Source organism: Cetorhinus maximus, chromosome 11 (assembly GCF_964194155.1).
Source record: "Cetorhinus maximus chromosome 11, sCetMax3.hap1.1, whole genome shotgun sequence".
NCBI lineage: Eukaryota > Metazoa > Chordata > Chondrichthyes > Lamniformes > Cetorhinidae > Cetorhinus > Cetorhinus maximus.
In genome coordinates, this window is record NC_135889.1 from 98,844,515 (window position 1) to 99,824,033 (window position 979,519).

General features: G+C 42.4%; 1 protein-coding gene and 1 long non-coding RNA gene across 2 annotated transcripts; one reads left to right on the forward strand and one right to left on the reverse strand.

The window, feature by feature from the left end:
* Nucleotides 1-64,113: 64,113 nt before the first annotated feature.
* arhgap15 (Rho GTPase activating protein 15) lies at nt 64,114-840,591 on the forward strand. Its single transcript, XM_078552497.1, has 15 exons — nt 64,114-64,231; nt 115,623-115,856; nt 148,584-148,766; nt 222,266-222,334; nt 223,849-223,919; nt 260,131-260,218; nt 271,341-271,430; nt 474,254-474,349; nt 488,133-488,259; nt 534,335-534,457; nt 574,159-574,257; nt 627,749-627,826; nt 725,119-725,253; nt 787,523-787,628; nt 839,102-840,591. Exons 2-15 carry the CDS (start codon nt 115,737-115,739, stop codon nt 839,283-839,285), a joined length of 1,569 nt encoding a protein of 522 aa, XP_078408623.1. The 5' UTR covers nt 64,114-64,231; nt 115,623-115,736; the 3' UTR covers nt 839,286-840,591.
* LOC144686792 (uncharacterized) lies at nt 163,674-185,059 on the reverse strand. Its single transcript, XR_013577992.1, has 3 exons — nt 184,972-185,059; nt 181,799-181,897; nt 163,674-163,754 (listed from the first exon to the last, which is right to left on the reverse strand). It is a non-coding gene; the product is annotated as an uncharacterized LOC144686792 (long non-coding RNA).
* Nucleotides 840,592-979,519: the final 138,928 nt, after the last annotated feature.

Below are 979,519 nucleotides of genomic sequence, written 5' to 3' on the forward strand. Positions count from 1 at the left end.
TTGTGGAATTCAGGATAACGCCATACAGCACCAAGGTTGACATCGACTTTAAGTGCACCCTAGAAATCTCCCTCATCACAGAAAGTGCTGCGAGCAACTCGCAGGCTTTGCAACACATACAACATGACGCCATACTTCATGTGGGGCAGGAACCTACCGCTGAGTTTGGCGCAAAAACCAGACCCACAGCATCGAAGCGAGATGCAATGAAAAGGCCTAGTGGAAACACTTCAGCAGTGACTCCACGATTAAGTTGCTATAGATGTGGAGATGACCATGGACCAGACACCTGTAAATTCAAGGAGGTAGAATTCCATTTCTGTCATAAGAAAGATCATGTAGTAAGGCAATGCAGGGCAAAGGCGAAATAGCCCATAAAGCAGCAAAACAACATGATTGGATTAAAGAATACAGCAGAACCTGAAGCTGCCGACACCGACATTTATTCCCTGTATAACATCCCCGCTGTAAAAACTGAACCTATCACTGTCACAATCCAAGTTAATGAGAAGCCACTAATAATGGAGGTGGATACAAGTGCCTCAACTACAGTGGTGGGAGAGCACACTTTCAAATATCTGAATGGAGGTAGACAGCCAAAAAGCCTCGAGTGGACAACTGCTAAATTGAAGGCATGCACTGGAGAATCTATTCAGGTAAAAGGCAGCTCCACAGTACCAGTGTCTTATAGGCAATAGACAACCTAGCTGCCTGTGATAATAGTGAAAGGAGAAGGACCCAGTCCTTTGGGCCGAGACTGGTTACAGAAGATCAAGCTTGACTGGTCTGAGATATTTCATCTGAAAGCACCAGGAGGAATTCCTGACTGCAAAGGAAATGCGATGTGGTATTTTGGGATGAATTGGGAAGTTAAAAGGCATGCAGGTCAAGGTATACGTGGATCCTCAGGTGACACAATGTTTCTTTAAGGCCAGACCTGTGTCTTATGCGTTGAAGGAGAAGGTGGATGCAGAACTGTGCCAGTTAGAAAATCTGGGGCATCATCCAACCTGTCCAATTCTCAGAACGGGCAGCAACCATAGTTCCAGCGGTTAAGCCTGACCAAACCATATGCATTTGTGGGGATTATAAATTGACCGTAAATAAGGCAGCAGACTAGACAAGCACTCCATTCCAAGGATAGACAACTTATATGCAAAGCTGGCTGGAGGCAAGTCCTATACAAAATTAGATATGAGCTATGCCTACCAACAATTAGAACAGAATAGCACATCACGAGGATATGTGACTATTAACACAGACAGTATCCACAGTATCAGTACACTCACCTACCTCTGGAGTATCATCTGCATGTCCTATCCTCCAGAGAACAATGGAGAGTCTATTCCAAGGACTTCCCCGAGTGGTAGTATACCTAGATGGTGTTCTGATCACAGGGTCAACCAAGACCAAACACTTGGCCAACCTGGAGGGGGTGCTAAGAAGTTTTATTGAAGCCGGTGTACGATTGACGAAGGACAAATGCAGATTTCAAGCATCAGAAGCTACTTACCTGGATGATAGGGTTGATACCATGGGTTTGCACCTGGTAGAAGAGAAAGTCCGGCCAATGAAAGATGCACCCTCACCATCCAATGTAACCGAATTCAAGTCCTCTCTGGGTATGATCAACGACTATAGCTGCTACTTGCCTAACTTATCAGCTGCGTTGGCACCATTACACTTGTTGTTAAAAAGGAATCACCATTGGTCATGGAATTCACAACAGGAAGAAGCCTTTGTGAAAGTGAAGAAACTGTTGTATTCGTCATGTTTTTCGGTACACTATGGCCCATTGAAAGAATTGGTATTAACATGTGATGCCTCTCCTTATGTTATAGGAGCCGTGTTATCACATAGAATGGAAAATGGATCAGAAAGGCCTATTGGCTATGTCTCGAGAACCCTCTCCACAGCCGAGAAAGGTTATTCCCAGCTAGAAAAGGAAGGTTTACCAGTAATATTTGGAGTGAAGAAATTCCACCAGTACCTACATGGATGACATTTCACCGTTGGGTCAGATCATAAACCATTAATGGGTTTATTCAGTGATGATGAGGCCATTCTGCCAAAAGCATCAGCAAGAATACAAAGAAGAAGAAGCTCAGAAGAAGAGTCATACGGACTTGAAACACTTACTCAGTTTCTCTCTCCACAGATGCTGTTAGACCTGCTGAGATTTTCCAGCATTTTCTGTTTTTATTTCAGATTTCCAGCATCCGCAGTATTTTGCTTTTAGCAAGAATACAATGTTGGGCTCTGACATTATCTGCCTAGCTTACACATTGCAAATGGGGATGCACTCAGTCATGTCCTGTTACCAGATAGCATTGTACATGCTCCTGTTCCACAAGAAGTTGTGCTATTAGTGAATTTCTTGGATTCTTCGCCTGTGTGTGAAGCAAATTGGAAATTGGACAGAGATCCAATTTTGTTGAAAGTCAGAGACTTTGTTTTGCAAGGATGGTCAAAATCGCCTGTAACTGAAGATTTGAGACCATTCCACGCCACAAACACAGAGTTAGGCTGTCAAGGTGGAATTTTGTTGTGGGGATCAAGAGTTGTCGTCCCATCACAAGGTAGATAGAGAACTACTCTTGACAGAGCTTCACAGTGCGCATCCAGGCATATCAAAGATGAAAATGCTTGCACAAAGCTATGCCTATTTCAGCTCTCCTGCATCCGTGGGAATGGCCTGGTCAACCCTGAGTTAGACTACATATTGATTATGTAGGACCATTCTTGGTACCAGTTGCTGCTGGTTGTAGATGTACATTCTAAATGGATGGATGGTTACGAAGTCAAATCGCCAACATGATGCGCAACTATCGAGAAGCTGCGTCACTGTTTTAGCATACATGGCCTACCTGAAATTGTTGTTTCTGATGACAGTACAGCCTTTACCAGCACAGCGTTTCAGAAATTCATGAATCTGAATGGAATCAAAACAACCATTACCATCCCTCATTGAATGGTTTAGCCGAGAGAGCTGTACAAATGTTCAAGTCTGGTATGAAAAGGTTATCAGAAGTTATCAGAATCCCGACTTTCCCGCTTTCTTCTCAGTTATGGTATAATGCCACATTCTACTACAGGTTGAACACTGCCTGAATTATTGATGAAACACCACCTATGTACATAGTTAAACCTGGTGTTTCCAAATTTAGAGTGGAAGGTAGAGCGGAATCAGAGTGATCAAAAATTGAACCACGATATACACAGCAAAGCTCGCACATTCAGTGTAGGTGGCATGGCATTCATGCAACATTTCGGAAGTGGACCTTGTTGGGTTCTTGGAACCATTGTCCCAGAGACTGGTCCATTATCTTTCCAAGTACAAGTGAAAGATAGAATCGTCCGTAAGCATGTAGATCATATTCATGTAGAGAGACATTCCAACAACCAATTACTCCGCCTGTGATTAACTTTGAACCGTCAATTCCTGAGGTGACAGATCTACCTTGAATAGGTATGCCCAATGTATCTATAAAGTTACAAACCCTGAACCCTGAACTGCCACTTTCTGATGATGTGTCCCATGCTGCTGTTCCAGATCTTGTTGAGGAGCCTCAAGTGGTAGAGCTACGCCGCTCTAGCCGTATAATAAGAGCATCTCAGAGACTTGATCTTTAATCACCTAAAGTTGTATATATGTATGTGTTGTAGGATTCTCAAATGTTTCCCTGTAAATAGAAATCGTAAAAAACTAAAGGGGGAGGAAATGTAATAACTGAAGCTATAGCCTCTCCTGCTGCCTATCAGGGGTCACATGATGTTTTGGGAGGCTCCAACCAATGAACCCTAAGCACAGGCAATCCGGGGGTGGAGCTTCCTGATGAGCGTCCTGATCGAGCATGTAGCATCTAAAAAGCTCCCTGCAATAAAGTTTATCTGTTTCTTGTTGAAATCTGTCCACTCCATTGAGTCATTACAGCCAACCATTACATGGGCTGTCTCCATCCCTGCTGCGGATGTCATGGCGGCACCTAGAAGATGTGGTAGGCCTAGAAACGTTAAGAAATTCTGATCACAGGTGATTGCACAGGTGAATACATGTTGTCATTTTATAATCTGAAAATATTCACTTTCACTGAATAATCTATAATGTTGTCTTTCAGCTTCATTGACAGGCTTCACGAGTTCTCCCACTACATTCTGCCCTCTTCCCCACCCCCCCACTCCCCACTAGCAGTTCAGCTGCATGCAGCCAGGCCACAAGTGATTCTGGAAGGAGAAGTGTGTGTGTGGCAGGGCCTTTCAGAGCCTCATGCAAGCACTCTCCCGCGCACGCAGAGCCTTCATCCATCACACTCATCTCAATGTCCTGAGCATTTTCAATGCTACCTACTGGGGTTCACTTTCAGCTGTTCATCTGAGCTGACCTACATTTCCATCCACCCACTTATTGCACTCCCATGCAGCACCTTTCGTCCATCACTGGGCTCCGCTCACTTTCGATTTTTGAGAAATGTTAGTTGTCAAATTTATGATAAACTCCCCCATCCTTTCCCCTCCCCCAGTCACCCATGCCCTTTCCCCCATCACAGTCCACCCCTCGACATCACCTTCCACCTCCCTACCATGATCCTACTGACCTAACCCTTAACATTCCTGGGTGTCCAGGCAAACGTGCACGTTCCCTACCTCCCTGAAAATCCTACCCCATCCACATTGACCTCCCTGACCTCCTCCTTCCCACCCCAAGGGTCTGTGTTTGCCTCCGTGTCCCCACCAACTACCCTTGCTGGTCTTTCTACCGGTACCGATGCTCCCCTCACCATCCTATCCTACCAGCTCCCTCTGCCCCTCTCATGCTCAACATTCCGCCCTATCACACCCACCTTAAATTCACTTCCAGGAGGCAGACATTGACTCCACAGACCCCTCCCTTGCACTTCCACCTGGACATTCCAACCCCCAACCTTATTCCTCCCTCCACCCTTACTGCTTCCTCCACCCTCACTCCTTCCTCCACTGTACTCCCTCTCCCCTCCGAACTCCTTCCTCCCTTCAGACACCTTCCCCCCTCTGAACTTCCTCCTCCCCAAAGACAACTCTCCCCTCCTCCAAACTCCCTTCTTCCCCTGGACACCTTACCCCCTCTGAATCCCCTCCCTTACACATTCCTCACCTCTTACACCTACCTCCCCACTAATGCCATTCTCCCCCTTTACACCGTCCTCTCTTTGGACACCCTCCTTCCCCCTCCCAACATCAACCCCCTGACGACACCTTCACCCACCCCTTGCAACCTCACCCCCTGACACTCTTGCCCCCCTTCCCAACCTCAACCCCCTCCGACACCTTCACAGCCCCCTCTCCCAACCTCACACTCCCGCCACCCACCAATCTCACTCCCACTGACATCTTCACACATCTCCTATTCCAACCTCACCCCCCACCTCACCCCCACCCGGTGCACCTTCCTCCAGCACTCACGCCTAGACTTTCCTCTCCCCTTCGCCAATGACCCATACCAGCCCATGGTGAAATTCTGAAGCCTCAGCGAAGTCAAAGCTGCTAATGTGGAGGCCTCCCACCTTCCCTGAGCTGCTCCTTGGTGGAGCCATGTGTATGAGGATCCACCCAGCCTGCGTTGCAGGTGTTTCTTGAGGGTCCGGTAGCTGTAGGGCTCCAGCATCTTCTTCTCCCCAGATGTCCACGATCTGAGCAAGGCCCTAAAGGTAAGTCCCGACTTCTGCACGCCACACTTGTCCAGGCGTGTTCTGGGCCGGTGGGTTTCCCACCAGCATAATGATAAATCAAGGGGGCTGGTGGGGGAGATGATTCCAGTCAGCTTGACTTTGCATCCCATTAGGGGGATACAAATCGGGTTCACACCAGGCTCCAGCGGGATTCACAACCCACCATGGTGGACACCATCAGATGATCCCACTGTAATTTCACACCAGCGTGAAACCGCTTTCTGTCCCACTCATCAAATTCTCCCCCCGCCAACCACAATTTGCACAGCTTCCTTATTTTGTGCTATATTCCTTTTACTAGGGGGCCAATGATCTTCTTTGCTTTGCCACAACCTTCTCAACAAAACCTACCGTCTTCAAAGGTAGGTCCCAAGGTCACTGGACCACCTTTAAAATTGTCCCATTTTGTTCATATTCCTCTTATTCTTTTGAACTGACCACTTCACACTTCTCTGTATTAAACTTTATCTCTCATGTGTCCATCCATTTCAACCACTGGCCTATGTTCTCATGAGGTCTGTTACTATCCTTTGCATTGCGTTACAATATTTCTGAGCTTTGTGTCTTTAGCAAACGTTGCAACCCTCTTTAGGTGTTTGTTCCCTTGCGGCCTCTCTAAACAGGAAGTTTGGCATTTTGGCATCTTGACCTCTGGCTTATTCTCTGTCCGGGGGATCTTTAGCAGTGCTGCCAATTAAAGTACTACCCTCCTTAAAGTATATTTCTTCCAAATAACCCCATGCTGCGTACACAAGAAAGCAGTTTTTCCCACCAAGTCATGTGAGAAATCCCCACTGGAATCACCTTAAGTGAGATCAAAATGTCCCTATTGTCTCAGATTGTTATGCATAACAGTTTGAATGGTTCGCTCAATAACCCTTGTCAACAGGCCAATCTCCTATTTGTCTCAATGAAAGCTGTCTGCCTTCCACTGTCAATGTGATAGAAAGGATATGGAACCTTATTAACTCTTTAAATTCTGAAGCAGAATTCACATCAGAAACATATTACAGTGTAAATCCCTGCAAGGTCAAATAATCAATAGTTTGCCGTCATGACAGAAATACTCCGATGTGGGACCATTGCATTCAAAAAAAAACATTTCTATATGCATCCTAACTAGCTATCCTTAAAGTGACTGCTGTAGGTTGCCACTAAAAAGTTGATTGTTTATAAAATAATGGTTGTCCTGCCTCCATATTAAAACCATAGTCTACTAACATCCGTTGCTCGCCTCCCTCTACTGATCACTACCTCGTGCTCACCCTGGTCACTGCCTTTACTGGTCCTCTTCTGGTTGACCCCCGCCCCCCTCACCCCCACCCACCACACCCACCCACAAACCATATTTATGCCTCTCCTAGCTAACATTTAGGCCCCAGTACCTTACCAAAACTCTTCATATATCTTAAATTACTTTGAAATAGACAAACACAACAGCCATTCTCCACAGTGTGAGGTTCTGCAAACAGCAATGATATTTATAAGCTCCAATGTAATCTTTTGCAGCTACCTTTGGTCCTCTAAATAATGAACTGTACCTTTTATTCTAAGACGGTTTGCAAATTTCAACATTATTCCCTTGAGGTTTCCACTCGTTGAACATCATTTGCCCACAGCACAAGATGGCTGGTTTAAAGGCTGAAGTGAAGCCAGAACTGCCTCTCCAAATATCCAAAATTGCTTTAACAGTAACTGACAAAAAGATGAACAAACGCAGCCGAAAGTAAAATTAACATAGTGCAATGCTGTTGTCATGTCCAGTGAAGGTATGTCCTATTCATAGCTTTAAACATGGAGTGCTCTCAGAACATCATTTTCTGGAATTCTCCTTAATTTGAAACTGGACACTAACAAGACTGTCAAGATGGCTGCCGAGAGTCACCTGACTTGATTTGTGGTTCCAAGCTACTACTCAATCTCGCTTTGGTTTCACTGCTGCAACAGCCGTTAATTCCAAGTTGGGCTCCAAATGCCATTATAAAAATTTTTTAAAGTTAATGACCATCCTGCCTCCACATGGTGGAGTTTTCAGAACCCCGACCTTTTCCGAAGTGGCGTGTAAGTATGTGGCAGGTAAGGGTCATGTTTCGCCTCATTGAAGTTTTAACAATTCTGCACCCCCATCTCCACCCTGCCCCACCAACCACCCTCCCCAACAACCTCCTCCCCAACCTCCCTCCCCTGACTCTCTCCTGCCTTTCATGTTGTGGGTTGATATCAAGCCTTTAGTGCTGGATAATATATTGTTCCCAGTAACACTTCAACAACTGATTACTGACAGTTCCACACATCTTTATTATCTGTGCACTTAAAGAGAGACACTGAGTCTGCTAATTTGCAAAGGTTAATGAGCTAATGGTTGAATAACAACATTTGCTGCGCTTCAATATAATTGATTGGTTGTGTAGGACTTCAGGACATCCTGTGCACTTGATAAGTCATTATAGAAATGCACATTTTTTAAATCTTAACCTAAGGTTACATTTAATATTGGCATTTTGCAGGTTGAAAGTCCTTAGCTACACATTTTATAAAGTAATTGTACATTTCACATTTTTAAATGTTTAGCTTTTCCATCTAGTTCATTTCATATTTCGGTGGGGATGAATTATTGCTCACTAATTGAGGAAAATCAATGCTGGGACTGAACACTTCCACTTTTGCAACACAGTATCTGTATCAAAAGCTCGATAACTGGTGCCATCAAGCACACAGAAAAGCTGAGTCTCCTCAATCCTAATAATATGGCCTGACTGAAACCTTAAAATGGAACACCCTGCTCCACCAGTGTTAACCTGGCTTCCTTTTATTCTGAATGAGATTGCTAATAATTGCGGTCTGTCCGCAAGAAAGACCCAAACCTCCCTGTCGCTTGCCATTTTAACACTCCACCCTGCTCTCTTGCCCACATGCCTGTCCTTGACTTGCTGCATTGTTCCAGTGAAGCCCAACGCAAACTGGAGGAACAGCACCTCATCTTCCGACTAGGCAATTTACAGCCTTCCGGACTGAATATTGAATTCAACAACTTTAGATCTTGAACTCCCTCCCCCATCCCCACCCCCTTTCCGTTTCTTCCCCCTCCCTTTTGTTTTTTCCAATAATTTATATAGATTTTTCTTTTCCCACCTATTTCCATTATTTTTAAATCTATACCTGTAATGCCCTGTCGGTCTTTCCACCCCATCCCCACCATCCCCACTAGAGCTGTACCTTGAGTGTCCTGCCATCCATTCTTAATTAGCACATTCTCTTAGATAATATCACCACCTTTAACACGTCTTTGTTCCTTTGTCTGTGACATCTTTTGATTATCTGCTCCTATCACTGCTTGCTTGTCCCTACTACCACCCTCCCCCCCAACCTCTCTCCCCCCACCCCACCACCCACCTTAAACCAGTTTATATTTCACCTCTCTCCTAACTTTACTCAGTTCTGCTGAAGGGTCATGAGGACTCGAAACTCTTTTCTTCTCCGCCAATGCTGCCAGACCTGCTGAGTTTTTCCAGGTAATTCTGTTTTTGTTTTGGATTTCCAGCATCCGCAGTAGCTTTTTGTTTTTATCTCTGTGTTTAATTGACTGCCACTCCTCTTCAAGAAATGCCTACCTTGAAGAAGTACTACTCTGCTCTCCGACAGGATTTTCGTATCTCTCTTCTGCCTTGTTCACCTTCATTGCTTTCCATTTCTCTCCTGGTGTTTGACAAGGTGTTTACTAAAACCCGCTTTCACAGCCATATTTCTTTTCTCAGTGACTGTCTCCATCTCCGACTCACCCCACGTGGATTTCAACTGAAATTCCATCCTTCTTGTTTCGAACCCACCTGGGATTACAGGTATCTCCGGGACATAAAACGTTTCTCGGACTGCAGTTCCCATCGCATTCTGAGATCCACACTCAGTGCCATGCGCCGCCATATGAACACACTCAACCTCTCCCTCCAGCAGCACCGCCGCACCCTTTTTCAAAGCTGCGCGTGCCCCCAGTTTCATTTTATTTTTCATCTCATCCGACGCCTCAACAAGAAACTTTTTCTCTTTCTCTCAAGTGCTAAGGAACACAAGCTCCAACAACTCATCGACACCAACACCCATCTAGGACCCTCCACCCCTGCCTGTCCCTCCGTCCCCACCCCATCTTCCAATCCCAACCCCGGCCGCGTATTCACTATACCCCCTGACCTTCCCCTCTCCGATGCTGAATGTTCAGTGCTCAGCAAAGGACTTAGTTTCATACCCTTACGCCCTCATCTCAATGAATTTCGGGCTCGGCGCGATGCTGAACTCTTCTTCCGCCGTCTTCATCTCCGTGCTCACTTCTTTGGGCAGGAGTCCTCTCCCCGTTCAACAGATCCTTTTACCCACCTCCAATATTCTCCCACCACCTGGACCCCTCCCTCTGGATTCTTACCTTCTCTTGATCTTTTCATTGAGAACTGTCGGTGTGACATTAGTCGTGTCAACTTCTTTGCTCCTTTCACCCATTCTAATCTGTCTCTCTCTGAACTTACTGCACTCCGTTCTCTCAGGTCCAACCCCAACATTGGCATCAAACCTGCTGACAAGGGTAGTGCTGTTGTTGTCTGGCGCACTGACCTCCACCTCGCGGAGGCTGAGCGTCAACTCGCAGACACTTCCTCCTACCTCTCCCTGGACCATGACCCCACCACTGAACATCAAGCCATTGTTTCCAGGACTGTCACTGACCTCATCTCCTCTGGAGATCTTCCTCCCACAGCTTCCAACCTGATAGTCGCCCAACCTCGGACGGCCCGCTTCTACCTCCTACCCAAAATCCACAAAGAGAACTGTCCTGGCAGACCGATCGTGTCAGCCTGTTCCTGCCCCACGGAACTCATTTCTCGTTATCTTGACTCCCTTCTCTCTCCCCTTGTCCAGTCCTTTCCCACCTACATCCATGATTCCTCTGACACCTTACGTCACATCAACAATTTCCAGTTCCCTGGCCCCAACCGCTTCCTCTTCACCATGGATGTCCAATCCCTCTATACCTCCATCCCCCACCAGGATGGTCTGAGGGCCCTTAGCTTCTTCCTTGAACAGAGGCCCGAACAATCCCCATCCACCACTACTCTCCTCCGTCTGGCTGAACTTGTTCTCACACTGAACAATTTCTCTTTTAACTCCTCTCACTTCCTCCAAATAAAAGGTGTGGCTATGGGTACCCGCATGGGCCCCAGCTATGCCTGTCTCTTTATGGGGTATGTGGAACATTCCTTGTTCCAGTCCTACTCCGGCCCCCTTCCACAACTCTTTCTCCAGTATATCGATGATTACTTCGGCGCTGCTTCATGCTCTCGTCAGGACCTGGAAAAATTTATTAATTTTGCTTCCAATCTCCACCCCTCCATCATTTTCACATGGTCCATCCCTGACACTTCCCTTCCCTTCCTTGACCTCTCTGTCTCAATTTCTGGTGATAGACTGTCCACCAATATTCATTACAAGCTTACCGACTCCCACAACTACCTCGACTACAGCTCCTCACACCGCGCTTCCTGTAAGGACTCCATCCCATTCTCTCAGTTCCTTCGCCTCTGTCGCATCTGTTTTGATGATCCTACCTTCAAAAACAGTTCCTCTGACATGTCCTCCTTCTTCCTTAACCGAGGTTTTCCACCCACGGTCGTTGACAGGGCCCTCAACCGTGTCCGGCCCATCTCCCGCGCATCCGCCCTCACGCCTTCTCCTCCCTCCCAGGAACATGATAGAGTCCCCCTTGTCCTCACTTATCACCCCACCAGCCTCCACATTCAAAGGATCATCCTCCGCCATTTCCGACAACTCCAGCATGATCCCACCACTGAACACATCTTCCCTTCACCCCCCCTGGCAGCATTCCGTAGGGATTGTTCCCTTCAGGACACCCTGGTCCACTCCTCCATCACCCCCTACTCCTCAACCCCCACCTATGGCACCTCCCCATGCCCACGCAGAAGATGCAACACCTGCCCCTTCACTTCCTCTCTCCTCACCGTCCAAGGGCCCAAACACTTCTTTCAAGTGAAGCAGTATTTCACTTGCATTTCCCCTAACTTAGTCTACTGCATTCGTTGCTCCCAATGCGGTCTCCTCTACATTGGAGAGACCAAATGTAAACTGGGTGACCACTTTGCAGAACACCTGCGGTCTGTCCGCAAGAAAGACCCAAACCTCCCTGTCGCTTGCCATTTTAACACTCCACCCTGCTCTCTTGCCCACATGTCTGTCCTTGGCTTGCTGCATTGTTCCAGTGAAGCCCAACGCAAACTGGAGGAACAGCACCTCATCTTCCGACTAGGCACTTTACAGCCTTCCGGACTGAATATTGAATTCAACAATTTAGATCTTGAACTCCCTCCCCCATCCCCACCCGCTTTCCGTTTCTTCCCCCTCCCTTTTGTTTTTTCCAATAATTTATATAGATTTTTCTTTTCCCACCTATTTCCATTATTTTTAAATCTATACCTGTAATGCCCTGTCAGTCTTTCCACCCCACCCCCACTAGGGCTGTACCTTGAGTGTCCTGCCATCCATTCTTAATTAGCACATTCTCTTAGATAATATCACCACCTTTAACACGTCTTTGTTGCTTTGTCTGTGACATCTTTTGATTATCTGCTCCTATCACTACTTGCTTGTCCCTACTACCACCCTCCCCCCCTACTTCTCTCCCCCCATCCCACCCCCCACCTTAAACCAGCTTATATTTCACCCCTCTCCTAACTTTACTCAGTTCTGCTGAAGGGTCATGAGGACTCGAAACGTCAACTCTTTTCTTCTCCGCCAATGCTGCCAGACCTGCTGAGTTTTTCCAGGTAATTCTGTTTTTGTTTTGCTAATTTTATGATGTGGATCCATTATCCATTAGCAGCTGAGTTGAGGATGCTCAAAACCTATTTTCCATAGGACTCTTAAGAGCCAATACAGAGAGAAAACGTTCACCCATCTCAGCTGACCTACTGTGTCACCCAATCTGGCTGGGTGACCCGTATAAGAAGTCACACAGAGGCCTGGAGGGGTAATTTTTAAGCATGCTAGTCCAGATGGTGGTTGTACAGTTACAAATACCATTGCAACTTGCCCAACAATGAACCCCCCAACCCCTCAGGCTGCAATTTTAAACTGCTCTTCTGAGAAGCGGAGAAGAATATCTACCAGGAAGAGTAGGCTTCTTCTTTAAATATACAGATGATCTCATATGCACCGACAGAAACCATTGTGACGTTCCCACTAGGTCAACTTGGCAAGATTAGGAATCAAAGCCAGAAGTAGCACAAAAGGGTTGTTTGTTCATTTTTCTGGCTTTCCTCGTGGGACGAAGAGGAGGAGAGCCAGGTCCCACAAGAAAAGTTTAGAAGTCGTCTCCCCAGACCCTCTTCCCTGTCTGATCATGAGGCTTTCCTGAAAACCCCTCCCAACAACTTATCTGATTGCGGGACCGTTACCTTCACTCTTGACTGTAGCCCCCTGCCAATCAATATCGCGCTTTTGCCCGCTCGGCACCTTCCAATCTCTTGGCCAAGACAAAACAGATGAATCCCAAGAGATACTGCCAAGGTTGAAATGTTTATTTAGCCTGCCTCAGATCCACCCACCTGAACCTGCCCTGAGTTAAAACTGCGTGCTACAATTTGACCTGTGTGACAACATGAGAACAATATTCTTTTGATCCACTAAAACTGTCAAACTTCTTGTATGGCAGACCCATTTGCTGTCATGCACCACTCTGCATTTGATGCTAAACGATCATGGGTGATTAGAACCTTTTAGAAAGGGGGATGAGTCATAGAATTGCTCACTAAATCATCAGATAGAAAAATGAATAACTCTATGGCAGACTCAAACTACAGTCCATTTTTTAACTTAAACACCGGGGCAGACAGCTTTACCTCCTGTCTTTTGGACTGACACTGATGATTTAGATGCTGGAGTAATACTGATTGAGCAAACACAACAACCACAGAGGAGGCAGGAGTCTGCAATCCTCCATTGTTCCATTTCAGTGCACCTTCTGCAATGTAATACATACATAATTTGTCTACTGTGTCATAGCTCATCTGCTTTTACTTTTCATCTAAGAAACACACTTTGTTAAGTCCCTCCTAATGCTGCATGCTGTTTTCTAGCCTAAGAAATATATAGCTGACCATATTTTGATCTTAGCTAATGCTTTTTCTGTAACTGATTGATAGGATTTAAAATATTTGGGTAATTATCTGACAAGAAAAAGATTGCAGGGCTACAGGGAAAGGACGGGGGAGTGGGGCTCAGAGAGCTGGCATGGACACAACTGGCTGAATGGCATTGTGCAGTGCTGTAAGCATTCTATGATTCCATAATTCTATTCTTTACACCTGGACATCAGCTTGTCAATCCAGCAAGCTGACTCCACCTTACCTACAGAAACTTTAGCCCACCATGAGACTATTGACTTTAACTTGAGACTATTGTCTATTATCTCCTGTATACTCTCCATTATTACCAGGACATATCTATCCTAATCTTGCATGTAACCAAGCCTATGTAACTTGAACGCCTCTATGCTCATTCACTTCTGTGTTTTGCGACTGTTTCATAATCAAGTCCATCACATTAATTTCCTCTTTGTTCTCTGTTTTTGCTTTATTTAAGCCCTCGCTCTCCGGTTGTCATTCCTTTTTTCATTTCTCCCCTCTCAGCTACTATGTCCTCCCAAATCCTTTCCAATCTTTCAGTAATCATTTTCTTTCCTATTCCCCTATCTTCCCAGATTTGACTCCCTCTTAGATAAACTTAGAGCTTCCTCTGTGCCTCAATTGGCATCTTTCAAAAGACCCATCATGGCATTTCTTACAGAGCACAGAGCTTGCCTCTCTGCAGCCTCTGCTCCATCTGCCTGTCAGACCCAGAGACACTGCTACTACTGCCCCCATACCTCTTGCAGCCTTTTTGTGTGCACCAATCTCCTACTCCTCTGCCATCCCTGTGAGGATGAGGCAACATTCTCTGACAATTGCAGGAACTCACCAAAACACCTCTGTAACACTCCAGAGTACTTTTAGACACTTTGCAATAGAACAAAAATATCCAAAAATGTAACTTTAAATAACTTTGCCACAAGGCCCACCTTGGAGCTTCACACTCCTGTTTTGATGAGCGGACAACACAGACACTGCCAGCACATTTATTGCACAAATTTGGGACCCTGCTGTCAAATCAGCCAGCTGGACTACGTGATATCAAGCCAAATCAACATCTTCTAACACACAGGGTGCACCCCTGTGTGTGCCTATGGCCTGCAGTGGACCACACAGGGAGCAACCAGTAATGCATGCTTCCCTTGCGAAATGAAGGCTGGTGTATGTGATGCCACTGGAAGTGATATTACGCCCCATGTTTGAATCCCTGCAAACAGACGTCTGCCTTTGCCACCCTATTGAACACCCAGCTAAAGTCACAAGTGACATCTGTTTCATTATGAGCGCTGTAAGCTATCCCTCCCCAACCTTTTCAATCAGGCTGCAGCATTTGATAAAGTTGACCAAGCCATCCATTACCATCCTCTTCCTACAGCCATGGATCTTTAGAAATCTCTACCCCAGAGGTGGTAGTCTGATGGTGCAGTGGATTTTGACCCTGCCTCTGGTCTAGGAGCTTCAGGTTTAAGTCCCACTTTCAGGGCTTGATGTACATGGAATGCATGTTCATAATGTGGCCAAACAAGTTGATTGTCAGCCTATAAATCCTTCCAATATGGCAGGTGGTAAGATTGGGAGAGTTTCCTCGTCAGACATGCTGTAGAAGGCAATGGCAAACCACTGCAGTAATTTGCCAAGCATAATCATGTACAAAGTCCATGGTTGCCAATGCCCCTTTAGAGATGCTTAGCCAATGAGGATATTCAGGACTGGCACTGATTGATTTTTGGTCATCAAGGGATACAGAATAGAGCGGAAAAGCGGAGTTAATTTTGGAGTTTAACTATGATCTTATTAAATAGTTGAGTAGGCTCAAGGAGACATATAGCCTACTTCTGCTTCTATTTTTCTAGGTTCTTGTGTCCTTGTGAGTTTTTCATTGCTCTACCTTTTGCCCCACTTATTTCTCATCTATCTCCTTCCGCTTGGCAACATCATCCAAAAACTCATTGTCAGGTTCCACTTGTACACTGGCGACACCTAGCTCCACCTTGTCACCACTCCACTCTCTCTGATTTGTCATACTGCTTCTACAACATCCAGTACTAGATGAGCAGAAATATCTTCCAATTAAATACGGGAAAGAGCAAAGTTGGTGTCCTCTGTTCCCTAGACACCGACTCCATCCCTCTCCCTGGTAACTGTCTGAAGCTGAACTAGACCATTCAAAACTTTGGTGTTATATTTGACACAGAAATGAGCTTCTAACCATCAAAACTGAACCCATAGGTAGTTAAGATGCTAATGGGGTAACTTTGTCAAAATTTCCCCATGGGCTGTAAATGATAAGCAATTTGTTAATTTGTCCTGGCAATTGCTAAGTACCTGACATCAATTGTGTTGAAAAGCCTGATCCCTTTATGGCTGCGAACAGTGGAGAACAAACATAGAGAGGGAGAGTGGAGAAAGTGGGAGAGTGCAGGCCTGGGGACTGAGAGAGAGGGAGCCCCCCTCCGTCACAGGATACGGAGTCCCAGGCCCAGGCTCTGGCCGCGGATCCTCATCTACATCATGATGGAGAGTCAGAAACAGAAATTCCAACAGCTGGTTCATGGCCTCACTAAGCTCTGCTGGGATAAGTGTATGGATAAACCAGGCCCCCTGCTTGACAGCAGAACAGAAATCTGCTTTGTGAACCACGTGGAATGTTTCATCGACACCAGCCAGTTCACCCTCAATCGACTGGAACAAATGCAGAAAAGTAAGATGTCACCAGAGAGCCTGAGTGGTTGAGCGGACAGGAGAGTACTGTGGATTAGCAATACAAAGGAGTTGCCTCAACATATGGCACAGTGCAAGGCAGGCACAGTGCAGGATGGGCACAGTGTGGGATGCACAGCATTGCCTACGGTTGGGGCACAGCTCCACAGGAGCTGCTATTCTGGGGCTGCTCTTAAAAGAACCTTAACTCAAGCTAACATGTATTTGATACTGAGTTTTCTGTATGATCGTCTTACCATCCAGAAATAAAGCACGGTGGCATTTTAACACACAAAAAAACATGGAGATACAGGCAGTCTGCCATGTTGGCGAAAAACAAAGCTTTGAGGCATTGTGACTTGGTGAAGATCGTTGGAAGGTCGGGAGAAAAAGGTAGTACAGAGTGAGAAAGGGATGATACGCAAGCCATGGACATCTGAAAGCTACCCAAGTGTGGGTCGAGGTTTAAGAATTTTATAAAATATCAGAATGACCAAATTAAGGTAGTATAGCCTTAAAAAAATCTTTTAAAATAATTAAGGCAATCAGAAATGATTCACAGCCTGGAAGGATAAAAGGCAAGGAAACAGTACAGAAAGGAAAGGCTGGAGCAGGAGCACAAATGCCCTGTTACTGTTTTGTTATAATCAGCATTTGAAGACACAACTCCCAAGGATGAATAAACATCTTGTTTTGAAAATTAAGCTTTAATGTGTAACTAATGGACCACTGGCTTCAATTAGCTGCACTAGTTAAGAAGTATTTTGCTTGGGTGCACCACTTGAGCATGAGAATGGGTGACGAAAAGAAGCCAGCAGTTTCCAAGAAAGGGTCAAAGAAAGCTCAGAAGAAGGTGCCAACTAAGAGTGGCAAGAAGAGGGGAAGAGTCAGGAAAGAGAGTTACTCCATCTACATCTATAAAGTGATGAAGCAGGTACATCCGGACACCAGCATCTCCTCCAAGGCCCCATGAGCATCATGAGCTCGTTCGTCAACGACATTTTTGAGCGCATCGCGGGCAAGGCTTCCCGCCGGGCCCATTACAACAGGCACAGCACCATCAGCTCCCAGGAGATCCAGACCGCCATGTGCCCGCTACTGCCTGGGAATTGGCCAAGCACGCCATGTCGGAGGGCACAAAGGCGGTGACCAAGTACACCAGCTCCAAGTAAAACTCTGAACTCTAGTGAAAATAACCCCAACATTGCTAAGTGTGACATGTTATTTTTTGTATTATAATATGAATGCAGTTTGCACTAACTGAAATAATGATTGTGACTGTTTCTTTGTATATACATTTGCTGTAAAATAAGGTAATGAATGAGTCAGATAACCTCATCATGTCAAGCCTTTTCTTCAGCCAGAGCTCTGGTGGTTTTATGGTTCCAACTAAGGTGCTTCTCAGGGTCTGTCTTTATAGAAGTCACATTTTAAATGTTCAGGGTATACCCCAACCCCCAACAACCCCCCTGGTCTGGGCAGTGGTGGGGAGCAAATGTTAAAGGCTGGTGCAGGATCTCATAACTTCTGCATAATGTTGTTACACACTAGCTTCAAACTGAGGGAGTTGAACCTCTCTTGGAATACATAGATGCTGGGATCCATAGATCTTGATGCAGAACACACAAAGTGATGTGCACGCGGAAGGCAAAAAAACAATTCAAAATTTTCAAATCCCAGTAAAAATCGGTAATACTGGAGTTTCATTTTAAGGTATACAAGACCAGTTCAGACAAGTTTTACTGGTACCCTTCATTTCCAAGTTTTACTGCTTTTTCCTTTTACATGCAGTCAGGGTTTTTTTTTGCAGTTGTAGGAAGCCTGCAATCCTGACAAAGCTCTTAGCTCTCTCATCCTGCCTTGCTTTCTCCTTGAGGGAGGAGGTGAAATTGAGAGATTTGGAGATATCCTTGCAGTAGCAGTGTATAGCAGACTGAGGGTCACGTTACAATCTGATACAATGCTGGGGTGAAGAAATTCAGATCCACAGTGACCTTGGTAGCCACAGACAATGTTGTTCATGCCCTGCTTTAAGGCTCCTGTTCATGTAGCAACAGATGACACAACTGTGACCACACCCCTTGTCAAGCAGTGGGTACTTGATTAGCTGCCCTTTTATTAAGCTGAAGTATCAAGGGTGGTTTCTGAATACCCATGTGATGTCTCGCAGCCTCTCGTTCCTCTTGTCTCTCCTTTGGTGCTTCTGCTTTTCATCTGGCCGTCTCAGCAAACATCTATGATACAAGAGACTCGGCAGAATTATAAAGACAGAAAAGCTGCTGCCTCTCTAAAGCTGATTAAAATGTGTTTTGAAACTGAGTGCCATTGCAGCCGAAACCAGTCGGACCAGTACCCTCACAGCCTGAAATGACTAACCAGAGCTTTATCTGAATAAAGATAAGGTAGTAGTTGTGCTAATTTTGCTCATTTCTCCTTGCTTTGCGGTCTTGTGCTTTCCCCTTCAGTTGCTTGTAAGAGCCTCACATTTTCAGTTTCAAGTTGTTTAACAACATCATTCTCTTTTTCCCTCTAAGGGGCTAGGAATCCTGCAGCGAGTAACTCACCTCCTGACTTCCCAGAGTCTGCCCACTATCTACAAGGCACAAGTCAGGAGTGTGATGGAATCCTCTTCACTTGCCAGGATGAGTGCAGGCAACTTCAACAACACTCCAGAAGCTCGACACCATCGAGGACAAAGCAGTCCACGTGACTGGCAACATATCCACAAACATTCACTCCCTCCACCACTGACGCACAGTGGCAGCAGTGTGTACCATCTACAAGATGCACTGCAGGAACTCACCAAGCCTCCTTAGACAGCACCTACCAAGCCCATGACTGCTACCACCTAGAAAGACAAGAGCAACAGACATTTGGAACACCACCACATCCAGGTTCCCCTCCAAGCCACTCACCAACCTGGCTTGGAAATATCACTGGGACAAAATCCTGGAACACTCTCCCTAACAGCACTGTGGGTGTACCTGCACCACATGGACTGCAGCGGTACAAGAAGACAGATCACCAACAACTTCTCAAGGGCAATTAGGGATGGGCAATAAATGCTGTCTTAGCCAGCGACGCCCACATTCCATGAATGAAAATCCTGGGAGTCTCCAGGATGAATTTGAGTGATTCGAGTGGGACTGCAAGTGAGGATGTTAGCAAGCAGAAAGATGATAATGTTGTGGCTCAATAAGATATGTAAAAGTTTTAGTGGATGACCCCCACCTCCTGCTATTATGGTCTCAAGACTACCCCCCTCATGCTTGCCATACCCCCACCCCCTGCATGGTCACCAATAATCCCACCCCCATTAACTCTCCATTAACAATGTTTATGACAGAGTGTTTACTACTAGCCGTACACTAAATTGTGGGCTGAGTAGCAGAAAGGATTAGCATTTCAGAAGCTTAAGAGTTGATGGTGCAGAAGAGGAGGGAGTGTCCTATATTTTCATATCAGGAGAAGGTAGGGTATGGGTGATGGAGAAAGGCAACCACCAGCCTACAGCCAGAGAAAGGAAACAGAAGCTGTGTTTTCACTGAATGAAAGAAACTGCGAAGCATCTCTCCCTTGTCAACCTTCTCTCCATCCACAACTGCCTCTCAAAAGCTTGCATTTCACAGGCAATAACACAGGTACAGAAGTCACATTCTCACATGTCATGATCTAAGTTGATTAAGTTGAAAACATTCACTGGGGCCTTGGTGATCTTAGTAACTCTTTTCTTAATGAAGCTGCTGGTCCTGAGGGGTCAGCTTCTGATTTTCATTCTCTTGCAGTGTCAAGATTTGAAATCTGAAGCTTCTTCAGGCGCTTCCAGTCACTATTCTGTGAGATAACAACATCCATGACAACTCCTTGAAGCTCACTGGTGCAGGGCACAGGCTCAGATCTTCCACTAGACAGTGTAATTAGAGTCCAACTAGTCCCCAGTCAATTTAAACATCCCTTTTTCAAGTGATGGACAGTATGAGTCATCACAGTTCCTAGCTCACATGGTGCATTAATGTTTCTAGAGGGTCCTCATGAATAGGTCAGTTTCACCTGATTTTCTTCCCAGGAATGAGACTGAAAAGGTATGGGAGGTAAGAAAGCAATCGCTCATTCTGCGTCTGCATGGGAACCAATGCTTTCACTTACATTGCGAGGTAATTAAATATCCTCCTGCAGTTTGTAGACGTTACTGAGATGATAACCTCCCTGCATAAAAGTATGGGTCGCTGTTTCAGGCCACTTTCAGTCCTCAGTTCCCATTGAAAATTTGTCCAGAGACTATTTTTGTCAGGAGGACATCTACTGAAGCACCAGTAAATCCACGACTCCTTCCTGCTGCTAATCCCCTAGCCCGAAGGCTGCTCCTTCCTCATACTTTGCAGCACTGTTCTACTGTTCCCGGTCACAAAAGTTTGCCCCTTCATCCTAAAGTAGCAGTAAATCAATAGGTAGTGGTTTTACCATTATAGACCTGCCCCACATAACTATTGAGGGCCAGTCGAGGAAACTGCAGTGGGTAAATGGTTCAGCGCTTCACCCAGTAGCTCAAGCCAAAATAAAGCAAACATCGGTCGATTGAAGGAAGTACTTGGTGGCGTGGGGCGTGAATGAGGGTTGATGTTAACTTGTGCTGGGTCACTCTCATATTGCAATAAGTGACGGGAGGAAAAATTGTGAAAAATATAAATCTATTTCATTCATCCAAATATGAAAATCTTGAGGTCCAAGGCAGACACGCATTATACCAAGTTGTGCAATATAGAGGATCAAATTGTACAGTGGGACCCCAGTATATTAAACTGTAGCCCACAGAAATAGGAAAGTGTAGAAATAGAGCTCTACTGCATGGTAGTAATGATACTTAAGCATTTTCAAACACTGAAGTAGACTTAACACAACATCCCCTCCTAATTTGTGGCAATAAAAAAAAGTTTGGATCCCATTATAAAGGAAGTGGAGCAGGAAAGAAGGTCAAGCACCAAAAATGACATCTAAATTATTTGCAAGTGGCATAGTTTAGCAGTATAGTTATGTGTCTGCAGCAGTTTTATCCTTGGTTCAGAGGGAAAATATTATGGGTTCTCTCGACTGGATTTTCAAACAGCATCCACATGGTTTGCAGACTATTTTGTGATTAACCTACACAGAGCAAAGTCTCTAATTATTATGAGGTTGTGTGGCAATTCATCCCAAAAAAGACTTATACATTTCTGCTTTAGCTCCAATACTACTTGATTAAATGGGGCTAATGTTATTCCTATAAACTTAGAAATTTATTACGCGTTGTTTACACAGTTGCTTGAAGAAATTAGTATTGAGCAGCTGCTGCTCAGCTGGAGTTATTTGATGGTTTTTTATTGTCACACCTGTGCTATATTTAAGTCTATTGCCTGTATTTTTCAATCATCCATGCCAATCTTTCACAAAGATGATAGAGTCATAAATCTAAAGCAATGAGTGCACGAGTGAGTTATGTAGTTCTTTTGCAATAGTGATAGATCTATCTACTCATTGTTCCTTGGTGAGAGTTAACACATGTTTTAATCCATTTTGTTCATATAGGTGTGTTGTTTGTGATCACACATTAAAAATATTCTCAATTGTTGGCAGTTTGTGCATTTTTTATCTCAGGTCTGTGTTCCATGTACAAAAATCCTCTAAACCAGCGAATATGCCATACCATGCAATGATTCTGAATTTCTGAATGTATAGATATTTAATTTTTAGAAAACATCCTGAATAAATAGTCATTATAATAAATATGGCTCTGCATAGTAGTTAGCAACCACATGTAAAGTACCACTCTTGGGAATACTTGAGCCTAAATCATAATTTATATTTCTGAGCAGAAGGTGATTTTTCCGGGTAAAGTGCTGTCACAGTGGTACATGGTAGTTGTCATCTGGTCACCTAAAATTTGTGTGTTAAACTTCACAGATCAATCTGGTCTTCTATCAAATAACTAATCATGAAATAAATCACTGTTTAAATGACTCTTACTGCCATTTTTTTGTCTCGTTTTGCATTACTTGTTAATTACCTGGCTTCTTATTAACACTTGTTAACAGGAAACCAGGGCGTGCATACATTCATATCTGGCCAGTTTTAAATCGCAGCAACAATGAAACTAGATAAATTGAAAAATAACTCAAGCTCAGGCTTGACTGTGCACTCTGACAATGAGATGGCGAGGCAAATCCCTTTGGTTCTTATCCACGGATTATCCATACTAACTGAAGAGACAAACTAAATCTTGACAGCCTACAAAAAGATCATTTGCTTGGAGTTCTCAAGACAATGCCAGTTTCAACAGTATTGATAAACTAGACCATTTCTGCTGAAATGTAAATTCATAGTTTTAAAATTGTTCTTTGCTCTTATTGAATGTGGCCCAATCGGACATATGCTTCCAAGTGTTTTTATAATAAATGATGTTGCTTTTTGTAATGTTGTTAAAGCTTATCAGTCTACGTGCCTCAAGATATGTTACAAATGTTGTATACTGATGTGTAAAATGAAGCATTCGCATTTGATGAAGGAGAAGGAATCTTTTAGCATAGTTAATTAGGGTGAATTCTCTGCCTGCCGGTATTACTTGACTGACAGGGAAGGAGAACATGTGCACTCGCATTTTTGTACAATCTTATCTCTAGCTGATCATTTGGGAGCTATTGTTTTGTATAGTTGTGCATGTTGTGAGAAACCTCAACTATGTTCAGTTATAATACTGGGAACTAGTGAATTTATAAACCACGTAAAAGAATTTTAATTAAAGGGGCATTAGATAATTCTTAACTCCTCTCTCAATTTCACATGAAAGTTCTGACCCTAAATGTACCATTCATATCTAAGGGCTAAGAGGCCCAAAATTGATTGTCATTTTGCCTGTTTTTCCAGGCATGAAATGGGTCAGCAGCACACCTGTTTCTAATACAGAACAAAAATGTGCTGCAGGCATGTCAGTCTCCATACTGGGATGGGTGCCTTCAGCTTCCCAGGCATCTGCCTAATTTAAAGATTGGGCTTATATAGCACTTTTGATGACCACTGAATGTGTACTTTACAGCCAATGGAGTACTTTTGTAGCATAACCATCATTGTATTGTAGGAAACACAGCAGCCAATTTGTGCTCAGTTTGCCTAACAACTTGTTCCAGTAGAAATCAACTGGTTCCAGTAGGATTCAAATGATTGTGGTTGAAGTCAACTGGGCAGATGGAATCATAACTTGTTTCCCATTGTACGTGCCAGTTATTCCTGTTGTATACAGTTGAACCAGTCAACATGCCAACGGGTTCCAGTAAGGTTCAAATTGTCCAAGTTAAGCTCAACTGGGCAAGCAAAGATACCATCCAGTTTCCAGTTATTCCAGTTGCACCCAGATATAACCAGTTCTGACATGTTACTTCCAGTAGAAATCAGTTATGGCCAGTTGATCTTTTCAACTGGTTTTGACTCATTTTTCCTCGAGCACCTATGTCAAAAGCACATGGATAGGTGGAAAACCCACCCTGCTGAATTTTCTACGCTAAAATTAACAAACCCCAAGCAATATCTAAAATAAGGACATGTGAAATAGGAGCTCAACTAAAGCAATAAATACTATTTCAAATAATGCCTTCAAATTAAACTGGATGAATATCTTGTCAAGAGCATCACTGCTGTTTGTAGCATAAGTACAGATAGAAATGGTGAATGTTATGTGCAAAGATAGTCCTTGATTTGCAGTGGCCATATCCAGGAAGGCAATCAATCAAAGAGATATTAAAATATAAAATTAAGCATTCTGCAGTTTTGCTTGTCAGTGATTGGTTACAGAGGTACATATAATTCATGGTAGTATATGTTGTATATGGTGGGTAGTGAAATGGCAGAACGTTCATGTGTTCTTCAGGCTTTGCAATAATGACTTTGCTCAATGGACAGGATTTTCCCTCACCTGCCATGGGAATCTTCGCAAGCGGGATGAAAATTTTCACGGACCAGCATAAGATCCGTTGACATCGGGCAGGAAAATCCCGCCCTGTATGATTGAATCCTACTCTCGGTGCTTCATTTTCACACTTCCTTTTATTTCTCTATCAAGTTATGGAACTAAAGACTTTGGGATAGAAATTCAATTTGGGCAGTTGGGTAAAATGATCAATATCACATCTACTTCCTGTTACATTCCCTGTCCAATTTTCAGTACCAGTGAAGGGTTCAGTACCAGTGAAGTGTTATCGACCTGAAATGTTGTTTCTCTCTCCATAGGTGCTGTCTGACCTGCTCAGTATTTCCAACGCTTTGTGGTTTTATTTCAATACAAGTGAATTAAATTGGAATGAATATCGGACAGCCAATGAGATACTGCCCATTTTGTGCTATTGCCTCAGATGAATTTCTAATCCTTTTTCTCATCTGGCTCCCATGTCTATAGATTTTTTTATTCATTCCAATAGCAGCTGATGTTGTGATATGATCAACAGGCAATTCTCCAAATGGCCTTTCAACTAGACTTATAGATGTGTCTTCAGAAGTTACAGTGCTAAGAATGTCTTTTGGAAACACTTTGAATTGTGACTTGCATTGCATTTTACTTTTAGTCCTATGAATAAAAGTAAATGATAAATTAACAGACAATTTTACATGCACTTGGAGAAGAGATCATTGTAGCTCACTTGGCCTGAATTAATTTCTCCAGTATTAGTGTACAGTGATTGTAATTGCAACAACAATTGCCTGTGACTAATGTATTCATACATTCTCTAACTGTCGTGGTTATGTAGGCAATTACCACTGTGGCTGAAACACTGCACGAAAACAACTGAACAATGCTCCTCTGACCAGCCTACTCGCATAAGAAAATTATAATAAAAATTCCCCAATGAAATCCCAGGATTTTTAAAATATCAAAAATAATTATGAGAGTATTTCTAAACTGCTATGCAACAATGTCAGTTTTCTTATTTGACCACTAAAAAGGTTGTTTTTAATGCTGGTTAGTCAAACAAAATAAAATATCTTCTATAGATTAATAAAATTATCAAATAAAGGGGTTTTGAGCTTCTCAATTGTTTGAGTACAAGCAAGCTTTCATAATGCGTGACGTTTACATTATCATTTTGTCTGATGAGTTTTTTCCTTCTGAGCACAATATGGATATTTTAATTTGAATGTGTTTCTTTTTAAAGATAAGTTACTGTGCGCACAAACTCCCCAATACTGCTAGCTTTACATTCTAAAAGATGTGGGGAGGAATCGTCCAGTCCCATTGGTGGCGGGTGTCATGGTGGCAGGGGATGGGGGACGGCGGGTGGGGGGGGGGGGGTGGTGGGTGACAATTCAGCTTGAGGGGCAGAAACGGGTTTCAAGCCAGTGTGAAATCACAGCAGGATCATCTGACAGTGCCCGCCATGGCGGAACGCGAATCCCACTGGAGGTTAGCATTAATCCCATATGCATCCCGGTAATGGGGTGCAAAGGTAAGGCCTGACCAGAATTGTCCCCCCACGCCTGATTTACCATTACACCGGCAGGGAAACACGCTGGCCCAGAATACCTCTGGACTTACTGTTAGGGCCTTGCTCAGAGCACGGACATCTGGGGAGAAGAAGTTGCTGGAGCACTACAGCTATTGGACCCTGGAGGAACACGTGCATCACATGCTGGGTGGATCCTCATGCACATGGCTCTGCCGCAACGCAGCTCTCGGAAGGTGGGAGGTCTCCATTGATGCCACGGGTCGGCTTCAGAACCTCGCAGTCTTGGCCATGAGCTGTCATGGATGATCGGCCAAGGGAGGGAAGAGGAAGGACTAGCTGTGAGTGGGAGAAGAAGGCGTGGTGGGTTGGGGTGAGGTTGGGAGGGAGGAGCAAAGGTCTCACAGGGTGAGGTTGTGGGGGGGGGCGACAAAGGTGTGGGGGGATGAGGTTGGGAGGAGGGGACAAAGGTGTCGGGGGGGGTGAGGTTGGTGGGGACGAAGTTGTCAGGTGGGGATGAGGTTGGGAGGAGGGGACAAAGGTGCCGGGGGCTGAGGTTATAAGAGGGGACGAAGTAGTCAGAGGGTTAGGGTTGGGAGGGTGGAATGAAGGTGCGGCGGTGTGACGTTGGGATTTGGGAGGAGGGACTATGGGGGGAGGAAGGTGTAAAGGGGGACAGTCTCCATAGCATCCACTATCCTTGCCATGGAGACCCCCATATGTGCACATGTGGGCGCCACTTCATCAGAAAACTGTTGAGGGCTTCCAACAGCTGATGTTCCCCCGCCTTCTGCTGACTCTCCACGATAGGTTGGAAGGCCAAATCCAGAGGCTGATAAACTGAGTCGGACTTCAAAGATGCCTCTTCCCTAGCAGTCCTCTGAGTGCTGGGGAACTCGGCTAAACCTGCCTCCTCCTGCTGTGGACACATGCCCATGCGGTGACCACCAGATTGTGAATCCAAGCCTTCTCTAGATCTAGGTCTCACCAAGGTGTATGTTTCTGCACTGTTGTAGGATGTGGGTAAGCGCTGTGACAGATCTTCAAGGCTGCTTATTGCTAGCTCTTCAGTGGAGGAGGTGTCCTCTTGGCTGGAGGTGAGGACCTGGACGGAACTGAGGGATTGGCTGGCTGAGGATGTCGGTCGCTTGGCAGAGCTCCCTGTGAACTGAAGTAGGGATAATTAATGCATGTCAGCAGAGTCAAAAGTAGGAGAGAGAGCACTCACAGTTGTGTTGAGAGAGGGATGACGTGGTACAGGATCCTCACGTGGGTGTTTGCTGCCGACCTCACCGATGTTGCAGGCACGGTCCACACTGCACCAGTCAGCGCGATGACACACTCCTCAAAGTGATTGAGGGGCCTAACATGAGCCACTCCAACCCCACCCGGCCTGGGACCTCTCCCAGCTGTTGTGAGCCAGTTTCTCTTGCATGAAAACAGATGGAGAGACTGTGAGCAGGAGACATGTCACTGCGTGGAATGTTTGTGTGGTGAGTGAAGCCATGGACGGGATGAGGACACAAGCCCGAGGGGGTATAAACCTGATGGAGATGTGAGGGTGTGTGTGAGAGTTAGTGGTGTTGCCCTTTGAGGTGTGGGATCACTATGGACGTGTGATGGATTTGGAAGTGTGTGAGCTGAGAGTGATGAGGCGTTTGACTTACCCTGGTGGAACGGGTGAGAACATTCATCCTCTTCCTGCACTGGATGGCAGACCTCCTCTGCTCAGGTGGTGCTGACTGCTGTTGCCAGGCTGGATTGGTGGCTCTGGTAGACTTCCTGTGGCAGAGCCGGGGTGGGCGACATCGCGATGGCCTTCCACTGCATCCAGCAGGTGCCCCAGAGAGACATCACTAAATTTGGCGACAGCTGCCTAGTTTGCTTTAGGGCCATCTGTTGCCTGGAGCAGTCCTGGTCTGAAGACACACATTAGGCTGCGCCCTGGTGCGCTTTATATATGGCGACCTGGGCAAGGAAGCGCTGAAGTCATGACGTGGTTGGAAAATCTGAGCCCACCCACCAGCGATCCAGAGTGTTTCCTGTGAATGCATTATTAATGACACAAGGCACACCAGGAAGGGGACACTATGGTGTGAAAAGCTGCCATTACAGCCAGCGGTAAAACATCTTTTCTCATGCCCCCTACTGCACTTAGTGCAAATCTGGAGAGATCCGGCCCGATGTTTCATTTCAGCAATATTGTGCTTGCAATCAGGGAGGTCCAGGATCTGTCTTTTCAAGGCAAACTATCATTTTGCAATTTGGCAACTCACCAAAAAGTGTGTGCATAGAGCTGAAAAGTGATCTTTAATTGATATTTAAAGGATGCGCTCGTATATTTTTTTCAAATGGTTTAATTTGAAACAAGATAAACTTCAAAGATTTCAACATTTTCTGATATGTGATCATTTTTAATATCATTTACTTGTGCAAGCCTGTCCTGGGACAGGATAAATTGATTTAGAGTGCCACCTTCTGGATATTTTGGAGACTGATTTATGCTTGTTTGTATCGTTTATTGTCTTAGAGTAACAATAAAGTGTTTAGACATTTGAGGTTATTTTTCCAAAATGACAAATTTATTCATTGCCACTTCTGCTCTAAAAGATGTAAAATAGTTTTGATGTTCGTTACATTTGAACCTTATAACCGTAAGCATGACAGTTAAAGAATACATCCGTCACACAATTGCACAAAAAAATTGTGAAAATAATGGATTATTATTGGCCTCCTGTGTCGCTAATTGCAAGTTACTCACTTGCACTTTTTTGTGACTTAATGTTCATGGTACTAGAAATGGATGATTGTTACTATCATACACCAGATGTTCAAGAACATGGACATGTCAAAGATCATTTATAACCCTGCTTTGCACATTGTTGGGAGCTTTAACTCCAGTGCATGTGACCCTTTCTTCCACCTACAGGTTCCACAACCAGCCTGATTAACATGCTTGGCTGCCTGTCAACAGGAAAGATGCAGCATCAGGCTACTGCCAACGAGCAGCTAGGCGTAGTGCTGATGATGGGGAGTTTGGGGTAAGATATCAGGCCTGAACTTCCATGGAATGGTAACCAGAGTCGGATTGTCACTCCGCTCTTAGATTTTTACCTGGAAATCCAGCCGATCCTCTCTCGCTCGACCTTCTTGCAGCACACCCCTGAAGTCCAGGGCCGCAGAGCCTGAGGTAAGGAAGCCACAGCCCCTTTTTTTAAACCACACCCACTGCCGTAAAGCAGATAAACTTAAAGGTCCAACCACTTTCAGAAGTCATGAAGAGGCTAGGTTTGTAAGATAAATGGGTAGGATTGGAAGTGGGGGAGGGTCGGGTGGTTGGTGGGGCTTGGGTGGTAGGGAAGGTCAGTCCGTCGGGTGCAGGGGTCAGTCCGTTGCAGGTGGGTGGTTGTTGGATGGTTCAGTGGGGAGAGGGGGTGAGGGTGGGGAGATCAGTTGTTGGGGTTTGTTGGTCAGGGGGATGGGGTTCTGTCCAAGGAGTTTGGTCGGTTGGGGTCAGATGTTTGGGAGTGTCGGTCGGCTGGGGATGGTTTGGGTGGTCAGTGGGTGTGGGTCAGGTGGTCAGTCGGAGGGGCGGGTGGTCAGTGCAATGATCTGTGGGGAGTAGTTAAGGTAGTCAAGGGGGGGGTCCAGTGGGAACGGGCAGATCACGTTGGAGGGATAGGCAGCCTCCAGTTGGTCGAGGAGTGTAAGTGCTATAGCTATCTAAGATTTTTTATCCTTCTAACTTTTCCTGGGTAACTATTAATGTAAAAGAGTCGAACTATGCAAAGTTTGTCATTTATAGCATACTTTCGGATAGTTCCGATTGCAGGACAATTACCCATTGGAAGTTCAAAATTCCCGGGCAACTGTCAGGCAACCCTTACCTTGGGATTTCCAGGGGATGCTCCCCAGCGTGTCTTTGGGGTACCTCCCAGTTATGGTGCCCTGGAGCCCAGATGTTACAGGCCATCATGCTGGGAAGAGGGAGAGATTCCAGTGGGGGTGGTGGGTAGAGTGTTGTTGGAGGTGGGAAAGCTTCTAGATTGCAGGGGTTTGGCAATGGGGGAGATGGTGGGTGGGATATTGTTAAGGAGGGGCTGGTGTGGTGGTTTAAAGGGCAAGATTTTTGGGCATGGAGGAAACTCTTCTGCGTCTCCTGTCTACAAGCAGTGCTGGAAAAAGGCATTTACCTTATGGATCCAACCCTTCCTGTATCTTTTTTATCTGCTGAGATACCTGAGTACCAGGAAACTTGGCCAACATGAGTTTAAAAATAGAAACCTTGTGTGGTAAAGTGGAGTGCTATGTACCTTTAAGAGAATGTAGTTAGTTGACCATGTGACTGTATCAACCAATCAACCAATCGCTACACGGCAGGGGCTTCTTGGGTAACTGGAAGTTTAGAGCTGGAGGTGATAGAAGAAGCACATATAGTGTTAGTGCTCTGTTCTTAGTTCCAATAAACTACCAATGTTTGTTCAGTTAATCAGTCTTTCTGTCTACATTGTTTCAAGCACCAACGAATGTGTAATATCAAGGGCGCAGTTAGCGTTTGCCAGACAAAGCGAAACTGATAACCAAAACTATAAACCCTTGTTAAAATGGAAGCACGGAACCCCCTTGAAAAGCTTCAACAACCAAGTCTACTCCTGAGAGTGGATTGCTTGGATGCCAATAGTTCCTCTCTATTAAGACTGGAAATGAGTGGGCTCAATGCGGCTTATGTTCTTGTTTGAAATTTCTAACATTTTCACTTCTAACCCAACTTAAACCCACCTATTTGGGGGGCTTAAAATTGCCTTTTTCCGTCAATAGAGTTCTCACCCAGGAAATTGGCTCCAGCAGGTCGGCATGAACTAGGCATAGGGCATGACCCCTGCACTTGGGCTAGTTGGCCCCAAACACATAATATTAGGCCAGATTTACATGAGATGACAAAACAGAGAAGGAAAGGGCAATCTAGAGGGGGCAATCACAGGAAAGGAGGTGGCCTGTAGAGGTCTTGGCAGATTTTGCCAATAGTCTTCAGCACAGCAGTGCATCCAGGAGGACCAGTCTTGCACCTCCAGGCTTCAAGTTCATGTAAAAATATTTTAAAATAAAGAACCTTCATGGAGATGACATCCCTTTAAGGGCTGCTTAACAGACCGCATTTTACTAAAGACAGCCCATTCTGGGTCCTTATGTACATTTGCGAAATCATCTATGCCTGTTTCAGCCACTGATCCCAGATGCCTCTTTTTCTGCCTTTACCAAGTGGCACAGTGCACAACGAATGTATAACAAAAACAGAATTACCTGGAAAAACTCAGCAGGTCTGGCAGCATCGGTGGAGAAGAAATCAGTTAACGTTTCGAGCCTTCACGGCCCTTCGGCAGAACTGAAGCATAGTTAGGAGAGGGGTGAAATATAAGCTGGTTTAAGGTGGGGGGGGGCGGGGGGGGGAGAGAGAAGTTGAGGGTGTGGTGATTGTGGAGATAAGCAAGCAGTGATAGGAGCAGATAATCAAAAGATGTCACAGACAAAAGGATCAAAGAGGTGTTGAAGGTGGTGATATTTGTCTAAGAAAAGTGCTAATTAAGAATGGAAGACAGGACACTCAAAGTACAGCTCTAGTGGGGGTGGGGTGGAAAAGACTAACAAGGTTTTAGTTTTAGATTTAAAAATAATGGAAATAGGTGGGGAAAGAAGAATCTATATAAATTATTGAAAAAAAAGGTGGGGGGGGAGAAACGGGGTGGGGATGGGGGGAGGGGGAGTTTAAGATCTAAAGTTGTTGAATTCAATATTCAGCCCGGAAGGCTGTAAAGTGCCTAGTCGGAAGATGAGGTGCTGTTCCTCCAGTTTGCGTTGGGCTTCACTGGAACAATGCAGCAAGCCAAGGACAGACATGTGGGCAAGAGAACAGGGTGGAGTGTTAAAATGGCAAGCGACAGGGAGGTTTGGGTCTTTCTTGCGGACAGACCGCAGGTATTCTGCAAAACGGTCGCCCAGTTTGCGTTTGGTCTCTCCAATGTAGAGGAGACTGCATTGGGAGCAACGAATGCAGTAGACTAAGTTAGGGGAAATGCAAGTGAAATGCTGCTTCACTTGAAAGGAGTGTTTGGGCCCTTGGACGGTGAGGAGAGAGGAAGTGAAGGGGCAGGTGTTGCATCTTCTGCGTGGGCATGGGGAGGTGCCATAGGTGGGGGTTGAGGAGTAGGGGGTGATGGAGGAGTGAACCAGGGTGTCCCGGAGGGAACGATCCCTACGGAATGCCGTCAGGGGGGGTGAAGGGAAGATGTGTTTGGTGGTGGCATCATGCTGGAGTTGTCGGAAATGGCGGAGGATGATCCTTTGAATGTGGAGGCTGGTGGGGTGATAAGTGAGGACAAGGGGGACCCTATCATGTTTCTGGGAAGGAGGAGAAGACATGAGGGAGGATGCGCGGGATATGGGCCGGACACGGTTGAGGGCCCTGTCAACGACCGAATGTATGTTCTCTGACTGCCACATTGGAGGTCGGATGTACACCACCAATTTTTTAGGGGTCATCCAATACTTCCTTACTCTTTCCAATAACCTTTAAAATTCTCCCAGTGTTTATCTAGCTCCCTGCTGAATATCATGATTGACTTGTATTCAGGAGCCATCTGTGGTAATACAAGTCACGAGGTAAAATTTCCAAGTGGAAATTAACTTACAGATATTTAAACAAACAGGATGGACGGAATTTTCCCTTCCTGCCCCAAATGGGTATCGTGGCAGGTGGGAGTGGAGAATCTGGAAAGAGACAAAAAAAACCCAGTTCCTACCGGCGTGAAAACAGTTTTCAATTCTCCCGACAGCTCTTTAATGGCGAATTGATGGTGGGCGGGTAACCCCCTGACTTATGACATGAATCCCATTTGCATTCATTACTATCTCATGAATGGTGAGACTGCACCTCCAATACTGTGTGCAGTTTTGACCTCCTTATTTAAGGAAGGATGTAAATGCATTGGAGGTGGTTCAAAGGAGGTTTACTAGATTGATACCTGGAATGAGTGGCTTGTCTTATGAGGAAAGATTGGGACAGTCTGGGCTTGTTTCCACTGGAGTTTAGAAGAGTGAGGGGTGATTTGATTGAAGTATGCAAAATCCTGAATGGCCTCAACAAGGTGGACATCAAAAGGATGTTTCCTCTTGTGGGTGAGTCCGAAACTAAGGGGCATTGTTTTAAAATTAGGGGTCGCCCTTTTAGGACAGAGATGAGGAGAATTTTTTTCTCTCAGAGGGTTGTGCGACTTTGGGATTCTCTGCCTCAGAAGGTGGTGGAGGCGGGATCGTTGAATATTTTTAAGGCAGAGGTAGACAGATTCTTGTTAGGCAAGGGGAGCAAAGGTTGTTGGGGTTAGATGGGAATGTGGAAATCGAAACGCAAGAAGATCAGCCGTGATTTTATTGAATGGTGGAGCAAGCTCGAGGGGCCAAATTGTCTACTCCTGTTCCTACCTCTTGTGTTCTAATGTTCTGATGAGTGCTCATTAAATGTGCTTCTCACCAGAATTATGTGGTGCCTTCCAGTCTTGTGTCACATCAGTGGAAAATCATGCCGGTCTGAATCACATTTGAAAAAGAGTGGCGTGCAGCATTCAGTCCTCACTTCACTTGCGACTCTGAGATGAGTACAACATTCATAGCCTACCTGCCACAGCGCTGTGCTGGTTCCATTACAATGCCAGCGAAATGCTATACTACTGGAGGTGAAGGGTTGGTCTACTCCCATTGGGTGCCTCTGTAGTCCTGGAGGATACCACTGTGCAGCGGTGCTCAGGCAGGGCTGAACATTCAGACAGAGCCCAGTATTGTGACCAGGGAAAGGGTGTAGCGTTAGTCTATTCCCGGTGGGTGCCTACGTAGTTCAGGAGGACACCACTGTGCAGCAGCACTCAGGCAGGACTGTACACTCAAACAGAGACCAGGGGCAGAATTTTCCCACTGTAGGGGGGGAAGTTGATGGGCTGGCACGTGCGGGCGCGCTTCCAATCGGTACCCCCGATCGGAAGTGCGGCGCCATTTTACGTGGACGGGCCAATTAAGGCCCGTCCAGCGTGACATCCGCAGGGAAGCACAATGCGGTCCCTGTGCAGGCGGCGGGGGGGGGGATTCCCTAAAATCTAGAGTGCGTTCTTTCACGCATGCGCACGAAAGAGTGCACATCTTCCTGAGGCTAAGTGCCGCCTCAGGGAGATCAGTTCTACTTTCAACAATATTAAAAACAGAGAAAAAAAATCCCTTCCATGTCACCCATGTGACAATGTTACATGAGTTGGGACATGTTTATAATTTCCATATCAACTTTATTAAAATTTTTAAACCCTACATGAAACCTCATCCTGCAGGTGGATGAGGTTTCATGTTTTTTCTATTCCCCGCCGGGCCTCTTGGCCTGCCCGCCAACCTTAAGGTTAGATGGTCAGGTCCTTTAATTGCTTAATTGATCCTGTCAATGGCCTCAATTGGTCATTGACAGGTCAGCGGGTACGCAGCTAATTTTGCTGCGCCCCGCCTTCCTGAAAATGTAAATGGGGCGGGGTGACATCGGGAGTTCCGCCCGACGTCACCCTGCGTTATTTTACGCATCAGCGAGCGGGCCCCACCCCCGCTCGCTGACGGTAACATCCTGCCCCAGCATTTTGACCGGGAGGTGGGGGTGGTGGGTGGGGTCGGGTGGGGTGGGGGGGGTGGTGAAGAATAACAGGCACATGGAGGGCAAAGGGGCAGGAAGGCATTATAAGGGGGTAGGGAGAATGATGGCAGGCATAGGGGAGGCTTAGGGGTGGGAGGCTGGACCCTGACAAGGAAAACTGAAATGCAAATTGCCAGGGGGTGAATGGGAGGGGATGCACACAGATTGCAGAATAGGAAAGTGGTGGTAGGGGGGCGGGTATTGTGGCACAAGAGGGATGGGTCGCACATAGACTCATGAAGGGGGGTGCAGGGTGGATGTGGTGGGAAGGGAGACAGTGCAGTGATCAGTCATGAGGGCAATGGGGAACTCATTGAAAGTCAAAATCCTCAGTCTGGGGCCAACAGTTTGGAATCAGAGAGTAGAGACACTCCTATAGCTCAGAGTCAGGACTGAGAGAGTAGAGACACTCCTATAGCTCAGAGTCAGGACTGAGAGAGTAGAGACACTCCTATAGCTCAGAATCAGGACTGAGAGAGTAGAGACACTCCTATAGCTCAGAGTCAGGACTGAGAGAGTAGAGACAGTCCCACTGGGGAACATAGTCAGGACTGAGAGAGTAGAGACAGTCCCACTGGGGAACACAGTCAGGACTGAGAGAGCAGAGACAGTCCCACTGGGGAACATAGTCAGGACTGAGAGAGTAGAGACAGTCCCACTGGGGAACACAGTCAGGACTGAGAGAGCAGAGACAGTCCCACTGGGGAACATAGTCAGGACTGAGAGAGTAGAGACAGTCCCACTGGGGAACACAGTCAGGAGTGAGAGAGTAGAGACAGTCCCACTGGGGAACACAGTCAGGAGTGAGAGAGTAGAGACAGTCCCACTGGGGAACACAGTCAGGAGTGAGAGAGTAGAGACAGTCCCACTGGGGAACACAGTCAGGAGTGAGAGAGTAGAGACAGTCCCACTGGGGAACACAGTAAGGAGTGAGAGAGTAGAGACAGTCCCACTGGGGAACACAGTCAGGAGTGAGAGAGTAGAGACAGTCCCACTGGGGAACACAGTCAGGAGTGAGAGAGCAGAGACAGTCCCACTGGGGAACACAGTCAGGAGTGAGAGAGTAGAGACAGTCCCACTGGGGAACACAGTCAGGAGTGAGAGAGTAGAGACAGTCCCACTGGGGAACACAGTCAGGAGTGAGAGAGCAGAGACAGTCCCACTGGGGAACACAGTCAGGAGTGAGAGAGCAGAGACAGTCCCACTGGGGAACACAGTCAGGAGTGAGAGCAGAGACAGTCCTGGAGTGCAGAAGGCCATGTTACAGCCATTATGCATGGCACACACATTGTATTACTGCTCCAAGGAGGGGCAAGGGCTGTGTGCTCAATTGGGATAATGCACAGCTCAGTGTGCAGGGTGTTTTCACAGTCCATGTCCATTGGCTTGTCTGGCTCTGTAGGGGAAGCGTCAAAGCTGGTCTCGAAATAATGGTGTAGAAGAACCATCTTGTACACACAAAGTAATGGTGCAGTTTAAAATCGAAACTAGAAATGAATCTGCACGGGAGGGGTCTGAAGGAGTGTGGGAGGAGTGCTTTGCTGAACTAAGGGGCCCTTTCTGGGGGCAGCCTCTGACTTCTTGGTGCCACAAGATTAAAACTGAGTCAGACCTGAGAATTCTTCCTTGAGAAGGTTACCATTGGACCCCATGCCTTTTGCCACGCAGTAACAGGGACATTTAGGAGTCATTGGCTTAACATCAACATCAACACACAGGAATGTGAAATTTGGGAATGCAGGGAACTGTTAAGGAGGCACAGCTGCTGCATATATGGCTCCCATCAATGAAAAACTTTCATGTGCATTCCACAATTGGCATATATAATGGGCCAAAGGGCATCCAGTCATTAATCATGAGCAACTTGTTGTTAATCAGTATGCCAGATCTGAGATTGGAGCGCTGAGCTAGGTAAGGTCGCACATGTAATCCAAACCCTCTCTAACCACTGTTGGATTGAGATGTCACGTGTCAGGTATGGTATTTAGGTCACCTCGATGTGTCTGTTTGCGCCTCAGATACAAGGCTGCATCAGTGACAATGCTAGTAGGGGAGAAACCACTAGAGACCGTTACGGTTGCTTTTGTTTCAAGATTGTAAACTTCACTGTTTTAACCATTATTCATTAATGTCTTGAATCTATCATTTGACAGCGAGAAGGACTAAACTACAATGGAACCTGGGTTCAATGCTGCGTTCTTTAGGGTTAAAATAGAATGAAGGAGGAGAAAAAAGGAGATGCATCACCGAGCACAGCTCCAGGAGGAGGCCCCATCTGAGATCTAGAGGAGCCACTGCAACAACATGAGGGTCAGGAGGATAGACCAGACCTAGTTTAATAGACTAGGGGGTCTATTAAAGAAGACTCTCCTATCTGTAGATGAGTGACAGACAATGATGCAAACGCCTGCCTTTGTCCCAAGCTCTGCTGGATCACATTTGCCATATTCTTCAGAAGGAACTAATGCTCCATGGAGTGGGAGGCTATCACCTGCCAGTGGCCTTGAAAGTCACCGCCGCGCTCAATTTCTTTGCCTGTGGATTGTTCCAGGATCCACAGAGGACCTATGCACCATCTCGCAGTCCGTCACACATAGATGCATAAAGGAGGTCACAGATGCCCTCTACAGCAAGGCACATCACTATGTGAGGTTTACACTTGATAAAGATAACCAGACTGTGAGATTCAATGGCTTTGCCTCTAGCTCAGGCTTCCCTAACTGCAGGTTGGAATAGACTGCACCAATGTGTCTTTGAGGGCTCCATGCCCTCATCCCCTAATGTTCATCAACCATAAAAGCTATCATTCCATTAATGCTCAACTGGTGTGCGATCATCAGAAGCACATAATGCACGTTTGTGCCAGGTACCCTGGGAGTTGCCACGACTGATACATCCTGAGTCACTCTCAGGCGCCTCAGATATTCAAAGGGCCTGTGCCTACATTGGGGATAAGAGGTACCCACCGAAATGCTGGCTCATGACTCCCATGTGTTAACCTCAGAGTGCCTTGGGGGAAAGGTGTAACACAGTTCAAAGCTCCACATGGTTCATAATCTAGCAGACCATTGGCATTCGGAAGATGCGCTTCCGATGTTTAGACCGCTCAGGTGGAGCTCTGCAGTACACTCCCGATTGGGTATCCCTCACAATTACAGTGTGTTGCCTCCTTCACAGCCTGGAGCTGCAAAGGGGTGTTCCCTTGCCAGAGGGAGAAATCAAGGAAGATGAGAGCTCCTCAAAGGATGAAGAGATGAGGCCCAGGAACCTGAAGAGAGAGATGAAGGTCACCTTCCATGGGGTGGTGTCATCGAGGTACCACTTTAATTGCCACCACATTCCAGGTGGAGTAAAGTGAAGGCAATGGGAGATAGTCATGTTCCTCCTCCATTCCATTGCATTGAAAGGGATGTCCAACCAGTCACAACGAGAGCAAGTTCAGCATTCAGACTTGCACCTTCCAGCCTCGTGGTTCACCAGGCCATGATCTCTAAGAACGTCAGTGGTGCACCTTATGTGTACTCGCTGTGGGAAGTGAAAGCCTACACAACAGCGAGAGCGCTGTGTCCAGTAACTTGATGCAGTTGTTGCCATATTAATGAGAAACTACAGGGCCAGTGAGATGAGGACATGGGATATCATCCTCCCGTCTAGGTTGTGTTTTTTGCCACTTCACTGAGGAGACACAACTGCTGCTAATCCCTCAAGGCTGCCGAGCTGCCTTCACACAATGGTGTGTTGTGATCATAAAGGATTACAAACACATTTAGCACACACTTCAAATAAAGATTTTAACATACCTCCATGACATCATACAAGAGTGCAGATACTATCTTCAGTGAGGTTGACATCATATGAGTGTGAAGCTCACAAAGAAAGACTATCGCTGAGTGGGAGAGTGGCTAAACCTCGCAATAAGAGGAAACATGTAAATAATCAGAACGACTTCAGTTGACCAAGCCATTCACATCAACATCAAATATATTAACAAAAATGCAATATTTATACAATGGTGGCACACCCATGGCCTAAAGATGATTTCAATAGTTCTTAATTTTCCTAACCCTACCACTACACCTAGGTGGAGCCCTGACATACACAGCAGAGGTGACCTTGGTGGACATCCTCTGGTGGCCCGAGGCTTGGAGGGCCCCGGCCTGATAAGGGTCTCCTGCTCGGTTGCAGACACACCCTCTTCGGCCTAAGCAGCTTGAGTGGATCGGATCACAGGCAGAGGGGATTCTGAGTGGCTGGACACCCTGGGGGTGATCTGACAGGAGATCCCTGGAGTGTCCGGCTGGTGATCATCTTCCCTGTGGGTGCCCAACGGCCCCTCCCTGATTCCTTGGTAGAAGAGGCAGCTGGAGGGAGGTCAAGGTGTCCCGTACCCCTCTCACCTGGGCACTGACGGTCCCCACCAGTGTGTGTGGCCATGGAGTCCAGGACCGAGTGCAAATCCATCAAAACCTGTTGGATCAATGTCTCCATGGTGGTCACCAGCCTTCCCACGGTGACCTTGATGTGCTCACATGTCAGAGCTATGACATCAGGCAGAACGTGGATGAATTTCTCCACACTTCACTCGAGTCCGCTGAGTGACTGCTGAATCTGCCTGATATTCCGCCGCCTTCCGTTGTCTCTCCAGCATTGTCTCAATGGCCAATCTCAGAGGCTCATCATCTGACTCGCAATCAGTGGCTGGCTGATCTCCAACAGGACTTCAAGTGCTGGAGACCTGGGCTATCCCTGTCTCTGACTGCTGCGAAGACATGCCAGTGAGGTTGACTCCAGCAGGTGACCCTGAGCCCACTCTAGAGGTATGACCCACCAAGGTCTGTGTCTTTGTGCAGGTGGAGGGTGCAGATGAGCACAGTGGCAGTTCTTCCTCAGTGGATTCCTCAAGTTCCTCCTCCAAGGTGGTCTGAGGGCTGTTGGCCCTCGGTGAGTGACTAGATCTGCTGGAGACTATAACAGAGGGCAGGATTTTCCCCCCGTTGGGGGTGAAGTTGAAGTGCGGGCACGCGGAGGTGCACCCCGATCGGCGCCCATGATCGGGGGCATGCCGCCATTTTACGTGGGCGGGCCAATTATGGTCCGCCCAGTGTGACATCCACACGGGGGCGCTATGCGCTCCCTGTGCGGGCAGGGAGGGATTCCCTAAGCCTGAGAGTGCGCTGTTTCGCGCATGTGCACGAAAGAGCGCACTCATCTCCCTGAGGCCAAGTGCTGCCTCAGGGAGATTGCCTCTACTATCAAAAATATTAAAAATAGAAAAAAATTTCCCTGACATGTCCCCTCATTTGACAATGTCACATGAGTTGGGACATGTCCATAATTTTTAAAAAAACTTTAAAACCTACATGAAACCTCATCCTGCCCGTGGATGAATTTTCATGCTTTTACTAATGCCCACCAGGGCTCCTGGCCTGCCCGCCAACCTTAAGGTTGGACGGGCAGGTCCATTAATTACTTAAATGACTCTGTCAATGACCTAAATTGGCCATTGACAGGTCGGCAGACGCACAGCTGATTTTGCTGAGCCCCCGCCTACCAGAAAATTTAAATGGGGCGGGATGACGTCGGGAGTTCCTGATGCTGATCATTTCTCAACCTGTAATTGTCTGTATTGAGGCCACAAGGCTCTCATCACAATGTTGGGTTGCAGCCTTTTGCATCCCGTCACCTAAACACTCGCCAAGGTGAGTGATGCTAATTGCAAACAGTGACTTCTGGCAATCAAATGAGCCTTTGAGCATGATCTGGAAGTGCATATCGTAGCTTTAGACAATGTTGAGGGGAGCAATGGGATAGGACTGAGGTTGAAGCTGAAGTCTGCTCTCTATTAGCAACAATTCATCACCTTGAAGACCACATGGTGTCTGAGCATTTTGGATTTGCAAGGGCCAGGGCTGGCCATGAGGGCACAATGTGTGTCTTAAAGGGAGGCATTTTAATGTCTGGCACGCAAGTGGTTGAACATCGTCATCTGCTGGTGGTCCACATACATAGTAAGATGAGGATAAAAGCGGGTCTGCATTCCTAACTGAGAGTGCCAGATGATAATGCGATAGGGAGAAAGGTGACACAGAGGATGAAGTCATCTCTGAATAGATGCACACCTGCTGAATGTCCTTGGCTGTCTTAGCCCAAGTGTCACTTATCACCGAGGTTACACAGAATGTGTTGTCCTGTTATTGGAGATGGATCTCCTTGAGGAGTTTTGTCACATTGAAGGCATGCAGCTACGAGCCCAGTGAGGATAGTGGAACAGTTCCTGGCTTTTGCAGGCTGCCACTGCAACTCGGGTGCTGGAGGTACACTTGAAGAGGGAGCATCTTTTGATGTCTGATGCCGGGGCTCCCTCCTCCAGTTAGCACCTCATCTCAGCAAGGACACATGCTCCTGAGGCTTCATCATCCTTCAGAGGATCAGGACAATGTGAGCCTAATGTGTAACTTTTCACTCTCATATTGAAATGCATGGTTGAAATGAGAGGAATAGCAACGCTGGTGTTCATGTTGGTCCATGTTGAAGGGCATTGTCCAAGAGCGTACTCAATGCAACTCATCATCCTCCTTGTGAATCTGGTGGCTATGAGGGCCTCACACATATGCCTGCCTTGCTTGGTCCATGCTATGGCCTCTTCACCTGCAGCCTCAGCTTCCTCAAACTCAACACCCTTATCCCCTTCGATGTCCTCCTCATTGGAGGTGCTTTTCAGCACCAGGTTGTGCAACATACAGCAAGGCACAATGATCCATGAGATCCTCTGGGGACTCTACTGGAGTGCTCCGCCAGATCTGTCTAGGCATCGGAATCACATCTTTAAGATGCCTATGATCTGCTCCACCAATGCTCGGGTGGCGGCATGAGCATCATCGTAGCTTCCCTCTGCAGGATTCTGTGGCCGCCACACGGGCTTCATCAGCCACATCCTTTGCGGGTACCCCTTGTCATCAAGGAGTCAATCCTGGATCCTGTGTCGTCTCTCGAAGATGTCCGGCTTCTGTGATCTTCTCCAGATTTATGGTTCATGGACGCTTCCTGGGCATCTGGCACAAATATGCATGAGAAGTTTCTTATGGTCGCAGACCAGCTGTACATTGAGTGAGTAGAAGCCTTTCTGGTTTATGTTGTGGAGTGCCTGTGGCCACGGAGCTTTTATAGCCACATGAGTGCAGCTGATAGCACCCTGCACCTGTAGGAATCTGGAAATCTCAGCAAAGCCCAGTACTCTGGCGTCCTGGCTTGCTTGATCTCTGTCGAAGTTGATGTAATTGTGGGCCTTTGCAAAAACGGTGTCTGACCTCATGTATGCATTTCTGCATGGACACTTGAAAGATCCCACAGAGGCTCCCAGTAGAGCCCTGCAAGGAGCCACTCACATAGAAGTTCAGTGCAGCCGTTACTTTCACTGCCAATGGCAATGGATGCCCTCCCAGTCCCTGTGGTGCCTATTCCTGGAAAATGTCACAAATTTGAGTCACCAGACACCTGGACATGCAGAGGCGTTGGCGACACTGGTTCTCACACATCTGCAGATAAGTCATGTGAGTTCTGTACCCCCTCAGTCTTGTGAGGCGCCTACGCACGATGTCTTTGTGAGCCTCATCCTCTGCGTTTGGGAGGGGGCCCTGCTGCAACTATACAGGCAGCAATAAATCCAGGCTCCATCTAACTGATGGTCTCCTCTCTGCAGCATCAATGAGAAACAGACATGAGTCAGCATCAGCCTGCAAAGGTCCTATTTCTGTCAATAACTCGTCAGTGAATGTGGGTTCAAGGGCTTTGTTCCAGATTCAAAAACTAATCACCCCAAAAATTCAGGTCAGATTAATCACTCCAAAAATTCAGGCCAGCTCAGGGTTTGTTTCAAGGTGTGTGTCTCCCATCACCACCACACCCACCCCCCCCAGTCAACTTTACATGACCGACTGCTATGAGGTTGCTTTGGCCAGGGGCTTGAATGTGCTGCTTTCAGCCCAGACACTTGGATTCTCATTCACTGCACTCTCATACCACACTCTTTGGAATACACATGAGGGAAAATGTTTAGTCAGGAACTGAGATTTTTTGAGGGGAGCCTGAGGCTCTTCTTCTGTGAAGCTGCCAGTGCCACCATTCTAACATGCTACTGAAGCTTGTCCAGCCACCCAATTGCTCTGGAGTGCATTACCGCTCTGGGGAATCTCCACATTGTGAACAAGGGCTTAATACAAGGAGATCGATTAGTGCCTCTTTGTGCTATTATTCTCACATGAAAGCACATCATAGCTTCACTTTCATGACTCCCTGCACCATCATTGAAAGGCTCCTAACATGTCTCAGCTGTGCATCTCTCCGAATTTGGGAATGCACAGTTCAGTTGGGAACGTCTTTAATTGGCCCTCCCAGTGCGTGCACCTTCCCTCCAATTAGCCCTCAGAGCCCTCACCAGCAGAGTATCTCCTCATTTGAATTTTGTACTGCACTATCACTGCAGGTTGGAAGATGGAGGTGCTGAGGTCTCACTATCAGACCAGCTTGGACCCTCCCTGTGTGAGTGTGGAAATCCATCTTACCGTCCTGGAGGAGCTTAATGTTCAGGTTTCCCACCCTCCAAGAATCTCCCAATTCTCCCCCTGTATTCTTGATCCCATCCTGATGGTTGTGGATATCCCTTTGTTACCCCTGGAACATGGTAAGATAGATGCACCTGTGCCGCTTGTGGACCTCACCACTCCCCATATTGAGGATGCACAATTTGAACTATACCGCCCCTCCCTTCCGACACCCTTGAATGTCCCCACAATACCTTTTCCCCATCTAAAGGCTGCAGATGCCTCCCCAGACTGTGTGCCATCTGCAGGCCAGTATGATGTCAGAACCACCCCGGACCAATGCGTGTGATGTTATGACAACATCCTGTGCACAACTGAGACTGGATTGACATGCCATCCCCCTGCCTGGACTGGGACAAGGACAGTCTTTGCAAGACAGTCAACATTGAGGCACTTCTTCACTCAGTGACCTTCCCACCCTTGCCCAAATTTGCTTATGTCATTCTGTTACCGACTCTGTCCCCATCCTGGTGCCGAGGACGCTTCCCCGCTGCCACCCCCCACCCCCAGTCATGTGTCCGAGTGCAACTTTACCCACTCTTAACCCCTAGCGGAGCCCTTGCCCTACAGCACATTCTCATGTCTCAGGCCAGTTTCCCCCCTTTCCCAGTGGAGGCCTTACACTGCAGCACATTAAAAGCCATCCCTGCCTGACCGCAGGTCTGGTAGGTAGAGGTTTCTGACTCCCCACTGAAAGCGATGTGGTGCTGCCCGCAAACCTGAGTCAGGGTTGCCGTGTGCACTGCACAATGCAAGCTAGGTGAACAAACCTCAAAGTCATGAGCGAAGTGCAGGTCGCCGGATGCACATTGCTTATATGCCGTTGTGCCATCTTGATCCAGCATGGGAGGATGATTCCAGCATGTAGCCCTTATAATGAGATGCAAATGTATTAAGATGATGTTCCCGATGCGGCCCGGTGGGAAATGTGGCCTGCCATTGACAGCTGAAGCGGACGATCCCGGCTGCTTTAAGACAGCAGTAAACTGATTTTTCCAATATTTTTCGCGGTGTTTTCTGCTCCTGCCCACCATTGATGCCTACTGCGAATGGGTCCGGAAAATCCTGCCCTTTGATTTGACCCCATTAGGTAATGGCAGGGTGGACAAATTAGTTCCCAACTCGCCATGTGACTCGGAGAGATATTTGCATGTGCATAGTTAATGAGCTTCCAAATGGAGAATCAGGCGTGATTTCCCGCCATTCTGAGTAGTGGGAAATGTGCCGCGGAACCCACCCGCCACAGAATTTAGTTTCAAAAATAGAAAATTCCACCCTATATTTTCATTAGGGCATCAACACATATCTCCAGTTACGGAAAAAAAATCTTAATCTGCTTTAGTAATAATTGTGAGCTTATGTGCCCCTTCACAACTTATCTTCCCTTAACCCCATCTGCTACCAAATCTTCTCTTCCCCCCACCCACTAAACCTCTCCACTCCCTCTAACCTTCAGAATAATGAATATAGCCTTGGTCAAGCCACACATCAATAAGCCAGGTATCATAATGAATTTTAATTTTATTTTTACCTGGCACCAGTCATTTCCATTATGAAATACCCATAAATTTGCACAATATTCCATCTCTGGTCTTGTAAGCACTCAGCTAATGATGATTTTAAAAATGTCAAGTGGAGTGGGTGTACACTGAGGTGTGTGTTTGTGTGTGTGTATGGGTACCCTGGTTCTATCCAGGAGACTGGAAGGGTAGTGGGTCTGAGAAACTGTGGGAGACAATTGTGACTAGCTCACCGCTCAATGGGATGTTTAAAAAAGATCAATATTCCCATTGAAATGCCGTTACTTTATTTGCTTGTATATGTTCTGAATCCTCTTCTGCCTTCTTTGAACTTGTTTTACATTCTGCCTCTCCTCTTTCCTGGCGTCCCATACAAGAAAGAAGGGAGACAGAAAGTAAGAAACTACAGGCTAATTAGCCTAACAGCTGTCATAGGGAAAATGCTAGAAGCCATTATTAAGGAGGTAATAGCAGGACATTTAGAAAATCATAATACAATCAGGCAAAGTCAACATTGTTTTTGTGAAATGTAAATCATGTTTGGCTAATTTTTCAGAATTATTTGAGGAAATAACAAGCAACATGGATAAAGGGGAACCTGAAGATGTGGTGTACTTAGAATTCTAAAAGGTATACGAAAAGGTGCCACATCAAAGGTTACTTCATAAAATAAGAACTCATGATGTAGTGGGTAACATATTAGCATGGGTAGAGGATTGGTTAGTTAACAGGGAGCAGAAAGTAGGATAAATAGGTCATTTTTGGGTTGGCAAGATGCTACTAGTGGAGTGCCACAGAAATGAATGCTGGGCCTCACTATTTACAACCTATATCAATGACTTGGATGAATGGGCTGAAGGTATGGCAGATAAAATTGCTGATGACACAAGGATAGGTAAAAGAGTAAGTTGTCAGGAGGATATAAAGAGTCTACGGGGGGATTTATATAGGTTACGTGAGTGGGCAAAAGTTTGGCAGATGAAGTATAATGTGGAAAAATGTGAACTTGTCCACTTTGGAAGGAAGAATAGAAAATCAGTAAATTATTTGAATGGAGAAAGACTGCAGAAGTCTGTGGTACAGAGGGTTCTGGGTGTCCTGGTACATGAATCACAAAAATTTGGTATGTAGGTGCGATCAAAGGCTTGCAGCACTTGTTCTCATCAGCACCACAGGCTGATGGCTGCTGCAGAACAAAAACCTACCGGAGAGTTAGGGTCATGGAGCACCTCAGGCCACAGCTACGTAATGCTGGGCAGGGCAAGGCAGGGAGGGTTCTCAGGATGGGGGTCGTAAGGAGAGGGGTGCAGGGAGGTCGGCAGCAAGGCAGGGGTGTGACTCTCAGTGACCGCCTAACTCTTCTTCTCAATGTCCATCCCCTTGATCAGGCACAGAGTGCTTTTGATCAAGGGATTCCCCCTGGGGTGACAAGCTGGCTGTACAGTTTTAGCTGCCGAGCACACTTCATGGTGACAGGCCAACCCACCATTGGGTTAATACCAGCGGCAGTGAGATGAGGCCCTTAAATGTTTGTTACTTGCCCCGTTAAGGGCCTCAATCAACCATGGGACTTCCCGCCCAGGACTTAATTTTGGCAGAGGTGGTAAGGCGGCAGGGTCCCAGTTTGCCACCATCCCGTTGAATTACATACCCTTCCCGCCTCCAAGCCCACCACCAGTGAGCGCACAGATTCTGCCCTCAGCATCTAGCATGCCAAACCCTCACAAGAATTTTGTTTCAATGGTATCGCCTCTCATTTTTCAAAGCTCCAACAAATAGAGACCCATTCTATTCAGTTGTTCCTCTGGGGACAACCTCTCCTTCCAGCAACAGAGGGAGGTGATGGCAGAGTGGTATTGTCACTGGGCTAGTAATCCAATGACCTGTAATAGTGTGCTGGGAACCTGTATTCAAATCCCACCACAGCAGAGTTTGAATTTAATAAAAATCTGGAACTAAAACCATTGTTGTAAAAACCCATCTAGTTCACTAATTCCCTTTCAGGGAGCAAATCTGCTGTCCTTACCTGGGCTGGGCCTACAGGTGACTCCAGACTCACAGCTATCTTGTTGGCTCTTAACTGCCCTCTGAACTAGGGCAACTAGGGATGGGTAATAAATGCTGGCCTGGCCAGCGATGCCCACATCCCATGAACAATTTTTTTAAAAACTAGTCTCGTGAAATATTACCGCACCCTCTGAGGCAAGTATATCCTTCCTTGGATAAGGAGATCAAAAGTGTACCCAGAGTCTTCTAAATGAACTGCAGCTTTCCTTCCTTTTCTCTTCAATTTTCCACAAGATGCTTTCAATTGTGTTGCTGAACAGGGGTAAAGTAAAGGCTAGATGCTTCCCTTTAGGATCAGTGGGTCTGTTCATTCAGGCCATTCTCCTGATTCTCCAACTATAACGTCCTATTGGTAGAGGCTGGGAGCAAATTTCCATCATGTAACCTAAGCCCAGGAAAGATTCATAAAAGTTCTACAACATGAAAAGTAGTGATTTATAAAATTAAAATGAATACTTCATAATGTGAGATAGTTAAGTTTAGGAAATAGAAGTGGCAATGCAAACATCAATATTAATGCTAAGTGGAATTCAATTTATTCAAAGCTAAAAGTAAATTTGGACTCGTAAAATGGTTCGTCTTTCTGTACACTGACAAATTTCTTCATTATATTTTTATGCACATTAATTCCACATAACCTCCAGAGAATGCCATCTAGGAACCTTATATGTTTCTGTATTTTAATATAGATATGTTTTTTGGTCAAGCTGACAATTTAAAGAAGCAGTAAATGTAGGCATCTTAAGAATAGTTGAGGTTAAGTAAACAGCCCCAGGATAACTTTTTTTTTCATACAAAGCTTTTGCATAGCCAGTTTCAGGCAGACCATTTGTTCCCTCCTTAACTTCATTAAACTGCCTGTCTGTAGAACTCAATCACAAACTGCAGTTCTAATATAGTTATAAAGTATACAAATCACCCTGAAAATGTTCCACTCTACGGTCCTTATTTTCACTGCCTCCAGAAATTGGAAACAAATCGGGCACTCAGAAAACCAATGAACTTACTCTCCCATTCCCAGTCCTGATTCACCTGCCATTTTGCCGGGGCTTCAAAGATCTAGATCCTTATTCAGGTAGGCATCTCATTTTAAAGAATATAAATCAGGGCCCTGTGACTATTTTACAGGTACCAATGGGTGCAGCGTCAACATGCGTTAAAGGGACCAATGCAGCTGCTCACAGACACCTTTGATTTTTGTAGGGATAGGAGGAGCATGCAAGGATGCTTCTGGCTGCACAAAATTCATCCTGTCCATAGCTGGTCTCTTTGGGCCAGATTCCCCTGCAATTGTTCCTTCCCTAGGTAATCGCCAGCTTCACTCCTAGCTCCAGGAAGATCCACCGGATTCCTGCCCTTACCCCATTGCCATTCACAAGTTGTCTGTGAGTTGCCATAAGCTTGTTTAGCGCCCATGTAAATGAGGCTCAACAATTAAAATGACTTGAAGCCCTCACAGAGGACATTGTACGGGCAGTACAATTGTCCCAACTAGTGTCCTCAGCCAAATGTCTGAGCCACTGTATACTGAAAGTTAAAATTGGTTCCTATGATCCAGCATCATATATTTTGTAATTCTTTTATCTTGCGGAGGTCCTCCTTCGAAAGCTAACTTTCTAAGTTCTTGTTCAACATGCAAGTGCAAGAATCCGTGGCGATGAAATGAATCCCACTATGTAATGAGCACAGTGAAAGTAATCTGTGTAGCATCAGTTTGTTGAGTAATGTTGCACTAAATTATCAATGTCTGTAATTCACTTTGTGAGCTAGCTGGGGAACCATTTGACAGCATGAAAATTAGGACCATTTCCAACCAAATGAGCTTCAAATTTAGTTCATAAAGAACATTTACATGCTATGTACAACAAATTGAAGTGCATTCACTTGGTAGGAAAAGCAAATGATGCACAGCAGAGGTCCAACATGCAGTGTGCCCTCCTCCTTGGGTTTTATGGAGATAAAAATCCTCTAGGACTTACTTTGAAATAAAGGTTGCATAAAAGTTGTATAACAGTTCATAGTGAGCTACCACTTATCTGCTTCCAGATGACAGTGGAAATCTGGCTGAGTGGTGTAGTGGAACCCAATAACTAAGTATGCAAAGTTGCACTGAGAATGGGCTGTGATAGTAGGATCAGCTGTCTGCATTATAGTCCACTATTAAAAACACAGCAACACCAGTCCTTAATGGCCCATGTACCTCATATCTATTCTCCATGGAGTATGATGGTTGCACAGAGGTGTTAGTATCTATGCCAAAGCAAGAGGCTACAGACACTGGAAATCAGAAATAAGAGTAGAAAATGCTGGAATTTCTCAGCAGGTCTGGCAGCATCTGCGGAGAGAGAAAAACAGAATTAACGGGTGGGACTGTAAAATTTGGAGAGGGGGCAAAAATCGGATTCATGCCGGCGGGAAAACAGTTTGAAATTTTCCGCTCACCACTTTCACGGCACTGATGGTGGGCCAGGATTCCCACTGATCCATGGCGGGAACACTATTTGCATTTATTACCATGTCATGAATGCTCATTAAAAACGCTACTCGCCGGAATCACGTAGACCCTCCCAATCTTGCAGCATGTCAGCGAGAAATTAGGCTGGTCTGAATCACATTTGAAAACCAGCGGCTGCAGCTGCCGGCCTTCACTTGGCTCCTGACTTCGAGGTGAGCGCAACATTCAAAGCCTACCCGCAACGGTGGCGCTCCAGCTTCTCACTAATGCCGATGCTACACTGGTGGGGGTGTAGCGTTGCCCTGATCACTGGCTTCCTCCGTTCTCTGGGAGAGTGCCTTCTGTGGGGCTCAGGCAGGGCTGCATATGAGACAGAGACCAGCATTGTGACCGGGGGGTGGTGGGGGGGCAGGGGTGTTGCAGGGTGTGCGGTCGGGGTTGTGGTGGTAGTGTGGAAGGAAGATGGAGGCATAGGGGACAATGGGCAATGGTGGGGTTGGTTGGGGATGGAGGAAACGATGGCGGGTAGAGGGGAGATCTGGGATGGGGGAGCTGGAGCCCGACATGGATGACTAGAATGCAGACACAGAAGGAAATGGATGGGCATCGAACTGTATGAATGGGAGGGGGTCGCACGCATACTCTGGAATACGAGGGGGATTGTGTTAGCATGGAACAAGAGGGATGAGTTACAGAGAGATTCATGGAGGTGAGGGAGGGGAAAGGCTTGCACACGATGGATGGGTTGCACAGAGACCATGAAGGAGGTTAGGGAGGGAGACTGTATTGTTATCAGTAGAGAAGGAATGGGAGAGCAAATTGAAAGATAGTCATAGTCCATGGTCTGGGGACAAGAGGTCAGGATGAGAAAATAAGGGCAGTCCTAGGGCTTAGTGCACCTCATAGCCAGGGTGAGAAATTAAAGGCAGTGCTGATGATTTGCAGGCCATACAACAGGGCTATGCATGGCACGCACGTTGCAGTCCTGCTCCAGAGAATGGCAAGGTATTTATGTTCAATTGGCATAAGGCGCAGCTTGGTGTGCAGGGTGTGGTCAAGGTCTTACTGTTGCTGGCTGTGGTCTTATCTGGCTTGGTACTGGGCTGCAGATGGGATGGTTAGGGTTAGGGGAGGCATCTGAAGCCTGTAAAGGTGGAAAACGTAATACAGAGGGGGGTATTCAAAACTCTCCTGGGGTGGGGTTTCTCCTCTGTACATAACTGTGCAGACAACTTCGAGATAGGGAGGGATGTGGTCCACAGTGAGCATAAGGACATCAACAGTGATGGGTTCAGGTGGGAGGATTGGAATGTTGAGGACAATTGTAATAGGGTCCAGGGTTACTAGCGGGGGATGGAGAATAACTGGAGGGAGCTCTACCTGCACGCCGTGGGATTCCAGGAAGATTGGAGGGACCAGAACACTCACGAGGGAGGGCTGAAGCTGGTCTCAAAATAGAATCGCAGCACCACCATCTTGCAATCACAAGGTTGTGCCGCAGTTAAAAATCGAAACTGGAAAAGAATCTGCGTGGAAGGAGCCCAGGCCTGCACTCAGGGGCCCATTTCAGGAGGCACCCTCAAACCGCTTGGACTCTAAACATCGAAAAAGAGCCAGACTGAGAAAAACTTGCTTGAAAATGTGTATTTGGAGCCATTACCTTTTGTTACTTTAACGAGCGACTGCAGGAGTAATTGGCTTCAAAATGCAGTCGTTACATCTGAACTTTAACAGAGAGGTAAGTGAGAATAGAAAATGCAAGCAACTGTGAAGAAAGCACAGCTACTGCATATCTGCCAGATCGTCCATGAACGCCTATCATGTTCTTTCTCCAGTTGGCATGGCAACAGGCCAAAGGCCATCCAGTCACTGGTGAAGGGCAAGTTGAGCTTGATCAGCTTACAAAGTCATAGATTGCAGGAGTGCTTTTGGTAAGGCGGTACATTTCATGAATGTGTGCAAGCCTCTCCCAAGTTCTGTGGGATTGAGATGTCAAGTATCAGAGATGGCATCATAGTCACCTAGATATGTGAGTGTGCACCTCAGCTGTGAGGCTGTATCAGCGTTAGTCTAGTAGCGCAGAAGCAGCTCTAGAAAACGACATTGGCTTTCTGTATGTGAGTGGGAGGTGTACTAAATCCGCCCAGTGTTCATTAATTTTTTGCATCTATCAGTCCCCAGGGAGAAGAAGGATTGAATAATGGAGCCTGTGGTCAATGCTGACTTCTTGATGCAGTGATAAGGAGGAGGAGGAGAAGGATCCGGTGTCGCCTAGCCCAGCTTCGAGAGGCGACCCGGCCTGAGGTCCATGGTCCAGGGACCCCCAGCAACCAGAGGATGAGGAGGTTAGACCCATCACACAGAGATGACCTGCACGACCAAGGGTCTACCAAAGAAGACTTTCCTATCTGGGGATGAGCAATAGACAATGCAGCACGTGTCTGCGCTAGTCAATAGAGGTGGTGGATCATATCTGTCACATTCTGTGGGAGGAACTAATGGGCTGGGAAGGCATCCCCTGCCAGTAACCCTTAAAGTCACCGCCACACTCATTTTTTTTTGTCTGCGGATCGATCCAGGGATCCACAGGGGACCAATGCGGCATCTCATAGTGCTCAGCACATAAATGTATTAAAGCTCAACATTATGTGAACTTCACACTTGAGTAAGCTAACCGGGCTGCTAGGTTTCAGGGGTTCACAGATATCTCAGACTTCCCTAGAGTACAGGCTGCAATCAATTACACACGTGTGGCATTGAGAGCTCCATGGCACCAGCCCCTGATGTTCATTAACAGGGAAGGGTTCCACTCCATCAAGTTCAACTGGCGTGTGATCATCAGGAGCACATCATGCATCTTTGTGCCAGGCACCCTGGGAGTTGCCATGACTCATACATCCTGAATTGCTCCAAGGTGCCTCACATATTCGACGGGCCTCAGCGAATGCAGGGACTTCAATTGGCCACTGACAGGTCGGCGGGCGCGCAACTGATTTTGCTGCTCCCCCGCCTTCCTGAAAATTTAAATGGGACACGGTGACATCGGGAGTTCCGCCTGGCATCACCACGTGTCATTTTACGCAACGGCGAGCGGGCCCCGCCCCCGCTCGCCGACGGTAAAATCCAGCCCATGGTGTAGGGGGGGTAACATTTTAACATTGGTAGAAGATCGGCTGGCTGGCAGAAAACAGAGGATATGCATAAATGGGTCTTTCTCTGACTGGCAGGATGTGATGAGTGGAATCCTGCAGGGGTCTGCACTGGGGCCTCAAGTTTTTACAATTTACATCAATGATTTAGATGAAGGGAGTGAAAGCATGGTAGGGCTAAATTTGCAGATGACACAAAGATAGGTAGGAAAGTATGCTGTGGAGAGGGCATAAGGAGGTTGTAGATGGATATGGATAGGTTGAATGAGTGGGCTAAAATTTGGCAGATGGAGTTTAATGTGGAAAAATGTGCAGTTGTTCACTTTGGCAGGAAGAATAAAAAAGCAGTATATTGCTTAAACGGAGAATGACTGCAGAATTCTGAAGTGCAGAGGGATCTAGGTCTTCTAGTGCATGAGTCACAAAATGTTAGCATGCAGCAAGTAATTGAGAAGGCTAATGGAATGCTATCCTTTATTAGGAGAGGAATTGAACATAAAAGTAAGGGTGTTATGCTTCAGTTATACAGGGCATTGGTGAGACCACATCTCGAATACTGTGTACAGTTTTGGTCTCCTTATTTAAGGAAGGATGTAAATGCGTTGGAGGCAGTTCAGAGGAGGTTTACTAGATTTATACCTGGAATGAGTGGATTGTCTTGTGAGGAAAGGTTGGACAGACTGGGCTTGTTTCCACTGGAGTTTAGAAGGGTGAGGGGTGATTTGATTGAAGTATACAAGATCCTGAATGGCCTTGACAAGGAGGACGTGGAAAGGATGTTTCTTCTTGTGGGTGAGTCCAGATCTAGGGGGCACTGTTTTAAAATTGGGTGTCACCGTTTTAGGACAGAGATGAGGAGATCTTTTTTCTCTCAGAGGGTTGTGCGACTTTGGAACTCGGTGCTCAGAAGGCGGTGGAGGCGAGGTCATTGAATATTTTTTAGGCATAGCTAGGCAGATTCTTGTTAGGCAGGGGAATCAATGGTTATCAGGGGGTAGATGGGAATGTGGAATTCGAAACACAAAGAGATCAGCCTTGATCTTACTGAATGGTGGAGCAGGTTTGAGGGGATGAATGGCCTACTTCTGGTCCTATTTTGTATGTTTATATGTAAACGCAAACTAATTGGAAATGCAACATCTAACTATGAAAGGGTTCTGTCTATCAAGGTTCCAATGAAAGGTCATTGACTTAAATGTTAACTCTGCTTCTCTCTCCACAAATGCTGCCTGACCTGCTGAGTATTTTCAGCATTCTCCATTTTTATTTCAGATTTCCAGAATCCACAGTATTGTTGCAGCAGGATAACTTGAATGGAAATTCTATTCTTTCATCCTCCCTTATATCCCTGGCCTTAAAACTTTATTTACACAAAGTACTAGCTTATGTAATTTCCTATTTTCCATAGACAGTTTGATGACACTCATGATCCAGGTTGAAATCAACAGATATTCAATGCACTGCTTTAACTTAGATGGAACATCTTAAGCTCCATGTACAGTACATGTAAAAGTACATGTTAAGTAGCCTGTATAAATCTAACAAACCCATTCATTTTTACCGTTGAAAAGTAGAATACTGCAGATGCTGGAAACCTGAAATAAAAGCAGGAAATGCTGATGAAGGGTCACAGGCCTGAAACATTTGCCGGAATTTTCCGCCCTCCACCCCACACCCCCCACCCCCCCGCCCCACCCCCAGCACCCTGCAATGGGGCCGGCAGGCCATTGAAGTCTCCATTTTCATCGGCGGGACTGGAAGATTCCGCCGGTGTGAGGGGCTGGAATATTCCAGCCAATAACTGTTTCTCTCTCTACATGAATGCTGCCTAACCTGCTGGGCTTTTTCCAGTGTTTTCTGCCTTTATTTCATTTTTTCATGGCTTTAGTCCATGTGATAGCTGTGTAATTTTTCACAACCCAATATCGGCCCTACTCTCTCTTGTCACAACCTGCCTGTGAAGTTTTCTTTCAGTGAAGAGTTTAAGTTTTTAAGAGAGTCGTCGTCATTCCTGTAAATGCTAGCATAGCCTTGCCACCTGTTATTCTCTAGCTTTTACCTTCCTTGCCTTCTGGGGAGAAGGGAAAAAAAATAGAAATTCCAGGATGCGAGGGCAGATGAAATACCTTCATGAGGCAGGAGGGTAGACAGCATGAATCTCCTACAGTGGATTCAGGTTAAATGATTCAGAGTTGGATAGACTTGGGTTGTTTTCGTTGGAGCAGGGAAGACTAAGAGGCGAACTGATCGAGGTGTACAAGATTATGAGGACCATGGACAGGGTGGATAGGGAGCAGCTGTTCCCCTTAGTTGAAGGATCAGTCACGAGAGGACATAAGTTCAAGGTGAGGGGTAGGAGGTTTAGAGGGGATGTGAGGAAAAACGTTTTTACCCAGAGGGTGGTGACGGTCTGGAATGAACTGCCTGGGAGGATGGTGGAGGCGGGTTGCCTCACATCCTTTAAAAAGTAACTGGATGAGTACTTGGCATTTCATAACATTCAAGGCTGTGGGCCAAGTGCTGGTAAATGGGATTAGGTAGGTCAGGTGTTTCTCACGTGTCGGTGCAGAATCGATGGGCCGAAGGGCCTCTTCTGCACTGTGATTCTATGATTCTGTGATCTGTTATTATGTACAGATGATTCCAAGAGAAGCTTTAAAGTACATCACCCTGGAACATATGGCAACCAAACAGAAGCCTGAAATATCTCAGTTTCCATGAGAGTCTTAAAAACTGAACAATAATTCATAATGTAAACCATTCTGCTACTATTGAGCTCAAAAGCCTAAAGAAATTATAAGCATGCAGTGATATAATTTAAGTTTTCAGATTTTTTTATTGTGTAAGAAGAATCCAGGTTCTGGTTATTGTTTTTCAGGACCCATGAAGAATCTACTTTGACCAAAGATATAGGGCTGCATTTTACGAGGCCCCACGGATTATGTTTTGGCAAGGGAGGGGCGCACCTAAAATAAGGCGGGTGCACACCCCACCACCCTCCCGCCCATCCCCAAGCTCACCCCCATAATATGGGAGGGTGGATGGGTGGGTGCCAAAATCGACAGCCATATTTAAATAAATACCTTGGGGTCAATTGAACTTGTTAACAAGCCAGTGGACCCCAATAATATATTGCCCACACTCTAAATATTTTGGCAGGAGTGAGCAAGCCATTTTTTTTAGAAAACGTTTTAGAAGGGTGGGAAAGAATGGGGGGTACTCTCTTCAGGGAGGGTGCCCTTTGCGCTTCAGGGGGCAGCCCTCCTAAGATAGCACCCTCCCACTTTCTTCCTAGTCGCCTGTTCTTTCAAACACAACACCCCCACCATCTCCCTAACTGCCCAAACCCCGCCCCTGCCCAAGATTCCAGACTTCCCTGGCTCCAGAATCCATTGGCACCCACTATCGCGCTCTTGGCACTGCTCTCTGCCACCACCCACCCCACCCCACCCCACATCCTCTGTAATATGCTGCCCAGAGTTCAATAAAGTCCCCAAGATTGATTTTAATATCACAGAGGACAAAAATTTATGAAGGCAAGATGTAATAAATTGAAAAATGTGTTCACATCTTTATGTATCTGTTGATGCAATGCCACTGCCCTGATAATTCATTGTTTGCTTTGCTGATGTCTTCCATTTGCTGACTGGTACTGTGTTGTAATTTATCTGCTTTTCCCCAATTTCCACAAACCTTGTAAGGACCTGTTATTTCAAGGAAACAGAAAAAACAAAACTAATGTTGGAAATGTGAAAAAAATCACATAGCATCGGTGGAACGAGCAGGCAAGATTTTTGTGGTGGGGGAGGGGAAGTGCTAAAACAGCAGCAGAACTAGAAAATTGACCAGCATTTTAAATAGGATCAGAACAAAGGGACAAAGCGGAAAAAAATACAAACATGAGGTGGAATGACCTGTAATCTGCTTTTAAGAAAAATACAAGTAGTTAGATGGCTAAAATAATAAAAGAAAAGCATACAGGACATCATTCCAGAAAGAGACAGTGAACATGGGGAAACCTAAGGCAATGGGAATTGGAGGGGTCAGTGTGGAAAAGGTGGGGCCTGAGGTTTTAGGCCTGAAATGGAAATAGGAGAAGTTAGGAACTGTGGAGAAAAAAAAAGAAGGTTGACACATAAGGGCACCCATGCGCCTGTAGCATAGTGGTCTGAGCAGGATTTTCCACCTCCAAACTGCCAACCAGCCCTCCATGCCCCTATGCTGGCCATCTCAACCCACCACACTAACAACCCTTACCATGAAGAAAGTGGAGGCTGTGACAAGAACCAAAATTACTACTTTTGTTGTTAAGATCCGGGGGCAGCAGAGCACCCGACAGGAAGGTAGAGTGCTCTGCCTTGGGCTTCTTTGGAACAGTTGTATGTGGCCAGGGTGAGAATGGGACAGGAAAGTCAAAGTGGCAAATGAAAGGAAATTATGAACTGCACTTGTAGACAGAATAGGAATATACAGCAATAGAGTCACCTAATCTAGCTTTGGTTTTCCCAGTGCACAGGGGACGGTGCTATGAGCAGCTGATGCATGAGGTTGGAGAATTATATGTAAATGACAGCTGTTTGGGGCCCTGGACAATGGAATGAGAGAAAGCCAGCGGTCAGATGTTCTATCATGTGCACCTACAGGTTAAGGTGCCAGATAACCATTTCCTCTGTTTCCCTTAAACACATTACAGCTCACTCCATCCACACGCCTTCTCATGAGTTTATTTATTTCCCGCTCTTCCCCTTGTTCTGATGTTTAATTGTTGGGTGTTTGTTGGTTTTTTGTTATTCTTTCCAGGCACATGGGCATTGCTGGCTAGGCCAGCATTTTTATTGCCAATCCCTAATTGGCCTTAAGTAGGTGGTGATCAGCCGCCTTCCTGAACCGTTGCAGTCCATGTGGTATAGGTACACCCACAGTGCTGTTAGGGAGGAAGTTCCAGGAATTTGACCCAGTACTAGTAAAGGAACAGCAACGTACTTCCAAGTCAGGATGCTATGTGGCTTGGAGGGGAATTGCAGGAGGTGGTGTTCTAATGCATCTGCAGCCCTTGTCCTTCTAGGTGGTAGAGATCGCAATTTTAGAAGGTGCCTTAGTGAGTTGCTGCAGTGGATCTTGTAGATGGTACACACTGCAGCCACTGTGCTTCAGTGGTGGAGGGAGTAGACAGTGAATGGGGTGTAAGTCAAGCAGGCTGCTTTGTCCTGGATGGTGTCAAACTTCCTAAGTGTTGTTGGAGCTGCACTCATCCAGTCAAGTGGAGAGTATCCCATTACACTCCTGACTTATGCCTTGTAGATGGTGAACAGTCTTTGGGTAGTCAGGAGGTGAGTTACTCTCCGTACAACTCCCAGCCTCTGACCTGCTCTTGTAGCCGCACTATGTATATGGCTAGTCCAGTTCAGTTCCTGGTCAATGGCTACCCCTAGGATATTGATAGTGGGGGATTCAATGATGGTAATGGAATTGAAGGTTATGGAGAGATGTTTGGATTCTCTCTTGTTGGAGATGGTCATTGTCTGGCACTTGTGTGGCGTGAATGTTACTTGCCACTTATCAGCCCAAGCCTTAGTGTTGTCCAGGTCTTGCTGCATATTGGCATGTTGCTTATTCTTCTTTCAGTCCTAATGAAGGGTTACACTTGAAATTTGAACTTGTCCTTTCTCTGCACAGATGCTGACTGACTTCCTGCATGTTTTCAGCACTTTTTGTTTTCCTTCCATTATGTTGATAGTGCACAAGCTGTGCAAGTTTTACCAACTTAAAAATAATCTTTGTTAGGTTGTGCAGCATAAATTCAGTACTGTTGAGATCTGTTGAACCTTGGGTGCTAATTTCTTGGTTTTGTATAACACGTAAGATGTGCCATCTGTCCAAATTGATCTGATTAAATAAACAACTTCAAGACAAGCTAGCAGGAGAAAGGCAGATGCTGTGAAGTGCTGACTTTATTTGCTTTACATTCAAAGTGGAGTTGTGAACAGCTGGAAGCATAACACATGCCTTTCTTTAAGCTTTGCTTTTAAAAGTAGCTATAAAATTTCAACTTAAATATTGATCCAACTGTATTTTGTATACATTATTAAATTATGACAGGTTTTTAACCATGTCACCACACTTTGGAGCCAAAAAAAACATACCATTTTTAATTTCTTTCGCAACCTCTCATTATCAAAGTGGGGTGCCTGCCATTGCACAGTTTGATTGACAACTAAAAATGGCTATAGTCTCTTTGAAGTGGGACGATGAATTCTAATGCTTGTTTATATAAGAGATTAAAGGAAGTTAAATGTAGTATATGGGTTCTTATCAATGAGTGTATTTTTTTTGAAACAGTAAATTCTTCAATAGACTACATTGATTTTATCTCATCTCAGCATGAGTCCTGAAGTCTGTCAATGTTGGATACTGGGTGAATTGGCATGGTACGTGTAAGATGGTTTGGCAACATAGGTTGGCATGAGTTGGCACTAACCTGCCATAGAGGCTATAAAAGGCCATGAGGGGCATAAGTTGGCATGGAGGGTATGAGAGCTAATGGGGGTGTTTGGGGGACATGAGGTGACATGGGTTGAGATGGGGAGTGTGTAGGTGGGTGAGGTGGTGTGAGGCATGAGGGGCTGGAGAGACGTTTGATGTTTTATTGTTTTTTTTCAAAAACTTCCACACAGTTGCTGGTGCATCGAGGCTGGCCTTCCGCCCAGCCTGCCTCTGCATCCAGCATCCTCCGCACTCGTTCTGGCATTGCCCACCACAGCTACCATTTTCACCCATTCCCCAAACCGAAAATCCGACCTTCCGTGGTACTTTCCCCCGGGTAAGGTTCGTGGAGCCCAGAATTGTCCTAGGTCTGCGCTCCCCTGACCTGGGGGCAAAATTTCAGGCCTAAATATTTCCATGAAAAGCAAGCCTAAGATTTTGGTTCCTGGCCAATGTGTAATGAACATACTCACTGGACAGCAAATTATTCATCCAATTGTACAAAGGATAAATTCATCACATTATGGTCAATTTGGTGGAAACCAGATGAAAATCTGTGAAGCCTGTATTTCCCTGCTCACACCATAGCAGAACGTGCCTTACATCAACCTTAGCCTTTTTTCTAACAGAAACACAGAAAAACCCCACAATGGCACTGATCCTCGTCAGCAGTCTGCAATGATAGACCACTACACTATTATAGCACTAACCTTGCTGTGGGGCCTGTATATCATTATAGATAACCTTGGAAATGTTAGCCTTATACGGCTACAATAAAAGTTCTCAGAGAAAATACAGCATGAGGATCTAAAATTTGCTCTCAGTGGAGTTGTCACGTTAGGCCAACCCCTCCTTGAGAATTCAGTCATAAACTTTCAGCAAGTTGTTGGCTGGTTTTAACGTGTACAGTTTGACCTGTTCCCCAATCACTACTTTCAAAAGAACTATTTTACACAACTGGGAAAAATTACCAACCAGTATTTTACAGCAACTTCCATTTAAAGATTCAGTTTACAACAGCTCCCAATTGCTTGGAGGAAAAGGAGCCAATCAAGCCACTCCAAATATTTTTGAAGAACCTTTCAGCTGTAACCTTCCTTTCTTCACTCAGCTAAGGACTAAAACAGAAACTAAGGGCAGAATTTGATGTCTCACAGGCGGGTGCGCACTCAACCCAATCAGGCATAAAATCGCGCAAGAAGACATCGGCATCATTGTGCACTCCTGCGATATTTCGCTCGGTGGGCACACGCAAAAGTCGGGAGCGTGCCTGCTGCCAAGTAAGAGAGCAATTAAGCCCATTAATGGCGCAATTGACTTTGATTTTTTGTTGCCTGTCCAGCCTTACAGTTGGCAGACAGGTGAATCGACCAGGCGGCCTTTGCATTTTTCATCAAATCTCATCCAAGGGCAGGATGAAATTTCCAGGATGAAATAAAATGAAAATAAATATCTGTGGACTGTACTTTTATCAGATATATTTTCAGGCGATTGGTTATGATGCATAGACAATTTTTTTCAGCTTTTAAAACCTTTGCCTTCAGGGAGCTTTCTCACAGCGCTCACCCCCGCCAGGGAAATGTCATCGCCTGCCCTCTTCCTGCCTCCACTCCGGCAGTGCTGAGTTTTTCAGCGTGCGTTTCACACTGGCTAGCCGGTAATTGGCCAGCCAGCATGAAATCACGGTGGGGGCTGATTGCAGTCAGGGGCTTGTTTCCCGACCACTCCTGGGCCTGCTGATCGGGCACACCCACGAAAGGTATAATTCAGGCCTAAGGTTTAAAATGCTAAGTACAAAACCCATACATTTCCAGTGTTTAGAATCATAGGCCAGGATTTTACGACCCCGCCACAGCATCTCTCCCCTGACAGATGTGACAAGCCATTTAAATCTCCATTCAGATTGGTGGGACTCTGCTGGGCTGAGTATGTTACAACATAAATCCTGGCCATAGTATGTTACAACATAGAAAGAAGCCATTTGATCCATGGTATCTGTGTTGGTTTTGGTTTCTGCTATCTAGGGTAATCTCTACTTGCTTGCTGTTAAGTTACAGGCCGGGGTTTTCCGGCCCCATCATGGCGAGACCCGTTGCAGGAGATTCGGTGACCCAAACCAAAAGTCCATTGACTTTCAGCGGGGCCAGGTAATCCCAGTGGTGAGCAGGGCCGGAAAATTTCTCCCACTACCTCTCCATATACTTTAACATCTCCTTTGAAGCACCCACTATCTGATATTTTTTAAAGAATTCTTTGTGTCCATTGCACCATTGTATTTCCATCCTTGGTTTGTGAACCACGAGGCGGAATATTTCCCAATGTCCCTTTCCCGACTTCTGAAAGGCAGCACATTCACCTGGAATGTTGATCTCCAGGAGTCAGGGCCTCTGCCTCCCGAGACAGACCTGAGGCTAGCAACGGAGGCAGGCGGATGGTTAGAAGATGCGCCTTTGTGACATCAGACCGGTTGTATTCATGGTTGTTAAGTTCTCCTGCCTTCACCCCTCAACCCCAAACCGCCCTCCATGCCCCACCATGCCCCCATATCACCTCCACAACTCCTCATAACTCCCATTCCATGTCCATTCCCCCACCTCCCATGCATCCTCCATGTTCCCCAAGCATCCTCCTTGTACACTCATACTATCAACTAAGTAAGGAGCTCATGATCCTTATAATAACACTGGCAAGTCTTTGAAATGCTCATTCAGCCAAGCCTTATTATGCATCATTATCAGACAGCCCAGAAATCGATTAGCCTGTTGAAACACCTGAGCCCCAGAGAAAACACTGCATGATTGACAGCTCTGGCTCTCTGGTCTATGTTGTCAATTTCACAATGTTTATTTACACAAGATAAAGAGGTTTCAAATGCTTGCAGTTTCTGCTATTGGCACTTTAAAAGGTTTGGATGATTAACACTTCTATTGGGTTGTAGTAAAAAGGAGTTGTTTTTAAGAAAGTGGAAAGATATCAGTGAATGACTGTTTTTTTAAAGCTTTTTTATATATATTCTACTGTCAATATAAAGTTCATTATTTCTATGTAATGTGTAGTGGGTGTATGTGCATGGAAGTGCCAGAGTGTGGCATGGATGGCATGAGGGGCCTTAGAGGTTGGTTGGGGGGGCATAACATAGCATGGGGAACATAAAGGGCCATATGAAGTGGGTGAGATCATGGGATAGCATGGATGGGGCATGGGGAATGTGTAGGGGGTGAGTCGGTGTGAGGGGTAAGGGCTGTAGGGCCTTTCTACTTTTTAGTAAAACTGGGATGAGGTCCCACAGCGCTGAGGTGGGCCTCTGCAACCGACAGCCTCTGTTGCTGCCTCTGAACCTTTTCCCGGTCTGACTAACTCTGCCTACAACCCCACACCACCAACCCCCCACCCTACCCCACAATGAAAATTCTGTCCTTAAGGGGACTTCTTCCCAAGGCCTGCGGGTCAAGCCAGGAATTTTCCTGACTCCCACTACCCACCTCAAGGATGAAAATCCAGCCCAGAGACTAAGACAGAGGCTATACATGGAGAAGCCACCTCTGTGCACATTTGAGCTTTTCTTCCATTGCTCCACAAAAAATAATTTGAACCAGTAGCGTGTTTAGCATTCTATAGCTAACTTTGATGAGGGTCAACCTTAAAGCGGACAGAGTGTTAAATAACATTTCAGATGCCGAAATCTGTAGTAAAAAACTATCATATTGGAATCGCTGTCAACAGGTACGTAGAATACAGATCTGTTAAGCTTTCCAGTACGGGTCTTCTGATTGAACTCTAAGCTATTACACGTGAAAATGAAGAGAACGAAGGGGAGGGGAAAGGGAAAAATACACACAAGGGAAGCATACATTGCTGTAAATGTCTAATTTCTCTCGTTATGCCCCCTATTGTTCCACGTTAATATCGCTTGTCATACACTTGAACGCTTTACAGATCATTCCAATTTTGTGACTGTCTTTGTTGTTTTCGTTCTGATCCTTTATAAATGCTGTTCATCCACACACAATGGAACCTCTAACTTACCTATTCTCTTCAACGCTATTGATGATCTGCTGATTGTTTCGAGCATTTTCTAATTTTACGCCAAAATTGTTGCCGGGCCTCTATGCATATTAAGTGACCTGTGGCCACGCGACAATTTAACTCAATCTCTGGGAAGCTCTGGTGAACTTTTAAATGATTTTCAAATCCAGTATTTTTTAGGATGATTCAAACATTTTGATCATTTATTTGATAGCACCTCAAAGGAAGATTGTGTCTATTTAGGGGCACGGTTTAAAATTAAGGGGTCTCCCATTTAAGATAGAGATGAGGAGGGATTTTTTTTTTCCTCTCAGAGGGTCGTTGGACTTTGGAATTATCTTCTCAGGTCATTGAATATATTCACGGCTGAGTTCAATAGATTTGTAATCGACAAAGGAGTCAATGGATATGAGGGGGTAGGAAGGAAAGCGGAGTTAAAGCCAAAATCAGATCATCCATGATCTTATTGAACAGTGCCTGTGCAGGGTTGAGGGGTCGAATGGCCTACTCCTGCTCTTATTTCTTGTGATCTAATGATTCTTGCCTCAACTAAATTCAATTCATTGATGCAACCTGTTACAACAAGAGAAAGTAAAATTAGTATTTATGCAAATATGACTCCTTACGTTATTAAAATGAAGACTGCTTATTGAGTTGGAACATCTAAATGCTTGCAAAATATTTTAGTCAGCAGTTACTAAATATGACCAGAAAAAGAAGAAGTTATCACAGGTGGCAATGGGTTAAAGGGAGATTTAAATTAACAGTTAGGCTGAATCTCCATTTTCCACTTTAATTAATGAATATCTAAGGTAATCAGAAAACCTTTCTTTCATTAGCTCACAAAATTAATTTACTTCTTAAAACTCCTGTACGTGGCACAGCATTTCAAAAAAAAATGTCTAGCACAAGTGTTAACGTTTTTTGCAGATATTTGTTCTACAATTTTAGAAAAATTAACATTGAAGTAACAGGATGTGGTTTAACTTTGCAGATCGTGTGTAGGCACTGAATCTCTCATCCTCAACGTACACCCTGCAAGATTAGTTGCAACGATAATTGCGTTTCACACACGTGACCACTGGTGGGTTCCTTTATTTGGTAAAAAGCTCACAAAACCGTTGCGTCCTAATGGCAGTTTGAACAGACAGAAGTAAGCTGAGCACTGGGTAAGAACACACTCATGTAATCCAACTTTAACTAGTAGTAATTAGCTTTATTTCATTTTATAGTTGTGTCTATATGACATTGGGTCTGACCATCATTGTGGAGTGTATAATTATTGCTTCTCTGACTTGCTGATCTATGCAGTTTCACACATGTTGCTCAACGCTTTGTGACATAGATACAAAACCAATTGCTTCAAACAAAGTTCTTGCGGACAATATGCACTTGTAGGGAAAAACATTTAACGTGCAGCCACAGTTTAAACTTTATTCTATGCACTTACGCATCTTGTTCAGGAGCAGTATTCTGTGCAAGGTTATGCTCGCAAGTGGTGATCGTACTGCACTCAAGGAGTGCTAAATTTAAAAATTAGCAGACTTTCTTTGGCAATTGAATTTAAATCGAATTTAAATTTCAATATATAGATTAGGTTTAGTTTTGTGGATGGTTGAGCAATGGAGGGCTTCCTATTTTTATCCTGAAGGCATTTATTAGTTACACACTGTAAATTTACTTTTGACTTTACTTACAACCTAAAGAGTCCTTATCTTGCAGCCTGTGCTCAATTTGTTCCCCCCCTCACTTTATTGTAAGGACCTCACTTACAAACCAAGTATTCATAGGCCCAAAGTGCATCCATTTTAGGAGTACCACCTTTTTCTCGTGTGTCCTTGATTAACTTCCCTCTACTGTCTGTCTGCCTTCAGAGATAAGAACTCGTTTCATTCAAATCTTTTTGATACATACTGCTGGCAGTGATAAGATAATATTTTTAATAAATTAAAAACAGTTTCATGCTTAAAATCACAGAACCACAGAATTGTTACAGCACAGAAGGCCATTCAGCCATCGTTTCTGCACCAGCTCTCCGAATGTGCAATGCACCTAGTGCCAATCCCCTGCCTTCTCGTTGCAACCCTGTACATTGTTCCTTTTCAGAAAATAATCCAATTTGATCATAAATGCCTCAATTCCCAGAAGGAAAAGAGCGGTAAAAACTGGGAAATAAGAATACTGGTCCGAACTGGTCTTCTATACCTTAAAATGGAACACCAGTAAAAACTGGGAAATAAGAGTACTGGTCCAAATTGATTTTTCTTTCTGGGTTGAACCTGCCTCCACCACACTCTCAGGCAGCTCATTCCAGATCTTAACCACTCGTTGTGCGAAAAAGTTTCTCCTCGTGTTTCCACTGCTTCAGTTCTCCACTCCTCTGGCACCACGCCTGAGTTTAAGGAAGACTGGAAAATTACAGCCAGCGCCTCTTTAATTGCTGCTCTCAGTATCCTTGGATGCATCTCATTTGGCCCTGGTGCCTTATGAACTTCAAGTACAGACAGCCTATCTAATACCTCCTCCTTATCAATTTAAACCTTTCAAGTGTCTGAATTACTTCTTCCGTCACCATGACTTGTCAGAATCTTCTTCTTTCCCATATAGTAATGCAGCTGTGTCGAGTGCAGGAGTTAAGCCAAGCTTTTCCAGATGGACTGGGGCCTGTTTCTGTGCTGTATAACTCTATGACTTAGTGGAACAAAATGACCTCTTTCTGTGCTGTATACCTTATATATTAAAGCTGTCCTTTATCAAAACTTGCTGCTCTCCAGCACAATCTCATTGAATGGTGGAACAGGTTTAAGGGGCTAAATGGCCTATTCCAGTTCCTATGAGATACTTCCAAACTGCTCACTGAAATGCATTTTATATGGCTACTTATAAATTGTATACAAGTGAAGGAAATATAAGTAGCCTTATTGTTTTTAGCAATCATAGGTGGTATTTAATGGAGGCAACAAGGGCCTTGTGCTTCGGCTGGAGAGCCGCTGTGAGCCCCATGTCACCTCTTTTAGGGAAGGCCCACCGCATCACGTGCCACCCAAGTACTTGACAGACCAACGGCTGGCCTTCCCTGGGATCTAGGACACAGGGGGGGGTGGAAACCTGTCCGCCAAGAGCTGCCGACCAATCAGAGGCTGGGAGCTATATTGAACATCCGCACCACCAGGGCGGTGGCGGCTGCTCCAGTAAGACCCTCACCCAAGGCCGAGTGTCATCGCTGAATCACAGGCCACAGGTGATTGATGGCGGGAAGGAGGTTGCAGGGATGGGTTCATGGGGAATGGATGAGGGGTTTTGGCAGCAAGGGCAGGGGGTGACTCTCAACGCAAACCCCACCCCCTGATGTTGGGTCCCTTGATCAGGTACTGGTTTCCTTTGAATGAGGGACACCCACCCCCCAGCTCTGTACCCCACCAGCAGCCCCACATAGGTTTGCTTGTTGTGCACCCTGCATTGTGAGCCCCCAGCATAGGTAGGATGAGGCCCTTAAGTGGGCATTCATTGTTTAGTTAAGGACCTCAATTGGCAGGGCAGGAGGCCGTCCACAAGCTTTCCCACCACAGACTTAATCGGGGTGAAGTCAGGAAGGTGGTGGCTTCTCTACTCACCAGCCTTCGGCCTCCCTACCCGCCACCCTTCAGCCTCCCTACCCGCCACCCTTTGCCCTATTCAAATGGACACCACCAAACTTTCCATGGACAAGGGCATCATATACCATTCCATGCCTACTTCCTGCATGCAGAAACCTACTCGACAACTGTCCGTTATGCCGCAAATAACACAAAGCTATCCGCTTCCCCATAATATATTTACTGACCATTATTCAATACATAAAGTTATTCTATTTCATGCATGTCCTTTTCACAAAATTCAGAAACTATTCTTAGTTTTCACTGATTATTTTCAAAGAACACTCAGATTTTTTGCCAAATGATTAAATCATTTGAATATTGTTTGTGGTCTGTGGAAAGCTTGGGTTAAATGGGTCCAATGATCTTTTTTAGTTTAGCATTTGTTTATGCAGTTAAGTGTGCTTAAGTAGGAAAGTAGAAAGTAGAAAAAATAATTTATTTAGGAATACATTTATGCTTCCAGATGTATCCCCGACCCTGTCTTTTCTTTTCTGATGTATACTAGCGCCATGCATTTTCCCCAGTCAGTAATACATAAACTGGGATCTTCCGCTCCCATTCGTGGCAGGCGTCATAGTGGGCGGGAGTGTAAAATATCGTAAGATCGCAGAAGTCAGTTCCACGTTGTTGTAAAACCAGTTTGCAATCGTCCGCTCCAACTGTCGATGGCGGGCTGTGTTTCCCGCTGCCACACATCAGGAAGCTAATTTCAAATCATTAGGCTCTCATCATAAGCCCTTCTTACCGGAATGGTCCCACCACTTTGGATCATGAGCTGCATGTTGGCCTGATCGCACGCTGACGTGTTTCACAACAGCACATAAGCAACGTGCACCTGGCCACCTCCACTTCACTCAGGACCTCGGGGTTTGTTTGCCTACCTTGCTTCGGGCAGCACTCACAGTCATCAGCGCCAGGCTTCACAGGTGGCACCACATCACATTTAGGGGAGCTTACGGACAAGTCTCTACCTACCAGACCACCGGTGTGTGGGGGTGGCTTTTTGATGGCAGCAGGGCTAGGGCTTACTTGGGGAAGGGGGAGAAGTGGCCTCAGGCATGGGAAGAGACTGCAGGGCAAAGGATGTACTGGGGAAGGGGCGTATCCCAGGGTGTGTATGGGAGCCCATGTTGATCTGTGCAAGTGGCCTCAAGATGGTATGGGCTGAAGAGGCAGTCTCCAGAGGAGATGAGGCTAAATGGAGATCTTATGGTGTGTGTGCAAGAGTGAGTGGTGATGTCCCTTGAGCTGGTAGTGATTGAGATGCCAGTGATTGTGTGATGGGCCTGTGAGTGTGTGAGTTTAGAGTGATGAGATGGTTGACTTAGCCTGGTGACACGGATGAGATCATTCATCCTCTTTCTGCACTGAATGGCCAACCTCTTCTGTGCAGTGTTGGCACTGACCACCACTGCCACCGCCTCCCAAGCTGGAGTGGTGAGATTGCTGGGCCTCCTGCAGCCAGAGCTGGGGCGGAGGACATCATGGCAGACCTTCAAAGGGCATCCCAGTGATGGGTCACTGAACTCTTCTTGGCTATGCCTTCATTGGAGCAGTCCTGGGCTGCAAGTATTGAGAACTGTGTGAGTGGCTACAGTTTAGATATGGCACCCGGAGTGAGGAACTGGTGAAGTAACGGCATGATGGGCGATTCAGAGGCTGCCCGCCAGCACGATGGTGTGTTTCCTGTGGCTGCATAATTAATGAGGCAGGAAGTGGACAATACGGCACAAAACCCTGCCCTTGCGGCTGGCAGGAAAAGTGTATTTTTTCACACCCACCGCCCTTAGTGCAATTCAGGGAAAATTCCGGCCATAGGCTTTAGCAATTCATTAGTTTTCAAAGCAAATGCTGTAGGGAATTGTTTTTGATTTCTGTCCCTTGCTTTCTCCCACTGACCCCACTTCAGAAAACCCCACCCAACAATAGACAATGCTCTGGAAAGATGGTGCTATATTGAATTATTTCTAAACTCTTCAGAGTGAGAACTCCAAAAATGGTTCCCACAAAAACCCATCAGATCCAGGGGTTTGCATCTGGCTGCATGAAGTGCATGAAAGAGTTGTAAAAACTGGACTTGTGCAACATCCCTTAATGGCGGAAAGATGTTCCATTACTTTTACTGAAGTGGTTAGGAGAAAATTAATTTAATTAGAAAATAGTGGTTTGTGTAAATGTGGAAGGCCGAATGCTCAAGTATCGGGTATCAATGGTCAGCAATGCCAATCAGGCAGGCAGTTATCAGCAAGTGAGACGTTCAAATATATAATTTATTTTCAGGTAAAATACTAAAATATTAGTTGCCTAATGGTTGTGATACTGGATTAGCAACCCAAAGGGTATGAGTTCAAGTCCCAGGGCAAGTTACAAAATTGAATTTAATGAACTAGCTAATGTGTGAGCTAAAACCTAAAAGTCACCAAGAGGACTCTGCACTTGCATTTTGTTCACTCACGACCTTCAGGAAATAGTACCTGCCAACCTCACCCGGTTAGGCCTACATGTGACCTAGTCCCACCTTACATGGATGACTTTTGTTGCCTTCTTGGCATCTAGGGATGAGCAATAAATACTGGTTATCAACGTCCCAAGATCAAATGATAAAAATAAATTGTGTTATATCATATTTTTGTTAGAAAAAGGCCTAATGCTACAGACTTCCCTTATGATCAAGATTTTAAAATCCAAACCACTCTTGTCCACTGTAGCACAACACAGTTATATTCAGGTCAAGTTATATATAAAGAAACACACCTCATGCTGCCTCTAACCCTAAAGAAAGAAAGTACAACCCTTATGTAGGCACATTTCATTACATCAGGACATCCTAAAGCACTTTACAACCAATTAAATAGTTTTGAACTGTAATTATTCTTTAATGTAGGAAATGATGGAACCAATCTGCATACAACAAGACTCCACAAGCAGCAACATCATAATAACTAGATGCACTATTTTTTAACCAATGTCAGTTGAGGGATAAATATGAGCAAGGACACTGAGGAGAAACTCCATTGTTCATGTTCAAAATAGTTTCATGAATCTTTTACATCCTCCTGAAAGGAGGGACAAGGGAGGGAATTTTGACAGGTAAAGGGAGATGAGATTGAGTGCATGCAGGAAATTAAGTCCCCTAAAAGTGACATCGGATCTGGATCCCAACGTCACCCTTCCTGTGAAAGTGAGCAGGGAACTTACCCCCACCCACCCCCTCGGAGCTGTCGTTAAATCATTTAAATATTCTCGTTGGTAAATAAGTACTGTTTCAACCAAGCACTCAGGCTTTCACAGACAGCAGACCCATTTCCTGACTGTCAGCAACTCGCCAGAATCTTTGAGGTGAATGCGCTGTGGAAAGTGCTTCTTTAGTGAAACTGAAGAACTGCAGCAATGGCCAGGTGGGAAGCTACTCCTTCTCAGAGCGAGCTTTCACTGCTGGACAGCTATTTGTCAACGCCTTGGAAGTCACTTCACCTATCTTGCACTTCATTCACTTAAAGCTGCACTTCATTGCTGCCAGCCTTCTCCGTGGCATGGGAGCAGCTTATGCAGCTGCACATTGCACCTCTTGTGAAGAACACGAGGTGCAGCAAAACCAACAGCAGCAGAAGGAACAGCACCAACAGCAGCACCAGCTGCCTTCCCCCAAAGCCACATGCCGCGCGCACGACAGAGAGAATGAGCGCAAAGATCCAGTTCCAAGCAGGCGAGACCCCCAACACGGGGTCTACAGGCAGAGTATCAGCCCTCTCCACATTTATGAGCAATAGTTCTCAGAGGCTCGGGCAGTCACGGCAGATCATGACTGACATCCGCAGCCCCCTAGAACAAGACCTCGTTCCCAGTGGACCAAGCGGGCTTGTACTGCCAGTGGTTGTCTAGGTAACTAGCACTAGATGGCCCTCCTTCCCACTTCCAATGGTGTAGTGCTCCCTCAGTAATTCCCTGGAGTAGTAGCCTAGATTTTGTGCTCAGGTTTGAGGAGTGGAAATTGAATCCACAACCTCCTGACTCATGGGGGAGAGTGCTAAAACTGAGCTAAGGCTGGTGCAATGTTGTAAAAGGAAACTTGTGGTCAATGGTTAATTGAAATGAAATTTCCCATTCCCTTACTATCGCAGATCACTGTGAGTAAAATACCTTCATGGTTACAGATCAGAGATCTTTCATAACGTTGGCATTGTTTTCCTACTTCTTCTATTGATAAGTACACTAATACTTTGAAATATACATGGGCCCTTATTAGCTCTCAATGGTTTGTTTTTAATATATCTTGTAAGTGCTGTACAATATATTTGTGATGTTAGTGGAATCAACGGATCAAAAATAATTAATTATGCACAAACCATTTATTTTCTTCTCATGCCAAATCTATGCAACATCTTTTGAGATTACATTGAGTTATAAACTATTTATTATTTGCTCTGAATTATAAAATAAATATGCATCAATCTTTGTTATTTTCTTCTCTCTTTCCCCATTGGCCTCCTAATGCCCTGATTGGCAGTTTCTGTGGGTAACCTCCTCTAAATGCAGCCCTATTATAACCATATGAACATAAGTTTTGACTAACTTTTCAACTTTGCCTTTCTCCTGGTTTCCCTTCCTATTTCTGGTGAGCTAGCTCGGGTAAATTGAGAAGCCCTCTGTCTGGGGAATTGTAGGGACAACCCCATATCCAATTAGTCTTTGATATAGTATTAACTGAAAATAACCATTCTTTGCTCCATAAATCAGAAATGTACCTCAGTACCACTGTAACTTGGGCCCATCAACTGATTTGCTTCTTTCTACAATGGTGTTACTAGCAGTAGGGATTAAATTAGCTGCATCTATAGCCACCCCTACATATTTTTTTAATTGTCTGTATTTAATATTAGGCTGCAATCTTAAAAGCTCGCTGGATGATATGGATTGAAACATAATTGTTTGCCCTTTGGGGCCATAGCTTGTGTCCAGCTAGACCAATGGGGTGAAAGTTACCTTTTTTGTTATCAAAATTGATGTCCACATGACAAAAGGGGTAGTGGCAGCATGAAATCAAAATTGGCTAGGTATGGAGAGCAGACTTTAGTGGTGAACAGATCTTTCTCAGACTGAAGGAAAGTATGTAGTTGTGTTCTAGTATTGGCATTAGGACCACTGCTCTTTATATATATATATATATATATGTATATATATTAATGACCTGGACTTGGGTGTACAGGGATAATTTCAAAGTTTTTCAATGATGCAAAAATGAACTAAACAATGAGATGGATGGTAGCAGACTTTACAAAGGTGTAGACTGGTGAAGAGGACAAATACATGGTAAATAAAATTTAATTCATTTCAAAGGAAGAATGGGGAGAGGCAGTCTAAAATAATGATACAATTTCCAAGGCTGTTCAGGAACAGAGAAACACGGGGTGTTATGCAAACAAATCTTTGAAGACAGCAGGACCAGTTTATAAGGCTGTTTAAAATCATGTGGGATCCTTGGCTTTATAATAGGGGCTTAGAGTTCGAAAGCAAGGAAGCATGAAAAGCTTTTGTAAATCAATGGATAGGTCAAAACTGGAGTGTTGTGTACAATTCCAGACATTACACTTTCAGAAGCAAGTCAATAGGGTGCACAGGAGATTTACTAGAACTGTACCCCAGATGAGGGACTACAGCTATGTGGAGAAAAGAAAGAAAAACTTGCATTTATATATTATGTTTCACAACCACTGAATGTTTCAAAGCACTTTCACGCCTAATAAGCATTTTTGAAGTCAGCTTTAGGGTGCAGTGTTCCCGGCAGCCAATTTGAACATGGCAAGTTTACACAACCAACAATGTGATAATGACCAGATAATCTAATTTTGTGATACTGGTTGAGGGATAAATATTGGCCAGATGCCAGGGATAAATCCCCTGCTCTTCCTCAAAACAGTGCTATGGGATCGTTTACATCCACCTGAGAGGACAGACAGGGCATTGTTTTAAAATATCTCACCCGAAAGATAACACCTTCAACAGCACAGCAGTCCCTCAATATTGCACTGGAGTATCAGCCTTGCACTTTATTCCCAACTCCTGGGGTGGGACTTGAACCTAGAATCTTAAAGGCAATTGTGCTATCAACTGAGGCACAGGTGAGTGTAGCAGTTATCTCGAGAGAAGTTAGTGTTGTTACTGCATTGAAGACTGAGAGGAGACTTAAGGGGTTTTTACAGAGTGCATAAGGAAAAGCACAATAATGTGAATGCTGGAAATCTTAAATAAAATCAGGAAATGCTGGAGATACTCAGCTAGTCTGACAGCATCTGTGGAGAGTGAAGCAGAGTTGGCATTTCAAATCAATGGCCTAGTTCTGATGAAAGGTTATTGACCTGAAATGTTAACTCTGTTTCTCTCTCCACAGATGTCTTTTTAATTCATTCAGTGGATGTGACCATCACTGTCCAAGCCAGCATTTGTCTCTATCCGAAATTGCCCATGAGAAGGTGGTGATGAGCTGCCTACTTGAACCGCTGTAGCCATGAGGCACACTCAGGATGCTCTAGGGAGTTAGATCCAGGATTTTGACCCAGCGGCACTGAAAGCCCAGTGGTATAGTTCCAAGTCAGGATGCTGTATGGCTTGGAGGGGATCTTGCAGATCATGGTGTTTCCTAGCATCAGCTGCCGTTGTTCTTCGAGGTAGTAGAGGTTGTGGGTTTAGAAGGTGTTGTCAAAGATACCTTGCTGAGTTGCTGCAATGCGTCTTCTAAATAGTATACACCGCAGCCACATGGCACCAGTGGAGGAGGGAATGAATGTTTAAGGTGGTCAATGGGGTGCTGATCAAGCAGGCTGCCTTGTCCTGGATGGTATTGAGCTTCTTGAGTTGTTGGAGCTTCACTCATCCAGACAATTGGAGAGTTTTCCATCACACTCCTGAATTTTGCCTTGTAGATTGTGGACAGGCTTTGGGGAGTCAGGAGGTGAGTTTCTCACCACAGGATTCCTAGCCTCTGACCTACTTTTATAGTCACTGTATTTATATGGCTAGTCCAGTTCAGTTTCTGGTCAATAGTAACACCCAGGATGTTGATAGTGGGGGACTCAGGGATGGTAAAACCATTGAATGTCAAGGGGAGTTTGTTCGATTTGCTGTTATTGGAGAAGGTCATTCTCTTTCAAGGACAATCATCAGTGAACATCCCCAATTCTAACCTTATGATGGAAGGAAGGTCATTGATGAAGCAGCTGAAGATGGTTGGAGTTAGGATACTGCCCTGAGGAACTTGTGCAGTGATGTCCTGGAACTGAGATGATTGGCCTCCAAAACCCACAACCATCTTCCTTTGTGTGGGGAGTACTCCCTGATTCCCATTGGCTCCAGTTTTGCTAGGGCTCCTTGATGCCACACTCGGTCAAATGCTGCCTTGATGTCAAGGGCAGTCATTCTCAGCTCGGGTACACATACCCATTGCTGATTTCAACTTCTGATTCAAGGCACTATTGTGGTGTCATCATGTTTGAAGTTCTTCATGTTCATTGCTTTCAAAATTGGATTCAATAAAATGCAAATTGAAATAATAGTTTTACTGAGTTAAAAATATCTGTGACCTATAACATTGCAAAATTGGAAGTTTTGATTTCAAACTAATCAAAATGGAATTAAAGTCCAACATTTGAGTATCAGCATAGATATTTCACTCTGTCACTGCATTTAATCCCAACCTGAATTTAGACTTTTAGTCTGAATAAATTCAAATGCTCATCCCTAAAGATCTCTTAGCTTTTGCTTTTATATTTATCACACATTCATTTGCTGGAGATTGGAACATAAAGGAACGGAGTCCAAAACAGAAGTGATGCTTCCATATATTTGCCTACACTACATGGACTGCAGTGATTCAAGAAGGCAGCTCACCACCACCTTCTCAAGGGCAATTAAGGATGGGCAATAAATGCTGGCCTAGCTAGTAACACCCACATCCCATGAATGAATTTAAAAAAATCACTTCCAAGCATTGCCATGTAAACTTTAGCTTTCTGAATTTAACAACTTACTGTTGTTCCTTGAATAGCCTTCAAATTGCTTTTTCTTCAACAGAAGCAGCAATCTTCTAGAGAAACTTAATATGTATCATCAATCATGTTTGCAATTTGATCAATTAGCAGGGGCAATGTATGTAAAAGAGTGTCCAATGGAGAGGGATTATAGTGTGATCCTGGAAATGCACTGACTGAATACACAAGGCGTCAGCTGGAGCAATTCACTTTTCTGATGAATTTTATTTTCCCTAAATGGTAAAGAAACACACAATATTGAGATATATATGTGTATATATATTCATATAAAGGAAATCTGTGGAATAATTGAAACCAGCATTTCTGCAGTACTACTGGAGATAACTGCAATAAATAACAGGTAAAAGCAATTCTTGTACATGTCACCACTGAAAATAGACCCCAGGAATGAGACAAGAAGATAATTTTGAATGTTTAAAATTGATCATTTTTAAGCTATCAACTTATGACTGATTTACCTGATGGGTGACCCGAATCTTAAGCAAAGCTATTCGCTGATTTATCAGCAATGTCGAATATTGAAGTTAATTTGGAACTAATAGCAAATTAGACATTTGGCATAAGTGCAAGAGGCAAGGCTAAACTATTTGCAAATGTCTTCTGCCAAAAATGTCATGTGCTGAATCCCACTCAGTCCCCTCTTTAGGCTCCCAGGATCCTAGGTGCTGGTGCCCTGCCAACATGTTTCATTTCATGCTGTGTAAAAAAAGTGGCTGAGTGCAATGAACACAATGAAGGCTATGGGCCCTGAAAATATTCCACCTGTAATACAGAAGACCTAAACACCCAGTCTAGCCAGCCCCACCCCCAGCCAAGTGTCGTGTTGTTATAATGATATAAAGGCACCAATCACTCATTAGGGTTTGGGTAAACACAGGGAGAACAGATATACATGAGTACAAAGCTTGAAGACATCAGCAACAGAGCTGTGTATGCTATGTTCTACTCACAGACAGAAGTGAAATTTAAACCGGATCACATGACACATTTCCTTTCTAGTGATGGCATGCTGCTATCCCTTAAAGGCATGTTACAACATCTGCCATTCTTGTTAAAAATGCTTTCCCCCCTTCCAAAAAAGCATAGCTATTTACAGTGTTTATTTACCATTATATGACGGTATAGCACTGGTGAATCTATGGTAACCTTGTCTGGAGTCTTCTTTAATTGCTTACAGTGATCCGAGGGGTTGTAATTCTTGGCTGTTATTCCTGGTTGCCTTTGAAATCTTGTCCTGGATGTAATAGGACTGTACGGTGATTGAGGAGCTGGAATTGATCTGATTTATCCTTTGTTATGCCTCACCGTTACGTTTTTGTGTGCAATGACTTCATAGGACGTTGGTTTTGAACAAATCTTTGTCACCTCAGCTGGTTGCCACAAAGCTTCTATGGGATCTTGGATGAAAACTTGTTGTCCCAACTGTAAACTTGGCAAATCTGTATCTGCATTTTTATCGTGTAGAGAGGTCATCCCCTCTTGCAGTTTTAAAAGTTGCTCTTTAGTTTCTGAGATAGTAGAATTGGTAACAATAGGTAAATTGGTACACACTGGTCAAACATGAGTTCTGCCAGTGAAGGACTAGTTGCACTAAAAGGTGTTGCTCTCAGATATAACAAAGCAATGTGTAAATTTTGCTTGATCTGTCTACATTTGAGAATTAGGGGAAAAATCGTGCAAATCATCTTTCAGCTAGACCGTTAGATCTAGGTAATGAGTTGAAAAAATAGTTTGATCAATATTCCACTTCTCATATATATTCTGAAATGGCCGACCAGTGAATTGCTGACCACTATCTGTAATGATCTCTCTAAGCACACCAAATAGACTGAAAATAGCACTTAGAATGTGCGCGACAGTTATGCTAGAAGTATTGTGCAATTGCTGAATAATGGGGTACTTGGTAAACTAGTCGACAATGAAGTCAGTGCCATAGACATGAATGAGGTCAGATGCAACTTTGGACCAAGAGTGGGTAAGAACTTCATGTGGAATCAATGGTTCTTTGTGCTGACTTGGCATATGCTCTTGACATGTCTCACGCTTCTTGACAACACTGCAGATGCTGGAAATCTGAAATAATTAATATAAATGCTAAATGCCAGAGCAGAAGTAAAAGTACCTGCTCTCAACATCAAGAAATGAGGTAAGTATGGCAACAAAGAGTCTTGGAAAGATTTGAGGTCAGTAGGATCAGAGAGAATACCCTTCAGTCATTGGAGAAGAGAGGAAATTGGTCGTGGCTAGTTGGGACTAATTGTCACAGCCAAAGGGCGTTGCTACCAGTGTTCGTTATGGAAGTGTTCTTGGTCCAAACATCCCCAATAGCTTCAGCAATGACCTTCCTTCCTTCATAAGCTCTAAAATGTGGTTATGCATGATTAATTCCATTGTGTTCATCTAAATTTACTCTACAGTAGGGTGTGGACAAATTCTAGGCTAAGACAGCCTGGTGTATTGTGACATCTTGCTATGTAAAGTGCCAGGTCATGATCATCGCTAAAAAAAGAAATAACCTAAACAACCTCAAGCTAACTTTCAATGGCATTAGCATCTCCAAGTCCTCCACCATTGTTAGGCTGTCCAGAAGCATAACTGGACTAGCCCATATTAGCAAAATAGCTATAAGAGCAGTCAGAGGTTGTGTAATCTTTGATGACTGTCTCTCTTCAACTCTGCTCAAAATGTCCTTATCATCCTCAAGGCTTAAGCCAGGGATGTGATGAAATTCTTACCATTTACCTGGATAGGTACAGTTACAAAACAATCAAGGAACTGGCTGATACATCTAAGCATTGCACTTCAACAACTTATCAAGCTTAATTTTAAAGCATCTTCAAGCACTAAAACAATATTTAAGACTTATAACACCATTAAAAAATTCACTTCGAATGGACAAGCCTTAGCTTTTTCTGTATGTTTAATGGGTGTCTAATAGGTAAGAACCACAACAACACACCCTTTGCATGTTTAAATGCTGAGTCTGTTGGCAAGATACCAGTGTAGTGAAACTCGAGCAGGGCAACTCAGGCAGCAATTTCCTGATGTCTGTATTTAATTGCACATATGCAGATGCCGGAAGGTGCTCTCCAAAATACTCTTTTATAAAGATAAGCATTGATAACCTCACTGTGATTCTTAGCATAAATTCCAAGCCAATGTAGATTTTGTTAAAATGAATGTTAAACTAAAAAGATCAAAAGACAATATAATTTTATGTAATAGGGGCTGACTCATCAGAACCAAAATAAATGAGAAGAGAACAATATTAATAGAATCAGACAAAAGAGAGAGGGGAACAGAAAACCCAGAGAGGAATCATAAATGTACCCAATAAGCACAAGTCAAACCTGAAATGTGAATGAAAATAAGTAGTGAAGAACTTGATGGGAAGATCAAATTATTATTTTTGCAAATCTTTTGTATGATCGTCCTTACCATTACACAATTGTTTCACTATTCACAGATGAAGATTCAAGTAACCAACATTTTCTTATGTTGATTGTTTCTGAGTTAAAACATACATATTAGTACTTTAACAATATGTAATCAAGAAGAATATATTAACAGCAGAGTACTTTAAACTAATATCTAACACAATATCTGCCCCGGCATCAACACAATTCCATATACCTGATAATAAACTATGGTCAAGGTCACCAGCACCAAAACTATGAATATGTCATATGATCATAGAAGGCCTTCTTATTTCTGGAATATTGTGATGCAGTTGGGAAACTAATCATACGTGGCTTAAAAAAACTAGCTAGTGAGAAGTGTTATGGCACGACTGATGGTAAATGCTGAGCTGCTTAAATCCCAGAGGGAAATTTGAAACAACTGCCACAACTTGTTTCGCAAATTGTATAAATTTGGAGATGTGTGCCTTCAATTCAGTAGGAATAAGACCACCAAGTCTCATAGGTTTCTTACAAAACTAAATTGAACTTTTATTAATAGAAGAAATTATTTTAAAAACATACAAAGGTCTACAAATTACTACAATGATAACTTCTAAATTCCTTAATTAATCTAATTCCCAGTTACATGTTTGTTAAGGCACATAAGGAAGAATATTGCACTCGACGGGTCGGCTTGCGCCAACCAGAATGAACCTAAAATCACGTGCGATGACGTCGGGGGAGCACCCAGATGTTAATTAATATTAATTAAAAATAAAATAAAAATGTTTAAATCTCATTTATAACATGTCCCTGCTCATGTGACAGTCACATGCGGGGACACGTTCACCTTATTGCCTTATTTTTTAAATCTTTATTTGTACTGACATAAATCTTCAGCTCCCTGGGGCAGGTTTGTGCCTTCAGGGAGCTTTCAGTGCACACACCCGTGTACATGCACAAACTTCCGTGCTCACCCTCCTCCCGTCCCCACCCTGGCTGTGTTGAGCAATGCAGTGCGCGATTCACGCTGGCTGGCCATTAATTGGCCAGCCAGCATGAAATTGCGGTTGGGGCCTGATTGCAGGTGGCGGTCGATTTTGTGACTGCTCCCAGGTCCACCTGCTGTGCCCGCCCGACAACAGAATGATTCTGCCTACTGTTTCTGAACTTCACCTGGCTAGTTGACACACTTCACCCCTCCCTTGAAAACAATCTAGTTTGGTTTATTTAAAAATGCAAATGTTCTCTTTACACCTATGTCTACCTACTTAACATTTCAAACCTATCTTATCTTCTAATGCATCAAAGCCTTCAGACCAGCTGCCTTTAATTCAATTAAAGTACACACACACACACACACACAGACATAGACACAGACCCCACTATTACTCTACTTAACAATAAATTCCAATAACACTATGACAATTATTACATCTTCCTGACAAAAGAACGTGGGAAAAATCAAGAATGAAAAGGCTGGCACATAAAGTTCACAAGTTATTCTTTATGCTTGAAATTGAATTTACTTCTCATGAAATGTGCCCTCTTGCCTTATTAATGTTCTTGGTTTTACTTTATCTGTACCATTTAATATTTTATATACCTCAATGAGGTCCTTTCTACATCATAGTTACAACCCTGCATTTTAATAGCCTGGACATACAGTTTGGTTTTCTTAATGGAGGCTGAGTGGAATTGAGATGTCAGTTTAGTTCAGGTTCAAAGGTGGCTGATGAGCCTTTTCTTAGCCTTGCAAGTTTCTCCCACAGTAAATATATCAGTTGTTGCACAGTGGAGTTTAGACATTAGAGATGGTGGCAGATTGATGGGTCGAACAGCTGCCCTCTCTTTCCATCACTCTTGCCATTCTCTCTAAGTGTCTCCTCTTGTGGGTTTGAATGTCATGACACAATTGTTGATAGGCCACATTTTTGACACAATTGGGCACACGCTTACCACTTGTTGATGTTAATAGCGCAGACCTTCATGGAGGCTTTGAGGTTGTCTTTGAAATGCTTCTTTTGACCCCCATGTGAGCAGGCTCCCTGCTCCGAGTACAGAACCTGTTTGGGCAGTCTTGACTTGAGCAGTATGCAGGCATGTCCTGTCCAGCACAGCTGATGTGAGATTATCATGACCTCTAAGCTTGACATGTCTATACCTTGGAAGATACTCATGTTTGTGCTTTTGTCCTCCCACTAGATTTTCAAGTTCCTTCTCAGACAGCATTTCTGATGTTGTTCTGGGGCCTTGATGTGGCGTCTGTCAGTTGTCCGTGCTTCAGCAATGTAGGAAGCGTGAGGACAAGCAGGGCCTGTTAGACTTTGAGTTTAGTGTCACACCTGGTAGCACAATTCTTGAAAAGTTGAGGAAGCAATTTACCATAGGCTGAGCCAGCATATTGGTGTACCTCTTATTCAAGGTCAACTTTTTAGGATAGATAGCTTCCAAGATATGGAAACTCAGGGACATTTTCCAACTCTTCATCATGCACCTTAATTCAAGGCATTGGGTTTGATACATTTTATCTGGACTGCAAGAGGACTTTGGGCTTCTTAGTGTTCAGAGCTAGTCCCATGCTCTCATAGACTTCAATGGATACGTCAACTGTGTGTTGTAGTTCTCCATCAGTCTGAACACTAACTTGTGCATCATCAGCACACTGTAGTGCCTTCAGGCAGCTGAGGTTGATGAGTTTACCATCATTGCGATGATTTATTACTACACTTTGGGGGAGCCTGTCACTAGTAAACTGCAGCATTGCTGCCAGAAAGTTTGAGAATAGTGAAAGTGCAATGAAGCACCCCTATCTGACACTGTTTTGACAAGCAGCTTGTATTAGAGCCACTGCATAGTAAAGTTATTTGCATATTATCATGTAGGAGATGGATGCTGTTTGTGAACTTAACCGGGCATACATATCGCTGTAGCACCTTCTAAAGGACAGTCCAACTTACCGAGTCAAAGGCTTTTGTGAGATTGAAGAAAGCCACCTACAAAGGAATGTTCTGCTTTCTGCACTTTTACTGAAGTTCGTATGCTGCCAAGTTCATGGTCCAGGTCTTCCGGTCTCTGAGTGACTGTACGCCGGAGATACCCCAAAAGATATGCTGGGGGACCCCTCGGAAGTCCCCTTGCACTGACAACATGGGTATTGCCCAGGAAGTTTCAGCTTCCATTGGGCAATAACCCTCCTCCTGGAACCCTTCAAAACTCTGATTTAAAGTCGGAGACTTCAGATAGTTCTGACACGCTTAGCAGAAATAGAAGGATTAAAACCAGTTCTAACACCTGGGTAACAATACTATTGACCCCCCGACTCCCCACTGGGTCATCTGATTACCTTCCCTGACCACCCAACTACCCCCCACTCACTGACTGCTACCCAACCCCCCCAACTAACCCTCCACCTGGAGTCTATCCCCCGACCACCGCCCCCCCCACCACCCCCCATCTCGGCTAACCCCCTGAATGAACCACTCTCCCAACCACCTGACTGCCCCCTCCCTTGTGCCTTGTAGAAGCTGGACAGGCTTTGGGCAGTCAGGAAGTGGGTTAGTCATCGCAGGATTCCTAGCCTCTGACCTGCTCTTGTAGTCACAATATTCATATGGCTAGTCCAGTTCAGTTTCTGGTCAATGGTAACCCCCAGGATGTTGATAGTGGGGGATTCAGTGATGGTAATGCCATTGAACATCAAGGGGTGATGGTTATATTCTCTCTTGTTGGAGATGGTCATTGCCTGGCACTTGTGTGGCGTGGATGTTACTTGTCACTTGTCAGCCCAAACCTGGATATTGCCCAGGTCTTGCTGCATTTGGACATGGACTGCATCAGTATCTGAGGAGTCGCGAATGGTGCTGAACATTGTGTAATCATCTCCAGCAACTGTCTGTCTGCCGTGGAGTTTTGATGGAGTAGTTCTCTTTCCAGCGGGTGTCAATATGGTCCGTGTCTTTGAGAAGGGTCTTGCCATCTTTGGATCCTACTGGTGTTGGTTCATGTGCTGAGGGTCTATAGGTCTCTTTGTGTGCCCTGAAAAAGGTGCGTGTGTCATGCATGTCAGTGAGGAACTGCATTTCCTCAGCCTTCTCTGTTCACGGCAGAGTATATAGGGTGGGGTGAGGTAGAGGGTGGTACCTTCACTTCATTGAAAGGCCCCCATAAACCTACCCTATAACATGGTGAGAAAGGGCCGCTATTTGATAAGTCCTACCACAACAAAATCCTTCAATGTTGAATCAGCTGATGATTGTGAAGGCAGACAAAAGGTTATCATAGGGCCCTGCCCTCAGTTATACAGGATCGCCAGATCATTGCAACCAGGCCATACCTTGCCAAGACAGTGTGGGACTTGCTGTGCAACAGGCCTCCCACTGGAAAAGACACCAAGCACAGGTCCTTCTACAGATGGCAAATTTCCTCAACCCCCTTAATGATCAGCTAGTGATGACAGAGGCAGGACCATGATAACTGGAAGCTTCTAGTTGCAACCTAACATAAAGGCTGCAGTTAACAATTAACTCCTTCACTCTTAAACTGAGCCAAACGAATGGTTCAGCTATGTCTGAGCAGCCCTCTTCAGGATTAACTCTGCTCACTCCACTAGGGAAGGGAGCTAGAAGAGATGCCCTAAAAATTCCCTGCCTCGCTCCATGCTGATCTGGAAAACCACACCCAGCAGGATCACCCATCGGTGGTCAAAACTCCAGGATTTTGGGATATCAGTTCATTAATTGATAACTCATAATGACCAGAGAGATAAACAATGTTAGTAGCCATGAGCTCTGGGTCTAAACATTGACATTGTCACTCTTAGTGAGACCTGTAGAGCAGCTGAGGGACAAATCAAAGAACTTGCAAGTGGCGTAGGCTTTATCATCAAATACAAGCTCATGAAGTGACTTCACAACCGCCCCCCCCACCACCCACCCCCCCACCCCATTCAGATCTATGAGAATATTATGACACTCAAATTTAAGCTCAAAGGCAATCAATCTGCCACTATCATCAGTGCTAATGCACAAGGCCAAAGTCAAAGAAATCTTCTATTCCAACCTAGACATAACTCTGGCAGCTGTACCATCACAGTCAAAGGTCATCCTTCTCAATAATTTCAATGCTATAGTGGGGGACAACCATGCCTTGTAGTCAAACACCATTGGAAAGCATGGAGTTGGAAAGTCCAACAGTGTGCACCCCCTTAACCTGTCCACTGAACACGGTCTTGTGGTCATTAATACACTTTCCTGCCAAAAAAAGAGACATTTCAAGACATGCTGGCAACATCCAAGATTGAAACTCTGGCACTTAATAGATTTTGTGATAGTTAGGACCAGGAGTCCAAAAGATGTGGGTATTACACGTGCTATGGTTACAGGCGACAAATGCTAGACAAACAACTGTTCACTATTGGCACTCAATGCAACTTCTGAACTGAAGCGCCAGCCATGACAAATATGGAGAAGGTTTGGAGTTTCTGGCCTGTCAAATGACGCAAAGCTCAAGGAACTTCAAGAACAAATCAATAATAATCTACAGGAACGATGGTGAAGCCTCAAGCAATGTCCGAGATAACTGGCAATCATTCAATCATTGAAATCCATCATCACTCATGCATACCAATAAATCCTTGGACGAACCGTTAAAAACAGCAAAACTGGTTTGATAAAAGCAATATAGAAATATGAAAATCCATCAATTGTAAACGGACAGCATTCCAAACCTGGCAACATGACCTAAACTCCACAGACTCACCCATCAGACAGCCAATGCTGAAGTTCAAAGAAGAAACCAGGATTTGCATTAACAATTATCATATTATTAAAAAGGTACTTAATGTTTAATTACCAGAGTTAGTTTTCTGTGACAAGTTTAATGGGCAATTAATGTGCAAGTCTAGAAAGTTCTTAAAGATAATGAAGCAAAGGGGAGAAGTTATTTGTGTGAAGCAAACAATCGAAAGTATAAATTGACCAGCAAATTTTGGAGCTTTGCAACTCATGCATAACTATTAATCCCCTGATAATGGCAACTGATTTTTACATTAATAATGCCATGCATTCTTAATACATGATTGCTTTTCCAGCAAGATACAGCCCATTATCTTTACAAAAAAAAATCCTATAAAACAAAGTGGAACTGAAGGCAAACAACTGTAGTGTTGCACAAGTTTTAGGAATTAATTTTAATCATAGTAAAATGCTTTTTTGACATTTAAATATTGTCTAAATGATTCTAAAATAACCACAATTCCACGCTATTTGCTGTACCATGTCTGATTCGGCAGAATTCTTGTTAGCGAATTCCAATTCCACCAAAATGAGAATACGCTATTAATGGTGAGTTCAGCACTAAGTGGTGAAATTATGGCATATGTCACTGATTTCACCATCGCAGGAAACCCTGGATCAAGGGTCTTATGCAATTGTGCTTGTGACTTAATACTAGAAGCTACTTATGCTTATTCAACCTATTGCAGCCATTCTAAATATATGGAGAACAATGGCTTGCATTTTAGCAGCCCCTTAAACAACATCGCAGGGTCCCAAAAGGCATTTCAGAAAGCCTCAAAGTTGCAATTGCTGTGAATCTAAAGTGCTATTGCACAATAAAGTCATCGTTTTGACTGTCACAATATTACTTTCTGTGGACTTAATCAATCTTTACCTTACTTTACCACTAACAGCACTACATAAAATTCAAGCCATTTAATATCTGTGTAGATTTCAGTTTCAGTGTTCTTCATTCTTCAATACATTTGTATGTATGTTTCACGCATGCTTTTGCAATAATAATGTGCAGAATAAATATAATAGGATTTAAATAGAATGATTTTCCATAAAGGACATCAGACAAATTAGATCAATTGCTAAGAGAGACTATTCTATCAAATAATGCAGATAGCCAAGCAACAACTAAATGCAAGAAAAGGAAATGTGGTGGTTGAAATCAAAAAAATTTGGACAAATTACCTCTTCCACATTTTCAAAATTTATAATGTCCCAACTCCAAGATAACCAACTTTTCCCTTTATAGGTCAGGATGTGTGTGTGTGGGGGTTGTGAGGAGGGGAGGGTGGTGAGGATAGGGAGCAGGAGTTTGAAATACTTAAGGCAGTTTACACAAACATAGAGCAGAATCTTCCGGTCAGTGTGTGGGGGCAGGACACACGCGCCAACACGTAAAATGACACCCGATGACGTCAGGTGCGAGTCCCGAAATCAGCGCGCGTCATCGCGATATTTCGTTCAGCGGGCGTGTGCCAGAGTCGGCTTGTGCCTGCCAAAATGTTAAGAGCCTATTAAGGTCATTAAGGAATTAATTAAAGTGCACAAGAACACTGCCCGTCCAACCTTAAGATTGGCGGGCAGGCGAAAAGCCCAAGCGGCCTTCGCGTTTTTCAGGAAACCTCAATAAATTAATTAATCTTCCCACCTTTACAAACATGTCCCAACTCATGTGACACTGTCACATGAGGGGACATGTTTAAATAAATTTTTACATAATTTATTGAATTGTTTTATTGTCTATTCAATCTCCCTGAGGCATGGAGCTGCCTTAGGGAGATTGCTGCGCTCTTTCAAGCACGTGTGCGAAAGAGCACAGGCCCCGACTGTCCCTCCTCCGCCCCCCCTCCCCCCCGCCCCCCCACCACCCGCACAGGTAGCGCTAAGTAAAATGACGGTGCGCAGCCGATCGAGGGTGGCAATCGGCTCCGTGCCACTCCGAAGGGCACTCAGCAGAAGGCCAAGCTGCCCATCCCTAATTGGCCTTGAGAAGGTGGTGGTGAGCTGCCTTTTTGAACCACGGCAGTCCATGTGGTGTAGGTACACCCACAGTGCTGTTAGGAAGGGAGTTCCAAAACATTGACCCAGCGACAGTGAAAGAACAGTGATATATTTGCAAGTCAGGATGGTGAGTGACTTGGAGGGAAACTTCCAGGTGCTGGTGTTCCCATCTATCTGCTGCCCTTGCCCTTCTAGATGGAAGTGGTCATGGGTTTGGAAGGTGCTGTCGAAGCAGCCTTAGTGAATTCCTGCAGTGCATCTTGTAGATGATAGACACTGCTGCTATTGTGCATCGGTGGAGGAGGGAGTGAATGTTTGTGGATGTGGTGCCAATCAAGCGGGCTGCTTTGTCCTGGACAGCGTTAAGCTTCTTGAGTGTTGTGGGAGCTGCAGTTCAAATTGAGGACAACTACTTGAGACAACTTTGCTTCACTGAAGAGGTTGTGACTGAAACTTACCATGCAGCATTCACAACTATAATCTCAAAGCAGGGCAAGGACCACATGCCTATGGCTCCTAAGGTGACTGTGGCTCTTATCCTTTATACATCTGGCTCCTTCCAGGATACTGCTGGAGATATAAGCAACATTTTGACATTTTGCAGCACACTGCTGCCTATGGAATGTCACTGAAGCTCTCTACGCACAGAGAGACAGCTTCAGCTCATTCCTTCTCAACAGCGACAAGCAATCAGATGATCACAAGGGTTTTCATGAAATGCAAACTTCCCCATGGTACAGGGTATTGCATGCACATTGCATTCCTTGTTCCTCATGTTGACTCAGCTACTTTCCCAAATCAAAAGGCTTCCACTCCCTCAGTTTGCATCTAGCATGTGACCACAAGCAGTGAATCATGCAGGTGATATCCTGTTATCCTGGTGGTAGTCTTCAGTCTGCAGCAGTCCTCTGCATTGTAGTATTTGACTCATCTTGGAAAGCCAAAGGCTAGCTATTGTGCAACAAGTGTCATCCACTCATGACATAGCACATGACACTAGGCCAGAATGGATACACATTGCATTGCACAGTCACAAGAAACCACTTACTGCCTTCCTTTAACTGATGAATCAATACTCCATCATGTTGAACACCACTTGGAAGCAGCACTCAGAGTAACAAGGGCACTGAATGTACCCTGGGCAGGGTCTTCAATGTCTGTCACCAAGACTGGCTCAAGAACACTACTGACTGAGTAGACTGAGTCCTGAAGAATGTACCTGCCAGACTGGTGGTGAGAGAACCAATATGAGGGAGAAACCTTCTTGACCTCTTCCTCTCCAATCTATTACTCGCAGATGCACCTGTCCATGACAGTATTTGTAGGAGTGACCACCGCACAATCCTTGTGGGATGAAGTTCTATCTTCACACTGTTCATCATGTTTTGTCGCACTGTCACCGCACTAAATGGGATGGATTCAAAACAGATCTAGAGCTCAGAATTGGGCAAATAAGCAGCAGCACCACAATTTTTAATCTTATGGCCCAGTATAAATCTAACTCTACCATTACCATTAGGCCAGGAGACCAACTTTGATTCAATATGGAGTGTAGGAGAGCATGTCAAGAGCTGCACTAGTTGTAGCAAAAAATGAGATACCAACCTGGTGAAGCTAAAACACGGGATTACAGAGGAGCAGCATGCTGTTGATGGAGCTAAGCAATCCCACAATGGATCAGATCAAAACTTGGCAGTCCTGTCACATTCAGTTGCGAATGGTGGTGGACAATTAAATGACTAAAGAGAGGAAGAAGAGGCTTCATTAACATTCCCATCCTTAATGGTAGTGGAGCATGTCAGTGCAAGAGACAAAGCTGAAGCAATTACAATCACTTCAACTAGCAGGGCCGAGCGGATGATCCATCTTAGTCTCCTCCTGAGGTACCTACAATAACAGAAATTAGTACACAGCCCATTCAATTTGCACTGCCTGATATCAAGGAACATCTAAGAACACTGGATACAGCAAAGACTATAGGCTCTAATACCATCCGAGCTATAGTGCTGAAGACTTGTGCTGCAGACCTAGCTGCACATTTAGCCAAGCTGTTCCAGTTGAGCTACAATATTTATTATGATCTCCATAGAGACTGATAACTTTTTTAAAAAATCAAACATCTAATTAATAACTGAAAGGATGACATGCAAGATTTCGTGTTTAAGATTTTTCCGGTAACAGAAGTCTAAAAGCACTATCTTTGTAGGCAACTTATACTTAAAACCAACTTATACTTAGAACATTCTACATTTTCTTTTAGCACAACCAAAAACAAACCACAAGTATGCTTTATATCATCCTTTAAATAGACATTCAGGGCAGAATCTTCTGTTCGGCGAGCGGAGACGGGGGCCACTCGCCGACACGTAAAATGATGCAGGGTGAAATCGGGCGTGTGTCCCGGAATCACCCCGCGTCATTTACATTCTCAGCTCGGCCTATTAAGGCCATTAAAAAACTAATTGAAACCATTAATGGACCTGCCCGTCCAATCGTAAGGCTGGCGGGCTTCAGAAAAAGCATGAAACCTCATCCACAGGCAGAATAAGGTTTCATAAGTGATTTTTAAAAATCTCATAATATTTCAAAATAAAAGTTATGGACATGTCCCAACTCACGTGACAGAGTCACATGAGGGGACATGGCAGTGAAATTTTACTCTCATCTTTATTTGAAGTTTCAAATCTGAGCCGATTTCCCTGAGCAGCACTTTGCCTCAGGGAGATCTGTGTGCTCGAATGTGCCAAAGAGCGCACTCCCAGCTCAGGGAATTCCCCCACCCCCCATCCACACAGGGAGCGCATAGCGCTTCCTGGTGTACATCACACTGGGCGGGCCTTAATTGGCTCGCCCACGTAAAATGGCTGCGTGCCCCTGACTGGGGGCGCCGATCGGGAACCCGCCTGCCCGCGCCCGCTCCTGCATATCCCCCTGACAGGGAGAAAATGTTGCCCTCAATTTTCCTGGAACCAGTTTTAGGTTTATGCTCATGAGGGATTACCTCTGTTCTTTCCCTTCTTAGCTATGGGAAGTTTTACTCTCAGAACTGTCTTTTTGGAATTGTTTCCCTGGAGATTCTTCCTCTTGCACAAGCTAGGAAAATCTTCCAGCCTCATTTTAGCTCCACATGAATTTGGTCTTTTCAATCAGACCGTGAGCTCCCACCCGCATTCCTGTGTGGTGAACCATAGTGCCTTGCTGCCTATAACTCTCTTCCTCTCCTGGATCGTGGCAGAATAACGTTGCCTGTGAGTTTTCGGGGATAATTTAGACCTTTCCCCTCTCAAAGCCCATCTCCATGACAACACAAATGACACGGGCCTTGAAGCCAGCTAGAAATGCTGATTAGCTATCCTTGAAACCCCAACTCTGTTTTATCTTGGAAGTAAATGAACAATTTAATGCACAACTGTTTACAACATGAAATAAAATCAGAAAATGCAGGAAAAACTCAGCAGGTCTGACAGCCATCAGACCCTTCTTCAGCCCTGAAGAAGGACCATACAGACTCAAAATGTTAACCCTGTTTCTCTCTCCATAGATGTTGTCAGACCTTCAGAGTTTTTTCCAGCATTTTCTGCTTTTATTTCAGATTTCCAGCATCCGCAGTATTTTGCTTTTATCTTTAGTGTTTACAACCCAACATTGTCAACACTTTTCTGGGTCTTTGGAGACTCACAGTCTGTCCACTGTTAGCACACAGGTTGCAGCCGTTGTCTCCAAGTGTAAATACCTTGCTCTTCTCCTCAGTAAAACAGCATTGTCCCCCTTTAATCTCTAACAATTAAACCACACAGACACACTGCCAGGCAGACTTCAGAACACGCCACATGATCCCCTTCATTTTACCTTATTACCTTAAGTCACAGTCCCAAATCATAACAACCCTTTGAATCTCTTAATTGTGACTCACTAGCTTCCAACTTACAAAGTGGAAAATTGCCCAGTTAAGGCCCATCCACAAAAAGTAGGCCAAATCCGATCCTGCCAATTATCATCCGATCAGTTAACTCTCAATCATTAGTAAAGTGACGGTAGCTATGGTCAATAGTGACTGTCTTTGACATCAAGGCAGCATTTGACCAAGTCTGGCATCAAGGAGCCTCAAACCCAGCATCCATTTTCAGACCTTACCCAACTCTCCTCCCTATGATTTATTTCAAAATATAAAAGAAAAAAACTTTGGCATTGATTACTAATATAAAATACTTCTCTTTCAACCCAAAAATCTGCAGCAAACAAGTAGCAAATATTTTTGCCAATGGTTTGACTTTGACTTTGTCCCTGTCAAAAAAAAATGTCATCAAACAGAATTGCAGTTTGACAAAGGAAACTCTTCTCCTGGGGCAATCTGTACTGGAACAAATTGCCTTGTTTTTACTTATCTATAGTTGAACAAATCCATATCAAATTTCCAAAGCCAACATTGTCAGGGACCTTTCTGAATAGTTTAAAACCCCAGAGAATTCAGGTTGCGTAGATCAATGTCAGCTTTAATCCGAATTCAAGATTCCACAAGCAGCCAATATGCTTTGGCATAGATCTGCCTGGATGCAATAGCATAATAATGTAATCAAATAATTGTTAATTGTGATTGATTTTCTTTGATGGTTAAGAGTCGCAAGACTTTTTTGAATTTCCATCTAATTCTAGTGGGTATTTGTACACAGACCAAACTTCCTTAGATTTGACAATCCTATTTGTCATATACATGAGTGAACATGTGATTAAGAAAGGGAATATGGACCTAGCAGAACAATTTGTGCATCTGTGGTCGATATACCTTATGGATAATAAGTTCCATTCTAGCAATCAATCATAAATCACAAAAGACCAGTTCCGCGTAATAATCGAAGGCAAATTGGAAAAGTTGTTAGTTTATAATCTGAACAACAAGATTCTGAAACCCAAAGCCATATTTTACAAGAAATGAAACACCCTGTGGTGAAAAACCTGCAGCGCTTCTGCTGGATTCCTGATGTAAGTGCAGCAAGCAGGTACCAGGAGAGTCATAAGATCATAAATAGGAGCAGGAGTAGGCCAATCAGCTCCTTGAGCCTGCTCCACCATTCAATAAGATCATGGCTGATATGATTGCGGCCTTAACTCCACTTTCCTGCCCGTCCCCCATAACCCTTGACTCTCTTGTTCATCAAAAATTCTGTCTAACTCAGCCTTGAATATATTCAATGACCCAAAAGAATAGGCCAGGCTCTGGATAGGCCGATACCTGGACTGGCAGTATCCAGAGGCCTTGTTTTGGATGGAACCACCAGCCATGCCAAGAGACAAAATGGATGTGGCTGCAGAAAGGTTTGCCATCTCAGGATTTTTCTCATCTTTGACCTCATGAAATAGTAATTTGGGAATCATAGGGCTCACTTACACTACAATAATGACTATACTTTAAAAGTACTTCATTGACTGTAAAGTGCTTTGGGACGTCTTGAGATCGTGAAAGGCACTACATAAATCCAAGCTCTTTCTTTTCCAAAGCTTCAGAACTAGCTCATGGCCTGGACCCCTGATGAGGTTTTCTTCCTCAGATTATTTTGTTAACCCAATTATAAAGGAGGCAGATGGGTACTGTTACAGAATGATTCCAGGAAAGAGACTTAATGTATCACCCTCCGCCAGTTGCTGGGCAGTCAGGCAGGTGTCCAATATGTATCCCTAGTGACACTGCCAATCAATGGCAATATTAAAATAAACTGGTCACTGTGGGTACTGTGCTGAGAATTTGACCCACTTTCGTTTTACACTTTTATGCCCTCCATGACATTTAAATCTTTAAACTCTGTTTCACTGAGTCCTGGAGCTTAGTATTACTGAAGACAAATGGTTCCATCTACCCTCAACTCTTGTAACATTTTAAATTTGGGAGACGTAAATAATTTAACCAACACATTATAAATTGTTCCACCTGACCATTTTGCCAATAACAATCTAATAATTGCATTTGTCCCATGAGAGAACACATTTGATATTGCTTATTGACATAGCTGTACCATAAAGATCAGACATTCAGTTTACCACTCAATGAAAAGCTAAGTAAATTTGATTTAAAAGTTTAGAAAGACTGTCTGAAGACCATTGTGATGTAACTATTTTTGATTAATGGAAAATGTGTGTATTTTCAGCAATGCGGCAATGTATTTCTCAATTTGCAAACAGCAAAGATCTAATAAATGTCAAATGTTGACTTCCCTGCTTACAAAGAAAGAACAGGAAGGACTTGCATTTATATAGCTCTTTTCATGACCCAAAGAGGCCATAAAGCACTTTACAAGTAGTGAGTTATTTTTAAAGTTTAGTCACTGTTTTAGTGTATAGGAACCGTGACAGTTAATTTGCACTCGGGAAAGTCACACAAACAGCAGTGAGAAAGTAACTAGATAACCCGTGTTACTGATGTTGGTTGTGGGATAAATATTGGCCAGGTCAGAGAGAAGAACATAACCTGCTCTTCTCTGAAATAGTGGCATGGATCTTTTATGCCCATCTCAGAAGGGCAGACGAGGCCTCAGTTTAATATCTGATTAAAACAATGACACCTCTCTCTCATCATTGCACCCAAGCTACAGTCTAGATTTTGTGCTCAGGTTTCTGAATTGCAGGCAAGAATGCTACCATTAAGGCATGGCTGTGCCCTATACCTCACATATCGATAAATAGCTGAGCTCTAAGACCGTGAGGTCCCAGATCGAATCACCAGTCTCTGCTGAGTTAACTGACCTCAGCCTCAATGATTAGTGGGCTTCTGAAAATTGGCTGCAGTGACCCTGGATTAGCAAAAGGAGAGAAAACAAGCCAACAACAACAGATCCAGAAAGGATCTGATTTGGGATAAAAACAGAAAATGCTGGAAAAACTCAGCAGGTCTGGCAGCATCTGTGCAGAGAGAAACAGAGTTAACGTTTCAAGTCTGTATGACTCTTCTTCACAGCTGAAGAGTCACACAGATTTGCAACGTTAACCCTGTTTCTCTCTCCACAGATGCTGCCAGACCCGCTGAGCTTTTCCAGCATTTTCTGTTTTTTATTTCAGATTTCCAGCATCTGCAGTATTTTGCTTTTATCTTAGGATCTGATTTAGTCCTGGTACACTCAATGAATTATGCTGCTGACACTCATTACTAAGACTTACATTAAAATAGTTGCTATTTGGAGAGTGACTGACAGCAATAGAATCAAACCCAAACAAGAGGTCAACACATTCATGAGGGAAGAGGAAAAAACAGTGGAAAAATATTCATTCCTGAGTATAATTTGTTTATCTATTCACTTTTTTAAAGAAAACTATAACTCATGTAATACTTGCCTTTCACTTCTGTGTATGGAATTAATCTGGGCTGTCAGGGTGGAAGACTCATCTCTCTGATGTCTTTGGGTTTCCTAAGTAAATTGAATAAGCAATTGATCTCCTTTCTGAGGAGCGCAGGTCCACGGAACAATACTGTACAAAAATTAGCACTTAAATTGATCGTATGCATCATGCGGACCTTGAGAACAGCTACTTCAGAAATGAAAAATCCATACTTATTATGGTTCAGACATGTTGAATTCGGTGAGTTCTCTGCAACTAATCTATATTATGAGAGACAAAAAATGTTGGAAACACACAACATCTGAGAACAGAATGGAGCAGTTAATATTTCAGATATTGGAAAATAAGAGGTGGACCGGCATAATATACTCAGAGAAAAGGAAGGGTGAATTATAGAAGAAATGATGCAAACACGCATCAATGCAAACATATGACTTCAGTCAAGGATATAAAATAACTGTGCGAACAGCCAAGGAAATCCAGGACTTTGGAAAAAATGAGAAAATAGAAGAAATATGAAATATGAACATCAGATATGGAATTAAAATGAGTTTGAAAGAGGCTATAGCTAAGCTCTGAGGTTATAGAAGTCATCATTCTGACCAAAAAGTTCCAGGGAGCCCAGAGGATGATTAGACATTGGCCAATATTTAATGGAGGTGAAAGGGGTCTTGTCCGTCAGCTGGAGTGCTGGTGAGAACCTCACAAGCCCTCTTTTAGAGAAGACCCGCCACATTAAATTCCACTCAGGCACTTAACTGGACAGCGGTGGGCCTTTTCCAGGATCAGGAACCCAGGGGCATAAGCCCTGCCCACCAGAGTTGCCAATCAAATGCCAGCGGCACTATTGAACGGCAGCGCCACTGAGGATGTGTTGGCTGCTGCAAGTGTGACGCCCACCTGAGACCTAATGTTGTCGCTGCATCTCAGGCCACAGGTGAGTGATGGCGAAAAGCGGGGAGGGTGAGTCAGCATCAAGGGCATGAGTTGGCCCTCACCCCATGCCCCCCTTCCCAATGCTGGGTTCTTCAGTCAGGTATTGAGTGTTTTTGAGCAAGGGATGTGAGCCCCAATCAACCCCACATGGGTTTGCTTGTCATGCCTCCTGCAAGGCGTGCCCCTGCTTACCACTGGGTTAATACCAGCGACAGCAGGGTGAGGCCCGGGAGTGGGCATTGAAATTGCCAACTAAAGGGCCTCAATTGGCAGTGGGGTGAGAAGACTGTCCACGGGCTTTCCTGCCACAGACTTAATCAGCGTAGAGGAAGGCGGGAGGTCCCCACCTGCCGCTCACCTCCCTCCCACCTAATTAAAAGCCCGCAAGCCCCCCGCCACCAACCCTCCACGGGGGAGGGCATTGAATTCCATCAATCGCTTTTAAAGTTTGAGTTGAACTTTATTGAGAAGGTGCGTTTTTGTTTCATATTTCCAGCATCTGCAATGTTGTTACTCATAAAGAAATGCCCGGTGCTAGAGCTACGGCCTGGATTCTCCTTTACAATATGGTATTCTAATGTGGCATGACCTCTGCCTGCTCCTGTGAGTCTGAACCAATCTCAACTCATTTGTCTCGGTCAGGTGTGATTTTCAATGCAAGGTAAACTCTCAGTTGCACTCCCAGCATCAAGAAGGAACCCACTATCAGCCCAAGAGAAACAGGAGTGGTGCTGCAGCGGGACTGTCACTGTAGGTGGCGGGAGTTGAAGACTCGGCTGGTAATTCATTAGGGAAGGAGGGTGCAGGGCCATAATTAAGCCCTCTCCTTTCATGATGGGCCCTCAGGGCCATTACCACCAAGATGGATGTGGGATGTGACAGGAGTAAATGCAGAAAGAGAGTGGGTGTGCTGGAGAACGAGAGGCCAACAGCAAAGCCAGTGATAGGCCTCACCACTGCACTTGTCTTCATTCTCTTCCAGGAATTCACCCCATTTTAGGAAGGATTACGCGGTAGAATCCAAACCTATTGATCTCAAAAGTGGAAAAACGCTTTCTTCCCCACCACTGGCACTCTTTGATTTGAAGACTATAAAAATATCCACTCAGGGGAAAAATAATTTAAAAACAGCCGTTGTACTTGCATCTCTACTTTGCCCACTGAGGTTTCGGGCAGAATCATCCCAGATTTGCACTAAGTGTGGTACCAGGCGTGAGAAAAGTCATTTTACCTGCTGGTCGCAATGGCGGGTTTTCACATTGCATCGTCCCATTCCCTGCCGGCCCTGCCTCGTTAATAATGCATTCACAGGAAACACTCCGGATCGCTGGCAGGTGGGCTCGGATTTTCCCACCACACTGCGACCTCAGCCCTTCCTCACTCCAAACATCATATTTAAAGCGCACCAGAGCATATGCCTTCGTCATGTTTTCAGACCAGGACTGCTCCAGGATACAAAAGCAAAGAAGGCGACAGTCCCCAAACTTAGTGACGCCTCTCTGGAGCATCTGCTGGACGCAGTGGAGCCCATCAATATGCCCTCTACCCCCCCGCTCAGGCAGCAGGAGAGTCACCAGAATCACCAATCTGGCCTGGGAGGAGGTAGCAATAGCGGCCAGTGCCCCAGGAGCACAAAGCAGATCAGCCATCCCGTGCAGGGAGAGGGTGAATGCTCTCATCCATTCCGCCAGGATAAGTCAACCACCTCATCACTCTCAACTCGCACACTCACAAACCCATCACGCATCCATAGGGATCTCACACCTTAAGGGACAAAACCACTAACTCTCACACACACTCTCACATCTCCATCAGGCTCATATCCTCTGGAGCTCGTGTCCTCATCCCGTCCATGGCTCCGCTCACACACAAACATTCCACGCAGTGCCATGCATCCTGCTCACACTCTCTCCATCTGTTTTCATGAAGGAGAAGCTAGCTCACAACATCAGGGAGAGGTCCCAGACTGGGGGGCGGAGGGGGTGGTGAAGTGGCCCACATTAGAATCCTCACACACTTTGAGGAGCGTGCCATTGTGCTGACTGGTGAGGGCGTGGATGGTACCTGTGGCAATGGTGAGGTCAATGGCAAACATCCACGTGAGGATTTTGCACCACCTCATCCCTCTTTCAATGCAAGTATGAGTGTTCTTTCTCCTGCTTTTGACTCTGCGGCTATGCACTAATTATCTCTACTTTGGCTGAGAGGGAGCTCTGCCAAGTGACCGATTCCCTCAGCCAGCCAGTCCCTCAGCTCCATCCAGGTCCTCACCTCCAGCCAAAAGGACACCGCCCCCATTGAAGAGCTGGAAATAAGCAGCCTGGAAGACCTACCACAGCACTTACCCACACCCTGCACCAGTGCAGAGACACACCTCAGTGGGACCTAGATCTAGAGCAGGCTCGGTTTCACAATCTGGTGGTCACTGCACGGACACATATCCGCAGCAGTAAGAGGCAGATTCAGCCAAGCTCCCCAGCACTTGGAGGACTGTGGGGAAGAGGCATCCGTGAGGTTCGAGTCAGATGACGTGACTCTGGATTCGGCCTTCCAACTTATCGTGGAGCGTCAGCAGAAGGCAGGGGTACATCACGCAGAGCTGTCGGAAGCCCTCAACAGAGTGGCACAGGAGTTGCTCTCTGATGAAGTGGTGTCCACATGTGCGAGTATGGAAGTCTCCATGGGAAGGATGGCGGACGCCATGGAGACCCTGGTCCAGTAGAATGTGGAGATGAACGCAGACCTGCACTCCATCGCAGAAGCCATGGGTTCGTTCCTGCAGTGGCAACATGAGAGGGAAATGGGGCACCTCAACATCCCTCTAGGTTCTCCTTCCCCTCAAGGAGTCAGGCCAGGGCCCTCAGGAATCCTAAGGGAGGAGGAATGGCAGCTGGACACCCCTGGGTCATCCACTCAGGAATCTCACAGGCTGTCCCCTCTCTCCAAATCCCTTTTGCCTGTGACCCTCTTAACCCCATCCTCTGTCACCGCAGAGGGAGCAGCTGGCCCACAGGAAGGCAGCTAAAGCAAGCCGAGGCCCTCAAGGCCTCGGCTCTCCAGAGGACACATGCCAAAGACATCAGAACAACAGGGCCAGCTATTGCAGGGGCTGTATCCACCCCTGCTGCAGATGTCAGGGCAGCACCTAGAAACATTAAGAAATCCTGATCATTGTGGTTACACAGGCAAACACATTTTGTCACTTTACAATCTAAAAATATATTCATTTTCACTGAATAATGTATAATGTTGTCTTTCAGCTTCATTGACAGGCTTCACTAGTCCTCTCATTACATCCTCCCCCACTAGCCATTCAGCCGCACACAAGTGTTTCTGGAGAGAGAAGTGTGGCAGGGCCTTTCGGAGCCTCATGCATGCATTCTCCTACACACACGGAGCCTTCATCCATCACACTCATCCTGCTGTCCCCAACATTTTCAATGCTACCTGCTGGGGTCCACTTTCAGTTGTCCATCTGAGCTGACCTGCATCTCCGGCCACCCATTGATTGCACTCCTCTGCAGCACATTACCAATCCAACATGAGCCTCTGCTCACTCCCGATTTCAACAATGATGGTCTAGTCAAATTTTTGATCAGCTCCCCGCTCCTTTCCCCTCCCCCAGACACCCATGTTCTTTCCCCCATCACTTTCAACCCCCTTGACATCACCTTCCACCTCCACACCATCACCTACCAACCATAACCCTTGTCTTTCCAGGATGTCCAGGTGAATGTGCATGTTCCCTACCTTCCTGAGAATCCCACCCCCATCCACATTGACCCCCCAACCTTTTCCTTTCCACCCCTGGGTCTGTGTCTGCCTCCAAATCCCCACCAACTACCTTCTCCATCCCTTCCGCTGCTAATAGCGCACCCTCACCCTTCCAACCTCCCCATACCCTCTGCCCCATCTCGTACTTACCATTCCCCCTACTACGCCCACCATCAATTCACTCTCCAGGAGGCAGTCATTGACTCCACAAACTCCTCCTTTCCTCATTCAATTGGACATCCCCCCCCTTATCTCTCCTCCACCTTTAATCCCTCCTCCCTGGACACCTTCCTCTCACGGGACAGCTTCCCCCCACCCCTGAACTCCCTCCGCACACTATGGACACCTTCCCCTCTCTGAACTTTCTCCTACCCCCCAAATACCTTCTTTTCCCCTGGACACATTACCCCTTCTGAACTCGCCCATCCCCGTCCCCCCAGACACCTCCTCCTCTGGACACCTCCCCCACTCTGAGTTCCCTCCCCCACCCTGAATTCCTTCCTCGCCCTGAACTCCTTCGCCCCTCCATACTCATTTTCCCTCAACTCCCTCCTTTACACTTTCTTCCCCCCGACACATACCTCCCCACTTGCCGCATTTCCCCATTACACCCTCCTCCCAAATATTCTCTCCTCCCCCTCCCAACCTCAGACCCCCCAACACCTTCATTCCCTCCCCCTCCCCCATCCTCACCCCATGCTCTCCCGACACCTTTGACTCCCCCGCCCCCCCCACCACTGTCACCCCCTTGGTATGCCTTCCTCTCCCAATCACACCTAGACCTTCCTCTCCCACCCCCCGCCCCAAGTATACCTTCTTCCCCCATTCACAAATAAACCTTCTTCTCATCCCACTTGCCAATCATCTGTAGCGGCCCATGGTCAATACCGTGATGTTCCGAAGCCGACCCGAGACACCAACAGAGACCTCCCACCTTCCGAATGCCACTTCATGGTGGAGCCATGTGCAAGAGGATCCACCCAGCATGTGAGGCACGTGTTCCTGCAGGGTCCAATAGCTGTAGGGCTCCAGCATCTTCTTCTTCTCGGATGTCCGCGATCTGAGCAAGGTCCTAAATTTGAGTCACACTTGTCCAGACATGTTCTGGGCCAGCGTGCTTTCCCGCCAGCATAATGGTAAATCTGGCGTGAGGGTGATTCAAGTCCAGCTTAACTTTGCATCCTGTTACTGGGATTCAAATCGGTTTCACATCGGCCTCCAGCGGGATTCGCATCCCGCCATGCTGGATACCATCGGATGATCCTGCTATGCTTTCACCCCAGCGTGAAACCAATTTTTGACCTTCTCGCCATATTGTCCTCCCCACCCCACTCACCATGATGCCCGATGCCAACGGGGCCGGAAGAATTCCTGCCTCAGTGTTGTTTCCTTTATCTCTTATTCCGAAAAGAAATCTCTTCTTTTACAAAGTTATGAATAATTTGCGCGGACTTGTCTTATGACAGAAGAAGTTTGCTTTACTGAAGAAGAATCAGCTAATTAGGATTTTACAGTGACACTAATTAAATTGCCTCAGTTTTCTGTCTACATTACCTATCAGAAATACATTACTGTAAAAAATCAGGTAATTGAAGAATAAATCAGCAGAGATATTGGCCTATACCCGGTTTTCCATTTCTTCGGAGTAAAGGTATTTCTAGTCGCAAATGAGATCCACTTGCAGACCCTTTCTTCTTCTCTTTGCTAGTATTGATACTTCTTGAGCCTCAGGATTTCAGTTCACTACCTGTTAAATGAGTGGAGATTCACAATATGCAGCAGAAAGATGCAGGGAAATGCCATCAAGGACCAAGGTTACAACAACTTCCATGAAAGGATCTTATTAAAATACAAATGTTGGTCCTATTGATTTTTCTTCCCGTTTTGTGGTAAGTGCCTCGCTTCCTCTTGGCAACCACCTTCAGTAACACGATTGAAATTGGGTTCAATGGGGAGATGCTGGTCTTTACTTGCAATTGTCACCCAACTTATTGCCAAACATGAGAGTGGGCCTATAAGAAAGCAGGTTCACAATCACAGGACTTCTGCTATCTGCTGTGAGATCCTGCATATGTTTGCTTTCCCCTTTCTCTCTCTGCACTAAAATTTAAATCAGAGGCTCGGAAAACCAGAAATTCAGCCCGCCCAACAAATCAGAAAAGGAAAGGTAATATGAAACCAAAAGACTGGAGATGTTAGAAATCTGAAATAAAGGCAGAAAATGCTGGAAATACTCAGCAGGCTTGGCAGTAGCTGCGAAGAGAAACAGGGTTTACGTTACAGATGGGTGGTGACCCTTCATCAGGTGCTGCTATTACCGGCTAAGTAATTCCAGCATTTTCTGTTTTTAATTTGGGAAACAAAGGGTCGCTGCCTTAAGAAAAGAGGCACTTTACTTGCCAGTATAAAGCCAGAAACAATGTTATTGAGATAAAGTGAAGTGGAAATAACATCTCAGATTTTAGAAGTATACTTATCCTGACCCTCTTGAGTTTCCCAGAGGTTGTAAAGAAATAATTGGATTTATATAGTTAAAGGCAAAATGCGGATGCTGGAAATCTGAAACAAAAACATAAAATGCTGGAAAAACTCAGCAGGTCCAACAGCATCTGTGGAGAGAAAGACAGAGTTAATGTTTCGAGTCCATATGACTCTTCTTCAGATTTATATGGTGCCTTTCACAGCCTCAAGACATCTCAAATTACTTTACAGCCAATGAAGTACCTTTTCCAATCCAGGAAATGTGACAGCCAATTTGTGCAAAGCAAGGGGCAACAAAAAGCAATGTGATAATAATCAGATATTCTATTCTTTGGGAGGTTGAGTGAGGGGTAAATAATGGCCAGGACACCAGGGATAACTCCCCTGCTCTTCTTTGAAGTAGCACCATGAGATCTTTTACACCCACCTGAGGGCATAGACTGAGCCTCAATCGGTTTAATGTCTCATCCAAAAGACAGTACCTCCGACAGTGCAGCACTCCCTTTTGTGCTCAAGCCTTGGGAGTGGGACTTAAATCCAAAACCTACTGACTCCAAGGTAAGAGTGCTACTACTGTGCCAGAGCTGACAATAGGTCAACTTGTCACCCTCCATTTGTGAGGAGCTGACAGCAGAATACATAAATGCAAAGAATGCTGTGTAATGGTTCTGCTTGCCTCTTTAATTACTGTTCCACCTGGCAGGTCTACTGTTCCTGCATTATTCACCTTCTATTATCACATCCATTTACAGCATTGGCAGTGACAGGACTCCCCTGGGGTTTGATTCTGAAGTAGTTTGCAGCATTTCCAGAATATGGATGCTGCTGGCAAGGCCAACATTTATAGTGCATTCCTAGTTGCCTTTAAGGTGATGGGCATTCACTTTGAACTGCTGCACTCCATCGGGTGATGGGTGGGCCTAGGAGCAGCTCGGAAACGGTCCACCGCCCACGATCGGCTCCCAACTGCGATTTCACACTTAAATACAAAAATAAGGATTTTGAAATTCTGAAAAAAATGTCCACACATCAGGCTCCCTCACATGAACATATAGATTGTAAAAATCCTGTCAAAACATTTTTTTTTAAAATTACGATCGGAAACCTTACACCGCCTGTGGATGAGGTTTCCTCAAAAATGCAAAGGCAGCCTGGCCGATTCGCCCGCCCGCCAACTGTAATGTTGGAAGGGCAGTGAAAAATTGCTCTTAATTAATACATTAATGACCTTAATTGTTGGCGGGCGTGCTGCTGACTCTCTTGCGCGCCCGCCGACTGAAACATCGCTCGAGTGCGCGATGACATTGGGATGCTCACCTTATGTCATCGCGCACTATTTGACACCTGATCGAGTCAGGCGTGCGCCCACCCACGGAACGTAAAAGTTTGTCCCAAATGGCGAAGGTATTCCCATAATGCTGTTAGGGAGTAAGAAACATAACTCTGTCACAGCTTGCTTGGTTAATCATAGTCTCCACATCCATTGCTCCTAATACAAGTCTACATAAATCCACCATAGTTTCTGAAGGTAACAACAGGTAGGTACTATTCTTCCACAATGTAATCTAGTTAGATAGTCTTGTATCTCTATTATTCCACACTCTCTTCTCCCAAGTAGCACAATTCAAGAAAGCCAATCACTGTATCAAAGGGCAGAGGCTCATTACAATTGGTTATCTCTTATTTCTGCTATAAAGATTGAAAAAATTGTCTGGAGATCTGAATGACATAATTGCTACCACATTACAATAATTCATTTTATTCATAGTGGAAACTCCTGATGCTAGGCAAAATTGGACTATCACTGTTCCATTATACATGGAATAAGGTTATTTATGGAGTGCAGCAGAGACTAAAATCTGGTCCTCAGCATCCAGTTTATGTATTAGAAATTACAATTTCTTAATTAAAAGCTAGAATGCCTTTTTCAAAAATCAAAATGTGCTAGCTTTGGAATGCAAGGAAATTCCATTGTGATAACAGGCAAGAATGTCAGAGAATGCATTTTATCAGAGTGAGTGTCAAATATTTAGGATTATGGATTAGTAGGAAGGAGCAATACTTTCTATGTTGCATGTTTTTAAAATAGAACCATAGAACGATATAAAAGCGACAGCACAGAAAAAGGCCATTCAGCCCATCTTGTCTGCGCCTGCTAAAAAATAAAAAGCTAGTTGCCCATTCTAATCACACCTTCCGGCACCCGGCCCATAGTCTTGCAGGCTACAGCACTTTAGGTGCGGATCCAGGTGCATTTTAAATGAGTTGAAGGTTTCTGCCTCCACCACAAAACCAGGGAGTGAATTCCAAACACCCACCACCCTCTGGGTGAAGTTTTTCCTCATGTCCCCTCTAATCCTTCCACCAATCACCTTAAATCTGTGCCCCTTGGTCATTGACCTCTCCACCAGAGGAAACAGGGCATCCCTGTCTACTCTATCTAGACCCCTCATAATCTTGTACACCTCAATCAGGTCACCCCTCAGCCCTACTCAGTTCCAAGGAAAACAACTCCAGTCTACCCAATCTTTCATCATAGCTGCCATTTTCAAGCCCTGGCAACATTCTTGTAAATCTCTTCCGCACTCTCTCCAGAGCAATTATGTCCTTCCTGTAATGTGGCGACGAGACCTGTACACAAAACTTCAGCTGTGGCTTAACCAACATTTTATACACCCCTGCTTTTGTATTCAATACCTCGCCCAGTAAAGGAAAGCATTCCATTTTCTTTCTTGACCACCTTGTTCACCTACCCTGCCACCTTCAGAGCCCGGTTCACATGCACTCTAAGGTCTCTCACTTCCTCTACCCCTCCCAATATCCTCCCATTTATTGTGCATTCCCTAGCTTTGTTTGCCCTCCCCAAATGCATTACCTCACACTTCTCTGGAATGAATTCCACCTGCCACTTCTCCACCCACTCAGGCAAACCATTGATATCATTCTGAAGACACCAGCTATCCTTTTCACTAACAACTACATGGCCAATTTTGAGTCATCTACAAATTTCCCAATCACGTATCCCAAATTTATGTCTGAATCATTAATATATGCAACAAACAGCAAGGGACCCAACACTGAGCCCTGTAGAATGCCACTGGAAACCGCTTTCAATTCACAAAAACATCCATCAACCATTATCCTTTGTTTCCTGTTGCTGAGCCAATTTTGTATCCAACTCACCCCATCCCCCTGCGTCCCATGGGCTTTTACTTTTCTGATCAGTCTGCCATGTGGGACCTTGTCAAATACCTTACTAAAATCCATGAAGACAACATCCACTGCTCTACCCTCATCAATCCACCTTGTTATTTCCTCAAAAAATTTGATTAAATTAGTAAGACACGACCTTCCCCTAACAAAACCATGCTGACTTTCTGTACACAAATCTAGTATACTGATTAATCCATTCCTTTCTAAGTGACAGTTTATCCTTTCTCTTGGATTTGATTCTAATAATTTGCCCACCACCGAAGTCAGACTGACTGGCCTATAATTATTCAGTCTATCCCTTGCACCCTTTTTAAACAATGGTACAATGTTCGCAGACCTCCAATCCTCTGGTACCTCGCCCGTACCCAATGAAGATTGGAAAATGATCCTCGGAGCATCCACAATTTCCTCCCTGGCTTCCTGGGATACAATTTATCCACCTTCAAGGATGCCAGTCCCTCCAGCACTTCGTCTCTCACTATGCTTATTTTATCTAATATTTCACACTCCTCCTTTTGAACTATAACATCTGCATTATCCCTTTCCTTAATGAAGACAGAGATAAAGTACTCATTGATAACACTGCCCACATCTTCAGCACCAGTGCTCATGTTCATCAGTTACCATGTACGTCTCTGATAGGCTCTACACTTTCCTTAGTTATTCCCTTGCTCTTAATGTACTGGTAAAATATCTCTGAGTTTTACGAACATACGACCAAGGAACAGAAGTAGGCCACTCAGCCCCTCAAGCCTGCTCCGCCATTTAATAAGATCATGGCTGACCTGATAGTAAACTGAAATCTGCATCCCACCTACTGCCGATAACCTATCACTCACCTGCTTACCAAGAAACTATCTACCTCTACCTTAAAAATATTCAAAGACTCTGCTTCCACCACCTTTTCAGGAAGGAAGCTCCAAAGACTCAGAACTTCTCTGTTTTAAATGGGCGACCCCTTATTTTTAAACAGTGGCCCCTAGTTCTAGATTCTTCCACGAGAGGAAACATCCTCGCCACATCTACCCTGTCAAGACCCCTCAGGATCTTATATGTTTCAATCAAGTCACCTCTTACTTTCTAAACTCCAGCGGGTACAAGCCTAGTCTGTCCAACCATTCTCATAAGACAACCTATCAATTCCAGGCATTAGCTTGGTAAACCTTCTCTGAACTGCTTCCAACGCATTTACATCCTTCCTTAAATAAAGTGACCAATACTGTACATAGTATTCCAAATGCGGTCTTACTAGTGTCCTGTACAACTGAAGCATAACCTCCCTACTTTTGTATTCAACTCCCCTCACAATGAATGATGACATTCTATCAACTTTCCTAATTACTTGCTGTACTTGCATGCTAGCCTTTTGTGATTCATGCACTAGGACACCCTCTGCACCTCAGAGCTTTGCAGTCTCTTTGATTTCTTTGTTTGCTTTCATTTTACCTGGCAATATTATTTTCATGTCCTTTGTTTGCTTCCCTAATTACATTTTGTTACTTCATCCTTGTGCTTTCTATACTCCTCTAGGCTTTCTGTAGTATTAAGCTTTTTGTGACTGTCATAAGATTACTTTTTTTGCTTTGTCTTGCCCTGTATGCTTCTAGACAAACCAAGGGGCTCTAGATTTGACAGTACTGCCCTTTTTCTTTGCGGGGAAATGTCTACACTGTGCCTGTTGAATTTCACTTTTGAATGCCTCCCACTGGTCTGTCACTGATTTCCCTTCAAGTAGCTGTAACCAGTCCACTTTGCCAGATCACCTCTCAGCTTTGTAAAATGTGTCTTTCCCCAACTTGGAAATTTTACTCCTGTTCTATTCTGATCCTTTTCCATAATTATACTAAACCTAACTGTATTATGATCACTACCTCCAAAATGGTCACCCTCTACTACCTTATCCACTTGCCCAGATTCATTTCCTAGGACTAAATCTAGGGGAGGATTTTCCCCTTGTCGGGTGGGCATGGCGGGTGGGTCTGGGAGCAGCCACACAATGGTCCACCACCTGCGGTCGGACCCCGACTGTGATTTCACACTGGTTAGCCAATTAACGGCCAGTGAAACAAGCGCTGATAACCTCAGTGCTGCCGGGGTGAGGGCGGGAGGAGCGCGAGCGCTGAAGTGTGCACATGCGCGGGGGTGCGCGCAGCGAAAGTTCCCTGAAGGCACAGAGCTGCCTCAGAGAGCTGAAGATTTTTTAAATGAAAAATATGAAAGAAATAAAAATAAGGAAAACATGTCCCCACATGTGAATCTGTCGCATGAACAGGGACATGTGGAAAATTAGTTTTAAAATTTTGTATTGTTTTTTTCAGTCACTGTTGGAAACCTCATCCTGCCCATGGATGAAGTTTCGAAAAAAATACAAAGGCCGCCTGGTCTATTCGCCCACCCATCAACTGTCAGGTTGGACGGACAGTGAAAAATTAAATTTAATTAACTGATTAAGGGACTTAATATCCCTCTTAAATGTCGGTGGGCGCGCTGCCGACTTTTGCACACTCCTGCCGACTGCAATATTGTGCGAGTGCGCAATGACATTGGGACGCTCACCCGACGTAATCATGTGCTTTTTCACGTTCGTGCATGCCGGGCACGTGCCCGCAAGCCGAGCTGAAAATCATGCCCCTAGAATTGCACTCCCTCTCATTGGGCCTGTTACATGCTAACTAAAAACGTTTTCTTGAATGTGATTCAAGAATTTTGTTCCCTCTGTGCCTATTACACCATTCATATCCCAGTTGATATTAGTACTTCCTTACAGGCTTGGTGGTCAGGCAATTTGTGTCCATGGAGATACCCCCCCCAGTGGCAATGGCCACTCCTGTAGCAACACTTTCTTGCCCTCTCCAATCACTCCCACCTCATTGCCAGGTCCAGACCCTGGCCCCACTTTCCTTGATCCATGGGTGCCATCCATGCTGCTTATCTGGGCTGGGCGCAGTTCCAGCAGTGGCCACTGCTCCTGGTGGCATTGCTGGGACTGAAGAGCGACTGGCCCTCCAATTGGCCGAGGGTCCCAGAAACGGCTGAACCTTTGGCCCTGAATGGAGTCACCTCTACCCGTATAATCTCAGCCATAGTATTGAAGTTCTGCAGTGTGCCTTCAACACAAAGTCATCCCTGATCCGAGGCAAGAAGGCTCCTGACTGAGCCGAACTAAAATGTCAAATAGAGTACAAAGGTGAGATTTTAGTCAGCAGAGAACTATAAAACTACAAGGAAATTCAGCTATTTCTAGTATTATCAAGTAAGAATACGGCAGCAGATCATTGGATTTATGTATTCCTAGCCAGTGGTATCACTGAAGCATGCACTAACCAGATAAAATGTAAAGGTTAAAACCTATTTCATTGTTTCAACATAAGATCAGAATATATTTACCATCATGATTTCGGAATATGAGAATATTCATCCCTGGAGGTTTCTCTGGTTTTCATGCCTGTCTTCTCTCAGCATTTGACAATAAAGAATGATAAATTGAAACATAATTAACATTTTAAATGGGGGACAAAAATTAGATTTGCCCTCCCACACTATTTTTGTCTGGTAGTGCAGGGCTTTGGAAGCCCATTAAAAGCATGCCAAGCATGCCAGTTTGTGAAGAAAATGGAAAGCCTGCTGAAGAGTTAGGAACATTCTAAAAGGTCAAAGCAAAATACTGCGGTTGCTGGAAACCTGAAACAAAAGCAGGAAATGCTGGAAAAACTCAGCAGACCCAACAGTATCTGCGGTGAGAAAAAAAAGAGTTAACGTTTCAAGTCCGTATGGCTCTTCTTCAGAGTCATGAAGAAGAGAGTGTCTGAAGAAGAGTCATACGGACTCAAAACGTTAACTCTTCATTTCTCCACAGATGCTGTTAGACCTGCTGAGTTTTTCCAGCACTTTCTGTTTTTATTTCACATTCTAAAAGGTAATGTTTTCACACCTTCAAAAACCGCTATATGTGTTGTATTGTAATGTAGATGTGTTTTTAATGTAATGATTCATCAGAGGACTCTTGCCTGCAAAGGGAAGTTGATCCTTACAGTGACTCATGTTGTGGTAAAAAAATAACCACTCTCAAGTCAATGAGATTCAAGCAAACAAGCACTTTATTACAAGCATATGCTGGGAGAAACACAGCCTGATTCTACAGCATGTCCCTCTCCCTGATACAAGGGCTGTGTTACATATTTATAGCCTTTAGTTACAACCTTCTGTTATTGTTAATACATACATAACACTCTCTGTTATCTCACTGGGAGGCTATTTATGTCTCAAATCTAATACCTCTCTGCCTGTAGTCTTATCACCCTAACATTTGTTTACCCATCCAGTGAAGGCCATTATGTTTTATGATATGTAACTTAGCTAGGTTCCCATAGTATTGGCTACCTACCCATCATGCCTACAATGTTGACTATATTTCCTATCATGCTTAGAAAGAGCTCTCACAAATTTTGTCTATTGTAAAGCTGTTTATTTGTCTATTCTAAGCTGTTAATGCATTTCTTAATATGACGTCAGTTCAGTTGTCATATTTCAACCCGCACTGTGTAATTGTTCACATGCACTACAGTACTTTTCAAATGCAGAAAGTACCACAACCTTTCAAATAGAGAAAGTACCACAATGCAGGGAAAAATGTTATAAAATGTCCTGTCAACCTGTGCTGTCATCTTTTATATTGTGATTTAAATCGAGTGACAATTCTGGCTGATAAAAAACATCTTTTGACACTCGACAAAAAACAAACCACCTGCTCCTGTCCATTCATTGACAGGCGTTTTGCTTTGAAATTGAAATGAACAACATCTATTCATTCTTATCTCAGAGAGTGCTCTATTGATTAGACAACTATGGCTAGTATGAATGATTGGCTGAGCTTTGAGTGCTAATGGGTTTCAGCACAGTTGGCATCCATTCATCTGAGAATGAATGACAGTTTCAAAAGCCTGTAATAACCACTTGTGCCTTCACGGGTTCTGATTTGTTGACACAAGCTAGTAGGATTACAAGTATTGCATGTTTTTTTCCACACGGCAGAATGCACCTTTTTTGAAGTGAGAGGTTTATTTTTTCCCCCCAAGGAATGTAAAATAGTTTCCATTGGTATAGCATGGAATCAGAGGACTTTACATAGTGGATAGTGGGTGAGTGTCTATGGAGGATACATGGGGTGCATGGAGGGGGCATGTAGTGGCAGTGCGTGAGAATGGCAAGAGTGAGAGAATGAGGTTTAAGGGGCCTTTAAACAATGTTAGGACTCATGCTGCTGTCGCTGAACACCGAGCCAGGCCTTCTCACCAGCCCGCCTCCACACCCACATTCCTCCCGTAGTGGGTTGTAAGCTGCACTGCAAAGCCTAACCCTTTGGGAAAAGACAAGAATCCCAGGCAATCAGGAGTGCAATTTGTGAGCCACAAAATTGCCTGACTTGCAAAACATGCTGTCAAAAGGAAAATCCTGCCCAGAGTATTTAAATAAGCAATGCTTATAATATTAGGTTTAGAATTGGTTAGTACAAAGAAAATCAGTGCCATAGTTAACAATTTATATTGTCAGCCTTGAAATATAAATAATGCTAGATTTCTGTTGTGACACAAGCCTATAATCTGGACTTGGTATGGAAAATTGATCCTACAATGTCAAGAAATGACCCTGTTTTCATCACAGATTAAAGGATAATTTGATGGATCAGCTTTAGTTTGCATTTATTCACAAATAGAAAAGCCGTGAAGCAAGATTTTGACCACAAAATTCGGATCTGTAATGTCTAGGTTTCAGTACCATGGGTGCCATTTTACCTTCAAAATTGTGTCAGCGGCCACATGCACTTCTAGTGCTAACTGTGCCATTTTAGTGAGGTACTAGATCACACACAGGAAGCATCTTCCAGAAGTATGCAGGATAGGCAGATTGTCATGTCCATCAGCATGTAACACTGATTTGATACCAGTGTTGTCATTTTGGAGCTCAATGGTCCAACGACTGCCTTCTCTTAACCTCGCATAGCTGGACAGATGTTCCGCAACAGGAAAGACCTCCACCAGCATGATTCGAAAGATCAACTACATTCAGATCAATTGTTGATTGGTTTCTACTGACTCATGCTGCAAAGAGAGCCTTCTACAGTTGCTGAAGTCAATAGGGAGTCATAAGATAACTGCTGATGGATATTGTTCTGACTTCAAGAATTCTGCACAAACCACTTGTTCCCAGACATGGGTGCAGTAATTTGCTTTCCATTTGGTGAGCAGAAGCAACACAGGGCAGGACAAGCTATTGGAAGAGGGAGGAGGATGAGTGGGAGAGGGTTCTCAGCAGGAGACCATATCCACTCAGAGTGTTGAGGGAGCAATTCTCCTAACTGATCCTCAGCAAGAGAACAGTGCATCAGACATCTCCACTTTGCAATGGAGGTCTTCACTGAAATCTGTCACCTACTGCAGCTACAACAGTAGACTCGAAGCAGAGTGAGGAAACTAGGACAGCATTACCAGTGGCTTTGAAGGTGACCATGGCCATGAACTTTTATGTGTCTGGCTCCTTCCAGCCTGGAGCAGGCAATATTTACAACATTTCCCAGTTCATCGTCCACAACTGCATAAGAAAGGTCACTGAAGCTTTGCATTCCAAGAGAATTGATTATATTTCTCTTAGACCGTGGATGATCTTGGAGGATGACCTCAAGCAGTTCTGGTCCTAGAAGGCCCGGCTTCAAAATTAAGGCTGGGATAGACAGGTTTTTGGTCTCTCTGGAATATGGGGAGCAAGCGGGAACATGGAGTTGAAGCCCAAGATCAGCCAAGATTGTATTGAATGATGGAGCAGGCTTGATGGGCCATACTCCTGCTCCTATTTCTTATGTTCTTATGTACCACCTCGACATGGGTGGCAGCAAGCTGTACTGGCTGGCTGACAGGTAACATCAAAGGCACTGGTGGAATGGCAGTGGTGAGAGGACAATGGCAGGTTTATGTTCCACAGCTACTCTTTGGGGTGTTACCCCAATTATCCAAGCAGTATTTTGGAAGACATGTTGCTGGAATGCTGTGATACCCAGCAAGTCCTTTTGTACACTGGAGTCAGCAGCCATGATGGCAACATGTGAGCCTGCGTGACACCGAGATGAGCTTGCATGAGATCAGTCTGAGCTTCCATGGCAACAAGCTGACTTTGCATGACTTGAGAGCTTCCACTGTGGTACCCAGATATTAAGTGGCTCCTGCATGTGCTACATTGGAAGCTGAGACATTAGACTGCATCAGAGATGGGTCTTTAAGTGTTTTCATGGAGCTGAGCATGACTTCCACACTGAAAAGGATGGGCTCCAAGCTCTGGGCAAAACCCTGTGCAAAGCTCATGCTGCACTCCTCCATGCTTCTTGATACTGATGGCAGGTTTTCTGCCAGGACTACCAATGCACCAAGCATTTTGTTCTGCAAACCCATCAGCTTTTTCTGTAAGCCACCACATTGAAGGCTCCTGCAGCATAACTCATGAGAAACCTCACCCTCTGCTGATCTGGCATCTAAAAATGACTGGTGAAAGGTTGCTATTGGTGAGATAACACTGGGGATATTTGTTTTGGGTGACATCCAGCAGCATGGCCCTGAAAGGGACTGACTGCACATCTTGGTGATTGTCAGGGCCGTCAGGCCAAGGTAACTTCATGGCACCTGTGTATAAAAAGGGCGCAGACACACTGCCTTCCTGAGAGACACGGCATCTGTTGCCTCTGCAGCACTAGTATCAATCCCATGGGGCTGCAAAGCATTTGCAATTCCTGCACTGATCTGGATGAGAGCAGACTCCTGGAGCTCAATCTGTCAATGCAATTGCACAGCCTTTCTAGGTTGGAGGAGAAAGTAGAGGTCAGAGCTTCAATGGCAGGACTTTGTCTTTTGCTCAATACTTCCACTGGTGGTGCCAAAGGCATTTGAATTGCAGGCCTCACAGTAGCTTTCATAGAAGACAGTACATGCTCCAAGGTAGACTGCAGATAACTCATTCCTTGCACCAGAATGCTAGAGGAAGACTGCCATGCCCTCAGTCATCGTGTGGCAGTTCCTTGGCAGGTTTTCTAATGCAGTTGGTGCAGTTCCAAACTCTTTCCCATAAAGACAGGGGCATTGAGATCTTTACCTACTCCTCCTTCAGAAATACTTGGACTCAGGCTCTCCCCCCAGCCACCTCTTTCCTCTGCTGTCTTTTCAATCATTTCCAGTGACTGCAGATGTGTAGTGTGGAGTTCCCCTGTGCAGATGTCTCTATCACATCTATTCTCACCCAGGGGTGCTGATCTCGGAGATAGTATATGCTAACACCCGTGAGGATTGCAGTTCAGGTGAGCAGGGCTGACTTGACTCTCCCCCTTCTAAAGGGTCTGGTCTTGCAGAAGGACCTGGATACAGGAGAAGGAATGAATGAATTGAAGGTGTTGGATGGGTTGGAGAGCCTCATACATGTGAAGTGGTGAAGAATCAGCAACTGAGCAGTTCCATGAACATAAAGGCCAAATAAAATGGAAAATAAAAATCATTGACTCTACTGATTACCTACTTCTACCTTCTCTATTCCTGATGCTCACTCATGTGGCCAAGCCATGAAGTGAAAACCACCCAACAATGTCTTCTATGAATTGTTACTTCCTTAATAATAAGCCAGATGATATTATTGAGGCAACAATGTTGCAATGATTTCCGATTTGAGAATTAAAATTAAGATATGCTGACAGTGAATCATGCCTGCTGAATATTATTGGATTGAAAATATAAATTCCGTAACTAGTAATCTTGGGTCCATTGCTTCAAAGAAGAACCTATGGAGATCATGTGCACTGTCCAATTACCTCTCCTGAAATATTAAGTTAGTGCCAAAAGATGAATGGGAATGAAAATAAAATATTTTGCATCAGTGGACCCCAACCATAACTCTTGTGCGTATCTTACATTTTTAAATAATGGCAATTATTAGCTTTCTTTTTTTTTAAATCAGGTAAATTACATTTTAAGCAATTTAGAATTGCTCAAAGCATTTTTAATTCAAGGACAGAATCCAAGAATCAAAGCGGATTGTTTAATTTATTGATGGAAATCTGTTAATTGTGATTGCATCTCTACAGATAGAGATGTAATTTCCTTATGAATATATAATGTGAAATCCATCCAGCAGAATGTATACATTCATGTGCAGCATTGTTAATTGCATGTATGGAATAAAAACAGAAAATGCTGGAAATATTCAGGTCAGGCAGCATCTATGCAGCGAGAAACAGAGTTAACATTTCAAATCAATGACGTTTCATCAAAACTGGGGCATGTTAAAAATATGCTGGCCTGGGCCTTTGGGTCTCCAGATCGTCAGAGGCCAGACACACGACCCAAGATGTGTGTTGGGACGCCACAGAAGTCCCGACGTGTTGACTCCATGGGAATCACTTGAGAAGTTTGAACTTCCAATGGGCAATTCCCCTGCTTCCTGGGGCCCTCCGAATAAGACTCCGACTGTGTTCTGCGGTACTTAGCTCAATAGTTACCAAGGAAATGTTGGACAGAAAAATTCGAGTCTAACTCTTGGGTAACTATACAACTGATTTCCCCCCGCCCAATCGCGCACACTGATACCCCTCCACTGCCCCCCAAGCCCCCAACTCGTCCCCACCACCCTACATACCAGCCACCATGCCAACTTCACCTACCTGCACCCTACCCACCACCCTACCCACCAACCATCTCACCCACCTACTACCTACCTACCTACTTATCCACTTTCCTCACCCACTCACCTCACCCACTCGACCCACTTATCTACTTACCTCATCCACCTACCCACCTGACTACCCTATCCATTCACTCATTCATCCACTCACTCATTCACCCATTCACTAACATTCACCCATCACCCGGTCACAGAAATTCACACTGGACATTTAAACTTACTTTAAGTCAGGTAGCGTCTTCTGTGCTGATTCCCTTTTCTCTCCATGTGGATTCCTGCGCTGAGGGAGTACTTCTGCAACGTGGATCGGAAGCCTGGCTTTCACCAGTCCCAAGTCTGATTGGAAGATTTGGCCCATTAGGTTTTAAGCAAGTGTCATGGGTACTGTGGAAAAAGGACAAAGGATAGGTCTGTGGTAGGGCAGAAGACAGGAGAGATTAAATGACAAAAGGGGCCAAAAACCTCCAAAGGTATGGCAATGGACAAGTAAGTAAACAAGATATGTGCCTAGAGGAGGTGTGAATGGCAGAATGATGAACAGCTGCCACCTGAAAGCAAAAATAAGAGTAAAACGAGAGTAAAACCAAAACCTGTAAAGCACAAGGAAACAAAATGGGGGAGACATTTTGGCCTGAAATTTTTAGAACCATAGAACCATAGTGCCTAATTGAGAGATGCAGTATTGTGCCTGAGTATACATTGAGTTTCATTGGAAGACTGCAGGAGCCAAGGACATGAGAGGTCACAGTGAGAGCAAGGTGAAGAATTAAAATACAGGCAATCAGAAGCTCAGGGTCATGCTAGTCGATTAAATTGAGGTATTCCACAAAATAGTCACCCACTCTGCATATGGTCTCCCCAGCCCCAGTGTTGTGCAGACTGCATTTTGAGCAGCGAATGTGGTATACTAAATTAAAAGAAATACACCTAAGTTGTTTCACCTGGATCGAGTGTTTGGGATCTTGGATGGTAAAGAGAGAAGAGGTATAGGGGTATCTCCTCTGCTTGCATGGAAGGGTGTTGGCAGGCAATTGAGGAGTGGACCAAGATGTCATGGAGTGAACAGTCCCTTTGGAATAATTGTATGCATGGCGTGTTTGAAATGTTCAATTTAAAAAGTAAGCAGGAATACTGAGATGTAGGCCGGGATTTTCCAGCCCCATTGTGGGTGGGACCCACCGTGGGAGATTCGGCGGCCCAGCCAAAAATCCATTGGCTTTCGACGGGACCAGACGATCCTGGCAGCGGGCGGGCTGGAAAATCCCGCCCATACATCCCTGCACAGGCCTTCTGCACTTCCAACACTGCACTTCTCCTCACTGTTCATTCCATCTATACCACCATTGGTGGCTGCTCCTTCAATTACCATGTTGCTGCTATTTGGAATTCTCTGCGCATTCCCTCAACCTTGTTACATCCTCAAAACCCTAATCTTCACCGTGTCTATGGTTTCAGTGGTCACAGCCTCTCCACTTCCCTCCTCTTTCTCCAGATCCATCATCACCATTTCCTCCTCTTGTACAGTCCTTTGACATGTTTCTCCTTCTGTGGCTCAGTGTCAAAAAAAATGTTAGAAATGTTTTCATTGATGCTGCTCTTGTTAAATGCCTTAAGAAGTTTTACTAGGCTAAATGCAATGTATAAATGTAAACTGTTGCAAATGAATGAATAATATTTGCTTAAATCTGTGAAAACTGTGTCTAATATCTGCCAGTTCAAAGACTCTTGGTAACATTCGGTGAGATTATGCTCTGCCCAGTAAACAAATCATTGCATGTAAGGAAAGGCAATTGAATAGTTGCTGATACGTGGATAGCTTCAAACATTAAAAAAATGGGTAACTTTGAAAAGGAACAGAAAGCAGGTGGCACTCGGAGAATGGCAACCTGGTAAGAGCTAATGCTTTCAGGAGATGAGGGATAAACACTGGAGCATAGTATAAAAAGGGGGAAAAAGGTGACATAATAAATACATTTATTTCATTTGTCTTGAAGATAATCAATATCTCTAACTAGTGCTATAGAATAAATTAATAAATGACTATGCAAGATATTAAGCCAAAGTGCAAGTAATAATTAATGCAGTTAATTTATGTTTATCTGAATTAATCGAGCGCATTGTCTGGTAAATAATTTTAACTGATTTAATTCACTGATGTTGGTTAGCAAACAGGAAACCATGAAGGTAGATTTGTGTGGGTTTATTCAAAGCAACTGAAAGGTACTGCCATCTGTTTTATTTATAGGTCTGACCAGCTGAAACCTGCTGCCAAACCAAAAGCCTAATTTTAATCCTTAGTGAAGAAACAGAACCAGTGAGACTGGAGCCTCCAAACCCTAATCGACCTCCCATCCAGTTAATGGACATTTGGGAGGTTCATTTGGATGAAAGTACAGATCGTAAATTCTACATTAACACGGTTACAAAAGAGAAGACTTGGAAACCACCAAGGCTCTTTCTGGGAATGCGAGACATGAAGGTAAATAAGAATGTCCAAAGGAAAAGGAAGTTGTTGTGTAGTCTTAATTGACTCATTAAGCGTAGGGTTTCTGCAGTATGACAAAAGACACAAATCTTTAAGTTCCACTGAGACAAAGATGTACTGCAGATGCATTAGCATGTTCATAAAAGTCTATGTCCAGAATTTTGGAAACAAATAATCAATATTAAGCATGTTTTCATTTTAATTGAGGAATACATGATTCTCAAAATGAAAAATAATTGACTGTCTTGTGTTCTGAATTGTTGGGTTGTACTGTTCCAAACTAATCCTCGGTGGTAGTACAAAAGCAAAATAATACTGGATGCTGGAATTCTGAAATTAAACAGAAAATGCTGAAAATACTCAACAGGTCTGGCAGCATCTATGGTGAGTTAATGTTTCAGGTTGATGCCTTTTTGCCTGAACTGGAAAATTTAGAGATGTTAAGGTTTTAAATAAATACAGGGATAGGGAAAGGAGGAGCAGGAAAAGAACAAAATGGAAGGCCAATGATGGGGTGGAAGGCAGGAGAGATTAAAAGACACAAAGGGTGATGGCGGAAGGCAAAAGGAGATGTTAATGGGACACATAAGAAACTAAGAATGAGTCCAGAGGAGAAAATGGAAAAGCAGAATTATCACCAAAAGCCTTCTTTCCAAAAGAAAATGGGGACAGAGATTATGGTCTGAAATTGTTGAACTCAGTGTTGAATCCAGAAGACTGTAAAATGCCAAAGTGAACGGTTAGGTGCAGTTCATTGAACTTATGTCATTGGAAGTGTACAGAAGGTCAAGGACAGGGAGGTCAGAGTTGAAGTGGGGCAGAGAAATAAATGACAGATTGCCAAAAGTTTGGGATCACCCTTTCAGACTGAATGCGGGTGTTCCGCAAAGTGATCGCCCTGTCTGTTTTTGGTCTCCCAAATGCAGAGAAGACTGCATTGTGAGCAATGAATGCAGTATACTCAGTTAAATGAGGTACAAGTAAATTGCTGTTTCACCTGGAAGGAGTATTTGGGATGTCAGACAGTAGGAGGAGGTAAAAGGGCAGGCATTGTGTCTCTTGTACTTGCGCAGGAACATGCTGGGGAAAGGGGCATTGCGGGTGACTGAAGAATAGACCAGAGTGTTGCAGATAGAACAGTCCTTTCAGAATGCTGAATGGGGAGGGGAAGAAAAGTTGTCCCTATGTTATTATGTTGTCATGTCACATCTCAAAAATTGCAGATGTAAAGCATCTTATGCAGCTAATTGGCTCAAGTATTCATCAAACATTCATGAACCATAACTGAACAGATAAGGAACTACCAATGAGGAATGTGCCATATTTAAACAATTTTACAGATAGATGTCTCTATGCAGTGACAAGTAGTCTTCAATTTATTTCAGAATGATCTTGTTAACAATACTTCCCTTCAGCAATTGAACGGGAGAGATTGGATTTCTGCTCTGGTCCAAGTAGACATTATGGCCTTAAATGAATATGTTACATTAAACATTTCTTCACCTCAGCAACAGGTATCTATCCTGAAATCTGTCCCCTTATGATAAAATGGTAAGTGCCATCAAGGTGTAAACACTTCCCTATTTCCTATGTAATGTGTTGAATGTTATATGGTATAATGCTATGGGGAAGTCAAATAATATGTCACTACAGAAAGTGTATTAGATAAATTATCATGAGCAACGAGGATCTGCTAGTTTTGTTGGGGAAAAAATGGAACTTGTTGAAGCAAATTAAATGAAAAGAGGCAGCATGACAAACTTTAAAAGCATCCCATAAAGACATTTTACAGAAGTTGGTCTAATAGTAATTCTGGTAAACCTTCTATGAAACTGATGTTATTTAAAGTTTCTAAGGAAGAACACCAAGGACAGAAATGCTGCAGTGTGGAAATTCTGACTACCACTATCCTGCCCAAATTCCAAGGATGGAACTATTTTTCTAATTGTGTTTGGCCATCCTGCATCTGTAATGGTGCAACAAAGAGCCCTACAGAACCAAAAAGAATTCAAAATGTCCTAACTAGAGTTAAGGCAAAGAAGTCAGGCAGTTTTTCAGAACATCAATAAGCAAGTTATGGTCTTTAAGCGCCATCGACCAAGCAGCTTCAGAAACCAATTTAAGTTTACAATACACCCAAAACCTGTTCTCAGCACCTGGAGGCCCAGCTGAACCTATTGGACATTTTGGGTAAAATTCCTGGGTAAAACACCAATAACAACCTCCATTTATACGGTACTTTTCTTGTAGTAAAATGTCCCAAGGAGTTTCACAAACCTCAGAACACATTGTTCTCTGTTATATACATTCCCCCACCCCACCAAACTGCCTGTGGACTGAGGGCCAGCAGAAGAAATGTCTGCCCTCTCCCTCCCAAAATGCAATGTGTCAGATTTGTTGAGAGGAACCGAAACCTGTGGACCTGCCTGAGTAGACAGATGAGACCTAGCTTTACTGAATACCTCTGGCAGTGCAGCTCTCCACTGTACTGCAATGACCTTTAATGGACATGTACATTAAACATGACTTTGCAGCTAAAAATGTCAATGCCTATTTAGACTCAAACTACAGAGAAGCTACATCACTGGAAATCTGCTAACAAATAGTCAATTATAGTTATTTCTTCCTCTCTTTTTTTTTTGGAACTTTCTTTTCCTTTTTTATTTATTCTTTAATGGGAAATGGATGTCACTAGCAAGGCCATCCCTAATTGCCCTTGAACTCTGTGGCTTGCAAGGTAATTTCAGAGGGCGGTTAAGAATCAACCACATTGCTGTGGTTCTGGAGTCACATATAGGCCAGGCCAGGTAAATATGACAGATTTCCTCCCCTTGAGGACATTAGTGAACCAGATGCGTTTTTACGACAATCAACAATGGGTTCATGATCACTGTTACTGAGACTAGCTTTTAATTCCAGATTTATTAATTGAATTTAAATTCCACCAGCTGCCATGGTGGGATTTGAGCCCATATCTCCAGACCATTAGCCTGGGCCTTTGGATTACTAGTCCAGTGATAGCACCACTATGGCACCGTCTCCCCTAAATGTTTACTTAAAATATTTTTGTCACTCTTGTATGAAACTAGTTTAATTTAGTTCTAACCAGTTGTTTCCCTTAAATATTAAAATGCTTAAAACATTAATTTCAGGCAAAAAGATTGTAATTTGATATGTGATTAGTGACATTGTAGACCAACAAATGCAGGGTTTTGTCACCAATCAAAAGTTTAATGTAAGAATTTAAATACATTTGGTGAGGTGACACCTAAAGATTTCTATAAATAACAAAGTGAAGTACAAATTAAGTGTTAAAAATTTAAATTAAGTCACTTTGAATTAAGACTAGATAATACAATGAAGCAAAAATATTTTGATAGAGCAAATTAGGTGAAACTAGGGTGCAGTTAATACAGAGGAAAAATGCAACAAAATACTGAAACACATTAATAAACTTGCAGAATAGATGTGAGCAAATGGGCTTCAATGTAGATAAGTGCGAGGCAATACATTTTGGTGGGAAGAATAAGGAGACCACTGTTATGACACAGCAGTTGGTAAAGGCTGTTATTTAAAATCCCAGAGGGAAACTTTAAACAACTGTCATAACCTATATTTTCAAGTGGTATGTTTGAGATGCAGCTCTAAATTCAGGAATAAGACCACCAGTTCTTCGGAGGTTTTTATATCAAACTACATGAGAAATTTATTAACTTACTTAAGTTAAACATATACACATGGCTACAAATTACTACTGTCATAACTTTTAACAAATTTCCAAATTAATCTCCACTAAGGCAACAACACCCCATAGACTCCATGCAGATACCAGGTAAAGCATTTGCACCTTACAAATTCAAAATGAGGTTCCTTTCACTTTGGTTCCTTGGCAGACAGTTGTAGGCTTACAGCAGCTTTGATGTTACATGCCTCTGCCTCCACACACAAACACTGCTTTCTGTTATACCCAGCACTTCTCTTTGAATGTAACTTCTCATTGTATCATCAGACTCTTTGATCTCCACCTCTTCTAACAATAAAACTCCTTTCATGGTACCATTTTTAGTAGTAATATAAACATTGATTGGTGTGTCCTAGCTAGGTGCAAGATTTCACCCCCAGTCTTTGAATGTTTTGTTCAACACAATGCAAATGCCATCTATCTCTGTGTTTACATCTCAAAACTACGACACATCAGAGCACCCAGACTACCTGGCTTTAATCCAATTAACACACACACAGACACACCCACAGACTAAACCTCGATTTTTAAAAAAATTCCAATAACATTATATACATTAATTGCATCATGGCAGCCACATACTCCTTGGAAAATAAGTATCTTAATAGGATAGAGGACAGAAGGATCTGGGAGCATTGGTACACAGATCTGTAAAAGTAGTGATTTGGGTTAGTAAGTCCAATAAAAACAAAGTCCTCACTAAGAAATCCAAAAAGAAATTCAGGAGGAACTTCTTTATCTGGAGATTGATTAGAATGTGGAACTTGTGACCACTGGGAGAAGTTAGAGTGAATTGCAAGGTGGCATTCAAGGGGAAGCTAGATGAGCACATGAGAGGAAATTGAATAGAGGGATATCTTGATGGAGTTAGGTGGAAAGGGATAGGAGGAGGTTTGAATGGAGCATAAACAGCTGCATTGATTGCCCTGCCTCTGTGCTGTAAAGATTTTGTAAAATTGTAAAAAGGATCAGTTACCAAAAGTCACAGGTTTAAGATGATTGAAAAAGAATCCAGGAGCGAAATGAGATTGAGTTTTATGCGGCAAGTTGATATAACCTGGAATGCACTTCATGAAAGTCTGGTGGAAAAAGATTCAAAAATGATTTTCTAAAGAGAATTGGATATATATTTGTGAAGGAAAAAATTTATAGCAGAACTAATTGGATAGTTTTTTTCAAAAAGCCAGCACAGACACAATGGGCCAAATGGTATCCTTCTGTGTTATATGATTCTATAAAGATTCAAGGAGCGAATGTTTCAAAACTCAGGAGTATTCATATTTAGCAGTAGGCCTTTTAAAAAAAGTTACACTGCCATTTTCATATTGATAGTATTGACCTGAAACCTGAGCAGATTAAAGTAAAGCAGTATGAGGCCTCTCCAAAATTGCATTTCTCACATATTGGTTGCAGGATAATTTCAGATATATTTCAAAAGTGCCCAGGGTTTAACTGGATCTCCTGCATTCTTTTACATCTTGAATAGAATGCTTTAATGCTAGATAAGTATGGAAACTTTCATACTCAGATGTAGGTGTCTTCTGTTGCTGCACTTTGTTTCCTTTCTGCTTATAATCATGAAAGTGCAATAATGTTAGTCTCATTATTACTTCAGCCTTAAGTAGTTGTATGAATCATATGATTTTACTTGTGCTGGAGAAGATTTGTAGCAATGAGAAGCAATGGTCTGAAAAAGGTTCACGCAGTGTTAAAGAAAGGAATGATATAGTGAACTGTCGGCTCTGGCTTTGTGGTAGCACACTCACATCTGAGTTGGAAGTTTGTTGGTTCAAGTGCCACTCCAGGGATTTGAACACATAATCTAGGCTGATATTCCAGTGTCATGCTGATGAAGTGCTGCACTGCCGGATATGCCGTCTGTGGTTTTAACTGAGCCCCGTCATCCTTCCCAAGCACACATAAAAATTCCAATGCACTGTTCATGAAAGAAGAGGAGAGATGTCCCTGACACACCCAATTTATATCCTTCAAGCAACATCACTGCTGTTTTTGGGATCTTGCAGTGTACAAATTGGTAGCCATGTTTTCCTACATTACAAAAGTGGTTACACTCTAAACAAAGTACATAATTGGCTGTCAAGTGCTTTGGGACAACCTGAGGTTGTGTAAGATGTTATATAAATGTATGTTCTTTCTTCTTTCTAGAAACCCAATTACATCTGTGTAGACCACTCTGTTTAGGTTCAAGTCTACTAGGAATAATATAAAGTACTGTATATTAATTTAAATTCCTAATAGAAGTCTGTTCCAATTATAACTACTGCTTTGATTTGAACACAGCACACCAGAGTCATCTAAGGTGACCTTGTATCATTTTCATTTGTGTGTAATATATGTAAATTAAATTGTTCATTTAAAGTCACATTTGAGGTGCATTTACACTACAACTAGTACTAGCTTTTTTTTTACTCATCCTTAGGGTAGGGGCGTCACCTAATTGCCCTTGAGAAGATGGTGGTAAGCCACCTTCTTCAACTACTGCAGTCCATGTGCTATAGGTATATAAACAGTGAGATAGTTCCAGGATTTTGACCCAGAGATGAAGAAGGCAATATAGTTCCATGTCAGAATGGTGTGTGACTTGGAGGGAATTTTGCTGGTGGTGGTGTTGTTATGCATCTGCTGCCCTTGTCCTTCTAGGTGGCAGGGGTCATGGGTTTAGAAGCTGCTGTCGGAGGAGCCTTAGCAAGTTACTGCAGCGAATCTAGTAGATGGTACACACTGCTGCCACTGTGCACTGCTTGTGCAGGGAGTGAATGCTTAAGGTGGTCGATGGGGTGCCCATCAAGTAGGCTGCTTTGTCTTGAATGGTGTCTAGCTTCTTGAGAGTTTTTGGAGTTGCACTCATCCGGGAAAGCAGCAAGTATTCCATCACATTCCTGACTTGCACCTTACAGGCACCTTGTACCTTGCTCTTGCACCTTGCAAAAAGAAGTAGTCTAAGGCTTATTGGGGTCACTTCAGCACCAGTTTGGTTTGATGCTATGAGGAATGAGTCCAATATGCTGTCAAAATAGATTTACCATATATACTCAAGCAATGGTCGATCTCGTCTAAAGGTCAACCCCTGACCTTTGGCCAAAAAATCATTAATATTTCACATATTTCATGTGTAAGTTGACCCCCAACTTTTAGCCAAAAAATCCAAGCTCTTTGTACTTACAACTTGCCGCTGAAGTCAAACACACCCTCGTGCAAATCTACTCATTGATAGAGTCATAGAATAGCACATCATTGATGGTGGCTGTTCAGCTCTTCATGTCTGCACATGTTAACACATGATGGCAAGGCTACCACCTCACTGATGCACCCTGCGTTCCATCAATCCCCCTGCCTAATATGGCACCACAGTATCAAACTTTGAGCCCTTGAGATTGCAAAGCAGAAAAATAATTCTTCAACAGCCAGGGAATTCAAGATATCAGAAAAGAACATTAGAGATAGGAGGAAGCTCCATACACAGCTTAGGCAAATGCCTAAGAATAAATAGGCAAACAGAGGAAAGCCTAGCATGTGGTCGCAGTTGGAAAATGAAGTTGCAAAATGTGTCAATGAAAATCGCTAGAATGAATTCAGTTTCTCGAGGGTCTATCCAAATTTTCATCCTGAAACACGCAAGAAAATTAGGCATTGCAGATTTCAAAGCCAGCTCTGGATGGTGCACCAGGTTTATGAAGAGAATATTATCCTGCCACAAGATTTACAGCGTCCCTCAGCAGAACTTGATGACAGGCTTATCACATTTCAATGGTTTATAATCAAACATCAACAAAAGAATGGATCAGATTGACCTGAATTGGGAACATGGATGAGATTCCCATGAATTTGCCAGCCAGTCAAATGGTGAACAAAGTTGGAGAGAAAACAGTGTTAAGGCAACTGGCCATGAAAAGAGTAGATTCACAGTTGTACTGTCATGTATGTCCGACAGGACAAAGCTTAAGCCAATCGTGATATTCAAGAGAAAAACTCTCCCAAAACAGCAATTCCCAAAAGGAGTAGTCATCCACATGCACAATAAAGGATGTATTAATGAAGGTGGCTTGAAAATACAGCTGGGGAACGTTTAGAGTTTCCGACCAAGAGGAATACTTAAAAATCTTCATATCTGGGATATGTTTGGATAACAAATTATGGATGATGTTGTTGCTGAAGTTTGATTGCAAAACAGTGATATTGCAGTGATTCCTGGTGGTCTAACTAGTCTTGTTCAACCATTGGATGTCTCTCTAAACAAGCCCTTCAAGGATAGCATGAGATTAAAGTAGAATGGATGGATGATCAAAGAAGACATTCACCAAGGGAGGCAGCCTACAGGCTATGACATCAGCAACCCTATATGAATGGGTTGTAGAAGTCTGGAATGAAATCAGAGTAGAGATTGTCATCAAATCATTTGAAGAAATGTGGGATAGCCAATGCATTTGATAGCAGAAGATGGTTATTTGTGGAATGACATGGCCAATGATGATGTGATTACTGATGAAAATAATTTTGATGATCCATATGATAATGCCATTCAAGAAGCAGGTAGGGAACCCATCCCTTGGTTCTGAAGTCAAGGGGGAAGGCGATTTTTATAAATTTGAATACACATCCAGTGAATGCCCTGCTGCTAAGTAGTATTCTTTTCTGTGCTGTGATAAAAACTTAATGAAATCAAAATGTCGAGAAGGCCAAAAATCGGTTTTACGCTGTCGTGAAACCAGTTTGTGATTGTCTGCTCCACCCATCAATAGCAGGCCGTACTTCTCGCTGCCGCACATCGGGAACGTCATTTTAATACTTCTCCATCTAATTGTAAGCCCTGCTCACCGGAATCGTCCTCCCAAGTCAAATTTACCACCCACGTCAACATGACTTCAGAACGGCATGCTTCTTGACTGCCTTTAAAAGGCAACCTGATCTTTGAGGGGGACTCGGAGGTGAGTGCACACAACCTTGTGTACCACTCGTGAGCATCACCCATAGAACATCAAGGAAGAGGTGCTGCGCGTTCGTAGGGGGAACAGGAAAGTCGCTGACTTTCAATACATTGCCAGGGCAAGGGCTCCAGTGCAGGGCATGTCAGACCTGGCGGTGGGGGGAGGGTGGGCAAGGCAGCACAGATGGACTGAAGGAAATACTGAAGCACGTGCCTGGGGGAGGGGGCTCGGTGGTGATGGCCAAGGCAGCACAGACAGAATGAAGGAAATACTCAAGGAGATGCCCGGGGGGTGGGAAGGTTGTGGTGGGAGGTGGTTGAGGGGGAACGGCTGCGCACCTAGAAAAGCTTGTCAAAAGTGAGCATTCATCCGCAGCTGAGACCATTCAGCTACAGCAGTCAGGCCTCTGAAGCTTTACTGCCCACTGAAGCAATGCAAAAGCATGAAAGTGCCACCAAATGCTCCAGAACTTTCCACCCCTTGGACGCAGACTGCAAATTAATGTGTGTTTTAGGGGGCAGCAAAGCAATTGGCCGACTGGGCAAGTTGTAGAATGCCTCTGCGAAAGGTGGCCATGGCGCAGTCACTGGTGGAGGTGCTCACAGCCCCTTGTAATGTCCTTATTAAGGTGTAGACCAGTATCCATTATGGTTCTAGCTAACAGTGCAGCCTTGCAGCGCAGGTTAGGAGAATGTCTGTGCCTGAGCTGAGAGCGCAGCATGCAGTCCAATCGGCAAAGCTGCCGCCAATCGGTCAAGTGGAGCGGAACGGTGGTGGGTGTGGTTTCAGACATCCAATGAGCCCACTGGCCATCGAACTGGCGGCTAGCACTTCACTGCATGCGTGGAGGGGCCTTCAGACTTAACCAAGAGAGGTTCTTAATACACCCATGCTAACCCACGTATCCCTCTCTTTGATCCCCCAGGAGGAGAACATCAGGATCATGGAGCCTGGTGATTTAGTAGTAAGCCTCATGGCTTACAGAGGCCAGAAGAAGAGACCGGCACAAGCACCTGGTTTGGCAATGGGAGGAGCACCCTCCCCTCAAGATGAAAGGGCAACAGGGCCTGGTGCACAAGCAGCTGAAGATCCACAGTGAGCCATCGTGTATAGACCCAGGGTCTATAGACGGCGCCTATCATTCCTGCAGATGACTGAGAATCAGTGTCGCCAAAGACTGCGCATGTCTAGGGAACTGGTCAGTCACATATGCTACCTGCAGCAGGATTTGGCACCACGGGGACATGGAGGGCATCCATTGCCAGTGGCCTTGAAATTGACCACGGCGCTCAATTTTTATGCCAATGGCTCCTTCCAGATCTCCACAGGTGACCTGTGTGGGATCTCACAAGCCTCCAAGCATAAATGCATCTGAGTTCATGGATGCCATCTTCGCGAAGGCACAGAACTTTGTGCATTTTGACTGGGATCAGGAAAGGCAGGAAGTAGGAGTGCTGAGATTTGTGCAGGTCTCAGGTTTCCCACAGGTGCAGGGTGCCATCGACTGAACTCACATGGTGCTTAGATCTCCGTGGTAACAAGAAGTCAACTATGTCAACCGCAAAGGCTTCCACTCGCTGAATATTCAGCTAGTGTGCACCCATCACAAACGTACCCAACAGGTCTGCACACAATTCCCAGGGACAGTCCATAACTCCTACAATCCTTAGCGGGTTTCAGATCCCTGACGTCCTCCATGGTCCACAGAGGCTGCAGGGCTGGCTCCTCGGGGAAAAGGGCTACCCACAGAGGATGTGGCTGATGACACCCATCTGGCGGTCTCAAGCTGTAACAGAGCGACAGTATAACGAGGCTTATGCTGCGGTGCAGACATTGATGGAGCAAACTACAGGTATTTTGAAAATGAGGTTCCGGTGCCTCGTCAGGTCCGGTGGAGCACTGCAATACAGCCCCCTGAGGGTGTTGCACATCATCATTGCCTTCTGCGCACTTCACAACGCGGCGCATCAACGGGGGAATGCCTGGCTGAGGAACAAATGGATGAGCTACATGTATCCTCTGATTGAGAGGACATCGGAGGGGATGATGGTGAGGAGGAGGTCCTCGAAGGCGAGGAAGCCAATGATGAGGCCATCACGCTGGCCAGACGAGGCAGACGTGCTCGAGAGGCCCTCATAGCTGCAAGATTTGGCAGGATAATGATGAGATGCAGTGAGGACAGTCCTGACATCCTCACCTTGCGTCTGTGAACGTTTGACTCTTGTGTGGCTGATGGCAGTGCACATTCCCTCAGTGCTCAGGCTCAGGCTCAGGCTCATGTCATGGAGATGCAGTGGAGGCCCTAATGGTCGATGGATTCCAGGAGGATGATGACAACATGCAGTGAGGACACTCCATAGATCTTCACATTGCCTCTGTGAATGCCTGACTCCTGTCTGGTTGAGGGCAGCTCACTTGTGCTCTGTGATCAGGGTCATAATATAGAGATGCAGCAGTGAAACTTTAAATGCACCTGCTCCTTTGGCAGCTTTCAGCACCTGACCCCTTCAGGAGCACAGTATCACCGATCACAGATGCTGAAGAGATGGGGGCCAGCCCCACCTTAAAAGTACTGAGAGCACACAGAGAGAATGACAGGACTCTGTGATGCCTGCCCACAACATTCTGGAAGCAATGATAAGGACCACAAGGTGCAGGCATCAGTAATGTGTCCAGAGAGTGTGAAGTCGGACCATCACTTTGGTCTGAAGGTTACACACTGCACAGGGAAGAGCCCCTGGACTGAGATATCTGCCTTTATCTTGTGCAGGAACCAAGGTTTCACATCTGAGTGACACAAACACTGCTCATCATAACAAGGAGCCGTAGGCAAGGAGACATTCTTGGCTGTTTATTGACAATAGTGAACATTAAGCACAAGTGATGAGCACCTGTGCCCAGGCTGTGCAACTACATTTTCTTAACCTTCCTAACCCTGCTGCTATGTTTTGGTGCTCCCCCAACATCCACAGCAGAGGTGGAGGCAGCCTGTTGACTGCTATGCCCTGTCTTTGATGACCTTAATGGATGTCCTCTAAAGGGCTGAGACCTGTACGGCCTTGGTGTGCTTCCGGAGTCCTGCTGTGTGGCAGTGGCACCCTCCTCAGGCTGTGGAGCTGGAGCTGCTGAGGTTACAGGAAGAGGGGATTCAGATGGGCTGGAGTCACCTGGGGGATGGCCCTAGGGTGTACACCTGTTGTTACTCCTTCCTATGGTTCCCCGAGGGCCCTTGGCTGACTCCTTGAGGAGAAGGAGAAGCTGGAGTGAGATCGAGCTGCCCCGCACCCCTCTCATATTGACACTGATGGAGGCCAACTACGGCATCAGCGATGGAGATCAGCCCGTGCAGCAGTGCAGGACTGATATCCTGGACCAAGGTCTCCATGGCAGCTGCCATCCTGCCAGTGTTGACCTCGGTGTGTTGGCATGCCGGCGCTATCACCTCAGCCTGAAGGTAGATGGACTCCTCCATCATGCCTTGTAATCTGAGGAGTGCAGCAGACACTCTTCCTGATGTTCCCGAGCTTTACTTTGCAGCTCCAGCAACTGAGGTATGACCGAGTCTAGAGGCTCGTCATCTGATTCAGCAGATTTCTGGCCTCCAGCAGTCCTCCAAGCGCCGGGGGTATGGGAAATCCCTGCCTCCGCCTGATGTAGATCAGAAAGTGCAATGTGCTCACCGATTGTGACGCCCTAGAACTAGGTCACACTGAGGTGTGTGTCTCTGTGCTGGTGGAGGGTGTGGGCGAGCGCTGTTACAGGTCTTCAATGAAGGTGTCATCAGATTCTACTTCCGAGCCTCCTTCGGGGCTTGAGTCCCAGATGTGCCTGTGGAAGCAAGAAGAGGTCATTAGTGCATGGCAGGGGACTGCAGAACAGGGGAACTCACTCACAGTATGGGTGTCTGATGGATGTTGCACTGCTGGATCCTCACTTGACCTCCCCGTCAGCACAGGAACAGTCCAGATCATCGCCAGCCAGCTGGATGGCTGTTTTGAAAGTCTGTGAGGAGCTTGATGTCAGGCATTCCTCCACCGGTCTGCAACCTCTCCCTTTTGTTGTGTGCCAGCTTGTCCTGCATGAACACAGATAGAGAGAGTGTAAGCTGGATGCCTGCCAGGCCAGATAACAAGGATGGTGTATGGTGCCATGGATGGGATGAGGACATGATCTGCAGGGCAGATGAAGGCGTGTGTGAGAGGGTGAATGGTGACGTCCCTTGAACTAGCAATGGGTGAGATCCCTGTGGATGTGTGATGGGTTTGTGAGTGTGCAAGTTGAGAGTGATGAGAAGAGTGATTTACGCCAGTGGAATGGGAAGAATTCATTCATCCTCTTTCGGCACCGGGTGGCTGTCCTCTTTTACAGGGTGGTGGCACTGACCACCGCTGCCATTGCCTCCAATGCCCAATTGGTGACCTTGCTCACTGGCCTTCACCCAGACTGGTGGTAGAAGACTTCACGGTGGGCGTCCACAGCATCCAGTAAGCACCCAAGAGAGGTGTCACCAAATTTGGGTGCAGAAGTTTTCCTCCCTTTGGCAGCCATGACTTTGCAGCAGCTTCCGATTCCTTTAGAGAGTATTAGCTCTGTTCAGGAGCCCCCTTTAAATATGGTGCCCAGATTACCAACGACGGGGTGGCAAATCAGATGCTGCCCTGCCAGCGACTGGGCGTAATAATGAGGTGGGGCACAGCGGGAATGGGATGATACAGCACGAAAAGCTGCCATTGCAGCCAGTGGGTAAAACATCCATTTTCCCCACCCGCTACCGCACTTTGTGCAAACCTGGGACAACTCTGCCCTTAACATTTTGAAAATGTTAGTGACACTTCCAAGGATTTTTGATGTAAAGACTTTTTCTGACAATTCTGAATTTAATTGAGACATAAATTTATTGCCAACAGGCTAGAGACAAAATAAATCAAATCATTTTCCACTGCAGAGACTCGAGCACATACCCCAAGCTGACTGTCCAGTGCCAGTACTGAAGATGCGCTGCACCGTCAGAGATGTAATCATTTGGATGAAATGTTAAACCGAGTTGTCTACCCTCTCAAATCGACATAAAAGATCCCACTGCACTATTTTGAAAAAGGCTTGGGAAATTTTCCCCAGTGACTTGGCTAATATTTATCTTTGAACCATTAAAAATAGCTTATATGGTCATTTTCACATTGTTGTTCATGCAATCTTGCTATGCGCAAATTAGCTGCTGCATTTCCTACATTACAACACAGTTTGCACTTCAAGAAGTACTTCATTAGTTATAAAACACTGGTTTTGTCTTTCTTTCTACATCATGTGTAATATTAACTAATATAATATTAAATATACATAGGGGAAAAGTAATTTTTGATTTCAGAGCTATTGAATTTTGATCATGAAATCTAGTATTATTATTGATCATTTAGTAAAACAAAATGAACTGGAATAACGTTAAATGAAATGATGCTTCTCAGGAGAGCTCTCGTTAATGTTTTTTTTTTGCTGTCCTTTTTCATCTACAGGTTGCATTGATGTTTAGGTTGTATAGGCCTTAAGTTAAACCAACTGGATCCAGAACCTTGGTTTCAATAAAACATATTTTTGATGTTTTTTTCTTCATAGTTAATATCCTTCCAATGTATTTTCAAGAAGCGTGGCTTAGAAATATGTAATTCCTGAGAATGTAATTCTCAGTTAAGAAAACATTCTTGCATTTTTTTTGTACATTTAAAGAAAAAAATGGATTTCCCAAAGCTACAGTCCCTGCTATGGCTTTCAGTCTCGCCACAGTCAAATTGCACATGAGTTTTAAATCTATTCTTAATTGCTTTAGAAGCAACTTAAATTGCTTAAATCTATGCATTCACTTTCATTTGTATTAGCTGAAATGAGGCAAGTTCTCAAGCTAACTCCGTACTTAGGTTTATTTGAAACTATTTTGAACATGGTGATACATTCCCAGATCAATAGCAGCAGTTTAGCAATTCCAGAGAATCCTATCAAGCTTGCCTAATAAAATTAAAATGGATGTGTTAAAAGAATATTCTGCCGAGGTCTTTGACAATGCATTTGTGTAAAAATCACTCCCCAAAGTACATCTTACAAAATGTATTGAGAGAATAAGTAGTGAAAGATTATTTCTGCTGATTGTCAATTTAGCAACCAGGGGACAATAATTAAGGATTATCACAGGGAATATGAAGCAAAAAGTTCAAAGGCATTTCTTTTCTCATAGTGGAGCACTTAAACATGACATTCCTTGCTATGGTGGCTATTGTGCCAGGGAGTATAACATAATTTAGAAGGGGATTGATTACTCTTAAAAGACAAATAATTATAAATGGATATATGAAAAGGCCAGGAAATGGGATTGAAGTAGATAACTCTAGTTGAAGTACCAGCACTGGCACAAGTACGATGGGCTGAATGGTCTCATGCTGAGCTGCAATTTCTGAAATTTTACGATTCACTGTTTATGACTTTTGGCATCCTAAGGAAACGCTCCTATAACTGAAACACATCAGCAATATAAAGGGAGGAGGGGGTGAAATTAGATCTTATTGCACCCATTTTTTTGAGTGGAAAATGGGCGAAAGGTATCCAAATTAGGGGGCCAAACCCCTACACTTAAATAGCATTGGAAACATGTCCAATGTTGATTCAAGTATTGCAGAGGTATCCCTGGCAGTTGTTTAAACCAGGCATTGTTCTCTTTGAATATATCAATAAGTGGCCTAATGCCGGTTTTAGGATTCAAGTCAGAAATTGGTTTGCACTGAATTTAAGGAGAAAATCCAAACACAGAATTTTGAGGGAAGCCAAAGCTTTCAAATAAAAACATTAATGAAAGTGTTCAAAAACAATTTTATACTCACGTTCAGTCTGTTATTGTGAATTAAGAACTGTATCAATTTTTCTATTAATAGGAACCTTTTAAGGATGTAGTCAATGGACTGAAGGTAAAAAATTACAGATGTTTTGCAGAACATTAGGCGCAATTTATTTTGTTTACTTTTTTGTTAAGAACTTTATAAATTATTAGAATTAATGGGGGAGGGAGATTTTTCTCATCCCCACCCCCTTCAGGGTGGCACAGTATCAGAGGGGATTAAATTATTAGAAGTATGAAATGCATCCCCAGCCCCTACTGAATACTTCAACTTCTGGTTTAACTGTGGTGGGTTTGGGTAGGATGAGTAAGCTGGACTGGGGAGATGGGTCAATCATTATAATATGTTAACAAAACTCCCAGTTCTCAGCTTTTGGAAGCCATTTGAATTTATTGGATGCGGGCTGAATTTTCCAGTTCCTGGCTGCTAAAAGTCAGATTCAGCAGTTCAGGACTTTTCCAGCAAGGCTTGTGGGAGAGGAGGGAAAGAATTGCTTCCCCACAATCCCTCAAACACATTTTCTGCTGCTATCTCTTCCGGCTTCCACCCCGCAATCCCCCTCTTACCTCCGCAGTCCCCCTCTTGCCCCCGCAATCTTCCCCTTACCCCCACAATCCCCCAGGCCACCACCAACACCTAATCATCTCAATTGCCAGGGACTGGCACCAGCAGTTGCTGCCTTGTACCATGAGCTTTCCCTCCGACCAGCATCTCCACTTGGTTGGTTGCCAATCAGGAAATGGAGTGAAAAATACGTTAACAGTTCGGCCGTTAGATTAAGCAGGACCTCCGCCTTCTCGGCATTCCTGGTTTACCTGACTGTGGGCACCCCTCCACCTCCCATTAATATTGGGGCCAATATATTTGAAAGTTAATACATACATTTGCATATCAATCATTCATGTGGAAGATATTTGAATTGAACTGGTTTTTATGCTTTGGCAGCATTTCCAAGGGTATTTCATTAATATCTTTTGAACATTAAAAAGCAGGGATATTCTGCAGATTTGACAATGCCAGAAAGATTTACAACAGAGGTACCCATCACATTCTTTGGCGTTGGCTTTATGGGGGACACCAGACTTAGAACTGGGAATATTATAAACTGCAATAGCCAAAAATACTGTAAATCAGATTTTTACACAATACAAAGTAAGTCCATCTAAAATGGTTCACACATAGGCATGTTTGTGGAATGGAATTACATTTGGGCCTTGGTTTATTCATTTTTTTTCTGAGGTTCTGTTTAACTAAAACTAGTTTGGCACAGAGCGCTATTGGAAGAAACAGGAACTATCGCATCAAATAACCTTTTATACATTTTAAAAATCAAACTGGTGAGCCAACTGACCTCCCATGGCATTGCTCATACATTGTCTGGCTTCTGCAGCTTGGTGACACTGTTTAGCTGTTAAAGTGAAACTGTTTAACTTGGACTGTCGCTTTAAGGCCTCTGCTCCTTGTGTGAAGTGGTCTAGACAGTGACATCATGATGATTAATTTTAGGCCGATCGCTGCTGGTAGTTTCTTTGGATTGGTAGGCACTTCCTGTTTGGAAGAGACTCAGCTATCTCAAAGATTGAAGAATAAATACCAACTACCCTCCATCTTACTTTTTCTCCCTATTTACGTATTTGTTAAATTTGTTCAATTGAGACTTGTTAGCATTTCATAAAAACCTGGCGTTTGCAGTGCATTAAATTGCGGGATCCACCTGAAATACGAGAGGCAGAATTAGTTCATGCCAAAGCTTCTTGCATTTACATGCTGGTCAGAGCAGGTATCAGACACAGTATCCCTGCAGCTCCATACAAATGTCTTCCACTTACAGTAATCACCTCTTTGAAAATATGTGGCCTTTCACGATTAATTACTTTAAGAACACTGATTCAGCATTTAGGTGAAGAATGTCGCTAAAATAATTGAATTGCATTTTCCTTAGCACAGCTCAGGGAACAGAAAGAAATAAGGTCAAATTATGAAATGGGATGGAGATCAGTAATTTAATCTAGATTGTTTTCTGTAGGCTGAATGCATGAATGAATGAATCTGAATTAGTTTAGATTATGCTGTGGAAATCCACATGTCATTTTATGATTACTGGGTAATCTGTATCTATTTTGTTAATTAACTAGTCCTCACTTGAGATTTTTTATTTACAAAGAATTACACTGAGTCGGCAACACAGGCACAGGACATTCAGCTCAACTGAGTTATGCCAGTGTTTATGCTCCACACAAACCTCTGCCCTTTTCATCTAACCATACAGCATAACATTCAATTCCTTTGTCCCTAGTATGCTTACCTAGCTTTCCCTCAATTGCATCTATGATATATCTCAAGCAGCCTATTTGCTGGCGAGCTCCATATTCTAATTACTCTTTGGATAAAGGGGGTTCTCCTGAATCTCGAATTGGAATTGTTGATGGCTATTTCGTATCGTGTCAGCAAGTTTTCTGCCTCCAGCAATTTTTACAAATGTTATCACATTCTCCGAGCTCCAACATGTTTCCAAACATTGCCATCCAGCAGACATTTCAGGGAATTATGTGGAGCTTTACTCGTCTTTACTTGATCTTTACTTGGGCATTTCCCATTAATAATCATCTTCCATTGGCAAGCCTATTTTAATTCACAAAGACGAAAGTGAAATACTGCAGAGGCCGGAACTGAAATAAGAACAGAAAATGCTGGAAATACTCAGCAGGTCAGGCCGGGGGGGGGATAAGCAAAGTTAACATTTCAGTGCGATAATCTTCGCTCAGAACTAGAAAAAGTTAGAATTGTTGAACAGAGGCAGGGAAAAGGGGTAAAGGAAGTGGGCAGAGTGGGGGGACAAAAGGGAAGGCCTGTGAGGGGGGCAGGAGAGATTAAATGACAAAGGGCTGGTCATGCGCCGCAAAAGGATATGGTGATGGGACGGTAAAGAAGTAAAAAAATGGGTCAAGAGGATATGTAAATGGCAAGTCACTGCGGCTATCCTTAAGCAAAGGGATAATTGGTTATGATTTGAAATTGTTACACTTAACGTTGAGTCCAGAAGGCTGTAAAGTGCCTAACTGAAAGATGAAGAGATATTCCCTCCTGCTTACATTGAGCTTGATTGGACAAGTGCAGGTAGCCAATGAGAGAGATGGAGTGGAGTGGAGGCTCCAAATGACAGGCTGGAAGCTCAGGGTCATGCTTGCAGACTGGACAGAGATGCTCTGCAGAGCAGCCACCCAATCTGTGTTTGATCTCCCCAATGTAGGAAAGACCACTCCATGAGCAGCGAATACAATATACTAAATTGAAAAAAAAGTACAAATAAATCTGGAAGGAGGTGTTTGGGCTCCTGGATTGTGGGAAAGGAGGAAGTAAAACGTATTTGCATCTCCTGCACTTGAGAAGACGCTGCAGGAAGTGGAGGAGGTGCCAAGAGTGATTGAAGAGTGAGCCATGGTGTCAAGGAGGGAATGGTTCCTTTGGATGCTGGAAAGGGGTGGGGTGGAGGGGGAGGTTGGGGGGTGGAAGACGTGCTTTATGGTGGCATTATGCTGAAGGAGGCGGAAATGTTGAAGGATGTTGAACGTGGAGACTGGTGGGGTGGAAGGTGAGAACAAGGGGGGCCATACTATGGTTCTGGAAGATGGCAGGCGCTAGTGTGTGAGCAGAGTGCAGGAAGTGGGATGGACACTGTCAAGAGCCTTGTCAACAATGGTGTATGAGGGCCCTTGGTTGAAGAAAAAGGAAAACAGATGCGCTGATATACAAGGTGGCACGGTCAGAACAGGTGTGATGGAGATGGAGCAACTGGGGGAATGGGATAGAGATTTTACAGGGAGTGAAGTGGGAGCTAGTGTAGCCAGGGTAGCCGTGGTTCTCATTGGCTATTAGTCAATAGCCTATCCCCAGAAACCTATCCACAGAGAAGTCAAGGAAAGGAAAGAGTCAGAGATGGGCCATATGAAGTTGAGGAAAGGATGGAAATTGCAAGCAATACTCAGGAAATTTTCCACTTTGGGGTGGGAGCACCAATAAAGTCACCAAGGCATCAGAGAAAACAGTGAGGAATGTTCCACAATCTCATGCAAAGACAAGCATAGCTAGGACCCATACAGGTTCCCAGAACAACACCTTTTATTTGGAGGAAATGAGTGGTGTCAAGAGAGATGTTCAACGTGAGAACAAGCTCAGCTAGGCAGCTGAGGGTCCGGGTATTTTGATTCACCATTAGCTAGTCTTCAATTTGTTTTTTTTTACCTACTTGCCCAGCAGAATTTGTGTTAATTAAAGGCCACATAAAACTTGTTGACTGTTTATGAATTCCTTTACCTACTGTGCAAGGTTTTTAAAAAAGTATTGTCAAAAAAAGTTTAGAATTTAAGTTAGGAAAATGTGCCCTTTTTGTAGCCTACACCGCCCTCTTCTGGTTATTTAGAGTTAAGCCTTTAGTTTGCTGTTGCTGTGCTACACAGCCACCTCCTGGTAATGGTTAGCATAGCAAGATACATTGTGATAGAAATTGCCAAGAATTGAGCTGGATCCTTCAGGGCACTGTCAAATTTAGCAGAAGTCCCCAAGCTGTGTGGCCAATCGGACCACAGTTAAAATTACTCGGCCCAGTTTTTAGGCATCTTGGGCAGCAGCCTAAAGTAGGCATCAGGCTAATGAACATACTAATTAGGGGCCTAATGCCTGTTTCATGACCCCGCTGGCTAACTTATACCTGATGAGTAGAGCAGCTGTCACTTTGGCCGACAATGAAAGGTTTTTTTCTTAATACATTTTTTTTTCAAATCTTCCTGTAGAGAGGAGCCGGAATGTTCCTCTAATTCTTCATTCACAACGAGGTGCCCTGGGACTTAACTCTAGATCATGTGCCTCAGTATCAACTTCAGTGTGTGAGCTGCCTCTGGGAGCACAACAAGCTTCACAAACAAACTGATTTTAGGCCCGAACCCCATGTTTGATCAGGAAAAGGCTTCCTGCACCATGAGTCTTAAAAACACCTGGAATTTTGATGTCATGATTTTAACACACTGGGGACCATTTTCACCAGCTGGCTACAGTAAAGATCAGGAAAAGAGCAAAGGAAAATTTGGTGGGGCCTTTGGACAACCATTTGTTACCTGATCCAAATTTCCTGCAGGGCCTTTACTTGAGGCAAGAACTTCCATCTAAAACAGGCAGCACAGTGGCAGCAGTGTGTACCATCTATAAGATGCGCTGCTGCAACTCACCAAGGCTCCTTTGACAGCATCTTCCAAACCCGCGGCCTCTACCACCTAGAAGGGCAAGGGCAGCAGATGCATGGGAACACCACCACCTGCAAGTTCCCCTCCAAGCCACACACCATCCTGACTTGGAAGTATATCGCCGTTCCTTCACTGTCACTGGGTCAAAATCCTAGAACTCATTTCCTAACAGCACTGTGGGGTTATCAAGCACCACATGGGCTGCAGCAGTTCAAGGAAGTGTCTCAGCACCACCTTCTCAAGGGAAATTAGGGATGGGCAATAAATGCTGGCCTAGCCAGCAATGCCAAAAACCCATGAAAGAATAAATAAAAATCTCAATACTTAACCCTCTTTGCTAATCTTAATTCCCTTGCTTCTGTTGCTCCTACCTGTTCGTTGTTTGTGATGTCACTCAGATGTCCCTTATTTGATTTTTTTATTGTTGCCAGAGGTTCCCACACTCTCCATTCAGCTGCTGCTCTCTGCCCCTGCTCTTTTTCAATCCCTAGTGTCTGTGTTTCCTGCTCATTCCAATCTTATTTGTCTTGTGCCCTTAGTAAAGTAACAGGCTAAATCTTTGGTTCTTAGGTGAGGGAGTACATGCTTGTAATATGTATCTCTGTAAATAAATGCTTATAAAAGTTGTAAAGACTGGCTCCAGTTGTATCCTTCACTACCTGGATTTCTGAAATATAACAAGTTAGCACGATGGCCGTCTAAAGGTGAAGGTTGGAAACAAAGAAAAAAATCTTGGACAGAAAACTAAAATCCTAATGGGAATTGTGGAAAATGGCAGCAAGCAAGTGTAAATCATTATGATATAATTACTTTCTGATGCTCTCAGAGTCAGGAGAATATGACCAGTGGAAGAACGAAGTGGATATGTGGGTTTGGGTCAGGTCCCTAAAAAAGAGGAGACAATGAATGGCCTTGCAATTGGTGCTTCTTACAAAAATTAAAATCAAGAAGTATTTTGTGATGTAAATGCCCGTCAGTTGGATAATGATGAATATTTTGTCCTTCTATTCGAGTTCCTGGGTGAAGCTTACAAGAAAGATGATCTGTTAAATGCCTATGGGCATGGTCAGAATTGGATAAATTTCAGAAAACAGATTATCATTCCATGGAAGAATATATATCATGGCCCTTATCAGATTGCATAAAAGATTGATAAAATTCAATTTGGGGATCCTACGACTGGCACTAATATTTAAATTACTGGACTGTACAAAGGTGTTTCATGTGGATAGGCTACTTTTTCCTAACTGATGTTCAGATCCTGAATAGGGAGACCCTCTTGGATTCATTGCCTGCAGCCTTAAAAAAATCCTGAGGAAACAATGATTTTCTTCAGTCTTCATGGAATAAATGATACATTCTGCAGTGATACAAAGAATAGAGGACCCAATGATCGACAGCTTTCAAAATAGTCCAGATTCTGGGCACAGGTGTCAAAACAATAGAACGGTTAAGGGCAGGTGGAATAAGGATGAATGCACCTTTAGCAGATTTGGTCAATATAGCAGAAGGCAAAATCAGAACAGTAATAATAGGTGTATGAATTGCAGGAATACTCAAGAAATAGTTAATACGTGCTCCAGGTGTGATTCGAAGTATTGTAATATGGTGAATTACCCAAAATGAAGAGTCAGGTTGCTTGAAATGAACACGAATTTTGAGGAAAGGATGGAGGTAATGATGAATTTGAGTAAATTATACTGATCTCAAGGAGTTTTAGTCCTGCAATGAATGTGTTAGTCACAGGCTCCTTTAACTGTGTAATTTGGGATAGTGCTTCTACTTCAACTGTACATTGGACACATTGCTTAGAATGTTATCTAAATAATGAGGATTGACGTAAAGTTAAAGGACATAAAAGTATTACCTGTTTTAGGTTTAGCGATGACAACAGATTGATGCCACTAAAGAGAGATGTCATTCCATGTGAATTAGATGGAGTAAGCCATTGTATAAGTACTGATGCAATCTCCATTGAGAAACCCATGATGTTGAGTAAACCTTGCCTGAAAAAGGCACAAATGAAACGTGATATGGAGCATGACTCTCTCTGAGTCAGTAAGTCTGGCGGCAGTAAAGCCAGTTGCGTTTTCCTTTGTCCCTAGGTGTTAAAAATTGGCTCCTTGCTTTCAGTAAGGATTGGCCTCTGCTCGTGTCCCCATGGCAACCAGGTCACATGGCCCTATCACTGGGAAGAACCAAAAGGAAGCTACGTGCCCCTCTCCATACCTCAATTTCACCTTGAATTAGAGGAGACGGTTTAAAACTTAACCATCTTATAAAACCTCACATTTGTAAACAAGATGAACATTATGGCTATGAATACCGCAGCTGAAAGTCCTTTCAGTAATGGACCCTATGTAAGGAATCGTATGTTGATCAACGAAATAAAACGTTTGCTGATCAACGTGGGTGGTTCATGGAAATAATTAACTTCAGATGGTTGGATGATATAGCCTCTGTCAATTAGTCTCTGGGTGAAATCCAAATTTGCCTCCTCCTGTAAAAATCCTCCTGTGCTAGAAGGCACTCCAATTAGGTCCCTTTTTCCTGCACATTTGATTGTCTTATTTGCAGGGAGACAGGCTTTCATCAGGGCTAAGGCCTTGAAGAAAACTCAGACAGTAGTGAGGTATCGTACAAGACCATTTGAGATAGACTTCAATTCAGGAGGTTTAAAAGCCTTAAAAGAAAGGGTCATAGGCAATTGAAAGGCCCTGGAAAGATTGCGATAGTAAGACGCTGCTTATGAAACATGGCAATCAAACTGCCGAGGTACATTCCTCAAGATTAATCAGAATTACGGCAAGTTATCGGACACTGAGCAGCTGATAGAAATAAACAAGATACCTTGTACCTGACAAGTTCATGCATTTTGCGACAGATGCCCTGAGAATGCAGCAGATCAAGAGCTGGATAATGGTAATGAGAGTGATCATGACACACATGACAGGGCCATCACATCTACAGGACAATTGCACAGAGTAGGTACTCAGAGGCATGTACTCCAGAGGGGTCTAGGTAATGGGGGAATGCTATAACTGGGATGTGCAGGAAAAGGTACTGGCAAATTTAAAACAAGCGCAGAAGGTACTGGAAATACTCAGCGGGTTTGGCAGTTCTGAAGAAGTCATACTTGACTCAAAATGTTAAATCCATTTCTCTCTCCACGGATCCTGACAGACCTGCTGAGTATTTCTAACACTCCCTGTGTTTATTTCAGATTTCCAGCTTCTGCTTTATTTTTCCTTTATTCTACTGGCAAATTCATATTGGTTGTATGTTCAGGATAATGGACAAGAAGCAAGGTCCAAGGAGAGGCAGAATGGGGTGGATGAATGGAGAGTTAGGAAGCACAGAGCAAGTACTGATAGTGGGTCTGGAAGTGACTCTTGAGCCAGAAAATGACCACGGACTGGAAATCTTGCAGTAGAAGACATTGCAGACATAAAATTGGAAGTGGGCCATAGCTTGAATAGATATGACGATGAAATGAAGGCCTCAGGATAATCTTGTAGGAGAAACAGAAGTCCATATGATCATGAAGTTTTGGCGGTTGCCAATAAACTTAAGAATAAACTAATAAGAGAAACAAAACAAAGGGAGTTAGATAGGTGGAGAATTTTTGGAGTTCATTCTGAGGTACCAGAAAAGGGTCAACCCTGTTTGTCACAGGCGAATTTGTACTGAAAAAGCCCTTGCTGATGGTACTTACAAGGCTAAAGTGAGGTCAGTTGCTCGGGTTTTGAAGAGTGACTGGATGATACAGATGTTAAAATGGATTCTCCCACAGCTGGAAAGGTAGTCTTAAAAAACTTTGTAGCTCTTTTGTCGACATATTCATGGGAGTGTAGGTCAATCGACATAAAAGCAACATTTCTGCAAGTTGATACTTTTCACAGAGAAATGTTGCTGAAATTGTCCAAAGAGGCAGCAGATGCAGAAGGAAAACTATGGAGAGGAAACAAGTGCATCCACGAATGGTGCTTTCAAGGTATAATTTTTTTTTTTTGGTGAAATCAGTTTTGCTGAAAATAGGTTGTGTTCAGCTAAAAGCAGATCTCATGATGTTTGATTGTCATTGTAAAAAGAAACTCTCAGGCATCTTCATGATGCATGTTGATGGCTTCTAATGGGGTGGTACTGAAGGGCCAGGATTCTATGGCCCCTCCTGCCCGACAGGATATTACCATCCTGCCAAACTGAATGGAGGTTAAAAGGCTCACTGCATCCGCCGGGGGGGAGACACGCCTTGGGGGGGCCATAGAATACTGGCCCAGAAGTTGGGAAACACATTATTAATAGGATTAGAGTTTAAAATTGTGCATGATGCTTGTGAGGCTTTTAACTACGTTGGTTTAGATATTAAGCAAAGTAGACCTTGAATAACTTTAAATCAATAATTCTATTTAGGGACTGTTACCCCCATCCTGGTTAATCGAGCTATGGGCAGAATATTGTGCTCATCGGGCGGGCGGGTGCCCGACCTGAACGAGCGTAAAACGATGCATTAAGATGTCGGGCGATCATCCCGACGTCATCGCGCACTCGCGCGATATTTCGGTCGGCGGGCACATGTGGGAATGGGCAGTGTGATAGCCGACAATTAACAGGCCTATTAAGGCCATTACAGTTCTAATTAAATGAAATTTTTCACTGCCCATCAAACCTTACGGTTGGCGGGCAGGCAAAAAGGCCGAGAGGCCTTTGAATTTTTCGTGAAACCTCACCCACCGGCGGGATGAGGTTTTGATCAGTGAAAAAAAAATATATTTTCAAACTAATTTCTAACATGTTCCTGCTCATGTGACTCTGTCACATGAGGAGACGTGTTATTCACATTTTTAAATTCTTTATTTTTTATTTTCAAAATTCTGCAGCTCTCTGAGGCAGCTCTGTGCCTGAGGGAGCTTTAACTGTGCGCACCCCCCACGCACACGCACACTTCTGTGCTCGTGCTCCTCCCGCCCCGCCCCAGCAGCGCTGAGTGCTTAAGGTTGGCGGGCAGGCCAGGTGCCCCGGCGGTAAATAGAAAAAACATGAAACCTCATCCACCGGCGGGATCAGGTTTCATGCAGGGTTTTGAAAAGTTTAATAAACTTATAGTGTAAATTATGAACATGTCCCATTTTATGTGACATTATCACATGAGGGGGACATGTTAAGGAATTATTTTTTTCTATTTTTAATCTTTTTCAAAGTGTCAGCGATCGCTGCCTCAGGGAGATGTGCGCTCTTTCGTGCGCATGTGCGAAAGAGCGCACTCTTGCTTTTGGGGATTCCCCCCCCCCCCAGCCCACACAGAAAGTGCATGGCGCTTCTCACCAGACGTCACGCTGGGCAGGCCTTAATTGGCCCGCCCACGTAAAATGACAGTGCGGCCTGCTTCTCTGGCGGGAATCGGCTCCCCACCCGCCGGAGATTGGGTCGGGCCCACCCACCCGACAGGCAGAAAATTCTGCCCATAATGCTATATCTAGAGAAGAGACAATCAATTGTAAAACTTGATTGGTCAGGTTGTGCACTCAGACTAGGCCAGGTGTTAATTGGAGTTAAGTACTACGATGAAACACCCTAAAGTCGAGAATGTTTTAAAGATAAATGAAGCATTAGCTACCAAGACATAGGGCAGGATTTTCCCCCGTCGGGGGCGAAGTTAAATGGCGGGCGCAGACAGGCGCGCTTCCGATCGGCAACCCCAATCGGGGGCGCGGCGCCATTTTACGTGGATGGGCCAATTAAGGCCCGCCCAGCGTGACATCCGCACAGAAGCACTATGCACTCCCTGTGCGGACAGGGGGTGGGAATCCCAAAATCGAGAGTGCGCTCTTTGGCACAGGCGCACGAAAGAGCGCACCCATCCCCCTGAGGCAAAGTGCTGCCTCAGGGAGATCAGCTCTAAATGTAAAAAAGCTAAAAATAGAAAAATAAAATTTCCCTAACATGTCCCCTCATGTGACACAGTCACAGGAGTTGGGATGTAGCCATAATTTTTACAAAAGCTTAATTAAAATTTTTTGAAACCTACATGAAACCTCATCCTGCCTGTGGATGAGGTTTCATGCTTTTTCTAATTCTTGCCAGGGCTCCTGGCCTGCCCGCCAGCCTTAAGGTTGGACAGCCAGGTTCATTAATTAGTTTAATAACTCTGTCAATGGCCTCAATTGGCCATTGACAGGTCGGCGGGTGCACAGCTGATTTTGCTGAGCCCCCACCTACCTGAAAATTTAAATGGGGCGCGGTGACGTCAGGAGCTCCGCCTGACATCGCCGCGCGTCATTTTATGTATCAGCGAGCAGGCCCCGCCCCCCATTCGCCGACGGGAAAATCCTGCCCAAAGGATCTTGGGAGGACAGTGAATCTATTTGTGAAACATTTTAAATGACATTCTGTACAATGGCCATACTGAAGATAGTGAACCCACTTAATGTTATACAAGTAATGCTTCCTTGTGGGCTGATGTACACTATGAAAAATGTGAGTGAATAAAGTCTATGGATTGATCTTGCTGGTTTGAAGCAAATAATGGAGAGAAAGGAATTCGCTAAAATTAAATGGCTGGATACACATCATCAACTGTGTATTCTTTTTTTACAAAAATAAATGTATATATGAAGAAATTGTTAGGGGTTCTTAATGGAGAGCTCATCTTGTGATGTAATGCTTTGGAGACTATGTGGAGGCCTTTGACTTAATTGCTTTTGAAATTGTGGTTGTACATGTAAACTTTTATTTAAAGGGAGAGAAGGGAATCTGTTATTGCATATTAATTGTATTTAATTGGATGTAAGCTGTGTGCTCCTATAAAAAGGAAGGGACTGAAACTATGATTGATGGATGAGGAGGTGCATGTTTGTAGTGTGTATCTCTATAAATAAATGCTTATAAAAGTTGTGAAGACAGGATCTAGTTCTATCCTTCACCACCTGCCTTCCTGGAATATAAAATGACTCACTGTGAAATTGTACTTCTTGCGGTTTTGTCAAGGCATCTAACAATTTGCAGACAATCAAACTCATGGAATACCTCTTTACCACAAATTGCTGTATGTTTTTGGAAATAATAATGGTGGGTGTCATTAATTTGCCATTTTTTTTGTGTGTATGTGCAAGCGCATGCACATTTTTCAAGGATAATGGGGTAAGCAATATGATCAATGGAGATGCATAATTAGATGTAATTGTGACTATTTTCTTTTTTGCTACCTTAACTTCAGTCACACTGAAGGAGAAATGTTTCTCGCTGTATGTCTTCACAACCGATAGAACTTTCTTTGAGAAAATAAATATTTTTCAATTAATATGCACAGGTTCCTCTTTGCCTCTGAAATAGATTCCCAGGAAGCCTATGTAGAATCATCACTGTTGCTAGGATAACTAAACTAATTCAATGATTGCAGAGGTCAAATATAGTGCTAGCAGATCAGTAAAATGCGGGTGGAATTTGCAGTTCTGCTAGTCACTAATCCAGCCACTAGCGAAATGTTTCAAGCCAAAGTCCTATGTTTCACAATAGTCCTTATTGTCACCCAGGTTGTCAGTCTCTAATTTTGATTAGTTTTGTTGGTAGAAAAAAAGAACATTTTTTTTTAGCGACTGTTAATGCCAGTAGCAAAATGCACTGCTTCTGAAAATTATTAAATTTGAGTCCTGTCAAAATACATAGGTATATGGGATCGTTATTAGTACAAAGGTTCAACTTTTGACCTCTGATTTGAAGTAAAATATGCAGCCTGTGGTTTGAAATGTATTCATCTTATCCTTTGCTGCATTTGTCCCTAGCAAATGTTTGTGTATTATAAATTATGCTCCTCTACCATAATCGAGTTGACTCACTGCGCAGAACCGCAATATTTATTAACTAGCTTTTTGGAGCCAGGAAGAATATCTTTCACCTTTTCTCTTATTAAAGAGCAACTTAAACATTCTAAAATTTATCTGTGTCTTTTGGAGAAAAATGTACAACAAGTTTTTGATATCGGCTGAATTGCTGGAAGTTTACTCCCAAGTGTTTTCAGCCAGATTTTAAATACTGCAGCAAGTTTTCGCAGCAGCAGATCTTGTAGCAGCATTAGGGAAAACTTTCTTCATGCCCTTTTCATATTTTTCTCTTAATTTAAATTAAAACTAAGATAAAAATGACAAATTTGGTGACTGGATGAATCCTGTTGTGTACTTGAGCTGACATGGCAAATGGCTGTGCTTTCAAGTTTGATACTGTGCTAGATAAATGCACTATGATTTAATTTTAAGCATCCTTGCAAGTTATATTCACATTTTGTGTGAAAACAAAGTAGTTTTTGCTTTGCAGTGATGCAAACTCTAGTGTGAATTTCACTTGGCTGTGAAATTTCCCAAATGTAACACTATCAAATCAGTAATAGAAATGTAAGCAAAACAAGGTTTCAAATGTTAACCTTTAAACTTCATTATTAATGTCTGTTGTCAGCTATTTGTTAATATCAAAATGTAAATATCAAGTATTCCCAGACCCCTGTTTTTCTTGGCTAGAAAGTGGTGTGGAGACTCTAACATAACTTTGCTCTGCTGCTCTGGGTCAAAATCTGGAATTTGCTCCCCACCAAAAGGCTGTGGATACTATCAATTGAAATTTTCAAGGCTGACATTGATAGATTTTTGTGACCTAATATCAAGAGTAATGGAACAGGCTGGGTAAATGAAGTTGTGATACAAATCAACCATGAAAGAATAGAATAATGGAGCAGGCTCAAAGGGCTGAACGGCCCAGAGCTTAATATTGTAATTGCATTCCTGAAAAGTGCAACTTTAAGTGAAACAACATTCGGCAAATTCGATGTTCCCATTATAACCAATGTAAAAGCTGTAGTTAGGTTCTGTAGGGCATTTCTTGTTAGGAAAAAATATTACAGCATTATATCCAGTAAGTTTAAATACTGTATATTTCTAAATCCTTATATTGGTAAATGAAATAACTTTTGAAATAAAATAAATTTAAAAATAGGAAAGAAATATGCTAAGTCTTTCTACTTACCTCCTACTCACCAACCCACCCACTCGCTGCCTCTCCTGCTTGCTGCTTCCTTCTCCAATCCTCCCTCCCACTGAGCCTCCCTACTCACCCTTTCCTTCTCTCTCACCTACCACTCGCCAATCCCAAACCCTTGCTGTGAGCAAGGGCTCAGGAGAGAAGTGGCAAGGGGGAGGAAGCAAGCAAAGGAGCAAGAGGAGCTGCGAGTCGGAGGATCGGAGAGGAAAGCAGTAAGCAGGCAAGGCTAAGATCAAGTGGGAGGGTTAGCGAGTGAAAGAAAGGTGACGAGCGGAAGGATCGGTGAGCAGGGGAGTGCAGGAGAGGGAAGTGGCGAAGGGGAGGGAGGGTGAGAGGAAGAAAGGCAAAAATAGGTGGGGTGTCGGTGAGTGGGATGTGGGAAACTCAGGTGCAAGTCAGATAGGGAATAATGGTGGAAGAGATAGTCTTCACACAAAAGTGTAATGCAGAATTTTAAGAAAAAGTTGTTGTTGCTTCAAGTGAAAACAAATGTCTCTCCTCACACATGCTCCAAAATCATGCTTATCAGGTGACATGACGTTACCTAGGCCCTGGCATGAAACAGAAGTGGAACTTCCTCTTGCTAATTGCACATATCGACTGCATTATATCTGCTTTGAGAAAGTGGAGCAATGCTGAGTGAGGCAACTTAAAATGGGGACTTACTGTACTGCCATTGTTTTGTTTCAATAGGCAGCATATACAAGCCAATATCTGCAGTGCAATGGCACATAACTTTAAGTGACTCTCATAATGCTTGCCATAGCCACTCTGTTTCTTTGGATACCATCTAATATGAATTAATATGATCTTTAACTTGCCGCCAGTATAATTTCACAATGGGCATGTATTTGAGGGTACGAATAATCTATTGCCTCTTTCTGAAAATCCATTAATTTGCTAATTATGTGTTAAGTAATCTTTCATTGGTTAAATGAAATAATTTTTAGTAAACTTTTGACATAGAAGAAAATAACACTCAATGGAGTGTCACATGTCCCCAATCTTAGAAAAGCATCATGAAAATCATTAGTGCCATCGCTCTCCTTCTGACTTATTTGAGGAAATTTTTAAATTTGTGACGCATTAAACCCAATCTGATTCTGTCTGAATTAACTTTAATTTTGGACCATTAGAACCATCAGAGGGAAAATAAACTAGATAGAATTTGATCCCAATTCTCAAGGTCAAAGTGCAATGTCCATATTCAGTGCTGCCCACTTCTATTAGTTAATTATTGAGAAAACACAACTGCAGAACCAATCCATACTAGATTTATTATCCAATTATATTCCATTTCAAATAAACCGAGAATTGTTAACTTCATTCTGATTTTCATGTAAAATGGTTTTCAGTCCTCACCATGTTAAACATATGCAGGTATTTATTATCTGTTTCTATCATATACCCTCTTTAAAATTTCTGTAAGTGCTTTGGTTTGCAATTGGACAAACTGTATGCAATATGCAATTCAGAATATTTCTTAACTGTTAGTAACTCCTAAACAACTGAAGCTTTTCATATTATTATGTTACAGTATTCCAGCATAGGGCTTAAGAATCATTATCCCATTTAAAAGCCAACAATTCCTTTTAATTCACTTCTGTCTTAAGCACAATCTCAGGAGGTCACAAAATGTTTGACAGTCAATGAACTTTGAAGTGTAGTTGATGTTTTAATATAGGGAAGCTCAGCAGCCAATCTGCCCCTATTAATTCCCACAAACTGCAGAGAGGTAAATGGTCAGATCATTTTGTAGCGATGGTGATCGAGGAATAAATATTAACTGAGACAGGTGGTGAGTTCCCATTTTCTTCTTTAAATAGTGCTACAGGATCTTTTACATCCATCTTAGGGGACAGAATTAATCCTGGTTTAATGTCTCATCAGAAAAATGGCATTTCTGACAGTGCAGATTCCCTTAGTACTAGAGTGTCAGCCTAGATTATGCACTCAAGTCTCTGGAGTAGGGTTTGAACCCATTACCTTCTGATTTAGTGGTGAGTATGCTTCAGCTGAACCAAAGACCTAACATACAAAAGCTTGACAAGTTTGTGGCTGTGCCTCATTTTTCCACTCCTTCTGCAAACACCAGGCCCTGTCAAGGGATGGGCTTGTACTTGGGGTGCCACTGGCCATATGAATTGCCCATAACAGGAACTCCCTGTCACATTGGGGTTGTGCAAGAGGAGAGTACTTAGGACACAGGCAGGAAAATTTGCATTGTATAGTAATTTCACATATTATCGAAGCATTGGTAATGATTAATGCCAATTTTCTGTATATTTTGGCAACAGGTTCTAGTCTAAAATATATTGCATCAGATTTTCCTGTTACTGCATCTGAGATTATTGGATTGCTTGAGCATAATGAAGGAGAAGGAAATTGGAAGAGGGCGGCAGCACAAATCTGTAAAGGAGCCTGCCCGATTTTCCAACCTTTTGTTTTCCAACTAATGGACAGAAAGTAAATGAAGTACCGAGTAATGGTTAGAGGTTTGTGCTCTTCCCTGCCTGAATATCCTGCATCCGCCATATTCAGCGATCCAATAGTTCCAGGTGTAGGAAGAGGAAAATCTGACCTGATTATCATTTGACCTGAAGCAAAATTTGAACTGGAATTCTGAAACAAATGAAAATTTTCACCCCACTAATGTTCAGTGAGGTAGTTAACAAACTCACTATGAAATTTAAATTCTGACATATTGATCAAACGGAATGGAGTTAAAAGGAAAGTGATGTAATTTTCAAATTATTACCAGCCAGCAAATAAGGCTTCAAAGTATGAATTGGTATTAAGCGCAGTGATACATAGTAGATATTTAGATCATTTAATGTTTACGGTGAATTAGTTGCAGCTTCTAAACATAAGTTCCTTGTTTCTTTCCAAAGGATGGACCTGCAACTCTACCAAAAGCAAATGTCCAGCCAGCATCCACCACTGAACCTCTTCCCTCGTCCCAGTTCAGTCCTGCTGTAGTGCAGCGGAGATTGAAGAGTGGGGCTGCTAACTGTGACCGTCTCAGCCAAACAAAGTCAATGGTTCTCACTGACTCCAGCCCACTCAAGTTGCCGGTGAGTAGACAATGCCATATTTTGTTCCACCGTGAAGATGTGAGCAAATAATGTTGGAAAATTACTTTGGATGTTAATTTTGTTAAAGGTCGGGTGAAATATATTTTCGAAAAAGTCTCTGAATTCTATCCAAATAAATGGGCAGTAATAAAATTAAAGGTAAAATCAATGGCACCACCCTTGAAATCCGTTTGTCAACACCAAGCACTTCATTTATTGACTGAAGGTAGGGAACATCACTTGGAACTTTGAGCAATGAGCCACTTTATTACACATTCTTAATGAAACTTGGAATTTCTATATTTATGAAGAATACTGGAGAAAGCATTCAATACAAAATGTCTGTGCAGCGAATAGTGGGGATTTCTCCTGAAATCCCATTACCTGTTAACCGCCAGGTTGGATACAAGTGTTGTAGGAGCCAGAACTGTGATGTTGTCTGGCAACACTCAATAACCCACAGATTTGGGCAGCAGAAGGTAATGCTGTCCATGTTCTTTTTTCCATATTCTTACTGAAATTTGGAATTATCGAGAAAGTTGCATTTCTTTTTGCTTTTTTTCCGGAATACCTGCCGCATACATTATCGAATGTTATTATGTATTGATTATTTTCAGAAGTGTACAGCCCCACAGAGTTAAATCTATTTTACTACATTCTGGTTACACAGATTCCATTCACCCAGGAGCTGTTGTTCATAAATGGTTCCCGCACTTCACACTTTCGTACCGGTCAAAAAGAAAACCGACAAAATAGAACATAAGGTTTCAAAAAAGCTGACATAGCTTATAACTTGCCCTGAAAATACATCTTAAGACATTTGAAGGGGTGGTTTAGCCACAGAAAATGGATGGGTTTGGTTCAGGTGCATGTGTGTGTGTGTGTGTGTGTGTGTGCGTGTGTGCGCTAAAGTTTTAAAAATCAGAATCCTGACCCAAACCCGCTTCCCACCCACCCACTTACGGTTTTAAGTGAGAGGGGGGTGGAGGGGGCAGGTGGGTGAACATGCCTCTCCAAGGTGATAAGTCTGTGAACCTCATGGCTATACAGCATTTCGAATTAACCTATGGATGGTTAAAATTCCATTCCATGCGAGGCAGTTCCCGACTTTCAGGTACCCTACACATTATTACCCCTTCTCCTTGTGGGTTAGTTAAGTGACAATCCAGGCCATACTGAAAGTGTTGCGGGAATAAGATTGCCATAACTGAAGTGTGGGTATAGCTTACATTTAATCACATCTATTGCAGAGGAAAATTTTTAAAGTAGACAAAAGCTCAGCTTGTAGCCGTGGTGAATTTAGGAATTACTAAAGAAGGATGTAATTTTAAAAAATTCTTTCATGGGATGTGGGCATCGCTAGCTCAACCAGCATTTATTGCCCTTGAGAAGGTGGTGGTGAGCTGCCTTCTTGAACCGCTGCAGTCCATTTGCTGTAGGTACACCCACAGTGCTGTTAGGGAGGGAGTTCCAGGATTTTGACCTGGCAAAGATTTATTTTCTAAGGCGGCCTGGGACTTGTTCCACGAGAAGGTTTATTTGAAACATTATCTTGTGTACTTCCCAGAATCTTGGAACTTAGCGTAACGGCACCTTTTAAGTAAAAAATGCTCTTCAATGGGCCAGATTTTGTGTCAGCCATTCAATAGACTTGCACTTAGAGTTCTAAGGGCATATGCCTCAAAGTTCCTATTAGACAACTACTGAAAAAGCCCTGTGCCCTCCACAGGGGACATGTTACCTTTTGGAACAGGGTTTAAGGTAGTGTACCTCCTTAACCAATGAGATTGAAAAAATGTTAATGAACATCATTGAGTCTGAACTAGAAGTATTCAATACATTATGAAAGTCGATGTCAAATCAATTGCAGGAAACAAAATAAAAGGCTGGATTTTCATCCTTGAGGTGGGTAATGGGAGTTAGAAATATAAACAGCTCAGCCCAGCCACCTCAGCAGAAAGTGCCAGGAAGGATAGAATTTTCATTCCATGGGGGCAAAGGTGCGGGTACAAGGTGCAGTCATGCCAACCGACCTGGGAAAAAGTTGGAACAAAAACAGAATTACCTGGAAAAACTCAGCAGGTCTGGCAGCATCGGTGGAAAAGAAATCAGTTAACGTTTCGAGCCTTCACGGCCCTTCGGCAGAACTGAAGCATAGTTAGGAGAAAGGAGAAATATAAACTGGTTTAAGGTGGGGGGGGGGGGGAGAGAAAGAAGTTGAGGGTGTGGTGATTGTGGAGATAAGCAAGCAGTGATAGGAGCAGATAATCAAAAGATGTCACAGACAAAAGGATCAAAGAGGTGTTGAAGGTGGTGATATTTGTCTAAGAAAAGTGCTAATTAAGAATGGAAGACAGGACACTCAAAGTACAGCTCTAGTGGGGGTGGGGTGGAAAGACTAACAAGGTTTTAGTTTTAGATTTAAAAATAATGGAAATAGGTGGGGAAAGAAGAATCTATATAAATTATTGAAGAAAAAAAAGGGGAGGGGGAGAAACAGGGTGGGGATGGGGAGAGATCTTAAACTCCCCCTCCCCCAATCCCCACCCCGTTTCTCCCCCCTCCCCTTTTTTTTCAATAATTTATATAGATTCTTCTTTCCCCACCTATTTCCATTATTTTTAAATCTAAAACTAAAACCTTGTTAGTCTTTCCACCCCACCCCCACTAGAGCTGTACTTTGAGTGTCCTGTCTTCCATTCTTAATTAGCACTTTTCTTAGACAAATATCACCACCTTCAACACCTCTTTGATCCTTTTGTCTGTGACATCTTTTGATTATCTGCTCCTATCACTGCTTGCTTATCTCCACAATCACCACACCCTCAACTTCTTTCTCCACCCCCCCCCCCCACCTTAAACCAGCTTATATTTCTCCTTTCTCCTAACTATGCTTCAGTTCTGCCGAAGGGCCGTGAAGGCTCGAAACGTTAACTGATTTCTTCTCCACTGATGCTGCCAGACCTGCTGAGTTTTTCCAGGTAATTCTGTTTTTGTTTTGGATTTCCAGCATCCGCAGTAGCTTTTAGCTTTTTGTTTTTATCTGGGAAAAAGTTGGGCCTTGGTGCTGTATGACTTTGTCCCAATTAAAGTAAAAACAGAAAGGCTCTCCAGCCCTCAACCCTCACACCCCTTCACCCTTCATACACTCCCCCATGCCCCCTATGCGCCCCTTATTGCCCTTCATACCTCCATGCCAAGGTATGCCCCCAAGTAATCCCTATGGCCCCTCATGTGCCCCATGCCAAAAGGATGTGAAAAAAAAGCTTTTTAAAAAGTCATTCATTGGTAACTTTCCACTTTCTTAAAAAAAACATCTTTTTACTACAACTCAAGAGAAGTGCCAATCACCGGACCCTTTAAAGTATCAATAGCTGTAAGCACTTGAAACCTCCTTATCTTGTATAAATAAACATTGTGCAATTTGACAGCATCAGTCAGAGAGCCAGAGCTGTCAATCAATCAATGTTTTCCCTCAGGCTCAGTTGTTTCATTATACATTCTTGGCTGAGAACCAAGACATCCATTAGAATACTGAAATGTTTTTTTAAAAGTTTTCTTTTACATATTCTGTTGTTACTAGAAAGTTCATTGATTCTAAACAATGTATAGTCGATGAATGGGGATGGAAGTGTCATAGATAGATAGGGGGGCATGAGGAGGACCTTTTGAACTTACCTTTCAAAAGGTTCCTTCATGCAGACATTTTTTTTCCCCTCAGAGGGTCTTGAGTCTTTGAAACTCTCTTCCTCAAAAGATGGTAGAAGCAGAGTGTTTGAATATTTTAAGGCAGAGCTAGATAGATTCTTGAGAAGCAAGGGGGTTAAAGGTTATTGGGGGTGAGTGTGAATGTGGAGTTGAGATTGCAATCAGATCAGCCATGATCTTATTGAGTGGCGGAGCAGGCTTGAGGGGCTGAGTGGCCTACACCTGTTCTTAATTCCTATGTTTGTAAGCTTGGCAAATTCATACCTTTCCATGTATTTCAATTGTGAGTCTGTTGATAAGATGCCATTATAGCTCTGTTTCTGGGTGAACAGGGCACCTTGGACAACAACTTCCTGATTAATGCATTTAAATGTCCTTGTGCTTTCATTGTCCTAGAGCCATAGAGCTGGATTTTACGGCCCGCCACTGTCATATTTGAAGCCGGGTGGTGGGGCTCATAAAATACAGCTCATGGCCTTCCCTTCACCATCCTGCCCATCCCTGACCTGTCTCCCATATCATGATGGGAGGGGGAAGCATCAGGCAATTAATGGCCACTTAAGTGCCTGATTCCATGTCTGCCGCTACTTTACCCTTGGCAGTGAAAGGCCTAGACTAACAGGTAGCCCAGCAGCTTTCATTGTGCAGTTGGTGTCAGTTAAGAAGGACGGACCTTTGTGGGGGGATATCACTTGTATCCATTGGAGGTACACCAGCCAAGGCCATACCCACTTTTAATCCTCCCCCCAGCCTCTCAAACCTAGACCTCCACCTTCCTCACTTTCTAAATCAGACTTCCTCACCAGATGGGGGCGTGGAAACCTGGACCTTAAACAATTAACGCTGCTTCCAGAGTGAAATGGCTGTGGGGCAGACTGCTTTTGGATGGGGGGGCTCACAGCTGACTTTTCAGCCAGGGAATTCTGTATCTCATAAAATCCAGACCATAGACAGAAGGAAGCAATTTGGCCCATCGTGCCCATGTCAGATCTATGTAGCACAATCCAACAGTCCCATTCTCCTGATCTATCTCCATAGTCCTATAAGTATATTTTCTACAAGCACCCATCCAATTTAATTTTGAAATCATTCATCATCTTCACTCCCACGACCCTCAGAGGCAGCGAGTTCCAAGTCATTACCACTCACTGTATAAGTTCTCTCTCACATCCCCACATCTCTTACCCAAAGCCTTAAATTTGTGTCCCCTGGATCTTGTACCATCAGCTAATGGAACAGCTACTCTTTGTCTAATTTACCTAAATCTGTTATAACCTGATATACCTCTATCAAATCTCAATCTCCTTTACTCCAAGGAGAACAACCCTTGCTGCTCCAACGCATCCTTATAACTAAAATACTTCATCCCCAGAACCTTCCTGATAAATCTCTTCTGCACCTTCTCAAGAACCCTCACATCCTTCCTGAAGAACTGGATGCAATACTCTATTTGTGGCCTAACTACTGCTTTATTGGATGTTGCTGGAAGATGCTGTTTGATTTGCACTTTGATAACAGTGAGCGCCTTTGTCCTCACTGTTATTTTGACTGTATTATCTGGCCCCATGATAAAGGGCTGCCACCACTTTTGTATAAAAAATAAAAGTAGTTGCAGGGAATCAATACAATTTTATAAGGTCCAGTTCCTTTCATCAGAATCTACCCCCAGACCTGTCATGTTAATTTCTGAAGGAATCCATTTGCAATATGTGGCGACAATAATCCCAACCAGCCATGCATTTTACATTTGCAAGACAAACTTGCTAAGAGTCACATCTGACATGGGCCCAGGACAGGCAAAGCATAAGTCTGTTACCTCCAGAGAGCATGCTGATTAAACTATTTTCAACTGATTTTTTTTTTAAACTTAGGTTGCTTCATGAGCGAGAACCCTATCAAAACAAAACCTTAGAACTGAGTTCTGATAACTGGTCACACCAAAACTTCACCTGTCTTTCCATTTTTGGATTCCAAACTTTTTCTGCTTTCCAAAGCTTAAATTTTCGAAGGTTGTGCTTTGTGCTTTTAGATGGCCCTGGCTGACTGCCTGTAGATTAGGATTTACAAATTATTACATTCTTGTAAGTAATATCACTTATATTTCCCTGTTGCATATTTCTTTCCCAGTTAATGAATGGTAATAAAGGGACTCAACACTAAGCACATAACCAAATTGAAAAATCACTTTTAAAGCTATAAAATACACAGAAACAGACGAACTGTCTGCATCACATATCAAAGGTGTATGCAATAAGTTTCTAAAATATGATAAATTGTAGGTAAAACTTATTATTCCCCATCTTATTTTCTATCAGCTGTATAAATTTAGTTGTTAATGTAAGCATTATAATATAAGCCCAAAGGAAGACTATGCTTGCAACAAACAGAATTGAAAACTTGCAGCAGAGTATGCTGAGTTAACTGTCCTGGGGGGGAAAAACATAGATCGATTTATTGTCTGTGGATTTATCCCTAGGAACATAAGAACAGGAGTAGCCCATTCAGCCACTCAAACCTGTTCCCCAATTCAATTGCATTGTGGCTGATCTGTATCTGAACTCTATTTACCCATCTTGGCATATAATTTCAAAACAGGGTTAGTAGTAATTATGCAAGAAACCCTCATCACTGACTAACTTGCCAAGCTAATACATTCACATAATAATTTACATAAGACATCAATAACAATAAATTGTTGAAATCTATCTATGTAGTTATTGAGTCATTTAGTTATGAATCACATTGCAAAATCTTAAGGACATTTGCATTCTTTGTTCCAACACATCTCAAAATTCTTCTAGATTTTAGAGGCAGAAGTCTTGAAGCAAAGCCAACTGCCTAGGAATTGTGTCCAGCATAAATAAGAGGCAATGCATATACCCATTCTCCATCATTAAATCCTAAGTGACACAAAGGAATATCAAAAGACACCTTTCATAATAAACCACTTGGAAATCTAGAATTCAAAGACATAAATTACCAGATAAATTTATGCTTGATAAGCAAAGCAACTTTGATACAAGGAATGCTTAGCTTTCCTCTGGTGAATGACCAGTATTGTTAATAATAGACTGTAAAATCATCAGATGTTACTCATTTCTCTTGGAATGAGTAACATCTTTGCCCATGTGCAGCAAAACCTGGATACCATCTACAAGATGCACTGCTGCAATTCACCATGGCACCTTCCAAACCCATGGCTTCTATCACCGAGAAGGACAAGGGCAGCAGATGCAGGGAACACCACCACCTGCAAGTTCTCATCCAAGCCACACATCATCCTGACTTGGAACTATATCACGGTTCCTTCACTAACACTAGGTCAAAATCCTAGAACTCCCTTCCTAATAGCACTGTAGGTGTTCGTGCACCACATGAACTGCAGTGGTTCAAGGTGGCTCACCATCACCTTCTCAAGGACAATTAGGGATGGGCAATAAATGCTGGCTTTGCCAGTGATGCTCACATCTCATGAAAGAATAAAAAAAAAGTGGTGGCTGCAATTGAGCTAGCATATGTCATTTTCCATCTGCTGACAGACCTACCAGAATGTAAAGTATGTGTTTAAACATGTCATAACCCTGCCAAACTGTGAAATATTAAAAACAGACATTTGGTAGTACAGAACTTGAGTTTTACTGAAAATGTCAAAGCTTTTCATCTTACACTCATCAGGACACTTTGCAAGGGTACCAATACAAGAAAAACAACAATTTATACTGTATGAGAGGAGTGTGCTGATTGGTTGGCAAGTGGACTCTGATTGATAGAGGTGTTGCCATGGATAATGCACCAATTGATGGTGACTGACAGTTAACAGCCAAGCATTGTTTGAAATTTAAACCAGGCAGCTTGACCCTGATTGGTCAAAAGCATTGCCCTGAGGAATGAGTCAGTGAATGGCTGTCACTTATTTTGTTCAGCTGAAACAAGCACAATGTGTGCACATGTTATTTCTGTCTGCAAAGAACAGGACCTTGTGCATTTATATATATAGTTTCCAGACCGTATAAATTGTTGTTTTCCCTTGTATTGGTATTCTTGTGAAGTATCCTGGTGAGTGCAAGATGAAAAGCTTCGGCATGCCTCTTTTTTTCAGCAATACTCAAATATTAAAACTATAAAGGCTCATTTTCCTGTTATGATGTTTGCATATATTGGATCACCTGCATAAACACAGCCAATGAAAAGGAAATTTTTTAACTCCGTGTTAGCAAGCCAGCTGGGCAAGTGGGAGATCTGCCTATGAGTGGCAATAAGAGGCTGAGCAATTTTAACAACTGGGCCTCTTTTACATCCTGCCAGTTAAATGTCTGCCTAAAATAGGCACTGTAGGCCGGATATTCATGGTGGAGGCGAGAATCAGGAAATGGGACTAATCCAGCCGTAGTAATCCCACCTCCATCTCGAGGCTGCCAGCAGGCTGGATCTCCCATGGGTCCATGCCCAAAGTGGCCAAGAGACGGACCTGCTGCTGGGAAGCTGGCCGGGACCAAAGCGGGAAGGTTAAAAGGCCCACATCCTTTCCCAAAAAACCTCGGCCAGGTGCTTCCCATGTAATCAGTGGCTCATCCACATATAGTTTATTCTTCTGATCACTTTAAACAACCCCTCATACTACCCCCTCCCCTCATCCCTTCACCCTATCCCCTCACCCCTTCCCTTTACCTCCCTCAGCCCTCTCACCCTTTGACCCTCACCCCCTGACTCCCCTCACCCCTCATCCAATTTATGAACGGAGCTCACATGCCCTATTATAACTGTTGACAGCCATTGAACAGCCCATAAAACTCCCCCAAGTAAACAAATCGGCCCTCTGGTTCAAAGTCCTGGAACTTCCTCGCTAATAGCATGAAGTGTACGTACACCACACAGATATCAGTTGTTCAAAAGACCGCTCACCACCACCTTCTCAAGGGCAATTAGGGATGGGCAACAAATGCTGGGTTAGCCAGCAATGCCCACATCCCATGAATTAATTTAAAAAAACACTGCGTAAACAAAGTCAAGTACTTGTAAAACAATTAGGCAGTTGGAGTGCAGCCAAGAGCCCATAAACCCCCCTGAGTAAACAAACAGACTTCAGAACTGCTAGCTCAACAGATGTTGAGGCTGAATACATAAAAACAATGGGGAAATGTTAAACATTTACACATTGTTATCATACTAGGCTACCATTTCAGTAGTGTAAAATATCTTCAATCTTTTCTTTCCATGAGATGAACTTTTTAAACTTGTCTGAAGACTTTTCCACATTTACATTGTTGATCTTTTACTTGACAGCTTTCCAGTTGGCAGAAGTAACAACTTGGCAAGCGCATTTTTTCGATGATTGTTACATTTTCAAATCGCAGCATTATAAGCCGAGATTTTTCGTGCCTGCCAGCGTCAGGCATGTTTAGTGGTATGAACAGACAATATGGCACGATCGGTTTCACGACAGCATGGAACCAGTTTGCGATCGTCCGCTCAGTCCGCTGGTGGTGGGCCACGTTCCCCACCATCAGACGTCAGGAACCTCATTGTAATATATCCGCATATCATTATTAGGCCAGCCCGCTGGAATCATCCCCCCACCACTGGATTGGCCGCCCACATTGGCAGGAAAACACGTCGGCATCTTTCACAACAACACCTAAGCAATGTGCACCTGGCAGGCGGCACTTTACTCGGGACTTCAAGATTTATTTGCCTACCTAGTGTCAGTCAGCACTCACAGTCATCAGCGCCAGGCTTCACAGACAGCACCACGTCACTTTTAAGGGGGCTCACGGCAGGTCTCTTCCTAACAGGTCAGCCATATATGGGTAGCTTTTCCATGGCTGCAGGCCGAGGGCTTGCTTGGTGAAGGGGGAGAAGTGGCCTCAGGCAACGGAAGAGGCCGCAGGGCAAGGGTTGTACTGGGAAAGGAGGGTAACCCAGGGTGTGTGTGGGGGCACATTTTGATCTGTGCAATTGGCCTCGAGATGGTGATGGCTGAGGAGGCAGTCTCCAGAGGAGATGCGGCCAGATGGACATGTTAGGGTATGTGTGTGAGAAGTGAGAATCCCTTGAGCAGTGAGTGAGATGCCAGTAAATGTGTGATGGGCTTGAGTGTGTACGTTTAGAGTGATGAGATGGTTACCTTACCCTGGCTGCATGAGATCATTCATCCTTTATCTGCATTGGATGGCCAACCTCTTTTGTGCAACATTGGCACTGATCACCACTGCCAACTCCCAAACCTGGTTGCTCATGCCGTTGCCCATCATGCTTCCACAGCATCCAAAAAGTGTCCCAGTGACGCATCGCTAAAACTAAGGGCTGCAGTCCTTTTGCCTTTCATGGACATCTTGCCCGCAGTAGTCCTAGACTCGAGGCACTGAGATGTGTCTGCACGTCTGGACTTTAAATTTGGCACCCGGTATGATGAAGCGGCAAGATGATGGCGTGGTGGGTGAATGGGAGATCACCCCCCCATCGCAACGGCGTGTTTCCTGGGAATGCATAATTAATGTGGTGGGTTTGGGACGATACAGTGTGAAAACCCACCATTCCAGCCGGGAAAAGCGTTGTTTTACCCACCCGCTACTGCACGTAGTGTAAATCTGGGATGATCCCCCCCATCATAACTCACCTTAATGAATACAGATACAACTCATGCTTCAGCATTTAATGATGAACTGTAAAGTTGACAAAGCCATCTTATTTAACTTTTAAACTCTTCCTGCCTCCAATCCAGGGTTCACACCTCCATGTCCCTGGTGTAAAAGCCAACAGCTGCTTAAGTTTGGCTGCCTCCGTGAAAATTAAAAGAGTTTACCTGGGATGGGCTCTCAGTGAGCCCACAACATTGTCATTTGTATCCTTCATAAGGGCGGATGGGTTCTGGGATCTGTTCTATACCCGACCTTCATGAAGATGGCTGTCGGTGGGGATGGAGGTGAGAATGCCAGCTGCCCCACTGAATGGCCATTTTTTCCCGTTTGGAGAAAATAAAAATCTGTCCCTTTATCTTAATTAGGTCATTCCAGCATAAATAGTGGAAGTTTTCAGCAGAATCACATAGTTGTAGGTCGGTAAATATAATATTTTCTGCTGCAATTCATCTTTACCATCTATACTGTAAAAGTAGGAGCCCCAGATGTAGCACAGTATGATATTAAGTTGCAATTAGTATATTTCAGGATCACAGTTATAATGAGGTTTGGTATCATGAAAAACAGATTTGAGAGTATCCATATAAGCTCTTAAGCATTTGTGTTCTTTACAGGAAACATTAGATTTGTAGACAGGAAAGAGCAAAAGCTTACTGCTCAATTTTGATTAACTTTATTAAAGTTAAATGTTTTACTCATCTATATGAATACCACTCAACCTTATACAAGGCAACAATGAGTACAACAGCAGTCTAGTAGCTTTTGGAATGCCATCATTTTTTCCCTGAAAAGTTGTCACATCGTTGAACCTTCTGTCATCCCTCGCAGAGTACTGTAAAGAAAATGCAAAAAAAAAAATAAGCTGCCCAAATGAAAGATCAGGAGCATACTGAAATTGTATTTGAAAACTAATATAAAAATGTTCTCAAGTGAGAGTGGGAATTGGAAAGTATTTTCTGCCTATAAACCATGCAACACGTTACACTGAAAATACAAGCCTTAAACTCAGATGTGCCTCAGAATTAAGTGTGAAACTTTTCACAAAAGTTGACTTTAAAGTGATTTTCGTGAGCAAAATGATAGTACACCTACTGGCTCAAGTGAGGCACTTGCTTAAAGTGATCTAGATCTAAAGGATCTAAAGGCTCTGGGCTGCTCTTTCATCAGGAAACACTTACATGCTTGGAGCTCCATTTAATTGTACCCAATTTATGCTTAAATATTAATGTTACCAAAGAGGCTAGCATTAAACAAGTTAAAAAATAAAGTTTCCCAAAAATTTCCAGCAGTCCAAGAGAGTCCACTATATTTCCCACACAAATTTTACATCAACCATGAAACCAGAACTGTTTGCATCCATACAAGATCGTAGCATAAGTGATCCACAACTTTCATAATCTTACACTGCAAAATTGTTTGCAAAATCCAGATTCACCTTCAGGTAAAGATGTTTGCAGAGTCAAAGAAAGGTAAGCTTAAGATGCATATTATTGGAAAAATTATCAATCGATAAGTTAGATCTAGTATAGTAAGTAAATAATGACTATTAACCACTTTCTTTGATCTCCATCAATTATAACTCTGCAATACTTAGTTTATGTATTAAGATGCAAATCTACCTACAATGATTGTCATCGACGTTATCTCAGGTGTATTTTATACTTTTTAAAGTTTTCTTAGTTGATTAAAAAAGAGCTTTTATTCTGAGAGTCTCAAGTACATTCCCTGGAATTCAATGGTTAATTACTATTGGCGATCATTAGAAACACATGCAGATTTTGGATACAGCTGCCTTAAAATCCATCCTTAAATTCAAAAGCTTCATGTCAGTTTTGTACATTGAATATTAACAATAACTTGATAATGTTGTACAATAACTTAATGACATCATGCCTTTGCTGGCATAATTTTTGCTGATCAGCCATAGCAAATGGGGAGATTTAAATAGAAATAAATGCAGAATCTTCACAATCTTGGATGGGAAGAAGAACTTTTCGGTCATGGAACACAACATCTTTGGTTGAGAAGCATCATTAGTCCGGTAGCTTGTAACATATTGAATAGCAATGGGGGATTTGATTAGGCCATGATGGGAGGAAATGCTGCACTCTGTGTCTTGAATTCTAATCCAAATGTAATTGGAGTTTGAATTGTTAGAAAAAGTTTACTCTTTGAGACTTGCGTAGATTTGATCCTTTGATGTGTTGCCATAGCACTAGCAACAAACACTAACACACATAACTTATCACATGTAGGGGGGAATTGTAACTGTGATGTGCCATTCCTGATGACAGAACAGGAAGTGGTCACCACTTCCTTTCTCTTGCTTTTTGATGGTTCCCATGCAATTACAATTAAAATTTAAAATGCTAGTGGCATGCATGGGAAACATGTGCGATCACTTGGCAGAGGAAGCTTTTCAGTGGGGAAGCCCACAGCCAGCAGACAATGCAGCAGGTACGGGTGGGCCACAGAAGACCCTCCTGGATAAACAGGGAGGCTCTTCATCTCAGCCACCACTTGCCTGCCCAACTCCATTGCCATCAATATAAGACTTATTGAGTGCACAAAGGTGAGTTGGGTGTTTTTCAAATTTAAATTCTACTTGTAATTACTTCACATTACATTGGTTTCATTTTATTCAAGTGTGCATCATCAGTATTTGTTGAGACTAGCTTAATCAGGGATCTAAATGTACTGACATGACTTATGGTTGGCGTGCATTGATGTTTACAGTGGAGCTAGGGATATTTCTTTATTGTGGAAGAAATAATGATGTGTTTTTGAATTCACTCTTTATTGGATGTTCATGTTTGTGTCCAGTGTTGTACCCACCACGCTGTGGGACATGGTTGAACTTGCAGGCTCAGCTGGCCTTCCCTTTTATTCATTGTAAAGGACATTATCTGAGGTCACTCTCAGCGAGGATAATTGAAATAATTTAGGTGAACCTAAAGCCCTGTAAGGCCACTGCCAGCCAACACCCTCAGACAGACACGCATTTGGACAGTATTGTCATTGTCCTTTAGGTCATTTATTTTCTTACCTTGACTTACGGTTTCCACCGCCCATCACCACACCCAAGATGTCAGGCCCTCCCCGCTTCAATCCTCCATGTCCCTGGTCCCAACTTCTGTCCTCCTTTGGGTCCCTCGTCCAATCCTCCATACCCCTGACCCCACTCCTCCCACCACCACAGACTCACCGTTGCCAGTCCCAAGCCTCTATGCAAGCTGCCATTCTCCTGCTCCTTTCCTTTGTGCCACAGAGTTCAGCAAGGTTAACCGCTGACCTCAGACTCAACTGCACAAAGTTGACTGTTGCACGACTTCAAATGGACATGAACTGGGTGCGACAAGATTCTTGTGTACTGCTGCCTAAATCTCGAAGGTAGAAGATCATTAAAAAAGTTTTATGCTAATGAATATTCGTGGATTGCAAATGTATTACAAGTGGGAACCTGTCACAGGACATGTGCAGCCTGACACGCCACAAACACACGGCTGCTTAATCTCTGCATCTCAACCTGCCAGCGGGAAATTGAAATTTCGGCACGCGCCTCACTCAGTCACAGCGCATGCCACGTTTCCTGCTCTTGCAGGCTCCCTAAGATCATCTCCTCCACACACCCCGCCACCCCATACGAACCCCACCCCCCATCCTTCCCCGTAGAAAGGTTACCAACTAGCTGAGGATGAAGGATCGGTACTTGGCACTCGTCCAAAAGTCCACTTCCCTGACAGTGTATTTTGTTTTCTTAGTAATTTGAAGTTAGTTTGAGTGACTTAATTGAAATGAATGGAATTATATTTAGAGATTTAGCTGCCACTTTTCCACTCCTTTCTCATGATGTTCTTTTGCTGTTTGTTACTGCTGCCCCATCCTCCATAGTCTAGACAATTTTTCTGTCTTTGAACTAATTGAGTACTGAACTGAAGCAGGATATTTCTGAAAGTCAGAGACAAGAAAGGTTAGCTTAAGCAGTAGAAAAGGCCCATAGAAAGCCATTGATGAGAAACTAGTATACAAATATTTGACACTGTTACCTGCAGGGAGATCTAGGACAGGATATTGCATGATTTAGATATGTAAACATTTGTTATTGGAAGTTGGGGCTCACATAGACTCGGAAGAGTTAACTTGAATTGCTGTAACTGTAGCAGATTTCAAGTTGTAAATTGTTTCTATAGACAGACGTTGGTCAGGAGTTAAATATATGAAGATCACAAGTTGATGGGATAGAAAATGCCATTTTAGATTTTAAAAAATAAATTGGGTGTGTGCTGATCAATTAGTTTTTTTTTGCATTAGCATTTTACTAACGAGTTTTTACATTCCCATTCCTATTGAATAAATGGTAAATAAATCACATCTCGCTATCACAGTCCAATATTGAAACAGCAAAACCGCTTGATAAACAAGTTGTCTTCATCTGAACAGGGTCCATTGCGCTGCATTAAGACTAGTTGTGAGGATTATAGGATTAGTCTATTGTGTAGCAACAGATTTGGCGAAGCTTATATTTAAGATCTAGTCCTGACATTAAATGTGATGGGCTTACCACATGTGAATCAGTCAATCCATAGTGTTGTTTCCAGTACCAGACTTATTCCTTCCAATCTGATGCACAATAGCTCAGGCGCTAAAAGATAAGTTGCAGACATTTTTCAATGTCTGGTTGAATTAAAAGCAGTACTGGTTATTTATAATAACAACTGAAGAAGCAATTTTTCATTACTGGATTTTACCTTTCTAATCTGGTGAACATTCAAAGTATAAACAATCGAAATTCAAATACGCACACATTTCATAATTAGCAACTGGACTGACCAATCCAAATGGAAAGATATGTATCATGTACACAATTTTCTTTTGGAAGAAAAAATCTTGCAAATAAAGTGCACTGCCAGATAAAATACACTTCTCTAAAAATGCTCATATCTATCATAGCTTATGTATCATCATTGTATGAGCACCATAGCCACAAAAGACTTGAAAATTTGAAATAAAAACAGAAAATGCTGGAAAAACTCAACAGGTTTGACAGCATCTGTGGAGAGAGAAACTGGGTTAACATTTCGAGTCCATATGACTTCTTCAGAGCTGGAAATTTGAGCCTTTTTCCGTTAGAGCATCACAGCTTATAGAGTCATATGATTGTTTTTTTTTAAATTATGAAAGGATGGGACAGGTTAAACAGACTGGTTGTAATAGTTGAGGGAATCTAGAACACAGAGCTAGAGATATAAGATTAACTGTGAGAACTTTCGAACAGAGGGCAGGACAAACTACCTAACGCTGTGTATTCTGAGGCAGTGGGATTCACTTCCAAAGTTATTGTTATACACAGAGTCAATGTCAACATTCAAGATTAAATTGTATCTGTGGATGAAGGAAAAGAGGTTAAAGGAGGATGGGAACAGGGTGGGGCAAATGGGATTAGAGCTCCTTGCTCATATGGAGGGTAAATGCTGTGACAGCTCAAATGGCCTTTTCTCATCAATATAATGCCTGCAATTCTATGTACCACAAGGACTGAGGTAGTTCAAGGAGAAGCACAGGATGACCTTCACGGGGGCTGCAAATATGGCCTCGTCAGCATCATCCACATTGCCAAACCAAATCAAACAAAATGTGTTTGGGTTTTGCTTCTTATTAATGTAAAGATTTGCAAACAGTCACTTGGCAGTACAGAACTTGATTATTGCTGAAAAGTGGAAGATGCCACTGGAGCTTTTCATCGTGCATCATCAGGACAAATGCAAGAATGCCAAATTTCAAATGATCACAAACATTAGGCAAAATTTGATGACTGCAAGGTGAAAAGCTTTGGCAACATGTCTCCCTTTTCAGCAATATCCAATGTAAAGATTGCATTTTACTAAAGTTAAAATCCTTTGTTTTTACTGACTTTAATTTTACTGAACCCATTATTGAAATGATATTGAGTGTATGGTATAAATATTTCTGACAGAGGTATTCAAAGAATTCTGTTAAGATAAATAAAGAGAAGTTATTTCTACCAGATGTTGAGCCAGAAGGAAAAAATATGAATTTAAAAGCATAATCAAAGAATAAAGGGCGGTGTTAGAAAATATATTTTTTTACAAAGTGGGTTATTAGGGCAAGGTTTGAAAGAACATGAGCAAAGGGCAGGGGAATGGGACTTTGCATGCTAGTACAGGCACATTGTGCTGTATAACCTCCTGTGCTATAAAATTCTAGGATGCATATCTCACTTGTAGCACTGACTGTAACTCAATCACAATTTTGTTGCTTGTGAGTTATCAGATGAGCACCAACAAATCCTTAAAGGTGGCAGGGCAAGTTGTTTAGGTGGTTAAAAAAGGGTTTCTTGTATTTATAAATAGTGGAATAGAATGTAAAAGCAATGAAATCGTGTTAGGACTTTAGTCACTGGTTAGCTGGGATATTGTGAGCATTCTGGGCACCACACTTCAGGATTAAGTCCTGAGAAAAGGTACAAAGGGAGGTTTACCAGGATGTTACCAAGGATGAAGGGCTTCAGTTATGAGGAGAGGTTGGAAAAGTTAGAAATGTTCACCTTGGAACAGAGTAAGTTAAAAGGTGACCTAATTGAGGTTCACAAGATGATGACAGATTTTGATTGAATAAATAGAGAAAACTGAATCCGTCTGGCGAGTGAGTAAATAAACAGAAGTTATAGATTTAAATTGACTGCAGAAAATCTAGATGAGGAGAATTTCTTTCCCTCAGAGAGTTGACAGAGCCTGGGACACTCTACCTGTAAAAGTGGTGGAAGCAGATTCCATAAATAATTTTAAAAGGGAGTTGGACAGATATTTGAGGATAAGTAACTTACTTACTTTAGGGACAAAAAATGGATGTGTGTTACTTAGCACGACTGTTCTTCTAAAGGACAGGCACAGGCAAATTTGTATAATGGCCTCCTTCTGTACTTCTATGGGCAGAATTTTACCCGTGGCATGCGGGCGCGTGCCTGACACACCTGTGCGTGAGATAAAGCGCGTTGATGTCGGACGAGCTTCCTGATATCAACGGGCACTCTCATGATATTTTGATAGGTGGGCACGCGATGAAGTCGGAGGCACGGCTGCCATTAACTAAGTGGCCAGTGAAGGCCCTTGAGACACCAATTGTCTCTGACTTTACGTAACCCGTGTGATTTTTAGGGCGTCACATGGACAAAAGGGGCAGGTGGGCAGGCCACAATTTGCAAAACCTCATCCAGGGGCGGGATAAGAGGGGTCAGTCAGCTTCACAAAGCGAATAGTGGGTAGTTTTGGATATCACTTGCTGCTGGTTGCTTCTGTAAACAGGACAGCTTCATTTCGCTTCAGTGCTGCAGTCAGAGCATTCAGAGGCTTCAGTTCAGGACTCAGTGTTGTCTCCCAGGCCCCCGGAGGATTCACGCCGTGAGGGGCCTTCCAGGTATCAGACAGCCTTCCCTTACCCTGATAATGGGGATTGTGGTCTCCGCTGGAGGCACCTCCTCTGAGGGGAAAAGAGAGGGCCAGAAGGAGGAGGAGGCCAGGTGCCCCTATTCAGCCTCCAGCGGAGCGACCTGTGGGAGGAGAGGTGCAGGCACAAGGGGTGCAGGGCCAGCAGGTAGTCCAAGGCGGAAAGGACCACAGAAGATGCCACTATCCTGCTGCCAGGGTTTACAGGCGGCGATGCAGCTGCCTCAATATGTCTGAGGCGCAATGCTGAAGGAGGCTCCGTCTCTCAAGGGAGACCGTGACCTCCATCTGTCAGAGGACGCTGAGATTAGATCTGACTGTGAGGGTGGACACCCCATGCCAGTGGCTCTGAAGGTCACAGTGGCCCTCAACTTCTATGCCTCTGGCTTTTTCCATGGCTCAGTGGGGGATCTGTGTGGAGTTTCCCAATCAGCTGTCCATAGTTGTGTCAAGCTGGTGACAGAAGCTCTGTTCAGGCGTGCATTGGCTTTCATTCATTACCGTACGAGGCCAGCCAGGCAGAGTGAGCCAGAGGCTTTGCAGCGATTGCTATGTTCCCCCGTGTCCAGGGTGCCATCGACTGCACACATGTGGCCATCAAGGCACCAGCAGTTGAGCCCAGTGCCTCGTCAACAGGAAGGGATTCCTCTCCATGAACATGCAGATAGTGTGTGATCACAGGTTGCTGATTCTGCAAGTCTGTGCAAGGTACCCTGGCAGTTCCCATGACGCCTACATCCTGAGACATTACCAGGTGCCGATGCTCTTCAGTGCTCCGGCCCGGATGGATGGATAGCTGCTGAATGACAAGAGCTATCCGCTCAAAAAGTGACTCATGATGCCTTTCTGCCACCCAAAAACAGAGGCTGAGCAGTGGTACAATAGGAGCCATGCCTCAACAAGGGCTGTGGTAGAGAGAACCATCGGTCTTCTCAAGATGCGCTTCCGATGCCTGGACCGTTCAAGGGGCGCACTGCAATACCCCCAGATCGTGTGTCACTGATAGTGGTTGCATGCTGCGCTCTCCACAATCTGGCACTGGAAAGGGGGGACACAGTGGAGGAGGAAGATCTTGACGCAGCTGCACAGGCAACCCGATGAGTCCAGTAGTGAGTCCGAGGACGAGCTCAGTCAGGAGAACACTGAGGGCATAGATGCAGACCTGGGTAACCTCCAGGGAGGCGGGGACACCCAGGAAGCTATGATCCAACACTCCTTCAGCTAGCCTACTAAATAAGAACCACCACCGCATGCCAGGGCTGCAGGCATCATATTCGATCCCTGACAGGACCAGTTCCTTGGTCAACAACATACACTATGTGCCAGTGCAATAAAGTTTAAGCAGTTACACGTCCATCATAACATCGTGGCTTACCCTGCACCTACAGAGCAAATGAAGCATCCAGAGGCCAGTTGCAAAAAAAATCTCATTTACTGCTGACTGACAAACATTGGAAAAATTAATATTGACCGGTGTTTTACATCACACCATTAAAAATGATCAGGCCATGTTTTGTTTAAGGTGCTCTAAGTTTTCACTTGCGAGTGCTATGTCTTGGTGCTCCCCCCTCACTGGCACTGGCATTGGAGACAGCCTGCTCACTCTGCTGTCCTATTGGCCTTGATGACCTTGGCGGGCGTCCTTTGGCTCGTGGAGCCTATGCTGGCCCCAGCTAGGAGAGAGCAGCCAGTGCCATGGCTGGCATCTCCCCAATCGCCGCAGCCTCATCAAATGCCATGGTCACTGGCAGAGGGGTGGAGGAGCTGCTGCCATCATCCAGAGCGCCCTGAGAGGAGCCCGCAGAGATGACAGGCAGCTCATGCACCAACATCAAGTCGCTCTGGACCTCCCTGCTCACCATTGATGGACAGGCACCTAGCTGGGATACTGGGTGCCCAGTCCATCTCCCACACTGACACTGACCAGCCAAGGTCATTGCCAGTGTGAGGGCTTGCAGGTCCAAGCGCATCCCCAGGAACCCCTGATTGAATCCCTGGAGAAGCCCCTCCATGAGAGTCGCCACTCTCTCCATGGAAGAGGCATTGCGCCTCCTCACCCGCTGCAGTATCCATGGACATGACTTCCATGTCCTTCAGTGGCAGCCTTCCAGGGGCTGCCGAGGCCGCATTTAAATTGGCCGCCGGGTCACCATTGGACCCAGCGGACATTAAGCCACTGGCCCTGCCTGCCCCTTCATGGTCATTCAAAGGCCGCGTCTCACAATGGGCGGGCCTTAGTTGGCATTAGTTGTCCCTCCCGTGTAAAATCACGGTGTGCTGCCAATCGCGGGTGGCGGTTGACTTCCCGACCGCCCTCGCCCACCCCCGCCGAGCACCCCTGCCAAGTGTAAAATTCTGCCCTATGGTTCTATGAGCTCAATCTATTTGTAGGGTTTGATTGATATGTATTGATATTTGAATAAAGATTTGAGAAGGATTCTACTCGTGCAAAACTAATATATATTTTCCTGTCAAACTTTTTCACACAGTCTCTCTCATTATTGCTTTGTCTTTTTCTCTCACTCTTTAAGCCTAATTTTAACTCATATTGAGGGTGTGAAGAGTGGGGTGAGCTTGATGACTTGAGTTTCAGGCCGCTTTGACTCCAAAGCATCATTTAAGTTGACCAGACCTGACACTAGCATCAACCTGGTACCAATGACAGCAGGCTGCAGGCAGTAAAGAGTTGAGTGAGAATGGCAGGCAGCCGCAGCTGGTAACCTGCCGGAATGTTTGACAGCAAGGTAAATGATGGTAGGGTGGAGTCCAGTATGATTGCAGAATGCCCAGAGCAGGGATGACCCAGTGTGAATGGGTGAATGTGTAGGTGCATAGCTGGGTAGGCTGGGTGAGGTAAGTGGGTAAGGGGTAGGGTTGATGAGGTAAGTGGGTAAGGGGGTAGGGTGGCAGCTGACTAGGATGGTGAGGTTGGGTTGGGGGGGAGTTGGGGGGGTCAGGGGATGTCGGGGGTAAGGGGGAAATTGGAAGGGCGGGTTGGGGTGGAGTCAGGAAGATGGGGAAGTTGGGTGGTGGAGGGTATTCAGATCAGATCGGGAGGTGAGTTGGGGGGCTCGGTGGGGGGGGGAGTTGGAAGGTCATGGGGGCTCAGGGGAGGCGTTAGGGGGAGTGGGGGTCAGGAAGGTGGTTGGTGGGAAGTTGAGGAGTCGAGGGAAGAGTTGGAATGGGGTCAGTTGCCTAGTTACCCAGGAGTTCGACTTCGATTTTTCTGTCTCACATTTCCTGGGTAACTATCCAGGTAAGTGGGAACTGTCCGAAGTCTCCAATTGTAACTTAGAGTTAGAAACTTTTATGGGGTGTCCCGGGGAGCAGGGGAATTGCGCATCAGAAGTTCAAACTTTCCAGGAAATTCCCATTGAGTCAGTGCATTGGGATTTCTGAGGAGTCCCAAAGCGCTAACGATGATCCAGAGACCGGAAGATTTGGGCCATTATTCCCATACGGTTTGCATTTCTCTCATGCGACTATAAAGCTATAAAGCACATTGATGACTTATTACTGTTACAGAAAATTAAGTTTATATCATACTTTGTTTTAATGATAATTTTTACCCATGAAGCCCATTTTTCTCCACTGTGACTGTTTTACTGGTTTGAGTTACTTCAGTCCTGAGCTGTTTGGTGAAATGTTGGGCTAGCTCGCACTTGGTTTTAAGATGATACGAATGCCCATTCGAACTCCAAAATGGCACCAGTAGCAGGTGCACGCACTTTTGGGGTGATTTGTGCTGGATGCCACATGATGCAGCTGTTAGTGGACGTAGTGAATGTCCAGCAGAGCAGGTAGATCATGTGTAATGCTGATTTGATGCCAGCAGTGTCAATTTGATTCTTAATACTCCAGCGAGTGTCCTCTCTTTACTTCATACAACTGAACACATGATATTTAAAGGATTATCAAATCCAACCCTTTCTCCCTCTATGACCTATAACCTCCAGGAGACCTCCGATCTGCTCTGAGTCCTCTGATCCGCCAACATGGCCATATACCTACCACACCACACCCACCACCCCCCCAAATACCCACCGAGGCCTCTGATCCATCCTCCCTAGGTCTCCAACCCACCTCACTTGCTCCACTATGGGATTAGATTATTCCCCCCACCCCCAGGATCCGACTATACCTCTCAGAATCAGATCCATTGTTACTCACCCCACTCTGTGTGGCTCAAAAAATTAAAATTTGTTCTTCCCTCCCACCCCCTCATTAAATGTGTTTCTGTTTCCACGGATGCCACGTGGCCTGCTAGGTAATTTTAGCATTTTCAGTTTTTATTTTAAATCTGAGAGACTTGAGTGTACTCATACAAGGAGCGCAGAAAGTTAGCATGTAGGTAGAGCAAGCAGTTAGGAAGGTAAATGGGATTTTGCACTTTATTGTCAAGGGATTGAAGAACAGGACCCTCTGTGTCTCCCAGTCCGAGATAGAGTCGGAGGTTTCAGATTGTTCCGCGGTACCTCCTTATATAGATATCAGGAAATGTTATACAGAATAAAATCTAGTCTAACTCCAGGGGAACTACACAATTGGCCTCCCCTCCCACCCCAATCCCAACCTGACCTGACTACCCCTGTGACCCCCGCTGACTATACCCTGACCTGATGCGGCTACACCACTGGCCAGACCTGACTACCTCACCAACTGCCAACCCGCTGACCTGCCACTCCAACCAACTGCCACCTCACCTACCTGCCACCCTACACATCTGCAACCCAATCCACCTACCACCACATCCACCTGCTACCCTACCCACCTGTCACCCTACCCACCAACCACCTCAACCCACTTACCTCACCCACCCTACCTACTTACCCATTTACCTCATCCACCTACGCACCCTACCATCCTACTCATTCACTGACAATCAGCGACTCACCCATTCACTAACATTCGCACTGGGCCTTTAAACTTCTATACAGCAGCTAGTGCCGTAAAAAGGGACCATATCCTGTCTTCCCCCCAACACTCCCATGGTGGACGCTGCATTCTGTATTTCTGGAGAAACTGGGCTCGGAAGGCCCAGCAGGAAATGCGGAGCAGCGTCGAGGCATGGGAAAGTTTGAGCCAAGAGGTAATCGGATGATGATTGCCGATTCGGGGAAGATCCAGGCCAGTCTCTTTTTTGGCAATTTATTTCACCAAACTTCATTAAGAATTTTTTTTTAAGTGGTTGGCATCCTCTGGTCACTGTACCAAATACAATTGAACACATTGTTATCACTCTCTATTCAACTTACAGCGCTTTCTTTGCACATATAGATTTTGCAAAATTTCTGGAACTGTGGAAAATATAGCTTTTAATGTCCTATGTCTAAGTTCACCCAAGTTTCCAAGGTGAGGGATATCAAGTTTGAGGTTTATTTCAAATATCTTTAAAATGAAATTTCATGCTACTATGATTCATGTTAGGGACATGATTTTGAGCAAGTTGAAGCCGCCTCCAGAATAGGTTTAATTGAAACAAATTATGATGGATCCAACCACATTATGTTTGCCTAGTTGAATAAAACTAATTCAATAGTCTTCATTGCTTATTGTAGGAGATGTAATGGCCAAATGAAATTTTAAATGAAATTGATGTCTACAGCAATAGTATATCTCATCTGAGGTGCCAGCAAATAAAAGCTAGCAATGATTTCTTAGCCATTTTTGCTTAATTTGACCTTCTGTATCAAAAAGTGAAAGGCAAAACTAGACACCTTCCTACAGCAATTTGCATCAGTTGTCATATTATAGCATGCTGATTTCCTACAGAGTCATGTCTCTTTGTAACTTTTAATTGGGAATAGAGTATGATAAAATTTTACTTTGTTTTCTAATGATGTTTTTATGCCTTTATGGAACGCATATGGCAAAAGGTATTAGACTGTAGATGGTTTTGACAAGCATGAAAGCTGCACAGCATGTGCCTGCAAATGGAATTATGTGCAAAAAATTTCTAGTGATCCATCTCTCGCCAGATTATCCACCTCAATACCCTGAAGAACTCAGCTACCAATTAACACCTACTTTATTACATGTTGGGATATACTTAATAACTTTCATATGTTTATGCACTATTACCTTGAGTGATGGCTTTTATACAATTAGACATAATTGGGATATCAATATGCAACAGCTAAATATATTAACCCTCTTAAAACTAATGAACATTTCTGCATCCAGCTGCTAAATATGACAAGGTAAGCATCTTTCATTTTTGACAGGAAATCATTCATCAAACCTTTTTTCTGACTATTGGGTGCTTCAATTTTATGACGATTGTATTTTTGTTCAAAATTCTATCAAACACTCATATGAATTTCAGATTAATATGAGTATACAGACTAACATCCAAAATTGCATAAAGTCATTTTAGATTGGATGTCCTTATTCCTTTCCCACTGTGTTGTACTAAAATTATAATTCTGATATATGTTTTACATACAGGTTATGTTCATTACAAAGCACAATGATCTTCCAAGTGTGAAATATATTCTTAGTGATCTGAAGGATTTGGAGGATATTCCAAAAAGATGTTCAAAACAGGACAAAAAGGCCACAAAACTCAGCACCAGCAGATTTGGTACTATGGATGCTGCCTTGGTATCAAAATGGCATCCAGGCTGTTTCCACCCATTTCAGTAATGGCACAAGCTGAACACCATGTTGTTGAAGGCATTAGCACAGGTGCTACATGCATGGATTGGAAGTACGCAGAATAGGAAGATCGTGACGTCAGTTAGCGTTTAATGCTGATTTGATGACGGACCTGCCATTTTCCACCTCGCTACTCTAGTTAACTCCTTCTCTGAAACACACACAGCTGAGCATCTGTTCAACAGAACTAGGGAACCCCCACAAGTGCTACTTAAAGGCATCATCAACCAACTTGCAGGTCAGTTGCCGATTACTTTCTACTGACTCTTGTGGAAGTAATGGATGTTTGAAGGAGTTCACAAAAGTTGGCAAAGTCTCCAGGGAATTGTGCTGGACATTGGGAAAGCATTGATTCCTGCTGCAAGGCCTTTGAGTACAGACTTGCTCCCAATCATGGGGATTAGTTACTGTCACCATTGGACTGCAGCATCAGAGGGAGATGGAACAAAGGCAGCAAAAAAGACATGTTCTTCGCAGAGGGAGGTGGGGGAGGAGGCTTTGCCTTATCCACTTAGGGTCTTCAGGGAGTATGTACCTGCCTGCACTTAAGCCAGGATTAATGCCTTTAGTGGCACAACTTCACCAAGGAGGCAATAACAAAATTGTTCTGTCTCCTGGAACCAAACTCACAGCCTCAGACCAGGGTGAGGGTGGATTGTCAATAGCTATCAATGCAACAATGGCTTTGAATTTTTTGCCAGTCAATGCTTCCAGGGTGGAACAGGTGACATACCAAACATTTCGCAGTTTGTCTGCCATCACTGCACCCAAGAGTTGACAGAGGGTCTGTATGTCTTGTCTTCTCTGTAAACTTAGAGAAGTAAGACCAGTGGGCATGTGACTTTGCCAGGTTACCAGGCATCCTGATAGCGTAGTGTGCCATTGTGCACACAGCTTTGTGGGAATCCCATCTCAATGGTAATATGCACAGAAATCACAAAGGGTACTTTTCATTTAATGTGTAGTTGGTGTATAACCAGATGAAGAACATCATGCTGGTGAATGCCTACTATCCTGGCAGCTCATCCTGTGGCACTCCACAACTCCAATGATCTATCAGCCATGAGTTGAACCAAAGGGAGGCTGCTCGGTATCAAGGGCTATCCACTCTCCACCTAACTAATTGTTCCCCTTCACCACCCCAATCACACATGACCAACATTCAGATAATGAGAACCGTGCTGCTAGGATGAATGTCATCAAGTAGGCAATTAGGTGCCTGGAAGCAATGGTTCTTCTGCCTCTATCACTCTGGATGAGTCCTTCTGCATATGCTTGAGTGGAAGTTCCAATTCATGCAGATGCGTTGAATCCTTCACAATATCACCATGAGGGCCCACCCTCAAGGTTTAGGTGACTGGCGGAGGAGGAGGAGGAGGAAGAGGAGAGAAGGAGGCAGCTGGCACATTCACATACCAGACGGGCTGTTCATGAGGACATCATTAGCCTCTGCATCCCCTGAAAGAAGCTCCAGATCCCCATTATTCAACAGTTTCATGCCTTACCATCCTTCTGCCATGGGCAATTGCCGTGACCTCCTGGTCAGAATCCTGAAATAAAAGCCACCAAAAAAACGACCATTCCATACCAACTTTATCCAACATCACATCCATACTCCATGCAATACTCACCCTTGTGCATTACCTTAGTGCCTGTCTTTGCCTATCCTAGCGTTCCTATGCAGTACTAACCCAGTGGCTACAGCACAGCTGCTGGAAGGCTGCTGACTTTCAGTGGAGGAGACTGTAGGTGGCCTTGTAGAATGACTTCTAGCAGCTCTGGGACTTGAAGGCCCAGCTTATTTGGGCTGTGCCACCTCAGCATGCGTGCAGCAGTCTGAGGTGGCTGGCTGACAGGCAACATCAGGGCCACTGGTGGGAGCATGAATATTGTTCATGGAAGGCACTAACATTTACCTGGTATAGCTCCTCAGCAATCCAGGTAATCTGCTGGAGAACAAATAGCTGGACTGCTTTGAGACCCCCAAAAGGCCTCTTTGTGCAATGGTGTCCACTGTCATGATGGCAGCAGTTTGAGCCTTTAAGGCACCAAGCTAGTATGCATGGCAATAAGCTGAGATTTTATGACCTCAGCCCAAGTTTCCTCTGCAGCACTCAGAGTTTCTGCTTATGTTGCAATTGGAACTGAGATCGACCATCTGACGCAGCATCGTGGTTAGATCTGCAAATCTCAGATAGAATTGGCCGTACTTCCATGCTGGAAAAGAGAAGATCTGAGGCCCGTCACAAGTTGGAGCCAGACTCTGGCAGACCTGCCAATGCACCAAACATTTCTGTGCCCATGTAAGTCAACCTTTCTCGAAAGACTGCCCATCAAAGCCCTCATCTGTATCCTCTGCAGCAGAATTTGTCTGCAATTGCTCCCTCCAGGGCACTGGGACACCACATGATCCTTTCCCCCTGGCCTGGCTGTAACCCACTCATGCCCAGTGACTCGCCACGTAGAGATTCAGGCTGGAATTTTCCGGCCCCGTTGACAACAGTCGTCATGGTGGGCGGGGGAGGGACAATATGGCGAGAAGGCCAAAAATCTGTTTCACGAAGTCATGAAACCAGTTTGCGATTGTCCACTCCACTTGCCAATGGCAGGTCACGTTTCCTGTCACTGCACATCAGGAACCTACTTTTAGTACTTCAGCATCTCATTACAGGCCATGCTCGCCGGGATCATTCCCCCACACTGCTTCATCTGGGCACGTTGGCGTGATTGCACGCTGACGTGTTTCACAACTGTACATAAGTGATGTGCACCTGGTGAGCTGCACTTCACTGGGGACTTTGAGGTTTGTTTGCCTACCTTGCTTTGGGCAGCACTCGCAGTCATGAGCACCAGGCTTCGCAGACAGCACCACATCACTTTTAGGGGGACTCACGGGCAGGTCTCTACCTGCCAGACCAGCTGTAAGGCGGGGGTAGCTTTTCAACAGATGCAGGACTAGGGCTTGATTGGGGAAGGGGGAGAAGTGGCCTCAAGCAAGGGAAGAAGCTGCAGGGCGAGGGCTGTTCTGGGGATGTGTGTTGAGGTACATGTTGAGTTGTGCAAGTGGCATCAAGGTGGTGAGAGCTGAGGAGGAGGTCTCCAGAGGAGATGGGGCCAGATGGAGATGTGAGAGTGTGTGTGGGAGAGTGAGTGGTAATGTCCCTTGAGCTGGCAGTGAGTGAGCTGCTAGTGAATGTGTGATGGGCTTGGTGAGTGTATGAATTTAGAGTGATCATGATGAGATGGTTGCCTTATCCAGTTGGCACGGGTGAGATTATTCATCCATTTTCTGCACTAGATGGCCAACCTCTTGTGTGCAGCATTGGCACTGATCACCTCTGCCACCACCTCCCAAGCCAGAGTGGTTAGACTGATGGGCATCCTGCATCCAGAGCAGGGGGTAGAGGACAGCGCAGCGGGCCTCCATGGCGTCCAGAGGCTATCCCAGGGATGTGTCACTGAATCGGGGGGCCTGCATTCTTCTTCGCTTTTGAGGCCATGTCTACACTGGAACAGCCCTGGGCTGCAAGCGTTGAGAAGTGTGCACATGGCTGCAGTTTAAATATGCTTGGGGAAGCGGCAAGGTAATGGTGCGGTGGGCAAGTCAGAGGCCACCTACCAGTGAGATGGCATGTTCCCCGTGAATGCCTTATTAATGAGGCTCATTCCCTGGGAATAGGACAATATAGCGCGAGAAGCCCCCGTTGCGGCCGACTGGTAAAACGTTCTTTTCCCTACCTGCTACCGCACTTAGTGCAAATCTGGGATGACTCCATCCTCAGTCTCTATGCTATTCCCTCAGATTCACAAAGTTTAAAAGATTAACCAGGAGAAAGAAATTAAAGCATGAAAGAAAGCTAGCTAGAAATGTATAAATGGATAGCAAGGGTTTCTACAGGTATTTCGTAAGGAAAAGAGTGAGTAAAGTGAGTGTTGGTCCTCTAGAGAATGACAGTGGGGAGTTACTAGTAGATAATAAGGAAATGGTGGAAAAAATGAACAAATATTTTGCTTCTGTGTTCACTATAGAGGATATAAAAAACATTCCAGCAATAGCTGCAAATCAGGAGGTGAAAGGGAGAGAGAAACTTGTGAAATTGAAATCACTAGGGAAACAGCACTGAGCAAATTGATGGAGCTGCAGGCTGGCAAGTCTCCGAGTCCCGACGGACTACATCTTAGGGTCTTAAAGAGGTGGCTATTGAGGTAACCGATGTGCTGGTGTTAATTTTCCAAAATTCACTAGATTCTGGAAAGGTTCCATCAGACTGGAAAGTAACAAATATAACCCTTCTATTCAAGAAGGGAGGGACGCAGAAAACAGGAGACTATAGGCCAGTTAGCTTGACGCCTGTTGTGGGGAAGTTGTTAGAATCAATCATTAAGGACGTTACAGCCGGGCACTTAGAAGAGCTTAAGGCAATTGGGAAGAGTCAGCATGGTTTTGTGAAAGGAAAATCACGTTTAACCAATTTATTGGCGTTTTTTGAAGGAATGACATGCGCGGTGGATTAAGGGGAGCCGGTAGACGTGCTGTACTTGGATTTCCAGAAGGCATTTGATAAGGTGCCGCATCAAAGGTTATTACGGAAAATAAAAGCGCATGGGGGTAGGGGGTAACATATTAGCATGGATAGAAGATTGGCTGGCAGGCAGAAAACAGAGAGTATGCATAAATGGGTCTTTTTCAGATTGGCAGGATGTGATGTGTGGAGTCCCACAGGGGTCTGTACTGGGGCCTCAACTTTTTACAATTTACATCAATGACTTAGGTGAGGGGGGCAAAATTGGCAGATGACAAAAAGATGGGTAGGAAAATATATTGTGAAGAGGACGTGGGGAGGTTGCAGATGGATATAGATAGGTTGAATGAGTGGGCAAAGATCTGGCAAATGGACTTTAACGTGGGAAAATGTGAAGTTGTTCATGTTGGCAGGAAGAACAAAAAGCAGAATGTTACTTAAATGGAGAACAGCTGCATAACTCTGAGGTGCAAAGGGATTTAGGTGTTCTAGTACATGAGTCACAAAAAGTTAGTATGCAGGTACAGCAAGTAATTAAGAAGGCTAATAGAATGTTATCCTTTATTCTGAGAGGGATGTTATGCTTCAGTTATACAGGGCATTTGTGAGACTGCACCTCGAATACTGTCTTGGTCTCCTTATTTAAGGAAGGATGTAAACGCATTGGGGGCAGTTCTGAGGAGGTTTACTAGATTGATACTTGTAATAAGTGGGTTATCTTATGAGGAAAGATTAGAGAGACTGGGCTTGTTTCCACTGGAGTTTAGAAGAGTGAGGGGTGATTTGATTGAAGTATACAAGATCCTGAATGGCCTTGACAAGGTGGACATCAGAAGGATGTTTCTTCTTGTGGGTGCGTCCAGATTTAGGGGGCACTGATTTAAAATTAGGAGTCGTCTTTTAGGACAGAGATGAGGACAATTTTTTTCTCTCAGATGGTTGTGCGACTTTGGAACTCTGCCTCAGAAGGTGGTGGGGGCGAGGTCATTGAATATTTTTAAGGTGAAGGTAGGCAGATCCTTATTAGGCAAGGGAATCAAAGATTATCGGGGGTAGATGGGAACGTGCAAATCGAAACACAAGAAGGTCAGCCATTATCTTATTGAATGGCGGAGATGGCTCGAGGGGCCAAATGGTGTACTCCTGTTCCTATTTCTTATGTTCTTATGTTCACACGGTGCCAGTTTCTGAACTGATGACTTGTAAATATTAGATTGAACATGCATACGTACGAAGATATATACAAACTAGGAGCAGGAGTAGGCCACTTGGCCCTTCAATCCTGCTTCGCCAATCATTAAGATCATGATTGTAACCTCCAGCCTATCCCCAATAACCTTTCACCCCCTTGCTAATCAAGAATCTATTCACCTTTGCCTTAAAAATATTCAAGGACCCTGCTTCTACTGCCTTTTGAGGAAGAGAGTTCCAAAGGCTACAACCCTCTGAGAGAAAAATAAATTCTCCTCATCTCTGTCTTAAATGAGCGACCCTAATTTTTAAACCATGACCCCTAGTTCTAGATTCTCCCACAAGAGGAAACATCGTTTCCACATCCCCTCTGTCAAGACCCCTCAGGATCTTAAAGGGTTCGATCAAGTCATCTCTTATTCTTCTGAACTCTAGTGGATACAAGCCTAACCTGTCCAACCTTTCCTCATAAGAAAACCCGTCCATTCCTGGTATTAACCTAGCAAACCTTCTCTGAACTGCTTCTAATGCATTTACATCTTCCCTTAAATAAGGAGACCAATAATGTACAGTACTCCAGACTGGTCTCACTAGTACCCTGTACAACTGAAGCATAACCTCCCTACTTTTGTATTCAAATCCATTCACAATAAATTATAACATTCTATTAGCTTTCCTAATTACTTGCTGTACCTGCATAGTTTTGTGAGTTATGGACTAGGACACCCAGATCCCTCTGAATCTCAGAGTTTAGCAATCTTTCACCATTAGATCGAGTGAGGTCTTTGGCCTCAGGTGCCACTGCTGGTCATACAGTATCCTTTGGTATATGAAAGCATAAATGCCACAAGGGCAGAATTGGGTTGAGGGAAAGGGGGAAAGTAAGTGCATGGTTACACCATCTGCAGTTTATACAGATTAATCCAAACAGATTATGGGATGAGGGTGAAGTGGGATTTGGGAAGATGCATTAGGCAGGAAAATCTTTGGCTACAGTGACACCACTGGCTGTAGTCTCCATAGTAATTCCAATTATTTCCAGCACTGTCCCCTCCATGAGGGTCAGCCATGCATGCCCTCCCTCCCAGTTTGCTGCCATTGCCATCTATTATGGGCCATCTTTTCCTGCAAAAGAGAGGGAAGTGTATCTGTGAGTGTGGTGCAATGTGTTTGGGTGATATGCCTGCCACAGTTGAATAGCTGGTAATTTGCGCAAGCTGTGAGATGTGAGTGTGTGGCTTCCAGTAGTGTTAAGTGTGTGAGGATGAGGTGAACCATATGAATGTGAGATTCAAGTTGTGGTTGGTATACATTTCTATGAGGCGAGTGCAAGGGGAGTGGTGAATGGAGCAGTAAGTGAGGCTAGTGGTGCAATATTATAGTTGGACAACTACAGTTTAGGGAAACCTGAACAATGCAAAGGAAAGTGGAAATCATGGAGTAATTGACTCACGGCCTTAATTATTCCACTCTTTATTTTCCTGGGGATTTTGTGCTATTCCTTAATTACCCTTGCCAAAAAGAGTTAGAAGGTATTTATCATAGCTCGGCCCCTCATTGAAATCAATGGCAATCACAATTTTCATGCCTTTTAAGCCACTTTTCCTGCCTCTGCAGCTGTCTGCATTGGCTGTCTGGCAGCAGGATTATTGAGTGCAAGTGTATTCTCTGGTTACATTCAAATCGCATGCTAACGTGTTTGCTGATCGGGACTTGTTGAAAGGCAGTTCTTAAACCATGGCAGTGCCATGTCAATAAAGCCAGATCATTAACAATTCTTTTTATCCCCGAGTGTTTCATTCATTTATATATTATAAACATAACATTTTATTTGTAATGCCAAATAATCCATATGCTTTCTTAACAACATTTTCCAGCCAGCTTTAAAGACTTGTGTATGTGAACATCCAATTCACTATGTCCCTGCGCCCTCTTTAAAATTGTAGCTTTTTGCTTATTTTGCCTCACCTCATTTTTCCTCCTAAAATGCATCCCTTCACACTACTCTGTATTAAATTTAACATGCCATGTATCTGCCCAGTCTGTCAATGCTCTCCTGAAGTCTGCTGCTATCCTTATCACTTTGTTACATTTCCAAGTTTTGAATCATTTGCAAGCTTTGAAATTATACCCCCTATACCCAAGTCTGTATTATTAATGTATGTGAAAAAGAGCTCTGGTCCTAATACCGACCCCTGTGGGACACAACTGTTTAGTTCCCTCCAGTCTGAAAAACAAGCAGTCAGCACTACTTTCTGTTTTCTGTCACTTAACAGCAGGAAAATTAGCACAGCATACTCACAAATTGGATGCTTCTATTAGCATTGCTTATCTTTGGTGATAAATTCACTTTCATTTGTATCAATAAAACTGCAGCAGTTTACCTCTCTTAAATATATGAAGGAACATATAACAGGAAGAAAAAAAGAAGCAATTATGTTCCATTATGTTGCTCAATTGTGCTGATTAACATTTGTAATTATGCAAATTAATTTTATCAGTAGCTTGAACTGCAACTTAACCAGTGCAAGTTTGAGTGCATTTTGGGTGCAATTTCCTGATCAGATCCAAAGCATTCAACTCCAAGTGGTTAAATGACTCTTAAATGACTCTGGCCCCAGATCCTCCATCCTATTTCGAATAAACATTTTTTATCTGTATAAAATGTACATTTATGGTTCTGTTAATCTAATAAAATTAGCTTTACTTTTACTCAAACTTAAAGGCAGGAACTAATTGGAGCCCCAATATGCTTCAGTCCAAAGGTTTCCGCCCCTGCAATCATTAATTGTGAAAGTGGCGATTCTCTGGAAACTTCCAGCCACTATTTATAATACCTAATCCCTGCCTACCATAATGGCAAAATACTTTGCATTGAATGTATTAGTCGCATCGCTGGAAGAAATGTCTGTGCTGTTTCTGATTCATTGTCATGCTCAGCGACGTGTATTCTAATTAGAAATGCAAAAAACATGGAGCGAGTTATGAATGGCAAGGTCAATATGCGACATGGAAAAAATTATGGTTTACGTTACAGAAAAATCCAGACCTATATTTTGCAAGCAGCATAACAATTCATGTGCTCAAAACCCTTTGATTGTAATCCAGGAACTCTAGCAACATAGCAGGCTGACTTTCATTCTGATTTCACCCTTTAGATAGGGAAGTATTTGGCCATATGGTTTTGTCCAGTTGCTAAATTAAGATTGGCAATCCACTACATTGACAATAGCTTTTGAGAATCTATAAAATAGGGTGAAATTTAATATCGTCTCACATGGCAAGTTTGGTGGTGGGGGTGGCATTTAATCATAAGGGAGGTTGGTGGGTGGGGTTCATGCCGCCTTCCTGCCTCCACCTCAATTAAGTCCGTGGTAGGAAAGCCCATGGCCGGCCTTGCTGCCAAATGAAGGCTCTTAAATGAGCAGTTAATATTCACTTAAGGGCCGCATCCAGCTGCCGCTGGTGTTATCCCAGTGGTGAGAAGGGGGGCTTGCCTTGTGGGAGCACGACTAGAAAATCTGTGCAGGTTTGCTTGCAGGCTCCTAAGGGGCTCTTTCATTCACAGGAACTCAGTACCCCAATGAAGTACACGGCATCAGGAAGGGGGAGGCGCCCTATAAATCCAGACCCTGGCCTTGCTGCCGACTGTGACCAAAGCCCCACGACTCCCTCACTCACGCCATCACCTCACCCATCACCTGGAATCCAGTGACAATCATATGCTTTGGATGGGTGTCATACCGGCAGCAGCACTGCCCCCTCTGCCATAGTGTCCCTGTACACTGTCGATTGGCGGTTTTTATATTTGTCAATTTTAATTGAGTGACAGTTTAATGGGGGTTAATTATTCTCCAGGATTTTAAGATGCTTTGCGTTGACACTTGCTTATGCCCAATCATAGCAACCAAGGCTCAGAACTCTGCTCTCCGGGGGTTGATGGGAGGTAGGGGAGGGTGTCGTAACCGGGAAGTACCCCGGAAGATGGGCTGGGGGACCCTCCAGAAGTCCCCACTCAAGTACTGCGCAGGGATTGTCCGGGAACTTCAAACTTTCAATGTTCAATTATCCTGCACTGGGGACCATCCAATTCTCTGATTTAAATCAGAAACTTCAGATGGTTCCAACCGTCTTACCAGAATATTTATCTGAAATGCAAGAAGAATTCAAGACTCTTCTAATTGCTGGCTAACTATAATACTGACCCACCTCCAACGCCCCCACTGGAACCCGCCCCACCCCAACTCACCCCCCACCCCTGCCACATCCTGACTACTGCCCCACCATGCTGAGAACCACCCCCCGACCACAGTCACACCCTGACTACCCCACAACTTCCAACTATCCTCCCGACCACCTGACCACCCCCCACTGACCACCAGACTGTGATTGCCACTCACGGATGTTCTGGCCCCAAATGTCCTGTACACCAGCACTATAAATTTACACTGTTCAGTCTGGCTTTCTTATCACAATAACAGAACCATAGACCTATCTTTTTCACAAATCCACAGTTAAGCTGGATGTAATGAGGAAGCAGCACAATGATACTAGTTCCCTTTGGCCTGAACTAAACAAGCACCAATGTTAAAGCCCGTTTAGCGAATAACTGTTAGACACACTGCTGGTTCATTTAACCCCAATAATGGGTAGGTTTAGGTCAGGTGGGATAATAAAATGTACAAATACTTAAACCCTAACACAAACTGTTTTAAACTCTGATTCTAATGGAGATGGGTTGAGGGGCAAGCAACCAACTGTTCCAGTTTTAACGGGGATACCCGGCAGCTAAAAGGAGGCAAGGACTGTTGCACGGAAGAGTTAAGTGCTTTTCCAGTATTGCCCATGGACCAAGAGGAGGAGGGGTGGTGTACCCCAGTACACCAAGCAAACCTGTTTGACACTGCATATTATAGGGCCCTTCATCACATGACCAACCCCCTACAATTACCGATTCCCAGCAATCACCAACCATAACCAACTATCAACATCCTGGGGGTTACCATTGGCCAGAAACTGAACTGGACAAGCCATATAAATACAGTGGCTACAAGAGCAGGTCAGAGACTGGGAATTTTGCAGAGAGTAACTCACCTCCTGACTCCCCAACAACTCTAGAAGCTTGACACCACCCAGGACAAAGCAGTCTGCTTTATTGGCACCCCACCCACCATCTTCAACATCCACTCCCTCCACCACCTCTGCACAATTGTAGCAGTGTGCACCATTTATAAGAGGTTCTGCATCAACTCACCAAGGCTCCTTGGATAGCACCTTCCAAACCCACAACCTCTGCCACTTACAAGGATAAGGGCAGCAGATGTAGTGGAAGACCACCACCTGAAAGTTCCCTTCCAAACCATACACCATCCTGACTTGGAAATATATCACCGTTCCTTCACCGTTTCTGGGTCAAAATCCTGGAACTCACTCCCTAACAGCACTGTGAGTGTACCTGCACCACATGGACTGCAACTGTTCAAGAAGGCAGCTCACCACCAACTTCTCAAGGGCAATTAGGAATGGACAATAAAAATGCTGGCCTAGCCAGCGACACCCACCAGTGAAAGAATAAGAAGAAATAAAAAGAAACCCAAAATTGCCAATCATTTCCTTACGATCATCCACTCATGATCACTGCATCCCCATAGTCTCTGACTCCACAGCAATCACTGATTTCCACAATCACCGACACCCTCGCAATCAGCAACCTCTCCTGCAGTCATTGACCCTCCTCACAATCACCGACATCACCTATTTCTGTCCCCAATCTCTCTCCAGGCCCTCCACCTGTTCAAACCGCTCTGTACCAATGTTCCCTCTAAGCAATAATTTGGAAGTTACAGTGCGTGTTGCACATAAGCTGTCCTTTTAAGATGCCGTGTGTGTTTACCTGTGCCAACCAAATTTAAAGGTGCTGCACACTTAAATAAATTGGTCACACACCTGAGAAAAGAATTAGAGGGGATGCTGCTCTGTACCCACCCCGACTCCACAACCTTTACCCAAACATCAGGAAACCTACCTGTTCCTGGGCTCCTGACCTTTTCTAGAATGTCCCCTATTCAACAGGAGCCCTGTCAATCATCTTGGATTCCTGACGGGCAGCGAACCTGTTGAAACAAACATGCATGATGTGGAATTAGAACTGCAAAATGCTCAGGGCTCTGACCAGAACTCCTCCCCACTGCTTGGAATTCCCACCCCTGTAAATATTTGTGCCATTACTACCTTTGCTATATTGTGACTGACATTTAATACAGGTTATTACATAGAATTCACAGCACAGACACAGGCCATTCAGCCCAACCATTCCAGGATGGAACTTATGCCCCAATTAGATAAAATAGGATTATGTGCAAAACAGCTGATAATTGATAAATCTGTAGTTACAGTATTAGCTTTTATGAAGTAATTGTTTTGCAGATCATGAAAAAAAGTCATTCTGTTCATTTATTTACTTCTCTGTAGTATGCAGAATCATTATTATTGCTCATTGGCAATCATTCATTTTAAATACTAAAACTGAATCTTCGTTCAGTTTTTACTGAAACTTTTCAATTGTACCTCAAAGTATTTAGCATGAAATTTACTTTATTATTGTTCGTTTTCCATCCATTCATCTTTGACGTAAGTGCAGACAAAGCACTGTCCAAGCCTCCTTTACAGCCTGAGTCACATAGTCACAGATGCGGACACGGGCAAGTGTCTTATCAATTGAAAGCTACTTGTAGAAAATCTGATGATTTTAAACTATGGACACGGATGGATGTCTTATCGATTGAAAAATGTCTGTGAAGGAGCTGCTGATTTTTTTTTTAAACTATAGTATCCATTTAATTCAACTCCTAAGAGAGCTGTTGATCTGCCTGGTCAGCTCGGCCTGCAGCATTTTTTTCTGTAAACCTGGCAGTGCATTATGGTAAAATAGCTTTCTGCTGCACAGATGTCACTGCGTTAGACTTCAACAAGCTCTGATTTGGCAGATAGCTCTCTAGCCTTTGTCCCTAAAATGAATTTCGTAATGAAGGTTTTGAAGAAGCTTAGAGGGACATTCAGCAAAGAAAGGGTACTTGCCAGTCTCCTGTGGTATAGGAAATGTATTTAATGAGTAAACCAGCTGCATAACCATTGCTTGTGGTTATGATAGTCAGGATCATAAATAGAGGCCAGCATGTGTTCTATCAGTACCATGTATCCACCTTGTTAAAGGTCCACTGTCATCAGGGCTTCTGTTAAGGAGAAGACAGGACTTCTCATTAGGAGGAAAGCGTTCACATCCATGATACCAGTGAACTGCAAATCCCCCAGGAACGTTTCAAAAATACTGGATTTGAAGATTTTGAATGCTGAAATTGTCAGACAGAGACTTCCATGCACTGTTTAAATTCTTTTATTCTAGCCATTTTGAAAAGACTATGACTTATAGTTAATCTGAATCATATGGCTGTAGAACTGTCCTCATTTATTTAATCATGAAGGCAATGCAGTTCCAAAAACAATGTGAGGTGATGGTAATGCACCTTGAAAGGGGAAAAACCAGATAAAACCTAAAATTATGTTGGGTTTTGATTTTTTCAATATTAACATCTGCCCCAGGACCATCAAAAAGCTCGGACAGCAATAGAGCAGTGGGATATATCTTCCATTCCCCACTTCAACGTGTTTGTATTCACAACAGTTTTTTTTTGTGTAGGAAAACACTGAGCAAAGACAAGGTTCCCCTTTGTGAGTGAAAGGAAGTCAAGGGGGAATCAGTATCAGTGGTGGCTCAGAGGTAGCCCGTCTCACTTAATGAATCAGCAAGTTGTGGTTTCAAGACCCACTCCAGAGACTTGAGCACATAGTTCAGGCTGACACTCTAGCACAGCATGGAGGGAGTGCTAAATTGTCAAAGGTGCTGTTATGCACTAAATCAAAACCTTGTCTGCCCTCTCAGCAAGTTAAATGTATGTAATGTCTTTAACTAAATAACTATAATAAATTAAAAAATCACAACAGGAAGGCATTTGAAAAAGACATGATTGCTTCTGGACACTACAACAGCAATGACTTACATTTAAATAGCTCTTTTAATATAATAAGACACCCCAAGGCACTTCACAGGAACATTATCAAACAAAACTTTGTGCCAAGTCACAGGAAGATATATTAGGAGAGATAACCAAAAGCTTAGCCAAGGAGTAGGTCTTAAGGGGAATTTTAAAGGAGTAAAGAGGCAGTGAGCTTTAGAGAGCGAATTCCAGAGCTTGGGACCTTGACAGCTGAATGGTGGGGTGATATAAATCGGAGATGCGCAAGAGGCCAGAATTAGAAGAGTGCAGAAATCTCAGAGGGTTGTAGGGTTGGAAGAGGTTACAGAGATAAAGAAGGGTGGAGCCATGGAGAAATTTCAAAACGAGAATTCTAAAAATGAGGCTGAGCTGTACCACGGCCCAATTCATGTCAGTGATCACAGAGGTGTGTGGGAAATCTCTCTTGGGCATTATAATACAGCTGTTATCTAAATTCTTAATTTTCCTGATCAGCATGGGTTAAGCAGAGGTCACATTTTTTGAAGGTTTAATGCAAATGTGAATGTTATTTATACTCATTCACACACTGATACTGTGAAAAGAAAAACAAATGTTACGAGCAGGCGAGGAGGGGTGAACTGACCCCTCTCTTTGTCTCACTTTTGGATTGGCTATAACAGACTTTGAATTTGAAAAGGAGGTGATATTTCCAATTCAATATATATACTTAACTGTGTGTAGTGCTGTGTAAGAAATAAGCAAGCAAGGTTCCTTAGGTTAACAAGTTATTACTAAAACCCACTCATGTAAAGACGCAGAAATTATTAACAAAAGGTTTAAAATGTATAAATATGTCCAACTACCCACTAATGCAAAAACAACACACACACAATCAACCCCATAAGCATGAGCAAAAAAAATAAATAAAACTCTGCAGAGTTTCAGGTCTTAAGGCTTGGGCAAGTAAAAAGTAGTCAGAAAAAAAGAATTCACGGATTCTCCTGATGCTTGTTTACAAAGAACAAATAAAAGTACAGCACAGGAACAGGCCCTTCGGCCCTCCAAACCTGCGCTGATCATATTGCCCGTCAACTAAAACATTTTGCACTTCCGGGGTCCGTATCCCTATATTCTCATCCTATTCATGTATTTGTCAAGCTGCCTCTTAAACACCACTATCGTACCTGCTTCCACCACCTCCTCTGGCAGCAAATTCCAGACACTCACTACCCTCTGCGTAAAAAACTTGCCCCGCACCTCTCCTCTATAGTTTTCTCCTCTCACCTTAAATCTATGTCCCCTAGTAATTGACTCTTCCACCCTGGGAAAAAGCTTCTGACTATCTACTCTGTCCATGCCACTCATAATTTTGTAAACTTCTATCAAGTCTCCCCTCAATCTCCGTCGCTCTAGTGAGAACAATCCGAGTTTCTCCAACCTCTCCTTATAGCTAATAACCTCCAGACCAGGCAGCATCCTGGTAAACCTCCTCTGCACCCTCTCCAATGCCTCCATATCCTTCTGGTAATGTGGCGACCAGAATTGCACGCATTATTCCAAGTGTGACCTAACCAAGGTTCTATACAGCTGCAGCATGACTTCCCAGCTTTTATACTCAATACCCCTGCCAATGAAGGCAAGCATGCCATATGCCTTCCTGACTACCTTATCCACCTGCATTGCCACTTTCAGTGACCTGTGGACCTGTACACCCAGATCCCTCTGCCTGTCAATGCACTTAAGGGTTCTGCCATTTACTGTATAATTCCTGCCTGTATTAAACCTTCCAAAATGCAGTACCTCGCATTTGTCCGGATTAAACTCCATCTGCCATTTCTCCGCCCAAGTCTCCAACCGATCTATATCCCGTTGTATCCTTTGACAATCCTCTTCACTATCTGCAACTCCTCCAACTTTAGTGTTGTCTGCAAACTTACTAATTAGCCCAGTTACATTTTCCTCCAAATCATTTATGTATACTACAAACAGCAAAGGTCCCAGCACTGATCCCTGCGGAACTCCACTAGTCACAGCTCTCCATTCAGAAAAGCACCCTTCCACTGCTACCCTCTGTCTTCTATGACCAAGCCAATTCTGTATCCATCTTGCCAGCTCACCTCTGATCCCGTGCGATTTTACCTTCTGTACCAGTCTGCCATGAGGGACCTTGTCAAAGGCCTTACTGAAATCCATGTATATAACATCCACTGCCCTTCCATCGTTGATCATCTTTGTCATTTCCTCGAAAAACATGATCAAGTTAGTGAGACACGACCTCCTCTTCATAAAACCATGCTGCCTCTCACTATTACGCCCATTTGCTTCCAAATGATAGTAAATCCTGTCACTAAGAATCTTCTCCAATAATTTCCCTACCACTGACATAAGGCTCACCGGCCTGTAATTTCCTGGATTATCCCTGCTACCCTTCTTAAACAATGGAACAACATTGGCCATTCTCCAGTCCTCTGGGACCTCACCCATAGCCAGTGAGGATACAAAGATTTCTGTCAAGGCCCCAGCAATCTCCTCCCTTGCCTCCCTCAGTACTCTGGGGTAGATCCCATCTGGCCCTGGGGACTTATCCACCTTAATATTCTTCAAGACGCCTAACACCTCCTCTTTTTTGATCTCAACATGATCCAGGCTATCTACACACTCTTCCCTAGACAAATCGACCGCTAAATCCTTCTCTTTGGTGAATACTGTTGAGAAGTATTCATTTACTATCTCTCCCATTTCTTCTGGCTCCACACACAGATTCCCTCCTCTGTCCCTGAGTGGGCCTACCCTTTCCCTGGCTACCCTCTTGCTTTTTACATATGTATAAAAGGCCTTGGGATTTTCCTTGGGATTTTCCTTTTACAGATGAAGGGTCACTTTCCACAGTAGCTGCTGGTACTTGAGTTTTTCACTGGAGCAGTTGGTCTGCAGTTGTGGATGGTTGATTCCCTTTTCTCTTGGAGACAGTGGCGTTAGTTCCTCCTTTCAGGATTCTCGGTTTGCAGCAATAAGGACTTCTGGTGGGTTTTCAAATCACAAACAGCTCAGCTTTGATGAGGGAGGTTTCAGAGAAAGAGAGAGGAGGTTAAGGTTGTTTCTCCTTCTATCCCTGTGGCAATCTCTCTGACAGTTATTTCAGGTCTAGTATTGTGGTAGTGTATCAAGCGACACTCGACATGGAGATAGTTAAAGGCCCAAAAATAAAAACTTTATTCTAGCAGTATGCATACAGGGATACTGCTCAAGAGATACTGTTCAATGAACAAAGTTTGCTTTACATATTTATACATTTTCAATTGCGCTTATTACTCAGGTAATCCAGTCTGTCACAGAACCACAAACAGTACTAAACAATTACAGTATCGATGCCTAGACAAGTCTCTAGTTAAAATAAATGCTTCCTTTGTAAAGCTAATCAAGCTCCTGCTGCACCCACATTACAGTGACCTTGTCCCTTGTGAATGCAAACAGGCTCCCATTCACAGCAATTATCTCTCTGTAACGCTAAACGAGTCTCTACTTTACATACATTATCATGGTTATGTCTCTTTGTGTTAGCTAAACTGCTCAAGTCTCCTCTCCGGGTCTTGAACAGATTCTGAATTAAGCTTGAATTAAATATGTTATTAACCCTTTGAACGCCTCAGCCTTGTGTCACCTTTACCCTAAGCTCCCAGCCTGCTCAGTACCTATATACCCTTCCACATATCTGCCTAGTTGTCTAATTACTTTCTGTACTTATGTACCCCTACAATCCCCACTTTTGGTCCTTGGCCATGCCCAAGGGAACCACTATCACTGGTAGTTCTCAACCCTCGTCCCCGATTCCGATGGCCAGGCAGCAGGTAAGATTCGCGAGTTCCAATGAACCTATACAGTTATACTACATACTTCCCCAGAAGTCCCTGCCTATTTGACCACTGTCTCTGTGATAGTGCGCTCGCCAGCACACATTGGCGCTGCTGCTGGCCACGAGCCCCACTCTCAATAATGAGTCCAACCCAGGTTACCAACTGTACCACCACCAGCGCATGTGATATGATCCTGATTGTAGGGTATATTTCCACGTTGTTATCCCAGTCCCAAGTCTCTGCCACCACGGTTCTTTGGCCAATTTGACATCCTCCTCATGCTCTAACTGCTGCAGTTCATGGCAGATCTGGTAAAATCTTTTTACTGCCCCTTGGGCCTCCTTCTGTAATTCCACCAGCTGCTCTGATAACCAGGGAATGGATATCCCATCCTGTCCCAGATACCTTATCGGTTCGTTCTTAATATTGTCAGTCACATTTACCCGCTCCTTCCGCGGAGGCACACATTTGTTTTTGACACAAGTCCGATGGTTGCTGGGGCTTCCGGTCTGAAGCAGAAGCTCGTATCGTTGATGGGGCAGAGCATAGGACCATAGTAGAACAACCCTTCACTGGTGGTGACACAGTATCCTCCATGTCCGCGGTATGCTGTTTGGGTTGGCTCATGCTCTGCACTGGAAATTTCAATAGTACAATTCAAAGTTAAGTTAAATCTGCACATTGTTTTATTCCTACTACTACAGGGTGCGGGCAGACTACAGCATTCCCTCTCTCTCTACACCCTTGCAGTGAAATGCCCTTCATCTCCCTGCCTTCTTAAATTGCCCATGTAGGAGTAGAGTGGTACCTTAATAGTTTGCCTTCCAGTATGATCCCTATATTCTCTATCTCATATACAGGAACCCCGTTTCTCCATGTACCTTGAGAATCGCTACCACTATCCCCACTAGCCTCAGGTGTGGCATGACACAATGTGCTGTAGCTGGTAGACGCTCGTGAGCTCCCTGAGCATACAGGTGGCGCTACCCTTAGGCATCCACCCCCGCAAAGTTCTTCCTGTTGTCCAATCTGGCAGATCCCCATTGTGGAGCTGTTCCAGGCTGTGGCATGTCTCCTCCACTATCCATGACCCGTAAGCCATACATAGTCATCGCCTTTCAATCGGTACAGCGATATTCTCCACCAGTTGGAGGAGTTCATTGATGCTGTGCGCATGGCTTTCTAGGATGTGTATGCCTTTAGCACATATCAGCCAGACCCTTCCCGGTGGCTCCCAGTCTGCCACTCTGTGCATTGGCTGCAGTGTGGAGGTTAGGTGGACAAGTCTGTCACTTAGCCCGACTGTGTCCAAGGCATTGACAGTACCTTCCCCATACACGATCAAACATGTTGCATCGGTGGCAGTAGTGGCTTTATAATGCCTTGATACTAGTGTTTTATCCTGCCCTGGAAACCACTCTATTCAGCAATTTGTGGTAGAACTCCCTTGTTTTATCCCTGCACAATACTGAGAAGAAGAAGAAGAAGAAGGAGGAGAAAGAGAAGGAGAAGGAGAAGGAGAAGAAGGAGAAGAAGAAGAAGGAGTAGTAGTAGTAGTACCTGGGGCCCTGGCCATTGGAATATGTGTATTAGTTGTGGGCTTCTTCTCCCAGCACAGCACCACATGGGATAGTCTTGAATAAGCCCCCCGATTGTTGTCACACTGGGGCAGGTCAGGCCTGAGCCTTTTGTCGTAATGGTAGGTTGACAGACATTAAGGCCCCTTGTGATACAGAGGACAGCCACATACTCACCCACCATAATGGATTTTACAGCCAAGAGCCAAGGCCACGTGACCTCTCTCTAGTTTCAATCTGGGCTTATTTTAGCCACTGTCCCTAAGAGTTCCGTAGACTCTGCTTCTCCATAAAGCAGCTTCTGTCCTCCACAAAAGCAACATAGTGGCTGCTGTAGGCCAGTGACCTTTGCTTAGCAAAAGTTTTCTAAAAGTTCTGTATATAGCCCACCTGATGACGTTATAAAGTAATACATGTCCAGCCGATGGCATTATAAATAAATATTCCATATAACACATCTTCATAACACACGGGTAATTCATGAAGCACTGTGAAATTGCTCCTTGGAGTTTTCTGCATGGCTTCTGAAATCACTTTGCAATGTCAATCAGGGTGTAAAGTGTAGCTCTCTTCGTGAAATCCATAGCTCCCATAACCGTGGTCTCATGATAAGTATGCAACTTACAGAATAACTGGTATTCTCCTCATATTTGTTTTGAGCCAATATTTATTTGTTCAATAGTTATTCCTGCCTATATCATTTTATAACTTGCTGCTCATAAATAACTAAGCAACTAAATTAAGTTTAAATTCTGACAGTAAATCAGTTGATTCTTATTTATCTATGGGTTGTGCAGCTCCTGATCCATCGCTCTGTATGCTGCAATATTTTTCCAGCAAATTATGACAGACGTTATGGCCACTGGAGGACTGGGGAGCATATGGTCTAACTTCAGACGTTTGTCACCAGTATCGCAGTTTCAGTAAATTCCAGGTCGTCGTTGTCAAAGGCTGTTTGTATTTACTTTCCTATGGGCCATCCCCAAAATTGCCTCGGTGAATTCTGGAAGTACCTGCACCCACCTACAAATGCGCTTTGTAAAATTGGAGACAACAGAGAACAAAAACAAATTAAGAGATAATGGCATGTTAAAATAATTTGAACTAATGCTTTGTCCTGAAAATATAACTACATACATACTAAACAACGTAAGATCACGTTACTTATTTTTTCTTTCATGGGATGTGGGCATCACTGGCAAACCAGCAGTGTTGCCCTATCTCTAATTGCCCTTGAATTGAGTAGATTACTCAGTCATTTCAGAGGGCAGTTAAGAGACAAACATATTACCATGGGTCTGGAGTCACATATCAGCCAGACCAGATAAAGATGGCAAATTTCCTTCTCTAAAGGACATAGTGAACCAGGTGGGTTTTTAGCAACAATTGCAACAATTGATGATAGTTCCATGGTCACTGCTACTGAAACTAGATTCAATTCCAGATTTTATTAATTTAAATTTTAAATTCCATCAGCTGCCATAGTGGGATTTAAACCCATGCCCACAGCATTAGCCTGGGGTCTCTGGATTACTAGTCCAGTAACATTGCCACTACACCACTGTCTCTCCTTAAACTTACTACCTTTCAAACCAGCAGCCACACATGTATTCTGTCTTGCTATTTCAAATCTATTTTTGCAAAAGTGCCATCGGCAATGCAGCATGATTTGAAGATATTTTGCTCTCTGAATGCATAATCAATGTATCCATACAATGATTAGAAATGATACTGACTTCAAGTGTGCAACCAAGAACCCTGAAGCTAGCTTCACAGGCTCAGCATCAATGCATTTTATAAATACTGCCAGAGTGTAAGATCCTTCATTCATGTAGAAAATTAAAATATCCTGAACATAGGATACATGGCTGAGCATCAGTGATTTACCCAGAAATATACCATCAATGATATTAGGCCATGCAAGACAAACGTGATCTGTAAGATCCATATTATAAGTGGTTTATTTTTTACAAATTCAGAACCCCCTAAGCTGTGCAATTGTTTTATCATATCTGGAAGTTATGGTATTCTCATGCATCAGCCAATAAGATCATGTGATACAGTGATCTCCGGACTAATTGAGTGGCACACACATAGGAGACCATAATCCGTCACTGCCCACCATGTTGCCTCAGTAGTGTTAACAATATTGAAAGTGCAAACTGGTAAATGGTAATTCCAATAGCCCAAAACCCGCTTGCTCATTTCCCCTTCAAGAGGGCATGGCAAGTGTCACTACAGCATTTGTTGGTATTTTGTGTTTGAAATAGTCACACATTTAAATGATTGATTGCAAAATTACAAGGTAATTACAGTTAAAGAAGGAACCAGAGGCAAGATGAGGAGAAGGTTTTTTAAATGCAGCAAGTCATTATGATCAAGAATGTACTGCCTGAAAGAATGGTGGAAAGATTTACAATAGCAACCTTAGGAAGGGAATTAGAAATTTGCTTGAAAAGCCAAAAATGGCTAGGCAATGAGGAAAAAGAGGGGGAGCGGGACTAATTGAATATCACTTTCAAAAACTTGATACAGGCATGATGGGCCAATTGACCTTCCTCTGTGATCTAAGATTCTATGGGATAAAATTTTGTTCGTATACCATAACTTGTAGAGGTGCTATGGAGGCCTTGTTTGACTCTACTTGTGTTGTCTGCCATACGGGCTACTTTCTGTGTGACCCGTGTAGCATTCACTAAGGTTAAAGGTACTTGCAAGTGCATCCCCTATGGCACCAGAAGGCCAAGATCAGGCTCAACTGGCTGATGGGATGCCAGGATTCCAAATTTGGACAATGAATATCCAGGCAGCATCAGCATTATTTACCCAGTTAAATAAAAACAAGCATGAAGCTGCAAGACAGGCCTGCACTATTTAAAGGGGAAGGCACTATATTACAAGTAGTGTAATTTTTTTTGGAACTTTTTTGTTGCAAAGTTTCTGAAAGTACTCTGGATCGTTTTTGCCAATGTTGTGGTGAATTACTGGATTTTCCACAGAGTACTGCTGCACCACACGGGGGAACAGAAGAGTAGGTGACCTAACCACATAATGGCTGCAACAGGTATGGGGGTAGCAGTGGCGGTGTCTTTGGATCTACAATGTAACAGGGAGATGGATCTGAAGCAATGGAGATGATTGCTCTGCATGATGCCCTCTGACAACTCTTCCACACTCCTTGACAGTGACTGAAGTCTGTCTGACAGGTCAGGCAATGCACCCAGTATCTCGGTGTGCATCCCTACCAGCACTCTCCAGTATGTCACTCCATTAAAGTCTTTACCTGAGTTCTACGCAGTAATATTTGTCTGCCTTCTCATCATCTGAACCACCCTTAACCTCTGCCCTGCCTGAAGATTACTTCTGCCCCAGATAACTCACCATGTGTTGATCCCAACTTTGTACTAGCCTCTAAGGTACATGCAATGCCAATACCTTATTTGCTGGCTGCAAATATCAGATCAAATGACAGAGTATCTTCATCAGTCCTGTGCTGTTGCGACGTTTCCTCTTCCAGGACTCCTGTGGCTAGGCAGGCAGCAGTTCTTGGATCTCTGAAAGCAGAAGCTCAGAAGGGGAAAGTTATGGTGTGAAGGAAGGTAGACAGGGTGAGAAGCAAGAGCAGCTATAGCAACAAGAAGGAGCATAAGACAGGAACATGCCATCATCCTCAATGTTCCCAGTGAGGCTGAATGCTTCGGGCCCTTCACAGATCGCACCATGATGCAGAGAGCCATTCCCTCCTTTTTTTTTAATTCTCCCTTGAGTTGTGGACATTGCAGGCAAGGCCAGCATTTGTTGCTCATCCCTTGCTAGGTCATTTCAGAGTTAACCATTTTGGGATCATGTGTAGGCCAGACCAGGTAAGGAGGGTAGATTTCCTTCCCTAAAGGGCATTAGAGAGCCAGATGGGTTTTTTACAACAACTGATGATAGTTCACCATCACTGAGACTAACTCTGTATTTCAGATTTATTAACTGAATTCAAATTCCACTAGCTGCAATGGTGGGATGTGAACACACATCCCCAGATCATTAGCCTGGGTCTCTGGATTACTAATCCAGTGGCATTATATCTATGCCGCTGCCAATGCTTCCCCTCTATAGCGGGTTAGGAAATGCAGGCATCCTTGTCTCATACCAGTTCTGCTCTGCTGTCTTTAACTGTGTATCACCTCATCTGGCAAGAGACAGAGCAGAGTATGTGTGGGACAGTGTTTGGATGATGTGCCTGGCATAGTTGAATAACTGGAGGTATGTGGAAGCAGTGAGAGGCAAACGTGAGACTGGCAGCTTTGGTAGGTGTGAGGATGAGGTGAACTATCTGGATGTTAAGCGTGAGTCCTGAGTACCAGGGACTGCTGATGGGTAAGGAATGGGGTAGGGTGTATTGGGCAGCATAAGAGGCCATTGTTTTGTTGGGTATGAGATGTCACACGAAGATTACTTCACTGATGTTGACCACCCACATGAAGCCATTAGACATTTATGGCACTGCTGCCAGATTCTGCAGTCTGGGAGTTGATCTTCCTGGACATCTGCTCTGATTCCATTCTGAGGGTGAACTTTTTGATTCCCCTGGCTCCCACTAGTCTTAGGCGTCTCTCCTCTTGCCCACCTGCAACATAACTGCCTTGAGTACCACATTCATCACTATGAATCCCTCTTTCTGTCCTCATTGCGCTAATTTATATTGAAGCCATATTGAAGCAATAATTTTCCCAAAAATTGGGGCTAATCAAATTCCACCTCTCTAAAGAAAGAGGTTTGACCCATCTTAGATTACCTACAACGCTGGCATCTACTCGACAATGTGGGGAGTTACCTGCGTATGTCCGGTCCACAAAAAACAGGACAAATCCAACCCAGCCAATGACTGCCCATCAGTCTACTCTCAGTCATGAATAAAGTGATAGAAGGCATCAACAACAGAGCTGTCAAGCAGCACTTGCTTAGCAATAAGCTGCTCACTGATGCCCAGTTTGTGTTCCGCCAAGGCCACACAGCTCCTGACCTCATTACAGTCTTGGTTCAAACATGGACAAAAGAGTTGAATGCAGAGATGAGGTGAGAGTGACTGCACTGGACATCAAGGCAGCATTTGACCAAGTGTAGCATCAAGGATCCCTGGTAAAACTGGACTCAATAGGAATCAGGGGGAAAGCCTTCTGTTAGTTGGAGTCATACCTAACACAAAGGAAGGCGGTTGTGGTTGTTGGAGGTCAGTCATCTCAGTTCCAGGACATCACTGCAGGTGTTCCTCAAGGTAGTGTGTTGGGCGCAGCCACCTTCAGCTGCTTCATCAATGACCTTCCTTCCATCATAAGGTCAGAAGTGGGGATGTTCGCTGATGATTGCACAATATTCAGCACCATTCGCAACTCCTCAGATACTGAAGCAGTCCATGTCCAAATGCAGCAAGAACTGGACAACATCCAGGCTTAGGCTGACAAGCAGCAAGTAACTTTCACGCCACACAAGTGCCAGACGATGACCATCTCCAACAAGAATCTAACCCTCGGCCCTTGACATTCAATGGCATTACCATCACTGAATCCCCCTGGGGATCAACATATTGGGGGTTACAATTGACCAGAATCTGAACTGCACTAGCCATATAAATATGGTAGCTACAAGAGCAGGTCAGAGGCTAGGAATCCTGCGGTGAGCAACTCACCGCCTGACTCCCCAAAGTCTGTCCACCATCTACAAGGCACAAGTCAGGGGTGTAATAGAATACTCTCCACTGGTCTGGATGAGTGCAGCTCCAACAACACTCAAGAAACTCGACACCATCCAGGACAAAACAGCCCGCTTGATTGGCACCCCATCCACAAACATTCACTCCCCGCACCATCGATGCACAGCAGCAGCAGCAGTATATACCAAGATGCATAGCAGGAACTCACTAAGGCTCCTTAGACATCACCTTCCAAATCCATGACTGTTGCCATCTAGAAGGACAAGGGCAGCAGATAGATGAGAACACCACCACCTGCAAGTTCCCCTCCAAGCCACTCACCATCCTGACTTGGAACTATATCATCATTCCTTCACTGTTGCTGGGTAAAAACCCTGGAATTCCCTTCCTAACAGCACTGTGGGTGTACCTACGCCACATGGACTGCAGCAGTTCAAGAAGGCAGCTCGCCACGATCTTCACAAGGGCAATTAGGGATGGATAATAAATACTGGTCTAGCCACTCACGTCCACATCTATGAATGAATTTTTCAAAATTCTGTTAAGTAGAAATCTATGTTCCCCTATTGTGTCATACAATTATTTCTCAAATTATTTCAGGATTTTTACTCAAACTTCTTTAACTAGATGCCTATTCATGCATTGCTGTGAGAACGAATGTCCTGATTTAAGACTTAAATTTGTCTTTTACTATTTTGAAACTTATCTTACTGTCATTATTTGGTTAGATGTGTCTTTTTGGATTTACCTATCTTGTATTATTTATTAGCTTAGATTTCATGATCAGCAATAAACAAAGGGGACTTGCTATTCATTACACTTACACATGCCTGCAGCGTTTCTATGGGGTTTGCATTAGAAACTGTGGGGACTAGTGATCAAAAACAGCATGGTGCCCTCGACAGGGGATCTGGGACCTCTTGTGAATGAACAAGGAATGCCGCCCTCCTTAATTTATCAGTTTGCAGATTACAGTGTCTGAACCAGGAAGTACATTAGAATAGCTAATTTAATGCCAAATCATTTACAAAAAAAAGTGTAAGGAAGACAGGATTAAGACAGAGCAATAAAAGAAACAAAGAAAAAAGTTTAAAAGTATTCAATTTTTATTTTTTTTAATCTCCAACAATAATTACCATCTGAAAGAATGAGACACCGCACTTGTGAAAGTAGATTTTCAGTGCCATTTGGACTCATCACCATCATTAAAAATTCACTTCTACTTGAATGGATAAGCACTCTCTGGCATGTTTAGTGGGTATCTATCATGTAAGTACTGCATCTTCGTTGCCTGCATACATTTGAATGCTGAGTCTTTTGTTGAGATACCAGTATAACAAAGGTGGTGGGTGGGGGGGGCATGATGAATCAGACAACAACGTCCTGATTTCTGCATTTAACTGTGCATATGCGAACACCAGAGTTTGCTGCTTAATTTATTCCTTAATAATAGTGAGTGCTGGTAGCCTCACTGTTATTTCTACTGCAAAATACAGACCATTAATATCTTTATATACTTCACAGGATTATTTCTTAATCTTCTTTCAAGGCTGAAAAGCCAAAGCTTGGCTCACTAATCAGAGGTGAAAATGAGGAATCAGCCTCTTGTCCTGGAATAACTCACTTTTATCTTTACACATGATATTTTTCAAACTGTACAACAGTCCAAGTGTCAAAATTTATTGCAGTTAAAATAATTTCAGTAAATATTTCCAGGGTAAAGATGTTCCTGATGATCTCTGTAAAAATGTACCTCATTAAAACAAAACTGGCTGACTTTGCTGAGGCTGTGCATTATTAATGGCATTTTAGTGCCAAAAAATTACTATGGTTTTTCTTTATTAATTAATTGAATGGATGAATGAGGAAGATGAGATTTTATTCTTTGTCCAGGGATCGTATTTTCTTTTACTTTGGCCCCATTTAACTCAACTAGTTACCAACAACAATACATGGAGGATGCAGTATAACGTGGATAAGTGTGAAGTTATCCACTTCAGTAGGAAAAACAGAATTGAAGAGTATGGTTTAAATGGTGATAGATTGGGAAATGTTGATGTACAAAGGGACCCGGGTGTCCTTGTACACCAATCACTGAAAGCAATCATGCAAGTGCAGCAAGCAGTTAAGAAGGCAAATGGTATGTTGGCTTTCATTGTGAGCGGACTTGAGTACAGGAGCAAGGATGTCTTACTGCAGCTGTACAGGACCTTGGTGAGACCACACCTTGAATATTGAGTGCAGTTTTGGCCTCCTTACCTAAGAAAGGATATACTTGCCATAGAGGGAGTGTAGCGAAGGTTCACCAGACTGATTCCTGGGATGGCAGGATTGTAGTATGAGGAGAGATTGGATCGACAAGGCCTGTATTCACTGTATTTAGAAGAATGAGAGGGGATCTCATTGAAACGTATACATTTCTGACAGGAATGGACAGACTAGAGGCAGAGATCATATTTCCTCTGGCTGGGGGGGTGTCTAGAACAAGGGGTCACATACAGGGTAGGCCATTTAGGACTGAGATGAGGAGAAACTTCTTCACTCAGAGGGTGGTGAAACTGTGGAATTCTCTACCATAGAATATATTTGAGAAAGAAATAGATAGATTTCTAGACTCTAAAGGTGTCAAATGGTATGGGGAGAGAGTGGGAGTACGGTGTTGAGATAGAGGATCAGCCATGAATAGTTTGAATGGTGGAGCAGGCTCAAAGGGCCAAATGACCTACTCCTGCTGCTATTTTCTATGTTTCTATGCAACTAAAGAAACTCAGTGGCTGAATGTTGATTGGTTTCAAAGCTTGAACTTGTAACTGTCAGTATTTGACTCATGTTGTAGCCACTGTACGAACAAGTCATTCATTTCAAACATAATTACTAGCGCCTTTACAATGCACATTAATAGGTTTCTGAACCTGTTGTATACTGTATTGTTAAGGGTAACAAATTAGGCTTATAACTCCAAATTATAGAGACAAATTATGTTTGCAATCAACTCCTATTTACTATAGTGAAAGCGGAACCTTCTTTAAAATGTATGCTGCAATTTGGCCATTATGGGGTGTGGCCCTATTTATGATAGATCAAGCTTACAGGACAATTTTGGGCTTTATTTTTCTTCAGATGCTCCTGCTCTAGATTGTGGTGTTCCACTTAAATGACACCGATAAGATTTGGCACCGAACAGGGAGATAATTGCCTGCCATTCTAGTCAGCGTTTTTTCCTAACTTGCAAGTAGTGATGTTTCCTAAATATACTGCCAATGAATGCTGTCAAACTTCATTTGAGGATCAATAGGAGAGAAGCATTGATCATCAGCCATCGTTTTTCAGTTGATGAAGAGATTAGTGTAGCATTGTCAGACTCTGAGCTGTTCAATCTGGTTCTCTGTTTGCTATTTCAAATGATAAGTGTGACCTTGTTAGCATCTGGACTTATTTACATATTAAAAACCCCTTCAGAGCCTACAAGTGATGAATTATTGACAACAAATGAAATGTTTTGATAGTTAACGACACAAAGCGCGCTTAATGTTTTATGTGTTGCTTCCTAGCTAATTATGTAGATGACACATTTGTCAGACCTAGACTGCCATTATAAAACTGTTTCCAGAGGGTGGAAAAGTAGGTTATTCGTGGAGTAATTAACTAGAATGCTCAATGACCTGTGAGAGTTTAGAATGTCTGCCAATTCATGCATTGTTTTGCCACAGAAGCAGAGGAGTAATTAAATCCTGAATCATTCTGTTGCACTCAAGAGTTGTTTGTTAATAAATAGAGATGACATCGCTGATCTGGTGTTTGATATCGGGGACTTGACAGCGGCATGGAGCGAGTTCTGATTATCCTGAAGAACGTGTCAGCTGGGATTGATTTCCACTTTCTTGTTTTATGTAACAGTTCCTATAACATAGCTGACCCCAGCTAGCATTACCTTGTCATTTTACTTCATGAATTGGGGAAGATGAGCTGAATAGCTGGGTTCTGACCTTGAACCTGCCAAGGCAGTGAAGAAGCGCTCGTGATTTGTGTTTTATGTACTAAAACCTCTCCATGTCACTATTACAGAAATAAATTGTCATTGCAGTAATAAACCCTTGTGACTTCATTTTTATTTAAGCCTTTTGTGCTTATGTGGAAGCATTGGCCATTCTGATGATAGCTAAAATGTACCTGGTGGAAACGTGGCAACACATTAGCTCTTAACAATCTCAGATTCTCATTTCCTAAGACATTGTGATGAAATCAATTGATGAATTTACATTGGATATCAGGTCCGGCCGAAAGTGCAGAAATCAGTATACATTAAGTTGAACATGTAAGGGTGAGGATGTGAGTGCATGTAATGTGTTTTGAGGTGTTCATCTTTTTTTGTTTGGAAAGATATGAGAAATATTGTTAAGCTGGATATTTTGGGGGAAATTTGGATTAACAGTGAAGACAGTGGATACTGGATTGCTGTTTGGCCTGTCACATGGGTAAAAGCTTTGCAATTAAAACGATGTGCAAGTAAATGAATAGCATTGCATACATCAGACCCAGGAGTGCTCGGTCGCCATGAGATGCTAAATAGCACAATCTTCAGGTTTTTTTTATCGTGTCTCCCTCTGATCATACTTAATTGTTTTTGTTCTTATTTTATATGGCGCAGCACAAAGTAGCTGAACAGTGTTGCATTTCTTCTTGCTGCTTCGATCTTTTATTTTGTGGCCAGCCAGTAGTAAATTTAACCAAAGTGCCTCAGTAATTACAGGAACTATTGAAGGTGGAATTAAAAGAAAATGCATATAATGTAAGTTGGTAGCCTTTTATTATCAAATATGACTCAGTTAATCTAGGCAAGAAACAGATTATATTTGATCTTTCAGGGTGATTTATTCTGCATCCAAAATTGCCTATTGCAATCCTACCTGAGCTCAACGTAATTCCAAATTGACTTGATTCAAGTTTTCAAAAACTGTTGTTTGTAAAAGAATGCTAGCTTGATTTTTTTTTTAACAAGTTGCATCTTATTGTGGCCGTCAGATGTCCCAACGCTCTTAAAAACAATGAATTATGTTTGAAGTGCGGTCGCCGTTGTTGCGTAGGCAAGCACAACAGCTAATTTGAACATAGTAAGGTCCCATACAGTGAATGATATGTCCAGGAAGAAGCAAGCAGGAAATGATACAGCTGCTACCACCACAGGCAATAAATTCTTGGGTGATTGGATTCTGCAGCAAAGAGCAAGCAGGGTGGGGTAGAATAAAAACAAAATACTGCAGAAGCTGGAAATCTGAAATAAAAACAGAAAAACGCTGAAAATTCTCAGCAGGTATGGCAGCATCTGTGGAGACAACAACAGGGTTAACGGGCGGAATTTTCCGTACCTGATGGCGTCGGTCGCTATGACAGGCAGAACCACATCACTTTTAGGGGGGGTTCATGGGCAGGTCTCTACCCACCAGACCAGCCGTAAAGTGGGGGTGGCTTTTCAATGGCTGCAGGGCTAGGCCTTGTTTGGGGAAGGGGGAGAAGAGGCCTCAGGCAAGGGATGAGACTGCAGGGTGAGAGCTGTACTGGGGAAGGGCTGTATCCCAGGATGAGTGTGGGGGCACATGTTGACCTGTGCAATTTGCCTCAAGATGGTGTGGGCTGAGGAGGCAGTCTCCAGAGGAGATGAGGTCAGGTGGGGATGTGAGGGTGTGTGTGAGAGTGAGTGGTGATGTCCCTTGAGCTGGCAGTGAATGAGATGCCAGTGAGTGTGCGATATCTTTGTGAGTGTGTGAGTTTAAAGAGATGAGATGGTTGCCTAACACTGGTGGCATGGGCGAGATCATTCATCCTCATTCTGCACTGGATGGCCAACCTCTTCAGTGCAGCATTGGCACTGACCACCACTGCCACCATCTCCCAAGCTGCAGTGGTAAGATTGCTGGACCTCCCTCAGCCAGAGTGGGGTTGGAGGACACCCTGGTGGGCCTCTGAAAGACATTACAGTGACGGGTCACTGAACTCTTGCAGGCTTTCAGGGCCAGGTCTTCACTGGAGCAGTCCTGAGCTGTAAGCATTGAGAACTGTGTGCGTGGCTGCAGTTTAGGTATGGTGCCTGGAGTGAGGAAACGGTGTAGTAAAGGCATGGCGGGCAATTCAGAGACTGCCCACCAGCGAGATGGTGTGTTTCCTGTGGCTGCATAACTAACGAGGTGGGAATGAGATGAACAGCATGAAAAACAGCCACTTTGGCCGGCGGGTAAAATGTCCTTTTTCCAGCCTGCTACTGCACTTTGGGCAGAATTTTCCCAGATTTGCACTATGGGCAGAATTTTCCTGTTGGTGTGTGGGGCGAGCGCCCCAACGTCGCTGCGTGCCATCGCGATATTTTGGAAGGAGGGTGCGCTACGAGTTCAGATGCGCGCCCACCATTAATTAACGGGCCAGTTAAGGCCCTTGAGGCAGCAATTGATTTCGATTTTTCGCAGCCCGTGCGATCTTCAGCGCATCACACAGGCGGGTAGGAGATATTTGTATAAAGCTCATCAATGGGTGGGATAAGAGGGGTGGGTGAATGAGGTCACGAATGTGATCTTTCAGGTATTTAAGTGTGTAAGTTACTTATACTTGCCTGTGTGAGCAGGCATACTTCAAAACTCATACCAGCTGCTAGGACAGGAGTAAAAGCCTTGGTCAGGACTTCACAGTAAAGATCATTTCTGGGGCCTGCAGCTTTCAGGAAGCCTTCCCTTACCCTGGGAATGGGAGTTGTGCTCTCCACTGGAAGCACCTCCTCTGAGGAGGAAGGGAGGGCCAGAAGGGGGTGGAGGCCAGAAATCCACATTCAGCCTCCAGGGGACCCACCTTTGGGAGGAGAGGCACAGGCACAAGGGGTGGAGGGCCAACAGGAAGTGCAAGATGGAAGGGGCTGCAGGAGATGCTAATATCCTGCTGCTAGGGTATACTGGCGTCAAAGCTGCTACCTCAATATGTCTGAGGTCCAGTGCCATAGGAGACTCCGTCTCTCAAGGGAGACAGTCACCTTCATATGTCAGATGATAGGCCCTGAGATCTCTGCAAACTGTGTGGGTGGGCAACCCATGCCAGTGGCTCTAAAGGTCACAGCTGCCCTCAACTTCAATGCCTCCGGCTCTTTCCAGGGGTCGGTGGGTGATCTCTGCAGAGTCTCCCAATCAGCTGCCCACACTTGTGTCAAGCAGGTGACAGATGCTGTATTCAGGCGTGCATTGACTTTCATCCACTACCGCTGGGATGATGCCAGCCAGACAGAGCGAACCAGAAGCTTCGCGGCCTTTTCTGGCTTCCCCCACGTCCAGGGTGCAATAGACTGTACACATGTGGCCATCAAGGCGCCAGCAGGTGAGCCCAGTGCCTTCGTCAACAGGAAGGGCTTCCACTCCATGAACGTGCAGATAGTGTGTGAACACAGGATGCTGATTCTACAAGTCTGTGCAAGATACCCAGGCAGCTCCCACGACACCTACATCCTCAGACACTCCCAGGTGCCGGGGATCTTCAGTGCTCCATGCCGGCTGGATGGATGGCTGCTGGGTGACAAGGGCTATCCCCTCAGAAGGTGGCTCATGACGCCTCTCCACCATCCAAGAACAGAAGCTGAGCAGCGGTATAGCAGGAGCCACACCTCCACAAGGGCTGTGGTGGAGAGAACCATTGGTCTTCTCAAGATGTGCTTCCGATGCCTGGGCCGTTCAGGGGGCGCACTCCAGTACCCCCCAGATTGTGTGTCGCTGAAAGTGGTTGCGTGCTGTGCTCTCCACGATCTGGCCTTGGAAAGGGGCGACGCTGTGGACGAGGAAGATTGCTTAGGATGCACACGATGAGTCCAGCAGTGAGTCCAAGGATGAGCACGCACAGGGGAAATGCTGAAGGGGTAGGCGCTGTCCCAGGCATACTCCAGGGAGGCAGGGACACCCGGGAGGCTTTAATCCAAAGAACCTTCAGCTAGCACACCACAGAAGAACCTTCAACACACCCCAGGGCTGCAGGCTCCACACTGGATACCTGAGTGCTAAATCAGCCTGGCTACTAACATTAACTAAGGCCCTTGTCAATAAAGCTCAATGTCAAACAACTCGCTCATAACATCAAGGCTTCCCATCTACTTGCAGAAGTAAGGAATCACCCTGAGGCATGGCAACATGTCAAAATTTATTGAGTGAACAAATGTAACTTCATAAAGCAAAACAAAAACAGTGTTGGACATCACACCAAGTCTTCCACAAAGTACTATGGGCCAACATAAAAGCACCAGTGAGAAACCCGTGGTGTGCCTCAGGTGCCTTAAATTTACGCTTACGGATGCTACGTTTAGGTACTGTCCTCTTGTTGGCACTGGCATCTGAGGCAGCCTGCTGACTCTGCTGTTCTGTTGGCCCCGATGACCTTGGCGGACGTCCTCTGGCCCGTGGAGCCTTTGACGGCCCCGCCTGGGAGGAAGCAGCCAGTTCCACAGCTGGCATCTCCCCAGTCGCCATAGGCTCATCAGATGCCATGGTCACCGGTAGAGGGGTGGAGGAGCTGCTGCCCTCATCCGGAGCACCCTGAGAGGAACCCGCAGAGATGACAGGCAGCTGCTGCACCGACGTGAGGTCGCTTCGGACCTTCCTGCTCACTGTAGATCGATGGGCACCGAGCTGGCTTACTTGGTGCCCAAACCATCTCCCACACTGGCACTGACCAGCTGAGATGAATGCCGCTGTGAGGGCTTGCTGGTCCGAGCGCAACCCCAGAGGGACCTGATTGTTCACCTGGAGAAGCCTCTCCACGAGAGTTGCCACTCTCTCCATGGTGGAAGCATGGCACTCAGCCATGAGGTTCATTGCATTGGTGATGCTCCGCATGGACTCCTCCAGCACAGGCACCATGCCACACATAGCCTCATGTACCTCCGCCAGATCGTCCCGCATACCCTGATGCACTTCCAGTGTTCGCTGCCTCACGGACGACTCCAGAAGCACATGTACCTGGTCCCCAGGAGTCCTCCGGCTGCCGGCGCCCTGTGCGCTCTCTGTCTTTGCCCGCACCTCAAGCAAGTGTGAAGTGCCCTCACTGCCATGCCCATGGACACTAGCCAAATACCTAATTCCCACCGAGGTGCTAGTGTCTATGCTGGTGCCTGCCTGGCTGAGATGGTGTGATGCTGGTAAGTGGATTTGCTCTGGGGCTTCAGGGGTGAGAGATGCGCCCTCTACCTCCTCCTACCGGCCCTGCTCTGGTGATGCTGAAAGGAAGAGAAAGGACATTTGATTAGTTACAGTGCAGACAATGTCAACTTGCTCCCCTGGATCATTATGCGCTCATCCTTCCATAATCAATGGTCAACCCATGTTACTAACTTCAATCACTGAGCATTCAGCAGTGCCATGGCTCCTGTGACACACATGGTGACCTGAGTGCTCGCCAAACATACCTCCCCGTGGCACCCCAGCCTCACCACCACCAGTGGACCTAGGGGCATCGCCCTCCTCCAGATCCATGGCCAGCTGCGCGAAAGCCATTAGGATGGCCAACTGGGCCTGCCCTCCGCCAGTCCGCATTTGTTCAGAGGCATTGTGTGCAGTCTTCTCCTGAAAAGGAGAGAGGAGCATTGATTAGTCCACCCTGCACCGGAATTCCCATCGCATCCCTGGCAACCCAGCCAGAGTGGGACATTGCAGGGCTCCAGTTCTTTGTCATCCCACAGCTGCCACACACTCACCCAAAGAAGCTAGAGCTGCCCAAAATGCTGCGTCCTTCACATGTGGCACCACAAGGTGTCACTTTGCTAAGCAAGGAGGCACAAGCATTTGGAACGCAAAGACCAGCAGATGGATTGGTGCCCTGCCAACTGGATGCTCCCCTCCCAGCATCTTAGCCCCCTGACTTTGACATGCTTCGCAGTTCCAGCACTTTGCCTAGGTGCAGACCATTGACTTTCAACCCCATTCTATACTCTGGCTGTCAGTGTCACACATGCTGCGGATGCAGAACACATCCTAGCTCAACCCTCTCAGGGTGAACTGGACATGAACAATCTCTGCTGGCACACCCAGTGAGGGATACATGCTGTGAAGGATTCAATGCCGTTACTGTACTCCGAGTTGCCGGATGGGTGGGGTGGGGGGGTGGTGGCGTGTGGTTGGTAGGTGGGGGGAAAGGGTGATGGCTGTATTAAGTGACTTGAGGCAACATGGTATTCGCCCTTCCCGAGCACAGGAAATCGGGAAGTTGAATCTTTTGCTGCATTGGAGCCATGTGCGCCGTACCACATCATTGGAGCTAACACTCTTGTACTCTCGGTCACCTTCTCCCACACACGTTTGGTCAGGTGAGGAGGCCTCCACCTCCTGTCCCTCGGAAGACGGACCTCCCGCCGCACTGCCACCTCCTCCAGGAGGGCAGCTAGGCACTCGTCAGAGAAACGAAAACCGAGGGGCACACTGCTCCGCTGGCCTACCCTCCGGCCTGGCCTGCCCCGATGGCATACCCTCCGGCCTGGCCTGCCCCGATGGCCTACCCTCCGGCCTGGCCTGCCCCGATGGCCTACCCTCCGGCCTGGCCTGCCCCGATGGCCTACCCTCCGGCCTGGCCTGCCCCGCTGGCCTACCCTCTGGCCTGGCCTGCCCCGATGGCCTACCCTCTGGCCTGGCCTGCCCTGATGGCCTACCCTCCGGCCTGGCCTACCCCGATGGCCTACCCTCCGGCCTGGCCTGCCCCGATGGCCTACCCTCTGGCCTGGCCTGCCCCGCTGGCCTACCCTCCGGCCTGGCCTGCCACGCTTGCCTACCCTCCGGCCTGGCCTGCCCCGATGGCCTACCCTCCGGCCTGGCCTGCCCCGATGGCCTACCCTCCGGACTTGCGTCAGGCACTTTGCCCCTCTGATGTGCTCTTCTCCCAGCCATTGTGAGCAGCCTTGCTGCAGACCCAGCAGTCTAAGCACACCCGCCGCCGCCTGCCCACTCCCGCTATGCACGGGAGTTGTGAACTACGCTGGGCGGGCCTTAATTGGTCCACCTGCGTAAAATGGCGGCGCAGACCCGATTACGGGCGGCGATCGGGTCTGCACCCACCCGTTCCCACACAGCCCGCCCGACATGGAGAGAGTTCTCCCCCATGTTTTGAGTCCATATGACTCTTCTTCAGAACTCAGTAAAAGTTTGTAGAAGTTTGGAACTCTGTTCTGTCGACAGAAATTGATACTAAGTTAATTATTAATTACCTCCGCTTAATATTTTTGCCCTGTTAGCCTGTTTGTAAACAGTATATCACCAAAAGCTAATGGACAGATTTCAACTGAACTTGTTACACAGATAAGGTATGGACCAAGGAAGAACTGATTATTAAAGAATCCGTTAACATTGGGAGATAGGGCGAATTGTCTTGTTCTTTTAGGATGTTATGGGTTGTCTGATTTAGAATATTGTTGATTGTTTTGGGAATGTCGTGGTGCTGCTGCGATGCAGTTTGTCACAACTATCAAAATGCGAGAATTTTCAGAGCAGATTGTTGAATGTGGATTGCTCTGAAGCCTTCTCATTGAGATGGAAGCTTTTAATAAAAAGATTTTTCAGCCTTGTAGTTAGAGAGCATCAGCAAGGCAGGGAAAAGCTTTAAGGAAGCGCTGTGTAGTTGGAATAACATTGACGTTGAGTTAACAGAGCTTGGCGGAGATATGCGCTTTATTGAGTGCCCCCTTCAATTATTTTAAATCAGAGATTGATTAATTTTTGTTAACCAAAGATATTAAGTACATTTTAGAATGTAAATATCATTGTGTGCACTCAGTTGTAATATAGGATTAAAATTACACAAACACAAACAAAACACACAGCCTTGTCACTAAGAGCACAATTTTGTGTACACTACACTTGCACTCAAAACTTGTGATTTTCTGTTGGAATACAATTTCCTTTATTAGTTCTTCAAATTCTAAAGTTTGGTCATCCCAGGTTTACAAGGGCTGCTTTTCTGAACTCGTTATATACATCTTTAACTTTAATGTTTTATGTTGAACTTTGCACATTCAACAGCACAAAAGCATTCTTAATCGAAATAATGCTATTTCTTGGAGTATTTTATGGCATTACAAACAATTAATTCTGTAATAGACTCTGTAGAGTCCTCTGCTTCAAGAGGATTTGAGTACAGGAGTAGGGGAGTCTTGCTTCCATTGTATAGAAGCTTGGTTAGACCACACCTGGAGTACTGGTTTCAGTTTTGGGCCCTTTACTCAGAAAGGATATTCTTGCCATAGAGGGAATGCAATGAAGGTTCACCAGACTTGTTCCAGGGATGGTAAGACTGCCTTATGAAGAGGGATTGGGCAAACTGGGCCTGTATTCTCTAGAGTTTTGAAGAATGAGCGGTGATCTCATTGAAACCTACAAAACACAAAGAAATTAGACAAGGTAGATGCAGGTAAGACAATTCCCCTGGTTGGAGAATCTAGAACCAGGGAACGCAATTTCAAAATAAGGGGGAAGCCACTTAGGACCAAGATGAGGAGAAATTTCTTTACTCAGAGGGTTGTGAATCTTTGGAATTCTCTATCCCAGAGGGTCATGGAAGCTCAGTCATTGAAGATGTTTAGGATTGATAGATTTCAGATTAACAATAACATAAAGGGTTATGGGAATAGTGTGGGTAAAAGGCAGTGAAGTATTCGATCAGACATGACCTTATTGAATAGTGGAGCAGGCTCAATGGGCTGAATGGCTTTCTCCTGTTCCTATGTTCCTAGATCTGTACTTTTGGTGCCAATTTCCAATAAATTTAACTCAATGGAGTGAAATCCTTTTGTTTGATCTTTGCATATGAATACTTAATATGTTGGTATGAAATTTCATTATTCACCATTTTGATAGAAGCATGAACCTTGAAATAAATAGCTTAATGCCTCATTAAAACAGCAGCAAATTAAGTCCTTGTGTACATATTAAGCATGCACAGGTATCACACGCGATGGGCAGGATTTTCCAGCCTTGCACACTGCCGGGATCATCCGGGCTCACCGAAGGTCAGTGGGCTTTTGGCTGGGCCGTCGCATTTCCCGTGCCCCACCAAAGCAGGGCCAGAAAATCCCGGCCCATGATTTCACCCTGTATGATATGGTATATGTGCTCTACCTGAAGGAAGGTCCTCAGCTCATTGTCTGCTGATACTTCATCATGAGCCATTCTTCTCGACAGTTTTATGTCAGTGGTGGTTTGCCTTTGCCTTCCACCACAGAGGCAGGATGAGCAGGAAGGTCCCAAGTCTATCTCAGCTAGGATAGCAATCGAACCCACACTGTTGGCAATATTCCAAACCATGCACTAACCCTCTAGCCAACTGAGCTAACCAGCCCATTTTTACCATGTAAGGATATAAATAAAATGCATGACTACAATTTTGTGGATCTAAAGTAAATCATTGACAGCAACTGTGGTAAGTGTTTGTTACTTTGTGTGACTGGGTAACATAATGGATTAGCTGTTGTTGGTTAGCAAATTGTTGTTACAATGCTGTGACCTAGATTTTAATGTAGCCCGATCTGCTCTCACTTTGCCATTAGATCAATTCTAAATTACATGATTTCAGAAGTCCTAATAAAATCTTAATGTGCAGTACGTATCACCGACAATTGATAGTCAATTGGCGATAGCACTTAGACATGAGAATAATTTGTGCGGGAAATGTTAAGTCATACTTGTATGGTTGGGAGTACTATACTAACATTTGGATTTAAGGTATGTTGGGAAGAATGAAGGGAAAATTATGCTCAATTCCCATTGAAGTAAGATGATTAAGATTTGGTAAAAACAATAAATGGTAATGTTCCCTTAATTAACCAAAAAATGAAATCATTAAAATTTCAACAATTTTCAACAATTGCCTATTTCAAGGGCAATTAGGGATGGGCAATAAATATTGCCCTAGCCTGTGATGCCCACATCCCATAAATGAATAAAAATATAGAGATATATGTTTTTAAAAAGTTATTTGTTCATGGGGTGTAGGCATCTCTGGCGAGGCCAACGTTTATTGACTATTGCCAATTGCCCTTGAGGGAGTGGTAGTGAGCTGTCTTCTTGAACTGCTACAGTCCATGAGGGGAGGCGGTGGTGTCATGGTATTATCGCTGGATTAATAATCCAGAGACCCAAAGTAATGCTCTGGGGACCCGGGTTTGAATCCTGCCATGGTGGAATTTGAATTCAATAATTAAATTAAAAGTCTGCTGATGACCATGAAACCATCATTGATTATTGTAAAAACCCATCTGGTTCACTAATGTCCCTTTAGGGAAGGAAATCTGGCCTACAGGTTGGCTCTTAAATGGCCTAGCATGCCACTCAGTTGTAACAAAACCGCTACAAAGTCACAAAAAAGGAATGAAACCGGACATCGACATAGGCACTGGAAACGACAATGGCAATCTCAGCCTTGTTGACCCCGCAAAGTCTTCCTCCTTACTAACATCTGGGAGAGCTGTCTCACAGACTAGTCAAGCAAAAGCCTTACATAGTCACCCTTACGGAAACATACCTCACAGATAATGTCCCAGACATCACTATCCCTGGGTATGTCCTGTCCCACCTGCAGGACAGGCCCAGCAGAAATGGCAGCACAGTGGTATACAGGTGGGAGGGAGTTGGCCTGGGAGTCCTCAACATTGATTCCGGACCCCATGAAGTTTCATGGGCAAGGAATCCTCCTGCTGATTACCACGGACCGCCCTCCCTCAGCTGATGAATCAGTGCTCCTCCATGTTGAACACCACTTGGAGGAAGCACTGAGGGTGGCAAGGGTGCAGAATGTACTGTGGGTGGGGGACCTCAACATCTATCACCAAGAGTGGCTCAGTGGTACCACTACTGACTGAGTTCTAAATGACATAGCTGCTAGACTAGGTCTGCGGCAGGTGTTGAGGGAACCAACAAGAGGGAAAAACATACATAATCTCATCCTCACCAACCTGCCTGCCGCAGATACATCTGTCCATGACAGCATTGGTAGGAGTGACCACCACACAGTCATTGCGGAGACAAAGTCCCGCCTTCACATTGAGGATACCCTCCATCGTGTTGTGTGCCACTACCACCGTGCTAAATGGGATAGATTTAGAACAGATCTAGCAACTCAAGACTGGGCGCACATGAGATGCTGTGGGCCATCAGCAGCAGCAGAATTGTACTCGAACACAACCTGTAACCTCATGGTCCGGCATATCCCTCACTCTACCATTACCATCAAGCCAGGGGGATCAACCCTGGTTCAATGAAGAGTGCAGGAGGGCATGCCAGGAGCAGCACCAGGCATGCCTAAAAATGGCATATAAATCTGGTGAAGCTTTAACACAGGACTACTTGCATGCTAAACAGCATAAGCAGCAAGTGATAGACAGAGCTAAGTGATCCCACAACCAATGAATCAGATCTAAGCTCTGCAGTCCTGCCACATCCAGCCATGAATGGTGGTGGACAATTAAACAACTCACTGGAGGAGGAGGCTCCACAAACATCCCCATCCTTAATGATGGAGGAGCCCACAACATCAGTGCAAAAGATAAGGCTGAAGAATTTGCTACGATCTTCAGAAGTGTCGAGTGGATGATCCATCTCAGCCTCCTCCAGAGGTCCCCAACATCACAGATGCCAGTTTTCAGCCAATTTGATTCACTCCACATGATATCAAGAAACAGCTAAAGGCTATAGGGCCTGACAATATTCCAGCAATAGTACTGAAGACTTGTGCTCCAAAACTTGCCGCACCCCTAGCCAAGCTATTCCAGTACAGCTACAACATTGGCATTTACCCAGCTATGTGGAACATTGCCCAAGTATGTCCTGTACACAAAAAGCAGGACAAATCCAGGACTGGCCAGTTACCACCCCATCAGCCTACTCTCTATCATCAGTAAAGTAATGGAAGGGACCATCAACAGTGCCATCAAGCAGCTCTTGCTGAACAATAACCTGCTCACTGATGCCCAGTTTGGGTTCTTCCAGGCCCACTCAGCTCCTGAGCTCATTACAGCCTTGGTTCAAACATAGACAAAAGAGCTGAACTCCTGAGGTGAGGTGAAAGTGACTGCCCTTGACATCAAGGCTGCATTTGACCGAGTGTGGCATCAAGGAGCCCTAGCAAAACTGGAATCAATGGGAATCGGGGGGAAACTCTCCACTGGTTGGAGTGATACCTAGCACAAAGGAAGATGGTTGTGGTTGTTGGAGGTCAGTCATCTCAGGTCCAGGAGATCATTGCAGCAGTTCCTCAGGATAGTGTCCTCAGTGATTGTTTTATACTTCCTAATCAAATTGGCCCAATTAAGTACTCTAAAATGTATTACTGCAATTATTTATTACCTATTTATTATATAAAAATTAGCATTGCTGGAAATTGGCAGATTACCTGGTCCAGATGGAAGGTATTTTAGGTTCCTGAAGAAGCAAAGAAAGAAAAAGCAGAGGCATTGGTCACAATATTTCAGTCCATAAACTACAGCCAGTTAGTAATGGGGAAGTTATTGGAAACCATTAACAGGAACAAAATGAACTTGCATTTAGAGAGGCATTGGTGAGGCAATTGGTGAGCATGAATTTGTTAATGGCAAATTGTGTCTCATTAATTTGATTGGACTCTTTGAGGTACCAAAGAAGATGGATTAAAGTAATAGATGTTCTATATACAGACTTTTAGAAGGCATTTGAACAAGTGCCACACAGGGGGCACATTAAGAAGATGGAAACCATTGGAATTGAGGGGGAGTTGTGGGGTGGATGCAAAATTAGCTGTGAGAGGAATCAAAGATTGGTGGTGGATGGATGTTATTCAGGCTGGAAGCTGGTTTGTAGTAGTGTTACTCATGGGTCATTGTTTGGTCCCTTGCTCTTTGCAATTTTTGTAAACAAACTAGACTCAGTTGTAAGGAACAGCATTATAATTTTGTAGATGATATAAAACTTGGCAAAGTAGTAGCTAGCAATAAAGATAGTTTTGGGTTTCAGAATGACATGGATGGGATGGTGAAAAGAGCAGAAGCATGACAGATGAAGTTCAAAGCAGAAAAGTATGATGTTCTGCACTTTGGGAAGACTAACAAGGAAAATACTATAAATGGCTTGATTCTGAAAAGTACAGATGAGCAGAGCGATCTTGGTGTCCAAATACACAAATCTGTAAAAGTAGTAGAGCAAGTTCATAATGCGGTTAAAAAAAAAAATATGGGGCAGTATTTTTCACTGAGCGGGCAGGCCCACGCCCGATTCGCTTGACCATAAAATAGCGCGTGATGATGTTGGGCGAGCGTCCTGACGTCATTGCACACTTGCGTGATATTTTCATCGGCAAGCGCACACTAAACTCAGAAGCGTGCCCGCCAACAATTAAGAAGGCAATTAAGCCAATTAACAGCACAATTAACAGAGATTTTTCGTTGCCCGTCCAATGTTACGGTTGGCAGGCAGGCGAATCAGCCAAGGCGGCCTTTGCATTTTTCAGGATACCTCATCCATGGGTGGGATGAGATTTCTTTGATAAATTAAAATAAAAATAAATTTCTGTGGACAGCATCTTCATTACCTACATCTTCAGGTGACTGACTATGAAGCTTGGACGCGTTTTTTTCCCAGTTTCTGTGACCTTTAGTTTCAGTTATTCAGGCTTTCAGCTCCATGAGCAGCTCTCCGCCTTCAGGGAGCTTTCTGTAAGCGCTCGCCTGTGCCCGCGCTGACTTCAGCACTTGCCTTCCTCCTGTCCCCACCCCGACAGTGCTGAGCCTTTCAGCGCGTGCTTCACGCTGGCTGTTAATTGGCCAGCCAGCGTGAATTCATGGTCAGGGGCCGATCGTGGTTGGTGGTCCATTCCCCAGCCGATCCCGTATCCGGCAATCGCACCCACCCACCAACCTAAAAACCCTGCCCATGGGTTATTTGGGCTTGCAAATGTCGGTATAGAATATAAAAGCAAAGCATTATGCTAGAACTTTCTAAAATACTAGTCCCAGCAGGAGTATTGAAGATAATTTTGGGCACCATACATACTTTAAGAAAGATATGAAGGTCTTAGAAATGGTACAAAGGAGGTTTAGCAGGATGTTACCAGGGATGAGGGACTTCGGTTGTGAGGAGAGTCAAAAAAAAATTAAGACTGTTCTCCTTAGAACAGAAAATGTGAGGAGATGACTTAATAGAGGTTTTCGAGATAATGAGAAACATTGATAGACAGAACAAATATTTCCTCTGAGGAATAGATCAATAACCAAAGTTCATGGATTCAAAATCATTGGCAAGTGATTTAGAGGGACATGAGGAGAATTTTTTTTTCACTCAGAATTGTCAGGAGCTGGAATACCCTACCTGAAAAGATGGTGGAAGCTGATTCCCTATATAATTTTAAAAGAGAGTTGGACAACGACTCGAGGATAAGGAATTACAGGGTTACGGACAAACAAATGGAAAAGTTGGACAGTGTACAATCGCTCTTTCAAAGAGTGAATACAGACATGATGGGCTTTTACCACCTTCTGTGCCGTAGGGTTTTATGTTTCTACGACACACGCATATTGAACCTTTCTTTCATATGAGCTGTGAGTGCTTGATTCTGGCTGTGTTTGAAATAGGTGGGGGGAAAGGTCCATTCTCGTATCTGGCATTCTACCTGTGGTCTGTTGCATAGGGAAAACATTGACCTTATCCTTCCAAACTGGTTAAACAATCAGCAGAAATACGTATTTGAATATATTACAGTGGAGCATTAGACCTCTACCAAGAAACTGCGAAACCAGATATAAACACAGATCCAAACTTATTTGCCTTAAATGGAAGAATCTGACCACTGTTGAAATGGACTTGTTAATAGGGTTTTGTGCGACAGTGTAGCATTTGATCAGTGGGAGCAAAAGGGCAAACTGACTGCAGAGGAACCTTCAATCCAAAGTTAGCTTAATTTCTTGACTAAGGAAGGGAGGAGGCATGTAATAATGAGGAGAGACAACTTGAAAACTAGAAAAATAATTTAAAAATACTTCTTGAAAACTAAGGATCCAGCACAAGATGTAAACTGGTAGAAGTTAATGGAAGAACAAATATGTAGTACAGAGTAACATGCATCAAAGCACAGTGGATAACATATTTCATATTTATCTGTGCAAATTATGTAGTGAATATGGTATTAAGGCAGTGAAGTGACACTTCAGTAAAAAGGTTTAGTATGTATAAAATTTAAACTGACACTTTTGCAATTCCCTGAAGGAACAGCTGCCAGAAACTACACCATTTCTTTTGGAAGCTGTCTTGCTGAAGATGCAGAACAATAATAGGAGTAATAAAACACTTGGGGGACAAAGCTATGTCACATAACAAACTCTAACTGAGATATTATGCATGAATAGTATTCAGCAAAATAGGTTGTTAGGGAAAGGTTTTTCCAGTCTAAATGCTTGAGAAAAAATAATCTTTATATAAAATTTAAATGGTTATGCTCTCTTATACTGCCATTGCTTTCATTAGTTTAATAATTAGAACTGTAGTATATTGAATAAAGAATTAAATGCAATATCTAACATAAAATGCAATTGTTTTTGTTTTTACAATGGCTGTTGAACAGGAGGGTGTTAAGTTCATTTTGTAAAATAACAAGGAGTATATCTATAGGCATTGCTAAATTACCATATATGAATCACACCAAACTTTCATTAAAATATCCAAAAGACCTGAAATTATATCCAAAGCATATAGTAGTAATTTATGCAGATGCAAACTGGAAATAAGATCATCTGTCAGAAGAAGAGAAAATCCAATGTACCTAAGGGTGGGGGTATGTTTGCCCAGTTTTCAGTGCAATCTGGGTGGAATTGACTGAAAAAGCCCAAAAGATTGCAGCATTTAAAATGTGAGTTATCCTATAACCACTACACTTGAATGTCCACAATCTTTTATGTTGGCTCTGAAGTCAATTCACACTTGAATCAGTCTGTGCCCACTGGTTAGAATGGCAAGTTTCCATCAATTACTTCTGTTTGTGGGTGTTTTGTGCCCAAAATTAGGTTGCACAAGCAACTATGATCATATTAATCCATTGTTAATGGTCTGCAGCCACAGTGACCAGCAATCAATTGTATATTTCTTGTATATTTCTCTTTCTGATGGTACAATTACTTTAAATTACATTAAATTCCAATTTAAATTAGTTCAAATTCAGCCAACTGATCAGCCTGTGGTGCATAAGACCTGTGACCAGCAGTCAATTGATACCATTGATACACCTGTTTCCTCAACTGCTGCAATTACTTGAAACACATTATCAGTTTAAATTAGTATAATTCAGTAAGCTTAAGGTCCTATTGGCCAGGTTTCATTCAATAATCGATTAAGTCTGATTACATGCTCAATTGTGCTGATTCAAGGGAGATTCGATGTTCATATTTATGCTAATAAGGTTACATGGAAATTTCAGTGTATACTTCACTTCGCTAAAACTTGCAGTGTCCAGCTCATTCCAGGCACATTTTCCCAACTGCACCCCTTGCAGAAGCTCCAGGTATAGATGTACAGTGATAAGAAGTAATGTGCTGAGCGCTATTGGAGTTTGGCAAGTTTTTTTTGCAGTCACAGTGGTACGATACTTGACTTTGACAAGGGAGTCAGAGAAGCTTGAAAGCCTGAAAGGACAAAGCCTGCTTTTGCTATTGGGGGTTATAATTTCCAGTTCCTCAGCTGCAGCAAAGTTTGGAAATGGTGGAGAGGCAGCAGAGAGGGGAAGGTTTGCACAGAGGGAGAAAGAGGAGAAGGGCTCTCAATCAAAGTTAATACTGTCTCTCTTGTACCTTAACACCCAGAATTAACAAGAGATAAACATGAATTAATAGGCAAACTGTAGTCGAACACACCACAAACTGCACATTAAATGGCAGACACAGCCTAGACTTTTCTCAGCAACCATTTTCTCAGTCATCACTAAGTCAGAAAAAAATCTTTAAAACTTTGTCTTCCTCATGAGGAATTTAATCCCCTGTCATGAGGCTATGCCCCTTAATTTTTGAAAGTATGATTTTTCAACTTTCAACTGACTGGAAATTTTGCAATTTGAAACAAGACAGAACAAACTACTTAAAAATGCAAGGCCACCTTCCAAGAGGAAGGTGGAAAGCAAACAAATTACCCTCAAGGGAATGCAAAGACAGAGACATTTCCTATGATTCAGACCCATCAAAACTCGTCGCTGTCTAAGGATGAAACATTAAAATGCAAAGTGATGGATATTAAAAAATGGCTGCCACAGACAGACCCACCCAAAATCCCTTGTGAATACGTTATGGGTAAAATATTTCAGGCCAGGCTGCAGCCATTGCAGAGAGAGATTGCAAGAAAGTTTTCAACAGAGGAAACAGGCTATAAACTGGGCTCTCTCCCTCTCTCTCTCTCTCTCTCTCCCTCTCTCTCTCTTTTGGAACAAGTGTATTCCCTGGTTCAGAAGCCAATTTTACTAGAAATCTACCAGCAAACTGAGATCTCAGAATGATTGCAACATCTTTTATATCTGACCGCATCCACGAAACTATCTAATCCCAATTGGCCACGACATTTAAAAATCTATGCCTCAGAGACAATCAAAGGGCGCTTAACCATGTATTCTTTGAACCTTTTTTATTGGACTCTAGCTTCCCTTATCTCTGATACATGTGTGTTTGTGTGTGTGTGTGTGTGTGTGTTGGTGGGTGAGGTGGGGTGCAGGGGGGTGGAGGTGTGGCGAATGAGGGCGAAATGTTTGACGTGCGTTTTTATTTATTTTTTTCTCGGGTTTATTAGTTGCTAAATTTTCTCTTTCTCAAGAAAAACTTGTTTGATTGGCTCCTTATTGGCCACAGATTGAATAGTTAAATGCATTCGGATTGGGAAAAGGCATATCCTTGTGAAAAAGAAACTTAAACCTTTGTTCTGACCAGCCGAGGAGGTTGAATAGAAGGGAGCCAGTTCGCCCCTTCTCACCTGGTCATAACAGCCCTCTCCTTCAAAGAGATAATCTGACCCCCAGCCAACAGTAGCTTTATCCCCCACTGAGTTCCACAAGTACAATCCTCACCCAAAAAGGCACAACGTTCTAGATCTTTCTTAGCGTTTCTTCCAGGTCCAGCCATTTTAGTCTGCTTTTCCAGTTAATCTAACCAACTACCAAGACCGCGTCTCCCTGTGTTGGCCAGACTACACTCTCCAGTGTCTAAACATAGGTACATTCCCAGCTTCTCGGCTACACTGCTGCCAATACTGTTTCTAGGCTTCCCCAAGCCCCTAAATCCCCAATTACACCAAGCAAATACTGCTCCTGGTTTCCTGCATCCCAACTATTAGCAGCATGGAGCTACCAAAGGCTCCCAGGACTTCCCTGTGCCCCAGTTCCAACAGCAGCACAGAGCTAGTGGCAGCAGTTCAGCTGCATGGAACAGGCTCTCCTCTTCAGCTGCTGTTATGCTGTTAACTCTGCCCCTTGAACTGGTTGGTCTGACCTGTTAATATCTCCTAGTAGGGTTCTAGCCCTGTTCCTAGGCAGGATCAATTGTATCAAACATTGGTTCATCTTGTACTTTAAATGTTAGAATCTCCAGTCAACCAAAGGTCACCTCACAGATGCTAATTTACAAAAACATACAGACAAGAAAAATCCCAAAAATATTGATTTCCTCACGTCAGTGACTCACCATGTACCATGATTCAGACTCAACACCACTCTCTAACATACCACAGTGCCAGTATCTGAGCTGGTGGCTTTGATTGTCAGATCAATGTGCAGATATCCATCATAGGTATGCAGTTGCTTTTGCCCTTCAGGATGATGTTACACTGGCTGGCCAGGTGGCAAATCTGAAATTAAAAATGTGGAAGGGAGCACTGGGATGTGGGAGGTGGGCGTGGGGGAAAGGGTTGTTGGGGTCGAACGTAAGAGGTCCACGTGCATTTTGCACTTCATACCAGATGGTAGGATGAGGGTGAAATGGGATTTGAGAAGTAACATAAAGCAGGAACATACCATCATCCTAAATGTTCTCAGTGAGACCATATGCTAGGAGCTCAGTGACTGCTAGTCTTATAATGTGGAGAACCATCTCCTCCAAAAGCCTTAGGAGATACAGGCGTGCCTATATATCCCCCTGTTGCTCCCTTTGGGTATCCATGACTTTGTCTTGCAAGAGAGAGGGAATAATGTTGGTGAGCATGTTGCAATGTGTTTGCGTGATGTGCCTGCTATGGTTGAGTAGCTGGAGGTACGTGGAACCAAGAGAGGTAGGTATGAGGTTGACAGCATTAGTAAATGTATGAGGGAGAGATGGATGCTTGGCATGATTGTTGATGGTTGAATGGTGGGAATGTTGAGGGTTGAGCAGCATGAGAGGCTGACAGAGAATTAGGCAGAAATGTTATGTGAAGATGCAGTCATTGACCTTGACCACATATGTGAGATCATTGAACTTTATCCAGTACTCCAGCGAGGTCCTCAGGACCAGGTTCCAGAAATTAACCTCCCTGACAACCGCCTCCCATTCCCTTCAAAGGGTATGCCTTGCAGGCATCCTGGCCCTCTGTGGAAATATGACAGCTCTCTTCCTTTCCAACTCCATCAATAAGGCCTCCAGTGGCACATCACAGAACCTGGGAACCATTTCTCTTACTAGCTCCATTACCAGTCTTCTTCTTTCATTCAAAAACTATCCGGGGAGAATTTTGCGGCCCAGTTTCGGTGGGGACGGGGCCGTAAGTTGCGGCGAGACATTCTAAACCTCATTGGCTTCGGCGGGAACGTAAAATCCCGCTGCCATAAAACTTCGCCCCCTGAGTCTGTTCCAGCAGCTGCTATAGCATGAGTGCTTCTCCCCATTAAGAGGGGCAGGCTGCTTGTAGAAAGTGCAGGGTAGCTGCATGTTGTGCTAGTCATGCATGCACCTGGGTCCTTTGTTAAGTTCCCTGCTAGTGTTCAGCCAGTCAGCACTATATTTTGCACTGGGCTACATGCTATAATCATGTCTCTGAATGGGCAGCACAAAGTATGTGTGCTGCCTGCCTCAATGGGATCTGGTGTGGGGTAATTGTGCATCACAATCCCTGCACCTGAAACCAAGCCTTATCGAACACTTCTCCCAATAGCTCTAAAAAAATGCATTGAGGACTAATATTTAAGCTTCAATTGTCTTTTTGGTTTTGTCTTGCAGATGTCCCGTCATAGGCGAAACCACTCTCAACACAATCTTACAGAAATTACTGGGATGGTGGATCAGTCTGTAAGTGTTCTGTACTGGAAGAATTAGCTTACATGTCATCTAGTTAGGCATATTTGCCTCACATAGGGGCTACTGGAGTCTTATATTTGTTAAAGAAAAAGACTGAAAGACTGTAAATTGTGCTGGCGTGTGTAAGTGTAGTTTGCTCGATAGAGATATATTTCCAGGCCACTGTTCATGTCAGGAAGTAGGTAGAGTACAACAAACGCTAATCGTGCTGTCGAGATTGTTCCAGCATCAATTTCTTCTACCTGGAACTTAGTTGTAGAAAGCCGTTAACCTCAACATACCACCAGCACATTGAAAGTGACAAGGCCCCATGTCACTTTACAATAGGGAATGGTTTTTCAAAGATAAACTTATTCAAGCTCTTAGGGATTTGTTTTTGACACATTGATCCTTTAAAGGATACACGCTGTGACATGAAGTTTTAGTACGTGGACATGGTTAACTATGAAAGAGAAATTAACCCTAGTTGACTAGACTGGACTCTCTCCTTTCATGTCCCCAATTAATGACATCCTCGTGCCTCCTCCCTCCAACTGACATCTCCTATCCTGTCTTTCTGGGACTGTCTCATTGTTTTCATTTGCTTGACTGTACTATTCTACCTACAAGCAGTGATCAACATCAAAATGTCAAAAGTCATCAGCTGTAGGTTACCAATATTATATTTATGTTACCTGTGGGTACAGACGCTTGCAGATACTTTGGATTCCATCTTAGTTCTGCTTGAAGTGATTCACACAATTCAATGTAGCTGGATTGCTTATGAATAGCCTACTTGCTTAAAACATTTTCTAAAATGTATGCCACGCATCAGTAAAATCATATATAATAACATTATTTTGCAGTAATGAGTAAAAACAGCTTCAATTACAAATTTACTTCCTAATTATACAGCTTAAGAATAAAAGAAAGAACACTCATTCACTTTGCACCTTTCACAACCTTAGGCTATGCCAACATTCTTCATAACCAACAAAATACTTTTGGAGTGCAGTCACTATTGTAATGTAGAAAACTTGGCAGCCAATTTGCACACAAGCTCCCACCAACAGCAATTTGACGAGAAAATCTGTTTTAATGCCGTTGTTCAAGGGGTAAGTATTAGCCATGACACCGAGGTGAGACAGACCCTTGGTTTAATGTCTCTTCTGGAAAACAATGACCCTAGCAGTGCAGCACTTCCTCACTGCATCACTAGGACATATGATTTTTTTTATCATTATTCAGATGTGCTGAGAAGCAAACATTTTCACTACCATCAATATTTGGGTCATTAAATGTAGAAATACATAAGAATTGTCATGGGTTGCGTGGTCAATCTGCTCACATTCTCTTAAAGGTGCATTGCACCTCAGATTACACCTTTAAGAGAATGTGAGCAGATTGACCACAGGTTGCCGAATCAATTGACCTTGATATCACTGAACTGATTTTTTTGTTCTATTACGTCGTGTTCACAGTCTATGTGATTTGTTTTCATCTGTATCCTATCCTGTTGATTTCAGTGTTTACAACCACTGGAGAAAAATGGCTTCCTCAATAAAGCAAAGATTACAGAGGGAGGCAAAAAACTAAGGTATGTTTGAACAGCTTCTGGTCTTTCTGTTCTGCATTGGCAGGCATCCAGTACTAGTTTGGCTGTCACTAAGACTTGTCTATTTTAATGTTACTTTCAATTTTCATAGAAGATACCACTAATGCAATTAGAAGTGTGAGTGTTCAATCTAAAGAGACCTCTGGTGTAATATACTATTCTGTTCACAAAGCTCTCTTGTGTAATACAGTACACATTTTATGTCTGTTTGGAACTTGCAGTGACAATATTTGAGTGGAATAATAAAGGCATTGAAAGGTATATAGGCTAACATTTTACCATTAAGCAACTTGAAGACAGAAATTCAACTTTGTTGCATTTTTTATGAATCATCATCCAACATAAGGATAGCCGAAAGATGTCTGACCCAATATTAGATTGGCCCATTTTCCAAACAAATGGGCCTAAAACAGGCATTGAACCCTTTGAATATAATAATGAGGAACTTAACATGCTTTAGAATCTCCTCAGAGATATTGGGCTGCCCTGGACAGAATAGATTTGTGCCTGCTCCCCATGTTTTCCAGGTGTGGATGTGGTCCGGGAAGCAACTGCCATCAAAAAGGAGAGTTTTCAGATTTTATATGGAGCAAGATGGAATGTCATTTCTGAGAGTTGCTATTGCCTGAAATTGCCACCCTTCCATTCTCCTCCCCACTGGAGACTTATCATTGGACTGTTGCCAGCAAAGCAAGTGGTCCAATATTGATCTTTTCAAACTGATTCTTATTTAGAGCTTTCTGTGGCATTGGCACCTTGCCTGATTTATTGAGATCTGATGCCCAATTGCTGACCAGTCTCAGAGGTCACGATGCACCTTAACAATTAGGAAAAAAGACCTAAGGGAAGTCCCTCAACTTTAGGCCACTTAAGGGCTGAAGTTGTATTTGCATGATCTGTGTTGCACTCTTCCCAGTAGCAATAAAACTCTGTGCATATTAAAATTACTTTTAACTTTTAAAAGCAGTGAAAAATGAAGTGTATATTACAATCAGTGTATAGCATAAATGACGTGAGAATATCTCCAGGCTTTTTTATAGTCAGGTTGTGATAGTGAGTATAACTGTCCTAATCGACTTATACTAATCCTGTTTTAACAGTCTAGATATGTGCTGATTCAGTGAAGTAGCAAGATTGAAATTCAGAATTATAAATACCTAATATCTCTTATGATTCCCTAGAGATTGTTGTCCAGTCTAGATCTACATACATTGCAGCTTAACAAGTGAGCGGAATGTAATCCAGAAATGCTGTTTCCACTACAGTTTCAAATTCTGTTCTCACATAAGTAGTATTGTGCAATATATGAATGGTAAACAGTTTAATCTATTAATAGAAAGCAATTATCCCACCATAAAGTAGCTCTTTTTTAAGGTAAGTGTTCGTAAAATGTCTGCCTATATTCCTGGTCAAATTCAATCTTGACCTGAATTAATTGAATTAAGTGTAATTCAGAATGGTAAGATAATGATACACTGTTAAAGATACAAACATTCTATTTAAAGTGTACCATTATTTGAAATCTATTCATGTATATTAAGATTTCCTCCTCTCCCTTTTACAGCATGTTCAAAACTGATTTCTGTAATTGGGATCAATTATTGAATGAATCCTTATCTTCTTTTCTACAATGATGTATTTGCTCCAGAATAAGCTCTACGCACATTAGGGTAACATTGCCCTCCTCTTTCCACTGGTTACAAATTTCCCCCCTAAATTAAAGCATTTTTTTTTTCTTTTGGCTCCAACTCCAAGAAGTATTGAAGAAAGATTACAAGGTTCTCAATATCGCTACCGCTGAGTTTTGCTCAGAAGCCGTATTCTGTGTTGCCAATTAAATCGTAGTTTCTTTCCAGATAACCTACCCCGTCCAAGAGCACTGATGCCAATTAAAAAACCTAAGTCCATCACTCAAATGCCTATTCTATTATTTCTGAGAGCTGAAAATGTAATATTACAACTATCATTCAATCATCTCGGTCCTTACACACATATAATAAAATTTTTAAAGTGGGATGTCTGAGCTGACATAAACAATTAATTTTCTTCTATTCATGCAAGCTATGTTCATTAATCAGCAGTTTCCTGCCTTTTAGACTGTGAATAAAAATGACATTGAAATCAGTATAATTTCTAATTTAGAGGATGGATTTAAATTGAGCAAGATGTTCAAGAGTACTGCAAAGGTATCTATATTTCTTTCCTCTTCAAAAACGAGGGGGATAAATTCAGATAAGGAATTGCAGGTCATTTTAGAGGAAGTAGAGGTGCACATATGAATCATTCAGCTCTGAATGATGCTTTGTCCCTCTTTATTGCCTTTAAGGATTCCAACTTCATGCAGCAGGAGATTCACTAATGTTGCCAAAAGTAACTGGCAAAACATCACTCAGAAATTGAGCATAGCTATCAAGCAGGTTGAGAGTGGTTTGAAGTACACAACAAGTGGTATGATTGGAAGATTCAGGTCAAAAAGAAGGCAGCCAAGATCAAGACTTCTATGAATACTGGAAAGACAATAGCTCTCCTCTCCCTTGACTTCTACAATGAAACGTTTGTTGTACAATAGGAGATAGCTGTGGAATCTCTACCTAAAAATAGATATTATTGGTGCTATCCTATTAATTAATGCTTTCACATTTCCCGTATTTATCCCTACTTTCTATTTGGTTTGCTATTTGGGGTGGGGTACATTTGTTACAACGTTTTGAAGAATTTGATGCTATACTTTGTAGCTTTAAATATGTAAATCTGTTCCTTGTTCCCCATTTGCGATAAGATCAAAGAGCAGAGCCCTCTTATCACAAACTATCACCATGCCCTGTAATCCTAATGCTCCCACATTCTTTGGAAATGGGAATTGTACCAAAGGCCTGGAGGGAGGCAAGTGTTACTCCTCTAATCAATAAATTATAAATTGGCCTGTTTTAGCCCAGTTGTGGGCAAACCTCCAGGGATAATATTCATTTTTGGTGCAGATGAAAACTTGCCGGAATGGTTCAACTGCCAATTATACACCCCACAATTAACCTTTCCATTGGAGTCAATGCAAAGGAAAACTGGATGACATGAGTAGCAAGCGGCCAATCCACTATTGCAAAATTCCATCTAAAAGTGAAAACTGCCCTCCTACATATTTTATTAGGAGGCATGCAAACTTTGAGAAAGAAGATAGGAAACTGCACTGTGTTAGCAAAGTGGATGGATAAATGACAGATGCAGATCATTGAAAAGGGTGTGGTGTAGTTTAGTTTGTGGAAAAGGGAAGCAAGAGGGAGTATACTCTAAGCACCAAGCCATTCGTATTCCTCTTTATGCACATGGTAAGCAATCCGATCTCGGGCATGAACGAGAGGAATAAAGGGAAAAGACCCATGATGCAAGATCTCCCTTACTGCTCCACAAGGTTTCCGAGTCTTTTCTTTGACAATTAGTGTAGTCATTGTAACTCCAGGGAAACTTGGAAATTTTCAAGAACAGCTTTTGATTTCTTGATTTTCTGTGCAGAGCTTATACTGGGAGGCCTAGAGACTGTTTTGCCAAATGAATTCACCACTTAAGGCAACTTGCCATATTTGTTTCTGATTTGTTTTGTTTACTGCTGGTATTTTTCCTTTAAACACTCCTTTGGTGTACACCTCCCACAGCAACATTCCTGTTGCCACCAGTTGGTTCCTGTAGCTGCAAGCAGTGTAGACCATGGGCATTCGATCTGGCCAGTTGATGGCAGTATTGGATTTGGAAAAGGAAAGGGAATTCCTGAAAAGGAGAAGCAGGTCTGTTGGCATGGCAGGCATCCAGTGCCCATCTTATGTCATAAGAGCCAAGCCCATTCATTTTGGCCTTTGCTGTCTATTGAACGTCAGGGAGGCAGTCACCAAGTTATGTAGCAGAACTTGAAGCACAGACTACATCCAAAGCAAGGACAGTCCTTTTTGTTGTGGTTAAAGTAAACACCACTTTGAACTTCTGTGCTATTGGCTTATTTTAAGGTACTATTTGCCAGATTAGTCAGTTGCCCCTAAATTCTTGCATCTGACAGATTCCTATTCCAAGGGAAACACATTTATTATTTTCCCAGTGGAAAGGAAGGAGCAAGTGGAGAGAACCTGGATTTCTGCCAAGTAACCAGGTTCTCAAATGTGCAGGGCCCTATTGATGACAACTGTCAAGGCACAAAGCAGCAATCCTATGGTTTATACGAGTTGAAGAATATTTAATTTGATCAATGACCTGAGACATAGCATCCATTTCCCAACATCCTAAAGTTGACGGAAGAGGAAGTTTTGCTGCTGAGACTCTAAATTTGGCCTTGCTGTCCTGACTATTGCTGCCCATCTGGAAAACCCAAACTGGGACTGAAAGAACATATGGTGAGATTAATGTCTCACCCACACTCCTGTAGAAAAAAGCACCAGTATTTTGAAGCAATGCCTCTGTAATCTAGACAAGATTAGATGAGCTCTTATTCCACTCCCACAAGAAAGTATCAAAGGTTATTTGTGTCTACGGTATGCTGTACAACTGTCACTTGAAGGAAGGTGTGCATGCACCTAGAAATGCTGGAAGATGGGTTTGTGCCCTTGCCTGCAGTGGAGGAGGTGAAGAGCAGCTGCATTCTCAATTCATACAACCCTGTAGATGGGAAAATCCATACAGAGGGATTATTTAAATCATGTGAATTAGCTGATAATGTGGAATGTGACAGGTATAGGCTGTTATTCAACTACTGCAGCTTATCATGCAAGCAACGGAAACATGGGGCAGAATTTGACAGCCCCTCCCGCTGGCGGGATTTTCCACTCTCGCTAAAGTCAATGGGCTTTTGAATGGCTTGCTACATTTTACGACCCTGCCGCCAATGCGACAGAGCCGGAAAATTCCGCCCATGGAATATTTCTTGGTCCAACTGTATGATTAAGAATTTACGGATTTACAGATTCTCAAAGGTAGAAGTGAGTTGGGAACAGCTATTAAAAGTAAATAGGCTTGATATGTGGAACATTGGATACAAAGGCAAGGAAGTGACATTGAATTTGAACAAAACATTGGTTAGATCATAGTAGAAGCATTGCTTGCAATTCTTGGCATCCTGTTGTAGTAAAGATATTAGAGCCATGGAAACAGTACTCTGGAGGATTAGTGAAGAAATGTTCCAGGAATGGCAGTTTATAGAATCAGTATGCATCTGTGAAAAGAACAGATGAGTAATATTTCAAGTTTAGATTCTTCACATAGAACTTCTCAAATTTAAGATCCATGGCTTGTTATGCCTTTTTGTACATAAAATAAATTAAGGCGGTATGAAAAAAAAAACTGTTATTGATATAGCACCTTTCAGGACCTCAGGACATCCCAAAGCATTTTAGAGCCAATGACGTACTTTATTGCATTGTAGCCACTGCTGAAATGTAGGAAACGCGGCAGCCAATTTGAACACAGCAAACGTGCACGCTGAACAGCAATGTGATAAAGACTGGGTAATCTGTTTTGTTTTTCCCTTTTTAATGATGTTGATTGAAAGATAAATTCTGGCCAGGACACTCGGGAAAATTCACCCGCTTGCTTTGAAATAGCGTTATGGGATGTTTTGTGTCCACCCATGGGAGCAGACAGTTTGACACCTCATTCAAAAGGTAGCACCTCTGATTGTGCAGCACTCAGTACTGCACTGGAGTGTCAGCCTAGATTTTTGTGCCCTTGAACCTTGAGTTTCGGAGGCAAGACTGTAACCAACTGAGCTACAGATAACATTGGATTTATTTTATTTTCCAGAATTTAATATAACATGGTATTTTATTTCTTAGGTTTAAGAGTCGCTTATTGCTGAATGAGAGATGGTGAAAGAGGCATTAAGCAGATGTGGTGGGATGCTTTAAAACTATGATTGAAGCTACTATATCTTGACAGTAGAAGATATTGCTCCTAATTCACTTATAGCTGGCAGGAAATCTTGAAGGCAACAATTTTTCAGGCTCAAAGGTTAATTTTCCATAGCATTTTCACTCACTACGTGTATTGCTAGCACAACTTCATCAAAGTTCCAAGTGAATTTTGTTTATTTTAATTCCCCTTCCCCACCATGTTACTCACAAGTCATTTTTTTTCTGGTAAAAATGAGAGAGAAGGAAATGTGCCTTTCATCAGTTTCCCAATATCCTAAATTTGTAAGAAATGCAAATGAAGAATGGAATTTCACTGATTTAGGATATTTCCAGCTTCTGATGAAATTCCGTGCCACAATGTTATTGCAGAATAAATAATTGATATTGTTCCTATCGTTAGGAGGGAGGATGGCAATTTCTCCCGCTGTTTCCTAGGACTGACATCTGTTATGTGATGGCAGCAAGAATGGCATTATTCAGTGTTAGAATTCGTGTTCCAGCTGATGTTCAGATCAGAGAGATTGTTAATAGTGTGGCGTCTTTTGAAGTGGTCTTCAGCGATCTAACTTTAAGATTAGAAGTTACAAAAATTCATTATGAACAGGGAAGGATTGACCACCTCATTTGGGTACACATGAATATCAGTGCATATGTTTGCATGAGTAAAATGATCACCCTGTAACTGAATAATGCTAACTGGAACACCTTGTTCCTATGTATTTTTCCATTCGTTTTTTTTGGCTGTTTCATTATATGCCCAGTACTGTTTATTGTCATTCATTCAGAGATGATATCCTTTACTTTGAACTTTAGGTGGCGCATTTTATTTCTATCCCAAGATGTTTTGTTTTTCCATTTGTTTTTTTGGCTTGCAAGCAAGCCCCTGCAACTTTTAAACATGGCAGTGAACATCATTAGCATTGGTTATCTTATAATTATCATACATTGTTATTTCTTTTCAGCTGCTTTTCTGTTACTTTGTGCATCAGTCTTATTTTTTATTCATTCATGTTGCTGGCAAGTCCAGCATTTATTGCCCTTGAGAAGGTGGTGGTGATCTGCCTTCTTGAACTGCTGCAGTCCATGTACTGTAGGTACACCCGCAGTGCTGTTAGGGATAAAGTTCTAGGATTTTTACCCAGCAACAGTCAAGAAATAGCAACATATTTCCAAGTCGGGATGGTGTGTGAGTTGGAGGGGAACTTGAAGATTGAAGAAGCACTTGCTTGACTTAGCCCCTATCTCAGCTCATATGCTGCTGAAACCCTCACCCCATGCCTTTGTTAACTCTAGCTTTTGCTATTTAAATGCACTCCCAATTGGTCTCCCACATTCTACTCTCCATAAACTTGAGGTCTTCAAAAACACTGCTGCCTGTGTTTTAACTCAGCTCTGTGCCTACTGACCTACATTGGCTCCTGGGCAAGCAACATCTTGATTTTCAAATTCTCATCCTTGTTTTCAAATCCCTCCATGGCCTCACCTGCTCCTATCTCTGTAATTTCCTCCAACCTCACAATCCTCTGAGATATCTGTGCTCCTCTATTTCTGGACTTCTTGTGCATTCCCAGTTATAATTTCTCCACCATTGGTGGCCACACTTTCAGTTGTCTATGCCCCAAGCTCTGAAATTCCCTCACCTCTCTGCATCTCTACCTCGCTTTTCTCCTTTACACCATTCCTTAAAACTTACCTCTCTGACTAAGCTTTTGGTCATCTGACCTAATATCTTCTTTGTGGCTCAGTGTCATACTTTGTTATATAATGCTCCTGTGAAGCACCTTGATGCGCTTCATTATGTTAAAGGCGCTATATAAATTGTTGTTGCTGCCCTTTTTCTTCTGGTTATTGAGTTCACAGATTTTGAAGGAGCCTTGGCGAGTTTCTGCAGTTACATCTTGTAGGTGGCACGTACTGCAGCCACAATGTTCCTGTGGTGGACAAAGTGAATGTTTAAGGTGGTGAATAGGGTGTCAATCAGGCAGGATGCTTTGCCCTGGATGGCGTCAGGCTTCTTGTGTGTGGCTGGAACTTCATTCATCCAGGCAAGTTTAGAGTATTCCATCACAATCCTGACCGTACCTTGTAGATGTTGGACAGGCTTTGGGGAGTCAGGAGGTGAGATACTTGCCACAGAATTCCAAACCTCGGACTTGTTTGTATTTATGTAGCTGGTCCAGTTACGTTTGTGGTCAATGGTGACCTCCAGAATGTTGAAGACGAGGGAATTCATTGATAGCAATGCGATTGAATGTCAAGGGGTGATGGTTAGGTTCTTTCTTGTTGGAGATGATCATTGCCTGGCACTTACGTGATGTGAATTTGTTACCAGTTGTCAGCCCCTTTAGGCCTTGCTGCATGCAGTTGCTAATGGTACTGAACACTGTGCAATCATCAATATCCCCACATTTGACCTTATAATGGATGGAAATAGATTGATAACTGAAGATAATTTGACCTGAAGACGTTCTGCAGCAATGTCCTGGGGCTGCGATGATTGGCTTCCAAAAGTCACCACCATCTTCTTTTATGCTAGGTATGACTTCAGCCAGCAGAAACTCCCCCCGACCCCGGCTCCCCCCACCGCCCCCCCCGGCTCCCCCCCACTCCCCCCCCCCCCCACCCCTTGTTACCATTGACTTCAATTTTGTTAGTGTTCAATGGTGCCACACTCCATCAAAAGCTGCCTTGATGACAAGGGCTTTCACTCTCACCTCACCTCTGGATTCAGCTCTTTGTTCCATGTTTGGAGAAAGGAAAATGAGGTCTGGAGACAAGTTAGCTTGGTGGAACCCAAACTGAGCATCAGTGAGCAGCCTATTGTTGCGTAAATGCTGCTTGATCTTAACTATATGCATTCATCAGATATTCCATGAAAAAACAGCCAATGCAAAGAAATGTCATTTTAAAATTATTTTTTGCATCTCAAGAAGCAAGATATTTTCATTAAAATAAACATATTTTGAAATTTAGGCCCTAGGTTACAAGGAAAAGTTCTTTGGAAATGTTAACCTAATAGTAGAATGCCCAGATGCTTGAACTGACATTCTCAACAAGATAATTTAGGCCCTGCAGGATATGGCAGAGACCAATTGGTAGAGCTCCAAGTATCTAGAGAGCGTTAGCTCAAAATTTGGTCAGTGATGAGAGAATACTTAAATATTCCAGCATCTCTCTCTCTCTCTCTTTCTCTCTCTCTCTCTCTCAGGGTAATAAGAACAATGCTTGGCTAAGGACAATGAAACAAATTAGTTGACGTTAATGGTTGGACTCAGCCCAAAATCTAAACCTGCACAAAACTCTCCAAAATTAACCTTAAAAGTTTGATTTTGGACCCTTTAAGATTATAGAGAGCGTTGTGTTGATGTGACTTAAGTAATACTTCCAGAATCAAATGATAAAGTGTATGGAGAAGAGAAGGTGCATTCCTTTGTGCAAGAGTGCCTGTGGGAACGTTGTGGCCACCAACTGAGAACTGTGAAGCAGCTATCAAGGGAATCTTAGTATTATTCCCTCACAGCCTGGAGGATACAATCTCTGGAGGTGCCTTTTAGGGAAATTAAACAGATTTTTAAGAAAGGCCATTAGGATATTTACTTTATTCTGAGAAACATGTGTTGTTATAGTTGATAACTATAACTGCAAATTGGCATAGGGACACGAGAATAAGGGAAGTAAACACGTGGCTAAAGGAGTGGTGCGGGAAAGAGGGGTTCCATTTTGTGGGACACTGGCATCAGTGTTGGAACAGGAGGGATCGGTACCGTTGGGACAGTCTCCACCTGAACCGATCTGGGACCAATGTTCCAGCGAAAAGGGTAAATAGGGTGGTCAACAGGACTTTAAACTAGAAAGTGGGGGGGGGGGAGGAAGGGTAAAACTCCAAGCAGTATGACTAATGGGAAACAAAGCAGCAGGTTAGCATGTGGGGGGGTGGATTCAACTTCATGGAAAATTATGAAAAAACTGAAAAGAAAGGAGAGCCCAGGAGAGGCTATTAAAGTCTCCAGAACACAAAATAGGACAGAGTGTTTGGAAAGGGCTAGGAATCTAACTTCAAGCACATCAGATAAAGGGACGACAATGAGAAAGGGGACGGGAAATACAGGACTGAAGGTGTTGTATCTGAAATGCACGCAGTGTACGAAATAAGGTAAATGAGCTTGTGGTGCAGATTGAAATTGGCAGGTATGATGTGGTGGGCATCATGGAGACATGGCTACAAGGGGATCAGGACTGGGAGCTAAATATCCAAGATAGGCAGGTTGGCAGAGGGGGTGGGGTTGCTTTGTTAGTAAGAAATGAAATTAAATCGATAGCAAGAAATGACATAGGGTCAGATGATGTAGAATCTGTGTGGGTAGAGTTGAGGAACCCCAAAGGTAAAAAAACCATAATGGGAGTTATGTACAGGCCTCCGAACAGTGGTCAGGATGTGGGGCACGAGATACATCAGCAGATAGAAAAGGTATGTAAGAAAGGCAAGGTTACAATGATCATGGGGGATTTCAATATGCAAGTAGATTGGGAAAATCAGGTTGATAGTGGATCCCAAGAAAAGGAATTTGTGGAATGTCTACAAGATGGCTTTTTGGAGCAGCTTGTGGTGGAGCCCACTAGGGAACAGGCAATTCTAGATTTAGTGATGTGTAATGAGGCAGATTTGATAAGGGAGCTTAAGGTGAAGGAACCCTTAGGAGGAAGTGACCATAATATGATAGAATTTACCCTGCAATTTGAGAGGAAAAAGATGGAATCAGATGTAACGGTATTACAGTTGAATAAAGGCAACTACAGAGGCATGAGGGAGGAGCTGGCCAGAATTGACTGGGAGATGAGCCTAGCAGGAAAGACAGTGGAACAGCAATGGCAGGAGTTTCTGGGAGTAATTTGGGAGACACAGCAAAAATTCATCCCCAGGAAGAAGAAGCATACTAAAGGGAGGACGAGGCAACCATGGCTGACAAGGGAAGTTAGGGACAGCATAAAAGCTAAAGAGGAAGCATACAATGTGGCGAAGAGCAGTGGGAAACCAGGGGATTGGGAAGCCTACAAAGACCAACAGAGGACAACTAAAAAAGAAATAAGGAGGGAGAAGATTAAATATGAGGGTAAACGAACCAGTAATATAAAAGAAGATTGCAAGAGTTTTTTTAGATATATAAAGGGCAAGAGAGAGGCAAAAGTGGACATTGGGCTGCTGGAAAATGACACTGGAGAAGTAGTAGTGGGGAACAAAGAAATGGCTGAGGAACCGAATAGGTACTTTGCGTCAGTCTTCACAGTGGAAGACACGAGTAACATCCCCAAAGTTCAAGAGAGTCGGGGGGCAGACGTGAGTATGGTGACCATTACCAAGGAGAAGGTGCTAGGAAAACTGAAAGGTCTGAAGGTGGATAAATCACCTGGACCAGATGGATTACACCCCAGAGTTCTGAAGGAGATAGCTGAAGAGATAGTGGAGGCGTTAGTGGCGATCTTTCAGGAATCACTGGAGTCAGGGAGGGTCCCAGAGGACTGGAAAATCACTAATGTAACCCCCCTGTTTAAGAAGGGAGTTAGGCAAAAGACAGGAAATTACAGGCTTATTAGCCTGACCTCGGTCGTTGGTAAGATTTTAGAGTCCATTATTAAGGATGAGATTTCAGAATACTTGGAAGTGCATGGTAAAATCGGACAAAGTCAGCATGTTTTCATCAAGGGGAGGTCATGCCTGACAAATCTGTTAGAATTCTTTGAGGAGGTAATGAGTAGGTTAGACAAAGGAGAGCCAATGGATGTTATCTACTTGGACTTCCAGAAGGCCTTTGACAAGGTGCCGCACAGGTGGCTGCTCAGTAAGATAAGAGCCCATGGTGTTAGAGGAAAGGTACTAGCATGGATAGAAGATTGGCTGTCTGGCAGGAGGCAGAGAGTGGGGATAAGGGGGTCCTTCTCAGGATGGTGGCCGGTGACTAGTGGAGTTCCGCAGGGGTCAGTGTTGGGAGCACAACTTTTCACTTTATACATTAACGATCTAGATGAAGGAACTGAGGGCATCCTGGCTAAGTTTGCAGATGATACAAAGATAGGTGGAGGGACAGGTAGTATTGAGGAGGCAGGGAGGCTGCAGAAGGATTTGGACAGGTTAGGAGAATGGGCAAAGAAGTGGCAGATGGAATACAATGTGGGGAAGTGTGAGGTCATGCACTTTGGTAGGAAGAATAGAGGCTTTGGTAGGAAGAATAGAGACTATTTTCTAAATGGGGAGAGAATTCAGAAATCTGGAGTGCAAAGGGAGTCCTAGTCCAGGATTCTCTTAAGGTTAACTTGCAGGTTGAGTCAGTAGTTAGGAAGGCAAATGCAATGTTGGCATTTATTTCGAGAGGACTAGAATATAAAAGCAGGGATGTGCTGCTGAGGCTTTATAAGGCTCTGGTCAGACCACATTTAGAATATTGTGAGCAATTTTGGGCCCCATATCTCAGGAAGGATGTGCTGGCCCTGGAGAGGGTCCAGAGAAGGTTCACGAGAATGATCCCAGGAATGAAAGGCTTAATATATGAGGAACGTTTGAAAACTCTGGGTCTATACTCGATGGAGTTTAGAAGGATGAGGGGGGATCTGATTGAAACTTACAGAATACTGAAAGGCCTAGATAGAGTGGACGTGGAGAAGATGTTTCCATTAGTAGGAGAGACTAGGACCCGAGGGCACAGCCTCAGAGTAAAGGGAAGACCTTTTAGAACAGAAATGAGGAGAAACTTCTTTAGCCAGAGAGTGGTGAATCTCTGGAATTCATTGCCACAGAATGCTGTGGAGGCCAGGTCAGTGAGTGTATTTAAGACGGAGATAGATAGGTTCTTGATTGGTAAGGGGATCAAAGGTTACGGGGAGAAGGCAGGAGAATGGGGTTGAGAAACTTATCAGCCATGATTGAATGGCGGAGCAGACTCAATGGGCCGAATGGCCTAATTTCTGCTCCTATGTCTTATGGTCTTATGGTCTTATGATAAGGGTTTAATATACATACATGGTAAATGCTTCACTGTATAGTGCTAGAAGAGCAATTGGGTCCCAATATTTGCTTAGTAGTACAGAGCTTGAATATTGCTGAAAAGAGAGACATATTGCTGTAGCTTTTTGTCTTGCATTCATCAGGACAATGCAAGAATGTCAAATTTCAAACGAAAACAGCAATTTATACTACCAGAGAAAATGATGCTGATTGGTTTGCAAGTCGGCTCTGATTGACTGAGGTGCTGCCATAAAGAAATCAATGAGGAATGCCTCCATGGCAATGCCTTGGAAAATCAAAGTCAACTTGCCAACTAATCAGCATCCTTTTCTCTGGTAGTATAAATTGCTGTGTTCTTTTGAAATTTGGCATTCTTATGTTTGTCCTGATGAGTGCAAGACAAAAAGCTTTGGCAACCCGATTCTCTTTTCAGGAATATTCAGAATCTTAATGGTGGTAGCATTGTAAATTAACAATAATTTGGTATAATACTTCTTGTGCAATAGGTTTTTCCTTGAAAAAGGAAATCATGTTTAACTAACTTGCTGCAGTTTTTTGAAGAGTAACAGAGAGGGTTGACAGGGTAATGCGGTTGGTGTGGCATACATGGACTTTCAAAAGGCATTCAAAACCGTGCCACACAACAGACTTGTGAGAAATGTTATATCTCATGGAATAAAAGGGACAGTAGCAACGTGGATACAAAATTAGGTGAGTAATAGAAAACAGGGAGTCAATGGATATTTTTCGGGCTGGAGGAAGGTTTGTAGTGGAGTTCCCTAGGGGTTGGTAATAGGACCCTTGCTTTTCTATATTAATAATCTAGATCTTGTTGTGCAGGGGACAATTTCAAAGTTTGTGGATGATATGAAACTTGGAAGCATTGTAAACTTTGAGAAGGACAGTGTAGAACTTCAAAAGGACATAGGCTGGGATTGTCCGGCCTCATCGCGGGCAGGACAAGCCATGGGCAAGGCGGCGCCCAAGCTAGAAGTCCTTTGACTTGCAGCGGGACCGGAAGATCCCAGCGGTGGGTGGGTGAGGAAAATCCTGCCCATAGGTTGGTGGAATGGGCAGATAGGTGGCAGATGAAGTTTGATGTGGATAAGTGTGAGGTGATACATTTTGGTAGGAAGAGCATGGAGAGACAATATAAAATAAGGGGCACAATTCTTAAGGGGGTGCAGAAGCAGAGGGACCTGGGTGTATATGTGCATAGATCTTTGAAGGTGGCAGGACAGGTGGAGAGTGCATTTAATAAAGCATATAGTATCCTGGGCTTTATTAATAGGGGCATAGAGCACAAGAGCCAAAGAGGTTATGAGGAAGTTATATAAGACACTATTTAGAGCTCAGCTGGAGTACTGTCTACAGTTCTGGGTACCACACTATAGGAAGGATGTGAACGCATTGGAGAGACTGCAAAAGAGGTTTACAAGAATGGTTTCAGGGATGAGAAACTTCATTTATGAAGGTTGATTGGAGAAGTTGGGACTGTTCTCCTTGGAGAGGAGAAGGCTAAGAGGAGATTTGATACAGGTGTTCAAAATCATGAGGGGGCTGGATAGAATAGATAGGGAGAAGCTGTTCCTGCTCATAAAAGGATCGAGAATGAGAGGGCATGGACTTAAAGTTATTTGCAAAATAAGCAAATGTGATGTAAGAAAAACCTTTTTCACACAGCGAGTGGTTCCAGTCTGGAATGCACTGCGTGGAAGTGTGGTGGAGGTAGGTTCGGTTGAGGCATTCAAGAGGGTATTAGATAATCATTTGAACAGAAACAATGTGCAAGGGTACGGGGAAAAGGCAGGAGAATGGCACTAAGTCATAATATTCATTTAGAGATCTAGTGCAGCCATTATGGGCCGAATATCCTTCTTCTGCACCATAACAATTCTGTGATTCTGTGAAATCAATAATCTAACCGTGCTTAATTGTTCAGTTGATGAAGTGGTCAGAATAAGCTAATGGGTTCTACTTTGTCTTAGTTTGATTCTTCACTGCCTTCTATTTTCCTGCCTGTGATCTTCCCTTTCTCAGTTCATGCCAAAATAGCCAGTAATGTCTGCTAAGAAAACAAAATGTATATTGGCTCAGAAATTATTAGAATGGCATACCTTGTGGTGAACAATGTGAACTGGACTTTTCATCTTACCATTCAGACTGAATGGTGAAACAGTTTGCATCTTTAACATGATGGTCTTCCAACACTTAGAGAAGTGTGAATGCCAAGACTGGCAGAAAAGTACAGCCAAGATAGATAAAAAGTTTTCAAAATAAACCTTTGAGGACAATTTTCTACCTGCGAGAATGAGGCTCTACGTTTTCATTGTAGCATTTTTGGGCACTCAAGTTTGTCAGGCTCATAAATCACATCAATTACAATGTCCTTGTGACATGAAATTACTAGTCTTGATTTTTTGCAGCATAGATTAATTTACATTAATAGCATTTTTACAATTTTTACAAATTAACAATTTCATGTCACACAATTTATTTCAGTGGTGAGCTTCATGGCGGTTCATCTGCACTTTTTTGAAGCTAACCATGTACTACACAAATAATTTAGCCATTTGTGGAATATCAGAACACCTGACTGATCAATCCTTTGCCACAAATGGCTGGATTTATTTTATGAACTAATAATGACCAATGTTGTGAATTCATCATTAACATTCCAGCAATTCCCATGCCAGTATAGTGTTCTTAGAGCATTTTGCTGTACATCCCTCCAAATTATCCAAATACAAAGCCTATGGAAGTGAAATTCGTCAATACCAGTAGCACAAAGTGGGTGTGAAAGTCTGTTGACTTCAACTGAAAACACAAGTGGGCGTGATATAAAACAAGCTACTTGATGCACTTTGAGCCTGTTTTGCGCTCCTGATGATGAGACATTTCATCCCCCACCCCCCAGCCCCCCACTGTCCCTTCATATGTCTTAATTATTATCAAAGTTTATTTTCATAATCGCCAAAGTGTGGACACTTGCATTATGTGAATTCTCTGCCAAAAATTGTGGAATTCATAGAAGTCATTAAGAAATTCTGCATGACTGATTCTTCCCTATCCCTTTAAAAGATTGATTCTGTTTGAATTACTTACTATGGAACATAAATGCTCCATAATGGGTTGCAGTGAAAGTTATGTTTCTGGTGTTGATAATTGCAAATCAGAACTACATAATGGCATTTGTTGGTGTTTGGCAGTAATCTGAAGCAACTGTCACCAGAACATTATAGTGACGTCCATTTTAAACAAACTGCATCTGCAATAATTACAATATTTTTATTTTCTTTGTTTTATCAAAACAGTATTTTCTGCTGAGTTATTTCTTATATTTAATAATTGTTTTTCAATAAGCATTTATCTCTGTTAAAATTACCTTTGGCACACATAAAAGTAGATCAGCTCATGACCCCAGATTTGTGCAGGATACAAATTTATATGAACCATGCTGTAAATCTACAGGTTATTAACCCATGGGGATATAGAATAATTTGTTCCTTATGAACTGCATAAAAATTGAATGATCACATATGATTGTTTGAACTAAACTAAATTGAAGACACTAATTTCACATCTGATGTGAATTAGATCCATAATTTAGCAAATTGGACTTAGTAACCTATTTGAAAGTGTATGGGGTTGAACTGTAATTAATTATACCCAATTAATGTAAACCAATGTGTTAAAATAATGTTACACACAAACTATCTCAGAAACTCACTGCCATGGTTGAGAAGAAACAGATTTCAGAATTAAGAGTTTTGCTAGATAAAATAATCTTTGCTGTTTTGGCCATTGTATATGCAGTTAAATTTGTGGTTTCCACAATCTATCAATGTGTTGGCTCATTGATTCCCATGCACTATTTCTGCAACATTCTTTCTATGGTATTTTTGTGCTGTATGGGAAAAGTGGGGAGATGGGTGAAGACATCACAGGAAACTTAAATATTGAGATCAAAGACAGCCAGCTTTGAAGAATATAATCATAGAATAATGGAATGATATAGCACAGAAGGAGGCCATTAGGTCCATTGTGTTTGCATTGGCTTCTTGGTAGATCTACCCAATTAGTCACAGTCCCCTACTCTTTCCTCATAACCCTGTATTTTTTTCCCCTTAAAGTATTCATCCAATTCTCTTTTCAGTCTGTGCCCACCACCCCTTTAGGAAATGCATTCCAAATCACAACAAAGTAGTTAGTTAAAAAAGTTCCTTCATGTCATCTCTGGTTCTTTTGCTAATCACATTAAATCTGCCTTCTCTGGTTACTGATCCTCTGCCATTGGAAACAGTTTCTCCTTATTTACTGTACAAAAAAAAATCCATAATTTTGAATATGATTTCTCCTTTTCTACTCTAAGGAGAACAATGCCAGCTTCTTCAGTATCTCCACAAGCATAAATTCTTCATTGTTGATACCATTCTAGGAAATCTCTTCTGCATCCACTCTGAGGATTTGACATTCTTCCAAAGTGTGGTGCCCAGAATTGAACACAGTACTCCAACCGAGAGCTAACCAGTGTTTCATAAAGGGTTAGCATACATCCCCTTGCTTTTGCTTTCTATTCCTCTATGAATAAAGACAAACGTTCCATATGTGTTTTGTTTTTAGTTGCCTTATCATCTTGTCCTACCACTTCAAAGATTTGTGTGCATCGACTCCCTAAGGTTTCTCTGTTTCTGCACTCCCTTTAAAATTGTACCATTGAGTTGACATTGTTTCTCTTCATTCTTCCTACAAAAATGTATTATTTCACACTTTTCTGTGTTAAATTTCATCTGCCAATTAGGTGCATTCCAATGTACCTACCCTCCACTCTGAAAAACAATTGTTCACCACTACTTTCTGCTTTCTGTCCCTTAGCTAATTTTCTATCCATGCTACCATTATCTCTTTAATTCCATGGGCTTTAATTTTGGCAACACGTCTATGAAGTGGGATTTTGTCAAAGATATATGCAACATCAACTGCACCACCCTCATCAACATTTCTGATGGCCAAACACAATTTGCTTCTTGTACTTGTGGTCATGTGCATCAGGAGATGTATGTTCGAAGCATGGGAGGGGAGCTGAAATATGACTGGACAGTGAATCCTGTAACTCCTGGGTAATTAGGGATGGGCAATAAATGCTGGCCTAGCCAGTGACACCCACATCCCATAAATGAACAAAAAAAAAACAAAGCCAACCATTCCTGGAAGTTGAACTGGGTATATCATAGACAATTTGGATGCAAGCCTTACCTGATTTTTTAATCCTGGGGTGGGTATATCTAACTGGGATAGGATATATGTTAAATCTCTTAGAGAAGAGGGTATACAGAAGTTCCAGGAGCAAAATGAATGTGAGCATATTGCTTTTATTTTTATCTTTTGATGTGTGATAAATTTTGTTTCGTTGAGTTCACAATAGACTGGAGGAAAATATACATTTGTCTTTTTTTTGCTGGAAGTTAATAGTAGATCATGATTTTACATAAAGAAATAATGGAATGATACTAGGAAGAAAATTAAAATTATGAAGAAAGGCTTTGTGAAATATGACAGGCCAATTTCTACTTTCACTATTCTCCAATCAGAATCAAAGAGGCCACAGAGAAAGAAGAACGTTGGCCAGACTTGACAGTCATGACACAGAAAGCAGTCACAACATTAGCACAAAGCATTATGATACAAATTGATTGCTAAGACCCCATTAATGTAACAGCTCAGAAAAACCATAACTTGAATAGTGAGAAGTTTTGCCTCATCGTTTTAATGTACAAATCTGACCTCATAGGGGTGGTACAAATTTAAAGTCATTCTTCTATCTATTTCAAAGTCAACATTTCTATTTTAACACTTTGATGCTATTTCAGAACTATCAGGAGTTAAGTAAGGTTGTCTTTCAAGCTAATGTGGAACCAGCTCTGCTCACACAAGTAACAGCTGTTCATGCCTTTTTCATTTTAAAGGCTGCTAACCTAATTCCAATGCTTAAGTAAATATATTTCTAAAAGTTTACAAATCTTATTTTCTCTCAAACCTGCATGGTAAACTCACTGTAGTGCAAACTTGCTATTTATCCTGCCATTGCTCACACCAAATTTTAATTATATGTAAATGAGATGTGACACAGTAGGAGGGCAATGACACTGCATCAACGGGCATCTTGTTCCTTCCGCTGTGGAGGGTTGGACACAGTGAGTATCAAACAAGAAAGTGACTGAGATTCCTGAAATCTCTGTGCCTTCTATTTCATAATTGTTCATGTAGAAAAACATCAGCTCTGTTGCTTTATTTGTGTCTTAAGTATTACAGACTTTCAAGTAGTAAGTATTTTTGATGATGGATTGTTGATGTTCTGAAATTAAAACACCTTTTGTTATTGAGGTAAAGGTAAGAGTTAAAAACATGGCACTGCGATCAAAGCACTGCCTTCCCCTAATGTTAACAAGCATTGTATTTTTAAAATCCAGGTCATTTAAGGTTGACACTGGATGGGGCAAGGGGCAGACTTAACACCTTAACACAATATTAAATGTTGCACTTGTTCCAGGAACTTGCCCCCTTTGCATCATTGTCTTTGTTTGTGCATTGAATTGAGTTTAAAAAGTATGAAGAGACCAGGTTCTTGTTTCAGCCGTAAATGTTCCTTTCATTTTATCCGAGGGGATTGGCAAGTGCAGGCAGTGATCCAGAGCTGTGGAAGATCACTAGATTCTCCAGGTGGAAAGTTTAATAATCTGGGGTTTGACCAGTATGTTTTCAGTGCAATTAGGAAGGAGACATTGCTGGATCTGATGTTGGAGAATGAGGTTGGCCAAGTGAGCCAGGTGTCTTTGGGAGAACATTTTGGTAAGAATGATCATTGTATCATAAGGTTTAGATTAGTAACGGAGAAGAGCTAGGAACAATAAAAAGTCAAACTTCTAAATTGGAAGACGGTTAACTTCAATTGGATGAGAGATTGATCCTGGGTATGAAGGGTATGGGTGAGGAGAGGTTGAGCAGGTTGGGCCTGTACTCATTGGAGATTAGAAGAATGAGAAACTACCTTATTGAAACATATAAGATTCTTAGGGAGCTTGAGAGGGTAGATGCTGAGAGGTTGTTTCACTTTGTGGGAGATTCTAGGACCAGAGGGCATAATCTCAGAGTAAGGGGTTGCCCATTTAAGGCAGAGATGAGGAGGAATTTCTTCTCTCAGAGGGTAATGAATCTGTGGAATTCTTTACCACAAAGGGCTGTAAAGGCTGGGTTGTTAAGTATATTCAAGGCTGAGATTGACAAATTTTTAATCAGTAAGGGCAGGAGAAAGGCAGGAAAGTGGAATTGAGGATTATCAGATTAGCCATGATCTCGTTGAATGGCAGAGCAGACTCGATGGGCTGAATGGCCTACTTCTGCTCCTACGTCTTATGATTTTATTTTATGAGAGGGGATCTAATCAGGGTAAAATGGAATCAAAGATTGACAGGAAAAACTGTAACAGAATAATGGATGAATTTTAAGGAAGAGATATCTCAGGTATGTGCTAGGTACATTACAACAAGAGGGAAATGTAACTAAAATCAGGGCTGCTTGGATGATGAGGAAGTTAGATAATGTGATAAAATAAAAAAGAGGGTGCATGATACATGCCGGGTGAATTTGAGCATCGCTGAAAAATGAGACAAGATTTTGGAGCTTTGCATCTTGCATTCATCAGGATCAATAAAAGAATGCCAAATTTCAAAGGAACAACAATTTATACTGCATGATGAAAAGGTGCTGATTGGTTGGCAAGTGGACTCTGATTGGTCATGGAGAATGCAACAAGGAACTATTGTCCCACATGTTTCCGTTTAATTTAAAAAAAGGGCAAGTCCTGGACATGTTCCTTTTGCCTGCAGAGGACGGGTCTCTGCATATGAATATATGTAACTTCTAGCAAGCCTACGTAAATCACATTGCGAGCATGACTAATAATATTAAGTTGTTTGTTAGTGTAATTCTTAACACAATCAGGATTATTCAGCAAGTGATGTCCAATCATCGAATCACATCTAATGTTAGACATTGTGTTCTGAGTTTTGCAAGCACAGCTGGTTGAGTACAGTTAGTACTCTTCCTATTGCGAACAGCCAATAGCCATGTTGTTTGATATGATCCACCAGTTTTTGGGACACACAGTCTATATACCTGGAATCACACCAGCATGTGTGATGCACAGCGAGCAATGATTTGATTAGAATAGCTATTCACCCACAAGATAGTTTTGATGCGCCCTATTTTGGCATCATGCTTACAAGGTGAGCAAATGACTCAGGTCCTTTATAAGGTCTCAGTAAGGCCAATCTTATAGTGCATGGAGCTGTAGAAATCCCAAAGGGTATATAGACCAGTGAAGATAGGCTTGCGGTTGACAGTAGTAGAAAACCCATTGGCCGATTTTTCAACTAGCAAGTTGAGGAAAGGGATCTCATTACACTGCTGCATTTCAAAGGTGAATTTGAGAAAGGAATGGAGCAGATTAATGTGTGTAAGGAAAGTCTTGCATGCAGCTGTGGATTCAAATGTAGCAAATGTATTGTCTACATTTCGGAAATACGCAAGGGGTAGGAGGTAAGGGGTCATTCCATTGAAAACCTGTTTCTCATGGAAGCTGGCGAAAATGTTACTGAGAACTTAGAGGGGATCTAGAGGGGATCCCAGGGCAACACCATCCATTTGGCCATACACAGTGTCATTAAAACTGAATTGAACTGTGTTGCTAAGTATTGTTGATATGCAGGTCACAAATAGTCTGCACAAAGGTGAAGGAAGACTTCACTGTGTATATGGACAATTCACTCAGAACTGATTGTAGCAACTCATTCCAATATTTGGCCAATTAATTTTGTGCAGAAACAATCATAGATAAAGGTAGAGAATAATGGGACATCATTTTTGCAGCCCATACCCACGTGGACGTAATGAACCATGAGGATGAATCCTATTGTGTAATAGTATGAGCTGCCATATAGCAGCTCATACTATTACACAAGTCTAACAAATCTTTTTGTAACTTGCTTTTACGCAGGGCTGTGCAGTCATGCTTGGCAGCAGCTCTAATGGATACAAATTTGGATCCATCATTAAGAACAGCATGCATTTTGTAAATGTAGTCAGGCTGGTTAAGGATGACTATTCCAGTCCCTTTGTCCGGCTTGCAAATATGTATGTCTGTGTTGGCCTTAAGGCCCTGCAATGCCATTGGACATTTGTGTTACGTGTAAAAACCAGTCAAGTCATTGGATGTCCTGCAATATGCGTGTGTTGCATGTTAAAATCGGACAAGTCATTGGGTTCCTGCAATATGTATACGCTAGATCTGCTAAGAGCAATTTCAAGGACTCAGCATTTTCATTAGATGCAGATTCACACTTTCAAATTCACTTTTGAAATGGAGCAGTTTAACGAGCTCCCTTTCCTCGATGTGCGAGTTGAGAAATCCGCCATTTTGTTCTCTACTTCCGTTTACCGCAAGCCTGCCTTCACTGGCCAGTATATGTTTTGGGATTCTTACAGCTCCAAGTGCTGTAAGATGGGCCTTATAAGCAGTATCCAAAATAGGATCCAAGCCATTTGCGCATGAAAGCTATCCTGCGGGATAATAGCTACACTGATCAGATCATTGCTGATGTGCATTACACATGCTCATGAATAGGTCTAACACCACCACTCGGTCTACCTCAAATTACACATACACATACCTGTCCTCTGCAGGCAAAAGTAACATGTCCAGGCATTGCTCCTTTTTTGAATTAAACAAAAGCGTGGGAACAATAGTTCTCTCATGCATTCTCCATGGCAATATCTCAACCTATCAGTGTCCCTTTAAATTTAGCAAATGTGCATCTGTCCTGATGAGTGCCAGATGAAAAGCTTCAACAGCATGTCTCTTTTTCAGCAATATTCAATTCTGTACTACCAATTGGCTATCAGGTGAATTCTTCAAGGGAGAACCAGGCTAAACACAATTAGTTGAGAGGGGAAGTAAAAATGAAAATAAGACTGAAAAAGAGACAACAAAATGCGAATAGAACAGTAGCTAACATAAAAGGTAACCCAAAAATCTTCAACCAACATGTAAATATTTGAGCAGTAAGAGGCATGTTGGGGCCTATTAGGGACAAAGAAGGGGGTGCAGGGTAAGGCTGAATACTTTATGAATACTTTGTATCAGTGTTTACTCAGGAAAAGAATGCTGAGAAATTATTGGTAGAAGTGGAGGTAGTAGAGATAATGGATGGGGTGAAAGTTAATAGGCAGATACTGGAAAGGCAAGCAGTGCTTTGAATAGATAAGTCACCTGGTCCAGTTGGCTTGCACCCCAGTTTGCTAAGGGAAGTGGGAATGGAGAGAGCGGAAGGGTTTGCCATAATCTACCAATCTTCTCTATGTATAGGAGAGGTGCCAGAGGATTGGAAATGGCAAATGTTATACCTGTACTTAAGAAATGGTGTCAGGACATTCCTAGTAACTACTGGCCAGAGAGTTTAACTTCAGTGGTGGGTAAAGTTTGAGGGGGAAAAAAAATCAGGAAAAAGACCAACAGGCCCTTGGAGAGGTTTGAGATAATTCAGGATAACCAGCATGGATTTTTAAAGGCAGGTTGTGTTCGACTAATCTAATTGAATGTTTGATGAAGTAACAAAGGAGTTCGATGAAGGGAATGCAATGGATGCTGTTGCATGGATTTTAAGAATGCTCTTGACAAAGTACCACATAAAATACAAAATTGGGGCTCATGGAGTAGAATTGTCAGTGTCAGCTTGGATAAAAAATTGGTCTCAGGACAGAAAACAGCAAATCATGATAAGGGATTGTTTTTTAAAACTAAAGGATGGTAGTCTGACACCAAGGGTCAGTGCTAGAACCACTGCTTTCTTTGGTATATGTAAGTGAATTGGTCATTAGAATATAGAATAAAATGTCATAATTTGCCAATGATACCAAACTCGGAGGTATGGCAATCAATGAGGATGATTCCCATTGACAGCAACAAGGCAGATAGGTTGGGAGGTAAAGCAGATAAGTGGCAGATCGGATTTAACACAGAAAAATGTGAGGTGATGCATTTTTGCAGGAGGAATAGGGAGAGGCAATATGGCACAGTTCTATAGTGTGCTGGGACAGAGAGGCATGGGGGTTCATCTGCATAGTTCTTTGAAGGTGGCAGGGCATATTGAGAGTATGGTTAACAAAGTATATTTAATCTTGAGCTTCATAAAAATGGTATTGAGTACAAAAGCAGAGAAGTTATGCTGAACCTTTATAAAGTTCTGGTTAGGCCACCGCTAGTGCATTCTGTCCAGCTCTGGTCACCACACTTTAGGAAGGATATGAAGGTCCTTGAGGGATTGCAGGGGGGCTTTACCAGCATGATCCCAGGGAAGAGGGAGTTTAGGTTGGAGAAACTGGTGTTGTCCTCCTTGGAGCAAAGGAAGCTGAGGGTGTCCATAATTATGGCAAGTTTAGATAAGATAGACAAAGAAAAGCCCTTCCCACTAACTGATTGTTCAAGGGGACAAAAATTTAAGGTATTGGGAAAGATATGCAGCAGGGATGTGAGGAAGAACTTCTTTATGCAGTGAGGAGTAATGAGTTGGAACTTGCTACAAATGAGGGTGCTAGAAGCAAAGACAATCAATTAATTTAAAATGGAATAAAAACAGAAAATGTTGGAAAACTCAGCAGGTCTGACAACACCTGGAGAGACTAACAGAGCTAATGTTTTGAGTCCATATGACTCTTCTTCAGAGCTTTAATTTTGCTTTAATTCAAAATGAAATTGGATAGACACATGAGGAAAATAAAGTTGCAGGGATTCAGGGATAAAGTGAGGGAGTGGGACTGATCAGGTTGCTTTACAGAGAGCCAATGTGGACCCAATGGGTTGAATGGCTTCTTCCTGTGCTGTAATATTTCTATGACTTTCAGGTGTTAATCCCCACACTCTGATGTTTCCAACAGTCTCCTGCACAGCACTTATCAGAACAATGCATATTGCGACTCCACTCATTCCATTCTTTCCAGGCACCTCACATCCCCAACTGAACAGTTAGCTTACACTCACCCTCAACCTCATTCAATTGCCCTCTGACTTCCATATCTCACAGACACCTTCCACAAATGTTGTCCTGGCCTGTTACCCACGCAAATCATTGCTTACACTCACATCTCTCACCGTTCTCACCTTGCCGCAGAAGAGAATACAGAATCTCAGGGAGAGACAGAGACCCTGGGGGATGGCCCTTCAGTGACCACTGGAAATTTGTGCACACCTGGCCAACTGGGAAGGCTGTCTAGTGACAGGAAGTTGCAGATGTTAGCAAAGACCTGCCACGAATACCTAAGCCTGCTAAGGCACTGGTGCTCACGCACGTCGAGAGATCTAGGAACATCAGAACATAGGAGCAGGAGTAGGCCATTCGGCCCCTCAAGCCTGCTCTGCCATTCAATTAGTTCATGGCTGATGATAGCCTTTGTCCATGCTATCCCCACATCCCTTGATGTCATTAGTATCCAGTTATCTATTGATTTCTGTACTGAACATGCTCAATGATTGAGCAATCATTTGTCAAGCAGTGAAAGCATTCTTTGAGAAGAAGTCCTGTAAGCAGTAGCTTCTCACTCAGCCACGGCTGGAGTTCTTCATTTTCACTGATCGTAGGCTTCCCAGTCTGTGAGTTTCAGTGAAGTAGCATTCCCATTGTGCACTCACCTGGGGTTCCACACAGCCTGGGAAATAGATCCACTACCTGTTAAATGTGGAACTCTTGGTTAAAACAGAACTTAGTTTCTTATTACAATATTTAAATACCTTCCACAACAGCTGCATGGGGTTTCCTCTCTCGCCTTCAAGCTCACCATGTGAAAGCTGGAAGATAGAGGGTTGATGTCAGGCTCCTGACAGTGTCACTTTTAGGGGATTTAATTCCCTGCACCCACCCAAACCCAACTCCCATTGCTTGGGAATATTTCCCCCAAATAGCCTAAACCAGGAAAATGAATCAGGAAGTTTAAGTAGACTTAGATTATGTGGTGCATTATAGTTCAATCAGTGTCTGAGTTGTTGTGGCAACAGGCAATTTTATATGCATGTTGTAGCCTGAAGCTATGGATGGTGATGGTAGAGGCTCCAACATTCTTTCCAGTACATGGCTGACTAGGAATCTCACCCACTTCTACCACCTACTTTCGGCATGTGGTGGAAGGATTTGCAAGTTGATACTCAACCTGTTTGGCCACATTATGAATGCACCTTGCTTGGCCATCAAGTCTTTTTTTTTCTTTATTCTTTCATGTGATGTGGGTGTTGTTGGTAAGGCCAGCATTTGTTGCCCATCCCTAATTGCCCTTGCACCAATCAGCTTGCTAGGCCATTTCAGAGTGCAGTTAAGAGTCAACCAGATTGCTGTGTGTCTGGAGTCACATGTAGGCCAGGTCAGATAAGGATGGCAGATTTCCTTCCCTAAAGGATGTTAGTGAACCAGGTGGGTTTTTGAAATTATCGATGATAGCTTCATGGTCGCAATACGAGAGACTAGCTTTCAATTCCAGGTTTATTTGTTGAATTCAAATTCCACCAGCTGCCACGATGGGACTTGAACCCAGGCCCCTGGATCATTAGTCTGGGACTCTGGATTACTAGTCCAGTGGCATGACCTCTACCCCACCATCTCCCTAAGTCTAGAGTGGGACTTGAATCTAGAGCTTCTAGCTCAGAGGCAGGGAAACTAGCCACTGTGTCAGAGGACTTCCCTTAAATCATGTAAAGAATTGTGTGCCTTATTTTGTCTATGACCGGTTCTGCACAGCATGAATTGGACAAATGGTTGGGCAAGTTGCTACAACCAGTTTTGAACAAGTTTTCCAGATACAGTGTGAAGGACTCTTTCACATTTGCGAAGACCATACAGGACTTGCATATCGATAGCAATGCTGTGTCCGCGTGCTCATTTGACATTGCTAGCCTATTCACCAATGCTCCAGTGAAGGAAGCCATAGATATTTGCATTGCAGCACTATATCATGGCAACCTAGACCCACCACATTTGCTTGAATCAGTATTCAGTGAGCTTATGAACTCGGCAACTCACACAGTGGAGGTCAGCTTTAACTACACCATGTATGCCCAAATAGATGGTGTTGCCGTGGGATCACCTTTAGGCCCAGCTCTCGCAAACATCTCTTGGGTTCCATGAGAAGCGTGCCTTTGATGGAATGGCACCTAACCTTCTACCACTTGCACATTTCAGATATGTGGATGGTATAGTTGTTATATTTAAATCCGTAGCAGCGTGTAATAATTTCCTTGCATATCTTAATGGGCTTCATCCTGCCCTCAAATTCACCTTTGAAATGGAGCAGTTAAAATGAACTCCCTCTCCTTGACATACTAGTTGAGAAATCTGCCATGGTCTACTGCAAGCCTACCTTCACTGGCCAATACATGTGTTGGGATTCTTACAGTTCCATGCACTATAGGTTTGGCCTTATCTTCAATTGGATAAATAGGGCCCAAGCCATTTGCTTACCATGCAAGTTTGATGCTGAAATAGGGCGCATCAAAGACATCCTGCGGCTACCCTGATCAAATCATTTTGCACTATATATTGCACAAACTCATGAATGGTCCTAAGGCTGTCACTTTCGGCCCTGCACGTGCCCAGTCTACCTCTGATTGCCCTGGAAGGGCAAGATATCTCAAAAATTTGAACAACAGGTGAAGTTAGCTGTTTCCCGCTGCTACAATGTAGTAGCAACATGTGTGGCATTTGCCACTAACAGGATGCTGCCATCAAGCTAAAAAGACGTTCTGCCTATCACACAAATGAGTAATGTGGTATATTAATTTCCTTGCCAGTGTGATGCTAGGCCGTGTAGGCCGTATATCCCAAAGACCGGCAGATCGTATCAAACAGTATATGCCTTCCGCTGTTCACAAGGTACAGACAGTACCCAACAAGCCCGTGCTTGTAAAACTCAAAACACAGTGTCCAACATTAGATGCGATTCCGCAATTGGACAACATTTGCTAGATAATCCTCAGTGTGTTAAACATTACACTGGCAACCAATTTAAGATTGTCAGTTGGGCTCGTAGTGTGGTGCATTTGCATGTACTGGAAGTGTTTTGATATGGCAGGTGGTATTTGCCAGGCTGACCAAACCCACAAGGGAAACTTGGCCATGCTGTCACAATGATTTTGCAATTTGTATTTATGATGAGAAGTTTTGTGCACTGAAGCCAGAAGTAATGAGTCTACTACTACCTTTAGCGATTTTAAAGATTAAATTGAAACATTTATTAACAAAAGAAGAAAAATCTTAAATATGCACACAAGAGTATAGTTACACAGTTATAACAGTTCCCAAAATTCCTACTTAACCAGACTCCTGACTACACACCCCCTTTAAGGCAACAGTCCAAATAGATTCCAAATTTATAAAGTCATCCAGCAATTTTATCACAAGCACCCACTGGACAATGGACTTCCAAAGGCTTTTAACACAGCTTTGGTTACTGGAACAGCAACTTCTTCAGGGTGGCTAGAGGCTTTTTCCCCAAGTCTGTTTCATACAGTCACCTTTCAAGATCTCACATGGCCACATCTCACACAGACTTCCATCCTTCTTGAAATACATTTTATCCCATTTGATTTGTAAATCCCATTGTTTCCACTTGTCTTTAGAAGTTACTTTCCCCAGAATATAAAAAATCTTTCATGTTAACATTATGGCCAGTACTTTTGGGAAAAATAATCATAATCACTTTGCCTTACTTATCCTGCCAGTTGTAAAAATCTTACATGTCCATTTGAAAATCAACACTTCTCCACTTATCTAAAAATGCAAATTTCATTCACACCGTCTCTGCTGAGACTTCACCCTAGCTTTACTCATCTCCATTTCAATCATCTGTTTTACACATCACTTCTTTAATAATTTAAACCTTGCAGTCTAATAGTCTCTAGTTAAATTAAATTAGCCACACACACAGAACCATGCACACACACAAACATAACCCTGCTTTAAATATCCCAGAATAATATTAGGAAAAATATGATAGTTTCCTGACAGAAGCTACATATATTAATATACAGGGCCCTGTTCTTTGCAGACGGAAAGAACATGTACACACATTGTGCCTATTTCAGGTAAACAAAATAAGTGTTAGCCATTCGCTGGTTCATTCCTCAGAGCAATGCCTTGGCCAATCTGAGTCAAGCTGCCGGGTTTAAAATTTCAAACAATGCTTGGCAGTTAACTGTCAGTCATCATTAACTGGTGCTTTCTCCATGGTAATGCCTCTACCAATCAGTGTCCACTTGCCAGCCAATCAGCACTCTCTTCTCGCGCAGTATTAAGTTGTTGCTTCCCCTGACATTAGTATTCTTGCGATTGTCCTGATGAGTACAAGATGAAAAGCATCGACAAAATGTCTTTTATCAGTAATACTGAAATAAAGATTGGCAAAAAAAAGATGGAATTAATGAAGAGAGAGAAAAGAGACAGACAAAAAAAACTTGGGCCAGGATTTTATATTCAGCTTTCAGGGGTGGGCCTGACACGCCGGAACATAAAATGACGCACAATGACGTCGGGCGTGCGTCCCGACATCATCGCGCTGTCTCACGATGTTTTGTTCAGTGGGGGGGCGCACTGGAGTTGGCTGCAAGCCTGCTGATAATTGAAAGGCCTATTAAGGCCATTAATGAAGTAATTAATTTCAAGCTGACGCTGCCGGTCCAACCTTACAGTTAGCAGGCAGCTGAAAAAGCCAAGCGGCCTTTACGTTTTTTAGGAAACCTCATCCACAAGCGGGATGAGGTTTCCTAAAACTTTTATAAATTAAATAAAAACTTTTTCTAAAAAAATAAAAACATGGCCCATCTCATGTGACAGAGTCACATGAGGGGACATGTCTCATTAAATTTTTATTGCATTTATTTATTTTTTTCAATAGCGCTTCAATCTCCCTGAGGCAGCTTCGTGCCTCAGGGAGATTGAAGCGCTCTTTCAAGCGCATGCGTACGAAAGAGTGCTGGACCCCACTCTCCCTCCCCCCCCCCCCACCCCCCCCAGCACAGGTAGCGCTCAGTGCTGCCGCTCGTGTATTATGCTGGGTGGGCCTTAATTGGCTCGCCCGCGTAAAATGGCGGTGCGGAGCTGATCACGCCCGACGTGGGAAAAATTCAGGCCTTAATCTCCAACAAAAATAAAGTTCCAAAGGAATGTGACTCCATATTTGTGAAATTAAATTTTCAGGGCCAGAGGGATTATTTGGAAATACTTATTACTAGCATGTTGTTAAAAATTCACTGAATCCTGAATACACAAGCATTTTCTGTCACATTTTATGGGGAACAATAAGTAAGTTCATACTATTACATTGATATCAGTTCCAAATCAATCAGCGAGGTCTGTTACAGCACAACCTATGGAGGAGCAGTGTATCATTGTTAGCAAATATTTTCATGTTTATTCATGCACCTGCAGTTGCTGGACGTTCCTATCCGATTTACTCCTTATTAACAGTGAATGCTGTTAGCCTCACCGTCATTATCAACGCAAAATCTGGACCAATGTCGTGTGCCCCCTTCAAGCTTTGTTTTGCCTACATTTTAAAAGTTGTGTCCAGAGTGATTTTCTTGATTGGGATCCCACATAAAGAGAGTTAATAATTTTATGCTGTGGTGATCTCCAAGCTAGTTGAAGGCTGGATAACTGTAAACAAGCTCGTCAAAACAGTTATAAATTATAATTGCTTTCATGAATGATTGTTTTATTCCATACAAGATATCACATATATATATATATACATTTGTGTAGGAAATTAAATACCTATCACCTTTTTGTAGGTCTGTAAAATATATTCTGTAGTTGTAAATTTTTGTGCCTAAGGAACAGACTGCAACATTTGTAAACAGTATCACGGAACTGCTTTTAAATGTTGCAGTCTGTTCCAATGAATATTGATTCTACTTTCATGATGTTGGACTCATTGGGATTTGCATACAAATCCAATATCTGTTCTCCAGTTAATTCATGAACCAGCAGGTGCTACACACTTATCCTCTCTCTGCATTAAAATTAAGATTCATTGCACAGTCTTCTACTCAAACTCATTCCTTTCCTGGACCTTAAAACTGTGGAACTTATTGCTTCCTTCAATCTTTCCCGCTTCCATCAAGAGGCAAGCTTTAAAACCCATGTTCAGCATCATTTAGCTGTCATTTAGCTTGACATATCTGTCTTCTTTTTAATGTTGGTGCAAACTTAACTTTTGCTTTCTTTCTCAATTTAGACAAACATTTCAAAACACAAGTGGATGCTAATTCCAAACTTAACCCTCCTGGAGGTGGTTTATCAGGCAGATTTTCCCCGAGCGTATTTTATCCATTGTTTTATCATTGTTAGTACATTTTAAAGTCAAGACAACAGATTCCTTTTTTTACTGTGCGGGTTGAGTGTGTCTGTTTGTGTATGCATTCGTTTTTAAATCTCTCATTTTAATTTAACTTTTGTTGGCTTGTATTAAAATAAATATCATTTTAAATCAGTAGAAAATATTGCACATAAAAGTTATCGACTGGTTTATTTTGGTATTTGGAAAATTCAGAAGTGGAAGTATAAAGCTATCTATGTACACCACAGTGTCATATAAAGCCCGAGGTCAAATTAACTTTTATGATGACTGATGAATACATTCTAGTAGCTGCGGTATCTTTTTTCATTTTATTTATTGGTTGGTTTTAGTAATCAGCCAACACATTATGACAGAGTGCATAAAAAAATTCAAACTCATTTCAAAGGCGCAGTAACTTTATTAATAATGTGCAAAATTCCAAACCATGTATAAATTCAAATGTATTGTTCCAACTATGCAGCAATGATCTCATTTTCATGTAAATAGAATGAAAAATTAACTCAATAAAGCCAGTAACATTTAAATAATGTGTCTATTAGAACTAAAAATGAGCACTTCATTATTGGGAAAAACTTTAAGCATTTGTATCTCAAATTCAAGTCAGCTGTAATCTCAACCTGAAAATAACCAAAAGCATTCAACAGCTACGTTAAGATATTAACCACAAGTTAAACAAGGATAAATCGAATAGTTTGCACTCTTTGATCGAGAGATGTATTCAAAAAAATACACTCTTCATTTCCATTCATTGGAATTGCAGATCCAAACATAATCTAGTTGCACTGGTAAAGCATTGTATTTCTCAGTAAACTTCAGTTTTTCCTGGTTTATCAAAACTTCATTGTGCTAAAAGAAGGATCAATACCAGCAATTTCTGTCAGGAGCTGCATTTGTTACACCTGAAGGCATTTGAAATTGTGTTTTTTTAAAAATGGTCGCTAGCCTTTCATCTGTACTACAGTCTGGCTTTCAGTTTCCATGATGATTACTTTGATCTAGCTGTTTCAGAATAGATTCATGTGTTAACAGGAAGAGGCAGGAAGAGTAAGACAAATGTAATAAATTCAACCTGGCTCACACCACAGGGAGACCTTTGCTTCCATTTGATTCTCAGCAGCTCCGTTCATAAATCTCTTCTGTACAATCAGTAGACTGAAATCCTGGAGGAGTTCACATTCTGTGTATCCTCATTATACAGACATTACTGGCTATACAATAAAATGGGCTTTTAAAAAATAATAAAATTACCATTTGGTATTTTTCTTGTATCCCCATTTGATAAGTGCTGCAACCTGATTTTGCTACCATCTGGTGGCTATTTGAGAACATGTCACACAAGAAAACTTGTTTTCTGCTGCTGTAGATTTAAAATGGTTAACAATGTCACTTAAGCACCTTATCTATAAGGATTGATATTAATAGGTATTGTTACTAATATACACCTAACAAATGCATCCTGTCATGTATTTACAAGTCGCTGCAGAGATTTGTGGCATCTATATTTGTGTCACTGATATGAAAGTAAAAAACTGAAGTTGGGGAAATCTGAATTAAAAAGAAAAAGTGCTGGAAATGCTCAGCAGACCAGGCAGAATTGTGAAGAGAAACAAAATTAATATTTCAAGCTAAGTAGACCTCTCACGAGAGCATTCCTGCTCCTTCAGGCCTCACAGAATTAATTTCAAATTGACCATTTTTGGCTGCTGTTCTGCTGTAGTAAAACCAGTCAGCGTCCATGCCACATGGGCTGTCATGATGTCCCCAAGTATGTCAGCCAGGGCCCTACGCACATGCTGGAACTCCAATTTTCATGCTAAGGAAAGCTCACTACATGAAACAGGCCTAGTGGTCTGCTTCTTTCAAAACAGTCTCAGAAGGATAATCAGTTCGGGTGTCGGTAAATCTCCTGACGCTATTTTGAGTCATTTAATTCCTTCTTAATGCTGATTTGGGCAAATTAAAATTGGCCTCACCTTTGGGACATTTCTTTATCTAAAACTGGGAAGAGAAGAGCATGCATAGGGCATAATCCATCTTGTTCCCTCCTAAAATGGTGATCAAGGTCTTATATGTGTTTGTTCACAAAAGTCTAAAATGAGAAAGCTATTAAAATATTTATCACAATGATATGTTCTGATGCAAGATGTGGCAATTTTTTATTTGCTAAGGAAGCAATAAATAAAGTTTTAAATTAATCATAATCAATAACTGCCTGGGAGATGCAGTACATTATCTTTTTTCTCTCATCATTTGCTGTACAAGATGGATTTCTGCTATTGATGCAGTCTATTATTATGACTACACTTTAATGTACTTTTAAAAAGATGTACATTTTTTTAGATGGTGTAAGATCCTCTTCTCAAACTCATCATATTTCATGGATAGAGGACCTGCTTTGCAATGTGTATCTGCCTTATGTCTAACCTAGAGCTACGGAATAGGCCCAGATATGACATGACCTCTATTTATTGTTCTTTCTTTTTATTTCACCAGTAGGCCTGTCAGGCCTGGTGCTAATTTTAGCAGGATAGCATTGGAACTGCCATGTAGCTGCATCACTCTTATAATTCTTCCACATGAAAGCAACTTATTATTATATGAAGGAACAGAAAGAGGAAATTTTATCTGAAATGCCTTCATCCACTTGGTTCAGTTGAGAAACACACTCTATAATTTGGAATTGGGCAAGCCTTTCTAGGAAGGTCTCAGATTTCATTCCTCATCGGTGTTGAGTTAGCTGACTTCAATTGGGGCAATACCAGGAGCCTCAGTATCCATGGGCAATGACGGAATGCAAAAATATAATTGACGCTCTCTCTCCCAATCATTACAGAATGGTGACTGCTGGAGAGGATTGGTTTGCCTGTGACACAGTCACAGTCAAATAGCCTTCCAATATTCGCTGTCTAAGCTCAGAGATGAAGAATGACAATTTGAGCAAAGTACTGAAATTTAGTCGGCATCCATGTAACCACATCCCAGCCTGAATCAGCACTTTCAAGCAAGGGGAGGGAAACATTTGTGGAAATTAATTTTGTTTTGATCAGATGAGGAAAGGTCGAATGGCTCCCTTCTTTTCCCTTTCCTTGTTTGACCGCGACAGTTTTTTTGTTAAAACGGGTATACTTGCCCATTCAGTAAGTGTTTAACTGTTTATACGCTGTATTTCAGAAAAGACACAATCTGAAAAGACTTCTTGAATTTTAACAAAGAAAAGGAGATTGCTTTTATTGTACTTACCCCTGAGTAAAATAATAGAATATGCTCCGACTTTCACATGTACACAGGCTTGAAATTCACACACACGCACACACACAAAGAGATTAAAGTAGGGAAGTATAAATGAAGCAAATTAGTAAGATTAAAGGGGGTATTCATTTCTTGGATGTTGGTGACTTGGCTGGCTTCAGGCTGAATTTGGTGGTCCTGCTGCTTTCACTCAGTGGTCCTGGTGCTTCCAGTGTCGAGGTGATTTAAAGATTCAGACGGACGATTTATCTGTTTCTCTGAAGACAGTAGTGCTGGGTTGAATCCTTCTCAGAAAGCTCTGTCTGCGGCACCTGGGTTAGTCATGATCAGTAGACAGCGTTCAAAAGCTTGTTAGCTGGGTGGAAAGAGAGAGGAAGGAACCCACTCTGGGTCTTGTTCCTTCAGCATCCCAGCTGCTTGTCCTTCTGCAAAGAAAGTAGGTGCTTAAAACACACAAGGGTTGGCTTATCAAGTGCCCTTTTCTGTTCAACTGCCCAGGGATCCAAATAAGGTCATGGCCTGTTTACTCCAATTGTATACTTCTCTTTGGTTATGAAGAAGAAACATGAACTCTGTTTCTCTCTCCACAGATGCTGCCAGACTTGCTGAGTTTTTCCAGCATTTTCTGTTGCATTCCAATTGTAACTTGATTCGATTATGTCTGGAAATCCCTCTCTCAGCCAGGGTCTCATTGTCCTAGTGATTATTGCTAATGGGTTGTCTCCACGCAGTTGAATGTCTGGATGCTGTGCTAATGAGATAAGAGATGTGGTCCATTCATATTCCCCTGAGGTCATTGTCTTTGATAGGGTTTTTTTTGCAGAAAGGTAGTGGTGTTGGAATATGGAAGATACAGTGATGCAAATTACTTGGAATCTTTGGCTGTGAGTTCAAGTCACTGGAATGCAGCTTTTTTTCTCCTTTTTTTAAAAAAAAGTATTCAACTAGGGGTTTCCAGCCAGTAGATTCAAAGATCAGTTTTTGATGTAAAGCATGTTTTCATGGCAATTTCAACATCTTCAAGTGTATCCTTGTAGAAGAATCTTGTATAACTAATGGCCCCTTTGGCAACAGGATTGACAATGTTAAAAGCACATTATCTGTGAGTTATGTCTAGTTAAACATAATGAAGGAAGTTTCTAACACTAGAGTGAAATTAATGGAGCTGCTCTCTTTCAAAAGTAGCAGAATTTCAAAGCAAAGACTCTATGACAAGTTTTTGTAGCTCTAAAGTGCTTCCTGGAAGTCAGTAGGGAATGATGAAGATCATAAAAATGAGATGAAAGCATTTTTTTTTCCCATAATGATGGTATGTTGGTTCTGAATTTCTGCTAATTTCTAATCTGAGCCCTAACCCTAAACTTTAGGGGAGGAGGTTTCAGCATCCACATTGTTGCACAATTTATTTTGTGCTCTAGGTGTAGCAGAAGAAAATCAAATTGAATACAAGGATAAACTTATCTGGCTCCAAATTTAACAACACACTTATTGTGAAACTAATTAGTAACAGATTCACTGATGGGGCATTGCGCTGAGATTGATGGTCATGAATACTCTGCACTGCTGCTATATTTGGACTGAGGGCATCAAAATCTCACTTCTTTTTCAGGAAAAACTGGACCAGTTCTTGGGTTTGCCTCGAGGGAAACAAAATTGAATTCTACAAAGAACGCAAACAACAAACTTTAGCCAGTTTGGTAAGCTCTTCTAAAGATATCTGTTGTGACATTTTGTTAAAGGGAGACCTGCACTTGACGTGCAGCCTTTGATCTGCAGCTAAATGTCTCATGCTGTCTGCTAGTCGGTTTGAAGGTGGGATACGAATAACCGCAGTGGTGAATAAAAGCAAGCCTTAAGGAAGACACAAGACCACCAATTTTCTTTTCCATGCAGTCGGCATTAATAACTAACTGTGACAGACATGGGTAAAAAAAAAAAAATCAAGGATTTTGACTGTCTGACAGCAGTTGTTACCTTGCAGCTGAAAGATGCTCAGGGAAAAGTAAGGCGCGCACCTCTGTGTGGGATCAAGGCCAGAAAGCAGACAGTGACACAGTGTGTGTAGAAGAGAGCTGCCTTTGATGATAGCCCACTGCTAAGTGCTCTCAAGGGTGAGCAGGACCTGCCAGACCTTATTGAAGTGATGTGCGGGCTGGGAAGGTGTACTCTGTGCAGGAGTCAAAATGAATAAACTCTTTTGATGTAGCAGTTGACTAAAATCCATTACTCTGATTGTCATGCAGGCATTTTGGCAGCATGTAACATGCGACTCCCATATTAATTCTGACAAACTGACCAAGATATCTATCAAAGGAACTGAAATGTTAAGCGCTACAGGAAATGTCATCTGTATCTCCTAGCCTTACGCATGGACTTAATAGCCAAAAGAGAAGTCCTCCCCAACGGGCTTGACCAATGTAAACAAAGGGAAGAGACATCCATAAAAGTACAAGCATACAACTCTTTATTAAAATTTAGCAAGCACCCAAGAATAATTTTTAAAAATTTTATTCATATTTATTAATGTGGATTTTGGGTATCTTTTGAAGGAATGAAACATCCCCTTTGGAAAAATCCATATTTGCATAACCAGATCTGTTAAGCTGGTAACTTTAAAGAAGCATTATTATACATGTGGAAAACTAGTTAGCACATTCCGTTCACGTGTCGATGATGGCTGTCACATTAGTGCTTTAAAAGTAACGTGTTTACATTTTGCCATTATTTGTTTTGCTTTTGATCTGTGCTTTGCATAAGTAAATTCTTCTGAAGAATCCATTATGAGATGACAAGGGAGTAGATTTTCCGCTTCGGCCACAATTGGCAATTTGGACCTAAATTGCGCTGGTTTTCTGAAGTGAAATTATGACCCAAGTTTCCGCTCAAACTCGTTTAAGCAATCAAGATGTAAAATCACCCATGAACCAGTGCAATTGGGCAGCATAATGGAATGTTACGTCGTCTTAAAAAATACCCTGTGAGGGGTAGCTTGATGTCATTTCATTAACACAGCTGAAAATAGTTCCTGACCAAAAAAAAAACATTTTTTTGAGTGCCCAGTCCATTACCTGTGAGTAACCGTTTTCAAATAACTGAAAATAACTTTAAAACATTAAAATGTTAAAATTAAAATTACATTTTTATGCCCTTGCGGTTAAAAAGAAGCTTAATTTGATTTGAAAAGCTTAATTTCTCGAATGATCACAAATGGACGCAATTGGTAGAAAATTGCCTTGATTATTAATTCTAGGGGCATGGGCAGTTTTGTGGGTGGGGTTGTTTTCCAGCGCAATGTTTTTTACACCAGAGTTAGAATCATGGAAACTTAATTATGTTCAACTTTTTGCAATTAAAATTCTTCAATCTTTTAGCTTGGTTTGGCTGATTTCTATCAAATTGTGTTGGTTTCTGCGGAAACTCTAGGCCACTATATATAAAAGCTCTTTATTAAAGGTATTCAGTGGGAAAAAATGAGAATATTCAAACATTGAAGGCTGAAAACCTCTGTTAACAGTCGTGGAGAGATGAATTTATGTGAAAATGTAAATTGCAATGACATTTCTATTGTTAGATGCTCTTTATCATTTAATAAAAATTGCAGCGGAAAATAGAATATCGCCCTTTTCGAAAGTTGAGGAACTTTGGAAGAAAATAATAATTTGTATTTCCCATCAGTAATGCTACCACAACTAGAATAGGAAGAGGTGAGACTTAGTGGCAGCATTTCCAGGTTTCTGTCAGGAGGTACAGTTCTCAGAAGTCCCAGCAAGTAGAAACTCGGGGGTCCAGCTCTCTCAATTCTGGGTGGGCATGCAGAGAGATACCGGCATCAGATGGGCGGCTGCTCCTCAGCGTAAGGATTCTGGGAGTCCATAAAATGCTTCTACCATATAGGATCTAGGTGTAGCACCCCTTTGGCTGCTATAAAGTTGGTTACTGCCATGGAAGGCACATTCGCATCACAGCCAGTCAGACTGTTAATTAGCCTGTGACTCCTGCCACTACTTCACACTCTTCTCCAAGAGAAGAGTGTGAAGATATGAATACTACAACAGCTACAATAGGAGATTCACAGACCAAGGGAACTGCTCTCAACTTAAACATGTGAAAGTCACTGCAGATTGCACGACATTCCGCTCAGAATTGGTGTCAAGATGAGATCAAAACTATAGCCGCAGATGTGTGAAACACGTGTTTTGCCGCTGCACTACTGGGGATGCTGTTAAACAAATTTTAATTCAGAGTGTCACTTCTATTTTATCAATTTTTAGAACATTCCATATGAAATGAAAAATAATAAAGCCAGAGCATGACAAAAAAAAATTTCATATTTTGAAACATGAAAATGTCACGAAAGAAACCAGAATCCATATATTCGGTCTTTAGAATTTAATGCACTTCCATCATTCAGATTAAACCTGACGTGTTAAGGGTGGAAAATGGCATTTGCTAAAGAATATGTAAAGTTTGAGAACATTTCCTTTACAAACATTGCTTCGACATCATTAAATATTTTGACAATAATTAAATAAACTTGGACAAAGAATTGTGTTTAAGTTAAATATTTCAGAAATTCCATCTTCAGTTTTCCAAAATGAGAAAGCACATAACCATTTGGTGTGACACAAGATGATTTGGTCAGGAAGATGAAAGATAAGCGGACTGTAAACGTTTTGCTAACCATCATCAGTGTTGCCCCAGGGAAGCCCTACAGCACTGACAATAGAACACCTGCCTCAAAACCACAAAGTCACAGCTATTTAAGTTTCTGTCTCAGCACTGGTCATTGCAAGTTCACCAAGTACTCAGTAATTCAATGGACACTGCACATTATGGCAGAATACCTCAGGTCCTGGAGAGAGAGGACAAAACTGATACCACTTGTAGGGCGGAATCTTGTGGAGGCTACTGGGGTCTTGTCTGCTGGCTGGAGAATTCGACCTTTTGTCACCTCTTTTCAGGAAGGTCTGCTCCATCTTGTGCCAATCAGAGACTTAACAGGCCAGTGGTGGGCCTTCCCTGGGGACCAAAGGCCCAGGGGCGCAAGTCCTACTTGCCGGGAGCTGCCAACCAATCAGAGGCTTGTGCTCTTCTGCATTCAGCAGTGTCGCCAGGAGAGCAGTGGCTATTACCGGTACTACACCCACCAAGGCCTCAGATCGAGGCGGGATGCAGGCACATGAGTGATTGGGGGGGTGGCAGGGAGGTTGCTAGGGGGAGGTTGTGGGGGAAGGGTTTGGCAGCAAGGGCAGTGAAGTGGCTTTCAGTGGGCACCTCCCACATTCCTGTTGCCAGGTCCCTTGATCAGGCACTTTGTGCCTTTGAACAAGAGATCCTGGGAGCCTGCAAGCAAACACGCCAGGTTTTCATGCTCCCCGCATAATGAGGCCACCGCCTACCATTGAGTTAATACTAGGGGCAGCGGGATGAGGCTCCTAAGTGGGTATCAGTTGCCCACTTAGGAGCCTCATTTAGCAGTGGGGCAGTAAGGCTGCCCATGGGCCTTCATGCCACAGGCTTAATTGGGGTGGAGGCAGGAAGGTGGTGGGGTTCCCTCCTGCCCGATTAAATGCTTCTTACCAACAGTCTCACCTCAGGGGAGGGCACAAAATTCTGCCCCTGGTTCTGTGGGTGCAGATTCTGATATTACTGGCAACCTGGCTATCCCCTGACATGTCCTAATCTCTGAGCTGATGGAAGAAACAAAGAGGTGAGCTGTATTTTTAACTGAATAAGTGAATCAAGTTAGTGAGTTCAGAAAATAAAACTGCTTCATGACTGACCAGTGGAACGTACACTTGTGATGGCACAAGTTAAACACTGTCAACTTTTTCTTCTTCCCTCAAGTATAATGGGACCATCTTCACAGAGAGCCTCTATTTTATAATCAGATGACAAGTTTGATCATGATTGAGCCTGGCTGACTTGTTTGAATTAATACCTTGTTGAAATTCCAGTGGGCAACAGTAAAGGTCATTTTAAACCCCTGAACCCAATTCAATTGCTGCAAATTGGAATTTAGAGCAGGGTAGTTTATCGAGAATTTTTTTTGAAGAAAATAACAAACTTGACATATTCCAAGTCTGTAACCAATAAAACTGACAAGTGCAAGATGGATAAATTCTGCTCTATCCATTGTGAAAGAATGTACATGACTGTGATCTCAGGCACAGATCATCTCAGAGTTCCTGTAGAATCAGAGCAATTGGACTTATCAGACTTTGTAGCTTGTGGGGTGGAAAGGCTGGCAGATTTGGTTCTTAAGCAGTCATTGAACTCAAACCTGCGACACTGAGATTATGAAACAAGTGCTCTTTCTGCTACACTGCCATCATGCCTCGGGTCAAATGCTTCTTTTAAAAGAAAATCCAGATTTGGTATAGCAAAAAGCGCATTGTATTTTGAAAAAGTTAACAGGAACTGTCAGGGTCAACAAAAAGTCATCATCACTAAAATGTTGTCAAAAACAAATGATGTGAATTAAAATTAACTGCAATACTGGACCAGCACTGTGATGTGGAGCATTATTTCCTGTTAGTAATGTCAGAAGACAGAATTTGAATATGTATTCAAATGAAGTTTACCTTACACTGAGTATAATTTAACTAATCAGTCCAAGCTTCAGTGACAGCAAAGAGAAAGCTATAACAGAGACATATAAACAAATTAGACAGTAAACCTTAATTTATGTGATAAGTGGAATTTACTCAATCACTTAGGCTCTTCTAGTGTTTACTAAAACACAGTAAAAAGAGCCTAAGTACTGCATTTAATGGATCTAACCCCATTATAGATGCTTTAGTTTACATACATTGAGGAAGTTATAGTCAAATACCACATGCCATAAAACATTGACTGATAAACAAATTTAACCAATCAGTAAATTAGTGAATCCATGAACAGAATATGTGATATCTGGCTGGCAATTATCTAGAACTTATTTACAACTGTATCTACTATTCAAGATGGAGTGATTACTACTTCATACATTTAGATAGGTGTTTTAACTCTCTTTTAAGAAGATCAGCTTGATTTGTGATAATGATTATGCATTTTCATTTACTTCAAACTGCACCAATTTATTTTCTTCTTTTGGGTAATGATTTGCTAGCACTACACTGGATTCATTGTTCAGGTATCATGTTTAGAATGAGTGTCCCTTGTGTTTATTTAAGACTAGGTCCAGATGATCAGTATTTTTCATAGGTGCTTTGTGCTGTCACTCTACGTTTACCAAATGAAAAGAAGGAAGGAATTTATTTGAATGCAGCAAAGAAAATCTTTAGAGCTCCTTATGATATCAATGGGATGAAAATCAGATGGATTCTGTAGTGGGTGGGCGGGCGGTCCACCAAGCCAGATTACCATCAAGGGGCTGAAGATGAAAATCTACTTTAACAATGTAGATACTGAGTGCAGTACTGAGCAAATGCTGCACTGCCAGATGTGCCATCTTTTTAGAGGAGATGTTAAACCGAGGCCCTGTGTGGGCTCTCAGATAGACATAAAATGTTCCAAGGCACTATGTCACAGAAGAGCAAGGAGCCCTGGCAAATATTTATCCTTCACCCAACAATACTAAAACAGATTATTTGATCATAATCTCATTACTGTTTGTGGAAATTTACTGTGTGCACATTGACCACATTTTCTACAGTAGAGCAGCAACATCACTTCAAAAGTGTTTAATTGATTAGAGCATTTTGGGACATTCTGAGGTTGTAAAAAAAAAAAGTACATAAATGCAAGTATTTATTGTCCCTGGGCTCAATATAGAATCCTCCAACAATTAACAAATATACAATAAATATGCGCAAGTTACTGCACCATAGAAATATTTTGTTGTCACTGATCCAATTGCTTTGATTTTGACCTGTCCGGCTAGCTACTGGCTTGGCAGCAAGATGAAGCATAGGCAGCATAGGCAGTGACAAAGGAAACTGATGGAGAGGGTACAGTGGTATTAACAGTGCTGGTGGGTCAGCCTTAAGCTGCTGTGCATAAGACAGAGCCATGTTTTAGATCTCCTCCCAGCCCAAGTAACCCTGCTCTATTCCATTGAATACATATAGTGCAGAACATCCTCCAAACCTAAGATTAAGCCCAACCTTAACCCTGACCCTCAACCCAAAACCTGGTCCTCAGCCCTAACCCTAGCTCTTAGTCTAAACCTTAACACTGAGCCTCAACTTACTCATATACTTTCTTTTCAGACTGTTCAATTTGTGAAGATAGATCAAATCTGGAATTCGGGAACTTTACACCTTGGGCACAATTCAATGGTCTCTCGGTGGTGGGTCCGTCCACTGGGTGGAGAATTGTTGGGAACCCTACCGAGGCTATTTCTGGGAGCCCCATTGGGATTAAGTACTAATTAAGCATCCCACTGGCTGCCATCAGGGTTCCTGGCTCCACTGGGGAGGGTTTTCCCCACTGGACTTCCTGGTGCAGGGCAGATATCCAAGCCTGAGAGATGCCAGCCGGTTAGAGGCTGGCAGGAACTCTCCAGTACTGGATGCATCACTGGGAACAGCAGTTGTTGCCAGTACTGCAGTGGCTCAGGAAAGGATTTTCACGAGAGCCATTGAGTTAAGGTGAGTGAGGCAAGATTGGCAGAGCCAGTCAATGAGGTCCCAGCAAGGGCAGTGAGGGGAGGTTTCTGTCAAGACCAGAGGGGTGGCTTCCCAAGGGTTCCTCCATCTCCACTGATGGGTCCCTCCATCCCTCCAGGATGCCAGAGAAAGAGGTATCACCTTGCTAGATGGCAGGCATACTTGTCAGAGGTTACCTGGCGGTTTGCTCATATGGCGTGGCCCCATCCATCACTGGTTGAATAACACTGGCAGCAAGATGAGGGCCTTAAGTGGACTCAATTGGCCTCCAGGAAGGAAGGCAGTTTCTTGACCCTTCCTGTCCTGGAATGAATCGGGGATAGACAGGAAGGTGATAGAGCCTCCACCCTGCACCTTCCTGCTCAATTATATTCCCCCCAGGCCCGGGCTCCAGGGGAGCATTAAATTCCACCCTATTTCTTGAAAGTTGGAGTCCTGGGATCATCCATAACAAATTTAAAGTATTCACATCGGATGTTTTCTTTTTCAATGGATTATCCAAACTGCTGAGTCAATAGCAACTGTAGAGCTCTCTCTGCATTCTTTGTTTGTTGCTGTTACATGTCCATGTGATACAGCCTACTCCATTCATAAATTTTCAGATGGTCTATAACTATTGATACTGATAGCTTGGCCCCACATTTTTCAACTTAGAACTGCTAACATATCCTCTTTGTTGGAGGCAACTACTATCACAATGGGAATGGCTCTAAGGTGCTTTAAAAGCTTCACTGTTTACAGAGCTTGATGAATCTACTATTATATTGATGAAATACTCAGTCCTCCCTCAATCCTCATTCTTATGTATTCAAGATAGGACAATCAATCCGAGAAAAACATACCTGCTTTGGAGCATGTGGGACAATATGGCAGAAAGTCTCCATAATGTCATGAGATTCAACAGTCAGTGGAAGAAAAGCATCTTGCCAGAAAATGAAGAGCTGGCATGTTAACTTTATGGGCCAGTTGAGTTTACCCTGACCTACTTTAATCCTCGTTATGGCCTAATACAAAATAAGTGATTCTTCTTGTGTAATCATTTGTGTTCCTTTGGTTATTGCATGCCACGTTAAAATGCAGACTAGCTGTATCTATAAATTTATAAAACTCAATTGACAATGTTTTATGAGCTCCAAAATTAGAATTTGCTTATAGTTCTTTTTCCTATAAAATAAGGCAAATGACCAACATAAGCATTGGATCTGAAGAGCTCTGAGAATAACAGCTTTTTCTGAGATGAATTAAAGTCACAAGCAATATAATTATTTAAAATAAACCTATTTAGATAACTGGGCTAAATGTCATGAATGAACACAGGACTCATTATCCATTTAAGTTTTGCATGTTCCAAGGTGCGTATGTATGTGTGGATGTATGTAAGGTATTAATGTAAGCTGAGATCTTTGCTATCCTTCTTCCAACTTTTTTTCAATAACTGTAGTTGACAGCTAAGTAGGCTAAGAGCCCATGTTCTTAAAGATTGGCTTTTCATCCACATTTTTGATTAGGCAGTCAGTACTCTTGGAATCTCTGTCTAAAGCTGGCACTAACTGGACATCTGATATAAAGATTGAAGGAAATGGGCATGCCATTCCTATTTCCATCAGGGACTTGTTTACATAATACATTTTGCAGTATCCTGTGCTGGAGAGAAACTTTTTTCAATTTAAATTGTGGTCTGTACCACCATGGAGTGAAACCAAAAATGTTTCCCCTTGTTTTAGACTATGATGTGTTTCTCCACTGCACCTTTTAATGCTGTTTTGAAGGAACCATCTGTGCTAATAAGTGAGTTTGATTAGCCACAGAGGTCAATCTCTATTGGACGTGACTTGCCTTTTGGATGTGGTTTTGTTTGTCACTTTATTGCTGAACAGTTGGGAAATATTGCAATCATGCAGCAACCACTGTTTAATGGTCATTTTTCTGTTTCCTTCCCTTGACTTGGTGCTCACTATTATTCATGTCAGAAGAATGAAAGGCTGATTGAAACCTGACATTCTTTGAACCCAAGATCTTCTGGCTCTGTCTCTGACATTCAACTGAAAGGAAGAAAGACTTGCATTTATATTGAGCCTTTCACAACCACCAGATGTCTCAAGGCAGTTTGCAGCCAATAAAATACCTTTGAAGTGTAGTTACTGTGGTAATGTAGGAAAAGAAATAAGGAAAGACTCGCATGTATATAGCACCTTTTATGACCTCACAATGTCCCAGAAAGCTTTACTGTCCACCCTTCCCAAATAGGCTGCTGGTCCACCACTTTTTTTTCAGTATATTGCGGTCATGAAGGATAATTTTACTGCCCAGTTCAAAAGTCCATAGACTGCGGCAGGACCGTAAAATCCTGCGTAAAATTCCGCCCATGATTCTCTTTTGGACCAAGTTGCTCCCGTAATAACACTTTTAAAAAAGACTTTAACCTGCACATTAACTTTGTAAAATGTGTTTGCACTTTTGCACAACCTTGAAGCTCCAAATAAATAGGATTCTATTCTAGATATCAGATAGGTCCATGTGCAGATAGCAGGGAGTGGGTAAGTGATTTGAAACCACTCAGGAGTTCCAGAAAATCTCACACTGAACGTGGAAAGCAAGACTTGATTATCATCTGCTACAGCCTGGATGCATACATCAGCAACTCAGCAACTAATCAGAAGTAGGATTAGAATTTCTTCTACAGCAATCCAGAACTGTGAAAAAGAACTGGGGTCCAGAAATCAAAGTAACGTGTATATTTTAGCAGATTTTCTAGAGCTGCCTCTTCCTTTCCATACTTGAAAGAGAAAAAATAGATCCTGTTTTTAAGCGTTACCACCTTAACCACCTTATTTATGCAAGGCGGCCAATGCTAGACTGGTTCGGGTTACTGGTGAGATGCAATCACTAAACATTATACTAATTCCTGAAGCTAGCCAATTGAAAAAAAGACACAGATTTAGTGATTTTTGCTCCTTCATGACTTGTACATATGATGGAGGTCAGACGATGGTGCTAGAGGACTTAAAACGCATGGCACAACATAAAATGCACTACAGCCGAGTCCTCATATGGTGTACGTCCAGACTGTGTTAGATGATAATCGAGCCCTGCTTTCCACGTTCATTGCGAGATTTTCTGGAACTCATGAGTCCAGTATCCACTGTTGGGGACTTAGCACACAGGATGCATTTGGCAAAGACCTCAGGCACCATGGCTGGCTGCCACCAGCTTGTTTTTGGGCTATGAACAAAGAAAAAATATTTATAAGGCACTTTAATTATGAAGTGGTTTCATAATTTTCTTTAACCATTTAAGTATCATTCCTGCACCAAAAGGGAATGGCATTACTGATTTTGTTACCCTGTGCACACTATGGGCTAGGAAACTTTCAGCCTTTCTGTACATTTTCCTGACTCTATATTGAAAAAGCCATTGGGTTAGAACAGGGACCTGGAAAAGGGGACCAAGTGGCAGAGTGGGTAAGCTGCCTAGGGCTTGGATTTGATAGCACCCCAGTATGATAGCATTTTTAAAAAAAAGAATCTTTGTAAGTATAGTCAGGGCCCGATGTGAAATCAGTTGGTTTGTCATCACCAGTGGTGGCAGGCCTACAGGGCAGCAGATTGCCAATTCAGGATCACTAAATGACAGTCTCAGAGAGGTCACAGTGAAGAATTGCGGTGAAAGTGAAACAACTGAGAGAGGCAGTAGAGGGTGCTCTTTCTTGTTTTGAGTTGACACACTGTCAGGGGAGAGAAGAGTGTGTTTTAACCTGTGGCTACCTGCTTTAACTGACTTGAAAATACTTGATGTTGGTACTGGGTAACAATAGCAAAGAATTTAATCTAATCCCTAGAATTGAAATCTATAATCTTGAAAAGTTTAAAATATCACCAAAAAGTATGTATGTTTAAAGAACGGATTTTTTTTTTTTAACATTATCATGTTTAAATGATGTCATTAACAATGATTTTGTTTTTAAACATCATTCTAGTATGAGGCAAGTATATAAGCTATATTACTTTCACCTTAGAATTTTAGCTTATGATGTGAAATGTCCTATTTTACACAATGGCGAGCACTGGGATGGATAAACGTTGAATTCTAATTTCTACTTAACCCATCAAAGTACTTTTTTCCCCTTTTAAATAATCCTCACAGTTTTCAATATTGGCCACAGTTTTGAGATTTGAAGATGACATTGCTTTTCCCTCCCTCACTATAGAAAACAGGCTGTAAACCCGAGAATGTGGACCTGTGTGGCGCTCAGATTGATTGGGCAAAAGACAAATCCAGCAGAAAGAATGTGCTTCAGGTAGGATGTTTTCTTGGTAGCATGATTAACTTGGCAGTCACTTCAATCGAGTAATCCTTGTGTGGCTGCAAGTTGCTTAGTACCTCAGATTTAGCTGAAGGGATATCATAATTTGAAAATGAAGAATAAAAGACAGCAAATAGCATTCATTGAGGGAAAATTATTGTTTCAAAGTACAAAAACCCTATTGCACTGTGCACATGACAGTTTCCTAACAAAAACCTGTTTTTTTCTAACATTAGACCATGTTGCTATCTTATACTTGGCTAGTATAATCCATTGATATTACAAAATGTCAGTGACAGGCCCAAATCAACTTCCTCTGCCCAGTAGAAAGGAAGGAGTTGTGATTTAAATCGCAGTGGTGGACTTACCACCCCATTTCCCACTCACTTTATATCCACTGCTATAATGCGTCTTGAATTTCCATGGGCGTTCAAGGCACAGACCTGAGTCAGACAGCAGCCTCATGAGTCCATGCAAATGGAAATCCTATGATGGACATAGGATGCCAAAGCAATTTAAAGGCATATTGGTCAGGTTGTGTTCCATGGCCAGTCCACTCATTAAAACCTAGTAAGCAAGAGAAAGGAGCACCAGAAAAGTTAAGTGTTCAAATTACTTTTGAAGGGCCAGGAAAATCCAAAATGCTCCTCAAGGGTCCATAAGATGGACTCCTGCCCACTCAGAGTCTCACCTCTCCCCACCCCCCTCCGACCCTCGAAGATCACACCTCCCATCCAGACTTACCTTTCTGCTAATTGGATCGATCTCCAAGCTCATCATAGTGTCTCATCCCACAGCTAGCAAGCAGCCATGCAACCTGGCAAAGCAGCATGAACGTTGATGAGGCCTGGCCCTCAAAACAGACCAGACGTCCCACCACAAGTATTGGACAGCCTCCCACCCTCTATATGTCTTTTTCTTTTCTATTCTTACCAGTGGACAATAAGTTGTTTTCTATCTGATTAATCATCCAACCATTTAACTTAATATCAACATTGCTAAAGAAAAATAAAGTATTTCAGTAAGAGTTCTGTGAATGCAATAAGGTTGTGATATTAGTAACGTGCTCATTAGCGCTTTCATTTGAATTTCCTTTGTCCATTTCAAAAGGTCAAACAAACAAAGATTTCAAATGTGGACCTTTTATTCAGACATTCTGACAAAGGGTCCACACTGTTCTAGGACAAGGTCTTAAATTGATAAAGCTGGCTGAAATAGCACATGCATGATCATACAAAGATGTAAAATATTGAGAAAAACTGGTGCAGCTCAAATAAAAGCCACCAGGAAGCCTCTGTAATGGTATAATTATTTCACAGTTTATAATTCTCTTCAATTGTCACTATCTTCCATCTTATACACATTACCCTCTTCAATTGGGTTAAATTACATTGTGTTTGAATTTCTTTCCAAGAAATCTGTTTCATGGTTATCCATTAACTACATCCTTCAGAAATCTTGAGAGATCTTTGGAGCTCAATGTGAAAGAGCTTTTCTTCTCCATCCAACTTCAATCACATTTACATGCAGCTTATTTATAAAACCACTCAGTACTTCATTTTGTAGATATATACATTATGCTAGTCTCTTCTGCCATCTCAAGTCTGAAGAGTTTAATAAAAACTACTTCTCTAAAATGCTTACACAAGTTCCTAGTCCAAATGTTGGTGACCGCACTGTTTATTTGCACTGCTGCCTGTGGCTAAGAACGCACATGTTCCAAGATTGCAGCCAATGATTATCTGACAAGGCTGGCTGTGAGAAGTTTATTTTATATTAAAACAGGTTGCATCAGCCTTGCTAAAGACAGACATTTTTTTTCCTTCAAATAACCCAGGTTTTCTAGCTAACTGACATGTTTAAAATACTTTGTGTTAGATGGTAGTTCAATGTTCGTTTTTGGTCTGAAATTTGAGGTGATGAGGATTGGAAAGGATTACTCCATAAGCCCAAATAATCCAAAGTGTCATCAACATAACAGTGTATGTAATGACTAAATAAAACCATCTTAAAGGTGGACAATAATGTCAATCAACAGCAGGGGGTTAAGTGCTTCAGAAAAAGTGCCATGGCCTGACATTCATTAGTCATGCATAATTTTGTGTGTGTGTGTGTGTGTGTGTGTGCCTGTAGATGCTTGCTTCTGATGTTCTGAAATTCTTGCACCATTTTTTACATTTAAATGGAGCTGTGATGTCATTTTTTTTTGAAGGTTGGGGGGGTGGTTAGGATAGGTTTTAAATTTAAAATTGTGCTGCATTTTCTTTACGTTGTAACATTTTTTTTTTCCATTACAAGCTGATGCAACACATCTTGGCTGTGCTGCCTGCACCAAAAAAAATAGAGGTTGTGAAAGCTATCATTTACAAAATGTTTCAAATGATGTTGTCAAGCCAGGCTTACTTTCAAATCAAGCGCTATTTTGCTGAAGGATGTCAATTTTCTTAATTCCATCTATGGGCTGATTGCCAGTGATTTAAGTTTCAGCGTGGGGGAAAAAAAAAAACTGCTGGAACAGTATATTTAAATTCCATTGTTTGGTAAAATTGTAGAACGAAGGAGTTGAACCAAATATTAATATTAGCTACGTTTCAAACTGTTTTCTTCTGGTGGCTTTCTTGAACACATTATTAATGTGCTGTTCAGTGAGCATCCGTATGGTTCTTATAATATGTTTACACTTGCTTAAAAATCATTTTGCAATCTGCAACATGTGCTTTGCACTGACAACTAACTTTAAAATGTGTTATTTTTGCTCATGCTTCACTTCAGATTATTTCTCTGTTTTTATTTAATGTAATCCTTATTGTGATTGTGCACCTCCCTATATTCTCCTTCCAAGGGGAAGCCATCCAAATGGTTCACAGTCTTCTCCATGCCTTTTGAAAGCTTTCCCTGCTTGTTTGACAGGAGTCATGCTTGATAAGAAACAATTCAGACAAAGGTGTCCTTTTATTTCCTTAAAGTGAGGCCATCAATCTTGGATCACATTTTATTTTTGGGTCGATTGATTATGTGTGTGCTAGCTGAATATTAGATAAGGTTTACATTGGAATACAGGATTTGGAGCCAACAGGGAGGTGTTCATGAAATTGAGCTTATATTTTTAGTGATGAAAACAAATGGCTTTTGGATTTTGTAAAATGTCACACATTTAGTTGCGTGGCATCAGAAAACATCTCGGAATGGTACATACTTTGGCGAGCATTTGTGGGAGAGGATTATGCTTTCTGTAGTTCAAATGAGGAGAAAGAAAAATCTTTTAAACTCCAGCAGAAAGGTGATTAAAATACAGACCCTTACACAGGTTTTGCATCCTTTCAATTTACAGATACTGTTTCTGACAGTACCATTGTTAACATAGATTTGTTTCTATAAACACTACATTAGACCAGTAAAGAAGGAAAAGGTAACTCTGTTTGATCTCTGTCCCTAATGGGGACACGTGTTTAAAATGTTTACATTTTCTTTTTGAAGAAGCTTTTGCATTTTGGTTAAATGGTGGGGAATAGTCCAGAACTCTCTTCCCCAAGGTAATGATTCTTCCTTTACACTCTTCTATTCAACAACTTTTGCACAGATGTAGGCTGGAAGCCGCAACACAATTGGACCTAAAATGTTTATATAAAGATACCAAATCTTTCAGCACTGTCAGGAAGATATATAGCCAGAATTTTTTCACCCGGAGGGTGGTGGGAATCTGGAACTCACTGCCTGAAAGGATGGTAGAGGCAGAAACCCTCATAACATTTAAGGAGTATTTGGATGTGCGCTTGCGATGCCATGGCATACAAGGCTATGGGCCTAGTGCTGGAAAATGGAATTAGAATAGTTAGGTACTTGCTTGACAGCGTAGACTTGATGGGCCAAAGGGCCTTTTTCTGTGCCGTAGACCTCTATGGGGAATGTTTTCCCCCCATCGAGGGGAAGTGCGGGAGCGGGCTCCAGTGGCCGGCCTTCTGATCGGCGCCCCCGGTCGGTTGGGAGGGCGCAATCATTTCACATGGGTGGGCCAATTAAGGCCCACCAGCGTGACATCCGCCAGGAAGCGCTTTGCGCTCCCTGTGCGGGCGAGGTGGGGATTCCCTCAGCTGGGAGTGTACTCTTTCGCGCATGTGCGTGATAGAGTGCACAGATCTCCCTGAAGCAAAGTGCTGCCTCAGGGAGATTGGCTCTGATCAAAAAGTTGACAGAAAGGTAATAAAAAAATTTCCCTGACATGTCCCCTCATGTGCACACGCGAAAGAGTGCAGGCCCCAACTCTCCCTCCTCCCCCACCCACACAGGTAGTGTTGAGTGCTACTGGCTGCGCGTTACGCTGGGAGGGCCTTAATTGGCCTGTCTGTGTAAAATGGCGGCGCATAGCGATCGGGGGTGGCAATTGGCTCCACGCCTGCTCCCACCCAGCCTGCCCACCATAGGAAAAGCTCTCCCCATGTTAAACTTGGGGGATGTTTAGAATGTAAGGTGTAAAAGGACATTTGCATTTTTAAATAAACCAGACTAGATCGTTTTCAAAGAAGGGGTGAAATGTATCACCTCGCCAGGTGAAGTTTAGAAACAGTTTATTTTTCCCAAAGATTACTGGTAAAACTTAGTGCTATGAGAGATTTTTATTATCAGAAAGATAGAGTCCAAAGACATAGTGAAACAATGGGAATTTGCATTCAAAGGGAAAAATATGTATAAAAGAGCAAAGGCTTTGTGTAAGGGTAGGCATTTTTAAGATCTAGCAAGTGTGAAAAGCCTTCAGCATCTATGCCTCAAGCTGCTGTTTTCAAAGAATTGAAGTTAAGAAAACTCACTTTGAATTTGACTTGTTCAGAGTATCGCGTTTCTTTGCCTGGCTCTTTTATGTTTCTTATTGTTGCTTTAGTGAAAGTGTAACTGGGAGTCAGATTAACTAGGATATTTAGAAGTTAACATAGTAGTAATTTGTAGATCTGTGTATGTATTTAAAATCATTTTTCTTATTAATAAATGTTTAATCTAGCTTTGTCAAAGCCTATAAGACTCGGTGGTCTTATTACTACCGAATTCAAGGCATGCATCTCAAAATTTATACAAATTTCAAAACAAGTTGTGGCAGTTGTTTGGAGTTTCCCTTTGGGATTTGAACAACTCAGCATTTACCATCGGCTGTGCCATAACAGGTACAAAGCTGTAAAGGGTTAATCAATCGCTAAATAAAATAGTAATAGTAATCCCTATGGGAATGGACAACAAAGGTTGGCCTAGCCAACGATGCCCACCTTTTGTGAAAGAATTTTTTTTTAAAAATTATCACCTCTCAACTCAATTGTTAATTTTTTCCAGCAATTCTTTATTTTAAATTGTGTGATTGTAATGAAGATTGAAGGGCTATATAGCTCTTGTGCAACATGCGCAGACAATTGTCTTTTGAAGAACTAAACTGTTATCTCAGATGATAATTCCAGATAGTCTCAGATTTAACAGTGCAAAGTGACATTTTGTTGTTACAGAAAGATCAATTAGAAATGGTAAGTAGTTTAGTTGATGTAATTTCAGAAATCTCATTAAGTCTCAACATGAAAAGTGGCGTAATCCAAGATTAAACAAGAATAACAATAAATATGACTGAGATTCCGATGAGTAGAATTATTGCTGAAACATTGCAACTGGCTGGCAGTGAAGATTAAATTATGCTATTTGTATGATTACAATATTTTAAATGGGGCAGTAGCTTTGAATAAGGACTATTCCATCTCCAAGCAATTAAAGTGTATATCTGTAATATGCACTTAAACCTCACCTGATCCATTTAAATATCCTGATGCACTGAAATAAGCAAAACGTCCAATTTTTGCCTTATTGCATTGAACCCGGTGTAGGGATGTTTCAAACACAGTTTGTCACTCCAAATGGTGGACATGCCAAGAAAACAAGCATATTCTTTGATTTTATTGAAACAAACTTCAATATAACATAAGTTATAAGCATTAAAGAGCTCCTGACCAAAGTGGTTACTTCATGTACTCTTGATTTCATACTTGGAATTACATAAAATTTGCTGCACAGAAACAGGCCGTTCAACAGCTGGTCTGTGCTCCCCATGAGCCTCCTGCACCCTACTTCATTTAACCCTAAACCTGCTGGGGGAACTTTAACCACAAAAAGAGGATAGGATTGGGTCAGGCACAGGGGGTGCGGGGGTTAAAGTCTTAAAAATCAGAAACCCAACATCAACCCAGCCAATTTTAGCTTTAATGGAGGTACAGATAGGTTAGCGGGCACTTTAATTATTATTCAGCTTTTGAATTTAACAGTGGTTTCCTCAGCCTCAAGAAATCCAACAGCCACATCAGGCGACGGCTGCCAAATTCAGGAGTTAAGTGTCTTTACACCTATCTACGGGATCTAGCATGCCTGCTTGTGCAACACCCGCAACTGGACAATCCTCATCCTCAACATTCCCCATGAGGGATCCCACCTCCCACACCCACCCCTAAAACTTCTAACCTCCCTGAACCAGGGCTCTAACCTCCCTTCTCCCACACCTCCAATCCCTGACCCCCCCAGAAGCCTCTGAGTCCCATCCCTCTCCCAGGCCTCCAATCCTACACTTAGACCTTTGGTTATCTCTCTTTCGCCTCCCTCCACCTCTGACTTTCCTCACTACCTTTGGAACCCAGAATCCTGCAAACGGTGGCCCCCACGGGATCAACCGACCCCACTATCCTCAGAAGTTAGCCCCCTTCCCCACAACAATGAACACCTCACTCAATCCCCACCCCTTTGATCCATGCATTTCAATCAAGCTGTCTTTTAGGCAGGCTACTGGTCACAAAGTCTAGGCCACAATGTCTACTTTTGATACAGGTCGGTTTGGGTGAGGGGACTAGGAAGGGGAGGTGATTACAGGTACAAGCCTGCTGAGATTTTCCCACTAAACTTTATTTTAACCTTACAAGCTACAACAAAAATAGTTTTCCAACAATTGATTTGAAGAAATATGGAACTATACTGCCTAATGAGAAAATCTCTCCAGTTCATGGTGTCCTTGGAATAAACTAAAAAATTGGACACAATTTCACGGCAGGAATATTGCTTCACAAATGGATTAAAGGTCTGCTGAGAAATTCAGTGAAATTGAAGAAACTGTCAAAGTCTTTTGTCTAAAGTTCTGACTACAACATCTGTGATGATTCCTGCACATCATATAGAATACTTCTTTGTCAAAATGTAATTAATGCAGTACCATAAAATACAATCCAGAAATGTAATTATAGAGCTTAAAGAGGAAGGAAAGTAGAAAGGGAGCTTGTTTTGTTCAGAAGAAAATATTAATCTTATGAGAAGTTTCTGTGGCATTCACTTTTCAAGTGTCAAATGTATTGCTAGTATGGGCGCTCTCGAGAATAGGTCAAATTCCCTGCAAAATTGTCATAATGAGATCAATTATGGGGAAGGCATGGCTAAAGGAGGCGTTGCTCGTAGAGCCACTCCAGGGTGTCCTAATGCAGTGAAACCATGTCCACTGGCTAATTCTGCAGATGCCCCAGTCCATAGTGCGGTTTCTCACTTCTGCAACCCATGGAGATGCCATTTAAAAGATGTGCCACCTGCTGTAGCCACTTCAGATGATTCTCTGCCACCAAAAGCAGCCTTGGCAGGGGTGAGATCTGAGTTGAAGATAAATGGCAGGCAGCGAGCGTATGTTCTAACATAAAAAGGAGAAATACTTTGAAGAGAAAACAGATTAACAAAATAACCTTAGGTGCAGGATTTTGCCCTTGGCAGGGGTGCTTGGCGGGGGCGGGCGGGGACGGTCAGGAAGATGCCCGCTGCCCGTGATTGGCTCTGCACCATGATTTCACGCTGGCGTGCCATTTAAGGCCCCCCTCCTGGGTGGATCGTGAGCGGCAGTGCTGAGCACTGCCTGTGTGGGCGGGGGGGGGGAGGGGGGGAGAGCCGGGCCTAGTGCGCAGTTCGCAGATGAGCGAGAAAGAGCACCTCAATCTCCCTGAGGCACGGAGCTGCCTTAGGGAGATTGGAGTGCTGTGTAAAAAAAAAAATGTAGAGAATAAAAATTTAATAAAACATGTTTTTAATTCAAAAATAAAGGTTTTATTTAATGTTTATTTGCTTTAGGAAACCTCACCCTGTTCGTGGATGAGATTTCCTAAAAAATGTAAAGGCCGCTTGGCCTTTTCGCCTGCCCGCCAGCCGTCAGGTTGGATGCGCAACATAAATTTGAATTTAATTAGATTGTTAATGTCCTTAATAGGCCTTTCAATTATCGGCGGGCGCGCAGCTGATGCTGGCACGCACCCACCGAACAAAATATCACAAGACTGCGCAATGACATTGGGACGCACATCCACATGCCGAATATAATATCCTGCTCTAGATTTCCAATGGAGGGTAGCCAGAATATTTGACATTCTCCACTGTAAATTTACATGTTCACTATTAATTTCAGTGCCGTAAATTGCATGATACAATGATAATGGGGTTGTTTAAGCAAAGAAAGCATTTATATCATGACCCTCGAGAGTGTCTAAAGAATTTCCTTATGCTGCCCCGGCCTAAGGATAGTGTTATAGTACATGAATTGAACGTATTTAAGTGTGGACTTTCTGATTGGGTGAAAGTGCAAAGTGGGGTGAAGATTCTTTATGTCAGATCACTGCTCTGTTGTGCCTTCTCTTTTTCCACCATCATATGAGTGTAGTAAGCACTGCCTAGTATCAGTACTTGCATACCCACATCTACAGATAGAGGCATGCATCTCTGGCTTTGCCATGCAGAGCCTCCTACTCCCAGAGGAAGTCAAAACAACAGATTGAATGGCACAAATGGGATATATAAATACCCGATCTACTGTAATACAGTACCTCTATAGGTCTTGTAACATAGTAGAAAGCACCTCTGCCTCTGAGTCAGAAGCTCTGGGTTCAAGTCTCACTCCAAGACTCGTTAGCCACAGAAGGAGTGTTCATGACCTGGTTCAAACAAGTCAATAACCAGCCTACTAATCCTTCCAACATTTCCCTGCTATTCCCCAAAGGGATAAAAGTGTGTGTGAAGGTCCGGAGCAAATCATTCTAAATCTCCTTTTTCCTTCAATCCCCTTTTTTTTTTCATCTTCTTGAGGCCCTTTGGTAACATCATCCAGAAACAAAGCATTGTTTTTCAAATATGCTGATGACACCCAACTCTACCTTACCACCACCTCACTTGACTCTTTCGCTGTTGCTAAATTACCAGATTACTTGTTTGATATCAAGCACTAGATCACAGAAATTTCTTAAAATTAAGCATTGCGAAGATGAAGCTATTGCCTTTGGTCCCCATCACAAAATCTGTTCTGCAGCTACTGACTCCTTTGCTCTTGCTGGAAACTGTCTGAGGCTGAACCAGGCTGTTCGCAATCTTGCTATCATATTTGACCCTGAGATGAGCTTCTGACCACATATCTAAACCATCACTAAGTCTGCCTGTTTCCACCTCTGTAATCTCAGCTGACCCTGCCCCTGCCTCAGCTCATCTGCTGCTGAAATTCTTATCCATGCCTTTGTTACCCCTAGGCTTGACCATTCCAATGCACTCCTGGATAGCCCCCCAAATTCTAAACTCCGTAACCTTGAGACCATCCAAACCTCTACTGAGCACATGCCAAGTCCCTTTCACCTATCGCTCTTGGGCTCGCTAACCTATGTTGGCTCCTGGTTAAGCCATTTTAAAATTCTATAATCAAACAAAAAGAAAACTGGTAGTGGCACTTGAGTAATTCATGGTTGAAAGAACTGAAAGACTGAGGTTGCAGTCTCCACAGTGTGTCAGCGTTGGGTACCACCTGGCTGCAGTGTTCCCTGTTTTCAAATTTCTCCGCAGCCTTGTTGCATCCTATCTCTTTAAACTCCTCCAGCCCCACAACCTGCGAAGATATCTGCTGTCATCTAATTTTTCCCTGATTTCAATCCCTCCACCATTGGTGTCAAGACCTCAAGCTCTGGAATTCCCTCCCTACACTTCTCTAGTTTTCCACTTCATTTTCATCCTTTAAGACACTCATTAAAACCTACAATTTTACAAAGCTTTTGGCCATCTCTCTTAATGTTGCCTTATGAGGCATGGGATCAAATTTTGCTTTATAATGCTCCTGTGAAGCACCTTGCGATGTTTCATTGCGATAAAGGCTTTATATAAATACAAGTAGTTGCTGTTATGGTTTCAGTGCTGCATCATGAAAGGAGACCTGGCAGGCTAATCACTTGGCACCATAGTCTTCACCGCATGCTACAATCCTAATCTATGAGGATGGTGCGAATGGTGCTTCAGAATGCCAAATATTGCCGCCATCTTCAGCTATCATATCCTGTGGCATCACCTCAACCTCAGTAGCCATAAGTGTTGAGCCTGCAAACTCATACCTGAACATTTTATCTGAAACTTATTAGATCTCACCACCTTCAGCCTTGGCTAAGGTTGCCAATGGATTTAAATGCTGAACCCTTACAAAACCTGTTAAAAATTCTGCTACTTCTCTTCAATTATATGTGCCCCTTCCAATTTCACCTACATGTAATTTTCCACTCTAGTGTACTCTCAATTCATGTTCAAATCTACACTGTAAATAATGCGTGATTACTATAATAAGATGGCCATGTAAATTGTATGCAATCACTACACTTCAATTCAGATAAGCTCTGTACCCATATCTCCATCCATTCTGCTATAAACTATACCCATATCAGGAAATCTACCCTGTAGTGCTTCAAATGACAATGCTTTGAAATTTTCTATTTTTCAACATTTGCACTGAAGCACATTTCAGTGTTTTAATTGACTTGCAAACAGATTTTCAACAAAAAGATTTAGTGGCTTTTCACTAAAAAGAGCAAACAAATCCAAACCTGAATCTAACTTTGATATTGAATCATTCAAACTTAAGTTGAGATTTAATCTACATAAATCTCTTTGAATCATCTGTTTCCTGTTATTCTGTTTTAATAACCTCTTTCGCTATAGTCTCCTGTCAAATAGAATTCACACATGGAGTACAGAACTAATGGTATTAAAATGGAAGTTCAGAATTATACAGCCAAATAATAAATTCCTTTTGAACTGCATAGAATGAAAAAAACTTGAATTTTAATAGACTACATTTGTCTGAGGAATACTGGATTTGTTTGAAAATGCAAAGAAAGCTTCCGAAATGAGATTTTTTTCTTAACTTCAACAAATACTGACATTTAGGAAAGTACTGGCATGTCATAATGTCAAAGCCCCAACGTCAGTAATTTCTCCCGATTAGGTTCTCTTGATCGTCTGATGAAAGAAAGAAAAGATTTAATATTTCATTCAAAGGAGAGCACCTTCAACACTGCAGCACTGTCGAAGGTGCATTTCCTCAGGATTGCATGTCTGAGTGTTAGGTTTGAATCCAATTCAGAATAATTGGACAATTCTTCTAATTTCCTTTGATTGAAACAGTTTCTTCTATGCCAAATAGTTTGGGCAGTCGTAGTACCTAATGGTTTGTCATCAGAACAAAACTGACCCTAATTTGATAACAATAGGCCTGGAAAATAGCAATCGCTTGCAGGGATGGAAGGTTTGAGAATTAGAAAGCATTCTGATAAGATAAGGTAGCTCTTCTTACTTTGAAGCTAAAGCACATTATTGGGTCAGAATACAGGGAAACTAGATATTGTAGCTGGTTATTCTTTGCCTGTATTTGGGAGCGCTTGTTTATTAACACTGAGTGCCTGGAAGTAATGTCCCTCTGCTATGAAGAATAACACAGTGGATAAAGACAACTGCCTATTTGCGACACTCTTAGAAATGCATCCCTGATGTGACAAAACAAGGACGCTATAGAATTTATCCAGTCTAGTGGTAACCTATCATGTAAAAGAATAATGGCCCAGATTTTACAATAGTAATGATGATGAAAATTGTCAGTGTTCACTGTCATTACTCTGATACTGATAGCAACTTCTGGAGTCAGCATATGCCCAGTTACTCACTGAAATTCAGAAGTTGCTGTCAGTGGTTCTATGCTTCTCCAGAGGGTGTGCTGTTGAGGTCCAACCAGACTGGATTCAAATGGAAATCTGACAAGAACTCACCGGTGCAATTGTCAGCGATTTTTCATGACCCATCCAACCTTACAATTGGCAGATGGGCCATTAGCCAGGCAGCCTTTACATTTTTGAGGAAATCTTATCCAAGGGCAGGATGAAATCTCTGCCAGGAAATAAAAAGGAATATCTGGGGACTGTATTTTTTTTAATAAGGGATGCTTTCAGGTGCGTGATTGTGCTGCATAGACATTTTTTGCAGCTTTCTTGAGCTTTCTTTTATTATTTGGAGGTCTGCAGCTCCCTGAGGCAGCTGTCTGCATTCAGGGAGCTCAGTGGAAGCGCTCACCCGCGCCCACGGTGACATTGTCTCCCGCTCTCTTCCGGCCCCCACCCTGGCAGCGCTGAGCTTTTCAGCGCGCGTTTCACACTGGCTGGCAGTTAAATGGCCAGCCAGTGTGAAATCGCGATTGGGGGCCGATCGCGGTCAGGGGCCCGTTTCCCAACCACTCCCGGGCCTGCCGATCGCACGCGCCCGACAAGGGAAAATTTCAGGCCATTCTCTAACACCTTGAGCACTGAATTGCTTGGGGTTCTATGTCACAATTGACCATAATGCCAAAGACCTCTATCATGTTACCTCCACTTACAACCATCACCGTGTAATCAACCCTCCCTGCCAGTATGTGTTTTATTTTCTTGAATTATTTTACTATTTAACATTGCTTAGAAAATCCCGGCAGTGAGTTAATGCAGCTAACTCAAAGGTTCAGGTAACAATCAAATACTACTGGAGCCACACTTGTAGCATATTTAATTTATCAAACAGCTCAAATTGAATTGGAATCTTCAACTCACTCTCAAATATTATTCTGTATATGTAATTGGCCAATAAGCTGTTTTTTGACCAATGAATGTATATTCTTTTCCACAAATTTGCCATTTTGAGGATTAAATGGGGTAAATTTCCATCTTCACCCCCAGGCAGTAATCTGGCAGAATGGTTTGCCCACCTTTTATAGAACCCATCTAATATTCATTTCATTGGCATGGAAAGGGTTTTATTTTTGCTGTTCAAAAGGAAGAGAGTTCTGGCACACTTGTGGCCTTGGACAGATTGGAGAAGGTCCTGTATATGGAATCCTATTTTCTACTTCTAATGCACAGTAAAAATTAATAGAAAAAAATGGAAAATGTATGTATCCCTGATTTAGCCACTCCAGAAACATTGAATATGATGAACAGCTTTAATCCGTTCTGCATATAAGTTCAGAACAGCACTGTCTGAAACAGATGGGTTAACAGTTATCATTTCCTTCCTTACCTTTCCCTTGAAGTCACATCAAGAGTTACTTGAAAAAAAATGCTATTTTTAAACATGTCTTGTCTGCTCATACTTGAAATTTAGAGGAAATGAAAAATAATAAAATGTATCATATCTCTGTGAAAGCAGCTGGTTTAAATTGTGATTTTCTGTCTAAGTTCCATTTCAATTTCAAACTTTTTTTTAAAAAAGACAATTGTCAAGTTGTTGCTTTGTTAGAAATTCAAAAGAAATGAATAAAACATAAATATTTCCATCACAAAGTGATTTCTTTGATGTTGCCACAACTTATATTCACTTGTAATACTTTTGTTCTCAAGCCACATTAAGGAGTGGTGTGAATGAACGATTCTCTATGGAAAACTGTAGAATATGGAATTTATTCCATGAGCGAGGAAGACCTTGATAACTTATGAGTGCCAAAGTCATAAATAAGTTATCCAGATCTTTCTTTCGACTACTCTAAATTCACTGCTCCATGATTCTCCTTTGAAATTTCTGTTTATACAAGTTGTAATATTTTTTCTGAAAATACTCATTTACCTAATTATGATGAGGACAGTTATAAACATGAAGGGTATTTTAAAGACGCTCCGATTTTAGCTGAACTGCCTCTCATTTCCTTCCTATAGGTTTGTGACTGTAATCTAGAAAATTTTCTTTCAGGGGTGAGAATTGATATTTGTGCAGCAATTTCAGTCTAAAAAGGAATGTATTTCAGCACCGAGTCATTGAGCTAAGGTTTTGGCTCTGTGACTCCACATGAAGGAAAACTAGTTATACCTTCTCCAAACGTGAAAGTTGTCATCTGTGCTGAATTAAATTATTACATTCCCACTTCAATTCCAAACATTTGCTGGATTTTTTTTAAAGTATATATATATATATTTTTTTTAGTTCTTCTATTGTTTCAGGTTACTGAGCTAAGACTTATTTGAGAAGTGTAATAATGTGTTAATTTTTAAGCAGCATCTGTGTGGAGAGAAATGTTTCAGGCTGATGACATTTACAGACTTACAGAACATACTTTCCAGTTTTTGATGTAAGGTCAGCGACCTGAAACACTAACTCTGTTTCTCTCCACAGATGCTGCCTGACCTGTTGAGTATTTCCAGCGTATTCTGTTTTTCACCGGGGATTCCCATTGTTTTGCTTTTGTTGACATTAAAGCCAAGATAACCTGCGTGAATTAGCTTCTTTTTATTATTTTCAGAATTATAACAAATGCAATATGAGTTACATTGATCATTATTAAGCAGTAGTGCAAAAAAGTTTTTAATAGTTCGGACATAAGATTTTTTAAAAACTTGGAAAATTTTAATTTTTAAATCACTTTAGGAAGCAAGAAACTGAAAGAATAAGAGATTGGTGCTGGAGTTCATCAATCCTCAGTTTGCCATTATTGGAAAGCAGCTAAATCCCCTTACTGGATAGTGAATGGAGTTTACCAATCGTGCATTTGAGATAACAAAGGTTTATCATGTACTCTTAGAGCCTATGAGTAGTATAAACAGCTGAAAACGAAGGGCTGATCATTCTCTTGTCCTGCAGACTTGTGGACTGTACACGGTGGAAATGTGTTGAGGTGAAACCTCATTAATATTAATTCATGGAGGCCAACACATTAAACTTCTTATTAAGAGTTAGTCATATTGATTTTTCAACTCTTCTACTGACTGTTATGGAGATTTAGCCACAGAATATGCTTATCATAATAACATTTATTCAATTAATTTTATTTCAAATTATGTCCTGCACTTTATCAAAATTGTATCATCTGGGGCTTAATCAGTTGTAATAGATGTGGGTGGAAAAAATAGTTGGCTCAAACTTCAGTGATAAATATTCATGAATTCTTGCCCACAAATTCCACAAAGTTTATAGGAACTTTTTCACAGATTTCCAGTAAAAGAATAAAATGAGAAAATTATGCTCACTGTTCTTTGGAAAGGGAAGGAGAAAGGCGGTGGGGGGTGGGGGTCGGGGGGGACATGTCCTCTGCTTTCTAAATACAAGTGAGAAAAATGGGAACAGGAGGACAAGCTTGATTTTAGTTGGGGAGGGGAGGCAGTGTGAGTGAGGTAGTGGGAATAAAGGACGTATCCACTTTTTCCTTTGTCCCTATCTGGCCGACTATGGCTTTAAATTGTAGGCGTCAAGGCCAATTCATTCCAAAATGATACTCTTTAAAGATACATATCAGCCTCTGATATAATCATCTGCTATTTTAAACTGAGGGCTGAGCAGTTTGAACGCTATGTGCTCATACCTTTGTTAACGGAATATAACTGAGGCTCTACCAGCCTACAGCAAACCTTTATGTTCAAGCTTGGCTGTTCTAAGTTCAGGCTTCATGATTTGAGTTGTATGTTCCAGGTTTTGACACTTGGGATATGAATTCAGTCCCTGTGCCATAACTGACAGATGAGAGTCTGGAACAAAAAAGCAGTTTAGAGGCATAAAATCAAATCTGCTGCCATCTAGTGCTTAAGATCATTCTTGTTAAACTGGCTAAAAATCGAACTTGTACCTCTGAATTATGGTTAGATTCCTTGCCACAGGTAACGAAACAGTGAAAATTACAGATTCAAGATTTTAACACTCTGACTTTGAATGAAATTTATGAGAATAAGATACAATGCAAAAACGTACAAACTGAAGAAGTATGGGTAACATGATTCTTTTCAAGGCTACATTTATTTTTCAAACTGCTGAATCATAGAATTACATGGTACCAAAAAAGGGTATTCATGCTGTATTAGCTCTTTCAAACAGCTACCTAATTGGCCCAATTTCCCTGCTCTTTACCTAGAGCCATGTAATATTTTTCCTTTTCAATTATATATCCAATTCCCTTTTGAAACTTACCCTTGAACCTGTTCTAAGACCCTTTAAAGCATATATTCCAGATCATAGCAATTTACTGGATAAAAAAAAAAAGTTTCTCACCTCCCCTCTGGCTCTATTGTAATTATCTTAAATAGGTGCCCTCAGGTTACTGACCCTCCTGCCAGTCAAAACAGTTCCTCTTTATTTACTTCATCAAAATACTTCATAATTTTGAACATTTCTATTAAATCTCATCTTATCCTTCACTGCTCGACGAAGGACAATCCCATCTTCTCTCATCTCTCCAACCAAACCTTTCACATTTACAAGCAGCAAACTGAGATTCAGCATGTACGACTCAAAGTATTTTAATTCCTCACACTCTTCAACACAACCAAAGAGACTGTGAGTCGGTACAAGATCTTTGATGGCCTAAGCATCCTACCACAAAGCTTTATTTTTCAATGAATGTTTTCCAATTGGGCAAATACTCAAGAATCTATCTTTAAACATATTTTACTACTTTCACCAGCTTTGTCGGCTTAGAGGGAAACTTGGAGGCAGTAACGTTCCCATGATCTTATACTTCTCTTGCCCTTCTTGCTTCAGGATTTCTGCATGGAGCTTCATTGGAGAATGGATGAGAGAGTAGGGGAGTGGGCGGGGGGGAAGGTGGGGGTTAATGTCTATATCTAAAATAGGCACAAGTCAATGGCAGTTTTTAAGTGACAAAAGACAGGGTGCTCCTGGATCCCTCATCTTATTTTCCTGATCCCCCCTCAGAGGAAGTAGGCCTAAGTCCCTGTGTCCAATCTTTGTCCGATTGGAGGGACAAAAGTTGAGAGAGTGGGCTTGCAAGTGAGTCTCTTTTCCCATTTACAGGACCTCAGGTCAGAGATTGACTAAGGCCTTCCGGCTGTTGTTTATGGTTAGCAACCAGAAGGCTCCAACAACGTCTGCCATTGCTGCCACTGCAGGCCTCTCAGACCTAAGCAGAGGTAGGATTTCTGCCTCCATTTCTAGACACTAGGTTCTGCATTGGAGACTGGCCGAAACCGGGTAACTGTCTGGACTATTTAAATAACCAAAACTCGCAATTGCAGGCAAAATAGACTTCATGTGTGCTCCACCATTCAGGCACATGGACTAGAGGGAAATAACTCCTCAAGCATCTATTAACCCGTTGGTACGCAGAATTCATGAGCATACTCTATAGTAACTGCAGGCATCCTGCAACAACTGATTGCAATATGTTAGCATGTGTCACTTACACTAAAAACCCATTAACTCCTACTAGGACTTCATGTGTCACAGTCATCTGATCCTGCCAGAAATGTTTCAAAATCATCATGAAGTTTCCAACATCCCCACTTTTTAACAATGAGAATCAAACTTAATTATAGAATGAAAGAACAGTTGGAAATTTTGGAAATGCATTCCATATTTCTTATTTAGCTCGTTGAATATGAGGACTCTTGGTATAATTTGCAAGCTTTGTGGTCTAACCAGGTTGGAAGTAGCACTTATTATTTTATTTGATAAAATATTTATATATGTAAATTAATATCACAGAGGAGTCTTAGCATTGCAAACTTTATGGGCAGAATTTTGCCCTTGGCATGTGGGCTCGGCGGGGAGGACGGGAATAGTCGGGAAGCTGACTGCCGCCCACGATTGGCACCCCACTTCGATTTCATGCTGGCCGGCCAATTAAGGCCCACCCAGCGGGGAACCTGATTGGCAGTGCTCAGCGCTACCTGTGAAGGAGGGTGGGGGGGGGAGGAGGGTGAGCGGGCCGAGCACGAACTTCACACATACGCGCGAGTGAGCACTTCACAATCTCCCTGAGGCACAGGGCTGCCACAGGGAGATGAAGCGCTGTTTTAAAAAAAAAGAAAGAAAATAAAAATGGCATAAAACATGCCCCCTCATGTGACTCTGTCACATAAGCAGGGGCATGTTTTTAGTTCAAGTGTAACATTTTTATTTGATTTTTATTTGCTTTAGGAAACCTCATCCCGCCCATAGGTGAAGTTTCCTAAAAAGTGCAAAGGCCTGCCCGCCAACCGTTAGATTGGACGGGCAATGTAAATTTGAATTTAATTACCTTTTTAATGGCCTTAACAGGCCTTTCAATTGTTGGCAGGCGCGCACCCGCCGAACGAAATATTGCAGGACTGCGCGATGACGTCGGGACACTTGCCCGACGTCATCGCGTGTCATTTTACACTGGGCCAGGTCGGGCGCGCGCCCGCCCACCAAGCTTAATATTCTGCCCTATGTTATAACAGAATTTTTTGCAGTTCTGGAAAGAGCTCCATTATGTGCTCTGGCTGGCATTCAGTTCTACTGGCTAGATATCTAGCCAATAGAACTGAACATCAGGCAGGGCACATAACAGCTGGTTGATGTGACACTGGCCATTTTGTGCTACCACCAATGATGTTTCTACTCTTTTATTTCGGCTTGTGTTTGAGGATTGAAAAGCTAACCCATGTTTCCCTTGTAGGGGAGTCTAGAACTAGGGGACACAGTTTCGAAATTAGGGGTCTCCCATTTAAGACTGAGATGAGGAGAACTTTTTGCTCTGGTGTCATTAATCTGCAGGATTCTCTTCCCCAGAGAGCAGTGGAGGCTGGATCATTGAATATATCCAAGGCTGAGTTAAATAGATTTTTGATAAACAAGGGAGTCAAGAGTTATGGGAGGAAGACAGGAAAGAGGAGTTGAGGCCACAGTCAGATCAGTCATGATCTTATCAAATGGTGGAGCAGGCTCGAAGGGTCAAATAGCCTATTCATGCATGGGATAGGCAATTGTGGATGAAAAAGCGAAACGTTCTTGTTCCTCTTGATCCATAGCCTTCCATAGTTTTCACTATGGGTACAGGCAATCAACCAACACACTACTTAAAAGTCAACATCAACGTCATGGTTTTATAGATAAAGAAGTTAAATTAAAGAACCTTAATTTAGCTCCCCTATAGCATGAACAAGGTGCTGCTGAACAATACAGACAGAAAGATTTCTAATTTGACGCTAGTCTATACTGAGTTAACTGACCTCAGAAGGGCCATCAATAGAGGTGCTAGAAGCCGATGACTTTGAGATTGAAAGAAAAAAAAATCATCCAGGAATACTGTTTCTAATTACTGTCCATTGGCCTGTACTCCTGTATTTGGTTGTTATGTGAGTATCGGTTGGTTATGCATATGATACTTCTACAATTCAAGACTGTTTTGTGTCAGAGGTGGAGGTGCTGGTAGGCTATCAACCCTTGTAGCTTAAATGAATTCAGGGCAAAGGGTACCTTTTAGAAATATGGACCGTGTTGCCAGTTATTCTTCTGAGGTGATTTGGAAACAACATGGTGGCAGTGTGTAAGAATGTTGGCTGTCCTTATACATAAAAAATAAAATGTTGGTATGTTGGTATGGTTCCTAATAAAATATCATTTTTCTACCAAGGCAGCCTGAGATGAAGTTGCCAGGAATTCATATTGTGTTGCACATATTTCTAATGGAATATATGGAACATTATTTGTTTTTGTGAAGTGTTACACAAATCATGCTGGACAATAGTTTTTGGGAGGAGCTCTTATGAAATGTTCCTAGTGTTTTTGAAAAAAAGGAGGAAAAACATGTCAAGGGTTTCACTAATGTGCAATCCCTGGATTGGAAAATATAACATTAGAATTCTAGGAAAATACAAGTTCCACATTAGGATGTGAAGGGTGGGAAATAGTTTATGATTCATGACCCAGTTTGTGGTGTAGTTTGTGTGCTATTGAATGGGTGAAAGGTGACTTTCTCATGAATTGTAAAAATGGTGCGTGTTTCATCTGTGGACCCTTGCCACATATTTTGGGCTGTACACAAACATTTAGCTAAAAGTGTATCCAGAATATGAGACCCAATGTGGTTTCATTCTGCTCTTTTGCTGCTTGCCAATTTTTTGCACTTCTTCCTTTTGTGAAAGCATTGTTCCTTCCCTTGAGTTTAGCTCTCATAAGTGCCAATTCTTCTCTTTATCTAAGGAATTATCAATGCGTGAGTTTAGAGTGCCACAAGGCTATTGCTTCACTATGGCACTAAAGCAGAGCCCAATCCTGTCTCAATGTGAAGTTCACACTAATACAAATGAGTGTATAGCACACATGCTACCATCAGATGCACACTATTGCACTCTTGCAGCAACAAATCACGTTCGGCATCAGCTAACTCTAAAACTTATACAAAGGGCTGTGAGGTTATGGATTGCACTTTCTGAGTTCATGTGGTTGATTTTAGGGGCTGTATCATCCAGGCTTTGAAAATTTTCAGGCGGCCCATTTTCAGACACCGACCCCATTCAAAGCAGCAGAAAGACTCCAGGCGCAACCTTACCCGAGCTGGCCAATTAAGAACCTGCCTCCGGGAGCGCTGTCCAATTAGGGATAGCAGGTGACTTCTAGAGGCAGGAGGTGGATATGCAGCCTTTGCAGAGTCACCAGCGAAAGTGCTACTAAGGTGCAAGCAGCAGGCGTGGTAGGGATTCAATGGAGGTGGCATCATTTCAGGAGAACGGCTTGCAATGCATTAGTCCTAGCATTATTCGAGATATCAGTCTCCAGGAGACCCTCATGCTATGGCAAGCTTTTGACATGGGAATGCATCAGCCTTGCCATTTCTTGCTGGTAAATATTAAAAATGCCTTGAAATCTCACACAGCTTCGATCTCCCTCTGTGCAGCTGCCTCCTCTGAGTTGCTGGGGTGCCAACACATCAGGGGGCCCATAACACGCCGGCAAAATTGCCTTGTGCTGGGAAAATTGAAGAAAGTTGATCCCTTATGTAGGGGTTCCCCTTTTCTCTCAGAGACCCTCCCCACACTCAATTTCATGACACCAGATTCACAAGTGTGTGGCTTGAGCAGCGAGACAAGTTTTTTCAGATAATTCACAATTGCTTTATTGAATCATCCACAACCCCATAGTACAAAACCCAAAATTTAAACAACCTATCCCCAGTACCTGACACAAAGTCACTACGACTCGGGCTTAAACTTACAAAAATGCTCACCCCACACAAAGTCCCCACGACTCAGTTTGAACTTACAAAAACACAGGCAAAACACCACACCTTGTCCTGAAACCCTAAGAACTCAGACCCTCAGACCAATATCACTAAGATATGGCTGAAACGAGTTACAAGGTATCAGGAAAAAACACCAACTTTTTGTGCCAAACCTTCACAAAACCCTCAGGCCAATATCACTACGATTTGGCTGAAACTTACAATCCCCAACGCGGCTGGTATGTCTGGTGTTGACTGTAGGCCTGAGTCAAAGTGACCAAACTCAACCCTTCTTCTGACTGCAGCCTAAAACCTTCAGGCCAATATAACCACAATATGGTAAAAGCACTTACAAACCACAACATGGCTGGTCTGTCTGGTGTAGAATGTAGGTCTGAGTTAAGGTGACCAGCCCTGATCCTTCTTCCAACTGAGGCCCCGATACTCAGATCTGCTCTTCTTTTATAATAATTTAACTCAGACATGTCAAAACATATTTCCTGTTGTTCCAATGTCCATTAGTTGATTCCACACAAAGTCCAGACAAATGCCATCAGCTTCTACCGGTTGAAACAATACGAGGCTTTCCATGGAAGATTAATCCAGACAAATATTATCAGTTCTCATTGTATGGGTAATTCTCCTGCTGTTTGAGGTGACACAGCAACAGCACAGTAACAGTATCTGGCTCCAAAGTAAATGAGGGTTTGGACGACCCTATTCCAGTACTATTGCCTGTGGTGCAGACCTTAGTTGCATAATTCCTTGAGTGCATTTTATTGATGATATGTCCTGTTGCATTGGGTAATAAGGCTTCTTGATTGCATTAGTTGATGGCAAGTAATGGCTTTTCTCTGGTACCATTGTTCCCTGATATCAGTCAGTCAATGTCCAAGCCCTTTTGATGAGTCACTGTTTTTTCACTAAATGTCCAAATTAACCCCTTGCTGCCCCTAGCCCTGTACTGCTGACTGCAGATTATCATTTTGTAATTTATAGTTCCAATCATGAGGTCAAAACATATCCAGTGGTTTGAAATTATGTTCCATAAATTTCCCAGCTGGAGGGGATTCCAATCCTACACTTAACTATCTTAACTGGTTTCCTGCCATGGACACACAGGTTGCCAACATTGGACTCTGCCCAGCCCCTGAGAAAAGTGGCCAGAGTTGGAAATTCATGGTAAACTGGCCCAATGCATTTTTACTCAAATTTGCTTCCCTTCCCCACCAGCAACCCCAGCCCCCCATCCCCGACCTAACCCCAACCCTCCCTTCCCCTCCCCTCTGTAGGATGGTAGAAACAAATTCAATAGTAGCTTTCAGAAGAAAATTGGATAAATAGTTGAAGAAAAAAATGCAGTGACGTGGGGAAAGTATGGGAGGGGGGTGTGAATATCTTCTTCCAAAGAGCTATTGTAGACTCAATGGGCCGAATGCCTCTTTCTGTGTTGTGTTATTCCATAATTCTATGATATCTGAGAAACAGACGCCTGATCTGGAAAATCCAAGACCCTCAGGAAATAGACTTCATACAAATCTGCCCAGCCTCAGATAATTAGAGAGATGATGCCTGTTACTGTAGTCTGGGATTTCCTCAAATGGAGTAACCAGCAATTTACATTAAATTTACAGCACTTCTGCCTTTGGTAACTTAGGCTGAAATATCCCGAGAATCTCATCAACATATGTTGGAATATCAAAAGCCAGCACAAAATTAGTCAAAATCCTCATAAGCGAGCAGGGTTTGAGAAAAGGATTAAACTAATGCTATACTCCTTATGTATGAAAGAAATTTGAAGTCATCAAAACCATCTTTTATGCACGTTAGGCACAGCATGTCTAGAAAAATACAATCTTGGAAGCTTTTCAATTTTTAATACAACTCATTCTGACGTCTTAAAAATATGCTCAAAGAAGCACAAATTTCAATGTAGGTGTCGAGAAGGAGAAGTTTTGATTTTTTTTTAAGAGATTTACCATAATCTGACTTTGAGTCCTGCTGCACTTAAAGTTTTAGATGTAAAATTAGGCAGGTTCAGACTGGTGCCAATGCAGGAACTTCATGGGCTCATATAACTCTGTGTAAGTGAATAGTGAGTTAAAATATATTGTCCTTATTGGGTGGGGCCAGGCTGTAATAATGAGTTACAGGAACTTTCACTGAATCAGTGTGAAAGGTCAAGAAGGGCATTGTGCAAAAAAAAGGACTTAAGTCACCCATGCCTGAGTTTCCTCTCTCTTTTTCACTGAAAATCAGCATTCAGCCATATTGTGTCATTGTTTCGATGTAAAGTTTCACAAAGTTCTGGGCCAGTGATTGTCAAATGCAGGGATATCACAATTGAGCCCAATCCTATCCTTCCACAATCTCCACAAACTCACACCCACGTGCTTTTCCAGCTGCAGAAATGGAAACTTCATACATATCTACACTCCTGTCCAGAAGGGAATGGACAATGCATACAGATGGCGCTCATCTCTGTCACTGACAGAATTTAATTCCCCAGGTTCAACATTAAACTTGAGAGTTTTGTTTTAAGCTGGAAAATTTCCATAAATAACAATAACATTGTTTAAAACAGATTTCTGCTATGTAATCTGATTTTACTGTTCGCCTTTCCAAAGACAAATAGAGAAATGTTTAGCGCTGAATCTCCTGAGGTCCTGAAGGAGAATGCATTCAAATCATGCCTGAATGTGGTCAGGAAAATGAAAATGAAATATTATATTTTTATTTCAGGAATTCATTTAGTATCTTTAAACAGTTGTGCTGAAACACAAGCAAAAAAAGATTCATTTTAATGATATCGGAACTACAAGGTTATACCTATCAGGAAAGATTAAACAGTTTGGACTTTTTATCTGTGGAAAAAAAGAAGGGAATTGGATAAATAGTTGGAGAAAGTTGAGGGATGACCTAATTAAGATATTTAAGAGATGAAAGGGTTTGCTGCCATAGATGAAGAAAAGATATTTCCACTAGTGGGGAGACCAGAACTAGTATAACATCATTATCTAATAAATTCAATAGGAAATTCAGGAGAAACATTTTTACCCAGAGAGCTTTTAAAATGTGAAACTCACAACCACAGGAAGTAGTTAAGGTGAAAAGCATAGGTGTGTTTGATGGTGGTATTGTAATCCAGAGGCCCAGCTAATGCTCTAGGGACAGGGGTTTAAATCCCAATCTTTAATGATGACATGACAACTATCATTGATTGTCACAAAAACCCATTTGGTTCACTAATGTCCTTTAAGGAAGGAAATCTGCCATCCTTACCTGGCCTGGCCTACATGTGAGTCCAGACCCACAGCAATGTGATTGACTCTGAAATGGCCTAGCAAACCACTCCGTTCAAGGGCAATTAGGGATGGGCAATGAATGCTGGCCTTCCAAGTGACGCCCACACCCCATGAAAGAATAAAAAAAAAATTGTATAATACTATGTAAGAATTGAGACTCCAAAAATGGGAAGTTCAAGAAGAGACATCATTTCTGTTTGCTTTTTCTAACTACAGTAGAGAAACAAAATTCAAAAAAGACTTCCACTTAGCTGCTGCAGCAAGGTCATCAGCTGGAGCAAACTGGGAGCGTGAAAGGGTCATTGTGGAGATGTTGTGAGAAAATATCAAAAGCTCATGTACTGCTGGGTTGTTAGTTGTTGCAGACTACAGACCAAAACTTTTCACAGCACACTGCTTTGATGGCTCAGCCAAGTTGTAGGAGGGAGTTCGAATGGAAAGGGTCATCTGATGTACATTTTTGTATGCATGTCTGTTGTTTAATCTGGCACCAGATAGAAAGTGAGAGACGTTTCTTCTGTCCAAATGATAGGAAGTGAAATTTAAGGAAGCGGGAGGGGGTGGGGTGGAGGGGGGGGGGGGGGGTGGGGGTGGGGGGGGGGGGTGGAAAAGGAGCCTTACTTGGCGTACTTTGGTGAAAATACATTACAAAACAGTGAGAGACATTGCTTCGCCATTTCTTTGCCATGGAAATGAAAATCTGGCCTGCAGCCTTTCAGAGGTAGGAGAGCTTAGCAGAAAGGCTATATTATTACACTGATCCTTCTGATTGTGGAACTTTTGGTGTACTCGTGACCAGTCTCCACGAAGAAATCCATTTGTTGCAGCCGTGGTCAGATCAGTCAATAATTTCTGTAAAGTGAACAGAAATCAAATGGAAACTTTGATCAACACCCACTGTTCTCAAGACATTTGGTATCACAATATCTTACTCAGTATGTACTATTTATACCAGTAAACAGTACAGATCTCAGCTGGTAATATTTAGTCCACAGTATTTTGTAAACAGAAACACATCATGTTAGGTAAGAATCTCAGGAAAATATAACACAGAAGGAGGCCATTCAGCTAATTGTGCCAGCGCCAGTTCTTTGATAGAGCTACCCAATTAATCCCACTTTCCTGCTCTTTCTCTATAGAGCTATAATTTTTTAACCTCCAAGTATTTATCCAATTTTCTTGTGAATGTTACTAAGTTAGCCTGCTTCTGCCATTCTTACAGGCAGTGGGTAGGGTGGGAGGTGGTTGAGGTGGCAGGTGGGTAGGGTGGAAGGTGGGTAGGGTGGCAGATGGCTGAGGTCATAGGTGTGTGAGGTGGCAGGTGGGTGAGGTGGTTGGTGGTTGAGGCAGCAGTTGGATCTGGTGGTTAGTCAGGTGGTCGGAGGGATTGTCGGGAGTGAGGTAGTTTGGGGTCAGGTGTGGTAGTCAGGGGTCAGTGTGAGTGATTGGGGTGCCAGTTCTGGAGTTACACAAGAGTTAAACTGGGTTTTTTTCTGTTTAACATTTCCTGGGTAACTATTCAGGTAAGTGAATTGGAACTGCCTGAAGTCTCCAACACTACCTCAGAGTCAGAGACATTCATGGAAGGTCCCGGGAAGAAGGGGAAATGCCCAACAGGAGTTTAAGGTTCCTGGGCAATTCCCATGTAGTTCAGCGTGTCAGGACTTCCACAGGGTCTTGGTCATACAATCCAGAGACTGGAAGATTTGGGCCAATGAATATGAAAATATGTTCATAAAAGTACCATCTAAAGATTCAAATAACTGTTTCAAACTCCTCAGCTTCACTATTGGACCTTAAGACTTGCTAAATTTCCTTATATTCTTACTGCACAATGGACAATTTTACCTTCACTTCTGACATTACTCTTTCTTTATTGCCTTTTCTACATTATTATTTTAAACTTGCCGTATAACAAAAATCACACATGTGCTATGTTGGCAACACATTGTCTAACGAGCCTGGGAGTGTTAAACTGAGCAGAGATGACTTGCAAGTTTGAACAAAAGCAAAATACTGCCGATGTTGGAAATCTGAAATAAAAACGAAAAATGCTGGAAATAGTCAGCAGATCAGGCAGCATCTGTGGAGAGAAAAACAGAGTTAATATTTCTGATTTCAGGTCTGTGACCTTCCATCAAAACTGAAGAAAGTTGGAAATGTAATAGGTTTTGAGCAAGTGAAAGATGGAGAGAGGGGGAAGAGGAGCAAAAGGGAAAGTCTGTGATAGAGTGGAGGGCAGGACAGATTAAATAACAAAAGTTTCATGATACAAAAACAAACGACAGTGGTAATGGGACAAGTAAATAAACAAAAGACGTATCTAAATGAGGTGTGACTGGCAAAATAGCAGTCTGATTGCAAAGCAAAGGGATAAAGAAAGAAACAAGGGAAAAAAACTAAACCATCAATAAAATGAGACAAAATTGGGGCAGAGGTTACAATCTAAAATTGTTGAACTCAATGTTGAGTCCAGAAGGCTGTAAAGTGCCAAGTCAAAAGATGAGGAGCTGTTCCTTTGAGCTTCATTGGAACACTGTAGCAGGCCAAGGGCAGAAAGGTCAGAGTGGGAGCTAGGTAGGGAATTGAAATAACAAGCAACAGGGAGCTCAGGATCATGTCCGTGGACTGAATGCAGGTGTTCAGCAAAACAGTCACCCAGTTTCTGTTTGGTCTCCCCAGTGTAAAAGAGAATACATTGTGAGCAGTGAATATAATATACTAAATTGAAAGCAGTACAAATTGTTGTTTCACTTGGAAGAAGGGTTTGGGGCCTTGGATGGTGAAAAGGGAGGAGGTAAAAAGACAGTTATTACATCTCCTCGGCTTGCATGCAAAGGTGCCATAGGAAAGAGAGGGGGTGTTGAGGGAGACTGATGAGTGGACCAGGGTGTCACTGAGGGAACCTGCAAGTTCATTGAGTACATTTGTCCACTTTCCATTCCCTAAAAAAGGTTAGCACCAAAACAAATAAATTGGTGGAAGAAAGCCAACATTTTCCAGGAATGATTATTTGGGTTGGCAAAGGTGATTTGTTGTGAAACAGGAATCAACAGCTCCAATTGTTCAGTTATCAAGAGAGAAAGGCCTGGATTTTTCTCACGCCACAGGAACGGTGCTTGCTATTTGCCTCATTGACAGTTGCCCACACAATTTTTGCATGCTTTTGAACAAAGACTTCTTCAATCCAGTGTCTGATCCAGTACGTTTCCCTCTACAGGGGATCTGTGACGTCTGTGAGCAGGGCAAGAAGCAACAAGGCTTTTTAACTAATCAGAATGAAAAATCCTCATAGAGTCTAAACTAGGAAGTATAAATTAGATTTAAATCATACAAGAAAGGAGAAATAAAGATTGGAAAAGACAGAGTGAATTAAGAAAGAGCGATAATAGAGACAGATGGAACTATAGAAGGAAAAACAGTGATTTATTTTCTAAAATTAAATTTTCAAAGCTGGAGAGGTTGTTTGGCAGTAATTATCACTTATGCCATTAAAAATTCACTTAGTCCTGAATGAAACAGCCTTAAATTTTCTGGCATCTATAGTGGGTAACTCGTGCGCAAAGAAGCCAACTTCACACTATTACATTGATTTCAATGCCTAGTCTATCAGTGAAGAATGCCACAGTGCAACATGTAGAGGAGCAGGGTTCCTCCAACAGCAGCTTCCATTTAAAAAAATTTATTCATGGGATGTGGGCATCGCTGGCTAGGCCAGCATTTATTGCCCACCCCTAACTGCCCTTGAGAAGGTGGTGGTGAGATGCCTTCATGAACCGCTGCAGTCCATGTGGTGTAGGTATGCCCACAGTGCTGTTAGGGAGGGCGTTCCAGGATTTTGACCCAGCAACAGTGCAGGGACACTGAAATATTTCCAAATCAGGATGGTGAGTGGCTTATAAGGGAACTTGCAGGTGGTGGTGTTCCCATGTGCCTGCTGTCCTTGTCCTTCTAGATGGTAGTGGTCGTGGGTTTGGAAGGTGCTGTCGAAGGACAGCACATAAATCTGCAGAAGTATAGATGCTGTAAGTTGCTGTCCGATTTATTCCGTTCTCACAGTGAGTGTTGTTAGCCTCACTGGCATTATCTAGGCAAAATCCTGGAAAACATGCATTTCCTCCGTGGGCTGAGCATAATATCGCTATCCTTTTTGTAAAAAAAAGCTTTGCAAATCTTAGCACAGAGGGACAATTTTCCCTGTAATGAAAGGAGATGCTAAATAATTAAGTTTACAATATCTACCTAAGCTCGAGGAAAATTACCTTATCAGGTATTTGCTGAATTTAAATTAAAATCTCAGGTCATTTCAGATTGAAACTGGCCTGTTACTAAGGGAAGGATTTACAGGTCGGCGAACAGGGCCAGGGCTCCCTTGCCGACGCATAAAATGATGTGGTGACATTGGGCGTGCGTCCCGAGGTCATCGCGCGTCATCTGGGTTGCCAGTTTGGCAGGCACACAACCGAGTCGGCTGTACACCTGCTGAACTGTCTAAGGCCCAATAAGGCCATTAAGAAAGTAATTAAAGTTGTTAAGAATGCTGCCAGTCCAACCTTAAAGTTGGCGGGCAGGCGAAGAGCCCAGGCGGCCTTCGCATTTTTCATGAGACCTCATCCACGGGTGGGATGAGGTTTCATGAAGGGTTTATTAATTAAATTTAAAAATTTGAAAAAAATTAATGGACATTCCCCAGCTTATGTGACAGTTTCTCATGAGGGGACATGTCCTTAAATCCTTTTTTTTTGCTTTTCTTCAATGTTTCATAAGTGAAAGTAATCTCCCTGAGGCACCTCTGTGCCTCAGGGAGATTTCTGTGCTCTTTTGCGCACATGTGCGAAAGAGCGCAGGCCCCAAGTCAGGGAATCCCCCCCCACCCACACAGGGAGCGCACAGCGCTTCCGGGCGCACGTCACGCTGGACGGGCCTTAATTGGCCCGTCCATGTAAAATGGTGGCGCAGACCCAATCAGGGGCGCTGATCAGGTTCGTGCCCACCCCCGCCTGCCCCCGCACAACCCCCCCCCCACCCCCGACAGGGGGAAATTTCTGCCCTAAGTCTGATTTTTTTCCCCCTACCAAGCAGCACTAGTAAAACCATTCTCACTCAGCACAAGTCTAATAACTATCTAGGGTCAGTCAAAAGCTACTGTGTTCAACAGAATCTACTACACCTTAACTTAGTTTTGTAGATTGCAAAAATATTCCAAAAATGCTGCACTTGCCAGTATTTTATTATTGATCAGAGAACTCTAAATATCCTTTCTTTTTCATGAGCACTAACAAGTGCCAAGAAACACAAACCCCCTATGTATAATGCATCAGTGACTCCTGCAAGTACTTTGTTCACTCACATTGATTTTTGAAAAGCAACACTAAAGCGGTTAGAAATATTGTATCTGTGGTGGTTTCAGTGCAGCTCAGCAAAAAGCCAATGGGACCGGTCAGCAGTTATCGGTAATAACCGTATAATTCAACCATCTTGCAGAGGCATGTAACAGACACCTATAGGTATAATTTCACTGATTAATTGGCCTTTTAAAAACTGCAACCTTATTCTATAATATAAATCAAACTGTACACTTTTAAGGTATATCAGTTTTAATAGTGATATTAGAGGATAAAATCAGAATTTTATTTTCGTTTTTTTCGGGCATCCCATTCATGTAGTTCAAGTTTCATCTGAGTTCACATAAAAGCGAGGTACAATTACAGCAAAACTTGAAAGACAGCTATTGTTCAGAGACATATGAACAGGCAGCATAGATTACAGAGGTCATTTCTGGGGAGAGGTGAGATGACACCACTGAAATTGTGTGTATCACAAGCTCATGGGAAAGGGAGAGCATGGAGTAAGGGAACCCAGCTCAGCTTTTGACAGAGAAAATTCACAAACAAAAGTGTGTACATATCTATCAGGCTGTCAAATACTACATGTTTTGCATCTAGAGTGAATTTGCGGGTTTTTTTTTAATATTTCCTTCCTAGATTTTGTCGTACTCAGTTTTCACAATTATTTCACCTCTGTTAGGCCTGGATAATATCTGGGCTAACATTTGGGTATTTGCCTTCCAGCCCTCCCAACGTCAGGTGGCAACTATTCCACTTCTCAGAAAATATCTCTCTTTATTAATTGATTCTGTCTTTCCCAATCTTTATTTCTTTTTTCTTTGCATGATTCAAAACTAATTTACACTTCCTAGTTTAGACTCTGCATGCCTCAGTGAGGATCTTTCACTCTGGTTAGTCAAAAAAGCTTCACTGATGCTTGCCCTACTCCCTTGTCCAAATCCCTTGTGGAGATTACCGTGCAGGATCAGACACTGGATTAAAGAAGTCTCTTCTCAGATACATTTGTCTTTATTTACATTTATTTCATTGGATAAATAACAGAGTTAATTAACAGAATTAATAACAGAACATGAGTATTTCAAATTTAACCTGCATGCCCTATTTTCCCTTCTCAGGTCACCTGTGTCCTACCTTGGTAACCCACTCTCCTTGTGTCTCATGCTGATATCTTGCTAGTCCTGAACCTCTAGCCATGATCCTACCAATCCTATATCCCAACACAGTCCTGCTCAGGAATCAAGGCATTTGTCCACCCACTCTTGCTGCCCTCAATGCATTCAAGCCTTTCTGCCCAAATTCCACTCTTCTGGCTTTGGAACTTAGCTTTGCAGGCCAGCTTGAGATGCTTGCCCATTCACTGGCAGTGCTCACCTGGCTTCTTATTTCCTGCTATATTCGTTCCATTCCCATGCCTCCCCTTTGCTGGTTATATTTAACCTGTAGATAGGTTGCATTTTTACAAGTGCTTCAAAAAAATAAATTACTATTTCCCAGCTTAATACTGGGAAACAAAATTTCAGTTCACACTGGTGAGGGAATAGGTAAGGAGGGAGGAGGTACTGTGAGGATAGGAAAGCCTGGAGTAGAGAATACAATTAAGTGATTTTCTTTCGCAAGAGCAGAATCATTAATGTTATACAGGAAATGTGGGAGCCATTTTTTTAAAGCCTCAGGGTCCCAGAAACAACAATGGATATGATAGGGTTGGGGGGTTTCAGTGGAAGATTAATGGAGGTGGCTGGCATTTTCTTGATGAAGGTGGCCACTGCATTTACTCATATGTTTAACATCTCACCTGAAAGGCTGCATCTCTGGCAATGCAGCACTCCTTCTGTACTGCACTGCAGTCTCAGCTTGGATGATGTATTCAATTCCCGAAGTGGGACTTGAGCTCACAACCGTGTGATACAGGTGAAAATTGTACCTTAAGTTTAGCCATGGACTGCTGTAAAATGGAAGATGCCATTTTTGAGGTAACAGGCATTCACAATCTGACACATCTTAGCCAGCTTCTTCGAGAAGCACAAAATCAGCCTCTACTTATAAGGGAAATTTCTCAGTGTAACATGTAGATAATTCAAGCTCTGAATTTACATTCTATCACTCCAACCTCCCCTTCCTCTATTTCTTTCTCTCCACACAATGAAACGAGGAACTCACTGTGTGTTGAATCATTGAGCATCGACCCACACCCTGGCACTCTGCTGCCCAGTTGGTCAGCTTTGTTTGTATGTAAAAGCTGTCGGCTATAATACTTTGAATTATCATACAAAGCAGGTCAGAAGGACTCAAGATAGTCTATTTTAACTCACTTATTTTGGCTGCTGCTAATTTTATTATTGCAGTCAAAATGGCAACAAGAAGTTACACCTTAAAATATGCTGGTCAGGAACTGCGGCATCCATTTATAAAATTCTTTTGCCAAAATTAATAGTAAACTGTGAAAAAAAGGTTATTAATAGATGAATCAGTACTGACTTCTAATAGCTCCAAAAAAAGGACGTTGCCACATTCACAGTTTTACCATGTTTCATACAATATTCTAAAAGTGCTGTTCATGAACTATCTGGCAATGAATCAGGGTTATTAATTCTCATCATGTGTAAATACAGTATAACTTGAATAGTTTAGAATGCGATATTAGAGCTGTCAAAGGGGAGTACAGCTTTAAGCACTTGAGTACTTTGAGGTGAATATTTTTTAAAAGAATATCTGTGGGAACAATCAAAGCAAAGATCTGGTCAAAAGAAGTTAAAGCCAGCTGCACAAATATAGCTTTTCCCAGAGGCAAAAAAAAACGATAAGGAAGTTAGGAAGTAGTCTATGAACTCAGTGGTCTTTTCTTGTCACGTCCTGTGTCTTTTCCATTCCAGTGTCCCTATCAGCTGTGGTGATAATTGAGTTTGTATGAAACTTATAGCTCTCTTGAACAGCAGTCTCCAGTCTACCTATAGACATGATGAATCATAGTTGAGTGTCAGTTGGGTAGCATGGTGGAGGCAATTTACCCCGAGTCAAAAAATTGAAATAAAACTTGCATCTGTCAACTTTTAGCTAATATGTAGCTGTTTATTAACAAGCTATTTATACTCCATAAAAACCATTCAAAAATATCATTGAGTTATTTTATTTGGGAAGTTCATCATTTAGCATATTCTGAACCAGAAGACATTAAGACAATGAATATGTATGCAGTGGAATATTAAGTACTCAGTTATTAGTTTTAAAAATAAATCTTATTCCAATTCTTAGTTTTAAAGATGGTAATTATTTCAGGTAAGGAACTTACATTTCCCTGTTTTGCCAACCCCATGTGCAAGGTTTACCTATCTGACTGTAAGTGATATTAGCATATGGATCCAATTAGCAGCATCTCTGGGGCTTTAGCAGTTAAAGTGTTAACAAATATGAAGAAACAAAAGCCATATTCTGCCTAGCCTTACTGAAGATTGTTATAGAATTATTAAAGGATCATATTTAAAAGGAAAATACAGTTTTTTTTGTAATTTGTTTGTTGAATATAGTTCCTGGATTTAAGCTGCAGAACTATACTAATCCATTTACAATATGAAAAAGATTCCATTCCTGCAGGTGCTGAACCCAAGCATTATCTCTATATCACATTGTCCTTTACAATGAGAGCTATGGTATATGGATGAGCAGCTAATGTCGGCATGTTGGTTTGCATATACATTTTCTATTGGTATATAATGGAATTGATCCAAAAGTGAGCCAGTATGGCTTTTCAATTAAATCTGATCATAGTTTTGAGGTGAAGGCATATTGGCAGGTATTGCAATTCTGGTGTATGTGATAAACAAAGTCATTTGCTTCGCCATGGGCTAATGGCAAAGTTGTGTTCCAAGTGGATTGGGCCATGCTGTTGCTGCCAGCTAGCTGCTTAGAACTGCTGTCTTTCCTCTCTATTCATATGGAAACTTTTGTCACTTTTCAGGACTTTAGGGAATAAAGATATGAACCTGCATCTATCACTCCATAACTTTGTGTATTCTGGCACCAACTTTCTAGTGCCTTGCCTTCTGTGAGACAGGTTTTAAAATTAAAAGAAACAGCTTATAAAACAGCCTTAATGTCGTATCCCAAGTCACATAAGAGGACATTAGAACAAACGACCAAAAAAGAGAGAGGTTTTAAGGAGTGGTTAAAAAAAGCGAGAAAGATAGAGAGGCTTAGGAAGGGAATTCCAGAGCTCAGGACCTAGGCAGGCAAGGCCCTTAATATAAAACGTTACTGATGGTGGAGCCATTAGATTTCATGCTAGATGTGGTTCAGGAGTTGAATGAGTACTTGTGAAAATGGCAATACTTTAATACAATTAAAGAGTTTGAATGAACTCATAAACTGTTAGAGGAAAACTGAATCACAGTATAAACATCTAAACACTAAACTATATTTGCAACATTAACTTCTTCACAAATAGCTTGATGATGTAGGAACAGGACTGACTGAATCTCTCTACAGAGAACTGGCATGGACTCTGCTCCGTAATGCCTCTTGTTGGACGCAACAGGGATCACTGAAGAGCCAGTGAGAGCCCCATGTCACCTCTTTCCAGGAAAGACTCTTGTTCAACTCAGGAATTTGACAGACCAGTGATGAGCCTTCCACTGAGATCATGAGCCCCGGGGGCAGAAGTCCTGCCCATCGAGAGCTGCCAGCATTCAGAGGCTATCAGCTCTATTGAATGGCAGGTCGAATCACCAAGGAGGTGATGGCTGCTGCGGGTATGACACCTAGTACCCGAGGCCTAGGATCATCACTGGATCCCAGGCCAGAGGTGAGTGATGGTGGGTTGGGGGTCATGAGGTTTGGTCGCAGTGGAGGTGGGTCAGCAGCAAGGGCAGGGGATGGCTCTCAGCGGCCCCCTTCCCAATGCATTGCATCAAATGCTTTTGAATGAGGGACCGCCATAGAGGCCAGTAAGCAAACCTGGACAGATTTCCTTGTCATGCTCCTGCATGGCTTGCCCCTGCCCACCATTGGATTAATACCAGTGGTGGCAGGATGAGGCCCTTAAGTGGGCATTAATTGTCCACTTAAGGACTTCAGTTGGCTGTGAGGCAGGAAGGTCACCCACGGGCTGACTGTACAAAAGCATTATTTTTAGTCTCTTAAAGAAACAATTAACAGTAGCCAATATTAACCTTATGTGTGCTATGGCCTTTATAACGTCGTCAATAAAGTTTGGAATTACTGCAAATTTACTATTTGTCTTAACTACTACTAATCTGCTTTTAATGTTCAATAAATTTGCATCATAGCTTATAACCACAGTCTGAAAAAGTGTATATTTTCAGCCTATCAAAGCTGAGGACATCTGTGGTTGCGCATGCAGGATCCCAGTAAATTGGATTACAGTGACAAGGTCTTGTTACATTAACCTAACTATTGGTCGAGTAAAGGGATAGTTCAGTTCACTGGGGATAGCAAATGAAACTTATAGCGATGAATGGCCTATCAGTGAATGCATTTCATAACTAGTATCAATCAGAGCCATTTTGATCCTTGATGCAATTGGAACAAATGTTTTAAAATTCAGTGTTGGAAAAGTGCACAGCATTGGCCAGTAATACTGAATTTTAAAATCCCTTACATATCCTGATAGAGGCCTTTTATGGTTTTAATACCAATCAGAATTGCTCAATAACCAATTCTTTACTATAATCAGCTGAACAGCCCTTTATCAATAGTCAGTTCCAACATAGGTGTCCATGATGCTAAAGTATAATATCTCCTGTCGGATATCAAGGCTTGTGGGTTAATTTAAAGAAAAGTGCATTTGAAGGTGTCACCCTACAGTAATGCTCCCCTTTAATGAAGAGTGCAGTAAAGTGATTAGAAGAAGTTTTTAATTTGTAAAAAAATGTTAAATGATTTCTGGGAATTAGATGAAAGATTCACAGCATTCAGTATGCTGAGATTGAAGATGTGAAAGCAATAGGGATGGGGGTTGCATCAAAAATTATCCTGATAAAAAAGCCGAAATGATTTGACAGAGAGACTGTACACCTCAATTAAGAATAAATTAATACGTACCTCTAGAATTAACTATCTTAGGTCATTGTTCTGTTCATACTTAAGCTCTGTTCTACCAGGCAACTATTTATATTAGGTCAAGGCTCAAGTACATATGTAGCATTCTGTATATTACCTATTCAGTGTCCTAATTCCTTTGACTGCACCTATTTGCTTTGCTTTGCGGCATTGTCCTCCTGCTATTTTCTACCATTATCCTGTATCATTGTGTCATCCAATTTGTTCTTTACTGGCCAAATATTCAGTTAGCATTTAAACATTCCTTTGGCTTTCTCAACATTGCACTAAAAAGCTTTTAGCCTGTCACAGATAACAGGAACATCCAGTGGTCAGTCACCTTGCACATTGATAGAGACAAAGGAAGAAAGGAGCTCTAGCTCTGGAGACTTTCAGTGAGAAGTAAACACGTGCCTTAGTTGTATTTGCAAAAGAACATTTTTATCAGTTTTCTTGTGACAGCAGAGTTCAATAGAAAATAGTTGGAGCATGCAAAAACAGAGTGGTAGTAAGTTAGGCTTGCATGACATGATGGATCTCAGCTATGACAAACAGAATTGGAAGAGCTTCCCTTGGGTCTAGCTACCAGCTATATACTGTATATTTCTTGATTTCTTACTGTGCAAGAGTGCTTTTTAGTATCAACGTACTACTTTTCAGAATTATTATTGAAACTGTACAAGCGAAAAGCCATGTTGCTAGTAAATGAAAGATAGAAAATATTTCGGAGTTAGACATATCAAAAGATGTTTTATATTCCCACGTGCATTGTTCCAGGTTAACTCAGTCCATATCATCAATTCAGCTTGTTAGGTCTATAAAAATCTACTGTAATAAAATTTGTTATGGTTCATTGAACCTCTTTACTATATGTGCCTACATGTTGGTTTGGGGACGGTCAGCTCAATTCTGGTACTACCACTATTAAATTCCTATCTGTCAACTCTGCAGCAAAGATGGGGCCATAATAATTTGTTCCACAGTTGTCAGTTCTGAACTAGTCTGGCCACTTTGGTCATCTGTATCCCTTTCTGTGACAAGTCATTCTTGATGTTTTCTGTCCAGCACTTCCTTGATCTTTCTTGGTTTCTCATTCCATGTACTTCTGTGTGCAGGGCCATGAAAGGCATTAAACATGTTCAAACCACTGCATTCTTAGATTTTTCTATATGGCTGTTTCTTTTCTTATCCAAGTAATATACTTACCATATCACTCTGGCTACTCCCAATATTCTTCTCAACTAACCCATCTCTACTATTAGTATATTTTGCTCATTATTTTTTCTCATGTTCCAGCAGTCAGGAATATTTATTAATACTCAAGAAACCTTTGGTTCATAAAATCTTAGCTTTCTTTTTACTAAAATACTTTATCTTTCCATATCCTTATTAATTTTCCAAAAGCAGCAGAAGCAAATTCAATCCTTTTTTGTATGTTTTCTTCACAATTTCGATTCTCTGACCCACCAAGTTATGCAAACTTTTTAATCTGTTCAATTGCATGCACTCCAACATTAATTTTCCCGATACTTCCCAACTGATACAGCCTTTGTCGTCTTTGTGTTAATCAGGTATTTACATGTGCACCTTATCAGTTCATCTCTGCAAATCTCTTTTAGATGTTGCTAAAAGGGCAACGTCATCAGCAAATCTGACAGGGTTTAAAATCTTGCCATGTAAGGACACTCCTCTTATATAATCTTTTAGTGTAAGATTCATTACTCTTTCCAATACTTGATTAGCCAAATGCAGCGATGGTGTGCATCCTTGTCTCACACCATCTATTGATCTAAAACATTTCAGGAGGTAGTCACACCCTCAGGATAAGGTCAACCGATTTGGTCCATGATCAGGGATAGGAGGGTGTGACTGTAAGTGAGGTAGGTAAGGGGATTGAGAATGTAGAAGTGGAGGAGCCTCAGCCCTTGCAATTGTCCAACAGGTTTGAGGTTCTTGGGGGCTGTATGGACAAAAGCCTACAGGGTGGATGAGCAAACTGACCATGGCACCGTGGTATAAGAAGCCATTCAAGCAGGGGGAGTTATTCGGAATGTAGTGGTAGTAGGGGACAGTATAGTTAGGGGGATTGACATAGTTATCTGCAGCCGAGAGTGACAGTCCAGAAGGCTGTGTTGCCAGCCTGGTGCCGGGTTCAGGACATCTGCACTGGGCTGGAGAGGAACTTGTGTTGGGAGGGAGATGACCCAGTTGTCGTGGTCCATGTTGGTACCAATGACATAGGTAGGACTAGGAAAGAAATTCTGCTTATAGAGTATGAACAGCTAAAGGCTAAATTTAAAAAGCAGAACTTCAAAACATCTCTGGATTAACCTAAACCATGAACAAATTGGAGTAGACATTTGGTAGTACAGAACTTGAGTATTGCTGAAAAAAGAGACATGTCAAAGCTTTTCATTTTGCATTCATCAGGACACTTCGCAAGAATACCAATATAAGGGGAAAACAACAATTTATATTGTATGCAAAGAGAGTTCTGATTGGCAAGTAGACTCTGATTGGTAGTGGTGTTGCCATGGAGAATGCACAAGTGATGATGACTGACAGTTAACTGCCAAGCTTGTTTGAAATTTAAACCAGGCAGCTTGACCCTGATTGGACAAGGCATTGCCCTGAGGATGGTGACTGTCAGTCAGCATCCCTGGTGCATTCTGCATTTAAATTTTTAAAAATTCATTCAAAGGATGCGGGCTTCGCTGGCTGGGCCAGCATTTATTGCCCATCCCTAGTTGCTCTTGAGAAGGTGGTGGTGAGCTGCCTTCTTGAACCGCTGCATTCCATGGCATGGCATGGCATGGCAATGCCTCTGCTAATCAGAGTCCACTTGCCAACCAATCAGCATTGTCTTCACATACAGTCTAAATTGTTGTTCCCGTTATATTGGTATTTTTGCGAAGCATCCAGATGAGTGCAAGACAAAAAGCTTCAATGTGTCTCTTTTTCCAGCAACACTCAAATTGGAATAGGTTAAGTAAGATTAGAGAGTTAAATGCAAGGCTCAAAGATTGGTGTGGGAGAAATGGGTTTTGATTCATGGGGCACTGGCACCAGTACTGAGGAAAGTAGGATCTGTACTTTTGAGACAGTCTTCACTGGAACTGTGCTGGGACCAGTGTGCTGGCGAGTTGTATAACTAGGGCGGTAGAGAGGGCTTAAGACTACAAAACGAGGTAAGGAATCAAATGACAAAAGATGCGATAAATTAAAGAGGGAGGACAAGGCAAGAGAGCAAGGTAGCAATAAAGGAATTGATAACATGCATGTAGCAGGAAGGGACAGAGTGTACAAGCTTATGTGCATGCCAGCAGATAAGGCTGGAGGTTGTTAAAATAATAAAAAAGACAGATTTAAAGACCGTCTATCTGAATGAATGCAGGATTTGTAACAAGATAGATGAATTGATAGCACAAATGGAAGTAAAGAGGTATGACCTAATTACTATTACGAAGGCATGGCTACAGGGTAACCAAGCTGGGAACTGAATGTTTAAGGGCATTCGGCATTTAGGAAGGATAGAGAGAAAGGAAAAGGAGGTGGGGTAGCACTGTTAATAAAGGATGCGATCAGTACAGGGGTCGGTTAGCTCAGTTGGCTGGATGGCTGGATTGTGATGCAGAGTGATGTCAGCAGTGCAGGTTCAATTCCTGTACCAGCTGAGATCATCCATGAAGGTCCTGCCTTCTCAATCTCACCCCTTGGCTGAGGTATGGTGACCCTCAGGTTAAACTCACCACCAGTGGTCTCCCTATGGTCCTTTGGGACTACAGCAACTTTCATTTTTCATTCAGTAAGGGAGAGTTTTAGATCAGAAGATCAAGCTGTAGAATCAGTTTGGGTGGAGCTAAGAAACAGCAAGGGGCAGCAAACATTGGTAGGAATTGTTTATGAGCCACCAAACATTAGTGGTAATGTAGAGCATAGTATAAATCATGAAATTGGAGGTCCATGTAACAAGAGTATGGACAAGATAAATCTAATTAGCACTAATGCTGTGGAGGACAAATTCCTGGAATGTATACGAGATGGTTTTCTAGAACAGTATGTTGAGGAACCAACTGGAGAATGGATTATTTTAGATCTAGTATTGTACAATGATAAAGGGCTCATTAATAATCTTGTTGTAAAGGAGCCTCCAGGGAAGAGTGACCATAATGTGATAGAATTTTATATTAAGTGATGTCGTTCAATCAGAAGCTAGGGTCTGAAATCTAAATGAAGGAAATTACGAAGGTATGAGGGGCAAGTTGGCTGTGGTAGATTGGGAAACTACATTAAAAGGTAGGATGGTGAACAGGCAATGGGTAGCATTTAAAGAATTAATACATTGTTTACAACAAACTTACATTCCTCTGAGGCACAAAAACCTAGCAGGGAAGGTGATCCAACCATGTCTAACAAGAGAAGTTAAAGAATGTATTCGATCAAACAGGCTTATAAAGTTGCCAAAAAAATATAATAAGTCTGAGGATTGGGAGCATTTTAAATTTCAGCAAACGAGGACCAAGAAACTGATAAAGAAAGAGAAAATGACTATGAAAGTAAACTAGTCAGAAACATAAAAACAGACCGTAAAAGCTTCTATAGGTATGTAAAAAGCAAAAGATTACCAAAAATAAATGTGGGCCCACTAAGGCAGGGACAGGAGAATTTATAATGGGGAATAAGGAAATGGCAGAGAAACTAAACAAATACTTTGGGTGGAATCATCCCAGATTTGCACGAAGTGCAGTAGGGGGTGGGAAAAAAGAACATTTTACCCGCTGGCGGCTTTTCATGCCGTATCCTCCCAATCCCACCTCATTAATCATGCATTCCCAGGAAACACACAGTTTCACTGGTGGGTGGCCTCTGGTTCGCTGTCACCTCACTGCTTCCTCAAGATGAATGCTATATGTACAGTGCAGTCACGGGCACATCCCAGTGCTTCCAGCACAGTACTGCTGCACAGAAGACATGGCCCCGAAAGGCAAGAAGACTACAGCCCCCTGATTCAGTGACGCATGCCTGGGATGACTTCTGGACATCGTTTGAGCCCACTGCAATGTCCTCTATACCCTGTCTAGCCTCAGGAGGCCCATCAGTGTCACTGCTCTGGCTTGGGAGTAAGTGGCAGTGGTGGTCAGTGCCAATGCTGCGCAGAAGAGGTTGGCCATCCAGTGCAGAAAGAGGATAAATGATCTCACCTGTGCCGCCAGGGTAAGGCAACCATCTCATTACTCTAAACTCACACACTCACAAGCCCATCACACATTCACTGGCATCTCACTTACTGCTAGCTCAAGGGACATTACCACTTACTCTCTCACACGCACCTTCACATCTCCATCTGGCCTCATCTCCTCTGTAGATTGCCTCCTCAGTCCTTACCCTCTTGAGGCGACTTGCACAGATCAACATATGTCCTCCCACACACCCTGGGATAGCCCCCACTTCCTCAGTGCAGACCTCATCCTGCAGCTTCTTCCCTTGCCTGAGGCCACTTCTCCCCCTTCCCCAAGCAAGCCCTAGCCCTGCAGCCATTGAAAAGCCACCCCCCCACCTTATGGCTGGTCCCGTAAGTAGAGACCTGCCTGTGAGCCCCCGTAAAAGTGATGTGATGCTGCCTGCAAAGCCTGGTGCTGATGACCACGAGTGCTGCCCAAAGCCAGGTAGGCAAACAAGCCTCAAAATCCCGAGCGAAATGCAGCTCGCCAAGTGCATGTCGCTTATGTTCAGTTGTGAAACACTTGGCGTGATTGCATGGATGATCCAGCATTGGGGGATGATTCCAGCGAGCTGGGCTTATAGTGACATGCAGATGTGTTATAATGAAGTTCCCGACATGTGGCAGCAAACGCGGCCCGCCATTGATGGGCGGAGCAGACGGTTGCAAACGTGTTTGGCCTTCCCACCATATTGTCCACTCACACCCGCTATGATGCCCGATGCCAGCAGGCACGGAAAATTCTACTTTTTGTATCTGTCTTCACAGAGGAAGATACAAGGTTACTAGAGAACGAGGAGACTAGCAAGAATGAGGAACTGAAATAAATTAATTTTAGCAAATAAATAGTATTGGAGAAATTAATGGGGCTGAAAGTTGATTAAAACCCCTGGACCTAATGATCTACATCCCAGAGTGTTGAAATAGATGGCTGTAGAGATATTGAATGCGTTGGTAGTCATCTTTCAAAAATTCTATAGATTCTAGAACTATTCCTTCAGGTTGGAAGGTAGCAAATGTAACACCACGATTTAAGAAATGAGGGAGGGTGAAAATAGGGAACTACAGATCTAGCCTGGCATCAGTAGTAGGGAAAATGCTAGAATCTATTGTAAGGGATGTGATAACTGAACACTTAGAACCTAATGGTAGGATTGAGTCACCATGGTTATATGACGGCTCACATAGGAGCTTAGCTGGAAAATTTAGAATGCATGTGATTGGGGGTAATATACTGACATGGATTGAGAAGTGTTTACTGGACAGGAAATAGAGAGTAAGAATAAACAGACCATTCTCAGGTTGGCAGGCTGTGACTAGTGGGATACTGCAAGGATCAGTGTTTGGGCCCTGGCTATTCACAATCAAATCAATGATTTGGATGTGGGGACCAAATGTAATATTTCCAAGTTTGCCGATGACACAAAACTGGATGGGAATGTGTTTTGTGAGGAAGATGCAAAAGGTGCCAAGGGGATTTCGACAGACTAAGTGCCTGTGCAAGAACATGGCAGATGGAATATCATGTGGAAAAATGTGAAGTTATCCATTTTGGTAGGAAAGACAGAAATTCAGAGTATTTCTTAAATGGGGAGAAATTGGGAAGTGTGGTTGTCCAAAGGGACCTGGGTATCCTTGCTCATAAGTTGCTGAAAACTAACATGCAGGTGCAGTAGGCAATTAGGGAGGCATGTGGTATGATGGCCTTTATTGCAAGACGATTTGAGTACAGGACTAAAAACAATTGTAGAGAGCCTTTGTGAGACTGCACCTGGAGTATTGTGTACAGTTTTGGTCTCCTCACCTAAGTAAGGATACACTTTCCAAAGACGGAGTGCAACAAAGGTTCACTAGACTGATCCCTGGGAGGACAGGATTGTTGTATGAGGAGAGATTGAGGAGACTGGGTCTATGTTCTGTAGGATTTAGAAGAATGACAGGTGACCCCATTGAAACTTACAAATTCTTAAGGGGCTAGACAGAGGAGATGCAGAAAGGGTGTTTCCCCTGGCTGGGCGGGTCTAGAACCAGGGGGAACATAGTCTCAAAATAAGAGGCAGACCATTTAGGACTAAGATGAGGAGGAATTTCTTCAAAGAGTGGTGAATCTTTGGAATTCTCTACCCCAGAGGGCTGTGGAGGCTGACATTGAGTATATTAAAGACAGATCTATAGATTTCTAGATATTAAAGATATCAAGGGATATTTGGACAGTGCAGGAAGATGGTATTGAGGTAGAAGATCAGCCATGATCTAGTTGAATCGCGGAGCAGGCTCGAGGGGCCAAATGACCTATTCCTGCTTCTATTTCCTATGTTCCTATTCTGTCAGTTTCCTATTCACTCTAACAATGCTCAGAGACTTGTTATAGATATTGCATTTAAACAAAGGTGAATTACGATAGATTAAACTTTTGTGATGAGAAAGGTAATGGAAAAAATTATAGAACACAACATCCATTCATAGAACATAGATTTTAAGCAAACCTTCAACAGTACATGGCGAGAGTGGTATGACATCTTTTGAGGATAACTGATCAATTCTGGCAAATAGCCCTAATTTAATTCGAAATCTATCCCAGGAGAGCTGAATGCAACTACCACCAGTCAGCTTTCTATCCTTCCCGTTTCTTTAAACAGGGAACCGAATTGGTGAAAATATTTGATGGACACATTATTGGAGTCTTGTATTCTAGCTTCATCAGGTTGGCACCTCATTTTTAGGTACACCTGGTGCTGCTCCTGGGACGTTCTTATGGATTCTTCATTCATCCAGGATTGGAGCCCTGGCTTCTTGGTAGTGGAAGAGTGAGGGACACAATTCTGCTATTGATGATGGCCCACAACACCTCATGATACCTAGTTTTGAGCTATTAGGTCTGTTCTGAATCTATTCCATTTAGCACAATGGTTACAGCACACAACACAATGGAGAGTGTGCTCAGTGTGAAAACAGGACTACAACTCCACACAAACATTGTTTACTGCCACCAATACTCTCATGGACAGATCCATCTGCAATAGGTAGGTTGGTGAAGACAAAGTAGGTTTCTCCCTTGTGTTGATTCTCTGACGACTTGCCACAGTCCCAGTCTGGCCAATATGTCATTCAGGACTCGACCAACCCAGTCAGTAGTGGTACTACCAAGTCACACTTGGTCATAAACATTGAGGTTTTAACAGTACTGTAGGAGTACCCACACCAGAAGGACTGCAGTGGTTCAAGAAAGTGTCTCACCACCACCTTCTCAAGGGCAGTTAGGGAAGGGCAACAGATGCTGGCCTTGCCAGTGATGCTCATATCCCATGAAAGAATAACAAAAATAGTCTCCAACTCAGAGTACGTTGTGTGCTCTTGCTACCCTCAGTGCTTCTTCAAAGTGGTGTTCAACAAGGAGGAGTACTGCTTCAGCTAAGGGTCATCAGTAGGTGGTTATTAAGGCAATGTTTTACCTGATGCAATGAGATTTCATGGTGTCCAGAGCCAATGTTGAGCACTCCCAGGGCCATTCCTCCCCATCTGTATAACACTGGGACTCCATCTCTGGTGGGTTTATCCTGATGGTGGGACAGGACACACTCAGTGATGGTGATGTCTGGAACATTGGCACAGTGTATGATTCTATGGTTATGTAAAGCTGTTCTTGACTAGTTTATGGGACAACTATCCCAGATGTTAGTTTGCATAATTGTCCAGGTGTTAGCTAGGAGAGGTTTTCAAGATCAGCTGGATTGGGTGTGCTTTGGCATTTCCAAATCTGATGCCAAATTTATTACCAGGAGGTCCATCTGGTTTTATTTTTATTACACTTTGTTTTGGTTTGAATGGTTTACTAGGCTGTTTCTGGAGATAGGTGAGAGTCAACCACATTGCTGTTGGATTAGTACCACACTGAATAAGGACAGCAGATTTCCTTCCCTAAATAGCACGACGACAATCCTATATTTTCATGCTCACCGTTAGTGATACTAGTTTTTTTATTGCAGATTTATTTCCTTAATTGAATTTAAATTCACCAACTGTCATGGGATTTGAACTCAGGTATCTGGATCATTAGCCTAGGCCACTAGGTTACTAGTCCAGTAACATAACCACTATGCTACCTAACCCCTTTAAGATTTGCTTAAAATAAAATCATTACTGTGTGCTCTTCAGAGGTACAATAAGAATGAAACATTGCAAGTAATGTTTGTAGCATTATTAGCTTTGCAACAAGAACTGCATTATTATTATCCAGCACCAGCAAAGCAATGGACCTGTATAATGTGGCTGAGAATATGTGGACATAGAACTATTTGTAGGAGCATTGTTCATCTTCTGATTTATTCCAACCACCATGAGAAATGTGGAAAATTGCACTAAAGAGCCTGCAAAATGGTTCACTCATCCTTCATTTCTTTATTTCCATAGTCATACAGTAAACAGGAAGAATCATTACTAACCAGCTTTGTCATGATGCCTAAGTTTTAGCGAGATTAAAGGTATGATAACATCAATAGCAAGTTGCAGCTATAGTTGGGAACTGCTGCAAGGGCCAATGTGTTTTGACATTTGTCAACATAGCCTCAAAACTATAAAAGTGCATCTGTTTAGCCTAAACCAGGGATTAGGACCCTAAGTTGCCTAAAGTCATGGCTTCTACCCCTCTGAGGAAGGGTGTCCCACTTCCAACAGCTGTCAACCAATCAGCGCAGTCTTTCAGCAAGGGCGGGACTGCGCGGGGCACAAGATGCCTGAAAAGGAGGAACCCACAGCCTGGAGCCTGCAGACAGGTCGCCATAGTATACTTGGAGGCCTCATCACATGGCGTGAACACCCTTCCCCCCAACCACCCTCCCAACCCCCACCCCCTTGCTGGTAAAATAGCAGCAGAGGCAGGAAGGTGACAGGCACGCCACTTCTTGCTCTCACCATCCTATTCAATTTCCAACCACTACCACCCCCCGCCTGCCAGCCTGATTCTCAGGGGTGAGGGTATAAAATTCCTGCCTGTATCATTGAAATTCACAGTCATAGGTGTTCATTGACTCTAAATGTAATCTTTTCCTGATGAACTTGCACATTGTGGCCAAATAACCTAGATTGTAATACAATCGTTGCTTAAACTATATTTTATATTTAATGTCGTTCTCAGCAATATGTTGCTGAAAACAAATTTGCATGTTATAATTATTAGAGTTCAAGCTGTATGTACGTAACACATACCTTCAAGTCTAATGTCCTGATTAACTTTATTACAATTCTTTGTTACGTATTAACAGTAACTATACCATCATAAATCATTGCCTTTGGCAATGTTTTGGCATGAAATGTGCTGTGTTAATGCAAATATTTATTTTCTATCTATATCACGTTACCTGTATTCTGCTGGACAATGAGAAACTAAAAATAATATTCTGCAATATTAGGACCCTATTATAGAAAGGATGGGAAATATTCTGTACTAATTTTTAAGCCAACAATCCTCTCTTCATAATTAGGGATTCACAGGAACTATACAATTAAATCAGGCCTCGGTTGGAATTTTCCGGCCCCGTGGCGTCAGGTGTAATGGTGGGTGGGGTGGGGGTGGGGTGGGGGGATCAATGTGACGAGAAGGCAAAAAATCCGTTGTGAAACCAGTTTGCGAGCGTCCGCTCCGCCCTTCAATGACGAGACGCATTTCCCACTGCCGCCTATCGGGAACCTAATTTCAATACTTTAGCATCTTGTTATAAACCCTGCTCACCGAATGCCCACGATGGATCGTTTGTGCATGTCAGCGTGACTGCACACCGACGTGTTTCACAACTGTACATAAGCGACGTGCACCTGCAAGCTGCACTTCGCTCAGGACACTGGGGTTTGTTTCCCTACATTGCTTCAGTTAGCACCTGCAGCCTTCAGCGCCAGGCTTCGCAGACAGCACCACATTATTATAGGGGGGTCTCCTGGGGAGATCTCTGCTTACGAGACCAGCCGTAAGGCAGGGCTGGCTTTTCAATGGCTGCAAGGCTAGGGCTTGCTTGGGGAAGGGTGAGAAGTGGCCTCAGGCAAGGGAAGAAGCTGCAGGGTGAGGGCTGTACTGGAAAGGGAGTATCTCAGGGTGTGTCTGGGTGCACATGTTGATCTGTGCAAGTGGCCTCAAGAGGGTGAGGGCTGAGGAGGCTGTCTCTATAGTAGATGAGGCCAGATGGTGATGTGAGTGTGTGTGAGATTGAGTAGTGTTGTCCCTTCAGCTGGCAGTGAGTGAGATGCCAGTGAATGTGTGATGACTTTGAGTTTGTGAGTTAAGATTGATGAGATAGTTGTCTTACCCTGGTAGCATGGATGAGATAATTTATCCGTTTTTTGCACTGGATAGCCACCCTCTTGTGTGCAGCATTGGCACTGACCACCTCTGCCACTGCCTCCCAAGCCAGAGTAGTGAGACTGATGTGCCTCCTGCAGCCAGAGTGGGGGTAGAGGACATTGCAGCGAGCTTCCATGGCATCTCGAAGGCATCCTAGGGATGCATCACCGAATAGGAGGGGCTGCACTATTCTTGGCTTTTGGGGCCATGCCTTCACTGGAGCAGTCCTGGGCTGCAAGCATTCAGAAGTGTGCATGCAGCTGCAGTTTAAATATGGCACCTTGCATGAGGAAGCATTGAGGTAACAGTGTGGCGGGGAAATGGGAGGCTGCCCGCCAGCAAAACGGTGTGTTTCCTGTGGCTGCATAATTAATAAGGTAGGAATGGGATACGAAAACCCGGCATTGTGGCTGGCAGGTAAATGACTTTTTTCCCCACCCACTACTGCGCTTTGTGTGAAAATCTGGGACGATTCTGCCCTCGTATTAATCACAGTAGACAGCCGTGGTCTCCATTCTTCATACTTCACCTAACCACACCATTCCAGTGCTGAAAGTGTTAAACTTATTCTCCATTCATACTATCCGTCCCATCGAGATCACATTCAGACCAGGAGAAGTTGATTTAAGCAGATTGTGATTTCCCGAGGGTTTGTATTGAGGGCACCCCTCAGTCAAGTTCATACACGGAGAGGTATTTAATTACGTGCCCTACATGTACACACAATGACATTTTTCCAAGTTAAGAACAGCTTGATATGAATCTCCATTAACTGCCCTGATCCACACTGATAGCCAGATGCAGAAGTGTTTACCATGATCTGCCTGAATAACTTTTAACTATTTTCAGATAAGGCTTTTTGTTGTAGGATAATGTCTTCAAACAGGAGACAAATTATAAATGTACAGCTGCAGTATAAATGGAACGCGGTCTTCCTTCCTTTTACTTAAATAATGGATTTCTAGGAAGATTTTACTTAATGTTCAGAACTCAACGGTCAGGATTGTGTCTATGTTTTAGATGACCATTTGTATATCTCCCTGGAACTCCAGCCCTAAGCAGCTTTACAGGCTGGTAATGTCACAGATCCCAGAATCACAACATCCATCCCTCAAATGGGAAACGACCCCAGGATGACAATGAACTGGGGAACCCAGCCAACAGAAAATGAATTGAAATCGCATCCTGCTGGCAGGCCTCCACAATTGAGCATGATTCCAAGTGAGGGTGAAAAAAGGAATGCAGCCAATCCTGCAATATCTGGCTCATCCAGTTTGCTATACATCCAATTACCATTTTGAAAGTAAGGACACCTGCAAAAAAAATGGGCGCCTCATGAAAATGCTTTAGATGTCCCTAATTTCCAAGTTCTGCTGGTACTGAAAAGAAGAAAGTGGAGTTTCCGGCCACAGGTTGGAGTCACTAAAACAGCCTATTTACAGCTCTATAACACCAATCAACTCTGCCCCTGCCTCAGCCCTCAGTCCCTCTGCTGCAGAAACACATGCCTTTGTTACCATTAGACTCGACTATTCTAATGCATTGCTGGATGGCCTTGCTTGTTCTACACTCTGTAAGCTTGAAATCATCCAAAACTCTGCTGCCAGTGCACTAACTTGAACCTAGTCCTGTTCTCTCATCACCGCTGTGCTTGCTGACCTAATTTGGCTCCCGCTTAAGGAACAGCTTAATTTTTAAATGCTCATCCTTGTTTTCAGTTCCCACTGTGGCCTCACCGCTCCCTATCTCCTCCAGCCCTACTACCCTCTGAGATACCGCAACTGCACCAATCCTGGTCTCTTAAATATGCCCAATTTTAATCATTCCATCATTGGCAGCCATGCTTTCAGTTGTCAAGATCCTAAGCTCTGGAGTTCTCCCCCTAAACCTCTCCACTTTTCTCCCTTAATTTTCTCCTTTAAGACACTCCTTAAACCCTACCTCTTTGACCAAGCTTTTTGGTCACCTGTCCTAATATCTCCTTGTGTGGTTCAATGCCAAATTTTGTTTTATAATGGTGGTGTGAAGCATCTTGGGATGTTTTACTATGTAAAAGGCACTAGGTAAATGCCAGTTGTTGTTAATTTTATTCAGCCTCTTAATTACAATGTACTGCTCAGCTGTTTGTAAGAATAACTGCAACATTTCTAGCACTATCACCTGACTTTCACCCAATCATGTTAAAGATACTATATAAATACAAGTTGTTGTTGCTAGTGCTATATAAAGTGCCAATTGCAAGTTATTGTTGCTTCAACTGGTTTGGTGAAAGTCAGGTAATAGTGCCGCTCAGTCACTTGACAAGCCAATGGCGGACCTTCCTCTGGGATCAAGGATCCCAGGGGCAGAAGACCCACCTGCCAGGAGCTGCCAGCCAATCAGAGGCTGGCAGATCTTCTGTTCTCAGCAGTACCACCCTGGCAGCAGTGGCTGCTGCTGGTACTACACCTACCCGAGGCCTCAGATCGACAAGGGATCCAGGCACAGGTGAATGATGACAGGAAAGGGTCGCAGGGTGACGAAGTGAGGTTGGCAGCAGGGCAGGGGTGTGACCCTCAGTGCACACCCCTCCTGATGCCAGGTCCTTCAAACAGCCATGCGGGACCTCATGCCCCCACACTGGGAGCCCCAAGCAAACAAGCCACATCTCGCAAATGTATTTTAAAAAGTCTATCATTGGGTTAATGCCAGCAGCAGTGAGATGAGGTCTTTAAGAGGGCATTAACTGGCCACTTAAAGGCCTCACTTGATGGCAGGATGGGAAGGCCAACCACAGGCCTTCCTGCCATGGATTTAATCGAGCTGGGGGACCATGCCACTTTCCACCTGATTAAATGCCCCAGCCACCAAACTCGCCAAGGGGGAGGGCACAGATTCCACCTGTGGGGAGGGAATTCCAAAGCTTAATGCCTAGGCAGCTGAAGACACAGTCGCCAATAATGGAAATGCATAACCTGAAGTGATGGCCAGTTAATTTGTTTTTGTTTAAAATATCACTATTTACATCATTTTTGGGTAGAATTTTCACCTTGACCATAGGGCAGTAAACTGGTGGAGCAGATCACCAGCTGTTATAGAGCCCACCATTCATTTTAATGGGCATGAAAATTGGGTGGTTCAATAATGGACACTCGATTGGCATCATCAATTTTTCCTCCGGCAGCAAGTTGAAATTCTACCCAATCTCTTGATGTCAGAGCAGATTTTCAAGTTTGAAATCTTTTCAATAACAAGCTGTGTTGTGGTGGAAACAGATTTAATCGAGCTTTCAAAAGGAAATTGGATAAATGCTTGAAGGGGAAAACATTGCAGTGATTTAAGGGAAAAAGCCAGGGAGCAAAATTAACTGGATCGCTCTTCAAAAGGTTTGATGGACTGAATGGCCTCTTTCTGCTGCACTATTCTATGATTCTGTAAACTAGAAGATGTGATGCTGTAATTTTGAAGTGTTGATGAGTACAGCGCGTGTGGGAGTCTCCAACACTCTGGACTATGGAATAGTGTGTTATGTGCACCTTTGATAAGCCCAGTACCTGATCTCAGCTATTATAAGAAAGCATGGAAGTGAAGGCCAGAAGGAGAGAGAAAGGAAATGAGAGTCATATTTGATTTCAGAATGGCATTGGGGTTGGGAGGTGGGCGGTTGGGGGGAGGTTAACAACTCACACTGTTGGCCATTAATAGTGCATAAGACAGGGAAACTTAACAAGAGGATTAGAAATATCTTGAAAGGAGTAAGCCTTGCCTTTAAAAAAGTGTTTATACTTCCTACCTGGAAGTACTTCCTACTGGGCTAGATATTTTTCTGGTTGCCCTTTTACTGGTATCTGTTTCACATCAAAATGGAATCATATTATTATCAATGAAAACAAATATAATTGCACTTAGGAACTTCCCAATGGCAGAATGATAGTCTCTTCTATAGTGCCATCAATTGACAGGAAATCATTGTCAAAGCTGTTTCATATTTTTATGGTAAAAAGTCTGCTTCAAACTTTGAATAGCCCAGAGGCTGATGTTCACATTATTTAACATCCAGCAGATACTAAAACAATTAATGTATAAGCACTTGTAGTGTGAAATTGAATGTGGAAGAAGTAACTATAGATTTAAAACTAATTTGGTGTCATTATTTTGCACTCAGAATATTCTTCAATGTAAATGAAAAGAGGAAATTTTGATTTTAAAAAAGTCCAAACACTAAAAATAATGAAGTTGTGTGCATCGGGATGCACACATGCTCAACTCCAGCCTTTGCAGATATAGGTTAGTCTTATTTATTCAGCTAATGCTTTTTAGTTGTCCCTCCACAATTGGTGGAGATGATCACTCAGCACCATCAGGTCAATATAGTCCATAGATTCTAATCTCCTGTGACACATACTAAACTCAAAATAATTCAAAAAATGGGGAAATGTGACTGACCACAGGATGTCACTCCACATTCCTTTCATTATTGTGGTCTGCTCTGGTGTTTCTGTAGCTTGGGAAATCCTGAAGTAAAATAGTAATGCAAGAGAAACAGTGACGGCTAAAGCCTCAGGAAACAGCTTCCTCTGCTGTTTGAATGGGACATTTGTATTCACAGTAAACAAGTTAAGTGCAATTTTAAAAATATCAGCACTGCTAAGTGCTGCGATTATGTCAGTCGTCTTACAGCAGTTGCCCTAATGCATAATACACAGTCTAAATCAGCACACTAAGTGCCTCATTCGTATACAAGGCACATGGGGATGAAGGGCTGTTTGTGGGGTTACCTTGATCAAATTTCATCTATAGCAGCTGGTCTTGAGGGCAGGAGACATTTTTCATAACCACCTGTTTTGCTCCATTGTTCTCCTTGGCAAACTGGTCCGGCTTGCACATGTGAGGCATTCAGGCAGGGGTGCTACATGTTGTCTACAAGGCTGTACTTGTCTGAATATTTTAATATTTGTTCAAGTGATTCAACAGGAGACCCCAGGAGGATTGGGCACGGCAGCTGCTTTTCTAGGAGTTCTGGATCTGACTGAATGGTTGCTCTGTCCAGGCTGATCATTGTGAGCTTTGCACTGCTCTAGGACTGAGGGGAGGGAGGAGGGGAGGGGGGCAGAGTTAATCCTCCCTCACGCAGGCAGCTGCAGTTGTTCCAGAAATGTTTAGAAAGGGCAGAGCCACGATTGACAGTTTCAGCTGTGTTAGAATCTTAATCAGTACCTTTCTCCCTTTTTTATCCCCCCACTCAGCTGTGAAAAACAAAGTGAGCTTCAGACATACAGTTCATAGGCTGTAGTACACATCACTCAGCAATGGCATGATGGGTCAGTGTAGTTGCCTGTGTTTGTTGACATGGACAATTCCAGCTGTGGAAAAAAATAATGTTGAAAGGCTGATTGCATTCCACCGTTCTCTGGCAAATGAACACACAGTTAGTCAGTCAAACGAGAGGTTCACAAATTTTAGCATGTTTGAGAAAGAAACTCAATTGCATCATGTTAGGGGGTAAGCAAAACAGTTTTTGCAGTTGTATTGCTCGATCAGCACCTGTTCACACTTCCAACCACTACAGCCACCTGCTTGGATTAACATTCCATTACTAGGATGGCTAATTATGACATGGGAAATTCATTTTAAAAAAAATCTTGTGGGAATTTTTTTCTTCTTTGTGAGCTTTTTTTTTAAAAGATCAGTCTTTGAATATCTTGTTAGAGTTAAGTTTTATTTTTAATCTACTATTTTTGCAGGCAATTGATAGTTTTATGATCCCTGATTCTTAAATGAATAAAACTTCACTTAGATTGGACCATAAACTGTGAGGAACAACAATATAACCTCTTTTTATTATTGCTTATCAACTCCATCCATTTCTGGTCCTTTCTAGTACAGTTTATAGCTGAGGTCCTTTGATTTGTGTGTGTCTGTGTGTATATAACTTGGAAATAAGACCATGTTGCTTTATTAATTAAGATCATTATATTTCGTGTCATCTACATCTTTATAAATGGTCTGGATCCCACAAAACTAATGAGATCATCTGAGAAATGGATGAAGTCTAAAGCAAAGTGAGAGATAGGACATTTTTCAAGGATTTTATAACCATAAGTACACAGGGAGTTAAAGTGCAACAATTACAGAATCTTCAATGCTTATAACACCAGTTTTTGGAGATGGAATGACAATGATACTGAAAGATACTATTTGATAAAAACTGTAAAACTAACCAGGACTAAAAGAAGAAACACTGCAATAAAGTAGTATAAAGCATTACATGGTTGTAAAGGAAGTTAATTAAACATATTTAAGTGTTTCCTTTGACTTATAATGTGTCTCACATAGTTAAATATTAATTAACTATTCATGTTATAGATTACTTAGAATGCTGTGATAGATTTTTAACTCAGTTCTTCTTGTTAAACATAAAACATTTAAGGAACAGTAATGCAGGCATCATAAATCGGACAAAATGCAACGCCTATTATTTAAATAGAAGAAATGAATGTATGCAGTACTAAATGAATTTCAACATAGATAAGTGTGAGGCATTACATTTTGGTGAGAAAAATAAGGAGGTCATATATTCCTTGGAAAATAAGAAAATAACTGGGTTAGAAAAGCAAAGAGATTGGGTGTACAAATAGACAAATCACTAAAAGTAGCAAAACAGCACAAGGGTTTATTTCTCGAGGGACAGAATTGAAAAGCAGAGAACTTATGTTAAACTTATGTCAAACCTTGGCTAGACCACATTTCAATCACTGTGTACAGTTCTGGTTGCCATATTTTACCAATGATATGGAGAAACTAGTGAGACTTCAAAAAAGATTTACAAGGATAATACCAGACTAGGAGATTATATCTATTTGGAAAGGATGAACAGGTTGGGAAAGAGAAGACTGTGAGGGGTGGTCTAATTTACATCTTGAACATTATGAAAGATTTTGATAGAATGGACACAGAGAGTGTTCCACTTATGGTAAAAAGCAAAACCAGAGGCCCTCGATTTAAATTAGTCACCAATAAATTACACACAGAATTCAGAAGAAACTTCCTTACCCAGGAAGTAGGAAGAATATGGACTACACTAGCACTGGAAGTGGTTAAGGTGAATGCTTAAGATGCATTTCAGAGGAAGGCAGCTCAGCATCTGAGGGAGAATGAACTAGAGGGCCATGCGGATACAGTTAATTGATAAAGGATAGAAGGAGGCTAAAGTAGTGAATAAATGCAGACATAAACTGGTTGGATGGAATGGCCTTTTATGCAATTCTACCTAAACCACTTCCAGTGATAATAAAGGCAGTCTCACACAAGTATGTGTCTTTGCTTCTTGAAAAATGATAATGAAGTTAAAAAACTGGGTCACTGTTGCATAGATTATAAAGATTATAATATCATCACTCACCATTTGAAATCATGACCGGAATATTGGCAGGGGCATGTTTGTTAAGTGGATGAGTGGATGGGGTGGTGAGGTTTTCGACAGGAAACCTGGACAACTTTGTTTCCCCGAAAACTTCTGGTCACCACCCAGAGGTCAACCTGATTGACAGGCATGGCATCCAGTCTGGTGAGGTCAACCAGGACTCAGGAGCAGGTCACAGTTGCAGGTGAGGAGCCTGCAGCTCCTAGTGGAGTGTTTTGGGGGTGGGGGGAGCTTGGCGGGGGTGGGGGGGGGGGGTTGTGGAGAGAGCATGGGTAGGAGTGAAACCCTCGGCCCCTAGATGGGGTATGATCCCTGCCAATAAGCAATTCTGCAAAAACACTGAATTTCTCCCTGAAGCTGTCCTTGCATCGCTTGAGCTGCCAGGTGTCCTGAGGCCTGAGAAACCTGGTCGACCTGGGTTAAACATGTAAACCAGGTTAAACCTAAGGTTGCAATCTTCATTGAAATATTTAAATGACTAACTTACCTGCTGGGCACATGTTTCTGCCCATCCCCCCACTTTCCCCAGCTCCGTTAAAACTGGAAATGCCTGGGCTGAAGGTTGATTGAGGTCAGCTTTCAGATTTTCAAATTTTGACATCTCACCTAATTCCAATTCACATATTTTGGGGATTAAAATCCACCCAACTGGTTTCATTTTGTTTCATACAGGAATCAAATGAAGAAACTGGAATACGTTAGGTTAGTGGAAATTGTAGGGACATTTTTAACTTTGAAATCATAATGTAGATTATTAAATATGAGGGAAGATACAATGGTCAGGGTAATTCAGTTGTAGTGTTTTGGGGCTTGATTCTCCCCATGAAAATGGGAAACAGGTGCCACGTCTGCTATCGTGTCTGAAACCCGTTTCTGTTTGGAAACTGAACGAGTTTTAGATCCTCCTGGGGTTGTGCCCTTAATTGATGTGGAGATGGATTTCTTGTCCAATTAAAGCTAGTGGGGGCAGGGAACCAAGGTAGCCATCACTGAGGCTGTTGGGGTTGTCCAGAGGGAGAAGGCTTGTGCCAACACCGGCCACTGCACCATCGTGACCTGAGATAGCATAGGGGCACTGGAGGAATGTGTTACAATTATGAGTTTTATAAGATTGTTATGTTTTGGGGCTGTGTCTTTAATTTAGGGTAAATTGAAGGGGGTAATGTGACCTGCTCTGAAGTCTGCTTGATAACAGGTCGGGGTGAAAGGCTGTTAAAGATTGAAGGAAGGCCCATATTGTTTTGCTGAAAAATGGTGTAAGGCGTTCACTCTTGGCAGCATCATTTGTGTTTACAATGGTTAGACTGCTAGTCTCCAAAGTCCCAGGAAGGCGTTGAGAATGTCAGATTGTAAATAGTTATGCTTTAACCTGTCCGTTTGCTTCCAAGATAAAAGAGATTTGCTGTCCCCAGGATTTCTACCTGGATACAAGGCCCATGTGATTCACATTGCCACAGAGAAGGGCATTAAGAGGAGAGGGGTTCCTAAGAAATCCCTGAAACACACAGACACAAGTAATGTGTCAGGATCCGGGAGAAAGGGAGCAGCTAGAGAATGAAAGTCTCTATGGTTCACCAGGCAGGAACTCAGGTGGGAGCTCATGCTTGGATTGAAAGGCTGAAACTCGTGAGGATTTGAAACCAGGCTGGGAGATTTGCCTAATTTGTGCTAGAGGAAGAATTGCCAGGAGAAACCCTCTCTGTGGAAGACAGTTCTGGTTTTAAAAGTTACCAGGCTGTGGAAGGAAAAGAACAAAAGTAAACCCTTAGGAACTAAGAATCACTTTGGACTGGGTCTGTGAAAAACAAACAACTACTTAAGGGAGAGTGCAAAGTACATCTATGAAGTGGGATTTTTGATTCTATAAAAAGTGAAAAGAGGGAGTTCTGTTCTGTAGATTAAAGTATAAGTTGCCTACAAAAATAATATTTAGCCAATAGTGCTTTTGTAAAAATCTTAAAACATGAAATCTTGTTGTCTCATCCATTCAGCATTCAACTGGAAGTTAAAATTGTTTTTAAAAATTTAAGTCTCCACGGGGATCATAACAATTGGCAGCCATGAGGGAGAGGAGGGATGCCCACTTCTCAGAGGATGGCAGGAGCAGGCCACCTCCTCCAATGCCTGCTCCTCTCTTACTTCCTGCTCCTCCCTTTCCAAGGTGACACCATATGTAAGGTCCACGCCTCTCTGGAGGGCCATAATATGGAGAATGCAGCAGACCAGCACAATGACTGAGACCCATAAAGGTGAGTATTGTAGGGCACCACATGACCACTAGACCCAATACCCTCTGAGTCTGTGATGCCCCATCAGTTGTGATCCTGATGTGTTGCCCAGCATTGGCGATGCACCGATGTGCAGCTGCCTGAGAAATGTTGCAGAGGTATGCACTGATAAGGATGCAGAAATCTGCAACAATGTTCCATGAAAGTCACTGTCACTTTTTGCACTCGTTCTCAGCCATCTACAGATCTCTTTGCCTCTGCCTATAGATCCTGTGCTCCTTTGTGCCCCTTCTCCGTCTTCTCTGGGCTCCTGATGCTCTGACCTTCCTGTGCAGGCTTGTGCTCCTTATCTCCAATGGCCGTGATTTCCAAGGATGCAGCACTGATTTCCAGCTGCGCCCTTCCTGGTGTTCAGGTGGAGTCCAAATAGTTATACCCACTGGTCAAATGCCCAAATGCTGACTCCTAGTAGACCTGCGATGGCCAACTGCAACTTTAACTTCAAAGGGTTAAGCCCTTTAAAAATTATTAAGCATTTTTCCTTAGTTTTTAAAACTCTTCCTGACTCCATGACTTGCCCCAGATCTGCTCCTTGCCTTTATGCAGATGGTCTGATTAAGACAGCTGCTAAATTCCAGCTCCCCCTAGGAAAATAGCACAAGCTGTGGAAGACTGGCTTTTAATTAGCCTACAACAAAGTTAATTGGCCTCATAATTGCCATGGATGGGTTCTGAGGCCTACACACTATCCTAACTACAGAAGCAGGTCCTTGGTGGCCAGAGAAGTGAGCATGTGCTGAGGCAGGCTGGTTAGAAGGCCTGCCTCGCTTCTCTGGGACTTTTTCACAGTTGTTTTAGAAGCTGTTAGGCCTCTATCCCCCACTCCTCACACCCTCTAACACCCCCACCCATCTACTCACCCATGCCCCCACATACCTCACATGTCACCCTCATAACTATTCACCCTGTATTCACAATGGAAAGACCTCAGGAGCAATGTGGAGATGAAAAATAAACTTCTAACAATCTAATTTAGTTTTCATTCCTACACACTTGATCCTAAAATAACTTTCATTTCAGAAGCCCATTCAAAGTTTTTAAATCCCCTCATGTGGTTAGTATTTTATAAAAATAAACACACTTCTATTCAGACCCCACATCAAAGACAGCTAATCCTTGAATAGCCTTTTTTAAACTGTCAATCAAACTGTGGACTCAGAACACCTGCTGGGATAATTGTAGTTTTTAAAACTCAGCCTAGTATACATAATGAGATAATAACAGCCATTGAAAATGTCAACAAAGGAGCCTAGTGAAAATGTATGATAAGATGGTAATTTTTTCAAACCTACACCAGATGGCCTGTTAATCAATGCATTCCAGCAAAGGTTGTTATTAACTCTCTCCCTGACAGCTTCAGCCTGTTTTGCTTTCATGGGTAAAGAGTGAGGGATTTCAAAAATAAGCTTCAGATCATGACACATAACCAGACTTTATTGACCCTTCAAGAGCATTGACATCTACTGCATAGATACGTGACTCCCACACTGTGTGTTAAGACCCTTGGACCACCCAAAATGGGGCTGTTTAAACTTGGCACTAAGTTCAAATGGCACTGCTGAGTTTCGGTTTCCCTTCTGTGAGAGTCATGAACTGCCCCCAAATAGGAGGTTGGGGGGTGGGGTCTTCTGAACCCAGGTCCCACCTACAATTTGCAAAGGTCTGAGATGTCTGCCCAAATTTCAAAATGTGTAATGAACAAAGGGCAACTTTTCAGTAATAATTGCTGTAAAACCCTATCTTCCTGTCATGTGATGCAAACAACCTGCAATCAGTTTAAAAGGAAGCTCTGAGTAAGATTTCTGTTAATTACATCATGAACAAAATGCTTGCAAAAACAGCCTTGATTCTGCATGTTTTAATGGGTTGAAAGTGTCTTTTCTATTTGGCAAGATTCCTACATGAAATGAGTTTGTGTCACTGCCAACTTAATTTCCAGTGAACTAATGCGAATACAACAAAACTGATCATAATTTGTTTTATCAAATGCTTATTTTGATATTTCATAAGACCACTGAGAATTTATCATTTTATTTTCATTCACTCACAGGAATATGTTTATATTAGAATTGGTGATTTTGGCTTTGTTTGTCCAAACTTGCCAGTGGGATATCTCATTTGAGAGTTCTGGTGTATCTCTTGTCATAAAGATAAGTTGTACCTCAAGCCTCGTTTGGGGCAGGAGATTCCAGAGTGAGTGAACTCTCTCTCTCTCCACAGACCTGCCTAACCTGCTGAGTTTTCCATCATATTTGTTTTCCTTTCAAATTACCAGTATCTGCAGTACTTTGCTTTTGCAGAAATGTAATGCTTGGATTCTATAGTATCAGCAATACTATATAATTCCTCTCTGTGTACATGTGCTCTGTGAGGTGGTCTGTGTATGAATGATGGGAAATTTGGTTGGCTGTTTGACTTAAAGAAAAGGGCTTCAAATGGTTGGGTTAGGCCATGTAGTTACTAGGGAGATAAAAACAAAAAGCTAAAAGCTACTGCGGATGCTGGAAATCCAAAACAAAAACAGAATTACCTGGAAAAACTCAGCAGGTCTCAGTACTCAGTTCTGCCGAAGGGTCATGAAGACCCGAAACGTTAACTGATTTCTTCTCCACCGATGCTGCCAGACCTGCTGAGTTTTTCCAGGTAATTCTGTTTTTGTTTTAGTTACTAGGGAGGGTATTTCTAATGTTGGATATCACAGAGCCTGCCAGGCTGTACCAGGGGCACATAGAATGTTGGATTTAATTTTGCTAGAATGTCTTGAGTATATTTTTTGATAGAATGTAATTATAAAGAAAAAATAAAGGGTCAGATGAAGTCAAAGGTCACAAAAAAATCAAAGTAGATCATAAGCAATTAAAAAGAAGAAAAACACAAAAAAATTAAACATTTAATAAATAAGAGAGAAGAGTCATAGATATTCAATGCCAAGAGCAGACTCAATGTACGCGGCAAACCTGAGAAATGCTATTATAAAGACCATCGCTACAGTATTACAAAATTAGATCAGAGTCAAACCTTAGTAATATTTCAAGAATCGGTTCAACATTATCAGTGAAGGAAGAAGAGTATGAAATAGTTTTCTTGCACCAACGCTCAGTGAATTGTTAACTTGATTATAGATCTTTTTGCCTGAAAGAATCCTTAAGGCTATACAGCATTGCAAAATGCTGCAAGATTTCATCTGGTTTAGAGTGGCACTGAAGCTCATCATGCTATTGTTACTTAGGAAGACAAAAACTTTTCTAAATATATGCTGATAATTTTTGTTTCTCTTTTGTGTTCAACAGTAGCAATAGTGCTGCAAATTGAGCAGATTAGTTGATCTTGTAGCTCAAGTTGTAAAAATGTAACCATCTCCTTTAGAACTAATCATAGTATCAAGCCTTATAGTATAGATTATTGTTGTACCTTGTGGGGTACGAAACAGTGTCCTGAAATGACATCCACTTGAAATGGCAGACATCGAGGACCAGATTTCAAAGCAGGGTCGGGAACCCGACACCCGGATGAATTCAGGGTCCCAACACCATGCCGAGCGATGCAAATTTTAAATTCAAGGATGCGAGCACGGCATCCAATTAATGGTGCTGAGGTGCGGCCTTGGGGGTTGCTGCTGCCATGCTGGATACAGCAGGCAGCTCCACAGAAGATCAGGAGATCAAACACAATGGGAAGCAGCATTGGACGACAAAGTAAGGTGCCGTGCTTACCCAGTTGTCAGTTGGCCCCTCAAATTTGATTTTAAAAATACAAACAAACTTACTTGGGCCCCGTGGCAAACTAGACAGCTGTGCAGTAACGTGCACAAGACTGTTCAGGGTCATCGGGGAAAAAAATTTGAAAATTGCAACCTGGAATAGACCAGCCCCTTAATGGGTTCCTTAAGGAGCTTAAGGGGCCATTGATTTCAGTGAACGCACTCCCCACTCCCTCCCACCTTGCCAGCCCTTCGAAAATTCAAAACTGTCACGGAGGCATCGGGATCCTGAGAATACCTCCGGGACCGCAAAATCTCATCCTCACCCAGTCCTGACCCCGCGGCCCTTTGAAAATCTGGCTCCAACTGTGTCTTTCAGTATATGAGGAGTCATGTCCCTGAAAGATACCAGGATAACTGGAGTCCAGGTTTAATATGAACAATGCAGTTAAATTTGGAGTTTGTTATGAAATCCAATTTGTATGTGTGTGCTGTTATATCAATATGACAAAAGGACAGGGATCTGCATTATTTACTGCAAAGGAATGAACTTAATTTGCCAAAGAGATGGAAGCATTTGGCAGCCATACCAAGCACAGGAAGATGCCTAGAGGTGAGCAGAAAAAGGAGGGGAGGAAGCAATGGAAAATAAGAAGGTAAAAAGAGTTGTGAAACAGTCACTGTATTATTTATCTCTTCTGTTGCTGTTGAGTTACAAGCCATTTTCTACAGTACTCTCAGTGACACACCTGAAATAATTTTGCCGAAATGCATCAGTACTGTCAAATGCACTTTCAAAATCTGTGAGATTGCCTTGCTAAAGTCACTGCACACAATCAGAACATGGCAACACTGATTACAGCTGAACATGAAATATTCCTCAAATTAACAAGGTGCAGCAAAAAGCAGCACATTCCTTTCTGTATTACTTCTTGCAGTAAATAAGAAATGCAATGAATAAATAAAACTGATATGTGATTAATCCTGTAGTTTTCCTTTTCACTGTGAGCTAGTCAATTTCAGGCAAATTTCATAAATTCAAGGTTAACCAACCAATGATCTCTACACATTCAACTTGATTTACAAGTGGAACGTCAGTAAATAGATTACGGATAATGCAATTTAAATAGCTTTTAAAAGGAACAAAAATGTAAGAAATTATCATTGTAAAATGATTGCAAGATTGCAACAGACAATGTATCAGCATTTACTCATATTTTTTGATTGATTTCCTACAAGCTTTCCAGGGTGATATTGCACTTTTCATTTACATGCAATATCCATTTTGATGTTGTATTACTAATTATGAAAGTGGAAATGTCTCCACTATTGTAGAATAAACAGTGAAGCTAAAAGGAGAGAGAAGGCATTTACAAGGGCCAGAATTTTCCAGCTGCTCACGCCAACGAGATCTTCCAGTCCCGCCGATGTGAACAGAGATTTCAATGGCTCGCTGTTGTAGCTGTGGGGACCCCGCCGTGGTGGGGGGGTGGTGGCGGGGGTGGGGGGAGGTGGGGTGCGGGCTGGAAGATTCTGGCCAAAGAGAAGGAACCGATACAACTTAAAAAGATAATGAATGGAGATGCACGACAGCCCATTCCAACATATACAATATTGGGAACTACAGCATTTTAAAAGGGAGGTCAGCGGCTGTTAAAAAGTGTGAGAACCGGAGCAGTTTGAAAGGGGTACCCAGGGCAGCCAAACCCAGCCATTAAACAAATGAGAAAAAAAATTGTGACACCATAATTAGCATAAACAAGGAGTGGAGAAGGAAATTAAGCTTAGTATTTAATTTACTATACACAGGCTGGGCTGAATTTAATGGCCGCAGCAGTAGCCCCATCGACGGGCAGGAAAGCCGGGGCAACCTCGCCATGACCATTTTAACAAGCTATGATAGAATACCATGGTAATCTGGCAGATAACTGCCTGCCATCTGGGCTCCCACCCCTTTAAGGGTGGAGGTCCCTCCTCCTAAGAGCAGCCAGCTTCCGATTGGCCAGCAGCTCTTCAGTCTCAGCAATGCCACCAGGAGCGGTGGCCACTGCTGCTGCACAAGGCACAGATCAGCAAAGATGGAGGAGGCCCCAAAATCAAGGCCAGTTTGTGGGGGACTCGCTGGAGCTAGTCAGGTAAACCTAGAGGGGGTGGGGCGAGGGGTCGTTTGGTCTTGGCATAGGGATATCTTTCACTGGAGGTGCCACCCGCGATCAGGGCCGGACCGCGACTTCACGCTGGCAGACTAATTAAGGCCCACCCAGCATGAAACGCAAGCGGCAGCGCTCAGTGCTCAGCGCTGCCTGTGCGGGCGGGGGGAGGAGGACAAGCGGGGCGAGCGTGACCTTTGCGCACACGAGTGAGTGCGCGCTTCATAATCTCCCTGAGGCACAGAGCTGCCACAAGGAGATGGAGCATTTTTTTTTTAAATAAAGATTTGAAAAATGATGTGACTCTGTCACAGGAGCCGGGACATTTTATTAACTAAATTTTAAAACATTTATTTTATTTTTATTTGCTCTTGGAAACCTCACCCTGCCCCGTGGATGAGGTTTCCAAAAAAATGCAAAGGCCGCTTGGCCTTTTCGCCTGCCCGCCAACCCGAGCAGCAAAAAATTTAAATTAATTGATTGCTTAATGGCCTTAACAGGCCTTTTAATTATCGACGGGCGGGCTGCCGACTCTGGCGGGTGCCCGCTGACCTAACTATCGCACAATTGCGCGTTGACATCTGCACGCTCGGCCAACGTCATTGCGTGTCATTTCACGCTCGAGTGGGCCGAGCCCGCGCCCACCCACCGAGCTAAAAATTTTGCCCGTTGAGGAGAACTGCAGGAGATACAAAAATGTATTAATAAACCCGCTGAGTGGACAGATAATTAGAAAATGAATTCCAGCATAGGTAAGTTAAAAGTTTGGTTAAAAAAAATAAGGAGACTGCGTATTACTTGGAAAATATGAGCCTAAATGCATTACAGGAGCAGAGTGACCCGGGAATACAAATGGACAAATCACTCAAAGTCAATTAGCCCATAAGAAATGCAAATCAAAATCTAGGATTTGCATCTATAGGGATGGAACTGAAAAGTGGAGAAGATATGCTAAACTTGTATTGAAATTTAGTTACACCGCACTTAAGGTAGAATTATACGTGCTCGCTGGCCTCGAGAGTGTTCAGTGGTGTGAGAGGACAGTATGGCAAGAAGGCCAAAAATCAGTTTCACGATGTCGTGAAACCAGCTTTTGATTGTCCGTTGATGGCGGGCTGCATTTCCCACCATCGGACGTCATGAAAGCCTGCACTTGGCAGACTGCACTTTGAGGGGAACGCGGAGGTGAGTACACTTTGCGGAGCGCTCGCCCTGTTGGACTTCAAGGTTGAGGTGCGTTGTGGGGGATGGGGGGAGGGAGCGGCAAGGGCTGCCCTGTGGTTGAGGTGACCTGGGGGGTGGTGGAGATATGGGCTGAGCTGCAGTTGAAGGTAGCGCACAAGCATGTGCGGGGTGGGGGAGAGGTGGTGGGCGAGGGAAGCAGCCACGCATTAGGGAAACCTTGTATAAAGTGACCATTCCTCTGCAGCTGAGACAGTTCAAGCGCAGCCACATTGATATGATTGGAGTCAGGCTTCTAGCTTATCTGCCCACTCAAACAACGCAGAGGCATTAAAGTGCCACCAAGTACTCCAGAGCTTTTCACCCCATGGGCACAGACTGCAAACTAATGAGTGTTTTAGTGGACTGCAGAGCAGTTGAATGACTGGGCACGTTGTACAATCTCCTTGCTAAAGCTGGCTATGGAGCAGTCACTGGTGTAGGTGCTCACAGCCCCTTGCAATGTCATCATCCCGGTTTGGACCAGTCTCCCCCATGGTTCAAGCTCCCTCATGAATGAGGCAGAAGGAAATAGACTATTACCCTGATAGAATTAGACTTTGGTTAGGAGGAGGCTAGAGCAGAACATAAACATCAGGGTGGGTGGACTGGTTGGGCTGAATGACCTGTTTCTGTACTGCACATTTTATGCAATTCTAAATAATAATAATTTAAGGGACATCATGACCAAATAGTAGACGAACATTTTACTGTACAAGATCAATAGTCATCATGTTCCTTTTCCCTAGTGCATTGAAAGATAAAAGACTGATTATTGTGGCACAAAAGCAAGGCGGTTCGTTTGGATCATAAAATTATGGACTAGATATTTTTCCCTAATTGAAATTATATTAGGTTCAATTTTGCCTTTATTATTTAGGATTTGCTGCAGAATTCCATGAGTTATTCAGGCTGTGTTCACACCATTCTAAAAATCTGCAGTGTAAATTTGGAGTTAGAGCCTCACCTGACCCCAGTGTGAGAATTACCTTACTTCAACCTGAGTCCAGTAAGGCACTGATTTTATGGTTTTGATGCAAATTCACCAACAAAGGAGTACAGTATATAGAGAAAAGCTTTTTTGCTTTGGGTTTTAAACACACAGCACAGTGAACCATTCTGGAACTAATGTCCTTTGTCCATGATTTCAATATTATAAAAATTGTGAGATTCTGGCTCTTCTCCTTAGAGTCATAGAGATCTACAGCACAGAAAAAGGTCCTTCGGCCCATCGAGTCTGCACCGGTCAAACAAGTACCTAACTATTCTAATCCCATTTTCCAGCTCTAGGCCCAGAGCCTTGTATGCCATGGCATCGCAAGTGCACATCCAAATGCTTCTTAAATGTTATGAGGGTTTCTGCCTCTACCACCCTTTCAGGCAGTGAGTTCCAGATTCCCACCATCCTCTGGGTGAAAAAATTCTTCCTCACATCCCCTCTAAACCTCCTGCCCCTTACCTTAAATATATGCACCCTGGTTATTGATCCCTCCACCAAGGGGAAAAGTTCCTTCCTGCCTACCCTATCGATGCCCCTCATAATTTTATACACCTCAATCATGTCCCCCCTCAATCTCCTCTGCTCCAGGGAAAATAACGCCAGTCTACCCAATCTCTCCTCATAACTAAAACTCTCCAGCCCAGGCAACACCCTGGTAAATCACCTCTGCATTCTCTCTAGCGCAATCAGATTCTTCCTATAATGCAGATTCCAGAATTGCACGCAATACTGTAGCTGTGGCCTAACCAGCATTTTATACAGTTCCAGCATAACCTCCCTGCTCTTATATTCTATGCCTCGGCTAATAAAGGCATGTGTCCCATATGCCTTCTTAACCACCTTATCTCCCTGCCCCGCTACCTTAAGGAACCGGTGGACATGCACACCAAGGTCCCTCTGATCCTCAGTACTTTCCAGGGTCCTACCATTCATTGTGTATTCCTGTACCTTGTTTGCCCTGCCCAAGTGCAACACCTCACGCTTATCCAGATTAAATTACATTTGCCACTGATCAGCCCATCTGACCAGCCCGTCTATATCCTCCTGTAATCTAAGGCTATCCTCCTCACTATTTACCACCCCACCAATTTTCGTGTAATCCGCGAACTTACTGATCAACTCTCCTACATTCGAGTCTAAATCGATTATACATACCATAAACAGCAAGGGACCCAACACTGATCCCTGTGGAACCCTACTGGAGACAGGCATCCAGTCACAAAAACACCCCTCGACCATCACCCTCTGCTTCCTGCTACTCAGCCAATTCTGGATCCAATTTGCCAAATTGCTTTGGATCCCATGGGCTCTTACCTTTGTTATCAGTCTCCCATGCGGGACCTTGCTGAAGCCCAAGTAGACTACGTCAAATGCATTGCCCTCATCTATACACCTGGTCACCTCTTCGAAAAATTCAATCAAATTGGTCAGACATGATCTCCCCTTAACAAAACCATGCTGACTGTCCTTGATTAATCCCTGTCTCTCCAAATTTTAATTTGTGTTCTGCTGATGTTGAATTTAGTGCATGGATAATAAACAAAACTTAGTTGTATTTTTATAAACCGTGAACTTTAAGGAGCTGGCAGCTATGAGCAGGTTTTAAATGGTTCAAGATAAGCTGCTGAAATTGACTGAGTTGAATAAGGCATGGTACAGGTCCCTATAAAACAGTTCACTCACATTGTCTGCTTGCTGAAGACGTCAGTCAAGTCTTGGTGTCCATGTGAGCTGTAAGTTGAGTAAAGTGAATGTCAAACATAGCAGTGAAACTGACATCTGGAAATAGAAAGTTTGCAAAGGTGTTGGTGATAAAGAAGCAACAAGCATTACCTATACGACTACTCTGACACATTTAAATGAAACACTTTTCAATTACAAATGGTGTACAGCTCCGAGATGACAGTCATGCCATTGGTGTTTGCTGTGTCACATTTTTAGTGTCATTACAGAATGCAAACCATACAATGCACTGTACTTATGGTTTACTTTCACAGTGCACTGTATGGATGCATGCTGTAATAACAGTAAAAATGTTTTTTGTATTAATGCTCACTTCTCAGGTGTTCTAAGGGCATTCAGCAGGAAGCGTTGAGATTTGTGAAACTATTAATGGCATGAAAATGGAAATTATCTCAATATATTAACAATAATTGTACAGCTACCTGTAATAGATACTGCAAATACTTCAAGATGATGACTGTAGACAGAATAATTTCATTACCCCTTATCAAATATCTTCTTAAAACTATTTGTAAGCAAAAAAAGGAAATATATGTTATCTGATTTTGTAAGCATCATGTATAGTGCAATTAATTTCTGAAATGAAAAGGAACAGTTTTAGAAATCTTTAAATTGTAAAAGGAATCAAAATATTATGGGCAGAATTTCCCAGGCCATTGGAGGTGGGCACGGGAGCAAGCAGGATTGGAAAGTTCTAGAAAAGGACGCCAATTCTGGATCCTGATATGATTCTGCCCATTTGCACCCTTCCCCTTGTGAGTCCAGCAGGGGCAGGGTTTGGTGGGAAACCAATTGTAGTAGTTAAAAGAGAATTAAGAGCCTTCTTAAGCATGTGCAGTAGACAGATTAGAGAAGGGCAAGCGCACAGCAGGAAGTCATTGTAAAATATCTGAAACTGACTTGATGGGTAAATTTTCCCACATTTGAAAACATTCCTCCAACAGGAACTAGCATGGGTCCTGACCTGGGCCTGTGAGTTCCTGCCTGTCTACATGACCTTCTTGGAGGTGGCGAATTGAGAGGGCAGGAAGAGAGCTCAATTATGGATGCGGGCAGGTTCCTGAGGTTGCAGGCCCACTCACTTTGGAAGGCCAGCAGCCCCACTGGGAGAGGTGGGTGCTGCTCAGGTATCGAGGAGACCACGATGGCACCTCAACATGGAGGCACACTCAGCAGCGTGCATCAAATTTAACCATGATGAGGACCAAAGCTGGTAGGCTTCACAAAGCGGAGGGGAAGCATCTCTGGAAGAATATTTAGGGTCATGGGTCCATTTTTTTTCTGCCCGCGCCCTGTCATTGGGTATGGAGTCTCTGACTCTGATGGCCTGCTGGCCTGCTGCTAAGAGGCCGTCTCCACTGAGCTACCAGACTTGGCATAGCGGGATGCTTCTCCAACGCCAGGAAGGTCCGGGTTTAACCTCCCTTCCCCCTCATTAACCTTCTCATTTCTAATTATCAGCTACCCGCCGCTACCGAGGGTAGGGTAGCCATTCTCAGTATGATCCCACCTCCTGGCAAGATCTCTGGGAGGCGGGAATGCATTGGGAAGCCGAAACAATGTGAATCCTATTTTCCTCCTGGTCCCACACTGAGGTACCCTCTCCCTTGTCCCCCAGCCTCAGCAGTGGCCACCTCCAATGGTGCCACTGCTGAGGTTGCTGAGCTTCTGGCCCTCTGATTGGGCCGGCAGCTCTCAGAGGCAGGTCGTTGACCTCAACTGGATGGCAATACTGGCAGCAGCCTCCTAATTAGCTGTCACCGTTAGAATGCTGCCTTAGATACCCGCCGCCCCCCCCACCAACCCCCTCCCACTTCTCCCCTGCCCCAGTGCAGGCTCAGGTCCCAAGGATGGGATACCTTAGCTGCTGTTAAGATTCAGCCCCACATGTCTGGGTAACCCCAATCTCTTCATTGGCAACAGCCTGTACTGCTGACAACCTGGCAGTCTCCATGGCTCCCTCTCGCCTTTGATGACTGCAGCTCCGCCCCCACTTCTCTGCCTCAACCTGGAGCTGTGGGCTCTCTCCTCCTGCAATGAGGAAAGGCGGAGAATTAGAAGGGTGAGGAGTTCAGTGGTTGCTGAGGATGAAGTCGAGGAGGGTGACTGTGAGGAATGGGAGCAGGAGAGAGGGTAACAGGTTGCGACTGATTCTGAGCGTTGTATGTTGAGATGGAGATTGTAAGGTGAAAGGTGGAGAGAAAGGAGTGTGTGCGACAGCAAGGCGCATCAGCCAGTGGAGTGCTGGGCAGGAGAATGCTGGGGAGGTGAGAGAGTGATGGCTGCCAGCTGAAAGTTGCAAGTCTTCACTGTGCTGGAGCTCATGCATTCATTGAACCTTTCACAGCACTGGATCCAGACGCTCAGCACAGCACTCCTGTTGCTCACTGCCTCAGTAACTTGAAGCCACACCTTCTTGATCAGCCTAACTGGCCTCCTTCTGCCATCCTCAGGGAAGAGGATGTCTCTCCATTCCCTTCCTGTTTGAATCTTGAGCTCCAGGAAGGAGACTGTGAACCAAAGGGCAGCGTTTCCATGTCTGCCATCCATTCCGCAGCACACTAGCAGTGGATTTTTACCTCCAAACACTGCTGCCTTTGAGAGTCTTGCTGGGGTCCCTTTAAATAGCGATCCCTCATTGCAACATGCCATCCCACCCACTCTGCCTGATTGGTCAGGGAACCTGGAGGAGGACTGCTCATTGGTTTGCTGTGGGAAAGACCATTTAGCACAAGGTACGTAAATTGAAGGTTTAGGTTCCCAGCCCAAGTATGATCTCACTGTTCCTGCAGGGACTAAGGTGGTAAGATTCTGCTCTCTATCCGCAGCTGAAAACAAATTGGTGCTTTTTTTAAAAATGAAGAAACATTTGTTTAGACATAAGTTAGACGTATGGGACCAATTGTTTAAGTATATTTGGTCACAATTTCCTGAGATATGTTGGTCTTTTTTTAAAATTCATTCACGGGATATGGGCTTCATTGGCTGGGCCAGCATTTATTGCCCATCCCTAATTGCCCTTGAGAAGGTGATGATGAGCTGCCTTCTTAAACCGCTGCAGTCCCTGTGGTGTAGGTACGTCCACAGTACTGTTAAGAAGGGAATTCCAGGATTTTGACTCAGTGACAGTGAAGGAACGGCGATATATTTCCAATTCAGGATGGTGAATGACTTGGACGGGACCTTCCAGGTGGTGGTGTTCCCATGTGTCAGCTGCCCTTGTCCTTCTAGTGCTGTCTGCCGTTCAAGTGTACTTGGATATAATTTTAACTGATTTTTGAACAAATTGACTCAAACAACTTGTTTGTGAATTGGCAGCTTTTAGTTTTAACAAAATTACCAGCAAATGCAATTCCCAGATTCCTGAAACTGGCAACCTAATTGTCTAAGCATTTTGTCAGTACTCAATATTAGGTTACCTGTGTCACCCAGAAAGAGTGTAGCCATATCTCTCACGCAAAATGGAATGATCATACTATTTTTATTCATTCACTGAATGTGTTAGTCACTGGCAAGGCCAACATTTATTACCCATTCCTAATTACCCTTGAAAAGGTGGTGGTGGTGGTGGGTCACCTTCTTGAATCACTGCAGTCCATGTGGTGAAGATACTCCAAATTTGGATTTCAGGACCTGGTTGTACTTAGTGGCTTTAAAGGACGCACAAAGTCTGCCATTTCCTAGTTTGCCATTGACACGTTTAATCACACTACCCTCCTCCAGTACCAACTAGATGGGTGGAACTGCCCTCACTTGGTTCCTTCCTATGTGGCCAGTTGTAGTCAGAGAGTGACATACAATAGCTACCATCCTGCTCCAGCACCCATTAAATCTGTATCTATGCTTTGGCTGCTCCTACCTCTCATCTACCCTGTCAACGTGGTTATATTATTGGACTAGTAATCCAGAGGTTTAAGGTGGAATTTAATTCCCCCACCCTGGAGCTGAATTCCAACCCGGGGAGGCCATTTGATCGAGCGGGAAGGTTTGGGGTGGGCCCCTGCTGCCTCCCCGCTTCCCTCTGATTAAATGTGGGGTGGGAAAGCTTGTGGGCAGCCTTCCTGCCCAGACACTAATTGAGGCCTTTACATGGGCATTTAATACCCAATTAAGGGCCTCATCCCTCTGCCATTAGTATTTAACCAGTGACAGTGGAGGACATACCATTTGGGAAAACCTACAAGTGAACCCTATTGTGTTTGGGTTTGCTTGCAGCCTTCTAGGGGAATTTCTCATTCAAATGCACTCAGTGCCTGATCGAGGCACCCAGCGTCTGGAAGGAAGGGAACCGCAGAGATCCACCCTCCCATCCCTTTCCTCCGACCCTTCTCCTCCCCCTGGGCTGGCAAACCACTACCCACAATCCCCATCCCACCGCCATTTGCTTTCTCCAGGGATCTAACAATGATCCCTGGTGAAAGCCCGAGTGTGGTATAGGAACAGCAGCAGCCACCAATCCCAAAGGAGCTGCTAATAATAGAGAGTTATCTGCCTCTGATTGGTCAGCAGGTCCTGGGGTTGGGATTTCCATCCAACTGGGGGGAAGTGAAGCAATTAAATGTTCCCCCTTGGATTCGGGAGCCCTGGTGGCAGGGTTCCTGCTGCCAATTAGGCTCCCGGAGATTGAGTCAGATTTGGTGGTGGGCGTCGGGCTCCCCACTGCCCTCATTAAAGCCCACCCCTAGATTAATGATCCAGAGCATGAATTCAAATCCATTTTTCACAAAAGATATGGTTTTTCTCTTTATGGGTGACACAGCCAACCTAATTCAAAGTTGTGCCAAGTTATTGTACAATAGACCTCAACTCCAAAGCAATTCCAATCCATAACCATTATGTTACAAACAAATGAAAGCACACCCCACTTCACCATGTTCTCCCCCAACTGGACTCTTTCATATCCTGGATTTTAACGGCTTGGCAGTCGTGTCTTCAGCTGCCTATAGGCCCCAAGCTCTGGAATTCCTTCCCTTAATCTCTCTGCCTCTCCACCACTCCCTCCTCCTTTAAAATGCTTCTCACAATGCACATTTTTGACCAAGCTTCATTCCACCTGTCCTAATATTCTCATTTGCAGCTTGATATTGAATTTCGTTTCACAATTCACTGTGGAGCATTTTACTATGCTAACGATGCTGATATAAATACAAGTTGCTGTATTTATTTATTGTAGTTATTGTATTTGAGGGTGGGATCATCCCAGATTTGCACTAAGTGCAGTAGCCGGGGGCGGGGGGGGGGGCGGGAAATGGACGTTTTACGCGCTGGCCATATCATCTGAAACCCGCCTCAGTAATCATGCATTCCCGGGAAACACGCTGTTTCAATGGCAGGAAGGCTCTCATTCACCTGCCATGCCATCACCTCGCCGCTTCCTCACACCCGGTGCCATATTTAAAATACAGAAGCATGTACACCTTTCAGTGCTTCCAGCCCAGGACAGCTGTACAGAAGACATGGCCCTGAAAGGCAAGAAGACTGCAGCGCCCCGATTCAGTGACTCATCCCTGGGATGACGTCTAGACACCGTTGGAGCCTGCCGCAATTTCCTCTACCTCAGCTCTGGCCACAGGTGACCCATCAGTGGCACCATTCCGGCTTGGGATGCACTGGCAGGGGTGGTCAATGCCAATGCTGCACTGAAGAGGTTCGTCATCCAATGATGAAAGAGGGTGAATAATCTCAACCATGCCGCCAGGGTAAGGCAACCATCTCATCACTCTAAACTAACGCACTCACAAGTCCATCACACATTCACTGGCACCTCACTCACTGCCAGCTCAAGGGACATCACCACTCACTCTCTCACACACACCCTCACATCTCCATCTGGACTCACCTCCTCTGGAGACTACCTTCTCAGCCCATCCTCTTGAGGCCCCTTGCACAGATCAACATGTGTCTCTACACACACCCTGAGATACTGCCCTTCCCCAGTAATGCCCTAACCCTGCAGCCTCTTCCCTTGCCTGGGGCCACTTCTTCCCCTTCCCCAAGCAAGCCATAGCCCTGCAGCAATTGAAAATCCATCCCCGCCTTACTGCTGGTCTCGTCAGCAGAGACCTGCCTGTGAGCCCCTGTAAAAGTGATGTGGTGCTGCCTGCAAAGCCTGGCGCTGATGACCACGAGTGCTGCCCGAAGAAAGGTAGGCAAACAAGCCTCAAAATCCCGAGCGAAGTGCAGCTCACCAAGTGCATGTCGCTTATGTTCAGTTGTGAAACACGTCAGTGTGCACGCATGCCGACTTGCCCAGATGATCCAGCATTGGGGGATGATTCCGGCGAGCTGGGCTTATAATGATATGCAGATATATTACAATGAAGTTCCCAACGTGGGGCGGCGGGAAACGTGGCCCGCCATTGATGGGCGGAGCAGAAGATCGCAAACTGGTTTCACAATGTCATGAAACCGATTTTTGGCCTCCTCGCCGTATTGTCCGCTCACGCCTGCCATGACTCTCAACGGTAGCAGGCATGGAAAATTCCACTCTAAGATTTCCCTCACCTATGCAAAATGAAAAGCACAAAAAAAAACTGTTTGTTGAATTATATGTCAAATCAGGTTCCTGGACCTTAAAGACTTACAAATATTTCTGAAGTAGTTTTGGATTGTTAACTCTGCAGATACATTTTTGCTCTGGATTCTTTTTTAGTTGACATACCATGTGATTGTAAATGAGAGGGAACATGATAGAAATGCTGAAAAATGTAAGTTCCATTTAAATTTGAGGATATTTCTCAGTTATGAGAACGAATGTTGCTGTGCATTTTGTAGCTGTTATCGTGGACAGTTAGACATAGTTTTAGAGGTTAATACGTACTTCCCATTATTACAGAACAGGATTTAGACAATATATCACAGAAGAAAGAAATGAGCAAACAGATCTCCTGTTCTCCTTCTGTTACTGGAAAGAAAAAAAACTTGAGCTGACCATGTCACAGTTCCAGCAGCAGGGTGCAGAAATGCTTCTGTTACTGCCTGGCTCCTGGTTCAATAATTTATCAGAGTTTGTGTATCACCTGCTGTTAGCAAAAATCAGTGTGGTGCTTTGAACAAACTGCTGCTACATTATAGCATTAGGCACGTTTACAAGAACAAGATTCTGGAAATATAGATACAAAAAAAAAACAAGAAGATGGATATGTTAGAGCAGTAAATACTGCCCGAAGCTATAAAGTAATGAGCATTTTTCCACAGAGAATTTTGACCTGTTATTTGAACAATAGAAGGCAGATGAAAAGAGAAATTACTGAATCTAAAGCCTGAGCAAGAAAACACAATTCAACTTTAATAAATGTTTCTTTTGTTAATAATTTACTATTAGTGTAATACATCTGAAAATAGAACAAAACATGCTTATTCAGTGTCTTTTGATAACGGGTTTGACTATTTATTTGATATTTTGTTCAGAATGTATGGCAAAAATTATTTCCTTTATTTGTTTTTGTAACGATTGTATAGATTTACACCAGCAAGTTATTAAAACCAGCCTGTAATTGCTATTGATGTCTTTGATCATATCACTGTGAATTTTTCTTCTATACAATATCCTCTCTCAGTTGGGAGACAATATATTTTGTTGGACTGTTTACCGGTTTTTATTTGTTAACATCAAATCTTCTTTCTAAGTCTGAAATAGGTTGCAGCTTTTTCACAAAGTTAAGAATGATTAATAAAATAAAGACGCACAGCTCCCACAATTTTCCTTTCACTGTCTCAACAGCTCAGAGGCTGGGAATTCTGCAGTGAGTAACTCACCTCCTGACTCCCCAAAGTCTGTCCACCCCCATCTACAAGGCACATGTCAGGAGTGTGATGGAATGCTCTCCACTTGCCTGGACAACTGCGACTCCAGCAATGCTCAAGAAGTTTGACACCATCCAGGACAAAGCAATCCTCTTGATTGGCACCCCATCCAACAACCTAAATATTCACTCTCTCCATCACCAACTCACAGTGGCAGCAGTGTGTACTATACACAAGATGCACTGCAGCAACTCACAGGGCTCCTCCCTCAGCACTTTCCAAACCCATGACCTCTACCACCTAGGACAAAGGCAGTAGAGACATTGGAACACCATACCTGCAAGTCCCCCTCCAAGTCACACACCATCCTGACTCGGAACTATATCACCATTCCACTGTCGCTGGGTCAAAATCCTGGAACCCCCTTCCAAGCAGCACTGTGGGTGTGCCTATACCAGATGGACTGTACCAATTCAAGAAGGTGATTCACCACCATTTTCTCATGGCCAATTAGAGATGGGCAACAAATGCTGTCCTTGTCAGCAGTGCTCACATCCTGAGAAATAACTTCTAAAAAAATTTTGATTTCTGAAATTTATTTCCTGTCAAGCAATAAATGTAAAGAGAAACCTTCAATCTTTTAGGGAAAAATAGAAAATGCAACCCTCAACATTTTTCTCACTTTACTCCGATGCTACTGCAGTTCTCTATTTATTTGTTATATTATCCCTGTAATATGTAGGCATAGCAAAATCATAAATGTACATTTACATTTATTAACTTATAAAGACTGAGAGTACAGAGGAAAGCTTTCATTGTAGACAATTAAGTGACTATTCTTCCAGGGTTAGAACAAAGAACAAAGAAAAGTACAGCACAGGAACAGGCCCTTCGGCCCTCCAAGTCTGCGCCGATCATTGCCTGTCAACTAAAACATTTTGCACTTCCAGGGTCCGTATCCCTCTATTTCCATCCTATTCATGTTTGTCAAGCTGCCTCTTAAACACCACTATCGTACCTGCTTCCACTACCTCCTCTGGCAGCGAATTCCAGACACTCACCACCCTTTGCGTAAAAAACTTGCCCCGCACATCTCCTCTATAGTTTTCTCCTCTCACCTTAAATCTATGTCCCCTAGTAATTGACTCTTCCACCCTGGGAAAAAAACTTCTGACTATCTACTCTGTCCATGCCACTCATAATTTTGTAAACTTCTATCAAGTCTAGTGAGAACAATCCGAGTTTCTCCAACCTCTCCTCATAGCTAATAACCTCCAGACCAGGCAGCATCCTGGTAAACCTCTTCTGCACCCTCCAACGCCTCCATATCCTTCTGGTAATGTGGCGACCAGAATTGCACGCAATATTCCAAGTGTGGCCTAACCAAGGTTCTATACAGCTGCAGCATGACTTCCCAGCTTTTATACTCAATACCCCTGCCAATGAAGGCAAGCATGCCATATGCCTTCCTGACTACCTTATCCACCTGCATTGCCACTTTCAGTGACCTGTGGACCTGTACACCCAGATCCCTCTGCCTGTCAATGCACTTAAGTGTTCTGCCATTTACTGTATAATTCCTGCCTGTATTAGACCTTCCAAAATGCATTACCTTGCATTTGTCCAGATTAAACTCCATCTGCCATTTCTCCGCCCAAGTCTCCAACCGACCTATATCCCGTTGTACCCTTTGACAATCCTCTTCACTATCTGTAACTCCTCCAACTTTAGTGTTGTCTGCAAACTTACTAATTAGCCCAGTTACATTTTTCTCCAAATCATTTATGTATACTACAAACAGCAAAGGTCCCAGCACTGATCCCTGCGGAACTCCACTAGTCACAGCTCTCCATTCAGAAAAGCACCCTTCCACTGCTACCCTCTGTCTTCTATGACCAAGCCAATTCTGTATCCATCCTGCCAGCTCACCTCTGATCCCGTGCGACTTTACCTTCTGTACCAGTCTGCCATGAGGGACCTTGTCAAAGGCCTTACTGAAATCCATTTATATAACATCCACTGCCCTTCCATCGTCAATCATCTCTGTCACTTCCTCGAAAAAGTCGATCAAGTTAGTGAGACACGACCTTCCCTTCACAAAACCATGCTGCCTCTCACTAATTTTAAGGATTTCAATGATCCCTTTGCTTCATGATAACATGGCCAAGCAAGTTAGCAGAACTTCAGGATACTTTGATTCCTGACCAGCCTATTTACTAGAGCTAGGGTGATAGATCACCAAATGGGGCTAATGATTTTTCTCACTCAGCTTCAAGTCACCTTAATGTTATAATGGCTGAGGTGGTCATGGCTAGACAACAGCCAAGGTTTTACTGGTGCTCTGTGCTTGTAGCTGTGCCGCTTTAGCTTGTTTAACTTTAATAGTACCCAAAGTTCCAACTTTAAAGCAAGTCTATGAGTAGGTAAGTATACCTTGTCAAAAAACAGTGCACCATGCTGATTGCATAAACTGAGGCATGAATCCATATGTGATAAAGGCAGTTTACCTCTCATACTTGGGGCAGAATTTTATGGCTGACGCGTGGGTGGCGGAGCCCGCATGTCAGCGCTTAAAATGTCGCGCGAGCGTCCCGAAGTCAGCGCGCGGTATCGCGATATTTAGGTGGGCGGGCGTGCTATGAAACGCGACGCGCGCCCGCCGTTAATTAAAGGCCTTGTTAAGGCCCTTAACTTGGCAATTGACGCCGATTTTTGAGGAGCCCGTGCGATCTTCGCCTCGGCGCACGGGCCCAATGGGCAGGCGGGTAAATGATTTTTTAATAAACCTCATCCACGGGCGGGGTATGTGGGCTCGGAGGGGTTGTTAATGTTTTTTCTGAAGTATTTAATGCAAAAAGCGTTTTAAACTTGCCTGTGTGATTGTTACCAGTTCAGATCGATTTCCAATAGCTTTCTCTGTACTTTGAAGCTTCAGCTCAACAGTTTGCAGGAAGTAATCTTTATCGGGCCTGCAGCTTTCCGGAGGCCTCCATTTAGCCTGGGTATGGGTTCTGACATCTCCACTGGAGGCAGCTGCTCCAAGGAGGAAGGGAGGGATAGAATAAGGAGGAGTCCAGGAGGAGCCACCTTTGGGAGGCTAGGCACAGGCTCAAGGGGCGCAGGGCCAAGAGATTGTCTGAGGTGGAAGGGGCCGCAGAAGACACCACTATCCTGCTGCCAGGGTATATAGGCGGCGAAGCAGCTACCTCAATATGACTGAGGTGCAGTGCCAAAGGAGGCTCCGCCTGTCAAGGGAAACAGTCAACTATATCTGTCAGATGATTGGCCCTGAGATCTGCCCTAACTGTGTGGGTGGACATCCCATGCCAGCGGCTCTGAAGGTCACAGTTGCCCTCCACTTCTATGCATCTGGCTCCTTCCAGGGCTCGGTGGGTGATCTTTGAGGTGTCTCCCAATCCTGTGTCAAGCAGGTTACAGACGCTCTGTTCAGGCGTGCATTGACCTTCATCCACTTCCGCTGGGATCAGGCAAGCCAGACACAGCGAGCTAGTGGCTTCGCGGCCATTGCTGGCTTCCCCCGCGTCCAGGGTGCAATAGACTGCACACATGTGGCCATCAAGGCGCCAGCATGTGAGCCCGGTGCCTTCGTCAACAGGAAGGGCTTTCACTCCATGAACATGCAGATAGTGTGTGATCACAGGATGCAGATTCTACAAATTTGTGTAAGGTACCCAGGCAGCTCTCGCGATGCCTACATCCTCAGACACTGCCAGGTGCCGGGGCTCTTCAGCGCTCCAGCCCGGCTGGATGGTTGGCTGGTGGGTGATAAGGGCTACCCCTCAGAAGGTGGCTCATGACGCCTCTCCGCCATCCAAGAACAGAAGCTGAGCAGCGCTACAATAGGAGCCACGGCACCATAAGGGCTGTGGTGGAGAGAGCCATTGGTCTTCTCAAGATGTGTTTCCATTGCCTGGACCGCTCAGGGGGCGCACTCCAGTACCCCCCAGATCACGTCTCTGTTATAGTGGTAGCATTTTGCGCTCTGCACAATCTTGCGCTGGAAAGGGGGGGATTCAGCTGAAGATGAAGACCTTGACGCTATGGATGAGGCTACACAAGATGAATCCAGCAGTGGCTCAGAGGATGAGGAAGCACAGGGCAATGATGATGGGCAGCAAGCCGACCCGCTACTACACCAAGGAGGCAGGGACACCCGGGAGACTTTAATCCAACAAACCTTCAGCTAGCTCCACACACATGGATCAGCAGGACCAGCATTGCCTGGCGCTTCCACACGTGGCACTTAGGTGCTACATCTTCCACCTCATCAGCTGCAACTAAGGGCTTAGTACAGAAACATCAATGTCCACTCAAATGCTCATGAGATGTCTGAGAAATATACAAATGCAGCATAAAGGAAACACCCTCAGCCATGGACAGAAAAGTGGACTTTATTCCCACCAAAATAAACCACAAACGTCGCTCGGACGTACATAATGAAATATTCCCTAATCTAGGGCCAACACAAAATCACCAGTGACAAACCTGTGGAGTGCCTAATGTGCCTTATGCTTACCTTTGCAGGTGCTACGTCTAGGTGCCGCCCCATCACTCGGAGTGGTTTGTGAGACAGCCTGCTGGCTCTGCTGTCCTGTTGGTCTTGATGACCTTGGCGGCCGTCCTCTGGCCCATGGAGCCTGTGATGGCCCCGCCTGGGAGGGAGTGGCCAGTTCCAGAACTGGCATCTCCCCAGTTGTCGCAGCCTCAACAGAAGCAACGTTGACTGGCAGAGAGGCGGAGGAGCTGCTGCCCTCATCCGGAGTGCCCTGAGAGGAGCCCGCAGAGACAACAGGCAGCTGCTGCGCCGACGTGAGGTCACATTGGACCTCTCTGCTCACCGCAGATGGATGGGCACAGAGCAGCAACACTTGGTGCCCAGAACATCTCCCACATTGGGAATGACCATCTGTGGCCATTAGCGCCGTGAGGGCTTGCAGGTCAGAGCGTAACCCAATCAGAAGATTCTCAATCTGCTGGAAACCCCTCTCCATGAGAGTCGCCAATCTTTCAATGGAGGAAGCCTGAAGCTCTGCCCTGAGGTTCATGCCATCACTGAATCTCTGCCTGGATTCCTCCACCACAGAGACCAAGTGAAGCACACCCTCATGCAACCCTGCCAGATGCTCCCGCGCACCCTGCCGCTTGTCCTGCAGCTGCTGCATGGCTGACATCTCCAGAGGCATATCATCACTGCCCGACTCAGCATGTGCCTGGTCCCCTGCAGTCCTCTGGCTGCTGGCACCATCGGCACTCTCTGTCCATGCCATCTCCTCCAGCGATTGTGAAGTGCCCTCTCCACTGTGCCCCGAGACACTAGCCGATGTCACAATCCCCACCGAAGTGTTTGTTGCTGTGCTGGTGCCTGGCTCGCTGAAATGATGTGACGCAAGTTGCAAGTCTTGGCCCTCAGGTGTGGAGGGGGGGCTCTGGACGTGTTGGTGGCGGTCATGTGGTGGTGATGCTGAAAATAACAACAAGGACAGTGCATCAGTTGGCGTTCAGTCAGTAACATCTTTCATCCCTTTCTCCCCCAGCCTCATAAGTCGTTCACCCTTCAAGAACCAAAGGAGAAGAACATTGGTGGGGTGGCAAATAGTCAAGAGGAGGCCCAAATATTTCACGCGCATACAGACAGGCTGGTCAGGTGGCCTAAGGAATGCACATAGAATGTTATGTGGATAAGTGTGCGGTTAAGCACTTGGGCAAGACAAGCAAGGTACGGGAATACATGAGTAATGGTAGGACCGTGGGAAGTCACGACGATTACAGGGACCTTGCTGGTCAGACCCGTTAAGGTAGCAGAACAGGAACATAAGGCGTTTAACAAGGTTGAAGCCAGACTTGCCTTTATTAGCCGAGGAGTAGAATGTAGGAAAAGGGAGGTCATGTTGCAAGTGCAGAAAACGCTGTCGAGGCCACATCTACACTTCTGCATTCAGTTGTGACCTGCACTTCATGGGAGGGATGGCATTGGAGTGGGGAGAGTGCAGAGGTACCTGACCTGGATGCATGCTGGCCTGGAGAGTTGGAGTTATGAGGAAACACTGCAAATACTTGCGACATTTGCTGTGGAGCACAGGAGATTGACAGGTCACATTATTGACCTTCATATCGTTATGAGGGGCATAGAATGGGTGGACACAAGGCAACATTTCCCCTTGGCGCAGAGATGACTAACATGGTGGCACTCATTTAAGTTGAGGTGACAAGTGAGATGCTGAGGACCTTTTGGACAGAGTAATGTGGGGCGCACTGGCTGAAAGGGTGGTGGAGGTACAAACCCTCCTAAGATGCAATAAGTCTTTGGATGTGCAGCCGAGATGCCATGGCATGTTAGGCCATGGGGATAGTGGTCACAAATGGGATAAGGCGACTTTGGAAGGTGCTAGAAACGCACATCCTCAAGGGGCCGAGGGACCTTTGTGTATGACCCACACGTCTGAGGGCGAGCGGGCCGAGCGTGAACTTCGCGCATGCACGTGGATGAGTGCTTCATAATCTCCCTGAGGCACGGAGCTTCCTCAGGGAAATGGAGAGATATAACAAAAAATAATAAAGAAAATGAAAATGTTATAAAACATGCCTCCTCATGTGAGTCTGTCACATGAGCAAGGGTATGTTATTAATTCGATTGCAAAACTTTTATTTTATTTTTATTTGCTTTTGGAAACCTCATCCTAATCGTGGATGAGGTTTCCAAAAAAATGCAAAGGCCACTTGGCCTTTTCGCCTGCCCTCCAACCCTTAGGTTGGATGGGCAGCGAAGATTTTAGCTTAATTGATTATTTAATGGCTTTAAACAGGCCTTTTAATTGTCGGCGGGTGCGCTGCTGACTCCGGCGCGTGCCCGTCGACTGAACTAAAGTGTGACTAATGCTCGAGCAGGTTGGGCACGCACCCGCCCACCGAGCGGAAATTTCTGCCCTATATGTTTCTCATCCTTAAGTACATGCCCAACTCTTTTTGAAATTATTTGTGGTATCGGCTTCCACCACCTTTCCAGGTAGAGTGGCCCAGATCCCTATAGTTTTCTGAGTGTAAAGATTTCTCCTCATCTCCCCTTTAACTCTTTTGCTGATGTTAAAGCTATGAGCCTTGGTTGTGGACCCATTCACCAGAGGGTATAGTTTTTCTCTATTTACTCTATCTAAACCTCTTATTATCTTTAAAATCTCTTGAAAGTCATCTCTTAACCTCCTCTGTTCCAAGAACAACATTTCCAACCTTTTCTAGTAACTGAAGTCCTTCATTTCTGGGAACAGCCCAATAATCCCTTCTCCTTAACCTTTCTAAGGCCATTACATCTTTCCTGAAGTGTGCTGCCCAGAATTATCCACAATGCTCCAACTGAGGCCTAACCAGTGATATATAAATTTCTAGCATGAGCTCTTCACTTTTACATTCTGCTTGTCTATTTATAAACCCAAGTAGCCCATTGTCTTTTTTTATTATCCACCCTATCAACTTGCCCTGCCACCTTTAAGGATTCGTGAATATGGACATCAAGTTCTCTCTCCCCATCTACACTTGCAAAATCGTGACATTTATAGTATACTGTCTTTTCAATTTAACCCTCACAAAGTGCCATAATTCACATTCTATCTGTAATTCTTCTGCCCATTTAATCATGTCATCCTGAAGGGTATAACTATCCTCATAATTAACAACTACATATTCAAGTTTTGTTTCGCCTCCAAACATTATAGTGCTGCTCCCTACACCTGAGTCCAGGCGTTTATAAAATATCAAAATAATTTTGTCATTAATATGTATGTATTGTTGATTGCAGACCAAATCATCTTGATTATTCATGCAGGTGACTAATATGGGGTTTGATGCCTGGCCATGAGCAAAGAGTTAATTGGAAATTCTATATTGGGTGCATACCCATATTGTCTTGATCCCCATGCGGAAACAATAAACCGAAATAACCAAATTTACTGAATGACTGCTAAATGAAGAAATTACCAACAAGATTCCACTTTTTTGTAGCTTTTACTTCAACCTGAATCACAACCAACACAAATTACATATGAATTAACAGGCAAATGATACTTCAGATAAAAAGGTAAATTTCACCTCTAATAGTCGATACAACAAAAATATGTCTTACGTAACCATAAGCACCTGCATCACTCCCTGCACAAATGTGGCACCATGTGCAATCTTACAATCCTTTCAATCTTGCCTCTGGTATGTAGGATCTTTCACTTACCCACTCAATCAGTTTGGCTCTTGAGTCACATTCACAGGCAGCTGTGCTCCATCTGAGTTCCCCAGATATGATTAACACCGACAAGGCGTGAGTCTTTAAACCCTCTCTCACTCCGGTCACATCAGTTCTGATGGTGTAGCTTTCCAGGGTTCCTTTTCCACTGACCAACCAACAATACCCAGTTCACGATCTGGTCCTCTGATACAAAATTTCAGATTTTTTGCTTGTCTAAGCTATTCACAACACTTTTAAGATTCGGTCCCTTTTAACTTGGTTGTACATTGCTTCCTCAAGACCTTCTGGAAGTTTTTCTTCTTACTATCAAATAGAAAACTGACCTTTCTGTACTGTGCTCAGCTTACTCCTAAACACATCAGAAGTTTGAAAACTGTGTCCTGCTACAGCACTTGTTTGTGCCTGTAGTTGTGTGATGATCACCTTCTGTCTTCAGCTCTCTTTTTTGTCTGCCAGCCACACAGTTTCTGATTGAAACTTCCTCCCTGTTGGTAATTCCAGGTCAAGGGTTGCCAAGTCACATGGAACTGTATTTCTCAATATTCAAAAAAAAAAGATCCCTTTGCAATTGATGCAAACTCTTAAAATTACTTTAAAAACTATTACAGATTCCACAAATATTTTAAATAAATTAAAACTTTTGCTAAATGTGCTGCTTACGGGTCAAAAGTGGTTATAATGGGAATAACTCAACCAGGATGCTATTGCACTAATCCATAAGAAAGCATAAAATTGGCATTCTTTCTCAATTATTCTTTATGATAAACAACTGTATCTTAGTTTGCACCAGATAAGAATGAAATTTCATTCCCTATGAGCTCAGATGTACTGCAGCTGGATGAATAATATTTAGATCAGAACTACTAAATAAATAGGTGCATCATTTGAACATCACTACTAATATTTTATTTGCATCATTTTGAAACAGCTCAGTTAATCCATAACCGATATCAAACAGTGTTCTTCCTCATTTTCGGATCTCCTGACTGTGATGTACTGTCAGGGCTAAGGCTGCTTGTCAGAAAGTAGGGCTGCCAACTGATTATAAGAGGTATTCATAATTAATCTTTGCATTATCTGTTTCAATCTTGGATAATCTTGGTTTTAATCACCAATTTAATTGATACCAATGTCCCAGAATTGCAAAGAATTTACGTGCCAGCTATAATATTATTATTTTTGGCTTCCATATTGGTTACATTGGTGGCTGTATTGGCTTGTGTGGCACTGTCTTTACTGTTTGTAGGAGCTGAGGTTGGTTATAAGCTTGACTGGTGTAAGGAGCATTTATAGTTAGGCAGCATAATACGGAGCAAATCAGAAATAAACAAAATCTCTTATCTGCAAACTAAAAGAAAAGGAATGGAAAGTTACTTTTTAAGTCATTCCCTTCCTTTGGTAAAGCTAATTATTACTGCTCATAATAATTCGTTTTATTTGAGAAATGATAAGACGCTGCCATAAATTCAAAACTTTTCTTATAAGCCCGACTATCCAACTGATGTTAAAATCAAAGGTATTCATTTTACCTCTCTGTTGGATTATAGGTAGGAAGATCTGTTATAAAATCTAGTATAGACATATGTGTTCAATCAAGCTCTGAACACTGTCTCATTACATTAGAGCTGCTACTGTGAGGCCAGTTTATTCCCGAATCTGAGATTTATGATCTCACTGCCCAAGGGGCAATAATATCATAATGCCAATAGAGAGAGTTAATCCCACCCCTTGAGGCCAGACTAATAATCTCAGTACCTAAAAAGTTTACCGTGTCACTTTAATTAGAAACTCAAAATGCAGATTTATGCAGAAACCTTAGCTACAGGTCATGAAGACATTTCCAAATTACGCAGGAAGTTTGCAATAACTTCACCTGACTTACTACCACGATCCTTGCCCAATTTTATTTCTTATGTATAAAAACAACTATTCTGGATTCTTGGAAATTGACAGGATGTATTTGACCTGTCGACTTATATTTTAGTTAAGTGTTCTCTCAGCACTCATATTATGAATCATTTCTGACAACACCATTTCTTAATACTTCATACCTTCTGAAATATTTGATGGCAACAATATTTTTAAATACTGCCATTTTGGCTTCAATTAAATTTTTTTACAAAATTCAAGAAATGGCAGTAAATTAGTGAAGCTTTTCTAGAATACCATACTCTGCTTGGAGTGGTGAAAAATGGAACTTCTGCAACTTCAATCCATTTTAATCAAATTTAACTCCTAAAATGACTTTTTCTGTCCCATAAAACCAAAGTAAACTAAATTGTTTACGATTGTCTCACCAGAGCCAATGCGAAATAGAAGCAAGTTTTAAATCTTAGGATTTGGGACCATAAACATGCCAAATAGTGGTTGCAAAGGCAGACATGTGTTAACATTATTTTTTTGTACTACTGATTGCTATTAAGCTTTATAGTGTTTCATTTCTTAAAGTCTACAATGATTTATTGGTGAACTGCAACTGTTATATTATTATATCCATTTTATAAACAGGCTAGTTAAAGGCAAATTACCAGTTTTTTTTAACATCATAAATTGAATGTTCAGATACTTCAGCTGTCACAGTAGAATAGCTATATCTAACCTGATCTAGCTTCAGCTGATTTAATACAATGATTGGAAGGGCAGTGATGAGTTGAGTTTACAAAAAAGCCACAACAGAGCTCCCCCTCTAATATTAACACAGAAGTGATACTTATGACTGCACTATAAAATAAAGTTACTAAAATTATTTCATCAAAATAAAGTCCCTAAAAATTGGTTCAGAACAATTATAAGGAAAATCACATTTAAATTTTCTACTTGGTAACTTAATCAAAATGAAGAAAAATTGCCAAGGTACACTGATATATTACAGCGGTTCAATGCAATCAAATACTAATTATTTAACAAAGCAACAAAAAAAACTCTTTACTGAGTTTTAGCATACATAGGAAGTGATAAACATTAATACATTAAATCTGCTGATTATAATCCTCTGGTGGGACGCCTGTTTAAAAAAATTTCATGTTTCATATTTCAAGTTTATTTCCCAATGTAGTGAGTAGAGAAACAAATCAAAAGAAAGGCACAATTCTGGGTTGCTTAATAATGTAAAATTAACAATGATGTATAATAGGTGCAAACAAGACACTATTAATTTGTGTGTCCTTTTTACCTCAAGAAATGCTGTGATGAGCAATGGTAGTTTAGTTTTTCAGATATTTCTATAATGAGATTCATGCACCAGCATCTTCTCAAATGGGACTTTGAGTAGCAGTCACCCCACCACCTCAACCCCACTGCATTATTGTTCACTATACTCTTTGCCTTCAGGTAGTCCGTAGTCCCATTCTCTTTATAATAGCTATTAAGTGCTAAGCTTGTCTTAAAGCTCCTGTTTGACACCAGAAAAAACAAATTCCAAACTGAGTCTGGATCAACAAACCACACCAGAAAAGCTTGTCAAAAACATAGGCCGATTGAAAGTTGAGTACAATATGGAGAACAGGCTGTGGTGACATATATTTTTCACGTGAATTTGATGCTTATAGAGATGATGAATGTTATTTCTGGGAAATGGATGCCACTTTCATCTCTACAATCAATAAAAGCCTAGATTGGTGTAGAGTTCATTCTTAGCAAAAAATATCTAGGAGAATTAGAAGGAATAACATTTAGTGGAGGGAACTGAGGGTATGGGGAGTAATAGAAGAGCATCAAAAATGATGATTTTTGGAGAGACCATTCTCCACAGTGGGAACACAATAGACAATCAGTCCCCAATAGTGGAGTGGAGGGAACAAGGAAGAAATAGTCTGAATTTAGAGTGTGGAGAGGGTTAGAATCACACATTGCAGACATTCAGCCTGTTGTGCCTCTGCTGGTTCTTTGTAAGAGCTAATCAATTAGTCCACTTCCCTGCTCTTTTTCCATAGCCCTGAAAATGTTTCTACTTCATATCCAGTTCCCCTTAAAAGTTATTATTGAATCTGTTCCCTCCAAATCTTCAGGCAGCGCATTCAAGATCATAAACAGTCATTGTGGAAAAAGTATGCCTCCTTATCTCCTTTTCTTTTACCAATCAGCTTAAATCTGGTTACAAAACTTTCTGCCAATGGAAACAGCTGTCCCTAATCTATCAAAGCCCCTTCTAATTTTGAATACCTCTATCAAATCTGTCCTTACCTTTCTCTGCTCTAAGGAGAACATTCTGATGAACAGTCATACGGACTCAAAACGTTAACTGCATTCCTCTCTGCAGATGCTGTCAGACCTGCTGAGTTTTTCCAGCTTTTTTTGTTTTTGTTTCAGATTTCCAGCATCTGCAGTATTTTATTTTTATCTAAGTATATTGGTAGTTGTGTTTATGGATTATAAATCGTAAGAAGAAATGGAAATTTCCTTTACTTTATGCAAAAAGAAAGTTGTCCAGGGACTGATTGAATTCAGCTCTGGGTGAAAAAAACATCAGACAGTGACATTTGCCACTATTATGATTTTTTTTAAAAAAAATAGCCCTCTGGTGCAATTGGCGAAATGGGCTCAAATTCGCCCGTTTCTTTATCTTGAGCTTCCACATAAACGGATCTATATATCTATATATATATATGAGTGATCACTAGGTGCTGTTGGATTAATAGCTGAAAATTGTTTTATCTGTAATTTAAATGACTGAAAATGACTTGTTAAAAATGTTCAGACCCATTCCCCAGTTATGTTGGGGTACAATGGTCAGTTTCTTTGTAAATTAAAAAAATACATTCAAAAGCTTTTTAAAACATTACTATTAGTGTCTTTGCTCCAATTAAAAGAGCCAATTTTTAGAACCTGCTCAAAGGCTTGCAAACAGGCACAATTATTGAAAACCCACAATAGTGATGAATTTATCCCGGGAGGCACAGCCAGTTTTGTGAGTGGTACCTGCTTCTATCACAATAATTTAAAATGAATGGAAAAGGCTGCAAAAACTTGAGTCACATTGAATGTAATTTGTGATTAAAATGCCATTATATTTTGCATATTATGTTTATGCCGATTTTGAGAGAATTATACTAAGTAAACCAGCATAACCATGGAGAAATGCCAAGCCATTATGTTATATATTTAAAAAATGCACTTTGGAAACTAGGGATTTTAGCTGTATTTTTTTGGTGATTATCTCAAACTCAATATACATATAAAACATTATTTGCCAAATAGTTCAAGTACTTATCTTCCCTTCTCTTGTGATTGATTCTTTACCAGCAGTTGTGTAGGTGGCTTCATCTGCTGCATTCAGCATTTGTGCAGCATTATTTTAATCTCCTTTTGCTGTTACTTACCAGTTGAGCCTCCATTTCTCATCTTACTTTTACACTTGACACTTGAAGTAAAAGGGACAATTTATCAGTCCATCGCAATTTTACCATCCTCTCAAGCATCTCATATTTCAAAATCACTTGTACCTCAATTGCAAGAAAAATCTCTTGTGTCTGAGTCACACAGCAATATATAGGATTTAACTCAATGTGAACAGATTAAGTGTATTGTGTTTCTGCTGTTGGAATCTGTAACCCAGAGGGTTTCAAACATTTTTCTTCCAAAGTTTCCCCCTTCTGAGACTCATGCCCCATGTGCTCTCTCCTCATCCTAAGAATGAGTATTTTAGTATAATCAATGTTAGTGTAGATATAGCTCGTAGCCAATAACATACTTCAGGCATTTTGTCACTCTAGCTGTTTTAATTCTGCTTCCTTACACTTTTGGGTTTTGATATGAAGTCCAATCATATTATTAGAGCTCAGTGAAGTTGCTAATACTGTCGCAATGCCTGGGTAATTCCTTAAATTTGCCTTGCTGACATTATTTATTCAATTATACTTGAGTCATGCGATTTTCACTACACTTCTGGTGAAGTTAATACCAACAAAGTGTGTGCAGACCCGAGGAACTTTGCGGGCATTGTGACAATATAAGCAACTTCACTGAAAGGAAATCTGCAAGCCTGCCTTCACTTCACATTGTTGTTGTAAAGTGGTTGCAGGATGAACAATTCTCTGCAGGCAGAACTGGAATGACTCTGTGATCATGAAGTCTGGGGACATCACAGAGAGTAATTAATCATTTCCAACATTTTCTACTTTTATTTCAAATTTCCAGCACTTTACTAATGAAGCATTGGGCTAGATTTTACGGATGCAAATCTGGTGGGCTGCATTCTCCCCCAACCCCCACCACCATCACCCCTCCAACTCCTGTGATCACATAAAATGCAGCATGATGATGTTGAGTCAGCAATCCAATAATATGGAAGGTGAGTGGGTGCTGAAGCCCACGAGTCATTTTGAAAAATCAATGAGCAGGCTATTGAGCTTACTAAAGAGGCAATTAATTGCAATTTGACATCCTTCACTCCAGTTTTCAGCAGTCGCATGGGGAAAAACATTGGGAATGATTTACGCCAGATGTGAGGAGGTGGCACAAGGATGGATGAAAAGGCCTGCAGATGGGACCATGGCTGTAAATAGCAGCAGAGTCCGCTGCTGAAGCTGGCAGCGTTTGGCTCGTAGGTTTTATTTCTTCAGTTTTTTAGGCTGACATGAGAAATAAGGAGAGAGTGAGACGGAAGGGGGCCTGGAGACAGGGCTATCCTAGTGGGTGAGGAGTGCAGCAGAGAAATCCAAGATCACTGTCCCCATGGGGATTGAGCACTCTGGACAAGGTTCCTCCAGTGAGGAACAAATGAGGGAAAGGAGACAGAGAACAGATGTGTTCTGCAATCCAGGCAGGTGAGAGACGGGCTGCTTCACAAGGGCCAGAACAAGACCGACAACTACAACAGCAAACAGGCAACAACGAAAGCAAGTCCATGGTAATTTTGCAGAAAGCCGCCTGCAGGGTCGAAGAATCGAAATCTCATTTTAAGTAGATCAATAGTCTGCTAACTCATGGACCTGATAGACACATAGCTCTCATTGTACCACATCTCATCCTCTGTCCACAGGTTTCTCAACTAGGTCATGAACCATCTTATCATTGGCTATCCCTTGTCTCTAAGAAGCCAACCCTCCAATGGCTCTGGTGGACAGAAAATCAATAGCACCTAGAAGTGCCTAAGGACGTAAGAGTTGTGACTACTCCCAGGATAGCAGGCACACACCTTCTCGATCCTTTGATGATAGTCACATACAAGTTGGACATTGATGGAATGAAAATCTTTATGATTGACAAATGCCCAGGCTGACCGGATGAAGATTTCATGCTCACATGGGTGCAATCTATCATACTTTGAACTTTGGTGAATCCAGCAATACACATGAAGCCTCTGGCTCACGAGGCCTGACTAACATCATTGATGGTAAAGGAGGTGAAGTCATTTGCTCGCCTAAACATTGCATCTGTGACTACCTTGATGCAATGGTGAGCTGAAGCTTGTGATATATTGCAAAGGTCTCCAGCTGTTTATTGGAATGATCCCAATGCATACAAGTTCAAGGCCACAGTCATCTTGAGAGTGACAGGCATAAGGTGGTCACTAATGCAATTTGAACTGATCTCCCCAGCCAGCAATTCACAAAGGGAGGTCGCTGTCTCCCTGGAGAGACGCAGTCTGTGAAGACACTGGCACCCTGAGAGCTAAACGGTAATCAATCCTTTGCCCGTAGACTCTCAGAGCGGGATAATTTCTCATTCGTGACCCTTGCCAGGGAGGAAATAGCATCTGAGCACACCTGTCCCATTCCCCTTCTGAAGAAGAAGCGTTAGGAGAAAGAGTCATATTCTACCCTTTAACCCTGTCTCTCCACAGAGGCTGAAAAACCAGCTGAATATTTTCAGCACTTTCTGCTTTGAATCCTCACCACTTCTTAAAGCTGCCAGGTCAAATAGTGGGGATTAGGACATGGACTGCTCTACAGTTCGACGGTGACTTCCTGATCATCCTCAAACACATCCTGAGACTCATGGTCAGAGGATGCAGCTTGCTCCATTAGATCATTGTCTGCCAGGGCCTCCTCTCACTGGTGCACCATGCCGTGTATGGCACAGCAGACCACGATGATTAGTGAGACATGAGCCGGAAATTTTGCAGAGAGCCGCCTGCAGGTTCCAAGCATCGAAATCTCATTTTAAGCAGACCAATAGTCAAGAGCACTGGGTAATAAAATAATTTTTGAGGTTGATTTAAGAAGTTAAAGGAGCTCAATTTCTCTCTCTCTCTCTCTCTCTTTTTCTCTCGCTTTCTCTCTTTCTCTCTCTAGAGCCCCAGGGTTGACAGGTCCTAAGGACTTCAAAGAATGCAAAATTTGGGGCAAGAAACCTTTTAACCAATTCTTGAAGCTGAGTCAATGAGCAATGACTTGCTGTCTGTTTATTTTCCCATTGCATTGGGCCTCAGGGCACTTCTAAGAAGAAATTTATACTGCACTGAGGTGCACACCAGGGACCAAGGGAATCATTCTTCTTTTAACTGAATCAAACATGTTTAAAGCGAGAACTTTGAAAATAGCCATAAGCTGGAATTGCTTGCAGGGGATCTCTGAGTTTATCGAAGAAAGGTAGATCAGAGTATTTCCTAAATGGTGAAACGTCAGGAATTTTGGAAGAGCAGAGAGATTTAGGGGTCCATGTACAGAAATTACTAAAAACTCATGGCTGCAAAAGCTACAAAAAAAAATCAAAAGGATAATAGAATGTTAGCCTTTACCTCAGGGGTGCCACAGTCCAAAAAAGTAGAAGTTGTGCCATCATTCTATAAAACTCTGGATAGATAGCATCTGCCGTATTACTTTCGCATCTGGGCACCACACCTCAGGAAGGATATACTGGCCTTTGAGGGGTGCAGTGCAATTTCACCAGAATGCTACTGGGGTGAAAAGGGTTAAATTATGAGCACAAGTTACACTGATTAGGCTTGTATTACTTGTGTATGGTAGTTTAAGGTGTACTCTAATTGAGGTCTTTAAGTTGATTCAAAGGTTTGATAGAGAGAACCCATTATCTTTGGTAGTGGGGTCCAGAACAAAGAGGCAAAACCTTTAAATTAGAGCTAGACCATTCAGTGTAATGGCAGGAGGCATTCTTCTGCACAAGGGACAGTAGAAATCCAGAACTCTCTCTCCAAATAATCTCCCAATAATTGAGGCAAGGTCAATTAGAAATTAGACTGATTTGATTTTTGTTAGGTAAGGGTATTAAGGATATGGAACCAAGGAGGTTAAATGGAATTATTATACAGATCTGCTATGATCTAATTGAGGGGATGATACCTGTTCCTCTGCTTTGGAGAGAACAGAGTTGGAAATCAAACCAAGTAGAGGGAAGTACTACAGTGTTGCCAATGGAGAAACTCTGCATTGCAAACATGACTCATTGATCTGTAAGAAGAACAGAAAATGCTGGAAATGCTTAACAAGTCAGGCAGCATGGTGAAAAGAGAAACAGAGTTAACATTTCTGTTTGATGACCTTTCATCAGAACTTTGTGTTGATGTAAAGGTCACCTACCTGAAATGTAGCCTGGCTTGCTGATTGTTTCCAACATTTCCTCTTCTTTTTCTTCACATTTAGGACCCCAGGCTATATAAGTAGAGATCTAAGACAAAGAGGTTATGACGAACCTTCATTAAGCACTTTCAGCCTCATCTGGAGTATTGTGTTCAATTTAGGGCACAAAACTTTAGGAAGCATGTGAAGGCATTAGAGTGGGTGCAGAAAAGATTTAAGAGAATGGTTCCAGGGATGAGGGGCTTCAGTTACGTGGATAGATAGGCCTGTTCTCCTCAGAGAAAGGAAGGTTGAAAGGAGATTTTATATAGGTGTTCAAAATCATGAGGGGGTCTGGACAGAGTACATAGGGAGAAACAGTTCCCATCGGCAGAAGTGTCGAGAACCAGAGGACACCGATTTAAGGTAAATGCAAAAGAACCGAAAGTTCTTTTTAACAGAGTGAGTGGGTAGGATCCAGAATTTGCTGCCTGAAAGTGTAATGGGGCTAGATTCAACCATGGCTTTCCAATGGGAGTTGGATATTTATCTGAAGAGAAAAAAAAAATCCAGAGCTACAGAGAAAAGGCATGGAAGTGGGACTAGCAGAGTTGTTCTTGCAGAAAATTGGTATAGACTTGATGGGCTGAATGGCTTCCTTCTGTGCTGTAACCATTCTACAATTCTATGATTTACAACATTCACCGTATTTTGTTTTTGACCCATTAGTGAGTTACGGCTAATCGTTTTGTGGCTCCCATTTGGGGATTCCCTGCTATAGCCATTTAAGATTTCATTATCTGGGTTTCTAACTCTCTGTATCTATGCCACAGCTCCTTTATCGCAATCCCATTCACCACCAAACTATTTTTTTTTTCTCTTCATGCATGCAAGCAAGCACTCTGACTCCAAGTGCTGCCACTTCTGGTTTGTTTGTTTATAGCCTTCTTTGATTGGAGTACATATTTTCCATCTGAGCAATCGGCTTGCTTAATGAAACACAGTCACCATACCTGCCTTCTTTGGCCATTCTGAGCCTTCAAATAGAGGCAGACACTGTGGTCACGTAAATAGGCAGATACAATGAGAGCAGTTTGTACATTTTGCTGGAAGCAAAGCTTCTTGCAATCCCTGTTTTTTTTTTATTCTTTCACGAGAGCACTTGAGCACTTGGCACGTCATAACATTCAAGGCTATGGGCCAAGTACTGGTAAATGGGATTAGGTAGGTAGGTCAGGTGTTTCTCACGTGTCGGTGCAGACTCGATGAGCCAAAGGGCCTCTTCTGCACTGTGTGATTCTGTGATTCTGTTTAATGTGGGTATTGCTGGCTAGCATTTATTGCCCATCCCTAATTTCCCTGCAGAAGGTAGCGGTGAGCTGCATTCTTGAAGTGTTACAGCCTATGTGGTGTAGGTACACCCACAGGATTTTGACCCAGCGACAGTGAAGGAACAGCGATATAGTTTCATTCAAGATGGTATGTGACTTGGGGAGGAACTTGTAGGTGGTGGTGTTCCCATGCATCTGCTGCCTTTATCCTTCTAGTTGGGAGATTTCATGTGTTTGGAAGGTACTGTTGAAGGAGCCTTGGTGAGTTGCTACCGTGTATTTTGTAGATGGCACACACTACTGCCATTGTGCATTGGTGGTGGAGGGAATAGATGTTTAAGGTGGTGATTGGGGTGCCAATCAAGCATTCTACTTTGTCCTGGATGGTGTTGAACTTCTTGAGTGCTGCACTCATCCAGGCAAGTGGAGAGTATTCCATGACACTCCTGATTTGTGCCTTGTAGATGATTGACAGGCTTTGGGGAGACAGGAGGTGAATTACTCAATGCAGAATTCCCAGCCTTTGACCTATTCTTTGCAGTGTTTATATGACTGGTTCAGTTCAGTTTCTGGTCAATGGTAACTCCTAGGATGTTGAATGGTGAAGGATTCAGTGATGGTAGTGCCATTAAGTGGAGATGGTTAGATTCTCTCTTGATGGAGATGGTCATTGCCTGGCACTTGTGTCACACGAATGTTACTTGCCACTTGTCAGCCTAAATGTGGATATTGTCCAGGTCTTGCTGCACATGTAGATATATATACGAAGATGATTAGCCTCTAATAATGCCAACCATCTTCCTTTGTGCTAGATATGATCTCAACTAATGGGGATATATTCCCCTGATTCCCATTGACTTTAGTTTTGCTAAGGCTTTTTGATGTCACACTCAGTCAAATGCTGCCTTGATGTCAAGGGCAGTCACTCTCATTTCACCTTTTGAATTCTTAATATGTTATCTTCTGCCATAGTAATTGCAAATAATAGGCATCACTGTTATTTTACAGGTGAGTGTAGATACTTCTCACCATATTTTATCGCAGCACAGTGAATTCATTTGAACATGTGTCATAATGGGACCTTCCTCTATAAAATGCATTTTCTTAGGCTTGACTCACATTACCTTTAAGCTGATAGCTGATAGCTTTTGCTTAAATTCAAAAGGTGTAAGTTCATTTCCTCTCATTTCTCCCAATTAAAAGGCAGCAGCCATAATGATCATTTTACCATTAATTTTAAATAAATAATAGTGTGATTAGTGTTTGGTTATTAATCAATCAAACACAAAAATTCAAAGTTACAATTGTAAAATTGCTGATACAGATAAGGAAGGGTTAGTTGACGAACAATAAGATTATAGGCCATGATTAATGGAGCTTCAATTTTCATCACTTGAGCTCCTTTTAACAATATAATAAGGACAAAAAAACCAAAGCAACACTTAAGAGTATTACTTTGTGGAGTAATTTGTTAATAGTCTGAAAAATGCCTACAGCTGGATGCACACATGTTTTTTTAGTATTCAGACAGTAAACGTGGAGCCTTTGCTTAATGTATAGAATCAGACTTCACTTAAGCACTGAAATTACAGGTGATATACAGATTTAAATCATAGGGCTGGCTTGTGGAAGAAAATTGTTCTAATGATGGGTCTGGGATCTAGATGCAGCTTTCTGTGTGATGGGTAGTTAAGGCATCGGAAGGCAGCTGCACCTGCCTCTGTGCAGCTACACAGCACTTAATGATATCTGATGATATCATTAGGCAAAGTGTTCATAAACAGATGTTGAGATGGTGCTTAAATGCTGTCAGCTGAGCTGATGTCTGCCTGAAACAGTATTATTTATATAGAACATTTACGTTTGTTATGTTAATAACCCTGCTATTAGCTGTTGTGATGTTGTGGTAGGAATATAAATGCAGTCAATGGGAACAGGAACATCTTTATTCCTGTTGGTGAAGTTTACTGTGCCATTAGGAGACAAATTAACAGCTAACTAATTAGAATAAGCCTTTAAATGATGTCAGGGTTTGAAGTTAACTTTTGGGACTATTAACAGTTTGCTATTTTCCTAAAAGAAAACTACCAGTTGTTCAATTTGTGAAAAAAAAGTTCCATTTTTCATCCTAGAATTTTTTTGATTTGATGTACTTAACCTTGTCCCATGTTACAAAAGGTCACCGCAATGATCACCCTTCGTTTTTTTTTTGGATTTGGCAGGTGGTTTTACAGCCAGATTTCCTTCCTGCCACTAACCTTCCCCATTTACCTGGGCTGGGGGCTGGCACTGATATACACTTGTTTGTGTACACCAGTGGATGGGTTCTTTCATGGCTAACACATCTTGGAGTGGGACTTGAACCCAGGACCTTCCTGCTCAGATGCAGAAGCACTACCCATTCACTCCACTTGCTGTTCCTTACCATCAAACTTGATGACAGGATTCTTAATCATTTAATACTCATTAGTAGGTAATTTGAAAAAAGATCATAATTGCTGTGCACAATGTTCCCACACATATATTCTCACAGTAGGTATTGATATGTAACTCCACTGGTTTACTGCAGTTTATTTAATAAATAATACAAGCCAATAATTTCAATTACAGTTGCAAACCACATGCAACAGCTTACATTCAAATGGACAGCTTTATGATGAAACAAAACACTCGCAATATAGAAACCCTTGTTATTTTTATATAGAAGTGTTCCTGTCAGCTGGGTTGGATAAAGGTGGTTAGTTTATATCTTTAATATGCTTGTTACACTGAGATTTCCCTCATATCACCTCAAAATATAATGTTGTTGGACATCAATCCAACCTTACCTCTGGTAACTAAAGTGAGACCGCCTCAATGAAATGGTCTCACTTTAGTTTTGTTTGTTTGTGCCAGTTATACTTTGATTTACTTATGGAAATGACTAATTGGCATCCCGCAGGGCATTCAGTGTTTTTTGAACTATATAAGCTGTAAGCCACACCACCACCGCCAGCTCTGCACCACCACCCCCCCACCCCCAGTCTGGAAATATATTATTCAGAATCAACAGTTGACCAGAAATCTTTTGAGTGCACCCAAGCAACTCATGGACTCACCACATGACTGTTTAGTATAGTACTTTAGGGGCATAAACATGGAAGGCACAGTATTTGGAAAAGTGAAACAATTTTTATTGCTGCTCTGTAATATTTGATCACAGCTTTATGTTTTAGGTAAATATTTATATCTATGGTGTTTTCTAGTTCACACACTTGTGGTTAGGCATTCTAATATAATTCTGTAATCCAGAAAATACGAAAATCTAGAAATGGTTTGATTCCAAGCATTCTGGACTGGAGGGGTTACAGTGTTTAGCTAAAAGTGTGTTAGAGGCTAGTAAATGTATCCCATGCAAGTCTTTAGTTGCTGAGCTTTTCATTCATCCATTATGGTGTATTTGGCCAGTAACTTAGATAGCTCTTACTTGCATTGCTAGATTACATCTATATTGTGCCACCAATGAGGTGTGCACATAAATATATAAAATGTAAAATAGCTTTTGTATGAGGCGTTCTTGAATACTTCTAAAATAACCTCCTCTTAAACTCTGCTTTTTCTCTCCTTCCATCTTCCTCCATCGAGCTCAGTGTCTCATTATCTACTACCCAGTAAAGTGCTTTAACGTGTTCCTCTGTACAATATTGGAACACTGTAGAAATTCAAGTTGTTTTACTAGGGAGTCTATTGTAATAAGCTGTTTGAAGCATCACCAAAAGTAGTCATCACTCTGAGGAAAAGCTGAAAATACTTTAAAGCCAGAATATTGAGAAAAAGATAGTCTTTTATTCGTTTCATTTGAGAAAATACTCATGTCGCCATATTATGGAGTTATATGTTATATCATTCACACTTCCAAATTTCACCCAGATTCACCCTCAGCTTCTGACCTCATTACAACCTTGGTTCAAATGTGGACAGAGGAGCTGAATACCAGAGGTCAGGTGAGAGTGACTGCCCTTGACATCAAGGAAGCATTTGACTGAGTGTGTCATCACGGAGCCCTAGCAAAACTAGAGTCAATGGGAATCGAGGGAAAATTCTCCACTGGTTAGAGTCATACCTAGCACAAAGGAAGAAAGTTGTGGTTGTTGGAGGTCAATTATCTCAATTCCAGGACATTACTGCAGGAGTTCCTCAGGGTAGTGTCCTAGACCCAACTATCTTCAGCTGCTTAATCAATGACCTTCCTTCCATCATAATGTCAGAAGTGGGGGTGTTCATTGATGATTGCACAATATTCCGCACCATTCACAACTCCTCAGATACTGAAGCAGTCCATGTCCAAATGCAGCAAGACTTGGACAATATCCAGGATTGGGCTGACAAGTGGCAAGTAACACTCACGCCACTAAAGTGCCAGGCAATGACCATTTCTAACAAGAGAGAATCTTACCATAGCCCCTTGATGTTCAATGGCACTAGCATCACTGAATCCCCCACTATCAACATCCTGGGGTTTACCACTGGCCAGAAACTGAACTGGACTAGCTATATAAATACGGTGGCTACAAGAGCAGGTCAGAGGCTAGGAATCCTGTGATGAGTAACTCACCTCCTGACTCCTCAAAGCCTGTCCACCATCTACAAGGTACAAGTAAGGAGTGTGCTGGAATGCTCTCTGCTTGCCTGGATGAGTGTAGCTCCCACAACACTCAAGAAGCTTGACACCATCCAGGACAAAACAGCCCACTTGATTGGCACCCCATCCACAAACATTTACTCCATCCACCACCAAAGCACAGTGGCAGCACTGTATACCATCTACAAGATGCACTGTCGGAGCTCACCAAGGCTCCATTGGCCTCACCTTCCAAACCCACGACCGCTACCATTTGAAGGACCAAGGGCAGCAGATACATGGGAATATCACCACCTGGAAGTCCCCCCCGCCCAAGTCACTCACTGTCCTGACTTGGAAATATATCACCATTCCTTTAATGTCGCTGTGTGAAATTCCTGGAACCCCCTCCCTAACAGCACTGTGGGTGTACCTACACCACATGGACTGTAGCGGTTCATGAAAGCAGCTCACCACACATTCTCAAGGGCAATAAATGCTGGCGACACCCACATCCCATAGATGAATTAATTTTTTTTTTTAAAGATACTGCCAGTCAGATGAAATACATTTTTAAAGCTTAGTGTCTCCACATTTGGGTTTTTTAAAAAACCCATCTGGTTCATTAATGTCCTTCAGGGAAGTAAATCTGCTGTCCTTGCTTAGCCTGGCCTACATGTGACACCAGACCCACTGCAATGTGGTTGACTCTTAACCGCCCTCTGAGATGATCTAGCAAGGTCAGCTCAAGAGCAGTTAGGGATGGGCAACAAATGCTAGCCTTGCCAGCAATGCTCACATCCCATGAAGGAATAAAGGAAAGGTTTTTTTAAACAGGAACGGCAAATTTGCTGTGTTAATCATTGCAGCAGATGCTTTATCTGAGCGGTGTTTTTTCAACTTAAAAGTTTTTATTATTTTAAAAAATGTGCCAGTGCAGACATGATCAATGGTTACAGTTTACTTTTTTTTAAAAATTGACATTTGAAGTTGGTTTCTCGGAGCAGATTTGAAGGGCCCACCTAAAATTACATTCACAAGTGTGCATTGTACTCATGTCATTGGGTTCTTGCATTGCAAGATAAATGCAAAACTGTTAGGTCTCACTGAAGCTGGTGGCCCAGAATATCCACTCAAAATAATATCAACACAAAGTTAATAAATACGTTTGCAATTGAAGGCATCACGATGACATGACACAGCAATGTGCCATTGTTAATGCTATCGCTCATTTCCTGAGCCAATAAGAAAGATCAAGGAAGATTCAGTGAGAAACAGATTTTCCTTATTGTTCGTTTAAACGAGTCTGTTAGATTTACTTCAATGTGTTCAATAGCTATGTTTAACCCACAATGCATAACCAGTGACTGAGATAGAGCATTACAAGCATCTTTAAGGTCCTTGTATAGCATCTTATTTCACATCTTTACACATTTATTTACAAGCCACTTGGCAAATTTATTAAAATAAGTAATAATAAAGCCTATTATATCACTCTCTTAATGATTATATGAATATTGAAAAGATGTATTTTTTTGTCTGGATGTGCTCCTCCAAAGGTTGCTCTCCAGGAGAATACAATTTGCCTCATGAAATGATGGGAGTGGAAAATGTAATTTAAAAAAAGATTCGAACTTCAACTGCCATTTAACTTAAAACCCTATGATTGATTTAAATCATAATTAGCTTATAAAGTCTTAAAATATGTCTTACTAGTAACTTTTACAATAAGACAATATTAATGTATAAAGCATAGTAAAATATATTTTAAGGCAATTGTTTAACAGTTTTTCAATACTGAAATTACAATCTTGAGCAAGGCAATTAATATGACAATGAGTACTTAAGATTGCAGTTGGGAATTCAGTTTGATGCAAAGTGGTCAAAAATTGTCACTTTCAATTAATACTCTACCATTATATCCTTGGAGAATCATTTACTGTAAATGAAGAGGGTTACATTATGTTGGATTTTTAAAAATTGTGGTAAATGCTACAATGTCACACTGCTTTTCTCATATCCCCAATAAAACTGGAGCAGAAAGTATCAGTTATCAATACGTCCTCTTTATATTAGCTGATTAGCTGGTCTTTCAATCATTGCTTGTTTTAATTAACAAAAAATCCACCTCTTCCACTTAAGCAAGTCACTAGGTGCTTCAAGTCCATATCATTTAGCCACTTAGAAACTAACCATTAAAGTCTTATATTATTATCATGCTACCTTATATATATATATATATATAACATTTTTCTAAAGCCAGTTAGTTCATTTATGTCTTCATGAGCTTATTATATTTGATGACTTTTTTTTTCCAAAATCATCACGTAAGTGCTCCTAAAAAGGAAATTATGCTTTTAAAAGAATTGCAACTAAATTGGAGTAATCATATTTACCTGTGAAGATTGTATGCTTTATTTTTGCTATCTCTACACAAATTTGGATGAAGAGAAACAAAACTATTTAAATGCTGATAAGTCCGCTTCCTACATGCAGGCTGTGCCCAGAGCTGTCAGCAGATGGCTGATAAACATTGAACGCATTTTCAGTGAAACTGCATATTCCCAAAAGCAAACAGGTAAACCACATATAGATTATAGGACGTTAGCACGGTTCAACTTTAAGCATTCTAGTTCATTACTACAGTAATGGGTTTCACATTGTTGGAAATAGTTCTGTTGTACAAAACTAAGACTGATAATGGAAAATCAGGTTTCACTTCAATCGTTCTAGGATTGGGAAATACATTTCCACAGGTGATGTGCATTCCACTGTTTCAAACAACTGTGCCGTTTAGCCTTTGTTCCATGTTAATTACTTCAACTTGTAACAGTGACAACACCATAAGTTTGATAAATTTGTCTGAACTGCACTTAAATTGTGGCTATTAAAAGAAGTACAAGGGAGTTATGAGAAGTATAAGCGAAATGTTAAAGCAGCATTAAAAGGTTGATAGATGAAATACATAGTATCTCAAATTCAAAGCAGAAAAGAATTAGAGAATAGTATTTTATCTTTTTAATAAAATGATGATACCTTTCCAATTTGGAGACATAAGACTATATCTTGTATAATATATTAATATATTATCTAAAGTGAATGGCATTGTTAATCACAGTCACACCCAGAATGACTTAGCTTCTGTGCACTGAATGTTAATTTTGCAAAACATTAATTTCCAAGATTTTGCAGCAGTGAAACTGTAATTAAATATTAATGTCACATGTTATTGCAGTACCACATTTATGAGACCTTACCATACTTGCTCTCAACTAATCAGTTTTCATATTTGTGGATACATCACGATCCAAAGGACTTTAGCTTCTGAAACATGCACCTTCTCCTGGACTACCTCACAGCAGACAGCATGTTATTCTGGTACAGCTGTATGGGAGAAGTTCACTGTGGGGAGTTTTTTTTTAAACTGACAAGTATGGCCTTATGTGGTTGAAGAGATAGGTAGCCCTAGTTAATTGCCGCTGGTATGTTACTGGTTTTGTGCTACTGTTTCAAAGTCGCTTAGCTGAAAAAGTTGTGCTTTCCATTTCTTTTTAAATTTGCTGTATAAGAATGGTCAGCTTCATTTAAGTTCATGCTCTATTGAAGTACATTGATTTCTAAAAGCTCTTAATTTCTCAGTAAGGTTCTGTTAACTTTGTAATAAAACTAATTTTCCCTTCAGTCATTGTTTTGTCATAAACAATTCACACATGGGCAGGAAATCAATGACCCTATTCTCACATACACGAAGGTTAATTCAACTGTTCGTCTGAATTATCATTATTCATTATCCATGATCATTGAATATGTCATACTTGTGTGGTCTTTTTAGTTACTGGTATGGATCTGCGTCCTGCATTAGAGTGATATGAGCCAGTTACACCAAGTTACTGTATTTTTGGATTTACATCAATCTCTGCTCTGGAAACATAGAGATCTGTATTTTTTTTTTACCCGAATGTACAACACTTTTTAAATGCAGTATTTTTCTCATTTTAGCAATAAACGGTTTGGTCTTGCTAACCATAAGAAAATTTAAAATAAAATTTAAAAAAAATTGAATTGTACTAGCTAGAGGTACTCTTAAACTTTTGTTGAATCTGTGCAGATTCTGTTCTCCTTCACATTGAACTAACAGAAATTCTGCAGTATTACTAGCCCATGGAACTGAGATGGAATGCTCTGTTCTAGAAATAAGAAGCAGCATTTTAAAACATATAAAGTGTTATGAGTAAATCATAAAAAAAATCTATTTTAAAACTGATGAGAAAATATTTTGCAGTTAACAACAGTGCTCCAGGTTTGTGATATTATAATAAATTGATTTTTTTTTTTAGCACAGCTAATATTTTGGATCTCAAATTATTATTTCACTTTGTGGTTGAGGAATTTCGTTCAAACAAACTAATAATGTTTTTTGACAATAATTAGTGTGGCATATAAAAATGTTAAATTAGAACTTGTGACATACAAGTAATTATATGAGTCTATTCATTGCAAACACAGCAAGCAGAACCTAGAATAGATAATAAACAGAAAGGCATGCCCAGAGGAGTCAGCTTAAAGACTTAACTTTTTTTAATCACTCATATTTAAAAAAAAACCTTTATCTGCATCTGTTTCAATTGGATTTCAAACAGCGAACAGATGTGGCTCTTCTGTCTTCTACAGAATAAGATACCAGCAAGACACAGACCAATCCTCTTAGGAACAAGAAAGAATTTTCATCCATAAATACTTGTTATAAATGGAAATTGCTATTATAAGGGTTTTATCTTTCTCCTGTTGCTATTTGGTGCAGAAAGTTGGTCCTGGAGACAAATGACTCAATGCTGTTAAATCATTTGCTGTTAACCCCGACCTATAGGATTGGAAGCTTCCTGGAAGATTAGGGTGCATGATGAAATGTTAATGAGAATTAATTTAATTGGACAAAATTTTGGTCTTTGTGAAAGCATGACTTTTGGGTGCAGGTTGGGTCAGTTAAAACCAGATGTGCCTGTCCCTTTAAAAAAAATACTAGGCCAGTTTTCTAGATTTGTGTATCTCATTTGCTCCAATATCATACCAACTATGAAAATCTCAGACAATGTTTTTCTCCATACTTGGTGCATGTCAGCTATCAAGGTAAACATCCTTTTCCATGTCCGTATGTTCTTTTCTGAATATATTATCCAAAGGCTTTACATTTCCGTCTTCTGTTCAGTGAACATTTCACAGTGGTCTTGCACCTAAGTGTCTGTAATGCATGATAAACCCAAGGTTCTCATGGTGGTTCAATTACATTGTGGCTATTTTTCAAGGTGGTCTTATAGTTAATATGTGGCTTATTTGTCAGCATCACATTGGTACAGAGGCTATGCTTTGCTTTTTCCTGGTGGTCCCTGATAGATGATGCACTGGTAGTCTAGCAGGCTGGAGGATACATTCAGCAAGTGATCTAGTGAATCTAATGCATTGAACCAACAGAAATCCTACAGCTAGCCCATGAAACTGAACTGAAATATTCTGGAAATATAAAACAAGATTTTAACAGTAAAAACATAAACAGTAACACACATGTTCCCCATGGTCTAATGGAATCTCAGTTCCTTTATAACATAGTGACTTAGATAATCTGAGTTCTCGGGTAGTGTTGTGGGGCATATATCCAAGTATCCTAGTGTTGTGAGGTGTGCACCTGAGTTTTCTGGCAGCCTAGTACAGTAGCAGTTGGTACTGTCAAAAAAAATGATACCATGGGACTTAGAAAGAGCAGTAATTATTTAAATTTGCCATCCCCCTCCCTTATTACATCCCCACTGCTGTCCCACTGTCAAAATGGCATGATCTGGGCTGCACACTTCACAGCTGCTGTCAATGGCACACTGTGCTTGGTTAACAAGCGACGTCTTCCTGCGAGATGCCTCTGTGAGATGGGGTTCGGCTGGCAAATGTTCCCTTTCTGAAACTGCTCCATCCAGTGGTTGAGCAGAGAATTAGTAGAAACGGCACGTTGATAGTAGAGATTGGAATGACATTAAAATACAAAGCCCCTTGTTGGGAACTAAACACTGTCCACATGAGAAGCAGGTAATCAGACTTTTAAAAACTAGTGTATCTTAAGAGCAGTAGGAGTAGGAGTATGCCATTTGGCCCCTTGAGCCTGTTCCACCATTCAATAAGATCATGGCTGATCTGATCTTGACCTCAACTCCACTTTCCTGGCTGTTTCCTATAGCCCTTGACTCCCTTAGAGTTCAAAATTCTATCTGACACAGCCTTGAATACATTCAATGGCCCAGCCTCCACTGCTTTCTGGGGTGAAGGATTCAAAAGATTCATGACCCTCTGAGAGGAGAAATTCTTCATCATCTCTGTCTTAAAGGGCAAACCCTTATTTTTAAACTGTGCTCCCTTGTTCTAGATTCCCCCACAAGAGGGGAAACATCCTCTCAGCATCTACCGTGACATTCCCCTCAGAATCTTTTATATTTTTATAGGATCACCTCTCATTCTTCTAAACTCCAATGAGTATAGGCCCAACCTGCTCAATCTTTCCTCGTAAGACAACTCATTCATCCCAGGAATCAAACTAGTGACCCTCCTCTGAACTGTCTTCAATGCAGGTATATCTCCCCTTAAATAATGAAAACAAAACTGTGCTCAGTACTCTAGGTGTGGTCTCACCAATGTTCTGTACAGTTGTAGGAAGACTCTCCCAATTTTATACTCCATCCTCCTTGCAATAAAGACCAACACTCCATTTGTCTTCCTAATTACATGCTGACTTTTTGTGTTTCATGTACAAGGACACCCAGATCCCTCTGTACTAAACAGCAGCAGGCCCGGGATCATGGACCCTGGATATTCTGACTCCAAGAGCTGTGACCAATCAGGGGCCGGCAGCTCTACTAAACAGCAGCACCACCAGGGAGCTGGTGACTGCTACCGGTACAACACCAACCCAAGGCCCAGTATTGTCATTGGATCCCAGGCCACAGGTGAATGATTGCAGGAGGGGGATTGCAGGAATGGAGTGGGGGGTGTTGGCAGCAAAGGTAGGGTGTGTCTCTCTGTGTGGACCCCCTCCCGTTTCTGATGCCGGGTCCCACGATCAGGCACTCAGTGCCTTTGAATGAGGGACCCCCTCTGAAAGCCCGCATACAACCCGTATGGCTAGCCCCTGTCTGCTGCTGGGTCGATACCAGTTGTGATGGGATGAGCCCCTTAAAGTCTCAATTGGCAGTGGGGTGGGAAGGCAATCCATGGTCATTCTTGACAAGGATTTAATCAAGGTGGAGACAAGAAGGTGGTGGAGCTCCCATCGCCACCCTCCTGCCTAACTAAGTGCCCCCTCCAGCAAACTTGTAACGGAAAAGGGCACAAATGTGCTCCCTATTCAAGGCGGGAAAGAGACAGAAAGCAGGAAACTATAGGCCAGTTAGTCTAACATCTGTCATTGGAAAGATGCTGGAATCCATTCTTAAGGAAATGAAATAGGATATTTAAAAAATCATAATATAATCAAGCAGAGTCAACAGGCATTTGTGAAAGGGAAAGCATGTTCAACAAATTTATTAAATTTCTTTGAGGATGTAATGAGCAGAATGGATGAAGGGGAACCAGTAGACTTAGTGTCTTTGGATTTCCAAAAGTAACTCAATAAGGTACTTCCTCAATATCCATCCTTCACTTAAGAGTATTTCTTTCTCAATGAATGCACTTTGTTGAAAGTTATGAAACAGCTCCTTAAAAGTCTGCCACTGCTGATCAATGATCTTAACTTTTAATCTACTTTTCCAGCCCACATTAGCTAACTTTGTCTTCATACCTTTGTAATGGCCTCTAAGTGACTGCTTTCCCTTGCTATTTCTTATTTCCAACCAAACTGATTTTATATCTTGATCTTCTCAGCCAAGATCATTTCTCACTACTGCACAGCCCTCATCTTTATTAACAGAGATATCCCACCTCCTTTTCATTTCTGCCTATCCTTCTGAAATGTCAAATACACCTGAATATTTGGTTCCCAGCCTTGGTCACCTTGTAACCACGGCTGGAACTTTATGCTTGGCCGGGTCCTTTGCCCTCCCCCTGGCATAAATGCACTAAGGACTTTCCCCACAGACATTTAACATTCGGCAGATCATTAAATGGTTTGAAGCAAGACTTCCGCTCCTGTCTGGGAAGTAGCCCCACCTCCAAGAGCTGCCGACCAGTCAAATTACTGGCAGCTCACTGATCCCAGCAGTGCCACAGGGAGCAGAGGCCACTGCCAGAACTGCATCTAGTCCCCAACTGTGATCTCAATAGAGCCTAGCATCAAAGTAAATGTGTGGGTATCGCTGAGGTCAGGGTGGCAGACCCTGACGAAGGGTACGAGGAGGTGGGGGGCTAGAGTGGATAGGCTGGGTGGGGGGGAGGGGAAAACCATGGTGGGACGTCCAATGGACCCAGGGGGCCAGTAAAGGATGTACCTTCCACTTGTGCCTGCCGCCACCCCAAGGATTGAAAGCTGCCGAGCTTCACACTTGGTGCTGGCCTCCGCCAACCGCAAGAAACATTGTGGTACAGTGAGAAGACAGCCTTCAGTAGCCATTAATTGGCCACTTAAGAGCCTCAATTGGCCCATGGTTGGGCTGGCCATCCAACACCCAAACCCCCCACCTCCTCCCCCCAGCCCTGCATAAAATTACAATGGGGATGAGGAGAGTGGGGTAGCCACTGAGAAATGTGCCCATGGCATTGCTCCCAATTTTATGCCCCCTGACTGCCTGCTAACCTGCTCCTAGGGAGATATGAGCATTCAGATAAAAAAAATTTGACCTTGCCTTTTTATTATTTTTCCCTATTCTGACCCAATTTCCTGTTACGCTCTTATGCTTGTGCATTCTGCCATTCTCTGTAGATTCTGCTTTTCATTACCCATATTATTATCCTGCACTACAGTATTATCCTTTCTCTTTAACTTTCTAAGTTTCTCTGACCTGAAACCTCCTCCTCAACCACCACTGCCCCAATTCTGCCCATCTCATTTAGTTTAATGCACTCTCTAAAGCCCTAGTTCATTGATTTACCAGGACACTGGTCCCAGCGCTGTTCAAGTGAAGCCTGTCCCATTAGAACAGCTCCTTCTTTCCCTGGTCTGATGCCATTGCCCATGAATCAAAACCCATATCACCTGCACCAAATCTTTTAACTCTTCTGGTAATATTTACCCAAATTAATTTGCTCATGGCTCAGAGAGTAATCCAAAGATTATTACCTTTGTGGTCCTGCTTTTTAATATAGCCCCTAGTTGCTCATATTCCCTCAACAGAACCTCTTTCTTAGGTGTAGGACTATGTGGACAATGACAGCCAAATCCTTCCTTTCCCATTCCAAGGGCAGTATTTTCTAGTCGGCGAGCAGGGGCAGGGCCCGTTGGCTGACGCGTAAAAGGGCGTGCGTCCCGACATCACCCTGCGTCATTTAGATTTTCAGTTCGGCGGGCGCTCAGCTGACCTGTCAACGGCCTATTAAGGCCATTAAAAAAGTAATTTAAATGATTAATGGACCTGCCCATCCAACCTTAAGGTTGGAGGGCAGGCGAAGAGACCAGGCGGCCTTCCGAGAAAGAATGAAACCTCATCCACGGGTGGGATGAGGTTTCATGAGGGATTTAAAATGTTCAGAAAATTTTTAAATAAAAGTAATGGACATGTCCCAGCTCATGTGACAGTGTTACGTGAGGGGACATGTCAGGAAAGTTTTTTCTTATCTTTAATAAATTTTTTAAAGTTCAACAGATCTCCCTGAGGCAGCACTTTGCCTCAGGGACATCTGTGCGCTCTTCAGCACGCATGATCATAAGAGCGCACTCCAAGCTGAGGGAAAACCACCCCCCCCCCGACCGCCCGCACAGGGAGCACTCAGCACTTGCAGGCGGACGTCACACTGGGCGGGCCTTAATTGGCCCGCCCACATAAAATGGTGGCACGCCCCCAATTGGGGGCTTCGATCAGAAACCCACCCGCTCGCGCACAACCCCCCCCAACGGGGGGAAAATGCTGCCCCAACTTCCTCTGCAGCCGTGAGAAGATGCTCTCAACCCTTAACCCTGGTACTGGACAGGCAAAACAGCCCTCAGGACACATATACTTGGCTGCAGAGAACAGTATTTATCCCCCTACTATACTGTCCCTTACTACAACTATATTTCTTTTTACTCCTTCCCCCCATCCCCTGACTTGAATAGTTCACTGCACCATGGTGCTGTGGTCAGTTTGCTCATCCTTCCTACTGCCCCTGCTCTCCTCCATGCAGGCTGCAATAGCATTGAACCTGTTAGGCAATTGCAAGGGCTGAGGCTCCTCCATTGCTACCTTCTGCATCCCCATTCCTGCCTCGCTCATAGACACATCCACCTGTCCCTAACCACAGACCAAATGTGAAATACCTTACCTAAGGGCTGTGGCTGCCTCCTAGAATAAAGTGCCCAGATAACTTTCCCGCTCCCCAATGCATTGCAATGTGAGAAGTTCAGACTCCAGCTCATCAACTCTGAGCCAAGGTTCCTCCAGCTGCAGACACCTACTGCAGATGTGACTAATGTGGATCATACTAGAGTCCACTTGCTCCCACATGCTACAGCTGAAACACATTACCTGCACTGCCGTCTACGAACATACAAAATAGGAGCAGAAGTAGGCCATTTGGCCCCTCGAGCCTGGTCCGCCATTCAGTAAGATCATGGCTGATCTTTTTGTGATTGCTACTGTATTTTATTCAACTAAATTAGATTTTCAAGTTTTGAAATTTTGTTAATTGCATAGAGTTTTTAATCTAGGTGATAACTTTGTTTAATTTTGGTTATATGCTTTAGGTCTTCACTGCTACTTAGTCCACAGTCCTAATTTAACCCTTTTTGTTCATATTTAATTTTCCTATTTCATGTAGCACCCCTTACCCTACCTCACCGAATTCCCACACTCACCAAACTACCTTGCACTCTGGTGAAACCTGCACTCAGGTGAAGCTGCTCTGTGCTAATAATTAATTTCCTGTTTTACCTTTCCCCAGTTGAAATGTTTAATTTCCCAGATCTTAGTTTAAACCAACGCCCTATCTTTGAGAGAAACAAATAACCAGTCGCTTACTTGCCATCCTGTGGCATCACTCCTTTATTTTGTTTTTTTTTCCCACTCTTGATTCACTTGCTTTGCTGCTTTGCCACTGCCAGTGGTCCCAGTGCTGTTTTTAAATGCTCCAGTCTCCTGCTCTGCCACCGCCGGTGTTTCCTGTGCTGTTTTGAATGATCTGCTCTTCCGCTGAGGGGACAAAACATTGAAAGCAAACCTGTACCAGCTGCGCAAATGCTCACTAAATAATATTGTCACCAACAACTTGCATTTGATTGGCACCTTTCGTGGAGAAAGGTGCTTCACAGATGCAAAAGGTTAACAAAGTAAAAGGTAGAAAGAAACTTAAACTCTTGGGCTGTCAATAATATTTCTACAACTTACCAGGAAACATAAATCAACTTTACAATTTTGTAGTTCATTTGGTAGATGTTGCTACTAATTAAATGACCTGTGGTTCTGTATTTTTCCTTAATTTTAAATTGTAATACAGTTTTTTGCATTCAAAATGCAGAGATAATAAACTTAATTAATTCTGTGTAATGATAAGGTCACGTTGAATGATGCATGGGTTTAGTTTTCACCTGTGCTACCCTTACCAGCTCAGTATGCCCAACTATTGGCACTACACATTCACTTCCCAAATGTATTAAAGCTCTGAAGATAAAGAATACAACTTTCAAGCACCTTAACCCGATGTTACTCCTCTCCCTACATTGTAAATGTTACTTGTTTAAAAATCCATTTGCCTTATGACTGTTAGCTGCAAAGATCTGAACTGAAATCTGGATGCCAGCAGGCAACTGTACACCATAATGCAAAGCATTTTTTGGACATTGATAGTGTTGGATATTGTGTTAAGAAATAGAATGCAATCTAAAATCATATTCTAATTTGGCATAATCAGATATTTGTATAAATATTTTTATAATAAGAATCATAAGAAATAGGAACAGGAGTAGGCCATCTGGCCCATTGAGTCTGCTCCGCTATTCAATAAGATCGTGGCTGACCTGATTCTGGATTTATCTCCACTTTCCTGCCTGTTTCCCATAACCCTTGACTTTCTTGTTGATCAAAAATCTGTCTAACTCAGCCTTGAATATATTCAATGGTCCAGCCTCCAACGCTCTCTGAGGAAGAGAATTCTAAAGACTAATGACCCTCTGAGAGAAGAATTTCCTCCTCATCTCTGTCTTAAATGGGAGATCCATATTTTTAAACAGTGCTGCCTAATTCTAGGTTCCCCCACAAGAGGAAACATCCTCTCAGCATCTACCCCTGACAGCCTTATTTGTTTCAATAAGATCACCTCTCATTCTTCTGAACTCCAATGCTCAACCTTTCCTCATTAGAAAACCCTTTCATCCCAGGAATATTAATATTAAACCTCTCTGAACTGCTTCCAATGCAAGTACATCCCTTCTTAAGTAAGGAGACCAAAACTGTACACAGTACTCCAGATGTGGTCTCACCAATGCCCTGTACTTTTGTATTTCGTTCCCTTAGCAATAAACACCATTCCGTTTGCCTTCCAAATTACTTGCCGTAACTGCATTTAACCTTTTGTGATTCATGTACAAGGACACTTAGACCCCTCTGTACTGCAGCATTCCGTAGTGTCTCTCCATTCAAATATAACTCTGCTTCTCTATGCTTCCAGCCAAAATGGACAAACTCAAATTTTCCTACATTATGCTCCATTTGCCAAATTTTTGCCCATTCACTTAACCTATCTATATCCCTTTAAAAACTCCTCACAACTTGCTTTCCTAGTTAGCTTTGTATCATCAGCAAATTTGGCTACAAGACAGTTGGTCCCTTCCAAGTCATGCCTATACATTGTAGTTAGTTGAGGCCCAGCACTGATCCCTGAAGCAATGCATTAGTTTGCCAACCTGAAAATGACCCATTTATTCTGATTTTCTGTTTCCTGTTAGCTAATCCTCTGGCCATTCTAATATATCACCCCCAACACCATGAGCTCTTATCTTGTGTGACCTTTTATGTGGCACCTTATTGAAAGAATGCTAATAAATTTGTCAAACTTAATTTCCCTTTCCCATGTTGACTCTGCCTGATTGTATCTTGATTTTCTAAATGTCCTAAACTATATCCTGAATAATGCATTCTAGCATTTTCCCATGCTAGAATGTTAGACTAAGTGATCCTGCTTTCCGTTGCCCTCCTTTCTTGAATAGTAGTGCTACATTTTCAGTTCCCAAATCTGCTGGGATCTTTCCAGAATCGAGGACATATTGGAAGATTTTCCCAATCTTCAAGGGTACCACTAATCTTTGCTGCATTGTACATCTTTTCTTTCAATTTTACCATCCTTAACTTCCTTAGTTAGCCATGGATGGTGCATTCTTCTCATAGAATCTTTCTTTCTCATTGGTTTATATCTCTGAGAGTTAGGAAAAATCTCCTTAAATATCTACCGCCTTACGCTTTTAATCTATTTTCCCATTCCACTTTAGTCAACTCTGTCTTCATATCCTTGTCATTGCCTTTATTTAAGTTTAAGACACTAGTTTCAGACCCAAATCTCTCACCTTCAAATTGAATGTGAAATTCTATCATGTTATGATCACTCTTACCTAGAGGATTCTTTACTATGAGGTCATTAATGAATCCTGTCTCATTACACAGTACCATGTCTAAAATAGTCTGTTCCCTGGTTGGCTCCAGAATATATTGTCCAGAATATGGTCAACGATTATGCTCATTATATCTAGCTGAGCAGTAGCACTCTCACCTCTGAGTCTGTAAGTTATGGGTTAAAGCACCGCTCTAGAGATTTGAGCACATAACAGTGGCTGATGCTTCAGTTACACTTTAGGATTTGCCACTTTTGGGTGAGACGTTAAAATGAGATTCTATCTGCCCTCTCAGGTGACATAAAATATCTCATGGCATTATATGAAGAAGAGCAGGGGAGTTCACCCAATAGCCTGGCCAATGCTTATCTATCGATCATTATCTAAAATAGATGATCAAGTAATGTATTTCATTGCCGCTTGTGAAAGCTTGCCGTGTGCAAATTGGCTGCTGTGATTCATACATTACAGCAATAATTATATTTCAAAAGCATTTCTTTGGTTGTAGAGCACTTTGGGATGTCCTGATACATGAAAGGTGTTATGTAAATGCAAGTCTTCCTCTCTCTCTCTCTCTTTTTCTCTTTCTTTCTTTATCAATTGGGTGTTGAAATCAGGCAGGCTGCATTATAAAATTTCAGGTATTTATGAATTAATTGTGTTGCTCACTCCTTTGACTTCCTATCATGTACATCTATAAGTGATAAAAAAGGAGTTAAAATGTTGACTCCATTTTGAAAGACCAACATTCCTCAGGTTTAAATGTAGGCAGGTCCGATAATCATCAATCAGCATTCTTAGTGATTGTGTATGAGTTATGTATGAATTATTCTTCTTGGTCTATGTTTGTAACACTTAAGTACCATGTAAAGGAAAATGAAAATCTATAAAAATTGCTTGTAGTTTTAAGATAGGGCACCTACTAATATTTAAAGTTACACTTTTAAAAAGTAGTAAAATGGCTAAGGATTATAAAACATCAGATTTTGTCTTTTATTTTTAAAAAAATGAATCAGTGACTTCCAGGCAATGAATCTAGGCCTTTCAAGCTATGCCATTCTGCTGATCTGTCCTGATGGTGCAGACCCTGCAGACAGGCAGCATGATTCATGCACAGAAATGGTCATTAGGTACCAAGGCATCATCTTATTTGAAAACAGGGATGCATTCTGGTGTCTCTGAAAGCCTGTAATTATTGTCATCAGAAGAGACAGTGTAGCCTTGCAAGGTAATTTAATAACCTTTAGCTTGCACCTGGGAAATCCTTCCCCAGAGAAACAAGGTGCCTCTGCACCATACATTCGTCAAGGCCTGACCTTTAATGGTTTCCGAGAGAACAGTTGGCACCAAGTCGTGTGCAGGGGAGCATTGTTAATGTTGTTTCTCTGTTAATTGATACTGCACTTAGTGCACGAACAATGATGCATTTTAAGACTGGAGTATGGAGGGTTTGCTTAAGAGAAATGTAGCAGGGATAGCTGTGGCAGAGCAGAGATGCTTTATATGTCCTGCAGATATTCACGATGTAACAGCTGTAAACTAAATTTAAAATGTTTCTGGGATCCAATGCCTGCTAACTGATGAGCTCTGGATCTTCTTATAGCTTGCTGTTTCTGTGTTGCAAGTTTTTTTTTGGTGAGCAGGAGGGGAAGGGTAGAAAGGGAAATTTAGCTAGTAATATGTGAGAATAGTGCCCAGTTAGTTACCTTAACTACAAGGATAACTTAACATAAAATATGTGACAATCTATTATCTCCCAAAAATGGCGACATGTTATAGACAAGTCATCATTTGCTGATTAATCAGTCAAAGGGATATTTTATTCAACTAAGGTGAACCGCTTAAATCCCCAAAGAGTATTCAGCTTTGCAAATTTGTTCTAATCCAGTAACATTTGGTTAAATGAAAGACTAAATTTAAAATCTATAAAGTAAATTTCAGAAGATGCTTGAAACCACACAATGGCTGGAATCTTGTGGAGGCAAAGGGGCTCTCGGCCTCCAACCGGAGAGTCAGCAAGAGCCCCTCATGGGGTCGTGGGAGAGGGTGGCGGGGGAGTCAGCATGGGGTTAATACCAGCGGTGGCAGGATGAGGCCTTTAAGTGGCCATAAACTTTCCACTTAAGGTCCTCAATTGGCAGCATGCAGACTTAATTGGTGTGGAGGCGGGAATGTGGCAGGATCTCCTCCTGCCACCTCTCACCTGATTAGCTACACCCTGCCACTAAACTTGCCATTGGGGAGGACACAAGATTCCGCCCAATATTTCTAATTGTACATTATTTGGAGGCTTCACTGAAAGGTAGGGGGACTTGATGAACAGAGACCAGGCCATTATTTTGCACCTAACTCCTGCTAGAGGATTGTACACAAGTTGCCTGAAAGTCAAGATGATGCATGATGTAGGGAAACTCCAAGGAAAAGAAAAGATGAGAAATAAAATCTAACATTTTATTAAAGGTTGACCTTTAAATATATTGCCACACTAGCGTAACATTGTTTGTTGAAGTACCCTGTTTAAGCACTGTTGTCACAAAACTAGTTGAGCTGTTATTGACTCAGCTGAGTGTTTTGGTATGTGTTATATGTATAATGTTTATGGCAGGGATAACTGAAACCCATTAAACGAGTGCACCATAAGAGTGCATCAATGTTAATACCATCCCAGATTAAAGCCCATACATTGAAAGATAACCGCTCGTTTTGCATACTCCACTCCTCATTTCACCAGAATACAGCCCCAAGTCATTAAGAGTTGACATTATTATAATGCACAAAATAATAATGTAAACATTCTTGAACAATCTGGAGAAATTATTTTAAAACAGCCTTTTTACTCAATTAACTTTGTCAATTAACTAGTCAATTTGATGATGAAAAGCTTTTTTTTATTCATTCATGGGATGTGGGCATCGTTGGCCAGGCCAGCATTTATTGCCCATCCCTAATTGCCCCATGTTCAGAGGGAATTTAAGAGTCAACCGCATTGCTGTGGGTCTGGAGTCACATGTAGGCCAGACCAGGTAAGGACAACAGATTTCCTTCCATAAAGGACATTAGTGAACCAGGTGGGCTTTTACAACAATCGACAATAGTTTCATGGTCATCATCAGACTTTTAATTCCAGATTTTTATTGAATTCAAATTTCACCATCTGCCATGGTGGGATTTGAATTCAATAAAATTCCAGAATTAAAAGTCTGGAGGACAGATTTAGCTATACATGATGTGTCAGTAGAAGTTTCATCTTCAGTAATCCTTATAGATTAAATACAGAAAAGTTATCACAAGTACAGAAAGAAATTGACTTCATGCTTCAAAATGATATAATTGAGTCTAGTTGTAGTAACTGGAGTTTGCCTATTGTACTGGTACCGAAACCAGATGGAACACAGAGACTGTGTGTGGACTATCAAAAGGTGAATGCGTTGACAACAGCGGATTCATATCCTATACCAAGTTTGGAAGATTAGGCGTTCCTAAGTGAGGAATTTCAGGAAAAGGCTGTGTTCAAGTGTAATTGGAAAGTAATGTTTTGGAATACCGAGATCTTTTTATGACTGTGACTTAGCCAAGAGAAATTGCTTATGAGTTTTTATATTAATAGCCCACAAAATTATTATTTACCAGTTAATGTGTTTATAATACATGTACATTCATGCATTGCACAAATTGTATGAGAATTATTTTAGTGTATTCATTACCAGTTTCAGGCAATTTCTGAAATCGCTAAGACATATTTCAAAACATAACAGAGCAATGGAACTCAACAGAGAACTTTTAATTAAAGTTAAAATTAAAATTAATACATTGTTCGGTCCTTGAGAAAACACCCAGGAGATATGATTATTTTATCATTCACTCAGTTCATTCTTAACCCTTGATTAATTTTGCCTCTCTCTGTTAAAAGATAAATTTTATTTCTTGCCTTTGTTTACTTCTGGCCATCACAGAATGGGTGAATACCTGTCACCCCCCCATAGAACTTTGTCTCAACATGGGCCAGCACCTTCAGAAAAGACAAAGAAAATGCAACCTCAAAACAACAGAAATAGAAACATAGAAAATAGGAGCAGGAGTAGGTCATTCGGCCCGTTAAGTCTGCTCTGCCGTCCGGTGTGATCATGGCTGATCCTCCATCTCAATGCCATACTAATTACATCTGATACTCTTGTGAATGTTGTGTGAGTGCAGGGTTAATTTCAACTATTTCGCTTGGGTTGATCAAATTTGTCCTGCCTTAATAATAATAAATCCTGTTTCAAGGGCAGGAATTTTCCGACCTATTGCCGACAGGTTAGGATGTGGGAAGATTGACAAAATGGCGCCAGGCCATTTTGCTAGTGGTGGGAAATATGGCAGACAAGCTACCTGTCGGGTGCCCTATTGAGCCACTTAAGTGGCTGTTCTCATCAACGCTGCCAGTTAGGGGGCGGAGGTCCACTGTTACATGGGGAGATCACCAGGTAAACCTTGACAGCCTCCTAGCAGGCTCGGACAGGGTTGGAGGTGGGCCTCCTTTTTAGGCACTCTATGGCCGATGGAGGGGCCACTGCTGGCAACCCATCCCTACCTGAGACCTGCTTGACAGGCCCTGGTGCCCCCAGACCCAATTTACCCCATGACCCTTGATGTGTGCTCATTGTCCAGGTGTAGGTCCAGCCATGGCCATCACTAGCAGTGGCACTGCTGCGGCTCCTGAGCAGCTGGACCTCTGATTGGGCCAGCAGCTCTTGCGAGCAGGTGCCATCCTAAATTGCGTTGCAAATTTGGTGGTAGCTACCTAATTGGCTGCTGCCAGCAAAATGTGGCCCCGTGTCCTGCTGCCCACCAATGTTGGGTGGTTCTGCCCGCTTACAGCCCCCGAGTTAGGTCAATTCACAGTGGCTTCAATTTTCAACTCTTATGGAGCAGATCTTTCTTTTCATCTCTAGGTCTATGAGTATCTCCATGCTTAATGGTATAATAACCCCCTCAAATTTTTCTCAGTTCAATAAATCTTTTTATGTGCCTTTCATGTTCACAGAAAGTCTGAAAATGCTTCACACCAAAGTAGTTTTGAAGTATAGTTATGACTTGGGTACTGAAAAAAGGGACAAGCGGTCAAAGCATTTCATCTTGCACCCATCAGGACAGATGCAAGAATGCCAAATTTCAAAGGGAGCAACAATTTATTTTGCACAAGGAAAGGGTTCTGATTGGCTGGCAAGCTGACTCTAATTTGTTGAGGTGTTGCTGTGGAGAATGCACAATGGAACTATTGTCCCCAGTGCTTTTGTTTATTTGAAGAAAGGCAAAATGCCTGGACATGTTCCTTTCACCTACAGAGTAATTAAGGTAATTAAAGAAGCAATTAAGAAATATTTTAACCCTCATTTCTGGATTTCCCAATCTCCCTGTATCCTGTTTCCTGGCCTGTTAGAAACTTGCTAGGGTCACCAAAATGAGTGAACAGCAGGAAGAGCTTCTTCAGTTAAACTGACAAGCTGGGAAGGCTTGGAAGGCTGATGTTCAAACAACATTTCTCTGACAGAGTACTTTGACTGCATGTCAGGTGTTTGCCAACACCTTGGAAGGCACTGCACCTATCTAGCAGTTAACTCACCTTCAGCTAAACTCCCCTGCTGACAGTCTTCACCATGGCTTGAGAACAGCTTATGCAGCTGCATGTTGTACCTCTGATAAGGGGCAAGAGCAGAAGCAACACCACTCATTAGCACCAGTGGCAGTACCTTCTCCAGCTGCCTTCTCCTCAGCTGGATGCCTCTCTACAGAGCAGAGGGGTTGGACACTGAGATCCAGTTGAAAAGAGGCAAGATTCCCAACACAAGGCCTACAGGCATCTCTCTTGATATGCCTGAGCTCCAGTGTCTCAGGGGACTCAGGTTTTTGCAACAGGCCACTGTTGACACCTGCAACCTTCTGGAACACAGGAGCAGATGGAACGCATTGCTGGTGGCCCATAAGTCGCCTGTGTTACAACCAAGTGAGAAGGGGTGAACTGGCTCCCCTCTATTCAACCTCTTCGGTTGGTCACAACAAAGATTTCAGTTTCTTTTTCATGAGGATATGCCTTTTCCAAGTCAGAATGTATTTAACTATTTATGCAGTGAGTAATAAGGAGCCAATCAAACAATGTTTTCTTGAGTCAAAGAAAGAGCAAGTTTATTGACCACTAAACCCAAGAAAAATAATAAAAATGCAATATCAAGCATTCGGCCCTCATGCAGTTATTGGGGTCCACACACACACACACACACACACAAACAAACATGCACATACAGGATTCAGAAATGAGGGAAGCTAGAGTTCAATTTTTAAAAAGTAAAAGAATATACGGTTAAGTGTCTTTTGATTGTCCTTGATGTGTAGATTTCAAAACGCTGTAGTTGATTTGGGATAGCTGGTTTTTTGGATGCAGTCAGATGTCGAAGATGTTACAAATATTATTGGATCTCGCTTCACTGATAGGCTTCTGGTAAAGTTGGCTTCTCAAGCTGGGCAACACATTTATTCCAAAAAAGAGAGAGGGAGAGCGAAGAGCCTTCAGCCAGTTTCCTGCACTGAAGACTTTCCTGACAGCATCTATGTCACTTGCAATCTCTCTCAATTGGCCTTGCCGTGAAATACTTCACCCATTATGTGCTTCCAAGCAGTTTTGGGTGTGTCTGTAGCAGCCATTGTTCCAGTATCCAGCACTTTTCATTTTTAATGCCTCTTCCTTAAACAGTTACGAGTTGAATGAGTGTCTGGATTAGAAAATGTCTCTTTTCTTCCCTGAGGGTGATTTGTTTGATTTTCACCTTCACCTTGAAATGTAGACTTGCATTCGAAGCAGTTTGTTCTGTCTCAGTTCAGATTACAAAATTTCTAATCAGTTGAATGTTGAAAAATCATATTTTCAAAAATAAAGGGTCATAGCCATGTGACACCTGTTACTGGAGGCCAACCATAAGCAACCACCATCCCCACACCCCCACCTCCATTTACATGGTTGCAGTCTCATAAATCCAAGTGTTAGTGAGCCTTTGTAACCTATCTTGTGGTCCCTTTAATTAGATATGCTCCTTTGACATGTTGTTTGAAGCATCCACTTCATATTTCCTGATTGATCAGACAAGCCTGATGTGGGATGTTAATTCATGCCCCTGAGAAAGACCCTTGGCAAAGCCTGCCAATTGGTGAATTGTGTTCCCTATTCTCAAATGTTGTTCTAGCAGAGGTTAAGTACAGAAGATTCTAACCTCTAGGCAGCACTTTGGGCCGGGGGAGGGGTGGGGGGGGTGGGTGTGCGGTTGGGGAGGTGTGCTGGAGTGGGCGTGGGCCAGCAGGTTCTCGATCGGCGCCCCCAATTGGGGGCGCAGCACCATTTTACGTGGGCGGGCCAATTAAGGCCCACCCAGCATGACGTCTGCTCGGAAGCGCTGTGCACTCCCTGTGCGGGCGAGGGGGGGGGGATTCCCTGAGCCAGGAGTGTGCTGTTTCGCGCATGCATGCAGAAGAGTGCACAGATCTCCCTGAGGCAAAGTGCCATCTCAAGGAGATCGGTGGAAGTTATGAAAATTTTTTGAAGGGTGGGAAAAATTTTCCTGACATGTTCCCTCATGTGACACTCACATGAGCTGGGACATGTCAATTTCTTCTATTTAAACATTTTGTAAAAATGTTAATACCCTCATGAAACCTCATCCTGCCCCTGGATGAGGTTTTGCGTTTTTTCTGAAGGCCGCCTGGGCTCTTCACCTGCCCGCCAACCATAAGGTTAGACAGGCAGGTCCATTAATCATTTTAATTACTTTTTAAATGGCCTTAATAGGTCTTTGACAGTTCGGCGGGCGTGCAGCTGACTCAGCTGCGCGCCCGCTGTACTGAAAATCTAAATGACATGGGGTGATGTTGGGGCGCATGCCCGATGCCACCCTGTGTCATCTTACGCGTTGGCAAGCGGGCCCCGCCCTCTGCTCTTCGACCGGAAGATGCAGCCCTCTGTGTTCTATCACATCCAAACCATTGAACGTGGTACAATGTTCCAAATTAATACTGCATTTATATGACAGAACTACTTCCTGCAGTGGTTCAGCAGTACTAATCACAGCTCCTGTTGAGAAACTACCCTGAGGCAGTTTAAGCTGCAACCATATGTTTACTTATAGGGAATCTCATCACCAGTACCCATTAAAGAGACAGTCTCATAAGGATGGTGATTATGATTAATAAAGAGGTGCACTTGAATTATTTTGAAATAACTAGAAACCAGGAGGCCGTTTCGTGCCTCAAAATCGGGTGCTGCAGAGCTCGATTTCTCCCTGCAGATCCCTCGGGGTGTTGCTTACATTCAGCCAAAGGCTTCAGTGTTGCTTGGGCATGAGGGCAGGGCAGTGGTGCACATCTTCACTGAAAAGGCTCAGAGAGAAGTTTGCAAGCAAATTCTACAGAAACAATGAAGTAAGTGATTTTTGACTGGTTTTGGGAAATGAGTCGCATTTTCTTTAACCATAACATTTGGATAGATAAATGAATTTGTTACCCTACTACCACACAGCTACATAAATAAATTTTTGCAAGTAATATGGGAGTAAGTCTTTACACTTACTGTGACACGAATCCAATAAAATGCAAAAATATATCAAATTTGAGAAAAGATTTGTACTTTTTTTCCTTTCGCAACTATCAGTGCAACAGTATTTAGTGGAGGCATTGGTGGAAATATTCCAGAACTCACTGGATTCCGGGAGGATTCCAGTGGATTGGAAAACTGCTGATGTGACATCCCTGTTCAAGAAGGGAGGGAGAGAAAAAGCAGGAAAGTATAGGCCAGTCAACCTAACATCCGTTGTTGGGAAAATGCTAGAGTCCATTATTAAGGAAGAAATAGCAGGACAATTAGAAAAGCTTAATGCAGTCAAACAGAGTCAACATGGTTTTGTGAAAGGGAAATTATGTTTGACAAATTTGCTAGAGTTCTTTGAGGATATAACAAGCAGAGTTGATGAAGGGGAACCGGTGGATGTAGTATATTTGGATTTCCGGAAGGCATTCAATAAGGTGCCACACAAAAGGTTATTGCACAAGATAGGAGCTCATGGTATTGAGGATAATGTATTAGCATGGACTGAGGATTGGTTAACACACAGAAGAGAGAGAGTCGGGATGAATGGGTCTTTTTCAGGTTGGAAAGACATAACTAGTGGAGTGCCACAAGGATCAGTCCTAGGGCCTCAGTTATTTACTATCTAAGTTGATGACTTGGGGGAGGGGACAGAATATAAGGTATCCAAATTTGCTGATGATATAAAAATAGGTGGGAGGGCATGTTGTGATGAGGACATAAGGAATCTGCAAGGGATATAGACAGGTTGAATGAGTGGCGAAAACTTGGCAGATGGAGTTTAATGTAGGAAGTGTGAGGTCATGCACTTTGGTAGGAAGAATCAAAAGGCAGACTATTATTTAAATGGAGACAGACTCCAAAAGAGTGTAGCACAGAGGGATCTGGGTGTTCTTATGCATGAAACACAAAAAGTTAGCATGCAGGTGCAGCAAGTAATTAAGAAGGCAAATGCAATTTTGATCTGTATTGCAAGGGGTTTGGAGTTTAAAAATTGGGAAGCCTTGTTACAACTGTACAGGGTGTTGGTGAGATTGCACCTGGAGTACTGTGTACAGTTTTAGTCCCCATATTTAAGAAAGGGTATACTGGCATTGGAGGCAGTTCAAAAGAGATTCACTAGGCTGATTCCTGGGATAAAGGGACTTATCACGAACAGCTAAACAGGTTGGGCCTTTATTCATTAGAGTTTAGAAGAACAAGAAGCAATCTGATTGAAACATACAAGATTCTTGGGGGGCTTCACAGAGTAGATGCTGAGAAGATGTTTCCACTAGTGGGGGAATCTCGAACTAGAGGACATAGTTACAGAATAATGGGACACACATTTAAAACTGAGACGCTAAAGAATTTCTTCTCTCAGAGGATAGTGAATGTCTGGAATTCTCTACCCCAAAGAGTTGTGGAGGCTAGATCACTGAAAGTATTTAAAGAGGAGGTAGATAGATTTTTGAAATATCGGGGAGTTGAGGGCTATGAGGAGCTGGCACGAAAGAGGAGTTGAGGCCTGGGGCAGGTAGGCCATGATTTTATTCAATGGTGGGGCAGGCTTGAGGGGTCGGCCTACTCCTGCTCCTATTTCTTATGTTCTTATGTAGTGTTACTAAAACTTTCTACTTAAATAATTGTTAGAATTCAAGAGTTTTTTGCAGAACCTTTCTTCGAACTTGAATAAAGGTAGAGTCTTCTCAAAAATTGTCTCTAAATATTATTTTCTTGACTTTTGACACTTGAAATAAATATAAAAGAAATGTACAAACGTTGCAGGATCTGTTCAGAATCATCCCTACCCAAAACATTTTGCCTCAGCTGTGTCTCAGTTTGGCTGTCTTACTGTTCTTGGCACACCTATTACAGGTAATTAATGTACACTATACATTGTTTATGCTTTCACATCATCTCAGAAAAATATTGTAAAGTTTATGATCTTTTACTACTTTATTTTAAAATAAGCATTCTTTGTGCTTAACCTACTGTAGTGTAGATGCATAATTTTTACTATATTACTTGTGGGTCTCCTGTGTTGCTGCATGCTGTATATTAAAGGATGCGTCGTTTTGTAAGAGCAGGAACATTGCATCAAGAAAGCCAGAATACATTATTATGTTGCTAAGGTAAAGCTGTATCCTTTAAAGTCATAAAATAAAACTGTTAGGTAAACACAGCCTTAGGTCATTGAGATCTTGATTGTTTATAATTATGGAACTGTGGAATAAATTTATCAGTTTTCAACTCTAAAGCATTAGGATTGAAATTCCCTGGGGATCCCATCAGTATCCTGCTGTAACTCTGATAGGAGATCAGAAAACTCCTGGGGAAACAGTTTCACTGATTGTTTCTGTCATTTCCCTCGAGATTCCACTGGCCATCCATTGGATGTATGGATAGAGACCAGTGGAACCCCAGTGGAATTTAGTCCCACAATATACATGGTGAGATTGCTTTGCATCTCTACAAAGTGTTACCTCTGTACTAATTTAATATAATTTAATGTAACTGGCTCTTCTGCGGCATTGCTTGCTGTGCTTTTGGAGCAAACATGGTGTTATCAGCAGAAATGTGTTCTGCTGCGAAGGTGAAGTTGTGTTCCTTTGAAGCCACAAAGGAACTTGGAGTTTAATTGCCATTCTGACAGCAGCATTTTCTGTTTTTGTGTGTAGCTTCTCTGCGAATTCTAAATGGTTGTTTTTTTTTCCAAAGTGTGACACTGAAATTTTAGTAACAATGATGTAACACAAGGAGAATGTGATATAGATAGTCGAGTGTAATACTTGACAAAATAGGTAATCCTATCATTTATATAATATAGATTAATAACTAAATTGATGCATTTACTGCAATGCACAGTATGTTTAGCCACTTTTTGATTCAAGCAAATCAGGAATGACATGGTAACTGAAATAAAGCTCTCAGTAGGCACCTGTCCATGGAAGACTGGGTGCGATGATGTCTCATAATCTGCTGCTCCCAGCACTCTGCACAGCTGTTGTACTTGAAGTGGTGGGTCTTGAAGTATGAGGTCATTTCCAAAATTTTGTTCTGTATAAAAGAGACGCCATGTAAGTAATGACTGCTGAATTAAGGATGACATTTTCTACAAAAATGATCCTTTAATATAGTAGTTCATTGTATGCTGTATTCTGAGGTGCTCATACCAAATTAAATTAGTCTTTAAAAAAAAAACCTGAGACATATAATGTACAGCAGATCACATGGGAATGTGCATGTATAAATATGACATACATATAACACACATATGATAGATTTTGCAGATCTGCGCTGTCTTCCTTGGTGGCGAACACTGGGTTTTTGTTGAAAAAGTACATTGGAAACAGCATTTGAAAAATTAAAATCACCAGAATCAGGCTTTGTGTGGGAGAAATGCAAGTTGTTTGAACTAATCTGAACTCCCTGATCTTTGCAGTAAATACAGTACTCATCCTTACCACTACTGTAAATCAGGATTTGTGTGCACAAGGAATATGTAGCACAATTTTAAACTCCCTGCACTCTCATGTAAAATTAATTTAAGCTTGTGGCAAATTTAAATAAGCATGTACATTATTTGACAGTGAAAACTGACTGATTTCGAGTATATGACACACAACAGAACCATGATAACAATCTGTGTAATGAGCATTTATCATTTCTGAATTATAATGTCTCTGTTAATCTTATTTTTGCATGTAAATTATGTAAAAATTAATGTAAGCTTAGCTTAGTCGTAGCTTTCTCACCTCTGAGTCAGAAGGCCATGGGTTTAAGCCCCATTCCAAGAATTGGGTATCTAATGTTACTCAGGAAGTACAACAGCCTTGGAGATGCCACCCTTCAGATGAGACTTTAAAACTGTTGAGGTGGGATGTCAAAGATCCTGTTGCACTGTTTGAGGAGGTTTGGAAGTTTGTCCCACATCCTCGCCAATGTTTATCCCTCAAATAATACCATCAAAATCAGAAGAATTGGCCACATACTGGGCAGAATTTTGCCCTCGGATGGCGTGCGGTCCAGTGGCATCCCCAGCTTCCTGTTCCGGGGGGGAGGGGGATTCCCCATCTGTCAAAGTGCGCTCTTTCGCGCATGCGCACGAAAGAGCGCACTTCTCCCTGAGGCAAAGTCCAGTATCAGGGAGATTACTGACAATGGAAAAAAGTTTAAAAATAGAAACATTAAAAAATTATTAACATGTCCCCCTCGTGTGACAATGTCACACGAGATGGGACATGTTAATAAAGAACACACAAGCTTTATTAATTTTTTACATAACGGACATGAAACTTCATCCTGCCAGTGGATGAAGTTTCATGAATAATCTGGAGCCCGCTGCGGCTCCTGGCCTGCCCGCCAGCCTTAAGCTTGGACGGGCAGGTCTTTAATTACTTTAGTTAGCCTGTCAATGGCCTCAATTGGCCATTGACAGGTTGGCGGGCGGATAGCTGATTTCGCTGTCTGCCCGCCTTCCTAAAAATTTAAATGGACCGGGATGACGTCGGGGATTCCTCCCAACATCATCCCATGACATTTTCCTCTCGGCGACCGGGTCTCGCCCCCAAATCACCGAGGGGAAAATCATGACCACTATTTCTGGGATTTTGATGTCTACAGATTAGCTGTTTATTACCAACTGAAAGAAAGTACTTGCATTTATTTAATGTCTTTCACCATCCTCAGGGTGTGCCAAAGTACATTATAGTCAATGAATTATTTTTGAAATTAGTCATTGTTGTTATGCAGGCAATCGTGATAGAGAATTTGCCTACATCTAAGTTTCATAAACAAAAATGAGATTAATGACAGGTAATGTGTTTTGTGGCGTTTGGTGAGGGATTAATGCTGAGCAGGACAGTGGCAGATCTGACATAAATGTACATTTCTTTATGATTATCGCTACTTCATACACTGCTTAGACTTTCTTCTGAGTTCCACAGAGATGTAATTTATGATTTGTGAGTTGGAGCAGTGTTTGAAATAGGTTGGAATGCTTCAGAATAGAGTTCCAACTACTAAAACAAAGTCCTCTGTTTCCGAAGTAACTTACTTTGTGTCTCCACTGCTATTGTTACTGATTGAGAGAAATTTGGGCTTCATCCTAATGCAGGCAGAGTTTTTCCATAACAGTGAAATTGCTGAATAACCATGATTTTAGAGAAATATTGTTTTTGTTTAGAAGTACGCATAGGCCAGGATTTTTCCTGTGGCAGGCGGGTTAGGCGGGAGCGGGCGGGGGCGGGCGTGGAGCTGATTGCTGCCTGCGATCAGCACCACTCTGCCATTTTACGCCAGTTAAGGCCAGCCCAGGGTAATACGCGGCCGCTAAGCACTACCTGTGCAGGTGGGGGGAGGAGGGAGAGTCAGGGCCAGCGCTTTTTCACGCACGCACGCAAAAGAGCGCAGCAATCTTCCTGAGGCACGGAGCTGCCTCATGGAGATTGAATGGATAATAAAGCAATTGAATAAATGATGTAAAAATTTATTTAAAGGTTCGCTCATGCGACTGTGTCACATGAGTTGGGACATGTTTTTAAATTCATAAAAATGTATTTATTAAGTTAATAAAAGCTTTAGGAAACCTCATCCCGCTCGTAGATGAGGTTTCCTAAAAACGCGAAGGCCGCTTGGCCTTTTCGCCTGCCTGCCAACCTTAAGGTTGGACGGGCAACGTTCATAAGTGCTTTAAGTAATTTCTTAATGGCTTTAATAGGCCGTTTACATTTCGGCGGGCGCGCAGCCGACTCTGGCGTGCAGCCGCCAAACGAAATATCGCGATGGTGCGCGACGACATCGGGACGCATGCCCAACATCATTGCGTGTCATTTTACGCGCTGGCGTGTTGGGCCCACCCCCGCACGCCGACCAGAAAATTCTGCCCATAAATTATGTCTCCAATAGAATGAAAACATATTACAAAAATAGTTGAAAATGCCAAGCTTAGAAATTCCACTTGAATTGTTGAATTAGGAAGAGAGAAAGGTTGATTGTATAATTGAATCAGTTTAAGATGTAACTCAGGCACATTAACAAGCTCTATTAATAGCGATTCCTTTTTAATAGAAGGATCACACGCATCCAAGTTTCATAAAGGCAGAAGTTGTAGATTGTTTATGCTGCCACCAGTGCTTTCTGCATCTCACACTTTCATGATCAAACCAAAATCTCTTCCCTCATCATGCCATTGATCCTAACAGGACTCTAGATTATAATCGAGGGGGGGTGAGGGGTGGTGATTGGGTCCATGCCGCCATTTTACGTGAGCAGGCCAATTTAGTCCCACCCAGCATAACGCACACCCTGAAGCGCTGAGCTCTCCCTGAGCGGGGGGTGGGGGGGTGGGGGAGTGGGGAGGGGTGTTGCGGTGGGGGGAATGGCAGTTCTCTGGGTCGGGGCATGCGCATGCGTGCGAAAGAGGTGCCTCAGGGAGATTAGTTTAAGTTTTAAACACGTAAATAAAGAAATTTAAAAAATTTAAAACATGCCCCCTCAAGTGACAGTGTCACATAAGCTGGGACATGTCAATGAATTTTTAAAAACAATTATTCAAGTTTTAAACACTTCATGAAACCTCATCCCGCCCGTGGATGAGGTTCCATGAAAAATGTGAAGGCCGCCTGGGCTCTCCGCCTGCCCACCAACCTTAAGGATGGATGGGCAGCTCAGTTTATTAGTTCAATTAGTTTTTAACAGGCCTAAATAGGCCTTTGACAGTTCGGCGGGCGTGCAATCAACTCGGCACGCGGTGACGTCGGGATGCCTGATGTCACCTTGCATCATTCTACGCCTCGGTGAGCGGGCCCCGCCCCAACTCGCCGAGCCTAAAATTCTGGCCAGAGACCTAGCTCATGTTAGAAAAGAATGGCTTACTCCTAATTCTATTTCTTATGTCTTAAGCTCAAAAGTACAATTTTGGTAAATGGTGAATTGATGAAATTGTACCCAAACATGTATTTGCATTTTCAATAATCTCAAATGTGTGACAAACACGAAGAAACATAGGAAATAGGAGCAGGAGTAGGCCATTTGGCCCCTCAAGCCTGCTTTGCCATTCAACTAAATCATGGCTGATCTTTTACCTCAACACTATTTTCCAACACTATCCACTAAAATTCCACCTAATCTCAGCTCTAAATGGTCTAACCCTTATTCTGAGACTGTGTCCCCTAGTTCTAGACCCCTCAGCCAAAGGGAACGTTCTACCTGCACTACCCTGTTGAGCCCAGTAAAAATGTTGTATGCTTCAATGAGATCACCTCTCATTCTTCAAAATCTTACAGAATATAGGCCCAGTCTCCTCAACTTCTCCTCATGTGACAATCCTGCCATCCCAGGGATCAGTCAGTTAATCATTGTACTTCCTTTATGACAAGTATATCCTTCCTTAGGTAAACAGACCAAAACCGTACACAATACTCTATATGCGGTCTCACCAAGGCTGTATAAAATTGCAGCAAGACATCTTTATTTCTCTACTCAAATCCTCTTGCAATAAAGGCCAACATCTCATTTGCCTTCCTAATTGCTTGCTGTACCTGTATGTTAGCTTTCAGTGATTTATGGACAAGAACATCCAGGTCCCTTTGGACATCAACACTTCCCAACCTCTTACCATTTTAAAAATGCTCTGCATTTCTGTTTTTCCTACCAAAGTGGATAACTTCATATTTTTGCACATTATATTCCATTTACCATGTTCTTGCACAGTCACTTAGCCTGTCTAGATACCCCTCATCCTCCTCACAATTCACATTCTCACCTAGTGCGGGGTCATCCTCAATCTTGGGAAAATTGGTCCCACAGAATCACAGAATCACACAGTGCAGAAGAGGCCCTTCGGCCCATCGAGTCTGCACCGACACGTGAGAAACACCTGACCTACCTACCTAATCCTATTTACGAGCACTTGACCCATAGCCTTGAATATTATGACGTGCCAAGTGCTCATCCAGGTACTTTTTAAAGGATGTGAGGCAATCCGCCTCCACCACCCTCCCAGGCAGTGCATTCCAGACCATCACCACCCTCTGGGTAAAAAAGTTTTTCCTCACATCCCCCCTAAACCTCCTGCCCCTCACCTTGAACTTATGTCCCCTTGTAATTGACCCTTCAACTAAGGGGAACAGCTGCTCCCTATCCACCCTGTCCATGCCCCTCGTATTCTTGTACACCTCGATCAGGTTGCCCATCAGTCTTCTCTGCTCCAACGAAAACAACCCAAGTCTATCCAACCTCTCTATTGATATAGATTGTTAATAGCTGGGCCCAAGTATTGATCCTTGTGTTATCCCACTAGTCACAGCCTGCCAATCTGAGAATGACCGGTTTATTCCTACTCTCTGTTTTCTGTCCATTAAACAATTCTCAATCCATGCCATTATATCACCCCACTCACATGTGCTCTAATTTTATTTAATAAGCTCCTGTGTGGGGCCTTCTGAAAATCCAAATACACCACATTCACAGGTTCCCCTTTATCTATTCTGCTAGTTACATCCTTAAACCATAACAGGTTTGTCAAACATGATTTCCCTTTCATAAATCCATGTTGACTTTATACCATCCAACCCTTATTTTCTAAGTGTCCAGTTATCACATTCTTTATAATAGATTCTAGCATTTTCCCTACTACTGATGCCAGGCTAGGTCCCTAGTTCCCATTTTTCTCTCTGCCTACTTTCTTAAATAATAGGGTTACATTCACTGTCTTCCAATCTGCAGGAACCATTCCAGGATCTCTAGAATTTTGGAAGATGCACCAATGTGTCCACTATCTCTCCAGCCACCTCTTTCAACATTCTGGGATTTAGATCACCAGATCCAGGAAATTTATCAACTTTCAGTCCCATTAATTTCACACTACTGTTTTGTTAATATTAATTTCTTTCAGTTCCTCATTCTCATGAGTCCCTTGGTTCTCTAATATTCGTGGGAGTTTTTTTGTATCTTCCTCCATAAAGAGAAACACAGAATATTTCCTTATTCCCCATTATAAATTCTCCTCTCTCTGCCCATAGTGGTATGTTAATGGTCACTGTTCCCTAGAGTATCTTTTACAACAAGATTATTAATTATCTCTTTCTCATCGCACATTACTTGATCTAAAATAACCCATTCTCTGTTTGGTTCCTCAACATACCGTTCTAGAAAACCATCTTGTATACATTCCAGGAATTTGTCCCCGACAACATTAGTCTTAATTATGTTTACCAACTCTATATGTAGATTGAAGTCCCCCATGAACACTATACTACCATTGTTTTATGGACACCTAATTCCCTGATTTAGACCATGCCCTACGTTATCACTACTGTTTGGTAAAGAAAACTTCCACCAATGTCTGCTTCCCCTTGCTGTTTCTTAACTCCACCCAATCTGAATCCACATCATGATCTTCTGATCTAAGACCCTCTCTCACTAATGTACTGATCTCATCCTTTAATGTCAGCATTACCCCACCTACTTTTCCTTTTTCCCTACCCTTCCTAAATGTCTAATACGCTTGATGTGGCTGGAGAGATGGTGCAGGAGGGAGCGCTTCAGATCTCTGGGGCATTGGGACTGATTCTGGGAAAGGTGGGATCTGTACAAGCTGGACAGTCTACACCTGAATGGGACTGGGATGAATGTCCTTGCAGGGAGATTTGCTAACATTGCTGGGTGGGGTTTAAACTAGATTGGCAGAGGGACGGGAACCTGGGGGCAGATTCAGATAGGACAAACCCAGAAAAGGGAGTGGGAGACAGAAAATTAGTGACTGACTCTGAAAGACAGAAGGAGCAAAGGTTAAAAGTGTACAACACGGGAATTCGGCAGTATTAAAACGTATATATTTAAATATAAGGAGTATAGCAAACAAAGCTGATGAGCTGAGGGCACAGATAGACACCTGGCAGCATGACATTATTGCTATAACAGAAAGTCAGCTTAAAGAGGGGCAAAAATGGCAGCTCAACATCCTTGGATATAGGGTTTTCAGGCAGGATAGGGAGGGGGCCAAAAAAGATGGGGGAGGGTGACATTATTGGTTAAGGAATCAGCTGCACCTGTGCAGAGGGATGATATACTAAATGAATCATCAAGTGAGGCCATACAAGCTGAGATCATAAATAAAAAGGGGCAGCCACACTAGGACTATACTATGGACCACCAAACAGTGAGAGGGAGTTAGAAGAGCAAATATGTAGGTAAACTTCGGTAAGTTTATTGAGTGCAAAAAAAAAGGACAATAATAGTTGGGGACTTCAACTGCCCTAATATCAACTGGGATATGAACAGTGTGGCAGGCAGAGAGGGCACAACATTCTTTAACTGCATTCAAAAGAACCTTTTTAGCCAGTACGTAACAAGCCCAACGAGAGGGAATACAATTCTAGATTTAGTCGTAGGAAATGAAGCTGGGCAGGTGGATGAAATTGCAATGGGTGACCATTTTGGGGATAGTGTCCATAATACATTTACAAGATAACATTAATACATTTACATACATAATACAAGATTTAGCATAAAGGATAAAGATAGAACAGGAGTAAAAGTTCTAAATTGGGAAAAGACAAATTTCACAAAGCTGAGAGGTCACCTGGTGAAAGTGGACTAGTTACAGCTACTTGAAGGGAAATCAGTGACAGATCAGTGGGAGACATTCAAAAGCAAGGTTCTACGGGCACAGTGTATGCATGAACCCACAAAGAGAAAGGGCGGTACTGCCAAGGCGAAAGCCCCCTGGTTACCTAGATGCATACAGGGTAAGATAAAGCAGAAAAAGAAAGCTTATGACAGTCACAAAAAAATGAATACATTAGAAAGCCTAGAAGAGTATAGAAAATACAGGGGGAAGTAAAAAAGGAAATCAGCAAAGCAAAGAGAGGATATGAAAAAATATTGGCAGGTAAAATCAAGGAAAATCCAAAGTACGTTACAGCACACTAAGTGCAAGAGGATAATTAAAGAAAATATAGGGCCTATCAGGGATGTAGAAAGTAAATTATGTGTTGATGCAGGGTTCATAATGAGTACTTTATCTCTGTCTTCAAAAGGGAGAGGGATGATGCAGACATTCTAGTTAATGAGGAGGAGTGTGAAATATTAGATACAATAAGCGTAATGAGAGAGGAAGTACTGGAGGGACTGATATCCTTGAAGGTGCATAAATCACCAGGACCAGATGGATTGTATCCTGGGCTGTTAAAGAAAGCCAAGGAGGAAATAGTAGATGCCCTGAGGATCATTTTTCAATCCTCACTAGATACAGGTAAGGCCCAGAGGACTGGAGATCTGCTTAAAATGGTGTGAGGGTTAGGCCAAATAATTATAGGCCGGTCAGTCTGACATCGGTGGTGGTTAAATTATTGGAAATAATTCTGAGAGCCAGGATAAACTGTCACAGAAAGGCACGAATTAATCAGGGTTAGGCAGCATGGTTTTGTTAAGGGAAAGTTGTGTCTTACTAACTTAATTAAATTTTTTGAGGAAGTAACAAGGAGAATTGATGAGGGTACTGCATTGGATGTGGTCTACATGGACTTTAGTAAGGTATTTGACAAGACCCCATGTGGCAGACTGGTCAGAAAAGGAAAAGCCTATGGGATACAGGGGAATGTGGTGAATTGGATCCAAAATTAGCTCAGTGACAGGAGATAGAGCGTAATGATCAACATATGTTTTTGCAAATGGAAACCGGTTTCCGGTGGCATTCCACAGGGCTCAGTGTTGGGGCCCTTGCTGTTTTCCACATATATTAATGATTTGGACTTCAATGTAGGAGGCATGATTGGGAAATTTGCAGATGACAGAAAAATCGACCGTGTAGTTGATAGTGAAAAAGATAGCTGTGTACTCCAGAATGATATCAATGGTTTGGTTGAGTGGACGGAAAGTGCCAAGTGGAATTCAACCCAGAGAAGTGCGAGGTAATGCATTTTGGGAGGACAAACAAAGCAAGGAAATATTTGGTAAATGGGAGGATATTGAGAGGGGTAGAGGAAGTGAGAGACTTTGGAGTGCATGTCCACAGGTCCCTGAAAGTGGAAGGATAGGTAGATAAGGTGGTAAAGAAAGCATATGGAATGCTTTCCTTTATTGGATGAGGTATAGAATACAAAAGCAGAGATGTAATGTTGGAACTGTGTAAAACGTTGGTTAGGCTGCAGCTAGAGTTTTGTGTACAGCTCTGGTCACCACATGACAGGAAGGACATAATTGCTCTGGCGGGAGTACAAGAGAGATTTACAAGAATGTTGCCAAGGCTGGAAAATTGCAGCCATGAGGAATGATTTGGTAGGCTGGGGTTTTTTTTCCTTAGAATAGAGGAGGCTGAGGAGTGACTTGACTAAGGTGCAGAAAATTATGAGGGCCTAGATAGAATAGACAGAATGACTTGTTTCCCCTAGCAGAGAGGTCAATTACCAGGGAGCACAGATTTAAAGTGATTGGTAGAAGTGATTAGAGTGGATATTAGGAAAAACGTTTCCACCCAGAGAGTGGTGGGAATCCGGAATCCACTGCCTGGATTGATGATTGAGCAGAAATCCTCAACTCATTTAAAAGGTACCTGGATCTGCACCTGAAGTGCTGTAACCTGCAAGGTTATGGACCGGGTGCTGGAAGATGGGATTAGAATGGGCAGCTAGTTTTTTCAGCTGTTGCAGACACGATGGACTGAATGGCCTCTTTCTGTGATGTAGCTTTTCTTTGGTTCTATGTGAGAAGTTATGACCAATGCAAAAAATATATTAACTACTCCTCAGCACACATGAATGAACAAAGTATAAGAAACACCTAGTAGTTGTCAACACTAAAACACAAACTTTTATGGAAAGGTTGTATTAGTCATGACTGTAGCAGGTGCATTGCTGCCTGACTATTTTATTTATTACCGTGTGTGACCCAGGAAAAAAAGCAAATTTATTAGCTTCTCATTATAATGGTTTGTGATATATTACAGTCTCTAACCTGTGCCATGACATGCATTGTTTATGACTTTCTCAACATGCATTGTTTATGACTTTCTCAACATGCATTGTTTATGACTTTCTCACAATAAACACCCACATAAAACTCCAGTCTAAAGCATTCCACTCATTACAGCTCTCTGTATGCTTTGCATTTTAGATAGTATCTCCTGCATTCAATTGTTAAAGATTCACATTTTTATCATCTGTTTATAAACTGATGGGGCACTTTATAGTGTCAATTGTACAGTGGGCTAGCAAACTTCATTGACACTGGGATTAGACATTGATCTTCAATTTCACCTTTGTGACTTGAGTTCAAATCCAGTCTTGGTTGAATAGTCCCCGGTTTACTGTTGAGGACCTGGTTAACTGTCCAAAGTGAAATGGGTTCAGGAAGTATCAAATCAAGTTCCAAATGAAAATGGCCTGAAAATGGTCCAGTTACAAAAGTATTTGACTAATTGTCCTTGACAATCATCCTCAGAGATGCCACACTTTGGGGAAAACATCACACACGAGATCTGTTGGAAGAAAAGGCATCTCTGAGAATGTAACAAAGCGGGGATAAATTGTATGATGCGATTGATTAGAAAGAGCATTCTAAGTGTACAATAAATTATCTCAGGGTGAGCACTGGGAACACCTCAGAATATTTTCTTAACTTTCAAATATTTAATGCAAGGGGAAATAAATTTGAATAAATAAGTCGGGAAGCTTTGTGACTATCAGAAAGGTCGGAGTTATTGCAGTGTTGGAATGGCAAGAGTTAGAAATATGGGCAGAATATTTTTGATCTGGGCAATTACAGTACCACTCTCGATGCAACAGCTGCCACCATTTGTTCCTTGTATTCTGTTGTCAGGCTATGATCATTGTTGCTCCTATAATGTAAGTCCTTCCCTCCATCACAGAATTTATTAGGAAAAGGTGAAATGCACAAATACACGTTGCTAATTCCCATGGGACAGACTTATGGATTATAAATTGCCTGCACTGCCATCTGGCTGGAACATCTTCGTGCATTCTGAAACCACGTGACTTGTCATTGTCAAGCCTGTGTATTGGTGTCCTCTCTTCAAAAGCTGGCTTATTTAAACCTGCATCCTCGGCAACAAACAATAAGCACCCCACAGACTGAAATTAAAGTTTCTCTCCATGCATGCTCATCATTTCCAAATAAACCCTTACACCTTTGGTAGTCTTCCTGAGAAAGAAAAGAAAAAGAAAGACTTCCATTTATATGGCATCTTTTACAACCACCAGACATCCCAAAACACTTTTCAGGCAAGGAAAGTCCAGTCACTGTTGTAATGTAGAAATGCAGCAGCTAATTTTCACACAGCAAGCTCCCACAAACAGCAATGTAATAATGGCCAGATAATCTATTTTTGTGATATTGATTGAGGGATAGATATTGGCCAGGACACTTCAATTGCTCTTCTTTGAATTAGTGTCATGGGATCTTTTACATCCACCTGAGAGAGTAGATGGGGCCTTAGTTTTATGCCTCATCTGAAAATGGCATTTCTGACAGTCCAACTCTCCCTCAGTATGGCACTGGGGTGTTAGCTTAGATTGTTGTGCTTAAGTCCTGAAGTGGGACTTGACCCAAAACCTTCTGATTCAGAGACAAGAGTGCTACCAACAGAGCCACAGCTGGCACTAAATTGAGTTCCTAAAAGTTTTTCGGGTCTTCTCAAAGTTGTTTTTTTCTGCTCTCTGACATCTTACCATGCACTCTTCTGACAGTCTATGCTAGTTGCTGTTCCAAAAATATAATTCTTCCTCTCTATGACAGAATTGATTAGGATTTCAACCACCATAGACTTTACACGTTCACTACAGGCATTGTCATTGCTACTGTTTTAATGGAATTTTCCATTATTTATACCATTTAAAGAGGAATGCATGTGCATACATATAATACTCTATCACATTCTCAAGTCGTTTCAGAACCAATTAATTACTTTTGATGTGGCATGGTTGGTATGTAGGCAAGTGTGGCAGCCAATTTGTGGATGTTCCCATAAATAGATTTTCAGGTGTATCAGAGATGAAAACATTTCTCTGGTTCCTTGCATGACAAATTAAAAAAAAACCAAACATGAATGAACTAGAATCAAAATTGTAAAGCACGGAGGGAGGTCATCTTACCTTGCGTGGCTGTGCTGGCTTTTTAAAAGGGCAACCCAAATAGCCCAACTCTCCTCCTCCTCATAGCTCAACAACTTTTTTCCCTTCAAATAGTTATTCAATTCCCTTTTGAATGTTACTATTGAATCTGTCCCCACTACCATTGCAGACAGTGCATTCTAGATCATAACAACTCACTTTCCTGTGTCTGCTCTGGTTCTTTTCCTGATCGCCACTGAAGGGGGTGGCAATAGCAGAACAACTAGGAGCATTACATCTTGTCCTTTCTCAGGCTGTCAGTAAATCTGCTTTGTCACCACCCACTGAACAAATAGCAACCATGAATCTTGCCCTGCAACAACAGCATTGCAGCAGTGTGTAACTGAGCCCTGCAGGGGCAGAGCCAGGGGTAGAGGCAGCTTGACTCTGCTCACTTTGTAGCACTTTTTAGATGTTATTGAGTGAGATGGCACACTACTGTGGTTGTGATTGTTGTAATCAGCCATCACCAGCCCATGCCTGACCCTATTCCTGGTCTCTATGACTAATCTGTGGGCAAGAAGATCTCATGGCACATAGAACCTTATCAAAGACCTCTTAGTGACCTTCTCCATTTGATCAATAAAGCTATCTAAGGAGGAGATGATATTGCCATTCAAGGCTTGCGTAGCAGCAGCAAGTGTATTAGTGAGGGATGCAAAAGCTGGAATTGCAGCCTCATCCTTTGTTTAGCGGGTGGCATTGATGCAGTCAGCCATCTTCTGCCAACATCAGCCCTCCACAACCATGGCCCATCAACCTCTTGTCAAAGTATTACATCATCCTGAACTGCTGCTCTAGTTGAGGCATTTGATGTGGTAGCTACATTAGATCGGGGAGTGGAGTGGGGGTTTGTTGGGTGCTCTGCTTCTTCCTACATTGCTGCCAGGCATGTCTTCAGCACAGTTTTAAAAGAAACATTGCATCTTTAAAGTCCCTCCTTTTGGCTACGAGCCCAAACCCAAATGATACATGCTGCTGGCATACACCCACTAAATGCAAATGACTGAATCGATATGCATGCAGATTTAGGTGTGTTCATTACAGCAGACTTGGACAGCACAGTTTCTGACTTCACACGTGGAGGGAGGGGTAGAAGAATTGCCACCCTCTTCCCCCCTGCCCCCCCTACCCCCCCAACCCCCCCCAACATATTTCCATGTCGCACAGCTAGGTGGGATCATAACATTACAATACATGACCCGGGGTAAAATAATGGCAGCTGACAGAAGGAAAGTCTTTTACTGCAAAGTAATACAATCTGTACCACAGAGATTTAACACTCCTGTGCATGTTATAGAGAGAATAATGGATACCTCTCAGTAAATTACAAGGCACTAATCCAATCAAGAGCTGCAGATTGCATTATAAATCACTTCGGGACATCTTTTTTAATATATAAAGTATACCGTTGATTTTATGTGGGGATTATTGCCTTGTAATTCACTTCATGATATATAATATTTTGAATTTTCTTTTGTTTTTTTCCTTGAACCCTCATATCCTGAAGGCAGTAACTTAAACTGGGGTACAGATCCTTAGAAAACAGGCCCTCCACTACTTTGCCCAATTGGTATTCTTTGTACATGAGGCTGAACAATAAGGATTGCCAAACATGAAGGTGATCATTTTTGGGGAAGAAATCACCATATGAGTCTGGCCCTGAGTCCACCTTACATCTGTCCATGTGCCTATGTAGCAGGGTTGTTAGTAAGAAATCAGATATTTTCTCTTCTCTAATTTCTTTCTAAAGAATTCCTTTTTCTAATACTGCTTTCTTATTTCAAGTCTATTACAGTTGCCAAATAAAGATGAAGGTTAGGCCATTTGGCCCAGAACCACGAGTATCATTAGGAAATTAAGGTGTATCATATTTAAAAAGTAGCACCAAATAGTGTACTGGAGTTACTTTTCTGGCACCTTATTATGGGAATACTCATCTACTTTTACCTGCTTTTGACAAAACCTTTGTGAAACGCAAGTCTGTATTCCGATTTTAAGCTAACTCAAGGACATGGAAGAATTGCATGAGTGGGAAATATTTAACAGGCACTCATTGAAATGATAAGGCTACCTTTTCCTTTCCATTGACTGTGCTGTCAGAGCACAAATCATAAATCTCAGTTATGAGTTTAACTCTTTAACCCACAGAAGTACCATTTGACATTTTGCCAGTGTTTCCATAGAAACATTTGTAGACATACTGTTAATATTTTCACTGAAGTCACTGAGGACCTCTTTGTCTTATTCTTGCATTTATTCATTTTGCATTTGAAGTAAAGAATGTGTACTTTAAAATAATCTTTTAAAGATCTTTTTTAATTAAAAAGACCATGCAATTGAAAAGTGTTATCATCTGTTGTTATCTATACAGAAATAGTGACAGCTCAGAGTGACTGCAGACTGTTGTGGGCTGGGCAGAGCAATACTGGAGTAACATAGACTATTGGATGAGAATATATTTATAAGTAGCCTCTTTCTGTGAAACACATAGCACACTTTTCCCCTCAAACTATTTTTTAATTAGTTTGATGTAATCAACTGTGAATTGTTTCTCAGTGAACCACAGATTGATGGCGATGCCACAATTTTCAGTTAATTTTTGTGAATTGAGAATGAAGGAAATATCGACGCTGACAGATGCTGCCAGCACCCAAGCTGATGAAAAACTGAAGAAACTTTTCTTTGTGAAAGTAAATTTTATAAACAAGTGCTTCAAATCACAGTAATGAACTACTTGAGTTTTGCACTAAAGTTATATGACGTCATCTGAGCCCTTTGCTTAGATTATAACCTTTTAATCGCTCCCACATATCAATTCCTCTCTGTTTATTTAAACTGGCTGAAAATCAGTTTCAAACAGGAAAGTACAACAGTAACATGACATTCAGAGATTTTTTTTTTTACTGCAATCTGTTTTCCATATTTAGTTAATACTTTTAATCTCTCACCCTGATTTTTTTCCCTCCCAGCAGTTGAATTCTAAGTCAGCATTAAATGGTAACACATTCTATCATACTCAGTCCCACCTGAACATGGATTATAGATATGGCTTTATGAATAATTGATGTCCGGGAAGATGATCATAACATTAACCAGTGTAGCAATTTAATCAGGAGTATTGTATTGTGTATTTTCCCAGTTGCTTATTGTTCCTCCACCCAAACGCACAGGCATTACAGGAGAATTGACGGAGTGTTGTTTGCAATTTGCTGCCTGAGCCAGGTTGGAAAGGGTTCTGGGGAGAATGGCGCCCTGGTCCTTGCTGCAGGCTATGCAGGTTGGCCCAGGCTCTGCTGGGGAGCAGATGGTGAGCCAAAGCTTGTAGTCACACTTACCTTATTCACTAAATCCTAAATCCCTCAGTGGCTGCTCAGCCAAGACAAGCTTTGTGGGGGGAAAAAACACACACACACACATACACACAAAAAAAGAGGCCACAATCTGGGCTTTTCTGCTATCGCCAGCACGTAGAGAGCACTTGGAAGGTGCAAATGCAAAATAAACTTGTCGGGTGAGGTGTAAAATTTTGTGAACTTGCTTATCAGGAATTTAAACATATGTATATTTTTAAATGTATAGAAACCTGGCAGCTATGAATGATTCCTATCAAGTGGAGAAGGCAGTGTTAAAAAACATAGTGCTGATGCCCTAAAGCACACCTCTTGGTTCCTATAAAAATTTGAATATAAATTGATGCAGTGTAATTAGTGGCAGCAGCCATACCTGGTGGTGCTTTGCAGCTTGACAGTACCAGATTCGTCCCAGGAGACAAAGCCTGAAGAATATGTCACTGTCATATGTTTTTCAGCCAAGTTTGTGAGAGAGGAGAAACATACAAGTAGTCATAGAATTTAGTGAGGTTTATATCAGGAGTGATTATGTTTTACAGTATTAATAGATGATAAACTAAACTCATTAATCATCATTTTGTTTTGTTTTTTGACACTTTCTGTGAATGGTGTCTCAAGATTACACAACGTGTGCTAGATACACAACCATGGCAGCATCACAATGCTGCCTTTCATTCATCCCTGTCTATCCGATGTTAATTTCCCTCAGAATACTGATTTCACAAATCGTCCATACTTATTAAAGGAAAACGATACCTTTCTACCATGATAAAGGTTAATAGTAATCGCCTATATAGAATTATCTGCCAAATGCTCTGAGTTACACATTACATGATTATGAAGAAATTCATCTTGTGATTTTGATTTTAACCAGCAGAGTGACATCACTGACTCCACTCGCTGTAATGCATTCTTGGTAAAATTGTATCCTTGCATGCTCTCTAATTTTTCACTGAATTTGGACTCCCCAATAAAGCAGTAAATCTATATATTTTTGTAATCCAAACTCTCTGGGCAGTTAAGCACTGCATCTAGAGAGTGGAAATGCAACTAGGTATAAAGAGCGGAGCATGTACATCAATACTATTTTGGCGTTTGAAGCAGAGGTGAGTGATGTAAGCGATAGCATAAAGATTTTGGATGGAGATATCCCACTCACATTTGCTTCCCCCATCCCTGGGAAATTGCTCCAATACTAAAGAGGTAACAGACTAGATATATAATAAACATCACAGTAAGGAACAATTCTATCCAACCCTGCCTATGCTATTGTATATACTCCACATATGCCTCCTCTGGGTCAGATTATTTCTTCCCACCCTGCTCCCATATCCCTCTATGCACTCCTCTCTCGTATATGTAACAAGCTTCCTCTTAAACGTGCTAATATTGTCTGCTTCAGCCACTCCATGTGGCAGTGAGTTCTACATTCTCACCACTCCATGTGTCAAGAAATTTCTTCTAAATTCTTTATGTGATCCATTAGTGGCTATCCTTTTTTTAATGTTGTTGCAAAAATTTCTAAATTCATATGTTTCATATTAAGAACAAAGGAAATATCAACACTGACAGATGCTGCCAGCACCCACACTGATGAAAAACTGAAGAAAAACTTTGTCATGAGAGTAAATTTTGGATTCAACTCGCCACCTTCCCCTGTATCCCATGGGACCTCAGCTTTCTGACCAGTTTGCCATGTAGAATTTTGTCAAATGCCTTACAGAAATCCATGTAGACAACGTCATCTGCACTACCTTATCAATCCTCATTGTTGCTCCCTCAAAATGTGATTAAGTTAGTAAGACACGCTCTTTCCCTATCAACTTGCATTGCTAACTTTTAGCAATTTAATTTGAGTCATGCCTGAAATTTAAAATTCTCAACTTTAAGTTCAAATCCCTCCATTGCATCATCCCTCCCTATCTCTGTAACCTGACTCTATAACCTTCCAAGAGTTCTGCATTCCTCCAATTCTGACGTTTTGTATATTTTTGATTTCTTTCGTTCCTCCATTGATGACTGTTTTCAGATGGCTTGGTCCTAAGCACTGGAATTCCTTCCCTAAACCCCTCTATCTTTCTTTTTCTCCTTCAAAATACTCGTTAAAACCTACCTCTTTGACCAGGCTTTTGGTGACTGAGCCTAATATCCCCCTGTGTGGTTCAGTGGCAAATTTTGTTTGATAACGTTCCAATGACGCAACTTGGATATTTTACAATGTTAAAGGTGTTATATAAGTACTGTTGTGATCTATTTACATTCCCGCATCCCTTTGCTCCTCTACCCATTTAGTTTCTTGCATTGCAAAGAATAAATGATCCCACTGCAAATATTTGCAATACACCGCTGTCCACTTCCTGCCAATTAAAAAGAACTTCCTTAAACTCCCACCCTCTGTTTTCAGTTTTGTAGCCACGTTACAATTTAATTTGTTATCTAGCCTCTGACTCCACACGGCCTGACCTTTGTCATGAGTCTCTTATCTGGAACCTTAGCGAAGGCCTTTTGGAAGTCCATGTATACCACATCCAGTGCATTGTCCTTATCTTCACTGTTACTTCTTCAAATAATTCATTAAGGTCGGTTAAACATGGGACCAGAAGTTACGTTCCCTGGGGGTCATACCCCGAAGTACCCCAAAAGATGCAGTGGGGGCTCCCCAGAAGTCTCCATGCAAGGGCTGCACATGAATTGCCCGGGAAGTTTAAATTTCTGATGGGCAATTATCCTGCACTGGGAATGATCTGACACTCTGATTTAAATCAGACTTCAGATGGTCCTGACTCTCTTAACAGAATAGTTACCCAAGAAAAGTTATAAGGATTAAAACCACTTCTAACTCCTTGGTAACCATGATACCGATCCCACCGCACCCCCCTCCCCCATGGGTTCCCCCTACTGCTACTCCCCTGACCACTGACCCTCCCCCACCCCCCACAACCACCCTAACCCCTTACCCACTTACCTTACAAACTTACCTTCTTCCTGGCTTCTCAAAGTGGCTGGGATCTTTAAACTTACTTGGCTTACGGCAGCTAGTGTTGTAAAAGGGGGGCATGGCTTCACTTCCCCTAAAGGTCCTGCCCTACACTGAAGGGACTCCCGAAGCTGTTGCTCTGCACATTTCTTACCAGGCACAGATTGGAAGTCCTTGCAAGAAATGTGCAGCTCCAGACTAAGGTAAGTAAAAAGGAGCGGAGTGGCAATCCGACTGTGATTGCCACTCCATGGAAGTCCTGGCCCATGATATTCCTTTTAGAAACACATTATAACTATTTTAATGATATTTTTAGTCTCTAAATGTAATTTGCTATCTCATCCAAGAGTAAAAGTTACTTTATGCCACTGATGATACCTAAAAAGCACAATAAGAAAAATTAAGCAATGTTGGAATCTTGAATCATGGTTTCTGTGTTGTTTACAATTAATTTCAGTGTTATTGTACCTTTTTCCATCATCAACAGGCAGTCAATATTGTATCCTAAAGTATATTTTATCGTAGCAAAACTGGAGTCAGTTGGAATTGGGGAAAACTCTACTGTTTGGAGTTGTACCTAGCACAAAAAAAGATGGTTATGTTTGTTGGAGATCAATCATCTCAGTTCCAGGACATCACTGCAGGAGTTTCTCAGGGTAGTGTCTTAGGCAGTGTCCTCAGCTGCTTCATCAATGACCTCCCTTCCATCATAAGGTCAGAAGTATTCACTGATGATTGCACAATGTTCAGCACCATTCACAACTCCTCAGATACTGAAGCAATCCATGTCCAAATGCAGAAAGACCTAGACAATATCCAGGCTTGGGCTGACAAGCGGCAAGTAACATTTGCGTCACAGAAGTGCCTGGTAAGGACCATCTCCAACAAGAGAGAACATAGTCATTGCCCCTTCACATTCAACGAGATTATCATTGCTGAATCTCCCACTATCAGCATACTGGGGATTACCATTGGCTATAAACTGAACTGGACTGGCCATTTCAGTACTGTGGCTGCAAGAGCAGGTCAGAGGCTAGAAATCCTGAGGTGAATAACTCACCTCCTGACTCCCCAAAGCCTGTCCACCATCTACAAGGCACAGGTCAGGAGTGTGATGAAATACTCTCCACTTTCCTGGATGAGTGCGACTCCAACAACACTCAAGAAGCTTGACACCATCCAGGACAAAGCATCCCGCTTGATTGGCACCCCACCCAAAAACATACACTCCCTCCACCACCAATGCGTAGTGGCAGCAGGGTGTACCATCTACAAGATGCACTGCAGGAACTCACCAAGGTTCCTTAGACAGCATCTTCCAAACCCACGACCACTACCATGTAGGACAAGGGCAGCAGATGCATGGGAACACCACCACCTGGAAGTTCCCCTCCAAGCCATTCACCATCCTGACTTGGAACTATATCACCATTCTTACACTGTCACTTGGTCAAAATCCTTGAATTCCCTCCCTAACAGCACTGTGGGTGTACCTACACCACATGGACTGCAGCAGTTCAAGAAGGCAGCTCACCACCACCTTCTCAAGGGCAATTAGAGATGGGAAATAAATGCTGGCCTAGCCAAGAAAAATTCTTAAGGAGAGGCCATTTTGTAGGACACATTGTGCTAGATTGTGAAGTACTCTGCAAACATGAAGTCATCAAAACTTTTGGGTTGATATGCAACTTGCTGGGCCTACATTGGATTCCCAGTCAGTTATCTAAGTGTATGACACTCACCTTTCTTTTTGTTTAATCATTGTAAAGTGTTTGATGAGGTATCTTCAACTCAGCAATGCAGTTATTCAAACATATGATTCAATTTAAAGTCATTACATTAGTGGAATGTGCAGGGCATGATTATTGATGTCAGATTACATAAAAGACAAGGATTAAAAATGCATTGTGAGTCTAAAGCCATTCTTTCCATTTCCATCTTTGCAGAAAGGCAGCAGCAATATCCTTAGTTAAAATACTTCTTCAAGGATATATTGTGCTGAATTAGCTGATCTTAGCTAAGGTTGCAGTAGGAACTACCTTTGACCTCAGCACACTGCATTAGGGAGGAAAATCAGCCAACCAATTGCAAGCCACCAGTGCCTACTTGAAAATGCATATTGGATGAGAAGAAGTGAGGTTTAGCTCTCGGTGCTCCAGCTGTAGTGATTGAATAAGCTGCCAACACTCAATCTAGGCTTATGAATGAAGCAAGGTGCTGGGGTAGGATAGGATTCCTGTGAACCACAATCTAGCAGAAATAATACCTCCAGAGAGGAAGCAGAGGAGGAATTGGGAAAATTATTAAAATATCCATGAAATGGCTTTCTCAATAGTTTAGCTGGTTAAGGAGCAAGTCACTAATCTACGAAAACCTTTGAAGTCTTATTTTAACTCTCGGTCTTAGCTTTGTTGGCCTCAGTGCCCCAGATTTCGGAAGGAGAAAATGAACGAGAATTACCGCTCCTAGCGATTGTCCAGAGACCCAGTGTGAGAAGTTGCATGTATGTTGAAATTAGTTAAGGATAGGATTGGCCTCAGCTATATTTCCCCAGTAGTACCATAACTTGCTATTGCTATTATCCTAACCTCGCAATTGAAAATGATGACTTGAGGCAGAATATTGCCGTCGGCATGCGGGGTCGGGCCCGACACGCCAACGCGCAAAATGACGCAAGATGATGTCGGGCGTACGTCCCGACGTCATCGCGTGTCATTTGGATATTACATTCGGCAATTTACCCTATTAACAATGCAGCACGTCCAACCTTAAGGCTGGTGGGCAGACGAAGAGCCCAAGCACCCTTCGTGTTTTCAAGGAAACCTCAACCTTGGGCAGGATGAGGTTTCCTGAAGGTTTTATAAAATTAATAAATACATTTTGTCAACTTCACAAGCATGTCCCAGCTCATATGACACGGTCACATGAGGGGACATGTTTAAGTAATTTCTTACTTTATTTTTAAAAACCTTTTATTGTCCCTGAGGCAGCTCTGTCTGGGAGATTGCTGCGCTCTTTCGCGCGCATGCAGGCCTGACTCTCCCTCCACCGCCCACCTGCACAGGTAGCGCTGATGCTACCTGCCGCGCGTCACGCTGGGCGGGCCTTAATTGGCCCACCTACGTAAAATGGCAGCGCGCAGCCAATCGGCTCCGCGCCTGCCCCTGGCCGCAGCTACCCTGCTCGCCTGCCATTCTACTGCTGGGGAAAGTACTGACAGCAGCCACAAGCAGTCGACACCTTTAGGAGAGAAGAACATAGGTGAATGAAGGAGGGGAGTAAATATTTGTAATAAGATCTGCGTTTAAGTCTTCTGAACATAGTATAACAAGGTTTAGTACTAGCACTGCCATTTGGCGCTGTTCACCGTCCTTGATGGCATTTGAATTATTTCAATGAAATATATAAATATTTTTTCAAAGCGAGGTTATCTGGCTGAACAAATGGCAGGATCTGTGATTAGGTGTCTTAATGTTCCAAGATGCTTGGTACATACATGCAGAGGGCTATTTGTAAAATTTCTTTGTGTCTTCTGCAGACCTCCCGTTGCTCACTATTAACTTGACTGCCATTTGAGGTTTGAGCTTGGCTTGAAACCCATTTACCTTTACTGTTAGGAATTTAGAGGACAAGTGATTTCTAGTGCTTTTATCGCACTCCAGTTTCAGCTCCAGTGTTAGAAAATGCCTGAGATGCCTCTCCACCTCTCTCTGGGAAGGTTTAATATAAATGGAAGTTTTTGTTTTGTTGTCAGTTCTTTATTAAAGATTGGAGTATGGTGCTGTCTTAGACACCCATTTAATAAGGCTATTACATTTAGAGAGAACACTTCACCTGTATATATTACTTTCCAAAGATTTCACAATTGTTTTGCCTGATGGGAATGATTGGATATGAGGAATGATTGTTCTGATGAAAACTTGTACAGAGATGTAAAATAGTAAATCATCTGGTATTTGGAAGAAATATGGTACTAAAATAAAACATGTCAAGAAGGGAGGGTTTGAAAATCAGTACAATCTACAGACAGCATGAAAAGGTTAGGTTGCAGATAATGCAAAGTATAGAATTAACTAGCTAAAGGGTTGCAAAATGCAGCACTAATGCTGTTTAAATATGCAAATCAATATTTTATGTTTTCCTAGCCTGATCAGCAATGGTGCCAGACTTACATTCTGGGGAAGGGCAGAATCGGGCAAATTGTCATTTATATGGCAAATACTGGCAATGGAATTATATTGAGACTGCTGAACCATCGACAATTTTACAAAAATTCTAAACAGTGTAACAACCTCCTTCCCTGGCAAAGGCAGATGTCCTAAATATTTCTTGCTGAATTCTTAATTATAAAACTTTTATATTAAATGGAATGTCTATTTTAGAGTCTTGTTCAGTGTTTAAATGTCCTTCTATGAGAGCATTCTAACATTCTTGTGGGGAAGACTGTGGTGTAGTGATAATGTCACTAGACCAGTAACCCAGTCTGGGGATGTGGGTTCAAATCCCACCACAGCAGCTGGTGGAATTTAAATTCAAGTAATTTTTAAAAATCTGTAATTCAAAGTTTATCTGATCATGAAACTATCATTGATTGTTGTAAGAACCCACCTGGTCCTTCAAAGAAGGAAGTCTGCCATCTTTATCTGGCCTGGCCTAAGTGTGGCTCCAATGGTGGACTCTTAACTGCCCCATGAAATAGCCTAGCAAGCTACTCAGTTCAAAGGCAATTAGGGATGGGCAACAAATGCTGGCCTTGCAAGCAACACCCACATCCCATGAAAGGATAAATTTTAAAAATCCATAATGGTGGTAATGGCAGAAGCGGAGATGTTTGAATTGCCTTCAATCTCCCTGGGTGAGGAGAAAAATAATCTCAGCCCAGTCTTCAGTGGTAAAGGGTGTGTATGTGTGGTTGCCTATGTTCATGTATGTTCTATGACAGTCAGAAAACGCACCGTGTACCACGCTCACACGTGAAGAATGATTGCTTGGGTGAGGTACAGGGGATTGCCAGCAACTGTGGAACTCTATCACAGCAACAGCCTTCAGGAGAGGAAATGTTAAGAGAGTTTTCCAGTTCTCCCGCGGAAGGGCCTGCGAGCCATTGAAATCTCCGTTCACATTGGCGGGTCCGGAAGACCCTGCCAGCATGAGGGGCTGGAAAATTCCGACCTAAGATTGGGAAATGTTAAGGGAAACCTTTATGGGATACAAATTATTGGGAATGTGAATGAATTCAACATGCCATCAAACACTTAAAGTGTTAATAATGATTAAATGTTACATATATACTCTCAACAAGCTCTGAGATTAAAATTTGTCGCAGAATATAGAAGCATTACAATTGGCTGTTTCCAGCCCTCCAGATAGCTCCCTTCTTAATCTTCTAACTCAGTACAGTGGTCTTGTTTTTAAACTTACATGAAAACCCATTACCTCACCTACTCTTCTCCCACTCAATCTCCAATTTGACATCTTACGGTCTTGAGTTGTACAGAAAAAAACATTGTTATTTTAAGGTCAGCACGACATGAAAGGAGACATGTCACCAAAACAATAGCATTGAATCTCTAATTCAGAGTGAAAACAAAGAGCTGCATGTAAATGTGTAGAGATATTGTTGTGTTAGTTATAGATTTAACTTCAGAATTAGAATGGAACTTAACATAAATGATTATTTTGTGCAAAATGATCTCTCTTACTATTTTTTAATCTCTAACAAAAAGAAAAAGTGGGGGGGGGAAAGAATTGGTGGGGGTGGTGTTGATAGGCAGAGATCAAATTTAGATGTGGAATTAAATATCCAGCCTGTAGTACGTAATTCTTCATTGCACATCTGAGCGAGACACTCTGTGGTCCATGGAATTGCCTTTTGTGGCAGCATAATAAAGGTGTTGAAATTTAGCCGTGTCTGTAACCCATCAGAGCCATGGTCTTACGGTTTAAGATGCTATCTGACCTCAACCTATATGTACTGTTCAAGGGATTCTGATCTCAATTCTGTTCACGGTCACAGAGGATTAATATCAGGATTACAACACTACAGCATCGTGCAGCAATAGCACAAAAGGAACCATGCCATCTAAACAATTGAGACTCCAGTTTAGAGTGATAAAGAAAATGTAAATGCAAACGAGTACATTGTACTGTTAGTTGCTTTTGCAGATTTAACTACAGAAAGCTACAAATCATCAGCAACACGTTAGCCATGTTATAAGGTGACATTCTATTCTGTCATGACTCAGTTGGCAGCACTCTCACTTCTAGGTCAGAGATTGTGGGTTCATGTCCTTTCCAAAGGACATGAGCACAAAAGTCTAGGCTGACACTCGTATTGAGGAACTGCTACATTGTTGACTAAGATATTGGACTGAGGCCCCGTCTGCTCTCTCAGGTGGGTGTAAAATATCCCACAAATGGCACTATTTTAAAGAAGAGCAGGGGAGTTATTGTTAGTATCCTGGTCAATAATTAACATCACTAAAACAAAACAACAGGCCATTATCACATTGCTGTTTGGCAGAGTTTGCTGTGAGCAAATTGACTTCCATGATTCCTACATCAGCACAAAGAAAACACTTCATATACAGTTGACTGACTGTAAAGCGCCTTGGAACATCCTGAGGTCATGAAAAGCATAATATCAGTGCAAGCCTTTGGGCTGAAGTTTATGCCAATGGGACTTTACGTTCCCGCCAAAGTCTAGAATTTAGTTTAGAATGGCTTGCTGTGTTTTATGGCCTCGTCCTGCCCCAACGGGGCCAAAAAATTCAGGCCTGTCTTTTCATTCTATTATCAGTTTTCTGATTCATTGTAAAACATAGCTCACTCTTTTTTCAAAACTCAGCAGTTAAGATGTTTCACAAATTTCTATCTACCTGATGATTCAATTAGGGAACACAATAAACTTGTGCTTCTAGATCTTGCCTGTGTGTCCAATAAAGCAAGAATTTATTCAAAAGGTTTATGCTGAACATTTTAAGATGTGATTTGTAGAAAGCAACATTCATGGAATAAATCATGAACTAAATATAATATTTAAATGATATTTAAATTGTCAGGAGTCCTGGATGAAAAGAATAAACTTAATTGATATATTTATAAATCTCATGTTAAGGAGGAATCAAATCTACCCCGCACATCTGCAGAAACACTGGAGGGAACTTTAACATGCGCAAGCATGTGAATTTGGCTGCAGATGGCAGGTGCAGTGGCGCAGCGCAGGGGTGGGGGTTAAGTCATTGAAAAATATGAGTGCATTGAAAAACTGGCTCTAATCCACCAATTTCTGCATTTAACTTCAGCGTGTTAGGTTGCATGCGAGCAACACCCCCCCACCCCCCCCCACCACCTCCCACCAAGGAGAGGCAGGTTGTCAATTTCAATACGTTAATCACTCAATTACAGTGATATTAACATGACCTGTGCAATTTAACTGTGGGTCCACAGGTTTCCTGGGCTTCCTGGAACTCAGCAGTGAAAGCAAGGCAAGAAGAAAGAGGCACTTGAGTGATCTGAAGCCTTGACAGGAAAATATGCCAAGAAGTACTGAAACCTCACAGCTGCTTTCTTACCTCCTTGTGTGAAAGGCTTTGTTCACTGTGCTAGTGTAGGAAGGTTACTTTTTCAATATTGGAGGTTACTTTTACAACGTTGGAGGCCTCATCTGCACTTTGGAAGCTTGTTCATCTGAGCTCCACTTTGGAATTTTGATTTCAGATCTGCATGGGTGCCGGTTATGCTGTGTTTTTGTTGGACCTCAGAGGAGGACCAGGATGACCACTATTATTGGCAGCACTGACAAGAACAGCACCAGCAGAAGCAGTTCTGCTCACAGACCTGCAGCTCCACAGGAGAGGGGGGTCACCAGAGAAGTACAGCTCATGGGAGACCATTCCCAACAAGCTGGGTCTACAGTCAAAAGATAAGTTTCCTTGACATGTTAGGACACTGGTGCCTCAGGAGACTTAGGGTATCCCATCAGGTGTGGCAATTATTTGCAGCCTTTTGGAGCTAGACCTGCCACCAGCTGGACCTGGTGGCCACGCTTTACCAGTGGCTGTCAAAGTGGCCAGCAATTATTTACATTTTTCCAGTAATGACAACAGTCAGAAGGAGCGAGCACTCGGGTTTGTGGCTCTGGATGGCTTCTCACAGATGCAGGGCATCACTGACTACATACATGTGGATATTAAGGCGATCACCCAGATCACCCAGGCGTATTCATTAACTCACAAGGGCTTCCGTTCCATCAGCTGCTGGACAACCACAAAAATATGTTCATGCCAATGTGCGGAAGATTCCTGAACATTTGCCATGATGCTTTTGTTCTGCAACAGTCCATTCTTGCCGATCTCTGCAAATCTAAAAGCAGTTTTACCAGCCGGCTGCTCTAATATCCACATAATACCTACCTAAAATGTGGCTGATGACAACTCATGAGGACATTGGTTCCAACAGTGAGGCCCAGGAGCAATACAATGAAAACCATTTGACAACCAGGTGTACCATTGAGCAAGCCGTCAGATCCGTGGATAGATTTGGAGGCACCCCTTAACACACACCAACCAGGATCTCCAGAATGGCCATGGTGTGCTGTACTCTGCACAACATTGTGTGGCAGTGAGGTTTGGATCTGCAGGAGGAGGTGCACAGCACAGAGCCTCACCGGATGGTCAGCAGTCTTGAAAACAATCAAGCATACCTTTCACAGCCCCCCATTACTCAGTGCCAATTTATCGCAAGTGAAAAGACTGCTTTCTAGCAGCAACCAAACCTGGGCAAGAAAGGAAAGTGATGGAAAAAAAAATACTTATGTAATTCAAACATAAAACATAAACTTATCAATTTAACCGGAAAGTGGAATTGAGGCTGAGAATCAGCCATGTTTGTATTGAGTGGCACTGCAGGCTATAGGAGCCATGTGGTCTACTCCTGCTTCTATTTCTTATTTTCTTGTGTTCTTAAAATGGTGTAACACATCCATGTCCACGCCCTTGTGTAACTACAAATCTTGTCCATTCCTTCTATGTGCTGAAACCCTGTGGCTATCGCAGAGCTTGAAGCAGTCCCTTTTCTGACAACTGAGATGATGTCGGTGAACATCTTCTGGGTTTTGGAGCCCATGAGGGTCTCACCAAAACCTTTTCCACCTACACCTGTGTATGGGGAGACTCAACTAGTGGAACATAAAGCAGCATACAGGAAACTGCCTGAGGGGTGCACAAACTAGAAGCACTTTGAGACCAGTCCCAACAGTCATGTCTCCTTTAACCATTGTCCCTCTCATTGCCCACAGTACTTCCCTGCTAGCCATGAGCTGGAGAGGACTTTGCTGCAGACCATTGGGCAATGAATGGTCAAGGCTGGGTGTCATTTATCCTATTCACAGGGCTTGATTTTCAAACCAGGGTCGGGAACCCAACGCAACGGATAATTTCCGGCTCCCGGCGCCACACCACAACTGTGCTGCTCACACGTCACTATCTTGAAAGATAAATGCCCTGATTGTGCCAGAGGTGAGCTTGTCACTCAATTAGTGTCACCGAGTGTAACCAGGAGGTGGGAGCTGCCTGCAGAGCGCAAGCGACAAAGGCAGACAACACCCATATGGAACAAAAACAAAAATAAAAATACCTGGAAAAACTCAGCAGGTCTGACAGCATCTGCAGAGAGGAACACAGTTAACGTTTCGAGTCCGTATGACTCTTCAACACCCATATGGGGCCTGCCACTGACTTGCAGAAGAGGCGAGGCAGTGCATCAGATGGCCAGCAGCCGCATTGAGCATGACATTGGTTAAACAGTCCAATGGAAGGTAAAGTGCATGATCCAGTGCAAGAACCCCAGCTCCTGAAATTATTCAACATAAAAAAGATATTAATTTTTGCCTGCTTTGAACCCAACAGCTGTGTACTATTGTGCACCAGACTGTTCTGATTTGGAGATTTGATCTTTGAAACTTCCCTTCTGGCTCACTCTGGCCCATTAACAAGTTCCTCATGGACCTAATGGGCTGTAAATTGGAGGTGAGCAGGTTTCCTGTTCATGCCTCCCGGCCTCCCTTTTCAAAATTGTGCCATGTTCCGAAGGTAGAGGGATTCGATGCCACAATACAGGAACACATTTTTCAAATTGCGCCCACATCCCTTCCTGATCCCTCTGGGAGATTGAAAATCCAAGCCATACTGTGGAAGGCATTGGCAAAGGCCTGCATGCACTCATGTGCTTACTGTGTGATACTTCATGCAGGTAACCATTCCTGCAAGCGTGTAGATTGTGGGTCAAATACCTGCCAGTACGTTGCACATTCTTTACTGGTGCTCCAGAAATACCCTCTTCATCAATGGCCTCCAAGGTTCAGCTTTGCAACCAGCTGAGCAGAGCTTGGAGCCTCCTTTGCTCTCTGGCACAAACCCTCCACTGTTATCATTGACTCCACCATGTGCTTCTACACACTTCTGATATCTGAGTCACCAGGTGAAAACCAACTTTCTGCCTTATACGTCCAACTAAACTGAGTATCTGACCTGGCACACAGTCTGCAAGAGTCCTGTGACCATGCACACTCTGAGGAAGTGACCTCCTCTGAGGAGTCATCATCCTTGTGCACCACCACCTGTGTGATGCTTGATAGTTCCGTAGGAGATTAGAAGCATGCATTAGAACTGTCAAGGTAAGAGTGGTTTAAGTGATCACTATGCACATTTAATGCTCCTGTGTCACTGCTTGCTGACATCAAGTCAATGTGAGTGGCTGTTGTATGCTATGTCATGTCTGTCATCAGATAGCTGGGATGTCTCTATCTCGCCATTTCCAGTGATCATGCACACACCACTGATGTCCAGCACCTCCTCTTCTGTAACTGCTAGTGGCGGGTTGTTTGAAGGCTACCTCTGGTTCTCTGCCTCTCCATGGTTTTCTGTACTCTCTTCTACAAGGAGGGAAAGGGTGAGACCTATGAGTGAGAGTAATGGGATGTGTTGAATGGATAGACGGAGAGTATTTGTTGAGAGTGAATATAAGGGAGAGGCTTGACATTGCATAAGGATGAGGGTGAGTGTAAGTGTTTGGTAGACCAATGGGAATGTGAGGAAATATATAGATAGAGAAGGATGGATATACTTGCAAGGTAAGTTGATCTAAAGAATGTTCTGGAGTAAGCTTGTGAAGGCAGAGTGTGGGGTTGAAGAAGATACACACATCAGGATGTAGTTGAGTGTGCTAGTTTAATGAGTTCTGTCCTGATTAACTCATTAAACACTTTTGGCATTAAAATCATAAACATGGCACCATGCACCTCCTGTTCTTCTCATGGGCAATGCCCAACCACATCTTCTTTGTTTCTCTGGCAGACTTCTTCCTCCCAATATTAGGGAAGAGCATCTCCCTACAGGCCTTCACAGCTCCCAGCAGCCCATCCAAAAGGCCTCAATAAAATGAAGTAAAGCCTTTGAACGTCTGCAAATTCTGCCAGTTTATTCTTTGTGCACCAAACTCCATCAAATTGAATGTTTGGAGTGTCCCTTTAAATAATGGAGATTTTTAAAATTCATTTACGAGATGTGGGCATTGCTGTCTGGGCGAGCATTTATTATCCATCCCTAGTTGCCCTTGAGAAGGTGGTGGTGAGCTGCCTTCTTGAACCTCTGCAGTCCACATGCTGTAGGTATATCCACAGTGCTGTAGGGAGGGAGTTCCAGGATTTTGACCCAGCAACAGTGAAGGAACAGTGATATATTTCCAAGTCAGGATAATGAGAAGCGGATTGCTTTCACGTCCGATCATGCTAGTTGATCGGGAAACCCAGAAACGATACATTAATGCATTGACTAGGTTAAAAAGCCACTGTCCAGATGCCCTGCACTTACTTCCAGGTTCCACTTACAGTAACTCTAACTCCTAGCACAACATGAAGTTAAAATCCAGCCCATTAACTTTGGAAAGGAATTGACTGTAATGCACCTTCTCTTTACAAAGCAAAGGGAGATTGGTCATGACATGTAAATTACATGCCTGGCTGCAGCCTCAGATTAAAGCGAGGGCTCCAGTGATTCCTTTTGGACTTTATTTTATGAAATAATACCTGTCAGCTGCTGTCTGATCCCAGAAAAGGGGGCAGGTTTTCCAGGTCATTCTGCCATCTGTCAGATAAAGCTCATCTGTACTTCCATATTACCACCTGATCTGCGCTAACAGGCCTCAGAGGGAGGCCTGCTTTATAGGCCTTCTGGGAGCCCCTGGAAGAGTCTGTGCTAGGACATCACCTGTGATTCTCAGATTTAATTATCACTGAGTAGATGAAGATGTTCAACACAGTCTGGAAAATGTTGTTAACCCACACTGTGACACAATTTTTCCGACTTGCTTATTTAACAGCTGAGTGGGGAAAATAACCTGACATATAATACTGTGTAGGAAAAGGTACAGATTTCTTTTCCCTTCAAAGCTGCTTACATTGTATGCATCATTAATCAAATCAAAATTTTAGCTGCTAATCGCCAGTCTAAAGGAGGGATTTAGGCAAGGAACAGCAGATTTCCTCGCTGATTACAGTCTAAAAACTGGTTTCTCAGGATAAATAAGGACAGTTAACCTTTCTGAAATCTAGTAAGTGTATGTAAACCTAACCTTCATGATTAGTCGGTGATTAGGCGAACTGATTTAGTCAGTCCTCCATTTGTAATCTGTAGTCTACCTGTAAGCCATTGAAAAGCAGCATCTGTTGTACAGATAAACATTTGGCTCCTGTTTTTTACTGAACAGTGCAAAATCCCACTCAATTTGCATCAGATGTATCACAAATCCTCAAAATGATAACGCCCGGTACATCACTGCCCACAAGCCGTATTGAAAACAATTTATGACTATAATATTGTGCAGTATTTGAAAACGGGCCAACAACAGGATTGTAAAAGTACAAAATGTTATTATTCATCCATTAACTGATTATTAGTTACAATTCACTGATCATAAAACATATAATTGTTGCACACTTAATAAAACATGTAATCATGTTGGCTATAAGGACATTTTTCTCCTATAACTTTATAACATTAGGTAGAGGGAGGTTTCTCATTGGTGAGAATATCTATTCTCCTTCAACTGCTTTTGAACTACAAGAGACACACTTGATTGTTTTACAGTAAATGACCAAGTTCAGGGATCAGACTTTGAAGATGGACAACCTTCGGCAGAATAGTATTATAACACATTTTGCATACAATAACGTGTTAGAATTTTGCCATTAACTTGAGAATAACATTACCATCAAATCAGATAATGCAAATCATATCTAATCAATTAATTTTCAATCATTGTGTTAATGTTCCCAGATGATGATAACATTTTTCCTGTATGTTTTACACTGTGTTTTTTCGTCTATGCACATGAGAAAGCATACTCACCAAGAAAAATTAGGACATTGTGGGCATATAATACTTCAGGAAGCAAGTGTTGATGGTTACGCCTATATATCCTTTTAAGCTACTTAATTTATAATGGACCTGATGTTTGTTTGATAAAACTTAATTAAATGTGTGTAGGAGGAACCAAGTAATCTTCACATATCTTTCGGGAAAGATTTGGATCTTGTATTTTGCATTAAGCTCCAGTTCCCAATCCGCCATCTTTAGGATAACTGGCATTGGAATTGTGAGCTAATGGCCCCAGAGAGTATTCTACTTCATAATTCAGCTACTGGAACTAGTCAAACCGATGCTGCCTCATTGAGGATCTCTTGAGCCTGACTTCACAGATTCCTTGACCAACAGCATAACCCATGAGTCGCTGCTCACCCCCTTTGAACTGCGGTGAAGTAACAAACACGCTCGCTATAATTAACCCATTTTAGCTGGCAGCAGGACCCAACCCAGCGAGGGATATTCTGGCGATGGCTGTCACTGGGGCTGCCAAACCAATTAAGGATGGCATCACCGCCCCTCGCAACCGCCCCCCCCGCCCCACCCCTCCCACCACCACCAACAATCACCTCTGCAAGAGCTGCTGGCCCAATCACACAGCCATAGCTAAGGCTGCAGCTGCAAGGAACGCAGAAACATAAAAAATAGTAGGAATATACGGGTCATTATCAGGATGGCAGGCTGTTACTAGTGGGGTACCACAAAGATCAAGGCTGAGGCCACAGCTATTCAGAATCTATATAAAATATATAAATTTGGATGTGGGAACAAAATGTAATGTTTCCAAATTGGTTGGTGACATAAAATTAGGTGGAAATGTAAGTTGTGAGTAGTATGCAAGGAGGCTTAAAGGGGACTTGGACAGGCTAAGTGAATGGGCAAGAACGTGGCAGGTGGGATGTAGTGTGAATAAGTGTGAAGTTATCCACTTTGATAGAAAAAACAGCAAGGCAGAATATTTCTTAAATGGTGAGAGGTTGAGAAGTGTTAATGTCCAAAGGGAGCTGGGTGTCCTTGTTCATGAGTCACTAAAAATTAGCATGCAGTTCCAGCAAGCAAATAGGAAGGCAAATGGTATGCTGGCCTTCATTGCAAGGGGATTGAGTACAGAAGTAAAGAAGTCTTGCTGTAATTGTATAGAGCCTTGGTGAGGCCGCACCTGGAGTACAGTGTATAGTTTTGGTCTCCCTATCTAAGGAAGGATATATTTGCCATCGAGGGAGTGCAACAGAGGTTCTCCAGACTAATTCCTGGGATGGCAGGATTGTCTTATGAGGAAAAATTGAGAAAACTGGGCCTGTAATTGCTAGAGTTTTGAATAGGGCGTGACAGGATAGATGTAGATCAGATGTTTCCCCAGGCTGGTGAGTCTAGGACCAGGGCACAGAGTCTCAGAATAAGGAGCAGGCCATTTGAGACTGAGATGAGTGGGAATTTGCTCACTTAGAAGGTGGCGAATCTTTGGAATGCTTTACCCCAGAGGGCTGTGGAAGCTCAGTCATTGAGCATGTTCAAGACAGATATCGGCAGATTTCTGGATACTAATGGCATCGAGGATACAAGGATAGTGCAGGAGAACGGCGCTATGGTAGATGATTAGCCATGACCTAATTGAATGGCAAAGCTGGCTCGATGGACCGAATGGCCTAATCTTGTTCCTATGTTCCTACAATTGGACTCCAGGCAGGCAATCTGCCACCCTTCCTGCCACTGGAAAATGATGTGATGGTGGGGAGCTGCCTTCCACTGCTACTCACCCCACCCATCACTTTCCCAAGTCATTTTGCCAGCCTTCCCACCCTGCAGCCCATTACCAAAGGTAGAATTATGGCCACCAAGTATAAATTGCCTTTAAATTGGGACAATCGCGATGTCACTAACCAGGGTTGCACAACCAACTCCGAGATGTACTATTATGTTTTAGCTCGGTACGAAACAAAGAACTGACCTCGTATTGCTTGTTCAAATGACAGGAGTGCACAGTCCATTTCAGGAATCTAAAATAATTCTTGCAGTAACTTTTAGTATGTGCTGCAATATTCGATGATAGTGCAGTAAAATTGGCATTAAAGGCATTTTTATAAATCCAAAGTAATTCTTGCAGTAGCTTTTAGTATGCGCTGCAATATACGATGATAGTGCAGTAAAATTGGCATTAAAGGCATTTTTATAAATCCAAAATAATTCTTGCAGTAGCTTTTAGTATGTGGTGCAATATTCGATGATAGTGCAGTAAAATTGGCATTAAAGGAATTCATCTCAATCCTGGGACAGCTTTAATCGTACAGCCTGAACATTCTAAAGCTAGTACAGATGTGCTGGAAAGGGACTGGAGACTTAATGTACTCATAGTTACTATCTTGTAAATACAGGCCCTGCAAACTATCTACTGAATTGCACGACATAGTTACGGTGTTCAAGAGCTAAAGAAGCAATATAGAGAGAATTAGTTCCACTGATTTAATACCACAGGTGCAGAGAAGTCAAGCATAACAAATTGGTTTTAAAACTTTGGACATTGTTGGCACACTTGCCAAGGTCAAACCGTTGCATACAGTGAGAATTTTGTTTTCAGAAGAAACATTTTCTGAAGTACAACTATTTGATAGATTACAATATGCTTTTATCTCTTTAGTGTGAGAGAGATTATAAACTTCATGTCATGGATAAAGCTGGTGTATGAGAAACTTTCCTTGCACCCCTCTCCTACACAAAAATATAAAAGGCATGAAGCCTCTCTGAGACTTGTCAAAGTTTATGTCAAAATATAGAGAGCGCAGAATGTCATAAATCAAAAAAGTGACATAGGTGCAAAAGTAGTCAGGCTGTTCTTACAGGTGAATTAAGTCAGTAAAGCACTGCTACTGATGTAACATTTAATTTATTCTGCAGCTGTTTTTATTTAAAGGGGCAGCACCATTCTGAATAAGTGCTTAACAAACCCCATTCAACTTGGGGAGGGAGAAGAGTTACATGTCATTATCCTCTCTAGATGTTACATGAAATCCATAGAATAACTAATTTCAATGCAGTCAGGGATTTAATGTGGACAATGGGGTTCTTGCCCAATGGTTGGAGAACTGGTGGAAACCCCGTGTCACTCTTCTCCAGGAGATCTGATGCTATTCCAAGTTTATCAGGCATTTACCCGGGCAGCATCAGGCCTCCCATCAGCTTAAACCCCCAGTAGGGTGGAAATCCTGACCCTAAAAGTGGCTAGCCAATCCAAAGCCAGCAGCTCTCCAGTTCTGGCAGTGCCACTGGGAGTGTGGACAGGATGGGGGTCGGAGGCATTAGGGGTCACCAGAGAGTTGGGGTCGGAAGCAAGGGCAAGGGTTTGGCTTTCGGCGGGGTGGGGGCCCTTATTGATGCTGGGTCACTCGAGTGCTGAGTGCCTGTAAATGAGGCATCACCCCTCCACGAACCCCCCCACAAACCACCACCACCAAGTAGGCCACTGGCATGTAAGGGCCTCAATTTGCTTCCAGGCAGGTAGGCTACCCACAAGCCTTCCCACCCTATACTTGATTTGAAGGAGGCAGAAGGGCTGCAGGATCTCCATTCTGTGCATCCTCCCTCCCAGTCACATGGCCCTCTCGCCTCTCAACTCACCCGAGGGGGGGGTGGGGAGGAGGGAGAAATTAAATGTAACCCACAGTATTGCATTTTTTAAACAAACAACTAAACTTTGTCAAAAATCTTTTGCTTTTCCTGACGATGGTAGTTCTTTAATTGAGATGGATGTGACACCCTTGTGGAATTTTTTTTTAATATTAGCATTTAACTGTTGCATAAACATAAATCATTAACTCTGGGGCAGAATGTTCACCCCATTGGGGGGCTTGCGCGGGAGCGGGTGGGAGTGGGCGCAAACCCGATTGTCGCCCCCCGATCGGGTCCGCGCCACCATTTTATGTGTGGCGCCTCAGGGAGATTAGTTAAAGTTTTTAAAAGCTAAATAAAGAAAAGAAAATATTATAAGACATGTCCCCTCGTGTGACAGTGTCACATGAGCTTGGACGTGTCAAGGAACATTGATGGAAAACTTTATTTAATTTATAAAAACTTCATGAAACCTCATCCCACCCGTGGATGAGGTTTCATGAAAAATGCGAAGGCCGCCTGGGCTCTTTGTCTGCCTGCCAACCTTAAGATTGGACAGGCAGCTCATTTAACTATTTTAATTAGTTTTTAACAGGCCTTAATAGACCTTTGACAGTTCAGCGGGTGTGGAGCTGACTCAGCTGCTCGCCCGCCGAAGTGAAAATCTAAATGACGCGCGATGACGTCGGAACGCCTGTCCCCGCTTGCCGACCAGAAAATTCTTCCCCTGGTAATTCCCTTGGTCTTGAGACTTCCCAAAACTCTTCCAATCTTCTTGTAACATCAGTAAGTCCAGGAAAGGCAACCTTACAATGTGTACTATTGGAAGCATTCGGCTGCAGCATGAAAGTAGTAGAAAGAGGTCACTTAGGCTGAAGGAAATGAAGATGTTTATTGAGAAAAATGCGCATTCAAAGATTATTCTGAAAATGGAATGATTTACACTTAATGTGCTATGACAGCTGAGGAGGGATGAACTGACTCTTCTCTTTGAATTTAAAAAGGTGATATTGCCAATTCTATATATACTTAACTGTATGTAGCTCAAAGTAAGAAATAAGTCAGTCAGGTTCCTTAAGTTAATAAGTAAAGAGTTAATTTTATTACTAAAATGAACTTGGGAAACAATGCAGAAATTATTAATAAAAAGTTTATAATATGCTAATTTGTCCAACCACCCACTAATGCAAAAACAACACACACAGAACTCCCCTAAGCATGCAAAAAAGAATAAAACTCTTCAGAGCATCAGATCTTAAAACTTGGCCAAGTAAAAATTAAAGCCAGAAAAAAACTATCCGGATGCTTGTTTATAGCCGAAGGGTCACTTTCCACAGTTGCTGCTGGTACTTGGGTTTTTCACTGGAGCAGTCACTCTGCAGTGATGGCTGGTTGATTGTCTTGTCTCTTGGACACAGTGGTGTTGATTCGGACTCCTCCTTTCAGAGCTCTCGGTTAGCAAAAATGAGGTCTTCTGGTGGGCTTTCAAATCACAGACAGCTCAACTTTGATGAGACAGATTTCAGAGCAAGAGACAATGGGTAAGGCTGTTGCCACTTCTATCCCTGTGGCAGTCTCTCTGACTGTTAGTTCAAGTCCAGTATATTTTACACCAAGAGCTGAGTCAATTGCCTTCTCTCCGCTTTCAATCTGAGCTTATCTTAGCCACCTTCTCTGAGAGCTCTGTAGCCTCTGTATCTCAATAAAGCAACTTGTGTCCTTCATAAATGCAACATATTAGCTTCTGTAGGCCAGTGTCCTTTGCTTGGCAAAAGTGTCCTTGTCAAAATGTTTTATATATATATATATGAATATATGAACATATACAATACATGAATATATGAATATATATATATACACACACACATACATGTCCAGCTGATGACATTATAAATTATTCTGAAAAACACATCATCTTGACAAAGTTTCTAACAGCAGTTTGCTATTACTAACTCCATACCTCTCCCAAATCTCTATATTCTCCACCTTGAATTTTTTTTCTTGAAATGTTGGCAGTATATCAAAAACATTTTTTAATCTCTCAACTTTAAAAACACCATTACATGTGGGCTCAGATATAACATTCAATTTGACAATATCAATTGGTAACAGGATTCTGTGCCACTAATATCATCAGACTGTGGCCATATTCTAAATTGAACTGCCATCAATGATATCCTGCACCCATACCGTTTCATTTGCTGCTCATCAGAAGTATGGGCTATACAGGCAAAATGAAAGCCAAGAACCAGTTAGGACAGAACTGACAATTGGGGCATGGCAGTGGTAGCGGGGGTGGTGGGGGTGGCGGTGTGTGTGTGACCGTATCAGCAAATAGGGAGGAAGAAATCAGAGCATCATGGTAGTAGTAATCAGATTGTAGGGGGTTGGCAGATCATGGCGGTGTCAGCCGATCGAGGAGGATTGAAGGATCGCAAAGGGTCGGTTTAATGCAGGGAGAAAGGCAGGTCATGCCGAAGATTTTCTTGAGGGTTTGGGGAAGTACACTGGCTCCTCCTAGCTCCCAAGCATTGCTCTGAAAAGCATGTACCCACTGGATTCCCTCAGCTTCACCATCCTTTTAGTTGCTGGGCTTACCGGGCCCTGAGAAACCTGACCACAGCCATTAATTTCAAATGGCTCTCAAATTACAAAGGACGGAGAAGGTTTAAATATTATAATCGCAGACCCACTTTTTCGAAGTGTGTTACTCAGCTGCCCCCAGACTTGCTGCAGTTGAAACAGAAGTAGGTGCTATTGTGTAAAGTTGGGGTCAGTTTTCACATCTTAAGCATTTTAACCCCCTCCCCTGACCATTGTGGAGGGGTGTTGACATGCCCTCCTGGTGACTCCTCCTCCCATGAGATAGCATAAGTGAGGGGTAACAGTCGGGCCTGGAAGGGCAATTGGGCTTAGAATGTTTCTTTTCATTGAGAACTTGTGTTCAATGCAGAAAAAGACAGCCAGGAAACAGGAGATAGAATGTAAGACTTCTTTGAAAAATCTGACAATGTATTATGCAATATAAATACGTTAACAAACAGTGGTTGCTGGGAACCGAATGCACATTTTATGCATGTTTAGACACATTAAGGGTTTGATCCTTCCCTTCTCCTGTACACAAGAACATTTATGTAATTTAGTGCTAATTTGTAATTTTTGGGTATTATCAAATCGTTATATATCCCAGTGAGGGAGAAGGATTCTAGGAAGGGAATAAACCAACCATGGTTAACCAAGGGAGTGAAGGATAGTATCAAATTGAAAGAAAAAACATACAATGTGGCAAAGACTAGTGGCAAGCCAGAGGATTGGAAAAGTTTTAAAAACCAACAGAAGATGACCAAAAAAAAAATAAATAGGGAGAAAATACACTTTGAGGATAAACTAGCAAGTAATATAAAAACTGTAAGATCTTCTTCAAATATGTAAAAAGGAAGAGAGAGGCCAAAATGAACATAGGCCACTTAGAGAAAGAGGCTGGGGAAATAATAATGGGGTACCAGGAAATGTCAGAAGAGTTGAATAAATACTCAGTCTTCATGATAGACGTCACTAATAGAATTCCAAAAATACTAAATAATCTAGGCGCAGAAAGTGAGGAGGAAATAAATACAATAACTATCATGAGAGAAAAAGTACCAGGGAAACGAATGGGGCTAAAGGCCAATAAATCCCCTGGACCTGATGGGTTACATCCTAGGGTATTAAAGGAGGCAACTACAGAGATAGTGGATGCACTGGAAGTAACCTTCCAAGAATCCTTAGATTTTGGAAAAGTCCCAGAGGATTGGAAAACTGCCAATATAACACCCTTATTCAAAAAGGGAGTGAGACAAAAAACAGGTAACTATAGGCCAGTTAGCTTAACATCTGTCATTGGGAAAATGTTAGAGTCTATTATAAAGGATGTAATAGCAGAGCATTTAGAAATACATAATATAATCAAGCAGAGTCAGCATGGCTTCATGAAGGGGAAACAATGCCTGATAAATTTATTATAATTCTTTGAGGAGGCAACAGGCAGGATAGATAAAGGGGAACCGGTAGATGTAATATATTTGGATTTCCAAAAGGTGTTCGATAAGGTACCGCACATAAGACTACTTAATAAGATAAGAGCCCATGCTGTTGGTGATTGTATATTAGCATGGATAGAGGATTGGCTAACTAATAGAAGACAGAGTTGGGATAAGAGGGGGCATTTTCAGGATGGCAACCTGTAACTAGTGGAGTGCCACAAGGATCAGTGCTGGGGGCCACAGTTATTTACAATATATATTAATGACTTGGATGAGGGAAGTGAATGTACCATAGACAAGTTTGCAGATGACACAAAAATATGTGGGAAGGCAAGTGGTGAGGATGACACAACGAGTCTACAGAGGGATATAGACAGATTAAGTGAGTGGGCAAAAACTTAGCAGATGGAATATAATGTGGGTAAATGTAAGGTTATGCACTTTGGCAGGAAGAATAGATGAGCTGAATATTATTTAAATGGAGAAAGACTGCAGAAAGCTGCAGCACAGAGGGATTTGGGGGCCCTTGTGCATGAATCACAAAAAGCTAGCATACAAGTTCAGCAGGTAATAGGGAAGGCAAATGGAATTGTGGCTGTTATTTCAAAGGAAATGGAGTATAAAAATAGGGAAGTCTTGCTAAAACTAAACAAGGCACTAGTTAGACCACACCTAGAATACTGTGAACAATTCTGGTCCCCTCATCTAAGGAAAGATATACTGGCATTGGAGGCAGTCCTGAGAAGGCTCACTAGGTTGATCCTGGGGATGGAGGGATTTTCTTATGAGGAGAGGTTGAGTTGGCTGGGCCTGTACTCATTGGAGTTCAGAAGAATGAGAGATGACCTCATTGAAACATATAAGATTCTTAGGGGACTTGACAGGGCTGATGCTGAGAGGTTGTTTCCCCTTGTGTGAGAGTCTAGGACAAGAGGGCATTGAGACAGAGATGAGGAGGAACTTCTTCTCTCAGAGGGTAGTGAATCTGTAGAAGTCTTTACTGCAGAGGGCTGTAGAGGCTGGGTCGTTAAGTATTTTCAAGGCTGAGATAGACAGATTTTTAATCAGTAAGGGAATCAAGGATTATGGGGGAAAGGAAGGAAAGTGGTATTGAGGATTGTCAGATCAGCCATGGTCTCATTGAATTGCGGAGCAGACTCAATGGGCCGAATGGCCTACTTCTGCTCCTACATCTTCTGGTCTTATGGTTAGGGACTCCTATTTCTAATTGATAGTTTCACTGTAGCGAAGGAAACTTTTGATCAAATAATTATAAATGTCCCCTTAGTACCCCTTTACCTACTGTTCCAATGGAGACATTAACCCTTTTTATTTTATATATGGGTTAACACCTCTTTCAAAATTGTAAAGAGAAAAAATTAATACAAGCATGTTAAGAGTTTCCACTATAATATCATTCACCAAATTCCATGTTTCGTATCATGAAAACTAACTATGTTCTTTGGAATTACAAAGTCTGTTATAGAGATGAAAAATCACTTGTACTGATCAACTGGCTCTGAGGAAATTGGTTTAGTATCTAATATTTGAACTCCAATATAATAACTTATCTGAAGAGAAAAAAACTTTCAGGGTTACAGGGAAAAGGCAGGGGAGTGGGACTAGCTGAGTTGCACTTGCAAGGAGTTGACATGGACACGTCAAACTGAATAGCCTCCTTCCCTATTGTAACCATTCAATAATTCTATGATTTGTATTTATATATTTCTTTCACATAGGCAAATGTCTTAAGGTGCTTCACGGAAGTGTAATCAGACAAAAGTTGATACCAAGCCAAAGAAGGAGATATTGTGAGAGGTGACCAAAAGTTTGTTAAAGTGGTAGTTTTGAGGAGGGTCTTAAAGGAGGAGAGAGAGGTAAAGAGTCTTAGGGAGGGAATTCCAGAACTTAGGCTTAGACAGCTAATGTCTGAAAAGAGGGGGGTGCATTGGATGCCAGAGTTACTGGAGCACAGGGTTGTAGAGCTGGAAGAAGTTGCAGAGATAAGAAAGAGCAATGTCATGAAACGGTTTTAATACAAGGATGCAAATGTTGTGTTCGCAAGCCAATGTAGGTCATTGGGCAAGGAGGTGAGCAGGAATTGGTGTGGGTTATGATACAGGCACCAGCGTTTTGGACAAGCTCCTTCAGAATTTTTATTGTAACATAGAGAATGGAAGATGGGCAGTCAGCCAAAAGAGCATTGAAATACTCGAGTCTGGAGATGGCAAAAGCATGGGTGAAAGTTTCAGGAGAAAATGGGTTAAGATGGGGTGGAGACAGGCTATGTTACCAAGTTGGAAGTAGGGGGTTTTTCTTACTGAGGGACTGAAGTGTCAAAGGTTAGGTTGGGATCAAATAGGATGCCAAAGTCATGAAAGATATGATTCAGCCTGAGTTAGGAACACTCCTTGACTCCACGTTCAGGTTAGTATTTTTGAAAAAGCTTGCCTTTTTAGTGGTGCCTTGCAATGCTTCATTTGAAGGTTGTGGTGATGTTGCTTGTAGACCTGACTTTCCTAAACAATGCCAACCTAGCAACTGCTGCCATCAGGGCCAACTAATTTAGTAAAGGAGATATTAAATGGGGAATGGGTCCCTTATATGCAAATAACAAGACGGCAGATGGCGTACTACCAGGTCAGAAGATGCATGCACACTGTATGCCATATTGGACATTTTGACTCTTACAAAATTGACAGTGCCATAGACTTGCCAGGCTAATATTGTCAACAAGATATTCCAAAATAAAAGCTGCAATCCATGCAATAAAATTGCCAACGTCAATGAGGAGGTCAAATGAACAGATAACTAAGATAATTCAGTGAAGTAATTTGAAAATTAGGTAACAATTTGATTTTTATTCATGCAAATACGTCATTAATCTTAAAAAAACAGTTTTTTGAGTTCATAGTCGGCAATTATACGCGTGGTCATTGGATTTCTTAGTACACGTTTAGGTTAGCACATACTGCATTTTAATTCATTAAAACATTATTTATGGATTGTTTTCTCATTAAATTGCCACACGTTGGCTAGCCTCCAATTTCTTAGCATTTGGAAGCTAGGCAAGAAAACATGACACTTTTGTTACTGGGCATGAGGTCCCAGTACCCCCTGCTGCTCATAATGAACATTGGATGGTGCTATAATTTGAAATATCATGCTTCCAAAACTAGTCTAGAAAACATGGCAAAGCTGATAGCTCAACCCAGAACCAAGATCCCTGTCATGGACTTGAAAATATACATCTATTACAATTCAATATTTTCTTTCATACCGTGATGAGAACACTGGTACACAGATTACATTCCAACATAACTTGGGACTAAAGAGACAAGCATATGTTACAGTATAGTATTTAATAGAATTTCTTTAAAAGCCTTATTCTTGAGTATTTAACTCAGAAGATGCAGATCTGCTTTGAATAAAAGTAAACAATTCACCCCGAAACAGAACCTGTGCCCAACACTATAGCTAGCCTGACACCCATTAAGGGAGAAATCTTGCCATTTAATCTCAAAAGTTTACCTCACTGGATATATTGGTCATCTTTCCTACTAGGTATATATTCTTAGACCTGCTGCTATTTCATTTCTTTTTATTTCTGTTAATTGTTCACATCAAATGTTTTGATTTAAAGGTTACTGGTCATGGAGTTGAGCAGTTTTCAGGTAGGCCTCACTGAAAGCAGGAGCAGCCTGGCCTGAAATCTCAGTTTAATTATATAAGTGTTCCATTAGAGTTTGTATTCTAGCTCCTGCTGCAGCATGAACTATTGCAAATCTTTATTTTTTGTGTGTTCTGGTTAAATTTAAATGATCTCAGGTGTAAAAATAAATTGCAGTGGGCACAATTGGGAAAATAATCCTGTCTGTGTGTTCACTGTGCATTTCTGTTTTTGTGACTTATTAGTCACTCTGCCGGGATGATTGCAACCGCAACCAGTCTTTTAAGCAATAGTCAGCAATGAACCTTTTGGCATCTTTTGGTAGGATTTAATTTACACTATTCTGGATTAACTGCTCCACAATAACAAGCTTGCTTCTATTGACTAATTTCCTTCAGGGATAGACAATCTTTATCTTAAATTCTGTAAACCAAGCAGTTCTGAAATCTGAACCTTTGACCTCTTTGAGCCTCAATATTATGTTCTACAACAATGCACTACTTAAGAAGCTGATTTGCCCATCTTTAATTCAGTGTTGGTTTTGCTTCTGTAAACCGTATGATGTGCTTTGTTTCGAATGCTGCACCAGATTTTATAAGTTTAATCACTGGTGTATCATCCTGCTCTCAATATGATAATGCCTGTCTAATGCTTTTCCTAATTCTGACGTAAATTTCAAGGAACAGTGCAGATGTTGTAACTGTGGAAACAATTATTCAGTTTTGTCTCCAAACTGCCTCTGAGAAAAACAGGAAGGAGATCAGTCACAGGCAGCATGTGGCTCAAAGATCAGAGGATCTCAACCTAAGGCCTACAGGGGAAATCATAGGAGGAAGGACTTCACTTACACAACACCTTCATTAAACTTGTAGGTTAACAAGTAGCAATGTTGATCCCAGTCTAACAATGACAAGTTAACTTGATAAACGGCTTACTGGGTTTCCTCTTTGTGTCGAAGTCTGAGGATGAACATACCTTCTTTGATTTACCATTAGCTCTGGTTTTAGAATATATGTTGTAGACATGTGCTGGGTTTGTGGGTCTGGAATGGGGTGTGCTGGATCTCTTCAATAGGAGAGGTGCAGTGACAGTGTGCAGGGCTTCCCTTCTCATGCTGAGTCAAGTAATAGCCCATGACAGCTGTTGCAGTGATGGTTTGCATCTGGAACCCTTTTATCCTAATCAGAGATGCTTCACTTTGCAGCCTGATCTCCTACAACATCAATTTTCAAATGTTGCTCATCTAATAAAGTATTGTCTACTAGGCTTACCTCTAATTACTTACAGCTTTATTACCTCAAAGACCATGATTTTTTTTTTTTTGTATTGCTCCACTGTGGTTAATTGCATTATTTGAGTCACTCAGCATTTACAAGAAAACATTGTTTGGAAGGAAGTATGTAGATTTACCTTTTAGAAAGATATATCTGAAAGATGTCATTCATTAAAGTGTACCTACTGTATTTTTTTATCTGTTTCGAGATAGTGATCTTTCTTCCACCATTTACGCTTTGTGGCAGAAATCAATCTTGTGGTGAACTGGCCTTTGCTGGGTTTCTGAGCAAATGAAAAACCAAGAGCCCTTATGACTTGCCCTTCACTGGAACATTTTAAGAGAAGAATGAACTTTGTGTCCGTTTTGCATCTCCAGCCATTATTATCTGGATTTCTGCAAAATAGTTCTCATGTCCAGGGCATTGGACCTGTTACACCTATTGTACAACTAGCTAGTGGGTGAAAAGGATGAGGACATATTGATATTCGAATTGTCTGGAAAGAGAAACATTTTATTCAGAATAAATTAGATATTGGGTGACTAACTGTGATAAAGTGCTATGTACCTTTAAGAGAATGTAGTTAGTTGACCATATGACTGTATTGACCAATCGCTACACAGTGCAGGCTTCTTGGGCAACTGTCAGTCCAGAGCCGGAGGTGATTGAAGAAGCACACAGGGTGTTAGTGCTCTGTTCTTAGTTCCAATAAACTACCAGTGTTTGTTCAGTTAATCAGTCTCGCTGTCTACATTGTTTCAAGCACCAACTAATGTGTTAATATCAAGGGCGCAGCTAGCGTTGCTGGACAAAGCGAACCTGCCAACCAAAAACAAAAAACTAACCAATCATTTGCCTGTGTATAAACATGTGAAATTGACTCTCTGCATTCATTTTCCTTGAACACAGATCTTAATCTGATGACAGACCTACATTTTGTGGCTTTACAATACCACTTATTCTTAGAACGCAATCGTATTTACACTAAAGTGTGCAACTGATGTAGAATGAACCATGTATCAGAGGTTGACTACATTCCTGTAGTGCAGAAGTGCCTTGAAACGGACAGCGTTGCCATGGTAAAGTGTCTTGCAAGACCTTTAGCCATGTTTAGAAATGGAGCCCATGGTATAAACACAAAACCTGCTTTGTGAAAGTATAACATCTTGCCGCAGTGCAAATGTTCCCTGACAGCCAACATGGTAGCACAACAACTGAGTTTTTGGACCAAGCTATTCCTGGCCGCTCTGGGAGCTGAGCCTGCCCAAACTTTTCTGCACTGTAGCCGATCCACTAAATGTAACAGCTAGTCTAATGTTATAAATGATGCATTCTTCAACAAATTGTACATGGAATGAGATAAGGGTATGCGAGTGTTATGAAGTTGGAATCAGCAACATTTGATAAGTTTGGATGACTTCAAAAAGAAAGTGTAGCTAGAGAGAACCAAAGAACATCACATCTTGAAACTGCATTACAACCAATGACATTGGCTTCCTCTTATGTTATCTTACATATAAAGTTTTAATTGTATATTGGATTTCAGATGTCATACTGTATTAACCACCAACAAATCAGAAGTGTATGTCTTAAGAAAGTGCACCAAAGAAGAAAGAATGCCAAGGTTTAGCTTCTGACTGACTCAAAATGTGACTAATAGTGACTGTGCCCAACTTAACCTCAGAATTTATAATAATTTGGTGTTAAATCAGAAAGGCTGATTAAACAAGTCTTACTTCAGCATATAAATAATGCATTATGTATTAAATGGTGTAACTCTTCTCTTTATGAAACAACAGACCCGCGGACTTACCATAAACAATGCCATAGGAGTTTTGCTGGATAGTTATGCCACTTATTGCAATTTGCATTGGCACTTTGCTACCTGCACGTTTTCTGGCTATTGCTTATAAATAATGTAGACACGTGTAGTTGAACACTCTCTATGCAGCATGTCACCAGAAAGAAGACTGGCCCAGATCTCCCATTCTCCAGAGGGTCGTACCCCAGAGGTACCCTGGAAAATGCGCTGGGGGGTCTCCTCAGAAGCCCCACGCAAGGACTGCAAGGGCATTGCCTGGGACATTTTAACTTCTGTTGGGCAATTACCCCACGTCTGGAATCCTCCAAAACTCTGGCTTAGGGTCGGAGACTACGGATGATTCTGATTTGCTTAGCGAAGGTTAGAAGGATTAAAACCACTTCTAACTCTTGCGTTACAATACTACTGACCCCCCCAAACCCCACTGGACTCCACCAACTACCCCACTGGCCACCCTACCACCCACCCCACACTCCAACTACTCTCCCCCCACCGACTCCCTCCCAAATCCCAGACTACCACCTCCACTCCCTGACTACCCTCCCAACCTATCCAACTGCCCTCCCCACCCTCAAACTACCCTTCCGAACCCCTTACTAACCTTCCCACCCCCAACTACCCTCTTGGCCCCCCCCGCCCCTTGACTACGCTCCCCAACCCCCACCTCCCCATCACCAGCTACCCTCCTGAGCCCCGACCACCTGACATCCCCAACACCACATAACCACCTGACTAACCCCCCCTGTTTGACCCCCACCCCCTGACCACCAAACACCCCTAAATATACCCCAGCCTACCCAACCCCTGAATGGCAGTAAAAATGAACTTAGCTAAAGGATAGGGAAAGGAATTGCTCAAGGAAAATATTTCACTGCAAATTACTGGGATATTCCATATAAGATTTAAATTATATGGTATTGTAAGTTTGTGTGCTCCATGATGATATTGTTAATCTTCATTAATATAAACAAGATTGTTTCAAATGGTTAGCTTTTTTTGGAATCTAATCAAAATGCAAAACAGACTTTAAGTGCATGACACAGATCAGGAATTTGTGTATGATTGTAGTTTAAAGATGATTAGATGCCTGATCTAGGTACTAATTAAATGTATACAGCTAACAAAATGAATTGATGAAGGTTGTAACTAGTTTTATTATTGTATGTTAAACCAATCTATGTAGCTCTCTTTTTGTAACACTCTAAAGTTTATCCATTCATGCAATGAATATATTTAAAAATTTAAAATGATGATTGAATTCCTAAGAGTACTAATTTTGCACTGACAGATGTTTCTACATCACTGATTATTTTGGAAAAGTTCAATGCCACAGGAACTATTGGAACTACTATTCGCACCTTGCCCACACACTTTGCCCTGGCCCTGCCATCAACCTTCATCTCGGATATCAGCTAGTTGTCAAGCGTGTGTTCCATTATGGCTGTTGAATCAATTGACTTCAATAGAAACTAAAATCATTTGAAAAGTACAGCAATGAAATCATCATGCTGAACCATTAGGACTGAATTTGAATAGTAATGCAGAACAGCTGAAAATCTGTTTCAAACCATTCACACCTTACCAAACCCCTATTTCAGCACAATTATGCTTGATGTACACATGAGTTTCGAAAGGATTATACAGCAAAGGTAAATGTACTTAAGTATGTCTATAAAGCAAGTATCATTTGCTTAAAATGGCATAGAGTATGTACAAATGTGTTTATATAGGTATAAAAATAATAGTGTTTTTAAAAATTAATATATTGTGTATATATTAAGATATAGGTATTTCAAAATCTGTGTTTAAATATTGTTATTCAATATATACAAAGATAGTTAAATAACAATACGTCATACACACACACCTGTGTTTTAAATGAAACACATTTTAAGCAGGGGTGATGGTGGTGTGCAGCAATTTCATTGGGCTAGCAATCCAGAGCCCCAGGCTGATGTTCTGGGATATGGGTTCAAATCCCAGCACAGCAGTTGGTGGAATTCAACATTAATTAATAAATTGAGAATATAAAACTAGTCTTAATAATTGTTTTAAAAAAAATCTGGTTTTCTAACATCCTTGAGGGAAGGAAATCTGCCATCCTTACCTGGTCTGGCCTACATGTGATTCCAAACCCACAGTAATGTGGTTACCTCTTCACTGCCCTCTGAAATGTTCAGTTCAAGGGATGGGCAACAAATGTTGGCCTTGCCAAAAAAAGTGCATGTTTATTGTGGTATTGACACTGAAGTAAACACCTACTAAAATAGTCCACAGGAGCTTTTAAATCACCAAGATCTTTCTACTTTAGTAAGTTTTGTTACTGTTCCAGGATTTAAATGAATCTGAGGAAGGCCTTATAAATTCGAGGAATTACTAAATATTGCTTTTCAGAATCTTTCAGCAGAAACTCTATTGTTTTTAAAATCAACCTTCTTAAGTTGTGATTTATGAAAGGATATGGGACGGGGTTGGGGAGGGGGAGAATACTGTTCAGAGACCTGATTCTGAATTGAATATTCTGACATTTTTGGAAGAGATCATTTCAAGAAAATCACCTTTTGTTTAGAAAAATGTATTGTAAGTTAGATAAACAAAAGCTCCAAAGTGCCGCTGCAGCTTTTACTAGCAATTTTAATTTCTGGTACTACTTCAAATGTAAAGCATGTTTTTTCAATCATTTCATCGATTAAATTGGTAATTTTGCCCCAAAAGCAATTTTTAACCTGAAGTATACTAAAAGTTTTTTGAGACATAATGTAAGGCACTGCAGGGAGCTCGGCTGCAATTTTGAGTCAAAGCAGTGCGTGCCAAGTAGGTTGGTACATTACAAAAACAAATTTTTACTCCACTTGTTCTGAATCCAAGCATGTGGTATAAAAAGCAGAACAACCTTCTGGCACAGTCTTCTGTTTCTCAGGCTGGCATCACTCAGGTTGGCAAGCAAAATTCTCCTGAGAGGATTTAAATGTGACTGACAAAGCCCTCAGTGTGACAGGTGTTGAAAAATTGAAAACACAGATAAGGTCCTGAACCATTTCCCCCTTTCATTTCTTGTTGTTAAGCTGCCACCTGACACTGGAGAACTACAGGTGCTGGCCATATAGTATTACAGGTAAATAAGTGGATAATTTGGCTGATTGATACGGGAGCAGCAGCTGTTTCTACATTTTTTGGGGACATGGAATATTTTTCACATGCGTGACGAAAATGCTCACAGTACTGTGTAATGGCCTTTCCAGTCGAAGTTTCTATATTCCTTCTTTCCTTTGCATAATAGAAACATTTGTCAAAGGCATTGCTGCATTTTAGCATTATTGGGCCTGTTTTCAAACTTGGGAGAATATTGCGATTGTTGTTTTGGAATTGCTTAATGGCCTTGAGCTTCTTTATTTTAAAGGCATTTATATCCTCATGTAAAAGTGTTTGGAAAAACACAAAATGTGATGACATACATCACATTTATTTACATCATGATGACATTACTATGAAACTTAACCTGAATGAAAACAGCACACTGTTCTTTTAAGTTGTCTCTCCCAAACAGAAAAAAAAACCCATAAAACCACAAGACCATAAGACATAGGAGCAGAAATTAAGCCATTCGGCCCATCGAGTTTGCTCCGCCATTCAATCATGGCTGATAAGTTTCTCAACCCCATTCTCCCACCTTCTCTCCGTAATCTTTGATCCCCTTACCAATCAAGAACCTATCTATCTCGGTCTTAAATACACTCAATGACCTGGCCTCCACAGCCTTCTGTGGCAATGAATTCCAGAGATTCACCACTCTCTGGCTAAAGAAGGTTCTCCTCATCTCTGTTCTAAAAGGTCTTCCCTTTACTCTGAGGCTGTGCCCTCAGGTCCTAGTCTCTCCTACTAATGGAAACATCTTCCCCACGTCCACTCTATCCAGGCCTTTCAGTATTCTGTAAGTTTCAATCGGATCCCCCCTCATCCTTCTAAACTCCATCGAGTATAGACCCAGAGTCCTCAAACGTTCCTCATAACCCCAGTGACTTCTAACCTGATGCAATTTTCCACTTTAAAGTACAATTTTTACTATTACCTAAATCCATCCTTCACAATGTAATTGACATCACATTTTCATCACAGGATCTCTAATACATCTTTGCGGTCATGTTTTCCTGGAACATGGAAGGCTGGATTTTTAAAATGCTGAAGTATTTTTCTGCATAATTCAGGCCTGACTGAAGTGCTTGCCTGTCTCAATATCTGACAAAATAGTCCAAAGAATGAAAGGTAGTTTGTAGACCTGTTCCAATTAAAATACAATGCAGTTATGTACCCCTACTATACAATATCTTACATTCCTTACATTTCTTTGCCCATTTTCCTCCATGCATTCCAGTTGTCCTCATAAGTAGGTTACCAGCCAAGATGCACACAGGTGATGGTTCCATAACTTTTGCTGATGCTTTTCCATGTTTATTTGAAAACAGGATGATTTGACTAGGGCGAATCAATTCCTAGTTTTCAATCCTTGTCTCCTCACCAATGGTCCCATGCAACGTAATGCTCTGTCTCCCAGCATGGTTGGAGCCATTTCAGGTGGTTTATCTGCCATCATTTGAAAACAATAAAAACATTTGAACATTTGTTATATGAACATACAAACATGGTTTGATCTAGGTTTTGTTACATGCATTGATTACATGCATTGCATTCACTAAATATTTTCATATCTTTTAATTTTCTATAGGTATTTCAGCACAGGGTGTTTATAATTGGTTTTATTAGTGTGAAGAAAATTAAACTTCTCTGGCATGTACCAATGCATTTACCAATGCAACAGTGGTAAAGTTGAAATCAAGGTTCACTGCAGAAGTTGCTACCCAATTGGATTGCCCCTGCTGTTGATGTGTTCATTAACATATCAGCAAAAAAACATAACAAATTAATAAAATATCCACTTTAGAAGCTTATTTTTTTAAATTTTTGGCATATTGATATAACTCACAGATAATTTGTTGGAGACATCAAGCTCTAATAACGCTGTGTGAATACCCTGCTTATTAAATATCTGACAACCTGAGAAAGTTATTCTTCCCAATTGTTTCCCAAATTAGTTCTAAATGAATGATTTATTTTGAATGTAACAGGGTGACAGTTGCTATTCTCAAAATATTCCACATTGCTAAGTTAAAGTTACTGTAAGAACTACAATTATCCCAAAATAAAGGATACAGTTTTAAAAGGGCTGCGGGTGCAGATGGACCTTAGGATATATGTGCACAAATCAAGGCAATTTGAGAAAGTGGTTAACTGGGCATATGGGATCCCTGAGCTTTATAAATAGCAGCATAGAGTACAACAGCAAGGAAGTTATGGTGAACCTTTATTAAACACTAGGTTAGTCTCAACTGGAGTGTTGTGTTTGATTCTGGACACCACACTTTAGGAAGGATGTGAAGTCTTTAATGAGGGTGCAGCAAAGATTCATGAGACTTGTTTCAAAGATGTGGGGGAAGAATGGAGAAGCTAGGGCTGTTCTCCTTAGAGAAGAGAAGGTTGAGAGGAAATTGAATAGAGGTGTTCCAAATCATGAGAGATTTGGTCAGGGTGGATAGGAAGAAACTGTTCCCATTGGAGGAAGAATCAAGAACCAGAGGACACCAATTTAAGGTGAATAGCAAAAGAACCAAAGAAGAGATGAGGAAAACACTTTTACGCAGCAAATGATTATGATCCACCTGAGAGCTGGTGGAGGCAGATTCAATCATGGCATTCAAAAGGGGATTGGATAATTATCTGAAGAGATAACTCCCTTCCTCAAATGGCTGTGGAAGCAGAGGCTGGGATTTGCTCGTCCCGCCGCAGCGGGTTTCCCTGCGGTGAATGTGGCGGGCCATTCAAATCCCCATTGACTTCGGCAGGGCCGGAAGATCCCACCAGCAGAAGGGATCTGAAAATCCTGCCAAGAGTCTTTGAATATTTTTAAGACAGAGGTACATAGATTCTTGATAAACAAGGGGATGAAAGGTTATCGGGGGTAGGCGGGAGGTTACAATCAGATCAACCATGATCTAATTGAATGGCGGAGGAGGTTCAAGGGGCTGAGTGGCCTACTCCTGCTCCTAATTCATATGTTTCTATGTATGTTCGTAAAAACTTTGTAGGGCTTTGGGAAAGGCCAGGAAGTGGGACTAACTGAATTGCTCTTGCACTGACATGAAGGAAGGGCTGAATGGCCTCCTTCTGTGCTGTGATCATTCTATTCTATTCTAATTGATTACCATGATGTCATGCTTGTTGTTGCAGGCGGGAATCAAGCTTCAGAATAGAGTCACCATCATGGTAAATGTAATCACTGATACCCATTGTACTAGATTCCTTTCAAGACTTTTATCTTGAAGTACCATTTGCTAGCACATGCAGTGTAATGCCTGTACACCAAAAGGTGTACAGACATTACATTTATTCACATCCTTCTAGTTGTTATCTTTTCCAGCTCCTTATAAAACAGCGACAATAGCTTTCTGCATACCCAACCCAGCCAACCTTCACGCTCTTAATATTGCGACTGAAAGTGGTTTATTATTTTGCATACTGAACTCTAGGTATAGTGGTGCATTTGTCAAGGCCAGAAAGATACATTACTGATGGATTATCATTTGTAATGCATTTTTCTTGTAGGTTCGCTGGTGAACATTTTGACCTGTATCCAACTACCTATGGCCATCATTAGCCTTCTCTTAGTTGTAATATTTAAAACACTAAAATTTCCATATGATAATTTGTAAACTATTTCTTAAAAATCTGCATCCAACATTCATTCATATTAAGATGACTTTTCAGCAGGCATTACTTTCACGAGCTCAGTATTATCCACAGTGATGTAGCACATGATTCTGTCCTCCAGAAGAAAGATGTCAGAGTTTTACCCTGTGCTGATTTCTTTCTCAATTAAAATAAAATTTCTTTCTAAGTACTTTGTCTTTCCAATTCTCATGTTTCCAAATCCTTTTGTTTTTATTTATTCCTGTTTCTCTTCTTTTTAACATTTTTTTTTTACATAGTGCTTATTTTGTGTTCGAATTTACCTGTGGCCAAGTTTAATTGCATCATCAGCTTTCTGGAAACAAAAAAAGCCTATGGAGTTTGTTGTGCTCTTTGCCAGTAAAACTGCAGAGATCTGACTTGCCCAACGAATCTCTAGCTTCCTGTATGTTTGAATGGAGTGCTGTGACAGCCAACACCTGTAACTGCCAACAGTTGTCAACAAAACATTCAAAAGCACATAAAATACTATCACCTTATATTAGAACCAATAACAGACATCTAGGATTTATTTCAAGTCTGTAATGCAACCTGATGGTTCCAAAGATTAGTACCAAGTTCTTGTGACCATTGGCACTCATTATTGATGTGCTTAACATGTAACCAACCCATCCAGTCATGCTCTCAGCTCGACATATTTTTCACTTGTCAGGAAAGAAAATAATGACACACTGATAAATACTTTGTATTTGTTACACATAACATCAAATGTTGAGAAATACAGATCCTATTGACATTGCTCAATGATTTTTGGGACTGATGGCTGATCATCTACATCAACACCACTTTACCATGGTGTCTCCATATCCCTTCATGTCATTAGCCTTAGAAATCCATTGATCTGTGTTTTGAACATGCTCAACGATTGAGCTTCCACAGCCTTCTGGGGTAGAGAATTCCAAAGATTCACCACCCTTTGACAGAAGAAATTCCCCCTCATCTCAGTCTTAAATGGCCTACCCCTTGTCATGAGATTATGTTCCCTGGCTTTAGACTCACCAGCTAGGGGAAATGTCTAACCCGTCACACCCTGTAAGAATTTTGTAAGTTTCAGTGAGGTCAACCCTCATTCTTCGAAATTCTAGGTTAACAGACCCAGCCTCCCCAATCTCTTCTCATAAGATAATCACGCCATCCCAGGAATTAATCTGGTGAACCTCCATTCCACTCCGTCAATGGAAAGTATATCTCTCCTTAGATAAGGGGACCAAAACTATACACAGTACTTCAGGTGGGGTCTCATCAAGGCTCTATATAACTGCAGCAAGACATCTTTACTCCTGTACTCAAATCCCCTTGTGATGAAGGCTAACATACCATTTGCCTTCCTAATTGCTTGCTGCACCTGCATGCTAACTTTTAGTGACTCATGAACAAGGACACCCAGATCTCTTTGGACACCCGCACTTCCCAACCTCTCACCATTTAAGAAATATTCTGCCTTCCTGTTTTTTTTCTACCAAAGCGAATAATTTCACTTATTCACATTATGCTCCATCTGCAATGTTCTAGCCCATTCACCTAGTCTGTCCAAGTCCTCTTGAAGCCTCCCTGCATCCTCCTCACAAGTTATGTTCCCACCCAGTTTGGTATCATCATCAAATTTGGAAATATTGCAATTGGTCCAAATAATTTATATAGATTGTGAACAGCTGTGGACCTAACATTGATCCTTGCAGTATCCTACTAGTAACAGTCTGTCATCCTGAGAATGATCCATTTATTCCGACTCTCTGTTTTCTGTTTGCTAACCAATTCTCAATCCATGCTAGTATATTTCTCCCAATCTCATGTGCTATAATTTTATTTACTAACCTTCTGTGTGGGACCTTATCAAAAACCTTCTGTAAATCCAAATACACCACATCCACAGGTTCTCCTTTATCCATACTACAAGGAATATCCTCAAAAAACTCCAACAAGTTTGTCAAATATGATTTCCTTTTCATACATCCATGTTGACTCTTCCCAACTTTACTGTTCTTTTCTAAGGCCGGAATTTTCCGGTCCCATCATGGCAGGACCCGCCAAGGGGGATTCAGTGGCCCAGCCAAAAGTCCATTGACTTTCAGTGGGACCGGACAATCCCAGCCAAGGGCAGGCATGGAAAATCCCGCCCTAAATATCCAGTTATCACATCCATCATAACAGATTCTGACATTTTCCCTACTACTGACGGCAAACTAACAGGTCTGTAGTTCTCCATTCTTTCTCTTCTTCACTTCTTAAGTACTGGGGTTACATTTGTAACATAAGGTATGTCTGTTTTGATTACTCCTTATTTTATGTTTACCCATTTTAACAGCATGCTTAAAAATGCCTTTTCTTTGGTGATGAAAAGCTTTATTTAAATGTATGTCACAAAGGAAATGTCAAACAGAACTTTAAAGAAAAATGAAGAGCAGAGTATAATTGACAGTCCATATGTAGTATTTCTTAAAACACTCTTGACAGCCTGAAGATTAAATGATTATTTTATGCTTATCCAATGATCATGATGCCAGAAGACCTTTTATGTATGAATTTGATATGTGCAACCAGCACTTAAGGGGTTATATACAGTGTAAACACATATTATTGCAATGAATCAGAAGCTGTAAACCCTCCAATATGCAACAGCTGGGGACAGACATGCTCATGTTGAATCTCAACTATGGCCAAAACCTGGCTTTTTTAACAGGGCTTCTGAGCTTTCAGTCCATGCAGTATCAGCATGTTGGATGATATCATTAATTCTTGTTTATTCCAGCATTACCAATCCCACGAGAATCTAGTTTCTTTTTTTCTTATTCTGAGCTCATGTACATTCATGTGACTCAGTTTGTCTATTGAAATGCTACTATTTGGATTCCTTTCTGGGAGCTGAAACCCCTTTTGCCCATGAATGTACATCAATTATAGTTCTCTCTTTAAAAATATATAAGAATGAGTCTTACCATCAGTATGCTCTTGTAGACATCAAACAGTCGTAAAGAATCAACATTAAGCATTTTTTCCCAGTTGATTTCTTTATGAATGCTTTTGTTTAAATAGTGTTAGTGATCCCAGCACAACTGGCCCGGAGGAGTTACTGAGTTTGACAGTTGGAGGAAGTTGAAGTAATATGAACAATTAAAGTTAAAACAGCTTGATATGTTAGTTCAGTTACTTGACAGTATCTGGGGACAATAAATCCTCTGAGTCATTTCCCTCCTCCTACAATAATGTCATTAGCACTCACTGCTTAAATAGTAAAATTAAATGAAAGATAACTGATTTTTTTTAAGAGTCAGAGCAGTGGGAGGCATTCAAGGAGGAAATAGCAAGAGTACAGGGCAAATATGTTCCCGTAAAGACAAAGCGGGGGACCAAGTCCGGAGAACCCTGGATGTCAAGGGACATAAAGGTTAGAATTAAGAAATAAGAGAAGCTTATGGCAGATACCGAGGGCTCAATACAGCAGAGTCCCTAGGGAAATATAAAAAGTGCAGGGGGAACATAAAAAGGAAATTAGGAAAGCTAAGAGAGTGCATGAGAAAGCATTGGTGGGTAGAATAAAGGAAAGCCCAAAGAGGTTTTTTAAAAATATATAAAAAGCTAGGGAAAGAGTAGGGCCAATTAGGGACCATAAAGGTAATCTGTGTGTGGACCTGGAAGATATGGGTACAGTCCTCAATGAACACTTTGCATCGTTCTTCACAATGGAAAAGGACAATGCAGCTATAGACATCCGGGTGGAGGACTATGAAATATTAGTGAAAATTAACATTGAGAGAGAGGATGTACTGGCGGGTTTAGTGGCCTTAAAAGCGGATAAATCCACAGGCTCGAATGAGATGTGTCCCAGGCTGTTGAGGGAGGCAAGGGAAGGCATATCAGGGGCCCTGGCAGTAATTTTTAAATCCCCTCTGGCCACAGGTGAGGTGCCAGAGGACTAGAGAACTGCTAATGTTGTCCCATTATTAAAAAAGGGAGGAAGGGATAGACCAGGAAATTACTGGCCAGCCAGTCTAACCTCGGTGGTGGGGAAGTTACTTGAAAGAATTCTGAGGGACAGAATGTATGTGCACTTGGACAGATGTAGATTAATCATGGATAGTCAGTATGGATTTGTTAAGGGAAGGTCATGTTTGACAAATTTGATTGAATTTTTGAGGAGGTAACCAGGAGTGTTAATGACAGTAATGCATTTGATGTGATCTACATGGACTTTAGCAATGCTTTTGATAAGGTCCCTCATGGTAGACTGGTCAAGAAGGTAAGAGCCCATGGGATCCAAGGCAAAGTGGCATGTTGGATCCAAAATTGGCTGAGAGGCAGGAAGCAGACGGTGATGGTAGAGGGATGTTTCTGTGACTGGAAGTCTGTTTCAAGTGGGGTTTCGCATGTCTTGGTGCTGGGGCCCTTGCTGTTTGTGGTGTACATAAATGATTTAGACTTTAATGTAGGGGGTATGATCAAGAAGTTCGCGGATGACACGAAAATTGGTCGGGTGGTAAATAACGAGGAGGATAGCCGTAAACTGCAGGAGGATATCAATGGACTGGTCAGGTGGGCAGAGTAGTAGCAAAAGGAATTCAACCTGGAAAAGTGTGAGGAAATGCACTTGCCGAGGGCTAATGAGGCAAGGGATTACACTATGAATGGTAGGACCCTGGAAAGCACTGAAGATCAAAAGGACCTTGATGTGCATTTCCACAGATCCCTGAGGGTAGCAGGGCAGGTAGATAAGGTGGTTAAGAAGGCATATGGGATACTTGCCTTTATTAGCTGAGGTATAGCATACAAGAGCAGGGAGGTTATGCTGCAACTGTATAAAACACTGGTTAGGCCACAACTGGACTACTGCGTGCAGTTCTGGTCAGCACATTATAAGAAGATTGTGATTGCACTGGAGAGGGTGCAGAGGAGATTTACCAGGGTGCTGCCTGGGCTGGAGGGTCTGAGCTATGAGGAAAGATTGGATAGGGTGAGGTTATTTTCCTTGGAGCAGCGAAGGTTGAGAGGGGACCTGATAGAAGTGTGTAAGATTATGAGGGGCATAGATAGTGTAAATAGCAAGGCACTTTTTCCATTAGTAGAGGGGCTCAATAACCAGGGGGCATAGATCTAAGGTAAGAGGTAGAGGCTAAGAGGGGAGTTGAGGAGAAATTTTTTCATCCAAAGGGTGGTGGGGGTCTGGAAATCTCTGCCTGAAAGGGTGGTTGAGTCAGAAACCCTTGTAACATTTAAGAAGTATTTAGACATTCATTTGCATTGCCATATCCTCCAGGGCTATGGGCCAAGTGCTGAAAAATGGGATTAGTGTAGTCAGATCTTTGTTGACCAGCACAGACACAATGGGCCGAATGGCCTCCTTCTGTGCTGTAAACATCTAGGAGTCTATGAGTGACATTATTTGAAAAAAATAAGTCTACTTATTAACACTCCTTTAAAAAAATTGTTGCAGCAAATTAATATTATGTTTAACATCTTGCATTTCTTTTATTCATCTATGTTCATTTTTCTAGTACTTATCTGTTAATTGTCATTGGGGAACTGGCTGGTAAGGGTTGCTAAAACTCAACAGTGCAGGGGAGCGGAATATCAGGCACAATTGAAATGACACAATCCCTGAAGTGTTCTGTGTTAATAATTACATTTACGCTCGGGTTAATTCAGCCCCCTTCTGCTGTCAGACAGGTGTAGATCAGTGGAAATGTAAGACGCCTCCTCACTTCCTTACATTCTCCCAGCGTCTGCATCTACAATTCCAGTCTGAACAGAACAGTTTTTTTAGCTCTATTTCATGCTTGTTTTTCCTGATCCCTTCAACAAGGACTCTCCAAGCTAGAATTGAAGAAAATAATTATCTCACAGCGGCGGCTACACAGCATAAGCATTTTTACTTTTATCACATTAACCAAAATTACTATTTTATTCACTTTCATGTCTAGTAGTACAGATATGAACCTTAAATTAGCTAGATGATACACTGTCAAGTTATAAATAATGGCTCAAAGAGAAAAAAAATTTCTTTGGAAATTTCAATATTTGTCGAATCATTAATTGCACAAAACAATTTTAATACAATCAGAAATGATTTGGCCAGGGTGGACTGGGAGCAGTTCCTTTTAGGTAAGTTTGCGTCAGAGCAGTGGGTCTCATTCAAGAAGGAAATAGGGAGAGTACAGGGCCAACATATTCCAGTAAAGACAAAGGGTGGGACCAACAAATCCAGTGAATCCTGGATGTCGAGGGATATACAGGATTGGATAAAGAGAAAAAGGGAGGCTTATGGCAGATACCGAGGGCTCAAAGCAGCAGAAGCCCTAGAGGAGTATAGAATGTGTAGGGGGGAACTGAAAAAGGAAATTAGGAGAGCAAAGAGGGGGCATGAAAAAGCATTGGCAGGTAAAGTAAAGGAAAATCCAAAGTTATTTTACAAGTACATTAAGAGTAAGAGGATAGCTAGGGAAAGAGTAGGGCCCATTAAGGACCATAGTGGTAATTTGTGTGTAGAGCCGGAAGATGTAAGTAGGGTTCTAAATGAATACTTTGTGTCGGTGTTCACAAATGAGAGGGATGACGTGGGTATGGAAATCAGGCAGAAGGACTGTGATATGATTAAAGAAATTAGCATAGAAAGGGAGGAGGTTCCAAGTTAAAAGTAGATAAATCGCTAGGCCCAGATAAAATGTATCCCAGGTTGTTGAGTGAGGCAAGGGAGGAGATAGCAGGGGCGCTGGCAATAATTTTCAATAACCCTCTGGCCACAGGAGAGGTGCCAGAGAACTGGAGGACAGCCAATGTGGTACCGTTATTCAAGAAGGGAGGAAGGGATAAACCACGGAACTACAGGCCAGTCAGTCTAACCTCAGTGGTGGGGAAACTATTGGAAGCAATTCTGAGGGACAGAATTAACCTACATTTGGAGAGGCAGGGATTAATCAAGGAGAGTCAGCATGGTTTTGTTAGGGGGAGGTCATGTCTGACCAATTTGATTGAATTTTTCAAAGAAGTGACCTGGTGTGTAGATGACATAGTCTACTTGGACTTCAGCAAGGCTTTTGATAAGGTCCCACATGGGAGACTGATAACGAAGGTATGAACCCATTGCAATTTGGCAAATTGGATCCAGAATTGGCTGAGTGGCAGGAAGCAGAGGGTGATGGCCGAGGGGTGTTTTTGTGACTGGATGCCTGTGTCCAGTGGGGTTTCACAGGGATCGGTGTTGGGTCCCTTGCTGTTTGTGGTATATATAAACGATTTAGATTTGAATGAAGGAGGGATGATCAGTAAGTTCGTGGATGACACGAAAATTGGTGGGGTGTTAAATAGCGAGGAGGATAGCCTTAGATTACAGGAGGATATAGACAGGCTGGTCAGATGGGCTGATCAGTGGCAAATGGAATTTAATCCAGATAAGCGTGAGGTGATACACTTGGGCAGGACAAACAAGGCACTGGAATACACGATGAATGGATCCTGCGAAGTACCGAGGATCAAATGGACTTTGGTATGCATGTCCACCGGTCCCTTAAGATAGCGGGACAGGCAGATAAGGTGGTTAAGAAGGCATATGGGATACTTGCCTTTATTAGCCGAAGCATAGGATATAAGAGCAGGGAGGTTATGCTGGAACTGTGTAAAACACTGGTTAGGCCACAGCTAGAGTATTGTGTGCAGTTCTGGAATCCGCATTATATGAAGGATGTGATTGCACTAGACAGAGTGCAGAGGAGATTTACCAGGATATTGCCTGGGCTAGAGAGTTTTAGTTATGAGAAGAGATTGGGTAGACTGGGGTTATTTTCCCTGGAGCAGAGGAGATTGAGGGGGGACATGATTGAGGTGTATATAATTATGAGGGGCATAGATAGGGTAGACAGGAAGGAACTTTTCCCCTACTTTAAGGTAAGGGGCAGGAGGTTTAGAGGGGATGTGAGGAAGAATTTTTTCACCCAGAGGGTGGCAGGAATCTGGAACTCACTGCCTGAAAGGGTGGTAGAGGCAGAAACCCTCATAACATTTAAGAAGCATTTGGCAATGCCATGGCACACAAGGCTATGGGCCTAGAGCTGGATAATGGGATTAGAATAGTTAGGTACTTGTTTGACCAGCGCAGACTTGATGGGCTGAAGGGCCTTTTACTGTGCTGTAGACCTCTATGACTCTATGACCCTATGACAACATCTGCAGTACATTACATAAAACATGAAGAAAATCTCCATGTTAGAGTTTGTGAAGTAACTTTATAAGACCCAATACTTATGATGAGATGTTCTATCAAGTTATTTGCTTTGGCGGCATTTGTGGAACGGTTCATGTGAATATTGTTAATAAGAAGAACAATCATCTTTGCTGTTCTCAAACATGAAAATGATATAGCCATCAACAGAAATATTTTTGTGTAACTTTATGAAAGTCATAATGAAAATTGCAACTCTAAAAATTGGACAAAGCAATATATGGTTCAGGGGCATCAGAGGTTGATCTCCCAGCAGAAAGCTAAGTGTGCAAGCCCTGTGAATAAGTGCTGACAAATTTTCCCACCCCAATTAGATAGGATTCATCAATTCCTGAAGATGGGTGAGTCAAACTGATATTTCATGGCTTTCCTTTCATGATCCCTACTTCCTGTTTGTAATCCAGAATACTTCACTGAACCCTCAGAAGGTCTTGGCTTCAAACACCACTTGAAGAGACTTGAGCACATAATTTGAACTGTCAGTTTAGTGCAGTACTAACGGAATCTTGCACTGCTGGGGATGGCCTCTTTAGGATGAGATTTTAAATTGAGGTCACATCAGCCCTCTCAAGTGAATGTAAAAGGTCCTGAGGAATTGAAGAGTGGAGAGTATTTCTGCTATCCTGGCCAACATTTATCCCTCAAGGAACTTCACCAAAAATAGATTATCTGGCCATTTATCTCATTGCTGTTCATGGGACTTCTCTCTCTAGCAGTCTTTCCATGATCCCATGATATCAGAATGAGGCAAGTAGAAGAGACAGGGTCCAAGAACTACCTCAGCCAGTCTGGGGAATGAACCCACACCATTGGAGTTATTAAGTATCACACACTAACCATCTGAGCTAACCAGCCCTACCATGGAACCTTGCTCTGTGCAAATTGGTTGTTCAGTTTCAAAAGTCCTTAATTGGCTGCAAAGCATGTTGGGTCTTCCTGTGGTTATGTAAGGTTCAGTATTATGCAAGCCCTTTCCCAACTTGGCAAGTAAATGTACCATAGCAGATAGTGTGCAAGGTACTTTTCATAGGTTTGAACTTGAAGAAATATCTAAAGCAATAACAAAAATGACAGTAAATTAAAATGTTGCAATGTCCAGTACTAGAAGAGTGCTAGAGCAGTTGCATAGTTTCCTTGCCTATGGCAGCAACTCAGCATGGCTACAATACAGTGATGGAGAGAACAGTTTGGACACTAACACAGCACAGTCCAGTAAATACCACCAAATAAACATTCTGTTGCTCCCAGAAGGATGATTAGGCAAAATGAAAGAAAAAAATTATTTATTGCAAATTATTTCCACAGCAGTATTTGTGCTTGTTAATGTAAATTGTTCTTAAAATCCTGGCACAAAATTATTTTGCTTGTAAACACCAATATTTTGGTCCATGTCAAGGGCACATGTGAAACACTAGACCAAATCACTAGGAACAGATGCTACGACTATGCTTAGGTAATTTTGGGGTGAACTTGAAGAAACATCCAAAGGAACAATGAAAATGACAGTAAGTTAAATTGTCGCAGTGTCCAATGCTAGAGGGTGCTAGAGAGTTTGCATAGCTTCCTTGCCTGTAAGTGGCAGCAATTCAGTATGGCGACAATACAATAATGGAGGGAACAGTTTAGACACAAACACAGCACAGTCTAGTAATCCCATCAAATAAACATTCTGTTGATCCCGCAAGCATGGGACAAGGTAGTGGCTTTTCCAGTCTCGGAAATAGTTTTTCCTTAATGTTTCAACATTAAGCCAGTGTGAAGATAAATCAATATTACCCGATCAGTGCTAGCAAAGAAGAACTGGAAAATAAATAGTTATCAAAAAACATAGAGGGTGGGATCATCCCAGATTCGCACTATGTGCAGTAGCTGTCGGGAAAAAGAATGTTTTACCCACCAGCCGCAATGGCGGCTTTTCACGCTGTATCATCCCAATCCTGCCCCATTAATCATGCATTCCCAGGAAGCACACCATTTCGCTGGTGGGTGGCCTCCGATTTGCCTGCCACGCCATCACCTCTCCCCTTCCACACACCAGGCACCAGATTTAAAGTGCACCCATCCGCACACCTCTCAATGCTTCCAGCTCAGAACTGCCGCACCACAACATGACCCCAAAAGGCAAGAATACTCCGGCCCCCTTCCCAATTCAGTGACGCATCCCTGGGGACACCTCTGGACACCATTGGAGACCACTGCGATGTCCCCTACCCCTGCCCTGGCTGGAGGGGGCCCATCAGTATCACCACTCTGGCTTTGGAGGCGATGGCAGTGGTGGTCAGTGACAATGTTGCACAGAAGAGGCTGGCCATCCAGTGCAGAAAGAGGTTAAGTGAACTCTCCCGTGCCACCAGGGTAAGGCAACCATCTCATCACTCTAAACTCACACACTCACAAGGCCATCATGCATCTCACTCACTGCCAGCTCAAGGGACAACACCACTCACTCTCTCACACACACCCTCACACCTCCATCTGGCTTCATCTCCTCTGAGGACTGCCTCCTCAGCCCTCACCATCTTGAGGCCACTTGCACAGATCAACATATGTCCCCACACACACCCTGGGACACCCCTCTTCCCCATGCCCTGCAGCCTCTTCCCTTGCCTGAGGCCACTTCTCCCTCTTCCCTAAGCAAGCCCTAGCCCTACAGCCATTGAAAAGCCGCCCCTGCCTTACGGCTGGTCCTGTAACTAGAGGCCTGCCTGAGAGACCCCCTAAAAATGATGCAGTGCTGCCTGCGAAGCCGGGTGCTGATGACCACGAGTGCTGCCTGAAGCAAGGTAGGCAAACAAGCCTCAAAATCCCAAGCGAAGTGCAGCTCGCCAAGTGCATGTCGTCTATATTCAGTTGTGAAACACGTCGGCGTGTTTGCTTAGATGATCCAGCATTCTAGCGAGCTGGGCTTATAAGAATATACAGATGTATTACAATGAATTTCCCGACATCTCACAGCGGGAAATGCAGCCCACCATTGACAGTAGAGTGGACGATGGCAAACTGGTTTCACAGAGTTTTGGCCTTTTTGTCATACTGTCTGCTCATGCTGCCAAACACGCCCGATGCCAACAGGCACAGAAAATTCCGCCCAGGGTTTTTGCCTGCTAATGAGAAAGAACCCTGTTCTTAATTAGGGGAAAGCAATGCACCTGTTTTAAAATACAAAATAAAAGGTTGTTGCCGCTAATATATCAAAATGGTTGTTCTCCTATCATTACACTAATGTGCCCCAGATGTGGATTTCACCTTTTGCCACCTCAGTGCATATGATTAAGATTGACACAGGCCTTCTGAGTGAAGAGATTTGAGCTCATAGGAATAAATCTTTGACTGTTCATGGAAATGAAACATATCCAAATTGCTCCTCTTCAGTGACAAATTCCAAAAAAGTTATTCTGTAAAAGGTCAGTACTAAAAATACTATAGATTTTGTTTTCACTTAAAATATAAATACTGTCTGATTTCACCAAAAGCTACGCTGTCTGCAGTAGAATTTTTTAAAAATCTTGTGTCCGCAGGCAAAAATATGACAAATGCCAATCAGTGTGGAGAAGAGTGAGAGCGTCCAGTTTGGACCTGAGAAAGGCAAATCAGAATATATTCTTAATGTCAAGAAACTTGGAACTGTGGAGGAGCAAATGGATTTAGGTGTCCATGTACACAAGTTACTAAATGTTAGTGTACGGATATGAAAAATAATCAAAAAGGCTAATGGAATTTTGGTCTTAAGGGTAAGGAAATAACATGTCGACTGTAAAGAGCCTCAGGCAGGAATTTTCTGGCCCCGTTGACATCGGGCGTCAGGACGGGCGGGAGGGGAGGTGTGGAACAATATGGCAAGAAGGCCAAAAATCGGTTTCACGCCGGCATGAAAGCACAGTGGGATCATCCGATGGTGTCTGCTTGGCGGAATGTCAATTCCATTGGAGGCCGGCGTGAACCCACTTTGCATCCCGCTAATGGCCTGACCGGAATCGTCCCTCCACGCCAGATTTACCGTAACACGGTGGGGGGGGTGGGGGGGGAACATTGGCCCAGGACACGTCTGGATGTGCAGAAGCTGGAACTTACCCTTAGGGCCTTGCTTGACTTGTGGACATCTGAGGAGAAGGAGGTGCTGGAGTCCTACAGCTACCGGACCCTGGAGGAACATGTGCATCGCACGCTGGGTGGATTCTTATGGACGTGGCTCTGCTGCGAAGCAGCTCACGGAAGGTGACGGAAGGTGAGAGGTCTCCATTGATGTCTCAGATCGGCTTCGGAACATCACGGTCTTGGATGATCGGCAAGGTTGGGGGTGGAGAGGAAGGCCTATGCTTGATTGGAAGAGGAAGGTGTACCGGGGGGGTGGGGGGTAAGGTTGGGAGTGGGGGGGTGGAAATGAAGATTCAGGAGGGTGTGAGGTTGGGAGGTGGGGGACAAAGATGTCAGGGATGGTTGAGGTTGTGGTGGGGGTGGGGGAGGGTGTAAGGGAGGAGACTGCGACAAGAGGGGCAGAAGATGTAAGGGAGGAGTTCCAAGGGCAAAGGAGTTCAGGAGGAGGAAGGAGTTCGGGCGGAGGAAGGAGTCCAGGGGAGGGAGTTTGGAGGGTGGAAGGAGTCCAGGAAGAAGAAGGAGTTCGGAGGGAGGAAGGAATAAGGGTGGAGGAGGGAGTAAGGGGGGGATGTTCAGGTGAATGTGCAAGGGAGGGGTCTGTGGAGTGAGCGACTGCCTCCTCGGGAGCAAACTGAGGGTGGACATGGTAGGAGGGAATGGTGGGTACAAGAGGGGGCAGAGTGAGCCAGAAGGAGCTGGCGGGTAAGGGTGCGACAATAGCGGTAGAAGAAATGACGAGGGTGGTTGGTAGGGACCTGGAAGCAGACGTAGACCCTGAGAGTGGGAAGGACGAGGTCGGGGATCAATGTGGATGGGGGTGGGATTCTCAGGAAGGTAGACATGTACATGTTCACCTGGATCCCCTGGAAAGGAAAGGGCTCGGGTCTGTAGATGATGAAGGGGAGGTGGAAGGTGATGCCGGGCGTTCATCAGTGATGATGGATAGGACATGAGTGACTGGGGGAGGGGAAATGATGGGGGAGCTTATTACAACCATGATTTTTAAATCGAAAGTGAACAGAGCCTTGTGTTTGACGGGCACAGGTGCTGTACGGGAGTGAGGTCAATGGGTGTGTGGAGATGCAGGTCAGCTCAGATGGACAACTGAAAGAGAACTCCAGAAGGCAGCATTGAAAATGCTCAGGAGATAAGTGTGATGGACGAAGGCTCTGCGTGCATGGAGGAACGCTTACCTGAGGCTTTGAAAGGCCCCACCACTCACACAAACACTTCTCCTTCCAGAATCATGCGTAGTCCGGCTGCATGCAGCTGAACTGCTAGTTGGGGGAGGGGATGATGCAGTGGGAGGAATCGCAAAGCCTATTAATGAAGCTCAAAGACAACATTACACGTTATTCAGTGAAAGTGAATATATTTTCAGATTATAAAGTGACAAAGTGTGTTCACCTGTGCAACCACTTGTGATCAGAATTTCTTAACTTTTCTAGGCCTACCACTCCTTCGAGGTGCTGCCTTGACATCTGCAGCAGGGGCGGAGACAGCCTATGCAATGTTTGGCCCTGTTGCCTTTGACGACTTTGGCATTAGCCTTCTCAAGAGCCATGCCCTGAGAGCCCTGGCTTGCTTTGGCTGTGCTCCTGTGGGCCAGCTGCTCCCACTGAGGTGACAGAGGACGAGGTTGAGGGGGTCACAGGAAAAGAGGACTAGGAGAGAGAGGACAGCCTCTGAGATTCCTGAGTGGATGACCCAGGGGTGCCCAGCTGCCACTCCTCCTCCATTTGGGTGCCCGAGGGCTCCGGCCTGACTCCTTGAGGGGAAGGAGAACCTAGAGGGATGTTGAGGTGCCCTGTTTCCGCCTTGTGTTGCCACTTCAAGAACTCTCCCATGGCTACTGTGATGGTGTGCAGGTCTGCATGCATCTCCGCGTTCTCTTGGACCAGGGTCTCCACGTCATCTGGCTTCCTACCCATGGAGATCTCCATACGCATACATGTGGGCACCACATCATCAGAAAGCAGGCGGATGCACTCTTCTGACTCAAGCGCCATTCTGTTGAGAGCTTCCAACAGCTCTTGGTGATGCCCTCCCCGCCTTCTGCTGACTCTCCACAATGAGGTGGAGGGCTGAATCCAGAGGTTCGTCATCTGACTCGGACCTCACAGATACCTCTTCCCCAGCAGTCCTCTGAGTGACGGGGAGCTCAGCTGAACCTGCCTCCTCCTGCTGCAGACATATGTCTGCGCGGTGATCACCAAATTGTGACCCCGAGCCTGCACTAGATCTAAGTCACACCGAGGTGTCTCTGCGCTGGTGGTGAGGACCTGGATGGAGCTGAAGGACTGGCTGGTCTGAAGGCATGAAGTCGGTATACACTCTGGTGCACTTTAAATATGGCGCCCGGAGCAAGGAACAGCTGAGGTCACGTCATGGCGAGCGAATCTGAGCCCGCCCAGCGATCTGGCGTGTTCACCATGAATACATAATTAATGAGGCAGGTAGCACCGGGAATGGGATGATAGGGTGTGAAAAGCCATGATTGCAGCCAGCAGGTAAAATGTCCTTTTCCCTGCCTTCTATCGCACTTTGTGCAAACCTGGGATAATTCCGCCCTTGGACAGACCTTAGGATTGATGTATTGACTTGGGAAGGCGTGCAGTGCAGATTCACCAGAATTATACCAGAACATAAACGGTTAAATTATGAGGTCACATTGCTTAAACTTGGTATGTATTCCCCTGAGTTTAGAAAATTAAGGGATGATCAATGCAGTGCCATAAAAGCTTGACTAGTAACTTCAGACATGTAACAGGGATGGTCTAGCAAATCAATGTGAGGCCACCTCAACAATCTCATAGCAATTTACCAACAATACAATGCTTTGAATAACATTTAGAAACCGATGAGCAGAACTCTGTGCATACACATGAATACAAAATTCTTTTTCCTCCATTAGAGAATGCTGTGGAATCAAAAGTTTAGCTCGGTTCTTTTAGCTCAAGTATCTGTGGTTACACTGCACCAACAGTTTTGAACAGGTTTTTGAGCATTGATGCACACCCATTGGCAAAAGCTATCCTGCAAACTATGTATACTTTCACATTAACTGAGGCCAGTGATGAAGAAGGATGCACGCATAGAGTTCTTCTTGCTATCACCTAACTCTTAACGTAATTTAGAGCATTGGCTGTTTAATTTTATTCCTGTTTCCTCATACCCTCTAATCTTCCAATCACCAGCAAACCAAACAGTACAATCTGCAGCTATATGAAAGTCAACAAGTGTATAAACAATATTGCCCTTTTATGGGATTCGTACCTAGCTGATAAAGCGGGTCTCTTTCTCCAGGTTGTGCTGCATATTTGTTTTTTTTTATATTCATTCACAGGATGTGGGTTTTGCTGGCTGGGCCAGCATTTATTGCCCAAACCTAGTGACCCTTGAGAAGGTGGTGGTGAGCTGCCTTCTTGAACCACTGCAGTCCACATGGTGTAGGTACACCCACAGTGCTGTTAGGCAGGGAGTCCCAAGATTTTGACCCAGCGACAGTGAAGGAACGGTGATATATTTCCAAGTCAGGATGGTGAGTGACTTGGAGGGGAACTTCTAGGTAGTGGTATTTCCATCTATTTGCTGCCCTAGTCCTTCTACATGGTAGTAGCCATGGGTTTGGAAGGTGCTGTTGAAGGAGCCTTCGTGAATTCCTGCAGTGTATCTTGTAGATGGTACATACTGCTGCTGCGCGTCGGTGGTGGAGGGAGGGAATGTTTGTGGATGTGGTGCCAATCAAGCGGGCTGCTTTGTCCTGGTTGGTGTCAAGCTTCTTGAGTGCTGTTGGAGCTGCACTCATCCAGGCAAGTGAAGGGTATTCCATCACACTCCTGACTTGTGACTTGTAGATGCTGGACAGGCTTTGGGAAGTCAGGAGGTGAATTACTCATCACAGGATTCCTAGCCTCTGACCTGCTTGTGTAGCCATAGTATTGATATGGCTAGTCCAGTTCAGTTTCTGGTCAATAGTAACCTCAAGATGTTAATAGTGGGGGGTTCAGAGATGGTAATGCCACTGAACATCAAGGGGCGATGGTTGGATTCTTTCCTGTTGGAGATGGTCATTGCCCGACACTTATGTGGCGCGAATGTTACTTGCCACTTGGCAGCCCAAGCCTGGATATTGTCCAGGACTTGCTGCATTTGGACATGGACTGCTTCAGTATCTGAGGAGTTGTGAATGGTGCTGAACATTGTGCAATCATCAGCGAACATCCCCACTTATGACATTATGATGGAAGGAAGGTCATTGATGAAGCAGCTGAAGATGGTTGGGCCAAGGACTCTACCCTGAGGAACTCGTGCAGTGATGTCCTGGAGCTGAGATGACTGACTTCCAACAACCACAATCATCTTCCTTTGTGCTAGGTATGACTCCAACCAGCGGAGAGTTTTCCCCCTGATTCCCAGTGACTCCAGTTTTTCTAGGGCTCCTTGATGCCGCACTGAGTCAAATGCTGCCTTGATGTCAAGGGCAGTCACTCTCCCCTCATCTCGGCAGTTCAGCTCTTTCCACATTTGAACCAAGGCTGTAATGAGGTCAGGAGTTGAGTGGCCCTGGCGGAACCCAAACTGGGCATCCATGAGCAGGTTATCGCTAAGCCAGTGCCGCTTGACGGCATTATTGATGACCCTTCCATTACTGATGATGGAGAGTAGACTGATGGGGTGGTAATTGGCTGGATTGGATTTGTCTTGCTCTTTGTGTACAGGACATACCTGGGCAATTTTCCACGTAGCCGGGTTGATGCCAGTGTTGTAGCTGTACTAGAACAGCTTGACTTGGAGCACAGCAAATTCTGAAGCACAAGTCTTCAGTACTATTGCCGGAATATTGTCAGGGCCCATAGCCCTTGGAGTATCCACTGTCTTCAGCCGTTTTTTGACATCACGTGGAAAGAATCGAATTGGCTGAAGACTGTTATCTGTGATGCTGGGGACCTCTAGAAGAAGCCGAGGTGGATCATCCACTTGGCACTTCTGCCTAAACATTGTAGCAAATGCTTCAGCCTTATCTTTTGCATTGCTGTGCTGGGCTCCTCCATCATTAAGGATGGGTATATTTGTGGAGCCTCCTCCTCCAGTGAGTTGTTTAATTGTCCATCACCATTCATGACTGGATGTGACAGGACTGCAGAGCTTAGATCTGATCCATTGGTTGTGGGATCGCTTTGTTCTGTCTATCACTTACTGCTCATGCTGTTTGGCAAGCAGGTAGTCCTGTGTTATGGCTTTACCAGGTTGACACCTCATTTTTAGGTATGCTTGGTGCTGCTCTTGGCATGCCCTCCTGCACTCTTCATTGAACTAGGGTTAATCCCCTGGCTTGATGGTAATGGTGGAATGATGGATATGCCAGACCATGAGGTTACAGATTGTGTTCGAGTACAATCTCCTGCTGCTGCTGATCGCCCACAGTGCCTCATGGATGCCCAGTCTTGAGTTGCTAAATCTGTTTGAATCCTATCCCATTTAGCAAGGCTGCTGTGCCACACAAGACAATAGAGAGTATCCCCAATGTGAAGGTGGGACTTTTTCTCTACAATGAATATGCGGTGGTCACTCCTACCGATACTGTCATGGACAGCTGCATCTGCAGCAGGCAGGTTGGTGAGGATGAGGTCAAGTATGCTTTTCCCTTTTGTTGGTTCCCTCACCACCTGCCACAGACCCAGTCTATTAGCTATGTCATTTAGGACTCAGCCAGCTAGTCAGTAGTGGTGCTACCGAGCCACTCTTGGTGATGGACATTGAAGTCCCCACCCAGAGTTTATTCTGCACCCTTACCACCCTCAGTGTTTCCTCGAAGTGGTGGTGTTCAACATGCAGGAGCACTGATTCATCAGCTGAGGAAAGGCAGTACGTGATAATCAGCAGGAGATTTCCTTGCCATATTTGGCCTGATGCCATGAGACTTCATGAGGTCCGGAGTCAATGTTGAGGACTCCCAAGGCAACTCCCTCCTGACTATATGCCACTGTGCTGCCACCTCTGCTGGGCGGGGAGGGTGATGATGGTGTCTGGTTGATATGATTCTGTGAGGATGACTGTCTGTCTGTGAGACAGCTCTTCCATTTTGGCACTAGCCCTCAGATGTTAGTAAGGATCGACAGGGCTGAGATTGCCATTGTCATTTCCGGTCCATAGGTCGGTGTCAGCTGGTCCATCCGGTTTCATTCCTTTTTATGACTTTATGATACAACTACAGGTTGCTAGGCCATTTAAGAGTCAACCACATTGCTCTGGGTGTGGGTCTGTAGGCCAGGCCAGGATGACAGATTTCCTTCCCTAAAGGGCATTAGTGAACCAGTTGGGTTTTTTTACAACAATTGTAATCATTAGACTTTTAATTCCAAATTTTTATTGAAAGTTTACCTACTATCTGCCATGGTGGGATTCGAACCTGGGTTCCCAGACTTCAGAGCATTACCCTGGTTCTCTGGATTACTTGCCCAGCAACAATACCACTACACCATTGCCATCACCACCTCCCCTGGGATGTTTATGATAAATGCTGCACATGGCAGGACAAGGCACCTGATACCTCAATGGTGTGGATGTCAGCCCATACTGGTTGATCTGAGTGATGCCTCCAGTTGATACTGAGAATCACTCATTGGTATAAAGCTGTGGTGTGGTGATCATTTTGACATGCACTGGAAGTAGCATCTTGATGATTTTGGGGCTGGTAGGAGTCTGCAATCACACTTCTGTTGCATTTCAACTTTTTTACACACTTCAGTATGAATAAGCAAGTCATGTAAGTCTGTTTTCTATGGCCTTGAATGCCCCAGACCCTGTTCTTCAGCTGTCATTGCCTCTCCAAAATATTGAATACTCCCAAATGAATCCAGTACCCACGTTTCAGAATTCACCAAAACCACTTGTTTCAGGCAGCATGTGTTGTACTGGAACTCTGCTGGTTGCCCCCCCAGTGCTTTCATACCTGTTTTGATAAAGAAAAATGATGAGGGACCTAGGCAGAGTAGATAGGGAATAAATGTTCCCATTGGTGAAAGGACCAAATACAGAAGGACATAAATTTAAGGTAATTGGCAGAAGAAGCAATGGAGATACGAGGAGAAACATTTTTCACTCAGCAAATGGTTAAGCTCTGGAATGCACTGCCTGAGAGTGTGGTGGTGGCAGATTCAATTAATGCATTCACCAGGGAATTGGATTACTATCTGAAAAGGAAGAATGTGCAGGGTTACAGGGAGAAGGCGGTAGAATGGGACTAGGTGAATTGCTCATTTTAAGAGCTGGCACAGACATGACAGACCGAACGACCTCCTTCTGCGCTGGAACAATTCTGTAATTCTGTGGAATAAGCATAAGTAATGCAAGGGAATGAGGTCGGCCCTGAGTTAATTTCCACATTCCACATAGATTGCTCCTTAAACAGTTAACAGTCAAAGAGTGTGCTAGTACTAGATTCATGCATTAACATGCGTTAGAAATTTTACTACTGGGGCATATAGGCAAAAATATTCTCGAACTCCACTAATGTTCACAGACAAAATTACTTTTTGTTTGAATATTAGCTCAAATACACAACAGAAATTATATCCTTTAGATGTTTTCATTGAAGTATATCAATATTATGTAAAATTAAAATCAAAGTATCTTATAAATGACACTGCCCAAACTTGTGTAAGTTGAAGTTTTTGATCTTTTATACTTGCATTATCCAATCCTTTTTAAAATGGTGGCATTAGTAATCTAATGAGATAGAAGGCTTCCCTTTTTTCCTGTTTGTTAAGGTACACTGGTCTTCATCATACTTCCAATGCAAAAATGAACATTGAAATTGCACTCATTTATGCTTTCATGAATTAGCAGTGATAATTGTAGCCCATAAACGTTCTGGGGCCAAAAAATTGTTCTGATTTTGTTTTGGTTTTTATTGCTTATTAAACCTACTACCCGTTGCTTAGGTGCAGCTTATGAACCAAGTCTTTAAACACAATCTGTGACTCATAATCAGTTGTGGGCTTTTTTTCTGTTAAATGCTGTATTTTAAATGCTCTGGGAATGTGAAGTAGTTAAAAGGCTGAGAAGATCAATTCTTGTCTGGTTTTGGAACCGCGTGTAAGTGTAATGCGGACATTAAATTATTCCAGTTTGGTGGCATTTTTGAAGCGAATGACCCAACCCCTAAGCAGCTAAATAGTATTTGTGTTCCATATGCCATATAGTTACTAAATGAGTATGATAATCACAAACATGTCACAGATTGAGCTTCAGTGAGCCAAAAAGCTGAGTGACATGGCAATAATGAATGATAGCACCAGATTCAGTGTCAATCTTCACAATCTGTGCAGTATTATAGTTTACAAGGGAACTATACAGAAGCATATCTCCAACACTTATTTTTACATTTTGGCTGAAAATGCTGTGTTTCCTTTTAATTATTATGCTTGCCTGCATTTTTTTGACTAGTGGGTATAACTTGCAGCAATATGTTCCTTCTAAGATCTTGTCAGCTATGAGTTTTTGCATCAGTTTTGCACCTTATTCTGCTTTCTCGGAGTATTGGAGATCATTGGAGAAGCGAGATGCAGCAATGTTATTGTATTAGGGTGGAGCAGTGTTGGATATCAGTGTTTTAAGATATTTATATGGTTTTAACTCTGTATCCTTTTTCATAATATGCAACTCAATACTTGTATTGATTTTGCAATTACACTGATACAAAAGAAGCTTTCAACAAACCTATCATTTATTTCACATATCTCTCCTTTTAACAACGCCATCCCCTCTTTCTCATGGATATATATACTGTTTCATTGCCTGCAAGTAAATATTTTAACTTTCACTCGGATCCATTCCCTTAAAGCATGGCCGAGATTGTTAACATGTTAAAAGAACAATCACAGGCATGATCCAGTTCGTTACTAAACTGCTACATAAATACCCTTGATCCATAAATCCACTGGTAAATCCTTTGGATATGAATTCGGATTTATACACAGTACTACCAGTAAAAGTCACATCACCAGCATTCTGTGACGTTTTATAGAAATAGACAATGGTAGATTTTTACCACTTATAGGAAAACGCTTGTGAACTTGGCCATGTGATAAACAGGTACAAATTACTACATTCTCCTTTGATATAGAACTACAGTGCAACAAAATGCTTCAAGCTCTCACACCTTTATAGCAGTTTCAGTAAAAAAGATGGGTAACATACATTTTAGAATGTAAGGAATAGGGGAGCCCATTAGAAAGTTGGATTCCTCTATGAATCTTGAGCTAGCAGATCCCCATTTATAGACTGATACTTTACACATTACCTTCCTATAGAGGGTGGTTTTTACCAGTCTCAACTATGTTGTATATTTGAGGTAAGAAAAACTGGCCAGTGGGAGAGATGGGTCCCTTCTTTCATAGAAATAAGTATATTGCAGGTCACCATGGGGAGGTAATGATTGACTGTCACAGCGTCTATGGGTGGGTTGTGCATTCCTGGGGCAGGGTCTTTAGGTCGGCAGGTAGGCGCAATCGGCGGGCCCTGGAACGGCTGGGGAACAGACCACCGCCCGCAATCGGCCCCCGACTGTGATTTAACGCTAGCCGGCCAATTAACGGCCAGCCAGCGTGAAACACTGCCTCAGGGAGCTGAAGAATTTAAAACCAAGAAATAAAGATTTCAAAATCCGGAAAAAATGTCCGTGTATCAGAATCAGTCACTTGAACATATACATGATGAAAATTCTGTCCACACATTTTTATTTTAAAAATTTAATAAGGGAAACCTCGTCCCGCCATTGGGTGAGGTTTCACCAAAAATGCAAAGTCTGCCTGGCAGATGTGCCCGTCCGCCAAACGTAAGGTTGGACGGACCATGAAAAAGTGGGGACAACTGGAACTTTAGTGGGCTTAATTGACCTCTTAATTGCGTGCTTCCGACTTCTGCGTGCACCTGCCAACAGAAATATCACGTGAGCAGGGCATGACTTTGGGACACTCACCCCCGATGTCATTGTGCGCTATTTTACACTTGAGCGGGTCAGGCACCCACCTGCACGCCAACCTAAAACTTCTGCCCCTGGCTGGAGATGATAATCTGGATGTCAGTGAGGAACAGAGTAGGAAAAAATTAACTGAAAACTATCAAATTGGGTTAATGAATGAATGTACTATTTCACTAGTTCAGGACATTCGACAATATATAAAAACATTCTTCAGAATAACACCAATTATTATGGCCAGAATTTTTCCGTCGGTGAGTTGGGGGCGGGGCCCGCACGCCGACACAAAAATGATGCGGGATGACATTGGGGGGAAACCCCGACATCATCCCACCCCATTTAAATATTCAGGAAGGCGGGCGGACAGCGAAATCAACTGTGGGCCCGCTGACCTGTCAATGGCCAATTGAGGCCATTGACAGGATAATTAAGCTAATTAAAGGCCCTGCTCCACCGGTGGGATGAGGTTTCATGTCTGTTTTAAAAAAGTTTAATAAACTTTATGTGATATTTATTAACATCTCCCATCTCTTCCTGTCAGGCAGGCCGCTGGGCGGGCCTAAATTGGCCCGCCCACTCAAAATGGCGGCGGGCCCATTTCGGTGGCGGGGGTCGGCTGCCCGCCCGCCACCGAGCCGGTGGGGCCCGCCCACCCATCAAGGGCAAAATTCTGCCCTATATTTGACTTTTTGTTCACTCCTTACAAGAGGAGCTGTTCACACACAAACTATTTTAAAGGGCCCCCTAAAGTGCTACCATCATCATAGAACCTTCAGAGTTTATAAAGTTTCATTACACTATAATAATATATATATTACATCATTTGCAGAGCAATTTAACTCTGGGGTTATACTGTATAAGGCTGTGCTCCAGAATAAACATGTTTGCTCAGTAACGTTTCAAACAGATAAAGACAATGAATACTGTGCCCCAAAAAATAATGCAAAATTTGATAATAGTGAACATTCAATCATTAATTTTACAGTATACGAAATGCTTTCTTCCCAAATCTGAGCATATTTCCTGCAACTCCATATTTGAGCCACCCAACCATGTTTCTGCCTCCTGCCACAGTGCTGACATGGCTCTAACGGAAACTACAAGTGACGGCCTCTGTGTCTGCGACCGTGGTGCCCCATTCCTCTTTATCCTTCCTGACCTCTCTGCAGTTTTTGACATGGTTGTCCATTGTACTCCTTCAACACTTCCCTCCCATTGTGCAGCTGAATGGGACTAACCTCACTTGGTTCCGCTCTTACCTATCCAAGATATCCAGAGAATATCTTGCAATGATTTATTTTTTCTACCCTGCACATTTACCTCAAGCACCCCAGGAAGCTGTCCTTGGCTCCCTCCTATTTCCCACTACATGTTGCCCCTTGGTGACATCATCTGAAGACATGACATCAGGTTCCACATGTACACTGATGAGTTATCCTTCTCCACCACCTCTCTCAATCCATCCACTGCCACTGTGGTGTTAATCGCCTGTCCAACCTCTTGTCCTGGATGAGATGCAATTATCCCAAATAAATACTGGAAAGAACAAAACCCAAATTCCAGTCTTTCTCCACCAGTTCCATTTTCCCCCCTGGCTACTGTCTCAGGCTGAACTAAAATGACTGCAACATTGCTGTCTGATTTGACCCTGAGCTGAGTTATCAATCCCTTATCCTCTCCATCTCAAAGTGTGCCTATTTTTGGAACATTGACTACCTCTGCTCCTGCCTCAGTTGATCTGCTGCTGAAACCTTCATGCATGCTTTTGTCAGCTCTAGGCTTGACTGTTCCAATACTCTTCTGGCCAATTTCCCACCATCTACCATCAGTAGACAGGAGCTCATTTCAAAAATCTGCTCCAAGTATCTTATTCTGTATCAGTTGATCGCCCATCATTCCTGACTGCGCGCTGACCTACATTGATTCCTGGTCCAACAATGCCTAGAAATTAAATTCTCATTGTCATTTTCAAATCCCTCCCTGGCTTTGCCCCTTCTCTCTGTAATTTCCTTCAGCAATACAATCCTCCAAGAGCTTTGCCTTCCTCCATCTCTAACCTGTTAGACAGTCCTTAATCCTTCTTGCCCCATCATTGGTTGGTGTGCCTTTATCTGTCTAGGCCAATGAATTATTATTATGCTATAAGTCCTGGGAAGAAATATAAGTTATGCTCCATGATCATTCAGTTTGTTAAATGATTGGTATAAACCAGAGTGGATAGGTGAAATATTTATGTTTGAAGTGCAACAGTGTTATTTTACTTGTCCACTCAGATGAACTCATTTCTTAATTCTATTGTTGTAATATATTTTGTAAGAATAATCATTTAGATTAATTTGGAAGATCATGGCACGGCAGGACCTAAAGAAGAAAAGATTAAATAAAGCATTTAACATAGGGAGTGGAGAAAATAGTAAGTGATTGGGTGATTTTTAATTTCCACCCAAAATATCATGAAGTGAGTAGACCCAAACAATTTTTCAGGTATAGGTTCAATCAGTATTATTCAGATAAATTGCTGAATGCTCAGTAAGGGCTAGTTGACAATTTACCACATTAGACATATAAAATTGGATTGCTCCATGAAAGGCAGCAATGAAAGGGGAGGAGACGCACTGTGTTGGGGGCAGCCAGTAAAGGGCCACGGTTTTACATTGGGGCTTGGAGAAGAATTTCACCTGAAAAAAAATTCCTGGTCATATCTGGAGTTCCAGGCTTCAAAGGACTGCTGGTTCAGCAACTCGCTACCTGGTACAAATGGGCAAACCTCACGCTGCAAACTCTCCACTCACATGTATCCAAAATTGCAAGTGGTCTTACCGCCAACATAGGACCCATTTTGTAGATAGAAATCAGCCTCTTGCCTGGTCCAGCTGGGCATGCAATATGTCCACATATAAGTCTGCCTGAATATTTCATCAGGTGGGCCTTGTGTGATCAAGGACTGATCAAAGTGCCACCCACCTATCCCACCCTCATTCCTGATTTCCCACAAGCAGCCAACTGGTTTTCTAGTGAGAAATAATGTTTCAAATAGACCACACTATAGAGTAGACACAAAAAGGTATTATTTATTTAAAACTTTATTTACTCTCTCCTGCACTCATGTTCCAGCTTAAGACCTTGTAGTTTCCATAGAAGATATTCCAGGGAGGTCTGTCTGTGCAATATGGTTTTTATTTTTATACATGAGTTGTAATTAACCTGGCCTTTTCTTCAGTTATTCTGGCATGCACCATGTTTTCAATCAGTAAACATCCCATACTTTTTTCATTTAAGTAAACAGTAAGTGTTGGAAGTACAGGCAGGTATTATCTACATGGCAAGTGAAAAATAAAAGAGTTAATATTTTGGTTGAAAACTTTTCATCAGAATTCAGATTTCCAGCACTTGTAGGTCTTTTTTCCCTCATAATTATCTTTTCTTCTTTAAGGCCAGGAAAGTGAACAAAGACATCTGGTTTCATGAAACATTCCCTTCACTGTTTTGGGCAGATGTGCAAGTAATAAACAATACAGGGTGGATTGGCAGAGAGGCATTGATTGGTCTCCTATTATCATTGTATCATATGACTACCAAGAGAAGGAGAATTAGATAGACCTTAGTCATTTCTCATCTAGCAATTCCAATGTTGTTGTCGAGTAATGTTGATTTGGGATCATAATGAACTAAATGCTGACCCATTAGGTTGCTGTGCTTTTCCTGTGTTGTTTACAGCATTAAACAAATTACACACTGCTTTTTTTTCTTGACACAGCTCACAACGATCTCAGGGAATGAATTTCTTCTCCATTCGGATGATGATAGTATACATGATTGGTACCAGGCCATCAGACATGTGATTGATAAATTGGTATGTATAATGTTGTTAACGCTATTAACTAAAATAGCTTCCCTTGGAAACAAATAAAAGGATTTTGTATATTTGTTCAATCTGTCTTAGGAGTTGCACAATAAACATTTTTAGCTTTGTTGCCAAAAAAATACTTTCCCATATATTTCCTGAGCTTCTCAAGCTCTGATCGGCCCCTTTAGACCATGTTTCTTTTGTTTATAGCTCCCTGTGGCATTGTTAATCCCTCTTTGCATATTTTCTATAAAATAGTTTGGCATGATGTTTTCAAATTTAAAACAGACCTGAAATGACTCAAATAGGACACAATGTGCATTTATAATGTGCATTGAGTTCAGCTATACTAATATATAACCCGTAAATTTATACTCTGACTTTACGCTAACATTAGCAAAATAACCCTAGTCAAAATTCATTCATAACAAATTATTTGCAAATGAGCTTGAGTTCTTCATATTTGACACAAACAAACATGCTGATTCTTATTTGTGTACTAAATTTTTACATTTTGACTCAATGAGATCTTATGTCATTTTAAATGGTGGTATTTAGTACCTTTAACATTTGTAGAAACATTTTCAGTGGAAGCGATTCTGTAGTATAAACAATCTATTCCAGTGTCTCCATTTGACTGATTAAGTGTGTTCTGTTCCAACGCACTCACAAGCAATAGAATCTCAGGAAAAACTAAATTAATTAAGTTGGGCATTAAGTGGATGTGACATGCAATTTAGGCACATGGGCTGCGCAAAGATTTAAATAAAACAAGGTTCCTTCATTCCACCGGCATCAAAACTGTATAAACTCTCAAGGGAAAGTGTAACTCCTAGAAACAAACTATTTACAGAGAATATTCACAGCAAATGTTCCAGATCTCTCCACTATTCAAGGCCTCAGCTCCTCAACGCAGTGACTCATTAAGCTTGTGCAGCTACCCAGCTCTTGGCTGAAAGTTCTGCTCCCCTGTCTCTCCATGAGGTTTCTCAGACTCAGGGGTGTTGCCAGTTACACTGACTAGGTCTCTGACTCCCATTCCTGGCTCCTTAGCTTCCCTTAGGGGCTTCAAGCTGCTCTAGGCTCCTGCCACACTGCCATTCACAAGTCCTAGACTTGACCTTGCCGCTTTCTACCTCACCTCTTGGCGTCTGGCTCTGTCCCTCAGCTTGTCAAAGACCCTGCTCCATACAGGGAGGGGCCCACAGGAGCCGACCAGTTCCCCTGCTTGGTGCTCGCTCCCACCATTGCCACCTGCTGCCGGAGGCCTTGCTACATACTTTCCTGTTTCTAACTTGCCATCCCAGCAACTAGACAAATCACAAGTGACTGTTTACTAAGCAATTGCTTGATCAGCGGGGTCAATTGAGCTACAATAGGTTGTGTATTCGAGTGAACATTGCTGGCAGCATTCCCTTCATGCCTCGCTGATCTGGGCAAATAGTAAAGGTTAGGATGATATTCAACATTTGTTCGAGATGACCTCCTCAGCCCCTCTTCTGATCTGGCACTTCCAATAGCACCCAGGCTCTGTGATGGGTCAGCCACATAGGGGCCTAGATTGGCCATGTCTCCAGGGGCCATATGACCAGCAGCACTGGTTGATCCAGTTGCAGCCTCCCTGCCTGACATCTCAGCATCTCCTTCTGGCACTGGAGTCAGCCTCCTCAACTGGATGCAGCCCCTTAATCCCTGACACACACATTCCTGAATTCCCCAACACTATCCAACCTGTCTTCACTCAGGTCACCACCAGCTTCAGGTCCCACTATATCAATAAGTGGGCTGCTTACCCCCACATCCAGACATTTGGCATTGAGTAACCTGCCCCTGGGAACACTCTCCTGAGATTTCCCTCCAGCTACAGGTCCAACATCATGGGTGTGACCACCTGTGTCAAGCCACTTCCCTGCTTTGGCCAAAGTATACCTCTGACAGTTCTGGCAGTAGTTGGCAATATGAGCAGCCATCACTAGCCAGTAACACTAACTTCTTGTCAGTGCAGCTGTCTTCTCCAACACTCAGTGCCCCGCCTGATCATGAACTGCGGTCAATACTTGACACTTGAGGATGCCAGGCAGGAGGAGTTGCTTCATCTCTCTCCCATTGTCATGAACCAGCCAATAGAGAACTCCATCCTTCTCCCCAATCCTCTTCCAGCACCTCAACAGTTTCTGTGCCTATTTGGTCTTCTTCATCAGATAGAGCCAGGTTGGTGGATGTTGGGCTTTCCAGTAGTGGTGAAGTCTATCAATATCTGCATCGAGCAGTGGAAACTGCCAGACGTCCTCCTTCGAGGTGGATGGCAAGGGTGAAACTGTACATGGCTCCATCCGCCTGGATCGGCTTTGGATCTCCCTCCTAAGCACTTGGATGAAATAATTTAGTACGATCTAGATTGGCGGGGGATGGGAACCTGAGGGCATATTCAGATAGGACAAGTTCAGTGTAGGGAGCGAGAGACAGAAAATTTATGGGTGACTCTGACAGACAGAAGAAGCAAAGGTTAAAAGGTTTACAGCACAGGAATTTGTCAATGTTAAAAGGTATTTATTTAAATGTAAGGAGCATAGCAAAGAAAGCCGATGAACCGAGGGCACAGATAGACACATGGCAGCATGATCACACAGAATCACAGAATCACAGTGCAGAAGAGGCCCTTCGGCCCATCAAGTCTACACCAACACGTGAGAAACACCTGACCTACCCACCTAATCCCATTTACCAGCACTTGGCCCATAGCCCTGAATATTATGACGTGCCAAGTACTCATCCAGGTACTTTTTAAAGGATGTGAGACAACCCGCCTCCACCACCCTCCCAGGCTGTGCATTCCAGACCGTCACCACCCTCTGGGTAAAAAAGTTTTTCCTCACATTCCCCCTAAACTTCCTGCCCCTCACCTTGAACTTATGCCCCTTTGTGGCTGACCATTGAACTAAGGGGAACAGCTGCTCCCTATCCACCCTGTCCATGCCCCTCATAATCTTGTACACCTCGATCAGGTTGCCCCTCAGTCTTCTCTGCTCCAACGAAAACAACCCAAGTCTATCCAACCTCTCTTCATAACTTAAATGTTTCATCCCAGGCAACATCCTAGGATGATATTATTGCTATAACGGAAACTTGGTTTAAAGAGGGGCAAAAATAAGAGCTCAACATCCCTGGATATAGGGTTTTCAGGCAGGATAGAGAGCAGGCTAAAAAAGGTTGGGGTGTGGCATTACCGGTTAAAGAATTACAGCTGTGAGGAGGGATGATATACTAAATGCAAAACAAAAACAAAAATACCTGGAAAAACTCAGCAGGTCTGGCAGCATCTGCGGAGAGGAGCACAGTTAACGTTTCGAGTCTGCATGACTCTTCAACAGACCTAAGGAAAAATAGATAAGAGGTGAAATATAAGCTGGTTTAAGGGGGGGGTGGGACAAGAAGAGCTGGATAGAGGGCCAGTGATAGGTGGAGATAACCAAAAGATGTCACAGACAAAAGGACAAAGAGGTGTTAAAGGTGGTGATATTATCTAAAGGAATGTGCTAATTAAGGGTAGAAAGCAGGACAAGCAAGGTACAGAGAGCCCTAGTGGGGGTGGGGTGGGGTGGGGTGAAGGAATCGAAAAAGGCTAAAAGGTAGAGATAAAACAATGGATGGAAATACATTTTAAAATAATGGAAATAGGTGGGAAAAGAAAAATTTATATAAATTATTGGAAAAAACAAAAAGGAAGGGGAAAATCGGAAAGGGGGTGGGGATGGAGGAGAGAGTTCATGATCTAAAATTGTTGAACTCAATATTCAGTCCAGAAGGCTGTAAAGTGCCTAGTCGGAAGATGAGGTGCTATTCCTCCAGTTTGCGTTGAGCTTCACTGGAACAATGCAGCAAGCCAAGGATGGACATGTGGGCATGAGAGCAGGGTGGAGTGTTGAAATGGCAAGCGACAGGAAGGTCTGGGTAATGCTTGCGGACAGACTGAAGGTGTTCTGCAAAGCGGTCACCCAGTCTGCGTTTGGTCTCTCCAATGTAGAGGAAACCTCATTGGGAGCAACGAATGCAGTAGACTAAGTTGAGGGAAGTGCAAGTGAAATGCTGCTTCACTTGAAAGTAGTGTTTGGGCCCTTGGACGGTGAGGAGAGGGGAAATAAAGGGGCAGGTGTTGAGGCCATATGGATTGAGCTCAGCAATAAAGAGAGGGCAGCCTTACTACTAGGAGTGTACTATAAACCTCCAAATAGAGAGAGTGGCGAAGAAGAACAAATATGTAGCCAAATTTCTGAGTGCAAAAACTATAGGGCAATAATAGTTGGGGACTTCAACTACCCTAATATCAACTGGGATATGAACAGTGTAATGGGCACAAAGGTCACAAAATTCTTGAACTGCATTCAAGAGAACTTTTTCAGCCAGCATTTAACAAGCCCAACGAGAGGGAGTGCAATGCTAGATTTAGTCTTAGGAAATGAAGCTGGGCAAGTTGATGAAGTAGCAGTGGGTAACCATTTTGGAGATAGTGTCCATAATACAGTTAGATTTAATATAATTATGGAAAAGGTTAAAGGTAGAACAGGAGCAAAAATTCTAAATTGGAAAGAAAAATTTTACGGAGCTGAGAGTTCATTTTTAAAAACTTCATTTACGGGATGTGGACGTCGCTGACCTGGCCAGCATTTATTGCCCATCTGGTGAAAGTGGACTGGTTACAGTTACTTGAAGTGACAGACTAGTCAAAAGCGAGATTCTACGGGCACAGTGTACACATGTCCCCACAAAGAAAAAGGACAGTACTGCTAAATCTAGAGCCCTCTGGTTATCTAGAAGCATGCAGGGTAAGATAAAGCAGAAAAAGAAAGCTTAAGGCAGTCACAAAAAACTTAATACTGTAGAAAGTCAAGATGAGTATAGAAGGTACAGGGTTGAAGTAAAAATGGCAATTAGAAAAGCAAAGAGAGGATATGAAAACATGTTGGCAGGTAAGATCAAAGAAAACCCAAAGATGTTTTACCAGTACATTAAGAGCAAGAGAGTAGCTAAGGAAAGGGTAGGGCCAATCAGGGATGTACATGGAAACTTGTACGCTGATGCTGAAGATGTGGGCAGGGTTCTCAATGAGTACTTTGTCTCTGTCTTCACTAAGGAGAGGGATGAAGCAGATATTCTAGTTAAAGAGGATGAGTGTGAAATATTATATACAATAAGCATAGTGAGAGAGGGTGTACTGGAGGGACTGACACCCTTGAATGTGGGTAAGTCACTAGAGCCAGATGGATTGTATCCCAGACTGTTACAGGAAGCCAGGGAGGAAATAGTGCATGCTCTGTGGATCATTTTCCAATCATCATTAGATACAGACAAGGTACAAGAGGATTGGAGGTCTACGAACGTTGTACCATTATTTAAAAAGGGTGCGAGGGGTAGACCAAATAATTATAGGCTGGTCAGTCTGACTTCTGTGGAGGGCAAGTTATTAGAATCAATTCTGAGAGATAGGATTACTGCCACTTAGAAAGCAACGGATTAATCAGGGATAGTCAGCATGGTTTTGTTAGGGGAATTTTTTGAGAAAGTAACAAGGAGGATTGATGAGGGTAGTGCAGTGGATGTTGGCTAAATGGATTTTATTAAGGCATTTGACAAGATTCCACATGGCAGACTGGTCAGAAAAGTAAAGGCCCATGGGATATGGGATATAGGCAAATGTGGTGAGTTGGATTCAAAATTAGCTCAGCAACAGGAAACAAAGGGTAATGGTTGATGGATGTTTTTGCAAATGGAAAACGGTTTCCAATGGTGTTTCACAGGTCTCAGTGTTGGGTCCCTTGCTGTCTGTTGTATATATTAATGATATAGACTTAAATGTGGGTGGCAGGATTGGGAAATTTGCAGACACAAAGATTGGTCGTGTAGTTGATAGTGAAAAGGATAGCTGTTGACTCTGGAATTATATCAGTGGTTTGGTTGAGTGAATGGAAAAGCGGCAGATGGAATTCAATCCAGAGAAATGTGAGGTAATGCATTTAGGGAGAGCAAACAAAGCTAGGGAATGCACAATAAATGAGAGGATATTGGGAGGGGTAGAGGAAATAAGACACCTTGATGTGCATGTCCACAGGTTCCTGAAGGTGGCAGGACAGGTGGGAAAGAAGGCATATGGAATGCTTTCATTTACTGGATGAGGTATATAATACAAAAACAGGAATGTAAAGTTGGAACTCTATAAAATGGTGGTTAGGCCACAGCTGGAATTTTGTACAGTCCTGGTCGCCACATTACAGGAAGAACTCAATCACTCTGAAAACAGTACAGAGGAGATTTACAAGAATGTTGCCAGGGCTTGAAAATTGCAGCTATGCGGAAAGATTAGATATGCTGGGGTTGCTTCCCTTGGTACTGAGGAGGCTGAGGGGTGACCTAATTGAGGTGTACAAGATTATAAGGGGCCTAGATAGAGTAGACAGGGGTGCCCTGTTTCCCCCTCACAGAGAGGTCAATTACCAAGGGATACAGATTTAAGGTGATTGGTAGAAGGATTAGAGAGGACATGAGGAAAAAACTTCTTCACCCAGAGGATGGTGGGCATCTGGAATTCACTGCCTGATTTGGTGGTGGAGGAAGAAACCCTCAACTCATTTAAAAGGCAGCTAGGTCTGCACCTAAAGTGCTGTAACCTGCAAGGCTACGGACCAGGTGCTGGGAGATGGGATTAAAATGGGCAGCTAGTTTTTTAAAAATCTTTTCTTTTTCAGCTGGCGCAGACATGATGGGCTGAATGGCCTCTTTCTGTGCTGTAATTTTTCGATGATTCTATGATTTGATAGCAATTACAGAGACATGGCTGCAGGATGACATAGATTGGAACCTGAATGTTGAAGGGTACATTACTTTTAGGAAGGACAGGGAGCTAGGAAAAGTTGGAGGGGTGGCTCTGTTAATTAATGATGGTATTCGCGCATCAGAGAGGGGTGACCCATGTTCAGTAAACCAGAATGTAGAAGCGGTGTGGATTGAGCTGAGAAATGATAAAGACAAGAAGTCACTTGTGGGAGTGGTGTACAGGCCCTTAATTGTAACTACATGGCAGGACAAAGTATAAAGGAAGAGATAATGGGAGCTTATCAGAAAGGTAGGTAATCATGGGGGATTTTAATGTACATATTGACTGGAAAAGTCAGATGGGCAAAGGTAGCCTAGATGAGGAGTTCATAGAATGTTTTTGGGATAGTTTCTTAGAACTGTACGTTCTGGAGCCAACCAGGAGCAGGTTATACTAGACCTGGTATTGTGCAAAGAGATAGGATTCATTGATAACTTCATAGTGAATGCAACCCTGCGTAGCAGTGATCATAATATGATTGAATTTTACATTTAGTTTGAGAGAGAGAAGAGTGGGTCCAAGACTAGTATTTTAAACTTAAATAAGGGCAATTATGTGGAAATGAAAGCAGAACTAGCTAAAGAGAACTGGCAAATGAAGTAAGGGATAGGTCAATAGAGATGCAGTGGCAAACAGTTAAAGGGATGTTTCAGAATACACAGAATAGATACATTCCAATGAGAAAGAATGATTCCAAGGGGACCCGCCATTCATGGTTAACTAAACAAGTTAAAAACAGTTTGAAACTTAAAGAAAAAGCATACAATTATGCAAAGACAGGTGGCAGGTCAGACGATTGGACAGAATATAAAGAACAGCAAAGAATGACAAAGAGATTACTAAGGAGGGAAAATTTAGAATACAAGAGAAAGCTAGCCAGAAATGTAAAGTTGGATCGTAAGATTTTCTATCGATCCTTAAATAAGAGGAGTTAACAAAATGAGCATTGGTCCTATAGAAAGTGAGTCTAGGGAATTAAAAATGGGGAAAAAAAGAGATGGCAGATTAATTGAACAGGTATTTTGCATCGGTCTTCACCATAAAGAATACAAGTAACGTCCCAGAATTAGCTGCAAATCAGGAATTGAAAGGGAGGGAGGAGCCCAGGAAAATTACAGTCACCAAGGAAGTGGTACTGAACAAATTGTTGGAGCTGTGGGCTGACAAGTTATCGGGTCCTGATGGACTTCATCCTACGGTCTTACAAGAAGTGGCTAGTGAGATAATTGATACATTAATTTTAATTTTCCAAAATTCCATGGGTGCGGGGAAGGTGCCATTAGATTGGAAAATGACTATTTTGTTCAAAAAGGGAAGGAGACGGAAAGCAGGAAACTATAGGCCAGTTAGCTTAACATCTGTCATGGGGAAAATGTTGGAATCTATTATTAAAGATGTTATGGCAGGTCACTTTAAAAAAATTCCAGGCCATCAGGCAGAGTCAACATGGTTTGTGAAGGGGAAATCATGTTTTACCAATTTATTGGAGTTCTTTGAAGGAGTCAAATGTGCTGTGGATAAAGGGGAACCGGTGGATGTACTGTACTTAGATTTCCAGAAGGCCTTTGATATGGTGCCACATCAAAGCTTATTGCAGAAAATAAAAGCTCATGGTGTAGGAGGTAACATAATGGCCTGGATAGAAGATTGGCTAGCTAACAGGAAGCAGAAGTTAGCCATAAATGGGTCTTTTTCTGGTTGGTGGAATCTAACAAGTGGTGTTCCACAGGGATCAGTGCTGGGACCTCAATTTTTTACAATTTATACAAATGACTTGGATGAAGGGACCAAAGGTATAGTTACTAAATTTGCTGATGATACAAAGATAGGTCGGAAAGTAAGTTGTGAAGGGGATGTAAGGGACATAAATAAGTTAAGTGAGTGGCCAAAGATCTGGCAAATGGAGCATATGTAGGAAAATGTGAAATTTTCAATTTTGGCTGGAAGAATAAAAAAGAAGCAAATCATCCAAATCATGAGAGATTGCAGAGCTCTGAGATTCAGAGGGATCTGGGTGTCCTCGTGCATGAATCACAAAAGGCTAGTATGCAGATACAGCAAGCAATTAGGAAAGCAAATAGAATGCTATTGTTTATTGTGAAGGGAATTGAATATAAAGGTAGGGGGGTCACGGTTCAGTTATAGAGGGCACTGGTGAGACCACATCTGGAGTACTGTGTACAGTATTGGTCTTCTTATTCAAGGAAGCATGTAAATGCATTAGAAGCGGTTCAGAGATGGTTTACTAAACTAATACCAGGAATAGGTGAGTTTTCTTATGAGGAGAGATTGAGCAGGCTAGGCTTGTATCCGCTGGAGTTGAGAAGAGTAAGATGCAGCTTGATTGAAGCATGTAAGATCCTGAGGGGTCTTGACAGGGTGGATGTGGAGATGATGTATCCTCTTGGGGAGAATCTTGAGCTAGGGATCACTGTTTAAAAATAAGAGGAATGCTCATTTAAGACAGAGAAGAAATTTGTTTCTCTCTGAGGGCAGTGAGTCTTTGGAACTCCCTTCCTCAAAAGACATTGGAAGCAGAGTCTTTGAATGTTTTCAAGACAGAGTTAAATAGATTCTTGACAAATAAGGGCCTGAAAGGATTTATGGACCAGGCAGGAGTCAGATCAGCCATGATCTTATTGAATGGTAGAGTAGGCTTGAACAGCCGAGTGGCCTGCTCCTACTCCTAACCCAGATGTTCATATGACTCCCTGATGGATTCTGCACAGGATTAAGGTGTGAATGTTGCTGTTTTCTTGAGGCACTGAGTATGGCATTGGCTAGAATCCTCTCTAAACTGGCAAAAGTGACTGGTCTTCTAGGTTCAGTCTTCTGGCTCTGAGCCTCAGCATTTCCATTTCCTTTACCGAGCTGGTATCTTTTCTGGTGGGGTGAGGAATGGAGTTGCATTCGATGGGGTTACCATGCCTGACATCCATGATGTCTGTGGTTATTGAGGGCAGTCTTACTGGAAGTGCCCAGCCCTGTTATAGTTCCAGCATCTCTTTAGAGTATCCCTTGAATGTGCTTGGTCGCAAGGTGTACTGTAGCGATAGGACAGCAAGAATTGGATTTGTGCTTGCTGTACATCAACCTGTTCCGCCTGCCTCTTCAGCCTGATGTCTACACCCTTGTCCATAAGAGACCATAATAGACCATAAGACATAGGAGCAGAAATTAGGCTATTCGGCCCATCGAATCTGCTCCGCCATTCAATCATGGCTGATAGGTTTCTCAATTCCATTCTCCCGCCTTCTCCCCGTAACCTTTGATCCCCTTACCAATCAAGAACCTATCTATCTTGGTCTTAAATACACTCAATGACCTGGCCTCCACAGCCTTCTGTGGCAATGAATTCCATAGATTCACCACTCTCTGGCTAAAGAAGTTTCTCCTCATCTCTGTTCTAAAAGGTCTTCCCTTTACTCTGAGGCTGTGCCCTCAGGTCCTAGTCTCTCCTACTAATGGAAACATCTTCCCCACGTCCACTCTATCCAGGCCTTTCAGTATTCTGTAAGTTTCAATCAGATCCCCCCTCATCTTTCTAAACTCCATCGAGTATAGACCCAGAGTCCTCAAACGTTCCTCATATGTTAAGCCTTTCATTCCTGGGATCATTCTCGTGAACCTCCTCTGGACCCTCTCCAGGGCCAGAACATCCTTCCTGAGATACGGGGCCCAAAATTGCTCACAATATTCTAAACGTAGTCTGACCAGAGCCTTATAAAGTCTCAGCAGCGCATCCCTGCTTTTATATTCTAGTCCTCTCGAAATAAATGCCAACATTGCATTTGCCTTTCTAACTACCGACTCAACCTGCAAGTTAACCTTAAGAGAATCCTGTCCGTGCTGACAGTAAGCTCTCTGATGGTGACCCCTTTCCTGGTTTTAGGAGTCCAGTCTTTCCCTATAATCCGGATGGTGTAATCCTGCATGTCAAAGAAGAACAGTGGGGATTTATCACTGTTAGGTCTCTTCAGCTCCCTCCAGATGTCTTCATCTCTCACTGTTTCAGCTAGGTGATTTTTCAGCTGTGTGCCCCTGGTCGATTTGAAGGAAGGATCTAGAATGATGGTGCGGTCAAACAGTTTCACCAGCTCCACGGATAGGGAGAGCAGATCCTCTCCTCCGGCTTGCTTGTACTCATAAAACCTCTGCTGCAGCTGCAGCAAACTGCTGCTGTGCCTAAAAACCTGTGCCAGGGCCTCAGGGATCTGCGGATCCACCACAGACTCCTTTGAACATCTGCGCCTCTCCCCAGTATTTCCCAGCAAGCCTTCCTGCATGGATGTTCCAAAACGAACGCTGCCTGCTCCCTCTTGATGAGGCCCCTAGACGCCATGACTATGGCCAGCTGAGCATCCTCGATCTGTCCACTTCCTACCCATCGGCAGGTAGGATATCCGTGATGAGGTATTCCGTCCTTCCCCTGCTATATTAAAAGAGGCCAAACTGGAAGACTGACAAACTGACATGTTCTGGCTATTATTTCGACTCTCAGCTTCATCCCATAAAAGCTTGTACCTCTGCAAGAGCTGCAGCTATTTCAGCCTCCCTCGCTGACTGGGTTTCAGGTATCTCATCATCTGCTCCATCTCAGCCAGGAGATTCCATTGCTTTCCATTTCATCCATCACAATTCGATGCCTGTGCTGTGGAATCCCACATCTGACTCCAAAATGTGACGTTTGATTTAAGCACATGGGCTGCAAGAAGATTTATAAAAAAAACAAGGTTTCTTTATTCCACCAGCATTAAAACTGCATAAACTTTCAAGGAAAATTGTAGCTCCAAGAAATGAACTCTTTATAGAGAATATTCACTCTGATGCTCCAGATCTCTTCCCTATTCAGGGCCTCAGCTCCTCAATGTAGTGACTCGCCAGGTTTGTTCTGTTGCCCAGCTCCTGGCTGCACTCCTGCTTCCCTCTCTCTCCATGAAGCTTCTCAAACTCAGGGGTGCTGCCAGTCAGACTGACTAGGTCTCCAACTCCCCTGCCTGGTTCCTTAGCCATCCCCAGGGGTTTCAAGCTGTTCTAGGCTCCTGCCACACCACCACTCACAAGTCTTAGACTTGCCCCTTGCTGCTTTCTCCCTCATCTCACGGCACCTGGCTCTGTCCTTCAACTTGCCAAAGACCCTAAACAACTGCCTCTTTACAAGAGCTCAAGTTAGGAAGAAAAAAGACTTACAATCATATAGGCTAAAAACTGTGGATGCTGGATATGAGAAATAAAAACTGAAAATTCTGAAAGTATTCAGCAGATCAGGGGGCAACATCTGTGGAGAGAAAAACAAAGTTTTCTCTGTTTCTGTCTCCACAGATGTTACCTGATCTACTGAGTTATTCCCACTTTTTCTGATTTTAATCGCTTTTATATAGCAGCTTTCACAACCTCCGGACATCCCAAAGAACTTTACCGCTAATGAAGTACTTATTTAATCACTGTTATAACGTAGGAGATACAATAGTCAATTTGCACACAGCAAGGTCCCAGAAACAGCAATGAGATAATGACCAGGTAATCTATTTCTTTAGTAATGCTGATTGAGGGATAAATGTTGGCCAGGACAAAGAGGAAAACTCCTCTTCTCTTCTTTGGAATAGTTTCATGGGGTCTTTTGCATCCACCTGAGAGGGAATTAACATTTTATCTAAAAGTTGACACCTCTGACAGTGCAGCATTCCTTCAGTACTGCACTGGAGTGCCTAAGAGTGGGACTTGAACCCACAACTTTCTGACTCATGACTTTTAAGTGAACAACAGTTCTTAAAAGGCATTTTTTGAATTGTGATTTTGATGTGCAACATTGAATATTTTTGACCTTTACAGCTTCCTGTTTTTGAGACACTGCTGTATTTTGTGTAAGTGTTATCTGACTAGGATCACCTGGCTGTTGTGTCCTGGTTAATTTGCAATTCTAATTATTTTATAAAGATCCTCTACCACAATTGCCATTAATGGCGATATAAAACATGATACTGTGATACAACTTTGCATGGTTTCTGATTTCTATATTGGTAAAATAAGCTGATTACTGCATAGAGATCATACACATTGGAGAAGAGTGGATATTGAAAATTAAGACACTGAACAGGGCAGCTTTGCAGTACCATCAGCGATATCAAGCAGAAGGCCCATCACTCCGGCAAACAAGGATGGGCACTGTATGCAGCCTTGCAAACATTGCTCACACCTTAAGAACAAATAAAAACATGTTTTTTTTTTAGTAATTTTGCAATGTGTGGACATAATAGGAAATTTCTGCGGCATAAATTGTTGCATCGGGGTATTTTAATTTTTTGACCCACCAAGTGGTGGGTGGGGGTGTGGCAGAGGGGTTGCTGTTGGTGTCCGATAGCATTTAGCAAACCCTTAAACGGAGTTTTACCTCTGCTTTCTGAACATAATCAGATTAATTATACACAGCGGTAAAAGAATATCAACCTCATTGCTGTGCAGCTTCTCAGCAGTTCACGTTGCTGTCCACCCATTTACATTCTCAGAAGTATTTCTTTTCTTCCTCTTTCCCAGTCATCACACCATCCCCCAATCACAAGATTTGGAGGGAGACCTACTCAAAAGCCTCTATCAAGGGTGTTTTGAAACTAGCTGGTATGTGGTGTGCAAAGTGTCCTGGTTACATCTGGATGTTGGTTTTCCCTCTCTTGATGTGGAGGCGTCCCTTTGCATGGCACCATCGCCTGTGATCTGGCACTATATGGGAATTATGCTGTGCAAGGATTCAGAGGCAACAAAGCTAGTAATTCTGTATTACTCTGACTACTTTTATTCTTCTGCAGCTTTATTTAAAATTGGCCATTGGTAAATGTACTACAATCATAGTTTTCCAAATGTAGTAATGATATATCTCCCAATATTTTCTCTTACTGGTACCTACTTATGACATTGCAGTCAAAGAAGGGAACCTCCACATCGGCAATCGGCATCTGGAAAAGCTCAAGCAGTGAAGAACTGAACAGGGGTGAGGGGGACAACAGCAGGTCAAATCCAAAAGAATCAAAGCCGGAACACAGAAAATCATTAAGTAAGCAACTTAGCATTACCCTATCTTGTACATAAGTTTCTCTTTAGAATATCACATGGAATCACATTCTGCAAATACATCAACTTTTTTTCATTCGTTCACATCCCTAAATGCTCTCAAGAAGGTGGTGATGGGCCATATTTTTGAACCGCTGCAGGTGTAGGTACACACATAGTGCTGTTAGGGAGGAAGTTCCAGGATTTTGACCCAATGACAGTGAAGGAACAGCAGTATAGTTCCTGGTCAGGATGGTTTGTGGCTTGGATAGAAACTTACAGGTGTTGGTGTTCCAATGAGCCTGCATTGTTCTTCTCGACGGTAGAGGTTGTGGGTTTGGAAAGTGCTGTTGGCAAGTTGCTTGCTTTGTCCTGAATGGTGTCAAGCTTCTTGCGTGTTTATTGGAGATGCACTCATCCAGGCAAGTATTCCATCATGCTCCTGACATGTTGATGGTGGACAGGTTTGAGGAGTCAGGAGATGAGTTACCGGCCACAGAATTCCCAGCTTCTGATCCGCCCTTGTAAACAGAAACTTAGTGGAAATTCACTTACCATAAATCTTTCAACAAAAAGGAAGGCCATTTAGCCCATTTTGTCTTTGATGGCAGCAGTTCCACATTGGAGCTATTTACTCAAATCCTATTTGCCTGTTCTTTCCCTGTACTGTGTAATTTTTTTTCTTCAAGAGTATATCTGAGTAATTCTTAAAGTTTGCATTTCAAGTTTTAATAACCCATTACTAGAAAAGGCATATCTGCTATCTTGGATGGCTGTAAGTCCTCATGACATTGAAAAATAATCTATTCACTCTTTCTGGTCTAAACTGTAAGGCCTTTATTTAAATTGTTTTAATTTATCACCCATGGCAAACAGTAATTTGATGCTAAAAAATATATTACTGACATATTAACATTTGACTCTTTTGTTAATTTTGTGTCAAAATCATTTTTGAAGTAAATAGCAATTTATCTCTCCATCCTTCCACAAATGCACACCACCAGCAAGCCTCCCACTTCTCCTCCACCCCACCCCTCAACTACCCACTGTTTCTTTTCTAAACAAAAACAAAAAAAATCAAGAGTAGGTAATGATGACTATTGCCCCTTCCTGCATTACTTCAAACAGTTATGTCAACCACAACCGTTCCTGTTTTTAAAGGTGAACATTGGAAAATCATAGAGGCAACGAAAACAGACAAGCTAATCATCTGAAAAAATCATGCAAAGCTTTGCTCAACAATAGGTTCCCTGCTTTGTCATGTCTGTTGTATTGCACAGAAATGTTCAACATTGCGATGCCTTACTGCTGGAAGTTGAAAGTAGTCCTAATCCCCTATAGTGTCTGCTGGGACTATGGATAAGCAAATAAGTACTTCTAAACTGTCAGTGTTCATTCTCATTTAGTTTACCTAAGATCTGGCAGACTTCTGCATCCAAGGTTAAAGTTTGTTCCTGTTATTTAGCAGATTCTACAAGGGCAATTGTATGAATCTAGGTCACTAGACAGACAATTTATTGGTTAGGTATTACAAATAAATTATATCAGGCTTTGAAATTCTGTCACAGTGCCATTGTCTAAATCTCAGCTGATAAGTTGGTACTGCAACCAACTTTCAGAATGCATCTGAAAGCAGAACCACCTAGGAACTGTGTGAATGAGATCAACATGTGATCTTATAAGGCAAGTGGAAATAGTACTGCTGTAAAGATTACAATTTAAATATTTCTTACAAAAGGATCAATTGGAAAATATATTTTGGCCTAGATATGCCTGGCATAGTGAATAAATAAAGCAATATATATTGGGGAATTTCTTGGCATTGCCATCAATCACCTTAAAGGAGAATTCCATGCCAGATGGAATTGAAAACAAGCCAGGAGACTATCGTTACAGAAAGTTTACTTTGTGTCGTGTCTGAAATCAAACTGTTTTTGACTTTATAGAATTTGTATAGTGTGGTTACGCCAATATGTTACACTTTTTGAGAGCTGTGGCCAAGTACCATTTCAGCACTTCTTGCCCTCTTTTGGGTGATAACTGCATGGATAAGACCATTTTTGATGAAACATTTGATGAACTTGGTCCTTCGGACAATGCTGTTAATCATTTAAAGCAATAAACTTCTTTCAGAGTTCTTTAAAAAATTAAACATGATGAATTAATATTTTTTGTGATTTATTATATCAGCAACTATATGCTATCAAATGCAAATACGCTTGTCGATGATGGATTAACTTTTAACCTTTTCACTTTTTAATATATTTATTAGTATATAATGGGCATTTTATATTTCCTAGTATTCAAGTGGAAATTAGTTCTGAGTGAATTTGCAGTGATTATATTAGATTCATTAGTCATGCAGTGTTGGCCACTGTAGGCCAAAAAATAAAGCAGCCCAAGAACAGACTAAAGACATTCTTTTGTCAGAACAACAAATAGATATGTTTGTGTGATTGCAAGACTTTCATCACACCTTATGGTGTAAGGTTGTAATTATGAGCCAGTTGAACTTCACTGCGGTAGTGAACAATGTCAAATGACTCCCTTACAATCACATATACACATACATAAAATGTAAGCCATGGACATGGGTGGTGTTGCTAGATATTGTCTAGATTCTGCTCTATTCAAAAATGCGATCTTTGAGGATTACCTACCTTTTTCTGCCACTTTCATGTGTCTACATTTTTTAATCAAATGTTGACATTTTCAGATTCTTTGAAAAATACTGTGACATAAGGTTGCTCACATGAGGGATGGCAAATATGCCAATGTTTAAAACACAGCTATAGCGTTGCCAAAGTATGGTGAAAAACTCACTGCTGACACTGTTAAAACTAAAATAGTGCCCTCTTTGGAATGCTTGGAAAGGCACTGGTATCATGCAAACCTGACCAATTTTCCTTTCTATTGATTTACACATAAGCAAATTTTTAGATTACGCTGGAGCACTAGTAAATTATCAATCCTCAGCCGCAGGATTTCAAAACATCAGCTTTCCTTTGGCAGATTCCATTAATATTTTGCCTAATACTTGATAGGGAGTACATTGATATATAGAAAAATCATGTAAACAGCTTCTTTGACTTGCATTGGTGCTACTCCATGAATTTCCCAATAAGATGAATGATTCAAATAGGGCAAGCCTTTTTTTTGTTCCCATACAATGATATATTTTACTATTGCTAGTGCTAGGCCTGACTCAGAAATGAAGAACCTAGAGTAGCAGTCAACTTTGAAACTTCATAAGACTTCTGGCTATCAGTAAAAGGACCGGATTTTCTAAGCTAAGCAGCTCTGGTGGTATAGCATCTTAGTGCAGTGACACGTTGTCACATCTACAAACAAGCTGCGCTGGGCATTGGATTTCAGTGAGCACTAATTAATTACTGTATTCCAAATAATCAAAAAATAATGCAATGGCCTGATATGTCAATGACACCTGATGTGTGTCGATTAACTGATTTCAAACATTGCAAAATGCAAGATTCATTATTATTATTTCTCAAGGTCACCGTGACAATATTTCAAAACAACCAAAGCATCTGGTTTACATTTAGCCTATACCTTTGAATTGTTTGTACACAGCTTTTGGTGGATAAAACTGTTAAGATAGGTGTTAGTAAGGAGGTGTAGTTACGCTCTATTGTTGTATAGAGTTTCGTTCAGAAGTTTTTATGATACAATTTTGAAGTATTGGAAATTTGCCAAATAAGGCAAACAAAAAGGAATAATGAAGCTTTCAAGTGAGTCCCCTCGTGCTTATATCAAGATTGAGCACTTGGTTCAATAACTCTAACTTAAGACACTCATAAAAGAAAGAAAAGCCTGTAATTGTCAGTCTCATAGTTAATCCTTAGCCTTGTGTCATTTTTCTATACATGGAATTTAAAGGCTTCCTCTGATACACAGGGGATCAGACTTTACAGACAGGTAGGCTATTCGGTAAATGCTGCCGATTGCAGTTATGTGGTACTGATGTTTGCTTTGAGAAAGGTTTCAACAAAGAAATCCTTTTGCAGCTCAAATCAGAAGTACTCCCTGTGGTGCTCTGTACTATTCCTGCCCTCTTTGTTGTTGCCTTTTTCTCCCGTCAGCTTATATTGAAACCTGGCATTTGAAATCAGACTGATATTTGATGATTAATCCTCTTTTTATCACGCTGCGAAAGCCATGTTTAAATGCTGGAATAATTTGCACATCATTTAATGAATGTTTGCTTTGAAACACTTACCTTGGTCTTTTTATTCTTTCTTCTTTTCCCCTGTAGATTTGTACTGTTTGTTTTTGTTCTGCTGAAAACAAATCGGCAAACGTTGCTGTTGTCTTTGGATCATCAACATTATTCATAGGAAATCTGCACAGAAATCTATATTTGTTTGAATTAACAGTCAACTTATTTTAAAAGATGATGCCCATAGTCAAACCATCTAGTTTTACATATAGTTATCTAACTTTTGTAAACTTCCTGAGTTTAGTCTTGGTCATTTTTAAGTTAACTGGCTGTGGGAGTTAAAGCATTTCAGATGCACTATTTGATTATGTGTAAGTACTACTCACCTCAACATGCAATGTTTGTAGCAGTTGACCATTATTTGTCAACTAGAGCATTTTCAACAGTTAAACAGCAATGAGCTTGACCATGTATTGGCTTAGGAAATAAGAGTTACAGGAGCTTTTCATTGGTGCAAAGACCTCAGTGCATTATAGAAGTATCCCCCGTGTTGCTGTTGCTATAGAGGAAGCATATTCTCATAATACATTCCAATTAAGCATGCTCAGTTGACTAGTGAGAGAGACCCATTGAGGATAGGCTGAATGATTGAAGGATGAGACAAAAGCTTTTCAATCGTTTTGATGATCTCCAATTCAGCAAGACAGTATTCTTGCAAGTGTTGCTATTCAGTCAAACTTCAAATATCATATTTTTCAGTATTTCTTTTGATCTTGTTTACCAAACACTAGGCCCTTTAAACCATAGATTAATACTTTTTATTTTCTAGATCACTGACTTTGACATGGGATCTCAAATCATTGGAGAGCACCATATTAGCAAATCCTGTAGTATGCCAGGGAGATTTTTTGCACAAAAGGATTTAATGGAACGAAAGCAGTATGCTCCCAAAATATCACTCAGACTTTGAAGACTCTTGATGTTTCTAACAAACTTCAGTGAAAAAATAGCATTTGGAATGTTTAATTAAAACTTTTATTATAGACCAGTGAATTTTTTCACTTTAATTTGCACCTATTTACACACAGCAATGGGCAATATTTACAGATTATAATTAAACAATTGAATAATGTTACTTACTAACTCAGAGGAATAAAATTGGAGAGAAAGGCTTATTGCCATCATTAATTCAACGGAATGTTTCAGGTGTATATCTGGGCTTATGACATAGAATGTAAAACGATGCCTTATTTAGATCAGTCAATCAAAGAATTAGATGTATTAATCTTTAGTTTAAGCATTTATTGCTCGGTAGACTTCATAATGACAGTTCAACATTCTGTCATCCAGCAATCCAGTAATGGATTTTAGCTTTATCACCTTTTAGATGTGAGATGGAACCCTGATATATTTTTTACAACACTCTTTGCCTTCTGCAAAATAGTGAGCTGGATAGGAGCGACAATCATCGCCGGATTGCTGCTGCATCCTGAAATTTTCCCAACCCGACACTGCTCCATATTTCTACTGGGGTCTTCCAAAACTGGCTGTCCCAGGAATGAGCAGTGCAGAGTCTGTCTGAGAACTTCATTGGACCATAGTAGAGTCGGGGGAAGACAATACAAATCTTTGCCATATGGTAATTTTAAAGGCCCAGTCTGAATATTCGTGAATAAATGTTAGTGAATGGGTGAGTGCGTAGTTGAGTGGGCGAATGAGTAGGTGGGTGAGGTGGGTGGGGGGAGGTGGGTAGATGAGTAGAGGAGTAGGTGGGTAGGTGGATGAGATGGGTAGGCGGGTAAATGGGTAGCGGCTACGTTTATGAGTGGATAGCTCGCTAAGAGGGTGGGGTTAGGTGGGTGAGTGGATAGCCAGGCCGGGGGATAGCCAGGTAAGGTGGGAAGGGAAGTTTGAATCGGGTTGAAGGGGTAGTAAGAATGTCAAGAGGGTAGTTTGGTAGTAAGGGGGGCAGTCAGCGGGGTCGGGGGGGCAGCCAGGTGGGGTTGGGAGGGTATCGGCTGGTCACAGAGGATAGTCAGGAAAGTCAGGTGGTCGGGAGGGTAGCTGAGTGGTCATGGAGGTGGTCGAGGTGTAGTCAGGTGATCATGGGAGTAGTTGGGTGGTCAGGGGTTAGTCGGGGGTTCAGAGGAGTAGTCATGTGGTCGGGAGGGGTCAGGGGTGTAGGAGGGAGGGGTTGGGTGGGCAGTCATGTTGTCGGAGAAGCGGTCGGGGGTCATTTGTGGAGTTACCCAGGAGTTAGACTAGGTTTTATTCTGTCTAACATTTCCTGGGTAACTATCCAGATAAGTACAGTGGAACCATCTGAAGTCTTTGAGCCTAACTCATGATCGGAGATATCATTAGGATCACAAGCAGCAAGAGAATTGTCCATCGGAAGTTGAAACTTCCTGGGCAATTCCAGCCCACGTCCCAACCAACTTGTCAGGGGGTTGGGAACCTGAGAGGGAATTCAGACAGGAGCAAAACAAAGCTAGTAATAAGAAGTAGAAAAGTAATAAATAAAAGTGGAAAGCAGTAGAAACAAATGCCAATACAGTCAAATACAGTCAAAATACAGAATAGTGTTAAAAAGGCAGAATTAAAGGCACTCTACCCGAATGCACGCAGCATTCGCAACAAGGAAGGTGAATTGATGGCACAAATAGCAGTAGACAGGTATGATCTAATTGCCATTCCGGAGATGTGGCTGCAAGGTGATAAAGGCTGGGAACTGAATATTCAAGGATATTCGGCATTTAGGAAGGACAGGCAAAAAGCAAAAGGGGGTGTTAATAAGAGTTTAGATTAGTACATTCGTGAGAAAGGATTTTAGATCAGAAGAACAAGATTTAGAATCAGTTTTGGTGGAGCTAAGAAACAACAAGCTGACATTGGTATGGGTTGTTTATAGGCCACCAAACAGTAGTGGTAATGTAGGGCCAGGTATAAATCAGGAAATTAGAGATGCATGTAACAAGGGTAATACAGTAATCATGGGTGACTTCAATCTATATATAGACTGGCCAAATCTCATAAGTACTAGTGCTGTAGGGAATGAATTCCTGGAATGTGCAGAAGATGGTTTTCTAGAACAGTATGTTGAGGAACCAACGAGGGAACAGGCTATTTTAGATCTAGTATTATGCAGTGAGAAAGGACTAATTAATAAACTTGTTGAAAAAGAACCTTTAGGGAAGGGTGATATGATATGATAGAATTTTCCATTTAAGTTTGAAAGTGATGCAGTTCAATCTGAAATAGGGTCTCATAGCTTAATAGTTTACTTTGTTTAGATTTGAGGGGAAATTTGGTGATGATGGGTTGGGAAAATACAATAAAAGGTATAATGGTCGACAGGCAGTGACTAGTATTTAAATAATTAATACATACAACAAACATACATTCCTTTAAGGCATAAAACACAACAGAAAAAGTGAGTCAACTCTGACTAACAAAGTAAGTTTAGTTTTGTATTAGGTCAAGGAAGGGTCTTATAATATTGCCAAGAAGAAGTGGTAAGCATGAGGATTGGAAGCATTTTAGAATTCAGCAAATGAGGACCAAGAAACTGATAGTGCAGAATTCTCCAGTGGACGAGCGGGGGTGGGGCCTGCTCACTGACACGTAAAATGACGTGTGGCGACGTTGGGCGTGCGTCCCGATGTCACCGTGCGTCATTTAGATTGTCAGTTCGGCGGGCGTGCAGAACTGTCAAAGGCCTAGGCCATTTAAATAGTCATTAACTCAATTAAATGAGCTGCCCGTCCAACCTTAAGGTTGGTGGACAGGTGAAGAGCCCAAGCGGCCTTTGCATTTTCCATGAAACCTCATCCAAAGACGGGATGAGGTTTCATGAAGTGTTTTAAAATGTAATAAAATTTTTTACATTATTTCTTTGACATGTCCCAGCTCATGTGACAGTGTCACATGAGGGGACATGTTTCAAAAGTTTTTTTCCTCTGTGCCTCAGGGAGATCTCTGCGCTCTTTCGCGCGCATGCATGCATGAAAGAGTGCAGGGAAGCACTCAGGGAATCCACCCCCCCCCCCCCCCCCACCCGCACAGGGAGTGCACAGCTCTTCCGGGCGCGTGTCACGATGGGCGGGCCTTAACTGGCCTGCTTGTGTAAAATGGCGGTGTGTCTCCGATCGGGGGCGCCAATCGGGTTTGCACCCACCTCCGCCCACCCCACACAGGAGGAAAATTTTTGCCACAAAGAAAGGGAGGATAGAATATGAATGTAAACTAGCAAGAAATAGACTGTAAAAACTTCTTTAGGGATGTAAAAAGGAACATATTAGCAAAGGAAAATGTGGATCTAATACAAGCAGAGACAGAATCATGCATAATGGGGAATAGGGAAATGGCAGAGAAGCTAAATGATTACTTTTTGTCTGTCTTCATGGAGGAAGATACACCTTCCAGAAATAATGGAGAATCCAGGGATTAGTGGGAATAAGGAAATAAAAGAAATTAGTATTAGTAAAATGTAGTACTGGAAAAATTAATCGGACTGAAAATTGATAAATCCCTGGGAGCCAATGTTCTACACCCCGGAGTGTTGAAAAAATTGGCTGTAGAGATAGTGGATACATCTTTCAAAATTCTATAGGTTCTGAAATGTATGAGAATGGATGTTATTTTCTTTAATATTTTTGGAGAATATTGTGTTATTCTGTGAAGAAAGAAGAAAGGTGTGTGCCTGTGTGTGTAAATGATTTAATTAGGTTGGAGAAAGGTTACTAAAGACAAGTTGCCTGGGAGGTTAAGACATGAAAGGATAGAGGTGCTAAGTGTGCATTAGAAATGAGAGGTTATGGTGGGTTTGAGGTACAAGTAAATAGGTTGGATCAAACATTTGCATTTTTAAATAAGTTGAGAGTTTGTAAGAATATCAAAGGGAAGTCAGACATGACAATAACATTTTTTACAGGAGTTCCATGGGCAAACAGAAGAGGGTACATGACATGTTATTGAGCTGAAAGCAGGGACAAAATAGAAACATGAAATATTTTATGTTTGGAAGGATTTGAGTTTCAAAGAGGTGTGAGAACAATGGAACCTGCGGTAAAAGGTATTGTGGGCTGTTGGTGTTTGGCTGTGGGCTGTTCACTATGTGAGGACTGTCTCATGGAACAGCTCTAGGCTGGGAGAAGATGCAGTTTGAATCAACCATCCAGTCAAGCCAGAAAAATCTTGGGCTGAAAAAAGCAGTCTTGTTCTGAAGCCTTGGATTTCCACAGCAGAGTAAAAGAGAGTTTAAGAGGTTGTGTGGTATGCCTTTATTAAAGCTACAGTGGTTTGCCTTGGGTAAAATTACTGGATTTTTATAGTTAAACAGCTATAAGGGATTGTTGCCTGGATGGTGTTTACTTGTGGGTCTGACCATGCAGGGAGTCTTTTGAGGGAATGTTTTGTAAGACTAATTTTAACTGTATAACTATAATCTTGTGTGCTTAAGTTTTCTTTTCTTCTTGTTAATAAAACTTTTACTTTTAATTTTTAAAATCCCCAAAGTGTCACTGGACTTCTTGCTGCTGAGACCAGCATGTTTTCTTCTTGTGTTCAGGATGCAAAAAAAAAGGCTATGGACTGTGAGCCAAGTTTACCTCTGGAATTTGGTTTACTCAGCAATTAACATTTGCTATGGTCAAAACAAATGGTTCTTGCAGTCAGGAAGGTAGCAAATGTAACCCCACTATTTAAGAAAGGAAGGAGAGAGAAAATGGGGCCTGTTAGCTTGACACCAATAGTAAGGAAATACTGGAATCTATCATAAAGGATGTGATAACTGGACACTTAGCAAATAATGATCCGATTGGGCAGAGTCAACATGGATTTACGAAAGGGAAATCACATTTGACAAACCTGTTGAAGTTTTTTGGGGATGTTACTAACAGAATAGGCAAGGGAGGATGAGTGGATGTGGTGTATTTGGATTTTCAGAAGGCTTTCGATAAGGCTCCGTGCTGGAAGTTAGTAAACAAAATCAGAGCACTTGGGATAGGGAGTAATAAATTGGCATGGATTGAGGATTGGTGAATGGACAGAAAACAGAGAGTAGGAATAACGGGCCATTCTCAGGTTGGCAGGCTGTGACTATTGGTGTACCACAAGGATCAGTACTTGGGCCTGAGCAATTCACAATCTATATCAATGAGTTGAATGTGGGGACCAAATGTAGTATGTCCAAGTTTGTGGATGGCAAAGAACTTGGTTGAAATGTGTGTTGTGAGGATAATGCAAAGAGGCTTCAAGGGGCAAAGTGAGTGGGCAAGAACATAGCAGATAGAATATAATGTGGATATGTGTGACGTTATCCACTTTGGTAGGAGGAATGGAGGTGTGGAGTATTTCTTAAATGGTGAGAGACTGGGAAGTTTTGATGTTCAAAGGAACCTGGGTGTCCCTGTTCATAAATCACTGAAAGCTAACATGCAGGTGCAGTAAGCAATTAGGAAGGCAAATGGTATGTTGGCCTTCAACTCAAGAGAATTCGAGTACAGGAGTAAGGATGCCTTGCTTCAATTATATAGAGCCTTGGTCAGGCTGCACCTGGAGTATTGTGTACTGTTTTGGTCCCCTTACCTAAGGAAGGATATACTTGCCATAGAGTTAGTGCAGTGTAGGTTCACCAGACTAATTCCTGGGATGGTGAGACTATCCTATGAGAAGAGATTGGGGTGGCTGGGCCTTTATTCTTTAGAGTTTAGAAGAATGAGGGGTGATCTCATTGAAACTTACAAAGGCTAGACAGGCTACATGCAAAAAAGATGTTTCCCCTGGCTATTTGGGAGGGTGGGGGAGTGCCCTAGAACCAGGGGATAAAGGGTAGGCCATTTAGAACTGAGGTGGGAGGAATTTCTTCACTCAGAGGGTAGTGAATCTTTGGAATTTCTACCCCAGAGAGCTGTGGAAGCTCATCCATTGAGTATAGTTCAAGACAGAGATTGATTGATTTCCAGATACTTACGACATCAAGGGATAAGTGGATAGTGCAGGAAAATGATATTGAGGTAGACAATCAGCCATGATCTAATTGAGTAACAGAGCAGGCTCAAGGGACTGAATGGCCTACTCCTGCCCTATGTTCCTATGTTCTGATGTGCATCTCAGTCGTACGATCCAGAGACCAGAAGATTTTGTCCTATATGAAGTTTCTGTTTATTGTAATGGGCACAGCCTTTTAAACATACACCTTTGTGCAAAGTAGAACTGACTCACCATTGCTTGTATTACTTTCTCTCTTCAAATTAGCTTCCATTAAGATACAATATATACTGCAATTATAATCAGAAGTTTCAGGTAACTCTGTTACTTCAAAACATGAAAGGATCGTAATAAAGGTTTGTTTTATGTGTTTGTAGCAACTGTGGGCATAGCCTCTCCTATCTATTAAGGGTCACGTGATGTTCCTGGAGGCTCCAACCAATGAGCCCTAAGCTCGGGCAATCTGGGGGGGTTGGGCTTCCTGACGAGAGCCCTGATCGAGCATGTAGTACCTGAAATGCTCTCTGTAATAAAGTTTATCTGTTCCTTTTGTTTAAACCTGTCCACTCCATCAAGTCATTACAGCATTATATGAAAAACGTGCCAAAATATTCCATTACCTAGATCAAAAACAAGTGACCAGGTCTCCAGAAGCTTTACAGCACTCTTTGATCGCTGCCTCAAAAGCATAATGATAAAATAAAACCACAAAAAGGCAACAGCAAAAAGGATTATTGGCATGGAATAGAAACATGACACCAACGTAAACAAATGAAGCAAATGCAAATCAGACATAAATGTTGATTTATTACATGCTACATTAGACTGTGATCAGTATCAGTAGATTGCAGCTATACTGCTGACTATGCCTTAAAGGGAGCTCGCCATGAAGAGCTCTTTGGTTAATTTTTCATATTATGAGAGACAGACAACAGTTTTGCTTCTGTCATCATTAAAAAAGCGTTAAAGGCAAGTTTATCAAGTCCCCAAGAGATCCAGTGGCTCCTTGGGACACATTTAAAATTTAATTTTGAGCTGTAATGAGTTAAACTATTTCTCCAATAGTTGTAGGGAAGCAGTGTAGGTCAGCGAGCACAGAAGTGATGGGTAGTGCAAGATATTGAAATTACTGTATGTATAATGACATAAGAACATATAGGACTGAAAAAGATGAGTGCAGTGTATCTCAAGAAGGGTGGAAGAAAATGCTTGCCCATGGGACCATGGTTGGATGTAGCAGCTGGTGAAAGTGGCAGCATTTGTATGTTTTTGCCTTAATTTTTTCACTGCTTTGAGCCTGTTTTGAGCCTGCCATTAAAAATAGGGAGAGATTGAAAGGGCAGGGGGTCTTTTAAATGTTGGTCATGAATGCAGACAGAATGAACTGCCAGTGCAGACAAGATGGGCCGAATGGCCTCCTTCTGAGCCGTTAAGATTCTGTGATTCAATGGCTTCCTGTTCACGGCATAACCCCTCTCCTGCATGACGGCAGCCTAGATGCCTGATTGTGCACAGAGCCTCCCCCTTCGCACATCCTGTCAGGTAGCCGCTAATTGTCCAACTATTGCTTGATTCCCTTGCTCAGGCGGCCGGGGCGGGAATGAGCAGACTATTCACTTACTGCTCCGCCTCCCTCAATACCTTGGAAACCATAAAATCCAGCCCATATATGACTCCACCATTTGTTCATCGCACTTCGTATGAACATGAGTCAATGCCTTGAAATCATGCCAAACATAATACCAGGGTTCAATTTAGAGATACCCTGTAGAATCTTGGACATGTGCTACAAGATCAATAAAAGATGCCTTGATAAAAGTTTGCATGGCACTATTTGAAAAAGAGTAGGAAGTCCTCCTGGCTTCTTGAACAATATTTATCCTTCAGCCAACACCACTGAAAGAGTTGTTTGTCGGAACTTGCTGTGTGCAAACTGGCTGCTGTGTTTCCCTTCCAAACAACAGTGACTACTGCACTTCAGAAATAAACTGTTGGCTGCGAAGTGCTTTGTGTTGTCCTAAGGATATGAAAGGCATTGTATCATTACAAGTTCTTTTTTTACTTGCAATCTCTACTGAGCTGCTTTCTCATCAGTGTAAATGTTCAGTTTTCAGTCTCCTCTCAAAGTTCGAATGCCTAATTCATGATAATAGTTGTTTGTCAATGTTCCCTCTCCCCTCCAATGTCAAGATGTTCCCACTGTCGTACAGTGACTAGAATTGCACAAAGTACTGGGAAATGGGGAGGGAATAAAGCAGCGTCTTGTGCAAGTGGAATATCAGTTATGCACTGTGCTTCTGGTTAATGTATCTTATATAATGGCAGAAAATGCTCGAAATACTCTTCAGGCCAGGCAGCATCTGTGGAATGATGAAAAGACTTAGGGCATGATTTTCCCCCCGTCGGTGGGGTCGGGGATGAGGGAGTTGAACTGTGGGTGTGCAAGAGGCATGCCTCCGATCGGCGTCCCCAATCAGGGGCGTGCCGACATTTTACATGGGCGGGCCAATTAAGGCCCACCCAGCGTGACATCCGCCGGGAAGTGCTGTGCGGGCAGGGGGGGAATCGCTAAACCCAAAAGAGCGCTCTTTCGTGCGTGCGCACAAAAGAGCACACCCATCTTCCTGGGGCTAAGTGCTGCCTCAGGGAGATTGGCTGTACAATAAAAAATATTAAAAATAGAAAAAAAACTTCCCTGACATGTCCCCTCATGTGACACTGTCGCATGAGCTGTGACATGTCCATAGCTTTTTTAAAAACTTTAATTAAATTTTTAAAAACCTACATGAAACCTCATCTCGCCCATGGATGAGGTTTCATGCTTTTTCTGAAGCCCGCCGGGGCTCCTGGCCTGCCCGCCAACCTTAAGGTTGGACAGGCAGGTCCATTAATTACTTCAATGACTCTGTCAATGGCCTCAATTGGCCATTGACAGGTCGGCGGGTGCACAGCTGATTTTGCTGAGCCCCCGCCTACCTGAAAATTTAAATGGGGCGGGGTGACGTCGGGAGTTATGCCCGACATCACCGCGCGCCATTTTACGCGTCGGCGAGCAGGCCCCACCTCCCTCTCACCGACATGAAAATCCTGCCCTTTAAAATACTTTGGGTCACTGACATTTCATCATAACTGGAAAATGTAAGAGATGTTACAGGTTTTAAGCAAGAAGAGAATTAAACTAGGTATAATGCTCTTTCAGAGAGCCAATGCAGACTCGATGGGCTGAATAGCCTCCTTCTGCACTTTAAAGATTCTGTAATTCTGCGATTCTGAGAGGCAAGGTGAGGAGGGGGTAAAGAACAAAAGGGAAGGTCTGTGATGGAAGGCAAGAGAGATTAAAGCAGTTGAGACATAACAAATGGATAATATTTTGCTTTTGTATTAATATATTTTATGTCCGATTTATAATAGATATATAGCTCCTTGGTTTTTTTTGTACCAAGCCAAGCAGAGAAGTGGATAAAGGTAAAGCTTTCAATTTAAGTCCAATATAAGAAAAGGTTGAATGTAGAGAAAGATGCAGTTATAGGTACAGGTCAAATTTACATTAAAGTTTTCTGACCTGTTGAACAAGGCATCTCTGTGATAGGTCTGAAACTGTGACTGAGTTAGTTGACTAGTTATTCTTGGGCAGTTTAATGTCTCTGATGTATTCAACCTTTTGTACCGGATGCATGCTGAAATGAGTGAAAGTTTAAAAGTGTGTTATGTTGCCCAAATTTTTCTGTCAGCTCAAGAGTGACTGTAAACCATTGCTTTGTATAACTGTTGGCAGGTATCTCTCCATCAAATTGTCCATTTAAGATTAAGCAGCTTCTCTAGATCACCAATGTGCTCTTAGTACGTTCTGCTGAATATTATCATGTCAGCCACAAAATAACAGCCTTTATTATGGCCTTGTTATCCTGTTTGCAAAAGCTTGCATATCTATCAACATCCACTTTGTCTTTAATGCACAGAGATGAACTCACAAGTCCTCCTAAATTCTGAACAAAACTATTCCACTTTTTCTACACAGGATTGTTTTGCAAATTGCATCAGGACAGACTATATCAGACAATTAGTCCTCCTTTTCTGCTGTCTCTGATGAGTCAAAATCAGGGATAAGTCTAGAAAGGAATGCTATCAATATATTGGGCAATGACTTGACATATCTGCGACTAATTATGCCATAAGACTTTGTTAGCAGTCATTATATAAAATAATATGGTTAACATCTTATTTTTAGACATTTCTTCTTGTTGTTAATTCTGAACTTGTTTTGAACCTTAAAATTAAAAACAAAACACTTACAATATTTATAACAAGGACCATTATACATGCATGCTTGCTTGTGTGCATAAGTAACGCAGCATTACACACAGACTTCAGCAGATTCCAATAAATCCAGATTCTGTGGATTTGTCTGGCAGGAGTCAGTAAAGCATTGGTTCCCAAGGGGCATAGGAAGACTTGATATTTCCACAGTGGCCCCCAAATATTGTTAAGCTGGGTTAATTTACTTCTGAGTTCCTGCTACTCTTTCAAAAGATATTGTGGTGATTAAGTCTTGTAACCACTCATGGAAGTTAGAGGTAGATTGGCTTCATAATTCAATATATATATTGACTGAAGGATCATTTCAGTTTAGTTTGCTGGATGGCACTGTCTGTCGACAAAGGGAAAGGACCTCATTTTGTTTTATCAGTATCAAGAGAAAAATCCAGCCAGAAATTTTTATGCTTGGTGTAATCTAGTCCATCACATGAATCATTATGTTGGAGAGTTTGAAAAGTCAGCATATGCAGATATATTTTGATAAAAATACAGATATAAGTAAATAGGGCAGATAATCCTGAAATAATGCATTTGTGTATCATATTAGTGCTTAATCCTATATTTCACAATGCCTAATATCTAGCCTGAATAATGATGATTTTTGAGGAAATACTATTCTGATATTTTTCAAACCATAATAAAGACTTCATGGTTTGAAGTGTTGGTTGTTGAATATGTTCCATCGGGCAGCAGTCATGGGTTCTTAACTGTACATCTTTTTCTTTAAAAAAAAGTTAATTTTGTGTTGATAAAGATGTGCTGCCGCAGCGCTGTTTGTTGTATGGCGCTGTGGCCTTGGAGCCCATCAGGAATCTATTATAACCTAATAAAAAAACATGCTTGGCTCATAATTTACTTCTTTAAGTCACTGAACTTACTTCTTCAGGTCACTGAAATTATTATTGATTTTAATCAGCACTGCAGTGGCAGCCAAAGTAATATACAGAAGTTTTGCTGTGATGAATGTAATACCTTTTATGCAGCTATTAGGTGACAGATTTTCCTTTTCTCCTCAACCTTTTGAGACTGCATGGCTTTCTTCGTAAGGTGAGGAATAGAATGCTAATGATGGGCACAATGTGAAACAAAGTTTGTAAATGAGAAACAAAATCAAGCTTACACATTCAATACACAAAACTTTTGAAATTATTAAGCGCTTTGTTCACTTTAAAATATGTTTTATTGCATCAGGAAAATATGATTTACCGCTGTTGTATTTCAGATTTGGTTAGCGCACCGTAATGGGCACAGTACTGCCTGCTTTCTTATATGAAAGAAACAAATTATGTTTAAAAATGAATATTTAATAAAGCGTATCTGTTGAACAGAGAATACAACAACATTTGGCCTCTGAAGATGAGACCAGCATATAAGGAACAGAGGATCTGGGCATAATTGTGTTTCTCAATATGTTTGTCACTGCAATCTTCACAAAGGAGGTTTGTGGTCCTGATCCTGCAACGAAGGTGAATAAGGCACTGCGAGAGTGCACAGCAGAGACATCTGTTAATAGAGGAAGCAATATTATAATTAACTTGAGGCACAGAGCATAGATAAGGAGCGGGTCCAGACAGCATGTATCCAGGGATTACAAATTAAATAATAAAGAAAATAAGAATTCTGTATTGGAAATATTTAGTAGTTTCTTGTAAACAAGGGTGGTACAACTAGAAAATGACTAATGCAGTTAATGATAAGATTGTGGTTTTGAGGAAAGGAAAGCAAATCAAAGAATAACAATTGTCATACAGCTGTCCAGTTACAGCAAGGTTGATGAAAAGAATGGCCTTTTTTAAAATTCAGAATGTTATCTTATTCTTCAGGGTATATGCCATTTAAGCAATTAATATTTAACAGACAAACAGCTGATTTCCCCCTGCCTGGCAGGTTAACTGATAAGAGTCGTGGAGATTTCATGGACCTTCAAAAATGGCGGGCAGGACCCAGGTCTGGAAGTCTTGCCCTCATTTCTGGCAGATCACATTTTCATTGATATGGGAAAGAGGGCAGGCTGTGACTCACACATGGAGGAAACCTGAGCTCAGCAGGCCATTTGAAACCCGTGTTGAGTTCAAACAGATTCCAATTTTCACTGTAGCATGGATCTCAATCCACAGTGTGGGAGTTACGAATTTTTAGAGTGAACATAAATGCTCTAAAAGGTTGGAGAAAGTCTGTAGGACTGTCAAGCTATTAAGTTATTTATATTCCCAACCCTTGAAAAATTAAAAAATAACAGACTGCCTGTAACAGTGAGAGGTTAAAGAAAACTCAAGCTGGGAAGTTATTTAAACCTCCAACTCTTTAAAAATTAAAAAAAAAACAAATAGACTGCTTGTGCCAGTGAGATATAAAAACAATCTGGTCTAGCAGCTACAAAAGCTGTTTGTTGACATTAACTTAAGGGCTATCATTATGTCATTATTAATGTTTGGCTGCTTTCCACAACCTATCACTATCTCAGTTTGATTGACAACTCAAATATATTATTAAAGGGTTAGCTATCATTGATGTAGGGTAATGAATACAAATCTGTTTATAAGGAATTAAGTACTTGAGGAGATTTAAATGTTTTAAACCGCCTTTCATGAATGAGACTATTTTTTCATATGGTGAAGGCTGTAGTAAATATTTAGAACTTTATTTTATTTTGTGTCAACATGCCTCCTGAGGTCTGCCCATGATGGATACTGGGTGAGTTGGCATGAAGGGTATAAGGGCCAAAAGCAGTGGTCGATTGACATGAGTTGGTATGAGTTGATGTTAAGTTGGCACTGGGGACTATAAGGGGCCATGGGGATGAGTGGGTGCATGTGTTTGCAAAGCAGGTATGAGGGCTCAAGGGGGCTGGGTGGGGGGCATTATTTGGCATGATTGGGGCATGGGGAGTGGGTGAGAGTCGAGGGGATGTGAGGGTTGGGGCTAGAGGACCTAAAACATGAGAAAATAATTAGGATAAAGTCCCAGAGAACAGAGACAGGCCCTTTAAACAGCTGTCTTGGCAATTGGCAGCCCCTGTGGGCAGCACTGACCTGCGTCCGAAGGCAGTGGACCTGACTCTATCCTCCATCCACACCCCCAGAATGAAGGTCCCACCATTTGGGGGAATTTCTCCCGAGGTGAGTTCGACGAGCTGGGATGTTTCCTGACTCATGCTAACCCCCACAGGAGCGAAGATCCAGACATGGGTTTCGCCTTAGACAATAAAGTTTGAAACCTTGGTGGGAGAGGGAGATAGCCACTACAAGGTCACTTTCCTCAAAACAAGGCATCAGGGAACCTTTTACCATGGCCCAAAGGAATCTCATAACCACCGTCTTAGGACTGAATTTTGTCAATGGGGATTAAGTCCTGGCCTTGGAGCCAAAAACTGGAGCTGACCCTGTACCTGGGTCATTTTACCAGATGGGGCCAAATATCAGGCTGCTTCCGGGGCCACCATCCAATGAGTATGACCACCTATCCCCGGAGCTCCCGGCCCAATTAATTTGGTCATTAAATGGCTCAATTGCCCACCTGGTAGGTGGCCACACTGCTAATATTCCCAAGGCTGGCAATATGCCATTGCAGCAGGAAAACATTGGGCTCCCCACCTGACGCCTTCTGCCATATTACCAGCCTTTCCACCTCCCAGCCCCTCACAATAGGGTTGGGGAAATCAGCCCGTGGGGTCAGTAGTTGTAGTAGCAAATGACTTCTAGGAAATGGAACAGCATGCTACTACTTTGTGACCATAGCAGGCATATGGCAGATGGGAAGGGCAGTAGCTGTCAGCCATCCCAGAGGGAGCAGGGGGACAGAAATTGATCTCAGGCAAGTAGCAGGTCCCTCCACTAGGCTCAAGGTGGACAAGGAGGGACAGTCTCCTCCCTCTATCAAGCCAGGTAGTAAACTCCCTCCCCAGGGTTTAACTGGCAGGTTGTCTACATGGCCTGGCCCCTGGCCAGTAGTGGTGGGCTGAGGCCTTTAAGTGGTCCTTAAGTGGCTACTTAAGGGTCTCAATTGGCCCGCAGGTAGGAAGGCTGTCCTCAACCCTTCCTATCCAGACTTGATTGGAAGGAGTCAGGAAGACTACAGGGTCTCTACCCTGCACATACCCATCCCATTACATCGACCCCCTGTCTCCCAGCCCATCTCCAGGGGCCAGGGGTTGGGGGAGCATTAAATTCCGCCCTAGTTTTCCACTTAAAGCCAGCAATGAATCACTGAGGAGGGACAGAGAAAGAAGGGTATTCATCCCACCAGTTTAAGCTGCTCTTGAATCCAGGCCATAGAGTTGAAAGGATATTATGATAACCAATTATACCACACAGTTCCCCAAACAACCCCTCAACAAAATAATTTCTTTCAAAGAGAACCCAATCACTTTCCCTTGCTATGTAACCTCAAGAGATGATAATTTAGGTTTCCCCATTATTCTCTCATGAATACTTTTAAGACACATTCCAAATCTCAATGACACAGCTAAAGTTATGCAGTATAATAGTTACATAAATCATAGTTGCTGACTTCACTTCGCTAAAATATCTTCCATATATTCACAAATGGCTTGGCCTGTGACCCCATTGTTTATACAGCACATGGGACATGTTTATTGACTCTTAAACTGGGTAGTTTTGATGTATACTGCCTAAAAAGACAATCTCAATGAAGCAATTTGTAGTCTAGAAAAAAAATCATTTCATTGTGTCTATACTGTGATATTGGGAAAGCAGTTTAATTGAATATAAGTTAGTTCGTTCAAGGTCTGCAAAATAAATTCTTCCCTACATTAATAAAAATTGACTTCTGAAGACAAATATTTGAAATGCTATATTCACAAGTGCTGTATAAACAATGAGACATAAATTGGCTTATTCAGTGAAGATCAACAAAATCATTTGAAAATATATTAGTCTGCAGTGAAGTCACATACTCTCAGGTCCACTGGATCTTTCTTTATAGCCCTAAAAGTTTATGTATTTCAGTTTATTTTTTGTGTACTGGCACTTCTTCTTTACTTGTTGAAATTCTTCTTTGGCTTTTGCCTCCCTCCCCCCACCTCCTGTGTAAACAATGACTCAAATGATGGTCCCAAGCCTGCACTTACCGGCTGTGGGACTGCCTCACCAATATTCCCAGAAGTGACCTCCTAATTGGTTGCCTCCAGGCTTGCCTTCCAATAAAGGACAGTAGGCAGGATGTTGATACTGCTAGTCCAATCAGAGGGCCGGCAGTTCTGAAGCCTCGCCAACCTTACCATGAGTGGTAGATGCTGCTGAGACAGCTTCGAGAATACAAGGGCACCTCAAAATGGAGCGCCCTCAGAGGTGAAATTTTAATTTTTTATTCCAGATAGTTGAGGGGGAAGCTGCAGGAAGGAAGGGAAATCCCTCCAGATGTAGCATTGGGGTGGGGTGGGGGGAAGTGGGGGTGGGGGATGGATGCCTTTCTTCCCCGAAGCACCCTTTTTGGGGCATGGAGCCTTGGCTCCAATGATCCCCTGGACGGTCACAGGGAGGCCACCTCCATGAAGCTGGCTGCCTCCACAAAATTCTGTGCTGAGTATCAGAAGGCTGCCTAGTTGCTTCTGTTCCTTCTCTGTCAGCAGTCACATACCGGCTTCCATCAATAGTACAGGATTTTCATCAAGAGTTCAGAGCACTAGGTTTGTTTTTTCCCTCCCAGGACATGAAGTTTAGACCCCGAGCACTCAGCTGGCTGAGCCGTCATCCCAGTACAGATTGGGAATTGAGTCAGTGGCCTTCCTGATTTCTGGGGCTTAGTTACTCCAATGATAAGCTTGCTGCAGCATTCAGGTCATGCATATTTTTCATGTTGCCTCTAGTCATTAAACAACAGAAATCTGGAATGCTGCAATGTGAGAAAGGTCATCAGTATCATCAAGTATCACATAGAATGATAATAAATGAACAGAGGAATTCCAAACACTTGAAATATTACTCCTTGGATTTTGATAAAAATGTAAATCATTTAAGCCATATAAAGTCATAAACAAAATATGGGTGAGAATCAAACTCGTTTTGTATTGTTATTCCTATATATTTCCTAAAGGGAACTGTACATGTCAATAACATAATATTCCACACTAATGGGTCAGCATTTTGGATAATGGCAATGTTTGTTAACAGTTATCAGTGCAGAAAAAACCCTTACCCCTGCAGTCCCTCCCTTAACCAAGTCCCATTGCTAACAGGCTAAACTGGGCCACTTTCCTCTCAACAGTCCTACTACCACTAATGAAACAGATTCTGGTCATTGCATCATGCAAGTGGGAATTTGCACACAAACAGAACTCATTTCCTTTAAGTGTTAGATGTAGCATTAAGGAGTGAGGAGATCAACCCAATTTAGTTTCATTAGCAAACAATATTGTTCGGAGCAGGATTAAGTGGAGAGGGGCATGAATGGAAAGCGATAAAGATGAAAAAAAGAGGGAAATGGTAACAAAGAGGAAGAGGGCAGAAACTGGAGGAGGCCTTTGGAGTCAGGGAGGAATTAGAGTGTCAACATTCACTAAGAATGGGGAGAGAGCATAATCTGCACAGGGAGAATGCCAGTTAATTCATTCACGTGATGTGGGCTTCACCGGCTGGGCCAGCATTTATTGTCCATCCCTAGTTGCCCTTGAGAAGGTGGTGGTGAGCTGCCTTCTTGAACTACTGCAGTCCATGTGGTGTAGGTACACCCACAGTGCTGTTAAAAAGGGAGTTCCAGGATTTTGACCCAGCAACAGTGAAGGAATGGCAATATATTTCCAAGTCAAGATGGTGAGTGACTTGGAGGGGAACTTCCAGGTGGTGGTGTTCTCATCTATCTGCTGCCCTGTCCTTGTAGTTGTGGGTTTGGAAGGTGTTCTCAAATGAGCCTTGGTGAGTTTCTGCAGTGCATCTTGTACATGGTACACACTGCTGCTACTGTGCGTCGGTGGTAGAGGGAGTGAATGTTTGTGGATGTGGTGCCAATCAAGTGGGTTGCTTTTTCCTGGACTGTGTCAAGCTTCTTGAGTATTGTGGGAGCTGCACTCATCCAGGCAATCGGGGAGTATTCCATCACATTCCTGACTTGTACCTTGTAGAAGGTGGACAGGCTTTGTGGAGTCAGGAGGTGAGTTACTCGCAACACGATTCCTAGCCTCTGACCTGCTCTTGTAGCCACAGTATTTGTATAGCTAGTCCATTTCAATTTCTGGTCAATGGTAACCACTAGAATGTTGATAGTGGGGGATTCAGTAATGATAATGCCATTGAACATCAAGGGGCGATGGTTGGATTCTCTTTTATTGGAGATGGTTATTACCTGGCACTTGTGTGGCATGAATGTTACTTGCCACTTCTCAGCCCAGGCCTGGATATTGTGCAGGTCTTGCTGCATTTGGACATGGACTGCTTCAGTACCTGAGGCGTCGCAAATGGGCGAACATTGTGCAATCATCAGCGAACATCCCCACTTCTGACCTTATGATGGAAGGAATGTCGTTGATGAAGCAGCTGAAGATGGTTGGGCCGAGGACACTATGCTGAGGAAATCCTGCAGTGATGTCTTGGAGCTGAGATGACTGGCCTCCAACAACCACAATCATCTTTGTGCTAGGTATGACTGCAACCAGTGGAGAGTTTTCCCACTGATGCCCATTGACTCCAGTTTTGCTAGAGCTCCTTGATGCTACACTTGGCTAAATGTGGCCTTGATGTCAAGGGCAGTCACTCTCACCTCACCTCCAGAGTTCAGCTCTTTTGCCCATGTTTGAACCAAGGTTGCAATGAGGTCAGGAGCTGAGTGGCCCTGGCGAAACCCAAACTAGGCATCAGTGAGCAGGTTATTGCTAAGCAAATGCCGCTTGATAGCACAGTTGATGACCCCTTCCATTACTGACCTATGGGGCGGTAATTGGCCGGGTTGGATTAACCCTGATTTTTGTGTACAGGACATACTGGGCAATTTTCCACATAGCTGGGTAGATGCCAGTGTTGTAACTGTACTGGAACAGCTTGACTAGGGGTGTGACAAATTCTGGAGCACAAGTCTTCAGTACTATTGCCAAAATGTTGCCATGGCCCATAGGCTTTGCAGTATCAAGTGCCTTCAGCTGTTTCTTGACATCACGTGGAATTAATTGAATTGGCTGAAGACTGACACCTGTGATGCTGAGGACTTTCCAAGGAGACCGAGGTGGATCATCCATTCTGCAGTTCTGGCTGAAGATTGTAGCAAATGCTTCAGTCTTATGTTTTGCACTGATGTGCTGGGCTCCTCCACCATTGAGGATGGTGATATTTGTGGAGCATCCTCCTCTAGTGAGTTGTTTAATTGTCCACCACCATTCACAATTGGATGTGGCAGGACTGCAGAGCTTAGATCTGATCCGTTGGATGTGGGATCGTTTAGCTCTGCCTATCGCTTGCTGTTTATGCTGTTTGGCACACAAGTAGTCCTGTGTTATAGCTTCACCAGGTTGACACCTTATTTTTAGTTATGCCTGTTGCTGCTCCTGGCATGCCCTTCTGCACTCTTCATTGAACCTTGGAGAAGGAAGAGTACCAATTAAATTGGAAGAAATGCTAGTGTAAATTAGTGAGGTGAAGACAAGTAATTCTTTGAGTGGACAGTGGAAGAAGAGTAACCTCTTGAAGTGGAGGAGAGCAGGAGGCCAGATTGGATTGAAAGGAAAGAAGGAGATGAGTGTGGTATACACTGGAATGGCATCCACCACTTAATGGCAATGTGTAGCTGAGGTCCAATTTTGGTGAGCCACCTATATAAGGCCAGAAACTAGGATTGGGAAACTAAATTCATTTCCAACCCTGTTTATAGTTCATAATTGTTATCAGCACAGAATAGAAGTCTTAGTCAACAAGTACCAGATCGTCTGGTGTAAGAAATGGAAATGTCATAGTTCTGCACTAGGGGGTGCTCTTCGAGAGTTGTTAAGGTGCATTGTTAAAAGATTCAAGAGAGAGCTTCTCCTTTCCTATAATCTACATTATACCTGATTCAAGAGTGCTTGAAGCTTATGCTGGCAAAGTATTAGATTCCATAGTGCAATTTCCTTTGAAAGGATCCTAAAAATCCTACTGTCTAATTGCACCTGTTGGTCCCTTCCTCTGCCCCCAAATTCCTGCTTTCCTGTTTAGCATTCATCTCTAGGAACACACTCTGGGATTTCCTTTTTTTTTAATTTGAAGAGAACAATAAAATGATGCCTTGTTGCTATGTTACACAGAAATGCAAATAGGGGCTTGGAGTAGAAATTTTCCCCATTTTGCAGCCAAAACATCTGAACAATACTGGGGGCAATACCTGAGGAAACAACCAGGATGAGAAACTTTCTTTTATTGTGGTTTCTGTTTTAAACCCACTTTGATTTAAAAAGTTTAATGCTAAATTTGAGTTCTTAGACTTTTCTTCCTTTCAGTGCGTGGATTTGATGTCTAAATGCAATCTACTGTGAAGGAAAGGAAATCTTTTTTTTAAAAAGAATGCTTCTTTGAGGGATCATTTTAGCCATACAAACAGGCAAAAAGTCCTTTTGTTTCGGTTAGTGAATGCCATTTCTAGTGTCTTAAGGAATGATATTTAAAACTGGAATAAATACTCTAATCATGCTTTAATGGGTAAGCTACTTTTGATAAGTTCTGCTAATAAGCAGAACATAATTATATAAAATTTCTCAGATTGAATGAGTTAGTAATCTGGACCTGAGTGGCATGTGAATGAAGTACCCCTCACTTCCTCAGTGGCAAACGCAAGTGGCAATTAAATCATGTAGGCCATAGGTTCTATTCTGGGTGTATGCTAAGTTGGGTGCAAAAATTAGCCAAAGGGTGAATTGTCTGTGCCCGCTGGCATCAGGCTTATTCAGTGGCATGAGTGGACAATATGGCGGGAAGGCCAAAAATCGGTTTCACAACATTGTGAAACCAGTTTGCGATCGCCCACTCCGCCTGCCAATGGTGGGCTGTGTTTCCCACCATTGGATGTCGGGAACTTCAATGTAATGCACCAGCATATTATTTTAACGCCAGCCCCCCAGACTCATCTCCCAGCACATTCCCCGTCCACCAGCTGGATCATCCGCCCACGTCGGCAGGAAAACATGCCAGTGTGGAACACATCTTGACATGTGTGATGTGCAGAAGTTGGGACTTACCCGCCAAGGCCTTGCTCACATCGCGGATATCTGAGAAGCAAAGGGTACTGGAGCCCAACAGCAACGGGTACCTGGATGAACGTCCATGACATGCTGGGTGGATTCTCATGGACACGGCTCTGCTGCAATGCAGCTCACGGAAGTTGGAAAGTCACCGTTGATGCTCACAATGGGTGATGGTCGAGGGGTTGGAGAGGAAGGTCTAGGATCGGCTGGGAGAGGAAGAGGTGTTGGGGGGTAAGGTTGGGAGGGGGGGAATGAAGGTGTCAGGGGGAGGTTGGGAGTGGAGGGAGGGAGTACAAGGAGAGGAGGGGGTACCGGGGGAGAAGATGGCAACTGGGGAAGTAGGTGTAAGGGGGGTGGAATGTGTATGGGAAGGAGTGCGGAGAGGGGAAGGAGTAAGGCTGGAGGAAGAAGTAAAAGTGGAGGAAGGGGTCAGAAAGCAGGAGGGTGTCCAGGGTGGCGGGGGGGCGGGGTTTGGAGGAATAAAGGTGGGGGTGAAGGGGTTCCAAGGGGGGAAGGGGTGCAAATGTGGAAGCAGTCCAGAGTGGGGAAGGGGTCTGGAGGGGAAAGGGGTCCAGAGGGAGCATGTGCAGGTGAGCATGCAAGGGAGGGATCTGATAGGTTCATGTCTGCCTCCTGGGGAGTGAACTGAGGGTGTGCATGTTACGAAGGGATGGTGAGAATGACTGAGGGCAGAGTGAGGCGGTAGGGTGGGAGGCTGAGTGTTTGACGGCGAGGGTGGTTGGTGGAGACTCGGAGGCAGACATAGACCCTGGGGGTGAGAAGGATGAGGTCAGGGGGAGGTTAATGTAGATGGGGTAGGGACATCCCGGAAGGAAAAGGGTTGCGGCTGGTAGGTCACGGAGGGGCGGTGGAAAGTGATGCCTCTAGGTCCCGAGGCTTGCGTCTCTCCGCTGGTGGAGGGCGTGGTTAAGCGCTGTGCCGGGTCTTCCAAGCTACTTATTTCCACCTCTTCACTGGAGGAAGAGTCCCCTTGGATGCAGATGAGAACCTGGATGGAGCTGAGGGACTGGCTGGCTGAGGGTGTTGGTCCCTTGACAGAGCTCCCTGTGAACCAAAGTAGAGATAAGTAGTAGGATAAAGGTAAAATACTGCGGATACTGGAAATCTGAAATAAAAACAAAAAAAAGCTGGACAAACTCAAATGCTGTCAGACCTGCTGAGTTTTTCCAGCATTTTTTTTTTGTGTTTGTGTTTGTGTTTGTGTTAGAGATAAATGGTGCATGGCAGCAGAGTCAAAAGCAGGAGAGAGAGCACTCACAGTTGTGTTGAGGAAAGGATGATATGTGCAGGATCCTCAGGTGGATGTTTGCCATCGACCTCACCGTCGCCGCAGGCAGGGTCCACAGCCTCACCTGTCAGCGTGATGGCACGCTCCTCAAAGTGAGTGAGGGGCCTAATGTGGGCCACTCCACCCCCCCGGTCTGGAACCTCTCCCTGATGATGTGAGCGGGCTTCTCCTGCATGAAAACAGATGGAGAAAGTGTGAGCAGGACACATGTCACTGCGTGGAATGTTTGTGTGGTGAGTGGAGCCATGGGCAGGATGAGACCGCGAACTCAAGAGACTATGAGCCTGATGGAGATGTGAGGGTGTGTGTGAGAGTTAGTGGCATTGTCCCTTGAGGTGTGAGATCTCTGTGGATGTGTGATGGGTTTATGAGTGTGCGAGTTGAGAGTGATGAGGAGAGTGAATTACCCTGTAGTGGCACTGGGTGGCTGTCCTCTTTTGCAGGGCATTGTCGCTGACCACCACTGCCACCACCTGCCATGCTGGATTGGTGATGCTGCTGCCTGCCCCTGTGGCCAAAGAGATGTAGAGGACACTGCAGCAGGCCTCCACGGCATCCAAAAGGCATTCCAGTGACACGTCATTAAACCTGGGGAGCTGCAGTATTTTGCCTTTCGTGGACATCTTCACTGCAGTAGTCATGGGCTGGAAGCACTGAGAGGTGTGTGTGTGCGGCTGGACTTTAAATATGGCGCCTGGCATGATGAAGCGGCGAGGATTTGGCGTGGCAGATGAATGAGAGCCCGCCCACCATGGAAACGGCGTGTTTCCCGGGAAAGCATAACTAATGCGGCGGGTTTGTGATGATACAGCGTGAAAACCCGCCATTGCAGCCGGCTGTGTAATGGGACCACTGAGGTAAAAAATGAACAAAAGTTCCTATGCCTGATCATTGTCTAGTGGCTTTTCATTGCTCATTGTGAGGGTAGGAAAGCAAGAGCTGTGAAATCCCTATGGTCAAATAGGTTACTAGTCCTAGGCTCAGATATGAAGATGGTCTCTAAGATAAAGTTTCAGAGGGTATCATTGCAACTATTGTATTGCCCAGTACCAGTTGGCATCTTCAGGACAGGAAGAAGAAGAAAAAAGACAGAACAGGTGAAATGAATTCAAAATAGTTTGAAAATGAAAGTGATTAATTTGTTTCCTTACACAATATGTAAGAACAAATATGTGTCACATAGATGCTCTCCTTCTATGGATGGTATAATTAGAATTCTCACCTATTTGCCTTCGGCTTGATGTGGTGACTGACGTATTTACTCTGAAATGATGGAACTCATCGTTCAGTAAATGCGCGTGGTAACTGTGAGTCAGAAGTAAGGCTTGCTTCTGACATTTTCGTACTGCATTTCCCAGCAGCATTCTTAAGTGGTGTGAGGGTCAGTGAGGGGGTTTCCTGCTTCCTGTTGCGAGGTTACCACAAGCTTATATTGAACTATTAGCGTATTCTAAATTAGAGTAAGGTCAGAGAGGGAAATCCCATTGTGGAATCCCCGCACATCACACCTCCCGAATGCTAATGGATCAAAGCCACAAGCCGAAGATTGTGTGAAAGTATTCACTTTCAGATTACTCTGCGATGAGCTTTCCCATCAAAAAGCTACTTGGAAATTCACAATTACACAATTAAACTTTCATTCTGGTGTGATTTAAACCAGTTTTAAAATCTGTTAAACTCCATTTTTAGAAGAAAGAAATGTTTGTATTTATGGAGCACCTTTCATTTCCTCAGAAAATTTCAAAACGTATCACAGGCAATGAAACACTGTTGAAGTGTAGCAATGTTGTGGCAACTAACTTGTATGCAACCAAATGCCTGCAAATGAGATAAATAAGTAGTAAACATGATTTTGATAGCTTGGGTTGAGGAATTAATAGTAAGTCATCGGATCTTTGATTTCCACGTGACCAGCCAGATAGGCCGTTTGTGCATCCTCCCTTTCTTTTGCCCTATCACTGGAGACTGTGCCTTCTGCTGTTTGGACCCCATGGTCTGGAATTCCATCCCTAAAATCCAGAAAATCCAAGGGTCTTGCAGGTACTTTTCCCAGTTGTGTTTGTGTCACAATTCTGTTTCTCAACCTCTTAGGTTCTCCCTTTCCCCCCGGTTCCTTCATTTAGCTTAGTATTTCTCTCTTTACAGTCTCCTGGGTTGTCTTTGTCATACATTGTCCTGCTCCCATTGCTACAGCTCCATTTATCGTTTTGGCTCCCCTGCTGTCTTTCCTGCTTTTGTTTTCACAAACTCTAATACTGGCAGTCTCCAGTTAACTCTGACACTGCTCTCTCCTTCAGTATTAGTTTGTATTTTTTTCCTGATTGGCCAATGCTCCACTAAAAGCTACTACCAATTGGATCCAGTGTTAAAATGTAAGCAGCAGGAACCGTTCTTGTTCACTTTAGTCTTGTGCTAAATATTGGCCAACACTTTACCCACTACACAGGGTATTGGTTGTTTCATCATTTGCCATGACATCTGGATTTTACTGACCAAGGAAGACATTATTATTGAGATGCATCTCAATGATTTGCAATGTTTCTTTTTATACCCAGGTTCTATAGTAGGAATCTTCTTATTGCATGTAATAAAATCTACTTTGAAGAGAAAGATGAAATGGGGCCCATAGTCTTTTAAGTGTGAAAAACAGGTCCATACCAATCTGTCTTCAGACATTTTCATATCTGTAATGTTGAATCACTGGATGCCAAAAAAAAACTACATAAAACAAACAACACAAGCGTTTTGAGAAACTTACCATATTTGGTACATAAGATGCTGGAAAGCTCATAGCTTCAAGAACCATGAGCATGTTTGGGCAAACTATAATTAATTGTGCATTTTTAGCTACCACATTAATTCAGTGTTTCTGGGAAAGATAGCCTTTTGTTTTGCTTTTTTCCTTACATCCAAAATGTTTGAAAAGGATTTATTCCTTATTGGCTTGAACATTTAGAAAGGCTTAGAAGTTGAAAGTACTTTTTTTATTCTGGAATTAATTTAAGGAGCTGAGTAGTCTAACAAGATTGTGGGAACCATACCATGTCTGTTTGCACATACTGAGAACAAACAAAAGAAATATCTACCTAAATTATGGGAATTCTTGGACTAATAACTAAAGCCCTTGGGAAATATTTCCTGATTTGTGATGATAGGAAGCTAAAATAGTAATTTTGTTTTTAATTAATTTCATACAAGAGTATCTTGGTTGAGGCAGTTGAGTGCTTTATTCTTAACCAGTAGATTGCTTACTTGGGACCCAATATAGCTTATTACTGAAACTCACTTTCTTCAGCTAGACACTTTCCATTCCCTGTTCATGGGCTGCTAAATAAAGCACTGCATGGAAACTAAACATCCTTAGCTCAATGTCCTGGATATGCCTACATAACAGCAGTGTTGGGAACACCTAGATTCAACAAGAAGACCCGCCATAACCTTCACAAGGGCATTCAGGAATGGGCAATAAATGCCAAACGTGCAAGTAATGGCCATGTCATACAAATGACTATAAAGCCCAACTCATGGAAAATGAAAAAGCAAAACATTATGCATTGTCCATTTCAGTGCAGTTGACCTGTACTTCCTGTCAGCCAGTCAGAAAGTAACTTTAGTAAATGCTATGGCTTAACCAGAAGCCCCCACAATACTCACAAATGCAAAGGATGTATGGAGGATGTGTTTGATAATGTGGAATGAGGACCAAGTGGATGAAATTGCAAGTGGTGTGAATAAGATACAGCAGCAATTATACCTGCATTGTGAAATGTCTTCTTCTATGTTTAAACCAAATGTACTGGATCCTTGAACACTTAAATCTATTCAGTTTGTAATACCATTAAAAGAATATAGCTTCTGAACTTGGCCTGTATATGATGCTCAACCTCTTTATTACCCCTTCAAGAATCACAGTGACATTCAAATCAGCAATGTTTGAAGAACATTGAATTAAGAAATGTTGAATCGTTTTGTATGTGTTGACTTTGCAGCATTCAGCTTTTACAATGCAATGAAAATATTTCTTGCTCCAATTAATTGGAGATGCAATGTTGTATTCTGATGATTAGAAAGTTCATTGACAAGTGAAAAATTAGGCACTGTCTATTCTCTAACCAGGTGAGTGGACAGCACCATCAGGACAATCATACTGTGCTTCAGCTCATATCCCCAGTAGCACGTGACCCAAAGTTGCACTGCGTACAGAATCTAAACTTCTTGCTTTCAGTTCAGCTTTGAGAACGTTGTAAGATTTTGATTGTGTTTTGTTCTTGCCAATTTCCTTCTTACTACTCTTGAAAGCGTTGAGTTAGCAGATGCAAATTATCCTCCAGAATGCCACACCAGTGACCATTATTGAGCTGTAATCCTTAATAGTGTCAGTGAATGATTAAATCTCAGGCATTTCACATCTGAACCTTTTGGCCTTTTGAGTCTGTTCCACCATTCAATATGTTAATGGATGCCATTCTTCCATCTCTACTCTACCTTCCCACAATATTCCCACATCCCTTGGTTCCATTAGTATCCAAAAAACCTATAGGTATCTGATCATTGACAGTCCCCTGGGCTAGAGAATTTCAAAGATTCATAACCCTTTGAGTAAATAAATGTCTCCTTATCTTAGTCCTAAGTGACCAATCCCTTATTCTGAGACTGTTTCCCTAGTTCTCCCCAGAAAAGGGAAACATCCTTCCAGCATCTGCTCTGTCAACCCTTTTAAGAATTTAATGGCCAGAATTTTCAGGATGTTGGCCCCCACCATCTGAAGAGTCAGTGGGGAACACATCCCCGCCAACTCCAACAGCCCCGATGCCATTTCACAAGAGTGATGGTTGGCGGAAGGCAGGAATTCTGTCCATTACCAGGAGGAAATCCTGTCTTGGAGGCCAATCAGATTGGCTGGCAGTTCTCCAGCCATTCCAGCAACTGTGCTGCAGTGACTGGAAGAGGCACTGTAGCTAGCTGCCTGGAAGTAAGTGCTGGGAACCGGAGGAGAGGTAAGTGGCAGGGTCAAAGTGCAGGAGCAGGGCGGCAGTAGGGAAAGCCTGTTGGGCCACGAGGGGGGCAACCGGGGCCTCAGGGGATAGGCCAGAGTAGGAAGGGAGGTTCGGATGTCACGAGGCCCTAAGGAGAGGGCGTCAAAAGGGGACTTCTGATGGAGGCAACCCCCCTCCACCGCTTACCGCCCAAGATCCAACTTTGTTCAATTTCAAGTTCCATCCCAACCCCCCTGATCTATCATTCGCCCGCCAGCCTAAAAATTGAGGTTGGGTGGGAAAAGGCCCTTAAGTGGGGTGGGTATGATCCCAGAGGCACTGCCCGCCCAGCATAAAATCACGACCAGGCCGGGGCAGGCAGGATCGCTGAGGGAATCCCGTCCATGCAATTTCATGCTTCCCCCCTCCTCCCCAACTCAGAACCTGCCAGGGGGCTAGCATAAAATTCTGCCCCATGTGTTTCAATGAGATCAACTCTCATTTTTCTGAACTCTAAGGGATTTAGATCCAGTCTACTCAATCTCCCCTCATAAGACAATCCCCTCATCTCAGAAATCTGTCTAGTGAAAGTGCATTGCACTCCCTCTAAGGCAAGTATATCATTCCAGGTAAGGAGACCAAAGGTCTATACAGTACTCCAGGTGCAGTCTCACCAAGGCCCTGTATAATTGCAGGAATGACTACTTTACTTTTATACTCCAATCATTAGTAACATACTCTTTGTTGTCCTAATAGTTTGCTATAACTGCATGCAAACTTTCTGTGACACCAAGTGCCCTCTGAATGCCAACTTTTCCCAGTCTATCAACCTTTTAAAAAAAGTTTGCTTTTCTAACTTTCCTATCAAAATGGATAACTTCACATTTCTTCTCATATACTATCTGCCATGATCTTCCTCATTCACTTAACTTGTCTAATCCCTTTGCTGTCTCTTTACATTCTCCTTACAGCTTACTTTCCCACCTAACTTTGTATTGTCAGCAAATTTGAAATCACCACACTTAGACCCTACTGTAAGGCATTGATATGGATTGTAAATAGCTGAGGCCTAAGCGCTGATCCTTGATGTATCCCACTAGTTACAGCCTGCCAACTCAAAAATGACCTGTTCATTCCTACTTTCTGTATCTTGTCTATTAACCAATTCTTGACCCATGCTAATGTATTAACCCCAATCCAATGATCCCTAATTTTGTATGATAAATTCCTGCATGACACCTTATTGAATATGTTTTCAAAAGTCCAAATACACTACATCCACTGGTTCCCTTTTATCAACCCTGCTAGATAAAATCTCAAAAAAATCTTAGTGATTTGTCAAACCCCGATTGCCCTTTCATAAATCTGAGTTGGCTCTCCCCAATCATGCTATTATTTTCTAAGTGCTCTGTTACCGTGTTCCCAATAATAGATTATAGAATTTTCCTTACACTTGATGCCAGAATAACTGGTCTACATTTGTCTGTTTTCTCTCTCTCTTATCCTCTCCATATTTGACATCTCCAAGTGTTCTGATCAAGACTAGGGTATTGACTGATTTTCCTCATCTCCAACTGAAAAGGCAAATGTAACAATTCTTTTTCCATGCCCATCTAAAAGCTAAGTCAACCCAGATGTGAAACAAATCTGAGACTTCCTATTATGCATCGCTTAGCTATTCACTGATAAGCTCACTGAAACATCATGGAGATTGGCTAAAGCAGCTGTAAGAAAACCGAACGTCAGTGCCTCTTTTCTTGTATGTGTTTCAGGGCTCATGCCTCATCAATGTCAATGACTTTGTTTATGAACATGACAGACCATGTGTGCACTGACAAATACTCTACAGAGAGTATTATCAGTTTTTAGACTCCTCCAGGGCACCATTGCAAAATTATTCAACAATGATGTGAGGGCAATAGTATAAAAATTTAGCAATTATTATTTTTACTAGACAAGTATTTTAGAACATATGGTCCCAAGTGAACAAGATATAACTTCAGTTCTGCTTAATGCACTGTTACAATCCCCCGATACTGTGGGGAAACCATAAATCAAAATAACTAAATTTACTGAATGACCCCCAAATGATGAAATTACCAACAAGATCCCACTTTCTGTAGCCTTTACTTTAATACGAAGCAGAATCAATGCAAATTACACATGAATGAACAGGCAAATGATACATCAAATAAAAAGGTAAATTTCACTTTAAATAGTCGATGCAACAAAGGTACATCTTATGCAACCACAAGCACGTGCATTACTTCCTGCTCATATGTGAAACTACATGGCAGCACAGTTCAAGGATATGCTGTTCTTTATTCATGAGGGATAGGTCAGAAGTCCTAGCCAACAACAGTTTTCACCTTTGAGATTCACGGCTATGATTATCATCAATAAGGCACAGTTCTATGAAAACTTTCTCCCTCGGGTCATGATAGTCCTGATGCTGTAGCTTTCCAGAGTTCCTTTTCAACCAACCAACCAATAACACCCTGGTTCATGGTTTGGCCACTTCTGGAAAAACACCCAGCTCTTTAGCGTTTTTGAGCTATCCAAACAGTTCTCTCAGTTTTAGGCCTTTTTAGCCAGCTTGCACATTGCCTTCAAGAGCTCCTGACTCCTTTTCTACCAAACAGAAAAACCAACCTCTTCCTGAGACTGGTGGGGTTCCTATTTCTGACTCTGATCCTTTTCTCTTTCTTTCTGCATCTGTGTGCTAATCACCTTCGCCCTCCAGCTCCTCTCATTGTAGATCTCCTTTGTGTCTGCAGCTCTCCTTTGTGTCTGCCAGCCATATGGCTTCTTTCTTGCCTTCCTTCCTGTTGGTGTTGCTTCCAAATCGAGGGCCATTAGGTCACATGGACCCGTATTTCTTATTATTCAAGAAAATTACAATTGATCCCTTTAAATTGATACAAACTCTTAAAAGTCCCTTTTCAAACATTTTTAAATAATTACAGTTTCCCTAAACATTTTAAAGAAATTACAGACTTTCCTTACTGTACTGCTTCCTGGTCAAAGGTCTTCACAGCACACATATGTATAACAATATTGTCTACTTTTTGCCTACAGTGTGAAACTGACACTTTGCTGTCCCCATGCCAGATTTGTGTCTATTTTTCTGCAGTTAAGTAATGGTTATGTATGAGCAAGTGAAGTCAAGCAGTCAGTTTCTATTATGGACAATGAGATTATAAAGTTCACAGACTGTATTCATAAAAATTTATGAAAAAGTAATGTACACTAAAGTTATTATAAATATTATAATGAAGCAGATACAAATACTAAAATATTACTTATCAGTCACCTCCTTAGTTCCATAGTAAAACCTTTGGTTAAATGTTAGAAAGAGTGGGAGTTACAAATGTTACCACTGGTATCAATATCTGATTAGTATGGAAGCCACAATTAAACAAATCCCAGTGCTGCAGTCAAAACTGCTGTTCATTAAATTTTATTATGAATACCCCACTTCAGTAATTTTTTTGTCCCCGTTTTAGCATTATTTCTCAGCCAAGAGGAGTTGACAATGTCTTCATAAGCTTCTCTCAGTACTTGACTAGCTGTGGGCTGGCAGCTCTTCAGGGTAGGCCGTCATCCTTAATTAGATGGTGGCAACCTGTCAATTGGCCACTGCCGACAAAATGCCACCCCTGGATCCAGCCGCCTGCAGGAGCGAAGTCAGCTCTCCCTTTCAGCCCTGGCAGTGAAACTTCAGCCTTGACCAAAACTTCAGCCCTTAGTCTTTAGAAAATCACAAGGCCACAGTTAATTGGGGAACAGTGCGATGGTACAAACATTTGGCAATGTAACTTCTAAAAGTGTTCTTTATCCTACATAGGCAAAACTTCAATTTTTAAAATTTATTTGACATTAATAAATTGGGGTAATTTTAACCTAGTTCACGGGACAGGAAACTCAGGCTTGGGTGGAATGTCAGTTTTATACCCTCTCTAATATTACTCTCTATTGACATTGTTACAGTGTAAAATCAGGGCGGGATATAAAACCAGTGTTGCGCCCAAACCCACCAGTTTCCCAATCTGTGGACTGAGTCATTTGTGCTTCAGTAATAGCAAACTCGCCTTAACGTTAGAAGGTTGTGGGTTTAAACCCCAATCTAGAAACTTGAGCACAAAATCCAGTTGGACATTTCAGCGCAGTACTGAAGGAATTCTGCACTGTCGGAGGTTCTGTCTTTCAAATAAGACTTTAAACCAAGGCCCTTGTCTGCAAAGGTGGGCATAAAATACACCACAACATTTTCAGAAGAAGAGCAGTGGTGGTCTCCCTTGTGCCCTAACATCTATCCTCAAACAGCATCACTGAAGCAGATTTTCTGGCCATTTATCTCATTGCGGTTTGTGGTACCATGCTGTGCACAAATTATTTTCCACATTTTGCTCATTACCATAGTCACTACACTTGAAAAAGTACTTTGGCTGTAAAGGATTTGGGATACCCTAAGGTTGTGAACGGTGCAATATGACTGGAAGTTCCTACCATTCTTTAGTTGTTCGTTGTTGGGGTAAGTAATAGAACATATAACAAAGGTGCTTTTCATCATTGTAGATTCTTATGAATTTGATATGCTGATTTGCAAAACACCGGCCATTGCTGTGCTGCAAGTGGTATATACATCCAAAACAATTGCTTAAATGACTTTGTGTCTTTAATTCATAACTGCATCATTAAATTGTGCCAATAGAAGCAGAAAGGACATATGAAAACATAAGCAAACTAAGAAGTTTTAACCATGTCTTACACTCAAAATAATAAACTTTCTAGCTAACTACGGTGTTAATAAACAAATGAAAAATTGGCATCGATGACAAATATTGCTCTTTTGGTACACATCCAATTTGAGCTTCAGCCATTGCAATATTTGCAGTGTTTCACCACAGCTGAGTTTTTTTGATTGGTTACAAAGAACGTGCTCTGAAAAGAGACAGATATTCAAGGGATATCCTGTTGTTCAGTGACATTTGGTATAATCGTGGATTAGTCTGGACAGATTACACAAATAAACAGAGATAATGTTGCTTTCAGTTTGATTAATCTCCTTTCAGTCTGGTATACAGAAAGGTAGTATGATTGACATTTGGTAGTTAATTTCAAGTGTGCATCTGGAAATTTAGCAAATACAGATGTTTTAATCAGAAGCCATTATCACTCGGTACAACTTACAAAATTTGACCTCCCCACTTTAAATACAATGATTTAGATTGGGTGGTGATGGACTTTCTGACATCCTTTATCTATACAAGAGGAACATTGACAAAATTGGGTTATGAACCAGGAGTTTAACCACCCCACTTGTATTAGCAATCAATTTATCCTCTAAGTTCCTGTTGGAATTTTTTTTCGGAGAAACTGATCAATGTAACTGAATTTTTCAATACTTTTTGGAAAATAGTCATCTCCATCTTGCTTATATGACACTAAGCATTTTTCTTGCTTGTACAAATAAAACAACACATTGACTCTTTTTCAGTTGGCTTTAAAATGTTTGGTCCTGAAATGCGACAAAATATTACTTTCAGAAATGCTAATTGATGGAAAAGAGGTTTATTGACCCTACGCTGCAGTAGAAAGTTTAGCATTCCCTTTGTCATAAATTATTGCGCAGTCTATGAAAGTCCCCTGGACTCTGCCCAAACTGGCATACAACAGCATTAGTCACTCTGAATGCATCTTATGTGGAGAATTTTGTTTTCTTTAAGTTGGGCATGCAAAGTGTCCTTACCCTCTCAAGCTCAGTCATTACAACATTTAGTCAGTACATTGTGTTTGCCATGTCAAGGGAGACAATGACACTGTACTTCAGAAAAGTGTAGACATTATTTCTGCTCTTCAGATTAATAGATTTTGTCATACTCATGAAGAGCAGCAATCAATAGCACTTTACTCTGACATCCACTGTCAATAGACCTTGTACCCATTACTAGGGATGGTTAATAGATAGTTCTTCAAAATCCTTTATGTTGCTCATAATATTTCCGAATTGTTTAAGAAATTGTGTAAAATGAACTATCATAAATATTTGTTATTTTACCAGGTGATTTATTGCATCATATTGGTTGCTCTGCTACTTATATCATAATAATATATTTTCCCTATGTACATCATGAACTAATTTCAACACAAATATTGAATCAGCTCTCATTGGTTCTTAATGAAACAGAATTATTTGTGTGCAAACCTACTTCGGTGCTTTCATTCAAAGTTGGATGTCTTAAAATTAAATTAATAAATATTATTACATTTAATTCAATACACACATTTTGATATCTTGTCAGATAGAGCAACAAAATATTGAAATTATCACTTGGTAGTATAGAACTTGAATATTGCTGGAAAGAGAGACATGTTGCCAAAGTTTTCATAAAGCAGGGCAAATGCAAGAATGCCAGATTTCAAATGATCACCACAATTTATAGCGCAGGAGAAAAGGGGTCCTGATTGGTCAGAAAGTCAACTCTGATTGGCCAAGGCATTGCCATGGGGAAAGCAACAGGGAACGATAGGTGCCCCTTGCCTCCAGGTAATTTGATAAAGATGCAAGGCTTGAACATATTCCTTTTGTTTGCTGAGAACAGATCCATGTGTATGAACATATGTCACTTCCAGCAAGCATGAATGAGCCATTTTACATGTTTGACTTAAATTGGTTGTTAGTTTGTCCATTAGCATACTCAGGATTGTCCAGCTAATGCTGCCCAATCACAGAATCACATCAAAGAGTAGAAGTTTTATTTTGGGTTTTGCGAGCATGGGCTGGTTCAGTATGTTCTGTACTCTGCCTATTACAAACAGCCAGAGAAACATCTTGTTAGATTCAATCAGCCAATCATTGGGAGGTATGATCTATGCACCTAGCATTGCAGTGGCAATGAAAGTCATAAACAATGTTACTCAATTGTGTGGATTGACAGCAGCATCCTGTTACCGGAGAAAACCATTCATGTTGCCATTGTATAATAGTAGCGAGAAATGGCTTGCTTATCCTGTTGTTCAAATTTTTGAGATACTTTGCCTTTCCAGGATAATTTGAGGCATACCGGGCACTTTTCATGTCCAAGAGAGGTGGAATTTGGCCCATTTAAGAGATTGCGTGATTCACAGTGAATAATGATCTGATCAGGATAGTGTTAAGCTTGCAAGGTGAGAAAATGGCTAGGCCCTATTTACAAGATGGTTGATAAGGCCAGTGAAAATTTGAACAACAGAATAAACAAGGTGGTTCATGGTGCTACAATGCAATGGCAACATGAGCAACATTTTCCAGCCCACCATTGCAAAACTCAAAACAAAGTGTCTAATATTAGACTTGATTCCGCGATTGTGAAGCACTTGTTGAGCAATCCTGAGAGCGCTAATAGCTACACTAACAAACAATTTAAGGTAATCAGTCGAGCTCATAACGTAACTCAATTACACTTGCTAGAAATGACATACATTCATATGCAAGGACCCATTCTCTGCAAAGAAAATGAATATGCCTTGTGTCTTTTTTGAATTACTCAGAAGTAGAGGGAGCCTCCAGTTCCCAGTCTCATTCTCCATGACAATGCCTTAGCAAAATAGAAATTAACTTGCCAACCAATCAGCACCCCTTTTCTCCTGTGGTATAAATTGTGGCGATCATTTAAAATTTGGCATTCTTCTGTTTGTTCTGATAAGTGCAAGACAAAAAACTTTGGCAACATGTCTCTCTGTTCAGCAATATTGAAATTATATTATGGTAGAATTGACAACACTAAATTTAGGACTGCTTTATAAAGAAGTGGGACTTTCAGGCTAGTGATAAAAAAAAAATGTGCCTGTGCCTGAAGGCCACCAGTGTTAGTTCAGGTCTAGTGTTGGTAATGTAGGATGTTAATACATGCTTTTATCTTCTTATCTTTTCTTTGAACTTGAATATTCTTTTAGTTAGAATTGAAATTATATTTCAATTTGTATCAACACCAAAATCTACTTCTGGTGAGTAATGTATGTTCCCAAAACAAGTAATAAAGAAGGAACTTACATTTATACAGTGTCTTTCATGTCCTCAAGGTGCCCAAAAACACTTCACCACCAATTAAGTACTTTAGAAATGCGTTCACTTCTGTAATATAGGAAAACATGGCACCAGATAATCTGCTTTAGTGATGTTGCTTAAGGGATAAACACTGATCAGGACTAGGAGAACTCCTTGGTTATTCTTTAGTTTGTACAATGGGGCATCTTATATCTTTCTCAGTTTAACGTCTCATCTGACAGAGAGTACCTCCGATAATGTAGTACTGCCTTAGTGCTTCATTGAGGTGTCAGCCTGAATTATGTGCTAATGCCTCTGGAGTGAGTGAGTCTTGAATCCATGACTCAGGGGTGAGAATGTTACCACTGAGCAGAGGCTGACACCTAAGAAACCACCTTGGTACAGAGGTAAGCATAAGGAATGACCAGTTAGCATTAAAACTGTAAAGGGGCATGTGATGACAGCATGTTGATAGTGAAGGGATGTGACGCATTATGTTTCAATCCCCAATGTGAGTAAATGCTGATCTCCGTTATAGCCCTGTGAAGTATTTGGAACAGATTAGGGAGGAAATCAGAGGAAGAGCCATCCTGGACCACTGCCATTTGACAGGATATTTATGTGCCTTTAAGTATGCTAGCTTATAGGCAATTTTTGGTATTTATAATAGGCCATGTTTTATGCTGTTAGAAGGTAATGCTGCTTGTAAATGTCCAACAGTCACTTAAATTTCAGTATGTGTATAAGTAGATGGGCCCCAGTTGGGTTTACAGAAGCCATGTTTTCTAACTGCTTTTTTATTTCACTTCATACAATTTATAATGGCAGGATATAGCAAAGGTACATCTTAAGCCGTTGATATTGGCATCCACTGTTTAAATCCTTACGCAACCATTCCATGCGCGGTGGCAAATAAGACCTGAATAATACAGCTGATTGACTTCTGTTTGGCACAAAAGTGAAATGTAAGTAGCCAAAATCTGCCATCCCCATTATTTACCACATCATATAAAAGAATTAAATCAGTACAACAAAGGAGTAAGGTTCTAATTTGTGAGGGAGTCATCCCTTTGAAGGCAGTACTTCCACAGCCAGACAGCACTTCAACCATTCCACAAATTGTTGGTAGTCCACATTCTTTAGAAATTTTATTTGTTTGTGGAGTAAGTCAGAAAAATTGGTGGAAAAACACATTTTAACAGAATCGCAGATTTATTATTACGAACCACGCCTCAACTGTAACACTCACGTCTCTGAAAGAAACTGTGTGATGATTGCAAATGAATCAAAATGAGACTGAACGAGAGGTAAAATCAGGTGTTAAAATCAAGTAGTAGAAAAGTCACCACATAATTTCTGTGATTAACATGCAAGTGTTAATCTTTTCTACAATTTAAGAAAAAACCTATTTGAAATTTCAAAATTGTATTGTGCCCATTCTTAAAGGAAAAGTATTTCAAATTATTCAGTAAAGCATAGATTTCAACTGACTAGCTTCCATAATTAATACAGGAACCTAATAACCTAATAGCATGTGACTCATTAGGCAGAATCTTCTGTTCGGCGTGCGGGGGACGGGCATGCGTCTTGACGTCACCGACTGTCATTCCGATCTTCAGTTCAGTGGGCACGCACCGGAGTCAGCTGCGGGCCCGCTGAACTGTCAAAGGCCTGTTAAGGCTATTAATGAACTAATTAAGGCAAAAAACTGCGGATGCTGGAAATCCAAAACAAAAATAAAAATAAAAATGCGTGGAAAAACTCTGTTCAAGAGTCATACGGACTCGAAACGTTAACTGTGTTCCTTTCCGCAGATGCTGCCAGACCTGCTGAGTTTTTCCAGGTATTTTTATTTTTATTTTAATTAGAGCACTTGGCAGGGCTGCCCGTCCAACCTTAAGGTTGGCGGGCAGGCGAAGAGCCCAGGCAGCCTTCGCTCCACGGGCGGGATTAGGTTTCATGAAGGATTTGCTAATGAAATAAAATTTTTTATTAAAATTCATAAGCATGTCCCAGCTCATGTGACACTGTCACATGAGGGGGCATGTCTGAATAATTTTTTTAATTCTTTTTTTCTATTTTTCATAATGAAATTAATCTCCGAAAGTTAGCTCCACGCCTCAGGGAGATTTCTGCGCTCTATCACGCGCATGCGTGAAAGAACGCAAGCCCCAACTCTCCCTCCTCCCCCTGCCCGCACAGATAGTGTTAAACGCTTCTGGGTATGCGTCACACTGGGTGGGCCTTAATTGACCCGCCCATGTAAAATGGCGTTGTGCAGCCGATCGCAGGCGGTGATCGGCACCGTATACGCCCGCGCTTGCTCCCGACCGGCCCGCCCGACGGGGAGGAAGTTCTTCCCATTGTTTTTGAATTCTTCTGCACTCAATTCAGACATAAGGGCTGGAATTTTGCTTGCCCGCTGGCGTCGGGTGTGTTCAGTGGTGTGAGCGGCCAATATGGCAAGAAGGCCAAAAATCGGTTTTGCGACATCATGAAGCTAGTTTGCGAAAGTCCACTCCACCCGCCGATAGCGGGCCGCGTTCCCCGCCATCAAATGTCAGGAACCTCGTTGTAATACGTCAGCATATTATTATGAGGCCAACCCACCAGACTCATCCCCCCCCACCACTGAATTGTCCACCCACATCGGCAGGAAAACATGCCGACATGTTTCACAACAGCATATGTAAAGCGTGGACTTGACGGGCTGCACTTTGCTTGGGACTTCGCGGTTTGTTTGCCTACTTTGCTCCGGTCAGCAGCACTCGCAGTCATCAGCGCCAGGCTTCACAGACAGCACCACATCGCTTTTAGGGGGGCTCATGGGTAGGTCTCTACCTATCAGGTCAGCCATATGTGGATGGCTTTTCAATGGCTGCAGGGCAAGGTCTTGCTTGGGGAAGGGGGAGAATTGGCGTCAGGCAAGGGAGGAGGCTGCAGGCCGAGAGCTGTAATGGGAAAGGAGGATGTGTGTGGGGGCACATGTTGATCTGCGCAAGTGGCCTCAAGATGGTGAGAGCTGAGGAGGCAGTCTCCAAAGGAGATGAGGCCAGATGGACCTGTGAGGGTATGTGTGTGAGAATGGGTAGCGATGTTCCTTGAGCTGGCAGTGAGTGAGATGCCAGTGAATGTGTGATGGGCTTGAATGTTTGAGTTTAGAATGATGAGATGGTTGCCATACCCTGGCTGCACAAATGAGATCATTCATCCTCTATCTGCATTGGATGGCCAACCTCTTCTGTGCAACATTGGCACTAACCACCATTGCCATCGCCTGCCAAGCCGGAGTGATAATGTTGCTGCCCCTCCTGCGGACAGAACGGCGGTAGAGGACATCACAGAAGGCCTCCATGGCTTCCAAAGGCGCTCGAGGGCTGCAGTCTTCTTTCCTTTCGGGGCCAATTTTTGTTTGCTGCCATCCTGGGCTACAAGCACTGAGTGCAGCTGTACTTTAAATGTGGTGCCTGGCGTGATGAAGCGGCAAGGTGATGATGTGATGGGTAAATGAGAGCCCGCCTGCCATGGAAACGGCATGTTTCATTTTACCCACCCGCTACTGCACTTAGTGCAAATCTGGGGTGATTCCACCCAAGAAAACCTGCGATGTTTCATAAATTATATCAAGAAATGCAAATTATTTAAGTTCACTGGTATTATTTATTTAGGGGTTCATGCATTTATAATCAATTTTTCCAGTTGCCTGTTATTCTTCAGAATTCCTCATAGCAACTCTTAATCACAAGAATGAAGGATCCTGAGGCCAAGCTATGCTATGAAATCATGTATTTTAATGCTGTTTTGAAGCAGTCAAAATATCTTCTGGATAGCTGTAATTAAATAGGGGCACAGTATGTGAGAATGTTAGCTATTCTTGTCAAACTTAGATGCTAAAAAAGCCATTTTGGCATCACATAAAATTGAGTGTTGAAACTCTTTTTATGGGTGGTCTTAGGGTAAAAACCTGAATTAGTCAGACTTAATTTAAATAAATTTGTAGGTAACCATGAGTAAATTAAGTAATAAAGTGTTGCATTTCAAAATTTGCAGATGAGACAAAGTTGGGAGGCATAACAAGCAGTGCAGATAGCACCAGGAAATTACAAAAAGACGGGTAAATTAAGTTACTGGAAAAAACTGTGGCAAATGGAGCTCACTGTGGCAAAGTGTTAGGTTTCAAGAAAGACAAATCGGAGTATTTTCAAAATGGTGAGAAACTAGGAACTGTGGAGGTGCAAAGAAATTGAGTACCCATGTACACAAATCACTAAAAGCTAGAAGAAAGATACAAATAGTAATTAAAAACACTACTGGAAGCTTATACTATATCCCAAGGGAACTATATGAAGGAAAGGAAGTTTTGCTTGAGTTATATAGAGCCTTGGTCAGACTCCCATCTTGAGTACTGTATCAGTTCTGTGTACTGCATCTCTGGAAGGATATATTAATTAGCCTCGGAGAAGTTGCAGTGCAGATTCACAAAGTGATAGTAGGCTAAACGGGTTAAGTCACAAGGGCAGTTTGCATGAACTTGGCTTATATTTTCCTCGACTGTATAAGCTCGAGGGTGATCTATTTGACATGCTAAAATGGATAATGGGATTTGATAGGATAGCCAAAGAAAAACTGTTTCCTACGCTGAGGGGATCCAAAACAGGAGGCATAACCTTAAAATTAGACTCAGGCATTCAGGTGTGAAACTAGAATGCACTTCTTCACACAAAGAGTAATGGAAAGTTGGAACTTTCTCACTTAAGGGCTGTGGATGCTGGGCTAATTGAAACTTTCAAAACTGAAATCAATCGTTTTTTGTTAGGAAAGTGTAGCAAGGGATGTGGAGCAAAGACAGATAAATGTGGTTGAGGTACAGATCTAAATGAATGGAGGAACATGCTGGGGCAGTTAGAGGTGGGCGGTGGTGTTGAATAACCTATTCCTGTTTCTGTTATCTGTGCAGTGTGATAGCTATTTTATGCCGCTAAATGTCAATTCTTCATATCTACCACACCAATCGCAGGTACCCTTCCTGTTGCAATAACATATTGTGGTTTTCATTTGGGTGAGGTCAAGTCATTGTTTATCACAAGTTTTATCTTGGCTTTCAAGTTATCAAGATATTGGATTCTGAACACAGTATCTAATCTGCACCGGAATTTTTCCAACTGGTATTTTTTTAAGAGGCTAAGGTATTAATTATAGTTAGTGCAGGGCAAGAAAAATAGGATACCATCCACTTAAAAATATGTAACCTTGAAGCTGCATTGTGCAATATTAACATATGGAATTCCTCTATGCTCAAGGATGGGCTAATCCAGTTATGTTAATATCACTGGCCTTTATATTTCAAGTACAAACTGGTTTTAAATGAGACATTTCTCTTTACAAAACATTGTTGTATAATTGTTGGTGACACCGTGAACCTGTCTAGTAATATAAAGGGTGACACAGGCTGAGTTCATTATGAATTTCCCATTGAAGATATCTTTTCAATTGGTCAGAACATCTCTGACTTAGGAAGGAAACAAAATCATCAAAGTTTCTACTTCTGACTGCTGGACCATACATCTGTGTAAACCTTAACCATGATCAAATTGCCTGTTGGTGCCCTATGTCAATGCTGATACATAAAGAGCAGCTCTGAAAAAGAGTCATATGGACTCAAAATGTTAACTCTGTTTCTCCCTCCACAGATGCTGTCAGACCTGCTGAGTTTTTCCAGCATTTTTTGTTTTTATTTCAGATTTCCAGCATCCTCAGTATTTTGCTTTTAGCTTTATATGTGCATTTCTGTCGAGTTGCCATTGTAAATTAAGCTGGAGCCCAGGAGGAGTCAATGCTTCCAGGAAAAGGAAGAAAATTTGACGAGGGAAAGAAACTTCAGTCTAGCTCATTTCAGAAGGAGGATCTTAAGGATCTTAAGCTGTTCTTAATGTCTGCTCCATTTTGGTACTTTTCATCAGCAGAAACTAATCTTTGGAAATTAGAGTTATTTTATATGACAAGTCAGAAATTCCTGATAAAGTTTGTAAATACTATTTTACTTTTCCAAGTATTAATGTCTGTAGGCTACCTCTACAAGGAATTGCTTCAGTTATATGACATCTGTTTTACTCTTTTATCCCCAGTACTACGACTGAACCACAGCTCATCAGACACCTCTGAGAAGAAAAGAGTTAAGAGCAGACTAAAAAAATTTATATCAAGGCGACCTTCATTGAAAACCTTACAAGAGAAAGGACTGATTAAAGGTAATGTGTTTGATTCTTAAGTGCAGTGGCTCCTCAGTAAAATATACTGATGCACCACAGCCTCTAAGATAACATTCATTGTTTATGCATTATGAGTGCTTCACTAATGGGTGAGTCATAGACAACTTATACAAAAGCAGACAAAGTTTTATGACATTTGTCTTATGGACACAATACAATTGCCTTTGTGTTTCTACTGCTCTTTCCATTTGTGGCAGTGTGTCACTACCACTAAAGCAAAGGAAGGAGAGAGACTAACTTAATGCAACATCCAGACACTGCCACATTGATTTTATTCCTTTGAAGACAGCATGTCTGTTGTGACCATCACACCACACTCCACTTTTGGAGATAGTGCTGCAGTGCATTGGAACTCTATCCTTTCAACTTTGGGATTTTGGTTCAAATTCCATATGACATGTGAACATCTATTTTCTATGATAGTTGGCCCATATGGCCATGAATCCAAAGCATAAATGGCTCATAATTCTGTATCAAATGCCTCAAAATTGGCCACATGAGTGGATGCTTAAACTGGTAGAATTCAGGGTGTCAGTAAAGTGCACACCTTTGTCCTGGATTGTGTTGAACATCTTGAGTGCTGTTGTAGCTCCAGCAATCCAGGCAAGTGGAAGGTTTTTACAACATTCCTGATGTACCTTTCGGGTGGTGAAAAGGCGTTGAGGAGCCACTCACTGCAGAATACCCAACATCCAATCTGCTGTAGTAGCCATAGTATTTATGCTCAATAGTGACTCCCCAATCTGTTGATGTGGGGAGCTCAATGATGTAATGCTATAGAACTTACATTCAAAAGTAGCAAAACATTAATTTAGAATGGATCTCCGGCTATGTTCCCATTAACACATAACAGGAGCATGAGAGTGTGAGGAAAAGTTGTTGCCCTGGGTATGATGACTTCCAAAAGTACGCTTAGTGCTACCAACATAAAAAAAGTGCTGACATGCCTTTCTTCTGCTACCATTTTACCTCATGGACCAAGCAGTTCTGCTAATTTTTGTTATATGGCACATTCATTTTATATTGAGCAATGTAATACTCCATGTAAAACAAACTAGAATGTGTTGCATCATCAGACAGTACTTTTTGAGGCCGTAGATAGGTAACAGCTGAAATTTCACACACTCAACTTCACACTTGCACTCCAATCTCACTTCCAATTCCCCATGCAGTCTACTAAGCATTAATATTCACCCACAACATTTAGATGATAGGAAATATTTTGTTCAAATAATACAATAATACGGAACCAATTTGAATTTTCTGTACCTTTAAATTATGCCACCAAAGAGAGAGTGTATGTTCTGCATTTTGACTTGATTTGCCTGCCTGGCACACGTTATATATCTGTAAACCATTTGGTAATTTTGGGTTTGCAGGAAGACTTGTTCTCCAAGATTAAACATTTAGGTGCTAGCACTTATTTTTTTGTGAAAAGAAGCGTCTAAAAATCATAAAGTGGCAATTGTCAGTTTAGGTCAATAACTCAACAACTATGTATTGATATAGCACCTTTACTGTGATGAAACATCCCAAGGCATTTCAGGGAGGCATTATAAAACAAAATATGACACCAAGCCACATAAAGAGATATTAGGGCAGATTGATCAAAGAGGTAGGTTTTAATGATTGTTTTAAAGGAAGAAAATGAAGTAGAGAGGTGGAGAGATTTAGAGAGTAAATTCCAGAGTTTAGGGCCTAGGCAACTGAAGGCATAGCCACCATTGGTGGATAGGTTAAAATCAAGAATGCTTAAGAGGCAGGAATTCGAGGAACATAGATATCTCAGGGGGTTGGAGGATATCACAGAAGTAGGCCAGGCCATGGAAGTATTTAAAAGCAAGGATGAAAATTTAAAAACAAGGTGTTATTTAACTAGGAAGTAATGTAGCTCAGTAAGCACAGGTGTGATGGATGAATGTGATTTTGTGCAAGTTAGGACATGGGCAGCAGACTTTGGATGACCTCAAGTTTATGGAGGGGAGAGTGTGGGAGGCCAACCAGGAGTGCATATTTTAATCAAGTCTGGAGTTATCAAAGGCATGAATGAAGGTTTCGGCAGGAGAAGTGCTGAGTCAGGGGCAGAAACGGGCAGTATTACGAAGGTGGAAATAAGCTGTCTTAGTAACAGCATGAATATGTGGTCGAAAGCTCATCTTGGGGTGAAATATGACCCCCAAGGTTGCAAATTTAATTTAATCTCCAGACAGTTGCTAGGGAGAGGGATGGAATTGGAGGTGGTTCCTCAAAAGTTGTCCCGTCCCCTACCCCTCAACTCACATCTTTCTCTAGTTTATCTCCTATACACATTATTCTTGTCCATGATCCCAGCTCCTGCTCCCTTGACCCTATTCCCACTGAACTGCTGACCGCCAACTTCCCTTTCTGGTTCCTATATTAGCTAATATTGTTAATGGTTCTCTTTAGGTTCTGTCCCCCTCGCCTTCCAATCAGCCTTCATCATCCCTCGCATAAAGAAAAATGCTCAATTCTCCTGTTCTTACAAACTACTTCCCCATTTCCAACCTCCTTTCTCCCCACAAAATACTTGAAAGTGTTGTCACTCCCTAAATTAGTGCTCATTTTTCCTGGAAATCAGTGTTTGAATCTCAGTCAGGTTTTCACCTCTGACACTGTACGAAAATAGCTCTCAGAGTCACAAAAAAAAATCCTATGTGACTGTGACAAAGGTAAATTATCCCTTTTCATCCTTCTCAACCTGTTTGCAGCCTTTGATCATGTTGACCACAACATCCTCCTCCAACACATCTCCACTACTGTCTAGCTAGTTGGGACTACACTACCCTAGTTCAATTTTTAAATATCTAATGGCTTCTCTTCCTGCCCCCATACCATTATCTCTGGTGTCTTCCATGGATCTATCCTTGGACCCCCCTCCTATTTCTCATTTAAGTGCTAACCCTGGGCAACATCATCCATAAACACAGTGTCAGTTTCCACATATATGCTGATGGCACCCAGCTCTACCTCACCACCATCTCTCTCAACACCTCCACTGTCTCTAACTTTTTAGACTGCTTGTCTGGTATTTGCTACCAAATGGTTGTAAATTTCCTCCAGCTAAAGATGGGGAAGGCCAAAACCATTGTCTTCAGTTTCAGCCACAAACTCCATTCCCAAGCCAATGACTCCATTCCTCTCTTTAACGACTGTCTGAGCTTCGGCCAGATGTTTGCAACTGCAATGTCACATATGACTCCAAGATGAGCTTCCCAACACGGATCTGTGCATTGCTAAAAGACCATTTATTCTAACCTCTTGATCCCACCGCTGCCTCAGGTTGTTTGCTGCTGAAACCCTTTCTACACTGTTGTTACCTCCAGACTTGACTATTCCAATGCACTCCTGGGCAGCCTCCCACATTCTACCATTTAGAAACTTGAGGTCAAACTAAACACTGTTCCCATGTCCTAATTTTTAACCAAGCCCCATTCACCCATCACCGCTGTGCTCGCTGGACTACACTGACTTACATTAAAGCATTGCCATGGTTTTAAAATTCTCAGTTTTGTTTACAACTCTTTCCATGGCCTCAACCCTTCCTATCTCTTTAGTCTCGTCCAGCCCCAAAACCCTCTGAAATATCTGTGCTGCTCTAAATATGGTCTCTGGAGCATCCCAAATGTAATTGCTCTACCATTGGTTGCCATGTCTTCAGCTGCTAAATCCCTAAGCTCTGAAAATCTCTCCCTAAACCACTCTGCCTCTAGCTCTCTTTCTCCCTTTAAGATGCTCTTTAAGACCTACCTCGTTGATGAATCCTTTGATCAACTGCCCTAACATCTCCTATGGCTCACAGTCAAATTGGAACTTTTGTTATGTTAAAGGTGCTATATAAATAAAAGTTGTTATAAGGGGAAGGTCTGAAGGTTTGTACCAAAGAAATGTGCAATCAAATGGGCCAAAGATACAATCTCATCCGAACATATTTTGAGAAGTGGGCTGATAGCCATCTTCACCCTAAAATATATTGCAATGTCATTAATTGGTTGCAAAATAACATTTAAATGTGCATACCTTGTTCATATTAGAAAACTATCACCAATACCATTAGCCTTGTTAACATCAGAGTTCCTGGCTCCTGTGAGGGGAGATTTCCTCCAGACATCCTGGTGCGGAGCAGATATCCCACCTTTAAGAGTCACCAGCCAATCAGAGGCCAATAACTCTCCAGCACTGGCAGCTCCATTGGGAGCAGTGGCCACTGCCAGTACTGCATTGCAGCTTGGGCCAGGGATCGACAATGGAGCCACATGAAACAGATGAGTGGGGTGGGTTTGCCAGTGCCAGACAGGGACACCCATGCAAAGGAGTGTCTTATTCCGGGTCCCTCCATTCCTGCTGGAGGATGCCTCCATTGAACACGGAGTGCCCAGCAAGGAGGGATTCACTCTACCAGGCGCTGGACCTACCTGCCAGAGTTTTCAACTAGCGGCGGCAGAAACCCACAAGTGGCCATTAAGGGCCTCAATTGGCCTTCATGTGGGATGGTCATCCTCGAGCCTTCCTGCTCCAGGCTTAATTGGTTAGGCGCAGGAAGGCAGTGGGATCTCCATCCTGCACCTACCCACCTAATCACATGGCCCCACCCCTCCGGGGGTGGAGGGGAGAGTTATTAAATTCCCCCTTTTGCCTCAGAAGGTTGACAGAACAGGGATGAGGATAAATTTAATGCAAATTAGTGTTTATTACTTACTTTGTTATAATTTCAGTTTTCATTTTAATAGTTTAGGATCAATATTACAATAATAAAGTGATTCCTCATGCTTGTGTAGCTTCATTACTATTATATTTGTGAGCGAAAACATAATAGGTCTATAGGGCAGATATTTACCTCGATTCAATGGCAGGATTGTGGTCTGGATGGCAACATTTTTGTCGAGTGTTGGAGCTGTTCCTTTTCCAATGGAGCCATGGGGGTACATACATGTCTTTCCTTGGAGGAACAAACCAAATCTCTGCTCCTTCCAATCCAGAACTCTTTGACTGAACTTCTGTGTCTTTTCATTGGAGGGTGGGGGAGATGCACCCCTTGTCCATTGAGGCATATAAGTTCTGTGACGACCCATGATCCCACAAAATTCATCAGGGTCTGTGGCTGAAAGCATACAAGCATGAAAATGGATTTTCAGGAAAAAAACATCACTCTCATCCATTGCATTTAGTTTCATAAATCTGGATTCTAAGAGAACAGTTCATTCTTTCCTTGACCCTGTATATTAACCAAGCAAAACATTTCTAAAGAGCCTTCCTGCCCCAGACTTAATCGGGGGGAGGCAGGAAATGTGGAAAATTTCATATTTTTTTCTATACCTGAAATTACAAAACCAAAAAAATGTCTGAAATGCACATTTGAAAAGATACAATCAAGTTTTGAGTGCAAACTCTTTGCCCGAATCAGGAAAGTGAAAGATGGCAAGCCATTTAAGGGGACTGAACAAAACCAAAGATAGGTGAGAGTCATTGAAAGATGTCCAAATTCAGCCCGCAAAATAGCTTTAGTAACCTACAATCAAGTTTATTAGAAAAAAGAAAAACTTGCATTTATATCGCATTTTTCATGACCACCGGACATCTCAAAGTGGTTTACAGCCAACTAAGTACTGCTTGAAGTGTAGTCACTGTTGGAATGTAGGAAATGCGGTATTAATTTGCGCTCAGCAAACTCCCACAAACAGCAACATGGGAATGACCAAATAATCTGTTTACTGTGATGTTGAGGGATAAATATTGGCCAGGATACCGGGATAACTCCCCTGCTCTTCTTCAAAAATAAGAGTGTCACAGGATTTTTTACATCAACGCAAGTCATGCAGACGGGGCCTTGATTTAAATCTCATCCAAAAGGCACACCTCTGACAGTGCAGTACTTCCTCAGCACTGCACTGGAGTGTCAGGCTTGATTTTTGTGCTCAAGACCTATGGGACTCAAACCTGGAACCTTGTGAATCAGAGGCATGTGTGCTCCCAACGAAACTACAGCTGACACACACAAGCCTTCACACAGAAGGTTTGAAAGAAATGTCGGATGATAAATATAAAAAGGTCATTTCAGTCAGGCATTGAGAAGCAAAAGGTGTGCAATCTAAGCTCATTAAGGCAGCTGAAGGCTCAAAAATGAAAGTGTAAAACCAGCTCCAAACTGGAGGGAAAAGGAGCGGTAGAATGATGGGAGAAACATGGCTGAAGAGAGGCAGTCAGAAGTTGCTAGACTTCGTGTTCAGACCAGTCATATCGTGAAATAAACAGCAGCTGTGTTCCTTCCATGATTTATTAGTTAATATTGTATCACTTTCAAGCACTTTGTCAAAGTGCAACACATATTAAAGAATATTCAGGCAATGTTAAATACATTGAAACATGTTAATGGATGAACTGTAAGTCAATTTCAATACAGGTGTGGATATTTTAACTTTATTTCACAAGTAGCTTCAAAATTATTTTTTTCAATAGCGTACCTGATACTTTGAGGTCAGTTTCATGAGTTTAAAATCAACTGACTCAATAATCACTTCATTCTCTGACAATAATGTAAAAGTAGAACTGACAGTAAATATGTTACACCAATAAAACGTCCTGAACTTCTGAAACTAAAATAATCTGAATGCTTTATTACAGAAATACAAATGAAAGCAATATACTTTTCTTTTTATAGATTTAAATATAAGCCTATAAAGGTTCACCAATGTGAAAACTCCATCTTTAGAAATCTGGTTATAAATACTATTACAGTAAAAGTAATCTGTTGCCAATCTGGTCTGCAGTAGCTTGTGAATGATGTCAGGTGACATTTATGTACAGCTATTAGTGACAGGTCAGATAGCAGCTCTGCACGGTAAGATATATTAGCGTAAAATCTGAGATGATTTAGTTTAGTTTGTCCATGGTTTTGTATTAATGCTATAACCATATCAATCATCTCATCCTCCCCTAATGAATAACAGCCACAAAATAAACTGCTGCAGGATTATTTCCCTTAAAATGCCTGTTGATTTTCCATACTCAAATATTGACTAACTGCCTGTGCTTGATGTATGATTTACTGGGTTGATGCAGCCTACTGTTAGTCCTTAAGTATGAATTTTACTTTTTCAGCCAATTCAGAATAACTGCACATTTCATGATATATTAAAATTGACTGCTTAAATGGACTCAGTGTGGGAGTTTCATTGGGTTTAAATTGATAACAGCTGGGCAGCCAAACAGATTAAGCATGTAAAAACTGAGAATAAAACCCGTTCCCTCTGCAAACAGCATTCTGTTCCACAAAAAGATGAGGAGGAAATACTGAATAAAGCTGGGATTGAGAGTCTTTATTAATCAGGAGCACTAATTGATTATTTAGGTTATAAAATGCTAGCACCGTGTGGGATTGTGTTACCATGGGCAAATGTGAAATTGTCCATTTTGGCAGGAAGAATAAAAAACGAAGCATTTACCTAAATGGTGAGCCACTGCAGAGCTCTGAGATTCAGAGGGAGCTGGGTGTCCTAGTGTATGAATCACAAAAGGCTAGTATGCAAAGCTAATAGAATGCTAATTGTTTACTGCGAAGGGACTTGAATACGAAAGTAGGGAGGTTGCTTCAATTGTACAGTGAGGCCACATCTGGAGTACAGTGTACTGTATTGGTCTCTTTATTTAAGGAAGGATGTAAATGTGTTAGAAGCTGTTGAGGGAAGGTTTACTAGACGAATACCAGGAATGGGCAGGTTGTCTTTTGAGGAAAGATTAGGCTTGTATCCATTGGAGTTTAGAAGAGTAAGGGGTGACTTGATTGAAACATATAAGATCCTGAGGGGTCTTGGCAGTGTGGTTGTGGAAAGGACGTTTCCTCATGGGAGAACCTAGAACTAAGAGTCACTGTTTAAAAATAAGGGGGTCACTCGTTTAAGACAGAGATGAGGAGAATTTTTTCCCTCAGAGGGTCGTGAGTCTTTGAACTCTCTCCCTGAAAAGGCAGTGGAAGGAGAGTTTTTGAATATTTTTAAGGCAGGGGTAGATAAATTATTGATAAGCAGGGGGATGAAAGGTTATCGCGAGTAGGCAGGAGGTTACAATCAGATCAGCCATGATCTTATTGAATGCTGAAGCAGGTTCCATGGACCGAGTGGCCTACTCCTGATCCTAATTCGTATGTTCGTAAAGAAATTTTTCAGTGACAGAGATTTTCATGTAGTAGGGGTTTTGCAAGGCATTTGTTCTTCCTCTTCATTCTTCAAACTCTCTGCCTTACACATTTCAGCTTTTCATATCTTTCTGCGTTTTATTGGCCAACTACGGACTATCCTTTCCAGTTCCTCATGAAGAGCAAATGCACATTGATACAAGCACGTTCTCTTTCCTGTATATTCACTATTTTAAAATGAAAATGTATCAAATAGTTTCATAATCTAGTTTGTGTAAAAAGTGATGAAGTTTATTCCAAATTGACATCTCCACCAAGCCCATGAGCATCAAGAATTCCTTTATGAACAATATCTTCAAGCACATTGCATGTGAAGCTTCCTTCCAGGCCCATTACAACAAGCCCACAACCATTGGTGCCAGGGAAATCCAGACTAGTGTACACTTTCTGCTGCCTGGAGAACTCCCAAGCATTCCATGTAGGAAAAGACAAAGACTGTGACCAGGTACACCAGTTCTACGTAAAAATCCATAGTTCTCAAAACTGTATAACCCTTTATTTCTCTCTTTCAGTCTTTCTTTCCTCCAACTATCAACAGGCCTTTAAAACTTAAGTCTGTTAACACTGAACCATAGAATTATAGAATGATCTAGCACAGACAGAGGTCATTTGATCCATTATGTATGTGCAGACACTTTGAAAGAGCTATCTAATTAGTCTCATTCTCCTGCCATTTCCCAATAGTCCTGTAGATTTTTCCCCTTTAAGAATTTATCCAATTCCTTTTTGAAAGTTATTATTGAATCTGCCTCCACTGCTGTTTGAGAATTCCAGATCATAAGAACAACTGTGTAAAAAATAAAACTCTCTTCATCTTGTCTGTGGTTCTTTTGCCAACAATTCTTTCCTGCCTTTTTCAACTTTGGTGGCGTAAAATACTATGGGTCTTCACCTCTGGTTCCTCAATTAAAAGGCATGCTGCGACCCTAGCTATCACTTTTAACGTTTGTCCAGTGTATCTATTTGATCAGAATAATGGAAAATATATATTAGTTCCTAAAGTGAAGTTTCAGTAACCTGACCATATAGTTTTTCAAATAAAGTATTGCAGTTCAAGTTTTGCGTTCTGCGCACATTATGAGATCACTGGCAAATTTATGGAAGACCTGTAATTCACCCTTTGCAGAGCAGATTTTGAAAGAGAAGCCATCAGCTAACAATATACTTAAATGACAAGTAATTCTACTAAAACTTTAAAATCTTTAATCTCCATCTTGAGCTTTATAGCCTAAATTACATTGCTACACTCTCATAAAATGAACTGTATCACTAATTGATATAATAAGTTAAAAAATAATGTGAGGGGCCTGGCTGAGTTTCAGCTTCTGACATCATCGATGGAATAGTCCGTTGCCATTGAGAGAGCAACTTAAGGTGGAACTCTATACGAGCAATACTTTTTTTATTATTAATTCGTGGGATTTGGCCATCGCTGGCTAGGCCAGCATTTAATGCCCATCTCTAATTGCCTTTGAGAAGGTGGTGGTGAGTTGCCTTCTCGAAACGCTGCAGTCCCTGTGGCTTAGGTGCACCCAGAGTGCTGTTAGGGGGGGGAGTTCAGTATTTTGACCCAGTGACAGTGAAGGAAGGTGATGCATTTCTAAGTCGGGATGGTGAGTGGCTTGGAGGGGAGCTTCCAGGTGGTGGTGTTCCATTCATCTGCTGCACTTGTCCGTCTAGATGGTAGAGGTCGTGGGTTTAGAAGGCCTGTGTAAGGAGGCTTGGTGAGTTCCTGCAGTGCACCTTGTAGATGGTACACATTGCTGCCGCTGTGCATCGGTGGTGGAGAGAGTGAATGTTTGTGGATGGGATGCCAATCAAGTGGGCTGCTTTGTGCTGGGTGGTGTCAAGCATCTTGAGTGTTGTTGGAGCTGCACTCATCTAGGCAAGTGGAGAGTATTCCAATATAGCCCTGACTTGTGCCTTGTAGATTGTGGACAGGCTCTGAGAAGTCAGGAAGTGAGTTACTCACCGTAGAATTCCTAGCCTCTGACCTGCTCTTGTAGCCACAGTATTTATATGGCTAGTCCAGTTCAGTTTCTGGTCAATGATGTCCCCAGAATGTTGATGGGTGGGATTCAGTGATGGTAATGCCTTTGAAAGCCAAGGGGCAATGGTTAAATTCTCTCTTGTTAGAGATGGTCATTGCATAGCACTTGTGCAGTGTGAATATTACTTGCCATTTGTCAGCCCAAGCCTGGATATTATCTAAGTCTTGCTGTATTTGGACATGGACTGCTTCAGTATCTGAGGAGTTGCAAATGGTGCTGAACATTGTGCAATCATCAACGAACATCCCCACTTCTGACGTAAGGAAGGAAGATCATTGATGAAGCAGCTAAAGATGGTTGGGCCGAGGACACTACCCTGAGGAACTCCTGCAGTGATACCCTGGAACTGAGATAATTAACCTTCAACAACCACGACTCTAACTAGCAGAGAGTTTTCCCTTGATTCCCATTGACTCCAGTTTTGCTAGAGCTTCTTGATGCCACACTCGGTCAAATTCTTCCTTGATGCCAAGGGCAGTCACTTTCACCCCACCTCTGGGGCTCAGCTCTTCTGTCATGTTTGAACCAAGACTGTAACGAGTTCAGGAGTAAAATGGCCCTGGCGGAACCCAAACTGAGCGTCAGTGAGCAGGTTATTGCTAAGCAAGTGCAGCTTGATAGCATTGTTGATGACCCCTTCCATCACTTTACTGATGATCGAGAGTAGACTGCTGGGGCAGTAATTGATTGGGTTGGATTTGTTCTGTTTTTGTGTACAGGACATGATTGGGAAATTTTCCACATAGCCAGGTAGATGCTAGTATTGTAGCTGCACTGAAAGAGCTTGGCTAGGGGTGCGGCAAGTTCTGGAGCACAAGTCTTCAGTACTATTGCCGGAATATTGTCGGGACCCATAGCCTTTTCAGAATCCAGTGCCTCCAGCTGTTTCTTGATATCACATGGAGTGAATTGAATTGGCTGAAGACTGGCAGCTGTGATGCTGGGGACCTCCGGAGGAGGCCAAAATGGATCATCCACTCGGCACTTCTGGCTGAAGATTGTAGCAAATGTTTCAACCTTATCTTTTGCACTGATGTGCTGGGCTCCTCCATCATTGAAGATGGGGATATTTGTGGAGCCTCCTCCTCCAGTGAGTTGTTTAATTGTCCACCACCATTCATGCCTGGATGTGGCAGGACTGCAGAGCTTAGATCTGATCCATTGGTTGTGGAATCGCTTAGCTCTGCCTATCGCTTGCTGCTTATGCTGTTTGGCATGTAAGTAATCATGTGCTGTAGCTTCACCGGGTTGATACCTCATTTTTAGGTGCACCTGGTGCTGCTCCTGACATGTCCTGCTGCATTCTTCATTGAACCGGGGTTGATCCTGGGCAATATGTCGGGCCATGAGGTTACAGATTGTGGTTCAGGACAATTCTGCTGCTGCTGATGTCCCACAGCAGCTCTTGGCTGCCCAGTATTGAGTTGCTAGATCTGTTTGAAATCTATCCCATTTAGCACAAGGATTGTGCAGTGGTCACTCCTATCGATACTGTTATGGACAGATGCTCCTGCGGCAGGTAGATTGATGAGGATGAGGCCAAGTATTTTCCCTTTTGTTGGTTCCCTCACTACCTGCCGCAGACCTAGTCTAGCAGCTTTGTCCTTTAGGACTCGGCCATCTCGATCAGTAGTGGTGCTACTGAGCCACTTTTGGTGATGGGCTTTGGAGTCATCCAACCAGAGCATACTTTGTGCCCTTGCCGCCCTCAGTGCTTCCTCTGAGTGGTGTTCAACATGGAGGAGCACTGATTCATCAACTAAGGGGTGGGGGGGTGTTGGGGGGGGAGGGCGGGTGGGTGCGGGGGCACGTAGTAATCAGCAGGAGGTATCCTTGCCCATGTTTGACCTGATGCCATGAGACTTCACGGAATCTACAGTTGATGTTGAGGACTCCCAGGGCAACTCCCTCCTGGCTGTATATCACTGTGCTGGTAATAGTGGTGTCTGGGACATTGTCTCTAAGGTATTTTTCTGTGAGTATGACTATGTCAGGCTGTTGCTTGACTAGTCTGTGAGACAATTTTGGCACTAGCTCCCAGATGTTAGTAAAGACGACTCTGCAGGCTCAACAAAGCTGAGTTTGCCATTGTCATTTCCGGTGCCTAGGTCGATGTCAGGTGGTCCATCTGGTTCCATTCCTTTTAGGCTTTTTAGTGAATTGATACAACTGAGTGGCTTGCCAGGCCATTTCAGAGGGCAATTAAGAGTCAACCACATTGCTGTGGATCTGGAGTCACATGTCAGTCAGACCAGGTGAAGATGGCAGATTTCCTTCCCTAAAGGGTATTAGTGAACCAGGCAGGTTGTTTTTTTACAACAGTGGTTTCACCATTAGACTTTCAATTCCAGATTTTCAAATTTCACCATCTGTCTTGGTGGGATTCAAATCTGAGTCCCCTGCATCTTTTTTGGTTTACTAGGCCTCCAACAATACCACTTTGCCACCGACTCCCCCTACTTTAATCAAAAGGGCTGCCCTCATCCCAAACACTGCAAAGGAGAAAGAGATAAATCTTCGCCTTCACCACATTGGCTGTAATCTGGCTGAGTCGGTCAATTGCCCCTTAAAGAAACCATCTGATTTTCATTCTTCAGTAGCAGCATTTTTGCCTGTGAATCAGGAAGTTGTGGGTTCAATTCCCACACCAGAGACATGAACACATCAATCCAGGCTGACACTTCAGTGCTGTACTGAGAGAGTACTGCACTGCCAGAGGTGGCATTTTTCATTTAAAATGTACATTCCAAACATCAGTAGTGGGGAAAATGCTAGAGTCTATTATAAAAGACGTGGTAACAGAACACTTGGAAAGCATTAACAGGATTAGACAAAGTCAGCATGGGTTTATGAAAGGGAAATCATGCTTAACTAATCTACTGGAGTTTTTTGAGGATGTAACTAGTAAAATAGATAAGGGAAAACCAGTGGATGTGGTGTATTTGGATTTCAAGAAGGCTATTGATAAGAGGCTAGTGGGCAAAATTAAAGCACATGGGATTGGGGATAATATACTGGCATGGTTTGACAACTGGTTGACAGACCAGAAACAGAGAGTGGGAATAAATGGGTCTTTTTCCAGGTGGCAGGCGGTGACTAGTGATGTACCGCAGGGATCAGTATTTGGGCCCCAGCTATTCACAATATATATAAATGACTTGGGATGAGAGAACCAAATGCAATATTTCCAAGTTTGCTGATGACACAAAACTGGATGGGGTTGTGAAGAGGATGCAAGGAGGCTTCAGAGTGATTTAGACAAGTTGTGTGTGTGGGCTAACACATGGCTGTTGCAGTATAATGTGGATAATTGTGAAGTTATATGCTTCGGTGTGAAAAACAGAAAGGCAGAGTATTATTTAAATGGTTATATATTGGAAAATTTGGATGTAGAAAGGGATCTGGGTGTCCTTGTACACCAGTCAATGAAAGTAAACAGGCAGGTGCAGCAAACAATTAGGAAGGCAAATAGTATGTTGGCCTTCATTGCAAGAGGACTTGAGTTCAGAAGTAGGGATGTCTTACTGCAATTTTACAGGGCATTGATGAGACCACACCTGGAGTATTGCATGCAGTTTTGGTCTCCCTACCTAAGAAAGGATATACCTTGCCATAGAGGGAGTGCAGTGAAGGTTCACTCAGCTGATACCAGGGATGGCAGGACTGTTGATGAGGAGAGATTGGTTCGACTGGGCCTGATTCACTAGAGTTTAGAAGAATGAGAGGGGATCTGATTGAAACGTATAAAATTCTAACAGGGCTAGACAGACTGGATGCAGGGAGGATGTTTCCCCTGGTTGGGGAGTCTAGAACCAGGGGCCACAGTCTCAGGATACAGGGCAGGCCATTTAGGACTGAGATGAGGAAAAATTTCTTCACTCAGAGGGTGGTCAACCTCTGGAATTCTCTACCACAGAACGCTGTGGAGGCTGGGTCACTGAGTATATTCAAGAAAGAAATTGATAATTTTTTGGATATTAGGGGTATGGAGAGAAAACATGAATCTGGCATTGAGATAGAGGATCAGCCATGATCACATTGAATGGCAAAGCAGACTCGAAGGGCCGAATGGCCTACTCTTGTTTCTAGTTTCTATGTTCCTATGTTTCTGTCTATTCATCTGCTCCACAAGACTCCTCTCATGCAAGGAAAATGGATATTTATCCCAATGAGTCCTCTCCGAAAGGAGAAATAATTTATTTCTTGTAAAGCTATTTCATGAGAACCAGTTTGTTGGTTTCAGGTAAACTGTCTCTGACTGCCTGACATTGATACAGATGCTCAATAGTGCCTGAAAGTTAACTGTGACCAACAGTAAAATTTGGATCAGAGTACTTAGATTCAGGACTCATGAACAAGGAAAATGCAAGCAGATCTGCTCTTACTTTCTAGCCAGAGACAGACATGAATCAATTAAGGAGGTGTTTGCCAGTCAGGACATTTCAGGTCTTTCTATAACTTTTTTACTGGCAGAAATCTCCAGAGGATGAAGTCTCTGTTAACCTTTTTACACGATATTAAGTTAAAGTGCTTCTCCTAGAATGCAGTTCCTTTGATAATTAACATTTAGGGATGAGATATATGTTGAAAACTTTTAACATCAAACCTGTTAATCAATAAGCTTGGTTGGGTACTTGTTCCAACCTTATGTGTATTATCGTTTTTTTTTCATAATAGAATATTGGAGAGAGAGAGTGGATTAAAAAACAGCCCATTGAAACATAAAGAAAAGTTAAAATCAAGGTACAGCAAAGACCATGTTACAAATCATCCAGATGGACAAAACCACAATAGACATGGCCACTTTAGATACAATATATTTTAAAGCATTGTGATCTGTCTCAGCAAATTCACAGCACTTTCCATCAGCAGTTCTTGTCCCTATGATCCAGAAGATATAGTTTTATTGACTATCTGCCTTTCATAGAAATGCATGAACCAAGGATTAACAATTACCCTTACTTACAGTAATTGTTACAGGATTTACTGTGGTTTTGTGCTACAATACCTTCCCCTTGGAAATGGTATTATGGAACATGTATCAAACAGTAGCAGTATTGTCCACCCAAAAATATAGCTTTAGTTTGAGCATTGCTAGCATTACTACAATGATGTTTGCACTGCTCAGTTAAGAGGGAGGAGTTGAGGGGGGAGGTGAAGAATAAAACTAGCTCCATTACTCTCCACATTAAATGACATATCATTAAATTATATAACAATATTGGTGAAAGCTGCATGGTCCAGCATTTCACACTCACCAGATTGAAAGAAGCCAAGAGCTAAAAGAAAACACATTTTTGAGGGGGGATGGGGCAGAAGTCCAGGGTAAAAATCAAGGAATCTGCATTGCCACTGTAATGCCACTGAATCTTACCTCTAAACTAAAAACAAAAAGCTAAAAGCTACTGCGGATGCTGGAAATCCAAAACAAAATAAAAACATAATTACCTGGAAAAACTCAGCAAGTCTGGCAGCATCGGCGGAGAAGAAATCAGTCAACGTTTCGAGCCCTCATGGCCCTTCAGCAGAACTGCTGAAGGGCCATGAGGGCTCGAAACGTTGACTGATTTCTTCTCCGCCGATGCTGCCAGACTTGCTGAGTTTTTCCAGGTAATTCTGTTCTTACCTCTAAACTGTTGGCTGCAGTTTGCTACTTATATATGCATTATGCTTGCTAATCTAAACAAAATATTGATTTGAAAATTTGGGCAAATATTTACATTGCAGAAACATGTGCATTTCTGCAGAATGGAACATATGTTACTTTGAGCTGAAATTCTCCAGCCATGCACAGGACCACTTTTGCATATTTCTCCTTTACTATAGTTTTCATCTAAGGAGATTGTTTAATAAGAAATAATATGATATCTCAAAAGCTGTTTTGCCGTTGATGTACTTACTTCTTGGTGCTTCACTGTAAAGATTGTCCAAGCAAAAAAGAATAATTAAGCTGCTTGTATCTATTTTTTTTAACTTAATCTTTTCCTTTTGATCGTTAAAGCCTGAAATTTACTGTTCAAAGAGTTTATGATAATTGCAAGTCCAATATTTGACAAAGTATTTAACCAAAGTAGGTTCACTCAGCTTTTGACGAAAAGGTAAATGAGGATGTGAAGCTATTCTAGACAGGCGGCAGTGTTGTAACACATTGAAGCTTAAATGCATTGATTTGCTTACATTTGCTACACTGTAAATTCCTGTTTTAAATTATCCTCCTAGAGATAGGAGCCAAGTAGAGACAGCGTAATTCCCTACAGAAAGCCAGAGAGAAGTGGTGCCATTCTTAAAGTATCTCTTTTTGCTCGATTACACAGTGGGATTTTATAGCTGACCATCTTAATACACCATATGACAAGTAAAGAGAGGCTAATATTCACATTTCATTGTTTTCTACTATGTGATCTATTTCATGAAACATATGCTTTTGAGGTAGTTTTCATATTACAGCAGTGATTAAGAATCAATCCTTTGACCATTGAGGATAGACTTCCCACATCAGATATCTTTGGAAGTGAGCTCAGACTATGCTTCTGTAGTTGCATTGGTAATTTTTTTTTCTATTCGTTCACAGGATGTAGGCTTCGCTGGCAAGACCAGCATTTATTGCCCATCCTTAATTGTACTTAAGTTGGCGGTGAACCACCACCTTTAACTCCAGTAGTCTGTAGTATGGTGAAAGTACTCCTACAGTGCTATTGAGGGAGCTCGCGGATTTTGATCCAGAGAGGATGAAGGAACAGTAATACATTCCCAAGCCAGGATGGTGTGTGATTTTGAGGGGTACTTGATGTTCCTACGTGCAGTTACCTTTGTCCTCCTAGGTTGTAGCGGTCATGGGTTTGGGAAGCATAAACCACTGAATGTGGGTGATTGCTGTAAATGTCACATATATCATATAAACAAATCTTAAAGCTAACATGGCGAATGTTAATGCCATTATTATGTTCCTGTAAAACATTGAGCAACATTTATTAGAAATAAACTTACACAGGAGTCCTTGAAAGAAATCCTCAATAACACTGCTACATATTTGATTCATCCAGAAATATGCCAAAATAATGATGCATAGTGAATACACCAGATACTAGTCTTCTGCTGCTGAAACCAGGAACCATTTAAAAAACATGTTAGCAAAATTAAAGTTAATGATCCAAAGTACCAGTATTTGCAAGTATATTTATTGTACAAATGGAATATCATATTTGTATATGGTTTAAGAAAAAAATTCCAATCATGATTTGACCTATACAAAACATTTGTGACTTTGAGCCTCATGGATTATTAGACCACTCAGTTGGGACATACTATGGAAAGCCATGCAATATCATTTGTACATCTCTTGGATTACCAGATGTAGTTCATTTTGAAGCTGGGCAGTAAGTCATCCAGAAAGCTAAAGTTTAAGTCACTGCCTTGTGCTCACTAGGCACATAATCATGAGTTACCAGCCATGCGGCTCACTGGGACAGTTTTATGGAGAGAGTAGAGAGAAAAAAAAGGTCAAGAATTGCTTCATCTTGTAAATGCCCTCTGTCATTCAGACATGAAGCCATGATGACTGAGGCCCAAGACCATCTCAGCTGAAGGAAAATCATGTCTGTGAGTAAGCAGGAATACAGTCTCAATCATTTAAGTTGTTGGTTCCAAGGCGCCTGCTAATGCTCATTAAAGAGCCGACAGCATTTTGGTGATAGCACTTTATCTAATGCCCTCTCCTAACAGTGATTAGATGTTTGAGAGCTCATGTTGATTTTGAGCACTGCTTAAAGAGATGCTCACCATTTCATGGCCATTGCCACTGGGGCTGCAAAGGGGATCCTCTGGAACACAGCAGGAGACTTTCTCAGACATTTTGTCAAGGTTTCACCAATGGTAAAGCAACATTTTTTCAGAAATTCTCTAAGGACTCCAGCTATAGGATTAAATGCCTTGCTACTTACGGAATACCTATAAGAATCACCAAAAAAGACGGTGCTTGGTTGTAGGCATCTAACTTGCAGTTCCCCCTAGACCTGGCAAGGAATGGGAGGACATGAGGTCAGGCAGAATAGTACTAGCTGCTGCAGAAGATGGGAACAGAAGGTCATGGAGGCTAAGGTGGCCACCTTCTCAATGCAGGTACAGACATCCCTCCCACTCTGAAGCTCCTCTACTAGGATCACAAGTGCTGCTTCTGAGAACCTGGGCACCTTCTGCCTCAGTCCCTGTGTCATCCAGCAATGTGTGAGCCACAGCAGTGCACACCTACAGTCACATTGGGTACAAGGACCTATAATCACCATTTCACCAGAATGACATCCAATCAGCTTGTGTGCTAAACCTGCAGGTGCCTTTCAGCACCTCCAGGGCAAGTTCAAATTATGGTAGCCAGCAATTAGAACCAAAACTCTTCACTAAACCTGGACTTTCCAAGCAGGCTAGTATAGACTAGCTTATATTAAAACTGGTTATTAGTCAATTAGCAATTTTATTGTTGACGTTTTCGATCTGAAAACTCCACGGTTCTGGCACCATTTCTTCTTTCCTTTTATCAGTTCCTTCGTTAAGTAATTTAACAGGATTATAGCATTTATGTTGCAAAATGTCAGCTGGTCTTATAACATAAATTGGGTAAAGAGTTGTGTCAGCAAGAAAATGACATGAGTTTGCAGGTTTTTTAAGAGTCCGAGCTGGTCTTTAATATATGTTTCATGATTAATATACCATAAAAATATTAAACAGCTGTGGTTGTTTAAATGATTCATCAGCATAACGCTATGCTAAAACTTTTCAATCAAGTTTCTTTAGGAGCTTTCAGTACTGGGTGTTTAACTAGAGTATAATTTTTTAATGGATATTAAATTGATCATAGCTATGACTGAATATCATCATTATATTAATAATTGATTCTTAATTGCGAGTGGCTGAAAGGTCACAAACCATTTGACATTTTTTTGTTTTGCATTTAGTCATAATTCAAATGAAAATATATTCACTGTTGCAAGTAAATAAAAGTAATGGTAACCATGGTGATTGAGCATTGCATTATGGTTGCACGTGACTTAACTAATATTAGATGAATTTGCAATGAAAAAATATGTTTGGTGGCGGTGATCACCTGGTTGTGTTAGTGAGTCAACGGCTTTTTACCTGCCTTAAAAATGGGCCAGCAGCAAGTCTTCTGGTGAAACTGTTCGAAGAAAGATTTTCCATTTGGCATCAATAGCTGAGCAACATTTGAACTGGTGTTTTTGTTTTCTTCATGCCGTTTTCAGCATTAATATTGTGGATGTAAGACTTAATAGTCAATTAAATTTTCCAGTAAGGTCCAAAGCAAAATGTTTTGCCTGTCAGGATTTAAGGGACCATTGTCATTTTGAAGAAGTGTTTTTTGAGACTCTTTTTTGATTTGAGAAGGGAGAAGGGTCAGAAAGTCCATACAGCATGATGGTATTGCTCATAAACAACATTAGATACAAATGCTGGAAAACATTTTGTATCAGTACATTATTTGTTTGTGGCCTCGTGGTTTGCCAGACATTTTAAGCTGCCTTTAAAGCAAAATTTTTGATTTGACTTTAATCAGGGGGCTATAACAGCATTCATACAACAATATGAACAATGCCTGAACAATTTCTGTTGCGTCATTCACCTGGGCTATATAACATTAAAGAACCTTAGGAAAGGAACTCTAAGCACACATCTGAATAAGCCACACACTGACAGATGCAGGAGGAGAGAAGAGACAATAGGGAGAAGGCCTTACCACTAAAAATGTACACAGTATTGATTTGGATCTGCGGGAACAGACTGGCATTTTTGACTTAACAGATGAGCTTTCACTGATGTATCCCATGAGCTGCACAAGTATTGTAAATTGTTGTGTGTAATTTCCATAGCTTTGTCAGGGTTCTGGCAGTTTCCCTGTCAGTCGATAATACACAGTTCTATCCAGCAGATCACACCTACTTCAGCATACTGTACAGACAATGTAATCACAATTTTCAAGTTTTTCAGAATATTGTTATAATCACTAACTTAAGTTCAATATGCTGGAAGAAAAGACACAGGAACAGTGGAGCCAAAAGCATAAACCTTTATTACATAGTTTCACCTTCAAACTGGCTCAGAGTTCAGTTCCACAGCATCTCTCCTCAGCAGCATTAGACATTATATGAAACAGATTCCACTCATTTTAAATTGATTACTACAACACTAGACTAATTAGCTGAAACATATATTTTGTCCTTAATAAAATATCAATACAACTATGAACATAAATGATGATGGTCTAAAACTATTTGTGTGGAGGGGAAAAAGGCAACATTGGATTTCAGTCAATCTTTAGATTTTAAACTGTGCAAAATTATGCAACTGTCTTATTCCCCTAAAGCTAAATTCCTATAAAACTATTGATATCAGTTTTTGAACACTTTGAATTGCAAATTTATCTTCACAACAATCAGCTGGGGATGCCATGGTTCTTGTAAAGTTCTTTTGGTTTGCATTAAAGAGGGGTTTCTAGCAAGTCAGATTGAGCAGTTACTCCACTGGAGGCAATGCAACATTTGTTCATTAATAAAAGTTAGGTTACGTTTTCCACGTATTTGTTGGTGTCATGACACACCTGCTTCATTAAAACATAGAAGCAGTAAAGGAGTGCCAATCTATACTGCTGATGAATTTCCAAGTGTCCAAGATGATCCATTCATCTCTCCTGACTGAGATCACTTTTAAGAATTGAAATTGTGTTCACATTCAAAGAATATGGAGGTAGTTTGTGATGACAGTTATATAATCTTGTCTTCAGTTGCTAGCTAATCAGCAATCCTCTTGTGACTTATTCATCATGTCCCAGTTCACAAAGGTTTCTGAGGATGCTAAGGCCCTGGGTCTAGCTGATGGGTAAATCTTAATTAAAATATCTCCATTTATTTTAAACACTGGTGATGCCCTTACCACTGTCGGAAACATCTTTTAATTCATGAGCCAATTCTTCATTACCTGGCAGCCTTCTGCTTGCTTTTCTATGCCATTCTCACCCACTGGCAATTGACATTGGGTTTAAAGATCAAATGTCTCATCAGGCTGTCACTTTAGATGCTGTAGCTGCTTCATTGTAGTTTACCTTTGATTAGCTTGACCACTAGCAACGTTAAAGTACATTGAGAGTTGTGGATTTTCTGTAAAGTGAGTTGAATGCTGAGACATTATTATCCAAATAAATTTAAAACTTTTTCACCATCTCCTCCCAACTTTATAGAACAGTTTGAATGTTCCATGAAAACATTTCTACATTTAATTGATATTTAGTAATGCCAATAATTATGCACAATAATTAAACACCCAAAAGCAGCAAATCAGTGCATTATTACAGTTTTGGAGTTAAACAGCGGTTTGTGCATGGAGTTAGTTAAAAAAGTGTTTCTGCATTGCTGCAATATGGTCTTAGTGTCGTATCAGTGCACACTGCAATACTACTGTGATTTGAATTTTGGCAAGCAAGAGATTGTTTCATAAATGATCAAGAAAGGCCTTGCATTGATCGAGTACATTTCACGCCCCTAGGACAACCCAACATGCTTCACAGCCATTTATCTTTTGAAGTACAGTCGCTCTTGTTTGTAGACAAATGGGGGAAACAACTGTAGGATCCCACAAAGAGCCAACAAGATAACTAGCAGTCCTTTTATTTTGATGGAGAAGTGAATGTTGGCCAGGACACTTGGAGAATGCCCTGCTCACTTTTGAATCTTGTCATTTGTTTATAGCACTAATAAATGGACAGGGTCTTGGTCCCTTCAACAAAGCTGTACTCCATCAGTATTGTATTGAAGCATCAACCACGAATAATGGCTTATGTTCTGGAGAGAGGCTATAAACCCTGACCTCAGACTCAGTGAAAAGTGCTCAGAAACACTGATCAAAGGTGATCAGAATGTGGTTTATTGTATTCTTTTTCTACTAGTTAATTAGGGAAAGATGGAGATTCTAATTTCATCTGGATATGTATCTTCAGCTTGTTCCAGTTCTCTAAAGAATGTAACAAAGTAAAATATAGTGGCACAAAACAAAATACTTGAACTAATAGATTTGAAAACTAAACACTTCCTAAGGGCTCAGCAATTAAGTTCAGATGCTACTTGTTTCTGCTTGCAAAGGGGTTAATTAAAAAAAATTACTCACATTTATGCCTCTGGCCCAGTTTCCTTCTTACTTTAGGAACACTTTTTGATAATTGCTAATGAATTGATAACAGTTAATGAATTCTGCTCAGAATCAAATATACTGACCATGAAACATAAAGTTTGGAGTTAATATTCTATACAGGGTTTCGAGGTCACAGTGATGATTAACGTTAATTGTTTATGAATCTATTCGAATATTAAACTATTTCCATTGATGTTACTTGTACTATTTATCTTCCTTTTTCCAGGAATTGCCACATTCTAAAGTAGCACATTTTTTTCATGTTTGATTAAATATGCTTAATGTTTAGTTCAGTTTTTCTGAGAAAAACATTGTTTCATTTTTTGAATACTGAAATAAATATTTGACATATTAGAGCTGAGACATTGTTCTTTGAAGGAAAATTCTTCAGTTTAGTCAACATCTGTGTTACCAAGTCAACGGTGATAATTATCTTTCATAATTGGCTGGAAAATGTTCATGCTTACCAAATGTGATTTCAGTGGGCTGCCTTACATGTGTGCATTTCAGTGACCTTGACCATCATGTAACACTCCTCAGGGGGCTCTTCCCAGATGAAAATACCTTAGAAATGCAGAGGGTGCTCCAAGCAATAATTACTAGTAGAAAATGTGCAGTTCTGTGACACATATATTCAAAGCAGAATGAATAGTACTGGAATTCACTCTGAATTTACACCATGGATTTAAAGTAAATAACAATTTGGAAGCACATCAAGGATATAATGACAGGAGTGGATCATGCAACACTGAAGTCACATTAATTTACATGCAATTCCAGTTAAAAAAAAATAACAGAAATGTCTTCCTTTCGAGACTGTGAGCAGCCTGTCTACAGCTGAAAAGAAGTAATAATCCTGTGAGTGTCTTGGTATTGCCTGACACAAAAAGGCACTGACTTAAAAATAGGGTGAGTTTGAGTGTTTGAGACAGACCTGTTTGATGCTATTGACAGTGGATAATAATAAACTTGTAACCAAACACATCCCACATTCCTACCCAAGAAAGGCTTGACTGGCAGTGGGGGGAAAAAAACTTGCATTTATATAGTTCTTTTCACATCCTCAATACAGCCCAAAATTCTATGCAGCAAATTAATTAAGCAAAGTGTTCAAAATTTTATTCACCGCCATCCAAAAACAAGTGGAACCATGCCTTGTGCTCATGTCACTTGTCTTGATTCAGCAAAGGAAAACAACACATTTGAAGCAGTGAAATTTATTTGTTACTTTTGTATTGCTGTAAAATTTGTGTGGAGTAATTTGCCATGGAAATAAAGAAGGAAGGCAGAATGAAAGTAGGCAAAAACAACTATGATCCACACTCTGGAGTGCTAACTTTGAATTTTGTTAGTCCCAACTTCCTATCTCCCTCAAATGGAAAGGTGGAGAAAATAGCAACCTTTGATTTGAAAGCCATATTCTCAGTCGATTGAAGCATGCCAGATAAAGATTGAGATTAAAAGTGCTCAGTGTTCCAGTGAAGAGACAGTCTGCCATACTATTGTACAATCCATAATCCCCACAATTGTTTGATCAGTACTTTCATTACTATTGAGCCTGTGACTGTACCACACATGAATTCACTGTTGCTCAAAGTGCCCATGTCTGAAAAGAAGCTTGCTAACCCTAACCCTGTTAGGTTGAACGGGCAGTGAAAAATTCAGCACAATTGTTAACTTAATGGCCTTAATAGGCCTTTTAATTGTCGGCGGGCATGCTGCCGGCTCTGATGTGTGCCCACCGACCTAACAATCCCGAGTAGGCGCATTGACATCAGTATGCTCGGCCGATGTCCATGTGCTTTATTTCATGCTCGGTCGTGTTGGGCGTGGGCCCACACACTGAGCGAAAGATCCTGCTGTATGACAAATCACATTTATTTATCACAGCTCAGATTAATCTAACATGAAAATTACACAAAACAACCATTATTCTATGTAGAATGGTGACAGCAATGTCCATAATACAATAATAATTTTTATTTCCATAGAATGCAGCAAAGTGCCTCAGAACTTTATATTATAGAGGAAATAAACAAGTGGCACTCCAGCAGGAGAGGAAAAGGTAAACATGGAGAGGGATTGGATCAGTGTGGGGACAAAAGTGGTAGTAAAGTAGGATTCTCAATTGGCTTTTGAAAGCAGGAAGTGAGATTTTATATCATAGATTTACTGAACAACTGGGCAAGATTTTACTACAAGCTTCAGGACCCCGATCTCAGCAGCCAATAGGGCTCCCTAGCCTCGTGTGGCACAAGTGCGCCCTCTGGCACAGTCTTCTTAGAGGCAGCCTGATGGGCCCAATTCACATCTGCCACCTAAGTAAGGACAGTAGGTGGGCTCTTGATGCTGCTGGCCCAATCAGAGGTGGACATTGATAAGGCAAGTGGGAGATCTTTAGAGCACTTTAACATGGAGATGTAATGATAACTTATTTCAGAAGGGGGAAAGCAGTAGGCCCTTCTGAGTGGAGGGAAAACCTCTCACTTGGATCATTGGAACGGTGATGCCCAGGGCCCTGTCTTTTAGGATGGAGGCTCCGGCTCCTCATGGCTCCCACCAGACTTCTGCAGGAAAGCTGCCTGTTTTAAGTTGATGGCCTCCACCTGAGATGGGAGCTGCTCTACCACCAGCAAAATGCTCCTAAATGAGGCCTTAATTATGTAAATTGGCTGCTTGCCTCCATGCAGTGAGCAGCCGATCCACACCCCAGGCTACACCGGTAAACCTCCCCAGCAGCTGGAATGCATCAGGGAACCCCCTGACACAGCTCTCCCTTATTTTACCAGGCAACCACAACCCCCCCACTCCCACGCCACCTCCCCCACCCTGTCTCCAAGCCTGCAAACATAGGGCCGGGAAAATTCTACTCATTAAGTGTCTCGGCATTCCATTACTCAGCATAAGAGCTGTGCTATGAACTTCAACCACTAACAGGCAATAAGGGCAAAATATTCCCCCTGTCAGGGGGGGATGAGCAGGAGCAGGCGTGGGCGGGCGGCCCTCCAGTCAACGACCCCAACTGGGGGCACGCCGCCATTTTTCATGGGTGGACCAATTAAGGCACAGAAGCGTTGTGCACTCCCTGTGCAGGTGGGTGGGGGGGGTGATGGCAAATGTGGAAGTGGCATGCGCGCGAAGGAGTGCTCCGATCTCCCTGAGACTAAGCCCTGCCTCAGGGAGATCGGTTCCCAAAGTGAAAAAGGTATTCTTTCAAACATTTCATTTACCATCCACATCCCCTCATGTGACAATGTCACATGAGTTGGAACATGGACATAACTTTAAGCGAAAGTGAATCTAAATTTTTTAAATCAGTCATGAAACCTCATCCCGCCCCGGATGATGTTTCATGCTTTTTCAGGTGGCCGCCAGTGCTCCCGACCTGTCCGCCAACCTTAAGCTTGGACGGGCAAGTCCACTAATTGCTATAATTGCTTTTTGTATGGCCGCAATAGGCCGTTGACAGTTCGGCGGGCACACAGCTGACTCAGCTACACCCCCACCAACCTGAAAATGCAAATGACGCGGGATGACATCAGGAGTTATGCCCGACGTCTCTCCGCATTGTTTTATGCATTGGCGAGTGGGCCCCGCCCCCCGCTCGCCGATGGGAAAATTCTTGTCTAAGTTTCAAAACACCTTTTAAAAATAGCAATAAAGTATATATCCAGAATCAAGTACAGTAACAGCAATGAATTCGAGGCACAGTTCTACGACCAAGAACTTTTAATTCCTGCTGTGATTGCTGGCTAATACATTTGCTTTAAGTTCAAAGTATAAACTTGGCTCAGTTGGTACAGTATTTGTCTCTGAGTCAGAAGATTGTGCATTCAAGCTTCACCTCAGCATTTAAGCATATAATCATGGCTGACACCTTTGTGTAGTTAATGAACAGGTGCTGCATTGTTGGAAGTAGTGTCTTTATGATGAGACATTAATGTGAAGCCTTCTCTGCCTATTGGGGTAGATGCAAACAATCTTGTGTTACTATTTGAAGAAGAGCCAAGAGTCCTTCTGAAGCCCTAGCTAATATTCCTTCCTTATCCTATCTGGAAATCTGCCATCCTTACCTGGTCTGGCCTACATTTGACTCCAGACCCACAGCAATGTGGTTGACTCTTAAATGCCCTCTAAACAAGGGCATTTAGTGATGGGCAATAAGTTCTGGCCTGGCCAGCGATGCCCACATCCCAAGAACGAATATTTTTTTAAATTACCAAAACAAATTAATTGGTCATTTATCTCATTTGCTGTTTATAGGATCTTGACCAGATTTTATGCCCTCCCCCGGCAGTGGGTTGTCAAGTATGGGGGTGTAAAATTAGGTGTAGTGGTAGTGTGCCCGTCGCCTACCAACCTCTGCTGGGATTTTCCCCATGGGACTTCCTCCTGCTGCTGCTGGGATTTCACCTGCAGTGTGAAATGTCCACATCATGTGGCGAGGCCACCAGTTTAAACTTGGTGGCCATTTTGTGTGCTTAATCGAGGCCCCACCACAAGGTAGTTTCTCCATCCCTGTATTCCCCTCCGGATGAACCCAGCCCCCCACTTCCATCATTGGGGCCTGCCAGCCTGGCCCCTGCAAAACCTTAAACTTATCTTTAAGTCCAGGGCAATAGTGTTTCTTCTTCGGATCTGCCTGTAGTCCCAGCAGTGGCGCTGCTGGTGGTAGATAACTGCCGGTCATTTGATTGGATGGCAACGCTTGGCGGCAGGACTGTTCTGTGATGCGGGGTGGCATTCCTTCCTCAAGCCAATTAGCAGTCCAAATGGCTGCGGGGTGACCAAGCCAAGTAGAGGCACCCGGCTCCTGACTTTTCAGCTGGGCAATGGGGTGAGGGGCATGGGGGTTGTTGCTGGGGGAGGTGGGGAGGTGGGGAGGGGGGAGGTGGGGTGCAAGGCCATCACCTCCATGTAACGTTCTAGCCTATCTGCCAACAAATTTGCTGTCGCAATGATTGAGCTTTTAAATAATTTAGTTGGTTTATTACATTCTTTGAGACATCCTTAAATTGTGTAAAGGTGCTAAATAAATGTAAGTTCTACTGTTTTAGCATAGGCATTAAATTGTAAACTGCTTTAAAGTACTAAAAGCAGAGTGTTACCACAAATGTGTTGGCCTGTCTACTATAAATAGAGCACTCAGACAACAAAAGGCTCACTTGTCTTCATTAACATTCATCTTCACCTCATATCAAAATGATTGAAATATTTAGCCCTTTGCTCTTACATCCACACACTTCCTCAGTCAATATTTCCAAGTCCAGTAATGCTTATGAGGAAAAACTCAGTGGAAAGTTAAACAGCTTAGCTATAGAACCAATCAGTAAATGCTGTTTCAGAAAAAGAAAAGCAATGGAGTTTGCCAACAGTGACATAAAAATGAAATGAGTTGGATTTCTCCATAACATTGTTCAGATCACTTACTAAAGGTTCGTGTTTATGAATATGCTATTGATTTTTTAAAAGGCGGGGGATTTTATTTAAAACCTATTTACTTGAAAGCTATCATAAACATATAGTTCAAATTGGTAAGTCAAGGGACATCAGAAAAAAAATAGACATATCATTTTCACAGACTTTTCCTTTCATTTTCAGATCATTAAATCAGTAGATGAAATGTGCAGCGATGATTAATTTTAGCTAATCAAGGTCATTTTAAGGTATCAGCTTCACATCCTGCCAAAATAACCATGGCTTGCTAAAATGTACCATAACCATTATAGTACGCTATGCCATTATCACATTTATTATTGCTCAATTAGAGTGGTCCTTAAAATTCCATAAAAGATAGAACTTCCTTACTTAACATATTTATTATGATCCTGATTCACATTCAACAGTGCATCATGTTCATCTCCCACTCATTCTAATCCTGATTCAACTCAAATACTGCTTAATGGAGTTTCTCTTTAATTTCGATCTTTGGATGGGAAATTTTCATTAAAACAGAATGTTCTGAGCATCAGTAACCAAATATTATATTATGTCTTAATGTAATTTCTAATTTTCTGTGGGTATAAAGTAAATGCAGTGGATGGGAAAAGAGCTGCCATGATATTGGGATTGATAGTTTCAAGATTATTGCTGACAAAATCATTTTCCTTTTAAAGGTACATTACTCGGCATTAGTAGAATTTATTGTGGCAGTGACACTGTTATGCAGTAGTTTTGATCAGTGTTCAAGAGTGGAAAAAAAATTAGTAATGGCTCATGGTTCCTGAATTAGTGGCAATCTGACCACTTGCTTGAACCTATTGTGTAGGAGAAGTGGTATGGGACTGGCCCTGTTATTTCATGCAAAAAGAATAAGGTAAAGTGTGATTACTTAACACGACATTTGACAGAATTTTACTCAATTTGGGGATTTAAGGCGTAGAGATTTCTTTCAAAACAAAATTATAAAATTTTCAGAACTATACAAATAGAATCACATAGAAACATAGGGAATAATTTTCTCCCCATCGAGGGGGTTGGGCGGGAGCCGATGCAGGCGGGCGCACGCGGAAGCGCTGTGTGCTCCCTGTGCGGGCGAGGAGGAGGAGGGAGAGTCAGGGCACGGAGCTGCCTCAGGGAGATTAGTTTGAATTTGAAAATTTTAAATACAGGGGAAAAAAAATTTAAGACATGACTGTGTCACATGAGCTGGGACATATCTATGACTTATATTAAAAATTTTTATTAAACTTTAAAAACCTTCATGAAACCTCATCCCTCCCGTGAATGAGGTTTCATGGTAAATGCGAAGGCCGCCTGGGCTCTTGGCCTGCCCGCCAACCTTAAGGTTGGACGGGCAGCTCTGCTAATTGGTTTAATTGATATTTAAATGGTCTTAATAGGCCTTTGACAGTTCAGCGGGCGTGCAGCCGACTCCGGTGCATGCCCGCCGAACTGAGAATCAGAATGACGTGCGGTGACGTCACTGCCTGGCAGGGTGGTGGAGGCAGGTTGCCTCACATTCTTTAAAAAGTACCTGGATGAGCACTTGGCAAGTCATAACATTCAAGGCTATGGGCCAAGTGCTGGTAAATGGGGTTAAGTAGGTAGGTCAGGTGTTTCTCACGTGTCAGTGCAGACTCAATTGGCCGAAGGCCCTCTTCTGCACTGTGTGATTCTGTGATTCTGTGACGTCAGGACGCACGCCCGACGTCACCACGCATCAGCGAGCGGGGCCCACCCCCGCAAGCTGACCCGAAGATTCTGGCCATAATGAACAGGAGTAAACCATTCAGCCCCTTCAACCTGAATAAAATCACAGCATGTTTTATTTCACACTACCTTGATAAGCTAGATTTATTTTAAGGACCAGTGAACAGGGATCTAATTTTCTGCCTTTGATAACTTCAACTAAAAAGTGGATGTGAATAAAAAGCGGCAAATTGTAGGGATAAAAGACAAACAAAGTATTCATCAGTTTTAAGCATTACTCTTTGATTCCTACTCTCCCTCAATGAATGAATGACAGCAGCAAAAACTTAGGAAATAGTGAAATTATGCTCGAAAAGCTCAACATTAATGAACTGATACAGCTCTCTGCAGTTGCTCAGCAGAGCTTGAAAGCAACAATCTTGCTCTAGCTCCATTGGCAAGCTGAATAGGTGGATGAATATCATAGCGGTCATGGAACTGAATAGTATGGTGTGGGATCGGGGGGGTGAAGGGGAGGCAGTGCTTCTTGTCAACAAAGGTGCACTTTAAGTGTTGTGGAAGAAAACAGAGGACATGTGAGCTATTCCTATACATTGTCTGAGGGGAAATATCCTTGAACCAGTAAAAGTATCATTGTTATACAAATATATAACTACCCTTTTGAGCTTCTTGCCATCACTTTAATAAGGTGGATTCTAAAGATTTAGGACTTGAAATGTTAGGAGACACATTTCACTGACAGAAATATGACAATGTGGAAATCCCAGCTGCCTAAATGTTGCTACGAGCTGGGCTCTTTACGTAATATGCAAGAGAAGCTATCTTAAGACAGAGCACATTGCATTGTTTAAAAATAAAGCATTTTTAAAAAATATTTAGCTGCATGCAGGGTTTTCTCATGGTACATACAAGAATTAAAAATAATCTTCAAACTATGTGCCAGCTGGGTTTGTTACATTTTACCACAATAATCTATCTAATCTAAAATTGTCCAAGGGAGGGAGCCAAATCATTCAATTCAAATATAAACATGCATTGTGACTTGCTCAAGTGTATGTTTGATGGACAGCTTCTTTTCAGCTTAATGGCAATTTAAATTTAAAAAGCCCCAATCACTATTTTGAGGTGTCTATCAACCTCTACTTTGCAATCAGGGTGTCTGATTAGGAAAGGGTTAAAGAATCATTATACAATATAGTAATCAAATCTTCTTTTTAACTCAAGGATTGCAAACTTTTTTGTTTACACAGTAAAGTTTAATAAAACTATCAAAATGTTTTATTATTGCTGCAATTTTTCCTGTTCTATTACAGTTTGATATGGCTATTTGGCAGTTAAAACCTAAAATAAGAATCAGTGTGAATGTTTCTTTGCTGTTTTAAAAAATGAGGAGAGTTCTGTGGAGGCGCAAAACAGAAGCAACAATTGAAGGTGGGTTCTCTACTCGTTATTCCAAGTGCACTGTGTTATTTCACCTAGCTATCTGGGCAAATGGGAACATTTGTGGGGATTTGAGAGCTGGCTGTTACCTACAGGAATAATCTGAAGCATGAAAGTCAAAAGGATTTAGAGTATAATTGGTAGAAAGAACCCAAAAACATGACAAATTGGTGGAAGAGGCAGCTTTTATTTGCTAGTTAGTATCGCAGATCATAATGAGTGCACATCTTCCATATGTTTTCTGTGCAAATGCCATGTTGCTCCATTGTGGTATACATGTGACAATTTCTGCTATTTTCTTTCAAAGAATGTACTGTATGCATAAACAAGACTTTCAATTTCTTTATTTCTCCTTGTTATACTTGCTGACATTTCTTTTTCCTGCTTCATGGAATAGATCCAAATTCACATTCTTCTGGAAGTTAAAATGAATTAGCAAAATGTCAGTAAATTCCTTAAAATGTCATGCTAATGAGAACCTTGGATACAGCAACTAAACACAAACTAAACAAAGAACCTTAGCTCATGGCATCTGGGTCGGCAACAAGATTATAGTAAAATAATCCATATGAATTTTTGGCATCTTCTATCATTCTATTTACCCTCAAGTAGAAGCAGTTCAGGGATGGGACAAGGAAGAGCTGATTATGTTTTAAAAGCAAGAAAGATGCCAGTGCAAATTATTTTTAGCTTTCTTTTCCAGGCTCATTAGGAGCACATCTTAATCGAAGTTTTAGGATAGACTCACAGACATTTACAGCATAGAAGGAGGCCATTCGGCCCATCATGTCCATGCAGGTCAACAAAGATCTGACTACACTAATCCCATTTCCCAGTGCTGGGCTCATAGCCCTGAAGGCTATGGCAACTCAAGTGAATATCTAAATACTTCCTAAATGTTCCGAGAGTTTCTGACTCAACCACCCTTTCAGGCAGTGAGTTCCAGACTCCCACCACCCTCTGGGTGAAAAAATAACTCCTCCACTCTCCTGTTATCCTCTACCTCTTACCTTAAATCTATACCCCCTGGTTATTGACCCCTCTACTAATGGAAAAGGTGCTTTACTTTCACCCTATTTATGCACCTCATAATCTTACACACCTCTATCAGGTCCCCTCTCAACCTTCGCTGCTGCAAGGAAAACAACCCCAGCCCATCTAATCTTTCCTCATAGCTCAGACCCTCCAGCCCAGGCAGCATTCTGGTAAACCTCTTCTGCACCTTATCCAGTGCAATCACCTCCTTCCTATAATGTGGTGACCAGAACTGCATGTAGTACTCTAGTTGTGGCCTAACCAGTGTTTTATATAGTTCCAGCATTACCTCCCTGCTCTTGTATTCTATGCCTCAGCTAATAAAGGCAAATATCCTATATGCCTTCTTAACCACCTTATCTACCTGCCCTGCTACCTTCAGGGATCTGTGGATATGCACACCAAGGTCCCTTTGATCTTCATTATTTTCCAGGTTCCTACCATTCATAGTATAATCCCTTCGCTTGTTAGCTCTCCCCAAGTGCATTACCTCACACTTTTCTGGGTTGAATTTCATTTGCCATTGCTCTGCCCACCTGACCAATCCATTGATATCCTCCTGCAGTTTACAGCTATCCTCCTCACTATTTACCATCCTACCAATTTTCATTTCATCTGCGAACTTCTTGATCATACCCCCTACATTTAAATCCAAATCATTTATGTACATCACAAACAGCAAGGGCCCCAGCACTGAGCCCTGCAGAACCCCACTAGAAACAGACTTCCAGTCACAGAACCATCCCTCTAGCATCACCCTCTGCTCCCTGCCTCTCAGCCAATTTTGGATCCAATCTATCACTATGCCTCAGATCCCATGGGCACTTACTTTCTTGCCTAGTCTGCCATGAGGGACCTTATCAAAAGCCTTGCTAACATCCATCAAATGCATTACCCTCATCAACACTCCTGGTTACCTCGTCAAAAAACTCGATTAATTTTGTCAAACATGACCTTCCCTTAACAAATCCATGATGACTATTCCTGATTAATCTATGTCTCTCCAAAGCGCAGATATATTCTGTCCTTCAGAATTCATTCTAGTAACTTCCCCACTACCAAGGTTAGACTGACTGGCCTGTAATTTCCTGGTCTATCCCTTCCTCCCTTTTTTAATAATGGTACAACATTGGCAGTCCTCCAGTCCTATGGCACCTCGCCTGTGACCAGAGAGGATTTGAAAATTACTGCCATCGCTCCTGATATCTCTTCCCTTGCCTCCATCAACAGCCTGGGATACATCTCATCCAGGCCTGCGGATTTATCCACTTTTAAGGCCACTAAACCCACCAGTACCTCCTCTCTCTCTATATTAATTTCCTCTAATATTTCACAGAATTCCATCCTGATGTCAATAGCTGCATCGTCCTTTTCCATTGTGAAGACTGACGCAAGCTGTTCACTGAGGACTGTACCCATGTCTTCCAGGGCCACACACAGATTAACTCTATGGTCCCTAATTGGCCCTAAACTTTCCCTAGTTATTCTCTTGCTCTTTATATATTAAAAAAAAACCCTTTGGGTTTTCATTTATTCTACTCACCAATGCTTTCTCATGCACTCTCTTAGCTTCCCTAATTTCCTTTTTAAGTTCCCCTCTGCACTTTTTATACTCCTCTAGGGACTCTGCCGTATTGAGCCCTCGATATCTGCCATAAGTTTCTCTTTTTTCCTTAATCCTAACCTTTATGTCCCTTGATATCCAGGGTTCTCCAGACGTAGTGCCCCCCCCACCCTTTATCTTTATGGGAACATATTTGCCCTGTACTCTAGCTGTTACCTCCTTGAATGCCTCCCACTGCTCTGACATAGTTTTGTGCCTACTGGGGTCATCCGCAACTGATTGCAACAGAATTTGAGGACGAGGGGAGGTTACCTATTTTACATTCCAATGACAAGCGCCTACACACAATTAGGAATGCAACTTGGGCACCTGACTACCATGGAGGCTGTGATATTGGTTGCTGAAATCTGGGATTGAGGGGAGGATTTTGCTGTTTGAGAACCAGCGTAGTTCTCCACCCTAGAAAGAAGATCTCCTCAGCCCCTTTGTAGTTGTCCCACTTTAAAATATTCTCTCTACAAATCTTCAGATGGGTTCCACTTGCACTATTTGGAGGCTCAGTCTGCCTGGCACCAAGGGCACACTAGGTCTTTCTGAGGCCGGAGGCACAGGAACCCCCAGAATGGAGAATCGCTGCCCTTAACCCCATGTCTCCTCCGAAGACTGTGGCCTTGTCCAGAGTAGGTTGAAGTACTATTTCCAACAGTGGCCAATCGGAACTCTCAAATTAGTTGGGCACATGCATTCAGGCTTAATATACAGCTTTTGTGGCAGAGCTACAGCAAGAAATGTGCCAAAAAGTTTTGAATTTATGGCCCCTGTCATACAGGTTACAGTCTTCATCAGGAAATGTGTGCTGAACCTATAACTTTTCAAGACTACTTTGAAATTCCATTAGTTTTCTTCCACAGATTGTGAAAAATATGGAAGCTCCAGTGTAGATTATTTTTTTAAAAAATGTCTAAATGTTATCAGCTGCAATTGCCCTTTAACATCATTGACATTTACATTGTTCAGAGGTAAAATTCAGTTGCACCGAACTGTCAGATGAATGAATTTTTCAAGCCCATTGTGTATAAGTTAAGTAGATGGCGATGTGCATCTGGAAGAAGGCTGATCAAGGTTCCCCAGACGTGCATGTTAACACTTTTCAAGCCCATTATACACTGCTCCATCCTGTGTTCTTGAGCAGTAAACAATGGTGCCCAGGGAAGAAATGAAGGAATAACTCAAAGCAACACAAAAACATCGAGACCAGTTAGTTGGACAATGTTGATGTTACATTGATTTGTGACTGCAATCTGCTTTCTTCAAATCGTGAATCTTTAACAAGATGATAGGTGTTATTTACAACTCATTTTTAGGTATGGTCATTAAGCAGTTTCCATAAGCTTCCCACAAATTCTAAAAATAAGACTGATTTACTGACTACTTTATTTTGCTCAAGGAGGCTGATAAATGCATTGGCGTTTCTATAAGTTCTTCTTGCCCAACGTTCAAATTAGTGAAATTAATGGCACACAAATTAAATATGGAGGACGAGAACAGCTAGTACCTAAACTGATGTCTTGAATCAAATACTTCAAAAATAAATTAAAATGACAAATTTCAGTCAGGCATTATCTATAAATAAACGCTGGGCTTTCAGCAAAAACTTAATAATTGACTCTTTGAGTTCATTTTAAGCAAAGATAGATCTTTGGTACCGCATTTAATAAAATACTTTTATTTGAAAATGTGGGATGATATTTTTGAAGAGCTCTGTCATACCTTTCCAGAATCATAACTTATCAAGAATCATTTCCAATTAATGTGAATTCAGTAGAATTGACTGTAGATATGACAAATCAGCATCTAAAGTGACTTCTTTGTAAAGAGAAAAACTATTCTAGGAGTTTTTTTTAGTATGTCGCTACAGAATTTAGTCATAGCATTTTATTTTAGTTTTGCTGATTTGCCATAAGCACTAGGGTATTGCATAGAATCTGAATTCAATGAGATTTATATTTTACAAATAGTTATATCCTTATTGACAGTCCATTCAGTGTCACTATCGTCCATAAGTAAAGAAATTACTGGCATCATCTCCTTACAGTTAAGACAGAAATTCCTAATCTGAAATAAACCAATTTGGTAATAGTATTAAACAAATTAAGTACATTAAGATGCAATCACTGAATTGTTGTAATAATGGCCCTTTTCTGGTTGCAACTATAGCAAAACTGTCAGCACTCATTATCATTACTTTTTGAAGCTGACAACAATTTCTGGCGTGCATACATGCATAATTAAATGTAGAAATTCAAAAGTTAATGTCAGTGATTGTCCATTCCTCCATAGGATGTATTGTTGAAGTCCTCACAGATGGAAACAATCTAGAAATCATTTAATTGGCGAGAATGTCTACTTTTTCCATTATTATTCTTGCTGAAAAGTCTTTGGAAAAGCTGTGCCTTGTTGAATGAACTGAACTGTTTTAACGGTGTACAAAGTCACGATTACGGCTAAGCAACTCTCTGGTCCTGAAAAGCTGATTTTATATTTGTGGAATTCCAAATTTCTCTATTATGGTAAAAAATAGTCTATAGATTTTTATATATAATAAATATATTTTTTAATGCTCATTTATGATATTTCAGCTACTTTAATCCTGTGTGTATTTCCCAATTTTTATTGTACCTTCTGTAAAATTATAAAAAGTGAATGATCAAACCAGGAAATAACAAGCAGGCTTTTTGTCTGTGAGAATTTTTCAATGTGATTGGCTGCTTAACCTGTGATAAAAGCAAAAAACTGCGGATGTTGGAAATCCAAAACAAAAACAGAAACAGAAATACCTGGAAAAACTCAGCAGGTCTGGCAGCATCGGCGGAGAAGAGCACAGTTGACGTTTCGAGTCCTCATGACCCTTCAACAGTTGAAGGGTCATGAGGACTCGAAACGTCAACTGTGCTCTTCTCCGCCGATGCTGCCAGACCTGCTGAGTTTTTCCAGGTATTTCTGTTTCTGTTTTTGTTTTGCTTAACCTGTTTGATGGCATCATTTTTGCTGAATGTCGGAGATCCTCTATAGCTGGTGCATGACTGAAATTAACATCAGCAAAGGCAAAAACAAACCAAAGAGCTCACTAAATCTTTGTGGGCGGCTTTCTTTGAGGACAGCAGGGAATGAGTTAGTCACTTCACCACTGACTGCAAAATCCAGATGAGCAATATTATGACCAAATCAATGCCTTTGAACTTATTAAGGGGTTTAGTAGGCTAAGTGTAGAGATGATGGCTGGGATTTTCTGGCCCTTTTGTGGCGGGACCTGCTGTGGGAGATTCGGTGGCCCAGCCAAAAGTCCATTGACTTTCAGTGAGACTAGACGATCCAGTGGGCCGGGCCAGAAAATCCAGTCGATGTTTTCTCCTGTGAGGAATGCAAAACTAGGGGTCGTAAATATAAGATGGACACCAATAAACGCAGTAAAGAACTCAGGATAAACTAATTTACCTAGAGGGTGGTTAGAATATGGATCTTGCTATCACAGGAGTAGTTGATTAGGATAGCGTAAATGCATTTAAGGAGAAGCTAGATAAGTACATGAGGGAGAAAGGAATTGAGGGGGTTTCTGATTGTGTTAGATGCAGTAGGGTGGGAGGAAGCTTGCCTGAAGCATAGACGCTGGCATAGACCAGTTGGATCAAATGTCCTGCTTCTGTTGTGTAAATTCTATGCAACATGTTACTCTATGTAATCATTTAAGCCACAATACAGGTATAGCTTCAAAAGTGGCACATTGGAAGTGAATTTTAGCTTCTATCCCAAAAGGTTGGTATAGTAGGTGCTCAGCCTGGCCAAAGCTCATCTGAACATTTTCAAGTGCAGTGCTCATCTTAATTCAGCAGGTTGCTGAGGGCTCAGTGAGTCCCAACAGGCAGCTCACCACACTGGTGGCTCTCTGGGTTAGTGTAGCCAGAGAACAGTAGTAAAAGGAGTGGTAAGCTACATTGGAGTGAGGGGCCAAGGCGGCCTCAATTTTCCACTCCCCGTTGCCTGTTTTTCTGGAGATGAAGTTGGGCTGCAGTGAAGATCACCCCCAAAATCAATAAAAACAACTTGTATTTATATATCCTGCTCATATCCAGGCAGACTAAATAAAGGTTGCTCAGTGTTTCATTCCATTGTCTATTTTAATTGGGATCTGTTTGAAGTCCATTATATCTATTGATTGTAAATGCTTGTAATAGAGTACTCAGTACTCGTAATCAAATTTCAAACAATCACTCCATGCAATAAACAATGTTTTCTAATTCTATTTATGTCTTGCTTTCATGCATTTTTTTCTTCACTGACATGAAATTGTGGTTTTACATTGCATGGCTATCCAGTTTATTTAGTCGCACTGGGTAATGTCGCTAATGCACTCTCAGTGGCTTTGATGGTGCCAAATGTAATCCGATTGAAGTTTTCTAAGAGAATTGCAGTAAATGGCAACAATAGGCCAGAATTTTCTGTCAAAATAACGGTGAAGCTAATGGCGCTTGTCATTATTTATGCACAAATGGTATAGTGAAGGGGGTGGGGGCTCTCTATCAGGCTCCTTGCAGCCCACGAGGGAACCCTCCCTGCCCCTCCAACCTGCACCAAAGGAGGGCCACCCTACTGAAAGACACAACCCTGCCCTCACAAACACTTCCAATCCTCATGCTAGGGCCTCTGTGATTGGCCCAGCAAGCCCAACCCAACTTACCTTCATTCCGGGACCTCCTCTATGTGGCTGGTCCTGCTTGCCTGCAGTTCCGGTAGGGGCCACCACTGCAGATGGCACTGTTGGGATTGGAGAGCTTCCGGCCATCTGGCTGGGCCATCCCCTTAAAAGCAAGGTAGCCCTAGCTGCCGGAAGTTAATGAACGTAACATGCAGCCAGGGTTTCCATGACCGGCTGTGGCAGGTTTGTCCCAGATTTTCTGGCTGGTGGACAGGGCCACTGCTACCCCATAAAATCCTGGCTAACCTGTCCAAATCTTTTTGCAGCCTCTCAGCCTCCTCTTCACAGCTGCTGCCCTGTTCAATCAGGTCCAAGTTTCCCTTGCTGCAATATCAGCTTGTATTTCCAGTGATTTGCCATTCAAAACAGTTAAAAACCTAAATGCACATAGGCAAATCTAGCTAACAGCAGACCCCATTAGATGCCCTTTCACAGCAAATAATGGCCCAATATCGATTAGGCTGTTGACAAATAAATTTGTATTTAAATTCTACATCTCTGATCATACAAGTGATTCTTTGGCAAAGCACTGATTTGCTTTTTGTTTTAAATTGTCTGCGTGTCACCAGCTTTGAGCTTGGCGTCAGTCAAAATTCCAGTACATATGCATCAGACTTTAGAATTAATTTTCTCAGTTTTCATTTGTCCAAAGAAGAGGAATTCCCAACTGCGACACGTCTGCCAGACTTTGATTTTTAGAGGCATTAGCTATCCTATTGGATTGAAAGACCCGCTATAATTCTATTTTATTTGAGTTTATTAATGTTTCACAGTTTAATACGAAAGGATTCAGATCTTGTATAGTTCCTATTAAATAATTTGGGTAGACTAAAGATTTAGTAACAATGTATTCTATTTATTACGTTTCTTTGGAAATGCTTCTAACATCTCTCTTTATTTCCTCACTACAAAGTTACGCCTAACTAAGGTGCCTAAGTATTTGAAGCAACACCCATAATCATAGAGGCTGTAATATATGGTGCAGAAGAAAACAAAAACAGATTGAAAGGGGATGTAATTAGTTTGGAAACCATGATGTTTTCTTGAATCAGCTCTTTTCAACAACATCACTCAGTACCCCAGCAGTTATTATTTTGCCTATCCAAAAATTTTGTTAAAATGTGACATATCTAATGACGCAATCTTTATTGATTTAGGACCAGGATTGCCGTAGGAATGCCAGTGAAAGAGACTAAATAACTTACTGAATCAGAGATAAAACTAACCTCCTTATTAATGCAGTAGTCATTTGATTAACACAAGTTGTGTGTTTGTATTATGTTGTAGATCAAGTATTCGGCTGCCATTTGGCTACTCTGTGCAGGCGCGAAGGAACCACAGTTCCAAGATTTGTGACGCTTTGCATCGAAGCTGTGGAAAAAAGAGGTAGGTGGCAGTTTAGTAATACTCCTTTTGCATCTTTCAGTAGAATTACTGACAACGCCATCAGATATCATATAAACCTTACCTAAGTGTAAAGTGTTCCTGAGATGACTCAACGGTTGACAGGAATACAATTACAAAGCTTCATTTAGTTGCTTCGCAATTTACTCTGGTGTCACTCAAATGCATTTTCACTGTACCAGGACTCAAAATCTTTTTGGAAAAAATGTGAGGGAAGGGTTCTGGCAATGATATGATGACAGTTTATATCAAGTATAAACATTTGTCCACTATAAACACAGAACAGGCACCATCTTAAATGTTTAACAAGTACTTTAGCTCACTAATCCCACTGCACTACAAGATGCGGTGGCGGGAGGGGCACAGGGTGGATGGGGAGGGGATTTATTTTCTGGCATTGTCCATCTGCTGATCTGCCTGTGAAATCTAACTTGTCAATAGCGATAACTGTAAAATGTTTCATTAGGTTATAACAAAACCCCTTTAGTGTCTTGTCCTTAGTTCAGTCTGGCAACTGTACATTATCACAATCAGTTTATGTCAATGAGGAGCACTGAATGCAATAACTTGGAAATGGTACTCAGAGCTGCCTCTAAGTCAGTCCATGTGGGAGAAATAATAGGTTGTTTAACCAGCATGTATGCTAGCAGTTTTCTAAGGTGAATCACACAGATTTACACTGCCCTATATACACAGCAAGAGTAGGATGTGGGAGATTTACTCTCAATTTAAGTAAATAACTACTAAATGTTCATAGTAAACATCAGAAATTAGATTTTTTCATGAATCACTATGCAGGGAAAACTGTGCTGAGTGTATATTCATGGAAATATCAGTAGCTTTAGTATTATCTGCTTGGTCCATAAAATATTACAGTCCGTGGGTAGTTTATAAGATTCCACTAAAATTGTACCTAAAGGTGGTGTTATGAAGTAATCTTACATTTGAGAGGTAACGCTAAATGAGTTTCTTATATTTATTGAGGTCTTAAAAGATAAAGAGGCAGAAATTCCTCAAGCCCATTTTCAGGCCTAAAATAGGTGCCACAAACAGAGCACATGTTCCAACTGAGAATAAAGTGCATAGGGGGCCCATGAGTGACCTAAGGCCCAATTAAAACAGTACAAAAACTGCCCACAATTAAGTATTAATTGGCAAAAAACTGGTTGTTTCACTGAAGTTGCAAGAATATCTGTATGAGCAAGGAAAAAGCCACACTGATGCAGCATAGGATGCTCTACTTAGGTGTTGTTGGATCAGCACAAATTTCCTCTGCATCTGACCTATGCCACATATGATCTGAGGGTGTTTGAGGCTGATGCTAAGTGCAAAATAAAAACTCTGCCTAATATCATTCACTTCGTCAATGTCAGTTTGGGCTGATTTGGTAGAACTTCCATTTCTTGAGTCAGAAATTTATCAATGCAAACTCTGCTATATGGCCAGGAATTTCCGGCCCCCTCGTGGCGGGACCCACACGGGAGATTCGGCGGTCCAGCGAAAAGTCCACTGACCATCAGTGGGACCGGACAATCCCAGCGGCGGGCGGAGCTGCAAAATCCCGCCCTATGATTTGAATACATATTCAAGGCTAACACAAAGACTGGCTTGATATTCATCACCAGCCCCCTTCTCACCACTCAGCAGGAATGGTGAGGACATAGGAAAAGGTCGGGGACTGGGTTAAGACAGACACGTTCCTCAGAGGGGGAAGGAGGCAAATTTAGATGGCAGAGTCGCATTCCGATGACTTCACCGGGAGAAGGATGCAATTTTCACTGTGGGCCTGAATATGGACTGCACAATCTTAGACCCACCAGTGACGGATGGAGGCAGCAAGATTCTAGGCCCCAATAACACGGGTCCTTTTGTGTTGCATTGTGGGAAATGCCATTCCTCATATGAGACATTAAACCAAAATGGTCCAGATACAAAAGATCCTATGACATTGAAAAATCAAGATTTTTCCTGATTTCCAATATTCATGACCAAAAACAGATTAGCTTGTCATTCATCACAATTGCCATTTTGGGGCCTTAACAGTTCGTTTGCCAAAAGGCAGGAGTGATTACACTTTAGTAGTGAATTATTGGCCGTGAAATACTTCTAAATGCTCTAAGAATTTGAAGACTTGTTAGATCTTAGGTTTTTTAATTTTAACAGATGGAAAAGTTGTGAAATGTATAATGTCTTTCTTTATATATGCACACAAAGACACCAGATGGAGGTGAAGTGATAGTAGGTAGATCCTCAAAGTCCTCTATTCCAGAATTAAACCTGAATTAACAGACAACAATACCTTGCATTTGTATGGCAACTTAGCATAGAAAACCTCTAAAAGTGCCTCACAAAAGTTGGAGCGGGAAAAAGAAAGAAATAAAATAAGTAAATAAGATTAATGGAGTGGACAACAAGTCATCTTACAGGAGTTGGGAGAGGTGACTGAAAGCATGGTCAAAAAGATGGATTTTGATAACGCTTTTAAAGGTAGAGAAGAGATTGACTTAGCAAAGAATTCCCAAGAGTAGGGTCAAGGCAGCTAAGAGTCTAAACTTGCTTGGGTGATTGATTTTGAAAAGTAGAACTAACAGAGTCTAAATACTTTTTAGAATGAAATATTATTGAACATTGTAGGACTTGTACACCAGGGCTACGCTGTTGGAATTAAGTCATAACCAACAGGAGTTCAGCCTGTAAAATCAAGCCCAGAGGTTAATAAGCTCAGTTCATGACACTCCTAATTTTTGGATGATAGATTTTAATCACCAGAGTCAGGAACACCATGAATCAGGGGTACTGACCTCTGCACTCTTTTCACTAGTCTGTGGTACTGTTCAGTGAACCACTGCGCTGAGGGCATAGCTTCTCATGAATTTACTGTATGTATTATCTAATGTATTTACCAATTTTTGTTAGCAATACCCTCCGTCAGACAGTGAGGTCCTTTGTGACCTAGGGAATGTGTCTCGCATTCAAATAAATAAATATTACTTCAATAAGGACTGGGCCATTTCAATACGTTTATATTTTTTTATTAGCTTTAAGGTCACCATCATCTATGGGATCTTTTCACAAATGTGACAACTGGGAACTATCTGTATTTCTGGCTTTCAAAAACTCAGTGGGGAATTTATCAAAACACTTTTGGGTCAGAATTCAAAAGGCTCATCTCAGTGTGGGATTACAAATGCTTCATTTTCAGTTCCCTTGCACTGGTTTCATGGAATTATAATGAGGGTGTCACAGGAGTCTTGTATTCCCACCATGATTGAGAAAATTGAAAATGATTCACAAGTTATGAATGCAGTTTCTTGATCCATCTGAAAAAGATAGACATTCTTCATCGCCAATCCTAGTGACTGAAAACTGCCCGCTGCACCACTAGACTGTAGAAATTATTTGTTTTTAACTGTTTTTAACAAGGAAAGGTCTGTTACTTGGACAGTGACATTTTCTGTAACAGTTTGAAAGTGACCCAATAAACATAAGCATTTTGATGGAATAAGTTTTGAAAGTCAGGACATAAATTATTGTGTCAGTTTAAAGGTCCAAGAAGAACCTTAAATGTACATTGCTTCTGAAATCATAAAGTATGGTACAGAAGTAAAATATAAATTTTAAAAATGGATACAATTCTTAAAGGCATGCAGGAGCAGAGAGACCTGGGTGTATATGTGCATATATCATTGAAGGTGGCAGGACAGGTGGAGAAAACAGTTAATAAAGCATATAGTATCCTGGGCTTTATTAATAGGAGCATAGAGTACAAGGTCAAGGAGGTTATGCTGAGTTTATATAAGACACTATTTAGACCTCCACTGAAGTATTCTGTCCAGTCCTGGATGCCACACTATAGGAAGGATGTGAATGCATTGGAAAGAACGCAGAAGAGGTTTACAAGAATGATTCCAGGGATGAGAAACTTGAGTAATGAAGACAGGTTGGAGAGGCTGGGACTGTTCTCCTTGGAGAGGAGAAAGCTAAGAGGAGATTCGATAGAGGTGTTCAAAATCATGAGGGGACTGGATAGAGTAGATAGGGAGAAATTGTTCCCACTCATCAAGGGATCGAGAATGAGAAGGCACAGATTTAAAGTGATTTGCAAAAGAAGCAAATGTGATGTGAGAAAAAACTTTTTCACACAGCGAGTGGTTTGAGTCTGGAACGTGCTGCCTGGAAGTGCGGTGGAGGCAGGTTCAATCGAGGCATTCAGGAGGGCAGTAGGTGATTATTTAAAAGAAACAATGTGCAAGAGTACCGAGAAAAAGGAGGAGAATGGCACTAAATCAGGATGCTCATTTGGAGAGCCGGTGCAGACATGATGGGCCGAATGGCCTTCTTCTGCTCTATAATAATTCTGTGATACTGTGGTTCTGAGAAGTTATCTGGGTAGCCTTAGGGGAAAAAAAAACTCACGAGGTATTTCTGCCCCTTAGCAGTTGAGTTTAATGTTTGATTATTGCTAAGATCCGCCAAAAGCTAAGAAAACATATAACTTTCCTTAAGCTCAGGCTTTAATTTAACATATTCTAGATTCATGGAGAATTGAACAATTTGGAAAAAAAGCATACAAGAAATATCTGCAGTGCCTCATACCCATTCTATCATATTTCAAAGAGAAGAAATGCCAATATGAAAATTGCTTTTTTCTATATATTTAAAACGTTGGGGAAATATGGCTGGTCCATTTAACTTTTTCTTCAGGCAACTCACATGTTATTTTCTTCTTATTCTTTCACATACTCCAAAAATGAAAACTTTCCACAAGTTGTGCAGTCAAGACGAAATGTGATTGCAGTTGAATGTTCATGCATATGTTACTTCTAAATCAACTTTTTCAATTATTTACCCAGCCATCTGTGTCATCAGTCTTCACGTATAGTGAAAGGAAATTTCTCACCTGTCTAATTTGGGCAAACAGATGAGGCAAGTGTTACAATGATGTAATGAACCAGTCAGGATAAGTCTCAGAAGAGCTGAACAGCTTTCAAACAACCTTTGGCATTATTAATCCTGGATCCAGAACACTGTTGGCTCACCAAGATCAAACTGATTTGCTTCAGCTTCATCCTTCAAGTCCTAAACTTGTAGCATGGTCTCTCCGGGCCTGGTGCCTATCTACAGTATCTGACACATTGATATTCTCTAATACGGAAAATTAGCTGTTTGTGAGAATCCAGCATGAACCTCACCTCCAATGTGTGCCTTGAACCCTCGCACTATAGCCACCCTCTCCCTTGCTGCAAGAAAAGGTGATTATTGAACATGAATTTGGCTTTGGCTTAATTTCATAACATAAGAAGTTTTGATTTAAGCCAGTTTGAAAAATTCAGATTTCCCATTTGTACAGATTCCACTGAAAAAAGTAGCATCACACATGATCCCAGTGGATTAAGCACAGCCACCCACACATGCATATACACCTACACTCCAAACCCTGCTGAAATTTGAACCAACAAAGGAGATATTGGGCAAAGTTTTTGACTGATGCTCTCAGCCAAAAAGATGGGATCTGTAGCACTGTATCTGTCAAAGGAATGATATCTAATTAAAGGAACCCCAGCATGGATCAGAAAGGCTCAACTTCACATGGGTTCCTGAGCCTGCAGCAAGCACAGGAATAGAGAGCAGTGCTAGGAAAGCTGCCTTCCCAGCTAGCTCACTCTTACCTGGAGCTCTTGCTTCAGGATCTGAGGCACTGCATTGAAGTGAACTTTCCCAAGGGTGGAAGGAAGAGGCCAGACTCTCCAACTAAGTAGGTGTGCATAGAAGAGACCAAGGAAGTGAGCAGCAGAAGTATGGTCCCTCCAACCTGGAGACAGTGCATCAAGAGAACCTCAGGAGGCTGGGAAAGGTGAATGGAATAGCTCTTACAAGTGCCAAATCACACACTTTGCCTTTCTCAATACTCTCTTGCACAGCACTCCTCAGAACAACACACCTTACAGCTTCACTCATTTCTGATTCTCCAAGAACTTCACATCCACCACAAATGAACATCCAGCTCGCACTCTCATTCTCACACCCATGCCTAAAAATGACCCTCCACAAATGTCCTTTCCTCCTCTCCACTTAAGCCATTTTGAACACTCGTAACTCTGTCTTCTCTCCTTGCAGTAGAAGCAAGCATGGGGGTGTACAGGAGTGGGGGCCCTCCAGAGACAGCCACCTTGATGGCCACTGGCAATAGATGCCCACGTGGTCCACTGGGAAGAAGGTCTTGTTCCAGGAGACTGCAAATTTCATGCAGTGACCAGCTATGAAAACCTGAGCCCCCTGAGGCTCTGGTGCTTGCTCGTGTTATGAGAGCTGATCCTCTGCCTATGTTGGGGGCTCCGCATCCTTGGAGCTGGAAATGTTTTGACAGAATTTTTGTAATCTATATGTTCATGTGAGGGATCCTGATGTGTGGACATTTTTTCCTGCATTTCCAAATCTTTCATTCATGGTTTAAAACTCGGCAGCTCTTGGCCTTCAGGGAGCTTTCACTGCGCATTCCCCTGTGCCCATGCAGACTTCAGTGCTCACCCTCCTCCTGCCCCCACCCCAGCAGCACTGAGCCTTTCAGGGCGCCTTTCACACTGTCTGGCCGTTAACTCGCCAGATAATGTGAAATCGCAGTCAGGAGCCGATCGCAGGTGGCAGGCTGTTTCCCAGCCACTCCCGGGCCTGCCCACTGCACCCCCCCAACAACCTGAAAATCCTGCCCATTGATTGGGTCATGTCTTCCGTTGCTAAGGCCCTAAACTCTGAAATTCGACCCCTAAACCTCTCTGCCTTTCTACTTCTTTTTTCCTCCTTTTAAAGGCTCCTTAATCTCTCCCTCTTTGGCCAAACTTTTGATCATCTACCCTAATATCCCCCTACATGGCTCAAGGCCGAATAACGCTCCTGAGAAATGCCTTGTAATTTTTATTCCATTGAGGGTGCTACATAAATTCAAGTTATCATTGTTGCTTAGCCATATCCTTGATTATAGTTTTGTAACAGAACAGTACCACTTTCAGCACAACACTTAAGTCTGCACTGGTGTAAACTTTTTTGCTTCTGGACTTGCAGCAAGTCACAGTAGATGCTAACCTTAAAGCATTAGTCCTAGTCTAATACTAAATATCATTAAATCAAAATTAGAGATCACACATATTAATTGCCTAAAGAGACTGAAAGTGCTTGTTTATTTTACTTCTACAGCCTTCAGTGAGTCACAAGTTCAGTTAACAAATTTGAATGAAGGTGCTGACTCATCTATTGTCACATTTATGTCACCATAAATGACCCTATACTTTCTGGAACTGATATGATGGACAGTTCCTCCCAGAAAGGTCTGAATTATAGTTGACATTTAATGAACTTCATAATGTTTTACTGAGCGGGTCAGTGAACTAAAATTTATGAGTTCTGCGAACCTCAACTTGCAAAAAGTTCATCCTGTGTACCTCTGACAACAGCTTTTCCTTCTAAACAAAGGCAGCAAGTAAATCAGTTCAGGGATCCTGCATCCTGCTTTCTGTTGCCACACATTACATTTCTGCTAGCTGTATTTTTTTTCACAGTGAGAGAAATAGGGCACATGGACAATTCCCATGAAAGAATCCAGACAAAACAGCACTAAAGGAAGAGGAAGGGGGCAGGAGATGGTGCAGTTAGGCACCATTTTAATGTCTTGCTGTCCCTTTATCTGTTTGGAAATGCAATTGCGGTTTCCTCTTGGTGTTTTGTTTAATACTAACCTTTGGCTACCTTATTAGTGAAATGTATAGTCAACAAATTAGTCAAACATTAGTGAGAAACCCTGTGACCTGGCTAGGAGCAATGAGCCATACAGTTTTTACAGAATCACAGAATTGTTACAGTGCAGAAAGAGGCCATTTGGCTCATTGTGTCTGCACCAGCTCTCCGAATAAGCAATTCGAACAATGTAATTGCACCTTTTTCATTCCTTATCACTGGCCAAATAGATTTTGTCCTTGACCCCTCTGGGACATCTTCTTTCTCCAGCACTGCAATGCTCCCCTTAATCAATGTTGCCACCCTTCCCCGTTTCCTTCATTTCCTATCTTTCCCAAATACCTTGTATCCAGGAGTTTCTAACACCCAGTCCTGCTCTTCTTTGAGCCAGGTCTTTATTATAGCCGCAACATCATATTTCTACGTGGCAATCTGCACCAGTAACTTACTAATCTTATTAACCACACTCTGTGCATTCACATACATTCACTGTAATCATGATTTAGACTTTATTACTTTCCCTCTTACTCTTACCCCACCTATTAACTTACTATTCCCTATTCTACTGTTATCTATCTATCCCAGTATACTGTTTCCTCTCTGGTATTACCTCCTGGTTTCCACACCCCTGCCGTTAGTTTAAGCCCTCCCCAATAGCCCTCACAAAATGCCGTACAAAGAACTCAGTCCTGGCTCTATTTAGATGCAACCTGTTCGGATTGTACAGGTCACATCTCCTCCAGAACCAGTCCCAATGTCCCAAGAATCTAAAGGCCTCCCTTCTGCACTATCCTTCCAGCCAAACATTCATCCGCTTTATCCTCCCATTTCTATGCTCACTCGCGTAGTACTGAGAGTAATCCAGAGATTGCTACTTTTAAGGTTCTGCTTGCTAATTTCCTACCTAGCTCCCTAAATTCTGACTGCGGGACCACATCCCTCTTTCTGCCTATGTCGTTTGTACCAATGTGGTCCACAACTGCTGGCTGTTCACCCTCGCTCCTCAGGGTGCTCTGCAGATACTCAATGACATCCTCAACCTGGGCTCCAGGGAGGCAACACACCATCCTGGATTCATGTCTGCAATCGCGGAAACACCTATCTATTTATTGTTCTTCCAGTCTTCCTTGAATCCCCCTGTACAGCTGAGCCACCTGTGGTGTCATGGGCTTGTCCCTGGCCGCAGTCCCCAGATGAAGCATCACTCTCACCAGTATTCAGAACTGAATACTGATTAGAGAGTGGGATGCACCAAGGGGACAACTATACTACTTGCCTGTTCCTTTCTGACTGCCTGGTGGCCACCGATTACCTCTCTCCCCAGCTGCAGGATGACTGCATCTATAAATGTGCTATTCACGCAATTCCCAACCTCATAGAAGCACTGCAGTGACACCAGTTGCTGCTCAAGTTCCAAAGCCAGGAGCCCAAACTGCTGTAAGTGACAATTTTTCCTGCACAAATGGTTGTTCAGGACATGGGAAGCATCCTGGAGTTCCCACATAGCACAGAATGTGCACTCTCGAGGTTGGAGCACCCTTGCCATTCCTCTATTTATTAATTAAAACCTTGTTACTGCTATTAAACTTTACTACTGGTAATATACCTTATCAATGCTAATAAAGATTTACCAATACTAATAAACCTTACTGCTATTAATAATCTTCACTAATACTGATAAACCCTACTAATACTTAATACACCTTACTAGTGGTAATAATCCTTACTTAAAAACAGAAGATAAGACTCACCAGCTACTCACTTGTTACTTGTTAATAGTTAATATTTTAACATTTGTTAAACTCCCAGTTGTTTAGATTCAGTCCCTAAGCTACAATACTCACCAGCCAATCAACTTATGGCTTTCCTGTGATGCCACTATTCACTTTTATTTTCAAACTCAGGGTTCTTCAGGACTTCTCCCTGAAGGTAAGTCATGTGGGCCTTACTCCTCAGTCTTTATCCACTCCCTTGTCTGTGTGTTCTCCCACAGGTCTACTCTCTCTCCACCTCGCTCCCCAAAGGTAAGTTTAGTTTTCGACACATTGATGACTTCAACAAAAAATGGTTAGAGCTATATTGCCTGCTAAATTATTCTATTTCCTCACCCATTTCCTAAATATGCCACACCCCTAGTCAAGCTGCTCCAGTACAGCTACAACACTGGCATCTACCTGGCTATGTGGAAAATTGCTCAGGTATGTCCTGTACACAAAAAGCAGGACAAATCCAACCCAGCCAATTACCGCTCCATTAGTCTACTCTCGATCATCAGTAAATTAATGGAAGGGGTCATCAACAGTGCTATCAGGCAGCACTTGCGTAGCAATAACCTGCTCACTGACACCCAGTTTGGGTTCTACCAGGGCTACTCAGCTCCTAACATCATTACAGCCTTGGTTCAAATATGGACAAAAGAGCTGAACTCCAGAGGTGAGGTGAGAGTAACTGCCCTTGACATTAAGGCCACATTTGATTGAGTGTGACATCGAGAACCCCTAGCAAAACTGGAATCAATGGGAATCAGGGGGTAAATTCTCCACTGGTTGGAGTCATACCTAGCACAAAGGAAGATGGTTGTGGTTGTTGGAGGTCAGTCATCTCAGCTCCAGGACTTCACTGCAGGAGTTCCTCAGTGTAGTGTCCTCGGCCCAACCATCTTCAGCTGCTTCATCAATGACCTTCCTTCCATCATAAGGTCAGAAGTGGGGATGTTCGTTGATGATTGCACAATGTTCAACACCATTCACAACTCTTCAGATACTGAAGCAGCCCATGTCCAAATGCAACAATAACCAGGACAATAACCAGGCTTTGATAAGTGGCAAGTAACATTCGACCACCTCCATCAAGAGAGTATCCAACCATCACCTTTTGATGTTCAATGGCATTACCATCAATGAATCCCCCACTATCAACATACTGGGGGTTACCATTGACCAGAAACTGAACTGGACTAGCCATATAAACACAGTGGCTACAAGAGCAGGTCAGAGACTAGGAATCCTGCGATGAATAACTCACCTCCTGACTTCCCAAAACCTGTCCACAAGGCACAAGTCAGGAGTATGATGGAACACTCCCAACTTGCCTGGATGAGTGCAGCTCCCACAACACTTAAGAAGCTTGACACTGTCCAGGACAAAGCAGCCGGATTAATTGGCACCACATCCATAAACATTCAATTCCTCCACCACTGACGCACAGTAGCAGCAGTGTGAATCATCTACAAGATGCATTGTAGGAATTCACCAAGGCTGCTTAGACAGCACCTTCCAAACCCATGACCACTACCACCTAGAAGGACAAAGGCAACCTCCAAGTCACTCACCATCCTGACTTGGAAATATATCATCATCCCTTCAATGTCGCTGGGTCAAAATCTTGGAACTCCCTCCCTGACAGCACTCTGTGTGTTCCTACACCACATGGACTGCAGCGGTTCAAGAAGGCAGCTCACCACCATCTTCTCAAGGTGATGGGAAATAAATGCTGGCCCAGCCAGCGAAGCCCATATTCCCATGAATGAATTTTTAAAAATACATGCAGATCTCCTGTGTTGTTACTTGAGGTACTCAAGACGTTTTATGAGCGCATGGGTGTTCTGCCAAAATGTTTTACCTGGGATCCTGGCTAATCAGCATTGAGGTCGGTCCTGTGATTGGAAAGTGGAAAGTAGGACTTATATGGAATGGCAGGATATGGCAATATTTTAAGGGGGTGCTGTCGGGGTTGTGAGTACCAGAGCCAGGAACACTGGGAACATTAAGGCAAGCTCTGGGATATGGAACCCCTGACAGAGCGATGCTGGAAAATGGAAGTAATGGGAAAGATGGTCTTAGAGTAGAGGAGAACAGAAGCTGATTCTGAGAGCATGGAGTTTTGGGAATTCAGCCTAAGGGTTTGTGGGCACCAAGAAGGGGTGTTAATTGTTGCAAGCCTCTTAGCCCTGAAGCCTGCAACATTCCCTACCAAGTGACAGGCACTAGGGTTAATCTAATAATCCGAACACATAAGTATGGATATATTCAGGTCAGGTCACCTGGAGCACATTTTCTGTGTTCCTCACATGTCTTACACACAGGTTGTGACACAAAGGGGAAATTAAGCCTTCCCAGATATGGCACTTTTCAAAGTCAGTTCCTATTCCTCTTTTTATTGGTTGATCATTCTTCATTGTAAACCAGGCTATTGGAAGGACACTCCCATACCCCAATATTTATTCAGCAAATCCCATTGGAAGTGCTCATGTGTTGATGTCAGCTGAGGATTGTCTGGGTTTACCCTTAATACCCCACCATAGTCAAGTAAATTGCTCAAGGTTCACATATGAACAGAAGATATTGGGCAAGGTACTGCAGGTTGTCCGACACCCATGGGATGATCTCAAGATAGGAGTCAGTGCCTTGAGGAAAGGAGTGGAGGAAACTGCCGTTACTATATTAATATAGTAGCAATATTACTATTAATTGTCAATCTATGCATAATGTCTGTTAGATTTGCTAGGCCTTTCTAAATCTAATTTTAATTAACTATGCATTAATAAATAAAATGACGTTTTTTAAAAAATTAATTGAATAAGTTAGCTTAGTTTGCTACTTAAAAATGGATGTTATATGTGAGCAGAAACAATTACTGGTAATTGCACATTTTAACACAGAAAGGCTGGCTCAGCAACATCCTAAATGGTCAATAGCACTCATTTCTACCCTAATTTGCTTTTATTCCAGTAAGAGTACAAATGTTTCAGATTAATTACTGATAAATAATAAATGCAATAAATTTGACTGAACTTTTAACAGAATTGCATCATGACACGGTCACTTTTTGCACTTAGTGTGCTTTACAAGTAGAATGGAGGAACAACCAAGGTGTTCATCTTATTATATCATCCTGTTCACCCTGGCCAGTGAAGTAAAAAGAGTAAGTGCTGTAAATACATGATACAGCTCAACAACATTGGAAAAGAGGAAAGTTTAACATGGATTTGCAGCCTTTACCACACACTGGAAGATAAGCAAACACCTTCAGAATATGGAACAAACTGAACTAACTGGGGAGGGTAGGTGAGGAGAATATCAGGTAAAAGTCAAGTATTTATCAAAGCACATGACCTAACATTTTGTTAGGAGTCAGCCTACAGCAATTTTGGTTTTAATCTGTTGTTCTCAGTTCCCCGCCCCCCCCCTCCCAGGTCCTGGCCCAGATCTTCCAAGGAGTGGCAATCACTATCAGATTGCCGCTCCACTTCTACTTTCCAGTGCCCTGAGTCTGTTCCATATTTCTGGCTAGGACTTCCAATCCCAGCTTCTTCAGAGCGGTTTTCCATCCAACCTCTTCCTCGTAACGTTGAATAGTCGGGCAGGGGGACGCGGTGGGGGCGGGGGGCAGCTGCCTTGCTTGGTGAGTGTTCACTCACACAAGGAAAAGCACGGACATTTAAACAGGCATTTCATGGGCCAGAATTTTATGTCTCGCGGGCGGGCACGCGCCCCGGCGCAGCCGGCAGCAAAATAGCGTGAGATGATGTTGGGCAAGCGTCCCGACCTCATCACGCACCCCACGTGACATCTCATTCAGCAGACGAGCATGACAGTTGGAAATGAGCCCACCGACAATTAAGCAGGCAATTAAGCCCATTAAGGAAATAATTGAAAGTGATTTTTCGTGACCCGTCCGCTTTTACAGGTGGTGGATGGGCCAACATGCTAGGCGGCCTTTACATTTTTGCTCAAACCTTGATCCAGGGAGGGATGAAATCGCCGTGGGGAAATAAAATAAAAAGAGACTGATTTTTTGCCAGGTATGCTTTCAGGTGCTTGCTTGTGCTGCATGGACATATTTTGCAGCATTTTTGCTGTTTTGTTTATCCTGTAGCGGTCTGCAGCTCCCTGAGGCAGCGGTCTGCCTTCAGGGAGCTCAGTGAAAGTGCTCACCAACACCCATGGTGACATCGGCGCCCGCTCTCTTCCCACCCCTACCAGCAGCACTGAGCCTTTGTGCGTGTTTCACGCTGGCCATTTGTTGACCAGCCAGGGTGAAATCACGGGGTTGAGGGCCAATCACGATCGGGGGTCCGTTTCCCATCCACTCCCGGGCCCACTGATCGCTTGCCCAATGAGCAAAAAATTCAGGCCGTTGTGTTAGTGAATGAGTGTATGAGTGAATGGGTGAGTGTGTGTGTAAGTGAATTTGGGGGGGAGATAAGTGGGTAAGTGGGTAGGGTGGCAGTTGGGTATGGTGGTAGGTATGTAGTGTGGCATATGGGTAGGGTGGCATATGGATATGCTGGCAGGTGGATAGAGTGGCAGGTGGGTAGGATGGCAGGTGGGTAGGGTGGAAGCTGGGCACAGTGGTAGGTATGTAGGGTGGCAGGTGAGTAGTGTGGCAGTTGGGTAGATTGGCAGGTGGGTAGGGTGGTAAGTAGGTCAGGTGCTTAGGTGGGTTGGTGTTGGGAGGAGTTGTCAGTTTGGGGGCTCGTCACTTCTGGTGCGGAGGTGCTAGTCAGGGGGGAGGGGGATGGTCAGGGGAATTATGTGGTAGGGGCTATTCAGGTCTGGCCAGGAGAGAGTCGGGGGGGTCGGGGGGTGTTGGGTGGTGGGGGCTAGTCATATCGGGTGAGGGGGGTAGTTGGGGTGTCAAGGTGGTAGCCGGGAAGTTGAGAGGGGAGTCTAGTTGTATAGTTACCCAGGAGTTAAACTAGGATATCTTGGACTAACATTTCTTGGGTAACTATCCAGTTAAGTAACTTGGAACTGTCCAAAGTCTCCAACTCTAACTCATAGTCAGAGGCTTTTTGGGAGGATCCTGGGGAGCAGGGGAATTGCCCATCAGAAGTTCAAACTTCCCAGGCATTCCCATGGAATCAGTGCATTGGGAGTTCCACAGGGTTCTGAAGCGCATCTTGGGGGTATGTCTTCTCTCCAACACTCCGAAGACCGCAAGATTTGGGCCTTTGTTATTTTAAGCCCTGTAAGGTCAGTTGGCTATCCTCAGTTTCCTGTTCTGAGAAAAGATGCAAACCAAAAGCTATGAAATGTTTTTCTCCATTTTCAAATGCTGACAGACCTGATTGGTATTTCCTGCATTTCTAACTTTACATTCATTTAAAAAGCATTTTCTGTTGTAAGTCCATAAATGTCTATTGCTGTAGTAGATCTACCAAATTTGACTTGGCGTTGCAAAAGACCAGCACCAAAACCGAGTACATCAATAATAAATATATAAATAATGTAAATAAAACAGTTTTATAGAATTGTTATAAAAAGTAGTTGCATACATCACAAGAAATTATTATCCAATTACTGAACTCATTAAGTGGAATGGAAATGAAAAGATAATGTAACAGCAGCTTGGTTTGAGAAATGTAATTGTACTATTGACAACTCCTTTTTGCTGGAGTTTACTAATGGAGAACTGTATTGGTCACTTTTGTGATTAATTCCAAATATACACTGTCTACCAGCTTGAAGGACAAGGACAGCAGATGAATGGGAACACAACCAGCTGCAAATTACCCTCCAAGCCACACACCATCCTGACTTGGAATTGAACTGCTGCTCCTTCAATGTCACTGAACCAAAATCCTGAAACACCATTCCTAAGAGTGCCGTGGGTGTGCCTACACCTCATGGACTGCAGCAGTTCACAAAAGCAGCTCATTATCACCTTCTAAAGGCAATTCGGGATGGGCAACAAATGTTGGTCTCGCTAGCGATGCCCACATCCCAATAATGAATAAAAAGAAAAAAACAGTAATGCTGCAGCACAAAAAAAGTTGAGGATCATCAAATTTACTGTTATGTAGAATCTGTATATTATTGAATTGTAATCAAATAACCACATTATAGTTATAGACATTGCTATTTCAACATTAGATTGGGAACACTCCAATTGCCTATGGACAGTGGTAGAGATATAACTTGTCCCTGCCTTAAAGAACATTTTTCACTCAAGCCAATTCAGATCTCAGATGTAATTGGTGTGATCCACCAATAATGAATTCAAAGGTTTTTTGAATAAAACTGACCTGCATACTCAAGTTAAAAAGATACCTGATCCAGGGTTATGGAATGAGGAACACCAAAGCTGTAGTATCAGGATTGCTAATTGAAACAAAGCCCTATGGTACAATATGTTAGTTGTTCCAGTCTGTCAAGTTCTGTGTTGTTGGGACACAGTGCTTGCAATTGCCTGCACACCAACTTACCAAGTTTAACAATGTTACCCACAAGCAAGGTGAAGGGAGAAAAAATCAGACCAATCAATTCTCTTATGACCCATGTTTGTACCTCATCATGCTCCATTTAAGTTCAAGATAAGCACAGGTCAGAAGGCAGGCTACCTGTCCATTCTCCTGACTCAAATAAGACCATAAAACCATAAGACATAGGAGCAGAAATTAGGCCATTGGGTCCATCGAGTCTGCTCCGTCATTCAATCATGGCTGGTAAGTTTCTCAACCCCATTTTCCCGCCTTCTCCCCGTAACCTTTGATCCCCTTACCAATCAAGAACCTACCTATCTCGGTCTTAAATACACTCAATGACCTGGCCTCCACAGCCTTCTGTGGCAATGAATTCCATAGATTTACCACTCTCTGGCTAAAGAAGTTTCTCCTCATCTCTGTTCTGAAAGGTCTTCCCTTTACTCTGAGGCTGTGCCCTCGGGTCCTAGTCTCTCCTACTAATGAAAACATATTCCCCACGTCCACTCTATCCAGGCCTTTCAGTATTCTGTAAGTTTCAATCAGATCCCCCCTCATCCTTCTAAACTCCATCGAGTATAGACCCAGAGTCCTCAAACGTTCCTCATATGTTAAGCCTTTCATTCCTGGGATCGTTCTCGTGAACCTCCTCTGAACCCTCTCCAGGGCCAGCACATCCTTCCTGAGATACGGGGCCCAAAATTGCTCACAATATTCTAAATGTGGTCTGACCAGAGCCTTATAAAGCCTCAACAGCACATCCCTGCTTTTACATTCTAGTCCTCTCGAAATAAATGCCAACATTGCATTTGCCTTTCTAACTACCGACTCAACCTGCAAGTTAACCTTAAGAGAATCCTGGACAAGTCCCTTTGCACTCCAGATTTCTGAATTCTCTCCCCATTTAGAAAATAGTCTATGCCTCTATTCTTCCTACCAAAGTGCATGACCTCACACTTCCCCACGTTGTATTCCATCTGCCACTTCTTTGCCCATTCTCCTAACCTGTCCAAATCCTTCTGCAGCCTCCCCGCCTCCTCAATGCTACCTGTTCCTCCACCTATCCTAGTATCATCTGCAAACTTAGCCAGGATGCCCTCAGTTCCTTCATCTAGATCATTAATGTATAAAGTGAAAAGTTGTGGTCCTAATACTGACCCCTGCGGAACTCCACTAGTCACCGGCCGCCATCCTGAGAAGGACCCCCTTATCCCTACTCTCTGCCTCCTGCCAGACAGCCAATCTTCTATCCATGCTAGTATCTTGCCTCTAACACCATGGGCTCTTATCTTACTGAGCAGCCTCCTGTGCGGCATGGCACTTTGTGCCTGCACTGGCTCTCCAAATGAGCAATTCGCCTAGTGCACTTCACCCACCTTCTCCCTGTAGCCCTGCACATTGTTCCTTTTCAGGTAACAATCAAATTCCTATTTAAATGCTTCAATTAAACCTGCCTCCACCACACTCTCAGACAGTGCATTCCAGACCTTAACAACTCGCTGCATGGAGAAAGTTTTGCTCATGTTGCTTTTGCTTTTTTTGTCAATTACTTTAAATCTGCGCCCTCTCATTCCCGATCCTTTCACAAGTGGATGTAGTTTCTCTCTATCTACTCTGTTCATACCCCTCATGATTTTGAATACCTCTATCAAATCTCCACTCAGTCTTCTCTTCTCCGAGGAAAACAGGCCCACCTTCTCCAACCTATCTTCATAACTGAAGTTCCTCATCATTGGAGCCATTCTCATAAATCTTTTCTGCACTCTCTCAAACGCCTTCACATCTTTCCTAAACTGCAGCACCCAGAACTGGACACAATTCTCCAGCTGCGGCCGAAGTAATGACTTATACAAGTTCAACATAACTTCCTTGCTCTTATGCTCTATGCCCCCATTAATAAAGCCTAGAATACTGTTTACTTTATCAACCGTGGTCTCAAACTGTCTTGCCACTTTTGATGACTTATGCACATGTACACCCAGTTCCCTCTGCTCCTGCACCCCCTTCAGAATTGTACTCTTTATTTTATATTGTGTCTCCATGTTCTTCCTACCAAAATTAATCACTTCACATTTCTCTGCATTGAACTTCATTTAAACACTTGTCCGCCCATTCCACCGACTTGTCTATTTCCTTTAGAGGTTCTAAACTATCCTTCTCACAGTTCACAATACTTCCAAGTTTCATATCATCCAGTAACTTTGAAATTGTGCCCTGTACACCAAGGTCTAGATCATTAATATATATCAGGAAGAGTGAGGTCCCAACATTGACCCCTGGGGAACTCCACTACAAACCTTCCTCCAGCCCAAAAAACATCCATTAATCACTACTCTCTGTTTCCTGTCACTCAGCCGATTTCTTATCAATGTTGCTAATGTCCCATTTATTCCATGAGCTCTAACTTTGCTTATAAGCCGGTTGTGTGGCAGCGTATCAGATGCCTTTTGGAAGTCCATGCACACAACATCAACAGCATTGCCATCATCAAACCTCTCTGTTACCTCTTGAAAAATTCCAGCAAGTTGGTTAAACACCATTTTCCCTTAAGAAATCCATGTAGGCTTTCTTGAATTAACCCACATTTGTTCATGTGACTATTGATTTTATCCCAAATTATTGTTTCTAGACGTTTCCCCACTACTGAAGTTAACTGACCTATAGTTGCTGGGGTTATCTTTATAGATTTTTTGAACAAATGTTTTGCAACATTTGCAATTCTCCAGTCTCCTGGAACCACCTGAGTCTAAGGAAGACTGGAAGGTTATGGCCCATTCTTCCGCAATTTCCACTCTCCCTTCCCTCAGTATCCTGATATGCATCTTATCCAGTCCTGGTACTTTGTCAACTTTAAGTATAGACAGCCTATCCAATACCTTCTCCTTATCAATTTTAAATCCTTCTAGTATATTAATTACCTCCGCTTTCACCATAGCCTGGGCAGCATCTTCTTCCTTGGTAAAGGCAGATGCAAAGTATTCATTTAATGCCTCACCTATTCCCCCTACCTCCATGCGTAAATCCCCTTTTGGCCCCTCATCAACCCTTAGTAAAAGCAAAGAAAAATCAAACGTAAATACAGGTACAGGAGGAAGAGTTATTTCTTTCTGGAAGATAAACTTGAAAATGAAAAGGAGCAACGTTCTCAAACTAACTATTTTTTATCTTAATAGGAATCGTCATCCAAGTTAAATCTTGATCCAAGCTTAAATAAATCTTGACACACTAGTTGTGTATTCATCAAGATTTGATCATACCTATTGCAGGTTTTAGCTGCTTTTTCCAAACCAAGCTGTCGATTTAATTGCTTATTTGTTTGTTTTGTTGCCCAGATCAAGCACAATCAGATAATTTTAACCCCTGGGATTATAGAATGCTAAAAATCTGAATCCCAACTCCACCCTGCCTACATCAGGTTTTAACCAGTTTTAAAGAAAGCACTACAGGGGGTGGAGGGAAACAACAGGGGGTGAGATGGCAATTTAAATATAATGATGAGGCTGCATGCCTCATATTTAAACATCATTTTCATTTCCCCCTAACTAATCAGGTTTTCCAAGTTAAAGGGAGGTAAAGACTTATGAATCCAGGAGCTAAGCACCTTTTCCACTTACCTGCTGTATTCAGTATATCTGCTTCACCAAATCCTCATGATTGGACACACATCCAAACCTTCCAATCTCCTCCATGAGGTCTGTGATCTTCCTCTGGCCTTCGATTTCCCCCAACTCCAGCCTCCCTGATGTTGCTCGGCTCTGGGCTCTGATCTTTACATCCATGCCCATTCTCCATCCCATCTCCCCAGTCTTCCCCAGCTCCAGATTCAGATTTCCCACCAATGACCTGCCCTCCCTGATGCTCTGCAGCTTTGAAATCAATCCTTCCTCTTCCAGCTGCCTCATAGCCACCCTAGGCCTCCTCAATCTTCCCTGGCTTTGGACACTGATCTTCCTCCAAGACATCAGCTCCCACCCCACAGAGGCCTCTCAGTCTCCCATGGTTTCAGACTATGATCTGAACTGAAAATAGCATTTAGAGTAGAGTAATGCTTGATGTATTGTGAAATTGATGGATAAGAGGATACTTAGAAAAATAATCAGTGACACCCAAGAGATCATTGCCATTGACATGGAAGAGGTCAGAAGCAATCTTGATCCAATGATGAGTAGGTTAATTGCATGGTTAAAAATGCTTCTGTGTGCTGATTTGGATAGACCACCATAGGTGGTGGCACAATGGCATACAGTCAAGAGGAGTTGCCCTAGCACCAGGTTAAACATGGGGAAGGAAAATTCTCCCCCTCCCCTTCTTAGCTGATGAATCAGTAATCCTCCATGTTGAACATCACTTGGAGGAAGTACTGAGGGTAGAGCGGGCAAAAAATGTACTCTGGTTGAGGGACTTCAGTGTCCAACACCAAGAGTGTCTCCGTAGGACCACTACTGACCAAGCTGGCTGAGTCATGAAGGGCACATCTGCCAGACTGGGCCTGCGGCAGGTAGTGAGGGAACCAGCAAAAGGTAAAAACCTATTGGACTCTGTCCTCACCACTCTACCTGTCACAGATGTATCTGGCCATGAAAGGAGTGATGATCACACAGTCCTTGTGAAGATGAAGCCCCAGATCAAGCACAATCAGATCATTTTAACCCCTGAAGTCCCATCTTCACACTGAAGATACCCTCCATTGTATTGTGTGTCACTACCACTGTACTAAATGGAATAGATTCAGGACAGATCTAGCAGCTCAAAATTGGGCATCCATGATGTGCTGTGGGCCATCAGCAACAGCATAACTGTATTCAACCCCAATTTGTAACCTCTTGGCCTGGCATATGCCTCACTATACCATTAACATCAAGCCAAGGGATCAACCCTGGTTCAGTGATGAGTGCAGGAGGGGATGCCAGCAGCACTATGTGGCATACCTAAAAATGGGGTGTTCACCAGTGAAGTTACAACACAAGACTACTTGCATGCCAAAAAGTGGAATTAAACAGCATGGGCTAGACAGAGCTAAGCAATTCAACAGATCAGATCAAAGTTTTCCAGTCCTGCCACATCCAGTCATGAATGCTGATGCACAATTAAACAACTAACAGGAGGAGGATGCTCAACAAATATCCCCATCCTCAATGACAGGGAACCCAGTACATCAATGCAAGAGATGAGGTAGAAGCATTTGTAACCATCTTTAGTCAGTGTTGAATGGATGATCCAAATGGATGATCCATCTTGACAGCCTCCTGAGATTGCCAGCATCACAGATCCCAATCTTCCGCCAATTCGATTTACTCCACATGATATCAAGAAATGACTGAAGGGACTGGATACTACAAAGGCTATGGGATCTGACAACATCCTGGCAAAAGTACCGAAGACTTGTGCTCCAGAACTAGCTGCATTCCCAGCCAAGTTGTTCCAGTACAGCTACAGCACTAGCATCTACCCAACAATGTGGAAAATTACCCAGGTATGTCCTTTCCACGAAAAGCAGAACAAATCCAAAGTGGCCAACTATTACCCAATCAGCCTCCTCTTGATTATCAGCAAAGCAATGGAAGGTGTTGTTAACATCAAGCGGCACCCACACAGCAAAAATTTGTTCACTGATGCTCAGTTTTGGTTCCGCTGAGCCCACTTGGTTCCTGACCTCCTAACAGCCTTGGTCCTACAATAGACAAAAGGGTTGTAGCAGAAGGGAGGTGGGAATGACTGCCCTTGACATCTAGGCAGCCTTTGATTAAGTGTGACATCAAGGAGCCTGCCAAATTGACGTGAACAGGAATCAGGGGAAAAACTCTCCACTGGCTGGAGTCATACCTAGCACAAAGGAAAATGGTTGTGGTTGCAACTAATGGAGGTCAATCATCTGATGCACAGGACATTGCTGCAGGAGTTCTTCAGGGGAGTGTCCTTGGCCCAACCATCTTCAGCTACTTCATTAATGACGTTCCCTCCATCATAAGGTCAGAAGTAGGAATGTTCACAACGTTCAGTGCCATGCACAATTCTTCAGATACTGAAGTAGTCCATGCCAATATGCAGCAAGACCTGGACAGCATTCAGGCTTAGGCTGTAAGAGGCAAGTGACATTCGCACCACACAAATGCCAGGCAATGACTGTCTCCAGCAAGAGAGAATCTATCCACCTCCCCTTCACATTCAATGGATTCCCATCACTGAATCCTCCACTATCAACATCCGACAGGTTACCATTGAGCTGAAACTGAACCAAAACAGCCATAAAATACTATAGCTACAAGAACAGGTCAGAGGCTGGGAGTTCTGTGGTGAGTAAATCACCTTTTGTTTATACATTTATGGGATGTGGGTGTCGCTGGTGAGGCCAGCATTGATTATCCATCCCTAATTGCCTTTGTGAAGGTGGTGGTGAGCTGCCTTCTTGAACCGTTGCAGTCCATGTGGTGTAGATACACCCAGAGTGCTGTTCGGGAGGGGGTTTGAGGATTTGAACCCAGCAACAGTAAAGGAATGGTGATATATTTCAAAATCAGGATGGTGAGTGGGTTGGAGGGAAGTTGAAGGTGGTGGTGTTCCCATGCATCTGCTGCTCTTGTCCTTCGAGATGGTAGTGCTCATGGATTTGGAAGGTGCTGTCTGAGGAGCCTTGGTGAGTTCCTGCAGTGTATCTTGTAGATGGTACACACTGCTTCCAATGTGTGTTGGTGGTGGAGAGTGAATGTTTGTGGTTGGGGCGCCAATCAAGCGGGCTGTATTTGGATGGTGTCAAGCTTCTTGAGTGTTGTTGGAGCTGCACTCATCCAGGTAAGTGGAGCGTATTCCATCACACTCCTGACTTGTGCCTTGTAGATGGTGGACAGGCATTGGGGAATCAGGACATGAGTTACACACCACAGGATTCCTAGCCTCTGACCTGCTCTTGTAGCCACAGTATTTATATGGCAAGTACAGATAAGATTCTGGTCAGTGGTAACCCTCAGGGTGTTGATAATGGGGGATTCAGTGATGGTAATGCCATTGAATGTCAAGAGGTGATGTTTGGATTCTCTCTTGTTAGAGATGGTCATTGCCTGGCACCTAAAGAGCATTAGTGAATGAGATGGTTTTTATAACAATCGACAATGGTTTCATGGCCATCAATTAGACTTTTAATTCCAGATTTTTATTGGATTCAAATTCCACCATCTGCTGTTGTAGGATTTGAACACGGATCTGCTGGAGCATTACCCTGGCCCTCTGGATTTCTAGTCCAGTGACAATACCACTATGCCACTGCCTCCTCCTAACTCCCCAAACCTGTCCACCGCCTACAAGTCAGGTGTGTGATGGAATATTCTCCACTTGATTGATGAGTACAACTCCAACAACACTCAAGAAGCTCAACACCATCCAGGACAAAGCAACCTGCTTGATCGGCACCCCATCCAGCAACTTAAGCATTCACTCCCTCCACCAGCAATGCACAGTGCAAGCAGTGTGTACCATCTACAAGATGCACTGCAGGAACTCACCAAGGCAGCAACCAGAGCAGCAATCTTCCAAACCCGTGACCTCTATCACCTAGGACAAGGGTAGCAGCATGGGAATACCACCGCCTGTAAGTTCCCCTCCAAGCCACACATCATCCAGACTTGGAATTATTGGAGGAACCATTCCTTCACTGTCGTGGGGTCAAAATCCTGGAACTCCCTTCCCAGCAGCACTGTGGGTGTAACTATGCCACATGGACTGCAGCGGTTCAAGAAGGCAGCTCATCACCACCTTCTCAAGTGCAATTAGGGATGGGCAACAAATTCTGGAGTTGCCATCAACACCCAAGTCCCATGAAGGAGTAAAAAAAAAAATTCCCTGAATCTAGACTTGGACTTTTCATCCCTGCATTGCCACCGTCCTGGTCGTTGGGCTTCAGACCCTGATCTTCCTCCTGACCTTGCCTCTCCAACCTTCACCAACCCCTGACTCCAATTTATCTCCCTCTCCATCAGCCTCCCTAATCATCCCTCGCCCCAGACTCCAATCTTATTCCCCCACCCCAACCTCTCTGAATTTTTCCAGCTCCAATCTCCAACCTCCCTACACCTGCCCAAACCCTCACCACACCTTGCTCAATCTCCCCAGCTCCAGACTCCAATATTTCTTCCCCATCCAGCTCCCTGATATTTCCCAACGTCCCTCTGCTCCCTGGCAGTGGCCTGGAGCCAAATGCCTACTGCCCCTAATCTGTTAGCCTCTCAACCTGGCTGGCTGCATCCAGGAAATGAAGATGTAAAACGAATCAAATCTTATCATTAAGCTCAACAGGGCCTTCAGGAAATCCATTCTTCCAGGTTTCCTGACATCAGCCAGCTCCCAGACTCTGTACTCACTTGCGAGTTGATATCCAACTAATATATACCACAATACCAAACCAACGTGTAATTCTGCCTCGTGTAAGGATTGAAATTTACACCAGGGGCATATACTAATGTAATTCATAAAGAGTTCTCCTGGTTCCCGTCATGGTAACTATTCATGACAGACCCATACCTTGGTCCAATAGCAGATAATATGCATTGTTCTACTCAACTATCGACAGTGAGCCAGTTGAGAACTGCAATAAAATTTAATCAGCAATGTATTATACTCAGAAGTAAACAACAATATTTTTTGCTTCAGTAACTGGTTTTTAATTTTGCTTCAAGAATTGAGAGTCTTTATACTAGATTTATATTGAAGGTAGGATTATAAATACTAAGTTGTTAACTGTTCTTCAACTAAGAGCTTATAATGCTAATGAAACAATGCTAAGTGTTTGGCGTCAGAGAGAACACATTTCTCACACAAAATGGGTTAACAATTATAAGTGCAGTGACAGCTTGCACATCAGTAAACAGTTTCCTGACATTATGAAAAATTAATACAACATTTTAGTGAACTGTAATTGTTTAGCTAATTATACTATATGCTTCTTTTTTGAGGAACATAAGGTGCTCTGACAGAAAGGATATACAAAAGAGTTCACATTTGAGTTTTATGCCAGAAAGTCACATTAGAGTTCAGAAAACCACCCCATCTCTACTTTGGCCCTTGGCAGGGAACTCCACCTCTTCAACAGTTATCCAGCCATAGGAAAGCATTATCGCTCAGCTCCATTTACCCAGCAGCTGTTGTGCATTTGCTGTCTTTGTTTGACAGGATCCAGTGGTACTTTTAGATTTGTGTTTAAAGAAACAGGGAGGTTATTGGCTTTAAATATGTTGGCTGTATGTGCGATCAGTATTTTCCCAGGCTTTTTCACAGAGTTTATCAAGCAAGGAACTGACCTTTGCAACAAACACTTTTCATCATGTAACTTTTACTTTGATTTGTCTCCTGCTGCTTCATGCTCCAAACAGTTAAGAAACCACTAAGATGATTATTAATTATACTTTTGGGTCCTGACTTCCTTTTTCTGTGGCTTTGCAAATGTTTATTTGTTATAACAATTACATTTCGGTTACTGAAGAATAGAGTTTCATAATGACTTATTAGCCAGATGATCCTAATTATTGTCCTTTGTTTCAGCTTGAGCATTTTATACTATTGTATGGAATGAATAGAACTAGAATATTGGCACAAGTCAATCATATGTTGTACACAGAATATGCTTCCTCGGACTCAATCAAAGTTGAGATTGAGTATGAAATGGCTTACTTGAACATTTTGATTGAATACAAACTGGAATAGATTAGAGGATAGTTGGTGTCCTGGAGCTCAATAGACTTCCTACACATGTGATGTCATTTCCATTTCTGGCACACGGTTTACTGTAGATTGCTTTCTAGATCAGCAATCTGCATGTCATGTTACTGATCACCTTAGCACTGTCAAACTGTCCATAAAACTGTTCCCTGAATGTTTTCTGCATTAATGGATTTATATGAATACAAGTTGTTGTTCCAAAGTGTAATGAGATCACTTATAGAAGCAATTCTGAATCTGTGGTTCAATTTCCTGTCCATTAACCTGCTTTTAAAAGGTCTATAGTCATATTTAGCTCAGGTCATTTTTTTAAATGTAAATTTGGAGTGTAAAGAAAATGTAGCGGCTTATATGGTATATGTTGTGTTTATGTGTTATGCTATGTTAAACTCACTATTAAAAGCGTTATATGCTCTATGAAAAGAACCATTAGCATATTAATTACAATTAACAGTATCATGTAATCCAGACTAATTCTGATGTAGCTTTTTTCAATCAAATCATGTTTAAAAATCCGATCTTAGCTTAAGATGAGAACCAGGCAGGGTGAGAGTATTGGAGGATGCTGGGAGATGGGGACTGTGGGTGGGGCTGGTGGTGCTGGTGGAGCTATGGTGGACCTGCAGTGTGGGACCCAGTCAATGTTAATTCACAGACCTCATCCCTCATCTGCATTCCTCCAATCAGTTCCTTACTCAAAACCGGCAGGGTGTGGCAGGTGGTTTTAGGCAGGAGCAGAAGATCAGGTGGCAGGAGGTTAAGTCATCTGGTTGAGTTGTGGGCCGGGTTTTCTTTTAAAGGGGCCTTGTGATCCAAAGGAGTGAATCTTAAGGCAAAACTTCCACGGAGGGTCATTTATCCCTTTGTGTCTCTTCTGGCTCCACATTTGTTTTTGTGCTTGTTTCAGCCGGCAGCAAAGCCACAACAATTTTCCCACTCAGGCTGTTAATTGAAATAGGAGTCAGACCCTGGTAATGTCATTGTAGCTCAATCTGCACATTTATGGAAGCTTCCCACTGATTTCTGGCAGGTGTCCTTCCACTTGTTCAGAAGAGCAGGTTAAAATGAAAGATTACGGGTAGGAGCGGGAGTTCAGTGGGTTAGTCACCCAGACAATTTTAAATGATGCTTTGCAAATGTTGCTCACAAATGTTGCCTTAAGACCATCTTTAACTACAATCAGTTGATACGTCAGGACCCTTTTGGGCTTGTCATTATAGGAACTCTTGACCTTATTTTGACATTGGTGAAATATTGTTCATTGCCACCATCAATTTACCAAATTAAAATATATAAGTGCAACAGGATTTTAAAATAAATTCGAACCAAAAGAGAAGAGTTGTTGTCATACTAAGGCCGCAATAGTACAAACTGCCATTCTACTTTCTTGCTTACCTGCAGCTGCACAATCCAATTTTCCAACCAAGGCACCAAAGGGGTTTTATCACCTCAGTCATTCATACTATTGTAGAGACAGGGTAGAGTGATCAGCTGAGTTCAGAAGTCAATTTGCTAATTAGGAAAATATATAAAAGTTATTAAATGAAACAGCGCCCTGATAAGAAAATACCATGAATTTCACTTTAATAAAACAATGAAGGCATATTGCTCTTCTAAATGTGACCAAACCTCGTGAAGAGCATACAGTAGCTGCTCTACTTAGCTAAAATAATAATCCATATTAATAAACTTCAATGGCACCAATGTTACTTCACCTCTCACAACAGCCTTCAAGAGTTAAAGTCATGTGACTTACTACTAGTTTAAACATTCTAGGAGGTATGAGTACGTTGAACTAAGCTTTAACACATTACGTAATCTGTTCCTGTATGTTAAAGCTATGATTAAGGCAGAATGATTTTTTTGGTTATTCTTTCATGGGATGTGGGCATCTCTGGCAAGGCCAGCAGTATTTAACACCTACTCCTAAATTCCCTTGAGAGGTGATGAGCTGCCTTCCTGAATATTGAAGTCCTTGTGGTGTAGATAAACACACAGTCTTGTTAGGGAGGGTGTTTCTCAGATCGCAGAATTTTACGGCCCTGTTGTGGTGGGGGCGGGGCTGTAAAATGCGGCATGCCATTCAAAAGCCCATTGACTTCGGCAGGACCAAAAAAATCACGCTGGTGGGAAGGGCCGTAAAATTTCGCCTGTAATGTCCTAGGACCACTTGTGATCTACTAGAACAACGACAACTTGCATTTATATAGCAACTTTAGCATGTTAAAATGTCCCAAGATGCTTCACATGAATGTTGTCAACCAAAATTGATTGAGCCACGTAACAAAATAGGTCATCAAAATCTTGGTGAAAGAGGTCGGCCGTACTACCGAACAAAGTAACGTATGACCCATTCTCAGACCTTCCTAGTTTCAGTGTTTGTGTTTTTCAACAAAACTGGGCTGAATATCCGTTAAATAAAATGCTTGCTATTGTTATATTTGGATTGACTTTGACATTAAAATGCTTACTGCGGTAACTGGAAGCAGAACTATAACTGCCAAAAATAGAATTTAACTCATGGAGCACAGATGACAGGAAGTGCCATCATGTGGGAAAACTTCCCTCATTGCTGAACAAGATTGTTATTTTTTCACAGGAAATCTATCTCTCGTGATTTGGAAAACATTTGTAAGTGTGTTGCTGAAAGACTTGCTATTCAGGTCCTGTGTGACTTACCAATGATCCAGTGATAGCTGGGAAACATTTAAGAATGATTATTTTACAGAGAACTTGAGCTGAAATGTGAAGCTCAGGATTCAAGTCTTGCCAAGAAATTACAGCCCAGATTAAGTGGGTTGGACATGGTTTCAGAATAGAGTTTCCCACATTCCAACATCTATGTTTGCTTCCTTTCCTGAATTCTTTTAAAAAAAAGCACTATAAAATGGTGAGGTCACCATGCATGACTGAATGCATGTTACTTTATTCAAATACAAATCAACAAACTGAAATTATAAACTTTACATTTATAAATAACTGCTGCTGCTAAAATGAAACTCTGTTGCATGCATATTCCTAATGTGAAACAAAATTTAGTAAAATCAACTGTTACTTCATAATATGACATCAGCCTATCTTTGTAAATAATCCCAGAATGACATGAGTGCACAGCTGCTATCCATTGTTCATCAGCCAATTATTTGCCATTTTCCAACCATGAGCAGTTAATATGTTGTAAAGTGGCAGTACTCATTTATCTGATAGATTCTATAATCTGTGACACTCTAACCTGTGGTAATATATCCTGTGAGTGTGAACTGTCTTTACGTTTAACATTTTCCCAATCTGCTGACGAGATTTTCATGCATTTGCTGCGAAGGCAAAATATTATTGGGTATAGTATCCATCTCTCCCTAGTCAAATTTCACTGGTTTGGGCAATTTTAAAACTATTTACAAAAGGATTTGCAATTGTGTTTTCTTAGGGGCATAGGAATTGCCAGATGAGAAAAATACCAAGCTCTATCTTTTTCACCTTCTACCAACTGGTAGTCACATGAAATAATGATAATGGAGGAGTTGTCTAAACGTAGCAATCAATCTCTATCAATTAGTTGACAACAAACTCAGAAACGACACGAGGGAAACCCCAGTGGTGAAGAGCTTTGTGAACCATAGGCCTAAAGTTGCCAAGCAAGCGGTATTTGCCATACGTTATGCATTAAGTTACTCATATACTGTGTTATTTTGTGAAAGAAATCTGCATACTTTGTATTTGAATGAATCATGATACCATTGATATCTTCAATTGTCACTTTAATCTAATTGCTTATTCAATTTGAAAAATTGTCTATATTTATTAAATCTAAATGAATATTAAATGATGAATCGACATTGCTGGGTGAAAACGATTTCCTTTCACCCAGTTATTGCTGTTAGAATTCCACAAGGTCCCTGTGAAAATTGAGTCAAACTGAGGCAAATTTTCAGAAGTAAGGATTGCTGCACCAATGCCACCATTTGTCATGTCATAATGCTGAATACTTTTACCTATCTATGCGTCATTTTATGTTACAAATCCTTTGTCTGTCATTGTGACTTGTGAAGACAGTGTTTGTGGTCATTAAAAGATTTTGCCTGTGGCATAATTTTGCTTTCAGGGAATACTATCTCTTAGGCAGCCTCTCGGGATTGAGGTTTGCTTCCACTCTGGTTCGATGGGTTCTCAGATGGCTGTTAAGTCCAATGCGCAATTGCAGACTCCACCACATGCAGGGCTGGTGGTGCTTGAAGGGTTGGGTAGATGGGTTGTTGCTGTGCATGGAAGATAGGACAGTTTGTGTGCAGCAAAGACTTCAAGAGAGTGCATTCCCTTTGTTGTTTATGTGGGGTAGATAAAAACTAAAAGAGTAAATCCAATTAGCAGCATATTGCTATCTACTTCAAAAAATAAACAAAAGTACATGATAGCAATACTGCAGAGAACATCTGGCATAGAATCAGCATTTGAAAGCATAAAATTAAAGGATGCTAGGAATATGCATCTAGAAAGAAAAATGACAAGATAACATTTAGAGTGGAAATGCTTCATCATAAAATGCAAAAAAATTGTCACCTGATTCCCAAGTGGACCTTTTAAAATTTATTCATCTGGATGTGGGCGTCACTAGCAAGGCAGTCTTTATTTTCCATCTCTAACTGCCTGTGAGAAAGTGGTGGTGAGTCACCTTCTTGAACTGCTGCAGGTGTTCCCATAATGCTGCTAGGCAGGGAGTTCCAAGATTTTGACCCAGTGGTGATGAAGGAATCTCAATATATATTCAAGTCAAGGATGTAATTTGGAGGTGTTTGAGTTCCCTGACCAATTGCCCTTGTCATTCTAGGTAGTGTGCTCACATGTTTAAGAGACGCTGTCAAGGAAGCATGACATATCTTGTGAAGGCATCCATAATCAACATAATGGCCTAGATATTTGTTGATGTCATGCACATTTTACAGATGTAACATGGATGTCTAAGCTTCTAGTATAGCAGACAATGTGTGCGTATACGTTCCTTGTTGGAAGTGTGCTGTCCATCACGTTGATGAGGTCTGAAGTATAGGCATCCAGGACCTGCACCTAAAACATGCATTTATCCCTTTGCATATCCAGATAGAGCACCTGTTTCAAGGCTCCTTCCCAAAATTGGGCTGTGCTAAATACAGCCGGTGCTGGATTCTACAGGGTCTATATATGGCCTAACTAGCGATCCATAAAGGGCCCACCAAGAGATACCTGAATGTGGAACCTGGAGGAGCATGAGAAAAATAATCCTGAGGACTGTTGTTAGCCCATTCCCAGTCACCTCAGCCCTTCCCAAGATGGTTGATGAAGTCAAAAGCAAGACACAGAGAGAGTTTATTGACTGTTCAGCCTCATACCTCTCCTTCCAACCCCCAGTGTCCCAGATGTCCCCTATTTATGTGATCAAAGTACTTAATTAAACAATGTCCTTTACTTGTGCATCTTAACAATATTAACAATATAATTAATACACTATTAACACCCGTCATTTACCCTTCCTGATCTTTCCTGCATCTTGATTATGTCCCTCCCTCCCTCTGGATTAACCTTCCCCTCTGGATTACCAAACATTCTCTTCCCAGGACTTTCCTGACAGTTGCTGCTAGCGACAGAGTGACCTAAAATTTACATCAGATTTGCCAGTGCGCTGCCAAGGAAATTGCAGCATTCATCTGCAGCTGGCCCATTGAATTTAAAGGAGGCCTGAGGCCCTAAGATAAAGTGCATGCTGGGCCTATCTGCTCTGACCCAAGGATCAATCCCTTGCTCAGCTCAGGTCAGCAGGTTGCATTACCCAATTTCAGCCCCATTCATTTTAGAAATCCCAATTTGAAAAATAGCTCAGCATAATTCAGGTTGAAAAAGAAATACTATGAAGTGTTTTTGACAATTCATTTTGCAGCTGGCTGGCTTCAATACAATAATAATTACAAATGTAAACAAGGCTGAGCTTTTTGAATTGCTAAGTGTGAACCCACGATATCGTTTGGTGAAACATTGTGAAAGTGATGGGCTTTTTCTCCACTGAAACATAACTTGTGAAATAATATATTTTATACATTTGAAAGTTTTACAGGAGCCCACCACATCCCAACAATAAGGCTGTTTTAACTTAAGATACTGTTCAGATATAAATCATTCCTCACTGCTCTCACCTATGCTCCTCCTCCGATAAATCTTGACTGATCTGTAGCAGCACCTACGCATGCATAACATTCAAAGTCCTCACTTTTCATTGATTGATTCCATACAATGTTTTGACATACTTGGCATACGGAACTTCCAATTTCCACATGACTGCAGAAGGCATCTATTCAGGAGGACATTTCCTGATGTGCCAACACAGGAAGGGTAATGACTTACCTACTGCTCCTGTAGGCAATTTTATGTTAATCAGGGGAGATTTATTTGCATTTGCCAATTCTGTTTTTAATGATATTAAAAAAAATAAAGCTTTTGTAAGCACAGCGCTTAGCATAAAAAAGTGTCCATTATGAATGAGACCATTTGGCAAACCATAGCACATCTCTTTGTTAATCAAGATTTTCCAGCCTTTTATCCAGCTGTGTTTTGAATGCTTTAATGTCTGAGTCTCTGCTAACTACCTTTCAGAGTACTCCATACATCTATCGCCCTTTGTGTAAGTTCCTGTTGATATTTGTTCCAGGCATCTTGCCTCAGTTTGTTTACGCCCTCTTGTTCTCTTATTCTGCTTTATTTTAAAGTTACTTTCAAGATATTTGTTACCAAGTATTTTACATACTTCAACAAGGTCCTTTTTCCCTAGTTCAATGAGATTGAGCTTTTTTGCTCATTGGGCATTCTCCTGGACACTTGGCACTCTTTCCACACTTGTATATCTCTTTGAGATTGTGGCAGCAAGGTCTGACCAGAGCATTGTACAGCTGTAATTTCAGTAGAGTGGTACACTACTTCTCCTGGGTATGTATGCCACATTATTTTGTGAGCTAGTGCATGGAATGATAAAAGGTTATCCACCTTAGCAAGTCTATCCCTCCATAGATGAAGTGTTGTTATGGATTCTAGCTGACAATTCATTTGGAAGAAAGTTTAGCAAGGTTTCTCCCTGGTTAGGTAAATCAAGTAATCTCCAAATCTTGCATCCTAATTTTAATAGATCACAAATCAGTTGGCTTTCTTACTGAACCATTTCAATGGCTCCAGAATCTCAGGAATCATCAGATTATCTGTGATGATGCTTACAAGAGACCATTTTATAAGTCCGTACTGCAGATGAGGATTTTGGTCTAAACAGATTGGAAATTTGGGATTGCGCTGCCCATGATTTTCAGACTGGTCAAAAAATTGTGGACAGAGCATGGATGAATCTGTGAAGTGCAATGTCGGCAGGTAGGCTCTTGCTGACACCATGAACTCTTAAATCTATCCCGGCTATAAAAAATGTAGCGATAACCCATTGGCAGAACTGGCTTGTAAAATTAGCTCCATATTTACAATCCTCAATCCTGTGCCTACTCAGCTTTTCGTACAACTTTTTCAAAGTGCTAATTCATGCAGTATTAATTACTTTCAATAAGTTTGTTCCACTGATCTACAACTATAGGGTAAATTTCTTTTCATTCCAAGAGTTATATGAGATTTGTCCATTTCAGGCTCAGTATTTCAGATATGTGGGGGGTGGGAAATTGCCTAATGCTCTAAAATGTGACTTTCACTGGATAAATGGCTCTATAGCAGCACAAAAGCCAAATAAGCTTGCCTCCCTACACCAAGAGTTATCCTCTCAATCCAGAATTCAGCTCAACACACTCCAGCTGATGTTAGCTACATTTGGGCTGTAAATCTAACTTCAAGTTTGTCCTCTGGCAGATAAATTGATAGTCCTCATATCTGCAGATATTCTTGTGCAAAATAACTCTTCAGTCATGTTAAACAAAAGAATCAACATAGGAAAAATGTAGACTATAAATACATGCAAAGTAATAATCAAAGGAGTTTTTTTTTTAAATTACACTAATTAATCTAGAAACTGCTGTTTGCTGTATTACATATTAACACATAACCCATTTGTAAGATAAATGAGATAATGCCTCCATTAAAATAGTAAACAAATGCCATTCCACTATGCCCTACATTTGCGTGTTAAAATAGCAAACAGTAATTTCTGAACTAGTCTTGGCTCAGTAGCAGAAAAGCTGTGTTTGCAAGTGTTGGTGCATTTTCAGAGGCAGAACTGGGGAGGGAGTATGCATGGGAGGAAACGAACTAATCTGCATAAGTAATAAAAGTTAATGAAGCCATCTTGAATTATTGTATGTGGACAACATAGATAGATTGATAGATATAATCTTTTAAGTGGTGAATAACTAACTGTACTTCCTATCAAAATATTTATCTGGGCCTTTTTAGTTGCTTAACAGTGACTAATAGATTAGGATAAAAGAATTCAAAGTGATCTTAACCAGCCACTTCCACTCTCATAATACTCCCCAGTGTTTTTGCTTCCTCTTTATAATATTATATAATTATAATTTTTCAAATTTCTTCACAACTTTAGCTCACATTAAGCAGGCACTTGGGTAATTCTAATTTGTGTCACCACCCATTTGTGTATAACAGCTAAAATGATTATATTCAACATTTAATCAAAATTATCTGCCTAGGGGACACATGTTTCTAACAGACACTTAAAAAACACTAACAAAAGACTAGAGGCTGGATTTTCATGGAGTCAGGGAGACTCTATGGAGGGATGAAAATGGCGGCCGGAGCCTGATCCCAGGGTTCCGGAACCCATTCCCGGGTTTCCGATTTTCAGGAGTGCCTTTTAATAGTGCAAGCTGTTTCAGGTCATGAGCCCGCACGCTGTGCTCCCAACATGGCTGGCTCCATTGCAGGGATAACCATGTCCTAGTCTTCCGTAATTATTATAGAGTCAGGCCAGCTTTTCAAAGACCTTAGAGATGTTGTGAACAATTGTCTGCATGGGAGAACCTTTTGAATGCTTCCTCAAAAGGTCTTCCTCATGCGCCATGGGAAGGTATGCCCCCTGATCCTGCAATGGCCCCTCATGCCCCCAAGGGTCACCACTTGAATGTCTTTTGCTTCAATCTATATCAAAACCATATCAATATTAAAACTAAATGTGGACTTGTCAACTCTTTTAGAGAACAGCAGAGGCAAAAGATGCAAAAAAAGATTTAGACCGGCTGAGCAATTAGACAAATTGGCAGTTTAAATTCAATACTGAATAGAATACTGGGCCATTTGTTGAAAAAGTGGACATTATAAATATAAAATGAATGAGAATTGAATTCACAGAAGGAAATTTAGAAGGGAATCTTGGAGTTTCACCAATATCTAAACAATGTGATTAAGCAATTCACAAAGCAAATACATATGATTATTTATTTTTGTTCATCCCTATCTGATCCTATTTTTTCTTCAACCACTGTGAGGCATTTTGGAATGTTTTCCATGCTCAGTGCGCTACATAACAATACATTGGCAACAATTTGGTGCTGAAAGCCATAAGCTAGACTGTTGTGTATCCCAACCCTACAGTGGCAAAGTTACATCAAAATGTGATGGAAAAGTGAATAGAATATACTGCAATGAGCACAGTGGCCAATGGTGTATCCCCAACACGTACTTCAGCGTCAGGGTCTGTACCTAATTTTAAAAGAGGGAGTTTCCCTATTATTAATAAATGAATCTCCCACCTTCGGAGACAATGAATGCAACAGTTTGATCACTTTGGATCTGAGGTGTCTCAAGTTCAAAGTGAGAACTAAGGTCTAACAATGAAACTGAAAGGCTTCAGTATTCATCAAGTTACAGTAATTTGTTCAAATAAGAATTTTTGTAGATCACCTAAACACAAACATTGGCAACATCTAAGTTGATTATTTAATACATGATGAAGTTATCAATTCAGTAGCCCCTTCATGCTGATAATGCATTTACTATACAATAAGTTAAACCCTTCATTTGGAAAAGCACTAAGCGTTTCATCCCTAATGTATTAAAAATGAAACATTATGACAACTTTTAGTGTATTGAGCCTTGAAACACTAATAAATGTAAAAATGGTTACATCAAAATCACGAATACTGTATAATGTGAATGATTTTCGTGCATTTTTGCTGCCTGTTTGAATCAGAATTATATCAGAACAACAAATCCATTTACTTCTAACCTTCTATATTTAGAGTGCTCTTATTTGCCAGATATTGTGGAAATGCAATGTTAGTTTTATTTTTGGAATGATAATTAACTTTGACATTTGAAGTTGTAGTCATACTGTAGTATTCAAGGTTTATAATGGGAGGAATGCTGTGATCATTTCCTGTGGCTTATGTAAAATGGGCACTGATATAGATGCACCAGGATCTTGAATGAGCATAACATTTGCATTTTGAAGCAACGAGTTAACAGATTGAGGGCGCTTTATAATACAGCCATCCGCGTTAAGATATTGTGGTTTGCTGCATGCTTCGTTCTATGAGGAGTCCAAAATATGGGACAGGAGGAGACCAACCTGCAATTAAGGTCAGAGCAGAATTAAATATTGACCAAGAGCATAGAACTCCAGAAACAACAGCGCAGCTAGGCAAAGTGGCAGTTACCAAGGTCCTATGTATGTGATAGGACCCAATTAGCACATATTAATAAGTCTCCTGCCGAAGGGAAAGCAGTCAGATTAGACCTGCTACAAAACAAAATGGAGCGGCATATTTAACTCCTCTCTGCCCATTTGCCACTTTCCCAAGTTAAGAAGGGTGAAATCAGAGAATAATCTAACTTTCATCACTTGCATGCACTTTCTAGAGGTTAGTTAAAAAGTCCCATTGGCAAAATGATGATAAGATGGCCGGTTGCGCAGTGTCCATTTTTTGGATGCGACGGGTGGCCTTAAAGATTCAAAATGGCTTCAGTGGTGCACATGCTCACCTGTTGTGAGAGTAGCACTGGACACCATTGTTGAGAATGTTTGCATGCATGCAATGAACATCCATCAGAAATATGTAAAGCACAGAAATCATGATGCCCATCAGCTTGGAATGATGATTTGGCTGCCATCTTGGAGATTCAGGGGGCTAATTTCAAAAGCCCCTGAAATAGGGCACAGAGGTCCTACTGTGGGATTAACCCATGTCTATTGTTCTCTTGCAGGCAACATATCAACTTCATTCTGCCTGCCATTTAAATGATTGCAGCTTGCAACCAATACTCACTGTGCTGTCGAGCCTTTGCATCCCTCAACAGGGGGCCCAAAATTCTAAAAGGCTAGCATCAGTTAAAGCCACCTTGCGCCCCTTAAATGGGAGATGCACTGTGGCTGGAGCAACTTGTAAGATTTCTGTGTACCTTGAAAGCCTCTTTGAACACTGCGCAGACATGATGGCAGTAGTTTGAGTTTGCATGACAGCAAGTTGAGCTTGCATGAGAGCAATTTGAGCTTGCATGGCAACATCCAGACATTTTGTGGCTTCTGCTGGTGCTGCAACGGAAGCTGAGAAATTGACCATCCGATGCTGCATCATGGTTGAGTGCGCTATGGTGCAAATGGTTTTGGCCACACCGGCACATTAGAAGGATGGGTTCCAAGCTCTACACAAATTCTGTGCAAAGTTGCTGCCCGATTCCTCCATGAAGGCAAATTATTTATCAGGTTAAGAAAATGGCTGAGTGGAAAGAGAGTAGGGATAATGGGCAAATATTCCAATTGGCAGGATATTGACCAGTGGTGTCCCACAAGGATCTGTGTTATGGCCTCAACTATTCCCTGTATTGATGAATGACTTAGATGATGAGATACAAACCATGTCGCCAAATTTGCTGGTGGCACAAAGATGGAATGATACAGTACCGAAGGACGCCACTTGTCTCATTTTGCCTGTACAGCTATTCCAATAATCCCACTCCCTTAATCCAGTCCCGCCCCCTCCACATAACACTGTAAACTTTTTACCCTTTAACTATTTATCCAATTCCCTTTTGAAGTTAGTATTGAGTCTGCTTCCACCCTTTCAGGTTGAGCATCCCAGAACTTAACTACTTATTCTGCAAAAAAAAAAGTTCACCCATGTCACCTCTGGCTCTTTTGCTTAACCTTAACTCTGTGACCTCTGGTTACTGACTCTTCCCGCCATTGGAAGCAGTTTCTCTTTATATACTATATAAAAACTATTCATGATTTTCAACACTTCCATCAAATCTCATCTTAACCTTATCTGGCTAAGGAGAACAGTTCTTCTAATCTTGCCACATAACTGAAGTTCCAAATCCCTTGTGTCAGTTTAGTAAATCACCTCTGCATTCTCTCTAAGACTTTGACATAATTCCTGAAGTTTGGTGCCCAGAATTGAGTGCAATACTCAATAGCTGAGGACTAACCAGAGTTTTAAAAAGAGTTAAGCAGTGTACATGAAAGCATATTCTCAATTCTCTACTCTAGAGGGCTGTGGAGGCTCAGTCATGGAGTGTATTCAAGACAGAGATCAATAGATTTCCAGATATAAAAGATATCAACGGATATGAGAAAAATGGAGTTGAGGTAGAAGATCAGCCATGATCTAGTTGCTAACAGTATCCAAGCCAGTTGGTGAAGCAGAAACCCAGGGGAACATTTTCCCCCTGTCGGGGGGAAATACAGGAGCGGACGCCAGTGGCCGGCCTTCTGATCGGTGCCCCCGGTCGGAGGGGGGCACTGCCATTTTACATGCCAATTAAGGCCCGCCCAGCGTGTCATCCGCCAGGAAGCGCTATGTGCTCCCTGTGCGGTCAAGGGGGGGACTCCCTCAGCCGGGAGTGCACTCTTTTGTGCATGCGCACGATAGACCGCACAGATCTCCCTGAGGCAAAGTGCTGCCTCAGGGAGATGGGCTCCGAATAAAATGTTGAAAGAAAGGTGATAAAAAAATTTCCCTGACATGTCCCTTCATGTGACACTGTCACATGGGACATGTCCTCAACTTTTATTTAAACATTTGATAAACATTTAAAAGACCTTATGAAACCTCATCCCACCCATGGATGAGGTTTCATGCTTTTTCCAAGGCCCGCCAGGGCTCCCGGCCTCCCCGCCAACATTAAGGCTGGACCGGCAGGTCCATCAATCAAGTTAATTAGTTTTTTAATGGCCTTAATAGGCTGTTGACAGTTCGGCAGGTGCACAGCCGATTTGGCTGCGTACCCGCAGAACTGAAAATCTAACTAACGCAGGGTGACGTTGGGATGCACGCCCGACGTATCCCTGTGTCATTTGACGCATCAGTAAGTGGGCCCCACCCCCAAGACAGAGCTTTTCTTTATTGAGAGAGTTTATCAACTTGTTCAGTTTCACGGATCTTCTCCCACACAACCCAATGTCCAAGCTAACCCCTATTTATACTTTTTTGAGATAAATAAAGCTCAATAAATCAAGCAAAAATCAATAAATGAGAGTGGGTAAACAGTAAACGGTAAACACTGTAACTAAAACAAAAACATGAAAGGAAACTTCACTAATTAAAGCAAAATATAGTTTCCAGGGGTGACGATGCACCCCAGCCAACCCATGGTGCCCATTGATCACGGAAGGCCGTTAGCATACACCGGTAAACACCGTGTGTTCCCTCTCCAGGGCCAATCCCCTATTTATACGTGCCCAAAGACAATTAATACCCTATTACTCTTAACTTTATTGATGTAATTGATATTAACAAACCGTAACAATGTAATTGATTAGACATTGAAACTAGGTGAATGACAGAGCAGGCTTCCTACTTCCTTTATTCATATGTTCATACATTTACAAAGAGATATTAATGGGTTGAGTGAATGGGGAAAACTATAACAAATTGATTTCAATATAGGCAAATGTGAAATCATCCACTATGGACCTGGGTCCAGATATGTAGATCATTAAAATGTTATGAACAGATACAGAAAATAATCAAAAATGTGAACGGAATGCTGGACTTAATATCTAAAGGAATAGAATACAAGGGGGTAGAAGTTATGCTTCAAATGTACAAAGCTCTGGTTAGACCATACCTGGAGTACTGGAAGCAGTTCTGGGCACCAAATCCTAGGAAGGATAATGTATTATCACATTCTGCTTTCTTACCTTTGCTGTTATCAGCATCTATTTTAGCCCTTACCACTATCATTAACACTCCCTTTGTCTTTCCGTTCATGACATCTTTGTCAATCTTTCCTTTTGCCCTCACCTATTTCTGACCTTCTATCCATCCTCACTTGCTCCACCACCCCCCTCCCCCTTAAACTGTATAAATTTCATCACCTTCCTACTTCTCTTCAGCTCTGAAGAAGGGTCATACGGACTCGAAACATCTACACTGTTTCTCTCCCCATAGATGCTGTCAGACCTGCTGAGTTTTTCCACCATTTTCTGTTTTTGTTTCAGATTTCCAGCATCGACAGTATTTTGCTTTTATCCTAAGAAGGATATGTTGGCCATGAAGGGAGAGCAGCATGGATTTACTATAATAATATCTGGACTGCAGGGGGTTGAGCTCTGAGGATGGATTAAACGAACTAGTATTGCATTCCCTGAAATTTAAAAGATTAAGTTGACTTGAACTGAGTTTTCAAGATATTATGGGGAACAGATACGTTAGATAGAAACTACTTCTACTAGTTTGTGTGTCTAGAACTAGGGGATATAGTCAAAATATCTCAAGCTTGACTTGTCAAGAGTAAAATTAAGAAACACTTCCACACAAAGGGCAGTAGAAGTTTAGAACTATCTTCCACAAACACCAATTTTTGCTGGATAAGTTTAAAACTGACACAGGTAGATTTTCCTCAGCCAAAGGTATTAAGAGATATGGGAAAAAGGCAGGCATATGGAGTTAGGTCATGGATCATCCATGATCTTATTGAATGGTGGAACAGGCTCTAGGGGCAAAATAGCCTACCCTTGTTCCTATGTTCCCATTCTCCTTGGCATTGACTTCAGGTTTTCTGGCAGCCTTCCCAATGCACCAAGTATTTTGTTATGCAAACCGATCAGACCATATTGCCATCCTCCACGAAATAGATCTACCTCTTTCACCCATTCCAGTCATTCCTCCAAGCAATGGGTAGAGTATGCTGCCCGAAATGTGGACACCTACCGCTTCTTCTAATGAACTCTTTTAAGGCAACAATTGTTCTTTCCAGAGCAAATTTTACATGGTGTAACTGTAAAATCGTTGTACTCAATGTGACCGTTCTCACCTGAAAACGTTCAAACACTGTTAGAATGACAATCTTTTTAATGCCTTAATAATTTTCTTTCCTGGGTTGCTTGCGACAGTGTCCAGCAGATTAATCTTTAACTCCTGGCAACCCCACAAGGTTGGCAACCTTAATTTTATCCCTTTTTCTCTGCTTATCATAAATACTGTTGGAAGTGGGGTCAACTGCACCATACCCAAACCCGCATATGAGCAGCCATATTGGGCTGGATTTTGCGGTCCTGAAACACAACTAAATGGAGGTGGGAGGGCAAAAAAATGACCACGGAGTGATGAAGGCAGAAGTCCCACCTCTGTTTTCACTGCCGGCCATTTTGTGGGGTGCGGGTAAGGGCGCAGAACGGGAAGCCCACCCATCGTTATAGTATGGTCCAAGATCAGACCTTGCACGATTTTCACCAGGATGGGTGGGTTTTGGAAACCCTCCCTGTCCCTGCCACGTGAGAAGAGATGGAAATGGCCACAAAGGTGGGACAGAAGGCCAGGCAACTTGTTGAAAGTTAAGTTAAAGGATTTTTAGGGGCTTAAGGGTGACATTGGAGGCAGGTAATATTGAGGGAGTTCTGTAAAGGAAGAGCTAGAGGCAGCGGGAGGATTCAATGGAAGGGCCAAATTTTGGGCAGGAGTAGATTTTGATCGGCCCTCTCTCATTTTTAAGTGCCAGCAAGTGGTGCTCAAACCTGTTGCTGGCAATTATAAGGGATCATCCAAACTCTTGAAAAAAATGGTAGCTGAGGTGGGCCATTCAGCAGGCCAACTTTGGGGTCATCCCACCTCAGTCGCTGCCTCAGGTTTGCCAATTGAGATTGTAGACCCGTTTCTGGCACAAAGTGGGGCCTTCAACTGGGAAAATCCCATTTCCGGCAGCCTGGCAACAGAGATGGGATCATGATGTGGGATCGATTCCTGCCACCAATGCCAAAATCTGCACCATTGTGATAGCAAATAAAGGAAATAAATCATACAACAAATTCCACATCATTAGCATCCTGGTGGCACTGGATGCAAGAAATACTTGTTTGTAATTCCCAAGGGGAATTAAAATTTAAATGGCTATTCAATTGCATCACCAATAGCGCAACAGCTGAAGTTTACCCCAATGGACTGCTGGTCCAGTTATACTCTGGCACAGCATTGCAGTGTCATACTCTCCTCCCCGATATGCTAGTGTATCTGACTGAGGTAATAATTGAAGCCAGGGTCCAGCATGAGGCAGGTGCAAGTTCTACTCTGCTCAAGATCTTTCTCCAAAGGTGTCTATGAGCTCTGAGCTCCTATGTAAAACAGCTGGATGTTGCCATCAGCCATCAAACCAAAGCAAGACCAAAAATACCTAATGGCTTGAATTTTTCAGGCGGCGGGTGGGCTTGGCGGGAGCAGGTGGGGGTGGTCACGGAGCTGATCGCTACTCGCAATCGACTGCGCGCTGCCATTTTACACAAGCCGTGGCACTCAGCGCTACCTGTGCGGGTAGGGGGAGGAGGGAGAGTTGGGGCCAGCGCTCTTTCACCCAGGCACACGAAAGATCACTTCAATCTCCCGGAGGCATGGAGCTGCCTCAGGGAGATTGAATTGATGTTGAAATAATTAAATAAATAGTTTCAAAATTTATTTAAACATGTCCCATCTCATGTGACTGTGTCACATGAGATGGGACATGTTTTTATATTTAGGGAAATGTTTTTATTTATTTAATAAAAGCTTTCGGAGACCTCATCCCGCTCATGGATGAGGTTTCCTAAAAAACGCAAGGCCGCTTGGCCTTTTCGCCTGCCTGCCAACCTTAAGTTTGGACTGGCAGCGTTAACAACTGCATCAATTACTTTCTTGATGGCCTTAATAGGCCGTTTACATATCGGCGGGCACACAGCCAACTCCAGCACACGCCCGTCAAACGAAATATCGTGGGACTGCGCGATGATGTCGGGACGTACGCCTGACGTCATCATGCGTCAGTTTACGCATCGGTGTGTCGGCCCCTCCCCTGCACACCGACTGAAAAATCCTGCCCAATTTTGCCATAGTCATAAAGAAACATTCTAATGATCATTGGACTTCTCTTCAAATACCAGATACCGGCTTGTATCATGTTTCTGGTGCCAACTTTGACAGAAACCTAAGAAAAGAGTACAACTAAACAATCTTTCAATTCACACAAAATTGAATTCCCAGTTGTGTTTCTGACCCTTATATATCCAGCATTATACTAAAATTACTGTCAAGAGATAGGAATACACTACAAATTCCTTATGTCATATGGTATCTGTGTGCAATAAACATGTTAAAAGTCTATGAACACTTACAAACTTTCAAGGAGAACTTTCAGTGGGAAATCCTTTAAAATTCCTAAATTTGATGGATGAATAATTGGAATTTTTCCACAGAACAAGTAAAATCATGAACAATTAAACTGTTCTTTGCTTTATTTTTGAATGGTCGATAGATTTTTACTCTTTTTAAACCATTAAATATGAATGTGGTTTTGAAAATGACATGTAGAAGGTGTGCATTTTACTGAGCACTGAAACTTTGTCTAAGATCCAGATCCAAAACTTACGTTTTCTCCAACTACCTATGCTAAAAGTTTTGAGCCATTTCTGACTATTTATTTCTAAACCAAGTTTGGAAGAAGCACTTCACCTTAATGCAACCAAACTAAATGTAGCCACTACAAATACAAAGAGCTTTAGGAAAGCTCACTAAAGAGGCTTTATGTCTTGGAGGACATCATGGTTAGAAGAGTGATTGTGCACTAGTTAATCATCTGCCTGATAAACAGAATAATTAATTTTGAAATATTAAAGAATAATTTCAAATAGCGTTAACAGGCCTAATACCTGACTTCGCAAATTAGGTGAACTTTAGTTTGTCCAAGCTGAGGCTCATTTTCTTTCATAGACTTTATTGATCTTTTTTTCTATGTTTACACATTTATAGCATAAATTTATCTGCCATGCAGAAGGATCTCTTTACTGCATATTATTGATGTGTCTAAAGCATATTGGCCAGTATGAAAAATGGGATTAAATTGTATGGGATTGCTTCTAACTGTCATATAAATCCTTTGAAGATTGTATCAATTGCATTTTTTAAACCTTGCAGATAAAATTTAACTTTAGCATTGGTGCAAAATGGACAATAGTGGATTGGTTGCCCATCATACACCTTGCCTAATTTTCCTTTGCATTGAAATTACTGGAGAGGACAATTGAATGCTGTGTCTCGAACAGTGTGAGTTAGATTTCAGCCTCACTGCCTTGTCACACTAGGCTAATTAATAGAATCCATCTCTTAGTGATATTAAAAATGTATATGTATTTGTTCTAAGAGTTGTTTTTGCACTTGTCAAGGAATGGAATACTTACCTGATTTAAGTCTCATCAGTTTAAATATATTACAATTAATTCATATAATACATAATATAATATAAGACAATATATAAGTTCCTCTATTTAACACCAACAATGCACCTAAACCTGAAATAAGCACCCCCATGTAATAGCATGGCATTTTTCCATTTCCCAGACCAGCAATCCTGTAATTGTTATGAGACCAACAATTTAACAACAGTAAAAGGCTATTTTGTGTTATTAACCCAGATATTTGAGGAACTGGGCTAATGTTGACCAAGTTCATTTTATATAGAATTCATACTAAGGAACCAAGGCCTGCTTGCAACTGAACTTAGGTCCCAGATGTGAAATGCCAGTGTTACACATGACATTAAAGCAATCCCCAGTGAAAGCTATCCAAAAAAATGAGAATGTGCACAGAAGGCAAGACCTAATCTGAACTACAGCATGAGTTCACAGCTGCTCAGAACACCAGCTTAGTTTTGGGAATTAGATCAGTTTGGACTAGTACTGCCAGCACTGAGATCTTGGCACTTAACATCATGATCTATACGAGAGCTAGGTTCCCTTTTCTGCTGTGCTTATTTACAATGATGCAGTGCCATTCTCTCTTAGTGAAGCAGCAAAGATTGCAATTCCAAATGTGAAGTAGCATTGATTCACCCATTAATTCTTAGCAACATGAGCTTTACTCATATGAGTGCTAAGTAGAGTGTGTATTAGTTTGTCAAGTGTTTGAAAATAGCTAAGCTAACATAGACAGAGTGAAAAAAAATCACTTTTTCGCCTAATTAGCACAGCCCTTCATAGCAACTTGGGCATGCACTGTATTCTAGATTTACAAAGTGCATTGGAAAGGAGACATAGCTCACTGCTCCTGTGGCAACCAAGACATTCGATATACAGGAACCCAGATTTATGAACCTGTCTAATTCCACCATTAAGGAGTTAAACAAATGGTCTGGTTTTATTTTCAAATGATCAGCTCCAATTTTAAATTCACTGCCTGTTTGCAGAGACACTTTTTTGTCTTCACTTCTGCTGACTCTATTGCTTTCATGCTTCGAGTGATTCACTATAGCAGCTACAGTGCAGTGACCAAGTTGTAGCTTCTTATAATGAATTGAACCATGTGAGAAATGAAGATCTGTGGCCCCCCAAACCTTGTTGTGGCTGTCAGCCTCGAAACATTATTATACTTTCCGCTCTGTAATAGCATCTGATAAAAATACAAGTTGGGTATTTAATTTTTTTGTCACCTGAATTGCTTTAAAAATAGCATTTCATTACATTGATAATATATTCTATGTTTATACATACTTTCAATAGTAGCTATATAGTTTTGTTGAATACTTGTCTCTCTGGAAGAAATCTAAATAAGCAGCTTGATGCTGCATATGAAACACAATACAGGTAAATCTTTTGCCGGAATGGGATAAGAGTGCAGGTAGCAAGCCTGCACTCCCAATCTGGCCAGCCCCATTGCGGGGATCGGTATCTCCTAGTCTTCCACAATTTTCATCGAGTTGGGCCAGCTTCTCCATGACTCATGGTCCACAACCCCTCAGAGGAGTTCTGAACCATAGTCTGGATTCGGGAACCTTTAGGGTTGTACAACCTATAGGCCTGAACTTTTCGCTCTTTGGGCAGACGCGATTGGTGGGCCCGGGAGCGGACAGGAAATGGGCCCCCGACTGCGATCTGCCCCCGATCGCGATTTCAACCAGCTAGCGTGAAATGCACGCTCAGAAAGGCTCAGCACCGTTGGCGGGGGGTGGGAAGAGAGCGGGTGCTGATGTATATGAGGGTGCTGGTGAGCACTTCCAGTGAGTTCCCTGAAGGCAGACCACTGCCCCAGGGAGCTGCAGACCCCTACAGGATAAATGAAACAGCAAAAATGCTGCAAAGTATGTCCATGCAGCACAATCAAGCACCTGAAAGCATACCTCATAAAAAACCAGTACCCAGGTATCTCTTTTTATTTTATTCCTCCAACAGAAATGTCATCCCGCCCTGGGTCGAAGTTTGAGCAAAACTGTAAAGGCCGCCTGGCAGATTGGCCCCTCCGCCAACCGTAAAAGTGGACGGGCCACAAAAAAATCACTTTCAATTGCTTCCTTAATAGGCTTAATGGCCTGCCTAATTGTCAGCGGGCGCACTTCCCACTGCTGTGCATGCCCACCCACCTGAAGATTGTTCACGTGCGGCATGACATCGGGGCGCTTGCCCAACGTCATCTCGTGCTATTTCACAACTGTTCAGGTCGGGCGCAGGCCCACAAAGCATAAAATCCTGCGTGTAGGAACAGCGTTTTTTTCAAAGAATATTCCTGAGGTTTTTTTTTTCTCAGCAGTTCCACTTACCTTTGTTATCATGTAGCTCACTGGCTAAGTACTGTGCTCCTCTCAACCTCATATTTAAGGAACATGGTACACTGCTTTCTGTCTCCCCACTCCCCCTTGCTCCTTTGATTACTGCTGTTCCCCCCGACGTGTCCTTTGAACTCCCAACCCAACCTGGCCTCAGATCCCCTGTACTGTTGATGCCACACCAGCCTGATGTCCTTGAGACCTTAGGCCCAATAGAAAGGGTGGGGCACGCATGTAGTGCCTCAAGCTTAACCATTCAGCCCTGAACATAATCTTTCATTGCTGGCAATTTAAATTAAATTTAAATCACCATTGTGATTTGTAGTAACAGACATTATGAGGTACATTACTTATTACTGACACATCAATGATTTTGGTGCGTATTCTAATGGTGATAATCTTTTATTCATTTATTGGATGTGGGTGTCGCTGGCTAGGCCAGCATTTATTGCCCATCCCCAGTCGCCCTTGAGAAGGTGGTGGCAAACTGCCTTCTTGAGCCGCTGCAGTCCATGTGGTGTAGATACATCCACAGTGCTGTTAGGGAGGGAGTTCCAGGATTTTGACCCAGCAGCTGTGAGGGAACAGCGATATATTTCCAAGTCAGGTTGGTGAGTGGTTTGGATGAGGACTTCCAGGTGGTGGTGTTCCCATGTGTTTGCTGCCCTTGTCTTTTTAGATAGTAGCGGTCATGGGTTTGGAAGATGCTGTCTAGTATGGGCGCAAAAATCATTAATCCAATGACTCAGGAGTGGGATGTGAAATGGGCCTATGTGACTGGGCTGTGCATGAGGAGAAGGAGGCATTGGGGCACTTGAAAAAAGGAACCAGGAAGCCTGGATCAGGGAGTGGGTGTTAAACAAATAGAAGCTGCTGCTGTATCCGTTGCTGTAAAGTAAAAGATTGAACTGAATCGGCCATACAGTGCATAAGGTCAGAACTGACGGTTCAGATAAAGGTGATAAAAACAAAAAACTGCGGATGCTGGAAATCCAAAACAAAAACAGAAATACCTGGAAAAACTCAGCAGGTCTGGCAGCATCGGCGGAGAAGAACAAAGCTGACGTTTCGAGTCCTCATGACCCTTCAACAGAGTCATGAGGACTCGAAACGTCAGCTTTGTTCTTCTCCGCCGATGCTGCCAGACCTGCTGAGTTTTTCCAGGTATTTCTGTTTTTGTTTCAGATAAAGGTGATCCTGGGGGATCCATGTAATCAAGACTGACGGCAGCAGAGCTCAGAAAGTTCTGGTGAAGTGCACCATTTTGTTGAGTTTCTGCAGTGCATCTTGTAGATGGTACACACTGTTGCCATTCAGACTCTAACACTCCTGAGCTCCACGGGTTGGGGGGTGGGGGGGTGAAGGCCAACCCTTAACACTTCAACACACTGATCCATGCCAACATGGTACTCCCCTCCCGAGTGCAGCATGTCGTTAAACCTTTTGCGGCACTGCACCCATGTGTACCGCACAGTGTCGTGGCTGCTGGACCTGGGCTGCCACATTCTCCCAAGCGCTTTTTGTCAGGTGCAATGGCCTCCTCACTCCATCTCTGGGGAGAAGGGTGTCCCTCCTGGCAGCCACCTCCTCCGGGAGGACCGCGAGGCAGTCATCCGAAAATCGGGGGGACCAAGTGCCCATCCGACCTGCCCTCCCACCAGGCGTCTCCAGCCGCACTTGAGGCCATAACTTCAGTCTTCAGGACACAGAAAATATGATCTTCCCCGGCAGCCTTCAGGGAACTGCCTGTGCCGTTTTTAAACCAGCCGCCGGGTCGCCATTGGACCCGGTGGCTGACAGGTTCCCGCCCTCACGCGGCCCTTCCCGATCATTGGAAAGACGCGTTTCACGCCGGGCGGGCCTTAATTGGCCAGCCAGCATGAAGTCGCGGTTGGGGGGCCGATCGCGGGCAGCGGCCTGTTTCCCGACTGGTTGCGGGCCCGCTGATCACACGCGCCCACCAAGGGTAAAATTCACGTCATACAGTGCATTTGGACAGAAAAAAATAGCATTGTGCTCAAAACATTCTAACGTTACAAATGTCAACAGAAAAAAATTTGTAGCTTTAGAACTTTCTAATGGACGGATTCATCCCAAATTTGCACTGAAATGTGGTAATGGGCGGGAAAAGAGTACAAAATAATGAAAGGAATGGATAGAGTGGATAGGATAAAATTGTTTCCCTTGGTGGAGAATTCTAGAACCAGGGGACATAGATTCAAGATAAGTGGCAGAAGGTGTAGGGGAGACATGAGGAAGAACTTTTTTACGCGACAGTAGTGGGTGTCTGGAATTCGCTGCCCAAGTTGGTGGTAGAGGCAGAAACTTTAAACTCTTTTAAAAAATACCTGGATCTGCACCTTAAGTGCTGTAAACTGCAGGGCTTTGGGTCAGGTGCAGGAAGGTGGGATTAGAAAGGGCAACTGCGTGTCCTCGGGCTAGCATGGACAAGATGGGATGAATGGCCTCCTTCTGTGTTGTAATTTTTCTATGGTTCTATGGTTCTATGGTTCTAAGAGTCGTTTTACCTGCCAGCTGCAATGGCGGGTTTTTACGCATATCATCCCCTTCCCAGCATGTCCTGCCTCAATATAATGCATTCACGGGAAACACACCGGATTGCTGCCTCTGATTCGCCCACCCCCCTGTCACCTCAGGCCTTCAGTAATCTGGGCACCATATTTAAAGGGCACCGCTGCCCAGAGCTGGCACTCTCTAAGGGATCGAAAGCTTCTGGAAAGTCATGGCTGCCAAAGGGAGGAAACATACTGCCCTCAAATTCAAAGACTCCTCCCTCGAGCGCCTACTGGAAAGACGCACAAAGTTCTGTGCCTTCACAAAGATGGTGTCCGTGACCTCCTGGGTACACTTGTGTGTGGAGGCTTGCAAGATCCCGCACAGATCACCTGTGGACCCCTGGAAGGAGCCCTAGCATAAAAAGTGAGCACCGCGGTGACTTGCACAGCCACTGGCAGTGAATTCCCCCCATGTCCCTGTGGTGTCAAACACTGCAACAGGTGGCATATGTGACCGACCAGTTCCCTAGACATGCGCAGTCTTCAGTGACACTGGCTCTCGGCCACCTGTAAGAATGACGAGCGCCACCTATAGACCTTGGGTCTAGCAAGGCACCTAAAAGCAATGGCTCCCTGTGGATCTTCAGCTGCCTGCCGCCCCTTCATCTTGAGCGAGGTGCTCCTCCCTTTGCTGAGCCAGGCACCTCCGCCGCTCTTTTCTTCTTCTTTTCTGTTCCATGAGGCAAACCTTAGTAAAGACATTGCAAGGGGCTGTAAGCGCCTCCACCAGTGACTACGCCATGGTCACCTTTCACAAGGTGATTGTACAACTTGCCCAGTCGGCCAATTGTTGTGCTGCCCCCTAAAACGCACATTAATTTGCAGTCTGCGCCCAAGGGTTGAAAAGTTCTGGAGCATTTGGTAGCACTTTCATGCTTTTGTGTTGCTTGAGTGGACAGAAAAGCTTCAGCGGGCCGACTCCAAACATCTCAATGGAGATGCTGCTGAATGGTCTCAGCTGCGGAAGAATCCTCACATTTCACAAGCTTTTCCAAATGCGTAACTGCATCCCTCACTCCCCCCGAAATACCCCAGCATGTGCTTGTGTACTTCCTGCTGTCTGTGCTGTCATGCTGCTGCCCCGCGCCCCCCAGCCTCACCCACACTGGAGCCCTCGCCCCAGCACCACACTGAAAACCAACGAGGAAAAAGCAACTTGCCTGTGACCACCTCCACCCACCCCCCCACCACCCCCCCACCCCCACAATGCATGACGCATCTTCCTTGATGACCTACGGGTGATGCTCACGATCACTGTGCAAGTTTGTGTGCACTCACCTCCGAGTTCCCCCCACCAAGTTCAGGTTGCCAGGTTTTTAAAGGCATTCGTGAAGCACACCATTCTGAAGTCATGCTGACGTGGGCGGTAGATTTGACAATGGGGGATGACTCAGCGAGCAGGGCTTACAATGAAATGCTAAAGTATTGAAATTATGTTCCCGACGTGTGGCAGCAGGAAACGCAGCCCGCGATTGACGGGTGGAGCGGACGATTGCAAACTGGTTTCACAACGGTGTGAAACCAATTTTTGGCCTTCTCACCATATGGTCCCCATCTCTCCACCCTCCACGCGCCCCCCCACGCCCCCCACCCCCACCCGCCATGACCCCTGCCGCCAACAAGACTGGACGATTCCACCCCATGACTTTTTAAATCTTTGTATCCAGGTTTTGTGAAATCGTGGTCAGGTTACAGCTTGTCAAGCATAACGTTTTTGAGTAAAAGCATCAAATCTCACTGTTTCACTGCAATTCCCTTGATCGTCCCAGACCTTATGTGATTGAGTGGACAGGCATACCGACAACTCCCAGATCACCAGCATTACCTGCCCTGTATCAGCAATAAAGAGACATTCTATAGCAGTCCAGGGATGATATTCCTGCCAATTTTCTCACCGATTGTCCCTCCCTATTTGGAGAGGCTCACAGTCTGTTTTGCATGCCTCTCAAGTACCAGCATGACTGATATTGGGCATTGATATCAAGCTATGTTCTGACACTCCTGAACTACAGTGTTAGTCTTTAGACACCTTTTAGTCTGTATACATCACATTAGAAAGTGAGACTTTGCTTATGGCATTTAAAAAAAAAATTGTATTCAGATTTATTTTAGCACACAAGCCATATGTAACAAAAGTGATGGGAAGTCAACATTTTCACTTTAAAGCATTCACAACATATGCTGCTCACAATTTCCAGATTTATGCACTAACATTAAAAATTTATGTCACTTAAGATCTTCATTTAACTCACTAATCAACACAGACCTACATTCTAAAGTTGAGCTGTTAAATAATTAACATTTTCCTGTGTAATTATATTTCAAAAGATTTTATACGTCAGCAAAAGGCATATATTAACTTAATGACCTCTGAACTCAAAAAAGTCACTGGATGTTCATGTTGCAAAATGGGAAATTGAAGATCAACAACAGAAATCAAAACAAATTAAAAATGCACCTGTTTTACAAAATAAAATCTGATTATCACTTCTGCTCCTTTAATTTATCTTCATTAAATTATACTTTGATCTTAATTCAACTGCTTAATTACTTTGATGCCTTCCTATTTTCACAGTTGGTGATGAAAATATTTAGTTGCAAAACTGCTCAATTCTCAGATCTAATGCAGATGCTTGCAACGGTTCCTTAGTTTTAATGCTGGCTGATACCATTTGACACTTATACTTGGGATCTTTTCACAGTCCTAGCACTGTCCAACACTCAGATACAACAGATGTCCTTGGAATACATCCTCAGTCCTCGGATCCAAAGGATGCATTTGGGAGATTTCTTGAGTCCCCGTGCACATTGACACTTAGATCTGAACACACTGAAGTGATTCAATCATAAAGCTCTTTGTCTTATTAGTTAGCTTTCATTTTTCCAAACAAAATCAGGCATAAAGATGGGATCCTTTATCCCTGAATAAAAACAATAGCAACATTTTGAAAAGCTGACAATTGGTGGGCAATAAAAATCATTTACATAGCTTCCCCAAAGTACATTGAAAGTTTCAGCTCCTTTTCTGTATACCATGATGGGAGTGATATTGTCAAAATCAGGCAAACTGCTCTGAAAAATATAACAGATTCATACCATTTATATACAATATAAAGTCAGCAATTCCGAGGATAACATTCAAGCTTTCTTTTTATAAAACCATTTCCAGCAGAATATGTCTCTAAATACTTGCAATGAATCAAGTGATTGTACATCAGTGATCCTTTCTCTGCCCAACAGGAGACCCTGTGAACTCAAGATTCAGTTTTATTTCTCACTGTCTAAGCACTTCCGTCACATGACAGCACCTAACACACAGCCTCAGATATAGATGATACAACAGCACTGTGTATCATAGCATTGCACTTTGTGTAGGCAAACATATCTTCAAACCTCCACATCTATAAAATTTATTTAGAAAACTGCAAATAATAACTTCTTCCCAAAAAACCATCTCTAATGTAAAATGTTCCTGAAAACAGAATACACCAGCTGAATGTGTCCATAACTCAAACAAGACTGTGTAAGTGCCCAAATTCATCAGTGAAAGGATTTGAAATTCAGAATTCTATGATTCAGGACATGCCAATATTGCGATGCTTAATTAGTTTCTTGATGCAGATGGCGTAAGCCATTGGCTGCCCTCCTTTATGAGGTCTCTGATTCTCCAGTATATTCAAATTACTTTTCCAGGAAATTTTGGAGTAATTTCACAATGGGAACAGCATGATTTACAGTGCATGTCACAGATCATACCAATTCAGGAAATTATGTGCCTTAAATGTTAGTTGGTTTTTGCCTGGTAGTTGTATATTGAAAATATAAATTCCCTTCCAAACAACAGGAAGGGAACAGCATTGCCATAAGCATTGCAATGGTTCAAGAAATGGATTCACCACATACCTTCATGGGGAATCTAGGATGGGCAACAAACATAACATTGTCAATACTACACTTCTGGCATGAAACCAAAAAACATTTCATGCTCAAGCTTGTATTTTAAAATGTCTTGCTTCAAACATGTTTTGAGCTTATACTTATGCTACCTAATAATGGGTCTGATTTTTATAAACTCAAAGACCTTGGTCAGGTAAAATTAACATTATGAGACTGATCTGGTGAAAACAGACTATGAGATATGCGTTCACAGATGACTGAACTGCAGGAAATGTATATGCAGTGTCAGCCAGCAAGTTTGGGCAGACATAATTGCTCTAATAAGGCCGTAAGTTCAAGGAGCGTATAGAAGGAAATATTGTAAAATTTTAATTTAATCACAGATTAATGCTTGTTTTGTCAGGTTTGGATGCTGATGGCATTTACAGAGTAAGCGGCAATCTGGCTACGATACAGAAATTACGATTTGTAGTGGACCATGGTGAGTAGTGCCTAATGCATATGTGCAACTTCATTCTCATCAGCCTGTCTAAATGAAAATGGGAAGACTTTCTTCTTTGACATTTCTCTAGCTGCAGAGACTATGTTGAATTTAATCATTATAAATGGTTTCAAAACTGTTTCAAACTTCAAAATGATCTTTTATTACCATCTGAAAATAGATACTTCATTCCAACAAAGTGCTGTGTGCTAATTGAATCTTTATAGCTGTCCATTTCTTAATGCGGATTCCACACAATTGCGTATTCAGACCCTTGTTTGAACAGGGTGATCTCCTGAATATTCAGTGTTTGTTTTTCAAATCTTGCAGTTGCTCTCATTCAAAATGTCATGCACATGGATCCACAATATATTTGAATGTTTGCAAAATGTTTAAAGCTAGAAGCTTGGATCAAATATCAAATAACCGAATAGCCAAGTTTTGTTCAGCTGGTTATTCCCAACTGGAGTGCATTTGGATCAGTACGATATGATTCTTTTTATTTTGTTGCTCTACCTGAATGAAGCCATGTTTGGAAACTTTGATTTCTACTGCACGGATTTGTCCTTCTGTCATGTCTATAATTATGTCTTGTGCCAGGTAAATGACACTTTAATTCAGGTAAACCAGGCAATACAGAAAAACATGAGCCAAATTACTTGTCGTTTCAGGAAAAGTCAACTAAAAGCATTCAGTTTAAAGCACTGATCTGCCAGAGTCCATCACTTAATCCTACTTGTTTATCCTACACAGCCATTTAGCTTCATGTGGCAGTTTGTGTGGCATCATTTGGAGCAAATGAAATTGTCTGTTGCTTACTCAATTACATTGTAGGGAATCATAGAATAATAGAGCAATGGAGGAGTCCATTCGCTCCATTATGACTATTGAGGATCTTTGAAAGGGCCATCCAATTATCCTCACCCCACTTCTCTTTCTTTACCCTGCAAATCTTTCCAATTCAAGTATTTATCCAATTCTCTTTTGAAAGTAGCTCGTGAACCTGATTCTACTACCATTTCCTCAAGTATGTTCTAGATCATAAAAACTCGTGCATAGATATTCACTTACTAATGCCACCTCTGTTTCTATTTGTCAGAAATTTTAGTGAAAAAGTATAAAGCAGTGAAATCCACTACTTTATCACTAAAATTAGTGAATACAGAAATTTTATTTGCATAGAGGTTCACTGTGTGATTTCTTTGTGGTCATTAAGGGCCATTATAAATTGGATAACAAAATTTATATCACAAATTGTGTGGAATATATGGTGAAATACTTATCACTAAAAGGTATATAAACAGAACATGTGACACGTAATTCTGTAGCATTCAATTGTCCAGTTCTTTGTATCTGTCCCAACAGAAGAATATATGTAGTTAAAGTTATACTTAAGATCAATTAAAAAAATGAAGTATGATGCTACAGATTAGGCAGTTAGGAACATAGGATTTAAGAGCAGGAGTTGGCCATTCAGCGTTTTGAGCCTGCTCCACTATTTGATAAGAAAATGACTGATCTGGTTGTGGTCTCAATGCCACTTTCCTGTCTGCGCCCCCCACCCCCCTTCCCTCCACCAAGAACCCTTGACTCTCTTGTCAATCAAAAATCTAACTCAGCCATGAATAAATTCAATGACACAGCTTCCACTGCTTCCTGGGGTAGAGAATTCTACATACAATGACCCTTTGAGAGAAAGAAAATCCTCATCTCCACCTTAGAAGTGAGATCTCTTATTCTTAAACTGTGTTCCTTTGTTCTAGTCTCCCCCACAGAAGGAAACATGCTCATGGTAACCACCCTATCACGTCTCCTCAGGATCTTATGGATAGAATCTTACCTATGCTGGGTGGGTTGGGCGGGAGCGGGTGGGGGTGAGCGCGAAGCCGATCGCCACCTGCGATCAACTGCGCGCTGCTATTTTACACAGGCGAGCCAATAAGTCCAGCCCAGCATAACGCACGGCCGGTAGCGCTCAGCACTACCTGTCCGGGCGGGTGGAAGAGGGAGAGTCGGGGCCTGCGGCGCATGCACGCGAAAGAGCGCAGCAATCTCCCTGAGGCTCAGAGCAGCCTCAGGGAGATTAAGTACAAAACAAAAGTTTTTAAATAAGGAAGTAAAAAATTATTTAAACATGTCCCTTCATGTGACAGTGTCACATGAGCTGGGACATGCTTGTGAAGTTTACCAAATTTATTTATTAATTTTATAAAACCTTCAGGAAACCTCATCCTGCCCGTGGCCGCTTGGGTTCTTCGCCTGCCCACCAACCTTAAGGTTGGACGGGCAGCACTGTTAATCAGGTAAGTTACTTTCTTAATGGCCTTAATAGGCCGTTGACAGTTCGGTGGGTGTGCAGCTGGCTCTGGCGTATGCCCGCTGGACACAAAATCGAAATGACGCCCGATGACGTCAGGACGCACGCCTGACGTCATCTCACATCATTTTACGCATCGACATGTCAGGCCTGCCCCCGCATGCTGACGGCAATATTCTGCCCTATATGTTTCTGTAAGATCATCTCTCATTTTTCTAAACACCAATAAGTATAGGCCCAACCTGTTCAACCTTTCTTCATATGATAAGTCTCAGGAATGAGTCAAGTGAACCTCATCTGAACTGCTTCTAATGTATTTATATCCTTTTTCAAATAAGGAGACCAAAACTGTACACAGTGCTCCAGATGTGGTCTCACCAAGGTCCTGTACAGCTGCAGTAAAATGTCCCGACTTTTATATTCCATTTCCCTTGCAATAAACACCAACATTCCATTTGCCTCCCTAATCACGTGTGTACCTGCACACTCAGTTTTTGTGATTCATATACGAGGTCACCTGGATCCCTCTGTGCTACCGAATTCTGCAATCTCTCTTTATTTAAATAGTCTGCAATCTCTCTTTATTTAAATAGTATACTGCTTTTCTATTCTTCCTGCCAATTTTCCCACATTATATTCCATCTGCCAAATTTTTGCCCACTCATTTAACCTATCTATATACCTTTGCAGACTGTGTACCTCCTCATGACAACTACTTGCCTACCTATCTTTGTGTCATCAGCAAATTTAGATACCATATATTCAGTCTCTTCATCCAAGTCATTTATATTGATAATAAATAGTTGAAACCCAATCACTGATCTTCATGGCACTCCGCTAGTTACAGCTTGCCAACCTGAAAGAGACCCTTTTATCCCTACTCTCTACTTCCTGTTAGCTAACTAATCCTTTATCCATGCTAATAAGTTACCCCCTATACCATGTGCTCTTATCTTGTGCTCTTACCTTTGCTGCTGAATTATCAAATGCCTTTTAGAAATCCAAGTGCACTGCAACAGGTTTCCCTTATTACTTCCTCAAAAATCTCTAATAAATTGGTCAAACATGATTTCCTTTTTGACTCTGCCTGATCGTATTATTATTTTCTAGGTATTGTTCTATAACCGGCTTTAAAATGGATTTTAGCAATTTCCCTATGACCTGTTGTGGTGATTATTTTAAGCTCCCCTTCCTCTTGACCTCTTGATTTTCAAGTATCTTTGGGATGTTTTCTAAGTCTTCTGCACTGAAGACAGGCACAAAATACCTGCTCAACACCTCCACCATTTCCTTGTTTTCCATTATCCATTCCACAGACTCATTCTCCAGAGGACCAATACTAGCTCTAATTACTCTTTTCCTATTTAAATACTTGTAAATACTCTTACTATCTGCTTTTATATCACTACCTAGCTTCCTCTTATACTCTACTTTCTCCATCTTTATTATTTTTAGTCATTCTTTGCTGGCTCTTAAAATCTTACCAATCTTCTGACCTACCTTTAATATTTGCAGATCTGTAAAGTGTTTCTTTTAATTTTATACAATCCTTAAGTTCCTTATTTAACCACAAATGATGCATCTTTCTCAAAGAGTCTTTCTTTCTCACTGGGGTAAATCTATGTTGAGAATGATAAATATCTCCTTAAAGTCTGACGCTGCAACTCTCCTGTTCTCCCTTTTAACCTAATTTCCCAGTTGGCTTTAGCCAGCTCTGCCTTATAGTTAAAAGCAGAAAACTGCGGATGCTGGAAATCCAAAACAAAAACAAAAATAAAAATACCTGGAAAAACTCAGCAGGTCTGACAGCATCTGCAGAGAGGAACACAGTTAACGTTTCAAATCCGTATGACTCTTCAACAGAACTAAGGAAAAATAGAAGAGAGGTGAAATATAAACTGGTTTAAGGGGGGGTGGGACAGGTAGAGCTGGACAGAGGGCCAGTGATAGGTGGAGATTGCCAAAAGATGTCATAGACAAAAGGACAGAGAGGTGTTGACGGTGGTAATATTAGCTAAGAAATGTGCTAATAGGTGACGTTAAGGGTAAAAAGCAGGACGAGCAAGGTACAGATAGCCCTAGTGGGGGTGGGGAAGGGATCAAAATAGGCTAAAAGGTAGAGCTAAAACAATGGATGGAAATACATTTAAAAATAATGGAAATAGGTGGGAAAAGAAAAATCTATATAAATTGTTGGAAAAAAGGGGGATCGAAGAGGGGGTGGGGATGGAAGAGAGAGCTCATGATCTAAAATTGTTGAACTCAATATTCAGTCCGGAAGGCTGTAAAGTGCCTAGTCGGAAGATGAGGTGCTGTTCCTCCAGTTTGCGCTGAGCTTCACTGGAACATTGCAGCAGGCCAAGGACGGACATGTACCCTTATAGTTACCTTTATTTAGGCTTAAAACTCGAGTCTTAGACCCACATTGCTCTCCTTCAAACTGAACGTGTAATTCTGTCATGTTATGATCGCTGTTGCCTCAAGGCTCTTTTACCATGAGGTTAGTGATTAATCTTGTCTCATTGCACATTACCAGGTCTAGAATAGCCTGCTCACTGGTTGCTTTTAGAACGTACTGGTCTTAGAAATTGTCCTGAATACACTCTATGAACTCATTTTCCAGGCTACCTTTGCCAATCTGAAGCGTCCAATCTACATGTAAATTAACGTCACTAATGGTTATTGTGGTACCTTTTTTACATGTCCTATTTATTTCTTAATGTATGCTATGTCCTACAATGTAATTACTGTTAGATGGCCTATAAACTACTCCCTGAAATGACCTCTTAACTTCCCTATTTCTTAACTCTACCCAAACTGATTCTACATCTTGCTCTTTTGAGCTAAACTCATCTCTCACTGCTGTACTAGTGTCATCCTTAATTAGCAGAGCTTTCTCATTACATTTTTCTAACTTCCTGCCCTTCTAAAATGTCATATACCCTTGAGTATTCAGGTCTGAGCCTTGGTCACCTTGCACCCAATAATAACTGTAAGGTCATACATATTTATTTAATTTAGTCTTTCATGGGATGTTAGAGTTGCTGACAAGGCCTGCATTTATTGCCCATCCCTAATTACCCTTGAACTGAGTGGCTTGCCAGGCCATTTCAGAGAGAGGTGCTTGGGTCTTGAGTCACATGTGGGCCAGACCAGGTAAGGACAGCAGATTTCCTTCCCTAAAAGGACATTAGTGAACCAGATGGGTTTTAACAACAATTGATGATAATTTCATGGTCACCATTACTGATAATAATTCCACCAGCTGCCATGGTGGTATTTGAACCCATGTCCCCAGAGCATTAGTCTTGGACTCTAGATTACTAGTCCAGGGACATTACCACTACACCAACATCTGCCCTTGTTCTAGCTGTGTAAACAATTTATCCATTTTGTTACGAATGCTGTGCACATTCAGATACTGAGCCTTTCACTCTGTCTTTTTACCATTTTTGCTCATCAGAGAATTCATCTTGCATAGAACCATAGAAAAGTTACAGCACAGAAAGAGGCCATTCAGCCCATCTTGTCCATGCCAGCCCAAGGACACCCAGGTGCCCTTTCTAATCCCACATTCCTGCACCCAGCCCATAGCTCTGCAGCTTACAGCACTTTAGGTGCAGATCCAGCTACTTTTTAAAAGAGTTTAGAGTTTCTGCCTCTACCACCAACTTGGGCAGCGAATTCCAGACACCCACTACCGGTGTCCCCCCTACATCTTCTGCCACTTATCTTGAATCTATGTCCCCTGGTTCTCGAATTCTCCACCAAGGGAAACAATTTTATCCTGTCCACTCTATCTAGTCCCCGCATAATTTTGTACACCTCAATCAAGTCACCTCTCAGCCTTCTTTGTTCTAAGGAAAATAACCCCAACCTATCCAATCTCTCTTCATAGCTACACTTTTCTAACCCTGGCAACATCCTTGTAAACCTCCTCTGCACTCTCTCCAGAGCTATTATGCCTTTCCTGTAATGTGGTGACCAGAACTGCACACAATACTCCAGTTGTGGCCTCACCAGTGTTTTATATAGTTCCAACATTATATCCTTACTTTTATATTCTATACCTCTGCCAATGAAGGAGAGCATTCCATATACCTTCTTTACAACCTTGTCTACTTGAACTGCTGCCTTCAGGGACCTGTGTACTTGTACGCAACGATCTCTCACTTCATCTACCCCTCTTAGTATATTCCTATTTATTGTGTAATCCCTGTAACTGTTTGACCTCCCTAAATGTATTGATTCACGCTTCTCTATGTTAAAATCCATCTCCCACTTTACCACCCACTCCACCAACCCATCTATATCATTTTGGAGATTATGGCTATCCTCTACACTATCCACTACTTTCTGTCATCTGCAAATTTCCCAATTGTGCCCCCTATGTTCACATACAAATCGTTAATTTATAACACAAATAGCAAGGGTCCCAAAACCGAGCCCTGTGGAACACCACTTGAGACAACTTTCCATTCGCAAGGGCATCCATTGACCATTACCCTTTGTTTCCTGTCACAAAGCCAACCTTTTATCCAGTTTGCCACATTACCCTGAATCCCATGGGCTTTTACTTTCCTGGCCAATCTGCCATGTGGGACCTTGTCAAATGCCTTGCTAAAATCCATGTACACAACTTCCACTGCACTACCTTCATCAACCCTTCTTGTCACTTCCTCAAAGAATTCAATCAAATTTGTGAGGCAAGACTATCCTTTAACAAATCCATGCTGACCATCCCTGACTAGTCCATGCCTTCCCACATGACAGTTAATCCTATCTCTCAGGATTGATTCTACTAATTTGCTCACCACCAATGTAAGACTAACTGGCCTATAACTGTTTGGCATTTCCTTTGATCCCTTTTTAAACAATGGAACTACGTTTGCATTTCTCCAGTCCTCCGTTACCTCCCCTGTATCTAGTGAAGATTGGAAAATCATCCTCAAAGCATCTGCTTTCTCCTCCCTGACTTCCTTCAGCAGCCTCGGAAACAATCGATCTGGCCCTGGTGACTTATCAACTTTCAAGAATTTCAACCCTTTGAGTATTTCCTCTCTCTTTGGATTATCCCGTCCAATATCTCGCAGTGTTCCTCCTGGACTACTATATCTACATCCTCCCTTTCCTTTGTAAACATGGAGACAAAATATTCATTCAAAACCCTTCCCACAGCCTCTGCATCTACACACACGTTTCCATCTTCATCTCTGATAGGTCTCACTTTTCCTTAACTAACCTTTTAGCATTAATGTATTGGTAAAACATCTTTGGGTTATCTTTAACTTTACTTGCTAATCTTTTTTCATGCCCTCTCTTTGATTTCCTTATTTCCTTTTTTACTTCGTCCCTGCACTTCCTATATTCGTCTAGGCTATCTGCAGTGCTTAGTTCTTTGTGCCTATCGTACGCTTTCTTTTTCTGTTTGATCTTCCACTGTATTCCTCTAGACAACCAGGGGGGTCTAGATTTGGCAGTACCACTCTTATTTTTGTAGGGGACATGTCTACTTTGTACAATTAGGATCTCGCTTTTTAGTGCTTCCCACTAGTTTTCCACTGTTTTATCCTCCAGCAGTGCTGTCCAGTCTACCTCAGCTAAGTCCTTTCTCATTTATGCAAAATTAGCCTTCCCCCAGTTCAAGGCTTTTACTCCTGCCTTATCTCTGTCCTTTTCCATGGTAATGCTATATCTAACTGAATTGTGATCACTGTCCCCGATCAGCACGTTCAGAATTCAGGTAAGCTGTTTGCACACTGGCATCACCCAAGTAGGAAATGGTTTCAATTTAGAATTGCTTATGTGAGTCATGCATTTTCAATCCTGAATACTGTGTTTAGAAGTTTAGTTACACTGTATTATATAGTAATTATAACATAGAAATAGGCCATTCAGCCCAACTGGTCCACTGTAATATTTATACTGCACACAAGCCTCCTCTCAACCTTAGTTTAACAGAGCATTCAAATGTATTCTACAACACACAATGCAGCACATTCAATGTACTATTTGCTGGATTATGAAGTGATTGAATGTGATACTTAAGTTTCACAATTAAACGACTTGTTGACTTATTCACCACTATCTGAAGAGGCACTGTGCTCAATCAAGATGCTTTCTTTGACTGTATGAGGAGAAAAGATAAGAGCAATTCAATATTTATAACATTATATTCCCCAGAGATCAGACAGACTATCATAGAACCATACAACTATAAATGTTTGCAGCTCAAAAGGTCTTTGTTGGACTAATCCAGAATTAAACTGCCTCGTGCTCTCCTTGTATTTTGCTCTGCTTCAATTTTTAAAATCTACTTTTTCCTTAGAAGATGCAGAGGTCTTGACGATCGGGGGCAGAATTTTACACCAGCGGGATTTTATGCTCCCGCTGAAGTCAATGGACTTTTGAACGGCTTGTTGCATTTTTCGTCCCCACCTTCACCCTTGCTGCAATGGGGCGGTAAAATTCCATCCCCGGAGAAAGCACAGAGAAAAGTAAATAAAATTATACTGCTGAAAAAAGACATTTTGTTGAAGCTTCACGTCTTGCACTCATCAGGGCAATTACAAGAATATCAATGTCAGAGGAAGCAACAACGTACTCAACATACTGTATGAGAAGAGAGTGCTGATTGGTTGGCAAGTGGACTCTGATTGCAGATCAGTGCAGGGGCATTGCCATGGTGAATGCACCAGTTAATGGTGACTGACAGTTAACTGCCAAGCACTGTTTGAAATTTAAGCCAGGCAGCTTGACTCTGATTGGTCAAGGTATTGCCCTGAGGAATGAACCAACGAATGGCTATCATTTATATTATTTAGCTGAAACAGGCACAATGTGTGTACATGTTCTTTCTGTCTGCAAACGGGGCCCCGTGTATTAATTAATATATGGAGCTTCCAGTACATGCAAATACACCACACAGCCTGACTGACAATCTAAAATTGGTTGTCAGTGTAAAATAATCATCAGTTCAAAATTCAAGAGGTTGGGATTATTTTCATTTGCAAAACTTAACTTAAAGGATATATTATTACAAGTTTTAAAAAGTGAAGGGATTAGATTCTGCACAATTGTATAGGTTATCTGAGATGGATAGTCGTAAAAGTACTAGGGGATATGTGTACAAAATACATCAATGAAGAATTAGGTTAGATGTTAGGAAGCATTCCTTTTCACAGAGTCACCATCCTTTGAAACAGATTACCGAAACATGCTGTCAATATAAATTCCCTGTAGTCCTTCAACAAAGGAGCTAGATATGTATCAAAATCGCACAGTACAGAAGAAGGCCAGTTGACCCATCATGCCAATGGCAACTCTTAGGAAAAGCTGTCCAATTTGTTCCACTGCTGTTCCTTCTTCTTCTTAGGCAGTTCCTCCACTCCAGTTCACTGGGTTCCGAGATGGCCTGTGATTTGCAGACTCTGCCACTTTCGGGGCAGGTGCTCAAAGGGAGGGGCAGATGAGGTGTTTGGAGGCTTGTGTGCCCTCTCTAACACCTCAACTTCACCTCTGCCTGCCCCTGACGAAGTGTCTCAATCTGTTTGGTGTCTTCTCCATTTTAGTCAACCACAAGCCATGACTTGGCAGGGTACATCCCTAATGCATTTCTGCTATCCTCCTGGGAACCTCCTATCGTGACCGAGTTCTGAGTAGAACAATTGCTTCTGGAGTCTTGTCACAGTGATACGAATAACAAGTGCCGCCCAGCGGAGCTGGTTTTCAGTGGTTAGTGCCTCAATGCTGGGCATGTTGGGTTGAGAGAAGACACTACTGTTGGATCACCTTTCATATCACTGGATTTGGAGGATCTTGCGAAGGCATCGCTGATGGTACTTTAGGGACAGGGGGATCACTGCTGCCTGGTAGCCAAGGCCTTAGTCTCAAATTTGAGATCCTGACCCTCAAATACTCTTTTTCTCAGCTGGCCAAAGGCTGAGCTGGCATATTGGATGCAATGGTGAATTTTGTCGTCCATGTCTGTCTTCATCGAGAGGAGGCTTCAAAAATACAGAGAATGGTCCACATTTTCCATGATCTCGCCATTGATCTGAATTGACGGCGGAATGTGTTATGGTGTGGGTGCTGTTTGGAAGAGGACCCTAATTTTTCGAGTATTTAGTGGAAGGCCCATTTTGTCATATGATTCAGAGATGGAATCGACAATGACCTGGAGCTCAGTTTCCGATTGAGTGCACACGCAAGCATCACCTGCACACTGAAGCTCAATTGGCTGGATCTTCATGTTGGAGGTGGATAGCAGTGAGTCAGGAAACTTCCTAGTTCAGCACGCCTGCCTCCATAGAAAGTGCATCGATACATGCGATTTTAATCCTGGGGTAGGTGTTTGCTGGAGTCAGGCCTGTCGGCTCTAGAAACAGTTTAGACGTGACCACAGGCCTGCTGAGTGCCAAGGCAGGTTGGTTAAAGGGCCCACCTTAGTTTCCTGGGTCTTTGTCCCAGTTGTTTTGTTCAATATCAGGCCATCTAACCCTCACCCCTCCTGTCCCCTCACCCCTTCACCCACCCCTATGGCCCATTATTGCCCCTATTCCAACTTGGTGCCAACTCATGACCCCCAAATCATGCCATGGCCTCTTATAACCCCTATACCAACTTAGTGCCAACTCATGCCAGTCCACCTACTGCCCTTTGCCCTTAAACCTTCTGTACCAACTTACCTAGTGTCCCTATGGACAGATCTCAGGAACCATGCTGAGGTGAAATAAAATAAAAGTTCTAAGTATCTATTACAGACTTGGCTGAAAAAAACACTTTCATTCATGAAAGCCCATTCAATACATTCAAATCCCCTAAAGTACTTAAGCCCTGATAAAAACATACATTTGTTTTCAGAACCTCACATCAAAGACAGCTGATCCTTTAATAACCTCTTGGAGCTGTCAATCAATTTGTGAACTCACAGCAACCCCGCCCCCCCCAACTGTGAAAATAGCAGGTTGTGGAAGCAGCCAAGCAGTATTAATGCTATATTGATAGCCCTTAGCATTGTCAACAAAAATCTATTTAAAATCAAAGACACAGGCAGGTTGTTTTTTTTAATTTAAAGAGCAGGAGATTTAACTAAATTGACAACTTGACAGTTCTACAAATCTATCCACCCTTTACGAGCATTGACGTCTCCGCCATGAAGTCATAGAACACAAACTGTGAGTTGAGGCCATTCCTGGAGTGAAAATTAGGTCAGATTGTCCTGTGCACTGAGTTTAAATGGCCAGCTGAGCTTGGGTTTCTCCCGTGTATGCTTCACACCCCATCCCCTTTGTTCTACCCAGGAAAGTGGTGCATGTCAGAAATGGCAGTGGGATTTCTGTATTCGGGTCTTGTCCACTATTTATGAACCAACCATCTCTTGAAGAGCTATCTGATTGCCTTAGTGAGATGGAGAGAAATGTCACATTGGTTTTTCCTAAATTGGGACTAGGCTTTTGCCTCTCCCAGGAGATTGTATGGTTTTAAAGGGTTGTTTAAATGGTGTACCTGGCTGAACAGTGGCTAAATGGGGGAGGCACGATGGATCAAGTGGTCTTTGCTTGCTCTTTTCTGATACAATCCAACCATTGCTACTCGCATACAAGGATCCCTGGCAGTGCTACTTAAAGTGGTGGGTGATGAGTGGTATTAATTGAAAATTTTGTAAGAATTTAATATATAACACCTTGCTTCTTGATTCACTACCACAAACTTGTCTTGAGAAGGAAAAGTGTGGGGCATGCATTTAACCTGATGAAACAATATTCATGGAACATAGGTATGGTGGCCTTCCCATTTACCTAACATTACACTTTGAGATAAAAGCAAAATACTGCGGATGCTGGAAATCTGAAACAAAAGCAGAAGATGTTGTAAAGTGCAGCAGGTCTAGCAGCATCTGTGGACCGAAAAACAGAGTTAACATTTTGAGTCCATATGACTCTCCTTCAGAGCTAAAGAGAAGTAGAAATGTGATGAAATTTATACTGTAAGGGGGCTGGAGCAGGCAAAGCTGCATAGGAGGCCAGCGATAGGTGGGGACAAAGGAGAGATTGACAAAGATGTCATTAACAGAAGGACAAAGGGAGTGTTAATGGTAGTAGTAAGGGCTAAAAAAAGGTGCTGATAGTGGTATTAAGGTAACAAAGCCAAATGTGATAATAGCAGAACAAGGGTAAGCACTGTGTGAAAGAACAACATGGAACAAGTAACAGATAGCCCTTTTGGGGGTGGGGTGGGGGGAGGGGCGGTGGTGGGGAGAAAAGGATAGCAAATGGGATTAAGGGGGAATTAAAAAGGGGGCAAAAAATGAATAAATAAATTTTTAAAAATTAAAAATAAAAATAAAAATAAGTGGAAAAAAATAAAAATGAATGTAGAAAAAAGGAATTAATAATGGGGCGAGGATTGAGAAGAGAGTTCATGGTCTGAAGTTGTGGAGTTCAATGTTAAGTCTGGAAGGCTGTAAAGTGCCTAACTGGAAGACAAGGTGCTGTTTCTCCAATTTGCGTTGGGCTTCACTGGAACATTACAGCAGGCCAAGGATGGGCATGTGGACATGAGAGCAGGGTGGGGTGTTGAAATGGCAAGCAACAGGAAGGTCTGGGTCATGCTTGTGGACAGACCGAAGGTGTTCTGTAAAGTGGTCACCCAGTCTGCGTTTAGTCTCCCCAGTGTAGAGGAGACCACATTGGAAGCAGCGAATGCAGTAGACCAAATAGAAGAGGTGCAAGTGAAGCACTGCTTCACCTGAAAGGAGCGTTTGGGCCCTTGGGTGGTGAGGAGGGAGGAAGTAAAGGGGCAGGTGTTGCACCTTCTGTGATTGCATGGGCATGTGCCTTGGGAAGGGGATGAGGTGTTGAGGATGAGTGGACCAGGGTGTCCCAGATGGAATGGTCCCTATAGAATGCCAAAAGGGGTGTGAAGAGAAGATATGTTTGGTGGTGACATCATGCTGGAGTTGGCAGAAATGGCGGAGGATGATCTTTTGAATACAAAGGCTGGTGGGGTGAAAAGTGAGGACAAGGGAGACCCTATCATGGTTCTGGGAGGGAGGGAAAGGGAGATGGGTCAGACATGGTGGAGGGTCCCATCAACCACAGTGGGGGGCAAACTTTGGTTAAGGAAGAAGGAAGACATGTCAGAAGCACCATTTTGGAAAGTGGCATCATCGGAACAGATGTGACAGAGGCGAAGGAACTGAGAGAATGGGATGGAGTCCTTACAGGAAACAGGGTGTGAGGAGCTGTAGTCGAGGTAGCTGTGGGAGTCGCTGGGCTTGTAATGAATATTGATGGACAGTCTATCACCAGAAATGGTGACAGAGAGGTCAAGGAAGGGGAGGGAAGTGTCGGAGATGGACCATGTGAAGGTGATAGAGGGGTGGAAAATGGAGGCAAAATTGCTAGATTTTTCCAGGCCCAGACGAGAGCATGAAGCGGCACCGAAACACTCATCAATGTACCGAGAAAGGAGTTGTGGGAGGAAGCCTGAGTAGGACTAGAACAAGGAATGTCGTACATACCCCATAAAGAGACAGGCATAACTGGGAACCATGGGTACCTGCATGGGTATCTTCCTGAAGGAAGTGAGACAAGTTTAAGGAGAAATTGTTCAGTGAGAGAACAAATTCAGCCAGACAGAGGAGAGTGGTGGTGGATGGTGATTGTTCAGGCCTCTGTTCAAGGAAGAAGCGGAGAACCCTCAAACCATCCTGGTGGGGGATGCAGGTGTAGAGGGATTTGACATCCATTGTGAAGAGGAGGCAGTTACGGCCAGGGCACTTAGAAGAGCTCAAGGCAATAGGGAAGAGTTAGCATGGTTTTCTGAAAGGAAAATTATGTTTAACCAATTTATTGGTGTTTTTTGAAGAAGTAACATGCACAGTGGGTAAAGGGGAGCCTTTAGACGTACTGTACTAGGATTTCCTGAAGGCATTTGATAAGGTGCCACATCAAAGATTATTACAGAAAATAAAAGCGCATGGTGTAGTGGGTAACATATTAGCATGGATAGAAGATTGGCTGGCTGGTAGAAAGCATGCAGAGTATGCATAAATGGGTCTTTTCTGGATTGGCAGGATGTGATGAGTGGGGTTCCACAGGGGTCAGTACAGGGGCCTCAACTTTTTACAATTTACATCAATGACTTAGATGAGGGGAGTGAAGATATGGTAGCTAAATTTTCAGGTGACACAAAGATTGGTAGGAAAATATGTAGTGAAGAGGACATGAGGAGGTTGCAGATAGATATAGATAGGTTGAGTGAGTGGGCAAAGATCTGGCAAATGGAGTTTAATGTGGGAAAATGTGAAGTTGTTCACCTTGGCAGGAAGAACAAAAGACAGAGTATTACTTAAATGCATAATTCTGAGGTGCAGGGGGATCTAGGTGTTCTAGTACGAGTCACAAAAAGTTAGTATGTAGGTACAGCAAGTAATTAAGAAGGCAAATGGAATGCTATCCTTGATTATGAGAGGGTTTAAACATAAAAGTAAGGATGTTATGCTTCAGTTATACCAGGCATTGGTGAGACTACACCTCGAATACTGTGTGCAGTTTTGGTCTCCTTATTTAAGGAAGGATGTAAATGCATTGGAGGCAGTTCAAAGGAGGTTTTCTAGATTGATGAATGAATGGGTTGTCTTATGAGAAAAGGTTGGACAGACTGGGCTTGTTTCCAGTGGAGTTTAGAAGAGTGAGGGATGATTTGATTGAAGTATACAAGGTCCTGAACAGTCGTGACAAGGTGGACATCGAAAAGATATTTCCTCTTGTGGGTGAGTCCAGAACTAGGGGGCATTGTTTTAAAATTAGGGGTCGCCCTTTTAGGACAGAGATGAGGAGAAGTTTTTTTCTCTCAGAGGGTTGTACGACTTTGGAATTCTGTAACTCAGAAGGTGGCGGAGGAGGGACCATTGACTATTTTTTAGACAGAGATAGATAGATTCTTACAAAAACAAAAAACTACTGCGGATGCTGGAAATCCAAAACAAAAACAGAATTACCTGGAAAAACTCAGCAGGTCTGGCAGCATCGGCGGAGAAGAAAAGAGTTGACGTTTCGAGTCCTCATAACCCTTCAACAGAACTGAGCAATACCTCAATTGCTCAGTTCTGTTGAATGGTCTTGAGGACTCGAAACGTCAACTCTTTTCTTCTCTGCTGATGCTGCCAGACCTGCTGAGTTTTTCCAGGTAATTCTGTTTTTGTTATAGATAGATTCTTGTTAGGCAAGGGAATCAAAGGCTATCAGGGTTAGATGGGAACATGGAAATTGAAACACAAGAAGATCAGCCAAGATCTCATTGAAAGTCAGAGCAGGCTCCAGGGGCTGAATGGTCCACTCCTATTCCTATTTCTTATGTTCTTATGGAGATGGGCAAAAGGATCTGTGGAATGGTGGAAGGACTCCTGCCTAATGAATTGAGCATGGAGACGAAGTTGACGAAAGAGGAGTTCAGCATTGCGCCGAGCTCAAATTTCATTGAGGTGAGGGCGTAAGGGTATGAAACTGAGTATAAATTTAATCACATTTCTACTTCCCTTTAGCTCTGAAGAAGGGTCATACAGATTCAAAATGTTAACTCTGTTTCTCTCCCCACAGATACTGCTAGACCTGCTGAGCTTTTCTAGCATTTTCTGTTTTTGTTACCACACATTGAGCATAATTTTAAATTCCTGTCGGAGGCAGGACCGGAGGTGTTAAAGCTTGCAAAGTGACATCAGAGAGCAGTGTGTCTCAGGTTGCCAGGTCATTTTCACTCTGGCAAAAACTGGGGTGGGGAGGGTGGGGGGGCATTAATGGCTACCCATCCTCAAGTGGAGGTAGCCCACTAAGCCAATAAAATGGTCTATTAAGGTCACTCAGCAGAATCTTCCAGTTGGCTTGTGGGTCTCCTACTAAAGTCAAAACATGGCCAGGGGATGGAGTGGCCTCTAAGCAATAGGCTGGGGAGATTGCGGGGGTGGGGTTATTGTTCCATCCCACTATGGGCCCAGCCCATGGTACCAGCCATGGCCGTCAGGCCACAGCTGTGGACACTGACTGTCCACAGTGATGGCCTGGCAGCTGCGGCCTTTTTAAATTTCAGTTTCCTTAAATTCTTTACAGAGGATGCCCCCAGGTGTGATCTGCCGCTGTGTCATCGCTGGAGCGCCTCCTATTGGCCCTCCAGCCTCAGGAGCCCATCCACCATTCTCAATTAGTCCCTAAAAGATTGCCTCGGGCACCTGATGCCACAGCAATAATGGATTGGGACCCGGAAATTCTCCCGACATCGGGTTCCCAATCCTAAAACAAAAATTCAACCCATCGTCTGTGGATTTATTTTTGGATATTACATCTTTTTTTTTTTGGTTGGTACCGATCCATTATTTTTTAGGGTGCTGATCTGAAGTCATATGGTACATGCATTATACTCTCTTTTACTGTAACATGCTCCATTACCATACACGGACACCTTCTCCATAATTCATTGTTGGTCTCTGTCTTCCAGTTGATGCTCAATATGGTTCTCACACTGTGTGCTCTAAAAGCATCTAGCCTTTGCTTCTGTGTATTCTATTGGGACCTAACTTTCCCACTGTGTAGAAATGACATGATGTGGTCCTTTAATTCAGAACTAAATTTGAATAGAGTACAGAGAAAGAACTTGTATTCATGAATAGCCTTTCACATCCTCAGGATGCCCCATTTCATTGCCAATTAATCTGCTTTGAAGTATAGGCACTGTTGTTCTGCAAGCAAATGCGGCAGATAATTTGCACACAGCATGGTTCCATAAACATCAAATCAGATAAATGACCAGTTAACATGTTTTGGTAGGTTGAGGGATAAATATTGTTAGGAAACTGGAAATTATTTTATATTCCACCTCAATAGATCTTCGTTTCATGTCTCATCTAAGAGACAACACTCAACATTCTCTTTTTTTTTATTTGTTCATGGGATGTGGGTGACATTGGCTAGGTCAGTATTTATTGCCCATCCTTAATTGCCTTTAAGAAGGTGATGGTAAGCTGCCCCCTTGAACCGCTGCAGTCCATGTATTGTAGGAACACCCACAGTGCTGTTAGGAAGTGGGTTCCAGAGCATGTTGAAGGAATGGTGATATAGTTCCAAGTCAGGATGGTGAATGACTTTGAGGGAAACTTGTAGGTGTGGTATTCCCATGAATTTGCTGCCCTTGTCCTTCTAGGTGGTAGAGGTCATGAGTTTGGAAGGTGCTGTCGAAGGAGCCTTGGTGAATACTTAATGCTGAATGAAGGTCAGCCTAGATTATATGATCCTATCCTACATTTAAACTTAAACTCATGGCCTTCTGACACATGAGATTTAACCTGGGGGCAAGTTCTGAGTAGAGGAAGTGGGAGGGATGTGGAGGAGCTGTTGTGAGATCGGGGAAATGCAGAACGGCTTTACCGAATGTCTTGCAGAATTTAAAAGCAGGGCTGCTTTAAGTCTTGCTCTCTGTGGGATTACCGCCCACATAGACCTGACAGAATAGAAGCCTGTTTCACAGGGAAAAGCTTATGAGAGCTGATAGGTGTATTTGTGGGGCATGAGAGAGTGCAGAGGGGCTATGGATCATAGGAGGAAGGACCTGATGGTGGAGTTCTGGATTGCACTCAGGGGTCCTATTGTGGCCTGGAGGGGGTCCCGATCATGGGCTGGGGGAGTGGGTAGGGTCCAGTGGTGGCCAGGTAGTCCAATGGTGATCGGACGGGGGTCAGTCTAATGATAGTTTGGATGTAGCAGATAATTGCAGAGGAGTGCCTTAATATTGGACCTGGAGGAACCATACAGCTCTTCCTGGCCCACAAGCAGTGCTGTAATGACACTTACATCATGGATTCAGCCCTTCTCACCTCTTTTAAGCTGCTGAGTTTCCTCAGGCTTTTGAAACCTGGCTGCCTGTGGCTAACACTGTTAAAATGAAGGCACGCATCTGCATTATAATATTTAAATGACCAACCATTTCTCATAAGCCAGTTGCTTGAGCGTCCCTCTCCTAACTCACATTATAGCTGGAAATGGGTGGTTTTGAGACGATATTGGTTCCTGTTCCAGATCGTTTTGCATTTTAACCCCTGACATGACTCTAGCCCGCCCGTTTTTGGGAGTTAAGTTTCAGCCCAAAGTGAGAGTGCAAATTGACGTGTAAGCCAGTCCGGAACAATCCCTGAATGAAGTGGCATTAAGTAGTGTCATTTCACTCAGACCCAGCATATTATGTTTACTTACATTTCCATGTTCCTCTGCTTTATACTTCAACTTCATGAATAAATGCGATTATCCAATAAAAAATAATAGAAACAGGTGGGGCGGTATGTTTTTGTGGGTGAATAGCTAGAGTTATTCTAATGACAATGAGATATGCTTCTTAAGTGCATATATGTCAGGGATCAGAAAATCTAACAGTGCTAGACACTTTAGTTCCTGCTGTTTCCTACAGTAAATATCTACTCTGGTTTCTTTGCAATGTCAAGCATAGCTACAATTGTAGATATATGTCTAAATGGATTCTATACCTACCTATAGTGATGCCTCAAATGGGGAGAACAAGGGCTGGGGAGGACTCGGAGCTTATGACCTCCCGGTTGTCACTTTATACAAAGAGGTAATCTTTTCAAAGACTATCTTTTTTTTTGTTGCTGTATAATATTTGCCAGATATCCTGCTGCTCTCAGTCAACTCCAGGGACCAAGAGGCACTGCTATCTACCTAAATGTTTCTGCATGTTTCCTTTCTGACAGACCCATGTTAAAAGCTTAGATATATATGAGAATGTTGCACCTTTTAATGGTCTCACTTTCAAACTGTGTTTATATGAAGCTTGGCATGACAGTCTCCAGGCCACACTACAAATCTCATTGTTTGCTAAACCAATCAGTAGGTAATATTTCATCAGAAAAGGAAATGGTCTTAAATTGTCTCTATATGTGACTGTTACCAACCAGACTATCTAATTAACCTGTGACAGGGAAGTCAATTTTTAAAATATATATATAATATGTATATATACTGGAACCATTATGTACTTTTAAAATATTTACTTGAATGCTAATTTATTTCCTAATGTGCAGCATAGTACATCAATTATTTCATCATCAGTTTCTACAACCCATGTACAGAAACACTTAGCATGTGGAATTGTGGTACTGAACTACCCTATAATTGCAGTGTTCAAGGGTGTATGACACAAAAAAAACCTATTTAAGCTGACTTATTGGGAATCGGGCAGCTGGGTAAAATAAAGAAGGGGGTTATTATTAAGGTTAATCTATATATTTTTCTCTCTCACACTAATATCTTAATGACTGCCTGAGCTACATAAGCAGCACAACATCCACACGAGAGAAGAACTTTACTCTGCGTAAGTGAACAGAATAGTGGAGTGAAAGTCACAGCACATATGATCAAAAATATGTGATGGTGAGACAGCATTGCACTGCCTGAAAATGTAATAATTAACTTCAATAAGTTTACTAGAGAATAAGTGATACCTCAGAGTAAGATACAAGACTGCAATCTAATCTTGCGAGCAGGTGATATCATAAACTTTGGGAAAAAATTGTATATAACTGCAGTTTTCTTCCTCAAGTCATGTCCCAGAATCTTTGTTTATAATATCTACTATTTAATTTGTTTGTGGCAATTTATATAAAATACACCTTCAGTATTGTTTCATGCTGCTGCCTTTAATGTGTACTTTGTGTAATTTTATGGAATGGCAAAAAAGTTAGGCCTAAAATTTCACTAAAAGCCTACTCATCTCCTTCTGCAACATTGGCGGGAAATTGGTGGAACCCCAAGAAAATAAGAGGGAGCTGGTTATATTGGACCCCAGAAATTTCAGGGAGTTTTCTACATTGACTTGTAAGATGCAGCATTTCTATCATCCTTACCAAACAAATAATTGGCTGGGGTTGGGGTCAGCGCTGGGCATGCCTAACCTGGGATTTCTTGGCTCTATCCACAGAAAGAGATATCATAGAATTGGTCTAATTATTTTGGTCAACTGATTATTGATTATCGCTTGGTAGTCTTGTACGGATTATACTATAATAATTACTTCTTTGGTGTTAGGGGGAAATTAAAAATGTTAAAAGAGAATACAGTAAGAATTTACTGAAAAACCCTTAAACTCTCCAGGCAGACATGGCTGCTACCAATGAGCATTGCACAGCCTTGAGAGTCAGACTGGAGACAAAAGTATGACATAAATTAGGTTAAGTGTACACCCCTCTCACATAGGGAAGGGACAGATGGTTTTAGCTTAGATATGGGAAGATGAACAATGGACAAAGAGGGGGCTTTGATGAAACACAAACAGTCTTGAGTTATGGGAACCAAGGATTTTGTGTACGTGTTTTAATTCTGTTTGGATAATATAATTATGTATGCATCCTTTAGAATAATTGGTTAGCAAAATCACCTGTTTATGTTCTCAATAGGACAGAGTTAGCATGGGACCGGTGTTTCGGTTACCGATTGGATGTACTCAAATGTATTATGATAAGAAAAAGTACAAAAGTAGTGAAATGTAATCAGTCTGGGAGCTGAGTCTTCATTCTTAGGAATGATTGCGGCTCCCTTGCATATGCTTCAATAAAACCAGTTAAAAGGAAGCCTGAGTCTCTGTGGTCGTTGCGAGATTGGAGAGTGTACCATCTTCATTTGGTATGTACAATATCACACATTCTTGTTATCTGTGCTCAAAGCAATAAAACAGGCCCCAAACTAAATTAAACCACTTCTTAGGAACCCGGACGTGATTATCTCTCTCTGATTCTAGTGATAAAACCAGATGCTAACCCATCATTTGCCATCATGAGTAAACCTATACTGTGATACAGAAAATGGTGGTACATACATTTATAAGTACATTCTATGCCTCTATTCACTTGTACTACCAATTTTTGCAAAGAGACAAGGTACAATGTACCTAATATACTAACAATTGTGATTTTGATGCATCACCATGTCTTAGTTGTTAGCACAATTGCCTCTACATCAGAACATTGCAAGTTTCAGCCTTTGGAGCTCAAAACCTAACTGGGCATTTGAGTTCAGAAATGAAATAATGCTGTATTTTTCAAGATGTTGTCCTCTGGATACAATTTTAAACTGAAATCTTGTCTGTTGTTCAGATGGGCATTTATATGTTCTATGTCACTCTACAAAAAATATGGAGCTCTCCCAAATTTCTGACCAACATTCATTAACCATTACCATCAAAATAAAATACATTTTTTTGGCTGCCACACTTGCCTATATAACAAAAGCCACTGTATTTTAAAGTTAATCAATTGTGTGAAGTGTGTTTAGGCATTTCAACATAAGGGGCTTAAAGTTGAAAATGTAGTATACTTTCAGCTTTTTTGAATTTAGAAGGATCAATTCAAATCACTTTTGAATTCTAAGGTGCTTTCAATCCCAGCCCTACATTACCTTAATTGTTACCTCTCTTTTGCACTTCCACTGGAATTGTGAAAAAAAAATGTTGAGAGAAATAGGAAGCGCAACTATTTTACTGACTTACGTTCATTTATTTTTAGATTATATCTGTAGTCAAAAATACCAAAGTTGAAAGACTACAAAAAGGCTGAAAACATTCAAACGTTGTACCCACGCCTGCTTCTGGAGCAGGTCACACATTGCTTACATTCAGATTTGCTTTATCATCCCAACTGGAAACTCAGGTCTCTTTTTATACCTTGCTAACACAAACATACTTTCTGTGCAACTTTAAGATCATAATATGAACAGACCTCGGAACATCTTGATAGGAACCAAAACCAAAAGTGGAATGCGGATGCAGCTAGGAATAGTATAAATGGGACAATCATAGCTATAGGTTGAAAGACGAGAAGGGAAGCATCGAGAGGTTTGAGCTGTAATGCGTATATTCCCCTTGTCCATGCCTTAATTTATTTCAGTGTTGGCCACGATTCATTTAAACTTTAGTAACCTTAAGTGCTTGACAGCATGTTGAAATCATCCGTGGCATGTGGGTCCAGGACTGTAGCCCGTGTATATAATAATATAATACTTACATTCCTCCATTCACTAAGATTTACTCCACTTTTCACTGGTGACAACTAATCTCTCAGTGACTATGTGTAGTATTGAAATCATGCTAGTTCAGTCTGCTTTAAACTTGTGAACTTGTATATACCATTGATCAGTGAAAATTTTATTCGAAGTATGTGAAAGCTCACTAAGTACACCTTTTGATCCCATGCCCAATCACATTCCCTGGTGTGATCACCCTGATTTTATTCAACACCTAAAATGATTCAACTACCATGACTTTAGCCTTTACCACCTGAGAGCAAACAAAATAGTGCTAGTCTGTGTAAAGTGTTGGATGTAAGATGGAAACACGTTAGAAGCCAAAGCCCTAGGCTTTCCACTGATTGCACATTGTTGGATTATAAGTAAAGCATATAATAGAGATACAGGCTGACAGTCTTGACAAGACCTTAAACAATGCAATCTGAACACAAGCTACAGCTGCTGATATGGTGATAGTGAATTTAGAGCAACATTTACACAAATGCAATGCTAAATATCACATCACTGTGATAGGTAGTTCAGAAAATGTCAAAGATCAATTCTGGAAAGAAAGTTTGGCTTCTGACTGAGAACTGAGAATGGATTGACAGAGAACCAGACTTACTTGGAAGTTCCAATTGTGAAAAATATGATGAATCGCAAAACCAAATGACTAATTGGTTAAAGAAAAATACAGATAAAATTGAGAGCAACTGATCGTAGAATAACTAGATAAATATATAAGCTAATCGAGTCAATACTTCTAAGTGACTAATCAGCTCTCAAATGAAAGTGACAAGATGACTACAATAGCTAAATTGCAATCAAACCTAATTAATTCTAGAGTGATAACTAGAAGTATAAGAAGACTTGCTTATGTCAGAATTAATTATTTAATATTAGAGATTTCCTTTGGCCTTGCTGGTAAAAATCTCACTGATAATCAAAGTGAATTACAAAATTAACATTAAATACATAATGGCTGTTAAAATACTTCAGTGGTCCAACCAAATGCCAATCAAGTTCCAAATAGCCAATCAAACTGACTGGTGATACAGTTAAGGAGCGTGACTAGTATCCTGTTTAATTCTAAAGCTTTATTTCAAATTGTGAGTCAATCCCCCTTTGCTTGGATGGTGGGTTAATCGTGAATGGGTAAAGGCCCAAATAGAGTTCTCATGAACATCACTCTATGTATGACTCAAGAAACTATCAAATAACCTGAACACAGATCCTGTTGAACCATAATGATCAAATTTCAGATGCTCCTCTAGAGATTAAATGGATACAGGCTTAATCCATAGTCAACAAATGAAATGAATGAAAAAAGAAAGTCTCTGTTTACTTTCTGTCTTGAAATAGGCATGCCTAGCTCATGAAGATTGGAAATGATGGAACTTCTAACGTGACATTACATGCAAAGGATGAACTTGCACCTGTTTTAAATAAAAGATTATTTTCAATCTGAATGGAAAAGTTAACTTTTGTTTAAAAAATCTACATTCTATCCCAATTAGGATTCAGTAACCACTCCAATGTTCCATCTGAAACAAAATCTCAAAACTGTAAACAAATGATTATACTGAAGCACAGAGATGCCAACATGAAGAAGTTGCAAATGAATCCATCAAATCTCATTTATTGTGAAAATGATAGATTAATTAAATAGGAGCCAATTGCATTTGAAAACCTTAATTAAACAATATTTAATTATTCATTTAAATAACAATTTAAAGTTGATTAAATAATTTACTGTATAAAATGTTTTAACTCAATTAATTGTTTTGGATGGGGGTAAAATAACAGAAAGTCAACAAGTCTCCTAAGCACCATTACAACCCATGCGGTGTGGTTAACAAGGATTTAATTACACAGATAAGTGAATACACATGCAAAAGTATTGTTAATTTAACTGATAATGATGCCATCTTTCAAACTAAAGACAGTTATAGGCTAAAATCTATTTCTTTCATTTTTGTGCCACATTTTACATTTATATTACTGTGAAGAAGTGAGAAGTAATGATTTAATTAAACAAGAATGAATGAGAGAATTTATGGATTCCAGTATGTTCAGAGTTGTTGGGGCTAAAATCCTGGATATTAGCATTATTTAAGTAATTGTTTCGATAATGTTGCACCTACTCTTTACTAACTTGAATGATCTTTCCATATCTGCTTGGATATGTTAACACCTAAGCATTCCTTCAAACTAGCAATGTCTTAACTTAAAAAGAAAGACAAAGAATTTCTAATCTGAGAAATATGTCTAGGTATCCTAAATAATATCTTTATCAGTAATCTGATCACTGTCATATTACTATATTATTTATATGTAATGTTTAGATATGGTCATTAAATCATTATTTCACTAGAGGAAATAACCCTTGTAATAACCTTCCTACCAGTCACATGATTGATAAAAGTGCAATTGTGCATATTTCAATGCTGGGATCTGCAGACTGCTACAGACATCAGCATTTTCACTTCATAGGAGCCCAAGTAACTTCTAAATACCAATATTTCCTCAGAATAGGTAGACTGGATGAAGAAACTGTTAAACTGTACATATTACAGTAACATCTTAAAAAGTGGGTTAGTATTGCCAGCATTTACCGAGGTTTTTTTTTAGCTGCACATCACAAACACGTGATCTGGAAGGACAGGACAGCAAATGCATAAAATTTCCATCGCCTCCAAATGCCCCTGCAAGTAACCCACCATCCTGCTGTGGGCATATCTCACTGTTCCTTCTTTGTCACAATGGAAAAATCCTGGAATTCCATACCAAACAGTATTGTGGGAGTACTTTCACCACGTGGCAGTAGTTCAAGAAGGCGGGTAATCGCCAACTTTTCAGTGCAACTAGGAATGGGCAACAATTCCTGGACTTGTCAATGATGCCCAGATCAGGAGAATAAATTAAAAATTAAATAAAATCAGGTAGACAATATTTACAAACCACTTGTTAGTATTGAAATCCCTTGGGGAAATCATTATTAGGACACTGCATCACTTGTATGGAAAACACCTTGAAAAATCCTTCCTAAGTAGAGCCTGTTTCAATGCTTTTGCTGCTTGTAGTTTTGTTATGAATGCAATATTGATCTCACTTAGTGCTGATCAGAGGGTGCAAGCACAGATATCTGGTTGCAAAAAAGAGTTAGCACAAGTGCACTAACAAATAGGAAATATATTGGTAATGGTAATTAGAATATGTAAATGAATGGCTACATCAAAATTAATTTTGAATTTCATTCGTTTAAAAGGTGCAAAAATGCAAAAATGTTTAGATATGGTCATTAAATCAGTATTAAATTATATAGGCAACTGTGGCAGCCAATATGCACCAGCAACATGGCACAAAATGTATTTTATTTTGATGGTAATGGTTAATGAATGTTGGTCAGAAATTTGGGAGAACCCCATATTTTTTGTAGAGTGACATAGAACATATAAATGTCCATCTGAACAAACAGACAAGACTTCAGTTTAAAATTGTATCCAGAGGACAACACCATGAAAAATACAGCATTGTTTCATTTCTGAACTCAAATGCCCAGTTAGGTTTTGAGCTCCAACTTTAATATGGGGCCGAAGAGGAAATAACCCTTGCAATAACCTTCCCACCAGTCACATGATTGATAAATTCTCTTTGAATCAGTAGAGCAAAATAAATCTTAAAGTAGAGTAGAAATGCCGCAAGTCCAGTCATATCATTAGAAATGTGGCACAAATGAACTTCTTGCCCATTTGCCTTTTCAATGATCGTCTGTCAAATTACGAGGACTGGGCCATTGGAGTAATAGGGGCAGGTATCACATTACTAACAGTGTTACTGGTGCACCCGCCCTGTGGACCCAGTAGGATCTTCCTTCACGGCCTGCATCGCCAATGATCTGAGCTACATGCTGCAAGACAACGACGTTGCATGATCCTTCATTGATCTGCCTTTCTCTGAATGTTAATTAATCATTCTTAAACTAATTGTTGTTCAGGCACAGCATTGTTGGCCCCATCTGTGGTACTTGTATGGAAAACTTGCCACAGATCATTGCAGGGTAAACTAGTACAATTTCCGGGGGTGCTCAGCATCCCACTACTCTTGCCTTTATGTGTGATGTAATGCCAGGCAACGATAGAAGAAGCGCTCATGCCCCTGTTTGGAATTGGAATCTATGAGATCACAGAAAAAGGAAACTTTACAGAACCAGGTTTAACCGTAAATTCTCAACTAAATTATACTAATTCCAAGACAAAAATGGCATATAATGCTGAAGCTCATATCTTTAAATGCTTGTATTTATTTACACACTGTAGATTACAGGGTAAATTCTTCCACTTTAGTGACATGAACACTAAAGTTGGCACAAACAAACTGCAGTTTCAGTGAAACTCAAAAATAATATGCCCCCATGACAGCTCACATTTTTAATTGAGCTAATGTAATGGCCATATGAAAGTAGCCTTTGTTCTGATCTCCCAGCATGCTGGACTTTGTGGAAAATGAAACTTTACATAGAGTAAAATGCATTTTTATGCAAAAAAAATTCTCATTGTGATCTATTATCCTGCTGGCTGCTAAACTCCAAGTTTCTTTAAAGACAAACACAAAAGATTTGAGGCCATTACATTGTGCCAGCTCTCAGTTGGTATTAGACAAAAAAAAAATCAGCCTTTGCTGTTGAGAGAAAATCAAGAAGTACAACATCAAGGGGGCAGCATATCCTTCTCCCAAATGGCCAGATCCCAGTACGTTCAACACTGCTGCCCTGTCTAATCTGTCTAACACTGCTGCTCTAGGGAAGCACAAATATCATCTTGGGCTGAAATGGAGTGCACCTTCTCGTTGTTACTATTGTACCACATCTAATACAAAAAGCACCAATATTGCTGCCTCAAGGTGAACATTTTGCTTCCAGAGAATGCCCAGAGAATAAAACGTGCTTACATTATATATGGAGTCATGGTTAATTGTGGAGTCACTCCACTTTCACAAACCTGAGTTGAATGTTATTGAGAAAAGTCACCATGGAGTATTTGGGAATCTTTAAATGCAGCACTGATACACTGATTAGAGAATATTTTTATTTATTCGTGGGATGTGAGCATCACAGGCGAGATCAGTATTTACAGCTCATCCCTAATTGCCCTTGAGAAGGAGGTGGTGAGCCGCCTTCTTGAATCGCTGCAGTCACTGTGGTGTAGGTACACCCACTGTGCTGTTTGGGAGGGAGTTCCAGGATTTTGACCCAGCCACAGTGAAGGAGTGGCAGTATATTTATGAGTCAAGATGGTGTCCTATTTGAAGGGGAAGGGTAGTGTTCCCATGTATCTACTGACTTTTGTTTTATAGCTGGTAGAGGTTAAGGGTTTGGAAGGTGCTGTCAAAGGAACCTTGATGAGTTGCTGTAGAGCATCATATGGCTGGTACACATTGCTGCCACTGTACACCGGTGGTGGTAGGGGGTAAATATTTAAGGTGCTGGATGGGGTACCGATCAAACAGACTGCTGTTCCCTGGATGGTGTCAAGCTTCTTGATTGGAAATGCACTCATTCATGCAAGTGGAGAGTATTCCATCACATTCCTGACTTTTGCCTTATAAATGGTGGGCAAGCTTTGAGAAGTCAGGAAATGAGTTACTTGCTGCAGAACTCTCTTCTAGTCAAAGTATCTATATGGTTGGTCCAGTTAACTTTCTCCTAAATGGTGATCCCCAGGATGTTGACGGGAGATTCAGTGATGACCATGCCTGGTTCTTGTCTGGTGTGAATGTTAGTTGCCAGTTATCAGACCAAGACTGAATGTTGTTCAGGTCTTGCCACATACAGGCCCAGATTGCTTCAGTATTTGAAGAGATACGAATGGTAGTGAACCCTGTGCAATCATCAGCAAACTTCATCATTTCTAACCTTGAGCAGAATTTTACACCCTTCAGTCGGCGGGATTTCTGGTCCCGCTGAAGTCAGTGAACTTTTGAACCATTATATGGCCTCGCCCCCACCACGATGGAACCACAAAATTCCACCCCTTATGTTGGAAGGATGGTCATTGATGAAGTAGCTGAAGATGGTTGGGCCTAGGACACTACCCTGAGGGACTCTTGCAGCCATGTCCTAGGGCTGAAGTGATTGACCTTCAACACCCACAACTATCTTCCCTTGTGCTAGCTGTGATTCCAACCAGTGGAGAGTTATTCCTGATTCTCACTGATTTCAATTTTGCCAAGGCTCTTTGGCATCACACTTGGTCAAATGCTGCTTTGATGTCAAGGATGGTCACTTTCAGCTCACCTCATGAGCTCAGTACTTTTATGTTTGGAGCTAAGTGGCTCTGGTGGAACCCAAACTGAGCATTGATGAGCAGGTTATTGCTGAGAGTGCTGCTTGATAACACTGTCAACGACACCTTCCAGCACTTTGCATTGAATCACTCACACACACACACACAAATACTCAATTAGATTGTGCACATCACCTACAGAATTATGAATTGAATCGTAATGTCTATTTCATGAGTGTGAAGATTATAATACTCACCAGCTTCTAGATCTTTTCCTGAACAAAACTGAGAATAAATTCTGAGTCCAATTCTGTGAAGTGCAAACTAAGCATAGAAATCTTCAGGCTGGAAAGAGTATAGAACAGGCCACAGTTTGGGGCTGGTCCAGGTCAAGAGTCTTATGCCCTATGCAAATGGATGAGTCATCTGTGTGCTCCCTGCCAAGTCCTATGACTGCTTTGTGGGAGTGTGTCTGGGGGAGTTTCTGGGAATGGTGCCCAGCATATTCACCTACAGCCAATGGAATTCATGCCAACTGTAAACTATTCTGGATCCACAAACTGAACTAACAGGAAGGTGAATGATAACAGAAGGGATCTATTACCTTTAAAGTCTGCTCTGTTGTCCCTTAATATACAAATTGAGTAGCGGAGCTGTGAGCGGAAATAGCACAACATGCACCATTCCTTATAAGAGGAAGCATCTGTCCCCATCTCAATCCTCATGCATCCACTCTTTAGTCTTCATTCATTCATTCATTCTTTCTACCTCTCCTCAATCCTTATACATTCACTCATTCTTCATTAATCCAGCCCTCAGTCTTCATTCATGTTCTCTGCTATTCATGATTTACATGAATGATTTGGATTTAGGGACAAGTAACTCAATATTAGATTATACCAATCTTGGGGATATGGTTAATATTGAGGAAGAATGCAGCATAATACAAGGAGACATTAGAAAACTTGTACAGCAGACAGTTAAGTGCCAATTAAATTTTAAAATAGATAAATATGAAATGATGTACTTTGGTAGGAAAAATAGAAACATTGCCGACACCTTAGAAGATAAGAAACTACGAGCAAAGGAATCTAGGGACACAGGTGAACAAATCATTAAGAGCAGTACCACACATTAGCAATTTCTAATGCTAACACAGCACTGGGAATTATTCCTAGGAGTATCGAATTCAAAGGTAGTGAAGTTATGTTAATTTTGTACATTAGCCTGGTCAGGTTGCTCTTAAAATATTGCGCACAATTCTGGTCTCCATCTTATAAAAAGGAGGTGCAAAGTAGATTTATAAGGATGGTAGCAGAACTGAGAGATTACAGCTATCGGGCCTTTTCCTTTATAAATGAAAGGATGTAGAAGTGACCTGGTAGAGAATTTTAAAATTATGAATGGGTTGGACAAAGTAGATGTGGAGAAAATATTTCCACTTGTGGGAGAATACAATACTATATCCAAGTATACCAATACTATATATATCCAAGAAAGTTACTAATAAATCCAAGATAGTTGCTTATAAATCCAATAGGAAATATGGAGGAACTTCTCTATTCATAGACTGGTTAGAATGTGGAACTTGTTACCACAGGAAATAATTGAAGCAAGTAGTTTAGATGTTTTTAAAAGGAAACTAGGCAACTAGATTAGGGGAAAAGAGAATAGAAAGATATGTTGAACAGCTGAGATAATGGAATGGGAGGACACTCATTGGAGTATAAACATCAGCACAGACCAGTTAAGCCAAATGGCCTGGTTCGGTGCTGTATGTTCTTTGTAATTAGTCGTTTGGTCATGCAGGACTTGAGTATTGCTGAAAAAAGAGATTTTTTGTCAAAGCTTTTCATCTTACACTCATCAGGACAATTTGCAAGAATACCAAATGTAAAGGAACAACCCTTTATACTGCATCAGAAGAGAGTGCTGATTGGTTGACAAGTGGACTCTGATTGGTAGAGGCATTGCCATGGAGAATGAACCACCTGATGATGATTGACAGTTAACTGCCAAGCATTGTTTGAAATTTAAACCAGGCAGCTTGACTCCGATTGGCCAAGGCATTGCCCTGAGAAGTGAACCAGCGAATGGCGGCCACTTATTTTGTTTGGCTGAAACAGTCACAATGTGTGTACATGTCCTTTCCGTCTGCGAAGAACAGGGCCCTGTATATTAATATGTGTAGCTGTCAGTACAGTCAAATGCGCCACAACTCATCAACTTGCGCAGTTGAGTTCAGTTTTAATGACACCATGTATGTCCAAATAGATGGTGTTATGGCATCCCCTCGAGACCCAACTCTCACAAACACCTTTGTTGTGTGTTGGGTTTCATGAGAAATGTGTCTTCGATGGAATGACACCTAACTTCCTACCCCTTGCATATTTCCGATATGTGGATGATACGTTTGCTATATTTAAATCTGCAGCTACATGTAATAATTTCCTTACATGGCTTAATGGGCTCCATCCTGCACCCAAATTTCACCTTTGAAGTGCAGCAGTCAAATGAACTCCCTTTCCTTGACGTACTAGTTGAGAAATCTGCCAGGGGTTCTCTACCACAGTCTACTGCAAGCCTACATTCATTGGTCAACATACACGTTGGGATTATTACAGATCCACGCGCTATAAGATTGGCCTTATCGGCAACCTTATAAATAGGGCCCCGGCCATTTGCTCACCATGCAAGCTTGATGCTGAAATAGGGTGCATTAAAGGCATCCTGCGGGATAATGGCTACTCTGATCATATCATTTTGCACTGTGTATCATGCAAACTCATGAATGGGCCTAAGGCCATGACTTTCCACCCTGAAAAGTGCCCAGTCTACCTCTCATTACTCTGGAAGGGCAAAGTATCACAAAATCTGAGCAACAGGTGAAGCTAGCTGTTTCATGCTGCTACTATGCAGTAGCAACATGAGTGGTAGTCACCACTAACAGGATGCTATGCTGCCGTCGAGCCAAAAAGATGCTCTGCTTATCAGACAAATCAGTAATGCTGCTTATGAATTGTAGTGCCAGTGTGATGCTAGGTATGTAGGCCATACATCACGAAGACTGGCAGATCGTATCAAACAGCATGTCCCTGCCGCTGTTCTCAACTGGTAAGGTACAGACTGTACCCAACCAGCCCAAGCTTGCAAAACTCAAAACACAGTGTCCAACATTAGATGTTATTCCGCGAATGGAGAACATTTGCTAAATAACCCTCAGTGAACAAAGAATTATGCTGACAACCTATTTAAGATTGTCAGTCGGACTCACAGTGCACTGCATTTGCATGTACTGGAAGCTACATACATTAATACACAGGGCTTTGTTCTTTGCCCACAGAAGGAACAAGTACACACATTGTGCCTGTTTCAGCTAAACAAATTAAGTGACAGCCATCCGCTGGTTCATTCCTCAGGGCAATGCCTTGACCAATCGGAGTCAAGCTGCCTGGCTTAAATTTCAAACAATGCTTGGCAGTTAACTGTCAGCCACCATCAATTGATGCATTCTCCATGGCAATGCCTCTACCAATCAGAGTCCACTTGCCAACCAATCAGCACTCGCTTCTCATACAGTATTAATTGTTGTTCCCTTTACATTTGGTATTCTTGTGACTTGTCCTGATGAGTGCAAGACAAAAAGCTTTGACAAAAAATGTCTCTCTTCTTTGTAATTCTCTGTAACCATACATTCATTCCTCATTTCTCATGCATCCATGCCTCAATTATCTATGGATCCACTCCTCCATAGTCTTCTCTTGGCATAATGGAGCCCATGATTCAGTAATCATTCAAGAGACAGATGTGATTGGATAACTGTAGGTTTTGATGGTAGAGTGGCCAAATGAGGCAAATTTCTTCTCTCATCTTTCAACTTGTTTGTGTATTTTGTGAATGTTTCAATGCAACAATAGCATTAGATACAAGTTGCAGCTCACATTTGAACCATTTTACAGCATAGCCATACACGATAAGCAATCAAAATCCTATAATGTTTATTTTAGATGGGGAGGAAGGAGAAGAGTAGCAAGGTATGCGGAAACACTTTGTGGCACTTTGTCCTTGCATCGTTCTTCCAGCTGGTCATTATCTTGCACATTTGGATTCAGGTTCTATTATTGTTGCTGACACCAAGCAGCCTGTCAGCTACCTGCTACCAAACTAGCGGCACCCATCATTTCTGTTTAGATGCCTTTTACTATCAAAAAGGACGGCTTTCCTTTGCCTTACATCATGCATCATGAGCTTCTTTCATAGTAAACATAATAATAGTCATGAAAGCTTTCATTATCAAGGAAATGTTCACCTCAAACATCTTCTATTTTCTTCCATTTAGCCACCTAAATAGTTGCTGGACTCCTTTTAGCATTTAACATGACACCTTGGCTGTCAGCTTGCTAGTTATACAAAAACTTGCATGGAATAAACAAATTATGCAAAGTCCAATATTGGGGTTATTGACCATGTAAGTGAATATACTACCCTACCCCACACACCCCGCCCCGCAATAACATTTGAGTAGGAAGATAAATTTACAGGCTATGGAGATGCAGTAATATTCAGTAGTGTGTGGTCATATTTTTTTCTTTCATGGGATGTGGGTGTCACCAGCAAGGCCAGCATTTGTTGCACATCCCTAATTCCCCCTTGAACTGAGTGGCTTGCTGGGCCATTTCAGAGGGCAGTTAAGAGTCAACCATATTGCTGTGGGTCTGGAGCCACATGTAGGCCAGACAAGGTGAGGACAACAGATTTCCTTCCCTAAAGGACATTAGTGAATCAGATGGGTTTTTTATAACAATCAATGATAGTTTCCTGGCCAATATGACTGAGACTAGCTTTGCATTCCAGATTCTCATTAATTGAGTTCAAATTCCACCAGTTGCCATGGTGGGATTTGAACCCATATCTCCACAGCCTGAGCCTTTGGGTTACTAGTCCAGCAACATTGCCACTATGCCACCGTATCCCCAGATTTTGTCTCCACTGCAACTGATCTTAAAGACGAAGGTGAAAATCTTCCGATCAGAATCAGAATCTTGGCATCCAGCGCTGATTAGACCAGAAACGACCCACTTACCTGGATACATTTAAAAAGGCCAGACACCTGATCCACGATACAGAAAAACTCCCTTAGTGCAGGAATCCATGCAGAGGGCAGCAAAAGGAATCAACACAGAAGACACACCCCCTTTATACAGCGCCAAAGCTGCCATTAATTAAACTTAAATGTTCAGTGTGAATGTTAGTGAATGGGTGATGGAAGAATGTTAGTGAATGGGTGCGTAGATGAATGAGTGAATGAGCAAGGTGAGGTGAGGTAAGTGGTAGGGTGGGTAAGGTAAGTGGATAAGTGGGCAGTGTGAGTGACATAAATGGGTGAGTTGGTAGGGTGGTAAGTGGGTGAGGTGGTGGGATGGCAGGTGGGTAAGGGTAGCAGGTGTTGAAGTGGGTATGATGGTTGCTGGGTAGGGTGACAGTGGGTAGGGTGGTAGGGTGGCAGGTGGGTGAGGTGGGTAGTAGATGAGTCTGTAGGTGGGTCAGGAATTAGTCGGGTTGGGTCAGTATGGGTTGTCAAGTTGGGGGCTAGTCATGTCGGGTCGGGGGTACTCAGGTAGTGGGGGCTAGTCGAGTTGGGTCAGGGGGTTAGTCGGGCAATGGGGAATGGTCAGATCGGGGGCGGTAGTCGGGTGTGGGAGGCTAGTCAGGTCTTGTCAAGCGGGTAGTTGGGTCAGGTCAGAGGCAAGTCAGATCATCGGGGGTAGTCAGGTTGGGTGGGGAGACAGGGGGTCGGGGTGTGATTCGGGGGTCAGGAGATGTAGTCGGGGAATCAAGGGGGGAGTCAGAGGGATCAGTGTGGGTGATTGGGAGATCAATTCAGTAGTTACAAAGGAGTTAGACTAGGATTTTTCTGTCTAACATTTCCTGGGCAACTATTCAGGTAAGTACCGCAAAACATCTTCGGAGGGTCCTGGGAACATGGGGATTGCGCATCGGAAGTTCAAACTTCCCAAACAATTCACAGAGCCAGCAAGTCGGGACTTCCACAGGGTCCCAACACTCATTTTGGGTCATGCACGTGGTCTCCGATGACCCGAACACTAGAACATCTGGGCCACATGTGTCTTTTGGAACTGAAATCAGGTGCAGTGTTAGTATATGTATTGTGGTTTTCAAGATAAAATTAAATCGCTGAATCACAGTGCGTGCGAAATAATGATTAATGCCTGTGGGTATGAGAGGTGCTAACCAATCATCAGTATTAGCAGAATTGTGGCTTAGGAGGTAACCATGTGAGTTCAAACCACACAATGAGCATCGGATAGATTATAGCTAATGCAAATGATTCAAAGCCTATCAGTAGTTCAGTTACAGGGATGCTGTAACTGGGAAAATCCTCTTTTCAAGATTTTGTTTTTACTTGAAAATATGGACTGATTGAAAGGGTTAAATAAAATGATATATGAACAGAAAGTGCTGGAAATACTCACCAGGTCTGGCGGCATCTGTGGAGAGAGAAACAGAGTTAACATTTTGAGTCAAATAGTTGATGACGATAGCTATGAAAGTCAGCCATCTCATATTGGTGACACACAGAGTTTTACGATTTGAAGTCTTTTGACCATTTGCAATATAAAGTACAGCATGAGGTTTTACGATAAAAATAAAAAATGTCAGAAATATTCAGCAGGTCAGGCCGCCTCCATGGAGAGAGGAACAGAGTTAACATTTCAAGTCGATGACCTTTCAATAGAGCTTTTAATGGTCATTGATCTGAAGTGTTAACTATGTTTCTCTCTACAGACGCTGTCTGACCTTCTGAGTATTCCCAGCATTTATTGCTTTTATTTCAGACTTCCAGCACCCACACTATCTGTATGAGTTTTTAAGAGGATATATGGGGGTACAATCAGAGAATAAAGAAAAATAAATGTGAAAACATGCAGCTAAAGATATTGTTAACCTTGCTATTGATTATTGCTTAAGATTTTAGCTTGCATGTCAAAAATACCTGAAAGTAATTCCATAATCCAGGAAGAAATTAATTATTTGCCGTTGTAACAATTTTTTTGGATTTTTGTTTCCTTATATTGTCCCAATTTTTAAGGTAGTAAGCACTGTTAATTTCCATTATCATTAATTCTTCTCTAGCTGAATATTGGGGCAGACTGCTTCTCTTTGTAACTGCCTAGCATGTGATAATTTTCCCTCCATCTCCTCAGAGGGGTGTTCAACAATTATATTATACTTCACCCACTGGACTGATTAAGAAGTTCTGAAACCTATCCGATAAGACTCAGTCAAGGAGAAGGTGTCAAGCAGACTTGAGATAGAAGTGCAAAATTAACCTATTCAATCTAATCATGCTTTTTCACTTTCTTAGTTTTGTTTCCCTCAAGTCCTCTTAAGTACTCATGTTGCACCTTCCATTAGAATGACAGGCAAGCCCTCAAAGTTAAGAACTCTATTTGTCACCAACAAGAAATACTCTTGTGTAATATTACATGTCCCGTCGCCTGGCAATCAGGTAATAATGGCTTTTTGCAATTTTGCAGAAAATGGGGGGCAAAAATGTTGTCAAAAAAAACTTTTTGAAGAGTCAATTTGTTCACAAACAAAACACAACGTTGACATGGGGAAGAATTTTTGTTCGCCTAAGGAGGCAGATCTGGAGGTAGGCTGGTCCACAATGTCCCGCTAAAGGCCGGCGTGCTGGTCTTCTGCCCTGGCCCCACCTCCGGGTCATTTTCGATCAGGCAGGATTGGAGTGCGGGGGGAGGGGTAATTGACAGCTACCTGCTTGCAAGCAGCTGGTAGCCCATTAGGCCAATTAGAGGGCCTATTAAGGTCACCCTGCAGACCCTTCAGTCAGCATGCTGACCAGACCCCCACTCTTCGCTGAGGCTGAAACATGTTCCATCCAGCTAGGAGACTCCCCACACACACACACACACACACACACATATTTGTCACTCCCTTACTGGCTTCCAGAACTGACCCTTTTGAATTTAAAAATGTATAAAAGCTCTTCAGAGGGGACTTCAATCTTGAGGGACCCTCCCTCCTCTCTACATTGGCAGTGCCCACCTCTGACGGTGGAGCTCCTGATCTTTCAAAGATGGAGGGTTTCCTCGTGGCCACCTTTAAATGTACAGCGAGCATGCATCCTGCTCACTAATTGGACGGCTTATTAAAAAATCATGTCAGGTACTGACTCAACTCAGGGGTGGGACCCGGAATTGCTTCCGACATCCCAACACACAAATCCAGCCCAGGATGTTCTAAATAGAAACAGTTGATGCAAGGTTTCCCATTATAAACATTGACTTAAAATTTGTGATGCAGGAAGTAAGGCTAATGTGGACAGGAAGTCCGCACCATATCCAAAACTTTTAATATATTAGGGAAAGTGGCTTTATTAAAGCCCGAATCAAATGGAGACAAACTTTATTTCAGTGATGAGGCACTATATACAACTTGAATTTAAACTGTGCGATATGATCTAATTGTTAGCTATTGGCCATTTTATTGTATATGAGTTAACAACGGTGCAAAAATAAAATCCACATCGTCAGTGCTTTCAGCTACATTCATGCACTAGATTTGAAATAAATACAAAAATAACGATAACTTGCATTCATATAGCACCTTTAACATTATAAGATGCCCCTAGGCGCTTCACACGAGTGTCATCAAGAAAAATTTGACACCAAGCCACATAAACAACAACAGCTTGTATTTATATAGCACCTTTAACATAATAAAATGCCCCAAGGCACTTCACAAAGACATTATAAAACAAAATATGATAGTGAGCCATAAAAGGAAATATTGGACAGATTTTGCCAAAGTGGTCAGTTTTAAGGAGTGTCTTAAAAGAGGAAAGAAAGATTAAGAGGCAGAGAGGCTTAGAGAGGGAATTCCAGAGCTCAGGGCTTAGGCAGCTAAACACATGACCACCAATATTGGAGCAATGAAAATCAGGGATGCTCAAGAGGCCAGAATTAGAGGAATGTACATGTCTCAGAGGTCTGTAGGACAGGAGAAGATTACAGAGATAGGTTGGGGCGAGGGCATGGAGGAATTTAATAACAGGATCAGAATTTTAAAATCAAGGCATTGTTTAACCAGAGAAAATATAGATCAGCGAGCACAGAAGTGATAGATGAATGTGATTTGGTGTGAGATAGGACAAGGACAACAGAGCTTTGGATAACCTCAAATTTATGGAGGGTAAAATATAGAAGGGCAGCCAGAGGCACATTACAATAGTCAAGTCTGGGGATAACAAAGGTGTGAATGAGGGTATCAGCAATAGAAGAGCTGAGGCAGGGGTGAAGCCAGGCAACGTTATAGGGGTTGAAACAAGTGCCCTTAGCGATGGCATGGATACATTGTTAGAAGCTCTTTTCAGGCTCAAATATGACATAGAGTTTGAGAAAAATTTGGTTCAGCCTCAGACTGTTGCCAGGGAGAGGGATTGAGTTGGTGGCAAGGCAGCGGAGTTTGTGGTGGAGACTGAAGTCAATGACTTCAGTCTTCCCTATATTTAGCTGGACAAAATTTCAGTAAAACGAATACTGGATGTTGGACAAGCAGTTTGACAATTTAGAGACAGTGGAAGGGTCAAGGGAAGTGGTAGTGAAGTAAAGCTGGGTGTCATCAATATATTTATTGAATTGAAACTTGTTCTTGAATAATGTCGCCAAGGTGCAACATGTGGATGAGATATAGGAGGTGGTCAAGGATAGGTCCTCGGGGGACATCAGAAGTAACTGTACGGGAATGGGGAAAAAAAGCTATTGATGGCAGTTCTCTGTTTACAATTAAATACATAAGAATGAAACCAGATAAGTGCAGTCCCATCAAGCTGCACAATAATGGTGAGGTATTTGGGGAGGATGGTGTGGTCAATTGTGTCAAAAGACAGTCAAGAAGGACTAGAAGCATTATTTTGCTTTTGTCGCAATCACAAAAGATGGCATTTGTAACTTTGATAAGAGTCATTTCGATACTGTAGCAGGGGGCAGAAACCTGATAGAGAAATTCAAACATGGAGTTCTGGGAAAGATGGGCAAAAATTTGGGAGGCAAAAACACATTCAAGGACTTCAGGGAGGGAAGGGAGACTTGAAAAAATGAAACATTGCGGATGCGCAAGATGCCATGATTGGAGGAGCTCAAAGATCTCGAAGGGATTTAGAGACAGGGAAGGATGAAATCATATGGAGTGATTTCCAAACAAGTGTGAGAAATTTAATATGGAGGTGTAGTCAGACTGGGAGCCAATGTCGGTTAATAATCATGGATGTGATTGGTGGCTTTCTGAATACAAGCAGGTGTTAGTTGGCATGCATTCTTAGAAGACTTTACTGTCATTTCCTTGCTCCCTTCAAATTGGATTTTATATATATATATATATATAATATATGAAAGCTTGTATTGATTTGAGTCTTATCGTATATTTCATAACAAGTTCTACCACCCATAGAAACATCTTACTACTGATTTAATGGTACTATCTCTCAGTTCCTTCTTGCATTTGAAAGCTGTTCAAGTGGTGTCTCGCAGTTTTGAAGAACTGCAGAGGGTCTGAGAGAAAGCATTGTAAAAATAGAAGTGAGAGCTTCCACTGGGATTCAGACAATCAGTTAACATTCTGATTCATAAAGAGACAGAATTCCAACAGAGAATGAATTATTCTTCTAATTGATCCTTCCAAAGCCATTCCCTTGTTAAACCTATAATAAGCTGGAAGTAACTGCAAAAAATTCATCTCGTGCAAAGTATAAGTCCAGAAAGCTATATGAAAATTAAACTGGCGGCACTCAGATTCCAATAACTTAGCACAGAAAAGGTATCTCTTTCTCCTTAGGCTACTATAGAAGTCACTCACCATCCTGACTTGGAAATATATCGCCGTTCCTTCACTGTCACGGGGTCAAAATCCTGGAACTCCCTCCCTAGCAGCACTGTGGGTGTCCTTACACCACACAGCCTGCAGCGGTTCAAGAAGGCAGCTCACCACCACCTTCTCAAGGGCAACTAGGGATGGGCAATAAATGCTGGCCCAGCCAGCGAAGCTCACATCCCATGAATTAATAAAAAAAAAGAATTTCACTTCTTTGTCACAACTTTTTAAGACTTGTCATTTGTTTTAATTTGTGTGATATATTAATTGACATTCTTTTGTCACAAGTTTTAGCTTACAGCATCTGTTAAATTTAGTGCTCCTTTTCTAGCCATGATCTTGGTAAACTCCCTGACTATCTATATTCCCACTTCTGTGGTCCATTACCATTTTAATTTTAATCCCAGAATAGCAACTCCATAATTTCCTAATTACTTTGTCACAATATTTGTATAGTCTGTGAATTTGGACTTTCGTTTCTGTGCTTAATATCAATAGCTGTTTATTTCTGCCTTAAAACTAAGCATCCCTTTTTTTAATCCCTTGCCTTCTGAATTCCCTGTCATCTTCACTGAATTCTTTCACGTTCCATCTCCATCCATCAGTTTCGCTTTTCAATTCTCTGTGGAGGCTACAACTTCTCATCTTTAGCTCCTGGTGTCTCTTCGCTCTCCCCAATTTATTTTTGGTATCTCTGCTGAATTTCTTGTGTAATCCTGGAACTTCTTTTGAATCCCTCAGTTTCTGTTCTCTGTCTGCTTGTCATTAGTGACATGCCTGGACACTTTTGCGATCTTCACAAATGATCCATGCAGACAAACGAATTCTTCCATGTTGCCTCCGTGAATTTCCTAGAAAATAAGAGAAAATTATAGCCATCATCGAAAATCAGTGTAAGTGGATTACCTTACCATGTCTCCTGCCTTTTAAAATATTCTTCCAAGTCTAAATATTGGGTCAGTTTTTCTGAACATTCTACCTAGCGTTACTTTTTAAATTATTTGAATGCGTGGTACCCTAGCCAAGCATTTCTGCCAGAATCAATGGAATCCACAGTCTGTTTGTCCAACTTCACAAGTGGGAGTTGGATGGAAATGAACAGCCATGAAAGAAACCTTTTCATTTCATTACTGTTTCATTATCTTTTTAGATTCTGCTGTCATTAATTCCAAAAGCCTGCTTACAATTGCAGATAGAGATGTGAATCATCTCAGATCTTGCTAACGTAAACAGCATTGGAGGCTTTGAAATGTCACTGTGCTATGGGCATTGTATTGATATCACCTCATGTCAAAATTATGACTCTGCATTGACTCAAAGGCTCAGATGCATAGTTAAGGTATTATCTGTGAATTATGTTTGTATTTTGATTAGTATAATAATAAAGTAGCAGCAATGACTGCAAATTGCTAAATCATCCAACCACTGATTTGAAATAATTTCACCAAACATTACTGAAAAGGTGAATAAGTGTCATCACACTATTTGGAGAATCGCAACCAGCTACAGTTTTTGGAATAATCAGCGGGTGAAATTGCATTAAGCTATATTTGCACACAAATGCATTGTGTGAAACTCCTTCCGGCCAATATTTTAATGAATGCACTCACCTGATAACCGGTTAACATTTTAATTAAAATAATGGTTGAAGGATTTTTGTACAAACACATTAAAACACATTCCAACGTCATACAACATGGTCTCACAACAGCAATACTAACGCTTATTGGCACTAGCAAAAATTGTATTACAGGACATATGATACATACCTGCTGCAGAACAAAGTTTACTTCTACAATTTTTCAATTGGATCTTTTCATTTTCTTTCCTAAACTTTCAGTAGCAGTAGTGAATAAACAATTGGTAATGTGACAACGTGATGAAAAACTTTTTTTAAAAAAACTAGACCTATATACACTGGGGCAGAAAAGTTTAAAATAAGATAAAAGAGAAATACTCAAAACAAAGATAAGGTTTTGATAGGGTAGAACAAAATGGAAGATTATTTCCACCAGTCAGTGAATTGTAAATGAAGGAGCACCAGTGCAGCATTGGTTATAGAATCATAAAAAAGAAACTAGTTGAATTTTTCACACAAGATTATTTGGATATGGATCGCATTCCCACAAATGAGTTAATCATGACATTTAAGAAGGGACTAAATAAGGACTTGAAGAAAAATATTAGAGATCACAGGTAATGAGCAGAGAAATATAGTTATAGCTCTGATCTGGAGCTTGTAACAACAGAAAGATGATGGGCTGAATTCCTTCCTTCTCTGCCATGTTTGTTATGACCTTCTGGCATAATTGTAAGGCCAATATTAATTCAACACACCAGTAATTCCTTTTAACGATTTGACTGTTCAGCTGGGATAATTAATGCATGACAAAACCCAAATAGTGCATAAATAGCTAACATGAATGGGAACTCCACATTATATGGAAAGTTGGTGTGAAATTTTAGGTTGACCGTAGTTACACTGCCGCATCTATGTTGATACTAAGCGTGTCTCAGGTACACATTTATGCCATATAACTCAGGAGCCAGGTTGGCAAACTAACTCTGGAGCGCATTTAAAGCAAAACATTTGGCCTTCATGGGGCAGAATTTTCCCTTTGGCATGTGGGGGCGGGCCCCGCAGGTCTGTGCGTAAAATGACACGCGGTGACGTCGGGCAAGTGTCCCGACATCACTACGCACCATCGCAATATTCCACCATCGCGATGATGTCCGACACACACCCGCCATTAATTACCGGGCCGCTTAAGGCCCTTGAGGCGCAAATCGACGCCAATTTTTCAGCGTCCGAGCAATCTTTGGGTCGACACACAGGCACAACGGGGAGGCAGGTAGGACACATTTGTGTTAACCTCATTCACGGGAGGGCTAAGAGGGCTCACTGGGGTCACGAGTGTGCACTGTCAAGTATTTATTTGTGAACATTTTTGAAACTTGCCTGTGTGATCTGCAGTACTTCAAAACGTATACCAGCTGCTTTTTCTGGACTCTTAACCTTCAGGTCAGCACTCTGCAGTGAGTAAACTTTTTTGGGCCTGCAGGTTTCAGGAAGCCTTCCCTTAGCCTGGGAATGGGAGCTGAACTGTCCACTGGAGGCAGCTCCTCTGAGGAGGAAGGGAGGGCTAGAAAGGGGAGGAGGCCAAAAATGCACATTCAGCCTCCAGCGGAGCCACCTTTGGGAGGTAGTCCAAGGCGCAAGGGGCCGCAGAAAATGCCACTATCCTGCTGCCAGGGTGTACAGGCATCAAAGCAGCTACCTCAATATGTCTGAGGTGCAGCGCCGAAGGAAGATGTCTCTCAAGGGAGACGGTCAATTATATCTGTCAGATGATAGGGCCTGAGATCTCCGCTAACTGTGTGGGTGGACATGCAATGCCAGTAGCTCTGAAGGTCACAGCTGCCCTCAACTCCTATGCTTCTGGCTCCTTCCAGGGGTCGATGGGTGATTTTTGCGGTGTCTCCCAATCAGCTGTCCAACTTGTGTCAAGCAGGTTACAGATGCTTTGTTCAGGCATGCATTGAACTTCATCCACTACCCTTGGGACCAGGGAAGCCAGACTCAGCGAGCCAGAGGCTTCGCAGCCATTGCTGGCTTTCCCCGTGTCCAGGGTGCAATAGACTGCACACATGTGGCCATCAAGGCGCCAGCAGGTGAGCCCGGTGCCTTCGTCAACAGGAAAGGCTTCCACTCCATGAACGTGCAGATAGTGTGTGATCACAGGATGCTGATTTTACAAGTCTGTGCAAGATACCCACGATGCCTACATCCTCAGACACTCCCAGGTGCCGGGGATCTTCAGTAATCCAGCCCGGCTTGATGGATGGCTGTTGGGTGACAAGGGCTATCCCCTCAGAAGATGGCTCATGATGTCTCTCCGCCATCCAAGAACAGAAGCTGAGCAGTGGTACAATAGGAGCCACGCCTTCACAAGGGCTGTGGTGGAGAGAACCATCGGTCTTCTCAAGATGCACTTCCGATGCCTGGACTGCTCAGGGGGCGCACTCCAGTACCCCCCAGATCGTGTTTCAGTGATAGTGGTTCCACGCTGCGCTCTCCACAATCTTACACTGGAAAGGGGGGACACAGTGGATGATGACAACATCTACGCAGTGGCTGCGGCTGCACACGATGAGTCCAGCAGTGAGTCCGAGGATGAGCACAGGGAAACACTGAGGGAGTAGACACTGCCCCGGGCATACTCCAGGGAGGCAGGGACACCCGGGAGGCTTTAATCCAATGAACCTTCAGCTAACACAACACAAATGGACCTCCAGCACAAGCCTGGGCTGCAGGCTGTATACTCGACACCTAAGTGCAAAATCTGCCAGGTTAGGAACAGTTACTAAGGGCCTTGTTAATAAAGCCGAATGTCCAACAAAGCACTCATTACATTTTTGGAAACCATCCACATACAGAAGAAAAGAGGCACCCTCAGCCATGGTGACATATCTGAATTTAATATGTCAAGCAAACCAACTTATTCCAAAAAAAAAGAGAATAGTGTTACCAAAGCAAACAAATCATAAGGACCCCATCTCGGGCCAACACAAAAGCACCAGTAAAAAACCCGTGGTGTGCCTAAGGTGCCTTATCTTTTCGTTTCCGGGTGCTATATCTTGGTGCTGCCCCATTGCTCGGAGTGGCATCTGAGGCAGCCTGCTGACTCTGCTGTCGTGTTGGCCTTGATGACCTTGGCGGTCGTCCTCTGGCCCGTGTAGCCAGTGCTGGCCCAGCCTGGGAGGGAGCTGCCAGTTCCACAGCTGGCATCTCCCCAGTCATCGCAGCCTCACCAGATGCTACGGTCACTGGGAGAGGGGCGAAGGAGCTGCCGCCCTCATCTGGAGTGCCCTGAGAGATGCCCACAGAGATGCCAAGCGGCTGCTGCACTGATGTGAGGTCTCTTTAGATCTCCCTGCTCACGGTGGATGGATGGGCACCAAGCTGGGAAAGTTGATACCCAAACCATCTTCTACGCTGGCAATGACCAGCTGAGGTCAATGACGACGTGAGGGCTTGTTGCTCCAAGCACATCCCCAGGAAGCCCTGACAGGTCTCCTGGAGTCGCCTCTCCACGAGAGTCACCACTCTCTCCATGGAGGATGCTTGGCGCTCGGACATGTGGCTAATTGCTCTCAGGCTGACCTCAGCATGGGCAGTATTTGCTTGCCCTCCCAGCAAAGGACAAATGCCGTCAATGATTCAATGCAGGTACTGCACTCAGATGTGGGGTGGGAGAGCAGGTGGGGTAAGCCAACCTGTTGGGTTACATGACCAATGCCAACATTGCCAGAGCAATGTCAGAGCGCAACAAGTTGTTGAAGCGCTTGTGCCACTGGATCCAGGTGCGCCGCACCACATCACGGGAGCTCACCACCTCCGCCACCTCCTCTCAGATACATTTTGTCATGTGGGGGGGGGGCCTCCTCTTCCCATCCTGGGGAACCAACACCTCCCGCTGTGCTGCCATCTCCTCGAGGAGGGCAGCAAGGCAGTCATCTGAGAAACAAGGGGCACACTGGCACCCCCTGCCCTACCCTCCGGCCTGGCCTGTCCCACTGCCCTACACTCCAGCCTCATCTGCTCCACTGGCCTACCCTCTGGACTGGCCTGTTCACCAGAAGCCCTCTGGTGAGCCCTTCCTCTTGCCATTGTGAGCAGCCTTGGAAAGGCTGCCAGCGCTTCATATAAACAGGCCGCCAGGTCGCCATTGGATGCAGTGGACAATGCACTCCCCCCGCCGCCCACCCACTCCCGCTGTCCTCGGGAGTCGCGCATTACACTGGGCGGGCCTTAATTGGCCTGCGTAAAATGGTGCCGCGAACCCGATTGCAGGCGGCAATCGGGTCTGCACCCACCCACGCCCGCTCCCACTCCCCCCCCCCCCCGCCAACAGAAAATTCAGCCCATGGTGAGTACAATATTTTTCCAACCTGAAGTCTATTCAATCTCCTGGAATTTTGCAAATATGTTTATAATGCTAGAAGAAAGTGGTTGCACTTGTTTACACCCTCATAACTTTAACAATTAGGTATTGAGGGGGGAAATCTCTGTCCATGTATCAAAGCACACATATACAAAACGATGCCACTAGTCTCTCCACCTTGTGCAGTTGGTAATGTTACTCAGGTTTTCCAACTTTACCATAGAAACCATAGAAAAGTTACAAAGCAGAAAGAGGCCATTCAGCCCATTATGCCAGAAAAAGGTGAAAAAGAAACTAGCTGCTTATTTTAATCCCACCTTCCAGCACCTGGTATGTAGCATTGCAGGTTACATCACTTCAGATGCAGATCCATGTACCTTTTAAATGAGTTGAGTGTTTCAGCCTCAACCACCAACTTAGGCAGTGAATTCCAGACACCCACACCCTCTGCGTAAAATTTTTTTTCCTCATGTCTCCTCTAATCCTTCTACCAATCACCTTAAATCTATGCTCCTGGTAATTGACCCCACAGCTAGGGGAAACAAGCCTTTACTGTCTACCCTATCTAGGCCCCTCATAATTTTGTGCACCTTAATTAGGTCACACCTCAACCTCCTCTGTTATAAGGAAAACAACCCTAGCCTATCCAATCTTTCTTCATAGCTGCAATTTTCAAGTCCTGGCAGCATTCTTGTAAATTTTCTCTGTGCTCGTCCCAGAGCAATATGCCCTTCCTGTAATGGGGTGACCATGCACAATGTGCTACAATGAAGTATGTAGATATTAGAGAGATATCTGTAGTATAACTACCACATTTGATGCTTTGCTCATATGGGACAAGGGTTTACATGACATGGAACATTGTTTTGGCAGCAGTCCAGGAATGAAAGCTGACATAGGAACATAGGAACCGGAGGAGGCCATTTGACCCCTCCAGGCTATTCCGCCATTCAATGAGATCATGGCTGATCTGTGACCTAAATCCATATGCCTGCCGTTGCCCAATATCCCTCAATATTTTTTGGTTAATGAAAGTCTATTAACATCAGATTTAAAATAAACAATTGACCTACCGTCAATTGCAGTTGGAAGAAGAGAGTTCCAAACTTCTGCCACCCCTTAAGTATACAAGTATTTTGTAATTTCACTCCTGAAAGATATAGCTCTAATTTATAGGCATGCTCACTCATCCTAGACGTCCTAACTAGTGGAAACAGTTTCTTCTGTCTACACCATTTATTCCCATGAATATCTTGAGAACTTGGATCAAATCACTACTTCCAGGGAATACAATCCTAGTTTGTGTTATATCACCTCATAAGTTATCCCTTGGAATTCAGGTATAACTCCAGTGAATCTACGCTGCACTTCTTCCAAGCCCCATATATCCTTACTAAGATGTGGTATCCAGAACTGCTTACAGCATTCCAGGTCTAACCAGGGCTTTGTTTAGCTGCAATATGACTTCTACCCACTTGCATTCTTGTCCTCTAGATATAAAGGCCAGCATTCCATTTGTCTTTTTGATTATTTTCTGTACCTGTTCATGACATTTTAATGATCTCTGTACCTGGACCTTTTAAGGCATTCATCGATATGGCTTTATGCGTCTTACTGGAAAATATGCTTTTCAATATTTGTACTCACTTAACTTCATTAACGTGTTCCAGAATGTATTCTTCAAGAAAGGTCATGGAAGTTGTAAGATGGGAATTGTTACAAATGGAATAACTTTTTTCAAATGGAGTACTTCCAACAAAAGTTTTAAAAATCAATATTGAGCAAAAATGAAATCAAGCGCAGGAGTTAGAAAAACATTCCTTTCCCACGTCAATCATTTTCTTAAAATATCCTGGAAACAGCCAGAAACCTTTGCAGTGACCTATTATTTTTGTCGCTTCTAAGCTCATTGCCTCTCTCAGCAAATAAGAAAAAAATAGCCATTTATAAAGGCAATAAAATATGTCAACGGAAGATACTTTACAATGTAAAGCTTAGTCAGTACTGTAAAAAATCAAGCTGTTACTGCTGAACCGTCACCTTAAAAATAGGCATTTATTATCATATAAATATAATTGTTTTTCGTAATCTAATCACATTGGTAAAACTGAATTCATATGTTAACTGTCAGAGTGGATCTTTTGAGAAAGATATATTAATTCTGCTGTAGAACTAATTCCCATTTTTACTATAACAGCACAGCTGCAATTTAGTCCATCACTCTGTCATTTGTTTATTCTGCCTGTTCCCAGTGGTAGTTTTAATAGTTTTTCAGTTACTCTTACAAAAAAAGCTGTGACAACTGACGGACACTATTTGTTTCCAAAAGAAAGGTGCCAAGATGAAGAGAAAAAAAGTGTTGCATGTACAGTTCTTCATGTTCACCCTCTGCTAAGGCCATCTCCTTCATTTGTTTTCAAAGAAGTGTCATAGTTAGACTTCACATCAGTTTAGCTTTCGAGTTAAGCATCATTCCCATACTGCAGGCTGGGATCCTATCTTCCTATCATAATTCAGTAGAATGGGCTGCTGCAAATAAGCAACACACCATAATTAGCAATTGGCAGCATGCACTGTAAATCTGTGTGAGTGCAGAACGATTTGCTTACATTGTTGCTTTGTTGACAAATGATGCTGTACATGTTAATGTTCTTGAAATGTCCCCATTGCACCTGATGTGACAATAAATGTCAGCCAGCTGTATGAATTATGGAAATAAGATTTTTGTTTATGAATGTATCTGAGAAATTTATTTTACTGCACGTCTGCTGATGGATTTAATGTTCGGAGCTGAATTGAAAGGATTTGTTGTCATTTTTTTGACAGATAGAAACATTTAATGAAAACTGCTTGGACATTTTAAAAAGACATAATCCTTTGAGCACTTTTAACTCTTATAATACTGAATATGTTTTTTTGTCTGTGATGGGTTTCCTGTCAGTCGGAAGGACTCCTGAACCTTTAAAAATGGTGGGCAGTACCCGAAAACGGAAGTTCTGGACCCAATTCAGACAGATCCCATTTTTGCCAGAAGGGGAAAGGGGGTGGGACGAGCATTGCACAGGAGGGAAACCTGGACTCAGGAGGGCCTTTGAACTTAGTGCTGAGTTCAAGCAGACCCCATTTTGGCAGTTCCAAGGGCCTTAACCCACAGTGTAGAATACACAAATTTATGGAATAAATGTAAACACTCCTGAAGGATAGATAAGGTCTGTTTAATTGTCGTGATCTGAAGATTTTGAAATCCCTATACTTGAAACATAATAGAACAGCCTGAAGTTTTCTGTGAGAGTTTTAAAAACCCTTAGCTGTACTACTTTGATTGACAGGACACCTGGTGCAGCTTAGAAAACAACATTACCAACTGGTCATACAATTTCAATATAAGTCTTTGTTGACATTTCCCAAGGGCTATTATTATGCCATTATGAATGCTATAATTATCTCAGCAGGAGTTCTAAGTTCACACTTTGATAGTTTAATGAGGCTATTAAAGGATTAGATATATTTTCTATGGGGTTTGAATCAAAATGTGTTTGTTTTTACCACTTGAGATTTAAAAGGTTTGAATGAGTTTCATGAATGGGAGTTTTTTCACTTTCAAGTATCAATGACTGAGAGCTATATTAGATTTTTAAGTGTTTTTTTCATCTCCACAAGGCTCCTCAGGCCTGCCCATAGTGGATACTGGGTGATTTTCTATTGAGGTTGCTTCAGGGGTATGAGGCTTGGGGTGGCTGGGGAACATTAGTTGGCATGGAGGGCTCATGGGGGAGAGGGGTTGATATAGGGGAGTAAGGGGATGTGAACGGTGAAGGATAGAGGGCCTAACAACTTCTAAACGAACTGGGGCAAAGTTACAGATGGTCAAGACGGGCCTTCTAACCAGCCCGCCTTAACACTTGCCAGACCCCATGGCCACCTAGCATCTGCTTCCAGGGTCGGCAGGCTCAACTCAATCCCACGCCTGTTGCCTTGGAGTGAAAATTGGATCTAACAGGGCCCTTTAAACCAAGGTGGACAACTCAAGCTATCCACCTCAGTATTGAAAATTTGGCCCTGTGAGTTATACCTTTACAAGTGGAGTGTTGAGGTATTGTTCAAAGTCTATAGACTTAGGATATGCACTTGCAGAGTGATCAATGAATCTCATTACTTTTTAAGAAAAAATATCTAAGCTTCAAACATAAATATGGCATGTTGGTTTAAGCATATAAGCTACACTTTAGCCAGATTTCAGATTCAGAGGTGAGATATTCCAACTATTACGAGTCCCAGTGATTCCTGAGTACTACATTCAAAGTCACATTAATTATTGGCCTTCACATTCTTTTTGTCTGTTCTGAAATAGCAACTGAATTTACACAGTTGAGTTTCTGTCCTTGTTTAAACATTCTTATCCAGCATATTATATATTATATACACACATTTGAAATTGAAGGAGATGCTATCTTCAAGCTTTTTAAGTTCTTACCACGTCTCCTTTATGTATTTCCCAATACGTTCTTTCACCACATACTCTGAGATAATCTAACAGATTTCAACCATCAAAATATATTTTCAAAGTCGAGATGAATTTATATCTGTGGTCAAGTCTCTAATGCATATAAAATCATGTAGCACGGCAAATATCAAACCTATTTGTTCAACCAAGTAATAATTAACATTGCTAACTTTACTAATTATTATTAGTGTCACTGGACTTGCAATCCAGCGGCCCAGGTAAATGCTCTGGGGACACAGATTCAAATCCCACCATGGCAGCTGGTGGAATTTAAATTCAATTAATAAATCTGGAATTAAAAGCTAGTCTCAGTAATAGTGACCATGAAGCCATTGTTGATTGTCATAAAAACTCATCTGGTTCACTAATTTCTTTTATGGAAGGAAGTCTGCTGTCCTTACCTGGTCTGACCTACTCGTGAGTCCAGACCCCAGCAAAGTGGTTGATTCTTAAATGCCCTCTGAAATGTCCTCACAAGCCACTCAATTTGTACAAACCGCCACAGAAAAGTCAAAAAAGAAAGAGACTGGACAAACTACCCCGCATCGACCTATGCACCAGAAACGACAATGGCACACCTCACCCTATGAACACTGTAAGGTCATACGAACATACGAACTAGGAGCAGGAGTCGGCCACTCAGCCCTTCAAGCCTGCTCTGCCATTCAATAAAATCATGGCTGATCCGATTGTTACCTCCTGCCTACCCCTGACAACCTTTCACCCCTTTGTAATCAGCAATCTATTTAGCTTTGCCTTAATAATGTTCAAAGACCCTGCTTCCACTGCCTTTTGAGGAAGAGAATTCCAAAGGTTCATGACACTCTGAGATAAAAATATCTCCTCATCTCTGTCTTAAATGAGTGACCCCTACTTCTAGATTCTCCCACAAAAGGAAACATCCTCTCCACATCCACTCTGTAAAGACCCTTCAGGATCTTAAAGGTTTCAATCAACTCAGCTCTTACTCTTCTAAACTCCGGTAGATATAAGCCTAACCTGTGCAACCCTTCCTCATAAGACAACCTGCCCATTACTGGTCTAGTAAACCTTCTCTGAACCGTTTCTAATGCATTTACATCTTTTCTTAAATAAGGAGGCCAATACAATCCACAGTACTCCAGATGTGTTTTCACATCTGTACAACTGAAGCATAACCTCCCTACATTTGTATTGAATTCCCCTCACAATAAATGATAACATTTTATTAGCTTTCCTAATTAGCTGCTGTACCTGCATACTAGCTTTTTGTGATTCATGCAGTAGGACACCCAGGTCCTCTCTGTATCCCAGAGCTCTGCAATCCCTCACTATTTAGATAATAATGCTTCTTTTTTATTCTTCCTGTCAAAATTGACACTTTCACGCATTATATTCCATTTGCCAGGTTTTTGCCCACTCACTTAACCTATCTATGTCATTTTGCGTCCTCCTCACAACCTACCTTCCTACCTATCTTTGTGTTGTCAGCAAATTTAGCAACCATACCATCTGTCCCTTCATCCAAGTCATTTATATAAATTGTAAAAAGTTATGGTCCCAACCCTGATCTCTGTGGCACACCACTCGTTACATCCCGCCAATCAGAAAAAGACCCATTTATGGCTACTCTCTTTTTCCTGTTGGCTAGCCAATCTTCTATCCATGCCAATATGTTACTCCTACATCATGAGCTTTAATTCTCTGCAATAACCTTTGATGTGGCACTTTATCAAATGCATTCTGGTTCCCTTTTATCCACAGCACATGTGACTCCTTTAAAGAATTCCAATAAATTTGTTAAACATGATTTTCCTTTCACAAAACAATGTTGACTCTGCCTGATTGCTTTAAACTTTTCAAAGTACCCTGCTATGACATATTTAATCATAGCTTCTTACATTTTCCCTATGACAGATGTTAAGCTAACTGGCCTGTAGCTTCCTGCTTTCTGTCTCCATCCCTTTTTGAATAAAGGAGTTACATTTGCTATTTTCCAATCCAATGGAAACTTTTTCCCTCCCTACTAATGCCTGGGGGCATGTGCCAAAATTTGGAGAGCTGTCCCATAGATTAGTCAAGCAACAGCCTGACAAGAGTCATACTCATGGAATTATACCTTATAGATAATGTCCCTGATACCACCATCACCATTCCTGTCTATGTCCTGTCCCACTGATAGGACAGAGCCATCAGGCATGGCAGTACCAAGGTATACAAGTCATGGGGTAGTTGCCCTGGGAGTCCTCAACATTGACTCCGGACCCCATGAAGTCTCATAGCATCAGGTCAAAAATGGACCAGGAAACTTCCTGCTAATTGCCACCTACTGCCCTGCCCTCTGCTGATGAATCAGTTCTCCCCCATGTTGAACACAAATTGGAAGAAGCACTGAGGGTGGCAAGGGCACAGCATTTACTCTGGGTGAGAACTTCAATGTCCATCACCAAGAGTGGCTGGATAGCAACACTACTGATCGAGCTGGCGAGCCCTAAAGGGGATAGACATTAGACTGGGTCTGTGGCAAGTGGTGAGGGAGCCAACAAGAGGGAAAAACCTACTTGACCTCATCCTGACCAATCTACCTGTCACAGATGCATCTCTTCATGACAGCATTGGTAGGAATGGCCACAATACAGCCCTTGTGGAGACGACGTCCCTTTTTCACATTGAGGATACCCTCTATCGTGTTGTGTGGCACTACCACTGTGCAAACTGGGTTAGATTTTGAACAGATCTAGCAACTCAAAACTCTGGTCCATCAGCAGCAACAGAATTATATTCAGCCACAATCTGTAATCTCATGGCCCGGCATATCCCCCACTTAACCATTACCATCAAGCCACGGGATCAACCCTGGTTCAATAAAGAGTGCAGGAGGGCATGTCAGGATCTGCACCAGGAATACCTAAAAATGAACTGTCAACCTGGTGAAGCTACAACACAGGGCAAGATGCATGCCAAACAGTGTAAGCAGCATGCGATAGACTGAGCTAAGCAATCCCACAACCAGTGGATCAGATCTAAGTTCTGCAGTCATGCTGAACGCAGTCATAAATGGTGGTGGACAATTAAACAACTAAGTGGTGGAGGAGGGGGAGGCTGACAAATATCCCCATCCTCAATGAGGGGGATCCTAGGACATCAATGCAAAAGACAATGCTGAAGGATATGCAAACGTCTTAAGCCAGAAGTGCTACAACACTGGCATCTACCCAGCAAAGTGGAAAATTGCCCAAGCATGTCATGCCACAAAAAGCAGGTCAAATCCAACCCAGCCAATTCTGACCCATCAGGCTACTCTTGGCAATCATCAAGGAGATGGAAGGTGTCAACGACAATGCTATCAAACAGCACTTACTCAGCTATAACCTGCTCACTGATACTTAGTTTGGTATCTTCAAGCATTACTTAGCTCCTGACCTCATTACAGCCTTGGGCTAAACATGGACAAAAGAACTGAACTCAAGAGATGAGGTGAAAGTGACTGCCCTTTGACCGAATGTGGTGTCAAGGAACCCTAGCAAAGCTGGAGTCAATGGGAATCAGGGAGAAAACTTTCCACTGGTTGGAGTCATACCTAGCACAAAGGGAGATGGTTGTGGTTTTTGAAGATCAATCATCTCAGTCCCAGGACATCGCTGCAGGGCTTCCTCAGGGTAGTGTCTGGGGCCCAACCATCTTCAGTTGTTTCAATGACATCCGCTCCATCATAAGGTCAGAATTGGAGATATTCACTGATAATTGCACAATGTTCAGTCCCATTTGTGACTCCTCAGAAACTGAAATACTCCATGCCCATTTGCATCAAGACCTGGTAAGTGGCTTTAGCTGATGAGTGGTAAGTTACGCCACACAAGTGTCAGGCAATGACCATCTCTAACAAGAGAGAATCCAACCACCTCCCCTTGATATTCAATGGCATTACTATCGCTGGGGGTTACTATTAAATCCTGGGGGTTACCATTGACCAGAAACTGGACTGGACTAGCCATATAAATACTGTGGCTACAAGAGCAGGTCAGAGGCTGGGAATTCTGTGCAGAGTAACACACCCCCCAAAGCTTATCCATCATCTACAAAACACAGTTGAGATTTTGATGGATTTCTCTCCACTTGTATGGATGTGTAGTTCCAACAATACTCAAGAAGCTAGACACCATCCAGGACAAAGCAGCCTCTTTGATTGGCACCCCATCGAGCACCTTAAACAGTCACTCCCTCCACTACAGATGCACAGTGGCATCTACAAGATGCACTACAGCAACTCACCAAGGCTTCTCCAACAGCACCTTCCAAACCCATGAACTTTACCACCTAGAAGGATGAGGGCAGTAGATGAATGGAACACCACCACCTGCAATTTTCCCTCCAAGCTACACACATCCCTTATTTGAAACTCTATCACTGTTACTTCACTGTTGCTGGGTCAAAATTATGGAACTTCCTGCCTAACAGCACTGTGAATGCTCCTGCACCAAAGGGACTGCAGCAGCTCAAGAAGGCAGCACACCACCACCTTCTCAAGGGCAATTAGGGATTGGCAACAAATGCTGGCCTAGACAGCTATACCCACATCCTGTGAAAGTATTTTAGAAAAGTATATTAGTGTTAAGCAAATATGACGTTATGTTAGGTTTACATATGGAAATGATACTGAATGCTTTGCAGTAACAACATAGGGAAATCACTAGAGTAGCAAATCATTTTCAGTAATTGCTATAAGATGTTTATTGTAACCTTGAACTGAAACGTTGACAATGAAAGAATTAAGAATTAATCATTCATCTGAAAATCCTTGTCTTGTCCACAGGGTGATTCCCAGTCTCATTCATTGGTATTGTGGAGGCACTGGGGTAGTAATTGATATGTTTTGCCTCCATTTTTGGGAAGTAATAATATGAGCAATAGTGACAACAATAAAACATGTGACAACCCACGCCCAATCTTCATGTGCATTCGGGCACCACAAAATTCACCAGGCCCATTTTTCCAGCAACTTGGGCAGTGGCATGGTAGTCACCTTACATATATAAATCAGGGACCTAAATTGTGTTTTATGTCCCTTTTCGGGAACTGGTTGTTGATAAGTAGGACAGAAGCCGAGCTTGATCAGCCTCAAGATTCATCATCAGTCCCTATGGCCAGAAATGAATGGTGAGCAGTTTATTTTTAATGACCGAAGTCATTGCTTAGGAGGGGCAGGAATGCTGTCCAATCTCCACAACATTCATGATTTCCTTCCCTCCCCATTAACCCCATACTCCCCCACCCTTGTCCAGGACAAAGCAGTCCACTTGATTGGCACCATATCCACAAACATTCACTCCCCCCACCACCACTGATGCACAGTAACAGCAGTGTGTATCATCTACAAGATGCACTGCAGGAATTCACCAAGGCTCCTTAGACAGCACCTTCCAAACCCACGACCACTGCCACTTAGAAGGACAAAGGCAGCAGATAGATGGGAACACCACCACCTGGGATTTCCCCTCCAAGTCACTCACCAGCCTGGCTTGAAAATATATTGCCGTTCCTTCACTGTCGCTGGGACAAAATCCTGGAACTCCCTTCCTAACAGCACTATGGGTGTACCTATACCAGATAGACTGCAGCGGTTCAAGAAGGCAGCTCACCACCACCTTCTCAAGGGCAATTAGGGATGGGCATTAAATGCTGGCCCAGCCAGCGAAGCCGACATCCTGTGAATGAATAATTTTTTTTAAAACCCTTGTGCACCCTCCCAGGATTTGCCTCTGGGCTGCTGCTGGTAAGACAAGCAGCCCAACAGTTGTTTTTATAAAAGGGGTTAGCTGCTAATGGTAGAGTTACAGATATCTATAGTTCATCAGAGTAATGACAATAAGGCCACGGGACCAATTTCAGGCACGCCCTGAGGCTCCTAGTTGTGCCTTGCATTGTAAGTGCAAAGCTTATTGCGAACCCGAAAATGAGCCACAACCAATTTCTACCCAACTGACTGTAAGGAATTAGGATTAGAATAGACAGGTTAGACAACTGTCACAAATTTCATTGTTCAAAAATGGCATTGGGAAAGGTTTAATAACAGGTTGCCTAGCAACCAGCTCAGTTCAGAATGGGTGAGTTGCTTAACAAGAAAGCTTACAGGTGGAAAAATACATATACGAAATAACATTCAAAATGAAAAATTATTTCCACAATGAGTTTCCTAATTGGCATCACTCCCTTTCTCAGTAAATGATGTCTGACATCAGAAAGACAGATTGCTTGTGCCAAATAAGGGAGAGCATTCCTGGATTTTAATTCCAAGAATGTTATAAAACAAGTATTTATCATGGCATACTGAATAAATTATTGTCCTTTGGGTTGCAAGAAATAGTCTTTAATGTACATTAAATTTTATTGCAAATCAATAATTTCTTTGTGCATTCTTAATCACTTCTGTAACTCTTGGATCATTAGCTTACCACTCTGATTCTCAACTACAGTCAATTTTTGTATAATACAGCACGGGATTCTGGCTGCAGAAGCTAAATGAACTCGTTGCTTGTGGGACCTTGCTGTGTATAAATTGGCTGCTGCACTTCTCTACATTATCTCAATGACTACATTTCAAAAGAAATTACTTAATTAGCCGTAAAGTGTTTTAGGACATCCTGTGTGATGTAAGGTACCATATAAATGCACAGCCTTTGTTTCCTCTAGCTTTGCTCTTACCTTCTGGGCTCAGAAACTCTTGGGCATCTGGTCTGCTTTAGTTTTAAGGTGAAATGCTGTTCCAAATACGGATGCTGGAAATCTGAAATAAAACAGATAATTAATGCTGGAAATGTTCAACATTATCAGGCATTATCTGTGGAGAGAGAAACAGAGTTAACGTTTCAGGTCAATGTCTGTCCGAATGAAAGATCGGTGACTGAAACAACGGTCCAGGTGTTGAGCGCATTGCCGCTGCGCTGCCTGCTAAGTTTTCTGCTCCCTGATTTAATTGCACATTTTCAGCTGGGACATCTGATCCCTGCTGCAGCAGAAATGGGCCAGCAAAGTCTCTCCTACAGGCTGTTAGCATAGAATAAAGGGGACAAAAATATAACACATTCCCTTTTTACGATAACAGATGCTGTATTCAGATAAGTTTTGAAAGGTCTCAAGTCTTCCAATGCATGAGTGGGTGAATGGATGAGTGATTGGGTGGGTGAGTGAGTAGATGGGTGAGTGAGGATGAGTGAGTGGATGGGTTAGCGAGTGAGATGAGTGTGTGATTGCATAGGTTGGTGAGTGGATGGATGAATGGGTGGGTTGGTGTGAGCGGGTGGGTGAGCGAGTGGGTGGGTGAGCGGGTGACTTGGTGACTGGGTGAGAAGGTGAATGGTTGAGTGAGTGGATGAATGGGTAGCCAGGTCAGGGGTAGTCAGGCTCGAGGGTAGTCAGATTGAATCAGGGGGTAATTGAGTCAGGTTGACGGTGTGGTCGGTGGTGGAGATTGTCTTGTTGGGTTGGGTAGTTAGTCAATCCAGGGTGGCATAGTTGGCTTGAGTCGGAGGGTAGTCAGATGGGGGTGTGGGTCAGGTAGTGGTCAGTTCAGGGGGTAGTCAGCTCAGGCTGGGGTCTTAGTCAATTCGGAGATGGTGTAGTCAGCTTGGGCTGGGTGGATAGTTGGGTAGGGGGATAGTTGGGTCGGGTTGTGGTTGGGTTAAGAGGTGGTGGGAGAGAGAGTTGGGTCGGGTCGGAGGGCTGTATTCACATCAGAGGTTGATTTGGGGGTGTCGGCTGTGGTGCTCAGTTCAATTGCACTGCTTAATCCCTGAGTTACACCAGAGATTAAACAGCAACATTTCCAGCATAAGCATCCAGGTAAGTCCCGCGTATCCGCATAGTGTCCAGGGCAGTGCAAATCAGCCCATCAGAATTTTGAAATTCCCAGCCAATTGCAGTCCATATGTGTGTGCCAGGACTTCCGCAGGGTCCCACCACACAACATAGACCAATGTGCAGATTTCTGGACATTGGAGGATTTGGGCCATTAACTTTCCTTGTCTTCCTGATTTTCTGAGCATTTCCAATGTCTTCTGTTTTTAACTCTGTTCCAAATCCCTGTTGTTAGCTCCTGTCCCCAATGAAGCCTCCAGATCATTCAGCTTTCTTTAGCAAATGTAAGGGGCCTCTTAAAGCCCTTGGTGGAATTTATACCAGCGTGAGTTCCATTAATACAATGGAGAGAATAAAGGGTGGAATTTCTGGGTACTCTACCAAACATGTTCTCTTGACATATCCTTTCAGATAACAGTCTAATTCCCTTCTGAATGCTTCAATTAAACCGGCCCCCTCCATACTCTCAGACAGTGCATTCCAGATCTTAACCACTCATTGCATGGAAAAGTTTATTATCATGTCATTTTTGCTTCTTTTGCCAATTATCTTAAATCCATGCCCTTTTGTTCTTGATCCTTCCACCAATGGACAGTTTTTACCTATCTAGTCTCTTCAGGCACCTCATGGTTTTGAAGCCTCTATCAAATCTCCTCTCAACCTTCTCCTCCTAGGAAAACATTCACAACTTCTCCAATCTATCTATGTAACTGAAGCACCTCATCCCTGGAACCATTCTTGTGAAACTTTTCTGGACTCTCCCTAGTGTCTTCATATCCTTCCTGAAGTGTGGTTCCCAGAACTGGACGTATTACTCCAGCTGAGGCCAAAACAGTGTTCTGAACAAGTTTAACATGGCACCTTTGCTTTTGTACCCTATGCCCCCATTAATAAAGCCTAGGAAGCTGTCAGCTTTATTAGCTGCTCTCTAAACCTCTCCTATCACCTCCAATGACTTATACACCTAGGTCCCTTTGCTCCTGCATCCACTAGAGTTGTACCCTTAATTTTGTGTTATCTCTCTGCATTCTTTCTACCAAAATGAATTACTTCACACTGCTTTGAACTTCATCTGCCACTTGTCCACCCATTCACCAACTTATCTATGTCCTTTTGAAGTTCTACACTTTCTTCGTCACAGTTTACAATACTTCCAAATTTTGTATCATCTGCAAATTTTGAAATTGCTCTGTACACCAAGGTCTAGGTCATTAATATATATCAGGACGAGCAGGGGTCTTAACACCAATCCCTGAGGGTGTCCACTATAAACCTTCCTCCAGTCCGAAAACATTCCACTAACCACTATTCTCTGTTTCCTGTTACTCAGCCAATATTGTATCCATTTTGCTACTGTCCCTTTTAATCCATGAGCTCTAACTTTGCTCACAAGTCTGTTGTGCGGCACTTATCAAATGCCTTTGGAAGTCCATGTACACCACATCAACACCATTACCCTCATCAACCCTCTCTGTTACCTTATCAAAAAACTCCAGCAAGTTGGCTAAACATGATTTGCCCTTAATAAATCCATGCTGGCTTTCCTTAATTAATACACATTTGCCCAAGTGACTACTCATTTTGTCTTGAATTATCATTTCTATAAGCTTGCCCACCACTGAAATTAAGCTGGCTGGTCTGTAGTTGCTGGGCTTACCTTTACAACTTTTTTGAACAAGGGTGTTTGCAACTTTCTGGTCCTCTGCACTACCCCTGAGTCTAAAGGAGACTGGAAAATTATGGCCAGTGCCTCTGCAATTTTAACTCTTACTTCCCTCAGTATCCTTGGTTGCATCTCATTTGATCCTAGCCTTATCAACTTTAAGTACAGGGAGCCTATCCAATACCTCCTCCCTCTCAATCTTAAATCCTTCAAGTATCTGAATTACCTCCTCTTTCACCATAACTTGGGTTGCATCTTCTTCCTTGGCAGAGACAGATGCAAAGTTTTAATTTAATACCTCGGCCATGCCCCCTGCCTCCACATGTAAGTTCTCTTCTTGGTCCCTAATCATCCCCCCTCCTCCTTCTACCAGACTTTTACTATTTATATGCCATAGAACACTTTTGTATTCCCTTTTATGTTAGCTCAGAGTCTCTTTTCATACTCTCTCTTTGTTACTCTTATTTGCTTTTTCAATTTCCCTCTGAACCTTACATATTCAGCCTGGTCCTGGGTTCTATTATCCACCTGACATCTGCCATAAGCACATTTTTTCTTCTTCAACTCAATTCTGAACTATTTTGTCATCCAGGGAACTCTGAATTTATTTGCCCCACCTTTCCACTTCATGGACCAAGTGCCCAAATTATCTCTTCTTTAAAGGCAGCCCATTGTTCAGCCACAGATTTCAGTCAAATCTTTGATTCCAAATTACCTGGGTCAGGCCCACTTACCCCATTGAAGTTGGCTTTCCCCCAGTTAATTATTCTTAATCTGGATTGTTCCTTGTCCTTTTCCATACCCACCTAACCTTATTTACTATGATCAATGTCCCCTAAATGTTCCCCCTACTGACACTTGATCCACTTGGTCCACCTCATTTCCAAGAACCAGGTCTGGCAGTTCCTCTTTCCCATTGAACTGAAAACATAATGCTGTAGAAAATTTTCCCCAACACACTTCCGGAACTCTTGTTCCTCTCTGCCCTTTACACTACTGCTATCCCAGTCTATATTCTGGTAATTAAAGTCCCCCATTCTCTGTATTTTCCTTGCAAATTTTACATCTTTCCCATTAGTTGGTGGCCTATAGACCACACCAAGCAATGTTTAGTTCCCATCACAAAATCAACTATAAAATATTAATTTGGGCCAACCTGCATTTGAATAAAAGAGTTATATTTTACCCAATCAAAATAATGATAATACTTCACTACCACATTGTATCAATTTATAACGACATTGCATATCAATGGGAAAATATCGACGGGGATTAGACAAAATCAGCGTGGATTTACGAAAGGGAAATCATGCTTGCCAAAACTACTGGAGTTTTTTGAGAACGTAACTAGCAGAATAGATAAGGGAGAATCTGTGGATGTGTGTATTTGGATTTTCAGAAAGCATTTGATAAAGTTCCACATAAGAGGTTAGTGTGTAAAATTAAAGCACATGGGATTGGGGGCAATATATTGGCATGGATTGAACATTAGTTAGCAGACAAGAAACGAAGTAGGAATAAATGGGTCTTTTTCCGAGTGGCATGCGATGACTAGTGGGGTACCGCAGGGATCAATGCTTGGATCCCAGCTATTCACAATATATATCAATGATTTGGTTGAGGGAACCAAATGTAATATTTCCAAGTTTGCTGACAACACGAAACTTGGTGGGAATGTGAGCGATGAGGAGGGTGTTAAGAGGCTTCAAGCCAATTTAGACAGGTTGAATGAGTGGGCAAATACATGGCAGATGCAGTGTAACGTAGATAAGTGTGAAGTTACCCACTCAGGTAGGAAAATCAGAATAGCAGATTATCATTTAAATGGTGATAGATTGGTAAATGGTGGTGTACAAAGGGACCTGGGCGTCCTTGTACACCAATCACTGAAAGCAAACATGCAGGTGCAGCAAGCAGTTAAGAAGACAAATGATATGATGGCCTTCATTGCGAGGGGACTCGAGTACAGGAGCAAGGATGTCTTAGTGCAACTATGCAGGGTCTTGGTGAGACCACACCTGGAGTATTGTGTGCAGTTTTGGTCTCCTTAGCTAAGAGAGGATATGCTTGCCATAGAAGGAATGCAGCACAGGTTCATCAGACTGATTACTGGGATGGCAGGATTGTCGTATGAGGAAAGATTGTGCCAACTTGGCCTGTATTCACTGGAGTTTAGAAGAATGAGAGGAGATCTCATTGAAACATATAAAATTCTGACTAGAATGAACAGACTGGGTGCAGGAATGATATTTCCTCTGGCCAGGGGGTGGTGGGGGGAATGCGGTCTAGAACAAGGGGCCACAGTCTCAGGATTTGGGGTAGACCATTTAGATCTGAGATGAGGAGAAATTTCTTCACTTAAAGGGTGGTGAACCTATGGAATTCTCTACCACAGAAGGTTCTGGAGGCCAAGTCACTGAATATACTTAAAAAGGAAATAGATCGATTTCTAGACTCTATAGGCTTCAAGGGGTATGGGGAAAGCTTGGGAGTAAGGCGTTGAGATAGAGAATCAGTCGTGATCATATTGAATGGTGGAGCAGGCTCAAAGAGCTAAATAACCTACTCCTGCTGCTATTTTTTTATGTTTCTATACTATACAAGTTTTACTGTTTGGCACATTAAACCTCTGCTGGACAGTGAATGGATGGTGCCTTGTACTTCATGTACAGTGTGGACACTGGACACTTTATAAGCTCATCACTATTCAAGTAACTCAATTTTCTTAGAAACAAGTGCATAAAGACAAATTATTTTGTTTGATGATTTGGAGAAAATGTTCCATCGCTGAAAGGATAGTACTACTTCATTCAAAGGCATTTTGGGAGGGAACATGAAAAAAGTAAACATGTATTTTGAGTTCAAGAGAAAAATAAAAATGAAGGTTCACTAACTTACCAGAAATGTGCTTTACATGTTATGGTATCTTTCACCAGTTGTCAGGTCCTCATGTATCGTAATGATATGAAGCAACGTAACATAGACATAAAGGCAGCAGATGATTTTTGATATTGCAAAAAATAAAGTGAAATATTGTAGTGTATGGAATAGTGCCTTTTAAAAAATATATAATATTTCGCAACACCATGCATGAGTCTGTCCTCCCATTGAATGACCTTCCTCCCAATTTTTCACTTTTTTTTGGATTGTTTGTCAAAATTATCCAGGGTCAATTAACACTCCATAACAACCTGTTACCGCACTGTCTTTTTAACTGTTATTGTCAATGCATCAAACAAGATGGCAATTGCAATGAGGCATGAAGGGTGGTAAAATCTTTATTTGCTTGGGTGGCAGGATTATGAAAGATCAGTCATTGAAGCCTTTTATGTTCAAGCAATAAGACGCAGGCTGAGATTTTACGGCCCCATTGTGTCGGGACCTGCCGCGGGAGATTCGACGGCCCAGCCAAAAGTCCATGTTCTGCCCATGTCCCTTTATAATTTTTACAAACAAAAATCTATCAATCTCAGATTTAAAACTAACACGTGACCTAGCATCAATTGAGGCTGGTGGATGAGAGTTCAAGGGGTTGAAATTATTTAAAGTACAAAAGTCAAATGTTTTTTCTTGTACCTGGATACTCACATACTCTTAAGGACTTTAGATCAACAAATGGTATTCATAAAATCAAAGCAAGGCATTATGCAAGTTACATCAGTCATCTTTTACAATATATGGTTACACTCAGAGGACCCTCTACCCAATACACAATTTATGATTGTATCACTGACTTAGGATACATTTACAATACAACTTTAGCCATCCATTTAGCATTGCTATTAAAGATTTTGGGCAAATCCATAGTTGGGGCCCAAGCTGATTCAAGAGGGAAGTAAACTTGCCGCAGGGTGTTGATTCACATTTCAGTTTGACACCACAAGCAGCGTACGTCCAGTCTAAGTGCACTATAACATTATTGACAACATCTTTTTAGTTTAAGGGAAATCATTGCAATATGCATCTACCGTAATGAAACCTGCTCCAGAACATTTCAGCTCAGCTCTTCTGTAATATTTCAGAAGCAGATGTCATACTCGCTTGTTTTTACAGTCTGGTTGGCAAAAAATGCATAACCACAACACTTTGAATATCCACTAACATTAAAGCTATGACATCTCTTACTCAGGGGACCTCTATTCAGTTTCAGGATGAAAAAATATCATTACAATATGAATGAAATAGACATTAATACTACTACTCAGGCATAGTAATTTTACTTAGAGTTTAAAAACCTGAACCATAAAGGCGAGTAAATTTGATGTAAGCTTTCCATATGTATACACTCTCTCTGCCCTTTTCATTCATTGGTCGCAAAATTTTGATAAGGGTGCAAAATGGATGAAAACGATTAATCTGCACCCATTGGGGAGATGGTGGAGTAGTGGCAATGTCACTAGAATAGTAATTCAGAGACCCAGGCTAATGCTCTGGGGGCATAGATTCAAATCCCACCATGGCTGGAGGAATTTAAATTCAATTGATAAAAAATCTGGAATTGGAAGCTAGTTTCAGTAATAGTAACCATGAAACCATTGTCAATTGTCATTAGGTTCCATCTGGTTCACTAATGTCCCTTAGGGAAGGAAATATGGCCTACATGTGACTCCAGACCCACAGCAATGTGGTTGACTCTTAACTGCCCTCTGAAATGGCCTAGCATATGCCATTCAAATCAAGGGCATTAGGGATCGGCAACAAATGCAGTGCTGGCCTTGCCAGTGATGTCCACATCCCATGAAGGAATAAATTTTAAAAAGCACCATTTATTCCAGGGTCTTTTCCATTGTGGCTAATCCTGACCAGCTTCTGTCCCAGCAGTGGCTACTGCACCCAGTGCTGCTGCTGTGACTGAAGAGTTGATGGCCATCTGATTAGGTGGCAGCCTTTGAAGGCGGGACTTCTGCCCTTAAAGGGATGGAAGCCTAATGCTAGGAGATAGCCAGGAGTTTCCAAAAGTGGCAGTGGCAGAGTGCCCCCAGTTTTCATTCAGTGGCCAGGGTCACTACCATGGCCATTAAATTCAGTCCATTGTAACTGGAAGCAGAACAGGTCATCTGGCAGGGGGCGGGCACAGTTGTATGTCCTTATCCTCATGGAGGAGATGGTGCTCACAATCATTGGAGATACCATGACTGAAGCCTTGGCTAGCATCGACACTGAAACCACTGATGGCAACAGTATTAAATTACCTCTCCTACTTTTCACATCTTAGGACCTCTCACTCCACAATCTCTTCTGATTTACAAGCTGCAGATGGTGTGAGTATTCTCAGAAGCACAAGAACTACAAACTGACCAGGCAGTGGTAGAAGCGCAGGATGATAGTGATGATAAAGAAATTCTCTCACACTTATAGCTACCAGCTCAGTTATTAACACTGTGCATACGTAGTATCAGGGCTGGTGAGACACTGGGTATGAATGGATTGCAGCCAGGGCAAGGGACAAGGGTAACACAGGTGCCAGCTCACTGGAGGGTGAGGTTTCACAAAAGTTCTTCTGCAGATGACTCAGATGTGGACTTCAACTGAGCAGCCTTGCTGGGTATGCACAATGAAACGCTTGCTGCATTGACAGTCCTGCCATAAAGCCTGTGATCACTCTCAAGGATCAAATTGGCACAGGACTTTGTGCAGAGCTATAAGCCCATCCTTTCCAGCATGTAAGTGGCAGCCAACTCCACTAGCACAGTAGCAGACCCAACCACAATGCAAGGTCTGATAGCCAATGTCTCAATTTCCACTGCAGCGCAAACAGAAGCATCCCAATATCTGGCTGAAGCTCAGACTGAAGTCATGCAAGGTCAGCTTGCTGCCATGCAAGCTCAGACCTCTGCCATCATAGCTGCAGATACCAGTGTGTGGAGGCGCTTGCAGGCTGTTACAGCAGCCCAGCAATCTGTCCTGCAACCCAACCTGTCCTCCAACATATTGCTAAGATTGCTGTGCTGAAAGCATAAGCATACTCCCCCTACACCCACCCCCCCCTACACCCACCCAACACACACACACACACACACACACAAACACACACAACAGTGCTTCCATGGTTCCTTCTTGACTTTTCTCTACATGACAGGATTCATCTTCCCACTCTGCCACTCCTTCAGTGCTTTTGCTCGTACCCCTCAGCCAATCAGCCCAGAATGTTGCAGCCGAGCCTGATTGGTGCAGTTCAAAGCTGAGTACTTCTAGCCTACTAGCTACTCGAGATCACCCTACAAGATTTTCTGCAGTCTCTGAAAATTAGCAGCTCTCCATCAGCCGTGCTGCAGCAATTGGGGCTAGCACTTTGTAGGAGCACTAAGACAGGCAAAAATAGATGGAAGCCAGGCACAAAGGAGATCAGGTGATTTTTGTATAGTATTGAATGGTTTGATTCATAATTCATTAGGAGCCTTTGTTTCATGTGGTTTTTATTTCAACATTGTGGCCAAGGAGGCGCTGTGCTGGTCAGTCATGGAGGGAAAGTAAAACATAGGATGATTAGTGAATGGTGAATTGGGGTTACATTTGCTGGTACAGCAGTCGGATGAGCCGATCATAGACAGCCGGCCAGAAAAAAATGCGTTGGTTGTCTCCTCTTGCTCCTCTTCCTTTTTCTTTTTCTCCTTCTCTTCCTCCTCCTCAGCTGCTCAGAATATACCTGGTGGTAAGGGTTGTGCCCTCTTGTTGACAAGGCTGTGCAGAATGCAGCAGATAACTACAATTCTTGACAGGCACTTTGGAGAGTACGGCAAGATTCCTCCAGAGTGGCCCAGGCAGCGATGCATTCCTTAGGCATCTTCTCAATGACATTTAGCGTGGCAGCAAGGCTCTTATTTTATTCATTCTGTCCACGTTGCACACTGGCATTAAAAGCTATGCTGCCAAATGTCCCTGGAGCCACCTGGTTGCTCAAAAGCTGATGTTCAGCTAGTGGACTGCAACAGAATGAAGGCATCATGATTGCTTCCAGGATACCGGGCATTGACCTGCATGATGAGCTGATGGCCACACACCAGCCGGACATTGGGAGAGTTGAATCCCTTCCAGTTGCAGTATACCTCCAAGCTGGCTTGCAGTTTTCACAAAGTGACATGCATTCAGTCGATAACACTGCACCATGGGGAAGTCTGAAATTCTGGAAAAACCTCAGGCTTACTCTTCATGCATCTCTCTGGCAAGGTAGGTTTAGATAGGAGCATTGATCCCGGAAGACCCTGGGAAGACATGCTGTCTTGCTGAGAACCCTTCTCATCTTCCTCTTCCTCCCTTTTTGACCAGCTTTTCCTCCTTTGTGTCTCCTCTGCTCATTGTCCCTGTAAGCCAAAGTGGATAGAAACTATTACACTCATATATGGGAGCAAGTGGTCTGAGCAGAGCCCTGAAGTCAGAGCCAAGTCTTTCATCCCAGCACCGCACCACCAGCCACCCCCTCCCACCCAACCCCCCCCCCACCCCCCCTCCCTCCCAACCCGTTGACTTCAGGAACTTTCCAGCACCTACTAACTCTACTAACTCAGGAAAAGCAAGTAGAAACTAGATACTAAACTAAAAATAGTTGATGATCCCATTAAATAGCACTCGTGGGGGGATCCTTCCCACTTCTGAACACATATTCAGCTGTGCAAGGTTAAATGAGGGAATTAACTGGAGCATTCAGATCATAAATGGCACCAATGGCATCATGTCAGCACTGCATGATAACATCACGATCTGCCTGTGCTGTATACTTGCAGTGCGCACTCCCTGCACTGTACTAACGCCCTTACCAAAATGGCAACCATGCAGCTAACCTCAGAAGTATGCACCTGTGCCATGGATGCCATTTTGGAGTCTGAATGTCACCCATAGTACCAAAAGTACAGGGTGCTACGTAATCGAAATTTGCGACCATTACATTTTTTATTAAATGAAATTCATGATCTAGATTTTCATCAGATTTGTTTCATTCTTCACAGAAGGGTGACTCCCCTTCATTGGAAGAAATGAATAATCATAGGCCAATACAAGCAGATTAAAAGACAAAACAAAAATCAGAGAAGATGATCAAAAAAAAGCATGAGGAGGGGCTTCCCCTTTAACGGAGTACGTCAGAACTAAACTAGTCACTCATTGTCAGCACTCACTGATTCGCTTTTGTGAAAGCAGTGTATGAGCTTCTGAGTGGACCAGTACTGCAGGGCATGAGACCAGATAATGTACAGATGCAAATGGACCCAAAGCCCTAACAGAAAATACTTTTATATTTATTTTGGGATTTGTATTTCTTAATGTTTTAAGATCAACCTCAATGTTTTGGCCTCATAAGGAACATTTTTGTTACAGATGCTTTGGGTAAGAGAAAAACTTTTCCGATTCATACACAGTGACAGTACCCAAACCTACATCCGTTGGCAATTTAGAGCTCCCTCTATGAGATGCCTTCCTCAGCTTCAGCAATGGAACACTTGTGCATCCTATATTCCTATCTCCAACACCAGCTATCTTTGTTGCCTCTTTGAGTAATATGGCTTAGCCCCATTTTATGTATGTCACACTGCATATGTATCTATTAAACAGGGTTGAAATTGTCCAAACTAATTCCATTTAGAGATCTCAACTGTTGTGTGGGAATGAGAATGGAGGGAGAGTCAACTTGCCTTAATTGTTACATGTAGAATAATCATAAAACAATTGGCAATATTACCAAGGCTCCCCATTTGCTGCAAAATTGAAAACTTTTTTTTTAAAGTTTGCAGTTTCACTGCAAATAACCACCAGAGAATACCTTTCCTCCAAGTTAGAACATTTTTATCCCATCACAGTGGGCAGCTTATATGTAACTGACTTGAAAGGTCAATGTTTAGACTGAGTATACTGCACAACCCCACTAAACTCTTAAGATGATGAAATCCAGTTGTACAATATTAGTCTGCAAACGCTTAGCATGTTTATAACATTGCATTGCTCTAAAACAAAGATGTTAACCTTTAAAATAAACAGACAAAGAAATTTCATACAAATCCATTGTGTTCAAATGCACGGATTTTTTTTTTTAAATGAGAAGTTTTTTAACACCTGTTCTACAAAGACAACTTGCTGCTATAGTTTAGTTCTTCACTAGTTTAGAAAATGTCTTTACAAGCTCCTGAAAAGGAATTCCACACATTTAGCAAATAATCATCACCTTGGACAGCTTAAGTCCGACAGGGTTATTATTGGTAACAGTTTCCTAAATTTTATTGTAATTATTTCCTTCCATATCCTTCCTGACAGGATAGTTTTTTTTTTATTCATTCATGGGATGTGGGCGTCACTAGCTAGGCCAGCATTTATTGCCCATCCCTAATTGTCCTTGTTCAGAGGGCATTTAAGAGTCAGCCACATTGCTGTGGTTGTCTTTATATTGTCTTTACAATTATATCAAAGGGTGAATGAACTCGGCTCTGCTGGATGTTGGATCATGTAAAGTGAGTTGATTGCATTTGGGGAAATAAGATTGGTCGAAAAATATTCAGCTGTACCTGCTTAAAGTTTTGCATTGGGGTTTAAATAAGAATCCTTCATAAGATCCAAGATGGATCACCATGTTAAACACGCCCACTAAATAACTTCATTGACAGAAAGTGGCAGTGAGAACGTCACGCACCGTCATATTATAAAAATTCAACCTGGTAGGGTGAAAATTTGGCTTAGTAGCTCAGTTCACTTGTTGAATACAAATAATGTTTATTCCCAGGAGCTGCTATAAGGATTGGGCAGTTCAATTTCCCCTTTCCTGGTATGTAGCAAGAAATAAGAGACTACAGAAGCTTGCATTGTTCTCTATAGAGCAAAGGAGATTTAAGGGGAATTTTAATAGAGGTGCCCAAAATCACAAAGGGTTTTGATAGAGTGAATAAGGAGGAACTGTTTTTCACTGGTAGAAGGTAGGTACCAAAGGACACAAATTTAAGGTAATTGGCAAAAAAAAATCAAATGTCAGAAGGGTTCTGATGAACTGACCTGAACTGTTAATTCTGTTTCTCTCCACAGATGTTGCCTGACTTGCTGAGTGTTTCCAGCATTTTCTGTTATTATAATAAAAGCAAAATACTGCGATGCTGGAAATCAGAAATAAAAACAGAAAATGCTGGAAAAACCCGGCAGGTCTGACAGCATCTGTGGAGAGAAACAGAGTTAACGTTTCGAGTCTGTATGACCCTTCTGTCATAATTTCAGAAAAGGGGAATTGTTTTCATGCAGCAAGGTGACATGATTTGGAATTCACTGCCAGTGACGGTGGTAGAAACATATTTAATAGTAAATTCAAAAGGGAGTTCGATAAATACTTGAAAGGGAGAAAGTTGCAGGTCTATGGGGAAAGAATATGGAAGCGGGACTAATTGGATAGCTCCTTCAAAGTACTGGCATAAGCATGGTGGGCCAAAACGCTTTCTTATATGTTGTATGATTCAATGGTAAGAACTGTCAACTTCAGTGTTATTAATATCTAAAACATAGGCTGGCATTTCACATGCCCTTTGGGGATGGGCTCATTCCATTTGACACATGCCATGTTGCTGGAGGCATCAAAGGTGGCAGACAGCCTGCCCATCAAGAGCCCATTTGAACCACTGAAGTGACTGGTTAAGGACCTCTTTCCACTTCAGCTAGCATTTTACCAGTGGCAGTGTGGCCCTCTGGCATGGTGGGGAAACCACCAGGCCTCCTGGTGGGCTTCAGGAGGGGCCTTCCTTTTATGGAAACTCATTACCGGGCTGTCAGGGTGCAGGCCATTGATGTGTCCTCTTCTACTAGGTCTAGCCCCAGCAGTGGCCACTGGTAGCAGCAGAGGTGTTGCTGAGCTGCCAGCCCTCTGAGTGGACCAGCAGCTCTTGAGGGTGGGCCACCTTCCTTAATATGGTGGTAGCCCAGGCAGCAAGCTACTTAATTAGTTGCCGCCAGTAAAATGTGACCCCTGGTTCTGCCAAAGCGTGGTCGACCCCTGCTGTTCACCCCGGCAGCTAGACCCCTATCGTCTCTGAAAAGTCCAGATCATAGCGTTTCCCTAAGAAGTGCAATTCTAACTAACCACCTAGAACCTGGTTTTAGTTTCCAAATCAGTCGTCCTTTTTCTTAAAATTTGATTCACAATTACTAGAATTGTTCATCAGAAAATCCAAAGATTCTTCAAAATTTTCTAAACCCTAACTTAGTATAGCATTAGAGAAGATGTAGGGGTAAAGTTTGTCTTGAACTGCCTAAGAACCTTAAAAACTGCTGCCTAGTTCCTAACTTGCACCAAGTCCCATTCGCTAATCACCACTGTGCTCGTTAACCTACAATGACTATTGGCTGGGTCCAATCGCGGGTGGCGGTCCGTTTTGCCGCCGCTCCCAGGCCCACCCGACGAAGGGAAAATCCTTCCCTGGCCATTAATGCTGCCACCTTGGATCCACAACCACCACCACCTTTCATCTAAGAGTCATGAGCAAAAATTGCTGAGGGGGCAGATGAGAAAGAAATGGACTGGGCTCCTGGATTCCAACAAATAAGGAAAGGCAGACTTGCATTTATGTAGCGCTTCTCATCACCACAGGACATTCTGAACCACTAACAGCCAAGGAAGTGTTTTTGAATTGTAGTTGCTGTTGAAATGTAAGAACATTATAACATGATTCCTCCCTTTGGTCCCAGTGGCTGGAGAAGAAGTGGCCAGCAGCAGTCCCAGCAGGGGATGGGCTATCGAGGTTGGGAAGAAAAAGTGGCAGTAGACCTCACCATTGGACTTTCTCCACCATATACTCTACTATCCTGCCCAATTTTCAGTGTGATAGTATCCATAAATTCAGGCCACTCTTTCTCAATGCTTTTCCTTGCTGTGGATCACATTGAGATTTAAATACCTTTGCAATTGGGTGTACTGTATTGTATTTCTTGTTTACTATGTCCTTTTGAAAATCATTCAGTGCAATGTAAGAAAATAAGACATCAGTAATAAAAGAAAAAGCAAAGAAAAAAACCCCGATTTCAAAATTCCCTCCAAGGCCTCATCCTCCCTATCTCTGTAACCCCCTCCAGCCCTATAACCCTGCAAAATCGCTATGCTCCTCCAATTCTGTCCTTTTGTGCATCCACAATTTTCACTCTTCGTGGCCATGTCTTCAGCTGACTAGATTCAAAGCTCTGGACTTTTCTCCCTAACTCCCTCCGTCTCTCTAACTCCCTCTCAAAGAAGGAGACATTCCTTAAAAAGACACTCCTTAAAATCTACCTCTTTAACCAAACTTTTGGCCACTTGTCCTAAAATCTCCTTATGTGATCCAGAGTCAAACTGTATGTGATAGCACTATTTCAAAAATGATATACAAATGATAGCTACTACTTATCTCATTACTGTTCGCAAATTCACTGTTGTGTTTTCCTAAATTACAATAGTGACCATCCTTCAAAAGTAATTCATTGGCTGTGAAGCTCACTGGAAGCTGTTGAGTTCTTGAAGCATGCTTTATGAATGCAAGGCTTTTTTCCTTTCATTGGGTTTAGGGAGTCAGCTCTTTGAGAAATCTAATGTGACTCAAAAATCTCAATGCCTATACTGAAGCCAGGCAATTTGTGATTCAAAAATTAGATGGTTCACCCCACTCATGCACATTCCATGGTATTATTTAACAAACTTCGTATTCAGTAAGTAGGACCTTCTGTCAGCTGGAAATTCTTGATATAAATAAGAAACTCCAGAAGACAAAGTTCTCAGGTCTGCAGATTGTGCATGCGTGTACTGTCTGTCTATGTGCCGTCAGTGTGGAAGGGACGATTTTGTACAACAGGCCTTTCCTACTGTACTGGTCCCAATTTCCATGAAATGGAATTTTTGTAAAGAATGATGCACAATAACCATTGAGGGTTTGTAGGAATTCAGAGAATAGTGCAATGGAAGGCATTTCTGCTATTGATGCCTACCTTATACTGGAAATCAAAGGTCAGAGTGGGCTGAAAAACCTTTAATGTGGCTTAAAATTACTGGTAAGAATACATCAAGTTATGTACTTCAAATCAGTTCAGGGGTAATGTGAAGCCTGTCTAGAAAACTTTTCACATTGAGATGATTCAGACACAGTACATTAGTAAAACTCACCACCACATACTTTTTAAATTCATTCCGGCTGTGGGCGTAACTGGCAAGGCCAGCATTTATTTTTCTTCTTCGTGAATTCTTTGCCGGAAGGTAAGCCCTTTGCAATTATTTGCTGAATCACGGCTAAGTGCCATGATTTCATTACTACGGGTAGGAAGGGGAGGCAGGTCCCGAGTATACCTCAGCCGGAATGCAGATCGAACAATGTGCTGCTAATGTTAATCTGATTCACACGCTAGCCCTCTAGGTGACTGAGCTAACTGTCCCCCACCCACCCTCCAGCATTTATTGCCCATCCCTAATTGCCTTTGAGAAACTGGCAGTGAGCTGCCTTCTTATACTACTGCAGTCTGTGTAGTAAGGGCATCCTCCAGTAGAATAGTTGGGTAGAGAGTTCCAGGATTTTTGCTTAGTGACAATGAAGGAACAGTAATATCTTTCCAAGTCAGAGTGATGTGTGACTTAGAGGGGAACTTGGAGGAAGCGGTTTATCATATGTTTGTTGCCCTTGTTCTTGTTGGCAATCGTGCAATCAAATAACATGGAGACTTCTGTGGTATTAGGGTGTTTGGAACTATAAGGGTTAATGTGGGACTGCAGAAACAATACCACCCACTTTATGATGTAAAGAGTCACATGGGTGGAGTAGAGATAGGAGCAAACCTGGTATAAGTCGGGATGAAGATAGTACCTAGCCAAGACTGTTCCCGATATATATGTATATAGCAATCTGTTATCATTAAACAGTTGTTGTTCAACCATGCAATCCTCCAGTCTGCTTCATGAAACAGCATATGACCTTACAACATGGTGGCAGCAGGTGAAGGACCCCAAAATCCCTAAGAATGAATAAATGAAGAAACTGCAGCCTGACCTGAGAGAAGTGCGCCTAATTTGAAGACCTCAAATACACATCTGGAGGTCACCTAAGAAGCTCCATTACAGACGTGGAGGCTGAAGGGCAGAAGTAAGATCCACTGTGCAGCATAAGAGGACTCCACCAGAGCACGGGGAAAGAAATTCCAAAACCCAATCGAAAGCAGAGTCAAAGCACCTGGCCAAATTGCAGAAGAGTGAGCAAACTCCAAAAAAAAAGCCAAAATAAGCTTTTAAATTTGGCGCAATAATTAGGAAGCAATGGCAGACCAATTGTTTTAACAAGCGCAGCTGAGAGAATGCTGCAGCCTGGATACAGAGTTGGCGCAATAACACATGGCGAATGCATACAAACAGAAAAAAAAAGGAAATCTTAAAAAGAAGCCAGAGCAAAAAACCAGCTTCAATCCAATCCTTCAAGCTTAGTAAAGCAATTAGGTGGCCAAAATGATTTGTTCAGAATGTTTTTTGTAGAACCGCTGAAGTTTAAATTGGCTCTGTAACTGTGACGGGAGCCCACCAAACTCAACAAGCGCGGGAAGGAACAAAATTATTATGGCAGCGCCATTTAAAAAAAAATAAAATAAAGCTGTATTCTCCTGTGCTGAAAACAGCTGTGGATGGTAAATGAACACTGCCAGACCATTTAAGGCAGATGGAAGGGCCAAACAGGTACAAGATTTGGTGTTATGGAGAAGGAGATTTTTAAGATATACGATAGCATCAAGCTTGAATAAGAAAACAGAGGCTGAACAAGTGAATACACTATTATATTCAATAGGTCCAATAGCTGACAACATAATTGCCAGACAAGAAATAAATGAGTCTTCCAATAACTTTGAAGAAGCCATGAAGTCCTTTGACACCTACTTTAACCTAAGAATCAATAAAACTTTGGAACAAGCAAAATTTAACAAGAGAGTTCAAAAGCCTGGAGAATGCATAGGCTCTTTCATAAGTGGGTTATACAGATTGGCTGAAGGATGTGACTGTGGTGATCTTAAGTCAGAGTTCATAAGAGACTGAATAGTAATGGGAGTGGCCGCTGATATTCTTTTGGATGTACTCCAATCAAAAGAAGACCTGACTTTGAAAAAAGTCATCCAGATCGTCAGACAATTGGAAGTCCGCCAGCAGAGCCGATTCATTTTGCGTGGCAAAGTTAAAACATGGTACAGAGAAAACCCAACAGTCCAGCTCATAAAGCAACAAAAAGGCAAGGAAACTCCAGAGCAAGGAAAACTATATCCAAGCAAAACACATGATGGTGGCGGACCATGTCAGCGCTGTGGTGCCAGAAGACCTCACAGGCATGAGCAGTGTCCAGCAATCACTGTGCAATGCTTTCACTTCAACCAGCTGGGACACTTTGAAAAGATGTGTACATCCAAAACTTTGAGCTTTTGTATTAGTTTTTCTGTTGTTGCTGTTGCACTTTTGCAGAGCAGGTCTTCTTTTATACAGGCTACTGGCCACAGCATTGCTGCCAGCCACACTCCTCAGTATGAATAAACCACAAATAAACTGCGACTGCCACAGATTTTAAGGGAAGCAAAGGAAAGTGAGCATCTCAGGTACCTAGAGCAGCCTTAGGTTTTCTTCTGACATAGGTGCACTTATTTGAGCATGTCTATGAGAAACCATCTTCACTCTCTCTATCTTAAGGGAGAGTGTCGCTAAATTATATTTCTACAGGCCTAACTTGCAGTTACGATCAATGTTCTGCCAGCATCACTCAGCTTCTGACCTCATTATAACCTTGATCTAAACATGGATGCTAGAGCTGAATTCCAGAGGTGAGGTGGGTGTGACTGCCCTTGACATCAAGGCAGCATTTGACCAAGTGTGGTATCAAGGGGCCCTCGCAAAACTGGAGTCAATGGGAATCAGGGGGAAAACTCTCTGCTGGCAGAAAGGAAGATGGTTGTAGTAGGTCATCTCAACCCCAGGACATCACTCCAGGAGTTTCTCAGAGTAGTGTCCTACGCCCAACTATCTTCAACTGCTTCATTAATGACCTTCCTGCCATCATCAAGTCATGCAAACATACAAATATATGAATTAGGAGCAGGAGTAGGCCATTCAGTTCCTCGAGCCTGCTCAGCCATTCCATAAGATCATGGCTGATCTGATTGTGGCCTCAACTCCATTTTCCCTGCCTATGCCCTATACCCTTTGCTTTCCTTGTCAATCAAGAATCTATCTAATTGAGCCTTAGAAATATTCAGTGACCCTGCAAATAGGAGTAGAGATGTTTGCTGATGATTGCATCGTGTTTAGTACCATTGGCAATCCCCCAGATATTGAAGTAGTCCTTGTCAACATGCAACAAGACCTGGACAATGTTCAGGGGTGTGCTGATAAGTGGCAAGTAACATTCATGCCACACAAGTGCCAGCCAATGACCATGTCCAAAAAGAGAGAATCTAACCATCTCCCTTTGACATTCGCTGGCATTATCAAGACTAAATTCCCCAGTATTAACATCCTGGGGGTTATCATTGACCAGAAATTGAACTGGACTAGCCATATAAATACTGTGGCTACAAGAGTAGGCCAATGGTTGGGAATTCTGTGGTGAGGAACTCATCTCCTGCCACCCAAGTCATATCCAGCATCTACAAGGCCCAAGTCAGGAGTGTGATGAAACATTCTCCACTTGCCTGGATGCCTGCGGCTTCAACACTCCAGAAGCCATACTCCACATCATTCAGGACAAAGCAAGCCATTTGATCGGCACTATCCACCAACTTAAACATTCACTCTCTCCACCACCGGTGCACAGTAACCACAGAATGTACCGTCTACAATGACGCATTGCATCAACTTGTCATTACGCCTTCAACAGAACTCCCAAACCCACATCCTCTACCACCTAGAAGAACAGGGGAAGCAGATGCATTGAAACACCACCACCTCCAAGTTCTGTTCCAAGTTGCACACCATCCTCACTTGGAACTATATTGTTGTTAGTTCACTGCTGTTGAGTCAAAATCCTGGAACCTGTCATGTTAATATCATGGTAAAATACCTTGGGCTTATTTACTGTACAAGACACAAGGCACCAATCACTCATAAGGAATTGGGTAAACAGATTGTGGGTTCATTTATTAAGTCTAGGCATGTGAGAACAGTTATACTTAGATATCAAGCTTAAAGACTTCAGAGCTGTGTGTGTGTGCTCTGCTCAAAGCAAAAGTGAAACTAAGACTGGATAACATGACACATTTCCCATCTAGCAATGTCATACTGATATCCCTTAAAGGCATATTAGAACAGAACCCTCTCCTTAACAACACTGTGGGTGTAGCTGCATCACGTGGACTGCAGCAAACCGCTCACCACACCTTCACAAGGGCAGCTATGGATAGGCAACAAATGCTGGCCTTGCAGGCAATGCTCACATCCCATGAACGATGAAGAAAGACACAGAGGCAGAACTGATTGTTCCTGTGAGCACTACCACAGGAATGAATTTTCCGAAACTAGAAACATTTGCCAGATCAGTCATACTTTGGTCAACTGATTCATCAAGCAAATAACATAAGGATTCTTTGACATAGCACATTTACCAGGTGGCAGACCTTCTTAAAGTACAGGATCTAATTACAGTGACAAAATTCGGATACAACATGAGCTACACCCAGCCTAAGTTCCACCCTTTGAGAAGGGAGGACAACAGTGCATTCTAATGGCCTGCATTTTTATTTGGATTTGGCAACTAAACAAGCAACAGTGATGTGTGCAATTAGAACCTTCCACTTTTCTAGCCATAATGTTCCAGCTGAAATATTGGTAATTTGGGAGTTCAAGGTTTGATAGCTAGCATTCTCCAAGCCAATATGCAAGTGTTTCATCACGTTAGGGGCTTTGCTTATTATGAACGTTAATTTCATTTAAGTTATTAAATTATAGGCAACCATATCTTGACACTCTTTCTCAGGCCCAGAGAATTTCCTTCTCAGCTGTTCCCATAACCTGTGGAGGTAGCTGAAAGCATTGAATCCCTGGGCAATCCTCTGTCATATTTGTTGCATATTTTTTCTTTGAGGTAGGTTTCCGTCTGCCCATTAAATAAAGGCTTCTCTGTCTCATCATTTATAATAGGGCATCCTCGATCTTCTAATATCAAAAGAGGGTGTTTTGAAGTGTGGCTGTGGATGAGATTCCATTCATATTAATCAGGCAGAATAGTCAGCAAAAAGTACAAAAAGAGCAGTCCCTATTACAGTCGTTATCCCCCACCCACTTGCAGCCATAGCTGCCACTGCATGAAAATGTCAAAGGAGAACATTTTTTATTATTAGTTCACAGGATGTGGACATCACTGGCTAGGCCAACATTTATTGCCCATCTCTAATTACCCTTAAATGAGCTGACATTACAAAATTCCCAGGATTTTGGAATCGGACCTATATCCTCTAGTAAAAAGACCTTTGTAAAAGTTCAAAGCTTTCAATGGCATAACTATTTAAGTAGTATATACATATATTTTAACACAAGAACATCTACAGCCTTTTGGAAAAAGCAGGTCTCCCAAAACATACAAAGCTCTGCATATAGAGGATTCTTAGTCCATAGTTGTCCATATGCTAAATTCAATGAAGGTGCACTTATTTTATGTGACCACATCAAATCTAATTTAAACTCTGAAGATTGACGTAATTCAGTAGAACCTTGTGATGTTTAGGCAAACTCAGATGGCTCATTCTTGTCCCCAGCAATGAGTTCGCGGTGCCCACTGAGATACCTCGCTATAGTAAAATGATTAAAAAGGGAGGTTTTCTTTTTAACTTTCACGGCCTCCTACGAGGCGCCACTGCTTCACTTTCAGCTCCTCAGTCACTTTATTCATTTTCAATGAGATAAGAATTGTTTGCCAACCAGTCATAGGCTAGTCACACAAAAAAAGTTCCAATGGGTCATGTGCACCAGCATTTCCTGACAGCCTTTATCTCTGTATACAGATACTGAAACAAGAGCATTACTGTCCATGGCCAGCATAGGGAGTCTCCTCGGGCAATGCCAAAAAAATGCTTTTCTTATTATAGACCTAACTCATTGCGCATCACTAAATATATTCTGTCGAAAACAGGCAGCACTTTGTTACAGCACAAGTGACCGGCAGTGAAATAACCTGCTCTGATGCAGCTGCGTACCACCTGTAGGGAAAGTCAAATTAGGGAGAAGTCCTGCTGCTCTGGCACTAATTCTTTTTGTATTGTTGTTTGACTTTTTTTTTCCTTCCCTCTTTGTATCTTTGTTGGCTGCAGGGGAGTTTGAGGGTGCATTGCTTGGCCTTTTTTTTACATATAAGAAAGGCAAAAGAATGCTCAGGTTGAAAGACATTTAAACCCACCCCTCCGTCTTTGAAGCTAAACACATTCAAGAAGTCTGTGAGGAAAGCAAAGCCTAGTTTTTCTGTTTGTTGTTATTTTAAGCAGTGACCTTTTTACTTTACCTGGCTTACTACCAACATTAAAATAACATCAATTGGAAAAGCTAGGTTCATGTGTAGGTTTGCTGATCGAAATAGAAACCTCGCTATTAGTTTAAATGAAGTAGCATCAATGTTAAAGGGGCTCTGCCTTCTAGACCTGACAGAAGATAGATGTCATCATTCTAAGAAAAGATTCAATTCTTTCCAGAACTTTCTAAGAAAAGATTCAGTTCTTTCCAGAGCTTTCTAAAAGATTCAGTTCTTTCCAGAACTATGTTCTAAAATTTGCGATTTCTTAAACATAGTTCTTGCATTTTATTAATGATGCCTTAAGTCTTTTTGTGGGAATGAGAAGCTAATCTAGCCCTTTTATGATTATTTTTACACAGATGTAAGCGCATTAATCATTAATCATAATTTTTAAAATTCCATTTGATATTAAGTTTGAACATGAGTCATCCTTTTCAGCTGTGGCTCAGTGGGAGCACAAATTGGGTCAAGTCCCATTTCATAGGCTTCCGCACAAGATCTAGGCTGATACAATGCAAGACTGAGGGGGTGCTGCATTATCGGAGGTGCCGTCTTTTATATGAGATGTTAAGCCAAGGCCCCCTCAGGTGGACATTTTCAAAGAAGAGCAGGAGAGCTCTCCACAGTGTCCTGATCAATATTTGTCCTTTAACCAACATCACTAAAAACAGTTAACCTAGTCATTATCACGTTTCTGTTTTAGGTAATTAGCTGTGCACAAAGGGGCTGCCAAGTTTTCCAACAGTGCAACAATAACAACTCTTCAAAAGTATTTCATTGGCTGTAAAGCACTTTGGGAAACCCTAAGGTTCTGAAATATGCTATATAAATGTCAGTTCTTTCCCTCAGTAATGGTTTATTGAGCAAATTAAAGACCGATGAAAGCCATTCAGTCCTTCTGGTCCCTTACTCTATAGAAACCGATTGACTATCACAGCATCTAACTATATCATGAGTGATCACAGAATTATGCATAAAAGAAAAACAAAAAGTGCAGGAAGTACTCAGCAGGTCTGGCAACACCTGTTGCAAGAGAAAGCAGAGTTAACATCACATGTTGATGACCTATTTTCAGAACTGGAAAACAAGCCATGGCCTGCCATCCTGGAAGGATCACCTTTTGTGTAGCCTCAGTCCTGAACTTGTATTTGTCCGTTTATAACTTTGTCCCCTGGTCCTGCAGTGGTGGTTTAACACAGAATTGCACTCAGTGTCAACTTTTTCTATTCCACTTAGCTTCTTATATGTCTCTAAATTCCAGTCTCATTTGCCCCCTTTTATAATTCAATCCTCTGACGGTAGGGGCTAAATTATTCCAGCCCCAGGATGGCAGCAAGGACGCGGGAGAGGGAGGCAGGAGGTAGGGGGCAGGAAATTAGAGGGAAGCAGTGTCAGGATGGCTCTCCAATGCATTCCCAGGGGCGGGCCAGCAGGCAAATCAGCTGCCTGCTCAACGGAGGTGGGCAGCCAATTGAGATCATTACAGCCCCAGTTAGGTGTGATTTTTCACCCCCGACAGCATTTTTCCAGCTTAACAGTGAACTCCCTGTAGCAGTCCAGCAAGCCATTGGAACTGCAGGCTCCATCCCTCAAAAGAGAGCCACTATCAGCAAAGGCCACATCTGCAGCCCAAATGCTGTCACTGGGAGGGATTCTCCTCTGATCGGAGGGGCCAGCCTGCTTGGCCCACCTAAAATTTTTAATTATTTGCGTGCCTCTGAGGGCACCTCCATTTTGAGGCACCATCTTGATGCCCTACCTGCCTCAGCAGCACACACCTTGCCCAATGGGCCTGCAAAGGATGCAGAGCTGCCGGTCCTCTGATTGAGCTGGCAGCATCAAGAGTCATCCCACCATCTTTAATTGGACGGCGAGCGGGGAGATGGGCAATTTTTTTTTTTATTCATTCACGGGATGTGGGCTTTGCTGGCTGGGCCAGCATTTATTGCCAATCCCTAGTTGCCCTTAAGAAGGTGGTGGTGAGCTGCCTTCTTGAACCGCTGCAGTCCTTGTGGTGTAGGCACACCCACAGTGCTTTTAGGGAGGGAGTTCCAGGATTTTGACCCAGCAGCAGTGAAGGAATGGCGATATATTTCCAAGCCAGGATGATGAGTGACTGGAGGGGAACTCCCAGGTAGTGGTGTTCTGCTGCCCTAGTCCTTCTAGGTGGCAGTGGTCATGGGTTTGGAAGGTGCTGTCGAAGGAGCCTTGGTGAGTTCCTGCAGTTTGTCTTGTAGGTGGTACACACTGCTGCTATTGTGTATTGGTGGTGGGGGGAGTGAACGTTTGTGGATGTGGTGCCAATCAAGTGGCTATTTTGCCCTGGACGGTGTCAAGATTCTTGAGTGTCGTGGGAGCTGCACTCATCCAGGCAAGTGGGGAGTGAGACCCACCACACACCTGACGTGTGCCTCATAGATGGTAGACAGGCTTTGGGGAGTCAGGAGGTGAGTTACTCATCGCAGGTTTCCTAGCCTCTGACCTGCTCTTGTAGCCACAGTATTTATATGGCTGGTCCAGTTCAGCTTCTGGTCAATGGTAAACCCAGGATGTTGATAGTGGGGGATTCAGTTATGCTAATGCCATTGAACATCAAGAGGTGATGTTTGGATTCTCTCTTGTTTGTCCTTGCCCGACACTTGTGCGGCGCAAATGTTACGATTAGGATGCCGCCTCCAGGAATATTCCTCATGCTGCTCTTGGTTCAGGCACGTCAGGGTTCAGAAATCTGTGGGAAAATTCAGTGCTAGGGCTCATACCCATGAGCGTTTCTGCACTTCTTCCAGAGCTCTTTTTACCTTCTGCATTGATGAACAGAGAAGTATTCAAAGCACAGGCTGACCAGAGCATCACACAGTTTTAGTTTGTGATATTGCTTCATATTCTATTTATTTTGTCGATTGCTGCTATGTATTCAGTGAGTTGGAGTAGAATTTAAGTATATCCCTCATTATTCCTTCCAAGTTATGAAACTCAGTTTGTGTGGCATGCATGCCAGCTAACATTTCAACAGACGCAGGGTGACTTTGACCGGCAGAATTATCTGCACCCTCTCCCTTCATTCAGTAAATCCTAATCTGCTGAATCAGTTGCAGAAATCAGTTCTCCAATTGTTCTTTAGTGTAACAACAACAAAAGTAACACCTTCCTACATGTGCAATATCAATTTTATTGTCACGGCTGGGTGACAGTCAATTCCAGCTTGATCCCTGACCCAAGCAAGTAATCGTAACAGAATGAACCATATCCTGTTCCCTCCAAGCATAAAATTTTGCTACAAATCCCTGCATTTTTTTAATGCTCATCCAACTAAATACAGTCAATTCCATGCTAAATGTTGCTTCAAGACAGCGGTGCGATGAATTTTTGTGTAATATTCATTATCTTGAAATTATACCATATAATGTCGCACTTGTACGCAAAAAATTCATTTGTCCACTGCATTAACTGAGGCATTAATCAGACTCATGACTGTTCTGCATTTCTTCCTGGACCTGTTTTCCTTCTGCATTGATGAACAGAACAGTTTTCAAAGTGCAGCCTGACCAGAGCACCACACAGCTTCAGTGTGATCATCTCAGACTTAGTTAATTTAATAATATCTCTTTTCAAGAAATTGCAAAATAATTTAATACAAGGATGTTAAGCTTTCAGATGCTAATATCACACAGCATAATTTCAAGGACTATGTTTTAGCCAAATGTTTTCTGAGAATTTCTGTTGCATTTCTTTATGTTGAATAACAATAACAACCACTTGCATATAGTTGAGTGAATTATGAAATCAAATCAATTTTAATATACAGTTTTGAGGATTAACTATTTTATCTACAGCAGATAAAATTAACCATGTATAAGTACAATTTCTTGATGAAATAGTTACACATCAATCAGGATTGATTCCATCTTTGTAGCAGACTTTTTGCAGCATTTAAATTGGACTCCGAATGAAACTTAATGGGAGAGTTTTTAAAATCTGCTGTATGTTGCATTTTGTGTAAATTTAAGATGACATAAAATGGTACTCTCATTGTAATACAATTCATTCAATTATTCCCTCCTTGGTTTCACGTATTGGTTTTGCATGTCAGTACATTTTGAACTTTTCGGTGTTAAGTATGCACTGGTTCTATTTTAACATTTATAATTCATTTCCATTTTATAATTCATATATCCAAATTTCACTTTGAAATTACTCTGGTCATGACTGGTATTTATAAAGCTTTAAGATATGATGACCTCCAAAATTATGTTGTTCCTTTATACTGTTCCTTTTAAAAATTGCCATTGAAGAAAAATTATGTTTAAACATTCACTTGTGAATTCAGTAATACGTTCCTGAGGAAACTTGGAATACTCTTCTTTCCATTTACTCCAGACAAATTATCTGATTTGGTCCCTCTGTTGCCTCGAGGTTACCATGTGAATAAGTGGTGCTCTTGTTAACAGTAGTAGCACTGGAAAGTTGCAACAAACAAGATAACAGGGCAACATAAATCATGATTAAGGAGCACAAAAACCTGCTTTCAGTCAAGCAGTAATTCATTTATAACCAGAATGGATATGACTTATCCACTCATTTTATGAGCTTAGGAATGCAGTGGTCTTGTGATTCTCTGGGTTATGGCAGCTGACATCACCAACTTTGCACGCACTAGAATTCTGACACTGGGGCACCTTGTTTTTTTGTGGTTCGCTCCTCATAGAGAGCGAATTGTATTCCTTGCCTTGTACTGAAGAATACCTTTTTCTTCCAAGCAGCTGCTTTATGAAGTGGAGAAAATGCCACTTTAGCTAATGATGAATGATGCTTGACCTCAGACCTGTGGCGCTGAATTTCATGCAATGCTAAATTAACATGAAAGGCCCAAGACGTGCTATTTCCATTATGCATGCAGTAAAATAGAATCTTGTTTTGCTATCCGATAGCACTAAAGTCTGTTCATTTCATTTACTGCTCGAGGTAATGCACTGGAAAGCTGTGATACAGTAGGTCATGCGCTGGATTTCTATTTAGTCACTGAATGATAACTATTTTTTTTTCTACGGTGATATGTATGGTAACATCTCCCTTTCAAAAAACCTGTTGCTGTTGGAACATTTTGAATTGGGCAATTTGCCCCGTGCCTGACATCGTTTTTTGTTGTTCATGAAAAATGATGAATTATACAAGGCGACAGTAACTCGAGGTGCCAGCATTATTGTAATCTGTATTCAAATAGCCAGGATTATAATCGCTTACTAATTGATTTGCTGGTTCCCTCTTATATTGAATAGAATGATTATTTTATCCCTTGATTACTCTGTGCTTTCTGTTGTCAATGGTATAACAGGGAAAAATTGAAGAATTTAAAGGACCGTGAAGGAAAGCTAAGACCTCTGTATTTTCAATAGGCTGTTAAAAACAAGTACCTCTTATGTTGTAAAACAGAACAGCAACACATAAATGTCTTTTTTAGAGAGCTGCACAAACCTCCAAGGAACCTAGCAGTATTTCTAAACCAAAATTTAAACCAGAAATAGATTTAATTTAGTTTACTGTGATATTATGAATTAAGAACCATCTAAACTACAGCAGAGGAGGATAAGCTTCAGCTCATCATGCCTGTTCAGAAATTTTCTGTATATTTCCCTTAGTCTTGTGTTTTAACACACATCTGCATAAATTTATAGAGAACTCAGTTTTACAAAGGCGTTTAAAAAAATTTCATTTTTCATGCTGCTCAAGATACCCAGCCCCAAATCAGCATTTTTAAAAAGCTTACCAACTGAAAAAAAAACCTCATTTTTAAACAAATTTGTGAACGGCTGATATTTTTGGGATTGAGATCAAAGATCAGAAAATTCCTGTTTTGTTGGGCGGGATTTTCCATTCCTACTCTCTGCGGGAATCATCACAGGCGGGATGGAAGATTTGATGGACCAGCAAAAGGTCAGTTGGAAAATCCCACCTGTTGATGCCATGAGCTGACCACCACTATTCTCAATTCACACACTGGTGGAAATCAAGGAGTTGTCAGGGGGGTTGTGTAGAGGCGGGCGCGGGTGGGCACTGACCCGATCGGCACCCCCCGATCAGGTCCGCTCCGCCATTTTACGTGGGCTGGCCAATTAAGGTCCACCCAGCGTGACGCGCACCCGGAGGCGTTGTGGACTCCCTGAGCGGGCAGTGGGGGGGTAGGGGTGGGTCCCTAAGTCGGGAGTGCGCTCTTTCGTGCATGTGCAAACTTTTAGTTTAAAGTCCCTAAGGTTTAATGAAGGAGAAAAAACATTTTCAGACCATGTCCCTTCATGTGAAGCTGTCACATGAGCTGAGACATGTGTATTGATTTTATTTAAAAATTTTCCAAGATTTCAAGAACAATCATGAAACCTCATCCAGCCCGTGGATGAGGTTCCGTGGAAAATGCGAAGGCCGCCTGGGCTCTCCGCCTGCCCGCCAGCCTTAAGGTTGGGTGGGCAACTTTCTCAATAAGGTTAACTAGTTAACTAATGGCTTTAACAGGCCTTTGACAGTTCGGCGGGTGTGCAGCAGAGTCGGCTGCGCGCCTGCCAAACTGAAAATCTAAATGATACGTGGTGATGTCGGGACGCACGCCTGACATCACCCTGGATCATCTTACGCCTCAGCGAGCAGGCCCCAATCACCGAGCCAAAAATTCTCCACCAAGAGTAAACCTTGGAAATCACTGGCACATGAACATATATCATTTGATACAAGTCACTATTTCAGAAAAGGTATATAACTTTCTATAGGTAAGGGAGTAGAAATTTGTCTGGACCTGTTTCCAGGCCTCATTTTTGCTTCATTTCACCCACCCACAGGGCATAATTTAAATGTTGCAGATGATACAAAGCTCAGAAATGTACTAAACAATCAGAACGATAGTAACAGGATTCATGAAGACATAGGGCAAAATTTAGCCCTCGTTGGGTGAGCGGGTCCTACCGGCTCGGCGGCAGGCTGGCAGCCGAACTCCGCTGCCGAAACGAGTCCCGTCGGGCAGCCCACCCGCCATTTTGAGCGGGTGGGCTGCCCGACGGGAAGCGCTATGCGCTTCCTGTGCGGGGGGGGAGCGATTCTCCAACTGTTAAAGTGCGCTCTTTCGTGCATGCGCGCGAAAGAGCGCACTTCTCCCTGAGACTAAGTGCTATCTCAGGGAGATTGGTGACAGTTTAAAAAGCCTCAAAAATAGAAAAATAAAAAAATTATTAACATGTCTCCTTCATGTGACAATGTCACACGAGATGGGACATATTAATAAATATGACATAAAGTTTAATAAAGATTTTTAAAACGGGCATGAAACCTCATCCCGCCAGTGGATGAGGTTTCATGTTTTTTCTACCGCCTGCCGAGGCTCTTGGCCTTAAGGTTGGACGGGCAGGGCCTTTAATTGGGTTAATTTCCTGTCAATTGGCCATTGACAGGTCGGCGGGCGGAAAGCTGATTTCGCTGTCCACCCGCCTTCCTGAATATTTAAATGGGGCGGGATGACGTCAAGGGTTCCTCCCGACGTCATCTTGCGTCATTTTCCCATCAGCGAGTGGGCCCCACCCCCAAATCACCAACGGGAAAATTCTGGCCATAGACTGGTAAAATGGGAAAATTCATGGTGAAACAAATTTAATGCAGAGGGTTGTGAAGTGATACATTTTGGTAGAAAGAATGAGAAGAGGCAAAATGAACTAAGTGGGACAATTGTAAAGTGGATGCAGAAGCAGTGAGACCTGGGGATGTTAGTACAAAAAGTATCTGGGGATCCTTGGCTTTATTAATAGTGGAATAGAGTACAAAAGCAATGAAATTATACTAAATCTTTATAAAACTCTAGTTGGGTCTCCGCCAGAATATTATGTCCAATCTTGGGCACAATGTGAAAGGATATCAAGGCCTTTGAGAGAGTGCAAAAGAGATTTACTGGAATGGTAGCAGGGATGAGGGACTTCAGTTATTTAGAGAAGCTAGGGTGGCTTTCAGAGCTGAGAATGTTTGTTCAAAATAATGAAAGGTTTTGATTAAAAAAAAGGAGAAACTGTTTCCATGGCAGAAGCGTCGGTAATCAGAGGATGCAGATTCAAGTTGATTGGCAACAAAACCAGGGGTGACATGATGAAACATTCTTTTTAATACAGTGACTTATTATGATCGGGAATGCATTGCTTGAAAGGGTGGTGGAAGTCGATTCAGTGGAAACATTCAAAAGAGAGTTGGATGAATACTTGAAGGGGAAAAGTTGCAGGGCTGTGGGGAATGAGCAGGCGACTGGGATTGATTGGATACCTTTACCAAAGAGCCAGCACAGGCTTAATTGGCTAAATTGCCATATTTTTTGTGCTATTTGATTCTATAATAATTTTTTGTTAGTAAAACTGAAGCAACCAGATGCAATTTCCATCCCCAGAATTTTCCACAGAAAGAAGTTATTGGTTTATGCCAGTTTTAAACATAAAATTTCCACTCACTAAAATGATTTGCACCAAAATCCCTGCATGCTAAGTTGCCCATTTTAGCTGTTGCATTAGTAGAAGGGTATTGAGAAAGGCCCTGTATTTATCCAAAGGAGGTTGTAATTTTGGAGGGAGAACCGCTTTTGAAATCCTTTAGCATATCTAGTGGCTGGTTTCAGCTTGATATTAATAAATGCCTGTGGGCAGGTGACTCACACCCCCACCTCCATCCCTCCCCTTTATGCTTAGATGATACATGGGTAGGGAGGCCATGAAAAATAGTGGGAAAAAATGCACTGGACATGGAAGTCTTATCCTCAATAACAATCACAACAATCTAGATCATCAATCAAAAATATTAATAACAGTCAATATTGTAATATAATTTGAAACTAGCAAATGATGGGTCTTATAATTAGAAAGCATTATTAATATTATTTATAGAGAATCAAGGGAGTCAGAGGTTATCAGGGGAGTTAAGGCCACAATCAAATCAGCCATGATCTTATTGAATGGCGGAGCAGGCTTGAGGGGCCAAATGGCCAACTCCCATTCCTAATTTGTGTGTTCATATGTTAGAACTTTAAAAGCTGGTTAAAGATCATATGAACAGTTTTCTTTTTAAAAAATCAAACAATGTACAATCTTGACGCCTTCTATTAAACTCAACCCACCTTCTGCTTGCTGAGGTACAAGCTGTAAAATTTGGCAAATGATCTGCCTAAAGATCAAACAAATTTGAGATGTTCAGAAGCGCCACACACAAACCAAAAAGAGGAACATCTTCCATAGATCATTTACTCAGGAGAAGCTATGTGGTGAAGGGGCTTACTCCTTCAGCTGTAAAGTGATGTTTGAAGACTGATTTTGCACAAGGATTCACAGACCATACATATTCCTGGCAAGGCACAGCCTTCTAAAGGATGTCCTCATTGTGAGCAATTGGGTTGGGAGCTGTGTGAGTGCAATTAATTGGATTGTGGACATTTGAAAAGCCTGTTCTTTGGTAGAAAAGGTATTCGGCTCTCTGTTGCTGTTGCACTGACCCAGGAAACCAGATATCAGGACATGTTCACCTGACAAGAATATCTGTCACCCGAGGCACATAACATGGCTGGATGAGGCCAGGAAAATCCCTAACTAGTGTCTAAAAGTGAGCCAGACGTAAAAGAGACTAATGTTACTGTAACCTTTAAATGGACATTCAGAGGATAATTTCTGGCAGCGCTCAATGCAAGGTCTCATTGAGCTACTGATAGACGTGTGGTTATTGAACCTCTACCTCCCAGTGACTTTGCTGGACTTTTGTTGAGGCTGTGCAATAGATGTGCCACATTATAAAAAAGTATCAGGCAATTAGCATGCAATAAGCCGATTGCTCTGCTTGTAACCAAACATGGCAATCTGAAGTGTTCATTCCTTTAGTATTCACAACTTGCAGATCCTTATGATTTATTTTATTGTGCAACCAGGACACCAGCATGCTAGTGATATATTTTAGTAATTAAATCAGTATTTTGCTGGCATGCAATTAATTAGCAGATCAATCTTCTGAAAACATAATAACAGTATTCAAAAATATTTTAGCTGCTTTATGTAGCTGCAGTACCAGTAACTCAAGTTCACAAGGAGTCCAGATATCTGTAGCAAAAAATTACTGCAAAGTAAGGTACTACAAGTCCGAAACAGCCTAGTGGCTAGGAAGTCATTATGGATTCTAAGGTATCCAGGTATTAGGTTACTTCCTTCGGTACAAGAATCTGCTTTCCAAAAAGCCCCTTAAATTAAATTAAAGTAGCAGGCATGAACTTATGTTAGTAAGAAATTTATAGATATGTTGGTAATCATCATCATTCTTATCTTTTTATCAGTATGAAGCTATTCAGTGTTGCGATTGCCACTGATTGTACAGAGTTTGAGAGACTTGCATGGACTGTGAAAACACTCAATGAAATGTTCCAAATGAGCAATATTTTTTTCATTAACCTTAGGAAAAAAAAATCTTAGCAGCTGTGCAATTACAATAAACTAATGGTGAAGAAAATAATCATTGACATAAAAATAATATTGCATTTTATGTCAGACCAGGTAATTTGCAGCTAGTTTAAAGAAAATTATCTAAATTATCATGATATTTAAGAATTTTATTTAAGATTCTTTTTTCAAATGAAATGAATGTACTGCACTGTAATGTGTAGTGTAGATGGAAAGAGAACAACTGATTTGAAAAAGCCCAGACAATATGGAAAGTGAGTTGGGGTAGTGGGGCTAAGGGGTAAGATTTGAATTGACTGAAGAGAAAATGAAACAGATTGTATCAAAAGAGACATGTAGGGGGTGTGACACCCTGATGAGAATAAACAGCTCGAAGTAGTTGACAGACTTCAACAAACTGAAAACCTCTGTTCTTTAAAGTGACTGTACGCCACATTAGGCCTTAGGCTCTTGATGTCATTGTTCAGCACTGACTGTTCTGAACAAACCCACTAGGCTATAGTCAATTTAAATTAAAACCATGTAATGTAATAAAGGGATACTCCTGAAGTGTTTTCAATCAAACAGATGGGGATTTGGAGCAGGACAGCGTGTGAATGGGTTAGTTTGATGATTAAAAGCTAAATTCAAACAAGGATGTGTTCAGGTCCAGCAGTTTTGTAAGTTACTATTTTATACGATTTCTACATAACTTTAAATCCTTCAATGCATGGAACAATTTTTAAAACAATTTTTTTATTCTTGTATATGCTTTTATAGAAATAAACTACATTGCTTATCATTTAACTTATAATAAGATGAAGGCAGCTGGAGACGGTGAAAATTGCACCATTGGTTTGAAGATTCAACACACATTACTTATGTTTTTTTAAATTCCATTCACAATGGAAAAATATACCTATCACAAGGAAGATCTTTTGGAGCAATCGTAGCGTCCCGCCACCTGGACTAGAAGCTCTGGGCTTGAGGCCCCCTCTGGGGTTTGATGGCCATGGAAGGTGCATTCATAGTGTGGCCAAACAGGTTGATTATCAGCAATGTAGATCTTTCCAATCTGCCTGATGGCAGGCAATAAGAGCAGGAGAGTTTCCTGGTTAGCCATACTGCATACTGCAGATGGCAACAGCAAATCACTGCAGCATTTTGCCAAGCACAATCATAGACCAATCCAATGGAAGTCCATGGCCACCAATGCCCCCTTAGGGCATGGTGCCCGAAGGAGGAGGAACAGGATACCTATCATGAAAGATAATGAGTCAATAATGTTATCAACATACAAACGCAAACACACACAGCCAAATATACCCAGCCCTGTGGTGGTGAGCTTGGAGGCAGGGAAATAGTGGGAAACCACATTGGAACAACTCCCTGATGCATGCCCACCGTCGGGAAACTTTCCCAGAGGTTGGCTGAGAAATGGCTCAGCTGTCTGCTCCATGGAGCGGGTAGCCGATTTACGTAGCTAAGGCCCCAATAAGGGGAGATTTTCCGGCCACCCTGCTATTTTTTCAGTGGGGGGAACAGTTTCCCACCACATGCTCAGGGTGCCAGCTAAATGGCGGCAGCCTCCCTTCAGCAGGCCACAGGGCCACTATAGCTGGAAGCTCCATACCATAAAGAAGAGGCTAAAGTAGCAAAAGGCCGCAATTGTGGCCCACACCAATCCAGGAGGGTTTTCCTGCATCCATATGCATTTATCAGGCTGAAACCATCTAATTTGAGTACTCCTGTGCAGGCCAGCAACGATGCCTCCATGTTGAGCCACCCTCTCAGTTACTGACCCGTCTCAGGAGCACCAACCTCTCCTGATTGTTCTGCCAAGGCGCCAGAGCTGGCAGCCCTCTGATTGGGCTGGCAGCATCAAGAGACCTCCCACCATCCTTAATTGAATAGCGAGTGTGGAGATGGTCAGTTAGGAGGCCGTCTCCAAGAATATTCCTAAGCTGGTCTCAGTCCCAGCAAGTGTGGGCTCATTTGGTCCTGATTTCAGAGTTCCGAAGCCCATGGCAAAATTCAGCCCATAAACCTGCAATAAACTGAAGAGAACAGGTCTGTTTTACTTTTTCAAGAACAGTTGAGATCTTATAAAAGATCAAAAGATGTATATCAGTTCTATTTTAATGCTTTGACATTAAGAGAAAAAATTAAATAACATTTTCTTCCCTGAAAGAAAATAGATTAAATGAAATATGAGATAAAGACATTGTTTGCCTTTGTGCAATAATTTGATCATATGATTTAACCAAGTAAAGGTTAGTTAATTAAGGTGTATTCAACATTCTTCATTGTCTTAATTTTGACAATGTTCTATTTTTCCACATCAATGAGAGGAGCACTTTGTGTTACTTTCAAAAGAATTAAGGAAATCCATGACCACATTAATTTGAGAAAAAGAACTTTAGCTTTTGGAAGCTATGAATTCAAAGTTTGGATTTTATTTCTTTCACTGGCTTTCCCCAAACCTGTGGCTGCAATATTCAGCATCATAGCCTGTGGGTGCCAGTGCTATGAAGTCCAAGCATTGGAAAATGGTGGCCAAACTGCTTCCGGCCACTTCCTGTGCAGCCCATCCACCACTCCATATTTGTAAGGGCACTATACAACTGTCTTGATTTATGTGTACCAGAAACATGCAGATTGGGCAAATTGTGACATCAGTCTAGTGTTGATTTGGAGTCTGACCTGCAATGCTAGACTTCACAGGTCCTGTTGCTGCTTTCTCTTAAACACTCTCAGCTAAACATGCATTCAGCAGCACAATGGAACCCCTCCTCTACCGCAATCCTCTTTCTACCAACACCGCTCACCCCCCACCCCCACCCCCGCAGCCACTATCACTATTCAAAGGTACAGCATGGGACTTTCAGGCTTTCTTTTGCAGCTGCAGCGTGTGGAAGTATTGTGCACTGTGTCATCGGAGGTATTCTGAAAAGTTGTTGGAATCAGAAGGGTGTGATGCTGGACTTTATCGAGGATGTCAGGGAAGTTTGAAGGCCTGTCAGGAGAAAGCCTGATATCGTTAATGATCTATAATTACAATCTCTCATGTGCTGCAGCTTAACAGGAACATGCAGCAGAGACAGCAGAAAGGGAGGAAGAGAAGGGCTCTTTATAGATGGCCCTACCCACCAAGGGTCTTCATCGAGCATTTCTCCTTGCTCCACCTCAACCAGGAACAGATCAGAAAAGGTTACTTTTTACCAAACTGCACCACCACCTCTTATCAGACTGACAACTGCACAGCAGGACAAGGACAATGTTGCCAGTGGCTGTAAAGATCACCATTGCACTCAATTTCTACACAAACGGATCCTTCCAGATGCAGGCAGGTGACATCAGCGGTATTTTACAGTTCCCTGTGCATTACTGCATCAAGGAGGTGACAAAATGCCTGTAACCCAGGAGAGGGGACTTCATCATCTTCTTCCTAAACAAAGAGAAACAAGAGGACTTGCACGTAGTTTTGCCAAGATAGAGAGTTTCCTAATGGTGCGGCGAATTATAAAATGCAGTCACATGCCTCTGTGGCATCATATATTACAACAATTGCAAGGGCTACAGCTCTCTGAACATGCAATTGGTGTGTTACCATGCACAAAATATCAGATCGGCAAATGCTCACTATTCTGGTGGCTGCCAAAATGCTTTCATCCTGTGCCAGTCTGCTGTTCCAGCCATGTTAGAGCCATCCTAATGAACCAGAGGCTAGCTGCTTGGTCAAAAGGGCGGCATGCATTAAATCCCTCTTCTATGGCCCATCACAGTGTACCCTTGGCCAAAACCCAGAAATAAAATACACCACAAAAACACCATAATTCCATAACAACTTTATCCAATGACACTTCCAATTATACATACAAAACCATTCCACCAACTGCTGCGGCCTGACTGTACCTCCCATTTAAGAGGTGCAGTCTATATGTCATGACACACACCTTAGGCTGCATTTTACATGCCCCTGCCAGCTGTATTTCTGGTGGGGAGGCACGTAAAATAGGGTGAGTGCCCAGTGAGGGGCGGAAGGCCCACTTGGCCCTTGTTAAGCCCACCGGCAGAGCATTATGGCTGCAGGGCAGGCCAGCATTGAGCAGTTCGGCTCCACGGCGACTTTGCTTCCAGGGAGGTGGGTGACCCATCCACCTCCCCGTTTTATTCAGCCCCTTGACTCCTGTTGAGCATGCAGTAGCTCAACAGCCATGCTGGGCTGCATTGCATAATCATTGAAATGAGCAGGCAGCATGAAGTTTGCATGTATCACCCCGAACAGGCATTAGGTAATCATTCATCATGATCCCCACATCGGCTTACGGGCCGAATCAAATTTTTAGCACTTTGCACCTGCTACAAGAGGAAGTGGATAGCATCCCTGTCTCTGAGCCAGAAGCTCTGGGTTCAAGTCCCACTCCAGCACTTGATGGGCAAGGAAGGTGCATTCATAACACAGCCAAACTGGTTAAGTATCAACTTGTAAATCCATCTGTGGTAATTATGGTTTTATGTAATATGTAGTATACTTTTAAGAAGGATGTTATAAAGGAAGATCACATGATCTTATGTAACCAATAGAGGAGTAGCGCGTGCTACCTCTGTAGTCAGTCGTCTGAGTTAGCAAGCAGAAGTATGGAGACAAGATTTGAGTTGAAAGCACACAAGTGTAGCTGCTGAGTACCTTTGTAAAGAAACAAAATGTGTTCCACCTAAGAACTGTCTACTGATCAACTCTGTCTATTGCACCAACTCGGTCATCCCAAAACAAGCAAGCAAGCCGGATCCATAAGGTCCAACAAACTGGTGACCAGGATCCGACACCTTCCAACACACGCTAATGGCAGGCAGTAAGATTGGGAGAGACATGATCAACCATGTGACGGAAAGAAATTGGAGCCCCTATTATCACTATTCATAGCTCCAGGCTATAACGTGCTAGTAAAAGCATCTCACTGCAACTTGGATTCCTTCAGGAGCTGGTTGGCTCAATTGGCTGGATGGTTTGGTGCCGATGCTAGCAGCACGGGGTTTGATCCTCCTTCCAGCTGAGACGGTTGCCTTACCCATGGTGGAGATCGCGGTATTATGGGTCGGTTCTGCATTTGGGCAGAGAACTGAAGAAGAATCAGCTACAACTCTGCAAAAAAAATCTAAAGCTGTATTTACCTCAACATGTGTGTCCTCCAAATCCAAAGAGATTTGAGTTTCTTAAAAGTCTGACTAGATCTCAAATTTGTCTTCATCTGATTGACTTCAGGACAAGATTCCATCCTAGGCTTTCTTTATTACTTGTCATCATTGTACCCAAGCAAAACGACTATAAACAGAGATTATTCAAATGGGAAGCAGATACAGAAAATGCTGGCGATATTTGGTGGGACAGGCAGGCATGAAACATTCACTCCTTCAGGTACAAAACCTTTCCTCCAAACAATTTTCCTCCAAACAATTTTGGTTAAATTGTGCCAAAAAGCCCAGCTCAACTGAACGGAAATTCCAGACTTAAAAATGTTTGTGTCATTGAGCCCTTCTGGATACAAACAAACATTGATTCAAAAAACACGGGGAATAATTTGACACAATATTATAATCTTTCACTCTAAACTACATGAACCAGTGAAGTTGTGTGTAAATCTAATGATTAGATTGAGCAGTTTAAATCACTTGTGGCACAGTGGTAGCATCCCTGCCACTGGACCAGAAGATTCAGGTTCTAAAGTAGGACTTGATGGCTATGGAAGATGTCTTTAAAATGTAGCCAACGGGTTGAGTATCAGCCTGTAAATCCATCCAATATGGCAGGCAATAAGAGTGGGAGAGTTTCCTGGTCAGCCAAACTGCAGGGGGCAATGGCAAACCACTGCAGTACTTTGCCAAGCATAATCATGGTGCAATCCAATGGAAGTCCCTGGTCAACAACACCCTCTTAAGGCATGGTACTTGAAAGAGGAGTTTAAATCACATAGTAAGAAACAAAGATTTTTTTTATTGCAAAAAATGCCGTGACACTAAATCAAATGCCAGCTACAAAACAGCCTCCATTCTTTTCTGGGTCATTCCCCCTTACTCTCACCTACAGAAAAGACATGATTTCCTGTTCTATACTGCAGATTTTCTATACTAGTGTGCATTCTAATGAAACAAGAACTGGCTCTGTTTATTTGTCAGCTTGGCAGAGTTAGTAGTATTGACAGCTCTGAGTTGGAAGGTTTTGAGTTCAAAATCCATGCTTCAGATTTCACACATAATCTGGGCCGATACTTTGGTACAATACTGTTGGGGTGTTGTCCTGTAAGAGATGTAGTTCTTCCAGTGACACATTAAAGATCCCATTACTTTTCAAAGCAGCACAGAGAATTCCCCAATGCTCTTGCAGCATTTTTCTCTCAACCAACAGCAGCAAAAGAGGATTAACAAGTCACTAATCTTGTTGTGTAAAATAGCTGCCATGTTTCAATATGCAATAACTGTCACTGCACTTCAAGGTAATTAATTATATATAAAGCACATTGGAACATTTGAGAGACATGGTAAGGTTCTTTATGCAACAGTTGAAGGTATCATATTGTAAGACCATAACCGTGTCAATATAGTTGGCGAAATGCACTCAATTTGGAACTGTAACACAAACACCCTTCTTAATTCAAAACTGCTGGTAGTGATAATTTCTTAAATCTGATAATACAGTCTTGATAGTGAAGAAGTGCATTAGTCACCTGCTGCCCTGGGCTTCGTGCAGCACTGCACATCTCATTTGGGCTTTTCGCAATGGACAGATTGCTTCTAGAGGGTTACTATTGACCTGAAATTTGGAAAAACACTGGAATAATCTCTGATGATTTTTATATTGCTAGCCTAATAATCCTTTGCATGTTTTGTGTTTTTAATGTATGTTTCTTCATGTATTTGTATCCTCTCTATCTGTCAATTATTATTGAAAAGCCATCTTCCATTTTCAGCATCGTTTCTCATTGGAGATTTCATTCAATTGACAATCTAGATAATGATATTCCATGCCAATAGCTACCATCTAAGGCACTTTTACGCCAATAGTAGCAGTGAAGTTCTTTTGTAAGTAATAGGTCAGCATGAATTTATTTTCAAACTGCTGTGCATAGCCAGGTTTCTTTTTAATAGAAAAAGTTGCAATGGATAAAGGTTATGCCATGATCAAACTGGGATTTGGAATAATTTACTTGCCTGTTTTTACATTAATACTGATGCTGTTGTTATTTGAGCACAAGTACATTACTTCCTACCTGTTCTTTTTTTAAGTCCGGAAAAAAATGATTACAAATAAAGAAGATTTTGTTAGGTAGGCAGGTGTGATGAGGTAGCTTCTCTTCCTCCTTTACGTTCCCAACTGGCAACAATTTCAAGCAAAAAAGGGGACTTAGCTTTAATTCCCTTGTACGTGGCAGAGTTGACACATGTAAAGTAATAGCTCATTTTCAATTGCCATGTTTAGCATATGTCTCATGTTGGCTCTGCAAGGCCTGCAGGCCGGTCCCATGAGTTCAGCTCAGCTAGCAGTTGCTGCCACTGCACAGCCCCCCTTAGCCTTGAATGCTAATAGCTTTGAATCATGTTCAATGGTGATGTTAATTTTCCAGCAAAAGCATTATGGGTATAAGTGTACCTGACATCTCCAGTCAATGAGCATGAGTCTTTGTGTCTTTTTGTGTGTGTGTGTGTGTGTGCCTGTGTATGTGTGAGCGCGTGTTACATTCCTGCAGATGGTATTCTACTGAATATGTCCTTCTGTGGAAAATTGCACAGTTCTAAACCTCTAGGTGCAGGAGGCTGTTAACAGTTGCTGATGATAGTAGGCAAACATTAACATAATAATTAGTGTCTTGTAATTGTTTCATTAAAACCAGTTGTTCCATTTCTCCTCATGTTTTCCCAGAAGAGAAGCTGAATTTGGATGACAGCCAGTGGGAGGACATCCACGTCGTCACCGGAGCACTAAAGATGTTTTTCAGAGAGCTGCCTGAGCCACTTTTTCCATACAGTTTTTTTGATCAATTTGTAGATGCCATAAGTAAGTACAATACAATGTTAATTTAACCCTCAGAGCACTAAAGAGCAATTCTCTATTCTGTACACAACCACTTAGTAGGATGAGGTTAATATTTTTTTTAATTTGCTAGCTGAATGACATCCATAAATCAGTGCCCTGAATGTAGTTGTGTTTATTCAGTTCCAGTTTCTTAATATTCATGACAGCAATTTATTTTGATAGTACACTTTTGTACTTACTTCATGCAATGTTGTAACGCTGAAAAATGCAAGCTGTCCCATTTATATTTTCAACCAATATTTAGTTCAACCTGATTGTAACCTGGTTGTATGTTACAACGTGTGTAAGCAGATTTCCAACCAGAAGATTCAGAGGAATTATAAACTATTGGTTTAATTACTACACATCCCCAAGCTTCATTCTTCGATTGCATGTTGGACTGTATTACTTAAAAAGTCTCACTGGCACAGATCAGGTGGGTTTTAGCAGTTTTTGATTTGTTGTTAAAGTGCTTTCTTTTCAATCCCTTGAAAAAAAGCACTTTGAATGAATAACGAGGAGAGAGGGGGAAGGCCTTCCCAGTTGTAAATACATGAAACTTAAATGATAGGATAAATTTATCCTATTTATTTTTAACATTCTAATTCAGAAAAACTTTTAACTTGTAATACAGAAACAAAATGCACTTTTGGCCACTGAGGTTGAATGCCAAAGCATATTTGATTTGTATAATCTTTGGGGCAAATAAATAGTTTGAGCAATAAAAGGAGATGATGTTGGGAAATACTCAGCAGGTTAAAGCAGCATCAGTGGAGAGAGAAACAGAGTTAACGTTTCAGGTCAATGACCTTTCATCACAATTGAGAAAAGTTAAAGATGTAACAAGTTTTAAGCAAGTGCAAAGGCAGGGAAATGTTGGAGGGGTAGAAAGAACAAATGGGAAGGCCTGTGACAGGGTGGAAGGCAGGAGCGATGAAATGACAGAAGGGATGAAGGCCCAAGGGAAAAGCAGGTGATAATGGGATAAGTAAAGAAAAAAGGCTTGGGTTTAGAGGAAATGTAAACAACAATAATGTTATAGAGTTGATTTTCCAGGCAAGCTTTCTTGGTGGACACATTTAACTTTATTTACAAGACAGCAGCAACAACTACATCTGTGCACCCAATTCTATAACTAAAGAAGAACTCTCTCCTAGAGGTTCCCCACACTACTAACTGATTGGTTTACACAGATCATGTAATCTTACAACACAGGATTATCCTTAAAACTATAATCCTACGTTTATCAAAACTATAATTACTACATTCCTCCCCCTTTAACTTTTCTGTTTTTACCAGGGAAAATATTTTTCCCCCATGGGGGGGGAAGTGCGGGAGTGGGCGCGGGCAGGCACACTTCTGATCGGGGGCATGCCGCCATTTTACGTGGGCGGGCCAATTGAGGCCTGCCCAGCGTGACATCCGCCAGGAAGCGCTATGCGCTTCCTGTGCAGGCGGGGGTGCGCTCTTTCGCGCATGTGCACGAAAGAGCGCACAGATCTCCCTGAGGCTAAATGCTGCCTCAGGGAGATCAGCTCGGAATTAAAATTTTTAATAGAAATGATCAAAAAAATTCCCTGACATGTCCCCTCATGTGACACTGTCACATGAGTTGGGACATGTCCATAGCTTTTGTTGAAAGATTTGATAAAAATTTAAATACCCTCATGAAACCTCATCCCGCCTGTGCATGAGGTTTCATGTTTTTTCCAAAGTCCACTAGGGTTCCCGGCCTGCCTGCCAACCTTAAGGTTGGACGGGCAGGTCCATTAATTACCTTAATTAGTTTTTCAATGGACTCAATAGGCTGTTAACAGGTGGGCCGGTGCACAGCTGACTCGGCTGCGCCCCCTCCGACCTGAAAGTGGAAATGACACGGGGTGACGTCGGGACTTCCACCCGACGTCATCTCGCATCATTTTACGCATCGGCGAGCGGGCCCCACCCCTGCTCACCTACCGAAAGATCCTGCCCTATGATATTTATCTCATGACATTACAATATTTACAAAGGTCATGAAATTACAAGTTCAGTCTTTCAGGTGGTTTCCTGATCTGTGTGGAACGTCGTAGCTCCACGACTTCTGATTCTTTGGCAGGAACCACATTCTCTGAAACCGCATTAATATCAGGCATCTCATTAGGCACACTGCCTTCCATTTCGACAGAGACATCGGGCATGTCTATCCTTGGTTGAGCAACCCCAACAGGAACTACAGGTTCATCAATGGTTACAGGTGGAACATCATTTTGTTGGGGTATCTCCCTTCTTCTTAAATGATCCACATGCTTACGAGGATCCACTGCCATGTGGCACGAAAATGGTCTGGTCACAGAGCTTACTTTACCAGGTAATCATTTTGGTCCTCCACCAAAATTCTTTACATATACTGCTTCTCCAACAGTAAATTTTCACTCACAACTATGCAAATCATGAGTCGCTTTTGGTTCCGTTGACTTTTTCGCCTTCCGCTCCAAATTGGGAAGCATCAGGTTTAGTGTTGTTCGAAGACAGTGCCTCATCAGTAATTCTGCAGGTGTTGCTCCAGTCATAGTGTGGAGGGTTGTTCTGTAGTGAAATAGAAAATGAGCAAGTCTCGTTTCCAACGATTCACCTGTTAACTTTTTTATTCCCGCCTTAAAAGTTTGTACTGCTCTTTCCATAACTACGTTAGATGGCAGATGGTACGGTGCAGTCTTCATGTGGTTGATACCATTGAGGCTGACAAAGAGTTGAAACTCAGCACTCGTAAACGCAGTACCATTATCTGAGACAATTACCTCTGGGAATCCATGGATGGTGAAGCTTTGGCATAGTTTTTCTATAGTAGCGCCTGACAATGGTGACTTTACCTCGTAAACATCTAACCATTTGGAATGAGTATCTATAATCAGTAGAAATATGGTTCCAAGGAAAGGACCAACGTAATCTCACCCAGGGTCTACCAGGCCACTCCCATGGATGTAATGGGGCTGCCACTGGAAACTTTTGTAGCTGTTGACATTGCACACAGTGTTTTACCACCTTTTCAATATCGTCGTTCATCCCCGGCCACCAGAGATAACTTCGCACTATCCTCTTCATTCATGAGATTCCTGGATGGGCACTCTGCAGCACTACTAAGATGGTTCCCTTCCTTGTGAAGGAACTACTACTCATGCACCCCATAATAGAATACCATCTTAACTGCTCATCTCGTGTCTTCGGTTGAAAAATGGCTTCAATTCATCAGAGACTTGTTCCTGGGACCAACCATGTAATACTCGGTGTCTCACTTGAGACAGGACTGGATCACGATTCAACCAGTTTCTTATCTGCCTGGCACAGACTGGTGAGGAATCCAGGAAATTCATCACTAATATGAGCTCTTGGGAAGTTCTACAACTTTTGCTTTCAAAGCCTCTTTAGCTTCATTCAGCTGATACTTCAAATCTTCTGCCTCCTTCTTGTATCTGTTGGCTTCCTCCTGGAATCTTGAACATTGCTTACTCTTCTCTGCCAACTGGCTCTTTGATTTGTTCAGAGTGACATTGAATCCTTCCTGTTTCTCTTTGTAATTTTCCAGAGGAATAAACTTTGACCTGAGGGGTCCTTATAGTGTGTGAAGGTCTTTCGACAGGTTTTCTTTCTCTTTTTGAAGCTCACTCACTTCGTCTTGAATTATGTAACTCAGCACAGTCTCCTTGAGTTTTTTCTGCTGTTCTCCCATGTCGTTGTTTAAGACAGTCTTTATTTCTTCAGGTTGCTGAATGGCTACACACTCCTTTATCGTCAAGTTGCAGTCCATGGACTCTCCAGGCTCTTTCTGAAGCACTTTGCCTTGTTCCTTTTCCAACTCAGGAACTCTTTCTGCTTCCTTTTGAAACCTCACTGTCCAGTCAAGGTTAATTTCCCTCAACCAATTCATTCCCACCCAACTAGAAGAATGGTGCAATTTTGCGCCCCTTGAATTGCTTGTGAATCCCTTACAGTGCTTTCCATCATAAGCACTATTTCTAACGCTTTCTTAAAATTAAGATCCACTTCAGCCAGCAATCTTTGCTGAATAGCACCCTCCTGCACATCACATTCCAAATGATCCCTGACCATGTCATTCAGAATTTCACCAAAATCACAATATTCCATTAGTTGTTTTAATTTCACCATGTAGGTAGCAATGGTCTGTCTGTCCCGGGGCTCTATTCTGTGAATTGAACCTGAACCTCTGCATTGTGACTGATGGCTTGGGTTGAAAATGTCCCTTAATGAGGTCTACTAATTCATTGAAAATCTTCAAATCTGGGGCACTGGGGGCCGTGAAGCTTTGAATTAACTGTAGGTCTTGCTCCCACAAACACTCAGGAGAATTGCTCCCCTCTTTTCCTCCCCCGTGATTTCATTGGCTTGGAAGAAGAATGCAAGACGGTCTATATATTGAGACCAGTCATCTGTGGCTGGTTCAAAGGGATCGATTCTGCCAAACTGTGGCATCTTGGATGAGTGTATCTTTCTTTTTAATGAACTTAGATACTCACAATCGCTGGGTAAGGGACAGTACCGGATTTGATTTATCCTTGTCGCCAGTTTGTTACAGAGTTGATTTTCCAGGCAACTTTTCTTGGTGGACAGTTTTAAGTTTATTTACAAGACAGCAGCTGCAATAACATGTGTGCATCCAACTCTATAACTAAAGAAGAACGCCTAGAGGTTCCCCACATTGCTAACTGATTGGTTTACACAGATCATGTGATCTTACAACACAGGATTATTCTTAAAGCTACAGTCCTACATTTATCAAAACTATAATTACTACAAATAGCAGAATAATTACCAAGAACTCATGTCTGAAAAAAAATGGGTGTGGTAGTTATGATCTGAAATTGTTGAATTCCATTTGAGTTTGGAAGGCTATAAAATGCCTAATTGAAACCTGAGGTGCAGTTTTTTCAAGTTTCTATTGAAGCTGAGTTTTGGGTTCATTCATACTTATTTTTTAAAATCTTGCTGATAAAGATTTCATCATAACAAAATCTGGTATAAAAACTGGCTTATTATATCCTCTGGTCTTGATATTGATTTCAATCATCTGAAAGCAAGCTTGAGCACTCAGGTGGAAAAACATATTTTAAAGTGTTTACTGTTTCAACTTACATACATTTGCAGCATTATACCTTATACAACATTGAATATTTTCTCTCTATTCTATTTGTACTTTGGCAACATTGAGCATTTTTAGGACTCTGTGAATCATAGTTTATTGAATTTATATTCTAGCCACCTGTTATGCTACAAACTATAACAATGAAATGACCCTGCATTTCCTCACTATGCTACGATAATCTTCGTTATGCAATGCAGTGCTACTTTCAAATCTGTTCAATTTCTTGCAATAGAATCACGGACTCATCATCTTACAATTCAAATCTCAAAGGGTTTGTGTCAACTCTTTAACAATCTATCTAAATAGTCTCACTCCCCTATCTGTTCATCATAGCCCTGTAAATATTTCCTTCCCAAATATAAAGCCAATTCCCTTTTGAAAGTTGTTATTGAATCTGCATCCACCACCCTTTAAGGCAGCACATTCCAGATCATAACAAGTCACTACTTAATAAAGAATTCTAATCTCACCTCAGGTTCTTTTGTCAATTCTCTTAGATCTATGTCCTCTGGTTACTCATCCAGAAAGTGCGAACAGTTTCTCATTATTTAATCTGTTAAACCTACTCATAATTTTGAACACATTTTTTAAATATCCTTTAATCTTCAACTCTAGAATTAGCAATATAGCTTCTTTAGTCTCCCCACATAACTGAAGTGCCTCACCCCTGTTGTTACTCTGGCAAATTAATCTCTTCTGCACCCTCTCCAAGTCTCCCTTAATGTCCTTCCTAAAATGTGATGCTCGGAATTAGGCAAATACTCATAAACAGGGGTTGCTAGTCATTACAAAGTTCTCACCCAATTGCTGTTTTATTTTTCTGTGTGCTGTCAATTCCATAAGTCAACAGCTGAACAAATAAAGATTTTTCTAAATGGCAAGTTTAGACTGTCTCGAGGAGGATGAGAGAATAAATAAAAATGAGGCCTGAACACAGTGGGTAGAATAATCGCAACTATAAAAATTTTCAGGCATTGGGACCATTTATGGGTCCCCATCCTACTTGTGCCGTAGGTGTGTCCTGCGACATGATCTTAGGGGTGGCATGCAGGCCGCTTCCACCTTCACCATCTGATTAAAGATGGCAGGTGGGCCATGGATGCGGGAGGCCCAATGGGAGGGCCCACAGGAATGGCCACTTGGCAGGCCCACTGGGAGAGGTGGGTGCTGCCTAGGCAGATGGAAAGTGTGAGGATACCTCAAAATGAAGTCAATGTTGAAAGGCTTCAGAAGATTAAATAAAAAAATAAGGCCCAGAGCTGTTTGGGTCATTAGTGTGTGGAGGGGAAACCACCTATTTCAGCCTTGTGTGTCCACGATAGCAAGCTCCAATGTCCCTCTGACCTCCTGGTGTGAAACCACCTCTGACGATCTTCTGTGCTCCAGACCCAGCAGGAGGCACATGTGCCCTCCTTAACATGGAATTACTGGGCACAATTAAGAGCTAACTGCCCTTTTGAACATCTTGTTTGACTACCCGCTACAGATAGGCAGGGTTAGGATAGGGTTAGCTGCTGCTACCACAGGGATCCTGCCTCCAGGAAAATCTTCAGTATGCGAGAACATGTCAGGGAGTAGGTCCAACACCTCGGTCCAATTTTCCATGCCCTCCCTCCAATACCACAAAGCTGTCTCCACAGGGCCAAGAAGATTCTGCCCAGTGTTTCATTTGAATGTGGATCACTATGGATTCAATTTGAAAAATTCAATGTTTTTGATTTAATTTGCCTATATTAGATTCACTGCCATTTTTTAAAAAATGTATATTCTGTGTTAGATCCAAAGTCTACTGATTTTTCCTCTGTGCCATGTTGGTCACATCGAGGTTAACCCACTCAAAGTAAATGGATTAACATCTTCATCTGCTGAACTATTACACCAATCAAAAAGCTTGATCAAAAGATTTTCATATAAGTCATATGGCAGTGGCATAGTGGTATTGTCACTAGTATTCCAGAGACAGTGAGTAATTCTCTGTGGACCAGAGTTCAAATCCCACCATGGTAGATGGTAAAATTTGAGTTCAATAAAAATCTGGAATTACAAGTCAAATTATTGCCACAAAACCATTGCTGATTGCTGTAGAAAAACCTACCTGGTTCACTGGTCTGGCCTACATGTGACTCCAGAACCACAGCAATGTGGTTGATTCTTAAATGCCTTCTGGACGAGGGCAATAAATGCTGGCCTAGCCAGTGATATCCATATCCCATGAACAAATATGTGTAAAATTATGGAACTAACCACATGATTACTTCTCCAATATGTTACTGAGATGAATAATTAAACACATGTTGATATGCAATGTGCTAAAAATGAGAATTGCAATTATATACTTTGGTGATTTATTGAAATATTTTCTGTTCCTTTTTCTTCAGGAGTTGCAGCTTTTACTACTTCCCTAATGCTGTATCACACTCAGTACTCCCTGTTTGCAGCACACTTCCTCTATGTTTCCACCATAGGAATTACAAAATGTCTATCAGCTGCACCTCATTAATGTACCTGATCTAGGCAAAACTACAGATCCAGTTATGCTTTAGCTATACCATTTCTGCATTCCCTATAATACAAGCAGTTTAAAATAAAACCTAGTGATTAAATTGACCAGTACAATGGCAGTAAATTAAACAAGTACAGTATGTCTTGATTGCTTCTCATGCTATCAGTGGATATGTCTGATTAATCAGACGACTGGAGACTCATTTTATTATAAATGTTTCTACCAGCTGTTTTTGATAGACTTCAATTACGTTGCATTCCAGGTATAGACTATAGAGTGTTTGTACAACAATTGTATCTGGTCTCTGCTATCTAATATCTTTCTTCTTGAGCACTTCATTTTTGATTCTGTTACTTTGGGAAGGTTTTAGATTATCATGCAATGTATCTGCTTCATGATAACACTAGCAATGATAGCATTAGTCTAATAATACTACATCACGGAAATTAGTGAAGTACATAGAACCCAAAATTATTGATAGATTTGCATGCTGATTGCACCACTCCAATGTATGCAACTAACCATTTCTCTTTCTGACACAACATATTCCTACATCCAACTGAATTAAGCAATACAAAAATGAAGAAAAATGAACTAAGTTCCATACCTGGCTACTAAGCCCTTTCAATTTCTTTTTTCAATTTGTTCCAATGCTGCATGCAAAATGGTCTCCAAGCTACAATTGAAGAATCAACACTATTGGCTAGTCTCCATATTGATAAGGATCTCTTTTCCTCATGATGTCTTGAAACTGAAAGCGGTGCACAAACATATAAAAAGAGGGAGAAAATTCAACTGGACCTCCCAACCAATCAATAATGCAACCCTGTAAACTATTCACCCATCCCTTAACTACACCATCTCTGAAAGAGGGGGGGAGAAGAAACTCGTGGCTAATTCAGAAGAAGCTCTAGGAAACTGCTGTCTGGCTTCCATAAGGCAATCCAGCAAGATCTAAGGAACAGTGACAGATCATGACTCATCACAATCACGACTAACTAACAACTTATCCTCCATAACTGGAAATGCCCTCTTCTGTCAAGAACTTGTCAAGCTCCCTTATTAAAGGTTGTAGTGACTCCATACTCACCACATGTCACAGCCATCTGTTCCAGATGGCAATGGCTCTCTGTGAAAATAAATACTTCCTGACATCTAATCTAATTTTGCCTATGGATTTTAAAGGCATGAACACTAGTCCCACCGTTGCTAACATTTCAATAAGTAATATAACCACACTATCCAATCTCTTCAATATTTTAAAACCTCAGTGTATTCCCTTTCAGAATATGCTTCTACAAAGTAATGACAATACCATTTCAGTTCATCCTCTTGTAAGATTTCTGGGTTCGGGACCACAGATACCTAAATAGGCAGTCGACTATTCATATGTAATTTTAAGATAGTTTATTAAGTTTATTAAAAAGCAACAGTTTAGATATGATACATTAATTAATTAGACAGAGTAAGGTATACGACACATAACAGCTTGTGATAACAGCATTCATCTCTCTAGTCAAAGTGTTAGGAAACTCTTTCCTCGATCTCGCAATCGTCCTCTTCCTCCTCTGATCCATCAGCCACCCAACAAACACTGCCACCTCACCAGCACCTCAGCCACTCATTAGCACCTCAGCCTCAGCACATCAGCCCACCTCGGCAGCACCTCAGCCCACCTCAGCAGCACCTCAGCCCCAGCACCTCAGCCCCAGTACCTCAGCCCACCTCAGCAGCACCTCAGCCCCAGCACCTCAGCCCACCTCAGCAGCACCTCAGCCCCAGCACCTCAGCAGCACCTCAGCCCCAGTACCTCAGGCCATTACCACCAGTATGACACCAATCTATGTAACCTTTTTGGGGGGCTGGTCACTTACCAATGTCAATCATCTATCCAACTATTCTGACTAATGGATACAGGACAAGTACTCAAAATGTCCGGATGGTTACCACTCCCCTTCTGTGCGTCACCCCGCTCGTGGTCAGTTTGTTGGTTTACATCTTGTGGAGGGTCATACCATGGTCTTTTCTAAACATTTGGGAGATAAGGGGTGCACAGGACGCCATCTAACAACTTGGGAATCTGAAAAAGACAGCCTGAACTAAGTGACCTTGCTGTTTCTGAGGTCAAATGTTTGGAAACAGAGGCAATCAATACTGCTTAGAAAATCCTATAAAATGCAGAAGATACCCACTTATTAAAGACCCCGATTTCTTACAGTCACAGCTACACATTCTAAGCTTTGGGATCTTACTTATTCATCCTCCTGCACTCTCTCCATGATCTATATCCTTCACCATATGCAGTGACACCTCGCCACCAACTCTATGTACACTGCTACTGACTCTGTGCTACCATTCAGCTTATCCAGTTTTTGATGAGACATACTTTCTTTCCATTAAATATTGGGAAACTAAAATAGTTGCAACGTTGAGTTCCTGCTAGAGCCTGGGATGAGTTTCCAACACTATGGGCCAGGTTTTCATCTCCAAATGGAGGCGGGAATTGGGGTGCATGTTCTGAGATGGGTCCTTCTAACTTGGTCTCCAGGTGTGGGACTTAGTTCTTAGACAGACTGAAGACATATTCTGATATTTGCTTAAAACGTGTTTATTAGTACTAGATCTAAACAGGTTATGATGCATTTATGTTGCTCCTAGGCATGATTTCAACCTTCCCCTCGAGAGTCTAATGCATGACTGACTGATGTCAGCGCTACCTCATCATTTATGTCATACATTAGCATCCCATCTGTATCCCTTTATCCTACGCCTCCTCTCAAGTCTACTACTTTTTAACAACATGAAACTATGGGTGGAATTTTCCACTCCGGGCTAAGTCTCGTGGCAGGTGTAGGAAGTTGGAGGGACTCCTGATGCAGAGTGTAGCGGGTAACCACCCCCCCCACCCCCCGCCACCACCCCCACAAATTGCAGAGTTGCCCTTCCCCGGATCCCTCCTTTTAGTGTTGCCCTTTCCTGGACGACCCACTACCTTATAGAGTTGTCCTTTGCCGGACCCTCCCACCTTGGACCTCGCCTCCCACCCCACCTCCACGTCATGTGTTCCAACCTCCCCCCTTCCTTCGTGTGCATGCCATCTGCTGTGCAATATACTGCTAGCGCCCGAGAGAAGAGCAGTGCGAATGGCAAAGGCAGCGCCTAGAGACAGATAAGTGAAAGAGATCTCCTGCACTGGGTGCACACCACGTTTACAGATTGGGAAACTGAACAGTCTGATTTCCTGCTGGTGGGACAGAAGATTTCACAGGGATGCAAGATTCTGGTCTGTTGCCCCATTTAACGAACATTCATGACATGAAAATTATGATCTCGACGTTCGCCAGCAGAAAAGGCGACCCACCATGAACCCACCATGTAAGTGCTGAGGAGAAGATTGCAACTTGTTTTCCCGCTGGCAGATTTTCGACTTTTGGCCTCACTCCAAATTTTCCATGGTTCCCGTCGCTGGTGACACCGGAAAATTCCACCCTATGTCTTTAGTTATTTATAATATATTTCTCTAACTCCCTTTTTACAACTATAGATTCTAGCCAGCTCCAACTCTTACTCGCCCCTTCCCTAAGTCACCGTCCTGGGGGATTCAATCTCCCTCAGCATTCTTGGCCTTTAGGGAAGACGACTTCGAGACATGAGGACTTTCTTCTGCATTTGGTAGGATATCATCATCTGTAGAGTAAGACAACACTTTAGCAGCATTACTGGGAAGCTGAGTGTAGCTTGCAGGATGACTGAACTGCAAGGACAACGAAGACTTTTCAACAAAAGACTGATGCAAAAGAGAAGACTAAAGAGAATCAACCTTTGGACCCTCTGGGATTAGATGAGATGAACTTGTTACTCCCTCGAAGGACTTTGGGAGGATGCCCCAGAAGAAGAATGATCTTCAACTTCAAGGAAGACTGTTACAGCTGTATCATCCACTGCTGTATTAAAGACTGAAAAAACATTGAGGATCTGAGATTTCAATGAACTTAGATGATGAAGGAAAAGACAAGCAATTTCATGTAAGACTGTCTGGAAAAGAAGAAGAGATGATTTCCCACTGATATTTCAGGAGGACTGTCTGCTTTCTGTAGGCTATGGTTAGAGAACCACACTTCACTCAGTGTGAGGTTGCTTCACTATGAACAATGGGAAGAATTGCTAAGAATATGGAGACAAGCCAGCCTCATCTTCTGTAATGTGACAAGTTTCCTGTAGACAATCAACACTGGGACAAGGTTGCTTTACAGGATTCTGCAGCTTTGGGAATGCTAAAGATTGTGCCGCAGCTTCTGTGCTGACCTCCAGCTCTGGATAGAAGAAGACTTTCACCTTTGGAAGGTACCAGCTCTTTAGCGTTGTGATCCTCTATGGACTCTGACCTGGACTCAGGCAAAACATTCTCTGTGGAAGACTCTTCATGGGCAACAGGAGATAAAGTAAGCAATACATTGGTAGGTTCAGTGGAACTAAGATCTGAATGCTGCTCAGCACAGCTGATTCTCCTAAAAAGACAATAGAGATGTCATAAGGTGCATTCATCAATGGGAAAGATGAATCGTTCTCCAGGACCTCAACCTCCGAGAGATCACTCAGTACTGTAAGGGATTCTTCCTCATCAATCCCTAGGAAGAGCCAATTCAGGCCCAGCAGGTCTTCATGCAGAAGGTCACCGTCTGCTGCAGTGCCTTCTCTGGCCTTACTTTGTGATTAACTGAGAGATTCAAACCTTCAATCTCTGCCCTGGAGCTAATGAATGGTGCCTCTGTGAAAGAAAGGAACTTACTGTTGATTGTATAAACTTTCTCAGCTTCTGAAAGCTGAATTTCCATGGCATCTAAATGAAAAGGTGAAAAATGAAAACATAGAGCCGATTCTCTTGTGCCATCAGGATACAATTGATTTACATGATACATTAGGGATGGCCAGGATGTAATGCGGCAATCATAAAGACAAAGATTGGCTGATAATAGCCGAGGCAGTGGACTTAATGTTAGTCTTGGTACAGGTGGAAGAGGTAATCGGATGGGAGGCAAGTGGTGTCCAGCAGCAGGTTGCAATTTTAACATGGAACCAGGAGGAGCATTCCTAATGCTTCTTAAATTCTTAATTGAATCTAATTTGGGCACTGCCCTTTATGCCCATAGCACTTAAAAGACTCTTTCTTGGCATTCATGTTGTCATTTTGGTCCTCTTTGACCCAAAAAGGAATTTTTAAATGTCAAGATGTAACAACCACCAACATGAATCATGCAGGACAACAAGGCCTCCCTGATATGTTTCTTGTAAAACAATCATGTGTGCCTATATTTGAAGAGGAATGCAAATGGTTAATATAGTACCAGGGAGGCAGAGGCTTCTCAATGCAGTCATAACTTGAAGCATCCATGCATCAACCATATCCAAAAGTCAAATGTTTGACAAAGCTCAAGCTATGGAATTAATTTCAACCATACAATTGGTGTTTTGAAGCAATGCCTAGCCTGATCAGAGATAGCGTTATGGTTTAAATCTTTCTCCCCATTTAGGGTTTTCAGAATAATTGTCATCTGCTGTATGCTCCATAACCTCACCTTGCAAAGAGGCTCAGCATGCATTTTCTAATGACTGGGATAGCCAAGACATGGCAAAATGAGAAGGAGAAAATGCCAATAATGAATTAGCAGACGTACCAGCAGTATAGGAAGGAAGATCGGTGTGCCAGGCAATGTTTTAATATGGTTTCCAAGGATTGCTACAGCTACAAGATTTCCTATTGGAACAATTACAACCTTCCAAGTAAACCTGCCCAAACTAACCTTGTCATACACTTGCGCACTCAATTCTTATCTATTGGCATCTTATGCTAGGATCTATCTGAATGATAACCAAAGACAAATAAATACTCAGCACAAAGTTCTAGTCAAGCGTGAGGCATTTATTTTATATGCTTGGAGTTTGGGTTAGCATTGTATTTCTTCTTGGTACCTTTGCTTTCTTTCAGATGTGTGATATCTAACTTTGCACAACTTAAGGGTTTCTCCTGTGCAAAGAGTGCAAGTGTTGACTGGGTGTAAGGTTTCACTGAGACTTTGTTGAGATTCTGGGCGTTCTAAACCTTTGCAAGCTTGGCATGTGAATTGGCTATGTCCAGGATTGCAGTGCTGGCCAGTTTTGCTTGCATTAAGTTGCCTGTACCCATACTTGGTGCACCAAGTGCGTCTAGTAAGGAGGAAATGAAATTTAGTCACTTAATCTGTATGTCTTTCTTTCAGTCCTAGTAAAGCATGTGTAGCTCCTGGTGTGTGCGATTAATGTTTTTCACTCAGTGAGCGGAATTCTCCCATGCCTCAGCCGGCGGGATCAACGGCAGGCGGTGAGGGGGAGAATTTGGTGGGAGGTCAAAACATCAGTTTCGCGCTGACATGAAATTACATTGGGATCTTCCAATGCTGCCTGCCATGGCAGATTGGGAATCCCGCTGGAGGCCGGCGTGAAACCAATTTACATCCCACTAATATGATGCAAATGAAGGCCCAACCGGAATCACACCACCCCCAATTCTCCATTACACCAGCAGGAAAACATGCCAGTCCAGAAGACGTCTGGACCAGCGTGGTGTGCAAAAGTCAGGTTTTACCTTTAGGGCCTTACTCAGCTCACAGACATCCGAGAAGAAGAAGATGATGGAGACACACCGCTGACGGACCCTGGAGGAAGATGTGCACCGCATGGTGGGTGGAGCCTCATCCACATGGCTCCTCTGTGAAGCAACTTTCAGAAGGTGGCAACTTCGACTTCGCTGAGGCTTCGGACTTTTTCAAAATTCTTTCATAGATGTCACCAGCAAGGCCAGCCTTTGTTGCCCATCCCAATTTCCCCTTGAACTGAGTAGCTTGCTAGGCCATTTTAGAGTCAACCACATTGCTGTGGGTCTGGAGCCACATGTAGGCCAGGCCAGGTAGGGATGGCAGATTTCCTTCCCTGAAGGATATTAGTGAACCAGATGGGTTTTTATGACAATCAATGATAGCTTCACAGTGACCAATACTGAGACTGGCTTTATATTCCAGATTTATTAATTGAATTCAAATTCCACCAGTTGCTACGATGGGATTTGAACCCATGTCCTCAGAGCATTAGCCTGGCTCTCTATATTACTAGTCCAGCGACATAACCGCTACACCACCACCTGCAGGGACTGCAATATGAACTAAAGCATTCTTCCAGGGACTTTGCCATGAGCAGCTTTGGGTGGGTGGCGAGGGGGGGGTGTGGTGGCATGTCTAGGTCTGAAGTGGGGGGAAATGTCTAGGTGAATGTGCTCATAGGGAGGGGTTGGTGGAGTCAATATCTGACTCCTGAGGAGTGAACTCAGGTTGGGTGTGGTGGGATGGGATGGTTAGGGTAACAGGGCAGAGAGAGCCGGTAGGGTGAGGGTTTGATGGTATTGGTAGAAGGGGTGGCGAGGGTTGTTGGTGGGGACATGGAGGATCACATGGACATGGGGGTGGGAAAGAGGAGGTCAGGGAGTTCAGTGTGGACGGGGGTGGAATTCTCCGGGAGTAAGGGAACATGCACACTTATCTGGACATTCCGGAATGCGAAAGGTTCAGGCTGGATGGTGATGGTGGGGAGGTCGAAGGTTATGCCAGGGGTTCAATGGTTATGGGGGAAAGGACACAGGTGACTGGGGAAATGGTGGGGGAGCTCATGAAGAATGTCATGACTGCCATGTCCATCAAATCGAAACTGAGAAGTCTCATGTTGGACGGGCACAGATGCTACATGGGAGTGCAATCAGTTTGGGCAGAGATGCAGGTCAGCTCAGCTGGACAACTGAAAAGGAACACTAGCAGGCAGGATTAAAAATATGCGTGAGATGTGTGATGAATGAAGGTTCCACGTTCATGAGAGAGTGCTTGCACGATGCTCCAAAAGGCCCTACCACAGACACTTCTCCTTCCAGAATCACTCATAGTCCGGCTGTGTGTAGCTGAGCTTCTAGTGGGTTGGAAGAGGGGTGGGGGGGTGCGGTCTTGAGAAGCCTATATAATGACACTGAAAGAAAACTGTAGACATTGTGCACTGAAGGTGAATATATTTGCAGATTAATCAGTGACAAAACTGTGTTCACCAGTGCAACCACTTGTGATCAAAATTTCTTGATTTTTTTCTGGTCTACCACTTCTTCTAGGTGCTGCCCTGACATCCACAGTAGGGGTGGAGGCAGCCTGTGGATTTGTTTGCCCTGTTGCCTTTGTCCCTGGTGAGCCGAGGCCTGCAGAGCCCTGGATTCCTTTGGCTTTCCTGTAGGCCAGCTGCTCCCTCTGCGGTGATAGAGGATGAGGTTGAAGGGGTCACAGGCAAAGGGGATTCAGAGAGAGCAGACAACCTCTGAAATGCCTGAGTGCCCGACCCAGGGGTGTCCAGCTGACACTCCTCCTCCCTTTGGGTGTCTGTGCCCCTTCTTGAAGGGAAGGAGCACCTGGAGGGAGGCTGAGGTGCCCCGTTCCTCTCTTGCGTGGCCACTGCGGGAACTCACCCATGGCTACCGCAGTGAAATGCAGGTCTGCTCGCACCTCCGGCAGAAACTGGGCGTTCTGCTGGAGCTGGGTTTCCATGGTGTCCACCAACCTCCATTTACTCACTTGGACACCACTTCTTCAGAGAGCAGGCAGACAGACTCCTCCGATTTGCGTGCCACTCTGTTGAGAGCTTCCAACAGCTCTGTGTGATGTTCCTCTGCCTCTTACTGACTCTCCACCATGAGATGGAAGACCGGTTCCAGAGGCTCCTCATATGACTCGGATATGACAGATGTCTCTTCCCCAGCACCCCTCTGAGAGCCGGGGAGCTCGGCTGAAGCTGCCTCCTCCTGCTGCAGACACATGTCTGTGCAGTGACCACCAGATTGTGAGACCCTTCCTAAACTAGCAGTAATACCCACCAAGGTGTGTGTTCCTGAACTGGTGGAGAGCGCAAGTGACTACTGTGATGCCACTACAGATGTGGGGCTCTCCTCTTCGGCTCCCTCCTGGCTCATCCCTGGGCTGGGGCCTGGGCTGAGGCCTGATAGGGAGCCCTTCTCCTCCTTGGCCTTGGTCCCTACCTGAAGGCACCCGTAAGTGAGAGAGGAGAGTGCAACTGACAGCATCAGCTGCCCCCAACATGGAGGCACAATCGACACTATGGTTTGCATTGAATGGTTGAATCCTTACTAGGGTAACGCCTAAGCCTGAGCTTCCCTTTGCCAATGGCTCGATTCCACCCCTTTCCTGTGAACTCAGATGCCCTCTCCTCGAACTCTGTGAGAGACCTGAGAACTGATTCACCATAACGGCCCCCTCACCTCCCCCCCCACTTCTTCTCATGCTCTCGTCACTTGTGTCGAATCTTTTCCTGCTCAAAGAGAACAGCTTGTTTGAGAGGAGTTGCATGTTGTATGGATTGGAGAAGTGGAAATTAGTTCATTTGTCATACTCCCCTCGTAAGATAGCCCACTTTTGTGGCAAGCCATCAATGGTGCGAATTGGGCAGAAGGGTTGTGGACCAGCTCCCTCCTCAGCGCTGCGCACAGCCACATGCACGGGGAAGGCTCAGACAAGCATGTGATTTGCGGAGGTTGCTGGATCCCTCTGCGCCTAAGCCAGTTCCCCACTTCCCGCCCAGCCCCCCTCACCCCACCCACCCACCCCCACCTTCCATGCAGTATTCCATGTCCACTGAAAGCTGAAGGAGGCACAGTGATCACTCCACCGCATCGTGGATGCACTGAAGTGGGGCTGTGAGGCAGGACATGCCATTGTCACTGGGCCTTGGACCCTGACATATTGGAATCTTCATGTTTTATGCAACCATCTGATGAGACTTACCCTGGCGGAGTGAATAAAGTCATTCATCCTCTCCCAGCACTGTGTTGCCGACCGCTTGTGCACCCGTTGGGCACTGACAGCATCGGTCACCTGTACCCATGCAGCGTTGGTATCCCTGCTTGGCCTCCTTCTCCCATCAGGCGGACACAGCACATTCCTGCGCACCTCGACATGTCCAGGAGGATGTGCAAGGAGGCGGCGCTATATTTTGGAGCTGGGCCGGCAGATGACCTTGCCGACATCTCTGCTTTTGGTTTTATTGTGGATGTCTTTGGCGCCTTTTAAATATGGTGCCTGGATATGACGGCCAGCACGCGCCATCAAGCCTGCCCCGCCACAGAAGATGGCGTGAAACCCCGGATGCATAATTAATTACGCTGGGGCTGGAAGATACTGCGGGATTTCCCATCAGCTTCCAGAGCGGGAAACACTCCCCATCCCAACCCCCACCACGGGACTTAGTTCCGGATGGGAGAATCCCGCCCAGTAACACAGAACACTACAGCAATTTGGTAAGTAAGCAGCTTCCTACCTCCTGCTTGAAATATTCTGATTGCAATTCAGAGGACTAGTGCTCCTTCCTTTTAATTGACTGTTTTGGGATGAAATACTTTCATTGTTTGAAAATTTTATGAACATTGTTCACAATAGGATAGGTTTCCTCTGTGCATTTTATATACTGAAATTGTAAGTGCATTTATTTGGAACACATTTATGATTTCAACATTTCCCCTCCAGTGCTCAGCACTGGAATTTTTTTAAAAACAATTTCTTTCCTATCTGCTGAAGGCTGCAGGGCCCCTGTTCTGCCTCAGCAGCGGCCACTGCTCCTGATGGCACTGCTGAGGTTGCTGAGCTGCCAGCCCTCTGATTGGCTCAGCAGCTCTCAGGGGGCAGGCATGAATAGGACGACAATCCCGGCAACAGCCACTAAAATGGCTCCTGTTCATAAAATTAGGAGGGAAGCTCCACCGACCCACCTGCGCACGCTGGCAACAAGCCTCTTTCGAGCTGACAGCCCAATAGGCAAGATTCAGTCCATGATGTCTTTAAAGAACTGGACTTGGGGGTCATTGAAGTCATAAAATGTCATAACTAGAACCAACCAATTATAGTTGGAAATATAAGAATCGATGCCCTCCATTATTAATGCAAATGGAAGAAAACATTTCTACATTCCAGTCCAAGCAATAATTTTACGTAATTTATCTTTCTCCTTTAAAGAGAAAAGCTTGGCTTTTAGGAACAGTGGTGAAAGAGTGTGATCATTAGACAGAAACTTATTCATCAATGTCAACCATATCATGAGGGTTGCATTACATAAGGCTGTCTAGGTCAAATTTGAGGGGGTTTAGCAACTGTTTCATAGCAGTATCTAAGGCAGTGGCAATGCCTAAAAAGTCTATATCCCACTGGATCTCTGTTTGAAATGTTATCTATACGTCTGATTTTTTAAAAAAAACATTTATCTGAAAAGCAACAAAGACAAATGATTCTATCTTGGTGAAATCTCTTCATCACAAATAAGTCTGGAGATTACAATGATCAATTTGTATAATTCTGTCAAAAATGAGAAGAGTTAAAGGTTTAATTTCCCCTTTTGGTAACTGCTTAACGTTTGGTTGTCTTGTGTTGCATAATATTCTTCTGTATGCTATTTAAAATAAATAGGCTGGCAAATCTATTAAAATGGTACACAAAGGAGCTTTACACAAATGTGTTAAGCAATGTGCTAGAAAAAATTAAACCCGTTGGTGTAGTATGGTAAAATAGGTTTGAAGGGTTAAATGACTATTCCAAAATATACCTCTGGTTTCGGTTAAAAAAATACTCTTGGAAAGGATAACTAATTAACGTAAGTAACTTTAAACAGATATTTTATTGACTTGCATTCTTTAATTAAGTAGATGCATTTCAACCCAGGTGAAAATTATCTTTTGAATTCACAGTTTATGGATGTATCACAGTTTGTGGATACCACATTTTAATTGGTTTTCCTTATACAGTTGCTTAACAAATGTTAACTGTGCATTTTAATCATTTCCTATATTCTTCATGCACATAACAATTTACTGTGCAGTAGAAGTTAAATAATCTTCTCTGTTGCATACTAGTTCCTTGCTGCAGGTATAACATTGTTAGCAATCAGTATGGAATATGCCTCATGAATCTGTGCTGTTGAACTCTTCCCCATGATGTCAGGTTATTGAACCAAAGAATCAAGCCACCATGTTAATGGCCAGTAAGTTCAGATCCTTTAAAACAAAAACAAAAATTAAACAAGTAGTAACCACATTTAGAATCATTTAGAAGGTTAAACCTTTGTAATCTTTGTTGTTTCCCTGCCAAGCTGGGAAGGATCCATAAAGAATATTATTCGATTAATTTACATTTTATTTATACAGCTTCAATCCCTAATTGTAGGACGAACACATTGTGTTGTAGAAGGAGAACACATTTGTACAATATTAGTTCTGTTCATTTGTTGGTGCCAGCACTGGACTGTTTAGAGCAGGAACATTTTGAAAACCATACTTTAAGTGGAGCATGTCCCATTGCATCAAGTAATTTTTTTCATTCTCCAGATGTTTATCCCTGATCTGGTGTTGCCAAACTAGCAGAATTTCATGCTGAAGACTCCCATTTCTGAAAAACTATATTTTGATTGCCAAAATTCATTCTATTTGCAGTCGCTGATCACTGTAAGCAAAAAAAAAATTGTCATTCATCCCACAGTTGGATTGAAAACATGATTTTTTCTAAGTGAAGAACTGGGTCTTTGACCAATGTCTTAGTCCACCAAATTATCTAGCCGTCAACAAGCTGCCATTATTTTGTTTATAGGCCGGGTCCTCAGGTGGATTTAGAGAACTCCTCCATGTCTTTCCAAGCTGTTATTCTGGAAGAGAATCAAGGCAGCTGTGTTTACTGCCTGGAACTTGGCATAAATTTACAAAAAAAACTAGAATTTATATCATTCGGTATCACTGAGAGATCTCAAACCACCTGCCTATGTGACAAATTCACCCTATTGTGAGCTCGTTGTTAATGACATCATGCAATAAAGTCAACAATTCATGTTGATGAATTGAGGTTTTATGAGCATTGCTAAAAGATATACCCATAAAGGAAACATCACAGTACAGTGCTTTCACCAATGAATCAGTTTTTCAGAAATTAGAATATGTGAATTCTGACCTGCAACCCTGGAAATATATCTTATGGAACACAAGCCTTATTTTAATTAACCCTTGCCTGGTGAAACCACTTAAGGGTGGCAGAACATATTCTGGAAAACCTGATGGAAACAGATTAGTCCATTTTGCTAACTGGTCTGGTTCAGTACCATTGCATCTTGTTGCTATTGGATTAGGTCTGACTGCCACTGAATAAAGAAGATGGTGCTTTGCTAGGTTGTTGTCTCTGCTCCTCAGCTTTGTGGTATGAAATACAAAAGCAATACTGAAAAGGCATTTGAGCTGCATTGCAAAATTGAAGATTGGCTGAGCAATCAAAAGACAACTGAGTTTTCAATTTTTCAGTCTATCTTCAGTTTCCTAAAAGTAGAAAGCCTGGTATGCCATGTAATCATAGCTTCAAGATTTGTGTGCTGCAGCTCCACACTGTTTTATCATTTTGAAATGTTTATTAAATCAAATCATAGGCTGTTATGGCCCTACTCTGTGTCTGGCTGAATTTGCTGATATTGGCTTTCTTAGGCATACTCAATCTTATCAACTGTCCTTAGCCAATGGAGTTTATTTTTGTCATTAATATTAAATAAGGTGTAACTGTTGTTCTTTGCATTCTTTAGGTGTGGGCAAGAATAACAACAATATGCATTTATATCACACCTTAATGTAGAGAAATGCCCCAAAGCGCATCTCATAGACATGTGGAAGAAAAGCAAGCATAGAACCAAAGAAGGGGATATTAAGATAAGTGGCCAAACATTACATTAAAGAGGTTATTTTCAAGTAGGATGTTAGAAGAGGAGAGGCAGGTGGAGATGTGGGTAGTTTAGGGAGGGAGTTCTAGAGCATGGGCATCTAGGAGGCTGAAGACACAGTTGCCAATGGTGGGGCGATAGGAAGGATGTTTTTAACAAGGGGCCGGAGATAGAAGATCAGAGCATTTGAAGGTATAAGTTTTAGTACTGGAGAAGATTACAGATGTAGGAAGGGGTGAAGCCATAAAAGAATTTAAACACATGGGCATTAAAGTAAAATTTGAGGCATAAGAGGACTGGGACTCAAAGTGAGTCAAAAAAGGTGGGGATAATGATTGAGCAGGATTTTGCACAGGATAGGAGATGAACAGCAGGATTTTGGATGAGCTATAGTTTATGGAGCGTGGGCAATGGGAGACTGGCCTGGACAGCCCAGTAATAATCGAGTCAAGAATTGACAAAGGTACGGATGAGGGCTTCAGTGACAAACCAGCTGATGTGGGGGCGGCTAATATTATGGAGAGTGAAAGGAGGCAATCTCTGAGTAAATAGGATCTGAGGTTGCAAACAGTTTCTTCAGTCTGATACAGTGGCCAGGAGTAGCTGGCTATGGCATTAAGCTTGTGGCAGAGCAAGAGATTATTGTTTTAGTCCACCCTATGCTTAGCTAGAGGAAGTTACAGCTTGTCCAAGACTGTGTCAGATGCAGCAGGGAGGCAGTGGACAGCTGGTAATGGTGTAAGAGAAGCAGAAGGTTAGTCTCGTGGATGAGATATGCTGAAGTGGGAAACAGAAGAGAAACTAAAAAGAGATTGGGGTTCAGTTTTCAGTTGGAAGGGAGGGAGGACCTAGATAGTGGACCAGGGGAGGACTAGGCTTTGTGGGCAAGGTAAGGAGAAAGCCAGAGAGGAAATTGAACAGACGGTCTATATCTTTATATCAAAGAAATCCATGAGATCCTTGGACTTAAGATTAGAGGCAAGAGGAGAGATGTTCAAGGCAGCTATTAGTAGCAAAGAAAATATACTGGGGGTTATCTTTCTTTCCAACATGATCCCAGAGCCATGGATTGTTTTGGAAGTGAAGAGTTAAGCCTGGAAAGTTGTTATCTGATCTGATCTGAAAATAAGCCATTAAACCAGCATGTACAGTAGACACTCAATCTGCACGTCCCCTCCCCTCCCCCCAGTCCCCCCATCCCACTTTGTACTTGAGGGATGGAGGACAAACCAGAGGAAATGGCAGGGGTAGGCAACAGCAAAGACTCTTTATAGGGTAGAGATGAGGGTCACCAAGAAAAGCAACAGCTTTGGAGGTATCATGAAGGATGGAGGACCAAAGAAAGTGGTGTTACAAGTTGGGTAGAGGGGTGTGGAAGATCATGGAAAAAAGGAAGTGGTCAGAGATTGTTTTGTTAGTGATTGTGACATAGCAGTAAGAAAGGCCATAGGAGATGGTGAGATTGAGGGATTGGCCATGTAAATGATTGGGGGGAGATTAGATAGAGAGGGATGTTTATGGAGGACAGGGAACAATGAATTGAGGGGAAAGAAGGCAAGATGGAAATCACTGAGGTTATGCTCTGGTGAATAAGCTTCCACATCACAGGATTAAACTTTGTCAATATAATACCTTACTTTTTACACTGCTAAGTTGCAATGTATTAGTCATACTATTTATAGTGAACGGTAGTGCAAATGTTTTCATGAGAATGGATAGAAGTGATCAAAAAAATGTAGTTAATTTTGCACAGCAAACCTTCCCACAAAACGATAACATCTTCCATGATGTAAAAATAAATAACCATCACAAGACTAGAATGTAGGATACAATGTGCTGGACTTACTAAAATAGGAAAACTATAATATCAGGTTATCATAGACCCCGAGATAAAGTAGTTGCTGTATTTTTATTCTGTGCCTTCATATTTATTTTGTTTGCTGAGAAACTAACTCTTCATTGCTCCCATGGGGATATAACTTATAGAAATATGGCACTTAAGTTGAGAAACAGCTGTTCTCCGACTAATGGCAGGTGTCCTATACTGGTACAGTTTGTCATTACCTAAACACTGTTCATCTGCAATAATCTGTTTTCCTATAACAAGACACTTCATATCTTTGCAGATATTATTAGCTTTATTTTAAAATAGTCACAATGTGAACAACCATTTATGCAGAAAACATAACCTTTTTTATTATCCTTGGCTATGCTACATATAAAGTTATAGTAAAATGTGTGTACAGTAAGTGTGCATTCTATATGTAATATGACAGTCACATATAGAGAACAATTAATCAGAAGTCTGCTGTGGAACTGCATCATCTTCAACGGAGGGAGTTTGCTGCACAGAAAAGAGATAAGAATTGTGAGGAAATAATATTCATCAAACATAAAATCCTTGGGTAACTCAATACTCCCTTTCTGTCACATGATCCATCATGGACAATTTATTCAACTCTAATGTTGAAACAACAGAATTGGGTTGGACCCTTCACTTTTATTGTAGTTTGCCTATAATGACACTAGAAATACATTCAATTTGGAAGCTTCTTTCAGACATTAAACTAATCTATCAGGAACAGTGATGTTTCAAAAATTGTTATCAAGGTTTATATTTATTATGATCCTTTTTTCCTCAACTCAAAATGGTCACATGGCTACATTGCAAGGTCAGTAGTGTTTGGTACCTTAAATCAAAGACTTTGTTTAATCTGAAGATAGTGTAGTATGAGGATCGCAAATAATAGCAATTTATACTGAATGCTGTTGGAAGACCCATATAACTCATGTCTTGACCTTTCATATATTATGTGGATTATTGACACTTGTGTATTATAAATTGGCATTTCATGCTCTTCCATACCATATCATTCTAAATCAGAAGAAACAGATGTGGGACTGAGTTCCAACTCTGGACCTCCAACACATTATTTGTGCCACCAGAGGTTTCAATGAAATTGGATGTACCGTAACTTTTGATCAGCTTTATTTCATAATTATTACATAGTTCCAAGTGCTAGGAAATATCATAAACCTAAAGAGTGATATCTCAACAAAATATCTCAATGCTAAAGATCCTGTTACATTTAAGGAACATGTCAATACTGATCATCACAGTATTGTTATAATGAATTATTATGGACCACTGCCTTTGGGCCTGTTGGATATTTCCTTGTACATTAGCACAACAGTACTGTCCCCTGAACCCCATAATGTATTAGTGTTTTATATTGTTGCATATATAATATATAAACTAATCTTACCTTTAGTTTCTTATAAATAGAATGTTGCATTTAAAAACAAAATTATAGACATTAACATTACCCAAAATGTACTTTTTGCACCAATACAAATGGACAAATTTGGATTTTTTTTGGTGTTGGTTACCAAAAGAACATTAAATATGCGTAATTGTTGAAAGTGAGTGAGTGTGCCATTTCTAAACAGGAATACTGTAATGTGCATGGAGATAGATTTTAACAACCTATCCATAATTTATTACAATTTTTCTTTCATGTTCATCTTAGTTTGCATAAAACTAATGAGTGAATAAATGTTATTCATCTTTAAAACATGCAATGATCAGCATGAAAATTCAAACTAAAGTCTAATCTTAACGAGACTGACTTCAAATTGTAAGCATAAAGATCATGAAGCATTTTAATTGAAGACAGAGTTGTGGATTTGATACACCAGCCAGGTGTCATTCTGAGAAAAAAAATCTGTTGGAAAAGAAAGGATACTGAATAAGGCAAAGTTAATTTGAAAATGTGTAAAATGTGTTGAATTTTCGTGAAGATGGGATGAACAAATACTTATTCCATCATTGTGCTATTTTCATTAATCACTACTATAATATACTTGATCCATATGAAATGTGGTATTATGTGTACAATATTGTTATAATACAAAGGCAAATTATACTGTTCACAGGAGTTTTTTGCCAATATGATTTCAGTTTACTATTTTATTCAAGTATTCAGTATTTAAAAGTACTCTGAAAACCTAATGGCCAATATATTTTTATGTGCCTATAATAAGATGGGTAAGGATCTGGATTTATGTTATGGGTGTACAAATACAGCAGCAATTGTACTTAGGACTGATAATTTATACAATGCTCACTTAAAATGACATTGATATTCTAAATAAGTTACAATTTGTAGCAATGGCAAAGAGGATCCAGTGTCTGATATAAAAAGAATAAACAATTCAGAAAACACAGAACCTAAAGAGGAGTCATTTAGAATGGGGTTGAACTGTCCAGGGCCATTGAGTGAATTCTTGTTGTGTTATAAACATTGGTGTAATCAAGTATCAAAAGGTTGAAAGGTTGTAAATCAATTTAGATAGGTGACCTTTGTTGCTCATGTTTCTGACCCGACTGATATGTCAACCATGGCAACCTTAAACAGATTTTGATAGAGCCAGTCACATACTTCATTTAAATTGCAGTTTAAAAGCACTTAGATTGGTCTTATTTGCATTCGACAAATGGGAATGTGATGAGCAAAATGATAAAATATATGTAATATAGCATATCTGATTGTGCTAGCAAATAAGGAGCTCTTGACTGAGTTAAAGTGAAGGAATTTTAAGCTAGACTGCATTGCGTTAAATATAAGTGATCAGAAGTTGTATTACGAAGACTACTTTTGAAAATATACTGGGAAAACAACAGAGTTGCATTACTTAAATATGTAATTAACAAATTTATTACAAATTCTTTGCACTTCTTGCGTATTCAGCTTTCTGGCAGATGAACATTAATTCACAATGGCAGAATGAAGCTAATTTCAACACTTTGGAGAAATGAATGCCTTTTTGTGCAGCATGTTACACTTATCTACATGCCGCATTATTGTAATAAGTACATTCAAGAATAATTTCTTTTCAAATATTTTTACAAATCTTTCCCTCATTTGCATGCAAGTAAGTTGTCAGCTTAAATCTTTGAAATGCAAAATGTATCTCATTTCTATATTTCATCAAGGGGTCTTTCATGTTTAATAAATTACAACTTAGATCCACAAAGACTTTGTTTTTCCCCAACTAAAAGCAAAAGGATATGGTTAAAATCTTAATCAGAACCTGCAAGGTTATTTGCATGTTGCTGATATTTGGCTAGATGAGGTTTAATTCCAGCAAGCTGATCCTAATGGCAAGGTTATACTGTTAAATTGCCTGAAAGAAAAGAGTAACTTTATTGTACATTGTAAAAAAAAAATGCATTGCTGCTCCTGTTGGGATTATAGTATTCTGATTTACTCTTAGTTCCAAACAAAATACAGTAACTGTATATGTAATGTTTGGCAGGCTAACAAGTTTTCAAATTATGTATAATATTGGTTACAGAGCAAAGAATGAGATATTATCCCAGTTACATTTGAGAAAAATGTTTTTGAATGAACAAAGCATATTTCCATGAAAATGTGACAAGTATTGGGTGTAAACGAGAGTAGATTAGGCCATAAAAAACAAATACACTTGTCTTCTGTCAGCACTCAGGATATCCTCTAAAAGGCTGGAGGTCCGATCGCTTCTTTTTCAGGACTCTGACGTGACTCATGCACAATTGCCTCAGTACAACTTGTTTAGTTAACCTGTTTATCTACAATGTGTCAATGCAGATTAAAATAAATAAAACTTTTTGAAAGGGAGTTGCTCTAATAAATATTATGTTTTATAACAAAGCCCTATAATAGCAAAAGACACATCAGCGCACAGAATTACCAGGCTCCTAATATTCTCATGAATTATTTTGGTGGTCAACATAAGGATTGAGGTAGCAAGATATTCACTTAGGTATTCACTTTGTGCAAAATTGGAATAGTAAAACAATTTAAATCTGCTCTGCTTAGTAATTTTGTTGTGTTGGTACAATATTGCACATACAATATTATTTGTACTGAAAATAACAGTTCCTACAACAGGCAAGAGGTGTAGGGTGTATGAGGTAAAAAGAAATAAATCATTGTAGTCACAGAAACAGTAATCCTTGTTGAGCATTTTGAACTGATTGATATAAATAACATCTTTGCAGCCATCTGTCCAAAGAGGGACCTTTCCAGGCAGTGTTAAGCTGCAACGGCAGAATAATTAATGAATGGTGTCCTTTGTACTAGTAATAAAGACAAGACAAATTATGTTATAATCCAACTGCTGGTCATTTTTCAAAGCCAACGAAAATGACAAATAAAAGTTCAGAATACTGTATCTGCTTAATACACTGCATCTTACCTTTCTTTTTAACTATACCGGTAATTTTTGTTTGAGTCTGATTATTCATAAAATGGCTGGCGCTAAGTTTGTTAGAAAAAAAATGTAATCACGAAAGAAAGTACTTTGATGTTTGCGTATATTAAATCATCCACAGCATGCAGTCTGTAGTCAGCTTACTGTAGTCTACATTGTGCTGAGGGACTAATGTTGGCACACTGAAGGGAGATGTCATCCAGCCCTTGAGCATGTTCAGCAAGTCCCAGTGCACACAGGTTTATGAGGGCAGAGTGTGGCTGTGTGCCTAGAGAGTATACTAACCTCGTGGGCAGACGGGCAGGGTTGTTTTATGTCAGTCTGAGCTGGAATGAGCCACGTGTTGAAAAATGGGCTGAAGTTAGTGTTTGAGCAGTATTCAGTCAGTTCCTTTTATTACTGGACTTGTTTTAAAGCTGCACCACATTAGAGGGAAACAAGGTTTCTGCTCAACTTTTGAGTTGCGCTTATGCCAATATGTCATTTAAAGATCCTGAAGCAATAGCTTTTGGTGATGTCATTGCTGATGGTTGATGTCATCCTGTCATTTTGCATTTGGCCAACTCTGAGATGAGAAATCGTGTGAATAGCTTCCTAGTACTGCATGAAATGTCACACAGACCCCTTTGCCAATTGACCAGTTTCTGCTCTTCCAGGTTATTTTAAGAATTGTGTTGCAGTGCCACTGATGAACAGACAGCAAAAGTGATCATAAAAACCGATTTGAAACTCAAATGGTCACAAATTCGGATCATTTCAGATTTTAAATCAGCTGCACTTTTGAAAAGGGAATAGTTCAGGCATTGAGCAACAAACCTCTGCATATAGATATATGTTACTATTATATGGATTTCATCAAACATGTGTCACCGTTATATGAGTTCATAGATGGATTCACAGGTATTACGGGAGGCACAGTATCAAAAGTAAGTTGCATTGAAAAATATTTTGTTTTAGTACCTGCTTGTTTAAAGCGGGAGTGACAGACTGGGAAAGGATGTTTCTGGAGGTTGTTGGCAGGCCAATAGACCTGAGGAACAGAAGAATAAGGTCTTTTGTTTGACTCTCATTGGCAAAGAGGGAATGTGCATTAAATTGTTTTGTAAGATCATTGGGAGTAGTAATGTTTTCTAAGGCCACACGTTATCTGGCAAAACTGATCTTTAGAGTTGGTTCTATAAATATCAAGATTACAAGCCACAAGAAGCAAAACTTAAAAATAAAATCAAAATCAGATGTTTAACACCAAGTTCCCACACCCTCTAAACTATCCTACATACAATTTGATATTGTGGATACATTTGTAGGGACCAATTCTTAAAAAGTGACAATATTGACATTCAAAACAAAGCCATGGATGCTGTATAATGGCATAGAAGAAATCTATGCTGTAGATCCTGCCTGCACTTGCTTTCTTACATTAAAGATCAAAGTAGTTTATTCCATAACTTCATTTTATGTAAATAAGCCAAAAGAAATTCCTGTCTCTACTCGGGGTTTAAAGCTACAACATGCTTTAGAAGATGTTTTTAAAATTAAATTAAGATTTATTTCCCATAATCTACTCCTCTGTTTAAGTAACCTATTCCCATATAATCTCTTTCACTCTGAAGGAGGCTAAGCCTCAGGTATATATATGCTGCCAATCATTATCCATCGACAGGCTGTGTGGTGTGATTGCAATAACTTGGACTATGATAGCTTCGCTGGTGATGTTTTGCTTATCTAAGAAGTAGCAAAACTTGAGCAAGTGAATTCCAACAACAGGCAAGCTTTGCAACTTGAACCTATGGCCTGGAAGGGTATTCTTAGATATTTGAGTTACTGCATGACTACATTGTGACATATAATTGACCAACCATAGGACCTATTACAGATAAACTAAAGTCACTGCTATTAGTTTGCAAAATAAATTGTTGTGAATCAAATATCTTTTAGATCATGTTTACAGTTTGTTAACTAGGAAACCATGCTGCAGGTTTTGACATGAAATTCCACTTGAAAAGACCGTAACAGCAGTGCTCTATGTGAGGTGTTGCCAGTGCAGTGGCTCTTTATGCCCATGTGGGATTGAGTCAGTAGGCACAACAGCTGCACCCAAAGCTGGCAGTAGGCAGCCATGAGCCGGCTGTCACTGCTGGAGGAAATAGGGGACCAAAGTTGGTAGGTGTGCTTATAAATGTTCTTTGAAGTTTCATGTTATTTTAAGGTATACAATGTTTCACATAATTTTCCAGAAGTTCCATTTAACAACACATGCTTGCCACATCAACATGCATTATTATGAACTGCATCCCTGATCTGCACGTTCTGCCAGCAAGCTGAACAAATTCATTGACAATCTGAACAGCTGCTATCATCAGCTGTTATTATTCTACATTAAGCTGCCTTTTTTGCTATTTTTGTCAATTTTAATTGTACATTGTTTGAGATGGTGCCTGCAAGTAACAGCACAACCAGGTACATTTGTATGCAAAGATTAGTTAGCATTTTTCAAAGCAAGAATATCAAAATATCCAAAAGCAGAAATAAGATAGATTCATTCTTCCATTCCAGCTTCTTTATCATTTCAGCCCATGTTATGATCTCATGTGAACTGTTTTATCTCCCTCTCCACTCAATGCAAACTTCATCCCTTCTACTCCCTGTTGAATTAAAGATTTGTTCGTTCCCTATGAAAACCTCAATTGAAAGCTTCATTGCCCTTGTTTGCACTCTGCTCCACAAGTTTACTGAGATGTTCCTCTATAGCACAATCACTTTGATGCTGGAAATTTGAAATAAGAACAGAAAATGCTGGAAACATCAACAAGTCAGGAAACATCTGAGAAAGAAAGACTCACATTTATATAGCACATTCACAGCTTCTCATGTCCCAAAGCACTTTACAGCCAATGAGTTACTTCTAACGTGTATTCACCATTGTGATGTTGGAAACAGAATTAATATTTCAGATCAATGATCTTTCATCAGAACGAGAAGGTGTTGGAAAGAGCAGTGTTTAAGCAAGTGAGGTAAACAGGTAAAAGAGGCAAGCGAAAGTTCATTCAGTGAGAACAATAGAATTTCTTCAAGCTGGTCATACTGGAAACATTCAGCAGGTCAGCCAGTATTCGCAGAGAAAGAAAAACAAAGTTAACATTTCAGGTTGGTGACCATTCATTTGAGTTAAATATGTTCTACATTGTCTTAAATTAGCACAGATATATGAGTCATGAGTGCCATCAGGTTAATGGGTAAACTCATCCATAATGATCCTCTTGACATCAAATTCTCCTGTAAATTCATAGGCTGGAAATCTCTGCCATCAATGCGTACTTGCATATTCTCAGCAGTTCAAAGTCATTAGGGAAGTCAATAATAGCAAACAATTCCTATTTTTTGTTACTGCTGCAGGGGCATTTGGAAGCTAAGATAATAATTTGTCATCCTCTGCATAGCAACAGCGAGTTGAGAAATTGTTTCAGACATTTCTGACTGAGTGATGCCCATGGTTGCTATGGCAGGGGTCTGCAAGGTGCCCGTGGCATAGAAGGTTAATGCAGTAGATGCCTTCACTGGCACTGACAGTAAAGCTGATGTGAGACTGCAATTCTTAATCCATTTTAAACTATTCAGAGTTTTGTTTATTAATCATAAGTCTGTCCAGTAATTATAGTGAGCTAATCCCACGCCTATAAATATCAACGGGTGAACTACTTAACTAACTTCTAGTATATGCATATACAATGGCATTCATTTATTTGAAATCAGCAAAAGCATCTGAATGGACAGCCATTTTATACTTTGCCTCATCTTTTATTTTCAGAAAAGTAAAGAATAAAGCCTGAAGTAATGAATGAGGCATAATGCAAAGACTTTAGCACAGAATTTTGTGAACAGGCTCACATTTTGTGCCAAAATGTCTAATGTACACAGATATAAAATGTGTCAACACACAAAAAAGTCAAGGGTACAGAGCATGCCTGAAACAACACTTGGAGCAAAATGTCTCCAAGCATATTGGTATAGAATTTACATGTAAGTGTGAAAAATTAAGTTGTATTTAGCTCAATCTCCTCTCAGCGAGCATTTCTACTGCAAAGACATGTGCACCTAATTGCAGAGCTCCATGTTTTGTCCAATAAGCAGCCCCAGGGGATACAATGTAGGCAGGACAGCATCATTTCATTTGATCTTTCTACTCAACCCAATGGGAGTACACTGTCCCTCTCCCACCCTCATCATTGCAGTGTTTTAGAGTGCTTTTTATAACCTGCAATTAGCTTTATGTATCCCCTTTGTAATTGTGATCTTGATCTAAACTGTAGCCAAATCTCCATTATAGTGGGAGAGAAAAATTATGAAAAATTCAAATGATGGCACACGCACTAATTTGTCCCTCTGCCTATATTTTTAAAGGGCAAATTTTAGCCATCTCAAAGGCTGAATTTAGGTATTTAGATAAGGATAGACGATAAATGCTGGCCTAGCCAACGAAGCCCACGTCTCATGGACGAATAAAAAAAATAAACCAAATTGATCTAAATTGGTTCAATTCTAGATTATCAGTTCACAATGCATATTAAATGGAAATCCACTCAAATTCCTCCTCACAGTTGTAATGCAGTTCCCTAGCTTGACCAACTCTTTCATCTTGTCCTGTAATCCTACATCTATCCCAGTGCACTAATTTTCATTTGAGTAAGGTCGCAAAGGAGAAAAATTGGTTTGATGATTTCAGTGTTTGCAGGGAAAGGCAATAATTTATCACCTAGTTCATTTTTTTTATTTGGTAGAGTGTGTAAATATTTTTTTAAAATTAAAGAAACTCTTTTCTGTTTCAATGTTGAATGCATATAATAAAGAGAATAAATCCTGTTGAGAAGTAACAGCACACTTTAACTTCATTTGTGTGAAAGAGAGAAACTCTTGCTTTTGAAATATACATGCACATCCCTTCTCTTTTTCCTGTCTACTGAAAGGTCACCCCCCCACCTTAATTATGGTTACAGGCAAATTAAAAGGTCAGTTACCATTAAGATTAATTTGGTTGTTTTCCAACTAAACAAAGCTACTGGTATTCTTATTCACCTAGAGCAATACCAATTATTCATCTACCTTAGAGATGTTCTCAGGAACTTCCTCTGGATCACTTTCTCTTTCTAATATTTGTTGGTCTAAAGATGTTTGTAGTTGTTGGAGGTCAGTCATCTCAGCTCCAGGACATCACTGCAGGAGTTCCTCAGGGTAGTGTCCTCGGCCCAACTATCTTTAGCTGCTTCATCAATGACCTTCCTTCCATCAGAAGGTCAGAAATGGGGATGATTGCTGGTGATTGCACAATGTTCAGCACCATTCACAACTCCTCAGATTCTGAAGCAATCCATGTCCAAATGCAGCAAACCTGGACAATATTCAGGCTTGGGCTGACAAGTGGCAAGTAACATTTGTGCCACAAAAGTGTCAGGCAATGACAATCTCCAACAAGAGAGTATCCAACCATCGCCCCTTGATGCTCAATGGCTTTACCATCCCCCATTATCAACATCCTGGGGGTTACCATTGACCAGAAACTGAACTGGACTAGCCATGTAAATACTGTGGCTACAAGAGCAGGTCAGAGCCTAGGAATCGTGCGATGACTAACTCGCCTCCTGACTCCCCAAAATCTGTCCACCATCTACAAGGCACAATTAAGGAGTATAATGAAATACTCCCTACTTGCCTGGATGAGTGCAGCTCCAACAACACTCAAGAAGCTTGACACCGTCCAGGCCAAAGCAGCCCACTTGATTGGCACCACATCCACAAACATTCACTCTCTCCACCACCGATACACATTAGCAGCAGTGAGTACCATCTACAAAATGCATTGCAGGAATTCACCAAGGCTCCTTAGACAGCACCTTCCAAACCCACGACCACTACCATCTAGAAGGACAAGGGCAGCAGATAGATGGGAACACCAGTACCTGGAAGTTCCCCTCCAAGTCACTCACCATCCTGACTTGGAAATATATCGCCATTCCTTCACTGTCGCTGGGTCAATATCCTGGAACTCCCTTCCTAACAGCTCTGTGGGTGCACCTACATCACATGGACTGCAGCGGTTCAGAAAGGCAGCTCACCGCCACCTTCTCAAGGGCAACTAGAGTTGGGCAATAAATGCTGGCCCAGCCAGCGAAGCCCACATCCCGTGAATGAATAAAAAAAAGTGAAGAGCTTTTAAAATGTATATTTTCTCTCTCTGTTTATGTATGACTGTGATTGTAGAGGGAGTTTAGTTACAAGCAAATTTTGTCTACCTGATGAAGTGATACAAATCAATTCTTTCCACACAGCTCTGAGAGAAAAAGTGTTCTTGTAGTAATCTGATGTATAATATACCTTTAAGAAGAATGTATAATGGAATATTACATGATCTTATTATCTAATGACAGAGTAGCGTGTGCTACCTTAGTAGTCGGTAGTCAGTAGAAGTCTAGAGTTAGAGTTTGTAATGTAGAGACAGAGTTTGAGTTGTAAGCATGCAAGTGTTGCTGCTGAGTTCCTTTGTAAATAAATAGAATGTGTTCTACATAAGAACTGTCTGCTGATCTATTCTGTCTATGGTATCAACTCAGTCAGCCCAAAACAAGCATGCAACCCGGATCCATTAGTCCATCTAAACAAAGGACCAGGATCCAAGAGCTCTGTTAGTAAGTACCTTTTCTGACACCAATGGCTTTGTTCATCTGTGGACTAACAAAAACATAGCAAGAATTCTGTGATTTGTGGTCTATAATAACAAATAGCTTGAAGTTATCTTTTCATTGCTTTAGTCAAACCTCCATATAGTCTTGTGCCATTCTGTGAACTGCTAAGAGACAAAACAGAATAGAATTGATTTTCAACTTGCCGCCAGGATGTAAATCACATGTTCCAACCAATTATTATTTGAACTCTTGCTTTACATTTCCATTAATCTCAGTAGAAATAGAAATAGGTGACGTTCTATAAAGGACAGCTGAATTTCGACGGTGATATTATGCCTTGGCGGGAAGTAGAAAATCTACCACAATGGCTCTGAATTTTAGTCCAAATTAATGCAATATGAGATTCAGTTGCAATAATAAAGCAACGGTTATTTTAATCTTTGTAAGAAGGCAGCACAAAATAGCTCTGAAGCCACTGACAAATTAGATATCAAATTCACAACCATTTTGTTATAGGGAGCAATGACAGGAAGCATTGAGCTGGGTCCTCTGGGTTGTAACAGTACTGATGGACCTAGTAGTCTTCTAGGCTATTTAAAACAGCTGTATGTAGGTGTGTGCTCACAATATGTGGTAGAGGGCTGCCTTCTGGACATAGCCACCAAGTAGTCATTAGGTATAAAAAAGTTAAACGCAAACTGGTGCAGGATGCAGTATGTGTGATGTCTCATCTCGAGTTGCCCTTCCTACATTTTAGTGGTATTGAGGGTGTATCTCCATACCAATTTTAACCATTTCTGTAAAAGATAGCCTTGGTTTCACTCACAGGTTTTTTTGTCCCAACTTGTTCTTGGAGATGAGCATGTTGCCCTGAGGAAGCTATTGTGGTTTAGCTTGCGCTGAAATCGGCAAAGTATTCCAGGGTTATTGACTTATGTATAATACTGTCCAAGGTCTCTACTGTTCTAAATGTGCTATTCTCCTTATATTCCTTTATCTTAGGAACACACAAATCTCTTATCCCATGTGTGGTGCATTCCCAAATATCTATTACCACATTTTGCAACCATAACATAAATATAATGACAACATCGTTATATTGTTAAATTTGATTGTGTAGTGATCTTAACCTGTGACAATTGTGCAAAATATGGTTGCATTTAACTGCCATTATATATTTGCTTTGAGAGAGAGAGAGAATGGCCCGATCTTCCGTGGAACGGCAATCGTCATCAGGTTGCCGCTCCACTTGAACATTTCAATGCCCCGATGGTGCTCCGCATTTCTGGTCGGGACGCCCAAGCTCAGCTTCTTCAGTCCCACGCAGAACTCTATCACAGCACAGAGGTATCGGGGGAAAGACAAGCCATGCCCACTTTTTACAGCACAAGCTGCCATAAGGTATGTTTAAATGTCCAGTGTGAATGTTAATGAATGGGTGAATGGATGAATGTTAGTGAATGGGCAGGGCTGATGGTGGTTAGGTGTGTGAGGTAAGTGAGTAGGGTAGATGAGGTAAGCGTGTAAGTGGATAGGGTGGTAGGTGGATGAGTTGAGTAAGGTGGAAGATGGGTGAGGTGGTAGGTGAGTAGGATGGCAGACAGGGAGGTGGCAGGTGGGTAAGGTGGTAGCTATTTAGGGTGGGTAGGGAGGTCTAGTTGGGAGAGTAGTTGGGTGGTTGGGTGTTCGCGTGGTTGGGAGGGGCAGTCAGGTGGTTGGAAGTGGTTAGATCTGGTCGCGGGGTTAGTCAGGTGGTCTGATGTCAACGTGGTATGGAGGAACGGTCAAATGGTCAAAGGTTAGAGTGGTCGGGTGGGCAGTCGGATCGAGTCGGGGGGTAGTGAGGTTGGGGGGTCATGGGGAGTCAGGAGGGCTTGGGGGGGGGTAGTCAGGGGGTGTGTGTGAGTGATTGAGGGGTCAGTTCTGCAGTTACAAAAGAGTTAGACTAGGATTTTTCAGTATAACATTTCCTCGTTAACTTTCTGGGTAAGTATCGCAGAACTGTCTGAAGCTCCCTAACTCAGAGTCAGAGGATCCCGAGAAGCAGGGGAATTGTCCATCAGAAGCTCAAACCTCCTGGGCAATTCCCACAGAGCGCAGTGTGTCGGGATTTCTGTGGGGCCTCGATGCACACCTTGGTTTGTACATCTGGTCTCCAACGATCTGGAGACTGGAAGATCTGGCCAATATATTACATGAGTGTATAGAATGGAACATTGACAAGAAAAGGCCCCTGCAACTGATTCTGGCCAATCCCAACGTTCAAAAAATACTTTACATATTCTATTTCTTATGTCATTCAATTGTTTCTTTCATTAAAACATTGACTGGACCCCCCTTGAAACATTCAACACTATTTATTGCCCTTGCTCTTTTACTGTGCAGGCTTTTCCACACTTTTGCCAACATCAGGTTAAACATTTTGGTCTGAATTCTCATACAGACAGAAAGGTTCTCCATCATGATGAAATAGTGCCGGAAGCCTGAATCCAGAAGTCCTGCCCCCAAACTTGGTCCCCACCATTTTCACCAGCAGTGGGGGTGGGTGGGGGGGGGGGGGGGGGGGGGTAGTGAACGGGGGATGGGTTGTAGTTTACACATCCATTGTACATGGAGGTGGCTACCTTCAATCAGATCCAATTTTGGCTCGTGGACTATCAAGAACATTACTTGTTCACTTTAGACCTATCAGGAGAAAGCTTAAAGTTAGCGGAGTTCTTTTGAGAGGTAGGATATCCTTTTAGATAGGCCCAGGGGCACCTTTTGGAGGTATAAGGTGCCTTTTGAGAGAGTTAAGGTGCCCTATGGAACTGTTAAAATTGGACATGAATATGCGCAAAAAGTGGACAAACTGAGTGGAACTGTCAAGCTCATTGGAACTGTCAGGGGAGCTGTCAAACTGTCAAGGGAACTGTCAGGGGAGCTGTCAAACTGTAAGGGGGCTGCCAAACTGTCAAGAGACCTGTCAAGGGACCTGTCAAACTATCTAGGGAACTATCAGGGGTGCTGTCGAACTGTCAAGGGGGCTGTCAAACTGTCAAGAGACCTGTCAAGGGAGCTGTCAAGCTATCACGGGAACTGTCAGGGGCACTGTTGAACTGTCAAGGGGGCTGTCAAGCTGTTAAGAGAACTGTCAAGGGAGCTGTCAAGCTTTTAAGGGAGCTGTAAAGGAAACTATCAAGGAAGCTATCATGGAGCTGTCAAGGGAGCTATCAAATGGGTTGTCAAGCTATCAAGGGAACAGTCAAGGCTGATTGGTTAGAAAAAAATCAGCGCTTGCTATTTCAGCCTGTTTGTTGACATAAACCTGAGGGCTATCATTATAGGATATGTGTTCCATAGCTGACTTCACAACCTAGCATTATCACAGCATGGTGCTTGTCAGTTCACAGTTTGATTGACAGGTCCAAGTGGTTATAAAATCTTTGATGTGGGACTGTGAATACAAATGCTTGTTGTTATAAGGGATTAAGAGGCTGAAGAAATTTAAATGTAGTGGATGGGTTTTATCAATGACAGTCTGTCTTTTTAACATAGTAAATTCATCAATAGATGCTTAGAACTTTATTTTTTTTCCTCAGCAAGGGTCCTGAGGTCTGCCCATGGTGGATACTGGGTGAGTTGGCATGGAGTGGTAGGTGGGCAGTTATGAGTTGGTACTAAGTTGGCATAGGGGCTATAAAGGGCCATGGGGTGTATAGAGGAGTATAGGTTGGCATGAATGGGGCATGAGAAGTATGTGGGGGGATGGGGTGTGAGAAGGTGAGGACTACAGGGCTGTTTTTGTTTAGCAACAAACGTTATCAACAGTGTCAACAGCAAGCATTCACCAGGTTGAGTTACTCCTCATAGGTATGGAAGGGTTAGAGGTGACAGCTGAACAATAACTGGTTGTTCCTGCGTGGAGGCTTAGTATTGCCACTGGCCTTCCAACTTTACAGGGTCTACTGTAAAGTGCAGAGTTCCCATCGATTTGATCATCTGAGTGCTTACAAATCATATAGCAACTTGACACTCTACACTGTTAAAGATGACCACTCTGTAGATTGCATTAAGCTCCATCTTCAAGGAAGACCTCAGGAACTCTGGTGACAGCGCAATTGGAGTATCCCTCAGGAATGGCCCCACTGAATGATGAGGGTGCAATGAGGTCTACATTTTGTGACATGCAAATTTCCATTGATTTTTTTTTTGTAGCTGGGTAAAGTGCCATGATCACCGAGGCTGGCCTTTCACTACCTTTGCACACGGTAGCCCCTGTGCTGGCCCCAAGCTGTTTCCAGGGCTGAATCCCATTACACCGTTCATTTTAAAAGATTAAAGCGTCCCTTAAAACAGCAGACAAAAATATCAAAAAGCGTTACGTGGTCATTTACTAATATTGCAAACAATACTTTCTAGGCTATATTCACGGTGAGTGGAAATTTGAAGATAACCTGAATCTGAAAGAGAATAAGTGACTCTATGTAAACCTCTTTACAGTGTAGCTTTATTAAATGGTTAAGGGGTGCATTTATAAGCAGAGTATACAAGATGTTACTTCAATACAAATTAACTGATGAAAGGGGAGGAGAAATGCACTCATTTTTTCATGAAATAAGGTACATTTAATCATCTGTGCATTGGATCTACAGACAGGATTTGTGTCTATAAAAAAATGTCAAAGATTCACATCAATGTTTCAAGCATGGACTTCCAAGTGACTGGAAAAGTGGCCCAATATTTTTTATAATCTCGAAAAGCATTGTGCAAAGGACAGGAGAAAGAAGAAACAAGGAAAAGGAAATATTTTCAACATAATTAATCAGGACCAAACCTTAGAAAATAAGAGGAAGGAAAATAGAAAAGGGAAAATAGGAATGTCAAGAATTACTGGCCCTGCAATTGTGTCAGCCTGAGAACAATGAAAGCACATTGTGTTCATCGATATTTCCTATCTAGCAGAGATACTGAACTAATTAAATTAAATGAGTCACATCACTGCTAAAGTATCAAAGCAGGACATTTCAGAAAATATGATCAGCAATTGTGGTGTAATTTCAAAGGCAAAGTGATTTTTTTCATTCCTAATCAAAGTTTATTTATGTATTTATTTTAATAGTTGAGACTTAGTACTACAATATGATGCAATACTACTTCTAACTGTTGAGTAACTTTATTAGAACAATGTACATTCCACTGTTATGTTGTGTGAAAACTTGTCTGCCAACGGGAGACTGTGTCATTTCACTGAATCTGCTGGCAATTTAAGAGTTAAGTACCTGCAAAAGTGATGTAATTTTTGGAACTGTCTAACAAGACAATTAGCAGCAGTTAATGATGATTTTACAGGAGTCCTGCAGCAGGAAATTTGCAGTCACCTGGTTGGTCAATGTGTTTGGTGGTTTATACAACTGGTTCACTGGACTATGTAGTATGATGGCAGACGATGGTTTAATCACTGCTTTAGTCATCAAGATAGTGGAAAATTGTCAGAAAATTCTGAAAACTAGTCAATAGAATATTTATTAAATTTGTCAACAGATTAACTTCTTGTGTTAGTCTATACATGATTTCAGCAAATCATGGAAACCGATGCATTAGGTTTTCCAGCTTCATTTATGCATCAGTTATGCAAAATTATATTATCAGCTGATGTTCTGATATAGCCTTACTGATTCTGTAATCCCTTAGCAACATATTAAATGCAATAGGGTAGAATGTTGATTTTTCATACTATGCAGTGTTTAGCAAAATTGTTTTAGTCTGGACACAGCAGAAAATTTGTGATAAAACAGCAATTAGTAAAGTAAATTCCTCAGTGATTCAAAATATCTTAGTGAGTGAACCTTGCTGAATTTTCAATGTGTTCATTTTGTGCCAAACATCAAGCCACTTTACTTTCTTATTTAACAAAAACTTGTCAGATGTAAAACAAATAAAATTGAAGTGTGGTTTAAATTCATCTGGAACTTGTCAAACCTCATAGCAGTGCAATGGTCCATTGCAGGGATTAGAAACAAAGACAGGAGGGGGGAGTGGGTTGGAGCATGTAATAAGTGGAGTGGACAGTGGGAATATAACCAAGCTTGCAGCTAATGCCTCAGGTGTGTGCCTAGGTGTATTAAAGCGCTTATAATGAAAGATGATGTTCTGATTCAGAAAAGAAAAATGCCTTTTGAGAGTCAGTAAAGTTTGAACAGAGAAGTCTCTGCCCAGAACGCCACATGCTCATTTCATAAAATCTAAAAACCTGGCATCCTCACAGGCATCTGCCACTCGATCTAATGCCAGTCTATAGTATACTTAGAAACATCTGCTTCCCTGCACAAAAGGGACAGAGTGCGCTTGACAGGTCTGTGTTAGCAAGACGTGCTCTGCCAGTTTTTTTTTATGAAAAATTCTAATGCTTCCTGTCAAACCATTAGCAATGATACAATCAGCACAGACCCATTAGAACATCAGTGTCCACCTGTGATAAAGAAAGCCATTTGTTTTCTTAAAGCTCACTTAATGTCCATTTAACTCAATTTGTCAGGAAATGTGGAACAATTTCCTCTCAGCCTGCAATTTTGTAGCATTTTTCAAGTCAGAGGGACAGTAGAACACGAAGTCAAAGTGTTTGAAAGTCAGGGCTGCGCGAGGGCTGTGTGGGATTGCTGACATCTGCTGAGGTGGGAGAGATCAGTAAGCAGGAAATGGGGTGTCACTCCTAGTGGTAGTTTGCCATTATCTTGGCATTCTAATGAAGTGTCTGCAGCACAGAGCCTCTGGATGGCATCTTAACGCACGGATAAGCAAAAGCACTTCTCCCCCTTGTCACTGTCATCCATCTGCATGCACCCCTACTGCAGCCAATGGGATGGAACCGTGCTACAACATTCAGTAAGCCATTTAGACTTTATGCATCACATGATCGGTCACACCAAATATGAAAAAAAAACGGTCATTCTGTTGTAACACTGGCACCTAGAGTTTGATATGCTGATGCTGGCCTCAGTCGTGCTTCTGCTAATGATTCTGAATAAATTCTGTATTAAACCACTGACAGAGAGCTTCAGCAACTGCTGGCAAAAACACAAATTGACAACTGTAATTTTACAAAACATGACTACTGTCTCATTTGTAGACAGAGTATTAAATTATTCAATTAATAATGCACCGTAACAAAAAGTACCTTAATATTCTGTTTGAATAATTTAATATTCAAATTTTTTCTCTTCCTAGTTTTTCCTATTGTTGCGGCAAATCACAGTAAATAAAAATGATTAGCTAGGTGGCGCAGTTGGCTCAGAACTGGGTTCAAATCCAGCCCAGGGTAAATAAATGGAAGGCAGCCCTCCTGAGTAGCTGTTGTCATTCACAAGATGACAGTTTTTTGCCATATTGTGCTCAAACTCGATTCGGGGTCAGGTCATGATCATGTGAGACTGTTGGATGCCATGCAGACAAGTGACTATTATCTTGGTAACATGGAAGACAGCAATGAGCAACTTAATGGATACATGCCATTACTTTTGTGGCGTTTAACAGCATGCGCCCAGATGCTCATACATGGTGGCACAATGACCCCTGCCAGTGCCCAGCAATGATACTCCTCTGAGCTTATTTCTTCAAATGAATCCAAACTGATCCTCAATCATCTTCAGTGCCCACTGGAACACTACTCCAGGAGTATAATCGGATCACATGTAAGACTTCAAGATTCGGTGTGAAATTAATATGTAGTGGGCAAAACTCCATAAGCGTCAAGTCATTGAGAATTTCATAACTATACTGTATACCAGGTTAAGTGAGTCTGATGAACTGGGTGAGACTGATCATAGCCTCTATTATTCCCTGAAAATAAATCTCAATGGAACTTTACATTAGCTCCCAATAGAACTGTGCTCATTTTGTGTGTCCAGAAGCTACTCCCTAAATTACCTATTCTCCAATGAATTCCTCCACTGGCTTGAGATTAAGAGGTGGCATGCTGGTGCATTTCAGGCAAGGACTCTTGAAATAGTGGTTGTTACCAACCTCAGTGAGCAGGGGCCTGAGGTGACTCAACTGGATGCTGCACCCCTTTGGTAACTACAGGGCTAGCCTGAACCTGATGTCCTGTGGCATGTGTGCATTCATTAGATGAGGCAGGAGGTACCAATCTGTTGTCATCCAGAGAAACAACAATACCATCACTGACATCAATGTTTGCCCTGTAACTCAACTTGCCCACTGATCTGCTTGAGGGCAGATGCAACAAAAAGCATCAAAACCACTGAAGTCCTTATCAGTGGACCTCTCAATACAATCTCCTCATATGTCCAAGAAAGAGGAGACAGTAGTACTGAAGACCTGCATGGTTACAGTATAGGCATTCCTGAGACTCTGGTATAGGCTCTTACATGGGAAATTCTGCTGAAGATCGTTCGGGAGTAGTCACACACTCCATGGTGAGCTTCAGAAATTTTGATCCCTTGCATCAGAACCTTGCACAAGTGGTTTATGGCATTCTCCATATTAGCTACCATGTGCTGAAAGTTCCTATGGATAACTAACAGTCAACTAACTGTAGCAACATTTTTTTGCAAATAAAGCATCCTTCTTTGAAAAGCAAGGACTCCTGAATTCAAACTGCCCAATCAGAGCTGAACTTAGGTCTGAACCTTGATCTGATGTGTCAACCCTATAACCATCCAATATGATTGTGCGTTTTTGATTTCCACGTTTTTCAGTTAACCATATTCAGGGAATAGTTTATCATTTGTGAGAAGCTGAGTGAATCAAATTCCATACACCTGCACTTCTACTTACTTCAGATTCAAATTCAAGAACCACCTGCTGCAGCATTCGTTGTTAACTAGAGCTATCATTGATTTATCTATCTTTTAGCTGAATATGATGAACAATTAATTAATCATTTTAGCTGAAAGGTTTTTTTAGCCTAATTGTACAATAACGGATGTCACTGTTTCTTAGTAATGGAAAATATAGTTAACCAGGCTAACCACCATGTACTGAGACATCAGTCCTGAGTCAGGTTATGGGTCACTAAAGTAGAGGGATGAATGACCAGATCCCAAAGTCAGGACAAAATCGGGTCCCATGTCCACACTTGCCAGCAACGAGCCTCCTTATTGGCTGTCTTTGGGCTTGTCCAATTAAGGAAGGGCCGGTTCCTGATGCTGCTGGGTCAACCAGGAGTGGTGGGTAACACTGAGACAGCGAGGAGACCTCGGAGAGATAAGAACCTGTGATTCTGTGATTACTTAAAATTCCGGGTGGCTGAGGGTGGAAGGCCGTGCCAATCAAAGGGGAAGCCCACCCAAGGAAATTGTTGGGGCTACAGGAGCTGCCTCTCCTCCCTACGTCCCCCTCTTTGAGCCATGGAGACACTAGCTCTGATGGCCCCTCCCTGGGCTGCCACAGGTTGGCCTCCTCCATGAAGCCACACAGTGCACCCAATATGTCTCATAGGAGTTTTAATTAAGCATATTAATTACGTATATCAGCTGCTTGCCCCCGTGGAGTGGGCAGCGAATTCCCACCTTGACACACTGCTGAGAAACTTCCCCGGCAGTGGGACTGCATCAGAGAACTGCCCCACCTCTATCCCTACCCCCTGGGAACTACTAAAATTCAAGCTAAAATATTTCCAACTATGCATGATCCAGACTTGGTAAAATACTTTGTTCACGATAACAGATAAACAAAGACACTTTTTTAGCCGCACACTCGCTCTCTATCACATATAGGGTTAATGTCAGCTTTTCCTCTCTTAATGCATCATAATCCGTCAATAGAATTTCTACCTTATAATCATTTCTATATATACATTATTCTTTCAGCAACGTACTGCCAAGGTTTGCATTATCCTATAACAACCGTCCATTAATCTCCAGGTTATAATGTGCTACTAACACAAATGATTGCATGGAAACACCACATGTAAATTCCAGAAAAGTTATTTTGTAATATGTAAATACAGATCTGTTAAATGAACTTTTGTTATTCTTTTCAAGTGCATCAACTTAAAGGTTAACAAGCTGCTTCCTTGAGAGAATATTAATGAGCAAGGATAACTTACTGCCATGACCTTGGCCAGTCATTTTGTCACCCAGCAGAATTTTACACAATATTGGTGTCATTTTCTTTTTTCATCAAGCGGCCTTGTTAATCCAGTGGATTCTTCCTTCCAAAACTGTTTTCAGATTATCAGGTCACTAATATATTAAAGTCAGATTAACCCTTTCAGTCCCAAATGACCTGGGAATAACATTCTGGTGTGGGGTGAACCTTGGCTCAGTGCCAGTAAACTCACTCCTGAGTTAGAAGGTTGCGTATTCCATCCCCATTCCAAACACAGCGGAATGAAGACGAGTTCCAGTCTCTGAATACTGGGTTGACATCCAGTCGGATGCTTGGATACATGGATATAGAGTTTCAATTTCACACCCCACCACCTGCCCCTCCCCACCTCCCCAGCACCCACCACATCTAACCACGTCTCCTGGTAAGATGCTGGTATTTGTCTATTGGTCTGTGCAAGTAATAAATGGTCTTTGTTATGGAAATAATCTAGAGCATGATCTGCTGGATGTTAAAACTGTGGAAGAAACAGTTTACCACATGCAGCCCTTGGCACATAGAAAAAAGGTGATTTCCATTTCAGAGTACTTTACATGGTTTTACCTGGTCTAACTGAATATGCTTCCCAAGGACCAATTAATCACACATTCAGCCAAATTAAAGCAAGTAACACCTGTGTCACCTTAATAATAGGATGCCACTTCCCATTATCCATTGTTGTAAATGCTGACATTGTTCAGTACCTCTTTTCTGGAGTTTGAATCAGCAATCACATAAAGAATCATTTCTTACAACTGGGAAAATAGCTTGGCAACAATCGTGTTCAGTGCTGGTAACCAAGTTATTATTATTTCCAGTTGTTAGCAGTCAACGTTTGGAATTGAAAATGTATCAAAGGAAATACCATGAAATCCAGATTATAAATCAGATTTGTTTATGAATCATAGCCCTACTTTTAGAATTGTCATTTTGGTTCCAAAAAATTAACCAATACTGGGTGTAATACTGTATGTGTGTGTGTATATATACATATTTATAAGATATATTTTATTTATTTATTTATACACATATACACACAATATATCAAGGTGTAGTTTTTCATTGAGCCTTTTGGTTTATTGTTTATGTTGTTTCATGTTATTTATAGAACATTGTTGTGACATATAAGCATAGACATTGTAATCAGATATAAAATCACCTGAAAATGGAATGGTGTAAGACCTATATAACCCATAGCGGGTGAGCCAGGTAGTATGAGGGCCTGACACATTAAGGTTAAGGCGAGACTGAGTACAGTACCACTCACATAGTGATGTACGAGAACATATGACCTGCACCTAGTGTCAGTGTAGTGTTGGGCAGAGCCACATGTAGAAGCAAGCATGGAGACAGGTCCTAGTTTGGACCTTTACTGTACCTACATATATAGTTTCGAGTAGGGGAGGTGATGGCGTAGTGGTATTGTCACTGAACTAGACACCCAGGGTAATGTTCAGGTTCGAATCCTGTCACAGCAGATGGTGGAATTTGAATTCAATAAAAAAAACCTGGAATTAAAAGTCTAATGATGACCATGAAAAGATTGTTGTTAAAAAAAAACCCAATGCTAATCTCACACATACATTCTCTCACATATGCATCTTCTCTCATTCACTAATCACTGCTCTCCTTGCCTGGTCTGGCCTATATGTGACTCTAGACCCACAGCAATGTGGCTGACTCTTAAATGCCCTCTGAACAAGGGCAATAAATGTTGGCCTAGCCAATGATGCCCACATCCCATGAATGAATATTAAAAAAAGTTAATAAATATTTACTGTTGAACTACCTAAGACTATGAATACACTAATAAGACATACATGGCAACAAATGGAACAACTCAAAACCAGAGTCGCAGAGGTGGAAAAAGCAAATTGAAAACTGAAGGAAAAATCAAAGAAGCATTCTGACCTGAAGAAAAGCTCAAGAAGTGAAGGCATAGAAGGAAATTGCCAGAAAAAAGCTCCAAAGAAAGGCTTGGAGGCTGAAGGCAGAAATTAAATTCTTCACTGCAGCAAAAGACTGCAGTCAGCAGACCCAGCAGGCAAGAGTTAAAAATTTCAAATTCTGGACCATACAAGTCCTGTCCAAAGTTAAATACTGCAGTGGTCAGAAATTGCCATTTAAATCACAGTCCAAGAAACTCAGTTCCCAAGTCAGTGCCTGGATATATGGTGGCCGAGCTCAGTCTGAGCAAAGAAAAAAATCATTGATTGAAAAATATTCGCAACTGAGTAAGCAGCTTGAAAAATGCTTCCAAGACCCAAGAACATTGCGCTAAAGCAGGGAAGTTCCTAACCTGTCGCTCCAGGTAGCCATTGTTGAAAAAATTTAGATGATGAGATTGTAAACGCCATTACTGTGAGAGCCTACCAAAACTGGCAAGCATGGGAAAACCCTTTGTGAAGAAGTGGCATCATCTCAGATTTTCAGAAGCCTCTTAAAGCTGAACTTGCAATTTAAACATTTTAACCATGGATCAGAAACCCACTTTTATACAGACCAACTTGGACTTATCCAAGGCCCAGATCAATCACAAAATTTGGGACTTTGGTGAAAGAGATTCTTTAGATACATGATTGCTTCAGGTCTGGATAAAAAGACAGAAACTGGACAGCTTAACACACTGCTTTATTCGGTAGGCCCAATGGTCAAATATATAATAGCTAGACAAGGAATCAATGAATCGAATGCAAAATTTGATGACGTTTTAAAATCATTCAATGCTTACTTAAACCTCAGAAGTAACTAAATCCTTAAAAGGGCTAAATTTAATAATTCTGTCCAGCAGCCAGGAAAACCTGCCGACTCCTTCATTAAAGACCTGTACAGAATGGTTGAAGGCTGTGATTATGTTGAACTGAAACCTGAGTTAATCAGGGAAAGAATAGTTGTAGGAGTGGCAGACGATGCACTCTCAGACATGCTTTGAGTGAAGGAAAATCTAACCCTTGAGAAAGCCATCCAGATTAGCAGGCAATCTGAAATCCATTTGCAGCACAGACCCATATTAAGGGGGAAAAGCAAACTGTGGCACAAAGTAAACCCCACTGTCCAACTCATGAAACAGCATAGAAACAGAGACACTCCAGGCCAATGGAAGCAATACCCTAGCCAACCAGTAGAGCGACCATGCCAGCACTGTGGAGTAATGCGCCCCCACAGGCGTGATCAGTGTCTGCCAATTTCAGCCCAATGCTTTCAATGTAATCGAATAGGACACTTGGGGAAGCTGTGCAAAATCAAAACATCAAAATGCACAGAAGATCCCAAGAAAATTCACGAGGTTGAGACAGCACACCAAAAGGACACACGACCATGTTTCTAGGGTGAGATCAAAGATCCTGGATTTTTGTTCTCAAACGCAGACATCTCAGTTAATGGCCATCTCACAAGCTTTAAGTTGAACACGGGAGCCAGTGTTACAGTCCAGCGGATAAAGAACCATAGGTGATAGACCTCTGGCTACAAACAACAGACACAGCACTTTATGGGTCCGGAGGAATCCGACTTCCAGTCCTAGGCCTGATTCTGGAGCCATTAAGGTACGGCAACAAACAAATCACCGAGCTGACGTACATCATCCATAACCAGTCTTGTTCTCTCTTGAGCAGAGATGTCTGTTTGGTCCTGACTCTCCTCAAAATGACAGAAGATGTTAAGACAACCACTGCCGTAAATTATACAGAACCGCAAGTTGCTGAGAGATCCAACAAGAAAGATTCTCTTGACTGGGGCTTCAGCTCTCAATTGTCTTCTCTCTTTGTAGAGCAGATTTGTCCACTTTCATTGCAGGTGCCAGAAGCCCCTCATTGGTCAGACCAGGCAGCCACTCAGAAGATTACCATGACACCTCGAGTAGACGACAGTCAAGAGAGGAACCAGCAATGAGAAGAGCCTCAACCTCCGGCTCTGATGCCAGTTGGAGAGTTAAACCCTGAGACCACAGAGCAGACGCTACTATATCCAGCCAGCATGGCAATGCAACAAACGATGCTGGAACCAAATAGCAGCCATCCATTGGAGATAGCACACCACATAGACAAACACAAAGGCGTGCTTACTACCAAGTCACACCTTCACAACAAGAAGAGCCATCTTCCATCCCAGCATGTGTCACAGCCCAGAGATCGTCCATCCCGTAAAGAGCAGGAAAAGCCAACCACAATTGGGGAATTGATAAACAGGATTCAATGCCAAAGAACAGAAAAAAAGAATGAAAAGACACCCAGATGCCAGAACAACCCCTGATTCAACAAAGCTTATCTGCAGCAAAGGAGCTAACCACTCCTCCGGCAGTAGTGAGAACAAGATATGGAAAGGTTATAAGGCCTCCAGACCACCTGAACATATGAACTGAGACTTGAGCAGGGGTGGGGTGGTGGTGGGATAGTAATAATGATGTAAATACATGGGCCTGAATTCTCAGGTCGGCAGGCAGGCGCAATCGGCGGGCCCGGGATCAGCCATGAAATGGATCACTGACCGGAATCGGCCCCCGACCGCGATTTCACGCTGGCTGGTCAATTAACGGCCAGCCAGCATGAAATGCACGCTGAAATGCTCAGCGCTGCTGGGGTGGGGGCAGGGGGAGGGCGGGCGCTGATGTAAATGTAGGCGGGGGCGAGTGCGGAATGAACGCTCCCTGAAGGCAGAGAGCTGCCTCAGGGAGCTGAAGACTTCAAAACAATTAAATAAAGATTTTAAAGTGATGACAAAAGTGTCCAAGCATCACAAACAGTCACCTGAACATATACATGTTAAAAATTCTGTCCACAGATTTTTATTTTTCATTATTTAATAACGGAAACCTCATCCCACCCTTGGATGAGGTTTCATGGAAAATGCAAAGGCCACCTGGCCGATTCGCCTGTCCACCAACCATGAGGTTGGACAGACCATGAATAATCGGGGACAATTGGAACTTTAATAGGCTTAATTGCCCTCTCAATTGTCGGCGGGCACGCTTCTGACTTTTGTGCATGCCCACCAACCGAAATATCGCACAAGCACAGGATGACATTGGGATGCTTGCCTGAAGTCATCTTCGCGATTTTGCGTCCAATCGGGTCGGGCGCGCGCCCGCACACCAACCTGAAAATTCTACCCATGGGGTAAACTGGGATAACTTGTAAATACGTTGAATAAAGGCTTGGGGTAGGTATAATATAAGTGTCTGGCACATGAAGGGTTAATGTGGGACTGAGTACAGCACCGCTCATGTAATGTAAGAGAACACATGACCCACACTTGGGGCCAATGTCATGTTTGACAGAGCTGTGTGTAGAAGCAAGCATGGAGACAGCTCCTAGCTCTTAGCATTGAGACAGCTCTAACTCTTCCTATGTATCTAGTTTCTAGTAGTTAATAAATACTTAATGTTGAATGACCTAAGACTATGAATACCTCAGTAAGACCTACCGAACTATGCCCAATACCTTACAGCTAACCATGGCTTCAGATGCTAGTCTTAATCATTCAGAAGTCAGCCTGATACTTGTCTCCATGGGTTGGATATTGATAGGACAATGGACTGTGAAGACATTGTGGCATCTTCCTGGGAAGCAAGCATAAGCTGAACATTTAAAGAGCACAATCCCTTTTGATTTCTGTAGTTTTGTGCAATAGGGCACTTAAAAGTATCTGGGTGCAACCTATAACTGCTGACCTTCAGAAATAGATATTTGCTAAAGTTGCAAAGCTCTCATGCTGCTTCCTCTTGTGCCTGAGGAAGGCAATAGAATTGATTGCATCAATCACTCTTTTTTCCATATTTACGGACTGCAGGTTGTCTAATCCATGTATTGATGCCATTGGCCCATTGGAATCATCAATAAACATAGAAGCTAAAAGCTGTTGTGACCTGCATCAGCAATGGCAGCTCTTTGTGTGGATGAGTTTCACTACAGGTCACTTTGCAGTGTGTAACACAACTTAGTTACACGCTCCCTTATGTAGCAGAGCCTTCACAAACATCACTGTTCTCCGATGGTTCTAGTTTTGTGCATTTCAATCTTTTAACAAAGATATAGGAATAATGGCAGATGGATGCACAGCAACTCTCATGCAATCTGGCCTGTCTCACACCAGTTTTGATCCTCTTCTTCATACTTCAAAGAGCACAGGTAGAGAGGAAGTCCCATGGTGAGACTTCTTGTGGTATCTGAAAATTGTGCAACTTTGTACGTAGCTCATTCAATGAACTTCCATACACAGCTCAGTCCCTAGTAAACCTGGAGGTCCATTGCATGTGGGAGTGTAGATGAATCACGTTAGGCATAAATATACATTAGGAAATTGTATGAACATCTATTGGCAGAACATGAACATGTTCACTTGCAGCTCCCATTAAACACTCCACCAGAAATTCATGGAATGCTCTAAATAGACTGCTGTCTAACATTACAAATTTCCACCCCTTTTCCTGTTTCAGTTGTGCTCACATTATACCCAAAAGGCATAACTGATCAGAAAAACTAGACTAAAGAATTTCCGGTGGATAAGCACTGATCTGAATTTGTAATCAGAAATAACCTGAACAGTTTAATTATATCTGTATTTGGCTTGAATTAGATTAGTTCATTTTATTTAAAAAATCACAGAGAACATATAAAAACAGCTAAAATGTATTTCTATGCACTTATATTGATGCTTCTCATATCCCTCCAGTAGGATCATGTCTTCATACAGGATATTGTCTGTTGTTATAAGTGAAGCCATCCTTCAGTTTTTTTTTGAAGAAAAGAATGTCATTTTAGATCCAATGGATCAGGAGATGTCTATATTTTTGCAAATTACTGGGGAAGTCAGATGCTCATCAATCTAATCTGATGTTTTTTTTAAATATGATTCTCCCAGGAGATGTAGTTGTTGGTGTCTGGTTTGTCTAATGTTGCAGGATATATCTGAGACTGTATACGAACTTCTCATGTCCGATTAGAAAGGAGTGTGCAGGGCCATAAGGGTCCAGGGCTGGAACTTCCTGCTGCGCTCACCTCGCATCCAGCCATAAGCCTGGCATCACTGACACCCAGTTCAGATGGGAGTTAGGCTTGGTCTATTTAAATAAGTTCCAGGAATTAAAGTAGCCAGGGTTTCATATGCTGTGAACCAGGATGTGTTTGATGTTTGCTACTCACCCTGAGTTAAAATCGGGGTTCTAATCTCTGACACTGTAATGATACTGTATATATCTGTTCCTTAGCACTCTGCTGTGTTTTATTTGTGGCAATCTCATGGTAAAGCCTATCTCCAACCTTAGAAAGTGTCATGCTCTAATTTGACAATCTAGTAATGAAGTAGGCATTCATTCTAATGATGGGGTGTGTCCCTAATTCTTAGCAGTCTATTGACAGAACCTATGTCTGATCTCTGGTGATCCATTGATGGAGTATGTAACTGATCTCTGGTGATCTACTAAATAAGCATGGGTAGAAATTTGTCCTCATTGGTAGCCCAAAATGGGTGCTACAGGATCAGCTGTTGTTTGTTGCCTGTCTGATATTCAATTCTATTGGAGGAAAGAAGAGAAAAAGATCTGCATTTATTTAGTGCCTTTCAAGACTGCAGGACGTCTCATTTGAAGTGTAATCACTGTGGCAATGTAGGAAGCATTACAAAAGCATTGACTACAATGGAATGGAAGTACAACAGGCAGCGGATTCAATGCTGCCTGTTTTGTACTACCATCAAAGATGACCTTCTAGCCTGAAAGTATAGCTTATGCCTATCGATCAGCAGAATCGGTGTCCTAATCTCTGACCTTCCAATGTTATAGCTTGTATTCAATTTCTGGAAGTGCAGTGATAAATTCTTGTGTAGCCTATTCCCATCACAAAATATCTGACTTGGCTTCAAGTCTTCAGGCTGCCCCATGAGCCCAACAATCCTTTCATTGGCATGAGTCCAGAGATCGTATCAGGATTTAATGAGCACTCCTACACTGGACCACCCAGCAAACAATTCAAAGAGAAATAAGCGAAACGCAGGTCATGCCGCTTTCAATAGCTATGTTGGGTCTGCGCCTGTTACACTTGTAACTCAGGAAATCTCAGGTTAGCGTAGTGGGGCAGAGACCTGGCAACCAAAGCCTTGCCTCTTTTCCTTCTATGGCTACCTATTCCTGAGGAGCAGGCTAGAAAAGGTTGCCCATGTAATCGTTTAGAGGTGGCAAGAGGTGGTCACGCAGGAAGGGAAGGGTGAGTGCAGGGAGTAGGGTAGGAAAGAGCAAGGGTAGGAACTTTAAAATTGAGGTTGTACCAGGCCGGGAGTCAACATAGGTCAGGGGAGGACAGGGGTAACAGGTGAACAGAACTTGTTGCAAGTTAGTATATAGGCAGCAGAGTTTTGGATGAGTTCAAATTTACAGAAGGTGGTACATGTAGATGGCCAGCCAGATGAGCATTGGAGTTATGTCTAAAGTTAACATTGACAAGGATAAAGGTTTCAGCAGCAGATGAATTCAAGCAAGGTAGAGACAGGTGATGTTATGGAGGTGGAATACAAACAATTCTTCAAAACGATCAGGGGGCTCCTGTGCTGCTCGAGCTAACATTACTCCATGAACCAGTACCACCATAAAATACACATTAACTGATCTTTCATCTCACTGCTATTTACTGGATGTTGGTAGCACCAGTGGTGTCATGGGAAACTTTGAGGTGCAAGAGCTCTAAGAAAATGTGCTGACCATATCATTTCTAAATCTACTATTACATTGTTTTCCTATCTATTAATAATTTGAGTCCACAAAAATCATGCTTTTTAAGTGAAAAATATTAGCGTTGGTAGGTGGTAGGCATTTTATTTTTAACCGTGTGGCATTTTGAATCATTTGTCTTTAGCGTAGCTAGAATTTCATTATGCAACATTTTACAGGTTGAGTATCCATTATCCAAAATCCTCGGGGCCAATCGTGTTTCAGATTTCAGATAATTTTGGTTTTCAGATTCTGCATATAGGACCAGGCTTACTTACATTACAATAGCCTAAGCCTAGGCTGGCTATGGTCTAAAAACAATAAAATGGCTAGAAAAGTAAGATGTATCACTGAATAATAAATGCAGGGTACCTGTCATAAGTTCTCACCCCTGGCCCCATCTTTGATTCTGCTTGTAGGACAGGGTCCAGAGTGTCGATGTACTCTGCTGGGAGGCCTTCTTGAATAGTTCTTCCAGCTTCATCTGCCTCATCCACATTGGTTTTTGTTCCATATGTTTGTCTTTTATTTTACAGAATTATTTCTTGCTCACTTGTAAATGCATGTTGCTCGAATGCATCCATCAACTCATCACACATCTTAATAATATCGTCTGCGAGCACTTTCTCCACTGGGTTCACTGCATCACCCTCGTCATTTTTATTATTCACATTTCATGACCTGAAAATTGCCTTGGTCCATCAGCTGAATTAATGACGTTACTTTGAGCTTGGAGATTTTAGAAATCGCCCTGTTTCTTGTGGGCAGCTTAGCAATTCTGTCTGAGGCCTTTCTCCCTTCAGGCTGCTTTATTTTATATGTTGTTAACCTGCCACTTCAAGGCATTGAGAGCCAGGAGTCGGGGGTAAAAAGACAAAACATGTAGACACTAAACAGGCAACAGCTGGCAAGCAATGCGGTCATGCCAGAAACAGAATGTAGTTTTGGCACATTGTTCACCTCCAGGGTTTCAATCTCACCTTCTGCAATTACTCTGGATCTCCACGTACACTCAAGCTTCACCTTCCAAGCACACTTTCAGTTCTTCGGCTGTGTCAGGCAGAACACCACTGCTCCAAAGGCCATCAGTAATCTGATGGATCTTCATGGCTTCTTTCAACCCCAATTTGCTTCTCCCTTTGGAGCTCTTTCTTTAACTTGGAGCTTTCTTTAACTTTAACTTCTGGAAGTTCTGGGACCTTTCTCCTGTCCTCCTTACTGTGTCCTGCTCCGTGCACCACCTCCCCTGTAATGGCGCACCGGCTCAGGACACCTGACCTGTATTGTCACAGTGTTTGGGCCGCTTAGGCCCTTTTCTACTGCAAATGCGTGGAAGGCTATTCCCCAGCCCAAGGAACAACAAAAGAGGAACTGCGCATGTGCCGGCCAGATCCAGGCCAGCACATGTGAAAAAGACCTGAGAGCAGCCACAGCCTACTGGGAAATGTAGTTCCACCACAATGGTAGCGGCAGCAAACTCCCAGTATGTTCCTCAGACTTGGGGGGAGTCAGGGCTGTACAGGGGGAGTCGGGGCTGTTCGGGGAGTTGGGCTATTGCTGCTCGGAAGAGCAGGTGCCGGACCAGCGCTCTGGCGTGCTCCAGCAGCACTACACCACTGGCTAGCACAAAATGACTCTGTGCCTGTCAATATAACCATTGCAAGTCTTCGAAAATAACTCATTGAATGTAAATTACTTTGTGGTGTTTCAACATGATAATGCATTTCACAATGTTTTTTTCTAAAACAGTTGATCTGAGTATTTTATGTTCTGTTCTGTTTGTGTTCTAATCGTTCTCTCTCTCACAAGTCTAGTTATTGGCCTCCCTACTTGTGTTTTTTTTATTGTGTATTTAGTGCATGTACTTCAGACATCAATATGTCAATGTGTACATTCCTAATTCCTAATAAATCCCAGTATAGTTATTTCCACTTCATATGGGCAAAGATGCCATGCACTCATTGTGGACTGATTGAACAGCAAGTTCGGAACTAGAAACAATAAGGAGATTAATTCACACAGGTCACCAGGAGGTCAATTTTGCAGCAGTCAAGGAATTTGACAAAGATGTTGAGGGGTGGAAATGCGCTGCAGCAGTGACGCAAAAGAGCAATATCGGATTGGCTGCCTGTTATACTCAGTGCCTGATACTTAATTCCATCGAATGTAATGGAACTGAATATCAAGTGCAGTGCGTAACAAGCAGCCAATCCAATCCTGTCTGTTTCATGCCACTGAACGAGATGAATTTCTACCCCTGAATATTCTCGAAAGAACTTAGTGAGTCATTCCTCCACCCACTATTTAAAAAATATTTCCTGTTCATGACCACCAAATGTCTCAAAGTGCTTTACAGCTAATGAAGTGCTTTTTGAAGTACAGTCACTGTTATGATGTAAGAAACAGAGCAGCCATTTTGCACACAGCAAACTCCAATGCACGGCGATTTGATAATGAGCAGATAGTCTGTTTTTTGTGATGTTGATTAAGGGATAAATATTACTCAGGATACCAGGGGATAACTACCTTGCTCTTCTTTGAAATATTGCTATAGGATATTTTCCATCCACCCAAGGAGGCAGATGGTGCATTTAACATCACATTCAAAAGACAGCACCTCCAACAGTACAGCACACCCTCAATTCTGCACTGGAGTATCAACCTTGATTTTTGTGCCCAAGCTCTGGAATGGGACTTGAACCTTCTGACTCAGAGGCAAGAGTGCTACCACACAAAATATTGCTTTAAGGCACTCTGAGCTCTTCTTTTTACATGAGGACCACTATATGATCACAAAGCCATGCAGATTAGGAAGATGCCAAGTTCCATCCCTAATTTTAATTGCCTCAGCCCAGATCGCATTGGGTTATCACATTGACCAATGCAGTCTTTTGAACTCGATTCAGATGCCCTTAATGAAAATGCATGCATGCCTGTGTTTGGTGAGGGCTGGAGTGGGTTTGGTTGGTGTGGCTAACAGACTGCCTAGGTACAGAGATGAAAGAGAGAGAAACACTGGAAGTTCACAATTAAACAAGGAAACACACCCCAGCAGAACTCACCATGCTGTGGAAGGGTTAGGGGAGACAATTTGAGGCAAGACAAGGAAAACACGTACGAGCCAAATGCAGAATGCACTGATTTACAATCAGGCTGACATCATTGTTAGCTCAGCAGCTAAAAGATTGCACTTGTTTTAGTTGCTATATAGGCCAAAAAGACAGAGCTGACTGCATTTGATTTTATGTTGTCTAGAATAAGGCCTGTCAAATACAAATTTGCAAACACAAGCACATGAGCATTACATTCCACCGCTGAATAATGACGTCCATTTATGTCATAATGTGATATAATGAACTAGTTCTGTGTGGTAATTATGGTGTTATTGTTGTGTAATATACCTTTAAGAATACTGCTTGTTAAGGAATATCACATGATCTTTAGTACCCATTAGGACAGTAGTGCGGGCTATCTCTGTTGTTAGTAAGTTAGTAGTGTAGAGATAGAGTTTGAAGTGAAAGCACATGTGTAGTGCTGCTGAGCACCTTTATAAATAAACTATAAGTTTCCACCAAAGAAGTGTCCGCTGATCAACTCTATTAATAGCAGCAAAACGGCCACCAATCACAACATTCTGCAACTGAAATAAATAAAAAATCAAGTTTAAGAAAAACCCCACAACAACAGAACACTGTGCTTGATACAAGGTGTTAGTCATGGCCCAGTTGGTAGCATCCTTGCCTCTGAGTCAAAAGGTTGTGCATCCAGAGACCTGAGCACATAATTCAGGCTGACACTTCAGTGCGGTACTGAGGGAGTGCTGCATTGCCGGAGATGTCATCTTTTAGATGAGACATTAATCCGAGGCTCCATCTGCACTCTCAGGTGGACATAAAAGATTCCACGGCAGGTGCTTTCTCCCTGGTATTCTAGTCAACGTTTATCCCTCAACCAACACAACTAAGAAAGTAATATCTTGTCATTACCACAATGCTGTTTGTGGGAACTTGCTGTGTGCAAATCGGCTGCTGTGTTTCCTACATTATAATACTGACTACAATTCAAAGGTACCCCATTGGCTGTAAAGTGTATTGAGGTCAAGAAAGGCTCCATAAGAATACAAGCTCTTTAATTCTTACACAACCAATACCATAGCACATTGCTGTTGTAACAATTTTATCATTAGGATATTCTAGTGCCAAATCTTATATATAAGACTTCATAGTTACTGGATATCACATAACTTACAAGCCTGATTTCTCATATTTCAGACCATTTGGTTTCTAGGTCAGCTCAGTTCAGACAGGGGGTCAAAAGGTTACTCTCTCTGAAGGTTGTCAATGGGTCTAAGGATTGACGATAGCCCACTTCCCAATAGTGTTGAATCCATGAGACGACTTGTAAATTTCATAGAAGATCTCCCATTGTGTTGCTCCTAGAAAGTCACAGAATATATCATTTCAAAAGTGAAAGAACACTCACCAAGTAATAGATAATGTACTAGTCTGTTGCAAAGTTGGAACTAGACATAATTTGGACTACCGTTTTAAGGTCATAAGGTCCAATTAGGCATATCGCGAGGTTAATTAGAGACAAATGGTTGGCTCATGAACTTATCAAAAATGTGAAAGAGAAATTTTGCATGGGGTGACAAAATGTGACGTCGCAAAATGTTGGTATTTGTATAGCTTTGATGCACCATAATGTAATCACTTTGAAATAAAACAGAACAGCATTAATCCTTAGGACCATAGCATTTAACTCATGCTCTGCTCAATCACCTCATCTAAACCATGTTGAATGATAAGATGCGGAGAGGAGGCTCCAAAGTCTCTCACATGGAGAGACAAGGAACATTAAAGCACAGAATCACAACTGGTCAATCCTTTGTGTCCTTTGGTAGATTGCCCCGGGTTATTGGCCTTGGAGTAAGCCATGTGCCCATCTTCTCAGCTGTAACAGTGTCATACTAGGCAGTTAAACAAAGGGGTTAAATTGCAGAGGGCAACAGGGTGATTGTTACTTGAAAACTCCCCCATAAAAAAGAAAGCTTTAAAACTCCCACTGACCTGTCAATTTCAGTCCAACGTAACATCCTCACAATCACTCATGTAACAGCTTTTGTGCACTCAGTTTGAAATAGAATTGCCAGCTAACTGTTCTGGAAAGAAATCAGAGATTTAAAATCCAAAAAATTAAAATAGTATACTGTTCTTTCATTTGTTAGAACTCAAAAGAGGTTGTGAAAAACTGAAAAATGAGGAATAATGTGCTTGGTGGAAAGGATATAGATTTAAACAGTGAAAGCTTCTTTCTTCTCATTCTGAAAAGGAAGCCCAAAGTGCTCTCCACTTTTAACACAAACACTTCACAATGTTCAGTGGTGACCTGCTGAGGTAACATCTTTTAAAATAATTGTCGACTTACCATTAGATGCAGTAGTAGAAAGTTTTACAGGAAGCATGAAAATGGTTTGTGAAAAACTAGCCTCAGCAGGTTTGTATGAAAGAACAAAACAATGTGACTGGGTGATTTATAACAAAAAAAGTATATAGTAAGTAGAATTTTCTACCTAGCTGCAGACCATAATTCATATTGATGTCTTATCAAGATAAAGTACCTTTTCTGTGAATGACCTGTGTGGTTAAATGATTTTGATAAATGCCAGTACATAACAGGTAACTGCTTTACAAACAACCGAGATAAACTAGGCTTACTGGGAGATGAATGGTAAATCACTTTCCTTGACTATGTTTAAGCTCTACAATCTCCTTGTCACTGTATAGTCTGCTGACCTCAGGTGGAGTTGTTATAAGATGAGAGGAACCTTGGTTATTTACACTCTAAATGTGGCCACTGTTTGCAGTGAGAAGCAGAATTTCAGCTGCACAAATGTTCCAAAATTACTACATTTGCAGAATTTTGTAGATTGCTGGAAGATATTAAGAGTACTTAACTATGATGGTCATTAGCATGGAAACTTTCAATTTTGCCAATGATATTAACACCAGTTTTATCCTAGCTAAGCCCTTACATCAGGAAGGGGCCAACAGTAAAAGTGACATGAAATGTGTGGACTTGAGGCCAAACCATTCCAGCAGATTCCCACTGTAATTTCAATGGAAATCCATTAAATTGGCTGACAACTAGGCTGGAAGCCAGTTATGCCTGATCTCAGCCTCGTGCTGAAGTTTCCAAGATAATTTTGTAGGGGTGGAGTGAATCATATGTGTCCCGTTCCTATTCAAACTACTGAGTAGCCTAATGTTAGCATCAAACAACTTTTGAGAAGATATATAGTATGGCTTCTTTCATTTTGATTGGAAAGTGATGGATGAGGAAATAATAATGGGATAAAAGAATGAATTAAAAAGGCATAATCTAATTAAGGGATCTAAAAGGCATTGTGGACCATTAGAGTTTCGTTCTCTTAGTTTAGACATATCATTGGCAAATATCTGTTGTAGATATAATATACATCAGATAACAAATGTTTGTTTCAAGGATTTTGAAGACAAAACAATGGTTGGTGGTGGGATAGGAATAGAAGGGTCTAGGGTTGTTTGAGGAAGGTGTGATGATGACAGTTTTGAATGGGCCGGATAAAAAAGAATGATTCACCATGCCTGATAGCATGGCAGCTGGAAGTTTAGTTGGGTGGTTAGGATTTTAATGAGAATGGGTTTGAAGGAGCAGAGATTGAGTCTATTCAACAAACGAGCTCACAATGAACATGGGAGGCTTGATAGAATAATTGAAGCTATTGGAGTTCAGGGCAAGGTGGAGGTTTGACAATTGGCAAAGGAAAGAGGGGAAAACAGCAAAGACAGATGAAAGGATGGTTTCTGTCTAAGTGAGAAAGAAATCAATCAGTCCCTTGCACACATTGTTATCCATTAGTTCCTGCATCATAAACAGACCTGAGACATTATCAAGGAATCACTGTAGCTTGTAGACTCTTCTAGTCAGTTATCTTCTCCTTTGGTGTAGCCTTATCCTGCGCGCCTCTGTCACTTCCTCATCTTCTTGCTCTCGTGCTCTCTTTCGCTTCAAGTAACATACCCTAAGAAGGCACTGGCGACCATGGACTTCCATGTCTTGGTCCAGGTTTATGCTTGGCAAGGTACTGTTATGGTTTACCAATGTCTTCTGCAGGTTCTGGCTGACAAGGAGACTCTCCTACTCTTGCCATCTGCCATAGGCATATTGGAAGGATTTGTAGGTTGATAATTAACCTGTTTGGCCACATTACGAACACACCTTCTGTGGATACCACGTCCTGGAGTGGAATTCAGAGTGGATTCTGGCTCAAAGGTAGAGCACTATGACTGTACCACAAGACTCCTCTCTGCTCTAGTGCTACCCCAATTATATAGGCATATGTGGGAATGTCCATTGTGAACCCATAGTAAGGGCTTCACTGTAGAAGGCTGGGAAAAAAAAGACTTTTCCTGCTGACACAGCTGAAAGGCAGCTTGCAGACTCTTTCTTAGCTACATGGCTGAGAAAAGGTTTTTTTTGGTTGCTTCAGCCAAAGCTGATGTCTCAAAGTTTGTGGACATTGAAAGCCTATGAACTCAACCACTTCCTGCAGATAACCTCTCCCTTTGTAAAAGCATAGCTTCAGTAACATGCAATACTTGTGTAAATGGCATAATTTCTGAGATCACAGCACTGCCTTTATTATCCTGTCATGCGCTACTTTGTGGGGAGCACATTGCACATCTACTACCACCAGCTAATTGTAGCAGAATTTAGTACATATTCTGGCTTGTCTGACTTATGCAAATATGGAATTTCTTTGATCTTAATGATGCTGAAATTGAACTGCAAGTTATGCCACTTTCTATGCTGATTTTTCTGTGGAGCCTATGTTCATAAATTGCAACGTAAAACCCGCCATAAATGTAGCACTAACAATAAGGCTAATAGTGAATAGGCTGTTTGTTGTATTCTATCGCCATGGTGTCCTATTTTCATCACCTCTTCCCTCTATTCCTCTTATACAGAACAGGAAAAGGTCATTCTAACTCCTTAATCTTTCTGACACATGGAGGGGTGGGGTGGAAGGACAGGGGTCTGAAATATTTCACACACGTTGAGGCAGACAGCACTTTGGTTAAGTAGAGCATGGGTGTCAGCAAGAAATAATTCAAAACAACTCTGGAAGAAAATCCCTATCAAAGTCCAGAAATCTCAAATGCACAGATATCAGGGGATGTTGGGTGTAAATCGATGGCGGTGCATTATTTGTGTGAATCCAGAAAATTCAGTAAGCTGGTCATTTACATGGGGTTGGAGCTTGTAAATGAGTGGTAGATAATTTTGGCAGACATATCTTGCAACTGGTGCAAACAAACGTGCCCATTTGCACACACCAATGGTGCAGTGTAAAACTGGCATTATCAGTTATGCGCAAATTTCCTCACCCCAATTCTCCTGCAGTGTAATTATGCCAGAAAGTTCCTGGAAATTCCAGGCTTATCGCACAAAAGTTTAAGATACGAGTATCTGATTCTGCCATTTAACAGCAGTATGAACTAGGCAGTTTAAACTCTCTACTAAAATAATGGCTAGAGGAACTTAGTGCTTGTGTGTTAGGCGTATGTACAATAGTGCTGCTGAGAGGCATTTCTATCTTACAGCTCTTTAAGAGTCAGAGCAATGACTAACAGGTTAACATCTTATGAAATCCTGCATCTAATAAACAAATTAAAATGAATGATTCCTGTTGACCTTGATCTCAAAACCTCTGTTTTAGACTCTTCTTTTATATCATGTGTTACAATAGACTTACTGTTTTGATTTTAAAGGCTCAGAAACATAACTGTGGAAAACTCTGATGGTAATCTGGGTCATGCATGCCTTCCATCACTGTCATGAATGTCTGGTATTAAGTGAACAATTGTTTAGTTAAAAGAACTAGAAGTGCATTCTGTTTCTTTCTTATTGTAGTATCTTTACTCAGCTGTCACTGCCGCATATGTATCAGAATGCAATAAATGTGTCACAAGGGACCAGCTGAGGAGAGATAACAGTATTCAGCCAGTATCCTAACTGTGGTCATTTCTCTCCCACAGAAAATCAGAATTATAGCCAACGTGTTCAGTGTGTGAAGAGACTGGTGAAGAAACTTCCTAAACCTAACCATGATACCTTGAGCGTTCTCGTTAAACATTTACAAAAGTAAGCACTGAAACATTTCTTTCTTATTTATATATCTTAGCATGCAGGATTCATTCAACAAATTTAAATTGCATTACAGAAATTGTACAATTCAGGTATTTTGTACCTCTTATAACCACAGGAGAAGATTTCATCAGCTTATTATGCATCAGCAATATCCTAAATGCAGTCTTTAAAATACATTACAGAAATAGTGAAGATATGAAATGTTCTGCTATGGTTATGATATCACTAATGCAAAGTAACGAGGAGAAGACTTCCTTCCAAATTTTATAGTCAGTATTAAAAACAGAAAGTCATTTACTCTCAGGCAGAGGGATTTAGGAAGGGAATTTCATAACATGAAACCTAGGCAGCTGAATGCATGACTATAAATGATGAAGCAAAGCGAGGAGGTGATGCACAAGTGGCCGGAGTTAAAGTAACAGATAGTTTTGGTTTTTGTGGTAGGGTTAGAGAGTTCAAGAGATCGGGAGCAGCGAGACGATAGTCGATTTTAAATAAAAGAATAATTATAAATTTAAGGCATTGGAGAATCATGGAAGTTATGTAGGTCATTGATAGAGGGGTTGATTAGTGAGAAGGTGCAAGGTAGGATGCAGACAGAACAGTTTTGGATGAGCTGAAGTTTATGGCAGACTTAGAGTACAGAATTAGAGTGATCTAGTCTGGAGGAGACACAGACATGAATGTGAGTTTCAGTGGCAAATGGAATAAGATAGAGATCCAGGCAGGTGAGGGATTCTGTCCTACAATGCCAAACTTGCATTTACATGGCACTTTTAACATCCTCAGGACTTTCCAAAGCACTTCACAATTAATGTAGAACTTTTGAAATGCAGCTATTTCATAATGAAGGTAAATGCAGCTGCCAAACTGTACACAGTAAGGTCTCACAAACAGCAATGAGATAAATTATCAGAGTGTTTGTTTGGTGGTATTGATTGAAGGATAAATGTTGGCTAGGACATTGGGAGATTCCCCAGCTCTTTGTTGAATAGTACCTCGGGATCTGATATGACAGAGGGGGCCTTATTGTCTTATCCAGCCAAGAATATAGGCTTATTTTTGTTAAACGTTGAGCTGCACTCAATCCGAAAAGGAATGATCAGACTATTAAATATTGTAGGGGTCTGTAAGAGAATACTGCAAACCTAATTCCTTATTAAAAATAATAATTTACAGCAGTTGCAAGTCTGGAATACAGGCCTGTATCCTCAAATTGGCAAATTTATATTACTCCTCCCACTCTCAATGGATTGTTTCACTGACAAGATCTGGATTCAGCTGTGCTGTTAGCATTATCTGTTCAACATATGGCATTGTCCAGTGGACCAGTGCATACAGAAAAAGGAATGCATCATTACTGAAACAATAACATTTAAGACATAAATTCCAAATACTGAAACTAATAAGGATCCCATTAGCTTCTACAATTATCAAGTATTTTCTCAGGGTAGGCATTTAGTTTCAGCTTTCTTTTTCTTAGGATTTTACTCCACTGGCATCTATTACCATAAAACTGATAAGAAAAAATGTAATGGCTTTAGTTAACTAAAGAAATAGCAATAGACAGGAACTGACAAAGCTATGTTTTATATTAATATAATGTAGCCTTCCTCAGAGAAACATTGAAGATCAACAACTTTGCAATAAAACCACTAACAGTAGTTTTGTAGACCAGTTCTGAGGCATGATTGTCTGTATTAATATTAATTATCTGCTTTATTGATGATCTAGGCTGCAATAAGTGGTCAGTTTGGTTCTGTAGGTTTGAGTCTGCTCCTTCAATGAATCCTATAAGTTGATTATTGCTAACTTTTCGGCTTTTGTGAATTGCTGCTTTTTTTGAGGTGCGTTGGGACACCTTTTGCCACTTAGGGAAAACTGCGACCTACCCCATCTGACTGGAGTGGCAAGAAATTAATAATAAAACAAATGTGTGGAGCAAAATTTTTTAAAAATGACAGGAATGAACTATACCGGATTAAAAAGCAAATGGTAACCTGCTGTCATGATGCTGAACGTGCAGGAAATCACTGCGCTGGATGGAGAGAGCAGCACATATGATGGCATTGTGGGTAAATGTCCTGCCTTGTGGTCCTGAGACACACAGGTCAGGGCGCACCCAGGTGAGATCACTGGTCTGTGCTGACCTAACTGATCACCACAGGGGTAGCAGCATTGCTGCTCCAATTGGCTTAAGTGTTCCTGGGCTGAGCAGCGGAGCCAGCAGCTAGCCCAAAATATTTATGGATGTCAAGTGAGGGCTGTGATGCCCCCTTTGGTTAAATCCCTTGATGAGTTTTTTTAATTCATTCATGGGATGTGGGCTTCACTGGCTGGGCCAGCATTTATTGCCCAACTCTGTTCCCCTTGAGAAGGTGGTGGTGAGCTGCCTTCTTGAACAGCTGTAGTCCATGTGATGTAGGTACAGCCAGTGCTGTAGGAAGGGGTTTCCAGGATTTTGACCCAGCAACAGTGAAGGAACGACAATATATTTCCAAGTCAGGATGTGAGTGACTTGGAGGGAACTTCCAGGTGGTGGTGTTCCCATCTATCTGCTGCCCTTGTCCTTCTAGATGATAGTGGCCGTGGGTTTGGAATGTGCTGTCGAAGGAGCCTTGGTGAATTCCTGCAGTGCATCTTGTAGATGGTATACACTGCTGTTACTGTGCGTCAGTGGTGGAGGGAGTGAATGCTTGTGTGTGTGGTGCCAATCAAGTGGGTGGCTTTGTCCTGGATGGTGTCAAGCTTCTTGAGTGTTGTGGAAGCTGCACTCATGCAGGCAAGTTGGGAGTATTCCATCAAACTCCTGGCTTGTGCCTTGTAGATGGTGGACAGGCTTTGAGGAATCCTGCTCACTAGACTGTCACATGGAGAATAATCATTTGTCTGAATTACACAGCAGCTGCTATCATTAATGTTGACATACACCCTCTGTAAAATTTACTTTGAGATGATAAATGTAGAAAATTGGATGGGTTTGTGGTGGTATGTGGGTGGGGGCAGGGGTGCATTTCTTCTCTAGAACTGATGCTTCTTCCCTATACAAAGGAAAAGGAGACATAAACATGAAAACAGAAATGTAGTGTACTAATGGATCGCTTGTGGCATTGCACGAGGGGGGCAATTTTAGTTTATCATGTCAATTCACTATCACACCTTTTAACTATCGCACAATGTCAAAATCGCTACTGAGGAGTCAAGATCAAGAGTGGCTGTCAGGTGAAGCAAGGTCAGAGGCCTGAGATAATTGAACCAGAGTGTGCAGATATAATTTAGTCCCCATTTCAAAGTCATATATTCTGTCCTTATTTTAATCTTTCAATTATAAATAAAATCTCAACATTTACAATTGAAACTGCCTATATAAACTTTGTATGCTGTAAATATATCCTCCTACCAGTGATGGCACTGCACGACAAGCTTACAAAGGCAGTTTCCATTATAAATCTGACTATAGGAATTTATAATGTAAGAAATTGAAATGTAGAGTGTGCATATGTAAGCTTCTTAATATATGAATCTCCTCTGGTGTTGACAAATATTCAAGGCCAAGTGTAGCCTTCAGATGAAGTAGGGTTAGAGAATAGGAATATTTGAACCAGGGCACGCAGACATGATTAAGTTTCCGTTTTTAGAGTGCTGCACTCTTGTCTTTCCTTTTATATCACTATTATCAATTCATATATGGGAAGCTTCCTATGTAAAAAAAATCACATTGTGATTACACTCTCCCACCAGTGGTGGTGCTGCAGCATCTCCACAGGGGGAAGAGTATCATTTATGCATGACTATTTTATGTAAGTAATTTCCATTCTACATGCAAATTAAAATAGAATAAGTTGACAGGAAGCTTGCACTGACCTGAATTTTTAAATAAATTATAGTCATAGATGAAATAAGGATGTATTAGTAAATTGTTACAATCCACGTAGAGGCCGATAACTTTTAGAAAGATATTCGAATTTCCAACGGAAGGGTCATGTGACAAGATTTCAAGATTTAAGACTTTTACTGTAATAAATAAACTAAAAGCAACATAGTCTAAACACAATTCTGCAGGCAACTTATATTCTAAAATAAAGAAAAGTTCCCTAATATTTAACTTTTCAAATGACAAGGGATCCCCCTCCGTGCTTATACTTTACTCTGTCCCTTAAGTAGACACTTCATTCTCCAGGGACCAAGCTCAAAGCTACTCTCAGCTCCCAATGGCTTGCTTTCTTTTTCCTTTTCCAGCTGGATAGCTTATATTCCCTGAACTGACACACTCGGTGAGGGTCACCCTGTAGATCCCTCCCTCTAGCCAAAACTAGGTGAATCTTCCAGTCTTGTTTAGATCCTCATGAAATTGGTCTCTTTTATCCAAGCATGAACTCCCACCCACATTATACACGGTGAACACTAGACACTAGCTGCCTCTTGTCTCTGCTCTCTCTCTTTCTCTCTCTCTCTTAGATTCTTGCGGACTGACCTGTCTGTGAGGTTCAGGGATCTCTGAATAAAAGCCTGTAACCCACTACTACAATGGTTTGTTATGGACTCTTTCCCTCTCGAGGCACATCTTCATGTCAATGTGAATCACATGGGCCTTGTATCCATGTAGAAATTCTTATTAGCTATCGTCTAGACCCCCAACTTCATTCCATCTTGTAATTAAATAGACAGTTTAAAAAACTGTTGACAAAACCTAACATTCCTATCACCTCCCTGTGACTTGAAGATTAACAATCTATTTATCATTAGCACAGCTGCCTCACTGTTTACAATGTGAACATCTCGTATCATCTTTCCAGTGAGACAACCTTACCCCGCCCCCAATCACCACTCCTTTAACTTTTAACAACCAAGCTTCTTGCCAGGCAGAATTCGGAACAGATCACATGACTCCTTCATTCCTCCATTTTACCCTAAATTAAAGTGACAGCCTCAAAACATAACAATCTTACAAACTTCATGGGCAGAATATTTTGTTCATTTGGGCAGGCGTGCACCCAACCCAAACAAGCGTACGCACGATGACGTCAGGCGAGCGTCCCGATGTCACCGCGCAGTCTTGCGATATTTCGGTCAGCGGGTGCGCAAGGGAGTCAGCAGCATGCCCGCCGACAATTGAGCATCCTATTAAAGCCATTAAAGTCATAATTAAAAGGAATTTTTCACTGCCCAGCCAACCCTACGGTTGGCAGGTAGGCGAATCAGCCAGGCAACCTTTGGATTTTTTGCAAAACCTCATCCACTGGTGGGAGAGGTTTCGATCAATGATTTAAAAAAACTAAAATTTTTCAGGCTAATTTCTAACATGTCCCCCACTCATGTGACAGAGTCACCATGAGGGGACATGTTTTTAATATTTTTAAATTCCTTATTTTTTATTTTAAAAATCTTCAGCTCCCTGAGGCAGCTCTGTGATGCACCCACACGCGTGATCTTCCACGCTCGCCCTTCTACCCCACCACCACCACCCCGGCAGCACGTGATGCACGCTGACTGGCCGTTAATTAAAATGGCTCGCCCCCGCCTAGCCCGCCCAACGACTAGAAAATCCTGGCCCATATCTGTAACAAAATGCAAATTTAATTCAATTACCAGAAACTCTGCTGTGCTGCAGTAGTTAGCAGTTGATTAGCATCTTTACATAAGGACACATGTAACCAATTAAACAAATAATTGGTTTATACCTGGCAAAAAGAAAAAATTGCAGAATTTTACAGAGTTTGGAATTTTATGAAACTCATCCTAAAGATACAATACAAACCAAAGTATGTAAAAGTGAAGGTCATTGCCTTATCTAGCATGATAATGATGCATAGCACAGATATATTGCTGATACATTTAAGAGTATAATCTTGGAAAGTCATCACACTGATGTTATCAAAGCCGTATACCTAGCAATATCTAGACTTTGGTTCATTTCCTTTTCAGATAAAGCTGTTTCTCATAGTTGTCCAACCCAGAATGTAGGTTGGGAGAATGCAGGTTAAATGGTCTCGAAGGACGAAAGTATTCAGAAAACATCATAGTCATTTCAATATCCATTTCTTTCAATAGTCCTTTAGCATATGACCAAAGTCAATCAGAAATATACAGGATTGCTACTGAGAAGTCAGAATAGATGCTGATTCAAATCAGTTCTTCTATCTACTATGCAAAACAGATAGCTCAGCTTCAACCTTTCTTAACCATTCTTTTACATTAGCGTAATTACCACTCCTTATTTGGTTTAGCAAACGCACAATTATTCAGTTTTTTCTAGACTTGATCAGTCTTTCTTTCATGTATCAATAAACTTCATGAGCGTTACACACCCAAGGCAAGGGGGCTGAAGATTAATTTATTTCCTCAGTAAAATCCTTTGCTGGGGGAGGGGATGGGGGTGGGGGTGACATGGGTGGTGGAGGGAGTTGGCATTTGGGGTTGGATTGAGGTCCAGGGCAGGAAGCCAATCATGACACCTTTGGAATCAGAGGAACAGAAAGTGTTCTTTTTTAATAATTCCTTTTTAAACTTGTCATTTGACAGTGGCTGTGAAGGGCCTAATGCCTGCCCCGCTCATCTATGACTAATTTTGTAAAGGAATCCTTTATACCCCTACTTAACATACTCAAAGCTCAGGGTGTCTGAAAAAAGTCCACCCCATGTATTTAACAGTGAGACCAACGTCCATGCAGATTGAGTGTGGGTTGCTAAATTGGTTTGATTTGCACTCGTTTTAGACCCAAATACACAGGCACAACACATACCAATTTCTCCCTTAAAATATTAATTTGTCAAAGGACCCCTTGATGAAGGACCCATTAGACAGCAAAAAGGGGGCAAACACCAGACCTGACCCACTCAGGATTCTTCAACGGCCCTGTGACCACCAAGTTTCAAAACTTATTTTCCTTCCTATGGAGCCAGAATGAGTAGGAGTGCTCCGCTAACTCCAGAGGCATGACAATTGCTCCCCACCCCCTATCCATAGCCCCTCCAACCTGTTTCCCTAGGCTTAGCAGCAGGCAGTTGCCATTGAGCCAGGTGGCCTACAATGGAATTCTTCCTTTAAGCCTGTAGACAAAACCAACACCAGCAGCTCAGTCAGAATATGTTGAGAAGGCCAATTGATCCTTGGGCATTTTGGTTGAGGCACATGCTGACTCATTTCTATGCCACTATTTTCAAACTCTGCTTATTCTTATATAATAAAAGCAAAATATTGCATTTTGTGTTGGAAATCTGAAATAAAACAGAAAGCGCTGGAAATACTCAGCAGGCCTGGCAGCATCTATGGAGGGAGAAACAGAGTTAACATTTCAAGTCAAATATGACTTCTTCGGAGCTCTGTTTATTCTGGCTGAATAGCCATATGCTTTGTTTATCTGGCTTTTGGTTAAAGTACAAACTAGTGGTTTGTGTTAAAAGCAAAAAACTGCGGATGTTGGAAATCCAAAACAAAAACAGAAACAGAAATTCCTGGAAAAACTCAGCAGGTCTGGCAGCATCGGCGGAGGACAGCACAGTTGACGTTTTGAGTCCTCATGACCCTTCAACAGAACTAAGTAAAAATAGGAAAGGGGTGAAATATAAGCTGGTTTAAGGGGGGGGCGGGTGGTGGTTTGTTGGAACAAGCAGCCAGTAATAGGTGGAGATAACCAAAAGCTGTCACAGACAAAAGAACAAAGAGGTGTTGAAGGTGGTGATATTATATAGAGCTATCTGTACCTTATCTGTCCTGTCTTCTATTCTTAATTAGTACATTCCTTTAGATAATATCACCATCTTCAACACCTCTTTGTTCTTTGTCTGTGAGTGATTTGTGTGTTTAGCTGGCCTATTTGCAGCATTTGTGTCATGAAATTCTTCGTGTTGGTTGGGCACCTACCCAGTAGAGGGAGAAGGGCTGGTGGATAATTGCACAGCCAAATAATCAGTGGCAGGGCATACAGAAGTCTGCTCACTATGTGTACTGATGACGAAAAATCATGGACCTCCATCAGTGCAGGGGTTTTCCAATTGTATTCATTGGGGGATCAGTACCTTTGAAGGCAGCGTCGATTATCATATACATACAGTTGTGCGTTGGCACTGATTTACTACAGGTATATATGTCAATCAGCTACTCCCATTTTACCCTCACCCACTATTTGAGGGCATGGCCCTATGATACCAAGTTATCTGTAGGATCATGGCACAATGAAAACTTATGAGGCTTTTACATTCCTCTATATACTGTATAACTCAAGTGAGTTAAAGTTGGCCATGACTGAATCTTGAACTTTGACCCCAAAGACTCCATTGCAACAGTGGGAACACTCTTGAGGATTCCTAAGCGGCACCTTCCAACATTTTCAAACAAAAGTACTGAAATTATTGGATGCACCCTCCCCTCACCCTATTCCACCACAACCCAAACATTTTGGCAGGATCAGCAGTGGAGGTCAGAGACACCTAGATCAAGATGTGCCACCATGTGGGTTTTCAGAAATATGACTCTTGGTAAAGATTGCATTATTATTGTGGTGGATAGATGTGTTGATATAATGGAAAATCAGTTGATGAATGGGAGGTAGTGAAACCTTTTGAACTGAAATCTAGCAATCATATTTGCTTATCAATAATAATTTGATTATTTAACTAATAAATCACGGAATGTTTTTCAATTTAGTTAACAAACCTCAATTTGTGAGGGAAACTGATCATAGAAGGGAAGAATATCTGTATGAATCCAAAAATGACTAGGAATAACTGGACATGAAATGCACTGACACCAGTGAAAATGGCAGCTCATTGAAAGCCTGGACTTAACAGAAAAATACTATAAGATTCACACACATAAGCCACAGGACAGATGATAAGCATTGTAGTTTTCCCATCTTAACCCCCACTTTATCCGCAGAGTTGCATCAGGCATAAAAAAGTGGGCTACATTGGAACCTTTGAGATCTGTTTGCTTTTAAACCAGTGCTTTCAAATTATACTGTGTACCTTTAACTTAAAAATAGAGCATCTGAGACAACACATTTTTTTATAACCACTCTTCAACTTTTTAAGGACAGATGTATGTCTGCCCCAAATAACTCTGGGATACTTTTTTGGGAGTGCCTCCAGTATTGTGGGCGTCACACCCATACCTACTGATGTGGTTCAGCTTTACCCTGGGGAAGCATGAAATTAAGCAACTCTGAATCGTTTACATAGATACGTTTGATCTAAATTGCATTGAAAACCACTCCAAATTAAAAGCATCTGTATAAATGTGAAATGTTTGTTTCCTATGTCTGGTAGAAATAGGACTGACTCTGACAGGCACATGTTCATGTGATGAGAAAGACCACAGTTATACAGATCTCGAGGACATTCGCTTTATATACAGGAATGTCTTATCCTACATTTATGAGCATAATTTAGTTATTTTAACTTGCGCCCTTGTTTCAAATCTCAGAGTATCATGCTCTCAAGAAATAATATTAAATTATGATTAATGAGGAATCTCTTTACTTTGATATAATCAAAGCCATTTGAAAGATTGTGCAATTAAAACTGATGTAATTCTACTTTAACATAAATATATGAGTGCCAGCTTATTTTATGTGATGTGGGAAATGGTAACAAGTAGTTGAGTAGTCCTTGAACAATCCAGATGTTTCATTGGCTTGAGCAGAAGGTAACTTCGAGAATGCTTTCTACACTGAGGATTGCTTGCACTTTGTAAATGTGCCTATTTTAACCAAATGCTGGCTGGACACTAAGTAGATGCAGAGCAAGTCCACATTGTCCATTATGCAGCAGCCACAGTATCCTGATCATCAGCAGTTGCCAGAGGCGGTGAAAAGTGTGAAGGAGATCCTCTATGTAAAAAAAACCTGTGTCAAAACAATCTCAAATTTATCTGCTGACCTTCAACATACCGGTAGATGCTGTACTCCTGACCCTAATGAGACATGCCTCAGGGAGAAAAAGCATCAGTAACCAACTGCTATATCCTGGTGTACAATGGTTCAAATTAGATAGTAATTAATTACTCACCGAATCTTCAGTGGTGCCTGTTCACATATTTTGGATTATTGCCCATTTTTGTTGGTTTCTGTACTGCCCTTTGTTGGGCTACTAATTTTACTTGCTCCTCTGCATCAGGCTTCCTAATTCGTGATACCTATTTTTTTCCACATTATGGCTTCCATGTTAGTCTTTTCTAACTATTGTCAATCTTGATTAATGAACGTTCATTAATAAACATCCTGCTTTTTGGTTTCCACCTACAATTGCTACATGGTGGTGCATGGAATCAATTAGGCTGTACAATGTGATTTATTCTGCTAAGATCTTGGTAGCAGGTCAAAGTTCATTGACGCTAATTTTAGCAATTGTGATTTTATAACAGGAATAATGGTTTCTCTTTTAAGTTTAGATTGGTAGATTTTTGAATATTCTAAAGATCTTATTATTAGAAGAACTGAAATCATAAGTCATTTGATTTTTAAACTGTTTTAGCTTTGTAAAATCAATCATAGTTCTTCCTCAACGGGTAAAAATGACTAATGTCCTGAAGGGAACTGTACCTAAACTCTTTTGGAATGTAATGTGAAAGAGAAAGAGATAATTTCACAACATTTCACAATCTCAGGATGCCCCAAAGCCCTTCATCGCCAATTTTTGAAATGTAGTCACTATTGCAACAGAGAAAAAACACAGCAACCAAAATTGTATACAAGGTCCCAGAAATTACAATGAGTGAAATAATCTGATAGTCTGTATATTTTTTTGATGGTTTTGGCTTCAGGGGTAAATATTGGCCTGGACAACTTTCCTGCTCTGCTTTGAGTAGTAGCATAGGATATTTTACATCCATCTGAGAAAGGTTAGTCAGGGTCTAGCTTTAAAATCTCATCTGAAAGTAAGTGCAACATTCCCTCATTAACTGCACTAAAGTGTCATCCTACATTATCTGCTCAAATCTCTGGAGTGGGGCTTCAAAACATAACCATCTGACTCAGAGGTAAGAATGCTCCATTGAGCCAAGGCTTGTTAGATTACTTTCTAGTTGGATTTAATTGCAATCTCTAAAGAAAGGCCCAGTAACTATTCCACAATGCTTCTGTGATCAGATTTGTACATATTTTCAACATGTTTAGTATTGGCAGTTTTAACTGTTCCACTCAGCTACAGGATCCTGTAACATTATCCGCCAACAAAGGTAATTTTACAACTCCAGACCACCAATGGGGACCCTAACCCACCATCAGTGAAAATTAATAATTCAGACAACCTGCTGACCATTGGTTGGAAAATCATGGTCTGTGAATTCCTGAGTTTCTGATTTGTGCTGCCAGCAGGTGAGGTTGCGTGTCAGCTGCATGTACTTATAAATCTACCCCCAATGTATAATTAACAACTACTGAAAATAAATGAAGCTGCAATAGAGCCCATTAATGCCTCCCTTCTTGGCACCTAACGAAGAATGATATTGGCAGTTCCCTGGACCACACAAGATACTCCAGCTAAAGCCAAATACCATGCTGTACAGATTCATCATCACCTCGTTCCTTTTGTATTCAATGCCCTACATGTAAAAACCCAAGTCCCATTTATCCTTTATATGGCTTTTCCCATCTAGGGTTATGTTTTTAAGGATCTGAATATCTGCACCCCATTTCTCTCAGGCTTTAAATCTCTATCAAGAATTGAAGGCCAATTTTAACTCAGCCCATGGGAGTGTAGCAGTATTAAAATCTCGGTGCACCAGACACTGCTCCATTGTCACTAAACCACCATACCTACTAGAGCTTTTCTTTTAATTTAGGCAGGAGTCTCATTACAACATGTAAATCAGAACCATAGGATGTACATTAGCACCACATAAGGGCCAGGAATTACCATTGCCAACAAAAGAGAGCCCAGCCACATCCCCTTCATATTCAATGGCATTGCCATTGGCAAATCATTGCTGATTAAAAAGCTCAGCTAGACCGACCACATGCCATGGATTCGAGATTAGGCCAGAGGCTGCGTATTCTGTGGCAAATGGGTCACCTCCAGAGTCTCTGAAGTTTCTTCACTCCATCATGACATGTGCCAGGAAGTTATGGATGTTTTCTATTTGTCTGGATGGAAGGCCGCTCACATAGGCTACGCCATCCAGAACAGAGCACTCATCCACCAGTTTAAGCATCCACTCCCTCCACCACCAGTGGTATGGCAGCAGTATGCACTATCTGCAGGGCAAGAGAAGTTTGCATGGCAATGCCATCACTTCTAAGTCACACACAAGCCCAGCATACATCATCAGCATTCCTTCACCCTTGCTGGATTAAAATCCTGGAATTCCCTACCCAATAGTATTGTACAAGTACCTTGACCTCAGTGACTTCATAGGTTTCAGAAGAAGGCCCGCCACCACTTTGCCAAGGGAAACTAGGTATGGGCAATAAATGCCAGCTTTGCCAGTGAAAAAAATAGGCCAGGCACTGATGATATGTTTAGATAGTGATCAGGGGCAATATTTATCCTGCAAAAAGCCACTCTTATTATGATTGGGATGATTTATTCATTTAGCTGAGAAAAGGAATTTTGTTAAGAAACTCCTCTGGTGGGAAGTAGCCAGTTATATTGACAGGGCTAATGGTGAATCACTGAATAGCAAAGAAGTCAGAAAGACAGACCACCCACTTTCTGTAGTCAGATGAAAAGAAGAGAAACACTCATGGTGAAAGGTTATGTCCAGGAAGGAATCCCAGTCTTTGAGAGGAAAAACTCACTCATCTTAATCACTGGGCATGCCCAAACCAAAAGGCTAACCAGGAAAAGCTAAGTTTGCCAATAATGCAGCATGGTTTCTTATTTTTCTTATGCATGAGCAGGGGTTGATGATAAGTGAAGTGCCTCTTGATCATAACTGTTCCTCTGTACATATGCTTACCATCTGTAACAATTTGTACCTGGCCTTTTCTCACTTAAATGGTTACAGTTCGGCTACTGACAGGTTGGTGAGGCACACGTAACGGCACATGTGAAAGTCACAATGCCCAATTCAGACCACAAGGGGGTACTATTGTTATTCCCTCGGGATACTCTATCATATGATTAAATATATCGGGCAGTGTGGGCATACTCCTTCACGTAAGGCATGGGGATCACTAATGAGAGTGGTCCAGTCCCGCTGAACCCAGAGAATATTTAAGTCAGACCCAAAGACTACAACAAAGCAATATGCCCATGTAAAATTTGCATCTGTAACTTTTAGTGCTAAGGAGACAAACAGTAAAAGGTCGCTACCTGTCGACACCCTTTTTAAGCAACCTATGCACTAGATTTTACAATAGTAGTTGCTAGGCTTCCATTAAGAATCATGAATTCTAATCATTTATGCACTAATCACTAGCATCAAGTGTTAAATTAAAACGCTTTTTCATTTATGTTTTATTATCCATTTTCCCTCTTTTCAATTCCTTTTCCAGGTTCTTTAATAGCCAAATAGGTGAGTTGGTCAATGAAACTAAACCAATTTAGATACCACTACTTTGCAGTTTGGCCAGTAAGATGCATACATCACCTCATGATTGATATTGGTGATTCTGTCTACATTTCAGCTGCTAATTTAGGTTTGTACAGATTTTACAGCTGGTCCATATCAAAATGCATCATGTGGATGGTGCAAATGTGATTATGCTGCTTTTCCTGCAAAGTAAAAATGTTGCACTGCTGGCTTTAATCTATCTGAGAATCAAAATGATTCAAATCAGACTCATCAAAAAGCCTGATTCAACTAACCACTGGACTTCCACCCCCATGCTCAATATAGCACATGCAGCAATCTGTAATGTAATAGCTTGTGACACATGTTCTACTTTCGATGGCAAGGTGCTCTGTAAATTCAAGAGAATGTGCAATGAGAGAAAGATGCCATTAGAGAGTAGTGCTGAGCTTCATTTTTTAACACAAAGGTGAGACTGTTGAGCCCTTGGAGTATCAGAGAGAGGAGGAAAAAATATCCCCAATTCACCAGAGAATCATATGGCTCAAATAAAGCCAAACCAGGTTTGGCCACCAGAAGGAATTGATATATCGAACAGCAGGATCACTACGAATGTTCTACAGATTGTCTCTCAGATGATCTGAGAGACTGGACAGTTAAAACACAGAATTTATCACAATACATTAGTGATTATAAATACAATTCTAACAGCGTTGCTGAGATGGTACAATTTGGATGCATTATCCAAGATCACTATGGAGATTGGATGGTTCAACCACCATGAAGATATCTTGGATGCATAAACTCACTCCACCACTGTCCAGTTCTTACACTTTGCCCTATATGCTGTACAGCATTATCGAGATTAGATATTTAATATTTCTGTGGAATGTCACAGAGATTAGAAGCTTAATCATCAGTGAGGTCACTTGCTTGGAAACAATGGAGGTAATTTTAAAAGCAAAAAGATGAAAGCAAAATACTGCGGATGCTGGAAATCTAGAACAAAAACAAAAATGCCTGGAAAAACTCAGCAGGCCTGACAGCATCTCCAGAGAGGGATACAGTTGATATTTCGAGTCCGTATGACCCTTCATCAGAACTAAAACATATAGAAATGAGATGAAATATAAGCTGGTAGAGGGGGGAGGGACAGGTAGAGCAAGCATGACCCAGACCTCCCTGTCGCTTGCCATTTCAACACCCCATTCTGCTCTCATGCCCACATGTCCGTCCTTGGCCTGCTGCAATGTTCCAGTGAAGCTCAGTGCAAACTGGAGGAACAGTACCTCATCTTCCAACTAGGCACTTTACAGTCTTCCAGACTTAATATTGAGTTCAACAATTTCAGATCATGAACTCTTTCCTCCATCCCCACCCCCTTTCCGATCCCCCTTTTTCCAATAAGTTCTAACTTTTTTACAAATATATTTTTCTTTTCCCTCCTATTTAATTTATTTCGATCTATTGTTTCATCTCCACCTTTTAGCCCATGTTGATCCCTCCCCCCACCCCCGTTAGGGCCATCTGCAACTAGCTTGTCCTGCTTGCTACCCTTAATGTCCCCATTAGCACATCCTTTAAATAATATCACACCTTTGTCCTTTTGTCAATGATATCTTTGGCAGTCTCTTCTTGGCCTCCACCTATCACTGGCCCCTCACATCGAGCTCTACCTGTCCCAACCCCCTCTACCAGCTTATATTTCATCACATTTCTATATGTCTTAGTTCTGATGAAGGGTCATACGGACTTGAAACGTCAACTATACCCCTCTCCGCAGATGCTATCAGACCTGCTGAGTTTTTCCAGGTATTTTTGTTTTTGTACTAGAGGTCATTTTAAACTTGAACTGGGTAGGGAAACTGGCAGTGGAGGATTGGTTGCCATTCAACCAATTTCCCACCCACCAAAGTTGAAAATTGTTCCCAACATCTGGAGAAAAGGCCTATTTTCTGTGTACAAAGGAGTTCCACTTTCTTCCAGCTTCTGTTACAGAAAAGCCTACAGAAACCCACGAGTGAGTGCCAACTTTCCTGCTGTCAGCAGAAATGAGTTAGAATGTGCGGGCAGGATGGAAAAATATGGGGGATCGCATCCCTCGTGGTACTTTGTTTTCTTGAGAAGAGAGGCTGTTAAAATCCAAATCAGCTGAATCAGGTTTAAAGATATATGAATTTTTAATTTAAAGAAAAGGACCTTTCTGTATTGATTCAACTTAAACTTCAGCCTGACCTTTTAACCTGCCTACATATAAGCTTATGTGTGGCTTTAAGTGGGTACTATGTAGGACGGTAATTACATTTTCTGCTGATACTAGTTCACTTCTTGACTGTGGGTTAAAATGAGGTACATGAAAATAATTGGGTTGGACACTAAATTTGATCAATTTTGGCTGATGCAGCTGAACTAATGCTGAGTAAACATGAAGACCAAATGTGCACAGATGTAGCACAGAAAAACATCAAAGGCTTTGTGTTTGAATTTAGTCCACTGGAAGTGATGTCATATGCACTATTTCAGAAATAACTAGGTTAGGTTTGGCACTTGTGTAGCTCTTAGTACTTCACCAGGATCAGGTCTGTAATCCAAATGTTACGAGAATCATTTTCCTAGAATAAAAGGACTTCACACAAAGGATCACATTCATCCCTGCATCTACTTTGTAATGCCACCTGAAATTGCAGGTTTACTGATCCACATGACTCAACTCAAATTGGTCACTTAGTAAATACCCATGTTTTGAAGTTATTAATTTGTTCCATGTGATTACAATAAAATAAATTGACTTCCTATAAACACTAGCGTTTGTGGCATTAACTGGCACCAAAGGTTTGTCAAGGTCATGAGGTTTATGATTGCACAGAATGCCAGTTATTACACTACTGCACTATTTGTTCTATGGGCTCCACCAAACAAAAGAGATTGTAACTCCCAGGCAGAAAGTAGGGGTGAGATGCCAGGCTTCACACCCGGATGTTAACAGCCCTGATTTTGCAGTTGTAAAGATGGAGAAACTACCAAGGTTTGCCATCATCACAACTTTGAAACTGATAGCAACTGCTACTGCCTGCACATATGCAGTTAATGTGGAAATACAGAAATTGCTGCTAGTGATTCCCTCCTCCAATGTCTGCACTGTTGAAGTCTTCTGAACTCACATGAACTGCCACTTTTACAATATTAGTCTCACAGCAAAAACCTTGAAGAAGTTATTCCTTGTTGAATGATGTGTAACTGGGATTTTAATAGATAGCATACTAAGTTCATAATTACTGCTGAACAACGTCTGGGGCCCTGAAAAATGAATATATGTGGAATGCCAAATTTTGCCATTACGATTTTTAAAAATTCCACAGTTTTTGAAAATGTTTTCTTTTAAAGTTTATAATATTTCATCATCTACCTTAATCCCAGGTGTATGTCCCAATTTTTAGTTCACTGACTGTAAAATTATTTAAAAGTGAAGGATATTCAGTGCTTTTTAGTTCCTGGCTTGCTGACTATTGAATTCTTCAATGCAATTGGTGCTTAGCCTGCTCAATGCCTTCCCAAAGCCTGGTCACCACCTACAAGGTGGAAGTCAGGAGTGTGATGGAATACTTCTCCACTTGCCTGGATGAGTGCAGCTCCAACAACATTCAAGAAGCTCAACACCACCCAGGACAAAGAGCCCACTTGATTGTCACTCCATCCACTACCTTAAATATTCACCCCCTCCATCATTGATGCACAATGACAACAGTGTGTATCATCTACAAGATGTGCTGCAGGAACTCACTAAGGCTTCTTCGACAGCACCTTCCAAATCCACAATCTCTATCACCTAGAAGGACAAGGGTGGCAGATACATGGGAACATGATCACCTGAAATTTCCCCTCCAAGTCACACACCATCCTGACTTGGAACTATATCGCTGTTCCATCACTGTCACTGGATCACAATCTTGGAACTCTCTTGCTAACAGCACTGTGGGTGTACCTACACCTCATGGACTGCAGTAGTTCAAGAAGTCAGCTCACCACCACCTGCTCAAGGGCAATTAGGGATGGGCAATAAATGTTGCCCTAGCCAACCTTGCCCACACCCCATGAAAGAATACATTTGAAACTGTTGCCAGATGCCAGAAATCCACCTCAGCTAATGCCAGAATCAAAGTTATATCAGAAAAGGGGAAAATTACACTGCAGGTCATTTTGGACAGCATTCTTGGAATCTTAGCCACTGGCTCTAAAATCTAAGCCAGCACTTCACTGGCCAGCTATCAGCCTGAAATGGGGAAAGGGGTATTTGACCCACTGCCGCCCACAAAGATTAGGCAACTGTTCAGTTTGGAGAGGGGTTAGTTTTATGAAGTGATTCTTCTCAAACTCATCTGCATACCGATGAACATATACCCTGCCATAGACAAGCACAATTGTCAGTGTTTTAGAATTTTTTTTACATTAAACGTATTCCCTGATATGTTTAAGAGTGGTAACTTGCTGCAGCTTGATCTATCCAGCTATAAATGGTTTATCACCAAAATAAGCCTTTTTATCCAGAGTGTGTACCTGTGAGCACTCTGATTTAAATTACTGAAAGTGATTTTTTTTAAAAATCTATACAGAACAATTTTAATTTACTAAATTAAAAGTAATTATATTCAAAAAGCTTTTAAAACATACCTATTAGCGTCCTGGTCCCCTGCCATAAAACAATGCTGATTTTTTATAGCCTGCTCAAAGACCTGCAAATGGGAGCAATTAGCAAAAACTCGCCATGATGATTAATTCCCCCTGTGGGGATGTCCCAGTTTTGTGGGTGGGGTCATTTTATAACACAATGTGCCAAACCCGACATCAGGATGAATTCCAGGTCAGGAACACAGAAGAGTGAGTGGTGGGATGTTGAGTGCAATCTTCTTGGAATCAACTTTTTAATTGACCACCTCAGGAAGTCCTGTCCAATTAGGGCTGGTTCCAACATCAGGAGGTCCAATCAACACGACACAAGTGGATGGCCACCATCCATCTGTGCAGTGTGGGCAATACTGGACATTAGCAAGACCGGTAGCCAAGCCATGGAAGCATGTTTGGTGGGAGAGAAGCATCTGCCATTGAATCAAGGGAAGCATTAGTGGCAACATCAGTCTCCATCAAACGGCTACAGGACTTCAGGTTGGATCCCCTTTGTGAAATCATGGGCAGGATTTGTGGGTCATCGGGCGGGCGCAGTGGCCGGGCCCGGAGGCGGCCAGGGAACGGGGAAGCCACCGGCAATCGGCCCCCCAACCGCAATTTCATGCTGGCTGGCCAGTTAATGGCCAGCCAGAATGAGACGTGCTCTGAAAGGCTCGGTGCGGCTGGGGTGGGGGCGGGCGCAGAGCGAGCGCTGACATTTGCACGGGCGCAGGGGGAGCGCAGCTTCTCAAAGGCAATTAGAGATGGGCAATTAATGCTGGCCTTGTCAGTGAAACACACATCCCATGAGTGAATATTTTTTTTTAAATTGGTTGCTGTGTTTCCTATATTACCACAGCAACTACACTTCTAAAGTACTTCATTGGCTGTAAAACACTTTGGGATATCTGGTAGTCATGAAAAGCTCTATATAAATGCTAGGCATTTTTTTTTACTGTTGGTAAATAATTGAATCGCAGTTTGGACGTCCTGCTGTGAAGCTGACTCTAATGACTCCAATTCATTGCCAGACTTTTGATACAGGGAGGTGGCAGGGGTTGGGGGGTGGGGGGGCGGTATGGTGGTGAGGGCATCCCAGGAAAAACTCATGCAGCTAGATTGCAGTTAATTGGATCATTCCCTGCCCTGATTGGTTTCCCACCACAGTTGAGCAGTTTGCTGTTGAACCGTTAATCCACTTCCAGGAAAACACACAGAGGCAGGAACAGGTTGGGGAGCTGGTCCCATGCGCAAATTTCCAAATTTCCTCACGCTCCTGCCTCCAAAGCCACAAGGCTCGAGAAAATTCCAGTTGACTTTTTCAAAACTAGCGCAAAATATCAAAAATCTCAATCTGAACCGGTCATAATTGATGCTTGAAGTTACGTGACCTGTTCCACTGCCTGGTGAGTTGCACTGAAAAAGAGCACCGCAATCTGGCGGAAACTTAGTTGTTCTGAAACCTGCAACTCTCCGACATGAATTGAATAAATACAGTGCTTTGATTTCTTCTCGGGTTTGCAAAGGTTATGAGGTGTAACAAGGGAAAATGTGGCATCACTCTGCTTACCAGTTCTCTCGGGTGAGTGTCATTCACGCATTTCTGGATGGAAAACTAATTGGTGTAAGTTCCCACCTGCAAAGATTACTCGGTCTTTCAGGAGCCTTTGTAAAAGTTGTTCAGCTACTTTATTTTACTGTTCCATTTCTGCCACCAACGGATTTCCAAAGAGATGAAACCTTTTGGAGGGAGAAGAAGGGGATGAATAGAGGGATATCAAGAATGCCTGGCTGCATCAAAGGAATTGTGTACACATTCATCGGTACCTTCAAACCTGCTTCTACCATCAGATGTTCACTTTTTTTTATCCATTCACAGGGTTTAGGTGTCATTAGCAAGGCCAGCATTTATTGCCCATCCCTGATTGTCCTTGACAAGGTGCTGGTGAGCTGCCTTCTTGAATGGCTCATTAAAGTATTTCAAAGAGCAGTTTAGAGTCAACCACATTGTTGTGGGTCTGGAGTCACATGTAGACCAGACCAGGTAATGATGGCAGGCTTCCCTCCCTAAAGGGCATTAATGACCCAGATGGGTTTTTACAACAATCTGATAGTTTCATAGATACTAGCTTTTTATTCCAGATTTATTTAATTCACTGAAGTTGAATTTCCCAGCCGGAAATTCCCATGATGGGATTTGAACTCCTGTCTCTGAATCATTTGTTCAGGCCTCTGGATTATGAATCCAGTAACATAACCACTATGTTTTTGTACCCATACTTCATTTTGACAGCAAATCAGTACACGCAGAGAGTTGAATTCCAAAAGAAGGCTATGGTAGCAGACAAAATGGCACAAATGTGCTATGTGAAGGTGTGACTAACTGTAATGTAAGACAGCCTCTGAAAGAATCCCAGTTGCAATATGCTGCGATTTATGTAACATGATAAGAATGAAGATCTGTCTGGACAGTCAATAGGCAGCACCAGCTGATTAGCCGGTCCACACAATGCACCTAACCAGATCTGTAGACACTGGTGCACCTACCTGACAACAACAGTGGGATATTGCCCTCACAGGAGGCCAGATGCACAGCCAAGCCATTTTGTGCAAGGGTTCCAGCAACTACCCTGCCTATTAAAAAAAAATAACAATTCCTCAGAAATGCTAATTGTCAGCCATTTTGTCAAAACAAATGGAAGGAAGGATAGCAGGGAAGGAAGAAACAAACAAAAAAAAAGTGCAGCAAACTAAAACAAGATGAACAGAAGGAGAGAACTTGTTCAACAGCAACGAAAAGAAAAGAAACACAGAACTGTTTCACTGCATTTTCAGTGTATTCGCACTCGTCTGTGTAGGAAAAAAACATGCAGAGAGAGCAGTGGGGGAGTGGGGGGGTGGGGGGGGGGGGGGGGGCTAGAAAAAACATGGCCTGAATTTTCCCTCCTCAGGCACGCGCAATCAGCTGGCCCGGGAGCAGTTGGGAAACGGGATTCCGACCGCGATTTCACGCTGACTGGCCAATTAGCGGCCAGCCAGCCTAAAACGTCTGCTGCAAAGCTCAGCGCTGCTGGGGTGGGGGCGGAAAGAGGGCGGGCGACGATGTCACCACGGGCACGGGCGAGCGCCGCGAGAGAGCTCCCTGGAGGCAGACAGCTGCCTCAGGGAGCTGCAAACAATAAAATAAAGCAGGAAAAAATGTCCATGCGGCACAATCAAGCACCTGAAAGCGTGCCTCATAGGAACGCTGTCCCCAGATACTTCTGTTTATTTTATTTCCTAACGGAGATTTCATCCCGCCCTTGGATGAGGTTTCATCAAAAATGTAAAGGCCACCCTGGCCGATTCGCCTGTCCGCCAACCATAAGGTTGTACGGGCCACGAAATATCGCAATAAGAATTGCACCGTTAATGAAAAGATTTGTGAGTGACAAAAAGTCTGAACAGAGTATGTGGACAAGATTGTCTGACGTTGCAATTGTCAGCCTGTAATTTTCTGCCTTAAATGAGCAAATAAATGAGCCCAGCAGTGGAAAACCTCAGCTCGTAGCTACAAGGTCTATATCCAAAATGTTATTGAAACTTTTATGCATCTAAAATAAAGTGCAGGTGGAATACATGCAGCTAGTACCATTGTTAGCTCATTTCTGGCATAAATCTGTGACTGGAAATTACAAAGATTTTATATAGGTTATGAAATTCTAGGTTATATTTATGCCTGATCTTAGTAAAGGGGATAATATCAGTAGACTATTATTTGATATTTAGCACTTGCCTCCAAAAACCGGTTTATGAAAATTAGTAAAAAGTGAGAAAGATAATCATTTTATAATTGTAAAACTCATTAAAACAGTATTTGTGCAACTTCTGAGCTGATGAGTCAAATTGGAACGTGAATATTTTAACACCAATTGATGTGGCATTAATGTGTCTAACCAATGGTTCAAAATATCAACACAATAGCAACAATGCTTTAAAGTGCAGAACCAGTTTACTGTGAATTATTTCCCTACTAACTACTCAAACCATGCTCAGCTGTAGAGAAAGAAAGAACAAACCTGCAGTTATGTAGCACCTTTCACCACCTCAGGACATCCTATGAAGAAGAGACTTGGGGTCAGAAAATTTCAATTAATCCAGTGGGCATCTGTGCCAGTACCGACGCACATTGGGCAGTGGCGAAACAAAATACAGTACTAGGAGATGTCAGGCCATTAATGGAGTGAATGGAATTTCTGTACTTTCCACACTTGGCTACCTGCAATCACTGGAATAGAGACTCAGAGGCCAGGATTTTCCCATCGGTGATTTGGGGGCGGGGCCCGCTCGCCGACGGAAAAATGACGCGGGATGACGTCGGGAGGAACCCCCAACGTCATCACGGTCCCTTTAAATTTTTAGGAAGGCGGGCGGACAGCTGATTTCACTGTCCGCCCGCCGACTTGTCAATGGCCAATTAAGGCTAATTAAGATTGTTAAAGACCTGCCCATTCAAGCTTAAGGCTGGCGGGCAGGCCAGGAACCCCAGCACCCTGATAATAAATGAAACCTCATCCACTGGTTGAGGTGAGGTTTCATGTCCATTTTTTAAAAGTTTCATAAAGTTTATGTGTTTGTTATTAACATGTCCCATCTCATGTGACATTGTCTCTTGAGGGGGACATGTTAATACTTCTAATATTTTTCTATTTTTGGAGGTTTTTTACCTGTCAGTAAACTCCCTGAGACAACACTCACGCGGAAGAGCGCACTTTGACAGATGGGGAATCCCTCACCCCCCCCGCACAGGAAGTGCATAGTGCTTCCTGTCGGGCAGACTGCTGGGCAGGCCTTAATTGGCCCACCCACTCAAAATGGCGGCGGGCCCCATTTCAGCGGTGGGGTTCGGCTGCCTGCCCACTGCCGAGCCGGTGGGGCTCGCACGCCCACCAAGGGCAAAATTCTGCCCAGAATTTCTGGGTCTTGCCCAATTTCCTTATCCTACCTGTCCTCTCCCAACCATTTTACATCAAAAGTCATCCACAGAACCTGAGGAAATTTGAAGTCATTAATTTTATTCTATCTGAATTAATATTGTTTTAATTAGCTGGTATATTTTGTTTATTTAAATTGCAAAATAGTGATTATAAGCTGTAATATAACAGGACATTAGAAAGAATTACCATCTCAGGTGGTATAGCTCATTTTCTTTTACTTTAATTAAAAATTAATACCATAATTTTGTCAGAACCATATTTAACAACCTGATCTTTGTTTCAGATCTAAAGTTAGTTAAATCCCTGTTTTGGGATACGCTTTACTACATAAACATCAAGGACTATACTCATAGGGCAGAACCTTCTGCCTGTCGGGCGGGCCAGTCGGGAGTGGGCGTGGGTGGACACGGAGCCAATCGCCACCCGCAATTGGCTGCGTGCCGCCATTTTACGTGGGCGGTCCAATTAAGGTCCGCCCAGCATGTCGCGCGCCCGGTAGCGCTCAGCGCTACCTGTGCAGGCGGGGGGGAGGAAGGAGAGTCAGCGCCTGCGCTCTTTCGCACATGCACAGAGCTGCCTCAGGGAGCTTAAGTTCAGACTGAAAGTTTGAAGAAAAGAAAGATTAAAATTATTTAGACATGTCCCCTCATGTGACAGTGCCACATGAGCTGGGACATGTTTATGAATTTTTTTAAAAATTATTTGTTTAATAAAACCTTCAGGAAACCTCATCCTCCCCGTGGATGAGATTTCCTGAAAAGCGTGAAGGCCGCTTGGGCTCTTCGCCCACCCGCCAGCCTTGAGCTTTGACGGGCAGTGTTGATAATTAGTTTAATTGGATGTTTAATGGCCTTTGACAGTTCGGCAGGTGTGCAGCCGCCTCCGGCGTGTGCCCACCGAATGAAAGATCTGAATGACGAGCGGTGACATCGGGATGCATGCCCGACGTCACCGCGTGTCATTTTACATGTCGGCGTGAGGGGCCCACCCCCGCATGCTGCATGAAAATTCTCCCCGTAGAGTTATACAGCACAGAAACAGGCCCTTTGGCCCATCGTGTCTGTGCCATCAAGCGCCTATCTATTCTGATACCATTTTCCAGCACTTGACCCGTAGCCCTGTATGCTATGGTGTATACATACTCTGACATGTAAAAGGCAATCGGAAATTTTAATAATATACAAAGAGTAAGGAAGCTTGGCCAAAAATGCCGATGTGGAGCAGAGATAGGTTTATCGGATGTGGTGGCAGAATAACAAAACAAAATTGGTAAAAACTTAGAAAATGTATTCTTGACTATTATGTCCCTTTTATAACATAAAAGATTTGATGAATAATGACTAATAACAATGACTAATAGTAATTCAAAACAATTCTCATACAGCAACTATAAGTATGTGCCTTAGCACATGCAAAGCATTTTGGATAAATTAGGATTACTTCAATTTTTGTTAAACCCATTGTTACAAAAGTTGCAAACTCCACAATTGGAAAAACGGATATTTCAACATTAGTGATGGTATCTTATTAACTGCTTTAAAAACTTCAAATGATCATTATTATGATTGGCAGTTTTTCATTGCCACCAAAAACATGGGCCGGGATTTTCCGTGCCCACTGGTGTCAGGCGTGTTTGGTGACGTGAGCAGGCAATATGGCACAATCAGTTTCATGACGGTGTGAAAGCAGATTGTGATCGTCTGCTCAGCCCGCCAATGGCAGGCCACGATAGGGAACCTCATTCTGATACATCAGCATAAGGCCAGCCCACGGGAATCGTTCCCCCCCACCCTGCCCCGCTCCCCCCACCCCCCCCCCCCCCCCACCACCGCCACTGGATCGTTCGCCCACGTCGGCAGGAAAACACATCATTACAGGACACGTCTTGACAAGTGTGACGTGCAGAAGTCGGGACTTACCAGCCAGGGCCTCATATCGCAGACATCCAAGGAGCAGAAGATGCTGGAGCCCGACACCAACGACTGTGTGGCAGAACAAAGATACTGACAAATAGAGAAAGAAGGCTTATCCTTTGTATTTAGCATTAAGAAGTTCCACCAATACATACATGTTCACTTCACCATTGTATCCGATCACAAGCCACTACTAGGCTTGTTTGGGAAAGGTAAGGCTTTTATTCACTGGCCCCGGGAAGCCAGGTTGCAAATGCCAATGCACTGAGCCGATTACCTTTAAAAGGCAGCAACGTGAATGTCCCACTTCCTCAAGAACTTGTCTCGCTATTAAACTTTCTGGATTCGTCACCAGTACATGCCAAACAATAAGAGAGTGGACAAACCGCGATCCAGTTTTGTCTCACGTCAGGGAACAAGTCTTGCAGGGATGGTCTAACGAACCAAAGTCGGACAAAATTAAGTCCTATTTTAATAGGAGATATGAGCTCACCTGCCAGGATGACATCTTGCTGTGGGGAGCGAGAGTCATTGTGCCTCCGAGAGGAAGAAAGCCATTATTGACTGAATTGCATAGTGCTCACCCCGGCATCTCTAGAATGAAAATGCGTGCCTGCAGCTACTTATGGTGGCCAGGAATGGACACAGAAATCGTAAGCTTGGTGAAGAGCTGCATGCAGTGCCAACAGGTACAGATAATGTCCATTTCTGCTCCACTGCATCCCTGGGAATGGCCAGGAAGGCTATGGGTCCACCTCCAGGTTGTCTGCGTGGGGTCTTTTTTGAACGCAATGTTCCTCTTGATTGTAGACACTCACTCGAAGTGGATGGATGTAAACAAGGTGAGATCACCCACATCTGCCGCCATGATAGACAGATTGCGTCAGAGTTTTACGATACATGGGTTACCAGAGATAATGGCGTCTGATAATGGAACAGCATTCACCAGCGGGGAATTCCAAAGATTTGCGAGTCTCAATGGCATAACACATCTTAAGACCTCACCATACCACCCAGCATCCAATGATTTAGCCGAGAGGGCAGCCCAGACCTTCAAGTCCAGAATGAAAGTACTGGATGGTGACTCTCTTGCAACTAGATTTTCCCGTTTCCTGCTCAGCTATAGCACTACACCACACACGACCATCAGTATTGCCCCCGCAGAGTTATTGATGAAGAGCCACCTCAGGACACTTCTGAGTCTCATAAGGCCAAATTTCAGGGGGAGGGTAGAGTGAAGTCAGGATGCCCAAAAAATGGACATGATTACCACAGTCATAAAAGAAACTTCGCTGTTGGAGACACAGGTTTTGCAAAGAATGTTGGAGATGAGCCCAAATGGCTATCAGGTGAAGTTAGTGCTGTGACAGGACCCCTGTCCTATCACATATCGGTCGAAGGTCAGATGATTAGGAGACACATAAATCACCTCAGGAAAAGGGAAACAGATCTACAAGAAATAATGCATCCAACATTCCCGTTCGAGCATACACCACATATGGAAGGAACTCCCCTTAGTTTGGGAATAACTGTAGGATCTGCTCAGCCTGAAAGAATAGAAGAGTCAAACTTACAGGTTCCTACTGGAGAGCCTAATGGACAGACGACTCCTGGGAGGGAGGCCTCGGATAAACCATCCAAAGTCATAGAACTACGATGTTCTACACATTTGAAGGACCCTCCAGAGAGTCTGAATTTGTAAGTCATTTATTTATGTATATAGTTGATATATTGCAAAGATTGTAAATTGTACTTTTGAGTAATGGGGGAGGGATGTGGTAATCTGAGGTGCAATACACCTTTAAGAGAATGTGAGCAGATTGATCACGTGACTGTATTACCAAATTTCTGTGTAGCAAGGGCTACAATGTTAATCAGTAGTTTAGAATAGGGTCTGGTTTGAGAAGCACACATTGTGTTCGTGCTCTGTTGCTCATGTAAATAAACAGCATGTGCTTCATCTTCTATTGGTCTCTGCATCTACAGTATATTGTTTGCCAACTAACCCACCGGTAGATAGATGTGCAACCATGTTTGCAAGCAAAGCAACCTGACAGAAGGAACATAACAGTGTTAGAGTCAGTGGTGTCCTTTGAGGTGTGAGATCCCTGTGGATGTGATGGATTTGTGAGAATGTGTGTTGTGAGCGATGAGTCCTTGGCGGAATGGATGAGACCATTCATCCCCTTGTGGCACTGGGTGGCTGTCCTCTTTTGCAGGGCATTGGTGTCGACCACCGCTGCCACTGCCTGCCATGCTGGATTGATGATGCCGCTACCCGTCCTGCTGCCAGAGCAGGGGCAGAGGACCCTGCAGCTGGCCTCCTCAGCATCCAAAAGGCATTCCGGTGACACGTCATTAAACCTGGGGGGGGACTCCAGTCTTTTTGCTTTTCGTGGACATCTTCCCTGCAGTAGTTGTGGACTGGAAGCACTGAGATGTGTGCGCGCAGCTGGACTTTAAATGTTGCGCCAGGCGTGATGAAGCGGCAAGGTGGTGGCGTGGCGGGCAAAAGAGAGCCCGCCCACCATCGAAATGGCATGTTTCCTGGGAATGCACAACTAGTGAGACAGGTTTGAGATGATACGGCGTGAAAAGCCATCACTGCAGCCGGCAGATAAAACATCATTTTACACATCCACTTTGTGCAAATCTGGGAGGATTTCACCCATGGAATTCTCACAAAGTATAAATTTCAAAATTACACTTTCCCATGATTTTGTTATTGGCTCATATATTATGATGAAATTCAAACATCTAACTCATTATTCATCAAGAGAAGAAAAATGGTTCCAAAAGAATGACACCTTGGCATGGGAACACTGTGTTGTAATAACACCAGGTTTTCATTCATACAGAAAGGAATACAAAGGAATGAGTGCCTGGTGTTTCAGCAAGAATTTAGTCTTGCTACCTCCCTATTCTGAGGATTTATTAGTTGATTAGGGGATGGTTGGCAGTGATTAACTAACAGCATGGAACTCTTAAAGTCAACTTCAGCTTGACAGAAAGTGCATAAGCTTAAGGAAGAATGTAGTCACAACAGGAATCAATGATTAGAATCACTGAGACCATCAAGCTGGCAATGTTTTATGATAACATAGAAAAAGTGTTCGAATACAAGTTTGCAGGAATTCAGTACATAACACAACGTTATCCTGGCCTGGGTGGTTTCTGAATTATCACATATGTATTAGCTATTTTATAAATTTGAGGCATAATGTCCACACCTGTCACTACCCAGAATCTGTCGCAATTACTTGTTGCAGGAGACCTGTCTTCACTACGTCTGTTTCACAAACAGGATGCTATTTAGTTATGTCAGTTGACCTTGTGAATGGCTTTAACCACAGGTACTGCCCTTCCTTTTGGTGGCCATCAACTTTTGGCCAGTGAAAAGCTAGTTCACAGCCAATAGACTATTATAAATCCCTGCATTGGTTGTCCACAGAAGTGAAAAATTGGGATTTATATGTTATACTATTAGTGGAATTAAGGGGATTACTGGGGAGCTTCTGAAGCCAACAACATGAGGAAGATCAATTTACTCAATAGCCATGTAAAATTATAGAATGGTTACAGCACAGAATGAGGCCATTCAGCCAGTCAAGTCTGTGTCATTTACTGCCCATTCCTAGTTGCCCTTGAGAAGGTGGTGCCTGAGCTGCCTTCTTGAACTGCTGCAGTCCATGTGGTGTGGGTACATCCACAGTGCTGTTAGGAAGGGAGTTCCAGGATTTTGACCCAGCAACAGTGAAGGAACAGCGATATATTTCCAAATCAGGGTGGTGAGTGACTTGGAGGGGAGCTTCTAGGTGGTGGTGGTATTCTACCATCTACCTGCTGCCCTTGTCCTTCTAGGTGGTAGTGGTCGTGGGTTTGGAAGGTGCTGCTGAAGAAGCCTTGGTGAGTTCCTGCGGTGCATCTTGTAGATAGTACACATTGCTGCTACTGTGCGTCAGTGGCAGGACAGGTTAACAAAGCTTTTAATAAAATATATAGAATCCTGAGTTTTATAAATAGAGGCATAAAATGTAAAAGGCATGGAATTATACTGAACATATATAAAACTATAAGATAAAAGCAAAATACTGCAGATGCTGGAAATCTGAAATAAAATCAGAAAATGCTGGAAAAACTCAGCAGGTCTGGCAGCATCTATGGTGAGAGAAACAGAGCATTTTGAGTCCATATGACACAGAGGGCCATTAAGATTTGGAACACATTATCTGAAAGATCTGAAAGGGTGGTGCAAACAGATTCTATGGGCAGAATTTTGCCGTCAGCGAGCAGGGGGCGGGGCCCGCAGCAAGATCAGCTGCGGGCCCGCCGACCTGTCAATGGCCAATTGAAGCCATTGACAGGATCACTGGAACAATTAAAGGACCTGCCCGTCCAACCTTAAGGTTGGCAGGCAGGCCAGGAGCCCCGGCGGCAAATAGAGAAAACATGAAACCTCATCCTCCGGTGGAGGTGAGGTTTCATGCAGGGTTTCAAAAATTTTAATAAAGTTATTATTTAAATTATGAACATGTCCCATCTCATGTGACATTGTCATATGAGGGGGACATGTTAGGGATTTTTTTTCTATTTTTAATATTTTTCAACGTAAAAGCGATCTCCCTGAGGCCGCACTTAGCCTCAGGGAGATGTGCGCTCCTTTGTGCGCATGCGCGAAAGAGCACACTCTCGCTTTTGGGGAATCCCCCCCGCCCCCACAGGATATTGCTTCCCGCCGGACGTCAAGCTGGGTGGGCCTTAATTGACCCGCCCACGTAAAATGGCGGCGGGGCCCGCTTCTCCAGCCCACCTGCCCGACAGGCAGAAAATTTTGCCCATAGGTATTTTCAAAAGACAGTTGGACATGTATTTGAAGAGAATTAATTTATATGATTACGGTGAAAAAAGCTGTGAGCGTGAGACTAAATTGAGCAAATCTCTCAAAGGGCAAGATTTTGCCTTTGGCGGGGATGCTAAGTTGGGGTGGGTGGGGGCAGTCGGGAAGCCAATTAAGGCCCACCCTGCATGAATCGTGAGCGGCATCACTCAACGCTGCCTGTGCGGGTGGAGGGAAAATGGAGAGCCGGGCCTAATGCGCAGTTCACGCGTGTGCGAAAAAGAGCGCTTCAATCTCCCTGATGCAGGGAGCTGCCTCGGAGATTGAAGCACTGTGTAAAAGAAAGATGAAGAGAATAAAAATTTAATGACTCTGTCACATGTTTTTAATTCAAAAATAAAGTTTTCATTTAATGTCTATTTGCTTTAGGAAACCTCATCCTGCCCGTGGATGAGGTTTGCTAAAAAATGTAAAGGCCGCTTGGCCTTTTCGCCTGCCCATCAAACATTAGGTTGGATGGGCAGCGTAAATTTGAATTTAATTAGATTGTTAATGGCCTTAATAGGTCTTTTAATTATCAGCAGGCACACAGCCGACTCCGGTGCGCGCCCACCAAACGAAATATCGTGAGACTGCGTGATAACGTTGGGCCACACGCCCGACGTCATCGCGTGCCATTTGACGCTTGGGTGTGTCCGCACGTCAAGCGTAATATTCTGCCCAAAGAGTTGGGACAGGCAGAATGGGCCAAATGGCCTCCTTTCACAAGAGTCTGATTCTAGCAGGGTCTGTAACTTTGACCAGTCAATTGTGATATCAAAGTACATACACTGTTTAAGAATATTCACTGAAATACATGGAAACAAAACTTGCATTTAACGTCAGGATTACTAAAGCAAAATTAAATCAAATTAAATTCTAATTGATGGAAATCAAATACTTAAACAGTTAATCTGTACTATGGTTTGACAATCTTATGTTAATTATGAATCTCCAGTTTTCCTGCAATGCCAGTCTCATTGCAGGAAAAGTGCAATATAAACAAAAAAAAATATTCCGTACAAGGACAAATTTTGAACCAAATCTGCTTGGCCATCTCATCCTCCAGTAATTGTCACTTTACTACTTTAGCTGGGCTAATACAGTATTTTCTCTGCTTGCCTTTTGTAATGTTTCATAAATTTACTGCTAACCATTGAAATTTATTCTGAAAATCGCACAGTAGTTTACGTATGTAGGCTGAATTGCATATATCAAGCAAGTGCAGCATAAAACATCAGGTCTCTCTTTATCAGTACATGTAACTCATTTGAGTTAAGCTCATATTTCCAGAACTTATGTTTCAGGACCTTCTCTGTTCACAAATCTAATGGAACAACTTAACCTCATCTACTATATAAATATACATTTGGCTTTACTCATATTTTCAGCTGACATGTTATGGTCTTTATATCTAGAGGATTAAAATACTAGGGAGTAGAAGTCATGCATCAGATATTTAAAAAAGTCCTTTCTGAACCACACCTGGCGTACTTTGGGAAGTTCTGGGCACCGCACCATGCCCTTTGGAGCACGTGCATTGTAAGTTTACCAGAATGATTCCTGGACCCAAAGATTAAATTATGAGGAGAGATTACACATACTAAGGTCGTAATTCTTGGAATTTAGCAGATTAAGAGGTAATTTGATGGAAAGTTTTCAAGATGTTATGGGAACCAGGGTAGGTAGAGAGAAAGTATTCCTGCTGGTTGGAGAATCCAGAACTAGCAGCATAGTCTAAAAATTGGAGCCAGATCTTTCAGGAGTGAAATTAGGAAACACTTTACAAAATAGTAGAAGTTAAGGAATGCTCTTCAGAAAATGGCAATTGATGTTAGATCAATTGTTAGTTTTAATTCTGAGGTTGATGGATTTTTTTTGCAATCCAACAGCATATGGGGCAAAGGTAGTTTATATGGGGTTGGGTTACAGATCAGCCATTATCTCATTGAAAGGTGGAACAGGTTTGAGAGGCTAAATCGCTTGCTCCTGTTCCGATGTTCCTATTAGAATTATAAAGCTTGTGCAATACTTTAATATTCTAGATTCACATCGCTAGTAAAATCAGACCATGGATTCTACTTGTGACCTATCTGGTATGCATTTGTGAGGTAATATGCTTCTGGACCGTAAAGTTAATGCAGCTGAGTTCAATGGTCAATTAAACAGAAAAACCTAATTATTAATAGTAGAAAGCCAACTAAACAGCATGGATGTAAATTCTCCATGGAGCTACAGACTATCTAGTTTCAACTGGGCAATTGTGAGCATAGAAGCATGAATTACTCACACGGATACTATGATGCGCTAGTGTCTAGCAGCACTGAACAGCAGTGAAGTGGTTGAAATGCATAATTTCAAAATTAATGTAAATGTAGTGATCCTCATTATACTCATAAGTATAGTCTCAGCGTTTTCTGCCACAAATTTTTAAGATTCCTGCTGTCCTCTACATGCTATATCAAAAGTTAGAGGGATACTTCAATGGGGGAAATGGTCTTTTCTTCATTATAACTTTTCTAATAGCCTTAGATTTATGCTGTTGCTCTTTAAACTGGATTAAAATGATATTTAAAAAATACAGTGTGAATGGTTACTTCACTCAAAAGTACAAGCACTCCTCATTCAGTGTAATTATGGGAAAATGATCAAAGCTGGCCTGAGAGGGCAAAGATTTCATGCATTAAAGTCTGTCATAGATGAAGAGAGATTAGACAACAAAATGTGTTAGGCCTAGCCTTTCTGGTACAATTCATTTAAATTTTATGATTATCTTAATAGATACATCTCCGTACTGACAATGTTATTCTGAGACAGAGAATGACATATCAGATATATCTATAGCTCACGTAAACTTACCAAACAATCTAATATTTCCTCCTTGAAGAGATAATTGTGGGCTTTAATTTGGCTGCAACATTTTTTCAGGCTACTTGAACATATGGTCCAGATTTTGCAGTATTGATGATGACAAAACTATCAGCGTTCATCATCATTACTCCTCTGAAACTGACAGCAAGTTCGAGAGTCCACACATGTGCAGATAACTCAGAAATCCATGGCCTGAACTTTTCAGTCAGCAGGCGGGCTCGGCGGGAGCGGGTGGGGGTGGGCATAGAACCAATCGCTGCCCGCAATCGGCCTCCACGCCGCCATTTTACGCGGGTGGGCCAATTAAGGCCCGCTCAGCGTAAGACGCAAACGGTAGCGCTCAGTGCTACTTGTGTGGGTGGGTGGAGGAGGGAGAGTCAGGGCCAGCGCTCTTTCGTGCAAGCGCATGAAAGAGCGCTTCAGTCTCCTTGAGGCATGGAGCTGCCTCAGGGAGATTGAAACGCTTTTGAAATAAATCAATAAATGGATTGAAAATTTAATTAAACATGTTCCCTCATGTGACTGCTAATTATGGCATAGTATGCTGTTAAAAATCCAGGTACATTTCATTAACAAAGCACAACTTTGTCCAGGGCTTTTAACGGTGATATTAGAGCATTAAAGGGGAAGACGAGATGGGACATATTTTTATATTTCAGAAATTTTTTTATTTAATTTAATAAAAGCTTTAGGAAACCTCATCCTGCTCGTGGATGAGGTTTCCTAAAAAAGGTGAAGGCCGCTTGGCCTTTTCGCCAGCCTGCCAACCTTAAGTGTAAACAATGACATTAATTAATTTGTTAATGGCCTTAATAGGCCTATCAATTATCAGTGGGCGCGCAGCCGACTCCAGCACGCGCCCGCCAAACGAAACATCGCGAGTCAGCGCGATGACGTCGGGACGCACTCGTGTCATTTTATGCGCCGGCAAGTCGGGCCCGCCCCTGCACACCGACTGAAAAACCCAGGGACGAAATTTTACGGCAGCGGGATTTTACGTTCCCGCCGAAGCCAATGAGGTTTAGAATGTCTCGCCGCCTTTTACGGCTCCGTCCCCACCGAAATGGAGCCGAATAACTCAGCCCCAGGAGTTTCTGTAAGTGATTTAACACTTCTCTATAGAATGGGGAAGTGCAGGAGCAGGCACGTGCGGGCACACCTCCGATCAATGGGGGCATGCTGCCATTTAACGTGGGTGGACCTTAATGGGCCTGCCCAGCGTGACGTCCGCCAGGAAGCGCTATGCACTCCCTGTGCGGCGGGGGTGAATCCCTCAGCCGAAAGTGTGCTCTTTCGCGCATGCGCATGAAAGAGCGCATTCGTCTCCCTGAGGCTAAGTGCTGCCTCAGGGAGATCGGCACCAAGTTTAAAAACAGTGAAGGGGCAAAAATAAAATTTCCCTGACATGTCCCCACTCATGTGACACGGTCACATGAGTTGGGACATGTCCATCACTTTTAATCAAACATTTATTAAATTTTTTAAAACCCTCATGAAACCTCATCCCGCTCATGGATGAGGTTTCATGTTTTTTCTGAAGCCCGCCAGGGCTCCTGGCCTGCCCGCCAACCCTAACGTTGGACGGGCAGGTCCATTAATTATTTCAATTACTTTTTATATTGGCTTCAATAGGCCATTGACAGGTTGGCAGGCGCACAGCTGATTTGGCTGCGCCCCCGCCGACCTGCAAATTGAAATGACGAGGGGTGACATTGGGAGTTCCGCCCAACATCACACCACGCCATTTTACGCACTGATGAGCGGGCCCCCGCCCCCCCCCCCCCCCGCTCGCTGACTTAAATACCCTGGCCGTGAAGTCCCTGCAGACTGCAATCATCTCAAAGTCACTGAACTGCCAAGAACTTCCCCTTTAATGCTCTAATATCGCTGTTAAAAACCCTGGAAAAAGTTGTGCTTTGTTAATGAAATGTATCTGGATTTTTAAAAGCACACTATGCCATAATTAGCCTGAACAACCTTCCTGGCCATGGGAAACTAGTTCTATATTTGTGTATTTATATTTTTTTCCCATTATGATAAAAGATTTCAAAGATTCAACATATTTTTAAAAGTTTGTTTATGATATTTTAGCTTCTAATGTATATGCCCCAATCTTTATTTTGCTCTCTGTAAAACAAAAAGCATGAAAAGTAAGGAATAATCAGTGCATTTAACTTCCTGGCTTGCTGTCTGTGGTCATTTTTCAATGTGATTGGCTTTTACTCTGCTTGATAACGTTACTGTTGGTGAAGACTTGGCGCCAGGCACAAACTGACACAGAGAAAGTTGGATCGCCACTGACCCGGGCCAATAATGAAAGAGTTCACTAAAATAAAGGGACAATTTCATAATTGGGCACTTCCAGCAAGGAGTGGCACTTACCCATTGCAAAGTTGCAGGCCCACAGCTTCTAATTTATGCCTATTAACATTTTAGTATCAACTGAAATTAAGGAAATGATGTTACTTCATTTGATTGGCATTGATGGCAGCAGAATCACATAGGGGAGAATTTTCAGCTCGGCAAACAGGGGCGGGGCCCATTCGCCAAGGTGTTAAATTATGTGGGGTGACATTGGGCGTGCATCCCGACGTCACCGCGCGGCATTTAGGTTTTCAGTTCGGCAGACGCAAAGCCGAGTTGGCTGCGCACCCGCCGAACTGTCAAAGGCTTGTTGAGGCCATTAATTAATAATTAAGGCTATTGAGAAAGCTGCCACACTGTCACATGAGGGGACATGTGTTAAATTTTTTTTTTCTTTATTAAATTTTTTAAAACTTAAAGCTTATCTTCCTGAGGCACCTCTGTCCTGACTCCGGCCGCACAGGGAACGCTCAGTGCTTCCAGGCGCGCATCACGCAAGGCCCGCCCACGTAAAATGGCAGCGCGGACCCTATTGAGGACACCAATCAGGTCCGCGCCTGCCCCTGCACAACGGGGGGCCCAATGGGGGGAGAATTCTCTCCATAGAGAGAATACCAACCGCAGCAATTTATCTTTTTCCCAATTAAACAAATTTGAACCTATTTACAGCCGCCTGGGGTGGGACTTTCCAGCCCCACCCGCTGCCAGGATCGTCCAGTCCCTCCAAAAGTCAGTGGGCTTTTGGCTGGGCTGCCGAATCTCCCACGGCGGGTCCCACCACGGGGGAGCCCGAAAATCCCGGTCTTAGTCTTCTACTACTGCAACACCAGGTTCCTCATTCAAGCATGGCTGTGCAAATTATAGCTGAGGCTTCCCATTCACTTGTCGCTCAACCATTGAGCTCCCATAGCAGCTGACAGATGTTCCACTGAATAATTGTATTATAACCTGTTTCTCAGTTGGAAAGCTTCACTTTTGTGTAACCCCAATCCAACTTGCCAATGGAACTTGATATTTAATGACATGATTTTGTAAGGAACAAAAACAGAAAATGCTGGAAAAACTCAGCAGGCCTAATAGCATCTTTGGAGCGAAAGACAGAGTTAACGTTTCGAGCCCTTATGACTCTCCTTCAGAACTGATTTTGTGAGGCGTTGTTTCACATGTGCACATTGTGTAGGACTGTCAGTTTGGGCAGAATAAGTGCTCAGTCCCCATAAAGAAAATACTTCATGTCTTTCCATAAGTCATTTATTCCACACATGTTTCCATAACTGGAGAATTGTAAAAATCCAATAATCTAAAATCCTAGCATAAAATCAAGAGATGCTCTGAAAGTGAGGTTTTGTTCTCTTATCAAAATATGGAGATGTAATTCGTATCCCATCTGTAATTAAAGTTCAACCTTCAATTTTCATTCCAAAATGAGATCATTTTAGATCTTCAATATTAACCTTTTAGATAAATGAGAAAAATTCTTTGTACCAAAATTCTTATTACTTCTTAAATTTAGTTTCCAACAGGCACGACTGTAATTGGTTCAGATTGCCACAGATTTCAATAGTACAAATTTTAATAGTACAAATAATCCAAGACCTTCTGAACCCTAGAAAAATAGCACATATGGTGCCTGCACACTTGCCCTGAGATTCCTCCAGCTCTTCTGCCAATGTTACAGCAGATGTGCAAGATAACCTCTGCGAAAATTTACCCTCCAGGCAATCAATAGTCCCCACTCTGCAAACTTCACAATGGGAGCCCATTTTCCAGCATTGAGTGGCTAGCATTTCCAATTCTTTGCCAAAAACATTTGCTTTCATCCTGTGTTCAGTTGACTAAATCTCAATTCCTCCTTGATAGTGTCAGTTTGGCACAGGTGGTAACACTCTCACCTATGGGTCAGAAGATTGTCTTTTAAGTCCTATTAGGTTGACAATTAGGTATTGCATTATTGGAGTGGGCATCATTTGAATGAAATCTTAAATCGAGGCCCTGTCTGTGTGCTGGTATAGACTTAAAAGATCCTATGACACTACAAAATAGCAGAGCCACAGAATTGTTACAGCATAGAAGGGGGCCATTCAGCTGTTGTGTCTGTGCCACTTCTCCAAATGAGCAATTCACCAAGCATCACACCCCACCTTCTACCCGTAACTCTGCACATTCCTCCTTTTCAGGTAATAATCAAATTCCCTCTTGAATACCTTGAATGCAGTCAATAATAATCTTAACCACTTGCTGCATGAAAAAGTTTCTCCTCGTGTCTCCACTATTTGAGGAATAGCTGCTGTTACGATCCCCATCGAGACCAATAACTATTTTTTTAATGAATTTCCCAATGACCGATGGAAATAAATCAAAGGACAAGATTTCACATTTTAAGACTTTTACTGTAAAAAAAAACAAAAACATCATAAACATTACTCAATAGGCAACTAATAGATCAAACTTAAGAAAAGGTGCTTTTGTATTAACCAACTAAAGCAATCGCGAAACGTCTTACAGGCCCTTTCACTACACACCACTCTTCCAGCAAATATATAGCATTACAAGAATGAATCCCAAGTTAATCCCAACTTTTGACAGGCTCATGTCACCCTGCCATTCCAAGTTGTAAATTCCAATGTCCTTCAAAATTCAGTCCACTCAGCCTAAATCTCCAATATCTGACTCCTACCAGCGAGGCCCACTTCGACGACTTATTGTCCTTAAATCTCCAAAAGTTCCTTCTGTTCTGTTCCTTTCCTTCGAAAAGAAAAATGGATTCCTACCAAGATCCTGATTCCATGCAGAAGAATCTGCTTTGTCTAGCTCTGCCTGTGTTGCCCCTTTGATTTTCAGTAGGTATCGGTTTGGGTTTCTTTCTCATGACAAGATCATATGGGCCTGTCTCTGGGCAGAGGTTTAGTATGACCACCATCCCTCCTAGCCAAATAATTTTGTTTCACCTTTAGTTAAAGGAGACATTTTAAAACATCCTGTAAAGTCCCGCATTGATAACACAAGGAATTCTCCCAAATTCCCTCATCCAACGCCAAAATCAGATTAACTGGTTATTCATTCATGGGGCCTTGTTGTGTATATATTGGCTACCAGCTACTCCTACATGATAAAAACAAAAACAGAATTACCTGGAAAAACTCAGCAGGTCTGGCAGCATCGGTGGAGAAGAAATCAGTAAATAAGTTTATTATTGCTGATTTCTTCTCCACCAATGCTGCCAGACCTGCTGAATTTTTCCAGGTAATTCTGTTTTTGTTTTGGATTTCCAGCATCCGCAGTAGCTTTTAGCTTTTTGTTTTTACTCCTACATGATAATGACTATACTTCAAATGACTCTTTGGTTGTAAAGCACTTTAGAATGTCCTGAGGTGTAATAAGTGAATCATATAAATTCAGATTAATTTTTTCATGCCCTCAGCGTCCGCTTGCTGAGATGCTCTCTTACCCAAAAACCATTGTATAAGTATATGTTGTTGTTGATACTTTCAACAAAGTTTAATTGCAACACTGGTTACAAATTGCAAGGCATTTTGATGTGCATAGCACAATATTCAAACAAAGTTTTACAGTCTCAGGATTATGTGGGGGTTGTTGTCACTCAACAGGAAACCATTTTTGTTTGACCTGTAGATTAACTTTAAAAAAAAATTCCCATCCCACAAATTAGTGATGTACATCTAAAAGCAGCAGCCTTTAATTAGGCAGCAGGGTTTCCAATTCGCTGTAAGGTGAGCACATGACTACTGCTTGCAATGGCTTCACTGAATTAGCAACTGGCCTTTGGAAAATATTACACATTGCAAGAGACCATGGTCCATGATTCTATGTTCCAGCATCTTTAGCCTAGGATTATAGATTGTCTCTATAATAATCTTAAATTGATGGATCACTGCTTTTTCCAGTTGTGCTTGACAAGGAATAGCTTTGGCATTTCCTTTCTCCTCTTTTATGTTATTAAATTTATATTACTTTTCTGTCCGTTGCCAAAAGACTAATGGGTGTACAAAGCCTTGCTCTGTAAAGATGAATTCTTGCTTAGTGCTATTAGGCTATAATTTTTAAGAAGTAGTATCCTGTTTGTGTTTAATTTGGCATGTATTTTTGGGATTCATATACAGTTCATAACAGAACACCCCACATATTTTATCTTTGACAAATTATTTTGTTTCTGCCTTGTATATTTATCTCCTTCCAATGTTGCAAGGATGCCAGTAATGTAATCTAATTGATTTGTGCAAGCTTTCTTTCAGTTACCTTTTATTTAAATATATACTGAAGCACCAGTTAGTTTATTTCTCATTTGTTTGTCTTAACTCTATAGGTACTACTGGTCACTAAAATATGCAGCTAATATTTACAAAATATCCAATTAGATTTTGTGGCTGTAAATTTATTTGTGTATTTTCTGGCTCTCTGAGTGCTGCTTTGGGTCCAAAATGGCATCCGTGCTATATGGACTCACTTCTGGTGATGGCCACACTGGACACTATTTTGGGTTGGTCACTTGTGCGGACGTGGGGAGCATGATTCAGAAGTGTGCAGAGCTGATATATCAGTCAACTTGTAATACTGATTTGACTCTAGCGATGGCATCTCGACCTCAACACTCGAGCTACTGCCTGGTGTTAACCTCACAAAGCTGAATATTCATTCAACTCTGAGCTTCCACTGCAGCACTCAGACATTGTGTGGCTTCTACTTGTCCTCTAATTGAAGCAGAGACATCAGCTGTCAGATGCTGCATCAGGGTTTGGTCAACACGTGTATTAATGGAGTTGACCACCACTTCCATGAGGGAAAGCATGGGCTTCAAGCTCCGTGCAAAGCTGTGTGCAAGATCGATGCTGGACTCTTCCAGGCTCCTTGACATTGACCACAGGCTTTCCGGCAGAGCTGCCTATTCAGCAAGTATTTCTGTGTTGCATACCCAGCAGCCTCTTTCTACTTTGCTGTCCCATTGAAGTTCTCAGCTGAGTCCTCTGCAGCACAACCCATGTGCAACTTTGCCTTCTGACAAGCTGGCACCTGTGTTACCCTTTCTCCCTGCCCTGGCTGCAAGCAATTCAAGAAGGTGGCTCACCAACACCTCCTGAAGGGCAATTAAGCATGGCCAATTAATATGAACATACGGACATACGAACTAGGAGCAGGGGTAGGCCACTCGGCCCTTCAAGCCTGCTCTGCCATTCAATTAGATCATGGCTGATCTGACTGTAACCTCCCGGCCTACCCCCTGGTAACCTTTCACCCCATTGTTTATCAAGAATCTATCTACCTCTGCCTTGAAACATTCAAAGACTCTGTTTCCACTATCTGTTAAGGAAAGGAGTTTCAAAGACTCACTAACCTCTGAGAGAAAACATTTCTTCTCATCTCTGTCTTAAATGGGCAACCTGTTATTTTTAAACAGCGATCCTGAGTTCTAGATTCTTCCACAAGAGGAAACATCCTCTCCACATCCACCACGTCAAGACCCCTCAGGATCTTCTATGTTTCAATCAAGTTGCTTCTTCTAAATTCCAGCGGATACAAGCCTAACCTGTCCAACCTTTCCTCATAAGATAGCCTGCCTGTTCCTGGCATTAGATTAGTAAACTTCCTGTGAACTGCTTCTAAGGCATTTGCATCCATCCTTAAATAAGGAGACCAATACTGTTAGCAGTATTCCAGATTGGTCTCAGTATCCCAGATTGGTCTCACCGGTGTCCTGTACAACTGAAGCATAACTTCCCTACTTTTATATTCAATACCCCTTTCAATAAACAATAACATTCTATTAGCTTTCTTAATTACTTGCTGTACCTGCATACTAGCCTTTTGTGATTCATGCACTAGGACACCCAGATCCGTCTGCATCTCAGAGCTCTGCAATTTCTTACCATTTAGATAATATGCTTCTTTTTTATTCTTCCTGCCAAAATTGACAATTTCACATTTGCCCACATTATACTCCATTTGTCAGCTCTTTTCCCACTCACTTAACCTATAGTGTTCCCTTGTAGCCTCTTTATGTCCCCTTCACATCTTACTTTCCTACCTATCTTTGGTATGATTTAGATATCATACCTTCAATCTTTTCAGCAGATCAGAGGCTAGAAATCCTGTGGCAAGTAACTCACCTCCTAATTCCCCAAAGTCTGTCCACCATCTACAAGGCACAAGTCAAGAGTGTGATGGAATTCACTCCACTTGCCTGGGTGAGTGCAGTTCCAACAATGCTCAAGAAGCTTAACACCATCCAAGACAAAACAGCCTGCTTGGTTGGCACCCTATCCACAAACATTCACTTCCTCCACCACTGACACACAATGGCAGCAGTGTGTAACATTTACAAAGTGACTGCAGGAACTCACCAAGCCTCCCTAGACAGAACTTTCCAAACCAACAGACCCTACCATCTAAAAGGACAAGGGCAGCAGACACATGGGAACGCCACCACCTGGAAGTTCCCCTCCAAGCCATTTACCATCCTGACTAGGAAATATATAACCGTTCCTTCACTTTTGCTGGGTCAAAATCCTGGAACTCCCTCCCTAACAGTACTGTGCGTGTACCTACACCACATGGACTGCAGTGGTTCAAGAAGGCTGCTCAGCACCACCTTCTCACAAGCAATTAGAGATGGGCAATAAATGCTGGCTAGCCAGCGAAGCCCACATCCAATGAATGACTAAAAAAGAAAATCACATTAACCAGAAAAAGACCCATTTCTGGCCACCCTGTGTTTCCTGTTGGCTAGCCAATCTTCTATTCATGCCAATATCTTACCCCCTACACCAATAACCATTGATTAGCACCTTATAAAATGCCTTCTGGGAATTTAAGTACAGTACATCCACTGGTTTGCCTTTATCCACGCACATGTGACTCCTTCAAAGAACTCCAATAAATTGGTTAAATCCATGATTTCCCTTTCACAAAACCATGCTGACTCTGCCTGATTTCCTTGAATTTTGCTAAGTGCCCTACCGTGACATCTTTAAGAGTAGCTTCCAACATTTTCCCTGTGACAAATATTAAGCTAACAGGCCTTGCCTGCGACAGTTGCATCCCATGAATGGGAGGTGGATTGTGGACGGGGCCTGGGGGGAAAGCAAGAAGTGCATGCCAAGGCCATCTGCAGCTTATAAATTAGAAGAGATTGTGGGGTATGGTAAAGAGAATTAAGTATGATCGTACTGTTATCTTCAATGATTCCCTGCAGCTGACCATGTCCCCTATCATGGCTGTTCCAACAAAGGCAAGCACTGTCTCCTTCATCAGTGTGAAGCCATGCCTATCTCCCGCTGGTTATGTGCTACTGCCAGCAGTTGTGCACCATCTTGTTCTGCAGAGAGGGAAGTGATTCGGTGAGTGTGGTGCAATATGTTTGGATGATATGCCTGTCATGGTTCAATATCTGACAATGTGTGGAAGCTGTGAGATATGGGTGTTAGGCTTACAGCAGTGCTAAGTGTATGAGGGTGAAATGAAGCTATGTGAATTATGAGTCAGGTTTGATAGAGATTGGTGGGAGATGAGTGAAGAGGAGGTGATGAATTGAGCAGTGTGTGGGGCAGGCGGTGGAATATGGCATCTGAAGATGCATTCACTGGCCTTGACACAGAAGGTCATTGAACTCCTTGCCAAACTGTATCAGATCTGTGGGGTTACACTGCCAATGTTGACTGGGAAGGCTAACTGCTTCCACTGCCTTTCCAGGTCTCTGTCTGGAGGATTTTGTGGTCCCCTGTGGAAAGGGGACCTCTCTCCTCTTGTCCGCCTCCTGCACCAAGGCCTCCGATGCCGCATCAAATAACCTTGGAGCATACTTTCTGTCATGTTTTTGCATTTTTGTGGACAGAATTTAATGAAGCACGTCAAAGTGGGATTCATGGCGGGCACGGCCAAAGAATTGTGCAGAAGTGGGCAAGTCGGAATGCTGATGGGGGAAGCTGACAGAAGGATTAAATGTCTGGCAAGATGGCAGAGGGAAGCCATTTATGATTGTTAAGTTGGCAGTTAAGAGTTAATTGCATGCTGCTGAACACTATCAAGTGCACCTTTTGGAATTACATGAGTGACGAGTGAGGATCACAGGCCATCAGATCCCCAATTAGTGAAAGCTAGTCATGTTGAAACAAACTTTCTGTACACATGAGCAGTGGAGGAATGTGCTGAGGGGGGCCTCTGCAAGCACCAGAGGCACCATTATCAGACAGCCAGGAGCAGCAAAAGGGCCCATCCCAGCCATGTAATTGGATGGGCCCCACACGTCACTTTCCCTAGTTGGCCAGCTGCCACTTGATGGTGGTTAGCCAGCCCCTTCTGATCCGCTTAGGAATCCCTTCGACTTCCAGGTCCGCCAGCCTGGATTAAATTCTGCCCTGTGCCTTTCCTAGGGCAAACTCACGTTCAGAATAATTTCTAGCACCTGAATGTATAAATATATAAAAAGAGAGACAATAGGTGAAATAAATGTTGGTCCCTCAGAAGCAGAGACGGGAGAAATTATCATGGGGAATGAGGAAATGGGAGAGGCATACCAACAGAACTGGAATCTCAGCAAGGCTTCTGCAGAGAGTAAAGGGAGTCAAGAGAAGAAAGTATATTTTTAAACTTCTCTTCCAAACTGATTGCAAATTCAGTCAGCTGATATTTTAAATGCAAAATTGGTATTTCTTCTTTCTAACAAATAGCCATTACCATAAGTTGAAAGCAGGCATTTTTCAATACAATTAAAATTAGTTATGACATCGCTGAGTGACCTAAAATTAGTCTCCTGATTTACAACGTACATCTGTGGCCCAGTTGGTAGCATTCTTTCCTCTAATTCAGAAAGTTGTAGGTTCAAGTCCCACTCCAGAGACATGAGCACAAAAATCAAAGCTAACACTCCAGTTCAGTACTGAGGGAGCGCTGTGCTGCCATCTCTCATATGAGAAGTTAAACAAAAGCCCCACTTCCCCTGTCAGATGAACGGAAAAGATCCCATGGCACTTTTTCAAAGAGCAGGGGGATTATCTCTAGCATGCTGGCCAATATTTATCCTTCAATCGACATCACTGAGAAAAACCAGATCATCTGGTCAGTATCATGTTGCTATTTGTGGAAGTTTGCTGTGTATAAATTGGCTGCCGGACTGCCTACATTACAACAGTGACCACACTTCAAAAGTACTTCATTGGCTATGAAGTGCTTTGGAACATCCTGATGCCGTAAAAAGGTGCTAAGTAAATGTATGTCCTACTTTCTTTCACGTGTGGGACAGCTTTACAATCCATATCTCCCAAATGCTGAGGCCAACAAGATTAATTGCTTTAAAAAGTATTTCTTTTTAATTCCATGTATAAGATGTTAGGAATGCACTCACCAAAAAGAACAGCTGCTATTAGCATGCCAAGCATACTGGGAAATAATTCAAAATGGCTGTCCCCCACAGTGTTTAATATTCTTTCCCCTATACCTTATTTTTTCACTTGAGGAGCACTATAAATGGAAGTACAGTAAACTTTGTGTTACCCATCACCTTACCAACCGGAATTTTCTGCTAACCGGAATTTCTGATGTTCCCCTAATATGAATCAATCCTTCACCAACTGGAAACAATTACAAAGTTATCTGGAGCCCATACCTGTATACTGTATTGTTTCATACTTTAATTTATGTTTTAATGTACTGTTGAGGATTAGAAGTAAAAATAATATTGTTCTTTACTTCCTGAGTACTTGCATATTACTTCATGCTACAAGTATTGTGCTGTATCCCATTGATAAATGGAACTCTCATAACCAGAAGTTTTGATTAACTGGCACCCACTCATTCCCCATGCATGCCAGATAATAAAGATTTTACTGTATAATGCTGGTTCACTGAACAGCAGCCAAATAGATATGACGTATTGGTGGAATCACAAATTACCCTTTGATCCTGTTCTTCCTGAACAAGTACTAACCTATAGCATTGAACACTTTAATAGACCACAGTATCTATTGCCACAGGTCTTTGTTCCATATGAAGAACAGCAACCCTTGGTACCTAGAACAGCAAAAAATATGATCTACAATGTAGGAAAGGCTCATGTGATCATTTAGAAGAGATACAGTCGTGCAATTAACAAGCATGTGTTTCAATGAGCTTGGCTATCAACTGTTGTAATCAATAAGCCTCTATACTGAAGAGGAGTCACAATCTGTAACATTAACTTGCTACCAAAGGCAAAATGAGATGTTTAACATTTAGGCAATGCAATTACAAATACAGCTCTAGTTCTCCACTTTTGTCATTGATACACCTTCTAAATTAGTCAAGTTTAGAGTTTCCTCCTTTGTGTTTTATTCAAGCATTCTTTTATTGTTTACAGAGTCCTGAATTCTTGTTTTCATTATCATTTGCCAATAAATGCCACATGGAACATTTTGTGCAGCTAACAACAGCATGTTATTCCATTTTTTTTTTAAAGCACATCTGGTCCCCTTCAGACTTGTTTATAACTCAAAATACATAATGTGTTTTCTTTATTAATGTTTTGTTTTCTTATTATAAATGTTTGTTAAAATGTCCGCAACTAATGCATCATCTTATGGATTTTTTTTTTAGAGGGATAAGGCTTTATTTATTTATGCCTTAACCCAGTTCCTCCTATTCCAGTGCATTTTCCTCCATTTGAGGTGAGAATGGTGCTGGCAGCAAGTGTTTGTATCACCATTGCCAACACACCATGTGAACATACAAATTTGGAGCAGGAGTAGGCCAGTCAGCCCTGTGAGCCTGTTCCGCCATTCAGTAAGATCATGGCTGCTCTGATTGTAACCTCCTACATAACCCCAACAACCTTTCACCCCTTGTTTATCGAGAATCTATCTACCTCTGCCTTAAATATATTCAAAGACTCTGCTTCCTTTGCCTTTTGAGGAAGGGAGTTCCAAAGACTCACTACCCTCAGAGAGAAAAAAAATTCTCCTCAAAAGTGTCTTAAATGGGTGACCCTTTTTTTTTTAAACAGTGACCCCTAATTCTAGATTCTCCCACAAGAGGAAACATCCTCTCCATATCCACCCTCTCAAAACCCCACAGGATCTTAAAGGTTTCAATCAAGTCACCTCTTACTCTTCTAAACTCCTCTACAAGCCTAGCCTGTCTGATCTTTCTTCATAAGACAACATGTCCATTCCTAGTATTAGTCTAGTAAACCTTCTGTGAAGTGCATCTAATACATTTAGATCCTTCCTTAAATAAGGAGACCAATGCTGTACACAGTAATCCAAATGTAGTCTCACCAGTATCCTGTACAACTGAAGCATAACCTCCTTACTTTTATATTCAATTCCCCTCACAATAAATGATAAATTCTATTAGCTTTCCTAATTACTTGCTGTACCTGCATATTAGCCTTTTGTGATTCATGCACTAGGACACCCAGATCCGTCTGCATCTCAGAACTCTGCAATCTCTCACCATTTAGATATTATGCTTCTTTTTTATTATTCCTGCCAAAATTGACAATTTCACATTTGCCCACATTATACTCCATTATATACCATTATGAAAGTTTCCTATAATTCAAGATGTAGTAGTCTAATAATGTCTTCAATTAGTCAAACAGCTATGGTCACTGAAATGGTCTGTCCAGCTAATTTGACTCTTATTTTGTCCAGCTAATTTTATCTATTTAAATAAAGTGTTAAGTCCACAATATCTACCACCATAATATATCAAATCTTCTCAAACTTAAAATGTACACTTTCAATTTATTGATGTATGTGCCCTTAGTGGCAGTGGATTCTGTCCTCCAGTAAAAGGGCTGGACTATAGGCCAAATGGTCATTAAGCCTGGTAAAAAGGAGGAAAACGAGATTTTCCTGTTCAACAAAGTGAACAAAAACTCAAAACTGGAACATTTGGGTTTTATTGTTATATTATTCATAAAGAACTAGGAACTAATTGTTATGAGAATGTACATCCAGGGTGCCACATGTACTGCTGCACTGCAGTCAGATGCCAAGCAACAATGTATCAGTCCACACGGTGAGCCATAAGAAATACACGCGATGAAGCTCCAGCCTTTGAGTCTAAAAGTGTGATTATTTTGAACTTCAGAAAACCAAAAGACATAACGATTTTATCACATCTTGTACTTGTGCTCAGCATTGCCCACCAATACATAGCTAATTTTACAAGAGCACCAGCATAACTTGTGCTTTAATGTGGCACTTGCACTCACCATCCTTGAGGCTTCTTTGAGCAAGACTGCCAATTTAGTGCCAATTAACATTGAATTATAGACAGCTTTGTGCCATAGACTCAAACCCACCAGGAACTAGCCTGAGATTGTTAGCTCATTAATTAATGTTACTTTACCCGTGTGCTGTGCCCAAGAGCATTTTACACTCAAATCCAAGTCAGCCGTATGGATGGCCATCTTTGCCTACATGCAGAATAGTGAGCTTATTGGGGCGAGGTCCTGCAGTATAAGCAATTATTTAAATCAAGGGGTGTCTAGCCAGTGTCACTGATTTTTCACTTCACCTTCTCAGGCTGGTTCACACAATGCCAGATGGGGCCACATCTGAAAATTCCAAATATCAGTACCCATCAGGAGGCAATCACTTAGCTTTGATCATTTTCCCTAGTGTTGTAATTAATGGCCTTTCTTAAAATGCATAATAGGGACTAATAACCTCAGCCTGTTTATCGGCATAAACGCACACAGTATTTGAAAGACTGGTTTCCTTTATTTTCTCGATTCTGTCCCGCAGATGAAACCTGACGTGAAAATGTTTTTTCAACATTCCAACTGACATTCTGTGTGCCATCCTCTGAAGAAATTGATTAAAAAATAAAAGTGTTGCATTAAAATTGTTTCAGATCATAACTAGAATGCCGTTGTCATGCTCTTTGACTAAAGTTAGCTTGAAATAAGCATGATTTGAATGGATGCGCAGGAGCTAATGTTATGCAGCCTCTAGCATGATACAACAACAACAAATTGCAATTATAAAGCATCTTTAATGTAGTAAAACATCCCAAGGTGCATCACAGGACCATGAGCAAAAAAAACTTTTGACGCCAAATCACATAAGATACTATTAAAGAGTCGCTGTTTGATGGGCCACATTGCTGTTCTTATTATCCTTTGCTTCTATTATATAATCTAGAAAATAGTCTTGATACAATTTGATTTTATTTATTTATTTAAATCTTAACTAAAAACTTGAAAATGCATTCATAAAATTTACAATCCGGGAGATACGCCAACAGCTGAAGCATATACAAGTCGCGTATGCTTTATCCCAAACCCTCGGGGCCAGTAGCATTTTGGATTTCACATAATTTCAGTTTTCGGATACTACACATAGGCCGAGGTCTACTTACATCACAATAGCTGAAGCCTAGGCTATCAATAGTCTAAAGTAAATAAAATGGCTAGAAAAATAACATGTGCCACTGAATAATAAACACAGGGTACCTGTAATAAGTTCCCACCCGTGGCACCATCTGTGATTCTGCTTGTAGGAGAGGGTTCGCAAGGTAAATAGCACAGACAAACAACTAGACTTCCCCAGCTAAAGGCCGGGTCCAGTCAGTGAGGGTCATGTTGGCTCAGTCACAGACTTCCCACACTACATGTCAGGTGTGGGCGGCAAGGTTCATGTTGGCTCAGGTCGTGTCGGCTTGGGTCAGAGGCTTCCTGTGCTAAAGGTCAATGAGGCTCAAAAAATGTGGTTTTTGGATGTGTTCGGTTTTCGGATTTACGGATAAAGGATACTTGACCTGTATAGCCAATGTAATGGTTACTTTTTCATAGCTGCATGTTGCAGGAATGAATCTTGTACATACACCTCTGACTGAGGTGTTAAATCTCCTTTGACATCACTTTAGCTTGCTAGAGGAAGAAAGCAATTTTCTTAAGCTGAATTTTATTTTAAGAGAGTTTGTGCCATTCAGTTTTTGCCGCCAGATATGAATTGATAAATGCAGAGTAACTACACTGTATGACAGAGACATACAGTAGCAGTGTGTCAGCTTGGCTTAGTTGGTAGCAATCTCACCTCTGAATCAAAATATTATGGGTTCAGACCAAGTTCTATGCTTTGAGTATATAATGCAAGCTGCAATGCCAACACAGTACTGAGATAGTGCTGCATTGGAGGTGCTGGCCTACAGATTAAATATTAGGCCCTGTCTCACTATTCAAATACTAAACGATACTACAGTATAACACTGAGATAAAAACAAAAAACTACTGCAGATGCTGGAAATCCAAAACAAAAACAGAATTACCTGGAAAAACTCAGCAGGTCTGGCAGCATCGGTGGAGAAGAAAAGAGTCGACGTTTCGGGTCCACATGACCCTTCAACAGAACGTTCTGTTGAAGGGTCATGTGGACCCAAAACGTCGACTCTTTTCTTCTCCACCGATGCTGCCAGACCTGCTGAGTTTTTCCAGGTAATTCTGTTTTTGTACAGTATAACACTGTTTGGTAAAATTAGAATTTTCTTCATGTCCTAATCAACAACCCCCTTCCAACCACCCAAAAGTAGATCATTGGTGTAATTGATCTTTACTGCAGTTGTGTGAGCTTGGTGTGTGTAAAATGGGGTGATGTATTTCCCTACATAACAACAGTGATTGCATTTTTGAAAAGTGATTAACTGTACATGAACACTTTGAGATATTTCTGAGATATAAGTAAGTTTTTTTTTTATTCATTAAAATTATGTTTCCAAAGACTGTATGGGGTCTAAAAGATTACACAGACTACAGATCAAACCAAACACAGCCAGGTTTTCACACTGATGTTAAAATTCTGATTTTTAAATGTAGATAATCAAATTTCTAAGAGTTTCTACTTAAAAAACCCCAAGCCTAAAGGTACTGTGCTGAATGTTTCTAATCCCTTCGCAGGGGTGTTGGGTGGTACCTCATAAGGACCCCAAATCAGTTTCCTTCTTCAGGTCTGCTTAAACACACAGAATGGGCACCCAATGGGATCTCACCACTAAAATGGAGCCCAACCCTTTGACTGAGGTATCTAGGGTTACTGTGGGTTGTGGAAATAGATTTGCTTCTGGATATTAACTGAAAGTGCTAACAATACTTGCAGCAACACCAGAAGCAGAGAGGTCCCACGTGAAGGGGGCAGAGTTTCCCAAAGATCAAATGTTCAAATTATTTTTAAAGTTTTGGTCTGAGCCAAACCCTAAGTCAGGTGTTACAGCCTGAGAATAAGGGATAATGTCCCTTTCTGGACCTTCTCCCTCCAGAAAAAGCATAATTGGACTTTCCTGGTAAATCCTGTGTCAAAATACTGTCACCCACTATTGTTTCCATACAAGCTTCTCTGCCTTGGGTGGGGGAAGAAAGTTCACGATGGGATGGGGATGCATCCATTAACCTCCCTATACAATTTTACTGCTGTTTTCACTGATATACTACCTGATTTAGGGCACTAAAGTACAACAGTGTAAAATCCAGGGCACAATGTCATCTGTAATTCATTTGATCTTTTATCGTGGGAATATATTGATAGTATTGACGAGAACACAGTGAGCTAGTGTGCAGTTGGTTTAATTTTCCTCACACTCTGGGATTTGGATGTAATTCCCTCCAAAACAATAAAAAAGAAGATAGAAAAAGACTTCTGGTTAAATAGCACCTTTCAAGACCTCAAAATATTGCAAAGCATTTTACAGCCAGCAAAGTGCATTTAAAGAATAGTCACTGTTGTAATGTGGGAAAAAATTGATAGGATAAATGTCTCCTGTGTAAACCAATTATAAAGATCTCAGGCGGAAGTTTGAACAGTCTCAACCGAATTCCATGTGCATGTAGCAATATGTTCATAATTTGGCACAGTAATTGGCAGTAATTCTACCTCAGCAAACCATAAGGATGGCTGGCACAGAAAGTGAAGAAGTCACGGAGGTGCTCTATAATATGTCTCTGGCCTGTAATTAACATTTGTAAAACAATGTCAACTCTCCATGTCTCTAACATGCATTGTTCAGCATGTACTTGTCCATATTTGGTGCCAACAATTAAATAAGTTTTTCTTAAAATAAATTTTAGCTTAATATCTCTGTTCATCTGGTAAATTGAGGGGGAGCTCCTCCTGGATTGAGATTGAACAGCTTTGCATATAAAAGGGATTTATTGTGGTTTTGATTCTTCTGTACTTGAATGGAGCTGATGCTAATGCTAACATCAGAATAGCTGAAATTGTTCTATCTCCAAGCTTTGAGATCTTTCATTGTTATGAGCCCAAGCTTCACCTAAACACTGGAATATAGTTTATTCTTGCTGCTGGCCAAAACAAACCAGTATTTAATCATCTTCCTTTTCTCTGCCCTTTTTTTTAAAATTCCAGGATTATAGCAAAAGCATTGGTGAATCTCATGTCATCGCAGAGTTTAGGCATCGTATTTGGACCAACTCTTATGTGGCCTGAGAAGGAAACCTCAAACATCGCAGTGTTCATGGTATACCAGAACCAGATAATTGATCTGATACTCTCGGAGCATACTGAAATTTTCGACCCTGAGGGGAAGTGAAGATGCCTCTTGTACAGTGGGTTAATGATGTACTCAGATGACTTGCATTTAGTGAATATTTGGATAAGACTGTGTGTGTGGCTCTGCTGCTTGCACAAGGTCATTACCACAGTCTTTGTTTACTTTTTGTATTCTCCCTCACTGTGTTTTCATTCGTATCAATCCACATAGGTAACATTTGCCTGAGGCTAGATTATTATTATTCCATTTTATAATCACTCATTGATCACTTAAGTGATCCCCAAATCGAGGGACAGCCGATGACTTAATTCAAAATTACTTTCCTAAACAAAACCAACTTTGACAAAACAGCCTCAGTTTTCATGGAGTCACTGAAATTTAATAAAGTCTTTTTTTGTACCTGTCGGTCAGCCAGAATACAGTCAAAATCACAGCTGCATGACCAAACAATGATAAAGGATAACAAAACTTGAATTTACTAGATATTAGTCATTAAAATATATTAAATCTGTTTTGAAGGGCAAGATGTTTTACAATTACACAATGTTAATGGAACAGTCCAGTGAACACTTCATTTCAATTATATCGGCAAAATTTTGCTCAAAGTTTTTTTTAAATTAAACATAGTTCGTTAAGTCTTAAGTTCTCCATCCATAACTTCCACCACCCCCCACCCCTCATTTAGTACTGAGCTAGGCATTTGCTAAAAATTACATTTTTCCTTTTTTTAGAAACATGTTGGCTTCTCATTAAACTGGCCTTTTGGATTTTTCATGAGATCTAAAATGCAAAAGAGCTGCTCACTGGATTGATGTTAGGTTGCAAACCTTTACAACACATCCAAAACTCTGCAGCCCATATGCTATCATGCACCAAGTTGCACTTGCCATCATTCCTGTCCGCACTGATCTACATTGGCCTCTGGTACCCATAAGATCTGGAATATAAAACAGCTCCATAGCCTCACTCTATTTTCTTAAAATATACCTAGCTGAATGTGAGGTCATAATGCTTTTCCCCTCATTCCCATAGTAAAAGAATGCGAGAGCTGCCACTCAGGCTAGCATTCTCCTCATCCGCCCCAAGCCCCCTCCCCTAAACCATTCAGGAGAAAAGTTAGCAAACACTGCTTCAGACAACTGGTGGTAAAAGTATGGAACATTCTCCCTCTAAAAATAGTAGATGCTAACGCAGTTCATAATTTTAAATCTGAGATCGATAGATTTTATCTAGTGGAGGGTATAAAAGCATATGGAGCCAAGGCATGTTAGATTACAGATCAGCCATGAAAGATAGAACAGATATGAGGCACGGAATAACCTTTCTCATGTTCTCATGATTTCCCGCCCCCCCACCCCCCGCCTCAGTTGTTGATCCCCCACCCACAAGAGCTCAGCTATTGCTATCTTGCTACCCGCTTCTTCACTTACCTAATGGTCAGTCCTATCATGGTAGTGGCCTAGTCTTCAAACGTGCTTTGCTTGGTGAGCTGCCTCTCACCCTCCCGACTTCGTCCACTTCATGGAAATGAGGTTCAAAGTCCAAAATCAAGGGTGCAACATGGGAATAGTCATATTTTTAGGCCCAAGGATGAATTGACAGAAGTAATGACAGGGTAAGCTTGTCTATTATACCCCAAAGGTTAAATAGCCCATCAACACTCACTGCCTATGGTTAGACATGAAGAATTAGCCACTTGATGAAGTGCCACAGGTGCCACAAGGACCAATTTGACTATACTTGTATTTATCTAATTATCTTAATTTTTTGACTTGCACAAATTAATTTGGTATATTTTTCCCCATATTCTGAAATACAACTGCACTGAGACATTCTCTGGTCTATACCTTTATGGGTACACACTCTTTGAGAAATGAAAGTAGCCTCATAAACAGAAAATGTACAAATTATTACCTTCTGAAATTTGATTTTTCATGTGCTATTTTGTGTCTTACCCTTGTCAAGTTGTCTTTTCACTTTAGCAAACATTCAGCTGGTATGAGGTTTGCCTCATGCCAGACAGTTTGCTTTGTGTCAGACAAAATTCCAGCTGTTTCCCCTCATTGAGATGAGAAGTTGCTTCCTGCCTACCAATTTGGCTTTGAACTGATATCACTTTTTACACATGGTCGGTGGATTCAAGAGTGTAAGGTGATATGCTCTAATTCCCAGCCCATGCTGATATTCTTGTCAATAAACTACATGTGATAGGGTGTGAACTAAGTTTTGCATTAACATCTAGTTCCCATGTATCATTTCCAACTTATTGCTATGCCTAATAGAGTTGACAAAGAGCTCAATGAGGTCTGCATAACAGCTGAAAGGGCATTGTCAGCAGGAATTTATAGCTGACAAGACCAGAGTTCTCATAAGCTGGTAGAACAGAAGTACAAGTCTTTGGAACAGCAATAAGTTTATTTTATTTCCAAACTTTTGCTGTGAAGAGATGCTGAATTAAGAGGCAGGTAACGACTTGACAGGCAATAGGGAATTAGAATCCACTAGCTTCTCTTTGAGTCTCCAAGCTGCCAGTAAACATTGGCAACTAGGAACGTATCTTGATGCGCAATGCCCAACTGTCCGCCTTCTCACCTAGTAAGAGGATACTGAGGCTAGATTATTACTGCAAGTACTAAGAATAAAATTATACCCTTACAAACATTATTTTGAAAAGCATACACCAGGCTTGAATTCATCAGTAAAAGTCACCAATACCCAGGAACCTATTGCAAAATCAATCATGGCCGATATTGGTGATCACGTTCCTCAGTACCTCTGAATTACATTCATTTTTTAATGTGTCTTTCAACGCAGAAAATACCCATGTCATTTTAAAATAAAAATCTGGTTGTCATACACCCCCACAACTTTCTGAGCTTTCAAATCATCAAGTTGATTTGGCAATTCTGGTTACATCGTGCTTGGCACAAAAGATATGCTGTTTGTGTTGTTCAGTATTTGTCTTTTTTCTGGAAAAATCAGTCTTAGGATAACATAAAAAACTGTATAGCGCATTGTTTCTTTATGAACCAGGTGTTCAGATGGACCAGTTTCAGCCATATTTTCATTTGTACATGTAGAGATGGGAACTCAGTGAGGGCAAGTATTAATGAGATTCCAGGTATATCTCCAATGGCTCTTCAGCACTGACTGTGCACTGTTCAGTCAAACTGACTACAGAAAAGATTTGGGCTTTTTAATAAATTATCATTACACTTGATTTTATAAGGGACAGCTACGAGAAGGGATGCAGCATTACTGGTTTGATTTACTAGATTGGGCCTTGTGTGGTCCAATTCAATTTTAATGTTCAACGACAAATAGGAACAAAGGCTTTTTACATAAAATGTTTGCTCTAGAGTCACCAAACGGTGCCTTACTTATTTTAGCTGACCTTGGACTTTGTGTAACAATCACAAATAAAATATACATTTGCTTCACAGACATTTGCTATCTTGCAATCTTGAATGACCCCTTGTTCACCTATGTTTTGTATTTCAATGGTAAAACTAAAATGTATAACTATCAAACCAGTTTTGCTATCCTAGAGAATAATGACCGTCCAAGCTTTGCCTTATTTCTCCAACATGTTATCTCAGTTTTGAAAGCAAAAATAAATGCATAACTGCTTAAGCCATTTGCATAATCTGTTATCGAATCTGATTTTTTTTGTTTGTGTTACTTTTAAAAGGTAAGATTTGACTTGGGTTCGAATCCTACCATGGTAGATGGTGAAATTTGAATTCAATAAAAATCTGGAATTAAAAGTGTGATGATGACCATGAAATGATTGTCCATTGTTATAAAAACCCATCTGGTTCACAAATGTCCTTTAGGGACGGAAATCTGCCGTCCTTACCTGGTCTGGCTTACATGTGACTCCAAACCCACAGCAACACAGTTGACTCTTAAAATGCCTTCTGAATAAGGGCAATTAATTAGCAATGGGCAATAAATGCTAGCCTAATCAGCGATACCCACATCCCATGAACAAATAAAAAAAAATTCCCCTATTTTGCTCTCTTAGTCTATGCATCATTTTTCAACACAACCTAATAACCTGTTCCTTCGCCTCTATCAACATTACATAAGAGCATAGGAATTGCTAGATGATAAAAAAGACCCAAGGTCCTTCTAGGTTGCCTTCTACCAGCCAGTTCCATCATATAATGTAACAAGAATGGAGTTATTGACTAATCATAGCAATCAATCTTAATCAATTAGCTTACAACAGACCCAGAAATGGCTTGAGGGAAACCTCATTGTTGGAAAACTTTGGGAACCATAGATCCAGCATCACCTTTTTCCTCCTTGCTACACTTACCATACGTCATGTCTCAAATTACGCATATATTGTACCCTAAATTATTACATACAAATTAGGAGCAGGAGTAGGCCACTTTGTCCCTCAAGCCTGCTCTGCCATTCAATAAGATCATGGCTGATCTGAATGTAACCTCAACCCCACATTCCTGCCTACCCCTGATAACCTTTCAGCCCCTTGTTAATCAAGAATCTATCTTGCTCTGCCTTATAAATACTCAAAGACTTTACTTCCACTGCCTTTTGAGGAAGAGAGTTCCAAAGACTCACAACTCTCTGAGAGAAAAAAATTCTCCTCATCTCTGTCTTAAATGAACAGCCCCTTATTTTTAAACAGTGACCCCTAGTTCTAGATGCTCCCACAAGAGGAAACATCCTCTCCACATCCACTCTGCAAAGACCCCTCCGGATGTTAAAGGTTTCAATCAAGTCACCTCTTACTCTTCTAAATGCCAGTGGATACAAGCCTAACCTGTCCAGCCTTTCCTCATAAGACAACCCACCCCTTCCTGGTATTAGTCTAGTAAATATTCTCTGAACTGCTTCTAACGCATTTACATCTTTCTTTAAATAAGGAGGCCAGTACTGTACACAGTACTCCAGATGTGGTCTCACCAGTGCCCTGTTTGACTGAAGGATAACCTCCCTACTTCTGTAATCAATTCCCCTCACAATAAATTATAACATTCTATTAGCTTTCTTAATTACCTGCTGTGCCTGCGCACTAACCTTTTGTGATTTATGCACTAATGGCCCAGATCTTCCAGTCTCCGGATGGTCATATCCTGGAGGTACCCCAGGAGATGCGCCAGGGACCCCTCGGAGGTCCCCATGCACTGACTATACAGGAATTGCCTGGGAATTTTCAACTTCCATTGGTAATTCCCCTGCATCTGGAACCCTCCAAAACTCTGATTTAAAATCAGAGACTTCGGATTGTTCCGACATATTTAGCAGAATAGTTAACAAGGAAAAGCTAGAAGGATTAAAATGAGTTCTAACTCCTGGGTAACCATACTACTGAGCACACCCCCCTGCCCATGACGCCCCATTGCACCTTCCGACTATGCCACCCGATCACCTGACTACCCCACCACCCCAGAACTACCCGCCACTCCTGAACTACCTCCTGACCCTCGACTACCCCTCCGACACCCTTGACTGCCCCAGCACCCAACTAACCCCCACCCCGACTACCCCGTCCCTCGATTGCCCTCCCGACTAACCCCCTCATCCCAACCCCCTCAAACACCCAACTAACCCCTCATCCCAAATAATCCACACCCCCAACTCCCCACCTAATGCCCACCCACTACCTACCCCCAACTAACCCCCTGAACCCCGACAACTCCCTGACCCCACCCCCTCCTTACTACACCCCCACACACTGACTACCCTCCCAAAGCTAGTGCCATATAAAGGGGGCGTGGCTTCACTTCCCCTGACAATCCTACACTCCAAGGGAAGGACTCCAGGAACATCTCTCAGCAGGCCTGGGTCGGAAGTCCGGGCAAGAAATGTAGAGCTCAAGTCTGAGACAAGAAAATAGGAGTGGAGTGGCAATCCGATAGTGATTGTCACCCCACAGAAGATTTGGCCCATTATTTTCTGAAAGAGATCTATCTAATTTGCATTTGAATGAATCAATATTAACTTCTTCAACTGTCTCCATTAGGAGCCTGCACCATAGATTGCCCATTCGCTCACTATTGTTTCTGCAGATTAATTTTGAATTTACCTCACTTCAAGCCCTTCCCATGTCCTCTGATTTTACTGTTCGAGGCAAGGTGCAATAACTTACCATGGCCTACTATATCTAGTCCCTTTAGAAACCTAACAACAGCAATCATATCACAGGAAACCCTTGCTTTCTGATGAGAAAACGCATTTGACATGGTCACTTGGAGATGTGCAGGATTAAAGGAAGTGAGAACATGACCAAATCTCTCTTCCCAACTTTGGGGAAACACCTGCTTTCCATTCAATAAACTTTAATCACAGGACTAGGGACCAAGACTAGAAAAAAATCACAGCTAAGGAAGCTAATGTTAATGTTTGACTGCTTTATAATTATAGTCGTAGGTTATCAAGTAATTTAAAAGTGGAACTGATCGGAGTTGAATATGTAGATTGTCATGTTAGAGTGACATGTGTATGCTTTGCTCAATTAACTCCAGAAGCCAAGAAGCCATTGTACTGAATTTTATCTGGGGTATCTGTCGCTGATGCAAACATTATTTTTTTAATTGGGCTCTCCTACAGGAATCTAGACCACAATCCTAGCATGAGTCCCCAGTTGGAGCAGAACCACCAGTAGTCAGGAGGTATGCATGGTCTGAACAAGCGTACCTCCTCAACTCATACAGCAGCTCTGCAGCAAGGTCTGTGGTGTAGGAATTCATGACGTTAGTAGTCCCTATCCCTTGTAATGATGGTCAAGTTTGTGATCAATGGTGGCTCTTTCATCTTTTGTGCAATGTTATAATCCAACCTATCCTACTCTATCCCTATTGCTTAGCGATAATCTGCTCACTGATGTTCAGTTTAGGTTCCGCCAGGGTCAATCAGCTCCTCACCTCAATACAGCCTTAGTTCAAACATGGACTAAAGAGCTGAACTCTAAGGTAAGGTAAAAGTGACTGCCCTTAACATCAAGGCACTATTTGACCGAGTGTGGCATCAAGAAGTTCTAGCAAAACTGGAGTCAATGGGAATTGGGGGAAATTGTCCTAGGCCCAACCACCTTCAGCTGCTTCATCAATTATCTTCTTTCCATCATAAGGTAGGAAGTGGGGGTGTTCGCAGATGATTACACAATGTTAGCGACTCCTCAGATACTGAAGCAGTCCATGTCCAAATGCAGCAAGACCTGGACAACATCCAGGCTTGGGCTGACAAGTAGCAAGTAACATTCAGACCACACAAGTGCCAGGCAATGACCATCTCCAACAAGAGAGAATCTAACCATCGCCCCTTGAAATTCAAACCATTGCTGAATCCCCCACTATCAACAATCCTGGGGGTTACGATTGACCAGAAACTGAACTGGACTAGCCTTATAAAGATGAACACACAAACAAGGAGCAGGAGTAGGTCATTCAGCCCCTCAAGCCTGAACCACCATTTAATAAGATCATGGCTGATCTGATAGTAACCTCAAATCTGCATCCCGCCTTCCCCTGACAACCTATCACCCCCTTGCTTACCAAGAATCTATCCACCTCTGTCTTAAAAATATTCAAAGGCCAGAATCTTCCAATTGGCGTGCAGCTGCACCCCGACGTCATGGCGCATCATTCCGATCTTCAGTTCGGCGGGCGTGCATTGGAGTCGGCTACATGCCCCCGAACTGTCAAAAGCCTGTTAAGGCCATTAACTACCTAATTAAAGTGATTTTCAGGGCTGCCCGTCCAACCTTAAGGTTAGCAGGTAGGCGAGGAGCCCAGGCGGCCATAGGCGGGATGAGGTTTCATGAAGGTTTATAAATTAAATAAAAATTTTTATTAAAATTCATAAACATGTCCCAGCTCATGGGGGGACATGTCTACATAAGTTTATTTCTTTATTTTAAACATGCTTTGAGCTGAACTTAATCTCCCTGAGGCACGGACCTGCCTCAGAGAGCTTTCTGCGCTCCTCTGCGCACAAGCGCGCAAGAGCTCAGGCCCCGACTCTCCCTCCTCCCCCCGCCCACACAGGCAGCGCTGAATGCTTCTGGGTGCGCGTCACGCTGGGCAGGCCTTAATTGGCCCGCCCACGTAAAATGGCAGTGCGCAGCCAATCGCGGGCAGTGATCGGCTCCATGCCCGCCCGCACCCGCTTCCGAACAGCCCGCCCGATGGGGAGAAATTTCTCCCCAAAGGCTCTGCTTCCACCACCTTTTCAGGAAGAGAGTTCCAAAGACTCACAACACTCTGATAGAAAAAATTTCGCCTCATCTCCGTTTTAAATGGGCGACACTTTATTTTTAAACAATGACCCCTAGTTCTAGATTCTCCCATAAGAGGAAACATCCTCGCCACATGCACCCTGTCAAGTGCCCTCGTGATCTTATATGTTTCAGTCAAGTCACCTCTAACTCTTCTAAACTCCAGTGGATACAAGCCTAGCCTGTCCAACTTTTCCTCATAAGACAACCTGCCCATTGCAGGTATTAGTCTGGTAAACCTTCTCTGAACTGCTTCCAAAGCATTTACATCCTTCCTTAAAAAAGGTGACCAATACAGTACACAGCACTCTAGATGTGGTCTCACTAGGGCTCTGCATAACTGAAACATAACCGCCCTACTTTTGTATTCAATTCCCCATGCAATAAATGATAACATTCTATTTGCTTTCCTAATTACTTGCTGTACCTGTATACGAGCCTTTTGTGATTCATGCACTAAGATACCCAGATCCCTCTGCATCTCAGAGCTCTGCAATCTCTCACCATTTATATAATAAGGCTCTATTTTATGTTTCCTGTCAAAACAGACAATTCTACATTTTCCCACATTATACTCCATTTTCCAAATATTTGCCTACTCACTTAACGTATTATATCTTTTTGTAGCCTCCTTATGTCATCTTCACAAATTATTCTCCTACCTACCTTTGTGTCATCAGCAAATTTGGCAACCATCCCACCCATCCCTTCATCCAAGTTATTTAGATAAATTGTAAACGGTTGAGGTCCCAGCACTGATCCCTGTGGCACACCACTCGTTGCATCTCACCAACCAAGACCTTTTTATGCCTACTGTCTGCTTCCTGTTAGCCAGCCAATCTTCTATCCATGTTACCAGCTATACCATGAGCTTTTATTCTACACAATAACCTTTGATGTGGCACTTTATCAAATATGTTCTGGAAATCTAAGTACAGTACATCCACTGGTTCCCCTTTATCCACAGTACATGTTACTTCCTCAAAGAACTCCAATAAGCTGGTTAAACATGATTTCCCTTTCACAAAACCATGTTGACTCTGCCCGATTACCTTGAACTTATCCAAGTGCCCTGCTTTAGCTTCTTCAATAATAGCTTCTAACATTTTCCCTATGACAGATATTAAGTTAACTGGCCTGGAGTTTCCTGCTTTCTGTCTTCCTCCCTTTTTGAATAATGGAGTTATATTTGCTATCTTCCAATCTAATGGAATCTTCCCCGAACCTAGGGAGTTTCTGAAAAGTAAAACCAATGCATCAATCATCTCACTAGCCACTTCTTTTAAGGGCCTAGGATGAAGTCCATCAGGACCCGGGCACTTGTCAGCCCGCAGCTCCAACAATTTACTCAGCGCCACTTCTCTGGTGATTGTAATTTTCCTGACTTCCTCCCTTCCTTACATTTCCTGATTTACAGCTGCTTCTGGTGCTTCTGGGATATTACTTGTATCCTCTATAATGAAGACTGATGCAAAATACCTGTTCAATTCTTGTTTCCCACTATCAATTCTCTAGACTCACTTTCTATAGGCCCAATGCTCACTTTGTTAACTTGTTTCTTTTTTAAATATTTATAGAAACTTTTACTATCTGTTTTTACATTCTGGCTAGCTTTCTCTTGTATGCTAATTTTTCCCACCCTATTAGTCTTTTCATCATCCTTTGCTGTTCCTTATATTCTGTCTAATCTCTGGCCTTCCACCTATCTTTGCACAATTATGTACTTTTTCTTTAAGTTTGATACTATCTTTAACCTTTCTAGTTAACCATGGATGGTGTCTCCAACCCTTGGACATTTTCTTACTCGATGGAATGTGTGTATTCTGAAATATCCCCTTAAATGTTTGCCACTGCATCTCTATTGCCCTATCCCTTAACCTAATCTGCCAATTCACTTTAGCCAGATCTGCTTTCATGCCCGCATAAATACTATTTAGAGCAGTTCAGAGGCTAGGAATCCTGTGGTGAGGAACTCAGCTCCTGACTTTCCAAAGCCTGTCCACCATCTACAAGGCACAGGTCAGGAATGTGATATAATACTCTCCGCTTTCCTGGCTGAGTGCAGCTCCAACAACACTCAAGAAGCTCAACATCATCCAGGACAAAGTAGCCCGCTTGATTGCCACCACATCCACAAACATTCATTCCCTCCGCCACCCATGCACAGTGGCAGCAGCATGTACCATCTACAAGATGCACTGCAGGAATTCACCAATGCTCCTTCAACAGCACCTTCCAAACCCACGACTTCTGCCATTTAGAAGGGCAAAGGTGGCAGACAAATGGGAACACCACCACCTGGAAGTTACCCTCCAAGCTACTCACCATCCTGAGTTGGAAATATATCGCCGTTCCTTCACTGTCACTGGGTAAAAATCCTGGAACTCCCTCCCTAACAGCACTGTGGGTGTACCTACACCACATGGACCACAGGGGCTCAAGATGGCAGATCACCACCACCATCTCAAGGGCAATTAGGGATGGGCAATAAATGCTGGCCCAGCCAGCGATGCCCACATCCCATGAATAAATAAAGATTTTTTTTTAAAAACTCCTGGCCTAGTTTCCAGTTGATTCAATGGACTCCTGCCAAAACGATAACGAAACTATGCTGAAATGGCCATGGATTTTTGAGATCGAGCACTGTAACAAAGTAGCAAATATCCTGCTCTCTGACTGTAAAAAAGAATCTCTTTTAATACTTTCCACTGACATTTCTGGCTGTAAAAGTACTCTCTGATAATACACTTCCACTGGTCAGGTGGCCAACATCTCCCACTTCTTCACATCTTAAAGATTGTAGCACTCACTGACATCACCTCACTGGGATCTCAATATTGGTAAACCTTTCAGGATTTACACCATCCAAGGATTAAGAATCAAAGCGATATCTATTAAAAAATGTAAAATTAGGCAGGAGGAAGTTAAAGACAGTAACACAAGCTCAAGGTTCAGATTGCACGCACTAACAACTTGCACTTATTTTGGCGGAGTTCAGTGTCATCTTGCCAGCCTTGCAATCCTCTCCCCAATCTGTTGCTCTATATTTACTTTCCTCAGGTTTCTATTTCAGCTTGGGTTCTATAGATCTCTCTAGCAAAAGCTATGCTACAGCACCTGACTATGACAGGAAAGCACATCAATTCTGACACATTAGAGCTTTGCAATCTCACTAGGTACAAACTAATCTTCTCTTTCTTCATATGAACTGAAACCTCATAAATTAATAACACCTAAACAGAGGTCTTTTCAATTTTGCATATTTTCAAAAGCCTTTAGTTGAATCGCGTGTGCATATAGGGAGAATCTGTGATTTGTTTTATGAGCAGTGCATAGGAAAATTAAAGATACTTTAATGTAGACATTCCTAAAGGGCCTAATTAGTGGAAAGAGCATATTGTTAGTTTAATGCAATTAAAACAGGCATTGCTGAACATGATTTAAGATTCATAGTGATATGATAAACCTTATTAACATGACACTCTTTAGTCTGATTTGATGCTTTTAACCAGTCTACCATGTAAAAGGTACAGAATGTTTTTATATGGTTTGAATTTGGATTTAACCCTTCCGTTCCCAGACTGGGTAAAACATGCTTGAAATCATTTGCACGACATATTTCTCTGGCCAAAACAAAATGAAATTCAGTAAGAACTAGAAGTGAAGATTCAGAATATTTTGCTAATATCTCCTGGGATTGCCTACCCAGATACCTTGAATCTGCCACACAGAAGAGTGACCTCTAGTTTTTGCCTAGCTCATAAACCACAAGGTTAGTTCTTAAAAAGGCAACAAAGTCAAGGTTTTAGAGGGACCACACAAACCTCCAAACAACCCATTTGCCTGACCCTTCAAGCACCACCTGGTCCACATGAGGCAGAGCCTGAAAGTCACGTATTGGACTTATTAACCATTTCAGGACCCATCGAACCTGAGTGGAAGCATGTCATCCTCAATCCCGAGGGACTGCCTAAGAGAAGAAGAGATTATTGCTGGGGCATGCAACATATTGAAGAAAATTATGTGCTGTCAGATGTGCTCAGAAACTAGCGGTTTCACAGGCTCTGGGTCATTAATACAAAACTGAGACATTTGGACAGCAAATTGCACTAGAAGTGACAAGTATGCAAATTCACCAGATTTTCTACTGGACATCACACTACGTTAAATGACACATCCCAATCACCATTTTACCAGGGAGTTCCATGACTGCCTTATTCTCTACAACTGTCTGCTTCAAATAATAAGGAAAGTTCTATTTGATGCTGGATGAACCGTTGTTTTGTGCTTTCATGGAAATGAATTATTTATCTACTCATAATGCTAGCATAACCAAGGTAACAGTACCAACTCCATTACTGCATAAACTTGACAAGTGCCAATCCAATTAGAGTCGGAGTCAGTCAGAGTTTTACAGCACAGAAAGAGGCCCTTCGGCCCATTGTGTCCGTGCAATTCATCAAGGCCCTATCTACTCTAATCCCACTTTCCAGCACTTGGCCCATAGCCTTGTATGCTAGTGCATTTCAAGTGTTCATCCAAATACTTCTTAAATGTTGTGAGGTTTCCTGCCTCTACCACCCTTTCAGGCAGTGAGTTCCTGATACCCCCCTCCCCCTGTGTGAAAAAAAATGTCCTCAAATCCTCTCTAAGCTTCCTGCCCCTTACCTTAAATCTATACCCCCTGGTTATTGACCCCTCCACTAAGGGGAAAAGTTTTTTCCTATCTACCTCATCTATGCCACTCATAATTTTGTACACCTCAATCAGGTCCCTCCTCAGCCTCCTCTGCTCTAAGGAAAACAGCCCCAGCCTATCTAGTCTCTTTTCATAGCTGAAAAACTCCAGCCCAGGCAACATCCTGGTGAATCTCCTCTGCACCCTCTCCAGTGCAATCACATCCCTCCTATAGTATGGCGACCAGAACTGCACACAGTACTCCAGATGTGGCCTAATTAATACTTTATACAGCTGCATCATAACCTCAAATGTTTTACCAGGGCAGTAATACTTTCTGTAGAGCAAGTCAAACAGACCATGATCCAGGTCTTCCTCTGAATTGTATGTTTTGCTTGCAGATATGTCCCAAATAATCATTGTAGTCCAATCCTAATTTCTCTACCTCAATATATGATTCTTAAATAATGAATCACAACCTTAATGTTTGCTAAAAGCATGAAACAGAACTTGGGGCTTCAGAAAATGAAACAGATTGTAAAATTCAAGAGATCCCATGCTCAAAGGTAGCTTAGAGAAAAATAAAGAATGCTGTTTTCACCCAGTTTCAACTATTCATTAACCTCCTCCCAGCCACATTCTATTGCCATGTGATAGTGTACATTGTCAACCAGCTCTCAGGTGATTACAAAACCACGGCATAAACAGTCATAGAATATGCGTGAGAACAACCTGAGCTTACTCATCACCACCATCTTCCCCTCTGTCACCCCTCACACCCCTCAGTAAAACTCTTCCTCTGTAATTCGGAAACTCACCATATAGTGAATTATAGGTGCATGGTAATTTCCTCTTTACACATTGGAGGGAAAGGGCTGAGTAACCAGTCCACTGACTCAATGTAACTTCTCATTTTATCAGTGAAATGAGCACACAATGTACTACACAATGAACTGTTAGAGAAGTGCTTAATACTCTCAGTAACAGCACCACCCACTTAGCATCCTGTTATGGAGTTCAAAGAGTGTTCATTTTGTTCAGTTGCTTACATGCACTTTGTTACTCCAAGTAAATTGATCAGAGTGGTTGCAAACAATCATCCAATATATATTCTTGAAACCCGGTATCACCAATGACACCAGGATGGAATTTTCATCAACAGCTATCGAGTTAACACTGAGCAGTACTGTCCTTTTGTGGGATTTTTCAGAGAAGAAATGTTGTTCACAGTTATATCTACAAGAATCTGCAACGTTCCGATCCCAATTTTTAAGGTGCTGAATTCATTCTGCTGGAACTTAGAAGAGGTCTCTGCCAGAAAATAAACAGCATCAAAGTGCTGTGAATTTTATTCAGTGTAAGGCCCAAATCAATTATTTTCAGAATTTATTTCATTTCTATCCCACCTAATTAATGGTCCTGGGTTGGATTTTCACTGAGCTGGGGTGACAGCCGGGACCTGATCCCTGGATTCCCGGGGGCTCCAATTTTTGAGAGTGACTTTAATGGGTGTGGGCTGGTTCGGGACAAAAGTTCGCACTCTGCACTCCCAGCCTAGCCAGCTCCATTGCGGGGATAGGCACGTGTTACTGCCCTGTAATTTTCATGGGAGTTGGGCCAGTCTTTCAATGAGTCATGGTTCATGGCATGTCAGAGGTGTTGTGAACCATAGCCTACATGAAGGAACCTTTTAAAAGGTAAGTTCAAAAGTCCTTCTCATGATCCCAAGCTAAGATATGCCCCCCAAACAATCCTCATGGTCCCCCATGACTCCATGCCAAGGTATGCCCCACCACCCACCCCCACAGCCCCTCATGCCTCCTACCAAGTCATTAGCCTGTTAAAACATCTGAGTCCCAGAGAAAACATTGCTTTTTTGACAGCTCTGGCTCTCTGATCTCTGCTGTCAATTGCATAATGCTTATTTAACCAAGTATAAAGATGTTTCAAATGCTTGCGGTTTCAGCTATTGATTCTTGAAAGGTCTGGATGATTGACACTTTTATTGCCCTGTAGTAAAAGGAATTATTTTAACATAGTAAAAAGTTATGAATGCATGACTGTTTTTTAAAGCTTCTTTCCCACCCCTATTGGCCAGGATTTTACGTCGGTGTGATTTTACAGTCCCGCCGTAGTCAATGGAATGTTGAACATCTCACCGCATTTTACCTTCCCGCCCCTGCCACCAAATGGCTGTAAAATTCCGCCCATTGTCATTATAGGGCTCATTGGTTCTTTACAGTGTATAGTGGGTCAATAAGCATACAAGTTCCACAGCTTGGCACAGGGGCCATGAGACGCTATGGGGGTCGGTGGAGGGGCATAACTTGGCAAAGGGGCCATGAGGGACCATGGGGGTTGTTTGGAGGGCATGATTTGCCATGGGGGCATAAGGGACTATAGGGGATGGGTGGAGGGCATGAGGTTGCATGGATGGGGCATGATGAGTGTTTAGGAAGCGAGGGGGTGTGAGGAGGGAGGGCTGGAGGACCTTTCTGCTTTTATTTTAATTTGGGCAAAGTCCCACAGCACTGAGGCAGGCCTTTTTAGCAGCCACTGTGGCTGTCTCAAACCTTTTTCACGGGTCGGCTGGCCCCACTCCAGCCCACAACCCCTCTCCCCCCACCCGTCCACAATGAAAATCCCATCCTTGCTGGCACTTTCTCCTGAGGCGGGCGGGCCAAGCCTGGAATTTTCCCAACTCCCGCTACCCACCTCGAGGATGAAAATCCAAGCTCTTGTCTCTGCATCAGTCAAAGGGTGCTCATGGTTAATTGCAAATTCTTGAAAGTGATTTGAAATTGACGTTAAGTACATTGCAAAGCAAAATAGGTTCAAAATGAAAGTTATGCGTCTGAGCCTAAATATTCAATTTGTTCTGGAATTCCTTTACAAATAAAAGTACTTATTTATCATCTGGAACTTTATGCAAAGGAAGACACAAACACAGGATTTTCAGCTGAACATTCCTTTTTTGTTTTAACGCAACAATTTCTAGCTGCAGATGCAAGGGTAGAGAACTACAGAACAGTAGGAAACTGGCCTGAACAGAGCAACATCCAGGGGAATCCTATGCAAGTAAAAAAAATTATGATGAGCATTATGGAGGGAAGGTCTGGTCCTCAAAAGGTTAATTGTTTAGGGGACTGATGGTGGGAGTGCAATGCAGTTCACAAATATAAATGTCAGAACGCTGGAACAGTACTGATCCGCACAAGAGTACATCAGGCAAAACCAGCACCTATGGTGGCGGAGGTGATAATCCTTTTTCAAAGAGTTTGTTCCTGTACAAGGGAAGATTTAAAATTAGCATGATAATGCCCTTCAGACAAAATACTTGACAGAAAGCAATCAGTGACCAAAATGAGTAGCGAAATTAGTAACCTTAAGAAATACCAGTACATTTGAAACAAATCTGTGAGTTAACCACAAGTTCCTGTCCAGGCTTTAGTAAGCTTCTCAAGGACAGTTTGCAAAGAGGAAACGAAGCGGGAAATTGCTTATGTTTGTAAATGTTGTATTCTGAAGTCTGGAGCCCAGATTGATGGGGATACAGAGTGTTAGCAAGCATACCCTTAAAACCAGCAGAGCTTTCCTCTGCCCCAAATGTTAGAGGACTGTTAAGATTGTGTTAAGAATGTGTCCACTGATATCACTGCTTTGTTATTTTTTACCATTTGGTCTGGAAGGATTTCCCAGCATTTCGTAATACGGTGATGATATTAATTCGCCTCACAAACTTTGGGAATATAATTTAGAAATCAGCACAAAATGGTTTAAAGCTTGGAGGAGTCAGGTATAGAGGAGCCCAGCATCAACTTTGCAGGGGTTTGAGCACAGTTTAGAGCCCATCCTTCACCACGTGGAATTGGTGACCAACTCCAATAGCATACCTGTGGACCCAACCACGATGCAAGGTCTGAGGGCCGATGTTGCAGCTTCCACTGCAACAGTACAGCCACGAGATGCCTGGGTGCTGCAGTGGAAACTCAGACTGCTGCCACGTAAGGTCAAGCTGCTGTCACGTAAGGTCAGACTGCTGTCATGCGAGCTCAAGCTGCCTTCATGGCCGATTACAGTGTGCAAAGAGGCATGGTGTCAGAGAAGTCCAGCAATCTGCCCTCCAGCAAATTACTAGGGTTGCTGAAGCGCTATCCTGAGGAACTAGCAGTGGTTCCATGCAGCACAAACCTGCTGACCTCTCTCAGGAAGACAGGATTCAACCTCCCGCCAGTGTCACTCCTCCAGTGCCCTTGCGGTTGCCTGAAAGCCAGCCAGCTAGCCCAGACTCAGCTGCCACCCATGCCGAAATGGCACAGATCACAGCTCAGCCTTCTAGGTCCAGGACTACTCAAAGTTTGTCCTCCAAGGCTATATGCAGTCTCCTCCACTGAAAGTCAGCAACGTTTCATTTTGCAGGCACTGGGGTAGCATTGCTTAGGAGCACTGGGTCAGGCAAAGGCACACACAAGACAGGGACTAAGAAAGACACAAGGGTGACTCGTTGACTTTTCTAAGCAATATGGTGTGGTTATATTTCTAAATTTGGTTTGGGATGTTTATTTTATGCTGCCTTTTATTTTTGCATTGTGGCCAATCTGATAATGTGACGGTCAGTGAAAGAAAGAATGGGACTTGTTTGGTGAATGGGGAATTGGGGTTGTGGTTAATTATGTACCACTCGGATGAGTTCTTCACAGAGAGCCCAGGCAAAAAGGGGCTCTCTAGGTGGCATCCTATCTTCATTCTCTTCCTCTTCCTCCACTGACTCATGTGCCTCAGCTGCTCACAGTATGGCTGGTGATGAGGGCTGTTTCTCTCATAATGGCAGGCTTGTGCAACATGCAACAGACCGCCATGAACCTTGACACTTGCGCCACCGAGTACTGCAGGGTTCCTCTAGAGCTGTACAGAGAACAAAAACATAGAAACCATAGAAAAGTTACAATACAGAAAGAGGCCATTCAGCCCACTGTGTCTGCGTTGGTCAAAAAAGAGAAAAAATAAACTAGCTGTTCATTTTATTTCCACTTTCCAGCACCTGGACCGTAGCCTTGAAGGTTACAGCACTACAGGTGTAGATCCAGGTACCATTTTTTACTTCATTTTATGGGATGTGGACTTTGCTGGCTAGCCCAGCATTATTTTCCTATCCCTAATTTCCCTTGAAAAGGTGGCGGTGAGCTGGTTTCTTGAACAAGTGCAGTACATGTGGTGTAGGTACATGCACAGTGCTGTTAGGGAGGGAGTTCCAGGACTTTGGCCCAGGGACAGTGAAGGAAAGCGATATATTTCCAAGTCAGGATGGTGAGTGGCTTGGAGGGGAACTTCCAGGTGATGGTGTTCCCATCTATCTGTTGCCCTTGCCCTTCTAGATGATAACAGTCATGGGTTTGGAAGGAGCTGCCTAAGGAGCCTCGGTGAGTTTCTGCAGTACATCGTGTGGATGGTACACACTACTGCCAGTGTTGGCCAGTGGTGGAGGGTGTGAATGTTTGTGGAAGGGGTGAAAATCTGGCGGGCTGCTTTGTCCTGGATGGCGTCAAGCTTCCTGAGTGCTGTTGGAGCTGCACTCATCCAGGCAAGTGGAGAGTATTCCATCACACTCCTGACTTGGGCCTGTAGATAATGGACAGGCTTTAGGGAGTCAGGAGGTCAGTTACTCGCCACAGGATTCCAAGCCTTTGACCTACTCATGTAGCCAGAGTATTTATATGGCTAGTCCAGTTCAGTTTCTGGGCAATGGTAACCCCCAGGATGTTGATAGTGGGGGGTTCAGTGATGGTAATGCCATTGAATGTCAAGGAGCAATAGTTAGGTTCTGTTTTTTGGAGATGGTCATTGCCTGGCACTTGTGTGGCCTGACTGTTACTTGCCACTTGTCAGCCCAAACCTGGATGTTGTCTATGCATTTGGACATGGACGTCTTCAGTATCTGAGGAGTCACGAATGGTGTTGAACATTGTGAAATCATCAGCAAACATCCTCACTTCTGACCTTATGGTGGAAGGAAGTTCATTGATGAAGCAACTGAAGATGGTTGGGCCTAGGACACTATCCTGAGGAACTTCTGCAGTGATGTCTTAGAACTGAGATGATTGCCCTCCAACAACCATAACCATCTTCCTTTGTGCTAGGCATGACTCCATCCAGCGGAGAGTTTTCCCCCTGATTCCCATTGACAACAGTTTTGCTAGGGTTCCCTGATGTCAAACTCGGTCAAATGTTGCCTTGATGTCAAGGGCAGTCATTCTTACTTCACCTCTGGAGTTCAGCTCTTTTGTCCATGTTTAACCAAGATTGTAATGAGGTCAGAAGCTGAGTGACCCTGACTGAGCCAAAACTGAATATCAGTAGCAGGTTATTGTTAAGAATATGCTACTTGATAGCCCTTACATCACTTTACTAATGATCAAGAGTAGACTGATGGAGCAGTAATTGGCCATGTTGGATTTATCCTGCTTTTTGTGTACAGGACACACTTGGGCAACTTTCCACATTGCCGGGTAGATGCCAGTGTTGTAGTCATACTGGAACAGCTTGGCTGAGGGTGCAGCAAGTTCTGGAGCACAAACTCTAACATTGGAATATTGTCAGAGCCCGTAGCCTTTGCAGTATCCAGTGCTTTCAGCCATTTCTTGATATCACGTGGAGTGAATCGAAATGGCTGAAGACTGGTATCTGTGATGCTGGGGACCTCCGGAGGAGGCTGAGATGGATCATTCACTTAGCACTTCTAGCTGAAGATTGTTGCGAATGCTTCAGCCTTATCTTTTGCCCTGATATGCTGGGCTCCTCCATTATTGAAGATGGGGATATTTGGGAAGCCTCCTTCTCCAGTGAGTTGTTTAATTGTCCACCACCATTCATGACTGATTGAGCATTTCAGCCTCAACCACCAATTTGGGCAGTGAATTCCAGATGTCCTCCACCATCTGGGTGTAAAAGTTTTTCCTGATGTCCCGTCTAATCCTTCTACCAATCGCCTTAAATCTATACCCCCTGGTAAATAACCTCTCAGCTAGGGGAAACAAGTCTACCCTACCTCGGCCACTCATACTTTTGTACACCTCAATTAGGTCACTTCTCAGCCTCCTCTGTTCTAAGGGAAACAACCCTAGCCTATCCAATCTTTCCTCATAGCTGCAATTTTCAAGCCCTGGCAATATTCTTGTAAATCTCCTCTGTACTCTCTCCAGAGCAATTATGTCCTTCCTGTAATGTTGTTATAACCGATGCAGTTGGAAAAGCGGAGTTATTTAAAAATCCCAGAGGGAAACTTTAAACAACTGTCATAACCTATAATTTTAAATGCTATGTTTGAGATGCGACCCTAAGTTCAGGAATCAGACCACCAAGGTTTTGCATTAAACTAAATGAAACATTTTATTAATTTACACAGGCTAAAATATATGTACACATGGCTACAAATTAATACTAGTATAACTTTTAACAAATTCCCAAACTAATCTTCATTAAGGCAACAACAACCCATAGACTTAACCAAACACCTAGCAAAGCATTTTCACCTCACAAATTCAAAATGAGGTTCTTTTCACTGTGGAGCTAGCTGGAGGCTGACAGCTGCCTTTTGATCTCACATTGCCTCTGCCCTGCACACACGAAAACTGCTGAAGTTATACCTACCATCACTGATTGAATTCAAATTCTCATTGTCTTACCAACCCCTTTGAACTTCACCTTTTAACAATGAAACCCCTTTCATCATACCAATTTTATTAGTAATATAAACATATTGCTTGGTAGCTGCTAGATAGGCATCAAGTTTTCACGCCACTTCTTGAATGCTCTAATCAAAAAAATGCAAATGCACTCTATCTCTCTGTTTACATCTCAAACTAGTACATCAAAGCATCCAGACTAGCTGTCTTTAATCCAATTAAGACATACCCGTAGACTAAACCTCTCTTTTAAAAGAAAAATATTTTCCAAAATATTATATACATTAATAGCTTCATGACAAATGTAGTGACTAGAACTGTACACAAAATTGCAGATGTGGCCTAACCAGTGTTTTATACAGTTCCAGCATTACATCCCTGCTTTTGTATTCAATGCCTCTTGCAATGAAATAAAGCATTCCATATGCTTTCTTTAGAACCTTATTCACCTGTCCTGCCACCTTCAAGGACCTGTGGACATGCACTCCGAGGTACCTCACTTCCCCTAGCCCTCTCAATATCTCCCCATTATGCCTCACACTTCTCCAGATTAAATTCCATTTACCAATTTCCCGCCCACTCAACCAAATCATTGATATCATTCTGGAGACAAAAGCTATCCCCTTCACTATCAACCACACGGTCAATTTCTGTGCCATCTGCAAATTTCCCAATCATGCCTCCCACATTTAAGTCCAAATCATTAATATATACAACAAACAGCAAGGGTATCAAGACTGAACCCTGCAGGATGCCACTGGAAACCACTTTCCATTTGCAAAAACATCCAACAACCATTATCTTTTCTTTCCTGTGGCTGAGCCAAATTTGGATCCAAAGGTAGCAGAAACATTGAGCGGAATCATCCCAGATTTGCATTAAGTGGGTGAGTAAAACAACAATGGCAGCCTTTCATGCTGTATCGTCCCAATCCCGCCGCATTAAATATGTTTTCCCGGGATACGTGCCGTTTCGATGGCGGGCAGCTTCCAATTCACCTGCCACGCCGTCACCTCAACGCTTCATTACGCTAGGCACCACATTTAAAATACAGCCGCGCTCAGTGCTTCCAGCCCAGGACTGCAGCAAAGAAGACATGGCCCCAAAAGGCAAGAAGACAGCAGCCCTCGAACCCCTTTCGGATGACTTGGAGGCCCGGTGTGATGTCCTCCACCCCCGCTCTAGAGCGCCTCAATGACCTGTCTTACACAACAATGAATGACGACCTGGGAAATGTTGCAAATATCTCCAGCTTCAGCCTAAGACAGCCACATTAAAGTTCACAGTATCACAGTATCTTTACAGTGCAGAAGAAGGCCATTCAGCCCATTGAGTCTGCACTGGCTCTCTGAAAGAGCATTCCACCTAGTCCCACTCCCCTGCCTTATCCCCGTAACCTTGCATATTCTTTTCAGATAACAATCCAATTCCCTTTTGAATACCTCGATCAAACCTGCCTCTGCCACCCTTTCAGAAAGTTTGTTCCAGACTTCAACCACCTTCTGGGTGCAAACATTTTTCCTCACATCACATTTACTCCCTTTTGCCAATTCTTTTGAATCTGTGCCCTCCAGTTCTTGATGCTGTCTTGAATGGAAACGGTTTCTCATTATTTACCCTGTCCATACTCCCCAGGATCTCAAATACCTCTATCAAGTCTCCTCTCAGCCTTCTTTTCTCCAAGGAAAACAGTCCCAGCCTCTCCAATCTATCCTCATAGTTACTGCTCTTCATCTTGGGAATCATTCTTGTGAATCTCCTCTGTACTCTCTCCAATGCCTTCACATCCTTCCCCATAATGGCACCCAGAACTGGACGCAGTACTCCAGATGAAGCCTAACTAGTGTCTTATACAAGCTCAACATGACCTCCTTACTCTTGTACTCAATGCCCCTACTAAGAAAGCCCAAGATACTATATGCTTTATTAACTGCTCTCCCTCATCTTCAATGATCTATACACCGAGGTCCCTCTGTTCCTGCACCTCCATATACACCACATCAACAGTTTTTCCTTTATCAACCTTCTCTGTTACCTCCTCAGAAAACTCCAGCAAGTTACTTAAACCCTTGATGAATCCATGCTGGCTTTCCTTAATTATCCTGCATTTGTCTAAGCAATTATTGATTTTATCCCATACTATAGTTTCCAGAAGTTTCCCTACTACCGAGGTCAAACTGACTTCTGTAGTTGCCAGCTTTATCCTTGTGCCCCTTTTTGAACAAGGGTGTAACATTCATAGTTCTCCAGTTTTCTGGCACTTCGCCTGTGTCTAAGGAAGACTGGAAGATTATCACTAGTGCCTCTGAAATATCCACTCTCACTTCCCTCAGTACCCTTGGATGCATCTCATCTAATCCTGGTACTTTATCTATTTTAAGTAAAGATAGCCTTTCCAACCCCTCCTTCCTCTCAATTGTAAGTTCTTCTAGTGTACCAGTTACCTCATCTCTCACCCTGGCCTGGGTGGGAAGTTCTTCCTTTGTAAAGACAGAGGCAAAGTACTTGTCCAACACCTCCACTATTCCTCCAGCATCCACATGCAAGTCCCCTTTTTTCCCTAATTGGCCTATCTCTTTCTTTAACACCCTTTTATTATTTACATGTTTATTGAAGATCTTGGGGTGCCCTTTTATGTTTGCTGCCATCCTCTTTTCATGCTGTCTCTTTGCTTTTCTTATTAGTTTCTTCACTTCCCCTCTGGTCCTTCTTTATTCAGCCTGATTGTCCATTTCCTACTTGACATCTGTCGTACGCGCACTTCTTCCTTTTCAAGTTTACCTCTATCTCTCCCATCATCCAGGGTGCTCTGGATTTATTTGTCCTAACTTTCCCCTTCAAGTGAATATATTTTGACATTGTCTGCAATACTTTCTCTCTGAAGGTGGCCCATTGTTCAGCCTTTTCTGCCAACATTTGATTCCAACTCACTTGACTCAGTTGCATTCTCATCCCATCAAAGTTGAATTTCCCTCAATTAATTATCCCTGCTCTGGATTGTTTCCTATCCTTTTCCATGATACAATGATCACTGTTCCCTAGAGACTCTCCCTCTGTTATTTGATCCACTTGGGCCAACTTATTTCTGAAAACCATGTCCAAAAGTGCATGTCCTCTTGTTGGACTGGAAACTGCTGTAGAAAAATATCTTGAGCATATTCCAGTAACTCTTACCCTTCATGACCCCCTTTGCACAATTCCTGTCCCAGTCTATATTTGGATAATTGAAGTGCCACATTATGATTGCTCTATAACTCTTACACGTTTCCATAATTTCTTTTCAAATTTGTTTCCCCACATCCCTTCCACGAGTTGGTGGCTTATATACTACGCCAATCAATGTTATTGCACCTTTCCCATTCCTTACCTTGAGCCAGGATCCATCCTTGACTCCTCTGGAGCATCCTCTCTCTCCAGTACTGCAATGTTATCTTTAACTGATGTTGCCACTCTCCCCACTTTTCTTCTTTTTCTGGCTCTCCTAAATACCTTGTATCCAGGAATATTTACCGCCCAGTCCTGCCCTTCTTTGAGCCAGGTCTCTGTTATAGCAATAATATCGTAATTCCATTTGTCAACCGCTGCCTGCAGTTCACCAATCTTATTAATCACACTCCATGCGTTCACAGACATGCACATTAACCCTGATTTAGGCATTTTACTTTCCTGCTTATTCTGCCCCTATCTAATGACTCACTATCGCCTACTCTAATTCTATTAAACTTTCCAAGTATTCTATTTGCCTTGATGCAGCTCTCTGATATATCCTCATTATCAGTTGATATTTCGCTACTTCCCACTGCCAGTTTTTCTCCTCTGCACTCTGAATATCCCCCAAGATTCCCATCCCCCTGCCGATCTAGTTTAAACCCTCCCAAACACCACTAGGTGAGGACACAGGTCCCAGTCCTGTTAAGGTGTAACCCGTCCTTCTTGTACAGGTCTCACATGCCCTGGAACCAATCCCAATGCCTCAGAAATCTATAGCCCTCCCTTCTACTCCATTTCTCCAGCCACAAATTGAACTGCTCAGTCTTCCTATCCTCATGTCCACTAGCATGTGGCACTGGGAGTAATCCTCAGATTACTGCTCTTGAGATCCTGCTTTTTAATTCCCTTCCTAACTCCCTAAAATCTGTTTTCAGGACCTCATCCCTTTTCCTACCTGTGTCATTGGTCCCAGTGTGGATCATGACCTCTGGCTGTTCATTCTCACCCAGAAGAATGTCCTGCAGCTGCTCCATGACATCCTTGATCCTGGCACCAGGGAGGCAACATACCATCCTGGAGTCAAGTCTCAGGTCGCAGAAATGCCTGTCTGCTCCCCAAACTATGGAATCCCCTACTACTATAGCACTTCCACTCTTCCTCCTCTCCTACTGTGCAGCTGAGCCACCTGTGGTGCCATGGACTTGGCTTTTGCTACAATCCTCTGAAGAACCATCTCGCTCACCAGTATCCAAAATGGAAAAGAGGTTACAGAGTGAGATAGCCTTAGGAGGTTCCTCCACTGCCTGCCTGTTTCTCTTAGATACTCTAGCAGTAGCCCCTTCCCTCTCTGCCTGCGTACTTCTTAGCTGAGGTGTGACCATCTCTCTAAATGTACTATCCACGTAATCCTCAGCCATGTGAATGCACCACAGTGACTCTAGTCACCACTCAAGCTCCGCAACTCGGAGCTCAAGTTTCTGCAGCTGGTGACACTTCCTGCAGATGTAGTCATCAAGAACACTTTGTGCCTGCATGACTTCCCACATCCTGCAAGATGTACATTCCACATGGCCGAGCTGCAATGACATACCTTATACTTTATATAAAGTGTTTACTACTGTATTCACTAATTTATTTTAATTATTATCTTAATTTAGAATAATTCCTACGTATACTACAATTTACTGTGTTTATTGCAGTCTCACCCCTTCTCGTGCTCTTTTAACATTCCAGCTCCGCTCTAAGTCTCACCTGTCCTCACACTCTTTTAACTCCCGCTCTCATTCATTTCCATGTTCACTGCCATGGTCACCTTCTCAACTCACCAAGGCTCCTTTGACAGCACCTTCCAAGCCTATGACCTCTACAACCTAGAAGGACAAGGGCAGCAGATTGGAACACCAAAACCTGCAAGTTCCCCTTCAAGCCACACACCATCCTGACTTGGAACTATATCACCATTCCTTCACTGTCGCTGGCTCAAAATCCTGGAACTCCCTTCCTAACAGCACTATGGGTATACCTACACCACATGGACTGCAGCGTTCCAGAATGTGGCTCACCACCACCTTCTCAAGGGCAATTAGGGATGGGTAATAAATTCCAGCCTAACTAGCTATGCCCACATCCCGTGAACGAATAAATATAAAAAACACTGGCAACGAGGCCCTTGCCATGCTCTGAGGATGCGGTAGCAGGTGGCAGATTTCAGTAAGAATGTCCTTACTAGAACACAGGTCTTACACACATTGTTCCTTACCAAGTTCAGATAGGAGAATTGCTCCATGTACACTTTAGGCAGATATGGCCTCCCACTGAATGCCCTTCTCCTGCTCCTCCTTCTCTCTCTTCCCAACAGTTTGTCCTGCTCTGCAGGCCCTCTGTTCATTCTCTCAGGCATGCTCTAGTCCAAGGGGCTGCTTACCAATGCACCCATATTTGGGAGCAACTGGCTTGTGCAGAAGCCCTGAAGACAGCAAAAACTTCTTCAGCACCTGTCGACTTTGGCAAATTTAAACAACTAGAGAAAGCTCCAAAAACATACAATTTTAGTAACAGCCAGAAGAATTCAGCCAGCAACTAACCTGGAAGTAATTGATGGTTCCTCTAAAAAGTGCTGATGGCATTTCCTTGCTGCTGCTGAATGTGTGTTCAGTTGTGCGAGATTAAGAGAGGGCACTAACTGGTCTGTTGAGTTCCAAAATGGCACTGCTGGTGTTAAATCAGCATTGCATACCTATTGACATCACGATCTGTCTGCTCTGCATACTCTTGGCAGACATTCACTGCACACATGCTAACATCCTTACGAACATGGTGTTGAGTGCAATTCGCACAAAATTTATGCATGCATGTGGCAGATGATGTTTTGGAGCTCCAAGGGCACTCCAAGTGCCCAATAATGGGTGCTATTGATTGTCTCATTCTATGAATGAGAGATCAGGCTATGGCACTGCCGCACCAATTCTTCTTACCATTGTCCCTGGAAGCTTAGCTCCCAATTGTGAGTGCAGAATGAGGACTATTGTCTGCTACCAAGATTTGAAAAGTGGAAGTTTGGGGATGAGATATAAACCAAATTGAACCAAATCTGGCTGAAGTTTGCATAATTACAAAGATGATTGCCCGTTTCTTGCCTGCTGTGACGTTGGTCATAAGGTGGCTTTTCCATAAGTCCAATGTTTCCATAATGTAGCAAATGTTGGTGCATTTCCAAAATTCTAATATCGGAAAAGAATGATTGACAGACAGGCTCATGTGTTTTGTTGTTACCATTTATCTCTCATCTGATCTGTCTGATTTTCCTAGTGATCTAGTGGTTGTGCTTTTAAAGCATGCATTACCCTGGGAGTCTGAGAAGATTATTATTTCAACTGCCTGCTTCTTTCACAACCTGGTGACAAAGTTCTTCAATCTATCTGAAGCACTCTATTCTACTGATGTGATGCAGGAGTGAAACTCTCTTCCCCCCTGATAACTCTTTTGCTCACCATTTTCTTCTTGACTTTAAATATGGAACATTCTTGTTTCAAGGGGTCCCAACCCACCTCTGAACTCGTCTGCATATAGATCCTTTTACAATCCTCCTGCAGAGAGGATGCATCTATCATCACAAAGCAGGATTTAGAGACTGTCATGCTGCAAACCGGCATTATCAACTGCATTATAATTTTTAATCTGTTGCTTTGAATTCTTTGCCCTGTTTTACCTTAATTTTTAAAGTTGCCAGCTTTGTATTGAATGACTGCCAACAAAAATCCTGTTCTTAAAATGTATCAAAACATGAACACTATCAAAAAGGTGGCAGGAAGGAGTAAGTAATTAGTGAGTTCACTGAGGTCACTACAGAAATATGAGCTACAATAACACAGTACTTTTTAATGTAAGCATTTCACAAGACTAATCTATAAATACCAGACTGTACTTTAATTGCCTGTGACCCAAGCAAAGATATTAAGGAATAGGCTGTTACAAAATTAAAGCTGCCAGAAGTTCAAAACAAATCTAGAGATCTTGATGGATCAACAAAGACTACACATTATTACTGTTGAACATACAAATACGCTGGATCACTAAATTTTGGAAAAAGACTTTGAGTATCATTTCTTTAACTGTCAGTCAGAATTACTGCCAACCAAATTGATAGTAATCATCATGCATGTTATCAATTTTATGTGGCATGTCTACTTTAGTGCACTTTAAATGTTATGGGTGGCGATTTTAGGTAAAAAGTGCAACACACTGGTCATACTGAAGTGATTTTTAAAAATATTATATGTCAAACTATGGGATTAGACACAAAGACTTCATAAATTAAAATGATAAGAGGTCATTATTGTTCAAAAGTAGATAGAGGAAATCAGACCCCATCCTTATTAAAGATGCTACCTGGGAAGAGTCCAACACTTAAAAGGTTTGTCTCTCCAAATTGCTATCCAAGTTTTAGATAAATCCATTGAAATATACTTGAAATGTATTGCATAAAAAGAGCCATTTTTGAGATGAATACCAGCAGACAGGAAGTTAGCACTGCAATAAGCCAAAAATCCAAGAGCATACTCTGTACAATAGTCAGCACACAACACTGGCTCCAAAAATTAAAAGATTTAAGATTGCAAAGAGGAATGTCACTGTACAATTGATGAGCATATATTAGGAGTAATTCCACAATCTAGTGATCTCGATGAAGACCGACGCTTATGGGGACCACACCTCAGGAAATCGCTTTTGCGCAACCTTAAGTTCCCATTCATTTGTCTGAATTCTGCCTACGATGCACTCCCTGCAAATGCTGCTCCTCAGTGGGAATGCAGATCATGCAACCTTTTTCTCATAGTTTAATAAAGATACATGCACACAGGAAAAAGTTATTCTAGAACATAGCAGTCACTTTGCAAACAGCTTTGGTGTGTTGGTGTTGCCATTGTACAAGTAGCACTGCAAATTGCAGGGTTTTAGCTGTTGCATTAAGTAAGGAATAAATAAATAGGATTTCCCAATATTGTGACATCATTGTATCCCATAGTGAAAAATATACTATGGTATACTGAATATACTCACTTTCTGCTTTTGGTAGACAAAGATAGGAATGCAAATCAAACATTGCAGCATAGCCTTTTCTCTAAAGGTGCAGTTTAGAGAAAATAGTTAAAAAAGGCCTTTAGGCTGATTTTCCAGTATATGTTCATGGGATGTGGCCATTGCAGGTAAGATCAGCATTTAATGCCCATCCTTAATTGTCCTTGAGAAGGTGGTGGTGAGCCCCCTTCTTGAACTGCTGTAGTCTGTGTAATGGAGACACTCCCATCCGCCACAAGCATGCATAAAATTTGGTGTGAATTGCCTCAGCCCCATATTCGCAAGGATGTTAGCATGTGTGCAGTGAATGTCTGCCAGGAGTACGCGGAGCAGGCAGATCGTGATTAGGTGGGAGTTCCAAGGTTTTGGCCCAATGACGATGAAGGTAATATTTTGATATAATCTCTGTAGAGACCGATAACTTAAAAAAAAATTCAAACTTGCAGTTAATAGCTGAAAGGATGTGTCACGCTCAGTACAAGTATGAGAATATTGGACATTATGGACTGTAAGTTCATACTTTGTGAAAGTGGCCACAAAACCTGTTAAGATGTCTGCAACTTAACAATTGGCTATGGACATTTAAACTGTGGACAGTATTCGATTCTTTGGCCAATATTTAGTTAAGCATGGACCTGAATAAGGGTACTTCGCAGTCACCTGTGCAGTTTAAACATCTCATTTTTTAAGGATGAACCAGTTTTTGAGGAACATGGGATCTCTAGACTGTTGATCCTCGAGTGTCATATTGAAAAAGGAGAATATTTGAGCTCAAGTTGGGACAGAGAGAAAAGTGAATGACCATTTTCAATTGTTACCGTATGGTGGTGGCCTGGACCCCAGAAGTGTTAACCAAGCACTCATGTGACTGAAACTAACTTTCAGGGACTGCAGTTTAAAATACCCTGAACAAAGCAAATCCAGCAGAGAAACATCTGAAATACCTGAAACAGCTGAACCATCATAGCTGAAAGTCTTCTAATGCAGCCAAAGTACTGTACCTGTTCCAGCTTCCTAGTCCACCTGGCTATTCATCTATAAGAGGCTTCACAGCTTTGTGAGAATTTTTTGTTTCTAAAAGACTTTCACTCCAACTAAAGTATCAAGTCAACCAAGAAGATATCAGGCCTGTATCAATATAGAGACTGAGTTATAAAATCAATTTTTATAATTGCCGCTTTAACTTCATCTGTATCTCATCTTTGCGCATGTGATAGTGTGAGTAGGATGAGCGATTGAGACGTTGCACTTCAAACATCGCCCAAGGCAAGTGTGGTGTAATAAACAACTTTTTTTTAATCACCAAAAGGCCTGCTGCTGGAATTTATTTTAAAATAAGTTCGCTCTGAGAGTAAGTAAAACTACACACACCTCACATGCAAACATCATAACTATGGACTGGAAGGAACCACACAAATTCTGTCTGTAACAAATGACACAACAAGATTTAACATTTTGAGACTTTTACTGTAACAAAAGACTAAAGCACTAATGACTGAACACTATCTTTGTAGGCAACTTATACTTTAAGCCACAAATCAGAACATTCCCTTTTCTTTTAGCACAACTGAAAACACATTTCACAGATATACTTTATATTGTCATTTAAGTAGACATTCAATTCTCCCAAACAAGTCTAATTCAGCTCCCAAGTGTTTACTTCTGTTCTTTTCCTTTCTCAGCCTGGGAACAGTTAATCTCAGAATTGTCTTTCACAGTGAAGCTTTTTCCCCTGGAGATTCTTCCTCTAGCACAAGCTAGGCAAATCTTCCAGCCTCATTCTAACTTCTCATGAATTTGGTCTTTTCAGACTGAGTGCGAGACATTCAGACCTGCATTCCTGCATGATGAGCCAGAGTGTCTTAGTGCCAATACTGGCAGACTAACCTTGTCTGTGACTTTTCACAGATATCTTAGATCCTACCCTTCTCAAAGCCCAACTCCATGGCTATGTGAAACACATGGGCCTTGTATCCAGGTAGAAATGCTGATTAGCTATCCTTAAGATCCTAACTTTCTTTTATCTTGAAAATAAATGAGCAGTTTAAAGCACAAATGTTTACAACCTGACATTCTCAACACTTTTCTGGGACATCAGAGACTCACAGTATATCCACCATTAGTGCAACGGCTGCTGCTATTGTCTCCAGCTGAATACCTTTTCCCAGGGAAACAATCCCAGGCCCCCTTTAATCTCTAACAACCAAAACACCCAGGCTTGCAGTCAAACAGGCTTCAGAACAGGTGACAGTTAAACAGTTAAAGTCAAAACATAACAATCTTATAAACCTCATAACTGTAACAATATTCATGTCTCAGAATGGCATGTGACTTGGAGGCGAACTTGGAGGTGGGGGGATTCCCATGAACCTGCAGTCCTTGTACTTCTATGTGGTAGAGGCTGGAGGTTTGGGAGGTGCTTTCAATGAAGCCTTGGCAAGTTGCTGCAGTACTACACACAGCAACCACAGTGCACAACCATTCATGGTGTGAGTAAATGTTTAAGATGCTGGATGGGGTGCCAATTAAATGGGTTGCTTTGTCCTAGATGGACTTCAAACTGCTTGAATGATGTTGGAGCAGAATTCATCAAGGCAAGTGGAGAGTATTCCATCACATTCATGACTTGCGCATTGTAGATGGTGGACAGGCTTTGGGGCATCAGGAGGTGAGTTATTCATCACAGAATTCCCAGCATCTGACCTATTTTTATAGCCACAGTATTTATATAAGCTGGTCGGGCTAAGCTTCTGGTCAATGGTGACCCTCCAGAATGTTAAATATGGGGAATTCAGCAATGGTAACACAATTGAATGTCAAATGGATATGGTTAGACTCTCCTTTGTTGGAGATAATCATTGCCTGGAAATTGTGTGGAGTGAATGTTACTTGTCAGTTATCAGCCCACTATGAATCTTATCCATGTCTTGCTGCATGTGGGCACAACCTGCTTCATTTTCTAAGAAGTTATGAATTGAACTGAATTCTATGCCATCATCAGTTCTGACCTTATGAAGGTAATTGACGATGCAGCTGAAGGTGTTTGGACCAAAGTCTCTACCCTGAAAGACTCCTACAGAGATATCCTGGGCTGAGATGATTGGCCTCCAACAACCATAACCATCTTCCTTTGTGCTAGGTATGATTCCAACCAGTGGAGAGCTTTCCACCTGATTCCCATTGACTTCAATTTTGCTAAGGCTATTTGAATGCCACACCCAATCAGATCCTGCCTTAATGTAAAAGGCAGTCACTGCCATCCCACCTCAGGAATTCAGCCCTTTCTTCCATCTTTGAACCAGGGCTGTGATGAGGTCTACAGCAGGATGGAACACAAACTGAGCACCACTGAGCAGGTTATTGCTGTGCAAGTGCTATTTGATAGCAATATCAACAACACCTTCCATCACTTTGCTGATGATTGAGAGTAGACGGATGGGGCAATAATTTGTTGGATTGGATTTGTCCTGCTTTTTATGGACAGGATATACCTGGGAATTTTTCCATCATATTGGGCAGAAGCCAGGGTTGTAGCTGTACTGAAACAGTTTGACTAGAGGCACAGCTAGTCCTGAAGCACAAGTCGTCAGCACGGCAGGTAAACCATTGTCAAAGACTATAACCTTGGCTGTATTGAGTTTGCTCAATCATTTGGTACCAAACATCGTTTTACCTGACCGCTACTGTACTTAGTGCAAATCTGGAATGAATTCACCCCCAGCCTGGCTGATATGCCCTTCAAATCTCAGGCAGTAGTAGTGCTATCAAACCACTCTCCTCCACCCAAAGTACAAACTGTGCCTGTGTTAACCTCAGTGTTTCTTCCAACTGGTAGCCAATATGGAGGAGTACTGATTCACCATCTGAGGGAGGACGGTGGGTGGCAACCAGTAGGATGTTTCCTTGCCCATGTTTGACCTGATGACATTGAGACTTCAAGGGGTCCAGAGTCAATGTTGTGGACTCCCAGGAGCACTGCCGTCCTATTGTATACCATAATACAGCTACTTGTGGTGGATTTGTCCTGCTGGTGGATCAGAATATCTTGGAAATAATGATGGATTAGTCTGGGACATTGACTGAAAGGTATGACCCTGAATACAGCCATGTCAGCCTGTTGCATGACAAGTCTGTGGAAATCACAAGGGTCAGAAAATGAAGGTGGGGGTAGTTTATAGGCCCCATAACATTAATTATACCATTGGACAAAGGCAATGTAATAATTAAGGGATTTAAATCTTCATAGGGACTGGACCTATCACATTCACAAAGGGGGTCAGGAAGATGAGTTTGTAAAATGCATTCACTAGCAGTACAGCTTTCTGGAACAAGGCATTGTGGAACCATCTAGGGATAAATCTGTTTTAAACTTAATATTGTGCAGTGTGTCAGGGTTAATTAGTAATCTCGTTGTAAAAGACCCACTGCAAAAAGTGGCCATCGTAAAATTGAATTCCATGGCCAGGATTTCACGGCCCCACCGCAGCATGTTTCCCCTGGCAGATGCAGCGAGCCCATTTAAACCTCCACTCAGGTGCCGGGGCCGTAATTTCCTGCCGGGCGGGAAGGGCTGTAAAATTCTGGCCCATATTAAGTTTGAAAGTGACATAGTCCAGTCCCAAACAAGAATCTTAAACTTAAACAAAGCCAATTACTTATGTATGAGGGACGGCTAAGGGTGATTGAGTAACTAGACTAAAAGGTATGGCAATAAATAAAAAATAGTAAACCTTTCAAGAAACAATTCAAAATGTTCAACGTGAATATATTCCATTAAAAAGATCAAAAAGCTCAGCAAGAAAGATCCATCCCTGGCTTATTAGGCAAGGACAGTATTCAGTTAGAAGCAGAGACTTATGGGCCAGGATTTTACAGCCCCTCCCGCCCGATGCGATGTTATGGTCCCACCGAACTGAATGGAGATTTAAATGGCTCACTATATCCACCAGGAGGAGACATACCGCGGCGGGGCTGTAAATTCCTGGCCATAATGTTGCTAAGAATAGTAGTAAGCTTGAGGATTGCCTTCCTTCGGGGCAGAGAGAAGAAATTATCATTGCAAATGGCAGAGATATCGAACAAATGCTTTTGGCCACAGGACGGAATCATCCCAGAATTGCACTAAGTGCCATGCAGACTCTTCCCTTGCCTGAGGCCACTTCTCCCTCATCCCAAGCAAGCCCAGCCCTGCAGTCATTGAAAAGCCTTACAGCTTCTCTTGTAGGTAGAGACATGCCCATGATCCGCCAAAAATGATTTGGTCCTGCCTGTGAAGCATGGTGCTGATGACTGCGAGTGCTGCCCAAAACAAGGTAGGCAAACAAACATCGAAGTCCCGAGGTTTGCCAGGTGCACGTTGCTTATGTACGGTTGTGATACACGTCGGAGAGCAATCGCGCTGATGTGTTCAGATAATCCAGTGTGGGGGGCTGATCCTGGCGAGCTGGGCTTATAATAATATGCAGGCGTATTACAATGAGGTTCCCGACGTCCGACGGTGGGAAACGTGGTCTGCCATTGATGGGCAGAGCGGACGCTTGCAAACTATGTCGTGAAACCGATTTTTGGCCTTCTCACCATATTGTCCACTCACGCCGCCAAACACGCCCGATGCCAGCAGACACAGAAAATTCCGTCCACCAAGTCAGGACCTGGTCAAGGCAGGCTTTGAAAATCACGCCCTAAATGTCGGCTTGGATTTCCCAATACCTCCTGGGGCAGTTTTGAATTTTCAAATGGTCAACAGTGGGGAGGGAGGAAATGGAAAAAAACTATTATGACCAGGTGAGGAGGGGTCAAATGACTCCCCTCTTTGCCTTCCCCTCATTTGGCCGCAACTGTATTTTTCGGTTGAAAAGGATATACTTGCCAGTTCAGTGAGGACTTAACTGTTTATGTGCTTTGATCATAAAAGAATCAAAAGGACAGGTTTTCTTGAGTTTATTATATGTAAATCGATCTAAGTAAAGTAATAAAATACAGACTGACTTGTGCACATACACACACGCTCAAAGTTCACACACACACGAAAACAAATTACAGAGTGGGGAAGGATAGGTTGGCCAAAATAGAGTCCATAAAAATTATAAGTGATTCACAGTTTGTAGTATGGTGACGGCTGGCTTCAGGCTGACACCAGTAGTCTTGCTGCTTTCATTTGCTAGTCTTCTGCTTTCCGTGTCAAGGTGGTTTAAAACTGCAGATGGGTGATCTGTCATTTTTTCTGAAGACATAGCTGTGGAGTTGAGTTTTTTCTTTAAAATCACTGTCTGCTGCATATGGAGAGTAAGTCAAATAGAGCAGACAGGGCTCAAAAGCTTGCAAGTTGGATGGAGAGAGACAGGGGGGGGGGGGAGGATGTCTCTCTCTCAGCTTCTCAGCTGCATGTCCTCAGTTCTGCAGAGAAAACATGTGCTTCAAAATACCAAAGGGTTGGCTTGTCATGTGACCACCCTCTCCAACTGACCACTAATTCAAACATAATCATGTATTCCAACTGTAGCTTGATTAGGTCAGTTTGGGAATTCCCTCTTTTATCCAGGGTCCCATTGATCAAGTGATTAGGTTTGATGGTTTGCCTCCAGCCAGTTGAGTATCTGGACTATTGTCCTAATGGAATAGGAAATATGGTTCACTCACATTCCTCTGAGGTCATTATCTTTGATGGGTTTTTCCAGACACGCCATCTCCATATCAATGGGATTCGAATGTGGAATGTACAGTAATGCAAATTTGATAGCAATCTTGGCTGTGAATTCAAGTCATTTTAGGCTGTGTTTTTAAAAAGTCTGTTTTTTTTTCAAGTTCAATTTATGTTTCCTGTTGATGGATTGAAAATCATTATTTGGCGTAAAGCACATCTTCATGACAATATGCTCACTATCAATTAACTACCCCGTAAGCTCTTTAAGGAGCTTGTTAAGGGGCTTGCCCGTTCAAGTTTGGAATTTTAAATTTCTTTCTGGTGAGCCAAAACAGTCTTGTGCTTGTTGGATTTACTACAGGGACCTGGTACTTTTCTCTGCAGTTGCTTTGAGTTGACATCTGAGAAGCCAAACAGCGCCGGCAAAAGCGCTGCACCAAACCTTGTTGTCCATATCTGCTTTCCGCCTGCATAGCCTTCCAAGGAGCTGCCTGCTCATAAGGGCAAGGCAGTGGCAACTCAGCATGGCTGTACCTGCCTTTGCCACTGCGCCAGGCAGATAGATCCTGCCTCCTGGAGGCACTCAGCACCTCTAATTAGGCACTGAGCTCTCCTTCAGGCCAATTAGGCCATTCAAATCTAGAAATAGCATCATGATAGCAACACAGCTCAGGTATGGGGTCAACGGGGTCAGGACCTGGAGTTCATCTGAGCGCCAGGTTCCGAAGCTCACATTGAAAATCCAGCCCCCTGTGCCTTTCTTCACAGTAAAAGGGACAAATTCCATACCTGAAACAGAGGGTAGCCAAGGGGCTAATAAAAGAAAGGGACTTAAGGTAATTATTATCAGCAGAAAAAAAAAATAATGGAGAAACCTACTGGACTAAAATCCAGCAAATCTCCATGTCCTGATAACCTACATCCCAGAGTTCTAAAAGAAGTAGCTGCAGTGACTGTGGATGTGCTGGTTACGATTTTCCAAAATTCCTTAGATTCTAGAATTTTTTATATATATATACTCGTTCATGCGATGTGGGCGTCACTGTCCATCTCTTGCTCACCCCTAATTGCCCTTGAGGAGGTAATGGTCTGCTGCGTTCTTGAACCTCTGAAGACCATGTGTTGTAGGAACACCCACAGTGCTGTTAGGAAGGGATCTGTTGGTCCCAAAAGATTGGAATTTAGCAAATGTAACATTGCCATTCCAGGCTGGAGGGAGTGAGAAAATAGGGAACTCCAGACCAGTTAGCCTGACATCAGTCACCAGGAAAATGCTGGAATCCATTATTAAGGAAGTTTTAACAATGCACTTCAAAAATTGTAGTATGATCAGATAAAGTCAACATGTTTTTACAAAAGAAAATTCATGTTTGACAAATTTATTAGAGTTTTTTAAGGATGTAACAGTAGGACCGATAAAGGGAAAACAGTAGATGTAGAACACTTGCATTTCCAAAAGACATTCAAAAAGGTTCCACACAAGGATTAATGTGCAAGATAAGGGTGAATGGAGTTGCAGGTAATATAATAGCATGGATAGTGAATTAGTTAATGGGACAAAGCAAAGAGTAAGGATAAACAGGGCATTTTCAAGTTGGTAGGACTAGTGGAGTGACACAATGATAAGGGCTCGAGCTGCAACTATTTACAATATATATTAATGACTTTGACAATGAGACCTAGAGTAACGTATCTAAGTTTGCTGATGCTACTAAGCTTGTAAGAATGTAAGCTGTGAGGAGAAAACAAAGAGGCTTTAAAGAGATATAGACAAAATAAGTGAGTGGGCAACAAGGTAGCAGATGGAATATAATTTGGGGAAGTGTGGCGTTATTCACTTTGATACTAAGGACATAAATGCAGAATATTTTTAAAAGGCATGAAACTTGTAAATGTTGATATTCAGAGGGACTTGGGCGTGTTGATATAAGAAGCATAGAAAGTTAGAATGCAGCTACAGCAAACAATTAGGAAGGCAAATGGCATGTTGAGCTTTATTGCAAGTGGATTGGTGTACAAGAATAAAGAAGCCTTGCTCCAATAGTACAGGGCTATGATATGGCCCTACCTGGAGTCCTGTGCGTAGTTTTAGTTTCTACATCATATACTTGCCTTTGAGGAGGTACAGCGAAGATTCACTAGATTGGTCCCTGGGGTGAGAGGGTTGTCCTATGATGAAAGGCTGAGTAAACTGGGCCTATAGCCTCTGGAGTTTAAAAGAATGTGAGGTGATCTCATTGAGACATACAAGATTTTGAAGGGGCTTGAAAAGGTAGACACTGAGAGGTTTTTTCTCCTGGCTAGGGATCTCAAACACAGGGACACAATCTTTGAATAAGGGGACAATCATTTAGGACTGAAATAAGGAGAACATTCTCCAATCAAAGGGTTGTGAATCCTTGGCGTCCTTTACCCCAGAGCGTTGTGGATGCTCCATCGTTGAATATATTTTAGGCTAAGATAGGCAGGTCTTTAGTGACTCAAGGAATCAAGGGATTTGGGGAGCAGGTGTGGGTGGGAAAATGGAGACCAGAAGATCAGATCAGACTGAAGACCAGCCATGAGCAAATGGTGGAGTAGACCCTAGGGGTCGTATAGTTAACTTCTGCTCCTACTTCTTATGTTCTTATGTTTAAGCTCTCACAATTTTAGCACAAGTCCCAGATGTTAGTGAGGAGGGCTTTGAAGGGTTGACTGGGTTGGGTGTGCCTTTATCTTGGCTAGTGCCTAAGTTAATGCCAGGTGCTCAATCCAGTTTTATTCTTATTATATGTTTTCATTGTGGTTTGAAGCAACTGAATGGCTTGCTAGGCCACTTCATAGGACAGTTAACAGTCAACCACATTGCTGTGAGTCTGGAATCACATACCGGCCAGAATGGATAAGGACGGCAGATTTCCTTCCCTTGGGGCATTAGTGAACCAGATGGGTTTTTATGACAATCCAGTAGTTTTATGGTCACCATTACTGGTACTAGCTTTTTATTACAGATTTTTATTTAATTAAGTACATTTAACCTCCCCAGTTGCCGTGGTGGGAATCTAAGCCTCTGGATTACTAGCCCAGTAACATAATACCCTAATTGAAGTACACAGTTTACACACAATTTTTCACAGTCTGCTCAATAGAATAGTAGGTACAGATCTAGTTGTATGCAAGGAGTATACTAGTGGTGGGAGTAGAATGCTCATTATGAGTGGAATTTAAAGTGAACAGTTAGAGAGAAGTCCCTGTATACCAAAGCAAGGTATGTTTGCCTTTCTCTGCAGCACTGCAGGTGCTTGAAGACATATGCACATCTCATCTTTGACCTGCCAGGAATTTCCCTGTTGGTTTCCCTCTTCTTGTGCCAAATCCACCTGGGCCAGTAAAGGTGCTGAAGGAAAAATCTGGAACAATTGGCAGAGGTTCATGAGAATTTGGTGCCAGCAACAAACAAAAAGGAAGCAGAATTCTGAAGGAATGACTGGATCGCACTTGCTTTAAAGAACTGCATCTAGCCATTAAAAAGGAGGCTGTGTGGGCAAAAAAACTGGAGAAATTGATCCCACTGGCACAGTGGAGGTAGGTGGACAAGGCTGAAGTGGAAAAGCTCCCTTGCAAGCTTTGAACCCATCACCAAGGTTAGTAGAAAGGTCCAAGCCCAGCTTTTCAGTTACAATATCTTCAAGTAGTTGAAGTACACCCCCTGTTCAACTCAAAGCTGCTGCAAAAACCATTGACTGTCTAAAATAGTGTTCTGACAAGATATTCCACTGGTACTCATTGAGAAAATGTTTTAGAGGGAAGAAACTGAAGAAAACATTGGACTCAACAAAATCAATGGTGAATGGGAAACTCCAGACTCAAAATTATTTCTGGCTATAATCAGACACTGATTACCCAGCTCTTAACAATAATTAATTAATTTAATAAAATTTCAAAGTGAAGATTTTCCACTGTGTTGGCAAAAAAAAAACACTTACTGTTCTCAGGAGATGATCTGGAGCAATTGTTGACCGGCTGCAATTCATGGACATCCAGGAGTTCTGTGTATTTTAAGCAAAAAACAGAAAGACCACTAACATACTTAAAATTCTAACATTTAATCACAAGTAAAAACTAAATTTTATGAAATGACCTGATGAAAGAATTCTCTCATGTGCTCATTTTACATTTATTTCAGAAATGCAATATGACCTCGACCATCCGCTGGCAAAAAAAGCTGATACCTCCTTTCAGAAGATGGAAGAGATTGGCTTTGAGAATTGATTTTAGGGACAATGATTAATAAAACTTTAGTGTCAAGGACTAGGTACTAGAGTAGCAGTTTTTAGGGCCTAGTTTTCTGAAGGTGCTTCTGACTAAGAAATCAACCATACCCCACTTGAATTCTGAAATGAAAACTAACAATACTAGATACACACATCAGGTATAGAGGCTCAGTAGTAGCACTCTCACCTCTAAGTCAGAGGTTTGTGGATTCAATCACACCAGAGACTTGAGCATTAAATCTAAGCTGACACTGCCATCCAATACTGAGGGACTGTTGCACTGTCAAAGGTGCTGACTTTCAGGTGTAACATTAAACCATCTGCCCTGTCAGGTGGATGTGAAAGATCTCATGGCACTATTTCAAAGGTGAGCAGGCAAATATCTAGGCCTCAACCAACATCACTAATATCGAATTTTAAATTTGAATCTTTTTTATTTCATTCATATGGATGTAGGCATCACTGGCAAGGCCAGCATTTAAAGCCCATTCCTAATTTCCCTTAACAAGGTGGTGAAAAGTTACCATCTTGACAACTAAATGTCTTGCTAAGTCAATTTAGAGAACAGTTTTTTTTAATCCATTCATGGGATGTGGGTGTCACTGGCTAGGCCAGCATGTATTGCCTATCCCTAGTTGCCCTTGAGAAGGTGGTGATGAGCTACCTTCTTGAACTGTTGCAGTCCATATGGCATAGGTACACCCACAGTGCTGTTAGGGAGGGAGTTCCAGGATTTTGACCCAGCGACAGTGAAGGAACAATGATATATTTCCAAGTCAGGATGTTGAGTGACTTGGAGGGGAACTTCCAGGTGATGGTGTTTCCACGTGTCTGCTGCACTTGTCCTTCTAGATGGTAGTGGGTTTGGAAGCTGCTGTCTAAGGAGGCTTGGTGAGTTCCTGCGTCTTGTAGATGGTACACACTGCTGCCACTGTGCATTGGTGATGGAGCGATTGAATGTTTGTGGATGGGGTGCCATCAGCGGGCTGCTTTGTCTTGAATGGTGTCAAGCTTCTTGAGTGTTGTTGAAGCTGCACTCATCCAGGCAAGTGCAGAGAAATCCATCACACTCCTGAATTATGCCTTGTGGATGGTGGACAGACTTTGGGGAATCAGGAGGTGAGTTACTTGCTACAGGATTCCTAGCCTCTGACCTGCTCTAGTAGCCATAGTATTTATATGGCTAGTCGAGTTCCGTTTCTAGTCAAGGGTATCTCCCAGAATGTTGATAGTGGAGGATTCAGTGATGGTAATGCCATTGAATGTCAAGGGATGATGGTTAGATTCTCTCTTGTTGGAGATGGTCATTGCCTGGCACTTGTGTAGAGCAAATGTTACTTGCCACTTGTCAGTCCAAGCCTGAATATTGTCCAGGTCTTGCTGCATTTGTATATGGACTGCTTCAGCACCTGAGGAGTCACGAATGGTGCTGAACATTGTGCAATCATCAGCGAACATCCCCATTTCTGACCTTGTGATGGAAGGAAGACCATTGATGAAGCAGTTGAAGATGGTTGGGCCGAGGACACTACATTGAGGAACTCCTGCAGTGATATCCTGGAACTGAGATGATTGACCTCCAACAACCACAATCATCTTCCTTTCTGCTAGATAATCTAATTGACTGAGTTTAAATTTCCAGCGAGATTACTAGTCCAGGTGTCTGAATTAGCTGTCCTATAACATAATTGCTGTGCTATCATTCCCTCTTTGGGGGATTGGGAGACACTATACTTCTGTGAGGGCAGGGGTGATGGACAAGGTAAGATACAAATTGCAGAGTTTTGGATGAGTTGAAATTTACAGAGGATGGGAGACCAGCCGGACATCATTGGAATAGTGAAGTCTGCAGGGTCAAAGGTATGGATGATGGTATCAGTGGAAGGTGGGATGAGTTGGGGAACAATTGGCAATTTCGCAGTGGGAACAAACAGCATGTGGGAGCAAAAGCTCAGTTCAGTTCGGATACTGAGGTTATCAGCATTCTGATTTAATCTGAGACAGTAGTCAGAGAGAGAGATGGGTTGGATGGTGAGTCTTTCTAAAAGTTTTTTGAATTTTTGTTGGTCTAATTTGTCACAATTTGGAATCTTTTGACCATACGTCCACAGGGGGGAAAAAAATTGAGCCAAAGTTTGTGGCAGGCTCAGATAATGCTTCAGTCTACCCAAAGTTTAGCTGAGAAAACTGTGGCTCATCCCAGACTGCATGTTTAATAAACTGTTTGACAGTAGCGAAGGGTTCAAAAGAGGTGTTGGAGAGGTAGAGCAGGGTGCCTTCAGTGTACACCTGGAAACGGACGGCATGTTTGTGGATGATAGCACAAAAGGACAACATTTAAATGATAAAGATTAGGGGGCTACCTGCAGTGATATTGCGAGGATGGGACGAGAAGCCACTGGTAGACATGCTCTGGAAACAATGGAATGATTAAGGGTGAAATTAATCAAGGGCGTTCCCAACTAGCTGGGCAACAGAGGAGGACGGTCTTGTTGAGTGCATAAAGAACAGTGGAGTAGTCAAGAAGGATGAGAAAGGATAATGTGTCACATAGAATCTTTTCCTGATTTTCTTTAGGGTTGTTTCAGTTTCATGAATGGAATGCAAGCAGGGTGTTGCAGGAAAGATGAGCACAGATCTAAGAAATGACAGCATGTTCAAGTACTAAATGTTCACACAGTTTAACATCAGAGAGTTTGAAAAAATGCACATACAAAACAAAAGATGTCCAATTTAGGTTGCAAGGGAGTAGCATTTTTACAATCCCCAGGTTACACTATTATTCAAGTAGTTGTCGCATTGCGTAAATAAACACCCATAAATATGAGTAACAACTTCATCCAGTGAGTGGTAAGAATGTGGAACTCACTACTACAAGAAGTAGCTGAGGTGAATAGCATAGATTCATTTAAGGGGAAGCTAGTTAAGCATGTGAGGGAGAAAAGAATCGAAGGCCATGCTGGTTAGGTTAGATGAAGAAGGGTTGGGGGAGCCTCATGGAGAGCCTAAGCTCCGGCAAGAACCTGTTGGCCTGGATGGTGTGTGTGTGTCCTGTAAATACCTTGTAGAAGTTTTCAATATCACTTACAGAGCCAACTGATTCCATTCAACTCAAGAACCCAAGCATTTACAACAAACACAAATTTCTAACAGTGAAACATCCCTTTAAATTTTCCCATCCCGTTAGTTTTACTATACACAATTTTCCATCCAAACCAACATCCTAGAGCTATAATAAGCTGACCTCAGAAAATTGGATGCAAATAGCACATTGTGGCAGTGCAATGTCTGTCTGTAACGATTTGGGAGTGAACACAACATACATCGGAAAAATCTAGGATATGATCACCATTTGCAATTTCAGCCTACTTTTTCACTTTTCAGATGCTGACTGAGCTGCTGTGTATTTCCAGTATGTTTTGTTTTATTTCTGAATGCAATATTCATTTTTCCCCCTTCTTGTTCTATTTAGATTGGATTAATGAGTATTGAAGTGGATTCTCCCCATTGTGTTCACACTATTGGAGTAATTTTACAAAAGAATGGTCCCATTGAGGAGCCTCACTCACATGGAGAACATATCTTGAATTCAGGTTTTCATTCTCATTGATTTTCCATCCAACACACAGATGAATCTATGTTATTCACATTCATAACAAGGTGTGAGTTCTTAAAATTACCCCTTACAAATTATATTTTCATATAATGAAAACGTGAATCCTGGGGTAGACCCACCAGATGACAGGCTGGGTTTTAAAGTGAACCATGGAACCACTTTGAGCTAATCACTTTGGCTGTTCAGTTGTAAGGCATTTTGCTGGATGTCTCAGTAGATTTGCCCTGTTGTTTTCTTTTTCTTTCTGTCTCCAAGATCACAAGATCCTTACAGCTGAGAAAGACAACCACCTTAATTCATCCATTCATCACAGCCTTACACTCCCCTCATTTCTGAATTGTACTGTTTCATAAATGATTCCAGGGTTTCCCCTCCACCATTCTGCCTAGGGGCATTTCGAGATCACTCTGACCATGAAGCAATCAGTACTAATTTAAATCCATATCGCCTGTGCTACTTCCACAGTTTAATTTTAAAGTAGTCAATCTTGTAAATTAACCTTATAATCGCTAAAAGTTTATACCTGAGATGCCTCCTTTCCAGGTTGAAACATTAAAGCCTCACCAGTCTTTACTCATAACTTACATTTCTGACACTATGGGCGGAATTGTCCCAAGTTTTCACTAAGTGCGATAGCGAGCGGGAAAAAGGACGTTTTACCTGCCTGCCGCAATGGCGGCTTTTCACGCCATATCATCCCATTCCCGCCTTATTAATTACTCAGTCACAGGAAACACATTGTCTCGCTGGCGGATGGCCTCCGATTTGGCTGCCATGCCATTACCTCGCCACTTCCTCACGCAGGGTACCCCCATATTTAAACTGCCTCTCTGCGCACGCTTCTCAATGTTTGCCGCCCAGGAGGGCACCAGCGAAGATAAGGCCCCAAAAGCCAAGAAGTGTGCAGCCCCCTGATTCAGTGACGCATCCCAGGGACACCTTCTGAACAATGCTGGAGCCCACTGCAACATCCTCTACCCCCACTCTAGCCGCAGGAGGTCCATCAATCTCACCATTCCGGCCTGGAAGGCAGTGGAAGAGGTGGTCAGTGCCAATGCTGCACACAAGAGGTCAGCCTTCCAGTGCAGAAAGAGGATGAATGATCTCATCCGTGCCACCAGAGTAAGGCAACCACCTCATCACTCTAAACTCACAAATTCACAAGGTAATCACACATTCACTGACATCTCACTTACTGCCAGTTCAAGGTACATCACTACTCACTCTCTCACACAAACCCTCACATCACCATCTGGCCTCATCCCCTCTGAAAGCTGTCTCCTCAGCCCTCACCATCTTGAGGCCACTTGCACAGATCAACATGTGCCCCCACACACACACCCAGGGATACCCCCTTCCCCCTTGCCCTGCAGACTCTTCTCTTGTCTGAGACCACTTCTTTCCCCTCCCCCAAGCAAGCCCTATCTCTGAGCCATTGAAAAGCCACCCCCACATTACGGCTGGTCTGGTAGGTAGAGATCTGTCTGTGAGCCCATCTAAAAGTGATATGGTTCTGCCTGTGAAGTCTGGTGCTGATGACCACATGTGCTGCCCGCAGTTTTTCTCAGAATCTCCACCGTTTTGAGCTTTCAGTTTAATTAATAAACTTTTATGTGGAATTCAAAGTACACAAAGTCATAGAGTTTCCAACAGTTAATTGAAATTGATTCAAAGTATGCTAATTCTATGAGATGGATCAAATGCAAAGCCTGATTTTGAGATCCTTAATGAGTGGGCATTAAAAGCCAACAGTATATATTGGATGAATTGAAATCCACCTGCACTGGAGCCTGTTTTAAAGCAGAGTTGGAGGTAGAAATGTTAACATTAACAATGAAGCAAGCTCATTTGCTTAATTTAGGCAGTGGGCCCTTAACTAATACATCTATGCAGTACAAATTCATATTTATGGTCGCAATGACAATTAAGCTTTCAGGAACTAAAAAGGCCCTTGATAAGCAGCTTGAGAGACATCACTGAGCAGCGCCAGTAGCGCACAACGAGCTGATGGAAAACCGGCAGCCCGTTTTACATCAGGATCAATCTTATTAACAGAAAATCATCAATGGCGTATATTAGCCTGCCAATTCGCTATTAGTCCATTTTGCACCAATGGCATGGACCAATTTCACCCTATAACCTTTTCTTTGGCATTGATTTCTTTGTAAATGGCAGTCTATTCCATAATGTTACTTGAATTCAAGTTGACATCCAGATTATTCATCCTGAAACCAATGTAACAGCAAAAATATTGAATTTCTGTTTGTTTAGCTCTGTAAGGGTTAATGGTGCTCTGGAGTCAGCTAGTGCACTGCTGAGGTAGCTTCTCATAGTCTGCATGAAATGTTAATGTAGGCTTGTGTAAAATGACATATCCTGTAAAATGATATATCATTTTTGTATCAAGATGTGAACCTGGGTAATAGTCAAAATATTTAGGTCCGCAGTGTGCAGAAATAACTGTAAACACATGTTCTAAGGAACAAGGTCTTTATAAAACATCATGCATTGGGTTTAAGTTCCATCAACAGATTATGATTACTGGAAGAATTTCACGGGTTATGTTATTAACTTATTGATTTTATGTGGATTAAAAAGATAAGGCACATAAAGTTATTTCAAAATGCCTGAGGTTTGCTTACTCTACACCAACAATAAATTACTTGTCATTGACCATCTACTTTCATACACAGTACTCATTTTGAACATACCATTAATGCATTACCTTAGAAAATGTTTTTAGTGAGTTTTTGATGGATCAGAAATTGCCATTTTGGCATTTAGAGGAAGACAGATGAATACTAATTTAGCTTAGTTAGCTTATCAATAAAATCTCACAACAGGCTAATTTAATTCTATTAGAGTCTAGATGTTCTAATCAGTTTTGTCCAAAAAACAGGAATAAATTAGTTAAAACCAGTTGAAAATCAGGGTTAAAAAGTAACAAAGGTATTCGCCCTGATGCAGTATTCTATGCAAATTTCAGCTGGCACTTTCTTCTAGCAGCCCCAGTTTGATAGCTTGTATATTCAACTGAGGTCCTAATGAGGTGTTAATGTACTTTATGCAATTTCTTAATGCTTTCTCCAGGAAACTGGTGTTTTACCAATCCGCTCATATGAAATGATCATCCAAGCTTGCTGGGGAAAGGCTGTTAAAGAACATTTACGATATTGGGTGGACTACCTATCCCTGTTATCTTTCTGACACATGCAGCCGTTGTAGGGAGTGACGGCAGAATCAAGCCATACTATCACCTTGAGAAATAAGAGCATGAACAGTGCTCATTCCAGTCCTGTCACATTGATCAGTTTGACAGTAGAGTTAACGGCACCCTTTTGATCATTGAACCTCTGCCTCATCGTTATCTCTAGTTTAATTAAGCCAGGTGAGATAGCTAGTTCCCTCCTGAAACACCTGGAGTCCGAGCTCCGGACGCTGCGGCACATCCGGGAGGGGATGAGTTACCTGGACGCTTTGTTTCAGGAGGCGGTCACACCCGGTAGATTAAGTATCTCAAGTTCGGTCAGTGGTCAGGGTCAGCAGGGTGTGACTGCAAGTGAGGCAGGTAGAGGGATCCTGTGTTCAGGAACAGAGGAGCCTCAGCTCTTGACCTTGTCCAACAGGTGCGAGGTACTTGCTCCCTGTGTGGATGAGGAACAGGGCTGTAGGGAGGATCAGCCAGCTGACCACGGCACCGTGGCACAGGAAGCCAATCACGAAGGGGGGAGCAAAAAGACAAGTGGTAGTTGTAGGGGATTCTATAATTAGGGGAATTGATAGCATCCTTTGTAAGCAGGATCGAGAGTCCCGCATGGTATTTTGCCTGCCCGGTCGGTGCCAGGGTGAGGGACACCTCTGACCGGCTTGAAAGGATATTGGAGAGGGAGGGGGAGGATCCAGTTGTTGTGGTCCATATCGGGACAAATAACATAGGTAAGACTAGGAAAGAGGACCTGTTTGGGGATTATCAGGAACTAGGAACTAAATTGAAGAACAGGTCCTCAAGGGTTAAAATCTCCGGATTACTACCCGAGCCGCGTGCAAATTGGCATAGGGATGCGAGAATAAGGGAAGTAAACACGTGGCTAAAGGAGTGGTACGGGAAAGAGGGGTTCCATTTCGTCGGGCACTGGCATCAGTATTGGAACAGGAGGGATCGGTACCTTTGGGATGGTCTCCACCTGAACCGATCTGGGACCAATGTTCTAGCGAAAAGGGTAAATAGGGTGGTCAACAGGACTTTAAACTAGAAAGTGGGGGGGGAGGGAAGGGAAAAACTCCAAGAGGTATGACTAATGGGAAACAAAGCAGCAGGTTAGCATGTGGGGGGGTGGATTCAACTTCATGGAAAATTATGAAAAAATGAAAAGAAAGGAGAGCCCAGGAAAGGCTATTAAAGTCCCCAGGACACAAAATAGGACAGAGTGTTTGGAAGGGGCTAGGAATCTAACTTCAAACACATCAGATAAAGGGATGACAATGAGAAAGGGGACGGGAAATACAGGACTGAAGGTGTTGTATCTGAATGCACGCAGTATACGAAATAAGGTAAATGAGCTTGTGGCGCAGATTGAAACTGGCAGGTATGATGTGGTGGACATCACGGAGACATGGCTGCAAGGGGATCAGGACTGGGAGCTAAATATCCAAGAATATACATCCTATCGAAAAGATAGGCAGGTTGGCAGAGGGGGTGGGGTTGCTTTGTTAGTAAGAAATGAAATTAAATCGATAGCAAGAAATGACGTAGGGTCAAATGATGTAGAATCTGTGTGGGTAGAGTTGAGGAACCGCAAAGGTGAAAAAACCATAATGGGAGTTATGTACAGGCCTCTGAACAGTAGTCAGGATGTGGGGCACAAGATACACCAGAAGATAGAAAAGGCATGTAAGAAAGGCAAGGTTACAGTGATCATGGGGGGATTTAAATATGCAGGTAGACTGGCAAAATCAGGTTGGTAGTTGATCCCAAGAAATGGAATTTGTGGACTCTCTACGAGATGGCTTTTTGGAGCAGCTTGTGGTGGAGCCCACTAGGGAACAGGCAATTCTAGATTTAGTGATGTGCAATGAGGCAGATTTGATAAGGGAGCTTAAGGTGAAGGAACCCTTAGGAGGAAGTGACCAAATTATGATAGAATTTACCCTGCAATTTGAGAGGAAAAAGCTGGAATCAGATGTAACGGTACTACAGTTGAATAAGGGTAACTACAGAGGCATGAGGGAGGAGCTGGCCAGAATTGACTGGGAGATGAGCCTAGCAGGAAAGACAGTGGAACAGCAATGGCAGAAGTTTATGGGAGTAGTTTGGGAGATACAACAAAAATTCATCCCTAGGGAGAAGAAGCATAGTAAAGGGAGGACGAGGCAACCATGGCTGACAAGGGAAGTCAGGGACAGCATAAAAGCTAAAGAGAAAGCATACAATGAGGCGAAGAGCAGTGGGAAACCAGGGGATTGGGAAACCTACAAAGACCAACAGAGGACAACTAAAAAAGAAATAAGGAGGGAGAAGATTAAATATGAGGGTAAACTAGCCAGTATTATAAAAGAAGATTGCAAGAGTTTTTTTTCAGATATATAAAGGGTAAGAGAGAGGCAAAAGTGGACATTGGGCCGCTGGAAAATGACGCTGGAGAAGTAGTAGTGGGGAACAAAGAAATGGCGGAGGAACTGAATAGGTACTTTGCGTCAGTCTTCACAGTGGAAGTCACGAGTAACATCCCCAAAGTTCAAGAGGGTCGAGGGGCAGAGGTGAGTCCGGTGGCCATTACCAAGGAGAAGGTGCTAGGAAAACTGAAAGGTCTGAAGGTGGATAAATCACCTGGACCAGATGGATTACACCCCAGAGTTCTGAAGGAGATAGCTGAAGAGATAGTGGAGGCGTTAGTGATGATCTTTCAGGAATCACTCGAGTCAGGGAGGGTCCCAGAGCACTGGAAAATTGCTAAGGTAACCTCCCGGTTTAAGAAGGGAGAGAAGCAAAAGACGGGAAATTACAGGCTGATTAGCCTGACCTCGGTTGTTGGTAAGATTTCAGAGTCCATTATTAAGGATGAGATTTCAGAATACTTGGAAGTGCATGGTAAAATCGGGCAAAGTCAGCATAGTTTCATCAAGGGGAGGTCATGCCTGACAAATCTGTTAGAATTCTTTGAGGAGGTAACGAGTAGGTTAGACAAAGGAGAGCCAATGGATGTTAACTACTAGGACTTCCAGAAGGCCTTTGACAAGGTGCCGCACAGGAGGCTGCTCAGTAAGATAAGAGCCCATGGTGTTAGAGGCAAGGTACTAGCATGGATAGAAGATTGGCTGTCTGGCAGGAGGCAGGGAGTGGGGATAAGGGAGTCCTTCTCAGGATGGCGGCCGGTGACTAGTGGAGTTCCGCAGGGGTCAGTGTTGGGGCCACAACTTTTCACTTTATATATTAATGATCTAGATGAAGGAACTGAGGGCATCCTGGCTAAGTTTGCAGATGATACAAAGATAGGTGGAGGGACAGGTAGTATGAGGAGGCGGCAAGGCTGCAGAAGGATTTAGACAGGTTAGGAGAATGGGCAAAGAAGTGGCAGATGGAATACAACGTGGGGAAGTGTGAGGTCATGCACTTTGGTAGGAAGAATAGAGGCATAGACTATTTTCTAAATGGGGAGAGAATTCAGAAATCTGGAGTGCAAAGGGACTTGGGAGTCCTAGTCCAGGATTCTCTTAAGGTTAACTTGCAGGTTGAGCCAGTAGTTAGGATGGCAAATGCAATATTGGCATTTATTTCAAGAGGACTAGAATATAAAAGCAGGGATGTGCTGCTGAGGCTTTATAGGCTCTGGTCAGATCACATTTAGAATATTGTGAGCAATTTTGGGCCCCGTATCTCAGGAAGGATGTGCTGGCCCTGGAGAGGGTCCAGAGGAGATTCACGAGAACGATCCCAGGAATGAAAGGCTTAACATATGAGGAACGTTTGAGGACTCTGGGTCTATACTCGATGGGGGATCTGATTGAAACTTAGAGAATACTGAAAGGCCTGGATAGAGTGGACGTGGGGAAGATGTTTCCATTCGTAGGAGAGACTAGGACCTGAGGGCACAGCCTCAGACCTTTTAGAACAGAGATGAGGAGAAACTTCTTTAGCCAGAGAGTGGTGAATCTATGGAATTCATTGCCACAGAAGGTTGTGGAGGCCAGGTCATTGAGTGTATTTAAGACCGAGATAGATAGGTTCTTGTTTGGTAAGGAGATCAAAGATTACGGGGAGAAGGGGGGAGAATGGGGGTGAGAAACTTATCAGCCATGATTGAATGACGGAGCAGACTCGATGGGCCGAATGGCCTAATTTCTGCTCCTTTGTCTTATGGTCTTATGGTCTTAACTTGCTTCTTTGGTAGCAATCTATGTACTCAAGAGAAAATCACAGATTGGTCTTGGTATTTCTTATGTGGTGGGTTCTGCGGCGGATTTCAAATCTATACAAATGTGGCTCGTGGTCACAAGGTACCCTTTTGCAAAATAGTCCCAACACCTGCATCAAAGCACATTGCCTGGATAGCAGCCAACTTCTGAAGGTAGTTTCTCTAAGGTCCAGAACTTCAGCTATTGCATTCCAGATATGACTGCTTATAAAATACGAAAACACCAGTTGCTTTTGACCTGCCCTTTACAATCAGAAAAATTCCCTGACCAAACAACTACTGAAAATCTCTCTGTGCCAATAGTCTGGATTCGGGGCTGTTTTTGACATAGCTGCCAAAAATACATTCTTTAACATCATATCAAGTTAGGTTAATGAATTCTGAAATAATTTAAAGGCTGACTGGTTACTATCCTGGTAACATTCCTGATGATTTTATTCCATGGTAATCCACTTCTTGTTGACTTGGAAAGGAAGATGAAAGATTGGATCCTAGCAAACCAGGAATACTCAGTGCAGTTTTGGTTCATGGCCCCTGTATGTTTACCGTGTTCAACTGTCAGGTATAATGAGCTACATGCGCCCTCTTATTGAACTCACCAGAGACAGAGCAATGCAAAGTTTCCAATGGCTTGACAGATCTATGGATTTGCCAAATTATTTTTGTTTGGCTGCTTTAAAATGGGCAGAGTTGGACTTGCCTTTGGCAGCATAAGCTCCTGTGAGTCCATTGGGATATTAATGCTCTTATCCACAATAAGAATTTCTCAATACTGTGCACAGGATTTCCATTGAGCATTCCTCTGTTCTGCAGTTTTAATGGAGGAACAATATAATTTGAGGAGAATTTGAGGAGAATGCTCAAGGTAAACCTCAGCCCGCAAACCCAGCCAAAGAATTTACATTGCAGTCAGAATATATGAAGCTCTCAGTGAGAGGCTCTGTGTGAAAACGGAATTTTATGCTGGCAGGAGTTTATGGTCCCAGCGAAGGCAATGGACATTTGAACAGCTCACCCTATTTTACGGCCTGCGTGACAGGTCCGTAAAATTCCGCCCACTGTGCTTTACCAAAGAGATAGTTGGAGAGTTGAAGGGCAGAATCTTCTGTTCTGGAGTGGAAGCTCGGCAGCAGGACCGGAAATGAGTGTCACTTTCACTTGTGGGCGGGAAAGCTTTATTCACGAGATTACATGGTAGTCAGCTAATTAGGTATGCATATGCGAGGATTGCGGCTAATCTTGCAATGGGAACGAGTATGAAGTCGATGCCCCCACCATTACCTACCGGCCATATTTATAGGAAACCCAGACATGCATTCATTCCCTGCAAGCCAATAGCCTTGCTAGACATCTGTCATGCTTTGTTCTGCAGTTTCTCAACGTGGGTATAGAGTGCAAATATCCTCTCTTCACCTGCCCCCTCCTTGCTTATTTTCACCTGCTCATACCCTCTCTTCATCAGCCTTCCTTTGGGAATCTCTCACAGTTTGTCAGCTCCCTACCCGTCCCCCCCACCCTCCGTGCAGAAAGTCAGATTCCAGACGGAGAGTGGCCCCACAGTTTAGCAATGTTTCGCTGCAGGTCTTCCTCCAGGCCGCCCAGGAAAGGCAGGAGGTAGTGTTTCTCAGGGATGGCAGGAGGACACCCTCCCGTCTGACCAAGAGAGCCTGCATGGAGGTGGCAACACATAGCAGTGGCCGTGGGTCCCACACTAGAACCTGGTGCAGTTCAGGAAGAGGATGAATGATCGACCACATGCTGCAAAGGTAAGTGACACTTAGTTACCACTGCAAGCTGTCACTCATAAGGATAGCAAGCAATGTAGATGTGTGAGTGCAGAGGGATGCCATACAGGAGTTAGGGTTGCAGGTCTCACTGTCAGATGGGAAAATTGGACTGAATGTGGGAGCCGTTTCTCTGCAGGTGTACCAGCTGCAGGAGAGTATAGCATATGGAACACTTACTAGGGTGGGGACAGGCAGAAACATGTCATAGGCATGCATTCTCATTTACCGGTTGTGGACCTTTTGGGGTACGCCCAATCCTTCTGTCTGTCTGCAAGCAAAAAGAGCTCACAATCGGCCTGAGTGATAGAAGACTGGAGGCGAGGTCTCTGACCACAGACTCCTCACTCTGGCTGAGGTGGAGGCCACAAAACTGGTTTGGGGGGTGGGGGAGGATCATGGCTAAGAGTGCACCAATGGAGAGGCTGGCATCTCTGCAGTGAGGATGCCTCGAGTTTTGTGCTGACAAATGCAGATACAGGGCTACGTAAATTATAAAATTTAATGCAGCCTCCAGAGCATGACAACATTGACATGAAACAAAAACGTCCGTGCCCACGAGATAGTCCCAGCCTCCCAGCCAACAGAGGGTTAGAACCCATAGTGTGATAGGGATGTATCAGTGTCTCACTCAGCCTGGAATCTTCAAACTTTCTTGAACTCAATAGCTTCATTTTATCCTGCCGTTGGGAAGCTGATCTTTTGGCCTCCTGCTCAATTAAGTTCCCTCACCTGTCTTTCTTCCCACTCCTGCGAACAGCAGAAGATACCACCATGTTTACCATGTGAAGACCAGTGGTCAAAATCATCTCCTCAGTAAGCCTTGCCCGTGGCTGAGAAAGTGATGATAGGACTCAATCTTTATGTCACAGCCTCATCTCATGGAGCCATGGTGGCTTGCAATATCGTCCAGGGTGCAATTAAGTCATGTATCTGTCTGATCGCTGGCACACTTTTTAAGAAATTTTGGGAATTTATCCAGCTTAAAATGACAGCAAGGCAGCAGCATGTTCAGGCCAATCAGTTTTTGTTGGGTTCCTCAGTGTGCAGAATGCAAATGTGGCATGCAAGCAGTATTGCAAGTTTCAATTGTTGACCGCTAAAATTTCTTAATAGAGAAAGACACCAGTCAGCTCTTGTCCAAATTGCCAGTGACAGGATGCAAAGAATCCTTCACTTGAATGCTAGGTTTGCTGGAAGTTGCCATAATGCAGTCATCCTCAAGAATCATACCAAACCACCTAACTCTTCCAAGAAGAGAGTCAAAAAGATTAGAAGCTTGGAGATGCCAGTGCATAGTCCTTCCTGTCATTGATAATGAGCCCATCTAAAGAATTTCAAATAATGCAGCTCTGGAGTGCTTAAAGGAAACACATGCCTTTACATTAAGAGGGTTGTGGCAGGGGAACGTTGATAAGATTGTTGCCCCAGGAATTACGCATCAGCAGCATTCTCATCATACATTTGGTCAATGAAGAAAAAACTTAAGATTTCATGTTCTTGTGAATTCCTTCCACCCTAATCATCATTATCATCTTCCTCCTCTTTGTCATCCTCTGCTTCCATCTCATTGCTGTGATGGATGTGTAGGAAAAGAGTGTATATGCTTAGAATGACGCATATATCCAAGCTCGGTTTAAGAAGACAGAGCAAGTGTGAAAGATCCTTGTGTGTGTTACTTCACAGAGGTGTAGTAAAGGCCCTTAATTTGCATTTAAAACAGTCCGTGTCCATATGCAGCAAGACCTGGACAATATTCAGGCATGGGCTAATACGTGGAAAGTAATATTCGCTTCACACAAGCGCCAGACAATGACCATTTCTAACAAGAGAGAGTCTAACCATCTCCCCTTGACATTCAATGGCATTACCATTGCTGAATCCGGCACTATCAACATCCTGAGGATTACCAGCAACCAGAAACTGAACTGACCCAGCCATATAAATACTGTGACTACAACAGCAGGTCAGAAGCTGGGAATTCTGTGGAGAGTAACTCACCTCCTGATTCCCCAAATCCACCATCAACAAGGCACAAGTCAGGATGTGATGGAATACACTCCACTTGCCAGAATGAGTGCGACTTCTAAAACACTCCATAAGACCATAAGACCGAGGAGCAGAAATTAGGCCATTCAGCCCATTGAGTCTGCTCCGCCATTCAATCATGGCTGATAAGTTTCTCAACCCCATTCTCCCGCCTTCTCCCCGTAACCTTTGATCCCCTTACCAATCAAGAACCTATCAACCTCAAGAAGCTCAACACCATCCAGGACAAAGTAACCATTTAATTGACATCCCATCCACCACAATAAACATTCACTCCCTCCACCACAGATGCACAGTGGCAGCAGTGTGTGCCATCTACAAGATGCACTGCAGCAACTCATCAAGGCTCCTTAGACAGCACCTTCCAAATGCACAAGCTCTACCACCTAGAATGACAAGGGCAGCAGATGCATGGGAACGCCACCACCTGCAAGTTCCCATGCAAGTCACACACCATCCTAACATGGAACAATATGACAGTTCCTTCACTGTCACTGGGTCAAAATCCTGGAACTCCCTTCCTAACAGCACTGTGGGTGTTCCTACAACACTTGGACTGCAGCGGTTCAAGAAGGCAGCTCACCACCACCGTCACAAAGCAGTGGTAATAAATGTTGGCCTTGCCAGCGTTGCCTACATCCCATGAACGAATAAGAAAAAAATCCACTAATCTGCCACCTGCACTGTCCCTCTGATCTTACCATCTGCAAAACTAGAGTTGAATGCCTCCCCAGCAGCTCATTGGCTTACTCCTTGTAAGGGGTTAGCTCTTTGATGTCCAAAATTCCCCCTCCTCTGCTCTGCCTCTTATGAGCATTGTGTTTAGGTTTCACCTGCAGCAAGATTGAGTGTGTAATGTGAATGTTAGTAATTGAGGGATGTCTCCCAGATGGCATTAGAAAGTTAATGTTTCAGATATTCTGGTATCATCCTGTTAAAGTGGAGGAAAGTTTTTTTATGTTTTCAGTGCAAGTAATTTCAGGAGATCATTAAATGTATACTATCATATTAAGAGTGTCATGCTCATGTCATATGCCTATGAAAGAACATATGAAAATGAAGGACATTATTTTTTTTTTAAAGCAGCATGAAGTGTGGGCAATTTACTTTGACCCAAGATGAAGTCCAGAGGGTCAGGTGATTTCTGTGCTTTCTGCACAGACAGAGACTAATTCATGTCTCTAGAAAGTTATTCAAATGCAAATAGAGTCATAGAGTTATACAGCACAGAAACAGGCCCTTCAGCCCATTGTGCCCATGCTGGCCATCAAGCACCTATATATTCCAATCCCATTTCCAGCATTTGGCCCACAGACCTGTATGCTGTGGCGTTTCAAATGCTCATCTAAATACTTCTTAAATGTTGTGAGGGTTTCTACCTCTACTATCCCCTCAGGCAGTGTGTTCCAGACTCCAACCACCCTCTGGGTGAAAATAAGTTTCCACAAATCCCCTCTAAACCTCCTGCCCCTTACCTTAAATTTATGCCCCCTGGTTATTGACACCTCCGCTAGGGGGAAAAATTTCTTCCTATTGACCCTATCTATGCCCCTCATAATTTTCTCTCCCTCTATCAGGTTCCCCCTCAGCCTTCTCTGCTCTAAGGGAAACAACCCTAGCCTATCCAGTCTCTCTTCATAGCTGAAACATACAAGACTATGCAACATCCTGGTGAATCTCCTCTGCACCCTTTCCGCAATCGCATCCTTCCTATAGTGTGCCAGCCGAACTGCACACAGTATTCCAGCTGTGGCCTAACTAGTGTTTTATGCAGCTCCAACATAGCCACCCTGCTCTTATATTCTATGCCTCGGCTAACAAAGGCAAGTGTCCCATATGCCTTCTTACCCATCTTATCTACCTGTGCTGCTGCATTCAGGGGTCTATGGACATGTACGTCAAGGTCCCTCTGATCCTCTGTACTTCCTAGGGTCCTACCATTCATTGTGTATTCCTTTGCCACATTAGTCCTCCCGAAATGCATCACCACACACTTCCCAGGATTAAATTCCATTTGGCATTGCTCTGCCCATCTTTCCAGCCCATCTATATCATCCTGTGGAGAACTTGCCATTAAAAACACATTCAGAATGCAATATCAGTTGTGGAATTTACAGCTCCCATTTTCTGGATATTTACAGAAACTCAAATACAATGGTAACCCCAGCTTGGTGTTTGCAAACTCAAAATCTAACAAAGAGAGGTGTGGATAAACCACTTTATCATAAGCAGGTTTGAATGCCTACCATTCATTCTCCATTGTGCGGCAATGTCTTATGACATTGGATCATTTGTGTGGATAATGGAAGTATTAATTCTGTGGTCGCATGATCAAAACTGGCTTGCGATAACAAGTCTTATTATTCCACTGTCAGGCCAGGTCAAGTTAATCTGGGACCAAACAGGACAGAGGGATCATCACCTCCCCAGCAAGAAGAGAGAAACCCTGCCTAAACAGACAGTCAACTCACTCAGTAAGCAGAGGGGCTAATTTATTATACCTGCAAGATTATAGTTCTTCTCCACAGAAGCTCAGCCACAACTTCGTATGAAACCCATGGACTTCCAACCTCCATTTATCTTCAAAGAACCAAGAGTGAGAAACCCTTCAGGCTTTCAGCACTTCCCATTTTTAAGGATTGATTAAGAACATATGATATGTTTCTTGTTAGTCTGTTAATAATCTAAGTGCATGGTTCATCTCTACAACTCATCTTTTCTTGTGTCTGAGTGTTCGAAGGAGTGAGTGTTTCATAGCATTTACATTTCAAATGTTGTGCGAATAAACTTTTATCCTTTCTTTTGATTTAAGCTCACCAGAAAGCCTGCTTCATGTATATTCTTTAAGGTCACAACATTCAAAAGATTTAAAACACTCCCTCTCAAAATATATCCTGTTGCAAACAACTATGAGGTGAGGAAAAAAGGAAAAAGTTATCCTACCACCTCTCCCCATCCATAACAAGAGTTAATGAATACCATTGCCACAGAGCACACCTAATAATTTCAGAAAGTGAATGGTATATTTGTGCCAATGGCGCCCAAGCAAAAGATGCCAAGTGGCCAATACATTGTCTTGTGGAGGCCAAGTCACTGAATATATTTAAGAGGGAAATAGATAGATTTCTGGACTCTAAAGGCATCAAGGGGTATGGGGAGAGCACGGGAGAACAGCATTGAGAGAGAGGATCAGCCATGATCGTATTGAATGGCAGAGCAGAATCAAAGAGCCAAATGACCTACTCCCACTCCTATTTTCTATGTTTCTATGTATCTATGGGTGGAATTTTCCATGCCCGCTGGTGGCGGGCTTGATAGGTGATGTAAGCAGACAATATGGCGCAATCGGTTTCACGATGACTGGAAGGCAGGTTGCGATTGTCCACTCAGCCCACTAACATCGGGCCACGTTTTCCGCCATCGGTCGTAGGGAACCTCATTGTAATATAGTAGCATATCATTAGCAGGCCATCCCTCTTGCACCCCCACTGGATCGTCTGCCCACGTTGGCAGGAAAGCATGCCGACGTGTTTCACAGCAGAACAGAGGCTATGTGCACTTGGCGGCCTGCACTTTGGGTGAACTAGAAGTGAGCGCACAGAAATGTTCTGGAGAACTCGCCTGGGTCACCTGTTGCTTGTCAGGCTTCAGGGGTGCCGGGGAATCAGGGTTAAGTGCTGCCCTGCCAGCCTGGTGGGTGAGGGTGGGATCAAGGGGCAAGTGCAGCCCTACCTCTGAGGTGACTTTTGAGGGTGTGGGTGTGCACTGTGATGGGACTTCAGGGAGGGTGCCTCCAGATTCCTTTTCAGAGGTTTCTTCGAGGCTTGATTGGAGGCCCTGGGTCATGGACTCTGTCAGCTCTTTGGCAGATGTGCCTGTGAAAGCAAGGAGAGATAATTAGTGCACGGCAGTGGCCTGTGAAAGAGGACACCAGTCACGGCATGGTTGTCTGATGGATGTTGCACTGCTCACTTGGTAGAACAGTGCCAACCTCACCATCAGCACCAGACCATTCCCGATCATCGCTGGTCAGCGGGATGGCTCTGTTTTCAAAGTCCATGAAGACCTTGCTTTCGGGCATTCCACCACTGGTCTGCGACCTCTCTTTCTTGTTGTGTGCCAGTTTGTCCTGCATGGATAGAGATGGAGAAAGTGTAAGCAGGGCACTTGCCAAGCCAGATGACAAGTATGCCTGGCCTGGTGTTGAGTGGTCCCATGGATGGGATGAGGACAATGACAGTGTTTGTGAGAGAGTGAATGGTGGTATCCCTTGAACCGACAGTGAATGCGTGCCCTGTGGATGTGTGATGGGTTTGTGAATGTATGATTTGAGTAATGAGATGAGTGACTTACCCTGGCAGAATGGAAGTGATCATTCATCCTCTTGTGGCACTGGATGGCTGTCCTCTTTTGCAGGGCATTGTCACTGACCACCACTGCTGCCACCTCCCAAGCCAGATTAGTGCTGTTGCTGCCCAACATGCAGCCAGAGCTGGGATTGAGGACATCCCGGCGGGCCTCCACAGCATCCAAAAAGTTGCTCGAGAGGCGTGTTGCTGAACCTGGGAACTGCAGTCTTCTTCAGTTTCAGGGCCATGTCTTCCGTGCAGCAGCGGTGAGCTGGAAACATTGAGATATGTGCTTACGGCTGGACTTTAAACATGGCGCTCGGCGTGATGCAGCAGCGGGGTGATGGCGGGCAGGCTCTCATTCGCCCGCCCGCCATGGAAATGGCGTGTCTCCCGTGAGTGCATAAATAATGAACCAGGTTCAGGGCGACATGGAGTGAAAACCCATCTTTGTGGCCGGCAGGTAAAACGTTGTTTTACCCGCCCGCTACCAGGAAAATTCCGCCCTATGTTTCTATGGGAAAAACTTTCCCCCCAGGAAGGGCAAGAGCGGGCGCCGCCATTTTAAGTGGGCAAGCCAATTAAGGCCCGCCCAGCGTGACATCTGCCAGGAAGCGTTATGCGCTCTCTGTGTGGGCGGGAGGAGATTCCATCAGCCGAGAGTGCGCTCTTTCACGCATTCACATTAAAGAGTGCACTGATCTCCCTGAGGCTAAGTGCTGCCTCAGGGAGATCGGCTCCAAATTTAAAAATGTTGAAGCAACGATAGCAACATTTCCTTGACATGTCCCCTCATGTGACACCGATACATGAGTTGGTTCATGTCCATCACTTTTACTGAAAGCTTTATTAAATATTTTAAAACCCTCATGAAACCTCATCCCACCCGTGGGTGAGGTTTTATGCTTTTTCTTAAGCCCGCCAGGGCTCCCGGCCTGCCTGCCAACCCTAAGCTTGGACGGGCAGGTCCATTAATGAGCTTAATTACTTTTTAAATGACCTCAATAGGCTGTTCACAGGTCAGTGAGCACGCAGCTGACTCAGCAGTGCCCCCGCCGACCTGAAAATGGAAATGACATGGGGTGACATCGGGAGTTCCACCCGATGTCATCCCATGTCATTTTACGTGTCAGCGAACAGGTCCCACCCCCGCTCGCCGACCGGAAGATCCTCCCCTATATTTCTAACACAGTGGAAGGAATTGACTAGCTCACTTTGGCAGGATGACATGCACGGAATCCATATACCAGAGTGCTGTTAATAAGAAGTGTAATGGCAGGAATATGCATCATGCAGGTACAATAGACAGAAGGATTTCCCAGATGGAATAGTAGTTTTTGCAACATGCACACAAGCAGTCATGAAAAACTTTCAAAGTGCTGCATGACATGACTTGGATGGAACTATCCATGCCATCACAGACAATACACTGCGTTTCTATAAAGTTCCAGTGGATGTCGTATCTTAGCACAACTAGTGAGGTTATTAAACTTCCTATGACCATGACCTCAGAACACTGCTGTTTATATTTACTTGCTCTGTGACTTCCTGCCACACACCCTGACTCAGTCCACTGAACATCTAACAATCATTGAGGGAAATGGAAACTCCCTCTTCTGCTGCATTTTCTCGGTTATACTCTGCATCTTCCCATTTCAAAAGTCAGTACTCTGTTGCTCCCATGACTGTCCATTGACAGATGAGAGAAAGAAACAGTAATTGACCTGAAACCAAAATGTACAATTTCTAGATGGGTGACCTTAAACTAAAGAAAAAAGCAAGGTTAGCAGCTAAATATTTTAATTGTCCTTGAACCAGTGATTAGCATGAACATTGCCTTTGGAGATTTCCTAGTATATATGTGTTATATTTTGTTACAGATGCATAATAATCTGCAAAGAAAGCCAGCCATTGACTGGGGATTTGAAGCTTACAAGCACTACATTGATCTTTAATTGACCTCAGATGCAATTATACAGACATGCAGAAGCAGTGGACTTGAGGAGACGGTCCAGATTGGCAAAAGCTTCAAAACCATGCTCCAGACTCGAGACTAATCATAAGCAATGCTACAGTATTATGTCAGTAACGCAGTGTTGTAGACTGCACTGCTTGGAACACAATTATGAGGTTCTTGTAGCTACTTAGACCTCAAGGGGAGTCATAAAATCAGCAAAAACCAATCAGTAGTGTCACAACCTGTAAACCACAAAACTGCTGAGACTTTATATAATATACGCAGCATTTATCATTTTTAATTTACAAGTGAATTCCCAGTGCTGCAGAGTCTACTACTTAGCGGTGTAATCCCCTCTTGATGGCCTGTAGAACACAGTAGACCCTGCTACATAGTGCGACAGGAGAAGGATGCATATCAGGATCACACATATGGATCTGACTGCATGTAAGTGCAAAGTACCATGGGTAATCCTGCATGCAGAGCAAGTAAATGAAAAGTCTCACCAGACTCTCAGTTACACTGATAAATTGCTATTATCCAATGCTGTGCAACTTGCTTCTATATCTGGAACAATGTTACAACTTACTCTTGCTCAAGCTTTATCAGCATGGTACAGTGATTATCTTGGCCAGAATAGAGCTGATGTATAGACTATGCCAGCATATGTCCTAGATCTTAGTGGTAGCCAGCAACCTTTCACCTTAAAAAGCACCGTGATCTATATCTGTGTACAGTGATTTCCATTTTATTTTAAATGATATAGATGTGGGAGTGGATGATATTACCATTATAACAGGAGTTGATGATCCTATTTGGTTTCTTCCTGAGATCCACACCCCATGGTTGCAAATATCTAGCCAATTTGGTTCACACCTCAAGACATTTAAAAGTGATTGACCTTCCCTCCATCACAAGGTCAGGGGTAAGGCTGTTCTCTGATGATTCTTTTCTGACAGTTTTATAGCGTTGAGCTCCACTCACAACTCATCAAACAGTCCACGCCAACTTATAGCAGGACCTGGATAACATCCTGGGCTAACAAATGGAAAGCAACATTTCCATCTCATAAGTGCCAAGCTAAGATCACCTTAAACAAGAAAAAAGTTAAACATCATGCCTTGACCTTCTATGGCATCAACATCGCCAAGTCTCCTACAATCAATATTGGATCACATTGACCAGAAATTGAACTGGACTAGCCATAACAGCATTGGGAGTTTGATGGAATACTCAGCACTTGCCTGGATGGTCCAGTTATAACAACATTCAAGAAGCTTGACACCATCCAGATATGGCAGTTTGCCTGGTATGTGCCAATCCCACCAAACTCAATATCCATCCACTCCACCACCAGCACACTGTAGTTACCATATGGATGATTTACAAGGCACAGTGGAGAATCTTACCAAAGTTACTTCATAACTGCCTTCATCCTCGAGGGCAGAAGCATGACGAGAACACCATCAATGTTAAAATCCCTTCCCGGTCATACACCATCCTTAGATGAACATATATTGCTTTACCTTCAGCATTGTTGAGTCAGAATCTTGGCATTCCCTACCTAACAACATTAGGTTGTTCACCAAAAGAACTGCAGCAGTTCATTGAAGCTTGCTTACCATTGCATCCTCGAGGATAGGTAATAAATGTGATCTCGTTCACATCCTGGAAACAAGTACATTTTAAAAAGTCTTCCCTTGATTCCGTGTGTTAAAAGTCAATCTCACGTTTTTTTTCTTTAAGACTCCAAGGCTCCTTTGTTGACCTGGATACCACGATGGAATCTATTACCAACCATTTGAAAACACATATGCCTCATCCCACTTGCTCTGCTTGCCCTCATTCCAACAACTGTTCATGACTGAGCCAGTGAAGCAGGAAAACTGCCTCCTCTGGCTTTGGACACGTGGCGACTCCTTTATTTTCCTGGAAAGGGTGGGTGGAGATTTCATATCATACAAGTCTAGCCAAAAACCTCATAAATGGCCAAGAGCTAGTGGAACCAAGTCCCTAGTTTTCTGGACTGCCATCAGTTAAAGTGCAAGTTCAGTTTAGGGCTCTGTCACATATTAGGAATCCAATTTATGCCATTAATTATCAAATCTCTTAGCTGTATGTATCTAAAGAGCATATCCATGAACCTTTGGGCTATAGGGTTGGTGACAGACCAATTTTAATTCAAACCTGTTTACTGGGCAGGAGGATACTGTCTTGAAAAGGAAAGGAACAGACCACCCCTCACTCTTATAGACTGCATCAGATCTTGTGAAATCTCATTGCTTTGTAGACACACAAAGATTCATTACAATGGTGGCAGGTGCAATTTCAAAGAATTTGGTCATTTGTCTCAATCACTAAAAATAGTTTTTAAAGACACTCTTGAGATATGACTGCAAGTGGCTTCCATTAATTGAACTTTTCCTGGCTCACTCTCCTTCTGCAGCAATTCTTAAATTACTTTTCATATGGTGGTCTCCTCTCTTCCTGTTTATCTGACTGAAAAAGTTCATTGTCTTGGAATCAATACAAATGACTTAGGCAGTGTTCCCCAATAAAATTAATTTCTGCTCTTCTGTGTTTTATGTTTCCCTACATCAATATACTTATTGCTAAAAGGGAAGAACGTTGTGTACCCTAAATTCAAAGTAATTCCCATAACCATTTCTTCAGTTTTAAGAAATAAAGAATAACCATCTGTGTTAGCCCTGTGGTAATATATCAAGGACAAGGCCATAACTCAATTCCTCCATCAGCCTATTGGTATCAAATCCCCAGCACTCTTCCATCAATATTTGATCATGGTGTTCAGAACTGTTGATTCAGTGCCTCTTTTCCTGGTCCTTTTCAAATTTCTAAAATCGCACCCTAGGGTCTGTCATAAAACTACCATATTTTTCACAATATTATTGTGGGGTATTGTAAAGTAGGCTTATATTTATGTATGTGTTGGGTGGTTCTGTCTGTGTGACTGATTTAATTGAATTAGACTCAGATAGACAGCAAGGTTGAAATTGTCTAAAGAGTTAGGTGTAAAAAGGGTATTTGAAACCCTGATGAGTGAGCTAGGGTAAAAGTCTCAGAAGATAGGGTGTGAATTAAATTTGCATTTTAAGATAAGTGGAGAGATGTTTGGTTTTCAAAGAAACAGGATAAAGTTTTACAACTGACAGGATAAATAGGGCCAGGTTATTATGTTTATATTTCCCAAAAGGAAAAGGCCATATTGACAACATGGAAGATTTTTAGTATGAGAAAAGTAAATTCCAAACACATATGGAAACAATGGGATTTACAGATTAAAGAGGAAGGAATATATTTAAAGAAGGATGGAAGGTTGTAACAGAGATGGCAATGTAAGATCTAAAAAATACACTGTGTGAAACAGACTTGGGGAAACAGCCTCTAGCCACTTTGCAGAAGTCTGTTGTTCCAGTAGCCAAAGTTGTGTTAAAAAGCCTTTGGAATTCTATTGTCGGGTGGGTGTTGTGGTAACCTTGCTGGATTGCCTCTCTACATTTAAACTCTATTTTGGACTGTTGCCTTAAAGGGGGTGTGTAGTTGGGAGTCAGGTTAATTAGGAATTTTGGGATTTGTTATAATATTAAATAATAGTGTAATGATAATTCTGTATATGTGTTATAATTCTTTTCTTTTGCTAATAAATGTTTTGCTTTAATTTTTAAAATCTCCAAAGGTGTTAGTGGACTTATTACTTCTGCATTCAACGTACAAACCTTCTTGCAATAAATACAAATTGCAAAACCATTGTGTTAGCATGGACAAGTTTCCCTTGTAGAGTTGGTCAACCTGACAAATACCACCTGCTGCATCATAACAGGTCGACCAGCAATAGGAAATGTTGTAAGGTCACTGAGATGTTACAGGGAGTCAATGCCTTATCATGATTTAGAGCATTGCATAAAAGTACCCTTAACTGGGCCTGACAGCACTTATTCAAGTTTCAATATACTTTTAAAGCCTATGTTTTAATATTCTGTCAGCTTTCAAATTATTTAAAAACCAAATAAATCTACTGCTGGAAAACAATATGTTTGCTTCACTTGTTCATTTGGTGCAGTTATTTGTGTTTGATGATACTTCGGGCCGGATTTTCATCCTGGAGGCAGGAAGCTTGAGTCAGGAAATCTCCCACTTAGGCAGAGCCATCTCCATGGAAACAACCCATGCACACACAATCTTTCTTCAGCAGGGCAGGGCAGTGAGGGAGTCGGACCTGTCACCTCTAGAGGCAGTATGGAGGCAGCCATGGAGCTGGGCAAATGCTGAGGTGGGCAGGTTAGAAGGCTGCCTCAGTTCTCTGAGACTTCAGCCCAGTTTCATAAAAGACTGTTAGGCCCTCTAGCCCTCAGTCCTCACCCCCACCCACCTCCATGCTTCCTCATACTCTCATGCCACCTCCATGCCAAGTCATACACCCCATGATGTATAACCACCCACCCAGTATCCACTATGGGCAGTCCTCAGGAGCCATGTGGAAATGAAAAAAACTTCTTTCAATCTAAGAGCCTGCACTCTTACACACTTGACACTAAAAAAAGACTCATTCATGAAATCCATTCAAATATTTTACATCCCCCAGTTGCCAACCTGTTATAAAAACAAACAAACTTCTTGTCATTAACTGTAGCAAAGGCAGGTAATCCTTTAATAGCTGCGTAAAACTGTCAATCAAAATTTAAACCCAGACTCCCTGCAGAAGTGAGGTTTTAGAGCTTTTGAAACTCAGCCAAGCATTCATAATTGCCTCAACACTAATAACAGCCCTTGAAAAATATCAACAATGAGATCTATTGAAACTGCAGGAACAGATGATAATGATTTTTTCTCAGATACTCTAGATGGCTTGTTGATCAATGCACTCCAACATTAGGCTTTTTTTACTCTAACTGACAGCTGCAGCCTGCTTTTATTCCATATTTAATGGTCTGGGATTTAAATCACTTCAGGTCAGAACACCTAAGCATACCTTACCCACTCTTCAAGAGCATGTACACATCCCCCATTAATCCCTGATGTCCACGTTGCGGGTTAAGGCTCTTGGGACAGCAAAAATGGCGTCTGTTTGAACTCAGCACTGATTTCAAATGGTGCTGCTGAGATTGGGTTTCCCGCCTGTGTGATTTATGCTCCACCCTTTCCCCGGGCTGGCAAAAACTGGGTCTGCCCTTTTTAAAGGCCTCTGAAGTTGGCCTAATTCTGCAAAAATCCAATCCTTTATGTTTATTAATGATGGATGTCAATGCTAGGGAAAGGAACACATTCTACTTTTTGCATTCAGTAGCAGCACCAACCGCTCCTAGGTCAGGAACAGCACAGCTGAAATGCAGAGTAAAGTTCACTCTCCAAGATGCATTTCCTTTTGCACCACTGTGAACATAACTATTTTCTACACCAGTTATTGCTATTGCTTTCTCTCAGCGATTGCAATATTAACACCAAGTGCTGCTTTTGTCCTGGGCCCATAACTAGTAGGAACTAAGCTAAACCTGCTCAAACTCACTTAATTAGGCAAATATTAATTTGAGCTTCAGGTTTCACTTTGAGTTTTTTATGTGCTTATTTAGCTTTAGTACTGCAATCATTTTCAAAGAGGAATGCATTGATAAGTTACAATTACAAAACATAGACAAGCTGTAGCCCAAAAAATTAATGACAATACAAGAATAGTAAAACCTAAAACTACATAACAGTAATTTAAAAATGTATGAAACTGACTATTTTTGTATCAAATGTCTGGGGAGTTGTCTCTTACATTTGGTGCCAATTTTATGCGGTTTGGTATGGAATTCCAAACTTGTGAGCAGTGAACGAGATACATAATTGATCATAATTTGCGTATACTTTTGGTAACTTTAAATTAGAGTTACTATGGATGCATGTTCTGCATGTCTATGCATAAAATATTTAAATGAATCTCAGTGAATTAATCTGCAGTTAATTTTGTTTAACCCTCTCTCACACAAAACAGCAATCAAGCAATTACATAAAATGAACATAGAATCCCTGAAGTTCCACGTCGTTTGTGCAGTAATTCTGACTTTGTAACATTGACACACAGCGCCACTTTTTAATTATTAAATTACATTTGCCCTTGACAAATTTTCAACATACGAAAAGTTGTACTATGTCATTATCTAGCTAAGATTTTGATGAAATGGAGAAAGCAGTTCAAATTACTGCAGTAGACAGTCCTCTGATTATCTGATTCAAAGGTTCTTAAATCCAAATATATGTTACATTCCTTGTGTCCTTGACTTAAAACTGGGAACATATTTAACAAAATTTATGCAATCCTGGGGCTTTTGGACTTCTTCCCAAGAATGAATGCCTTTAAGAAGCATAATCAATGTCATGGTTATGTAGTCTTTTGAAGGTTAGATTAGATCATAAATTGAATAAAATCTGATCTCCAAAATTCAGCATATTCAGGTTAATTCTAGGATTTAAAGTCGGTAAAACCTGAGGAGCTGATGTAGATGAATATCCTGACAGTGAACTTGGGACTAAATACCACCCCTAATGTAACCAATGAATCGCCATCTTCCATTCATTGCCTATCTTCCAAATACAGCACACAATGTTATTACCACCCCTTCAATTTCACTTTGTAAGTGCACTTGGACACGTAACAACAAAGTAAGGGAAGCCTATATGCCTACAGAATAATATGGAATGATCTACTCAATCTACCCTTCTGGATTCTACATACTGACTTCGAACTGCATGCTGAGTCACCGTATAAAATGCCATTAAATGTTCAGACAATGTATAGATTAGGCGATTTATGAGCGGAGGTAGCGACTTCCATTTTTTATTGAGGTTCATTCTGCTGCTTCTTACAGGCTAAACAATAAAAGATTAGCATTCATACCTTCATCATAACAGGGCAGCAATGCGATTTTAATAGGAATGTTAGCCCATTCAGCTAGATGTTAAGTCAATTGGGGCGTAGAATTTTTTCACTGTACGCAGAATTTCACTATATCAAAGTTTAGTTTAAAAATCAATGATGATCATCAACCAAAAAGCTGGTAAAAATATTTTTTTTCAGTAGATGACCAGGGGTGTGCCCACATCATTCTAACTGCTGCCTACAATGATTGATCCATTTCCTTGTTTGATTTTTGCCTTTGGTTTCAAAGGCCTAAAGATATGTGCCTCGATACATTACTCTGCAGTGTAGGTGCAATGCAAATTTAAGTTGCTTGAGTTGCTCATAAGTCCACACCTGAAATGAGAGTCTAGCTCAGTAATAGCATTCTTATTTCTAAGTCAGAGAGTTGTGGGCTGAAGCCCCACTTCAGAGACTTGAACAAAGCTTTGGCTTACAGTTCAGTGCAGTACTGAAGGAGAGCTGCAATTACAGTGTTGCTGTTTTTCGCATGAGACGTTAAACCAAGAATTATCTGTCAGATGGATGTGAAAAATTTCATTACATTATTTGAAAAACAGCATTCTATGTGTCAAAGCCAACATTCATCCCTAAACAACACCAAAAAAAAGATTATTTGATCACTCACCTCATTACTGTTTGCGCTTCTGTGTGCAAATCGGCTTACCTATAAATTAACAGCAACATGACTTATTTAATTGGCTTTGTGTCAGGGAGAGATATTAATGTATATAATGTTATTGGAAATATTTTTTTTAAATAAAGGTTTAGTCTGTGTATGTTTTAATTGGATTAAAGCCAGCTAGTCTAGGTGCTTTGATGCATAGAAAGAAGTAGGTTTGAAATAGTAATTAGATAAATATAGGCGCAATTTGCAATTTTATATACAGCATTCAAAGGCTGGGGGTGAAATCTTGCACCTAGCTAGGAGACACCAAGCAACATGTTTATATTATTAATGTTTATATTAATAAAATTGGTACTATGAAAGGGGTTTTATTGCTAGAAGAGGTGAAGTTCAAAGGTCCTGGATATACAATGAGAATTTACATTCAAAGGGAAAGCTAGGTATAACCTGAGAGGGTTTTGTGTGTGGAAGGCAGAGGCATGTAAGATCAAAGCCTGTAAGCCCACAACTGCCTACAAAGGAACAAATTGAAAGGAAGCTCATTTTGAATTCATATGCCAGAATTTTTCCATTGGCGAGTTGGGGGTGGGACCAGCTTGCCGATGCGAAAATGACGCGGGATGACATCGGGAGGAACCCCCAACATCATCTCGGTCCATATAAATATTCAGGAAGACGGACGGATAGCGAAATCAGCTGTCCGCCCGCCGACCTGTCAATGGCCAATTGAGGCCATTGACAGGGTAATTAAGCTAATTAAAGACCCTGCCCGTCCAACCTTAGGGCTGGCGGGCAGACCAGGAGCCCCAGCGACTTCTGAAAAAACATGAAACCTCATCCAATGGCGGGATGAGGTTTCATGTCTGTTTTTAAAAACTTTAATAAACTTTATGTAATATTTATTAAGATGTCCCATCGACTGTGACATTGTCACATGAGGGGGATGTGTTAATAATTTTTTAATTTTGCTATTTTTTAGGTTTATTAAACTTTCAGCGCTCTCCCTGAGACAGCATTTAGTCTCAGGGAGATGTGCGCCCTTTCGTGCGCATGCGCGAAAGAGCGCACTTTGACAGCTGGAGAATCCCTCGCGCACAGGAAGTGCATAGCGCTTCCCGTTGGGCAGCCCGCTGGACGGGCCTTAATTGACCTGCCCACTCAAAATGGTGGTGGGGCCCGTTGCGACGGCAGAGTTCGGTGGCCCGCCCGCCGCCGAGCCGGTGGGGCCCGCCCACCCATCGAGGGCTAAATTCTGCCCATAACGTGAAAATGTTTTGCCTGCTGTATGCTTAAAGTCCATGAGTTGCTGTTGCCTTAATGGAGATTAATTTGGGAATTTGTTAAAAGTTATGATAGCAGTAATTTGCAGCCATGTGTATGTGTTCAATTTGTTGCAAATTAATAAATGTTTCATTGATGGAATCAAGAGAGACTAACTTGAATTGATAGAGCACCATTTGTGTACATCTTTGGGATGTCCCAGAGCATAACATAGTGTTATGACACAGCAGTATGTAAAGGCTGAGTTATTTAAAATCCCAGAGGGAAACGTTAAACAACTGTCATAACCTATATTTTCAATTGATATGTTTTGCGTCGCAGCTCTTAATTCAGGAACAGAGAGGTTTTATATCAAACTAAATGAGAGAACAGGGGTTGGGAGGGTTAAGAGGGTGAACGAGCTTTGGGGGGGGCCCTAAAGGAGGCTCCTCCCCTGCCTGATACCAGCCCACGTAGCTAAAGCTACTGGGCTTCTTTCATGGTGTGAGCCTACCTCGTAAAATTCAAATGTAGGCAAAATGTGGCTCTTAAGTGGCCATTAATTAGCCCCTTAAGGGTCTTAATAGGCCAAAGGGTGGGCGGGCCACCTGGCGCCTCCCCCGACCTCTGTAAAGTTTCAGACAGGTCAGAAAAAGGCATGTAGACAGTGGGCAGACTGCCTGCAGGATTTTACATGCCCATTCATTTTCAAACTTGAAGGCATGTAAAATCCAGTCCCACGAAAGAATAACAACCCTGATTAATAGGGTTGCAGCATGCTGTAGATGGAACTAAGCAATCCCACAACCAACAAATCAGAACAAAGCTTTGCAGTCCTGCAAAATCCCATTGGTAATGGGAGTGGACAGTTAAACAACTAACAGAAGGAGGAGATTCCTGGAATATCTCTATCCTCAATGATGGCAGAGCCCAACACATGAGCACAAAAGACGTGAGGTGTTTGCAACCATCTTCAGCGACAAGTGCTGACTGGATAATCCACATCAGCATCCTCCCAAGGTGCCATTTTTGACTAGTTAATACCCACTTCATGGAGACATAGGGACAAGTGGAGGCCATTAGGGCCTTCGAGAATGCTCTATCATTTAATTTAGATCATGACTGATCTGTACCTCAACTCTGTTTATCCACCTCCACTCCGTAATCTCTTGCCAAACAAAAATCTATTGCCTTCGAGCTTGAAAGCTTCAAATTTTTCAGCACCGTTTGAGGAACAAAACTCCAGATTTCCGCTACCCTTTGTGTGAAAGTCTGCTTTCTGATTTCCCCTAAGTTGTGTGGCTCTAAGACAACGCCCTCTCACTCTTGACTCCTCCATTAGAGGAAATTGTTTCTCAATATCTATCCTATTGAGTCCTTTTAACATTTTAAATACCTCAACCAGAACATTCCCCAATATTTTTAACTCAAGGGAATACAAGCCAAGTTTACACATTCTGTCCTCATAATTTAACCATCTAAGCCTTGGTATCATTCTGATATTTATTGAAAAGTTAGCTAAATTTTAGTTGCTTTGCCAGAGGCAACATTTTTATTGAATACAGAAATGCAAACAAAGAGCAAAGCAAAGCTTGGGGTCCAATGGGAGTCAAAAGCATCTTGAGGTACACATTCACAATCAGTAAAAATAGCGATGCAGGCTAATAAAGTTATTTTTTTAAAAGAGAGCCAAGCATTGGCACTCATTTCTAGAGGGATATAATTGAAAGGCAGAGAAGTTACATTAAACTGGTATTGGGCCTTGGTTAGACCACACGAATTTCATGCAGGGGCGGTAACCCACCAAGTTAGGGGCAAGTCCACTTACAGCTTGGCCAGCTCACCTCACAGCCATTTGACGGCAGTTGGGCTTGAGGCAGGCCTCCCAGGCCCATCAGGGAGGAGATCCTATCCCCAAGAGATGCCAGCTAATCAAATGGCCGGCAGATCTCTGGTCCCAGCAGCACCACTAGGAGCAGTGGCCGTTCCTGGGGCTGCAGCAAACCCCAGAGGAAAGCAAGCTGTGATGGAGCCAGACTTCAAGGTAATCCAGGGTCTTTGCCAGAACCAGGTTGGCAGACCCTAGCAAGTGGGACGAGTGTGTTGGGGGCCGGGATGGACGGAGGTTGGGGGGGAGGGGAAATTTGGGGGGGTTTATACCTGTGGAGGGCCTCCGATTGATACAGGGGCCCCAAAAGGAGGCAACTCTCCCTTGCCCGGCCACCAGTCTGCCTGGTTTCACTGATAAAATCCCAGCAGAATTGATCACTTAAGAGCCTCAATTGGCCCACGGGCAAGCAGGCTTCCCGATGCCTCCCCCACCACTGGAAAAATTGTAGCAGGGGCAGAAACCGCGCTGCTGGCATGGCGCCCATTTTTACAGGCCTTCCTCCCTTGCCATCCCGCTGCCAGAGGGCTATAAAATTCAACCCTCTGATACTGTGAGCAGTTCTGGCCTAGAGTCAAAGAAGAAGGTTCAAAAAGATTCACAAAGATGACACAAGAGCTGAGAGGATATATACTTATCAGGAAAAGCTGAATAGGCTGGAGAACTTTTCTCTAGAAAAGAGAACGATGGCCTGATAGAAGTCTTTAAGATTTTGAAAAGGCTTTATAGGGCTGATGAAAAAGATATTTCCACCTGTGGGACAGTCCAAAACAGGAGGTCATAAATGTGTGGTGGTCACTAATAAATCCAGTAGGGAATTTAGGAGAAATATTTTTACCCAAAGTGTGGTAAGAATGTGGAATACGCTACCACAAGTAACATAAATACATTCAAGGGGAAGTTAGATATGCACATGACGAAAAAGGCAGAGTAGGCCATGCTGATAGTGTTAGAATGAAGAAGTATGGGAGGAAGCCCATGAGGATCTTAAATACCAGCAGAGAATAATTGGGCCAAATGGCTTGCTTCTGTGCTGTAGATGCAATGTAACCAGTGTAGCAATTTGTCACATGAACAAGCAAAAGGGAAACTTGCGGTGCAATATCTTAGATACTCGTCATCTGCATTTGATTCCAATCTAACCTGATGAAAGGGAAAGACCATTGTTAGCTGTAACTATCCAATACAAAGCTATGATGGGAGGTTTTAACTAAATTTCTAATGGTCTTGAGCATTGTAGACAACTGCCTCTAATTGGAAGTCTTGCTGAGAAAAGCTACAAGGTAACAATTTCCATAAAGAAACTCAAATGAACTAAAGAAGGTATTAAGCACACTATCAAAATCTAAAACCACTGCCAACAACTCCATTTGATTTTCAAAGACAGGCCTATTGAGCTCTCCAAGGAGATATTACACATTACTGCCATGTAAAGGTGAATGACCTCACAGAAAGTTCTTTGAAAGTAATGTTTAATGGGTTCAGTTTTCTGCACGCAGCACTGGTACACTTCCCACTGGCATGCTATTATAATGATATAATACCTTGGGCTTATTTACTGTACAAGACACAAGGCACCAATTGCTCATAAGGGATTTGGTAAACACATTGTGGGTTCATTTATTAAGACTAGGCGCATGAGAACAGTTATACATCAAAGCTGTGTAAGTGTGCTCTGCTCAAAGCAACCGTGAAACTATAACTGGATTTAAATAACGCACTTCCCTTCTAGTGTTGTCATGCTGATATCCCTTCAAGGCATATCACAACATCCCCCTTTCTTTTTAAAGATACTTTGCCCCCTTCCAAAGAAATATAACTATTTACAATACATGTGCATATTTAGTTACTATCACATAAGTGCATAGAACTGATGAATCTACGAGTCTCTAAAGCGTAAAGGTAATCTGCTGATATGTCCAGATCTTGTAATGGTAACTTTGTGTGGAGCTTTCACTAATTGCTCACAGCGATCTGTGGGATTGTCATTCTTGGATGTTGCTCCTGGTTGCATTTGAGATCTTGTCCTAGATGGAATAGGACTGCACGGTGGTTCTGGAGTTGGAATGAATCTGATTTGTCCTCGTTACACCTCATAGATGTGTCTTTGTGTGTAATGACTTCATAGGACCTTGGTTCTGAACAAATCCTTATCACCCCGGCTGGTTGCCACATACTTTCTATGGGATCCTTGATGCAAACTTGTTGTCCCAACTGTAAACTTGGCAATTCTGTTCCTGCATTTTTATCATGCATGTTGGTTTTTAAAGTTGCACTCCAGTTTCTGAGAAAATAGAATAGGTAAAAGTAGGTAAATTGGTACACACTGGTCTGCAAACATAAGCTCTGCCGGTGTTGGAATAGTTGCACTTAAAGGTGTCACTCTCAGATGTAACATTGCAATGTGTAGATCTTTCTTGGTCTGTCTGCAATTGAGAATGAGGGATTTCACCATGTGACTCATTCGTTCAGCTAGGCTGTTAGATCTAGGGTGATGAGGGGAAGTAGTGTGATCGATATTCCACTTCTCACACATATCCTAAAATTACTTACCAATAAATTGCAGACCATTACCCATAATGATCTCTATAGACACACCAGATAAACTGAAAATAGCACTTAGAGTGTGCGCAACAGCTGTGTTTGATGTATTATGCAAATTGTCAATTGGCGGTGTACTTTATAAAGTAGTCAATGATGACAATGAAGTCAATGCCATGGACATGAAAGAAGTTGAATGCGATTTTGCACTAAGGATGAGTAGGAACTTCATGTGGAATGATGCTTTGTGCTGCCTTGGCATTTGCTCTTGACATGCCTTGCCCTTCATGATGACAACTTTGATGTCATTGTTCATACCTGGCCGGTAGACTGTCTCTCTTGCGAGTCTTCTCATCCAATCTATGCCCAGGTGTGAGTGATGAAGTTGTTGAAGAATATCAGGTTGCTTAGGTTCCGGTATGAAGACCTGCCTGCCTTTAAAAATGACACCCTGGGAGATGCCTAGCTCATCCCAATAAGGCCAGAATGGTCTCAAGTGTTCATGACATGCTGAATTGAATCTGACCATCCTTTGATGATGGTTTTTCAAAGTTTCTATAGTGTAAAATCTTTCATTGTTTCTTCTCGTAGCTGCTGGCATTTAAATTGTGCAAAATGTACCAGATCAATTTGGAGAACATCTTCAAGTTCAATGTCAATGAAGTCAACTTGTCTATCCAAGGATATATTTTCTGCTTTTGCTGGGTTAGGCAATCTGCTAAGTGTATCCAATATGACCATTAAGTTCAAAACAAAAACAGAATTACCTGGAAGAACTCAGCAGGTCTGGCAGCATCGGTGGAGAAGAAAAGAGTCGACGTTTCGAGTCCACATGACCCTTCAACAGAACAGAACAGTTTTGTTTTTTTATGACCATTAAGTTACCTGGCTTATCCTAATCTCACAGTCATAACCTTAAACCTTTATCAAGGAATGTTGCAATCTTGGCAGTGCATTGGTCAATGGTTTTCACCAAATCATCTCCAGTGGCTTGCGTTCGGCCTGTAGCACAAATCTTTTGCCAAATAGATAAGTATGAAAACACATGATCCCAAACACTAAGGCCTGAATTTTTCCCACATCGGACGGGCTCGGCGGGTGCCGGCAGGAGCTGCCGCGGAGCCGACTGCCGCCCGCGATTGGCTCCGCGCCGCCATTTTATGCAGGTGGGCCAATTAAGGCCCACCCAGTGTAAGACATGAGTGGTAGCGCTCAGTGCCACCTGTGCGGGTGGGCGGAGGAGGGAGAGTTGCGGCCAGTGCTCTTTCGCACATGTGCACAAAAGAACACTTCAATCTGAAGTGCTTTTGAAAAACATAAATAAATGTGAGAAAAATTTATTGAAACATGTCCCCTCATGTGACTGTGTCACATGAGATGGGACATGTTTTTATTTTTCTGAGAAACCTTATATTTCATTTGTAAAAGCTTTAGGAAACCTCATCCCGCTCGTGGATGAGATTTCATAAAAATCGCAAAGGCTCTGGCCTTTCAGCCTGCCCACCAACCATAAGGTTGGACAGGCAGCGTAAAGTTGAAATTAATTACCTAGTTAATGGCCTTAATAGGCCTTTCAATTATCGGCGTGTGCCCGCCAAACAAAACATCGCGAGACAGCGCGATGACGTCAGGACGCACGCCCAACGTCATTGCAGATCATTTTATGCGCCCGCATGCCGACTGAAATATCCTGGCCTAAAGCTAATGTTTCCCACTCGATGTTGGAGTAATTGGATCGTGTTATGGACAGAGAGTTTGAAGCAAATGGTTACCTTTTTGGAGTATGCATGCTCCCAGACGTTTCTGTGAGGCATCTATCTCCAGGGTAGTTGTCTCTCTAGGATCGTGAAATTACAATGTCGATACTTCTGATAATGATCGTTTCAGTGCTTCAATTGGTGGTCTTTGTGCCACAGGAAAGGCACATCCTTTTTCAATAATTCCCTTAGTGAAGAAGATTTTTGGGCGAAATTGGAAATGTATGGAGACAAGAAATTAAAGAGACCTAGGCACTTTCGAAAATCATCCTTATCTTGAGGGGTCGGCAAGGCTTAATGTCCTCTATTTTACTTGAATCAGGACATATGCCAGCATTGGAATAAATAGACCGAAGAAACTGATGTGCTGCATGTTGATGTCACATTTCAGACTGTTGAACATCAATCCTCTATTACGTGCCGCTTGCATCAATATATACAGATTGCAATCATGCTCATGCTTTGTTCTTACCACAACAGCTATATCATTTGCTACACAGATGTATCTTGGTACTGTGAATGCAACGCAGTTAATGTGGGCTTGAAAGAGATCTTGGCTAACAGATAGCTCAAAAGAGTTGTTGAAAGCAGTTGAAAGGTTGTTGAATGTGGTATGAAATGTACTAAGCTCTTGGGGCTTCTCCGTGAGATGTACTGACCAGTAACCATGCTGGCCATCAAGCTTCGAGAAGAACTTTGCACTAACAACTCTCAGATTTAACTCTTCCAATGTGGGTATTTTGTAAGGACAACACTTCAAAGTTGCATTTAAATGTTGTGGATTGAAGCATATTCTGAGTGATCAGTCCTTCTTTATGACACATGTGATTGAGCTAGACCAATCTGTGTGCTCTTGTACTCTTCTAACGATTCCATCTTTCTCCATTTTGTCTAGTTCGACCTTCAACTGTTCTTGTAAGTGGATCGCATACTTACGTGGTGGATCAATTGATGGACTTGCATTCTCCTGCAAGTGTATTGGTGCAACTTCCTTGAAATTGCCAATTGTGTCGAAACATTCTGGATATTATGTCGTGAACTGAGGTGATCAGAGTAGATTCTGAGGTTGATCTGCCTTGTGATGTCTGACTGATTCCATCGTTTGTTACTAGAGTGTGGTCCCAACATGCCGGTAGACCTGCAATTGCCGCAACTTTAGTTTCCACGATGTAGAATATCTGTGACACCCAGGAGGATTGATTGTACTTGCTCTCCAGGACTATGGACCCTGCATATGGACTAGTGAACCATTGTATGCTGAAAGTTTTGCTGCAATAGGTTTCACCATGGCCATCCATGTCTGTAAATACAAGTCTTTTAAAGTTTGCAGAGGTAGCATGTTAGCACTTGCCCCTGTGTCAACCTTGGACAAGAACAAATAGTTACCAACTTATTAGGACAGATAATTTGAATTTTGGTAAGTGCTTCAGATGGTGTGATGGCCTCTATGGTTTCCACAAGATTGAAAGTGTTGAAACATGTGTTCACTGCTTTTTGTCCCTTCAGGCACATAATCATCGTTTTCAGGTTTGTAAATCACCTCATGTATATCTGGCAGGATACCAGATGGTCATTTTTATTGCTTGAAGGTATCTGTTGTATATGGTCTGTTTGGATCAGTGCACAGGTGCTGACAGCTGCATTAGCCTTTGCTCTAGTGCACTACCACTGCCAATAGCCCTTTCTGCCACATGCCTTGCAGAATTGATGAAAGGCCGGCCACTTACTTAGTGAATGTAGAAGGCCACATCTTCCATATACCCTGCTGGGTTTGGGTGTTCTAATGAGTGCATCAACAATTAGAATTGAACTTAGGACCTGTAAGCATTGTCAACCTGCAAGGATCGCTTTGTACTTACATCCATCTTTGAGTAGCTCTTTGATTCTATATGTTTTGAGCTTGTCTAGCAGATCTTTCTAGAATGCTTCTATGGGAGTGGGTGCAATCGCCAACTCAACAATTGTGCCTGCTAGCTCTGTATTTGAACAATTACAGTGCGTACCCTTTTCTCTGCATCTGCTGACAAAGTGGTCCATGGATTCTGTAAGTTGTTGCCGAAGTGACATAAGCTCCAACCAATGAATACAGAGGTTTACCTTGATTCTGAACTGGTCTTCTAATGTAGTCCATACCTTTTGGGGATTAGCTCTTCTTCTGTTAATCCTGATGTGTTCAGCCCATGTAGACCTTCATTTCCAATTACTAGCTGAACTTTTATGGCTTGCTTATCTGGTTCAGACACACCTGAATCAAGAAACCAAAGCTCTGTATGCTGTTTCAACATTTTGAATTTGGATTGTAGGTCAGCTTCAGCCCAATTCAAACTGGAGAATTTTGTGGATTTTCTTACAATATCCCTTTTTACAGTCCTTCTTCTGTAGTACCTGAGATGAGTGTCACCATAGCTGCTTTTGCATGCTTTTCTGAAGCTCCGCCCTTGAAGATGAGTTGTGGCAGGAACACACAACAAAGTAAAGTCTCTCTACTTTTTATTCAATTTATTCTTCCGCAACTCTTGAAACCACCTGTTATAATCGCAACATTCTCTGGCCCAATTTTCATGATGGGTGTTTTGTTCTATTTTGTTCCACTCTCCCTTGCTTGCTATCGACCTAGCCCACACCCTAGTCACTCACCTTTCTTGACTGAGCTAATCCAGTGCTGGTCCTCTCGATGTGCAGTCCCACTCACAGAACTGACAGGCTATGTACTGTAATCTCACCACGAGGGATCCGTCTTCTTACCAGCTCTTTACTTAAGCACTAGCTCAGCACTATTTCTCCAAAGCTTTCCTTCATAGTTATGATGCTGACATTGCAACTTAACTGTGGTCTGACCAAAACATCAATGATTTTCTCATGCCATGTAGTTCTAAGGCTGTTCACCATGTCGTACCTGTACTTAACTGTGCTGCCAACTGTCTGAGCACTGCTGATCACCATGTCATGCAGTATAGTTATATAATAACTTAGGCTTATTGATTATACAAGACACAAGGCACCATCACTCTTAAACACGTAAAGACGTTGTGGGTTCATTTATTAAGACTAGGCACATGGACCAGGCACTAAGTATAAAGCTTGAAGACATCAGCACTGTGTGTTGTGCTCTGCTCAAAAGCAAAAGTTAAACTAAGGCTGGATCACATGACACACTTCCCTTCAAGTACTGTCATGCCGATATCCCTTAAAGGCATTTTACAACACTCACCACAAATAGACTATAACCACTTTCACTCTACTTGTCTTTAATTAGCAGTAGAAAAATGTACTTTTGATAAAAAAGAAAACTTGAACGTCTGTCAGGTTTTTGTTAAAATGCAAAACAGAATATTCTATCTGGAGTTCTATAGCAACAAGGACAAAATCATTCATGGAATCCGGACTTTGCCCCCAATTAATATGAGCTGGCTATATTACAGCAAGCCCTCTGCACCAGCTATGGAGGGGAAAATCAGTAGCTTCTTACTGGGAAAGCATGGGCACATTGGAACAGGCAAACCTTCCTGCGGAATCCTTCCAATTAGAATTTTTACTGATTCAGAGGATTGATAAGTGATTCCTCACTTAGTTTTTTAAAAAATCACATTGGGTATGATGCATACACCAGTTTTACTGTGAAAAACAAGTCAAAGCTTTATTCCTTGTAATATATTTTTGTATCTGTCGTTCTAATAGTTATGCAAGATGATAGTTATGCAGACATGTTGGAGCAATTACAAGTTAGTAATCTAATTGGGATATTCAGGTGCCATCATAAACTGTCAGCTGAACTTCTCTGCCACATTACAACCATGGACTGCATCTCTGGTATCTATTATTACTGTTTTAATTTTATGTGGAAATGTTATTCCATTTTGGGACTGTTCTTGTGCTGACAGCAACTGTCAGTGCCAATGGCAACTGTCAGTGTATCCCGTGTCATTGATGTATGATGACACTTACACAACAGAGACCAACAACTGTGATATTATTATGCAAATTGATTGAGAAATAATCAGCAAATAATTAATAGGGGAAAGATATTATCAATAGATGTTATCCAGCATAAAACCATAGGTAGGTAGGAGGGAGCAACAGAAGGGAGGCATTTAAATAATTTCCACATATCACTTAACCTTCACCCTCTTGATCTCATCTGAACCTTTCCTTGGTATTAATACTGTGTTATTCCATCCCGCCTTTCTACTGTCTTCTGTGAGGGGGCAGGGGGCATTTTAATCAATTCAGAAGCAGGTTTGAGCTGGTGAAATTTCAATAACTGTGAAAATATATAAAGACATCCCATAAAAATGAATAATTGAAAAAAATGTGTTCTCTCTCCAGCTCAAAGGGATTCTAATGTAATCAATGGTGACGTGAGTGTAATTGGCCCTCAAAAAATATTGATCAGCTTGCTCACTCTCACATTGTTATTGGTGACTGATAACATTTTTGTTGCCTTTTTCATAGTTTTAATAATACCAGCGGGGTAATGGGGGAGGCACACATTATAATGCAATTACACGAATCTAAAGCATTGAAGCAATGGGCAGTTGAGGCTGGTAGAAGTACAGAGCACGTCTGATTCTGCGCAGAGCACAGCCTTTGGAAACAGCAGTAATCATGCAGGGGATGAAAAGACCGATTTTAGAGGAATTAGCATGATAAGCGAGAACACAATATCAATCCCCATCCTTGTGAGGATGGCTCTGATTGCTTTGAACTGTCAAAAAATGGCAGAATCAAATATAAAGTGCTCGAGGTTACAGGAGTGATTTGTTCAAGAAGAGATCGCTTGAGCAATTGACACAGCTCTTGAGACAATAATTGGGTTATCAAAGAGAAAACAGTTCAAGTACCACAGGGGTGAAGGCTTATTTGCATTACATTTTCATACAGCCAGACACACCTCCATTTTTTTTTTAAGTATAAAATATATATATAGCAGAGTTTAGTGTGGCCACAGAATTACATCATTATCAGATAATGCTTTCCTGCATAGCAATTTCACAGTTTGCTAATAGCACCAAAAGCACAAAAAAGATTCTGAGCTTGCTTTATTTGCTTGTGGCGGTTAAACAAAAGGGGCATAGATTTTTTTCTCACTGTTGTGCATAATGGGCAACTCAGCTCAAGATAATCATCAACTGGCATGCAAAGAATAGCACTAGTTAAAAAAGCAACGCTCACATGATTGTGTAATCCCCCTCTCACCCGTCAACAATAAGATTGTTAACAGAGTGTCATGGAAGAGCAGTTCAAATATGATTTTTAAGATAGGTATATTCAGACACATCAAATGCCAATGTAAACTGAAAGTCTAATAGCACAATGTTTCTTCAAAACTTTGACAAAATGTATACTTTTTTTTCAATATAAATAGCGTCACTGAGTTCAGACAAATAAAATGAGTCAGTGGACAATCACAGAAAATTGACTTAGTCCAACTCAAATTCTGCCCACTATTATTTGGCAGTATAGGAACAAGTGCTTCTCTGCTCCATATGTCACACCGTGTCAGCTGTAAGTATCTGTGTCAAGTTACTTTGTGTGCCTGAGGAGAACTCTGTCTGTGTTAGAGGATTACAATCAAGCTGTAAAATGCTTCACTGGTTTTATAGGCTTTTAACCAAAATCATGGAGCTGAAGAAATGTTTAAGCGTTGGTGCCTTTTGACATATGTCCCTACCTGATTTTGGGAGTTGATACACATGGGTGATTTTTCAGGACTGATTTTCAAACAAAATACAGCATCTTGAGAGGCAGTTGTGTTCTTGTGTTCTAATGAAATTTACTTATGTGGCTCTACTAAGTTGACATAAAGCATTACTCATTTATTGACATGACAAAAAAGTAAAGATTCCAGTGAATCAATTTTCAAAAAGAACAAAAAATCTTTGAAAGAAAGTTCCTCTCCAAGCTTGCTGAAAGATTGATCTTAAAAAGTTTTGATTTAACACAGGGACAATTGATTGTTATGGGGCGGGATATTTATGGATGAAAATTGAAATTTCAGTGATTGTTAACATAGAGGTGATGCATAAAATTGCTAAGAGGCACAGATAGAATGCACTATGAGTTTCCAGCGGAGCTCAGTTATGTTAGGAATTCATTTAAGAACCTTTGAGAAATCCTAAAGTGACTGAAGTTGCAAATTGCTGCTCATGGATGGTCAGATGCTGTTCTCCTCAGCCCTACATTGCTTTAAGTCAAGCCTTAGCAACAAAAAAAAAGCTTTAGGTGTTGATCTTGAAAACCTCACAATAAAGGTTTCAGTACGCAGAAGTGCTAACAGTGGATAGATTAAAGGTTACACATATACATACCGAATGTCATCATCAAAATAAATTACTATCAGAAAGGGTAATGAACAATGTTCTTTGGTGGAAGCTGCAGGGTCACTGAATAATTGGTGGAGTAGGCCAAATCTTGCCAAATGCATATATGAAGAGAATATATTCTGCAGTATTATTTTATACTGCAGTCTATGCAGTTTTTGGAATATTAATTCTAGAAATGTCAGTCTGCGAAGAAATCGTACGTATTAACTCCAACTGTACCTGACAATAATAAACAACATATTTGTAGCCATTACACCTGTGCAAAAACAAACAATATTATTGGTGAACCTGCAAATATAATGCTGATTTATTAAGATGAACAGTATGATCTCTGACAACTGATCATCATTTAGGGATAGGAGTTTGCAATATCATTATATTAAATATCATTTATTAAGTGTCAACCTTAGTTGCACACTCCTCTGAGTTAGAACGTCAAGGGTTAAAGCTACACTTCAGAGACTTGAGCACGTAACCTCAGCTGACACGATAGTAGCGAGGGATTACTGTACTATTGGAGGTGCTGTCTTTTGGATGAAATGTGAAGCTGATTCCAGTCTGCCCTTTACAAGACACGTAAGAGATCTCATGGCGAGGAAAAGCATGAGGGTCCTTGTGGTCAAAATTTAACTCTCAACCAACATCAACAAAAACAGATTATCTGCTCATGAATTCATGATTGATTGTGGGGCTTTGGTGTGCATAAGTCAATTGTCATGTTTCCCAGCGGTACTTCATTGACTGCAAAATATTTGGGACATTCTGGGGATGTGAAAAGTCCTCTAAAATGAAAGTTATTTAATATCATGATCTGAAATAGTGCGGTGAAATTGGTCTTTGACAGTGGTGCATAATAGGCCCATTATGAATCACCGGCCGGTTTGGCAGTCTGTATTGAAGCCAATGGAAAAGAAAATTGAGCAGGGTGTAAAATTCCCCTTTTGGAAAATGCAGCATATCACATCAAATCCAGAGGCTCTTGCAGCACTATAGACTTGTGTCTGCTCGTACAAGGAACACAGAAAGTTAGTATGCAAGCACAGCAAGCAATTAGGAAGGCAAATGGCATGTTAGCCTTTATTGCAAGGGGATTGGAGTACAGGAATAAAGAAGTCCTACTACAATTGTAGAGAGTTTTGGTGAGACCACATCTGGAGTACCATGTGCAGTTTTGGTCTCCATGTTTAAGAAAGAATGTATTTGCATTGGAGGTGGTACAGCAAATGTTCACAAGATTGGTGCCCTGGGATGAGGGGATTGTCCTAGGATGAGAGCCTGAGTAAATTGGGCCTGTATTCTCCAGGGTTCAGAAGGATGAGAGGTCATCTCATTGAAACATACAAGATTCTGAAGGGGCTTGATAGGGTGGATACTGTGAGATGGTTTCTGCTAGTCGGGGAATTGAAAACAAGGATACACAGTCTCAGGACAAGGACTGATCATTTAGGACTGTGATGAGGAGGAAATAATTCACTCAAAGGGTTGTGAATCATTGGGATACCCTACTAATGGATTGTGGATGCTCCATCATTGAATATATTTAAGGCTGGGATAGGCATATTTTTGGTCTCTCAGGGAATGATGAGATATGGGGAGTGGGCTGGAAAATGGAGTTGAAGCCCAAGATCAGCCATGGTTGTATTGAATGGCGGAGCAGGCAGGCAGGCAATGTGGTCTTCTCCTGCTCCTATTTCTTATGTTCTTTTGTCCTTGTGGCTATACTGAAGGGCCCCTACGGATCTATTCAGGCAACGGAAGCTCTGCTTTGGAATAGTAATTGCCTGTTCAATCTGAGATCTGGTTGAGATGTGGCCTTCATCACTGTGCCCCTTAGCATTTGTATTTGGATTTATGAGTCATAAGACTGGTGATCGGGGACACCTCATTCCACACAAGCAGCCATTATGACATCCAATCGTCTGGGTGAAAGAGGAGATTAAAGACTGATGGAAGCTAAAGGCATTATAAATACTTCCAGGAAACCAGGAACAGAATTGCATGATCTGCTATTTGTGGTTGCACCAGATGCACTATCAAAGAGTGAAAGCTGCTTCTGGTGATGAATAGTCTGGACTCTTCTTGTGGAGCTTGCAGGGCAACATGTGTGCAATCAATGGCGTCCTGAACCTAAAGGAAGCCCGTACTTTTGGCAAAGCCAAAAGCTCTGTCATAGATTTGATTTCCCAGGCAACTTTTCTTGGTGGAGACTTTGAACTTTATTTACAAGACAGCAGCAGCAGTTACGTGTATGCATCTAACTCTACAACTAAGGAAGAACTCCCACCTAGAGGTTCCCCGTGCTGCAAACTGATTGGTTTACACAGGTCATGTGATCTTACAACACAGGATTATTCTTAAAGTTACAGTACTACGTTTATCAAAACTATATTTACTCCAAGCTCTTTCTTCTTTCTAGCGAAAAGCTGATAAAATCATTGACGCAGTAATATGCTGCTAATTGACTCATGTTGTTTACATCACCCATTCACAGCCCAGGAGGCTCCAGTGGCATAGGAATTCAGAACTGCAAAGGCACTTAACAGCCACAGACGGTGATGTGCGTGATCTGGTGCTGGGCTGAGGTCAGTGCTGCTGCAGGCAACATAGCTCACTAACAGCTTCCCTGGTGAAGCAAAGCTGCCGAGCACACTGCTTCTCAGTTAAGTTGAGGTAGGACATTCTGTTGAGGAAGACCCACATGGTACAAGGCCTCCTGTGGCCAGCCCACCTTTCCCCCTCTTTGGCCATCAGGTACTGTTCTCTGCTCTTTTTCTTCCTGCTGTTCCTCCTCATCATCTTCCAGCCCCTAAGGCAGAACAAGCAACACATCCATATTTCATCATCAATAGTGAGCTGCTGCCCCTACACAGAGCTAATACCGAAGTTCCTAGAAGTCATTTGTTCACGTGTTTTGCATACAGCTTTGGAGTCACAATAGCCTAGCAAGGCCTACAAACCTATGAGCAGCCTAATAAAACTAGCTAGAGACTTACTAGTGCAGCTAAGAACCCTTTTAAATATCATGATGCTTATCAAATGCTGGCACCAAAAATTATTGGACCGAGTTAAAATCTGGCACTCCCACATTTCAATTTGGAAATGACCTGCAATGGACGAAGGACCTTATCTTATCATTTAATATGGCTCTCACCTATAGGTGACTACCTGAAGCAACTAAAAGTTGCACAATTCAATATGGAGGCTAGCACATTATCAAAGGAAATCAGACATAGATAATCACAAAAGAAAATGGGTAAAATGGTGTTGAATTTCTCCCCACTAAGTCTTCTCTTTCATCCACTGCCAACAATGATTGTGCTTTCAGCCAAATTTAAGTTTAGAAAGAAAAACATGAAATCAAAAATGCAATAAAATAATTATTTTATAAATTAGACTTATCTGGGAGGTATAGAAATTATTTTTATTTAGTGGCTAATAATCAAAGTCCAAAAACGTCTTCTGGAGTTAGCATCTCAGGAAAGAGAAAGGAAATAAACCATACAAAAATGGACAAGACCTGGAATTGCTAAAAGGGAATAACGGAAAAGTGGCTAAAGCATTTAGTATTTCCAGAAAGTGGTCACCCAAGATGTTATGGAGATGAAAAAAATCAGCGCAAACTGTAAATTTTTTGAAAATTGTCATTTTTATTTTGCTATGCTTTATACATTCTGTGATTACTGGAATACATCAAATGAATGTGAAATAATGTTACTAGATGGATTTCTCCACTAAGCACCATGATTATATTTAAAATGCTGGGAAGTCTCTGAATAACCTGTTCGAATCGGCAACGTTTTAAACAGAATTGAGTTTCTCTTTTAGAAAATATCATATTGAATCTGAGGACTTCTCCAAAAGTAGACTGGAGGTGTCTCAGCCTTTGTAAATTTCGCATCTGTTTGTTTAGCCCATTGCCTTCTCATCATCTTTGCTTTTGTAATTATGTATGCTTCTCTTTTTCTCCTTCAGACCCCTGGACTGCTTGCCCCCTTTAGCTGGTGAGCGTGTTGGCAGCACTTTGATGCCAATGTCATTCTGTTTACAGCCAACAGGAAATATGTTTGCTGCAGGGTAAAAAGCAGTGTGTCAGATTCTCCCTCCCCAAGGGGAAGTGGTTTGCCACCATGAGGCTTCCTACCTAGTGACTCAAATGACAACTGACAAAACTTATCCCAAGTGTGACTGACAGATTCAATTGTCAGGCAGCCCGGGGATCAGAACCGAGGTCCAGGGATTGTCATACAACAGAGTGGCTTAACCATTGTGCTACCGGGCTGGTAAAGTGGCTTTATTCGGCAATCTTCACAACAAATTGTTTGGTGAGCAACATAATAGTCCAAAAATTTTAGTGGATTGATTTCACTATTGACAAATGCCTTTGGCTCACATGGCAGTTTCCATCAGAAGGTTACACATAAGATAATTATGTTTGCTTGAAGATTATGGGTACATATGAGGATTCTTACCATTCTATCATTTTCATATTCTCCTGTTACTGTACAGCTGCATATTAAATGCATCTGCTTATTAAGTGTGGCATCAAGAATCATTCCATTTTAGCAAATGCTTCTCTTCCTGATCCTTCATCGTTATCTCTGGAGTCCCCCAAGGATCTGTTTTTGACTCCCACCTATTTCTCATTTACATACTGCCCTTTGGCAACTTATCCGAAAACATAAGGCAGAATTTTTACCTCGCTGGGCAGGCGCAGCTGGCGGGCCCGGGAGCCCACACCCGATCAGGCTCCGGCCGCAACTTCAATTAATGGCTAGCCAGCATGAAACGGGTGCTAATAATCTCAGCGCTGACAGGTACGGGCAGGAGGAGCGCGAGCGCTGAAGTTTGCACATGCATGACGGGTGCGCTCAGTGAAAGCTTCCTGCAGGCACAGAGCTGCTTCAGGGAGTGAAGGTTTCTAACATTAAAATAAAGAATTCAAAAATAAGGAAAACATGTCCCCTCATGTAACTCCGCCTGTGGGTCAGGTTTTGCAAAAAATGCAAAGGCCGCTTGGCCTTTTCACCCACCTGCCAACCGTAAGGTTGGACGGGCAGGGAAAATCTCACTTGAATTAATTAATTAATGGGCTTAATAGCCCTCTTAATTGTCGGTGGCTGCGCTGCTGACTCCCGCACACACCCGGCAACCAAAATAACGCACGAGTGCGCAATGACGCCAGGATGCTCACCCGACGTCATCACGTGCTAGTTCATGATCGTGTGTTTTGGGCGCACACCCACATACTAAGCTGAAAATCTTGGCCATAATGTCAAGGTTCACATGTATGCTGACAACACCCAGTTCTTCCTCACCACAGCCTCTTTCAACCCCTTTCAACCCCTTCATTGTCTCTTATTCGTCGCAATGCTAACTCAACATCCTGTCCTGGATGAGCATAAATTTCCTCCAACGAAATATTAGGAAGACCAAAGTCAAATTCCTATGTTAAACTCTGCCACAAACTCCATTCCCTAGCCACCAACTCCATTTCTCTCTTTGTTCACTGCCTGGGCCTGAACCAGACCTTTCACAACATAGCCATCTTATCTGACCCTGAAATGAGCCACCAACCACAGATCTGCTCCATCACCAAGACTGTTTCCACTCCATCTCAGCTCATCTGTGGCTGAAACCTTCATTAAACCCAAACTTGAATTCATCCAAAACACTGTTGTCCATTTCCCGACTCATAGCAAGTCCTGTTCACCCAACACCCCTGTGCTCACTGACCCAGAATGGCTCCTGGTTCAGCAACATCTTGATTTTAAAATTCTCATCCATGTTTCAAATTACTCTATATCCAAACTCCTCCCTATATCTTTGCAGCATCCATACAAGCCTCTTAGAGATCCACACTGCTGCTATTCTGGCCCTTTGCACTTCCTTATTTTTAATCACTCAACCATTAGCGACCATACCTTCAGCAGTCCGAACCACAGGCTCTGGAATTCTCACCCTAAGCCTCTATACCTCTCTCTTTTCCTTTTAAGATGTTCCTTAAATCCTATCTGTATGACCAATTTGGGCCACCTCTCCTAATATCGCCTTATGTAGCTCTGTGTCAGATTTTATTTGATCCGCTTCTGTGGAGTGGCTTGACATGTTCTACAACATTAAAGGTAATATATAAATGCAAGTTGTTGTTGTGAAAAAGATTTGTCAGGGGCACTTGCTAAACCTGATAACGAAAAATATCTTTTTTATTCCATAAAAAAGAATATTTTCATTTAGGGTTCTGACAAATGGTCACAAACGTTGACTTTGTTTCTCTCTCCACAGATGCTGCATGGCCTGCTGAGTATTTCGAGCATTTTATGTTTTTATTTTAGATTTCCAGCATCTGCAGCATTTTGCTTTTACATTAATATTTTAATTTGTTGTTTTCCTTGCACTGTCAGACTTAGCCACCGATGATTAAAACTTAATATTTAAACAAACACTAGGTGGTAAAATCAAAAATGCCAGAACAATTCTCAACTCCTTGCACCTGATTAATGTTTAAAAGGGGTTTTGTTGGCCAAATTATGTTAATAGCCCCGAATATAGCGCTCCACATTAAGGCCTCTAGAAAACAAAATAGATCCCCTTCAGAAGTAAACCTTTCATTAACTCTGAAAATCCTTTTCACTGTCTGGCACAACATTCTGCCAAAGCATAATGTGATAGACCTATAGTGACGCATAAAACACTTCAATTTACATTCAAGCATTTTTTCCATCCGTAGGTATCACTGACATCTGACACAAAAAGACCCCGTAACTGCTTGACTTAATCCCTGAGCTACTTCAAGCTACACTATGAAAATTAAGAGCAAGCAAATGAAAAACAAATTCACACAAAATGTGCTGATTTTGTATTGATTGCACATTTTAATGATGTGGAAACTGGCTTGTTTCCAATCTAATTATAAATAGTGCCTCTCATCATAGAAGTTGGATCATTCATAATACCTGTCCTGTAGTTGTTCTGATTGCCACAGCACCACCTGTGATAGAATGCCCTGAGATGGTTAAAGCTCAATGATAATTATAGTGTCATAAACCCAGTGAGATCTCCCATTCTATTCAGGACACTTCATTGACCTTGGCCTTTGGGCCTGAAAGGCATTTTAATTTCCTGACAAAGTGTTGTAAACAGTTATGTATTAAAACAATTCTATTAACCAAATATATTTGGTAGTGAACAATGTTTCTTTGCCTAGAGTCACAAATAACACTCCTGTGTTTCATTAGGAAAATTGGGCTTTAATCTATAAACTGACTAAATCACATGATAGAGAATGGCATTCTTGCAGTTTGGCGGCCAGTGCTTTCAGGGCCTCTACAACATAGCTCTGCAAGACACCATAATTTACGTCAACATCTAATATACAGATATTGCTATTTTATGGACTGGAATACCCTGATGAAAATGAACATTTCTAATTCTTATTTTTGGGTGCAGTGTGGAAAAAAAATTCTGTATGGTTTTAAAGAGTTAAGTCTCATACACTATAAGCAAAAATAATTTCCCTAATCTCAGATGCTCCACATAAACATCATACTGGTAGATATTTCCAGATATTTTTCGGCCTGGAGGAAGGTTTGCAGAGAAGTTCCCCAGGGGTCAGTATTGGAACCCTTGCTTTTCCTGATATATATTAATGATCCAGATCTTGGTGTGCAGGGGACAACTTCAAAGTTTGCGGATGATAAGGAGCTTGGGAGTGTTGTGAACTGCGAGGAGGACGGTGTGGAACTTCAAGAGGACATAGACAAGTTGGTGGAGTGGACAGGTAGGTGGCAGATGAAGTTCAATGCGGAGAAGTGTGAGGATGCATTTTGTTAGGAAGAACATGGGCAGACAATATAAAATAAGGGGTGAAATTTTGAAAGAGATGCAGGAGCAGAAAGACTTGGGTGTATATGTGCATGGATCATTGAAGGTGGCAGAACAGGTGGAGCGAGCAATTAATAAAGCATACAGTATCCTGGACTTTATTAATAGGGGCATAAAGTACAAGAGCAAGGAGGTTATAATGAATTTATATAAGACACCCGTTAGACCTCAGCTGGAATATTGTGTACAGTTCTGGGTGCCACATTACAGGAAGGATGTGAACACATTGGAGAGAGTGCAGAACAGGTTTACAAGAATGGTTCCAGGGATGAGAAACTTCAGCTGTGAGGATTGATTGGAGAGGTTGGGACTGTTCTCCTTGGAGAGAAGAAGGCTAAGAGAAGATTCGATAGAGATGTTCAAAATCATGAGCTGGCTGGGCAGAGTAGATAGGGAGAAGCTGTTCCCACTCATAAAAGGATCAAGAAGAAGAAGGCACAGATTTAAAGTTATTTGCAAAAGAAGCAAATGTGATGTGAGAAAAAACATTTTCACGCGAGTGGTTCGGGTCTGGAATGCACTGCCTGGAAGTGTGGTGGAGGCAGGTTCAACCGAGGCATTTAAGAGGGCAGTAGATGATTATTTGAATAGAAACAATCTGCAAGGGTATGTGGAAAAGGCAGGGCAATGGCACTAGGTCATAATGCTCATTTGGAGAGCTGGTGCAGGCACGATGGGCCAAACGGCCTCTCTCTGTGCTGTTAAAATTCTGTGATTCTGTGATCTTCAAAGTGCATTGAATGTAGAGTGTGCTGCATCACGCCATTTTTGCTTGAGGTACACTTTCCATTCGTGGTAACATGAAGTAACCTTGTACCATTTACACAAATTATATTTTTCAACCTGATCCACATAATTCAGAAACATTCAAGTTTGATTGTACTGTACTTCAAATTACTTTTAAACTTTTCTTTTTGAATTTAGTATGAAAAATGTTCTTCAGTTAATGAGCTTCTGTTTCCTCCTGCAGGCATAGAATGTCTGAAGAAGGTCATAAGTTTTACCATATAATCACTGAGCCAGAGGAAAATAAATGAAGGGCTATATTATGTAAAACTTAAACTTGATTGTTTCCAACATCCAGTCACATTAATTTTTTAGGCCCTTATATGAAAGACACTGATGTTTCTAGCTGGGAAGTCCCGACTTATTTCAAATATATTTTCTTACTTTGACAGAATGTTTTGAGAGGAAAAAAAGGCAGAAATTCTGGTTTACTGTTAGAAAATATGCAAAGTTAATTAAACCTTGATTTTAAGCCAAACTGTAACTATTTATGGATTAATTATACACGTTAGCTAAGGTGTAAATGAATCCATGTCACGGTACATTGTTGTTAATATTAAAGATCTGAATTTAGAGCCCAATATTCCTGCTTTAACCAAAAAACAGAAGAATACCTGTTTTTTTTTCATAATTAACACCTCCCTAATGAAATTACATGGCTTTGAAATGTGTAATTTCTGAGAATGAGATTTCATTAATGGTTTGTTAATTATGGAGAAAAACAGTTTTTTCCCACTTTACGTTAAAGAGGACTTTCAGTCCTGAAGCAGTAGTTTAGTATTTTGCACTTTTATCAACAAGCAAACCTTTTGAAAACATTAATGTTAGCAACATAGAAACAGCACAGAAGGGGGCCATTCAGCCCATCTGTCTGTGTTGGTGAAAAAGAGCTATTTACCTAATCCCACTTTCAGGCCTTGGTTCTGTGGGGTATATCCAGGTTTTTTTTTTAAATGTGATGAGGGTTAACACCTCTACCATCATTTCAAGCAGTGAGTTTCAGACCTCACCACTCTCCATGTGAAAATAAATCTCATCAACTTGCCTTAATCTTTCTGCCAACTACTTTAAGTCTATGCCACCTGGTGAAGTAGGTCCTTTCTATTCACTCTATTTAGGTCCCTTATAATTTTATACACCTCAATTAAATTACCCCAAAAGAAATTGGCCCTCCATATTGAATCTTTCCTCAGGGTTAAAATTCTCTATTCTGGAAATATCCTCATAAATCTCCTCTGTACCTTCTTGAGTGTGATCACTTCCTTCCTGTAATGTGATGACCAGAACCGTACATAGTACTCAAGCTGCGGCCTACTGCCGTTTTATACAGTTCCAGCACAAACTCCCCGCTCTTATATTCTATGCTTTGAATTATAAGGAAAGTAAGTATTCTGTATGCCTTTGCAACCATTTTACCTTTCTGTCATGCTACTTTCAGGGATCTAGGCCATGCACCCCATGTCCCTCTCTCCTCTCCACTTCACAATAGCCTGCCATTTATTATTTGTTTCCTTGTCTTGTTTGCCTTCTTCAAATGCACTACCTCAAACTACCCTGGATTGAATTCCTTTTGCCACTTTTCTGCTCACCTAACCAGTTCACTTTCTTCCTCATTACCAACTATACGCCCAATCTTTGTATCATCTGCAAACTTTTGAATCGTGCCCCTTACTTTTAAGTTTAAATCATTGACATATAACCACAAATAGCAATGGGCCCAATACTGAGCCCTGTGGAACCCCAATGGGAACAGGCTTCCAAACATAACCATTACCCTTTGCTTCCTGCTGCTAAATTAATTAATTTTGAATCCAACTTGTCACTTCCCCTTGGATCGCATGGCCAGAAATGTACATAATACTCCAGCTATGGCCAAACTAGTGTTTTATGCAGTTCCAACATAAGCTCCCCTCTTTTATATTCTATGCCTTTTCACTTATCTGACCAGTCTGCCAGGTGGGACCTTGTGAAAAGTCTTGTTAAAATCCATGTAAACTTGATTTCCTAATTTCCTTTTTTAGTTTCAGCCCTGCACTTTCTATGCGCTCTAAGCTTTCTGCAGTATCTGTATCTGACATAAACTTCGTTTTCTTGCCTTATCCTACCATGTAAAACTTTTGACATTCAGCTTGGGCTATCAAGATTTAGGACTCCCACCCATTTTCTTCGTGGGAACATATCTGAAGTCGTGTATCTGCAAGCAAAGACAATATTATACATGCAAATTAAATCAATGAACTAGCTAAAACAATGTTTAGCTTCTTCCGATTTCTGGTAGCTCAAACAATGTTTGTCCGGCACCTTCCACTTCAGTCTGCCTCAGAAGTTTGTAACCATTGAATAAGTTAATTACATGATTTTGTGACAGGTGCAGTAGAACTGAAATGTTAAGGTATGACTAACAGAAACATGTTTTACTGTTAACTTGAAGGACTTGCTAATTCAACAAGTCAACGCATAAGTCATGAAGACACCAATGCTTAATACACTTGTGTGCATTTCATTTCTGCTATTTTAATGGAAGTGTCAATTTACCTATTTTAAGTTAAAATCATTAAACAGTGCAATTACAAGACTACTGATTTTCACTTCTAAGAGACTGCAGTCTTTGCTCTTGCATGTGAGCAATGCTGGCAACATTACATTTACTATCTAGTTAATATCAATTGGTTTTACAACTGAATGGCTTACTAGGCTAATCATGAGTGTATTAAGACAGTGTGGGACTGGAGTCACACTTAAGCTAAACTCGGCAGGGCAGTTGCAGTTGCAGGCCCTCTGTCTGACTAGGTTGGGTTCTGAAAGGAAACCAGTAGCTTTTATGCTCATGTTTTCTGATACCATCCTACAAAATGGCAGATTTGCTGAATTCAACTGAAAGATTTTCATTGGGGAATTTTGCCAGTAAGGATCACTCCCTTGCACATAAATCTGGTCTACCCTGATGAGATGCAGTTCTTTTCTCGCTGCTAATTGTAAGCATCCCACGGATGGTAATCTGAGGTGCAATACACATTAAGAGAATGTGAGCAGATTGACCACGTGACTGTATGACTCAATTGCTGTGTAACGCGGGCTACAATGCTAAACAGATGGAACAGCAAGAGGAAAAAAATCACAACAAAATATATTGATCGGCTTCTGCTTGGAAAATTCCAAAGGCGGAATGAACAATATGCTTTAATCCTCTTATCAGTTAGTTCACTTTGCATTTGTAGTTAATAATTGTAACAGGTCTAGACTCAATTGCTGTGTAACGCGGGCTACAATGCTAAATGTAGTTTAGAGTAGGGTCTGGTTGGAGAAGCACACATCATGTTAGAGCTCTGTTATCTGTGTAAATAAACAGATTCATCTTATATTGGTCTCTGTGCCTGCAGTATATTGTTGCCAACTCACCAGCCGTTATATAGGCATGCAAGTGCATTCGCGAGCAGTGACCCAATTGTAGAATGTAACATCATGTAAAATAAGATGAGACAATATTAACCTATTTGTTAACAAGTGTGGCTCCATCCTGATTGTTATCATCACTTCCGAGAGACCAGAAGGAAGAGAAAAGTCTTACCAATGCAGTAGGAGTGCTTTTCTGACATTGTGGAGTTTTGTTTCCATTTGACTGTACTATTACTTCTCTGTAATTGCTTGATATTCACAATATTGGTTGCCTAAATGTCTCATCCCCTCACATTAATATCCCTCACTGAGGAATAATCAAATAAGAACAGAACAAAAGCAAAATACTGCAGATGCTGGAAATCTGAAACAAAAACAGAAAATGCTGGAAATACTCAGCAGCTGTGGCAGAATTTTGCCCTCGGATGTCAGGCGGGCCCCACTGGCTCGGCGGCAGGCGGACATCCGACCCCCGCCACCGAAGCGGTGCCGGCTGCCATTTTGAGTGGGCGGGCCAATTCAGGCCCGCCCAGCGGCCTGCCCGACAGGAAGCACTATGCGCTATGCGTTTCCTGTTCCGGGGAGGAGGGAATCCCCAACTGTCAAAGTGCGCTCTTTCGTGCATGCATGCGAAAGAGCACACTGCTCCCTGAGGCAAAGTCCTGTCTCATGGAGATTCGTGAGAGGTAAGTAAACTCTAAAAGTAGAAAAATATTAATATTATTAACATGTCTCCCTCATGTGACAATGTCACACAAGATGGGACATGTTAATAGTAAGCACTTAATATTTATTATATTTTTAAAAAACGGACATGAAACTTCATCCCGCCAGTGGATGAAGTTTCATGAATAATCTGGAGCTCGCTGGGGCTCCTGGCTTGCCCACCAGCCTTAAGCTTGGGTCTTTAATTATCTTAACTAGCCTGTCAATGGCCTCAATTGGCCATTGACAGGTCGGCGGGCGGATAGCTGATTTCGCTGTCCGCCCGCCTTCCTAAAAATTTAAAGAGACCGGGATGACATCGGGGATTCCTCCCGACGTCATCCCGCATCATTTTCCCCTCGGCGAGCTGGCCCCGCCCCCAAATCGCCGAGGGGAAAATCCTGGCCAGTACCTATGGAGAGAGAAACCGAATTAATGTTTCATAGGTCACGCCCTGAAACATTAACTCGGTTTCTCTCCCCACAGACATTGCGAGACCTGCTGAGCATTTCCAGTATTTTCTGTATTTATTTAAGGACGGAGCAAAGATGTTTTTGAGTGCCTGTCTGCATTTTATCTAATTTAATCTAATGAGAAAAAGGTGTCTCCAGATAATGACAATTGGCAAGACTATTTCCTTGCTCTCTGTATTGTGATTTGGGACCACAATCACCACAACATGCAGAGGAAGCTATAAGAAAGGATGAAAGAGCATTGCAGCAACTGAGGGCGGAATCGTCCCAGATTTGCACTAAGTGCTGGAGCAGGCAGGAAAAAGGACATTTTACCCACTGGCTGCAATGGCAGCTTTTCACACCTTATCGTCCCATTCCTGTTGTGTCCCGCCTTAATGCATTCTTGGGAACATGGCAGGTCACTGGCAGGGCGGCCCCTGGTTTGTCCACACCCCTGTCACCTCAGGTGTTCAGTAATCCGGACGGCATATTTGAAGGGCATCCCTGCACAGAGTCATCGAGAACAGCTGGAAACTCATGGCTGTCAAAGGGAGGAAACATGCTGCCCCCAAATTTAGCGGCACATCCCTCAAGCGCCTGCTGGGCGCACTGGAGGCCCGCTGCAAAGTCCTGTAGCCCCACTCTGGGTGAAGACCAGCAAGCTAGGTCACCAATCCAGCATAGGAGGTGGTGGCAGCGGTGGTCAGTGCCAACCCCCTGCAAGGGAGGACAGCCACCCAGTGCCAAAAGAGGATGAATGATCTCCTTCATTCCACCAGGGTTAGTCACTCTTCTCAGTGCTCTCAACTCACACACTCACAACCCATCACACATCCAGAGGGATCTCACTCACTGCCAGTTCAAAGGACATTACCATTCACTCTCACACACGCACCTTCATCTGCCCTACGGATCGTGTCGTTATCCCATCCATGGAACCGCTCACCAGCCACACATGCCAGGCATCCTTATCATCTGGCCTGGCAGGCATCCTGCTTACACTCTCTCCATCTGTATTCATGCAGGACAAGCTAGCACACAACAAAAGGGAGGGATCGCAGGTTGGTGGAGGAATGCCCGACATCAAGGTCCAAAGAAACTTTGAGAATAGAGTCACCCAGCCAGCCAGTGACGATCTGGACCATTCCTGTGCTGACGCTCAACCAAGTGAGGACCCAGCAGTACAACATCCATCAGACAACCACACTGTGAGTGAGTTCCCCTGTTCCGCAGTCCCCTGCTCTGCACTAATTATTTCTCTTGCTTTCGCAGGCACATCTGGGAAGCAGCCAAGTGGGTCCACGATCCAGGTCCTCGGCCCATGACCTGAAGACACCTCGGAGGAAGAATCTGATGATACCCTCATTGAAGCCCCATCACAGCGCTCACCCACACCCTCCACCAGCGCAGAGACACACACATCAGTGGGATCTAGCTTTAGAGTAGCCTCAGGGTCACAATCTGGTGAGCACGTTGCACTGTCCGATACACAGCAGGTGGCAGCTGGGACTTCTCAAATTTCCGACTGCTGGAGGCCAGGAATCTGCTGAGTCTGGGTCAGATGAGGAGCCTCTGGACTCAATCATACCTCAGTTGCTGGAGCAGCAAAGGCAAGCTCAGGAACATCAGGAAGGGATGTCTGCTGCATTCCTCAGATTGCAGGACAGTTTGGAGGTGTCTGTCTGCCTTTATTCTAAGGCGATAGCGCCAGCATGCCAATGCACCAAGGTCAACACTGGTAGGATGGTGGCCGGCACGGAGACCTTGGTCCAGGACATCAGTCTTGCGCTGCTGCACGAGCTGAAACCCATCGCTGACGCCACAGTTGGCCTCCAACAGTGTCAGCGCGGGACAGGTGCGGGGCTGTTAGATCTCACTCCAGCTTCCCCTTCTCCTCAAGGAGTCAGCCAGGGGCCCTCGGGCACCCATAGGGAGGAGGATCAGCAGGTGCACAACCCAGGTGACTCCACGGATGTCCGGCCCATCCAAAGCCCCTGTTCCCATGATGTCAGCAGCTCCAGCTGCATAGGCCAAGGAGGGTGCTACTGCAACACAGCAAGACCCCAACCTGGGGCCCTCCAGGTTTCAGCCCACCAGAGGACACCCATCAAATTCACCACAGACAAGGCGCTGCAGTCAGCAGGCTGCTTCCGCCTCCGCTGTGAATGTCGGGGGAGCACCAAGATGTAGTGACAGGGTTAGGAAAGTTAAGAAAATGTAGTTTCACCGCGTGGGCACGGGTGTTAATCACTTGTACTTAATGTTGAATATTGTGAATAAACTCCCAACAATGTCACACTGTCTATGGCTCCTTGTTATGATGAGCAGTGTTCGAGTCAGTCTGAAGTGAAACCTTGGTTACTGCACAAGGAACCAAGAAAGCCTTGGTTCCTGCAGATGTCTCAGTCCAGGACCTCTTCCCTGTGCTTTGTGCACCTTCCCAGCACACTGATGATGCACCTTCACAGTCACTGGACACATCAGTCATGCACCTCGTTGGGGTTTATCATTATTGCCAGAATGTCCTGGGCCAGCGGCACAGAGTTCTGTCATTCTCTCTGTAAGCTCCCAGCATCTTTGAGGTGCGGCTGGCCCCTCCTCTCATCAGCAATCTGTGTCCGGTGACAGAGTGGTCCTGAAGAGTTCACCCCATGAAGGATGACATAGGGTCAGGAGAAAACAATGTTTCCCCACTCCATCCCCATGATATGACCCTGTTCACAGAGCACAAGTGAGGTGCCATCAGCCAGGCAGGAGTCAGACATTCACATAAGCTACGTGAGGATCTATGGAGTGTCCCCACTGCATATTATTATCATCCTCATGGAATATAGGTACCGTGGGCATCCGCTGCATCTCCTGCATCTTCTCCTCAGCCAACTCCTCCTCCCATTGCACCGCTAGGTTGTTAAGGGCACAACAGGCGATGACGATGCATGACACCCTCTATGGACTGTATTGCAGGGCTCCACCAGACCAGTCCAGGCACTGGAACTTCATTTACAACATCTCAATGGTTTGCTCTACCAAAGTGTGAGTTGCAGCATGAGCTTCGTTGTACCTTCTCTCTGCTGCGCTCTGAGGGCATCGCACAGGCTTCATCAGCTACATCCTCTGCGGGGAGCCTTTGCCCCCAAGCAGCTAATCCTGCAGCCTCTGTGGATCCTGGAAGACGTCAGGGATCTGAGACCTACTGAGAATGTAGGAGTCATGGACATTCCCTGGGAATCGTGTGCAGACCTGCAGGATGTGTTTGTGGTGGCCGCAGACCAGCTGAACATTCAGCAAGTGGAAGTCCTTGTGGTTGACATAGTTGACTGCTTGTTGCCATGGAGATCTAAGCACCACTTGAGTGCAGTCGATGGCACCCTGCAACTGTGGGAAACGTGACACCTGCACAAATCCCAGTGCTCTTGCTTCCTGGTTCTCCTGATCCCGGGCAAAATGCACAAAGTTGTGTGCCTTTGCGAATATGGCATCTGAGACCTCCTGGGTGCACTTGTGGCTGGAGGCTTGCAAGATCCCACAGAGGTCACCTGTGGACTCTTGGGAGGAGCCACTGGAGTAAAAATTGTGCACCACAGTCACTTTCACGGCCTCCCATGCTTACCTGTGCACCTCCGGCTCTGTCTCAAGGCCCCTTAACACATGCCAGAGAGTGCTGGCCACCATTTGGATGCCCAGAGTTTAGTGCGCTGCATGGCTGACCGAAACCCCACCCACCTCCGCCCCACTCCACCTGCCCGGTTGGTGGCAGCTTCACCCACTGGATAGCATGCTGTGCTCTCAGCTCAGGTGCAGGCATTCTCCTAACCTGCACTGCAAGACGGCGCTTTTAGATTGAACTATGGGGGAAACTGGTCCAAAACTTAATGAAGACATTGCAAAGGGCTATGAGCGCCTCCACCAGTGACTGTTCCATGTTCAGCTTTCTCAAGGAGATTGGATAACCTGCCCAGTCGTCCAACTGTTCCACAGTCCCCTAAAACGCTCATTAATTTGCAGTTTGTGCCCAAGGGGTTCAGGAGCATTTGATGGCACTTTCATGCCTCTGCGTTGCTTCAGTGGGCAGATAAACTAGAGGCCCGGCTCCAAGCATGTCAATGTAGCTGCGCCTGAACTGTCTCAACTGCAGAAGAGTGCTCACTTTTTACAAGGCTTCCCTAATGTGTGGTTAATTCCCTCACCCCACCCCAACCCCTCCACCCCAGCATGTGCTTGTGCACTACCATCAGACCGTGATGCCTTGCCCCCCCTCACCTCACCCCAACCACAGTGCAACCCTTGCACCGGCACCACACTGTCAGCCAGCCGGGAAAAAGCGACTTGCCTGAATGCACCGTGCCTCTTCCTTGAAGTCAAACGGGTGACCCTCACGAGCACTGCACTATGTTAGTGTGCACTCACCTCCAAGTTCCCCTCAAAGTTCAATTCGCCAGGTGTATGTCTTTTAAATGCTGTTGTGAATCACGCCGATATGGGAGGAAAATTCGACGTGGGAGGATGATTCCTGAGGGCAAGCAAGATGATGAGATGCAAATGCATTGGAATTAGGTTCCCATCACTGGGTGGCAGGAAAGGCAGCCCGCCACTGATGGGCAGTGCGGACGATCACAAGCTGGTTTCACAGCGGCGTAACCTTACTAAGTATCACACATAAAGGACTTTTCCATGATGTTTCTTATTTACTGGGGACTGAAATGCCTAACCACAAAGCTAGTTGATATCATCTCTGTGTAGAGCTCACAACAATGCCAAAAAAGTCACTTGAAAGAATTTTTCAATTTTTGGCCTTCTCACCGTATTGCCCGCTGACGCCTGTCATGACCCCCGACACCAAGTCGAGCAGAAAATTCCGGCCTGAATCTTTCAATGTCAACCATTTTGGTACTTAAGTCCATTTGAAGCACGATTCATGGTCTGTTGGAACCGATGCTCAGAGAACCAGTTTTCAATTAATATGACTTACATTATTATAACAGCAGCACATTTTTTGATGAAACACAAAAATAATTGAGATGGGGCTGCTTTTCTCATTGTATGACATGTGCCTGTCTCCTCAAAGGTGGCATGATATGATCTAAAGTTGTGGGAATGGCAAAATTCTACAGCTGTTTACTGTAAGAAAAATTCTTTCAAGTGACTTTTTTTGGCATTGTTTCAAGCTCGGCACAGAGATGTCATCAACCAGCTTTGTGGTTAGGCATTTCAGTCCCAGTAAATGAGAAGCATCATAGAAAAGTCCTTTATGTGTAATACTTAGTAAGTTATTCTCAACATGCCTGGTAAGAGTAGTTTTCTTATTAAGTGTGACAACACCAGATGAAGCCCTTTAACAATTAACTCTATATTAATCTTGTGAAGGTTTAATGGTCTAGGTTTTGCTGTGATAAGAACGTCAAAGCTATGGGCACTCGCTGTTATTACAGAGTAAACCTGATAGCAACTTCTAGCATCCAAACATGCTCAGTTAACTGTAAAAACATAGAAAATAGGAGCAGGAGTAGGTCATTCGGCCCTTTGAGCCTGCTCCGCCATTCAATATGATCGTTGCTGATCCTGTAACTCAACGCCATACTCCCCGCTCTCTCCCCATACCCCTTGATGCATTTAGTGTCAAGAAATCTATCTATTTTTCTCTTAAAAATACCTAGCGATTTGGCCTAGAGAATTCCACAGGTTCATCACCCTCTGAGTGAAGAAGTTTCTCCTCATCTCAGTCCTAAATGGCTACTCCATATCCTGAGACTGTGAACCCTTGTTCTAGACTCCCCGCAGCCTGAGGAAATATAATCCCTACATCCAGTCTGTCCATCCCTGTCAGAATTTTATACGTTTCAATGAGATCCCCTGTCATTCTTCTAAACTCCAGTGAACACAGGCCTAGTTGACCCAATCTCTCCTCGTACGACAATCCTGCCATCCTAGGAATGAGTCTGGTGAACCTTTGCTGCATTCCTTCAATGGCAAGTATATCCTTTCTTAGGTAAGGAGACCAAAACTGCATACAATACTCCAGGTGTGGTCTCAGCAAGGCCCTGTACAGCTGCAGTTAGACATCCTTGCTCCTGGACTCAAATCCTCTCACAATGAAGGCCAACATACCATTTACCTTCTTAACTGCTTGCTGCACCTGCATGCTTGCTTTCAGTGACTGGTATACAAGGATATCCAGGTCCCTTTGTACACCAACAGTCCCCAATCTATCACCGTTTAAATAATACCCTGCCATTCTGTTTTTCCTACCGAAGTGGATAACTTCACACTTATCCACATTATGCTACGTCTGTCATGTATTTTCCCACTCACTCAACTTGTGCACATTGCCTTGAAACCTTTTAATATCCTCCTCACCCCTCAAATTCCCACCAAGTATCATGTTGTCAGCAAACTGGGAAGTATTAATTTTGTTCCCTCATCCAACTCATTGGTATATATTGTGTATAACTGGGGCCCAAGCACTGGTCCCTGCAGTACCCCACTAGTCACCACCTGCCACTCTGAAAAAGACCCATTTATTCCTACTCTCTGTTTCCTGTCTGCCAATTCTCAATCCATGCCAATATATTACTCCCAATCTCATGTGCTTTAATTTTATACACCGACCTCTTATATGGGACTTTATCAAAAGCTTTCTGAAAATCCAAAAACACCAAATCCAGTGGTTCTCCCTTATCTATTCAGATAGCTACGTCCTCAAAAAACTGCAGCAGGTTTGTCAAATATGATTTCCCTTTAATAAATCCATGTTGACTTTGTCTAATCCCATTGATTAGAAACATCTATCTGTTCCCCTTATGAAAAGAATCCCCTATCGTTATTGCCCTCCCGCTCTTCCCCCCCGCCACACCCCCAACCTGTGCAGCTGAGCCACTTGTGGTACCACGTGCTTGGCTCTTGCTGCATTCCCCTCAGAAACCATCATCCCCAGCAGTATCCAAAATGGAAAACCTTTTAGAGACGCAGATGGGCCCTGTGGACTCCTGCACTACCTGCCCAGTGCTTTTACTCTGTCTGGCAGTCGCCCATTCTCTTTCTGCCTGTGCACTCTTTACCTGCAGTGTGACCACCTCACTGTACGTGCTATCCACAAAGATCTCATCCTTGTGGATGCTCTACAATGACTCCAGCCGCAGCTCCAGCTCCAAAACACGTGTTTTGAGCAGTTGCAGCTGGAGGCACTTCCTGCACATGTGGTCGCCCTCAACACTGGAAGTGTCTCTGATTACCACATTGCACAGGAGGAGCATTCCACGTGACCAAGCTGTCCTGCCATGGCTTACCCTTAAATTACTCCCTTTACTTTTACTTTCCCATAGTTTAGAGAATATTAAGGATAGTAGAAATACTCACCAGGTCCTACTTACCAAGGCCTCTGCTCTTCTTTCTGAAGAAAGGTAGAAATGCCGACTCCTCCACAACTGGATGCGTTGTTGCAGTCCTTCACACTGAAACAGTAGGATCTTAGGATAATTAGCACTAGGCTCGCACTAAAATGGCAGGGAATGTTTAGGGCTACTGAATTCAGGAGTAGATGAGTTTTGAATTGATTAATAAGTTATAATTATTGCTGAATGACATCTCTGGCTCTGAAAAATTAATTTGACAAGTGTGGAGTTTCATTGCCTCAGAAGAAGATTAATGCTGCAGATATCCAAAAAAAAAAATTATTTCTAGTGTTTTTCTCTTTCGCGCCACTCTCTTAATACAATCTGTGTGTCTCAATCTTTATTTCACTTCCATTTAAAAGATTTAAATGTAATTTATATTTCCTGTTTATCACCTTTTGGTTTGTGGTCTACATGTCACAATGAGGATACATCAATCTGATTAGTTGAAGAGCCACAATTGCTGCTTGTCCTGTTCACAGATGCCACTGATTCCCTGTAGAGTGGATCAGACAGTAGACTAGTAGAAATCTCTGCTGTAAAGCCCACAAAATGTCTCTGGGAAATTTTACACAAGGTTAAGGTTTAAAGTCATTCCTTTACTGTAAAAAGCAAAATCCAGGCCCATCTTATTGTATTATGTGCGTACAAAGCAAATGTAAACCAGTTAAACATTTCCCTAGTATTACCTGGGTATAACATTGTTGTTTTAGTTAAAAAATAACTGTGAAATAAAACCTGTTTTTGTAGGGTATGATAGAATTATAGAATGGTTATAGCATAGAAGGAGGCTATTTGGCCCATTGTGTCTGTGCCAGCTCTCTGCAAGAGCAACTCAGCTAGTCTCACTCTGCTGCCCTTTCCCCATAGCCCTTCAATTTATTTTCTCTTCAGGTGCTTATCCAATCCCCTTCTGAAAACCCTGATTGTACTGGTCTCCACCACACTCTCAGGCAGCGCATTCCAGATCCTAACCACCTGTTGCATAAAAGGCTTTTCCTCCTGTTGCCGTTGGTTCATTTGACAATTATCTTAAATTGGTGTCAATTATTTGCCAATAGGAACAGTTTCTCCCTATCTAGACCCCTCATAATTTTGAACGTCTCTATCAAATCTTCTATCAACCTTCTCTTCTCTAAGGGGAATAGCTCCAGTTTCTTTAATCTCCCAACGTGACTGAAGTCCCTCATCTCCGGAACCACTTTTTATAAATCTTTTCTGTACTCTTCATAGAATTACAGAATTGTTACAGTGCAGAAGAAGGCCATTCAGTCCATCATGTCTACATTGGCTCTTCAAATGAGCATCATGACTTAGTGTCATTCTCCTGCTTTTCCCCCATACCCTTGCACGTTGTTTCTATTCAAATAATCATCTATTGCCCTGTAGAATGCTTCAATTGGACCTGCCTCCACCACGCTTACCAGGTAGTGCATTCCAGACTCACTATGTGAAAAAGTTCATTTCACATTTGCTTCTTTTGCAAACCGCTTTAAATCTGTGCCCTCTCATTCTCGATCCCTTGACGAGCAGGAACAGTTTCTCCCTATCTACCCTATGCAGCACCCTTATGATTTTGAACGTCTCTATCAAATCTCCTCCTGGCCTTCTCCTCTCCAAGAAGAACAGTCCCAACCTCTCCAATCTATTTTCATAATTCAAGTTTCTCATCCCTGGAACCATTCTTGTAAACCGCTTCTGCACTCTCTCCAATGCGATCACATCCTTCCTATAGTGTGGCACCCAGAACTGTTCACAATACTCCAGCTGAGGTGTAACTAGTATCTTATGTAAGATCAACATAATGTCCCTGCTCTTCCTCGAGTGCAGTGCCCAAAATTAGACACAATACTCCTATTGAGACTGAATCGGAGTTTTATAAATTTATAAATTCAATGACAGTATTTATAAATGAGGTAATCTCATATGATGTCTGTGTTAAGTGAGTTTCAAGAATCTTCCAGAACAAACCCTGGAAAATGATCCTACATAGCTTTAGTGCAAAGTACAATGTAACATTAAATATCCTTTTTGAACTAGAGGTTCTTTGAATTGATATCAACATATAAATATTACCACCCCAAATACACAAGCAGGTTTGCAAAACTTGAACATGAATAGGAGAAATCACTGAGAAATTGGAGGGTTTATCCCCCTCCAATCTGGGATTACAATTTAAAAGTACTTGAGGTTGGAAAGTGTTAATTTTTTGTTAATGTGGTTTTCTTTGTAAATGTTCAATCCAAACTATATGTGAAGGAATGAATAAAAAGATGAATCTTTTTCTCATATTTTTATTTAAATTTTTGACAATTTAAATTAATTCAATTCAATTATTTTACCTTCCAATACTTCCACAGAAACCCTCAATAGTTTCCTTTTATCGTGTTCCCATAAGAAACACCTTCAGGATAGTTAAAGAGTAGCATGAACTCAGCTCTGCAGGGAGCTCATTAGAGAACAAACTCTTACAGACAAAATCTTTATGAATGAAAGTATTTCATTTTAGTAATTTTTTTTCTGGCAAATTTTAGTAACTTCCTTTTACTGACTGGAGTATAAGTTCTATTAAGTGTGTATATTGAACAAATAGGCTTTTGTGTCTTCATAGGATGAGCATGTCACTTACAAACACAACAGACGGAACAGCAAGAGCAAAAAATCACAACAAAATATATTGATTGGCTTCTGCTTGGAAAATTCCAAAGGCGGAATGAACAATATGCTTTAATCCTCTTATCAGCTAGTTCACTTTGCATTTGCAGTTAATAATTGTAACAGGTCTAGAAGAGCAGATCAAAGCAGGTGGGTTTTTCTTTGCTCAAGCATTTTCAAGCCATTTTCCTAGTTTCATAACTGTTTGTTTTCTTTCCTGTAACATGTTGTGGGATGCTGCCCGCATTCTTTCTTACTCTGTTTTATTTTCTCCACTCATCAGTGAGATGATAACACTGGGGAATTGATGACCTTCTATTTTATGATTCAATGGTTTGAGATTCATTTCAATAAGAATAGCAGGAGGCGGGCAGTTAAATTTGCTGCTGAACAGTTACCACTCCATTCCCCTTGTGTCCCACAGCCTGCCACTTTAACCATGCGGTTTATTAGCCAGCCAATGTGCCTGCCAGAGACAGGAAGGCGCCTAATGAATGCATGCAAATTGGGGACCTATGTTTCTTTTGGGTGACTGGAAGGTCCCTGTGGCATTGAAGTTGAGGATACAGGTGGTTTTTGCTGCCAATGGTAGCATATTGCAACTAGTTGATGCTTCCTCCAGCTCTTCACGACCAGTTGACACACATCATTTGCAACCTCCCCGGTAACTCTAAGCCTCCACATGCATTACTCTTCTTCCTGACATGTCCAGTAACTGACTGTGTTACAGTATATCTACTGTCAGGTAGTATCTAACTGTGCCTCTATGTCGTTGCATTCCTTGGCTTTCCTCTCAAACTCCTATTCTACTGATATAAACCTAGCACTTGGCCACTACACCCATGTTCCAAGGTGGGAAACTCTTCTGCATCATTCATCCCCCCCACCCCACCCCCCTTTCAGTAACTCTGCATCTCATCTGGAGCAAAAGAACCACTTTTTGACGTGACACTACAACTATGGAATGTCCACATGCTTGTAATCAATGATTGTTTGGCAATTTTTTTAACTCCTTTTCTTTGGGAAATAGTATTCCTAAGATCAGCTGCAGACCCAGATAATCCACTGGCATTTGTTTGCAATATTCCATTACTGGTTACTCACACTTGCCTTTATGCTAAGGTGAGGAACAGGGATTCTGAAACCCTCGTGTCAACATTAAAAACGTTCACTGATCAGTGCGGTGACATGTGGATTTGAACCAACCTCTACCTCTACCCAATAATGAGGTGGTGGCATAGTGATATTGTCACTAACTAGCATCTCAGAGAGTCAGGGTAGTGTTCTGGGGACTGGTGTTCTAATCGCACAATGGCAGATAGTGAAATTTGAATTCAATAAAAATCCAGAATTAAACTCTGGAAGTCTGATGATGACCACAAAACCATTGCTGATTGTCAAAAAAACCCATCTGGTTCACTAATGTCACTTAGGGAAGGAAATCTGATGCCCTTACCTGGTCTGGCCTGCATGTGACACCAGACCCACAGCAATGTGGTTGACTCTAAAATGCCCTCTGAACAAAGGCAATTAGGAATGGGCAGTAAATGCTGGTCTAGCCAGAGACACCCACATCCCATGAACAAATAATAAAACAAAGCACAACCCTTACTGCACCACACTAGCCATTCTGTAGCTCCTCAAGGTGAAATTGTCAGATTAATGACAGCTTTGTGCTTCCTTTTATTCTGTGAAACAGCACATTGGAACACAAATGCTGCACCTCCATGACAGACCAGATTGCGCTGACTGCGGCTTCCAGCTACTGAAAAAGGTAAAACATTGGTACACTGAAAAAGAGAGGGTGTATTTTCCATCAATGTTTCATAATGCAGTCTTTTTGTTCAGAAATGTATTTTGATTTATAATTAACACCACTTCAAAAGACTCAATCCCCTGTTCTTCTTCTGATTGTGATGAATAAATTACAGCGCTCAGCACTGCGCAATTTTGGAATGCTTTTGGATATCCTCTGTTCACATATAACAGTTTGGGAAAAAAGTGTTCTTTGGATTTCTTTCTTTATTCTAAACCCGCGACCTCCACCGCCAAGAAGCACGAAGGCAGCAAGCACATGGGAACACCACCATCTCCATGTTGCCCTGCTTGCCTTCATTGCCCTTCATTGTTGCTGGGTCAAAATTCTGGAACTCCCTCTCTAACACTACACTAATGTTATGTTCTACTATGGGGTCGCTTTGCTCGCGAACCAGTTGCAAGCTTATCTGTCAGCAGGTGAGTCGAATACAATATACTGCAGACGCAGAGACTAATATGAAATGAAGCACATGCTATTCATTTACACAGGTAACACAGCACTAACATAGAGTCATAGAGTTATACAGTACAGAAACAGGCCCTTCGGCCCATCGTGTCCGTGCTAGCCATCAAGTACCTATCTATTCTAATCCCATTTTCCAGCACTTGGCCCATAGCCCTGTATGCTGTGGCTTTTCAAGTGCTCATCTAAATACTTCTTAAATATTGTGAGGGTTCCTGCCTCTACCACCCCCTCAGGCAATGTGTTCCAGATTCCAACCACCCTCTGGGTGAAAATAATTTTCCTCAAATCCCCTCTAAACCTCCTGCCCCTTACCTTAAATCTATGCCCCCTGGTTATTGACGCCTCCACTAAGGGGAAAATTTTCCTATCTACCTTATCTATGACTCTCATAATTTTGTATACCTCTATCAGGTCGCATCTCAGCTTTCTCTGCTCTAAGGAAAATAACCCTCGCCTATCCAGTCTCTCGTCATAGCTGAAATGCTCCAGTCCAGGCAACATCCTGGTGAATCTCCTCTGCACCCTCTCCAGTGCCATCACATCCTTCCTATAGTGTGGCAACCAGAACTGCACACAGTATCCCAACTGTGGCCTAACTAGCGTTTTATACAGCTCCAACATAACCTCCCTGATCTTATATTCTATGCCTCGGCTAATAAAGGCAATTATCCCATATGCCTTCTTAACTACCTGTGCTGCTGACTTCAGGGATCTATGGACATGTACACCAAAGTCCCTCTGATCCTCTGTACTTCTTAGTGTCCTACCATTCATTGTGTATTCCCTTGCTGTGTTAGTCCTCCCAAAATGCATCGCCTCACACATCTCAGGATTAAATTCCATTTGCCACTGCTCTGCCGATCTTACCAGCTTGTCTATATCGTCCTATAACATGATTTGTGCTTCTCCAACCAGACCCTAATCTAGACTAACATTAACACACTACACCTGCGAGTCAACCCTATGACCCAGGTAAATCACTTCTTTTGCTTTGAAGGTACATTTTTCCCTTTTCAAGCATGCTCCAGCTTGTGAAAAACACTTCAATACCTCTTCCAAGTTAGCCAGGTGTTCTTCTCCTGTTAATCCTATTACTAGGATATCATCGAGATAAACCACCACATTGGGTAGACCTTGAAGTAAATTTTCCATAGTCCGTTGGAAAATGGCATAAACCGAGGAGACTCCGCAGGGTAACCTGGTAAACTGGTATAACCCCCTATGTGTGTTGATAGTCACAAAATCCCGAGGGGCCTTTTCCAGCTCGACTTGCTGGCAAGCGTGGCTTATGTCGAGTTTCGTATATGCTGTTCCCCCTGCCAGCTTGGAGTACAATTCATCAATTTTTGGTGTAGGATGCCTATCAAGTCTGGCCACTTTGTTAATGGTCAACTTGTTGTCCCCACATATTTGCACTCTGGCCCGGCTTTAGCACTGGAACTATGGACGCTGCCCATTCAGAAAATTGTACAGGTTGTAAGATTCCCAGCCTTACCAGCCTGTCCACTTTTTCTCTTAATGCATAGGGGACTGGCCTCACCTTCAAATATCTGAGGGTTGGTCCTGGATCCAAGTGGATTTTAGCTTGCAGCCCCTGAATTTTCCCGAGCTCTTCCCTGAACGTAGGCATATTTCTGTAATAATTCTTGCAGATTTTTCATTCTGAATTCTGAATTGAAAACTCTCAGTCCACTCCAACTTTCTTTCCTTAAGCTAGTTCCAACCAAGTAGAGTTGGAGCCTCCCCTGCTATCACTATCAGGGGTAGGTTAGCACTGGAACCTTGTATATACCTCTTACTCGCATGCCTTCGCCAGTATGTATCTTTAGTCTGGCATCTGAGTTTTCCAGCTTTAGTGTGTGGCCTCCTCCATTCCGATACTTAAACGTGTGTTCCCCTATGACTGCCATGGATGCGCCTTTATCCATCTCCATTTGAATGGGTTTTCTGTTGACTTCTACTGTCACGTAGATTGGCTGTTTTACCCATTTTCAAGTTGTGCAGCGAGTAAATATCTGATTTTGTTTCTTTTGGTTCCTCCATTATATAAATTTCATGACTTCTGCCTTTTTGTTTGAAATCTTGCCTCAATCTTTCGCTACGATATTGAATAATGTGCCCATTGCGACAGCAGTAGAAACACTCGGTTCTTTTAAATTGTGGTTCATTTGCAGGCTGTCTGGTTCCAATTCTGCTATTATTAATGTGGTTTTTATCCATTAAACGTTGCTTTTTGCTGGCCTGTTAGTGGCGGCCATTTCCTGCCTTTCCTCGGAGTTTTGCGCTTCTGCGCCATTTCTAGCTGTTGCCTCCCTCCCGACGCAAAGAACGACACCATTTTGTGTTCCCTTGATTTCTTCTGAATCTCTGACTGTGCTCTCCATTGCAAGCGCCAACTCCAGCACCTTACTGAAGTTTAAATTTATTTCTGACAACAACCTTTTTTGAGTGGCGTCTTTGTTAATCCCACACACTAATCGGTCTCTTAACATGTCATTAATCCATGTCCCAAACTCACAGTGCGCTGTCAGTCATTTTAAGGCTGCTACATCGCAAGCGACTGTCTCTCCAGGGGGCGCGACACCTCGAATTGAATTAAAAACGCTGCGTTGTTACCGAGGGTTTCAGCTGAAAGTGGCTTTTCGTAAGATTCACCAACTCATCAAAGCTCTTGGAATCTGGGGCGTTGGGTGCTGTTAGACTACGAATCAGGCCAAATATTTTACTGCCACATGCCAATAAGAGGATCGCCTGCTTCTTCTCCTCCCCCAATATGCTGTTAGCCAAAAAGAAAAATGCATGTTCAATGTAATGTGACCAGTCAGCAGTGGTCTGATCAAACGGTTCAATGCGACCAGATTGTGGCATACTGGAATGAGATAATTTCGACGACTGTGGTGAAGGTTTACAATTGTAATGCACTTACAATCGGCCTGCAAGACATGGCTGATTCACTTCTGTTGAATTTTCACAGCTTTCCTTGGTGTTGGTGACTGGTCGTATTTTGCCTCGTCGCCAGTTGTTATGTTCTACTATGGGACCGCTTTGCCTGCAACCCGGTTATCTGTCAGCATGTGAGTTGATTACAATATACTGCAGACGCAGAGACCAATATGAAATGAAGCACATGCTATTTATTTACACAGACAACAGAACACTAACATGATGTGTGCTTCTCCAACGAGACTCTACTCTAAACTAGCATTAACATGGTAGCCCACGCTACACAGCTATTGGGTCTTACAGTCATGTGGTCAATCTGCTCACATTCTCTCAGATTACCACAACTACTGACACAACATGGTCTCAAGAAGCCAGCTCATCACCACCTTCTCAAGGAAAATTAGGGACAGGCAATAAATGCTGGCCTTGCCAGAGATGCTCACATGTCGGGAATTAATAAAAAGAAAATCCAGACTTAAAAAGAAGCACTTAAATTCAAACATTTGTGCCATCCCAGTCATTCCTAGCTGAAATCCAGACTGCAAGTAACAAATTTGTGCTAACATCACCCAAGATTCTTACTAACTAGGAGAAATCACTGTTTCCCTGGTGGGCAACTTGTCCATTACATAGAGGAGAGATAGATAGCTGGCAGTCAGGTCCAAAGCAGTCTTTCATTGCATCAGTTAAGGTAACAACATAAATTGTCAGGGCAAAAATGAAACAGTTTTCAGAACATGAGCAGAAACCTAAAAGGGAATTACTGCCGTAAATAAAGTTAATTTTCTACTCTTTGCTATTTATGTGGAAGACTGATTCTGCAACAGAGGTGGGTATGGTATAAGTGAAGAGAAATAAAGAGGAATGAAGTTGATCATGGTGTGGATCTCCAAAGATATTTGACATCATATCACTGAGACATCGCTTGCAGATTTGTTTCATTTCGATAGTGAATAAATGAGAAATAAAGCATATGCTATCAGTAGCCAATATTAAATAAGGACAAACTAGGTGAATCTCAATATTCCATTCATGAAATAATTATTGATAATGCATAGAAGCACTAATTAGGGGAACTGGTGAAGCGCACAATTCAAACTAATTGAATCTGAAGCCGGCATTGGTTAACAGAGCTTGTCAAAGAACAATTACCATGAGGGAAGTTACAATGAATCTAAGGCAATAAAGAACAATGCTCATTGCAAAATTTCTTGAATCCTGCATCTCCTTTAATGCTACAGGTAGTAGAAGAGAGAGGTAAAGCTCCTGCAGATCAAAATTGGACAGACAGACCGTAGCAATATCCAGAAAGGAGTTATTTAAATTTAAGTATACAGTTGATTCTACCCTAATCAAACTCGATTGTTTAATTATCAAAGAAGCATCAATTCTGCATTTCTTCTTCCAAATGACGATCAAACTAATTGTTTAATTAACGAAGAGAGGCTGAAGCAGAAAGTTTTTCAAATGGAAGAAACAATCAAGTAAGTGCAGCAGGTAGGTTTAATGGTGTATTGCTCAATTTAACTTTCCATAAAACTTTATTTAATTGTACATTCAATTTAACTTTAAAGGATGGTTTCTGCCTTCATAGTACTGCCAATGGTGTGAAAATCTGGCAGTAGCTATTTCATATTTTTGGGTAATAGAAGCAATCGCATTGTCAAAAGTGTTTCTGTACATTGTACTCCAGACCTCATTGCAGCTTTGGTTCAAATATGGATATGAGAGCTGAATTGCATCAAAGGAGCATTTGACTGATTTTGGCACCAGAGAGTCCTAAGAAAACTGATGGCAGTGGAGATCAGGGAGAAATTCTCCAGTTCGACACAGTACGAAGGAAAATGGCAGTGGTTGTTGGAGACCAGGACATCTTCGCTGGAGTTTCTCAGGGCAGTATCCATGGCTCAACTATTTTTAGCTGCCTCATCATGGATCTTCCCTCTATCTTTGTTTTTATTATCCATTCATGGGATGTGAGCATTGCTGGCTAGGCCAGCATTGATTGCCTATCCTTAATTGCCCTTCAGAACGTGGAGGCGAGCTGCCTTCTTGAACTGTTGCAGTCCATGTGGTGTAGGTACCCACAGTGCTGTTAAGGAGGACGTTCCAGAATTTTGACCCAGAGACAGTAAGCAGCAATATATTTCCAAGTCAGAATGGTGAGTAGCTTGGAGGGGAACTTTTAGGTTGCAGTTTTCCCATCTCTCTGCTTAGCTCTGTCCATCACTTGCTGCTTATGCTGTTTGACATGCAAATAGTCCTGTGTTGCAGCTTCACCAGGTTGACACCGCATTTTTAGCTATGCCTGGTGCTGCTCCTGGCATGACCCCCTGCACTCTTCATTGAACCAGTTTTGATCCCCTGGCTTGGTGGGGGATATGCCAGGTCATGAAGTTACAGATTGTGTTTGAGTACAATTCTGCTGCTGCTGATGGCCCACAGCGCCTCATGGCTGCCCAGTCTTGAATTGGTAGATCTGTTCAAGATCTATCCCATTTAGCATGTAGGTAGTACCACACATGATGGAGGTGTGCAGATGGGACTTGGTCTCCACAAGGACTATGCAGTGGCCACTCTTATAATGTCATGGACAGATGCATCTGTGGCAGGCAGGTTGGTGAGAATGAGGTCAAGTATGTTTTTCCCTCTTGTTGGTTCCCTCACCACCTGCCACAGACCCAGTCTAGCAGCTATGTCCTTTAGGACTTGGCCAGCTAGGTCAGTAGTGATGCTACTGAGCCACTCTTGGTGATAGACATTTAAGTCCCTCACCCAGAGTACATTCTGCACTCTTGCCACCCTCAGTGCTTCCTCCAAGTGATGTTCAACATGGAGGAGTGCTGTTTCATCAGCTTGGGGGGGGGGGGGGGGGGGGGGAGGTGGCTCATGGTAATTAGGTTTCTTTGCCCTAGTTTGACCTCATGCCAAGACACCTTGTGTTGTCCCGAGCTGATGTTGAAGACCCCCAGGGCAACTCTCTCCCAACTGTAGATCACTGTGCTGCCACCTCTGGATCTGTCCTGCCAGTGGAACAGAACATACCCAGGGATGGTGACGGTGGTGCCTGGGGCATTGTGAGATATGATTCCGTGAGTATGACCATGTCAGGCTGTTGTTTGACTAGCCTGTGAGACAGTCCTCCCAATTTAGGCACAAGGCCCCAGATGCTAGTAAGGAGGACTTTGCAGTGTTGACAGGACTGAGTTTGCTGTTGTCGTTTCCGGTGCCTAGGCCAATGCTGGGTGGTCCATCCAGTTTCACTCCCTTTAGACGTTGTTGCGATTTGATACAACTGAGTGGCTTGCTAGGCCATTTCAGAGGGCCATTAAGAGTCAACCACATTGCTATGGGTCTGGAGTCATATGTAAGCCAGACCAGGTAAGGATGGCAGATTTCCTTCCCTAAAGGGCATTTTTTTTTTGTCTCTAATCTGTCTTTATTTTGTGGCAACTACATCAGTTAGAAATCAACTCAGACTCTGGCCTTTAATGCCAAGCTCGCCAGGCTTTGCTGTTGACTCACTCAAAATCCCTTCTCCTTGTCTGCCTTGATCTCAGTGTTAGAAATTTTGAGTGCACTGCTGAACTCTCTGGGAGGGGGTACTCCCGAATGAACTCATCCATTCACTCCACTGATTATGCCATTGCTCAGCAGATCAACCCTCAGTTTTCTCACAAGACCTGGGCTGTCCAATCACCTTCTCCGTAGAGGGCAGTAGTAAACCAGATGGGTTTTTACGACAATCAACAATGGTTCATGGTCATCATCAGGCTTTTAATTCCAGATTTTTATTGAATTTAAATTTCACCGCGAATCCAGTGACAATACCACTACGCCACTGCCTCCCCCATCGTAAGGCCAGAAATAGGGATGCATATTGATGATAATGCAGTAATGAGCTGCATTCAAATAACAAAGCTGTCCATGCCCATAAGTAGCAAGACCTGGACAACAACCAAGCTTCAGCTGATAAATAGCAAATAACATTCATTCTACACTAGGGCCAGGCAATATCCATAGCATTTTTGAAAGAAGAGCAGGGCAGCGCTATATAAATGAAAGTTTGTTCTTTTTTAGATTCCTTACGTGAAAAAGAACTTCATGATAGTCCTACGTTTGTAATTAGATTGAACCAATGTCGTCTTGACCTGCTCAGAGTTTAAGTTAGTGCATAATCTGGATTTACCTTCCCTAGTGCCTTATTGTTTTTTATATTGTTATAAGATCATTTCTCAGCTGCCTCCTTTTCTGCCTGTGTGAATGATTCAATTTTCAATGCTCATTGGAGACAAGCTGAAAATCCAGGAGTCAAGAGGAATTTAAAACTTTCATTGTTTCCTCCTGTCAGATTTATTTATTTATTTCTGAAGGCAATCATTATAAAAGAACATTTACTTTTATTGTTTGGGAAAACATTACTCACCATGAAATCATGCAAGATTGTCAGAGAATTCTGCATATATATTTGAGTTGTCTGTAATTTTCCACATAATTTAAACAAAATCAACTTCCTTTTCTACCTGCTGAATGAATTTCATTTAAATTTAATCAAAACTAATTATACTGAAACCTGAATGAAATGACATTTTTGTTAAGATTAGAGAGCAGTTTATTTTTCTCAGGGCAGAGACCTGTGAAAACAAACACCTTTTGTGGTTTAAAATATTTAATTACCTTAAAAAAATATTTTTCTTAATCTGCAGCTGTCTTGTAAGCCATTACATATATTTTATTCAGGGGTTATATTTAAAAAAAAACACAAGTTAAAATGGAATTTTTGGAAAAGCACTTGGGTTTTATCACTTTGGCGTCAACGTATCAACCCATTTCAAAGTGAAAATGTTTCAGTAAGAAAGATTGTTCTGTATTGTCATCAAAAGGACAGGTGTGTCAGCCAGAACATAGTAGTTACTAAAATGTATTGTGGTCCTTGCTTGTGTGAACAGTGTACGCTTGCCCAAAAGCTGTGACCTAAATATGGCTAAAAAAAATACATGTGAATCGCTTAAAGCTGGGCACTATGGCCTGAAGCTATAGTAGATGTTCAATTAATGGATTTTTGCATGGAGAAGCACAGGCGCTTACCAGGTGATCAACATATTGTCCAGAGATGACCCCAGCAAAATTGCCGAAAATGTTCAATTCAATTTCATCAGTTTTATTTTTCTCTAAATATTTGATTTGTCATGTTTGAGTTAGCAATGAATTTCATCCTCTTACTTCAGTTGGTTTATATATTCTTATTGATGAGTCAGTGGAAATCATTAATCATGACCTTATCACAACCTTCAACAAGCGGAATGGTTCAAACTTGACGTTATGACCATAGACAGCTCGTGAATAGCGCAAAGAGATCCAAGGTTATAAACAAAGGTTCATTTTATAAACCTTAACTTCCCAAAAAAAAAAACAGTCCTAAAACAGTATCAATGAACAATTGCACTGTGTGGTCAAACCTATACTGAAGATCCAGCACATGTTGTGGGGAAAAAACCTACCTCAAAACTCTGGAGAAGAAAGACTATGGGGCTTGGGATTCAGAGCGGGGAGCCCCTCAGTAGGGGTTTCCAGGCAAGGACAATTGGGTCAATCCATATTTATAAACTCTCTCACCCAAGTTGCTTATTGCTATTTTTAATTAAATGTGGCACTTTTCAAAAGAGCATTTAGTACTATTTACAGATAATTAAATACTGCTTTAAATACTTCCTTTTTTGAATGCTATTGCAATCTAATAATGCAAAACGCTCCCCAGCTACCACACTTTGCTTCTGAGAGACGAATATGATTCAAGATGAAAGGTTGAAAGCCTGAATGAGATAGGTAATGTAGGTCATTAGTCAAAATTTGAGTCACTCTAAAAAGCTAATGACATTGAGGAAAGACCTCTGCCTTGTGAGCTGCACCATTCAGTTGAGACACTCTAGGTTGTTGGTGATTGGAAAAAAGGTCTTGCTTGACCAACCTCGTTGAAGTCTTTGAAGAGGCAACAAAGAGAGTAGACAAGGGTAATGCAGTAGGTGTAATCTATCCAGATTTTCAAAGCCCTTCAATAAGGTATCACATAATAGACGAATGAATGAGGTCAGAAAATGTGGAGTCAGGGGACAAGGAGCAGAATGGATAGCTAATTGGCTTCAAGACATAAAGTGGGGGCAAAATGGCAGAAGATGAAAGGTGGAACCCAAAAAAGAATTTATACTAAGTATTTCTAAATGTGCAGATGGCAGCAAGTTGAAGGCATAAACAGAACTGAGGAGGACTGCAACACATTACACAAAGACACTAATAAATTGCAGGGTGGACTTATATTTGGCAAATACATTTCAACAAGTAAGAGTGAGGATTTACATTTTAGTAAGAAAAATAAAAATCTATATGGATTAAAGGGGCAAAATGGTCTGGGAGTACAAATACACAAGTTATTAAAAGTAGAGATGCTGGTTAATAAAGCCATAGTAAAAGTAAACAAAGCAGTAGGGTTTATTTCTGACGGGTTAAAACTTATAAGTAGAGAAATTATGCTGAACTTGTATTGACCACATTTGGAGATTGATAACTTTTTTTTAAAAATATATAAATTTCCAAAGGATTGCATGACAGGATTTCAAGCTTTAAGACCTCTATTGTCGCAAACAAACTAAAATCAACTTCAACTAAACGTCACCTTATTAGGCAACTAATATGCTAACCTACAGAAAAGGTACTCCCCATTAACCTACTAACACAGCTGAAAAGCCCATTCCACATTTATAAATTACACCACGCTCTCAGCAGAAATGTAGTCTTGTATTTAAAGTCTCAAGCTGCTCCTGGCTTCAGCAGGATTTCTTCTCCCTGTCGCACCAGAGTGAATCTTCCAGTCTCCTTTTAAACAAAGTCCTCTTCACTCAATCACCTTAGAATAATTGAATGGACTTTCAGTAGCAAGACACCCTCTGGCAACTCTATGATCGTTGACTCTTCATAAGCCTTGTTTCTTCAAACAAGGGATGTGTCTTTGCCAGCACTCAGCTTGGTGGTTAAGCCGGAAACGGTCCTTTTCTTCTGCCTGGCATAGCAGCACCTGTTGTGGGTCTTCTTCCCCAAATCCCACTGTTTGGTTAACTCTGAGGGCTGAATTTTCCCCCTGTTGGGGGGGAAGTTGATGGGCTGACGCATACGGGGGTGTACGGGCGCCCTTCCGATTGGAGGCGCGGCGCCATTTTACGTGGGCAGGCCAATTAAGGCCCGCCCAGCGTGACATCCACAGGGAAGTGCTATATGCTCCCTGTGCGGGAAGGGAGGATTTCTAAAATCAAGAGTGTGCTCTTTCACGCATGCGCACGAAAGAACGCACTCATCTCCCTGAGGCAAAGTGCTGCCTCAGGGAGATCACTGAAAGGAAGTGAAACTTTAAAAATAGAAAAATGAAAAAATCATTAACATGTCCCCCTCATGTGAAAATGTCACACGAGATGGAACGTTAATGAAATGCACAAAAACTTTATTACAATTTTTTAATTCCAATATCAAACCTCATCCCACCACTGGATGAGGTTTGTTAAAAAATCACTTACCCGCCTGCCCATTGGGCTTGTGCGCCGACCCGAAGTTCACACGGGCCCCTCAAAATCCTGGTCGATTGGTGAGTTAATGGCCTTAACAAGGCCTTTAATTAATAGCGTGCGGGCATCCTGCTGCATAGCGCGCCCCCCCAACCGAAACATCGCGATGCCGCGTGCTGACGTCGAGACGCTTGCGTGATGTCAGCGCGCGACATTTTAAGCGCTGGCATGTGGACTCCACCACCCACATGTCAGCCGGAAGATTCAGCCCATGATCTTCCCCTAACAAATCCATGCTGAATATCCCTAATCAATCTGTGTTTTTCCAAGTGACAATTTATCCTGTCTCTCAGAGTTGATTCCAATAATTTCCCCACCAACAAAGTCAGACTGACCGGCCTATAATTTTCTGGCCTGTCCCTTGTACCCTTTTTAAATATTGGTACAACATTTGCAGACCTCCAATCCTCTGGGACCTCACCTGTATCTAATAAGGATTGGAAAATGATCCTCAGAGCTTCTGCTATTTCCTCCCTGGTTTCCTTCAACAGCCTGGGATACAATCCATCTGGCCCTGGTGATTTATCCACCTTCAAGGATGCCAGTCCCTCTGGTACTTCCTCTCTCACTATACTTAATCTAATATTTCACACTCCTCCTCTTTAACCAGAATGTCTGCATTATCCCTCTCCCTAGTGAAGACAGAGACAAAATACTCATTGGGCAGAATTTTCGGGTCAGCGTGCGGGGGCGGGCCTGACACACCAACACGTAAAATGACACACGATGACATCTGGCGTGCATCCCGACATCATCATGCGCCATCACAATATGTTGTTTGGCGGGCGAGCGCCGGAGCCGGCGACGCACCTGCCGAAATGTAAACGGCCTATTAAGGCCATTAAGAAATCAATTGCGCCACTTAAGAATGTTGCCTGTCTAACCTTAAGGTTGGTGGGCAGGCGGAAAGTCCAAGTGGCCTTTGCGTTTTTCAGGAAACCTCATCCACGAGCGGGATAAGGTTTCTTGAAGCTTTTATTAAATAAATAAATAAATTTTCATAAATATAAAAACATGTCCCCACTTATGTGGCATAGCCACATGAGGGCGCATATTTAAATAAATCTTTAAATAATTTATTTCATGATTTTAATATACATTCAATCTCCCTGAGGCACGGAGCTGCCTCAGGGAAATTGTTGCACTCTGTCATGCACATGCGCAAAAGAGCACTGGCCCCGACTCTCCCTCCTCCGCCCGCCCGTACAGGTAGTGCTGAGCACTACCGGCGGTATATTACGCTGGGCAGGCCTTAATTGGCCTGCCCGCTCCCGCCCGGGCTGCCCGCCATAGGAAAAATCCTGCCCATTGAGAACCCTGCCCACATCTTCTGCATCAACGCACATGTTACCATAGGCCCTACCTTTTCCTTAGTTATTCTTTTGCTCTTAATGCACTAGTAAAACATCTTAGGATTTTCTTTGATTTTACCTGCCAATATTTTTCAAATCCTCTTTTAGCTTTCCTAATTTCCATTTTTACTTCACCCCTGTACTTGCTATACTCCTCTGGGCTTTCTTCGGTAATAAGTCTTTTGTGGTTGTCATAAGCTTTCTTTTTTCTGCTTAAGTTGGCCTGTATGCTTCTGGATAGCCAGGGGGCTCTAGATTTGGCAGTACTACGCTTTTTCTTTGGGGGGACATGTCTACTCTGTGCTGGTAGAATCTCGCCTTTAAATGCTTCCCACGGATTTGAGACAGTTTTTCCTCTAAGTACCCACGCTAATTTCCCATTCCACTCTCACCAGCTCACCTCTTAGCTTTATAAAATTTGTCTTCCCCAATTAGAGCTTTTATTCCTGTTCTATCTTTGTTCTTTTCCATAATGATGCTAAATCTAACTATATTATGGTCACTATCTCCAAAATGATCTCCCACTGCTACTTCATCCACTTGCCCAGCTTCATTTCCTAAGATTAAATCTAGAATTGCACCCACTCTCGCTGGGCTTGTTACCTGCTGGCTAAAAAAGTTCTCTTGAATGTAGTTAAAGAATATTGCACCCTTTGTGCCCTTCACACTGTTCGTGTTCCTATTGGTATTAGGGTAGTTGAAGTCCCCAACAATTACTGCCCTAATGTTTTTGTGCTCAGGAATCTGTCTACATATCAGAAATCTGTCTACATCTGTCATCCAGAGAATGGTGAGAATGTGGAATTTGCTATCATAGTTAAGGCAAGAAATATAGATGCATTTAAAGGGAAGCTAGATAAGCATATGAGGGAGAAGGGAATATCAGGTTGTGCTTACAGGGTTAGATGGGAAAGGATGGGGCAAGGGTCAAGTGGACTAGTTGGCCAAAAGGCCTATTTCTCTGTTGAATATTCTGTATAATTCAGTGCAATATGAGAAGCTTTGGAATATTTATCATTTCTCAATTTTACAGCAGTAGGACTGGTCAAGACACAATCAATGGAGTCCGAGAAGAATCTGAACATCATGGACTTTGGGGGAAAAATTAAAAGAATTCATTCTGTTGTGTTTCTGCCATGTTTGTTAGTTTTCTTAAAATATCATTATCTAAACAGTTTAGGAAAACTGTGAAAAGAGTTTCCAAACTTGACAGCGTGAGGAAGGTGAATTTACATTAAGAGCCAATAGTCATAACACAGGGTGATCTTTTCATTTCAGCTGGGTGTATTAATTCAGCCTGGTAGGCTCAAAAGATATCACTCAGCAACTTTCCCCAATGATGTTACCAAAAATCAAAAATTTATCTAAAAAATGTGGGATAATGGAATTGAGGGACAGATTAGCCATGATCTAATTGAATGGTAGAACAGACTCAAAGGGCTGAATGGTCTTTTTTTTTCAGTGTTCTTATGACTCTTTGCAATGTTTTCATTTTAAATCTAGTGGTCGTATTTAAATACAAGTTGTTGGCTGCAATAGTCTTACAATACTACCAATGGCTCGTTGGGATTTTAATACTTTAAAATATTTAATATATGATGTTAGGATATCAAAATATTTTGATATGTGATCTTTTGTAATGGAAGATAAGGTTAAGAAAATGCTACAGTTGAACACAGGCTTTCTTTCCTAATACAGGTCTTTCTGATATAGTGTGCATGTTGTAGAAATGTAATTTGGTATTATTTTGACATATAGAGTCCATGATGACCTGTGAATAAGAACAGTGCATCTTTTCTGTTATCCAGCTGTGTTAAGCATATCATTGGAATTCCAAGCAGTATTCAGAATGAAAGTAAAATGAAGCAGCCTTATTGTCTAGATGATGTGGAATGGTAAATAATTAGAATGTTTCATTCATCTTCGGGCTTCCCTGGCAATTATTTCACTAAAGCTCCATAAATCCTGGGATGTCCTCTGTGGAATATTTTTCCTATAATAGTAGCATAGAGATATTTTGGTTTTTTTTTATGTTATTAAATATTCTAAAAGAGCATAATATCATGTTTATATCATGAATGTGGTCTTCCCTGTTTTGAACATGGAAGTGGAGTCATGTTGGAAAACCATATGTCCATCACCAATATGTGCAACTCTCGTATTAAGCTTGATATCGCGTGGCATTTTTAAAACTTGTTCATGGGATGCGGGTGTTGCTGGCTGGACCAGGGTTTATTGCCCATTTATTGCCCTTGAGATGGTGGCGGTGAGTGTCTTATTGAACCACTGCAGTCCACATGCAGTGTGAACATCCACAATGCTAGGAAGAGAGTTCCAGGATTTTGATCCAGCGACAGTGAAGGAATAGCGATAGAGTTCCAAGTCAGAATGGTGTGGCTTGGAGGGGAACTTGAAAGTGGTGGTGTTCCCATTCATCTGCTGCCCTTGTTCTTCTAGGTGGTAGAGGTCATGAGTTTGGAAGGTGCTGTCAAAGGAGCCTTGGTGAGTTGCTGCAGTACAACTGGTAGATGGTACACACCGCTGCCACTGTGCTCGGTGATGGAGGAAGTGAATGTTTAAGGTGGTGGATAGGGTGCCAATCAAGCGGGTTGCTTTGTCCTGGATGGTGTTGAGTTTCTTGAGTATTGTTGGAGCTGCATTCATCCAGACAACTAGAATGTATTCCATCATGCTCCTGACTTGTGCCTTGTAGATGGTGGACAGCTTTGGGGAGTCAAGAGGTGAGTTACTCTCCACAAAATTCGCAGCCTCTGACCTGATCTTGTGGCCTTGGTATTTATATGGCTGGTCTAGTTCAGTTTCTGGTCAATGGTAATCCCAAAAATGTTGATAGTGGGGGATTCAGCAATGGCAATGCCATTGAACATCAAGGGCAGATGGTTAGAGTCTGGGAAGAGTGTCCTCTGCAGTCACTGTCGTCGAGTGAAAAAACACAAAGAGTGACATCACAGGAAAACCGTAATTTTGTTGGTAGGTAAGTAACTGCTAGTTTGAACTACCTATTCTAAGTTGATTTCAGATTAAAGGTAAATAGGAGAAATATTGATAAATTAAAGACCAGTAGGAAACTTAAAAACAAATTGAAAAACTAATTAAATAAAATAGAGATGCAGGGCTAGGCGATGTGTTGTAGCTGCATGATGTGATAGCTGGTGAACCCCATTGTAGTTCCAAGTGGCCACATTTGTAGAAAATGCTGGTTGCTCGGGAACTCCGGCTCAGAGTTGATGAGCTGGAGTCTGAGCTTCGGACACTGCGATACATCAGGGAGGGGGAGAGTTACCTGGCTGCTTTGTTTCAGGAGACAGTCACACCCCTTAGATTAATTACCTTAAATTCGGCCAGTGGTCAGGGACAGGAGGGTGTGACTATGAGTGAGGCAGGTAGAGGGATCCAGGAAGTAGCACTGCAGGAGCCTCAGCCCTTGCCCTTATCCATCAGGTTCGAGATTCTTTCTCCCTGTGTGGATGAGAGCGGGGACTGTAGAGAGCAAACTGACCATGGTACAGGGAACCATTCAAGTGGGGGGAGAAAAGAGAAATGTAGTTGTAATCGGGGATAGTATAGTTAGGGGAATAGATACTGTTCTCTGTAGCCTGGATTGAGAGTCCCGAAGGCTGTGTGGCCTACCTGGTGCCAGGGTTAAGGATATCTCATCTGGGCTGCAGAGGAACTTGGAGTGGGAGGGGAAAGATCCAGTTGTCATGGTCCATGTAGGTACCAACGATATAGGTAGAACAAGGAAAGAGGTTCTGCTGAGGGAATACGAGCAGCTAGGGGCTAAATTAAAAAGCAGGACCAAAAAGGTAACCATCTCCAGATTACTACCTGAGCCATGAGCTAATTGGCACAGGGTCAATAAGATTAAAGAGGTAAATGCATTGCTCAAAGATTGGTGTGGGAGCAAAGGGTTCAAATTCACGGGACATTCGCACCAGTACTAGGGAAAGAGGGAGTTATTCCATTCGGATGGACTCCACTTGAATCAGGCTGGGACCAGTGCCCTGGCGAATTGCATAGCTAGGGTTGTAGATAGGGCTTTACACTAAATAGTGGGGGGGAGGGTTCAGTTACATCGAAATATAAAAAATCAAAGTTTAAGGAGAGGGTAAGAGTGCAGGTTAGTGACGAGGCTGATTATTACCAAAAAGTGAAAGGACGGGACAGAGCAGAGTGTGTGAATGCCATATTGCACCAAAGAATCATATAAGAGTAGGGAAAATTGACAATAGGGCAAACTTAAAGGCTTTGTATCTGAATGCATGTAGCATTCGGAATAAAACTAATGAGTTAATAGCACAAATAGAGATAAATAGGTATGATTTGGTGGCGATTACTGAAACGTGGTTACAGGGAGAACAGGTTTGGGAGTTGAATATTCAAGGGTACTCAGTGTTTCAGCCGGGTAGGCAGGAAGGAAAATGAGGTGGTGTAGCTTTGTTAGTAAAGGAAGAGATCAGTGCTGCAGTGAGGAATGATATAGGCACTGGAGAGCAAGATGTAGAGTCACTCTGGATAGAAATATTGAAATAGCAAGGAAAAGAAGTCCCTGGTGGAAGTAATCTATAGGTCCCCAAACAGTAATTCAGCAGTAGGGCACAGTATAAACCAGGAAATACTGGGAGCATGTAAGAAAGGCACGGCAATAATCATGGGTGATTTTAATATGCATATAGACTGGACTAATCAAACTGGCAAGGGTTGCCTCGTGGGAGAGTTCATAGAGTGTATTAGAGATTGTTTCTTGGAGCAAATGTTATGGAACCAACCAGGGAGTAGGCTATTCTGGATTTGGTTTTGTGTAATGAGATGGGATTAATTAATGATCTAGAGTAAAGGATCCTCTAGGGATTTCAGTTTCAGTTTGAGAATGAGAAACTTGAGTCCCACACTAGTGTTCTGGAGTTAAACAAAGGTAACTACATAGGCATAAGGGCAGAATTGGCCCTAGTGGACTGGGCAGGAAGACTACAAGGTAGGACAGTTGATGAACAGTGGCAGACATTTAAGGAGATATTCAATTCCTCCCAAGTAAAATATATTCCAAAGAGGAAGAAAGATGGTAAGAGGGGGGAAAAGCATCCATGGCTAAGCAAGGAAGTTAAAGATAACATAAAGGCAAAAACTAAGGCATACCAACTTGCAAAGGTCAGTGACAAGCTGGAACATTGGGAAACTTTTAAAGATCAACAAAGGGTTACTAAAAAAAATAATAAAAAGAGCAAAGGTAAGTTATGAAAGAAAACTAGCGCAAAATGTAAAAACTGATCGCAAAAGCTTCTACAAGTATATAAAAGTAAAGAGAGTAGCTAAAGTGAATATTGATCCCTTGGAGGATGAAACTGGGAAGTTAATAGTGGGGAATACAGAAATGGCAGAGATGCTTAATCAATATTTTGCCTCAGTTTTCACGGTGGAGGACACTAGTACCACCCCAATAGTAACAGGTAGAGCAGAGGGTATAGAGAAGGAGGAACTTAGAACAATCACCATCACTAGAGAAAAAGTACTGAGCAAACTATTGGGATTAAAGGGTGACAAGTCCCCAGGACTTGATGGCCTACATCCCAGGGTCTTAAAGGAAGTGGCAGCGGAGATAGTGGATGCATTGGCTATAATATTCCAAAATTCCCTGGATTCTGGAAAGGTTCCAGAGGATTGGAAAAATGCTAATATAACGCCCTTATTCAAAAAGGGGGGAGGCAGAAAGTGGGAAACTATAGATCAGTTATTTTAACGTCTGTTGTTGGGAAATTGTTGGAATCCATTATTAAGGAAGTAGTAAAGGGGCATTTGGAAAGTCAAAATGCAATCCATCAGTCAGCATGGTTTTATGAAGAGTAAATCGTATTTGACTAACTTGCTAGAGTTCTTTGAAGATGTGACAAGCAAAGTGGACAATGGGGATCCTGTAGATGTAGTGTATCTAGACTTCCAGAAGGCCTTTGATAAGGTGCCACACAAAAAATTAATACACAAGAAAAGATCACATGGAGTTAGGGGTAATATATTAGCTTGGATAGAGGATTGGCTAACCAACAGAAAGCAGAGAGTCGGGTTAAATGGATCTTTTTCTGGATGGCAAGCTATAATTAGTGGGGTGCCACAGGGTTCAGTCCTTGGGCCCTAACTATTTATAATCTATATTAATGACTTGGGTTCAGGAGTAGAAGGTTCTATAGTTAAATTTGCAGATTACACCAAAATAGGTGGGAAAGTAAGTTGTAATGAAGAAATAAGAAATTTACAAATGGATATGGACAGGTTAGGTGAATGGGCCAAAATTTGGCAGATGGAGTTTAACGTGGATAAGTGTGAGGTTATCCATTTTCGTCAGAAGAATAAAAAGGCGATTTATTATTTAAATGGAGAGAAACTTCAGAATTCTTCAGTGCAGAGGGATCTGGGTGTCCTCGTGCATGAATCGCTGAAAGCTAGTATACAGGTACAGCAGGTAATAAGGAAGGCAAATGGAATTTTGGCATTTATTGCTAAAGGAATAGAGTATAAAAATAGGGAAGTCTTGTTGCAACTGTACAAGGCATTGGTGAGACCGCACCTGGAGTACTGTGCACAGTTTTGGTCTCCTTACTTGAGGAAGGATGTAGTTACATTGGAGGCGGTTCAGGGGAGGTTCACTAGATTGATTCCAGAGATGCGGGGCTTGTCTTATGCAGAGAGACTGAGCAGTTTAGGTCTATAGTCGCTAGAGTTTAGAAGGATGAGAGGAGATCTAATTGAGGTATATAAGATGCTAAAGGGGATAGATAAAGTAGACGTGGAGCGGATGTTTCCCCTTGTGGGGCATTCTAGAATGAGAGGCCATAGGTTTAGGTTAAGGGGTGGTGGATTTCAATCAGAAATGAGGAGGAATTACTTTTCTCAAAAGGGTCTTGAATCTGTGGAATTCACTACCTCAGAGTGCAGTGGATGCCAGGACGCTGAATAAATTTGAGGAGATAGACAGATTTTTAATTAGAAATGGGTTGAAAGGTTATGGGGAGAGGGCGGGAAATTGGGGTTGAGGCCGAAATGAGATCAGTCATGATCGTATTGAATGTTGGGGCAGGCTCGAGGGGCTGAATTGCCTACTCCTGCTCCTAGTTCTTATGTTCTTATGTTCGGTTCTCTCTTGTTGAACATGGTCATTGCCTGGCACTCGTGTGGCATGAATGTTACTTGCCACTTATCAGCCCAAGCCTGAATATTGTCCAGGAGTGGAATTTCCTGTGCCCTCTGGCATCAGGCCTGCTCAGTGGCATGAGCGGACAATATGGCAAGAAGGCCAAAAATCAGTTTCACGACGTCATGAAACCAATTATCAATTGTCCGTTCTGCCTGTCAATGGTGGTCCGTGTTTTCTGCCGTTGAATGTCAGGAACCTCATTGTAAGACGTCTGCATATCGTTATAAAGTCAGCCTGCCGGAATCATCCCCCAACGCTGGATCATCCGTCCAAGTCGGTGGGAAAACATGCCGGTGCAGAACACATCTTGACAGCTGTGACGTGCAGAGGTCAGGACTTACCGTCAGAGCCTTGATCATGTTGCGGACATCTGAGGAGCAGAAGATGCTGGAGCCCGACAGCAACGGAACCCTAGGGTGGGGGAGGGAAGGAAGGAATACCGGGGTAGGGGTGGGGGGGAAGGAGTTGGGAAGGGGGGAGGACTAAAACTGGAGGAAGAAGTTGAGAAGGGGGAAGGACTAAGCTGGGGGGTGCAGGGTTTAGGGTTGTTGGTGGGGGGGAGGAGTTCCAAGGAGGGGGCTGGTGGTCCGGTGGGGAGGGAAGGTGTTCCAAGAGGGGAAGGAGTCTGGAGGGGGCAGGGGATGTCCTGGTGAACGGGCAAGGGAGGGCTTTGATGAGTCCATAACTGCCCCCAGGGAGTGAACTGAGGGTGGGCGTGGTACGAGGGAATGGTGAGAATGACTGACAGCAGAGTGAACCAGTAGGATGGGAGGGTGAGGGTGCGACAGTATTGGTAGAAGGGATGGCGATGGTGGTTGTTGGGGACTTGTTGGCAGACACGGACCCTGGGGGTGGGGAGGAGGTCGTTGGGGAGGTTAATGTGGATGGGGGTGAGATTTTGGGGAAGGAAGGGAATGACCCTGAAAGATAAGTGTTGTGGCCGGTAGGTCACAGTTGGGAGCTGGAAGGTGATGCCAGGGGGTTCAACAGTGATAGGGGAAAGTGAAAACTGTTGCACTATCACGCCTGCTAACTCGAAAGTGAACCGAGAGTCGTGGTGGCCAAGAAGACGTGCTGCATGGGTGTGCGATCAGTGGGTGGACGGAGATGCAGGTCAGCTCAGATGGTCAACTGAAAGCGAACCCCAGCAGGCAGCATTGAAAATGCTCAGGACATGGTTGTGGGTAAGCACTGTGATGGGTCTTCCAGGCTGCTTATTTCCAGCTCTTCAATGGAAGAGGAATCCTCTTGGCTGGAGCTGAGGACCTGGATGGAGCTGAGGGACTGGCTGGCTGAGGATGTCGGTCGCTTGACAGAGCTCCCTGTGAACTGAAGTAGAGATAATTAGCACATGGCAGCAGGGTCAAAAGCAGGAGAGAGAGAGCACTCACAGTTGCGTTGAGAGAGGGATGAAGTGGTGCAGGATCCTTATGAGGGTGTTCACCACCAACCTCACTGTCGCCGCAGGCACGGTCCACATCCTCACCAGTCAGCACGATGGCACGCTCCTCAAAGTGAGTGAGGGGCCTAATGTGGGCCACTCCACCTTCCACCCTCCAGCCCCCACCCCCCCACCAAACACCCCCACCCCCCCAATGCCCCCCAACCCCCTGCCCCTACCCTGCCCCCCCCACCCCACCTACACCCCATCCCACCCCACACCCACACCCTGTCAGTCCTAGCTAAACAGCGGGAAGTATGTGGAAGCTGCAAGATGTGGCTGTGAAGTTTGCAGCAGTGGCATGTGTGTGAGGGTGAAGTGTGGTATATGAATGTTAAGCATGAGTCCTGATTGCCAATAGTTGCTAATGGGTGGGATTGGGGCACACTGAGCAGTGTATGAGGTTGATGGTGTGGTTGGTAGGCAATGGCATGTGAAGATGCATTCACTGACCTTAACCAATCGCGTGAGCTCATTCAATTTTTTCTGGCACCTTATGCGGGTCCTAAGGGCCAGGTTACTGGTAATGACCTCCATGTCTATTTGCTTCCACTGCCTTTATCAATTTACGTCTTGAGGGTCTCCTTGTCCCCTACGGAAAGATGACCTCTTTCCTTCTTTCCATCTCCTGCACTAAGGCCTCCAGAGCTGCATCTGAAAACCTAGTGCCCCCCTTTCTGACCTGCTGCTCCATTGCTCCCATTTATTCCTGCTCAGAAACCTGCTGTAGCTAGAATGGAACTCTCCTTAAGATTTGCAATCTAGTTTTAAGAAGCGCAGGCTAGCTTTAATTGCTATTAGCCTTGCATGTTCCTGGGCCCCCTGCTGAGCATTCAGCCACTCAGTAGTGTGTTTACATTGGGCTGCATGCCACAATCATGGAGATGAGTAGGTAACATGAAGTGTGCGTGCAAACTATAAGACTCCAACCTTGATCTCCGAACTGATACTGACCATATTGAACTCCTCCCCTAAAGCCCCAATGAAAGAATTTAGAGCAACACTTATAAAAAATCTCCTTAAATAAAAAGCAGTGCTTTTGATTCTATCTTGAAAAATAAACAAATAACGGGCCGTAGCCCATGAGTTCCAGGGCGTCGTATTGGGGGGTACCCCAAAGATGCACTGGGGAATGCCTTTCGGATGTTCCCAGGTAAGGTTTGCATGGTAATTGCCTGGAAGTGCAAACTTCCCCTCGACAATTGCCTTGCACTGGGAACCATCTGAAAATGTGATTTAAATCGCAAACTTGGGATGGTTCCAACTGTGTTACATCAATAGTTACCCAGAAAAAGTTAAAACCTCTTCTAACTTCTAACTTCTGGGCAACCATTGTACAGACCCACGGTACTCCCCTCATACCCCGATCCCCCCAGGGGTATCCCCACACCCCCCTGACTACCACCCCCCCCGCCAAGGTGCTCCCCCAACCTTCAAGGGGCTAAACCCCCAACAGGAACTCACCAACCCGCGGGATTTGCCCACCCCAACAGGGACTCTTTCCCCCTTCCCACCAGGCCCGACTCTTGCCCATTCTCCCTTTCCCCCGGCCAGGCCTGACTCTCACCCCACCAGCCTCAAGCCCAACCCAACCCGAAAACCCCTCCTGACAGTCCCACCCTGAGGCCCATCCCAATCCGAGGCCCAACACCCCCTCCCGAGGCCCGACCTGATGCCTGACGCCCCCCCCGACCGACCCCCGGCCTCCGACCCCTAACCTGCCTCGACCGACCCCCAACCTCCAACCCCCCTCCGACCTCCAACCTCCAACTTCTGACCCCCCCTGACCTCTGACACCCCCGCACCACTCAAATCCTAGCCACTTACCTTATACACTTACCTTTTCCCTGGCCTGTCAAGGATCTTTAATCTTCAATGGACTTTGAACTTACCTTGTTTATGGCAGCTGGTGCTGTAAAAAAGGGGGCCTGGCCTCTGAGCTGCCCTTCGACGCTAGGCCCCGGATGTACACTGCACTATTCAGATCTTGCCTAGCCTGAGTTGGAAGGTCGGATGAGACAGGCTGGGCAAAATATTCAGGTAAAAAAAGTAGGACCGGAGTGGCAATCAGCACTGATTGCCACCCTGAGGAATGTCCATTGTGAAGCACCCATTGAAGGTTGATGGATAGATCATAGTTACATGAATAAATAATTTTCTGCATGTAATCTGCAGTGCTGCTCAGGTACAGCAGGAAATACATACCACATATCACTGACCCATATCGCTGGGTCATTAAAGATGCAAATGCAGAACTGTGCCATCTGCTGTAACGAGAGCATACACACAGAGTTTGCACATACAAAGGCAGTAACAGTAAGCTTTAGCCTGAAACGTGGCTTAGTTCCTATAGTTACACTACGATGCTGATCTATGGGGAAGGCTACCATGGAGTGACACATAGAAAATGGTACCTCATACAGCAGAACCATTAAACAGGGATTTGATTTCTGGACATTATTTAAATTTATTCTTGCATGGGACGTGGCAAGGCCAGCATTTCTTTGCCTATCCCTAATTATCCTTGAACTGAGTGGCATGCTAGGCCATTTCAGAGGGCATTTAAGAGTCAAACACATTGTGGCGGGTCTGGAGTCACAGGTAGGCCAGACCAGGTGAGGATGGCAGGTTTCCTTCCCTAAAGGGGATTAGTGAACCAAGTGGGTTTTTACAACAATCAATGATAGTTGTCATGGTCACCATTACTAAGGCTAGCTTTATATTCTAGATTTTATTAATTTCAATGAAATGCCACCCGCCACCAGGTGCATTGCCTGGACTTCTGGATTACTAGTTCAGTGACATTACCACTACACCACCATCTCCCCACTGTTCTGTCACTTGACTGCAGATACGTGTCCACAAATAGGACTTTGTTGCGCTTCACAACTTTGTGCCATTTCTCCACCTCTGTCCCTTCAACTTTGACAAAGAGTGCTAATGGTTTCACTTGTTTTTGAGGTTCTAAATAAGGTTTTCTGTATTCTGGACTCCCTATTATGTCACTTTTTAAAAAATTAGCCTATCCCTTTATATTTGAATTGCGTGCACTTTTCCACATCTGTCAACTAAAATCAATCTTACTATTTCTGTTTTACTGCGTCTCTCAGCTTGACATGCTTTTCAAATTAAAAACTGAAGTTACAGTAAGTTTTTATTTAACAGTTTTTGACTAAACTGACTCAAAATTATTGTTCAGCTTGGGCCAGAATCATTTGGAAAAATACACAACTAAAACTGTCAAATACAGAGACACATTTTGAGATTTTCAACAAGAAAAATAATAGAATGGTTTTAATTTAAAGATAAACAATACAATGTGTGTAATCAGTACAGTCTGTTACATTTGACCTCTCTGATAGTTTCTGTTTTGCTCTCTCACTTGCACCTACACAGTCTCATTGTTTAAAAAAAAATACTCAATATAATCTTTACACGAATAAAGCTTTGGAAATCTTTGCTCTGGCTTTTCTTAAAATAATTTTGTAAAATGAATTAAGTAGATACTGTTGAAATAATCGAATGAGTCAGTAATACTGATGCTTCCTGGCAAGTTATACACGCTGCACAAGAATGGACTGCAGGATCTGCCTTCAGCTTAGAGGGTTGTGATTTTGGGCAAAAATATCAGGTCCAAACCCAGGCTCTTGAAAGAAAATGCAGCCTTCAAGCAAACACTTTAACAAAGGTATTAAAAGGCACAAAAAATTTGATTAACCTGTCAATCTGAAATATGTATTTTTTTAATGTTTTAAGCTCAAAACTTTTAAAATGAAAACATCCTTTAACTTATTGTATCAGACTCACATTTCGTATAAATAGAACTTCACCCCCAGCACACCACCTGGGGTCGGCTTTTCTTGCTTCCACCTGTCTCTGAGAGGAGGCGGGCAGAATTTAAAAATGGAGAGCAGGACCCGATTCTGGTATGGCCGCCCCCTTCCTCACCTATGGGATTTTTATGGCCCATAGGGTTGGGCGCATTTTGATAGGGGACATAGTTCACGGTTCTCAGGAGGGTCGTAAACCTAGACTGGAGTTGGAAACCTTTTGACAGGTAAGTTCAAAAGGCGTTAACAACTTCACAGGTTATAATGTAGTGGTGCATGATAACTTAAATATGTTTTTAATACAGTGATTAATGATAGTTTTTTTTAAAGAGAAGGTAAGTGGCCATTAAATTGTCCAGCATTGTGAAAGTGTTCAGATACATTAGACATCCAAGGATAAAGTGGCCTGCTGTAGTCAACAGTATTGAGATTCAGATTTTAATGTGGCAATTTGCCCCCATGATTTAATCTTTTCTTTGATTGACAGTCCAGCCATCTGTCCATTCTTTGAAGTAGATGAGCAATAACACAAGTATTAGGAGCAGGAGTAGGCTACTTGGCCCCTCAAGCCTACTCACCATTCAATAAGATAATACCTGATCTGATTATGGCTAGAACTCTACATTTCTGTCTGCCCCTGCATAACACTTGACTCCCTTGTCTGTCAAAAATCTATGTAACTCAGCCTTGAATATGTTCAATGATTCACTACCCTATACACTACTCTCTGTGGAAGAGAATTCCACAGACCAACAACCCTCAGAGAAAAAAATTCTCCTCACCTCAGTCTTAAATGGGAGACCTCAAAGCTTTAAATGTTCTGGACTCTGTCACAAGGGGAAATATCCTCTCAGCATCCGTCCTATCAAGTCCCCTCAGGATGTTATATGATAGCCTGTTCCCTAGTTGGTTCCTCGACGTACTAGTCTAAAAATCTATCTCATACACACTCCGGGAATTCATCTGCCACAGTATTATTGCTAATTTGGTTTGCTCAGTCTATATATAGCTTAAAGTTGCCCATAAAAGCAAAAAACTGCGGATGCTGGAAATCCAAAACAAGAACAGAAACAGAAATACCTGGAAAAACTCAGCAGGTCTGGCAGCATCGGCAGAGAAGAGCACAGTTGACATTTCGAGTCCTCATGACCCTTCAACAGAACTAAGTAAAAATAGGAAAGGGGTGAAATATAAGCTGGTTTAAGGGGGTGGGGGGGAGGGGTTTGTTGGGACAAGCAGCCAGAGATAGGTGGAGATAACCAAAAGTTTCCCCATGATTACTGTAGCACCCTTGTTACATGCATTTCTAATTTCCTGTTTAATGCTGTCCCCCACCTTACCACTACCATTTGGAGGCCTATATACAACTTCCACCAATGTTTTCCACCCCTTGTTGTTTCTCAGCTCCACCCAGACTGATTCAGTATCTTGATTTTTGAGCCAATATCCTCCCTCATTATTGCACTCATGTCATCCTACCAACAAAGCCACCCCACCTCCATTTCCTTATTTGCCGGTCCTTCCTAAATATCGAATACCCTTGGATGTTCAATTCACAGCCTTGCTCACCCTGCAGTCATGTGTCCATAATCATAATCCTATCATACCCGTCTACATCTATTTGTGCTGTTAATTCGTCTACCTTATTACGAATGCTCTGTGCATTCAGATACAGTGCCTTTAGACTTGCCTTTTTAACATTTTTACATATTTCTTTGTACTATGGCCCTATTTGCTGCTAGCCCTTGTTTGCTTTGCCTTCTACTTTTGCTACTTACTTTTCTATCATTTCTATCTTTGTTTCCCTCTCTTTTGTCTCCCCACTCAGGCTCCCACCCACCCCCCTGCCATTCTAGTTTAAACCTTCCCCCACAGTGTTAGTGAAGACCCCTACGAGGATATTGTTGCTGGTCCTGCTGGGGTGTAACCCATCCAATTTGTACAGGTCACAGAATCATTCCCAATTCCTCAGCAATCTAAATCCCTCCCTCCTATACCATCTCTCCAGCCACGCATTCATCTGGTCTATTCCTGATGTCGCTAGCACGTAGCACTGGGAATAATCCTGAGATTACTACCTTTGAGGTCATGCATTTAATTTATTTCCTAGCTCCCTATATTCTGCTTGCAGGACCTCTTCCCTCTTTTTACCTATGTCGTTGGTACCAATATGGACCATAACCACTGGCTGTTCACCCTGCCCCTTCAGAATGTCCTGCAGCCACTCAGTGACATCCTTGACCCTAGCACCAGGGAGGCAACATACCATCCTGGTGTCACATCTGCAGCCGCAGAAACGTCTATCTGTTCCCCTTACGATAGAATCCCCTATCATTATTGCACTCCCACTTTTCTTTTCTTCCTCCCCCACCATGTAACTGAGCAACTCGTGGTGCCACAGACTCAGCTGTTGCTGCATTCCCCTGAGAAACCATCTCGCCCAGCAGTATCTAAAACGGAAAATCGGTTCAAGAGGGAGATGGACTCAAGGGACTAGTGCTTTTACTCTGGCCGGCAGTCACCAATCCCTTTCTGCCTGTGCACTCTATCTGCAGTGTGACCACCTCAACGTACGTGCTATCCACAAAGATCTCAGCCTTGTGGATGCTCCACAGTGACTCGAGCTACCGCAGCTCCCAGTTTACTCCGGATAGGGGAGAAGGAGAAAATACTCACCCAACCAATCACTTATCTGCTTCCCTGTGAGGTCACACCTCGATTTCTCTTTCTGAACACAGGCTCTGCTGTTGGAAATGTTCCCACACTGTTTTTAAACTCTCCTCTCTCTCTCTGACACACACTCTCTCCCGATGTGCTTTGCTGCTCTGGAACAGATGGCTGACTTCTTATATTGACGATTCAGCCATCTTTTGAGCCTTTGAAGCAATGGAAAAGATGGTCACCTGTTCCACTACATCAAAGGTTATGATGTACAGTATTCAATGCTGGAGGCTTTGTTGACACAAGTGTGATATGGGGCGGAATTTTCCCAGAATCGCACTAAGTGCGGGAGCGGGTGGGTAAAATGGAGTCCTGCCCGCCGACAAAAATGGAGGGCTTTCACACCCTCTCGTCCCGAACCCGCCTCATTATTTATTCACTCCCGCAAACACGCCGTTTACATGGCGAGAAAGCTCTCATTCACCCGCCCACCATCATCCCGCTGTTGCATTATGCCAGCCGCCATTTTTAAAAGGCAGCCGCCAGCGAAGCGCTCATCGCCACCAGCCTACCACCGCTGCCTGGGAGACATGGCCAGCAAAGGAAAAAAGACTGCAGCCCCCCCGCTTCAACAACGGGTCCCTCGAGCGACTGCTGGATGCTGCGGAGGCCCATTGGGATGTGCTCTACCCCCCGCTCTGGCCGCAGGATGGGCAAAGTCACCAACCATGCTTGGGAGGCGTGGCAGTGGTGGTCAGCGCAAACGCCCCACAGAGGGCAACAGCCATCATGTGCTGCAAAAGGATGAATGATCACTCCCAGCTCACACAGTCACAAGCCCATCACACATCCACAGGGACCTCACTTACTGCCAGCGCAAGGGACATCACCATTCACTCTTTCACACATGATTGTCCTCATCACGTCCATGGGACCACTCACCACCCACACAGGCCAGGCATACTTATCATCTGGCCCGACAGGCATCCTGATGCACCCTCCCCATCTCTATCCATGCAGGACAAGCTGGCACACAACAGGATGGAAATGTCACAGACAGGTGGAGGGATGCCAGAGATCAAAGCTCTGACAGAATTCGAAAACAGAGCCATCCAGCTGGCCGGCGATTACCGGGACTGGTCCTGTGCTGACGGTGAGGTCGGCGCTGCTCTAGCAAGGGAGGATCCAGCAGTGCAACATCCATCAGGCAACCATGCTGTGAATGATGTGTCCTGTTTCACAGGCCACTGCCATGCACTAATTATCTCCCCTTGCTTTCACAGGCACATCTGCCAAACAATCGACAGAGTCCATGACCCAGGTCCTCCGATCAAGCTCCGAAGAAACCTCTGACGAGGAATCTGAAGGCACCCTCCCCAAGGACCTATCACAGCATCACCACCAGCACAGAGACACATGCCTTGGTGGGGCCTAGCTTTACAGTAGCCTCGGGATCACAATCTGTGAGCACATTGCACTTTCTGATCCACAGCAGGCAGAGGCAGGGACTTCCCAGGTCCCCGGCACTTGGAGGACTGCTGGAGGCCAGGATGTTGCTGAGTCCGAGTCAGATGACAAGCCTCTGGACTTGGTCATGTCAGTGTTGCTGGAGCTGCAAAGGCAAGCTAGGGAACATCAGGAAGGGATGTCTGCTGCACTCCTCAGATTGCAAGGCACGATGGAGGAGTCCGTCCGTCTTCAGGCTGAGGTGATAGCGCCAGCATTGCAATGCACCGAGGTCAACACTGGCAGGATGGCGGCTGCCATGAAGACCTTGGTCTCGGATGTCACTCCTGCACTGCTGCGTGGGATTAAATCCATCGCTGATGCCATAGTTGGCCTCCAACAGTGTGTAGGTGAGAGGGGTGCTCAGCAGCTCGATCTCACTCTAGCTATCCTTTCCACTCACGGAGTCAGCCAAGGGCCCTCGAGCACCCATAGGGTGGAGGATCAGCAGCTGCACGCTCTGGGGCCATTCGCCAAGGTGACTCTGGGAGTGACCGGCCCATCTGACTCCCCTCTTCCTGTGACCTCTGAAGCTCCAGCTTCACAGGCCGAGGAGGGTGCCACAGCCACACAGCAGGGTTAGGAATGTTAGTTAAAAGTAGTTGCACAGCCTGGCCACGGGTGTTGATCACTTGTACATACCGTTCACTATTGTCAGTAAACTCCTAAGAATGTCCCCCTGCCTGTGGCTCCTTGTTCTGATGAGCAGTGTTCTTGTCACTCAGATGTGAAACCTTTCTGCACAAGATAAAAGGCAGATGTTTCAGTCCTGGGCCTCTTTCCCGTGCAGCCTTCAGACCACAGTGATGGTCCAGCCTCACACTCCCTGGAAACATTACTGATGTCTGCACCTCAGCAGTGCTGGTCATTGCTGCCAGGATGTAGTGGGCAGGCATCACAGAGTTCTCTCATTCTCTCTGTGTGCTCTCAGCACCTTTAAAGGTGGGACTGGCCCCATCACATCAGCATCTGCGACCAGTGATGCTGTGCACCAGCTCCCGAAGGGCTGAGGTGCTGAAGGCGGACACAGCATCAGATGCATCTAAAGTTTCATGGCTGCGTCTCTGAGATGGCCCTGATCATGGAACGCAAGTGAGCTGCCCTCAGCCAGACAGGAGTCGGACATTCTCAGAGGCCATGTGAAGATCTAGGGAGTGACCTCACTGCATGTTGTCATCATCCTCCTGTGATCGAGCGACTAATTGGGCCTCCACTGCATCTCCATGACAGGAGTATTCTCACAGAGGGTATTGGCACGGCGATAAGCCAGACTGGAGTCAAATGTCCACAACTGCGATGTCAGGATCTATGGATACACCTCATTGCATGTCTTCATCATCCTCCACAAATCTGGCAGCTATGAGGGCCCCCCAAGTGCGCCTGCCTTGTCTAGCCAGTGAGAGAGCCTCATCCCTGTCATCGTCACCACCGAGGACCCCCTCACCCTCATCCCCGTCAGCATCCTTCTCATCGAAGGAGACGTGCAGCTCATCCATCTTCTCAGCCAATTCCTCACCCCATTGCAGCGCCAGGTTGTAAAGGGCACAGCAGATGACAATGATGCATGATACCCTCTGCGAACTGTATTGCAGGGCTCCACCAGACCAGTCCAGGCACTGGAACCGTATCTTCAACATCCCAATGGTTTCTCCACTGAGGTGTGAGCTGCTGCATGAGCCTCATTATAGCGTTGCTCTGCTGCAGTCTGAGGCCACCGCACGGGTGTCATCATCCACGGCTTCTGCGGGTAACCCTTGCCCCCAAGGAGCCATCCCTGCAGCCTCTGTGGACCCTGGAAGACTGCAGGGATCTGCAAGCGACTCAGGATGTAGGCGCCGTGCACACTCCCTGGAAACTGTATGCACGCCTGCAGGTTGCATTTCTGGTGGTCACATACCAGCTGCACATTCAGTGAGCGGAAGCCCTTGTGGTTGATGAAGTCCCCCGAGTGTAGCGACGGAGACCTGAGCGCCACATGAGTGCAGTCAATCGCACCCTGCACCTGTGGGAATCCTGAGATCAGGGCGGATCCAAAGGCCCTTGCATCCTTGCTGTCCCGGTCCCGGGCAAAATGCACAAAGTTGTGTGCCATGGAGAAGATGGCATCTGTGACCCCATGGATGCATTTGTGGATGGATGATTGTGAAATCCCATAGAGGTCACCTGTGGAGCCCTGAAAGGTGCCCCTGGCATAGAAATTGAGCATCACGGTCACTTTCACAGCCACTGGCAGTGGATGCCCTTCATGTCCCCTTGGCGCCAAGACCTGCAGTAAGCGGCAGATGTTAGCCACCAGCTCCCTTGGCATGTGCAGTCGTCGGCAACACTGGTTCTGTCATCGGCAGGAATGGCAGGCGGTGTCTATAGACCCTGGGTGTCGCTAGGCGCCGACCAGCCACGGCTCACTGTTGCTCCTGGGCAGCGTGTGCAGGAGCCCCTGCTGCCTCTTCTTCATGAGGTCGCTTTACACGGCCAGGCGCCTCAGTCGCTATCTCTCCTCAGTATTCTACGGCCTCTCTAGGCCATCAGGCATACAATTAGGTCACCAGGATCCATGATCCTGATGTGGTCCTCCTGCAGCATGAAAGAGAGAGAGAGAGATGTGGTTATCATGGCTGTACTTAGCACCTTTCCTGGCCCTGTGTGACCGCCGCTTAACTCTTCCTGGAGGGTCACCCCTCGGATGGCTAGAGATGAGTGCGCTGCATGGCTGCCCTGTCAACCTGCGACATGGGGGACACAGGTCCAAACCAGGATGCTGAGATTGCAAGGGGCTGTGAGCACCTCCAGCAATGGCTGCTACATGGCCAGTATTGGTGACAAGATTGTACAACACATGCAGTCCAACTGCTCTGCAGTCCAATAAAGTGGTGGTGGACTCCAAGTCTGTGCTGTGGGAGTGGGGGGGTGGGAGGGGGGGGGCAGGGTGGGTGAGGTATGGAGTGCTTGGTGGCCCTTTGGTACCTCGGTGTTGCTTGCATGGGTGGGCAGGCTAGGAGACTGACCCCAATCATATAACTGTGGCTGCGCATGATCTGTCTCAGTTGCAGAGGCATGGTCAGTTTATACAGGTGTCCCTAATGTGTGGCCATTTCCCTCATTTACCCTGCATTCCACCTCAATTGCCTGTGCGCGGGATGCAGCACCAGGGCAGCACTTGATCCCCCCCCCACGACTACGGTTGTCTCTGAGGCTGGCCTCCGGGCAAGGCTTCCCATCCCCCTCACTCCCCTCAGCAGTCGGCTCCAAAGCTGACCAGCACATCAGTGTGCTTTCCCGTCAACAATATGGCGGTGACCTAACGGCCTGGCAGGATGGCCTTTTAATTATATGCTGATGTATTACAAGTAGCTCCCTGCTGACCAATGGTGTTAAACGCAGCTCACAATTGGCAGATGAGCAGATAATTGCAACCTGCCTTCACGCCGTCGTGAAGCAGATTGCGCCACATTTTCCACGCACGCCCCCTACCACACCCTCCGCCAACGGGCTTGGGAAATTCCCATTATGAATGCTTGATTGTGCTGCAATTCATACTAATGTATTTAGCTTGCCAAGTGTTGTTGATATAGAGATTGTGAGCTTTATTTTAATTGACAGCATTATGAGCAGTTATTAGGATTGTGTTTTTGAATGCTTGTTTGTTTTTGACAGTTTTGCGAGCAAGCACTTAAGATGATTTTTTTCAAGTGGAGTTTGAATGGCTGCTTGTTTGATAGTTTATGAGCACTTAGGGTTACATATTTTGAAGAGGTTTATGAATGGCTATTTGTTTACTTTGACAGTTTCATGAGCATTTCACGTACTTCCAAATATTATTATACGGCTCATGAATTCTGTCCATTGTGGATACTGGGTGACTGGGCATGCATGCATGGAGTGGGCAATGGGGATTACA

Bases quoted from the DNA above. Each gene is read 5' to 3' on its own strand.
- arhgap15 (XM_078552497.1), top strand. From the start codon at position 115,737: ATGGACATTTGGGAGGTTCATTTGGATGAAAGTACAGATCGTAAATTC. The intron at 488,260-534,334 runs GTAAGCAACTTA...TTTTATCCCCAG, and splicing joins GGAACACAGAAAATCATTAA to TACTACGACTGAACCACAGC. The intron at 725,254-787,522 runs GTAAGTACAATA...TCTCTCCCACAG, and splicing joins TCAATTTGTAGATGCCATAA to AAAATCAGAATTATAGCCAA.